Below are 1,081,605 nucleotides of genomic sequence, written 5' to 3'. Positions count from 1 at the left end.
CTAGTTAAAGGTAATTTAATGAAACCTACCTTACCATTTGTGAAGTTTGCAGAGAAAATAATGTCAGTTCTTCATTATTAAATTGACTGTTAAAATTGCTTTTGTTTATCTGAGTATATTTCTCCTTTGCTTGCTTTATATTATGTTATTATATTCCTATTTAATGTTGTTACTGGTGTCTAGCTAGCGAGTTTAAAATACAAAAACAAAAAAACCCACCAAAAACAACAACCCAGAAGGGTCCTGCAAGGGCACGCGATTCTGTGTGAGCAAAAACGATGGCTTTTAATAAAAGAAATTGAGTGTTTTAAGGACATGCAAATACTGAAATATTAAATATTATTTTACCGTTTTGAAACAAACATACTAAGAGCTCACATTTTTAGACTTTGGTAGATGCTTCTAGCATTTTCTGTTACCTTGTTAGAAGTTGTAATATTCCTTGTTTGAATTTTGCCGTCCGTATGCTAAAGCACTGTGTGTTTCTTTGCAAAAATGCAGTGTGTTTCAGTCCGTGTTCTTCTCTAAAAAGAAAACGTTACTCATGTAATGATGGTGCAACTCTCCAACATACTATGCCTGCCTTATCCATGTTTGAAACGTCACGTTTCACACACTTTGAGTCTGTTGAGATTCTTTGTAGCTGCTGCTTAAAACATGGGTATTGTACTGGCTACACATCATGGGGATTGCTTTATACTGGCAGTAGAGAAAAGGCTCCTAACCAGCAGCTGTGGAATTATGCAGTGAGTTTTAATTCAGATTACTTTTCTCTCTGTAAAGCATGAAAACAGATTTCTCATATGTGTCCTTGTATACATATAAATTGTATTTATAAAATATTCTATAATCGTATACTGTATTGTAAATACTATTTGATATTCATTGGCATTCTATCCTAGGGCAGGCCCTCTTGCTGTATCTTTTCTATCCTCAGTTTGTAATAGACTCTATAGAATATATGGCTAGGAAGTCACTGAGGCTGACTTGCCTTCTGCTGTTGCAAAGCTCAAAGCTGTGAGTGGGAATAATTTAGTCTCATTTAATATTGTTTAGCTAATAGGCAGTGCAGTGGATGGGTTCTTAGATGTTGCTGCTGTCACCGAAGATACCGTTAGGCATTGGTTTCAGATGTCTTTGCCATTTCAGATCAGACCTTATAATGTTTGCTTTAGTTCACCCGAAGCAAAAAGATGTTAAATTGGGTCAACGTGATAGTAAAACGTTTGAATGCCTTAAGATGCTCTTGATAAAGGCACTATTCAAGTTTACTGATTTATATATATCTATATAGGCACATATATAGATATATCTATGTGTATATGTGTGTATATATAATGTCTTTTTTGTATTATAAACATTCTTCTGATTGTCACAGTTCCTTTGGATCTTCAATTAAAATACATAGACCACTGCACAGTTCTGCTCAAGCAAATTATTTATTACGTGTTTTGTTAGTAAACTTAAAAGTCTTGCATTATCTCATGACCATTCTAAGTTACTCACCAGTCTTTGAGTGTTCCGTGCTTGTCTCTGTCATAGCCTGGACACCCATTTTTGACATGTTTCTGCATACTTGTACTCTGCTGGGTGATATTCAAACACCTGCTGGTACATTTGGGTTTTGTAGTGCTGTGTGATGTTGGTTGAACCATAAACACTAAGTCCCCTTGATGTTTGCATGGAAAGAACATGCATCTTCTACACCATCTTTTACAGCTGGAATCCTGGAGTTTCTTTTTTTCCTGTGTGCAGGATGCCAGGTTTCCTGTTCCTCTGTCAGTACCAGATAGCTGAAGAACTGAGTGAGCCCTGCTTGCCCTGCTGACTCAGCTGTGAGTGCAGCAGGCCCCAACCTGGGCGCTGTGAGCACGGGGTTGCACTGACACAACACCACGCTTACTGTAAAGTTACTGCAGAGCAAGAGAATTACAGAATGTGTGGACAGTATAACTGTCAGCTTCTGATAATCAGTTACACTCTTTTAGAGTTTAGAAACTGGTTCTGTTCTCAGAAGCAGTTTTTGTAGCGTAACATTTACTGGGGGTAGTGAGAACTACAAGAATACAATAACTGAAAACCAGATTTCTGTTTTGGTTAATCAGATGCGAAATGTACACAGTAATCGTCCAGATGCAGTTGTTTGTTTTATTGTTTTCCTTTGATTTTTCTCTCCCCAGAATCCCCCCCTTACTACAGCAGCTTTACTGATTAACAAAATAAATGTTTGTAACCTGTTCTCAGAAGTATGCATTTTGATGTTCAAGAGCTGAATTCATTGGTGCTCTTTCCCTACCTTCTGCTACCACTACCATCAAGATCATTAAGATGTTGTCTATTTTTTATGTATAAAATTATATCGTGGAGCTATTCCTTCTCTGAAGTGATGCACCCTATCGCAGAGCTTACATTTGTCTTAAAGGTGAAAGAGACAGATAATCTGAAGAGCTCTAGGTTGTCACAAAGCGACTGTGTGGAAGGAATGCTCTTCTCTAGGCAGTTCACAGAGTTAGTTTAAAAATCAGTGAAATCAAATAAGAAATTGGGACTCTACTTTTAGCTGAAATAACTCCTATGGGGGGCAGCTGGGCCATAGGTGGCTAATTGCGTGTACTGGGAGAGGACGGGGGGAGGACACGATAAAAATGGTTTAATTCTCGCTGTGTGTTTGAGCACTGAAGGACAGATAGGGCTTCACGTTATTTAGGATTAGCAGCACTGGGGAGAGGCCTGCAAAACGCGTGCTGTGAAATCCTCTCAGCTGCGGTCCCCAACGGCCGGCGCGAGCTTTCAAACGGGTGCGGTGAGGCGGCGCCATTTGAAAACTCGCGTTCGCGGTGTTCAACTGAGGTAGCGCGGGAACCTTGTGCATGTAGGCATTGGTGGTTCAGTGGTAGAATTCTCGCCTGCCACGCGGGAGGCCCGGGTTCGATTCCCGGCCAATGCAGTAACACTTTTAAAATTTTCTATGTTTTCAATGCCTTTATTTCTTTTAAAGCCCCGCAGCCTCCACCCAGCTAGCAGTAAAGCTGAAACAACGATGTTCTTCGGACGCCCACGTGATACCCGTGAGTAGCACCGCCTGGAAGTGACGCAGCGGATTTGCCTTCAAACCGGCGGCGGCGGCAGGAGGCGGGCGGAGCGGGGCGGGGTTACCGAGCCGGAGGAGAGAAGGAAGGCGGAGGAACGAGCGGCGGTGCTGGGAGCTGCCGCCGAGCTTTGGGCCGTACGGGTGAGACCCGCGGCACTCACCCCGCTGCGGGGCGCCCCCGTCCTCCGCTGGCGGCTGTGGCGCCGGGCCGCCTCCCCGAGGTGAGGGCTGCCCCGCCCGGCACCTGCCGCCGCGTGGCCAGGGTTGCGGGCAGGGCCGAAGGGCTCGGGCCGGGCTCGGAGCTCAGGGCAGAGCCTACGCGCTGCATCTGGACGGCCGTGGCGAGGGGTCGTCCTGTTTCGCAGGGCTCCCGGCCGGGGCTGCCTCAGGAGCCGGCTTTCGCTTTGTGCTCCTTTCTCTCCACCTCCTGCTTTTTTTTTTTTTTTTTTTTTCGCCTATATTTTAGATATCCATTTTGCAGCAGGCCCTTTCCTTCCAGCCTTGCTGAGAAGTTCGGTGTTGTGGTTCTGGTTCTCTCAGAGCGCCAGCCCCGTGAAACGGGAGCAAGTACCGTGGTTGGTTCAGAGTCTTCTGACAAGCTCAGTATTGAAAACACGACGTCGTCTGCGTACGGCTCCTGTACACGATGAGTTTTTGTGTATATGAAGTGTGCTTACAGCTGTGGTTGCTGATGGCTGTCTTTCACTACCGTTAAACGCAGCATGTGAGAAGCAGTGTGGGTAAGCGTCGCGTTTCTGTAGCAATCAGCAGGAGCACTTGTTGATACCAGAAGTTGCTCACGGTGCGCATTGTGGAGTGGGGCAGACGGGATCTCAGAGGTACGTGGCCCAACTATGGGACGCCGTGTTAGGAATGAAAATTGGTTCCCGAGAGCTCTTACTGCTGGTTTCCCCTCCCTGTGTTTGTGGAATGAACTTTCTGAGTCTCACATGGCTGCTTCGGTGTCAGAGCCTGCCTAGCAGGCTGCAGTAACAGGACACTCTGCCAGAACCCTGGCACTGGTGTAAGCCAGGTGTGGAAGTCTTGCGGGAATACTGTCCTTGCGTGGTTCGTGCTGTTCTGGGTCCGACAGAGGGGTTGGGGGACCCATGGCAGCTGACAGCTCGGCTTTGTTCTTCCCTCCTGACAGCTCAGTATCTTTTTTTTTTTTTTTTCCTCTTTGTGTGCATATGGGGGGATTTCTTTGTGAAACATTGTTGAGTTTGTGTTCAACTCCCTAAATCCTCGTGTACTGTTGTGAAGAACTTTGGGTACTTCTTGATAATTTCATGAAGTTTTTGCTGGAAACGTGATATACCCCCAGTGTTTTCTTGATGATGATCAAGCTGTTATCTTTAACATAAAGCACAAAAATCAAATTCAAAATGTCATTCTCAGAAGCTGTAATACCTTGAACCTTTGTTAGATTCCTCCCATGCTACTCTTGTCAGTTTCAAACCCTAGTAATATTTCAGGTGCTTAGAGCAAATGATAAAATATATGAATGTATTTTGTTACTGGAGATGGGTTAAGGTGTGACAAGATTTGTGTCAACCCTGAGAACTGAGGATGTTTACAGCCAGTGCAGAGAGGGAGAATGGTGTGTGTACACACATGGAATTAAGGTACAAGTCAGAGGTCTTAGGCTGATTGTGTCCTGCCCTGTTTGCTGTGAGCTTTACAAGCCTATTGCTCCTCCAGTGGCTGTTGGAACGTAGATAATTTCACGGGGGGTGATTCACGGGAAGGTTGTAGCTGATAAGTGCATTCCTGCTGCTCTGACATCCGGCTACGTGACAGCACCAGGTATTTATAAACACTTTACAAATTAAGCGGTTACAAATTAGAGTGGTTTTTTTTTTTATTCTTTCCTGAATTTCTTCTGGTCTGGCTTAGCTCTGGGTTTGTGTGCTCGCACCTCTCTCACACGAGTCTTTTATGGTACTCTGAGCTGCCACAGCCTGCTTCGTGCTGCAAACCTTAATCAGCTTTCAGATTAGTGCTCTAACTCCGTCTCCTGCCTGTCTTGAAGCTGCTTCAGCATCTGCAGTTGCAACAAGCTGTGGGCTTGCATTAGTGGACCCGCTCTGGTACTGCTGTCTGCAAGCCACAGCAGCGTGTCCAGACATGGGCTGAGCCAGCAGCTGTCCTGCACAGGAGGCACGTGTCTGGGAGCAGCTCCAAACGCTGCTCTTCTTGTGAGTCAGCATGAACCAATACAAGAGTTGTTTTATTATGTTCTGTGTCCCATCTCTGATATTTAAGCAGAATTGCCTGTTCTGCTCAGATCGCTCTGCCAGTATTCAGCATGTTTTGTATTTTATTTTTTTTTTTCCACTTATGTACTGCTCACCGTGTTTGAAAGTCTGGTTTGGCTCTGGTAACTTGCTGTTACTTGATTTTTAGAATGTTTATTAGCATCTTGCTCAACTTGTGATTTTAGAGGTGTTAGTCATGGGTTTGAATTCTCAGGACAGGCAAACAGGTGTATCTGGTAGGATGAGCACGGGTGGAAAAGCTTGCTCCTAAATATAGCAGGTAAAACTTCAGTAACATCTGCTTGATGATCCAGGCAGCAGTTGACAAATATCTTCAGGCTCTTTCTCCTGAGATTAAAAAAACCAACAATACTCCCAAGTCAAGCTGTGTCTCCAGAGCTTAATCACACAGGGACATGGCAGTCTTTGTAGTTGCTGGTCACAGGAACCATACCAGTTTGCAGATGTGGCTGTGGCCGGCTCAGCAAGTCTCTGGGCAGTGAGCTGTGTGGTGCAGGCTCTGGTAGCAAGCTTCCAGACGCAGCCCTGCAGGTGCCATCCCTCCTGCATGGCCCTGCACATGTGTGCATGAGGGCTAGTGGGGCCCCTCTCCAATTCCGCTGCTGCCAAGGTTTGCTGTTAAGGCTGAAACTTTTCTCAGCAGCTGGCTGCTTCAAGGGGAAGCAGGCAGGTGGAGAAAGGAAGGAAAAAGTTGTGTTGGCTCAAGAATGGATCAACATTTATTTATCCATACGTAAAATTACTTAGGAGGGGAAAAGAGAAGGGAGGAGAGGAAGCCTTAAAATGTTTGATTTGTTCTTAGCAGCTCCTCCTTACAGAGGGGATGTCACATTTTAGCTGTGGATTATCTGGTGTGCGGTATGACTTCTGAAACCTCTGGTAATGTGTCCAAGTTTCACCATGATCTGGTCATAAAATATGTTTGGTCTTAAGTTGTTTTATTGTGCGTGTGAATATAGTGCTTCTTACATTCTTTAAATAGTTGATCTGTATCAAGTATGCTTCATCCCAGGGCTTAGCAGTAATTGCTTGTCTGCAATTGCTCCTTACTGGTACCGGGTAAAGGTACTGAAATGAGAGCAAGATGACTCTCACGGGCTTGTTTATTTGCTTATTTTGATGTTTTCTGTGCTTGGTTCTAGAAAGTCGAGAAGAGGTGAATTTTTGATGAGTAAGCAACAGGAAGAATAGAGATAGTGCAGGTATCTTAGCAAGGAGTGGAATGGGATGTGTAAATGATGTGTAAAACAGAGGAGGACTGCGATGTGAACAAAGACTGAATTGTGAAGACTAAGTCTATGTCTACTTACTACTATATTTGCTTGATGTTCTAGTCTGGTTATTGCTGTACTTGTGTTAATAGTTGTAGTGCTATTCTCATCTAAAAGTGCAGGTTGTGCTAAGCTACAAAGAGGTCACATTCCGTAGTATTTGCTGACAGAAAAAGCACTTGTGGGAATATTAGCATGGTTTGAACAAGATGTTAAACCAAGTGGGATGCCACACACAAAACAATTCTGGCTTTTCCTTTCCTTAGCCGTCCCAAAGTTTTTCAAGAGTCTCTCTTTAAGGGCAAAAATGAAGGTGGTAGAAGGGCAGGCTGAGCATGGAGTGTGGAGACTTGATTCAAGGAGTCCTTAGATAAAACTGAAGAACTGTAAAATAAAATATACTAAAAAAAAAAAAAAAAAAAGGGGGGTGGAAGGAATGAGGAACAAATGGCGTTTTCCACTATGTCTGCATATACCCTTCTGATAAACTTGTATACATGAAACAATAAGGCAAAAATACGAACCTAATGCATCTGAAGGAAAGGCTTGGGATTTTTGGTTGTTTTTTTGTTGTTGTTCTTAACTAGAATGGTTATAGTATGGAGGATGTTGTAGCACTAACAGTAAGATAACAAAATGTCTTACAGTAGTGCAAAGAGGGAAGGAGTGTCCGCAGTTCTGGCTTGTAAGGATGCATATTAAATCTGCATGTTTTGCATATACTTTTCAACAGAGTCTGTCTTGCGTGAAATGAGAAGTTCCACTTCTTTCAATAGAGAAACAATTATCTTTCTGTATGTACAACATACATTCTAGAACCCTTTTACTAACCAAGTATTTCCTACTTCTGTATTTAGATACGCTTGTTAGGGTAACAGTAACATAAAAATAGTTGCAAAAATGTGTTTTCTTCCTGGATTGTGGGATGTTTTTTCCTTAATATAAGTGTTTGCTGTCTTTTTCAGCTTCATGTTGAACATGAGCCTTGTTATGATCAGTGAGAATGTAAAGCTGGCCCGTGAATATGCCTTACTGGGAAACTATGACTCTGCAATGGTCTACTATCAGGGAGTTCTTGACCAGATAAATAAATACCTCTGCTCTGTCAGAGATACGTACCTGCAGCAGAAATGGCAACAGGTAAATAATCCATTTCTGGGTCATTCTAAGAGTAAAGCATTAAACTAGCAAAAATTGCTTTGTTGATGGTATACAGAAGCATAGGAGTACTTATATAATTCTCTGATAAACTGTAGTATTGTAATATGTATATATTTAAGGTTTCATTATGCTCTGACACTGACAAACTAGACTGTGAAACATCTGCGAGGAGCCAGTAGTGCACTGTCTTCTTGCTGAACTGTGCCCCTGTTGTGCTGAAGTTTTTTGGTATTTTTTTCTAGCTAATACTATTCTCAGTAATCATATTTCACATAATCCCTGTTTCAGGCGTGGGGCTTACAGATTCTTAATAGAAACTGAGTTGTGGCTTCCATATAAATTTATCTTAGTCCCAAGACGTTAATTCTTCATTGACGTTCCCTCTATGAAGTTGCACTCTCTTTTCATGTATAATGTTTATTAAACAAAGTTTGTCAAATGTCTCTTTGGCATTGCATTCAAAATTTTTTCTTTAATCCTTAAACGTGCTGGGAAAAGCAGAAGAACATTTTTAATATCTTGGCTTAGCAAAGTAGAATCGGGTAGTTTATGAAACTTTGTGAAATCCATCCAGGCATTACGTAGTCTTAAGCAGAAGATTGCTACAAACTTACTAACTTTCACTGTTTAATCCTCCTATTTTTTCTTTTCTTTTCTTTTCTTTTTTTTTTTTTCTATTTATCAGGTTTGGCAGGAGATAAGTGTGGAAGCCAAGCACGTGAAAGATATAATGAAAACATTAGAGAGTTTTAAACTAGACAGTACTCCACTGAAAGCTTCACAACAAGAATTACCGGCTCATGATGCAGAAGTCTGGTCTTTGCCAGTACCTGCTGAACGAAGGTAAGAAGAAACTTGTATTAACGCTTACTAGGGCAAAGTGTGCTTTGACTCCAGCCTGTTCCTGTGAAGATTTTGTTCCAGAGCATACAAGACTTGTATGTAACACACCATCTGCATAGTTTTTGTTAAACAAAATGAAAACCCAAACCAACAAAATGTCTTTTGTTTGCTTGTTCTGTTTTGTTTTGCCTGAGGCTAGCTTTCTGCACTAGTTAGCTGGAGTTTCTAACAAATGCTAGTGATAACATGAAGGACAGGACAGGAGTGCATGCAAGACAGGCATGTAACTGTGCGTTTTGACAGAAGGTAACTGTTAGACCAGCTTAGCTGTATCATCAAGCTGTTCTTTGAGGCTCTGAGCCTACAGGCTGTTTCTGACAGATTTATTTTAAGCCTACTCTCTGAAAGAAATAGGTCCTTTGTTCACATTGTTTCTGTTTATCTTATTTAATAACTGGAACACCCCTAGCCAATTTCATTCAAGCTTTTTAGACTATAAGAGTCTGTGGGACAGAACTTCTAGTGTTTTAAAACTTTCAAGAGAGGACGCAAATTCATACTACTAAAGAAAAGATTTGATGGAAAGGACTCTTTCTGTTCCATTTACCATGCCAGTTGGTTGAGTGTTTGGTGGTTGTAATTTGAAAAAGCCACAGAGAAAACTGGTCATTGTGTTGGAATCATTTCTGCACATTTCTGTACTGAGATAGCAGATCACACTAATTTTGATAGAATTAAGGTGTCAGATTATTCCCTTATTTTGAGTTTTGTGATGGAATGCAGAGGTGGCTAAATACTCATAAACACAAGTGTAGGTTGGTTGATACTCCATTTGGAGAGTGAAAAGACTTTAATACTTATGATCTTATCATTAGCATATTCTTGATCCTTAATTTGCATTTCACCCTGAAGCGATTGTATGGTTTTGACAGACTTCCTCCTGTGAATCAGTTAAATTCAACTTTTATGAAGGTAATTTATCCTGATTAATCTTGAATGAAATGTCAGAACTCATCTTCTGACTTGGATAAATGCTTTCCAAATCAGTCTTCCATTGTCTGTTTTGTAGAGGTATCTCCAAACTTAAACTTGGCTGGTAACTTACTCATGCTGGAATTTTAGGAAGGCCCATGGAAAAAGTGTATCTGTGAGTGTACTGGATTTAGAAAAGAACCTGGATTTAAAAATGAAGTCCATTATGATACCAGTTTAATTGTATGTGCTCAGAGCAGTCTAATTTCAAACAGGAGGTCTCACACGTATCACCTGACACCTACTAGAAGCACTGCACAGCATGGCTCAAACAATGTGGGAGGTTTCTGATGGTGCGAGGTGCACTGATGATGACTTCGTAGCACAGGTAGTTAAGGAATCAACAAGGAAGAGTGCTTTGCACATAGGCAAATAATCCTTGGGAAGACGGTAGGGAGATTCCTTTTGGAAGACATTTCCAAACACATGAAGGACAAGCAGATGATCAGGAGTTGTCAGCATGGATTTACAAAGAGGAAATGATACTTGACCAGCCTCATTACCCTTTACAATGAGGTGACTAACTTGGTGGATAATGGCTGAGCAGTAGATGCCATTTACCTCAACTTTTGTAGAGCCTTTGATACTGTCTGTACAGCATCTTCGCAGGCTGACAAAATATGAGTTAAATAAGTGAACAAGATCAATGGATTTAGAAACTTGCTGAATGACTGAGCTCAGAGGGTTGTGATCGGTGGCAGAAGGCCTACTTAGAAGCAAGTCACTATGTACCTGGAGCACTCTGCCTAGTTTTGGCTTTCCCAGTACAAGAGAGATGGGGTTAATGGAGCAAGTCCAGCACAGACCAGCAAAGATGGTTACATACCTCTTATGAGGAGAGGCTAAAGGAGCTGGGAGTCTTCTACCTGGGGAAGAGAAAGCTCAGGGGAGTCTTGTTAATGTGTGTAAGTAACTGATGAGAGGGAGTGAAAATAGGGAGCCAAACTCCTCTCAGTAATACCTAGTCAGTGACAGGTCATAAAGCAGGACATAAATTGAAATGCACAAAATTCGACCAGAACATAACAAAATGCTCCTTCATTGTAGGAACAGACACAAACACAGGTTGTCAAGAGAGGCTGTAGTCTCCAGAGTTAGAATCAAAATCTGACAGTACACAGCCCTCAGCAACCTGCTGTAGATAACCCTGGTTGGACAAGGAGGTTGGACTAGGACTCAAGAAGCCCCATCCAACCTAAATGATTGTGTTTCCTTGAATTGTAACAGGCATATCCAGACTGTATTCATTTTCCTCTTTCGTAAGCTGCAGGTTCTGAGAAGTGTTCTTTGAGAGATAAAGATAAATTAGTGTGCGTTTTTCCTTTGGGAAATTTTGATAAGAGATCTTGATTGGTGTTCAGAAATGCTTTTTATTTCATTTTGTGTCTGTTTCTCTGTGTTTCTCTTTAAAGCAAAAAAGATATCTGCTTGTAACATTGCAAGTTGTCTTCTCTTTTATGTTGTCCTAAGCTATTCCAGCAATAGAATGATGGACAGTGGTGGCAGAGATCAGATTGTTTTTTTTCCATTTTCCCCCCTTGAGGATGTAAAAATAATGCTGTCATTCCCAAGAAACCTTTGTTTATGTGGGTAGGAAAGCGAGGGATAATTGTAATAGGGATAAAATATATTGGTTTTGTTCATGTTTTTCTAAGCTCCATAATGCCAGAATTACTTTCATTTGTCAAATATGAAAAGAGCTAACTTTAAGAGCTTTAGAGATTATGGCAAAAGGAAAGTGAATTTTTTAGTGACTACATAAAAATGTTTGTGTTGATTCTGGTCAACATAGTTCGGTGTGGTGACTTGTAATATTGTTGGTACCTTTAGTTGTGGTGAGTGAAATATAATTAATATGCACAGATTCTTATCTTGAGCAAAATAATGTAGTTGTTTAATGCTCACTGGTGGCTTTATACTGAGGCTTTTTACATGTGTTACAACTAATTAGACCTTCACCAGGACCCAGGAAACGTCAGTCCGCTCAATACAGTGACTGCAGAGGTCACAATAATCGTATAAGTGCAGCTGTTAGAGGCCCTCACCGTCCATCTTCTCGAAATCCCAACGATAAAGGAAAGGCAGTGCGCGGCCGGGAAAAAAAGGATCAGCAAAATAAAGGAAAAGAGGAGAAGGTAAGTTTGTAGATGGCTTCTTGGCGTTTAGAACCTTCTTGTTTCCTTGAGTATTTTATAAGGTCAGATGCCTGTAAACTGTTTACTTTGTTTATGTCAGCATGGCAGTTTTGATCTCACCTTCAAAAGTATATTTGCTTTAGGGGACAACCTTGCTTACTAAAAGGTGCAAAGTAGATTAATTCAAACAAACAAAAACCTAGTAATAAACCCATCTAGAGGAAGTGATCTGCTAACTGTGGGCTTGTTTACTGCAATTTGGAGATAATTATTTAAGATTATATCACTCAATTACTGAAAACCTTGGTAGAGCTTGTTCAAATGCAATGTCTGTGCAAGTTTCTATTGCTTGTGTATATTTAATGCTGAAATTGACAACGCTGTTGAAAAGCATTTCAGAACTTATTTAATCTTAGAGTTTTTTGCTTATTTTATGTTGAGGTCTGTTACTAGCTCCAGACTCTTCTCAGTTTAAAGCAAACAAATCTGACATATTTCATGAAAGAGAAGGATCCAGGATCCATTCTTTTTGATTCGATTGCGTGAGTTTTTGCTGGTGGTCTGATTTCCATAAATCTAGCTGATGAACAGAGTAATCTTACTGACAATAAATACATTGTTTTTCAGTCTGAATAAATGAACTAGCCATATACTAGAGTCTCTGGTAGTCCCAACAACCTTACGTAGTGACCCAAGAAAACAGTATAAATATACTAAATATACCAGGGTGGGAATATTTGCCTCTGAAGTTCCCTGATTTTAGTTAGTAGGAGTTATATTGCATTCTCTGAATGATGATTCTCATTCAGAAGAAAATATACATGCTGAGACAGTATGGTGTGGGATTTTCTTTGCTTTGTTTCTATTTTTTTTTTCCCTGTTTTGTCAGCGTTGGCTGTTGGAATGTTTAACTTACTGAAGCAAAGAAACTGCATCAGTGCGGTGTGTTGCCTTCGGGGAGAAGGAAGTTGAACTAGGGTGGTCCAGAACTGTGGGTAATCCAAACAGACAGTACAGTGTAACAGTGATATGGACACCCCACATCTTCTGTGCTGTTTTATGTCACCTCTGAAAAACTTACGGACTTGGTTATGCTACTAATGGATTTTTATAACACTTGTTATGTATTTACACTGCTATCTTCCTTCTATGTAGAACAAATCCGCATCTGAAATTTCAGAGTCTGAACCAAAGAAATTTGATAGTACTGGATACGATAAAGATTTAGTAGAAGCTTTGGAAAGAGATATAATTTCTCAAAATCCCAACATTCGATGGTAAGTTTGGGTACTGCTGCTAGATCTTAATTAATTGTTGTTTCTTTTCCCTCTTTATGATATGACAGAATAAGCTAAATGCTTAATTGTTTACATATAGAAAGTACATGCAAGCTTTCCTTGCTCGTTAAGTAGTCAGCTAAGCCTCTTGGGTAGTTGAATATTTTTAGAACTTTTTAGTCACCCATGCAAAGCTTCTCAATCTCTTCTAAGAGTCCTGAAACCAATGCAGGGATAATATTTTGCAGTGTAAAAGATTCTGTTGTCTGCCAGTGCCTCATCATTTTAAACCACCTGTTTTACTACCCAGGGTCATACCGAGAAAGATAACCAATTTACAATGAAATTATGTCAATATGGGAACCCTTTCAGGTCTCACTGAATGTGATGTGACTGCCAGTATAAAATGTAACCACGTGTCAATGCCTTTACATAAACGTGTTAAATATTAAACCTTATACAAAGGTGGTTTTGTGTTCTGAATGTTTCCAAGCTTAGGTGATTTTGTGGGGATTAAGTGAGCAAAAATCTGGCAAATAAAGTAGGCTTTAAAAAACACTCCCACAAACCCTAAGAACTGTGTATGCATAGGACAACTGACATATACTTCAGTTCAGTATGTGAATAAATCATGCTATTCGTACACTGAATCTTAAATTACAACTTCATATTTGAAACTACTTTTCTACCTGTGTGTGTTTTGTAACCAAAATGTTACTTGGACATATGCTGATGAGTGGTTTGCCCTTAGAGTTATCCTCAAGAAAAAAAGGTTAGCCTGTAAGATTTTTAAGAATTAATACTCTTGTAACTTCAAAAAAGAATTCAACATTTTTATTCGTATTTACTAGCCTTTACTTGCTGGTTTTCTTATTGATAGAAGATGATATTTAAGTTTCAGAATCAGCCAACCTGTCAACAAAAGAGGAAAGCATAATTTGGCTTACATAAGTTTACCCAAAATGCCTTATTCTGCTTATTCTTTCTGTGAATAAGAACAGTGATGTTTTACTAAAATAGTGATGTCTGTTTTTTGTTTTTGCAACCAGCTGGAGTCTGTCAACTGTTCTTTGCAGTAGTCATAGGATTTTGTCACTAGAACTTCATCAGATCGTTATATAATGATTCTTCCATAATTCAGGCAAATACTGATGAGTTCCGTTGCACATCAATTTGAGCTGTGGACTGATTCTTTTCAGCCTGTCTGAATCTGTGAAACAACTTTCTCTTTCTTGTCAGGGATGACATTGCTGATTTAGTAGAAGCTAAAAAACTGCTCAAGGAAGCTGTAGTTTTACCAATGTGGATGCCGGAGTTTTTTAAGGGAATTAGAAGACCATGGAAGGTATGAAAAAATCTGATCCTGTGATCATAAGTAGGATTCTGGGATTGGATCTTGGAGCAACAAGAAATTACAGGTGTCTTACAGTTTATATAAATTCTTTCCACTTTTTAATAATAAAATTATGGCAAATAATACTAACAAAATAATGGTGTCAGATAATTACTATCTTCAGCTATTTCGTTGCGAGTAAGCAATAATAATTACTTACCTTTGAGTAACTTCTCAACAGAAAGTTTACATCTGGCATTCCCATTGTACTGTTAATCAAATTGTGAACTTGTCTGTTTAGATTCTTGTCCTAACTGTAGTTCTTTTCTTATTTTAATAGGGTGTGTTGATGGTTGGTCCTCCTGGTACTGGAAAGACCCTTCTGGCAAAAGCTGTAGCAACTGAATGCAAGACTACTTTTTTCAATGTTTCTTCTTCCACACTTACCTCAAAATACAGGGGAGAATCTGAGAAACTTGTTCGTTTGCTCTTTGAAATGGTGATTGAAATTTCTTAGCATAAATAGTGAAATGATGAAGCAGAATTACTTCTGGAATAGTAAAACCTTGGCAAGTTTTAGAATTTATAGCATAAGTGGAAAAAAAAAAAGAGCTCTCCAAACTTCAGATGCTTTGGAACCTTCTGAATTGGCAATGTACACTGAGAATCTAGTTGTTAGTGTACAACTTCTTAACTGAAAAAAGTGGATCATTTTATTTTCAGGGTTAACTTGTTACGGTAGAAAGTAGCTATCTATCTATGAGCTGATGATCCTATAGAACAAACCTGAAGGTAAATCTGGAAATTGAATATAATTGCTTTCTGGGTGGGAACCCTACTTAGGCTGTACGTGTTTTGTTGTGTGTGGCTTTTTTTGTTGTTGTTGTACTTCAAAATAAGTAGGCTTTCAAACTGTATGAAGTATGTAGTTGGCTTCGGAGCTCATAACACTTGAAAACAGCACAGAACATGTACTATTTTCTGTGCTACCAGATTTGCATGCAGTGTTAGCCAGGGTCCCCAGTACTGAAAGGGGCAGCAGAGCTGCAATTACAGTAGTCAGGAAAGAGAAGATTTTAAAATACAGTGTGACCATATTAAATAAGTTAATATTGATATTAATATTGATATTAATATAATGACCATCAATCAGAAATGAGTGTACACAAGGGAATATAGTTTAACTGCTGTAGGACAGTGACTTTACTATCAGAAACCCTTGTTTAACTTCTTTCATTCTCAGAAGGGTGAAGTTATCTTGTAGTTGATCTGGCTTTTGGACAGGTTCCATGTCATGGTGTCTTAGGACTAATGGTACGCCTAACTTTATCCAAGTTCTTATCCAAGCATTCTGTGAGATCTTTCACAAAATTAGAAATTATATTCCTAATGTGTGAAAATTTAACGTTACTAAATGTTTGTTCTAGCCTTGGTGGTTGTGTCTACCAAAATCTACTCTGCTCAGATGTCATTAATGGATACACTTCATGAGTGTGTGCAGTGGTCAGAGGCAGATGGTTGGGTGTAGTTTGATGCTTAGGAGCTGATTCATTGGGATGTATGTTTCATTACTCTGATCTGACTGTGCTGTTGTTTCTTAAATGTGAGTAGGCTGCCATTTCACTTTCTCATTTATCTTTTGTTTCCTTTAGGCTCGATTTTATGCCCCGACAACCATATTTATTGATGAAATAGACTCTATCTGTAGTCGACGGGGAACTTCAGAAGAGCATGAGGCTAGCCGACGCGTGAAAGCAGAACTGCTAGTTCAAATGGATGGTAAATAACCTAATCCCTCGGGGCTGGAGGAAGCTTGATGGAGGAAAATAAATAAATCCAAACTTCTTTCTTCAGAAGCAGTTTATTTGAAGGGCTTACATTCAATTGGAGTAAAAATATACCAATACACCATTCCAACTGCCAGTATGGAAGAAAGAAAATAACAACCTGTTATGAAACTGTCTTTTATCATCTGAGCAAGGACCTCAGATATTAACCTACAATAAAAAAGATTCAGTAGAGAATGCAAGATTTCAAGGCTGCAGAAGGAAGAAAGTGTCTTCCTCAAATATAAATGTAGCAGCCAGGATGGCATTTGAGTGGTTACCTAGAATATTATCTGCTTTTTACTTGGTCTTGGAGGAGTGGTTCAAAATAACTGTCACCTGTTTCAATTTAAACTTCAACAAATACAATCATTACACCTCTTTGGGATCTCCTTTGTTTTTCTTCCCCTCCTAAAGAAAAAAGAAAAATGAAAAAAATTGTTTTGTAGAAAGGGTCTGGAGAATTAGCTTCTTAAAACACTATGTCATTATAGTTATTTGCTTAGTAGGCAGCAAATAAATAAAACTTACACAGCTGCAATATTAGAAGCACCCTTATGCTCTTTTGGCAAGAAGGGAAAAGAAAGGAGCAACTGGAAAGTGTGAACATATGCAGTAATTTGTGATAAATCCTGAAGGTCAGGAGACTTGTATATTCTGTCTCTCTGACGTTGATGCCCTTTTAGGTCTGAGTTGAACTAGCAGCCAAGCTTGTTCTCATAATTCAAGCATAGTTTTGTTGTTTAGAATTACTTGAAGTTCTTTTTTTTGTTCATAAATGTTTTTTTATATGCAAATTTTCAGGCATACTCGGTACCATGGCTGTTCCACAGCACAAATCAGAACAGTAATCCAGAGCCTAGCCAATTTAAATAATTTTAAGAAATTATTTAAATATATGTAATAAAATACATAATAAATATTATTTAATTGTTTATTTCTAATATTTATGTATATGATAAATACATTTATTATAAATATAAAATATAATCTACAATAATATATATTAAGAAATAAAACTTCTTAACTTAGCAGGAGTTTCATAGTGCTTTGGAGATTTAAGTGATTTCTCTGTCTCAAAGAAATTGTGATTTAGTTCAACAAATTTAACATTCGCTTCAGCAGCAGTTTGTAAGAATCCAACCAAGTATGTAAAACATTTGGCCTGACTTCAGAAGTGAGGAAACTTTTGTAGGGGATTAATGCTGGTTTAGCATGGCTGTTAGTGAATACTGTTGAGGAGAGGTGATTGTGGTGCTTAGCTGGCTTGTTTTCATGGCCGCTCCCTTTCTCCCATTGCAGCCATGCAGCCATTGCATGACATTGGTGTGAAAATTCCAAATGGTATAATGGGAAATGGGAATAATTACCGTAGAAGTGTTCTAGATGTAGTAGAGAGGAACTTCCTGACCCCATACAGCCAAAGTCCTTGCTTCTAACTAAACTGCGTCTCCATTTTTTCTTGACAGATAAGAACTGGAATTTTATTGCACTGTATCATTTCTGTTACACTTGGTTTGCTGCTTTAATATTATAGAATCATGGATATTATTTTCTCTATGTGTCAAACTTAATATAAGCATATGTACATTTTACTTCTCCTTTTTCTCCAATGCAGGTGTTGGAGGAGCCACTGAAAATGATGATCCTTCTAAAATGGTCATGGTACTTGCAGCTACTAATTTTCCATGGGATATTGATGAAGCCCTAAGAAGGAGACTAGAAAAGAGAATTTACATTCCTTTACCATCAGGTATAAAGATTTGAGGAGAGGAAGGGCTGAAAAGGCTGAACTCAAAGCTGTGTCAGTCTTTCTTTTGTTTTGATCACTTGTTTAAATAAATAATCTTGTTGATACATCTATGCAAATTTATTTACGAATTCAGAATCGGGTTAAATCTAAGCATTGAATATTGTTACTTTTATAGCAAGTGCAGAATCCTTTGGTCATCCTTCCTCCTCAGCTCTCTCCAATTTACTATTTGCATTCAGAAACCAGATTGTATAGCCTTGATTTCTGTTCTTTAATTAGCAAAAGGTAGAGAGGAACTCCTAAGAATAAATCTGCGGGAGCTGGAACTGGCTGATGATGTTGACCTTGCAAATATAGCTGAGAAAATGGAGGGTTATTCAGGTGCAGACATTACCAACGTATGCAGGTATGTTAACATTACATCATCTGTGTTACCACTGCTACAAACTGAGAAAGCTGTTTTTAAAGTAACGAAACTAATTTACTTTAAGTTGTTGGATAAGAGCAGATTGTAACTTGTCTTCTACGTACAGCTAAAAGATGAAATGCTACATTAATCTTTGTGTATGTTTGGTATTTTCATAAGATAATAATGAAGAGCAGTTGCAAGATAGTATGATTTAGGTAAAACTCTACGTTCTTTTATGTATGCAAAATTCCTTGTGTGGGGAATGTCCACAGGATGATAGACTTCAACCCTGCAGGCTTGCAGTCATTCCGCTGAGGTCATAAAAGTGGATATTCTGTTGGAGAAGTAACAGATAATAGAAACTGAGCAGCCCAGAATATATGGTATAGCACTCCAGGTTTGCCCTCACCAGTGCTGAGAAGAGGGGAAGGGTCATTTCTCTTGACCTGCTGACAATACTTTGCCTAATGCAACCAAGAATCCTGTTAGCATTCTTATTTAAATACTTGCTAAGCCTTCCCCCAATTATCCCTTTCCCCTTCATGCAGAGATGACAAACTACAGAACCAGCAGCAAGCGACAACTGAAACTTGTCCAGATGCTTTTGTCATCTCATAAGCACCTTTATAACTATGCTTTCAGGATTTGGAGGTAGCACTAAGGAGTGGCATTGAAAGCCTGGACCTCCAGTTGTGTGTCAGCACAACTGTTGTGGGGCTGTGCTTTGAGCAGGCTAAGAGAACTAACTGTTCCAGGTTAAAAATGTCTCATCACTCTCCTCAAAAACAGATCCGCTTCTTAATACAGACAGCTCTGCAAGTGTTTGTCAGTGCAAATGAGAGGACAGTATGTCGTGCTGCAGGGATCTGTGTGGCCTGTAGGCAAAGCTGACACCAAAGGCGCTCTCAGGAGGGTTACTGAAGAGTTTGGAGGCGTGGTATTATTTCCAGAAAAATCCTTGCACAACATTTGGGAAAACAATGCAGTAGGTGCTCTGAATGAGTATGGTACAGATTTGCTTCATGTGTGGATCTGAGAGTTGAATTTGTGGTGATGTTCTGCTGGGTTTTGGCATTGGTTGTACTTTGAAAGTTTGTGTTTGTGCTAATAGAGGTTTGTGTGTAATACAAGACTCTGTTTAGCCTATTACTTTGAGTGGTTTAGCTGCACTTTGTTTTTTCTGTTACCTGACTGTTTGCTTTTCTAGATACAGCATTTGTTATTTGTAATTCATACTGCACTGAATACTAGTAGAGTTGTTTAGAATCATTACCATATTTGTGACTTCTAATTATACTGTTGCTTTTTAGTTTTAATCAAAGTTCATATAGACAAATAGTATAGGAAAACAAATACAGAAATGTCCAGGTCTGTCATTTGTGGTGATCTCCTTAGAGTGACTGAGGTGACAGCAACTGGAAATCCAGATAAGCTGGAGTCTGGATGTGTGTGATTTGAAATTAATAAGGAAGTACTCAGATTAGTCTGTGTATTTACACTTTGTTGTTGGCATCAGGGAAAAAGGATTTTTAGACGTGATTGCTTCATTTACATTGAGACAGAAGACATATGGCTGATTTGACTGGGCTTTTATATTGTTCAGAAGCAGTATACAAACATAGGTAAAGTTCAAACTTCTGAAATATAAGTCCTTGCTAGTGATGTAAGCCAAACAGGAAGAAAGTGAGCCAAGGACTCTGGCTTGCTCAAATTGTTCTCCTACCTTAAACAACTTAAAGTAAAATCCAGTGTTCGCTGAGCCAGAGTGGAAAGTAGTCAGAGTTATACAGGGCAGTTCCTAACAGTCAGCACAGAGTTAAGATAGAACTTCATTAAAAAAAAAAAAAAAAAAAAAAAAAAAACCAGTAAATATATTCAGGAAATGTAAAATTGCATCTAAGTTGTGTATTGGGTATCAGCTGGAACTGAATTGAAATTGTTTTGTTGAGCAAAGTGAAGCTTGAAAGGCATTTGGGATGGAACAGACTCTCACTGTGTATTCTGGTGGGTGGTTCCTTATTTTTTTGAGAATAGCTTTGGTGCTTCTCCAACTACTAAGAGTGTGTTTGAGAAAGTGCTAAGAATTGGAGTTAGAATGACTGTCAGAAAAATGACTTTATGTGAGAAAGTCTTGGCAGCTGCACTGGAGGTAAATCAGATGCACAGTGTACTCCCCCCTTCTCCTTTCCAGATTGTGTAAGGCTGGCTTGTAGTTCATAAATGATGACGTAGCAGCAAAGCATGGTGACATTTAACTAAGATGGAATTTAACAAGGCAGCTCTTTGTTGTTGCTGCTGCTGCTGCTGCTCTAAGGTTGTAGTTATTGTATTCATGAACTTGATAAATAGTTCTTCACAGTTAGAATGCAGAAGTCTGTCGGTTATGGTTTCCTTTGGGGGGACAAAATTGAAATGGAAATGCTGTTACCATCTTTCAAAATCCTTCTAAAATGCCCTATAAGATTTTTTTTCCTGGATCCTGACCTACTACTATGACATGACTCTGTTGTGATATCACCTGAATTACCCTTCCTTCTTTTTTGACTGCTGGACAAAATTAACAGTGTTTACTTTTTAAAATAAGCTTTATTAACAAGGAATTAGCAAGAACTGTAGTCTTTCAGCATTATCCATTTGTGAAAGCATTCTGCTCATCATCTGCTACTTCTTGTATTAGTGTTGGAAATTCACATGTGGTCAATGCAGTACAAAAACAATGCACTTAATGCTTATTGAGGCCAGAAGTTAGAGGAGCCAAAGGCTGAACAGGTTTTGTAGATTAACGTTTTGTTTTGAAAGTATAGGCTGGAGTCAAATATTGTATACCTCTCTTTGTTAGAAGCGGACCTATTTGGACCAGGAAACATTCAAAACTTCCCATCTCTTCTGTACATGGTAGAAGTAAAGCATTCTTTCACCTGTGTATTTAGTATAACAGCTATTGGAAGATCCAGCAATAAATCAGTGTTTGAAAAATACAGACAGCATAGTATTGCAGGCTGTCCAGGCATTAAGAGAGCTTCCTAGAAAAGTTTAGAATTATTTATATCTTTTTTTGAACGCAACAGCTTAACTGGAATGTTTGAGCAAGTAAACTCATCATCCTTTACTGAATAACTACTTTCTTCTTTTCTTGCTTTTCCCTCCCCGCAACGTGTACGTAATAGAGATGCATCATTGATGGCTATGAGAAGGCGCATTGAAGGCTTGACACCAGAAGAGATAAGAAATCTTTCTCGAGATGAAATGCACATGCCAACAACGATGGAAGACTTTGAAATAGCTTTAAAGAAGGTTTCTAAGTCTGTATCTGCTGCGGACATTGAGAAATACGAGAAATGGATAGTTGAATTTGGATCATGCTGAGTTGTCTTATCTTGAAGCCATCTTACATCTGAAAACAGCTTCAGAAGTAATCAGTGTGTCAGTGCACTGCATGCTCTTTTTAACTTTTGTAATTTAAGAGCAACAGATATCTAAATAAATACTTTTTTAAAATGCAAATTCTCTCTAGCTTTCTTTGGACTTGCTCAAAAGTTACCTGTTTTTTCTCAAATGTGAAAGCCATTGATGGACTCTGCTTTGATCTTCAAGGTTTTCTTCTTGGTGTTATTTTTGAAATGTTTTCCTTCCTTCACTGTACAGTACCATGACCTTAAAAACTGGTGCATTCACTACACATTCATTCTGCTAACGCTGTTCTGATAAGCCAGAAAAGTCCTGATATCTTTGTACTCAGATGACTTCTGCTTATAATGTTGGTTTTACAATTTTAAAATCTGAACCTCTTCTTGAGAGTGTTCTCTTTTTGCAGTAGTTGCCAAGTGGACTGTAGAAACAGATCTCTGAGAATGGTTCTACCATGACCATTTAGGATATAATTTAATGTTAGATTTTGCTCAGTAGTGATCATTGTTCCTGTCCATCTCCTTTAAAATGTCTGTTATTTTGGAAACACTTCTTTCTTCCAGCTCATCTCAGAGCAGATGGCTGCAGTTCTGCTTGCAGCTGAACTTCATGCTGTCCCATGAGTCCAATATGTCTAGGCTCATTTCAGCTTCTGTGTGCCCACCATACAAAGCCAGCTGTGGAACTTCTGATGCTTCCTGACATGCTGCAAGGGAGATGAAAGGACATGTGATAATGAAAAGTGGTGATTTTTGTGGAAGGCAAATGAGTCCCAAGTACACCATCCTATAAATGCCGTTATCATGAACATCTTGTTAATATACTTAATTCATCCCTATGTCATGAGTGACAGACATGATTTACTTTTTTTTTCTTAAAAGGCACTTTGAGCAGTGTCAGTGGTCAGGTATTACAGTAAGACACTGAGATGCAGGTCTTACGAGCAGTTTCTGAATTCCATGGTGAATGCAGTGTGATGAACCCAAAAATGAAGGGAAGAAAATTCAGGTAAGAATGCAGACAAAGCTGTAGTGTTTTGGAGTAGGTTCTCTTAATACTTATTCCTGTTTATATGTGAGAATGAAGATGTAGCTATCAGTTGTGTTGTAGGAAGAGATTTCTTCTTGGAAATCAGTTCTCTGCAAACAAACCAAACTGCTCAGTCTTATCTGAGTTAAAAGGGGAATTTTTAAGCTTCAATCCTTGGAAGCATTCCTGTAAAGGGCCACTTAATTAATTGTTACATTTCAGTTTAAACTGTAATATATTTTGGGAACTTCTAAAGTAAACTGTTTAAAAAGCAGCTTAGTTTTTCTAGCTCAGCCAGTGCTGTTCACTCTACGTTAACAAAATGAACACCTATGTAATAAATGGCACATGGAAAAAAGTAATAGATGCTGATTTCATAATTCAGAAGTTAATTTTGTTTTGGAAAGCAGAACGTGATGCCTTCCCCTATCCAGTTTAGTTCTTGGATGGAGAAAAGGAAAAACTTATGCTCAGCTCAATGTGTTTAAAGGTACAGATGCATTCAGAGGCTGAGAACATGACAGCTGTGGTGAGAGCCACAGTTTATAAGAACAGGAGAGGGATGTGCCTTTCCTAGTCTTACAAAGTGACTTATCTTTATTGTTTTTTTTTCTTTCAGATTGCACACGTATCCTTTTCAAGTCATGTGTAGAAAATGAGACCAGATGCAACTGGCATGGAGGACAGTTTCCCTTGTTATCTGTGGCAAGGAGTCTTATAACTGTTTACAAAATGGTTTGTCTATTTGAGGTTTGTCCCAGCTCAACTTAGCCCTCCTCTGAAAAGAATCTTTCTTGACTCAGGAAAACCTTGCATGTGCTGAAACAGAAATCCTCTGCTAAAAGTTTTTAAGACTTGATAGCTCGGTAGCACTGCAATGTTTGGTAACTACTGTGTTTCTGTTCAAGACTGACACTATTCCCACTTACTGTCAATTTAAAAGAAGTATTTCTTTCCTTGTGCTTTGTAACTTTATAGACACAGTACGGAAATAAGAGGATTATTTGGCCTACGGAAATAAGCCAATTTGTGAAGCAGTACCAGTGCTTTCAGGTTCAACCACTCATTTATGCTGCAGCTGTTTAGCACAGAGTTAAACTTTCTTGTTGCGGTGCAGGTGCTTGGTTTATAGTTTCATAAGTAGGGATGCAAAGAGCACATACTAACAGCTGCTCAATTTCCATCTGCATTGCAATTCATAACATACTTGTGCAGTAAGGTAAAACTCTTGTATGTTGTCTGCCCCCTCCCCCATTTTTTTCTTGATTAAATTTCAGCCTTACACTAGTACTTGGCACTGCTGAGGCTGCACCTCCAGTATGGTGTTCAGTTTTGGGCCCCTTACTACAGGAAAGACATTGAGGCCCTGGAGCAACAAAACTGTAGGGTCTGGTGTGGAGTCTTACACAGGGTTGCTGAAGGAACTGAGATTGTTTAGTCTGGAGAAGGGAAGGCTTGGGGAGACTTTATCACTCTTTATAACTGCCTGAAAGGAGGCTGTGGCGAGGTGAAGGTCAGTAACAGTGATAGGCTGAGAGGCTTTAAGTTGCACCAAGGGAAGTTCAGGTTGGGTATTAGGGAAAATTTCTTCCCTGAAAGAGTGGTGATGTGTTGAAACAGGCTGCCTTGGGAGGTGGTAGTCACCATTCCAGGAGGTATTCAAGAAACATGTACGTGTGGCACTGAGGGACGTGGTTCGTGGTGTGGTGGTGACAGGTTGGCAGTTGGGTTGGGTGGTCTTAGCGGTCTTTTCCAAGCTTAGTAATTCTGTGAAGGGGCATTCATTTCCACATGCGTGGAAGAAGGCTTTGTCTGTCTGTGGGAGACTTGCTTCAGCAGTTCTTGTCTGTGCAGTCACCACCTTTGTGTTAGGGTCTGTGTGGTTTCCTTATTAGCTGTGGATGACAACCACCTCTGTCATGTTTTCTTTCACTAAATTTCATTCTTAATTCAAATGCCTCAAGCTCTATGTCTTAACCAGTCATGGTATCACTGTGGTAGCTCTCTTGGGATAGAGTCCTGGAAAAGCACTGCTTGTGACTCTAGTGATGTCCATCACTGCTGCTTGTTCCAGATCAGCAGAGCTTGGATGTTTCATGCTCCACACCCACCTGAAGCACTGTGTCAGCCACGACATGGCCAGCTGAGGGGGCAGGTGATCTGGGAACGGTTGGGATCCTGCTCTCTGGTGACACTAAGCTCGGGGAAGGAACTATGAAGTACAAATGCATAAGGTGCTAGAACAAAAAGTGTGGGTAATTTTGCATTAGGGTTATGATGACTGTTCAGTCTAATGCCAGGTAGTCTGGATTCTCCCTCCCCCCCCCCATCATTCTTAAAAACAATGTTAGAACAACGAAAAGCTAAAAAACCAACTAGCTCCATGTATCCAACACATACCCCAAGCTGCTAGTTTACGTAGCAAAATAAATATATGCTTCAACACAGTCTAATAAACAATTTAAATGTTTATTTGAAAAACATGAACAGTACAAATCAGCATGGGAAGACTGGGCCTACTTAGTAAGCCAGTATTGTAGATTTTTTTTTCCTTGATTTTGAGACGTCACATAGCACTGCCACAAATACAAAAAGAACTTTGTGAATAAGCCAAGTTACACGTAGTGCTAACAATTTTTATGAGAAGTAGGGGGTCATAAAAGTATAAAGTGCTTGAAATATAAATCTACCTTTTTAAATTTTGTTTTGCATATATGTCAAATTACTTGAGCAATACAGATGTTTGGTAGTGATACTTTCCTTGCAAGGCACACTCAACCCTAAGAGACCTGAACCCAGGTTGGGTAGCTCTGTTTTGGCTTGCAGGCACACGTAACGTTTGTTGTACTCCTTTGTCTTTTTCTGAAAAGTGGTATTTGGAGACTTCAGGACATCCTGAATTTCATCAGCTGGCTACTTAGGAGAGCTGGTTTATCTGTAGGTGTGAAGGCAGCCAGCATCGTGTCTGAGCTGCAGAGAAGTGACTTCACAGAAGTTAAAACCAATAGTAGCTGTTATATTTTGAAGCTTCTGAAAAAGGCTGCATGTTTATGAAGAGGTACAAGGAAGTCAGCTTTGGGCCTCATCCTGACTATCCCTTTACCAATTAATCAACTTGCTTAGTTTTCTCAGTAGGAAACAAAGTATTAAGATCAAGTGCCAAATTTCAAGTCAACTAAAAATTCATTAAAAACAAACAACAACAACAGAAAAGAGCAACTCTGAAGTAAATACAATATTAAGTACATATTTTCTCATCTAAATTATTTTTCCTGTCTGGAACATCTGAAGGCAGGCTGATGGTAATCACAGGTACAAAGCTCATTTGATCCAGGAGAAGGATGCCTCTGAAAGGTAAAATCAGCTGGCATTAGAAAATAATATTCAAAACAGTCCTGTGTTCTAAAAAATAAGACATATTCTTAAAAGCACCCTAAACTTTCATTTAATACGTCAAGTATTATCCTAATAATACCTCTTCAAAAGTAGAATGAAAATCTTATGAAAAACTGGTTTAAAAAGTACTGGCTCTTGTTTCAGAGAGAGCCTCCAATTCAGTCTGTATGTCTGAACTATCAGCAGAGTAGGCTCAATTTTGACATAGCTTAAAGTTGTTCAGCCTTTCAGTTCCTCAGAATGCTCTGACAAGCCACACACAGGCTCTGTGTTCTCCAGTTGGACAAGTTATTGCAGTATGGTTCCTCTGCTCTGTACCAACCTCTGCCATGGATAGATCATCAGGCATTTTGCTGAACAGTTTGTGGTGGTAAGATTTTTTTTCCCCCTAGTTCTTCTTATTTCAGAGCTTCACAGCATTAAGCTCCTTGTGGTTGTTGGAGAGCAGCTGTTACAAACTGTTTCTTCACTTTTCCTGCTCTAACAAGCTAGTTCCAAGAAGTACTCTACTCTGACAGCAGGCTTTGTGAAGTGTGAGGGGGAAGCATGGTATCTTCTGTCACTGCAGTTTCCAGCCTTCTCAGTTTACCAACCCTCCGTTTTCCTAGCTCTGTCAGAAGCACTAAGGCCAACTCTTATCCCTGGGTGCATGCATAGATTAGCCAGGCTCAGGGCCATTCAGAAACACAGCTGGTCAGCAGTATTTGAGAATATCAGCTGTGCTTACTCCAAGTGAGGAAGCAAGATTTGCTGTCAGTCATTCCTCCTAAAAAAACATTAGGTTCCAAGGGTTAAGGCTTCCCAAGTCGACTTGGGTTCCTTAAAAACGTTCGTGCTTTCCTACTCTATCTCTAAATCTGTATTGATTTCTTAGCTGCAGTTGCCATTTCATACTTCCACACTTGTTTGGAAAACTTGCTTATCCGAAAAATACTATACCAGTGTTCCTGGTAAGATACCAGCTGAGCAAATAAAGCCATCCATAGTCAATCAGTTTTATTTTTAACCTTTTGCCACCACTCCCTACAGCTTCCAAGCTGCCTAGATAGATAATTCCTTAAAGAAATCCCATCCTAATTTGCAAAGCCAAATTTGAGGCCTTTCATGATTACAGTAATGACTGCAGCACTACAGAAAGATGCAGAATTGCTGGAACAGCTTAGCTCTAGCTTCTACCCTCCTCTGTTGGAGGTATGTTATGGTGTCTCAAAATGTAGTCCTTGGAAGAACTAATCAAAATTTGGTATTACCACAGCCAAGCTAAAAATGCTTCTAATGAAAAATTTGCCTATGCATCAAAAGGTCACTTGAAATGATAATTTGCTGCATCCTTCTTATTAAATTGTTGTCATCATCTGCCTAAAAATGGGGCTGCTTCTGACTCGAAAGATTTTTCAGTAATGCTTTGTCTTCACGGGGGAAAAAGAAAAAGAAAAAAAGCACAAGTTACTTACTTGGGCTCACAGGAAGGAAAAATCACCTTTAAGACTTTTAGAATGAGCGCTGCTCCAATAACTCCAACCACAATGACTTCCATCAAATTAAAGAAAATGGGTAAAGATTTAAACCAGAATCTGCAGAGCCATTTTCTCAAGTCTTCCACCCACTGGCACATCACCTACAATCAAAGCAGGTTGCAAAACATAGCAGGTGCAGTTTTGTAGCTATTGGTAAAAGCAGGATGTAATTGATTGGTGACTCAGATTTGTTTCTCTTCTAAAGTTTGGAACCTTTCAACTGAAGTATTTCTATGGAAGGTTTGATTTGTGCAGAAGTGGCTCATCCTCAAAGAGTTCCCTGAAAGGAAAGGCCACTTGGGAAAACAAAGGACACTTGAACAGAGTAGGTGAAGGGTGGGCTACTTGACCTATACTCAGGGTAGCTATGATTTAATTCCTGTATACAGCAAAGAAGGCTCACTGAAACTCAGGAGAGGGGGGTAGCACGTTCTCTAACCTATCTATAACTTGCAGCGTACCATTTCTGCCATCCTCTCTAAGCAGTGCATTTCAAGCATTTCTCTCCACCACAAAGTAGGCTGTGAAAGCCTATCTGTAACTCATCTGGAACTGAAGCTTTTCAAGGTGCTGCTGTGTTTCTTACAGCTGGTGATACTCATGGCTCATCAACCAGTGGCCAGCACCTGCCTCTAAGCTGTCAGGGGAAAAAAAAAAAGCAATTTAAAGCTTAAAAAAAAAAAAAAAGTTAAAACTGCTGTAAATACTTAGTCTGTTATAATGTAAATATCACAGCTCATTTTCACAACATATATGTGACACTCATATGCGTGACTTCGACTGGAGTAAGAAAGATTTCTCACTGCTAAGGTGTAGTTTACGAAGGTTTTGTCTTAGTTTTAATTTATTTTTGTTGTTTTTACAGTTTTCTGGATTGTGGCTGTAACAGTCATAGTGGTTGGCTGTGGAGATTGTTCATAGTGGGGCTGTGGGGATTTCTGTGACTTCAGCCACTGTCACAACCTCACACAAATAAGTGGAATAGCAATTCTCCCTTGAGAAATCTATTATATGCCATATTGCTTTCTTCAAGTAAAAAATAGAGAACAAAGAAATGTTACACACCTTATTACCGTCTTTAAGTAATGTTTTGTTTGGCCTCTACACAAAGAAAGCCTATCATCTGGATCCTAACAGTGCTCTTATTTGATTCCTTCTCTAACCATCCAGGAAGGAAGTAACCCTGTATTTGTACATGTTTCTGTAGACAATACTAAAAACAGAGAGGAAGCCTATTTGTCTGTTCTCTTGAACTATAACATTCTGCTTTATCAGCAGCATGTTGCTACATTTGTCTTCCTAGGAATGTCACCAAGTCATCTTCCCATTTCTGTGGAGACAGAGGAGAAAAAAGGGGAGGGGAAAAAAAAAAAAAACACCACAAAGGACAAACAACCACAGGACCCTACCTTGTAGGAAGACGAAGGTTCTATCCTAAGAGGTGTTTCTGGTAACTTGCCAGGTAACGTCTCTTCATCCACTGTGGTTTCTACCTGCCAGATCAAGTACTGACTGGTAGTTTGCAGTGGATCTTGAATATCTAAAGAAGAAAAGTTGGATATAGTGGGAGGCTTGTTTTGGAGGGGTGCTTTTTTTGTTTTTTATTATTATTAGTTGACTCTGTGAGCTAGGAAGCAAAAACATGCATTTCATTAAGATCAAAGAAAACCAGCAATTTTTTTTCCACTTGATAAGAAGCAGCAGTATTACAATGCAGCCCTTAGCTATGAATTTCAGCTGTCATCAGATTTTAAAAGTGACAAGCTAGATAAAAATATTTATCTCCTAATAAATCCTTGAGTTTTTGATCGAACTGAAATAAGATTAAAGTATCCAATAACTTCTCTTTTTTTAAAGTTATTCAAGTTTAATAACTCTTCTCTGATTTGGGAGTGACCCATACAGGTATTTCCTTCACAGTTTTTCCTTTTGATCTCAGAATAAGGGGGAGCTTTAGGGAAATTTCCGAAACAGCACTGAAAGAGAAATTTATGTAAATGTCTGGGCTATGATTTTACAAGCACAAGTAATTCAAAGGAGAACAGATTTGGAAACAAAACAAAAGTAGTAACTAGAATGCAGAAGAGTAGAATTCAGGTGTAAATAAATTTTAAAATAAAAACTTAATGGTTAATCTGACAACTGTTTAACCATGCAAAACAACACTGGGATGACAATGTTATTTTGTCCTTGTAAATCAGTATGTAGATTATGCTCAAAAATATTATGTAACAGCTAAGAAAGAGACCTTTTCCTGAGAGGTTGGGAAGCGTAAATAGCACGTCGTTGTCCCTTGGGATGGAATACAACATACTCTCTTTCAAAGGGACAGTGTAGTTTGAATGTCTCAGTACCCTCAGGTCCTTCACTAAGATATCTATTTCTGTTACTTCTTCCTGCTGAACCTGCGAGAGATGCAAACAGATTGATATTGTTGAGTTTAAAATAAAGACAAAGTAGGCTGGCAAAGAAAACCAATACATGCTCGTAAACTCCAAGCCAGTAAGATTTAGACAGATGCCGTAACATGAATCAGTACTCTTAGCTTTACTTAACACACTTCTACAGGCACTGCTGTATTAGAATGTATGCTGAATGAACCAGGTCTCCCTCTCCCTACAAAAACATGTCATAGTCAATCACTGGGCTTTCAACCAAGTCTTACAGAGCTCCTCATGTCAAGGAGGCACTTTAAAGCATGAAAAACTCAGATATACATATTGAAAGGGCACATGGAAATGTTGCTTAGGTGAGACTGACACTGCTGCTTTTGTAGTCATTGCTTTTTTTTCCCCCACCAACTGAAAAAAATCTTGCTGAGATATTCATTGCTGTTTTTGTTTAGCTTTGGCTTATTTTTCTTTAAAGTGATATCATCCAGAGCAGACAACAATGAAGTACAGAGTAACTGTGTGTTCATATATTCAATTCTTCTACTACAGTCTGATGTAAAACAGCTTGTCAACAGGTACATGTCTTCAAAAAGGAATACAGGGGATGACGTGATTTCACTCTTGCTTCCACAGCCATCAGCCTTTTGCTTTTAACATGTGCAGAACAATACAACTAAAAAGATGACTGTTACTGTCAGCTGATACCTAATTAGAAAGATTGAAAGCTTAACAGAATAATTAGGGGAACAGAGTGAGGTTTCTGTGTGTTCTTACCTGGTGCCTATGAAAACCCAATTTGCATTTTGATGTCTAGTTTGAGATATGAACTACTGCAACACTGTTGTCTAACAAATGTTCCAAACCAAAGTATATTAGCCAACGGTGGGGTAAGGACCTCACTAAAAAAGCTTCAAATCTCAGTGGGATCATCGCTTTTATTAAGAGAAAAATTTTCACAGAGAAATGCTTCATGCCAGAGTACTTTATGACGAGCGTGCAATTAATTAAAGATAATGGTATTATCATCATTGTCCTATTAAAAAAATACAGCAGAATATAGGACAACAGCTCTATCTTCTAACTATAATCTCTCTGGTTGGAAAAGTATAACTTTTAAGTGACTGTGAGAACTCAGTTCTGCACATTTCAATCTCAGCTCAGTTGTAGCCCCTCACATTCACTGCTGTGTGTGCAAATACAGTTAGAAGTTTTGTGGATTTTTTATTTTGCTCTTCCTCTCAAAAAAAACAAAAAACAAACAAACAAAAAAAACTATGTTCAATATCAAGATTTTTATTCAGATGAATTAATTGGCTTGAATACAAAACAGTCTAAGGTTAAGCCCTCAGATGATCTTTCCTAGTAAGCCCCCTTCAGAGGATGCTCCTGCAAGCTGTGCAGTAGAAATGTTTTATTAGCTTGAAATAAAGAATGGGCAAAATCTCAGAGTCAGAATGAGCACATGCCCATTTATTAATTTTGTACATTGCTTTGAAAGTGAAATACTGCTTGTGAGTTTGACTTTCCTTGCATTTTGGAAAAGTTCATGATATAGAATCATAGAATCGTAAGGTTGGAAACGACCTGCAATATCATCCAGTCCAACCACCCTTCCATTCCCAGTACCAGAAACTAGTAAACCATCTCTCGTAGCTCCTCATCCAGGCGCCTCTTGAACACTGCCAGGGACGGCGACTCCACCACCTCCCTGGGCAGCCATTGCAGTGCCTGACCACTCTCTGAGAGAAAAAGTTTCTCCTAATGTCCAACCTAAACCTCCTCTGGTACAACTTCTGGCCATTTCCTCAGGTCCTACTATTTGCCTGGGAAAAGAGGCCAGACCCTTTTTCATCACAACCTCCCTTCAGGAAGTTGTAAATTGTATATTCTAACAAACTTAATGGAAAGTCATCCAACTATTAACTACTGAGATAAGAATGTAAACATTAAAGCTTAAATTCTCCTCATGAAACACCTCTCCCGACCCAGGTTGATTTTATCTCCCTCAGCAGTGTGCTAGCTAGCATTAGCTTACATGCTTTGTACCTTTACCACCATCCACACACATGTAAGCCTTTCAACTCTAAACTCAAAACAAGCAAAGTATTATTTTTCCTTACCTGTCTTCCATCAATTTCCGTCACTTCTTCCTGAATGACAATCAGCTGCAAATCAGAACTGGATGCCAGAGGCCACTCATGAACCATGATGCGAACGCTGACAGTTCCCAGGCGTTGCTGCTCCACCATATCATCCAGGCTGCCATTCTCCACTGTTAAGACATAATGGCACAGTTTTCAAAGAGAAACCATCCCAAGCAGAAGGCAGGGCATGATGCAGTTCTCCATGGAGCACACAGATGTGGCATCCATAAAGGTGAGGCCTGCTGGAGCTGGAAGGCAGCAGTGGAAGTCAAGGAGTCCAGTTCACCACATAAATCACACAGCACAGGAGCTAAGATTGTTGCCCCAGTTTCTAAGCCACCAGCACTGTGTGTCACCTGCAGTGCTTGCTTAAGAGGCACCCGGGGGGAATGCTTCACTTGTTCCGTCAGTCAAACGCCACCACCTGCAACCCTTTTCCTCATAAAGCTATTTAGCAGTTTTAAATATAGAAAAATCCTTTTTGGAACCATTTAAGAGAATCTTACTTTGGGAAAATAAGCGGCAGAAGGAAAGAAAGAGGGATTGTTCCCCATGGGTGTAAGCACTAACATGCTTGCGGAATACTTTCTGAATTACAGCAGCAAGCAGATATTAAAAGACCAAAGATCCCAAGATAATGACGCTCCTTGCAGTCCCAACCTTTCATGCGTCAGGCTGGAGCTAAAGATGTTCACTGATCTGAAACTGACTTTGTGGAAACTTGAAGTGGGAATATAGGTACAGGCACAATGTAACAATAATGTCAAGACACTGCTTCTCTGGAGACTTGGTCTCTAATATTGAAGATTGTGACCGTTTGGCTCAATTTTAATTTTACATACAGATATTCAGGATTATTTTTCCCCTCTCCTAATAAATAATGAGTATCTCAATACTCTTTCAGCCTTTTATAAACATTATCTGAATCTGCTCTTGAGAATTTAGTACGCATGTAACTGTTGCTTTGCAGGTAACAGAAGTACTGTGTTGAGGATCTAGACCCAAACATGGGAATGGACAATTCCAGACTCCCAGGTCAAAACAGTATTTTTCTCATTGTATCAGATTTTCATCCATAACTACAGCCACTGCAAACTATTCAACTATGGTTTTGGAAATTAATAGGATCCGCTACAGTAGAGTGCTCAGCATCTCTCAAAATTAGTCAATAAAAACATTACCTTGTTTGTAAACATTTTGTCACATTTTTCTATCCTAGGATAGAAAACACAGAAGCAATAGGAATATAACCACCCCAGAAATAGAGAAGAGAATTACTGATCTCCCACTTCAGAAAAGAAATAGTGTGAAATTAATAATTGATAATACTTGAGAAGGAAGGGTTCAAGAGACAAGGTCATGGCTCAGAGAAGCCATTTAGAAAAGCATTAGTATTTTCTAAGTAAACTGACTGAGTATAAAGGGGGGATGACCTCAGAAACCAAGCATCAGAATGACTGCACCCGATCCATCAAGAGATCGTTCTGAAAACAACAGAAGCTTAAAGCAAGTAACACAATGGTCCTCACTTAATTAATTATACAGTATGTTCTGAGCATCTCAAAAATCACAGTGCTTTCTGATCTTTCACAAAGGTGCTGCATTTAATTGGTGGGGAAAAAAAAAAATACCAAAAAACCAACAGTTTCAAGATCATTTGAAAACATTAACTACTACAAAACACAGCAGAACTGCAGTACTGGTGCCTTAATATCCTGTCGAGGACAACCTTCTTTGTCTACTAAAGACAGAAATGAGATAATGAAAAATATCTTCCCAAAAAATCTTCATATTTTTGCTACTGAGCCTCTGCTTGGACGCATGCCAGTGAGCCAAGGGACATGGCTATTAGCAGGGTGGAGCTGCATCCTTCTGTTTACATTGTCTAGCTTGTCCTGCAAAACATTCTTCTGAAAAGACAGGCAGAGTCTTGAGTTCAGATTCAACCATTTAGATGCAAGCCTATCAATGCGACTTGAATACAAGGCACTAAGATTTTTTTCCACACATATCAGTAGGAAAACTTTCCTAATTTGGGAAGTTTGCTTCTACTGTGCTGAAATTTGCAGAGTATGAGCACACGCAGAAATTGTAAGCTTTCATTACTAGATGACAAGGAAAGAAAATACTGCAGGGGAAAAAAAAAAAAAAGAATACTCACATATTACTGTTTGACACGTTATGTGAGCAACTCCGCTTCTCATAGGAAAATCATTTAGATACACCTGTCCGTTAGCATAGGTGATATTAAACACAACCTGAAAGACAGACAGACAGATTGAATGTGCAGTCCTGCCCCTATGCTGTAGTTCTGTTCTCACAGGAACACAATTAACACTGACTGAAGTCAGACCACAATATACTCTTATCCACATGCTTTTTTTGCTACGTATTAATTCACTGAATAAATAGAAAAACCAGACAAACCTGCCCTTTATGAAATTCTCCATTGCTTTTCAACATCATAACATTGACTCTGATTGTTTCCTGGAAAACAACAAAGAAAAGAGATGTATATTTCTGTGAGAAAATACACAAGGCCCTGCAGGCCATAAGCAACTTTCACATGCTCTGCTGCGGAACGGCCCTATGCAGGTCCCAAAGCACATTCTCAGGCTTTCTGCCTTGCAAACAGAAGTAACAGAGATATGCTTCCTCGTTCCAGGTACATTTTTTTCTCCACTTCTTAATAAAATTGACTGATGAGAAAAAGAAGTGACTGCTTCCTTCTAAGTGTAACTTATTTTTTAAACGCAGACAAAATAATAATCAAACAAAATTATCAGAACTTGTTACACATGGATGTAAATGGTAACAGGAGACTCACATTAGTTGAAACAGAACAGACAGTGCATGATACAATCAGATTCCCCATCTCTGTCATAAGAGCTCCATTAAGCCTTCAAGCTGTCAGCCTGTTGTGATAAAGAACACCTGGCTTTATCAGCACCAGCAGTGATCCTGTGTTGTTTTTCTCCTCTGGTCATCATTTCCCAGTTATGCCACACAGGCCTCCTCCAAGCCCCAGGGATTTATTTCCTTCTTTCAAACCTCAGTTGCTGTGATTTCTTGTTTCCGTCATTCTGTCCTCTCATTTCATCCTTCTAACCTGAGGGGTTCTTTAGCAGATGGGTCCTGAAATCTCCTAACTGCCCTGTGATGATATACAAAAACATGTAACAAGTGCCACACTGCTTTCCTGAGTCATCTCAGAAATAATGTTAGGTTCTCCATTTGCCTTTTGGGAGCCTTACGTTACTCTATCCGTGTTTCACTTTCCTCTGGAATACTCTTCTCTGTCCCTTCAGCATCTTTAGCTCTGCGTTTGAGACAGTTTCACATTTGAACAACTAAAAAATGAGGCATGTCTCCAAAGAGGAGAACTCCTCAGAATTCAGAATGAATGAAAGAGTGAATGAAAGACTTCTTAGGCAGGGAATACTTGGAGCACAAATGATTTTTTTTGCCACGTTTTTACCCAGTACAATGTCATCCCCATTCATGAGCAGAAACTTTCTGGAGTACAACTGTAAGATAAAAATTTCCTTAAAACAATGGGGACGCATAGCAGCCAGAGCTACCACAAACTGAAGAACAGCATCCCAATCTGATTCAGCAGAAATCTGGCTTCACAGGGGAAAGTGTCGTTTAAAATCCAACACAGATTCATATTAATTATCTATTTAACTAAGTACAGCGTCTTTTTTAAAGGAAGGTAATTTCCTTTTGGTTGGAAATTACTTGTCCTTGATGTTTCAGATGCATTTGTCAGGTCAGTAGCAAAATTCTCTGACCACCGAGATCAAAAGTCTTTTTCCCTGCCCTTCCTAGGAAATGGGTATTTATGCTGACTTTTCTCCAAAGCTCCGATCCCAGTTATTCAGATAACATATAAATTGACTTAGAAAACCGGAAATCTATTACTGAACATTTAAACTAGATCCATCGTATAACTGTGGGATGTAAGCTGTTCTGCCATCCCGTAGCCTTCCTCAAGCCACTTATTTTGTTCCTCATATTTTAAGAATGCTGTGTAGTTAAAAAAAATTTGCCAAACTCTTAGCACTTTATCAAGCCCTCAGAGCTGTGCTAATTTTACACTCCCAAACTGCATAACAGACGATGGAGACGCTGTCCTGACTTCCTAATATTTTCTCTTTTTTGGGAATTCAAAGGGCCTGGAGGATGGACCTTTCAGGCAATCTTAATAACGCTTCAATTTTAAGCTTCAAACCAAGTCTGAGCTCCTCTGCGCAGAAAGTATTTTGCAATCTTTTCTCAACATCTACAAAGCGACTCAGAGATTACTAGAAAAGTAAAACATCAGATAGCCAGCTACTGCTAGGAAGAGGGAAAGTCCCCCATCTCTTAATTTAATCAAATGCTGTCTTTGAAAATGAAGGACTTCAGGCAAAATAAATGTGCTCAGCAAATGAGCACTGTATGCACAAAGTGAAATGTGCATGTGATGATTTCTTCAAGTTGTCAGCTCTGTTGACCTGGTAACCAAAAGCACAATCATGAATTCTGTTGCACACACAGAACTTGCATTTGAACAGCACATTATGTGCTTAAGAAATTAAAATACTTAGGAGAACACATCCGTGCTGTCTAAATTATTTTAGATGGTCGCATGCAGACAAGTAAGACAGCTGAGCTGATCTAACAGCTTGCTCCCTCTGCCACCAACTGACGGAGGGCAGCTCTCTCCTCTGCAGCACATCTTCCTTCCCTCCCATTTCTGCCAAGTCAGTGAGCAGCTACAGCTCATTAAGCTGGCAGGAGAACGGCCACTTTGTTGCCAGCTTGTTTCCCTCTCCATAAGCAAGAGGCAGACAAACAGTGGAGACAGGGGCTAATAGCTGGGAGAGGTGTGAGACTCGCTTGTATCTGAATATTTTCTGACCTCTGGTATGTTCTTGCTTTGCCTAAGCAGTCTTACCAGTCTTGGTACCAGACTTGCTGTGAAACACTGCAAGTAGATCTCCAAGTTTTGGTGTGAACAAATAACTGGGTGTCAGCTGTTCTTGCTCCAAATTCCCAAACTGATACAGAAACATCTCAAGGCCACCTTTTCCAGAGTGAAAAACAACTCGTATTGACATTATTCCTGACAGGTGTTCATTTAACCAATTCTTAAAGCTTTCTGGTGATGTCCAAAAAATGAACGCTCTCCTCAACTATTTACACTAGTGTTCTTTTTTTTCCTCTCTATCTTTAATGTTAAAAGCTTTCCCGATGCCTAACCTGAAACCTTCCTGTTGCAGCTTATGAACAGGTCATTCATTGCTCTTGATAGCACCTTTTCAGGGAAAATAACAGCCCTTCAATTCAGTTTTCCTGATTTTATTGATCCTCCAGCTCATTTCATTCTTCCTTGGAGATCAGTTCCTCGTGGCTGTCTTCCCACTGATCCTTCCTGCACCACTGACCCAAATGGCAATGAACCTACTGAGTCCTGAACATAGGCCGTACGCAGTAATCCTCCATCTTGTTCTGTTGCTTTCTGGAGAAGCCTGAACCATGAGTGTAAGTCTAGTTTGTATGTCTTAAAATCACTCCTAATGCTGTTATAGGGTGCAGATGCATCTCCTGAGTTTTCCTAGGACTTCTCATCACTGTTACAGCACTCGGGCAGGGATACTCACAGCAGCAGTGGACAAGGTACCTGCAAAGAGGACAGCACCTCCACACAGATTTATGCTTTTCTATTAGAGGAAAGCAAGGCTGGGGCAGTAATAGTGTGGCAACATGCATGACAGGTTTTATGTGAACTAGTGAATTTTGGTAAGCCTGAATCAACAGCAATAAGCAGGCTGTGATTATGTTCTACTCCTTTCACCACGTGCTGCAACAGAACCCAGGAAAGCTCATTGGGGCAGTGCAATAGAGTTCTAGCAAAGAGAATGGTGACAGAAAGAATATAAAGCACCTGGCATTATTTGAAAGGGAATATTTGTTGCTTCTTAAAGAGTCCCCACAGCGGTTCTGCACATATCTTCACCCACCTGTAGCCTTTTATGAAAAATGCCACATAAGACAAAGCTGTAGGTCTAATCAGTGACACTCAAGTGCCTTCGAGCCTCACACAGTCCCATCCCTCTCCCCAGGCTCCCAAACAAGGCTCCTGCTGCTTCAAGGAGCAGATGGCACAGCGCCTGGCAGCACGGTCAGCTGCATGGGCAGCAAGGGGACAGACAGCCCCTGTAGCAGCTGTGCACGGATATCCTCTGTGCAGTATGGAAATGGGAAATCAACAGAAGTGGCCATACAAGTAAGAAATGGACAAAAGTAGAATCTGTTTCTAAATTTGAATGGAGATTGTGGGAAAGAGTGTTCAAACAAGCCAAAAACTACCATCCAAATTCATACTGCTTTTGAGTCCTGGCACACACATGGAAAACTGGCCCCACAGGGTCTCAGGTTCCGTTCTTATTCCTTCATCAGACTCAAAACAAAGCTATGCTGTAGGGCTTTAGCTGCCCACCAGGCACAGATGAGGTAGGAAACAGTTTTGGTACAGACCCCAGCAAGACTGGAGAATTACAGTTAGCCCCTCGTATTTCGCCAAACTTCAGTACAAAATCTTCTCAAAGAAGGCTTGGTATTGTTAAACAGCATGATAATATTTAAGATAAGACAGTGAAATTCAGAACTTGCTTAGGTAACTACAACTCAACTATCTTGTTAATATATAAAGCTAACACACTGATGCTTTTGCTTTACTATTCTGAACAAGCAAACATATTCCTTCCTTGTTTTGTGATGTTCACGGAATAACATTGCTTATCCTTTCCTCTGCCCTACGTGTGTTGCCTTTGCTCTCTCCCTATGAAATCAACTCACACTACGAATATTTTATCCAGAATTTTAAAGCTGAACACTTCATCTCACATAATCAGGACACAGCTGCATCACACTGCTTTAATTCAATCAGATATACACAGAAAGATGATGCGGTATACTTTAAGTATAAAATTCAGAACATATGCCAAGATGTTAATAGAAAAATTGGCATAAAGCTACAAAAGAAAGATGTCAGCATATCACTATAAACAAGTTTCTTTGATTAAAATACACGACACCCAGTGCACACACACTCATGGCTGATGTAGTGAAGATTACTTTTTTTCTGTTATGAAACAATCTATCTTGCAGGTTTCTTGCAGCCAACAAATAGCCTGAAAAATATTTTTCACGCAACTACATGTATATAAGGTCCGGTAGGCAAGTAAGCCTTTTTGAAAGAAAAGAGTTAAATCTAAATTTTCAACAGCTAATGAAGTAAACAAACATCAGAGCATTCAGCTCACTGTGCTTTCAGCAAGTTCCTGACAGCACATCAAAAATATTCTAAGGCAGAAAATCTAATTCTTGACCGAACACTATAAAAACACATTACTTTGATGAAGATCAGTTATACTCTTGTTGCATCATTCCTTGCCTCTGTTTGTTTGTTTTTCTTCCCAATTTGTAATCCAGATTTGCTTGTCCAAATTTCGGGAGGAGAAAGCAAAACTAAAGCACACATGCTAATGTTCTTTTTTTTTTTAAAAAAAAAAAAAAAAAAAAAAAAAAGCCCAGATTTCAAAACAGCTTATTTAAGAAACGACAAGTGTTGCACAACAATGGAGGCGTTCACATTCCAGAGCTGAACAAAAGCATTACAAACTTAGAAAACAAAATTGCACAGATGTTCTCCAACATTCTCAGGTCTTTCCTCACTATGGGTCCCGTAATGTCTTGGAGGCAAACTTACTGCCATGCACAAGACTGACAAAACGTGAAGCTATCAGTAGTGCTGTGCCATCATACTTTCAGGATGCTGGAGTGTACAGCCATGACAGCCAAAGGGAAGCTGCAACCAGCCTGCAGTCCAAAACCTCCTCAGGAAAGAGCCTTCTGATCACATGCCATGTGTTGCTAAGCTCCTGGCTGCTGATGCCAACCCAACAGCACTGAATTCCCATTCTGCCCAGGCCCTTCTCCCACCAGCTCCTGCTCACACTGTAAGGCTTAATGAGGGCTCTGAAATGCACCTGCCCTACACCCAAAGCAAAGTACTTGAGGATCAACTGCGCTATGTCTGTGCTCCCACACTTCACTGCACCTGAATGGGAGTACTGATGTCTGAAGATCTAGATCTCCATCTTGAAGACCTAAGCCCATCTCACTTCCAATGGTTGCAAAGGGAAGTGGAGACAAGGAAGCAAGCTCAGGATGTGTCAGTGCAGGGCCTGTGCCAGGCCCTCAGGAGGACTGTTTCAACCAGTACCACAGGGAAAAGAGGCCCTGACAAATCCTTCAGTGTCTGCACAATGGGTGGGTGAACCCAGCACAGGCACTGGAAGGATAAAGCAGGCAGCACGATGCCCTGCACTGAAACAGGTTGCCCATGGAGGTTGTGGATGCCCCATCCCTGGATGCATTCAAGGCCAGGCTGGATGTGGCTCTGGGCAGCCTGGTCTGTGCTTGGCAACCCTGCACGTAACAGGGGGTTTGAAACTCGATGATCACTGTGGTCCTTTTCAACCCAGGCCATTCTATGATTCTGTGCATACGCAGCTGCATTGGGAACCTGCTGTGGGTTCAATTCAGAAGCACAGACATCACTGGGAGAAGACCCGGCCATAATGCACCATGTATTTGTGCAGCACCAGCCTGTCACAACGCAGTGGGCGCACACACACACAGCACGAGGTGGATCTGCCCAGCAGTACAGATAGCCATAATGTTCTTCTCCTTCAGCCTGCCAGATATTTTTCAAACACTATATGGATGAATCACTGAAGGCAGGCAGGAAGCAGCAGGCACGCAGTCACCAAGTTTGTGGCAGACGCGTAACGCGGTCCTTTTGCGCCTCTTCCCGCACACCTCAGCCCGAAACGCCGGCGCACAGCGGGACGAAGTCTGCAGGCAGCGCACCTGCGCCCGCCCCGCGCTACGCCGGGAGCTCACAGCGCCCACAGCGCCCGCAGCCCCCGCCGCCCCGTCCGCCTCCTTCTCATCCACTGGCGGCGGCGGTTCCCAGCTCCCCCCCCCGCCGCCCCTCCGGTACCTGTCCCAGCGGCAGCGCAGCGGACGGGCCCAGCTGCAGCGCGGCGGTCAACGGCAGTAGCAGCAGCAGCAGCCGCCGCCCGCGCCGTCCCAGCGCCGCCTCCATCTTGCGACCCGGGAATTAAAACAAAGTGAAACATCAACAAGCGGCGGGGCGGAGCCGGGCGGCGGGCGGAGGAGGCGGCGCGGGGCCGGGCTGCGGAGCTTGCAGGCCGCTGCTGCGGGCCGGCGTCGAGGCGGGCGGTGCTCCGGGAAGGGCCCTCCCGCTGCTCGGAAATAGCTGCGGGTTTCCCAGGAGCGGGAGCTCGGCCTCCGCGCCCGAGATGACGGGTGCCTGCTAACGCGCTCCGGCTGCACCCCGAGGGCGCCTATAGCGATCATAGCGATCCGCCCGCACGGCTTGAGGCGGGGCTCGCTGCAGCAGCACCGGCTGCATTCTGAGGGCTGCACGGGGCTGGGGAGCTGAGCAGCCGGAGTGCCGCGGGGCGGCGGCGGAGGGAATTCCTTCGGCAATACAGAACGCGTGAGATTGAGGTTTAGGCTGTGAGAGGTCTGAGCCTCGGCTGGAGAACGCGGGCGGAAACTTTGTAACGGCGCAATAGCACGCGTCTCAGGCAAAGAGAAGGGAAACAGCCGAGATTGGCGGGTCCTTGGTGGGCATGGGGGTCATAGAATCATAGCGTGGACCTGAGTTGAAAAGGACCTCAAAGATCATCTAGTTTCAACCCCCCTGCTGTGTGCAGTGTCGCCAACCACCAGACCAGGTTGCCCAGGGCCACATCCAGTCTGGCCTTGAATGTCTTGAATATCTTGAGATAAATAGTGATCTGTGTGTAGAAAAAAGATCGGAAGAATATAGCTGCTAGCAAAAGACATTCTGATGGTAAGGGGACAAACAGGTCTGCCTAGTGCAGCTCAGAAAGGGCAATACGTGAGCTATCCTGGTGAAGCTACCTGCAGCCTGATTTTGTATTGCTCTGTGACTCGCATTTTTTATAGTGAACATAAATCATAAAAGAAATACAAACTTGTTTTTTCATGTGCAGTTGGCATTTCTGACAAACTGCCGTAAACATCTGGAACAAGTTGGGAAGAGAGAGTCATAGATTTAGAAATACATATTAAACAAACACCTTAGGTATTTTTAATTCCAAAGTACATTTATTATCAACAGTTAGTACTGTTTCAGAGATTAGAAAACACAAAGTTGAGTAACTGACTCTCATCAACACAGAAGTCAGCACTGGATGAAGGAATAGAAGCACTGATGTAGTAATTTCCACAGCCTCTCTTCAACATCACCTAGTTTCTCTCAGATCTGTCCTAAATTTGTTTGCTCATTTGAATCTGTTGTGTTTGGTCTACTAAAGCAAATAGGCAAAGGATTTGTTTTCTGTTCAGGCTCATGCGAAAAAAAAAATCTCCATGGCATGTCAACTCCGCAGCCAGACATTTTGCTGAGTGCTGTAGGAGTCTGCGGGGACAGGAGGGCAGCTCCAAGAATCCAGCTCTTGTTAGTACTTGCAGCCATTTGCATGCTCTGATGGGAGGAAGCCTATATATCAAGTACGTTCCTAACTATGTGTCACAGTCCATTAGTAAATCAGATGGGAGTTCCATCTCAACAAGCCAAGATGTGCAAAAGTAAGCTACAGCACTACCTTGTTGTGTATGGAGGTGATTATTAAAATGCTTACAACACGTGCGAGATACGTAATGATATCATAGCATATACAAATACAAGGACTCAAGGCTCGCTGACCTGCAGAACACTTCAGCAAAGCTTGGGATGTGTTATCAGCTCACCTCAAGGAACTCAGGAGCTCACTGGGATGGAACAGAACACCTGTTGTTTTTTGAATGCCATTGAAATGTCTCCTTCCTGTGGTTTTTCCCCTCCCTTCCCTCTTTAATTCTTTCCCTTCTCTCCCAGTCTTTCACACCTTCTCTTTTGTCCTCTCCTGGCCTGCATTAGAAATAGTGGGGCCAGCAGGAGCAGGGAGGTCATCATCCCCCTGTACTCAGCATTAGCGAGGCCGCATCTCTAGTACTGTGTTCAGTTTTGGGCCCCTCACTGCAAGAAAGACATTGAGGCCCTGGAGTGCGTGCAGAGAAGGGCAGTGAAACTGGTGAGGGGTTTGGAGCACAGGTCTTGTGAGGAGCAGCTGAGGGAGCTGGGATTGTTTCTTCTGGAGAAGAGGAGGCTCAGGGGAGACCTCATTGAACTCTACAACTTCCTGAAGGGAGGTTGTGATGAGGAGGGGTTTTGCTTCTTCTCCCAGGCAACAAACAGGACCAGGGAAATGGTCACAAGTTGTGCCAGAAGAGATTTAGATTAGACATAAGGAAGATCTTCTCTCAGAGAGTGGTCAGGCACTGCAATGGCTGCCCAGGGAGGTGGTGGAGTCGCCGTGCCTGGCAGTGTTCAAGAGGCATCTGGATGAGGAGCTGTGAGATGTGGTTTAGTTTGTGGTAGCAATGGTAATGAGAAGACGGTTGGACTAGATGATCTTATAGGTCGTTTCCAACCTTGTGATTCTATGATTCTCTCATTATCTCTTTACTCTTTTCATTCTCCTGGAGTGTAGTTAACTCTGCAAAAAATATGCATTAAAAATTGTTTCAACAAGTGTCACTTCTTCCCCAATTTTCCCAGGCTTTAATCAGTCTCACAGCACACGGGATGTCATAACAGTGTAAATATTTAGTGTAAATGATAAAACTCCTATCAGTGACTAAATAATTTTTGCCATTATTTATTTTTCCTCTTCATTATTGCACAAGTTCAGTTGGATGGGACCTTCAGAGGTGTCTTTTCCAGCTGTCTGAGCACCTCAGTACTGAGCAGAAGTTAAAGCGCGTCACTGAGGGCACCGTCCAAACGCCTCCTGACCGCTGACATCTGTGGGGCACCACCCATCTCTCTGGGAAGCCTGTTGTGGGCTTTGACCACACACATACTGAAGAAGTTTTTCCTAATGACCTGCCCAAGCCTCCCGTGGCACAGCTGTGGGTGCTTTCTTACTGAAAGGCAAAGCAAGAGCTCTGAAAGCAGCAGGTGAATAGTTGCACCTCAGCCAGCATGGACCTGCGCCAGGCGGATGTGCTTATGGCTTCAGAGTAATAAATGCGTTGTGCGATCCTGCTTCCTTCTGTCACTAACTGCCGTACAGAGTGGCTCAGAAACAGCCTTCCATCAACGCACGCTCGGTGCGGAGGCTGGGAATACGCCGGCGGTGGCTCTAAGGCTCGCACACGAGCGCAGTACCGCTGGCACTGGACCCTACCCGCCGCCAGGCGCCAGGCGGAGCCCGCCGAGCGGGACCTCCTCCGCACCGGCAGGGGGCGTCCCCGCGGCGGGCAGGGCCGGGTCGGACCGGCGGAGCGAGAGGCGGCCATGGCTGTGCTGCTGGAAACCACGCTGGGCGATCTGGTGATCGACCTCTACACGGAGGAGCGGCCCCGCGGTAGGGGCGCGGCGGGACCGGGGGTCGGACCGGGGGGAGCCGAGCGTTGGGTGGCGGTGAGGCGGGCCGCGGGGCCGGGACGGTGCGTGGGGCAGCGCCGTGCTGGGAGCTCCGCGGCGCCGCCATTTGGCGCCCGTGACGCCGCCCGGAGTTGTAGCCGCCCTTTGGCTGGCAGCATCCCCTGTGGGGAAGGGGCCGAGGCTGCTGGCCTCCTCTAGTGCGCTCAGCCCGGGCTTTGGAGCTCCGTGCTGGAACCGGGACCGTAGGAGGGTCAGAGGTTCCGTGGTACCTTCGGGTCTCTGAAGTATTGACAAACACCGACTGCTGCTGGAGAGCTTGTTTGTGTCTGTAACGAGGTGTTTATACATGTAACACACACTAACACACACTGAAAATATCGATCAGTGACAACGTCTGGCACTGAAAAGCAGCAGTGACCTTCTTTCCTGCTGCTCTAAAGGAACTGGGCAGGAAATGTGTTCCTGCGTATGCAGCTCTATTAAGGGAACCTCACAACGTCTCTGACAGTGCTTATAAAGCCCTACGCTGCCAAGTCTTCAAACGCCTGCCCCAAAAGCAGCTTTGTACACACAGTCATAAATCTATTCTTATTAGACCCAGAGTTCTTTTACTAAATATGAGTATCATTTCTTGCAGCTTGCCTGAATTTTCTGAAGCTCTGCAAGATCAAGTACTACAACTACTGTCTTATTTATAATGTGCAGGTGAGCATTCTCAGTTTTTGGTGTGGTATTTTGTTTGTTTGTCTGAATTCATAAACGTGACAGCATCTTATGTATTTTCTTTGTGACAGAGAGACTTTATCATACAGACGGGTGACCCCATGGGAACTGGCCGTGGAGGTGAATCTATATTTTGGTAAGTAAAATGTCTGGTGTTTAATCAGCAGAGAGGTAGCATGGGAGTAAAAGGTTGCACTTTGATTGTTTTCAGCTCTTTTAGGGCAGAACTGTTGTTTAGAAGTAAAATTGTTGATGCATAAGCTTCTTTGGTTATTATAGCTGAATACTTCTTTAGTTCCTACACTGATTTTAACCATTCAGAAATGTTTTATGGACAGCATTCTATCTTCAACCTTAGAAATTAAGTTATAACATGCTGTATATAAATTTCTCTTCATTTCTGAGTGAGCAGATAACTAGGTTTGATTTTGTAAGATGAGAACCATAACTAGATGCTCTGTGGAGGACACAATCATTAGCAGTTTCTACATATATGCTTTTTTGTAACAAAATGTATTTAGCTGGACAGGAGGAGAACACAGGCTGTGCTTCATTTCCTCTGCGAATTCTTATAACCTAAGCAACCTGCTGTCCTGAAAACTCACCTGAGTTCATTTTAATCACGCTGAATGTGTACTGGGAATTCAGTTTCCCTGTTAAAAATGTTAGTAGTCATGAATGTAAATGCTGAAGAAATTCACATAGCTATGGTGGAACCTGGCAAAGTACGTGTGTTCTGTATGTTTCACCATAGAATATCTTAGATTGATAGGGACATCACTGAGCTCCAATCCTCTGCTGTAGGCAGAGCTGCCAAGGATTTCTTTAGGATTTTAAAGGATTCATTTGAAATTGCTGTTAAAAATAGAATGAAAATTGCTGAGAAGAACTGAAAACCTGAGTTGGTGGAAAACACAGTATACTGAGATAAATGGCTCAGTCTGAACAGAGTTAGTGTTGCTAGACCAGTGTTGACTTCTCTAAGTCTGAGCTGTCAGAGCCTTTAAATAGAAAGCTTCGAGCATGTGAATCTGTCATGATCTTGGAAGCAGTTTAATTGTGCTAAGCAGAAGCAAGTCTGGGTGCATGTGCTTACTAGGCGTAAGCCGCTTCTGGGTAGATGAAGTTTGTTTTGATATTGTTCTTTTATAAGGATGGTTTTGGCCCATTAATGCAGCAGGTGAGGAAGGACTGTGTGTTGAGGGAATGGTGATACTGCCCTGCTGCTAGCATGTAGAATGGCAACGTTCGCTCCTATTGAAGTCCACAGAACTGACATTTCTGTTCTTGCTACCCTGGAAACTGTTGCAGGGAAACTTTAATTTGAACATTCTCTTCATAAAGACTTACAGTTGTTTAGCAAAATTAGTTCAAACACAATATTATTCCTTAAATTTGTACAAGTGCGTATATTGATCACCTCTCTGTCAATTATGGAGAGAGGTAAAAATCAAGAATAGACTTCAAAAATGGAAAACGCTTTAATGATTTACTGTATCCTGGGTAGGGTTAAGGTACTCTGTATAGTTCTGTGTGTATGGTGAACTGAGCGTACAGGCAGACTTAGTGGCTTTCTGTTTGTCATGGAAGAGAAATATGAGGCATAAAATGTGATGGTTTTACAGTGTAGGCTTAATTTATTTTGATGGAACCTTCTTATCAAAATATGCGTTCCCTTCTTGCCCTAGAAAAATGTTACGCTGCATTAGAACCATATAAGCAAGCCTCCAGAAAACCTCTGTGAAAGGCTTCAGAAAAAAAAAATCTGTTTTCTGTAATATGTAGTAGATTATGTAAGTGTACATGTCCTTAAAAACTATGCACAGATATAATGTACATTCTGGTTTTATTGATAGAATCATAGAATCACCAAGGTTGGAAAAGACCTCCAAGATCATCCCGTCCAACTGTCTACCTTTTACCAGTATTTCCTCACTAAACTCTGCCAGTACAACATCTAAACATTTCTTGAACAGCTCCAGGGATGGTGACTCCATCACCTCCCTGCCTGTTCCAGTGCCTGACCACTCTCTTGGAGAAGAAGTTTTTCCTAATGTCTGACCTAAATCTCCCCTAGGGCAAATGCCAATTAAAAAAAAAAGAAAAGAAAAGTTTTATTTTCTGTTTTATAACGTTTGTTTATCTCACTTTTAAAAATTCATTCTCCTCATAACGTGTTTATTATATATTTTCAGTAAACTGTATGGTGATCAAGCTAGATTTTTTGAGGCAGAAAAAGTGCCAAGAATTAAGCACAAGAAAAAAGGAACGGTGTCAATGGTGAACAACGGCAGCGATATGCATGGATCACAGGTCAGCATGCAGGGCTGGGAGTAAGTCTTGGTACACATCTAAGTAAGGAAAATGAAAATTCCTTGAATTTGGAACATTGACAACAGTGTTGTCATCTCAACAGCATCGTCTTATCATGGAATCACAGAATCATGGAGTAGTTTGGGTTGGAAGGGTCCTTTGAGATCACATTTCCAACCCCCTGCTATAGGCAGACATTTCTCTAGACCAGCTGGCCTTGAATGCCTCCAGGAGGGGGCATAATGTGGTCAAAAGGCTTATACAAAAAGGGCCATAGATGAGTATTTTTCATTGTGTTCCAGGTGCCAGTAGTTATTTGATTACTGAGAAGAGGTTGAAATGCTCGGCTTCAAATCCTGTCCTAGAAAGATTTGATAAATGTTGTTAGAATTTAATTCTCCATTTTTTTCCCTTCTGTTTATTCACTTTTGTTAATAATGTTATATGATTTAGCTGATATATAGAGTGGGCAGGAAAAAAGTAGTTTTTCAGTAGTTTTACAGAAAAAAGTTCCTGTAGTTAAATGTTCCATCTTAATTTGGAAACTGAATTCAGAATTTGTTTGTATGACTATATTGTATTAATGCAAGCTTTAATATCCTTGCCAAAATTATTATAAAACAGTTTTTCAAAGTGGTGGTGTTTCCAGTTCATCTGTGCAAAGCTTTTGCTGTAGATGTGTTTAAAGCCCTATCTCACGTAATGATACTATTTCTGAATAATTATTTTGGATGCATTGTCAGTCATTTTTGTGGGTTAAAATGCCTCACATGAAACATTAATATGTTTGAATTGAAAAAAAGCTTTTTTTTTTTTTTTTTTTTTTTTTTTACATGATCAAAGAGCAACTTAAAAAAAAGCCCTACAGTTCTGTTCCACCTACAGCTTGTTGTAATCTATGGAGTTAATTTTCCTGCTTCTATGCACTGTTAGTTTAAAACAAAAAACAAAAAAGTTATATAATCTTTTAGAAACAATGGCATTTGTATTGATAGTTAAGAATGCAGTTTGCTAGCATGTAGCCATATGGCAATAAATGCAATTACCACTAGCATTACCATAGCTTCTTTGTAAGGAAGGAAAGATTTCAAGAAAAAAAAATTGCTGTGGATGATTTTGTATCTTCTTTTGTAGTTTCTTATTACAACAGGGGAAAACCTGGATTATCTGGATGGTGTGCATACAGTATTTGGAGAAGTGACTGAAGGCATGGATGTATTGAAGACAATTAATGAAACCTTTGTGGATAAAGATTTTATCCCGTATCAAGATATCAGGTGTGATTGCATTTAACCTCACTTTTTGATTAATATGTTATAATTTAAGAAATTTATCTCTTTGGAAACTAAATTAATATAGCAATACAAAGTGACTTGTATTCTTTTATCTTTATATTATTGGTCAAATGCTTTATAATCATGTCTTAATAGGAATTTCTTCTAAAAGGAACTTAGTATTTATTATGGAAGCGTGTCATGAGTTAATGAGTCATGAGCCATTAATCTGTAAATCAGTATAGATATCTCTTCTCATATGGATTCTGTGTTTTATGTAGTTGTTGAAGAACTTGCAGAACAGGGATGGAAGTGTCCAAGCTAAGCTGTAGGACACTACACTGGTGATGGACACCAGAATAATCGGTGGTCGCTCTAAGCAGTTTTGTTCCTTTGGGTTCTTTAGTGAATTCTTTGTGTAGTTTGAGAAGTTAGGAAACAGCAAAAAGATAAAATGTTGCTTCGGGCATCAGGGGGAAATTCTTTACCCAGAGAGTGGTGAGGTGCTGAAACAGGCTGCCCAGAGAGGTTGTGGATGCCCTGTCCTTGGAGGTGTTCAAGGCCACACTGGATGGGGCCCTGGGCAGCCTGGTTTAGCATTAAACGTGGAGGTTGGTGGCCCTGCATGTGGCAGGGGGGTTGAAGATTCATGATCCTTGAGGTCCCTTCCAATCCTGGCCATTCTGTGATTCTGTGTTTTTAGACTTTACTAGACTGTAGACTGGAAATAGCTCTCTAAGAAAACAAACAGATACTAGAATAAGAAAATGTGCATCTGTTGCCTTTACAGAAGCATCAGTTTTAGTATTTACAAGCATGTTCTATGTTTGACTTTTTGGGATATAGCTGGGAATCACCAAGGCTGGTTTCCTTTTATTTGAGTAAAGATGATTTTATTTGCTTGTGACTGGTGCTGATCTTGATGTTGCTTTCTATTAGGATAAATCATACAGTAATTCTGGATGATCCGTTTGATGATCCACCTGGCTTGCCCATTCCTGATCGCTCACCAGAGCCTACTAAGGAACAGCTCGATGTGAGTCTTTGTGATGGCTTCTTGGGGAAAAGTTGGGAGAAAGAATTAAACAAGTAGATCCTTGTTAGTCACCAGCACAGGCTTTGTCAAAATTCGTATCTTTAATAGTTTGTAAATTCTTTACCATAGGAGGATAAGAGATGCTTTTCTACTGTGCCAGCTTGAGTTCTGATACGTGAAATGCTTGTCGTCTTTTTGGGGATATTGCTGTGTTTAAACAAATACCTGTTTAATCTGTCAGAAAATGATGGAAGTTATTTGAGTGATTTGCTGTCCTGTGGTGGCATAAGTTTGGAAAGCCGTAGTTCAGATTTCTAATTAAAGACTATTTAAGCACAACATTCAGAATATTCACCTCTGATGTTACTTTTTTTTTTTGTACACTCTTCTGGTGGAACACAAATATTACTACATTTTTTAATATGAAATTGCTTGTTGTTGGTTCTCTTTTATATTGAGAAATGTTCTGTTTGTATTTCATTGTAAGCATTCTTGGTCATTCTTTTATGTCTCCAAGCATACATACTGTTGTGGTGTATTTCTTTAGACAGAAGGAACGTGCTAGAAATTTAGTTGTAGTGAATAACTTAGTCACAGCATACAGTTATGAAAGTTGCCAAGTGATACTACCTCTTTATATGGATACAGTTCTTTCAAGCAATGAATACGTTAACCAGAGAGAATACTGTTCGTCTTTAAGCTTAATAGATACATAATTGCAAGATTGAAATTAGGCTTTGGAGGTACATCTGTACTCTCACATACCGTCAGATCTGCTGAACAGTATAAGAAATTTTATATCTCACTGCCCAACTTGGCAGAAACTTGAAAGCTTGCTCTTAGTTTTCCCCTGCCTGTGGCATGACAGAAGATACAGCTTTTGATGTATTTGAAGTATTTGTAGGAGCAGCAGTGTTCTAGAGATACCGATGAGGGGAGAACCTTAAACTTCAAATCTTCCTGGTGGTAGATGTGCAGAGATATGTTGTTGTTGTTGTTGCAGTACATTATATTTAGTATGGTCCTATAGGACACAACAGAAATTTGTGGTGTTCATTGTTTCATTTCTGGCAGGAACTATCTAGATTAGACATGAGCTGATGCTTGTGATGAGTTGCTGAGTATGAGGTTGTAAAAGAATTCAGAAGATCAAACTGTGTTCAGTTCAAATTGAGCCTGAAAGTTCGTATGTAGTTTATGGTGCCTGAAGTTCATGAGGGTAGCATCTCTTCTTTTTTGACCTGAGTGGAGAGAACAAAAGGAAAGACCAGCTCTGCAGAGATACGTGGCTGGAGCATTTTTCTTGTCTTGGGGGGAGAAAGTGATATCCAAGTAATATTTGGAAATAGAGAATTTTTGGCCTGGAGTTTAATTAATTTTTTTCTTCAATTTTTTCAGAGTGGAAGAATAGGAGCAGATGAAGAAATTGATGACATGAAAGGACGGTCTGCAGATGAAATAGAAGAAGTTCAGGCAGAAAAAGAGGCAAAAACTCGTGCCATTCTTCTGGAAATGGTGAGCATCGTTTTCTCTTTACCTTTCTGGTGTTATTTCTGTTTCTGTATATGCATGTGCTTCTTGTATTATGTGTAGAAAGTTGTAGAAATTTATCTTGAAATTGCTGATATGATGTCATGGCTCAGAATCCATGCTATTACATGTCTGTGGTACAATGAAAAGAAGTAAGCATGAGCACTTGATATTTGTGACTTATAGGAAGTGGTTTTTGTCAGTGCTGTATCATTTTCAGGGCCAGGAGGAGGCCTAGGAGTGAATCCAATTTTAAAACTTAACATACATAATGTGCTGCTGAATGTCTTTAATCCCCAAAAAAGGTTTAGCCTGCATGGGAGAGAGCTGGGCAAACTTGAAATAGACTCTTCACAGTAGTTTACATCTATCCTGTGTGTAATGGCTGTCTTCCTTCTGTGGGATTATCTGAAATTTAACATTTGCTACAGTGTTGCAGAAGATCTACAGCCCTGTGTTCTTGTTTTGCATCAGCATTGGGCCACTGATGTGTTTTCTTGGATAAAGCTGTCTTTAAAATTAAAAAAAAAAAAAAAAAAAAAAAAAAAAAAAAGGGGGGGGATGTGAACCAATGTGATAATGAGTGTTGCTGGATGGTTTGCAGTAGGGAGCAATGTTATCTAAGCTGAAGAGATTTAAAAAAAAACGTAGTGTACTGTTTGTTTCACTGATTTCAAAGACAAACCTAAAAACTCACAGCAGTTAGTTTCATTGTTCCTTTGTCAAAACAGTAAACTTCTCTGGCACTGTCGTGTGCTTAAGCTATTTTCTGAAATATGTTCCTTACTTGTGTTATTTTGCTTATCTAACAAATGTACATTTACCTTTTTATTAGCATATTAAGTGAAATAGACATAAGTTGTTTATTATCAGTAGTCTTTCATTCAAGTTTTTAAAGAAGTGCTGTAATACAGTGGGAGATGTTGTGATTGTTTGTATTTTCCTCTGGAACTTAGATTGCTGGTTTTGATGTGGGAATTTTGACCAGAGATTGCATACATCAAAGTTGTGTGCACTGTAAGCAAGTGTTGCCTCTAAGCAGGCCTGAGTGCTGGCTCCCTTCTGTCTTTCTGAACCAAGTTGTGTGATTGTAATTTCTCATCCTTATTAAGCTAGGATGAACTAAAATTTATGGACAGAAATGATGAAAGTCTATTTCTGAACCCCACAGGTGGGAGACTTACCAGATGCAGAAGTCAAGCCACCAGAAAATGTGCTGTTTGTTTGTAAACTGAATCCCGTGACCACAGATGAAGACCTAGAAATAATATTTTCCCGATTTGGTCCAATTAAAAGGTAATTATTGTAATGTGAAACAGAATGCTTTCTTCAAACTGAGCATGATGCCCATCAGTGTTATTTAGGTTAAGTAGTTATTCTGGTGTGTCTAGTAATTTACCCACTGTCAGACCGCAGCAGTGGTGATACAAAGTCACATCTCACCAGCTGAATATCCTGTCCCCACAGTTGGTTTGAGTGAACACCTAGGGGAAGTACAGGAGCAAATGAGACAAATATGGGACTTTCCCCAGTCCTCCACCCTTTCCCTCCTTTCAGTAGTTTACAGTTCAGCTGCTGCATAAGCTAGATACAGTCACTGGGTGGGGTTGCTTTTTTTGTTTGTTTGTTTTTGTGAGAACTTGTACAGTTTTGGATAAAGCAGTACTCATTTGTAGCACCCAGTATGTTCTGTCTTAAAGTGTTCCCTGTACCTGCTGTCTTCTTCAGTTTCGAGCCTGGCTCCTAGTAGTTGCAGTTGATTTCCTCTTAAGTTGGTGTGGGGGATAAAAAAAAAAAAAAAAAAAAAAAAAGAAAGAAAAAAAAAAAAGATGGGTAGTGAAACCAACTTTCCTATTACTCTCAAATGTATCCAACTTTCCTATAACTCTCTAATGTATATAATCCCAAATAATCTTTTTTTTTCTGGCTAGGTGTACAAGTGTGCATACTTCATAGAGGAATTTTCCTTGCCTTGTTTCCCTTTTCTCAACTTTTTTCTATTATTCTGTTTTCACCTCAAGATGAGAGGGCTAGAACTGCTTACAGCATTAAAGAAATTACAGAGTTACAGTGGCACAGTGATATTCTCCACTTTGTTTTCAGCCTTATCTAATTACTCCTGGGGCTACGAATGCTTTAAAACCTGGGCTGTTTTCACCGTGTTGATTTCACAAAAAAAAAATCATATAGATTTTAGAGTCTTTCTCTTTTAATTAATTGTAATTAATTGTCAGCTCAGGTTCTGTCACTTTTCACAAGGCACAATTAGGATTTTTCCCCCCATGCTCATCTGACTGTGTTTGTCTGCACTGATGGTCACTTTCTCCTTCGTTGTGCAGTTAGACTCCTAGGAACTTGGCAATTTTTTTCTGTCTTGAACTATTTAATACTGTCCCCAAACTCCATGAGTGACCTCCTTAGTTTCTTAAGAGAGAATGACAATTTATGTCTTGCACTTGCTTATTAGTACAGTCATCTTGTGTGCTGTTATTGCTTAGTTTCCCCCAAAACCTTTGTTGCAGGAATTTATTAGAACTTCCAGAGAGATTTCAGAAGTGTATCACTAGCACTACCCCTTTTAGAGAACTTCAGTTAGGTGTATTGAGATGGTCTCGAGTCTCCTATTTATTCAGAAGCTCAGTAAGCCAGCATTGGGTTCCTTTTCTACTGGTTTGTGCAGGATTGACAGCAGGCATGCAGACCTGCAGACCACCAGATCCTTCTCTAGACTCTGTAGGATGGATGTGAGAAATTGGCACTGCATTGCTATCCTTACAAATGGAGCATAATTTTTGGATGTCCTAGAGACTTTTTACAGTTTATCAGTTTGTTTAATAAACTGTTCTGCAGTCCTTCCACTTTCAAATAGATCCTCTGAATAATCCACAAAGAGAAGGGATGTTGCACATGTCCTGCTTTCACAAATCACAGGCTGCCTCCTAATTCTCACCAACAAGCTCTCCTCTGGGTCATCTGTCACCCTCAGGTGGAGCTTGATACATTCTAGCTGCTCTCTCACATAAAGAGCAGCTCTGCTGCATTGCCTCACTGACACGACTTTCCTAAAAAGTGAATAGCCATCCATGACAGCATTCCTGTTATGCAAGCTGTCCTTCCATGTCTTCATGATCACAATAAGATCATGTTCTGTGACCTCATACAGATCTCTAGTGCCTCCTGTTTAATTCTCATGCTGCATGCATTAGTATACAGGCACTTTAGGGAAGTAGAGGGTGAAGGTATCCCTAGAGGGATACTTTCTTCTCAATTAATGGCTGCTGAAGAGAATTCATATAGCTTGTATGAGCAGTCTTTTCTCCTTCCTCTTTTTTTCATCTTGACCACCGTGTGGATTGTGTGTTAAATCCTAGTATGTCAGTTGCTCAGTGCAGATGAAGGACATTCAGGTCTCACACTGATATCCCATTTACTGTACTGGTTGACTGTTTCAAACTTTGTGAGCAGAATTCTCACATTATGGCAAGAGTTTGGCAGTACTTATGCACACTATCATTATTCCCATTTTGCATTTCCTAATCCAATAGTTCAGGCTTCATTTTTTTTATTCAGTGAGCTTCCTGATAAGATGGCTGCTCATGAGCTACCCTCTAAAAGGAGAAATTTGTCACAGTATCTGTTTAAACTTTCCTTTTCCTTCATAAAACCAGAATGTGAGGTTTATTTTCTTCCATTAGTGAAATGTGAAAGACTTGATCACCAGCAGTAACGTTGAAAAAATAATTATATTTCATCAGAATTTCATCCCTAGCTCTACAATTCATTCTTATTTCACATTTCAAGGTAAGGACTTGTGAGTTAAGTATAGTAGTTACTCAACTGATCAATGTCACATGTGCCTTCTCTGTGCAGAAACATTACTGCCTTACCAGGGATTTCAGAATCAACTGTTACAATACTTTTTAGGCCTGTTTTTTTTTTTTTTTCCCTTTTATATTTTAACTGTTTGTTATTCTTCCTTTTAATCAGTGCTTGCCTGTCTTATGCTTTGTGCTCCAGAAGCACTAACGTTTTAATTTCCTGACAATTTTTCAGCTGCGAAGTGATTCGAGACTGGAAGACTGGTGAATCTCTTTGTTATGCTTTCATTGAGTTTGAAAAGGTATGGTTTTTAATTATGCTGTATATAGATTTTGCTTGTGCAAGTTCACTTTCAGTATACTTCCATTAAAGAACAGTACAATCCTCAAGTGTGGGGTACCTGACATTTTCTCTTACTGACTTAGTTACAGAAATTGTAGGTCCTAAAGCAGGCCAAAGTCTTGATTCAGCCTAGCAATACCAATATGTACTTAGCCTGCCTTGAAGTCAGTGGATTTGGAGCAGGTCTTTTTATTTCCCAGAGCATGCTTTCTAACAGTTTTGAAGAGTAAAAGAAGGGAATGTTGGGAGGAGTACTGCATAAAGAGAGGAAAAAGAATTGAAGATGGTAGATGGGTAGTACTACAGATGCAGTACTGTACCCTATGTTCAGTTTGTAAATTGTGTCAGCTTTAAGCTGCTCTTACAGTGTTAGGAGTTTTCTTTATGGTGTATAACTTCTTCACAGAGACTTTCTGATAGTCTCTAATCTGTGAGGAAAACTAGACAACACTGGAAAAGTCAGAAGACAGTTCTTTAGCCTGCTTGTGTTCTTAAAATAGAACTTCTGTTACCTATGTTGTTGTCCCTTATTCCCTTTTTTTCCCTAAATGTTACATATACTTTTTAAAGTGGTGAAATAAAATGAAAAAAAGATGGAACTTGGGATGTTTACACTGGGACAAAGCATAATTATTTCTTTTGAAATGGTACAATGCAAAAACTGCTGTGGTTTGGGCAATTTTAGAAAAATACTCCGTGGAATGTTGTTTGGAAAACGTGTACCAGTGAGCAGTCGAGTTGGTGTTTGAGCTCTTCAGTAAATACTGTTATGAAATAGTCACGAGTGCTCATTTTCTGGAAATGTTAATATCAGGAGGAAGACTGTGAGAAAGCCTATTTCAAAATGGACAACGTGCTGATAGATGACAGACGGATACATGTGGATTTTAGCCAGTCTGTTGCAAAGATTAAGTGGAAAGGAAAAGGTGGGTACACTTGTGATTCTTTGACTCCTAATTAACTCCTAAGCTGTGACTTCCGAACTATAAATAGTGATGTAAAGAGAAGCAATTGAGAACTTAAATCATCTCATTTTTGAGGATGTGAATTTCCTGGCAGCACAGGAACACAGAGCAACAAAGTGTCTAGCTCTTCTCTTCACTTCTTCCATAAGGAAGAATGGAAGGGTTTCCTACTGCTACTTTAACTGGGTAGGTCAGAAAGAAAAAAAATATTTTACCATAGATTGTCTTTTACTAGATAGATTTTTGCCAGTTAATCATGAGCTCCTCATCTCAAACTTTAGAAGTGTTGCCTTTGGAGATACTTACAGCAACATAGTATAGCAGTACAGCGTTACTTTCTGGGTACTTTTCATTATTCAGTGTATAGCAATTGAAGGTATAGGACAAAAAGTGAATATTTGGGCTAGGGTTATCACCTCTGTAGGCCAACCTTATTGTACAGCTTGTTGAGGTCTTTATAAACTGAATTACATGGAATTTTTTTCTTTTTCTGGAGCAACATAGATCTAAATTTTCCTAAGTATTGGAAAGCTAAACTATACTGTCATTTTGTTGGACTTATCTGGTACCCATAGAGTGACACAGGCAAAGGAGTGTCATTCCCCTTTGGTTGCTGTTTCTGACCTAGCCGGGCAATAGCAGGTTTCAGATGTGACCGGGAGGTGGCAGCACGTTGCTATGAAATAGTATCTTGGTCTGTGAGCTGCTGTTGCCAAGTGAATGAATGGACAGAGAAGTCTGTGATGTCCCTCTTAAGTCATAACACTTTTTGGATGAATTCAGATGGAGATCTGCAGCTGTCTCAGAGGTTTCCCTTATGCACGTGGGAGTAGAAAGTCATTTAATAATGAGGGTAGTCTTTAGAAAACAGAATTTTAAGTAGCGTGACATAGGCCCTGTAGAGAAAGAGGGACTGAAGTAGTTTTAAATCCTGCTTTGTGTTGATGTTCATATTTCATCTCCACTGTACATGAGTGAAGAGAAAGCCATATGCTTTTTAATGAGATCTGCAAGCAAGAGAAGCACAGAGTCATGATTTGTACTACACGCTTCTACTCTGACATTCAGATGTCAGTGTTGCTAGGAAGAGCCCTCAAACTCATAAAAGGAATGCAGTGGTAGGTGTGAGTCTTACTGATTTTTTTATTTTTTTTTTCTTTTTAGTTCTGCCAACTAATTTTTTTTCTGCCAACAGGTGGGCAGTACACCAAGGATGATTTCAAAGACTACGAAAAGGAACGTGATAAACCTTCAAAATTTGCTCTAAAAGAGAAGGTGAAACCAAAGCAGGAGTATCCTTTTTCAGTCAAAGGCATTTTTTGTGCCAAGGAGAGCTTATGAAAGCAGGCTGGGAAAGATTTCATATTATTAAAGCTTGCCAAGTGAATGTTTTTGCTACCACTTCACGTTTGAGATAGAATTAAGCGTTTTGCCTGTTTCATATGATGACTTGTGTGAATTTAATGAAATCAGAATATGCTGTTTCATTTTTGGGTTTTATTCAAGTAATTATTGTTTCCTATGTAGATCCATAGAGTGGCATAAGGCATAACAGAGAATTTTGGTTTTGCATGGGATCTGCTGTATCCACAATGAAAGAAGAGCGGTAACGAAATGTTGTTTTGTGATCCTGCTTTCCTCGTGGTGCAGAAAACTGTAACTTGTTCAGAGATCCACAGGTAGAAAAAAAATAAAAAACTGAGATCTGGCTGTACAGTTTATCAGGATAAGATTCAATTGTTTAGGATCAGTTGAATTTTTCAGTACCTGTATGTCTTGGTAAACCCTGTCTGGTAAATTGGGGTTAGTCTCCTTTATGAACTTCTCTGTTCTTATACTTATTAAGTAACAAATCTGTTCTTAACCAATACTATCAGTGCTAAGTATGACCTTGTGCTTGATGAGGAAGAAGAATCTCAAACAATTCAGTCACACTTGGCTAAAAAACAGAAGAAGAAAAAGCACTACCACTCTGAAGACGAAGAAGATGACAAGAGGACCAAAAAATACAAGGTACTTAGCTCTCGTTGAATGAATGATTTAACTTTATATCAGTTTCTTGCTCTATTAAGAGAAGCCAGGAAGAAGTAATCTGATTTACAACTGAGGACCCTGTGTGCAAAGTCCCACAAAGTACAGCAGCTGTGAATGTACAGAAGGCTAATGTTGTGAAGCTTTCCTGGGTCTTTCTGGACTTCGGGAAGCGAGGCATGGATGTTTTGGCAAAAAGCCACTCAGAATAAGAGGCAATGTAGCCTCTCAAAGGGTGGAAGATCTTCAGCATTTTGAACCTGCTATTCCCAGCCATAAACCAGAAGTTCATGAAATTTCATGAATGCAAACTATTTCCGATATTCTTGCCAAAACTTTGTGCGTTGGCTTTCTCCCATGTGGAACCAGAAACACAGTCTCTTTGCATTGTCTATTTTTTTGGTTTTTTTTTTTTTTTTTTTTTGACGTTGTTTTGGAAGCGTTTGTGTAAGATTTGTATGCCTGTTTGCTTGGATCCAGACTGTGCTAGCATGCAGTGCTGCAGGGCAGGCTGTGTGGAAAGCTGTGAGGAGGCAGCGGTTCTGCCATTCAGTCTTTTCACTGCAGCCTCCGCAGTCAGCATTTTCACATTTTTCTGAACCTAACATAGTCAATATGCTGATCTTTCGTGGGAACTGAACGAAGGGTCAAGTACTCTTGAAATTTGAGCATTATGTAGGGGTAAGCTAAGCAAAAAATATAAACATCCAGTGTTTTAACAGTGCAGGTTTTGCGTGAGAACAAAGCTGTCTTCAAGCAACTTTGCAGAAAGTGATAAGGTTCCAGCTACAGTAAATAGAATCATCGTGGCATTTATTTTGAGTACCGTTTTAAGTGCTGTGTACAGAAAGCATACCTGATTCTGTTGTTGCATCACTTCTTGCTGTGATTCTAAAAAAAACTTTTCTCACAAACACTGGCAATGTTTTGTCACTTTTCATTCTTTTGGTCTACCGCTCACTGGTGATATCAGTCTTCTAATTACTGCTTGTGTACTAACTGGACTGGGATCCTTTGGGTGAGGGAAGGATCTGGTCAGATAAGTCTGAAGCATAAAATGTTTGCAAGGGGTCTGCCTTCATATTGTTTTGGACTTCCTCCAGTCTTTTTGGCTGATTGACAATGTGTTTTCAACATTCTTGCCACAAATATTTTTGCATGTAAGAGCTGCTCTTGAAAGTTCAGAAAATACACGTACAGAACTGGCTGGTCATGTGTTATCAGCAGAGAACATTTAAAAATCATTCAGATGCCTCTTCACTGTGCTCACGTTCGCTTTTTGTCTCTACAAACATTCAGTAAGTGTTGGTGAGTGTCACTGAGCGTCAGTTTTTCTGCATGGAGGCATTCAGTAACACACCTTTGCTTCATATGTGTTGGAATATTGGTGGGAAGGCTCAGCCTCTACTACCGTATCACTGACATCCACCTCTGATGTTCTGTACCAACATCAGAAAATAAGAGGGATTACTTTGGGGGCAGCTGTTGTAAAAGAATATAGTTAAGTTTTGTTACTTTATATACATTATTTTAATTTTTTTAATGAAAACATGTACAAAAGAGAGCAGCAAAACCATAGAACTAGCGGGATATGTGACCCTGTTTTTGTGAAACTAATACATCATCCAGGTTTGATGGCAATGGTTGCAGTTCTTCCTGAGCTCTCAAAGTATCAGATATTTTTGATGAAATTTTACTCTTCCTGTACTTCATCCCTCAGAATAGTTGTTCACAAATGTGCGTACGGCCAAAAATTGCACAAATAAGGTGTGACTGTGAAGTGAGGGGTAGTTCTCACTGGTAAGAGAGGGCTTATAAAAGTCTGGTAAAGAGACATTTTTAACTGCAACGTAATACATTCCATTTGAGAATTGGCATGTTGACTTCAAGTGGAGTTGCAAATAAAGAAACTGATGATTTTTTTGCAATCTTGAAACCTGTACTCAAATTCCTTTATCAAAACAAAAAGTACATCTGCATACTTTTCACTGTTCACAGGGTCATGTTTAGCCAGTGCATCACAATGCATAAACTTATTTGCCATCCCTTGAGGCAGTGCCCTGTGGGATTCTGTCCAGGCAGGGTTAATAGCGCAGCAATGTTCAGTTGGTTCTGAGGGAAGAGCTGCTGCCATGATGGCTGCGGCTTGGACATGCCTGCTCTTGTACAAATGAGTTTTGTGTATTTAGTTCCACATAGAATATCTGTGAGTGATTTCAATGTGGCTCTTTCCAGGTAAACTTTGCTGGCAGCTTAGCTGACAAATCATACTTAGAATATACTATATATATATTGTGTGTGTGTGTATATATGTTAGTTTATAATTGAGTCTTAACCTGGGGAACTCGTACCATAACCAAGGAGGGAGATGTGTTCCTGAGGCAGTGCCTGAGGCCTGCACAAAGCAAAATAGTATGGAACTTTTTGGATCAGTAGCACATTTAGTATAAGCAAACGGTTTTCCCTTAAACCTATTTTAGAAGTAGGAGAAGCATTTGAGGTAAAAACTTTAAAACAACAGCTAACCTAACACAGTCAGTTGCCAGAGATCATAATGATTATGCATCATGTACAGACTTCTGTCCTGAACCCTTAGTATTGCAGAGGTTTTAACTGACAGAGAGCAGAGTCCAGTAATAGAAGGTTCTGGCAACTGAAATTGAAGTTGGTGCTACCAGCTCCAGCTATGACTGAAGAAAAGGGACTTTTATTTTCTGAATAGTTTCCATGATGTAGAGTTGTTTTTCTGTTCTCTTACTCTTTTTTTTTTTCTTTAGTGTATTTTGACTCATCCCTTTTCTTAGTTTGACACCAGTTTCCTGAATCTTCAGCCTCGGAGCTGAATGTTAAGAAGATATTTTTGAACCTTGTGCTGTTTGATGTGATTCCAGAGGGCTGAAGAGGTAGGGTCTTGTGGCTGCTTTTAGTAGGCAACAGGATGTGGGTCTGGAGCAAGAGGCTGCATCAGTGTGTGGGTTTGAGAATAGGATTTGGCAGAGTATTTTGATTGCTTTTGCTTGAGATCCACATTATGACTTTGTACCCTTAGCAGCTTTCTGGGTCTGTGGAGGAGTATAGCACATCTCATGGATTTCTGTTTGACGTAGGGTCTCTGAATTTCAGATTTCTGCACTTGTCATTTTAGCAAAAATATATTGATCTTTCTGTTTTTAATCCCCTCCTCTTACTGCTTATTGGACAGTGTTTGATTAGGTTTGATCAAAATCTCCTTACTGAAACTCTCTTGTTTGATCCTTTTAGCATTTAATTAGTGTGCTTTATGTACATAGAGGTGGCGTATATTTATTCTGTGCTTGTAGTCGTGGTATTTCAGAGTGGTTTACGTTCAAGAGTTGTTTGGCACACTTCTGGCAAAGTCAGTCATGACTTCCAGGGAAGTTTCTTCCCCTCTTTTAATAACTCCTTCCTCGTGTGTTCACCAACACACTGGTGACTGGATCGTGGCTTATTTGTTGGCTGATCAGAAGCAATGATCCTGCGTTGGGAAATCTGGACTTCAGCAGTGAGAAAGAAAACTGTTTTTAAGTAGTAGTCTTCTGCTTTCAAGAGGAAAACAGCATTTTTCTGACTTGGGTAGTGCACAAAGGATTCAATTTCAAATACTGTTATTACTTCTATTAATGCAGTGTTTTGAAGACTTAACGTTTTTCTACGCCAGAGAAGTGAAAGAGGTAAAATGTTAGTTAAGGAGAAATATAATTAATTTTTTGGGAACTAAGATGCAATTCATCCTCTTAATTCAAATTGCTATGTTGTTTCTTTAGTCTGCGGTGGTATTATCTGCCATGCCAACCTTTTTGTGGCACTTGCAGCTTCAGACATGCCCTGTACACCTTTGTCTCAAATGCTTTTTGAAAGATGGTTGTACTTATCTGGCTCCATGCTCATGTGACTTTTTTAATCCTTTCAGCAAGTTGCCCTTTTCTATGACATTCAAGGCAGGCTATTTGTCATTACATTCAAGTCTTCACTAGCCTTTCCCCTTGTAAATGAGGAGTTCTGTGTCTAGCTGGGCCAGCAGCCTCTCTCTGATGTTTTCTTTGTAGATTTTGTACTGAGAGTTGTTCTGTTTTTTTCCTGATTCCCCTTGTGTTCTCCCTCAGCAACAAAGCACCCTGAAGATAGCAGGGCACTGTGCCCCCACCTGCTTTACTAGCCAGTATTTTTGTCTTGTTCCACTCTGCTTCACAGCTGGGGGGTTCACCTTCTGATGTTCACTCAGTCCTTGACACAGAGAGACATGGAACCCAATTTCCTGTTCAAACATGGAAACCAAGGATTTGGGGTTTCTTTTGTAACATATTTGATAAAATACTTAAAGGGAAGTTGTGCATAATTCTGAAGATGACTGGGCAAACCTCTTATAAGTAACTGGAAGCAACAACACTCTGTTTTTGTTGATTCAGATTCCAAAAATGTACTGAAATAGAGGTCAACAATAAAGATATAGAATAAACATTTCACTACCAGTGAGATTACTGCATTCAGCAGCAGCAGCAGAAATTTTTGTTTATGTATGTAAAGATCAAATCTGTATCTGTGCATGTGTGTTGGTTCCTGGGGTTTTGTATTTCCTATTGCAACTGTAGAATTTCAGCATTATCTGCATAATCCTGAAGGCAGCATTTGCTCTTGGGAGTTTGCCCTGGGGATAATGCTGGTCGCTGCCTTTCTGGAAGAAGGTTGCTTGGAGGAGAGTTTCCACTTAAATAAAAAAAAAATTTGCTTGTTTGTGATGTGGTTTAGGTTTTAGCCATACACTATGGTAAATGTTACTGCACATATTTAGAAAAATGAAAACTAAAATTAAGAAAGAAATACAATATATTTGGTGCAAGCATTTCTCCTAGCTCATAAAATATATTACAACCCCGCTAAATATGATCTATACTTACGAGAGTATGTGTTGGTACAAAACTGTCAGGCAGTCGTACCTTCGGAAGTGGCCACTGCCTTCTTAATGCCAAGTTCTATATGTATATTCCTCCAGGATTTGGAAACTGCCTCTTGTATTTTTGCCTTCCTGAATATCTTAATTGAATACTAAGAACAAAATAGTTTCTAGCAGTACTTAAAAATGTCAGGAATTCACATGTTAAAACTCAGTGTTTTTAGTAAGAAAATGTTTTGAGTTCTGTGACTTTCCAGGTGAAATGGTAACTTTCAGAAGGATCTTGTTGTTTTAAACTGCTGTGAGGCTGGGGCCCGTATGGGTGTTGGTGTTACCACATAGTCGTTCCAGCATGTTGTGTGTCATAAATCTATCAGTGTGGCATTTCACAATCTGAGTAATGAATCCATTTCTCCTTCCTTTACTCCAATATGCTGTGTCAGTGATTTTGTACCATCCACCTATTGCTGCAAGCAAAGCAGGTGTGTGTGTGTGTTAATCCATTTCAGGTAGAATCAGCCTTAGACTGTTATGGAACCAACCATTCGTGACTCTTTCAAGCTCTTCTCATGCCTTTGTATTCTTTTCCACTTCTGTCTGTAACTGCATGTCCATCCAATTCCTTTTACAGGATTCTGATCGAAAACATGAAGGAGAACGCTGTAGAGAGAAGGTGAAGAGTGAGAAGAAAGACAGGCATCGGAGTCGCAGCCGATCTCAAGAGAGAAGTTACAGCAAACATAAAGACAAATACAGAGAAGATGTCCGAATAAGGGACTGGGATAAAAAGAGAGACAGAAGCAGAAGTCCTAAGAAATCAAAAGACAAAGAAAGGTCTAAGTACAGATGATGGAGGAGCAGGAGATACGAGGGGACTAAAATAGTGTTTTCTTCCTTCATTTACAACATGCTATCATATGACCGTGCAAATTCAAAGCAGCTACGTTCTGTCAGCTGTTTGGCCTTACAATTCTTTGAATTCCCAGTGTGTGACTTGGAGTAAGGCTTGATTCCTAAAAGGTTTTGTTGTTTGTTTTTTTTTTTTAATAAAATGTTTAACATCAGTGGAATGATTTGAGTCTCCAATGAGGAATGTTGTCTAAAGCTTTTTGGAAACGTAAACACATGCTATCAAGTGAATTGCCTACTGAAGGGATTGCAGGACATGCTTCCTTTCTGCGAGGAGAATGTACTTGTCTTTCAGCACTCTTAGATGCTGTGGTAAAGGAGTATGATAGAGAACCTGGGAGTCAAAAATGTTATGTGCATGCTCCCTCTAAAAAGGATCTGATACCATTTGCACAAGTGCTCAGTGCTCTGTTTCCTTCTTTTGAAATTAAGAGCTACAGGTTGCCTTAGTCCTGACAGCTCTCACTTGCTGAGAATGGTGCAGCAGTGCTTAAAGGCATTGAAGTGCTGCGCTGCTGCTTGCAAGGGTACTGGAAGTGCTGCACTGTACTAAATCATTTGCACTAACTTGCTCTGTTGTTACATAGATCCCTTGGCTGTGTGACATTATTGGAAGATGCCTCTCAAAACGTAAGGTTCACTTGCTACTTGGCACAGCTGCAGTCAGTGTTAAAGATCTTGAGCTCTGTCGTGTCAGGACATCCAGCTGTTGTGATGTCAGGCAAGTTGTGCTTAGGGGATAAGAAAGAAGAAAGTGATCATTGGCAGGAAGGCAGAATTTGTAACTTGCACTGCACTTGCCAAAGCCAAGATGGGATTAATTTTCAGATTTGGTGGCAGAAGTGGATCAGTTAAATCTTCATCTACAAAGGAATGCAGGTAATGTTATCAGAGTCTGGGTCTTACTGAAAGTCAGCAGGCTTTTAAATGTCCAGTTTACTCTCATGTACAAGATCTGGACATTTAAACAGTATTATTCAGTTTGCTTACATTTTAAGAACATGCATGCTCACCTCTTCCTCTCCAGAGAAAGATCTTGTGCTGATAAGAGGGAAAGAGCAGCTAAGGTTGCAGCATTCATCATTTCTTCCTCCATGAAGTTGGTGATGACTTGGAGGAGTCTGGTCTGGTGAATAAATTTAACTTTTGTGGTTGTGGTTTTGCTGTAGTGTCTGATTCTGTAGTAGGTGTGTAATAAGTTTTTTGTAGGTGGGTACCTCTCATTGGAACTTGATTTGAAGTACAAAACCAAACTCTTAACTACTTGGTGGACATGAGGAGTTGCAACATGTTGGTCTGCCCTGGAGGCCAGGAGCAGTTCTAATCTGCTTGGTGAGTGCATTTGAATGCACTGCATGCAGAAAGTGGACTTCGAACCAACAAACTTCTATGGGAAGGCTGCTGCTGAAGGAACAAAAGAAATTTACTCCATGGCAGAAGATTCTGACTAAGCTGGCCAGGCCAGATGCCTACAGCATTCAGACCAAACTGAGCAAGAATACTGAATGGTATTGTGTACAGATAGGAATGCGCTTTCCAGAAACAGCTGTATTCCCTTTGGTTTGTAAAGATTAAGTATATTTGGCTTAAGAGGCTGCCTTTGCTAATTCTCTCCTTGCTAACTTGTGTATATTCCAAAGCATGGAACTAGAAATTCAGTTTCCATAACTGTGTCTAAGTTATTGGGGGCTTTCATGGAAGCCTGTTCTTGGGAGTGTGTTGGGGCCTGGGGCTGAGTGCTGCACACTGTTCTCATCAAGATTTCTGCCTTCAAAAGAAGGTTTCCATAGAACCCCACAAGACCAAGATGTGGTGCATTTGGAGTAGTGCTGCTGAGGCAGTAGATTTTTCTCATGTTCTTCCTGCTCTGTTAAAGAAATAATGTTTGTGCTGGCATGCTGTCCTCAGTTCTTCTTTTTTGGTAGCACATTATTAACATGAAAAACATTGACCTAGGTTGACAGGGAAGTGGGGGTGCTGAACAGTTAGCTTCTTGCTGTTTTTCGGAAGTGGCAGTCATAGTAAAGAAAGGTTCCACTCTGCTGGAAAAGCTGGATTCTTACTGGACACCCAAGAATCCCTTTACAGGAAAGGTGATAAAAATGACTCAACAGCATTTGAAGACTTTTGGCCGCCCTTTGCAGGCCTCAATTGACCCCACACACACCTGTGGGGCGTAGGAGCATCTTAAAATATAAAAACAAATACCCAATTCCTGGAAAATGCGCTCACTTCTCAGCAGCACGAATGGCTTCTTCTCTAGCAACAAGCAAATGCTTAAGATCTAGAAGTTTATACAAGTAGTGTATGGACATAAATGGTTACTCTTGTGTTGGTGACCAAGCAGTCATCAGAAAGAAAACTTTAAAAAAAAAAAAAAAAAAAAAAAAAAAAAAAAGCACATTCAAAAGTCTCTGCTTTTCAGAATGCTATAGAGCTTTTAAAAATGTGCCTGATGTTCTGCTGTGTGCTCTGCCTGCTGGCTGGTGGATTTCTTGCTGATGTCTTCCTGTTCTTTTTCCAAAGCTCACTGATGTGTTCGTGAAACTCACTGAGCATAAGCTTGGCTTGAGATTTGCGGAGAGGAGGGAGCTGACAGCATGTCAGCTTTCTTACCCAAATCCCATTTGGCCACACTGACAGTCTGTCACCTTCCTCTGGGATGTGTGCTGCAGCAGTTGTTGTTCTGCACAGTCCTGTATGGTTGGTATAGCATGCCATGTGCTTGGGGCTGCTTAGAACCTCTGCAGGTAAACCTGGCCTGCTTTGCTCTCGTCCAAGCAAACCCAAAGAACTTAGTTGCTTGAACAAGCATATTTAATTGCATCATTAAAATGTTATATTCAGAATTTTCAAGAATCTCGTATTTATGAATTAGTTGTTTTTGTTCACCTCATTCTCCTGTAGCATGAGTGTGCATATAAAACTCAGGTATTACTGACTAGAGCATTATGGTTTTGGCTTGTAGGCTTACTAGGTAGATGACTTCCTAGGTGCATAATGTCGATTGCCTGTTACATACGTAGGAATGCTACACAAAATATAAAAATGGGGAAGTTTATGTATGTGTTATGTAAGTTTATGCCACATGTTAGTATTTCTGTGTCACTTTGTGTCTGGCTGCTGTGAAGATATGCTTTTTGTCAGTCACTGAGTCACTGGCCTTGTTCAAGGTGGTGTGGGTGTTAAAAGCCTTCAGTGAGCCGTATGAGGATTTAGGTCTACCAAGCGTTTGCTAAATCACTAGAACAGAAAGACTGTTCCAGGAGCTTTCTGAAATTGAAATCTTAAGCTAAAGAGTGGTAGACTTTTGAACTTGAAACTTGTTTGGGGGTTTCTGGTTTTAAAAGGTACTTTTTATATAAGCTCAGTGGAAAACACTTGACTAATAGCAGGATTTTTTTAATATAAAAGGGAGACCAAAAATAGTTATTTTAGATGGCAAAAACAAGTCGGGTTCCTGCTGTGTCAGATCTTAAGACGGGATTGTAATTTTCCAAGAAGTGAATGAAGTTGTCCATGGGCTATACTGTTCATATAAACGTCTCTCTTTGCTCTGTGGTCAGATGCAGACCTTGCTACTGCTGCCTATTCTGCTGAGGGGAAGGTTTGGAAAGCATATAAAAATATCTCTCCTAAAGACACCAGTTGTTTACCAGCCTGAACGCTGGGTTGCCTGTCAACAGCTTTATGCAGAACTGCAACAGGACCTGTTGAGTGAGTGGTGTAAATTTTGGGGGCAAACACCTGTTTCCAACAAGTCAAAATTTCCGAGATCTCCAGCAGTGAGAGAATTTCATTGGCAGAAAAACGTCTAGACTTTGCCTAGCAGTGCATAAAACCCTGATTTAAAATTGAGAGCACACCTTGTACTGTATAACAATAACAACTTCTTGGTGAGGGTTGACCAAGAAGCAGGGTTGTGGTAGCATGGAGTGAGGCTGCAGGGAGAAGTCCCTGCCCCAGGCTGATTATGGTGCTCCTGCCCATAGGATTGTATTTAACTGCACGCTTTATCCTGCCTCTGGTTAGGGACTGGAGATTTCTCACATATGTTTGTTTGATTTTCCCAGCAGGTGAACTTTCCTAAATGAGGAAGATGCTAATAATGCTTTTCTGTGTTTCTGGTGCAATGAATGAATGTTTCCTTTAACAAAGCAAATAACTCATTGGTGTGTGTAAACCAGAGCACCTGTGGTGTTCCCCACTACAGGTTCAAGAGAATGTTCTTCTGTACTCGGCATGACGTCTGATCTGTTGCCATCAGGAAGGTGGAGCTGCACAGATCCTACTGAGATGGCAGGCCTGGTCTCCAGGAGCTGCCGCAGCACGGCTGTTCTGCTTGGAGGTTGGTATAATCCTTTCCAGTGGCAGTCCAGTTGTTTCACAATGAAGCAAGCTCTCAAACTTCGGCTCAGCATAGGAACATCCATGAGTTTGGGTTCTTCCCCAGAGAAGACCTCACCCGTTGTATCCATTTCCTTAATTACCACAACACCATGGAGAAACAACAAATTACACTGGGAGTACTCGGTGTGCTTGTCAGCACAAGGAAGCAGCAGAAAGAGGAAATGTGTATGAAACCACGGCCCTGGACTGGCAAATGTTTATCTGTGCTGGTGAACAAAAGGGTTTGAGACTATTTTAAAATTCTGTACAATCATCTGCTTTTTGTGGTCTGCTGCCTCACACCAGCAATTGCCTCGGTGTGCTCTTCCCAGCTTTGGCAAGGAAGGTAAGGGTCCTCCTTGCTGGCTTCAGTTTGAATAACGTTGAAGTCTCGTACTCATAGCTTGTTCAATAACTTCAGTCACTTTGTTACAAAGGACTGTAGGATGAATGTAAGATTTTCTCATCTGACTTTTTTCTAATTGCTCTTTTTTAAGCTCTGCTTTAGAGTCATGGACTCATTAAGTTTAGAAAAGACCATTAAGATCACCCAGTCCAACCGCTAACCCATCCCCACTATGCCAACTAGCTGTGACTTTCAGTGCCCCATCCACAAGGTTCTTGAACACCTCCAGGGATGGTGACTCCACCACCTTCCTGGGCAGCCTGTTCCAGCACCTGACTGCTCTTTTGGGGAAGATATTTTTCCTAATGTCCAACCTGAACCTCCCCTGGTGCAGCTTAAAGCCATTCCCTCTCATTCTATCACTATTACCTGGGAGAAGAGGCCGACCCCTACCTTGCCACAACCTCCTTTCAGGTAGTTGCAGAGAACAACAAGGTCCGAACAATCCCAATTCCCCCAGCTGTTCCTCATAAGACTTGTGCTCCAGTCTCCTTGCCAGATTTGTTACTGTTTTGTGGATGCTTTCCACAGCCTTGTTCTCATATTAGCAGAGTGTTTTGCGGAGAAGTGGGAGTTAAAATGATACTCTGTGATGTCATATGCTCTACTCTATTGCATCCCTTGGTTGTAAGCAGCTTGGCAGTTTTCTTGTTCCTCTCTAGTAGCATTTTGTAGGGGTGCTCTTGTGAGGATACCCTTGGCGCTCTGCCTGGCTCCTTCCTCAGGATTTAGGGTCTCATGGCTGACTGTTTTGCTGTGTTGCAGGTATTCTTGGTAACAGAAAGCTGGCAAGTTGGTGTAGTGACCTTAGGAACTGTTACCCATGTGGCTGACCTGCCCAGTCAGTGCCACCCAAGTCCCAGAGAGATCTGTGCTGCATGTAGGTAGGTTGCATGCTGTCCTTCATTCTGTGCTTTTTAAATTTTAATTACCCTATTATTTTTTTTTTTTTAAATGTCCCTGAAAGTCAGGGATTTGCAGATGCAAGGGGGAAAGAATAACTTGGTGAAGTATTTGTGGTAGAAAGTTGCCCATTCATCCCCAAATTCCTGTACCCAGCTCTGACTACTGGCTGCTATAGATCCCTGCCCGCAAGCATTTGACTCATCTTTGCCATGACTCAGAAATGTATTGGGAACCCTTTTTTTTTTTTTTTTTTTTTTTTCCCCTTTTGAAAAATGAAGTGAAAGTTTATCAACCTGTACGGTTAAATGAAAGACCAGCGAGCCAAATGAGGAAGTAAACCCTTCCTTTAGAATGAGCTCTAACCTGCTCACAGCACTTGTTTGCTCTCTGCTGACTCCAGCCCTGCCTTAAGGCTCTCCATACCAGGCAGCTTCCTTCTGGCTGCCCTGAGCAGCTCCCAGCTGCCCACAGTGATGGCACCATGGGGATCGGACAGGTAACATAGGGTGAGTGGGGCTGCTGGTGGGCATGGCTCCTGGCACTGCTTGCTGCTATGGCTTGTGGGGAACGTATCACAAAGGGAAGACGCAGATTGCTCTGTAGTCATCCGGTCTTCTTGTGGGGGTTTATGTGCGTCCTCCATTTGGGAATCTAAAACACCCTGATTTATTTGGAAGTGCAGCAGCCTATATTCTTTCTGAGAAGAAAAAGCTCCTGGAAAGGCCAGGGAGTGCTGCTTGGTGAAGGTTGAATGAATTGTGGGGTGGTTCTCAGGAACAGGGGAGAAAGGGGCAGCCAAGACTGGGCAGGGGGAATGCTGCCACAGTGTGAAGTTGTTGCTGTGCCTGCATGTGTGGCCAAATGCATTTTACTTTCCTTATTTCTAGCTAAAACATGAAGATTATAAAAGAATTTAGAAATGACACTGAAGCTGTTCCTTCCAGTTGTGTGGGTGCATAGAAGGGGGGCACAATACCATGGCTTTGTGGGCTGGGCACATTTGCTTGGGGGAAAGATCAGCCCAGGATCTGAAGGCTGAGTGCTGGTGGAGTGCAAAGCCAGGGTGGCTGCCCAGTGTGTCTGTGAGGGCAAGGGAAGCGGCAGGAGGAAATACAAGTAGTTTGCATATGAAGGTTGTAAAGTTTATAAGTTGGATTTTACGACCTGCTTGCGTCTGATAGCAGAAGGTGGACTCTGTGGTGCGCTGCTTCTTTTGTTGTGTTTTTGCACTGATTGTAGCAACCAGCTGACCTGTTGGACTTGGGGCATGCTGCTGATTGCTCATCAAAGTATCAACCAGTGACTCTTATTCTCTGGGTTGGTTCAGCCCAGAGCAGAGGAGCTAAGGGGAGCTGTCCTGGCAGCTGCAGCAATTTGTGAGGAGAGTAGAGGAGCAGTGCTGAGCTCTGCTTTCTGCGACAGCAACAGGGAATGGCCTGGAGCTGTGTCAGGGGAGGGGCAGCTGGGGGTTAGGGAAAGGGTCTGCACCAGAGAGTGGAGGACATGGAACAGGCTGCCCAGGGCAGGGAGCATGGCCACCAGTGCTGGAGTCCACAGAATGTCTGGACAACGCACTCAGACATAGCGTTTGATTTTGGGTGATGCTGTGTGGAGCTGGAGGTTGGACTCAATGATTCCTGTGGATCCATTCTAACTTGCGATGTTCTATGATTCTATGATCACTCTTCAAGTTTCCCTTTATAAGAGTCACCTCAGTGCTATCTGTGAGCATGCCTTCCATCTCAGAGTTCCATTTGCGCTCTTTCTGTGGTAAAATCCTGCAGTCGCTGCATAACCCATTGCTAATGTCTGGCCAAACAGTAGCAGAGATCCAGTGGATGACTGCAGAAAAACAGACCTGGCCAGCAGCACTGCAGAAGAGCAGCCTTTGCTCAGCAGGTGCTGTTGCTGACAAATACAGCCTCTGTACCCCACAGCTAGGTACCCTCCTGGCAAAGCTGAGCCTGCATTCAATGGAGTTGGGGACAAACACAGTGCAACAGGGTGCTAGTGTGGGAAATCACCCTGAGACAAACAACATACATCAGGACATGCGGAAATGCAGGTCAACAAAATAACACTGAGGGCTATTAAAATACACTGACGCTGTTCGTAACTTTTACTAGAGTTCTAGATTTCTTCTTCAGGAAAACACACTGTCTAAGCCATCACGAAGTGACCTGCCAATGAATGGACTGCAGTGGTCCCACAGTCCTCTTCTTCCCAGGGAGCTGTCTGCAAGGTGTCTTTTTATAAGATCTCAAGTCTTATAGACAAAGGAGCATCAAGATTTAGGTCTGAATGCCTCACTCTAGCAGAGCTTCAGAGTTTGCAGCATCTTCCCAGCAGTTTATGTTGTACTCAGGAGTGACCTGCACTTGGTCTCCCATCAGTGAGGGTGATGTGAGATCTACAGGGAAGGGAAGACAGCCTGACTCGTTTCTTACATATGAGTAGGTGATGCAGCCGTAGCTCTGATACTGGTGCTATCAATAACTGCAGAGATCTAGTGAGATAAGTGTCTGTGCAAGCATGCCAAGCATGCCTGAAAAAATGTGGCTTGATATTGAGTAGTCACCACATATGTCCTTCTGCTGTCATGCTTGGTAGAGTGAAGCAGTTCTGAAGCTTACATTGCCCATCGTGGTCAGTTACTAGGTAGACCAGAAATGTAAATAGTCATGTTATGGAGAAGCTTGAGGTAGCATCCTGCTACTTCGGCACAGTCATTTCTGAGTTACAGGTGTCTTTTGACAATGAATCTAAGTGAAACTGAAACCGATTTTCAGATTTTCTTCCAACCACTACCCATGACAGCCTTCAAAAAACAAGCTGCTTCTCTGAATACAAAAACAACAGGAAAATATTAACTCAGGCATCACTGGAACAGGTGAGTGGTAGGATTTCATACGATATGTCTGTATGTACACACACAGGCACATACTAGGAAACACAGTTCTATTAAGAAGAGTTCAGAGTTCACAGCTAAATAACATTTCCCTAAATCACTTAGTGAGATTCGTCGTACATGTCAAGTTGCTATGGCATCTGAGATCATCCAACAGCATTCGACAGATAATTATCTGCACCTCATTAACCACACTGAGCAAATTGAAAATCCCCGGTTACACTGCCTTTTATATCATTTCCTGTCAGATAAGTCCAAAGAACAAACTTACGCATACAGTGATCCTGGGTAAAGACAGGCTTGCATAGCTCATGAAGTAGGATGACACCTGTCTGACATAACGCCTGGAGAGTTACAAACATCACCTGGACCAATTGACTGCTTTTATAAATAAGAGAGGATCAGGAAAACGCTTGAATTTGAGAGAAGACTGGGATAGTGCACGAGGCGACTAACTGAGCTTGCACATTCTGCCTTAACACTTGCATTTTGTTATTTCTTATCTTTCCCCCACCTAAAGCTGATGCCTGCTGGACGAGGACGGGAAGACAGAAGCGCATTTGGAAGGAAGGCAGATGCCTGCTAGGATGGCCCTGACCAGTTCATTTTCCAGCAAGCCAGTACCGCCAGGCTCCGAAGGAGTTTCAACAGGGAGAGAAGTTCACCAGAGCAAGCTGGACTTTTTCTGTAAGCTAGGCTATGGTAAACAGGACATCTGCAAAGTGCTGGAGAGCCTGGGCCAAGAGGCCCTGGAGGATGATGTGCTCAAAGAGCTGATTCGGATGGGGAGAAAACCTCAAGCTCTGGAGAGCCAGGCTCAGCCTCCCCAACTAAAACTTGTAGCCCGTGGGTCGTGCAGCACCTCACCAGTGCCAAAGTGGCTCGGAGAAGAGGAAGGTGATTCCTCCAGTCACTTGAGAGCCATTGTGATTGACGGCAGCAATGTAGCAATGAGGTAAGCTTTGCTTTTTAGGACATCTCTCTTTCTCAGTAGTTTTTGAATTTTAAAGATGATGAGTTAAAGTGGGTTTTTCTCCAGGTGAGATGTCTATTGGATGTATGGTAGATGAATCACTGCTTATTCCTATTATTTGGCTGGGAACCTTTTGTGTCCATGCCCATAAATACACACACCAAATACAGTCACTGCGTTGCTCTGCATTTGACCCTTTACAAGCTCACAGCAGCTAATGTGCTCTGTTTATGGTGGGATGATTCAGCAGCCCTTTCTCTTTGTGCTCACCACTGATGTCTCCCTGCCTTTTCATGCAGTTACCTAGGGATCCCAAATGAACAGGAAAGCCCCAGTAACATAAGGAGAGGGAAAATAAAGATGGGTGGCTGTGGTTCCTAACAAAATCACAACTGTATAGTCTTGGCTTGCAACTAAATTCCACCAAGGTTCTTGGCTTGTATGGTTTTTTTCTGTTTGTTTGTTTATATAGTATAAACGTCAGGAAAATTGGTCGTTGGCTTAAATCTTAAATGTTAAATTTAACATTTAAATCTTAAATGTTCTCATTTATTTATTAATTCTGTTTCTGGGAAATGTTATAGCAACTCATCTTGGCCAATTATACTTCTTAAGTAGTGTCCTGACACTGTAAAAGCACTCTGTGATGTAGAGCCTGGCATTCTCATGCGGATGAGAAATCCAAGAGCAGCAGCAGCGGCTTGGCCTCCATTCCTCTGAGCAGTGAGAACTGTCAGAGGCCTCTCCAAAGTCCAGGATGCCCTTTGTATCCACCATTTCTCCCTATGATTCCTGCTTTCTTCTGCAGGGCCAGGCCCATCCTTGCACTTTGGAATAGAGTAGAGAAGGGTTTCCTCCCTTGGTGTGAGGTGAGATAAGACTACATCCCCTCTGGTTAGAGGGCAAAAGAGTCCAGAGCAGGTGATCTTGGAAACTAAGCAAGTTGTGCCATCTTCTGGAAGAAGGAAGAAATTCCACCCAAAAGCAAGGGGATCCTGAAGGAAGCTCATGACTAGTGAGAAATACACAACAGAGCAGAGCTCTTTAGCTTTAGCCAAGCCATCAGCTGGGTAGCTGGCTGCTAGACTCTCCTGCACTTCCACCCCAGACCCTCCTCGGGTTGTTCTTCTACTTCTCTGTATGCAAGGCAGAGAGGTGCTTTCCTGCCTAGATTCTTGAAGGGTAGTGCTTTGCTGTGGATTCCTTGTTTTCACCTAAACAGATTTAGAGGAAAGTGAAGTAGTTTCCAGGTTCAGAAAGGCAAAGGTTTTGCAGCTCCACTCAGACATCCCTATCTGCCTTGGTAAGTTTGGGAGTGTTTGGCACAATGGAGGAGACAGTGATCCTGTCAGGGTATACAGACCCAATGCAGCCTGGAAGGAGCTGCTTTCCTGTCCAGGATGTGTAGCCTAAGTGGTACTGGCTGACATTTGCCCTCTGGCTAATGGGATGGGATGCTCATTTTAATTTTTCTGATTTGTTACTGTCAGTTGGAAAAGAGCTGTTTGCAGCATAATCAGGGAACAGAGTTGTTTGTTGGGTTTTCTTGATGGAAAAACATAAAAGTTTAGGAGAAGCAACAATTTAGGGACAGAGCTGTCAAAATCTTGAAGCTTAGAGAGACACTTGTATGGGGAAGAAAACATCTCAAGCATTTGTATTTCTGTCTTGGTACTGGTGTTTCTGGAACACTTCACAGTTAGCAGATTTGATGGCTTATTGCATGGTGCAAGGTTTTGAAAAAGATGTATATGCCCCAAGTTCATCCATCAAGACTGAATGGCAAACACCCTTGCCTTCAGCCAGTTTCACTAACCAGACACCTCAGTATGCTTTGCATTTCCATTTGGTATAGTTAGAAACTTAGCCATCTGCCAGCCCATGGTTTAGCTAGGCCAGTGGGGGAAATAATCAAGTTTTGGTATTGTAGAAGAGGAACAAGTAACCCTGTAACACTGAAGGGGCTATCTACTGTAGAGCTTGCACTTTTACATCCAGTTTTTAAGCTGTGACATATACAGAGGCCTTTTTTCTGGGCCAACTGAGCCTGGCTTTGTGCACTTAAGAATCACAGAACGACAGAATGGCTTGGGTTGGAAGGGACCTCAAGAATCACGGAGCTCCAACCCCTTGCCACAGGCAGGGCCACCCCCCTCCAAAAGTAAGTTTCCTTACTTTGGCAATATGTGATTATTGTAGGGAATTAGTGTTGGAACTTGATGTTTCCTAGCCAACAGGCCTAAAACATCTATGAAGGTGGAACAACACAACTACAGATAGAGGAAGAAATGATGTAATTGCTTATTTTAACAAAATTAGGATATAGCCCAAGTGTCCTCTTAGGCCAATGTCCTGTAAACCATTGCTGTACATGAATAAATGCTCTTGAAGAAGCTGTTTTAACTAAAGTTCATTTCAAAGAGTTTGGAATTGCACAACTGAAAGAGTAACCACTTTCTGCTAATTATGGAGTAATTGGTGGAATGGTTGCCTTGCTCTCTGTGCCCTCATCAGAGGATTCTGTTGGGTCCTGGTTACCTGTAACCAAGTGATGCACTGCACTGCTGGCAGGAAGGAGAGAGCAGGGACAGAATTGTGACAGATCAGTTAAGGTCCATGGGCATGAGGTGGATTAAATAGCTTCTGTTGGTCAAGATTAATTCAATATGCAGGAGATGAGATGTTTTAAAGACCCTGTGGTATTGCATGGCAGCTGATGGTGTTCAATGACATGGCAGTGCACCATGTGTATATCTACTACTGTGGCTATGCATTCCCCACCTTTGGCTGCAGTAGCGATATGCCAAATAGATTCAGTGATAACACTGAGTATCAATGCCAGGTGCCTCTTGCTTGTTCTGTCTGCCCTTTTGATCAAATTGTTTGTGCTTGAAGTGAGTGTTTTACTTCTCACATTGGGCATATATACAGGAGTACTTTCCTAAAGCTGTCAGGGCTATATACGTATAGATTAATAGTCATTGTCAAAGTGTTTGATATAGTGAACTTGATTTGAGAGCCAACATTAAAGGATGGCCTAGCCAATTGCACTAGTTTTCATTTGTAGTCAACATTTCAGCACTATACATCTTATTAGGTGTAAAATGCGCTTTTTGGTTTTATGATCAATAGAAATACAATCTGGACGTGAATTTCTTGGGGTCAGGGATATTTAGGACTGCAGCATTTTCCTCAGCTGGTCAGTCACTGCAAGTAGGTGTAGTAATTTAGACATTTACACCCCTGTTCTGTGTAGAGTAGAATTGTGGTGATATTATCCAGAAACCTCAAAGTACAAGGATGAGGTTTCTGCAGTCACTGTGAGGGTGTTCATCTGTTCAGAATCTGTGTGAGGAGTTTTTTTCCTTGTGCAGAGGCAATTAACAAACTGCCTTCCCTTATATATGCCCTGTGCTCTTGTCAGGTTTTAGATAAGAGGAGGGCTAGCGGTAAGAATTGTCAGTGGAGAAAAGAAACTTAGAAAGGAGGTTGGCTCTGATTGTTTCCTTTGAGAAAACAATCCCAAAGGATTGTTTTCTGTTGTGTTCTAAATACTGATAATTATCCATAATCCGCCTTGCATGCATCTGCTGCAGTGCACATCTTGGGGTTTTCCTATCTCTCTGTGAAACAAAGACAAAATCCAACAGCGTGGGCAAGACAACAATGGGCATGAAGCATCTTTCTGCAGAGGTCTTGCCCCTTTTCTGGTATCCTGGGTTAGATTCTCCATAATTTCCCTCCTTACTCTTGCAGTCTTTTTTCCCCTTTAATTTGACTGCTACTTCCAGAAGAGGTCAGCACCAAACTGACCTTCAATTGCACTAACAGTCTTTTCAGACATGAAAATCCATGTCACTGTTAGCACAGAAGAAAATCCCCACATTTTATTTCATACAGGAGAGCCTCATGGGTTTCTGCATGTGCTGGAAGAAACTCTCCATCCTCAAATCATTATCAGAAGGCAAAGGATCTGACACAGCCTAGGGTTTTACTGGCATTTTAGGATCTGTGTCCAATTAGATATAGACGGAAACAACATGCTTGGTTAGCAGGCAGGTCATGGAAATTGGAGGCAGAATAATTCTGACTTCAGGTATCCAAACTTCTTCAAACAACAAGTGCCTGGTTCTGCTGGAGGAGGTATTTGCATCTATCCAACCAGGGCACCTTGCTCAGGAATGGAGCGTTGTTTTCTTGGAAAGTGATAAATGACACACAAGCACTGTGTTCTCCCTTTCCATTACTGATTCTGTTAGAGACTTCTATACGCTTCCTGAAAACTTTGCCTCAGCTTCCTCTTCCTATTTCTTTCATAGCCATGGAAACAAAGAGGTCTTCTCCTGCTGGGGGATCCGCCTGGCTGTGGACTGGTTCCGAGAAAGGGGACACACCTACATCAAGGTTTTTGTCCCCCTCTGGAGGAAGGAGCCCCCTCGACAAGACAGTCCCATTGCAGGTACGTCACCATCCTGGGCATAATTTGGCAGCCATTGGGTGCAGACTGCAGGCAGGGGATGTGAAGAGTACAGTATGATTTTGCCCTATAAGGTGCAAACTGTATAAGGTCTCTGTTGCTTAAATTAGTCGTTAATTCATTGTCACATGCAGGTGAGTGATGAAAACTGCATACAGGGCTTTGTTACTGTGCTTAGAAGTTTCAGAGCACTAATTTCTGCCATAATTAAAGAAGAACAAGTTTGCTAGCTCACAACAGCCTGCAGAGTATTTAAGGCCAGCCAGTAAACAGCATTGTGTCTGAGTAGATGTAATGTTTCACACATTTTTCAAAGGTGTGGGTATCTTTGTGAATAAGGTTTCACTATTGCACAACTGGCATCAGTTGGCCTGCTACCTGATGCAGGGGCTACGCAGCTTCCTCTGCCAGGAGAAGGATGTGTGAAGTCTGTGGAGGATGGCGAGATTTGAGTTGTACAGAAATAGGGAAGGTATGTGCCTGCAGCCTGATGTCTGCAGCTGCAGGTAAGAAGGCAACAGAGCTGCCCCTCTGTGTGGCAGGAAAGGCAAGAAGCCTCCTTGGAGGTGGAGAAATGAATTTATTTATTTTATCAGGCCCATTTCAACTTGCAGTGACACTCATGCCAGGACTGGTCAGAAGCTTTCTAGCATCTACTGACATAAAAAGGCAAAGGGTTTTGCCTACCTCTGGTATAGACCTTTAATACCTTTAATGGATAAGACTTTAAAATCAGAAAAAGGTACCTCCAATTTTACGAGTAGATGCTTTTATAAAAGACCAATTTTTTTTTTTTAAATTGCCAAACAATTGCTGGTTTTCAATACATCCGAAAATCACGCCACTTTAAGTTTCTGAAGTTTCTAGCATGGTGGAGATCAGGTCATCATTAACTGATTCCTTCTTTGCCTATTTTTTTCCCTCTATCTCTGCTAACCACCTCACCAGATCAGCACATTCTTGAAGAGCTTGAAAAGCAATCAATCCTTGTGTATACCCCGTCTCGGAAGGTGAAAGGCAAGAGGGTAGTTTGCTACGATGATCGCTATATTGTGAAGGTTGCTTACGAAAAAGATGGGGTCATTGTTTCCAATGACCATTACCGGGATCTCCAGAATGAAAATCCTGAGTGGAAATGGTTCATAGAGCAGCGACTACTCATGTACTCTTTTGTCAGTAATAGGTAAGAGAACTTGGCTGGTGAGCAATCTGTAACTTGAAGCGTATGGGTCAAGACAGCTCAGACATGAGCGTACCTCCGGCCACCACAGTTATCTCATTTCTGTAGTTCCTTCTTATTTATCTTTTGTCTTAAAACTCCATGCTGCTCCTCAATGAAATTCTCCGTTTGAATGGCAGCAGTAGTGACCAGCTTTCCTTCTTACCAGTCCAAACTGGGATGTTTACCCAACACCTAGTACGTATTCTGTAGTGGTGTAACTGAATTAAATCAGTGAGGGGACGCTGGCTGAATTAATTTTAAATTCCCCTACAAGGCAGAACAGCGCTTTCCCCTGTGCTTTTATTATTGTGACCTTTTAGAAGAAGAGAAAGGAGAAGTTGGTCTCTCTGGCCCATTGACTATCCCCTTGAAAAGTCTGGGCCACTTCATTGCACCAGATGCGCAATCGGCTGTAGCTCTGAAATAAGTGGTGACTTCAGACCTCATTCCCCTAAAAACAAGAGGAAAGTGAGTTTGGTGTGAAAGGGAGCTGACGAGCACAGGGCCAACAGAGGTATTTCCTACTGCTTTGGGGAAAAAGGAAGTGATACTGTGATAACTGGGGTGCTGACAGACCAGGGCTGTGCGAAGCCTTAGCCTCTTTCCAGTTGGTTGAAGATTTTAGGAAAGGAGAAGGACAGCTACATGATCGTGAAACACAGTTGGCTTGGTGAGCAGGAGGGATAACGCAGCTTCCAGAGGCCAGGCTGTGAGGGCATCACCCACCTGCCCTGCTCTAAGCCTGTGCAGCAAGCTGTGGCAATGCTACTTCTGCTACTTCTGTCACTTCTCCTTTTTCAGGTTTATGCCTCCTGATGATCCACTAGGCCGGCACGGACCCACTCTTACTAATTTCCTCAGCAAAAAGCCAGCGCTTCCTGAATCAACATGGCAGCCTTGCCCCTATGGTGGGTTCTTCTCTGTCCCCCCTGGGCCTTGCTTCCTTGCTGCATAGTCCTCAGCTAGGGGACAGCCCTGGTCCTGCATGCGCTCCGCCTTCACACTTGGTGTGGTAGAGGATGGGGCCAGGGCTGCTCAACCGTGTGGTGCTCCCACCCCAAAACAGCTTTAACGTAATTTGAACATCTGCCCAGTGTTTGAAAGCCACCCTTTTCAGCAGCAGATTTCCCGGTCCACTGAGCACTGTAACTACAAGACATGTGAACTTCAGATACTGCCAAAATAGACCTAAATAGACCTTTATGCAGAAATTTCCCTCCGCTGTGGCTGCACCCTGCTATTTCAGTCAGCAACATGCAAATGTGGGGTCAAAAGTGGTAGGGTGGAAAGCAGTGCTTCCTCTCTGTGCTGTTTTTGCTTACCAGAAGCTCCTAGCTGCATGGTCCTTGGGGATGAGCTCCTGTTTGATATTTTTTTATTCTTTCAGGTAAAAAATGCACTTACGGTAACAAATGCAAGTTTTACCATCCCGAGAGGCTGCATCAAGCTCAGCTGTCAGTTGCTGATGAGCTCAGAGCCAGAACAAAAGTGCCCACGAGCCTGGGGAAGGAGGAGGAGGTGTGTAACTGCTCTCCATATCGGACTGGGAGAGAGCCTATGCCTCACAACCCTGTCACAGAAATGCCACAGGGAGCCAGCAGGAGCATGAGGGCTTCTTGCTATGCAGCATGGTCCCCAGACAGATACCAGCCAGCTGATGCCTGGGCCATAAGATCCAACTCTGGCCTGGAGCTGGACGGGAAACCACCAGAAGCCCTCAGAGGCCATCCCCTCGTGGGAGACATGGCAGCACTCTTCATCAGTGACAAGGTGTACTCTGGAAACAGACCAGCGTGCACCTCAAAGGACAAAGATGTGTCTGACAGCCCTCATAGCTGTTGTAGCCTGAGGCACAACCCCTTTCTGCTGCACCACCACCACCACTGCTTGGACTGCACCTGCTTACCAGGGAGCCCCTTCCAGCACTCAGTGATCCCACCTGCTCCAGGCAGGCACCAGGAGCACTGCTGGCCCCAGGAGTGCTGGTCTGATGGGTCCCAGTCTGGGCCAGTCCTGGAGGCACAGCAGCAGCAGCACCTTCCTCCATCCTCTGTGATGCCTCTAGCTGAGCCCCTGCAAGTTTACAGAGAGAGGCCCCAGTGCTGTTTCCCCAACCACCCCTTTCTGCTGGATGCCAGCAGCACGCCTGACTTCTTCCAGAAAGCCTCTGCTCAGCCCAGTGCTGCTTACTGTGGTTACTGGCCACCCCATGCTGCAAGACCTCCTGCCCAGCAAACAAGTGTCCACAGGGAGCTGTGCACTATTTTCCCCTGTGCCGAAGTGAATCGAGTCATGGCACTGTACCCTGAGATCAAGGATATCGCTAGCTTGACATTACTGATTCAAAGACACAGAAACTTGTGACGTCTCCAGGTTAAACCTTTCCTACCAAGTGCAGAGCTGCTACTCTCAGGTTTACCTGAGTGTTACCAAAGGGCTTTATGAGTTGAGTTACAGCTGTTCAAGTAGCATACATCTGAGTGTCAACCAGTTATGATGCATGGGGCATTGAGTCAAGACAATTGCTGTGGTTCACAGCAGTAGGATCTTGTCTACTTGGGAGTGAGTAGGAAGCCTTGAGTTTAATAACTGAGCTGCCAGCATGTGAACCTCATGTGTTTCTAATGTTCTAATGTGCTGTTTAAATACCACCAAGGAGCTATTCTCCATGGGTCCCATTAAAGGGATCCTCATAACATTTATCACGACTAGTCTGCTCAGCTAGCCGAAAAAAAAGTGATTTGGCATATTTCCCCTAACACGGGGCTGTACTTCCTGCTAGAAGGCGTCTTTGGGCCCATGTAATTACCTGATGGCTTTAATTACAAAGCAATCGTGTCCTAGACCTTTAAAAAACCCAACTAGTGTTTATGAACCAATGCTGTGAACCCACCAGATTACTAGGAGAGGTAGCAAAGAAAGACCCCAGAGTGCTTGGAAGCAACTGCAGGTATGTTTCTCAGGGCTCATGCACAATAATTCAAGTGAGAGAAGTTCTCTGTAATATAAGTAAGTCCTATTGCAGTCTGAAAGCTCAGGGCTGTTCTTTGAGTTAACATAGAAGATAGCAAAGGAAAATAATAGTAATAGTAGCTCTGGACTGCTTCTGTGCTAGTAAACAAGAAAAAACATTGTTGAATTAACCCTTAATTACCAAACGTGATCCCATAATGCCACTATACAGATGATTTATGATGACAAATATTTAAACTCTATTCTGCTGGGACACGTTTGATTTTCAGTAAGCTGTAAAGCTATTAATCTTTGTGTTATTCCACTGATTTTTTTTTTTTTAAAGTTAAAATTCAAGTGTTAAGGTTGATCCTGAATGTTTTTTGGCATTTTACCAAAGTTTAAGTATGTCAGTATGACAGATCTTAAGAATTATTTAGCATGTTATAAAATGAACATAAAATGAACACCTAGAACACTTTGCTCTGAATATGTTCTGTTTTTTTATTAATTCCTTTTAGTGCTGATGGATAATTAGGTCCAACATTTAGGTGGCCTTTACAGAATCTCATATGCATTAGAGAATCTCTAGTGGGTTCTTCTTAGAAGTACAGTCAGGCAATAATTAAACCTAGCTCGCACTGAATGCTCTTGGTTTGGAAAGGCAACCAAGCAGAAGTAATTTACCTTTAGTGTCACTGTCACATGATGCATTTTTTGTATTTGTGAGAAGATTCTTCAGGAAATAAACCAAATCAGCTGATTCTCTTTTAGTCATGTGGTGGCTGACTGAGAAGGCATTGTAAAAGAATGCAGAAGTGTGACCACAAGTATCTTTTTCCATATGACATGACTTTCCCACTAATTATAGTCATTGTAAGTTTCTGTATTTGTTTATTTTTTTTAATGTAAATCACCTCCTTCAGATTGCTATGTTTTGGCTCATCGGAATAGCTTGCACTATCCTCTGGAAAATACACAAAGATTAGAAACTCGTGAAACCAAAATCATGGAATATGTGAATTGGTTTGGAAAGTATTTGAGGTCTACAGCCAGCATTAGTTTCCATGAAATATGTCACACTCCACTTTAGCATAATGAATTCATGAATCAAATGTGAATATTGTGCCCACTGAAGGATGGGCTCACTGGATGGCCCAACGTCCTGCACCAGCGCTTCCCGTCGTGCCCAAGCACATCTTCACACTGAAAGTGCCCTGAAAGCTCCTTCCCCATACAAACAGCGAGACCCGAAGGACAACGTTCAGAAAATACACAGAAAGCAGTGGAACAGGCTATAGCCGTACATGTCGTCATTTAGTAGCTTTATGTCTGGAAGGTAGGTTACATATTTCAATATAGAGAGCATTTAGAAACAGGAAACTTGGCACTGTGCCCTCTACATAGTGCCCTGGGCTTGCTGACTACATGTGTGTAAGCTTTTTCTCCTTTTTCCTCAAGAACGCTGAGGAATTTGGTCCTCATTCAAAACTCTCTCCTGTTAAATACCTTTTTTTTTGCTTTCATTTCTGCCTTATTTACTGTGCAGTCTCTCAGTAAAACACCCAGAATATGCATTCTGTTAAGAAAGTGTCTGAGAATATAAATCAGACTTCGGTGCTAAACAGAACTTGACTTCTCTTGGCTCATCTGCTCAGAGAGATTTTTCTCATGAAGTTTTTGTTTCAAGGGCAGCACAGCAGCAGAGTTATGTCATTGAGTGCTGTAGAGAAACTCTGCCCTTGGCAAAAGGCCCACGGCAAGCACAAACCATTTTATTATTTCACCACTGAGTAAGCATCTGGGACGAGGGGCCTTCTTCTGCAGCCTTTTATACTCTCCAAGACAGTAGGATTGCTTTCTGGCTTGAGAGTGAAGGGAAGGAACTGCTAACAGGAAGGAATAGGTAGCTCTCACACAGACGTTATGGACAGCTGTTGCCATTTGGTGTCTCTGCTGAGATGCATTGGAGGGCAGCTCTGGCTTGCCAAGTTGAGAATGAATCCATAAATCCCCAGAGGCTGAGAGCCTCTACGGCCTTTGCTTTTTGGTTGTCAAGACAAAAAGAAGAGGATTGAAGCAGTGGGAGCAATCCTCCAGGAGATGAGCTGCTTTCTTAAGGAAGATTTATAAAGTTTTGTATTTATTGTTAGACTAGTAAAAAACCAAAAACAAACAAACAAAATCTAAACCGACAACATCGAAGGGAAGTCTCTTCCCTTCTTCACCCTTTCCCAAAAAGCTGGGAAGCCATAGGCACACTCCTCTGTGAGTGGCCAGGGAAACTGATGATCAGTGTCCCTCTGGAGAACTGTGGGCATGTCTGCGGTGTGAGATGGGAATGAGGCACCATCCTGCCCAGTGCTGCTGCCAGAGCTGCTGGCCCTCCCTCAGCTTTCCCCGTGCACATATTTTTTCTCTCATTGCCCATGGGACTGTGAGCATACGAACAAACTGATTCCTGCCATATGAAGGGCTCTGAAGAAGGTAACCTTCAGATATTCTCAAGAGGTTTATAACAATTTTAGCTCCTCAAAAACTGGCACAATTTGTAAGCAAACGCTGAGCAGATTCATAAGCACGTAAGTAGAAGTTTATGTGAGTCATGGCGTCTCTCCTACTTGACTACACTGGATTGCTGGGAAGGAAAGGCAAAGGCCTGTATCTGAGTGCAACAGACCACCTCTGCAAGCTAGAAAAATGAATTCTGGTGACAGCCTTTGACAAATGGACACCTACCATGGCTGACTCATAGAATTAGAAAGGTTGCAAAAAACCTCTAACATCATCTAGTCCAACTATGCACCTACCACCACTAGTGCCTGCTAAACCGTGTCCCTAAGTGCTACATTACCCTTTCCTTAAACACCTCCAGGGATGGTAACTCTCCCACCTCCCCGGGAAGCCTGTTTCAGTGCCTGAGCACTCTTTCAGAGATTTTTTTTCCCCCAAAATCCAATCTGAACCTCCTCTGGTTGGAGGTTGTTTCTTCTAGTTCTATCACTAATCATGTGGGAGAACAGGCTGTCTCCCACTTCACCACAATCCCCTTTCAGGCAGCTGCAGAACAATCCCAGCTCCTTCAGCTGCTCCCCTTAACAGTTGTGCTCCAGGTGCTTGAGAGCTTCATTGCCCTTCCCTGGACACGTTCCAGGGCCTCAATATCTTTCTTGTAGTGAGAGGCACAAAACTGAGCATAGTCTCAAAGTGAGGCCTCACCAGCGCTGAGTACAAGGCATGATCACCTCCCTGCTCCTGCTGGCAACACTATTTCTGATACAAGCCACGATGCCATTGGCCTTCTTGGCCACCTGGGCACACTGCTGGCTCGTGTTCAGCTGATCATTGTTCAAGACCCCCAGCTCCTTCTCCTCTGCATAGTCTTCCAGCCACTCTGCCGCTCAATGAGCTGCACCACTGCACTGACTTCTTGGCAAAATGGCTCAAAGCCAGGAGGGATGTTCTTAAAAACTGTTCTTTTCAGCTGTGAGATGAAGTGTGATGTGTGTTTTCTGAGAGAATACACTGCTGCCCTACCACAGGTGAAACAAAGCTGTAGACACGGCCGCGTGTGAGAACAGCACACACAGAGCAGGAAGCCGTGACGACTCATGCAGGGTGCACAGGCTGTTGGACACAACTCGAAGTCAGGCAGTGCAGCTCCACCAACGGTACAGGAGGTACTGGTGGCAGATCCCTCTTGCCACATGAAGTCCTCTTCTTCCCAATTTTCTACTCCCTGTCTTACTCGACTCCGTCAACACCTTCACTGGAAAGTTCCTGAGTCACAAAACAACTCCATGTTCACTGCTATCCCGCATGCTGCACAGATACCATGCATCCCCCACCTGCTGCCACCTCAGGCCCTGGTGCTCCGTGCTCCTTCCTCCTCCTCATCCTCCTCCTCCTCCTCCTCCTCTTCCTCCTCCCCCCAGAGCAGCCACTCACCATTCCTTACTGCACCACGTGCTCCTCCCTCTCACCTCCTCCTCTCCTTCCCCCCTCCTCCAGGTGTTCTCACCCCTTTTCTTCAGTCTTGGAAATTTCTGCTGTACCCTTCGCCAGATTCTAATCTGTCTTCTCCTAGTTTATATAGAGTTCAGCAGCGTGGCTTTTTTGTTTTCTTCTTTAAACTTGGCATGGATATCCTCACCCTGGCAGAGGCATGATGTGCTCAAGCTGTTTTCCCATCCTGCCTTAAAACAATCCTATCAGCAAAAACTTTTTGTGCATGGAGACAGAGATCCCATTCAACCCACATTTGCTTATGCTGACCTTACAGAGCTTTCTCTGAGGACAAATGGAGTGGTAGCGGAACCTCAGCCATCCTACATTTAACTGCAATAAATTCTAAAACTCACATATCCTTTGCCTGCAGATAGATAAGAATAGCTTAGGAGAACTGAGGACCAACCAACATTTGCTGTATAAGCTTTCAGGAAAAATGCAGGGGGAATGCAGAGGCTTTTACCACTTCAAATTGTAAATAGCAAAATATACTTCATAACTAATACCATGTTCTGCAACCTCATGGAAACCGAACACAATAAATGCCATGATAGCTGGGCAGAAGCAGCCCATCTGACCATTGCTCCAAAAGCAGGGCTAAAGGGATTTTAGCAGGGAAACAAGCTTGAATGTGATTCGTTATTGCCAAAAAATACACAGCCATTGGCAGACAATTATAAATGTTACTCAAAACTATCATCGGAATGAGAAATACTGAGTTCTCCCTACAGGAGGTCCTGTTAGGGAGAGGCTGAAGGGAATACAGAAGCTTGTAAAAATGTTGTTTCCAGCAGGGAAACATTCTCGGATAAGAACTTCAGCATCTGAACATCCCTTTGCTCATCATGCCTGGCTCTGTAATACATGACATGTGGTGGGTTTGGAGCCCTGTCTTCATTTAAAAAAGCAGATGGAAGATCTTTAAGCCTTTGGACCATCTTTCTCAAGTTAGAAGGGGCACATTTAAGCCTTGCAGTGGAGGAAAAAAAGTTGTGGTTGTCAGTTCAACTGAAGTAAAAATAATAGAACAGAATAAAAAAAAAGGGCAGAGAATCAACATTCTATGTGAGCCTAAATTAAAAAAGGAAGCCGTATGCTGCAGTGATTACGTCTGTTTACCTTTCATGCTGTTGCAAACGCAGCTGGGGGTGCTATCTGCGAGATGCTATTTAGGGCAGCATCCGCACTTGGATGTTCTGATGTTCGTATTTGTCCGATGGAACTCATGCACAACTGAGAGCCGCAGTACAAACAGAAGGAGGATGCGCCTAGGAACTGACGTCTGACGGGCGTACACCAACCGGCCCACAATAAAACCGTCTCTGAGAGCACGATGGCCGGCTCCACCACCAGGTGTCGATGTGGAAGCACCAGAAAAGCAGAGCCTGTGCTGGAGGGCTGACTGCCATCAGCTCGCCCCATCCATGCACCCAAATCCCACTGACAGACCCGTTTCTTATCGTCAGCCTGCAATAGGCAAGACTGAAGCCAGCGACCCATACTTGCTGCCTTTAGCTCCGGGAGAGCACTAGAAATCGCAGAAGGGTTGCTGCACAAACGTGGAGAGCCAAACTCGGGGTCATCCCAGGGACGGGGCGCACGGCACTCGATCCCCCCTGTGCTTTGCTCTGGCCCTGCTGACATCCACCGCGTGGGTTGGGTTTGTCTTGGCGGGCGCCCAGGTGCCGCTGCCAGGCTTCCCTCTTAGGGCAGCGCTGGGAGAGTCACGCCGGGTTAAGTTTAGAGTTCCAGGTTGGCACATTCTTAACGCAAGCCAAAAATAAGTGTGAATGGGGATCAATTTTACGAATTTGCTGAGCTGCCAATTATATTTTAAAGCTGAAATTTGAGACTAGGTTTGCCAATTGGGAAAGTATCACGGCCAACCCCTAGAAATTAATTAGGAAAACACTTTCTATTCGAGTCCAGAGGGCATTACCTTACAAACAGTACCTCCAAACTCTTTCCAGGTGGACATGGGACATTGCTGGTCAGGATGAGTACAGAGAATTTTAACTAATTAAGCTTATCATCTTACATATACATGAATCAAAAGCTAAGAAGGACTTGACAAGCATTCCAGGTATGCAACTGTAAGGCAGAATTTGAGGGCATTGGGGAGGGGTGGGTAGCAGAGGGGTGGCCATGGGCGCACAAAAAACCCTGCTTCTTCCAAAGCAGCTCAAAACATCACTATTTTCTATCGCATTCCTTCAATTCATTCTTTCTGTGTACTCAGGAAACAGGGTTACTCAGCTCCATGAGTGCACAAGGTAAGCTGGCTGTGCACCCAGGTCTCTGTAAAACTGAGACGTCAGCCCTGGGGCAGCCGGGCAGGGGCTGGAGCACAGTGCAGGCAGTATTACAGTTCTGCCTGAACCCTGCTGGCAGCATGGGCCTTCAGCTTCTCGCCTTGACCACAAGGACTACAGAGGTATTTATTTAATCCTAAACTTCAGATCCAGCAGGGAGCTTCCACAGCCTCCCGACTGCCCAGGGAGCAACAAGGGGAAGGAAGGGAAGGAAAAATCTATTTCCTTTAAACACAAGCGGTAGCTGATGGTTTAGAGGATCCCACAGAAGATGCTGACTGATGATGGACAGAACAATCAGAACGAGCAACCAGATTAACACTACCTACCACTGATTTTTATCTTCAGTGTCTGCCCTGGTATGTTTTACTCACTGGTTTGCTGTAAGTTTGCAGTTAAATGTCTGTTCCTTAAAAAAAGAAAATAAATTAAACAAGGAAGAAAAAGGATTAGGCTACAGTAGCAACAGCAAAATCCAACTGTGCTGTAAAGTGAACTACATCGCTGTTCTGAGATCTGGCTCAACACATACAGTCAAAATGCAGAAAATAATATATACATATTTGTCTTGAATGAATCAAATAATCAGAAAAATAATTCACGTGATTTTTATGTATTTATGCAACATTTGGCAACAACTTCCTTCTGGTCTCAGTTAAAAGCGCTGTTAGAAAGTGGCAGCTGTGACCAAGCAATAGAGCAGCGCTAACCTCAGCATTGCAGTCACCCCACATGAGGCTGTGCCATTCCAGTGCCAAAACATAGAATTAATAGCTACGAGAGCAAAAGTATGGTGGAATACAACTCTACGCTAGTAATAAGGATGCTTCCAGCTGCAGTGATCCAGTTCCTGCTTCAAAACATGAATGGAGCATTGAACCTCTAGGCAGGTATTGTGGGAGCAAAATCTCACTCACAGTATGAGCTGAGTAAATCCAAACCCACCTTACAAGACTGAATGCATACAAGTCTATGGGATCAGATGAGATGCATCCCAGTTTCCTGAAGGAAGTGGCTGACATGGTTGCTGAGCCACTCTCAGTTATATATGAAAAAATGTGGCTGTTAAGTGAAGTCCCTCGTGATTGGAGAAAGGGAAACGTCACTCCCATTTTTAAGACAAAGAGAAAGGATGACCCAAGGAACTAAGGCCGGTGAGCCTCACCTCTGTGCTTGCAAAGATCATGGAGTAGATCCTTCTGGAAGAGATGTTATAGCATATGCAAGATGAAGAGGTTATCCGAGACAGCCAGCACAGCACAGCTTCACCAAGCACAGATTGTGCCTGACCTATCTGATGGCCTTCTATGATGGAGTGACAACATCAGCAGACAAGGAAAAGGATGCCATGTGCCCGTGCTGCAAGGCCTTTGATATGGTCCCAGCACCACATCTCACCTCTAAATTTGAGAGACGTGGATGTGAAGATTGGACAAAGAACTGTTCAGACAGTTGCAGCCAGAGGGGTGGGGTCAATGGCTCTGTATCCAGGTGGAGCCCAGTCATGAGTGGTGTCCTTCAGGGGTCCATCTTGGGACTGGTGCTCTTCAACGTCTTTATCAATGATGTAGACAGTGGGATTGAATACACCCTCAGCAAGTCTGCAGATGACACCAAGCTGAGCAGTGCAGCTGATACAACAGAAGGAAGGGAAGCCATCCAGAGGGACCAGGACAGGTTTCAAAAGTGGGCCTATGTGAACATAAGGAGGTTTAACAAGGCCAAGTGCAAGGTGCTGCACTTGAGTGGGAGCAATCTCAGGTATTTCTAAACTGGGAAAAGAAATCCTCAAGGACAGCCCTGCAGAGGAGTACTTGAGGTCCTTGTAGATTAAAAATATGAGCCAGCAGTGTGTGCCTGCAGCCTGGAATGCCAACAGCAACCTGGGCTGCATCAACAGAGGGGTGGCAGCAGAGTGAGGGAAATGACTGTCCCCTTCTGCTCTGCCCTCACAAAGCCTTGTATGAAGTAGCCCTATCCAATCTTGGGACCCCCAGAACAAGAAAGCAGGTCTAGAGGAGGACCACAAAGATAAGCAGAGGGCTGGAGCACCTCTTCATGAAGAAAGGTTGATGGAATTGGGCTTGCTTAGCCTGGAGAGGAGAAGCTCCATGGAGGCCTCAGCACAGCATTCCAGTACTTTAGAGAAGCTTACAAATAGGATGACTGACCTTTTACAGGGGTAGATAGTGATAGGACAAGGGGAAATGGCTTTAAATTCTCGGCCCTGGGTAGCTTGCAGCTCTGCTTCTTGTAGCCCAAACTCCCACTGCTGAAAGCGGACTTGAAGGGACATAACTGGCCATGCCCTGCAGCACTTGGCTTCCTAGGTTCAAACAGCCTACAGAAATTTGATTTATAAATACTAAGCTCAGTAGAAAAAAAAAAAAAAAAGTTGGTAATCATTATTAAAGAGGGAAAGCATTTGTCATGTCCTTCATCTCAAAAAAATGCTCAACATGACATCTGTGCCAAAGGATTAAGAAATGTTTCTGAAGCCAACTGCTAAGCTGTGGTTTTTATTTTTGTGTTATTAAGCACAGCAGCATCTTAGTTACACTGGCACAGTACAAACCTGGAACACACAGCCGTATTTCTCGCAAACCTTAAGACTCAGGCACAGGGACGACATCCTTAAAGATCTGATTAACATGAAGGACAGTGGAAGAGGTATGCATCTCCAAATGCTTCCCCAGTCACAGGGGAATGGGCTTTGGAAACTGCAAAAATGAAGAAGGTGATCCTACAGCTGCTGAATGGTCAGACTGGGAGCTGAGGTAGGCAGCTCGGGTAGCCTCCCCCAGGCACACTGCCGAGTTTGCAGCACAGCCCTGAATTGCATCCAAGCTTCAAGTTCCCACCCCACTCTGTGATAATGGTATCCAACAGCCTCTCTCTGTTATAAACTGTCAATGTGCAGAGCCTGGCTACCAACAAAGGATTGTTGCAGACAAAGCACTTCACAGGACAGTCACTTGGTAGTTGTGTCAGGCATCTGTCAGAAGATAGCCTTTTCTATCCTCACATCTTATTTACTGACTTCTGGCCACAGAGAAGGAAAACACTCACGGAAGAAAACAGAACATGTATACCAGCTTTAGTTCCAGACTTCACTGGGTGCACTGGATAACTGCAACAAAACACAGTGCACTTACCGTGGGGTTGTTCGAATCTCTAATTAAAGAGGGAAAAAGGAGAGCTGAGAAGACAAGAGAGGCAAAGCTGGGGAACAGAGAAGAACAAAGCCATCCTGTCAGCAGAGGAGCATCTTCTGGGACCAGTGACTTAACAATATTGCTGAGATAAATGCCTGGCTGTGCATTGCCACCTGAAGGATCCCCACAGTTTTTGTTAAGTATCATCTGTGATCGTTTCACTGCTTCTCCAAGTTTTCACTTTGTCTGGCACCAAGAAAAAGCCATTGTAACATAAAGACAAATAAGGAAAAAATGAGAAAGCACATTATTTTTAGGATGTCTTCACAGGTTACAGAAGAAGCAGAGACTCTACAGTGGTATCATAAATCTTCCAGCATGAAGCTCCAGACCTGTTACTGCTTCAGCTGCTCCAACAGCACTGTTTGCTTCCCCCTCCTCTTCAAGTCCCTTTAGCCAAACTGCTTTGGCCAAATGCCTTGTACACAGGTAACAGTGACATCTGCACATCTGTTAGGTAAGAGGAAAGGAGCTCAGTGTTAAAAAGGTTTTGGGTGCTTCCCAACCAGACCAGGCTTCCCATTGCTTCTCAAGTAAAAATCACAAAAACGCACAGTATTCTGATGCTACTTTTCTTAACCCTACCACTATTCTGCTTATCTTATTTAATACTGCATTGTACGAGTCTGCAAAGAAACAGAAATATTTTATGTTTCTATCAGAAACATATCTGGTCATGCAGCTGAAGACCATAACACACTGATTAATTCAATGAACCACATGGAAACAACGAATTCCCTCTCATGACTGGCTCCAATATGTGATACAACCACTTACTAATACCAATGGATTTCTAAGGACAGCACTTTGGACCAAGAACACAGAAAGTCTTCACAGTCACACATATTAAGGTCCTGTTATTTACCTCCTTTCCAACTCCGAGTTTGTGGATTTATGCTCACCATATCTGAATGTGTGAATTAGTGGGGTGCAACCACCATTTGTTTTTGCATATTAAGAACAAAAGGGATGGCATTCATTATTACAACTCTTCCACACTGCCACCACATCTTTTCTCAACCCTGGATCTGAACAGTAAAAGGAACCTGAATTTAAGCAAAGCGTATCAGGCACAAGCTGGATGTGCATACTGAATACTCAATAAGAAAAAAACCCAACACATTGAAATGCTTCAATTTGTTACCAAGTTAACTACATCAAAATTGCATTGGCACTGCGTTCCTGTAAACTGTGTGGAAAAACAGCACGACAATTTAAAACCATAACACAATGCACATCCATTAAAAAAATGTAGAATTAGGTTTATACAATCACCCCAAATGGCTCATTTGCGTACAATAAGCAAACACAAAGTGATATGCTATTTTTCTCCTAAAATTGCACTCGCATTCAATATGACAGTGATTTATTATTTTAAATAAGCTTGCACATGACATGCACTATGAACAGAACTACAGATTGGCTGAGGTGGGGAAGGACCTCAGGATCCATCTGGGCCAACCCCTTCTCAAGCAGGGACACCCAGAGCAGGGTGCCCAGAGTCATGTCCAGGCAGGGTTTGGAGATCACCAAGGAGGAGACCCCACAGCCTCTCTGGGCAGCATGTCCAGTGCTCCGTCACCTGCATGGTGCAGAAATGCTGCCTGGTGTTTGGCTGGAACTTCCTGTATTCCAGTTTGTGCCCACTGTCTCTTGCATTAGCACTGTGCACTGCTGAAAAGAGCCTGCCATGTCTATTACAACATACACTGCAAGAGAATAAAGCTTAGTCCTTAAACTATGTTTACATTGACGTTTACATACACAGAAGTATTTCTTAGCGCCCTTCCTTCCTTCAAGGTGGTAGTATCTGAGTAACTGCTACAGAAGAAAGCACACCACTGGTGCAGAATTGCTTGTCACAGAAAGCCAAATAAAAAACACTGAGAATTACATCAAAAATAAAAAATAAAAAAATAATCACATCACTCTCCATGTTCAGCATCAAGGGTTTCTGTAGCACCTAAGCTCATCACGGAGTCTGCAGTCCTCAAGTATTTCATACTAACAACTCCAGTTCTCTCATTCTTTGTAGCCTGCACAAACATGGACCTCAAAAGATATACTGGACTACATAAGAATCAAAAAGACTGTTCTTCAAAACTAGCACTTAAAGATACTCAAGTATAGTCAGGGTTGGAAAAAGGACTGCAATAATTATATTCTAAAAATGAATCAGAACTTTAACACTTGTGCTTTCCATTCAAGTTACAAGGAAAGGAATTTCAAAAAAAACAAACAAAAGATAAAATAAGTCAAACAATTTCCTTGCTATCTGAAGCTAGAACCAAACATTAGTAAGAGTTGCCATGGCTCCACAAAAATTACTAAGAATCCAGTTCATTACAGAAAGATTTCTTCTATAATTTTAGCAATACTCTGATTTTGGAATACCAAATTATTTGTATTGAAAAGCATAGACACACACACACACACACACACATCCTCCTTCAGTATCTACAATCAACTCTTCCTTTAATTTGTGTCTAGGCTCCAACATACAAACACGGTAGAGGAATACGATTCAAGAAATGCAACACTTAAAAGGATGCTTTCCTTAACATGGAAATGAGTTCTCTCTGGGCACCTACAATTTACAGTGAACATGTACAATTCAAGATCACAGAACTGGTTTGTAAACTCATACAGACAAAACAGACCGGTGGCAATACTGTTCACAGTTTTACAATCTCTAGGTGGGACAGAAATTACCAAATATTAATCCGAAACATAACCGTACTCCTAAGCAACAGGACTCACTGGTGACTGCAGAATCTTCTGACTTACCTAGAAAGCTGTAACAGCATGATCTGAAATCCCTTTTACAGAACAGACACGAGAGCAGCCCAGCTCATCTCAGTTTCACTGCCAGCATTACTGAAGTTATTCCAATGTTGAAGTTTGTCCCCAACGATGACCATTTCAGTCATGAAAAATAAGTACGAGTATCTCTGAAAGTCAAGAAGCGTATTTCTCCCTTTCTGCTATGAAAGGGCATCCTCTATTTGTATTTAACAATTACACAGACCCCTGACAGAGAAATTACAGAAATGTAAAAGCACCAGGCAGTATCCAAGACAAACTACCGATGCTCAGGAGATGAATTTAACCTTACTGCATTCAGTGTTTTATATTTATCTTCCAAGAAGAAAAGGAGAAAATTCAGCTGTGAAATCTAGTTCTGCTTCACCTTCAAAAAATTTAGTCTTAAAATCCCACCCTTTTATAACACAACAGTGCTATGTTGATATATTGATATCAATTTGAAGCAGGGTCCAATAGTATACGTGGCATGAAATACAGAAGGAACACAACAACCATGAGGTAAAATTCTGTGTCTCAGGAAAGGACAAGTACCATACAAAGTCTCCCTCTAAATGGAGCAAGTGGAAGAGATGTGTCCATGAACATTCCATGTCTATTACAATATACACTGCAACAAAATAAAGCTTAGACTTTAAACTATATTTACGTTAATAGTGCACAGAAGTATTTCATACATTACCTTGGACAGTGTGGTTGCTCACTTTGAATTAGAAAACTATTTTTAGAAGTCATATACCCTTGAAGCATACTGAGTACATCTGCCATGCCCTCTCCTCCCATTGCAATGAATGGAGGCAAGGTACAAGCCAGAAGTTCATACGAAACCTGTGGTCATAAGAAATCATCTGATTCTTAATACTGTTAATACTTACTGCTCTGCTGAGCATGCTCTTGTTCCACAGCATGGAATAAGTAAACAAATCACAAAAACAAACATTAGAATATAATTTTTTTTTTTAATTTTTATAAATAACTTATCTGTTACAAAGACAGTTTACCCAGCTAAATCACAAAACCATCAACTCAAGATATCCAAATTAGGTTTTATTAATAAACAGGTAAAAACTGATTTGTCAATCTTCACATAGAACTGCAGATGAAGCTGAAAAACAAGGCCTCATTTTATAGACAAAATGCATTGAATGCAAGTGCTTTGGGTCTACTGCCTAATTACCTGGGATTGGCATTTTCTTCCCACATAAAAAAATGCAAAGCCTTCAAAACAAAGGCCTTTGTGTATTCACATAGATCACTTGTAAAATTCCTAATGAAAATGTCCACTGGCAAATGTTTACAGTGGGTGACAGTCTACTTTGTCTCTTGCTACATAGTTAGCACTCCCTCCAGCCTCACTTTAAGTGCTGCTACATAATCGTGTGCTGTCTGTCATACATACTGTAATTCCATTTTCTCCATCTGTTACGTACATTCCCGATCATGTGAATATTTTCCTTAAAAAAATAGATCATCAAAACAAGAGATGCTTGAGGTTGCTTCAGTGTTCAAGTCTGTTTGATTTCTTTTTTCCAGCCTTTATTTCAGTTGTCCTAAATATTGCTATCCTTGTTTTCTATAAATATGAGACTTCACCACAAGTCATGTTTAGAAACTGGCTGCCAAAACAGGAAAGCATTTAAAGTTCTTGAACAAAGCTGTATGATGCTGCTGCTGTTGATTTGGCACTGTGTGTACTTCCCCAATGAATCTCTCTTCAGGAGTCTGCAAGATACCCAGCAGATGAAGCAAGCTTAAATCGGAAGCTGATCTGTTGGTGGGTTGAAAGTTTCTTAGTTTATTTCCTCACGCCAGACAAAATGCTACCTTGTGTCACCCACCGTAAAACTCAGTGTACAGAGTGAACTATATGCATAACTCTTCCAACTTTTCCTGCACTTTTACCACGCTGCATCTGCAGGTCTTCACAGATCATCAGCATTTACAAGAGCAATGTACAGAATGAGCAGAGGAAAGCTATTTTGTGCATAGTTTCTTATTAATGCTCTTATTTTAAGGCATTGTTTCTCTCAGATAAAAGCTTAAAAAAAGGGACATGATCGTGCTTAATCACTTAAAGGGAAAAAAAAAAGAAAGTTAACAAAAAGACTATTACACTATACATACAGAAGTACAAGAAAATAATAAAGGTGAAGAAAAGAAATCACTTAAAGCAGGCTCTAGAGCTATGTACAGTAGGAAAAGCTTTGGGGTATTTCACTGTGTGTATTGTACAGACAACGCATGCAGTTTTTCCTTTTCATCTTTAGCTGTGATCGTACTGATTTCTGGCTTCACAGAGATGTTTTCAGGGAAGACAAGGCAAAGAGTACCACTGGTTTGTGAAGTTCCTCCCTTTATCAAAGGCACTATGTGGCAGCAAACAGTTTAAACAGTTAAACCTTGTTCCTTTTAAATTTCCTCTGTGCATGTAGTGTTTCACTGAAAGCTCTGAAAACAAAAATGCGAGCACTCTATTCCTTTCCCCTGTCAAAATTCAGTAGTGACATCGGGGCAGAGAAGAGGAGGGGCAACACCCAAGCACTGAACACGGTGTGTGCTACTGGGATATGGTAATACTGTACATGGTTTAGGCAGCTGGCAACTGAGTCTTTCAGCAGATTACCTTCCAGCCGATGAATTTCAACTGCCTGTGACACAACACTGAGGCATTACTAGCTCTGTGGGCTGACATTTAACATTACAAAACACCATCTCACCACGCCTTCAATTTTACAAAATCCTACACATAAATGCTTTTTCTGCCCCCAATGACTGGATAGTTCCTTGTACGTTTGCTGTGGTTTTACAGAAGATAATGGGCCTGTTGGCTCAGAAATGCCTGGGCATTTCACACTGTTCACAGCGATTTAAGGCTGGATGATTTAAAAAAGTACAGGCAGTACAACTCCACTGAGCTCCCTCATCTTCATCTGCGTCTGGAACAGTCTTTGGTGTTTTCACAATGGACCTCTGATCTGTGATATGGAAGAGATAAGACAAACAGTTACTGACTAAGAACAGCACGGAAAGAATTTTGAGATGACGATTTCAATAATTGAGAATCATCTTGTTCCTCCAAAAGCTGCAGTTATTACTAGCAACAGAAGTAGCTTTTAATCACCCTCTTGACTACATCTTGACTGTAAATCAGTCAAATGGTACAAAGCGAGCTACACAAAACTTTGAGCAGCCCCCCTTGGGCTCAAAGCTACTGCATGAGATGAAATTTAGAATCACAGGGAACAAATATCAGCATAGTGAACCATGCAAAAGATTAAGTCTGAAGTCTACGAACAATGATGTTGAACTAAGAACTCTGTAGCCTTTCCACGTATTTAATATTTTGCCTCCAGAATGAATGTCAGCAACTCTCCCCAAACCAGAAAGGCAGTCAGATACACAAAAGAAAAATCAAAGCCCAGCTTTGATTGTATTTTTGAATTCCAATACAAATGTTAACAACTACTAATGGAAAACTAATTTTCATTTCTGTCTACAGTAGGTTGGTGGGTGGGAAAAAAGCAACAGCTTTTAGATTTATTCACTGTAGAGGGAAATACACAAAACAGTTGACAAAACTGATACTTTCTGTACTTTCTGACATTCTTCATGCTCCAACTATAAAGACAGCACATCTTAAAGGACCGTGTGTGGATTTATTTTTGCTCCGTTTTTCATCAGCAGCCTAGATAATGGAGCACTAAAAACAAACTTATAAAACATGAAGAGCAGTAGCAGTCTAGAAGAGCTGCACAGAATTTAAAGGATAAAAGAAAAATGAACTTAAGTAGGCCATTCTGAAAGAGAATTCTCTTCAGAAGAGATTCTGTGGTGAAAGTTACTGCACGCTATGACCATTCAGACACACACAATATACAGAAAACTTCACCTGCACAGAACAACTGCACAGAAACAGTCATGGATTAATTATTCCATCTGGTGGTCTTTTTAGGTCACACTATGATGCTTGATTGACACTATGATTACAAAATTTCATTCTTTGCTTTATGTAACACACGAGAGCTAATTCTGTTTTATGTGATGTCCCACTAGGGCAAAAAAAAAAATCACGTGCAAAAATTCAAGGGGAAGTAGAATGTCCAAGATGAATAAGTTCCAGAATATTGACTGCACTATTAGTAACATCCCTCTTTTCTTCAGCTACTTAAAACCATTACGTAAATTGTGTAAGCGCAAGGAAATCCTCCAGTCTAAGTAACTGAGTTACTGTAATAAGTAACTTCACCAGGGACAGTGACCAAAACCACTCCTCACCAAGGACAATGACAAAGTAATCTGAGTTTCACTCTTGCATCTTACGTTCATTTCTAAAAAGATGGATGTTTCCATTCAACTATCTTGCAACTATTAGCCATCTTTAAGCACATCTCATTTAATACACTTCTTTTTCCTGAATACGAATAACAAAAACTGTATACTTTTGAAGAAATCATCTGTTTCACAGTCAATATTTAATCTAGAATCATGGGAAAGAACTTAGTACTAGATGCAAATCAGACATTAGCAGAAAAAAACAAATTTTAGTAATACAATACCTTTGGGTTTTGGTGGCACCGGACCAAGAAATCCAATATTATCATAAAAATTATGAATAGCACTGGGATTAAAATGTGGTCCTAAAAATAATAAAAAAAAAGAAGAAAATAATGTGCAACTATTTTTAAAACACACTTGGGTACAAAAGCAAATTTTTTGGTTTTTTTTCCAGTAGTTATGATTGAGCTTATCTTTCATATCAAGGTGTCAGCGTGGACCTGCATGAGATATCTGTAGCATCAAGAATGCACAAACTTACTAAAATAAGCAATATAAGAATGTCAGAAACAAAATTCAGGAGTCCACACTTGCACAGCCTGGTTCTTAGCTAACTGCCCGATCTCTTTAAACTATCACTTTCCCCCATTCTTATAAGATTTTATAACTATTAACTTATAATTATTTAACTGCATTTTATTTGTAAATTTTACCTAATTTTCATAAATTCTAACTGCACTGAAGATATGTATGACCTATGCATTATGTCCTGGACAGCTTTTTACTTTCTCCTTATGTGCAGGTACTCTGTCTAAAGGAGAACTCGCACGGCTCACGACTGAGCTGATCAAACAGCCTGCCAGTGCTGAAAGCAGAAAGCACCAGTCCCTTCTCTCTCACTGCCTCATTCCTCCTTTCCCGTCTCTCCCTCGCACCAGCTGCAGATGTTTCCAGTAATCCCAATTTCTTTCCTTTCCCCCCCTGGGTTAGAGCGCAGTATTAGCTCTGTGAAGGGTCTACAGGTAAAGCACAGTAGTGCTCTACACACTGACAAGAACGGGGAGCAAGGAGAGACGGAGACATTGTGTTGGCAGCAATTAACTGTCTCAGTTGTCTCAGTTTCTCCTTCATGACCAAAGGCTGTGTCTCTGTAGACAGAAAGTTGAAGGAGGAGAGCACAGTGTTACAAAGGTATTTTGTTTGTTAATGCTGAATACAAGACAGAAATGCAAGACAAGAAAGGACATGTAGGTATGACTACACCATTTAGAAAACTTTTCCCCTCGTCTTTGATATTCAAGTGATCAAAGAGCTTTTTTTCCCCAGTATTTTTTAAACAAATGGCATCACAATTCTCTCTTTGGAGAGAATTAAGAGATAGGAACAACCACAGGATTAGGAAAATCATATAGCTGACAGAACAAAAGGCTTAGAACACAGTTACTTTCATAGTTCCACTTAAACTAAAATGATTTTGCAAACAGCGCATACACTGATGACACAGTGCATGTATTTTTAACACAGCCACTTCTGATACATGCAGACAGCGAAAGGAGAAAGTAAAATTAACAATGACACTTGTTGACGTACTAAGAACATACTGTACCTCTTGCTTGAAAAAGATCAATCTCTTTGGTTAGGCAATCTATGTCTATCTGCAGCTGTCTGTTACAACTTCTTAACTGTTGCATTTCTTCCAGCTGAAAAAATAAATCTGCTTGTTAGACTAAGTGCCCCCATTTTATTATCAGTTATCATTCACACATAGGTAGTCATTTCAGAAGTGAAGATAAAAGAATTTTCCCTTATTGTTTCATTTGTCCAAGCATAAGCTTTGGCAAAGCTTTCAGACCCACTGAACTCTCCTCTCATCAGACTTCAGAGCTGACTGAACAAACTCCAGATTGTGGTTAGAACACAGCCAATGGTCCACCAGATCAATGGCCATCTTCTGGACTGAAAACCGGTGTGTTATCAGTTTTCTTTTGAGATTAGTATATGCATGAAAACAATGCTCTGTGGACAGCCATATGAGCATTAAGTAATCTAAGCCTTTAGGTGACCATTCCTTTAAAAACATCAGGAAGGACCACCAGGTGCAAATCTTTTGTGACTCTGAAAGCAGCAGCAACTGGTGAACTGAAAGGTTGATGGCTAAATAATACATTTAGACTCTGCACTACACTGATCACCTGTTTAATTCTAGGTATGCTACCTACTGCTAATATATTGTCAACATACGAGCAGCTATTCCTTTAATTTGCTGTAACAGCCCATGCTTGTGGTTTAGGCTCATAGCCTACAGCCGTTTCAACTTACTGATGGAATTTGGGAAACAGAATTCGATCTTTTCAGCCGCCTTCGTGTCAGATTATTCTCCATTTCATTGACCTCTGATTTTAGTTTATCCAACTTTTTCTTTTGAATCTCAAGTTCTCGTTGAAGTCGCTCCATCCTGGCCTTCTGATGTATCAGTAAAGCTGCAATACATAAAGTCCCATTTTATCTACTTTATTATCCCTTCTTGTGACAACATCAGATAACGATGAAAGCTAGTATTCCTTTGGGAAAATACAGACAAACATTTCTACAGATTCTTTTTCCATTCTCCTCACAAGAAAGCCTCTGCCAGAAGAAAAAACACATTGCATTTTGCAAAACAGCATAAATCAATCACAGACTACAAGTAAATACAGTGAGAAAGTCATATAACGTAACAGAAGATCATGCAAAATCTAGCTGTAATCTGCAAAAGTCTTTTTTTAATAATCCAGCAAAACTATGAGAAGAGCTTTCAGAAGTTAATAAACATCTCCTTGCATTGTGTTTTGCCTGCTCACGTAAAAGAGATGGCATGATGTAGACTTCAGAGATAGCTGCATGATAGAGCACTATGGTAGGTAAGAAATGAAATTTTTCATTTTGTTGCTATTTGGATTGGAACACAATCCAGTATTCTTTTCATAGCAGGAGACATCAAGTGAAACCAAAACAGAAAGTACTACAAACGATACTGCTGGTAAACATCAGCTATATTTATCACGGAGGCTGGACTGTGAGTTATTTCATCTCCCAACCATTAGCTCAGCTTCTAATTTCTCTTACTGCTTACTATTCATAAATTAAATGGCATACGAAGACTTGATTTATAGACAACCAAGTTAGCATTTAAACCAGATCTTTTTAAACGCAAAGAACATAAGTAGAACAAGCAATTGAATACATACAATTTAAAGAGTTTATTTCATTAAAGATAGATATACTGCAAAGTATCACCACGTGAGCAGACAATGCTGCTCAAAGGAATAGTGCACTTTCAGTACAGGTGAAAGAAGGATTTCATTAAATAAACCCAATCATTTCAACTGCTGCATAGTCATTCATCAATTAAATTATTAAATATAGGTACTTCTATAGCACTTTAGAAATGAATGAGAAATAGCAATAACAAAGTACTAAAAAAGACAGAAATCTTCCTCAGAAACAACCTGTTTAAACAAGACTGGCTGAAATGCAAAATTTAATGAATCTATGTTTCTCAGGTAGCAATAGGGTCAAAGCACTCCTAATTTGGTTGGCTAGGTTTCCTGAGCAGTATCATCACTGGGGAAAAAAAGAAAAAAAAAAAAAAAAAGCATATAAAAAAGATGAAACTTTTCTCATTTTCAGCAGGTAGAACTGTCCTTCACTGCAACTCCTGCCATTTCATTCACACATCATGCTTGGTCTTTCCTCAGAAGGAGGAACTGCGCCAAACTATTTTTGTACAGTTAAAGAACCACAAGGCTGCATCCAGACTCAGCCCAGGTTTTTGAGTTACATGTTTAAAAGATAATGAAATGACAGAACTGTAAAGGTTTCTACCTTTTGATTTTGTTCAATTTAGAATTGTTTATATAAAGACATCCATTTATTTGTGGTAGCCACTATCCACACTACAACAGAAGGTGCAGCTATGCTCTTCTGGAGTATAAAAGTGCAGAAACCAAAACTCCAAGACGTAGATTTTTGTTGAATCGTCAGGGAATCATCAGTTAAGTAGTCTCAAAGGACAGCCTCCCCAGTTGAACAGCATTTTATGAATAACTGAAGAAAACAACTTTTTTTCTATTTATGATCTCCAGGAGCTAGAAAAACGGCTGCAGTGATAAAGAAAGGAAATCGAAGACTACTTTGCCCCTATTCTTGCAAGGAAATCACAAAGCCTTCTTCCTTCCAGGCTTATTTTTCCACTTTTAGACAAGACTCTTCTAATTTCACTGCCTTGGTATTACTGTTGAATCAACTCCTTGAAGGCCAAGTTACTGGTATGTGACCTACAGTAACACAGCTGCGAGCTACCAAGCAGATGTGGAACTCCTCAGATGTGTCCAACTACAGATGCAGGCCGTCAGTTAGCAGCAATAATGCTGGATGTGGAAGGTGAGAAAGAGCATTATCAGAGTGCCTCCAGGACACAGACACACTCATGAGTATGACCACGAATAAGAGCAACGTTTTGAAGGGCTTTTTTTCCCTCTTGTAGAGGGAAAGCAAACAACTCATTTCAATATTCTCCAACATCTTTGGTTTAGAAATTCAGCTGTCATTATGGAATGGCAAGGGGCAGAAAGGACTGATGGATGCCCCACAGCATTTTCATTTGCTCTCCTAGTATCTCTGCCACTATTTTACTATTTTAAGTCCCAACAGATTTTAAACACACTCGTTATAAAATTTATATTACTATTAAAGAAAAATAATTATTTGACACTGCAGTGCTAAGCATTTTCTATTAAAAATAACTTGGATGAGGAACTGACAAGACATTGGTTCAAGTGGTGGATTTTATATAGAATGTAGCAATTTTGAATAAATATTAACTTGGCAGCTGTAGAAAAATAATGAGGTGACAAAATCCACCCACCTCCTCAGTACTTACTAATAAAGAGCAGCAAGTAAGTAATCAGCCCCCCCTAGCGTTGATCAGAGCAACTGAAAATGTTAACAGAAAACTATAAAGTGCGCCTCCAACAAAACTACGTAGGGTCATTCCAGCCTAAAGCTTCCTATCAGTAACACTACTTGATAGAGCAAGTTCTCAGCCACAAAACACTCTCTTTCAACACAGTCACCACCATTAGCAATGCATTTTCACCAGCCATGAGCAAGAGCCTGCATGCCATGCTTGTAACAATCTGCACACCAGTGGAGGTGACCCACTGCCACTGTCACCAGTGTTGAAACCTCACTGTGCTCACATTCAGTTTGGTCTCCAGAAATGCTGAGCAAGCATGATGAATGTCAATGGGTGCCATTTTTCCTGTTTGGAGGGATTCAATGAGACATCCTTCATTTATACATACTTCTATGTCAGATGCCAACTTGTCAGACTGCCCCTCTGCTGCCATCTGTCACACGGCAACAAAATGCAATGGAATATTGGCGGGAAGGTTCAATCTCTACTGCCATACCACCAACATCCACCTCCGGTGTTATGGGCCAACATAATAAAATAGGAGCCATTACTTCTAGAACAGTCCTCACACAATTCAGGTAATAGCTCTAGTGGAGACGTTTAATGGCCTACTCTTGATAATCTTGTGTTACTTGCAGGAACAAAATTCTACCTGTGTGGGCAGCACTGGCACATCACAGTTTACTCTCTATAGGCTAATTGCAATACAAGCCGGAAAGGCTCAAGCTTGCACTTTATATTCAGACATCCTTAAAACTAAGCTACATACTGTAATCACCCTATTATGAGAAATATAAAAACTTCCTCCTTGTCTCACTGTTAGTGTAGCACAATTTGAACAGTTCTGATGACCAGCTTTTTCATTGGGTGGAAACAGGATACTGTGCACCTTCAGCTTTTTTCAGTTTCTGCATTCTACGCTCAGCTGACTGGAAAGAGCAGTTCACTTCAGTTCTCCGGCAGATGTGCACTTCAATGTCAAAGGAAACAGTGGCACTTAACCACGAAACAGCTGCAAACCACTGTAATTACAGGAAGCAAGAAACTGTGCAGGACAGAAGGTCACTGCCGCTATACCAGAGACCCATTCTAACAGGTACCGAATGCAACTTGTGAATTTGAATTTTAAACAAACACCGTTTATGTGTTTCTAACATAAAAGCTAATCCAGGAACACAGTGATTTCACCCTACTCTACAGATCTATGAATTTTCAGACTCAGGATTTCTTGGTGAAATTTGGAGGAAAGTGGAGTTCTGGTAATGCAGTTACTCTGCATCAATAGAACAGTGACATTTTTAAGAATGCTGTTTGTGCATATTTTCAAAATCCACATTTTAAACTCTAGGAAATTCCATCATTTACTATGCAAATTCAACAGTTCTGATTTGTTTGTTTCCCCCTTCCAACACTCTTTTCACTTTTTGTTTGTGCTCCACTTAGTGTATATGCCTGATACACAGAACCAAATATAAGGCTGTCTATTTTCCTATCTCACATCATGCAACTAACTGGAGGCCTCTTGGAGCTAGGGCATAGCTGTATCACTCAAATCTTTTATTTCTCAACATCTGTGAGGCCTGGTAAAGACTTTAAGTTTCTTTCCTGCAGCTTCTCTTTCTTTTGAAACCTTTAAAAACTTTGAGAAACAAAAAGGAGAACTGTGCAAAACGTCAAGTTACTAACTAGTTTTGCAATCAGTATATTTACATTAAATCACGGTGTCAAATAAATGCTAATTAAATGTATATCCACATAATGATCTGTACCTGCTACAGGTAAGTCTGTTCACTATGCAGCATACCAGCCCCGCTCAAAGTTGGAAGATAAAAATGACAGAAATGTCAGTCAAAAGCCAAGCAGTAGTGAACTAAGGGACTTAGTTAAAATGGACTTAAAGCAAACTCACTAGCAGGAAAACACTAAGCTGAAAATTTTATTCCAAGATTAATGTATTTTCTTCATAGCACAGCTGCCTGTCCATTATACAGGCTGGATGCTCTGCAGAGAATAAGCAATTACTAATAAATGTTTAGCCTCATTATTCAACATAAGACTATGTGCAAAGTGACTGCACATAATACAAAAACACTTCTAAGTACCAAATTTTTAGTGTCTAACCAAATTTCACCTTTCCATAGGGCACTTCACATAATATATTGAAACCTCAGTTAAGTATATTAGTAAAATTATACTGTGCATTGGAATATCTTCATTAATGGGAATTGATACTCCTGTATAGAGAACAGTAAGTGATGAGCATAAAAATTTATCTTTGCTTGGCTTTTCAGCATGCTCCTAGTAAGATTTTTTCTAGCATTATTAATATTATTGACTTCACTTGTGGATGGATGCCGTCAGCATTTCCATGAGTAAGTCCACAAGATTTCAAACTGGAATTCCAAAAAACAAGGAACATACAATTAGCAACTGCTTCTAAAATGCCTGCCGACTGTGACTTTCTTGACATCAGCAAGCCAGCTGCAGAGATATATAACTTAGTATTCCAGGCTAACAGTGAATGTCTTTACTACATCAGTTTGATCTAACTATTACCCTACTCCTTTTCACATTGCACAACCTTTAGTTCTGGCAGCAAGCTAAACAAAAATCTGCAGCAAACTTCTACTACCCACAGAGACTTACTGGAGAGAACAGCAGAGAAACCACAGCAAAAAAACAGAAATGGAATCAAGAAGACTGGAATGCCTACACACACTGTAATTGAAAGAAAGCTCCGCAGATAACCTTTGCTCTGAAATTCTGGATGTTTGGATTCATGACTTTGTAACTCTGTATGAGCACATAATGATACTTCTCTTGTATGCATTTTTAAAGTCCTCCCTCAACAAAAACCTGGAAAGAAACTTAATCATGGAAAATCGACCTTCCTGTGGGTCATCAACGGGGTTTAGATTTTTCAGATTTACAGAATGAGAACCAGCCACTTTATTCCAAGGAGTTAACTGCTGCTTACAGATAAACTACCAGGCAAACAAGCCCTGTGCTTTATCAGAGAGCTCCACGGCCAACCGCTGCCACAATAGTACTCTGGACTCCCAGTATCCGCCCTCGGTTCTCAATGAGCAGAGAATTCTCTCACAGCCAGAGGTCATTCTGCTCTACACTGGTTAGACTTGAGCTCTTTATATCCTATGCTACTACTGCCCACCTGAAATCCTTGTCCCAGACTGTGCTTCCCTTCTTGAGGATAACTGTTTCATCCTCCCTGAAATTCATCCTCAACCTGAAATTCTGATATTTTACCATCCTAGTCAAGGACATATTTCCGTCTGAAAGGAAATCAAAACGATGAATAATCCTGTCATCATCAAATCCCTCTGCTTTTTATCAAAGAAAGTACAGTGGCAGGCACTACTAGCAGACAGGTCCAACATCTTATGTTCTCCTGTGCTTATGAATCCATTTCACTGGAACAAAGTGAAATAGATCTCCTTTGACACCAAACCAGCTCTACTTTCCACATTCCTCCTATCCTTAGCCAGGTGTAGTTCTCCCTGCCAAGATATGGAGCATTCTGGGCAGAAATGGAAAAGCTGATGAAAATGCATTTTTTCTCTAATCATAGCCAGAGAAACGACTCATCTGTTTTGGCTAAAATTAAAGTGAGACAAGCACCTAGGTGTCTGCACACTTGCTAAACTAGATGCAGCTTAGAACATGCCCCTCACAATGGAAAGCATGAAGTAATTCAGATCACATTTAGTATGCTTAAAAAAAACAAAACAAAACAAAACAAAACCGCAATACCACCACACCATTACGATAAGAAAAAAAAACACCTGACCACCTCTGAGTAAACGATCTAGGTCTAGCAGTACTAAGTAGGTCTTCTGGAAATCAAGGTCATAGCAATAAGTCACACACTTCTCAACTTTCAAAAGATTAAATCATTAACAGAAAATAAAAAATACTGCAGGAGAAATAGAGCAAGATAATGCCAGAAATCCCAAACATTCCTGAATACAGAGAATTTGGGAAACAGGAGCGCACTTTATATGAACTACTGAATGAACTACACAAAATGAAGGTATTTCTCCAAAGTCAGCATGGAGACAAAAGCTAAACCAGCCCACATCATGCATCTGATCTAAAAACTGTATCTGTCTTGGCCTCAAGAACAGCTGGGCCCCACAAAAGCTATGTGCCATTCAAAACTTCTGAATTCTGGGCTTTGCAAGTCTGCCTCAACTTGATAAATTGGATATTGATATCTACTAGCCTATAGAGACTGTGCAGAAGTCAGGCTCTTACCAACAATACAACTGCATCCAGAAGACGTGCATAGGCTATAATCACTTTCAAATTAACTTTATTACTAGTGTACCCCAGATGTGCACCATCCTTCCAGTGTCCTAATCAACGTACTTATACAAAAAGTATACTCTGAAGAATATTTAGAGTGTTCAAAGAACAAACCAGCTTTTTAACGCTGAGTTGTTGCTAACTCTGAAATGTACCAATAAACTGAAAAGAGAAATTATTTTGACCATCTACCCTGAACACTGCATAAAGATCCTAACATCTATTCAACAACTTCATAGAAAAGCCCACAACAGGGTTAATAAACCATCAGGATGGTAATAAAAGCGTGAAAAAATATGAAAATGGAAAAAAAAAAACCCAAAAACGTTTTAAACTGGCTTACTGTATCACATTTAAGTTTTATCCTTCTGTTACACTATCGATCCTTTAAAATAACAACCTTTGGGTATGGTACTCTTTTTCACATTTTAACAACATAAGAGAAGTATAAAGACTTTCAGCATTTTATTGTCAAGCACCCATTAGGAAACAGAGGCAAACACTTTGTCCTGCTAACTGCTTTAGAAGACTGCTTTTCTTACTTCTTAAATAACATTGACAAAAAGAAAAAAATGAAAATTGTATCAAATGGAAATGGTATCTCAACTGATCCAAATGTCTGCCAGTAGACTTTTAACTTTAAATCATTAGGATGAATAAAACAAGCTTAGATGTTTCCTTCGGAACAACATGAAAGTGAAGACACTGTGACTCCACTTCATTAAACAGATAACATATCTTCTTAAGACAAATGAGAATTATCTTCAAATATTCAGTGACATGTCTCTGCCATAAAAAGAAATCTATGACTTGCTTATAAACCTTTTTTGTTTATTTAGGAAATACTCAAGAATGCTAGAGTTGAAGATAACATTAATATCACAAAGTTTATCAACTGTTTCACGCTCTGTAGTTTACATACTGAATTGACAATCTGGTTGAAATCTTTACTACTTATATTAAGAATATTACCTTGCGTGTAGGCAGCATCATCAGATCCCATACTCAATTTTCGTGCATCACTGATCCTATCCACATGTGCTAAAACAGGGTCAGTAAGATGCTGGATACCCTCTGGTTCAACATAGTGATCAGGAAGGTTTAGAAGGTTTGTAGGTTCAAAGGTTGGGGAGACTACCCCTGGGGAAACTGCAGGGGGCTTATTTGGAGAAACTGTAATTTTAAAAGTATATTTTGTGTTAGGCTGCGTAACAACCACTCGAGGAGAGGTTGCAGTGGTGCTGTTGCCCACTGCTCGACTCTTGGGTGGATGGTGATGAATAAATGCAGGACCCATGCTTACTTGACCAGACATATTCCTAGAAGTGGCAGATACTCCAGGATTTGTCGATATGAAAAGCGTGGGCTGGTTCCGCACAAGTTGATCATCTCCTGTGGTGGCATTTGCTGAAATGTAGACCTTAGGCTGACCACGTGTGATCACTTCATCAGTATTTGGAGGACTGGCCGATATGTAAACAGTGGGCTGACTTCTACTTAATGTCTGGCTGTTGAGGGAAGAGGGAGTAGTGGAGGTGCGAGGGCCAGTTGAACGCAACTTAGAAGAACTATTTCTCTGTGGTGGTTCAAGTTTGATTTCAATTTGGTTTTTGCGAGGTCCTGTGGATATATTCTGAATGTTGTATTGGCTATGAGCAGAGGATTGTGAGCTACCAGATGAATGAATCATAGGTGCTTGTGGAGTAGTAGGAGAACTGATAGGCATATAGACATGAGAAGTCTGGTGGCCTTGCTGATTTGGCTGCGTTGAGTGTTGCGATGAGGTATGTGGCGTGGTATTGGATGTAGGAAGAGTAGTCCAAGGACTTGGCTGCGAAGGCTGGTAGACTTGCTGAGGATGCATAGGATTAAACTGAGATGCCCAGCCTGCCTGCTGCTGTGTCTGTCGAGCTGTACCACTAGGAGCTGTGATATAAGGCCTAATATAGATAGAATTTCCCTGTGGACTGTTAAGTACAGGAGGAGGTACACCATGTATGTGCAAAGACGTAGGGGTATTGCGGCCAGGCTGAATATTTGGGGCTAAGGTTACCATGATTGGGTTGAATCTGGGTGTTTGTTGAGACAAGTTAGATACTCCTTTGCTGCCTAGGTGAAATCCAAGATGTTGCCCCGGATTAGAAGCACTAACTGTATTACCCATTCCAAAGACATTAAATCCTTGTGGAACCTGAGCAGGTGCAGTCTGTGGTTCCTGCTGAAATAGTTCATTGTTGGGCTGCTTGGTTTGAAGGTGTCCATCGCTAACGCTGTGAGCTAGAGTCCTACTTCCATTCATTCTTCCATCTCTTCCATGGTGATACACGTTCTGTGACTGCAAATCCAAATTAAGAGATGTCATGTGATTTCGTAGTCCAGGAATCGTAGAATCATCCGAGAAACTTAGGTCTCCTTCACCATAGAGATATTTTGTGCTCTCCTGAGACAGAACTGCACAACAGGCATCCAAATTATTGTTATTCTATAAAAGACAGATGAAAGTTTGACGTTACTGATAAAATACTGTTATGGTTAGATAAATATAGGCACAAAACCATCAGTGAAAAGTTAACAATGTAGCATCAAATGGAAAGCTTTAGGTGGTTGGCCAGCATAGCAACTACAAACATACACACAAAGGGCTTGCATGTGAAGCTTACTATTTTGAGAACTGCAACTCAGTCACTGGAATCAAGAACAGAGGTCTGCACTGCTGCTGAAGCAATGACAGTGACATCTTGAATCTTGATAAGCTAACTTGGTACAGTATGATACACAGTGATTGCATGCTTTTGCTACTCCCTCTGAATTTCAGAACAATCTTCACCAATGACCACATCTCTGGCTTGAGAAGAAAATGACAGAAAGAACAGACTCACAGTACCTACATGTGTACAGTACTGGCAAACAACTTAAAATCAAATTACATGTTTACTTAAAAAAAAAAAAGCCTTTTGCAAACACTTCAATACCAGTTATGCAGTAACTCCTGCTGAAAATGAAAGCTAAATCGTATGCAGAGAAGAAACATGCAGACCAAAGAAGTTGCACAGGAGCATATGACTTCAGAAGCAACGTAAAAATTCAGTTTATGCACATACAGCATATGATCACTTTCTTGCAAGTTGAAAATATTAATGAAAACCCAGGGGCCATTTAAACCACTGTTTGAAAAGCTCTTAAATACTTACATTTGTATAAGATTACTTTATAAAACCTGTAATAAAGAAACTTAAAAACCACCACCTAGCTAATTTGCTTTTTTAAGAACGTATCAGAAGGAAACTAACTGCTAATCCTAGTTCTGTATTTCCACACATTTAATAATACTGTATCAGATCTCCATCACTGTTTCCCTACATAAGGGCCTTGCTAAAAGAGCCTACGTGTGCTGGTGGCATAATTTCAGAACGCTGTGCTCTGTCCGTACAATTTCCTGTACACTCCTCCCTCCAGTCCTCACCTCAATAATAAGTTAATGCTTTCAGCCAGAAAAACTGTTGTTAAAGCACAGATGTTGTAAAAACAAAGTAGGTGTCAAATTCATCCAAACACACTGAACACCAGTTACCAAAAGGAAGAAAAATGATCAAGGAAAATATTGTACATGCCAAGTAGTAACATTATCATATAGTTAAAGAACACACAAGCAAGAGAAAGTGTTCCATGCTACAAGCTTTGCAGCAAGTTATTTTTGTTAAACTAGTAGATAGTAGCTCCTTCAGCAAGGTGAGGGCTCGGACAGAGTTGTGCAGTCAAAGCAAGCCTGTCTCTATCTGAAAAAAAATTACTGAAGCAAAAAACAAAATAACAGAAGTGGGAGAGGGAGGACAAGCTAAACTCTACCCACAAAACCAAAACTATGTGTTGATACAGGCCAGGTGAAGTTCTGAACTCTTAATTAATACTTAAAAAACAAAACAAACAAACAAAAAAACTGAGAACCAATCCAAACAACAAAAAAGCTTTAAAAAAAAAAATCACAAAAAATACGGGGTTTCCTAACGGCCATCTAACTAGCCAGTCACATAACAGAAATGTTGCAGAAATGTCTTGAGATGAAAGTGGGTCAAATGACTGTACACATAATGGGTCTAGATTGGAATAAGCACAAGAGGACAAAGTAATCAAATAACGTTAGTAGTGAAGAAAGGAATCAAACTAAGAAAGAACAGTGGGTAAGAAAATACAGTAACGGTAGCCTTGTATTCATTGCAAAGAAGAAAAGGGAGCCAGAAACGGGACAGGATGCCATAGAAAAACAAGCTAAGAAATCTTAAAGATTTTGCATGAACTTCAGTGAATGAAAATTATTAACAGAAAGGCAAAAAAAATAAAAAAAAAATTAAAAAATCAAACCAAAAAGGAACAGGCCAGGCTTGCAATGCCCTTACATTCAACTTGAATGCATTTGCTTTGGACATTTTTTTTTTTTTTTAAAGACTGCATCCAATCAGTTCCAAAATTACAGTGATGTCAACGAGCAAATTGGAGAATTCAAGGGGGAAACGGGGGCACATGGAACCCCTGGCATCTTCTGGCTGGCAGAGGCAGAGTTTCAACCGCTTCTAGTTCTTTACAGACCAGAGAACCGGTTGATGGCAGAATTGAGCATATTCCAGCAAAACAATGCCCCTCATCTTAGCTCTGCCCATGTCCCAATTGAGTTTAAAATGTTGGTACCCTGAAAGAGAAAGAAAAAAAAAGAAAGAATAAGAATGCTGGAGGGAAATGAGGAAGCAAGGAGAGGACGTAGACTTGAGGTGCAGGTGGTTATAAAATGCCCCAGACACACAAAAAAAAGAACCAAAAGGGACAATGTCCACACAGAGGGGAAGCTGTGGCAATCCTTTTGAGCGAGAAGGGGAGGCTTGAATGCAGAAAGCTTGCTTTCCAGGCAGAATGGAGGGATGCAAAACTCTTCTCGAACACTCGATGCAGTCAGCCCAAGAAAGCAGTAAGATCGCCAGTTCCCTAGATGATACAGGTTTCCATTTCATGTTAGTTTTTGGTGGTCCTCTGGTTTCAAGATTCTAGGTATCACTTGGATATTTTAACACTGGGCAAAAGAACAGCATTGAGAAATCTGTATAGTTCTTCTGCACAATTCATAGTGATCTTAAGAAGCCTTGGTTGTGATAAAAATCTTTTGTCACAATCACTATGAAATGCATAAGTGTTTGAACTCTTTCAGGTTCTCCCCTGTGATATTTTATACTTCCTGTTGTAAAAATAGCTTCACTCTGACACATACTGTGGGGGCAAGGCAAATCACAGCACTTCTTATACAGTACAGTACATTACTAGTTGTATCTCGGAGCTAGGCTACAGTTATTACATTTACCAGAAATTAATTCCACTGTGCTCAGTTACTACAGGGCACAACTTGGTATGCAGATATTGTTCCAGAAGCACTACAAATACGTGTCCAAGTACTTTCAAATCCCTCTGTCCAGTCTTTACCACCAGCTCAAGTACACAATTTCTCAGTTTGGAAAGGTTATATTATTATTTTTTAAAGCAGTCCAACTTAGAGTCAGAAGCTGATTCAGAGAATTTCAAACACCAAGCTGAGGATTTTTTTTTAGAAATCTCAGCTTTGAATAACCTACTAACAACATCACATAAGTAGCTTTAGGGTGTACTGAATTAGTGTAATAATATTGTACATATGGAACATATGCATATATAATCTTTTTTTCTCCTTTAAAAACACTTACAAAAGCTGACCTAAAAAAAATTCGCTCAAAATCCAAACTCTCATCCCCTATCTCTATCAAAGTACAGCATGCACAATATCTTCTCTTCACAGTTTTAAGACTTCTTTTTATGCAAAAAACCAAATCCACTGTATTCAGTAGTATTCAAAGACTGCTGAGTTTTGAAGAGCCATATGCTATCTTTTAAAGAACCAAGAACCAAACATCCAAAAGGTGACAGATCTTGCATTCACTCCTACTTCATTGACCTTACTCAATAAGCAACTCTCTCATTTTAAGAACAAAACTGTATCTGTAGTATAAAAGTTAGACTAGTTCTACAGAGAGCTAATATAAAAAATAGCAGTGAACTATCCTGAGAACAAATACAAGCAGTCTATTGTCTGGTTCAATTTTCCCTACAGCTAAATAATCAAAGATAAAGGGTTGGGGAAAGCCTGAAACCTCACAAGTCCACTTTCAAATCAAAAACAATTCTCTCAAGAACTGCTGTTTTCACAAATTCTCACTCTATTACAAATGTAGAATTATGATCGAGTCTTGAAAATTCAAACATTTAACTGGCACAATCACACTTCCAACAGCACAACAGGCACAGCACTACTTGGATGCATGTATGCTGACTATATATATCCCATACGTAAGTATGGACACATGTATTTTACATATTAAAATACATATAAAAATAAAACAATGAGCATTCTTTACAGCATAATTCTATCATCAAAGACATGTCATAGCCATAGCCCAGATACAACCAGCTTCTGGGAACATACTGACTATCTTTTTCCCAATCAAATTTCGTATGTTGTTGATCAATGCGAGTATTCACACAATCCTCCATTATCCAACGTACTCAAAGGCTGAATACTATAGATAATGATGAAATCCAAACAGCACAGATATTTTGGGATCACAAGAAAATGCAAAGCAAGCACACTTAAGCAACACAGTTAAGTAAGCCTAACAGAATTTGATGTCATTCAGAGGGACCTCAACAGACTTGAAAGGTGGGCCCGTGTGAACCTGATGAGGTTCAACGCAGCAAAGTGCAGAGTTTTGCACCTGGGCCGGAGGAATCCCAGGCATCCATACAGACTGGAAGGAGCGGTCCTTGAGAGCAGCCCTGCAGAGAATGACCTGGGGGTCTTGATGGATGAAAAACTTAACATGAACCAGCAGTGTGCTTTTGCAGCTCGGAAGGCAAATGGTGTCCTGGGCTCCATCAGATGAGGGGTAGCCAGCAGGGACAGGGAGGTGACTGTCCACCCTCCACTCTGCTCTTGTGAGGCCCCATCTGGAGAATGTGTCCAGGTCTGGAGCCCCCAGTACAAGAAAGACAGAGAGAGGGTCCAGAGGAGGGCCACAAGGATGATCAGGGGTCTGGAGCACCTCCCCTATGAAGACAGGCTGAGGGAGCTGGGCTTGTTCAGTCTGAGAAAAGAAGGCTGCTGGGTGACCTCATTGCAGCCTTTCAATACCTAAAGGGAGCCTACAAACAGGAGGGGAGTCAACTCTTTGAACAGGTTGATAACAGCAGGACAAGGGGAAATGGTTTTAAGTTGAGGGAGGGGAGATTTAGGTTGGATGTCAGGGGGAAGTTCTTTACAGAGAGAGTGGTGAGGTGCTGGAACAGGCTGCCCAGAGAGGCTGTGGATGCCCTGTCTCTGGCGGTGTTTAATGCCAGACTGGATGGGGTCCTGGGCAGCCTGGTCTAGTATTAAATGGGGAGGTTGGTGGCCCTGCATGTGGCAGGGGGTTGGAGATTCATGATCCTTGTGGTCCCCTCCAACCCAGACCATTCTGTGATTCTGTGAAACTACAGATATAGCATTAACAATAGCATCAGAAAAATTCTTTATTATTTCTGAGACCAAAAGGAATCCACAAATCAGCAGCACGGATTCCAAGGCTACAGTAAAACAAACTAAGGCCACCAGGCAGCCAAAGAAAAACTGGGTAGAAACACATCAGCACATCACATCTGTCCAGGTGTCACACAGCCAACACCAGGCTGATTGCCTACCTGACTCTGGCTAATATCAAGACAAAGGACTCAGGTGTGTGGGGATTACTACATTCTAAGGCTCCCTGTTGTAGAACATATGTAAGGCCACCAGCACCAGCTCTGCAGGCCAGGTGAGCTGGGGCAGAAAAACAGCGGAGCAGGCAAATGCCAAGTAATGAGATCAAAGTCTGATGGAGATCAAGGTGGCAAAACTGCTTCTGTACCTGTGATGCTCGAAGCATACAAAAAAAAAAAAAAAAAAAAAAAGCGGAGCACTGTCTTAAAAAAGTGCTTGCTGGACTTTGTATCTATCTTTTGGCCACAATTTAACTTTGGCTCATGAGACGGCCAAAAGGCAATGAATATACTCATTATCAAGACTGCAACCTCCATGCACACTGCTTCACAGGATGGTTTGCTTAGGAGGGGCCAATCCAGCACAGCTTCTGATCCGGAAAAAATAAATTGGCTGCGTATATTTGTCTCATTCAAAGAAGAAGACAGAAAGAAAAACAACCTGCTTTCAGTACAGACACTTACACATGGTTAGTTAGCACTTAAAATAAGCATAATCAATTACTCATACAGTTACTAACAGAACACTGACCTGTAACATGCATCTGGATACAACACCTTCAGGTACCTCAGGAAACTTCTGTCGCAGGTCATGTAAAACCTGAATATCAATTTGCTGGCTTCCTTGGGCCATTCGTATATTGCCTGGTCAGGATTGTTTTTCAACAGGCAGTTTTAGGCCTTAGTAAAGGGAGCACTCATCTCTTCTGACCCAGCATTTTCTGAAAGAAGAAGGAAAAATTTAAGACACTGAATGCAGGCACTATTGATGTTAAAATGTCAAACAGAACAAAACCTGAAAAAAAAACCCTCCTCAAAAATCCTCTTCAGTTATTAAATCTAAATCTGCATTTTATGTCAGTGTTTTTCCACATCACGTCTGGCTAACAAATGTCTATTCAGTCTCTTACAACCTTGAAAATTGCTCACGTAAAGGCATATCTGATCAATTTCCTTTTTTTTTTTTTTTTTTTTTAAAGAAGAATATAAATTTATCAAAATATTAAAATTAATTGTTTAGGACCAGCATTTTTATTTCTTTAAAACATAAATTCATGCAAAAAAGTTTACATCAAAAAAGGGAGAAAGCATTAGTTTAGCTTTTGCATGTAATTAGTTACATTTTCCCAGTTACTGTTTATTACAGAAAATTGGGGCTAGAAGAAGTTCAGTGTTTCATAAGTTTCAGGATTTACTAGCAACAGCCTATTAGTTTTCACCTGATGCATTTCAGAGATTATGACTGGAAGAAAACAACCTACAACTTATTTCCTCAATTAATTTTGTGTCTTTTTTAAAAAAGGAAATCATGAAGAATATACCGTAATCAGCCAGTCACACTTGTACAAGATATCTGTCCTGAGCTTACAGCATCCTGCATGCTTTTACCAAGAACAGTTTCCAGCAATTCAGTTTGGAAGAATGTAGAGTTAAGCAAGAGAACGGTATCTCCTTTGTTTTCTTATAGTCATATCCATTTGTAATATTACTTTACCCATAGCAGTCAACTCCAACATTCATTTACTTCACAAGTTAACAAGCCAACGAAGATGTACATCAATATATTCACTTTTTCCTTCCCTTCTCTGCCTGCTTTTCTTTTTTCCCCCATCATGCCTCCCATTCAACATGCACCATTACCCTACTGCTGTCTTAGCCTTCAGGTGAGCACTACTGCAGTTATCTCCCTACACAATGCATACACTGCTACAGGCAACACCTTTTTATGCCTCCATGGGAAATACTCTGAAAAATTAAACTGGCTTGGAAATATTTGAATTGTTGCTTCTTCCTTTTGTTAAAAGCCACTTTGTGCTTCTATGATGCTTTTTGCTCACTAAACACTGCCCAGAGGTATGTCTATGAAGAGTAGTAACTTAAGAAAAATTAAAACATAATATTGTATCCTTAAACATAGCAAACACTCCTCTCTCACTCACATCAGCATTTCCTGCGGAGCTCCCCTTCCTTCTCCCCCTTCATCTGAGCACAGGACTTTCCTCCCTGCCCACAAGAAACACAAAGCCCTGTTTAAGCACTCAGAGCACAGCCCTGCCAGGCACCTCTAAAGGCTCCCTGGATCTTGGCAACACAAACTCCTGCCAGCGACCCACCAGCCCACTCTCTCTGCAAATGAGTCTACATGCTTGTTTTTCCTGTACCCTTATTCCCTAAAAGGATACTACTGGGGAATTAGTTAGGAAGTATTATTGCCAGTTCCCTAGTCATTTTCTAGAGCATTAACACTGCTTGTGATTCAAGTGTAATCACTGCAATGCCACAGCTTTTCTTGAGACTGAAAAGATGGAGAAACCTGCAAAGAACTGATGACAAAGCATGAAGCACATGATTTCCAGCATGAATCACAAGACAGGCATAATGCCTTTCACGACATAAGGCCTGAATCACTCCATTATAAGATTTCTTCAACTCCTGTGTTTTTGGTGGTCTGAACTGGTAAAATTACCAGTCAACCTGTAATTAGCTCAAACACTTCCTATTGTATCAACATAATCTAAAATAGCAATGCTTTTCAACAGTCTGCCAGCAATTCAAGATGTTTCTCTGACAAAGAAAAAGAATAAAAATCAAAATACATGTTACTTTGATGACTCTGCCCATATATATTACATATGTATGTGGAATAAAAGTTTGTTAGCTAATGAAATAGAGAAGACTAAAGGTCCTAAGAATATTTCATTTAACATCTGCTCATAATTTTAGTCTCATAAATCCCATTCTCTATGATGGAATTGTAATGCATATTTAATTAAAAGTATGGGAAAAAACAGGAATTTTTGTTAGAATACTCAGAGATACTTTGATAAAACAAAGACCACAGATCTACCCACAATTTTTAGTGCACATAACAATGTAATATTCTACTATTGAAAATAAAATCACAACTTCTAACAGCCTTAGCATACAAGTATCAGCCAGGACTGCTAGAGTTAGAAATTCAGATTATGCAATTCCTCCCCAGAGCACACATTCTGCTTATCTGACTATTCAAGTTCAGTTTCCCTTCTCTTCATGCACTTTAATAATGGACACAGAGCAGCCCAGCTCTTTAGGAGCTAGATTTGGTTTCATTCAGATCCATCCAACTCCAAACCTCATGTGGACAGAGGTGATCAATACAAAGATCTGGCAGAAAGTCCCACACACATAAACCAGAAGCACCACACTTCCAAAGGCGACAGGCACAGTATGACAAGAGCTCAGCTAAAACAGACATATCTGCACTGATCCTGCAGAAATGTACTCTCTGTACCCCAGGAGTACCATCTCAAAGGAACAGAAATACTGAAGCACATTGGTACACAAGGTACCCTGTGGCAGCTGCTCTAAGTACCCAGGATCCATAACTTAAAGGTAGCACGGATACACTTAAATAAGCTGTGGCCATACCTTAGACTATTAGACACATCAAAGGAACCTCAGAAACTAACAACGGGCAATGGAAGATAAAATATTTTGTTTTGAACGAGTCACTCTACACATTTGAAAAGTAACTGTTAAAAAGCAAACTGGGGCAGCAAATTTTGGTTTATACAATTGAAGGAAATCATCTTGGGCAGAGAGAGAAACACGGATATCTAACCTAAAAAAAAAAACCAAAGGGTTGTTTTTTTTTTTTCAAACCAGAAGAAGTGCCAGGCTTTTACTGTGTACTACCATGGAGACAAGCTGTAATAAAGGGACATTACAGTCAGCTTGGTTAATAAATAAGTAAAGAAAGAAAGACAATAAATGAAGTCAGAAAGTAGTCTTCCTACACTGGTCCAAGTACTGGAGAGTTCCTTTTCCTTTTCCCTCCCCCTGCTATGTGCAATGCAGGAAAAGGCACACACGGTGCTCTGTTTGTACACGTGCTGCTAAAATGACACTAAAGCCCATTTGTATTTTGGTATGTTTTTCTGCAGCTTTCATCTTATCACATGTGATTTGCACTGAATATGAATTGCTCTAAATCACATTGTGCTGTTTAGCTAACAATGCTAGAAACATATTTCATCTAACAGTTTATTTTAGGAACCTGTTTGTAAATATTTATTGAGAATGCTACGAATGCAAGAACAAGAGCACACTTTCTTGAACAAGGGCTGCTCTGCAAGTAATGCCTCCTATTCTATTACAATGCCCATAACATCACATAACATCAGAGGCAGATGGTGGTGGTATGACAGTAGAGGCTGAACCTTCCCGTTAGTATCTCGCTGCATTTTGTTGCCACGCAACAGATGGCAGCAGAGGGGCAGTCTGACAATACAATGCCTGACACAGAAGTGTGTATGAAGCAAAGGTGTGCTGTTGAATGTAGAAGAAGTGGCACCCAATGACATTCATTGACACTTGCTGAACATTTTTGGAGACCAAACAGTGGATGTGACCTCAGTGAGGTGAAGAGTGGTGTATTTCAGCATCAATAACAGCAACAGTGGGTCACCTCCACGTGGCATGCAGGCTCTTGTTCACAGCTGGTGAAAGTGCACAGCTAATGGTGGTGACTGTGTTGAAAGACTGTGTTTCGTGACTGAGAATTTTCTCTATCAAATAGTGTTATTGTGCTCTTTGTATTTGATGCAGTTTCTGTGGAAATAAATAGGAAGCACTACTTTCAGAGCAACCAAGAATGCAGATTATAGATGTTGCATATAAAATACTGCTCTCCTGACAGCAAATGAGATGCAACAAGTTGCAGTTTGAGGCCAGTAGAGGTTGCTAAAGTGCCTATGGAGACAGCAGCCAAAGGACTCCTGGCATTTCTTTTCATGGATCCAAGAGGTACAGAAAGACTGTAGAAACAAAAGCAATTACAAAACTGATAATAAAGGAAAAAGAGCCCTCTATACTTCAGTTCCTTCACCAATACCAAATAGCCCCTCTGAATCCTCCAAACTGGGTAGCTGAACAATGAATATCTCAAAAAAGGAAAACTTTTTTTGCTCCGCACCCCACCATCATGCTTTCTTGAGCTGTACCTACCCCACACGTTTAGCTACTTTTTATCTGAGTACCAAGACAAAAACAAATATAAAAACAACTCTCCCGTCTTTTCAGCCAGATCCCAATTCTGACACAATACTCCAAGTCAACAGTTTAACTGCAGACTAACCAAAGATCATCTTCCAGCAAGGACTCCCTTACACCAAACAGCTTCAATTATCAGAGAACGGTTTGGGTTGGAAAGGACTTTTAAGATCACCTGGTTTCAAATCCCCTGCTATAGGCAGGGATATCTCCCTCTACACCAGGTTGCTCAAAGCCCCATCCAGTAGAGCACATAGAGATATCAGTATTATTTCTTTCAGCTTTCTTTCAAGAAAGCAGAGATGTCTCTGGTCTACACTTAGAACCAGTAATCACAACAGAAGCTTATCAATCTCTATTCACAAAATGTCCCTCAATGGGTTCTCCAGCAGTAATAACCATCACAAGTTAATCACCCGTTTATACTTGCTATGTGTCAGTACCTCCCTCTAGAATTAAGCTAAAGGTGTATTTTTGTATTTTCACTGCCTAAACCCCTCCCCCCCCCCCAAAAAAAACCCAAAAAACAAAAAAAAACAATTCACAGATTAAGTGCCACATTTGCCTCTTGCAACTTGCCCCTTCAACCTCCTCCATAACAATTCCCACACCTATTTCTACTTTCTTATTTTTGCTCATCTGTACCTGAAAGTCCTTGTCAAATACTAGACTAGAAATTCCTGCTACATGTGTTTAGCAAATAGGGAGAAAATAATAATAAAAAAGAATGGAAATCACCGCATGTAAGGCCAAATCATATTAAAGGAACAGACTCTTTGCTGTAGCAAAGGCTACACAGCTTTAATTACAAAACTGACAACTTGCATTGGGATTGACGAGCAAGCAAAATCCAAATAGAGAAGCACCAAAACTGTGTGAATCTTTGAGAAGCTAGAGTACAAAAAAGGTTTAGAAATCTAACTGTATGAAACAGTGAAGTAATGGCTTCCCCCGACGTAACCACAATACACTTTTTCTGAATGCAACACACAGTCCAAAAGTGCAGACATTTTTTTTCTTAAACCTAAGAAAAAGTGAGCAGGGAGAAAATTTTGAAACAAAACCACTCTTCCAAAGACTCCCATATTCACTCTGCAAAAGGGATTAAGTGAAACAACAGAAAACAACAGGAAAACAACAGAACTTACAATAATATCATTCATACTTTTAAATGTGTATTTTTAAAGAAAGAGTAGAAACCAACTGGTAGAAAACTAGTTTATTCAATTAAATTTAATTTAAAAAATTATAAATTCAATTTTTACAACACATTGCTCAGCCTTCCTATGGCTATTTTAAAGTCATCTAACAGTGCCTGCAGTATCTCTACTAAAAATAAATAGATAAGTAAATCTTCCTATTAAAAAAATACAGGTTATCCTCCACTTGCTACCATCCACTTCCTACATAAAGAACAAAAATATCAGCTTATCTAAAGTACTGTTTATGGCCCTATCCTGAATCTATGAAACAGTGATACTTGTTACTCAATTTTTTAAAATCAATCTCTTCAGACAAACAGGAATTAAGAGAAAGGATATAAAAGTGATCTGGTCATATGATCACAAAAAGAAAAAAATGAGAATTGTAAATACAGCATGATGAAGAGCTCATCCCCAAATACAGCACGTGATTATATTAGACAAAAAACTTGTACCAAATAATGACAAGCATGGGGAAGATGGAAAAACCTACAACATCTCAACAAAATAATCCGTTCCTTTAAAAGATCTATTCTCAATGACCAAACTTGGGAGAGCTCTACATTAGAGCATTATTTCTAGTGCAACCGCTCTGAGATTTCAGAGACAGAAGCAGAAAACACACTTCTGTGACCAATTTTTATTTTAAAAAATAGTTCAAGAAGAGTGAAAGTCTACATGCAAGCAATATTTGTTTAACTAAGCCTGTTTTTCTCTCCAACTTGCTTGACTAGGTTGATTTGATTGATGCAGGAGAAAGAAAAAATTTAAAAGCTTCCTAAAACGAAGTGATATTTTTAAAGGAGTTTAAGATGAACTAGATGCTACAGTCTCCTACAGATTCTCTGACCAAAGCACACTGACGGAAGCGCGCACTAACACAGTTAGAAATATTCCCATGAGTCAGACAAACGGCCCTTTGAGCCCAGTGCTGTCTCCAACAGCAGCAACAAAAAACAGGAAGGGCACATGAGCCTGAGCCATTCTGTAGTACATTCCTCTCACATTCTTTAAGTATATACAGATGTTTGGTCAAGGAGATTAGAACAGATCCCTGTCTACAGCCCTTACAGACCTGCTGACTTGTATTTATCCAATAGGCTTTTTAACTTGCTGAAATTTCTCTGCCTCCACAATATCTTGTGGCAAAAAATTCCAGATTTTACTACTCAGTGCTTACAAACATTAAAAAACAAACAACAACCAAACGAAAGCAAACAAAAGTCTTCTGTCCTATAAGCTTTTAGTGCCAGACTTAGTTCTGCATGCAATGCCTTTGTAAATTTGCAAGCTTCATTCATAAATCCTTTTATGCTCCTTCCCTTCTCCAAACCAGTAAACTGGACTTTTAAGTCTCCCTCTGCCTTCTCTTTTTTAAACCTTCTGCCCACCTTCTGCAACATCAGTATATCCTCCCTGAGATAGCCAGATCATAGAACCCAATACTTGAGAGTCTGCAGGCTTTTCTGGCTGCTGCTGAACACTGGGTCTATCGTTTCAGATAACCACCATAAATACATGATCTCTATATTGAATTGTAACAGCAGTTCTGAATGTAGTACCTGTGAGCATCACCCAACCTGCTGCGTAACACAAGACCACACAATGGAATTTGAGTCACTTACTGATAATCCTTATTCCCATCTATGCTTCTCCTTCTTCATAACTCCAAGAATAAAAATTCTCAACTTTGTGATGGAAAGCCTGATGTTACTGCCATCATACCAGCATGTACATAGGGTAACAAGCACCTGAAAACGTTGGTTGGTTTACTTCTATATTCTAGCTTTCATAAATTTTAAATCACTGAGCAACACTGTAGCTGGGAGCTGGTTCCAGAAGAGTTCGTAAAATATTTTTAGTTTTTATGTCTGACTTCAGCCCAAACCAGACCTAAGTTTTCCTTGAATAACTTGTCCCCTAAAACACTGTAGATATTTGGGGAACTTGCCAGTAACCCACTGCTAACAGCTGCAATAAAATGGAAGTGAATGACAAGTTCATTCAATAGCTTCAGGAGCCTCTACAATAGTTGACTCTGGGCCAGAAGACATTAGCCTGCAGCCCAAGTACAAAGAAGCCCATCTTAAAATCTCACAATTCCAAACACTCTCAATATCACAAAACCACACTCCAGCTATACCTGGAGCAACACAGTTTACAAGTTTCTGGCTCCATCACCAAAAACTGTAGTCTAGCACGACTGGCTGCATCAAAGCTGTGAACCTGAATGCATCTCACTAGTCCCTAGTCCCATAGCAGCATCTTACCAGGTCAGATCCAGCTTGTACTCACTAAACTCACAGTATTTCCTTTAAAATTATTTTGTTAAATGAAGCAGACATCTGATGAAACAAGACTTGTGCTCTCTAGGAGGCCACAAACCTGGATCTTTCCTAATACTCTTTTTTTCCCCCATTTTAAAAATGAAGCAAGACCAAATGCAAACTTAGTTTTGAATCAGTTTTGAAGAGGCAGAGGCACATGATTACTATCAGGGGAGCCACCGAAGGACATCCCCATGTGGACGGAAGCACAGAAAACAAGCATAGCATTTGTAGCCTTCAATAGCTCTCACACCTGCAATATCTCAGGCTTCCTCAAAGTAAAGCTCTCTTCAACAGTACACATAAACAGTTTATTTTTAGAAGACACATGATTTATCGGAGAAATAAATATAGATGGAAACAGTTTGAAATCGCTTTTTAAAAAAGCAAAACAAAGAGAATCAAATCCGCAGTGACATACTCAAATGAAGAATAATTACTGAATTTCAACTGAGGAACCAACAGCTTTTGCAAAACTACTTATCTACACCTCAATACACAACCCTCGTAGAGACAGCTCTTGACTACAGCACTGCCATAAAGTTTCCCACTAATCACTTACGTAGTTTGCTCTTAAGATACATCCATTCTCATTCTAAACAAGCACAGCAAGATCTATTATCAATTATGATATACTGTTATTACAGCCTTCTCAGTAGAAACACTGTCAGACACACTTTAAACCTAACTGCTGTGTTCTTGAAATAACCATCAGATTTATCCATGAAAAAGATTAAAAAACAACAACAACAAACAAACATATTCGGTTTGCTAATTGAAAGTGTTTTTCCTTTATCCTAGAACCACAGAATCATAAAACGGGTTGGGTTGGAAAAGACTTCAACCTCTGCCAACCTCCAGATCTGATACTAGGCCAGTACCAGTGGTCTAGTTGCCCAGGGCCACATCCTACCTGGTCCTGAACACCTCCCAGGACAGAGCATCCACAGTCTCTTTGGGCAGCCTGCTTCAGCATCTCACCACTCTCTCTGTGAAGAACTTCCCCCCAACATCCAATCTAAACCTTCCCTCCTTGAGCTTAAAACCATTCCCCCTTGTCCTATCACTATCTGAGTAAAAAGTTGATTCCCTTCCTGTTTATAATCCCCTTTTCAAATAGTGGAAGGCTGCAATCAGGTCTCCTCATAGCCTTCTCTTCTCCAGGCTGAACGAGCCCAGCTCTCTCAGTCTGTCTTTGTAGGGGAGGTGATCCAGCCCTCTCATCATCTTCATGGCCTTCCTCTGGACCCTCCCCAACAGCTCCACCACCTTTCCTGCACTGGGGGCTCCAGGCAATTAAAAAAACTAAAGAACCGTCAACTCTCCATTCAAAAAACAAAAGAATTAAGAAGACTGAATGCTAACATACAAGCCTCATTTATAATGCTTTTGCTCTCATTTGTAGATACCTAGAATTGTTAAATGCAAAATTATCCCACTGATATTTCTAAAATTCACTGGGAAGCCTTTGCAAATGAACTTCAATAAGACAAGCACAGTTGTCCCATACTGTCACTGCTTGTGAGGTAATTCAATTTTTTTCTATGTATTTTGGATCATTTGGTTCACAGCCAGAACCTCTGGAATGTCTTGGTATCCAGACAAATATCTAACTGATGCAATTCAAGACCAAAACCAGCAACACCATCACAGATTGGACAGGTAAATTCTTGGCTGGGTAAGGAACTGGCTGGAAGGCTGGGCCCAGAGAGTGGTAGTGAATGGAGCTAAATTCAGCCGGTGACCCGTCACGAGTGGTGTTCCCCGGGGTCAGTGCTGGGTCCTGTCCTCTTCAATGTCTTTATTGATGACCTGGATGAGGGTATTGAGTGCACCCTCAGTAAGTTTGCAGATGACACCAAGTTGGCTGGAAGTGTCGATCTGCCTGGGGGTAGCGAGGCCCTACAGAGGGATCTGGGCAGGCTGGAGAGCTGGGCTGAAGCCAATGGGATGAGTTTCAACAAGGCCAAATGCCAGGTCCTGCACTTTGGCCACAACAACCCCAAGCAACACTATAGGCTTGGAGCAGAGTGGCTGGAAGGCTGCATAGAGGAAATGGTCCTGGGGATATTGATTGATGCTCAGCTGAACATGAGCCAGCAGTCTGCCCAGGTGGCTAAGAAGGCCAATGGCATCCTGGCTTGCATCAGGAACAGTGCTGCCAGCAGGAACAGGGAAGTGATTGTCCCACTGTACTCAGCTCTGGTGAGGGCTCATCCCAAATATTGTGTCCAGTTTTGGGCCCCTCACTGCAAGAAAGACAATGAGGACCTGGAGCGGGTTCAAAGAAGGGCAACAAAGCTGGTGAGGGGTCTGGAGCACAGAGCTTATGAGGAGCGGCTGAAGGAGCTGGGAATGTTCAGTCTGAGAAGAGGAGGCTCAGGGAAGACCTCATTGCTCTCCATAAATACCTGAAGTAGTAGTGGGGGTCAGCCTCTTCTCTCGTGTAACAGTGATAGGACTAGAGGGAATGGCTTCAAGCTGCAAGGAGAGATTTAGGCTGAATGTTAGGAAATACTACTTTTCTGAAAGAAAAGTCAGGCACTGGAATGGGCTGCCCAGAGAAGTGGTGGAGTCACTGACCCTGGAGCTGTTCAAGGAATGTTTGGATTTTGTGTTGAGGAGTATGGTTTAGTAAGAATTACTAGTGATAGCTGGATGGTTGGACTGGATATCTTGTAGGTCTTTTCCAACCTTGGTGTTTTTGTGATTCTGTGATCCCAGATCTGAGTTTACATCTTACAGTGGTTTTGCTTATGACTCAGTTGCTATTTGCAAGGTGTTTGCAAGTTTCACACTAATACTAAATAAAGCAAGCATCCCCAGAAGTGAGGCAAATCAGATAATCAAGAGACATGACTACATTTTAGACGGACCATTTCAGGACTGAAGCTGTCTCTCAGTATTTGCCCACACACAGAGACAAACAAGTCTTATGAATACAAACTGCCAAAATCTCAATGGCTATATCATGAGTTTGAAGGAGAGTCTATAGTGCCGTTTTTTTTGTTTTGTTTTTAAATCTCTTCCCAATGAGCAGGCCCAATAAATGTACTGGGTTCCATACTTCAGTGTGTATTTATTTTGAACGCTGCCCTTCTTGAAATTGAATGCATTTTTTGTTCTTTCAGTTCTTCAGGTCATTGAAGGTACAGAGATAGAAGGGGTAAAGGTAGGAGACCGAAAAAAAAAAAAAAAAAAAGAAAAATGTTTGTAAGAAATGTAACAGGTATGTTACATGTTTTATATGTACAATCTTACTGAAGGTTTATATTTTACTAAACGTGTTGGCTCTATAAAAAGGTATCAAGCAATACCAGTAACAGTAGTATCAGTAGCAAAATAGTACAGTATGACGCTTTTAAGAACATTTTCACTGTTCTTACATTTTACTTACGTGATGAGTTAAATTATAACTGTAATAAAAGGGATAACTGGACTGTAAGACTTTTTAGGTGAGCTATCAATTAGCTCAATTAACAATGCAGCCTTTCCTCCAAGACTTAGAAACAAACACACAAAAAACCACTATGAAAAAACAGCAGCTGTACCACAGTACTTAAATATTCAGTGGTCCAAGTTATTTCCCAATTGCACAGTGGTGGCTTCCAAATCAATTATTTGCCAAACCCTTTCAAACTGCATCAAAATGCAATACATTGGGTAACAACTTCAGAATTTCTTTTTTCTTCCAACAGCTAGACAATACTGCTGCTGAAGTCAGTCTGTATAGCTAGTCATTTGCCTACAGTTACATTAGAAAAACACTGATGAAGATTCTAGTAGTAACAAGATAGGTCAGCTGTTCTTATTCACATTAAATGGTGCGTCCTTCCTCACAACATTTTTGCTGTTTTTTGTTGTTGTTGTTGTTTTTTTGTTTGTTTGTTTTTTTTTTTTTAAATAATCTCTTAAGGAAGATATTTTTCTAAGGACAGAAATGACTTGCTTATACATTAATGCCTAAGATGTTGTCATAGAATACAGTACACTAGCAAGATCTTCTGAAACAAAGCTCATTCCAAACACATACATTTTAAATGAAGATGAAGGTTTATTACTGCCTCTTGGAAACCTGAACTCACAGAAAAAAAAAAATCATAAACCATTTGCCTCCCTTAGATACACATCACATACAGCCTATTTCCAGATTTTATGAGTTTTTCTGAGATTTTATTGTTTCTCTGATAAGCCTGGAGAAGATACAAAAAAGAAGTCATTAAGTCAGTTTCCCTTTTTCACTTTTTAACTCAAACTTCTTATTTCTACAGTGGTGCAGCTCCAGTCCAGACCGTGACTCACTGCAGCACACACTAGTTGCTACAACGTGGCCCAAGCAAGACAGTTGACAAGTACAAGAAACAAAGACTCTAATCCAGAAAAACTTGTTATCTCTATTAATATGACTTAGTCTGCATGAGAAGAAGCTACAAAGTCAACACAATATATAAAATGTATTTTCATTGTCCTATAAAATACAGGCTGGGATTTAAACCCTAGTTCCGCATCTTATCGCAGCATGTAATTTTATTTTTTGAATCCAAATGTTTATATGACAATAAAAAGGAATGAATATGAGAGTTTGTTGTCTAAAGAGAGAGGCTGAAGAATGCTGACAGTTCAATTCTCTTATTGAGGACAAATATAAGAGTAGCTATAAAGGTAAAGGGGGACGTAAAGGACTTAAGGCTAATTCTTGCCCTAAGCAGAAGCTGTAGAAAGCAAATATTAGCTTTGGAAAACTTATTTAGAGGGAACAACCACCTCTGCTCTATGACTTAGAGGAATCTTTTCTTTGCAATGTTCCCAGGACAGAGGAGCCAGATCTCTGCATCCTTCATTTATTTTATTGTTCTAATGGTTGTTCCTCCTGCAGCAAAGGTAACACCGACTGTTTTTTACATTCCAACAAAGGTCAGACTGATAAAATATCTAAATAAGAGGCTTCAAAAAAGCATTTATAAATCTAAGGGAAATGAGAAATTTAGCTGCAGGGTTTTTTTTGTATTATTCATAAAAGAATAATAATAGAATATCTGAAATTAAAGTAAGATTTACTTAGAACAGATGTTACTTTTAGAGTTTGGCTGTCATAATATGACTGAACCATCCTTAAATGTGTATCTTAAATTGCCGTGCCGTACTGAACAGCTGACACATCTACTGCAGAACTGTCCATATTCACTTAACTCAGTGCAACTCAACTCGGTAAAGACCTGAAACAGACACCTGCATAAAATACAAAAGATGCTCCAAAAGTAATGCTACCTATTTTGTTATGTTGGCCCATAATATCAGAAGGAATGTTGATGGTCTGACAGTAGAGGTTGAACCTTCCCACCAATATTGCATTACATATTGTTGCCATGCGACAGATGGCAGCAGAGGGGCAGTCTGACAAAATGGTGTCTGACATGGAAGCACATATGAAGCAAAGGGGTGTCACTGAGTTCCTCCACGTGGAAAAAAAAAATGCACCCAGTCACATGTATCAATGCTTGCTGTATGTTTCTGGAGACCAAACGCTGGATGTGAGCAGTGAGGTGGTGGGTGGTGTGTTGCAGAAGCATCAACAGCAATGTGAAAGACAACGAATGTTTCAGACAGCCATGAGATTGTTATGAATGCAGCACGCAGACTTTTGCTCATTGCTAATGGAAACATACAGCTAACAGTGGTGACCATCCTGAAAAACTGTGTTCTGTAGTTGACAATTTTCTCTACCAAGTAGTGTTATTGTGATCTTAGTAGCTGCTCTAGTTTCCGTGGAAATGAACAGGATGCATTACTTTTGAAGCCATCTACATGTAGCACTATATTAGAATGAAAGAAAGGGAGAAAGAAAGGGAGAAAGAAAGGGAGAAAGAAAGGGAGAAAGAAAGGGAGAAAGAAAGGGAGAAAGAAAGGGAGAAAGAAAGGGAGAAAGAAAGGGAGAAAGAAAGGGAGAAAGAAAGGGAGAAAGAAAGGGAGAAAGAAAGGGAGAAAGAAAGGGAGAAAGAAAGGGAGAAAGAAAGGGAGAAAGAAAGGGAGAAAGAAAGGGAGAAAGAAAGGGAGAAAGAAAGGGAGAAAGAAAGGGAGGAAGAAAGGGAGGAAGAAAGGGAGGAAGAAAGGGAGGAAGAAAGGGAGAAAGAAAGGGAGAAAGAAAGGGAGAAAGAAAGGGAGAAAGAAAGGGAGAAAGAAAGGGAGAAAGAAAGGGAGAAAGAAAGGGAGAAAGAAAGGGAGAAAGAAAGGGAGAAAGAAAGGGAGAAAGAAAGGGAGAAAGAAAGGGAGAAAGAAAGGGAGAAAGAAAGGGAGAAAGAAAGGGAGAAAGAAAGGGAGAAAGAGAGAAATATATATATATGATAGAAAGAAAAAAAAGTAAAATTTCAATTAAGCTATATTACCTGTAGTAAGACACACACACCCAGACCACTAAATGCTAGTCATGGAGTAACTCCTCAGAGACAGCAGGAATAGAAATACACTTGGATTCTAACACATTTGAATAAAATCACAGAGATTTTCGTTTTCAAAGATTACCATACTCCAGCACATTCATCAATTTATATCTGACCAGGCAAAACACTATACTTTGCAACCATGATGCTTTGCAAACAGTCCTATCGACGCTGACTCTCTGCTGATCTCATCTGAAAGCATGGCAGCCAATCTAACTTGTGAAACAACTCTTCCAGGTCAGAGATGCATCTCCAGCTCCCCATGTCCTACATGGACAGAGAACAACACTGACATTCTGCAAAAATTAGTAACAACAGCTCTCAAATCTGCTGTGGTCACATCAGTGATGGCACTTTCTAGTTGTGTACAATGTACATAAAAATACATCCATTCAGCTGCCTCCAGTTTCACAGCAACCCACACCTACATGTTTGGGCTGCCAGCATATTGCATTAGAAGAGCTAACAAATTAGCTGTTCTAATTCTTCACAACTGTCATCACTGTGTTCCTCCCCACTATATAAGTGCAGCTTATCCAGAACCTGAACATTCATAATCAAAAACCCAAATCCTTCCACTCACATCTCAATGCAGATGTAAACAAAGTTTGAACTGCTTGGCTTTTATTTGTAACTTAGTACCAGTAATGAACCAGTCAATTAAGAGCACTCTGTAATAGTACCATTCGCCATATTTCAAGTTAGTTTCATTAACAGAGGCTAGTGAACTACATTAATATCATTCACGTGTTATTTAAGTACATTTATACCAGACACAGTTGTCATGGTTAGGACAAATGCAGTTTAAGACAGCTTAAGGTTCATTTTCTCTCAAGCATTAGATCTTTCCTTCCTATCCTAGACAAGGTAATTCCATTTTGTTCCTTGTGAAAGCACTTGCATGAAGATGTTAAATTGCTTATTCAAAATAATTTCAGGCCACTTAGTTGGTAACCTCATTTTTTGGGGGCTAGGTTAATTTTAATGTGGATCAGTTTCCCAACCTTGTTCATCACTTCGCCGGTCAAATGCTTGTGTCAACAAGAGTAATTGGGATTGGCAGAAGTGGTGCCAGACAAAACAGTTCTCAGAACCATGATGCAAAGATGAAAAAACTATTCCACAGGATACTAATGCTTGCTTTCTTCCCTGATGTTCCTTTCTACAGGGGAAAAAAAAAAAAAAAAAAAAGTACTATTTGATGCCAACGAAAAAGCTTCTGGAATAGTTTTTCAAATGTACATCTAGAAAGATAGGTACTTCATTCTCATTCATAGGTCCATAACTGCTTCCAAATGACAGAACACAAACATTTCTGTCTCATAGACACCAGACCAAGAGTATTCAAACAGTTACTAAGCAGCAGCAGCCTATCAATATCACATCAGATCTTAATGTTTCACTGATGACCACATGGTAGACAAAATTTGCAAAAATCAAAGCATTTTTTTCCAAAGGAACTATTTCACCAGATTTCAACACAAGAATAGCTTGATAACTTACTGACCAAACAAACACTTCAGCAATTACAGCAAGCACGAATACTGTCAGTGTCACAAGTAAGACATATTTCTGATTCAGTAGCCCACAGGAAAAGAATATGTAACCTAATAGAAGAGAAAGCTTTTAGACTTTGGCAGTGTGCTTTTTCCCTATGGACAGAACAAGCTGTCCCCACAAAACTAGTATTTACCAATTGTGGCTCAGTGATCAAATTACACCTTCTCTGGCATTCACCAAGTAGCGAATGCATGTGTCGCAAAAAGCCACAAAGAATCCAAGAAGTTTATAGTAACCCCAAAGTATTTGCTTTACTTTCCACACACTCCTTTCAGACAGCACTCTGAAGTCCTACTGTGCATGCAAAAAGCATGTTGTTTATGCACTCGCATCAAATCTTTTCAATCAGACCACCTAAAATAATCTAAAAATAATCAATGTATATCATCATATAGTAATGTAAATCATCTGCCCAGTATAGTAACGATACTGATTATAACACGTCAAGGATGGAGGACTACACTTTTTACTTGGACTGCCAAACAAAGACAATGATTTATGTTGAAAACTAAACATGTGTAAGCAAAAAAAATTGTTGCTAGAATCAGAATTGTGCTTACTTAGTTTAAAGACTCCATAGGTATCATTATTTTCTAAAGATTCATAGATTTCTTGTTCTTTGTTAACCAAGTAATGACATTTATCTCAAGGTACTAATGTAAATCAGTATCTCGTGTTTTACAAAAATAAACTGTTAGTAAGGCCTCCCTCCCCAAGAAAATATAAACACAAAATATTTTAGGTAAGATCTACTGGCACAAATGAAAGATAACTAGTCAAACTTTCCCAACTCTCAGCTCTTTTTTAGAGCTGAGAATTTTAGAACGAACAAATCTAGCCTACTGTGTTTCACGGGAAGAAGCACAGAATATTCTCTGCAGAATTTTCTTCAGAATATGCCTCCGATACTCACAAGCCTTTCTAAGCCAAGCACAAAGGCCACTCAGGATTGTAGACACAAACAACAAAGCTCCAACACCGACATTACAAGGTTTGTCAGCCAACTCCTAAAGAACCCCATCTTGAGGTGATTCTGTTCTTTCCAGCTTCAGCTTGCAGACCACTTATGAGGAATACTTGAGTACACTATCATAATTCACTGTGAAGATGCGATTGTAAGTCGACTTCCCTCATGAGAAGACATGAGATCTCCTATGATATGCAATATCTGCATTTATTTATTTTTAGTTATTTAATTACCCAGCAGTAATACCCAGCTTTGCACACTCCATTACTAAAGAAGCACACAGAATCTTAGAGTGAAACTGTATAGAAAAACTGAGAAGACTGTAAGGTTCAGCAAAGAGAACAATTATTTCTCTGTCCATTCTGCTCTGACAATTGTGGTTCCACCATCTCTCTTGCTTTGGCCATGATACTTGCCGGCCTTTTCTCCGGACCAAATAATTTATCAATTTGAATCTTTTCCTGGATTATCCTTTATGCATCAGCAGCAATGAACTGTTGCATGAGCCTAACACATCTTGGGTACATTGCCTTCATTATATGTAGCAGATAGCTGGGCACAGTGGAAGATCTGAGCACACAAAATTACGGAAGTGCTATTTGGAAATCAAAAATGTCACTGCTAACCTGAGAGGAACAATGAAAAAGGCTGACATCAATCACACCAGTTATCCAAGACTCATTAAGAATTTAAATAAGAGACCTTGTAAGTCTGAACAAACCAAAAGGTAATCTGAATAGTGAGTTACGAGCTGTATAATATAATAACATCGATCCAATTTTGGCTGCTATGACTGCATGATGTGAATATTAACTCCTTTGGGAACTGCATAATAAACCAATTCTGCAACTAGAACAGATGCATAAGAGTGAAAATTGACAGAACCAATATTCAACCCCCACATTTCTAAGCATCATATGAAAACACGCAGTAGGAAGCTCCTGACTTGCAGTCTCAAACAGATTACTTGAGACAAAGCAATCTTACATAGTTGCAATCTCCAACAGTATCCCTGATAATACAGTATTGATCTGGAATATTTTCTAAAAGAAAAAGTAGCACGGAAGGAATTTTTGTCAATTGATCTGAACCCCCAGCCAAAGCAAGGTTAATCCAAAGTTTAAATTAGGTGCTCAGGACTGTGGCCAACCAAATTCTGAAAATTCCCAAAGATGGAGATTTCATTAGCTCTCTGGGAAACCTCCTCTTACTATCTAACCACTCTCACAGAGGAGTTTATTCCTTGCATGTAACTGGGATTTCCCTTGTTGCTCCTGTACTTATGCTTCCCACCTCTGAGAAGGGTATTGCTTCCAATCTTGCCTGTGATTCCCATTAAGCTATCTTAAGACTCTACATAAATCCACCTTGGGCACTTTCTTCAGAAACTGCATTCCCTCAGCCTCTCCTTATATCTCACTAAACATCTTCACAGCCCTCAACAAAATTTGCTCTGATTTTTTGGCATCTCTGGTAACTACAGGCTCAAGAGAGTCTTTCAGATGCATCTCACATTGAATAGAGGAAATAACCACACCCTACAACATGCAGGCTCTTTTTATGTACAATCTGCAAAGCACCTTTTGCCTACACTTGAGAAGACTGACATACTGGGAGGTTCTTTGAAGTCAGTTTAGAATCACAGCTGCTGTTTGAAATACGCCTTTTCATCAGGTTAACTTGAGGCTTTTTCACATCAGGAACTGTATTCTAGATAAAAGCAGTTACCTAAAAGAACAATAATGATTAGTAGAGAAATGTTGTTCTCTACTTTTACATGTGCAATACTTCAACATTTGAACACACTCTGATAATTTTGGGAACACACAAGAAACCTGCAGAACCTGGAGAAAAGCTTTCAGTTTGACAGCTACCTACTTAAGAACTTGAAATAGAAAAAACATACAAAGAGAAAAACAAAAGCTGAGGAGCTGAATATGATATGAAAAAATAGGGAAGTTATGGGCCTGGATACATTCTGTAACACTGTACCTGTTTCCAATCCAAACCTTCATACCAATTATTTATCCACTTATTTATCCAATTATTTATACCAACCAATTATCCACTGCTGGATTAAATGTAGAAACTTAGTAAGTAACTTATGTGAACCCCAACTATTTTTTTTTTTCTTACCACAGACCTTTAGATTCCTCTCCATTGGTTAGATGGCTTGTTTCACCAGAATTTAGCTTCATTTGATTAGGACCTATTTCTTTCCCAAACAAATGTCCCCTGTAGACATTGGAGAACCCATTTAAATATTTGAAATTCAAATTTAAAAATGCCAAACTTCTTAATGCCAAAAATCAAAGCCACTGCTAACGATGTTTTTCAGAGTAGGAAAGTCTCAGATGCCAGTGTAGACTGTAAGTTTAAACAAAATCAACACAACAACACAGCAACTACCAAGCCCTTTGGTGTGTGATCCACAACTACTCTGATCACAGCAGCTGACTGTTACGGCCCTGCCTTTGTGAATAGACACATAATAGCCATCTACTGGTTAAGAGAACAGAAAGCCTTGTACACAAAAAAAGCATTTAGATACCAAAAGGACTACTGGACGTTGTTACCGGCACCAGTTGTTATAAAACTAAGGAAAGACAAAAACGTTTCACATAATTTTTAACCCCTCCTCAAACTGCCCAGAAATGCAGCTTGTTTCCAATAAGGAGTGGAAACTGCTACGCTTTTTCCACTAAATAAAAGTTACTACCATGTTGCAAATGAATAGCTACTTATTTTAAATGAGGTGGCATATTAAATTCCTTATGTGGAAAAGAAACCCAACAATTAACCATTTTAAACTGCTGTGGCTCCTTTTATCCTACAAACCACCCAAAGCCTATCAGTTTGTCTTGAAAGAAGCAGATAAGCAATCATTTTTGGTCAGTACATGAGAAATCCTCACAGCAATAGCAAAGACAACAGCCAATGAAATCAGGTTGGAAGAGCAGATCTTCTCTGGGCTTTGATGGTTTGCAACTGAACATAGCTGTAGGGGTAAGGTAGAAAGTCAGTGATCTATCTATCTATACAAGGAATCAATGGAAATGTCACATCCTCCTGTGTGTGTAATATATCCTAACAGTAATGACTGGGTCCTAGAAGGAATCAAACGGCATCAAACTCCAGGCATCTCTGGAATCCTGCTCAGTTTGCTGATGATTAGAGTTCTCATTATTATGCAATAGCATTAATGACACTGGCCAAGACATCTTAACTATTTCATTGGGAGCCATGTGGGACAGATACAGCAGCACTGGGTTGTTTTTGTTTGTTTTTGTAAATCAGCTTGCAGTAAGATTCCATAAATAGCAGGAGGCAGAAACTCCTGCATATCAGCTGAGTTAACAGTAAGAAACAAAATCACATCTGGAGAAATTTCCAAGGCATTACAGCTGGAATTCTGACCACACTGCACCCATTTACATCGCTGAGAGCTACATAGCTTTAAAACACAACTAATTTTATGCCCTAGAACAGAAGTTTAGTGACAGGCATTCAACTAAGAAAATAAAACGCGAATTAAGTCTCACACAGAATCCACTGAATATATTGTAATGCAACACATTATCATAAATAAAATTAACAAGCCTACAGACATGCCATTTCACAATATTAAAACGATGAGAAGTATTTTCACTTGCTTCACTTACTGAAGCACTTCACTGTTTCAGCTAGAGCAGACTCAACCCTAATTTACCAGCAGAACAAAATCAATTGCTCCAGTCAAGTAAAGAAATAAATGCCAATAACATCAACCTGAGAGCCACATCCACAGACCCACATCTTTCAGAAACAAAACAAATCAGTGCAGCGAAGAACGAGAATTTGCCACATGAACAAGAAGATCATTTCAGTTACATAAATTCTGAATAAAAAATTCAGGATTAACACCAAAACTAATACATAAAACAGTCTGTTTAAGTGTATTGCCACCATAATGTAATGGTTCCTAGGGAAGACTGATTTAATCACCTATTAAATTAATAATTACTTGAAACCACCTCTGTAACAATAAATGAGACTTGCCTTTTGAGAAACATGCCTTGGTTCTTAATTTATACCAGAAAAGGAACAAAAGCAAGTTCTTCTTCCCATTAACTCTTGAAATTCTATCAAAGATGACTCTCTTACACTGGAAGCTAGAAGCATTCTTACAGATTCCAAGGGAAATTACTATTCCAGGGAAAGTAGCTGATCACCCATATGCCTTTTTCCATCTTTTGAAGAAATTACCGCTTGAGTTTTCTTTACAGTTTCTGAAATAATGCATAACTTTCTCAAATATCAGTGATTTTAGCAAATTCACTCTTTGCAGATCAGTAATTTTACCCACATATTAAAATTTTGCTTCAGTGCTTAGGAAAGCTACGAAGAATCAGCAAAAACACTGTCTACAAAGAATGGATTTGTATTTCCTCTCCAAGCCACAAAATGTAGAAGGTTCAGAGCTGCTTTTTCCCCCCATTTTTTTTTCTTTTTTTAAACAAAACCTTAAACTTTGCAGAATTAGAAAAAGCTCCATCTAGTTGCTGCCAATAATAAACTCTTAAAGGAATACACACAGATTTCTACTCTAATATCAGCCTTAAGTTTCTCAATTGATTTGTAATTGCTCAACTTCAATATTACATGATTATAATCAACATTTTATAGAACTACTTAAGAAAATATTTTGGTTTAAAACCAAAGATTTCTCATGGTCATTTAAGTAGTACAGTCTATACCAGGCTGACAGTAGGAATTAAAATTTGGCATAAGGCATTCGAAACGCTGCCTACCTAGGATCAATAAAACTGTGTTTATATTATAGACATATAAGTTTCAATATTCAAGAGAATAAATCGTAAAATACTCTATTTACAGAACAAAAAATCAATTTCACATTACTAGTCAAACTAGTGGTTGGAAGAAGCCCAAAAATATGTAATCTCCTTTGCAAATGCACTGACAAAAATGTAATTCTTAAGAAAATCCATGTTATCTTCTGCAACCTTACAAGTCTTCAGAAGTTTTAGCTTCTCTTAGCAGCTACTTAGGAAGTAACACTTGCACTTCTTGTAAGAATCTCATTTTGTCATCTCGAGGAGTAACACTGTAGTTAAAGATGGAAACCATGAACTCAACATTACATGTACTCCAAGTAGGCAGCACAAGCAAGCACTGCCTTGGCTTGATACTTCTTTCATCTTTTGAAAATCTATAGTGGTTCAAAACTGTTTATGTAACGCATGTTGTACAGAATTAACATACACTTTCTGAAGCGGTGTTACACACATTTTGACAATACTAAAGTGTGAGAGCAATCAGAATACGCCGCACTGATGAAAGCTGCATCTGTACGAGGTGTTTTGACAATGCAATCTAGTTGTACCAGCAAAACACCTACAATACACAGCCTGAGCCACAGGCTGTAGTTTCACAAGCGCTTTTGTTTCACTGCAGCACCAGCTTACACAGTCCTCATCTCTCAGCTGTGCTGGCACAACTGTTTGTGCAGCTGAGCAGTGAGACCGGTCAGGGAATCGATCCAGGTTAAAAATAATATTTTTCTGATGGTAAATTCCACAATCTGCTTTGCTGCACAGCCACCTGGAACAGTTACACTAGTGCAACCGAGGGGCAAGGCAGGAATAAGCAGTTAAGGTCAGCGTGGCTCATGCCAATGTTGACATGGAAAGAAATGCTCATGAAACTACACCCCTGGTCTTTAAATGTTTTGGTGTTCCCTGAGTAAGTACATTATCCAAACAGTGCAGAATAAAGGAGAAGAATACCACCTCACAAACATTAAAAAAAAAAAAAAAAAAAAAAAAAAAAAAAGCAGAAGGCTTACACCTATATTTCATAGACTCGTAGAATCACAGAACGGCCTGGGTTGAAAAGGACTTCAAAGATCACCTAGTTTCAACCTCCCTGCTGTGGGCAGGGTTGCCAACCACTGGACCGGGCTGCCCAGGCAATATTTCAGGCAATACTGTAGAAGAGCTATAGGGAATTCTCACAGAAGGTACAGTTTTTAAAAACAGAAGTTCAAAAAAAATATATAACCAACAAATAATTGTTCTCTGTTACTGCTGAAGAACAAGTGTATTCTATCATTTACTGTCTGTTCACTAGTTCACACACAGTAACCAGTACTTAATCTCTGCCCTTCACACAAGCTGGCGACATTCCACTGCATTTGTTCTCTTTAATAAATCTTGAACAGTGGAAAAAGAGTGGAAAATAAAGTGAAAGCTAAGATGATAACATCAATCTGTAGCACCTTTATACGTAAGAACACTTCTGTGTTATAATAAACTAGATAACTAAGAAAAAACAGCTTATCTAATACTAGGCACCCTGTTTATATAAGGGCTGCACATTATCTCCTTCCGCAACAGTAGGACAAGCCTTTCCTTCAGCAATCTTCCTTATTTCTCAGGTTTTACAGTCCAAAGGAGCTCCTGAATAAACAGATTTACAAGGCCACAAAAAGGTATGAATCCTGCATTCTACTGATGAAAGTGCTTTCTGCTCTGTGGGGCAAGAGCTATTGGCATACAACCTCCTAGAGCTCACCATTATATGAAGAAGGCTTCCAGTCAGAAGCAACTTAAGTTGTGACAACACCTGTGCAAACCACAGAGAGCCCAAATTAATGTCTATGCTTTGGCCATGATCAAAAGAAGCATCCCTGGCACCATTATTTTCTTTCTTTTAAAAGGACTGAGGTTAATACTTGAAATTAAGTGCATGTTCTTACTTAGAACAAAAAAAAGTAAAAAATGTTGGGAATTTTGCAAGTCAATCAGGTAAGTTCCTATCTTATTTGCACACACATGCTTCATGCTTGCCTGAGTTAAAAATTAATAACTCTAATAGACCTTTTCAACAACACTGATGCATTTTCAATTTAAGTATTTGAACGGCCAAGTCTGACTTTTATCGCTGCTTCTGATGAATAATTACCGTTATTAAAATTCTTCAGAATTAATGATTGCCAAAAATAGACTGCATTTTTTCCTGTCATTTTTGGGTAGAGGCACTTCCTAGAAATGGATCATGAGCAACAGATCTTGTTTGTAATAGATCAGGGAAGAGTCATGAATGTTGACTTCCCCACACACCCAAAGTGAGTATTACCTGTTCATGCACAAAAAACCCAGAACATCATTTAAAATTGTACTTCCTCTTGTTTAAATCCTACCATGTCACTATGGTTACCTAGATGCACCTACATTTATCTGCCTTCTCAGAAGATCCTACAACAGGTAGTTCAGTAAATAACAGCTGACACCTGCAGAGATTTCTTTCTAAATTATTTTACAGAGCTGTTTTGGTAAATATCCTCAAATTCAGTGTTGTGTATCTCACAACAGCTTTGACAGACTGAGTTCTGAGAAAAATCCTTTAACAGGACACTGTTCATTAAAAGCCATTCTGAGTGAAATTTCTTTATCTGTTTATCACATACCTGTTCCTACTTTTCCATATCTGCCAATTCAACTCTGTACAACAAGTTGCTGCTGCCACCTATTGGAAGATGTTTTGAGGCCTTACTCTTCCTTTTCCTCTACGCTTAACTCTTTGGTTCTCCCGCTCATGGGATTTTCCAACCTTGGTGATTCTATGATTCAGAGAGGCCACTGATTTTACTAGCACAAATACTGGCAGCACTGAGTTGAGAGGTAGTGGGGGAAGGTACGGATACTAATTGCCCTGGTGAAAGAGGCTGAATCACCGTACAGCAAATTTAACTGCCTACAGGAGGAATCTAAGAAGTGCCAGTATAAGCATACATGTAAGGGACGAGTACTGGCTGGAAATGCACCTTCTCTGTTAAAAGGAGAGAGTCAATAGATTGGCGTTTACTTCCAATTATGTGAACAAGAAGAACGACTGAGCAGTAGCACTCACATAATGTGTTGATAGTTATAAACGAGCAATCTTCAACCAATATCTTGCTATACCAACACTGCGGTCGTACTTGAGTAGGGAGGTTGAACCAGATGACCTCCAGGAGTCCCCTGCAGCCTAAACAATCTTGTGATTCATCATTCCGTTAGTTCTCCTAAAACCTGAACTAAATCCCCTACAGTAGAACCGAAGATAAGGAGACTAAGATCAAGTTGGCCCAAATGTCGGATATTTCATGAACATACCCACAGAACAGCCCTACGCCAACATGGAAAGAAGTATTAGCCAAATAACAAAGCATGAACAAAGCATATCAAGCAACCTGAATTGAAAAGCTTTACGGTACTTTACATAAAGAAGAGCCTCAAGCATAGTAGCAAAATTCCAATGGTGACACTTTTGCTCAGGCCATTTTTTGCCATTCAGTCATGAAAGCCCTTCAGAATACTACCTTCTCAGCTGGTCTTACTTTACAAGTGTCATTTTACAAAACTTGCAGTTAATCCAATGTCATTGGCAGCAAGAAACTGACCTGAAGTGTTCACAGTTTCAGTTATGGTGAACTATGAAACTGTTACAAAAAAACCCATCAAGAACAATTACTGTAAAAACCTAAAAATGAGCTCTGAAAAGCTTCAGCTAAGAGTGAAAAAATTCTTATCAGATTTATTCCTTTTTCTCCTGTTTCATTCAAAACAGGCAGCAATGCTCTTTAATGGAGCAGATAAAGCACTAGAGTTTAGTTTGGGAAATTCTGAAGTATGAAGCAAGATGCAAGGCTCCACACAGCCACTGTCTGACAACATAGAAAGAAGACAGTAAAACCACTCAAGAAACTTAGCACTCTGAGCAGCTGTAAACTCAGGAGACTTTCAGTTTCACATTCAAAAGTAACGCTATTCTACCTGACAATTTTATCAACAGAAAGGCTTGAAAGGGAATTAATCTCTTTAAGAAAGAAAAGCATTCAACATCTAACAGTTCATAGGTAAAATACTGATCTAGAAAACATCCTTTTCATAAATATAAACAAACCAACAAACAACAACCTCTCCAAATGCGTAACCTTGAATTATTTCAGCAGACTTTATTCTTTAATCTTCTGCTTTAAGAACATTCCAATGCTGAGGTGATGATCTGACTTAAGTGCTGAGGCTTCAAGAATAGCAAAGATCATGGAAATGATTAAAAAAAAAACACTGGAGTTGGTACTGTGTTTTCTTTGCTACCGGTTCCTCTCACTTCTTCACACACATCCTACCAGTAACAAAACAAAACAAAACAAAAAAAAACCTCAGAAATCACAGAATAAATGTATTCAGAAACCAACACTTCAATTACTCTACATTCCTTCTTCCTCTACTCAAAGTCACCTGCGAAACAGCAACCACAACCAGAAATTTCACTTTCAGAGCATAACAGAATTTCCACTTGCTACAATCAGCAAAACACCAACAGCAAGAGATGTTGTCTGAAACAAAGCTGTCACTATAGGCCAGATGGAAAAGGTCAAAGAACACATATAGAAAGATTAAAGTACATATTTTCTTGTAGGATACGCCAGAAAGGTCAGAAGAAAGGAGAAAGGTCCTCAAGCAAGCAACAGCAAGAGCACAGTAACCTAGAAGTTTTCATAGTGTGTAAGGGGTACGTTGTTGTCAGCCTGGGAAAGGTGAAAAATACTATTTACACACAAAAGGTCTCCCACGCCAACAGACCAACGTGCCTACAGGTCTCACTGATTCAGTTCTTGGAAACTCCTCCGCTTCTGAAAGATAATTTCACTGGCTCCTCTGCTAACCTTGCTATCTACACCAAAACATATGATACTGTATGGCTTTAAGACTCAAAGCTCACATTCTCCCCCTTTAACACCAGCAGTCTGTGACATTTTAAATTTCGTTCTCTCAGACCAGGGAAGTGGGCTGCAAGGAAGAAAAAAAAAATAGCAAAAAAAAAGTAATTATAACTCAGAAGCCTCCAAGCCTGAGAACTGACTATCAGAGAAGACTTACCCTCAGTTATAAAACCTATACCTCTGCTCACCATGTGCTTAAATACTGATAAAAGCAAATGTCCATTCTACTTACACAATGTTAGAAGTACAAACATGTTTGGAACAAACAAACAATTTTAGTATGTTATCAACACATCTGTCTAATCATAAAGCAAATAACTGAAAATCGTAATCATAATCCCTTAGCATAGATACTTAGAGCATCACTGTACCTAATAGCTGGAGGGAAAGTGAAGAAATAAAAAAGAAAAAAATTATTCCTTACAAACAACTCGGGCTTCTTTGAAAAATAAAATGAAATACTGATCGCAATTAAAGCGTTCCATTACAGACAATACCACTTCTTCACTCCAGAAGAAAAACACCGTCAGCATATTGAAGTTTCACGTATCTATTAAAGCATACCATGCAAAATAATTACACGTTACAGACAGAAGCTGTACCAAACAGAAGAGCATAAGTCAGAGAAAATGATTTCTTTTTGAAAGGTAAAGGTGGGTTGTTTTTTGTTTCTTTTTCTTTCAGAGAGAAAATGCTTGTAAAACTTTAAGAATGACTAGCTAAAGCGATCAGTCACAGGTTTCTCTTGTTACAGTAGAATACAAGCAAAGTACTAATGAGAACAAACATTCTTGGTTATTTTAAGGATTCGGGGGAAATTCTCATCCAAGAGGTTTATTCAAAAACACATTTTGTGAACAGCAAAGATATAATGTAATAACAAGGAGCGTGATTAAGAGGCAGGTCCAATGGTCTAAAAACAGAGTGTATCTTCAGTTTCATGCATTGCCCCTTTACCCATCCTTTCCTAGGAAAACAGCTAGAGTTACTAAAGGAAAATGCTTGGTTACCTTGCTAGGCTGGCAAGTCTGACTTAGCAGGACTACCGACCCCTTGTCCTACAGCCTCCAGAGTGGCGCAGTCTCTCTCTGTTAACTCCCTTTCCAGAATAATTCGATCAGCTGAGAGGCGGGGAGGCAGAATGAGGCTAATGAGCAAGGAAAAAAAATCCACCCACTGCTTGGAAGTACATTTTCAAAACACTACCACCTTTCGCAATCGTATCATCTATTACTACTGAACAGTACAAAGAGTAAAATGTATGCCCACTGCAAGACACTATGGTAGAGAAGAGAGTGTCCTAGGCCCTATTTCCCACAGACGTACATGCAAGCAGAATGAAAGGTCTGAAGTAACTGGGTCAGTGGGCACGGAATCAGATAACTAAGCAGCTAAGTCTCATCCTCTCCAACTTCTCTTCCCCCAGCAACACTCCCCCGACAACACAACTTCTGATTTCTGACCACTGGCTCTGAAGACACACCTTGAGAATCGTCCCAGTTTCTTTCATGAACTTTAAGGTTTAATTTCACAGCAACCCTTATGACTTTTCTCTCCTGGTCAAGAACTACAAAGGATTACATAACTGGAGTATTTTTAATTCAGGATTGCTGCAGCTGGTTGAATATTTTCTGTCCCATTTTCTTTTTCCTTCTTTCTCTTTTTACAGAACTCAATTTACATAGCTGATGAGAGACACGTCACTTGTAAAGCTAGTATGTGGGTAAAAATTCGGGTAAAAAACTACTAAAAGCCACACTCTGGCAAATCAGTTTTTGCATCTCAGTCAGGGACTTGACCTGTTTACTAATCCTTCATTTATTGGTGACGTTTCAATGGTAGCATGGCTGGGTCCTTCAGGCACTTCTTAGAACACAAATCCAATACCGCCACTGTCTTTCCTCCCACTCCCAGGCAGGCACACCCCCTCTCCCTTCTGTGATCTGAGCCAAGGCTGGCACGCATCTGGATCCTGCCGCTAGCCAGCTCAGGGAGCAAAACCAGAAAAAAAGAAAAAGGAGGGTTAATTTTCTGCTAGATTAGCTTCGAGTCAGACAAATGCCAGTGCCAACGCAAGGAAAGGGGCTGAGCCAAGTTAGGTTTATAAATCACACTCTTAGGTTTTCCTGAGAATAATTTTGGAAGAGGGAGAGAAAGCCCTCTTTTAGCAATGTACTGTTGTAGAGGAGACTTCTCTAATTTTATGTTTCTTTATCACAAGAATAAGCACTGAGGAAGCAAAACATGTAGTCCAACTGCGCAAGATAAATTTGGCTGTGCTTTAACAACAGCGTTAAAACAGTGTCACACAAAGTGAGAGTGAGCGGAGGAGTTTCAGCAAGGTTGGTATGACACCCTCAAGAGGGAAGCTGCAAGCGCTAGGGAAAAAAACTCTTCAGCTATTAACCACAATGCTGTAAAGAAGAATGTGGACTCAGAAGTCCACTTTTCTGTCTCTTCTCCAAGAGAGGAAGCTAGGCCCTTGGATGGAAAGGGTGCTCATTCCAGGAAGCAGCCTACAGCAAGGTTGCAGCAGTTTTAGGTTAACAGAGCTCAGGTTTAATCTTCACCTGGAAAACTGCAGTGGCAGAAGGTCCTAGGATAAAAGATGATTTCTTTCACAGAACAGCTGCCAGGGAAAGTGGAAAGAAAGGAAGGAGGCTGGTCATGAAACTAGTTCTTAACTGTTTTCACTTTCTCCTCTGTTAGTTCCCAAAGTAACATATACAAAGACAAAACCAGCCTCTGATGCACCACTTGGAAGGAGCCTCATTTCCACTTATTTTTTGTCAATTTCAGAGTCGTTTTTCAAAAACAATAAGAAAACCCACATTGACCTGGGGAAAAACAACAACAACAAATAATAACGAAAACAACCTTACATGAAGATAAGGTAACAGACAGTAGCAAGGAAGAGTCAAGTAGAAATATGTCTGGCGTCAACAAAATGTCTTATTTTTCCTGCTGTATTTCTTCAAAAGATACATACATCTCTAAACAGCAGTACCTCTAGCTCCCAGTTATTTTTCCATATTTACCTTCTGTAGATGAAAAAATAAACAGATTTCCTACCCAGGGGCTTTTTTTCCCCTACAGAGTTTCCCACTACGAATTTTCTTCAAAGAAAAGAAAGATGTTAATTTTTCTCTAAGCTTCCATTAAGAAAAGAAAGAAGTGATTATTGTACTTGATGTCAGGTAAAGGATTAATACTTTTCTTTTTTTCCTGTACTTCATTCCACATAGGATTTGGGAACTGGAGATTAACATGGGATGGGGAAATCTAGGAAGAACAGAAATGCCCTGCTCAAGGCTTCTCAATAGGCACTGCTTCCTGCTCTTACAACCTTTAAAAATGGACACCAATCCTTTTACAAAATAAACTATTTGCCACCTTTTTTCATATTTAACAGTATCTCCTTATAAAGGTCTCAACACCAGATACAGATTAATAAGACGACGAGATACTCAAAAGGAAAAAAAAATTAAAAATACCCTGCTCTGAAAAAGGCAGATGAGGAAAGCAATAGTTGGGAGTGAAGAAAGAATAGAAAAGATGCCTCAGTGAAGGGTGAGAAAAAAGCTTCTACCCTTTTAAGGTCCTCCGCTTTTTGTCATGCCGCCTGGGAGGAAAACAGACTCCTACTCCTGCAACAGTGACAAGATTTACATAACACTAAAAAACAGGCGCCCCCCCTCTCCCCCCCCCCCAAAAAAAACACTCCCCACAGAAAATAAATAAATAAAATCGGAGTATTTGCAGCTCAGATTCTGTCCCTGGTTCATTACTATTCCAAGCTCTTTTTTGGCAAACTGGGGGCAGGAAGAAAGAAAAAAAAAAGATATTATTCCTTTAGAAGTAACAAAAGTAACAAATCAAGTTTGCACCACAATCTAGCAGCAAAAATAGAGCTGCTTTCAGAAACTGACATACGAAAAAGCTAATAGTTTAACTAATCAGTAAAAGGGCAAACATTAACTTGTAAATAATTCTAAAAATGAATTTCCACTTCCTTTATTATATCACCCCATGGAAACTGGACATTTGTCTGTGTTCTCTAAATATTACACTACTGTACAGTCCTTAACTAAGAAATTAGCTCTGTCTCCTTGCAATTGTGATTAAACACTGAAAATGTCAAAGTACACAAATAAGAAGAACTGGTACTCTGCTAAGGCTGAGTGTTAAGCTTATTCTTCTAAGCACAAATACAAACAGGTATCGGGTGTTTTCGGGAAACTAAACTGAAACCTATTTTATAAAAATATATGAAACAAACGCATATGTGGGAAAAAAGTAAGGCTGTCAGAACTGAGACATATTAATCTATTTCTTACATTTGCAATAAAGATATGAGGCCTGGTAATGAAAACAGACTGACTTTTGAAAAATGAGATGAAAAATATGCAGATTAAGATTTCTAACTACTACACTTAAATCTGTATTTGAGAAGAATTGAATTTTTCACCCATTCCAATTTTCTGTTTGTCCTGCAAAAACATTAAGCTGTGGTTTACAGGCTGGGATAATTTAAAAACACAGATGTGGACTTTTCATAAGAGCTGGCAAGAACAAAGGTATGAAGAAAACTTCTACTCTTTAATTTTGAGATAAAAGTACTTTTTCCCCATAAATGAATAAAAAAATAAGCATTATTCCTCCTAATTACACGTGGCTTCATTCTCACAAAAGATTCAGAAATGAAACAGTGTTGATAAATTCCTAAATTCAGATGCTGCACTATTGCAAGGCTTCTCTGAAATGTATTTGAAATGCTAGCTAGTCAATGCATATACACAAGAAAACGAAACTGCACAAGATAGAGTTGTTGAACAGCAGTAATAAAATGAGCAGTGAGAAAGCACTTTCGGAGTCAGTGAATTTTGACAGCCTGAGAAGTTGTAGGCATTCTGCAACATTCATTGACAGGCCAGCAAAAGGTGATGATTTGTCCTTATTGCAGAGGCAGAAGCTTGAAGACACCAGGAGAAAGCTGAAATATTATTTCATTCTAGGACTCTCCCCTAAAAGCTCCAAACCAGAAAAAAGAAATAATTAACAAAATCCTATATTAGTACAATGTTGGATATTTTTTTAGCTGAAGTATTTTTTTCAGTATTAACTATATTATGTTGAGTCAAGTTACAGGTCTCAAGATCTCATTTGCGTTGGCAAGAAGCTCCCTGCTCATCGACAGAGTGGAAAAAACATTCCGCAGAGTTGCCATTGGCTCTATGTTGCAGAAACACAAGCTACAGTTTGGCCTGGTCTTTTGGCCACTTTTAACAGGAAGGAAGCCTGTAGCTCCATCAACTCTGCTAACACCATTAGGTGGTACTTGGACTCTAGGATACGCTCTGTCACCGGGAATTTACTTGAAACTAAACCCAAAAAAAAAAAAAAAAAAAAAAAAAGATTTTATCACAAATAAAATAATAAGGCAAAGCTACAATATTTAAAGATTAAAAGCCTTAGAAAAACCTAGCCATTCTTACTGGGAAAGAGGAGACTGCTAGGGCTCTTACAGATCCATCACTTAAAGTGCACTAATTAAAATACACCTGTTTAAAGTGTTTGAGATTCCTAAATTATCTCCAGATAATAACAAGAGAAAAATCACTGTTAACATCTCCTACTCACACAGGTCACTGGTGAAGATCTCACTGCCAGAATCTGTATGTGTATTCTGTTGGTGAAGTGAGCTCAAGGAGCTCCTGTCCTGCTTCAAGGAACAGTTTTTCACCTGCACTGTGTTTCAGTGATTCAGCTGGTAACCCTGTGAACGGCTGCATGGCCACAGGCTGGCAGAAGTGGCTTCCTGAACTGGTCTTACTACTTGGTTGTTATAACACCACTCTTCGTCTCTCATGAAACTCTAGGTCTTTGTCCATCAGCAACACAGGTTTCAAGAACTCTTTATGCCTTCTTATTCCATACCTTGGCTGTGGTATTACGTTACACACCACATCAGCGAACGAAAGGGAAAGGATGGCAACTGCACATGCTGAAACACCACCTTCAGCATGAGGTTATAGGAGGCTGCTGAACTGATCTAGCAGCTCATTCAATGAAATCATCCAGAAAAGTGAACAGCAATCAGTTTTTCTCTGGTTAGTTTTCTGACTTCCAGTTCACAGACTGACCAGGCTCACAAACAGGTGAAACATATCAAAGACAAACTGCTTGTGTTGGTGAAATAAATTTCTATCTTTCCATCACAGCAAACTCTCAGAATGGCCCACATGCTCAGATGCATTGTCATTTTTTTCTTTAAAGCTGCTATCTCATGGCTACTTTGTTCTGTGCATTCCAGGAGTACTTCATTTACGCAGATACACTGAACAAGAGGTAAAGCACTTCTCTGGTGGCAGTGAAGGCAAATTTTGCATCAATAAAACTTTCACTTGGTGAAGTAGGAGCTCTTACAGAAAAAACATCATTTTGCACACACAACTGCACTTACACTGGCAATCCCTGCAGACACACTGCTATATTACGGAAGGATTTCAAGCTGTTATGCATCAAATATAATGCAAATACATTGGTACTGTTCACAGCCTTGGTAAGACCTATCTTCACCAGAAAAGCAAAGATAATAGATTATAGTACTGATATTTTTTTTCATCTGAAGTGACTACACAAAAGCACTAATGGAAGAACCGATGTTTTCCTTTCAGTATGGAAACCACAGGGGTTTTCAGCCCTATGCAGAGGAAAAAGGAACAAATAACAGGTCTTTTCTCTGAACCTTGCTGCTCAGCACAATACCTGCTAGAAACATGAGGCTGGAGAAAACAGAAATTTCCCCGGTCTGAATAGCAGTTGCTCTCCTGCTGCTTACAATTTATTATATAAATTTATAATATTTAAATATATTATTATTTATTATTTAAATATATTATCATTTATTAATGCCAAAAGTACTGCACTTCTTGAGGGATGGGAAAGAAACACCAAAATGTGCTTCACGTAGAGGAGCTGGTAGTAATTCTTTATGAACCCCTTTTATATCTATGTTAAGTCCTAACTCAAATACAAACATAATTTTTTACTCATTTCAACTCATTTACAAAGAAGTTCTCTCATTCCGACTCAAGCTCTGAGTGTGGCAGCACAAATGTGAGCCACTGCCACGACAGAACTCGCAGCTCTGATACGCCTACCTCTACCCAAAGCAGCTACCAATGAACACAGGCCGGAGAGGTTCTACTTAACTAACTTCATAACTTTTGCATGAATCACTCAGACAGATTTTAAAAGTCATGTGTCAAAACAGCTAAATGAATTACCACTATTAAAGATAATACCGCAGCAAGCAGACTATTTCATTTTTTTCCCCCTTTAAGATATGCACTGTTTAAACTCACCGAAGAGCTAGCAACAGAGCAACAAATGAAAGCTAACACAAATACTTTGCTAAACATCTTTGTTTAATTCAATATATGTATATTGGTAAACCTATTTAATTTATGGGATTGCGAACTCTTCTGAGGCAGACTTAACAGATGTTTATATAGTGCCTTGTACAATACAGCCTAATCCAAGGCAAGCTGTCTAGCCAACACCAAAGCATAAATAAGATATACAGTAATCTGGTACTGGCATCTATTTCAGCAAAACAGTTTAAACAACACAGTCCAAGGAAAACAAAAGAAAACAAACCCAACAACAACAAAAGAAACCAAAGCCCATACTCTTTTACCAAAAATCAAACATACTTTTTCTTTTTTAAGGGAGGAAAAAGACACTAACATTTTAGCTCAAGTAGCTTCTCCATAAGCCAACCAGTTTTTATCAAACTAAAATGCCTCTTAAGCACACTTTTGCTGAGCCCACGCAGATTCTCAGTTGTTCACAACTGCTTAAACCTGTTAAAGAAGGCTCTCTAAAAATAAAATAACCTACCATTCCCCTTCAAAAAATGCTTTGTCCAACAAAGGGAAAGTAGCAATTTGAAGCAGATGAATGAATTGAAAGAAATCCAAGCACAGAACTCATGACACTTTATTTTTCTCTCCAGAAAGCCTGACCACAGCAGGGGCAAACTTAGCAACAGATACTCTGAAGAAGAAACAGAACCAAAAAGAAATGACAAGTGCTGAACTATTTTCTTAAGAAGGAAGATGAATTCCCAAAAAGAATGACTGGAACAGGTGAGAAGAAATGCCAAAGAGAAGTATAAACAAGAGGGCACTAATATTTGAATTGAGAAGTATACATCATGTACTTGCTAAGGGAAAGGAAGAGTGAAGAAAGGATACAAACGAACAGATCAACTCTTCTCTAGATCACATACAATTATGACAGGATGAGAGTAAAATGATGCTTAGAGGAAGTAAATTCTGCATTCTACAAAATCTGCATAGACAGAGACTTTAAAAAGAAAAAAATAAAGTTGTGAATGCAGTAAAAACAGAGTACTATAAAAAGGGAAGCTCAGTACAGCAAGGAAAGAGGAGGTAGAGACCTTCTTAAGGGTTCAAACACAACATGAATTGACAAAGGATGCAAATAGACGCTGTATTATATAACTTCACTTCTTTGAAGTGTGTGGGACTTTTTCCTCTGAAGGTGAAACTGTTTATAATTTTTTCCACTTGGGGAAATCACACTTAGGACAAACATGGGAAAAGTCTTTCCTGTATTTCTAACCTTCAGTATAAAGTACAAAGCCAATTTTTTTTCTTTTTTTCCTAAATAGCTTCAGCAAAATAGATGATTTCTCGGGATGCACTTGTTACTCATAGCTTCTGAAGCATCTGATCAAAACCAGGTACTAATACCTCGAGGAGTGGTTAGGTGCTGAAACCGTGCACTACTGAAAAAGTAAAACATAGCGACCAGCAAACAACAGTGAGCTTTCTTTATTTTTAAAAAAGCAAAAACTGTAATTTTTCTTTGGGGGGGGGAAAGCGTTCTAAAGCCCTAAGTTTAACAGCCACGAGGAATTTTTCTAATAATCACTCCTTAACCACATATTTATGCTCAATCTTCGCAAAAGCCACCTATGAAAAAGGCAAAGCATCTTCTTATCCAACAGAACATATGCTGCAGCAAACAGAATTGAAAAGTTTACTGTTAATTGGGTATTTTACCAGCCTGCCAGTGTGTTCTCATCTATTTCTTCTAGCATTACCTACAAAATACAAATACTTGGTTCAAGATTCAATGAGCTATGTAAAATATTCACTTGGAAATGTAATAAAAAATAGATTACTTTAGAGTTATTAAAATAATTTGATACTACTTCACAGATGCATCTATAACACTTAGGAATACATTAAATATACCACAGCATGCAAGAGCCCACACAGGTACGAACGAATTAAACTATTAACATCAAACATCTAAGTCATTTCCACTATAAACTGAGATGTAACAACGAAACAATGCTTTCAATATAAAGCACGTTGAGAATAACATGTATTCCTTGTGCAGTTCACGCAACCACTCCCTCACTGGCACGCATTCTTGCCCCATGCTGCTCCACGCAGCATGCCAGGACAGGTGTAAGCACAGTCAGGAGTTGTGCCAGGGCCATACAAACAGAAAGGCACAGAAGAGGTTTCAAGAGTGGAAGTAACATCTAACACACACCTAACAGCCACCTCACTCTCAGAGTTTTTTTAAACACTGCAGTTAAGAGTGTGCCACTGCTGCAACATGAGCTCAGCAGCCCAGCCGTCTGCCTAGCTACCTCACCTACCACTTCCCCCTTCCTTCAGCTTTCATCCTCTTAAGACACCTAACACAACACGATTTTTGTTCAGTAAACCAAAACTGGCAGATGCTGCTAGCCCTCTTGTTCGAGGAACTGTCCCACAGACAGCAGGTCACTGCCCCATTTCCCACAGATCTGCAGGCAGCCATGCTGCCATGCTCCAAATGATCGCATTCCACCTCTATCCCAGCTGCCTATTATCTTACCCCCTCTCTTCCATGCACCAGCCACAGTGCACTTAACCTCTCACGTCCTCTAACGAGGGACTGAAAGAAAGGAGTACAGCACATCGTATCTAGCTTTTAACCCAGAGAGAGCTGTTTGTTGGCCAACTGGCAGGTTAAATACGGGTTAGTGCTAAATCCATGCAAAATTTTCTTCTGAAGAGACCTTCTACTCAATAACCTGAATATTCTTGTTAAATATTATTAAAATGTAAAATCCCCAAGACCTTGCCATGTGGCTACTTTGCTGAAATTAGCTGATGAACTTAAAATTTATTGAGGCACAGGATTAAAGGAAACACAATTGCTCGAGATTTGTGTCTTTAGAAAAATAAATGAAAGATGGCTTATAATACACTACACAAATATATATTAAGAAACATGTCAACAACTTGTCTGGAGCAACACTTCTATTGTTTTTGAGCATTGTCCAAAACATTCTTCCATTCAATTTTTATGTAGCCCTCAGCATCACTATACTTCTCCAGCGGTTTTTATTGCTTCCAATGTAGTCCATGCATCAAAGGCAGTGTGAAAAGATGTGAAAAATGAAGAGGTTTGGAGTAAGCATGCAGAAGCACCTGCACAAAACTCAAGTCCAATCCCTTCAACAGCAACTCCTCTTCTTTGAAAAGTTTCGCAAAAAACAGATGCATCTCAACATCTCCTCCATGTGACATCAGTTGATGCTGAGTTCTCAAGTTGCCAGGATTTTGTTTTCTACTACATACAACTAAGCAAGTTTTCTTAAAAGAAATTGTTTTTACATGTTCCAGTTGTCCTTTTAATAACGATTTGCACCATCTGACCATTTCAAAGACAATTTAAGGGAGGTGTAAAAGTCTCAAAGATTAAAAAAGGCCTTTACAGGTTTTGTGAAAACTGGAAGCTCTGCAGAGAAAAGAAACTCAAATGAGTGTCTTTGATGAGGGGAGAAAACATGTGGAAATGTGCCTTCCCACTGGCAGCCCCAGCAGCCCAACCAGTCCGTGTACACGGAACACCACAGTGCATTAAATCTGAAAGAAGCTTTAGATAAACACTCGAAGGCAGACTTAAGAACATCATACAAGTACTGAGCATGTATAGCAGCTTTGTTCTTTTTCTTGTTTGTAAATTCTAGCAAACCCAACAATATAATGACTAACGTGTGCATACTTTAATGTTTTAAGAACTACTACATGCAACCTATAATAGAAATGTAAGTTGTTTTTCTGTTGTTGTTTTCAAAATATTGTGTGCATCTCAGTCAACATCCTTCTAAATGCTAAAAGGAAGGCAAGTTTTACATCCATTCTAAAACACTGATATTTAAATAAAGGAAAATCTAACAGCCACTCATAGTACAACCTAGATCTGAATGAGCTTTAAACCACTCATCATTAAGCACAGTCAAATTTGATTTTTCTGTTCAGAATAGTAAATTTTCCATAATGGCATAATATTTGACTATACACAGCATTTTACTAGAAATATGGTGTTTTTAAAACAATTCTCTTTGCTAAGATTCTACCAGATATTAATTTAAACAGAACTACTTAGCACGTCACTATAATGCTCAACTTCTTGTCACCAAAAGATACCTCACACATTCTAAAAATATTAACTATTTAACTCACCTTAACCGCACCTCCTTAGATCTTTTCATTCTACAACAGATGCCTTCCAAGAATAACCAGATCCCATGCAGACACAACACAGAACTCTCAACTTCAATCACGTCCAGCTACTTCACTCGGATTCACCAGACTAATTGAGAAACACCAAAATCCAAAGGCAGCACAACACGAAGCTAAAAGGAACTCTATACATCTGTATACTGTTCAGAATACTTGAGCTCGCTGATCAATTCAGCAACAATAAGTCAGTCATTCTACCACAATTCTAACAAAAAAGTCTACAAAAATTTCTGTTACAGACAGCATTAACCAATCACAGTGATTTTTCTGGTAAGCATAATTAAGAGATGGAGAAACTGAAGCAACTGTTATAATGAAACCTCCAGCTGCAATTATGAGTTTAGTAAAAAATTTTATCCAACTGTGAATCCGACAGCTTTCCCACTCACAGTTGACTTCAAGTATGGGGAATCCCATCAGGATTGGTTTGCTAATCAGCATTCAAGATGTTTTGGAGCAGTCACCATTATTTGTCCTGTTTGAACTACAAAGTATATACTTTTCCAGTTGAGATAATCTACTATGCAACTGAAGAGAAAAAAATGCAAAACCTGAATCACTGTACACATTAGTGGAAAAAAAAAGTTAACTTTCGGTTCAATCATTTAAATATTTGAGTTTTGAGTATAGCTTTAAAAAAATCCAGTTCTGAATCACTGGAATTTTTGTTCTATTTCCTGTAAAAGCACCAACAGCAACATCATTCAGCATTCCGCCTGCAACAGTTCAGAAAAGATCAGCCTGATCCCTCAGTCCTAAATTTACAGTCATTTTATAAACTCGAGGTCACATCTGACCAACTTATTTCTTCCAGTGTTTCCAACCAGAGATCACAGTAAGAGGGAGGAACGTGCCATAGGATGAAGAACAATCTAGTTTTATGTTTCAAAGTACTCACTCTCACAAAGAAAGTTTGCCAAAAGCTCTTAAAGCTCCCTAGCAAAAAAAATAAAAAATTTAAAAAAAAAATTTTAAAAAGTATATAAGTTTGCAGAAAATAATCTCTTCAACAGATGACAGGTTTGATTCTATAAGGCTTGAAAAGCACACTAGTTATTCATGAAACCTTTATGAAACAACACAGCATCTCAGTCTACGAAGCAATGCCATGATCAAAAAGAAAAAAACTACTGCTTTCTTCCATCCTGTCACTGGATGAGAAATTTCTACCAGTCACTACAATAGGAAGAATGTACATTTTCAAGAAGTCTATTCCTACCAACATATTTAGAGGAAGAGAGAAGAACCCATTAACTCCTATTGGAATGGGAAATGCTTTACATTTCACAAGAGCAAGGGTAGCATATGAAGAAGATGGCACTGCCCACGCAGGTAATGATAGGAAGGATGCTCTATCAAGCATCTCTCAGTCACAACACTGGGATTACGCAAACTCCAAGTACCTCCTCCAACTCCTTTTCTCCCCCACCCCTTCTGCAGGCTTTCCCATGAAGCAGCATGAGAAACAATGACCCAGGTCTTCTCAGCTTATGAAAGAAACTGACAGCCAGCTCAGCTATAGCACAGGTCAAAGTACTATCTACCTTGAGTCTCCAAAAGCTTAATATGTGAGTAACTTCAGCAGTTGCAATGACTAAAGTCTCATTTAAATTGCAGAGTAGAGCTTACTGAGGCTGATGACACATATGTCTCCTAATCTCTCAGTGGAACTCCCCTCTTGCCAACATCAGAATTTTGAGTTTTGATCGTGCCCAATTACAACAATACAGATAAAGAACAAATTAGTGAGATATCAATACAAAATGCAAATGCCTGCTTATTCAGTAAATCATTGTGTAAACTGAAAATGATTCCCAATTTCAGCAAATCACGGCCACGCTACTGATATAGTAGCTAGCCCTCCCCACTGTATGCACATGCAACACAACTCCAACATCTATGGTTATGATGGAAAACAAGTTCAGAAGTCCCAAAGATCGACTTTAGCATTTATCTTTCACATATCTGTACAACGAAAACAACGTGCAACACCATTTTCAGCTCTCTACAGACGACATCAGCCAGTGCTTTTTTCAACCCTTATCAAATACCCTTAAACTAAGGACCGCAAACCAAACCTGAGATCCACTCCTCGCAAGGAAGCGTTTCTGGGGATTATAGGCATGTACTTGCTGATACCGGCACGGAAACACCTCCGGGCCTCGGGCACAGGGCTGGGTCCGCCGAGCCGCCCAGCACAAAGAACACGAGGCCCTGCCCCGAAGGCCGCCCAGCAGCGAACAGGACGGGGCGCTCAGACCACCGACACAGCCTCTCAATGAATGAGACCGAGCGCTACACACCTCCCCACTGCCTTCCTAACTCTTGTGGGGGGACAAAACAAGAGAAAGAGCCAACCGGACTCATCTCTCGTCTTGCAAATCCCTCTTACCAGAATCGTTTCAAGAATTCCTTCCGAACAATTAAATCGAGTTGAATAATGGAAACCGGAGGTGGACTATATAAGGCCTCGGAGCCCGCAGACCCCGCGGCTCAGCCCCAAATGGCGGAGCCTCGCCCCGCAGCCGCGCACCTGTCACCTGCCGCCCCGCCACGCACGCGGGGCTCCCGCAGACGCGGGGGCGACACGCGGAGCCGATCCCTCCCCGCTCGCCAAGGAAAAAGAGTTTCCACCTCCCGCGGCCGCCCCGCGGCTCGCTCGCTCCCTCCCCCTCCACCGGGAGGCCGGGCTCCCCCCGCCCGCCGGGATGCGGGGCGCCGGCCGCCCCCTCCCCGCACCGAGGCCCGCCCCGGCCTCGCCGCGGGGCACGGGGCCGCCCCGGAGCCTCGGGCCTGCGGGCCGAGCCGCGCCGCTCCCCGCAGCCCCCCGGGGAGGGGAGCGGCCCCGCGGCGGAGCCGGCCCCGGTGAGCCCCCAACAGGCCCGCCTCGGCGGGGTCTGCCTTACCCTTCTGCCGCCTCTCCGCCTCCTCCTCCTCCGCCTCCTCCTCCTCCTCTGCCGCCGCCTCCCCCACCACGGCAGCCGCCGCCACTACCGCCGCCACCGGCGCCGCCGCCTCCCGGCAGGGGGGACCCCGCCGACCCGAGTGCCGACCCGAGCCGCTCCGCCGCCGCTCCGCAGCCTCCCGCCGCCGCCGTTCCGCTGCGGGGGGGAAAGAGGAGGAGGAGGTGGCCGAGGAGAAGGAGGAGGGGGAAGGGAGGGGGGGTCCGTGCCGTCGCCGCAGGCGGGAGAAGCGGGGAGGCCGGGGGTGGCTGAGTGTCTGCGGCGCCGCTCCCGTCCTCCGCTGGAACCGCTGCGGCTCCGCGTCGCTCCCGGCCCCCCCTCCCCCCGCTCGCTGCGCTCCAAATCAAAATAGTGTCACAATATGGCGGCGGCGGCGACGGGCCAGCATCGCGAGATCGAGCCCCGAGCGCTAACGGGATGCGGCGCGCGCGCGAGGGGAGGGGGCGGGCCTTGCCGCGCCGATGGGGGCCGGGTCTCCGCCGACACCGCCCCGCCGGGGGGGTTGGCCGCGCGGAGCGGACGAGGCCGGGCGGAACGAGCAGCGCGGCGGTTCCCGCTCCGCCCCCCCGGCACGCGCGGGGAGTGACGCCCGCCGGCGGCGCCGCCTCAACGCATCGCTGGGGGCCGGCCGCTGGAAAAGGGGAGCCCCGCGGAAAACGAAACGCGCTTTGAGGGAGCCGAGGGAGGGGAAAAAAGGAACTGGAAAAGGCTGGGCTTGAGAAAAGCCCCTCTGCGTGTGAAACAGTTGTTCTGAGAGAGGAGAGCCAGGCACTTTCTGTCAGAAATACTGGTGGCAGCCCTTAACCGTCTAAATGCTTCACGCACAGTACGTGTCTCCTGTCGTCGCTCTGAGATACGGCTCAGCGTAAAACTCTTCCCGAAGTACCCGTGAGCACGGCGGGACTGCACGCGGGTGGCCAGGCCCTGCGTCCCGCTCCGCGCCCGCGGGTGGGATCACACCCTGCCTGAGGAGCTGCGGGGCCCGCGGTCCCTCCGTGCCGAACTCACATCCGTCCTCCATGGAAAGGGCAGCCAGCCCTAGGCTCGCTGTGACACTCGTGTCGGTCTTTGTATTTCATCTTAAATGAAAAGACTGCCAGATGAGTTTTATAAAATCATTACAGTTGTCAGTTGTTTTTCTTGTTTGGTTGTTTGTTTTTTTAATCAGAGCGTGATAAGTTACACCACTGACTCCTGCTCTTCCTCCACTTCCTTTCTTTCCACATCTCTCATTTTCCTTTCTCCTTGCCGTCCTTGGCAGGTGCTGACCCATGGTGTTTCACAATGGACTGCCTATACATTGGTTTTAGGTAATCCTCATCTGCAAAGTTACAAGTGCTTTAAAAAAAAATAACAATAAAAAAATCAACCTTTATAATTGGTAGCAGGGTAGAACTGTCCCTCTGTACCTAAAAGGGAGCCTAGCGGGGAAAAGAACTTTCAGATTTCCCCTTACAACAGTAGTACTGTCCAGAAATCAGTGCAGTTTTGTTCTAATTCCCTGGGGAGCCAGTGATTTCCAGTGCCTTCCAGCATATGAAAGGAATGGTGAAATTGCTTGACTGCCACCCTTCAAAACCATCTCTCTCCCCTGCCATTCTAAACGCTTAAAAGTTGCAATAGCCTCTGTAGTGGTGCAATGAGAAAGGGCTCTGATTTCTTCACAGGACATCAGTTGAGAGATTGGCCAATTGACATTTGTGAAATAAAATGACAGACTAATAGTAATAAAAAAATAGGCAGGAAGCAACTTCTGACATGATTTGGGCTGTGTCTAGTTCCAACAAATGAAACTAACCTTAATGTTATAACAATGAATATTTTCCAAATGAAAGCACTAACATAAAAAACACCCACCTCAACTGCATTTAGTTAAAATTGCCAGAGAACGCCAGGATAAGCAGTAGCAGAGACTATTTTACTTTGATGTAGCAGACAGGGACAGAGAAAACACAACACCAGTTGTGAGATGTTATATTAGGAGGAAAAGAAAAAAAAAAAAGAGGACAGTAGTCTCCCCCCCTCTAAAATATAGAAATATAGGTGTATATATACATTTCAGTAAGAATTAGTCACTTTCATATGCTGCAACAGGAAGTCTGCAGTTCTGTACATCAGCAGTATGGATACATGAAGTGTATCCAGAGGTTATTACCCAGCCTCCTTGAGTCAAGGTTATACAAGGCTGAGAGTCTGATGGAATATGTTAATGGTAAATAAATAAAAAAAATCTCTCCCCCAAAACAACCAGAACTGAATGTAATCTCTTTCAGTAATGGGCAGTGGGGTATCTAGAAAAAAGACACAATGGAAACATCTGATCACAAAGAACGGTGCCTGGGTTGATCCACTGTAATTGCACATTTACATTAATCACTTCTTCTGCAACTTGTGCTGTAGACTCTCGTGATACGCTCAGTCATCTACTCAGGCACACTGCTGTTCAACTCTTCCAGCATAAGTGCTTCAAAATGCTAAGCAGTACCTGACCTTTCAGACAGATGTGATAATATCCTTAAATGAATAAGTCTTCTGCTTTAGAATTTGAGTTTATTTTGCTAAATACCAAGGTAAATATTTGATCCTTTTTGCCTGCAGTTGCTAAAACAGGGATTTGCCACGGGAAAGTGAAAGCTCATCTCTCACAGCTCCATCAGCACTATTTGCTGCAGTGCTTAAGCACTGGGATGTGTGATTGAGCTGCTCTTTTTTTCCCCTTCTTTCCAGACTCTGTTCTCATTACATCTGTACATTGGCCTGTTGCTAAAATTGCTCTTCTCTATTGCACCTAATTTGAAATCATTTTTGACACTTTCCCAAAGGCAAAAAATGATGTATTTAAGAAAATCATCCCTTATATTAATATTCAGAAATAATGTTTTCTTGTATATCTGTAATAAGAAGTAGGAAGATAAATCTAATGTTTAAATCAAGGTGTACCTCCCAGAATGATGTAAATCATGGCTTCAGTCATCACTGAGGTGTAGGCAGCTGCCTGCCCAGTAGCACGATAAGTTCAGAGCCTCACCTCTTGCTATGTGCTTTAGTTATCACCCATTTTCTTAGGCATTCCAAAACACAAGTTCACATTTTTCAAGCCTTTGTCAGACTTTATATTATTCACAGATAGAAACTGAAATTGTAAATTGGATTGAGAATTACTCTAAATATTTTGTACAGGAAAACTGCTTCTGCAAAATACAGTGAATTTTATGAGCTCAACACAGGTATTTCTGATGTTGAAATCTCCTGAATAGTACACAAGAGAAGAGAGGAAAAAGTGCAGTTAAAAATCAATCCACAACAACTGGCGTAATTACATCTGAAAGTGAGTTTAAAAATAGTTTTCTGCAATGGAAAACAGTGACACCGACAGCCTTAAAAAATATATCACTTTACACTTAAACAGTAACTTCGCAATTTTGTTTCCATTTTTCTAGACAGAAAGTCTGTCAGTCTTCAGGTTGATAAAAACCGAGGTTGGATTCAATGTCCAAAGGAGAGTCCTTGACAGCCCCCAGTTTGAGATTGCATATGCAGCTTCCTCTACAAAGACAATTAGATAATACTAACATGACAAGGAAATACAGAGATTCACCCTATTTCACAAAACTCATGTGCTGTGCTTTTTCTGTTCTATCTAGACATCATCAGCTGTGTGCCACTGTAAAAGGACTTGCCCAGGCTGATGCAAGGAAATGGATATTGCTGGATTTGAAAGGGAATTCAGCCACAGAGCATCAGCACATATCCAAAGCTGTGGTCAAACACAGCACTGGTTTGCTCAAGTGAAGGTTCTCAGAGTTTGTCTCTCCCATGTACCATCTGGGTGCTCACACTATGTAAAGCTTAAGAAAAAAAAAAAAACCAAACCAACAAACAATACCTTTTTTCTTCCGGTGTTGAATTTGTGCAGTTACCAATGTTTCCTTGGAGGGGTGTATTGGAAACTCAGTGTCAATACTCTAATTTAGTTCCTTTTCTTTGTGTTATAAATATCAGAGTAATCCTAAGCCTTAAAACAAAAACAAAAAAAAAAAAAAAGAAAAAAAAAAACAAAACCCAAATCCAAAACACTTTGTTCTTAAATCAGAAACAGCTCTAGGAGCTCAGAATTTATGAAAAGCCCTAAAATAACAAACAAGTATGATTATTCAAGTAGAAGAAAATGTTTTGATTAAAAAAAAAATGGATTTCAGCTCAAGTTATTCAAAGACTATAACGAACTCTAGATGATTGGGTTGCATGTGTGTGCCTTTAGGAAAAGCTGATGTCCCCGATGTTCTCCTTGTCGACCCACAGCACGCAAACAGCTGGGCTATCACTGTTGAGACTCCCCTGGTTTTCTAGGTTGCTCCCTCCCTTTCTTCAAGATAACACCAGCTTTTTCGCTTTCTCACAGCTCATCTATTTAGGAGTGCAGAGCAGACATGACATTTGAGATAAGGATGTGATTAAGAGGTTCATGAGTTCTAGCAGCCTCACAAGATTTGGATAAGGAAGGCCTCTGCTTAAGGGAAATCTATTGAGAGGCAGTCTACCCCGGCCTTTCAATTTTAAAAGTTTAGCGAGCTGTGCTACACTGGAGTGTGCTACAGTGGAGCATGTTTTAAACTGAGATATAACAATACCTTTTTTTGAGACTTGGTAAGAGTTTATTTTTTTTCTTCCTCTCAAGTAATAGCCTGAAAAGGAAGCATTCATTTATATTGATCATGAGTGCCTTAGAAGAATATTTACTTCAGAAGGAAAATATCTTGGCCTAGCTAAAGAAATTCTGATTTTTAATTTTTTTTTTTTAATTATTATTTTGTCAAATAGCTGTTTTTGAACTGGGAAAGAGTGCTGTATTAAATCAATTTTTTTTTTTTTTTTTTTTTTTTTACTAAGATGGAAAAAGTGCATGATTGATAGCATTAACAGTTTACAGATCTCTCAGCACTCAGAATGAGAGAATAAATAAAGTAAGAATAAAAAGCCATGTTTGTTCACATGACACACAGCTGAGTCACTACTTACAGGTGGGACATGTTTGGTATTATTTGATGTCATCACGTACCTGTCTTAGGAAAACATTTTTTGATTACTCACTGATACGAAAAGCCAAAGTCCTCTACGGCTCCAGAAGAAAGACCAGTAGTGTTACTTCCTAGGTCCATGTAGCAATTATCAGTACAATGGGAAAGGCATTACAACAAAGATGCGATGATGGAAGGCACGATAGAAAGGCACCATAAAGAAAGGGAATAAAATTGCTCACCCATATCAGAAGATTCCAGGTCCACAGTGGAAAGCTTCACCAAGGATGGAAAGCTTCACCAAGGAGGAACCTCCATAAAGAGACCCTTCCCCAGTGCCATTCAGCCCTTAAATGAAGCCTAAGAGGTGCAGCCAGGCTTCACCCCTTTGGGTCACACAGCTGAATTGCCTTCACCTGTGCTCCCAGGGCTGACCGGGTCCTTTCCTCAGGTGCTCAACCAGTGGCTCAGGCCATGACTCAGCAGTTCCCGTGCACTCTACCATTTCTTACCGTTTCTGGGAAGTTCAGTAGAAGATGCTAAAAATACGTTTCTGTTTTTCTTAAGATTTGTATAACAGCAGATACTTTTAGGGTCTTAATTCAGCAAAACACCTAGTCTCTTGCTAGGATGCAACTCCTATTCAGGATTCCTCTCAACCACTTGCTTGTAGTTTACACTGTGTTGAAACCTGAGGCAAAGAATGGTCTTGTGAACAGGTGTAACTTGAAAGAAACCTACCTTGAAGTCCAAATGATTGACTTTTCCGTTTTAGATTCAAATAAGTTCTGAATATTTCTGTAGTAAGAAACGTGCAGAATGCCTTACAGCTCTTTCATTTTCCAGCTACTGATTTTAACCTCTTCTGTCTCAGTGACTTCAGCCAAATCCTTTTTCTTTACACACTGTGTAAATGCGAGCACTAGAGTGTAAACTGCAGTGCCCTTAATCTTATTGTAAATGTTAACACACAAGGTGCAGTAATTAAATTGTGTTTAAATTTCCCCAGGAGGTCATCAGTAGGTGGCTAGTATATTTTAAAAAATAACCTGCAGTACACTCTAAACCTAAGTGGTTCCTGGTATTAGACTTGTTCATCATCTTTTGGCCTTCTGCCTCGCTGCTGTAATTACCTTAACTCCTCACCCGATAATGAAACTCTGAACAAATCCTGCGTCTGCTATTAAGTACGTAAAACTAAAGCTTAGCAGAGATTCCCCACATTCTTTCTTCCATTCAGCTGTGGTGCTTGACAACTTGCATGGTACAAATGGAACACACAAAGCCTTTAAGCCATCCTGCATTAAAAAAAAAAAAAAAAAAAAAAAACCTTGGAGTTTTCTAATGCTGGTATATATTTGAAACAGTTTATTTTGATGTAGAGAAGCACCAGCTTTGCCATTTCTGCAGAAAACTCACCAGTGTAATGAAACAGAATCACTCGTAAACTTATATACCCACCACACTAGTTTGTTTCACCCCAGATCTTATGCAGGTCCTTGTAAGAAGAAGGCAGCTCAGATTGCAGGTCCACTCTGTCCTAGGTCTGCCTGACACTGCCAGCAAGAGTGAAAATCACAGTTCACTGTGCAGCCAGCTATCCTCTGTTCTGTACATCACAATCACCAAATTCCTGTTCGATCTCTCTTTCATGTTCCATCTGAGTGATGATTCACTCCTCATCTCCGAACCCTTTGTCTTCCCTAAGAAAGGATCACTCGTATATATCCACAATTAAAAACATTTCAGTATCACCAAGTAAATTATTAAGAAATACTGAACTTCTAACTCTTCACCAGCTCAATAGAAGTAAGGAAGATCAGCCCTTCTCTTAGCTCAAATACTCAATCTGTCTAGAAGGACCCATGCAAAAAATAAGGCTTTCTCTATGTGAAAGTATGAGGAGGAATTCCTGAGGCAGCTGGCTGGTCCTTCATGGAACAATCAGCTCATGCCTCAGATGTGTCCTGCTACTACAATAACAGACAGAGGTTGAGGAGGAGAGTCATGGGAATTTTCATAGGATTGCATAACTTCCACGTTTAAAAGAATTCATGGATGTCCAAAAATTTTCAGCATTTTGTTGTTTGTGCATTTCTTTGTAAGATCTTCTGATAAATAACATAATGCCTTAAAAAACATGACAGTCTTTTTTTTTCCTTCAGGAGGGTGTATATCCTAAGAAAAGCATACAATCCTCCAGACCGTAACACAGAAATTATAGCTCCAGCTAGGCCAAACACAAATCTCTGCTTAAATTTGGGCTGTTGGCTTTACTCACATGCTTAAAATTAAGCATATGTTTTAACACTTTACTGGATTAGGGCCCATGTCAGCAAAATAAATTTCTTGGGAAGGAGTAATAAAAACGTAGCTTGCAGTGGGGGACAGCAGAGCCATTCACAACTACAGGAGCTTTAAACCACAAGCTGGTATTTATATATTTTAAAAAGAAATCAGGCGTTAAACAAAACATTTATTTTAGATAGATATCTAATTAGTCCACTACAGAAGTGCCTTCATTTTTCTTAATTTGATGAAAAAACATTTCTTGCATACTTGCATCCCTAAAAGCAAATTAAACTTCACACCAAGGAAAACAATGTTTTCCAAGCACAGGTGTCAAAAGTTTTCCCAATGCTTTGTGATAGTCTGCCTGATTCCAGAGATACGTCTGCATTCCCCAGAGAAAGGGACAGACAGACAGGAGGCCAAGCTTTCTAAGCACTGAGTTTCACTGCAGGCTTGCACCTGAATTTGCTCATTCAAGTGATTTACTCAACAAGTAAATCATATAATTGTATATATACAATAAAAGTCAGCTAACTAATTCTCTCGTATGTGCTATGCACTGATGTGTATTTATTTTTAACATTAAGAACCTCTCTAAATATTTGGGCCCATGCACCTGGCCTTTAAAGAGAACTTAGATCATTTGCAAAAACATAACGGGTACAATTCTAGATGGTGCCTTTGTTGATTTTATTTTTTTCCAGCAAAAACTTTCTTTTGCTAATAACAGTGCAAAGCATGAATCCTAGTATGGACAGGGCTCCTTTGGTGTGTGGTGCAGCGCTACCTGGCCCTGTTTGGAGCACAGCTGACTTAATGCTACACCACTGCAGCTTACTCTGCAGTAGCTTGTTGGCTCTTCCTAGCAGCTGTACCAACGGGCCATCCTCTTACTGCTGCCCTTACACAGAAAATGAAATAAAATTCCACAACAGCTTCACTCATTCCTCTAGCACTATTTCACACCTTCATCACCACACAATGCATGCACATTGTGTTTTCTGCGTGGTTCCAAAGACATGGCACATCATTTGTTTTCAAGGCAGATTTTGCTCCCGTCTTCCCTAGCCCTCTGGTTGCAGCCAGTTTTCCAAAGGGGATGGTACAGTCCGGTGCTCAGCCTCATGCACCACATCCATCCTCATCCATCCTCCTCATTCACAGCTTCTAAGCCCATTGGATGCTTCCAGGCTGACACATTTAAAGGTGAGTTTTTCAGAAAGTGCTTGGGGTGCAAAGAGGCAAACACCACTTCCAGTAAACCACAGTGCTGTCTGTTTGGCTGGAAATAATGGTACCTTACCAACCAAGCCTCTCTTCCAAATTATGCTTGTCTTCTGCTGACGGCCAAGGAATCAGAGCACAAGCCAAAGTTGCGCTGTGCTGCAAGTATTCAGTGCTGCAGAGATGCCTCAATATGCACCTGTAGACTGAGCAGGAATGGAAACTTGATTTATTAACAACAGCATCAAGGTTAGGGCTGGCTGAAGCTGGCCAGCTCAGCCAAGAGGAGACAACCTGTATGTAGAAAGCAGCCCCACATACCAGGAAAGCCAGAAGGACAGGTTGGATTCACCAACAGTTAACTCTATGATGTGCTCTAAAATAGCTGTGGTAATGGGCCCATAAACACTCCCTTCAGGCTGAGGTCTCCAGCTTGGGAGCTTTCTCCCAATGTACTGCATATTTTAAAGCTTAATCATCAGCCCTTCTGCAAGCAGGACTCCTACCCATTTCAGTTAATCTTTGTCAGAATCAATCCTTGTACTGAGTAACAGGCTGCTTTTAAAGCAGAAAAAGTAAAAACAAGTTTATAATCACAGAAATGAAGTGCTGAAATAGTCACCCAGAAGTAATGGGGGGTGAAAACTGTTTCAAAATGGAATAAAGAAGTCTTATTGCAGCTTTATAGAATGATGCTCAATGAACCAGAGAGGTCTCATCCAGTTCAGTTTCCCAGCTACTAAAATGCAGGATCTGGCAGTCATCTGAAATCTGTACACGCACTGAACTGTTACCTATTAAAATAATTGTCACCAGTCTTTCCTTACTAAGACCATCACTTTCAGGAACCCGGAAGATTTAAACCACTCTTAATAACTTTTTTTTTTTTTAATAAGCCTATGGTCAGCTTGCTTGTAAATATATTTGATGTCCTACAGCATGGACACGCTTCATTTTTTTATTATTATTTAGAGAGTTTCATTTTTATTTTTAGAATTAACACTTCCATTGAGAAATCTTATACATCTTCAAAAAACACACCTTGTTCTTTAAAATGAGGTTGACCTTGTTATGTTGTCTTTTAAGACAATACATTAATATGGGATTTGCTTGCATTACAGCCATTCAACAAATCAATGCCTACTGTACAGAATCGGAATTCCCTAGATAAGGTAGGGAATATACTCCCAAAGGAATAACGAGAAAGGGATTCCTGTTTCTTTAATGTCTTCTATTTTTGGCTGCTGAAGAAATCAGTTTTGTCTACCTGTATGGCCCTAATACATGTGTAATTGCTACAGCACTGTGCAAAATTTCTTCCAAATAATGAAGCTCTATCAAGGCAATGCATATGTTAAATTACGGAAACACCGTATTCCCAAGGCAATAAATATTTAAGTAGTAAATGTGCTTAAAGTATGATTAGTGCTCTTAGGAAATTTTAGATTTAAATCTGTACTTCTAAACCTAAATAGTTTCTACCTACCATATGTCAGTTCCCCCGCTTACATAGGAGGGAGATAAAATACAAAAAGTACACCCAAAAGAACAGGTTTCCTTTCACCTGTGACACCTCATTAATTTGATCTACCCAACTAGCCTAGGAGTGTAGAACTCATTTATCACGATTCACTTGTCACAATTCACTTGTCACAATCCTGTCTACCTTAGTGTACTGCTGTTATTTCTCATATCTGAATCGCAAGTGTAGATTTGCTGTTTGCAGGTTCAATAATGCCCCATCAGAAAAGAATGGACAGGAACCATATGGCTCTGTAACCAGGCAATGTAACTGTTTCTTTTAGAAGTATGACAACTTGCACAGGAAAATTACATCTAGGCATTCACTCTTAAGCAACGTAATGATGAAGAAATATCATCCGGTATCATTTTAATATGGAATCAAACAGAAATGTTGTAAAAGGGAGGGGGAAGATGTTGCAGTACAGTGTGTAATTTTGCACTTAAATGAAAGGATGTGCTGCCGTGAATGATGCAATAAAATAATAGCGTGCATTAAAAAACAGTGCGCTGCAACAAAAGATGTGGGTAGCAGATAACACGCCTGTGTTTCTTGTAAAGCTGTTTCACTAAAATCAAGAACCCTTTTATTGTTATTTTTGGGCAAATATTGACTTTTATTTACGTTGCTTTGCAACACTTCCTAGAAATTGCTGCAAGCATAACAGAGCAACGTTAAGAAGTAGATACTATTGAAACAGCAATAATTTGAGACAAATTTTAAGAAAAAGTCTTATGCTTTGGGAAATACTTTTAGCAGTGGCAGCATCACTTGTAGGCACTGAAATTAACCTGAAAATACCTACTGAAATACAGAAGAGTAGCAGTATCAGTATCAGCCTGCCTCTTCTTGAGATAATGCAGTGCCCTGCCTTTAATTATGCAGATAGGATAATTAGAGTGCTCAAGTATGCATTTAAGATGCTATACTGAGCACAGCTCAGACTAAGAACTGAGCAAGCTGTTCCATCTGGATTAATATCTGTAATAATATTAATAAGGACATATTTTGAGCACTGTGATTTTAACTTTTTTTTTTCCTGTAGGTAAGTGCTCACCTGAGAATTTTTCATTTCCTCCTATGTTAAGAAACAAAAAACATACAAAAGAACATGCCATCTACCTAACTCTGGAGAAACTATATAAGCGCCTTAATTTAACGGTGAGCATGCAGGGCAGCACAGCAACAAATAGATTTGTAACCAGCAAATCTGCATGTAGAAAAAGCTTTCCAAAACCCAAAGGGCAGCACAACTACCTGGGCAGAGGATCAGTCCTTCCTGTTAGTGCAGAGCAAGTCCCTAAGCACATAGTAAGGAAACTCCTGCTGAAGGCAGGCACATGGGGAGCACAGAGTACTGCTGTTGAACACACATCTGACACAAAGCAACCTGAAAACACAGAGAACTCCCACCATAGAAACCACCACCCTGCCAATAGCAAAAGCTGGGAAAGAGATCAACCAGATTATTTCAAAATCCAGAGATATTCCAGTGCATGAGCATTTTTTTTCTTTTCCACAGTATGATCAACATTTCTATCTTGTATAACATCAAATTCTAGCTATTATTAGAGTTCCTTTGGCTTCCAACATATTTCAAACAAAAGAAGCTAAACTTCCACTGATGTTTACTGGTTCATTTCTTCCGTGGTACTCTCCCTTGGTAAAGATTTACAACTCTTAGATTTAGACTTATTAACAAGCAGCGTTCCTTGCTATTTGTGCTTCTGTGTTTCCTTTTAAAACTGGAAACATATGCCTTGTAATCATGCAGGGTTTTTTTTTTTTTTTTTTTTTTTGTGGCTTATTAAAAGCATTTCTACTAAAAGCTGACTCTTGGTCATCATTCACACTACTTTGGTTTAGTTCTTTTATTTATTTATTTATTTTTGAAACCATGTGGCTGACACTTGTTTTCACCTTCACAAGATGACCTTTTTAAAAAACAGGAAGAACTTCCAAGTAAACAATGTCATTTGGAGCTTTATAACCAAAGTCAGCAAGATGCAGAAATTAATCTTGCACTGCTCAGCACTGGGTTTCACTGGTCAGGGTGGATTTAGATCAGTTTTACTGAAATCAAGACAGAGAGATAAGGAAGGATTAGAAGTCAAAGAATGCAACGAGTGAGGAAAACATTGAAAGAACTGGCACTGCTTGATCAAGAGAAAAAAAAGGCTGAAGGCATAAAAAAAAAACATTCTTCAAATATGGGACAACTGTTATAAAAAAAACTCCAGTTGCTGTGAGGATTGTGGTTAGACCATAAGTGAAGCAGTGAGTGCAGCAAAAGCAGTGCAGCCGCTGGGTAAGTTCACACACGTCTGCCTTTGGAGACATCTACCAACAGGTTAGCATACAAACATCTGTCAGGAACGCTGTAGGGTAGAGTTTGTGAGAAGGGGACTGGGCTACATTACTTAAGTTCGTCCCCAGACCCATTTTTATGTTGCACTATTTTGATGATACAGCCTCCCTTCCCCCCCTTTTTATTAAGGTGCAACCATTTTCGCTAGGCTATCACAAAATTTTACAGTCGCAACCAACTCTCTTATCAATTTAAAATACTCTCATTTTGGATACATACCAAAAAAAAGTGTTGGCCAATACAAATGGAAAAAAGTGTGTTTCTACAAATTCTTACTGTTCAAAAGGCTCTACCTCTCTCCTTCACCTCTTCTCTCAGACTAATAAGTGATGAAAGAACAACTTGCTTTATTCTTTAACGCTATTTGAAACAGTCATCTCGTGCATTATCAGTCTGGTCCTCTAGCATTCCAGCTCCGGTATCCCAAATTATATACAAAGTATTAAAGAGAGTCTCCTGGGTCATTAAGACCAGGTCCCTGCTATCAGAGTCAGCCCTGTAGTCTATAATTTATCAAGCTCAAATTTGTTTGCACAGTTCGGCTTCGAAACACTGCTTTCATTATACTCACTGGATGCCTGTTCCAGACCACACTCCTCTGATGTTTCAAAACTTCTTAAGTTTTCAGTGTAAGTTTAGTTAGGGTGGTTTATACTACTTTGCTCTTATGCCAGCACTGATTTTTATCTAATATATCTCCTTTCTGCCTCACTGTGACAGCAGTGCTATGCCCTCAGTTTTTGGGTTAATTTCTTTTGTTTGTTTCTTCATTAACTGGTCCCCTAGTCACTCTCCATTTTTGTCTACTAATTTTCAGCTTTGTGACATTAACTCTTGTTTTCCCAGATATATTTCACTGACATCCAAACCGCTTGGATTTGCTGCTTTCCTCCTCAGCAAGATCAGTCTGTAAAGACAAGTACCTTATAAGCATGGCATAATCTACTCTGAAAGTACACGTTGTATTTTATCTTATTTTTTATTTTTTCTCAATGTCGTCAGCTGTATTTCCTTCAGTATTTAAAAGCTTCGCATAGGAGTGAGATACAAACAGTAGATTCAACTGCAATCATAGGAGCAGAATTTGCTGTTTATGCCCTTTCCTCACTGTCTGACCTCGTGTCAGCTATTTATTCAAAATCTTCAGCTTCAGATTCCATTTCAAGTGCTGAAGTACCAATCTTCTCAATATCCCGGTTATTTTAATTTGTATTTCCATGCTCAGTCTTACCTCAAATAATTGTTGGCTCTTATTTAAAGTAGAAGACTCCAGGCAATATTCTCACTGGCAACATTTGCACGGCAGCTTACAGCGTTCTCCAGAAGGGAGGCCATTTGGATGTGGAGTCCCCCTTAACTGGAAAAAATCCAACTCATTCCTTTGCACCTCCTCACCCATTCCCTTGCAGGCAATTCTCCTGTAGGACCTTCCTCGTGCCACCTGTCAGGCTGTTATGGCGTAGCCAGGTACAGGGAGGTAGGAGATCCCAGCGGACTCACAACAAAACGCTAAGTGAACGAAAAATGCTGCATCTCACTCACGCTGTGGTGCTTATTGATGGTGCAGGAGAGAGAAACACACTGCTGTAGTGTGAACTACCATGAATTTGGACAGAAAAGCAGGTGGGCTGGGTGTTTTGCATACTGTAGTTACGCAGCTGAATTCCACTTTAAAAGTGAGCACTTCAGTCTTTACAAAGTTACTTCTTGGTTAACCACTTGCTGATAAAACCTCAGTCCAACAGCAATCAAAGGGAAGCTGTATGCCTCTGGATTATCTGATTTTCCTGACCACTTTCAGGCTCCCCTGACCCTTGCAGCTTTCCCCTCTCTAGAGGAGCAGTAACACCCTACTAGGGTTTATGTAACTGCTACTCAATATTGCTTTAAGCTTCCTCCATCTGACACGTATAACTTCCACCTGCTCAGTCACCCAAGTCCTGACTTGAACTAATGACTCTTTATATACTACAGTGCTATATTTGCTCCCAGCAGGCTGATAACAAAGTATACAGAGGAGTGCCCAACCTAGTTTATGCTATAGCTTGGGACAATAATTGCTTGTTATCACAAGGCAGTGGGGTCAGTTTAAGACTGTTGCTGTCAGGAGAACAAGAAAACTGCAAATATGGTGAGAAATCTGTGTGCCACGCTGCCTTAAAATGCCAGAGAACCACTACTCTATCATTAGCTATAATTTTAACCTTTGACGATGCTGTCGATGAGTGTTGGTATTTTGTCATCACTGTACTATTTGTAAAAAAACTGTTTCTCTCCATTGGCTTTTCCTTTCATCTCTGTGGTTGGCAGCCTCAATATTTGTTTTTCTGCCTAATGGAAATTCTAGAACTACTGGTAGAAAGCAAAGTGTTGCTATGAAAAATGCAAGGTTTCTCTTTCCCCCTTTAAATAGTTCTTTCTCTCTGTTTTAAAAGGAATACTTTACAATGTAAATGAATACTGCTTCCACCTCCTCCCAGTTCGTTCCAAAGCAGGGACTCTTAAAAAGCAGTTTGTCTCTAAACTTACCAGTGAGATAACTCTGAGTCACTGTGAAAAGTTTGTTTCTGTCCACCCCCTTCTCTTTTGCACAGAGGGATTTTCACAAATCTCTTATCAAGCAGTGCTGAGAGCAAAGCAACTGTGGAGTTTCTAAAATGCCAGCAGATGATCAAGTTTCCAGTGATAAAATGTAGGAATAAACAAAGCATTGTAACATGGTAGAAAGATTCAGTCCTGCTCTTTACTTTAGCATTTCCTTTGCTTCCTCATTTACACAAAATAAATTCAAAAAAAGGCCAGCAAGTACTCCACTAGCACAGAGTAAAGCAGCTCATAGGCTTTCACCTTTAAGCAACTTTGCAAAGTTCTGGTTATCAGTGAAGATTTCTCATCTTTAATTCCGGCAACTTTTGTTATTCCAATGATCTCCAGCTCCTGATCCCTTAAAGCATGTCCCATTCCTGCTGCTGCATGCAGAACAAGTGCTCTGGATGCTCCCCCACAGAGTGCAGCACAGCTCCAGTTCCCGCATGTAAATTGCTGCAAAGATAGAAAAGCCTATGCACCTTTCTGGGACACGACCATTGGTGGCATTTGGTCCCTCTCCACAGTGCTCTGGGAAGCCGATTTAAAGAATCAGCTGAGCATTCACTGTGGATAGTACTGGTTTTACAGCCACTTTATTTCCCTGTCTCTAGTTACATGAGGATGAGGGGATGAAAGTTCAGAAGATTTACACGCAGTGCAGAGATGCTCTAACACACAGGATGGACATGTTCAGAGCTGTTGTATTGATGAAGGAAACTTCTTGCATTATTTATTTCCTAGTGGAGGTCAGTTTTAGCACTGTAATGTTACGTGGGAAGTCTTACTTTGTCTTGGATCTATTGTGGATTAGTAGCACTTGATATTCTACAAACCAGAGCTGGCATAGACTGTTTTTTTTTTTTTTTTTTTTTTTTTTTTTTTTTTTTTTTTTGTGGCAAACACAGATTTATAGTGTGTCAAAAACTCTACAGCTCCCTTCAATCAGAAGTCAGGAGGGAGGCTTTCAAAGCACTCTGGCTTTTTTTTTTTTTTCCCCATTTGAGCCACCTCATGGCTTTATTTTTGCAGGCATTCCTTCCCAGCAAATTGCACAAGAGCGAGCATGCTGAACAAATAAATACACAAAGATTGCTGAATGTATAACTCTTTCCTCCTTCTACCTCGCTTGCACACAGTGCAGGCTTAAGTCACAAACATAATTTCATTCCCTCTCTCAAAAGAAAAAAAAATGAAAAGAAAAAAACGCTGTAAGGATTCAAAGAAAGATACTGAGTCATGGCAATTTGTTTTCTATTGAAGATCAAAAGCCTCAAAAAGTAATTTCTTTTTGAAACATTTGTTTATATCTCCACTAAATATTCACCAAGGTTCCTGTGCTTTCCTATCCCTCCACAGAGCAAGGCTTGAAGGCTGTTGATGAGACGCATTAAGTTCATGTTCTTGTTCATCAAGTTTCTAATAACTGAATCTAACTGTGGTGGCATCTTGTTTAGTGCTACGGCAATGCATGTGGAATGAGCATAACTCAGTACAGCAAACACTGCTATGCAATAAGGTAAATTCTTAATCCTAGCCTGCACATAGCGCATACTTTGGAAATGCTTTTTGCTAGCGTACCTCAGACTTCACTTGCAACTGCACAGAGCTGCGCTTCTCATAGCCTCAAAAAAAAAAAAAAAAAAAAATCAGGCTACCTGTTACCTAACTAACCAGCTCCGAAACCAGTAGAAATGTCAAAGAAACTCAAATCAAATGCCAGTTATTAAAAGCAGGCTGCCTCACTCTAGTTCAAAGCTGACATTTTTTGTGTCACAAGAATGATGAACTTTTGGGTTCCCATGGAGAGTTAAAAAAAAAAAAAAAAGATGTGAATAAACATCACCATCCCCTCTTTCTGCAGGGAGGGCATTAGCATTCCTTGTAACCATGAGTTTGTATGATGGATGCTGGCAGAGCAGCATGATGGGCAGCAGAAGTCTGCTACACCCAGCATCTTGTGCAAGAGCACTGACCAGCAGTAACAGTGGCTCTCTAGTGAGTATAGATGTATATATAGAAAATCCTTCACGTTTAGGGTTTGCCATTATACCTGGTTCCCATGAAACTGGAACTGAAAGAAGTCTAAATTATCAGGAACATTTGTAAGCTGGCCTTATGATCTAGTAACCTGGAGTGTTTCCTTGGGAGTTGAAAAGTGTTACTGGCGTGTCAGGCGATATGAGAATATAAATAAAACCTACACTTTTATACAACTCTGTATTCACCCTTATACTGCAAACTTGTCAGAGAGAGAACCGACAGTGACATGCCATAGCTGCACACACGACCAGTTAGGAAAAAGCAGCAGCACTAATTAAGAGCATTTAGAACATAATGTCTAGCCCACTTTCACCTCTTAGAAGAAAAGACTGCATTAGTATCCTGGGACATGTCCTTTGCCATGGTGGTGTTGTTCACTGATCTCTCCTCATACTTTCTTTAAAGAACTTTTCAATTTAATGTCTTACCTTCTTGTACACTCCCAAAGCTTAAGCTGTTTATTCTCCCTTTAACCAACTCAAGCATTCATTTTATTTTCATTTCCCATTCTCTCATCAATTCTGTTCACAGTCCAGTTTCTCTCCCCCAGCCCTCCCCCTCCAAAGAAAGGCACCATTGCCTGCCAGGGCGGCCTCTTGCTCTGGGAGCCACCGCAGCGTGCTCCCTGCAGCCGGCCCTGCTACGGCCTGCCACTGCCCAGGGCCATAGGAACAGTGGAGCTGCAGGGCCTGGCCTGGAGCTTTGCTCTCAGCCTAAATACTTGGGGCAGGGCTGGATCCGGCCCTCAGCCAGGCACGCAGCACAGTAGTGCCACTAAGTATAGCAACCACTTCATTTACAGTACGGTGACCCAATAATTATGCAAGATAATACTGTATGCAGCTTGCTCGCCTCGCCATTCAGAGCACTTGCCAATAATACACACGCACACTTCGTTATCTCCTTTCCTAGCTGGTGGTTCGTATAAGCAGGCTGTTTTCTCCTGAGATCACTGCAGCTATGTCTAGGTATATTTAACCCCACGGGTCATTCCAGCCCAGCGCTTTAAAAGAAGATCATATTGTTTTTCCTGCTTTCCATTTTTGAAAGGCTAGGCTTTGGCCAGAGGGCACTCTACATATCTGGCTGCAAATAGACCTCTCGGAGCCAAGCAATGCGGTGCCTTGACTAATTTCAGCATTCACTTAAGCTAAATTATTTATGATACTCTCCACACTGTTGTTGTTGTTTTAATGTTGTAACCTCCGCCAGAATAAAGGGATAATTTGCATGCATTTCAGCTACTGCAGTAGCTAACACATGGCTCTGCAATATATTCAAAGTTTGAACTTGAGTGGCCAGAAAACGAAAATTTTGACATGTCTGTAAATCACGTTACTAATGGTGGGAAAACTTAGCATTTTTTACATAAGCAGCTGAAACAACATCAGAAACATTTTCCAATGATACAGTTATTCATTTGTATAACACGCTCATCGCCTTTGCTGCAGGAACATAAATCAGGGCCATGTTAGGCTGAGAAGGGTCTATTTTCACCTCCAAGATGGCATTACGAGTCCCAGCTCATCGCCAGAGGAACGTCTCTCCATCTTTGTAAGAATACCAAACAGAGGAAAGAAATGCAATGGGGTTTCTAAGGCACCTTCTCATTCCCAGCAGACACAAGGTACAAGAGATAAGAAATCGAATAAAAGTTAGAAGGGAATGCAAAACTGAGAGGTAGCTTTGCTTCATCAGCTGCTGGCTTGACAAAAAACAAAAAAAAACTAACCAGAAATGGGGATTAGAGCTTGAGACATGCACATTAGTGCAGGGCTACCTATTCCCTGCCTTTTCTCATCTGAAAAGCTGCCATGTGAGGAGAAACATTCCTTTTATTATTTATGGGGACAGCCACTCTTGTTTATTATGCTCATGTTACTCTGCTACATGCCAAGTACAAGCCCTCTTTTTTGCAAAGCTTTTTTTTTTTTTTTTTTTTTTTTTTTTTTTTTTTTTTAAAATGCAGAGGGGAGAATAAAAAAATAGGAAAAAAAAACCTGTTTGCAGGACTAATGAGGAAATTAAAGCCAGGGCAGAGAAAGGAGGTCTTTCTGTAGAGTTGGGAGCAGTAGCAGCAGTGTGCTGCAGCGCCCAGCTCTGGAGTACTTGGGGGGGGTCAACTTGCTCTGGGCCTCTCCACACACCTGTGCACATGAACAGTGCCAGAAACCCCAAGTTTAGGGCAGAAAAAAATTAAAAGGCCAGTACTGTGAACAGCAGTGGCCATACAGATTGTGGGAAATGGTTGTTTTCCTTTGGGCTTGAAACAACACTGACAGGACAGAAAGGAAAAGAAGTTCTTTCTCCCTTTCTCCTGGGGTGACTGACCTATTTTCTGAGTTCTGCAGCACTGGTAGCTCCACAGTCCCTGGCAGTCTCCTTGTGTTCTCCTCCGAAGCATACTTAATGCTCAAAGACCTTGCCCTGGTCAAGGATTGCAAAGAAGGAAACCATTGGCTGCTTTTGGATCATGTCCTGAATGTGGCCGAGTATTTAAAACACCCAGCCAAATACAAAGGAAAGGGGAGGGAAACAAGGCAGCAGCTCTTTCTGTGGCGGATGGCAGTAGATTTACTGCCTGGTTCACAAACCGCCTACAGCTGGGGGAAATTGCTAGTTCAATTCTCCCATGTTTAATATGATTACTGGTACTGGTTCACAGGCTTAATTTTACTCCCTTGAATTCCTCTCCACTAAACAAAAATGAAACAATTAAGCAGAAAAATGCACAATAAAAATCCCTTCCAAAAATACAGAATGAAAAATGAGGTTTTTTTTTTTTTCCCCTTTTTAACTGAATTATACAGAAAACGGTTTACTTCGGAAGGCAAATATGCTATGTTATACAGAAGGAAGAGAATCCTTTATCCTTTCTCTCTGGAGTTTTTAAAGATCCCACCTAACGTCCCTTGAGAACAGAATTCTAGGAAATAGATATTTGGAGATGAGAGAAGGTAGAAAGACCACAGATTAGGAGGGACCCCATCAAAACTTGACCTGAAGGTGCAGCTCGCCCCCATCTGAGAGAGTGCACAAAGCTACAGAGCTCAGCATGGCAGCTCCCTCACAGAAGCTCAGTTCTGCCTGCAGCACTCTGCAAGCCTTCGTGTGCTCCTGCCCCGTGAACCACAGGCAAGCACCAGCAAAGAGCAGTAGCTGTAGAGGTAAAGGTCTGCCTCCTGTAACTTTAAATTTTATGAAAGAGGCTAAGAGACTGGGAGAGGATGAAGGAGTGAACAAACAGAACTGGACAAAAGAATTCCCATCTCACATGCCACTCTTCAGAACTTAGCCTTAAAATACATGCTGCAACTGTTCCGGTTCAGAAACCATTTATTGCTTCACCATGGCCTTACACCAATATGTGGAGCAAACATTTGCCTGTTTATCAGCAGCACAAATGCCATATGACAGCGGCACTTCAGATAAACGCTTTTTTTTCCCCCCCTTTCTTGGCATGATCTGAGTTGCAGCACAATTCCCAACTGCCAAAAGCAATGTACAATAACCACTGTATTGCAACAAGCTGCATTTTTCTCTGTATGAGGCCACTAATGTGAATTCTATAAACAAACTATAGGTTTAACATGCCAGTTCAACCTTGTTTGCTATAAATTGCTGAGCCTACCTGGATTTCATCCTCAATATAACATTAGTGGTTGTTGCAAATAACATATTTAATACATTTCCATGGCAGGTACTGAGGCAGATTATAGCCCCAAAATGAATGATAATTTTCCATGCTGTTTCAGTCTTGCCCTAGTGAATTTTGCAGACATGAGTTCTCTAATGGACTGAATACAGATGTTTTATTTTACATTTTTCTTATAGAGAGGTAGAAATAATGGTTATGTTCTAAACAGAATGTCTGATATGCACTGCTACATTACTGCCCTAGTCATCCCTGTGTTATCCTCTCAGTGCACTGCAGAATACATTTCTGTGCACTGATTTTACAACCTGTTAAATATCTTCTCTGTCTTTGAGGCTATCCATTTAACTTAATTTACATCTGCTCTTCAACTCCTACATTATTTGAGCAATTACAATCATGTTTGCCAGTAATTGTCTGTGTCTCTAATACGTTAATTAACATTCATCATGAATCTGATTATATTTTACTCCTTGTTGCCTGAATTTACATTGAATAAGCCACAACCAGTTCTTACTACTTATTATCAACTTAGATCACTAGAAGATTAATATTATGCCACTGTTGACATAAAATGGCAGTTAATAACTCACTTTCTGTCCCCCAGCCTCAGCACCAAGGCAGGCAGGGAGTTATTTCCCTGGCTGTGCGGCCCTGCCTGAGTCAGACACTGTAGAGATGAGTTACGTTCCAGAGCTCTCTCTAGCATGACCATCATCACTTTCTTTCATCCCCTCACTGTCCTCACCTAGCGAAAGCCAAACTGAATCCATTAGCTTCAAGGAAATTATTTCTATTTATAGTGCTGGCTGGGAGAGCGCTGCCCTGCTGCCACATCCCTGCATCCCCACCTCACTTCAATGCCCTATCAGCCTGATCTTCTTCAACCCTTCATTTCTTTATTCTTCAGGATTACATCAGGCTTGTTTGAGGTGCTCTCAGCCAAGACCTCCCAGTCCTTCCCTTTGAATAAGAGAGGGGCTAGAGACTTTGCTGTCAGTTATACACCTCTCCACCTGCATCTTTTCTACTGGACTCCTATATCAGGTGCTTAGCTGTTGCCTTCTAATCAAGGGTGCCTTCAGCTTCCTCATACCTTCTTCCCAACCTCTCTGTATTTATAAAGAACACGGATTCAACATTTGGTGTACTATCCGAGTCCACTTTTCTTCTGAGTGACTAGACTGAGTGACACAGAAGGAACATTATGTGATGAAGCCACTTCTCCCAGCCTCAGCAGATATCGCTCCTTATGACTTTTCACTAAAGTTTCATCAGTCTTCTCTAATTCCCTCTGCATTGTCCACATTACCCACAGAACATCCGTAGTTGGAGAGGACTCTCAAGGATCATCAAGTCCAAACCCCAGCTTCATGCAACACCACCCAAAATTCAAACCCTATATCTGAAAGCGTTGTCCAAACACTCCTTGGACTTCATCAGCTTGGGACTGTAAGCACTGACCTGCTTGCAAGGTGTAGTACTATAGTTAGGAGGGTTCTGGGCACCATTGCAGTACTAATAAATGCCTGGTAATAAAAAAAAGTAAAGTAATAAACTAAAAATAAATAGTAGAAGCAGGGGTTGACAAGAGTCAAGAGACCCAAATCTTTTAGTTTCTTTGACATTCACTTACAACTAGTCAAAAATTCGTATCGGAGAAATCTTTTTCAGCAAAAAAAATGTCTTTTTGTAGAGTGAAAGGCTACCAACAGTTTTTTGCAGAAAAGTTTCTATATTACACTCAGTTTTATTCAAACAATCCACAGATGTATTCATTAACTGAAACAAAACTATTTAAGCAAATGCTAACATTTGACAGGTGAGAACGCTTTAAAACAAAAGGGATAGAATTCCTGAAACAAACAAACAGAGATAATGAATAACTTTGAGTACTGTCATGCAAATCCATTTGCACAATCTCTAGTATAAAAAAAAAAAAAAAAAAAAAAAAAGCAACTTACTTGACTATATTGAAAACATAAATGCGTGTGCATGTGTTCTTATAAACATATGCAAGTGTCATTTATATTTGTTATTAGGATTTTTTTATATTGGTATCTTATTACATGTAAATACTCATATATATGTGATTAACTGTTTCCTAGCTGTTACAATCAGATCAATGTGGTGGAAGGGCAATACAGGAGTGTAAGAATCAGAAAGGTTAACGCAGAGGAGGAGCATAGTAGCAAAAGGGCTAGCACAAATGGAATGGTGCTGCAAGGAAAAGGAAAGGTGCTCACCCACCTACACAGATCCAGGCTCACAGCAAAAAAACTCCACATAGGAGGGATCTTCAACCAGATATCCTTTCCCATTGCCATTCAGCCCTTAAATGAGGTCTAAGAGAGGTGCAGCCAGGCTCCACTCCTTCCGGTCACACAGCTGAATTGCCTTCACCTGTGCTCCCAAGGCTGACTGGGTCCCTTCCCCAGGTGCTCAATCAGTAGTTCAGGCCCTGACTCAACAGTTCCCATACAAGGGCCTTAGCAAATACTGTGTTCCCATCAGGTGCTGATGTTCTATGGGAGCTCTGTAGCACTGTATGGAAAGATCCGTGCTTTAGCAGGCACTCACTCTATGGCTGTCAAGGGGTTTGCAGAACCCAAATGGGATATTATTTATCAGAAGTTCATCTGTCTTGAAATAGAATTAGGAAGTGCGTTTATACCCTGAGACAAAAGCTACTGGTTTTTCACTCCTTCACAGAGTACCTCGATCTCCTTTGCCTTGGAGCTTTTCTTGCAGCAAAGTACTGTGGGGGCCACCTAGCAGATACCCTCTGGTATCTGTACCTGAATTGCAAAAGGTCACTGGCTTTAAAAAGTTTCACATTCCCACCTTGAGTGGAGCAATAACTCCTCCTTGCTATAAATAATCCTTCTGTAATTTGGGTGTAAATTAAGGACCCTGATGATTGGTTTCTTATATTTGTTCTGCACTCCCAAAGGGAAAAAAGAACCTGGCAGGGAAAGCAGGCATCCAATGAATCAATCTTCTGTTGATTGAATGAGATTACTATTATTTCTAAAGACTTGAAAAAGCATGTCTTCTGCATTTAATTTTATTATTACTGACACTTCTGTTCAACTTAATGCCCTGTTAAAGGCAGCAGTTTCTTTAGAAAACTCAGCTCTTATATATAATGCTCACTTTCTGATGGCATTTTGACCTCTAACCCTGTTACCTGTTACAAGTGCATACCTGGGCAGTGTGATCATCTGTACCAACCAGTCTGACCCAGCATCCTATTTCTGACTGTGGCCCATAGCAGATGATTAGAGATGCAAAAGCATCACAAACGAAGTGATTTCTGATTTACATCAGTTTTCTCTGATGTACCTGTCCAGCCATCAGCAGGTAGAGGTTTTCTGGATCAGGAGACAGCATGTTGCATTAATAAGGTCTTGATTGAGCTATTCCCTGCACATTGTCTGGTATTTTCTTGTGACTTACTTTATTTTTGTCTGCCATGACATCCTATGGGAAAGAATTCCACAGCATAATTTTGCTCTGTGTGTATTGATCTAATCTGATTGCTTGATAATTCTAGCTTTTCTGATGCAGGTTGTAATGAGTAATTGCTTCCTATCTATCTCCTCCCCCGCCGTCTTGGTTTTATAGCTATCACATTTCCTCACAATTCTCTCTTTTCCAAGATAAAAAAACTGCAGTCTCTCTACTTTTCCCTCACATTCCATAGTTCTGATCATCCCATAGCTCTCCCCAACCTTTCTTTCACTTGACAGTCCTTTCTGAGGCTGGGGAACAGAACTGCTTGCAATAACCACAGTGTAGGTGGATGATAAATTCACACAGTGAAACAACGATTGTTTTTGTTTCACTCTTCTGTCTTAGAATCTTTCTGACTTTCTCTGAGTCATGCATGACCATTTTTGGAGTGTTAACTACAGTGACCCCAAGATCTCTTTCCTAAGCAGCAAGAAGTACATATATAGCTATCTCTGATAGTAATGTTCCTATTTAAACAACAACAAATACAAAGAGCACAACAACACTATTTGATAAGAGTAAATTCTCAGTTACAAAACACTTTTTCAACACAGTCACCACCATTTGCTATGCATTTTCACCAGCGATGAACAAGAGTCTGCATGTCACACTTGTAAACATCTGCGCCACTGGAGATAACCTACTGTCAGTGCTGCCACTGCTGAGTGCTGTTTTTTTCGCATGGAGGAATTCAACTGCACCCCTTTGCTTTATAGATGCTTCCGTGTCAGATGCCATTTTGTCAGACTGCCCCTCTGCCACCACCTGTCTTACAGCAACAAAATATTGGCGGAAAGGTTCAACATCTACTGCTGTGCTATCACCATTTGCCTCTGATATTATGGGCCAATTTAACAAAACATGAGGCTTTACTTTCGGAGCAGCCCTCATGGTTTAGTAACCAGCGTTCCGCACAAGATCAATTTATCATGTTCTATATGTCCCCTGTCTTGTGTTTCTCATTAATGAATTTCATCTGCCACCCTATCCCCTTATTCCCCCGCCACCTTATCTTCTAGCACATTCCATACATGAAAGCGTTAATCCTGAATACGGGGAATAGGAAAGATGAAATGTTGCACATATCTTGACTTTTTATTATTTCTCTCTCTGTTTGAACAATGCATGACTCCCTTGCCAACAGCACTATGCTGATCTCTCACTGACATCCCCAAATGAGAAGCTATTGCTTTATTTCGTAGCAGCTTAGACTGCGTAGCCTGCATAGAGTCATAGAATCCTCAGAGTTGGAAGGGACCTTTAAAGGCCATCTAGTCCAACTCCCCTGCAGTGAACAGGGACACCACAGCAAGATCAGGTTGCTCAGAGCCTGATCTAGCCTCTCCTTGAAAGTCTCCAGGAACGGGGCATCAACCACATCACTGGGCAACCTGTTCCAGTGCCTCACTACCCCCCAGTAAAAGACTTTTTCCTTATATCCAGTTTAAATATACCCTCTTTAAGCTTGAAACCATTTCCCCTTGATCTACCATCGCAGACCCTGCTAAAGAGCCTCTCCCCTCTCTCCTGTAGCTCCCCTTTAGATATTGAAAGGCTGCAATCAGGTCACAGTGTATTACAAGATCTGCTATGAATACCTTGCTGTTTATTCTCTCTGGGAAGCAACCCATTGTTTAAATATCTTTACTAACATTTTGTTGATAAGACAGAAAAATTTGAGTACGTTCTGATTAACGTTACTCAGTTATTTTCTATAAACATTTTCCATCCAAAGCAGATGAGAATTGGACATGTTATCATAGCCAAATAGTGTATAATTTTAGCATCATTCTGGAGCTGTAAGATCAACATCACGATTATCTGCTTTTTATTCTGTGTTTTTAAAACTTTAATGGTGGATACCTGTTCCAAGCAGTATCACTCAGGACTGGTAATTCTTTATTGGGAATTGACCAAGTGAAATAGTGAGCATGACCTTCCCCATGTGAATGCATTGCCCCACAGTCTATCATCAGCACATAAATCTTAAAGTAACTTTAGGTGACTACTTCAGCTTGGCTCTTAGCCTTCTTTGGAAGTTCTTCTCCAAACAAATCCCATCTGACACATTTTCTGTTGCCAATTATGCATTGTTAGATACGCTGTGTTTTTTCTACCAAGACTCTCATTCAGTTTGATTTGTCTTTCCTTCATATGTCCCCACGGGATAACTAAACTCACTCTTATTCTGAATTCTGTACATCAGGATGAAGGCTACAAAAGCCAAAAAGGAAACATTAACATTGCAACAAGAAGGCTTAGACAGGACAGTAAAAGCAAAAGTCCAATCAAACAAGAGTTAAGTTTCAGAAAAGAATAAAATCCAATTCAGTAAATTGCTTCCTAATTCATATCCTTCTTTTATTAGATCAGATTGTTCTTTTTTTGGTGGATGTATCAAGCTGGTGAAGATCTCTGCCATGATCTGCAGCTGAGTTCCACCACAAAGGCAAAAGATATTCAAAGTTGGGTGGGTATTTAGGAGTTCCTGAGACTGAAGGACTTTCTTGGCAGAAGTGTGTATCTCTATTCTGGGTGTGCTGCCTTCCAAGCACCTCAGCCACAGACTCCTTTAGGGCTGTACTGGAACGGATGCTCAGGGGCATGGCTCCTTCTGCTTCCCCAGTAACCATTCACAGAATCTGACAATTTTCTGCACAGATATAGTGAAATGGCATATTTCATGCCTCCTGTCTCACATCTAGTTATTGTCCTCTATATAGGACAAGATCCCCGTGAGGAAAGAAATGGAATCTCAGCAGCACTTGTGGGATAAGAGAACATGATCTGGAAAATTGATTTCAAAAGACAACTTCCCATTTGAAAAAATAATAATGAAAGTACTATGAATACATAAAAAAATATTTATTAAAATATAAATGAAATACATACTAATAAATAACAACAGAAAACAACCTTCTTACCCCAGAACTAGAGAATGTGTGTACCTTGCAAGCTAGGATGACTTTGGTGACCATTAGAGCTGGAGGTGCATGCAAAGTGGCGGTGTCTGATGGCTGGTATCCCCAGGTGCAGAGTTTTGGGGAAAGTCCCTCCTGCAGACACAGACCAACTTCTTCTCATCAGCTAGAAAGGCAGCAGAGATGATCTTTTGCTTAGAGAAATGAATTTGGCAGGCATTACAAACATATATTCAAAAATGGGCTTTTTAACGGTATAGCTTTTTTTGAATAGTTAAAGTGTGAGACTAAGGGGTGGGACCTACTTGTCATGAATATCAAGTGATGATGCACGCTCAGAGGCTGTTTCTGAAGGAGCTTCACTTCACTTGGTAGTTTATCAGGAGACTTGGTTGTTTTGTTAGAAATCAGAATGGATATATAGCTTTCCCCTGCTTCAGACAATTCCAAACCCTCCTGGCTACAGAGTGGAATCTTGCAGCCAGCAACTGGTTGGAAAGTTAGAAGAAAGTCTCTAGTCTCCTCACCCACTTTTAATCAATTACAAACACTGCTCTGTTGTAGTCTACATCAAAACAATATGAAAGAAAACTGTGTTATGTATCAGTTGTGACTCGTGGGAGCAAGAGGAAATGCAGGCCAAAGGCCCTACAGCATGAGTGCACCCAGCCTGCTACAGGGCACTCGAATCCCGAGCAGCATGGATTTGAAATGGTCTTTACCACTTGGCTGTGACTTTATAACCTGGAGTTATGTTTACTCTGTACGCACATAACAAGAAGAAATGTTTTGTGTCTTTATAGCCCTTGAGGAAAGGCTCTCAAAGCGATTTATGAACACTGAATTTCCAGAGAGCCCAGAGAAATTCCTGTTAGGAAATGCTCAGTTGTGGAGATGAATGAAGCAACGTGCTGTAGGTTTAAAGTACTCATTCATCATCACACAAGTTATTTAGCAGCAGAAGTCCCAAATCCAGAAGCCTTTTTGGTGTGTGTTGAGCCTTCCATAAATGCCATGCTGTGATAAAGGGTTTCCGAGGCAGGGGCCTGCAGCTGATAAGGCAAGAGCTGCATTCCCGCCCCGTTCAGATGTTGTACTAAGGGATATGGTTTAGTGGGGAAATACTGGTGACAGGGGACGGTTGGACTAGACGATCTCAGAGGTCTTTTCTAACTTCGGTGATTTTATGATTCTAGGCATCTCCTGCTTGCTCCAACCTTCTCAGCCAGCAGCATTCTTTTCAGTGAAAGAAATGAAATGGAAAACCTCCCTTTCTGTCAGAGGATCTTCTTCTGTCAGAAGATCCAAATGTATGCTAGAGGGGCAGCCTGAAGAAGCCTCTCTCACTGTAGCATTTGCTATATATGCCCAAAGACTTTCAGTCTCTTTTGGCTCCTTGAATAAACAGCACTTCCAATGTAAACAATTTAAAAGAAAAAGATTTGGAGTGCAGGCTCAGCTTGCTAGGGAGGGGTCAAACTGCAGGGCAGTCCTGGGCTGCACTCATGCTGGTTTGGCTGATCTCTTTCTAGCCATGATCAACAAGACCTTTGATCTCACCCAAAGCTCTGTACCAGCTCTTTTTAGGGATTATCACTGCAAGGGCCCCACCTGCATCACACCACATTGCAGTCACCAACATCTCTCTGTGCTGAATCTAAAGAAGTCTGCATTTGAGATTGTGAAGATGGGATTTGTTTTCACTAAGAGGCTCCGGGCTCCTGCAAAACCAGCAATAATTAGTCAGACAAATAGGAAAGTGCAAACAACAAACTTTCCTTTCATTTTATGGAGTGGTATTTGGCAGGCAGGCAGCATCTGTTCTGAATTTAGGGCACTCTGCCTACAGGTGGGATGCTCTGTGCAAACAGTGGCAATCACATATTCCCGATACCTTTTAGCAAAATTCTCCTTTATAGCAAATACCATCTGTTAAGAAGTGTCTGGAAAATCCACCTTAAAAAAAAAAACACGCCAATGAAAGGCCTGCCAAGCTGCCGCTTCCCGATCCTTCCATTATAAAGAAATTTGCTTATGGTGCAATTTATGTAGGCTCCATATTCCAGCAAAAATACATCAAGTGGTATCAGGTTACCAGAATCACTCCTAAAGCAACTGTTCCTACAGGGAGAGGAAAAAAAGAGGCAGCAGCTCACTTCTCATGCAGCAAGTTGTCGTGACATGGAGAGGTAACAGGAACAAGAGAAACAAGGTGTTTTTTTTTTTTTTTTTTTTTTTTTGTCCCCTATGTGAAAATCTAATATGGTAACTAAAAACAGAGGAAATGTCCACCTTTCAAATTCAAATCTTAATCAATTATCCAGCAAGGGCGGCGTCTCCAGACAGCATTCTATCTGCTACGGTGAAATGACAACAATAACGACACCCCTCCCTCTTCTCTGAGAAACGTCCTGGAAAAAATACTGCTATCATCTCTCAATCTTCAAATGTTGTAGAATATCCTGTTTGGGGTCGAAGAGGCTTTCCCAAAGAAGGGCTCACAGCAGAGCCTCCCACTTGCCATAGATAAGCTCGTATTCTATCTGCCAGCAGAAACTCGCATTTCAAAGATATAATTTGAAATAAAAATAAAGAAAGGGTTTCATCTTTTGCTGGACTGCTTAGGCTTTCTGTTAGAGAAGCAAATATTAGCAGAAGCCAATGCAGCTGCTACTGAGATTTTTTTCCTTCTTTTTTAAAGAAGCTACATAGATGCATGAAGCAAAACTAAACCACATGTTCAATCAGTGGAAGTTAGAATAATTTTGCCAGAATCCACAATCATACATTCATCAGCTGAAAACACTCATTTTCATACAGCTTATTTTTTCCTGCTTATTTGCAGCAGAAGCAGCAAGCCCAGAAGCAAACCTGAGCCCAGGCTGTTCCTTGTTACAGAAACCAATCTGAATAGTATGTGAGAGCGTTCACACGGAGTGGAAATGACCTATTTCATGACCATGACTCACTTTCCACGCTAGGCTGGCAGCTAGCAGCCATCTCTCTGCTCCCCTCACCCCAGTGCAAGGGATCCTGTTTTGCTGAGTGTGTCTGTGTAACCTTAACTACGAACTGCTGCAGAATGTGCTCGGGAGATGAGGGTGAGCCTGGAGTACCTGCAAAACATCAGCTTATTCAGTCTTTTAGCTAGCAGTGACCCTGCAGTTCCATAGCTGGGTATTATATTGTCCTACAGCGTAAACCCAGTCACGTGCTTGTTTGCAACATTTTTTACAATCCGATCTGCAGAAGGTTGTGGCTTGTCAGCTGCCTCAGCTGATGGGATCACCTCTCCCATCACTAGACTTTCGGTGATATAGGAACAAGGTGACACCCATGCGAGGCATTCACACACTGGCAGTGGCAACTGGAATTTTAGAGCTGATGTTATGAGTTTGGGTACCTCCATGCAAGAGTTTGACGCTGAGTATTTGATCTTCACATTTCTTTCTGGAAAATGTGAAGAAGGAGGCCCCTTTCTTGTGCTATCCAAGTCTGCCCGTGACTTACATAGCCATGAGATTCTACACATGCCATTTAGTTTCAGGCCACTTCACAGTAATCCTCTCATTAATAGTCACTATGTGTGCAGAGGAAGAGATTAAAACCCATGTGGTTGCCTCATGCCAATCAAAGGCTGGCATGCTACCAATTCATTAAGGAACAGCACTCAGAGTGCCCTATGTGCATACCTGCAGCATGACACTTGTCTGCCTGGGACTCCAACCCAGCAGGCAGGGCACTGTGTTCCACCTTTGTGCCCAAAGCATCCCCCTGTTACACACTGCCAGCAGCCTGGTTTCCCTGCTGTGACAAGAGCCCTGTTGGTGTGGCATCTACTCTGGCAGCTGCACAGCCTCAAGTCTGCTGTAGGGGACTAGCTGGGGCTCTGCTTTGCACAGCTTCCTGGAGCTCAAGGTGCACTGACCACAGTATATCCACTCAATTTGCTAGGCAGGCAGTCCTGTCAAAAGCAAAAGAAATGAAAGCTATTTGTGTAATTTTATCTCTTTAGCTAAGAGTAATATATATATATTTTAATTAGAATAATGTCAAAGTTAAATATGAAAATACCTTTTGAACATTCTGCTGTAGGAAGGGATATGTCCAGCAAACAAATGAGGCTTTAGATATAGGCGTTCAAAACTATTGTGTTTAGAGTAAATCTGTATTTTATTCATTAAAAAGAAAAGGTGCCTGTGAGAAGAGTTAAATAGTCATATTAGGGCATATTTAGCTGATAATTTTCTTCCTGTCTGTGACTTACATTTTTTGAAGACTCTGTGCAGAGATTGAAATATATTACTGTATTTTCAATATTACTACAAAGCAACACCTTACCATGTGCAAAGTTTCTCTCTTTTCATTCATGTTTCTCTTTCTGCCAATGCTTGATATTTCTGTACTTTTCATAGCTCTTCCTACCTCATCTCCTATAGCTCTTTCCAAAGATCTTAATTATTTTGTCTGTTTCTGACAGCCATACCAATCTTTTCTATGGGCCATTTCTTTCAGTAATGCCATGTACATTTTTTATGGGATTAAGCACTAAAGAAAAAAGAACAAAGAAGCCAGCTCCCAAAGACTTGGCCAGAGACTGTTCATGATATTCTTTCACCACAGACACTCAGTGCCAAACTAGTTTTAAAATTCACTTCATCTGACAGTTCACAGCCTTCAGCTTCCTCTCCTCTCACCCTCCAGATAGTTCCTCTCTAATCAGCCCCTCTCATTTTCCGCATGATTTTTTTTTTAGATAATGTATAGCCTATGAATTCAGTTAAAAAGCAATAAAATGAAAATAATTAATTGCTGAGTAATATGTGGGAGTACTTCTGTGAGGATATGAGGAGAACACAGCAGGCACAGAGCCTGCATCACAGGCATAGACAGGCAAACTGCTGAGAAGAACAGATGCACAGCCAGGCCTCAGTGATGAGACAAAAGATATTTCCTAGAGTCTCAGGGATCTTTCTCAGAGGAGGCTTTGGTGCAATACAGAAAGATCCTGAGCTGCTGAACTGAGAGGAAGCCCAAAAAAAGAACCCTTTCTGCCAGGACACAGTGGGCGAGAAGGAATTCCATTTCCAAATGCTTTTTCTTCTGCTTTGTCTCCTGTAAAATTTTATCTGTTAAAAAAGCTACAGGATTCAGATTCTGTAATAATAAATTGAGTTTGACTTTAAAAGCTCTTTTGCAGCCCTGGCAGTGCCCAACTTAGGAAAAATAATTTGGTAGATCTATTGTAAATTTCTACTTGACTTGGGGTCCCCCTCCAATTTACATTTTGTTAGTGAAGGGACGTTTGCTTCTTTCAGTTAAATAGATGGCAGCATCTGTCTCAAAACTTGCAGAATTACCAAGACGCAACACATCAACCTTTTTGTCTTCATTTAGTTGTGTAGCTCTCGCTGATCTTTGCTATTATGTAAGGTTTGCCCCATTTGCTTTCCTCAGAAGCTTGAATCTTATAAATTCATGGTCACAGAAGTGTCAAATTGTGATGTAAAGGTAGATTGTAAGGTAAGCAGCATCATAGTCAGAACACCAGCTAATTCCATTTGGAAATAATTTCTAGACAGTTCTTTATAATGCAAATACAAAGTTCAAATAAAAATATTTCTGCAGTGTAAGACCAAAACAAGATGGCATTGAGAATAACTGAAGTATACCTACATGCTATTCATCAATTTAACATTTCCTTGCAAGTTTTGTCCTGCAGTGAAATAGTTAACAACCCTAAACTGTGTATTGCTGCATGACTTTAGTAATAACATGCCATTAAGATGAATGGCAAACATTCAGACCTTTGAAGATCTTGCTCTGCCTGCCTGTGGACTCAAGCAGACACCTTTGCATTGCTTATCTTTGGCTTACATTTTCAAAACCACCCTTACAGACATTTGAGAGACAGCAGGATGTTTGTAAAATACTAAAGCCATGGGATACAGCACAGAGTGGCATCTGCTGCAGAACATACTCCTCTTGTGCTGCCCGTGAGCCAGCTCCAACTGTTCACAATGTGTATGTGGGCAGGATTTATATGCCTCTTTTTGGGCCATATGCTCCCTTGCACCCCGCATTGTCCTCCATTCCTGCCCTGTTGATGTCCAGAAAGAAGTTGCCACTAACAGCTGTTTGGAAACCAGCGGACTTACAAATAAAATTTCATTGCTATGCTATTTTGTCAGTACTTCCTTTACATGACATGCATAACATCCCCAAACCAGAACCTGATTGACTGAATATATTTTTAACTTTAGTTGATATTAGCTCTTCTATTTTAGAGACATAAACCATTGCTGCTTAAGTATGGTCCCAGTGAGGAGTTGGTGATTGAGAAAATCAAGGTCTTGATTTGACCATGGTCAAGAGTTATAGCCAAAACACTTTCAATCTTTTCTTCAGTCTGCCAAGCAAGGTGTTACTGCATTAGGCATGCAGGCAAAGAAACATCGAGCATTTCAAGTTTCTTCCAATGCATATAGCACACACAAGCCAGGATGCAAATGTTATGAAACAGTAAAGAAAAGCATTAGGAATCCCCAAATGCACAAGCAGTCTGAAAAATACCGAGAGCTCTGCTTCTGAGGCTTCCTTTCAACATGGATGAAACGCGGTCTGTCAAGCAGCAGCTAAGCAGTTCCCAGCTCCTTCCAGACTCCTCTCCAGACTGAGGCTGAGATTGTCAGAGTTATCCATCCATCTCATTTGAATAGCTTTCAGTGTCTTCTGTCAAGGTAGCACATGTCAGTTCCCTTTACTTGTGGATCCCTTCATTTTTTTCTGTCATTTGCTGTGAGAGTTAATTACTATTATATTTATGACAACAACTTTCACCTTAGTCAGAACAGAATACTACTGAATATGCAGATACCAGCTCACCTGCTTCTCTCATCCAGCCTCATAGAGTTGCTTCTGCATCCCTTCTGAGCCCCATGGTAATCCTGGGTGATTGAGAGGCCTGATTTCAGTGAAGCATCAGCTGTCCCACAACCCACATTCATTAGTGCAATAAGCAAGTCCTGCTCTGCTCCTAGCAGCTCACAGAATTCTTCATCTGTGTTGTCGGCTCTCATCCACAGTACTGTTTGGAGTATAAGCTTTCAAATCTATTATTGTAATATGATCCTCTTAGCAATTGGTATTGCTTTTAAAAGCTATTTGTTCTGCACTCAAAACCTCTAAGCTCCCATATATTAGGATTGGTGCCTGCACACCAAACTCTGCTTGCTAACAGAGGTCTTAGAAAGCTATCTGGTTACACACCAGGCTAGTATGGAAACACTGAAAGAGAAAATGGAAGAGGAACACTTTGACTACACTTACTAGTCTTTCTTCCAGAATTGCAAAATTCCCTCTGTTGTGAATTACTGATGAGCAGTTTCCCATGTACACATACAGTGTAATGGCTGTTTGAAAGTTCTCTGTTATCATAACACGGTGTAAAATGCTGATTTTGTGCAGTAGGACCGAGAACAGAAAAGTAGCAGGCTACTTCAGTAAGATGCTCCATTGTATTCAGATACACAATGCATTGTTGTAAAGCTGCTGCTTTACAATATTTAAGAATACATTTAATACACTATTACGAGTGTTGTATTCATTTGAACTGAACAATTAGGGAGGTATCACAATTCCAATCCTTGAACTCTTTAATCTCACTTAATGGCGCAAGAGCTCAGAGGAACAAGGGCTGATCTCCTGACAGCTAGCTTCAGTCATGTTTGAGAGAGCCCAGACTCTTCAACCTAATCTCACAAATTTGGTAGGAAGCATGGATGTGTGTCAGTGGGTGGATGTCAGTATGGTGGTAGGGGATATTTGAATCTGTTCAGCTGTTACTAAGAGCTTGTGGACAACAAAAAAGAAACAACAACAAATACATGTTTTTTTTTTTCTGGTCTAGAGATTGGGGTAAGAAAATAAATACTTTGAGGATGGCTTGATGCAGGGGTGGGAGTTGCATTCTGTACATCACCCAGTTGTTGTTGTCTTTGTGTTTACCCTGTAAAAATACACTGAGAAGAAGAGGGTTAGCATCTTGATAATCTTAGGCCTTCTTCAGGTTCAAAGTATTTTGAGATAAATATACATGCACGCTTACTTTTCATTGAACTTAGACCTAAGAAGGTAGATCTTATATTAGATAAAGCAGACAAGTGTCTCTTCTTGGCACTGCTTTTCCACTGCAATTAACTCTGACATACACTGAAAGGATAAGAATTAGTATTCTGAGAGTGACTACACCAGCCAGCTGATGATATAAAAGCAACTATGTTCAAGCTCTTGGTAGGCCACTGAGGATTCCCAGCATGAGCTCCAGAAACATGAGCAAATTCAGGCTGAGCAAATTGCTGATTCAGTTGCTAAAATTGCAGTGCCTCCTTGTCAGCCAAACTCAGTACTTTGCAGTTTTCACCATCTGCCCCCTGTGCAATACTCATAAATGTTGCAATCAATATACAGTTTGGGACGTGTGGGCAATACTGGAAGGTAAAAACACTTTTTCTTTGCCAGATATATGTTAATTGATTGTTTCATTTTGCACATATGGGACAGTAAAGTGTATTTGTTTTCTTGCCAATAGAGGAACGTTTTCTTAACACTCCGGAGTGGCATCATATCTACAAGAGGAGAAGGCTCTGATATTTCCTGTTGGGTTTATGGTTGACATTACAATTCATACACAAATGCTTTTTGGCACTCTAAATCCTGAGCTAGAAGTATTTTTAAAATTATGTCCTGAAATAGGAACTTCAGAATACTGTGTCGGCATCTGGCAGATATCTCAAGAGTGTCATGAACTGTTGCTGCCTGGGGAACTTGGCAGGCGCTGCACGGGCCTTGTGTACCTTACAAGTGTGTAGGAGTCCACACAGCTTAATTGTTGAGCATCTGCATTGCAGGTCTCTGCAGCAGACCTACATCTGCCCACCAACCCCAAAAACACGTGAAGGTTTCACAAGAGTGCATCTGGGCTCCTGAGCAATAAAAGGCTGCTCCAGCAAAAGACAGCAGCCCACCATTCTGTGAAAAGAAGCATTTAATCAGGATGAACTTTGAACTGCTAATCAGTCTCACTGCTCAAAGAGTTTGGCATGTGTGTTTCCATCCCTGTGTGCTTTACAATAGTGCTGATATGCATGCTAAGGCTTGAAGGCACTTTATAAAGTGTTTGGGATCTCATGTACAATGGAGTTTCCTGGTAGGAGAGCAAAGGGAGCACTGCTGGAGCCCAAGGTGAGAGGCAGCAGTGAAGCCAGCAGGCCCCAGAGCATGAGCACATGGCTGGCGATGACTGCTGTTCTTCCATCCACTAGAGCTCCCATTCTGGGACAGAAAAGACATCCACTCTTGGTGAAAAGCAGCATCATGTTGGGATGTGGGGGATGCTGCCTCTTTTCTTAGTCCTTGGCCCTCAACCTAACTGGCATTGTAGCCATGCTTTGTGAATGCTCAGGAGCAGTAGCAGCTGTTCTTGTAGACAGAAGTTTGCATGGAAAACCAATTTCATGTCCCTCTGATTGCAGAGGCCTTTTGGTGGGACCTACATACATAGTGATATTCTTCCCAACATCTCTGGTCTGCAAACATGAGTTTTGAACAAACTGCTGCTCCTTTGAGAAGACACACATATGCCATACACTTCTACGTGGTTAATAACAAGGCAAGACTTCTGCCGTTTTTGAGGGTCTTAATGGAAAAAGTTATATAAATTTACACAAAAATGTTAATATTTTTTCTTGGTTTACTTAAAATTCTGGCACTGAAATCACATAACTCCAATACAAAAAACAATAGCTTTGGCACTGTCTCAGCCTTGGAACTAACGGCTGGAAACCCAGGAGCCCTACTGGGGTGAGCAGCAACACCAGGGACCTTGGAAAGGAAGTGAAGACAGATTGCCATTTACAACGTGGGTATGCCTGCTACAATGAAGTGTAAGACAGCTTTTCCCAAATGTCTCAGTGACACTTAATTCCTTCACCTCATGCTAGCCGAGCAGAGAAATCCCCCAAACTGGGAAGAGCAGAGAGAAAGATGCAAAGACGAAAGAAAAGAACATGAAGAAAATCAATTCCACAGTCCACCTCCAACAAGGAGCAGTATAGAATCACAGAACGGCCAGGGTTGGAAGGGACCTCAGGGATCATGAATCTCCAATCCCCCTGCCACATGCAGGGCCATCAACCTCCCCATTTAATACTAGACCAGGCTGCCCAGGGCCACATCCAGTCTGGCATTAAACACCGCCAGGGATGGGGCATCCACAACCTCTCTGGGCAGCTGTTCCAGCACCTCACCAGTCTCATAGTAAAAGAACTTCCCCCTGACATCCAGCCTAAATCTTCCCTCCCTCAACTTAAAACCATTTCCCCTTGTCCTGCTGTTATCTACCTGTTCAAAGAGTTGACTCCTCTCCTGTCTGTAGGCTCCCTTTAGGTACTGAAGTGCTGCAATGAGGTCACCCCACAGCTTTCTTTTCTCCAGGCTGAACAAGCCCAGCTCCCTCAGCCTGTCTTCATAGGGGAGGTGCTCCAGACCCCTGATCATCTTTGTGGCCCTTCTCTGGACCCTCTCCAACAGCTCGCTGACTTTCTTGTACTGGGGGTTCCAGACTTGGACACGGTACTCCAGATGGGGCCTCACAAGAGCAGAGTAGAGGGGGACAATCACCTCCCTGTCCCTGCTGGCCTCAGTAGGGAAATAAGAAAGCAGGAGTGCCAGAAGAGCAGGAGCCTAGGTGAGAAAAAGTGCTCCTCTGGAGCCTGTGTCACATGAGCCTTGACACGATGCCAGCTTTCCTAGAGCTGAACATCTTCTAAGCCCTACTCTCGCCAAGGGATCTGCCCTTGGGCCATTAAATTTTTACAATAGTTGAAAAAAAAAAACCGGAGCGCTCCTGCTCTCTATTTCTGGGCCTAAGTTGCTGGGACCAGGCAGGAGGACTTATCCTCCCAAGCCCTTGGCTCCAGCATTTATTGCTTCGTACCATGCAGTTTGGACACTTGTAGGATGTGTTGCAAGACAGAACTTTTAACTCCAGCCTTTATTTAATTTCACACTGAGTGAAGCCTTTATTCTACATCTTTCTTTCGTGGACAGAAATGTGTTTGGTCTATATTAACTTTTTGTACTGTACCAATGGTTGGCATCGGTTGGTTTCATTTTTCTGCACTATAAATGTTAAAACAAACAAACCGAGGTCCCATGTGGTGGTCAGGGATTTTGCCAGATCATGGGAAGTAGTGGGCCCCGAGAGGCTTTGAAAACCACCCAGAGAAATACAGTACAGAAGATTTGCACCAAGCAGGGATAATAATCTGTTCCAGAAGCTAGAAAATATTTTCCAGGAGACTTGGCAATTGTGGCTGGAGATGGAGAGAAAACGAAAGAGTGAAAGAAAGAGAGGAAGACAGTGAGAGAGAAACTGCCATTTTTTTTCTGGGAAAAATAGAAATGTCTGAGGAAAAAAAAAACAAAAACATTATTGCAGGGTACTTAGCAACAGTGAGAAGTTTGGTCAGCAGCAGCATCTCCAGATCTTTACCTACTGTGGAGTCCCAGCAGATTATAGCTGTAGGAAGTCTTTGTTTATGGAAGATAGGACTGATAGTTTTAAATTCAAACTAACCTGTACCAGTTTCTTAGACCACAGAATGAAAGTTAGGGAGGCCAACAACACTTTGGTCTAAGCCTCCTGAAGCCAGTTGAATTTCAGTCCTTGGGTTGGGCTATAAAGTTTTGGACAGTTATTCTCATAAGGAGCTAAGTGGCTGTCTAACAGAAGCTCATCATTTAGGAAGGCCTGGAGCTCCAATGTGATGATAATTTGACATGAAGAACCCACCACTTTCTTTGGCGATTTGTTTTAACGTTTATTCTCACTGTTAAACATCTGATTATTTTCCTCACTTGGATTTCTCAGGCTTCCGCTTTCAGCTATTGGCTTCTGTTACATATTTCTCTGCTAGATTAAGAGCTCTTCAGTCCTTGACAACTTCCCCCAGGAGGGAGATATCCTCTGTAATCAAGCCACTTTTTTTTTTTTTTTTTAACAAGTCTTTATTACACTCAACCAGCTGAGTTCTCCAAGTCTTTGCTTTGGCATTTTCCTCTAGGCCTTGCACAATTTTTTTTTGTGGCTGTTTTTCACACCACTCCAGTATTTCGACTATCTTCTAAAACTGTGGTCCTTGAAACAATCTCCCTGGTACCGTACATAGGGATAAAACCGCATCCCTGATCAAACTGGATCAAGGCAGTAAGATTTTCTGTTCTTACAATCTCTTTTTTTTTTCTTTTTTTTTTTTCCCCTTCAGTCCCTAGCAGAAGCTGATTTGGTTTCCAGCCGCTAATGAGATCCTACACCCTTCAGTGTTTCGCTGGTGTGTCTTGCTCACATGCTCAGTCACAGTGATCATCTAACTTAGCTTCAAAAGAACAAACCATCAAGGTCCTTTATGAAGTTTTTACAGTCATGTAAAAACAGTGTGGCAAAGTCAGTGCTGTCTCGGTCTTACCTGTGACCCATAGCTGATTGACTGAGACAGTGTAATCAAACTACCATCTTGTTGGCTCAGTCTGATCATACCTAAGAAATACAGAATAACTCACTGTACATGCATGGCCATCTGAAAGGAACACTTTAATGAGCTTTTTGGAGTGGCTTCAAGCCCTGTGTTAATCCCTTTGGAAGAAACTACACAGACATTGTGTATCATTAGTCTTCTACAAGAATGCTATGCTGTAAAACAGTGCAGACTTCTAATGACTGTGTTCCCATCTAATTTCATTAACCTTTTTTTTTTTTTTTTTCCTGCTTGCTATCCCATTTTTTGGCCTAGGATCCCCTGTCAAGCGAGCTAAACTGCAGTGTTGTCAAATGTCCTACTGGTGACCTACTGGGGTGTTGGCTGAATGCTATGCATTGTTCTAAGGTCCTTCCAGTGTTTCAAGATTCATTGCAACAGTATTTTGAGGCCTTATCCATCATCTCTGTAGGTCTCTTGACTACAAGTTATCTAGGCTTTCTGATTTCCAAAACATTCATTCCGAGTCAGAGTGGTCTAATAGTCTTTTTTAGTTGTGAGATGAAAGAAGGCATATACTCACAGCAGCTTCTGCCTTCCGGACACAAATAAAAACAGTGTAAGTCTATTTGTTCTATGTCACTATAGATCATTGTCTCATCTTCATCTGCCAAGCCGCTACTTCCCTCTTCTTTATGTGTTGCGTCAAAGTAGTCTTACTGTTGCTTATAACACCAGGAAGGCTGCCCTCTTCTTTTCTATCTTCAGCTGCTTTGTACATAGGTCCCATATTATAAAGGCTCCATACTTTTCTCTTATTGATGCCTAGATAATTTCACTCGAACATTGCTCTTGACTACTGGAGATAATTTTCTGAGAGACACTAAAGTAATCATATTGTCTAAAGTCTGGCATGTGAGCCAAGCTCTAGAAGAAACTCTCTTCTTCAATACAGAAGTCAAACTCTTTTATGATGTGCTTAGAATTTCATCAAAAACTGAAAACTTGGATGAGGGTGGGCACTGCAGTGGTGTGGATCACTTCAGAACAGTTTTCTATCCCGGTTTACTTCCTTTTAACTCAAGTTTAAGTTCACTCTCTTCAGATGCACCAAACTACTAATTCAGGTTGATAAGTCTATCGAATACTTTTGTTTCTAAATTAATAACCATTCTTCTTCTACCTACATTTTTTTTTTCTGCCAACTTGTCAAAGTTCCACACAGATTTTGCTTCTTCTAAATTCATCTACAACTCATCAGCAGTGTCTTCTGTTTGTCCCTACTGAATGCCATGCTGCTACACACAGGCTGCTATCAAGTTTCATACTAATTATCATTATCCAGCATAAGGAAAACCAAAGATCTACCTCTCCGGACACAATACTCTTTTGCTGGATTTTTTTTTTTTTTTTTTTTTTTTTTAGGACTATATTGCAAGAGACTTCTACCTCTTCACAATTTAAAAAAAAAATAATAATAATTACCCATATCTGGTCCTCCAAGGCCCTCATCTGGAGGTGTACACTGGAAACAGGAGCAAACAGAAGGAGGACAGAAACAGTAAGGCTGACTGAGAGATAGATAAATCAGTAAATTTACTTTATAGACACACAACTGTTTCCTCATATATTTCCATTGTATTAAGTAGTGTACCTTCTTTTGATTTCTGAAAAGCCTCTGCCGATATTCTGCTTATTAGAACAATTAACCGAGGCTTGTACTTATCCTAAGACCTCTTAAATTAACACTCTGTATTATTAAAACTCAAAACAGTGTTTCCCAGACTATTTTCAGTGTTGACATTATTATTATTATTATTATTTTTTTTTTTTTACAGTGTACAAACCTCTGATACTACTGCATTTAGACAGCATGTGGGACACAATGTTTGGATTATTACCTGTTATTTCACTGTGCATAGGTTTGTTTGTTTGTTTTTTCCTTTTTTTCCTCCCCTATAACAAGATATAATTATCAGAGGTACACACAGAGAGAGTGTTTAAGTCCCCATTCTGGAAATAACAAAAATTGGGAAATGCCATGTGGTGTCAAGAAATGGCAAACGTGGTTCATCCAGTTTCCTGTGTGAATTGTGCAGGCTGTTTAGTGACGCCTCTGGCTAAATATTTTTTAGTTTCTGTTGAAATGGAACACAAGATTATCTCCTGTCTCCTGTAACTTGCATATCAATATTTTTTCTTCCTTGGTGATGATAGTTAGGGAGTTGTTAAATTCAAAACAGGAACATGACTGCATAAATAAACCAAAGTAATCCTAACCCATAGGGAATTGGTATCCAGGTACTCAGCCAACCAAAACTGAACATGTTTATGTAAGAAAAGGACTTGTATTCCCTGTTCTTTGCCAGGCCCCCTGGTAATTAATGTCCCAGTACAAAACTGTTCATTCACTAACACAACATACATGTCATGTGTAGCTCTTTCAAAGGTTCTGAGCTGTCCTAAACTCAGTAACAAGAATTACTGTGAGTCTCTCCAGGTCTAGCTGGAGACAGAGGAAGGAGTGTGTATGGAGTAGAAAGGGGAAGGCAGGCAGCACAGACTGTCCATTTCAGGTATGAGGTAGCTGAGAGCAAAGAGCCCATAGCAAATCCAAAGTAACAAACAACTTTAAACCCCAGTATGATTCTGTCTCCAAAGGCACAGGCAATATGTCATGCACTTGCTGACCCATACTGAAATGGCCAGGTAGGACCACTCATACTCACACTCAGACAATTGGCTGGTTGATAGGATTCCATAAAGGAGGAATCAAAGCCAGAAATCCCTCTGAAATGCCAGCTTCAGCTGTGTATCTCTGTTCTTCCCCCAACCTCCTAAGCCCTGAAGGGAACAGGCCAGATGGTGATACAAAGCCAAAAAGCACTGTCTGAGATGTTTGCTTTATTGCTGAGAAATCAAATCATGTTTTGAAGCACAGATTTTGTTTGGGGCCAGCCAAATCTGAAGGCACTGAGGTTTGTCAGAGCCAAGCAAACTCTGTCCCAATCCTTTAGCCAAGTATTTTGCACTTCCAAAGTAATCATAGGTCTATATCTGTAAACATATATAGGGTGTGTGCAGGACCTTGTAGCAGGAATAAGAAAGGAAGGGAAAGTTGCTTACTGTGTGACCAACAATGCATACTGTCAGGCAAATATGGTCTAAAGCAAGTCTGGAATTGAGAAGTTTATCTACTGAGCCTTTTTTGTTTGTTTTAAGAAGCTTTTGCCAGGGAAGATGCCATGTTACCAGGAAATGGCTTTTTGATGTGATATCTTATGTTCTGCTGAGTTCTTCTGGAAAAGTCAGTGGACTGAATGCCCAACTCCATGAAAACAATTGAGACTGGGTCTCCAGATACAAAGGAGCTGCTTCCCATCAACAGACTGCTTTTTAAAAATATTTGTGAAGGCACGGTAAGCATAAGCAACCCTGGAAAGATTATTGTTGTTCATGTTTCTGACCTGTTGACATACTTTTCTCAACATAAACCCCCTTATCACATCCTGAAGAAAAAAAAAAAATCACCACATGAACAACCACTTGCTGCCCTCATATGACATCAGGCTGCTCTCCAAGCGAGACCCCTGGCACGGCGTGGTCCTAGCAGGAGTCTGGCAGGGAGACATTTCCTATGCTACACTTTAGATAGAATTTGGCTAAAGTAGGGAGGGAGAAATAAAGACAGGCCCACCAGCACACCTCCACTTGCTGTTTTAATTTCCTCAGTCCCACAGATGAGTGTAAACAATCACTGGCCAAGATAAGCATGGAAAGAGAAAACATACCAAAAGGCACATGGCTGTACTCAAACTGCCTGTAAATGGAGGCCACAAGACTGCTCTCAGTGTCGCTTGTTTACCTCTAGCCTGTGTGGGTACATTGGTGAGCCCCACTGTGCTCGTATCAGCAGTTGCACACTAAGACACATGGACAGGAGTTGAGTTGACTGCCTGCGGAGGGACTGAACTGTGACACCACATCAGCCTCCCACTGCCACTGTAGTGCTGAATCCCAAAGCAGCTACAAACCCCATGGCTGACAGGACAAATGCAGGCCATTCATATTGGAAGAGGATCTGCCTGCAAGCTGCCATCTACAGAGAGGGAAAGACATTTGCCCTGTAGAGGAGTGAGTGAAAAATGTTTGTCTTCCCATGGAAGTACTGAGTCTTATTAGCAAATAATATGCAAAGAGATTTTGTATTGATTACAGCAAAATTTACTGCTTCACAAAGTGTGAGATTTTCTGAGCTGCACATTTTCTTGGGGCACATTTAACACATTTTCAGTAAATTATTAAAGTTCTAGAGGTTGATTTTGGCATAGGGTACTACACAATGCCCAGTCATTTTGGACAAAGCCATAAAAGCCTTTGTTCAAGATCAGTGCAGTCATGATGCCCATTGGGGAATTCGTGAGGAGAAAACTGCAAAGAGACGGGAGATTCAACTGGCACTTCCTGAGAGTAACACTGCTTGTGGTCATGTCCTCTTGCTTGTATCTTGCTCACAGTGAAAGAAGAGTTCTGAGCGCTTTCCTGTGTTTCACCATAACTGCATAGGTGTTGAAGTTGAAAGAGATGATTAGGTTTGACCTGCCTCATCAGGAGTCAGTGTTTCTGACAACTTTCTTTGGATAGCTTGCTCCAGTGGCTTCCTTGTCTCCTGACAATAAATTATCATTTTCACATGAACTTGGCAAATGTCAATTGCTTCCTTTTCAGTTTGGGAGGTTTTATATTCTCTTGAGAAGAGTGGCTGTTGTGTGAATGAGACCATTTCAATCCCACTGGTACCACAGAAGGGGCTAAATATGCCCTGGTACATGAAGTAGCAATGTTCACGATTCTTAGAAATAAATCTATTGCTCAACCTTGCTGACATGTCCAAGAAGCCCTGCTGGGACATTTACAGGTGCTGAGATAGTAGCTTTGAGGAGATTTTCCATGAGACACTGGATTGTCAGTGAGAAATGGAGCACTGCATGGCAAGGGACAGTTACCTCCATCTGCTCAGCAGAGAGAACATATGAAGGTGGCCACAGGCTGACAATAAGTTAAAGAAACAAATGACATCCATCTCCCTGTATGGTTGCCTGTCAAGTCTGTGACTTCCAACTTGCTGACTGGAGCTAACATAGTGCTGGTGGGCAGATAGTCCCTGGAGCAGTGGCTGAAATACAATGAATTTCCTAACTAGTTAGTAATTAAACAAAAGCAGCGATGCCTGTTGATCTGCTGTGTAGGGAGCAGCCTTGTCTCATTGTTGCTGCTGCAACTAGTATTTAAAGGGGCTCCAAACCAAACCCTGCTCAGTCACATTGACTGACACATCCATGATATCCCAACCAACACAGCAGCAAATCATAAAATGACCAAGGTTGGAAGAGACCTGCAAGATCATTTAATCCAACCATCCAGCTACCACCAGTATCTCCCCACTAGACCATGTTCCTTAGTGCAACATCTAAATGTTTCTTCAACATGTCCAGGGACAGTGACCCAACCACCTTCCTGGGCAGCCTGTTCCAGCATTTGACCACTCTTTTGGAGAAGAAACTTTGATCAAGAGATCACTGGCCCTAAGACAGCTTCTAACATCCAGCAGCTTTTTTGTTATTAATGGAAGTAATGGGAATAGGAGCAAGAGTAGCTACACAGAACATTGTTTCTCTGGGAACAAGAAAAATGCTCACACAACAGTGGTAGAAAACTACTTTGGATTCCAACAATGATGGAAACTAACATGAGTTTTGCAGAGGCATAAATTTTTAGTCCTCTAGGCTAATTACACCACTATAAAATACAGCAATAAAATATGATTGAATTGCTTGGGATGGAACACAGGGAAAGGGGAAGGCAGGAGAAGTAAAAAGAAGGGCAATTACCAGGACATTGTAATAAAAAACTGTCCGGCTTTCAAAGTTTAGCATTCCTATCTGATAGCTGATCTAGCAGCGTCAGGAGGACTCCGAGCAATGTGCACAGCACTTTAAACAGTTAAGCAAGGGCGCTTGATTATGCTGTCCTTCCAGGCTACAGAGCTCCAGTAATTAAAGACATGCACACATGGGCAATCCTTAGACATTTATCAATACAGAGGGAACCACGGCTCCAGGCTCAGTCTCACCAGTGAGGTCTGAGGCTCCTGCATCCCTGGAAGCAGCAGGCTTATGCTGCCAACATCAGAACATGCTTTGATTGTGTTTCTAAAGCACAGGCTGTGCTCCAGCTGGACTCCAGCTCTTCATTTCCAGAAGGTCAGTGATAGGCTGGAAACACTGGATGAGGCAAATACAGGCACCTTCTCACTACTCCAAATAAAGGAGCATCAATTCCAGTGAACCAAAACTACATAGAGATATGAAGAGCATATCTCTGTATACTCTATGTATTCTATAGTCTCTTGATATACTCTATCTATAGAGATACCTAGAGATATCTTGTGCTCCATGCAATGAGCTGAGTGTTTTCAAACACAAAATATGAAGAGGCAAACATTTTAAACAGAAAACAGTTTCTGCATCAGCATTTATCCCCTTCTGCTTCCAGTGATCATTGGTGGGAACTGACAATAAGTTAAAGAAACAGAAGACTTTCATCACTTTGTATGGTTGCTTATCATAACATTGTTGCCATCTTTCCACAACATTCCCAGTCATCTCAGATAAATTGGAGGATGCTATGCTTGGCTTATTATTTTTTTCCCCAGGGACCACTGGCTGCTATGCAATCCTGGCACCCTGTCTTGTCTCTGAAGCCCAAACACAAAATAAGGCTGACAAGACCACTCTGAAACACTCTGTCCTCATGCATGCGAGCAGAAGAGCCACAGACTGCAAGTGAGATGCTGTTAGCATAGCGTAGCAATTGAACAGATCAATACAATGGGAAAGGCATTTCAACAGATGTGTGATGATGGAAGAACCAGCACGATAGAAAGGTACAATAAAGAAAGAAGATTGCTCACCTGTATCTGAAGGTTCCAGGTTCACAGGGGAAAGCTCCACCAAACAGGGACCTCCAGAAGGAAAGCCTCCCCAGTGGCAGTCAGCCCTTAAATGAGGTCTAAGAGAGATGCAGCCAGGCTCCATCTCTTCTGGTCACACAGTTGAATTGCCTTCACCTGTGCTCCCAGGGCTGACTTTCCCCAGGTGCTCAGTCAGTGGTTCAGGCCATGACTCAACAGTTCCCATACAGATAGCAACAGCACAATTAACATCCAACATTGTGCACTGGAAAATGAGAGCAGGGTTAGATGGCCTTACTGAGGCAAACGTTTATATATATCCTGCAAAGTCCCACTGGGCGTACAGCTTGGTGTAAGACCCTACTGAATGTTGAAACATCAGTTTGGCTTGCCCGATGTTTAGCCTCACATCTTTATTTATGTTTGGAACCACCCTCTGCTCTCCTGAGCACAGTTAGATTTTAACCATTTCAAGAAAGAGGCAGTCAGCATTTAGGCTAGCTCTAGAAGTTACAGGGTAAGGATAAAAGCCAGGCAATGTTTGCAGGAAGAGATACTGTGCATATTTTCATTTGCTTTTGAATCGTGCTTTCACTTTACGTGCCACTTCTTTTATCAAACCTCTTGTGAGTCCAGAACTAATTCACAGAGCAGGGAGGGAGCTTACTGAGGCCAACATCTAACTCTATGTTGCAGGTCAAGCTCTGTTGTTTTCACTCTGCCTGGCCAGCCAGTAACATGGCCCTGCCCTCACAGATGTGCTATCCAAGGAAACTTCTGGGAGAATGCACCATCCCGGTCAAATCTGTATGTTCAGTGGGCACATCCACACACTACTACTAAGTCAGCATTTGTTTGCATGTAAAGCATTAAGCTGAAGAAGCACCTTTTTCTTATGTTCAGGCTCAGAATGCAAAAATCTCTCCAAAAGACTTAACTGTGCCTATTAGCCTGTTCAAGATCAGTTTCCTCTCACTGATGATTTCTGTATTATGACAGTATCACTGTTGCTGCTGTGAGGTGCACAGTGCAGCAGCTGAAGACCTCATCTATGCTACTATAAACTGTAGATGTTCAGTGCTTGGGAGATCACATGCTAGAGCATGCTGCTGTGACCTGGCCACTGAATTAGTTAAAACAGGGTGTGTATTGCAACGGAAGGCAGATTGTTCAAGCTGTTGAGTTATCCTATCTCTTTTGTGCTCCAGGAAAGAGTGCTGGGTTGTATCCCACTTCCTCCAGTCAAAGACCTTGCTCTGCAATCCAGTCTCTGAACACTTATGTTTTAGCATTGCTGACCTCCAAACCCCAGAGAATTCACTCAGTGGATATTTCAAATGCTTAAGTGAGCTACAAGTAGAAGGAATGCAGGTACATGAACTTTATTCCATTCCAGGCTCCAGAATACTGACTGGTGTTGCCCAGCTGACTGGCAATTTGGGTTACATCATTCAACATTGCTTCAGAAGAACAAATTCACACATTGAATTTTGGCAATATGCGCAAAAGCCCCCTTCCAAAAGATGTTGTCTTACTAGGGAGAAAGCAGAAAGAGGGGAGAGAAGTGGTCTTCTCAGTGATGATGCATCCCATGGTCTTGAGCAATCCCTGAGCCATTATGTCAGGATCTCACATTTCAAATACTGTAATAAATAGAACCACTCCTCAAGAAACTGGCAGACTGTGGGCACCTTCCAGCATCTCTACCAGGACTCTCAGAGCGGGCAACCTTTGGCAGTCTTACTTTGGATGGGGGAACCTTTTCCCACATCTGTAATAGCTCCATTTTTGACAGTGAAGATGTGTCTGGAGGGCCAGTATTTTCTTGTAAACATAAGCTGAATACTTTCCTTATAGAAGTGACAAATTCTCTGTTAAAAATGTATAGTCTTCCCTCTCTAATATCCTGTGGCTGGATCCCATAATCCACCTTTACCTTGCCTGTCACTTTTCCTCACTACAGACCTGGGCAGTGCCACAAACCAACCAGAGTTTAGCAGGCAGTCAGGCTATTTTGAGACCCTTCCTCCTTCTCTCCTCTGCTTTTCTCTCCTCTGCTATGCACATAGAAGACCTCAGAGGAAGGAAACTGGCAAAGTCAGAGAGAGAAGAAAGGAAATTAAAATCTTCAGATCCCCCGGGCTAAATCCTTTCTTGCTGACAGGAGCAGGTCTGCTGTAGGACTCAGTGGGAGCTGCTCCCCCTCTGCCTGCTGTAGGATGGGATGATGTGAGACTGTGTTACCTCTGGTGGAAGCACATGTGAAATAGCTCAGGAGCAGTGTCAGAATACACTTCTGGCAGGTGAAAGCTTATCATGCCCCAGTGCTAGCGTCACTTAATCTGGGGAAACATGGGGAGGAAGGAGAGCCTGTAGGACAAAAGGAGTGTCCTAAACCTACTGCTCTTGTTAGAGAAATGTGCTTGTGAACCTGAAAGTTGAGAGACATCTAGGTCTGACAGTCTGCAACAAGCACTTATCCGTGGACCTGCAGAGGTAGCTTCCATTTGTCTACATAGCAACATAAGGCACTGGGAAAAACTAGCTGTTCACCACAGCACTTTCTTTGGCTTTTAGTTCTGACCTGCCACAAGCATTAAGCAGTTTGGCTGTTCCACTGCTAGCCACTACCACACCATCTGGGCACACACCAAATTATTTTTGATGTGAAAATGCTTCTGCTTAACTCCTCCTTATTATCTCCCATCTAAGCCTGTGGCCACACCGTATCTTTTGTGATCAGCTTTGGGAGACAATACAGTCACAGAAAGGGTAAGAAAGAGCAGTGGGGGCAGAAATCCTGACTCCTTGATTGCTATCTGCTACCGCTTCTGAGAGGACACAGGACAGGCAATGTGAACTGCAGCAGCTACTCCATTTTCAGCTGAGGAGATCTCTTCCTCAGGTCTTGCACAGCGATCTCTTTGTATCCAGAGTAGGTGCAGAAGTCATCATATTTTCTTAGCATTGATTTCTTAAAGAATGAACTTTATAGAAACCACATGTAATTGGCCTACAGACTGATGCTACCAACACCTGCCATTCCTATGTATGTCTATTTTTAATATCTCTTCACACAGTGCTGATGCAGCAGAATCTGTTCTATAATATCCTTCCTAAGAGCTGAGCTTTGCCAAGAAATTTTGCACTACCACATGGAGAAATAAGCAGATGTATCTCCAGAGGAAATGGACGAAGCCTTCTGCTTATTTCTGTGTGATTCAAAAGATTCTTTCTGACTTCATCTCACACAGGTACGCCAAGTTCCTATAAAAAGAGAAGAATAACCCTGAGCAGGTTGGCTGCCCATGGACACGCTCTGATGTAGGAAATGTGCGCAGGCCCCTGGCAGTGCAGTTCCTCTCAACGCATGACAGCTCTAACTGCTTGCGATTGTGAACAGCTTCTCTGTACCAATCAGTTATTTTCCCCTTGTTGTGAATGACTGACCTCTTAAGCCATTAGCTTTAGGACTGCCCAGTTATTCAGGAAGGGTCCACACTACTTCTTCTCAACCCAAATCCAAAACCTGGGCTCCTATCCTACGCTAATCTACACCACCTTAAATAGCAGGATTTATATGAGTGTTGCTTCTATATTTTAAAATTTAGATACAAGTGAAATAACCTGTACCTGAGTTACAGTAATAGTAGCTTATTAATGCTATGTGGAAGAGATCCACACTATGCATACAAATAATCTGTCTCCTTCCTGACAAAGCAGCTTTACTGAGTTCATATTCTGCATATGGTGAAGATGAGACTGAACCCCCCTGAGCTATTTGGATCATCTGCCTCAGTACATCTCAGCTATGTGATTCCTCTTGCCTACTCCTGACAACAGAGTCTATCTTGCTTGCTATCCTCACTTTGCTGCTGCAGATAATTCTACATAGCTTTCGGATATCAGCTACAGAAACCACACCAGCTTCTCTGAAGTTGCTTTTGCTAGTAGCTTGTCACAATTCAGCGGTGACAGGAAACTGAATTTCATCCCTGCATTCTGGAGCAAGTTAAAAACACTATTTGATATTTAATGGACCTTTGTTCTTTAGCATAGAGCTGTTTACCATTGTATTTTGGCAATTCCTTTGGAGACAGCAGCACAAGGGGGTTGTTTCTGTGGAAGGCCAGAAATTCAGGGCTCCTCTTGCTTGTTTCTGCCACACCTGGAGGAAGATGCTTCTGGGCCTCATTATGCCTGGGTGAGTCCAAATCTCTCAAGAGCCCATGTTCTCTAGTCAGGAGCTGTTGCAAGTATCCATTCTTTTCTTTCCAGACTACTTTCCACCCCTTTTCCTTCATGCTTCTAGCTGGTATTCAGACTCCCTCATATATCACCTGTGTCCAAGAGCACTTTTTAAGCAGCATCCAGGTGACCCAGGCCTCCAGCAGCTGTAAAGCTTTGTAGAGAAGCTAGTGTAACAGCTCTATGCCTCTTGCTTTGGCTTCTTCTCTATCCAATCCTCAAAATCAAAGCAAACCTACTCAACTGTCTCTCTCCCACTGCCAATTATTCCCACCCTGGGCACACTGTGCTTCTTCCACCCTGCTCCCTGTTTTGGTAGGAAATGCTTTGCAGGGTGTGCTGCCCAGTGAATAAGGAATTTGATCCCCCAGCGCAACTCTTCCACCAACTAGATCAGATGACAAGAAAGAAGAAGAAATTCAGGGACCGGCACCCTGCAGAGACATAACCACTGTCTGCCCAGGTCCTCTCTTCTGCCATTGCTGCAGATTCAGGGGCAGTCTGCCACATGCTAGAGCTACAGTGAAGTATGAGATGGAAGATAATGGAGAATGAGGAGTAAGACCCCCACCCCAGCTCAGGGAAATAGATTATATGTATTCAGAGGCAGTGAAACATTTCCCTTTCAAAAGCAGAGGTGCTAGCACATTCATGCTTAAATTAGGCCCTGTTACCATACACCAGACCTTGCTAATCTTCATTACATTGCACGAACTTCTGTTTCAATAGTGCTCTCTGAGGCCTAGCAGGCTCTCCTGGTGTCTCCTGGCAAGCTGCTGCTTAGTGCATCATGCAGTAGTTTCATGCATGGTGGGAGAATAAGTGGCTGCTCTATTCAGATCCCATCTCACTTGCACTGCCATAGTCACACTGAGAAAGCTGCAAGCAAACCGAAAACACCTTTCAGCACAAACTCCTTTTGTTAACAGGCGATGGTAGTCTTCCCACAAAGTCTGAGCAAGAGACAATCTCTGCCACAAATGCTTGGGTGTTGCCTCTGGAATTTGGAAGGATGAAATCATTACACGTCCTCCCACCCTCTCACTTTGAGGCATTTCTAACTGGGATCATATGATGCGGTTGCCTCCAATTAGACGGGACTGGGATCAGTGATTCAGGAGGTCATTTCCAGGCCTGCAGCCCTTAAATAGTATGGAAAGAGTTAGTGTGAGGTCGCCAGGGGAAGGCAACAATAATTGTTAAAAATGGCTCAGGGTCTGGTAGTGTGTGAGGAGGGCAGGAGAGGGGAGATCCAAGGCGCAGCTGTCACTTAACTCTGTTTGTGAATTTTGGTGAATCCTGAATCGTGCTGCCCTTATACTCGCAGTGTTTTTGTCCCCTGGGAGCACTGTCTCTTCTCGGCCTTCATGTGGTCCCAGGGGCTGTGCATGCCATTGACTCACCCTGCTGTTGGCTCCGTGGCTCAGCAAACACTAGCTGTGTATTGAGTGACACAGCTTTCTGGTGCCCCTTGAAGTGGCTGCTATGCAGTGTTGTGTTATACAGCTTTGTGTCACATCCCTGCCCTAAGAAAGATGTGCTTGTCACTCCCTTCCATCTCAGGAACATCTCCTGGTGGGGTACAGCAGGTAGTGCTGCACCTTTTGCTTCAGCCCTCTGCAGGGCAGCTGCAGGTTCAGGAGTACAGGTCGTAGTGTGGCTAATTGGATGGGCAGGCTGCTTTAAGAGCCTTCACTCTTAAAAAAACAAAAGTTGAGTGCTCTAATTGACTACCGCAAAATAAAGCCCTTCTCTTCTTTCCCACATGCTTGCAAAATGTTAAGTAACATTCTCTTGTCTAAACTGGGACGGATCCCTGCACACGTCGGGCACGCAGAGCCTCAGAAGAGCTTGCTTGTACATGGTATGCAGCCCGAAATGTTTATGCACAAATATGTTTATGTGGATGTGTTTATATTCACAAGTAATTATGCAGCAGCAAAGCATTTCACAGGCTTGCCCTCCCTCTGCCTCCAACAAATAGTGCCTTTAATGTCCTAATGATGTACCAATTCAACATTTACATCCCCCCCATCCCCCTTCTTTTTTTTGTGCAAGTGGTTGTCTGATGTTTGACAGCAGTACTTCCTGCCTCTTACCAGCAAGACCAGCAACTGCCTTTCATTTCCTTAAAGAAGAAACCCACATTTGTACTGACTGAAGGCAAAGAATCTATAAAACATGTTTTCTGAGGAGTAATTTCTGGGCACGGTGCGATGCCAGTCTCCAGCCCTGATGCCAAAAGCTGTTGTTCTGTAACTTATTACTGCTAGTTCCTCCTTTGGCCCGCGGATCAGAGTGTGTGTACTAATAACTCAGCAGAATAGTACATGTGGTAAGATATTCAGTAATACTCAGCTTTACCCATGCATTCTTTCTGCTTTGTTTTTGTACAGAGTTCCCCTTCTTCTTACAGTTAAGCCTGGACATATTTTTCTATTTTAAATTTTCCAATGATTTGTACAAGAGAGTATTAAATTGCTAAAGGGCATCTTAAGTATTACAGCTCTGTTAAACTTGAATGAAGCAATGCAAGTCTGGAACACATTTAATAAATCTGCAGCTTGATAAGCAAACTTTCTTTGCAAAATGTGACATTCCATTGCACTAATCAGCCACGTGAAAGACCTGCCTCTAATTCTGGTATTCTTTAACTTCCTCACCCAAGGACTCCAAGCAGCTGTGCTTGCCCCCCTACTCCCCGCACACTTTTCTTGGCACCACTGAGTTTAAAATCGTTCCTACATCCTTCAGCAGAAGGTGTGCAGGAGCCTGGCGCTGCAGACCCTAACGAGTTGTCTGCATGGCTTTACTGCATTTTATGTTTTCTAACATTAGTTTTTTTTTTAATTGAAGAGTGAGAAGACAGCACTTTCAACTCTGAGGGCTCACAGTAAGTGTGTGGAAGCCGTATCAAGAAAATACTTTTGTCAGTGGCTGCAGGGGGAAGAGTTCAAGCTGGGCCAACCAGAGTTCCCTGGGAAAGCTTGGAGACTCAACAGATTTTATTTTAGTGTTTTCCTTTTACTTTCCTTTTCTCTTTTTTTTTTCTTTTTCACCCCCCCCTTTTTTTTTTTTTTTTTTTTTTGCTCAGAGTGCTCTTTAACTTAAAAAGATCACAGGTCATCTCCAGGGTGATGCACCTCTTTAATTTCACCCACAGAGGCACTGGCAGCTGGATTGGGCTCCACAGGGAAACACTTGTGAAATGTGAGATCGCCGCTGCAGTGGTGATGTGGGGCAGCGAGTCAGTTGTGTGGGACAACAACCCTTATGGAGGGCTTCTGGTGTGCTCCAGGCCCTCAGGTGGAACAGCTGCTGCCATGCCTGCTCCCTGTACCTCCTGGTCTCAGGGTGTGGGATGCAGTCTGTGTGCTGGGCTCCACAGTTATGTATATCGTATCACATGAATTTGGGAGGAAACAGTATGAAACCATTCAAAGCAGATTTCACCCTTTATGAAGAGTCTGTATAACCTCTCAGAACTGTTGATAACACAGCAAAGAAAGAACTCCAGGCATCTATGATGAAAGCTTCCACTTTCTCACATCATCCTTATTACAGTCAGCACTTCTTGCCTGGGATGGCCTTTGGACTCAGTCCTGATCCCGGGCTGACAGGGAAGGCAGAGCACACACAGGCCACGTGGCTGCTGTGCTCCTGTGAACTGTGGCACCGTGCTGATCTCCGCGCCTGGAGACAGTCAGTGGGTCGAGCTATTCCTCAGTGAGGCTTAATTCCTGTTCAACATCTCATAGGAGCTTCGTTGTAAATGATATGAAGAGCAACAGATAAAATATTTGCTTCATTTCTGCAGCTCTACAGCCTGCAGTGCTCCAGAAAAGAGAAATGCTTTCTTCACAGAAATCCATCTCACAGGTGCTCAATGGGATGATGCTGTGGGACTGGCACATTCTGGAAGTGTCCCTCATACCCCTGTACAGTCATCCCTAGAAGAGCCAACACAATGGCTGCTACCAGGGTATGGTATGGCATATGGTATGGCATGTACGGTGATGCCATGGCACAGGGCCTGCCCCTCCCTCACTGCATCCAGGCACTGCAGGCACCCAGCACAAAGGAGCAGAGGAACAGGAAGGAGCACGGACACAGGGGAGATTATGAGGGTGGGCACAGCCTTTTATCCTGCAGGAGAAAAGGGCAATGGCAATGGAAAGGCATTAGGTGCATGGCTGACGGGTCCTTGAGCTCAGTGGGAGATAAGCGGGCGTGCTTCTCCTTTAACGTGAGTGTACAGTAAATGGTCCCTGTGCTGTGTGCCAGATGGACAGGACAGAAAAGGAACGCCGGGCTGTGTGCAGAGGGCAAGCACTGTACTGACAGCGGGAGCGCAAGGCTCCTCATGCTTTTCTGATGACACGTTTCAAACCAGATCAAGCTCTTTAGGAGTGAGATGCCTCATGTGTCACTGCCCTCAAATCCTTGGCCTCCGCACTGAGACTACCAACGAGAATGCCAGCTATGACGGTGGGTTTATTTTCACCAGACTGAATGGACTTCCCTCTCATTCCACAGAGAGCACGAGACAGCTGTAAGTCAGCAGCAGCTTTTCCTTGGAGAGGGGCCCGAGGCATAAGATTTAAACCACCTAATCTCTCTGTGCCCCTGTCCCGGGATCCACGTGCCATCCTGACCAAAATAACTGACAGAGGGCTGAGGGCGAGCGCACCTCGCAACACCTCGGTGCTTTCGGTGCCGGTCAGCGGGACGCGGTCCGTCTCCGGCCCCGCGCCCCAGGCCCGCACGGCGCCTCATCGCCGCGCCGGCGGCTCCCCCTAGCGCCCGCTGGGGCGGGGTGGGGCGGGACGGCTGTACCTGCCAGGGGTGACATCCGCCTCCAGAGATGAGAGCCCTTCTGTCGCCTTTCCCCATTCCCCACTGCTGCGGAGAGGTATTATAAACAAATACATTCTTTGAAAGCTCGGCACGTGTGTTTTTGTGGAGCACGAGATCCGTGCTGATTTCAGAGGCTGCTCAGCAGCCCTCGGGTTGGCTCCAGCACCTGAAAGCCGATGAGGCTTTAAGCAGCATCACCTGGACCCTCTGCTAAGAATTTGCAAGAAGTGTGCCTAGTGCTTGTGGCTGTGGCTGCTTACTGTGAGCTCTGCTATGGCTGCCAGTCCCTCAGCACCTGGATGGAGAGCATCTGTTCTCTGTGCCCCGCTATTACCACTTCCCCCCGTACCCCATCATGGGCTGGCTGCCTAACCACAGTGCTACACAGGGGCCTTCCAGCCTGTTCCTGCTCCACTTGAGTTTTCCAGACTGTCATGCCCTGTGTGGTGGCACCTCTGCTTGGTCTTCTTTGCCCCTGGCCAGACAACAGCATCCATCCAAACCCTTCCAGCCAGGAGTCCCAGCAAGCTGGGACTCCCAGTGCTTCCCCACAGGTCAGATACCCGGAGAAGTTTTCAAGGCTCATCCACACCATTTCTCTGTCAGTTCTCCTCTTGTGAAATGCAAACAGGAATGGGAGCCATATGTTTTGACTCACTGGGCTAACACCTTTTGGAAAAATAATGGATGCTTTGGTCTTGGTAGGCTTGCTGTTTGTTTGTTTGTTTGTTTGTTTTTTAATATAGGAGGTTGTTTCATCTACACTGAACCGGGGGGAGGGAGGAAGGAAGTGCTGGCAACACTCCAGACATCAAGGCAGCCTGGTCCTCAGCACGAGGCTTCCATAGATTAGCCTGCACCGATCCCTCCACACAACAGGGCATGTTTTGGCTCCTTTCACGTGCTGGGAAAGGAAGGTGGTGGCAGAGAGACAAGCTCTGCTCTCTTCCAATCAAAGAGGCCCTGGCTTCGCAGGCCGCATGACAATAAGACAACCATCACAAACATCTGAGCCCAGGAAGCTTGGCTCTGCCACAGCTATTGTGATCAACGTCATTCAGGAATTCTACAAAACTGCACCAATTCCCATAACGTTTTGCAGAGTAGATAAATGCTCTGCTCCAGCTCTCACAGCAAGGGAGAGGAGGAAAGCTTTAAGCAATTAGGCCAGGCCACACAGCGATTCAGCTGGGCTGCCAGCTGTGCAGGACTCCCAAGGCAGCCGTGCTTCTGTGTGCTTGTCCGCACCAGGGACAGTGCTATGACCAACACTGCAACTTACCCATATCACAGGACACCACAGGACCACGTGCATTTCTTTTAGGGAAGAAAGGGCCCGACCTTGTTCACCTTAGCAAAGGATGCAGCTCTCCTAAAAAAATGCTGACTGGCTAGATGGATTTTCCCTGTTCACCCTCTCCTGGACTTTCTGGATTATCTGGTGGGCTTTTCTATCTACTTCACACTTTTCTGTCTGTTTTGCAAAGCAGTTAGAAGTTCTTAGCTTTGATTAGAGCTGGTCTTGGAGAAGGTTTTGCTGCTGCCTTTGTTCCCCTTCCTGTAGTGAGAACAGAGAAATGGGGCAGTTCTCACACCATCTTCCTCACAGGAGCTGGTTGCCATCGTACAAAAACACGTTAGGTTCCTTTGAGGTGATGACGGTCCGTGCATGTGTGGGGTCAGAGCAGGCTACAGAAAAGCCCCCTTCCCCCAGGCAGAGAGGACATTTGCTTCCGTTTCTGAAAAGCCCAAAACTTTTCCTTTGACTCAAAAGACACTGTTTTGGAAAATCAGAGCTGACTGCATCATAATTCCATCCCCTTCTCCCAGTTTTTGAGTGATAAGGCATGCACGATGCTGCTTGACACTGTGATATTTATAAAACAAAGCAGAGGTCAAATTTGCTGAACAGTTTCCAAATTCCAGTGAGATTTATCACAAAGAGCCCCATGCACAGACCAAAGTGGCGTGACTGACAAGGGTGGGATTGTGGAGCCGCTCAAAAGCCCAGTTTCCAGCCAGCACCGATGGTCCACATCATGCTCTTGGGGGCAAAACCTGCTGGGAAGCTTCAGCTATGTGGAGAATTCAGGCAGCTTTCACAACGGAGTTTCTGGACAAGAGACCCCATTGTGAAGAGCCGTGCTGTCCTCCATCAGCTCAGCCCTGCATGAGGGGCAGCCTGGAGCTCAGCCCCATGCAGCAGACCCCGGGCTGCCTTGCTCCTCCCCAGTGCCCCGGCCTCCCTAAAATAGAGGCTCTGCTGGGCCCCGCTTGCCAGTTTTTCATCCCAAAAAGTGCGGGAAGAAAGGTTTTTCCCACAGCGAGTGCTGACATTTCCAACAGAAAGTTGTCCAAAGGAGATTTGGCAGAAATACCCACCAGAAAGCTACAACTGAGAAAGCGGCTCTGGTCTCTCACTCTCCCCGGACACCAGCTTTCAGGGCTGCTGCTGACACCCAGTCTGTGCTCTCATCTGAGGGCTGGTGCTGCCGAGACCTGTTTGCACCCTGGTGCTCTCACCTGCCAGCACATTTCAACCTCCTGCCCCGAGCCAGAGGGGACAGATTTGACACGGCTAAGCCTCAGTTATTTCTACAGAAGCAGGCCATGGCTGGCTCCAGTGCTCAGTGCAGAAACTGGATCTGGAGCAGAGGTCAAGGTGACACCTCCAGAATGGGCTTCACCTCAGCATCTGTGCTCCAGTACCACAGGCCAGAGCACAGCTTCACAAAGCACTCTGCAGAGGAACGGGGAATTACATCTGTGCTTGAACTCATCCTGAAGGTGCTCACAGAAGACACAAGGGAAACTTCCACAGAGCGCACTGCCGAGGCACAGCAACAAGGCTGGGCGAGACAGGGGACAAGTGCCGGGGCTGTCAGCAGGGAGGCACATGACCTGCACCCTGCCTGGAGGCTGCCGGGCCTGCAGTGCCCCACACCAAGCCAGCGGTGTGGGGAGCAGAGCAGGGCCTGTCGTCTCACTCCATGCTGGTGTTGGTGGCTGAATGGAAAGGCATCGCTTCATCTTCTGGGCTTCTAAGCGCTGTTGGAAACAGAAGGAAAAAAAAACAATTTAGACTGTGTACGCAAACTTATTTGCGTACTTATGATTAGATGACTTTTTAAGAAGAAGGGACCATGCCCTGAGAAATGACTAACACCACCAGATGTAAATTCATCCACCCGCCCTTCCTTCTATCTCTTCTTATCAGGACAGGATCACCTTTCCCAAACAAAAAGCTAACATACAGACATGCCACTTCTGCAGCTATCTGTTGTGTATCCAAATATGTAAGATTAGAAATAACCATTGTCCCAAAAGGACATAAATATTAGCTTAACAGCTGAAAAGTCTTTCATATTTAGGTTGTTAACTGAGAATTTTGCAAGTTTTAGGGAAAAGATAAGTAAACTAAAAAATTCCATGGTACTTGTTTTGCTTTCTGAAATCATGGACCGATGTTAGACAGAAAGAAGGTTCAAGGGCTAAGACACTTGACTAAATTGTCATCGGTGTTTTCTTCACAACTCTCCTGTGCAGTGTTGGGAATATCACTTACCCACTGGCTGTATCCATTCCCAGTGTATGAAATGGGGATAACAGCACTTCTTTACCTCCACTGTGGATCAAAAGGATAAAGATGTTAATCATTTCCAAGATGCTCAGACCGTACGGTTCATGCAGAAATACCTTACACAGACAGTCTTTGGGAAATATGCTAACAAGATCTATTGTTTGTTCAAACACAAAACAAATGGAGAATGCAAAACAGGAAAGGCTTGCAGCTCTTCATGGGTGCATAGATATCTCACTGTTACTTCTCAGCAAATCTCTCCAGCAAATCTCTCCAGTGTGATTTTAAGGATCTTTTCTTCTTTTGGGAATAAGTGAAGAGAACAGCAACCATACAGTTTTCTCCTTTCTCACCACACAAGCTAGACAGGAGGCTCCTGATGGAGAAATCTCCATGTGCCATGGGAAGCACTTTTGTTCCTGTGTCTGGCACAGACTGTAACAGCCTCTACATCTTTCCTGCACCTGGACTGTAGACAATCATGAGTTCAAAACTGGGAGATGCCACTGGCCTTTGCTATCTGACAGCACTCCCATGAGCCCTGACGTTATCTACAGAATCCTGTATTGTCTTGGCATTTGAAAAGTGCAGTAATGCTTTCCTTTGAGGCACCACTTCACTGACGCACATTCATTTCACTCAGCTTACTAGTAGCCTGGAGAGTTTTGCTGAAGGATGAAATCTTTGTATTGGATTGGCTCCTGCACATCAGATACAGGTATAGGCTGTGTGTGCACACTGCCAAGCTTTTTAGGTAAGGTAGCAATCTGAACATAAAGAAAAACATATAGAAAAAGCCAAAAGAATGCTAATTGAATACAAAACACATCTGAAGAAGCATTTCATTTTAAGCCACAGTCTCAAGTTTTCCAGATAGCCCAAGATATATAAAGACAGTTAGCATGCTGTGTGACACTTCAGCTGGATGCTCTATATCATCCTAGCGTTCAGACTGCTATTCTTAACTCTGAACAGCACTGCCTCCATCTACTGCTGATCTCTGCTTTTCACAGCACGGATTCTCCCACGGTCTAGCAGGTTTCTTCACTATTCTCCTTTCTGCCCATTGGGTATGAGGATGGGAACTGAAGGATGGTGAAAGTCTGAATAAAACATGCTCTTACCATGCCTGGCTGATACCGATGTAATTACTTACCCATAGATGACAGCTAACTTAGACTACAATCAGTTAAATGCAAAAACAGGCTTGCATTCCTCCTTTATGCACTCAGAAAAGGAAATCCACGTGTTTATACTCAAAATCCACATCCAAATATACCATTGGTCAAACCTTACCATTGAATAGTGTCTGAAAGGCCAAATACTTATTTGCAGAAAATCTCCCCCTTCCCCAACCCATTCCAAGTTCCTGACACGCGCAGCCCCTCACACCACTGCCATGACACAAACCACTATGGTGCGCTCGTGCTTCCACAGCACACATCTGTTTCCAAAAGCTTTTAACTTATCTTTAAAGTTCACTTCACACTGCAGTGCAATTTCTGGACAAAATAACAAAAAATCATGAGAACTTTTTGGTTGCAACAGAGACATTAGCAGCTAGTTTGTGCTGTCTGAAGAACTAAGAAGTAGCTTTTAACCATCAAAATAAGATTCCCTCCACCTACTTCTAACACTTTGCATTTTTTTACCCAGTGGCTCTTTCTCACTGAGCTGTCTTCCTGCACACTTCACACCATACTTCTGTGCACCTAAGCAGAGCCTGATTCTGCAAACACTCCGCAGAGATGCTGTGGTGTAACATGGCAAGTGGTCCCAGTAATGTTACCAGTGGTAAGCAGGCACTTCTGAACCTCAGTAAGACATTTTCCATTCAAGTCTGCTGATTGAAACTTCTATGTAGCACTCTGTTCTACCTTTGGTCTTGGCTCATGCAAACAGGTAGATTGACAAGGTTTTGTATGTTTGCTCAAATCTCTGCAAGAAAAGCCGATTCCTTAGAAATAAAAGAGAAAGAATGCTGTGGTATTGTACTACAGTCTCCTCGCTCTTGAAAATGTTGCTGCTGTTGTTTTAGGCAGTGGTCTAATGTCACAGATGTTCCCTTTCTTAAAATGGAGGAAAAGACCAGAGCACCATTACCCTAAACTGTGAATTACATAGCTTTATTTTTTTAATAAGATGGAGAGTTCTATTCTTTGGCAGGCCACGCTTTTAAGATTGATAAAGAGCATCCAAGTTGGCATGCAGTGTGGTTTCCTTTGTTAGTAAAAAAATGTACCATTATATTAAATATTTTTATTTATTGCATTAAATATGGAAAGAAGGAGAGTTCAAAGGCTAATATCCACAGTTTTGGTCTCCAATGTTTAAAATCCGCAATTTTTTGTTTTGATGATGCTACGCACCATTGCATTTTACAACATTCAAACAATTCATCAGAAAGGTACAGTGGTAAAGACTCATTTACAAGGAAATACCTCCAATATATTTGCAATTTCACGTATGTTGAGTTCTGCTGAGGTACTTCTCTACATATAAATAGAGAACATTTTATATAACTCTGATTTTGCCATACACCATCAGAACAATATATGTGGAAGAGAAGTAAGCTAAACAGAAAAAAATGCACAATTTGTCACCGTAATTGAAACTTAAAACTAAAATTTATTTTTTCCAAATGCTGCTTTTTAACAATGTTTGATTCTCTCTTCAGTGTGAGTGAGCTGATACTCACTCGCATTATAGCACTGCTTAGGACTTTTGGGCTTTTTCAGCCTGGCTATCAAATACTATGTCAACTACAATGCTGTATGGAAACCAAGCTGTTTTCTTTCTACGTAAGACTTTCTTACTTAGCAACCACAAAGCAGATGATACAAGGTATTTTGGGGAACTTACTGCATATATGTCAGGTGAGCAAAATAATTTTGCTTTCAATCTCACAACTCCGGACAGTCTTGGACACAGAAAATAACCCAGGAACAGCCAGCCCCAACCTCATTGCTAAAGTCCAACCTTTAGATAATAAACTACATTGCATAAAGTCCTGTTCCATCAGGTGCCATTCCACATGTCCCCAGAGCCAGTACACCCAGGCAAGGAAGCTAGTGTAAGCAAGCAGACTATGGAGCTAAGAAGAAATGCACAAGTTTTATTTTTAACCATCGCTGGACTGAAAAATAGAGTCATATGGCTTATTCAGAATTCAGGAGATGGTAGTGAATAAGTTAAGGAATATTTCATCCCAAAATATACTTGCTTTCACTTATAGCTAAGCTGAAGTACACATATATTTTCTTATTTTCATAAATGTTAAGCAACCACCTTTTTCTCCCAACAAAGATTTACAAGTACATGCACGGCACTTCCTACAAAGCTGTTGTGGGCTAAAGGATTAAAAACAATGTTTTTCTTTGAATAAGAAACATTAATCAGATCAAAATATAATCTTTTAAATCAACTTCTTCCTGAGCAACTTAAAATTTGGAATGTGTTGGAAAGTTTCAATAAATAAGTCAAAGATAAACCAGCTTCACAGGTACCTTTTAACAATTACGTAAAATGTGTTTAATGACAGACAAGTAAGCTGTAGGATCAGGAATCTTAGATGCTGTGTGCCAGATAAACTTATGAAGTACCATTCAAGGAGGAGAGGCCAGGTTAATTGTTATGAAAAATACAACAACATTAAAACCTAGCAAGTAAATTGTTTAACAGTTTTTGTATTTAGGTTATAAGTAGTGATGGCAGAAGATGCCATTAAATAAACAGATAAAAATAGACTTAACAGTAAGTGGCAGTGAACTTGCAGGAATGTGTTAAGTGACTGATTACTCTGTTACAGCGTTGGCAAAAAGTGTCAAATAGAACTTCTGAGAGGCGAGAATATTAATATTCTTTCCAAGATATAACAATTCCACAGTGTGTAAACTCATCATTACTCTTTCAATGTAATTTCATAGAAACCACTTAAAATATACAATGCAGCAGATTCATATTTTAGCTAATAGGTTAGTTGTTATCCATGCCACTTTCAGTTTTCTTTAATGTACTCCCTTTTGGTAGTGTATTTCTACCACCAACTTGGGATGTTAACGAGAATAGAATTTTCCATGTAGCATTTTCTGCAAATAAACACCTTTTCTCAACATGATTACACTTCTTTATTTTTGTTCTCTGTATGTACGTACAGTAAAGACTGACTGGTGATGGAAACAGGTCATAATTGGTATTGGATCTCAGCAGGATTGTGGCAGAGGAAACTCTTGACAAAACACGTCTGAGCTTAGCCTGAGTTTATTTGCCTCGTCCATCACAAGATAACTTTTGCCTCTTAGTTCACACTGAAGGGTGACCTTGCAGACAGAAGTCACACTGCTCTAGAGCAGCCAAAATTGCCCAGCAGACGTTTCAGAAGAAACGAGTGAGTTGGACACAGCAGCCTTACTCCTGAAGTGTTACTGAATGGGACTCATCCTGGCAAGGAGCTGCTTTCCTGTGCTCTGGAACAGGAGCTTATTGCTATTATCTTGTATTGGTTAGCTTCCTCTGAGCAAAAGCATGCATAAAAGGCTAAGGCCTCACTGAGAAACCCTAATACTATTGGGCTCTGTCCATTGAAGTCAATTCTGAGGTGCTCATCACCAGGAGCCCCAGGACACTTATTTTGAAGACACTGCACATGGGAGCTACTCCCATTTCTGACCCCAGCCTACTGTCTGACATTACTAGTTGCAGTGACCAACAAGGGCAGACTTTCACAGTGCATCTCTCAACAATGCATCACTGAGCTGACAATTTTACAAAACTTCTTCTTCTCTTTGTTTTAGAATTCTGAAGTATTTCAACTAGAGAGTTTGAGTGTAGCCTTACTATTAATTTTATTTCTAGCCATACAAAAGGCAGATGCCTGTAGGGGCAGCTGCTTCATACAAGAACAATTAAATTCGGTGACTACAGAAACAATGCTTATACTTAATCAGAGCTCCATCTCTTTTAATTTTTTTTTAACTGAGTGACCTTTTTTTTTTAACTACATCTTTTTAGATTTCTGGTCCATAATAAATATAAAAAACTACAAATACTCTTCCTGAACATAAAAACCATGTACTGTATCTTTTCCTTCAGAATCTAATAGAATTGTACTTCGCTGCAAGAAATAAAACTCCAGTTTACATCACCTGTCCCAACTCTTCAAATTCCTCATCCATTCTTGCTGTTTACTGACTTTTTTACTGTATGAATTAGAAGGGCTTACCAAAAATATCTAGTTTCTGTAACTCGCCTCATGTCAACTCACATTAATTTGCCAGAATAGTAGACTCACTCCTCCCACACTGAGAAATTCAGAAGCCATTATCTAACCCAATTTTGAGCCTGTTATCTTCAGATGTGAACACGTGGCAAAGGCTCTGACTGCATCAGTGGAATGAATACCAGTGCTCTCGGGGCAGAGAGGCACTCTTCCCAAATGGCTCACTGCCTTCTCATTTCCGGTAGATAATGCCACTGTATTATGCAATGATGACTTGCTTCTGGAGACAGAGAGAGATGAGAATCTGTAAAATCCACTTTGCAATACTGCGTGATGTATTTCATGTTTTGCAGATGCCCAGAGGACTGCGGTGTACTCCAAAAGTTATTTTGTGATAGACAACAGATAATTCTCTCTTGAAATACCCTATAGCAAGAAATCTATAGAGCCAACACAGTATAATAACTTCAAACCCACAAAACCAGGAATCTCCCCATTGCCCCAAAACATGGGAACGTTGTGTTTCGTTCTGTTTTAAATGCTGCTGCTCATTAACTCAGTTTCTTAAAGAATTACTTTTAATAATAATTAAAAAAATCTTAAGAAAGCTTGAGGGATCACCAGAAGAGAAAGGATAGCTCTTCCATCCATCACCTTTTATAGATATCCTCTAGCCACTTTTCGTCATCTTCTTCCTCATCGTCTATCGGTTCCTCTGTTTCCAGGGGAGAAGGAATGAAGAACTCAGGTCTGGGACGTGGTTTCCTGGTATGAGACTTCAGTCCAAACTTGCGCTTTAGGAGGTGGAACTGTTCTTTGACATAGTAATAAAACTCATATTCGTATCTCATACGTTGGTAGAGGATCTGTATTGCTTCTGGAGAGGGGACGGTCTTTTTCACTGTCACAGTCAGATTGCCAAGTTTCCTATGTTCTGTAAAGAAAACAAACAACATGGCAGGTACTGATTAATGAGACCACATGTAAACTTTTTTCTTTCATTAACATTAAGGCATGGCCATACTGCATTATTAGTACAAATGACCTCAATCCGCCTCCTTCGTAATGTAAATATTTTTATTGATTTGAAGTTAGGCTTAGATGTTTAAATATGGCTAGTTCACACATAGCATTTGGAATTGCAGACAGAATCATCAGAGAATCACTGAATATCCTGCATTGGAAGGGACCTGCAAGGATCATGGGCTCCACATAGGACCACCCAAAATCAAACCATGTCTGAGATCAGTGTTCAAATGCTCCTTCAACTCCAGCATTTGGGACCACGCCCACTGCCCTCAGCAGCCCATTCCATGTCCTCCACCCTCTGGTGCAGAAGCCCTCCCTAACCCCCAGCTGCCCCTCCCCTGACACAGCTCCATGCTGTTCCCTCGGGTCCTGTTGCTGTTACAGAGAGCAGCTCAGTGCTGCCCCTTCGCTCCCCTCACAAACAGCTGCAGACTGCCATAAAGCCTCAGCTCCTCTGCTCTGGGCCAGACAAACCAAAGGACTTCAGCTGCTCCTTACACGTGCTGGTCTCCAGACCCTTCACCATCTTTGAAGGCTTTCTTTGGACACTCTCTAATAGTTTTATCCCTTCTTAAACTGTGACACCCAAACCCTCACTCAGTGCTCAAGGTAAGGCTCCTCAGCACAGAGCAGATGGGATAACTGCTTTCCTCACTCAGTGGCAGTGCTAGCCCTGCTGCACCCCAGGATACAGTTGGCCCGCTGGGTGCCAGGACACTGATAGTTCATGTTCACCTTGCTGCTAACCAGGACTCCCTGATCTCCTCCCAGGCTGTCTTGGAGTCTCTCCCTCACCTTTCTAGTCACTGAGGATCTTAACTGGTGAAGGGATATGGAAATTGAAACATACTTCTTATTGAAAAAGCAGTTTTGAACATTGGAGGAACTCAAGAGGATTTGACTACTAAGCCTTGTAAATAAAAAACAGGAAAGCAGACTACAAAGAACATTTCATTCTTTGGACTAGACTCTGCTATGTCAAGTGGTATGGAAAAGAGGAAAGAAAATACATTGGTAGCTGCCACCATTTCAGCAAAAACAGAAGTGTCAACAAAACACACCTGTAAGTCAGATTCAGCTTACCATGCCCAACCTCAGGCTCCCATGTGCACCAGGTCCAGTATGTATTGGTTTTGGCTGGGATAGAGTTTATTTTATTAAGAGGAACTGATACAGTGCTATGTTTTTGGATTTGTGATAAAAAAGTGCTGCTAACAAACCGAGGTTTTAGTTGTTGTTGAGCAATGCTTGCCTTTAAAAAGGCAGACCTATTTACCTCAACAGGCAATACAAGACATCCACCTAGTGAACACGGCACCAATGATCTCCAGACAGGAAGAACAGGTTACACAGGAAAAGTACAATGAAAAGGTAGAGAACAGTTTTGTGAACATGAAATTCTTCCTCTTCATTTTATAAGATTAATGCTCATATAGCTTAGGGTGTCTACACCTATAAACACATTCTGTTTTTCAGACAATGGGCACACATTTTCCTACTTGAGTAGAGAAAAACTAAAGAAAAGCAACAGAAAGCTGTTCATTTAATAATACTACAGAAGGCAGCAAGTGCTGCTGGGCTGGACATTCTGCTTTTCATTTGGTTTTATTATGTGCACACATCTGGTGCAGAAGAAAAATGTTGCGTCTGAGAGAGGTATTTTTTCCTCTCATTTTCACTTACCAATTACAGCAGGGAAATTTATAACACTGGAAGGATATGATACAAAAAGAGAATAGTTGACTAACTTACCAAACTTAATGCTGTTGTGAGTCACAAAAAATGATTTAAAACATTAATTTTATTTTGCATTTGTACTTTTAATTTATTCTCTAAAGGAAGAATGGTTTTCATTAGTTTGTAACAATTAATACATGCTGTTCTGTAATTAAATGGTGCTTTTACACCAAAACTCTTTAATTTTTAACACTGAGATCTCTGTCTCTACTCATATACCTAAATAATTAGATAACCTACTATCTATAATTCTTTGTTCTTTAACTACATTAGTAACGTTGAGATATGCTGTATACTTACAGACTGTTCACAGATTATCAATTTATACAATTTTAGATAGAAAAGAGTAAAATCATTAAAATTTACAAAAATTAAATTAGGAATGACTTATGAGGTGATCTTTAATATGCTGTCTAGATAAAAAAAGAAGTAAAAAAGAAAAGTCATGAAATATTTGCATTTAGACTGACATTAACATATAAAGCCTTACTTGCAGCTACTGGATGGGGTGAAATGTTTGGGGTTTTTTTGTGAAAACACTTGGGTTCCCTCAAGACCTTATTCTCTTCTACACTACCTATACCCATAGATTGGAAAGGACTAAAAAAAGTCTCATCTTCTAAAATTCTTAATTGTTCAAGTTGTTGTTGATGGGCATTAGGCCATTAGACCAAATTAGACCAAATATGCTCAAGGAAGGATTGCTGTACTCAGTTTGTCCTTGGGTTAGAAGGCCAAAGCCATCTTATGATGACTTAGCACTTCAAGAAATTCCTCATTCTGGTGCTTGGTTGGCAGCTTTCACCAGCTTTGCAGTCTGGTTTTCTTTATAAACTCAGCAGCAAATATACACTACTAAATATTTCATTTATTAAGTCTAAGCCTTCACACGCTTGCCAACTGCATTTTTATTTTACATAGGTTATTTCTGTTACAGAAAACTTCTTTTACATCACTGGAAAAAGCTCTTTATTTATACGGTCCCTCCAGGACTCTAACTGGGAAAAGCCACTTCTGAAGGCCCCAGCTCCCTTTGGTGGCTGCTCCCTCCAGCAGAGAGAGGCACTTGTGTTTGGCTCAGGAGTGCTGCCAACGATGACAAGGTGAAAGGCGCTGGGCTGTTTTCTTGGAGGGTGACTGGCAAGGGCAGGACTAACCATGCGGTGGCTTTCTGGTGCTGTGCCAGGCAGTGGCCAGGTGCTCCGTGCCACCCTTGGGGCTGGCACTGCCAGGGCAGAACAAGCAAGCAGCTTGGTGCACTCATGGGCTGAATCTGTCTGGGCTTTGCAAATGCAGTAGGCATGAAATAGAGGGTTCCCAGATATATGCAACTACATGCATGTATGCATGTGTGTATATCTATACACACAGACAGACAGAATCGCACACACTCTGAAAGGCTGCAGGAGCAACGTACGTTTTTCTGCTTCTTTCGGTTTGCCTCTCACTGTAACTATCAGCAACTGCAGTGCTGCAAAACACTGCTTGTCAGAAGGGACTGTGCCTGGCCTCAGGCTCAGCATTTTGATCAAACAAGCCAACTTTATTGTTTTTTGTTTTTTTTTTGTTTTTTTTTTTTGTTTTTTTAACACTTTTAGATTGCTTTCTAATCTTAAATACTCTTGAAAATTTCTTCAGTACAAATATGAATGAAATCACAGAACTGCCCCTTGAAATTGCCTTAACACCTCTCCTCATCGTGTAAGCAAGATGGAAACATTATGCAGATTTGGCTTAAAGCCAAAATAACAATCTGCATATGTTACATAAACTGAGCTGTCCCAGCAAAGGACCCCACTTTATGACCTTTACTAACCAGATGGAGGGCAGCAAACAACACCATTTACTTTTTAGGGTTATTTTTTTTTTTAAACTGTAATGTGGTTTTTTTGGCATTCCTTTGAATTACTAAAAAGAATTCACCACACAGTAACTGAACCTCCCAGCACAGCCTGCTCAAGCCTTGAATTAGCACAGTGGAGACTAAACTGATATGCAGATATGGATGAAGAAAATTAAATTCTTCTGGGTTACCAGGTGATGAACATTTACTGCTACTTTCTCAACTCTCACTTTTTTTTCTCTTTGAATTTACAAACCTGTGTTATTCACTGCAGTAATCCAAGCCATAGGAAAAGAAAGATTTTTTTTTTTTTAACATTTTGTGGCTTGAAAAACCTTAGATTGCCTTATTTAGACAAAACGATCCTAAAGATTGCCTCAAAAGAGAGTCTCTGAGCTATGCCTCCTCCCATACCATGATACAGAAGTGCTCTGAGCTGTGGGTGAGTGCAGTAGTGCTCGCCCACCCAAAGTCAGGGACGGAAAGCCCTGCCCCAAGCCCTGCTGCTTGAGGGCCGTGTGAACATGATGGCTGTCAAAGATAGAGTAAGCTCATTTCCTGCAGACAGGCAGGCAGGGAGGCCCCACATCTCAGTTGCACTCTGTTGAGCTGCAGTGCATACTACTCCATGGATGTCAATGGAAATGAAGGTGCGTCGCTGCAGTTAGATGTGAGGTACAGACCACTCAGGGCCTCTGCTTGACACGCCACTCAAGGGATCAATGAGGTGCTAAAATGGGACTCTGATGTCTGTGCTAGAAATGATATCCCCTCAAATCATTTAACTGCAGCTCAGCAAAAAAAATTCAGGCCCAGTTCACTGGTTTCTCAAACTTTTCAGCTGGACTCCTGAAGTACATCAGGGAAAGGACATCTGGGAGAACGCAGGAAATGCTTCTTTCTCACTTGCAGGCTGACCTTCCAACAGGACCAGGGATGGGCAGAGCAGCCAGGCTGCACACCATGCCTGGTTGCTCTGCTCAGCCACCAGGGCTTCTTGTAATCACTAGCTGAGATGACATGCATTGAAAAACAAAGCCCATGAAAAAGTAAGTGATGCTTGACCCACAGCATCCATTAGCTCTGTCTGAAATATTCTGGCTGCCATTTATTAACCTTCTTATTGCTTTTATGCACTGGGGTGCATAGAAATAGAAGCTAAACTTCTTCTCGGTTATTCACATTAACTAAATAAGGTATAAGATTTAACATTTATCTAAATATTAAATGTTTGTGTGTGTATTGAGGACAGTTATGCTAGGCTCATAAGTAGTGCTTGCTTTGTTTCAGCATTTATATCTTAAATTACTGTGTTTCCATCATGACGGAAGACAACTCTTAACTCCAGAGAATTGGAAGGAAATCTCATGCGCATCTCTTAATTGTCAGATAAGGATAGGTGCCTCTGAAAAGAGAGATATCTGGTAGCAAGAACACCCAGAACTTCAGAGACTTACAGTTCTAGGCAAAACTGATGTCCTGTTTATTAAACAGGGACCTTGGGAGCAAATACACCAGACTGTAGTTAGTGTAGACACTGCAAAATCATGGCTGTCAATGACAGAGTCTGAACTAGATGAGACAGTTACAGCAATTTGCTTTCTACTTTGTTACCACTTCACTGAATAAGGAAACCAGAGGGAAAAATAACATCACTCTTTACCTAATATAATTTCATTATTAACATTAACATAGACAAACCATAGGGAATATCACAGAATGATAACCTAGCAGAGAAAATGGAGGGAAGCAAAGGAAGAGATTACCCAGGAATAGCTCACAGAGGCATTCTGAAAGGCACATAATCAACTACAAATGCTGATGGATGTAAATGGCAAGGAGGTGTGGCAGCAAATGACAACAAGGAAAGGGGAAGGAAAGCGGAAAGGAAAATGTTAGCAATAAATATGAAAAATACTTTGGATCAGTAAGGCTGAAAATAACAACAGAAATGTCTTCCTGTAGTATGCAGGTAACATGTATTGAGAACACGCTGCAGAGATAAACAGCGCACTGTGAACTGGACAGTGTAACAGTGATACATATCCAACAGTGCTCTGAAATACTACTTAAGCTTTTAAAGGCATTATTTCACCATTATGAAACACTTGCCTTACAGCAAATTCAGAAACACAAATATATATCTATCTCCATACTTTTTAAACAGCTACCACTCTCTGAGGTCTCTTCTCCAGCCAGGAAGTATTTATCAAGCAGTTTCCAACTTTCCTCTTGGAAACTTTTCACAGCATCATGCTTTTGTCTCCACTAGTTCAAAGCTGTGGATGCAACAGTGTAGATTTCCAGCTGCATGGGACACCTCAGCTAACTTGCCAATATAGCAAGCACTGCCTCTGGTGCTGCTCAAGCCAGGAAACGTGCTGTATCTCACACACGATCAGATAACAAATCTCCATAGAATCTTCTAAGAGACTCCTTTTATTTGCTGCAATTTATGCGTTGCATTCCCAGTTAAGATAAGCTAACATAGAAAAGAAAAAAAAGCTGAAAATTAACCCCAATGGTATGAGAATGTGGTCAGGTACTTTTACTGCTGTTTAGCAACTTGTGAGCTGAACGAGACAGAGTTGGAGGTGCCAAAACCAAAGTCATCTGCAGAGGAAATGCCAGGATTCTCTAGTTCAAGTTGCTGAGAGAATTGCTAGGTTTGCAGTTTATATGAAATTTCTAATGTATCTTTTATAGCTGTACAAGTATTACTGAATGGATCCAGTCAACCTGACCATCTGACAAAACCACAATTTAAAAATAGATTCATACAGATCGCTTGTGAACAGAGATAAGTTAGGCAGATACTACCATTATTTCTGTTTTTTCTTTTTTTCTTTTTCAGAAGGAAGAGAATGTTGTAGTGACAAACTTGAGCTGTGCTCTTGAACAGGAAAAGCTACACCATAGATAAGCTGTGCAGAAAATCTGCAAACAGGAATATAGCCTGGGATTTAAGAACCTCGAGCAGGCATCTCTCATCTTTGTGCTTTGAGTCACTGCAGAGTGCTACCTGTGATTTGTGTTTGCAAAAGAGAAGCTGTAGAAGAGGCATGCAGTGCAAGTTTACAATGTCTACATGGGATCGAGTGACGTGGAGGTGTCTTTATTTCCATATATAGTATTGATGAGTGCTACCCTGGCTTATAGCATTCAGCTTTGTAACCACATCCTAAATCAGACAGGATATGAGAAGAGCCTCAGAATGAATATCAGGGTTGGAAGGAACACTTTAGAGAAAGAAGATATATTTGGTCAGCTCTGTTCAGCTCTTCACCAAATAGTATATTGAGAAGTGACTTGTTTACAGCACCCACATACTTTAATGGTAAGAAAACTACAGATACTGAAGAGTTGCAAGCTGAAGCCAGAGTTTTAATGGAAAAGGTGATTACTCACTAGAACAAAATGAAAAAAGAAATCAGTTGATTTGCTATCATTTGATATTTTATGTCAGAACCGACTGACTTAACCCACTCAAGTTACTGTGCAGTAGTAGAAGAAATTTTGTGGCTGGTAGCAAAGAAGAAGCCAAGCTAAATGATCCAATGGTTCGTTTCAGTCATTCAGAGCTGTACATTACAGTCTTGTATGTCTCAGCTTCCACATCACTTGTGAAAACCTTTTTGTTGGGCTCTCTGAGACACCTAAGTTTATGTCATTTTAGGAAGGTGTTTTAACACCTCATTTGCTATCAATTCCAGTCATTGGCTCTTCAAAGCCCAGTAGTCACCACCCTGCAATATAAAGCCCCGAAGGAATGTGAAACACCAGGTGAAAATAGAAGTTTGAGCACATGATCTTAAAAATTAATTTTAAGCGCTTCCCCTTCCCATCCGCCTTGTTCATAAATATTACTGTTTATTGATTTGCATTAGAATAATTACTGAAATGAAAATAGAACAAAAGTACACATATTAATCAGAACAAAAGTAATGTGCTTCAAGCATTACCAAGGTAAGGCCCGTACTTCTGCAGTATAATAGGGCAGGAAGAGATATGTGACCATAATGAAAATGGCTATTAAAAAGCAGAAAAAAAGAAGGTATCAGTTCTCTTGTCCCATGTGAGAAAGTTACTGGCTCTAAGATTTTCTTCTATGTCTTTACACAGAAAACTCAAAGCCCTGAAAACTGCTTTACATCTTATTATTAAAAGCTAAAGAAGGTCAAGAGAAAATTCTCTCTTTTCCCCTTAGGTTCTTTTGTGTATAATGAGCAACTGCAGGCAGCCAGGGGCTGAAGCACTAGCGAAAAAAGAAGAATGCTACAAGAGCAGAAACAACACACTGTTCCTTTCAAGTTCACCCCCCTCCTGGCCCACAGCCCGCCTGCCTTGGCCAGCTGCCAGGGTATCGGGACAAAAGCTTCCTCCTCTGGCCAAAACCAAGGAAAAGGGTCCGTTGTTTAACACAGGCAGACTGGTTTCAGCAAGAGAAAAAACTGAAAATAAAGGGAATTATATTAACTGAAGGTCCTGAGGGAGAAGAGTAATCTCCTAGTGTGGCTAATGCAATTCACTCTATGCCTTTCCCAAGGAGGGAATGTCTTGACTCCCTACCTCTCAGACTAGAAGGCAAAGTGAAATGTTTCAGCAGGGCTAAAGCTATGAGGTTGCCAAGGTCTTTGTGTCCCTTGGGGTTATTACAAACCAGAAACAATGCATCTCTCTTCTTTTCAGGAAGCCCTAAAGCAAACCACTCTCCCTCTGTGCTTGCCCACACTTGTGTGAAGGGCGAACATCCTCATAAAAAGACAGCAGAAATTTCCATGCACCTACCAAAGAGTCTCAGAGATGAACAAATCAAGCATTTAGCTATCTGAGGAATTCACACTGACCCGAGTTCCTTCTGGATTTTGCAAATCGTCTTGAGTGAGATGACGAGGCATGTGTGGGGGGAAAACCAAGGGGCATCACGCCCAGCTAGCAGGGGTTCATGAAAGGCAGGTCCTGCTTGACCAACCTGATCTCCTTCTATGATCGAGTGACCCGCCTGATATACAAGGGAGAGACTGTTGATGTAGCCTACCTAGATTTCAGCCAAGTCTTTGACACTGTCTCCCACAGTGTTCTCCTGGAGAAGCTGGCAGCCTGTGGCTTGGACAGATACACTCCTTGCTGGGGAAAGAACCAACTGGAGGGCTGGGCCCAGAGAGTGGTGGTGAATGGAATTGAAATCAGCTAGTGACTGGAAACCAACGCTTTTCCCCAGGGGCTGGTATTGGGGCCCCTCCTGTTTAACATCTTCACTGACTATTTGGATGAGGGAACTGAGTGCACTCTCAGTAAGTTTGCAGATGATACCAAGTTGGGAGGAAATGTCAATCTGCTGGGGATAGGAAATGTCCTACAGAAGGATCAGGACAGGATGGATCGCTGGGCTGAGGCCAGTGGGATGAAGTTTAGTAAGACAAAGTGCCAGGTCCCGCACTTTGGCTGCAGCAATCCTGGGCAATGCTACAGACTTGGAGTGGAGTTGCTGGAAGACTGTGTGGAAGAAACGGGCTGGGGGTGTTGGTTGAGGCTTGGTTGAATAGGAACCAGCAGCATGCCCAGGTGGCTAAGAAGGCCAATGGCATCCTGATTTGTATGAGAAACAGTGTTGCCAGCAGGAGAATGGAATCAATGGTCTCCATATACTCAGCTCTGGTGAGGCCACACCTCGAATACTGTGTTCAGTTTTGGGTTCCTCACTACAAGAAATACACGGGGGCCCTGCAAGCATGTCCAAAGAAGGGCAACAAAGCTGCTGGGGGGTCTGGAGCACAGGTCTTATGAGGAGTGGCTGAGGGAACTGGGAGAAGAGGAGGCTCAGGGGAGACATTATAGCTCTCTATAACTACCTGTGGTTATGGCAAGGTGGGGGTTGGCCTCTTCTCCCACACAGCCAGTGACAGAACTAGAGGGAATGGCTTCAAGTTGCACCACAGGGGAAGTTCAGCTTGAATATTACAAAAAATTTCTTCTCCAAAGGAGTGGTCAGGAGCTGAAACAGGCTGCCCAGGGAAGTGGTTAAGTCACCAATCTCTGAAGGTGGTACTATCTGCTGGCTAAAAAGAAAACAACCAAAATAATTCAACCTTCTGTGCCTATTTAAATTCTTCCAAAATTGATTTTTCCTGAGAAATCATGATTTCCCTGAGAAATTCAGCAATCTCTCTGCACAGTTCATTTTTTTGTTTCTACATAGCATATCCTCCCTTTGATTGTCTATTTTCCAAAATCAGAGGTCCCACTTTATGAAATTTCTGTTCCTGTGAAAGTCATTCATTGCATCTCTGACCATCTCTGGCTCCCGCTCTGTACCTTTTCTAGTTCTATTAGATTCTTTTCAAGAGGATGGGACCAGAGCTACAAATAATTAATGAAAATGCAGAAATTTGTAGTTAAAAAAAACCAAACACCCATTATATAAATATTTTTAGAAATTTGAAGGAGTTAAGAGTCAGAAGTAAGTGATAACCAATGTGCCTATACCATAGATTTGAACCACTGCTGTCCCAAAGTGTTGGCTGAGAATATTTCCTTTACTTTAAAAACAAAAGCAGCTCAACACAAGAGATTTCTTCAACTTCATGGCTAATCCTAAAAGAAAGAGTATTATCTACAAATAAATCTAATTAATCTAGTAAAGTAACACAGAAAAAAATAAAAAAGATTAAATAAAGATAGAATTAAAAAATAAAACAACACTTTAATGGCCATTTTCAACAGCTAATCCTCGAAAAAACAGATCTTTTATTTTTTTTCCTAAAAACTAATAAAAATTCTCTTCTTTACTAGATTCTGAATCGATGAAATTCTACTCAATTTGTTAAACTTAATAGAAGAATAAATGCCTAGATTTCACTCTGGTGCCAAACAGACCAAGAAAACCCTGAAACTGTAAAGGATCACCTTTTTAAAATCTGCAAACAGAGTAGAATGCACCATATTCTTTTCATTTTAATGAAGTTCTATGGAAAACAAACTTAAGATATCTGAGATTCATGGTTTCCATAGCAACCAAAACAATGGAAAAAAAATGATGAGAGTCATGTCACGGCCTGTCCAAACCCCAAAAATTTGTCTCCAGGAGACTTGGACTAAGTTTATACGGAGGGGGCACCTACCGCACTGGCTTGCATACGTGCACTTACACGTGCCAAAAGGGCCATAAGGCCCATGCTTTGACATAGGCACAGCACTCTGTTGGACATGAATGTGTGTATAACCATTGAGTATGTGGGTCCCAGAACACTTTTAAACTCCCTAGTTCAGCATCTAAATGGAGGCCAAGTTTTCCTATATGTGTTGGGGATATGAAATTGTGACTCTGAGCTCTCTTAAAAATATATTCCTCACTGGTATGGCCAGTGGCTACGGCCACCAGCCTCTGAACAAACACGGCAGCCCAGGTACATCACGTTCAGTTAACATTTCCTCCATCTGCTTGCCACGGTGGTTGACAACAATTTCTGGCGTATTCCTAGAGCATTTAATTTTGTTAAGCGCATTTATTGAAGAAATGAAAACCCCTTAAATGAGCAAATATGGAGTCCTCATAAACATAGCTACACTTTTTTTTTCATTTGCTCTGAGTAACAGCGGGAAATGAAAAACCACGAGGCTGTAGGATGTGAAAGGACTATTTATGTATCATGGGAAAAATTAAACTGAGTTTCAATGCTTTAAAGTGTCCAACATCTGTTTATCAAAACACTTTTGTTGTACTTCTTTTGTCCTCAATTATGCAGTCTGACTGCTCTGACTTACGAAAACTGCACTAGATTCTTCCTTTGATTTTAATGACAATCTGTGTAAGTTCTGCCACTACTTTGAAACCAAAACGTTTGGCTGGCATTTCCAATTGCCAATAAAATGCATGAATGTATCAAATGCCCTTTCTTCATAGAATTGCTCACATGTGCACACACATTCTGTAAAGATGTGTGGGTCTTGGAGTTCTTCTCTTTCTGTGCATGAGATACAAAGTGTCTAGGCTGTAAATTTTCATTTCTGTTACAATAAAATCTGTTGAAGAAGCAGGATGTACACCAAGACGCGGCTTGAAAGGATAACAGAAAACAGCCTGTGAATTGAACAGTTGAATTTAGCAAGAACTCAAGCCACTGATTTCTACAAGAAGCTTGCAGAAACGTGCACCAAGGAAAATAACTTTCATCAGTTCAAAGCAGAACTTTTCACCAACTTGAAGTCTGTCCTTAAAATAGGCTAAGTAACGTATTCCACAACTGCAAAAAGCACTGGAACTTACCAGGGGACCACAAGCCATGTTCCACAAGCAGCAGAAAGCAGTGCCAAGCAAATACTGAAATTCAATATACAGAAAAATATGCTTTTCAGTTTCATTGCTGTTCTGTTATTAAAAATTCTAGATGAGCAGGGCTGACATTTTGGTAAGCTGTTTGCAAGTGTTTAAGAAGACAGAGGCTTTCTGCTCTCAGCCATTTGTGCTGGCATAGCTGCAACAAACAGGCAAAGTTGTACAAGCTGCAATTTGTACCTGTTATTTTCAGCATATAAGAGCTGGAAATGATTGACTATAAAGGGGTTTGCCGTCCCACAGAAGCTGTTCTTAGTATAACAGGATGTATATACATGTACATCACGATCCTATTCAGGATAACGTCTTTCTGTCAAGTGCTTGAACACAAACAGCACTCATTTCACCCTTTTTTACCATGCTGACTGGAAAGATCAATCTGCCATTTTTAAATAAACAAAATAATCTGAACAAGAGAAATCCATTTCACTGCACTTAAAAAGACTGTACGTTCCCTAGCATTAAGCATCTCACCGGATCTGTAAAGAAAATCAATTGGTTTAACACAGAATTGTGGGCTAAACTAAGTACCTCAAAACAGGAAAGATTATGACCTCTTCAAAGTGTTCTTTGGCATCCTGGATTTCCATCTTACATTCTGTCCTTAATGGTATTTAACTGGCACTCAGAACTTACCACTACATCTGACCGGGCTAAATTCAGAATGAGAATGCTTAAGGTAAGAATTCAGAGAAAACAAACAAAATCCACCTGAAAGATCCAGAAATTCTGAAACAATTGCCCCAAGGAAGACATAAATCACTACTGCCTGATACTTTTATGGTGAAACTGGACAAACAATAGTCCCTATGAACTAGGATTCAGTGCAGGAAAGCAAACTGATGTCTTCTCAAGCAGTGAAAACTGAGTTGTGAACAGGGCAAAACCAAAGACACACTTGACATGTGGCTTTATCAAATAAAAAACACCATGACAAAAACACGGTGCAGGCAGCTGGTCAAATTACCTCGCTGCCAAACATCTGAGCAGTTTGTTTGATCACTGTCTCCTGCTCCAGTTGGCCCAGCCTGCTGCGCCCTCTTCACAATCCCTTCACAGTTTTACTGCCCAAACTTCTTCCTTAGATTTGCCATTTTCTGCATTTCATTCTCTCCAGGCACTCTTCTAGCAGCTGCTTTTGTCTGCATGCAGGGAATTCTCAATATTTTACTGGAATAGATCTTCATCAACCAGGTTGGCTTTTGGTGAAGAAATCCTGGGTTTCTACTGCATTTGTTTGTCACAGAGGGAATCAGGACATAGACTTTGTTGTTGGAAACACTCCAGTAAAAAATACTACCAAAGTGCTGTAAAAAAAATGAAACAGAAATAAAACTAAAATCCACCCAGACAATCCTCCCCCATCCTCCAAAAGCCCAAAATAGCACTCACTGGTGTATGGATCTATTGGATAGGCAAGAACACTAGTTTTTATACACATACTTCTTTCTTGCTTCTAGAACCACTACTAAATGCAAGCTCCTTGACAGCATCCATCTGCACTCAACTTACACTACTGCACAGTAAAGTGACAAATATTCTTACCTCTTGCCTACCGAGTCCCCGCTATCCTTCCACAAGACGCAACACATGCTGTGGGAATCCACACAGCTCTGTGACAGTGACATCAATGGAAAGCTAGGAAATGTCTACATGGTTATTTGCAAGCCCTGAAAGTGAGCTTTGTCTGACCAAAGTCAGATGTCTACCTACAGCTGAGATACCCTCTTAATATTCTATAGAGGTGGTGAAAGAGCAAGGCCTTTCATCCTAAAATTAAGTCAACATTTCTCTTTATTGATAAAAAAGAAGCTGAAAATAACTAATTAATTTAACACAAAAGCTACAAAAAGAGGCATTAATTTTATGATGGGTTAGAAAAGCCATTGGGAGGTGATCGTACTTCTTGGAGGAAGGACAGGAATACCTAACAGTCTGGAAAAATTCACCTGAATGCCTGAAAGTTTAGGGAAAACCAATAGGAGTTTTATAGAGAAACAGCCATCCAGTACTGCAAATGAGTCTAACTGTCTAAGCATGGCTGTATGAATACCACAGAAGTAATGACATATTGTCAGTGACCAATACTTCATTCAAGCAGTAATCTTATTTCTAAGATACCTAAGCAACTTCTGACATCAGCTGATACTTACTGTGTATCGAAAAGTGATCTGATCTGTAATTGTGAGGATAGAGAAGTTGGGAGGAAAGAGAGAAAAAAGACCAGAAATAAAAAGTAATAAGTAGGATGCTAAATTGAAGAGCACAATAAAAGTGAAGGAAATAAAAAGAAAGTAGAAGGCAAATATTAAATAAGTGATTGAAAAGCAGTTTTACCACTGCTTGTGTCAAAACTGAACTCTAGCTTCTAACATACTGAGAAAAGGCCACTGCTTTTGTGGCTTTTACTTTTTTTTTTTTTAATCAATCTCATCTCAGTGACATTTTCCTCATAATGCACTGTGTTCCCAATAGCCTATCATTTGTTCATGGATAGAAACAAATAACCTCCCTCTGTTCTTTTTTTGCTAGCAGTGCTTGTTATCCCTCTCTTTGCCTCCTTTTCCTTCTGTGAAAAATAAGACATTCAGTAACATAGCAGACTGTTTGTAAATGAGTCAAACCAGTCAAAAAGCAGGAGTGGAAAAGACAAGTTAGGTATGCATTCTTAGTTCCAACCCTGCATTTGCATGTTCTGTAGCACCAAAGATGTAATACTCACAATGATTTAAGGGTATGTATGTACTCATAGTACAATGATTCACTGCACAGTAATACAACAGATTTGTGTACCCTTCAAAACTCAATTAGGAGAAAAGCTTTGGAATAGACAGACCACTATAATTATTGACTCAACATTCTCACTACACAAAAGATGTTAGATGGAATCATACCACAGAAGGCATAGGATCAGGATATATTATTTTATCACTGACCTGGCAGGACATGAAGTTTCTTCTCATCGCAGATGCACAGGGCTAAGTTAATTCAATAGTAACAGGGAAGCTAGAATGGAGGAATCACAGAAAGCCATAGGGAAAGCAAATTGACTGTGAAAAGGGAATATTTCAGGGCCTGAGAACTGAGCAGGAGCACGCACATGGACAGACAACAGATGCTGCTCCAGATATTCATCAAGCAGCAAAGCTGGGAAAGATAGATAAATGCTTGGGTTTACTTGTTGTAATGGAGCAATTGGAGGAAGATGGCTATTTAAAGCACTGCCCCCTGGATAGATCTTTTATTTCTCCCGAGTCTTCAATTATTCTTCTTCTCTTTCTCTTCCGTACCCTCATTTCCCCTGAGCATGCACTCAGCAGCAACTTGCATTCCCCAGAAATACTCCCGCTAGCTGCCTGGAAAGACATTCATGCTAGAGGGCAAAACATTCTTCTGACATGAAGATGCCTTTAAAACCACAAGTCATCTTCAGAAATCAAATTGCATGGAGGTTCATGAAGAAATTCCTCCAAGACCAACTTTGGAGGCAAGTGAATTCAGACGACTCATAAGCATCAGCAGTAATTTCATTTGAGTAAGCATGTTTGGTATTTTCCCCCCAAATCACACACCTCTTTGCACGTGCATTTCTTTTTAAGATATTTTCTTATTGGTCTGTTTTTATGCTCACATTTTGCCCTCAGCCTATATGATAAAACTGTTTGCTGGGTGAGCCCTGGAGAACCAAGCAGACCAAACACTAATGCTCATATGGATTTTATTTAGAGGGGGGAAAAATCCCTTAAGTTGAGTAGTTATGTTATTTTGAACTGGTTTTATATTTTATGTGTACATAGTGGAGCTGGAATTTCAGGGCTGGCTTTTGTTTGCATTCATCATGAAACATTTGTTATATGAGCTGCTGCTACTGCTACCAAAACAGCTGCTGCTCACTGCTAGAAAACCAGAGCCCATCTCAACAGTTTCTTTCTTTCCCTGGTAAGTCTATCTGGAAAATGATGTTTCTACAGAAAACTGCCTTTGTTAGGCTTCACCGTCATCCTACAGTGAACCTAAAGAACATCTTTTATCAACCCTGAACACAGGCTGGAAAAAGGACTGATAAATTAGAGCAGATGCTCCTTAAATATCTACAACTAAAGGCAGATCAGGACTACAGCTGTATGAGCTCCCTGCACTGCTACACCTCAAATGTGGATGTCTTCCCATCAGTTGCTCTTAGGATTTAGCCAGAATTCAGCTTACCTGTCCTAAATCACTACTTTCTACCATTAGGAAAAATTGAGCCGTAAATTGAGTACATCAAATGGATTGATCTCCCTTCACGTAAAAAATTTCTTTGCCCTAGAAATGCTGCTGTCTAGTGGCTAGGGCAATCTGTAGGAGACTGCTTCCCTACCCAGAAAAAAAAATACAACACACAGCCATCTGACAATCTACGCGCTTTTCAGAAGATCTGAAGGCAAACCATGACCCAGCAAATGAGTGGACTGCAGCCTGAGTGCTGAGGTCAGACCCCCTGAGCGGCTGAATTTTAATACACTACTGACTTTGTTACAATTACTGAAATACTTCAGGGCTGTTCTTGTTGCTTCCTGGCAATTTCATATTGGCAGTGACCTCTCTCACCTCATTCTCATTTTTTAAGTGAAAATTTATCCCAGACTTTAGCAGAATTTCTGCAGGACTCCACTCTTTTTGAAGTAAAGGGAGGCTACCAAACAATTAATGCCTATCAGTTTAACTAATTTTATCTTTCAGGAACTTTTTTTTTTTTTTTTTTTCTTTTTTTTTTTTTTAATAATACCTGAACACTTACACTTCTGAACAGGTTTTGGACAAGATCCTGCTGAAAATCAAACTTGTATCATCTCATATCCATGTAGTTGCTGACTCCTTCAAGGAACTAGCTGATCTTCAAGTCTCTAAAAAGAGTTGTACTGACTTTTCTCAGATGTCTAAGAGTCCCATTTCTTATTACAGTTAAATGGGATTCTTTCACCTGTAGCTGTTCAGATCATCATCACAGCCCTTAATGTTAACTACCTTCTATTCTTACAATATAGCTGATGAGATTTTTAAAGTGCAGCAACCATTGTGCAAACATTGCGGATAGAAAAAAGCAGCCCAACTGGAAATAGCACACTAATTAAAGAATACAGTAAGATCACAATTCAGAAGAAAGGCGTGAGAGGGAAGATGAGACCAGAGAGCAGTAGTCTCATCTTCCCTCTCTCAAAGATGCTCTTTGCTACTACATTTATAAATTTGTGATTCAGCCCCAAGAGCAGAGAAAAAGAAGAAAAATGGAATCCTTCAAGCCATATTTAGTAAAAGCCTCTTCTCTTGTACAGCTTCTTGGAAAGCAAATTTTCAAGATGGGCAGGTCAAAAAGGCTGGGAAATTCCAGCTGAGAAAGGAAGTTGGGAGCAGAAAATCCAAGAAAGCCTTCAGCAATGGGGCTCTGAAGGTTCACAGGAATGGTGTGAAGTTATGCTCAAGTGAGCAGATTATCCCCTCAGGAGTGATGGCTGGGAGACAGACCAAAAGAAACGTGTAGCAGCTGAGAGCTACTCTGCTAACACATTTCCTTACTTTTAATTCCTATAACTGTAATTAAGGACCAATAACTATTTTTTTTTCTTTTTTTTCTTTTTTTTTTTTTTTTCCCCCTAATAGCAATTACAGAAGTCTTAAGGAGACCTAGAGGTCTTCAGATGACTGGAGGACGCCCACTATGACCTTTAGCATAATTAATCTCTTTAGAGATACACAGGACACAGGTGGGGAAGGGGTCACACCTCACAACTCAGCAGGCACTTGACACTTACTATCATTTATTGATTTGTTCTAAATCTCTTTATACTAACACTTCAATCTGCTTTACCCACAGGATAGGCAAGAACCTTTTCTATTATAGCCTTTTCACCCTTGAGTGTGCCTGACTGTCAACTCCCCCAGTACCTAATGCCTCCCTCCCCAGCTCAGATCTTTTAGCTCAGACATGGCTGAAAATAACTTTTGGTATTAGCTTCAACGCCTTTATAGCAAGCTGTATGCAAGAAAGAGCCTCATTATAATTTCACTATCAGAATTCATGCTCCTTCATGTTTTCCTCATTTTAGTTATTATAGCAAATCATTTTTTATCACTGCAAAACCTGATAATAAATTGCTATGTTTATGTGAAAACCCAACATAATTCTCTAGGAATGGCTACTCACCTTCTCTGTAAAATAAATATAGGTAAAATCTCGCTAATTAAATTTCTTTTTCATATTTACTTTACCTCTAATACTTTCCATGACATTTCAGAACCACCAAAGATACTTTCTGATGCTACTCACATCGCTCTTACAAGATGTCTTGGGGATGAGAACAATCAATTTAACATAACCTACTCTATTGCTGTTACAATGGACAGGTCTTATGATCAGTTTGAAAGGTAAATTACAACAGCCTACTTTGAATACTGAAAGGATTATGCTTCTGAAAGCAGACTGAATAGTCAGCTCGGGTCTAACCCACACTGCTGCTGTTTCTTCCATGTCAGATATGCTCAATTTTCAGTTGAACATATTTCTCTCCAAACACTGCCTGAACATGTACTGTGGCACAGAGTCTTAATCATGCCAAATTCTAAGTTGTTACAAAGATACATTACTAACACAAGTTTTTCCTATTCCACCTCAGGGAGCTTGGTTGTTCCCATATAGGTGAAATGAAGACCTGTAAAAACGTACTGGAGCTGAAGCAGGCCCATTAACTGAAATTCAGCCATCCGCCCCATCCACTATGCCTTATACTGTCTGAAGAGAGGTCAAAGTTGTTAAAGAAGCCATTTGCATAGTGTTCCCATCATCATTTTTTACTCAAATGTTACTTTAAAGCATACATAATAACGGAGGTGTAAGTGGAATTTTATTGATTAAAATAGCATTTGTGATTTTATTTGTAAGTTAGTGAAGAAGGAATGAACCATCACTGCAAGCTTTAATTGTCAGTCATAAAAAAAATTCTGTCATTCTGTCATCAGTGACCTTGGACTATTTACAAGACATTCCTAATGCTGTTAAGTGAAGGCAGCATTCCCTCTGTACCAGAGCTCTAACAATGCAGCTTGCCCATGCATTTTTCATCTCTTTATACTCGAGGCAGGAAATATTGTGAAGATGCATCAGGGAATTAACCTTGGATGAATAACAGGAGCACTGTTACAAATCTTTAACATCTTTAGTGACTGATATGCTCATTAGATAAACGTTACAGTTTCTCATAAGACACCAGCATCAACCCTTCTGACACAAGAGAATGCACATGAATTCTTGGCATATGGGATGCAAGGGTTTGGCTGACTCACCCCTTGTGATTAAGACCACAAATATGTTTTGTTTTTAGTTCAAGAAAGTATGAAATTACATCTGTGTTGGTTTAATCCAAAACCAGACAGCCCATCAATAGGTCCGATACAGGGAAATTGAAACAATGCAAGAATCATGAAGATGTGGAACAAAATGCAGAATCTGGAGGCTGAAGTCTTTTGGAAATGCACTACACAATGAAGATGAAGCTGGAAGTGGTCTTGCTTTCATAATGCTACAAGTAGAAGTGTATTATGCAGAAAATTTAACAGAGAAAACTCTGTTCATGGTGGAGAGACTTTGACAACAGTATTAAAAAAATAAAGCATCTGACTTCTAGCTTTACCAACTGGTAACCATTATGAAAAAGGTAACGGAGAGGAACAATGTTGCAGACTGCAAAGCACAAGCTGAAGTTCTGAACACAAATCAGAGATGTATAGGCTTGGTCTCTGAAAAAGTTCATAAAGAACCACATATTCAAACAGCAGCAGTAAGGATACACAGCATCCAGTGAGGACTGTGCATCAAGGGAAGACAATGCCAAAGAAACAGTTTCCAGAGAGAACTAACAATTAAAGTACGAAAAAAAAAAAAAAAAAAGGATGCAGCCTCTCAAGGAAATCCTTTTCTACTAGAACTAAGCTTAATGCCCAAGCTGCAGTATTAATGCAAGCTAACATGTATTGTAGCCCACAAAAGAAAAAAAAAAAAGAAAAAAAAAAAGGAAAATTTCTATAATTCTATGTAACACTTAGCATATTTCTACAATACCTTGTAGGTTGTCACAGCTTCTATGAGCTCACGTGATCAGAAACTTGCGCAGAAGCGCAACATTTGATTGAGGTTTTTCAGAAGATGATCCAAGGGAACAGGGACTTCACCTCCCATTACATCTTCACTTCAGGAGAAAGGAGAACCATAGCAATAATTTTGGCAGATACAGCTGTATTTTACTTCCCTGTACTCTAAACTCAGGGAGCAGATTTACCCTGGATGAGAGCCCTAGTCTTGTCAGGCTCACAGGTACTTCACTCTTTTTCTCAAAAGGCATCATTCATTTTGGGTGAGATGATGCAATTATAGGCATATCACAGAATCACAGAATGGCCTGGGTTGGAAAGGACCTCAAAGATCATCTAGTTTCAACACCCCTGCCATGGACAGGGTCACCAACCACTAGACCAGGCTGATCATAGCCAAATCCAGCCTTGCTAGATGTTCTCCTGCATAACCGTGCACATACGGACCATCTCTAATCCAATAAACACATGTTTGCAGGGAACAGTAAATAAAGCAGACTTGATCTTGATCTTGATACCTACAAGCTCCCTGTGGGCTTGTAAAGCCTTACCAAATTCAACTTCAGTGTTGCTCACATCTGAAAATTAGGATTTAAACACAGCTGTTACGAGCTGCCAATCTTTTCTGCAGTACTTGCCATAGAGATGCTGAGATTCTGAGATGAATCTCCAAAAGATCTAGAGGCTCTCCTGTAAAAGAGAGTCATGAGAAAGCTCACAAGTACTCAAATCTTTCCAAGAGTTCCTATTCTCTTAAAACAGCTCGGTTTATTCACAAAGGGATTTGAATACTCTGAAAGTCAGAAAAGAACATATCTTCCTAATATGGAACTGGAAAAAGAGTGTTTCCACTGATTGTCCTTATCACTGATTGCTGCATTCACTAACTTCAAGGCATCTCAAGATCAGGCAGCTTGTTTTTATCCCTTCACTCTAAAACTTATTTTCATGGCTTAAGAGTTAAGTAATATTTACAGCTTTTGACACTACCTTCAGCTTTATAAAACAAGCCAAGGAGCACAGTTTTTGTGTAGACTGTCCGAGGTGCTATTGACAAAATGGCAAATAAATTTCCTCTGGGGATACATGCTGTTACTCCTTCCCTTTCCTATCTTGCTTGCACACAAAGAAAAGGGAATTTGTTTCATAATACAGTAAATAATAACATAATTAAACACTCTGCATAGAGTATAAACCGCCTGTTCTCACATACTCATTGTTTTAAAGCATTCTTCTGGATAATTCTGAAAGTTCAGAGACTGAAGACAGATAGCCTGTTCACATTCCTATTTGTATTTTCAGAACAGGATGTTGGGAGATAAAGAAGAAAACACCACCCAGACAGAATGTAAACTCACATGTGCTATTACCATTGGCACAATGTTCAGCTTCCCTCAAAATCTGAAAAAAGCAGGGAGATTACACCACCTTCTGGACAAAATTTTTAAAGCCAGATACACAACTGTTTGCTTGCACATAATGGATGGGAATCTGCCACCAAAGCATTATACAGCTAGCTATTTCCTGAGGCCAATTTCATATTTTACTTCCACACACAGTTCAGAACTTTCCTTTTCTACTGAAAACTTTCACACAGCATGACTGCTCTTGAGACTTGCTCCCTAAATAATTTTAGGGAAAGCAGAAAGCTGTTTTATGGGGAAAGGCAAAAGAAGACTCTGAAGATTTCAAGTTTTTCCAAGTTCTGTTTTAAGAAAGCAAGAGATGCAAAGAAATGATCCAAGGAATTTGAGAACTTAAATTTGATCTCATCTCATCTGTTCTTCCTCTCACATCAAGAGCAAAGTGTTTGTAGGTGAGAGAAAGATTGTGCATTTATGCACAAGAGATGAGAGAATTTCTACTTTTCTTTCCACTCAGCATTGCCAGCTCTGCCCTCTCCAGCAAATACAGTTCATTAGAAGTAGGCAGAATTTAGAAGCTGCAGATCGCTTGTTCTATTTTTCTCTTAATTTAGTTTCATTTTGTACTGAACAAAGGCAGAATATAAGATGATGGCTATTCAGAGATACTGCACAAGAAGCACTGGCTCCTTCCAGATTTCTTTCAATCTTTTTCCACTTTCTGACTATCAGCTAGGCCACGGAAGTGAGGTATAACCTGCAAAAATGAACAGGTCTGACCAGTTATTTTTCCTTCAGTTGTGCTTCTGAGAGTAAGGAGAGATTGTGCACGTAAAGTTATTCTGTAGCTATTTCAGGCCAAAGAAATACTTTCAAATTCTGAAGTAAAATTAATCCAAGGTTATGCAATTGGACCCTCTCTGCTCCAATGCTGGCAGAAAAAAAAAAAAAAAAAAAAAAAAAAAAAAGAAAGGCAGAACAGTGAGCAACTTTTAGCATGATAATAAAGAAACGTAATAAACAAAGTTACCTATCTATCTATCTATTTCACTGTCCTCCCCTACTTTTGATGTCTTGTCAAAAGCTGTTGTCGCTTTCAAGCTAGAAGATGTTTACTACTTTGGGCAAGATAACCACTACAAGAACAGCTTGATTTGACATCAACATTAACAAGATACCTAATATCAAGGAGAGTGGAAAAGGAAAAAGAAGTAGGAACCTTGTAGCACTGAAGAATGCTACAAGATTAAAAGATTCCATTTTAAGCTTCAGCACAACAAAAGCTTTCACAGTGTTGCATACTGTTATAAAACACACGTCAAAATATTCAGCAACTGGATTTCCTCAGGGCAACATTTTATTAATGCAATGGAGGAAATTATTCTTCTCATGTCCTCAGACACTAAAATTCCTACCTTCACAGTCTCCTCTTGTCAGCTTATGCAAAACATAATGGAATACATCACAGGTGTCACCAACGAATGCACTTAAGTCACATTACATTTAACAGTTATCTCTGCCATTATACACGGGCAGACAGCTGCACTTACATTTTTTTGCTGCAATACTCTGCTATCTATCTGATCAATAGAGTCACAGTTTTACCGATCCTTTACTTCAGAACAATAGCTGTGAAGCATATTGGACAGTAAAAAGGCTCTGGGCTTTGTTTTCTTGCTTGGAGGACAATGAGCAAGAAATTTTTAATAAATGTTCTTAACTGCTGTCAGATGAGAAATTCTGCAGCTGGCAAAAAGGAGACAAAAGACACTTTAATAACGTTTGCATAGTTAAAACAAAAAAATAGACATGAGAAAAAGAAAGCTTTGGTATTTCCCAATTTGTAGTATCTCCAGCCTACACTGAGGGCTCCTGACAATAGGAAGTTTGCATGGATGAGAGCTGTAGTGAGCTGGTGCCCACCCAAAGCAATTGTAATAGGGAGAAGGGTCCGAACTTTGGAAAAAAGAAGGGACTTTACCCCAAACTCCCACACTGTCTCTTGAATGCTTTACAACTATCCAAAGGTCACCCTGTGCAGCACTCATGGTTTTATGGACTTGAGTACATCCAGTATTTTACTACCTACAGTAGTTTTTTAAAATTTTCTTTATTTTTTAATTTTCTTTATTTTTTTTTAGAGTATGATATTGGTGAGATAGCAACCATCAATTTTCTATTTTACTTTACTTTGCATATAATCCACGGAAGCAGTATTGGATGGAAACTGCCTTTCTTCAACTATTTTCTTCTTTGAAGCAGATCTATAAATCCAAATGTTTAAATTTGTCTCATCTATAACAAGTAGGCTCTAGTACACAGAGTCACTAGCCTGTGAGTGACTGCAAGGACCTCCTATACATCGTCCTCTACTGAATTTTTTCTCCTCTGAGCATGTTCATCTGATAAAAAAGTAAATTCTGGAAAACTCTTCCATACAAATAGAAGAAAGACTGTCAGAACAGTACCTCAGACAAAGCAGCCTGATTTATCTGCTGCTTTGTGGGGTCACCATGCAGCTGGTGGATACAGTATTCCTCCCAGCACTTCATGATGCAACAGTAGAGGGTGTTGCAGATCAGGTCTAAGGTGCACTGAAAAGAACTAAGTAGCCTTTCTTACATAGTGCTTGGATTCTTTTTTTTCTTTTTTTTTTTTTTTGACTGATTCTGTTAAGTCTTTTGTAAGCATTTGCACCAACTCTGAAATATTCTGAAAATAATAATGATTTAAAATAAAGATCTTTGCATGTATGAAAAAAGCAGAGTTAACACAAAGATGCTGCTTCTATTCTATTTCTCCGTCTTACTCAGTGAATGGTAAAAAAGAATTCAACTTTAATCCACATGAGGAATACTGAAGGAAAGGGATGAATCTTCATACAATATTGGTCTCATGCATGAAAGCCCAGAGAAGAGGAAACTGCTGCCCTGAAATGTGGGATCAAATCTCCCAGAGATACTGCAGTATGCACAGAGAGAAAAAAGATTCTCCAGCACTTATTCATTCTGGGAGACTGCTTATTTCACATTTCACAATTTCAATGGCACCCTAGTGAAAAATTAAGCCCCAGCGAGCTGTTTTTAGCTTCCCAAAATGGAAGAGAAGTGAAAATCTACATTGCATAGAACAGCTGAAAAACCATATATATTCCCATAGAAAAATCTGCTGACTCTGGAAAGCATCCTTCTGTTGATTCTCTACCTCCTCCTGGCCTAGCATCTGTACAGAAAAAATGCAAGGAAGACTTCCACATGCTAAAAATATAGGTCTTCTTATTTTAAAATTCACAAAGAAAAGAGAATGCCATTCCTTCTCTTTAATATTTCTACATTGCTTAATACAAAACTTTCAAAGATGCATCCCAGAAGGAGGGACTGGGCGACAGTCCTGAAGTCTTTCATTTTTTCAAAACAACTGATTACTATTACAGCTGCTCTCAATCAAAAGCCAGTGATAAGCTTCATGCATTACAAACAAAATTCAGTGTTTGAGGCATATGTTTTTAATATACAAATTAGTACAAAACATACCTTTCAGTGCCTGTAGACATTTCAATTGACATGAACGCAACAGTCACCGTACAAGAAGCAACTTTTACCCCTTCTTGGTTCATACCACATTAACAGCCCAATCAAATGCAAGCAGCAGACCAGTTCTGCCAAAATGATATGCACAGCTCCACAGAAGCACCTTATTTCTTGATTTAAGCATAGGATACAAAACTGTTCTCTAGAGAGGCAGAACACAAAATAAGCAGTGGAAGGAATGGACTGAACACAACAAGAGAACGCCTTCAGATTGATGCTGGGGTGGAAGTTAAGATGCTGATTAAGTGCTTCTGTTTTCATTTCTCTACTGAAGTTCACTGAACTCTCTATTTCTGACTGTGCTTTCTACTCAGTGTACTGTAGGTATACATAATTATTTGTACTTCATCTAATTTCTGATTAAGTGAAGAATTATTTCACCATAGTTGGTTAAAATCACAGCAACTCAGTCAAGGTTGAGGGCAAATAAATATTCTGCTATTTAAGCATGCCCAGTGTTCAGCTGCCCAACACGTTTCTTCCAGGTTTCCTTATGTAGATATTGCTGACGTTTTGAGAGTTGACACTTGTTTGAGAGCTGAACATGTCAGAATTAAAAGAAAAAGCCACTCCAGAGATAATTGTGAGGCTTTGGGACATGTGGCAAGATTACTGAAACGCTAAGTGATTGCCTGGGAATGAAAACCACTCGATGACATTAAAATAAATGTAGAATACATCCCCTACCCCATCAATCAAATCTGCTCTCTAAAAGGAATATAAATCTCTTCACTGACTACATAATAAAGAAAAATTTACCTTTCAGTGATCCTCCAGATGTTGCCAACATTTGTGTGAATGTTATGTTTTGAATGGAAAAAAGTTACCTGGGTTTTTGTAGATGCTAAGAACATCCTTGAAATAATGAGGTAAGAATCTTTCTAATAAAAGCAGCACATCCTCCAGCTCCTCCAGAATCCCCACAAGCAGGAAGTTTTCATTAACGTTCAGCTTTGCTCTTTCAAGGGCCCATTCACCAGGTTCCCTGTATGAAATTAAAGATGGGAGAGGAATAAAGATTAAAAAAAAAGGGGAGGAGTATGGGTGTTCAAATACACAATTACCTTAGAACCTCAAGTTAAATATGCAAATGTAAGCAAATAAAGTGAAAATACTTAAAAAAAAACCTGTTTGTAAAGATACTTAAAGACAAAAGAATGAACACATTAGAATTTGTTATAAGTGCCTAGAGAAAATATGGCTTCTGTAATAAATTTTTGGAAATATCCACAGGTCTTCCTATTATGGAGAAATGGTGGCAATCAATAAATACAATACCTTGAAGATGAACAAGGGTAATAAGGAATTTGCTGTAATCAACAAAATAAAAGCATTTCAAAACAAGAAGGTATTTAAAATTGTTCACATATTGCATAAAAGTTTACTATACTACATCAATAACATAGCAACACGTGAATGGCATCAATAGACACATCAAACATGAATAAGTTCAATTACAGTGGTAGAAGGCTACACTTTACATAATTTTGAGCATGATCCCTATTTATTACATGGAAACCTGGAGTTCCTATGATATAGATCTGGTATCTGCATCTGAGCAGAGCTATTAAGTAGGTATTAAGTTAAGGCACAGGTAAAACGAGTATGTCAGGTCATTACCAACTCAGAAGAGAAAAATCCAGATGATTACATCCAGATTTGATACATTATTCAAGAGTGAAATCAAATAAAAAGGACAATACTATGTTTGTACATTACCCTTCTTATTAAAAAATATATTCACGCATGCAGTTATCACATACGTCATCACATCGTGCTCACAATTTTCTATTGTACTTCAAATAACTATTGCCTCCGATCACCAGTTTTTTGACAAAATAATGGTCAACGGATATTGCTGAGCAGACTGGGATACCTCATATATTTATTTACCTGCATCTTGGATGCTGCCCACAGAAATAGGGTATGATATAAAATAACCTGGGATTGGAACATTCAGGGTAGTTTTCAAGGATACACACATTAATGTCCTGTGGGTGAGAAAACAGAAAACAAAGTTGATTACTGTGTCTTCTTTATCAACGACTGTTTTTTCCATCTCACACCTTACACAGCATCTCAGAATCACAGAGTTTTGCTGAGGCCATACAAAATACCTTAGAAATAATCCACTTTCATTTTAATACTTTTAAACTTTATTGGAAAGCTGCAGGAGAAAAAAGTGATTTCTTTCGATAATGCCTTGCTGCAAATAACACCTTTTCATACTGGGATTAATGCGTGATTCACAGCAGGGCAAATGGATCGGCTTTCTGAATGAGGTATATAAAATATTCAAGATATTGTTTTCAGACTTTTCTCTGGGGCATATTCAAAAGAAAGAAAACGTAGATCAAATTGAGACAATTATTTTATTTATTTCCTTCTGCTTCAGACGATGATTGGAATGAACAAATAAAAGCTGTAAAAACACAGCTTGCTCATGATATAAAAACATAAATCACCTTGGATTGCAATTCAGGACATTTCTGAGATGAGCCTATCGTATAAACCCACATTGAGAAAAAAGCTTATTAGAAAGTATTTTATCACTTTCCTGATTCATCAGTCTATTAGAACTACTTATCATTTCTCAACAGATGAGGCATAACTATTGAACCCCAAGGAACTGCATCCCACTTCCCATTTTACTCAGCTCAGTGATAAACATTCCCTACAGTGGGATTGAATTCCACTATCTTTATCTAGCCTAATAGAGCCTTATTCTGCAGGCAGATTCTAATGAGACTTAAAGGGAGAGAAAAAAAAAAAAAAAAAAAAAAAAAAAAAAAAAAAAAAAAAAAAAGGCAACGTAGCAAAGACAAATGATTCACATCTTTGTAAAAGTTGTCTTACTCATGTTTCTTCCACATGCGCTTCTACAATGCAGTGGGCTTGGTAAACCAACGAATAATCAGACGCATACTTTATTGAGTAAATGAAATGGGGCAGAGATCATTTTAATGCTCATCAGACCCTCTGAGAGCCAGAACTGCTCAGCAGCATGAGAGATGGACAGAGCAACCCCTGTGCCAGTGAGTGCCCTGGGCAGTCCCAGGGCAGTGTGTGGTATGGAGTACAGAGGCATCATTGGCTTCTGACACCCTCCACGCAAAAAAGCTCTTCCCAGAACTGAAGTCCTAACTTCATTAGTTTCACATCTGGGTCCAAAAGCCTGTTAAAAGTTGAATCTCATTTCCTCCCTGTCTTACCCGTATGTAAATCAGGTTTTGTGGACATACCATGGGCTGAAATTAGATTACATGGTGAAGAACTATCACAGAAAACAGCATAAAAACTGCCACCTGGGATACAAGCAACCCACCTCTCCTGCTCCCCACAGTGTATTCAAGCACACTTTAAAGGGTTTGCCTTGCATACGTATTATAAGATTTACATCCAAGCAATAATTTTTAAATTCAAGGCTCTGAGTTTAAATTAACCCTTGTGAGTCACTGCAACAAACAGTATTGAGAAATTTACTGGTAGCACAGTTAATGCGCTACTTCTGTGATCTCAATAGTTCTTTCATGTTGTTTTTTAAACACAAGAGTCTTTATTGTTGCTTTTCAATACATAAAGGATGTTTATAAAAAAGATGGCAAAAAACCTTTTCATCAGAGCCTGCAGAGATAGGACAAGCAGCAATAGTTTTTAACTGGAAGAAAGTACATTTACATCACATGTTAGGAAGAAATTCTTCACTCAGAAAATGGTGAATCACAGAATGGCCTGGGTTGAAAAGGACCACAAAGATCATCTAGTTTCAATCCCCCTGCTATGCGCAGGGTCGCCAACCAGCAGAGCAGGCTGCCGAGAGCCACATCCAGCCTGGCCTTGAATGCCTCCAGGGATGGGGCATCCACAACCTCCTTGGGCAACCTGTTCCAGTGCGTCACCACCCTCTGTGTGAAAATCTTCCTCCTAATATCTAACCTAAACCTCCCGTCTCAGTTTAAAACCATTCCCTCTTGTCCTATCACTATCCATCCTCATAAACAGCCATTCCCCCTTCTGTTTATATGCCCCCTCCAAATACTGGAAGACCACAATGAGGTCTCCCCAGAGCCTTCTCTTCTCTAAGCTAAACAGGCCCAGTTCCCTCAACCTTTCTTCATAGGAAAGGTGCTCCAGCCCTCAAAGTGAGACAGTTTGGGGCTGTGGGTGCCCCATCCCTGGAGAGACTCAAGGCCAGGTTGGATGGAGCCCCAGGCAGCCTGAGCTGGCGGAGGGCAGCCCTGCCCATAGCAGGGGGTGGGGTGGGCTTCGGAGTCCTTTCCAACCCAAGGCGTTCTGTGATTCTATGATAAATAAAAATGACAGTTTTTTAAGATTCATTGTATTTTTATTATAGGCATTATCAGAGACAGTTCAGGGATACATACTCTCCAGTTTCTATAATAACACCTACAGAATCTGGCAATGAACTTATAATTCACAGCAAGGACATTTATTGTTTCATTGCAAGAACAATGAATACGGTGTGTCAGGAAGTAATATTTCTGAGATTAAAAAAAAGATTGATATCCAATACAAAAATCTAACAGGTTCCACCTTCTCCTTCTGAAAGTTGTATTTGGTTAATATGGACAAATAAAACACTCATACAATAAAAAACAATGTACATTCAAAGGAAAAATGCTGCAGCTTTAACAAGTGAATAGTTTTTGCTTAATCAAAAATGAATGTTTAATATTCCCTTGCAGTGTCAAGAGCTGAAGCTGCAGGACAATTGGGACTACATTAATCTAAACTACTTAATGGCACTTCCCTTCAGGTTTCACTTGTGAAAGAAATGCAAAAGGACCTCGATGTAATAAAGGTTTAAGATAAAGGCCAAGTACATTTTCATGTGAATCTCCAGTTTTCCACCACATAATGGCACACCCTTCATGTTCCCAACATCAAAAGCACCAAGCTTGCCCTGTGGTCAAAAGGCCGCCCCATTTCAATATCCTTTTACTACTGCCATTGCAAAAAGCAGCGCTATTTACCCACATCTGATCTGTATTACAGCTGCTGGATGGTTCCAATTTATTCACAGCACCTGCTTTCCTTTCCTGTTTTAATGTATTCTTAATTTGTGAAACAAATCACCAGCATCCATCCATCCCCTCAGAGGAGATTTCACCGGGTGATACGTGGAATTACCATTGATATGTGATGATACGTGAAATTACCATTTTTACCAAGGGGGCTGGGGTGTGTGTGCAAAAGCAAGAATGGCTGAAGGTGTGTTACTCGTCACATTACACAAACCTACACAAAGCTGCTCTTTGGCTGCTAGATGACTTGCACCAATTCCTGCTTTTTCTGGGCACAAAACACTAAAATGATATTATGTTATTCTAGGCACTGTTATTCTGTTATCCTAAGCCACATTCATGCTACATTTTTTCCATTAAGAGCATGTTTTCCTAGAGGGATATAGATCTTCCAGGGCAGAAAGTACTGTGAGACAAAAACTTGCAAGCTGACAGATGAACAGCTTTTTACATTTAGATCGCCAGAGGAGTATTAGAGAAAAAAATAATTCAAATACATCTGAGAAAGATACAGAAAGAAAGAAACAGAGCTACTTTGATCACACCCTTCCACAACAAAGAAAGGGATTTTGCTTTATTCCACAGCTCTCAACCACAATCCATGCTGCTCACATCCCGCTGAGCTCTGTCTGCAGCAACACAGAAGGCTCCCCAGGAACCAGCACTGGCCCTGCTGCAGCTCTGGGTTTGTCAGTAACAACAGAAACAATTTCTTTAACAATTTTTTTTTTCCTATTATTGTTACAATTTGGGCTGAAGTGGCACTTTGGTAGTGCTTACTTGTGTCTGTAACACTGCCCTTCATAAAGAAATTGTCTTGTGCCCTAATACGCTAATCTGAGAACAAGACAGACCTATCAGAAATCTATCAAAGACATTTGACTATTTTTGATAAGCTAATAACAACAGAACTATTTTATTTGCTCTCATATATGTCATCAGGGAAGTCTGCTGTGCTAAAAAAAAAGTAATGGATATAAAATCTGTTCTGGAATTGTTGTGCTGTCATTAAAAGGGTAAACTTTCAAGCACCTTATGTAGAACATACAGCAATTTACTGATCCTTAATTCATTGCAAATACTGTATCATTCATTGCAAACACTGTACCATATACTATCATATTAAAAAGGTATGATCTTAGGTTTGAGAACTGGGAGTTCTTTTCCCAGTGCAAAATTTTAAACTATTGAAAAAAAAAAAATATATATGACTTTTTGGCCAGCAGAAGGAACATGTATGTTGGGGGAAAAAAAAAAAAAAAAAAAAAAAAAAAAAAAGTTCTTGAGCTTCAAAATATTCTCTGCATTCTAAGTGTCTCGATCAAAACTTACAGAAAAGTCAGATTCTGCCATGGATGTATGGCAACTCTAAGTGTCACTAACAGTTTAAAATAAAGACTAACAAGCCAAATAGAATCACAGAATCAATAAGGTTGACAATAGACCACCAAGGTCACTCAGTCCAAGCGTCAGCCCATCCCCACCATGCTCACACCATGGCCCTAAGTGCCACATCTACATGGTTCTTGAACACTTCTATGAACAGTGACTCCACCACCTCCCCGGGCAGCCTGTGCCACTGCCTCATCACTCTTTCTGAGAACAATTTTTTCCTAATATCCAACCTAATATACACATGCCTGGCAAGTATTTTTCCATTAATCATCCATTAACCTGGGGGAAGCCAAAAAGTGGCCTTTCCTTCTCTGAAAGACTTTTCAATGCCTGCTCTGGTGGGGATGCTGCAGCTCCCATGGCAGAGCCAGGAGACCCTGCTACAGCCCGGTCACAGTGCAGGTTCCCTGTTTGGGTCTGAAGGCAGCAGATGTGAAGCGCAGGTGTGTCATGGAGGCTACAGAGGAAGCAGGGAGCTAAATAAATACCTTCCAAGTAGAAACTCATGAGAGGAAATGAAGTAACATGATGTGGAAAACCAGTGAGTGTGCCCAGTCAATGGTGACCTCTGCTGCTCACAAGGCTGCTCTTAATACAGTGCCACAGTCAACGTCCCAGTGTAGTCCTCATCATAGGCAGCCAAGAAAAATTTTTTTTACTTTGCTGAGAGCCCCCAGAATTCTCCCAAGGCTTTTCAAATATTTTCTCACTTGCTCAGTGTTTGTAAGGAGGTCAAGCTGACCACTACATCCCTGGGATAAAGTTGCATCATACAAACTAAACACAAACACAGAAACGAAAGATAAAATAACCCGCCTCTTTCTCTGACTCCTGCCTGTGGATCTCAGGGTACCTAAGAGCAATGGGAATGAGAATGTAAACAAAACGGCTCAGAAAATGGTGCAGAAGTGTAAATATGGGAGGAAAGAAGGAAAAGCTGGGAAAAGCTTTCCTACTTTGAAAGGCTGCAGAAAGATGTACTTTGCCCTGGCTAAAGTACAGAATCAAAGTGCAGTTAGAATTAAGCTTTTCAAACATGAATGTAACATATCTTACTGTAATTAATATGTCCTGATGTTATTTAGCTATGCAAGTTATCTGTTTACATACTTCTACAGAAAAATAAATTACAATGCAATACATATTTTTTAACCCTCATTAAAAACATTTCTATGTCATCTGTTGATATTCAGTGTTTTTGTTCAATCTCAACCGAACGCTTGGATAATTACAGCCACACAGCAGCTGGTTGATCTGCTTGGTTCAAATTCAGGTGCTTCTTGGTGCACTTAGTCTAACGATGTTGGCAGGAGCTGCCCATGAGGTGCTGGGCATTGCCTCCTAGAGCAGTGCTGCCAGCAGAGCCAAGGCCAAGTGTCTCCCAGCCTGGGCTGTTGTGGTATCAAACCCTTTGGTGGAAGGTTGCCAGTCAGCGTGGGTGGAAATAAGCCATATGGGGTCTCTCTGAGACAGCTGATTGTCCTCTGGAGGCCACAGCACACTCATATGAGCTACTTGGACACTAATAGCAGACTTCAGAGAGAGCAGCGGTACTTCAGGGAGAAGATCTCCCAAGAGATGGCAGAGCAGGCCTAGCTAACCAAAATACAGTTTTCTGTCCCCAGCTGTCCCCTTTGCATCAGCTGTGATGGCCCCTTCACACCCATGCGGGCTCAAAAGACCAAAGAATCCCATCTCACAGAAAGGCCCCACCAATTCTCACCACAGTACAGCTGCACCATGACTGCATAGAGCACATTATTCCTCCTTGAGCAATACAGGTCAAATATCTTCACTCACACTGTTCATTTATCTTGGTTATTTCATTCATGTGGTCACTGCAGTGACAAGGAAACTGCCACCAGAGTGTGTGCTCGTGTCACTCGGGCACCAGCTGTCTTCTGGGCCAAAATACTGCTGACCTGGATATATCCCTCCATGTTCATACACGCTCCTGGCAGCTGCTGGGGCTGAAGCCACACCAATTATTTTCTTCTATAGCACTAAGAGGTCCACTGGTGCCACCAGGGACTTCTTTCTTCATTCACCAGGAATTATCTCTTTCATAGTGTTACTGTGCCTTTTCCATTTGAAGACCAAGAGGCAATGTTGCTTTACCTCTGATGAACACTACAAAGTTGAGTTAAGTTTTGCATTTATAAACTGGCTTTTAGTCATAGATAATATTCCCTTCAACTCCTACACTTTGCATGTTTCTGAAGAGATGCAACTCTGAATGCTTTGTAGAACTCTGAAAAGGCCACACAGACATTTTACACTTTTGCAGGTATTCAGCTTCCCTTCTTGCACGTATTTGTCAGGAGCTGAAATGAGCTTTTAAAAAGGGTCCTTAATCTCCTAAACTCCCAGGGAAGTTTAATGATCATTTCTTCCAAAAACTGCTCTTCACTTAAAGCTAAATCATGTATTTGATAAAAAGCAGCAGCAAAACCAAATAGAGAATGAAGTGAAAAAAGAGAAAAATGGAAAAAACATCCTTCTCATCACCCATACTCCCGTAAGGCACAGAGTGCTGGTGATGAAGGAGACAATACAACAGCTTACACAAGAGATCAGAGGAATACCTGTTAGAAGGTTTCAGGGACTCTGAGCAGCAGGAAGAGCAAAAGCACCCTGCAGAGCCAGCTCATCCGATTCAAGCTGCTGTCCTGCAGCCATCTTAGCGCAAAACAGAAATTGTCACATAAAACAAAGTGATGCGCACTTACAAATGACTTACTGAATATATAAATACATTTTTTCCTCCAATTAATCTTTTCACTTCCTAATTTCAGACAATCCTAACCTTTCCCTTTCTTCTAGTCCTTCAAATGCTTCCTACAACCCCACTTCTGCTTTCAAAGCATCAGCTAATCACTCCCTTTGGCAGCAGAGACCGCTCACCTACCCATCTCTCTCATCCAGATAAACACCTTTCACTCAGAAGAGCAGAGATCCAGACACCAGCAAGCAGTGGTGTAACCCTGTCAGTAGTTAAGACCCACGACTGATGCCAATCCCACATCTTGCACAAAGTCCCTGGGGAGTCTATGGGACACAATGAGGACAGCTTGGAGGGTTGGACCGTGTTATGTTTTCAGCAGTATTCATTAGGCTATTTTTGAAAGAAATCTTATGAAAAAATTACCACATACACAGTTATTCTGGAGAAACCACAGATCCCTACAGAGACAATGCTCACAGGCCTGCATGGTCATTAACTCTTCTCCCTATCTACCTTTCTACTTAGTTTGGCTACTCCATGTCAAAAGACTGCAAAGACACCTCATCTCCTCTCTGAGAGCAAGATCCCTCTCTGGTATTACTGGTCTGGATAGCAAGTTACAGAAATATGCGCACTTGAGGCAAGTCAAGTGCATGCATACTATAAAAATCATATTGAAAAGATAAAGAGGGGACCATTCTTCCTTTAAGAAAAAAGCACTTCACAGCCTTGAAAAATATTTTTCAATATTTAATCTGAATGTTAACCCTTCTGTAATGGTGGTGAAAGGACAACTTGAAGACCTACTACTAAGTATTTCTATTTCACACAGTCCAGGGTAGCATACAAATGCTGCATGTGAGAAACAGTTTGGGAAGCTCACAGAACCTTTTGCAACTATGACAAAGTCAGCACAGGTAGTGTAATAAGGAATACATACAAAGTTTGATACTTTTCATGAGTAACTGCATTGGTGGACTGAATATTAATATTCACACATTAATGAAACTACACTTTGTTTCACAGTGTATTTTTTCTTTGTTTAAAAATGCCTGCATTATTATAGTACAACTGTTCAAGAGAAAATTCTATTATGAAAAGCTAGAGAAAAAGACAAAGGTATCTTTCAACTACCAGAATACTACTTAAGCCTTAATTTTGTTTGAATGAGAAAACTTGACATTTTGAAGCTAGTCTAGTGTAGCTTGCAGTTTGCTTAGATTTAAACCATGCTGTCTTTACATCAGCATGGATTTCCTTGATTTTTATGTTTTTATATTTTTAAGGATAATTCTGTGTTTTCTTTGAATTGACTTTCCTCTTTTTTTTCTTTTTTTTTTTTTTTTTTTTTTCTGGCAATATATGTGTTTTTCATTTTTTCCCCAGACCACATAAGCAAATACATTGCCAAGTTGAATTCCTACTTTTTTCTTTTTGATAGACTTTTTTGGCTTAGCTTATTTGCCTGCCTTTCCTGCCAACAATATTCAGGTCTCCTTCCTGGCACCTTTCCAAGTGAAGCAGCACCTAACAAAACAGTGTCTTCTGCTGACTGTCTACATGTTCATTTCGCAAGGCATACACTATTTATTCATATACAAATTTTTGCTGGCACTAACTTAGCAGATGCGACTGCCCACAACACAAACATGTATGTGACAAACATGAAACCCTTTTACAGATCCCTATTTTCTATCTAACTCCTTTTATCAGAAATTTTAGTATTGACTTGTAAACATCCAGTTCTAGCAATTAGAACAGAACCACTTCATAGATGTAAGTGGCACCTTCTCACATCTTCCTTTTCCATTGCTTTTGTATTTTTCACCTCAAACCTTCTTAGTACGGGAAATATATTAGAAAAAAAAATAGAAAGAAATTATGCCAAAAAAAGGAGGAGTGCCTGCCAGCTGGAAGAAATGTATAAGCATTAAATAACCATCCTGTTATAGAGGGCACAGATCCAGGGAAGACCGAAAATGCAGATCACTATGCTGCGATCAAGAATGAATCACAGAGGCAACAGCACCAAGACAGTACATTTGTCGAGTCTGCTTACTAACACCTCTTCATAAAAGAACCTGGAAAATTAGTTTGCTCAGATGATGACCCTCAATGAAGTCAATTAAGGATGGCATATATTCAATTCTGCAAACACTGAACAGGAAATACTCTCTCACTGATTTCTCTGCCCTCATGAATGCAAATGGGATGGATGCTGGCTAACAGATGCTTGAGAGAAAAGCAGTGACTCAACAGACTAATGTAGCTATTTGTGCTCACAAAAGGTAGTCCTGGAGTACACGTGAAGTTATTTAGTGACAGGTGATGGGCTCAACCTGCAATGCTGAAGCCAGTGGGACAGAAGTGGGCACAGAAGTAGATGGCAGGTGAGGCTCACCCCAGCAGGGCTAGTGGGACATGTAGGGGATGCAGTCTGTGCCCAGACAGTGGTTATAGCAGGAGGAAAGGCAGCTCTAGAAAAAAAAAAAAAACAAACAGAACCTCAAGAAGCCTTTTAGTCCATCCATTGCTAATGGAGAGCCAAGTTTATTTGAAGCTGGTTGTCATTTATCCAATCTGTTCATTAAAATGTTCATATGCTCTCTCACTAATTTTATATCACTGCTTTAATACTCCTAAAGTAAAAAAGCCTTTACTACTATCTGATGTGAATATAACTTCATGCAACTTAAAGAAACTTCTTTTTGTCTTGAATTTTGGTGAACACATGGAATAACTGGAGGACAACTGCATTACAGCATATTTTTACTCATCATAAGATTTACATTTCCCTACAGTATTTCCTTTTTAAGACTGCCTTCTGGACTTTCTTCAATTTCTTAGAAGCCCTAAAACAGAACACTTTTAGCTTAGCTTTTCCAGATCCAAGTAAAGCAGAAAATACCCTGCTGATGTCCTACGTAAGTTCTCTTCTGAACAAGAAAGTGCGATGGAGAGAATGAAGGAATCATTTCACATCTCTGTCTTGTGGAGCCCAGCATCTTCTATTTTACTTGAAATGTTGGATCCGAAAGACCATATGTGCTACATGCTTTTTAAAAAATAAATTGGTTAAGATACAGAGGAAGCCATCGTATAGCACTGCAGATCATCACCTCTCTACTCTAGTAGTGTTAAAAGTCTCGTTGTCCAGCCAAGCACATTATAATGCAGGCTCAGTGTGGACACAGGTGACAGCAAGCCCTGCTCAGAATTGAGCAATAATATGCATTAAATATTGTTTGGAATGAAAAACTGTATCACAACAAAAATCTCTCTTATCCTGTATGAGATCTGAGACGCTTTTGTATTCAGAAAGATGCCTTTTTGAGATGGAATAAGTCAGAAAAAAATGTCTCAAAGTCAGTCAAGATTCTTTAGGAAAAATGAATAAAATGAACAGAAGACTGCCAGAACCAGCTAGTATTAGAGGGCAGTATACTGAACTAGTGTTAGGAAGAATCAGCTTAGTTTTTTCAAAGAAAGCTGTGCTTCTCCAACTCAGGAGAGTTCTGTGATTCAGTCACTAAAGATGTGATAAAGACAGTCCCATGCCTGAATTCCCAGGAAGAAGAACAGAGCAGTGACTGATAAGGGATAGGAAACTAAAGGCAGGAAGTAAAATGTCTAGTTATGGTTTTGAAATGAAACAATGATTAGGGCTGCACTGCATCTGCTCTGAGACACCACTTCCGCATAACAAAGAAAGCATAACAGTGAAATAATATGTTTTTCAGAGTTCTAATGACAGTGTTAAGAAATCTGACCACAAAGTGTTACAGAAGAACCCAATTGCACTAAATGATTAGGTGATAAAGTGCCAGAATAAAATCAGGGCTGGTAAAGGCATATTCTGGATGATAAAAGTGTAATAGGATTTTTAAAAATAAAATGGGAGCGAGAGATTCAAGAAAGAAAAGTCTATCAACAGATATTAAATAGAGATATGGATACAATGTCTGGCTGAGATCTGCAAGCTGAAGAATGTCAGGAGCATTTGGGAGGACAGCAAAAGGGGAAAGCAGCCCCACAGTTCCTTCTCAGTCCATACTGGTGCTTCTGTCTCACCCAGGATAACCAACTATCTTCTATTCTCCATGAGAGCTTTATGCAGGAAGTTCTCATATTTGCATATGATGCTATGTTAATTGTACAGATATCACAAGATTTGAAGTTTTCAAAACATAGCTTGGTTGCTATAAACAGGAAAGCCTATTTTAATAACATGTCATTTCTGTAGTTTCACATGTTTCTCATGCCTTCTTCCCTGGGACAAACATTCTCATTCCTTTAAGCCTTGACCTCAATACTGAGAAATCATGCTCATCAGATCTCAGCAAAAACCCTAAAACACCTATACCAACAGAAACATAGAAATTCTATGACTACCATAATATCTTGACAATAACACCACATTGTTTTAGTAAATATTCACAAAGCAATAGTTTCAAGATGAAAAAGTTTGAAAAAAAGGCTGACAAAAACAATCATCAGAGTTCTGAATATTGAAGATGTTATCAGAGAAGCAGTCCATGAGCCAGAAGAAAGTTAATTCCACTGGCAATAAGCATTAAACATGAATGCTATTCTGCACACCCTCTCAGAGACAGAACCGAAGATGGAACCATTCCATTTGCACATGCTGTAACAGAAGCTAATGTGTCAAGAACTGGGGAGAAAAATGCTTACTTTCTTCAATATTCAGATGATAGCTTTGGTCAACTTTCAGAAGTAAGAGGCTTCCTTTACAGCAACAAGGTGTAAATGTCCTCTTGGCTTACCACACTTGTAGTGGTACTTTACCACAAACCTCTTGAAAGGTGTGAGAAAAAAGGCACAAGTGTGAATACAACTGTTTTCTTATCAGATTTCTGCCCAATGCCTTCTAACCTTGAATCTTTTCCTTATCTCTGAGATATAACAGATGCATAGAGAAGAGAAGAAAACCACATTACTTCTGCGTGCGGCTGCCGTGCTGCTAAAGCTGAGGATGGTTTTTGCTCTGCTGACCCTACCTAATTTCCTTACTTATATAATCTCCCTGCTGAACAGCTCTAATGCTTTTCTGGATTATTACTTACTGCACTACTACTAGCAGCACCATACTGAATAGCTGAAACAGATTGGAACAAACAAACTGATCCCCTTTTTCATTTAGACAGGGCTGTCACTGTAAGGACAACTCCAACTATTTGAAACTCCCCAAACAAGATTTAGAGACATAAAAATGTTCCTGTTTAACTTCTTTTTAGTTTTGAGCCTTACAACCTTGAAAAACAGAAAAATGCCTTCCTGCCCTCACGAAAATCCAGAATTTCTTTATCACCTCACTTCAGGTGCTTCTGCTTCCAAAAATACAACAAGAAACAAGATCTATCATAAAGTCATGGAAGTTCATAATTCTGCTGGACTAAGGGGTCGTCTTACAAAAGACATCATCTCTTTGGATTACATTCTGACGAAATTTTGATTTGCTTTCATTTTTTCTTCCATTGATATTTAGTTTTGTTTTAAATATATATTTTTTCCTTCTTAAAGAGGACAGAAATTTAATTTATTTTTAAAAATCTCATTTAGCAACCTATATTTGCAATGGAAAGTTTCCTTTTTGCCACCACTTATTTGATTTTTCCCCAAGAAAAAGGAAATTACTCTTGACAAGCTTAGTTATGAATAGTGGCTGGCTATGCTTGGACCAGAACTCAGGAAAAAGTTATGTTCAAGGTAACCTGGCTAGGCTGTGTTTCAATAATTCATCAAGCAGTAGGCAGCTTTGCTGAAACAATAGTAGACCGTTTTCCAGAGTCCCTAATAACAAATAATCAGCTAAACGCTCTTTGTTGCTTTTTGGTTCTTCCTTTTCCTTTTTAGGTATAGCAACCACAATTACAAGGGATATTGGAGCTTTGAAAACTCTAGTTAACAAGAGAAAGCTTAGAACAAAAAACAGAAAAAGGGTACGCTGCTCTGACTTGAAAGGAAAACTTCCCTACCTTGAAACAACTCACAGACCACTTATTTTCTCTGCTGATACAGAAAGCTTACAGCTTCTTCTGAATGATGGCTTTACCTTTTCATTCCAGACAGTCCCCCACTGCCACCTGTGATAGTTTGTAACTGCAGCATCATCAGCCAACAGGTCTGTGAGTGATGTGTGTTTTTCGAGTTATCCTATTTGATTTTAATAATCAAAAAGCACAGCATCTAAAAAAGTTGACAAGTAGCCTTTCTTTAAAAAAGGGAAGAATTGTAAAGAAAGGTAGGAAAAGGAGTTCCAGGCAGCAATCCTCATCCTTACTTGACTGGCTACAAAGATACAACAGCAAAATGCTTCAAACCCTACTCAATTACAACAAGTACCGGTTTGCAGTTTATCACAATCTGTTCCCTCAAGTTTCCTGCTGGCAACACCAACCTTTAGTTGTACTCCAGTTATTTTGCTGTTTAATTCTAAGTAAAACTCACCAAAAAAGGCTGAAGGAATCAGAGCATACCTACATAGTTTTCTGAAGGACTCTCAGTGACCACCAGTATCCCTCAGATGCCTAAGTTTGTTTCCATTGGGTTTCCATTTCACTTAGGTGCCAAGATGCCTTACAGTATGTGGTTGGCATCAGTCCTCATGTAAGGGCACAGAAACCATTATTCTTCCCAAAGCAACTGCAGTAAGCACTTGCCAGCTGCTCTTTTGATTGTAATTACTTATCAGTCTGGCAAAAAAAAAAAAAGGCAATCAATTTACTCACTGCCTGAAGTTCCTGATCCTTTCATATCCCTTGGGAAAAAAATGAGTAGGGAGGACACAATACCAGCCCAGAGCCTCCATACTAAAAAGTTTTTAACTGAAACTATTAGTATGCTGACAACCTCGTAATACAACTTCTACTCTTACAAAAAAGCACTCTTAAAAATAAAATAAAAAGATCTGCAGTAATACCCTTTATGCCAAGATGGAAAATCTGAACATCTGGAATATCTGACACCTGAAGGACGCTCTGGGGATAAAGCACAACAGCTACTTGCCAGGCAGTGCCAAACACCAGAGAGAACATCCAAATTCAGTTGCCAACAAAAACTACAGTGTTTGGTATCTAATTAGAAGTTGCAGAAACACAAATGCATGTTTCTACCTCACAGGAGCATGAAGCAAACAAAGCAAAATGAAACAATGAACAACTGTTTGTTAGGAAAACTATTCCCACTACAGATATGTTCACTCTGTAATGAGACAGAAACAAAATCTAAATTTGTGTCTTTGTGCTTCATTTTCACTGTCAAACAAAGGGTTCTTTATTTGCTTGTGTTAAGACAGTCAATCATTACAGTCTACTTTTTTTTTTAATAAAACACACTATTCACTTAACATTCACTGCTTTGTGCTCACGATATTGTGAGTTTAAGACCTCTAAAATTTCAATATAATTCATTAAAGTTAGTTACTATGAACACTATATGGATTTAATTTAACAAAGGAGGATGTCAATATTTGACAATGCAGAGAAACCAATTAATGTCCTTCTCAGGAGTGAAACAGAGCTGATAACCAGCAGTGCACAGGGAATTGCATTCTTGCATGGGGAAGTCATAGAACTGCAGGGGTTGGAAGGGACTTCTGGAGATCATCAAGTCCAACCCCCCTGCTACAGCAGATTCCCTACTAATAGGATGCACAGGTAGGTGTCTAGATGGGTCTAGAATATCTCATCTCCATTTCTCCACAGAAGGAGGCTGCACAACCTCTCCGGGCAAACTGTTCCAGTGCTCTGTCACCCTTACTGCAAAAAAGTTCTTCTGCACGTTAATATGGAGCAGCAGTTTCCAGGGTTACGTTCACTTGGGGCAAAGATCACATGCTCTCAAAAGAGGAAGTGTTGCCCTAGAAAACAATCAACTATGGAGATTGGCCACAGATGTCCTCTAATCTCATATGATAATTACTGTTATTACATTCCTGCTACTTATATTACCTTTTTTGTTTGTTTTTTTTTGTTCTCCTTCCTATGTTTAACTAGTGATAAATAGCTAGACAAATAGCAACAACACCAGGAGATGATCTCTGCACTGAGGACTTGAATTTGAGACTGCTCCTTACATTCCCTCCCAGCAACTCCCTCTTCCTTCTTCTATCCAGTCTTTCACCTCGTTCTTCTTGTTCTTGATCCAAAGTTCACATAATATCCTAATGTGAAAAATTACATTGTCTAGCTAAGCAGGGCAGGCATCATTTCTGTGTAGCTCTGTCAGAAAAGCCGAAAGCCATGGTTACATTCTCCAAACAGGTGGAATTGGTGTAGGAGTTGCCACAACAGAAGAGGAGTGAGTTACAGGCATGAGTAGCTTTATTTAGCCGGGGCAGAAAACCACATACTGGCTTTAACATCTGAAATAAACCTCTCAAATGCCTCCCAGCTCCCCAGCATGGATACGTTGTCAGCTCTGTCCCCAGGGATTCCACACATCCTGGCTTAGCAACGTGAGCCCAGGTACTGACCAGAACAGCATGCCCCTGGCTCCATGTGGAAGGTCATAAAGCTGTGGGCAGCTGGCTGGGGGACAACCTCTGCTTGGGGGTTCCTGGGCACTGGCTGGTGGGGGTGAGACTTAGCATTGCTGGCAGGGCATTGCTTAGTGAGCAGATGTACTGTTAGCTGGGCTCAGCTGTCAGGTAGGTGCACTGCTGATAACTATACATATAAATACATACATATACAGACACACTCTCTTATCGGTGCAATTTTTGTTTCCATTTTCCTCTTCCATTTTAGAAAATAGCTTTTTATCTCAACCCATGAATTCTATTTTGTTTCCAATTCTCTCCCTCATTCCACTTGGAGGTAAGAGAGCAAACAGCTGTGTGGAGCTGTGCTGCTGTCAAGTTAAACCACAACACTTAAAAATATAGAATTTATCCACTTATTCTACAGTGGACAGAAGAGTCCACACCACCAGCAAACAATACACAATTGGAAAATATTTTGCTGACGATGCTCAATTTAAACTAATGATAACACGAGATATCTTAGAATACATTCAGGGCGTCACTAAAACTACTTTTAACACTACAGAGTACCTGAATTATCTTAGCCAGACATCTAAAGCACAGCACATAGTCTTGAATACCTTTATGAGAACACTGCTATCTCTCATCACACTATCAGCATGCCACAGGCAGGTGACTCCACCAGCTCGAGCATCCTCAACTCTCATTGTGATTCCAACTTCTGGAAGCTTTACAAGGAAGTTGTAGAGATTGGGATTTCAGTTCATTTCACTTTGCTGCCAGTGCTGACAGACAGAAAACTTATGTGCAAACTGCAAGTGGCAAAGAGGAAGGAGAACGACAGACAAGAAATAAAGCAGACTAATAAATTCTTTTTTTTCCTTACACGTTGTCAGTTCCTGCAGTTTTTGATTCCTGCAAAATGAGTATCGGACTGCTTGAAAACGCATTATCACACCATAATCTGATCAAGTTCAATATATTGACTGTAAGTGGTGGGGTGCTTCTCTCTCTATCATCCATAAAGAGAACTAAAAGGTTCTGCAGTTTCTCTCCACACCGCAATGTCAATAAGCCAGTTTTCATTTACACGGTGAGAGCACAAAGCAACCAGGAGAAACAAACAGATCTACTCCTAGGAGTGTACTTAACAAGGTATTTAATAGGTTTTTCTACAGAAGGCTACTGTGATTTCATTAGACAAGACTTCAAATCCTTTTTAATTAATGTTAATAAAATAAACATTTCAAAAAGTCAGACTTCCACTGACAAATATGTATGATATCTTAAAAAAAAAATAAAAAAAAGATTATGCGGTGGCCAGTGGCTAAATACAGTGGGTAAGGCAAGAGAGAATGCTCATGATATGTTTTCAGAATGTTTTGGAGATTAAAACCAGGGCAGGAAAGGATCATTCTTGTGCTCGATACAGTAGATTCTGTTCTGCATTTGGGATTATCCACTCCACAGACATTAAATTCCTATAGAGTAGCTGGAGAAAACTAGCTCCCCAAGCTACCACAATGCATTTACTCAAAACAAACAAAAGAACACATCAAGAGATACCTTGTATTATTTAGATTCATAAAGGTACAATTAACAAACTTAGCAAAATCTCCATAAAAATGAAGGTTCATATTTCTTAACTGGGATCAATGCAGTTAGGTCCTTAAATATAAGAACATAAAGTAGTGTACTTACAAAAGCTTTAATGCCACGTACTGTTTATTAATGGTGTTAACTCTCTGCAATAACACTACATTTAAATGTGATTGAGGGTACTTAGAGCATGAGATTCTTCTGCTCTTTGGCTTCTGCTATCTCATGCAGTTTCTAAACATTTGCAGCAGCCAGAAATTTTCAGTCACGTGTAATTAACTGACAGAATATTGCATGAAAATATATCCCAAGTTTCTAAATTCTGAAACAAAATATTGTGGTTACTTCTGGTGGTTGGAACTAGATGATCTTTGAGGTCCCTTCCAACCCAAATCATTCTATGATTCTACAATTTTATGCTGTATCCTATCAGCATGAAAAAGGATGCAATACAGAATGATATAATCAAAAGCATAGTGCTAATAGAATCTGTATCTTTGCATATTTGCTATTAACGTAAGTATGCATTTTGAATTACATGAAAGATTTTAGCGCTGCAATCTTAAACAATACTATGTTGCCTACTGACTGTATGCAATTGACTCCAATTAGTAAATGAAAACAGATTGGTAAGACATTTTCTCACAATCATAATTGCATAATGTCATACTGTTAGGAATGCAAATCCATAAGGGAACATTAAAAAATATTGCTTTGTAAGTTACAGTCACTGAAAAGAAAATGTAAGACATGAAAACACTTCCTTTAAAATCACATTTTCTAAGTTGTTTAACTGGTCCCTCCTCCAAGTGAAATCTGAATTATCTTTCACTTCACAGTCCAATAAATTATTAATATAAAATGGGAAAGTCTGGGGGAATGATAGCTTGTTTAGAGCTTTGGAGCATACACAGTAGATGAAGAGTTACAAAAACACGACAAAAATTTTGCTGTGAGGAGTTAATAAAGCAAAAGGGAACAGCTGGAGACTATTAAAAGCACTCATTAGAGAGAAGAAGCAGCAAACTGTTCTAATTGGGTCAGCTGACAGGTGGCTGTGCTCCAGCAGCACCCTCCCGGCAAACACAGAGATTGATGCTACTGTGCGATCCTCAGATGAGGGGTGCAGCTGCAAACTGCCCCGCAGCTCAGGATACCCTAAAGGACCTCAAATGACCATTTCAAGTCATCTCGACACTCAACAGTGCACAGGGAGCAAAATGAGTAGTGTATGTTTAGGAAGGGAAGGAAAACACTGAGGGTGCATAAAACATTGGTCTCTTACCTAAAGCTATGAATCCAGTAACTGATATCTGATACGCACTGCATGGATATAGGCAAATCTTTATAACCTTTGCATACCTCCATTTCTCAACTCAAACAATTCTCACTTCACCAGACCCTCCAAAAGTTTATGGTTCAGTCAATTAACACTTAACATCTGCAGAAAAATACTGTACAGAAATGCTCCCTCCCACAATCTGCAACTAGGCAACTCTCCCACTCTCTTATTTATAATGAATAAATAACTCTCCCACCCTACTTATTTATTATGAATGTCAGAAAAATCCTATGTGCAGGTGACCACTTGTTAACTTACTGAGCTCTCTCTTTATATGTACATATATATACATATATGTACATATAATTAGGAATCATGCTTCCAGTGACCCCAGAACTGACAGAGATTAAAGCACATAGAACCAGCTTTCCTGCAACCCAGTCAACCTGCAATTCCAATCAACCAATCAATTGCAATTGACCTGCAATTCCAGTCAACAATGCACAGCTCATACTGCTTCCCACCTTCAATCACCCTTAGCAGTTCTACATCAAAGTCACAGCACACGTTAAAGAAAAATGGGAAAAGCTATACATATATTCTGTATTTGATGTTTCATACTGCAGTTGTAGTAAGGGCTAGATAATCACTAATAGACTTTCTGGGAAAGGCAACTTCAATACAAAGCTCTCAAATACTTATGGCTGTCATGCTTTATCAGGAATGTTTCTTACTTTCTGCACTTTCAGGCCTCAAGATATATTATCTGATGCACATTCTTGCTTAGCACAAGCAGTGATCCCAGCTGCACCAACAAGAGATTGCTTGCTTTATTTACAGTAGTTCAATCTGAAACACAGTTACTACAGTGAATTTGAATTCGCTATAATGAATTTGTCTTCTCTTGCAGAAATGCAAGATATGGTAACTCTTGCATGAGAATGCTTGAGGCTCTACCTGAAGTACTTGCCACCACCTCAAACCAGTACCCTTTCTGCAATACTCCACATTGACACTATTATTTGGGGAAGTTTGGAAGTGAACTATTAAAGCGACTGACAGTAATTCACTGCAGCACAAAAAGTGCCAGGTCAGGGCAAGGAGCTTGCTGATCTGAGTGGGAAGTGTCACACTGCAGCAGCTGCCTCCATCGAATCTGACTTGTGAATAAAGGACTTGTTTTCCATCTTGGCTTTGAATTAAATTTTGGTACACACAGACATTTGCCGAAACATTTAAAACAATTTATTTGACTCTTGAATGAATGGTTGTTTTTTCTGGAGCAGAGTCAAAGCCTGAAACTCTATTCAGAGAAAATTTCAAATGATCGGTGAACAGTGGAAATTCCTGTCTCTGTTTCTGATTTTTGCAATGTCAGCAATTCTGATTTTCACAGTTTGAAAAAAATAAATAAAAGATCACCCAAGGAACAAAAAGACTTCAAGGTGTTTTTCCAACATCATCTTCCCTTCCCTTTTTCCCCCTAAGGATCAGAGCTGAGAGGAAGGGATGCTTCTATTAATCACAATCTAATGGCACAGCAGGAGTTCACTGAGTGCATAACTTTACAAACCTTGATTTTGAAATCTTCTTCTTCCCTGTAAGAGACCACTTTAAAGAGGTGCTGAGCTCCCACACTTTCCTGCTGAAATTTCTGAGACAAAATGCATACTCTCAGCTTTTCAAGAGATAGAGGCAGTGTTCGTGGCCACCGACCAAGATGCCAGAGTGGCCTCAGAAATATCTCCATTGTACAGAACACCTTCCAAAAGAAGCAAACCTTCCTTTTTCCAAACAAACAAATGAGCAAAAGAAAAAGCAAAATATCAGTGCTTGGAGAAAAACGCAATTAGCCACTGAATATTCCAATTCCAAAGGTTGAGTTCCTTTCCTCAGACAAACCTGACTGGTAAAAACAGAGGAGGTACCGAGCCTTAGATATAAACATTCTCCAGTGCATTTCATGTCTGTAACTGCTGACAGCACAAGGCTTCTCAGGATCTTGAGCAAAGAGCTCAATGTTCTGGAGCAGTCAGCAGCTTTGTGTTTTCCAGCTTTTCATCTGAGGCATAATGAAAGAAGAGAAGCAAAAGCTTCTTGTATCCTTCCTGTGCTTTTAAGGTATCGGCTCACCTTCAGGCTCATCTCATAACAAATGACTTAGATTTATTTCTCTGATAAATCACAGAATCACAGAATCGTAGGGGTTGGAAGGGACCTCCAGAGATCATCAAGTCCAACCCCTCTGTGAAAGCAGGTTCCCTACACCAGGTCATGCAAGTAGTTGTCCAGGCCTAAAATACAGAAATTATTTAATATGCTAGCAATATTGTTAAGCATATGAAACACAGAGATCTCTTAACTGCAAGCTTATTGTTCAAACAGTCTTTGTAAAAAAACAAAACAAAACAAAAACACGACACTTTGTGGTGTGTTTTCAGTAAAATAAAGTCAAATATTAGGGAAGAACCATAAGGACAACAAGACTATCTGTGTGCTAAAGGGCTGCCCTGGCTCATGCACAGATGTACAACCAACTGCTTAGTTTTTTTTTTACAGCCAGATCAGCCTGTTTATTCTGCAGATTTCTGAAACTACCATGCCACAGAATCCATTACCTTAGTTTTAAAATACATGCCAGCAGATTTCTTTACACCTCTGAGAAAAAAAAAATTAAAACACAGTCACATAGCATGTTATTTTGTTGAACAGCAGCAGTCTTAAAAATGCTTAATATTCAGAATGAGCAGCTTTTGTTGAAATGAATTTCACTGGCAGGTGGCCTACTCATTACTCTGACAGGAACAACCACCCTTTCTGAGTTGCGCGACTGACACTCAAACTTGGCCAAGGAGGGATGGAGGACAGATCACAGAAATGTTTCCAGGCTTCTAACAATCAACTGGAGATCTAACCAGAAAGAAAATACAGTTTTGATAAAGGTTGCCAATGGAGTCTCAGAAGACAGACAGCCTTGTCAACAAAACAACTAATGCCCTCAACAGATGGCTATGTTTTATTTGCTTTAGACTGTAGCTTCTTACTGATTTATGTGTAGGTATATATACGTACATGCATGTAAAGAATTAAATATAATTTCCTAAAGAACACCCCAACACAAGAAATGAAAGAGATGATTTCAGTTAATTTTTAAATCGACATAAACATAACAGAAATTAGATTTCATTTCTGCATTTCAGTTCTGCTTAAACTCTCATCCACTTGTACTGGAAAAGGGGCACATTGTGTCATTCCTCTGACATTTTACGTAATTTATAGAATTAGCTGTTCCCAGGGCTTTGCATGACAAATACAAAATTGCACTGAAATACAAAAACAAACAAACAAACAAACAAACACAGCCCTATTACGTGGAAATACAACCAATTTTCTTTGAATCCATCTGGCCTTAGCTTGGACTGAAACCATTGCTTGGAATGTGTTCTCTTCAGCTCATCCACAGCACATCTTGTACTTTACCGGCTCTTCAAAACATCTTAAAATAGCGGTTTATTCTCTCTTTGTTCTCCAGCAACCACAGTCCCTCACTTGTTTTGTTACATCTGGCTTGCAACATGTCATGGGAGAACATGAAGCTGTCCTATCACTGAACATCCTGTAGCTCTCTGTGGGGCTGAGTGCAACCAACTGAACCTCTGTTACAGAGAAAGTAAGGTTTACTTCCACCTTTTTGTCATCTTAGTTTGGTGGTGGAGAGCATGAAAGGAGACCAGATATCAGGCATCAAACAAGCCAACCACCACCCTTGCATCCATGTTTTTCACTCAGTATTTGTACAGCTACTGCCAAGAGATCCTGGTCTGTGACAAAGGCTTATGGGCATTATGACAGTTCAGCTGTTGAAGAAAATAACAACCGTTGTTATGAAAAGCAGATCATCCAGCATTATTACCACCTTCTTATTTCAAAAAAAGAATACAAAACCAAATCTGGATCTGAGATCAGAGCCCTGGTGTGAAAAAACTGTATATGACCAGAAAAAAAATCAGAGGCTTAGACTCACTGGATTGCTCAGTTTTCCAATTATTCTCCAGCAAGGCTGCACAGTTACACAGCCACATTTCAACCTGTAATTTTGCCTGAATATTCACAGTGATAACTTCTGGCAGAATTATTATGTCTAACTATTGTACCATCCAGATCCAACCTCATAGAAGGATTGAAATTCAACGGCATTCGTGACTTGCTGCCAGCTTACAAAGATCGAACAGGATAACTACATTCAACAGAAGCAGTCTTCACATTAAGGCCAACCAAACTAAGGACCAGGCAAGACAAAAAATGCAACGCTGCAACACTGATGCCTCAGTCTCCCACTTTTCAGCCTGGCAGTTTGAACATAAGCATTATGTATCTACACTGGGAAATCAGTAATAGGATCCTTTTGTTTAAACGTACCAGATATCTTTCCTCCTGCCTCATGCTGGGGGTACGGATCATATGATTCTGTTCTCCTCTCCAGTCTCCGAAACGTCGGAAAAAATAATTGGATAGAAATCGATTGACAGGATCTCTAATAATATTGATGTACACCGGCTGGTCTCCTCCAAACCTGGTGGGAAGAAAAAAATGGGTGAATGTCATCAGAAGATTTCAGACTGGCGCACCTGAAGGTTCTCAAACTGTGTGCTATAGAGTTCAGAGCACTTACAAAGCTAGAAGCAAAACTGAGCAAAACGCTTACAACTGCACACAAAACTCTGTAAAAGCACACAAGATCTCTCAAGGATTAAATGTAACTACAATATCCTATTAAGCTGTAGTGGACTATAAACATTTTAGTTACACTAAAGATAATCTATTTCCACTGTATCTATGGTCACGCTTCTGTTTTCTCCTTACAGTTTTCAGATGAAGAGCTTCCTGCAGATTAAACTAAGGACAAACGTTTCTTTTTCTAAACACTTCCTGCCTTGAAAATCGTGTCAGAGCAGGCAGTGTCTGATGCTGGCTGCCACGAGGCAGCCCTGAGCCACCTTCACCTGCACAGTAAGAGTAAGAACACACGAAAGATTTTGTAACACTCAAGCATATTTCAAAAGGCTCCCCCTGGATGAGCTGAAAGATATGCATGGTATTTACATCTTTTTATTTGCTGTATCTTGTGCAGATCTTCCTCCCCTGACCTCCAAGCTTGCTCCATATCTGGATTTGAGGTTATTTAGTGGTTAATGTAGTGCTTTGCCCTCATACTGCATTTACTGGAAATTTAAAAATATTAATATGAAAATTCCTGCATCAAAAAACAAATTAAGTATCAATTTCAAGTACACGAAAGTCCAAGGAAAAATAAAGGGCAAAAACATCTGGTGTCCAGGGGCTGTATAAAAGACAGCAAAGGAATCTGCAGTTGAGGGTACCTGCCTCTGCCCAGCAGTTAGGACAAGCATGTTCCATTTAACATGCAGGATATACCAGGAGAAAGAGAGGAAAAGGGAGCTTGAGCAGTTAAGGCCTGTGATTATACTGCATTTTCAGAACATTAAAATATTGACTGCTTATTTAACATCAATACCCATCACCAACAAATGATGCTAATATCCAAGTCACTGCGATTACGCTCTTCCTTGGTCAAAACAGAAGCATGGACATTTACGTTCTGGAACAGACTTACGGATTATAATGATGTAAGACCAAGCAAATTAAACTTATTTGGATTGAGATTTTCCTAGGAGAAATCCAATTTGGAATTTACCTGATCTAATTATGATTAGATTTGGCCCGTGTCCCCATTGCAGGGAACAATCCTTTGTTAAGCTTATTATGTATTTTGAAAGCTTGAGGACACAGCCATATTTAAGTATTTTAATGCTGCTCAAATGATTTTCTAAGTCACAGTTTATGTTTCTTTTAAAATGTAAACTGTTAGGATACCATTTAGGATACCATTTAGATTTTAAAAGTTCTCAGTTTTTCTTCATCTCATGTCAGATGAACACTGAATACGTACAATAAAAGACCAGGGTTTTTATAAATATTAAAGACCCAGCAAAATTGTTTAAAAATATTAATGTAAGTGACAATAGAAAAAATATTACATGAAATAAAAATATTAAGTAGGAGACAAGAGAAATCCCATCCAGTTTCAACTTCATTTTTATTCCACATGATTCCTTTGGCTAGCAAGGTCATTATTTATGCATATCTTTTCTAAGCCTATCAATAATTACGCAAATAATTTCTTCATTTATGCATATCAGTAATCTCATTGACCATAACACAGCCACAGTTTGAAAACACACAGACAGCAAAAGCCTTTCAAACAATCCAATTAAAAAGGCAGATGCTCCTTGCTTCCTGATTAGTACATAGGCCCATTAGGACATAAGCGTGCAAGGGAAGTTTTCTGAATTCTTCTCTAAGATATTTTTTGTTGCTCTTTTCACCTTCATACAGAAATAAGACTTAAACAAAAAACAGACGCTCCTGCAATTAGTACAGAAAATTAAAGGCATTAAGATTTGCCAGTACACATCTAAATAGAAAAAGGTTGGTGAGTGCCATGGTTGGTAGCCATGAAAATGATCATTCCAAGTGAAATTGCTGGCAAGATTAGGTGCACCTGAAGTACTGAACACATATTTTTTCCTGCTGTCTGATTAACAGTAATCTAAAGACAGAAGTGAGAGGAGAGTAGTAAAGAAAAATGGAAGTGATGAAGACATCAAGAAGAGATGACCATGGCAGCAAGCTGTCTCAAGACAGAGACAAAAATTACAGGAGCCAGAGGGCAGGGATATTCAGCCTGGGATTTGTAGATGCTAAGCCTAAGAAAGAAAAAGCAAGAATAGATGGTTACCAGTGTCTAGATACAAATATTCAACAAATGCTCACTGCCTTTTCTGAAGAAAAAAGAGGGACCAAATTGCATAACCAAGCAGCCCAAGTAATAGAGCCTGTTCTTTTCCTGGTAAAGTCGTGTCCCTGAACATCAGAACTTCAGATGCAGTACCAACAGCTCTGAGAAGAGACATATACAAAATCGTCTGTCCCCAGAGGATGGCTGGGATGGGAAGTCACTCACTGAGAACTCAGAGGAACTTATTTCTAAAATAGAAACTGCAGTCTCCCAGAAAAACAGGCAGCTCAAATTTCTGATCTCTTGCACACTTTAACCAGGCCGGTACAGACCCAGCTGCAATTGCTACATCAGGCAGCAAGCAGAAAAATTTTCAGAAAACTCAAGTCTGTTCCTGTTCATATTCAAATGTGCATGTTTTAAGCATAGTTTATTCGACTTCAAATTCCAATCACTTGTTTCTATAGACTGTACTGAGACTATTGGTTGGAAACACAGCAGCAGCTGAAGGACATAAAAACCCCCAATGATTAAAAATCAATAACCTCAGGCTACTTAGAGGAAAAAAAAGGAAAATCAATGCTCCATTTGGCTGAGTATGTTCTGTGCATTTTTAGTTATCTATCAGCCACATCATGTTAAATATTACTTAGCTCTCCAAAACACAACTTTTCAAATTAATAACATCCATAAAAATGCTCCAGCAAGCAATAACATAAAATGCTCTCATTACATATCATATAAGCTTATGTATACTCAAGTAATTGTTGCAAAAGATCAGAAAGGAAGCCAATTATGTTCTTCCAAGCCTGAGCAGAAGGTTTATCTTCTCTGGGAAGCATTTGGATCTTGCATGATAAACACACTTGATGGATCCCTCTCACGCCCAGCAGCACATCGCTTTAATTGAGTGGGACAGGACACCACTTCTCCAATGGAGAGCTCAAAGGGTCTGCAAGGCTCTTCCCGCACTTAACTTCTCCTGATTTATTTAACAGATGCTATTACATCATGTTTGTTTTAACTGCTCTGTTGTGACAGGTATATTTTCAGAGTCCTCATCAAAATAAATAGCCTACTGACAATAGCCTACTGACAGACTTCAATCAACAACACTAAGATTTACTAATATTCCCCCATTTCTCTCAGTTGTTGTTGTTGTTGTTTTTTTTTTTTAATAAAATGAAGGAAAAAGAAGGCTGAGAAATATGCCAGATGTTGTGAGTCTGCCCTAGAAAAATGTCTCTGATAAATTATGATTTTATTATTTATATGAGCATAACCTTTGCTCAAAACAGCTTACAAACCCCTTCTAAGCTAATAATAATAATAAAAAAAAACAGTTACGGAATTAAAAAAATTCAACCAAGGCAATTTGATTTACTGCTGAATGGAGGATTTCTGAGCTCCTGTTATTCATCATTTCAGTTCTTTTTAAGAAAGGTAAAGTACGATTTCAGACCTACCGCTTCACATCAGAAGGCTGCTGCACTTCTGCTCAGCACAAAACTCTGCACAAACAGAAGTGTGCTTTTTATTCCCTACACATAGAGGAAATCAAGATACTCAACCTTTTATCTGTAAGAACTATGATTCCCTATCATTCTTGTCATGTAAGTTATATCCTTTAAAATTAGTTAGTTGCTACAAGTTCAGTATAATGGAAGCAAACAGGAAATAGCAGTGACTTAATGTTCATATGGATTGGCACATAGCGTCCTTAGAAAGGAAGCATAATTTCCTTTTGCAGCTCTATACAACCATGGTGAAAGCCCAATTACCTAGGAAGCTTTACAGATGAATTATGTTAGAGCTCCATTACCTGATCTGCAACACAGTTTCAAGGGGAGATCATATTAAAAACAATAACGTAAAAACTTTCAGCTTTTTGGAACGTAAGATGCAGTAAGATCAAATTCTGTCTTCTGAAAATGTGTTTTATCTGTAGAATTAGAAATGAAAATTTCTAATTTGTAAAAACTCAAGAAACACATCTGGCAAAGCAACACCATTCTGTACATGACAATGGGCAGCTCAGTGTTGCTCCACCAACCCTCTCCAACAATGGGCTAACACCTTTTCTGCAACAATTCCCAGAGGAGAAGGCTGAAGTCTTGTCTGCGTGGTGCTGCACGGTTCTGCCAACCTCCAAACTCAGGGAGTTTATGGTCCTAAATCTGTGTCTTTATCCTGTGCTGTAGTTATGCTTTCAAGCTTTCTGTTAGAATTTTAGAAGGAAAAAAAAAAGTGAGCTGAGATACATTTTTTAGTTTTAAGACTGCATTTGAGGGCTTGGCTGCCCTCAAAAGGAAGGTATGATACAAGCTGCACAGTGATTCAAGGTTAACAATAAAATGGTGCAAAGCGACAATGTTGCACTCATTAATTACATCTTCTAGAACTATGGCATCAATAGTAGGAATTTTGAGCTTCTGAATTGCCTTGTATAGGTAATATCATTGTAAAAAAATACCAAAAGAATAGCTTAGTAAGCTGCCTTAGACTAGTGAACAGCTAGCAGCTTAGACCATCAGGCCTTGTGTTTCACTATCCTATAAATCTCCCAGAGTATTTGACGTTGTATTTCTGCCAGCCTTTACCTTCCTGCATAGTAAACATAGAGTGAGTTATTTTCCCCCTATGCCTTTCATCATGCTAAGGATATGAAAATAGTTTGAAATACAAATTCATAAGGAGCAGCACCAATACAGATGCAAGCCTTGTCTGTGTCTGTAAAGCATCCCCAATTCAAGCAAAGGTAACACTTAAGGAGGAAAGACTAGCTGTGTTTTCATTTATCTCATGCAAAGTAACAGCTGGAAATAAGAAAGAAAAAACTTATTACTGACACAGCCCTAATCTCAGCTTAAGTCAAACTCCACATGATTTAAAATCAATCAGTTTCAGATACCTTGCATTTAAGGCTTTTGGAAGGTCTGGCTCAGGACCTCTCTGGACCTCTAATTGACATTTCCTTACAATTTAGAGAGTTTTCCATCAAAAGCAGATGTTGCATAGTATAGAAGAACAGAAAATGAGGAGAAATTCCCAACAAACAGTAGAACAGCAGATACAACACTTTGCAAAGTATTAAATCTACCAACGTGGTGTGCAGGAAAACATTCACCTTCGAAATTCACTGAGATCACAGATCTATGATATGTATTCGCAAAACATTTTGTGATTTGACCTTTTAGGAAGGTTATCACACAAAGAATGCAGGCAAGGGTCAGAAGTTACAAAGTGCTCAGTACTGCATGTTCAGCTTCCTCTCTGAACCCATTTACCAGGATTGTTAAGGGTGACTCCAGCTGTCTAATGGAAATGGCTGTCACTCAGCAGCTGAAGACAAGGCTAAGGGTGTCCATATGGAAACTGAAATGCAGTAAACTGGGAGTAATGAAAAACTGCCTTTCATCACATGCTGTAACTTAGTAGTACAAGTTATTTTACAACGCACACAATATAAAAGTCAGTGTAATCAAAACTGCAAATGTGGTTATGTCCCAGATGAGAAATTCTAAGCAATCACCATCAAATAGAAGAATATGAGGACATCATCATGCTTGAGTATTTGAATCTTTGCTATTTAATACTTTTATCTGTGAGTCAGAAGAAAAGCAGAAAACCTCTGATAACATTTTCAGATGATGAAGTTGCAAAAGAAGAGGATAATGAAGGGACCAGGTTACTGATAAAGAGCCACTTGAATCAGAGGGCAAGCAAGACATAAGCAAACAACAAATTGTTGCACAGCATACAAAACTCCAAGCACTGAGACATTCACAGGAAAGGAATAACTCTGCTAAGCACATGATATGCTTGCACAGATTACCAGCAGTGGGAGACCTTACAGACCAGAACAATCCAAGATTGAAACAGAGAGGAGCAAAGATCTAGCACAGCACTAACATGACCACTAACCAAGCTCCAAGTCATTCCTAAGCAAAGCATGTGCAAAGTTCAGAGCAGAGTCGCAAGGATGATAGAAAAGATACCTTGCAATGAAAAAATGTCAAGATCAGAACCTTCACCATGAAAAGAAAACAAGGAAAAAAATACCAGAGGAGACTGAGAGGTGATTTCACCACAGCGTATAAGAATTTACACGTGAAAGCTTACACAGGAGAAAAATATCTGTATAATGCATTATTCAAGGATGAGAAAGAATACAGAAGTGACTTAGGACTGCTGTAATGCAAATTTTTGCCCCAAGGCAGGATCAACCATGCGTTTATCACTAGCAACTACAAAATCGTTAAGTACAATCTATTTTGTTGCTCCTATAATTCCAGCATTTTCCCAGACATCTAATCTAGAGCTCTGTAGGTACTACTTAAAACCACCACTTCTGGTATTACATTTTAAGAACAGTATCTTCCTTTTGTCTTTGTATAATATTCAAAACTTATCACTGTTTCTTCTTTCCCAGTCATCTCTCTATTTTCTTTCTATGATCTATCAGGCTTTCCACGAGTCATTTTTTTTTTCCTCTCTTTTCTTTTACTTTCTTTTGGACTCCGAGTAATCAACATCATTCTTAAATTAATTTACTCCAAAATTGGTAATTTAATCTACAGGACAAAAGTGAGCACAGAAACCAAAATGACAGTAGAAAGCGTAATTTAAGCGTTATGCTTGAACCCACCGACATTCAGTTCACATATAACTAGATTTCAAGTAGTGACTTAAATTCAGAGAATAACGTATCACCAGCTAAATGAAAGCTGAAACATCTTCTATGTGAAGAACTCAGGAAATCTGTGGAAATAAATTCTAAATCAGTTGATCTTTAAAACAGGAAAAACTCGCTATGGAGCAATGTGTCCTAAAAAAAAAAAAAAAAAAAAAAAAGAAACAACCGAAACAACCCTCAAAAACAACAGCAGAAAACTCCAACCCCCTCGACCATACAAAGGTCAAACTGCATGTTAGATTTGTGCTTAGCCTTCCAGTTAAAAAGCTTAGCCACAGTTAAAAAACATCATTACACAGTCAGATCATAAAAAAAAAATTAGTATAAAAAAAAGAAAAACGATGTAGGAGGGAGTACAGCACCATGTGGCCATTCATGAAATGTGTACTTTACAAGGCGGACCTCACATGGTGGTAGAAAGTGTTTCATGATGTGTTAGCAAAAAATATAGATTATAATGAACACACATAAAGACACAGTGTTAAGGCTGAGCACGTAGGTTTAGCTGACATTTCCCTACTTTTAAAGGCTTACCTAAAGGGTAGTAACTTTTTTTCTTAACCTACTTTTAATATTTCCTAGGTGTGTATATTTTTTCTTCAAGGAGGAAAAAAAAAAAAAAATCAACAACATGAAACAGCTTTAGTAGATAAGCTCAGGCTGCAATTGTTGTTTCAAGATGTTGTGTTAAGGAGGTATTTGAAGAGCCCAATCTGCCCCAGCAACGGAGTTCACAGAATCGGTGCAAGTTGACTGAACTACTGAAGGTCATACAAAGTGTACTTCAGTTTGTCCTTGAAGGGACGAAACCATTCTGCATCTTCTAGGACCAGCTCCATGCATCTGCCTAGCACGCTTTTTTCAAAAACTAGTTGTGCATAGTTAAAGCACGTAATAGGCATGTTCTGCAAACACCTGCATTCTGTGTGGTATTTTTTGCTCCTGAGAAATGGAGAAACAAGAATTCTCAAGTTGTTCATAAATGTGAGGGTTGTAACAAATATTTCGTGGTTTTATTGACCTCTCACCAGTCTATAAAAATTTTAAAAATGAAATTCTATTTCCAAATCAATGGGCCAGAGACACACGCACAGGTTAAGTCATGCCAAAACAAGACAAGTTTTAAAAAATAGCAGATGTATCACACAACCCGTTCAAACGATGAACAATCTAGCATGCAAGGCTTTCAAATACCAAGCTTCCAGTAAAAAGTGCTCCTACTTTAAACATGCAGCTGATTCCCATATAGGCAAGTTAATTTTTCAAGATTTATGTTCTTTTTGTTTGCTGGCTTTTTTATTTTTTATTTTTTTAATAGAACCCATGAAAGGGAATGTTGTAATGTCAAAGTGCTGTGTTAAGCTGTCATTTTTACAGCTGCTTCTGTATTGGAAGAAATGCATAACTGGTGAAAAACTGAACAAAACACTCACAAATAAACCCCGAACAATACTCAGAAATTAATTATAGTTCTGGGTTTATTCAAAGTGAATCTCTGTCTGCCTTCATCTGCCTTCATACAGCATGTGATGTACTGCTATTCATAATTCAGAACTCTGGTACGAATTGAAGAAAAGTCTAAATTTGTCAGCACCACTGCATGTGACTGTGTCTGTCCCTACAGCAGATTCATTTTTATCAGCTAGTGTTGGCCACTGCATCTGTTTAAAAAAGTAATATAAAGTCAGTAACGCTGATATGGACTGTTTACCAAAAACGATTTTACAATAAAAACAAGGACTTTGCACATTACTTCAACTAACGAATGACAGAAAACCAGAACTACTTCTTATATTGAAGACAGTGACTAAAAGGAAGTACCCTCAGAAGCAGAAGACTTAAGAGATCTTCCCTTTCACAGCCTGCCCGCCACATCCCTCATGCACCAAGCAGGAAAAACAGAGCAGAGCTGGGGCTGGCAACCAAGCACTAGTGGCCACTGGCTACAGCTGAGCAGAATGTCTGCAAGCTCTGTCTGGCTTGGCTTTCCATCAGCAGGGGCATTTGAAGAAATGCAGTTGTCTATGAGTCTTCTACTGACCTTCCAAATTTGCCTAGAAACTGGTCAACGGGTTGAGAAATTATTCAGGAAATAGACATGAGGGAGAAACTGGAAAGATAGCTACAACAGTTGGAACTGCTGTATGAGTCTTAATTCCTCAGAAAACTATGCTAAAAGGAATGCATTGCCCCCTCTTCTCAAGCACATGCACCCACCCAGATACTAAATACACACACGCTGCAAGTATTACACTGCAACTGAAAGAAAGAACAGGGAAGCAGCTCAGCAGCACAGAGAATGTGTTCTGCTGTTGAGCATTAACTCATTCAGGCTTCAAACAAATAAGATATATTGAACTGAAATCTAAGAGCTAATTAAAATGATTAAATTGAGTTCATGCTTTAACTCTTTGTATCTCTTCACCACATCACAAGAAATTTTAAAGGAGGTATTCCCCAGTGCTCTATGACTCTTGCAGAAAGTGAAGAATTCATTGCTTCAGCGCAACCTGAAAAAGCCCGTCTCTCTCTCTGGGTGGTCTTTTCAATGCTTCTCCTACCTATGGCTTTATCCTGACCTAATCAGTCAACCTTTATGTAAACAAAAGTCACTGACAGAAGCACAGTTTTAGATTTTTACCACGTTCCCACATAATGTTCATTCACCCTGAGATGGGAAGGAGCAGGCAAGTTTCAGTTCTCCCTGAACTAGGGGCTGTAAGTGCATGCACTGAAGATCCAAGCATACTTATTGCAATTAGTTATTGGAGGGAGGACATCCATGCTGGGAGTTGTGCAATTCTCCCGATCCCTGACTCATTCTGTACCACGCTTTGGCCTCACTGCCCCTATATGCATTCCTGCAAATGTTCTGTTTCTCTGAAACCTGTGACACTTGGAGCATACTTCAAGGACCTTGAATGCGTGCCCAAAGATTATAATAACTATTTAATTAATTAGGAGATTTTACTAAGAGTTTAAGTGGGGCTTTTCCACAATCTTGAAGCTTCTTTGTGCCTGATTTTTCTCACCCTAAATAAATGGACCATGGGCCATCTACGATGAAGCACTGTGAGCAACCTGCAGCTATCATGAAATAGCTTTCTGTGCTTCTCCAAGCTACTCCAGATCTTCAAAGCTTCTGCAGCCTAACACTATAATTATTTGCATCTTTTGCTAATACTTGCAATCTCAGCAAATCAGTACTGACATACAAACCTGTTCCTTTTTCTAGCATAGACGTTCTTAAGTATTTTCTGTGATTAACATTTTGGAAGCTTTCCACAGCAACATTAACATAGAAAATTGAATTCAGAGACATAGAAGACTTTATGAAAGATGCCACAAAAGGACCCACTATTTTAAAATCGTCTAATATTCTGAGTTTGAAGGGATCCACAAGGATCAAGTCCAACCCCTGGCTCCACCCAAAAATCGAATCCTGTGTCTGAAAGCATTGTCCAAACACTCCTTGAACTCCAGCACTTGGGGCCATGCCCACTGCCTTGGCAGCCTGTTCCATGCCACCAGGTGGGTAACTCTGTAACACTTGTGCCCACTTGCTTTTTCCTGGAATAAAACATATTAGTAAAGTTTATAGTAGTTTGGAATACAGACCTGACCATTTACATTCTATAAAGACTATGGAGATACTGAAGAAATTTCAGAGAAAAATACAGAAGTATTACATGGACGAGGAAAGCACCCAACTGCAAGAAAATTAAGAGCTGCTGTTATCAGCAGGTGTTTGGAAACAGCAGTGGATGGATGCATGGTGAGAAGCACCAGAGAACAGAAAACATTTAATTAAATGAGAATCTAAATCCCGCTGGCAAAACACAGAGGAATTCAAATTATTGTGACTAATTTTCACTGTAACTGGAGCAAAGTACCAAAGGAAGTGGTGGAGTCAGTGTCACTAGAAGGCTTCAAATATCTTGGATGTTTCATGGTAGACTTCTGAGAAATACACCTTTTTTCCCAACCAAGAGCAAGAAAACATGCTCAGCTAGCCTCACCAGCAACAGCCAGTATCCAGCAAAAAAGCATCAAAACATTTATTTCTATATATAAGAACATTTCAAAATGGGGTTATCAGAAGAAAGTCGGATATGAATAAGTCAGTCCAACATTTTAGATCACCTGAACAGGATGATGATTATGGAGCCATAACAAAAAATATTCAAAGAATTCAATAAACAGCTCCATCTTCCCCAAAGCAATGGTCCTGAAGCAGACTGAATGGAACATAGGGATGTCTCCTAAAGCCAGCCCTATCTGCAAGGGGTAGACTGGAAACACAAACTGTGAAACACTGCTAAGTTTTTCCTTAACTGGTCTATGACAAGTGCCACACAAAAATTCCCTCATGTCAGAGAACAGCAGAAAACATACTTTTTTTTAATCTATCCGTTTGAAGCTGCAATCTATTAGATTCACGGCAGTAAATTTTAATGTTTCTGATTTAATGCATTCTGTTGAGATTTAACTTTTTACCTGCCTCTTTGTACTATTGTGAATTGAGGAAAGATAATACCAAAGTAAAGAAAGACTAGAACACAGGAAAGTAAGTGAAGATTCAGTGACTGCAGCTGAAGGAGCGCACACTCTTTAAACCGCTCTTCAAAGAGAGGGGAAAATGTTCCTGGCAAGCACTATAGTTTTGCATTTTCAGAATTTTATTCAGCAGAACTAACTGTGCCTCTGAAACATGCCTGTGCTCAAATTCATCAGTGACCTAAGCCTTAATTCCCTTCCACTGGAGATTTTTTCTGGAAAGAAACTATAGGCAATATATAAGCCTTTTTTTTTTTTTCTTTTTTTTTTTTTTTCCTTCTTTTTTTTTCCTCCAGTTGGAAACAATCTAAATAGCACAAATAAATGACATGTTTTTCTGAATATTCAAAGAGCTTTAAGTGCTGACAAGACTATAAGCAGGTGCAAGTTGCAAAAGAGGAAAATCTACATGATTTGTGAATGCTGTTATTCACATCAGGGACATTAAACAAAAAGTGTGTTTATTTTTCTTACTACCGTTTGGGAAGCTGAGAGGCATCAAAAACTGGAGGTGAAGCAAACTTCTGTTTTGCAAGACTCTGCTTATGTTTTATCTCCTTCTCTACTACTATTTTATCTCCTTCTTTACTACCCAACTATATGCTTTAAATAGTTTACAGCAATCCCTGTGGATTCTGAAGGAAGTTTTAAAAAAAATAATAATAAAAAAAAAAAGAATGACCTTGAATCTTACTGGAAGAGTGGTGAAGATAACTTGCCTTTACCTCCTATCTGTCGGTTCAGCAAGCACAGCTAGAAGGAGAATAAAGTGTTCTCTGTCCCTTTCTGCAAATAAAACCCTAAATTCCAAAGGTATAAAATACAAAATGAGAAGTAGGTTTGGTTGCTGGACTAAGGCCCAGCATGGCTGTCCATGAAGAACTTTGTTATCTCTCAGAATGGTTCTGCTACAATGCCTTGAAGAAAGTGCGGTCTCCTTCCTTGTGAAGTGGGCCTCTTTAATCTTTAAGCTGTGTTATCTTGTACTTACTGCCCAAAGAAGATATGTATGCCTCACTCCTGAAGTGTTCAAGGTCAGGTTGAATGGGAAACTGCGCAAGCTGATCTAATCATTGGCAACCCTACCCATTGTAGGGGAGTTAGAACTGGATGGTCTTTCACCTCCCTTCCATTCCAAGTCATTCCATGGTTCTATGATTCTGTTTCACTCTCCACTGTACTGATTTCTCACTAACATTTGTTGCATAAAGTCTTGAGTTGACAGTCACAAAACATCACACTGATATTTTTATGCTGTTTCTTTTAATTTTTATGGTATCATTTGGTTTTTATGTTGACATCACAATTAGATTTAATACCACCAATAAATTTTGAAACTAGAAGAAAACTCTCACAAATATTCCGTTTATCAGAAAACACTACAAAATGCTAAACCTAAATTAAGCAAAGTTGATGAACTTTAATGATATTTCATTTAAATTACTAATCAGTCTCTTCACACCAGAGAGCTGCTAATTAAAACAAATCTCTCTCAGTAAAAGGAAAAATATGTTCTTAAGATTTGCAAGTAACAACCAAAAGGAAATTGCAAGTGTTTTTATACATTTCATGTAGTTCTACATATCGTTACAAATCTGTATTGGAAGAAAAGTGTAGACAGATTAAATCTTATGCATACACAAAAGAAACAATTACCTGCATAACAAGGATGCATCATATTTATAGGAAATGGAACCATAGGAGGAGGAAGAGGTAAACACGTTCATGTTTTTCATCATATATCTAATGCTATGTACCATCTGTGAAAAATCAGTTTCATTCAAGAACTTCCCTTTGACCCTCAGGCATGTTACTTGTTTGATCCTGCATTTCAGCTGGGAGAAGAGATTATTTACCAAAGATGTGAAGTCCTATTCTAATGAGTTTTATAATTTAAAAATAATGTAAACAGAATTGTTGCAGAATCAAACTAGAGAAGATCAAAATTCTGTTTAACTATTCAGGTTTTCATGCAATGAAATCATGCCCATATTCAGTTACAGGCAAGATCAACTTTCAATTCTTCAAAATAGTGTATTTTCTGAAAACACACCCCCCTTACTATACATTCTCCACCCATGCCTGAAGCCATACACTCAAACCAGATGCACTAACATTACTGCGTAAGTAAAACACTGGGCAGCTAGGCAAGCTTCTGCAAAGACCTCTAGAAAATTCACACTTCTGCAGAAATTCTTTTATCTTAACACCATGAGTCCAAATCAGTAGCACAGATGGCACAGATCCTGAATATAACTTTAAAATTAAATTTAATGCCTGGGCAGTAATCATCTGCAGTCAGCTTTAACCTCTGTATCCTGGCTTAATGCTAACTGGCACAACTCACTCACATCCTTCCAAAAACTCCTCAGAAGTTTCATCCAAACTCATTTTTCTTCACATTCTATGCTACAAATGTCTCTAGAGTCTTACCATGTATTTTCAATAGCTGCTACTCTTTATTATATTCTCATGATACAGAGTGTAATTCATTTGCATGGTTTACACATCTGTATTCTACAGAATCTGGACTGTTTTACCAATACAAAATTAAATTGGTTAAATAAAAGCCTAAGTACAAAACTAATCAATAACTTAGTGGAGTTTTCATTCATAGACTATCAAACAGAGACGAAACATTCAGGAAAGCCTGCCGCCACTTTTAAAGCATTAATGCATAGCTTAAAGACACAAGTTGTCAACTCATACATGTTGGCTGGAAATGATATAAACCAAGGTAATCCCAGTGGTAGAAGCATGCAACAGCTTTCTGGATTTTCAAAAACATACTGTACATAACTATTTGGTAGCAGAGAGACAGCAGGAAAAATCCCCTCTAAATGCAACTTTCATTGCCAGAAAAAATGTCAATTGCATTGTTTATACTTAAAAAAGAAGGGAATATATTCTCTGTATTACAACCAATGAAAAATATTTTTAAATGAAAAAATGCCTTACCTTGAGAAGTTGAGGAAATGAACATGTCTAGTGAATAAATAGGGCTGCTCAGCAGTGCTTATGTTTTTAATCAATTCCATCTAAAAAGAATTAACAAATCAAATTATCCATGTTATTGCAAGGCATACCTGGAGACAAATATAACTATCAAACAACATACGGTGGTTTAATTTTCAAGTCAGCATTACTGAGGTTCTTCTTCACTATCCCTCCCAAACACTATTACCAAGATAGCACTACTACTATTTCACACCTAAGCAAAAAGGTTAAAGATGCAAACACTATTATGCCATCACAAAGCTAACATACTTCCAAAAGTGGGTATCAATTTAAAGAAAGGCATAAACTAAAGAAAAAAATCTAAATTCTGCACCAGAAGTTTGCATGCAGCTGCTATCTTCTGAAGACACTGGCTCTATCAGATAGAATGCCAAAATGAAAAATCTCTGAAAATGCAACAAAAAGGGGGAGCTCAATCAATTTGGGACAGACGAGCATGGCAGAAAATCATGTGCGGACTGTACGAATATTGAGCTACCAGCCCCAATTTAGAAAGCCCATGACACCTTCTGACAATGATAACACTGAGTTTATATTGTTAATGTTCTCAGAAGAGAAGGGCTTCCTAGCGAAGCAAATAAACTGACATTTAGTTAGGACTGGTAACTGTCAAAAAAATTGTATTTGTCTGCCTAGCTTTCAAAATGAAACAGAGGAAATAGATACTCTAGAGACTGGATATCAGATGTCTCAGTTTATTTTTTTGCCTGTTTGTTTTCACCCAGCCAAGTTACAGGAGAACTGAAGCCCTCAGAACTGTATGAAGCTTTATGATATATGGGTATTTTATCTGTTACTCTGTCTGTATGAACGAATGGCAAAATGAAGATATTCATACAGGAAAAAAAATCAACTCTCTATTGTCACCACTGTAATTCCATCTTGGAATAAACAAAGAATCATCATTACAGCATAAATACAAGATGTAAAGATTATTACCTGTTCAACACAGGGGAGTTGGACTAGATGACCTTTAAAAGTCCCTTCCAACTCTAAGGATTTTATGACTCCATGGCTATAAATGTAAGAAGTAATTACCTTGACTTTAAATACATGGGTCACTTTAAAATAGTAAAAAGAGACAAATTGGAGAGGTACATGTGAGTACCACAGGAACATCCCTTGCCTCACTCTGCAGCAGGTAGCAACTGGCCAGCACTGTGCTGATTCCCACTGAAATAACACAGCACTTCTCACTGTGCTTCACCTCATGCGGCAGGCTTGAGTCAGTCTGCTGCTGGACTAGCAGGGTACTTCTGCATCAGGAACAAAGGTACTCTGCAAAGATGCTGGACAGCATCTGGCTGCCTGGTGGGTTTTTTGTTTTGTTTTATTTCTTTTTTAAAGCTCTTGCTACCAAACTCAATCTCTTGTGCTATAATAACTTACTATAAAGCAGATGCGGAATTCTGTTTTGACTTGAAGTACCTTCACATTTAGACACTTAATGTTCAACAGGACTTGTATGCAGATGTGGATAAAGCTACAATGTGCATATGAACAAACAAGCACAAAACATTCTTTTAAAAACCCTGCCAAAAGAGTAAGTAAGGCTCAGAAGATACAACACACAGATGTCAGGAGGGAAAAATAAATAACTGTAATGGCTCACAGCCACATGCAAATTGTGGCCATATTTCCCAAGGGCTCCTCTCTCTCTGATCCCAATTGCGCTGAACTGATTTCAGCTTAATGAGCCAAATGCAATGCTCAGGAATACGAAGGAATCAGCCCTCTTTTCAAAGTGATGCAAAAAGAAATAAAATCTTCCAGTGTCTCCCAGAGGAGTAGAGTCTCTAGTAGATCTCTTCTACAAGAAGACTGGTAAACCCATGGATGACACATGGAGAGAATGAGTAGTGATCGAGACCCCTAGAAAGTGAGTTGAATGGAATGGCAATGATGGAAGGGAAGAGACAGAAGTACCATCTGGAAAATGGTCTTAAACCACCCTAAATGCTGCTTTGCTCCCTAGCATAACATCTTTCTACCGCTGTGAAACCTTCTTTAAGCTTTCATTCTATTTTTTTTTCCTCCAAAATTCAATTTCTGCATTCACCCTTAAACAGGACCATTAAAAAAGACCAGACCTGCAGAGGCAACTCTATAAACTGCAAACCATTTTTGAATCCTAACATCCACCTGAGCAAGAAAACCAAGAGGCCACACTCACAGAACAAAACATTTTTCTTTAGACTACTGTTTTCATTATAATTTTAGGATCTCAGCTGGCCAACTTAAGTCATCATGCTTAACATCAGCAGTGCTATTTATATTTGGTCATTGCTGCATTGCAAATAACAATCCAGCAGATGGCACAATAAAATGACTTGGAGAGTGACTGCAAGGAGCCCTGCCCATAAGGAAAGAAACATGGAGGGTGGCTTTGTTCCAGCCACAGCATCACTCCTACACCAAAACTCAACCCAGCCTTGCAAGACAGGACATCTCTCTCTCTTCCATAAACACCTACCCTCCACCACAGGCCTGCTCAGAGCAGACCTATTTAGTTCAGGATTTGTAATAGGTAAATTCAACTGAGAACAAAAAGAAATAATCATTTCTTTGAACATAAAAAACATTCCTACTCTCTCAAACTGCTGTGTTTTATTGGGAGAGAATCTGTGGTCAAAATGTACAAAGATGATAGGATATGTGATTTTCCAAGTCAGATCAGATGGTGACACTATGGTTCCCTCTAAGTAATATAAATAGGATGAAAGATTATCTGAATCTGACTCTCTTTTTAGTTATTTACCTTTTTCTATACATGCTACCATCTCTCCTGAAGGCATGTAGGATCCAGGAGGCACAAGTATCTACAGGTACTTGGTATATCACTTTCATCTCGGTATTACTTCATTTCCATAAACAATTCAGAGCTCACAGGAATGAGACCCAATCATCATTTTAACTCTCAGAGATTTGGAATTGTTTCAAAATTTTCTTAAACTCCCCAAGCTGCTTAGGACCAATTTTCTTTTTTTAAAAGCACTCAAGAAAAAACAGCAATGGACTTTTAGTGTGTTAAACCTGAATTATGAATAAAACTGGTGCCTGTCCAAAGGACGTGTAGTAGAGGGAAATGATGTGAGGACAATCAGTTACTCCCATATGTACCACTATTTGCACATCTATAAACATAATCATTTTTCCTTCTCTGAATCCAAGAACTGGGGACAGGGGTAATTAGAAGAGGAGAGGAATTCATTTTGCATTAGTACATCTGTCACTTTAAAGCCACATCAATTAGGTTGTCATTGTATACATAAATACTATACATAAGTTCTGTAATTAGAAGTTTCCAATTGTTAATTGAAAACATTACAGTAAATGGTAAGGCAAAAATTAACTCATCTTTTTCCAGAAGCCTCTCCCTTATGCCCATGGATGTTCAATAGCTGCACTCCTAATTGCTGGCAGGCAGACATAATTTGGGAAGATTTCTTACTAAGAAAACTGTAAAAGGCACCCAACATACGGATTTCAGTTACATGTAATCTCCATAGTCATTAAGAACACCTACGTACTTAACTTTATTTAACACTAACAGACTGCACAAGCTAAATATTTACAGAAAAATCTTGGCTGGACCAAAGCTCTAACCAAACACAGGACAGACAAATGACAGGAGGAAGAAAGCAATAACATCTCAAGCAAGTAGCTCATGCTGGGAGCCTACAGCCCAGCCCATTCCTGTTTTCTCTCATTCCAATGCCTGGAACCTGAGACCATTCATTCTCTTAATTGCTTCTTATACCACATTAAAGATGGGAGAAAGAACAACAACGCATATGCCCCTTCCCTTCACTCCAGTGAGCAATACAGGCAGGCCAGGCAACAATGGACAAGGAGAAGGCTGAGGTACTCAACAACTTTTTTGCTTCAGTCTTCACTAGCAATTGCTCTTCACACCCCCCTCAAGTGAATGTGTCAGAAGCTGGGGACTGGGAAAGCAATGTCCACCCCACCATAAGTGACAATCAGGTCTGAAAACACCTGAGGAACCTTAATGGGTCCTGATGAGATGCATCCCAGATTCATGCAGTCAACAAGCCACTCTCAATATTTGAGAAGTCATAGCAGTCAGGTGAAGTCCCTGGGAAAAAAGGCAATGTCACACTGATTTTTAAGAAGGGTAGAAAGAACAACATAGGCCACTACTGACCTGTCTGCCTCACCTCTGCGCTAGGGAAGGTCACAGAACAGATCTTCCTGGAAGCTATGATAAGGCACATAAAAGAGGAGGAGGTGATACAGAACAACCAGCATGACTTCACCAAGGGCAAATCCTGCTTGACCAACCTAGTGGCCTTTTATGATGGTGTCACTGCATTAATGGACAAAGAAAGAGTCACTGATGTAATCTATCTGGACTTCAGTAATGCCTCTCACACAGGTCCCACAACATCCTTCTCTCCAAACTGGAAAGATAGACTTGATGAATGCGTTGTTCAATGGAGAAAAAACTTGTTGCTAGATTGTACCCAGAGAGTAGTGGTTAATGTATCAACATCCAGACGGAAATCAGAGACAAACGGTATCCCTCAAGGGTCAGTACTGGAACTAATGCCCTTCAACATCTTCACCAATGACCTCAACAATGGGACTGAGTGCATCCTCAGCAAGTTTGTAGATGATACTAAGCTGTGTAGTGCGGCTGACACACCAGAGGGATGGGATGCCATCCAGAGAGACCTAGGCAGGCTTGAGAAGAACCTCATGCGTTTCAACAAAGCCAAGCGTGTGGTCTTGTACTGATAGTGGGGGTTGCCACCTGTGTACAAGTAAGGATGAAAGAATGGAGCACAACCCTGCTGAAAAAGACTTCAGAGTACTGGTGGATGGTAAGCTGGACATGAGCCAGCAATGTGTCTTTGCAGCCCAGAAAGCCAACTGTATCTTGGGCTGCATCAAAAGAAGTGAGGCCAGCAGGTCAAGGGAGGCGATCCCGCCTCTCTATTCTGCACTGGTGAGGCCTCACCTGCAGTACTATGTCCAGATGTGCAGTTCTCAGTATAGAAAAGACATGGACCTGCTAGAGTGCATACAGAGGAGGGCTGCAAAAAACAGGGATCCATCCAGGGGATGGAACACCTCTCCTATGAGGACAGGCTGAGAGAGCTAGGGTTGTTCAGCCTGAAGAGGAGAAGGCCACAGAGAGACTTGATAGCATCTTTTCAATTTCTAAAAGGGGGCTACATAAAAGAAAAGGGCAGACTCTTTAGCAGTGTCTGCTGTGGTAGGACAAGAGGAAATGGTTTCAAACTAAAAGAGGGGAGATCTAGATTAATTATAAGCAGAAAGTTTTTTTATAATGAGAGTAGCGAAGCATTGAAGCAGGTTGCCCAAATATTTCATTCTCAGAGTCATTCACAGTCAGGCTGGATGGGGCTCTGAGAAACTTTATCTAGCTGTAGATGTCCCTGTTCATTGCACAGCATTTGGACTAGATGCCTTTTAAGGGTCCCTTTCACTTCAAATGATTCTATGATTCTTTTCAATTTAATACTTCAATACTTCGATTCAAAAATCAAAACACAACTGAAGATACCTTAAAAGAGAGAAAAGTCAGTATTGCCAGTCATGTAACCTTTGTTTTCCAGCAAAAGTAATCATTACATTCTGAACCTATTGTAACTACGTAAGTAAGCCATAAATCAAAATAAAGAGACTAAACTTACTGCAGAGCATAGCAGAAAGTAAATCCACATCTCTATAGCAATACGTACTCCACTATCTGTGTTCCTGGATATTTCCCATATGGTAACCAAACAGCTTGTAGAGTGCAAAAAAAAAAACAAGGCAACTGTTGCACTAAAATTCAGTCTGAGCTTCTTCGAATCCTGATATTTCAGACTGAAGCAGGGAAGACTGTTTAATATGATCTTTCACTATGTTTAACACGTTTCTGCATACCAGAGAAATGTAGCAGATTATAAGGGTGGAAGACTGTGGTTGTTGCTACCTCAGAGGATTTTAGATTTTCTTATACATCTCCTAATCAGTAATGAATCAAAAAAAACCGAAACAAATCAAAACACAAAAACTATCATGCCAATAAAAATCGCCTATCCCATACCCAACAATTAAGCAGAAACAGTTAAAAGAAGAAAGAATAACATGACAGTTTGCCCTTTGATCCAATGGGACCATTCTGCAAACTCCCCAGGCTGTACATTGCTGACAGCATGGTGCTAGCAGCAGCCCATATGCACACAAAGAGGCTGTGACAGCTGCAGCCTCAGGCTCTGTCTCTGACATCAGTCAATGAGAGGGCCTAAGCAGGGTAGCAGGAGTGACACTGGCCTCCTCCACAGCCTTTTGGCTGGCGTGGCAGCCCTGGATTGCCAGTCCCCCAACAACAAGGGCCCTAAAAGGGTAGGTGATCTGCTCACTGCCTGTGGGATCTTGATGGCAGTACTGGAAAGAGGGAACTTGGGAACTGCAGTAGCAACATCTGCTCTCAAATTTTAAATCAGAACAAACTGTTATATCCAAAATAACAAACACTGAAACTTACGCTCATAAAAAGGCTACAGATAAATAACCCCTAACCACGGGATGTTGTCACTGGTAGGCCTAAGTCTGTATTTTGATCACTGCATACATCCTCTTGCGGTTTGCTAATCTTAGGGGTGACGCAGGCATTTGCTGCAGCATTTACCTGAATCAGCAGATCAAAAGAACAGCTGTGGGTAGCATGAAACAGCCATGTGTAATGCATATGAATTAATCAGTACACTTTGGAGACTGAGGGTTTTTTTTTTTTTGAGTTACTTGCATCAATACCTATTGATGGCATTGACACTTGCGAGCACATGGTTACCCAAGATACAAATGAATATAAATAATAAAATCTTTTGGTCTCAAAGTTGCAAAAAGGATGTCCCTTATAGTTTTAAGGAAACATGAGTTTAAGGGAACATAAAAAGGGGTATCTAGGTAGAGAGGTTTCACTTGTATTTGCTTTACGTCATACAATAACATGAAAAAGGCAATCAGTAAGAGGCTGAGACAGGATCAAGGATGTGTTAGACTATGGCAACATGGTTTAGCATGGACCTGGGTAAGAATTTTTTGAAACAAGTGATTATTAACAGTGGATTAGAAACTGCTGAATTTTACTTATATGTACTCTGCTTAAGAGACCCAAGCTAGCTCTGCATATGCTGGCACGTCTATATGACAAATGGCTGTGCCCTGCAGATACATTAATACAGGTCCCAGAAGCTGTTAGCACCTAACTTCACTTGTAGTAACCCTTCTTATGTCCCTGGACTGACGCTGGGCTAATTGCTATGTTGAGTACATTCAAGAGCTGGCTAAATGGAAGCTAGTTTTTCTTGTAACCCTCCACATTGTGTTGCTCTTGGCTCTACAGCACAATTCTCCAGTGAACTGAAGCCACTTCAAGGATGATGATTTCTGGCACGTTACCCGGGTCAAAGCTGTATTACTGTATATACCTTTGTATATTGTATATGCATATGCCTTTGTTTCTCAGCTTCACAAATGCAATAGAACAGGCTCTAAGTTGAGCAGGAGTAGCTTACCTGTTCGCTTTTGGTCAGTCTTGTTTTGTTATGAATATCAGATGTTACCAGGTTGAATCCATGTTTCTCTGATAAAATTCTCAAAAGCAAAACCACAGTTCTACTCCCACACTTTCCAACTCTGTTGTAGACCACCTGGCTGGGGAAAGGAAGTACCTAAGTAAAGATTGAAAAATATTGAGTCAGTATATTGGTGCTTTTGCTTCTTTGTATCTCAGTCAGAGAATATTTTGCCCGTAAGCCAACGGATATATAGAAGAGAATTTCTAGGATTCTGCCCACATCAAAAGGATCCACTTTCAGCTAGCTATAAGCTCTTCTTATAAAAAGCACGTCATTTAGGAGATGACAAACTGAATTTCCCCTTGTGATACAGTTTATAGTAACAGTGCAGATTAGTAGCCACTCAAGAAATATTAAACCACTGCTGATGACTTCCAGTGAAGACAGTGATGAGCTTAAGAATACTGACTGCCTCCATACAATGAACCGCAGTGAACTAGCACTGCAGTTGGCAGCTCCAAGTGAAGTTGATCTAATGAAAGAGGAATGCTTGAGTTGCAAAACTTCAGTATTAAAAAAAAAAAAAAAAAAAAAAAAAAAAAAGCAGCAACCAGTTAGAGAGAGCTAAAATCAATCATTTCAATCTAAAATATAAACAAGAATCTTCTGAAGACCTAGAGAAGGAATCTGACACTGGAGAGGCATGTACTTGTGCAACAAACAATACCAATCAGCCACTGCTGGGCCTGGAGGACAAATGGCAAACTCTGGTCACACAGGTGATGTTCACTCAGTGTCGAACCAGACTGGCCACATCTTACCTGCCTACTGGCAGTAGTCTCCAGGCCCAAGTCACTGTTGCAGCATGCTCTCCCTCCCTGTTTGGGACATTGTTAATTGACTTGAACTACAACAATTCCTAAGATTTATCTGAATAATTTAACAGAACAGGCAGCTGTGATCCTAGGCTCTCCTAGGCACTCCTCATGCATGTGCTGCAGGCCTCAGTGTTCTTCACAGATATCATCTCTCTGAAGCTGTACTGCAGACAAGTTTCCTCGGAGCTCCAAAGCACAAAAGAGAGGGTAGAAAAGTTTGACGTTTCTTTTTCCAGTTATTTCTCCAAAATTCCTACCATAATTTAGCAACAGTAATTGTATGATATTTATTGCTGCCTTTGAGGCAAAGAACAGAAAGGCCAGGAGTGCAGGTGGAGTACTTGTGTGATTGTACTAGTATTTTTGTGAGGCACAACTATCAGAGCTTTTAATAATAGTGAACTAAATGTTTTTAGGCAGCTTAAGTATTCTAGGTGAGAAGTTCTTTGAAAATAAACATAGCAACATGCCACTGCACCTTATATGTGTATAATCAAAGAATATTAGGATGTTACAATCACAAAATAAGCAAAGTAGACTATGATAACAAAAGAGAATAAATAGAAGGCTTATCCCTATCCTGGGCTCACTCACAAAACACCAGTAGAGGCGATCTCCAGAAGAGATCCTTCCCCACTGATAGCCAGCTCTTAAGTAGGTCTAGGAGAGATGGAGCCTGGCTCCACCCCTTCTGGCAGCACAGGTGAATTGCCTTCACCTGTGCTCCCATGGCTGACTCATGGCTTGCCTCAGGTGATCAATCAGAGGTTCAGGCCGTGACTCAGCAGTTCCCATACAGTATGTTTGACTAACATTATCGAGTTTAGCATTTTTAATGAAAGAGTTTTATTACCAGGTGTATTGAAGTTCAGTTTAGAGCAATCATGGGAATAATAAGATCAACAACACACAGAGCAGTATGGTTTGACCCCCAAATCATCCAGGGAAAGGTGGCAGCTCTACTGTCACAACTTTCATGGAAGAAAGAATTGGATAACTGAGAGGTGAATGTGTTATTGTGATTTGTGAGCGTAGAAAGCAATCACAATGTCCTTCATTACAGTAAGTCCAGTGATGACTTACGGCCACATGTCTGTCTGCATCTAATGTAAAATTGTACATTAAATTAGAATTTAGAATTAAAACTTAGAAAAATTCAAAATTAGAATTTAGAATTACTATCTTGAATACAGCAACCTGCAGGCTTGCCAAACTGAGATCTGACACAGATGGATGAGTACCTGTCTCTATGCTCCAGAGAGAAGTTTCCTCTTAGCTATTACCTTTCTTAGCTATTACAGCCAGCAGGGAAAAGCTTGTTGATTACTTTTCCAAATGAATATTTAGAAATTCCTTTTATTGACTGCCAAATTACAAACTGAAGTTCATTAAACCTGCTTTCATACATTTACACCAGCCGTTTTCCACTTCTGGAACATGTGGAAAACGTCTGTCTTGCCTTTGAGTCAAGAAAACCAGTGTCACAACTGATGGACTCATCTTTTAAATACTGTATATCCTATCACAATTTAGACATGCTTCATGAAGAATTTTTTTTTTTCTTTTTTTTTCTTTTTTTTTTTTTTTTGCTACAAGGGCCTTAGTTATTTGTTTCTATTCAGTCATGCCAGGTATAGTACCAGCAGCATACCAATGACCAATGCTTCTCCTCTTCTGTCCTTGCTTTGCCCTCTCCACGTCCTCTACAGATCTCTGTCACTAACCTAGGCACATCACAGTTTTTACAACAGGGAAAAAAAGCGTCCTCTGCAGACACAATCTGGCAGAAGTAGTTTTCTGTTCATTCAGCAGTTCTGATTTCTTCAGTATATTGAGACAGGGTCATTGTCATTGTTTACTCTCTATTGTGTACTGCATGATAATTTTAGCTATTCCATTAAAAAAACAACCTTGTATCTCCTAAGTTCCAGCTGATCCTCACTGGTAGTAAAGACAAGACTGGTAAAGCACTGACCCTGCACATTCTAGCCTACTGTTTCTCCTCAGAATGCCAGTCCCTTAGCTCAATATCACCCATGCGGCATCTCTTGGAATTCTGATCCTCAAAACACAGTACAATGCATTTCACTGTACTTGTTACTGCCTAAATGCTACTGCTGCTTGATACTTCAGAATTTCCTCAACTTCAGCTAGATATCAAAGCAAAATGATGAGAAATATTGTAGGCATCTACTTTGCATAGCCATTCTGGCAGCATATAGAAAAGATGATCCAGTCCACTTTGTAAGATAAATAAAACTTGTTTGTTACTTATCTTCTAAGAGCAGAATGTTTTGTCACTCCAGTATGCATTTCTAATGTTCCAGAAGTCAGAGTACCACTGCTACGTGTAGTATGTCTTAATAAACCAAATAAACAAACAAAAAAACCTACATAAAACAAAAAACATAGAAAGATTCTATTGCTCAGGACCACTACAAAGAACGAACTATTCCATGTTATATTTAATATTTGCAGACTTGTTTAGGAGCTTATATAATAAAACTGGGAAACCAGAAAATCAGAAAGTGCAAGCAGTAATTCACTGTTCTAAAGGAAGCTGGATGCAGTTTTGTTTTGTCCCTGGACAATTTCCATGGATTATTTTTTCAGCAAAACGCATTCTGAAGTCACATTATCACATTAGACAAATATTTGGTACAGCAAAAACCAACAGCATCAAATGCTATACGTGAAGAAGCATCTGCTTTCAAGCCTTTTAAATTGGCTAACACTGTCAGGACCTCATGGTTTCACCAACAGCAGGGCATGTATGCCACTCACATAGGGAAAGCCTGTATTTCTATTAAGAAGGCTGCAAAAAAATGTTTCCATATCCATGGCTGGTGCCCTGGTTCTGCATTTCAGGTATGTCTCATGATATTTGAACAGCTAATAGATCTTCATCATAGAAGCAAAATGATTCCTCAAGCAGCCCCTAAGATTACTTCCAAAGAGAACTGCAAGCAAGAGAAAAAAATAAAAGGAGAAATAAGGATACCCTTATAATGAATGGGAATATATTGAGATATCCGTGGCATTTTTCTGCCAACATTATACTTTATTATCAAAGGAACATTACTATTGCAATGGTTAGTATGTCTTTCTCTGTACCATAACCATAAAAGCTGTTATTCCTCAAATTAGCTGGGGAAGGAATAGGTATTTGGCAATTGCTGGTTTGGTTGAGCTTTCTCCAGGACATCTCATCTGCTGATGCAGTAGTGAATGTGGGCCTCCCAGGGCTCATCTAAAACCCACAGAACACACAAAGCCTCCTCTTTTTGCCACATTTATACGAAAGTTTTCTGTCAGAAACCTCCCCCCCTTAATCTTCATCAATCTTTTCCACAGAAGCCTTCCTTTCCATGAAATTCGAAATCTCACCCTTAGCGACTTCAGAACACTACAGGTCATGAATTTAACATCTGCACTGTACAGAGGTAACTAACGTTTGATTTTGTAAGAATTTGTAAGGCTATGGAAACACTAAACAATGCTTCATAATTATTAACTGCTTTGATTTTCATAGCAGAGTTGCACTTTGCAATACAGTGAGCGAAGTTTTCCACCTGATATTTCACTCATTTCAAGCGGAATTTTACTGCACTCAGATTAAATTTAATTTCTAATTAAATCCCTGATTTGATTAGCCAATATCTTTTGGCTGAATCATATGAATATTATTCTTAATTAAAATTCTTAAAAGATAAAAATAAAAGTGGGGCGTTGTAAAGTTTCTGTTCTACATACAAACAACTTGCCAGCCAAAATCAACAAGTGATTCTAAGTCGGCCAGCTCTCACCTTTGTCTCCAAAACTCATTTTCTCAGGTAGGGCAGTTCTGTTCTGTACACAGACAATAACCATGACAACCCCCCAAAAAGAAACCATAAACAAATTCTCACTACAGATAGAAAAATCTGAAATAAGGGCCATTATTTCCAGCCAATTGTTCAGTTTAAAGGAGGCCAATATATCAACGCCCTGATTGAGAAAACATCTGAATGCACTTTGGTAAAATCGAGCAAGATTCAAGATAAATGCTACCGCTCTAAGACCGCTTTAGAAGAACACAATAATTAACTGTAATCAAATCTTCACTTGTAGCGCTGCTGAATGCGGCTAACTTTAAGGATTCATTGCTGGAGCTTTACTAAGGTTTTATTTACGTCACTACTCCACTTTAACACCGTAATGCACCAGAAAGTACACCTGATAAACAAAGCCGTGCAGCAGAGAGATTTTTGGTTCTTAAGCAAGTATTTGTTTAACGTGACCAATTCTCTTTGGACAGGGCTTATCTGTTTTCAGCACTTTAGAAAGCGTTTAAGTTATTTCTTAGAAATAAACCTGTTTAAATCAAGCAGATCTAGAGATGCAAGCCACTGAAATCCTTTTTAAAACAGGAACTTTTGTTTTCACACTCACAAAACACACAACAGCAAGAATCAGACAATATAAGAAATCATGGCAGAAGAAACATTTGAGAAAAAGGCTCCTATTATGCTAGCAGAAGCAGAATGAAAAATAGCCATTTGAGATTTACAAACTCCTAACTGGATCACATTTCATTTTACAATGTGAGTATGTATCACATAGACTAACTAATTGTTGAGGTGACGCTCTGGCAATGCGACAGTCATGTAACACTGCACAGCTTCAAAACAATTAGAGTGCCTTTACTGAGCTCTGTATCAAAGCCCAGAGGTAAAAGAAACAATTCAAATACATAATTCATTTTGGAGTGATGTGAATTAGTACTTAGAGCTATAAAAAAGTAAAATCCACAGTATAATTACGACAGCTCTTTCCAAGGGTTTGAAAAGTTACACAACAATTTACTTGTCATTTTCTTTTCCCTTTTGGTTCACAGTTAAGAAGATGACAAGAACCCTTCCAAATTAAATCCAAAGGAAAAAAAATCATGTTTAATGAAAATTCATTTTGCAATAAGGATGACAACTGCCATTTTCAGAAGCAGAGCCATTTCTCAGCCAATGTGACAAAAATCCACGCTCCTGTTTTCAGGGGAGGCTTTGTTTCCAGGTGAACCTTTGCACCACTAAGCAAAATAGGCCGGATAATTTCTCACTGTGCCAACAATTTAGGGATCCACCCAAAGGCCCTAATAATTCCATTTTACTGAGCCAAACACAGTATATTTGTGCTAATTCGCCAAACATTTTCCAGCCCAGGAAGTATTTCCTCAGTTAAATAACTCATGTCAGAGACACACATTCCCAGAAAGGAGTCCATTAATTCCACAAATTAGGCAGGTAATTATGTGCTTACATGTAAGATAGGCCAGAGGCTGATACCAGAACAGGTTTCTCCTTTTTGAGCAGATACTAATTTGGGATCAGACAGTACTCCACCTCTGCCATGTGAATGTGGCCAATGAACACAGACAAAAATTACAAGATCACAAAATTAAACACTTGCTGATGTTATGTATCTCTATGCAATATCCAATCTTTGCTCTGCAACCTCTCCACTTTCTTCATGCCCAGACAAGCAGGAAGAAATACAATTCCTACAATTCTTATATCATTCTTCTAATTTAAAAGACATCCAAAAAATGGTTTACTGGGTCAAAGTAATGGTTCATTTGGCTCATGAGAGGTAGATGATGCTCACTAGGGAGAGCATACAACCCCAACAGTGTCCGCAGCCCATTTTTCTCTGATATTTCTCCTCCTCCTGTTCTAGCACCCCAGAAAGAAAATCTAGAATATATTAACCACCAGGCATTAAAGTTTTACATTACCTTCTACCCAATGAACGCTTGTTCTCATATTGTGGGTTTCAAGAAGGCATAATTTAATTATATTATTTGAGATCTTAGATTCCTCGGATGCCTCTTTTTTTCAGTTAGGTTTTTAACAAGCTTGACAAAGACTACTTCAAGGAAGAAAAACATGAGGCCAACAAGAGCACACTCCAAAGAAGACTTTAAAAAAGAAGAAATCCCATACTAAACAGAAATCACTTTGCTGCCACTCACGTTTAAAGCAACTACAACAAAGAATTATTAACACATTTTATATTTTTACTTACATTTTAGTAGAAAGCATGGTTGAAATATGAAAGAGTTAGACTCCTCTCCTCCAGCTGAACAGGATAGATTTAATTAGATGAAGTACTCCCATACTTCATTTCAGAGCTTAAAGATCACATAATCATAGAATCAGAGAATGGTTTGGGTTGGGAAGGTCCTTAAAAATAGTCAAGTTCCAACCCCCTGCCATGGTCAGGAATACCTTCCACAAGACTAGGCTGCCCAGGGCCTCATCCAACCTGGCTTTGAACATCTCCAGTGATGGGGGGCGTGCGGAGCTTCTCCGGGCAGCCTGTGCCAGTGCCTCACTGCCCTCTGAGTAAAGAATTTCTTCCTATCTCATCTAAATGTATCCATTTTTAGTTTAAAACCATCAATCCTTGTTCTGCCACTACATTCCCTAAGAAAGAGACTCTCCCCATCTTTTCTGATGGCCCCTTTTAAAAACTGGAAGGCCACTATAAGATCACCTTGGAGCCTTCCGTTCTTTAGGCTAAATAATCCCAACTTTCTTAGTGCAATTACACAGCCAATTTCTTATCCCCTGAATGGTCCATTCATCAAATCCACGTCTGTTCAGTCTGAAGACATGGAGACAGTGTCAGCTGCTTCGAACACACCCAGATACCCGCAGGTACCTGTCTATCTACCCGCAGAGTATAGCGATACTAGAAAAAGACAAGCTTTTTGAAGTACCCAACTCTAAAGCTGACTAGACTGCACGATCTTCTTTACGAGTCACTGAACATAACCGGAAACCACAAGAAAGACAGGAGTGAGGTTTGTTTGCAAACTCTGAAATCCATACAGCTGCAGTGGAGCACTGAAAAAAGGCAGAAGAATAAACAGAAGAGCCTTCTGTTACATCTTACATCTTCATTAAGAAACTAATCCAATTGAAAAAGGATGACTTAAAAACAAAGCACTTCATCTTTTTGGCAGCTAACATATTTGGAAGAATGAGTTAAAATGTATTCTCTAACGATTCAGCATTCCTAAGTACCAAAATAAATTGAAAACATAAGCATGGAGCACAAACAACAAAAGGAGACTGGATGTAGACAAAGTACTCTGAGTTGCTAAGACAAAAGAAAGGCATTACAATACAGCATCCTCCAAAGTTAATTGTTTGTCCCGTAACACAGATATATATAGTCAATATCAAAACCTAAAACAATTTTTAGCTGGAAAATGCTGCATCCTTACAATTCTAACAAGAGCTCAGTCCAAAGCAGAATGAGGTCTGTATGTTAAGTCTCAGAACAAGACCTTTTACAAGGTACCCATCTATACATGCAGCAACACGAGAAAATAAAATGAATCAGTACAGTTTAAAATTATGGGTACACCCTGTCAATGCATTTATTTTTGCTCCTTTAATCCCCCACATTTTGTGGGATTTAGTGCAGTAAAATAAAGGAAAAGTTTAATGGAAAAGTGTGGTACGAGCCAACCATGACCTTGCTCTATATATAAAGCTTAAAAATGTGTAATTGTTTAAGAGTATAACCTTTTGTGCTTTGGCAATCATGATATTGTGCTGCATCCGTAATTAGGAAAATGATAAACGACATACAAGGAAGGACGCTTGATAAGGGAAACCAGGATGTACCAGATGTTCATTAAGCAAGACTAAAACTGCTTTGTTTATTATTAGCAAATGTTAGGAAAAACAATAAATCTGTCTTGTATAAAATGCAAAGTCACACAAGTAGGTGGTAATCATGTGTATAAATATGTTAAGGATTGTGGAATAAAGATGACGATAGCAAGACATTCATATTCACCCATTCTCACTACAGCATGCTTTTCAGTTTCCTCTTCATTCTTCTTGCTTTCCTCTTCAGTTTGCAACTTCTTCACCTCCTCTGTGGCCAAAATTAGAAACAGGACTGTATCTTTTCACCCTAACACTGAAGAGAACTGAACAATCACCCTTCATATTTTATGGACATTCCTTCTAATACACCAGAGGATGGCTCTTAAAAGAGTCAAAGGCTGTTTGTGGCAGACAGAAGGATGCAAAACAGAAAGTTATTACTCTTTTCTGGTAGTTTAACTTCTCTTTACCCTATGTGAGTTTGTATGCAGATTGTAACAGAAAAGAGAGAATGGAAACGCTATCATTAGTTCTCTTCTGAAATCCAGTATATTTTCATCTCTTAGTTACCACGTTCCTCATGTTGTGGAAGTCACCTTGCTGGCATGTGCCCGTGTCATAACAAGGTAAAGGAGATCAGTGATGTAAATTGTTCACTGATGTTGAGGGAACGTGCATGAACTCATGCAGGTTAAAATTTTTCTTGTCATTTAATTTCTCGGTTTTCCACTGAAAGGTTTTCCACATGGTATCAGAAGGCCCTTAAGGTGTAGAACTCTTGCATGCCACATTCTAACTCCAGAGCAGCTTCACATTTTATAAATATATATATGAAAATAAAAATGTTGAAATTGTGAAGTTTGAAATTGCTATTTTTCCTCCTGGTACCACAGTTTGGTACACTGTGATGTGTTCAGAACACACTGGCACAGTTATTCTCTGTTTAAGTAGTAAATCCTATCACATCCAACCAACGTGTTTATATTGGATAGTTACAAAATGAGAGATATTAAGTACCTAAGCCTGGCTTTAAAAGTTTTTACAGTACGTCAGAGCATTGGAGTTCCCTTAAGTAACCTAACTACCTTTCAGTAGTTCCTGTACTTACAATGCAATATTCATGAGTTCACCCTGGAAGCCAATAATATTGGATTTGACAGGGGTGAGTAGTAGGCTAAATAATTTATTCCTCTGTACGCATTTGTCTTTCTTCGCATTAAGGTTTAACTCTTTTGTATCTATTGTGGCTGACCATCAATCAGGCTGTAGCTAGCGCAACACATCACGGCTTCACCACTGCTAAGGACCTGTCACACTGTCTCAGTGTACCCTTCTACATGTTACTTTAGCCCCTCCTTTCATATTTCACTTTAACGTTTCCAGCGCAATCTTAACCACGCTCATCTTTTTCTCTCCACTTTGTGCAAGCACTTTACAAGTCAACTGCAGAATGAAATAAATGTTGTTTATAGCCACAAGTGGGTTTTAATTTGTAAAACAGGCCAGTTCTGCTGGACTGTAACCCACACGTTCATTACTCATGAGGTGGCTCTGGGGTATACTCCCTCCGCATGTTCAGAGGAACTCAGACTAAATTTCTACCACAGCTTCTGAAGATGACAGATGCAGTGACAATGTGTCACCACTTGGAAGGAACAACAAGAAGCACCTACATAAAGGACAATAATCTGCTGGCCAGCTCTTCCAGAGCCAGAATGTAGTGAAAATGCCAGCATCATCTCAAATTACTCACAGGCCCGAATAACTTACCCAGCTGACCACAGTCCACCTTTGAGCTACACGTGGACCCCATGGTGTTGGAACTACCATATTATGGAGGCAATGATGAAAGATTCCCAGTATCAAGTGCTCTCATTTCACCTTGCTGCCAACTGAAATTCATAACCTGGCTTGCTCAGACAAATCATATCTCATTCCTGCCAACCAAGGAAGGTCTCTTTCCACTTCAGTAGAAGGAGCTCATCTCCACACCTACCCAAAAATCAGAAATGGTGCCAGCAGTGAAGATGCCAGGGTACTGTTATTACTGCAACATGGGTACTGTCCTGGAAATTATCAGGTCATCCTTCACTGCCCTTTCCTTACTTTATTCACCCAAACTTCTTCTCTTGAATTACCACTACTCTCACAGGCCCACTCATAACAAACTGCCCTCTGCCTGGTATTTTGAGTCTATCATTGACCACTGATACATAAGCTCACAATCTCCTTTTAAATTAAGGCTCTTTTCCTTAGTATCACGTTTTCATTCTTTTTCCTTCAAACATAGTGGCTAGAAGAAAAAAAAAATTTTTTTCAGGTCAACTGTGATTCTTATGGAACTGTTTAACAGTAGCAGTTCAGAACTCAAGAACAGCATCAAGAAATATGAGTGCATAGTGAAATTTAAAGTGCTACTCAACTGAGTCACAAGGCTTACAGACTCCAAATCAGTCTGTCACTTTCACAAGATATCCTGTAATGCTACTCCTGACCAGAATGGCACATTTTTGGTTTTGTTCAACTGAAGGTTTAAGTCTTCTAGATCCAGCTGTAAATTGTACTTTGGTATCATGAACCAGCACATTTCCTAATCAGCAGATAACCAAGGTGGCCATGATTTGTTATGCTTCTTATTTATCTGGCATTCTACGGAGCCATGCTTTTCTACTATATTTTGTTAGGTACTGTAACATCTATCCACTGGAATTTATTTCATATAACTCTATTCTTGCTTGAGGGGATATGACTGAGTGATCATGATCTCCTTCCATGCTATGACAGTTTATGAATATATTCCTGTCATGGCAAGGAGAAGAAATGAACCGGGCACCTGCAAATTTGAAACTACGACATGTAGAATATCTTAATGCGTTGCCAAATAATCTACAAGGACACTTAGCAGGTGACCAAAAATCAGCTCAGTATGAATTACATCCTAAATTTCAGTAAAAATACAGAGCTGTTAGCTTCAGATGTGGGGACAATAATGCCTTGGACAGTATTTACCTATAGTAAATAATGTGGAATAAAACCTACCAGTGGCAAAATTGGTGATACCAGAAAGTTTTTGTTTTGTGTAACATTGGAGTGGCTGCTGTGTTAAAGACAAGCAGAATCCATCTTTTAACAATGCACACAGCTTGGAAAATATATTGCAAATCAAAAGATAAAATTTTCACAGCACTCAGCATCTTTGAAGTAAATTGGATGAAAACTAAGGACTACTATCATTCACAAAACATGCTGTTCTGTTGTCTCTCTGTCTTTCAAAAATGAGAGGCTGAAAGTATCCAACTTAGTTAAAAGCAAATTCACTGTTGTTGGAACTTTTGCAGGATGTCAGCATGCACAGTATTCCTCATGGATTTACCTTCTTGTGACAAGTAGTCTGCCTTTAATATCCCAAGTCTCTTTGTGCTGTTCATTTACTATCAGTCAGCTTCCCCATATGAACACATTTCTGATATACTACAAAATTAGGAAGTAATAAAAAAAAAAAGCCTTCTCTATTTAGGGAGAAGAATAGAGAAAAGTAGTTTGTTTTCCTGAAGATTCTTTATCAGTTTATGAATATACATATTTAAAAGAAGAAAAAAAAACAAAAAAACAAAACCCACAGAAATCAGTGCTCCACAACTACTCAAATCTTCGTACAACATAAACCTCACTTCACTGTAAATATTCAATTCTAACATTTGCTAATATCTCCCTAACACTAGAGGGTTGCACTATTCACCAGTTATAGCTTGAAGAGACGCCAACCAATTATAAATAATGTACAATGGAATAATCTTCTAGAAAATCAGATTTTTATTCCCTTGAGATATTCAGATGAGGAAAACACAATTTGAAAAGAAAATTAAATAATGATTCTCAATATTTCAACTATTATTTTACATCTCCTTTAACAGAAACAGGGAAATTGGAAATATTATATATATATTTACATATTTAAATCCAAGTATTTTACTGATTGTACTCATCTTCAAATCCCACTTATGTACAACAGCACTTCAAACTGTGAAGGAGGTGTTTGTGATTAAGGCACTTACTGAATTATCTTTCAGTATTTGATTTTATCAGCCATGTACTAACCCTTGTAACCTCAGGAACATACCGTACTTTAGTGATTCTAAATTCACACAATTTTTGCTAGACAAAAACTTTCACACTGCACACTTGTACCACAAACTGCTCTTTCATTTTATAAACAGGATAACATGAAAACAGCTGAACAATACCACTATTCATGATTTTAAAATTCCTAATAATCGTGTATCTGGAAGAACGCAATCTCACTTTTTTTTTTCCTAGTTCAAGTCAAACAATCTCTAAAAAATCAATCACTTAATATTGTACAGCAGTACAAGAGTAAAAATCCATGATCTAAAAAACATTGCTAGAATTAAGGCAAACCTTCAAGCAAGACAGGAAGTATTCACTCACAAAAAACAAACAAACAAACAAAAAAACAACCAAACAACTAAATTAAAAAAAAAATAAATGCCTTTCAGATGTTATCTTTGTGGTGTTACCAAAGAATTGGAGAAAATAAAGCTGACAAACGTGATGAACATGAGAACTCAAAGTAATGGAAGGCAATGCTGACATCAATTTTTGGAATGACCAAATTAAATAACTTAAAGAAAGAAAGGTCTTTGGATAACTGAGTGTGATGACAAATGGGTACAACGCATATCAAAGGCTGCTCAGGATTTCTGCTTTATTTTCCTATAGCCTTGATCCATAAGGAAAACATGAACACATATGTATTAGGTAAGAACTAAAAGAATGGCGTAGAAGGAATTTATTGGCTTTCCAGCTTCAAACCATAAAAGTAGATTCAAATTTATTTTCTGCATGCATTTTGCTTCTGTTTGTTTTGACCTCATACTGACTCACATCCATTTTTGTATTGACTTAAAGCTTTGAAGTACCATCACACCAGTGCTAAGCATAGGACTTCACTGACATCTAGGCAGCTGCCAAAAGGCATCAGAACCAAGATTGGCATCCTATGGAAAAGCCATCAAGAAAAAGAGATCAGATCATGACCACTTGGAAGTAATTTAAGTCATATGTGCACACAGCTCCTTTACACATGTATATCAGCTGCACCAAAAAGGGACATACCCTGATATTCTCACCAAGTTCTCAGGGGAAAAGTTTGCATCAATAAAAATGCTAGGTTTGATGAAGATCACATCATCCTCAAACAACAGCTTCATCATCATGGAAGGAGGAAAAAAAAACCTACCCTCAAAAAGCATTGCTAAGGAAGTAACCAGCCCAAATACTGGAACAGAGCACATCGTATTTATTGACTGAAACGCTCACACAATTCAAGCATCAATTAGACATTTTCTGCCACTGATTTGCATGAATTTCACAAGTAATATCTAAAATAGGCTAGCATCATTGATAGGCATTACATTACTTAGACTCCAATCCACATGGAGTGTCTGCCTACACTGAAAGAACTACTGCTGCCATCTTTGCTTGAAAAAGCAAGCCAGTACTCTGACCTCCCGGAATGTAAACATGCTATTTCTTATTCAGAGAAAAAGTGCTATTTTCAGTTCTTCCACTGGTGGAAAAAAAATAAATAAAACAACTAAAACTGGTATGTAAAATTAAAATAACAATCTAAATTGGCATCTAGCCATGATGGAAAGCCAAAACTAATACAATTTGCAATAAAATATGAGAACACATTGCAGAACAGCTACTGTTCATTGTATATCAACTACTGGTGGCTTTCCACTGCAGCTAACTACGTACCGTTGATAGTAGCTATCACTCATTTCAACACTGCACTTTTTGTTCATTAACTTAACTTCTGGTTTTTAAGAATTTTTAAGCAGACACATACAGTATCTTTAACTCTAAAACTTGCTTCCTAAACCTACCAAATCCCCCTCTTACGTTTTCATTTCACTCAGAGCACTCTGTAATTCCCTCCAATGAATACAGCTGACATCATGAATACACTGCAGAGCTTCACACACTACTGTCAAGCAGGACTGACCACAGACAGCAATGCAGCAAGGCAAAGGCATACTTCCCTGGATAAGTGACTATCAGTAACACAAGAAAGAAATCAAGGGCTTTGTAATCTATATGTACTAGTGAAGAGAGCTGCATCACATCAGCTGTGCTTTGTGTACTCAAAAACTGAAAATGCAATTTGCAATCAAATTAAGCATCGGTTTCAGGACAAATTTCTTCTGACACTTCTTCATATGCCAAATAAAATCATCCATTGACCTTAACCAGCTACCAGTCTAAATGCAGTTATCTATATCAATAGAGGCAACCTGAATTATAACAACCATTACAGTGAAATTAGTTCCACTAGCAGAATTCACAGTTCAGACCTGAATTTGTAAAAGGATAACTAAATGCTGTTAGCCAGTGATGCAATGCATGACATCGACAGAGCAAGAGCACCACAGTGCAGAACGTGACCTGAAGCAAACAGCAGGAGTTATTCACTCTTTTAACAATCCCAGTCTAAGTTTCAATTAGAAGAATGAAAAGCAAAACAAACAAAAAAACAACAACAAAAGGGCTTGCACAAATGTTGCCCAAGGGCTGCTCAAAATGCTTACCTTTTATCAATGTCACTCAACACAGAAAACTACTTCAAAAAGTAAAATACCTGCATCTGATACAAGGCTACAGCCTGTTATTTTGCTGATCTTTTCAGCAAGCTTTCAGGAGCGAGGATGATTACAGAAAAAGCCCTACAACATTACTGACCATGCAGGCCACTAATCAGAGAGTACCTACACGATCTACCACCTAACTCCACAATCAGCTAGCCTTTCTAGAGAGAGCTGACCTTCAGCTGGATGAGGCCCCAAATTACATGCTTAGAATGGGAAGAGAAATTTTCAGAACATTAAATCGGAAAGTGCCTGGGTTGGATAAACCTGACAAGAGGCTACTGTCCATTAGGGCACAGTTCCTATCCACAGTACTTTTAATCGGTAAAACAAAATTTCTGAAGTACCCAAATGTTACATCTGGGTAGAGTTTTCAAGATTCAAAACTTCAATCTAGACTACTGATTTCCCTTACTGGCACTGCTATGCATTTCTGAATGCTAAGACAAGCATGGATAATACAGGTCTAGAAAAGGCACTGCTTTATAAACATTTGTTAAGCTTTAGATCTTTTAGATCTGACCCTCCATCTCAGGTAATAATGATGAAGTTAAAAGGTTGATTTTATCACTTCTGTATACATCCATTTATGTCTGTACATGTAGAAAACGTAACTCGTGTTGTTTGCAGGAAGAAAAATCAGAAGTTCATCATTCCTCTGTAATAGAACCACCTGAACTTTAAGAGTGTAACAAATTTCCATACACTAGCTGAAAAATTATAGATCTCATGTGCAGAGTTTGCAGAAAGGAAGTGAAAAATCCCAGTTTACAGTAGTTTGCTTTCACTGAGAACTAAGCTAAATCAAATTCCTTTCCACATTACCCTACTTTCGCTGACCAAAATCCAGCTGTTTCACCACACTAACTCACACATGTGGTTGAAAGTTTAAATTCAACGCTGGTGGCTCAAAATGTGATTTCACAGTCATTTTGACCACTCGAGAATGGGAACTGCCATCAGGATGAGTGGCTGGCCCTTCACCTCCACGCTGTCTATGTGCTCTCACCTGATGCACTGCCATTCACAGAGGGTCACATTAGTAATCTGTCCAAAAGTTAAACTAGAAAAAGAGATGCATTTTCAGGTAACTGCTCCAGCTCACTCATATGAACAGCTGTGCCAGGATTGTGGGAATCTTGCTCTGCTGTGGAAAAAGCAACACTTCCAGCAGTACAGTCCATGTTTTGGCATGAAGTCATCATGGAATCTCACCTTTTCATAATGAGTTCTTAAAATAGGTAAAATTTCTACTGAAAAGCCAAGAGGGCTTACAAAAGCATTCAGGTACCTACATTCCATTAAAAATGCATTACCTGAAAAGTTTTATACTAAACAAAGTCATGAGCTTTGTTAGAAGTTTACATCATATAAACTAGCCTACAGTTAATTTTTATCAACATAGTTACAAAACCTTCCCCTGCTTCATTCTGCTTCAACAAGCAACAGTGAAAATTTGGCATAATTTGGACAGTTTCAAAAAAGTTGCATGATCAAATGTTGTAATGGCAAAACATAAAGACTGCAAAACCACAGTTCTATGCAAACACCTCAGTAAGATACCATGCTGCATGTACAAAAACACAGAGAATCTAGAAATACTAAAACTTAGCAGAAAAACTGTTTCTTTTTCTTTCTTTTTCCAAAATACTACCGTACAATGGGAGTTATTACAGACTTGTTGTCCGGAAAGACAAACACAATATAGTAACAAATCAGGTTTTACAGAATAAACCAGACTAAGCCTGTAGAGGGAAAAACAAACAACATAGGACCCTAAAAGTCTGCCTCAAACTTCTTCCTCTTGAAAAAAACATTGTATATAGGCTCTCACCTGAAATGTCATGAGTTACAATGATTATGGTGAGGGTACAGTCAATGTTGCAGTCATACTTGATGGTAAAAGTACTTTTTGTATACTTTCCCCCTGTAAACAGATCACCATATTCTAAATACACAACACTAAATGTATTCTTCTGTTCTGTTCTGTATTCTGAAAGTATCACACTTGCAGCAGAGCTCATGCTCCAGGAACCATTACCCAGAAAAAGTCCACTTCCCTCATTGGCTCCAACAGTGTTGTTGGGCTTCCCACTGCATACTTGCAATGTGATAGCCGTACTGATTTAGAAAATGAAATAGAGATGTTCAGACACTCTAGCATAGATACACATTTTTGACGTAAGCACTGAAAGAAAATGGTTCATCAGAAGCTGACCATGTGAGCAAATATTTTGCAAGAAAAACAACAATGCAGCAACTGGCGAAATGTTCAAAACAATTAAGAGATGTTTGTCCAAGAGAAGAAATGTGTTCTTTTCATGTCTGCCGACAGGCAAAACTCATCACTAGAATCCTATCGCTCTTTGACTCAATTGCAAAAATTCCATTAGTTTAATCACCCAGACATTTAATCCAAGTAACTTGCAAATGCCTGAAAACTGGGGAAAAAAAAGTAAAAAATGCCAAGTGCTGTTGATCTAAACTCAGCAGAAATGCATTGCACATATTCCAGAACAAGTAAATATACTAGTAGTTTATTAGAAAATAAAAACAAAGAAAAGAAAGAAGAAAACAAATGCAAAATAATAGCATCTCACCTTTTGAGGGGGTGGTCCATGGTCATCCAAATAAGTGGAATTTCCTACAAAAAGAAGAGGGGTAGAAATAAATAAAACTCATCCAATGAAACTTCAAAACTTGCCAATGTACAGAACCCATGCTTCCCTACCCCATTGATCCTGTGCTGTCAAATAATTAAAGGAAAATAAATATCATCTGCTTTAAATTTTGCTTCAACAGAGAAAAAAAAAAAAAGAAATCTGATTTGGCTTGATTTGTGATAGAAGATTAGATGCACATTTTTATTAAAAATAAAATTAAATGAGCCAAGGCAATTTTAGTTAAAAACATGGCATTCAATTACTTGCACAATAAAAACTGTCAGCTGCAACCTGGCACACTTTAAGCTAGTGAACACAGTTAATCTCAAAAAGATTTCTTAGATAATAAAATATGTAAAGCTTTCAACAGAGCTTGCTCTCATGCAGTTCACAAGCATTCCCTTATCTTCATTCTAACAAGGGTTTTTCCCAACCTCCAAGCTACATTTTTGTTGCTGAACAGTACAGACTGAATGGAAGATGTATTCCAATGTCATTGCATCAGTCTTTCCAAGATCCTCTTTAAATTCAGAAGAAAAGCTGCAGAAAAAAAGCCCCTAAATTTCTAAAGCGCTCCCTTTTTAGCTAGCTACCATAAAAAAAGGCAACAATTTCAGACTTTGTTGCATTACTTACAAGTCTACAGTAATAAACAAGGGTGAGCTTTCCCAGTAGAGTACAAAACTTGGGACAGGCTGAGAAGTTCTCCTCAGGCCCTGCACCCCTCTCCTCTCAGCCATCCCCATACCAAAGGCATAAAAAGATACTTCAGCACTAATGTTACATCAGTACGGATTATGGAGAATAACCTTTAAAAGAGGCTACCAGACACTCAAATACCATAGAGACAACTGTAAAAAGCCTGGCCCATCAGTGAGCATCTTGACTCTAGATGCTGCCTCTAGAGGAGCATCAACCAGCTGGCTGGGGTAAGACATAACAAGACACCAAAGAGCCCTCCTCTCTGAATTGCCTTCTATTGAAAAACAGATAGTTGCAGACATTGTTTATATATATATTATATATATGCCTTAGAATGCAGTGTCAAGAAGGCTTGAAATGTATTACAGGAGGCTCTTTGAATATTCTTTAAAATTAAGGGGCCAATATCTTAGTCAATTTCATCTTTCTGTATCAGCAGTCTCTGCTCTTGTTATGCACACTGCATTTTCCCTCCTGCATCAGTTTCTAATTATTACAATTACACCTCAGTATTCCTGGCACTAAACATGCATTCTGCAAGCTTGATTTCTGCTCCTATTTTATTCTTCTTCTTCTTCTTATTATTATTATTATTATTATGATAGCACAGTCTAGTTACCGTTGTATCCAATTCATAGTAAAAATGTGATCCATTTTATAAAGCTCTTTTTTATAGCACTTTCTTACTCAAATCCAGAAGAAACAGATAGCAGCATAAACTAATCACAAGACAGACACACATAGTCAACCAATTCAGAGCAATGATTTGAACTCCAGTCAGAATAACTTGCAAATCAAAAGAAGAGGATGAAAAATGCAGAAATTTCCTTATGCTTCCTCAAATGCCGTGTGCTGAGTTAGCTCTCTTCTCCTGCAAGTTTTCTTTCATGGTCTCCTCAGGCATTTAAACTGGTGCTGATCTCAGCATCAACAGTGTACCAACTCAAGACCAATTCAATCGTCTGAATTCTTCTGGGTTTAAAATGTTTAGACTGAGTGAAACACTTTCAGTAACAAAGTGAAACTATTTCCTTAGTAAAAAGGATACCATACCCTTACTGAAAACACTAAAATAATGCAACAAACACAACTGTGGTGCTGTGGAGTGGGCAGGCTCCATAATCTGCCTGCCAGCTCTCAACAAGCATCTTGTCATAGAATTGGGCTTGCTTCCCTTTGGATGGAAAAATTGGCCATAGTACTTGAGCCTCAAAGTGTGCAAAAATATCCTGTAAAATATCCATCAAGCTCAGAATTTTCTGCAGAAAACCTGCAGGAAATAATGATTTCTAAAACAAGGATAGGCCATGAAAAGCATAAGGCTCCTGAACTGGGTATTTACAAATTTTATGAACTTTCTGAGCCAGTCTGCGTACCAGATTATGTCAGTTTAAAAACAGCAGAAAAATCAGCATGGTAGGTATTGCAGCAGTGAATAAACATCATGGTAAAGCCAATCTATGAACAATTTCTATCAAGAAATGACAAAGAAGTACAAAAAGGAAAATTGCACAGTAAAATCACGGACTTAGGAATGAATACCATAAACATTGGAACCACTGTTCATCAGCTGAAGTGTTTACTGCAAGTACATCAACACAGCAAGCTAACATAAGATGGAGAATATAACTATGCAGCTTTTACATGCTTTGGCACAGACAACAACTAGAACATTATACAAACACGTGTTTGACTTCAATAAGTGTCACAGCAAGAGAAAATGCTCTCTGTAGTGGATCTAGCACAACATAGAAGAGACTGTCACTTTTCATTACGAATTTAGTTCCCTGTGCTGAAACAACCTATTTAATTGAAGAGAATTTTTCTAAATTCCTTTAATAAAGCTTTTGATCTTGTCTGTCACCCAACAAAATATTTCAAGTTTTTTTTTTCCAGACAGAAGTATTTATACTTCTAAAAATATATTTTTTCTGCCTTGTAATTTATTTTACCTTCCTTTATAGCACAATAGTAAATCATTAGAAACGACAAAGTAGAAAGAATAATCAACTATCAGACTGGTGACATTATGTATTCCACAAACATGCTCAACCACACAGTTGTGCTCACAGAACACAGTTGTCTTCAGTTTATCTCAGGATAGGGAAAAAAAAAAAAAAAAAAAAAAAAAAAACCCTAACAAAAAATCAGCTTTATTACATAACGTGGTGAATATATGGAAGCAGCCCAATTTTCTCCATAATTTATTGTTTTTGCGGTTAAGTGAATCAGATGTATGCAAAATCTTTGGGGAAACCTTGTGGTTATGTTCCTTTTTTCTTGGAATCACAGAAGAGTGGGGGCTTTTGCTTGAAGCAAGCCAAGTTTAAACAGAGAAAGACGGTCATTTTCCAGGATTAAGGATAAATATGATTGAGTGCAGTTCATAACTGCAAAAGATAAGAGTAATTGCAGTTCTGGGGGAAAAAAAAAAGGACTGGGAAGGTGGTGGTAAATGGATCTATGTACAAACTGAAAATCCGTTACAAGTAACCAAAACACAGTAACTTCATTGGAACAATTTAGATATCGTGTAGAAAAAACTGTGCTGAGATTAAAGGAGATGAAGCTAACATGGAAAATGCGGCATTTTTACTATTTTCCTGGAGCAGGGTTTTCCCTTGGTGTGGATCACAAGAAGCAGTCTAAGGGAACTGGGATGCAACTACTGCCAAGTCTACCATGTCTTCTAAAAATCCCAGCCTATTCTCTCCACTTGATCGCTACCTCAAATTTCTAGTAGCCAATGCATTCTTTATTGACATACCATCCCGTAGATCATCTGGGGTCTAGTGGAAAGAAACAGTTTAATAGTGGTCTGATTAGTTTTCTGCACTAGAAATGAGGGCTTTGAAGAATGGCCGTTCCATGAAGTACTCCTAATCATGAAGGACTGCTCCTTCAAAATAAATAGAAGCACCAGTGATGACTCAGAAGAGGATTAGTTCTGCTCTGCTTGCAGCCAAAAGTTATTTAAAGAAAAATCTGAAAATCCATCCCAGTCAACATTAGTTCAGACAAGCAATTTTCCAGTGTCAACTGTCAGTTTATACTACACTCACTGTTTTCTTTCCACCATTAACAATTTCTCAATATTGTAAATACTGTGAAGGCTCCATCAGTAACAGCCTTACTTAAACAGTTTGTCCATAGGAACCTAGACCAGCCAGAAGTAACAGACTTGAGGTGCCAGGGTGTTCTTGGTCTTCTACGTTTTATAGGTCTCTGTTTTTTTTTTCTAAGGGAGCAGTGGATATCCTCAGAAATTTATAGATTTTGCACATCTGAAATAGTAGGATGTTCTAAGTCATCATTTCAAGGAGCTCCTAATGGATAAAAGGCAGGAAGGGGGACATGGACTACAACTATCAGTTTAGCAGAGTGATGTTGCCCAGCTCAAACCTAATGCAAAAGGAAAACTCTTCTGCTGAGGTCAGCAGAGCTGTAACAGTTTAAAGTGAGAACATTTTTTCACAGGTGTGCAGAGAAGATTAACACAGTAAAACCCTACTGACCAGTCTGCACTGGAATACAGAATGATTTACTGCATTTTCTTCCATCATACACAAAAGCACCTGCACCTACAAGTGGTTTCCTCAGTGTAAGACTAACACGCTGGAAAAATTTTCATTTGAAGTTGAAAAAACATAGAGCAAGTATTATTTTTATAAAAAACATTGTGAAATGGATTTTTCTGCTTTCTTCCTTGCTTTTCAAAATAACTTGGTTATTTCTGATTTTTAACATCATAAATACCTCCCCAAATAACCTTAAAGCTACGTATTAGTGCAATGAAACTCAGAATCTGAAAGATGACCAAAATACCTATTAGGTGTTACTTTCCAGTCACTTAACATAGGAAACTTCATTAAGATACGGTCCAGATTTGTTTACTTACAAGTAATATTCTCTCTAATACAAAGAGGAGAGAAACTAGAACAGCCATGAACAGTTTGTGAAAACATAGTCCAAATCCCACATACGTAATGTATGTAAAAATACTGCTATTACATGGGCATGAAATAAACGTAGGTTCTAAAACAATGCAGAATATACATCAGAGAAAGATTCTGAAGGAAATACAATAATTATATGTATGTATATAAATACTGTTTTTCTTCATACCTACCAATTTTTCCAAATCTGCTACTGTTTATAAGCATCTCTTTTAATGTAATCAGACTACAGAGTTAACTTGTTTTAGAAATCCATTTCTTAGGAATCTCATTGATTCATTTTCTTAGGGAAAATGTTCACATTATTTGTGTTTGTTATATTCAAACACACTGAATATATAGCTACAACAAATAAAAGAAGAAATTCAAAACTTTCTTGTGGTTTACTCTGAATAACAAACTGAAGTTCTGATATGACCGCATTTATTATAACAGTGTGAACTACAACAAGTACAATGGTGGAAATTTCACAGGCTTTGGTTTATCTGCAATATTCCTAATGCTTCTTGCTTTGCTCCTACCCTCTACTGACAAACTTCCCAGCCTATAACTGTACAAGATGAAAGATACATTTTAATAAACACTTAGAAATGCTGGCTAGATGAAATGGAATCTGAATATTTGATAATGAAAGCTCTTGGCTAAAACTGCTCACAAATAAGGAAATAGTTCTTCCATCTTACAAACTCATACAGAACCAGGCAATCTGAAGTCAAGAAGAACAACATTTTTCCATTCTGAGCAACAATAAGATACATTCTTCCTATATAGATGACAAGCAGCCGTGTATTTTGTGTTTAGATTTTCTGGGAGACCCTCCCTAACCTGCATGTGCAGCAGAAATGCAGGCAGAACAGGGGACAGCAGACAATGGGCACAGCCTTCCTCCCGTAGAGGGGGGAGACTCCAGAAAGCAAAACCACCCTGCACTGAGTGGTTAAGATTTGTTCCAGCCTGCCTGCTACAGAAAGTTAACAAATCTTTCCTCAGTGAATGTATAGGCCTGTGTTTCATTTTACTGTTTGTTTTGTCAATAAACTGCTTTACTACTACTGAGGGTAGAAAGAAGAAAGAAAATGAAATTGAGTAAGAAAAACAACCATAACAGGTATTTTCCCGCACTTGAAGAACAGCCCTCTTTACTGAGACAGTGCAGAGAAAACCTAATGACCAAAAAAAAAAACCCAAAAAACCATGAGGCACTATTAAGCCAAACTATTTCAATTTTACTTGAATACATTTCTCTATGAGAACAAAGGCTGCTGTTTATCCCCACTGCCAGGTAGCTCTTAGCTAAATGCACTTCAAAGCTGCATTAATCTATTCTTCATCTTCCCTCTGTTTTTCACCTGGTTCTCAAATTCTGTTTGCTGATATCACACAGCAAGCGAGTGCTGATTAAAATAAGGGGTTTTTCTTTTCAAAGAAGTTTTTTATCCTACCTCTCATCACAAAGTATATTTTGCAATGACTTGTATTAACTTCTTAATTTCCTTAGTAAGATTCACCACAACAAAAAGGCAGACTCAATTCTATAAATAAATACAAGTCCATGCTCCCTGGCCTCTTTCGGGGAGTCCCTTTGACAAGCTGTCTCTTCAAGATGTGTAGTCAAGCAACATTTAAAGCTAGGTGACTGCAAAATAAGCTGTTCAAAGTTTAAAGGGCAAGCTGAGAAGAGCCAGTAGACTGACAGCTGAATTGCCACCTATTCAAACCACACAGGCAGAAATAAAGGTCCTGACTTTATCTCCTAACCTGCTAAGATGAGGTAACACTGGTAGTTGTGTCAAATTGCCTTAGCTGAGTACCAAAAGGATTCACACAGCATAGAAAATGTCAAGTTAGAGAGCAGACTGAAGCATGATGTTTTGAAGTGAGCTGAGCTTAAAGAAATTCAGGCTGTGTACTTAGGAAACTCTGGCAATCTGCACTAACTGCTATCTGAGAATTCGCAGAAAAGGAACGAGCAAAAATCTGTTGGAAAGACAACATGCTGAAAAAAAATCAACAGAACTTAACATTTAAACTGAAAGGGCAGAGCACAGAAAACTGCTGTGGTGAGTTTTGAGAATGGGACTGGCCATCACTGAGGATTGTTAGGAGCAGATAAGCAAGATGCTACCAGGAATGGCACAAGTGTCACTATGCTGCTTCAGATCAAACAAATTAAATCAGCTCTCATTCTAGTCTTATTTTCTTCTTCCTTTTTGTTTTTTTTTTTTTTTAATCAAGCAAAATTCCCCTGGGGTATTGTTCTGGGTCCTATCGTTCAGTACTTTCATTCATTACTTGAAAAATGCTTTAGAAAGCAACAGCATTAAGTTTGATAGCAATACCAAATGAAGAGATTTGACACCTGCAGAACCTTTGGGACAGACAGAGTCAAAAAAGACCAATTACTCAATGAAATGGTCTGAGAACACTCTAGAGAATTCAGTAAATAGAAATGTAAAAATTCCAACTCAGCAACATTTTCAAAAAAGCGGAATGGGAAACAAAGGCAAAACTGCAGAAAAGAGCACAGGGAGATACGATGGGAAGTGAATACCAATTTGCTTCCTTTGGATTTGAGTACCCTGTGAAAAGTTTTCAAAAAGATCTTTCCATTCCAGCTGGATGTACAGTAATAGCTTCACTAGCTTGGCAAAATGTCTTCCTATCAAGACATTTTTTAAGGCTTAGCATTAGCCTATTTCCTCTTCTTCCAGAGAGAGACGCATATGAGGATATGTGAAGACCATTTGTCCCCATCAGATAAAATCTCCTTTTGCTACTGCCCTGTAGAATGCATGACACAAAGAAACTTTGTTGGGCAGAAGACGCTGACAGAATCATGACACTTCCCCTCTTAATGTTGCCCTACACTAGAGAATAGGGCATCAAATTGAGTGAATTCCCAAACACACATCTGAAGTACTGCAATTCCACAGATAAATCTTCTTTTTAAAGACTACCTACCAAAGTGATGACAATTTAAAGATGGGTACAATGGCCAGACATTGGACATAATGATAAAGCTTCAGTGAAGACTGTCAGGTGCAAGGCCTCTCATTCTCACTGCACTCTGCCATTCAGACTGCAAGCTCAAGGGAATTTGTATCAACCAGACACTTTTCCAGATGATACCATTCTCAAGAGTTTTCTAGTACATCAGCACCAGAAAGCAGCACTGGTCTTTTGCGTATGTTTTTCCAGAGACAAGGATTTTATTTGCTTAGTTAACTCAGGCTAACTTGTGTTATTCCTGTTCATTGCATCTATGCAGATATTTTCAGATACGCTCATACGCCTCTCTCTATTCTTCCTGCGTAGGCAATCTTGAAAATGAGCGAGTCAATGAATTTTAGAAAACATCCATCTGGCAAGTCACCAGTTATCCAAGCAAGACTTTTATTACTGTTATTATTAATACGCACTATTCTGCAAATGCTGTCCAGAACAGATTGTTTGTTGGGCATTTGGTTGGAAGTTCCTCTCCCAGGAGGCACATCTCCGAGAAGCTGCTCGGTTCTGTGGTCTGACCCCAGCCACACCTTCACAGCAGAGAAAAAATGAACACACTTCACAGACAGTTGATCACAGAAAGTTCTGAAGAACTACTCACATTTTTATCATGGTAAAAGTAGATGAATTTTTTTTTGCATATGCTTTTCACAACATCGCTCATGAGATTGTTATGATCTTGTCACACTTCTTCACAGAGGCAGCTACATTTAGGATAATGGACCCCTCGACACAAGGGAGGCATGCAAGATCAAAATGTGTGTCCCTATGTTTATCGCTTTCTCTACAGCGCAGGTTCCATTTCTATCTTATCTTAAAAGTTCTACTGAAAACAGGAAAAGAGGCATTTGGATTTTTTTCTTGTACAAGCCTGTCTCCTTTTCTTCCCCTCTACCAATTTTATGTGCCAAGACAGGATCATTGCAAAACTCTTTCTTAAACTTACACACGCCTTGGAAAGCAAAAGCAAAAGCACTCTGTGTAAGAAGAGCCTATTTTTGTGTTGCTAACTCTTCCGAAGATAAAATTTAAAAAAAAAAAATAAAAATTACAAGTTGTTTAACTATTATTAGTTTGCTGTTCTTAAAAGGCTTAGTAAGCATTAAGCATTGAAGTAGCTCTTCTTACCAAGGTCTGTTAGGAGCTTACAACTCCAATACAGAATGTGTAAGTAGGCCAGATAAGAAACATAAGGAACATACTGTACATGAACTACTTCTGACACATTAACATAAAGTTTTATTAATCTCTACTACAAAAAATAATGAAATGTCAGATGGTTTTCTAGACTTCCATATGATTTAATATAAATATTTTCCATTACCATAAATTCTTTGGCCAAACTGCTCTATTTTCACACTATCCAGCTACTGGCATCAGTTCATGAAGATATTTTAACTCCTTCCTACCTGACTCATGCAGATGCATTGTAATGACAAAAAGACTTTCTTTGTTAAGTGTCCAGCACAAACATAATGATTTAAAATATATATATGTTCCTCTTCCTGCCTTATTTCTCATGATCTTAAACAAGATATGTACTCATTTTTTTATTAGTGCATCATTTGCTAGACTGTTCTGTAAACACTCTGTAAGATGCCTAAATAACTCAATGAACCGTTATAAAAAGTTTTGCTCTTCAAAATTGAACGCTGCCTTTATTACTGAAGTCTAAGATCAACACCAGGCTTATCTGTGAAGTAGGCAATGTAACCCTCATAAAGCAGATACATACTGATGTGAACAAAGAAATTTGGCCTCAGTTATTAAGCAGCTAGTATGCTTTCAAGTTCCAAAAGTTTGTGTGAAAATATTTGGAAAACAGTGAGCACATGAACTGAGTTTAGATGTGCTGATTAATACCTGTAGCCTTAAGCTCTCCAACAACAAAAATAATCTCTTGAAAATGTTAATATAGAGCTTGTCATTGCTGACGTACTTTTTTTTTTAACAAGTATTGCAAGTTCCATTGACCTCAGCAGAATTTCTCAAAATGGCATCATTTCTCTTGTACTCTTGTACCTGTCCAAGAAATATTTACACTTTTACATACAACACTAAACACCTGCTCCTACTGGTGAGGAATTCAGCTGAGTGAAGACATTAAGAAGGTCTGAAATGCATTTTGGCTCACTTGGATCACTGTTTATTTAGGACCGCTCTTGGTTGCTTTGACCACACTTATGAACTCTGAGATGCAAACATTCACTACTGGTAACAATTATCGAGGCATGCTCTTTCTTTTTATATCGATTTCCTGTGTTTTATTTAGCTTGAAGAACCACATCAGGATGTCACAACTAAGACATAGTAGTTTAGTAGATCTCTAACTGCCACTCACCAGTCCTCCTGCAGACCAATGCTACTTATAAGAGACATCCCAAAATACACAAAAAACATCTATGCTACGCAGACTATCACCATACAGTAGCCATGACCTAAATCCAGCTTTTCAGTGTACACATTCATTAAGAAAAGCTTTTTACTATATTTATGTATAGCTATGTATCACCAGCAATCTATTTGCTTTGCACGAATGACTGGGAGACTCCTAACCAATACTGAAATTATTTCAATTTTTTTAAAACATGCAAAGGTATCATTTACTTCTGGACAATATAACTTAGATGTATTACTGTATTTTACTATTAGGAGGTGCACTGTCATTAGGACAGCTAATTCCCATTGAGCCTGGTTGAGATATACAGCAAAGAAATTGCAGCAAACTGAAACTAACATTCAAATATCTGAAAAAGCCACAACTCCTTATCCTTTATTCTGTACCAAATTCCAAATTTTACACTTGTCTGAATTACTTATGTAAATATTAAACACATCATGTATCTTCTCCCCTATTACAAAGTCTAGAGAGTTATGTTTTTCCATGTATAAGATAGTTTAAATATTAACTTACATACAACTACAGTTCAGTTTACTGTTATGTTTTTCTTCCTTAAGTGAAAATATCCCTAAAGGCAAGATCATCCCTGTCTCACCTATTAATTTTCTTACGGCTTCTTATTTCATCTTGTGGGATTTATATCCCTTTACAGCAGGGGTTCTGTAAGTACAGTAATTGTAAAGTTAAACGATTGCACTCCCCAGTCAGCAACAAATTGCAGAACTTGCTTCCCCAAAGCGAGTTCCATTTAGCATGACGGGGGTCCTTACTCAGGAGATGTATAATGGAAATGTGTCCACGGAAGTACCACAGAAACTCTGTCAAAACTTTTCCCGTTTATTTATGTGCTGTCTGCTCAAAGGTTTTGCTTTCTTTTAATGCTAAACTTCTAAAGCTAACAGAACAATATGCTACAGAATTGTAGAATGGCCTGGGTTGAAAAGGACCACAATGATCATCAAGTTTCAACCCCCCTGCTATGTGCATGGTTGCCAACCACCAGACAGGCTGCCCAGAGCCACATCCAGCCTGGCCTTGGACGGGGCATCCACAACGTCCTTGGGCAACCTGCTCCAGTGTGTCACCACCTTCTGTGGTGTGAAAAACATCCTCCTAATATCTCACCTAAACCTCTTCTGTCTCCATTTAAAACCATTCCCCCTTGTCCACCCTCATAAACAGCTGTTCCCACTCCTGTTCATATGCTCCCTTCAAGAATTGGAAGGCCACAATGAGGTCTCCCCAGAGCCTTCTCTTCTCCACGCTAAACAAGTCCAGTTCCCTCAGCCTTTCTTTAAAGAGTTGAAAGAGTCAGCTTGAAAGAGCCCATTTTTAGAGGGTAGATGCTCAGAATTTTCTGAAGCCATGTACTTGATGGAAAATTAACTATCTAAAAAACTAAGAAAGTTAGCATCTCCAGACATAGAAAAACTGGTCTGCAGAGCAAAAGGCATCAGAATAAACAGATAAATATGTGGATGGTACCTGCAATACTGGTATTAGTCACTCATGGATAGTTCAACACTTTTGTGGATTGTTCAGACCTCTGATCCAAAGACTAAAGATACTGTTTGAATAATATTAAATTCTGATTTAGATGAATTCTCGTGGGAAAAGAATTCTATTTCCAGTAACATCTAAAAATCTAAAAATCTAAAAACACCAAAATTACTTTGATATGAATGTTGCCTTTACTTCACGTGAGTGCATTTGACAGCCCTACCCCACTGCAGCAGCAGGTGGGCTCAGATTGCTGTCCTGCTATGAAAGAAACACCTTTTGCCAGTGGTTGTAGCAGACTGTTGAATACTTCAGTGCCTTCGGCCTGACAAAGCTGTAGGCACTATGACACGTGTCAGGGCTTTGGGACATTATTTTCCTCTCCGATACTCAAGAATTCACTCCAGATTTCCTACCATAAGTCATCGCGTTCCAGGTCTTGATGTCCTTATGGGTCCACAACCAACAGCTCTCCTGCTATGGTCAGCCAGAATGTCAGCTCCTCAGCTCCCCTACCTCCAAACAAAATACAGCTGTGAAAATACATCCTCTCAGCAGCTGTTGCAAATTCATACAAGCCATTTTAAAGGTCTCCACTGTTTTCTTCTTGTTTCCCACAGCAGTTTCCACTGTATTACATTATTTACTAATCAAGAGCTTTCCAGAACTTATTTTTGTCAAACACTAAGAAAGAATGTAATTCCCTTAGCCACCTCCTCAAAAATAGTACATTATTTTTTTATTCATTTTTTACTTTTTTTTTTAATATAAATTCTGGCACTGAAAATAAAACTTGCCAAACTGATGAAAATTAGGTAATTGAAAATGGGACTTCTTGGAGGTAAATAAAGGGGGTAGAAGTGTCAACAAAATGCTGTGGTATTGGGATTATTGATTTTTGTATTTCAGACTTGAAAGTTGTATTTACTTAAGCTGCAATGTGTGTTCACAGCCAAGGCATCAGCAGTGAAGTGTTTCAGATGACTCAGCTGGGCCCAGAGCTCCTGCTCCCATTCCAGGCAGTTTCCCTCTCTTTGCAATCTTTCCTTATAGCAGGACAAAAATGTGTTACCTCAAACATCTCTAAGAATCTTAAAATCTGAATCATTGTTTGAGATGTTTTCTAAGAGAAGTTAGCTATGAAGGGTTATTCGGTACAGTAGTTACAGCAAAGCCATGAGAGCAACTAAGGCAATAAGTGTTACACCAGCAATGCTCAAAGGTCTGAGACTTCAGATGAGCATGCTCACCAACTTCACAGTTAATTAAAGCACATCAAGCTTTCAATGTCACTAAGAGTTCATTATTCATTTGTTTGATTCTATGATTTATGTACCTACACTTTTCACTGTTTCTTTAGGATGTAAACAAACGCTGCATTCAGCTCTGGAGAAATCCTGGAATACGCTGCCATTTTAGTTCTTGGAAACATAAAGGAAAAGGCATAAATACTGTGCTTTCAGCTGGAAAATGTGGTGAGTGAACACAAATAAGATTTTGCAGAGGCAGCCATACAAGGCTCGTATAAAACTATGGGATCTTACAGCAAAACACTTGGACTCCCACATTGCACCCTGGGTGGAAAGTGGGGAAGTTGGGTTTCTTTTGTTGGCTTTTTAAAACAAACAGCCTGGTACACGGATCACAGGAAACAGGGCATGCAGATACCGAAAATAAAACCAAAAATCCTGCATAGCCCAGAAAGCATTCTGCCTAAAGCTTGACAGCGGAACTGTGAAGGTCAGCTTTGTACTCCTCAATCTTTTTGGTCTTGATTTGTTACCTCTCTCCAGTCTCCCTCCTAATGCACTAATTTAGAAGGCTACCATTATCATAAGGAGATCACAGATTAATCTACCTATAATCTCCACAGACAGAACAGTCACTTCACACTAGATTCCTCCTCTCATGTTAAGTTACTGCAGTTCTGCTGAGGCTGGGAGTAATGCCAACCAGCCCAACATACCCTCTTCTGCCACCACCACACCAGTAAAAGATTTCACATTCTTCTGCTTGCTTGCAGCACTCAAATTAAAGATCTGATGATATCCTCCACTTTCATACCCCAGTTAAACAACAGGATACATTTTTACCATGTATTCTCATGGCACTCACTGAATGTTTAGTCAAATTTTAAGTACCACGACTGAAAGCTATTAACAAACAGAAGTCATCCCTTATGAATTCCCTGGGAGAAGGAAAAACAAACAGAAACAAGGATATTACACCTCGTCACTGACATTGCAAAATCTCAGTCCTACGCTGCAGCTTCCTGGGTTACTCGGGCAGCTTGGCCACTGCAGGCACACAGACACATGGTGAAGGCCAGAGCCCATACAGAATGTCATCCTTACTTCAAGGGGCTGAGTAAGGTCTTTGGCCTCTTCTAGTACCACTGCTGAACCTGGGACTGCTACCAGCAAGCAGCTGGACTGCTTGTTTTAAGTTAATATTCACAGTGCCTGAAGACAGCTTTCACAACTGCTGGGAATCCTGACTCTTGGTTTATATGGTTTGTGGTTGGACATGATGATCTTTAAAGTCTTTTCCAAACCTGAGAAATTCCATGATTCTATACCATAAAAACATTCAAAATTACTGCAGGAATGAAGGAAAAGTAAGGACAGTACTGATGAGTCTCAAATGTGGGGCAAAGCATTAAGAACCAGGTGAGGTGCGTTGGCAAACAACTATTAGTAAGCCAAACAGATGTTAAGGAGTTTATGGAATTTGTCAGTGTTTCCCTGGACTTACGGGATCAACACAGCCAAGCCTATACATTGATTTTCATCAATATTGTTGCTGGGACTAAGGCAGACCGAGAATGAGAAGCAAATAAATGGGTTATATCATCACTGGATTACTGTGCTCCAGACACTAACTGCATGGGGAAAAAAGAAAAAAAAAGAGGAAAGAAAAAGGATAAAACCACAATTTACCTAGGGATCCTTTATATCCCTTTATCAATCGTTCATCAGTTCTATAAAACAGATACTCAGGTCATTGGAGCTCAAATGAACTTTTAAAACAATTTTTGCTGGAAGCTACATCTTGGCTGTACAAAACCATTTGTCATCTTAAAGAAAGAGGGGTTTTCTTGCCCAAACCTGAGTTGTTGTAAGATGGGAATTTATGACACTTCACATTTTGTGTCATTTTCCAAAAATAACATAAATTACCAGACAGACAAGGCATGCTTCCCAAATCATGTATGGACCCAGAAGTGCAGAAGTGCTTCCACATAAAAAGCAACACTGAAACTTGAATAGCTTTCCTGTGTTTGAATTGCTCCATATGATATCACTAGGACTAACAACAGCTTCACACAGCTAGTACAGGACAGCAGTATCAGAAGTAATTAGAGTAGGTTGGGAAATGTGATCTCATAGAACAGCTAAAGTCTAGGAATAATTTACTCATTCAAAGATCACAAAGGGGAAAGTAGTTTTAGTCCTCCACGCCACTTACCAGTATCCAGGAGGAGCTAAGGTTTCTGCTAAAACGATTACAGAGGAAAAGGCGTTTTATAGTTTCAAAATTTGTTTTCAGTACAGAAATAAGTGAAGGCAGTTCACACTTTTCAGGAAACTCATAAAGGCAGTGCAGGAATGTCAGAAACCCCATTTCGATGTCTTCAGTGATTAGAAATTTCTGCCATTACACATGGAAGAATATCATCATCCTTAACATAACACTTTTTTCATGCAACTGAAATTATACTCTTTTTTTGTTTCACTGCAATCCAGTATACAACCTGTTTTTGACTTGAATTTTGTTTTAGTGTGGTAGTTAGTGCTAAGAACATTGTGCTATTTTGGCATTTTGATCTTTTTTTTTTTTTCTTTCCAAAAACACCATTTCCACATTTTTCCAATACTGACCTGTTACTGTCAACCTGATTTTTCTAGATTGTTCTGACACACACCTCTGCCCTTACCAGCTTTCACAATATCTCTGCTTCCGAATCATCTGCAAATATAATCAAAATGTTAACTCTGCACTTTCTAAGCATTAATGCAGACATTAAACAAAACCAGAGTACTGATCCTTAATAGACACCTTCCTTAGCATGTGCCAAAGCTGTTGCCGCACAATGATGTGTTAGAAGTATTAAGATCACTGCTATTAATCTCACCCATTAAGAACATAAATCCTAATAGAAAGTGTAGGTGAAATGAAGTAAATAACGTTTCATTCCAGATAATAAGATCAGTGTTCTGTTTATAACTATGGTGCTGCACTCCAGCATGACCTCAATAATACAAACCCATGTTCAGCCACTAGCAGCACCCTCAGCACCAAAAGAGACTCACACAACCGGTGCGTGGCCATCCGCTGCCACCTGCGCACTGCCCTGAGGCGAGCCTGGATGTCAGCTGCAGCTGTCAGGCCTGAGTGGCATCTCTGCCATCTCCACCATTCAGCATGAAACCAAGCTGCACATGGAGCCAGCTCAGGCTGCCCCACCATCCTCCCCACCCCCTCCCACGTTACTTAATGACAGAGCAGCAAGCACGTGGTCCCCCTTCTAAACTCTAAAAACTTGATAGAAAGTTAATAAAAACTACTGAGACTTACTGGAAATGTACATGTGGTAATGGTTCTGATACAAAACACTTCAAGTCTGCCAGCCCTGACACCAGGACACTGTTAAAATTAAATTAGCTTACGATTGAATCATCAACTACACCTTCAAATGCTCCAGAACTACAATGTGGCATGTGCAAAATTATTCATATATATATATATATATATATATATAAAATCTTTTTGCTTCTATTCTTTTTATTCCTTTTTTAATTTTTTTTTCTACTGCCACTTTTAGAAAAATTCACATTCACTCTTTCATTTAATCTCTCCAGTTCTGCATAACAAGTTAAAAAAAAAAAAAAAGTAATATTTCTGGTGTACTAATAGCTTCCTATACTGAATTGTGTCAGAGCTGTGCTAATGCTGATTTAGCTGCTTCTAAATCTCCTCCTGATTCCATGACTCACCTGAATGGTAACTACAGAAGAAAAAAAAAAAGAAGAAAAAAAAAAAGGATGGATAGAGAGAATACTAAAAATAATAGTTGAATAACCCACAACTCATCAGTGATGTATATATACACTATTTTTTTCTCCAGTTAAAACAAATTAACAATGCTGTGCAGCTCCTTCACTACACTCCATTATATGTTTACATTCCCTATTAATGTTTTAACCATGAGACTTCTGCACGTACTTCAGCTGTTAGGAATGCCACCTTAACTTAACACAATAATAATGAAGAAAAGCCCCAAAGCACAATGCCAAGCATGCAGTAATTTATGACTGATAACTTCAATCTAGTGCTACAGATAGATTTCACTTGCTATAGAAACCTGAGTCTCTTGCTGAAATCCAAGGCAAATATGCAACTTGATTCAGGCAGGGACTGACTCAGCTTTAGTTTTACTAGTGTCTGCACTGCCATCTTACTCAGTGCAGGAATCCATGTCCCCAGTATAGCTGAGCAACCATGCTCTCCTTCCAGGGTCTGTTGCTGCTGCCATTATTACTGGCAGCTCCTTTGTGAGCAGAGCCAGGCCCCAGCTGAGAACCCTACAGGAGCATTTTGCAAGTGTGGCCATGAGGAACTCTTTTATGAGGCCATTGTGGAAAATACCATGTTCTCCACACCCACAGGCACACAGCAGGAATTTCTGCCTCACACTGAGGACTGTGGTTCTACACTACCAACCCTCAGACCTATGGCCATGGCCAATTTGCCATGGCCATGAAGGCAGCAATAGTGATGCTTGATGTAAGAAAGGTTCTTCAGAGGAACAAGACTACTTGCTGGTTGAATATGAGCCTGTAGTGTGTCCAGGTTGTCCAGAAGGCATTTGCCATCCTGGCTTGCATCAGAAATACCGTGGCCAGCAGGATCAGGTTGGTGATCATCCCTCTGTACTCAGCTATGGTGAGACCTCACCTTGAACATGACAGTCAGTTTTTGGGCCTCTCACTAGAAGAAAGATACAGAGTTGCTGGAAAACGTTCAGAGAAGAGCAATAAAGCTGGTGAAATGATTAGAAAATAAGATGTCTGAGAAGTGACTGAAGGCACTGAGACTGTTTAGTTTGGAGAAAAGGAGGCTCAGGGGAAGCCCCATCGCTCTCTACAACTACCTGAAAGGAGGTAGTAGTAGGTGGATGTGGGTCTCTTCTCTCAGGTGACAAGTGATAGCGTATGAGGAAACAGTCTTACACTGCATCAAGGGAGGTTTAGATTAGATGTCAGGAAAAATTTCTTCACAGAAAGGGCGGTTAGGTGAGGAACAGGTTTGCCCAGGGAAGTTGTGGAGTTGCCATCCCCAGAGGTATTTAAGAGATGTGGATGTGACTTAGTGGTGGACTTGGTAGGATTAGGTGGTGGATGGACTTGATGATCTTATAGGTCTTGTCCAATCTAAATCGTTCTATGATACATGCTGCTAGGACACATCAAGGTACACATGCAATTAGAGATCATGGAAAGCATGCAATCCACTGGGACATTAGCTACTACAGTCACAGAGCATAACTTCACTTGCTGGCAGGTCTGAGAAAGAGGTAAATTGTCCACTGTCCGTCCCATAAGTGTCCCACTACCTTAATTCGAAATAGGGCTTTTTCAGTTTTATGATTTACTCCATGAACCAGCAGAGAGCTGCTGCCCACCCACAAGGCAGCGGCATTATCGTGCCCGAACCATGGCTGATCTCATTTGCACATCTAAAGCTTTCACAGAAATCTGACTGGATTTTTTTCCAGCTGGTGTCCAGAAAACAAGGAGGACTCAGTCTGTGACCACCTCCAGACATTCCGACTGATCAGAGCCGCCCAAAGCATGCCTGCTGCTCCTGCCCCCTTCCTCCTCCCTCCCCGCCATTTTCTGCCTCATGCGTAACCAGTGGCACTCGATGAAGCTGAGGGCACCCTGCCTCTCTGATATTACACAGAAGGAAATCAATTTCCTCTCCGCCCCTCTTGCACCTATTTTTCAGCTCTCTACTTGCACTCCTTGACATCCATCACTGCTGCTTTCAATCTATCAATAAGTTTCCTTAACATATGTCCCCACTGTGCTACTCAGGGACTGCTTGTATTCAGGAGACTGCCTGCTCCCACTGACCTTTCCCAGTTAGCAACAGAGAACCTAATTGAAAAGGGTGAACACTATTCATGAAAACAGTGAAAGAAACATCACTGATATTTTAACTATCAGACGCCTGCAGCTCCACATGGCAGTACTACAACTTTCTGCATGTAAATGCACTCACTTTTACTGACCTTCTTCACCCTTGCCAAGCCATTATTTTCACAATGTGGTACCATTTCATAGACTCACAAATAGCTTGGGCTCGAAGGGATCTCAAAGCCCACCCAGCTCCAACCGCCTGCCACTGGCAGGGCTACCCTGGGCCCCATCCAACCTGACCCTGAACACCTTCAGGCACGGAGCATCCGCAATCTCTCTGAGCAGCCTGTGCCAGTGCCTCAGCTCCCTCTGAGCAAACAATTTCTACCTAACATCTAACCCAAACCTCCTCTCTTTTAGTTTAAAGCCATTCCCGTCCTATCACTATCCACATGGGTAGTCGATCTCCTGCCTATTTATATGCTCCTTTCTCCTGCCTATTTTATATGCTGTCCTTCCTCCATGCTGTAAGGCTGCAATGAGGTTACCCTGGAGCCTTTTCTTCTCCAAGCTGAACAAGCCCAACTCCCTCAACCTGAATTATTACAAATAGATTATTTTCTGCAATCTGAAGACTGCAGAATGTGTGAAAAACTTTCAATATTTTCTTCTAAAATTTTATGATCTACAAAGACTTGTAAAAGCAGTTGAACATTTATTCTGAAACAGATTTTCAAGCTAGACATGGAAATTACAGTTGGAAACGCCACCTGTTTTGTTGTTTTGTTTTGTTTTTTAGCTGAGCAGAAAAAGAAAAAAAAAAAAAAAAAGGAAAGCAAGACAACACGCAGACAAAAGCAGGAAACTGTACTATCCAGAGGGTTTTCAGTACATGTGGAAAAAAAATATACCAACAACATAATTACATAGAAAGAAATAAAAGAAATTAAAATAAAAACCTAACTTTTTTGTTGAACCATAAGGTAGCCTATTTTTTGTGCTTGATTGGATGTTCTCCAAGTGAGACATCTGAATTCAATTAACAGAAGTTTTGTTTTGGGGCTTGCATTTTTGTTTTGCTTTTTCAAGTACTAAAAATTTAACCATGTGAACTCTTTTTTGTTGAATGACAAGATCACAGGACAGTTAAAGCACAATCCAAGTCTTTTACAGCTCCATAGCAAAAAATGTTTGCAAAAGAAAGGAGGAAAATGATCACACTGAAACAGCACAGTGAGATGTGCCACAGCCATACTGTTGCTAATTCATATGTTCTGTATTTCCGAAGTAGTTGTATAACCTCAGTCTTGAGCATACAGCTGACAGGCTAATTTGTTCCCAGGTGTCTCATAATTATTTTTGTTCTTCAGAAAAAAAACAGATTAAGGTTCATTTTGTTGCAGGTAATATGATGACCACTCAGGTGAATAAGTAAACTTGAAAAATGTATGTAATTAAGAGTTATGTTTTGCTTAGTATTTCCAGATATCATTTCACAGTTAATATGCAGAGATCAATACACAGAAAGTCCCGATGCAACAACACAAAAATACTCAGTGGCTTCTTTCTGCTGTTATTTATGAGAATTTGGACTAAACTGTAAGCATAGCCCTGGCGTTAACTTTTCGATTTTCATTTGGAGCATGTCTCATATGCAACCTACAGTCCGGAGCCAACCTGCAAGAGGCTTCCTCCACTTTCTTTAGCAAGGTGTGAGTGATCACTCAAACTTCCCCTCCAAAACCTGTCACAGCCTCAAGCATGGAGCATCACTGCTCATCCAAGAAGCCTGAGACAGTGTATTGCTGATACAATACACTGGGGAGCTGAGTGGTGCACCACAGCTGCAAGAACACACACGGAAAGGTGTGAAACCCAGAACACCCACAAAAAACCACAGCAATATTGCAAACAACACATGGGAAGATGACAGAATACTCTTGCTAAGACACATTAAAATGGAAACATGACGGATAGAAGCAGTTTCTGTAGGAGATTCCAGATGCTGATGCAGTCAAGCCATTCAAAATAGATACTAATACATGCTTTTCTCATTCGCCTTTTTAATGACTAACAAAAATGTACCAAGCATTCTGTTTGCAACTGATCCACCTTCCTTTAAAGAAATATTTGTCCAAAAACAAGAGCTGAGACAAAAGTTCAGAATTCAGCAAGAGTAAGAGCAATGAGCCTTCCAGCACTGTCCATGTGAATATTTTCCTTTGAACAGCTTGAGCCCATTAGCTTCTTTTGTTGTTTCTACACCGTCCAATAAAAGTAACTGAAGCCAGCCCCGTTTGTAATATGCCATATTTAAGCGTAGGCATTTATGCCTCTCTCCTCCAGATTTATAGACATAATTTTCTTTTGATAAATAAGATGGTCAGCCTGTTAGATTAGGAATAATAGACAGTGTTATTACAAGGGCGGGGATGTGCATCTTGTGACCTGTGAATCCTCTGTGAAGTTGTAAATACAGCATGAAATCCACAACAAAGTACTTAAACCACACAACAATATAACAATGGTTAGCCATGGTAAGCCCAACCCTAATTTTAAGGCATTCTTTTGTTTCTCCAAAGTAGCAAATGTTAGTTTCAGAACAAAGAGATTTTAAATTTGAGAAACTTCATGCTTTCTGTAAGTTCAGCATGCACACTGAAATCAGAGTTTCAAACCTTGTTCTATAGAACATAATTGACTTCACATAAAACTGGGGAAGACACACTCTAGCATTCGTTTTGGAAAAGTCTCTATGAGATGCAACTGACATATCTAAATTTATAAAATAACTTCCACGCCTCAGGTCGCAGAGTTTCAAATAATAAAAATACTTCTTTCCAAATTGTTACCTACCACACCTGACTAAACAGCATACACATAAGAATGTTTGTTTTTCTAAAACCACTCTGTATAAAATTAGCTTGCTTAGTGACATTCTGGTGGTAATCCCAGGCAAAAGCATTTTCCTGGTTTATTTTAGAGCTTGCAGCACACACAGATAATGTTAAGTGTGTGTATGTTACTTCTGATGTGTAACAGCCTAGGACCAACTGTAACACTGAGGAAGAGCAGATGGAATTATCCTCATATTACAGAGGGCTAATCTGCTTTTTCTGCAATTTTATACTAAGGAAAGAATTATCACTCAACAGTTTGAGTCCTTTAAGATTAGTAGTAGAATCACAGAATGGCTTGGGTTGGAATGAACCTCAATGACAAACTAGCTCTAGTACAAAAGGCTCGTCTATTGTTACAGGAGAAAACTGACTGCCATCCATGTGAATGGAATCCAGGCTTTGCAAGACCAACACAGAAACATGGCACTGACATTGATATTTGGCACCTTTTAAAAAAATTTTGGAACAATGAAATGTTACAAGGAGGTATACAAACTGGACAACTGCTCCTAAGCTACAAAAATTCACACACTTTCGTTTTTGATTTCCAATTTCAGCCACCAAGGAGGTCAGACTCCAAATTCAATCTGATGCTAACCTCTTGCTGTGCTCTATGAAAAGACCAATACAGAGCTCCAAGAAGAGCACAAGCATCAAAGCCTTCTCCTGGCACATCTGAAAATTTCCCAGGAGTAGATATGATAGTTTAACTGATCCTTGGCTCTGGTTCTCAGTTGGGTCTGCTGCCCTCCTGCCATCTGCACAAGATCTGGCTCACTGGCAGACCCAAAGACAGCCCTGGCTGCTGGCTGTGCTCCACAGCACTTCTGCCAGCCTCCCTGGCTCTCACTGCCACCTCCCAGCTTGATTCTTTTTTCTGCTGATACCTGCAAAATGCAACGGCTCTGTTGGACTGTGCCTCAGTGAAGCATCCTTCATCCAGGCACCCTCTCAAGTCATATTCTGCCTGCAACATTTCTTTCTCCTTTGCTGTTAAAAAGGATAATGAACTTGAAGGCAGATCATGTGGGGGAAAAAAAAACCAACAACGAGAAACCATTCTTGTTGAAGATATTTGCCTAGCGAAACGAAAATTCTCACGCTGTGTTTGGACAGTTTAGACTCACTTTCACTAAAACTTCATAGGTCTGCTGGCGACTGAAAGTTTGCTAGAGCCCAGGAAGCACTCCTCTGTCTTTGGCTTGCACACAGTCTACTTATTCAAGGCTGTGTCATGAGTAAGCTATTATCCACACTTGTTTAATAATACCAAGCACTGCAGCATTTGTATTTTGCAAAGGAACAAATATCCAGCTCAAGCACAAAATGTTTAACCCTTGGGCAAAGTATGTAAAATGAGTGCACACAGAAAAAAAAAAAAAAACCTGCATAAAGATCAGATTCCTTCCTGAAGGAGAAAAGAATTTCCCTTCTCTCCTCTCCCATATGTCAGAAGAAATCATTCGTGGCCCTGTACAACAGTTAGAGAATTTCACAGAATCATAGAATGGCTTGGGTTGGAAGGGACCTCAAAGACCATCAAGTTCCAACGTCCTGCCACAGGCAGGGTTGCCAGCCACTGGATCAAGTACCAGATCAGATTGCCCAGAGCCCCATTCAATCTGGCCTTAACCACCTCCAGGGATGAGGCATCCACAGCCTCTCTGGGCACTTCTCAGTTGCTGCCCAGCTCTCTCTCCCTGGCAGTCTGGCAGTGGAGTATTTACAGAGCACTTCAAGCACTTCAAGCCTGCCTGCGGGGAGACCTGCCCCATTGAAGACAGAACCAAAGCAGTTGATACTGCTCAAAGCAGCCCAAACCCACTGGTTGCAAAGACTGTCACAACCAGTTTTATTTCAAAATTTAAGTGCTGAGATGAGGTTGCTAAAAAAAAAAAAAAAAAAAAAAAAAAAAAAAAAAGCTTATTTTTGAAATGCTGAGTATTTCAACCCTAGCATTTGCCAAAGAAATCAGCAGAACATTTCCTCTTTTTTTTTTTTTTTTTTTCTTCATGAACAACACATCTGAGTCCCTGCCACAAGAAACGTTTTTGTCCTACATTTTTGATAACCTCCCAGAATATTTGCTCCTCCCTTACTTAAAAAATGCGGAGTTTCTCCATAGCTTCTACACAAGCAGCATAGGACAGAGAGAACATTTCTCACAATGTAACTTTCACAGAACTTGCTGATGACATTGACCTTGTTGCAGACAGATTCTCTGTAACAGGATTTTCTCTGTAAATCTCTAAGGGATATCCCCAAATTTCTCTATCTTACACAATTATTATTTTTATTTTCAGTACAAATTTATCCGATTTCAGCTTCCAGCTATTGCTTCCTGTTACAACTTTCTCAGGCATTCAATTTCCTTGGTATTTTCTCCCGGCAAAGGTATTTGACCATTGTAATCAAGTTATGTCCATCTTCTTTATGCTAACCCATACTTACTGAGTTCTAGGTTTCATGTTGCAAGGTATTTTTTTCCAGACCTCAAATCAATTTAGCATGTTTTTTTTTCCTAGTACTCTCTCCAATTTGTTGTGGGTTATTTTCCTTCTAAAATATGTGATTACTGAAAGTGATATTATGCCAAAGAGATAAAAGTCTCCTAACTTTTTGGTTACACACATTGGGAGCAAATTATTCCTTTTTATCATAGCTTCAGCCAGAAGTATCTGTTGATACATCGGAGAAAGAAAATTATACATACAACGAGCTTAAAGTTGAATACTGACCTACACAATTGGGTAATTTTATGTAAGTATTGGGGGTTATGAATCTGGGTAGCATAAACATACTACTAATGATATAGCTACTACTGCTTGGATAAAATAAAAATAGATTGAAATACACAAAATGTCAGTGTATCTTTGCAAGACTGAAAGAATGTCTCAGATTTTAACAAACCAAACCAAATCTTACTCCTTAAATGACCAGCAAAACTAATGGATTAGCAAAGCCAAACTGAATAGTGCTGCTCACTAAACAGAGTTTACAGCTATTGCTTGTCCAATCCATTTTCAAGATTAGTCTTTAAAAATTCTCTCTTAGGCCTATGGACCGCAACTAATTTCCAGTTTGTTAGAGACTATTTCACATCAAATATTCTACTAAAAAATACAGCAGGTTCCAGCTGATCCTAATGAGGCACCAGCATCAAATCTCTGGCAAGTTAATAGTAGTATGATTTACAGCTGCTACTTCATCAACTGCTATCTCACACTAGCCACTGCTGTTAAATATTTCTGAAGTGAAACGGCACATCTACATTGAGGAAAAAAAAAGTCTACAGCAGCAGAAGTAAAAATGAGACTGCCAACAAAATCCATTATCATCTTTGGTCATCATGCAAACATCATGTTTTGCATTCCTGTTATAGGAGGACCAGTAATGTCTTTCTCCTCCATATGTATATAAATATTTTCCTGAAGAATTTCTCTCCGAAGTCTTTGAAAAGTCTTCCATTCTTACAGAGGAAACATTTCTAAAAACAACAAAACGTTTAAATTCAAAAAACTTTGATATATATATATAAATATATTACCTTTTGATTTTTATGTAGACTTCTTTCTTCTCTTTTGGTCATGAGTAGAAGCAATTTCCTAAGCTACCACAGCGACTTAGACAGATGTACGTAGACACTTCCTTGCCTTCGCCTCATCTTAACTTTTAAAATACGGCAAAAAAAGTAGAAATAGAATATAGAACAGAAATAGAAATGCTCAGCACCTACCCTCTCAAAACAAACAACAAAGACAATGCCCAGAGAACTTTAAGAAGCTTCTCAGGTCTTTTTGTTCCCCCTTTGTATTATAACTACTACAGATTTCCTATTTTGGATTATTCTTAAAAACCAATCAAGCAAATCTGAATTAACAATTTCAAATCAAGATCTCTCCAAACATTAACATATGCCTTTGCAAGCACCACAAGTTCTTTTCTTGCTGATCTGTTGGCACAACTTTAAATCATGAAATTCTGCTAGAACCAGAAACAAGAAAAACATTTCTTTCCAAAGGTCTGCATTCCTTTTCCATTAGAAGTCCTTTCTTCAAAATAGCATTTCTTTGCTGCATTTGTTGAACCACCCTCATGTTGACAAGTTCCTCTCATAATAAATGACAAAATTCATTAGAACTGGCCATAAAGCTGACAAAAAGCAAAAAATCACTCAATTGCTTTCATTTCTAAATTTCACCAAAATGTGCACTGATGACAACAACAAAAGCATGCAATTGTGGACACCTCCACACAGAGGGTGATGTGTGACACGGCAGAACTGCACCTGGAAACAAACAGTGTACCACATGGATGGGGCTAGCACATGGACTAGCATGCTATCCGGAGGCAGAATGCAGCAGGGTGTGCCACAGCGCTGGTGCCACCGCATTGTTCAGAAACACAAACACATTGCCCTGGCTCTGTCCATGGGGAACACGTGCCCTCACCAGAATGCTTCACACTGGCATAGACAGCTCTGTGCTCATCATGGTGTCACAGCACTGCAGATGAGGCCTTGTGCATTCAACAGCGAAACAACATAGGAGGCAGTCACGGCCCTCAGCTTGTTCCTCCAGCCCCACAGCAGTAGCTGCTGCAGACATACAGTTCCCGTTTTGATTACCCAGGTTGGCATTCACCTGTTACTGCAAGGTCTAGTTTCCAGTTGCTTGGAAAATAAAAAATCTTAGGCCACTTTGACCAGCATTTTCCAAATCATACATTCATCTCATGTTGGAGGTTTTCAGAAAGCAGCACTTGATATATGCAAAAATTAAGTCTTCTCTTATAAAATATGCAAATAATAGGAATTAAAGACTACTTGAAAGTGCTTATTTACCACTGGCAGTTCTTCAAGTTGAGATAGATCAGAATAAATCTCACATATGTAGACGCTTCATGAGAGCAAGCTATGAAATATTGTTCAATGCCGTACCCTACTGATCCTGTGAATAACAATAGGGGGTTATCTACAAGCTGAAGAGCAAATAAAACAGGACCACAGAGGAATATTGAGCACATCTCCAGAGCTAATAAGAGATAATGCCCTCACAAACTCATCACTCAGCTAGTTTTTTTTTCTTCCCCACTTTTTTTTTTTTTTTCCAGTAGAAACTGTTAACTAGTAAAATAACCAAATTTAGCTCTCTTCCTCTAATACTTCGTTTCATCAGTCCTTTGGTAGAAATGCAATTTATTTTCATCTCTCCAAACAAGAATGGTCACAATACTTCCCCCTGAACATGGCAAAAGTATAATTCATGCATAAACACATGGCCTCTAGCTGACAGAAACACTCAGTAGGGAACATTGGATTTCACCCCTTTCCTGTAGGATCAGAGTCCAGAGTGACAGACATATCCAGCTCTCATGCTGCAGCATTTACCTGCCCATGCCAATGCTGGCAGCACCCACAGGTCCTTCAGCCCTGAAGGCAGCAAGAGCTCAAGTGCTGCAGAAAACTCTCAGGAGTTTCCAGACAAGAAACTTGAGACAGACATGGTGAAAAACATCAAAAGACTCAGCTTGTCTTCACTTGCAACAACATCATTCATTTTTCCTTCCAAGACATTTTAAATTGAAAAAGGAAAAATAAAAGTTCAAAAGGTCATTTCTTTCACAACTTCAAACGATCATTTTCCCCCTCTTCTTTCTGCTCATACGAGAAGGAATGTACTGATTTGGGACAACTGTGAAGGTTTCTTTTTCTTCTCTAACCCTAACATTAATATCTACCATCTCCTTTTCCATCTTTGCAAAAAGAAAGTGTCTGTTTTATAACTACTCTCAGCCATTTCCTATTGTTAAAAATACTCAAATACTCCCAAGTGCCAGCTCTGGAGAAGCTGTGCTCATGAGATATCCAGAGCCCCAGCCCTCACCATAATCTTGTCACCATGAGCAAATCTACTTCTTTAAGTAAAGTGCATAGGCAGACATACTGAGATATACATCCACTAAGAAGTCAAGAGACTAAGAAGATGCAGAGCTCTTCTAAAGCAGCTCCCTCCCACAGGACAGCATCTCACTCTCTCTGAGAAAGCCTCCCACTACAAAACATACCCTATAGCCCTAGGTGTAAGAGAGGAAGGCGCATGTTCACACCTCCTGAGAGGATCTGTGGCTGCATCACGTTCTGCACTACTCGATCTTCTTGCATCTCCTCCTGCATCTGTGTGAGCTCTCTCCTACAGCAGCCAATCCAACAGCCCTTCCCACATTCTCCGAATAAAAAGGTCGGACAGCAATGTTATTAAAATAAGTACTACCTAAATAAAGGATTCAATTTTTTTCTTCCTAGGAGGCATTTAACTGACATAGTATCTTTTATTATTACGCAACCCCTATGTTTTAGGGCAAATTATTCTAATCCACAACAAGAGCTTATGCATGAAATCCCACAGCCTGCAGATTCTAGCATGCGGCACCGTTTATTTCCTCTTTTGTTGCTATTGTAACACCATTACTTAATCGCCCAACTATGAAAAGCCCAACATATGCCTCTCATCTTTTTGTATATCTCCAACCCCCTTTGACCTACTTCATGAGCAACCGCAATGAGCACACTCATCTCAAGAAAGCTTTCTGCTGGCTTCATATGTACAAGCAGTAATCAATTCCAGAGAAAAAAAAACAGCAAAGGTAACCAACTACACACAAAGTCCCTCCACTCTCTGGACTAATTACACCACTTGAAAGAAACACACCTAATTACAGAAAAGTAACACTTCTAAAACAAAAATAAACACTGTTTCAAACAAGGAGGTCTTAACTTGTTTGACATAAGCATCAATTCTCAGGCACACACTGTTCTTTAAAGCCTTATCCCTGCACATGAGGAGGGAGGAATGGAGAAAATGAATTATGTTCAAACACTTTAAACATCATTACAACGACAACAGTATCTTCACTGTGCTCTCTTTACCTACTGGAAATTAATTCCTGCAAATAAGAGCAATGCTACATATAATAATGTTGAATGCTAATTTGTCTATGTCATGCATATAGCTAGGGAACCCTTCCAAGTTTCGGCATGAGAAGCACAATATGATATGAGGTGGAAGGATTTGGAAGCATAGGCTGTATTTATGGACAAGTTGTTGATAAACACTACAGCTCAATTGCTTTTCATCATTTCCTTTCATTAAAAGAGTCATACATTAAGACCATAAGAGCTGCTCCCATTAGCCATCATCAAATCGGGAATTGCAGACTACGGTCATGATAAAGATATCACAGAATCATAGAACGGTTTGGGTTGGAAGGAACCTTTACGGTCATCTAGTTCCAACCCCCCTGTTATAGGCAGAGACACCTGCCCCTAGATCAGGTTGCTCAAAGCCACATCCAGCATGGCCTTGAATGCTCCCAGGGATGGGGCATCCACAGCCTCTCTGGGCAACCTGTTCTGGTGTCTCACCACCCTCGGAGTACAGAATTTCTTCCTAATATCTAGCCTAAATCTACCCTCTTCCAGGTTAAACCAATTTCCCCTCATTCTGTGGGAATTCAACCTGCCCTCAAAAGAAATCTACCCCCAGATTTCCTGTAGGTCACTATAAGGTCCCCTGCAGCCTTTTCTTCTCCAGGCTGAAGAGCCCCAACTCTCTCAGCCTGTCCCCATAGGGGAGGTGCTTCAGCTCTCTGATCATCTTTGCGGCCCTCCTTTTGATCTGCTCCAACATTTCCATGTCCCTCTTGTGTTGGGAGCCCCGGAACTGAATGCAGTGCTCCAGGTGGGGTCTCACAAGAGCAGAGTAGAAGGGCAGAATCACCTCTCTTAATCTGCTGGTCATACCTCCCTTGATGAAACCCAGGTTACAGTTGGCCTTCTGGGCTGCAAGTGCATGTTGCTGGCTCGGGTTGAGTCTTTCATCAACCACACCCCCAAATCCTTCTCCTCAGGGCTACTTTCAAGTCATTCTCCACTCACATGTATGCTTCATTCCAGAAAAATAAAATATACTACTGTAGCCAGACTGCATCAAGGACAAACTAAATCCAGTACTGTGGTCTGTGTTTTGTTTTTTTTCCCCTCTGCAGTGACTACTGCACTCACCGGAGCTAAGATGTAGCCTGGTCAGGTGATCAGAAGGTGGTCAGGGCACAACCCAATGAAGATTCACAGGAGACATTCAGCTAGCCCTGAAAACAAGCCAATCGAATATAAAACTGAAGTGGAATTCTTTTTTCACTGAAACTCATGGTAAACAGGGGCTGGATTTCCAGATGCTAAATCAAGTGTCATTCATCCCACTGATAAACAGGTCCCACTGCAACCACTTCTGGGAAAAAGGAAGGAAGGAAGGAGGGAGGGAGGCAGGGAGGGAAAGAAGGAAGGAAAGGAGGAGGGAAGATAAAAAGAAATGCTTTCTGAATTCCTTATCTTCCAAAAAAAAAAAAAAAAAAAAAAAAAAAAAAAAAAAAAAAAAACTTGCCAGACATTCATATTCACCTTCCTATCCATCCATTATTAGGATGGTGTTAGGAATAGTGATTGCTCTTGTAAGCTCTCACTTTTTTCAGAATTGCTCACGCCAAGATGCTAACAACATTCACTGCAACAGTGAAGAAACTGTAAGTCAATCCAACCATCTGCTTAGAACTGTGAGCAGGAGCGCTTCACCAAACAGAATCACAGCTCAGCTTCAGCAATACCAAACAGACCCTATGAATACTTGAAACCAGCATCTGGAAAACTTTCTGTTGTTAGGACAGAAACAAACACTGTAAGAAAGCAGAAACAATGTACTTAAGGCTTTTTAGAAAGTTTTTAAACAGCAGATGTTACTTTTCAAACTGCCCATCTGCCATGTTACCAATCACCTAACTCAGGAGGAGGAACAGGAGATGACGCAGCCACTCCAGGGCTATACAATCTGATCACACCAATTTAGGTCAATCTTGCACAAAACCTATTTGCAAGTTTCTTTAGCAGGACTTTCTTGCCCCCAGACAAAACTCACACTAACTCTCCCCCTGTCTCCATGTACAAGGGCAAGCACTGCCCACGTACAGCAAAAGAAAACATCAGAAAACCTTCCTTTGCAATAAAATATTCAGGTACTTTGCCAACCTTGGAAAACTCCAAGAAGGAAAACAGACCACCCACACATTTAAAACTCTACACAAAGTCTCTCTCGTAGATGTGAACTTCTCCTTTTGCTTAATAGATCAGTTCTTACAGACTTTACAAAGTAGACACATCTATCTACATCATGACACTTCATTTATTTTGGTAGGAAGACAAAAATTTAGGATGAGATGGAGGTCAACAATTAGAAGTATATTCTATATTTAAACGTCAGAAAGATATTTTAATATCTCACATAAATGACTCCATATGTTTTTCTCAAAAGAAAGCCTTCTGAAGCCAGTCATTAATATGCAGAGCGAGTTGTATCGCATCTGACACATGTGGAAAGGGTAAAGTATGCAGCTTACACCTTACACACTAGAATTTCACTTGTGGTATTCATTCATAAAATAAATTCATAAATTCACAGGTTTCATAACAACTGTTAAAGGCTCCATACAGCCTAACACGTCTCAGAATTTTTCAGTCTTATCTGTAAACCTGGAGCACACACAGAAACTTCCATGTGAGAAAAGACATTATCTTAGTTTAGCATCTTCCCATAAACTAGAATAAATAATACTTATCAGTTAATTATCAGATTTTTCCAATCAAAAAATAACTATGCTGTGAATTTCCAACTATTCAGTGTCACTATTCAACAAACAAGTAGCTAGTGGCAACCCTTTTATGATCCAGACAGAGCCACTGCCCACACGTTGATATTGACACTATATTCAATCTTGACTTTGGTCTCTTCCCAGCTCCAGGAGTGTTGTGGATGGAATGCACAGTGCCTGACACATGAGCTGCTATGGACCATCTTCAGGCCAGAAACAAAGCAGAGATAGAAAGAAGCAGTCTTCCCATTCTGACTAACAACTTTATAGCATTCCCTGGTACCATCCACCTTACCCTTACACAATTTTTAGAAGTGTGTTTGGACTTTACAAATATATTTTAAGTTACAGTGAACTGAAACAGTGAACTGAGAGTGAAAGGCTTCTTGTATTATGATGAATCTTAAATCCAGTGCATGAAGAAAGATAGAACTGCTATAGTTCCATGTAATGACTGTAGATCAACACCAGAACAAAACGCAATAGCAGTTGGTCTCAGGCTTTCAATTTACTCATTTGTCAGAGACAGACAGAAAGGAAGTTTGGAACTGTATAATACGAAGCAAAAGTTGCACAAACCTTACTTTGGACATGTTGTGGTCTATAATCAGAAGGCACAATTTTGGTAATTACTTTGGGAAAAGGTTAAGACTGCTGTAACAAAGTTTGCTGGTAACACAAAGCTTGAAGGAACTGTGAATGGAGGAGGATTATAACACGGTCTATGGAGAACTGTAGTGATGCTGAGGATTAGAATAAAACAAATGGATCAAAATTTAGTACAAAAACACACAGTGAAAGATCTTCACCAATAAGGGAAGAATAGTCAGTTGGACTAATAAGACTGGAGCTTTTCACAGAATCATAGGATCATAGAATGGCCTGGGTTGAAAAGGACTACAATGATCATCTAGTTTCAACCCCTCTGCTTTGTGCACAGTCACCAACCACTAGACCAGGCTGCCCAGAGCCACATTCAGCCTGTTGTCCTGCAAACAGTGAGTATTAATTAATGTGTCCAAACCCATGAAAAGATGATAAGTGTAAAGAAAGGCAAACAAAACAAAGTTGTAGCCAGTAAAGAAAAGAAGTAATTAATATCACTGAACAAAGCACTGCATGGGACTGTATAAAAAATATTGTATACCATTCCTGTCAATGTTGTTCCAGAACAAGTAATACATTCCATAGCAGGTTCAAGAGATGCTACTAGCCCCACCAGAGGGAAGGAGGGTGTCCAAGCAGAACCTAAGAACACAGTCCTCTTTTACATGAAAGGGTTATGCTAGCCTGTGCAACCTGGTCAGAGGAACAAGAACTATTTGAACTGCAAAAAATCTGTGGCACAACAACGAAGATGAATAAAGATGTCATAGCAAAAAGTTTCAGCTGGAAATAGGAGGAATTTTCTGCACATGCAAGGACTGTTGTCTGCTAACAAGCTTTCAGCAGGCATGCAAAAGTATACAAACCTAACTAGTTTTAAAATTAAACCTGAACAGTTATAAAAAAGAATGATTGGAGGTAGTTCCATACAGCACCAGATTGGATTTTTTAGTCTTTCCCTCTTCCATTGCTAGTTTTGGTTTCTGAATTACATAGCTCAAAACTACCTAGTTATGCTCAGAAGAAAGAGCAAAACAGCACCTTAGATTTCTTCAGGTTTTCTGCAATTTTCTCCTTGCCATTTGGCAGACAGACAGCTGAGCTGATACTGTTGGTTATTTTATACCTGGCGTCCACAAAAACCTTTTCTAATACAGCACATACAAACACACCTGTAATCTTATTTTATAGACAGATTCATAGATTCATGCATATTGTTGGAGAAAACACAGGGCTAAGGATGTCAGCTGCTCAGCAACATACACACACACCCCTCCATGTAGTTACATGCAAGTTAGGATCAGGCAAACTCCAAAAGGAGGTAAGCTTTCACCATCACTCTTGAGGCAGACTGAACACAAAGAAAGAAGTCTGCTGAAATGGGATAAGCAGGAATGATGCTCAGCCCTTGCAGCTGGATCTCTACAGATGACTCTGTGCCTTGGTTTAATAACACTCCGCTACAGATTCAAACCTATTTGTAATTCCAGCAATATAAAAAAACTAATAGGATGTAAGATTAGCAAAAGAATTTGCTAAGGAGGATATTCTGACCTCAGCAAACTACTGGCATTGAAAGATTTGAAAGCAGAAGTGTCACTTTAGTCCAGAGCTTGCTGCTCTAGCAGTGTGTCAAGACAGACAGATGGGATTTAGCACAAGATCATCTCCCATACAGATTCAGTCCTTCACCTTCAATCAAAACACAGAGGCATCAACAGGTAAGAAATGCATTGCAGAGTCACAGCTATGAGATAAAGACACTGAACATTTCTACAAAGCCTGAAGATCTACAAATCTTCAGATCTGAAGTAGATAATTCCAAAATATTTACCACCAGTTTTTCCCTCTTTAACTTCCTCTTTCTTGATTTCAAACTGTAGTAAATGATCTATGCTGATCTGCATTATGAAAAAAAAAAAACAAGCAACCATATATCACTTTTAACCTGAAAATATTATATGCTAGATCATTTCTAATAATTGAGCTCTGTCTACAAATACTCACAACAGGGAAACTGTCGCAGACTATTGGCAACTTTAGCTTCTGCATTCCCTTCTTAATGGCCAATATCCTCAGAAGACCTATGGAAAACCTCTTCCACACAGCCTCTCACTTATGCTGCTAAAGATACAAACCAAATCTGGAATCGGATCGGTTCAGCAACACATTTTTTTTTTTTTTTAGGCTAATTTACAGATTTCTCCTTTTGACAATATGAGCTGAGGCAAATAAATGCCACATCATGCTGAAGTTTCAGCTGAATTTAAAAATTCAAGTATCAACAGCAAAGTCAATGTGTTCTATACAAACAGGTTTGTTGATATGTGCTATTACAAGCAGTTTATTTTGGTCAAACTCGGACAACGCCAAAAGAGCAGTTTCGATTATGCTCAGAGTCTTTCCAGTAATTACACATCCAGAACCACCAGTGTGGTTTACTATTTAAAAACAAACAGCTTAGCCCATATGCTTATCAAAAGGGCAAAGGAAGGTGAGCTATATAAAACAACATACCAAACGTAGTAAGAGGCACACAAAACATGGATTCTCTCCCCATTCCAAGCCTCCAATCCACATTCTTCTCTCTGCTGAACTGCTGCAAAAGTTCCTAGAACATCCATAACTCTTAACATACTTGAAAAAACAAAGCAAAACATTTTAACCACAGTATTCCAAAGATTCTTGGCATCTGAGGAGATGCAGTGCATTTTCACTCCTTCGTGCTGCCAATGCTTCCATAAAGTCACAGGGTTCTAATCAGAAACTTCACTGCCATCAGTTTTCAAAAGTACAAGAAAGAAAAAAAAAAAACCAAAAACATATATATATCTCTCTCTCTCCAAAACATAATCTACTTCATTACCTCCAGCTTTGGCAAATGCCATTGCCTCAGATCTGCAGAAAGGGCTCAGGCATGTAAAGTAACTTATGTCTTGAATTTCAGATTTCCGGTTTTACTATCACACAGAACAAGTTAGTAAGTGATCACTTTCAAATGGTAACACACTTTACAATAGCATGATAAAACCAGCTAGGACAGATGGAATCGGGTATCATAACCCAGGCCAAAGCGTCTCTTCTTGACAAAGAGGAGATTAATACTTTAGAAAAGCCAGCAAGTGCTGCCTCCCAACATTTACATCTAAATCCAGAGAGAAAGTTAAGAATAAACGCAAGTAAATAATGTTTACGTATTCTTAAATTTAGTCTATATACAGTTTATCTCCAAATCTCACCGAGTAAAGCAGAAAGTTTATTCATCCTGTTTATCAGTTCCACTGCTAATTCCCTTACTTCGGATGGAAAAAGAGGACCCACACTTAGGAGTGCTTTAGGACCGATGCAGGCACACCACCCTGTTCAACCTCTGCATCCCCGTGGCCTCGGCCATAGCTTGTAGGTTCACTGCAATACATGATGACTTTTCTTCACACATCCACAAAAAAACTAACATAAAGCCCCGTCTCTGGGGTCAAACACTCATGGCATCATGTGCAATGCCGGCTGTCCACCCACCAGCAGCCACAGCCCAGAGCAAAATTGGAAGCCTGCAGCTGATTCATGATTTATTACAGAAGGCAATGGGAACTCCGACTTTGCACACAGCTGAGGTAGGATTTGGTAGGACTGATTGAAAACCTTCTGGCTGACAAGACACAAAGCCCTCGTTTACTCACAGAGCCTTCAAGCCATTTTCAATGCTAATGTATTCAACGCTGCAAGAGCTACATGCAGTCTACAATGGCATCTCCTTTCATTCTGCAATGGTCAATCTAGGTGATTCCGTATTTACTTAGCTCACACAATTCAGCATCTCAACAGGTACTTCTGACTATGCTATTCCTAAGGCAGTCACAAGCATGAACAAAAATCACAGCCAAGCCCAAAACACATACACCACCGGTGCAGCCCAAGGGAAGCTGACTCACAGCCCTCCCACAACTTCCAGCTTTGCAGGAGATGCTCACCAAGCAATATGAACAGGACATGGCCAAAAATATTGCTACGGCATGTCCAGAACAACACTCTTCCTACATCTGCTGTTTTTCAAATACCCATATTTTTTCCAGTTGTTCAGTAATACCAGAAGCTTTTATACAAAGAATTGTATTATGTTCTTGATATCATTTCACATAACCAAAGAACTTCATAATTTGCCGAAGGCATACATATCAAAGGAATCATCAGGTTTCCAGAAAGTTAGAAGAAAACTGAGTCCAAGTATAGACAAAACACAGGAAATATGACAGTTCCAGAGCTCAGAAGCAACAGAAAAAAAATTACAAACTGAAATATGAAGTTAAAACAGCACAATTCATTTAAAAAATCCTTAAAACTTCATTTTGCTACTACCCATTTGTCTTCCTCTTTTCCTCAGCCTTGATTGTACGCCACCACCATCAAGATCACACTTGCCATTAAAACAATTTTAAGTATTTTTCACTAAAAAAATCTAAAAGTGGCCATTAAATATCAGGGTTTTTTTCCCCCCATCTGCCATTAGAATAAAAAGAAAGATGCATCTTATGTATTTATGGAATAAATGTCACATGAAATATAAAATTAAAATAAAATTTTATATAAAATATAAAATTAAAATAAAATAATTAGCTTTGTGCCCTCCATAACTGTTTCTTCCTATTTTTCTTAATTGTGAGACGCTGCAAAACAAATGCTATTGCACCCAGCAAAAACTGTGGCAATGAAAATCAGATTTAAGTGGAATACTGTGTTTGTCCCAAACTACCTTACCCAATTACACAAGAATTACTTAGGATACTATCAACTGAAAAAGACTTTCAAATAAGTGCAGTGATGCATGTTCACAGAAGACATTACTAAGCTCAGATGCCTATTTTTCTGCTTTTGAAGTATTTGTCACCACAGACCACCCTCACGCTAGTCCTTCATCAGTTGGGGAAAACACATTCTGCTGTATCATCCCATTTGTGTTCCAGATGACAGTCAGTGCTAAGGGTTATTCTTCTGAGCAGAGACTGAGGTGCTGGACACCAAAGCAGCAAGGAGGGCCGGATGCTGCCTTCCATATTCTCTGCATGGAAAGATGCTGCAGGAGCAAAGCAGGAGCAGACGATCAGAAGGCTGGAGCACCTCTCCTATGAAGAAAGGTTGAGGGAATTGGGCTTGTTCAGCTTGGAGAAGAAAAGGCTCTGGGAGATCTCATTGTGGCCTTCCAGTACTTGAAGGGAGCATATAAACAGAAGGGAGAATGGCTGTTTAGGAGGGTGGATAGTGAATAGGATAAGGGGGAATGGTTTTAAACTGAGACAGGGAAGGTTTAGGTTAGATATTAGGAGGAAATTTTTCACAAAGACGGTGGTGACGCACTGGAACAGGTTGCCTGAGGAGGCTGTGGATGCCCCATCCCTGGAGGCATTCAAGGCTGGGCTGGATGTGGCTCTGGGCAGCCTGGTCTGGTGGTTGGTGACCCTGCACATAGGAGAGGGGTTGAAACTAGATGATCATTGTGGTCCTTCTCAACCCAGGCCATTCTATGATCAGGGTCCTTCAAAACCACTGTATACCAACCTTTGCATGTTTGGCAACAGTAGCACCCAAGTTTCTAAAACAGCAAAGGAGTTGCAATTCTTACACCTTTCAGAATTGCTAGGTGCTCTGCAAAAAGCAAAACACCATTTGCTCCTGTGAGGTGTAAACCCTACACAGGCAGCTATCCAGAACTTTGAAACACAAATCAAAAACCACTTTATTTCATAATCAGAAATTAAGACAAGCCACACTCAAACGTTCTTCTGCATGACAAATTATACTGTGATAGAAAATTCCACCATTTCACTTTTTCTAAATTGCAATGTATTGTCTGAAATGGAGCTAGCAGTAAATGATTGTGCTTCTGACATGGAGCATGTAAAGTTTTAAATTATTTTTGTAGAGTTCAGAAAAAAATCATTTGTATCCTGTGCCATCTGGAACAGAACACACAATAGCAATGGAGACAAAACACTGACAGTTGTCAGTAGTAACTGATGCATGTAATACTATACAAAAACATTGGAGCTACTTAAAACCATCCTGGGAAGTCAGATTTTATGGCAACATTAAATTTATATTCACTAGAAGATGGTTAGTTAAGAGCTTCTGGCTCGTAAAAGAGATTGTGTCGAAAGTTTAACAACATCTCAATGAGATATAAAGTAATACCTTGTACACAATGCACACAAAAAGCTGTGTGAATGTACTTCATGTTTATCACTCCTTATATTTCAAACCTGTCCTATACTATAACTTAAATTCTTATAGTCACAACTTATCCTTCTGTTTTAAAGCCACTCTTATGTAGATTCAGTCACAGTCTCAACTGAAATTTAACACTCACTGTTTGCTCCTTACTTAAACACCTCCTGCAACACATAAGACCACCAAATAAAAATACATCATTAGGTCAATGCCATCACCTCAACAACTGTTTACATGGGTGGACAGTGATAGGACAAGGGGGAACGGCTTTAAACTAAGACAGAGGAGGTTTAGGTTAGATATTAGGAGGAAGTTTTTCACACAAAGGGTGGTGACGCACTGGAACAGGTTGCCCAAGGAGGACATGGATGTCCCATCCCTGGAGGCATTCAAGGCCAGGCTGGATGTGGCTCTAGGCTGCCTGGTCTGGTGGTTGGCAACCCTGCACATAGCAGGGGGGCTGATACTTGATGATCATTGTGGTCCTTTTCAACCCAGGCCATTCTATCTGGTGTTCTTATTCATTTGACTGAGCAAAGCACATGGTCTTTTTTGGTCAACGCACCCTAACTTAATAACCTCAAGGATGCTGACTGCAGAGTGCTGGACACTGACCACATACACGGAAACACGGAAGGAGTTTAAGAACCACAAAGAAGAGAGAAAAGCAGAATGCAGTTACTCTCGAAGCCAACATACTGTCCGACTCTCTTAGTGTAAAAATAAACAAATAAATAAATAAATAAATAAAGAACTTTAACCCTAAATCTGGTATAGAAAAACTTACTTACATATGCAAAATGTATATGTATAATTCTAGACTGAAAGAAACATAAAAAATCCAACAAAACAGAGTAAGTGAGGCGAGCACTGCTGCGTGGGAGCTACGCTGTTTTTCAGAGCGCAGCTGTTCCCTCTCTCGGCTCTGTTTGTGCACTAGCTGGCAGCTACCACCGACTGCATTTTTCTGCAAGAAAGAGAATGATTTTGATGCAAGTCCAATAGTAAAGCAGAGGTTATTTCTTCTCTTTAAATCACGGGGTTTTCTTGACTAAAAGTTGTGTCAGCCATGTGATGACAATCACACTATTTTTAAAATTGTGTAGGACACAGCGATCGACGTACACTTTCTGAAAGTCAGATTCAAATGGACATCCAAGTTCTTCCTTTAAGAGATTAGCAAAAGAGATATTCAGAAATTCCTGCAGTTTCAAATGTTCCTCATTGAAGCTTAAAACACTGCTACCCTTCCAAATACCAGCAATTGCCTGCGTGCTTTTAGATACTTGTTCCTGTGGTGCACAGAATGGCACATGGACAGAAACAAAAGTAAAATCTGAGTAATTTTCTCCTTTTACCCTGCAGCAATAAAAGGTTTCCTCTTTCTAAGTTCTTCTCTATCTGGATCAAAGTTGATATTTATTGACATTTACATTATGTATTTAATAATAATGAACAACTCCTACACTACTTCCTCTTTCTGATCTCAAGCCTTCTGTTTACATTCTTGGTGTTGGGGTTTTAGCTTTGGTTTCTGATAGATACTCTTTCTACAACACTGCTCTGATAATTTAGATTTCCAACTTCATTTATTCTCTCTTCAGTTTGCAAGGAAGTAACTCGAAGAAGTTCTAAGTTCTAAGTGTGCTACTTGTAAGAACAAGAAATCACACAATCATTTTCCCAAACAGTAAGTGACAATGTAAAGTATTAATGTGTTATTTTTGTTTTTTTGTTTGTTTTTTTTTTTCTTTTTTATCAAAGACACAGTGTGTACAATTATCTGCAAGTAACAGAAATGGGGCATACCCCCATACACCCAATCTCATAGCACAAGGCTTGATGGTCATTCCATGATGAAAACAGGGGCAGTTTTCTGATCCTGACCAATGAATTCACTTGTGTTTGAGTGCTAAGAATGATTAGTAATGGAAGCTGATGATTTTTCAAACATAAATTATTTTACTAAGTATGGCAACTGGAATTATATTAGGTAACTTTTTCTTGGAGCTGTGCATGTGAGAACTAAACATGACTGGTTTAATTAAACACATACACACAGGCATTTCTTAGTGCAGGCAGTTCATTAGTCTAAGTGGCTCTGCCTTACCCTACGAGGTAGGAATGTTTAACACTCTTTGGTCAAAGTACTTTTCCTACACCATAAAAATACACTGTCTTCTCCTTTGTGCCCAAATATATGTTTTTTATATCAATCATTTACTTATAATATCATATTACTGTATCATGTATATTACATGATATTATTCAAACACATCATTATGTTATCTTTGTTTGTTTTTGCTATTGCTTATACTTCTGCCTTTGGAAGATGAGGTAGACTTGAAATGCAAATACAGTGGATGAGGGAATGCTGACTGCCAGCACACTGCCATCTCATAAAAGGCTGAGAAACAGCTCTTATCCAAAGGTTATCTAAGGAAAATTTCCTGTTCCTTCCAACAGTGCATATAATTCTATAGAGCAATAAAGTGTAACATTGTGAAAGCGGCATTTGAGACAAGCATGATAAAGCAGGATTCACTTTATAGTATCAACTATAGATTCACTGTAGTATCAACACTTATCTGTATTCCCACTCCTGCTATTTCTGCTGCGTTTTTTCTTTCTCAAAGCTGACACTCATTAGCTTTAAATGACCACTGGAGAGTACTGCAGTCTTTCTTCCCTCTTACAGACGCCCTTGCTCACAGTCTCTATGCTAGCATACATCAACAATTTCTCTCAGTCAAGTTTACATCAAAGAATGAGCTGAAAGGGCAATGAAACAGCTGAAATGCTTTTCATTTATTTCTTAAGCAAGCCAACCCACCACACTAATAGAAACCAGAGAGATCTTTCACATGGCCTGCAACTCACAGTGCACATCACCACTCCCAGAGACACAAAGCATTTGACAATTTTAAGTGAAAACAGCATATGCCCATTATCTGAGAATTGCTGCCCAGTGGGCAATCTGGAGGGGAGACATACAGAGAAAACAAAGCCTCCTAAAAGAGTAAAGTACTTGATATCTGTTGAAAAGGAAAACTTAACAGGAAAGACTACAGTCTACTAAGCCACTTGATGAAAAGGAAGAGAGGAAAAGAAAATTTAAAAAAATCACTGAAAAGGAACTAATTATAGGTCTCAATTCTATCATTTGAATTATTCAAACAAATTCTTTCTCAGCATGCAGTGTCTATGTGTGCAGAGTCTCTGCAAAGATACCATGACCCAACTTGATAAAACAACAGTGGTTCTTTTAATCTTGATGCTTTAAGAGATTTCCTTTAAAACTTGCTCAATATCTTTCAACCATTGAACTAGATCTAGCTAACACACAATCACAGGAGGGCTAAAGGAAAAGAAAGGCAAAAGTACTGAAACTCAAGTCTTCCTTAACTCCAGGAAACAGAGTACTGAAAAAGAAAAAAAAAAATAATCAAAAAAACCCAACCAACAAGAAAAATTCATTCAGACAGGAATGTTTGCTAGTGCCAAATATGAATGTCATGTATGTGCTGAAGGAAATCTCAGAATATTAATGCTAATCTCAGAAAATAAATTAACACAGTAGCAATTTCTCTCTCAATTCACATGTGATTTTAAGCAAAGCTTGCTGTAATTTCTTTTAAATTAAACTATAATTGAAAAAATTCTTTGTTTTTGTCTCCTTAAACTTTGACCCCCATCCATGGGGCACCCACCTGAGTTAGATCCAATCTGCAAGAAGTATTGCTCTCATTGAAACAAACCTGCTTCAATATTTTTCACTTGCAAAGGCATGGTATAATTTCTTTTGCAACTGAATCACACTGGTGCCAGAGTAACAAAAACAAGCAGGCTTGATTCTGCCTAACCACAGTTAAGAGACATTGTATCTTCTGAAGTTAATACATCCTAGAGGCACAATGGATTTACTGTTCTACTTCCCTGTTCTTAGAAATTGCTCTCCTACTGACCCAAGAGGAAAAAGCAAACAAAGTGAGATGTAAATGGGAGAAAAGCACTGTGCTGAAAGATAACTGGAATCACACAAGAGCATTCCCATCATACCTGGATCATACCTACAATCATACCTGCATCTTCTCTTAAATTTCCTATCCACTGTTTTTCCTACACACTCAGACAGGCTCTCTAGGACTTTTGTTGTTGCTATGGAAGAACTTTGCAAAATACACACAAAAGCTAATTAAGCTATATTTCTAAAATATTCTAGTAACAGTAGGTATAAATCACTTTATTTTCTCATAGGTGTGAGGCCAACTGAACATTTAACTGTGTATTAAGATGTAAGAGCAAAATTATTACTATTTTCTATTAATCACCAGCTATATCTTTCTTTGAGAATGATGCAATGTGAGCAGAAAAACTACCTGCCCTTATAAGAAGTCCCTCCCTGGCTTTCCTGTAGGTCACTATAAGGTCCCCTGGAGCTTTCTCTTCTCCGGGCCCCAGCTCTCAAGCCAGCCTCCATACGGGAAGCACTCCAGCCCTCTGGTTGTCTTCATGGCGCTCTTCTGAACCTGCTTCAACAGCTTGATGCTCCCCTTGTGTTGGGGGCCCCTGAGCTGGACACAGTACTCCAGGCTGTGTCTCACGAGAGCAGAGCAGGGGGCAGAATTATCTCCCCTCAACCTGCTGGTCACGCTCTTCTTGCTGCAACCCAGGATACAGTTGGCCTTCTGGGCTACAAGCACACATTGCTGGCTCATCAACCAACATCCCCAAAATCCTTCTCCTCAGGGCTGCTCTCAAGCCATTCACTGCACATCCTGTATCTATGGTTGGGATTGCCCTGACCCAGGTGCAGGACTCATTTTCCCTGTTCTTCCTTTTGCTGCTGCTGTGCCTGTAGGAGCCCTTCTTGTTCCCTCCCCTTCATGTATTTTGCTAGATTCAAATTCAGGTGGGCTTTAGCTTCACTAACCCCATTCCTGCATTCTTGAGCAGTGTATCTTACAAAAATGAAATCTGAATGAAAATATGAACTTACAGAAATATCTTTTAAAAAGTATAATGAAACATTTTAAAGGAGCCAGACATGCTTACTGCTGTTGAAGATCCTGAATTCCAAGAAAGCACCCAAAAGAATCAAAGATAATTAAGAAAAAAAAATAATCCAAGTTACTTCCAACAGTAGTTCAGACCAATTTCTTCATAGGCGTGTCAGTAAAGACATTCACAGACAATCTGGCCATTTTGTGTTGAGAATTTGCATGAAGCTGATCCCAAATACTTTTGATAGTATTCTGTCTGCTACGTTATTCAACCCTTCTTACGCACAAAACTTATGAACTTCTTAATCTTTGTTTAATGGCAGCTATCTATTACCAGTGAGATGTAGCAGATAGATGACCAACCATTTTTCACCTGAGTCTCTTGAGTAAAGGAGATAAAAATCCAGTGGCAAATATTTTTATTCCTTATATGCATTCCAAATTCATTTTATAAATTAGAAATTATTTATAATAATTTCAAACAATAATTACTAATACTGACCACCATGTAGCAAGGCAAGGAGGAAAGCACATGTTTAAACAATGCATTGCACATGCATCTTTTTCACACTGATTAAGCTGGGCATAACAAAGAGTATTAATTATCTTCTCAAATAAATTCTCACACACATCTTGTTTTTTCCATAAGCTGATTATATTTTATTTTTATTATGGAAAAAGTTCTGCAACACAGCACCTAAGCCTTCCACTATCTCTGTATTCAAAAACACGCAGGAAAAAAGTTAATACTGAAGAAAAATGTAGCAGAGCTTCCTTCTGAAAATGAAAATATGGCACTGCAGACTGAACTCCAAATAAAACAAACTAAAGATAGAGTTGCATAAGTAAAATAAATTCAATAATTAAATGTAAATTCTAAGAAATTTCAATATTTGCCAGTATAATAAACTCAGTTTGGTCACACAGCCCACGTTACTTCTAGTTAAAGAAAATAAACATTAGGCCCTACTGAACTGTAATTCTCAGCAATAACTTAACATTTGTGCCACAGACAGACTGAAATTGGTATAACTCACATGAAAGCTGCTAATGCAAGCTCTGGCTTTTTAGTTGCTTAACATACACTTTCCTGAGTCTAAGCTGCTTTACTTTCCCAGACTTCTAAGCTGAAAAAGCAACTTTTTTTTTTTCTTTTTTTTTCTTTTTTTTTTCCTTGGTCAAAGAAATTGCAATGCATTCAAAAGCACACAAAAGACCATTTCACAAATTTATACTTTATATAAACTGCTCTTTGCGGTTCACAAAGAAGTACAGCTGCAAGAGTCAGAACACATTAAGCCATACATTAGTGCTAACATCACTTTGTTACAAGTATTTAAAAACACAGCAAAGGAAGAAAAGGGGGAAAAAAAAAAAGCTTACTCTTTTGCTCTTCCTTGTTCCCCCTTCAAACTTCTTTCCAATTGAGCAGGACCATTTTCCAGACAATAGGTTGGACCTGCACAGTATCATAAGCCTCTGTGTGGTAAGACCGAACACATCAAGGTATGCACTAATAAACCTATCTAGTCATGTGGACTCAAAATCTTTGGTTCTGCCATCCAGCAACCATTCCCTGCCCCTGTATGCTAATAAAGCAAATAAAAGAGATTACTAATGCTTGGCCAGTGAGCAGGATCCTGTGCAGTCAGGGATCGGGAGTACAAATAGTCTACAACAGAAGTGAAGCATGGATGTCTGAAGAAAGAGAAGAGTATAAACCATACTTGTGATGTTATTTATAGAGTATGAGTAAAGGAAATACTTTGAACCAGAGCCATGTGAGAATTGTAGAGCTAAACCTGGCAATTTTAACTCAAACATAACTACATGTTGAATCAATCTGAGCTTCTTATTTTTTTGTTGTTAACCTTATACATAAAGGAAGAGTTCAAGATTACAAAAATGAAATTTTAATCTTGAATTAGGATACAGAGTACCATGCACGTAAACAGAAATTTTTCATTTTCTGTGTGAGCCAAAAGATGATCATCCAAAAGCTAAAAGCTACCACATAAACCATTCAGTCCATCTGCCTTAAAGTTTCATAATTTTTTATTTTTCGTTTTTTTGTTTGTTTGTTTGTTTTTTGTTTTTGTTTTGCATGTGGCGTGATAATGACTCTTAGAATGAGAAAACAAACTCTCTGGTCTTTTTTCCACATACAACTCAACAATTACCTGTGAATTAAGGCAATTTGTGGATGCAAAATTTTAGCCAACTGGAGCCACAAGCATTAATAGGTAAAGCTTGCATTAAATTCTCATTGACTCTCCCACATTATGAGCTCCTTAGAATTCAAAACATTTCTGTCTTCTGCACTGATAAGGAAACATTTCTGAACATGAATATACAGCTTTTTAACTGTTGGCTCCAAAAAGCAGCTGTTTTAACATCTACCTATGCCACAAGCATTTTTCCAACAACAATAGCAGCTCTGCTGAGTAAATTACACTGAAGTGTTGAAGATAGCTTCAAAAGGCAACAAGAAATAGGCCAACTACCTCTTCAGTGGGAACAGTCTCTGTAACATGCCATTTATCACTTATCTGCTCCCCCAGTATTATTTCCATCCCTTATTCTCTCATTTTAAGCAGAATACATTAAAAGGTACGCCGTTCTAGCTTAAATAAGGAAAGAATCATCCAGCAACCTGTTCTTTTCTCATCCTATCTTTTCCTCACCCAGTTATCACTCCCTCCCACTTTCCCTTTATTTTGAGGGTCTCAAACCTGATTTACAGCTCTGCAGTATCAGGCTTCTCCTGCCAATGGGAACAGATTGAGCAAAGACTCTAAAAAGTTGTTGCTCACAGACAGGAAAATGCACGTTACCATAAGTACACAGGATGGGGGCTTTGCTAAGTAAAAGCTACTCCAGTTCAGCAGAGTTGGCTTCCAACTCCCTCGAGCCTTTCTTTTCCTTTAAAAAGTCTCATCAGAAAACTAACTCCACTGCCTTTTAAGAATACCGATGTGAGAAGTGTATACGTCCTGATACACACTTCATAGATCGCATCAACACAAATTACCACAGACAAGAGAGACAGGTTAAGTGCTGCAATAAAGGCAAGCAGAAGGGCTTCTGTATTGCTTTATAACAGTGCTTTCAGGTAAATCTCTGGCCTTCCAGGAATCCAGGAAATCATGGATCTATTCCCAGTACTGCTGTTTACCAGCCAAATGACACCAACCAAGTTACATGCCCCCATTGCATGTCTTACATATATATTTTTTAAGGGTTCATATTTAATTCCCTCTTTGAAGCACTGGATGGAAATTGCTATGTGAAGGCAAAAACAACCCCAAAAGGCTGTACTCTCATCAGTAGTCACAGAGAAGAGAAGAGAACACTTGGCAGCTTCCTTGTCAAAGCTGTGAGATTTCTTGGTCCATGACATGAAGCAATAAATTCTGAGGGCTTTTGTTTGTTTGTTTGTTTTTTCAAGAAATAAATGTGTCATTGATACAATAGCTCTATGCAAACAGTTTTAATTACAGAGCAGTGATGGAATGAACAAATCCACTGTGTTGGGACAGCTCTTACCTTGGGAACAGTTGAGCTAACACCCCCCCCCCCCCCCCCCCCCCCACAAGCTTAGTAAGATTAATCAAGATTTTACGAAGGGTTATTTCCTTCTTGCACCATGCACAGACAGTGCAAATGCCAGCATCAAGCCCAGCAGCACAGGATGCTGGAACAGGCAGAAAAGTCCACCAACCCATAGGGAGCCCCACCACGTAAAATTCATTGAACACTTCACCAATGTTGCATGCTCACACTACAGCCTGACGTGCCTTACTCTTGAGCCAGTGGAGTGAAAAGCAGAATAGCAGTGCCAGCTATGGTATCACAACTTACATAATGAACTGACTGCATGCAAGCTACTGAACACCCCACCCAGTAATAAGATCCAATTACTGTCAATCTCAGCACTATTGGAGCTGAGGTCAGAAGGTGAAAGACACTATAAGCAATACAAAAATATTTCAGCTTCTAACATTCATAACCAAAACATTCCAGGGAAAAACTGAGGCTGTCAGCTGTTTCCACACAGCACAGTGCAGAAAGCAGAGACTGCTGAGCTACAAAGAATCCCAGAGCTTTCTCAAAGTTTGCCTCATTGATGAGACAAGAAGTATAAAATTCAAATGAGAGGAGAGAAATACAATAGGATTAATAGAATAAAGCTGTTTATCGGGAGATAATACAACTTATGTTAAATTTGACTGACTCACCAGAAAAATTTTCCTGAATGGATGAAATTAAGTGATTGGTTTTGCTCATTATTAGTGCAGCAATGTGCAAAGCTTGCAGTTTGAGAAGGAAGCAGTTACTTCTTCAACTTTCATTTAATCACACTTCTGAGAATGGCTGCTTCACACACACACAAAAGTAGTAATATTATTCAGTTTAACAAGAACTTCAATCAGCTAAAAAGTGATTCAAGAAATAAATAAGCAACAGAATACGCAAGCACCTGGTATCTACTTGATACCAGGGATTGATTTCTCCCCCACACGTGCTGAAAAAAACTTCCTAGGAAGCCTGTATTTTTCAAAGGACATCCCTATTACATTCCCAAAGTCATGTTCTGTTGTCCAGAAGGAGCACTATGTTCTTCCTGGTACAAGAGAGACATGGACATAATGGAGAAAGCCCAGTGAAGGGCCAGGGAGATGATGAAGGGATTGATCACATCAATGTAGATGTGATCCCCTGGTCTCAACCTGAAGAGAAGATACAGTGAAGATGGACTTCTTTTTGGTGGTATCCAGTGCCAGGACAAGAGGCAATGGGAACAAACCGGAACACAGGAGGTTTCCTCTGAACTTCAGACAGCACTTCTGCACTGTGCAAGTGATGGAGCACTGGCTGCCCAGAGAGGCTCTGGGGTCTCTATTATTACTACTATTCATTGCTTACATATACTGCTACCTCTATCAGCCTGTTGCACAGATGCAGTGATTACCAAAATGACACAAGTGGACATAAAATCCAAAGAAACAAAAGCACAAGGAACTACAAGTGGTAAAGTTTAGGCACTGCTGATTTGTTTTCATTCATAATTTACTTATTGTGATGTCTTCCAACTGTCAACAAGAAAGAATCTGTACATTTGTATGGGGAATTCTGTTAGGAAATACAATCAGCTGCACATACTTAAGGATCTGTGAAGTCAGCAATTTCACAGCCTTTGTCTTAAAATATCTGTTACAACATTTTAGATTATATCACAATTGTTTTTGAACACCTTTTTCATGGAATTGTAAGAGTTACAGAGAAATAAACATGTCATCAAATCCACTCATCCAGCAGTGACAGATATTCCCTGCAGTGCTATTTTTTTCCAGTGCTTTATGTAGTCCTTACTTAGAGGTACCATAAGTACTGAGGTTTCCATGACCCACTGACATCAAGTGATCTATCAATCTAAAAATCTTGTAAGTTCCAGTCTCTTCAATCTCTTCTCTTTCCTCATCATCACTTCAGAAGCCTTCCACTAGTCATCAATCGATGCTTTCAAGTCTAAATACAATGATGACTTAGATTCTTCCCACCAAACTTCACTCATTTCTCTGTGCACAAGTCAGGTACTCAGATGTCAGGTAGCCCTATTTATCCTTTGGAGTTACCTCTCCCTCTCCCTGCTGACTTCAAAGGGAACCTCTGAAAGGAGAAATCCTGGCCTTATGAACAAGCCATTTTCAGTCTAAATCTCACGTAACCTTTTCTGATCAAGGCTAACTTTGTATCTTCTTTCCCCTGCCATTTCTCTTCCACTCAATGTCTGCTGGGCACGGTACTGTCCAACCTGAACGCAATTTCTACCTGTAAACTCATCAAACTTGTTCAGAAGAGGCCTACAAACATCCTAGCTCTAAGACTTTTCTGTGTATTTCAAAACACACAGTAAGCATATTTCCTTGCTTTTACGAAGACAAAAGCATAGACAACTTGTGGGACATTTCCCCTAAAATCCCTACATATTATTTTCCAGACAGATTCAGATAGCTCTTTGCAAGATGTAGGTCAGACAAGAGAGGAAAGGAAGCTCCTAAGGAAAAAAAAAAAAAAAAAAAAAATAGCTTTGGAAACCAGAAATCACTAAATGTGGTCTGGTGTTGCACGTGACAAAAAAACTGGGCCACTGAATCTCAACTCAAAGATCTGCTATGTGCTAGCAGCCTGGTGACCTTCTACCAAACTACGTTATGATAAGTTAAAGTTGAACCAACCATTCATTGGACCAGCAGTAGTTTTTAAAATGAGCACGCACAAAAGCAAGAGCAGAACCTTACTTCTCAGATCTGGCAGACACGCTTTACTTCTTTACTCAAACCACCAAGGGCTCCATGATCTTCATCCTCACCTCATGATTTCTTCTACCCCAAATCATTAAGTGTGACAGGAAGAAAGCTTTGGCAAGCACCCAAATGTCTGTTTCGAGAGCATTAGTATTAGAAACCCTAATACATACCTAATCATTGTACTTCCACACTCACAAACAAAACCAAGCATTTATTTTCTGCACAATGGGGCCTGCTTCCCCCACTGCAACTCTGAAAAGCAAGACAGTAAAATAAATTTCAGGCAAATAATTGCTCTCCACTTCCTACTGACCCCTCCGTTCTCCAAACATCCTCTAACCCAGATTATAAAACAAAGAAAAACAAATACCCCGCTATATAAACGTAAGCTATATTTGAAAATCTACTTGCCTGGTCACCAGTAATAATGGGAAAACTCCTTAGTGAAAAATCGTGTGTCATCATTTTCCAGTGCTTTCATTAGAAATTTAAAACAATAAAGAAATACAACCAACAAAAAAATAAAATAAAATAAAATAAAATAAAATTTTTGTTTATGCTCTCAAGCTATTGCTGCACCAGACAGATGAGGCAAGAAACTTAAGAGGCAAGAAACTCCACTGCCCACAGGCAATGACCAGCAGTCGGTGCTCAACCCTGGTGTTTCCTGTCACCGTAATGGCAACAGGCTACAAATCACCTCTCTAAGAAGAACTGATCATACTTGTTTTATGCATCTATCGCCAGCCATAATGAACTGGAAGCAGCTTACTGATTAGCAAGGGAGACTAGCTGAGAGTGGATACCTCAATCAGCAGACAATGTGTGGGATATGAGTACTAGAGCAAGATCCAAGGAAGTACCTAATTCCCATTAATTCCAAAGCAATTCTCATCCCTTTCTTGACCTCATGGTACAAACAGTCAAACTCTGGACCCTTGTAAGCCTTGGCTCCTAAATCCACCACCTCAAACGTAAAACAACACAGAGAGGCAGGCATGGGGATCTCCTGCCCACCTAATCCTTCATGAAATACAATGAAATTTGGAATGGCTGTGACTATGTCCTTAAAAATTATTTGTCCTAAATAACAACATGGTTTATTTTCTTAAGTGTGTTCATCCAAACTTGGATGAACACAGAGAGCAGCTATTTGTTCTGCTGGCTGTGCTTCATAGCAGCGGGAACACACAGGACTTCCTTTCATAGCTGTGATTTAGAGCTGTACTTGCAGGGGGTAAGCAGCAGGTGCATAGTCACAACTTCCAAAAAAAGTATAGACAGACTTCTTTTTCTAGTCCATGGGATATACGTAAGTAAATTCTTAAAAATCACCTGCAAACCTCATCTTCACATAGAGGAACAGCTTCTACACCAAAATAATCATCAGCACTCTTCTTGAATGGGTTATTTCCCCACAGAGAGAAGGGCTCTGTGCCGCTTACGTGTCTCAAAAAGCTGGGGTTAACATTACACAAGAAAAAGCTCAAGTGACTTCAGCAATTTCAGACTCTTTCTACCCACAAAAATACTAGAAATATTTTTATTTTCTGATATATATATTTTTTAATGACAGGAGCAAAAGAAGAGGTAGGAAAATGAATCAATTAGAAGCTGGAAACAGAGGATAGAAAAAGACAGAAAAGGATATGAGCACTTAAAAAAAAAAAAAAAAAGAGAGAGAGAGATGGAAAATAAAAAGGTGGTATTCTTTTTTATATTTTCACCCCACTGTGTTTTATTTCCTTCAGGCTTTTGTGCCAGAACTGTCCTATGATCTAATTTGACCTGGTCAACCATTTTACAGACTGTTAACCACCAAAAAATCATGCCTCTCCATTATACTTTCATCATATGTTCCATTTACTGTCACTACTGATCCTGTCATACACTACTGATTTCAGAATAGCTTGTATCAGGAATCAGTGCAGTAGAGCTAGCACAGATGTTAATCTCAAAGCATTTAAGTGATTTTTTTTTTTTTTTTTAAATCAGGCTTTACATTCCCCATAGCTATGTGTTGAAGCCTTTGTATGAATTACTTTTGCTAGAAAGTCTCCTTTCTAACATCTTCTAATGCATATCATTCTTTGTCAAATTCAAAGCAGAAGCAACTCTCTACCTTCCTAATTTCATACAAAAATACAAGAGCCACTCCATCAATCACTTTTTTTCTTCCCATAACAGCCAGTTCTTTTGGCTGTATATTCTGACAGCAAAAAATGCTTGACATTCACTTGAGGTGAACACAGCTTGAAGAAACTATGCTCTTTTCTTTTACTTTTTGAAAACAAATTCTAAGCATCACCAAGAAGTAAAAGACTCAGTTACATTCCTCTGAACATGAAGCCTTTGATGTGAGGGCATATATACAGAACTGTTATAAGCTGATGCCCTCTGATGCGACTGTGGGTAACAATTACAGCAATAACTCCTGGAGCAAAATGGCACAGTCTGCAGCAATGAACAGCAACGATACCCTTAGAAGAATAAAGCAGCTGGACCTCTAACCGCCTTAGCCTACACACAGCTGCCATACAACACTGTCCTAACGCTTTTGAAAACAACCCAAATGCCTCAATGCCAAACAATAAAGATACCTGTGATAAATCCTATTAGGTATTTCTATGGCTACCGCTGCTGTAGTATCTGAGAATGTAATATTCTACTAAGCATTTATTTTCGTATGTCCTTTGGCAAAAGGGATTAAACAAAGATGGAATTAACATCCAACTTGTTCAAAGTCACATGAAGAGAAGCCATAACTGGGAACTGAAGTCTCATCCACCCCCCTGTGTCCAAGTGTAGCATCCCATTTACTCCGCAGATGCATCCTCTCTAAGGTGTGTATATCTCTCTGTCATATAATCTCAAAATAAAACAAAACTAGATACATTTTGAAGAAAAACTGCAATAATATTCCCTCTCATCAGAAAGTGAATTAATCTTTTCAAGGTCGAAGACAAAGCTAAAAACATGAAACAAGTATACATACAGCTGCATATACAACACCTGATTTCCAGACTCAAATTTAACTTTGAAAGCAGAAAATAAATCTCTGAATAAATACTGTCCAACTTTCCAGAGATATTTAGAATATCACGATCACGTATTCACACAAGCTTAAACAATTTTTGCTATGACTTCATTGTACAGAGTTTTTAATGGCCGGGCAGAATAACATTCTGTGGTTACGTAGTCCAGTGACATCTACATCCTTTCAAAAAGAAAGGGATCAAGTCAGTCATAAAACAAAGGGCATTCTGCTTCTCCTTAGACTATTTGACAGCATTAGGTAGAATGTTGTTAATCTTACAACTGAACAAGCACTGAATGATGAGCAAGTCATGCTCATGAGCCTTTTAACAAAGTCTCAGAGATGAAGAAAATCTTTTGTTTTGCAAAAAAGCTCATTTATAAGACGAACACTTAGCAGCCTATCTTGAAATACAAACTTACTCTACTGTGAAACAAAAATATTTACCACACCACAAGAGCAAAATTAGGAAGCCCAAAGAGGACAGAAAATGAGGAAAGACATAGCTACAGACTTGTCACTTTTGTTCAAAATCTCTCTTTTCAGGGCTTTACGAAGCAATTTCTAAACTGAACTTTCAGTTACTTGTAATGTTAAGGAATTTTAGAATGTAATAATTTCTAAGTGCAACGTGTTCTTAAAAAAATCTAATGAAAAGCAGACAAAAATCGGAGTGCTTACAAGTACTGAAGAGCTCTTTTGAGAACACTACAGCTGTTCTTGAAACAATGAGGAAAAATACAGTTGCCTATAAGAATCTAAGCAGGGCCTTGTTAAAAGCATATCCACCTGAAAAACAGGTATTGTGTAACGCCGTAAAATAAACTTCACCCATACAGGATGCTGCCGTTCCTTGAGCGTTTTTCCTATTCACATGTCTGATGGGCCTTCAAAATTGACAAGTTTGTGGAAAACCATATTCATAATACATGAGTAAAAACTGGATGAGACAACTCTTTTTGACCATTAAAAAAAAATCAGAATCAGTCTACTTACAATCCAGTATGCTATGTGCTTTAACTCTAAGAAAGCTTGCCTATTCTGAACACTTCCATCATTCTGAGCTAAATTCTGAGCTTTCCATCATTGAGAAATAAATGAAATATTACTAGAAAAGGAAAAAAAAAGTAACACTTTTTTCTTCCCCCTCCAAAAGGTTAGAAACAAAACTTGTATTAAACACATACTGTCAGCCACTTCTACTGTTTCCCTTGCTTCTCTCTTTACATGTGGACAGGAAAAAGGAAGACACAATAAATAAGTAAATAACCAAACCCTACATTATAATAATAAAAATAATAATAATAATAAAGCCAATTCATACCACTTCAATGATTTTTTTTTTTTTTTTTGGGCTTAGTTTAGAATAAGATTTCTGCTTCAGTGTCCTCAAACACTCAGAAAGATATCCCCTTCCGCTGCTTCCATTTGGAAGAATTATGTTGTATCCAAAATATAAACATAACTCCTCTTGTGACAGCTTTAAGCCTACAATGCACATCTCTTGACCAAAACACTTGAGCACAACTGACTGAAGAGTGAGAGTGGGGAGCAATTCAGAGCTTGTTTAAAGAACGCAACTGGACACTCTGTCTCACATGGGAAGTGCTCAGCACAGGTCATTTCCACAGGCAATCAAACCCTGACATCAACCAGTGGACTTGTTGGCAGTCTCCTGGGGAGTTCAACAGGGGAAATGATTTAATTGACATGAACAACAACAACGTTTGCACTGCAAATACTAAAGATCAAAAGGCTTTTTCTTTTTATTGGCCATGAGAGGGCTGCTACCAGCCCTTGGAAATACTCATTTCTGTAATTTGAAGCATGTCTGTATCACAAGCCAAAGCTGGGAAGACTACAGCAGCGCAAAAAGATGGCAGTTCCAGGGGAAAGGAGTCCCTGGTGCCTTCCCCAAAGCCACGTGATTGTCCAAGATTAACAAGCTCTGTCCTATACATCTTGCAGAAGATTCTCCTCTTTCCTGGCACTGTGTTTAGAATAGCAAGCCAGAGTTACCTTGGCAGAATCATAGCAAGACCTCATAGATGTTGTGTAAGTCCCAATACTCCAGTTTATTAGTGAAAAGCCTAGCTGTTTTTAAACTTTCTTATTTTTTGGAGCCCATAGAGGGTCCAGGACTGGTACACACCCTGACACAGTAAGTTTAAACCGACTGGCAACAGACTTGCTTTTATGAAGTCTCTTCCAAAGATTCTTCAGAAATAACCCACTAACACCCAAGTCCCCACAGATTATACACTGAAAACCAGAACACTACATCTCTCCCAGTGGCACAGCTAAAGCATGAAACTTGACCCTGTTCTTGTGAACCACAGCCAGCAAGGACAACAGAAACCGGCAGCGTTCCACAGGCCCTCTTTCCTATTAGAACTGCTATGAGCTTGAGTTCAGAACAGGATAAATAAAGCACTACAGACTCCTGCCTTCTGATCTCCCCCATTTTCCCCATATGACTCTTCTAGACTCTTACTAAAGAGAAAAGACGGCAATGCAAAGTGGAAATACTGAATACAGCTACTTGCTTCCCCATGCAAGCTGCCATCACATTTTTCCAACCATCCCAGTCAGTACAACAATGCACAAAGGGAGACAGATATGGACGAAACACCAGTGAAGTTGGTCCAGGAGGACAAGAATTACTAGTAGTTAGAATATTCTAAAAATACAGTCATCTGCCTCCCAAACACATTCTGCCCCACTAAAGGAAAGTTTAGAGAATTAGCAAATCTTTACTTAATTCATTTGAAAACAAACTAATTCCTTCTCCTCTCAGCTTATACAGAACAAAATGAAAGCTGTTCAAGCTCACTGTTTTTGCTCTGCCTACATTTTCCTTAAATCACACGCTGGTCCAATGCAAGTGTGACTTCCATCCTGACTGCTATTGAAGTTTCGTGATGTTACAATGCAAGCAGGCTACTAACAACGGACAACCTGTAAGGAGAAATCTCTGTGCTGAGAAAAATCATGGAGCAGATCCTCCTGGGAGCTATGCTAAGGCACACGGAATAGAGGGAGGTGATATGCAATAATAGCATGGCTTCACCAAGGGTAGGTCCCATAGCCAACTTATGGCCTTGTGTCAATGAACAATGGAAGCGCCAGCGATGTCATCCTATGTGGAATGCAGTGAGGCCTCTGACACGATTCCTCGTAACACCATTCCCTCCATACTGGAAAGATATGGGCTTGATGGATGGATTGTTCAATGGATAAGGAACTGGTTGCAAGATCATACCTAGAAAGTGGTGATAAATGGCTCAGTGTCCAGATGGAGATCAATGACATGGAGACCTGCTGGAGCATGTCCAGAGGAGGGCCACAAAAATCAAGTTATAGATATACCTGTTCATTGCAGGAGGGGGTGTACCACACAACCTTTAAGGGTCCCTTCCAACTCACACCATTCTGTGATTCTGTAATGCTCTTTCAAGTTCTGAGGCAAGAAACAAGCATTCCCTGCAGAGTAACATAACTAACAGTGAACAGCACACTGAAACTTGCAATGCAAATTAAAAAAAGCCAGACAAGATGACCCCCTACACTATGAAGGCTGCAAAATAATTAAACAAGTAAATAAATTTTCCCCTTGGTCAATTCTTTCTTGGTTCTTGTAGCTTTAAAGGCAGTTGAAAGATTCATGTACTGCAAACACAGTTTGCAAACTGTTTCTTTCTGTTAGGGGACTTAAATCTTCACACCATAAATTGTGGCTTGGAAGTACTGGAAGGAAAGAGTTGCTTGTTCATTGGATCCGTGGCTTCAGGAGGAAAAAACATTTCATCTTCTTTAATGTCATAAGACTTGACTAGTCAAGCTCTTGTATAAAACCCACATATTTAGAGTTTGGTGGTTAGCATGACCAGGTGTCTACTGCCTATTCCTCCAATCTCTTCTGTTAGTCCCCCAGAAGGCAACAAGCCTAACCGGTTACAAATATAAGGTTGAAAAATTACAAACCTTGCCAGTTGGATAAACCAAGGAGTACAGCACTGTTCTTGCAAAACCTACACTAAGTGGAAAAAGAAAATCTTAAACAGTGTCAACGATATGATCCTCTTTGCCGATCCAAATGCAGCAGTGTAGCTGGGAAGTGTAAAATAGCTTTAGAAAATAATGCTCAAATGTCTTAACCATTAAAAGTTCATTTTCCAAAGAATACCACCTCCTTCCCCAGTAGTTCCTCACATTTAGGCACATACAATAAGAGCTTTTAAGCACCTGAGGAGCTCCTCCCAACAAATGGTCAAGTCCCAGTGTCTTCCAAACTGGCCACCCGCAGGCCTCAGGATGCTTTCCAGCAGAGACAGCTACAGTTCTTCATGCAGCAGATCCCACTTTTACAGCCTGGATCCCTCAAGACCACAAACTGAGAAGCTGTCTAACAGTGTGCTCCTCGCAAACTATTTGTGCACAGTAGTGTTCATCCTTGATGAAGATAAAATTCAAAAAATTGGGACCAACCTTGCTTTGAAAAATAAGTATCTGTACTCGATCCAAATAAAACATCAAGCAATTGTATGGAATACCTACTTACACCTTGGTGGAAAATTTGTCTATTTCCTCTTTAGTGTAGGAATTTCTTCATAACCAACACTAAATTAAGAAAAAGGCAGGCAGTAAAACCCAAGCCAAAATGGCAATACTCTGTTGTGTTTGGGAAGCAACATTCAAAGTGCTCCTTCTCCTGTTCTGACTTGAACCTCCATTCATGTTTTTATCCACTTTGAGCAGAACAGCAGAGGATGGACAGGAAGAGATTCCTGTTCACGTGTCCCTCTGACAAAACAGAGACAGCTTGACCTGAGGTGCCCAGGATTTCAGCTACTGGAACTCTGGCAGGACAGGCAGACCTCACTGGTCTCCCTCACATTGCATTTTTTTCCCTAATACCTATCTCATCAACATTTGCTGTGTTGCAACATATGTCTGTTGCCTCTTGTCCCACTGCTGCACTCCCAAGAGGTGCTTGGCTTTGCCATGCCATCAGCTGGTGACTGACTGCTGGGCTCCTTTTCCCTTAAAGAAAAGCAGAGTTCGCACACACAGCTGCGCTCCCAGGACGTTCATAAAACACATGCAGACTAATGGATTTTCAGCTTACACTTCTGAAATACAAGTGCTGCGCTTTACTTTGCAATTTGGTTGCAAAGTAACCTCGTCTCTTACGGACTGCCTTCGCAGACAATCAATACAGAGGAGCTAACGCGGTATAAACTCACACCGCAAACTACCCCTAGTAATCCTCTCATCCGGAAAACCCCTCGGTTTTTGTTCCCTGTTTGAACGAGCCCGGCCACTGATCGGTACTGACCTGACCTCGAGGAATCACACTGCTTTCCACCACTTCCCCGTCAGGCAGGGAAGTAACCCTCAGCAAGGCAGAAATCGGGCACGTAGCGAAACTCCGGTGCCATGTGTCATTCGGTTTCTGTCCGACCGCTCCCGCACACACCTGAGCGCGGCAGCCGCTCGCACCCACCCGGACTTCCCCGTTTGTAACCCGCGGGCACTGCGCGCAGCGCCCGTCCCGGCTCCGTAGCTCGGAACGGAGCTCGCGCGGCTCCCACAGCCGGAGATGCGTACGGCCGGCGGGCAAACAAAGGGGCATCCCCAGCCACAAAGCCGTTCCGGATTTAAGGGAAGAGCCTCAAAGGAGCTCTATCTTACGTTAACTCGGGAGAGAACCCGCTCCCGCCACCCTCCTCCCGAGAGCCGCCTGAGAGCTGCCCCTTCGGACGTGCGGCGATGCGAGGCAGAGTCGCCGCCGCCGACGCTCCCCGTGCAGCCGGGCCGGGAGAGGAACGCGGAGAACCGCAACAAGTGGCCGCGCTGCCGCGGGCCGCGCTTACCCAGATAGTGCCGCAGGTCCAGCAGAAAGTGCGGGGGTCCCCCGTTGAGCTGGTAGAAGAGGGAGCCCACGCAGAAGAGCAGCAGGGCGGCCATGCAGAAGCCGTAGTCGCGCAGAGAGAGGAAGGGCAGCAGCGAGAGGGGCCGCCGCCGCTTCCAGCCCCCGCCCTGGCTCGGGCCCCCTGCCGCCGCCACTGCCGCGGGGGGCCGGGGCGCAGGGCAGTCCCCGCCGCCGCCGTGCTGCTGCTGCTTCTTCATGCTACCCCCGCCGCCGGCTCACGCTGCCCGCCGGGCAGGGCGCATCCTCCATCCGCCTGCTCGGCTACGGCTGCCCGCGGCGGGGAAAGTTCGCGGTGACTCAGGGGGCCCGTCCCGTCCCCATCGCCGGCTTCCCCCGGTCCCGTGCAGGCGAGAATCCCGGCGCTGCGGCGGCGGCTGCTGCGAAGCGCCGCTAAGGGGAGGGGAAGAAGGTGGTCACCATCCCGCTCCCTGGGGCTCCTCTCCTCCTCCTCCTCCGCCGCCGCCGCCGCTCTCTCGCTCCCTCTCTCCGCTCGGCCTCTCGCTCCGGTGTCAAGTTACAGCCCCCACTTCGCCGCCGACGGCCTGCGGCTCGCGGCCGAGTCGCGCGCACGGCGCGGCCCCCGCAGCTCACCCCGGCCCGGCCCCGCCGTCCTCCCCGGCCCGCCCCGGCCCCCGCTCCCGCCGCGCGGCCGTTGCCTCCTCGCGAGCGACCCCTGCGGGCACCGCCGGGCGCCGCCAGCCTCCACGGGTCACCTGCCCCGGCCCACCCCGGGTTCGCGCGGGCAGCGAGGCGGATCCCCTCGGATGTAGCTTCGCGGGAGCAGCGGCGGGGCCCGGGCGGCCCAGGGGAGCGCTCTGCACCCGATGGGGGCTTCGTGCTCGTGTGAGGGATGAGAGAGCTTGTTCATCGGTTGCCCTTCTCGCTGTCCTGTGACAAAACTGATTTCTGCTGGACAGGGGACTTTAGACAAGTATGGAAAATCACCGAATTCAGATCACTCAGAACCTCAGTCTGACCCCCTCTGCATGTGGCTTGAGATACAGTCTCTAATTGCTTGATGATGCAATTTTCCCCACACAACTGCTTCCTACAAGGCATAGGCTGCGTGGCTTTCATTCAGCACTGAGTCTCATTCTCTCCAGGCAACATACGTCCCCAGGGTGTCCTGATGGCTGTTGGGGACCCTTCATGTTCCCTGGCACTGCAGCAGAAGTATGCTTTTTCCTGTCTGGAGGATGCTCTACCAGGGCCACAATGGAGAGAAGTGTTGGGGCTGTCAAGCACTTTTTCATTTTTCCCCTTCCCCTTCATAAGATCACATGGTCTTCTCTTTCATTTTTAGACAGCAATGTGGTTTGGGAGAAAAATAGGAAACCATGACCCATGCACAACTTGCCAGGTCAGAAACCAAAAAGCAATTGCCCTTTTCCTTTTCAGGCTTAAAAAATGGACCATGAATTAGGGGGCCTGACTCATAATATTTCAGCACTTACAGCTGGAAGTTCTATCAGGCAGGCTGCATTCAGGGGGTTTTGCCACTTACATCAAAAGGCAAGTGTTTGCAGATGACGCCAAACTGGGAGGAAGTATCAATCTTCCTGGGGTAGGAAGGCCCTTCAGAGGAATTAGGACAGGCTGGATCACTGGGCTGAGGCCAATGGGATTAGGTTCAACAAGACCAAGTACTACACTTTGACCACAACAGTCAGAGGCAATGCAACTGGCCTGGGGCAGAGTGGCTGGAAGACTGTGTGGAAGAAAGGGTTGTGGGGGTGTTGGTTGATGCTCGTCTGAACATGAGCCAGCAGTGTGCCCAGGTGGCCAAGAAGGCTAATGGCATCCTGGTTTGTATCAGAAACAGTGTTGCTAGCAGGAGCAGGGAGGTGGTTGTCCTCCTGTACTCAGTCTGGTGAAGCTGCACCTCAAGAACTGTATTAAGTTATAGGCCCTTCACTACAAAGAAAGACATTGAGGCTGTGGAGCACATCCAGAGAAGAGCAATGAAGCTGTGTAGGGGCTGAAGGACAAGTCTTGTGAGGAGCAGCTGAGGGAGCTGGAATTCTTTAGTCTGGAGAAGAGGAGGCTCAAGCAAGACCTTATTGCCCTCTACGACTCCCTTAAAGGAGGTTGTGGTGAAGTGAGGGTCAGCCCGTGTCTTCTTCCATGTAACTAGTGGTAGAACAAGAGGTGGTAGTTGGTTGGACTAGATGATCTTAGATGTCTTTTCCAACCTTTATGATTCTATGATTCTGTGCATCTGCTGGCATTTTTACCTGTGTTCCGGGCTTGGGTTTTGTGCTGGCATCCAGCAGTAAGGAGCATCTGCTGAAACAGCAAAATTCTGTGGGCAAGAGCATAGAGACAGAATGTGAAAATGAACATTTAGTGAGCAATCCTATAGACTTTGTTGATAAACAATATTCTCATGCTGTTTGATCAGACTTCCTTAGACAGCTGGGAGAGGAATTGCTGGGATGTAGTCACACAATCTATGACATCACTCTGCTGATCTTTCAAAATCCTACAGAAAACCCATAGCAAAAACAAAGCTAAAAATGACAACTCATTTTTTGAGAAAGAGAAAACAAAAATAATGCAATATAAAAAATAATTCCACATTGGGCTAGTGCTTAAGCACCAGATACAGACATAAAAGATAAATCTTCAGGACTGCAGTTTACTTTAAACAGAAATATCCAGTGATTTTCAGCAGATGAAGCCCTGACTGCAATAATGTTATTAGACTGACACCTTTCAGTCTTCATGAATGCCAGTTTGAAATGTAAAGTGTGCACTACTGCCATGGATGTTTGAACATTATTCTATGCTCTTTTAGATACCTATCAGCTGAATGGCTACAATGACCATGCTGTAGTGTCATTTAGTAATACTGCTTGCTGTTGCAAATGAGAAACTGGAGAACACTTACTCTGGAAAATCAGTGTTAAATGTATGGTTTGACAAGACGGACAACATTTGTAAGATGAATCAATAAATCTTTATTTTTCTAATTGCAAAGAATGGCTTTGATCTCTAGGAAGATATTTGGAGAAGAAAAAGAAAAAAAAAGAGATGGAAAAACAGACCTATCAATGGAATGAGATATAAAAGGAAAGATGGTTCTGCTGAGAGAGCTCTTACTATCGACAGGTAAAAAGTTCTGAGGAAGAAGATACAGAAGTCATTGCTACTGGAATATATATTAAAGGTATAAATGAGCTGCTAAATGAGTTCCTTTCACAGATATTAACTCTCCCACCTATGTTATGCTGTCAATTACAATTCCTAAAATCAAATAGAACAACAGGCAAGAAAATAATTATTATTCACTTTGTATTATAGCTTGATATAATGTAACTATTCCCCTATTTTTAATTTCCCTGTCACTCATTTACTTCAGCAAAACCCGTATGATTTTGCACACAAAGTATAAATCAATTTAAACATACAAATATTTTTAACTTGTTACATTGCTTTTTACACACACTAAAAAAAGAAGAAAAAAGAAAAACCTCGCAACCCATATTAAAGGAACGACATGGTTGAAAAGCCAAATGTCAGTTCTTCAGAAAAATCCAAGGGTAAGATTCTTCAGGCAAACCTGTTTTAACTTGTCAAGGGTACAAGTTACAATTCAGCCTTTAGTTGCATTATTATGTTGTTTTGCTTTGAAGACTGATGCCTTGCACAGTGACCGTGGCAGATACTGTTCGTATTTGCAGCTTTTCAGTTTCTTTTTAATCTCTTTGTTTAACATATGTCCTCTGGCTTTGTTTAAAGCTATCCAAATCCTGCTTGTTATATGGAATTATTAATGTCACAGTGGGCTTTTCCACAGCCTTCATAGTTATAGTACTTTGATATTTATGATGAATGTTTATGACTTACTTTCATGAGATGTAGCTAATATCAGCATTTTACCGATTGTGAAAATGAGGCACACAGAGACTAAGGTTAAATGTGTCTATTAATTTGGGTTGCCAGCTTTGAAATGGCTAGGGTTTGCCTTAGTGAAATACTCAGTGTTATGCATTACTTTGTATGTTCAGAGCATAGCTCCCATTGACTTTATATGCAGCTGTGAATGCTAACTACTTCTACAAATCAGACCCCAGGCTCTCAAACCAAACACCAAGCATAAAAAGAGCACTCAGTGGCCACTCAGTTCAATCAATCTGCTTGACATCATAGGAGTGCTGTGGTGCCAGCAGGCACACAATCAATAATTTTCAGAGCTGTATTCCCTGCAGCAGTCCTCATAATCCTTGCCCATCTTGACCTTGTTCCACTCTTCTTTTTTTCCTCTCCTAGACATGGTTTCATTTCCAACATTGTTGTCCAAACATGTTTCCTTTCATGAGCTCATCCAGACCAGGTCCAACTTTTTTGCTCAGCTTTTCTCAGGCTGAATCCCCCTCCTATCTGCAGTGGTTCCAGCAAGACATTGTGAGCAAAAGTCGTTTTCTAGGCCTGGAAGAGGATGCTCAGTACAGTCAAAGGAATGGAGAGTACTGCTGCCAAAATAATTCAATCAGGTCTACTTCAGTGCTGTGCTAGAGACTGTTGAGCTAACTCATAACCCCAGTTTAGAAATTAACTCAGTGAGCAAGATGAACACATTGAGGTTGTATGTTGGCACAACACAGGATCATTGAATATCCTGAATTTAAAGGGACTCATTAGGGTCATGGAGCCCTGGCTCTACACAGCACCACTTAAAATCAAATCCTATGTCTGAGAGCAGTGTCAAACTGCTCCTTGAACTCCTGCAGCTTGGGGCTGTGCTCACCGCCCTCTGGTGCAGAGCCTTTCCCTAACCCCTACCTCACTCTCCCCCGACACAGCTCCATGCCGTGGAGCCCTGTCGCTGTCACAGAGAGCAGAGCTCTGTTCCCTCTGAGGAGCTGCAACTGCCATGAGGGTTCCCCTCAGCTCCTCTACTCTGGGCTGAACCAACCCAGGGGCCTCAGCTGCTCCTCATAGATCTTGATCTCCAGACCCTTCACCATCTTTGTAGCCCTCCTTTAGATTCTCTCTAAACCATTTTATGTCCTTTTTATATTGTGGTGCCCAAACCTACATCCAGTGCTCAAAGTGAGGCCACACAGTGCAGAGCAGAGTGCGACAGTCTCTTCTCTCTCTTGATGGCAGCATTGGGCCTCACCCACCCCCGGGTACAGTTGGCCCTTTTGGCTACCAAGACTCACTGCTTGCTCATGTTCAACTTGCCTTCAGCCAGAACCCCCAGATCCCTTTCCATGGGGCTGCTCTCCAGCCTCTCGGTACATAGATCTAGGGCTGCCCTGTCCCAAGTACAGAATCTGGCACTTGCTCTTGTTAAACTTCATGTGTTTGGTGATTGCCCAGCCCTCCAATTTGTCAAGATCTCTCTGCAAAGCCTCTGTACCCTTAAAGTCTCTTTACTTTCTGCAAAGCTCTCCCTCAAGGGAGTCAACAGCTCCTCCCAGTTTAATACACACAGCAGAAATTGGCAAAGATTGATTTGGCTCCCAGTGGCCCAGTGGCCACAGCTGCTTTGCTTACTGCCTGGCTCGTTGATTCTGCAGCTCACCAGCCCAGTGGTGATGTCTCATACACAGAGCTGTGCACTGATAACCGTAAGCCTACTGGAGCACTGCAGCACTGTCTTACTGGACACACACACAGTCTGAGGTTGCGTTGAGATCCATAGTCTTCCATGGGAACAGCAAAAACTGTGTGCCTAAAAAACAAACACCAGTTCTGAAAGATGTGGAGGGATTGAAATGTCTCATTTCTGAACTGGTAGGGCTTTGTTTCCAACATATGGCAAAACATCTCTCACTTATTCTTTACATTTAGGTTTTTTTGTTGTTGAAATTTTCTAAATGAATTCTCATTTTACCCGATTCCCTAGCTGGGATGTTTCATAATAGCCAGTTTGCAAAGAAATAAGCAATTTGAAAGGGATAAAAAATGACCTGAGCCCTGATTTTCTTTAGACGCTAGAGATAGAGAAAATTTAGATGGAAGACCACACTGAGTAAAGGATCACTGGTTTAGCAAAATAACAATATAATGTCATCTGAGAAGCACCCATGAAAGATTGCAGCTTTAAATTCCTCCAGCACTCTCCCTGATTCAAAAAGTGTTGAAAGCGTACTGGGGTAATTGATGGCAACTGTGAAGGCTTTATTTTACTTTATTCAGCAACAGTTGATTATTTGATGGAGATGAAATAAGGATGCACCATGACTTTTCATTTCATGCACAAAAACCACTTGCAAATTTCATCTTCCTTGAATGAATTGGAATTACATCTCTGTGCTCTCCGATTGTATTAGTTTTTTGTCCTTTGTAGAAGGCTCAGGGATACATCCCAGAGGAAAAAATATGACAGTGTCTGAAGATGGGGACATCAGCTACATCCTATAGCTCCTATGCCAGACAGGTACAATGTAGTGGTGCAGTGAGAGTGCAGGGTTGTTTCCAGAAGAGGAATTTATATGTTTGTAATTAAAATGTTATTTGAAATTACATGAACATGCTATCAACATCAATTGGAGAGTGATAGAATTCATCAAAAGGAATTTCCATTAATTCCCTGATGTTGCTGACTCTCTCTGGCAAAGAGCTACATGTAGAGCTATCCTTACTCTTGTTATCACTGGTTCTGTTTAATTTTATCAGACAGGAAAAAAAAAAAAAAAAGAAAAAAAAAGGGTAATGGGGGAATTAAATCAGGACACTTTCCTTTTTAAGCAGCATGTATATCATTCAGAAGCAGCAATGAAAGCTGAAGGTACAAGAGGATTTTGTACGATACATGGTTTTGATGATCAATTTTTTCCCTTTATAAATACTCACTCAAAACACCCCCAAGAGAATCCACTTTGACTCTGTGTCCTCTTTGTGTCAACTTTTCAACAGCAATCTAAATCTGGCATTTAGCTCCAGAAACCACTAGTAGAAAGGCAGAAGTTTCAGTGTGCAAACATGAGTTTTCACACAGCAGACCTGTTAAAACAGGCACTTGTTTAGACAGTTAACAGAATAGCACCATATGATGCACTGGACTGATTTAGAGAATGTTACACAGGGAAAATAGAGTACTGTTGCTAATTAGGCAGATAGCTAGGGACAAGTTTAAATCCAGGAAATGAAAGAAATATGCTACAAACACCCAAGTACTTCCAAAGTAGCCACTGTGTGTATGCCAAACCATGCAGAGCTGTGCCATGGTAGTATCAGGGAGCAGCAGAGGCAGCTTAGCACAGTGCTCACAGCAGAATTAATGTTCCAGAGTGATTTTTGCAGCTCCATGTGGTCTGTAGCACAGGGGAAACTTTGGGTGGAAGTAAGATAGTGCACCAAGAGGTAGGTGTGTTGAAACGTGGATGGGGTTACTACAGGAGGGTGAAACGGGCAGTTAGTTAGAAAATGCCTTCTAGTCTAATCAATAAGAAACCTCCATCCCCATCTCTGAATCTACAACTAAAACTGTCTTTTCTAATATTCTACTATTAGTAACAGCACCATTCTCTCACCAAACAAGGCAAACCTACAAACCAGGTCTCCCCTTCCCATAGAGAGTGCTCCAAGCAGTGGTGGAAGGCTCTTCAACTTGTGCTGGTTTTGTCTTACTGCTTTTGTCTGTTTGTTGCAGCAAAATGGGGAAGGAAGGAGAAAGGCCACAGTGAAAAGAAGTTGAAAGCAAGTGGGAAGCAGGCTCCTTTGAGAGACTGGAAAGGAGTAGTCCACAAAAGGTAAAGATGGAGAAAATTCTACACCTAGTGCAGATTGCAAGGTGAAGACAATTTGTACTTGCAGGGGAGAAGGGAAAACAAAGATGACAGATGTGACATGAGAGTGGGACAAAAGGCCTCTAGAAGAAAAATGGATGTGTGTTTTTTCAGCTCTTCTCAGACATTATATATGAAACAATTCACAAGCTAGAAGTTCCTATGTTGAATTATTCATAGACAGATTTCATGTAATCAAAGTATTTCAGAAAAAAAAAAGTTTGATCACACATCAAAAAGCCAGCAAATGTCAAGCTCTTTATCATGGATCTTTCACTTACTAAAGTGATATTCATGGGAAAGGAAGGGGAAGGGGAAGGAGAAGGGGAAGGGGAGGGGAATAAATTTATGCATCAGCTACTTTTACATAATCTGTCACAGGGATGTCATTCCATATGTTAAGCCAAATTTTGAAAAAATTGATGTACTAAAAAAGGACTCACCCACCAGCTAAATATTGACTGTAAAGCCTGTAAATCAGGTCACTTCATTTTCTGACCACGCACACAAGCAGTGGCCCCACAGTGGATGAAAATTTTGCATGAAGTTGCATTTGCTCTTCCTGCAGTTACCGAGGCCCTGCTGCTTCCAACCCCAGAACAGGAGTAGATCACCTGTCAGATTACACAAACTTCACTACTTAGCTACAGCAGAGGGAAATTTCTTCAAAACTGACTGCCTCCACTGGATGGTTAACTTGGTCTTTCAAACACTCGGTTTTCTCAGCAAACTTACAGTTTATACAATGGCAATGTATTGCCAAGAACAGGAATGGAAGGTCAAAATTTAAAATTCTCAAGTCAGCAAAGCAATATTCAATTTGCTAGAAAAATGTATGTTAATTATCTACAAGACTCTGTGGTGTATATAAGTAGGCACACAAATATACTAAGTATCTATAGATATGATGTGCTGATTTACACCAGTTCAGGTAGTTTACTGCACTAGCCCTTTACTGAACTAGAGTGTTCTTTTTCTAAATCAGGTTTGACTCAACATCCAGACAGTTACATATATAAACTTGGCTTCCTATCATTTCCTTAGTTATAAACCTAAAAATTTTAAAGTTCTAATTTGCATTTTGATTCTATCTGGTCACATTAGGAATTTAATTCATTATAAAGTTATCATAGGATAACTGTAGGAAATACAGAACCTTCTAGTGTTTTAATTAAGTAAGAATACCTCTCTTCTGAATAATTCATTCTTGTTGCTCTGGCAATATCTTGTCTTGGTTAAAAAGTGAAGTATGCAGAGCAGCAAGTAGATCTGTCTGTCATAAACTCTTTCTCCCCACTTATAAATTGGAGTCCTTGGCAACAGTGTTTCTGGAATGTAGTAAATATTTCCTTTAGACCTGTACAAAACACATCTGGAGGACAATGCCTATGAAAATGCCTAGTGAAAAGCGAGACTGCGTAAATCAGTTGTGCAGGACCTCTAAAGCAGAGCAATAACATTTACAAAATGAATATCAAAAGATACAATGCAATTAATACAGTCATGGATGTTTATACTCAAAGAGCAATAAGTATTTGCAAGAGGAGAAAGTATGCCATTCACTTATAATGAACAAGAACAAATAAATCAAAGGATCCTTGTTCAATTTATTGCTCAATTTATTTACCAGGGCTTCCTCTGGATCAATTTGATTTTTCTGCAGTCCTTGGCCAGAATCATATGACTGGAGAAAAACTATGAATCGCATTAAGCACTCCCAGATGCTGGAGTTGTCAGTCTTAGCACATACTATTTCCAATTCTTGCGGAAAAAGAAAGCATATATTTGCATTGTGCTGAGCTTTCATCTGAGCAATCACCTGATGGAGAGACCTGAGCTTAAAAACCACGGCAACCACCCCAATCAATTGGTCTGATTTCTGCTGCTTGACGAAATAAAAATTGATTTTGCTGTTGCTGCTGACATTAGTTTGTCACCTCTGTGCTTTACTTTCGTGCCTCCTGCTGCAGCAGCCTTTGCTGTCTCAGTGAGACTGTACATGCTGCTGATGGAGCTAAACCAGACTTTCACAACGCACCTTGTAAAGGCAGCTCTTATTGCCCTTATGGGAAGTTCTTTCAAAAGATGTCACTTTTTTTCCTCTCCTTTTATCTCAAATTAACACAAGCAGGCTCAGCCATATGTCATTTGCATTTAAGAGAACAGTACACTCTATCCTTGGAAGATCTGCTTACAGTGTTGTTGCCTTTTCATATTTAAAGAGCATGAAGCAGAAAGGACATGTGTTTCTAATTTTATGACAAATACTTATTAATTTACTGTAAAAGAAAGGTTGTATTGCCTTCTCCCCAGCCTTGCCTCTTTGTTCACAGGCTACCTTCATCCATGGACAGCAGACTGTTGCAAGGACTGTGTGTGACAGTCCCTGCTTACACTCTCTATATGAACTACAGACCTTATACGTACATGGAGCCTTGCATTGGCCAAGGGATGGCAGATGACAGATGTGCATCTGGGTAGGAGATCTCAGCCTGGACTGCTTCACAGAAATCCCCCAAGTACACAGGGAAATCATGAGATATGTAAAGCCCTCTTTCCATCTGGGCAGATATCTAGTGCAGGGTGGCGAGATGAGGTTATTGCTCCAAAATTCACACATTGCACCAGCTGCATCTCCACTCCTCTGGATCCCAACCTAGATTTCTTGGGTCAGGCACATCATGATGAAGATTTATTCCTCCTGTGATCATCTGTGTCTGATCCTAGGTCAGAAAACAGCTACAGCACTACACAGCACATGCATGAAACACAAGTGCTTTGAAAGAAATTATAGTACAGGATCAAAACTGTGACTCTCCCACTAAATTCAGAGGTTTGATTGGCTTGTTGGCCTGGAAAAAGTTCAATTTCACCCTAAAAGTGTGTTTTATCTGTAATTCTTTTGAGTGTTATATCAGTATCTGTGTGGTTATAGATCATAACAGAGGATAAACCACGCTTTCTATCCCCGTTCGAGCTCTCCCTTCAAATGATAATCTTATACTTCTAGCTCTTTTCAAGGTAGGAGCCAGTAATTTCATTACTCTTCAGTACTGCAAGTGTTGGTCACGCAAGTGTTAAAATGTCCCTTTCTTCCCAAACATGGCTTGTTTTTTCAGGCCCAGGAAGATACACGCAAAACTGAACACTGGTATTTTGAAAATTCGTCTCCTTTAACCAAAAACATAAACATTAAGTGGAAATGAATCATCATTAGACTAACCCTCAGCCAAAAGCAAAGGAGAAAATTTGATGGAGCAAAAGTACCTTATTTTAGAAAAACATTGACCCCAAAAGTTTTCTTTAAAAAAATTTGATACTTTAAAATCTGATCTTCAGAAACATGGCAATGGCTTCATTTTTAGCCTTGAGACTTGACCCAGGCACAATTCCTCACAAGGACTAGTGACTGTGTATTGTATATGCATACAATGGACTAACTGTTAGACTAATGGGGGGCTTCTGGAGGTTTCTGGGACTCCTTCATTAAACTAATGACAAACAGTCATCTCTTGTTACCAAGGTAACATTCTCTCCTCTATCCCTTTTGCAACTCATTGTATTTTCTCTTTTTAGACTTGTGTTACCTGAATTCTTAAGAGAATATAAGATGGGTAGAAATACTTTTTTATCTATTAATAACCAGTCAAAAATTCTGATACTAATGAGTAGCTGAGATTCTTATAATGTAAAAAACTGGTAGTACATCTGAAACATTTCAACTTTTCTGAGCTTGTAGATGTGGAAGACTAAATAAATCCATCTTTGGACTGTTTTGTATGCAGGAGAACTTCAAGATCAGATATTTGTCATAGTGTTGAAATGGCAAGCCATAAATATTATTATTTGCATAACAATTATTATATGTCTAAATATTGAAATACCCCATCCCTCAAGACGTTTAAGGCCAGATTGGATGGGGCCCTAGACAATCTGACCTAGCACTCAATCTAGCTGCTGACAATCATGCCTATGACAAGGGGTTTGGAACTTGATGTTTCTTGAGGTCCCTTCAAACCCAAGCCATTCTATGATTCTATGGAACCCTGCCATGTACAGCAGGGATCAATTAAGTAAGAGACATGATCTGGAGGCCTGAATACTCCTTTATGGTCCTTCCTGCAATATTTCCAGCTTACAGACTCCCACCCTGATTCTGTACCTTTTGGCTCTTCAAGATTTGTTCTATTGCTCTGCATGCTGCAAGGTAGGACTCCTATTGCTCTCAAGGAGTAAGGAGGCAAGATGTCTTCCTCTGCTAACAGCCATACTTGTCTTATGATCATGTACAGAAAGCCAACATCTGGGATGGCACAATTAATCTTCTTCTGCCAATTCCTTCCCAACCTCTGCAAAATTGAGTGACTAAGTGGCCACATAATGTGAGTGTTCAGTCCTTTGCTTTATTTGCAAATATTCGAAAGGATATTCATTGCCTACTAGTCTAGAGGAAGGTGAATCCTGCACTATAAACCTTACAGGCTGCTATTCCCAAACCTTTGGAACCCATTTGCTTTTGGGGCAAAACTTCAGGGTCACAGTTCACCTGAAGATGGTTTCACATATTTCCCATATCTCAACCACATGAAAATTTTTTCCACTTGAATTTGTTTGATAAATTAAAGGGACAAAATTTAAATCCCCAAGACATTCCCCAGTGACCTTGAGGATGCCTTTGCTTCTCATTCTCAGGCTCTGCCTTATAGAGGCCTTTTCTACACAGCAGATAAAATAGGTCTGCTTAAGCAAACGTACAGCTATCAACCAGAACTAGCAAGAGGGTGGGGGTGCTCTTTTTTACTGGGCTTCTATGGCTGAGAAAACTCTGAGAAGAAAGCAAAAGTACAAAATTTTAAAATGATATACATTTTGGAAGGAGTTTGGATAATATTTCTTATTAATTTGTTAATGGTTAAGGCACGTGAGTACCCCACGTGCTGCCTTACTGCACAGCTCAAGACTTTTCTAAGTTAAAGCAGTGCTGGAAGATCCCAAAGAAGTTTGGCAGAGAGGCTGTGAAACATTTTATTACATTTACATCATTGTCCTATGTTTTTTCAAGGGAAATTACTCATAGGCATGACTTCTACTCTGAGTAGAAATCTACTCCCTCCTGTGGCACTGCATGCTAACTTTCAGAGAGGCAAGGACTAGATGGTGATGGCAAGGTGAGAATTTCCAAAGTTTGCCCAGTGCCCTGTGATTTAAACTCTAACTATCCTTTACTAAGTGAATATGAAAACATAGTATTGCTTTGAGAGTATCTGCAGTGAGAGTCTGAAATGGCACACTTCACGTGCTTGTTTTGCACTCAGTAGAAAGGAAGCTGCCAGATGTTTGCACCTCAAGTACGTTTTGTAACATCCTCCCTGGAAGAAATGATTACATACCTGCTTTGGCAGTGCCTCCTGCTAGGAGGAACTGTTGAAGAAGTTCCTTCAGGGACAACAATGCTTAAAAGATAAGTTTCTGAGGAAGTTCAGATGCAAAACAAACAAACAAACAAAAAAGATCAGAAGACTTGAAGCATACAAAACACTTTTCAACAACATCAAAACAGGACAATTCTTGCAAAGAGATACAGTTCTAGTTGAATAAAAGCTAGCTATAGGGTAGAGATTCTAAATGGGAAAAAGAATTAACAAAAAAATTAGAGCAGGGAAATTTCCAAATTGAGACACATCCTGTTATCATGGCCCAAATATCTTTGTCCATAGCTATTACTTTCCAGCTGTCTACATTTCAGTCAGATGTCAGATACACGTAATGCCACATTGCCTTTTGAATAAGACACTGCTTTGTCAATACACCTAAACTACCACTGCAGGAGCTCACTTTTTTTGAGCTGTGACTACTGCATGATGTAATGATTTTCTTTCAGACTTAAAACCAGTCATATTAAACTTGCAAGGAACAAAGGACTAAATTTTATACTGAAAGCAAGGACTACATAAAGAAGGAAGGTAAAGCCTGCTGGAATACTGTTGTATTTTTCTTATGTTATGCTCTTGAAAGTGAGAGGAAACTGCTGTCACTAAAACCACCAAGTCCTGCTGGGATTTGGCTGTCTGGGAAATGAAGAATGCAAATAACTGAGAATAGGAAAGTTTTAAGAAATTCCAAATGCATCATGTTCAGAATATGTACAATTCTTGCAAAAGCCAGACACAGACAGACTGACACTGTCCCCAAACATGGGTCTTCTGGTTAGCAGGCCAGAACATGTGCTGCAAACACTGCTGTAGAGTACGCTCTGATTGAAAAAAAAAGAAAAAAAAAGGAGCACACGCTGAGACCATGTTGCTGCACCTTAGAGCTGCTTTTTAATTCTCAGTTGAAATCATTTTTTTTCTTTTTTTTTTTCCATTTTTTAAAATTCAAACATCATTTTTTTTATGTGGACTTTTTGAGCATGTCATTACTGCATTCTGTTATTACAGTGTCAGAATTTTCAGCAGTCTTCCATGCTGACATTTTAATCACTAGTACTTACTATTACAGAACTTTTCACTAGAAGGACTGATTTGTAAAATCAAATCTTACATCATTTATGGGGTCTGACATGTTGCATAATTAACTGATTTGCCATGTACTATAGGTCATTGATTTTCTGTAGGAAAAAAAAGAAATCAGACTAACATCTATTATTTTCTTCCAAATGATTGCTCTGCCAAGCAAAAATGTTCCTATTTCCACACACTGTCATTTCCACAAGAGAAATTTTATTACTTAGATAAACGTGTTGTGGTCTTGCAGTCTTGTTATCTAGATTAACTCTCTTTTTATAAGAGTAGTTTTTGTTTCTGAATGTGGTTGAAGTGGTTTCCCCCAGAAATGTACCTGACAAAAGGATGCTTTATATCTGCTCATCTTATTTCAGCCTTTCCATAAAATCAATATTCTGTTTCTCTATGAATTATAACTAGCTTCCTGAATAGCCTTCCTTCCATAACAGATTTTTTTTTCTTACTTCTTACTATCCTTAATAACAGAAGCAAAAACAGAAGAGAAAAAGACACAGTGTTTTATATCATCTATTCCTTGTATATTGTATGGATGAATAATTGGATAGATCTTTCTAACTCAAATTGCAGGGTTAGTATTTTTGAAGCAGAGCAGTTTTATATGAGATGGACATATAAATGTTATGCATTGCAGCTAAATTCCCATTCCCTCTACACTATGAAAAAGTAGCTTGCTTATCAGTTTTTAGCTTATTATTATTTCTCCCTTTCAAATTATGTACAGTTGAATAAAATCTAGTAGAGGAAAAATATATCCGCTTACAGAACTACAATTCCTTTGGTGTTTTGTTGTTACAGAAATACCTATCACATAAAAGGTTTCTGAACATGGGAAGGGTGAATAAATTAACAGGTGATAAGAAAAGCTTGTCTTTTACATCAGTCTGTATCCCTGACTAGAGCCATAATACTGAGCTTTGACCTGGGGTATTTCACGCGGGGGCTAGAAGTGATTTAGAAACTAGCAGTTTCTCTAAAGATTTAAAAATTCCAGGTTCTTTCTTATAGAACAGGCACAATGTTCTTGTAAAGGTTTCCAAAGCTCAGTGCAGAGCTTACCCTCTTCTGCTTATCTGATGCTATGGGCAATGCTGACCCTGTAGGAAGCCAAGGGCATGAAGCCCTTAGCCTCCATGGCTGGCTGCAGTTTCTCCTTTTACCCCTCACTGCTCCTTTGGAGGAGCTCTGCTGTTCTTCTCAGCTTTCCTTGGGCATTGTTCCCTTCTCCCTCCACACAGAATCATAGAATATTTTGGGATGAAAGGGATCTTTAAGGTGATCTAGTTTCAACCCCCTGCTATAAGCAGGGACATGTCCCTCTAGACCAGGTTGCTCAGAGCCCAATCCAGCCTGTCCTTGAATGCCTCCAGGGAGGGGGAATCCACAGCCCTGTTCCAGTGTCTCACAATCCTCACAGTAAAGAATTTCTTCCTAATATCTACTCTAGTTCTATCTTCTTCCAATTTAAAGCAGTTTCCCCTCATCACTATGTGACCTTATATAAAAAGTCCCTCCATCTTACTTCTGGGCAACGTGAGCTATGAACACAAGTGCAGTTATTTTCAGTTTCTTCTGTTGCAGATTCACATCAGAACTATCTCCTGTCTAAGCTAACATTTCAGTTCTTCATGCATCTAGCCATCCAGCTAGTCTCCCAGCACTGGCATCTGGGCATTACCTTTGAGTTGTACCTCTCCACTGTTCCACAATCCGAAGCTGTTTCTAAACACCATCAGTTCACTGTAACATGTTCTACCTACCCTTCACTCAGTTTACACTGCTCCAGGAACTTAGTTTTTATCTCAGTTTTGATGCCATTTATTTTTCTGTCCTTCTCTGATCACTGCTTACACAGAACACAGGAGAGGCAATAACTACATGCCTCCTCTCCTGTAAAGATAAATAAGCACTGCCCATTTGGAAACAAGCTAATGGAAGACATGAAAGAATGAAGATTTAGAATGACAACAACAATAAAAAAACCAGAAATGAAATCTGTTAAAGTACTCATTTTGAGACTTCTACTTTCAGTCATAGGCAAGTGGGGCTCTGCCCCAGGGGAACGACTGTTGGGTGCCACAGAGCAGTGTGGGAAGACTGAGGCTCACATCAGTGCTCAGTGGTCCTCATGAAACACTGGGGTGGAGTACCCTTTGCTCATCTCACAAGTTTTTAGGGCCTGTTACTATATTCAACCTTGTCCACAGCTCTTGGATACAGTGCTGCTCATCTTTCCTGGTCTCAGTTTGGGAGACAGATGCCTCTTTCTGGCCGAGATCTGAGACACTACATTTTAAAGTGTGTTTTTTTGTAGTTTTTTGTTTGTTTGCTTGTTTTGCCTTCAGCATGGTGTTTTCTAATGCTACAGAAGCCTTAGATTTAAATCTCTAGAGAATAAAGCAATGTGAAAATCTGGCATAATCTGATGTGTAAAAACAAATCGAAGAGCAAAAGGCAGAAGTGAAAAACAGCGAAAAGAACAGAGGCAAAAAGAGTGCTTAACTGCATTTTCTCAGGGATAAGCATTTCAAGGTATCAAAGCAATCTATGGATACAATAGGAATTAAGAAAACTAGATGGGATATTTAAAAATCTGATTGTAATCTAAGATCTGAAATGAGAAGGAATCATAGAATGCTGATAGAACATACATACAATCAAGGACACTGAAATTAAGAAAGGAACACTACGACAGCAGAGATGATGGGCTGAGCACACGACATTTAGGAAGTTTTCAAGTTTTGTCAGGGAGTATTACTCTTCTGAGTTATCAGCTTTGTAACTATGAACCATCAGACTGCATAATTTGGATTCAGCAGAGGTCATGCTTGAGTCTATTTAGGTAAAAGCACAGAACTAATTAGATTTCAGAAGCATGTCTACACATTTTGCTGAATAGAAATCTACGTTATTATTTCAAAAAGTTCTGTCATACACAAAAGGCCAAAAGGCTTTAAATTACAGAGGTAGGAAAATCCCTTTCAATGAGCTTAAAGGCGGTGTGGACTGACTCCCAGAACAATCCTCACCAATTATGAAACTGGAAGGATGCAAAAGAAAAACGCCGTTCTGTAGCTGCGGTTTCTGCCATTACCTCCAATGAAAAAATAATTGTGAAATGGGTACAGCTAAATATCATTAACATTTTGCTCCTACATCCAAGATCATGAAAAACATGAAAAACACTTTACAAAAACGAAGGCATGTTCTCACTCTTGTGAAACCCCTGTATTTCCAAGTTACTGTGGTGAAAGTCAAGCATCAAAATACCCTTTTCCTCCTCAAGCATAAAACATTTTAGAATATGTAGGGGTTACAAAGAGAATAAATTTAATATCCAGACAAAATTTGGCCAAATAATTTCTCAGAATCCTTAGAACCACAGCTCTGGTGAGTTACGTTGCCCATTTGCTGGTGTGTCATTGTCCACACCCAATAATCTTCTCCACTACAGAGGCAGGTGCAGTTGTGGAAATAGTGCATACATCATGGATGGTTCCCAAAGACTGCCCAAGTTATGGCTCTTTCCACCTTGCCCAGCTTTCTATTATCCTTCTAGCAGGCTTTATACTACAAAATGTTGTAGTAAATGGCATATGACAATACCCTCAGTTCCATGCTGAAAAACATTAATACTGTGTGCTGTAATGCAACTCAGATTGCTTCAGATACTCTGAACTGAAGAAGAAATAGACGAAATACTGCCACTTCCTGGGGCCTCAGTACCTCAGCTGAGGCCCCAAGACAGTGCAGGACTGAGCCCTGTGCAGGACATCCAGGCACTTTCTGCTTGGAAAGCAGCCAGGCATTGGGAGGACTGACAGGATGTGTCCTACACCACTCAGCCTTGTATTGTTTCCTGACACTGTTAATTAAGCAGTATGTCTTAGTACAGACATACGCAAATAGATCTGAGGCAAGGGGAAGGCTCAACACTCATCGGCCACAACTTACCTGGGTGAAATGTGCTTGCCTGTAAATCAAGTGTTGCTCTGTTAAAAGCACTACATCCTTCCATAATTTTAACTACAAATTAGAAATAATTTGCCAGTAGATTTGGTAACATGCAAATAAATTCTAAATTTATTATTATTATTTATTTATTTATTTATTATTTATTATTATTTATATGATACCATCAAACCTTTTGCCGAATGATCAGATATATCCCTGCTTTTGTCATTATGGGTAAGCATGCAGAACCGTGAATCACCTCAAGAGCAGAAATGTAATAGTAAATGTATTACCACAGGGAAATAAACAACTCAGATGAGCAAACCGTCCCAAAATGGCACGTTCTATCTTGTTATGTAGCATAAGCGACTTTATTTAGTGCTAGAAACAAAGAACTTTACAAACAAAACTTAAACTTTCAGGTCCCTTAAGAACAGTATTAATTAGTACCTCAACAGACCAAACAAGAACATGCCTGCAAGGTTCTGCAGACACATTCTCCTACTTACTTCTGCTGAGATGTAAACAAAACCCATATCCCTCAGGGTATAAAAATATAAGAAACAACAATAAATATTTCATGGTGATGCTAATAACTAGGCAAAAAAACCGACCTGAGGGATGAAATTGGTGTTAGCTTCCTTGCTGTAAGTATATGCAGAAAAAGCAAAAAACAACCCAGCAACCTGAATTTAAGCATGACAGAGAGAAATCAAGGTGGTAGAAGGAAGAAGGGCACATCCAACTTGACTCTTGCATTTCTGAAATTTCTTGTGCTGAATTCAGACAAGGATTTATGTTGTTATTAAATTTGCTATCAAGTTGCTGCTCTGAAGTCTCACATTCCCATGTAAAATGAAATGTTCTTGAGAGTCATGACTGTAAAGAAGTTGTTGAAGATATTTGTCTGACAGAACTGATGCAGCCTTGTCTTCAAGAGACCAAAGATAATCAGAAGTATAATCTTCAATTTGTGTGAATTGTTCATTCCTATACAATGCTAACTCTGAAATCTGAAAATGACAGGCTAAATATCAACGTTTTACTGATGATGACTTCAATAGAAAAAGTCTGCTGATATGGAAACTATACTTAAGAACGTGCTTATGTTCTACTCAAGGCTTATGTTCTTTACACAAATGAAATTGTTTGCACTTTAAATTGGATGTGGTTAGTATTTCTGAAAGGAATCTCAAAAAAATATGCTCATTAATTATTCTTATCTGAATACTTGTGATGATCTCAACAACTTTTCAAGGCCATCTAGAAAAAAGTTGTGGAGTCAGTAGCTGAAAAAACAATTCACTCACTTCAAACTGAAATGTGCATTTAAGGATTAGTTATAAGTGAAGTTAATCACATATTTTATCATCAAATTCATTTCAAGTAAACTTTACGTTTCACCAAAACCTATAGTTTAGAAACAACTTTGCATAAATTTGCTTTGACAGTGTTTTTCTTACTTGTTTCTTCAAGATAAGCTCCTCAAAGCAAAGTGAAAAGAGGAAGTCTTTGACAAACCTTGAGCCAAAAGCCTCACTAACCTATCTGAGTTTTGACTCCCTTGCTTTTTTTGGCACTTAAAGCCATCTTTGGGGAAATTATGTAGATTTTTGAAGTCTTTCCTTCTAAGACATAGAATGGGGTTCTCCTGCTCAAAGCTTTTTAATCATTCGTTGTTCTCATTATAATTACATTCTCATTTGCTGCTCTACAAGCTTCATTGCTGCTCCTGTATATTCCTCTCTGGATTTTCTGTGTAAACCGGTGAGCACGCATCTATGTCTATATATAGGAATAATAGGAATAATGCAAAGTAATAGATGGATGATCTCTAGAGGTCTCTCCAACCATGTAAGGTCCAGCTTTCTGCTTGAAGTGAATTAACAGTGATTGCTCCTGGTCTGTTTTCGCTCTCTATGAGTTTGGAAATGTGTTCCAGATCAAAAACATTGCCTGAAGGTCCAGCAATGTAGCCACAAGAGCTGTACTTAAACCTGTGCTTTTTAAGGTAGGAAAGCTTCAGAACTTCTGTGACTTGCAGTCCTTCCTTGACACACACTCAGATCTTTGTCTTGCAGAAGACTGATAGCACCTCAGCTATATCTCAAGAGGGTGTTCACAAGGTGAAAGGGTTGGAGTCAGTATTTCTGGGCTGGCTCCATCATCCTCCCTTCCCATTCAAAGCTTCCATTTCCAGCATTTACATCTGTATTATTGTTTTCAAGACTTTAAGACAATTTGTCTTTCTGGAAATGTAAAAAAAAAACTGGGGAGGAAATCACCACTCTTAATTATGCAAAAATGCCAATAATCTAATTACTGTGAAGGTCAGCATCTCAGTTTTCCCAGTTCACCCTGAAAACTGCACTTTTCAGCACCAAGACAGGGTGCTGTGTCCCAGGTAGAAAATAGCATCTCATGAGTCACTATGGAAAATACAGTGTGTATGCATTTTTTTTTATGCCTCCTGCCCAACTATTGCTCACATCTGCAGCTGATGTCTTCAGCTGATGAGACTTGAAATGGCTGGCAACCTCCACCTGCGGAAGACAGCCTTCACTGTGCAATTTCAATCACCTGGATACAGCACCATTACTTCATTTCTTTCTTTGAAATACCTCTTTCTGTGATTCTCAGGAAATTGGCTTTCACTCTTCTGCCTGACTGGAGCTGACAAAGTATTCTATTGCTTTCTTCAGATTAGTCGAGTTTTTCCTTAAAAGTCTTTGTGTTCCGAGACAGATCATTCATCCCAGATTTTACCAGTTCCCTCTCCAGTGATCTGTAACTTGCTTTTGAAAGAAATTTCCAATGCTTCTTCTATAGAACCTCCTATATAGAAGGTTTAATAAGAAAATAACGTAAAAGGATTTTTTTGTTTGCTTAACTGAAGTTGTCACATATTTTCTGAACAGAAAGCACAGCCCTATTTCCTACAACACTAAAAGTAACTGTAAATGAGTTTGGCATTAGCACTTAAGCCTTAAAAAAACATTTTCATCACTAAGAACATCATGAGGAACATTATTTCTCTTGGCAACAGATGGTTGAGTACATACTGCGAGTTTCGGTGATGAAGAAAATGTTAAGACATACTGGGAAGTAGTTGGGCACGCACTGGAGGTGGAGCTTAGAAAGATTGCCTGGATCATTAATGCAGAATTATCCAAACATGCAAAAAGTGCCAAAGCTACACGTAGGAATTCAGTGGAGGGCTTTGCAATCTCTTTTCTAGAGGAAAAATATTGTTAGGTTTACAAAAGTGTGCTAGACTTTTATGTCAGCTTTTAATTTGCATGTCATTGATTTTTAGTTTGTTTTTAACATCTGTCGCTGAAGTTCAAAGTGGGAATGGGAGAAACACTCAGCCACAATAAAACAGAAACAATATTTTCTGAAGAAGATCTAACCCCCAAACCAAGCTGACAGATAGTACTCACAGCAACACTATTTGTCATTCTGCTCTGTAAAACTGGCAATTTTCTTCATTGTTCTTCCTAAATTTAACATGCTAGCTGTTGAACCTTTAGCTGCTCTTTCACTGGGAAAAAAAACAAACCTAACAGTTGAATTTTGCATTGATTTTACTAAAGGTTTTCTGGGCCTGGCTTTCAATTTGGCTGTGCTCCTACACAGCATGCAGAACTGCAGTCTCAGTTGAATTCATCTTGGTTTGTTCCAAAAAAGATACACTACATATTTTTGCCTTTCTACCAGGGCATATTTAATCAACAGTAATATATCTGAATAGGTTCATTTCCAAATATGGGCCACACTGATCTCAATTTAGATAGCAATATTATTCCCTAATTTCTCTTTATGTGGATATAGAGGTTCTGGGGATGGAGGACTTATTTTTCAGGGCACCTGAACACATAGTTTTCCTTGAATTGTAGAGAGCTGAAAATCTGTTTCTGCTTCTTTTCTTTTACAAAATGTCTAAAGCATTTACTTAAGTAGGGGGAACAGAGGACTGGCCTCCCACCAACTTTGGATCATGTGAGAATCACAAGGGAATTCTTGCAGCATTTACAATGTGGAACTGGTTCTCAGGAAAGATAAAGATGGACACTTGTAAACATCAATCTAAAAATACCATGGTTAATGTTTCAGCCTCTTCATTGAGATTCAGGTGCTCAGGTATGCCACATGACCAAGGTGACAGATCAGATTTCTTCCTAGCCCAGTTTGATTTTTCACATACATCATTAAGTTGTGAATATGGTTCAGAAAGCTCTGTTACATCCAGTACACATCTATAAAAGCATTACAAAACACTTTCCATAAAAAGAGATCCTTGAAATGTCATGAAGTTCATAAAACATATGATGCTAAGTGACACAGGAATGGATGAATGATCTTGATGGTTGTCAGTAAAAGATTCCACTCTCCTGAAGTGGGAAATAAACTTGCTTTCAGCTTTTTCTGAACAGATGATACACTGTACAAGTCTGTTAGAGATGAGAGCAAAGGGGGAAGAGAGTAGCATTTTTATGCAGTTCTTTACTCTATTCCCATACAGGAAAAAGGAATTAAAAAGAAAAATGAGAGAGACCCACTTTCCCTTCCCTTTCTGTTTTTAAAGGACTGTCTTCTTAAAACATTCCTAAATAGGTTCTCAGCATTAAGGTTTTTGAGCGTGCTCTGAAAAGAGGTAGCAAGTAGGATGGATTGTGGGATGGACCTGCATGAGAGGGGTATATTGTGGAGGACTGGATTCGCTTCCAGAGAGCATTCTGGCTCTACCAAAATGCTTTTATATCTTAAACCAGTTCTAGAATAAGTGTATTCTGGTATTAGTCAGATCTTGATAGATGCTTTTGTGAAAAAGTAAATGGAGAAGACACTGGAGGAGAATATTTGCTGGAGAGCTTTGGAGATCCAGTCAGTGTAGCAGAAAGGAAAGGGATCAAGTCCTTCCCTCTCTGTCCTACAGTTGCCTCATTTTCACTCCCTTCTTATGTCCCAGACTTCCATTTCAGCAAATGTGGTGTTTAAGCATATGACTAAATGAGTAATGCAAACAGCATGTTTACTGTACTGGCCTCAAAGCTGTCCCACGAAAAGCCAAGCCGTTGCAGGGCAGGAAGAGCAGGATGGAGATTAGCCTCCGTAGCCTCTGCGCATGCTGGATTCTTGCTGCTGTCTGCTACTAGGAGATACTACCCTCCAACAGCACTGCTTCCTGTATATAGCAGGAGTGATTCCCACTGTCTATTCACCAATACTGTCACTTTTGTGCAGTGACAGAGAAATAATGCTCTGATAAATCTTCCTAAAATAAGAGATGGGAGAAATTATAGCCACTAATAGCTTGGGTTAATCTAAAGCCAATGATTTGCACTCCCTGGAGCCATGACAGCCATAAAAACAAACAAACAAACAAAAAAAAAAACAATGAGTTTCATAGTCTTTATCTACTTTGTGACATCCATTTCCCCTCTTTCCTTTGAAAAGGAAACAAAAACAAAACAAGAGAAAACAACAAAATAACAAGAACAGACACCAGCATTTCCTCTAAATTAGCTACCGGCAGCTGGTGGGAAGTGAACCTCTCCTCTCATTGTGCCACTGAGTAAACTGAAGGATGCTCTCCTGCACCTTGTAAGCAACGTGCCTTATCTCTAAACAGAAAATACTGACTTCAGTGGTTTTGAGCTGTCCTTGCCTCTTGCTGTCGCCATCACTGCAGAAAAACATGTTTATTACTGTAAGAATAACTCTGTTTACTTAGATTTAATTGAACTGGAAACTATATATGTATTTGTATGTCTACACGTGTATATACATACACGCAAACACACCTATCATATACCCTTTAGAACCATGCTAAGGCTCAGCTGCCTCTTAGACACAAGGCAAAAATGAAATAAGTCCCAACAGGTTAAACTTTGTGCAAGAAGTGCACTTACGTCAGCACACAGCATCTCGCACTCTCGCATGCTGAAGGTGTATCGATTGATAAATGATACCTCCCTTCCTTAGGGAATAGTTCAGTTGGTATAGCTTAAAGATGATAAGGCATTTATTAGACACAGAAAAACAACTTATAACAAACATCTCATGCCTTACACTGCGCAGACTTCACTCCCTCCAGTAAAACACCTCATCCATTTAGAAGAACAAATGCATTAATACTGAATCAATAAATCAAACAGCTGCCAGCTTTTTTCCTCTTTAAAGTGGACTGCTTGAAAATAGATGGGCAGTTACTCAGCAAAACTGTTTCTTACCATTCTACTAAGTGAGAGCACAGATTAAACCGTTTCAAAATAAGTATATTTGTGTATGTGTATAATGCCAGGAAAATTACCTTGTGTTGCAAAGCACTGAAGCCTGTTGTTAGTATATGCACAGCACACATGCTGAGATGAGATACAAAAAAATTGCTGCTGAAGTGGAAAAACAGATCTGGAAAGTGGAAACTTATTAGAAGGGAAAAGAGGCAGCAAGGAAAGGTCATTCAGAAAACTACATAAGAGAAACGTAAACAAGTAGCAAAGCGAATGGAAAACATGCAGAGAGCTCTCCAACAACGCACAGCCAACCAGCAGTTCAGTTGTTTAGTTACAATGAAGGCTTTTGGTGAAAGCTGATGGACTTTAAAGCTGAGTGATAATCTGTTAGTTTAAGTGTGTCAGGGTGCAGAGGCTGAAGGAAAAAGAAATGGGGGAAGACCAAAGTGATTTTACTGAAGCTACAGGCGGAGGAGTAAGGCCTGGTGTCAGCTGGAGGAAGGAGCATACAGTACAGGCAGCACAGGGGGCAGAGAGACGCCACACACTCCCTCAGCTCACCCTGTGCTTCCTGACAAATACAAGTTTGTTTTCCAAGACATTTCCCCAAGAAACACAACTGAGAGCCATTACTCCTACTACCAGAGGCAATCAGTAGATGCCCAGGGAACACTAGGTTTGCAGAAGATCTAGCATGACCCAGACCCAGCTGTCCCTCATGGTCTAACACCCAGCCCCACAGACTGGTGGGAAAACTGGTGCAGCCCTTACCTCAGCCCGTCAGCTCAGTGCTCCCTTCATACCTCCAGCACAACCTCCAGCTTCCTCACAAGCAGGAGATAATTAGCAATTGGCAGAACACTCTTTTTTTTTTTCCCCCTTTCCTTCAGCTGAGCCCAGCCTTTCTACAGGTGTAGCCACTTGTGCCTCCCTGCTTTGCTCCCACAGCTGTCTCCAGCATGGGCTCAGCGTTCTCCATAGACGTTTTGCCATCACTCCAGCCCCAGCCCCTCCTGCCACAGGGCCTGGGGATTCCTGATGATAGGCCTGTTGGCTGGACCTGCTGTGGTATGGCTGCTATCTCCTGCAACAGCACATCCTCCCTGCAGCTTCAGCAGTTCCCCAGACACCTGGGATGCTGCCACTACTCAGAGAGCTGTGAGAAAGCCAGATGTGCTGTGGCACAGCTAGCTCACCTCATTAAAGGAAGAATAATGACCCTCTCAATTAACCGTTCAATGAGCGTATGCTACCTCTCTCACCTCTTCTTTCAGGAAATCCTGTACAACTTCACACGAGCTTGCCCAGAGAGGTGGTGGGTACCTTGTCCCATTCAAGGCCAGGCTGGAGGGGGCTCTGAGCAATCTAATCAAGCTGTAGGTGTCCCTGCTCATTGCAGGAGAGTTGGAACAGGTGACCTTTAAGGGTCCCTTCCAACTCAAGCAATTCTATGATTCTATGGAATGTCCCAGGTGACCATCAGATCGAATGCTTTCAGTTTATAGGCAAAAAAAGTTGTTTTATGCAGCTGTCAGCCCTGCACGCGCTCCTGGGGATGTGAAAGACGAGCTGTGTTCCTCCTGGCACCGCTGCCCCATCCATAATCCCAGCCCAGCATGATGGCTTGCAGGCCCAGTGAAGGTGCAGCTGAAGTGTGAGAAAGATGATTTGTGAGCCAGGTGCAGTTTAAGTTCTGGCAGCAGGAAAAACATCTTTTTTGGTTTTGCATGAGCAAACCTGAGGTTTGAGAGACTGAGAACTGATCAGTGTCGATGTGTGTTTTTACAGAGCATCTTTTCAGAGGAGAGCTTGAGATGGAGCTCTAAACCACAGAGGTTGGGACAGAGCCATACCATACATATTTATAGGGCAGAACAGGAAGAAAGGTTATCATGTTTATTCTGAAATGTTAACTTACTGCTAAAACCAAGACTCAAATCTCTCCCCTACTCTTAGATTGTAAAACAGTTTCACACCACAGAAGTGAAAACACAGCTGCTTGCCACGACTCCCTGATCTGAGTTAAGTCCAGCAAAAATAAATGTGGTGAAATTCAAATGTTATCTTTCTTTCTATTGAAAATTTCACCGGATAATCTACTGGAGTCCCAGCTGACCTCCAAAGCCAGTGCCTGCAAATGGCCTGTCCATCCCCCTTTGCAGTACTGGAGGCATCGCTCTCACAGGCTGCTTTGGCTCATGGAGGTCCTTGCTGATGCTGCTCTGGGGATTAAACCTCACCAACAGCAAACCTCTCTGACACAGATCTGGACGCAAATGTCTTCCTTGCCAATGATTGACAGGATCCTGGGAAGTGTTAATCAGGAAATTTTGAATAGTTTCCGAAGTATTGCTAAAAGCAGCCTTGCCCAAGGGGGATAAATGTTCCAACTTTGGGAATACCAACCTATGAGCTCAGTGCTGGGGTGAACAAAAATAACCTATCAGGACAGTTGGATCATTTCTTCATACTTCAAGTTCAGTGCTGTTGGATATTTTAAAAATAATACATAGTAGAATGTTGCCAAGATCTTGCGAGATAAAGATTATGAAAACAGAGATTTGATTCTGGTGATGGTTATGTGCTATGGTTCAACTATTTGGAACTATTGAGTTTATGGTTTATCTGCAGGTCTTCCAAATTCCATATGATACGATACGAACTCAGATAGATCATAACAGAAATTTTCTGTATTTAGTCCTCATTTCCAGATGACCTGTCTGTAAACGTGACAGTTTTATAAAACATTCGCTGCAATCTTCCTTCTAACTTTCCTCCTCTTTTTGACTCTGTCATGCAGGACTGATCCAGCTGACGGGAGTCAAACTCCATTGTGACTGGGGCTCCTCACATGCAAATTCCTGCATCGGCTCAGCTTTGAAAAGGGCAATCCTGCCTGCTGAAGTGCACAGGCACCAGTGTGTAACTCAGACAGCAGTGAGAAAGATATCACTGCTACAGAGAATTTTGCCTGGCATGTGTCCTGACACTGGCAGTTTGAGCAGTAATTTCCTCCCCAGATGCTCTGGAGTTTCAGAGAGTTTGGCTCAAGAGGTTAAAAAAATAACAATCTGGCAGTAAACAGCTTTTTAGAAACATTATTTGGAGACTTACTCAAACTTGTGCAATGCTTTGTCCACTTTAATAGGGATTGCAGCAAGTAATGCTATTAGGTACACAAAATGTATCTCCAGCTGATGTGTCTGGAAGACAGAACGCTGCTGGACTTCGAAAGCTTTCTATCGAGATATAACTTTTTCATCTTCTTTCTTTTATTTTGCTTGCATATTGCTGTGTGACATGACTACAGTGCCCCAGATTTTGGGAAAACTTGAACCTGAGTCTAAATGTAAGGTTTTGATTCTATTCTGTGGATTTATTGATTTATTTGTCTACAAAGAAATGTCCCAGTTAATAACAAACAAACAAACAAATGCACACACAACACAACAGAAAGAAAAATTAATGGTACTCAGAGCAGTAAGTGGGATCAAGTTTCCTTTCCTCCTCTCCCACTAAATTTACTCACTATTTAAAAATCACTTTCTCATAAGTCATAAGTTGATAGGAGGCAGAGCCTTTTCCTGTGAAGATGAATGCTGATATTTAGAATCATAGAATGATTTATCCTAACCTTTTGCCCTGGCTGCTCTTCCCTTCAGAGATGACACAGGAGGAATGAGGCACTGCACCGCATATTGAGGCACTAAGACCACAATAACCACAAGACTTATCCCAGCTCAGAGGTGCTGCTGCCTAGCAATTAAAGCAATGAAATCAGTTCTTGGTTCTGCAGTGCAGGAGCAGACCTTATAGCACTGCATGTTTGTGCCAGATGGATTGCTCAAGCTTGGAAAGCCTTCTCGCCTTCTCATGCACACATACTTAATCACGACAGGCCTTGTTCCTGGAAAAAACAACATGGCACTGACAATTGTTGTTACTCACTTTCTAGCAGAAAAACAATGGCTGAGAGTAGAGTTCAGCCCGCACAGTGTGGGTAATGGAGGGGACTTTAAAAGGCCACGAGGAGATGTTAATCTGCAGTAGAAGCAGAGCCCAGGAGTGTGTGCTGGGTGGTCTTTCTGGAGTAGGACTGGCAAGCTGGGGAAGGTTTGGCCAGGTGGCCCCAGGACAGCAATGAAGGCCTGGCCGATGCTGCCGCTGTTGTTCCTCTGGTTTTTGTGTTGCTTTGTCCCTGAAAAAGTATGAATTGAAATAGCAGGGAGAAAGCAGATGTCTGGAATCTGTCTGAACTAACCGGGATGTTTGCTTCCCACCTTGAGAGGTTTGAACAGAAAGGAAGCGTGGAAGGGCACAGAGAGTGCCCGTGTCATGCCTATGTCACCCTGTGCACAGTGGCTGAACTTACCCAAGGTGCTCCATGGTGACCCTAGCAACCGAAATCCTTCTTCATTCAGTCCTGCTCATCAGGTGCCCCTGGCTTGTCGTAAGCTCTGTTGTCCCATGGAAGGAGAAGGGCAGAGTCTGTTTAAGGCTATACATTAAAACTAAGCTCTATAAATTGTACATGAAAATGGAGTGTAAGCCAGGAGAGATCATTCTTCAGCTGCTTCTCTTGGCATCAGCTGAAGTTTGGGAAGTTCTGTGGAGTAACATAGTAGTTAGCTGCTCAGTTTTTTAATGGGAAAGCCCTTTCTTAATCCATTTGCATTTTCCCAGGGTTCTGGGCAATTAAACTGGGGTGTGAGGCTCCACAGCTCACTAGTAGCTGGAAGAAAAATGATCTCATATTTGCACATGGGCAAAATCCATGTGGTTACCACTAGTCCAGACTATGGAAAAAATGAGATACAAAAAGAAAAGCACAAGCTGCACCTTTCAGCCTACAAGTCAGCCTCCTGAATAAATAATTAGACCAGACTAAGGATTTATTCATCTTGGTATCGTTTTTTCAATACATTCTTAGATGGACATTTGTGGAAAGATTATGAGTATTTCCCCTCTACGTTCTCCAAGCTACCAGCTATCTGTGGTTTAAGTGTGTCCAGATAAGAAGCCTGCATTCGCACCATCAGTTTTCATTGGCCTCAAATAAAGCCATTGATCTTCCAGAATCTCCTCAATCCCTCAATTCTGCTGCCTTCTGAAGCAGCCTGCTCTAAGGAGCTCCACTGCTTAACTACCTGGTCGCAAACAACTTTTCCTCTTGCTGATTTAAAGTCAGTGATTGACTGTCTTGAAGACCACAGAGAGACTCTTTCCCATTCATATTTTTCCCAGCTATCATCATTTTACCGACCTCCATCATATCCTGCTTCAGTCTCTCCCCTCACACTTGAAGAGTTTACACCTGCTTAATGTCTCTTTATCTGAAAGCTTGCCCTAGCATAGAGCAAGGTTTGTCCAAAACATGTGTCTGTTAGCATAAACAGGTGCCCCCGCAATGCCACCAGACAAGGGGATGAGGGCTGTTTCCACGTGGGCACTATTTCTCTGCAATTGGTGGGAACACACTGCAGGCTCTGGACCCGGATGCACCTGAAAGAGCAGCTGGTTTTTTTCACTGATCCTCGCTGAGAAAGGCATTATTGGTTTATTAATCTCTGAAAACAGTAAAACACAGTTTGGATATTTGCCTCTCAGCAGTTTTTAGAAGGAAGAACATACATTACATGGGGAGAACTGTACTTATAGAGCATTGTGCAATTACCTGAACCTCTCTGCAGTTTGTCAGAAAGCTGTGTACCCTGCCATGCTTCATTAACAGAGCAGGTTTGCTGCAGCATTGGAGTCAGTGCTGCTGGGCTGCCTGGAAGCTGCCACCGCAACCCAGCTGGGCTCAGCATTGTGCCACCAAGGGATAAAAGATAAGGAGCAGCAAGAGATATGGTCCTGGCCAACACCAAAACATGAGCCAGCACCCGAAACACCATTGAGACTCCAGTGGACAGATGGATGCTTTACAGACAGTTTCAAATAGGGTAAAGCAAGCTCAGTTGCATCTATGGGTGAACTCTTAATTACGGGATGACGCCAGGGAAAAGACTGTAAAGCATAGCAATTTGTGGAAGCAGGAATTGGCATTTTGCTGCTAAATGACAAATGACAAGGAAGGTCCTGGAGGGCTTGTGAAGGAAAGCCAGGAGAGATCAGCCACGCTGCTGACCTACAGTGTTAACAAACCCCTCTTTGTATAAGCAGAGCTGTGGTATTGGCAGCACATGTGCTTTTGGCCCACCAGAAACCTGAGCTTCTCTCTTCTCCCAAGTACTGTTTGGCAGCAAATCAGGTGATTCATTTTAAAATTTGAAATGATGCTGGCCCAAACTCCAGTTCCATATAGAAGGAACTCAGGAATGAGCAATACTTGTTCAATCTCAAGTAGGAGCTTTTGAACAGGGATTTAAAACTCACAGAAACTTATTGATGGTAAAAAAAAAGAAAGAATAAAACATTTCCTAGAAAAAGTTGAGCTTTTCCAGAAGATAAAGTGTTACCTGATGGTATTGCTGAGACTGTTTCCCCCTTTCAACTCTGAGTAGCCCACAAGGTAGGTGCCGTAATTTACCTAACATTAACACTGAGTAATGTAGTTGTTTGTTTGCTGGGTTGTTTTTTTTTGTTTGTTTGTTTGTTTTCCCCCCTAAGGAACACTCATTTTCCAAGAAATACAAATTACCTACTGGCAGCCAGATGCAAAATCAAAGATATCAGAAAACTCTACAACACGACTCTTTGGCTGGCTAATGTAGCATTGATTCTTGTCAGGTCTACCTGATGTAAATAAAAGCACATGGCACAGAGCTGTACGAAATCTTACTGAACAACAGCATGTGACAGGGCTATTTTCTGTTGATGTCACTCAGAAAATTTGTCGAACAAAAGAAACACAATATTATTTATAGAGTTTCTTTCCCTTGCACATCATCTCTGAGAGCTTGGCTTGGAAACACTCCCAAATCCACCCCGTTTGGCTTCTTCTCTTTGTTTTCAAGAAATACACTTTCATCAAAATGAAAAAGATATCCAAACTGCTGCAGGGAAAATTGAATTAATAGAGTATTTTCCTGACTTGGAGCCTGGAGGATAACGGTGCCAATAGCAAAGCGTAGCACCGTGGATTGTCTCTGCCTTAAGGGCTGCCACAACGTGGAACACAAAGTCAGATGATGTGGCAATTTTTTTTTCAGAGAGGTTATAAGCACAAGTAGCATCGCCACTGGGTGGGCTGGACTCCCCTGGATATGCTGCAGACCGATTGATTTTCTTCCCTGAGAAAAATAGTTCAACCTCTTAAGAAAAAGAAAAATGAAAATAGGTTGTAATAACAACGATAGTAATTCCTCAGCTTCTTGTCATCCAGCACTCGCTGCCTAATTGCATTGGGACCATGAATGTTTGTGAAGTCTGGGTCTCAGATCCCCTCTGTGATTTTTTTTTACTTGTTAGGATGTAATAGTCAGATGATGAGTTTTTATATTTGGCACTGAGCACCACGTGGCATAAAGAGTCTCTTAATGCCAGCTGCAGATACTGTGCCCCATGCAAAGCTGCCCAGCAGATTTGATTAGCACTGCAGGGTCTGAGTGGACTCTGCCCAAAAATTCTGTTCTTGAATTGCACCAGTTGAGTCTGAGCAGCAACCTGTAACTGAACTGAGCTGTCCTCAGCAAAATGCTCATGGCTGTGGTTTTCAGCAGCTAGAGGCAGGCTGGCATGGGTGCCCTGACTGATGATCTGGTGACAGTGAAGCAAGGGGAGGTGGTGAGGAGAAAAGGGGAATGAAAATAGGAGGCTGGTGCAGGACAGACTCAAAGAAACATTGGGGAAGTGGCAGGTGGGCAAAAAAAGTCAGAAGAGCTGTGATGGCTGGAGCACTTCCTCTGTGAGCCCCAGGTGGCCTCCCAGCACTCTTCATCTGTCCTTTTAAACAAGATCTCTGATTTTTTTTCTCGTGGTTTTTTTTTTCTTCAAGTTTCCTGTGTTACAAACATGACTTAAGCTGGTTTCGACTGACACAGACACAGAACCCTTCTTTCTGTTGCTGTGCATCTCTGCCTCATTTGATATCTGCCCACAGTCTTCCTCAGCAGTGCAGTCCACAAATCTACGAACCTATAGAAACTTTTTTCTTCTGCTTCTTTACTTCTTCTTTCCAGTCTGCCACCCAGACTGCTGCTTGATGCAGAGTCAGGCTCTGCCCTGACCGAGAGGAGCATTGTATAGGAAACATGCTCAGATCATCAAAAGCAGTTGCAGAGGCCTTGGCAGGGTGAGCTGAGGCTGTGCAACCAACTTTCATCCTTCTGCTTCCTGCCTTCTCAGAACATTCAGCTCTGTAGTTCTTTCTTGATTTTTGGAAGGCAGCACGGGATTGCTGCATATTAATAGGCTTCAATACACACAGCTTTGCTACGCAGGCAAAGGGGGATTGACAGAGAGAGAAAGCTTCAGATATTTCATTTTAAGTTGTCTTTGCCACAGATCCTACTAGTAGTAATTTTATCCGTCTGTAGCTACTCTATTTAATTCTCCAGTAGCCGTTCTTACAACTCTTTGACCACAAATACAGAAGTTCAGGACCAAGAAAGCTTTAATCTCTGGCAATTACAGCTCTAAATGGATGATACATGCTCATTTTGAAAAGAAAAAAAAAAAAATTAAAAACCATTTTTGAAGTGCCTGAATAAAATATGTACGTGGTCCCACTTGTTGGACAAAACTTGAAGATAGTGAGGACCAGAAGCTGTTTGCCATAACAGAACAAAAGAATTGTATAGGCTATGGCAGACTTGGGTTAATTCTATAGAAGCAGGGAAAGCGGAAGAGAAAAAAAGCAGAGGCAGCGTTGTTCCCTTTCAGTGCAACGTCTGTTTACTGGATTTTTATTTCTTTAATCACCAGTAGATGGCAATCCAGTCCTTGGCCAGTCAAACGGCGGTAAATTGCCTGCTCTGTATACAAGTTCGTGGGGGCTTTACTTCTATATCATGGGTGCAGCTAAGGGCTCAGAACATCATCCAAGAGAATCATTTAACTGATGTTATATCGCTGGCCAGCTCAAGACAGCACCAGCGCAAAGAAGACTAATGAGAAGTGTGCGTAAATGGCAACAAATCGGAAGATTTTTCTGTCTTTAAAAGATGCTGGTTGTTTCAGCCATGACAGTCTCTTATACTGACGCTTTTAGAAGCCTTCAGAGGTAATAAATGTAAATTTTAGAGTCTACTTGTTTGAAACTTAAAGCAGGCTGCACAGAGAGAGCCATACTTCACCTAAGTCACCTGGAGGGAGGAGAATACTTCTTTCCTTCCATGAAAAAGCATAACAAGTCAGTACACAGCAAAGTGAAGGAAAGGAAGCAAGGGTGGTATAATAGAAGGGACATCTTTGAAGCATCAAGAGTTATTCTCTTTGCTCTCTCCAGGAAACCAGTTAAAGTAAATCAGGTGAAAAGAAAGTAAAGTTAGCCACCTTAACTTCTCATACATCGTTTCTTTTTAAGAGCCTGTTTTCTGTAACGAAGATTTAAGAGAACATTCACCCATAGTTTCTTCCTTACTTTGGCAAGAACACTAAGTATAATCAAGATGAATATACACTCCAAGATGGATTTAAGAAGTAAATTGTGCTTTTAAAGCTTTCCTTCTACTTGATGAGTTGATCTTAATTCCCAGTGAAATCACTGCACCATTTGATTGGATAACAGATGGTTTGCACTCCTTCCCAGCACCTGCATGTACAGCGTTAGGCAACTGATAAATACACAGAATACAGCAGATCAGCTCTGTATTGCTTTTCCATGTATGTGCACAGAAAGACATTGCAGCAAAAATCACTATAGATTTAAGTGCTTTTTGGCAATGTTAAATAATTTTGCCTGCTCAAATATATATATATGTTTTTCTTTCTCCACTTTTCTATTGTTCAGTCTGAAGTTTTGCATCCTCTGAAACCATATATTGATGAAGAACCAAAGGGCCTTTGGGCAAATATTTGGCACTTCCGTAACAGAGATGAGCAGCAGCAGCACTTGCAGAGTGGTTTCCATTTTTGAAGCCTCGTATTAACATCAGTTACTGTTTGTATTCCACTTTGAATCAAAGAGGAACTGGAAGTATGAATTGCTTTGGTTGCATGGGATTCAGATAACAGGCATCAAGTGGCACAGTTCCTATGCAAATATTTTTCAGAGGTACTTGTACCACTTACTGGCTAATTGACTCATTAGCAACAAGTGCGGGATTGCTGATTTTGTGATTTAATTTTTTTTTTTAAATACAAAAAGAGCCCTTGAGTTTCAGAGGCCATAAACACAACAGTGATGGCAAACCTCGTATCTGCTACTTTCTTTAAAAGTTAAGCCAGCGAGCACAAACCGTGCCTGGAAAAATGAATGATCTGCTTTGTATTCCCATTGCTCTGCTTGAGGAAGGATGAATCAGACACCGCTGTGATTCAGAGGTAGCGACAGCCTGCTCAGATCAGCAAAGATATAGGGAGCAGCATGCTGTGCTGTGAGTCCAGCGAGTTCCCATTGCCCTACACAGTATGCTCCAATACTTCTTGCAGTAGTCTTTCTCTCCACAAAGTGCTGACAAAGAATTTGGACTGATAGGAAGAAATAACCGAAGTAGATCAGTTAGAGCTAATTAAAGATGATTTCAGGTTTGACCAACTCTACCAGAACTGGACAAGTACCTCTTTGTTTGTTAAATAAAGCAAATAAAGATGTGGAAAATCGTCAACCACAGAGCCCAAATTTGTAACAGATAAAGATAATAGTTAAAATTACTTTTTTTTTTTGTCCTTTGTTGTAATGAAATTTCTGCCACTGGGATATGCCAGTGGGCACCTCTTCAACAGTGTGTCTTGTAGGAGTCCTGCGACTCTACAGCCTCTACTGGAGCAAGTGAAAAGTGGTTGTATGCATTCACTAACTCCAAAAGGCTGGATCAGTCATGTCTTGCTTTGTCCTGCAGCAATTGTCTTGAGCCTGTTTTTAGTAATAATGGCCAGGAGTTCCCACTAATGTATAGAAATAAGATAGAAACTTTTCCTTAACTTCTTTATATGAGTAGTTCCTCTTCAAAGAATTCTTCTCAAACTGATTCATTAAATTGGCACAGACTTGTACAACATACCATAAATGTACTTCTGAGGCCTCCATGTTCCCAGAGGGTAGCCATGCTGCTCATGCTTTTTTGACATTCATCAGCTTTCCACTGGTTTCCATTATCCATCACTTCCTTCTTTTCCTCCTCTCTCTCCCAGCACCATCTCATCTGTTCCATGAGCTGGATGACACATTTTCCCTCCTCCTATCTTCCTAATGTGGCCAGAGCAAACAAGTGCCAGGAGTATTCCTTAGCCTGTTTTACACTTGGGCTGCTCTGCAAGAGACAGAGCTGTGTGATCCAGCTGCAGCTGAACAGGGCATGTGGAAAGAACAGAGGCACAGCTGGTAGGTGTTACTCCCACACTGCACAATGGTAAGGAACATTTGGGGTGAGTGATACCAAGGACAAAGAAGAAACATCAGATGGTAGAAAGTAAATAACAGAAAACAAATGCTTCCATTATGAATCTCACACAAGGTGCAGTGTGCAGCCCAGCAGGTCATTGTGCTCTAAACAGAACTTATCCAGATTTACTTCATGTGTATCAAGATGGTGCCTGGGGAACCTTCCTGCTACTCATTGTACCTGGGGGCCCTCCTCCAGAATCTCATTTGTGCCTCAGGAATTCCTTGTAAAAGCAAACTGGAATTAAAGACTGCATCTGCCCTGAATGCATCTCTCACCTACCCAACTCAAATGAATTTCTCCTCTCCAAATAGTATCTTGACTTCATAGAGATCCAGAGAAGTGCTTAGCAGAGGAGATAAACCCAGAAAGATGAGCAGAGACAGAACACTTGGAGGGCCTGTTTCCCATTTGACTGTGGTATTTTTTGTCAGATGCCAGAAGGTATTCACCAAATCAGCATCACAGCAGCTGTGGTTTCTATCTGATGCACCTGTGGTGCTACTGGTTTGGGGGTTGCAGAGCTGCTTTTGTTCACAAACACATATAAGCAAGCACTGAATGGTGAGCTGGGGAATAGACTTTGACCTTCTTACTCAGGTGATAGCTGCATGCAGATTACAAGGGGGGGGGGTGGGAAATATGGGGGGGCAACCTGGAGTCATTCCAGCATGTGCCAAAAGTTGATTTTTTATTCACCTTGTATTTTTGAAAGCACACTGAAATCAAAACCCCTCTCCCATTTTGTCATCGTGTTGTGAAGCAGAAAACTCAGAAGGCTGCAACCGGTCTTGAGAAATGTACTGAATCCAGCTACTGGAGCTAGAAAGTGTCCCTCAAGGGGAAAAGGCTTAATGAATGGAGTGTGCCTCTCCTCTCATTTTATTAGATGACTTTATTAAGCACTTAAGCGCTTATTTGTGTAATTGAATTCATCTCAATCATTTTTCTGCTCTTCAGAAACCACACTACATGTTCAAAGTGCTCATAATATGATGCTCATATTCTGAAGTTGTAGAGCCAGAGATGAAAGAACCTCATGAAATAAGGAAAATGGTACAAATGTGTCCTGCCAGTTCATACTGCGACATGTGTGGAAATACTGCACAGGCCAAAAGGCACAAGGTTTCAGACAACCAGTGGATTGACATTAGCCACGTTCAGAAGCAGACTTGAAAAATATCCTGTTCTGCACTTTAGGAAACACCATTACTAATAAATAGGGAATAAATCTTTATTCCTCTAATCCTCCTAAAAGGTGACTTGGCAATAATGGAGGCTTTTTTTTTTTAACGAAGAAATCTTACTGCATGGGAATACCAAGATGATCAAGGTGGAGTGGGGGGAAAATGTTTCTTTGCTGTGATTTCCATTCTCTGCAGGCCTCTAGGTCTGGGAGTGGGTACAAGAAGGAATATGCTGAAATCTGAACTTCAGAACAAGAGATTTTAAAAAAAAATAGTACTAGTTAACTGAATGAAAGAGAAAATATTATGTGATGAGGGCATGAGAGCTGATGATATTAAAGAAAAAGCACTTCAAGTTGATATAAAGTAAAAAGAAGACTGGTATACTGCCCTCTGGTCACCTTTGTGGCATTCTCTGATGCTGAAGAGGGATGGCAATTAGCAAGTGCAGCCTTCGTTAACAGCAGCTTACCTTTGTGTGACGGGGGCTCACACGTGAACCTTCTGCTCAGACACAGTTTCTTTCTAGAAGTAGCAGAAATTTCAACACATTTCTTCTGCATCTCTTTTTCTGATGCAAACACTTTGTTGTGAAAAGAGAACTTTCAGAATAAAGGAATTGGTTCACATGTGCTGGGGGGTGGCTGCATTTGTTTTTGGCAGTCGTCATGGTGGTTAGCACACATTTGGATGAAACTAGCAAAATGCTGAGAGCAACAGATAGGGGCTTTGTGTTCCAGCTGCTCCCAGAGCAATCCTGGACCAAAGCAGTCTTGGAAGGGAAGCAATACTCCTTCCAGCTGCAGAAATGGCAAGCGCTCTGGCTTTTCATGTCTTTCACTGTTTGTTTTGTTTTTATTTCTATTTTGTTACTTGAGAGACTCCTGGAAACGGCCTGTGTTGGAGCCAGCTGCGGTCCCCAGAGGCTGTCTGAATGCTCACCCCCAGCCAGCAGAGCAGTGCCCTCTGCTGCACGAGCACAGCAGCAGCCTGGTCCTCAGCTGAACTGGAAGATAATCAGAGGGGGGGGAGGGAGAAAAAGTCACCCTTACTGCATGCTGCCTCGTTCTCACAAACCACTTGCAGCATTGAACAGTTCTGATGGGAGTGCTGCTTGAAGGGAATGGGAGATTCAGCTGTCTGCACCCAGCCCAAGGGATGGGTTTTCTGTTTGTTTTCTCCTTGAGCCCTTCCCAGAGCTAAGCTTCTGGTTAGCATCGACTAAAGCAGGCACAGCCCACCCTGGTCACTTTGGGCAAGGATCCATAAAGAATTAATTTCCAGATACAGCACACTGTGACCAAGGGGACTTGAGAGCACTCAGTTAGATTACTAATTAATACCCATTAATTATCCAGCAAGTTTAATCACAACAACAAATGGGACCACACTAAGCAAGAAGGAAGACACATCCTTTGCTCCAGTACCTGGACACTGGCATCTTATTACAGACTGCAGACATGACTGACCTGCAGGTGTCAGAGCTGCGCTCATCCAGGCAGAGCGAAGCGCCTGTGCCAGCCCAGTGCCGTGGAGCTGCATTTGAAAACCAGGCTGGAAATCCCCACTTGGAGGCAAGAGCTGTCACGTAATGCAACCCCTGAGAGAGTTGTGCTCCTGCATGCTTTATCTAGCTCCACCAATCTTTAATTATTTCACTGCAAATTGGAAAAGCTCCAATTTTAAAGTTGAAGCTATACAAGAGACAAAGACCCAAACCTCCTCAAGCCATGAACACAGCAAAGGCAGCTCGCAGCACCGAACTCAGACTTTTTCTTAGCTGTAGATACGTACTGAGAACGCTTACGCTGGGAGGAGCTATGGGCCTGGGATAAGCAATGAGACAGCCACACTGCTCCCACATCAGCAAGTAGAAGATCTTTTAGCTACATTAAGAACTACAAAATAAAAAGAGAGACCAAAGAAATTTATTTATTTTTTTTTATCTATGAACAGTATGACATATAATTATAGACAAGTTTTGATACACAGGAAAACCCTTTTGTCAACCATTTGTTTTGCTAAATGAAACAGCACAATAATCTTTACACATTCATATTTTGTTTTTCTTTTTTTTTTCTTTACAATACACAGCTTTCTTGGGTTGAAGCAAACTGCAGGACATATTGAGTACTGGTATATTACAGCTACTTTACATCATATAAGAACAGCAAATGGAGAAAAATAAGTTATTTAAATATTGATTTCATATACAGAAAGTGCAACTTTGTTAGTTGTTACATAACTTGTTTGACAGTTTTGATTCCCCAAAGGGTGTCAATTAAAGATAAAAGTATCTTGGACCAAAAGTATTATTTATTCTAAAAATAATACAGTACAATTGCACAGCTGTGACTTGGTGAATCGACCACTATTGCTGCTCTTAGAGATGATGACCTGTTAGAATAATGCAGTGTTTAACATTTCTGATCATGCTCCCAGTCTGCACTCAAAGCCAGGCTCTTAAAAAAGAGCACAGAGACTATCTGGGTATTAACAGAGATTTACTGATGGAAGCTTACATTTATGAAGGCATTCTGTAATATTTTGGGCTTGCTGCTTCTTACCATTAAATAGCTATCTGAGTTACAATGGTACAATGGACAAATGCGTAACGTCATTAGCCTGAGCAGAGCAGGTTAGGGTTCCAGCAGCAGGTTTCTTCTGTGCTTCCCAAGAGCCAAAGAGTGATCTTTTGCTTACTGTACTGAAGGGCTGCAAGGAAATGTAAGAGGTTATGGCTCTTTAGCACACTGCCTCACCTGCGTGGGGAATGCCACAGGTCACTGAATCCACAGCAGGGAAGCTCGAACACTGAAAAGCTTAAGGCTTTTTTCGATTAAAATAGAAACTAAAATTATAATTCAAGTGGGACCACGGAGAGCAGTCTTAAAAAGAAAAACAAAGCAGCTTTTAGAACTCACAAATCTCAGACTGCTCACTCTAGTGCTGGATGGGTGGGATTTGGTTTCCCTGGGCTGTGTCATTATTTAAAAACCATGGAGTTACAGAGTGTGTTTGGCACATGGGTCTGGCTTATTCCTCTATTTCTCCTGTTATTAACTGAGTAGGAGTAATTAATATGGGAGAGCTTTATTATGTGACTTGCCTTTCCTGTAAGAAGAAATGTTTCCCTTCTTACTGCACACAGCCAGCTTGGACTTTTCCTTTGCTCCAAGGAAGGCTGTTGTGTACTTGCTTTCACTCAGTACTGGTCCCTGCCAGTACTCCCAGGAAGTCTCAGTACTTTCATCTCCTGCTTGCTGATAGTTACCATGTAAGCCTCAGAGAGGAAATGACAAATCGTTATTATTAAAAAGACAATGTACTTTTTCCACATTTTCCTTAAATCTTTACCAGTGGTGCAAAGCATTTTTGCTGTATGTTTCCTGATGCTATCACATTAGAGCAATTGATTGATGCAGCAGGAGAACATCATTAAAATAAGACTTGGAAGAGTTTTGTTTGAGAACAATTCCAAATGACTGCAGTGAGTTAGATGCTTCACATGATGGCGTGCTTCTGGATGCAGACTGAATTCAAAGCTGATGCTACAAACACTCAACAACTCCAAAACTAGGAAATGAGCCTAACACGGGAGCCAAATTAACTGTCATCTGTAGTAAAACATGTAGTTCATCTGACTTAAAACACAGCCATGTAAGTATTGTACATAGTAAGGACTGATGTAGTAAGCAAAGCTCTCCACTCATCAATCTGATAGCATTTGATCAGGAAAATTAGTGTTATTAGCTCAATACAGGCGTGAGATAACTGAGGCACCAGGCTGTGAAGTGACTCGTCTGGTTCTATACAGTAAGCTGACGTCAGAACTGATGCTGGAAGCAGTCTCACTTCCCAGCCTGTGCCCTCGTTTCTGTACCTCACTTTGCCTGCCAGAGTAAAGCTTGCTCTGCCTTCCATGGAGCACTTGCACTACAAGGAAGCTAACGGATAAACTGTACAGAGAGCCCAAGTTAAAAAAAATCTAGTCACATGTTATTCATGATAATCTGTATTTGGTATATAAATGTGTCCCCATATATAAAAATAAGATCTGTTTTTAGCCATATACGTGAATGGAACGTTTCACAGGGGTTTAGCAGAAAAATATAGTGAAAAAATGGCTCACCACATATGCCAGCACACTGCTCTCTCCCAGTGAGAGGTAACACTAACATTCAGACGTGAAAGATACCAACTGTTCTAAAATCACAGTGTAATTCGTAAGACTATATAGGATTTTTTTCTTGTCCAGGCAATGGAGTTACAGAATCTCAAGATTTCTTTGGGACATAATTTGAATACGTTTTATCCCCCACAAGTGATCTTTAATTTGCAGAAACCTGCTGTTTGGAATCGATACGGTCAGGATACCAAGTCAAAGCTGCAGCGTAATGATTGACAATATAACACAGTACACAGAATATGATTAAAATGAAAAGCAGTTACATCTATACAAGGCAGTATATTTTGGAACTGTTTAGTAACAACAGTAAATGCAGACTGCAGTGAACAGGAAGTCAGCCTCACAATTGAAACCTAGCATAACCCTGCATTTGTAAAAGCATCTATACAACACATAAGATGTCATGATGAGGCAATTTATAGAAGCTACTTAAGCTGAATATCACCCTAAGTGCAGCTTATGAGTGAGAGGTTGAAACAAGGCTTGGGAAGCATGAGTACAGGTAAGTGAACATTAGGTAACTGCTTAAAAGCTTGTTTTAAGGCAAATAAAAAGCAGATTGCTAAAAAGCAGTTATAAAAATGACCTCAGTTCTGTACAAATTAAAAGAAGCTTTCTCCTAGGGTTAATTGCATTGGAGTGACAGAGATGGACCATACTGTAAATTAACTTCAGTCCATTGACTTTGGCCTAGCTAAAGGCTTTGAGGCATATTGGGACCTATATCAAGCAACAGCAAAGATGACCAGGAAAGAGGGGTATACATTTAGCTCTAGACCACTAAAAAAAAAAAAGGCATTTGCCAAATAGCTTCTACTGGGACTTGCACCTTGATTTGTACATGGTCTGTAGGACTGACTCCAGGTATCTAGATGTACAGAAAGCCCCCAGCCTCAGCACTTCTCCACAAATACAGTGCCTATTAGTAACACTTAAACAAACTTGTGGAAAAGCAAGTAAGATCCCTTAATTCCCTGAAGCTGTCTGATGTCAGGCCAGCCCTATGCACTTTATGAAGCAGGAATACTTTACAAGGGAGTGAGGGGGGAGGGAAGTACCACATCTGTGTTACCTGGTGGTTGCTTCTCTTCTCCTTCGGTTGCCAAAGACAGCAATTGAAACATGTCATATCCTCTGAAGAAGCATTCTGCCTGTCACTGGGAGCCACTTCCTTGATCCCTTTAGTTATGTAAAGTAATTAGGACAAAATTGGTGCAGGAAGAAGCAGTGGGTTCTTGACTAGGCAATGTCATGCTATGGAGCATGTTAAATTGCGTCTGGATCAAGAGGTTTGAAGAGTCTTGCTGCTGCCAGGAGCTTGCTTATGTGCCTTTCATCTGTGATGCCAGCTTCCTGAAGGCAAGTTTGTGACAGAGAAGGCACTTTGCTCAGTGTGTTGAACCCTGCTTCTGTGAGTGGGCTGGAATACATGGGCAGGCCAATGGAAATCAGCCAGTCAGATACAGAGGTGATAAGTCCTGGTGATACAGGTTTTCGGCAAATTTCAGTGAGCCCTCCACTTGGAATCTGGACAGAAAAGAAGAAAAAAGAAAGAAAACAAAACCTTCATGTTAAACACACTGCTTGTTTTACTGCAAGTCTTCTGTTTTTCTTTCAAGCTGGCAGAATTCGACAGCAGATGTATCAGTTTTTCTCTCTCATGCATGCCATGCTTGTAGGTGTGAGAGTGGTCTGTGGGCAGAAAGGCTGGGCAGGAGCAGTGGTAACAGTTTGGGCAGGTGCAGGGGGCAGTACTCAGTCATTTGGACAACTGCCATGTACCATTCTGAATTCATCTGAAACCACTCAAAAACAACCAGTGAGGAGTCTTCCAAGGCTGATCCATTCCAGGCTGATCCAAGGCAAAAGGATACTAACTTTGTGCATTACCTCCCCAGACAGACAAAGCTCTTCTATGTACAGACATGAAAGCTTTTGATTGCTACCCTCTTCTGATTTTTCTAAGAAGAGTGGAGAATAGTGTATTTTGAGAAATGAAAAAGGAGTACAAAACCTTTTGAAACTTTTGAAAAGTACAAAACCATTGAACTGAACTGTTCAATGTATGCCATCCTTAGCAAGCATTATGTCTGCTAGCAATCTCCTTAGAATCTCCAGGGAGTCAAAAAAAAAAAAGAAAAAGGGGGACATTCACTCTGTTTTCAATTCCTAGTTATTCTCCTTCAGGGCAGGATCTACTGTCCCTGTAGTACCCCTGTAAATGTTGCTCTTGTTGAGAGCACACAGGTAACGTTTTTGTACTATGACTCAAGAGATAGCTCCCTTTACCAGTAGGCAGAGCTTTCTAGAAGTCTGCTCATAATTAAGGAGCTTGGGTTTAAGGAAATACTCACTGCCATGCGATGCTGCTTCCTCAGCTGCTTTACCCGGATTTGGTCCATGTTTGCAGCAACATCCTTTTCAGGCTGGTCTAAGTCTTCAGAGTACCTCTGTACCAAAGCCTCAGGAATGCCACAGCGACCATGCTGAATGTTCCCAGCCAGCCAAGAAGAAAGGTGAAAGAAGTGCATCAGTATAGATCGATCAATGCAAACAAAGATGCGTGGGATGGGAGAAAAAAGGATTTTTTCTTGAGATTCATAAAACCAATTTTATTTAGCTATAAATGATATCAGTGGAATGGTGTAAAAATAGCAGTATACATCTTTCATGAGCTTTGAGATCAGTTCCAGCCTCCCTGAAATCAACAGCAAAACTCCTGTTACACTTCACTTAAACTGGGATGCCCCCAAAGGCCACGTTTTTAGATTTCAAGCTGCTGAGCAGTAACTCATTTTCATGATGATTTCTGGATAATTTTCTGAGGTTTGGTTCAACCAGTTAACTGATGTGATCCTTTGACTAAATGTTTCCTGATTCTTTAGGTGGCTAAATGACAGAGATGCCTAATCTCCAACAGCAGTGACAGGGCAAGAACTTCCAGAGACAGATTAGTGACAGAGAAGTTTACACTGAAGAACATCTCTTAAATTCTCATTTACTCTATTCACATCTCCTAATTAATTTATTCTTCACATGAAGACACTTTCCTCAGTTTAACACTATGTTGTTTGATTTATAAACAAGCTGTTGCTATATATACATTTCCTACCCAGGCTAGATACAGGCAAACTAATACTTCTTCCTATGCACTATGCCACAGCAGTTAGACCCCCTGCCCAGTTGTACTGCAGAACTCTCCCTGGCAGCTCCAAGATGACCCACTCAGGGGCGCCACCTAACCGCAAAAGACTTGTGAATCAATCAGCAACTTTATTTTGAATTGTCATGTTTCCTAGGCACCAAAAGCTACAGGCTTTTATGAGCTTAGTAATATTCTCCCCTGTGGCATGTGATATGTGGCATGTGATGTGTGACCTGTCAAAATTTGGCTGAGTTTCTGGAAGGGGTTAGAAGCATAAAATTAATGCGAGTCTGCTGCTGGCTCAATTCCGCTTTTGTAGGGTACATGAGAGGATGGTCCAGAAAAACAAGAAATAAATGAGCCTCATTTACTGACAAGGATACTTCTCCTGGGATATGGGAATACTGCTGTGTTCTGTTCTCCTTTCCAACACTGCTCATGCATTTTAGCCAGTGACTCTTCCAAGAAAACTGAAAAAGCAATCCTCGAAGGACTGGGAGTTAGAACTCCCTCCTTTCCATCATGTCCTCATGAGTATGTCCTCATCACTATGCTATCAACTTATATTTTCTCGAAAACATAACATCTACATGACTTTCTTCTTCAGCTCCACTTGCTCCACTTCCCTACAGTAGCAACAAAAGAGATGTTTTCACACTCGGTGCCACCATGGTACTGGTGGCCTGAAAAAAGGCTCAAGGTATGCCTGGGATATCTCAGTCTCTCTACAGCACATCTAAATGGTTACTTTAAACATAAGGCCTGATAGTAAAGTTAGGCATAGTTATAGAATATCCTGTGTCTTCATGATTTATAGTTTATGCAGGCTGGTTACTCACAAGAATATGACAGATACGATAAATGAAAGATTAGCCCTTGCAACACTGGTAGAAAACACTGAGGCAATGTGCTCCACTTACCTTGTCTGAGTATGGTTCTTCAGTAAGATCAATGCCTTCAGACTGCAACTTGTTTTCTATTACCATTTCCAGATCCATTCCCCTGCTACAAGAGACTTTCCTTGCTGAAGCAGGCCCTAGCTTTATCATGTGCTGCTGAACACTTTTAGTCTCTGGTTGCTCCAACAGCCAAGGTGGCAGTGAGCTAGGAGGGGTACTGGGTTCCTGTTCAGATGTCCTATGGACTCCATGAAAATCAGTGGGAGTGGATGCACTGCTCTTTTTTACTGGCAAACATGGTGCTTCTTGACTTGAATTGTTCCCACTGGGGGTCATGGGAGGATGATATAATCCATTAGTAAGGCGTTCTCGGCATTTTTTGGCAGGAACAGGTGGTGGCTGAGAGGGATTTTTTGGTTGCATTCTTGTCTCATTTGTGCCTTTTTGCTCAGCTTCTAGACCTCCCTTGAGGACCGGAGCATAGTCAGCCCGTGCAAGGTCATGAAAGCCCTTACTCTGTATTTCCAGAGGTGTCCTTGTTGCAGAATGTGTCACCAAGGCAGCCTGAGCTTCACAGTGTTTCACAGGGAGCGGAAAAGGTTTCCCAACTGCACTCTTCGTTACAGAGCACTCCAGCTCCTTACCTCTACCCTTCTGAGAACGAGCAGCTGCTTTACCCTGCTTAGGCATCAAGTTATCGACCATACAACTGCCCCCACACGACTGAGGTGGCAGGGCAGATCCAGTTGCCTTTTTTGCTGTATCCAGCGAATCCTGAGCAAAATAATCTTTCTTGCTACTGTCCTGCAGATTAGTATTGGAATCTCCCTGGAGATCATCCAGGGATTGAGATCTTGGCCATACATCCACACTCTGGGGGCCATCCAGAGTTTCATAGCTCCGACAGACAGCAACTGGTAAACTTCTACGGTTCTTCTTCAGACCCATAACAGCTGGGGGATTGACAGAGCTCTTCAGAGCACGATGCGCACAGCTCAACCGGCCTTCTTTTTCTCCTTGACGTAGAGTTTCTATTGACTTGGTCAGTGGGAGCGTAGGATAATTTGATAGCTGGTGTCTGCTGAAGTCTTTAAAGCTATGCTCACTTGATGATTTTGAGGGGAGAAGACAGGTTCTTCGGGTCTTACCTAGAAGCAAACAGATCACAATCCATCATTTAAAAAATCTACTGTGTACTAATAGTGGATCAATTCTAAACAACTCTGAAACACAATGATTCACTGGCTTTTGTTCACTCTGAACGTATGAGAACTCAGTACCATTTTAAGCATATAGATTTCTGAGTGTTAGCTTTACTAATGAAGAACTGATAATTACCATCAAGTGAGGAAAACATATTTAAAATAATTACTATCCCTTCCATTCTTCCAATGAAAAATTATCCTGTAGCTAGACCTGATATTCTATGCTTGATATATTAACAAGATTAACCCCATGCAGAAATAACTCCATTGATCTATCGTTCTTCTCCACTTTTCTAATTCATGTAGGATGGTGATAATTATATTTGTTGCCCAATTAAGTTTGCTAGATTGCTCAGGAATGCTTTAAAAAAAAAAAATAAATCACATCTATTTGTTTTAATTACATAGCTTGCAAGCAGTGTTATTTCATCTTTTAAGTAAACAACAAACTACTTTCAGTGGCAAATCAGAAAGCAGTAAGGTATTGGGAATACTGGTGTTGCACCAATCCCTCTGTGAAGTTGCTTTTAGCCACAAAAGTTTTATGGAAAAAATACTATACTATGAAACAGAGAATGGTTACAAAAGAAAGCTTCTAGAGTGACTAATCTTAGCGTTGTTCTCATTTCACATGCCTTCTCAGAATGGAAGGTCTCAGAAGCATGATGTGTTATTTTATCACTGAAGATGAGAGGACTTGAACCAATACAAACCACATGTCCTTTGTAAGCTTTACTCCATATTTTTTATGAGATATGCACCATCACTTTTAAACAGTGATTCTATCAATTCTGCTTGATAGAAAAATTTAGATCTCATTACTGTATTCATGAGTATGAAATACAAGGTCACTTCTCCAATGCTGCATAAATATATACCTTTCACAAGAAGTCAGTTTGTCTCAAAGCAGACAGCTCCTCAGGACGACAGCACATCCTGAATAATTATTTTTTCTAGTGACAAGGACACTTTTCCTCACCTACAATAAACTTTCTAAAATAATGACAGATAGCTAAAGCTTGGAACTTCTTTTTCCAGAATGTGTGTGCAGAAGCTCAGTCTAAATGCTATCACAATCCCATAATGGCAATTAATGGGTCATTTACTTCTTTAGATCTGAGAACTTTTGTTAGCTTAATTCAAATTAAATTAATCTTGTGTACTTTTGAGCAACATATACTTTCCTTTCATGCAGTTTGCCTCCAAAACTTCATCCCAAAGAAGCTTAATGCTTTGTTTTTGAATAACATACATTACTTTCTTTGAATACGAATGCTAACACACATAAGTCTTACTTAAGAATATCCTATCCCCAAAACTCCTTTTATAAAAAGGAAATACATGGTTAACCTACAAAGGGAAAGAGCTTGCTTTTTCCTCTGCTCAAGGGGTTTAAAACCAAAGCATTCAGAAAACTAGAAGTAACCTGAATTTCCTTTACTAAAGAGAAATAAGGAAATATTCCCTCTCAAAAGGGAGTTGGCCACATTTGCTGGTATGCCAGCAAGGTTATTCTGTGTAAAAGCAGTATGTGCCAACAGTGGTGAATACAAGCTTACAAGAACTCCTCTCTCAGAAGCTGTACAGCCCATAGTTCAACTGCAGCTAAATATCATCATTTCCCCCAAAATGCTAATAAAGACATATTACACATTGAGTTGGTTCCTCTACTACTACCATGTGTACAGGTAACTTAGAGAAGCAGTAGAAAGGCTTATCTACCTGCGCCTTTCTGCAGCATGAGATCGCTGCCTTCTGAGAGTAGCTTCCAAACACAAAAGACATGTTTAAGAAACATTACTTTGTAACATTAGTGCCCTGTAGTAGGAGGCAATGCAACAGTGCCCCAGACACAAATGTCAATAAGTAGTGAGTAAGGAAAGGAGTGTTTCCTCCATTACTCTCATTTTCTATTACAAGCCTAACTTCTGCAGCAATTCATAGAATCACAAAGCAGGGGTTCAGAATGTAATTCTGCGTATGCATATTTAAGCCATGAGCAACAGAAGTAGGACCACTGTGATTTCTCTTTTTCTAGCTATTCCATCCTCCCACCTGACATGCTCCTGAGAAATTAAGAAAGGTAGGTAATCAAACAGACTTTTAATTATATTTTTGTTTTCATAAGGTGGGGATGTATATTAACAAATGTCAAATGTAACATTCCCTTCATATCTTGTAAAACAAAAAAAATACCAAACTACAAGAGTTAAAGTGTACAGCTATTAAAGTTCTATACACATTTTTAATGTCAGCATTTTTGCTAGCAATTCATTCCTACGATTCCCTGATACTGTCAAACAGACTGATGCCATTCACAGTGCTGTCAGCCACAGGAGCATCTCTGACTTAAATACGTGCAGAAGGGCATAGGAGTCAGGGTTAGAACTAAAGTAACGGTGGTCCTTACCCCAAATTAATGAAAAGTTTGTACAGTTTTCAGGTTCAGATCGAGCTACAAGTGTACTTCACCCTTTTGTGTAGCATTATGCTGCAGTTTTTGTCAGATAAAGCGCCTCATTAATAGCTCACACTGTTAGAATACAGAGAACAAATCTTTCAATTCTCTGTCATCATCTGCCTCAGAAGAAAGGAAATAATCTTTGAGAGTATTTCCACAGGTACCGGAGCTGCAGAAACAATTTTCAGTGTTTTCTTCAGTCATTTTCAGTGCAGAAGATTACCTTCGGGGAATTAAGTACACAAAGCCATACACAGCATACCTGCAATGGCCTGTATATAGCCTACATTTTATTAACTTCTTTTTGCCCTATATTTCTGTGTACATTTCAAACAGCTCTACTGACACAATGAGGATGATGGTGCAAGAAACAATCCCAGACTCAGAACTTTTTTAATTAATACAAACTAGTAGGAAAACACATTGTACTAGGCCACCTTTTCTGTTGCTTCCTTTTCTGATTAATTAACACTGAACACATAAGTACTTTAGATGCCCAGTTGGCACTACAGTAATCTGGCTTCAGTTCCTGAACAAATCCTACCTAATAAAGTCATGGTTTGTTTGCCTCTTCAGCTCCCTGCATATGAAATTGCCATTGTCTTTAAACCCCTTCCCTCCTTACAAAACTATGCACTGCAACAGGAGAAGGTTCAAAAAGGATGGATGACCAGAGATCCGATATGTAATGAATAATTAACAGGATTTAGACTAGAAAACAGATGACTTGAGGAGCATGAGGTCTATACACAGACACTGTTAGGTATGGAGACTCTAAGGAAGACAAGGGATTTTCATAAAAAACAGATTAAGGAAATGGAACGCAGTGAACTGTACAAAATTCAGGGAGTCTTTAAGTTCCTAAGTGATTAATTCTCCAAAAGTGCCTTAGGAAGCCTCAGATATCACTTACACTGTCGTCCTCCTTGATACCTGCTTTTGGCTGATTCCTGAAAGAAGTAGATTTCTGATAAGATTTCCAAATGTGTCTTGGACAGACAACACTTGTATGTACGAGAAGCCCAATAACTGCACTGTAGCACAATCTAAAGGAGAGCTCTCTCTATGCCTCTTTTTGAACTGAAAACTGATCTAAATAGACTGATGATATGACCCTACATAGTTGCCTTCTGCTCTTACTTTCTTCCTGTCTAGAACTGAATAGGTCACAAAAATTATGTTCCTTGCTCTCTGCAAATTGGAATAAAATCGCAATATTGCCCTAAGTATTTCTGCATCGAGGTCCAGAGAAGTACCTAGATGAATTATACCTGTACCACTGCCAGCAAACCAGTATATGGCAAACCATTTTTAATCCATACACTAAGGTGAGATGAATGACTGAACTGATGCCAAAAGGTACAACATCAGCCCAGAACAGGACGCTACTCACTAAAACATTATGTAAAATAATTCTCCAGGAAATGTGAAGATCAATTTCTTCTCACAATGCATTTCTTTTTCCTCTTTATGAAAAGCACTTTATTATTGCCAATCTACACATTACAGTGTTTATCCTAGACAAATTATTATGTTTTAATAGATGAGCATCCAATTATTTTGAAAACAAAATACATGTAAGCATTTATGGTCTATGAGCTTTGCAAAGAAGGTGGAGCACATGCCAGATTAACCATCTGTGACAAAATATTTGAATGAATCCCATACTGAATATTCTTTTCATCATGTTTTTCAAAACAATTACTAAAAACATTTTTGAGCAAAACCATACAGAAAGCCATAGATGAAAAGCAATATAAAAGCCATTAGAAGCATTTCACACTCTGCAAAACTCAGATAGAAATTACAGGTTAAATGTAAGAGTAAGTATCTAAGCAGAAAGGCAATAACAATTGCTTTCTAAAGATTTTATTATATTGTTAAAATAAGGAAAATATACAGGCAGCAATTTAATGTCAGTGCTGTAGCTACCATTTTGATGGCATCTAGAGATAAAAAGGAAAGAAAATTGTCACATGCCATATATGTAGCTATGATTACATTTCAGTATGCCTGCTGCATGAGAATTCATGTTAACAAAAAATTCCCTCTGCTTTCAGGAATTTAGTGCACTGCTAATTTTGGGCACACAGCTTCAAAGCAAACTGCAGTGTTCTTCAATAAACAATTACCTCTGAGTGGCAGACTGACAGAAAATGCCTATGGTAAATGAAAGATCTTTAGCTCTTACTTTAAATGTGAGAAATGGCTACCAAAGGGAGCACACAGTGTCTCTGTTTATTTTGTTCTTAGTTTCTTTTTTATGTTTGTTGTTCATGCTAGTGATGAAACCAGGCTGTCTGAGGCCAAACCAGTGCTCAAAAGCTTAGATTGATAATGCCAAACACAAGTGTAACCCAAACTGATTTCATCTCTTTTAATATTTCATCCTTAGTCAAGTATTTGTATTGATTATGCCACTCCTCAAGTAAACATAATAATCACAAAAAGGAATCAGTATTATCAAGTGTCTCAGTAATTTTCAGTGCATCACCTTCCAAGGATGAAAGACAAGGTAAGTTAAATTGACAGCATAAGAAGTTCTTCCTTTATTGTCGTTCATTTTCTCACTAACTTCTCAATTACTTAACTTGCTAACCACTCATTCATACACTAAATAGTCCTAAATTTGTGCAGCTGTTCTCTTATCAGATGAGAATGCAATGTGTAACCTGAGTAGATTATAAAAATCACAATAATAAACAGCCTAAACCACAGCACGTTTCTTATGAACTGCTTTTGTATAGGTTTAGAAGAAATTCTCCTAAGTATAGTGTAGCTCAAAGACTTTTCCATTGCCAGTGGTCTCTTAGCAAGGCTAAGCAGAGCAAGCCTCATGAGGCATGGCTGCACAGGGCTCTGGTAAAGAATGAAGAAGTCAGAAATGGCAGAGACAGCATCTCTTGTTTTAAGATCACAAAAAAAATAGAAAATGATTTGTGAAACGTGATTTGTTATCTATCAGTGCAAACAAATATATTAGAAATGATAGAAATGAAAACCAATGGCCCCAACGAAGAGGGAAAGAGGCAGCCAGAGTGAGGGAGAAACTCAAGCATGAAGTCATAAGCTAGGAGCAGGAGCAAAAAGCATAAGAATTTATCTACTGAAAACAGCCTATGAGGATTGTAAGGCTTGTTGCTATCATTAATACCATTCTCCAGGTTTTCACTGCTTTCATAGCAGCCAGAATCCCGAGGAGAGCATCCAGCTAGGCCTTGACCTTCAATGAGAAGTTTCTCCTGAGATCCTGACTGGTCGCTGTTACCTAGAGGAAATGAGAATGTGGTGAAAACAGAGGCAGAGACTTCAGCTGAACTTCTCAACTTTTTGTTTCTAATATTATTTTCACTGTTAGAACAACTATAATAGATCAGATTGTAAGAAAAGAGTGAGCATTAGCAACGGCCATCACAAAGGGATAAACATTGTCTCAGGCATTCATCCCAAACAGCCTCTACTTAAGTTTCAGAGGGCAGCGCTGTACACAATGAATGAAAGCAAAAACAGCTGTGTGTGCCCCTTAGCTGCTCTGAGTACAAGTCCTACAACTTAAAACCACCAAAATCCATTTAAAATGAACATAGAATTGGAGGGATTGGAAGAGACCTCTGGTGATCACCTAGTCCAATCCCTTGCTAAAGCAGGTTTCCTACAGTATGTTGCATAGAAAAGTATCGAGATGGATTTAGAATACCTCCAGAGAAAGAGACTCCAAAATCTCTCTGGGCAGCCTGTTCCAGCGCTCTGTCACTCTCAAATAAGCTTTCCTTTATGCTTCTGTGGAACTTCCTATGTTCCAGTTTGTGCCCGTTGGTCTTTGTTCTGTCTCTGGGCACTGCTGAAAAGAGCATGGCCCTGTACGTTTGATTCCCACCCTTTAGATATTTAATAAGTATTGGTAAGATCCCCTCTCAGTCTTCTGTCCAAGCTGAACAGACCCAGAGCTCTAAGCTCTTCCTCACAAGGGAGATGCTTTAGGCCCCTTATCATCTTTGTGGCCCTCCGCTGGACTCTCTCTAGAAGTTCCCTGTCTTTATCTGAGCCCAGTACTCCAGATGTGGCCTCATCAGGGCAGAGTAAACAGGGCAGATAGCTTCTCACAACCCACTGGCCATGCTCTTTTTAATACGCCTCAACAGCTATGCACCCTACAGCGTCAAAGTTTCTTCAAAACAAAAGCAAAAAGTGTGATGGAGAATGATTTATTTAATAAATAAATAAATAAATCCCAACCCCGACCTATTTTGCTGAAGGAACCAAGAAGAAAGATCAGGAATAAGCCTGGCAAAGTTACATAATGCCCCCTAAGGAATGGGGAAGGGACAATTGAGAGACTGGTTGTAAAAAATTCCCTCCTTCCTTGGTCAGGAAGGCAGCACTCAAGTCTGATCCAGCCTAGGCTGTTTAGACTGGATTCTGGGAATTCATTCACTGCATTCAGTTGGAAACCATGTTTTGTAAAGGGACTAAATCTGGAGTTGAGGATACAAACTTAATGTTTATGTTACATTCTCTGCCCCACCCTGTCCCCCCCAAAAAATAATAAAAAATCATTATTTTGATTTCTATTCTAAGCAAATGAATGGTAATTATGGAGTAAAAAGAAGTGCTTCTGCTCCTCCCAGGTTCCAGCAGTCAGGCTTCCATTCTTTCTGCTCATCATCCTGACTTGGAGTTGGAATTCATACTTTTCAGCCACCACATCAAATAGTTCAGGTTTTCAAAACAAAATTGAAGGTCCCTAAAAAAATGATTACTTCTGAGAAGTGAACATTTTAAACAAATCTGAAAATGTTAAAAAGAAACTCACATGAGGTGGCAAAAAGCTCCTTTGATTCTAATGAAAAGAACCCAATTCTGCAGTTGCTGTTTTACTAATGTGTGGCAAAAGGCGTAGAAAGTCTGGATGCCTCTCATCAAACAAAGAAACAAACTACATGCTGGCAACAATTTGGGCCACAAAGCACTATCCAGAGACAGTGACCACTAATCTCTTTACAACAGAATTATTTCCCACTTAATAAGCAACTGTTTAAATTGTTACTATGGCAGTTTCAGCTAAAAGACAGGATTTCCCACAGAAGCAGTGGAGAAAGTACTTCCAGAATTCATTTCACTGATTCTGATTTCTGGGATACTACACTTCTGCCAGGATTTACGGATGGAGAGGAAATTCAGTATATCTTAGCTTGCTTTAACTAGGTACTGAATGCACCTGCATTTCTGTCTCAAGCAAGACTTGCTTTTTAAATAAATGATTCTATTCTACCATGACCTTTGGCTACAACATAGACAGTAACCTTCTTCCTCCTGTGCAGGGATGATCCTAACCAGTTTAACTGTCAGGGCTTACTCTGCGTTCTTTTACCTTTACAACTTGCCTGAGACCATCTGCACTACAGGCAGAATTGCACTGCTGCATATTAAACAGTTGGACCACTGCCTTTCACTCTTTGCACCTGACCAATCTTTTCTCCATTTGAAAATCGCTGTATTGTTGCATGTGCAACTTATGGCTACCTGTGTAATCTTGCAAATCAGACAGGACAAGAATTATATGCATGTGCAGATAAAACAAGACAAAGTTTAAATCACATTATCTTTCTCTGCAGAATTCTAGGCTTTGATGTTTTTCCCACCCTTGATAACCTTAATCTCTTTCTCTAGCTAGAAGTCTCTTCTTCACTATTTGCCTTGCCTCAGCTTCCTACTCACAGTAAGTTACGTCAAGATTTATTCTTGAACATCAGCGTTCTAACGTACAGGTGATGTAATTTGACATCATTTGGATAATCTGGGTATGCAAGGCTTACATAAACAAAGAATTCTGGCAGAACAAATACAAGTCTTAAGTCATTCCTCAAAAATCTAAATGTTGTTATCCAGGAAGACCCTGGAAATAACTAGATTAGGATAAAAATGTCAAAATCTGGGAACCAGTTCTCTGCTGTAAGGGTTTCTAAGCTGGTAGAGCTCCAGTGAAACTGAAAACCTCAAACATCCCACGTACTGTCATACTCCTGTAGATGTTCCACAGCTGTGAGGAGAACTGCTCTGTGCTCAGGATCTCGGATGTTCAGTTCATCCAAATCCTCTTCTTCTAAAAGCTTGAAGGTATCCAGATCTTCATAACCATTGAACAGAAAAGTGGGCATGTGCTCCTGTATAAGATGAAAAAGGTAGAACAGAAAAATTAACTGTTAGGCAACATTCAACTTACTTTGGCAATAAAAGTATTAGGGGAGATTTTCACAATCAGCAAAAATTAAAATAATAATAAAAATTCAGTAATTTCACAAATGGAAAATACTCTGTAACAGCAAATTTATAGGATTACAGCTTGTATAAAAATTGCTCAAAGTTCAGGAAAGTAGCTGTGCCAGACCAGAATGCTACGCATGTTTTTGTATTTGGAATGTACTGCATTATCTGGCCCGGGCAGCACACTACTCAGATGCACAGATAGCACAGCTCTGTACAAGCACACTACAACATATTAACCCTAGGCCACATTCATTTACTTCCAGCCCCCTGAATTAGGTCGTGGAAAATAACCTGCTCTTTAACAGGGTAACTACGGTTCTGCTTTTGAAGAATGTTAGCTTTTAGCCATACTACATCTGGACTTACAACTACAGTGTGCTCTCTGGGCACATACAACCTGCAGACATCTTACAAGCCAGCAGCTCTTCATCAAGCCTGATGGGAGTTCTGCTTGGCCTTAGCTATTTTCATTTTGTAGCTAAGACCTGACTCTGTTAAGTAGGGTCGCGTTCACATTATGAATCTGATGAACAAGTTCAAAACTAACAAATCCAGAAGTGTGGCTCATCCCACAAGCAAAACTCAAGGGTAAACAGACAGAAAATGCAGACCTTTAAGTTGATGCGATCCAAGAGATCCTCAACTGACTTGGGTTGGGGTGGTCTGCTTTTTCGGCGTCTCCTGGTGGGCCGCTTCGGCTTCTCCTCCTCTTCATTTAACACATCCACATAGATAAATTTGAAAGTGCCAACTTTGTTGTTCAATAGGCCCATCCAAGTGCCCATGGGGGGTTTGCTGATGATATCAATGATATCACCTTTCTGCAGACCAAAGATGCAAGAAAGTCAACGAGGCACGTTCTGTGACGGATGTTCAGGCAAACCCACCACTTTCCCTTAGTTTTTAATATACAAAGAATGGACAAAGCGCAGTACACAGCAAGGAAAAAATTCTTCAGTTTTCAAAAGCTTTATCAGACCTTTTGCAAGGATATCCCAATTACACTTTATCCACAAAGAGAACAGTGACAAAAGGGAATTAGGTGACATGACTAGGATCACAGAGCAAGTAAACAGTAGAACGTGGAATGGAACACAACTCTCCAGATTCAGAAACCCACTTGCAGTCCAATTTGTACAATGTCTCTATGTGGTGCAACTGTCTCAAACTGGTGCAAATAAGAACAGTCTCAGACCACTCAGTGTGTAAGGACACAAATCTTGCACAAGTGTCATTAAAGCTCATGGTTGAAATTCATTATTTGAGATGTCTCTGAAGGACACTGTATAGAGGTACAACCACATTTCTTCCACTGATTTTGAAAATAGTTCTACTGATTGACTAGTCCGTTGCAGAAGAAAAGTATGTTTCCAATGTTTCAAAGAAAAGTCTTGCAAAAGACAAATTAATGTGAATTACATATATTTTTCCCCAGAAACCAAAGCTGCCAACTTGTGTGGAAATTTTAGTACATTCTGCAACATTTTGCTGTAATTCGAGCAACTATTTAATGAATAAGATGAGTTAAGAAGCTTAAAAAACCCCAAATGTAGCCTCACTAGAAGAGAAAGAATTGTACAGTTCTCACAAAAAATTCTTAAAGAAAGAGCTTTGCCTAAATAAACATATGATCCCTTAAAAACAAACACAGCTGGTACCTTGAGCTTCAGAGAGTCTGTATCATAAGGACTTGGAGTAAAATCAGTGTGAACCCTGGCTCTTCCACAGAAAGGTCCTCTGTAAGGTGGTTCTTCATCATCCCCATCTTCTGATTTCACGCTCTCCCTGTTGCTGGTTGAGGAATCTGTTGTACTGACTGTCTGACCACCTAAGCACATGTGAGTGACAGACATTATCAGAACACACCAGAAGAATCTCTTCGTTAAGAAAATTCATTAACAGAGACAAGTTCGAAAGAGCAGTCAGAGCTTCCTAGGAAATGTGAATTTTTTTTCTAGAAAATGTCATGGAAGTTAAAACTCCTTAAATGTTATTTCTTAGACATACCTGTGATGGGAATTAATCTACTTTGTACTCCTGTTTTCCCAAATTCACCTCCTTGATATTTAACTGATTAACTACTATCTCATCTGTAGTACACCACAGGCAATGTCATCTTTCTGCAAAGTTTTGTCCATTAAAAAAACAACAACAACAACAACAACATACTGATGTGAGCTTTTAATTCTGTCTGAAGGTTCCAGAACACCCTTTATGGCCAGTTTTCTGGCAACACTTTGTACTGATGTCAAAAAGATTATTTTCAGAATACACTTTCAGTTATTTAAAAATCGAGCTTTCTCTTTAGTGTTTTTCCTCAGTATGCTCTTGGCTTCTATTACTAATTCACAGAAGCAAATTCACCCCATCTGCATCCTGCCTGAATTCCGTGTTACGCTAGAGACAATCTTAACCAGAGAGGTTTTAAGTAATACTTATCTATCTAGTTAATGAGAAAACCATAACATCTCTCCAGAGGGAAATGCAAAACAAAAACAAAAACGCCCAGCAGGAGCTCTCAGGAGAAGTCTAGCGTAAAGATATGCCTGTCCTCTAGTGACCTTTTATCTGGAATGGAAAAAGCACTCTGACTGCGCTGTTACAGGCGAATGGCTCTAGCTCTCATTTAAACCAGCTGTATTACAACAGCAAGGACCCTGCAGATGAAGCCAGAAAGGAGCATTTCACCTTTCCAGGGCTCTGTATAAATGCAGAGCAAAAACAGTCTCTGCACTGGTTAGCTTACAGCCCTTTGTAAAATCTTAGTGATTAACACTTTTTGTTTGTTCGTTTGTTTTGTTGTTGGTTTGTTTTTTACTTATAACCACTGCCCCTCCTTTGCTCTTCTCTGATTCTGTTTACTGCGGAGATCTCTGCTCCTTGCAACCACAGAAATGAAGCAACGCAATTACAACAGAACTTACTCATTGAGCTCTGACCACTTAAGGAACTCCTCAGGCTCTCGACTGAGCCACCAGCTTTCAGCTTGGGTTTGTCCAGGGAGTCAGTGTCTGGCGGCGGCGACTGTGGAGAACCTGGTATGACTCCAGGGCTTGACTCCTGAAAAGCATTGAACCATTTTGTTTGATAAAGGAACATAAGCACTGACAGGAGCTGCTCATTCACATTTGGGAACTTCTTGTATTTTCCTGCTCTTTACCAGACAGGAGGAAATCTTTTACATTTATCAACTTAATTAGTGGTATTCAGCTGTGGCAGACACCCCACTTTATTAGGCATGATGGCAAGCACAGCAGACTGAAAAGGCTAGAACTCTAAGTAGAAAGAAATAATACACAAAACTCTAAATTCAAAGGTTTAAAAACTCTTTGTTTGTTTGTTTGTTTTTAGCAGCACTACTTGCAAACAGCTGAAGTTGAATTCAGCTTTCTGAGACAGGATTATTTACAAGGGTGAATACGAACAAATCAGACAATACAAATCAGACACCCAGCAAAGTATGAAGGCTGCCTCGAAAGCGATGCCTCTTCTTTTATTGCATTGGTACAGCAGTAGACATTGAAGCTCCCCACCAATATTCCATTACATTTTGTTGCTGCGTGACAGACAGCAGCAGAGGGGCAGTCTGAAACAATGGCACCTGACATGGAAGTGCTGATGAAGCAAAGGTGTGGAACTCAATTCCTCCATGCAGAAAAACATCCAGTGGATGTGAACACAGTGGAGGTTGTGGGTGGTGCATTCCAGCAGTGGAGACAGTAATGTGAAAAACAAGCTGGGATCTGAATAGCCATGCAGATTTTGATGACTGTGGTATGCAGACTCTCCTTCATTGTTGGCGAAAATGCATAACAAATAGTGGTGACTACATTGAAGAATAGCATTTTGTACCTGTGAATTTGCTCTATCAGATAGTGTTATTGTGCCCTTTGTACCTGTTGCAATTTCCATAGAAATAAACAGGAGGTATTACATTCAGTGACCTACGTACACTTTTGCATGTAATTGATATTTTTCTTCATTTATCAAGGAAAGCACAAACTAACTAGGAAATGCGGATTATGCATAACATAAATAATACACATAAACATAAATGCATAAATAGAGAAATTATTTTGCTACATATGCAATGGGCAAGCAATTTCATTTTTGTTCAGTTAAGCATTGCAGAAAATCCAAACGGTCTTTCCTAGCCTGAAATTCTGTTAGCCACTGTGACACACAGTTAAAGCAAAGCAGCAGATTACTTGTGGCCAGAGCAATTTTTGCTTGTTTTCATTGAACGCAGGCTGGAATATTGGCATAGTTTAAGTCATGCCAGAAAGAAAATATTCTAAAATGACTGTGCCAAAAAGCTGGAAAACAAAAGCAGCTTAACTTGCAAGCAAGAAAAGTTTTTTGTGTTGATGTGCTGAAGTGTTTAGATGAAACCTATTATTTGCATGCTGCACAATCATCAGAAAAAAAGTCATCACAACATATGACTTCAGAGGTCAAGTCAACCTTGGAGAGAGCTACAGAGCACAAGTGTTGCTAACCCACTGTAAATTGATTTTTCACTGTATCCCTTCCTTAGGGAGAGTTTCAAGAGAGGCACCTTAAGGCCAGTCAGTCTGACCAAAGCATCTTAAATCACACCATTAGACAAAATGTTTTTAATATAACTGAAATGTAACCATAACTGTGGCACAGTCTCTCGTTATCAATGAGTAGGGGTAACAGTCCCACAGGGAAAGGAATTCAAATGTTGCTGTGCTTTGCACAGATCTGGTCATCTATCTGCCTACTATGCCATCTCCACATTTTGCAGTTTGGAGTTGTTATTCTGAATCTTATTAATTGTAGCTCCTTCTATACCCAACAGTATTTTGCGTGAAACACTCTCTCTGGTGCAGCATGACATTTCCGTTTCCATTTCTGCTCCTCTTACTGCAAGCAATCCTGGCTATTCAGCAACTGGTAAGAAGCCACTTGGGGGCAATGTCCGCCAGAGAAAGCTCTGCTATTACTTATACATTTCAATGGTTTCCTAAGCTATTACTTACACATTTCAGTAGTTTTAAACAAATTCTGGAGAGTGTTTGACACTTCACCAGTACAAAGAATCCAAAGTATATCAAAAGGGATGTTTACAGAAAAAGACAGCAATTATTCCTAGGCCACTAAAATTCAAAATCTTATTTACAATTAATGTACTTCAGGTTTGCCTTTAAGACAAAATTCTATAATGGAAGAATAAAATCTTCTGTGGCATACCTCTTCTGACTGCATTGTGCATCAGTTTTAATAGGCTGTTACAGCGAGCAAGCTATGATGGAGAACAGCTCTGTAACAGTACAGAGGCACTGTGAATGTGAAGTTACGCTGGGATTTTAAACTAAGGTGTAAATTGCAGATTAATAGATATTTCTTTGACCCCATGTCACTGGCCAGCTCTCCTAATAAATAATGATGATAGACAAAGAGATGGAAACACAGAGCAAGATGTGTAACGCCATCAACCACAGGCTTCTGCTGATGAGCTACTTGAATGAAAATCTGAAATGCATTTTCATGGTTGTGCTTCTGTAAAAGAAGCCATTTCACAGTGAGGGATTTTATGAGAACATAGGAACAAGCCACAGCACGTACTCTTGTTAGAAGTTTCTTTACATATGCCTTGTAATACCTTGAAGCATGGTAATCGATATTGATTATCACTTCTGTTAAGTAGAATCCACTGCAGATCTTACATACCTGCTCAGACAGAGAGCTGCTGTATTTTTTAGACATCCTCTTCTTCATGGTTTCTTTCACAGATTTCACCTTTTTACCCAGAGATATACGGGAGGCAGAGGGTGATTTGATTACTTCTTTATAAGCAAAGTCGCCTTCCTTGCCCTGTAAAATAAAAAAGGATTTATGCCCATAAAATACAAAATATAATTTTTTGACAATCCAGCAGAGGTACCCAGGCTGACACAGGATGCATCTTGCTTACTGCTTTAAATTCACTTTTGAGATGTTGTGCTAGCACTGTAACAGTTTGCCCTACCTTATTCTTAAGGCCTGACTGGTAACCTTTTCTGTAGACACTGTGTAGTTGGTGGTGGGCTGTGTTAGCATGCCTTTATTCCTTTGAGTTTCAAGTAAGCAGGTAATCTGACAGGACAAATCAACAACTTCAAGCTAAGCCCTACCGATGGGACATCCAATAGCAGTTTTTTTCTCATGTGGGTCAGTATTGTAGTATTACAGCTTAACAGGACTTGGGGTACTTCTGAGACACTGGCGATATATTTATGCGTGAAACACTAGCCATATATATATATATATACACAAACCCTTACATACAGATATACACACGTACATAGACACCTTTATTTGCGTACTCAAATTCACCTTCTATTTTCAGACAGGCAATCAGCTAACATCTCTTGATGAGCATCTTTATGGTTTTACTGTGAACTATTTAAAAAAAAAAAAAAAAAAAAAAAAAAAGCAAAAATACTACCAGATCCACAATTTCTGGTAAAAGGTGGCACTAGTACCTTCTTGAAACATGCACACAGGTTGCTACCAAACTAAATTAGCTGGTCCACATATAGCAACAAAAGCCAGCTGCTTTGAACGTATTTAACCTTTTCTAAACTAGCTTAAGATACCCAGTATTTACTTACACCACAAGTGCAGGCAAAGAATTACCATGGATCAGCTAACACTGAAGAATTTTTATGACTCAGCCCTTTTTCATATTTTCTAGGCAGCATGATAAACACAGTACTTCATTCTACGTTATTTCAGGAACTACAGCAAGGCATCTCTTTAAGAGTTACTACCAGCACTTCCGTTGGCACAGATGCAAGAAAAATCACAATGCAAAAAGGATCAAAATCTCATCAGTAGCAGTCAGGTTGACAACTGAATTTGGTCTCTGACTTAATCCTTTAGAAGAAAATTTAGATACACAAAGTAACACACACTAAAATAAGCGTACATTGCATTCTACATAAATGAGTTATCTATTTCCTCCCCTATACTTACACCCTATGCTTATACCCTATACTTATTTACTTTTACTTTTTTTTACTTATTTACTTTACTGATGTCTGTCAAAAAGTTTATCTGAAGGTCAGCTGACAACTAATTAATGAACATCCTAACATTTTTTCCTTGATAAGTTGATTGTGACTGTAACTTGTTTGATAACTTTTCATCTTTCAGCAGAAATTAAGGACAACTACTTGCTTTACCTTTTTTGGAAAAAAACAACAAACAAACCAACACACCCAAGATGTTTAGGTTAATGGACTTCAAAATGTTTTCAAAAAGTCCAACCCAACCTTGATCTGCATTCACTAGTCTGGGACTCTGTGCCTGTCCCACCACTGGTTTTAGTAGGGAAATTACAGACTTCACACTTTCCTATATCAAAAACACAGTATGAACAGATCAAATTACCTATGTATAAAGATGATCAGTGCATGTTTGAACTGTTTTGCTGAGTTGAAACTTGATGAATATAATGATGAATATCCGCTAACAGTTTTGGACAATGAAAAGGGAATTTATGATTTTAAAACCAAACAAAACTATCCATTAAAAAAAAAAAATCCTCCAAAAAGCAAAGAAACAAAAACCTCAAATCACCACCACCAAAAAGAAACCCCAACCAGCTCACTGAATGCTAGTGTATAGAATGTTCTGAAATTTACATTTTATTTAAGTGAACAAAGAAGCTACTGGAGCCAAAGTTAAAACAGAAACAAAACAATATATGGACAAAAAGAAAAAAAACATGTTGACAATTTCATTTGATAAAATGTTCTGGCTCGTTTCTGTTGTATTATTTTTGGCTATGGATTGACCAACAGCAACACTGGGATTGACACGAGTAACACAAAATGGAATCAATTCTCCAGAGAGTTATTTTATTATACGTAAATGCTCTCTTAAAGACAAAGATTTCTGAGATCAATTGAGCAGCATCCAGAACAATGGGGTCCTGGTCTACTCCTCCAGAACTATTAAATATAATGAGAAAAGAAATAATCTGTATCGTGTGACTTCTACCCAAATAATCTGCAGAACTTCACTGAATGAAGTCGGTTTCATTATTTCAAAAACGTTTTACCAATGGAGTATAGTGATCATATGTTTTGCCTGAGGTGATGCTATGAGGAAGTCAGACACAGGAATAGCTCACAGAGGCGCCTCCCAGATCTGCACTTTGATCACTTGTTCTTGCCTCCTAACACATACAGTATATAAATACTTACGCATACATGGATATGGGCGGATATGTTATTCTCAAAGCTAAGGAAGTCTGTGGTTAACAAAGATACTTTGCTTTCTTGGATTCTCAAACTGCTATTACGGACCTAAATTACACTTCAGTCTATTATAACTCTATTGCGCATTTCATTTTATGCTATTTCAAGCCTCTGCTTTTTTGTCTTATACTCACCATTTGGTCAGAATTGTTTCCAATATGAAGGGAACGATTCGTCAAGTCAAATCCTCCAAAGCTGCAGGTTCTCTGCAAAAAAAAAAAAAAAAAAAAAAAAAAAAAAAATGATGGAAACAGTTTTATCACAGTGATTGCTCACTCAAAATACTGTGATTTGGAGAACACCAGTGAAAGCACATACATCTGCAAAAATGGAAACAAGCAAAGAAACAAAAGGATGGGAGATCATAAATCTAGAATGCTGTTAAAAGCAATTTGAGTCATTTGTCTTTTCCAGAGACAACCCCTTGGCATAAGGTCTGCTGCTGTTGAGTCATCTATTGCCGGCTCTTGATTTTTAAAAGAAAATAGACTTTCTGGTCTGAGGAAATTGTTGATGTTATGCATCAAGTTTTCCACATTGTTAGCAACTCCACCTCAGTACTCTCATCTGCCTTCATCATTTATTTCACAGTAGCAGTGAAACAGAGAACCACCAACATTTCAAAGCACTGGATAACCTACCTTCTGGGAATACCTCTATACACTTAATTTCCACAGAAACAGAGGGAAGTGGTTGACACACCTGAAGGCTGTGCTATCATTCAACAAGATCTGAACAGACTGGGTGAGCTGGGCAGAGAGGAACCTAATGAGGTTTAACAAGAGCAAGTGTGGAGTCTTGCACCTAGGGAGGGGATGACCTATAGGAGAGGAGCTCTGTGGAGAAGGACCTGGGGGTTCCGGTGGATAACAGGTTGGCCATGAGATAGCAGTGTGGCCAGATGGCCAAGAAGGCCAATGGTATCATGAGGTACATTAAAAAGAGCGCAGCCAGCAGGTTGAGCGAGGTGATTCTCTTCCTCTACTCTGCCCTGGTGAGGCTACATTCTACAATACTGTGTCCAGATTGGGCTCCCAAGTTCAGAAACATGAGGGATCTCCTAGAAGAAATCCAGTAGAGGGCCACAAAGAACATTAAAAGCCTGGAACATCTCCCATATCAGGAAAGGCTGAGTCACCTGGGTCTGCTCCGCCTGGAGTAAAAAAGACTGAGAGGGAATGTGATAAATGTTTATAAATATCTAAAGGGAAGTGGAAGGCAAATGGATGAGGCCAGGCTCTTCTCAGTGGTGTGTAGCAAGGACAAGGAATAATGGCCTAGAACTTGTACATAGGAAGTTCTGTACTAACACACCGAAGAGTTTCTTTACGGTAGGGGTAACAGAGCACTGGAACAGGTGGCCCAGAGAGGTTGTGGAATCTTCATACAAGGACATATTCAAGTCCCATCTGGACGCCTACCTGCGCAACCTATTGTAGGGTACCTGCTTTATCAAGGCATTGGACTCAGTGATTTTGAGGTCCCTTCCAACCCCTGTGATTCTGTGAAGTGCCAGAGGCCTTGTAGGGTAAGTACTTGGTAAAAGGAGTGAAAAAACAATCCCCGCTTATCCATAAGCATTGTGTCCCAGTGATTCAGTAAACCCTAATTCCAGATTAGGTATTTACAATTACAGCACTATTGGAATATGGCAGCTCTGCTACTTCTCAGAGAAAGTATATCATATTTGCAGTGGCACAATCACTTGAGTGACTCAGTTTTCGCTGAATGCATAGAAGCACTTTATCATAATCATCCTGCATGAAAAAGAAAATCAGCACTATGACATCATTTTCCTTCTAAGAGCAGAAGATAACCAAACTCAATACAGTCGCATTTCCACAGCCAAAACCAGACTGTTAGATGTGAGACAATCAGGAGGCATAGAATCAGCAACTCTGTAAATTCTTAGGGCCTGAACTACTCAAGACAATAACTTTAAAGACACTCTAAATCTCAGCTTAAGACACTCTTAAGCACAAGATGAGAACTACAAAGGATTACTCAGTTAGCCTTGTGAGTGTGTACTTGGGAAGACTCACTGCCTGAAAACCACCAGTCTTCTTCAACACTTTGACAGAAAGAAGCAAACTCCATAAAGCACCACTTAATAAACAATTAGATCAGTTACTTCTACTAACATGAACATTCTTCTTGTTCCATTCACTACTTACCAACATACACATTAACTACTTTTCAAGAGTTTTTTTTTCCTGGCTTTACACTGAGTGCTGTACTCGTCACAGCTACTGAAACACAAAGCCAGCTTTGTCTAGGCCTCACACACATCAAAAAAAGTACCGTAATTTGAGATCAAGAACAAGTAATAAGATCACCTTTTAAAGAACAACACGTTTAGCTGTGAGTAATGCTGTCCTGTAAAGAGTCCATTCTAACCAATCCTATCGTGTATGGTAATCCCAACAACGAAGAAAGGACATCTGCAACTACTCTGAGCAAACTCATCTGTCAAACCAGCCAAAGCTCCTCCTACAGCAGCCTCACGAGATCAAAACATCTGTTGGTTAAAAGTTTCTGAGTACATGTACCACATTAAGGATTCTTCTTCTTTCATTACGGACCTTCCCATACATTTAACATCATCTTGTGTCTTCAGTTCCAGTAATGACCCTGGAAATTATGTACCAAACAAAAGGTCTGTGGATGAGGAAAGGAATATTCAATGGAATGGCCATGCAATCCAAATCATTATATTTCTGGGAGAAAAGAAAAACTGATGCTATTTGAAAATTCCATGCACGTCCAGGTCACTGAAACAAGTATAATAAATGACAAAAATGAATGGCAAGGCAAGACAGAGTGACCAATTCCACTGAATACATAGGCATTGCAATTTCTCTGAGGTTGCAGCAAACAAACACTACGTGTTTCTAAGAAGGACTGGCATTAGCTGAAGTTTGTTTCAGGAAGAAGTGCAGTGGAAAAGCTTGTAAGAGCAGTGTGTTTCCACCATTTATTTCGTTTAAATGAGGCTGGAGAAGCAGTTAACAGAGGAGTTCCTCAACAACAACAAAATTATCCATTTCTTCTCTGACTGTATCCATGTGAATAAGTAAAAGTCATTCCAGCTGGTTTTCACAATGAATTGACTGTAGTTAAGACTACTTTCTAGAAGAACTGAAAAGCTTGTTGCTGGTGTCTGTATTTACAAAGACAGCCTTAGAAAGCATTTCTAAACAATGCAGCATCTCCAGCCCATATGCTCTTTTGCCTGAGATACCACCTACTTACTGTTCAACCCTCAGAAGGACAAATCAGGCTTCTTTCATCATTGTACTATTATTAAGAGAAAGTCATGTTTTCTAAGTATGTCTAGGCAAATAGACACTATCATGTCAGTGGCAGGGAAGGTAGTTACAGCAGAAGAAATATTGAAGTAGCCAATTAATGGCAATGGGAAAAAAAGAAAAAAATCCTTAATTTCAGGTCCACAGAGCAAAAAATGTACCACTAGGATTTGGTCAACTCCCATACATAATTCAGAAGAACAAGGCTGTGACTCTTATATTGAGAATACCTCACGCCTGAAGAAATGAAGTAGGCCTCTCAAAATAAAATATGTAACTCAAGAGGAAAAGCTCTTTTGCTAATGTAATCTTCACTGGAATATCTTGCTTAATGTTATGAGTGAACTGCTGTTTCCACCCACTGAAGTAGGGAATATATCTACATTGTCAACAAGAAAAGAGACTTAGCTGTTTCAGCTTTGGAAATCTGGCTGAACCCAAAGGCAAGTTCCCAGGAAACTCAACATCATGGTGAAGGAAACTGCCAAAGCTAAGTATATAGCCAGGAAGAGCCTTTGGGTCTCTCTGGAGTGCTCAAATCACTTAATTTCCCATTGTACGGTACCACTTCTTTTTTTTTTTTTTTTTTTTTTTTTTTTTCTTCTCCTTTTGATCCTTTTCCACACTGTTCTGACAGAAGAGAACATCTTCACCTCATGCAAAAAAGGAGTGGTAGTGGCCAGGAAAAGAGCAGGAGGAACTCTTCTGATGTGGTGAGCAGCAACCAGGAGAGTAGTGTCTAGATAATGCAAAACTCCCTGTCCTTCTGCACCTGAGTGTTGACAGAAACTACAGAGCTGGGTGGGCATTCTGATGAGATGTAAGCTGAATGGGAAAGGGCCGATATGAGGCAGTGACAGACAGTTGGAGAGAAATTGAGCACAATTAACAAAGCATGCCTCAATCCTCTGAAAATTTTGTAACTCTCAGTATGCCTTTAAAAGAACAGTGACTTACAAAGCATTTTAAAAAAAAAAAAAGTTTTTGTAATGCCTCAAAGCTTTTCAACACTGATCTCAATTTACGTTCTATAGGAATTTTAAAAAACCAGCATTTTGTCATGTTTGCTCTCTCACACATTCCACAAAACTCTTCTCTGATGCGATTATATCAAATTCCTCGTGGCATAACATCATATTCTTTTCTTATAGCTGAATTCCAGTGCTTAAGCTTTTCTAAAGGCAAGGAAAGCAGGAGAAGCACTATTTTTTACTTCAAAGTATATAGTAGAAACAGAGTTGACTGCAACCTCACAGAAACTGGAAGACCACCTTCACGTAAACTCTTTGACTCACAGACTTTTGGTGGATTCTCAAGAGAACCCTTTTAGTACAACGATCCACTGTGGCAGCCCACTTCCTCTTGGCCTCCTCATCCTCCTCGAGCAGGCATCTCCTCAGGTCCTGCTTGTCAGCCTTGCTCAGGGTCCTGTCAGTAACGGGACGCACCAGCTGTGAGAGGTTGAGGTGACTGTATAGGCTTCTCTCCACCACATAGGTAATATTGAACTCGCTGACAGAAGTGCGCCCTCGAAGCCTTCTGTTTGGGAAGCCACAACCTCCACCCCCTTTTGCTTTGTGCCGCAGTAATTGTAGGTCACAAGTTGTGGTGGATGCTCCTTTCCTAGCAGGGCGCTGGCAAAGAAAAGCTCTGGAACAGGAATAGTTAGTATCCATTTTCTTCAATCGGATCTGCTTCCTTACACTCTGAATCTCCTCCAGGGACACCAGAAGATGGTGCTTGTGCCTGCTGCTGTCATAAAAGCAAATGCTCTCTGTACTTACCCCATGGCTCAGCGAGCCGAGGCTCTTCTTCATCTCCCCATCTGTCAAGGAGCGGCAAACTTTCTGGGTCTTCTCATCTTCCGGGTAAGAAAAAAATGTCCCAAGTTTCTTGGGAGGCTTGATAAGGCCACGGCTATCAGTTTTGCTGAAGGTCTTGACCAGTTTCCGGCTAGCTCCCCATGTATCAAGACTGCTAGATGAGGGAGAAGTAGTAAGCGAGTCCGAGTCATCCTCTGTCTGCTTCTCGCAGGAACCATCAAAGTAGAATTGCTTCTTGTGAACTCCAGAGTAAAGTGCTGATCTGTCATCCAGTATAGCAGAGTTGTCAAGCGACTGCTCTTCTACGCCTGCAGGGGACAGAAGCAAGACAATACACATCATAGTTCATAATTCCCTGAAACATTTCTCCATAAAATCTTATTTTTTTCAACTAAGATATCAACAACCATCCATTTAAAACTGCAGGAAAAATTTTCCCGATACAAGAAACTCAGAAAGTATTTGCAGCTGGGTAAATCTGAAGGAGCAACGTCCGTTTGTGAAGTGAGAGTTCTGAGGTGAGATAACAATATGTAGACCACAACATCCTGTAAGTAAAACAATTGTCATTTTAAGTTTTTCTCATTCACCTGTTGCTAATTGAGACCTCAAATGGTGTCAGAAATCCTGAAATCCTGGAACTGGGACATGTTTCTTAAGTTTTTCTTCTGATACTTGCATAAGATGCTTTCTTAAAAATCAGCTTTAATGAAATTCCAATAGGTGGGAAGTATATCTTGGTATTAAAAACAAACACACAAACACAAGCATCATTCGTTTAGGTTCAGTTTTCCAATACCCAATGCTTTTTCTGCAAAAATCAGTATCTGTCCCAGAAAGTTGTAGAGCTGAGCTTTGGGCTGAAATGAAAAGATTTGGGATTTTGATAGGGGAAAAGTAACCAACTTTAATTAAATAGAATTCACAGATCTGAAGTAAAAAAGAAAGTAGGTCAAAACTGTGGTTGTTCCAATTACAGCAGTGTTCTGCTAATGACAGAAACTCATTGTTTTCACTAAATATATATTTCATAGAAAGGGAAGAAAACCTTTTGAAACACAAGTACTGGATATGGGAAAACAGCAGGACTCCTTTCTCAAACAGAGTGAATGGACAAAAATTACCTGCAACTGTGATTCCTTATCACTCTTATCATTTAAGAAACATTTTTCCCTGGTGTTCTCTGTAGGGGCAGATATTCAGTGCAGTAATAAGAAAAGAATCAAACGAGTACACATCTTGCTCAGTCCTGCTTGATAAATGTTACTGCATTTGTGGGCATGTAACAGAAACACACACAGAAATAGTAAATTTCCAGTACAATCCAACTTCGCCTTCCTCTACGATGGCTTCTACAATTCTAAAGCAGAGCCAAGTTTGAACCATTTCTAAAATGCCTATGATTTACTAAACTCAATAATTCAATAATAGGGGGAAGAATTTAAGACAGAAGAGCATTATTTTCCTTGTATAAGCATCCTGTCTCATCTTCAGTTGTCTCACTGGGAAAAACATGTTTGTTACTCATTTGCAAAAGCTAAGACAGTGTTCTACCAAAGTAAAACTCAGTGTGACATTGAAGGAATAGTGGATACATCTGACACAACTTCTGCTCGTGAGAATTTTTCTGGGGTAGGTCTGCACATTGGAGTCTGACTTTAACACCATTTCCACCGGACTGTTCAGTCTGTTCTTTTTCCTCCACTGATTCTCAATCTGAACAGAAAACTGACATTGTCTTGGGACTGAATATGTGCTGATAAACAATTTTAGTCCACTAAGTAAATATGTTTTTAAACAGATTGTAAAATATGCATTGTGTGTCAACACTGTAACAGATGTTATTTGGATTAAGTCCGTGACACAAAGCCATAATGACACAGATGTAGATGTGATTTGTTTTTAAATGTTACATAAGAATGGTGCCCAAGAAATAGAACCTTCAGTTATTCAGCTTACTGAGAGAAGACTTAACAGAAAACACACATGGATTCAAATATTGGCACATTCTACTGACAATCAGATCAGCAAAACTTATATTTAGTGCAGTAATTATTCTATTACTCCTCAACAGTAGAAACATATGAGGAGGATCTCAGACTAGGATGCCTTTCTTTAAAAACAATGGAAGTGTATATGGAATTTTGGCAAAGTTTTTCTTCTTTGAGAAGGAATTTCTGAGAAGGATTATGAATTCTTCTGGGGTATTTCATGTCAGTTTTCAAACTGAGCTTACTGTCATGCTTGGACAAAAGTTGTTGAACATCAACAAATTTACTGTAATTACACTGATGCTACCGTATCAAATTTGATATCCAAATCTCAAAAATCTGGCCATCTAGGATTTCACATAACTTCATGCTTACATACTGCTTTGAACAATAACAACAAACAGCTCAAGAACCAATTTGGTCAACCACAGGTAACCTGAAAGGGCAGACAGAAATCCCCAAATCCGACCACAGTATTATCTGTGATATTGCAGAATCCTCTGACATGTTCAAACAAGAATGCAGGCCTACATTACAAAATGTGAGGAGGGACAGTATTTCTAAAGCACTTTTAATACACTGTATGCAAACTTTTGTGTGGCCAGACCTTACTAAAAAAAAAAATATCTACTATATAGTAGATATCTACATATCTACTCCTAATGTGTAACGGGCTACTTACAGGGCCTTCTACTTATGTAGAAGCAATGTGTAAGCAACTCATATTGTTATTTAACAATATTATTTTATTGCTGTGGAGACTGCCAGGAGACAATGTACAAAAAAAAAAAAAAAAAAAGCCACAGTGCTAGCTAGATAAGATAAAATCTCTGAGTTATAGATGAATTATTCAGAAAAGCCTAGAGTTAAAAGAGAGAAGATGGACAGGAGATGGAAACGGAAGCAGAGTAAGATTATTATTATTATTTTTTTGAGTTAATTCAGTTATTTGTCTGTGAGGAGTACAGGTGGGAAAACTCAGTGGAAAAAATTTGGAAAGAACTGGGACGCATAACTGAAAGACTGAGGGGAAAAAAAGGAAATGAGATGAAATAGAACTGCAAGTGAAGCACTGTGAGAGAGGGAATTGAGAGCAAACCAGACAGTTAACAAGCTGAAGAGAAACCTAGTCAAACTGTAGGAAGGCACCTGCACATCCAGTAACTTCTCAGCTGCCTGTTCCTGCAGCTGCTCCCACTCCTGGGGTCTCTGGCTGATTGCTCCCTGCAGCTTTTTCCCAAGGTAGGAAATGCATCTCTGGTATTCTTTCCTCAGAGCAGGGGGAAAAACAGCCCTGTCTTGCCCAACTCTTCTCATAAAACATGCTCTTGCTTACCAGACTTATGCCCTCTGCATTTCCCCTATGAGATGATAAAAACCTCCTCAGACCAAGATAGCGGCCCAGTGCAGAGCCCTGAGGTGGTTGAGCCTTTCACTCCAGCTGGTTACACCATTATGCATGGGAGAGGTCGGCTAGATTACAGAACTGCCAACAGCTTCCTGCCACATACCCGAAAAGATGCATACATTCTCCTTAAATTCACTCAGAAGTAAAAAAAAATATGGCTCAGCTCACTACAAAGCTGAGGGGAGTCATGGCGTACGAGCCTGGGGGAAGGACATAGACAGGTACCCACGGTTCCAGTAAGGACTCAATTAGGGCTTTGCAGAGAAGCTACTCTGAGGCTCAGGCTTCTTTAGTCTGAGTGCTCACACACAGATACAGGTCATTCGGAGTTAATTTTGCAGCACGGCATTCCCAGGGGCTGAACTCTGTTTCCCATTTCCCCACCCTCCTCCTTCTCCTCCACCTCCTCCTCCTCCTCCTCCACTCTCTGTTCCTCTCCCCCTGTCCCTTGGCAGCATGGCTCAATCAGGAGCCAAACTGCAAGCAAGCTCCTCCTGAATGAGGAGTTAATGTTATGTGAGGCAGCAGCTATCCCATGAGAACATCCAATGTAGTTTCTGTACTTCAGCCACAGAACAATACCATGTAGTGCAATTGCTCTACCCACCAACCACTCCCCTCCCCAAATTTGCTAAGTGCTTCATCTGTGTATTATCCGTACAGCTGTCACACAGGCCTGGGAGATGGGAGCAAAGCAGGGGCTGCTCTGCTTACCTCCCTGAAGTGCCTGCTGGGCAGCTGTCTGCAATTGCTTCTACTCTTATTCCCTCTACAGTGGCATGCAACACAAACCAAGTTCTAATCTCCTAATGAAGGGCTCTCCAGTGCTCTGGAAATGCCAGGAGATCGGCAGTAACCACATCCTAGACAGTCACTTTCTTCCTTCTACTGTCTCAAAATGTAATTATTTGGGTAATGCATGCATCACAGACAAGCAGCCTTTCCCTGTGTCCCCTCAGAACACTTCCCACCCCTGCCCCCTTCTGTTCCCTCTCAACACAAAAATGTATTCACATATACAAGTTTAGTCATATATGTGTTGATTTTACCTTCTGTACTGGGTTTTTTCATTTCTTCCACTCTTATGAGTTTCTTCCTGACTCTGCGAGTAGAATTTACCAGCTTGTGCAATCTCTTAAACTTCACCGACTCCTCTGTTTCATCATCGGATTGTTCTCTTGACTGGCAAAGAAACAAAGGGAATATTAATAAAGTAGTTGTTCCACCGCTTGCTCCTTCAAGTCAAGTTAGCCCAGTTCATCTGCTGCGCCGTGTCAATGCAGCTCTGTAACTGGTGTTATATTTTCAGCCCAGGTCAGAGAGAAACATTTAAATTACTGAGGGTTTTCTTTTTTTCTTTCTCCTTTTCTGAAAGCATGACATACCATTTTGATTTCTAAATCTGTGCAACGTAAGATTCTAGGCACTGAAATGCATTCCTGCCCTTGTCTTTCTTCCCATGCATTGTGCAATAACTACTTCCACGTCCTCTCTCAGTACGTTTCAGGCAGGGCTCTTTCCCAGGGCTCTTCTTACCATACCAGTTACGCTCCTGTGGTTTGGGTCAGTCACTGCTCTGTCTGGCATCTCAGAACTTGCAGATTAAACCTGGTTATAAACAGCTTTTCCAAACCAAAACTCTGCCATTGGTGACTTCTCTTTTTCTTCCCTCAGTCTTCCCAGAAAATCAAAGCCAGCAGCACAAGAAAGGGACGGGAAGGAAAAGGAAGGAGGAGACCTCATCTGCCTCGCTCAAGCTGCTGCAGTTACCAAAAACTCCTTTCCTCCTCCCTGCTCCCTGCAGTCCTCCTGAAGGCTCTCGAGGCTGGAATTAGGATGGACACAGCATTCCTCCAACACTGACCAAGGGAAAACTCTGACCTTTTCAGATATACAGTGCAGTCCATATTCCCCAGCATCCCATTTCGTTTTGCATCTGATCCAGTATGCTCAGTTCCAGCTGTTTTCCCTCAAGCATCAAACATTACAGAGACAAAAAAAAATTCTCCCTCTCCAGCAGCAGTGACACAACAAGCTGAAACAATCCACTCCTTGTGAACGAGAAGTCGGCTTCGATTTTTGAGCCAGATTCAGCGCTCGATGTGCTACTTCCTCTGTTTTAATCAGTTCAGAATGCGAGCGGTGGTGGGGGGAAGGGAGAGGAGGCCAGCAGGATGCTCAGGCTCAGCCAGGATAGCCCTGGCACTGTGCACTGCAGATTCCTGCGTGCCGCAGGCTCCAGCTGGAGCGCGGTGCAGATTGCGTACCTCACTTCGTGTTCACCCATGGACCCAGCCAGTCCACTGCATTCCTAATGGCTGGCTCTAAAACCTTTATGCGACTTCCTGTCAGTGGAGCTATCTGGGTTTCCATGGCATCCTCATCCTTTTTCTCCTTCTCCTTAATTAAACTTTAAAAAAAGAAAAATCCCCAGCAGATGTGAGCCAAAAAAAGGGAAGGAAAAAAATAAAAAGGCCACTCTCTCCTCTTCCATTACAAGAATGCTGTCTTTGCTTATCCGGAGACTGAATAAAAGACAACCCAAATATATAAAAACGCTCTCTGCTTTTCAACTGCCCTTAAATACCTGGATGTGGCAATAACGGTGGGTGCCACAGGACAGGACACCAATTAGCAGCTGTATATGCACAAGTACATTTTCAAAGACTCAAATAGTGCCTGAAGGATTCAGCACTGCTTCGAAAGTCTCCCTTGCAGGAGTACATTTCACAGAACCAGCAGAACCACGCCAGAGCAAACGCCAACCACTTTCTGCAAGGGCACTGCCAATTACAGATTTTCCACAAATTTCCTGATATTCCAAAACAAGAAATAATACCAAATGGGCAACATATGGTGGTAGGAATTACCATTCCGCCATCCAAGAGCCGCAGGAATGCATTTACTATGGGTACAGACTGGATAGGTAATTAATAATTTTCCTTCAGAAGAAATAAGTCCATAGAGAGGAGTAACAGACTTGTTTATATCGAGATAAATTAAGCAGCAAGATGAGCATTAATTCAGAGATTATGGCTGGGACAGCTTAGTGTCATGTCAAACAAGACATACCTCAGACATACTTAGATAAGATGGAAAAATGGACTATTGACTGTAATCAAGTTCAGTCAAGACTTCTTAGTCTATTAAGCACCATCCCAGCAAGCAACCATCATGCATACTCTGCACTCCAGGTACATTTATTTTAAATGCAATTACTCTAAACCACTCCTTTCCTTCATTACTTTGCATCTGTCTTCAGCTTGTAAGTTTATAAAAAACCTCCCTCCAAGGATTTCACTGATGAATCCATAGCGCAGGTCAACCAGCCTGAATTCTGTACCACCAGTGTCCAAAAGAGACCTGCCCCCCTCAATGTCCTCTGCAAAGATTCAGTGGCAGTAACAAAAGCTTTTACAGTATCTCATGTTTGCATTCATTACTACTGCAGAGAAATCAAGTGTTAAAATACCTCCCATACAAGGCAGCGACATCCAACCCAAGTGGGTGGTAGGGTAGATCCCTACCACACTTCAAAATAAATAAAAGTGCATCCTAATAATGGCCTAGCTGGTATTTCCTGCCATTTCAGGACTCTCAGCATCCTTTGTTCCAGCAGCCAGGGTCCTTTATATGCTCTGACAGACACTTCCTAGTCTTGATGCTCAGCTGGGAGAGCTGGGAACAGCCTGTATTTAACAGGAACCGCCGGATAATAGCCTGACTGAGAACTAAGTCAAAATCTTTCTCCAGCAGTCTACTTCCTACCTTTATGGGGTAGCAAGTGGCATGGAAAATCTTTTTAAAGGAAGAGGATGGCTAATAAGGTTACAGAGAAAGGCCTACAAACATCTGTAATTACACGACTGGTGCTGATCAGGAAACTTTTTTTTTGTGTCAAATAATGTTGATTCCTTGAAAACGAACCTGTTTTGAAAAAGTGATCCCTTTTGATTTATTTCCTGATTTCCAAATGATTTTATTAAAAAAAAAACAACAACACACAAAACAAAACACCTTAGAATTATCAAATGATTCCATTTTGGCACATGGAAGACAGAGTTTAATTTTCCAGCTCTAGCAATGTTTTCTTTTGCAGCTAATATCAAACAGAAAACAGAAATGTAAAGCATTCAGGCTTCAATGACATATTTGGAAATTATCAAACTTCAACATTTTGATTCATCCAGCCTATTTTTCTTCTCCAGCTTTCAAGATGACAGTATGGCCTTTTTTGGTTGCTTTTCCTGCCCTCAGATGGGAAAATCAGCCCGGCCGCTGCAACTTGCAGCAGGCTTGGCAAGAGGCATCAGCACAACCTCAGCAGCCGTGCCCCTGCAGGGGGCTGCAGCGCCCTATTTTGTTCTGCCCTGCTGCCCTCCAAGCACGGCTCAGCACTACAAAAGGGCAGACATAACTTGTTAAAAAGAGGATGCCATGCCTGCAGATGGTAAGGCTGTTGTAGGCAGGGAGGTCTGCTGAACTTGGGTGCACAGGACTGCTCCTCCAGCCTCAGCATGGCTGTTGGGGCTGATGGAACAGCTAGGGCCTCTCAGCCACCCTGACTCGCCGTGGGCGCAGGCCTCTGTGTGCTCCAAAGGGAAAACAAGCGGATTTGCAGTACTGTAAATAGGAACAACTTAACTTCCATCTCCTCCGCTCCCAATTTTTCCATCCGAAGGCCCATATGGCTCAACTTTTAATTATTTTGGCTAATGCTATATGTAGTAATTCTGTGGTGAATGCTTAAGTGTTTCATTTCTGGTTTCCACGGCAACATTACATCAGATTGCAGACAGCTGGCTCCACAGTCCTAAACCATAACAAATTGGCCAAGCCAACGCAGAAAACTGTGCTTGCTTTAAAGAGATAGCGCTGCTGGGGAGCCAGCGTGGCTGGTGGGGCCCCTTGGCAGTGCCGGCTGGGCGGAGCCGCCTTCCCGCTCGCCTTGGAGCAAGTGTGTCCCCAGCACATCTGCAGTGCTCTCACGGCGCGGAAGGCCGCCAGCTCCGAGCTTGGAGCTCTGCTGCACAAGCGCATGCAAGGCCACAGGGAAACGGGGGCTAAATTAACAGCATCTGTAAGCACCCAGGACTGCATGTGGAGGGCGGCAGCCTACACGTACCACATGGCTGGGAAACTGCAGACAGGCCAAAGCCCATCCCCTCTGCACAGCTCTTCATCACTAACAAAGGCAGATGTAAGCCTGCAAACAGATTCTCAAGCCTGCAAGAGACCAATTCCCCCTGCTTTCCCTATCACCTCGTCTATTTGGATCACCCTTCTTACTTGTGAATCTCTAAAGGCTATTTGCTACCTCGAACATAAGATCAAAGTAAAATGCTGTACATCCAAGAGCAAGTAAGAAATTAACATGTGCACTTTGATATTCTCCTTTCAGTGTCCTCTGCTTTCTGTAGTGCTTTTCTCATTCACTGCTGCCTGCTCTGGAGAGAAGGAGCATGCCTGGCTGTCTAGCTGTAAAACATGCAGCCCCTTTCACAAGCCAGAGAAAGAACAATGTATAATCCTAGCTCCTCCCTCTGGACAAGTGCTTTGCACATACATACATACCCCTAACATTTATTAGGGTACTTGGAATTAATTGGCCAAATGCAGATCAGAAGTAGCTAGCTAGCTCTCGGCAGCACTGGGTTTGGAAACACTACAGGTTTACAGCAGTAGCCCTTAAAAAATACAAGATATGCAAAGCCCACCAGCCAGGTCCAAATAGAAATTGAGCACTGTCCTGAAACATCAGAACAATAGACAGTTAAAGCTATCACAACTGATTAAACTGTTTCAGCTCCATGAAGAAAAAAATATATGACTTTTACATGACCTGTATGAAGCCATTTAAAGGAATGTTAAACCTTTACAATCTACTTTATGTTCTGTAATTGTCAAGCCCCAAACAGGAATCTCCAGGAAACTTCCCATCTAAGAAACTGCGAAATGTCTTAATCCAATTAAGCCCAAACTGCGATTATTTTTAGCTATCAGAAAATTATTGTCCTGCAAAGTAGAACAAAACTACACATGCAGATATGCAACATATCACGTTAATCTCCCCTCACTAGCTTACTTTAGAGTTGTATGTCCTACTTCAAATGCAAAGAGATTCTTCTGTTCCTTTTAGGAGACGTGGCTACACGTGTCCTTTCTTCTCTCCCTCAAACAGACTCTACATCCGCCAAAAAAAACAACTATTCTAACTTTTCTTTTTTTTTTGTATTAAAGATGCCTGGATGAAGTCAGAGACAGGAAAGTAGGACAGAAAAGAACTTACACTCAGGGAAAGGAAGAGAAAACCTTTAAGAAAAGCTATGCACACAGTGCCATGCCTAAGAATAGCCACAAAAGCCTTTTCTCTTTCTCCCTCTCTGAAGCAGAAGGCACATCCTCTCCACATCACACTACAAGCTCAGTAACTTACCAGTTTCGGCATTTATAGGCCTAAAGCTCTGTTTCGAATAATTCCCCAAGTGTTCAAATGCTGTCAGCTTCGTAACCCTGAAATTTAGGATTAGACTCTTCTTCTTGAGTATTGCATTCGCTCAGAATCCTATGCACAAAATGCCTCTTCTCTGGAGTTACATTATCAGACACCAAACTGGTTCTGATTTCAGTGCTGAGTATGTAAAGAAGAAAAAAAGCGTGATGCTGGACTCAATTAGCTGTTTTCTTCTCACTGATTGATTCCCCCGGTTACTCGCGAGCTGCATAACTTGCAAGAAAGGCATAAGTCATCAGCTCTAAGCAAATCTTCTATTCACCACAAGGAAAAAGGGAGTGTTGTACATGGCAAACAATCCCTGTTTTCACTGACGAAGGCTTGCTGACCTCTTGCTGGCCTCCAGTTCCTTAATTACTGTCTATGGAATTTCAGTTAAAGAAAAAAAATACAGAGAATCTCTGCAAAGCCAGGACGATGCCTGACCCTCCAACACGACCACTGGAGTGGCGGCTGTGTCTATCGGAAATATAACTTGAGCCGTTTACCAGGCTCTTTAGATTTTCCCTTTTAAATTCTTTTGACGAAAAGTCCCCCTGACAATTTCCCTTTATAAAGAGCTAATTTGACAGAAAAATAAACCTGCTTTCATGTTTTTTAAATTAGCAAAATTAAATTTTTTCCTCAGTTTGCAGTGCTATAAAAAAAGAACATCACTAAGGCAAGGAGAGGCAAATGATGTTTAATTCAGAAATTTCAGACTGGTCTAGAATTAGCCGCATTGTGGCTTTCTGAAGGACTGTAGCATGACTTCCAACTGCTCCTCCTAGGCTGGGCTCAAGCCTCACTGCCTAACAAACAGATTCTGAGATGCTCAAGTAAATTACAGTCAAGCATACCTAATCCCAGACCTCGGAACAGAATTTGGGGCATTCTTCCTAGAACACAAGAAAACACAGGCCAAAATCTCTGCTAATTAGGAGCAGTTCTGTCCAGTGACGGGAAGTGCTAGCAAAATCATACTGCAAAAGCACCCTTTTTTAAACCAAGAAAAGATTCCTCATACTCAGAACAATGCCTTCAAAGGCCAGTTAATCTGGGATTACACCAGATCAATCACACAGTAAAATTACAGCAAGTCTAAATATCTACTTCCTTCGATAACTGGCTAATTTTAAGGAGCCACCTAGCCAAATATCATTCAATTTTCTCCATCTTTGTACTAACAGCTGTGCATCTTCTCCGTTCCGTAGAAGTCATGTAAGCTAGATTCAACTGGCATGCTGTAACTGGGTTCTTCCTCTTGAATTACTTCAGTCCCAAAACTCCAATGCAAAACCCCTCAGAAAATTCTAAGCTTTGGATAAAAACAGCTGGTGTTCTCCAATTTCAATAACATAGCGGCCCACATCAAGTGAAACATGACAGCAACTTCCTTGAAACATATCCCAGATTCTCTTAAAGTTCATGGCCACGAGTGAAACTGATCTAAGTTTTGGGCTTTCAACTTGAGTTTTCAAGGTTTTATGTTTCACTAAGAAAGTTTCAAAACCACTAATCCTCAGAGAGGCTGTTTATAGAAAGGTGAGTAAAATTCTGATGTGATAGTCTGCATCCTATTCTGAGGTTACAAAAGAAAGGTCTCCAAATTTTTTATTGAAATTGCAAGAGCTAGAAAAGATTTTTGCCACTTAACAAAATTAACTGAGGAACATGAATTGCAAAGACTATGCAAGTCTAAAACACATAGTGTCAGGCCCCCCAAGTAAACTGAATGAAACGGCAAGTCCGTGTCTGAGTTTGGTCTGTGGTTACTTACAAGGAAATCAAAGGAGAGTCCAACAGCTACTTTGGTGAAAGATACATTACACATTAGCTAGTGACGACACTGCTTGCTGAAATTAGTGGGAAATATTTGTCGTAAGTAATGAGAGCACAAAAATTTAATTCTCCCTGGAGGTCTGTCTTGAGACTAGAATAGCTGCTTAGGCAAATTCTTAGACTTTAACTGTTTCCAGGTTTTAGCTAAATAATTTTGCAAAGCACATTGCTGACGTTTGCATCTGTAAGCCAGATATATATCCTCATGGTGAACTGTTTCTCTCACCGATGAGAATAATGAATTTCAACTACATTACAACTGCACTCACATAGTCCTCATCATAGGTGTATGTAGCAGAACGAAGATCTGTTACATTACTTCATATCTGTTACATTACAGCATTTCTTTCCAAATCTCTTGGAGACTCTCCTACCCACAGGAACATGAGTGTCCACTACATTTTGTGTTTTGGCAAGGGTAAGATGGCCTGGGGAGAATCCCTACTCTTTAGTGTAGACTGTATTACTAACGAATGGAGCACACCACTGGTCCTGTAACCTCCGAGCATTTCAGAAAACCAACTGTGGGAGGACAGTGTATAAAAGTACAGTGAAATTCACTTCAGATTCTTCAGGGAAAAAAACCAATGAGAATCCTTTAGCAAAGGGTGTGGTAATTCAAATTACATTATGGTAGTATTTTTGAACAATCAAAACTATTAACGCTACTGTTCTCACTGTGAGAAGTCAACACCAGCAGCGGGGAAGAAGCAGGGACAAGTGGTAAACGACAGGAGTGCAATTAAAATCTTCTACTGTACCACAAGTAAAGATATTCAGTCTGGGTCTGCCAAATAGGACAGTGAAACACATGGCTTCTGAGATTCCTAATTCTTGAACTGAGCAAGGCTTTGTTCCAATTTAATAGGCTTGGTTTCCGAAAAGATGGGGGCAGGGAAACCAAGTTATGGATTACAGCATCTCCTGCTGGCTGATGTATGCAGTGAGAATGGTCACATGAAAAAGCTGTAAACCATGGTCTTCCGCCCTCTATGTAATATGCAGAGAAGTTAGGCAGCTCCCCAGATGCCAAAAAGTATAAAAGACAAAGGTGTCAGAATATATACTCAACTGACTTGCTTTCCGCCTCCCATCCTCCCAAAATATGTGGCCAAACATTTTAGGGTGAAGTCAGGCAATGGGACTTGTCTGCATGTAGTCAAAACAGAGATGGTTATGAACACACTTAATCACAGTCACTGCCTGTGCATTAATGCAAGCTCTCTTCTCAGTCATGATAGTGGAAGGATTTTTCTTAGAAACCTTACTAGAGTGCAATTATATTCAGTCTTCACATGCACAGGAGCAACTCCTGCTGGCAGAGAACAGGAGGTGTACTTGGACAAAGTTACTGCCAGTTGTTCTGCCATAACCCTGTCCAGATGTTATTTAGCGCCACCAGCTAAATAGACATACCCAGCTAAATCCTATTTGATGACAACTTGGCAGAACCTCCGTGGTAAGCAATACTTAGAGAAGTTTTACACTTTAATTCCCAAATAAACGCATTTCTTCCTCAAAGTCTAAAATGTTCTAGAAATAAAATCAGGTCAAATAGGTTAAAAGAAAATCAAAACAACAGAACCAACACTATACAATGTTTTTTCAAAACACTGTATAAACACAGCTGTGATATCCCACTCTGTACAGCACTGATCTAGCTTCAAACTTTGTGTTGTGTCCTGGAAACTGCAGTGAGGATTTGTTTCTCTCATGAAGGCTTCTGTGTTACTACACCCATGGGAAACCCTGCTGCTGCTAGGCACAGACAGAGATGGGGGGAAGATCGTAACAAAACATGCAGCCATTCTTCTGCTAGATTCCAATGAGAGGCACTGGACAACTCCTGACTGAGATCATTGGAAAATGAGGACAGCTAGTGACTCCCAGGGCAGGTCCCCACGATAGCTGTACAGTGTGGGACTTTCACATTTTGAAGCTCTGTCTTATTATTGGCTTTCTTCAGCATGACTATTAATAGCTGCTGACGATATTACAGAAACTTGGGTATGAATAATAAGTATACCATCCAATATAATGAGGGACATCAGTGCCTTTCAGGAGATCTTTACACAAACTGGGTCACTGGACTCTTCAGAGCAAGGATGAATGCTCTGCATTCATTCACAGCCACACTCAGTGTCAGCTTTCCTTTGCTTTTTCTAAGAGCATACAGGGCCTGGAGGCGGCAACAAGATCTCCGAGAACTGGAACATAGAAACATCCTCTTCCATCCTGAAGCCTTTCAAGGAACGAATTGACTTATGAAAATTGGTAAATCCTCTGATAACAGCAAAAACAGGCCTAACAGTGCACAGCTTTCAAAATGCCAAAGTATCAATGTTGTTGCAGTTTAAACACTACAGTTCAAATTACACAAAAAATCTAAATCCTACCCTACTATCTCCATTTATATCTAACTGGTTCTCAGTATTCACTGACTTCTACCTTAGCTCTAAAAAGCTAAAATGAAGGAATTCCTCATACTGATTGTAATATAATTGTATATAATTATCAATAATAATGTTAAAAAATGGTTAAGTGATTCAAGAATCCATCAGTAGTAATAATAATAATAAATTTAAAAATTGCTCTGTTTACAAAACATTAGCAATCTGAACCACTGAAATACAGCATAACCCTGAATAATAAGGATTTGCTGTAGTTGTACCTAGATTTACTCTGTGGCAACTGGTGCTATAAAAGTTACATTGCAATTATTTCTTTTCTTCCTACTCTTGCACTTACCAAACAATACAGCAATAGCTTGTGATTCAGAGGTAACTGTGTCAGACTCGGTCTTTTATTTGAGTTAGTTTTGTGCCACAAATTAAGTAGGTGCCTAGGTAGTACAATCCCGATTCAATAGCTACAGCATGTCGCCAACCCAAATGAATAAGACCCAAACATCATTCTTGTCCATTATTCTGCTTTTCACAATGGTAGTAGATACAAAACCAACACTGAATACTCTTTCAGCCCCATTTAATGACTTAGCGAATAAAAATGTCCTCAGGAGATAACACAAACAACGGGAACACCAGAAGACCATTTTGGTTTAGCTAGACCTATCTCTGTGTGGACTTGATTTGCTGCTTTCTACTACCAGATGGATCAATAGCAGATGGGAAAGAGCAAAAATGTGATTAGAAATTTTCCTGAGCAATGGCCTCACTGTAGGAGACCTGCATGTCTGGTCTCCTGCTTAGCAGAACTGTTGCCACTGACTTCAGAGAAAACAAATAGGGCGCAAATTTCCTAATGGTAGGGGTGCCGTGCTAACAGTTCTGGGTGAAGTGGTTTTTAGAGGACAGGTGGAAGAGCACTACTCCCTTCCTCTCTTTCACCTGTAGGCTGTACTGTTAGGGGAAGACTGTTATTATTTCTTTTTTAAATTTTAATGTCTCCCTTCTGAGGTTGACATGGTAGTACGTAGCAGGGATTAGGGTTCAGAGGCTCTCACTGTGGCACTTCTTAAATGAAGCCCGTTACGTTACCTGGACGCCTGCACTAATGAGCGCTGATCATTATTTGATGATCAAAACTGCAGCACAAAAGACCAGTGAGACCAACAAAACACTTCAGTCCAAGGATAATTACAACTTTATTAACTCACATCCACAGAAGCTGTCAGCAAAGTTAATTAGTGGTTTGTTTCAGCGACAGCCTATGTATGATGCACACACTTCTGTCACAATCCTCCTCTCTGCTTCCCCCACTCTCGCAGGAAGTATGACGACTGGTACCAATTAACAGTCTTTCAGCAGAGCACACAGAAAGGATTTATATGGGTTTCTCCTAACACTGCTCCATGCTTCAAGCAGAGCTCTGGAGATACAGCAGCTCTACCAGGCTTTTGCTCTAGATGGACAAGAGTTTCAGGGTCCAAAGGTCATCAACTGTGCTTGTATCATTAAGAAGCATAAAAGGCACCTCAGTAAATGGAAAGAAAGTGATAATTTTCAAAACCTCTTTCCCTTCACTTTCTTACTCCTGTGGATAAATAGGGCCTTATCTAAAATCCAGAATGAGATTAATTTGGAATCTAAACCTGCTTTACATGACAACACCTAGCAAAAGGCAAGGTAGTCATGTCCATGGCTACTGTGAGCAGCTTTCATTTCAACAGAGATGAAAATAAAAATGTAAAAATCAATTTGTTAAAAATGATTAGGTGTTCCAGACTTCAGACATCTGACTAAGAAGAAAAACAGTTTCAACTGCATTTCTACATTAGTAAACTAATAATACACATGACTTTGTTGCAAAGCAAAGGAATTGTAGTAGAGAGGTTGAAAGCTACCAACTGCTCTAAAGTGGCAGTGAATCAAGTCAACTAATGGCTTGGCAAAGCTTCTGTTTGTTTGTTTCTTATGAAAAAACAAACAGAACTATGAATTAATAGCACAGAAATGACATAAGGCTGCTTCCCTGTGGATGCTGAGATGAGCCTTCAATCCTTTGCTCATCTTTAGGATTTAATTTTAAAAGGATATGAAATAGAAATTTCCTTTCCCCAGTAATTTAAAGAGGAGGGGGCAAGAAAAAGAATCTTTAAATCCTAAAAGTCAGCTCAGTATCAATGCCAGCCATATTAGTCATAAACACATGAAGGTTATACAAGCTAATTTTTTTTTTTTTTAAAACAGAATTAAAAACAACAATTATATTTGCCCACTAGATGCTATCTCACAGGTGGTTGCTCTTATGCTGTGGGCAGGCCTGACTTGAAAGTATACAGAGAGAGATCACCAGATGTTCTGTCCCAATTTCTAGATTCTCCAAGTGCTTAGTAACTACCTTTTCTTTCTTCTTGGAATGCTGTTAGTGGCAAAGCTAGACCATAAAAACATAATGACCCATCCTCACAAGTCCTCCTAACTACCAGCAAGTTTCACTGCCTGGGAAGAATTGGGGAAAAAAAAGAAAAGAAAAGAAAAGAAAAGAAAAGCAATTATGCTAGAGTTTTGATCTCTCTTAAATACCCAGGCTGTTGAACAAGTGCACAGCAACTAAACTAGAAATTATGTTTTTCCTCGTTCCCCCAATCTGCAAGTATCCTGCAATTCATTTTTATCATCTGTGTTCACAAAATGTTGACAAAATGACCAAGTATGATCACAATGTTCTGCTAAAAACTGCCTAGTAACAGCTTGGCCATGAAACATGAAAAACAGAGATCAGAAAAAATGCCAGCAGAATCAGAAGAGTAATTGCCCAAGGAGTTTTAATTCAAACCAGAAACTTCAATTTCAGTGACTCATATTTTAAATTACTTTCTGAGGCTAGAAGGCAGTGGGCTATCTAACAGAAGGTTTCTAACACATGGAAAAACATCTTCCCTTCATGGCCTCTATAAAATGAGTATGGTACTTCCCAGTTTCCAAGTTCACAGAATACAAATCACACAAATGGCACTGAAATTCAACCAATTTGGCAAAGGAAGGGCTCGAACACGGAAGCATCTCTGAGTCTTTCAAAAGCTGGTCATTTCACATTAATAGATACGTCTGTTGGCATAACAGCCTCGGTGATCATACGCCCTATCTCTAGATATATCTGATACTCTGCTTGGTTTCCTCCCTCTGGCATGTCAATTACAGCCCAGAGTCTTTTACCCCAGCTAACTCTAGTTGCTTTTAGGTCCAGTAAGAAAGAAGCCAAGCTGATATTTGTTCTAACATGAACTTTCATTTCTGCACACGAATTGTGAAAGCAAGCAGTTTCACAGCTTCTGTTAAATGCAATCAGGATTAAAAACAAAACAAAAAAAAAGAAAATCAGCAGATTGGGCAGACGTATTTAGAGCAATGGAATACAGATCCCTCAAAGAAGACAGCAGGAAGATGGTTCAAATCCTAGCAGAACAGTGGAGAGATGCAACAGAAATCTTGGCTCAAAGAGTAAAACCAGATTAAAATATAATTTTAGAGAAAAGGTGCCAAATCATCCCATTAGGGAGCAAATACTGAGTCATGTTTGGTCCTCAGAAGTATACACAGCTTTTGGTAAATTCAACATAAACATAAACCATTATCAGAATATTTGAGAAACTCAGTATTCCTTTGACATTTTACCAAAGTAAATGAGAGTTTCATGGCTTTTAAACTCTATGTATCCCAGCCAAAGGCCTTAAGAGGAGACAGCCCAGGCTATAAATACCAATGAAGAAAATAACAAGACAGCTTTCACCTGGCTAGACAGCCAGTGCAGGAGAATCAAGATCCTTCCTTCCTTGCTCTTTGCACATTTCTGAAATAGCAGACCAGAGCAGAAAGCAAACATCAGTTCCCTCTGTTCCCATCTAACTGGAGATGGGCTTTATTTATTTTTTTAAATACAAATAAGAAAACCTTTCTCCACCACAAAATATTCTAAACATCTCATAAAATGATATAGCATTCCTCTTTCCATTTAGGGAGAAGAATCCAACTGCTGCAGTTAGCAGGAAATTCCATTGACAATAAAATAAATAAATCAATCAATGGGCTCAAAAGTCTATGATTCAATTATATGGGTTATAAAGAGCTTGGGCTTGACAGCCAAATGTGTTCTTCAGTAAGATTTATTTGTGAACTTTCAATTAGAGAAATGAAGTGGAATAAATTACTCAGTGAAAATGAAGATATTTAGAAGGAAAAATTAATTAATTCAGTATGGCATGACACAAAGACTGTCTGGTGCCCACAAAACGAAAGAAGCTGCACAGCTAAGAAGTAAAAATAAGGCAGGAAAGCTGAGTCTCTCTACTTATGGATCTGGCAAAAGCTGCACACACTGGGCTGAGAGTTAGGAAAGGCAGAGCTAGAACCGTTTGAAAGCAGCAAGAAGCTAGGACTTAGCCAGACTCTCAGCTAAGACACACCAATAAGGGATAGGAAGGAATGAGAAACTCTGGTGATTCACAGTAACTGAGAAGTAAAATGAAACAATTTTCCCTAAACAATCTAAAAAAGGAAAAGAAAAAAGGAAAAGAATCCAAAAGACCCTTTCTGAACATTAGAAAAAGAGAAATTATATAAAAATTCAGTTTCAGTTCTATAACAACAGATCCTGAAGATTTAAAATCCCCGTTAAAGATTTTCTGTAAATAGAATGAATGTAGCATCTTGAGATCAAATGATAAATTTGCCATTAAGAAAATCACCAGGTAAATCAGGATACTTGAAATGAAAGACTTCAAATATTAAATGATATAGGGGAGCTATATCATAAGGACAGGTACTTACATTACAATTGGAAGACCCATCAAATGTTGAGTAAGAACCATCAGGCCAGTCTGTAGCATCTACAGTACTTGATTGCCTGTGCTGGGACTCATACTCCTTCAGCTGAAATTTGAAAAGACAGGGAGCCCATTTTCCAGTGCGAAGCAGCTATCAATCTTCATTAAAATAGCAAGAGTTAATGTCCTTTCATTTTTCTCCCAGTAACATTGTGGAACTGGAAAAATGAGAACCTTTGCATTGCCTGCCTCACTTGTTTAAAATAAACTCGTTTATTTCACAATCAGAAGTTTTGATGATGAGATTCGTTTTTTAAAAGGAAGTGATCTGCAAATACTCAATCTGGATGAACTGCAATTGGCAAAACATAAATTATACATCCCCATGGCAGAAGCACAGTTTAAACTGGACAGACTACATCACAACAAGCTATCAATTTCCTTCAAAAACAAAGTGATCTACAGTGAAGACCAGGAGACATCTTTCATAATTTCATAACTAGGGACTATTTTTACCATTTTCCAATTGAAGTCTCAATACATATAGCTAATCCTACTGGAGGAACTGATGACTTAAAAATTAAATTGCTGCTAGCAGCTCAGACCACTAGAGGGAAATAGTACCAGTACATACAGTGAATAGTAAAGATCAGGTGGAACACTCCTCCCACAGAATTTTTAACAGCAGAGATCCCAATGTTACTCCTTGGCAATTTTAAAATTGTGGTGTTTTTTGGTTCTTTTTTGGCGATATGATTCCCAGCAAAGCAATATTTTCCTCAGACAATGGCATAACTTTATCTTCTATGATAACCTATTTCAAAGACATACTGCGTCATTGAAGAGAATTCACTTGAGTGACAATTTGCAATCCAGCAATGTTTTATGAACCTCAGCTGCCCATACAGAATACCCTGTGTGGGTATTTTGCACAAGGGAATTAAATTAAGATGGGAGTAGAAATTTTAGCATTGGCCTTTGACTCTGGAATCTCAGCACTATTGCTGCAAAACCACAGTAATTTACAGTTGTGTTTCATTAAAATTCAGATTTTGTAAAGATACACTTGTGCCAGTCACTATATATTATCAAAAATTACATCTGTTTTTATTTTAATGTCAAATGCCAAAAAAGGCTGACTATGTTTTCCTGAAGGCTAAAACAAAACACCCTCTTTTTGCCTAAAACAAAAGCAGAATAAACTTCAACCTCAAAAAGTTTTAATTGCTGAAAATGGAAGCATTCACTCAAACTGCCCTTCAGCCATTAGCAGCAGTGAAATAACAAAAAATGTATGTATTCTGAAGAAAATAAGGCAAGCACAGCAAAATGTGAAGAATTCTTTTCAGTATTTAAACAAATCTACACATGCATCATGTGGGCTAGTACAGGTGGCATTCAACTCCCTGAGCTTTAGACAGCTGCAATAAAAATGTCTGTACTTGAGCTTTTCCTTGACTGCCACCCTTTATTGCCAGTGGAGAGAAGTAAATGCTTTAGGACTTGATTCATTTGCCATACATTAGGCACCTATTTTTTGCAATGCTGCATCTCCCTTTTCCCATTAACAAGGGAATTACTATCTAATTTATGCTACCTAGTGAGATAGGACAAACAGGCAGTTTTTACCCACTTCTGTGTTTTATAAGGAACCAGAAACTCCAGACTGGTGTATCTCACATCAATATACGTTTTTTCAGGAAAAATAAAATGTGTACTTATCATACCCTAGCAAGTGCTTCCTCAATAGTGATCATCTTCTCTTTAACCATCATCATCAGCTGGATCCGTTCCTCATCACTCATCGTGATCTCACTGGCCACATACCCCACATCTTCTCCTGCAGAAAAAGGCACAGAGATTAAAAACAAAAAACCAAATACGTGTAAGAGGTCACACAGAAAGTGGAGTACATTGGAACTGGATTTCATAGTCCTCTGAAATCTGGTCACCACATGGATCTGGCTGGCCAGAAGATATCACATAATTATTGACTCTGAAGAATGAAAAAAGAAAGTGCCTACAGCAGCAAAGTCCAGAACTCAGCCCTGAGGAATACTGCGATCGGCTAAAAGAGGGGTGGGAAGCTCTTCTAGGAATGATGTGCTGGGCTTTATCAGCTCTCTGCTGCAGATTGGCGACATGCCTCAGACTGCAGACTTGCACCCCCCGTCCAGTTATCTAACTGGCTATGAGCTGGCACAGGGGGCTGGACATGTTTCACCTCCAATCTCCAGGACCTCATCTTCTGGTTAAAGCTTCGCACGTCAGCACGGGCAGAATATGCTTTGACAGCCAACAAGTGTCTATATTTTACTGAGTATAAATGTGACCTTTTCAACCTCATAGGCAGGTTCATACCATTTTTCACAATCCATTTGAACACAGTCAGAAATGTAGGGATCAGAAATGTAGCATCTGTTTGCAGCAGAAGGATATATATAACAGATACACATGGGTAAACAGAAATTTTATTTATGAAGGAAAATACTTAAAGCAATGCACAGCTGCATCTTTTGGAGAACTAGAGAAAGAGATCTGACAGTTTAAGTGGAATCAATCCTACATTTTCACTATTCACCAGATGCACTTTTACTACTCCTTCTTGTAGTGTCTTTTCCTGAAATGAGAGTCTGGATTAAAGCCCAAAACAAACAGGTCAACGTAGCCAAGTGCCAAAAAAAAAAAAGCTTCTCTGTCAGAAAGTCAGAAGATAAAGCATCTCATTCATTTTTATGTTATTCATAACTATCCATTAATTGCATCATTCCATGTATGTACCATCACTGACAATCAGGACTGAAGTTGTTCCAACTTCCAGATCCACAGATCTGTGACTCTTACATTGCTGCAAAGGAGATTTAACTTTTAGTGAGGTTAGATAATTACATTCTATACAGATTGGTCCAAAAATCCTTTATAAAGGTTTACCTTTTGAAGTCTGTCTCATCAATCCTTTCTGGTTCTTTCGGAAATTCTGCCAAAAAAACTTATTTTTCTTTTTCCAGTCTGCTTTCCCTAAAAGGAAATTAGGGAGGGGGAAAGAATGAAGGGGAAGAAGAATTTCAGAAAGAAACATTAGTTATTAAACATTACAGAAGTTTTTCAAGTTATATTTTCTAAGTCAAAAACAAGAATAAAAAAATTCAAATCTTCCATTTTTCATTATTTATTCTATACTAGAACTATGCTGACGTAGCCATTTCAGAGAAATGTACATTCTCCTACAACTGCCAATGCTACAGATGACTGAGATAAGCCACTAACATACATATTCTGAATTATAAACAGAAAATATTTTACATTCATTTCGATATCTGTTATAGTCTCCAGTCTGTTGATAATGTCAAGTTTGGAAGTGTTTTTGAAGCATTTTGTTGGTTTATTTACTTCAGCTGAACCCCAGTTATGCAGCCTAAGCCACAAGACAGATAATGAATTCTCTAATATGTGTTTGCGTATCTATTTAGAAAATAAACACTTCACATACATAAAAACACACATGCACGTACTGCTAGTTGGCATGAGAAATTTCTTGAGATCATCAGATACAACTGAGTCTTGCTCCCTCCATGCCTTGATTGTACAAGGCTGGGAATGCATGTCCATTATTATCAGATCTGCATAGTGCTCGATGACCCAGAAGTGAATTATTTATTCTAGAAAGAAGATTCGGAACAAGGGAGGGCATATAGCTGTGTTCTGTTGAATCAATCAGGGCACATGCTATGAAGTACATGCCATCTGCAAGAGAACATACTGAGCCTGATCTGGCAGAAATGCTACTGATACAGAACTACTTCATCCCTCTGCTGTTTTTGAAAAATTCAGATGAACACTTTATTTTGTGCCACTGAATTTCAGTATATGACTGTGGTATTTTGGATCTTGTCCTTGCAGCTCCAGAGTTTTTTGAAACTCTGAGGCACAGCTTTATCTCAGACTGTGAGGATATTACCCTGAAAAAAGAAAAGAAGAAGAAGCAACTCCCCTGCTCCAATTTTCCTTATAAATAAAATATATGCATATATATATTAAAGAAAAAAAAAAAACCTATCTAAATTTCATCAGCTCAACTGATACGTCTATGTAGCAACTTGAACTAATTATGGTAAATTAGAAAAAAAGTGAAAGAACAGAAAACAAATCATTATTTAAGAATGCAAAATATTTCAGAAACAAAGAATAAGACTCCAGCATGACATGCATAAGAGTAACAAAAAAACCCCAGTTATTTACTGGTAGTGGTGGTAACTTTCGAAATATAAACAGATAAGCTAATAGTGAGCTAATATTTAACACTCTGAAGGCAATATAACGAGCCAAAAAGCTGTGTAGTTATCAGAAGGCTATACTGACTGAGCAGTGTCCAAAATCACAGAGACCTTCAGCATCCTGCTTTTAAAGCACCTTAATCTTGCCCTCCCCCCCATCCTTAATGCTGCTGACTTCTGCTGGCATTGTGTTTACTCAGCTCTTCACATCTTCACGCAAGCAAAACTGAAAACCTACTTAAGAATTCAATTGAAGTATCAGATAAAATGAAATATACTGACCTACAGAGCCTTCCTCCGAACTTGATTTATGAATGGAGAGCCTAGAACACAAAAGAAAAATGGACTTATTGATGCAGACCTCTCAAATTTCATGGGAACTGTCTGATTACAGTAAATTATAGTTTCCAAACAATACATCATGGGCTATTTTCTCTTCCCCTTTTTTCCAAATGCAGCAAGTTGGAGACAAAAACTAAACTCGCTGGTCTGACCACAGTAACCGAGTTCCCCTTTGAAAGCTCAGAAACAAACCTTTCGTGATCCGAACAGAGGAATACGATGCTGACAGAAACCTGCAGATAAGCCAAAAGCATCGAGGAATCTCTCAAAAAAATTATTTTCGTATACTTCCGTACCTTACATTTCATTGGTTTCCTTAAAACCGTGGCACTGGGATGCTCTATTTGTTTAGGTTTATAACAGTTTTTGGCTTATTCGTCTTTCAATTGAAAACATTTCATAAACACGTGTTCACTAAATTTCAGAAAGCCAACGTGAGGAGGACAAGAGTAGCAATTTAACTGGGTGAGGAAAATTCGTCCTATCAAGATAGGAAACTAACTGTGTACTTTTCCACCAAATTATGCCTCCCTACTCAAAAGCTAGTTAGAGAAACTTGTTTTAACAGAATGTAGGCTTTACAAACAACCTGGTAAAATAGCACACATCAGTCTTTTGTTCTCACTCTTCGTGCTCAATGAACCAGTTTTCCATATTGGATTCCAACTCAGAACCAATGGTTCACTGCTGGTTCTCTAATGAGACATCACTCCCTCTTCACGCTTTTGTGTTTGTTTTTTTGTTTTGTCTATGTAAATGGAGCTAATAGAAATTACCAAATCTCAAGAAATTCTTTGAAGCCTTCCTATGGGGACCTCTATCCAAGCTGAGCCAAGCTAGTGAAATGACTCTTGCCAGCTTCAATGACTTTGCTTGAGGCTCCAACTGCAAAGCATTATGGCACTGTTTTTGCCAAGAGCTCTGCTCCCCTGAGACAAGAGAATGCCCTACTGTGCCATGCCTGTGTTGTATCCAGGTAAAATAAAAACACATACATCCCAGCATACCAAGAACACCTCAAGCCAAATCACTCCGTAAGTGAGGCCATGTAACACATACATGCCATATGGACAGCTAGTTGCTGTCCATTGTTTGACAGGCTCCTTGCATTCTCCTAGACTCCCAGAAGAGGGCAACGAAGAGTTTTTGATAAATTGAATAAATCTCTTGAAGGAAAATTTCAGTTTAAACCGGTTGAGAGTTTAAAAGATGTAGGCAATTACTGGCCAACGTTTTGTAAGCATGAAAAACACACTCATCAATTTGAAAAGACATCATTAGAGGGGAAATGAGACAGAATGAAGTTTAAGTTTGATTTAGAAATTCATCTGGGCAAAGAGGGTTTGGCACAGCAAAGCTCTGAAATCTAACCTCTTTCAGCCTTGGACTAATTACAAGTTCAATCCAGCACAAACTGCAAATCAGTTGAAACAGCCGAACTTCAGATTTGGAGTGTATCAGGTAGAAGGAGACATTTAGTGTCTTCCTTGATACTAAAGTTTACCCTTGAAGGGGAACAGTTAATGATACAGGTGTATACCATCCCATACTTTCTAGGAACAAAATTAACAAAACTTCCACAGGGCCAAAATAACATGAAATTTAAAGGTAAAGTTGCTATTGATGAATTTTAAGTAAAAGAAAACTGGATTAAAAGTATATGGACTTTATATAAGGGTACGGCAAAGCAAAAAGAAAGTCAACTCTTATTAGAAATGACAGAATTAACTGAGCACACATTTTGTACCTGAGCACAGATTTCACCCTTCAAATAAACAGCTACATTATTTATCATAAATGAATTTGGTATCCACAAATTGCACCAAATCACCATCCCTAGAAAATGAAATTTCTTTGCTGTCAGAACTTAGTCTCCCTAGTGACATCAGCCTCAAAGCACAGAGGCAGTATCTTCCGCTCTTCAGCTTCTAAATCCATTTCATTTCTTCTCTTCCACAATTGCCAATAAGAGTGCTAATAAGCAGCAGGTGTAGTGGCAATGTTTGTGATGTAAACAACTGGTCCCTGGAAATTAGTCCAATGCCACCAACTTGTTCCATGCAGGCTTCAAAAGAAGGCAGACAGCAATAGGAACAAACTCGTGATGCACCTGAGCTAGAGAGAGAGAGGTGATGAGCAGGATCCATAGCAAGCAGTCTACCTTCTCTTTTACAGCTGATTTAGGTTGCATACTGCATTTCAACAGAGGATGCAAAGCCTAGTTATCATTTCATGCATTCCTTAAAGAGGAAATATTCCATGTCTGAGCTGACCTTGAAAATGCTAACAGCTAGTCTTAAGGGATGGAAACGCCAACAAAATCTACTACATAGAGCCTGACAAAGCATTTGCTTTTTACTTCTATCAGACAACTCTGACGCTTAAGAATCTCAGTGAAATCAATCAAGTGCTTTACTTCCTAGATGTCTAGTGAAAAATTCCATAGTGCCTCTGAGTTGCTTTACGTTTGATTTGTCAATTACACTCCCTCACTCTGTTAAATTTCCACAGCTCCTCTGTGAACGTGCGCCGAAAGTGATTTGTGTTCTTCCATTCATAGACTGATAACTTGTGCTGAAAGTTAATGATGCAGTGACACTTGGCAGAAGTTTCAGCACTGCATGCCTGAAAAGAAGCCAAATGCCATTACTCCACCGTGGAGGCCTTCATTTTTGTTGTGGTCTGATGTACAACTTCATTAGCAAACTTTCACATGAAATGTACTCTGTCACAGCATATAGCAGGGGAAATGTACGGGCAACATGCAGACAGAAAGGAAGACAAAAGATTTATGACCAGAGAGAAGGAGAACTTTTGTATCTGCCCAGAATCTCTGGAAATGAGCTTCAGAATGGGTCAAAAATATAATCCATTAATCTCACAAATTCAAAACTATCTTTCAGGCCTTTATTTAGGGCCTCTTGTAGCCACACTGCTAAAACAAACAGACAAAAAAAAAAAAAAAGCAGCACAATAGAGTATCTAAAAATTGAACTCCTTTGGGGAATAACAAGATACTACTTGCACTACTGTCTCAGAGAGATGATGGATTTCCATGGAGTTGAGTAAATTACCACAGAACACTCTCAAAATGTGGTAGCAAAAGCAGCAGTGGATAACCCGGGCTCAGAAGCCAGATGATTAGAAAGACTGGCTTAGTGGAAATGAATTGGAATTCAATGCCGAAATGCGTAAATACATGAAAAAGACTGTCAGAAAAGCCAGTATTTCAAATGCTGGAGGTTTGCCAACTGCAAATGACAGAGTACCTGGAGATACCAGCTGAAGAAGATGACAGGAATAAAACCCTACACTTTAATCCTAAAAGGCAGAAAGATGGGAAATTCCAATGGCAATATGAACACGTATAGGAATAGCCTGTATGACTGTAGTTACTCATGTATTTGTTTTTCTGAACACATCAGAAAAGTTAAAGGGAAAAGCTCTTAGAATAGTCAAGGAGCTGAACACTTTGTTTTAACCAGAGAAAAATTCTGCCTCTTCAGTAAAATCGAAAGCTGCAAGATTAATTTATCGCCTATTAATAAAACAGGCACAGGAACAAGCAGACATAAGCTGGAAAGAAATGAAGAGTTAGCATTTCCTAACTATTTGGACAAATTTCCAAAAGTAGGTAGAGAATGGGAGGGAAGCTGTAAAAACTAACTGCTTTTAAGAGGTTCCTGAAAGATGCAAACCAGACCAAATGTCTCTGATCAGGATGAGCTGGACATGAGGACTGCCTCTGGAGGGCACTTCTAGTTCCTTTTTTCCAGCCTGAGGGATCACTGCTTTTGTATGAACAATGGCAAAGCTGTCAGGCACACAAAATGGTCTTTGATTTCATCTTTCCATTAAAATGTTGCAGCTGAGATGACCTTGCTATACTAAAGCAATCTCTCCCTCTGAAATCCTGGAGGTGTGCTCCAAACACTGGAGTACAAGGAAGAACTATGCAAAGATCTCTGTTGCAAGCCCATTGTGACTGTATCTGGCTATAAAGGAGGCTTTTAATTGGGCTGTGTTCAGCTTCCAGGCTACACCTTTCTCCAAGAACTCTGGGCTGATTCTGACCCAGCCAGAGAAACCCTACAGCTTACCTCGCATGCAGAGTGGCTGATTACACAAGAAGCAGTCACACATGCCTCGAGATGTGATATGCTGGTACACCACAGAACGGGAAAAAGAAACCAATGACACCACGTGCTGCCTTTACAAACGCACCCGAGGAGTTCTGAAAGCTCATCATTCTCCAAACAGAATAAACACTGGGACTGAGAACGACAGAACTGTGGATGGGTTTTTGTTTCACCACTAAGTATGTTCGATGCAGATGTGCCTTAACACGTGGCCACATCCCATTTTTGGCACACAAAATCCACAGGTGCACAGCACCATCTGACAATGAAACCACTACTGTTACCAACTTCAATAAACTGATACCAGCCCCCTTCTTTCTTCCCAATGACAATTTATAGACCACTGAAGAAAATGCTTTAGTTGAGATTTTCAATCTATTAATATTCACGTTCATAGCAGTGAACAGACTGATGAAAAAGCCCGCACTGGCTCTGCCACAATGCCATTTGGTTATCTATGTGCATTGGAAATGGCCCAGTCACATCATTACTATGAAAACTGGACAGGTTTATAACTGCTCCTGACTGAATACAAGATAATTTATCTAACCAGAGCTGGCAGAGAGAAGAAAATGGGCCTTTGGTATTTTTATTGAATTTGCATGAACCTGAAGAGAAAGCAGGCCTATAAGGTACTGACCTTGCTGGCACCAGTGTGAGAAAGAGACAGAAAGCAAAGATGTGTGATTCAATTATCTTCTCATTAGGTTTCCATAGCAATGGCTCTTAAAGCAGGTCAAAACTTTCTCAGTGGAAACTGTGTGCACATTTCCCACACCAGCCATGGCGGTGCCTTTGGGCTGGCCACAGACCCTCATCATGGAGGCCGGAGCAGGGCTGCATATCGCATGGATGTGTTTATTCCAATTTATTTAAAACCCATGGAGTTGGGGCAGACCACTGCCAGCTGAAAGCTCCTCCATAGTGAAGAGCGGGTGCAAGGTAGCAAATTGCTCTCTGCTTGCCCTGCTGGCTGGCTGCAACAAGGTTGACTTTCTCTCTTTTTTTCTAGCACCAAACTGCCGGGATTGAAACCCCACAGTGGCTCAGAGGCACACTGGTTCTCCTCTTCACGTGTCCCAGGCAGTGCTTGGCTGGCCTCTGGCTCCCATTGTGAGGATTATTGTGGGAGTTTCCTGCCCTACTTCTGCAGAGGAGGCTGTTTAAAGGCGTCGTGAATAATCTGGCTTTGACTAAATCAGGCCTCAAACAAGTGAGAACAGGGCCATACACATTCACTGCTTCTTTTTGATTCCTGCAAGCACAGGGCTTAAAGGAACACAACTTAAATGCAGACCTCTCGAGTATGGAGAGACTTTACTTTTTCCTCCTTTTTTCATCCAATATAATATTTAAGTGATGAAAAACGAACAATTTGTTCTGTTAGCAATTAAGTGTGGCCACTGGCATCCTCACTTGGTGGTTTTGTTTTTGTTTCCTGCTTTGTTCTGCTCAGTTAATGCCCATTCCCTGCCTCACATCCTCTGGCAGAGCAGCACTCCTGTTTCGTAGCAGAGGAGCTCACAAATTTCTGCTGAAGTTAACTCAGGCACCCTGACAAGTTGCCAGAATCAAATATGACAGAATTTAAGCCACTCCATCAGTGGTGACTGGAGTGATGATTTAATAATCCCTTACATTCAGAGCATGACCTGTAGTTTAGAGGCTATAAGGGAAGAGGATTGGGAAATCTAGCATTAAAAGCTACTGGCAAAGGCCAGCAGATTAGGGCATTGAAGAGGGCACAATTTAGGCTTGCGTGAACTCTTCTGTTGCAAAATGAAAGTGATTTTCATTGACAACCGCCAAAAACATGGTGACACTGGACTGCAGACTCTCTCCCAGCCTAAGGTTGATGTGAAATTCAACTGTACACAGCATGATAGTGACTGATTTTACTACGGCAAATCCACTGCGGAAAATCTTTAAGAGCAGATCCAGTCCACAGTTTCTCCTACAGAGCTGAGAGAATGCAGGCAACAACTTCTGTTGTGGCTTCACTGGCTGCCTGCTAACAATCTCAGGGAAAGCCCCAACTACTGAGCAGCCTGCAACTCCTCCTTTGACATCCACAACAAGTAACCAGGGAGCTGGCTAAGATGCATGAACTCAGTGTGCAAGGAACTTGGTTTAAGATGATTGTCCTGCACACATGGAAAGCAAGATAAAGATACACTGGTGAGCAGCTGAAGCTGGGAGCTGAGGACAGTTGCCAGAGGTGCAGCAGCTCCCCATGCTGGAATGCAAAACCCCTGAGTAATGCCAACCATGCAGCCTGTGCCATATGCACAAACTGCTCCCCAGCATCTTCCATGTGGCAATTCTTGAAATCCGTGATCATTTACCCGCTCCATCAGAGTCTGGAATTTTGGTCTTGAAGATCATTGGTTACAGAACACCTAAACTGTACTGAGCTGAGTGAATCAGGGCAATTAACACAAATTATGACCATTTACTTGGTCTGTAGCATGCTTGACTGCTATAATTCAAGAAAAGAACAAGCGATTCATGCAGAAGGTGGCAATTCCTAGCACCCACTAACATCCAGGGGTGGCAGGAATGCCTGTGAAATGCCAGATACAGTCACAGGTGTTACCCCCCATGCACTGTTTTCTGTCTTTCCTTTCTCTAGCAGCTGCAAACTAAAAAAAATAAATAAATTAGTACACACGAGTGACTGTACCTCATCCTATCTGTATGCAGTGCTCTTGTGTTTCTCACTCACTTCCCTCTTTTCTGGCAGTTCTCTGATACACCACAATTGAAACTTGTCTAAGTAAGTAAGCACTGAGAGCAAACAGATCTATTTCCCAAGAGGGAAAATGCACAACTTCCCCTCTGCAACATCCCCAGTTCTTCTGAAAACAGGATGAGAGTCAGGATGCAGAAGCTTAAGTTCAGGGGACTGAGTTTAACCTGGATTTCCTGGCAAACATGCAGAGCTCATCAGTCTGTCATGGAGGTTCGAATGCTTAAAAACGGGAACAGGCTAAAAGTTGGATTACATTGTTTTAAATGCTCTGTTTACAATTATGAGAAAACCCTGCTCAGTCTCCCGCCTGAGTAAACATCCTTGGGGTGTTGCCATCACTTTGAATAATAGGGATTGTATATACAATATATCCCCAAATCAACATGCTGTGGGGACAAAGAAAGGATAGTAACTACTAAGAGCACATTTACTGCCTATTTGTTATAGCTATTATTCTTCCAGCAAATCAGAAATCAGCGTGTCTACACAGAAATGCTTGCAATTCTGGAGACTTGTTTAAAATGAAAAATGTCATGGTTAGAGGTACCACTCCACTTTGTTGGAGGCTGACTGAGAATCTGCTAAGTTACACTAGTGCAACTGAAAGTATCCCTCAAGTTTAAAAAGAGAACTTTGGAAAGGGCAGAAAGAAATGAAAGTAATTATTACAAGAAAAAAGCTACAAACACATCCTTCCACACTTTGCTGAGTATTATAGGACTAGGAAGCCTGCCCATTTCAATGTACAGAAGTAACTCTAGTATGGCCAAAAAATGTACAGCAATTGCAGGCTGAAGATTGAACTAACACAACTTTCTATTCTGTTTTTAATGATAGCTTTCCAGGCTACATCAGCACCTTTGGTGTTATTCTCCACACATCTTCACATAAATCTCACAGGCCTTTGCTACAGTGAAGCTTTTTCTCTCCTTGTCAGAATCAATCAAATGAAAAGCATCTTTGCTAGGGCATTTATAATGCATAGAGGAGGTTCACATGTGAATTTTTTTTATTTTATTTTTTTTAGCTTTCTCTAATTAAAAGGAAAGAAGGAAAGTGCTGCCAGTGACAGAGGAAGGTGGCATCGCCCCAAGTAACTTCTGGAGGGACAACCATTTGAAACGACAAGCAGCTCTGACTCCAGGCTATTTAGCTCCTTTTTGCCTCCCTCCAGGCACTATGGCTGTTCTTCTATGTTACAGCCAAATCACCCACTAGACAGATACTTGCTTGGCAACTGGATGGACTAAGGGAACCAAACTATTTTCACACTGGCTTTGAACAGATGTTAATAATAACAACTTGGGCGGCACAATTCCTAAGATTCAAGGTAAGATTGAGCACACATTACTTGTCCACATGAACGGGATTTTTTCTTACCACAGGGCATCATGGCTGATCTGTTTTCACTGTGGTGTATAGTAGAGACTGTCAGACTTTTTTTTTCCCAATCAGGTATCACAAAAAAAAGAAACCAAACCAAAGGTTAAAGCAAACATAGCTTATTCCAAGACTCCCTCAAAGCCTCTTCTGTCTGGAATGTCTTAACTCTGTAAAATTAAACAACCATCAAGGTGTGTTATTTTAAAACATTATATTCTAGAAGAGTTAAGCTGGAGGGTGTGCAAACAGAAACTTTGGATGAGGGAGCTACCAATAAGTCCTGCAATTTACTGGGCCATTTGCCTTCCCCATTGCAAGTCTTTTTTTTTTTTTTTTTTTTTTTTTAATTTTTCTTCACTTTCTGAAGCAGCCTGCTCAGGATACCACACAAACAACTCCCCTGAGCTCATTCTATGAAAAAGTTTGTATTTTTAATATGAAGATATGTAAGTTTCTGTTGGCCAAGCTTTTACTTGGGCTTTCTAACAGTATTCATAACAATGGGTTTTCCACCCCCTATAAAAAAAGGACAAATCTTTCCAATTCACACGCCTTAAGGTGTTTCAGAATTTTAGAAATCAATGTACATCTGCACTGAGTTTCATGTTTGGAAAATTGGACTCTTCCAACAACAGAAGAAGCTTTGTAAAAAGTTCACCTCAGATCTATCACACAGCAGAGGTGACCACAGAAGTACTGTCCCCAAAAGGGACAAGTTTTCCTGTCTCTTGCAGCATGCCCTCGCAGCAAAATTTACGCAAAAGCCACAAATTAAACAATAATCATGAAAAAGCCTCTACAGCTGACACGTCCTCCCCCAAAAAGCTTCCAACTCAGCATCTTACTATTATCTCACAGACTTGAAATATTCGTTTTTCTGCAAATCAATTTTATAACCTCTCCCTCCAATTTAGAGGGTTAAATTGACTCTGAGGTACAGAAATGAAACCAGCATTGATAGGGCTGGTTGTCATGAATAAGCATAGGCCTGTACTATTTCTGTTTTGATTATTTTGTATGGCATCAAGTAGATACTCATTATTTTAAACACTCTGTCCACATACTGATGGCTTGTTTCCTACTGTGAAAATTTCTGACACAATCTCTCTTGTGCCAATTTCATATATTCAACTGAGTTACCTATGTATGCCCCTCAGTTTACAGAAGAAATCCTCAAAAAGGACACTTACAATCTTGAATGCTCTACAAAAATCATAGGTCTCTTCCATCTGGTATAAGATAACATAGTTAATTTCTCTTCAATGAAATAAATGAGTACTCTCAGAATACAATTACTTAAAAGATATTTCTATAGATACTCTCTCCTCACTCAGTTATTTTTGATATAATATCTACAAAAAGACACAGTCCAGGAGGTTGGCTAGAACCTGTAAGAGGAATTCATTCCCAGTTGGATGCTGCCCTTCTGTGAGATCCGATCACTTACCTGAGGTAGGAGAATGATATTTGCTCGTGGAGAAAGTGCTTTGAGAAAAGCATTATGATTATGAACTTAAAAGCTTACTTCCCAGAGTACAGTGCTTATAATGTTCCCATCCACTTGGCACTTTTAGTTTCATTACAGTGCGAGACACAGAAGCATCCCTGAAAGGAACTTATCCATGTTTCAATATCTGAAGCACCACTTTTAAATCTTAAGCCTTTTAGACTTTCTCTGTTAACAACAAATAAAATGGAGGCAATGATGGCACCAATGCAAAATTCACCTTTATCCATCTTAAGCTGTTTTGAAAAGGAGTATCCACCTCAAGCAAATCATCACTCTGTGAGTGATGAAGAGCGACAAGGCATCTCTAAAAAATAATGAATAAGTTTACAAGATCTTTAGCATGAATCAGCTTTCAGACACTTGTGCAAGAAGCCTGTAAGCAGCACACTAGACACCTGACTTCCATGTGGCGAGCACTCAGTGAGTCAAGTCCCACGGCTCACATCTACTGCAGCTCCACCTGGGACTGAGGCTGGCTCTGCTGAACTGGCAAACAGCAAGGGCAGCAATTTTTTAAATCTTTCCTGCTATGGTCCAGTTGAACCCTGGCTCCCCTAGAAGTTACTCACATGTGAAGCTGTAGTAAATTTACTAAAGCACCTTACATTCAGACCTGTACTCTACGCAGCGCCTCTGAACTAATCCAGCTGGCACAAACCTACAACATGAAGGCAATGGGAAATACAGTATCAGTTGTCTTCCTGCCTGCTGCACATTACCCTTAGCAGTAGGGATCCAGGATCTTGGGATCAAAGGAAGGAGGCACTGAAAACAAGAGCACACATTGCAGCAGGAGGTGACAGTAAACAGAAACCCTCTCAGTCCGCACAGAAAGCTTTTTATTAAGGACTGCTAAAATTAAAGTTCCTTTTAACTTCATTTTAAAATACTTTACTCCCTTGGCACCTTCTTCAAAAGCACAGCTACAAACCCAGGAGTGCACAGGAAAAGGAAAGTGGTTTAAACTTGTAGCTCTATTTCCCTAGCCAATCTTTCCTTGACTGCGTTCAGGTCTAGCCCCATAAAGTTATTTTTAAGCAGCTTTAATTTGCAGAGAACGCATAATCAGTAATGCTCCTTAGAAATAACTACCAGTCTTAATGGTGTATCACATCCTGAGTGCACACATAAGGGAGAAAAGATATCCTTCCTTTGAATGAAAAACAAACAAACAAACAACAACATAACAAAATACCAAGAGAGAAAGAGAGAAGGAACGGGTTCCAAACTGGGTTTCATTAATAGAGGCTGCATCTTAAATCCTGAAGTACCAATGCAATTTAAAATGAATTTACTCCAAGGAAAAAGAAAACACCAAATTCCCCCTCCCTCCTTTCTGACCTCCTGTGCCTTTACTTACTTTCTTTCAGTGTCAGGTGTTGATGCGGTGCTGCTGATACCAAGTGACTCCTGCAAGAGAAGACACAGCAGTGAGAGCAGACACGAGAGCATCCTTTGCCCAATTTATGTAGAAAATTAAAGAACAAACAAACAAAAATAGACAACTAAAAAAAGTACTCACCTCAATCTGGGATCGCAGTTGTAGAGATGTGGGACTGGCATCAGGTTTCTCCTAAAACGGAACAGATGTTGGGTTAATGAAATTACAAAGAAGAGTTTGGAAGGGGTGAAGAGAAGAAACAGGGTAACAAAGTCTTGCACTACCTCAAAACCTACTGAATGGGAAACACCAGCCTCTCCAGGAGGAATTGCTCTCTAGATACATTCTGAAATACTCCAATAAAGGAGAATTACACCACTGGATTTTACAGAGCAACATAGGATTGTCACACAGAGGAGATTCAAAACAAAATATAAAGAAGAATGAATTCCTTTCACTAAATGATCAATGCTTAAGACATACTCACAGAAAGACCTACAACTCTCTTCAGTATTTCAGTATTCTTTCCCTAATATGTTTATTTGTCATATAATGTTAAGCCACTTCAAGTCTCTATGTGCTGTACAGGGTTCCAGATAGGTTAACGTCCCAGGCAAATATTGGGGACAGAGCAAAAGCTAAGGATCCATTTCTCTTAACAGACTGCATGAGCCTAAACATACCTGGCTAAAGCAGACTGATTCTACTCATCATGCACTGCTCCACAGCCTTCTTACTGCTGGTAGTTGCAACACAAGTTTTACCACGAACATAGTTTACAAATGCTTTGCTATAACAAAAACATTGTTGTTTTGAAACCATAAAGTATCATTCATAAAAAATAATTAAGACTAAAACCAGTATTTTTTGCTTGGTATTTTCTATCGGAAGTTGCGTGGAAAGTACCAACTCAGTTCACTGCTAAATACAGGTAACTATTTTCCATAGAACAGTGTTAAGGGCGTTGCTCAGGGATGGTTCATAGGAGCCAAGAACAATGCCTATGACTTTTGGGTCCCAGTTATCATACTAATGACATGCCTAGAAAAACACGCACAAGCTTTAGTTTCTCAAATGAGTAAAATAGAAAATGAGTTTTAGAAAGTAGGCAGTTGAGGTTTTGGGTTATGCACCACAGAACACACTTTGGGGAAGGGATATTAGCAACAAGAATCTTCCTCATGCAGGTATCTGTATTTCCGCCACTGCTATGGATTAAAAAATGCAATGTTTGCATTTTGTTATGCAATTGTTATGTTATGCCATCACACAGCTTAATAGTTAAATCCAAGCAGAATTTCTACAAATTTACTTTAATGAATAATATACAGGAAAAAAAAAAATCAGTACTGAAAGAGCCTTCTCTTCTAATGGGCTACAACTATTGAGAGGATTCTGGTACGTTCCAGCAAGGCCGGTTTTTCTCACAGAAATGCATCAGAGGATGGAATTCCAATTCCCTTCCTCCAAATAGCTGGGACAGAACCATCTACTCCAGGGCCCAGTCACCTAAATTCCTCATAACCAACGGAGAGGCAGCAGCTCCTACAGAGCAACTCGCCTGACAGGTTTCAGATACCTCAAGTTAAATGAGACAAGCCCCACTCCTGGTATACAACTCAAGATTAAAAGGCCCATATCATTAACCATGATCTATCTGAAATCAGTGGGAAAATTCCAATTAGAATGAAAGAACCAATTAAAAGTTATTTGTCAGTATCGAGAGCTGCAATTCACAACTTGATCTGCATGTGAAACAATGGGAGAGCCTGCTTATGACCATTTCTCCTCAGCAGCTCAAGTTACTGCAAAGATGGTACTGTAACCAAAGGGCCATCATAGCTGAGTAAGCAACAGTAGTACATATACTCAAAGAAAAAAAGATATGAATTTATTTCTCAATCCCGGAGGTCTTTTTGTTCATGCATTCCTCAGCCTACATGTAAATCTCTTATCTCTGTGAAATTGTACTTCCTATGCCCTTTGATTACAGAAAGGGTGACAAAATGTTCTTAAGATTTAATACAAAAAGGAAGGCTAGACACAACTTTCTGGAAACGCAGCCTTTTAACACAGACAGGAAATTACCGCTGACTGCCATGAAGTGGCATTGGATTAGTGCTCCCAGAAAGTTCCTAAGGCCAGAGTTTGCAAAAGCACAAAGAGTCCACCCTGCCACCACACAGCTGCCAGTCACAGCAGGCAGAAGAACACAGAGCAGCCCATTGCCACATGCTTGCTATGAAGTGTTCAAGGCTGACACAAGGTCATTGCCCAACTTGGGGATTTTGCCTATGGTCTGGTTATCTCCTTTGCTGATCTTATAGCACAGAAAGGGAACTGAAGTCCTTGAGTGGAAGATAGCATGAAAAGGAGATCACATCCACTCACTGACAGACTTGAGGGCTCCTTCTGCAGTCAAGCAGAAGCTGGACCAAGACCAGGGAAATTCCACAGATGCTCAGAGATCAAGGAAGTGAAATTAGCTATTTGGCACCAGACATTCCCCTCTTTCTCCATTAGCTCTCATTAGTCAAAATGGAATCCAAGCAAGTATTTCATCCAGGAAAGACTGCAGGCACACCACTACAAACCTCACCCAGTCTCTCACCCTGGCCTCAAGGAGGGAGGGAACAGAAGCCCCATGTTCCAAACATGTCTCATGAGCACCTCATTTGTCCACAGATCAGCATACAGCTGAGAAATTGAGCATTTTACAAGCTAGCACATCTTAAAGCTTCACATAGCCACTCAGGAGAACCAGCTGTGTGTCCAGCATGCCTTTAGACTCCAACTTCTCAGCAGTAGATGTTCCACTTTCTGATTTATCTGTTGCTTTAAAAAGCTGTCTGCAGCAAGTGCTTTTTAAAATACATTGTAGTTTTTGTAAATTATCATTTACAAGACACTATCTAGGTTCCCAAGGTTTTATAGAAGTCTTTTGCTTGAGCAGTTACTTGTGAACTCATAGCCTGAGATTGCAATTAAATGGAAAATTACCACTTTCAGCCTAAAATGAAAACTATGCAGATGAATAGCCAGCTGCATCCCGCATAACAAAATCCTAAGAAAAGCTGACTGTATTTGCTTTCTTTTTTCTCACTGTCAAGCCCGCCCTGTTTTAACAGAAGAAGTTTTATAGGATCAAGATGACTGTGGAGGACACAAACAAGGACAATTCTCTTCTTTCTCCTCTAAAACTTTGCAACACTGGAATGCAAAACACTCAGTAGTCTTGTATTGCTGTGATTATTATACCTATTTGCCTTTCAAAGACAACGATATTTTTGCTATTTAGACAAGAAAGTAAAGGAAAATACTTAAGAAAATACTACTCTTAACTGAACTTTTAGCATAGAGTTGTAACACTGACAAATTTTATCATCCTAGAGTAATGCTATTTATTTAAGTTAAAATCAGTTAAACCTCACATTAAAATCCACAGGTTGTGTTGATTTGAATCCAGCAGGATCAGAGCCTTTTTTCTACCATGGGCTGAAGTCCGGAAGGCTGAAAAAACCCTGTACTGTTGGCATGCTGTCAAGCACGCCACATCTTCTCAAAAAAATATTTTCAAAGATTAGTCTCATGAAAGTACACCTTTCACCATTCTGGAGAGAATCTTAAAAACGAAACACAGGAGAATTTGGGGGCAGAGATGCACACAACGTAGTAACCCCAGCAAGCATTACCAGCCCTCTAGTTGAGACAGAGCAGGTGATGGGCCTTCTCTGCCCTAGCCTCAGGTAACTGCCTTCTGTGCATCCATAAAGCTGGTCTGTAGCATACCACATATTCTTGCTGCCTGCACACTATTCAGTATTGGTGCAGGAACTCTACCTGACCTCAGGAAGTACCTGCAGACTCCCTGATTGAAATGTGATTAAAGCTGAGACCCAGCTGTTAGGGGAAGGGAAACAGAACAGGTTTCATAGTGCCCTGGTAACACCCTCATGGCTGCGCTGGGGACACTGCCCAGAGCGGGCACTGAAGAGAAGGAAGTGGCAGAGCTGGTCAGGTGCACAAGAAGTGTGAGCACACAAAGTGATTTTATTTCTTTCCTCAAATCCCTTGTGTTGAAAGAAACATGACTTGTAAGCTTCACAAGCCTCAAGATTTGAGGCTTATGCTTCAGGCCTTAAGTTGCTCACCTCAGGGCCCAAGGAATAAACCTCCTTCACATACAGCTTTCCCATTCACTCTGACACTATGTGCATTATTGAATCATTCGGATACATTTTCATTTCAAATAATGTTAATTTCTAAATAACATCATTTTTGCTTTGTACGTTACCCCCCTTGTAAAAATATTTAAAACAGTTTTACTGCCTTCTATAAACCAATCTGGAAAAGTGCATACGGAAGAATGTATCAAAGCACAAAGCATGCAGGCAAGAAGCTGGAAACACATTTCCCAACTGGAACAAAAGATTTCGAACTCATGAGGGCCTCTTCCTCCAGTGGTAACTCCAGCTCAGTTGCTCTGAGTGCAACACAAGAGATAAGGAAAACCTTTGCCTATCCCAAGGTGCTACTGTTCTGCTACTGAAATGCATGACTACAGCAGAGAAAAGCGGCCAAAAGGAAACCCGAGTAAGTGAAGTAAGGCTCCTGCATTGTACAAGAGGACATTCGCATATTTTAATTACCTAAACTTCATCTATGCTCGGCGCTACAACTTAGTTCAGGAAACTACATTTATTGAATGAATCCCTTGTAATTAGAAATTCATGAAACTCTTCACAGTTGCTACTACAGGAGCTGTAGGCATCTGAATTATAAATTTAAACACTCCTGTGCAGATCCCAAGGTGGGATTAATCTCACTGTGCAGACAGCAACTGTGAAAATTGAAAACCACGCAAATGCTGGGAAAATTCAGGGCATAACCAATGGGAAAGGAGATGACTAAAACGCTCATAAATTTATAAACAGTTGTATAAAGTCATTGTAGCAGCTGTAAATATGGCACCTACAGGGGAAAACTTCTGCAAGGAAATTCTGACAGCCTCTTCCCCCAAACGTCTTCCCTGTTTGCCCTGACGGTGCACTGCATGCTCCAGTCTAGCTCCTGAAACAATTAAAAATGCCGTATGTGAAAGACAGCCGGAGCACAGAGGCCTCAAAGTGTTTGTTTTGCTTGGAAAGCAGCCGTTCTGCCTGGGGTCCTCCGCCACATATCACGTCTCAGCCCCCTGCATAAGTTCTGCAGGAGGTGAAAACTGTCTTCTTGTGCCGAGACTGTGCAGGTACACAGGTGCTTCATGGAAATTGCCTGCAAGTTGCTAGCTATGGGTCACAGAGCAGAACAGAGAAATAAAACCATCTATCCCCGTACCTACCGCCTCAGCAAGTATTGGAGGGAATTACCCAGCTCAGAGAGTTTCCTGTGGTTCTGATCAGTTAAAGTCCCATTCTGAGCCTCAGACTGCTGCCTCCAGACCATACTTTCAGCAGAACTGTTTCACTGGAGACAGGAGGCTTTCTGCTCCATTACCCTTGTGTGTTAGGCCAGAGCTGACACATGCTAAATGATAAATCCTGCAGCAGCAGCAAAATGCTGGGTCAAGGAAATGAGCTACGTAGGAGGAATGGTTAAAAAATGGGAATTCAACCAAGTAAAAACCTCTTTTACACATGAAATAATAGTCCAAAAGTCTCAGTGCCTCACAAGCAACACAGATGTCGTTCAGCTCTTAGCTTAAACTAATGACTGTAGCTTCAGAACAAGCATGCTACTGCAACACTCACATGCCTCCTCTTGGCATTAGGCATGGAAGAAAAACCATGCCTCTTGGCCTGATTTAAGCATTGGATCTATTCAACATAACACATCATAGGGAGCAGTGTCTGATGTTCTCCCCTCTGCCACCCATAAAAGTAGAAACACTGTTGTTTGCTTCTCCCCCCCCCCCCCCCCCCCATCTCAAATACATTGTATTCAACACTAGGGTTGGAAAACAGGCTGAAAAACAGTCTACAATCATTTTGAAAAACATAATTCATTAGTACTTACAAAGGAACCTTTGTAAAGCTCTACAGCAATGAAAAGCTATGCAGTCCTAATGTGAAAAGACACGTGCTACAAACAGGGTCTGAACCCAGAAAAATTACAGCAGACAAAAAACAACCATAAAAGCCTTCCAACAAAGAAAAGTCAATACAAAAACACAGCTTTCTCCAGTGCAAAGATCTGATATGTCCGAATCGATATTCCAAGCAAGTTGATGCCAAAGCTACGGTAGCTGTCTCTTAGTAAAAATGTATTTTTTATTAATATTAAGCTGCTTATACACAATTGGGCTGCTGCAGGCCTTGGACTGATGCATTTTACACCCATCACCCAAATGGTAAAACAGTAAAGCATTCTTGTGCTGGTGTAACTGCGTCTATGCCAGAGTTGTAGCTTGGTATATACACCCCCTGCTATTTCTGAATAAAACTCCTAATATCTGTCAACATCAACAGTTAGCCTTTAATGTTTGAGTACAGTCAAAAGACAGTTATTTAAGGGGAAACAGCCCTGGAAAATATAGCAGAATATGGAGGGTTTCAGAGAAGACTTGATGTGGAGAGGAAGGGGAAAAAAAAAAGTCAGTAACACCAAGAATGCTTAAATGTGAAGAGAGAGAGGGATGAAGATGTGGGGCAGGTGAGGGAGGTGCAAGATAAAGTGCAACTGGATATTACAAAAGCCAGAGCAGCACACTGCAACTACCCTTTGCTTTCCAGCAACTGCAGTATCAGGAATTCAGAGTGGTTTTTTAAGTGAAATACTATCACAGGTTAGATGGCAAGAACTACAAGCAGCTCCACTTAAAGCCATGACAGAATATTACAAACTTCTCAATATTGACAGCTCTGTTCAGTCTTCATTCACCTTAAAAATTCAGAACACCAATTCCTTGGTTAAGTTATGCTTTCCACCTCCTTCTGTGAAAGATTTCTTAGAACTTACTCATTTTTCACTTTCACGTATACAATTCTGTAACATGTTTAGTATTAAACATATTCACCACTTTCCCAATTTCTCATCAAAATATGTCTTCTGTTGTTCTTGAAAATGGGCAAGGAAAGCAACATGGAGTCTGAGGCTAAGATAAACACCTCCAGGAAACTTATACAGCCATGCTACAAATCACCTCAAACTGACCTACCATGGAAACACCAGCTAACACAAATCCACTCAAAGTTGCATTGGTATTAATTACATATTTGTGTACCTACAAGCCACGTCCATGCCTCCAGCAGACAAAATTTCATATAAGCTATAGTGCAAATGAATAGAAGCTTGGAAGCTGAATCAATCCCAACACAAATATCACAGGGATTCTGGCAACACTGTTTTACTCCCGTACTTTTTTTTTTAATATGCATGCACTTTAATTATAACACTTTAATTAATTATACCAGCTAACAAAAAAAACCCACTTGCTATGTTATTTTCACTTTATGTTGTACCAGAAAGTATATCACCAATGACTTATTTAGAAGATCAGTAGCAGAAAACCTAAAGTTGGCTCTGATTTACTAACACCTTAAAAACATTGGTGAAATTCAGGAGAAGGCAAATCAGAAGAAAGTACTATTCACTAAGAAATCAAAAAAGAAGAGTTGTTTTGTTTGTTTGTTTTTTTGTAATGACACAGATGCATGGGGAACTAGCAGTCAAGTCCTTCATTTCAGGGAAAAAAAATAAATATTCTTTATTACTTTCATTCTGGGAAAGCTGTGATTTGGTTTACTTCTGAACGAAAGCATTTTTTATCATTTTATATTAAATGTTGAATAAATATTATTAACTATGCATTCTATTATACTAAATACAATTGTTTATTCAAAAATTATATTTTTTCTTATTTATGTCATGTTGATAACCTGCAATGCATTTTATGCCACAAACTTCACCATTATTGCCATTGTCATTTGCAGGTTGGCTACTGCAGTGAGGTAGTTTTCTACCTCATTTTCCTGAGATACATCACATTCACAAAGCCCAAAACACATTTGAAAGTGATCCCTATCTTTTAATTCCTTCCATTAGAATCTAGAATTGCAGTGGGTGCCAGCCTTGTTTCTGCAACTGCCCACTTTGGGGCACCAGCAAGCAAGGCAGCCTCACAGCCAGGCTGTTGGTATCCAGCCATGCTCTTTCATGCTCACAACCTACCCCTGGCTTCATGCTTCTGCAGGAGAATCTGCACCTATACACAATTCGCTGATTTCGAAAAGTTTGCCTATGTAGAGGCATATGTACATACTCCATTTCTTCTTTTTAAATGGGAAATCAAATCTTCGAGGATGTGACTAAAATCTTTTTATTTACTTAAAAAAAAGAAAACAAATCTTTCTCACATCCAGAACAGAATTTCTAATCAAAGACGCAGACATCCTGAACTCAGGTCTTCATCAGTAGAAAGCACTGACTAGACTGAAGGCTAGAGATGTATTCTCAGTAGTTTAAACTCAGAATGCCTTTTCGGCTGATCTGCAGTTTCAGTTTAATGTTTTTAACCCAGTTTATTTCCCTTTAGTGACTCCTGTGTTCATTATTTCTTAAGACTCCAGTCAGAAATCTATAACAGCTCTCTGTTTCAGCATGCATAAGCACATGGGGTTGGTGGGGTCTGACTCTGCTTTAGCTGCTCAGACTTTGGGAACAGAAGGAATATAGTAAGAAAAGGCTTTGAAAAAATTTCTATCATCAGACAAACCTGTGTCAGCAAAAAAATCCACTCTTTGCTGACATTTTTTATTACAGTCTGATCTTTTCAAAGAAGCCATTTGTTTCAAGATCCTTTTTATAAAGGCATATTTGAAGCAGAAAAACTGTTGACACTGGGAAATGCTTCAATATTTTTTCTTTCCTCTTTTAAAATCTGACATTTAGAAACAGAACCAACATTTAACTTGAAAACAAACTGGTTTTGTTTACTACATAGGTATGTGAAAGTGAGCACCTGGAAATTAAGGTGGGTAGTATGAATCCATTCCCTAGAGCTATGCGCTGAACTGTTTGCTCTCAAACTGTAAAACACACTTCAAGAATGTGAGGGGGTGCAGGAAGAGATGCAGGGGTTGGCAATTGGATGCTAGCTTCAAAGTCTCCTAGAAAATGAAGGAGAAATTAATTTTTTGAACAAGAGAACCGAAAACAAATTAACCATATTAATGCAAAAAAGGATGAGCCCACAAAATTGCTAGTCTGCATTTATACATCCACCCTGCTATAAAAACTGCTTTTGATAAAAAGACATCTAAATTAGTCACTCTTTCTTTAGCTTTGAAATTAACATCTCTATTTGATGAATGCTGCAGGCCAGACCTTTGCTGACTGAAGCCTTCATCAGTGGCTATTACGTGACTACTATCAAACTGAATTTCATATTAAATCCAATTTACTGTATCACATTTCTGGTCCCACACATGACATGCAAGGTTGTTCTCATCAGAGTGAAAAATTATGACTGAAGCCCAGTAGATTGTTTGGCCCAATGTTGTGTATTTAAACAGTGTGCACAACTCTGACTCTCTGAAGACCACGGGATTACCTGTATCTCAGTGCTCACAGAAAAGGCTGCATTCTCTATGACACAAAGACAAAAGCCAGCTGGTGCTCAGTAAGCATGTCTGATAATATTAAGTAGTGGATGTCTACACTACAATGACAGAAATCTGTATCTACACAATTACCAATAGAAGTACTCTTGACTTGCTCTTTACATTTAAGGAAAGAATGTGGCTAGAAGCTCTTATGCCACTGACTCTCATCACAGCAGTAAAGAGCTCAACTGAAGACTTCCAATAGGCTATTAACCCTTGCCTCTGTTGGAGGCCCCAGTTCAGCTACTGGCTTCAGATGGTTCTGCTGATGAACACGTGTAACCCCCAAGACATTTGACATTGCTAGTGTGAGGTTTTGCGCAGCAGAGAGCAGAAAATGCAGGCTACAGCATTCAGTGGCAGTCATCCCATCACAGACTGAATCAGGACCTCTTCCAAACAAGAAGCCAACAAACAAACCCAGTGCTACAAGTGTTTGAAAAAACAGCAATGATGACATTGTTAGGTGCTGCTCACATACAAAGTGTTTGGAGCTCATGCAGCTGTTCTTCAGTGATCACCAGCATTCAGACTTGAGGAATCTGCACACACAGTTCCACCGCTGCTTCAGGCAAACCATTCTCATCCACAACTACTTTGAGGGCTCCAGCAAAGCCTAGCTATTTCACTCCTGAAGTAGCACCTACAATGAGTGTCCCAAACTCCCCTCCAGCCCTTCTACAAGTCTGTAGTCATGCCTGACTTCAAGGATGCAGGAACTGGCAAAGCCGGAGCAAGCAAAGCTCAAGTGCAGCAAGGCTTGCACTGCAAGAGCTACCTGCAGCTGCTGCACGGTCAATGACCCACATACACTTTGTTCCAGCACAGCCTGTACAAGCTCTGTGCTCACAGTGCACCTTCTCCTTCATCCTACCCATTCAGTGCCATATTTTACTACTGAAGGAGCATTGCAGTCATGGCAAATCAAGTTATGGCATCAAAAAAACAGACATGCATTGCTTTTCACATTTTTGTATGTTTTGGAATGTCAGTCATCAAGTGAAACAGATCCCTCAGCAACCAGCAAATACTTCTGTTTGGAGGTCCTCTGCTCATTGTGCTGAACAGTGCCTGCCGCAGACAGAACAGCACGAGGGGAGACCATGATCTGCAGCTTGTCTGGATAGCCTGAGTAAAAACAGCCAGCCCAGCAAACACGCCTCACTTGCACTGGCACAGAAGAGGTTCAGCCCTCAACAGGACTGTAAAGCTAGATAATTGGAAGGAGGCCATTTACAACTGCAAATGCAAGAAATGCCTTTGTAACTCTGGAATCCATCTAGAGCACTCATTCTCCACATTAAGCCCTGCTGATTTAATGACAATATAAATGCTGTCTTTTGCTGCCTTCCTGCAGAAACTCCGGAGCTTCATGATGGCTCCCTATCTGCATAACTAAGCCTTCACAATCTCCTCTACACTGAACAGAAACAGACCAAACCTAGAAAATAAAAAACACAAAAGACAAATGGAATACTGCAGGCAATGAAATGACAAAGCACCAGACTAGAAGCAACAAAGGAAATGCGGACAGCTGGAGCATGCAGCAAAAGTAAGGCAAAAGCAGACTGTACATTACAAAGCCCAAGGTAAGAGGAAGTGCTGAGCCAGGCCTCATCAGGGAGACAGGTAAAGCAGATGGAATAAAGGACATCAGCAGAACAATTGAAAACAAATACCGATTGCATAAACCTCTCAAACAGAAAGGCAGTAGCAAACGTACAGATGAAATACAAAGCTCCTAAACATCAAGTATATCAGCCAAGTCCAGAGACACTTGCTCCCCTTAATGGCATTGCACTGTTGAGAGGAACGATACCAATTCAATTGCAACCTAAGAGAAATGGGATTCTAAAGCTTTACACTGTGGAAATGTACTGAAGTCAAATCACTACAGCTAACAATTTGCTACCAAGAATTTGCGTGCTGCTGTGTCATTGCTGGCAAGTGCACTGAGCAGGCGCACTGCGAGCTGCCTGGTTGCACCAGCCAATGCATTTGCTGAGGGAATGAGCGTGCTCTGTCTTGACTCCCCTGCCTACAGGCAAACACAAATCATGCGTGCAAAACCCTGCAACAAATGACCAAACACCTTGCCATTGCAAATGCCTTTGTGTAAGACACTGTGACTCAGTTTGCTGGTAGGCCCTCTAACTAAATCTATTTTACTGAGGTAAGGAAAATCTGAGCAAAGTCAAATTTAAGCTGTATAAACACCTGCAAGAATTTCTAAGTGCCTGGGTTTTTATGCAGCCAAGACCTGCTTGTTTGGGCAGGTGCTACCAGTGCTATGGGAGCGTCCATGGCACAAATTCCTCTGCTCAACCACCTTCACAAGGGAAAGGTGCCCGGGTTTCTGCTTGAATCACAACAGCTACAGAATGGCTTGTCTGAAAAAGCTGCAGTTTTTCTGCTCAGACTCCCCTCAGTGCCAGAGGTCTCTTTCTTCCAGGCTAGGTTCCTGGTAGGGCTTAGTAACAACAGCTGGAGGCAATACTTCAAGGCAAAAGGACTTCTTTAAGAGCTCATGTTGTTTCAGACCCAGTTCTACCACAGACTATCCCTCAGTATTGTTTTCTCTTATTTAAGGTTACTTGAATTCTGTGAATACGTGCCCATCAACAGATACAGAATGGGTCTTATATTACCCAACGTTTTGTTAAAAACAAATCCTTAAGCATGCAGAGAACACTTTACAAGTGCAGTGCAACCACCACTTGACTCTCTGACATAGTGGTTTTAGACAATGCCGTCTCTTCTCATAATTCTAATCACAACAGTGACTCTAATTGCACAGGTTGGCAGCACAGTTCTCTGCTGATCATTCTGACACTGATGCACTGTATTCATGCTGTAAATCAGACAAGTCTCCCTGTAATTTCTGAGAAGATTCCAGTTTCTATTCAGGTGTGTAAACAGTTTTTCCATAAAATATCTGAGAATTGAACAGGCTTTTGCAGTACGTACATAATAAATTCTCTGAGCTACAACAGAAAATGTACTTTAAGGCAGAAGATTTAGAGTATTCTTCATTTCCACATTCATTTAAATAAAAACAGAACAACAACAAGTGTAGCTGAAACTACAAAATAATCTCCTGTATGCTACACTACGCTTTCACAGTTAGCAGCAGGTCCTGCTATAAAAATTAGGTCAAGTATACTACAAGGTGCTTAGAGTGGTACCTCCTTCTATATAACATGGTTTTACTACTTCCACTGGCTTTCAAAGCAACATCAGCATCAAATAATCTCCCTGACCTTCTACTCTGCTATTCATTCACCTTAATCCCAGATACTTCAAATATACATACTTGGAATATAATCTTTCAAAGAAGTTGAGTGGTCAGGAAAAGGTATTCAACCATGTGCCTGTCAACAGTACTCACACGCTTAAATTCTGGCATGTTTTTGCGCACTTTGTGAATGGAGTTCTTATCCCACATATGGAGTACAAGCAGTGAGAATAAAAAGTTAGTAGATAATATTATTTCATATTTTTCAGAATAGAATTGCAGTGTTTGTAGAAACTGTAGCTGTCCATGTTTCACAGTACATCGAGATGCAGTTTCTACACAACTAGCCAAGCCTGTGTTGAACAGACAGATCTTTTTAAATCTGGGTTAAAAAAAAAAAAAAAAAAAAAAGATTAAATCACTCACTGTCCAAGCACGTCTAGAGGCTTGCTGTCAGTCATGAGATTACAGAAAGGAAGAAGTCAACAGGGTGGAACCTGTTCAGTGCTATGATCAAGTCAGGGCTGCAGCAAGGACAGAAAGCTTACCTGAAGCCAGTTTCATTAATCACCATACCTTATAAATACATGCAAATTCTCACCCAGGAACACTTCTCATATATCTGAATTCTGTGAAGGCTTCTATGATCACAAAATTGCAAAGGTGGATGTAACAGAATTTTTCAGATGTGAAGGACACACACTTCTGAAAAGAAGCTTCAAATTCTGATGAAATTGAAATGCCAAAACTAAATTAATTCCCAAGTTGAAGCTATGATTCAAAATACAAAACAAACAAAAACAAACTCAAAATCAATCTCGACTTTTTGCTTAGCTTTTTTCTAAGTATTCAAACTAAATGATGACACTGAACTGGATCCATCACTTCCACTTGTAATCATTGATTTTATCTTTGTGCTTCCCTGTCCTTCACAAGTGTCCATTTCTAGCTTCTTGTAAAAGAATTGTTTGGCAAATGTACATCCCGAAGGAGGCCTATTTTCACATCATATAGTTTGCTGTAACTACAAAATGTCAAAATTTAAGCATGAGTAAGCTGAGAGTACTTATTTGACACGAACTTTATCTTTTCCCTTTTTAAACAATAATTAATTGCCTCTCAACTATCAACTTGAATTACACACTATTAAGTACACAAACTATTAGCCTTTAACATTTACAGCTCTGCTTGCTCACTCCTTCAATACCATTCAGATTTGACTCAGAAACTACTTTTACCAGCCCAATACTGCCTGTTTCAGAAAGCAGTAAATGGATTCTCACAACTTCTGCAGCTGCCCCCACCCTCACGGAGGTCTTGATGTGCCTGCAAAGATTGGAAATGCTGTTACTGTTGTTTAGGTACTAAAATGTGAAGTTATCTCAGCAGATCACTCCCACCCCAGCTGCTTTGTTGGCTTATGCAAGATATATGCTGTAAAAACTGTGCTTCTTGGCCTTTTCCTGTTTGCTACTAAATTAATCTGTTTCCTTTGCACGTCCTTGGCTTCTCTAACACTGGCAACTGCTCATCTTTTATGCCATTCCTTACTATCATTCCAAGTCTGTGTTAGAGGACAAAAAGACATTTTGCAGTTCATTGAAAAAAAAAGAGAAACTTCAGCTGCTCAAAATGAAAAATGTGAGTGATTCATGTGCTTTTGCATCCTGAAATATAGAAACGTGCTTGTAATGATTATTTTCAGTCAACTTGAAAATGATGAAATGTCTTAATTAGCTGTTTGAGAGAGAGAGAGAGACAGAAAATAAGACCAATGACGATTTAAGATATAAGCATGCAAGGCTACTTTAAGCCCATTTCTTTCTTTCCTGCTGCATCCCCACCTCTCCCGCTCTGGATGCTTTGCAAGCTATAAATTTTGATGCATCTTCCCCACCAGGGAAAAGGGAAGTAAAACTCTTCAAAGAGGAAAAAAGTTCCCTCCAGAGCTGTCTTCTGCTTATAATGCATTTTGTACTGCTTCAAGCAATTTGCTTTTTAGAGCTGTTTTTACTGTACAACATCCTACTCTCTGTGGGACCTACTCCTGAGGGATTTTTCCACAGCTACATACTTAGAAAAGTGATTTATGTGAGGATCGTGAAACACATAAGGCACTGCTGTTCCCAAGAAGAGAGAAAACAAAATGAAACCCACTCAACCTTGAAGATCTGCCTCCCACCAAGACAGCAGGTGGGTTCAGGTCTGTTGTACTGCTTTGAACTCTCCGTTTGTACTGCTGAAGAGCAGAACAGCAGCCCCGCAGGCAGAACTGGAGAGAGCAGGGTGCGATGGTCAAGAGAATATGGAGCAAAGCTCAAACGCACAGAAGGCTACTTCAGAAGATAGTGCTCCTCGGGGTGAACAGCTTGAGACAAATGAGCAATGCAGTACTGATGTATCTGCAGATTACATTTGACAATATTCAGACAGCCGCCGCCTTCCAATGGAAGGCAAGGCTCCTCACAAATACTGCTCTTCCTGGACTAAAGTAACTCAATGTGGAACTGAGGGCGGTAGGTCTTCTCAGAGAAACTAAAAGGGAAGAAAAACCTCTTCTTTGTTATTTTCATGTGCTCTGCCTGCAAACTCCCTGAACAAGCCTCTCCAGGATTCAGGAAACTAACTAAAGTGGGATGACTCAGGCTTTCACATCTGAAAAATAAAACGTCGCTATTACCAGTGCCTGTTCTGCCTCATACTGCACAAGCACATTTATAACACAATTTGTAGCACCCCTGCAGTGCTCTCAGACAAAAATGGAGGATAATTTGTTGCAAAGATTAATAGCTTTTCCTCCAGAAGGGAAAAAACACAAAACAAAACAAACGCACACCTACAAAAAACTGACACAACAAACCCAGAATTGAAACTGAAAAAAAAGTTCCCCATTTTACTGTCTGTGAACAGAACTCCTGAATCAGTAACAGAGAAATCTAGAAATTAAAAATACTGTGTTCTTTTTCCAATTTTGCTATTGATTTTCCATATTATCCCAAGAAAGTGTCCCTCTGTATTTGCAGCTGGTGCCTATTAACACATGCAATCCCAACTCAGCTGGCTGTCTGAAGAGGGCCCTGCTACAGTAGGCACTCAGTTGTCCAAAGGAGCCTAGAAAACCATCTCAGATCCTCTAAGAAAGTTACCACAGAACATCCTGACTGTTTGCCACTCAGTTCCAGCAGACAAAACTCTCAACATTCTTACAGGGACGTGTACATGCCTGTGTGAATTTGTAACATAAACAAGGTTGGATTAGACTTGATCACCAAAGACAGAGTGCTTTCTTGTTTAGCAGAAGAAAGCAGAAACAACACAAAAGGTGCAACAACAGACCTTGCGATAGCACATTGGCAAAGGTCACAGCAAACAGATGAAGTCTTGCTGAGTAGGTTAAATGATTCATCCTACCTCACGCTCATTGTAACTGCAGGACTACTGTCAGGTCTTTCATTTATAAGGTAAATAACCATTCTGAAAAAATAAATACAGAGAACGCAAAACAAAACACTGTAACTGCCTTTTTATGACAATCCAATTCCCTGAAAACTCATTCTTCTCAATTTGCCTTCCTTTATTAAAAGCACACATGCCAAGTTGAGATAACATCTCCTACTGTTATAATTTTGATCTACGCAGCAATTCATGGTGTGCTCTATGTCAGCTCTGGTGCAATCTTTGGCTCTGATTCTGCATGGAAACATACAAGCAGTCCTGCACACTTCACAGCAGTCCTGCACACTTCACAGCCTATGAGTATACTCATTAAAAAAATAAAATAAAATAAATACGTGGAATTAACCAACTTAATTTTCCTCCTCACATTTCCCCTGCATTTTGAGAAGAACATTTAGAAACTGTTCTCTGAAAGCAGACTTTGAGGGGAATGTGTCAGCAGTTTGCATTATGCCCCTAATTAAACCAGCATATTCATGCTCTTTATAAATTCCCTCTGTAGCCACAACGTAATTGCTTCTATATGTCAATTTCCATAGTGTACGCAAATGTTTTCATATGCATTATCAGCACTGCCTTGCTGACTGCTGAAGATAAGGCTCTTGTCTAGCAGTGCCAAGGAGACTTAAGCTTCCTCTGCTATGTAACAATGAGCAATGGGAGCCATCCAGAGAGCCTTCTACCCCTCCAGAAAAAGCTCTAACTATACACAAATATAACCATTTCTAGATTACTTTTTTTTAAGGGACAACACTAAGAATATAATTTTTTCTTCTTGTTCTTCTTCCCAAGCTAGCATCCCTTAAACAAAATGTCACAGAATCACAGAATGGCCTGGGTTCAAAACAACCACAATGATCATCTAGTTTTGCCTCCCCTGCCATGGGTAGAGCCACCAACCACCGAACCAGGCTGCCCACAGCCACATCCAGCCTGGATGTCCTTAATTCTTGTTGCAGTTCCTTCAAACACTGTTTTATGTTCCTTCAGGGATTGCTGTTTTCTGCAGTTGGAGAGTCTTTCACATATATCTGAATGTACATCCTCAAATTTTCAACAAGTTCAGAGAATGATTATCACTACAGTCACAAGTCTAACTTAACTTCTTGTAGTTTTTGAGGAGAAAAAAAAAAAGAATCCATATTGGCAAATGAAAATCCAGAAATGGCTTACAGCCAACCACCAAGAAAACACAAACTCAAAGCAACAGAACATCCTGTACACCGAACACCAGGAAGAGCAGCGGGCTGAGTAACTTCTCTGTGCCACTGAAGAGACACCATTTATCATTAGGCAAATCCAGTCACTGTCCCATTTCAGGCTTTGCCACATCCAACCAAGAGAGCAGGCTTTGTCCATGGGTGAGGAATCAAATAAAAAGTCATCCAATATAAACAACTGAGTTCCTATACGTTTCTGTTTAACCTTCTGTAAAAATGGCTATTTTATCATCTGGGTCTGCAAAAATGCATGGATGGAAATCATACATAACAACAATCTGTCAGCATGCACCTTAATACCATGGCACAATGGAATAAATTCCCCACAGTGCTGTAGATACAAAGTCTGTCCTCCTCATGACAGAGCTGTAATACACTATGTGAAAAATGCATTTTCAGAGTAAGATGTTATTATAATGTTGGGAAAAGACAGAAGCAATTATACCTGATGTCCCCTTCCACTTCAAAAATTATTTTCCAAAGACAAATCAAGTGAGCACTGCTGAGGTATCCTTTCCTCAGCAGTTTTTACACCCCCCACTCCTTTTTTTTTTTTTTTCCCTTTTTTTTTTTTTTTTTTTTTGGATGAGGAGATGTATTTTCCACAGGAAACAAACAAAAAAAACCTCATGAAAATAATTTCTACTGTAGTGTATGTAGAATTTTCCCATCATGAGACAAGTTCAGGATATTGTTTTAGAAGCACTAAATCTGAATCAGAATTTTAAACTACAATTCCACTGAACAACAGAATAATGGGAAACAGCTCGTGCAAACAACAATTTTGTTTCACAAAGCAGTTATATAATTCTACATCTGTACCATGTAGTTTTGTATTTGATTTCAGAGTTATCAAGCACAGGAATTGGTTTGTGCACATCAGAGGGAAAATTAAAAATATATTCAATGTAAAAGGTGTTAATATTACATAAAAGTGAGAAAAAACAATAAACACTAATTTTTACAGCTTGGCTCTATTGAAAAGAAGGCTTTATTGCAGTCATGTTACAACCTGAGTTGATCTCTTGATGTCTTTTTTACTATAGCAAATAATAAATAATGTGGTCAGGTTCAAGACCAACTAATTTATTACTAAATTTATGGAAAGCTCCACTACGGAAATCAATAACCAGCAGGTAAAGAAGGCATTGTAAATAAAACAGTTTCCTCATAACACCAGCTGTTATAATACTACAGGTAAATAGGTGACTCTATTTGAGAAGATGGCAAATGCTTTCCCTATGTAGTAAGTATATTCCAAATCAATATACGGAATGTAATTTGAACATGTTACTTAATAGTTTACAGATTACCTCAGTGCTGAGGCAGGTTAGGTTCTGTCCCATCTTTGTGCAAGGTCACATCTAAATGCAGAGGGCTCTCTGGACCTGTTCAATGTCATTCATACTTCCAAGTCTGACTCTTTCCAACAAGTCCACAGTGGAAAGTGCTTTTTGGAAAGACTTGAAAAAATATCTACATCTACTAAGAAGTCTGAAAGAGTGCATAAATGTAGGTACTCAATTAAACATGGCTATTCCAGAAGCTTTGTTTTTGCTAAAACAAAACAAAACGTTATCTATTTATACATATGTATGCATATACGTATTAGATTGATAAATACATGCTTGATCTCTGCTAGCAGATGAAACAAGAAAGGTGCAAAGAGACACTGTTGTCTACTTCTATTACTAAAGAAAAGGGGCTGGAAGGTACTGTCATTATTCATTACACAGACAAAGGTTATTTTCATGTGAGGCTTCTTTCTAGAAAAACAAATATGTCAACACACCAACACTGCCAGGGAAATAACTGATGAAAAAGCAGATTATTCAATGACCTAATTTGGTAACAGAATGCTAGTCTGTGAAGAGAACTGAAGGTTACTGCATTTAAACAGAATTCCTCAGACAAAGAGACCCAGGGTAGGGACCATCTAGATGGCTAAGAGACTGGGAGAAAAGGGCATAGGGATTCAGGCCCTGGACAACCTGATGTAGCTGTGTTGTCCCTGTTCATTGCAGGGGAGTTGAACTAGATGGCCTTCAGAGGTCCCTTCCAATGCTAAGGATTCCATGATTCTATGACTACTATAAATCGTAAACCACACGTGAGACTAAGTGCCATGCTGCTGCATTAAGAACAACTGTTGTACTACCAGTATAAACAAGATAATGGCGTGCAACCAACCCTTTCCGTCCATTCAGCCCTGTGAAAGACTTCAGGTGTAATCATGTTCAGGTTTTGGTACTGCTGTTCAAAAGAAAAAGAAAAAAAAAACCAGCAACAGATCAGAACCTAGAAAAAAAGCAGTGATGGTTATGGATGATTAAAAAACCCACCCCTGGTGCTGGAAAGTAGCACTGTTTAACTTGTGAAGGGGGGGGAAAAAGACAAAATGTTCTTCGTAAGTATAAAAAGTTGCTGTAAAGACAACAAAAGTTAGAGTGAGATCTCTGTGAGATAGCAGTAAAAATACTCAGTGCTAAGGACTGCACACCCTAGAATAATTTGCCTAGGGACACTGCGAAATTAACACATTCGAATAGATTTAAGAACAGGCCAGACCAACATCTGTCAGGAATAATAAGCATTACTGAGTGTGTCTTGAGGCAAAGGATGCACCTGGTAATTTTTTAAAACTTTAAGATGAAGCTAAGGTGAATTTCATGTCATATGACATTATAAAATACAGAGACTGAGGCAGCAGATTATGTTTGGTAGCCCATCCTCAACCGCAACAACAAACACAGACCTTGCTTTAATTGTGTTTCACTCTTGGTTTATCCATTTCACACACACTTACAAAGAGAACTTCTACTCCTCCATTTGCAGTAAGAGACACTGTTATCTAAGAGCAGGCATTTGCAACTTTAATCTGGTGTGGCTGAGATATAGACAGCTTATGGCAATGTCTGATTCAAAACTAAAAGAAGGGAAGCTACACATAGTAGCTTAACATTCCATTTATTTTGTTTTAAGGGACATCTTACTTGTGCACCAGCAATGCATCTGTCTTCAAGGACGTGCTTTACATAAGACTTCTGAGCTTTTAGAATCCTTCTATTGCTATTTTGCAGAACTAGCATTACTGCTCTCACAAAGCTCCTGCTTTTCATGAGATACTTGAGGAGGGAACAAGGAGAAGGATAAGGAACACAGAAAGGTAGAAGAAAAGTATGGTACATGAGGCACTCCAAGAAAGGAGAAAGTGAAGCATGTGGGATGAGGTGAATGGAGAAAAGGTGCTGAAAGGACTCTTCTACTCTGAGTACTGATGAAAGAAAGGGTTGTGAAGCTTTGAAAACATGCACAGAATCACAGAACTATAGAATAGTTTTTGTTGGAAGAGACATTAAACCCCACTGTGTATTAACTCCCCTGCTGTGGGGTAGAGATTAGGTAGAGATGCCCAGGACCCACCCAACCTAGCCTTGAACACCTTCACAGAGGGGGTATCCACAGCCTCTCTGGGCAGCCTATGCCACTGCCTCACAGTGCAGAAGGTGAAGTGCAGTGAAGAAGCACGGGTGGAGTAAAATCAGAGAGGTGGAAAGGCATAGGCTGAGTTGCTAAGGGAAGGGATCAAAGAGGAATGGGCTGGGAACTTAGAATAGCCTTGAGAGAACCGATGGCAAAAAAGGAGAGTTATTCTGAGCAAAAGATGGGGTCTTCTCTCCTAGTTTTGAGTCTCCTATAGCAAGGCAATACAGAGGCACTATCTGAATTACTAAGGGGTGCATATGTAATAATTGGGGAGTAACTAAGCTTCCTAACGTATTTTATCCTACATCCCCCTGGGAAAGAGGCTGACAAATCTAGTGCTGGTAATGAAAGCCTTTCATCTGCCATTTATCAGCTGTGTAACACAGTGGAAATAGGAGTCTTAAAATAAGTAGAACAATATAAATTTGTATCATGTTACTCGTTCACAACATCCCCCATTTTGAGTATCTCGTTCATCGTAACTGCATTCAAGCCAACGTGAAACTCCTGGTAATAAAAGGTGAAAAAAGATTTACAGGCTTAGGTTTCAAGAAACTTTTTTTCACGAAATTTTTTTCTTTAGATTTCTACATTCTTACTCAGAAGGCTTTAGCATGTTCTGAAGGTAATGAACCAGATGCCAGTCCTGCCAGCCTTGCTCAGCCCTTAAATGAGCAACACCAGCTACGGTCTCCAGCATAAGCAGCTGTCAATCATGCTAAGTCATTTCAGCCATGATAAAAAAAAAATTAACTTTCTTAGTATTACACGTAAGATGATTTTTTTCACACCTTCACTGTAGCCACCAAACTTTACCAAAGCTGGTAATACAAACAGTGAGTAGGTTCCCTAAAACTTCTAGTAGGCCACTTTTAATAAAGAGAGTAACAAAAACATGTGAAAACCTTATGAGGTCAAGTTTGTCAATTGTTGTCAAGAAACCCCAATTTGATCTTCCATTCCTCTGTTCAGGTGATTTGAAGACCAATTTATGTAAGACATCCTTGTAGCTTTACAACCTTCTTCGGTGTTTCCATTAGCTCTTAACTGAAATGTACCATTTACCTCAGCTTAAAGAGGTGAGCCAAGACATCTCATCTTGCATCATTCCATCTAGAGTATGAACAATCCAAGATTCTATGAGCTCAGGGGTGAGAACTTCAATGTTACAAATGCTACATTATCTAAAGCATTGCAAAAACAGAATATATGCTCATATAGAAAAAGAATTATGTGAACATTATTACCAAACTCTCTAGGTTTTACTCATTGCACAAGCTTTTTCTCCCTGCAAGTGAATGAAGCCAGTAATTTTCAAGGTGTCCCTCAGGCAACAAAGACCAACGAGGATGAATTGCATTAGCATTAAGAAACAGAATAGCCCTGTCTTGTATAAGATTAAATTCAGAGGTTTTTTTTTTTTTTTTTTTTTTTAAGATGGAAATTGTTAGGCCCCAGGTTCTAGGAAACTGCTGTAATTTCATATAGAAAATACTACACTATTTTCAAGTCTGCTAAAAGGTGAAAAAGGACAGCGGTCATAAAACGGTAAAGGGAAAAGGGGTGTTAAAAAAAAGAATTACAAACATCCTAGAGATCACGACAAAAAAATTAAAGAACATTAACCTTTGAGTGGGAATCTATAAGCTTATATGTAGAGAGTTTGAAAAATTCTGTAATCATCTCTAATGAAAGTTTTCACACTTGAAAGAGAATTCAAGAGCTACTGCTGTGCAACTAGAAATATCCTTTTAAAGGTATTATCTACAACTACCTTGACGATAATGATAAAGCATTATTCAGTGCTAAAAGTACCCTGAGACTCATCAGAGAAGTGTTAAAGAAGCTATTTATGTCAAAGGCCAAAAGGAAACATTTAACTTGCTCTAAGCCAAATTATTTAGAAAGTGAATTGAGATGTCTTACCCTAACTGCATTCCTCTTCCTGTCAAAAAAAGGCCACTACTAAATAATTCTCATGATAGAAATCTGAGTAATTTCAGGTAGAAGAATCTCAATGTCATCACTACGAAGTAGAGAAGATCAATTGTGTTTGCACTATTTAGAGACAACAATAAGTGTTTCCTGTTCCATTTAGCATAAACATAAAGGAAAGCACAAAGGGTGTTTCCTACTATACTTCACTGTTTCCCATGAAAGCGACTTTTGGCAAAAGCCCATCTCCTTACACTTCATTATGGACCTCAGATTTTCAGTATCACCCATTCAGCTAAAATGCCTTCCTGCTTTCTTTTGCATTGGCTGCCTGACTTATGGTCAGGAAAACATTTATATTCTTGTAATTTTTAAGAGCAGAAGATACCCTACAGATGTATACGCTCTGCCACTGTTCCAAATGAGGCTATTGTGCAGTAAATACATTTTGTATTCCAGGAAATTATGTTTTTATAAAAAACTCCTGCAGTTTAATCTTAAAAGAATAAAGACAGATTCTTCTTTTTTTGTGAAGCTGGACTAAGTAGAGCTAACCTCAACTTTTGTCTTCTAAGAACTTTCAAGTGTATAAAAATCTGTGAAGAAGCAGTTCAAACTTCGCACACCTCTACTTTCAAACTCATTCATTTCTCTCTTCTCATTCACTTCAGAGCCAGCAAATTTCAGAGCAACTAAGCATAGAAGGAATTGGAGCCTTGAATGTGGCTCACAGACAGCCTCTGCTGCAGCGCTTGTAAGGGAAAGGTCAGAACTTTTATTCAAAACCTCCATGTTATACTGTTACAGCATCCTAATCAACATAGCTAGTACATCTCTCATATAAGTAAAAATAGCACAAGGCTTTGTGGCACTTTTTCTCTTGCAGCCATGTGATTTACCTCCTTTTCTTTATCTTATCCCAATTTTCTAGTGACCATTAAATCTTTTACCATTTCACTTTTCAACCTTGTAATAAAACAGTGACCAAATTCTCATCTTTCTTCTTCTTTCTCCTGACAAATTCAGAGAGAGGTCCAGTTCCTGGGTCACCTGCTCCAGACTCGCCTGGATTCCTTACTATACTCTCCCATGCCCCAAAGCTGAGGCTCCTTCTTTCAGCACACATAATCTCAGGCCATACCTGAACAGTCAGTGTATTCCAACAAACCCTGTGACAGCAGCAAATCACCAAGAGGAAGCTTCAAGGAGTATATTCAATTGCCAATATCTACCTTCATCTTTCTTTCCTTCCAACCTCCCTTTTACCCTTTGGACTAAAACTTCAGTGAGAAAAACTCATGGCTACTTCATTCTTGTAACAACTCTTTACCTTATCTAAACTCACACACATTGAACTATTTTTCTTTTCCTACACGTTTTCAACAGCATTTTCCATGTTTTCCATTTCCATTGTATAAAAATTTTTTTGAAGAATATTAACATTAGAATTTAATGGCAAATTAGGATAGCTGCTAAAAGACACATGTAGGCTACAAGAGCAAAGGTGTAAATTAACAGCTATCACCTGCTCTTCAAAAGCCAGAACAAAATTAACTCAGTATTGCTGAACATCTCAGTTCAGTGGAGTTAAAAGTATTACGTCCCCTAAATATGCTCATCCAGTCAAGCAGAAAGGTAAGTTCTAGTCTTGCTGTTAACTTGGATGGCTGTTCATAAACAAAGAGATCAAGGGAGATAATATGCCTGTAATCATCTCCCTTACAAACAGAGTTATCCAAACTAGTTATGGAGTTAAAAATAGCAGTGAAGAAAAATAAACTTGAATTTTGCTAGAGGGTCAGCAAGCTTGGCTCCTTTATACAGTATCATTCTGAAGTGATGCACTGAAAATACACACATTAAAAAAGGAGCCAAAACCCATTGGTCTGAGATGCACATTCCTACTCCACTCCTGATGAAACTGTTCAGCCTTGTTTAAAGAACTTACATTTTTTAAACTGCAAAGGAAAATATAAAATAAGATTTACTAGTCTTGTGGAAGAGATGCTGAAGATAAGACACTGGTATTCCCATTGCTGCTCTGGGAATTGCTTATATATGTGAATTGTGTTGATCAACAGATAAGATACAGAAAACTATGGAATATTAAAAGCACTCCGAGATAAGAGATCAGAATTCAGGTTTCCTCAGGCAAAGAAAAGAACTGAACTTTGGTTTTCTACACCTCTGCTTCAAACCATCGCTTCCTACTACTTTGCAAACCATGCCCCTTGTTTCTCATACTTTCCCACAGGTGTTCAAAATGAAATATCTAATTTGGTTCTGACTGAAACAGCATGTTTTCCAGCTAACTGATGTTCCAGTGAAACCAATGCATTTTTGAGAAAATGTAAATCCACTCTACAGAGAAGTAACACAGCTCTCTACTTCTGCATGTCAGCATGATCCCTTCCATGTATCGGACAACTATTTAAGTAGAGGAAGAATGGCAGATGTAATAGACGGCTGATAGTGAGCTACTGACTAACAGAGCTAGATTCTTCTATAACTCAAAGACAAAAATAATGATGTTATCTGAAAGGTGCTAGATCTGAAATACTAGAATGATCTTGCATAATCTTAAGAAATGTCTGACTTCAAAGAAATAAGAAGCATGTGATAGACTGGACTTCAGGCTTGAGCTGCAGGTCATTCAGATGGTTCATCACTCACTGACCATATACTAATTAATTACCTAGCTTTTGTGACCAATATTTTTTTTTTTTTACAGCTACTCTATTAGATGGTTAGATGCCATTTCTTGTAAAGCTGTTCTGAATTAACTATAAATTTTGTTGAAAACTTAATAATAATTACAAAGGTAAATCTTCATCAGCAACGGAATCTCGGGGAAGAGAGGCCTAAACAGAATTAGTAGTACTCAAGTTACCAATCTCAAAGGACACAACAAAAGCTAGTTAATGTTTTTAAAGTGCTATGAAGTTGGAAAATGCTATATTCAGTAGATAGAGAAGTATTTTGTGAGCTTTTGTGTAGGCTAGCAACTGAAAGTTCTAATTACAATTTGTGTTGTTCAGCACACAAATGGAATGGTGATCAAATTCCTTCTTCCATCTCATTGGCATGACTTCCAGCAACTCCCTCATACTGTTTAACTTCAAAAGCTGTTTTTTCTGTCAAAATGGATTTGAACTGTGGCTTAATATTTGCTTCGATACCAGAACAAGGAGATACCTTAACACCTCCAGAGGTGTCCCAAGACAGAAAAGCTGACTGAAGACTGAAATGTGTCACTTGAGTTGAAGGGGAGATGGACCTCTTTCAAATACTGTGTAATTTAAAAACCTAGATTTTCTTGAAGGAAAATTCCAAATTTTTTTTTTTTCTTTTTTTTCTTTTGCTAGCTTTTTTACCTGCTTAATTAATCTTGGTGGCATGAAAAGCTTGTCTTGTTTTTCCAGCTGTATCCACTGTTTTCATAAGTCATTTTTCCTGCAAACACTGCTTTCTGCACATCCTTCAGCAAACCTGGTTACACAACTATATTGCCATTTTTTTCACATGGAGGCTAAACCTAATGACTACAACCATCGTCTCATCAGGAACTCCAACAGGAACAGGCAAGACACACAAATGTAAATGAAAAGTATATCTGATCTAGTGGGTGGCAACCCTGCCCATCACTGGGGGTTTGGAACTAGATGATCTTCAAGGTTCCTTCCAATCCAAGCTACTCTGTGATTCCTCTCTATGAAAATTACCACCATGTGTCTCATAAGGATCTTATGCAATTTAAATTCTATTAGTAATTTCAAGTTTGTCTTCTTTAATTAGTTTCTAATCCATGACTGAAACAGCAATGAAAGAAATTCATCCTTCTGAAAAGGTACTGAAAATGAATCCTGTTTCAAGATATTAACCATTCATTTTCAAACGAATATCAAAACAATATTATTACTCACAATTACTAGTGAGTGGCTATTATACAATTTGCTTGAACACCCAAAAATGACCTAAGATTCAAGGAAAATCTGATACAGAAATCCCAGATTACATTGTTTCCTTATGCAAGCTACAGCTGCAATCTAAACAGTGGGGGAAAACTTATAAATAAAGAGGGATATGGCAAACAGGAGTCAGGAAGAGGGGCTTCCATCTTAAACTCATCTTTTTGTTATTTTGTGGAAAACAGACTGATCAATCACCAAATCACATATCTTCAAAATGCTTGCGTTCTCCTTCAAACACAAAATTCACAGACTGTCTGTCTTGTTTGAAATGGAACATTTCTCTCTGTGCTTCAGGCTATGCTGCTGAAACAGGAAACCCTGCACAACACTGAAAAAAGATAAAGCATAGGGAGATCAAAAGGAGAACTGTGCAGCAGCAGAATCTACATCATGAAGATCAGGGCCAGACTGGCAAAAAAAAAAAAAAGAAACCAAATCTTTTGAGTTTGCAGATGGAAGTCTGCTTTGCTCTGGGCATCTTTGCTGGCAGTGTCCTTCTGCTGCAAAGAAACAGACTTTCCAAAGTACATCCAGATGTGTGCAAATACTCATAATGTGTTTCTCATTCCCCCTGGAACACAATCTTGATTTATTCCTGATTTTGATTTGCCTGTTTTCCCTGATAACGTGTAAGTCTGTTATGGCTTTTACAAGTGTAATTTTTTTGATACCTCACTAACTTCAAGACTTCTGTTTTGAGCAATATCCTTCATTATTCCTTGATGACCAGTAGTGCTATTCCTCTACCCAAAGATGCAGGAGAAGTGGAAATTGGCACAGCAATACTGTGACATCTGAAGCTGCTGTCTTCAACAGCTATCCTCAGCATATATAGATGGACTGGTTGGAGGACAGAAGGAAGGACCATAGAAACTGCCTGGGGAGCCAGAACTGAACTACACAAAGACAAATAAGAGTAAACCATATATATTTCTATTTTCCAGGCTAATTTTTCTGTTGGTTTAGTTGCTATCACGTTACCAGAATGCCTTTTCTGACACAGTACCAACATTTTCCCCAGAAGTCTCTATTTAATCCAACAGAACTATCAAAACAGGTACCTAAGGTTTGAACAAAGGACTAAAAAAGTCTTAAGAGATGAACTATCCCACGTGTATCTTACATCAGTGTTGTCTGCCATTTTATTTCTGTCTGCCCTTATCTTCACATAAGTCACACCAGAGTTTATTTTAGCTATCAGCACTGTCCTAAGATTTGCTAAAACACAAGAAGCAGCTGCTTTCTAAACAAACTCGAGATTGCCTGGAAAATCTAGAAAAGCTGTTAAGTGTGTTCGTAACATCCTGCATCCTCACTCCCCAAAACTCAATGGCTTGCCAATACACATCACTGCCTTCTTCCAGTAATATCACTCAGGTGGTTTGGAATTCTAGCAACACATGAAGACTTGAGCATCTTCTTGTAATTTAATTTGCTCTCTTTCCTTTTTTTAATGAGTTTAACCTTTGTAGTGAAATCTACCTAATGAGCCAGATACCATGACTCTCCACACTTCCATTTTTGTGGTTCTTTCTTAAATTTAGAAGGGAGAAAAGAAAAACAAAATACTCGAAGGCAGCTGATGTTAGTCAAGCGATTCCCTTCACTTCACCTCCCCCTCCCCCCCAAGTCCTCAGGCTCCAATGAGATTAAATCACCAAGTTAATACAAATCTTGTCTGTCAGCTCCAGCTGATATGCGATGTGTTTAGCATAAAAGAGAAGCACAGTTAGATGTTCAACTGATCTTAAATTCAAAGTAAAAGTCCTGCTAAATGCAGAGGGAGAAGACAGATACTACAGATGATGCAGTGAGATTGAGAATGAGTGGAAAAGCATTTATAACACTAAAGGAGAATTTCTCCCCTCCAAAGTTACCAGTTAGAGTACTCAAAGCAAGTTACTTCTTCTACTTATAACACAGTGTTGTTTTTTTTTTTAAATAACTATTATCAGTTCAGAAAGAAAGAATAACTTTGACAAGCTGTTCAACATTGACACTTGCACTGACATCGCAAAAAATACAAACATTCGGAAGATCAGAAGTGCTGAAGATCCTGCTCCAAAAAGCGAAGGGTCCTCTGCATGCACTGAAGATAAAGGTGACTGAAAGCACCATAACTGCACAATCTGCTGGGTCTCCAGCCTCTACACTTTGGCTATGGACAGACAGATTTTGCTAAGAGATTATTCATAAAAGAGCTTCCAACAGAAGCAGTGGTGGGACTGCAGGAGATCATTAGCTTACATACCAGAGACTTTCTTTTTTTCTTTTTTTTTCTTTTTTTTTTTTTTTTTTACTAAGTTTGAGAGTACTAAGTAGACAACAGACTGCTGAGAACTGCATTCACTTTGCTGTGTATGGAACAAGCCTCGCTTTATTTTCATGCTTAATGCCAACTCTGCATTTAAATGCCTTTGCTGTCCTGATGTGTGATACATGAGACACTAAAAATAGCCTGTCTGTTCCAGAATTTCCACTGTGTCTACCTTTGAAAAGTTCCATTTACAATGAAAAAAATGATAGATTTAACTTATATAGATAAACTCTAAAATACTGAGACTGAGACCGCAAACACAGTAAATCTCTAGTATGTATTTCCTACAAATGTAAACCTTCTTTATGCACCTCATATTTAAGAAAAAAGAAGTCCTATTTCAACCTATACTGGAGGAAAAAATGCTTAGAAGCACACATCTTTTACTACTACTTTTTCTTTCATGTATCTAACTGATAAGGTCTGGAAACTCTCCAAAATTTAAGAAGTCATCTGTGTGCTCTCCAATTCTCTTTTTGTGCTGTAGTTACCTTTCTAATCCAACTCAGATGTTGTTTATATTTTGGAGGGCGTCATGCAGCCAGCAAGACAAAACAAAACAGTGGGATTCTGCTCCAGCAAGATAGAGGTGTCCTCTTAGCACAAAGGTAAAAGCACACAACATTGCATTTGCGAAGCAGAGCTGATAATTTCATGGCAGGGAATAAACAGACTATTTCAGTCTTGGAGATTTTAATGTATGTAAGGCACAAAGAATAGAGGAAGTGGTAAGAGCCAGCTCTAGTGCAGGCACAGGCAGATTTCACAAGGATATTCATTAACTCCAACTTAACTGGCCAGCTCCCACAGAGATTTCTTAAATGCACATCAATCAATGATTGCAACAGCACTGGGTACTTTAGTCTGCTTCAGTGAAGGTTGGCTGAGTTTCTCCAGTGGTCTTGCCATACCGCCAACCAGCAACATAGTATCAAGCAACAACGCCTCTAAAAAGCCTGAAGATTAATTACTCTGTCACTCTAACTACTAATTAATCTGTTTGTGCTGCTGTCCCTCTACTCTGCCATGCTAGACATTTATACGATGATATTATCTACACTGTCAACCCTATTTGTCATCAAACAACTGGCTGCTGAGCACCTTCCAAAAATCAAGTGCAGCAAAGCATGAGGGCTACACACACGTGTGGGCAGCAAGGCAGGAATTGTACATTGGTTTTATGCTCATTTCTATTTCCTGATAGTGCATCAGCATATACGCAGGTTCATAAAGCCAGGTTTTATAGCCTACCAAAGGCTATTTCTCAGTTACAGATACTGTACCTTATCACCATGTAGACAGAGAAATATTCTGAACATTTCCCTTTCTGTGCAAGGCAATGAACTAAATTTATGCAGAGGAGAAAAAAAAAAAAAAAAAAGAGGTAAACTGTGTGTCTTGTCACTTCACAATGACATTCATTTCGAATTTATGTAATTTACAAGTCAAAAGATAAGTGCAACTCCCCAGTGCCACAGCCATAGCTGTCAGAATCCATCAGGAAGCCTCGGGCTGCTCTTTGACTTCGGGATCACCAGTGACAGTGCAGGCCTTGGCAGCAGCAGTTAGCTGGCCGCTGTCAGTGATGGATGAGACAACAGAATGCAGTTTGCTCTTTCACAGCTACATCAATGCGTCCTGCCCTGCTGACGGGCAGGGCAAACCTGGTTTTGACAGCGACCGAAGCAGATATGATCCCAAAGATACAAAGGAAGCAGAGATGAGCAGTAACAAGGTGTCATCCTCATGGAGTCACTTTTCTGGCCATAACTGCATTTCAGCAGATGTCCAGCTAAATATCCATTATGGCCCTGAAAATTTGCTCTATCTACTCTGACCGCAGCCAAAAAAACACATGGTGCACAGGAATAGGCCAAATGCTAGGAAATGTGGGCAACTCCCATGCTGTTCACAAACATTTACGTCCAAACCCAAGCACATTCTCCATTACAAAAACAGAGGCAAAATTCCAAAGTGCAAAAAGCACCTATTTTGGTTAGGGGCAACTAACAATCCCTGACTGCACTGCCATTTGGAAAAATAATCTGTGTTTAGCTCCATCTGCAGCTACTGTTATACGGAATGATATGCTGCTCTCCCAAACAATTTCACCAAGTGATTTTTCTTTTTTAATTCAACACGAGAGCAGGATATCCAGACAGAAATGGCCATGCTCTGATAGGGAAGGTTGGAGAGCTGATTAGAAAATACAATACACAATGAAGATATCAACACTTACTCTCAAACAGCTAAAATTGTTTTCAAAGTATACAGAAGCAGCAATAAGCAGTTCGTATTTCATATTTCTGTCCTTTCAGAGAACAAGCTACAAAGGGCACTCTGGGTGAGCCAGTACTGAATGCCTGTCCCTGGTAAGATGCTGCCAGCTCAGGCACTTCTTTGTTACTGCTCTGCTCCTTCGGATGCAGCCTCACTGGGCACTTTTGCACCACGTTCAGCCCCTTGGTGATCCACTCCTCTTCATTCCTGGAGAATTCAGCAAACCTAACTGTGGTCTCCAGCGTTTATCACTTACCCCGCTTTAAAACCTAAAGGTGTGTACCAATACCTACATAATTTTTTTACACAGAGCATCTGTAGCATTGAGAGCTGTGAACAGAGATTCCTGTTCCCTGGTTCCTCACCTCAGTGCAAGGCTTAGGCTTACTCTATGGCACACCTTCTCACAATTCAGAAGCCTTCACTCTGGCAGAACCCTGGGAATCAGCACTAGTGCTGCATGTGCATCAGCTTTTCTTTGCAGTAGCACTTGGATAAAGAGAAGGAGAAGACCACTAGTGGGGGAAAAAGGCTCTGGCATGTCCTCACTGCAGAGAAGAGGCTACAGAGCTAGGCATGGTCCCTCCTCATCCCTGCGAGGAAGGCAGTGAATAGCAGACCAATAATATCAGTGCACCATCATTTTCTAACTGCATATATTTGCTGCTGGGATAAGCTGTGTGAACCTGGTATTTCTCCCAACTTTATTCACAATTCCAAACCCCTACAAATACACTACCTTTCCTCAAGCTGCACAGAGAGGAAAGATACCACAATAAATGAGCCATCTGTTCTGTCTTCACATTACTACTTTAGAGGACACTTCAGCAGCTCTTCTGTTTAAACCAGTCCCTCACTCTAAAGCAGATTATAAGTAGGTATATTATTCTATCACAGTGAAAATACATGCCAGCCAACACGTCCATCCTCTACTCCCACTGTACCTATTGAGTCACACCTGACTACCTATTGGCGACAGCAAGCTTCAGCTGCAGTCAGTGCTGTTTGGATGCTGTTGTTGAAGTGATATCTATATATTATCTATATAGTAGATATATAGATTCTATAGATTCTATAGTTCTATATAGAAGTGATATCATATAATATCTATGATATCATCTGTTACCAGCACAATGGCTATCTGATGTCTGGATTATGCTGGTGATGGATGTAGAAAAAACTGAGCACTAATTTAAGTCTGAGAGAAGATATTGCAACTGAAAATTAAAAGTTCAAAAGTCATCACTGGTCTACTACAGTGAGCAAGCTGAATATGGGAGCCACTAAAGAGGAGTCTGCAGAATGTCTTTTCCAAGAGCCATTTTCTCTGACTATACTTTCTCTGGAACAGAATGTGCTAGTGAATCACTCACTGGTCTGTCTTGGGTTAGCTTGCATCTATTTAAACCAGCATGAAGCTCTGCACCTTTGATGTGAGTTAATTAAGCTCAGATGGCTTTCCCCAGACTGGCTTCAGCAGCTTTGGAAGAGAAGGCGGCCAAATCAGGCCCATCTGTCCAAATGGAAGGGAATCCTTTCCTGCCACAAAGAATGCCTCATTACTCACATACCTCATTACAGGACAGGAGCTTCTTTCCAAGAGCCCAAGTGCCAAGAGAGGGAGCTTCACGGCTGGCAACAGCTACCTAACATACCAGGTATGTGAAGGCTTGCACACGAACAACAGTTCTCTGCTGCCAACTGCTACACACAGAAGGGTCCATCTACAAAGGGATTTCCTGCAATCATCTTTTGTTTAACAGTTGGATCTTCTTGGTAAGAAAAGATTTGTAAAAGACACTTGATTTCCTTCCTCCTATTTTAAAAAGAAGAATAATCTATCCAACTGGAGTGGGGCTGAGCTGACTCTCTGCACTGACCCTGCAGCCAGTTTGTATAACTGTAGTCAGTATGAGTTCTGGTAGCCCCTCAGCTGTCAAATTAGAATCCCAAGAAGACAGAAAGTATCCTCAAAGTAAACTACATCATCAGATACAGCTGCTAGAGAATGGGAGGAAAATGTTCCCTGGATCAGGGAATCTATCAGGATCTGGGGAAATAAAGGCAGAAAACACAATTATGCATCTTCAGTTCCCATATTCCTCTTGAAGGATTTGATCCCATAGAAGAACTGCAGAAGTTTGATCAGATGCAAGACTGGCTCTGCTGCAGCACTGTGCATCACTAGAGATACTAATCATACCATATTTTCCCAAACAAACAAGATGGGATATGAGATTTACAACTTGAGATGTTCAAGTAAGAAGTACTGCAATAAATGACAGCATACAAAGCTATTCCTTATAAAAATCATTTCATAACAGAAACACTGCATTGTTTCAAAGCAAAACTACTAGGAACAACTACATAATCAGGTTCACAATTTACAGGCTCTGCAATAACTAGAAAATTCAGCTCTGAGTTTCTGCATGTGATATGTAAAAATTACCAACACAGAAAAACCAGGTATGGTATAGCGAATTCCTTCAGTAACATGCTTAGAATCAGGCAAGTTTTTCTAGAAAAAATATCTACTAAACTGTAAGTGAAATGTACCATACAGTTGGGAAGCATAAACTTAACACAGAAGACCAAACAGGCCTAAAATCTCTTTTCTCTCTGTTACAGAAGATTTTCATGAACATCACAAAAACTAATGAAAAGGTTTAAGATGAAAGAAGCACAATTATCAGTAACACACATGCACAATACAGACATGCACATACATCCTAAGCAGTGATAATCATTTATAAATGTAACAGAACATTACGGAAATGGAAATTATCAAAAAGCGAGAACCACGTTTTTGTGACACGCTTCCTGAAAAGGTTCCTTCATAAAGCTAACAAAAATGAGTTATGGAGATGTCCCAATAAAAGATTAGTTTCAGAGAAAGTGGGACTCCCCAGAGAATCTTTGCCACTGCATGGGTAAAAAACAGCAGGTTAGGCTTTAAGGATAATGTAATGGAGAGCATGCTGTAACTGAAGGCCAGTTATAAGCAGAGCACGGCAGGGTCTAACCTGGGGCCTTTTGCATTGAAAACCTGAAGAGGAAACAGATGGCACCATCATCAAGGTTGTAGATGATGCCATCCTTGAGCTACAGTCAATACACTTAAGGGCAAAGTAACCTGACAGGAACCTCATGAAACTCAACACGGACAACTGCAGTGTCCTGCTCCTGAGGAGGAGTAGGTCCACACACCAACACTGACTGGGGACTGACTGTTTGGGACAGACTGTTCCACAGAAATTGGACAGAGAGTCTTGCAGAACAGCACAAACAGCAGTGCAGCCAGAAGATGGAAGACATTCTTCACTTTTACTTGGCAGCTGTCAGGTCGTGCTTGGAACACCACCTTCAGGTGTGACAGAAAGAAATCAAAGAACTGTCAAAGTAATTGAATGATCTCAGAGCAGGGTCACTGTTTTCAGGGGTTTGAACCCTTGCCCTGCAATTAGATGCTAAGAGATCTGGGAGATTGAGCTTGGAAAAAAAAAAAAAAAAAAAAAAAAAAAAGACAGCTTTGAGGAGACCAACCTATAGCCCACTGGTAGCTATGGAGAGGCTATCAGAAAGGTGGAGTCCAGTTCTTCACAGTGGCATATGGAACAACAATGTGAGACAACAGGCATAAAAAGATACGGGAGGGTATTTAACAGAATATCGGGGGGAAAAAAGGTTCATTATAAAGACAGCGAAGAAGTGGAACAGAATGCCCAGAGAGGAAAAAAAAAAAAAAAATTAAAAAGCAGTTAATTTCCAAGTGTTAAATTGAGGCTGCTGAAGCATTTGTGTGTGCAAGTGCAATCACATACAGTTCTTTCCCTGCATGGGAAAGTAACTTTCAAATCATCGAACTGAAAACTGGTGATTCTTTTAGGTCACGAATGGCAACCATTGTTAATAAAGTCCCAAGCTCTCTACATACCACATCAAGGTCTTGGGAAACCCTCCGTTTGCGCAGCTCTTCCATCCTCTCACACACATCCGTGAAGCAGGTGTTGTAGTAGTCTGCATACTGCTGTGCCAGGTCATCAATGTTTCCCAGCGACCCATCCTGCGGTGGAGACAAAGGGAAAAAATGAGAGATTAATCAACTTAAAAATCAGGTTTAAATGTGACAGCACAACCCCTGCAGTACGGGCAGCACACAGCTCACAGGTCATCCTTTCAATGAGTTGTGGTGTCACAGCAGCCCCTTGGGAGCACATGGGTCCCTGCTAATTCCTGCACAGTCAGAACAGCAGGGACAGCAGTGCACAGCACTATCCCTGGGCACAATCTGCTTCGGTGCGCTCCCACCCACAGACAGCCATATTCCATCTGGTTCTCCAACCAGCTGCCTGCTCACTTCATTGCCAGTCATTACATATGTTCCACCAACCTTATTTACTGGGAGTAGCCCTGCCTTCCTTGACAATCATTAACAGCAATTTCAAACACTAAAACTTCTTGCTTATAAGCCGTCAGCCAGACTGCAAACAGTTCCAGCCAAATGACTTGAACAGGAGAGTTTACACCACTCACAGAGACACTCTGCCAACTGGTCTTTTAAAATGCTCTGGAGGCAGAAACAGACTTCACTCAGTCCCAAACCTCTGCTCTGCAAGATAACCACCCCATTAACAAAATGGCAATAGCCAGGAACCTAATTGTAGTCACCTATTAATTCCATCTTTTTAAATGATGGATAAATAAAGGGAGGAAAAAAAAGGCTGGATTTTATAAGTGGCATTAGAAATCTTAGTAAACTTCAGGCATATATGCCAGAGGGGGCAGGGTTGACTAACAATTTTTGGTAAAATAAGCATACAGTTAACTAAGCCCAAAACAAGGAATGGAGTACTTCTGTTTCTCTTGTTGTCTAACTTACGTAAGAGCATATGTTATTGTACACATTCCTCAAAAAGGCGTATGTTACTGTTTACATTCTTCAAAAGATAACAACCTATACTTTGTGTATATATTCTGATACTCTGCAGCTTTGTTTCACTGCTATTATCAGTAAACAGACGCAACACAAACATAAAACTGTCTTTAATATTAAGAAAAAGCTAAGCAATTAAGAAAACATTTAAAAATAATTATGCTAATAGCATACCTAAGATGCACTGCAGAGTTAACATGAGCTAGGAGGAAATCTCTTCAACAGAAACCACATCTTACACAAGACATTGCCATCTGAAAAGAAACAGTCCTGTTTTCTGTGTTACGACTGTGCAGAAGAGGCAGGTCTGCTCTAACAAAGTATCAGTTCCAGGTAATTGGAACAAAACACTCCTTCTTCAATCAATGCTGATGCCTACTAAAACTGACTTGCAAAACACACTTCCTACTTTTTTTAAAGCACATTTCCACACGCCCAGTAGGTATTGAACACTTCCCAGAACGGTTCCGCAGAAGCATCTGCGGTTTCTTCAAACTAGTGTGTATGGCACAGATGGAAAACAACTTGTGTATCACTTGCTGGAGCAGCAGAAGCAAAATAACTACAATAAATACACACATACACACTTCTCTATATATACTTACTCATTTTTTACTGTATTTCCTATCTCTCAACCTGCTAATGATCTCACATGGGAATCTCAACTGTTGCAAGATTGAGTTCCTTAGCACAAGAAGATCCCACTTCTGAGACCTTTGGACTTAACACAATTTCTAACAGATAGCTTTCCATGCCACTGGGAACAAAACACTGGCATCCTCGAGAGAGACTCCGCAGCCTATCTTGCCTTGGGAGCAGTGGGCAGCAACCACACATCTTCTCCACGTAATTCCTCCCAGGCTGTCACTGCCCAGCAGACTGGGTAAGAAAAGGACTCCCAAACCCACCCAAGCCAGTGGCCTCGATAGCCTTGGCTGAGCACACAGGTACTGGTGCTATGCAGCAGGGTGTCTTCCACAAGGTCTGCATGCTCTGCATGGATAAGCAGCTCCACTGTGTCATGGGGAATAACAAGCACCAAGCAGAAAAAGTAGCCCACAAACATAATCTTCAATTGTTCACTGCTGCAGGCAATACAAAAACCTGCATGAGTTTCAAAGAGATGACATGAAACCTGATTTCATTCCATCCCAGCACACTGGGACTTTGTCAGTCTGTCTCCTTCCTGAACTCTGGACACCTTTAAATTTCATGTAGTAAATTTACTGGGGAATACATGAGTGTAGTTAAAGATTATACAACACGGCAGTTGCTACTTTAAAAAGTTACTGTAATGACTCTGAAATTGAGTAATGTACTTCAAATCCGAATGTATCAGGTGAGCTTCTGTATAGGTAAGTCAGCTCTATTGCAAGTGGAGTTAAGATTGGGTAAGGCAGCAGACTGCAATGCACAAAGGATCAAGCAAATCTTTGCAAATATTCTCTTTTCACATATTTTGGGGTGGGGCTCGTGGAGCTTTCTGTAAAGGATCTAAAGGCTTGTGACTGTCTCTAGAGGAAAATGAGCTTGGTGACAGCTCTCCAATTAAACTCTGCAGACGAAGGGCTGTGCCACTGCAACTGAGCATGTGATGGTAAAGAGCAGCCAACAGAGAAGTGACAAAGGCCATCAGTGCCACAAAGCCTGGAGAAACTGACAGCACTTCAATCAAGGCACAGGATTCAAGTGAGGGGCTGAGCTCCAAACACAACTCATGACAACACTCCAAAGAAGACAAGTCCCATGTGAAAGAAAACTTAACATACCGAACAGATGATAGGCCATGAATTGCTTGGAAAAGAGAAGACCCCAGGGAGACCTCATTGTGACCTTCCAATACGTGAAAGGAGCATATAAGCAGGAGGAGGGTTTATGAGGGCAAGGGGGAATGGTTTTAAACTAAGACAGAGGAGGTTTAGGTTAGATATTAGGAGGAAGTTTCTCACTCAGAGGGTGGTGACGCACTGGAACAGGCTGCCCAAGGAGGTTGTGGATGCCCCATCCCTGGAGGCATTCATGGCCAGGCTGGATGTGGCTCTGGCAGCCTGGTCTGGTGACTGCTGATCCTGCACATAGCAGGGGGACTGAAACTAGATGATCGCCATGGTCCTTTTCAACCCACACGATTCTATGATCCTATGAAAATATGATGCCACAAATGTAAACATTTGTATTTACATCTCAACTTTCCAGAAGGTTGTAGTGGAAGATATTGATTCATCTATTTTTTTCTCTGTAGCAAAGACCATTTCTGAGTTTACATGGAGGATTATCCCAAGAGCACTGCTCTTGTCCGAAAGAAAAACAGATCCACAAGTCAACTGAAGCCAAAGACAGCAAGTATTTCATACCCAGCAGCATCTGTTCATGTCACACACATGGAAACAATGCCACAACTGTACAATCATGTATCTGATTTACATTACCTCAAATTTTCTCAGTGTCTTAAATGCATATGATTACCTCCACAACCCACTTCTATTCTATTAAGTACTACTGAAAATATGCAAAGCTAAAAAAAAATAAAGTTTCATTTTTCTTCCTTTTCCTCCTGCACTGATGACAGCTGAGAGGACCTACATGAGAAATCTGGTGATGTCAGACTGGAGATACAAGTAATCAGAAGATGATTTCTGAACTCCTAGATTCTTGCTTGTCAATGCCTTGAATGGAACGCTTCTCCAACCTGCTCCAAACTCCCTCACAGACACTGCCAGTGTGCTTTGTGTTCCAAGTCTGTTTCCGAGTGAACCGAGTACAAAATACTGACATGCAGAACTTTAAGAACTCATTAATCTCCCTTGCAAGGCAAAGGTGGCAAAGATAGTCATAAGAATTGTCTAAAACATTCTAAAAACTCCCTAATTAATAAGACAGAACAATAAAACCATTCATAACTAACAATACTTTAAAGAGATGTTACCCTGATGCATAAAGAATGAAAGCTGATGTTGATTTTCAGTTTCCTTTGCAAACCAAAACCTATAGGATTTTTAAAATAATAGAAATAACAATCAAAACTCAGTTGTTTGCTTATTTCCTTTCTTCCTTATGCATAACCCGACAGTGTGGGCTTGGTTCCAATACAAAAACAGACTTGAATCAACACTTCAGTTTCACAGCTATGAAAATAGCATACAGCTATTTGATACCAAAACTAACAAGCCAGTGTAACTTAAAAGTAAGCCTTCAGTTATGTGCCACTAAGTCCCACTTTGACACAGGGGCAGTCCTATATTTGAATTAGCTTATGTGATCCTAATGGAGAATGGCACAGCTTTCAAATACATTCTTACTGATGTATTGGTAATACAGCACCCACTGTGTGCTCTTCAGTGCTCTAGGTCAGTAATATTTGAAAAAACAAGACTTCATGGCAGCTCTTTTTCTTTTACTACGCATTTAACAGTTATTAAAAGCCCTGCCATGAAAACTGCTGTGCACCAGTTGTGTTTATTGCCACACAAACTGCAGCATTCAAGATATGTAATCCTACTGATTTTCTCTGGAGCAAAATATTGTAAGCAACAGAAATATTCATTACAAATACCATTCCTGAAATATCTGTATTTGTAAGAAGCAACAACGTGTTTCTCCTGAAACTCTGCTACTTCTTGAGACATTTTCAGAAATAATCTGACACTCGGAAAAGTGAAACGACCCACTAGTTCTGAAGGGGCAAACCTAAAATTACTACTTAATAAAACGTTTTAATGAAAACTGAAGTTACCTCAGATTTCCAGTTTTGGTAGTCAAACAACGCTCATAAATTTCCATCTTATAATGTATGCATACAACATTTTTTGGCATCATAAAACAGAGGGTAGAAGATGAATTACCCTGGAATGCCCAGAGAATTAGTTCTGATATGCATGTGAATACCAGAGGAATCCATCGAGATTCATGTTAATGGAGTGACTACAAAGAGGAGCTGGAATGATCTGACACACTTATTATGAAGCTAAGATTTACCGGTCACTGCACATCAGTTAGCTTAATACACTGGCAGAATCCTTTGTGTTTGACATCTAAAAGTGTAAAAAGAAAAATGTTTTGTCAGCAAGCTTTGCTGGCAGTAAAATTAAATAAAAATACATTCATATTTGAATAATGACAACGGTATAACAAAAACTGCCAGGACAGGAGGAATAACTGCCTTTGCTAGTAACAAATGTTTTGTGAACCTGGGTATGCACCTAAATCCTAGGCATAGCACAGCATATGTTCTCTCTGCTCAAATCTCCATGCAGAATAAGAGTTTTAGAAGAAGACAAACAAACCAACAAAAAGCAACCAAACCAAAAACCATCGATGACAGTTTGTACTTCACTACCTCAGATTCTGACAGAATATTACAAAGCTGCACAGTCCAGCCCATCCCCCTATTCTAGTAGCTACAGATGCCAGGCCTTGGTTATTAGACAAATGCACTCATTCTCCAAGACAGGGGGTGGAATTCATGCAACTGTGAGAATCCCTAACTTGTAAAATAAATGTGAATGCTATGAGCCTGTCAGGTCAGACAGAGGGGTCTCCAGCTGCATATGGCAATACAGACGACAGCACACAAAGCAGCCACACAAGTTACAATCACTGTACCCACTCCAGCTATGGCCACAGCACAGGAATAATCTTGGAAGGTTAGGAACAGCTCAGAAACCGGCAGGAAAAATTTGACTACTGATCAGTGTATATGGAAAGGACACAGCCAAAGTGAAGATGGTCTTTTGCAATGCTCTGCAATCATGTCCTGACAAAGGCATGCTTTTGATCTTCTCAGCCCAAAATGTGAAAAATCCATTTCCATACTTGAGACACAGGACTACTGTGTGGAGAATGGCTGTAAACATGAGCAGCTTATTTCTGGCACTTCAATCTTAACAGGGACACCTACCAAAAATGTGTGGAACATGATCACAAGTTTAAATACCACCTTTGGTTTGGATAGCTGTAAGGAGTACAGAAATGTAAGCCAGAATGTGGTCCAGAGCAAACAGGCTTGTTTGGGCTGGAGAGAAGGAAAATGGACCAAAAAAAGGTTGTGAAATGGGAACATCTGTGGAAAGGGAACATGTTGAAAGCAGTGCTTTTCTTATGCACAAACAAGACTTCACACATTCAAAAAGATCTTCAGAGGTAAGCAGAACTAGCCTACCTGGACAGCAAGGGAGGCTCAGGTTTCCATCAGACAACTCTGAACAATGCACCAGCCCATTTAACACTTTTTCCCAATGTGGGCTCAGAGAACCTTGTGTATACTGCCCTAACCAACCGTGATGTGGCTATTGCAATTACAAAACTAAGTTTATTTTCCTCCTCAGATCACTGCCATTGTTTGCTTTTTTTCCTTTCGCTCCCCTGCCCTGTTTCCCCTTTTTGGGCTGGCTGTGGAACTGCCATCCCCATCGTGGACACAAAGCTAGAGATAAAACTGTGACAGCACCTTCTGCACTACAAATTGTATGAACACATGAATTTAGGCCTCTCATCTAAAAGAGACTGTATTTCACATTCTTCCACAGTTCTTTGTAAGGAGGCAGACTTGTATCAGGAACACATCTTTCCAAAATAGAGCAGTTACATTTCCACACACCTCTCTGGGTAGCACTTGTATACATTACAGTAATGCAGACTCAAATGAAGAGGGCAGTCATCCACAGGAAAACCTGCAGAGCTTCATGATAATTGTGTACAGTATTGATTTCTGACTCTCTTACCTGTCCTTTGCTAGCAATGTATTTCTGCCAGGAATATGGTCAACTTTTTGCATTCTGGCTTAGCTTCAAAACAGCTGCTGCTAAAAATATATCCAATAAGCTGCTACAAAAATGTCTCTGTCTCTTCCTAGGGCTCAAAAAGGACAATTTTCCATTCAGGAGAAGAAACAATTCCGCCATACATAAAATGGCAAGTTCAAAGTCAATCTTGACAGTCAATGGGGTCAGAAATGTGAGTGAGAGAGAAGAGGGAGGCCAGGGAGCCTCACACTCATCTTGATATTCAGGGGAAGGCATAAAATACTCAGTGTAGGAGTCATGACATTTTTATATTGAGAACAGCTATTTTAGATGAGTTGAAGGGTTGTCATGGTTCCCTTGACCTCTCTAGCTGGATGTTGAGAGAACAAAGAAAACACACAGATCACACTGATTCAATGGAAGGCTTTCTGTTAATTTTTATGGCATCCGAGCACTGAATCACTAAGTTATACGGCTTTACAGATGGTTATAAAAATAGATCTAATAACACTGTCACTCAGCAGCATATTTTAAACAATTTGAGATTCTTTACAATAAATAGAAGGCACAATGGTGCAGTCTGACAGAAAAGATTTTGTATAACTTACTTGAAATAATTGATATAGCCCACTAAATTCATAGTACAGTCTCTCTACACCCAGAAACTTTATCACACAGCCGTGTAACCTTTTTCCATTATATACGATATCTTATCATATCATTAAAGCAAGAGAAACTCTTCCTCTTTTCAAAGCTGTTGCAAATCAAACACTTCCTTCACCAACCACATCACCATCTTTTCCCCCTCACTTTTCATTGTGAAGTCCTGAAATCTCCAGGTGTAACAAAGCACCTCTTAAAAGCATTACAAACGTGATCTACTTTTCCTCCCCATGGTAAATTAAAATCAGTGTTTCTCTCTCTGGCATGCAACCAAGGAAGTTTTCTATGCAAAAAAACCAATAATTCATAAATAAATAAATAAATAAATATAAATATATGCTAAAGGAAAAAGTTTTATCTATGCAAATGTACATTCCAACATACTTATAAAGTGGATATTTATCAGAAGCAGAACCAGCTCTTTCAGATGCTTGTTATCTGACAGACAAGATTATATGCAGATTTTTTGAATAAAAAGTTTATTCAAAGCATCCTTAAAGTCCAGCTTCCCTAATAACTGTATATTACCCTCCACCCTCCTCTCCTCAAGGTGATCTGCAATAAGCTCATCAAAAACCAGATCAGAACTCTTAGTTTACAGTAATAACTGCTAGGCCATCCCTACTCACCCAACTGGCCTTCAGTCAGGCACAGGTAATTGCTGCCAGCTTGTAAAGCAGCATAAATGAACAACTCCTCAAGCCATGCAAGAGCTGCACCTGACATCATCTATCACTAATTTGTGTCCCTGTTTATCACTGCCTCCTCCTTTCACACACTGCATTTGCCAAATCTTTTTCCCACATTGAATGGAAATGCATCCCTCTGTATACATCAACTGCCATGGCACCTGGGAACAGAAACAAATGATATACAGAAGAGTGACAAGAATTAAGAATGAACTAGATGTTATTAAAGCATCATTACAGAGATGGAGATGAACTTGTTTCAGCATCAGGAACTTCAGCACGCTAGGGGGTGGTTTCAGGTTTGGGTAGGCTAAAGTCTGATGAAATGGGTATACAAAAAAACAAATATCTTATATAAGGTGATGGGATAAGTCCTCACCTCAGTGAGCTGGACCAATCAACTGTAATAGTGTATAAGGTCTCATTAAAATTCTATCTTTTCTATCCAGTTGTAGCACAATATGACAAACAAACAAACAAACAAACCAAAACAAAACAATTCTGTGGCAGGTTGGGTTCTATGCAACTGAGTTGTGAACAACTCATTAAAGCAGTAACCTGAAAAAGAACCCTAAGAACTTGCAAAACATGCAAGGAAGAAACAATAAGTTGGATATTTAAAGACAAAGCAACCAGAGTAGACGACTGCATCCCTGGACAACTGAGTTAAAAAGCCAGTAAGTTTGAGCTCACAGGCTTAGAGTATCTGGCAAGGGGCTAAATTGCATGGTAGACTCAGAGAAAATAAACCTTGGTCAAATTTATATCCAAGTGTAGTCAAAACAAAAATTTCTTCTTTATACCAGTGTTCACACAGGGTGACTCCCTCTGAGCTGGATGTACTGGTGAAATACAGTAAAACAATGAAATACACTAAAGCAACTCAATGAACCAGGAAGCTCTGCAATCTTACTGAACAGTGATTCTGCTGTATGAAATTCTGATTTTGTTTCCAATTTCAATTATGGGGGGGAGAGGGGAAGTCAGAAACTACTATAAAATAGGGGCTTAACTGTGAACAGACTCTTAGGAGCATGCCAAGACAATCTTGTTTAAGGAGTAGGCAATAATTTTTCAGCTGTTTCAGCAGCTTTATTTGTCTGTAAGTCAACCTCCATGCAGGAAAGACATCCAGAGTATTAATACCATCTACTGATAAGTACATTGATCTATTTGCTTTACAGAATTTCATTCCAACCTAATCCTTTTGATCTTGAGATGAGCATGTATCAACATCATAAATAGCAATGAAAGCACAAAACTTTGGATTCGTAAAACTTATTGCATCAACACATAGCAGCAAAAACACCCACAGCACCACACTGCTTACTTATTTACTGCTCAAGCTTGAAGAAATTTTTGCCCAAGATGGAATATATGCAGGTTCATATTAGGGATGCATACAATAGGCGTACAGGTAATTGTCACCACATTACTCAAGGGGAAAAAAAAAGTAAAATAATTCTTTCTCCAACTTGCTGGTCCCTCATTGGTTTCTCCCAAACAAAGCATAAATTTGTTTTTCTAGTGCTAAGAAGTTCTCTCAGTCTTTAAATTCTTTATGGAAGAAATGGTATATTATTACTGTGCTAGGTGCTCTATTAAAAAAAATACTAATAATAAAGCGAGAGTGAAAAATACCACCTCTGACGTGTCTCTCTACTTGTATGTCTATCCCAGCACCACAGCAGTAAGAATATCTCTACCTTAAACTTTGCTATCCTTTTCACCAGGAAATAAGTTGCTCAGAAAAAGGAAAGTTCACTGAAAGAAATCTCTTATCCTTCTTCCTCCCCACCCCTTTTCCTGGCTTCCTCAGTACAACACTGTTTCTTCTCCATTTCTCTTTTCTAAGGTCTGTTTTCCCCCCTTTTTGGGTACCAGGCTTCAGGTTCAGCACAACTCTCCAGCCTGGCTCTCCTGAAGGACCGCAGCATCCGTGGCCCAATGAGACACCATGGTGATGGCTGTGGGTACACACTGAGCAGATGTGGGAGTCTGTCACGGCCACTATGCCCCACGACACAAGGTGCTGCGTATCCAGGGACACAGACCACCAGTGCAGAGGGCAAGGAAGCTGTGGGCCCTGGAAAACAAGGCTGCCTGCTTTGTCTGAAACTCTGCTACTCTTCCACTCTTGTGATCTTTCCTGCTGGAAATTCAGCAGCTAGCAGTCTGGAAGATGTATTCAAATCTTCTGCGTGCTTGGAGATTAACCTCTCCTTCACTCCTACTGCTTCCTGACAGGCAGTGTTTTACCAGAAAAGGAAACAACCATAATTGAATATGGCATAACTCCATTTTTCCCCAAGTAATCTTAACAGCAGAAGAAACAGTTTCCTGCAACCTGCGCCAGCCCAGCTCATGCTGCCAGGGGAGACTGCCCAGCCCCGCTGCCTCTGCAGCAGCCTCCCAAGGACAACCTCACTGTGCCCACATCTGGCCCCTGTCAGCCGGTCCCATGTGTCCGGACAGGGCTGCAAAGAGGCTGTGGTGAAGTGCAGCGAGGCAAAGAGAAGCCTAACAAACCCCAAAAACCCTGGAAAGTCACATACAGACAGGGCACAGCGACCTGTGAGGAGGGGAACTAAACACAAGGATGAGGCCTCACCAACTACACGTATTCTGCACCCCACCATGGCCACAAGCACAACATCAAGGGGCTACAAGCACGGAGCCTGGCAAACAATACATTCCTGCAGACTTGGAGCTTCCTTCTACTTTTAGATCTTTCTCACGTAGGTACATTTTTTTTTTTTTTGGGGGGGGGGGGGGTAAGGAAACAATCATGACACAAGGGATATTATTCTTGGAGATATTTTGGTTCTGAAGGAGAGGGCTTATCCCAGTTTGTGTGTGAGGCAGGCATAATGACAGACGTTATTTATGAGGAGCAGTGGCAATAACAAGCATGCTTAAATAGCCAGCCTGCATTTACACAGGGAGCCAGAAGCAGAAACCAGACAGCAACACGGTTAACTTCACCACTGATCTCATTTACTTACTGCGTGGGCTGTTCTTAGCACATCTTCCTGCTTTTAGCTTAATAAAATAATACCCATAAACACAGTAAAAACAGAAAAACTGACTCTGTATTGAAGCACTTCAGTGAATTGCCAGGTTCTGACTCCAATACAGCACTACCAATGCTTATTCTTAACTGCCGCAGGTAGCACAGAGCTGAACTAAACATAAAACTGCTCATGCAACACTTCATGGTGCTGGGCTAAGGCTTTATCATTTTAACTAAGCATCATGAAGTCTCTTTGGAGAGTGCTTTATTTAGGAGCAGTAATGCACAGCTATCAGGGGTATTTGGTTCATTTAATTAAGTTGAATACAATTATACTCCAGTGGGTCTTAAAAATGCAAGAATCTATTTAAATATTATTTAGATGCGTATCTTTTAACTACCACAGACTGCACAGGGCTTCCTGTTTATATCAATTAGGGACATCAACCTAGCAGTAAGAATTTTCTCTCTTGTCAGTGTATAATCCTTTCTGCTCTGGAATCTGGTATTTTATTTGCACATTTTCCTTCAGCTGTGCACAGAGATGTGCATTTTGCATTCCTGTGCGCCTATATTGCTTCATCACTGCCAAAGTACTTCCTAATTAAGCTAAAGAGGCTCTTACTCAAATAAAAGAGAAATATTTCTACCTACCTACAGTGCAATTCCTACAGAGCCCAGGCTTGAAAAATTGTGTGGTTGCCCCATCTCTCAAGTGTTTCAAACACGTTTCTTTGAAGGAGCAACATGCAATTTACTACTTTAAGGAGCACCTTAGCAAGGACTAAGCCACGTACTTGCTTCAAGAAGATGCTTAATCCCATGGAGCTGTCTATCCAGTAATGTCTCCCTCTGATAATACTTATGCTTTCACTGGTCACTGAATGCATTACTCAACTGTTGCACATCATATTTTGTTTCACATGGGGGTGCATCTCTGTGAAAATCCCCACATGGTGAAAAAGAACCTCAAAAGCAGAAGCTCTCAGAATCCCACTGTCAATTAAGTATGTGAGAAATCACAAGTCTCTACCAAACCCAGTAGTTTGTTGTGACCAACCCAAGACTCTGAACCACAAGTCAAAAGGCTGCAAGTGTAGATAAAGACACTTGGACCTGGAGAGTAAACTAAGTTGGCACTTGAACAACAACACATCAACCTGAACATCAAAAGGAGAGTGTCCCGCAAACTGACCATTTGTCAGGAAAGGTGCCATGCAGAAGAAAAACATCTCACCTAACTGCAAAAGAGATTGTATGATGAGAAGAAAGCTTCCAGGGGATAAGTTCCCTCAGATTCTGCTTCTGAGATGAAAGTACAGCCTGTTGTCACAGGGAACACCAAGCCACAAACCCAGCAAGTGTGGCAGGACAAGCTACGTACCTGGGCCAATCTGAAAAGCCACAAGAACAGGAGGGAGCTCTCAAGGCAGAATGAAGGCATTACACATTACGCCACTTTTCAAAGTATGCACCATTATCAGCCCAAACCAGAGGACAGATAGTAATAAGCTACTTCACGCATGAAGAATTAGGACTCGAAGGGACATCTCTCACAAAGAGAAAGGAGAATCACACCTGTTGAGATCTCTCTTCCAAGCTTTAGAGGCATGACTACATATCAGGGCTGGTTGGGAATGAGTTACATATTAACAGGCAATGAGGGCATCGGCTGTATCCAGCAGCTCCCTCTCAGCCTCAGCCCCTTCTTGCTAGCCAGCCCTCTGCTCCAACTTACCCCCTCAAAACACCTGTAGGTAATTCCTACCCTGGCATTAACTTGCATGATTCACGTGCTCATTAACAGCTTAACCCACTTTACGTCTGTCCTCAAGCAAAATCAGAACAAGACGCAACCAACAAGACGCACAAGGGGCTTTGCCTTCTGATACCCCCCTTAGGAATGAAGCAAGCCCTGTCATTTCAGTGACACTCTGGCCCACCATCAGGCCCAGGCCTCCTCAGGGCAGCCTGCATGCTGACCTTTCCCTTCCTAAGTCTCAGCACATGTTCTGCTCATTTCCTCTCACAGAGGCTGCAACTCTTCCTTCCGCACGAGCTTCCCAAATCCCTCTTCCTAGTGGTTACCAAGCTACTCTTCTCAACTGGGATCCTTTCTCCACTTCTCTAGCCAAACAAAGACAGCTCTGGATACAGAACCACTGCACACTGCACATTTGCTGCATGACATCACCCATTTGCACACTGTACTAAATGCATTTTCCTACGTGAGGTGGAAGTCCGGAATAGAGAGAGTCACTGTTTTTTTGTTTTTTTTTTTTTTTTTAATATATATATATTTTTTAACTGCTCCAAATAGGAGCCCTACACAGCAACAGCTCTTCCCAAGAGAGGAAGGAGGGCCAGAGATGTAATATATTCCTCCTCACCTTCTCTGTGGCAGTTTGCACCATAAATACCCATCTGCAAGCACTATGCCATAGCTGTAATTAGATTTGGCAGATGAAAAAAAAAAAAAAAGATTTGTAGAATCTTTTGTATTCGAAGTACATTTGAGATGAGGATTAAAAACCACAATTAGCTTGGCAGAGACTATCTGAGGAACGTAGCAGTCTGCCAGAGAGGAAAAGCAACATTCAGGACTCACACCTCTTTCTTTTTTTTCAACTTTGGTAATTACAAACTCAACCTCTAATCCGAACAAACCCAATGAGACTCATCAGAGTTGAGTCTGCAACAAGGATCTGCAGAAGCATCCTTTGCCATTCTCTTCTCTGCATGAACACACCATATGTGGAATGAAGTAATTCTTCATCACCGCGCCAATATTCTGATTAGGTCCTTGACCTTATGTTCTCGGTTGACTTCCTGAGTTTAGACAGATATCATGGAAAGCCTGGGCTTCACGTTACCCGTCTGCACTTATATACATACTCACTTCCAGACACAAAACCTAAACAATACACTGTGGGATGTGTGCTGAGCAAGAAACAATGTACCTCACAGAGGTGACATACCCCAATTTCCCTTCAATTCCTTAAGCAACAGACCATGCCACCACAGGGGAGCGGGATGACAGAGGATTAGGCTGTATTTCATGCCTCACTGCAAAACATTCAGGTAGCAGTAATTAAAGAGGAGAGCAGAATTTTTAAGCTGAGCAGCCTCCACTGATGAAGCAAAAAATAAACAGATCTCTTCACAAACCTCTTAAAAGACTGAACAGAGTAAAACACCAGGGAACAAAATATAGTGAAAAATATGCATCTTTCAACTTTTATTTACACACTGCACAGAAACCAGCGTAGGAATACTACAAGCTGAAACAGCAAGAGAAATTTGGATAACTAAGAAGAGATACCAGGAACTGCCATTTTCTCCTACAACAAAAATACGACCTCAGAGAAACTTTAGAGCAATATGGTATGTAAAAACAAACAAAAACGTCCAAAGAATTTGCCACGTCTGGAGATTTCCAACGCACTCTGCCAGCAGGAAAACTTCCTTTACTCAGTCCTTTTTCTCCAATGAAATGAAAACAGACATAAGGATATGCATTCAGAGGGGGAAGAGAAAGCCACCTGCTTTTGAACTGAACTAGTGCTGCTGCCTCATTTGTAACAACACAGACCCTCCTGGCAGCACCAACACATCCCAGGTACTGTTTACAACCTTGGAAAACGGACTGCAGTCTCCAGCTCATGCATGTGGAAATTTGTTGTCCCTAATTCTTATATAAAACGTGACATAATCCGCACAAAACATTCCAAAGCACAGAGTTCTTGAAATGTAAACGTGGTCATCTTGAAGTTGGAAACCTGAAGACAGAAGTTAGAACCAACATGAAGTGTGCAGTGTCTCCACCCTTTTCCAGTGGTTATACAGTGGTTATTTATGAATTCTGAGGTGGGAATATGACAGATAATGGAGTGGAAGTCAGAGCCTGCAAGTTATGATGCATATTACATATGGATATAATTACTCTTTTGTTTAAAACATTTTTTTTTTTTTCTTATTTTCATCCTCACAAAGTACACATTTTGGCTTAAGCAGAAGAGTTACTGTGCTAAGCTAGCCAATCATTGAAAACCCACAAGAATAATCAACTACTTGGTATTAATGAAGACTTGGTTTACATTTACATGGTGATACTGCTAACAAAATGAATCTAAAAGTGGTGGTAAAAAGGAATGTAATGAGCTTCAATCCAGAATTAGAATCTAAGTACTCTCAATTTGTTTCCAACCCTAAGATGGTATAAAAAACTTTCAGTCTGAAAGGGTTTTTTTTTTTTTAACACAAGTCGGAATGCTCAGAAAGCTCCTGCTGTGAGACTGCGAGTACAAAATCCTGAAGTGATGGATGCATTTCAGAACTTGTACAGATATGGTTAAGAGAGGTAGAATGCAATGCCTGAGATCTCCACAACTCTGTAAACCCCACAAATTCTACAGCAGTGATATTCCACTATCATACATTATGTGTAGCATAAGACATACATTGTGAGTAGCAAGATATTATTCTGGCAAGCAGAACACCTTAAAAACCTAAAATGCCTTTTCCTGAAGTGCAGTGAAAGGCAATCAACCCTAATGTGTGTTTTCACTGAACCTCCAGCCGTGGATATACACTCACTTCACAAACATGCACTCCATCAACAGGGAGGTGCAATGCACCATCACGGTCAGTACTCTCCAATCCACTTTCCCCCTATCACAAGAGAAGAGAGCCAGCTCTGCACAGCAGGGTCAGCCTGGTGCCAGCGCTGGGAGAACCATAGAATCATATGACAGAACTTGTAAAGAAATGGCAAAAGGTGTTTCTCCTTTCTTCTTTAAAATCCATGAGCCATGCTTGATTGCAGTGTAAGTAAACTCTTGTGCCCTAGGCTCGTGACATTTTTATGAAAACAGTGAAGAAATTAGACTTCATCTTTCTTTGCACACCCACTGTACCTCCAGGAGCAAAAGAGATCAGGAACATCCAGCACCAAGATGCTGCTCACGTAATCTTCATTCAGCACTGCAGCAGGCGTGCTGATATTCTCATTAACACTGTTTGACTCCTGCCATGTCCATTACAAAGCTTTCAATGTATCACTTATTATTGTATTAAATAGTTACCTAATCTCCTTTATATGTGCCTCCCACACAACCAGAATAGGCCAAAGGCAGAGAACATAAAGTTTTAACACACGGTTACCAGAGTAAAATGCCGTTTATCGTCATAAATACAGTAACAACAATGACACTGAAAGAGGCATATTTATATTCCTGATAATTACACTCATAACCTTCTATGAGCGTGTGTACCCACGCACATAGGGATGACCTGTTTTTCACTTTAATTTTTTTCATCTGCAGGCCTGATCACATAAACTGATCTCAACAGCATGCTTATGTTGGTACAGGGCCACAGGGGGGTAAAATCAGCACAATGCAATGGGCCTGTAGCACAGACCTGAAACAGCACTCCAGTCTGACCGCACTCTGAGCAACACGGACCTCAGGAGCTTGTTCTCCCATTTATTGTACAACATTTAGTAAAGAAACCTGGAAATGATTTAGAAATCGTTTTATTGTATTCCTAAGCTTGTTCATCTAGTTTTCTGCTTAAACCTCGCTCAAAACTGTTCTCTTGGCAGGTTGCACAATTCTCAATCTCAATTTCAAACTTCTCACAGGCAACGTGCCTCTGGAGCCAGTATGAAACTCAAAAAGACTGACCAGGCGTCGTAAGAAATTGAACTGTTAGGTATTCCATTATACACATCTCCATCCAGATAGAAATAGCCTGTTATAACTTCCTGTCACAAAGCACAGAGGCACACAAGGAAGGTCTGCTGTTGCTTTAAGCATGGAAACGTTCCACTCAGTTCCAGGAGAGGAACACAAGGCCAGCAAGCACACTCCTGGCTCACATTCCTGCTACTGGACAGCAGCAGTGCAGCTCTTCTTGCTTTAAGAGCAGCTATTTTTCATAATGTAAGTTTGTGTTGAGAATTCCTGGATTTGAATGTGTTTTAGTAAATTATTTTGTGATTTTTTTTTCCTGTCAGGGATAGTCAAGCCTCATGAAGATAGAATAACTAAAAGCCTTCAATGCCTCTTTATCTCATCACACACGTGTACATGTACATACTTCTTAAATGGAGAATGTACTTTTATAGCAGAAATCTAATTGTTTATAGATTTGCACATGTTAAGCCTCATTCCTTTTCTATGTCTATTTCTTCACAAATAAGTGAAATCCAGATTCCTGCAAAGCAACCCTGCCATTCGCACAGTCACAGCCTCTGCCTCCTCCCACGGCCAATAAAAGACACAAAGCTGCAGGTTGTTAGTCATAGTCCAGGTCACGCAACAGCAAAGCAGAAAACTATCAGCAGCACTTTCTGTCAAAACAGGTATTGTTATCAATTATTTTTCAGGGTCATCATAAAGTACTTATTCATCTGGTATTTCTTAACCTACCAAAGCCCAACACAAAGTATACTCACCAGCCATTAATACCATGATAATGGGCAAAGTGGAAATGAACAAAGCTTGTGTCGCCACCTGAAGAAAAAGCTGTAAGAGGACCGAGCCTAAAGTAGAGTTGCTACATGATTGAGGCAGACTCCAAGAAGACACAGTGCTCCAGCATCCTCTTTTGCATCACACAGCCTCTGGAGAGAAGGCAGCCCTGAAGGAACTGGCCCAGAATCAAAGCCAGAGCTCTAACTTTTGTCCTGGAGATTTAATCCAAGGTTGGAAGGACAGCGATGTTCTTCTCCCCTGACCCAACCTACATTGCCATCCCTCTGCTCCTGCCTCACACCCCATGCAGCTGTGCTCACTGCCATCACCAATGCCTCCACCACCTGCACAGCAGGCATGCCAGCAAGAGTAATTTACATGCAGTTATGGACGGCATCACACTAAGTGAGATTAATCATTATCTAACTCTATAGAACGTTATTTGTTCTGAAATGCACTTGCTGACTGCATAAAATTGTAATTAACACGTGTACCATAACACACTGCATTCCGTGCAGTACAATTCCATTATTTGGTGATTGGTGCATGCAACACTTTTCCATTTCTCACACCAATTCTTACATTTTCTTTCTGTTTATAGACAATGCCATTTGTTCATATCCACAGTAGGGAGGCAGCATCACTAATGTCAATCTTGCCATGGCTTGTAATGGAGTGAGCTTGGTTGACTAATTTCCAAAATGTAAAAAAATATGAGGAAGAAGTATTTCAAAACACTAATAATGGAGCTAGTATTCACAGCAAACAGCAATACAGTAGAAAAGAGAACATATCTCAAGATTCCAATTTACCTTAGAATACTCTCTAGTAAACAGCAGCTCTCAGCAGGCAAAGAAGAGCTATAAAAACCTCCCATACTTCTTCCTCTATAATTCAAAAGCCAGTCAAACTGTAAGTTTTCCTTCAGAAAGAGAAAAGTGGGCACCAAAACCAAAAACTCTTATCACTCCTGACTGCACAGAATCTTGTGGAGACCTTGCTGCCTGATGTAGACATCTGTGTTATATGACCTGACGTGAGAAAAAGCCTGGACCAAAGGTTATCTCTCTCTTCATAAAGGGATTAGCGTAGCTAGGCGTAACATTTTGTGGAGACCAGAGGGGAAGGAGATGCAACAGGTTATGTTTGAAAAATAAAATTAAACATCTAAACTGAAAGCCACTCTCCATTCCGAACCCTTTATCTGAAGGCAAAATATAGTCCACTTCATGGCTTTGTAAAACAGGAAAAATGAGAGGTGCCGGTTTGGAGAGCAGAAGTTATCCTGATAGGCTTACCCTAACTCTTGCAACTGGGATGCAATTTAAAACACACTTCAAAGTAACAGAAGTCCTTTGAGCTGGAATGTCCCCAAGGGCTTTCGGAGCCAGCTCACAGTACTATGGCCATTTTGCAGACACTAGAAGAGTTGAGTACATCCTGTTTCCAAATGTATGCCCCACCACAGCCAGGACCCAGATGCCTGCCCATTCTGCTGCCCTGATGTTTTGATACCACAGCAGAGTGCTTATACCTGAAGCCAATGTGAACTCTGGGGACCAAGCGAACATCAGAGAAGTGGAGGCACTTGTATGAGACGCTGGAAGGGCATGAAGAGACAACATTCCTGCTGCAAGTCCTAGGAGAAACTAGCATAAACTTCCCCTGCACCTTTTGTTGCTGCTATCAGCTGAGCATCTTTTCCCCATCTTCAGATTTCCAGGTTCCCTGGCTTCCTATCAAATTCCTCTCCCCAAAGTATGCTAGCCAGTATGTAATTACATGTTATCACAGTATTATCAGCTGGCGTCTCTCCTTCTTTTGGTTTGTTCCCTTATTACTTTGATAAGAAATTCAAATAGTCTCTGAAACATGGAGAGCAAGCTAGATTGTGTATGTAAATATTACCGCTCCCAGAAGAATCGCAGGGGGGAGCTTTATGGTCCTCAAGGCAGATACACTCTTCTCAGCAAACTGCAGTCAGTAGGAACGCGCTGGCTTTCTCTTAACATGGTTTTTCTTTTTCGTTTTTTTGTAACAGATTCAACAGTCAGTAATTGGAAACCAACTATCACTTTCAAATGAAGAATCAAAAAGTTTTCTAATTTTACTGCATCTCTTGCAAGTTCCTTAGTATCTTCTGCACCATGACCATTCAAGACAAAAGCTCCTCCCACAAATAAAAGCGTTTTTTAGTGAAATCCTTGCTCTGTCAGAACTAATCAGCATATTGCCAGTGATTTCATTATTATCAGCATTTCATCCAAATACCTGCCCCAGATGCGGAAGGAAGAGGGAAGAACATCATATCAGCATAGAAGGCACAGCTGAGTCTTCCCTGTACTGAGGTCAACAGAACAGATTTTGAAAGCACATCATTAAAAAGAAGAAAAGTCACGGTTTTCATTTCATAGTACAACTTGTTTTAAGATTCACACAGAAACCTTCAGACTTCAGCAATGAAAAGTTTGAAGACATTAAATAAATATCTGATCTTACGTTTCATACATCTCAAAAAAACCCACACTTTTTGTGGTGTTGAATTCCAGAGATGCAGAGAATTTCTACATTATTACTTGCGACTCATCTACTGCAATCTCAAAACCTTACCGTACTTCAACCACTCATCAATGCTTTGAGATGCTGCAAATTGCAACAAACCACTACATTCCAATGCCAGCTTGCTACAGACTAAGCAAAAGGATTCAAGCACAATTATGTTATCTAGTGAGCTCCACTAACAGTACAAATAGCTTTGAGGTGCTTACACTACAGCTGCAATTACGCAATATTTCATTAGAATAAGCGCAAAAGGAAAAAGTTACACTTACTTCAGCAAAAAACCCAGTAAAGCTGCAAGCACACTCAAAATATGTCAAGTATGGAGAGAGCTATGTGACTTCGAAGTCCATAAAATATGCTGCTTACCACTTCAATAGTATCTTCTTCCCCTCTGGACCTGGGGATCTGTCATCACAGGTTCCTGCATGCGAAGTCCTACTTTAAGTTAACTAATTCAAGTGTACTCAATGAAATACCAGCCTGAGCAAGGGGCTCCAGTCTGCATTCAGAGCACACCAGCAGGGCTGGTCTTCGTGGCCTCACCTCCCATGTCTGGAGCAGACCCCAGTATGGTCATTTACCTGGGTAAGTACTCAGCTCCAGCAGACTTCAGAAAACCTGACACCTTCCCTTCCACCCCTTCCTCAGCAGGAGGAAGACAGTACCAGACATTTCATTGCTTTTACACAAAACTGCTTGTCCTTTGCCACAAGGACAGCAAAGCCACAGGCCTGGCCTGCTATCCTCAGAAGTTCTCAAGAACCAAACTGGAGAAAGTCCTGAGCCATTTCCTGACCTCAGAGCCTCCCGCCTCCAGCCCACACTGGGCTTCATTCTGCCTGAGGTGCCTTTCAGCTGCACCATCCACCCCATGACGACTATCTAAGAAGGTCACTTGTTTGACCAACAAACTTTTGACATCCGCCTTTCCTAGCCTCATTTCAGCTTTCCCCTCTCGCAAATCCCTTGAGACCTTGTCTCTTCCTGCACGCCTTGGTTAGCTTCCAAGCTGTTCCAGGGCCAACCTTGCACTGTATCACAATGCCAACTTCTTGGTTCACAGTGAATCACTCCAGTATCCATCTCCATGCTTCCTAAACACTTTGGGTTATGAAGGACAGTAAGTCCTAGGAATTCAAGACTCACTTAATCGACACACAGGAATGGCTCTGCAGGCCACCATCATGGCCTTATGGACAATGGCCAACAGTCCCCAAATGTTCACTTGAAAAATACTCACCTAGTTTACCTCTTGCCTTTTGCAGCAAAGGTTTGAAAGGAATGAATTGCTAAGCATCAAAAAGATGAGCACTGAAGAAAGCACAGAAACTTTCCTTGCCTTCAGGAAGATACACTAAATAAGCTTATGCTTAGTTCACAAGAAGATGTACTTTGCAGCAGCAAAAAACTAGAAATGCTTTAAAAGCCTGAAATACAAAGAAAGCTGATAACTCGCACTGAGGAGAGCTTCCATTTTCCCTCAGATAAGTCATTATCTGAAACCCAGCGTAAGGGTAGCTTTTGTTATTTGTGACTATGTTGTAATACAGAGCACCAAAACATGAAAAACTAACAGCAGTTTGTTTGCAGACCATATAAACAAGAAACATTACAATCACAGGATGATTCCTTCCCGTAAAGCAAACTAAGACAAATGACTCTCACTTAGTTTTATGAGAAGAAAGATAACAAGTAAGCAGCTCTGTTTTCCCAAGATGGAGAAGAAGTTGTACAGCCAGAAGAAAGCTATTCCAATTATTAGTTGTGTGAGAATCAGATCTTTTCTGCATCATGCCCCAGTGTGCTACTCTGTTGCTTGGTCTCCTCCAGCACTCCTTTCCAGGCATCCAATAACCCTTTGCTTTTACTAAATGCAGTACTGAAACCTGCCAGAAAATGAGAGAAAGAGACTGTTCATAAAGTACCAACTGTCCGCTCCCTGTGAACTGGCAGAACTGACTCTGCTTGCATGCTTAGATTAAAATCATTAACAGTGAAACAGTGTACGCAGCCGGGCACTGTTAAACTGAATGCTGCGTGACTGAAGCACTCCAGTGGGGGAAGGCAGTGGGGCAGCCTTGCTTTTGTTTGTTTGTTGGTTGGTTTTGACGAAAAATCTCATTTAGGATATTAACAACAAAGTCTACAGAGGAAAAAAGAAGAAAAAAAAGAAAAAAAAGCAGCATACAACGTTAACCCTTTGTTAAATTCAGTGCAACTTCTGATTGGATCCCACTTGTTTACCATCGACTACATTCCAGAGCAGTTTTCCATACGGGATTTCTCTTCGTACCCTTTAGTATCTACTAGTTGGTGGTTCAAAGCAGAAAGTGAGGCACACCGGAACAGTCCATTTGCTCTCAAAGCGGACAAGCAGGACTCTGTGCCGGCCACCCCGCTCCGGACCTCTGGAAGGCCGCCAGCAGCAGCACCTACACAACGTCAGCACTTGTTTCTGGCCCCACACCTAACTCGGGCACCGCACTCGCTCCCCGCACGTAGCAGCGACCGCTCGGCCGCTCGCACTCCCCGGGTGCCCCGCGGCCGCAGCCTCTCAGGGCACAATGGCCCCATTGATCGGCTTGCTCCGCTCGGCGCCCGCCGGCTCCGGGAGCGCAGCTCCGCGCTCGGCTTTCCCCGGAGTGCGACGCGAGCGGCCGGCGGAGCCGAGCAACTTTCCGACCGCGCCGCGCGGAGCGGAGCAGAGCGACCGCGACACACGGGCCAGGAGCGGCAGGTGTCGCGGGGATCCGCGGCGGAGCCGCACTCACCAGAATGCCCATCACGTCGGCCCACAGCTGCGCGAACGCCTCCGAGGGGCCGCTCTCCGCCGGGCCGCCCGGGCCCCGCTCCCCCTCCATCCCGGTCCCGCCGCCGATCAGCGCCGGCTGTCCGCCGCCGGGCCGCCCCGCCCCGCCATGCCGCCGCCCCGCCGCCTACCGGCCCTCAAACTTTCCGCCCGGCACCAGGCGGCCGGCGCTGCCGCCGCGGCGGCCAGGCCCCTCCTCCCGCCCGCCCCCGGGCTCGCCCGCTGCGCATGGCCGCTGAGGGGTCCCGCGGCCGGGCGTGCTGCGGGAGGGCCGGCCGGGCACACCTGCGGCCGCTGCCCGGGGGCAATGCCGTGCTCCCTGGGGAAGGTAGACTGGCAGCGGTTGTGCGTGAGGCACGGTGCTCCTCGGGGAAGGCGTAGAAGCGTTGCCACCATGCAAACCTCCTGTTTCGCGCTACTTCCCCTCCCCCGTATTATAATGAAATTAAATAGTCATTAATTACAGGCAGCTCCCACTTCTTAGCCAACAGTCTCTTGCCCGTGCAGGCACACAGGCGCGTTTGGGACGGCACGTTCAATCGCAGCACCGTGGGGCCCGGGGCTGAGCCCGCAGGCATGCGATGCAGCTCCGGACCTGCCACGGCCCCGTGCCCAGCGAGGGCGGCTCTCTGCCCGAGCCAGCTCTCAGCTCTGGCGTGCATCGTTACGCTTGGAAATTGTTGGCTGCTCTTGAAAAGCTGCCCGTTCGGGATGGTATTTACTGGAAGCACCTGTCTGCACAGGGGGAAAAAAAAAAGGTTGTGCTATCAGTGGGTGTGCAGCTGTCACGCATTGGCTAAGCATTCAGAGCACTCCCGTTTCAGGGTGGCCTGCAGCATCCCCAGCGTCCCTCCAGCTGTGCTCACTCGCCAGCCCAGGAGAACCGGAGCAACAAATGACACCATCTGCTAACGGGACCAAAATAGTTCTAGAGAAAGCATGAAGGAACAGCGGGGTGCCTACGTGCTCCTCGCTTTCTCTCTGCTTTTCTTCTCATGCTCCTTTTCTGCCCTCAAAGCTACCATTGCCTGCTTTGCTGTGTGGAGCAGCCTGCTAGTGGAAAAAGCTCATTGAAATCATAGAATGACTTGAGTTGGAAAGGACATTAAAGATCATTGAGTTCCAACTGCCTGTTAGAACTGCCATAGGCACGGTTGCCAACCACCAAATCAGGCTGCCCTGGGACCCATCCAGCCTGGCTTTGAACGCCTCCAGGGATGGGGCACCCACAGCTTCTCTGGGTTGCCTGTGCCAGTATCTCACCACACTGTGAATGAAGAATTTCTTCCTAACATCTAACCATCTTTTAGTTTTAACCATTCCCCCTTGTCCTATCACTACTGGACTGTGTAAAAAGTCAGTCTTCCTTCTGCTTAAAAGCTCCCTCTAAGTATTGTAAGGCCTCAATGAGGTGCCCCTGGAGTCTTCTCCAATCTGATCAAGCCCAGCTCTTTCAGCCTTTCTTCGTAGGAAAGGTGGTTCTTTGGACCCATTCCAACAGCTCCACATCCTTCTTGTTCTGGGGACCTCAGGCCTGAACTCAGTACTCCAGATGGAGCCTCACAAGCTCAGAGGAGAAGGGGACAATTACCTTCCTCTTCCTGCAGCTCACAATATAGTTGGCCTTCTGGGCTGCAAGCACACACTGCTGGTTTCATGTCCAGCTTTTCATCCATCAGGACCTCCAAGTCCTTCTTTGAAGGGCTGCTCTCAATGAGTTCTTCTCCCATGCCTCCTTTCTCAGCAGCTGCTGTGCAAAACAAGGATGTAGACTAAGCACTGTGTTAGAACAGCTATCGCTGGAGTTGGAAACAGTGCACACAGGGAAAATCTAAAAGAGAATTATGCCAAGAGAAAGTGACAAGGAAACCTTTGATAGTGTACACATTAGAATACCCATATAGGACATACACAGTGTAACTTCTCATACTACCTACTGGCAGTAAGAAATAACAAAAGCCCCAAATAGAAAATAAAACCCCTGCTAATTGACCTTTCAATTGTATGTGCCTAAAAGCCTGTGAAGTATGAGGATAAGGCGTGCCAGTGCAGTCTCTCTGCACTAGCATAACACCAAACTGGTTTAATTAGTTGGGGTAATTTACGTACGTAAACGTACGTACGTACCACTGTTTTAGATCCATGCTGAACCAAATACAGCAGCAATGCCAGCCTACCTGCAAAGTATCTGAGCAAAGCACAGTGTTCATCTCAATATTTAAGTGACCGGGGCACCTGTTGTATACACTGTTCCGCATATGCTGCTCTTTCTTGTATTTTGGAAGCATGTTTTAAAAAAGCAAGCTGCAGCACAACATCTACCAAACCTCACTGTTGTGACTCACAGCAGTGATTAGATCAAATAGGCACAGTGGGCAGTGTTCCCAATGCCCGGCACCTCCCTGCCAGTGGAGGTCATTGCTCCCATGCAGAGATGACTCAACAAGTTGGGGGAGCCAGCCCTGAGTACTGTGCTTCTGAGCCTTGTAGTACAGGTACAGGAACCGGGTATGAGCCATGGTGATCCCAGAGCTGCTTCCTGAGCCATGAGGTCACTCTTTTTTGCAGAGGCAGCAACTGTCACTAGCACAATGTGATGCATGGCAGTGGCAGTCTTCCCTCGGCCAGTTGACTTCAACATCTCTGAGAGTCAGAGCCTTTGATTTTAAAAAGGGAGATGAAGAAGACCTCTTGCTAAATCGCTTACCTTCAAGAGCAGTTTCTTTAAGCAAGAAGTTCTCTTGAGCCAATCGCAACAAATCCAAGTTACGATAGCTATCATCCTCCATGGCCTTGCAATTACAGCATCTATTGCAATTCATCTTCAGGCATTCATAAGACGCCAGTGTCCCCAAGATTCAGTAAGTACTTCTCTGCTCTCCTTCCTTCATATCGCCCACCCATTTTAGATTTCCTCCATTTCAGTGATGCCAGTGTCTTACAGTGATAAATCCAAGTGGCACTTTACAAATCAGCTCCTCCAAAAGCATGAGATTTCTCAAACAAGCAGGAATCCAGATACATTGAGAGTTTTGAAGCCCTGTTCTGACAGCAGCCCAGGCAGCAGGATTTAGTTTGTTTACAACTACTACTAATTAATTACAGATTTATTTCAGCTTAGTAAATTAGAATACAGTTTTAATTTCCATTTTTATCTGTAGCTACCCAGACGGTATCACAAGTGCCCACAGAACACCACGTTCAAGAAGCTTGTTGTACTGCATCTATTTACACTATTGGGCAGAAATAAATCCAGTCAGTTGTCTGTGATTTTGTGATTTTTTTATCCTGCTATCTATCATGCCATCAGCTGTATGTGGGTGTGTAAGTAATGAGAGTTCCCTGCATCTACACACCAGACAGGATTAGCCAATGCAGAAAGCAGCCTGCTATATCCAAGCCAGATGGACCTGCTGCCAGAGGGCTAGGCAGAGCAGGACCCCTGCTCCAAGGTAAGGCAGTCCTACAGGAACTTGTCTTCTTTTCTTTATTGCAGGCTTAGGGAAATAGCCTTCACACGGCCGTGCTATCTTTGTCAACCCTTATGAGTGTAAGCCTTGAGCGCAAACCTCTGTGCCCTTCAGAGGAAGGATCAGCATCTTCCTGTCCCAAAGCAACCACCTCACCACAGTGTCACAAAGCATGGCAATGGTTTCAGCAACACAAAATATCTATCAAAACAAACCAGAAAAGATGGCATGTCATCCAAAGCAAATGATTGTGACTGCTGGCAGTCACGTAAAAGACTTAATCCAGGAAATCTACACCACAAACAACCTTGCTGTCAATTATAAACTACAAGGAAGAAGCCAGGAGGAACCAGGCTGCCCTGGGAAGTGGGTCATGCCCTACAGCGCAGTGGTCACTGGGCTTTGTGGGTGCCTGGAAATGGCTTGGCAGCAGTGACTTCCTGCTCAGAGGCCTGGCAATTATCTCTGTGTGTACAAATAAAACACAGGCTTCTCAGTACCGTCACCCTGCCTAGCATATCAGGTCTAAATAGGAACATCAAAGCTTCAGAGAAATAAACAAACAGTTTTCTGCACAGAGCATAGGAGCAGGGAAAGGGAGAAATTAAAATTCCAGCTAGTCCCTACAGGTGACCCACAAAAGCCATGGAACTGCCTTAACACAAGCTAATTACAATGCAACACGCTATTAGCAGTGATTGTATCTCCTTCCAAACCTTTCCCTATTCACCCATGGCGGAGTTCATAAAATTGAAATACACAGTTTCACATTGCAGCCTTTAATTTGAACAACAACCCTTACCAGCTGCACACTCCATCCCATAAACGCATAGGATCCACACTATAACACGTTTGTTCGTTTGTTTGTTTGTTTGTTTAATCTTCTTGTCCCCCATCACAGCAGGCATGCTGGTAGCCCTTCCAGAACAGCTCTGCTCTAGGGCAGGACAAGTCCTGCACACCCAGCCATCAGCAAACAAGCCATTGCTCCACATCAGGTACCCTTGATATATACAGATGAAAATTATAAGGGTTAGGTCTACTGTGTGCATTTCCACATCTCACTGCTACTTATTCCTATGTTCTTGAAGTGGTTAAGTTTCAGCATTCTCTGCCAGTCAGGAAATGGTGGAAAATATACCCAATTTAAAAAGCAGTGCTTTAATACAGAAAGTGTTTAGTTTAGCTACTCTTTGCTGTGCAGTCGGAAACCACCATTTCACTTCAGAGCTGAGTGATCAGCTCCCCATGTATTGGCCCCTGATGACCTGGAGCATCGTGCCATGCAGCTGGAGCAGTAGGCTGATATAACCAACACAAACCAGATGGAGTTCAGGCTGCATACTGCTATCAGTAGAAAACAGTTACAAACAATGAATCACTTCATTCTGGTCAAAGTCAGCTCTCCATGTCACACCGGACCCACCATTCCCCTGGACATCTAAACCCTACTAGGTTAAAAAAATAAGAAGAAAGAGATGCACACCCAGGGAAGTCATTCCAGCAGTCCTAGCACTTAGGGCTGATACTGCACTCTGTAGATACATGAATACAGCTCAGCATAGCAGGCTTCAATAACAGTGGGCGTGAATCTGAAAGACAACTCATAAGGAAAAGAAATCTAAGCCTCGTGCACAGCAACCACTACAGCCCTTCTGGAAAGGTACCTCCTGAGTCACAGGGAAACGGAAGGGCTCACATCCTCTATTCCTGGCACAGAGGTGCTCCACAAAGGCCTCACATCCTGCCTGACTGCCTTCCGCTGCACAGGGCACAGTGTTACTGTGAGGCATGGTGCTCACCCCAGGGACCCTAATCGCTCCTGCCTCAAGCACAGCTTGCCACCCCAAAGCCACCCACAGATCAGTGCTCCATCCACCTCCCTTTATGCTGGGTGCTGTCTGGACAATTCCCAAAACGTACCAGGACTCTCGCATTTCATATTAGTTGCTTCTGCCTTCTCCACCCAAACCCAGCATTCTCCCTTTTTAAGCGGCATAGCAAAGACACCTTTGATACTTTGGAGATTACTTCCTGTCACCATTTATACAACATTCATTTTCTACTGGTATTTTTGCAGCACTTTATACAAAAAGTTCTATCAGCCCTAATTAACTTTTCAGACAGCAGTTCAGCATCCTTTGGGATGTCTGGGGGCTGTCTCTAAACTGTAGTTCACAGGAGCTTACCCAACTTCTTGCAGTATTTTGTAAGCATCTGCTACGAAAGATGCATACAAATCTTTCTTTTTTTTTTTTTTCCTCTGTAGGAGACTTACAAAATCCACAGACAAAACTATTTAGCTCTGCGCCCTTTGGCTGCTCTTATCTCAAATTACTTTAGAATTAGGGTCTAAAAGCAAGCAAGTCTTGGAACTGGGAATAAGGCCTAGGCTCTCCTTTTTCCCAACATGGTGTCCTCTGACTCCTTTGTTAAAGCTCTTAGCAATCTGCTAATGTAAAGGAACCTGATCATCTCATGCTAAAGCACACGATAAAACCAAGAATAAGGTACAAGCTAGTGGTGTGGGCTAGCTGTGCACTTCAGAGATGCTCAGTGCTAACCCAAGTAGCATGCTGGGGCAGCTGTAACAAGGTGAGAGGAGTGTGCAGACGCCGGCCTGCTGTGGGACTGTCTCCTTGGGACCAGCTCAGATTGCTGAGGTGAGAATGGATACACCTCAGAGAGGCTTAGTGCCTCTCCCTTTCAAAGGGAAAATATCTTTCCTCAGAGTAATAGGTTTTTCAGGAAGTGTTCTTCCTGAAAAACAAAACCCGCTAACATCTGCTAAAAAGGGACTTAATTATGAAATGCAAATACAGGTCTTAAGGAAAATATATATATATATATATATGTATCTGCTTCGTAACAGGAAAGAGATAAAAATGTACAGAGCTGCCCTTGGCAAAATTCTGCACCAAAGTCAACATGACACAAATGTGCCAATAGCAGAGACTTGCAATAAAAGAAAAAAGACTCTTTATTTTCTCTTCTAGAACAGATCACTTACACCAAAGTCCTCCAGCATGTGCCTCCTACACACTTCACTGAGCACCCATTCTCCTATTTACCAGCTAAATACTGTCCCAACCTTAACAAACCACAAACGATTTACTTAATTGCTTCTTTGAGGGCTAACCCAGCACCCGTCTGAAGAAGCAGCAGCACACCCCACCAAAAGCCAGACTCACACTCCCACAGGGACTCAGCACTGAGCTCAGACTTTGTACTTTTTAAGCCTACCTGCCAGGTCACACAGATATATCATCAGTGAAGGAGTAGGTGAACTTACTTTATACAGAAACATCAACAAAAAAGACAACACACACACAAAAAATCTTCCTGATGATCTCAGCCAGCCACAGATAAAAATAGGCTGGTAGCCAGTGCAGTTATTTGACGCTTGCTCACAGATAGCGTCAGTCTAGGGTTGATTCTCCCTACCAAACATGCTCACTTCAACCTCTTCTTTCAAGGACTGCTAGAACAGCTCTATTGTCAGAGCTTCTCTTACTGCCATCCCTAAAAACAGCTCAGTACACGTTATCAGTCTCTGACAAATGCAAAGCATTCAGTCTTTTCACACTGTCTAAACAGCTCTCCCATCTCTCCTTTTAAATGCTTTCCTGCTGGAGCTCCTGCATACAGGATCTGAGCAAAACATGGGTGTTCTCCTATCTTGGAGTTGTACCCTTAGGTTCACTGGCCTGTGCACCACCCAGGGAGCCCAGACACCTAAATTAAGAGATAATTTATGGGAAAGCAAACAGCAGCTGGCTAGTGAGCAGCAGGCAACCAGCTGTATTACCAGTTGCAGTTTCTGTAATAACAAGTATTCAAAAATTTGCAGATGTCAGGAAAATTATGCTTTAATTTAAATGTAATGGAATTTTTAAAGTAATACTTTTGGAGTGCCTTAGCTTTAATTGTCTGAGTCATCACGGTGCACTTACTCACTTTTTAATACTTCTGTTGGAAAATAAAAGCTGGATTTTACATTTACATTATTAAAATAACAGCAACAAATTGAGGGCTTCACATCACCTGGGTCCAGGTGGTAGTTTGTTAAATAAAACACCAAGCTGGTGAGGAAGTCGGGAGCATTCACAAGACTGTGACAATGCAGTCAAGATGATAAGTATTCGTTTCAGCTGTGGCTGTAAGCACAGGCAGGGGCCTGATCCCCAGAGCCCATGCTCTTCTGACACAGCCTTTCTTTTCATTGCCTTGTGGGCTGAGCTGTACAGTCATTCAGACCCCTCTCTCCCAAATCAGTTTGAAATTGCCATGGAAAAATAAACTAAAACCTGCCCTGTGCTCACTAACGAGAATTAGCAAGGAAGTGGAGAATCATATATGACCTGGACGTTTTGTCTTCCCTCTACTGTAAATGACACACCAAATATTTCACTTTGTAAATTTTCATGAAATTTCATGACTAAAGAAAGAAGAGAGACATCTCCCACACACAGACACACCTGAAGTTCTCTGCATTTTCCCTCTATATATACACAGAAGGGACACAGGACACTCATTATTTCTGTACCACACTAAGGCAGAGAAGTGGAGGGGGAGTGATTCCAGAGAGCAGCTGCTTCCAGTTAGGGCAGCCCAGCTGGGAGGCAGAGGTGCCTGTCAAACTAATTAAAGTTAAGAGAAGCTGTCCATTTGAAACTGCAGCTTTTAAGCACTGGCCAACCCACTTCCAAAATGTAATTAACAAAAAAAAAAAAAAAAGAGAGAGAGAGAGAGACAAGTGAAAACAGGCTAAGGCATTGCTGAAAACATACCTGCAAGCTATTCTCTCAATAAATATTTTGGGAAGTTTGTGAACAGAAAGATTATTGTTTCTGTGGTGGCGAGAGTGGGAGGAATTTACCCTCCACAACTCAAGCAACTGCATGGATGATGATACAACAGCCCTCAAGGGCAATGAGCTACTTACATTGGCTCCGTGCTGATGAAGTTTTACAAGGAAGTCATTTTATTTAAGTACATCTGGAGTAGGCTGGTATCGCTAGTTCTCAGAAAAAATGAATCTTCATTTGCAAGGGTTTAATAATTAGGCAATTCTGTTTGAAGATGGCCAAAGATACTCCTGCAGTTCAGTTCAGGCAAGGGCAAATCGTGCCTAGCAAAAATTAATTGTAATTTGGATTTTTAGAAGTTATTGATGCACTTAATCCCAGAATTGCATCACACGTTCCTCTGACTTCTGCTGGAAGATGTAATTTATGAAAACAGATTTAAGCAAACAGCCATCTCTTGGCTAGATGAATGCTAAAGGGTCTGAAGAGGATGCAGTGATTATCTGCAAGCATGAGGGTGTGTACACACCAGGGGGAAGATTAGTCTGCTGAAGAAATCTCAGGAGGGTGTAACTCAGGGCAGTGAGATAAAAGTATGTGTTTTTAGGCCCTGAAACGTTGGCTTCTAAAACTATGACATTATTTGTGTATACAAAAGAAGCTCTGGTCATTTTAGAAATCATCCCTACTTGTCATTGAGGACAAAAATATGTAAAAGTAGACTAAAAGGAATGAAAGAAATGCGCTGTTTTGGTGAAGGGAATATGAGAAATAGCACTTGTAACACACTGTCTTTGGGGCAATTCAGGTGACCTTCTGCAGTCACTGTGTATTATTTACCATCTCCACCACTGAGAAGGTAGCAGCAAGGGTAGTGAGCCCAAGAGGCTCTGGGCTAGATTACAATCCATGACTTAATTTCACGTGGCTTGCAGCTACATACATGAGTTTGGGTGATCTTAATGAGTAATTTCAAGGTTCCTGCTAACTGAGCAATTGCCTAAGAAGACTGAAAAGCCTATGCAGCCCTTAAGTTTCTCATATTTGCTTAAAATTTCTCAGCTAACCTTGATTACATATGTGACATTTAGTGTATACGTAAGAATGTGATAAGATACCAGCGAAGTATTGGGCCTCATGTAGATGATTTTCATTACTCACCAGCTTTTAATTTCTGTAAATAGAAATTGAAAAGTCCTGCAGATAAAAATGTTTCTTATGTGCTTCTCATATGTGATTTCTTAGTGTTATTTATTTTTAATATGTAAATGGCATGAGCAGACATTAAGAGAAGACTGCTTTTTGACTTGTCAGACAAATTCTTTACCACCTAAAAGCATTCTCCAAATGCTGCAATGTCTTTTTTTTTATTCCTTCGCATTCTCTAGGTAACATCACACTAACAGACATGGACTTCTCATGTTGGAAAATAAATGTAATTCTTCTCTTGTATAGTTCCTTAGAACAGCTTTCAGCATATCTAACATTACTTAAGCTTATGCCTTCTGATGCCTGTACTTGCCCAGTTCATGTTTGTCCACGGTCAGAAAGGAACTGAGACAAGAGATCAGGACCCAGTTGTTTGTAGCACTCCCAACCATACGCATTATTCTGATATCTGACAAGTTCAAATGCATCCAAAGACTTTAGCAGGACAGAAGCTGTTTTAAAAATAATTTAGTACTTATTATTTCCAAGACTGTCCATATGCTGGTAAAAAAAAAAAAAAAAAGTTCAACAGATGAACTGTATAAGAAATGACTGTAACAGGCTCTACATGTGACAGAAAATTCATGTTGGTGTCAAAGAACTAAGAAGTATTAGAGGCTACATAGTGTGCCTAATGGTTTCAAATGAGCTTCATATGCTCACTTTTACCCACCAGTGCCCTGACATGGCTTTGAGATACAAAGATCTTGGCAGCAATAACGACTGCTGCCTCCTTCCTGTGTTTTCTCTCTTTCACTGTAGTTATGAAAGGGAGAGAACCCATGAAGAGGAGAGCTTGGGAAGGCTGAGGGAAGGGCTAGAACATCCCAGGAAAGACAAACGTACTATAAAGTTTTTTTCTATCCTACTTTCTTGTAAGAGTTTAAAAAATCCAAATGGATTTGTCAAGAATAAATTATGTCAAATCAATCTTATTTTCTTCCTTGGAAGATAATTGGTACTGGATGAGAAATAGCAGCAGCTGAAATACATATTGAATTTAATAAGATTTCTACTTTATTCAACCCAATCAGCCAATACCGTTATAAAGTCACACACAATTGGTTGAAAACACACTTTCAGAGATTAGTTTCCACTAGTCTGAGGCCAAAGTGAAAGAATATATTGAGTGGAGTTTTGTGGGGGATCTGTTCTTCAATATTTTAATTAACAGCTTGGCTGGTACATGCTCACTAAATTTACAGACAAAAGAAAGCTCAGAGAGCTCGAAAATCACCGTGGAACATGAATCAAACATTTCATCTTATTGTGGAGCAGCGTTTCACAGTAGGCCATGCCCAGTGCAACCAATGGAACATGCAACCCTGGCTCTGCTCACCAGCTGCTGTTCTGGGTCATGCTTACACGCAGTACACACCAGGCATCAAGGCAGACACGGGCTAATTGAAGAAAATGTAAAGGGCAGGCACATGAACAAGGGGTTTATGAGCAGAGATCGAAAGGGCTGGGATGCCATTGCCTAAACAGAAGAAAATTGCCAGAGAATAGGGTAACTTTCAAGTATGTAAAAGTTTCCGGTGCTAAGAAGAATACTCTTGTCTATCTGTTGGGGATAGGGCAAGAATGAGCAGGTTTAATTGCAGCAGGAGCGATGTTAGGTTAAATGCCAGAAAAAGTTTTCCAACAGCAGGATTCTTGCACACAGTGGAAGTGATTGCCTGGGGTCAGTGTAGAATCTTCATCACTGCCTGACCTGTTCTTGAGAGCCTCCCAGCAATCATTTTGGTACAACTGAATCTGCTCTGGGGCTTGAAGCAGGCTAAACAACCTCCTAAGATTCCTTCCAGTCTTTTTATTTATTTTAATACTTTCTTGTGTTTGTTTTAATTCTTTCAGACCAGTCTGTGAAAGCTCTATGTACAGCAGCCAGCATTTATTCAAAAGAATATCTGAATGCAATTAATGCCAAAAAGCAAGCATACAATGCCACAGTTTATGCATTTTGCGGAATTAAAGCCTAGGTATCAAGGACACCATAAATGGCATTTATGCTTTGTATACCAGTGCCACAGAAATGACTACTGGTGCCTGGAGAACTGGAAATCCTCTGATTTTGATACCAACCAGAAGATCTATCCGTGAGCTTGCTACCACCTGGCCTGCATTTAATATTACCATTTGCACGAGATGTTTGAGTGGCTGTGGCAGTGTGTAACTGATATGATTGAGGATGACAGTTGCCAGAGGGACAGGCTGCTGCACAAGGAAGCCAAGAATCTCAAACTCAATATGCTTCATAGGAATAATCCTAGAAATTACAGCTGCCCAAGGGCAAGGGTTTTGTTCGTTCATTTACACTCCAACTGAAATGCATTAAATGTTTCTTTGGGTGTTCCTACCCCTCTTGGTCTTAGTGAATGACAGTTGCCATAAAATACAGCCTAAGTGCCTTTCCAAAAGTGAAATCATTGCCTGGCTTCTTCACAGAAGCAATGCTGGGGGAAAAATAGCTATCTGTTGGGACTTCAATGCTGAAAGCACATTGCAAATGTGGTTATCTTGTATAAATCAGACCTGCAAGGGAGGGTACAACCTTTAGTAGAAGCTGCACACAAAACAGTTATTCTGCATTACATCCAGGACTTAAGCATGATGCCAGTGTGTGCTGAGATTTGCAGAAATGGTTAGGACAGCTACTTTCTTCTCTGAGACTTCCACAGGCACAAGGCTTTTGAAAGTCAGATCCCACTGAGCTTGGAATCTCCAAACTAGATATTGGCTAAGCCAAACCTCTGGGAGCTGTGAAGAGTGAAGAAACAAGGAGAGATGTATCGTTCACAAAGCCTTGAGACAACATGGCAAAAACATCTTCACGCATTTTACACATATTCAACTACATACATCATTATGCAACTGCAAAAAGAGACAAGACTTCAATTTATATAAGAACATATGCTTACAATAACACCTGGGACTGCGTCTATGCATAATGTAATGTATGAAATCCAAGCCAACAGCAAGTGACCAACTAGCCAAAACAGAAAATTCAGCAACGAGTAATTATTTCCCTGGACTATTAATCCACAGAGTCTTTTCAGGCCAGTTCACAACATGGCTCCCACTTCTCATTCAGTGGTACACAAGATAAGTGCATTGCTTATGAGGAAAAAGCTCTCTCCACAATCCCATGACCCATGCTTTCTGGCATGTAAAGAGAGTAATTAAGGTTCTGTCAATCAGATACAAGGTTAAAATGACATCCCATCTGCTCCACAAATGTCAAAGAGCTTGTGGCACCTGTCTGGGGAAAAAAACAGGAGCAAGACTTCACCACAGGTTTGGATACTCCTGTGAAACAAAGGGCTTCTTGTGCTAGCGCTTTCCACAGCAAAAATCCTCTGAAAAGTTTTGGAATATTTTTTGCAGTGGTATTTTATGTCAGTGGCTGAAAAATGGAAAAAAAAAAAAAAAATCATACCCCTAAATATCTTACCACAAAAGTCAGACTGAAATTTTCTGTAGCTTTAAAGGTGCAATAACTGTACCCAAAGTTCGCACTTTTAGGAAAACATGCCCCCCTCCCAATGCAAGTGTTTAAAGAGGACTGCACTTGGCAACTTACTCTTGAAATACTTCATTTCCCTGTCAAGAGGGCCTAGATCAGTTCCTAGTAAATTCTAGGTTTGTCTGTTGCAAAGGCACCATGTAAACTATGAATCTCCCACTCACTTCCCCTGAACGAGAACACTTTCTGGAAGGGGAACAAAGTCACCAGACGTTTCCTTTCACCCTTCTAATCCAGATGGGACCAGGGAAGAGCCATTCCCTTGTTCCTGTTGCATTAAAGAAAGACAAGGTCTCCCTTGGAATCCCAGCACTACCTTCCACGACCTCTCTATGCTAGCTGCTTATGCTTGATTTCAAATGTCGGAAAATGAATCCAATTTGCAGAAGAAATGGAAAATGAATGTTGACAGGGATATAAAGCAATAACCACAGCTTCTGAAAATAGCTTTTTTTCCCCCTTGGTTTGACTATCGTCTATGTTAAAAACAAACAGCTGTGATCTAAGATCATCAGTGCTCTGACTTTATCATTGCTGACAATTACCTTGGCAACTGTGAAAGAGAGCTTTCTCTTTCCTAAGCGACTGGCTCTCACTGCCCGAACTTTCACGATGCCAACAGTCCACAATTTGAGATGTTAAAAGTCTTGTGGTAATAATGAATGACAATGCTATCAAAGTTGGCGTTGCCAAAGTCAGAGGAACATGCCAAGTAAAAAGAGAGCTTTTCTCTACACTTAAGGCTCTGGAAAGTCTAGAAACAACTAATGCAGAATAAATCCAGGAACAGGAAATGACAGGTAGTGGAATCACGGGCAAATTTTTCCTGACAAATGTTTTCCCAAAAAGACCTTTTCTGTTGTTCCATTTTCTAAGCATGCTTTGTTATTGCATATATTATTCAGCTTTTAGCACATATTTAGTGTCTACTGCAGAATGACTTGGACTACTTGCCTACAAAACAAGATCCGTATTCTAGTAAACACTCTGTATAGAGTAAGGGAAAGTTCACAGTATATCTGAGTCAGAAATAGAAGATGAGGATGCACTGAAATGAAATGATTTGCATTGGGAAATACGGGAAATCAGCTGCAGAACCAAAAAGGAAATTGTGGTCTTCCTGAGTCCCAGTCCAGGGCACTGCTGGCCGGACCAGGATGTAAACAGCCGTGGACCAGCCCAGGCTGCTCATCACACGTTCCATGAATCTAAGGAAGCACAGATATCTTAAGAATTCATCTGTTTTGCTGGACACTTTTCATACAACCAGACACAACAGAAATAAACCTGTTAAAAACATTACAGCAACAACCACAGAAAACACCCAGCTGTAAGCAGACTCTTGTGACTGGGAAGGGGAAATGCTCTGCAATAAAGCCTCAAACCATGTGAGGACGTGGGAGAGTTAGCTGGAAAGTGACACTTGAGTCCTACACAGTGCTTGCAAAATGCAGTTTCACGGGCAAATGAACTGAAATAACAAATATTTTGGAGGTGAAAGCAAAACCTTTTTGTAAGGAAACATGATATGGTAGAACTAAAAGATGCCAGTAATTCAGATAACTTTATCGGCAGCACAGTGACTTTCTGGACTGGAGCACAGTGACAAGCAGTCACATTTTAATCATATTTTCCATGTAAAATTAATTTAATGATGATTATAGGTGAAGCTGACCCTACAACATAATGATTTTGTTGGCACAAGCACTAAAGATGAAGAACCATGGAATATTTAGCCACAACCACGCAAACCTACATTTATGATAATCACAATAGAATTTTATCTGTCTTCATTTCAGGCTCTCTCACATTTCTGGATTTCATATTACCCTTCCCTGTTGAAAACTATATACCAAAATGTGGAAAGAGGAGAAAGAGGAATGCAACATTTAGAGTCACCTCACTACTGAAGTCACTTCCTTATGCTTGAGGGTGGTGAGACACTGGAACATGTTGCTCAGCAAGGCTGTGGATGCCCCCTCCCTGGAAGCATTCAAGGCCAGGCTGGATGGGGCTTTGAGCAACCTAGTGTAGAGGGAGGTGTCCTTGCCTTTAGCAGGGGCGTTAGAACTAGATGATCTTAAAGGTCCCTTCCAACCCAAACCATTCTTTGATTCTATGATACAGTATCTGTGGAGGAAATGGATTGCAGTTGAAAATTCTATTGCCAATCTTCTCTGTTCTAACAGAAAGAAGCAACCTTCTCTCATTTACAAGCAGCAATCCAGGTAACAAGCACCATAAATTCACCATGAATTTCTAATACATTGCTTATGATCATGGAGTTTTGAGGCTTCATTAAGTATGTTAACAAAGTCCTTGTAAAGCAATTAAGAACACTTCTGGTTTTTAACAGCTATACATTCACCACATGGATTTGCATCTACGCAGTTTAGAAATATGACAAAGTAAAATCACTTCTGCTGAGTTTCAACTAGTCAGAAATGACCGAGGTGACTGACGGTATCAGATCAGTGATGAATCACAGTACACACCATCACAGCCTCCCTGCTGAGCTCCAACCTGCTCCTATGCACCAGGCTCTACCCCCACCCCTTGGGCGGCTGTACCTATGGCCAAGGGGCTATGCTCACCCCTATTGTTATGTCCACCTGCTGCATAGAGAGGCTGCAGCAGAGATCCAGCTGAGTTCCTGCCTGCTAAGTGCCTGCTACAGTATGTGGGGAACAGTCTCAGCCCTGCTTCATTATAGGAAGCGTAAAGAGGTACAAGCACTGCAGGGTGTGTTGAGTAAACAAGCATGGCAGTTACTAAGTTAGATCTATTAAACCAGCAGGATTGGCTTTTCCAATGGATTACAAAAACAAACCCAACCTTTCTGCATACGTATGCACTTTTACCGACTTGGAGGGCACTCAGCAAGCCAGCACTTCAGCTGCACACTGCTTCTGCAGGCAGAGGCTGAGGACACTTCTGAAGGAGCCGGGTGGCCTTCCAGCACCTTTGGAAACCCTAAATCTCTTGGTGCTGCCTGCCAAAGCCAGCAGAAAGCTCCCTTTGTTGGTCTCCTTTTGTTCCCTTTGTTGACCTCCAGCTGGCATATGCCCAGGGACGGCGTGTGAGTTGGGCAAAGGAAGAGAGAGGTTGCAAAATAGAAAGTTCTGTACATGCTGCATTGCCCCCCTCCTCCATGGCAGCTCTGATGAGGAATGGCTGTTCTTCTCCCTTCTTCCTTCCACAAAGAGATTTATCCATGTGAGACTGCCCAAGAAATCCAAATTGCTGCTTTTGCTGCCTGGCCCCCTCTGAGTGAGTGCTCCCCAGGAACACTGAGCCCAGGGCTGGCTCCTGAGGCTTGTCTTTCTTATTTCTCCCTCCAAACAGAAGGAGTGAGATCCTGACCGCTGCAGAAAAGCCCAGGCAGGCTGAAGGGGAACCCAGAGCCTCCCAGCCCCACTGAGAAGCCAGTGCAAAGCTCTCCTGCTCCTCCTTCCATAGTTCTGGCCTCTTTCTGGAGGGGCAAGAAGCTTATTTCCAAAAAAGCGAACAGGATGTAAGCAGAAAGCATGAATTCCTAGGGAATGAAGCACAAATATAGAAAAGAAATAGGCATAAAGGTGAATGTGCAGGAGGCTCCTGAAGCATCACCTTAGAGTCAACCATGCTGGGTGTAAAAGAACAGGCAGAAAGAGAGATGCTTGCACACAGAGACTCCAGGGATGAATGTGTGGCTATGCAGAGGATACTGCCAAGAGTACTTTGACTTCTTTGACAAAAGGGATATGATACCCCGCTATTCTGCTGTTAACTGTCTAGTGAAGAAAGAAAAAAAAAACAAAACAAAAACACAAAGAGAGTGACCTAAATTCTTCCCTCTCAGCCAAAACAGTGTGGGCAACAGTCAAACCCTAGGAAAGTGGTTCAAAGGAGGAAAAAAAGTACAAGCTGTGAAGAGGGCAAGAAGGGAGAAGAGATACTGAGGTTCATTTTAAGGTCATAAGAGGGAAAAGAACAATCAGCAGCTCAGAGCAGCAAACGCAGTAAACCGCTGTGTGTTGATGAAGGCAGTATAAAGGATAAAACAGGAGGAACTGGAAGTCTTAGAGCATAATAAATTATATAACTTAACCAGCACAACATAACTGTGTGAAGAATTCAGACGCTTGAAACATTACTATAGAAGGGTACAGCTTAAATGGGAATGCTGAACATGGGAGAGGCCTGCATTTGTATTTCAGTGTTATCCACACTCGTTGCACACTTTGGAAAGACACAGCAGAAAGCCTCATTGAGAGTCTGAGAGAATTAATAAGAGAACAGTAGCAAAATCTGGTGCTTTTGAACTCTTATCACAGATGGAAAAATCAAGTATAAGCCAAGGTGAGCAAAGGTTGTTTCTGGAGTCAGTAGTATCACATCAAGCTACAAGTAATCAGAAGGACTGGACTTTGAGGGAAAGCAGCTGGAGATGGTCGTGGCAGACATGGGTGTAAAGCAGGGAGAGAAAATGAGTCTGGCTCCCTCCCCAGGGAGGTGACACACAACTGAGTCGCAATATGTGCCCTGCTGCTGGACTGACCTCAGCCATGGGACATTGAAGTCCGCCTGGCACAAATCTGGAGAGCTCAGTGGCATAAATCGAGGCACACTGATGCAGAGGGTTAATGTTGCAGAAGACAGAGAAAAGGCAAATTAATGCTCAGTTACTGGCCAAAAATAGGTTTCACGGAGAATCCAGCCAGTCTTTCAGTCTGACCTAAATTTACAGAAAAATGCTTGGGAACAAAGAATGACATGCACTGTTTGTAAGCATTTCCAGATCTCATGCTCACATGCCTTTGTGAGAAACAATTTAAATTCTTGTCACATAAAGCTAATTTTCTTCAATAAGATAATGCTATGCCTGGTGGATAAGGAGGAACAGACGAGATGTATCTCCTGCCTCACTGGGTTTCTGTTGCTGCTTCACTTGGGGCATTTGTTATGAGAATGGTCTATATGCAATTATCAGGATCAATGCATGGCAGGGAAACTGTATCAAAAAGTACTCATCAATATTTCCTTGTCAAACTGGCACTTCACAGTATTTTTACAGCAGGCTTGTGTAGGGGCCATTCACATTTATAAAGCTGTGACCCAGGTGTCTGTTTTGAGACTCATCCTCGGCCAGCAGCCATCCTCAGCAGCAACTTGCAGCAACCTGCATGGAAGTACTTGAGCCTGCACCAGGCAGCCAAAAGCACTCACAATCATAGTCAGGGCATGGCACAGGCTATCTTCTGATGAGGATGATGCTAACTGGTTTCTTTTTAGATTGTGCAAAGATTGAAGGAACTGCAGGCACGTTGGGGAGCATAATCAGATGCACAGATGGATATGGAAACTGGAGAAATGGGCTAACACAAACAGGAGGCAATCTGCAGAAAGGACATACTGTTGCAAAATCCTTCACTTCGGAGGAAATAAGTCAGGAGTACGAGCAGAAGAGGAGAGACAGCTGGCCCTGCAGCAGCTCTCACAATAGGATCCGGAGACTGCTGGCTGAACATGAGTCAACTTTTTCTTGCTGTCACAGAAAAGCAACCATTATATAAAGATTTACTAACAGATGGCATATAAAATAAATCGTTTGCTCTCCTCAGCACTGTAAGGCCTCCATCAGCTAGGCTAGTGAGACTCACTGCAGGCACTGTAATAAGATTCAGGAAAGACCTGAGTAGGTTCAGGAAAGTGCGGAGGGGAATATCCTGAACAACCCAGACACCTAGCTGTTGGGCCTACGCCACCCGTTCTTCAATATTAATAAAGAAATGAATAGAAAGTAAAAAACCTGCCTGGGAGTTGCTGAAAGGTCTGTTGGAAGATCTTCAACCTAAGAATATATGATAGCTGGCTTTTACTTGCCCATCTTCAGTAGCAAGAGTTATGCAGACACAAAAGATTTTTATTTTTTAAATTGAAACAGAATTAGGAGAAGAAGGCAGAAACGCTTAAATCTCTTGATTTTACAGTCTATGAAAATATCATTTCAGCATACCTTAAATACTGAAAAAAAAAACCAACAACCCAGCATAAAAACTCAGAAAAAATATATTCATAGGGTATTGCTTAAAGAATTCTCATTATTCAGAAAGGCTAACCTAAGCCTTGAATAACTGAGATCAAGAGTACTGCATATTTACAATAGACTATAAGAGGAAGAAAATTGAAAGCATTAAAAAAAATGACGTGCTTCATATTTTATGAAGAAAGGGAATAAAGCCCAGTTTCTTTCCTTTGTTTTATGATTTTCTCTTGAAATAGCCAATCTGCACTTAAAAATGTGTAATACTCCCTTCACACTGATGTCTTCATACCGTCTGCAAGTGATATCTTTCAAATTCATTTCAATGACTCTTCACTACATCGTATTTCCTTGTTATTTGTTCCCTGCGCTCACTCTGGGACTGGGCAAGGAGGGGTTGGCTGGGACAGGGCAGAGCCAGGCAGCCTACAGGAGTTTTGCTCAGTCCCCAGGAGTTCTGGCAAGACTTGGCTGTGAACAAACTTGTGCTGAACGCCCTGCCTGAAATGATCAATGCAGAAGGAGGAGACTCATCTAAAATGCCTTGCTCTAGGGCAGAGTGGCTCCCACAGAGAGGGCAGCAAGCACACAAGTCCTCTCCAAGCAGACTGAGTCAAGTCCTGTTGTTTTCCCAAATGAGGATTCTAGAAGTGTAGAGATGTTGAAAATATTTTTCTTCACTGCTTCTCAGTGGGGCTGTGCTCCATGTTTGTCACCACTTAAGGAATGGTCAAAGTGAACAGTTCCAATGTCTTGTTCCTAATTACCACTCCTTTTTTTTTAATTTTAAATTTTCATGCTCAGGTTTAATACTGTGATGTATCAGATGGGTACACGGGGGCAAACCTGCTTATATAGTTGGGACAAAAGTCTCTACTGGTATTTTTTTTTAATAACACAGTTCAGTTCTATTTGTAGGTCTAAACGTTGAGAATCCTAAGCTTGATTTTATATAGTCTATTAAAAAGCAGATACGCTGCAAAGCACTACATGTTATCAAGTTTGTACTTTTATATTTTTATAATTCCTTTCATTGACACATATACTGCACATTTTTTGGAAACTAGACATATAACCGAACAGCTTCTAATTTAAAACTGCAACTCATTTATACAGAAGGCAGTGACACAAAAAAAAAATGACAACCACTCCCTTCAGTGCCAACTGAGGACTGTATTTTTGCAAGCCTTCATGCACGCACAGAAGTGGCAAGTCACATAAAATTCTAGCTGAGAATGAGATGTTTTCTGATTTTATTTTCCTAAAGACCTTTGCTTTGACATCTAATTTAATTCCCAGAGAGTGAGATGGGAATATTCCACTCTGGGATTTTAAAGCTCAGCTTGTTACTAACATCCATGCATCACAGCAAACAGGCCTTGCATTGCATGCCCACAGGCACTTTTTTTTCCCACATCTTGACTGCATTTTCTCAACTAAATTACCCCCACCCATTTGGCAGACAAAAGGCTCCAAGGTATGCTCTGATTCAAAGGCTTTACTGTGTAAAAGAAACTCACTCTTAATTGAGCTTTCATTTCTTGTGCCATCCCATGAGGCACCAACAGCTTTGGTTGCCCAGTGAATCACCTCATTTTCTCCAGGATGGGTGCCCTGAACAGAAGATCCCATCTAGACCAGGTGGACACATAGGCACAATATTCGGTCTCTATTGGCTCAAAAAGTGTGAGAAGGTGTGCAATTTGAAGTTGTATGCAGTGAGAAACAATCACAACAACTCCAGGTAAACTAAAGAAGCATGTTTTCAGGAGTATTAAAGCAGAGAGGAAGAAAAAAATAGCCTGCCCTTATACACATCCTGCTGCTCTGCATTTGTATTCATTAGCCTGCTTTCTTTCAACTTAAACATTGCTCATCATTCATCCACTATTTTTTTTTAATTGAGGCAATTAAAAATATAAATCAACACTTAAGTCTTACCTGTGATTACAAACATTTGTCTAATTCGATTTCTTACCTTCTTTTGTTGAGGAAGACAGCAAGCTGCAGAACTATTCACACACACCAGTATCACAAGGAGAATTTATGCTTTTCAGAGTGAAAACAGTTTGAATGTATCTACTTATTTTCATTCAAATGTGCAGTGACAGTAACTATCAAATTCAGCTATAATTAACCATATGATAGGTTTATAAAAAGCATCAGAGCAATCTGAATATAGCTTGGAAATACAGGTAAATGGCTATTAAGAATGTGAGGATGGAGGGATCTAAATGACTTACCATCTCACATCAATACAATAGCAACTGTCTCTGTGCTTATTAAGTTAATTCTTCTTTCCAGCCCAGGCTGCTCTCCAAAGCATCTGTGCCACTCACTTCTGCACCAGCTTCCAGACCCAGCAAGGGGGAAAAGTCATTGACCTCCTCTCCTCAGCAGCGCTTTGCACTCCAGATGAAAAGCATCGGCAAACCCATCAGTCCCAACCTTGAAGAAGAGCCCTGCCTCCCAGAAATGCTGGATAACCACTGCCTAAATGATTCAAACCTGCTATGCCAGGTATACGCAGTGGCTCAGGAGAATGGAGCTGAAGGCCTGACTGGCTCTCCAGAGCTAACTTTAGACAAAGGCAGAGTCGCCCAGCTGCAGCTGTACAGCTTCTGGCCTTCCTCTGACAAACAGAGCTTTCCCTTTGTGCTGGCTGTGTGTCACTTCCACCACCTCACCGGGTGCCAGAAGGCTGTGGTGCAGCCCCTGCACCTGGGCTCTACTGCCCCAAGGGATGCATCCCCCTAGCACCACCCTCAGCCTGCTCCTCACGCCAAAAACTTGGCCCTGATTTGCCCAGTCCTGGCAGCTCCTCTGGATACAAGGATACAGCTTGCTCCTCTGAAACTCACCCAAGATGAAATCCAGCAAAAACTTTGGGACTGCACTAATTAAAGTGCTAAAAGCAAACAAATGTGTAGAAGATGCATAAGTCGTTTGTATCAGTGCACACACACTGATTTCTCTTATACACATGCAAGCACACTCACATTTTAAATGCTGAATGCTGGGTCTTTAGAAATGTTCTTGAACACAGTTCTCTAACATACCTGTTGTATTTTAATTTGGAAGCAAATAAAAAAATAAAATCCTGTATCAAAGATACATATAACGAAGTTCAAAAAGGGTAGAATGACTGAGATGGAGTGCCACAGACCAAGTCGCTCCACACCGGTTTAAGCCACTCACAATCCTTTCCCTTTTCAGATTACAAGAATTTCTTTCTCATGTGAGCAAAAACAGCATTGCTGCCTGGGGTAATGGAAGGGCAGAAAATGATTTTCTAAAGATGATGGTGATTGTGATAATCTCACATAATTTTACTGCTCTCCACTACTTTCACAGGCTCACTAGGGCAGCTTGGTTTCCATACTGTGCTCTGGGAGCAGCTCTGCAGCCACTCTAGGTAGCAATTCCATCTGCAGGTGAATGCAGTCAAACCAAGCAGCTCCTGTCAGGTGTGTATCTCCTACACCCCAGGAGAAGAAACCTGAACACACAGGGGATGAGAGGTGCAGGCAGGAGAAGCGTGCAACCCCTCTCCCCAGACTGTACAGCATGGTGGCCTTCAGGCCAAGGAGAGCAGGAACACAAAACCTGGCACCCTCGAAGGGGGACAGCCATGAGCCCTGGAGACAAGGACAGGGCTGCTCTGCAGGGGACACGGAGGATGGAGCCTGGCAGCAGGGGACAGCTGTCAGGGAGCACAGGAAGGAAGCAGGAAGCCTGCTGTCGCCTGTGCTCAGGCTTATGTCTCAAGTCTTCAGGATCTCCTGTTTTCATTAAAAGGAAAAAAAACCACTTGCTCCTCCTGGTACCAGAGGTAAAGATTAAAGTGAGAAAACTTATAATGCTTCCCTCCCCTCTACATGGTTTAAAATACAGAAAGTAAATACTCAGAGTTTAGCAGGCTATTTTTAACACTGAGATTTGGAGTGACTCAAGCACTCTGAATATTTGCATTAGGCCATGGAGAGAATGACTCCTTTTTAACAAGGCTTCCATATTCCCAATGTGTGTGTGAATTTTATGTATGCTTAATGGCAAACATTCAGTGCCTATCTGCAAGCTTTCAAAACCATGAGACAATCACCCTACAGTGTAAAATTAAAAGCAGAAAAAGGACAAAACCACAATACAAACAGCAGGATTTGTAAGAAAGTAATCATACAGAGAAGGGAGAATTTTTGGTCTTCAATTTGATCAATTTTCCCTCTAAAAGTTGAACTTCACAACCTCTGGTGAACAGTTGTAATTCCAACAAAAACGTGTAAGCTTTGAAATTTAAAATATGAGTGGGAAGTAAGCCAGCAAATTACCTTTGTCTGTTTCTGCCACCTACCACCCATTGAAAATAACAGATGCACAATATATTTCCTCTGGACGTTTTACTGCTGTCAGTCCTGTGAAGTGCACTGCTAAGGGCAGCCATGCTGCTCGTGCTATCTCAGCTATGCACTGAACAATAACACTGTGGGGAAAAGGCTCTGAGCCTCTCCCTAGGATCACACAAAGTGGTCCTGCAGCAATGTCCCTGTGACAGCAATCCCACACTCGCCCCACATCCTCACAGCGCAGCCTCTCCAACTCCTCTGTGCCATTCATGTTGCTGTGATCCACATACCTTGGTCCCTAGGGTAAGCACAAGACATTCAGCCATGTGTGACCACTTTCCTCCTGTCTTCTCCTTCCCTCATGCACTCAGTCCTCCTTGTTTGCCGTTTGCCACAAGGGACCATGACTCCTGGGTGTCTGAACCTCAGCCTCCCTCAGTATTGAGAGGGTAATAGTAACCTCTTTTGCTGGTAGCTGCTGACGAATACAGCTCTCAGCCACTTATTTATTTGTCTATCTACTACCTGTCAATAGTTGGAGATATGCTCTGAGGTTTCCTTTTAATTTCTCCACTGCCAGTTTGGTTTTTTCAGGAGAAAAAAAAAAAACAAACTAGTAATTTGTGTTTAAGGCCATGAACCGAGGAGGTTGTGCATTGTCTATATGTACTTAAACATGAACATAAATGCACTAAACAATAAATGCATTTAAACATTGCATTTAAGCAATCACGCAACGTCTAAGTGCTCCAAATATATGAACAGAATCAGCACCTTGCTGAATGAAAGGTCTTCCAGGCTGCCCAGTTAAAACAGGTTCATTCTTGACAGGGGAATAAGGACTGACGCCATGCATCCCCTGGAAAATCACAAGTGCAGAGATTAAAACAAAAATGGCATGGAACAACCCAACAAATCATCAGTACACACAGTAACTTTAAAAAGTTTTAAATGTACAGCAATTTCCTACTTGGTGCTCTTGATATGCTCTTTTCCAGGGTGGGGATGAAAAGTTTGACTGAGACCACAGTTCATCTAATTTCAGTGATCTACTGTTCATCCCTTGCTACAACTGCTCATGTCAGACAAAAGCAAGCTGGATGATACCCTGAGGTTTCCATGAGCCCTCAGCTCTCTCATGGGCACGACTCCACCATAGCTGTGCTTCCCCAGCTGCAGAGAGCCTTCCTTGGCCAGCTGGGGAGGTTACCAGAGAGACCAAACAGAGCCACGTGCTTTGTGAATGCACAAATCCCTGCTCTCCTGAGGTATCTGGGAAATGCCTCCACCCTTAACACTTCAGTAAGCTTGAGGGCTGCTTGTCAGGCATAGACAGCCTCTGCTGGAGGAATTGAAAAAAAAAAAAAAAAAAAAAGATCTGTTTCCCAGAATCCATGCTAACTTTTCTGCATCCAACAGTCCCAACTGCCCTCTAAGCATCCTCTTGCTGAAATCCCCTCTCTGGTTAAGACAGAAAGGAAAGTGGATATGCACGTGAGTCTGCGTGGTTGTGGGAGCCCTGCTGTCATGCTCAGAAGGACACTGTTGTCTGCATGCTGAATAATCAATGGGCCAGTATTGCAACTGATTGCTTATTGCCCCCTGCTTATCAGTCTGAACTCTGTGTAAAAGTCCTGGGTGAGATGATCACACTGGCACATAAGGCTTTAAGGACTGACTGCTTTCAAAATACAGCTGGGTTTAAGGATCTGGGAGCAAAACGGCTCCAATTTGTAGTGCCAACAGGACCTTAACAGGATCCTAAGGCAAGCACAAGCCTTAGGCTGTCTAATTTGTATCATTCCTTGTTCTGCTTTCCCTTTCTCTTCAAATAAGGAACAATACAAGGAATGAGAACTCAAAATCCAAGTCATGCTGTCAGGAAGAATAATGGATCTATTCTGTACAAAAATGCCTTTATTGTTGGTTTGTTTACTTCAGCTGCTCCATTGCCGTGCTGCTCTCAGGGCTTTGGAAACAAAGCCCCAGCTCTGAGCCTGCCCCATGTGCTGAGCACCCAGCCAGCCAGCCCCTCTCCCCCCGACTGCCTGTCCCGGGTGTGGGGCACTCAGCCCTTCCCTTGCTTTGGTGGTAGCAGGGCTTGATGCTGGAGCAGCGTGCTCCACCCACCCCATCACCAGTGCTGCAGAGGGGAGCTGGGAGATGAACCAGAGGCACCCGGGCTTCCTATTACACCCACCCCTCCTGCACAGATCCAGGCTCATGGGGATTTATAGGCGAAAAGCCTACTAAGTTTGCAAGTGAGTTAAGCGGGCCTGGTGCAGCTCCACACATCTGCAAGGAGGCCTGAACCTCGGTGTCTGTCACTGGAAGGGCGTCTCCAAACACTACACAGTGCTTCGTGTCACTTTAGTAGTGACTAATACATTGTCCACACGTCTCTGTTAGATTGATGACAAGGAGAGGGTTTTAAGAAGTCCCAGTTCAAATAAATAACTCAGCAAAAATATGCTGTTCCCACATAGCTATAGCAACCACAGTCTGCTGGGAACTTTTGAAACAAAACAGAGTCAGAGTCCTACAGGAAAACTAAACAAGAATCTAAATAAGAAAACAAAGGAGGCATATAAAGGATGCAAAGAAAGAACCAGCATGGTAGACTGATATATATATCAATGGCCACGTGTTTTCTTTTTTTTTTTTTTTAATGGGTTCTGATCTGTTATAAAAACTATTTTAAAGTTAATTTCTCAGTTTCGGGAATGATGATTGCAAAAAAAGGGTTCCAACCAGGGGTTACAAAACTGCAGGAAGAATAATTAAACCATCAGAATGGGAATTTAAGTCCTAGAGTGGAGAAAGCAAGTGCTGAATCTCAGGAAGAAACAACTCCACTCTGCTGTTCTGATAATTTTTAATGAAGACATCCTCATAATTCTTAGGGAATCTGAGCTTCATAAACAAATAGCGTAATAGTGGGGCTTTTTGACTCCAACAGGAATAAGTGTACTTTCATAATGAGTTTCTTTAATTGCCAAGAAAAAGCCTCGGCCCCCTCTGCCCCAGCACGATGAATTGACCGTGCCGCTGCCATGCCTGTGGAACAATGCAGTGATAGAGTCGAGGAGCTCTCGGCATAACACGGCGGCTCTGTAAACAAGACAGAGGGCCACAACAAAAACACCAAACATTCTGATGGTAAATTCGATTTAGCTGAGCCAGCTTCATGCAATGCTATTTTAATTCAGCATTACAAAAATACGCCTTCACGTGAAGTATTTTCAAAAGCCTGTGACAATGTTAGTGTGAAAATTTTTTCAACCCATCCACTTCATTCCTAGACGATGTTTCCTGCCAGCTACATTCACCACAAATGCCTTCTGGTAAATAGCAGCTGCAAAGGATGAGGATGCCAGGGTACAGCTCAGTAAACACCCTTCAGAGGCTCGCTGTGCCCCAGGCCAAGCATGCTGACATACATTTGGCTGTGCTCTAACTTCTCAAGCAGAGCAGAGCCCTGCTCCCATGGTTCATCGTGGTGAGGCCAGGATCTGATGGCTGAGGGCGTTCCCACGTTGCCCTCGTGCAAAGGGATCTGACCCAGCTGCTGGTTCACCAGCGTGGTGGCAGCGGCACAGGCGGGACATGCACTGCTCCCCAGTGCCGCTATCCTGCTGCCTTTTGCGGGAGGCACTGTGGCCTGCAGCTCACAGAACTATTCTCACACCTCTTCTTGTTTCCTCACTCTGTCTGTCTTGTTCTCACAAGCCAGCGCCTTTTTCCAAAGGGTGCTGGGTGGCACCAAGAAGTGCTAGAGCAGGCTGCCACCAGCTGCAGCCTGGCTTGGGCAGCAGCGTTTACTCAGGGTGACAGTGGCATTCAAACAGGCTGCCTGAGGAGGCTCTGCACTCCTGGTGCAGAAACAGCTCCTTCAGAAGCACTGCTAGAGCCAGTGGGCTGTCTGGATACTGGGTCCGATGTCAGACACCAGGAGCAGAGGCAGGGCCTGTAGGAGCCCCACCTGCAGGGATAAATGCTTGGCCTTATACTAAACTACTGTAGTATTAAGGTGATCAAGTACCCAACGGAGTACTCATTTCTGCACATCTCCAGCAGTGTGTTTTGCTGGCCCTGATCCACAGAGAAGCTGCCTAAGGGAGCCTGGAGCTCCCTCCTTCCATATCACCACTGCCTCTGAACAGCAGGAACCCTTCCTATCTCCCCTGGCACCTCCTCTACTGCCAGTGTGTTTGATTAACCAGGCAGTGAGGTGGGCAGGAACACTGTGGGCTGTGAGGTGGCACAGAAAAAGTAAAGAGAAATGCAGTGCTGGGAAGCCACATGACAGTTCCTGTCATAGAGAAAGAAACAAAAATAGAAGGTGGCAGAGGACTTGGTCCTTAAGAGCAGCAGCAGAATTAACAGTTTTGTTGCCTTCTCTTTTTCTCTTCTCCTTCTCACTACTCCAGGGAGAAAAAAAAAAAAAAAAAAGGAGCAGGGCAGACACATCACTTTTCCAGAACATGATGGGGAGGAGAGCACACCTAACCCCTGTAACCACATGAACAGTACGAGAAGACTAACAAACAGCTGCAACGACTGCACCAACTCAGTGAGCCCCCTGCCAGCCCTGGTGCCTCTGGCAGGGCCCAGCGAATGCCATCATCTCACCTTCCCAGCACAGCCTTGTGCAAGGTGAAGACAACTGACCTGAGGCGTGCATTTGCTTGCACCCACCTCCAGCTTGGGAACCTGAAATTTGCCAGAGGTGACCTGGTAATCAGTATTATGAGCACTGTGTTCATTAAACAATCTAAACTCCTGTACAAAAGAAATTCACACACCATGGCTTGGGAGCTTTTAAACAATGCTAGCCATAGGCATCACTGCCAGCACTCAGACAGTACCTTGTGACAGAGATTTTAAAAGCAATTTATTAGAAACAGCCAAATAACCTTGTAAATAAGAGGAAGCCTTCCCATGTATCTTGCAAGCCAAGAGTCTCGCTAATATGCACAGGGAGGAAATAGGGAAAAATATGGTGATATCATCACAAAAAATGAAATTACTTCTATGGTACCAAACTTCCATGATTTTTTTCACTCCTTTTAGCTACCTCTTGTATTGTAGATTGCACTACTTAGATGGCTGAACCCATAAAGGATTTCATTTCTAGCTGTTCACCTTCTCCAATAGTTTTAAGAGACTTTTTTATTACCCGAAATGTAAAAATCTAAACAGTTCAAAAAAAAGAAAACATGGGTCAGGAGAGCTTAAGAAAAAGGAGAGTGTAAGAGGAAAACAGTCTGTGAGAAGCTGCTACAGCATGAGACAAATGAAATCCGCTCTCTCTGGACACAAAGACATAACTCTTATTTATGTGAATGGGAAACATGCTCATGCACTGAGGGGAGAATAACCACCATAGATCAGCAGAACGACTGCACTGGAGATAGCTAAAAGGAGACTACATGTGCCGCGAATGTGAAAACCATTTCAACGATTTGGGCTATGTAATTTTTCACAGATGCTTTGAGAGCTGGATGGACATCGCTGCTTCTCTTTTCCCTGACATTTCTTCAATGTTTGCAAATTGCTTTTTGTGACCTGTAGAACAACGCATTGTAGAAATTTATTCTGTTCCTTTCTGCCATCATCCCAAGTGTTCAAACCTGACGTCCGTTTTCCTTCAAGGATTCTGCAAAACATCCCATTCAATTGACCACAGACACCTGGCAGACATGAAGTTCAGTAATACACGGACTGCAATATAACCACAGATGGTTTCAAACATCTTAACTCAGATCTCATTGTATAAAAGCTTTTTCTTTATTTCAACATATACCCTTCCCACTTAACTCATTAAGATCCAGAGATACTGCTCTCACTCAGTTGCTACAACTACTAAAATTAACCACTCTCCGTCCTTAAAAAAGAACTTCCAGAAAAAGAAAATAAGAAAGTCCTCCCATTTTGCATTCACAGAACCACAGCCTGATTGAGGTGGGAAGGAACATCTGGGTCCATCTGGTCCAATCCCTCTTCAAGTAGGGACACTCATAACTGGTTGCCCAGGTTCAGTTTTCTCAGAACAGTTTTGCAACTCAAGCATCAAAAAAAAAAAAAAAAAGAAGTGGAAAAAGCAGTAGTTTAGATGTCATGAGCTACAAGCATTTAGAGTTTGTTATTTGGGTTTTAACTGATGGCATTTAGCTGGAGAGATTCTTTGTTTTCATTCCTTTTGTAGCTGTTGTGCAAAGTATCATGTTGTTGTCACACAGTGCGGTGAATCTGGTTCTAAGGCACTTATTTCCAAATCAAGTAAAACAAAATCCAGCTATTTGACTTAAAGCATTGAACCTGTCCAAACCTACATTTCTGGTTCTAGTTTGTTTTAAAATATTTCTGAAGGGTAACTTCTGTTCTGGCAGGCATTACTTCAGATTAGGAACTATCTGTCCTCTGATTCCAGCACAAACACAAGCCTGAAATACATGCTGTTTTGCAGGCTCTGCCTAATTAAGTAACCATGTGTCCAAGTCTGATTCAGGACATATCTTTGTTGCCACTTGATCCGGATGTGGTATTGCACAGAACTGGTCCTAATGGCAATGCAAGTATGGTGTCTGTGAGATCATGGAGACATCCATTCTGATCATCACTTTTCTTTATATATGGATGGTAACTTTAGAGGCACAAAAGTTACTGGGGATGGAATCCAACAGTGTAACTAGCATGGCATACTGAGAGCAGCCCACATACACAAAAAGGATCAGGGTGAGTCTCATGCTTGGTGATGGCTTCCCAGTTTTCTAGAGAATCTTCATTCAGGCACTGAAAGTAGCTGCCAATCTAGACCTGTGCTCTTGAACTACATGCAGTTTCTGGAGCATTTCTCTGATGGCAAGGATAGTTTAAAGAGCATTCTCCCTTACTGCTTCAGATATCTGTGCCTGCTCCACTCCTGGCTGAGGAAAAAAGAAACCTGAAATCAAATTCTAGGTTATTTTTCTGGTCAGCTCACTTCTGTGACCTGGTAGATCAGTGAGTCTCAGGAACACTTTTGTTGGCATAGGCTGGGGTGGGAAAGAAGAGGGAAGGATGCTCTGTGGGAGTTTAGACAGGGATCTGTGTACACAGCCCAACACTCAATAGTGATGGCTGGGCCCTGTTTTTAACTCCCTCTCCTTCTCACGAGAGCTGTGGGGAGAAACAGGCTTATTCAGTTCTGCTGTAATGAAACTGAAGCCTTATAAAGACAAATAAAGTTGGGCACAGTTTTTATAATCTTGGTAACAGTGCCCCGTGGAAATAGGCCTTGATTACAGCTAGGCAGTTTCCGAGTACTGCTTTTAATACTGGTGGTTTTAAAGGGATCTGAAGCAAGAATGACGACTGCTGTTAGGAGTAGACAGCTTTACATCTTTTAAACTCCATCCATCAGTGGCACAAAACTAGGTAAGCATTTTATACAAGTCCACAGGAAAGTGAAGAAGTTGAGGCTTGCTCTGTGATTTGATACAACTACTGTTAACCTTACGAAACAAAACAAATACGGGTAGCAGCCAGGCATGACTCACTGCATCCCCTCCCTACACTCAAGAAAATCATCTGCCATCCAGCGCTACACAAAAACATGAGCTTGTTGATGGAAGAAAAAACTTTACTCCTGTTACAAAATCTCAAAACGCTATTTTGGAAGTCCTTAAAGCACCCAGGGCCTTATCAGGAAGGAGCCTGTCTGTAACTCCAGAGCCAGCTGAGTGGGAACATGCCGTGGGCTCCTAGCCTGTTCTCTGGCTGCAGGCTGAGCCTCACTGCTGCCTCCAGAAGGAGGCTGGCCACAGTGACAGCACCGCTGTGGTGACAGTTGTTTGGCCTGTGAGGCATTGGACGCAGCGTGACAAAGCACAGTGAACAAACAGAAAAGATGGAAGTCCGAATTTCTGCTGACTTGTGATATGGGACGGCAGCTATACTTGAAGGAAATGAGAGGTGTTGGGTGGGCTGGGCGTTACATAGCTGCTCTGACCCTTTGCAGTGTGTATCAGAGGACAAGAGCGGAGCAACAGAGATGCACACCCCATGTGACTGAGGTCATGATTCCTCTAAGAGGTGCACCGCAACGACTTTGACCCTTATTAAGCAACAAAATCAACACAAAACAAAGCGAATTCTTACTTTCTTCCTGCTATCACAACAAAAACAGAAAACAATTCGCAAACACTGCTAGCCTCTGCTAAGCCATTTCTACTGCGATATATATTAGTTTGAAAACCATCACAAAAATGTAAACAATAAACACAAAATCCATTGCCCTTCATGGGCTGGTTTTCTTCTTATTTGAAAATTGAATATTTCATTTTTTCTTAGTAAATCACTCCTACAATCATCTTAGGTCTGCTGTAGCATCTAGGTAGTTCTAAAAGAGTATAAAGGAGCTGACATTTATGTACAACAAAGTCAGAGCACTGCATTCAGCACCACAACCTGATCACCTGCAGGTCAGTCACAGTCTGCAGCATCATGCCAGCCAGATGGAGCCTCACAAGGATAAAGCAGAGGGGTACAGTCACATCTTTCCCTGCTGGCCACCCCTCTTTTGACGTAGCTCAGAAGGCAGTTTGCCTTCCATGCTGCAGGAGCACACTGCTGGCTCAAGACCATCTTTTTGCCCCAAGTTCTTCTCTGCAGCTCTGCTCTCAAGTTCTCCTCAGCCTGTACACATATCTGGGATTGCCCTTACTCAAGTGCAGCACCTTGCACTTGGCCTTGTCATTTGGTTTGCATAGGCCCACTTTTCAAGCCCATCCAGGTCCCTCTGGATGGCATCCCTTCCTTCTGTTGCATCGACTGCACCACTGAGCTTGGTGTCATCTGCAGACTTGCTGAGTGTACCCTCAATACCACTGTCTATGTCATTGATAAAGATGTTGAAAAGCACTGAACACAAGACATGACCAGCCTCTACCAGACATAGAGCCATTGACTCCAACCCTCTGACTGCAACTGTCTGAACAATTCCTTATTTATCAAATCCATATCTTTCCAATTTAGAGATAAGAATGTGATGTGGGACCATGTCAAAGGCCTTACACAAGTCCAGTAGATGACACTAGTTGCTCTTCCTTTGTCCATTGATGCCATCACTCCATCATAGAAGGCCACTTAATTGGTTGGGTACAGTCTGCCCTTGGTGAAGCCATGGCTGCTGTCTCAGATCATCTCCTCGTCCCTCACATGCCTTAACAACTCTTCAAGGAGCATCTGCTCCATGACCTCCTAGGCACAGACATGAGGCTCACCAGGCTGTACTTCCCCAGGTCTTTCTCCCTTTCTCAAATATAAGTACATAATTAAGTATATGTATATATAAATAGCGATGTTTCCCTTTTTCTAGTCATCAAGGACTTTGCCAGACATCCATAATTATTTAAATGTGATGGAGAGCAGTTTGGCAACCAGCTACTTCAGGACACTGGGATGGATGTCATCTGGCCCACAGACTTGTACACATTCTGTCTCACCAGGTGGTCTTAAAGTTGCTCTTTGTTTACAGTGTGAGGGATTTTGCTCTCCCAACCCCCACCTAGAAGTTCAGGGGCTTGAGAGACATGAGAATCCTGACTGCCAATGAAGACTGAGGCAGAGAATTTGTTAAGTACCTCAATACCTTCTCTTTGTCCGCTGATGCCATTTCTCCCTTCTTGTTTATCAGACAACTCTTGTGGGCCTGTCTCTTCCAACCAATGTACCATTCTTGTTATTTTTCACATCTCTTGCCAAGTTCAGTTCCATCTGTGCCCTAGGTTTCCTGATTCCATCTCTGCACATCTGAATGGCATCTCTGTTTTTCCCAGACTGCACATTCCCTCTTCCACTGCCTGTACATTTCCTTCTTATCCTTCAGTTTAACCAGCAGGAGTTTTGCACCTCTGGTTTCAAAATGTTTTTTGCAATAGCAAGGGCCGAATTTTACCACTGATGCAATTCTCATTTGTTTACTTTATTGAAAGCTGTCTTTCTCATGTGATCACTATATTCAGTAACTAGGCATTAGCAAAAAATACCAAATATCATGAGAAACCCAATAAATTAAAAAGGGACAACAGTATACACCACTTGTTCTACACTCCCACTTTTGCTATTGCCAGTGGATCTGGGCCAACAGAATAGGAAATGGAAAATATTTATAAAGAAGTCCTCATGCATGAGGAACACTTTATTTTTCACGTAACAACACTGAACAATATTTTCCTGATGGTGTGGGGCAGTGATTCCCAGTGAGGTTTGCTCTGAGTGCTTGCACAACCTCACGTGGCTGACAGAAGATCTGCTAGTTTAGGAAACTGCTGTATTAGCCAAAGTAAGCCGCTGCGTTTTTGCATAACAGGTGAGAACAGCTGCCTGACAGGGGAGTAAAGAAGACTATCAACCACTTTAAAAAGAAGGCTTCTAAAATTCTTTACAGAATATCTTTTTAAAAATTCTCTTGCAAGATAAACTTTGACAAGTAAAGAACAACACTAAATAATCATGTGTACTAGGCAAATGTGGAAGGCTGTTGTTTTTTTGTTTTTAAATGAGATTCTGACATGTATTCTTGAAGATCAGTCAAAATGTAAATTACTGTATGGAGCAATTATTGGCTTAGGACTTGGCAAATATCTCTGCTGTGCTTACATATCTGGTGCTTGAATTAAAGTGCAGCCCCAGCAGAACATTTCCTGTGTTTGTGTGCCTAACAAGATGGTACAGCAGATTTACTGAAGGGACCACAAAATGCTTTGATCCACAATTCAACAGGAGCGTAAAGCAAATTACAGAGACTGCTAAAGCGCGTAAAGATTTTTTGTTTCTGTTTTGCTAACAATGTTAACTTATCAGGTGTCTAACACAATCAAGATGAGTGACAAAGGGGTGAGAATTCAGGTTGGATTAGGAAAAAGAAGAGCTTACAGACTGCTTAGGTAAATGTTTTAAATCAGGCTAGTTCAAGATGAAATTCACCCTAAGGAAATCCGAGAATTAACTGAAGGAATCTTAACCCTGTCATTGCTGCTGCTGAACCTCTTGAGTGGAGGCAGGCATTCCAGGGCCTGAAGACCCACAACCATAGTGCCTCGGTTTGGTGCTTTCCATTCAAACGGTGCTTTCATATCTCCCCCTCTATCACACACTTTAAAATATTATTCGTAGTTTCAATCAAAGCTCTCAAATTAAAATTCTGCTTTGGTTGGATAGTCTGAAAATATTTTGCAGATCAGAATTTTTTTGCATTTGAAAAAGCAGTAATTTCAATGATGCTCTCAATAACGGTAGAAGAAAGAATAAAAGCAATTCATTATCCTTTGTGTGTGTTCCCAAACTAACAAACATTTGGAACTTTAAAAAGTAGGCTTATTCCAAGCAAGCAGACTTCAAAAGACAAGTTTCTGAAAGCTTTACAGAATACAATAGAGTGTTTAATTTACACTGCGTACTTGACACTCATTTATCTGTTATGTCATTTAGTCTGTAATTGAACAAATGAAAAAAAAGACAAAATCCTATAATAATAATAACCCCACTTCTAAGGTACCAATCTATTTGCAAATCATTTGTCATGGCTGGCTATTAATAAATACAAGAGTACTAATTAATACACATCACTCGTTTCCCTTGAGAAATGTTGAGACGGTAGAAATCCTTCAAAAAATAGAAATAAAATAATTGATTACTTCTGAAGTTATTGCATGAACAACATAGACAGATCACAGGTCTTTGTATAAAGTAAAGATTTACCACTGAAAAAGAGGAACTTTGTTTCAGAAAAAAAAGGGTAAAATAGGATCATTTTTCAATATATGGATATCCATTGATACGTGTTATACGGAAAAGTTCTGGTGATAAAATTAGGAACAAGTCGTGGTCTGGCTTTTATTATCCTTTTTCTTCCATGGTTCATTTCTCAGACAAGACTACGAAGCTACTGCATGTTGATTACTAGTTTTTAAAAAGTTGATGCTGAGTTTATGCTGTTGGTGCTGGCAGTGTTAATTTTGGCTGTGGAAGGAGCCCCGCTGATGAGAATTAAACATCAGAGATACTCCTTAGCCACTGTAATGGTGGTTCAATGTTCATAAAGCAAAAAATTCCATCACTCAGCCAACCAACCAAATAAGGAAATAAAGCTCAATGGTGGGCAAAACCAGTAGTCGTGTAGCTGGATGTCCTGTTATGGTCACAAGCGTAGTGTAGACAAACCTGTATGTGGTTTATGTTACTTCATTCTGCCAAGCAGTAAGACAAGGGCTCGATCTAACAGGATGCTGGAAAGTGCTGTGGTGTCAACCAACAGGCTTATTATACGTATTATTATATTTAAGAATAAAAATGCAGCTCACCTCCATTCAACTATTTAGGTGATTAAAATTAAACTCATGCTTAAATACTGTCTCTTGGAAGACCGTGCTTTAGTTGTGTTGGAACAGGCAGCAAAGCAGACACTGATGTACGCATCTCTGAGCAAGTTGGTTGGTTAAGCATGCATACATGACACATTGCAGCTTGCAGTCCTCCGCTGCATTCCAGTCATGGGCAGAGCAGGCAGCTGACTACCACTGAAAATTCTGTACACATTGGTGTATTGCCCTACACACAAAAAAAACCCCTAAGTTATCTAATCTAATAGATGACAAACAGATTCCTCAGGGAGAATCTATGGGGATTGTTTCCTGATGTTACAGATTCCCAGTAAAACTGGTTCAGGTAACAACACAGCACCTGCATAGTTGCATCACTCTTTCTTCCTCTGCTAATCTGTATGGAACTTTCATTTGATCCTTCGTATATTTCATGCTAATAAATCACACAGGACAGTTTAGTAAAATAATGGCTTATACTTCCAGCTCCCTGACTAGAGAGCAGCAGTTCTGAGAGCCTGATGACAACTTGCAAACCATACAAGGCTTTAGAGTGAAATGTGGGTATTTTGTAAATCTTTTAAGTCAAATTATTTGAATACCAGGTAATCTTAAACACATATGCATGCACAAAACCTACAGGGAGAGAAACAAACATACAGGGAGAGAAACAAACTGATCTCTGTATAGAAATCAGTCTTTCTTCCTCAGAAACTTTGTCAAGTTTCTTCGGTAATAGTATACATACAAGCCTAAATTGTTAATAATTATGCAGTAGATTTTCTTAAAAAAATCTGGCTTGTGTAGTGGTAAGACGTCCAAGTAACAATTTTCTTCCTTTTACATAGGTAATGCTGAAAGTCCTATATGAGTGCAAACAGCACATCCCTCCCTCAGATAGCACTATCTTCCTATTCTTTGTGCTCCTCTGCCATGCTGACATTGTCAGCAGCAATACCAATGAAATACAGCTTCTTATCTCTGACTGAAAATGAATTCAAGGACAATAGTAATGCAATCATCAAAAAATCTTTTCAATTCCTATTGATTTGGAAAGATCTGAATTTTCAGAGATAGAAGAGCTATCTGCTAATTTACTTCCTTATCTGAATCCTAGCAATCTATTACCCAAATGATTTCAGCTGTTGGTAATTTTGTATATTCTACCAACAAACGTTTTGGATCTTTCAGTGTTAGGTGAATACAAATAAGCCTCCCTAAATAAATAAACAGATAGGTTTCTGGCTGAAATGATAGTCCCATGGCGGTCTGCAGTCATTTTTGGCATATGTGAAAATCTGACATCATTTAAGGGTTGCTGGCAGGTTCTTAAAACACAACACATTTTTGAATCCTATGCATAAAACGTCACCTCCTGGTCAATATGCTTTATATCTTGTTACTTCAGCTTTGGGAATCTCATGTAACGTAAGTTCTCTTAACACCAAAACTATATTTATGATCTGTAGACTGAAAAAAAGAAAGCGGTAGCTAACTAGATCAGATCTTGCTCTCACTTTCCTGACAGCTCTGAAAGAAAGATAGGAGGGAAGGAATGAAGCTTCCCTCTGATTTGTACCCCATCTTTCAAAAAACTTAGCTTTCATTATTTCTGGTATAATGAATCAACACAATTCCTTTCCACTTTTCTCAGCTATTTGGCTCCCTATCCTTCATGTGGTTTTAGTCACTGGAAGTAACTCTTACCTCCTGCAGGGTAATCTTTTATTCACAGCCTCATTTCCTTGAAAACTGGACCTATTGCCTCCCTCTGTCTTGACCTGTCCCAAGCAAGCAGTTCAAAAGCAATCAAGAAAGCAGTTGTCCCATCTCTCTTGCTAACTGCTTCTTAAACTCCATCAGTAAATACATGATTTGGTCTCTATTTTTGTCAGCGTCATCTCAGATACTTAGAAGAGACTTCATTTTGCATGCCAACACCAAAGAAATGGATTAAAACAGCAATGCAGTGTTTTCATTTCATGCAATCAATTTTTTAAAAAGAGGGAGCAGGTAGAACTGTCAAGGGCAGCTTCAACTTCATTGACTAACTATGATAAAATGCTCCATGCTTTGCTCAGGCACTTCTGCCACAATCCAATCCTTAAGTACCTCTGACTGCTGAGAAGCAAAATAAACGAAGAAGCAGAAAATTCAAAGTACTTTGATAGCATTTAAAGCTTTATGTAGTTTTAAAAATTGCAGACAGGCTGCATTTCAATTTGCTAAAATCACATCTGGGGAAAAAATAAATTAGGTCAATCCTACGTATGTCTTAAAATGAATAAATACTATGAAAAACCCATCTTGCTGTAGCTTTTGTTAAGAAGTTTTGATGGCCACCAACAATCAGCACTGACTAAGGAGTTCTCTTCCTTATGGGACAGAGGTAAAAATGCCCACAGTGTAAGAATTTTTCAGTTTGTACCAAAGACAGATCAACTTGAGAAAGAACTCTACGGCATGTATTACAAATGTTGGGTCTGTGGTGTTGCAGCCCCTTGCGTGGGCAGAGCAAATATAAAAGACGTACTCTGACATGCCTAAGTAGTGTCTGTGAGGCACCTATGTGGTTAGAGATGCTAGAGCATATTTTCAGCAGAAGGAGGGACTATTTAGCTATTTGAACACCCACCACTTGGGTGAAACCAAATCAATCAGTCCCTGATGCTGTGCAGCACCTATTTCCTTGTTACCTGTGTGGTATCCTCTTCATTCATTGTTCCTGTTTTATTCTCTAACACTGTGAGGTATTTTTGAAGAACGTAACATGCATCCTGTACGTTTCTGTTATTTCAAGGAAGACTTTAATTGCTTGTAATTCCATCGTATTTTATTTGAAAAAGTACTGTGATTTAACTTCCCAACTGACTCATTTCTAGCCTATCAGCAATACTGATGTAATGTTCTTTTAGGGAGATCTGTTTTCAATCCAGGACAGATGCAGCGTATTACTTTTTATTTTTATTTTTTTGCAAATGGAGGGATAATGAAATCACTGTTACCGTGGTATATAAAACAGAGAGAACGATTCCTGACGCTTACTTAAGGTTCTGTCAACCTGTCAGTAAGCATGGGGGAAAATTAAGGCTAACATAACTAACAAATTTGAAAGAGATGAGTTTTGCAATGCATCCTCTTGAGAAATCAACAAAATATTAAGCTGCACCAGTGGGAACCAGCCACACCATACATTTTAAACAAGCTTTACGAAGATGGTGCAGTTCTGTTACTCCGCAATTCTGTTGCTCTCTGGCTTAAAAGCAGCACATCTCAGAAGCAGTTACACGGTCTTGCAACGCACATTCCATTTTCAAAATTGATTTAAATATTGATGCTCGTGTTTTTAAAATCAGGAATGAAGCTCCAAAGACAATGCAATCCCTTTTAGCAGTAAAACTGCTCTTAGGTTGCTCTCTAGCTTGAATGAAAGTAAATTACACCAAAATTCTCATTTTATGAAAAACTGAAAAGCCTTAGATGTAAAACAATGCCCTTGCAGTAATAAACACAGAAATACTGATGCCTTAAACAAAATCACATAAAAAAGAATATAGCATTGGAAAATGGGTCTATTTCTCATTCTTTAGTATATAAAAGAAACACCATTACAAAACTAGGCATGCAACTGGCTTTCTATGTTTTAAAACAGAATAGTGGATGTGTTTATTAGAGCAAGATTACAAGAATTGAAAAGAAAATGTGACCTATTTCTCCTGAAATTATGAGCATGTGCCACCCAGTTATTTTTCTCAGAAAAAAAAAACAACAACAAAAAACAACCCAAAACAAACAACAGAACAGCAACAATAGCAAAACAACAATAATTCTGATTCCTTTCCCTAAGGCATGTTTTCTAGCCCTGTGCAGCAGGCTCCAACCTGCCATCTGAGAAGCATCTCCGAGTGGAGCTCGGCTCCGCAGTGAGGACAGAAGCAGGCTGCACAGGCACCCATCATCTGCCTGCACCACACCTCCCTTTTCAGAGGGAGGCTCAGAAGGGACGTGGAGCTTCCCAGAAGGAAGCCTTCCACATTCTCAGAAGGAAGAAGTTTGGATTTGCATCTTATACCTCGCTGATACATGTGAGAAAGCTCATTTCCTTCTTAAGACAGTCACATCCACACTGGGGTTGGCCATAGTCTTAAATTTGCTATTTGTGAAGTTCTTCATTAGTGAAACACAGACTTCTCTGGAGAAAGGAAATATACATGCATACATAATTATTTGCCTATGCAAATCCATGCTAGTATTTGTTCCAAAGGGTTAGATCATGGCCTCAAGGAACCTTGTCCCCAGATGTCCCCATTGTACATGAAAGGAAAAGTAGACCTTGCAAAACGCAAATCTTATTGTGGTCCAACCACAGAAACCTCACTGATTATGCACTGAAATAAAAGAGAGCAGCACAGGGCTAACAACTGGAAAAGAATGCAACTGTGATATATGCGCTGCTGTACTGCAGATTACTATTATTCTACCATTTACCTTTTTGAAAGCACTGGCTAGTGTCCTGATGTCTCAGCATCCTTTTTCTTTTTTTTTCTATTTTGGAAAGCTTTTGCCTGCACTGGAATTTGCAGCTGGGAGAAATGGCTTATAAACTAGTCCAGAAGGCAAACTTTGGCACAGAGGAAAGGCAGCAACATCTGCTGCCATCATGAACAGCCTGTTGGCCAAGTTCAATCACAGAGGGGAGTGCTAAGCAGCTGATCCTACCTCTTGGGTTTGTCTGCAAGATCCCATCTAAATTAATCTAAAACACGCTAAAAATTAATCAATATGTTGAGCATAGCCTACTTGCTCTTAGAAGGATCAATCAGAAAGGCATTATTTAGATCAATCCTTCCGAAAAGTGAAGATTTAAGCTTCTGCCCTTGCATCCTGAGGAACACATTCTGCGAATCACAGCTGCTTTCTCAATTTTTTTTCAACTTTAACTTTACTGCTCATTTTACTGCTACTACCAAATCATTATTGTTATTATTACTATTATTATTATATATTCAAGGTTTTTATTATGTAAATTGCAGTTGTTCTGGCATAAAGAGACAAACCCTACCTTCATTTGTGGAAATGGAAAATATTTTATGGCAGTCTGTTGTCATCCTTTTTTTTTTTTTTCCAGGCAGAAATGGGAGCCATTTAGCTAACTAATAACTTGAATATGTAAAACACTCATGCATTTCTCAAGCCATCTTCAAAAAAATTTTTACTAAAATTGTAAATAAATATACAATGCACCCATAGCGTAGCTTAGGTAACTGAGAAGGCGACATGTCTGGGGAGAAGGAGCATGGAGTTTTTCATCTGGTTCATTTAATGAGTTATTGTACCTCCAGAGAAAGCCATTGTGTACTAGCTTTCCTATACTCTGCATATTGTTTGCAATGTTTATCTCCCTACCTTACTGACATACTTAGAGGAATTCTTGATTAGCATACCGCTGTGTCATGCTTCAGGTAACATGTACTGAAAGAATGCTTACCATGTTTTACTCATCTACACACAAGATCAATTATACGTATGATGAAACTTTATGCATATGTGCTGAACAGTAATACAGGCAATGAGTATGATGCACAGGAGAGGATATATTCTTCCATAGGTCGCATTAATTGTATACCCTACAGGAAATAATTTTCCTGTCTATACTCATCTCTCCATTGCTTCTTAAATGAAAGTATGTGGAAATCTCAGAACGTAGCCTTGAAAAAGACAAAACCAAAATCAAATGAAAATCAAACAGCAGAAATTAAAAAATTACCCACAAACATACCAAGGGGCCAAAGAATGCACTAACAGGGCATGACTGGCTAACTAGCAGCCTTGCAGAAAAGCTCTGGGTTTTCCTGCTGGTTATCAAGTTGAAGGTGGGCCTGCAATGCACCCTTGTAATGATAGAGGGTAACTGCATGCCAGGTTGAGTGAGCCAGAGAACACTCACGGGTCTGGGGATTTGGTTGTTCTCTATGTGGCCTGAAGCCACATCCAAAGTACTGTGGCCAGTTTGGATGACAGCACAAGAGAAATACTGATATATTGGAGAGGCAAAGAGCTCTGGTGCTGGACCCAACCCAAATGCTGCCCTGTTTGCTTACGCTGGAGAAGAAACAGCAGAAGGGCAACCTAACCACAGCCTTCAACTACAAAAAGCAAATTACAGAAGACAGATCCTGACTCTTCTCACAGATGACAACAGGATAGGAGTCAAAAGCCAAAAATTGCAACAGGAAAAATTCTGATTAGATGCAAGGGTAAAATGCTTTGCAGTGAGACTGGTTCAGCATTGGGAAGGGTGCCTGGGGAGCTGGTAGCATCAGCATCCCTGGAAATTGTTAACATTTGACAGAACCTGATCTAGCTTTGAAGCTAGCCCTCCTTCCAGCAAGCAGCTGGGACTAGATGGTCTCCATAAATCTCATTCAACTGAAATTATTTTGTGATTCTATAACTTATGACTAATAAGAAGCATCATTAATGTTCCCATTATTTGTGCGCTCTCTCTCTCCCACCCCCTCCTTTCCCTGAGGGGACACTGGCTAGCCAAGATGGACATAACTGTCTAAGAATATCACTGAAGTAGTACACTCTGTCCATGTAAGGTGTCAAGTATGAAACACTGGTGTTGGCAAATATCCAGATGCCAAAATATAAACTTCTAGGGCTCAGCTGGATTTTTTACTTGTCAGATCTGTGTCATAATTGCTGTTTATCCACATTCTTCTTTGCTGACATGTATTTGCAGTCTTGTGGTCCCACTGATTTAGCTGGTCATTTTGTGTCTGTAAGGAATTGTATAATTAATTATTGTGATTTAAACCCTTAAAACACATTAATGTTATTTGCCAGTAAAGTTAAGAATGGAAAGCTGACATCTTCAGAGTTTATACTTATGCATTAGCTTTATGTGTCTTAATGAATCTAAGCATCTTTTAGGGCCTGTCCACACTGGCAAATACATTTAAAAAGGAACATGATTCAGAAAATAATGCACTGGCAAATTTGTATTTCAAAATCAAAATGTCGAAGTTTTAGAAATTATTTAAGCCCAGTCTCAAAACTATGTAAAAATTATATTAAGGTCATATTCTTACTATAAAGTAAACATGTTTGCCTTCAGAAAATTAACCAGGAATATTTTATCTCTAACAATTATTCTGCAGCTAGTACTAGGATAATTATTACCCAGACAGAAAAAAAAGTGCTGTGCACCCATAATGCAATACAAAATTCAACTGAAAAAGCTGAAGTTCAATTACAAATAAGATAATTGTGCTACTACATTTTAGAACAATGCACAATTTTAAAGGTTAATGGCCTATTCAGTTGCCCTGAGTGCAGATGGAGGATGCGTCCCCCCGTGGACTTCCAAGACTTTTCGGGCATTTGCAGCTCTCCCATTGTGGCCTAGGAAGACACATGACTTTGCTGGCATCTCACGACTGCCAAATGAATGTCATTGCTCTGTTAACAAAGCACAAGATAGCTTCAGAAAAGTAGAACTTAGGCTTGTAATATTTACGTTGCTTTGAAGAAATTCCAGTCTGATATTTAGTATTCAGGTTGCTGCTCAGAGGTAGGCAAACTTTTATGGCTCAGTTATTAACTCCTGAAAATAGAGTTTTATAATAGAAATGCTGACAGACGTTTCAGTACAGCAGTGCTATTGGGCACTGCCATAGTCATCAGTTTTAATGAGAGCTGTTAATATCACCTCAATCAAAATGGTTGCCCTGGGCTGACGTCTCGGGCTGTGCACAGGTGCTCTCAGCCAAAAATGTAATGAAGGTTATTACATTATCAATGAGGCACAGATGTACATCCAGTCTGAACTCAAGGTAGTGTTACTGCCAAGCACGCGCCTCTTTCAGCAGGTCCCAGGTCTGTTTACACCAATGCACTGTTCCAGCTCAGTGAACCTAAGCACAGCCTTCTGCTTCGCCTAGCATCGTCTGTGACAGAAGGAGCAACCATTAAGAATGCAAGAAGGATTTACCACTGCTGTGCAGGTAAATCTCAATCAATCAATCAGTCAATAATCAATCAAACAAACAAACAAACAAACACACAGATAGATATATCCAAAACCCAAACAGTCCCAGTTGGGTTTGTGATAGTTTTTCAACGTTTCTGAGCCATTCCTCCCCTTCACCCCGCACAGCAACAGCACTGGCTTGGGGGAAAAATCTCAGCTGTTTTCTCCAAAACCTCCTGAGTAATGTGATCTATACTGCCTGACACGGACTCTAGAATGGATTACATTTCTATTGAAATAACACCTGGGCATTCAGAAGCCAGTCTGAAATGAGACATAATCTCTGCTGAAGTCATCCTTCTTCCTCTGCCCTCTTAAGATTCCAGACTGAGGAAAGCAGCACTGAAGGAAGGCTGCTGTAAATGAGAAATGGCATCTCATCAGGATAAAAGCTGTATTTGCTTTAGCAGAGGAGGACAACTGCTCACAGACCTCAGCTGGCACAATAATGTTACTTTGCTTCCTAGAAGCATATGTGATACCTGGAAGAACTGACGTAGTTAGAGCCAAAGCAAACATTACAAATTCTTTTGTATCAAAAACCAACATGTGTGTGTATGTGAATGAGTATACATGTGTGTTCATGCATGTAGGAAGGAAACAGAGCTGGCCACTGTTGTTCAGGTATCTTAAATGTAATTGTTGATGGGTTCTGCCTGAATGTTGATGATTGTGCTGTATTGCCTTTTCCCTAGCCTTCCTCTTTGTCTTTTATTAACCACTGCAAACAAAATGTCAAAAGTCAAGCTGCTTATGCTCTCACAACTGTCTCTCCGTAAGTTAAGGGATAGACAAAGATGAACTCTCTCTGCCAGACTGCATCTGGGAGTCCCAGTGTTGGTCCAACATAATGATAGGCTGAATGAGCTTGGTGCTGAAATCCCTGGCACTGTATTGTGCAGGTGATACTAGTGATTCCCAGGCATTAAAATGTGTGCTCTAAAACTGTGCTGGAAATCAAGTCCCTGCAATGAGATAGCAAAACGGAGGCAATCAGAGCAGAGCAAGTGCTGCAGTGCAAAAGTAAAGGTAGGTACTCTGGAGATACAGGTGGTGGTTAAGACCACATCATTCACCTTTTGTCCCTGTAGGTGAAAGCTATGCTCTGCTTCCAAACAAAATATTCCCCAAAACAACATTTGGAAGAAGTGATCTCAGAGAGGCAGCAAGAGAAGAAATCAATTAATTCAATGGTTTGAACTTTGACCTAGAGCTACTTCAGGTAATTTTTTCCTTAAAAAAAATAAAAAAAAAATAAAAAATCACTCTTGTTCTTGTAAGGGATTAATTCATTACGATAACCAAATCTGTATTTAAGTAAGCAATACTAAAGCTAGAAGGAAACGAGATGGGGAGCTATTGCTCCAACCAAGCACAAGTAAAACTGCCACAGAGCACTGTTTTCAATTGAGGGAGATGAGGGCTAGGGTTGTTTTATTTTTAGCAGGAGCAAAGCTGCAGTCCCTCATTCCTCTTTAGTTGAATGCCTGAGTGGGGAAATGTTAGATGAATGGAGATGCTCGTTCTGCATTTCCCAGCAGCAAGCATAGAGCAATCTAGTTTCAATTTATTCTGGCTGCCCTAGCACGCTCCTGTATTCTCGTTATCATCCAAGTGGAAAGAAGTCAATCTGTCCCAGTATGCACAGCCCTCCCCTCTGACAGCAGGCTGTATGCAGGGTTACATGCCTTAAGCCTTGCCTCTGTGAGTATGTGCACACAGATCTTGATCTAACCCTGAAAACAGTTCTGCACAAGACTTCAACATTCATGACCCATTTATACAATTCAGGAAAAGCTTCAAAACAGACAGATCGTAAAACCAACTGCAAGTGACCCAATTATGTCCTAGAGGAGAATTACTTTGAGAGCCACTGCTACAAAGGGAATGTTCAGCTATTGTAGGGAGAGTAACTTTCAGCCTGGGGCCAAAGTGATAGCAGCAGCCTCTGATGCTCCTCCAAATCAGCCCTTTCTATTTGGTCTCTGGTCTGTCAACATCCACAAACCCCACAGAGTATCCCCACAGGAGCTGGCTGGCAAGGGGTTCTGCTGCACTCCCTGGTTCAGCAGGGAAGTCACACAAACTTTCTGAAGCTCCTTTCCCCAAATCACTACATACATACAAACTTGGCAATGCAAAGCTTTGCATAGAACAAATGCAGATAAACACTTCAAAACAGCAGCAGCAGTTACAGTACAGTTACCACCCAGTACAGTAGATAGCTGAGTAGGAAATTAGACTGGAATTTCCTTAAAACAAATCAAACACTCTGATTGCTTGGTGTAGAAAAAATGCTTGGTTTAGAAATGGGTGGTTTCCTGCTAAGTTTTCCTCAGTGATGAGTGCTGTAAGATGACAGATAACACACAGTAACATCAAGGAAAGGAGCTCCTGATGTTGCACAAGGAAATGTTTGTTGAGGGGAGTGGCAGGACCTGGGACAATTTTCCTAAAACTTTTACATTCTTATTTCATTACACCTCTCATACTACATATGTCTTCCCCTAATAGTTTAAATACAAGAGATGCAATCTGTTGCATGAATAATTTTCTCTTATCAGCAAACACCTACCTACAGCTGTCCCTGGGTAGATAACAAGGAAATACAGGACAGCTCCAACTCCCAGCTGGTGGAAGCATTAGTTTTATAAACAGATTTCAGCATTTTAAACTCATCTTTCTTTTACACCAAGACATTAAAAAGAAGTATATTGGTCATATTGTAGACAGTATATTGTAGACAGTATTGGCATCTCCAGCTTTCCATGCTGCCATGCTATAGGATAATGGTGGATGACTCTCAGACCACTGCAGGGCATTCCCAGTTGAATTATGCTTCTCCTGCCTAGGACCTGACAGTCACCAAGAAATTAAACCTTACTGTCAATCCTGAAAGAAACAGGAATGACTTTCAGCAGTTTAGATTAAGACTGGTAACTTTCATGTTACTGCAAAGCTTCTTGGAATAAACAGCTATATGGCTGAAAAATAGCTTTTCCTTGCAAACTGGGGTCCAGGAAAGAAATACAAGTAATACTACCCATCCTATTTGATTAGGTGCAAGTTGATACTATCTCTGTTTTGTTGCTTGTTGCCTGACAAGAAACCCTTTTTTCTTTAAAGAATTTTGTAAGAACTACTTACAAGATTTAAGCTAATTATGCTTCTCCTCTCTACTTTTATCTTGTGCTATTAAAAAATAATAAAAAAAAGAACAAGACAGAGCAAATGAAAGACTGACATCAGTGTAGATTCAAGAAATATAGCTATTGTGAAATCAAACCACCCAAGAAGGGAGCACGTGCATATCCACACATAAACTATACAGTTAAGGTACTAACATATTGCCTAATATTTCCTTGCCAATTGCTAGCATCTTCCAATTATATTTTCCCTTTAAAATACATGTATTTCTCCTATCCATTGTTGCCTGAAAGTCTTATATATAATATAAATAAAAAACTAACAACCACTTCAACCAAGTTATGTCATGAAATGTAAGGCCTTTAGAGACTTATAGAAGAGCTGTTTAAATTAACTGGCAACAATTTCAGCTGCTGGGAGTTAATATTGTATTACTTCCATGAAAAAAAATCATTGTTCAAGTATGAATTAGCTATCCAACAAAATCTGTAATTCCTTGTCATTTTTCAGGGATTTCTGCCAAAACAAACATACAACATACCTCTCCCCTCCACAGAACATTTCTAATGCATTTGACAATACCATTCTTTTTTTCGTCACTGGCCCGCATTTAGGGTTTGATTCCTCCCCCCTTAGCCACATCCAAACCATCACCAAATCATGACACTAATCTCTCCAGCACTTCAAAATCCACCCTTTCATCTCCGTTCTTAAGAGTGCTTCATCTCTCACTTGTATCCCATCTTGATTGCTGCAGCCTCCACTCCTCCTTCCTGGCATCCCACAAACACAAAGGCGTACAAATCAAAGTGCTGCCAAATAAACATGTGTTCTTTGCCTTCATCACCTCTTTTCCTTCCTCTCCCTCCATTCCTTTCTTAGCTTCACTACTGGCTTCCCTCCAAAATCATAACAAATTCAGCATCTTTCAAGATCAATGTAAGTTTGGAGCTTTTTAATTTTTCTTCTCATTGTTAAGCCTAATCTTAACTTCTAACCTCCCCCCTCCCCCACTCCCCCCTGTCCTTCAGTTCTCTCCAGCCTGCAAGGTTTTTGTTTTCCCAGTCTTTTGCTCTATGCAATCCCCCTTGCCCAAATTTTTCCAAAAGTCTTGCTTTACCCAAACCTGGACACATGCTGTTAAATATATTTTCTCTTATCAGCTGTCCAAGCTGCCATCCTTGAGTACCTAGGCAGAGCCAACAATGCAGCTGGTGCTCCTGCAAATACTCATCAGCAGCAACCAGGCACGACACAGAAAACTGATTAAATGATATGGCAGGAGATACAACAAACAGGAGTATCCTCAAAACACTGTCAAACGTGTGAAATAACCAAGTTGAAAGAAATTAATAAAGAAAAAGTACTTGGCTTGTATCAGAAATAGTGTAGTGAGCAGGAACAGGGAGTTCCACTGTGCTAAGCTCTAGTGAGGCTGTACCTCAAGTACTGTGTTCAGTTTTGGACCCCTCACTACAAGAAAGACATCAAGGCCCTGGAGTGTGAGCAGAGAAGGGCAGTGAAACTGTGAAGGTCTGGAGCACAAGTCTTATGGGGAGAGGCTGAGAGAACTGAAGACTAGTTCAGTCTGGAGAAGACAAGGCTAAGGGGAGACTTCATTACTCTTTACAACTGCCTGAAGAGAGGTTGCAGCAAGGTGGAGGTTGGCCTCTTCTCCTGTGTAACTAGCAATAGGACAAGAAGGAAAGGCTTCAGTTTGCACCAGGAGAGGTTTAGGTTGGATGTTAGGAAAAATTTATTCTCCAGAGAAGTGGTCAGGCGCTGGAACAGGCTGTCCAGGGAGGTGCTGGAGTCACCATCCCTGAAGGCATTCAAGAAGCATTTAGATGTTGTACTGAGGGACATGGTTTAGTGGGGAAATACTGGTGGTAGGTGGATGGTTGAACTAGATGGTCTTGGAGGTCTTTTCCAATATTTATGATTCTATGATTCTACAATTCTTCTTCATATGCATTTAATTAAAATAACTTTTGCTTCTCTTTTTATGAATAATTGCCTTTTCTTTTCTAGGAAACATGAGTGTTATCTCTACACCCTTCTCTTTTATCTATCAAAATCACTACATATAGCACAACAACCAACTTTTATTCCATGACTTAACCACCCCACTTTCAAGTACCTGTACATCTTCACATCAAGGAAAATCTGTGCTAAAGCCACTGTCGCAATGAAGTTATTCTGGACTGACTGCACATGTTAACACAAATCATACTCTCATAACATTGGGAGAATATGTTTCTGATACAAAATACCTATCCAATTTTTAATGCAGCGCTTAACCTTAATCTGCTACAGGCCCAACTCAGAAGCTACCTATTTACACAAATATATGCATGAACATGTGTATGCGTTTGGACACTCAGACCTTAGATTCTTTGCCAGTCTCCTACAAGGCTGCTATTGCTCTCTGTGAGTAATTGCTAGGAGTCAGCCCCATTATACAGCCTTATTTTTGACTGTTCCTTCCAAATGCATTTTAGTAATAACTCTGGCCATTGTAGGGGAGCAAGTCACCCCACTTCTTTAAATAGTTATTTACTGTTCAAAGGGACAAACGAAAGTGATTCACTAAATCATCTATCATCTGACTAGCAAACACCTTTAAAAATCCTACTAAATAGTTACCTTTTGAAAATAAGTACCTTTAGAATGGTACCTCAGAGTTGAAAATCTGAGCCTGTGTGCCAATATCACATCACTTCCAGCTGTTAAGCTATATGATTTAATACCAAAGAGTTGCCCACTTTAATAGCACTGAGAACCCTCAAGGTATCATGCTTCATTTAACCCAACAGAAAGTTCTAGGCTAATTCTTCAGCCCCTGACTGTGGCAAGAGAAGAGTTAACTGCTGCGTGTGTTACCAAAGAAGCAAAATTGCATCAATTCCCAAGATTTAAAACCTCAGGAGTTTTCAATATTTCCTCTCTTAAGCATGAGGCAGCTGTTTCTCCTGGGAAGGCTCCTGGAAAACATCTGAGATGAATGCAGGAGGCTGGAATGCAGGGTGGACAAAGGAAGGCCAGGACAAGAATTCCATGCTCAGGCAATACTCCCAGCTCTCTGTACAACAGCTTCCTCAGCCCTTCCGTACCCTGACACAAACTGGAGCGCAGTTAATCCTCCTGCCTAGGGGACATGGCCTTCCGAGTGCAGGTCCAAGTCCTCTAGAAGCTCGTGGGCAAGCAAAGCAGTGGAAGGAGGCCAGCTTTGGCAGGAGCACAACTCTGACACATCCTCACATGGCCACTGATGCAAAGCAACCACCCAACGCTTCAATTAGAAATTAAACAGAGGTGATCTTTCAATGAATTCAAGATACCCAATCAGAAGTTTCATGACTAGAGTTTCTATGCAAGGACAGGTATTCCTATGTGTACATGCGATGCTATTAAAAATACCTTCCACATATTCTCAAAACCTTTTAGAGTTGGGATTATTTTAAAACATACCTAGGATGACTTAGAAAGATAAAAGACAACACATGAATTGGAATTAAAAAAGAATGTTGCACAGTAACAATATGCCTTGTGCTCTGATTGGATGCTATTGGCAAAGGCAGCTATAAAAGGGGAGCATGTGCTTTATGGCAGTAGCGTGTAGCTGCAGGTCACTTAGTTTCAGGGGAAAAAAATAGAAAACCGGTGAAATTATATGACTACATGACTAGAAAATACAGTTTTTCAACAATACGACTAATTCCACATAAATCTGCATCCTAAAGTGAAGCCTGAACATTCGCTGCGTGGTTCCATTGACAAAGACCTTGCTCTGCTCCACAGCAGCTTCTGCGGCAGGCATCTGCTCTCCTGTTTCCACACGCCGACCACTAGAGGGGAATGCTGCAAACAGCGAGATGGATGGTTCAAACAGACTGTGCTGTGACTTTCAATAAATAACATTGAACCTTTTTTTCTTTTTCTTTTTTTTTTTTTTCAATATGGGAAAAAATAATTTGTCCTACATTCTTGTTCCTTTATCTGTTATATATTTTTTTATATATTCTATATTATATATATATATATATATTCATTTTGTTCTGTTTATTTACCTATTCTTAGCATTACATTGTGGTAGCAACAGAGTTTTATATGTGTGCTCCAAATAAGACGACTTCTTCCTTATTGCCCTTCTGCACCAAGGAGAAAGGCCTTATCATAAAGTCATAGAATCATAAAATCACAAGACAACTTGGGTTGGAAGGGAGCTCAAAGATCACAGCATCACACAGAATCACAGAATTGTGGGGGTTGAAAGGACCTCAAGATCCTTATATATATATATATATGTATACCCCTGGTAAAGCAGGTACCTTACAAGAGGTCACACAGATGGGTGTCCAGATGGGTCTTGAATATCTCCACAGAAGGAGTCTGCACAACCTCTCTGGGTAGCCTGTTCCAGTGCTGTCACCCTTACTGTAAAGAAGTTCTTCAGTACGTTTGTTTGGAACTTCCTGTGTTTAAGTTTTAGGCCATTACTCCTTGTCCTATCGCTACACACTGAGAAGAACCTAGTCTTATCCATTTGTCTCTCATCTCCCTTTAGAAATTTATAAACATTAATCAGATCCCAGGTTACTCAGCATTTCCTCATATGGGAGGTGCTCCGGGCCCTTAACATTCTTTGTGGCTCTTTGTTGGACTTCTTCCAGGAGATTCCTGTCTTTTTGGAACCAAGGAGCCTAGAACTGGCTTATTTTAAGTGTTTTTTAAATTATTGCAAGTGTGGCCTCACTGGGCCAAAGTGGAGGGGGAGATCACCTCCCTCGACCTGCTGGCCATGCTCTTTTTAATGCACCTAACGATACCATAGGCCTTCTTGGCTGCAAGGGCACAATGCCGGTTCATTTAGTTACAGTCCAGTTGTCAACCACTAAACCAGGCTGCCCAAGGACACAATCCAACGTGGCCTTGAATGGCTCCAGAGATGGCACATCCACTCCTCCTCTGGGCAACCTGTTCCAGTGCCTCACGCCTCAGTGAAAAAATTTCCCTACATCTGATCTAAATTTTCCCTCTTTTAGCTCTTTCCCTCATCCTTTCAATACCTACCCATGCAAAAAGTTGGTTTTCCTTCTGTTTATATGCTCCCTTTAAGTATTGGAAGACCACAATGAGAGCTCCTCAGAGCCTTCTCCAGGCTGAACAAGCCCAGATCCCTCAGACTCTCTTTGTAGGAGAGGTGCTTCAGCCCTCTGATGATCTTTCTGGCCCTCCTCTAGATTCTTTCCAAAAGCTCCATATCTTCCTCAAGCTGGGGGCCCCAGGCTGGACACAGTACTCCATATGGGGCCTTATGAGGGCAGCATAAAGGGGAACAATCACCTTCCTCTCCCTGCTGGCCACCCCTCTTTTAAAGGGGTGCCCAGGACGGAGTTGGCCTTTCAGGTTGCAAGTGCACAACACTGGCTCATGTTAAGTTTTTAATCCACCCCAAGTCCTTCTCCACAGGAGAGCTCGTACTTGTGATTCCTCTGACCCAAGTGCAACAGCCTTCTCTTGAAATCTGATGCCAAATACTGCCAAACACGTATCATATAATTAAACACATATCATAGAGATTGTAGAACTTTGCAGTCAAAGCTAATTTTCACTTTTTTTTTTTCCACCTGCAAAACAATGCCTTCCTCTACATCTAAACTGATGGATTGTGCTGGCAAAGGGTTGGGGGGGAAGATCCAAAGAGTCCACTGGAGGCATGGAGGTTGGAATGAGTGCACAAAAATTACTTCACAAGAAATTGTCTCATTGTCTAATATAACACATGTAGGAAATTCCTCTTGCAGCCTTAATGATGGAGTGGGAAGCTAAAACCCATAGGAGTTTCTCCTATTTACCAGAGAGACAAGATATGGGCTTCAGTGATGAAGTGTTCCATTAATATTAGTGCTAGAGGAAATAAAGTAACTTAATTGTAAACTAACGACCTCATTCTAATAACCAAATTCTAAACAGAAAAGTCAAGAAAAAACCCCCCCAGATCTACTTTCAGCCATGCTGCCAACTCATAAGTTAAGCAAATGACATTGGGATATAATTATACCAATTAGTAATGATGCCATGAAAGCACTATTTATGGATATGCATTCACCCCATTTCTAACCCTAGAGCCTAAATCTGAAATTGCAACTCAACCAGAGTACACTTTGGAAATTCAGCACTATTGCTTATGCTATTGTGGATCTAATTTAATCAATACCATATTTTCATTAAATGCAAGGTCTGTTAAAGATGTTCACAGGCCTCACAAATGAACTCTGCTGGTTTTGCCTCATTACACTACTGCTCTGGGCTTAACTATGTATCATTAACAGAAACAATATACAAGTTGAATACCAGGCTCTATATATCACCTTAAAATGACAAAGTCACACATGATTATGACTGTAAGTGATTGGACTGATAAAAGGTGGCATCTGGAGTGGCTGTCAGGTGCTCACTGGCTCGGTCACAATAAAAAGGATACCTGAATTCCTTGTGACCTCTGTAGTGTCATTCTGGTTTCCATTTACCAGATACTGTACTGCAGTACTGCATGGTTTCAACTTGTTTCTTGCTACCACCAAAGAACTGTGAGAGTGCTGTTTCCTACCCTTAATTCACCTCATAGCTTTTTATGTTCCAGTCACAGCAACATTCTAGTGCAGTGGATTTAAATAGTCAACACCAAGTATCTCTAGCACAATATCCTGAAGAAGTCAGTGAGCTCCAAACACTGAACTACTATCAGTAAGAGCAAACTGTTTTCTTCCCTTAGTTCTAGTTAAGCCCAAGGTGCATTTATTCTCCTGAAGTGTGTACCAGCACCATTTAGCTTTGAGGGTTGCCTCCCTACTTTTTTTTCTTGCAAACACATACATGAGTTTGCCCTACCTGCAACTACTCTGTTAGCCTTTGTGCTGCTCAGTGACAAAATACCAAAAATATAACACAGATGGACCTATCTGGTTTATATAAAAAATAACTACGTGAGGAAGAGCTGCCAACAAAGTCCTTCATTCATTTTGTTGTGAAGTTAAGAGACTTTATTAAAGCTTCCACTGCTTTGCCAGTATCCTTCACTAAGTATACATTCGGTTACAAACCTCAAGCCACTTCACTGACTTCACCAGGTTTGTTTTTTGTGTTGTATTTTGCTAGAATTGGCCACCAAGGTCTGTGTCATTTAATTATTTACTGGAAACAACTGGAAAGGCAAAGAGAGAGTGCAGAAAATAGTAGAAAATGTTTCCTGGTCTAAATTGTTTTCTTGCTACTTCTGCCTACCATTTCCATGTAGAGCTCTGCACTCTTTGTAATTGCTAGAAAATTGCATGTTTTTGCTTGTCCCTTTGGACAAATGGGCTGAAATTAGTGGTTGTACATATCTGCAGCTGACTCATTACAACATGAAGCAGCCGACTGTGGGTCTTGGGGTTTTTTTGGATCTGTTATTTTAGGATGGAAATTGCTGAGCTGGCAGGCAGTCTGACCTTATAAATCAAACAGCAACTGCATACTTTTAAAATGACATGGTGCGTAATCAATTTAATATGTGATGTTTGAGGGAAAGCAGCTTTATTGGGGAAGCATTGCTAATAAAAATTCAACCTATGGTACCCCTTAGGTCACTAAGGACAAAGTCATGGGCTAGTATTTATAACAGTGGACAGCCTGCCTTCCTTTGGATTGCCTCTGGCTGAACAATAGCACCTAACAGGATTCATATAAATAGCGGGTAGAGACCACTGGTATCTAATTATTGCTTTCATCAGCACTTGAGGAACACAAGTATTATTGGAAGTGCTAAAACACCACAGGCAATTCCATTGTCATTCTGAAGATCCTCCTTCTACCTTGCAAGAAAAAATGTCAAGACTGCCTCTACACCATTATCCCATCAGTCAAAAGTGGCTTTTTGACTGATGTCATAAGGAAAAGCCAAAAGCATAGGAGAACATGCATTTTTCCTTTCATACTGTAGTGGGATGTCTTGAGCCATAATTTCTCTTTCTGGAGGCATCCCAAGGAGGATTTGAGGTAACTCCAGTTCAAGGACTAAAGATATTCAATCACAACTTGAGCAGCAACGGTCAAGTCGAGGAACAAGTTCACAGCATTTTATGACAGCAGAAAAGCTCAAACCTTACTTCCTCACTATGGTAAAACTAATGTAAATCTTCTTAGGGCAGTTCCTCCAAAAGATTGGGGCAGGGGATGGTTGGAACCAGTGTGAAACTATGCACAATTTGTCTGTTTTGGATAGGAATTTTCTCATGGAAAGGTACAAAGATTAGGGATTACAACTCTTCCATCACCATTACCTGGAATGGCTCATATTCAGTAGGTCTCATGAAGCTCATATATCTGTCTCTGTAATCAAAAGTTGAAAAATAGAGTTGTGAAGTCTAGGAATAGGAAAGCAAAAAACTTGATCATATATAAACGAAAGGGAAAATAGATGAATTCCATTTAGTTGTTTCAGAAGTCTTGAGAAATATAACTGGAAAAATACATGCAAAAGATCATTTCTGAAGTATGACTGAAATTGGCATGGTAGTCAAGTAATAGGCTAAAGAAAAAAAAATGGAGCATTAATACATGGTAAATGTATTTGTTCCACAAACATTTTTTGAAAACAACGTGCTGATGAATTTAAAAATACAGGTGACCAGGACTTTTGTTTGCTATTAATCATGCATAATGAAAAATATTAGAGGATATATGAGACAACATAAAAGAGAAGAAAGTAGTGTTCACTATGACCCACTTGGGTTTTGAATTCAGAGGCAACAAAATTGAGCAGAAGGTATATCAACTACTTTTTGAATTCAAATACTGGAGCACAGAACCAAGACAAAAATCCTGCAGTTGTCAATGTATTTGACTCAAATACTGCAAAAGTTTAGGAGAGGGAAAGAAAAATCAGAGGCCCAGGTTCCCGCTAGAAATAGGATAAATATGCTTAAAAGGGACAGAACTAAAATTGATAGACTTTGAAATGTCTTCTGGAATAATTTATTCATTTCAACTTTCATTTCATTGATTTAAGAGTAACAGAAAAACACTCAAATATGTGGAAGTAGTTACTGAGGGTCTTCTTGAAAAGCGAAAGGAAAAACAGCTATACATTCAGCTTTAATAGCTTCTTTCAAATTAACACCTACTGGAAAAAGAATAACATTCTCACTTTAATGATGTCTTTTAAGGAAGTAAAAAACACCCTTAGAATCAAATGTTTGCTTTCATTCTCCAGAGGTCCTCAAAAAGACACAAAACGTGTTAAAAAGGAAAGAAGTTTTATTTCTAGAATATAATTCCACTTCAGCATTCATTTTCAGTACAAGTAATGGACATAAAACAAATTCAATGTTTAGAATGTAAGTGCTTGTGTGCCATTTTCTACTTTTTGCATTAATAACATTATTTCTGCCAACAATAGGCAAAATAATTTTAATGTAAGGGGCTTCTCTCATACAGTAAAACTAAGGGAAGATTTAAGCAAAGATTCTTCAAATGCTGTGGGAATTGAGCTCTGATCAATTCAACAAAAAAAATGTATAGTTAATAGCCTTTAGAGTGGTTTTAAGATGCAACCTATGAATAGGATTTGCTTATTGACACACAACTGATACTCAGGAAAACAATTATCACCGCACACAAATTCTAAGATTGTACAAGAGCTACTCAGTTCCCTAATTCTCTTTCTGGTACTTAAAGGTATTGGCTTTAAAACCATATTATCCCTGTAAGGCAATTATTTTGCAATGCGTTCTGTTACTTAGAATGTGTACAGTGAAAAAAAATTCAACTGATAAACAAAGTTCAAGAAACCAAAGAGTATGCATCTGGTTCTTAGTGATCAAACCAGTTATTTTAAACCAAAACTTCAGAAATACGGAGTAAGCAGTACCTGATGATCAACATGTGCTGACTTTATGAAGTGCAGTGAAAATGAGCATGCATTTGTCACAAACCTGACAATCCAGATCTAAGACTGTAATTAAGCCTGTTATTAAAATTACCCTTGCTCAGTGCAGCGCACCAACTCAGTTTCTGCCCACTTTACAGGACTAGACATGTACGTGTGTATGCAAGAAAGTAGCTGGCTCTTGCTCACCTAGGTGGAGAACATTTTTCTCTAAGTTCAAAGAAGAAACTCAGGCAAATCATACTTGCTGTACCTGCTTTTAGACGAGATCCCCCTCGCAAAGTATTGCACTGATGACAGATGAAGAGTTTGTATTTGCTGCAGCAGTAACTCAACAGTTACTGATTTTTCAAAACCTTTCAACTGAGTTCTCAGGATTTCTAGATTCAGTAGTACCAGTTTTACAGCAACTGAGTGTATGTATATAAAGCATTCCTATTGCCATAGGCAACTACTACAGAGGGAAAAATAGCAGCTATCACATTACATATATACCTCTAGAGGGTCCTCTTGATTTTCATACCTTTATGTCTACAACTACTTTTACTTTCTAGGCTCACATCATCTGTATCTCTAGTCCTTAGAGGATTAATTTTCCAGAGTTAAAAAATTTTGGAGAGCTATGAAAACCCAAATGTTTTCCTAATTCATATCATTTCTTGAAAATACTTTTTGTTCCCAAATATCTACCAAAAGAAAAAACTGAAATATTACTTAGAGACCAATAGGGCACAGTTCCTAACGAGGGAAGACTGTCTCAACAAAGCCTCAGATTTCAAACACACACAGTGATGTAGCATGCAGGCCAACCACAACATGATTAGCAAAGCTGCAGCTGTGCACACGTGATGTACTTTCCACTGAGCACACCTGAACAATGCAGCTCAAGGTGCTCTGGGAAAGCAGTCTCTGCTGTACCCTCAGCTTGGATACACCTTTCTTAAGGCTTTTTCCTTCCACACTAATGAGTACAAGTTTTCCACTCCTCTTCCAGCCCGTTTAAAACATCTGAAAGGAATGTATCCATGCAATTTAAAAGGTGTATCTGGCTGAGATGAGGCTTTATCTGGTTGGGGCAGTGTCTGCAAGGGGATGGAGACAGGAGGATGGGGAAGGGAAAGAAAAAGCTTTCAGGGTCTCTCCTCTTTTGTCTTCAAGAGCAGTAGATCATGACTGCCTGCACAAGGAAGGCATTTCCTGACTGCAGCCTATAAACTAAGAGAAAAAAATCCACAAAAACTCAAAACCGTAACCAGCTGGACATGTACCCCAATTAGGGTACATGTCTTGAAGAAAATAGTAGGACGTTGTTCTCCTCTCTTTTATTATTTTCTGTCACTATTGAATGGACAAGGAAAAAAATCTGGGGAGGCAGAGAGGGGAGTAAGAGATGGGAGAGGAAAATTGAAGTTATTCTTGCATGCACCAAGGAACACATGCAATTTCTGTAAGTCAGAAATTACACTGTCATGGCAAGCATCCCAGCATCAGTCAAGGGACTTATGGTATATTAGAGAAAAAACATAAAAATCTGACCAAAACCAATGTGCGGAAATTCATCACGGTTAACTATTTCATATTCTCAAAGAGCCATTTTCTTATTTGTGTTTTTCTGTTCAGTGACAGAAAGCAGGCCAAACCTTTACGCTGACTATAACAGAATTAGGAGATATCTATTTTTTTTGGAGGAGTACTCACTCCCCAGAGAGGTGGTTGAGTCACCATCCCTGGATGTGTTTAAAAACCATCTGGATGTGATGCTGAGGGACACGGTTTAGAGGAGGGTTGCTAGCTTGTATGGTTAGGTTGTGGTTGGACTTGATGATCTTTAAGGTCTTTTCCAACCTGAGTGATTCTATGGTTCTATGATTTCTACTGTATGTTGCAATACAGGAATCTGAGGCACTGTTTTTGCTCTAAGAAAACAAAAAAGTGGTTATATCTAAAAGGTTACTAATTAAATAACTAGAAGAAAGTGATGAAGAAATTGAAAAGCACAGGCACAGGGAAAAAATGAAAGAAAAAACCACAATATTTTCAGCTGTGCTTTGAAATTAGCTGGTGAATAGATACTTCAGAAAGATAAAGGAGGGCTCCTCTTAAACAGAAGAAATTTTAGGCAGCCTTTGGTAGGATCCAAGTGCCTCAGATGCTAGATGAGAAAGGTGAGAACAGACAAAGACTGCTAAAGTCAGGCAACTTTGAAAAGGAGTGCCTTGCCAGAGACAGAGAAATATTTTAAACAGTTGCCACACATCTGTCTTGTTCACACAGAGCCACCTGCTTCCTACTGCTGTCATCTACCACTGCCAGCTGAGGAGTGAATGGAGGGTCTTCCTCCGGAAGAGATCTCTAAGTGTTCACATCACCTTCACTCTGACAGCTCTCCTTGCTCCTGTGCTTCAAAGGAATCGCATTAAGAAGATCCTTTTCTTGTCTGTGGCATGTGGCAAAACCCTTCCAATAACTCAAAGCAATCTGGCATCCATCTCACAGGAGCACAGGCATGGGGTGGATCCAGGTGTTTCACAGGCTTCTGCCTGCACAGCTCACTGCCAAAGTCCAGGGGAAGGGACAATTATACTGGACTTTATCTGCACTTTCCATGGGTTTGAAGGGAATATTTTAAGAGTAAAGTAAAGCAACCACAAAATCTTCCATAAAAATATCCTATCTTTAATAATTACTTTAATTTTCAATTGCAAAGCTGATGGCAAAAATGTGTATTTTCTGTTGATGACATTTTTTAATTTTGAAACTTAAGTGACTTTTGACAAAAAATCATGGCAAAACCACGTGCATAAAGGGAAAAAAGGGAAAGAGAACAAAAGATGCTGTGATTTGTTTTTTATTTAATTACTCTTAATCTGTGAATTTGATGCTTCCCAGGACTTAGGCTTTTCATACTACTATGAGAATTAAAAATGCATTGAAATACTACAAGTTCTCACTGCATGAAAAGATTACTTCTCTTCCACAAACAGTCAACAACAACTCTTTCTGGGTTTACAAACCTCTACTGGTTTGTATACGTTGCGGAAACCCATTGAAGCAAACCTTGCTTTATTTCAGAGCACTGATAGGAGGATCAGTCCTGATTTTCCTACTCAATTGAATACTTCTTTCCCAATGCTTTTTGGAAGGACTCCTCAGAGACCACGGTTTGGGCTTCTCTTTCCATTTCCAAAGGGAACTCTCACCCTTGACTTTGCTTCACTTCTTTTCTTTGGCAAATATTTCAGGTAAGCGTGCTCTTACCTCTTTAAATAAAGACGCCAGCCACACCTAACAGTGACCAGATATGGCATGTTCAACACGGTTGAGGTGCTATAAAGATCTGGGCAAGATTTAATAAATGTTGTGACTTCACTCTTTAAGCCTACAGCAAGGAACAATCAGGACATGCCATCAGTCATCCTTCATCTCGACTCTGAGTTTGTAGGAGAACAATGAATGGAGAAATATTAAATGAAGCTCAAAGACAGCATATGTCTAAGAAAGCAGAGATACTATATTGATTTGCAGATAAGGAGGACAGCATGACATCTTGTTTTTCGCATGAGTTTTGAATGTAGCACATCACTGTAGGGGCACACAGAATTTCATCTCTGCATTCCTGAATAGGGCTTATATATCTGGAAGTGGATAAGAACTCAGTTCTTCCTCTTTTGCTTTGAGTGGCATTGTCAAAAGAAACACAGAGTTTCCCCTGATGAGGTAAAAATTTACATGAGGTGGGCAGTGCCTTCCCTGGGATGGCAAAGAAATTGAGCATCTGTGAGGGATTACAGCTCTGCTTTGTTAAAGGATTGCTGCTAAACAGTGCTTAAAAGAAAAAAAAAAAAGCATACACAAATTGTATTGTGTCACCTTACAGAGAAACATCTGCTGCAGCCAGGAGAAACTAAATGACTTATCCCAGTACCTTTATGCGTGTCACTGTCTAACTTTTTAATCACAGCCTCCCTGTTATATGGAAATTAAGAACAGTGTAATTTTCCAGTAATTACCAGAAATATACACATTTTCCAACAGGGTGACATTATGTAATGAATTCCCTTGTCGAGAGGAAAAAAAGACAAAACATATCGTACTTGTCTGAGGAGGCAAAGCGATAGATTTGTCATGAGGGTAATCATCTATAAAAAAAAATCCACTATTATCAACTTCCTGAATTTCTGAGAAGGAATTCATTTGCTGCCTGAGCCAATAATGAACATTTTTCTTCTATTCATCATCTTCAGTTACTTTCTCTCTTGAGATTAATTTATCACTAACTACTAAACCCAAGAAATAAAAAATAGGCAGCATCCCCTTTTGAAATGATGGCTTAGAAGACTATTAAATCAAGGGGCAAAAATGGATTTCAGGGATGTATGTTAGACATTCTTGTAACAGCCATAGGCTTTTCACAGGGGATCTGCACCACCAGTTCAGTGAAGGTACTGGTGAAGGTAAGTCCATTTTCTGACAGTGGGAAATCACGAACGGTAATTTGTTTTTTCAAATAGCACTAGCAACAAAAGGAACAAAATAGCAGAAATAATGAGATCAAAGGTACTCTGAAGTGCTATTCATGTTGCAGGAATTAGTCCAGGCTGATAGGTCAAGCACATCTAAAACCTAAAATAGCCCGCTATAACGTGGGTCATGCAAATGCCTCAAGTCTAGCAAACCCTGCAGCCTGTGCAGAACTCCAGCCCTGCCACAGTTCTGCCTGGGGCACTGACTGACTGCTCAGTGCTCCTGAGACACCAAGTGACAGCCGTGCCAGGGGGAACATCCCCAAATGCCTTCTTGCAGTACAATGAGGCCTGAGGCTTCCCCAAGGAGATTGGACTCCTTTTGCTCAGCTTTCCCTGCTGCTGGCATCCCTGCCCTTCATATGAGCGAAAAACAGAGCACTTCCAAAGGGGAAAAAAGCAAGACAGAATTTACACTTTAACAAACCCTTCTCCTGTAAGATTCTGCCCTTGCACTCTCTTTGTCTCCCTATGCTACATTTTCCAGCAAAATGAGCTGTCATACTATCAGCCTGTGAAAACACAGGAAGGAAGATCCCTAACAGATAGGTGACAGCACCTTCCTCCTTACTTTGTAGTAGGATGGAATGAATTCCTTCTTACCTCATTTCTTGCCCAATTTCTGCTGGCATGCCAGATAAAAACCTGTATGCACAATCACTGTTGGAACCGCCTGCTAATGGACTTGCTGTCGCAAGATCATTGCATAAGCGCATTCAGGTCACTGACTTGGGTCCTGGCAAGACTCCGTGGGGAAACCACTGAGCCTAACAACCTGGAGAGACTTCTGAAAAGTTTTGCTCCTGTGACTGCAGGACACTAGGATTCACATGAAAGCACAGGTTTCTTACACTCTTTCTATATCTTCCACACAGTCCCACTGGGATGCCGCCCTGCTTGCTCTAACTTGCTAGGCTAAAGGAAGCGTATGGAATTTGAGAGAGATTACTGTCTTAGATTCAAGTTTGTTGGTTCCATGCCAAAATGCAGGCACTTACAAAGTCCCAAAGGAAAATGATTTTAGCAAGTAAGGCTGACTGTGCATCAGAGACTCGATTTCTTCAGTTCACATAGCCGATAGCAAGCATAGACACATTATGATTTATTTCCAAAGCCAGGGGGCAGCGGAAAAGAATGAGTGCAAATTTAATCTTACATTTGGCCAGTTATGCTACCTACTTTTTCTGCTTTTATGGAGTCAGTGCTACAAAACAGTTCTTACAGTTTTCCCCTCAACTAAGCCAATACAGCGGCTTTCCCTTACATGCGAAGCTCATAGCTTCCCTGCTCAGGCAGGAGGAACATCTTTCAATAACAAATTCTCATCTCATCGTGGTGTGGAGAGCAGAACTGGAGGAGGAGCAGAGGCATCAACATCTGGTATTAATGGCACCACATCATGTCGCAGGTCAGCAAAGCAATTTTATTCACATGGAGATTCCCTGACACTGATTGCTCTAACACAGTGCTGCCAACAAGCCCAGCTATCCCTAGGCAGCAGCCTTGCAGTAAATAATCCCAGCTGTTTCTAGAACTTTGCATAGTGGGTACTGAAATGGATTCTCTGTTTAACATAGCAAACAGCTAGAAAGAACAAAGCTTGAAATCAAATTCTATCAATCCCTTAAATTTGTTTATGTAATCCATTGTTACTGCTCATAGAATAGCTCTGGCAGGCAAAGGCCACGAGAAAATGTAGGCTTAGTTTATACAGGCCACTCTTCCCAGTTGCCTTTTTTGTTGTCAGTTTTTCATGTCAATTTCTCTTCATGCAGCTTCAAGTATAACCCAGGCAGAGCCGCATTGATCCAGGAAAGCCGAAGCAATTTGTCTATTCTAGTGAAGCAGAAATGGGGTAGGAGACAGTACCTATTACAGTTTTTCAGTTAAGAATATGTTAGAAGCTCTTTCCTTTAGCCCTGATGTAGATGAAGGCTGCGCTTATAGCTTCCCATACAAATATTTCTAGTAATTCCATCCATCTCTGGCAAATAAGATGAAATTCACACTGAAGAGCATGTTCCCCAGTAACTCCTTCATTCACATTGAAAGGAGTTGACTCAGCACACGAATTATGGAATCACAGCTACCTACTGCCATATCCCAGCCTGCAGATTATAAAGGAGATTTTTCATTAACTGTATCATTGCTTGGGCTCTGCAGTAAAGAGATTCGACCTTCATTTACCGGAGCCCCAGTTTATTTATATGCTGACCTTGCTGGCGCATGTGATGTGCACTACAGCCCATCACAGCAGTCACAAGTGTTCAGTTCTATGGGACAGCAGTGAGATTCCTTCCTCAAACCTCCCCCTGATCACTGCACAGGCATGGAAAAGCGACTCTAAGGTCCAGTACAATCATGGCAACAGAACATCTGTCACACGTGGGGAAATGTGCAGAAGCTGCTCACATTACTACAGTTCATGTGGTGAACTGTAGTCTGAGATGGAGAGCTGCTCGCATCAAGCAGAGGGAAGAAAACATCTCTGTGTAAGATGACCAGAAAGGCATCCAAATTAAAGGGCTGTTTGCAACTACTGAAGCAGTGAGGTTTGGGACTGACAGCACAGCTACCACCAGAAGGTTCCTTTCAGTCCTTTTGTTTCTATGGTATCTGTAGCCCTGACATGAAAAAATCCCCAGTGACGCAGGACTGCTTACAGATTTTAGAAAACACAATGTGAAGTAACAGAAGTCATTCTATGCTGTCAGGCAGTTAATCTAGCTTAATTTTAAGGCATTTAAATGAGAAAACTCCACTGTAACACGGAACGCTGCTAGATAGCATGAATGCTTGTATTCACACTCCTATTTCAAGGCACTACTGAGTAGGATGAAGTCCAGTGGGTTTTATTTACCAGCAAAGCTTCATGGGAGATAAAGCATCCACTGCAGAAAACCTGTAATTCTGTTCTGCTAATGAGCATTGTTAGATTGCTGTGCAACAGCAACAACATGACTGAGGAACATCCCCCCTGAATATTTCATCCTCCCTGGAATATGCCTTCACGAGATAAGTCATAATAAATACGGTGTATCAACAGTCCGAGCCTTTGGGAAAGGACAGGTACAGGAGCAACTCGGTGCAGACAGACAAGAACCATGGCTCCAGAGACCTGCTGACGAGCATAGAAATGGCAAAGGTTTAAATGCCATTTCCAATCAGAGCTCTGTAGCTAAAGGACCAGGTATGTAGACCAACTCTATAGTATCTTCAAATTGTTCTCTTGCTGTTGACAGGAATGACTGACAGTGGTAAGTCACCTATTACAAAGCCTGATACAACAACTCAGAAATTCATCAAACGCAAAATGCCCAGCAGAAAAACACCCAAAAAAGGGGGTTCCAAATGGCAACTGTCAGGAGCCCCAGGGAAATGCAAAAGGTACACGTACTGGGGAATTAAAGGATAAGCATGCCAGCAACATCAGGTGACCCATGTTTCAAAGGTCTAAAGACTACCTGGTTTTATTCTTCCAACTAGAAACTTCTCATTTACTGATTATAAAGGTTGACTGATTTTCTTTTAAGGGAATTAAGGGTACGATTCACATTTTCATTTTACTGAACACCAACCAGAATATCCTTCTTCTCTCCCATGTGGATAGCGGTCATCTAATACAGATTCTCTATAAGCACATGAAAGTAAAAAATAAAATACGAGAAGACTGAAATCAAGCTGTCAAAGCTCTCCTCACTACCTAAGCATGTTAAAAAAAAAAGAAAAAAAAGAAAAAAGAAGATCCAATGATTTCCAAGAAGAGTGATAAACAGGACATTGAGGAGTAAATTGGAATATCTGGAATACATCTGTGGACATGTACTTTGTCATTCACTACTCAGTGCATCTCCAGCTCAGAAAAACATACTTCTCTTACACAGCAGCAGCTGTTATTGTTTGGATTGTAAATAGTCACAAGCCATATGGCACAAGAAAAACGCTTCACACTTTCTCACTTAGACAAATATTATTATTACAAAGCATAAACACATCAATATATGCGTCTTTTCTCTGGAGAAGCAGATAGCCTTCAACCTGATTCTAGGGAAGTTACCAGATTCCAGACAAGCAGCTTACCTGTAAATATTTGATTTGGATTTTCAGAATTTGGATAACTTCACAGAAAACAATGCAAGTGTGCAGCAGTAATGGTTTCAATTCAACAGACAGAACGAAAAAGAAATGCAAAATACAAATCAAGATAGCTAAATGGGAGTGAGAATTAGGCAGAAGGGGAAAAAGATTTTTCCATAATAACTGCAGATAGAATGCATTTCAGTATGTTCTGCTGTCTACCATCTAACTACATAAAATGTAGTAGGACCACAGCATAACATGCAAATGGATCAGCAGTTCCTGCATGCTTGTGGATTTGAACTTTCCACGTAGTCAGCAATGGGTAAACCATTTTGGATGTAGATGTATTGCATGCAGACAAGAGCAGGCCTCTCACAAATGCTGGGGACTTCTGCTTGGCAAGAGAAGCTGACTATGCTCAGCGTTTTGAGAACTTGGAATGTGGAGAAGATGAGGACCAGCCACATCTGAGATGGCAGAAAGCCCGCTAAGTTCAAAAGAAGGGTTACTTTCTCTTCGAATCACGATTCCTACTGTGTATTTTAAATTCATATTTAATACCTACTAGTGTTTTTGTTATCTCAATCACTTTTTAGATTAACTTTTGCTTCAGCACTTTTCATTTTAAGGAAAGATTGATTCCATTCCCAATTATACGGTGAAGCTGGCAATTACCATAGCTAACTTAGAGTTTTGCAGAGCCAAGTTTTTGAGATACATCCGCAAGAATCTTAGCAGAGTCACTCTGGACTTGCCAACAGCACACACCTGCACACATCCTGTTCCTATGGTAAGGCAGAACCAAACCCACTGAACCCTAACCTGACAACTAACAAGCATTTAGAGCTCTCCTCTCAGTGTATTTCAAACGCTACATCAACACTAACTTCAGAGCCCAACAATTCCATTTATATTAAGAATCATCCCTTCTCTAGGAGGTTAAATTGGTAACTAGCTGCAGATGAAATGCTTCAGCAGGTGGACGTGACAGCAAGCCCACCAAATGGACATCCTGCAGAAGGGCTCTGGAGACCTTCCACATTTACCAGCACTTGCTGGGAGTCATGGCACGTGCCCAACCAGGAGCTACAGGAAGTTTACTTGAGCATGTCATTTCAAGAGACTGGAAATCCAACAGACAAAAGTTTTTATTGTATCTTCTTCATGAAGAGTTGGTAAAGCTGATCCCTGGGCACCGGGTTCTGCTCTTGGTAGAGTGCTGACAGAAGAACAGATTGCAGGCAAGAGATGATGGCAGAGCTTGTCATATGGGAGACAGACAGGAAAATGTCGCTCCAAGACTAGAAGAGACTACACTGCTCTCTCAGCTTTTAAGAAATACTGCAACCAGTTACCAAGTCATTAAGGAGAAATACTTCCAAAGCTGCCATGGACAAAAGGTCATTCAAAATTTTGTGAAGGTAATGAACTGAATCATAGAATGGCCTGGGTTCGGAGGGATCTCAAGGATCCCCTATTTCCATTCCCCCCTGCCATGGGCAGGGCTGCCACCCACAGCCCCATCCAACCCAGCCTTGAACGCCTCAAGGGATGGGACAGTCACAACTTCTCTGGAAAGGCAACTTCTCCACATGGGAATGTGCTCAGTCTATATGTTCAGGCAACCACAGTGGTTTTTTTTTACCAACAGAAAATCCCTGTTTATGACTAGTTTGCGGGACCATGGCCTAGAGGTTCAACAGGATTTCACTTTTACTTGCAAAACTGCTGTCAGAAGCTGATGACTTCTGAACAAATCATATATACAAGACAGTGAAATGAAGAACTGTATAGCTTGTAAATATGAACTGAAATATGGGCAAAGATTTGCATCACTCATACTCTTCTAAAATACCACTTGTTTATGTAGTTCTACATCTTCTGCAGTTAGACAAAAAGCTTAATTTAGTTAAAAAAAAAAAAATAAAGAAAGAAAGAAAAAAAAGAAAATACAAATAAGTCTTCTCAAATCGGAACACATTTTATATTAATTACTCTCTCCCAACAGCCATGCTGCCTATGGAAGAAAGAGCCTCTGGTGGTTGGAGCGGTATCATCAAAGACTAAATACACTGGTGGGTAAGAGTCATAGGTGCCCTGCTGAGTAGAGAGAAATTACAAAAATATTAAGAACATGGGAAAAAAAAGCTATGGATAGGGTGCCTCACTGCATGAATAAGGTACAATTCACTTTGTAAGAAAGTGTAGTCACACTGCCTGTACAGTGGCTTCCTGAAGCTCATGTACATTTGCCTATGGCAGAGCCTGAGGAGATAAGCCAGACGCACTGATTATATGCTTCACCAACTAGATCAGGCTGCCTTTCTCCCTCAGAAAAATGTGTTCCTTACATTACTTTAAAAAACCTCCAGCTGATTTTTTCTTTTCATCCAGCTAATGTGAATGTCCTGATTACCATCGGCAACAAGAGAAGGCACAATAAAGTTTTCTTGTCCTAACCTGCAGCTATGCATCTAGTTACTTCCCTATACTTAAGCACTGAGTATCTGTCTGAGCTTTTTATTCCTATGGGTACAGACTATGAACTTGATTAGTACTATTTTTGATTTAAAAAAAAAGAAAAAAAAAAAGAAAAAAAAAAGAAAAGCATTACTAACTTCAGATGAAATTAATAATTTGATAACCAAAGTACCATTTGTATTGTGATGGCAGAAGAAAAAAGAAAAAAAAAAGAAAAAAGAAAAAAGAAACAAAAGAAAATGGCTACTTATGGAACATGCAGAACACAGTTAATACAGAGAATGCAGTTTCCAGGAAGACAATCATCACAATTAGTCATTTGAAAACTTTTTGTCTCATGGGAAGTAAAATCAGTTTTTATTTTCATTTTCCCTTTTTGTCTAAAGAAAAAACCCAAACAACTTATATGTAGCAATACCACAAATGATTTGAAAAGCTAAGTCAGTCTTCTGTTAAAAGCAGCTGCTCAAACAAAATATATCCATTCAATCAGCTGACATGTTTCCCTTTCGGAAGAAGTTGTAATAACTGTCTGTGAATCAGACGTGTATCTCGATATTAACACAGAATTCACATCCTGATTTCTCATGGAACACGACAGCGAGCGTGCCTGCCGCTATCTCGCCCCTTCTTTAATCAGTACGTTCTGTTTTCCCCTTAATGAAAAACATGTAGCCCCGCAGTCAGAACACCAAAACCTCTTCCATCTTAGTTTGCAGAAACTGCTGAATAAAAGTCAGAACAAAAATAAGCCCCCGTTCCCCTCTCACATGGCTTACTCACCATCACTTTATTCCAAAACTCAGTTTCACGTGAAAATTGATCCATAACAATGAAATTATTGCTTTCTTCTCAGGAGGATCGCTCCGATCATTTAAATTACTGAACGAAGAAAAGCAAACATTGTGCTCCACAGAGGACTCTAAACACACACTGTTGTTTTTGCTGATGCAACGAAGCTGCTAAGCAGACGAGTTTGAGAGCAAGCTGGGCAGTGGCATTTTCCTTATGATTCAAAAGTGAAGTATGCCTCAGCTAACTGGATGCTTGCACAATGTATAATAAAGGAACTCAAGAATTCATACATGTCTCCAACATATTCATTTGTGAAACTTCAACTCGCATTACCATCTATAACTCTGCCACACCTCAGAAATGACGTGCCAAATGCAAACTTTTACTGGGTGCTATGTGCAGCCAAAAGAAAGATAGCTTCCAGCTAGAGTCCTGCCTTTGGAAGTCTCTGAAGTGCAAGTCCCCGAGGTGCATGAGGTTACATTATACGTGCAGAACATAAGTGCAGATTGATGCTTGCTGTGCACACAACTATCATCGAGGTCATCCTAAGCAACGTGTCAAAAATATCTACTCTGCCACAGTGCCTTACTGATTAATATACTAAAACCATTGTGATAGAAAGAGGGTACAAAAAATTATTTAAATCCACTTAAAGCAATTTAAAAAAAAAAAAAAAAAAAAAAAAAAAAAGCACAGAAGAATTCCCAGTGCTTTTTTCTTTCTTTTCTTTTGGAGAAGTGGGGATAACGCAACCCAGGGACCATCCAAATGCTGCAACTGCTTTCCTGTCTATACATATAGACCTCCTGCTTGAACCCTCCTGTGTGTGAGGGGCTTAGGTACAGCTCTCTGCAGCAAGGGGAAGGTTTGGGGACTTGGGGGGAGTGGAACTAGCAATTATGCTGTTTCTTATCTGCTAGCTGGGATAGCAAAAATCATCACTTATTTCATCTACCTAACTTGAAAGCTTTCAGCAAATTGCCTTCAAGAGCGAAGCTTGCGAAGGCTGAAAAGCAAGTCTCAGACTGAGAATATCACCCACAAACGCTCTCGCAGACCTCTACGTGTCCATCACACTCTCACGAGGGTCCGCCGCCTTTTCCCTTTGTTAAGGGAAGGCTTTTCCGAGGTCTCTCTCCGGCGGGCGGGGGGAACCCGGGCCCCCTCTGCCGGCGGGCGGGCGGCAGTGGCGGCCCGGTCCTGTCCAGTTCCCCGCCTCCCTCCGGCGGGACGGCCCCACCGGGACCCCCAGCTGGGGTGGAGCTCCCGCACGCTGTGGCCTCAGAGATGCCGTCTGATACGCCGATCGACACCTATAGAACGATGACAAAAACATCCACTGATCTGACTTCAGGTTGCCCGAGTCTGTGCCACCCCCGAGCAAAATGGGATAAATTTAAACGCGGCTTTAATCAGCACTTAACTCCCAGTTAATCGCTTCAGTGTTCTCCGCGTGCAAACAAAACAGAATAAAACAGGATGCCGATCATCCTGTATCTGTCCAGAAATAAATAAACAGAAAGGATGTTGTGCAGCTAAAAATGTATTATTAGTGCTTTTCAAGCTCTTTGATTTGCAAAAGCTAGCAAACTGTTCCTTATCAGCGCGCATCGTTTTCCTGCTCTGTTCTGTGACTCCTGCAAGTTGGCAGATAACTGTAATTCTCCTGGCATTTGGTGAGACACAGACATCTTTGTCCTGCTGAAAGGGATCCTGAACCCTCCGGGCTTTCCAGTTACAACCAGGATGTCTCCACTCTGTCTCTTATGAATGCCATACATTTTGCCCAACAGGATGGAAACGTGTCCTGTGGCTGAGCTCCACTCTGAGCTTTCAACAGTTTCGTAGACCCATTCCTCTACTACAGTAATGTTAGTTTATTTTACTTAGTCATTTACACTGAGGAGCATTTGGATCTGTAATGGAATCTGTATTCCACAGAAATTTTCAATCAAATATCCAGAGGAAAGAAGTGCCTCGCTACATCTGCCTTGCCTTATATCAACTCTTTCAAAAATTGGAGAGTTTCAGTAGTTAGAAATACAGTGCAGAAAAATCATGGCAAAAATGCTAAGTGATTGAGTTGATGGTTTGTATTTATCCTTGGAGGTCAGGATGAAAAAGAAGAGCAAAGGATGAGTGATGGCAGCTTGTGCTCTACTGATAGAGCTGGCAAGGGAAACCACAGAGGTGAAATGGCACGCACTAAGCCTCTCTTTAAAAAAGTCTTTTTCCCCCCCCTCCCTTGATTCTGATGCTGCACAGCACAAAATCTTCCATCGGGATCATAATAAACATCTATCAAAGATCTCTCTCTGCTACCTTAAGAGAAAGCCAAATAATTCAGAGACCAGTTGAAGTTCAATTACATTTTTCTGCAGTAAGCCAGAAAAAGGTGAAAAGTAAATCACCTTCACGTACCCTTCCTGAAGTTCTTTTATATTGATCTGCTCAGAAAACATGGCTTCAACATTTTCACATGTCCATCACCTAGCTCTTGGCCTTTGCCTGTAGCAGGCAGAAACCCCCCAACTTCGCATTTTAATTTCAGTACTGTGTAAATAGCTATGTGTTTAAATCATGTGCTTGTGAATAATTTCTTGTAGATATTATTCCTCAGCCCGTCAGCATAACTTCCTTGCTTTGATTTGTGAGAAAGATTCTGAGGTTTGGCTCTTGCGATGATGATAGCAGATTCTGTTTTCAATGCCCTATCTCTGAAGCAGATCTCAGCACTGCAGTGCAACACTAATTCCAATCCATTCACCACAGAAGTCCTGCAGCTCACTGTGGCTGGGGGCCTCCTGTGCTCACTGGGGTCCCACGGCAGATTTTCCTTATCCCAGGTGACCAGGACAGCCCACCGTGATGCCACTGTGCCAAATGCAACAAGCACAGGTTTTTTAGCCCAAGAACTTAAAGCAATTAATTCTCTAGCATCTTCATTCCCACCTGACAAGGCAGAAGATTATTTCACTTCTCTTTTACTTGGCTTTTCCAACATGAAATAAGGTTGCAGATGAACTTTTATTGACTTGAGCTGGCACAGATGTCCATCAACCTGGAGGCTAGGATCTAAAGTAAAGATATACAAGCGCTGACACAAGTCTGTGCTTTGGCTGATATGACAGTTAATCATTTTGGACTTTGCTAAAAGTGAATTCAGTGAATGAGATTCTGTGTTCCTGTCTCCTGTTTCCACACTACTGTGGCTGCTGACATTGCTCACCTCACGTCTGGTTTTTAAACTCTTGACAGCTGTTGCTGCTAACATTTCTAGAACCAGTCAAGCTGAATACTGATTTAAAAAAGAAAACAGAATCACAGAGTCATAAAGGTTGGAAAAGACCACTAAGATCACCTAATCCAACTATTAACCCATCACCACCATACCACTAACCATGTCCCTCACTCCACATTGATCCTTTTCTTGAAAATCTCCAGGGATGGTGACTATTGCACACGGCAAATTTTCCCCACCTACACTGACTTCCTGGGCATGGCCAGAGCCTCTCATGGACAGGGCAACACCCAACACTGTCACTGAAAGCAATGAATGAGGGTGTGAGGACTGCCAGCATTCTGGTTGCTCCTTGCCACTGCCTGTGTTATGACAGTTGATCACACCTCCTGCTCCAGGCTGGACAAAGTTACCCTGGGATGTGTCACTGGTAATTTGATCTTCTTTGTTCTCACAGCCTCCATCAGCTGAGGAGCACTGAGTACCAGGAGCCCAACTCCAATTAACAGCTTCAGAAACTTGGCATCCTCCCTCTCCCGCTTCACGCATGGATGGGTACTGTCAGGTCAAAACCTTATCTGCAGCAGTGCAGGATGCAGGCAGAAACATGAGGCACATTCTGACACTTGATGCACTCCGGTTTGTAAGAAATGCCACTTTGCAGAAGACAAGATTACAGATTTGAAAATTATATAAAATGGAATGCATGCTTTAGGGGGCCTGTAGCATAAATACAGAATACTGCATGCAAAGAAGTGAAAGCACAACCAGAAGATTCATAGCCTGCAATAGTAATTTAATAAATCAAGTCCTTATAAAAATAGCATCTAACACTGGCTGACACTGGAGCTCACAGTACCTCCCTGATCAGTGCTAAATAATGCATCCATAACAATTGCCTCTCACTTGATTATGCTAATATGGTTGGTGCTAGATGCAATTCAGAGATTATTGAAGTCAATGAATGTTCTTCATTAATGCCAATGGAATTTGTATCAGACTCATCAAGTTAAAATATGAGAGAGAGAGGAGCTAGACGTGTAGTACAGACATAAGCAGCAATAGCGGTTCTAGCCCTTGAATATTAAAAATTACTCAATGCTCAGTATATACCATGGTATAAGATCCTTGCAAGTAGTTAGTATGGACCGTCTGCGAAAAAGGTAAGTGATCAAATACAACTCTGTTACAAAACCCCACTGCTACCTCTGCAAATGATCTCCTTTTGACACTCAAAAAAACTCTTTGGGTGAGTCTTCATGATAAAATCCTACAGCTCTGAACACTAAATGATCAACACTCTAATCCTGCATTCAGTTTTATAGCTACAAATTATTATATGAAAGGGTAACATTTCTGACTCTAAAGTCTGAAGTGTGAGAAGAATTATTTCTCCTGCTTATTACAGAGCTGTACATGAGGATACAACAGAAAGGATCAGATAAATAAAGAGGAAATGAGGCAGAAAGGCCTTTAACTCATCTCAACCAGTCATACCAAATGCAAACACTATAGAGATCAGTAAATCTGGGCACTGTTGTCATAAGAGAACCTTAAATTTCATCAGCTGTCCTTGATTGTTATACTACTGAGATTTACAAGGATTAGGTCAAAGACTATCTAGGAAAAACTGTATTAAATTTTTACTGCATTTTCTTCAGCCCTCGTTTCTTTCATGGTTAACACATCAAGGGCATGGAGATTTCAGAGGAACTGGGACACTTAGTGAGGAAAGTAAAGGTCACAGCAGGTTTGGGAATCTGAAGCAAAGGTCAGCCTCCACTCTCTAGGAAAATGCACACAGGTCTTCAGCATTTCCAAGTATCAAAACTTTGTCACATTCCTGCATATTTCTGCAAAAATGGATGTATAGCAGGAGGAGCAGGGAAAGGTTTCATTTAGTTTTATAACTATTCTTTTTCTTTTTTTCCCTTATTCATCCTCTCTGCAGGAACAATGCTGCTTCTTCTTCTTGACATAGGGTGGTGAAATGAAAGCTTTCAAGTGCCTTTTTTTTTTTTTTTTTTTTTTTTTTAAATAGATTCTGTAGCAGAAAACTCTGATAAGAATGAAACTTCACAGCAGCAGATGTCCTTTCACTGCTGAGCTGAACCTGGTTCATCAAGATCAACTCCTTCGGAAGATGTGAGAAACATTAAGAACTACTGCAAGCAGAAGACACCAAAGGCTTGCAGTGGATCGATCTGTGGTCCGATGGAGTGGGAGTTAAAGGCAGCATATGGTGCTTCTCTCCATCAAAATCAGGAGATCTATCCATGTACACATACTCTGTGGACACTAACACGGGTAAAAGCAAGGGTTTGAATGGAATTAGGGCGCATTTTTTTTAAATACTTCCCAAGTAGGTCAGTATTTCTTCAGAGCTTGGGCCAAATGAGAATAGAAACTTTAAGCTTACTTGAAAACCAAATCAAGCCAAAGCAGCCTCCTTCTGCAAACACTTCATGCCTGCCACCTGCCTTATTTTCATCTGACCGAAGTTTTATGTACTCAGGTCATTGACTGTGCTTATATTGCAGACTATGTACACAGAGTGCTGTCTGCTGTGGAGGGGGAAGAAGAAACCATTGCACAGTGCAGCCACCTCTGGGGGAGTGATGCCAGCAGCCACTATCACAATGTATGTCAATTGTGCATTTGTGCCTACATTGATTCTTTACATAGCACACTATCAGAGATTGCCCATGCTGGAAGTTAGGACACAAACCCAGTGATGCTTTGCTCACTATGGCCTGTCCAGTCATGAACATTTAAGTGTTTGCTGATTCTGGAAGCAATGCAATAAAGCTTGACACCCATTTTTAAGAAATCAACAACTCATTTATCAAAAAAGACAGAAAGAAAGAGGAAAAAGTCATCTGCCACTGAACTTCACAGTGAATCTGTAAATTATGACATCTGTGTTATACTCTTTCTACAAAGCTTTCTCATCCATTAATAGGAGACTTCTACCAATTATAAGAATTACTATCCTGAACCTTGTAAGCCAAAATAATATCCAGTCAACAGGAGATCTGGACAGAAAACAAAAAGAGATTCATTTCTTCTTGTATAAAGTCACGCAGTAAACAGCAGGTTTATCTCTTTTCCTCTTTCCCATTTAGACTTGCAAACAGAGATTTTTAAAGTTCAGCTTCTCATGCACCTATGGCAGACAACTTGTGTACAACCTGACGCAGCAGCCCATATAACACAAGCTAGGTTGCAGCACAGACCAATATTATTACCTGCACAGAGTGAGCCAGAATTATATAAAATACATAAATAACCTGGAAGATATTTATCAAACTCCTTGACAGTGCTATATGATGAATATGTCAGGGTTTGATAGTTAATAGAAAAACAATGTCCAAGGCTAGAAGTTAGCATGCTTCCAGCCTGATTCGTAGCAAAAGTTACAGTGGTTGTATTCCCATTCCTTTCCGAGGGATCTGGTTTTAATAGAACAGTATTTATCAGTATGGACGAACACATCTGTCTCATTCCTGATTATCTATAGAACCTATTTATAGATCACAGAATCATAGAATTGTTCGAGTTGGAAGGGACCTTTAAAAGTCATCTAGTCCAACTCCCCTGCACTGAACAGGGACACCTACAGCTCCATCAGGTTGCTCAGAGCCCCATCCAGCCTGACTTTGAGCGCCTCTCTGAGCAACCTCTTCCAGTGCTTCACTATCCTTACTGGAAAAAACATCTTCCTTATACCCAGTCTAAATCTCCCCTCATTTAATTTGAAACCATTTCCCTTCGTTCTATCACCACAGCCCCCTTCTTCCTTATAGCCCCCTTCAGATACCGAGAGGACACTATTAGTTCTCCCGGGGCCTTCTCCAGACAGAACAGCCCCAGCTCTCTCAGCCTGTCCTTGTAGGAGGGGTGTTCCATCCCTGGAATCATTTTTGTGATCCACCTGTGGATGTGCTCCAACAGGTCTGCATCTCCCCTGTGCCAAGGACTCTGCATCTACATGCAGTACTCCAGACCTTGCAACTCATTTCTTGTCTGCTGAACAGTTCATGCATCAAATCCATCTTTCCAGTCTTGAGAGGAGAATGTTATGGAGGACTGGTGTGAAAGGCTTTACTGAAGTTCAGATAGATGATGTGACATGCTCTTCCCTTGTCCACTGATGCAGTTACACCATCATAGAAGACCACCAGGTTGGTCAGGCAGGACTTCCCTTGGTGAAGTTATACTAGTTTTCCCATATCACCTCCCTCTCTGTGCTTTAGATGTTTTGTTATCTAAAAATGACCCCAAACCCAGGATGGTGAATTAATTACTTTTCATAACTGAATATATTGATTAGCTTTCTTCTTTAAGCTTCAGCTCTTGGAATTGTGTTATTTGGGAGAAACTCAGTTTTAAATGCTGTTTTAAATGCTTAGGTTCTCAGAGATGCGACAGTACCAAAGGAATCCTTTATCATGTTGTTCATATTCACAGGTCTCTATCATAAAACATAATGGATTAATTTTCCTCATCTGTTTCTATGCAGCATATCCTACATAGCCCCAGATTTTCTCTCCCTTCCAATATCCTTTGTTCTACTGATTTCAGTGAGGTAGTGTGGCACAGCAGGAAAGCACACAACTCTTCTGCGTTGTAAGGAGACTACTGACATGGCAATGGTTAATACCACAATACAGTACAACTACTAACAACCTTATGGTCTGCAAGTGGTAAATAAACCTGTATTTTTAAACCAAAACCTCAGAAAAATACAAAGACATACTTCAATTTCAGAGAATATACGGCAGGTAACCAGAAAGAACAATCTGAATGGCTAAATTATTTAAGTCACGTTATCATCTTTATGAGGAGCATTCTATTTTGGGGGAAAAAAGGTTCAAGTAAAGCTGTGATTATCAGGGCAGGAGAGAATATCAGCTCCTTCTTTTGCAATGAAGTTTTGATCTTGTACATAAGCAAAGTATGCTCTCCTTTCTTCTCTGATCTGCTGAAGTGAGGCTGTCCTATGTTTTTCCTGGGTTACAGAGGCAGAGTTGCTTGGCACGGACTTCAGCAGACACAGAGCATGCCACCTGCAGAGCTTTCCTTCTTTTGACAAACCACAGCACATGGCAATGCCGATTCCTCCCTTTCACCCTGGGACATCCCTGCAGTTGTGGAGTCCCCCAAACCCTTCTCTTCCCGGACCATTCATCGCTAAATCCCCAGTCACAGCCTGAAGCGCTGGTGGCCGACCCCAAAGGACATTTTGTAGGGTTTCCCCCATTCCTTTCATTCTCACAGAGCCCGCTAGGTGGCAGCCCCGCCTGCCCGGTGTGCCGCGGGCTGTAGAGCGTTATTTATAGCTGACAGGGCAGTAGAAATAGCGTTCACTTCATAATTATTTTTATTTCTAATTTACTAAAACAAGTTTTGAACAGAATGTCCCAATTGCTGCACTGGAGCCCAACACTGAAACCAAACAAGCGAGCTCTGCAACCTGTGAAAATGCACAAACTAAGCCTATGAAAAACTAAAAATACTGTTCACTTTTCCCCTACGCAGCTATAGCTACAAAAGAGCCTCATGTTTTGCGCTGATTTTGCCTACTGGATCGGAGAGACAGCCTGAAATTGTCACCACCACCACCGAAGACCCAGTCATGTGAAAGGCTCTTTTGCTTTGCAAGGAAACAAGAAGGAACTATTTCTGCTTAAAAAGAAAAGAAAAAAGAAATCTCTGCAGAGTGAAAATAAAAGGAATACTCACCAGAGAGAGCTTTCAAGAAAACACCAAAGTGGGTGACTTCAGCTGAGCCACCCCAGCGGTGCTTACCTAACTGGGGTGGGAGCCACCAGCCTGGGAAGGGAGAGGGACTGGAGCTGGAGCTGCTACCCACACAGCATGGCTCTGCTCTCCCCTTCCATCTCCTGGGTAAGGACTGGAGGCCAGTCAGCATCATCCAGACCTTTCTACAAAGCTACACCTTCCCTCTCCAGTCCCCAGACACTAATGCTAAAAAAAATGTTGCGACTGGTAGGTAGTCAGCTACAGGTAAAATGCTAGCTGACCCCTTCATTTTTATGTTACGTATTTTATAAGCCTACAGTTACACAAGCAAACACCAATTCTGAAACACAGAAAGCACATTTTTAACACCAGCACACGCTTGCGTTTGTGAGGATTTCTATTCCTAGAGCACACACAACACTGCAGCATGCTTGTGAGCCTGTTTTAGAACAGTGAAACGACCGTGGGATTACTCTGTAAAAACAAACTGCCATCTAACTTTCAACGTGGCATTTGGATGCCTTTTTTGCAGTTCTTTACGACACAAATTTGCAGCCATATAAAGAGGTTTGACTACCCTCATCATATATCCTTGTGCTAAACTCAAAATCTGAACTGTCCCATTTCAAATGAGGTAAAGATTGAATGAAAGGATTCAAACAGATGCTTTTAACAATTCTGTAATAGAGTTCCCACATAGGAGATGTGCTTTCCCCCACAGAGATGGGTGTGAGACAAGTAAGAGTAAATTCTGCAAGCTGGCTAACAAACAAAATATTCAGCAGCTCAGGATGACTGCAAAAACCACTCACCAAGGCAGCAGCTCCAGTTCAGATAGGGCTAAGTGTGGGAGGCTGCATGTGGATGAAAAAATAAGAGTAACCAAGTTTTATCTCAGATTTTTCCCCCCTCTTTTCTATATATAACATTAACATTCAGAGCTGCCAGTGTTTTGGACTTCCTGTAACAAGCACTGGTAGCAATAGCAGAGCCTGTCCCATCATGAAGGGCGATACCTTGCCCTTTAAGAAGTCAGCTTTTCTAGAACATCTCTGTATGATTGAGGCTTCCCTTTCTCTGGCCCAACCTTCATAAGACAACACAAATGACCTGAGATGCGTCAGAAACCTTCCAGCTTTAAAACCAATAATCTGTTCAGGTTATAATAACCACAGATCACAAGGGTTTTCAAAGGGATTTATGCCTTTTCAGAAAGATGCTTTTTAGTGCATTAGGATGAAAGCACACCTGCTTTGAGCATTCAAAGCTCTGGAAGAGGGCCCATTGGGTTAGAAGAGGACAGGCAAGCTGGGTTTGCTGCAGGAGGGCATCCCGGTGGGAACAGCTTTCCAGTCCCCATCTACTGGGAACACAGCACAGCAAGGATGCTGACCCAGCTCTCGCTCAGCACAACCTTTGTTACTTTGCACTGGTGATGCAGTTACCACAGCTCACAGCCTTTCCCTGACTTATAGAGTGCTGCTTCTCCCAGCTGCAGGCACAAAGGAGGCCATGGAGGGAATGCTGTGCCCAAGAGCTCATCGAAATTTGCAGCAAAGCAAAGACTTGGAGGTGGGTCACCCATGTTCCCAGCCAGCCATCGGACCTCTTCTGCAGTCTTTCCTACAGACAGGAATGTGCAACCACAGATGGGATGAGCAAAGAGAGGGCTGTAAGGAACTGGGTTAAGAATCAAACAGCAGAAGCCTGTTGAATATCAACAATTAAAATAATCTTTTAGTCAGACTGAGATGAGAGAGAAAGCTGTGATAGGAGATTTTCAAAGGCAACTGAAACCTGCACACGTAGGAAAATAATTGGAAATAACTGAAAATGTTTATTTTCAAGGTTTCAATGTGAACATGTACCCTGCCCAAGACCCCAGCACAGCTGAACATCCTTTTCACTCCGAGCACCGCTGGCAGACATCTGGCACATGGCAGCTGGCAAAAGGCCTCACTGTGCTGAATGGCAGCACGTTTCCATGCTTACACTGGTAAGAGCTCCCTGCCCAGGCACTCCTCCTGCCACTAGTGACTGTACAAGGAGCTGTACCTGTCTAACTAGAGCAGTTTAATTACACTAGCAAATTTTCCCTGCAGACAAGCACTAAGACAGCTAATTCTGTCTGGTCTCCAGTAGAAAGCCACCCCTGATGTTTCTGCATCTTTGCAAAATCTGTGAGTGTGCTCTGTGAGTTCAGCCATAGCAGGAATAACCTGCAGTTTAGGACTTTCTAGTTCCTGTTATTTTGGTTCAGAATACTCAAATTTCTTAATCTCTGACTTCTGTAATAAGCCTTCTGTATCTCTTAGAATACTGATATTGTTTAAGAAATAAAAGAGTAAGTGAAAGACATAAAAAGAAATATTCCCCATATACAACATAAAAACCTAGCATCACATAGTTTGAGAAATCAACAATTTTTTTTTTCACCTTTGTCATCGTAAAAGGCTTGATTTTATTACGAAAGCTTTTCAGTTCTCCCTTGATAATTTCACGAAGACAATCAAGAAACTAAAGAAATTAACATACTTCCCCCCTTCTCCTTCCCCCCCCCCCCTAAAAAAAAAAGCAACCAACACAGTAGGAACAAGGAGTGTGCATGCAGCATTTTAACACTGTGCTCAATGCAATGCACCCCTGACTTGTTTTATTCCAGTCTGGCACTGGTCCAAAGCAGAGTCAAAGGCAACAGTGTGTGCCACAATCTTCTTACAAGGTCCCAGCCAGGTGACCTCCCAACATTCTCACTTGTTCCTACTGCTTTGGAAGCCAGGCACAAAATGCATACCCTATCCCTGGGGTTTTGGCAGCTCCCCGGTAAGCAACACTCAAGCAGTTCTGAGCCTGACCCAGAATTTGAAATCAAACTTCCGAAATCAAACACACTGGATGTCTCAAAACCAAATTTGACCTAATCCCATCGGATCACATCTCATCTAACAACATTCAAATGTGAAAAATTCACTTACTAATACAGTTGCAACCAGTCATCAACCAACTCTGAATTAATTACTGAGTGAAGGGAAGGTATCAAGTTTTCTATACAACAACTCTCTTAACTGAAATTTGAACACAGCGATACGTGCAAAACTTGACTTCTACCAAGTAACACAGGTATTTCATTTATGGAAGAAAAAAAGTTGTCATCTCTATATGTTCAAGCAAGTCAACTGTGTATGCAGAGATTAGGGTTTGCTGGCACTATTCCAGCAGGTTTGAAATGATGGGTTTTGTGGTATGAAAACATACATGAATATTTGCTTTCTCTAGAAACTAGTTAGGGTGCGTTGACAGCACAGTGAAAGGCATTATGGAACCATTTTTTTTCTGTTTCATATGTGAAGAAAAGCCTGCCACCACTCAGTTGTACAAGTGCATTTAGAAAATAGTGGAAATGAGTGTCAATAGAGCTAAACTGAAGGAAGGGCAGCACTGGCCACAAACGCTGTACACTGAGAGAATTACAAGGGCCGTACACAAAATTATCAAAAGCTGCAGAAGTACTCGGAGTTTGGGCCAAACAGTGATTTGTACTACAGTAATTCTACTCATTTCATTGCATAGCTCCAGTTCCAAAAAAACATCTATTTTAAGGCTTTTACATTTCTGCCCATCATTACAGCTTTCACGTATCTTCCATATAACAGCAATAATTTTATACAAAAGTGTTAAATATCTCAACTCCCTGATATTTCTTCTTGGAATGAAAAACAAAAACAAAAAACTGTGGTAAAATTAAATGGAGCTGAGAGCTATGGATACAAAGCAATGCCAAGCGAGTATCATCCTCCTAAGATAGAAAGTCATTTTTCACAATCTACAGTGGTCACACTAAATGTTCACTTCATATTCACTTCCCCAGGGTCAGATTTTTCAACTTGTCACAGAGGTTCACCGATTAACATAGTTTTCAAGAACATGACAGGGAGAAATGCAAACTAATTATTGCATTTAAAGACCCTTCCATTAGTTTTGGATTGAAAATGGAAGATGCTGCAGTAACGTGAACAAAGAATCCATGTGGATGTAGGGCCAGAGCAGTGCACAAAACAAGCAGAAGGGCTGCAACTAAGACCCCTCACCCCTCTGAAGTGAAGAAAGTGTTGCCAGAAAGAAGTAAATAAGCTGAAAACCTGCAAGCTGCCATGACACCCTCTGCAGAAAAACAGGCAACAGATCCTTGTTAGCATGCTTAGCAAGGGGTGACTACAGCAACTGGAAGGAACCCAGCGTGGGAGCAGCCCAACAGGCTCTGGTAAGCAGCCACACAGCCTGCCAGCTGGGAGCTGTTCATCATTTTCATATACAGCTACAGAGTCTATAAATTAGGATTGTTGAGCCTAGAGTTAATGTGCATGTCTTGCAAAGCTTTATTAGTGAGGAAGGATTGACATCTCCATGAGACCTTGAGGCTTTAACAAAGAACAAGGAAAAAAAAAAAAAAAGAACCACCTCACAAAGCAATGCTAATTAAGTTTTGTGGAGAATTGGAGTGAAGCTCCTGCTCCTCACTGATCAGCTAAGTAGGGACAGTAAGACCAAAGTGGCAGACAAAGACAACACCTTGGTTTTGTTCTTCTGAGGCTCACCTTTTCGTTCAGGGTCACTTCTGTGTCTGCTTCTCTTCACCTCAAACACGAATTCTTGTACAGATTTTAATATATTAGGTAGAAGCAAAGAAGATTGCTGTGATTGGAAACATGCCACTGAAATGTACGTGGGACTGTTTGTGTGATTTGTGATGCTTTTATATTATCTGCAGTTGAGAACGAGAGTTTTCCCCTAATTCTCCCAATATACAGACTCTATGTTGCCTTCATTCAGTTACCATTCATCCTCTGTAATCAGACCACAGTTGTTTGAGCAGGCACTTGTCAGCACACTGTATTTCAGATCGGAAGAGCTCACAAATGTATAAATGTGTTTCAGTGAAAAATTCACAAAATTCACAGAAATTTAACAAAAGTTGAAGCAGAATTTCCAACCCGTCTCAGTGATGCTAGGAGTCCCTCCATTAAATATGGAGAGCAAAACCCTGACTCCTCTCTGTCCTAAAGTCATCTGGAATTTTGCTATCAATTGGCTTCAACAGTGCTTCCATACTATCCAATTTTACTCACATAACCAACTGTAGTTGTAGTCTGACTGTTCTCTGTATTCATTAACTGTACACTGGATATAGCAATGTCTCTATTAGACATTAACTAGAGATTAAACACAGGCACTAAATTAGAAAGTGTTTGGAATGGAAGAATAACTTTGCCTTATTACTCTTCTGTCACTGCATTTTGTATTTCAGTAGACTCTTGAATTAAAAAAGAGGCTATTTTAATGGGAGTATCACATTTTAAGACAGCTGGTCCTGGTCTAGTCTGCTCTAAAGTAATGTGCTCTAAGGTAACCTTTACCGCAGTGAAGCAGAGTGGAAACAGGATAGGCTTAAAACATGAGAAATTAACATCTCCAGCTGTAGGACTGTGTTCTTCTGCAGTTGTGCCAATTCATAGTTATATCTCTGATAGCTTAATGAGTGCATCAAGATTATTTTTTTTTCCTCTGTGATTTCTTTGCATCACAAATACAAACTGGTTAGAAGATTTACTGTCTAGAGTAAAGACGAGTATACTCCAGCCTATGGTTTGTAACTGAATTCCCTGTGCTGAAACATCTTCAAATATGCTAACAGATATTCTCTAGACAGCCCATGTCTCTGCTCTCTCCAGTAGTGCTTTTAACCTTGTCTGCCCTACCAAAAACCGCCATTAACTTAATCCTAGCATATACTAGCTTTGGAAACTCTCAATTCACCATAAAAAGAATAATGACTTCTTTCTTAAAGAAAGAAATCCATTTTACTGAGATAAAACCAAAGATTCAGTAATTATGACAGTTTTAGAAACCATTTTAGTTTTCAGCATTTGCAAAATTGCTGTATTTCTTTGCCCAAGACACTGTACAGCACAGTCATTGGCAATACTGGAACTAACTTCTCTTTCAAGAGATTTCTCAGTGTACTTCAGATCTTATGAGGTATTTTGTATCCCCTACTTGTGGTACTTCAAGGCACTTAGAATAACATCTCTCACACGTGGAAACAGACCTGCAGCAAGTAAGTCAAGCTGCTGCACTAATGCAATGACCTGAGCTGCCCTTGTTTGCACTAACTTCTGCAAGCACATAAAATGCCTGCAGCTCCCAAACAGTGTAGCCATACAGCATCTCCAGCACCAGGACTCCAACTCAGCCTTGCCATTAGTTCTCAAGCACTGTGGGAAGCACAATGTGTCTTCTTCTGCAAGCTCTCTCTCCGCTCAAGGGGAAGCTTGCTCAAATACAGGATAATATAAGCAATTAAATCATCTGTATAGGCATAGGAAGATATAAGAAAGATATAAAAATGTGTATTTTTTTTTCATATCAGCTTAACTGTTTTGCAGCCTGAGAATCAAAGAGAACTGATATACTACATCTACAATCTGGGCTAGCACCGATAACAGTACAAAAAACAAGAAGGATCCAATAATAAGAACTTCTGACCCAAACCTTCCCAGCTTCATTGCTTTGAAAATTCAGATAATACGGAACAAGGAACTTGCCTTAGTCTGGGAGGTTTTTCAAAACCAGAGCCTGACTGTCAAGGCTTTAGACACACAAAAGCTCCTCTGGGCAGCTTTTAGGTGCTCTGATTTATTACAGCTTTGTAGCTGACAATTACTTTCAGAGAGAGAAAGAAAAGATAGTTCCAGTTTGTAAACTGTTTGCTTCATGATGTGGAAGGACAGCAATAGCGAACACAACTCACGGAGGTACGCTGCTTTAATAAATCACAAAGTTTGGATCCATAAAGGAATGGCCTTAGCCCTGAGCAAAGCCACTGGACAGCCACAACACCATGTCAGCAGTGGGGATCAGTGCTCATGGGCAGAGCAGCAGCAAACAGGACAGGGAACACAACCTACAGGTGCATAAGGATCTGCTTGCTCTGCTGCCCATAATTCCAATTATGGAATTATGGGAACACAGTCCACATTGTAAACATGTGAAAACAGTACCCAGCTCATTCTCTCAGATAGAGCCTTGAGAAATGTCGTTTGATAGTCAACAACTAGACGTAGCAAAAACACAGTGGGGGAAGTTCAGTGCAGTTAAATGAATTTGACCTTCCTTCCCCACTTAAAAAATAAATCTCGTTCCTGACTAACAGCTAGTGGGTTAGGAGGGTTTTGTACTTTGTCATCAAACGTGTCGTGAAAGAGAGTGGCATAACATGAGCAACTTGCAAACACTGTTTTGCTATGGGCAATCGTTTTCATTTCCCTATCGCATGTGAGTTATGGTTATGCAATCAGAACTATTAACAGCATCACATGTGTGGTAGCTTCACTGCAGCTATCCTGCCAGCAGGGAGCCATGAATAAATACAGTAGTTGTTATTTTTTATGGTACATATAACTTACTGATTTTAAAACAACCGAACGTAATGCTTTGTAAAACCCAATAAAGAGGCTGCTGAAGAGTGGTGCCTCACTAATGGATTTATGAGAAAGCAAATGCAAGAATGCAGACACCACTGGGAGAAGCAGCCTCTTGTTTGGGGCTCACACATTTAAGCAGCTTTAAATTGCATGAACATGAGCCCATTAAACATGTTTGCTTTTTCAAGTTGTAAGGATATTTATATTCTTAATTTACTGCTTTTCAAAACGTTTCTTTTTTTCCTTCTCTATAAAAGACTTCTAAGATATATATTTATGCTTTCTGTAAAGGTTCATGATGTTCACTTCTCCGCTACACCCTGTAACAGCATCACTGAGAACACACACAAATCATTGCAGATCTCTAAATTTGTGTGTGTGTATATATATATATGTGGATTTTTCTGAACTACCTAACTGGACTTACTGCAGAATTTTCCAATATTCTCAGAATCATAGAATGGCCTGGATTGAAAAGGACCACAGCAATCATCTAGTTTCAAGATCAGGCTGCCCAGAGCCACATCCAGCCTGACTTTGAATGCCTCCGGGGAAGGAGCATCCACAACCTCCTCAATAAAAGGAAGAGAAATAAAACTAATTGCTTCTAAAATAAATATTTCCTTCCACAAAATGTGAAGCAATCTCCTCTTCGCTCTTGAAGGTTGATAGCTATTCTGAAATAACTCTTTTTACTTGTTCCCCTATTCCTTGCAAAGTTGTTTGTATTGTACTAATATAGGAGATTCTAACAAAATACTCACAGATCCTCTCTCAAAATGCTTGCAATGGTTATTAATTTGCTTATAAATAAAACTTCAGACATGAAAACAAAACAACATTCCCTCCCACAGAAAAAAAGCAAGAAAGAAGCTCAACCAGATCAAAATAGATGAAAGGAAAAGATGGTGAGAAATAAATATTTATCACAGAGTGCAAAATAGCATGGTTTTCTCTTCTGTCCTTTCTTCTGACTGTGACTATGCATATTTAAAATTTTTCTCATACATATAGATAGAAAGCAACGAACTCTACAACATACCATAATACACTACAAGCAAATTTCTAACGTTTTTCTGGGGGACAACTGTTTGCAGATGGTATTCCTAAAGGAATTACATCAATCTGTGCAGATGATAGAAATGAGGTACGTTTCCATGATCAGTGACGAGTAGCTAATCAAGCCTGCATGCTGAATATCAAGTATTTTATAATCACAAATTGCACACAATCCAAAAATGTAAAGAAATAAAATAAAAAACAAAACAGTTCAGCAATTCTGAAGAATGACTAAATTTTCAGAAATTACAACGTGTTTGAGGACATTTTGTGAGCAGACACAGGCTAAATTCATCAAGTAAATTATTCACTCAGCATTAGCATTACAGCTGTGTTTTCCCTCCCAAGACTTTTGCCTTTATTTCCAATTGTGTTGTTTATGCATATGCAAAATGTTTTATCTATTCTATCTATTCTGTTTCCCTCTAAACAATGTGCTAATCTGTAATGACAAGCATGGCGCTGCACACGGAAATCTCATCTTTGGGGCAAGCAAACACGCCTGGTTCACATCTAGCAACTTTCCAAAATATGGCTGGAGACTGAAACCAATATAAATCTTCTCCAGCAATACAAATGTGCTGTGTTACACAAGAGTGATGCTCTGGTTTTAGGAACTGGTTATGGAATGACAGTTGAATTCATCACTGATTATTCTGAAAGCATGGCTGTGGCAGCAAACTGGAGCTTCAATTTTAATTTGCGAGCCTTGTGCAGGGTGACAGACATTTGCATAAGAGTGACAGTGCCTTTAATCCCCCTGTACCCTTGACTTGCTCCTTGGTTTCTTTAAATGCATTTTTAAATCAGCAAAGCTTCAGTCAATTAGGAATTATAATACTTCTTGGGAAAGAAAAAAGCGTTTTCAATCCCCATACAATTTCCCTGAAATAAATTATTTGCATACAGCACAGCTAGTGCAAGTAACTGTATTAAAATGCTACCGCTAATTATACCGTGTCCTTTAAAAATGGACAGTTTTCAGTAGAAAAGGAGGAGAAAGTGTTAATTCTCTATATAATTTCAAGCAGTATTCTAAACACACGTTGCCTGACAAATATTTACTGAATATTTCCTGACTAAAACACATGGTGATAGTTGTTTTCCTTCTCCCTCATACAAAAGGGCAAGATGACAAAAGCAGCTGTCTGATTAGGGGTCCTGAAGCTGTCCTGAATCAATTACATCCCTACAGTCGACAGCTCCACTTATGCACCTGTTTTTAAATAGAAAGCCTCTGTAGCTCTTCTTGTACAAGGCAGATTTGGGGAAGAAAGCATGAGTGAAAGAAACAATAATTCTTCTGAAGGTCAGCCAGGGCATCCTGCATCCCTCACTCTCCACACTCACTGATTGCCTCTGAATAGAAAATCCACCCAAATCTTCTGTTACGATCAAGAAGGGGGGCAGGTGAACATGTGCCACTTTCACTTGCTTTTCAAGGAATATAATTATGTTTAACTGACTGACTTCACAGCAAATCTCTTTCCTAGAGCTTTTCAAGCTGAAGGGTGGCAGAGCTGAGATCTGGCTGCTCATCCTGATTGCAGTGCACCTCCAGGTGCCCAGCATGGCGTCCGCACCTCGTTCCACACTGCTCCTACCCTCTCAGCCAGGGCTGCTGCTTCAAATACTGATCACAGCAGAGGTACATGGGTACTTGCTTTCCTTGTTGCACCACATGCTGACAGGCAATTTCTTTTTACCTTCAAGCCTCAGGTGGCATGCCCCAAAAAATGGCTACAGACTGTGTGCCCACAACATGGTTATTTTGATGGGTTTAGATTTTGAAGAGTGGACTTTGAATTTATCCTGTCCTGTAACGACTAGATCTCTTTCTACAAGACATTCATTACCTCTTTACCACTTGGAATGAAAAGGAGATTGCTTATGCATTCTTTTGCCATATGCATAAAGATTTTCCTACAATATGAAATATTTCTCCAGGGTATTTCCATTTACTACCTCTTATCTAAGTGCACTTTTTTTTCCTTTACTATTGAGCCTTAGTCTTTGTGTCTTGTACATTTGCTTCTTAACACCATGAAGAAATTAGAATAACTTTTTTTTTTTTTTTTAAATCTGAATGCATGAAAAGAAACATAACTGAAGTGATGAAATGGAGTGGAGACTCCATGCTTAATATGTATAAGCTGAGATAGGGAAAGTATCAACAATATTATGTTGATGTTGATGAAAAACAGACACTCAGAAGATTTTAACTATCCCACTGCTTGCATAAATCCTTTGGTACCTAAAGAGCTTTGGAAATATGAGACGTGGTATCTGCCACGTTGGAAAACAGAATGCAAGCTTTTGTACTCAGGTACAGACACAGTGGATGTTTTTACCTGCAAAGATTACTACATTCTGATCCCTGAATTGTGATAGATTAAGACTACAACTACTTAGAAATGTGACCTTTCCAAAATATACTACTATGGAAACAAAGCTCATAATACACTCTAGTAGGAAGCTATCTTTATAATTAAAGGAATAATTTCCACTACAGACAGATATTTCTAAAAATCTTAAAAGAGAGTATGGCAGAGCAAATTACTACTTATTGAACAAATTACACAATTTTAGTATTCTTCTCCTTAATGGCGTCTGCAACCTCTTTTATTAAGTGGCAAGTATCACACACATTGACTTTTACTCAAAAATACAGAAACGAAAGGCCATTTACTAAAGAAAGAAAAGGTCCAGTCATTAAAAAGAGTACTGTCTGAAAAATTTCCGAAGAACAGGAGTAAATATTATCAGCAAAAAGAGTTTAAATAAAGGGAACAGTATGGACACAGTCAAAAGCCAAACAAAGGAAGAGTGGGCTCATAGAACCATAGAATCACCAAGGTTGGAAAGACCTCCATGACCATTCAGTCCAACCATCCACCTACCACCAATATTTCCCACTAAACCATGTTCTAAACGTTTCTTCAACATGTCCAGGGACAGTGATCCAATCACCTCCCTGGAATCATGGAGTAAGTTGAATTGGATGGCACCCAGAAGGATCACTTGAGTCCAACCTCCGACTCCAAACAGACAACCCCAAAATTCAAACCCTATCTCTGAAAGCATTTTCTAAATACTTCTTGAATTCCAGCAGCTTAGGTCTGTGACCACTGCCCTGGCGAGCCTGTTCCAGAGCCCAACTAGCCCCTGGTGAAGAACCTTTTCCTAATCCTCAGCTAGGGTTGACCATCCCCTGACACAGCTACATATCATTCCGTAAGGCCCTGTCGCAGTCAAAGAAAGCAGAGCTCAGTGCTGCCCCTCCATTCCCTTCATGAGGAGCTGCAGCCATCATGAGGCCCGCCGTCAGGCCCCTCTGCTCTGGACTGAGCCAACCCAGGGACCTCAGTTGCTCCTCATACATCTTGTCCTTTAGACCCTTCACCATCTTTGTAGCCCTCCTTTGTATATTCTATACAATAGCAAGTCCCTCATACATAGTGGCAATCAAAACAACACACAAGGTCATTTAGTTTTAGAAGTGCTCTCAACACATTTCCCACAACATTCTTGAATCCACATTAGGATGCTACAGCCTAGATAGGTACCAAATCGGGTGGCTCAGCTGGAGATGCTCAGTGGTTACCAGCACAGCACCACAGAGGTCTGTCCTGGGACCAGACCTGTTTAACACTTTGTCAGTGATCCAGAGAAAGTACACCACTGTACAGTCAACAACTGTCACTGTACAGTTGAAAAGAGTACTGTAGTGAGACAGCAAAGAAACAAACAGAGAAGGAATACTCACCCATATCCAAAATTTAGGCTCATGATGAAAAGCTCCACAAAGGAGGAATCTCCAAAAAGAGACCCTTCCCCAGTGGCAGTCAGCCCTTAAATGAGGTCTAGGTGGGATGGAACCAGGTTCCATGCCTTCTGGTCACATAGCTGAATTGCTTTCACCTGTGCTCTCAGGGCTGATCCAGTCCTTGCCTCAGGTGATCAATCGGTGGTTCAGGCCGTAATTTAACAGTTCCCATACAACCACTCACTGTGTCACAATGGACAAGTGCAAAATCCTGCATGTTGTGGGTTGGGCAGGCATGAGCTGATCAGTAGCCAGCAGTGGTAACAGCAGCAAAGACAGCCAACTGCACCCTGGGGCTGCATGTACATGAGTACTGCCGCAGTGAGCACTTCTTACAACACTGTGAGGCTCTCAAATACACAACAGACACTGATACACTTAAGCAGTTTCCTAAGAGGGCTATGACATTCAACAGAGCCTGGAGCACTTCTCTGTGGGGAAAGGCTGAGGGAGATGGCCATGTTCAGGTCGGAGAAGAGACAGCTTTGGAGACGCAGCAGCAGCTCCTGGCACCTACGAGGAAGTTACTGAGAAGATGCCAGGCTTTTCATACTGGTGCACAGCAGGAGGATGGAAGACAATGGGCATAAGCTGAAATGAGAGGTTGAGACAAAGGGGATGGAAGGCTTTTTTCCACTGTTTGAGAGTAGTGTAATTAATTGCCCAGAGAGGTCACATGGTCTCCATCCTTGCAGATTTTCAATATCACCTGGACAAAACTTTGAGCAACTTCATCTGAAGTCATAGCTCGCTCTACTTTGAGCAGGCAGTTGAGGTCAACACTTTGTCATCTCCCTTCTGACATGAATTACTCTGTCATATGTTCAAACTGCAATAATGGAAAATGAGAGCAATCTACTCCTAGTAATAAAGCAATTTAAATTTCTAAAGAAATCATGCCGACTTCATAATTTTGTATTTCAATCTCTTGTTGCTAATAGTCGCCAAGAAATTAGACACCTTGCTAACTTCACACTAACTGCCATGCTAAATTTCACATTTTATTTAGAACATGTGTAACTCATGCCAATGGGCAAAACAAACACACTATTCAGAATGAAAAAATGTTTATTGACTTTTCCAAAGACTCATGATGATATTTTTATTACTCTTCCTTTGCCTTGTAAAACTCAGTAGGGTTGAGACTCTTGGTATGCTTTAAGTGTTACATAAAATAAATTTATGCAAGGTGTGTATCCTACTTGTCAATTTAAATTACAGCAGGTTTCTCAAAATACTCATTCTATTAAATACAAATTGAAAGAGGGGAAAATCTGCTTGACTAAAGAATGACAAAAAGGATAACAATTTATATTTTTGTACAGCCTGACACTTAGAAAAAAAAAACAACAAAAACACGTTAAGCATTTTGATCTGCAAAAGATTCAAAATATTCTTCATTTTGCTTTTCTACACAAGATTTGTGTGTGCGTATGTGTGTTTGTTTTGTCATTTAGTAAGTCAACCTCAAACACTGAAAGTTATGGGTTTGAGATTACAAGGCAGCAAATAGCCGAGAGCAATATGCATGGATCAGAGATAGTTCAAGTATTGCATTGCTCACTCTCCCACAGACACTCCTAAGAAGTAATTTGAACTGCCCCCATTTTGACAAGGATGATATCACAGCACTGCTGTATTTAGACATAATAAATGTCCTATTGCCAGCTACAACCCCAAATCCTTTCAAATCTGGAACTGAGCTTCAAAAATAATATACATTTGTAACATTCAGTCACAGAAAAATGAGCAGCTTTATAGCAATCTTCTTAAAGGGAGACTTTCAGTTTAGACAATCTGAGCATCACTCTTCCTGGCAGAGCAGGGTACTAACGTTGGCAGTCTAAATTAGGTAACGAAAATATTATATTTCTAGGATCTAAAATATTTCCCAGACTCTATTCACACTGGTCCTAAGATGAAAAGGCTCCCCATGACACAACAGTTTGGGCATCATCAGAGTTTTCTACCTGGGACACAGTGCTCATATTTACCTCTGCCAAGTGAGCACCTAACAACATTGAGAAGTACGACTTGAATGTTAAGTGGCATTTGAGACATATTCAATGACTATTCATCAAGTTATAGAAAGAAAGCGAAAATAATATTCTTCTATTTTAATTATCCATATATAGTTACTATTATAGTTGCTGCACTGCCATTTACTTTCATGGTAGCAATGATGAAATAACTCACAATGAAATGGAATTAAATTACCTAAATTAGGAGAAGTAAACAATCACTGAAATTTCAGCCTGAAAGAATACCTAGAAAGTCAATACCTCAGAAATTATTTTCCCAACATGAAGGTGTAAAGTTTGGTGCACAACAGCAATCTTTGCACTACACATGCTTGTGTCTGCATTTTCCACGTATCCTCAGTCTGATGAGGTTCCAGAAAAATCTGAATTTGATCAGCAAGAAAACTTAGCAGGTGCATCGTTCATTTTTTTGTTCCATGTACAGCTAGTGACACAGCTTTTCTTTTCTCAAGCCTCCCCTTGCGATAAATCATGCCTGAGTTACAAAATAAACTGGGCAAGCTGGTAGCAGGTCTTTGCCAAGGGGCAAATTAATGTGGGAGTTAATAAGGTTTAATGTTACCCTGTTACTAAGTCTGAACCATAAGTCTTTGGAATTTCACATGAATGAGAAGTATGTCTCTCCATGTTTCAGTCCAAGCAGTTGCAGACAAGCAAACATTAAATTAACTAAAGCTGGAAGCTAGCACAATTAACTAGTCAGCACTATTTGGCTAAAGCAGCAAATAGTTGAGCACAGTCCAGCTGGTGTGGTCCTGGTAACGGTGCAGTGGCCAGCCTGCTTGCAAAGCTTGCCACCCAGCAGCTCTGAGCCCTGCGACCACCACTGCAGAGAAGCGAGGCTGCAATACAAAGGCGCCAGAATGGCCAGGCCAGGTCCACAAGCAGAACAGAATTCGAGGCTTGCCAGAGGTTCATAACCTAAATCTGAAATCCAGCTACAAAAAAAGCATCCAGAAATTGACAGACTGCAATTAATTGCAGAAGACACGACCTGGACCAGCACACTCTGAAGGCCCATTGCCCATTCCTCTGCTGTGGTGTGTAAACACATTGGGCACATCATGCCAGGGACCATCTACACCCACAACTTTTACTTCCACCAGAAAGCACACCTTTTCTTTCAGCGATACATGAAGATGGAAAACATCAGCAATAAGGGATGAAAACCTCAACATCTTGGTCCTGTCAAGGTTACATAATTTTCAACAATTCAAACAATTCCTGTGGGAGCGCACAGCAGCTCATGCCATTCCATCTCTTTTCCCTCTAGAAACAGTGAACAATTCAGGTGGCAGCATCCCAAATCCAGTTGGGTTTCAAAGCCCCTCTTCTCCATGTATATGCATTATGCACTATAACACTCTGCGCTCTTTTCAACTTTGCTGGCCACAGCTCCATTATCTCAGGAAGTTGCTGTATCACCTGCCTACTGTGCCAGCCAAAACAACACCATCTGTTGCACAGCCTGCAAGGTCTACGAACCACAGCTTTCTTATGATTTGCCTAAAATATAATGAATCCTTTCTCCCCTAGCATGCCCAGCAGCCTCCTTGGGGCTTTGCACGGTGCTTGCTCCCTTCCCCATCCTTTCTGCTTCTGTCTGGTACGGGGCCAGCCCAGCACCAGTGCACGGGACCCTGCTGATGATGATCAGAACAAAACCTCCCCCAAAACAGCTAGCAAAGGGGTGCCAAATTCAGAGGCACTGCTGCATTAGGTTGTTAATTGAGGTCTTTGTAAGAGAGGATAATGCTTAGTGCAACTCCTTATTCTCCAGTTTAGGTTTTGAACGGGTGCCAGCAAGTAAGTTGATGCCAGGGCAGATTTTACTGTCAGAGAGGCCTGATCTAACAGAAAGCACGTGCAGGATACACTGGCCAGACACTCATTGCCACAGCATTCCCTGTCACTCTACACTCTTTTCCCCCACTTTTATTTCCTTCTATTTTCCTTCTAGTCATTCCCTTCCTGGCATATCTCAGGCTCTTTCCTCTTCTTACACAAAGACTAATTGGCACTAGAGTAACCCACACATTCACTTATTAAGGTGATGAAAAGAAATGGGAATGGGATGAGGGAGTTCACACTTTCCAGAACTCTACTGCAGACTCTGCACACTCATCAAGATCATCCTGAAAACTTGTTTCAGCATAATCCTTGCCTTGGATGTGTCCTCTGTCTTCCCTCAGGTTTGGGAAACTTACTGTCAGATTTGTGAGCATTCTGTGGAATATAAAGATTCATATGATCCACCCGGATATTACGGAGGATTGAGAAGTCTGACCCATTTTCATTAGTACGTCTCTGTGAACATTTTGACTTCTTGTCTTTCCTGCCTGTTTGCCTCAAACTAAGGAGAACAGGAGAGTTGTAGGCTAGATGGACAAATAGGCAGGCCAGCTGCATACAAATTTCCTTGCAGGGAAGGGTTACAAGCCACAGCCTAAGCAACTGCTATGGAAAGAGCTCAAACAGTTCTGAAGGGAAAGAGTAATTGTGAATGTCCTAATGCTAATGCTAACCTAAATCTCGAGCAATATATTTAATATGCTGGTGATAGGTTGCGTATTGGACTAGATGATCTTAGAAGTCTTTTCCAACTTTTATCACTCTATATGAACTAAGATTAACTTTCTGGGATTCACCTTAGCTGAATCTTTGTTGCACATAAAAACGAGGCTTATCAGAAATGAGCAGTACTTTCTACAGAGTGGAAAGGCACAGAGTGAGAGCGTTCAGCTGAAAATCAATAGCTATGAGTAAGTCTTCCAACAGACTTTCCTGCTTCACATTTAAAATACATTCCTTGTCCAAAAGTACAGGGTTATGACACTTGTCATCTCTGACACAAGAAAAGAAGCTCCCAGCTGCAGGTAAGAGAAAGTAATCTTTAAACACACCCAAGTCCTTCCCACCAATGACCAAGCAGGCAATGCTGCTGTCATGCACTATTATTTTTCCCCTACTTGTACTTTTCAGTCCTTACTTTGAACATCCAAATGTGCAGGACTCCTCACCAAGACCATGTATTTTGCTTGCATCAGCACTTGCAGACTGCACCTTACGGAGGCAGCTGCCCGCTCCAATTGGTACAGCTGGAGGGTAACAGGGAAGGTTTTACTCCAGCCTCATCAAACTGCTCTTTTATGAAGTTACGGTTTTTATTCACTTTATAGCTGGCCTTGACTCTCTGACACAACCCACACAGGCAAAATTTAAACCTTTCCCACCACAGCTTTGTGTCAATGTCATCTGCGATTACTAAACAGCAATCAATTTAACGTTCTTTGGAAAGAACACTGGCTGCATTTCAAGCATTTTTTATTCATTCTCATCATGATCTTTTCTGTAATTAAGTTTAAGATAATTAACATTTTCCTTATAATCTGTATCCGCACATCTTTCACCCATGTTCCAGAACATTAAACTGTGCTTAGTAAAAGCTGTGTTGTATTCTAGAAAACAACAGAATCACTGAAGGTCAAAGTCTAATTTTAATTCCACTAAAAAAGTGACGGTGCATAAAATAATGCAGTATTTACTCCAAATTCCCAAACAACATTTGACTGGAAATTGGTTTGTTTTGTATAGCTATTTACTTCCCCTAATGTCTAACATGTATCAAATGTACCTCAGAAATACTGAAGGTGGTGCAAGTCAGTAGTTCAACAGAGTAATCCACTGTGGATTCAGTGGTAGTGGTACAACTGTAACCCTGGTATAGTTTTAAAGTTTTTAAATGTTAACAGATCAGAAGAAGAAAATAGTAATTGAAAAAAAAATCAGTAGACACATCAGGAAAAGCAAAAAACAAAGTTACACGCTCCAACGTTTGCATACGTCAGGCTAAAGATTTATCTTTTACATACTTAATATAAGTGCCTTTGATGTAATTCCAGCTTTAACAGAATATAGTTTCCAATAGAACTATGATGAATTGATTTTACTGAAAGAAAGCTTAATGCCTATATCAGTACTAAAATCAGAATTTAGGGCTGTATTTAAAAGTCTTGTAGCTGCCTCTCAGTGGTCTGTCCACAAAACACTAAAGCCAACACAGAAAAATCTCAAGTAGTAGCTTTAAGAATAAGAGTTTATATATGTGATGCATTTTTAGAGCAAATTAAGTTCATAGCAGAGTTGCTAAGATTATGCAAGGCAGTAATTTATATAAAGGTCACACGGATATTTCAAGGTATATCTTGATAAATTTGAATTTAAATAAAAAACAATCCGAGATGATTATAATATTGCAGAAGAAGCTTTAGTAAAGGGTTTTTAGTCAAAGCAATTATGTCCAGGACCAAAATTAAATGTGCAAAACCACAACAGATCAATGATGTCCTGGTAACTCAAATATTTTTCCACACTTTTCCATAGTACTTAAACAACACACAGTCCTCAAAAATGTTTGTAACACTGAAAAATGGCCAACAGAAAGAAGCTCCTTTTTTTGTCACTAGATAGGCAGGTTGATGCTTCTTTTCATGCCACCAATTCAAGAGTTTTCAGATTTCAGCTGATGAGTCATGCTGATTTTATTTGAATAAACAAACAAATCAACACAAAATCTGCATTAAAAAAAGGATATAATTTGTGTCGGTTTCCTTCACAGAATGTGAATGTGAAGAATGTGAAGAATGGGCAGAATGTGCTCTAAACATTTTCTCAGCATCTCCAAACTGAGTAGAAGACCAGTAATACTCCCTATGTTACCAAATATGAAGTACTTATATTAATAAACTGCAAGGCACATTAAAAACATGCAAAAGGTTTGCTATTATTCCACGGATCCCTCTGTTACTCTTCAGCTGTACAGTAACTACTTACTAAAACCACATAAATGATTTTCCAGTCTATTTTCTAAATAGTGTGACAGCCATCATCTGAATTTATATGAATTCAATGAATGAATATTCAAAGCAAGCTGTCTAAAACTAGAACTTCTTCCAAGGATTTTTATATGCTGACAGCAGCACAGCAAAATCCTCTCTTTTCCAAGGTGTAGCAGTACAGGCAGAATTCCAACTGTATTTTCTCTGAAAAAGGGCTTGTCTTTTAGTCCTTCACTTTCCAAACACACCAAACATGCCTGCAAGCCCACCTCCTCCTGCTACCTGTTTGAACTAACAAATTGTGGATGACGGTTACTTATTTAAATAACTGATCTCCTGTAAATAAATGTGTAACTGAGAAAAGTTGCAGGTCATTAAGAATCCTTAGCTGTATCTCCAGTGGCTCCTCTAAAATGGAGGATTTTCTCATTAAAACCACATAAGCGTTCCTTTAAACATTAACAATTACGCACAGTTCAAATCACTATTTGAGCCTTCTACTACTACCACAACTGTTCATAATAACGAGGTATTCATCCTCTTTTCTACATCCCTTCCTTTTATTTTGCTGATGATAAATCTTTTCCCCTAAGTTACAGGCATTTGTAATGCTGGCAGGAATTCAGTGGAAGATGGAAGCGTCTTCCTTTCCCAGGCTGATATCAGACCTATCCTGCCTTTGTGAAAGACAAGAATCCAATATGCCCTGCAGCTCAGAGCTAAAAAACAGAAAAATCACACTGGGGTCCACTGACCGGCTGACTGATGGTGCCTCAGCCCTGTGTGACACAGAGGCATGGCTTCTATGAAGGCTGAATCCCCTGCCATCAGTCCCTTCACAGCATTGGTTTATACTATTCACCCAAATCCTGCAAAAACCACGTGAGACAGAAATCTAAATGCAAAGTTTGTTCAAAGTACACTGTCTCCAGCCTCCTCTCTCTAAAACTTTTGTATTTCTCTGGATTAACGAATAAAACGTAGTTGTGTTACAGAGACTAAGTTAAAGCAACACCTGTCATAACAATCTGCAACTGATTTCTGTCTCTTAGTGTTTGGTGATTTAACATTTATGTCAAAGCTCTCTGTCAGTACTCAGTTGGCTCCAACATTTAACACTGCTCTAGTTCACCATGGGTTAATACCAGGTTGTTTCAATGAAATGAAATGAAATATGTAAACATTTGATGTTTTCTGCCATATAGTCTTTTTCTGACCCCTGAATTTTTAACTCCTTCAGGATGCAAGGATGTTCTTGCAGGTTAATTTGTTCTCTCCCTTCAAAAGCCCCCCAAAGCTTCCAGAGTTATGTCCTCATCTAGTAAAAAACCTCAAAATTTTGAAGAAAAATATGAGCTAATAGAATATAGCCCTTCTATGCTAATAAAAATAAAGGCCTTACTTTCAAATGTGAAACATTCAGCAGCTTCTACTAATCATGATGTGCAATGAAAAAGAAACTTATTTAGGAAGCTATGATTAGCCTTTAAAAGCCTTTCTTAAGCATAAGATATACTCCTTTCTGAAGGGCAGACTATTTATGTAAGTAAATTAAGAACACACATTAACGTTTCCAGAATCAATGCATTTGAATAACATAAGATGCAGTGGGTCAGTGACATGCAGCAGTAGTGAGAGAGTGCAAATACTGCTCATTAAGAGTGCTGGATGCTGAATATACTTCATTAAGAGTGCTGGAGTTGCACATGTCTGTCAAATTCAGTGTGAAAATACATATCAAAATTATATCACAAATTGAGCTCCTAAACACATAAGCAAACAACACAAAAAACAGCAAAACAAAACCAAAACAAACCCTAAACAAATAAAGATGTAAAATGACCCCAGCAAAATAAAAGAGGCAAGAAGTAGCCCTGACATCTCCAGGTAGAGTTCTGAAGAAAGAGACATTTCCAGCAATTGCTCTTGGCTGGGCATCAGTACCAACCCTCAGATAGCTGGGACACAGGAATCAGACCTCAGAAAATGCCATCCCTGAGCAGATGTGTGCTCTACCACCATTCCTGCACCAAGCCAAGGACTGGGCCTGACCTACTGGTGTCTTCACCAAGAACAGCTTGATCAGATCTCTGATACCAGAAATTCTGTGATAGAAATGCAAATCAGTGATAAAGATTTTTTTTCCCCCAGAGCTTGCTGTGTGCTCAGTGAGTTGACCCAGGGTACCTTTTTCTTACACACTGTTTGTGATGGAGACAAACAAGTTACTAGCAGCAGCTTGCCATCTGTTGACACATTTTCATCTGACACTGTGCTTTGCACTGCTTTTCATCTTTGCATTTGTGTAGAAAAATCCAATCGTCCCCCTAATAAACCTTGTATGACAATTGCAGAGATTGGCCTGTACAGAATGTATGAAGCACAGCAATAAGTACATCTCTAACAATGGCTGGGTGCATGTGGAGTCAATCACATACTCTTGGGATTCAACCACATATTTTCCTGGCTCATGAAAAAGCCATTGAAGGTCATTGAAACTGGAGAGCCATCACCTGAACTGAAGTGCCCTACTGTAAGGTCAGAACAATCCTGAGCCATATTCAACATGTATTGTTTAGAAGACGACTGGAGGGGTTAGAGATGTTTGGAGAGCTGGGATATATTCAGACTACTACAAATCAATTGTTAACAGATGTAGAAAAGAGGACCCCAAAGTTGCTGAGGTGGCTCATAGACATGCCATTTGGTGAAGGAAAACCAGGAAGTGACGTTTTGTTGGCAGAAAAAAAGGAGCAAATTGGCTATGCACAGGCAAGTGCAAGAAAGGAAAGACACTCCACAGCCTGGATGAACAGGTATTTTCAGAATCTTATCTAAATGGTCTGTACCTGGCTCACGCTGAGCTGATGAGCTCTGTGCAGCTCTGCTGAAGTCCCACAGCCCTCCCTTGGCACAAAACCTGGGGAACTACTGACTCATTCCTGCTGGAGTCCTAAGAAGTTGAAATGATGGCACAGATTCAGCCTCTCAGACTGAAAAAGCCCCCTGGGAATGTACTATAGTGGGATCTTAACCCAATAACTGAGTAACCATCCAGCAGGGGGAATTTTAACAAGACTGTAATAAAGCTCTTACTACTGCTCACTGATACATTAGAGAATCTTTTTCCCATCTAGCTTCATTTCAGTTTTTTCCTTCCTGCCCCTCCACCCTCTGTCCCCAAATAAATCCAATAAACTAAGTAGCCATTTAGTTAAAATCTTTCTAGGGTCAGAGCCCTCAATTCCTTCAGGACTCTTACAGTCCTATCATCATTTCTTCAACTCTGTTTTTCTAGATCATTGATTTTCTTTTTTCAGGGCTGCTTGAAACTGCTCCTCTGGTAGCATTTGTGTAATAATGTGTTGCCTAGCCAGCATCTTCCAGGTCTGACACACACAGTTCCACACCAGCGTATGCCTCTGATAGTCCATTAGAGCCAGCTTCCACTGCAATGAGAACTGCATCAACTTTGTTTTATTTAAACTTTTTTCTATCTCTGACACCAAGATTAATGCTGTAATTCTGTGAAGTCTGTGGAATAGTCTGGAGATTGTGCATGGGTCTAGCCACTGTTTTAGAGCTGACAGTTGGCTTTCACTGCAATGCAGTGTGAAACCAGAGGATCCGCTTAGTGGAAACTCAGACAGATGTTTCTTCCACTTTAGTGCCTGATCTAAAATATGGGTTTGAGAGGAATTATATTAAAACAATAATGTATCCACTGAAAAAATGTCTAGTCAAACTCAGAACCATACGTATTAAATTACAGGCTGGTACCAAAGAAGCCTGGGTGATCAGCTTTTGCATTTTCTCAGTCAAAAACCAGAAGGAGAAGGCTGGCATTGCTGGAAAGTAACGTCAGATCCAGCAAGGACTTGCAGTAGCTAAGGCACAAGTCAATAAAATGTAAGTCCTGGAGACTACCATGAACATTTACGTCTACATTGGGAAAATGCAACTACAGCTAGGAGGACGTCACGAGAAGGAGGTGGCGTCACATCAAGTTGTCAAGCAAGATAGGCAGCTTTACACAGAAATAGGTGGTGCTATCTTTGCCACATCTCAGAAGGATGCTGTTTCACATAGGAAAGCTTCCAGTGAGAACTGCAGCAGCTGCCCCAGCTGAGTTTGAGGCACAAGCATTAGTAGCACAGTTAAGATTTCTTTGACACTGTAGTTTTTCTTCATGGTAGCCCTGTCAGTCAAAGCAAAAGACTGCAGGACCTCTCCATAACTTATTATTATACATGGCCATTTGGTTAGAATGGATGGATTGACTGTAATAGTTGTCTTGTATTTTCCAGTTGTATTATTGTTGCATTTGGCTGAAAAATAAAAATGGGAGAAAGTGCTTTTAATAGGTCCTGGCATGAGTTAATTGGAACCACATGTTCCAACACTGCTTATTACACTGTTGTGCTCAGCCTGATTTTCTGGTATGGCACAAAGCACGTCTGCCAAGCACCTTGGTTCCAAGTAATTATCCGCTAGCATGAGAACAAGAGTAGTCACAGCAGAGTTTTATAGGCTTTAGCACATTTGTAAGTCCAAATAAGTATCTCTGCTTCAGCAGTGCTAAATGATGAGCTACAGGTTGAACTTTTCTCCTTTGTCAGAAAGAAGACAAGAGATTGAAAAGTACCTGTGGTAACAGACAGTGGCTGTTTACTATCATAATTTTATTTTCCAGTATTGTTGGGGCTGTGGAATAGGCAACTGGAACATTCTAACGGCCAACCTTTAAGAAACAAATTCACTTAATGCAGCCCTTGATTTAGGATGTTAATAAAGTTTGTTAATTTTAGAAACTTGTGTGAGGGAAGGACAAGTTGAAAATGCTGTTTATGAGCAGACACAATATATTTCTTACTGTGGGACCACATACAAATTTCCTCACAAGTATTAGGTTGCTGAAATTTACTGCCCATTACTTCCTTCCTGTCTTGAGTATACTGCATTTAAATGCAACAATGAGCTAACATCCGTATATTCCACAAAGGAGAAGGCTGATAAATATTAATGGCATTTGCTCCTCATGTATGTTATGAATTTTTATGTGTACCTTCATCTAGGGGCATCATTGTACAACTTTCACATAAATGATTGCAGAGATTCCATTTCAACCTTGAATTTCCACAGTGCGCGTAGGCCCCTGTAGAGGGAAAGCCAGCAGAACACTCACTTGGCTGACTGCTCTGATTATTGAGAAGCTCCTAATCAAGCAGGAGATGACTTCCCTTGTCTGTTTAAAGAACAGTAGTGAGATGAATTATTTCCCTAAACAGATTAATTTTAACTCCACAGCAGTGGGATGAGCCCTTACTAGATTGCCTTTAGATAGGCATGCTGCCCATTACACCTAACTAAGCAGTAAGCTATTAATGCAACATATCAACAGCATTATAACATCACCATTGTTACATGGTGAAGAGGTAAGGAATTAGAAAAGTCCGTATTGGTAAAAAAAAAAAAAAAAAAAAAAACAACACCCTTGAATACACCCAGATCTCTCAAATGCAAAATTTCACCTCCTCTTCTGTTTTTCTTCACTCGAAATTCATGCTGTAGACTCAGCAGTCGTAAACCTTTTTGCAAGAAAATAGCATAAAAACCCATTTGATAAATGCAACCCAGTCCAGAATACCATGGCTATCTGGCCCTTAGAGAGCAAAGCTTAAATAAAAAAAAACAAAGCTGAGTCTTTGACCAAATGCAACTTTCAGTGTGTGGGTTTTGCTCTAGGGATCCAAGGTTCAACAGTTTCATTAGCCAGTAAAGTGTGTTTGTTTTTAAGCTTCTCAGTTTTTATAGAGCACATTTTTTCTTACTCGTTATTAACTAACAAACAGAAGCTACATTGTGTCAATTTCTGCAGGCTTCTGATGTTACACGCCTTATACATTCAAATATGTGATTTTTAAATGACTACAGAAATGTATATGCAACTGTCAAGGTTTATTTCACAGAGCACTGTTTGCTGCTTCACATCTTTCTTTGCCAAACATTAAACGTGTCAGTTGAATCCTCTTATCCTAGGGATCAGAATTTCTTTTGGAGTCACACGAAACATAAATACTCCCAGCATGCCCATCTTACCCTTTGTGTTCAGTGATTCCTCAGGATTAGGCTGTTTCATAGGTAGATGAGCCACATGAGGACTAAGAGGGAATGATACTTCTCTGTTCTTTGTTCCTTTATTTAAAACTCTGCTGTATTTGTTTAAATTATTGCTTTGCTATTAGCAGAATAACTGTTTGTTCCAAACCAGTCTGTAACATGGATTCTGAATAAACTGCAGACATGCTGACCTGCACCAAATTGACTGAAACAGTCAGCTTGGAAAACAGCGCACAGACCAGGAAACTCTGTAATGCCAACAGTAGCAGGACCATCACAAAATTCATCTCTCAGCTCTGGACATCAGGAGTAGACCTGCTGAGCATGAGGGAGCAGAGCAGACGATGGGCAGGTGCTGTAAGGGGCATCTGCATCACAGGAGTGATCTTTCTTACATGTTTCTAAAGCCTTTGGACAGAACTTGATGACCCAACAATTATGCTACAATAGCGTCTTGCTGCTGGAATGTTATTGTCTGTTTCCTGTTTATTCCAGATGTGTGCTGTTGAACTTCTGAATAGTTCTCAAGTTGCTTTTGGAGCTGATGGAAGTGAAACACCAAACCAATATGCTTAAGGCACCTGATAATTCAAATGCCCTAAAAATGGACTTCCTGTTCATCTACTTTGAATGTGAAGAAAATGTGAAACTGCACATACATCTGCCTGTGTTTCCTCATACAGTTAAAATTGTATGCAGATTTTCACTGGAAAATATGATTTTTTTCCTGGAGACCACCTCAGTGTGTCATTTCTGTTTGTTTGTTTTTCCTGTTCATCTGGAAAAGACATTTCAGAGATAAATCTGAATATGAAGAGCAAACTTATTTCATAACTGAAACGCCACAAACTTTGTATAGGCTTCAGATGGGCAGAGAAACCATCACCACTGACCCAATCCTATGAGCAATGAATCTGTCAGATAGCAACCAGCTTGCACAATAGACTGTTCAAAAGCTGAATACACAAGTACTGCATTTTAGCATATCATCAATGTGTGACAGCTGATTTAAATCTACTTACGGCATGAATAGTTCTGTTAGGAACACATTTCTGTTTTATAGTGAGGAGAAAATAGATTCCTTAATATAGAACACATACTGTCCAGTTCTTTCTTTATGTTATTACATATTCATAAGAAAGCAATATCTGCACTGCCGTATCAGAGTAAAATTTGTGTTAGAAAGAAAAATCAAATCTGCATCATCTAAACGATTCAGTGTAACCTTAGAATATTAAATCCTAGATACAAATGGATGATGATATGTTTCACCACCTGGCGGTATAACACAGGTCTCCTCCCTCGTAAGATTGCTAAAAGGTGGAGTCAATGTAATTTTATTTCAAAAAATTGCCTGTGTTTGACTTCACAAGGCAAGTCAAAGAGTCTCTCAGGCATGTGTTCGTACTGAAATTCTACATAGGATTTAGACTTGGAATCTGCCTATTTTCTTTCGGTAGGTAGTCAGACAAAAATTAATATTCCCACAGTGTGTCACTGCATTGTCTAATCCAACATGACTACTAAACTGAAAACCTAGTAAATTAATAAATGTCAGCATTATAAAACATATAATTTGTATCCATTTGAACTTATTATACCCTTCTGATTAATCATCCCTGATATACTGTACATCAATAATTAAATGTCTTCTAGAAATGTCAATGCTTATCAGAAAATGACTTAGTTAGGAACACATTAGCCTTATAATTTACCGAATATTTATCTTTAATGGCTGAATTTATGATCCTATTTCTTTCAAAGATTAGAAGTGAATTACATGCTTAAAACTTGGATCGCGAATTTGTAAGGGGAAAAAAAAGGAAGTGTAGAATGCTCTGAAGACATTCGTCGGTACATTACAAAGGATTATGGAGGAAGCACTGTATGAAGAGTTATAGGAACAACTGGAATGGGTAAATAAAAAGCAACAGCATTAGAAAGAAGCCTCAAGAAAATTCAAAAAGCAACATCGTTTAGTTATTTGTCTACAACCAGGGCCAATAATCATTCTTTCCTTTGGAGTGGAGCATACCAGGTTAGTCATGGATTGAGGTGTGTTTATAAACTATCAGATCTAGTCCTGCTTTAAAAACAGAAATAATCTCCTTTTATTTTGAGTTTCTATTTCTTTTGGGCAGCCACTGCGCAGAATTGACTTTTAAAATAACTAATCTTGCTGAAGGATTAATGAAAGGATTTGGCATTTGTAGGACTAATATGAAGATCTACAATTACATTAGACAGATCAGAAATACTTCAAGGCATCCTACGGTTAGGAAGGAACTCTCCCTGACAACAGCTTATTCCATAATTGTCCACTGTGGGAGTTTTAGCACTTTCCTCTAAGACCTAATACTCTCCACTGCTGGAGACAGAAACGCTGGGCCAAATATCTAATTGTGCTGATCAAGTTTGGAAAGACTTTTTCCTTGTTTCCAAAGGGAAGGACTTGTCTAAAACCTTTGCAAGAATTGCTCATATTATATTGATGACTCAGATAAAAAGGTGATAGTACCTCTGAGAAACTTTGAAATATCGCTGCCCTCCTGGCTACTGCCATTATCTGAAGGCACTGCATCAGCTCCCTCATCTTTAATTGCTGCCATTTGGTGTTTAAAATGAAATTCCATAGCTGTAGCTGGTCTGCATACTGCTTACACATGGAGCAGATGAAGCTCTAAAAACATAGTGGCTCTCGTTCTCAGAAGTCCCATGTTTTATAGGGGGAATGCACAAACTAGTTACAAGGAAAGTATTTTCAAAAACTGGGCTAGAGGAAAAACAAATAGCATATGCTGAAGGAAGGATACATAAAAATTCCCCGCTCTTTTATTTCTCTATTGTATTTTTGCTTATTTTAATCACTTGGAAGCACAAGCAAATTCTGTCTCAGCTGATATACTTTATCATATCATTACTCTCCTTCCTTGTCTCAGAACCTGTTAGCAAACTTCATATGGAGTCAGTATTTTTTGCTGTTGTTACCACTATTGACATTCTAGTTGGCATTCATCAGGAAATGGCAGGACAGGCAGAAACAGAGCTAATGAAAATGGAGGTATCATTATCTTGTCCATATTCACCTCATCATTACAAAAAAAAAATCTCTAGCTACAGCTTTCCTGTTTTATAAAAAGAATCCATGACATTAAAACCATGTGAGAAATGAATACAGACAAAAACACCGTGCCTCCTAACCCTGGGATTAAATACTCTGCTGCTTGCTGTAAGCACACTGCCATTTTCTCAATTCAGAGCATGACGTACTGCAGGCACTGAAACACCTTTATTAAAAAAAAAGAAAGAAAAGCATCTAGCTTAGCTGCCATCCACAGCCTCGTTGAGGGCTCAGGAGACTGCAGAACTAAGGCTCATTTTTGAAACATCCATGCAAGGACACTAAATGAAATGTAGCTGAACATACAGCTTCATCACGTTTTACGTTATTTTCTAGAGCACTGTAATAGTAACACCACAAACACCAGCACAAACTTTTTTATCAGGTAGGAACTGTGACAGGTCTGAAAAAGGGATGGGGATAGTTGGGGATCAGAAATGCTCTCACGTTCCTCCTTCTCTGCTTTGTCCTCTAACACAGCAATTTCAAAGCCTCAAGAAAATTACATAAGGGCTCTCACATCTTATATTGCTCTTTTTGCACTCAGACCAAAACCAGATAGGAATTTCACATCACTGTCCTTAGTATACAGCACAGATTCCTCTACCAGTCAGAGAAGCTGCTGGTGAGTCCAGACACACAGCAAAATGTATTTCTACACAGTATAAAGCATGCATGTATCAGAATTAAAGATGGAGGGTGTGTAACATCATTAAAAGACTTCCATGTGTGGTTGGAAGGAACCTCTGAGACTCTAGAACTAATGCTCATCTGATTTAGAACTTCTCAAAATACTATGTTTCATTTCTCTGTACAGGTCTTAATAAACTAATGAGATCCTTTACAAATCATTTTATCCAGTAGTTGAACATGTTAGGATCTTTCATCTGAGACATTCCTAACTTGGCAGTTTTCATCCTGTACTGAGGACATCAGGCCCAGACCCAGTATTCCAGCAGCAGTCCTCGCAAGCTTGAAATTTAATGTCTATACGTAGAGATCACAGATCATATTAGCCCCAGTAATAATGACTGAATTCAGCTGGTGTCCGCAGTAATTAACAGATTCAGAATTTATTTTCCCAGGATAACACCCCCAGCTCAATAGAGATGCTTACATTTGTTCTCTCACCACTAGAACCCACCTCTGCAAGTGAGCAGAGGTCACACTTTACTAGAGTCACATATTGCTCAGTTTACTCAGCCATCATAACCTTGGTTTTGGTAAAGAAAAGCCTCATCACCCTGAGACACCAGAAGTATGAGGGCAAGTGAAATTACTTGTCTAACTCTCCCTAATCCCATTGTACATGGAAGCCTCAGAGCTTTATATTAAACAGCAAGGCATGCCCTCTGTCTTAATACGGACAAAATACTCATTTGAAAGAGGGCTCTTCATGAAAAGGGCTGACAAGACAGAGGGACAGGAGGAATTAGGAGTTTTCCAGCTACGCTGCACTTTTCAACTAATGCCTGAATTGATGCCTGAAGGCTAGAGAGGAAAAAGTTTGCTAGAGATGAGGCAAATCTCAGCAAATTTCACAATTAAACGTCATGTAACTTGGAAATTGCAGATGCTTGTTCAAATATTTTGCAAATGGAGCAACAATGAAGGCATCTGGTGTGGAAAAAAGCCACAGTGATATGAGAGTAAAACACTGCTATGTAATATGCTGCACCCTTCACTTCATGATGTGGGTGGCAGATTCACAACCTAAAGATTTACTTACTACTGGGCTGCTGACAGGTTTTTTGAAGCTGGTTTGGGACAGGCAGGTGAGAGACATGCCCAAAGGTGGCTGGAATTTAGGTACCCACATTACGGGTGAGCTGAATCCATGCTCCCACCACAACACTGACCATCTGCTGCCAGGAGCTGCCCATGGAAATGCTTACAGGCTTCTGTAAAGCAGCACACATCCTGAATAGGTGACTAACCCAGGCTCTAAAAAGGGATGGAAGCTGGATGTAGGTCTGACTTGCAATCAGCCTGACAAGAGACTATATGGATCAGCCTGAACAGTGCAATGGAAGAAAGAAACCTCACTCTTGGAGTGATCAAAACTAATGAGAATCATTTTAAACCGAAGAAATGAAATAATGAAGTACATCACATGAATTATAGCATAAGCAGTTCAGAGAGACTGCAAATGTCCCTCCTCAGGAGGAGATGGAGATACTGCATCCTTTCAAACATCTACACTTCTCTCTTAAATTTATGTACACAGCAAACTACAGTCCCAAGGCAGCCCAACTCCTTTCTTCTCTTTTCTATAAAAAGGCAGTCACCAACAGTTTGGGTGCGATCTGACATTTGAGAGTTTGGCATTTCTCCTTGAAGTTTCAAAGGCAAAGAAAAAGCGAGGTTTTTGTTTTAAGTTTATGCTATTTACCTGTCTTTTCTTCTTCACTAGAAGGGATTAAAGGAACAGGAGTTACACTAACTTTTTTTAAACTTTTTTTTAATGCATGATATTTTTCTAACATAAATTATTTTTTTTTATTTATCATCAAAAGGATATTACTGAGCTCTACTCCTGCAGAGCAGAAGAACCATGTTCAATACTACTCCTTCACTCTTCTGTTTTTTTTTTAACCAACTATCATTCATTGCCCTCAGGGTGCTCATTAATTCTGAAGTTTAAAAGATATCCATCAGCAGTATCAAAAATTCATACATAGGAACCAGGAAACAGGACTGTTTCTCCCTCTGAGCGTGACTTTCTTTTCTTTCGTTTAAACTCTGTAATTAACTCACAGCTTTGGGTCTTGTAGCACATGGCAGAATTCTTACAGAAAGACCTTTTCTTAATATTTCATTAACACATCCTTCCTCGTCTCTCAGTTCCAGAGCGCAGAGAAACCGCATTATTTAACTAACTGGCAGCACAGGATCTGCATATGCAAATAGATTGCAAAGCACAGAGGAACAAACATACACAAGTGCATGTATATTGGTGAAGTTTCTATGTCATGCCTGGATTAAGTAGGGCAGGAGAAGGTTAACGTTTTTCAAAGATTAAAACAGCCAGGGAAGTTTAATTAACACATATTTTCAAGCCATCTGATTACTTCAAAGCTCTAATTGCTATTTGGACCACTCATGGATTTTTTCCTCCCCAACTTGATGAAAAGCTGGTTTATAGAAGAGGCTGTAAGGATACCAGAATGACTCAAACTGCAATCTCAGGAGGCAAAAAAAAAAAAAAAAAAAAAAAAAAAAAGACCAAGTATTCCATAGTTCTATGGACATCTGTTAAGTTCCAGAAGGTGCACCACTTTCTGCTCTCAAGCCCCAGAGGCAGGGCCCAGCCTGTATGGATGGACTGACAGATGGACTGACAGAGCGCTTGGCTGCCTGGTGCTCACTGCCACTCGTTGTGGATGAGCACACGCTGCAGCCCCAAACCATCTATCCCTGCTTCTGCACCACCACAAAAATTTGCCACATTGAGGTAGGGTGTGTCAAACTGTGGGACTCAATATAAGTGATCTACAAACTGCACAATTACCAATCCTTTTATAGACTAACCCTGTGAAACATACATGCTCTTCCTTGCCAGTTGAGTCACCATTTCAAAGTCTTATTAGCAGAGATTACAGATTGTGGAGCAATAACAGCATAGTGTTGCTAAAGATGTAGCACCATAATTTCAGAAGCTACAACTATGGCTTTAGCATCACTATCTGTATCTAAATACAATTTCAAATAGGACAACAAATAAAATCCCATTCAGCAGAAGCGAAGCATATGAAAAAATGGGAGAAACAGTTCCCACAAGGTTCATAGTATGTCACTTTCAATCTCACAATGCTGCAGTGCTTTAATACATAGCATTGATGAAAACTGCTAAAGAATATTAAGAACAAGATCTCAGGTACAGTGAGAAACTGCTGAAGCCAGTTGTGCAGCCACGTAGCCGGAGCTGCACAGATTTTCACCACCTTTGTGTTCACTTGCAGATGAATTTTGGTATGTTCAATTCTTTTGAAATATCCAAACATAATACACATAGCTTTCCCATCTTGAGACCTTAGGTTGAACAGCTTGCTTCAGTTCAATTATTCTTCAAGCACTGATAGCCAGCATTATCCTAGATGAAATGCAAACCGAGTGAGAAACAGATCCACATAAAAAAAAAAGGTTGCAAGATAAAAGAAAATGAAATCAGTCCTTTCAACTCCTTAAAGTGATGGGCAATAACAGGACTGTCAAACCAGAGTAAACCTGAAAAGAAACATTTTGCAGCCCATGATTGAAAAGGAGCATAAAAGGATGTCAGGTAGATAGATGCTTTATTGCTATTTCATATTTGAAACTAGCAAACAAGGCCAGGACATAGCCGAAGACACAAAATTGCAAGTCTTCAGTCCATTTGAAGAAGCATGGCTGATACTGCTAACCCTGCTTTTTGATTTTGATCCTCCCCCTCCCCAGTCTTTTCTATACATTGATCGGCTGCTTCCTCTGAGTGCAGCTGATCACTAACAGCAGCTCAGGAGGTGAGGCATATTTACATCCATATTGACATGCATGCCTTTTTCTCCATATTATCTTTTTACTGTAAACAACCTATGAATGCATGTATGTTAGTCAGGAGGAAGGAGACGGCACCAAAAAGTCTTGGATTTTTTCATTGCTTCCAAAGATTAATCAGACCACAGTGTGTTGGCCCCTGCTGCGGCAGCAAAGCCCCTGCCCAAACACTCATGTATTAGTGGGATGGAGAAGAGAACCAGAGGATAAACGCAATAAAAACTTGCTATGTTCTCATGAGTTTAAAGAAAGGCAGTTTAATAAACAAAAATAAATGCAAGTGGTGCAAAGGTGATCACTCACCCTCAGCAAACTCTGAGCCGGTCTCTGAGCAACAGCCACCTGATCAGAGCATTGAGATGAACATTCACCCTTGCCACTCCTTCCAGCTATGGAAGCTACATGCTATGGAGCATTTCTGCTCACTTTGGGACCTAGTGTGTCTCCTCCCGGTCTCCTCATTGGGTTCGCAGCCCTCTCTGCTGAATTGAGGTTGTAGAGAGGTGGGGATTGGAAAAGGCTTTAAGTTGAGTCAGGGAAGGTTTAGGTTGGATATTAGGAAAAAAAATTACTTTCAGAAAGGGCAATGAGGCATTGGAATGGGCTGCCCGGGGAGATGATGGAGTCACCATCCCTAGAAGCGTTCAAGAAAAGGGTAGGTGTCGCACTGAGAGAAATGGGTTAGTGGAATGGTGGTGATGGGCTGGTGTTTGAAGCAGATGACCTTAGTGATCTTTCCAACCTTAATGATCCTATGACTATTCTAACCCTGCTGCAAACATCACATCATCTGCTATTTTCCCTCTCCCTCAGCTCTGTCATGAGAATAGACATCCATCCAATTCTCTGCTACATTCTCCCAATTTTAGATCAGATTTCTCCAATCATACATTTATTTTTATTCTGAAAAACAATGTGCTTTGGTATTTAAAACATACTTCTTTTTTTAATCCTATACGAAAAAAAAAAAAAAAAAAAAAAAGGGAGAGAGAAAGGAGAAAAATAGGCATGTTTCTGACTGCATCAAAAACCAGCCTGCTGAGTGAGAGTCATCTATAAAGAACATCTAGCATATTATTGCCCTGTGATCTCTCCCTTCAAAGAGCCAAATACATCAATACTTTTCCAGTTCAGTTGCATACCAGGGAGTTAATCACCTACGTGAACCAAATCTTCAGACTCAGTGAAAGGAAAACAGTGTAATCTAGGATTTTCCCTTTTTGACCTCCCCTGGTAGAAACAGGACAGATAAACTGACACAGAAAAAAATGGGCCATGTACGATGTGGTGACAACAGCTGAGGAAATGCAGATTCTGAACTCAGCCACAAATGCTACTTTCCTTCAGTCAAAGGATGGACTCTGCCCTATTACAGATGGATTGTTGTCTGAAATGCCTCAGAGCTGAGCAAGGAAAAAATAAAAAGAAATTCTCTGCTCCTGGAGAGCACTACATAGGGAAGCCTTTCCTCCCTGAAGAGAAACAAGCTCCCTCCCTTGAACAAAAGCAAGCAAGCCTCTGGCTGCACACATCCAGTCCTCTTATTTCTCATTCACAACAGGTACAACCAGCAAATTGCCTGACCTGAGTAATAATGAAGGTGTGAACATACATCTGTATGCATGTGGGTAACTCGTGATCATGCCAACCTGGTTCTTTTTACTGGTGTTTCTGCAGCGCATCTGGGATAACACAAAGGACTTTCCAATTTGTCCAAATGGCCTTTGTTAGGATTTTACCATGAGTGAAATGGATTTGCTTCTACTAATGCCACATGACTGCATTAACAATCAGTATTATAGGTTGCATGAAGAGCTTTTTGCCCTGTCATACTGTCTTTTATTATATCTTGGCTCTATTCTAACTTTTAACCTAGAGAGTAATTTCTTTTATGCAGTCTATAATACAGAACATTTTTAAAGACAAGATTCAGATACCTGCTTTGATATGTGGGGGATACAGTTCCACGATCATTATAAACCCTGAGTCCACAATAAGGCCCTCGAGTTCTTCTGAAGCTGGGCAGTGTAGCAGTGAAAACCAATAGTTTCTTTATCCTTTCTTTTACCTTTTTCTTTAAAGTAGGGCAATTTAACAGGTGTGGAAACTTTCCATGTTGCTTGATGTTGTTGTTTCCCCCCCCCCCCCCCCCCAATAGATGAATGAGCTCAGCTGAAGAACTGCTTCATTTCTAAAGCTTAGCATTTCTGACTGCTAAGTGAAAATCTCTATGCTTGGTGGTATGTTCAGGAAAGCGTTAGCCAGTGTTTTCAATGTTATTATTATTATTATTATTATTATTATTATTATTAGCCACACTAGGAATATAAGAAACAAAAAACAATTTCACAGAAGAAAAAAAAAGATAAGGGAATAGTAAAAAATTCAAGTGGAACGAAAAGTTTGAGAAACTGGAAATTAAAAATACAGTTTGAAATTTTGCAGAACTTTTAATAAAATTATTTCTTTCTAGAAAAACATTAAACCTTTTTCAAAGAAGAGCTACTTTTTATAAGTACTTTCTATAAGACCACCAGAAAGAGCCTCTTTTAACAGTTCAGGAAGCTCTAGATCAAGCTTTCAGATAACAGACTCAGAAGCAACCAGCAAAGTATGGCTGGATATCACATCTTTTATTCTGCCCATCTAAGGCAAGTAGGAAACAGCCAGTGAGTCTCCACAATTGGATTGAGATTTGGACTGGATTTCTAACGCTAAATTGATAGGTGTTCAGATACTAGCGTGATAAGTAGGATATAAATACACAGAAGCTGACAGCTTAAATAGTTTGCTAAAATGGACGGCTCTGAGAGCTATTCTGGATAACTGTTTATCTGTCCATCCATCCAAACCCACTCTCTAAGCTGTCTGTCTGAGTTTTCAGACAGGACATTTCAAGCAGGATAGCTTGTTGAAATATAGCTGTAGTGGCTATAACAGAAAGACAGATAGCTGAAATAGATATGAAAACTGAATTAGATATTTCATAACACAAACAAAGCTCCAGGAGTTGTGAGGTTAAAAAGAAAAAAAAAAAAAATGAACTACATGAATGGTTGAAGCACAAGTTTGAACCTTATGAACAGAAACAAAATCCTACTGGTAGCAACTACATTTTCTCACAGACTTCTGCTTTGGACAAAAGGTGCCTTGAAAATCCACCTTTAAAATCATTCCAATCTAATTCTCTCACCAGTGTCTGCAGATAATTTCCCACCAGCAAAGTAGAGCATTCATGGGTTTGTATAGATACACACCTGCACTGCTGCCTTAACTGAGTGACAGACAAAATTACCTTAGTTATTCTCCTGCTTTAAATATACAACATGTCATTCTGACCAACAATTCATTCATTTCCCCTATATTTTTCAGCAGTTTGCAGACAACTGTAATATTTGCCATGCAGCTCCTTGTTCACTAATGGCAGTGCATGTACATTCAGTAATCACTTCTGGCACAGTTAGGAAGGTGAATTTGCAGAACACAGCCTCCTCTCCTTCATCTCTTCAGAGACTGAAAACCCCAGAGAAATCAGAAAACAATTAAAACTTTAACTGGATTTTGCCAGCTAATTGGAGCTGTGCGTCTTGAATTATTTTGTACATCAATAGCTACATTTTGAAGGGAATCACACTACATCACAGCTACATAACAGAAGGCATTTAAAGGTCTTTTATATAACATGTTGCTTGTTGCCTGCTGTTTTTCTGATCTGTATGGCAAATCCTGCATTGAAAAACTGCTGCCTAGAAGGCAGGCACCAGTGATGTTTTGAATCTGGTAGCCATCTCTGTAGATCAGCTGCCAATTGAATAAGTATGCTTGTCACAAGCTCTTGTCTTTCTCTCTTGAAAAATATTTTGCAAGAAATAATATGGCAGCATATACAGTGATAGACTATGGTTACTTGTACTGTGTTCATCCATTTAAATGAGTCAGCAGAGCTTTCTGCTGGAGTACACACTATAACCAGCACAATACTTTTTAACATACTTATCTTTCATCTAAATAAAACAATAAAGCTCTTTCATTAGTGGATAAATACTGACAGTCACTGGAATTTTGCTCCTCCACTTGATATTCTTTATTTTATTAAATATAGAAGATCATTATAAATATAAAATATATATAAAGTAAAGCTATCCTGGTACAATTGTGATGCTTAAGTTTTATTATTATCCTAAACAAATAAATTCTGACCCACAAAAATTATCAATTTGCTCTGCAAGGAGACAACAGTAAAAAAAGGAAGATCTTTCTTATTTAGCATAGAAAACAGACAATGTAAAATTGTTAAGCATCTGTCTTTAAGTGGAAAGAATACAAGAAGCAAAATAGAATTATTAAAGTTATAGATTAGAATAAATCCCAATAGCTAATTTTGTCATTTCTTCTGATGCAGTAAGTTGCACCAAAAAATACACCCTGACGATCCTTTAATGAACTTAAGGTTAACAGGTTTTATATTGGTGTCTTCAATATCTTGGCCATCCTTGTCAGTGACACAGGAATATGGAGGTACTGACCAGATGAACATTAGGGAGAGGGCAATACTTTGGAGTTATCTATTGTTAGTTGAAAAACAAAACAAAACCAAAACAATCTGATCACTGTCCAGGAACAAGGCAAAGACCCATAATTTAGAGAGCTTGCCACAGAAAGACACATAAGAAATTGCACATCTGTTGTTCAGAGTGAGTTAATGTGTTTGTTTTAATTCCCAGCCACAGCTTTTAACCAGAGACGCTTCAGATAGCAAAGCGTATGTGCTTAGACATAAATGGCAAACATGATATGCTTATATGTTAAAAACAACCAAAGAAAAACAGGAAGGAGATAAAAATACCAACAAAAATGTTCAGATTTGTCAAAAAGGAATTGGGCAACACTCAGATAGCCACAGAAAAGAGAAACCAGCCTCCTGAAGACAGCAAATCGTTACAGAGTGCTAAAGATTTCTTAATATCTTACCCTACCCTTAGGACTTGTTGAACATAGTCCATTTCAATAAATTTTCTGTTCTCTATTCTTTAATTTTCTAACACAAACAACATTGCCAATTACGTCAAATGAATTCTCACGCTAGTGGCAGTATTGTTTTACTAAGGGTTAGAGCTTATGGGAAGGGGAGATATGTCGAGCTATGTTGCACAATCTACTTGCAAACTCTTCAATCTATGGTTTAATCTAATGTTATGTGATGCATGGTGATGCATGCAATAGTGAATTATGTACAACACTATCCCACTGCATCATGTTCATGTGTAAGGACACTTAAGAATTCTGCTGTTCTTAACTTGACGGCTCTCCTGTCTCACCAGATCACTTCCCATCTCCACTTCTTTCTGCAATTATAGAGTGTTTTGTGCCTTTTATATAAACACTGTGTGTTTCACATTCTTACTGTCCTTTGTGTATCTGGTATTGCATTGATTTTAACTAGAGGAGCACTGACTTTTCTTCCTTAAGGCCTGCCATTATGGAGGAGATGTTTGGCTCTCTCAGATGAAGTCTTCCTTCTATGTTATGACACACAAAGTTACACAAGGCACAGAGCATTGAAGAACCTGAAACTAGCACTGATAACTCTATGCATATTTGGGCAAGGAGCAGGATGAACAACAAACACGGTGAAAAAATGGTGTTTCTGGAAAGGAAACTGTCCCGAGTTGGACTTCACTCACTACTAAAGCTTTGATCTTGTTACCTGCAAAGGAAACATCTACAGAAAGGACTGTCAAATATCATTATAAAAAAAACATCAGTTACTTTGGAACAATCTGCAGCTACCAGTCGTTCCATGAAATCTGGACATTTTTTCCCGTTTAACAGAAAAGTACAAGCTGAAAAGCCTCAACCAGTCTGCACGTACCCCAGAAATTAGAGGTGGAAGGACTTCTTATGTCAGTCTTTCAGTTTGTGGCCAGTGGTAAATTACTCCCTAATACAAACTCTGGGGCTTTTTGTCCACTGTAGTTTTAAATGACTCAAGTGCTTGGACTTCTTACCACTTCCCTTGGGAAACTTATCTATTCCACAGTCTAACAGATCTCACTGACAGGAAATGGTCTAAATTTACTTTTGCTCAATCTTACGCCATTACTCCTAGTTATGGTAGTTTCTTCCTGTTGTGCTCTGAAAAACCCTTGTAATGGCTCTTACCCTAGAATTGGAGTGGATAACAGCTGCAAATGAAAATGTCTCACCTTCCTTTAAGTACTCCCTTGCCCCCTGCTCCTGCAGCCTGGCACAACACGCTGGGAGAGATGGCTGCAGTGTGATGGACCTGGACTACTGCCACCTGAGACAGGGCACTGCACAAGGCTCAGCTATAATTATGGCACAGTGGAGCAGAAAGAACAGCATGGGATAAAAGCCATGCCAGTGGGCAGGGACACTTCCTTTTAACCCAGGCACTGTAAGTTACATGCTCAATTTTGTAAATAGTCCAATTTTGTAAATGGGCATTAATCATCCTAGTGAAACATCTCATCAGCATCAGCACTCCGACATGGCGTGCCTGCCTCTCTGACGTGCACCTCCCTTCTCATCTTTATTGCTGAACTATAGCTAACCATTATGCTATGAACTTATGGCGAAACTTTGATGATAATTTTAGCAACTCCTAAGAGAGTGAGTTCAAATACCAGCACCGCCTGCTTTTCAGCGTGGCAAAGCAGAATGTGTGCATTCACGTGATTTCTTGGTTTTATACATTGAAGGTACGTGCCATAGTAGATAAGGGTCATCCTTTGATTTAAAGACATAAGTTGTTTGATCTTTTCTTGTTCTGGAACAGCAATAATAACACAGAGCCAATAGCAGACGGATAGTAGCACACACAGAGCAAATAGAGAAGATCTCAAAGACTTGATTAGATGAAGGAAATTGTTCCCAAACAGATACCAGCTTTTGGTCTCACACGAGATGGAGACACAGTGTTGCTCAGATAACAAACTGGTATCAGCCTGCCCAGAACGTAACTACTAGTGAATATTTTATCCTAGATAGATTTTGGGCAGCAAACCATATGCAAGTCTTTACTCCACTGTAAGAAACTACTAAGAGAAAAACAGGATTCCTCAAAAAATCCAGACACAGACAACTCCACTTTCTTTGAGTTCTTCCAATGTAATAACGCCAGTCACTTCTGCCACCCATCTCTTCCATCCAATATGCTCCTGCCAAGGATTTTGCTGAGATTATCTTGCTCCGATGCTTGATTACTTTCAAGGGTATTTTTCAAGGGTATTTTTGAGAGCTTTTGTTTGTTTTGATTATGACCTATCATAGCCCATTTTGGATTTTCCACAAGTTTCTCTGTGGTGTCCTTGGAAATACTTCATCAGTATGATATAATCTGGGAACTGACAAATTAAATGACAACAACATTGATGCTGAGTTGTCTGCAACCTACTATGCCCTTTCTACAGACATGTCTATTATCAACTTCTGTTTTACTTTGCTGTTAAATGTAAGAAAAATGAAGCGTGAAGCAGTGAAGGGAAAGTGACTAGAAAATATACAAGGGTGTGATCTCTCTCATCACAAAGAAAAGCACTATTTCTAATACAAGCTAGGATGCCATTGGTCTTCTTGGCCAGCTGGGCACACTCCTGGCTCATGCATAGCTAAGCGCTGACCAATACTCCCAGGTCCACTTCCTGCACACAATCTACCAGCCACTCTTCCCCATCCTGTAGCATTTCCAGGGGTTGTGGCCAAAGTGCATGTGACCAAGTGCACCTGACACTTGGTCTTGTTGAACTTCATCCCCTTGGCCTCAGCCTAGCAATCCAGACTGACCAGATCCTTCTGTAGGGCCTTCTTACCCCAAGGCAGATCGATACTTTCTGCCAACTTGTTGTCATCTGCAAACTTACCGAGGGTGCATTCAATTCCCCTATCCAGATCATCAATAAAGATATTAAACAGGACAGGCCTCAATACTGACCCCTGGGAAACATCATTTACAACCAGCAGCCAACTGGATTTAACTCCATTCATCGCTACCTTCTGGGACTGGCCCTCTGTTGAGTTCTTTATCTAGCAAAGAGTCTACTTGTCCAGGACATGGGCTGCCAGCTTCTCAAAGAGAAAAACTGTAGGAGACAGTATGAAAGGCTTTGCTAAAGTCAAGGTAGACTACATCAACAGCCTTTCCCTCACCCACCAGACAGGTGACCAAGTCATAGAAAGGCCAAATAGGACTTGCCTTTCAGGCTGGCTGGGCCTGATTTCCCTTTCATCCTGCACACGCTGGGTGATCTCACTCACGATCTGTTTTTTCTTAGGAAAAAATCTATACAAAGGTGAATTCATTTTCTGCTCTCAGTCAATTTCATGGAAAATGAGAACAAAACAAGAGGAAGCCACAAGAATCCCAAGAGGAATTATGTACATAAAGCATTAAAAAACAAAACACACCATATTAATCTTTGCTAAAAAGCATGACAAATTTCTGAAAATGAGTAATGTCTATTGCTAAGCATTTTACACTGTGTTGGTGCACATTCACAGGCTGAAGGTCTGAGATGTTATACTTTCTATTCTACTGTGAGTGCTAGGAAAATCTTAGTATTTCTGCAGAAAAGGGTGACTTGTTTCTACCTGAATCCAGCTGCTAAGCTCCCACTACTTCCACCTGGCATAAGATTGGGCCTATAAAATTCTCCATGTAAATCCTTATGTTTTATTAGAAAAAAATGATGCAGTGAGACTGTAAGGTTTGGTTTCTTATCTTAGCATAGCAACTGCCATTGGGTGGAATGTGCAGTTCTGCTCTCCAGCTGTTTTCAGTCATTTACAGATTTAGAGATCAGAAAAGCTATGAAGTCACTGTTCAGGCACTGTGTTCTGCTTCTGCAGAGCATATTGGAACAAATAAAGGTGATCGTGGTCACCTGGTTATGTGCAACCGTAGCAAATGTTTTTTGTGTGCAGAAAAAATACTTCAGGTAGCACTGCCTGGCTGCTCCTTGCCCAGCTCCAGGCCTGGCCCCACAGAGGATGAGCAGCTCTGAACTATGTCCCTGCAGATGGAAAGACAGGATATCAGTTCCTAACTGCCCCTTTGAGGATTGGATGTGTTAATGTGTGAGTTGTCTGTCACACCATTCACCTAGAATATGCAAACTGGCTGTCTGGTTTTGACAAGGAAAACTACAAGCATTGTCCAAACTGACAGGAAAAGTACAGATTTCCTTCTTTTTTTTTTCTTTTCCTTTTTTTTCCCCTTTTTTTTTTTTTTTTAAGCCTCATCTTTTACGTATATCTATAAATAAACATAAGGAGAAGCACTGTCTTTGTTACTAATCTAGTGGAAAGTATTGCACTACAAACGTAAACTTCTTCAGGGAGGTCATTCCAATCTGGCCAGCAAAAGCCAATCAAAACAAGACATTCGCTTCAGCTTAACTGTATTATATGCTTTATCACCCAGTGCCTTGTGCAATAAATGTTACTGAAAAGACTAATTTAGGATCTGAATTTATTTTAATTAGTCTTTGTAATACTGCAGCAGATGTTAGCTTGTATAAAAGCAAACCTGCACTTGCATGGAATCTCAATGAGAATGCCCCAAACGTTTGATATTTTCAGACATGTTGCTTCAGACTATAATGGCAGAAAAAAGAAAACTGAAGAAAGAACAAGAACCTGGAGATGGGGAGAAAAGGCAGCAGAGATTCATTCTGTTATAAAGATGTCCTGCTATCAGTCACAGTACTGTAAATGTGAGGCTGCAGAGAACCATTAATAACTGACAGTTGTTGTTAACTACTAGGGAACACCAGATAACCTTCCTGAGAATATCTATACCCCCATCTCAGGCAGCAAGTAATGAGTCCCAGTGGAACACAAGCACTGGCCGTCTTTGTTGTAGTTATTGATCTCCTGATGTGATTTAGATAAGGGAGGAAGAGATAATGGCATTGATTATTCTATTTAGGAGCCAGACTGAGACTAAACTCAAGTATAATATATAAAGAGGAAAAATCCACACTCAGTCACTCCTTGTCTGGTCTTTACTAGACAGTGCTAGGTGGTCACGGCAACAGGAACACATATCTTAATAAACATGTGGGGTTTGGTTTCTGGGGCAATTTGGTGTTAATGAATGTATGCCATTACTTTTTCTTTTTTTTTTTTTTTCCTCCTAATAAGTGTGCCTTGTTTTCATACAGCGAAGCAATGGCCAAATAGGTTATTTTCCTGCAAATGAAGTTGACAGAATTCAGTGATGGAGATCTTCAGCTGACAGCAGGACATGAATAGCTAATTTTACATTATACTCCTTTGTTGTAAAGGGTACTCAGCTCTAGTCAGGTAGTTTATAGAGAAGAACCTTAAAAAAAGATTATGAATGTTCATGCCTACCCACAGAAAGATGTAATTATTCTGACAGACTTTAACTGCAGGTCACCTGGAGACATGGATTAGAGCCTTGGGCCTTGCCTTGGAGCTAAAAAGAATCCCTGTCGCTTTTAAAAGCAGACACCAGTAAGATTTAGAAGTAGCTTAAAAATGAGAAAAAAAAAAAAAAAAGAAAGCTGTTTCCCATCTTTTTAAGGCTCTTGAACTTAAACTGCTTTGGAATACTTTAACAGGTTACAGAATCCACAGCTCCAGCAGGGGCCCTGGTGAGATGGATTGACAGACACACACTTCCCATTCTGCACCTTGAAATGCTGTCCTGGGCTTGAAACCAACACAAACTTGTACATCTGTCCTCAGAGGAGGTTTCCAAAGGCCACACTGAGGTTCTTCTACAACTGTGTGCATTTAGACTGAGTACAAATCATTCATCTTTTATTGATGTGATTGATAGATCTGCTTTGTAAAGTACAAGAGAAAGAAAAAAACACAGTAAGATGTAGGAGATAGAAATAAAAGTCTGTGTTCAGTTCTTAGACATCACTATACGGTTTCCGCATATAATGAAGACGATGCTTTCACCTCTTCAAGGCCCTGCCCTTCTCAAGGTCAGAGGGCTGCAATGCATGCCAAGCAGAGCAGAACTTGAAGTTTTTTTCAGACAAGCACATCCCATCTTTTAAAATGAAATTTAAAAAGTTAAATCCTCACAGCCTAAAAATTTACTATATATTTTTCTCCCCTTCTCACCTCCTCCCATTCCTCTCCTCATTCTGGGTTTCTTGAACATAAGGCTCCTCCACAGAAAATATTCTCAGTTTTCTCATACCAGGTTTCTCTGGCAGCTCGAAGATGCTTGAGCTTCCTGTGTCTGCTAGAGTAAATGAAATTAATGTTTCATAGAGAAGCTGCAGAGTAGAGTTGAAGCATCCAAGCCCAATGCAAATCTCAGGTCCAAACTGAAGCTTCCCTCAAAACTAGAACTTTGCTTTTCTAAGATCTTTAGAGCTCTTACATCTTAGAACTGTAAGACCTTACGTCTTAAGTCTGCAAAAGATATTTTAGATTATCACAAAGGACCTGGAATTCTTGCAAGGCCTTTGACATGATCCCTCACAACATCCTTATCTCCAAGTTGGAGAGAAATGGGTTTGATAGGTGGTCAATACAGTGGGTAAAGATGTAGCAGGATGGTTCCAGTGAGAGGGCTGTGGTCAGTGACTCCAGGCGGAGTCCAGGCAAAGATAGTTGATGAGTGGTGTCCCTCAGGAGCCTGTTTTGGAACTGGTGCTCTTTAACATGTTTATCACTGACCAGACCGTAGGATTAAGTGCACCCTCAGCAAGTTTGCAGATGACACTAAGATGAGCGGTGCAGTTGATATGAAAGAAAAAACATGCTCAAAGTCAGGTTGAACGGAACTCCAGACAGCCTGAATTAGTGGTTGGCACGCCTGCCCATGGAAGGGGAGCTGGAACTGGATGATCTTTAAGGTCCCTTCTAACCTAAGCTATTCTATGAATCTGTGATAGTATGATGGCTTGAAAATCTTTCTGTATTGCACTCCAACAACTCAGATACAAAAATGACTGGCATCACTACTGAAAGCACTTAAGATTTGCTGCTTGCTCTCACATCACATTCAGTGGAAAACAGAACAGACTGAATATCACCATTTGCACAGAGAATTGCAAAACTAACGCACATAAATACAGTAGGCCCTTGAAGCACTATGACATAAGAGAGCAGGAAGCAGTCAGAACAACCACCATGTGTTGGCAGCACGAACTACAATGCTAAAACAGCACTGGAACGAGTTATCAATGCATGTATACCTCAAATATGAGCAACAGACATAAACCCAACTATGTCAGAAGATTAATCCAAAATCTTCCCCAGTGATCTCTTTATTCAATTCTTTTTTCTCTCCTTCTTTTTCTTGAATATTTCAACTGTTTCAACACTTTGTTTTCCTTTGACCCTGTGCTGGATTTTACAGTCTTAGGTGAATTACCAAACAAATAGTAATTAAAAATGTTTCCAGAATCATTAAGGCAAAAAATGTACTTTTCTACATTTTAGAAATAAATTCATACCTTGCAGCTATACGCACTACAAATTCTGATACAACATACCCATTTATACAATTCTTAGCCACTCATAAGTTACTCTATTTTCTCTATAAATTCTCAAAATAAAACAGCCAAGTCTTAAAGAAAACAACTGTTTCTAGTAATACGCTTTGTTAAATGCTTTCTAACAGTTCTTTCATTTCATACAGAATAACCTTTTTTTCTTCTTCTAAACTTGCAATACTTTTGCAAGAACGCTTAGATGCATGGTTAAATAGATAATGGCTATCAGCTAGGTGTCAGTTAACAAAATTAACTTATGCCCTATCTTCTGCTGTAATTGCTAGCTAAATACACAATCCTCCAATTTACTTTGTGCTACTGAAATTATACCAAAAGGTATCATCTGATGACATTTTGAAGCCTGGATAAATATTTAAAATAGTTATGCGGATTGTTAATATCTTAAAATCACTTCTGTTTTCAGGCAAATAACCAAGAGTTACAGAAGAACTTCCTACTCCAGAATAGTTGCAATTTTTGAGCAAACAACAGGAATTCTTCATCACCAGGTGTTAGACTGACTGCTCCTTTCTGACAACTAATGAATAGTCACCCCTTTTTTTTTTTTTTTTTTTTTTTTTTTGCTATCAGTTGGATTTAACTGGCAAATACCCTTTATATCAATTCCTTTTGTTTAATGTTCCAGTCTGTTTTAGTTTCTAGGCAAGCTAAATGAATGCTGTATCCCACTCTAGAAATTGTTTTCATGCAATTCCTTTGGTCCTGCTCCCAGGCGAGCTAAAGTCATTGGAAATAACTGCGTTCACATGAGAAAAGGTTCTGTCCAAAATGCAACTGAACTATGACATTCATTTTTAAATGCCTGTTTTGTTTTCAGGTAGATTATATCAATTCCTCTAGAATGTTTCCAATGGAACATGAGGAAAATCATCATGTTGTGTAAAACAACCCCAAACCTCCAGACTAGTGTTTATGTTAAAGAGAAGGCAACCTCTTAGGGCAACATAAGAAGTGCAACTTTCTCATATTAAGAGATTCTGAGAGAGAGGGAAATCATCCTAGAATACTGTAAATTGCTTCCACTTCTTAATTTCTCTCTGTAGTAGATAATCGCTTGCAAATAGATATGATGGGAATAATCAGCTGACAGACATTTCACTTCCAAAGGAACCATATTTTTAGCTTATCATAAAATGACCACTGAATAATTGCATTGCTAACATTTCTTGAAACTTAAAGGCCATAAAAATGACCAGCTCTATAGAGAATATTCCACATGTTATATATACATGTGAGAAGGGCAATCACAAGAGAAGATCACAAGACATCATGTCTTAAGTTTAATAACCCATTTAATATTGCCTTTCAATTCCATTTCATGCTCAGTAAAGCAAGAATAACTGAACCTTTCACTGATGCTGGCCTTAGATGAACAGCTTTTGTTTTGATGGCTTTGGTTGTAATGCCTTATCATGGGTGACAACTGCCTTGTAGCAAGGGCCAGTGCTAGCATTAGAGGAAGAGGAACTTTTTTTTTTTTTTTGCACCTGAATAAGGGTATTTCTTTAATGGACTATTTTTCTTAACTAGAGTCACGCTAGCTGCTCATGTGCCCAGGGGACAGGTATGAGACGCATTGCTTTTGTCCTTTCCCCAACACATTCTCTCATCCTTCTCACAATGAAATACAGTGCCTGCAAATGGGCAAGGGGTGAAAATCTGTGACCTGCTGAAGCAAGCAAAACACAGCGCACTGTCCCATCAGAAAGGTTAATGGTGAAAAGAAGCAAGACATCAAAACTCATGACATGCTAAAAAGCAGCTTTAAAAAGGTTAATGGTTATTGCTCCCAGTGCTTGCTAAAAGAACAAACTGTGCTGGGACTCAGCCAACCAACAGAAAAGAATATGAGATGAAAGAGCGACAGTTTGACTCAAAGATTACAAACTGAACCCTAACCAGAACAGACAGCAAAGGTTTATAACTCAGTTACAAACACAATACTACATACTATCATCTTATATTGCTCATAAACAAAATCATTTTATCAGTAGATTAGGAAAATTGTACAGATTCTTTTATTTCAGGTCTATGCATAAGCAAGATGACAAGTCACTAATTCATCAGGAAATTCACCGCAGTTGGTTTTGAGATATAAACTGGCTCCAGCCATGCTACTCTACAGCCTTTAAAGAATGGCAGTTACTGTATTTGCTTTTTCTTTTACATATTTTATTGAGAAACCTTTTCTTCATCTCAAAAAGAGCAGTCTATGTCTTGACCATCCCTTACTTTCCTTTCTGTAACCCACTTGATGGAAAAATCAAGTTAATCTTGTTTTATAGCAGTAGAAATATGAAAAATAATTTTATCTGCAGACGTGCTGCCTAGCTGCAACATTCAGCAGCATTTAGAGACTTTGTGTTAAGACTGAATACAGGGCTGATCTATCAGAGTATACATATATAAGAATTTCAAGTTAAATTATATATCGTGTGAGTACATATGACTAAGTAAGCCACAGCTCAACCTCAATTACATCAGAGATGTGCAGAAAAATTGAAGCAGTCTCAAAGAAAACTATTCACAATGACCAGCATAGGCAGGTAGACATTTGTTTCTCATTCTTATAGAAATCATGCAATCGTGCAAGTATTCTTTTTTGTTGTTGTTGTTGTTTTTAAATCTTCACTATGCTCACAAAAGATAAATTACCTTTTTTTTTTTTTTTTTTTTTTTTTACTTTGTATTTGTTTCAGTGCTTTTCCCCCCCTTTCTGCAGCCATTTTCTTCAATGGCTTTCCCATAGATGTTGCTTCTTCTCCTCGTCTTTCAAATTGCTTTGCACTCCTAGGAACAGATAACAGGTAATCCGAGCCCATGTTCAGCTCTTCCCAAAATGTGATGGTGCATTCAGTGACACAACTGTGCAATACTGCAACAAATGCTCCCCCAGATTTCTGTGCAGACTTTAGATGCCATCTCTACCAAAAGATGGTACAGGCCATAGAGAACAATCTAAAGACAGTAAATATGTACCAGCTCAAAAGGAAAGAGGAAGGCAGGAAAAGTATCTAAGCCAGAAGTGATAAAGTTAGGCCATTTTCTACATTACTTCGCTACAGGCTGCGTTATTCATCTTGTTGACAATTGCTTGTGCATGTTGTGAGAAATATAACATCTTAAAGGGGAAACTGCATTTGTGAAGCTGATTATAAAATATGAAGTACAATATTTAGAATACTTAAAGGAAGGTTATGCTGTTTGAGTGTATGGATAACATGGCAACTGCTTTCTCCCTGTGGTGCTAGTGGTGTTATATCCAGTGAAGGTACAGGATTCTTGCCAGGGTGCCATCTTGGAAACTCATAAGCAACAAAAGGAAGAGGGGCTTTAAGAAGCCGTTGCAGCTTTACAAATGTTTTTAAGAACCTTTTTTCCTCTTTTAGCTTCTTGTTATTCATTTGTGCTGCTACCTTAGTCTCTATAAATGGCTTCAAATTATGTCAGACCAAAAGTCTCATCTTTTGAGAGCCAAACACAAGCATGCATGTGGAAAGAAAATATCCACTAAATGCCTAGAATATCTATAGGTCTGGTAACATGATAAATCTCCCTCGCACCTAACCTGTGCCTTTGAGAAGTAATCAACAATTGTTACTCTGAAATAAAACAATTTTCCAACTAATTTATAGAAGGAAAAGGAAAATTATGAGAAGGGATATTGCTAGCTGACCGTATGCAGCCATTAATATTTTGCATCCCCTCTCATCATACAGTAAACGTTCAGCAACCTCAACCATATGAGATGTGACAAAACACCTGTTCTTAACATCGTCCTAGTTCTCTGATAAACAGCCTGGACTGCTCAGAAAAAAATATTATCTGGTATTTTATTGAAGCCCCCTCACCTCAAATTAGTGAAAAACACGAAATTAAAGCAATGGAGAGGACAAACTTAAAACTTATCATCTTTCTCAACAACACCAGTATCTCCTTTTTGTTTAAATGCATTTTCAGTAACTGCTTTGTCACAAAATTGAATTCAACTCCTGTGCAGAGCTATTACCTCCATGCTGTGTGACTGCAGGTTTTCACATAATTTCTTATACCCTCTTTAAAACATAGAAATATGTAATTGACTGCATAGCTATATTTTGTGAATTTTCCTATTTTTCTTCAGGAATTTACTAGCATTGTGTATTATGTGTATTTGGCATTATATATTTCTCAGAATCAAAAGTTTTAACTAAAACACACACACGATGATTGCCACTTACTTTGCAAATTGGAAAGAAAAGCTATTAATTCCGATAATGTCAACAAGAAAAGAAAATGTCATGGTGGAGAGAGGAAAACAAATAAGAGCTCAGTGAGAAGAGCATTCAAAAGAATTATCTGAAATCATTCAAAAAGTTTGAAGAAAAAATGTTTATATACTTTTAGACAAAAACTTCTTCAGATTTGTAAAATTGCTCATGAATCCAGGAAGGAGGAAACCAAAACAATGCCAAAAGCAAATGTTTTTCATGATTGTCATCTGCTTTTGCACCCCATTATTTATATATTATGCACATCAGCTGAATGGTTAATATTTGGAAAAATAAACACTACTAAGTGTGTGATCAGAGAAAACAGAAATTGCAGTACAAGTAGAAATGTAACCCCAAAGCAATGCTGTTTCGTGTTGAAATACTGACTGCAGTAGTCATACACTATGAGTGGTTCTGCCATATGCCACCTCTTGGCTCGGTTCCCTGCTGTCCCCAGGAGACACTGTCAGGGAGGCAACGAGCAAGTCCACGCTTGGAGGCAGCACTCTTCCTTCCTAGGCCTCCTCTACAGTCCTTTTGTTTTGAAGAACACAATCCAAGACAACAAATCCAGTGAAAATAAATCCTGGATATAATGCATGACTGAAGTTTCACTATGAAAGGGTTTTGTTTTTTAAAAAACAAAAATCACCTTACACAATACTATGATTTTATTTTACAGTGAAGGTATCACTACTGGCATTGAGGAAAGAAGTCCAAAATGCAACAAACGAGCTCAAAATAGCTGAGATTATTATGGAAAAATCTCTCCAGTTGTTTACCTAAATTGCATACCAAAGCATGGTTTTCCTCATGGAAAACATTATAAAATACGTTCTGTTCAACAGATAAAAATCCAGTGGAGCCCCTTAGGCCTATATAATTATATAATGAATATTATATAATGAAATTATATATATGACTTAATTTGGAAATAAAACTATTTGATTTTTTTTTAAATAACAAAAATAAAATCCTGTTGCTGAGAAGTTTAAATTTTCAAGAGCAAATAACCTACCTCAAAAAGCATATAAAATACCAGAGAAAGAGGCAAACATCTTTCACGAAGATCTAGAGACTACAAGGCACTTGACAATATGAATGTGGCTATTTATACTGGCTTTCATCTTTGTTTTTTTTCTTAATATTTGGATATTTCTTGGAAGTATAGCATAATACTGAGATCTTTAGGGAAAACATGCTCATCATCAAGCTTAATTACATTGACTTATAGTCTTGGCTGGTAACAAGATTTATTAATCTTTCAGATTTAATAATGTCATAGATTTACTGTAGTCAATATCCCTTGTGCCAATAAATCTTGATATTGGCAACAGAAGTCAATGCCTACTTAGGAATTTTAAATGCAATGACAAAGCATTCTGTTAATATCTGATCTGCGATCAGGCAATAAACAGTTCCTCTGACACTTCATTCTGGCAATGCAATCTGTTTCATTCAAAGAGGAAATTTCTTCTCAAGTACCATTACTTGTTTAGGTAACAATCAGCTTTGTTGCATATAACCAAGCAGAAAGGGACACACTCAGCATTGCTTTTATGCCTGTGTAGGGGGTGAATGGTGCATTCTTCATCTTAAGCAAGGTGGCTAGCACATGATAGTGCGCAATTCCTGACAGTTCCTTATAAGCCTTACAAGGTTTCTGAATCGGTTGGTTAGTTTCTTGGTTTATAAAAGTAAAATTTGTTTTTTCAGAACGATATTTTGAATGTAGAGTACACTTGCAAAGAACTGGAAAACAAAATTCATCTCCATACTGTGGCCAAAAACAGAAGGAACAACCTTTGTCATTTGATAATATCCAAACTCCAAATTACCAGAAGTAGTTTAGCTAAAATCGTGTATGTTAGTCGCAAATATATTTGCTTCAACAATGCTGTACTTCCCTTCCTCTATGGCAACTGTGACATCTCTGATGCAAAATAGAATAATAATAATAATAACAATAATGAAATCTGTTCATGTTAAGGATATTTCTTCTAAATATAACACAACTTTCTTGAAAACTAAAAAAAATTGAACTTGTCAATGGACTTCAAATATTCCAATGCCAGTTTCTAATTTAATTCTACACTTACTAATCTGAGCAACAATATACAGTGAAAGTCAATGTCTTGATGGATCACTCATGGAAAACTGAAGTAATTACCCTCATTCTAATATTCCTATTTAAATGCATGAAAAAAATGATTAGCTGAAAGTTCTTCATGTAGCAGAAGTGGCATCTGTTTAATATTTATGCTAATGTGAAATACCTTTTACCCTAAAGGTTGGGGGTGATGCATGAATGAAAAATGAAACCAAATAAAAACAAAACAAATAGAAATCCCTGCTACATAATGCCACCTTAATTCATTTTTTGTTTAAGTTTCTATAGCAGAAGTTAAACATTCTTTCTTGGGTCTTAGTCTATTTCCCTCATATTTCTTTTGCTGATATTAAGTAGAATCCTGCTAAGGAAAACTCCCCCTTACTTTTGCTGATAATACCTGTGAGGCCTCAGTTGAGTTTAACCAGAAGCAATAAAGATGCCCGACAGTCATTTTAGGATATATTCAAATCCATCCAACATACGAGTATGAGATAAGAAAGGGCTAAAATTGTCAGTGTTGTGGAACTCGCCAGTTGGGCCATGCCATACAAGCTCAGCAAGGACAGCAAGAGCTATATCAGCATTTTGCCTAGATTCACCCCAGCCCAAGATCTACACTTCAGTTAACAGTCTTGGATCACTATCATTTTAGAGACTGCAATGACAAAGCCTGAAAGTACTTAAAAATGTTCACGACCTTTCTGCGGGCTTGTAAAACTTTGTTCTCTCCCTCTCTCCTTCCCCCTCACATTTTTTTTTTTCACCTCTTCATTTGAGTTAAAGAAAGTATTAAAACTTGACAGCTTGATTCCAGTCTTCTAATGAATTTTTGACAGTTTAAAATGAGCAACTTTCAGTAGAATTTTAAACCAAAAATATTTACGAGTTGCCATGACAGAGGATGCATTTAAAAGTTAGAAATTCCCTCTCTTTCTCCCTCTACTCCTCAACAAAACTGGAGATAGGCCCACTCCAGCTGCACTCCTCCCTTGATCTCTGTGGTTCACTCTCTTTGCTCATAAATGATTCAGGGCTTCATTTTTTTTTTTTTTTATTTTTTTTTTTTTTTCTTCTTTCTCCTTTTAATAGAAGCCCAATACTTGTACTTTTTATTGATACTGAAGTTGTAAATGAATAAAAGCAAATAATCGGAGTATAAGTACCTAAATACCTTCTAAGGGCAGTTACCACAAATAATAACAAAGAAAGTTACAAACAACAAAACTGAATGAAAGTCTGCAAATACAAGGGCTGCTCTGAAAGTACTGCGTTGACCTGTGATGTCAGAGGAAAGGAGAACTAGAGGAGTAGAGAAAAGCTAATAATTTTTGAAAGACAAGTCAGTCTACTTTAAACTAGAGAAGCAATTCAGTTATCTGAAGACTATATCTTTCCATTCTTATCTACTCTATTGCATTCTCAATTTAAACAAGGTATTTCATGAAAAACAAGGTGTGAGTTTTATCTAACACTACCTGACCTGAATAGGCATCTTCTTTCTACAAAGAACCACAGACTATTCCTTCTACTTACAGTTTACGACTGTGGAAAACTTTTCCATTATAATGTTGTTTCAATGTAGGTGCATTTATTCACTAAGAAAAAATAAATATTTTACTGAAAGTAGTGAGAAAAGCAAAGAAAAATAAAAGAAATTCCAGATGTCATTTGATTAAGCTACTTGCTTAAGTCATAACAAATTAGTACTCAGAAAAGACTGCTGTACTGTCCATTCAAATTGCCATAGTGTTACTTCCACATACCATCAGCCCCAAGTGCCAGCAGAGCTGGCGCCTCTTTATATTGGCTACTGCTTGGCTTACAGTTGTTTATTCCTTAATACAATATTGTCATGGCTTCAGCTGGGACAGAATTGATTTTCCTCACCGTGTCTGGTACGCTTGGACTTTAGGAAAAGACGATGTTGATAACACAGTGGTGTTTTAGTTGCTGAGCAGAGCAACACAGAGACAAAAACATTGCAATTTCTCACATTCTCCTACTGCCCTTCAGCAAAGGGAGCCAAGTAGGCACAAGGAGCTAGGAGGGGACAGGACCAGGACAGCTGACCTCTCATCTCATGTAACTAGAGATAAGACTAGAGGCAGTGGCTTCAATTTGCACCCAGGGAGATTGAGGTTGGACATCAGGAAATACTACTTCTTCCAGAGTGGTTAGCAGCTGGAACTGGCTGCCCAGGGAGGTAGTGGAGTTACTTCCTCCAGGAGGTGTTCAGGAAATGTTTAGATGTTGTACTGCGGGACATGGTTTAGTGGGGAAAATATTGATGATAGGTGGATGGTTGGACTGGATGATCTTAAAAGTCTTTTCTAACCTTAGTGATTCTGGGATTCCATGACCTAAATTGGCCAAAGGAGTATTTCATCATGTGAAAAATATAAAAGTAGGAAATTAGAAATGGAGGTAATTGCTGTTTGGAGGTTGGCTGGGCATCAGCTGGTGGGTGGTGAGCAATTGCCTGTGCATCACTTGCTTTGGAAATGCATTATTTACCTTTTCCTTTTCTGTCTTTGTAAATAGGTTTTTTTTTTTTTTTTTTTTTCCATCTCAACCCACAAGTTTTACTTCGTTTTTCCCCAATTATCTCTCCTATCCCACTAGAAGAAAGGAGGGAGCAAAAGACTTTGTGGTGCTGTTCTGCTTGCTGAGTTAAACACAGCAAACGTATTGCTAAGTAAGAAGCTACGATACAAATTCTTGCCCCACTTGATCCCTCCTTGACCCAAAAGTACCCCATATTCCTGCTTCTAGGAACTTGTAAAAATAAATTAGCAATTCAAAGACAGGAACCATTCTGGCTATTTCATCTGTTTTAATACTAGTCTCAGGACTTTTCTCATTTGCCTTACCAGACATTGAATAGTTTCTCTCTCAAAATGGAAAATAAAGTGAAAGACAATTATTACTTATCCAATTAGGGAAGAATAGCTCAGGAATTATCCTATTTTAACACGTATTGGTTAGTAAACTTAAGCGCTCTGTATATCCAGTATTAATTTTGAGCTTCTAACCATATAATTTCAAATTAAAAGCTACACAAAATACTTAATACTGAATCACAAAATTATCAAATAATATAGGCTGGGAGCAACTTCTCAAGGTGACCTAATCTAGCTCTCTGACCAAAGAAAGGACAGCTTCCCAGTAGACACAACTTCCAAGCTAGATCAATTTGCAGGGGACCTTGTTTAGTGAAGTTTTTAAGATCTCTAATGATGGAGAGAATGAGTCTCCATGGGGCTCTTATCCAATGCTGAATCCTCACAGAGATTTTTTCTATATGTCCAGTGATGTTGCCTCTTGTCCTGTCCCCTGCGCACATCTGAGATGAATCCAATTTCTCTCTCTAAAATCCATCTCCCTGCTTGTTAACTGAAAACTGCAATTATATTCCTGCTTCCTATATGGTACTCCCTAGTCTCCTAACCATTTTTAATCACCCTCTACTTTTCTGAGCATCTCAGTATTGTTTTTGTTCCATATTTGAAATAGAGTGTGATTAAGAAAGTCACGGCTGACTTCTGCTAAGCAAATAGCTCAGAAGTTTTCCTTTGAATTTCAGTGTCCTAGAAGCAGGACCTTGAAGGGCAGAGCTGTTTGATCTCTGTAATTAGCAGAACTCCCTGTAGAAATCTTAAGAAACAGTTGGGTTAGTATTACATACATTCCACATCTAAATTTTATTCTTTTGGGAGGATGATGTTATTGTAGTCTATGTACCACCTAGCATGTAATTAGGTGTTTCAAGAACTGCAAGGGATGATTTAATTACTAACAATGCTGTGTAGTCATCTTTGGCACATGCTAGACAGACCCTCTTTTAAAAAGCTGGCTACATTTTTCATAATGTATCTTTATCTTATATTTACTGCTATTAGCACTTTTGTCTATTTTTTTTTTTTTTTTTTTTTTTTTTTTTTTTTTTTTTTTTTTTTTTTTTTAAAACCTGCTTGTGGTTCTGGTGACATGGGCTTATGAGGCTATGGAAATTATCTGTCACTTGCAGTCTGGCAGCTATAGGCTCTCCAACACTTAACATGGCCCTGGAGAATAGGCATGGTCTCCGTCAAACTTCCTACAAACTACTTGGAGCTCATATTCAAATGCTACCTTACAAGAAATGAGTTCCTCAAAAGAAAGGTTCTCTCTTCTAGTTATTCCTCATTCTTTGTGTAGTCTCCAGTACTAAGCCCACATTGGTACTGCTGGGAGTGAAACATCTAGATCAAGAAAACCAGAGCACTCAAAGGTAGAAAAGAGCTAGGTGTAGACTCCTCAGAAAAAAAGAGACCCATGGAAAGCTTCAAGATGCAGAGACAACTTGTCTCAGAAAGAAAGAAAAGAGTAATTTTCTAAATACAACAGGACTAAGAGCTATGAAAGTGCATGTGCTAAGCAAGTACATTGTAGTGAATACAAAACCGCTCTGGAGAGGCTCTGTTTATCTGATAATGTGATATTATGTATTTACAGTATTTCCAGATCTGACAGTCACGTGATCAGCAAATAGAGATTTTGAGAAGAAATCAACCCCTCCTGACTATGAAAGGAAAAGTTCAGTAAAACTGATGATGCTGAGTGGAGAACTCATTCCTGCTAAGTTAGTAACTCTTAAGTTATTAAGTGCAACTGGTAGAATACTTACTAGGTTCAGTGTTACACTGGGCTTTAAAAAATACTAAGAAGCATACCTAAAAGGATTCATAAGAGTTTTATAGGAACTGAGAAGAGAGAAGAAACAATGCTGCTACCTAGAAAATGTAGGAGATATCATCCAAACTACGCATTAATATTTACAAAGGTTGCATTTTACTATTAGATTATTACATGTATTTCTAGTGACTATATTGACAGAAAAATCACAAAAATGCTCAGTTTTCAAGAAGTACCCAAAGTAACAACCATAGCAACCAAAAGCAAAGAGAAAACACAAGATCCCCTTGTCTAAAGGTGATTCCCTTACTTCCCAGTCTGTCCTTTTGCTACATCCTTTTTTCCTCTAATCTGAACATTTACTAGGAAAAGAGTTTTGTTTCAGCACATTCTCTAAGGTACCAAGTCCTTCAGAGTGTTTTTTTTTAAAGCAACATAAAAAAAAAATATCAGAAAATCATTCTGTATTTTTATGGAATTTTTCACATCTCCATTAGAACTTCTCTGATGCTCTTGATAAACTGTTCAATTTGGTGAAACTGGTCTCTTAAAATACTTAGAAACAAGTTCAAACCACTAATTTAGTAGCACAGAAGGTTATCCACACACCTAATTACTACTACTTTTTGTAAAGTGAGCAATTTTTTTTTCCCCATCCAGAAAATCTCATTTTCACGAACAAAAACCTGGACTTTGTTACACACATCCCAGCATTCTTCAGAAATCAGCACCATAATTTCTTGAAATAATGTTTAATTCAATAGATTATTTTTTATAGCAACTTCTGAAGTGACAAAGTCACAGCTGCTAGCTGGAAACTGTAATAGAACTGAAATACATAGAGCAACAGAATAGAAGCAAAACAGATTAATAGTTTATTTAGTTACAGAAAAGCATTCATGCTGTTCTGAGCATCTCTAGCAGCGATTCTAGTCTACCTTCACAGCTCTCAACAGAAGTTCAGTGTTCTTCAATGATGAGAACCTGTCTCACCTGTTTGAATGCCCTTTAGGTGACCTCTGCCTAATCCTTTCAGTTCGACATTAGCAGGCGATAATCCCGTAGATTCAATACTGACACTACATGGTAGGTCATGTCAATCGTTATGATTGAACTGAAAAAAATCTAAAAATCTGCATTTTTAAATTGAAGTCTGCTATCTGCTACAATGAATATACTTATCACAGTTTTCATGTCAGCCACTGAATCATGAGGATTCCTTAAGTACAGTCTACCACATGCAGGTTTTCAAAGGGTTAAACGCTTTCCACATAGGTGAGGGCGGTGTTCCATGAACTGTAAAATCACTATAGAAGGCTATTTGGCAACAGATCTTAGGCCCTGGCTTAATTAAAGTTGAGCTTGTTGTGCAAGTAAATGGCACACAGTTGGGATTTCTCTCTCTGCATAATTTACACATCCCTCATTGGCTTGCTCTCAAAGCAACAGAGACCAATTCTAAGGCAATCCTTGGCTGGTTTGATTCAAGGGTCAACTCACTGGAATTACAGGAAAGAAAAAACAATGCACTGATGTGTTTAGGAAAGCTTAGCTCAAAGTTTAAGTCTGTATTATGTATATTTTAGTAGAAGAAATGACATTACACAAAACAAGTAAATGGTTTATTAGTCTTATTCTACCTGATAAGAAATGCCTGTAGTGAAGAAAAGTATTGTAACTATTAATTTTTTTTTTTAATTATTGTGGCTAGAGATCTTTGAGTGATTACCTACATGAAAATAAAGAAGTTCCTTCAAACGCATTTGTACATTAAAAACCTCTATGTATCCAACTGTACTTTTCATATTTTGTGTTCATTATGACCTTGGACTCCAAGTTCTCCAGCAAAAAAAAACTTTTGGACCCATATGATAGTTTGATTCTTTTTGTCTTTCTACAGAGGTAGTGAAGTCATTATGCTCTGTCTGCTGCTCCTTCCAGTATTTGTTTGTTAAGTGGCACCCCACTTAAATTGATGGGAATTCTTAAGTTGCAGAAGGTCTTAATAATATCTCCACTTGCTAGTAGAGAAAAGTATTTTCAAATACTTCAAGAATAGAGAAACACAAAAAACTTTGAGTGTAAATTCAGCTTCGTCAGGTAAATAAAAGCCTGTAATGTCATTATGTTTTAAACTGGAACCTTTCTTTTAAATCATTTGAGAGTTGGTGAAAAGTTTTTTTTTTTTTTTTTTTTTTTTTTTTTTTTTTTTAAACAGGCTGCAAGCATCTCTACCCTTTGCTTATAAAGAATGAAATTCTACCTTTGATACAAAAGACCTTTGGGAGAAACATATAGTCACAGCTGCATCAGGCGGTATTTCAGAGACAAGGAACATAAGTGACAGCTTTATGGTTGTCCAGATAATTCCCATCTCTTTCTGTCAGCTCTGACACACTAGCTAGCAGAAAAGAAGTGGTGAGAAAGGGTGTCTACCTCATTTCTTATCCTTGCTTAGCAGCGCTGCTTTGTTCCCCATGGGCTATAAATTACAGCCCAGGCCAGCGCTGCAGAAGACTTGGGGATGCCTTATATGGTCTTCAACTTTCAACAGGTATAAGCACTGCCCACAGACTGGGCCAAAACCAAGTAAAGTGATGTTTCATGATCACATGCCGAGACTCATGTTACAAACATTATTGATGTAAATATAAACAGAAGACTTTATAAAGAAAGAAAAAGCATTGTATTTTAAATGTCCCAGTCCTGTGTAGTACACTACGAAAATATGCAAACAAGGTTGTAAGAACTATTTGAATTCAGATAAAGAGCAAAGCAGTAAAGCAATTTAACTTTATAAAAACATGGCTGTAAAAAGAATACATCGCCAAAACGATTATTTTTCCCAGTATACGCTGAACAAAATCACACAATGATTCATGATTTATAACACAATAATTGCAAATAGTTTTTGTGCATTAGATTGTTTTAACAGGTCATGACTTTTTTTTTTATGCGACTTCAGAATCTTCCTTTGATACTGACAAAACTTAATGTACAGACCTTTAAGATTACTACTTGGTTGTAAAACAAGGCAATTCCTCTTGCTTAAAGTGAATTAATCTTACAAAGTCATTCTCCTCAAGATATAAAACATACTGTTGGCATAGATCCTACTACATGTTCTTTTGCCCTCTTCAATCCAGGTCATTGCTCAGATGGAATTTTTGTTTTCATACACAGTGACTGATGCGAACACATTCACAGATGACTTTTACAACATATTTTTCACACGCAGCAAGAGACTTGCTAGGAAATGCATGTAGTTCAAGCATCATTTTAAAGAAAAGCACCTCAGGAAGTGCTGCATAGAGGTAGCTTTCACCTTGAAAAATCCGCCTCAGTATATACCAATACGATATGAATTGGCACCAAACTACAGGTCCTTTTTCATAACCAACATGCGAGATCTTCACGATCAGAGTATTTCAATATTTGAGTTTTAGAAATAAATACATATTCATAAAACAAAAACTCCACCAGCCAAAAAAAATTGCACAAAATGTTCAGGTATGTTGACATACTTGAGCCACCCAAACAATATATTGATTACTTCCTAAAGAAAACTGCAGAATACAGTGGAGATTAAGAAAAAATAAATACATAGAAAATTTTCCAATTCTGTGAGAAAAAGTTTTACTTTGCTAGAAGTTGACAACATACTTACACTGCCTCTTCAAAATACTTGCCCTTGTTTAGATGTCTATTTTGGATTCTATTAATAGACATGAGATATCACTAGTACTAGTTCTGTCAATCATAGGACTTCTAATGCAAGTCTTATTAATACCCAGTGTTAGACATCAACATTTCATGCCATTAAAAATTAAATTTTCCTTGTTACAGATGATACATATAATTGATTCCAAATCTAATAATTTTCATGTTAAAAGTCATTAACTGCATTGACGTGGGAACAACAATAATGTGTGATGGAATTTTAATGGCTATTTTTACTTATACATTGATGTTTGACTTTCTAAAGGCACACAGCATACACTGATAGTCTCAGTGATGTAGAAGACATTGAATATATTAAAAAAGATCAATGAATCACGACATCACAACTTTTTGGAACTGATCAAGTACAAGCTACTATGATTTTCTGTCCTCATTATGTACATTCAGTCATTCTTTGTAGGCTTATGTATTGAGACAGTGCACAAGCAGACTCAAAGTCAGCACAGACGATTGGGACTATACCAGTATGCTGCTAAATAACACAGACCTCTAGCTTGATCATATGTCATGCCTCCTTGCGCCTCTTGGAAGAAAGGCAAAATGTCTATTAAGGCACAACTGAGGTGAGGCCGTCAGGACTTGCATTGGGTTCTCTTCTGAAGGGCTAGTACAAATGAGGCAGCACCATTTCATGTCTCCTGCCAGGGCCACCTCTCCTGTTGGAGAAGTTGATTACTGCTGACTGTCATGCCCTCGACCTTCGACCATAAAATACTACTCTGCTGGGCTGTGACTTAGACCTCTCTCTATTTAAGGTTATGAACTGCACTGCTTCACCTCTTCTCCTCCACCCCATATATATAGTCATGTCTGCATGTCTGGGAGTGATGAGGTGCCATGTGTAACAGCTTGGTGGGAATACCACCAAGTTACTCTAAAGAGAATTAATAAGACCACTGTGGACTTAAGGCACTTTAGACTTCTGTTTTTTCTACAAGCCAGAGTTCAATCTCTAACTACTGTTTACTACTGTAGGTTCAACTAGTGATTTCCTGCTTCAATTCACAGCTAGCAGATAATTATCCAGTTTTGATACTACTGCACCAGAGTTTGATACTGATAAATTCATCTTCACTAAAAGAAGAGGCATCCCTACGACAATTAAGATTTCTTTTTAAACTGAACTGCCTTTTTTTTTTAACCTATGCCAAATGTTATAAACTTATCAGACCTGTTCTACCACAGTATTTGAATTTCCTAAACCACTTGATGTTAAAAAAAAAACAAACACCTTCATGCCAATTGTTGGGCAGGTTTTTAAGTGGTTTCCTTTGGTTTTGAATTGCATGTTAATCCGTAAGAAACCCCTCAAAACGAATATAATATGCTACAGAGTACATCATTACTCTGTCCTCTGCAAATAGCTTGCCATTCTTCTTCAATTTGTATTATTACTGTATCATTTCCTTACAATTAAGTCTGATGCACTCCCGAAACTAAATATATTTCCCACCTGTGTCAATATTTGCTTTGTGTTCTATTTATTATTGTCTATCCCAGTTTAGAAAAATCTGTATGTTTTCATAAACATGGTGGTCTCCCCCAGATAATCAAACACTACTGGAACTCTTCATGCAGTATAAGCAGGGCTACCAATTACCACTGATGCTCTCATATAGATTCTCCTTCCAAAAGTCAGTGCACTGTCATCAATCATTCAGTAGTTTTGGGTTACTGCCTGTCAGTTTTTCACCCATCAAAGGATATTTAAATTCAAGTCAATTGGAACTATATTTCCAAGTCACACTCCACATGACTTCACAGGAAATGACAGCTTATTAAATCTAGGTAACTGTCTCATACCTATAATGACAAAAAAATGTGATCAAAAGAAAGTCAGAAGAAGCACAGAGGCTATTGCTCTTCTCTGAGTGATTCCCTTAAGTTTCCTGGTGATTAACAGACTAATTCCATTCAAGCTCAATCATACTAAGAACTGACTTTAAATTTCTGGGAAGAACATTATATGTAACATGATAATTGCTAACTTTTAACTTTGCAATTCTCATTTCTTCCCTACATTATCCAAACACAAGAGTGTCAATTTTATTGAAACGCTTCATCTTGTTAAAAGCATGCAAGAGGTTACAAAAAGTCAGCAGTTCAAACAATTTCTAATGATCCATGATTACAATTACAGGTATATTAAATATTTGTAAGCTTTGTTCGGCACATTTTTACACCCACAGTTCAATTTTCAGTATGAACAAAAAGTATCCTAAGAGCTCCAGAATGAAAATCTACAAACCAGAAATTTAAGTCTGGTAAAACTATTAGTTACAGGAAGCAGTGTTTAGTAATGGAAAGCATCAGGCAAACCTTATTTCATTGCTAGTTTACCTAAAATTATTCTGTCAGAAGCAATTTGACTGTTTTCCTTTAAATTCATACGCTTTAGGGATGGAGGAATAATTATTTTCTAAAAAGGCAATATCACCAGACCATGCTCCAGGAGAGGATGCGATTGCACTGCTTTCCAAGAACTGGCGTGTAGTCAGAGGACATTCACCTAAAACCAAATTTGGTCTGGACATCACTAGTTGCCACTTCTAAAAACAACTCAGGAAAGATGAAAGAAATGTCAAAACTCTAGATGATCAAGCCTCAGATTTACAACTTTTCCAGCATACTGCGCTTTATGTAATGTTCTCTTAACAGTCATTTATCCCCCTTTGTCGACACCAACCTCTCCTATGAATCGTCTCAAGTACCTGATAGATTTTATAACCAAGCACAGACCAGCCTTTACTGTGCCTTGTCCTTTATCACAGCAGGAGAAGATGACAAAACCCTATGGATATAATACACTATATTTTTCCTGTACCACAACACTGCTCTAATACTCAAAGGCCATTTCTCAGATCAGTAATTGAAGACAAGAACAATACATCTTCCTCTGCTACTAGTCAGACACTCAACTGCCTTACAAAAGGAAGAGACTCAGAATACTGTGCTCCTCCTATCCATTTTTAGGTAAGGAAAAACATCATAGCAAGTTTCACTGCAACACACATTTAACCTCCTGAACTGCCCAGAACTTATCTCCTGGATTCCCATAAACTATAGCTCTGGATATGGATCTATCCATTCTTGTTTTGCAGCTACTCACACCTTGCCCTGCCCTGGTACAGGTCATTTAGGGCTGTTTCTTGGAAACTGTACTGATTGTCTTGTTTGTTTTTTTCCTTCATGTTGTCCTTCAGCAAAATGTCTTGGCTTGGGTACACATATGTATCTGTTGTTCTTCTGCAGCTACCCCTACTTATAACCCAGGTGTTAGCAGCTGCATTCTTGGAAACGTCAGCCAGTTACCTTAAATAATCTTCAAGTCCAAAAAAAATGGTGCTTCAGTGGATTTGCTGGCAAAGGCAGACTGTGAGTAGGGTGAATAGCCAGCAGAAATGCTTTACTTCAGATGCACTATTTTACCTACTAATTTTTCATTGTTATAACCTGCCTCCAGAGAGGAATAAAACAAGTCTTTTTTTTTCCTATAGGCTGCAGGTGACATTGCAACAGGAAAGAAAAATACCTATAATGACTGAGTACAGTCTCTGGAATGATGTCTGAAAGTTTATTCACTTATATAAGAGACAGCAAATAATTTCCTTTAACTTACAAAGGCCCTCTTAGCTGGGATAAGAAATAAATCCAATAGGGGGCTTCAAGTCAGCTAAATTTACAACTTAGAGTTACAAAATCAAGGTTTATATTTTGAATAATTTTAATTAAACCCAAATATATTTAGTAATATCATTTAATAATATAGGAACACCTACAACACTTAGGAAACTATTTTATTTATAGCTAACTGTTCAGTGGTCACTTGGTGATCTATCCCCAGTTCAATCAGTTCTCTTAAAATTCTGGTTGATAGATATAAGGCCTATAAAAGAAATACTTAAATACTGTTATAAAAATATCTGTGATAAAACCAGGGGCTCTGAATTTCATGCTACCTTAATGCTGCCTCTGAAATAATGGAAAAGCCATTTTCCAGCTCTTGCTTCAAGATAGCATTGGACATATAGCATTTTTCACAAAGGACCTATCTTTCCTTAAATAAGTTATTGTGAAGTTATTCTAAAGTATTTAAAATCATGCAAGTAAATTTGATCAGAACTACTCAGCCTTTACATTCTGTTTAATGAAAGGTTTCTTAAATTATTTTAATAGATTTTATTGCAACTCGTGATGCAGCCCAGTAACAAGAATGGTATTACTAATTTCTGCTTTGATATCACCCATGACTCTTCAACTCGCTCTGCTAGCCTATCATCATGAACTAGTTTAAAAATCCATTTCTGGCCAAAGTTGAAGAATGATTTGGTGACTTCAGACAGATCACAGTCACCTAACCTTCGCAAGGGAAAACACTGTGCCTCTTGATGTTCAGCAGTTATTTCTAAGAAATAAAAGGGATTTGCATAGTGCCAGAAAACGTTGACAGAGCTGTGCATGAAAATGCATACAGATATTCACTGCTTACCTAGAAGATGGACAGATGGAAAACAAGTATTATAATGGGGAAGTGCAGCAACTCTTGTCAGCAGCAATGCGTGTGTCCTGACAGCTCTGCATAGAGGATACCCTAATCTTATCGCTGAAAGACTCATGCTGGAAATATGTAAGCCTGCTCACTTTCATCACCCAATTAAGTTAGCCAAGTTGCTTGGGTATGTTTTGGAGATGACAGTGAAGATGATGCCTGTATGAATTAAAAATAAAATTGTAGACTAGGAATATAATTATAGCGACCCTTCAACAAATGCTCTTATTTTTCAAGAGACACACTTCCTGTTGATTTCTAGCATTCAATACATGAATTTATTTTTAAGCCCATCTCATGAACCTCATCAAGATTTAGTCTCTGGGCCTGAGGACTACGCTTTCTCAAAAATCATTTGATGCAAAATTATTAACGAGCTAGTGAAATTGCTTTCACAATTGATACCACATCAAACTTTGTCCCATCTTTCAGTGATTTTAAGCCAAGCTCAAGGGACTTTGGATGTCATCTTAGATCCACCCAAAGAACATAAATCTGTGCTACTCTTTTGTCTAACTTGCAACCCACAACTTAGGTAAAGGCACCTTCACTTGTATTCCGCCCACATCAAAGATTAATACCAACAAACATAGGGAAGAAGTACAAAAGCCTACATTTTCCTGCTCATGCTTTTTCCTGTACTGCACGAATTAGTTAGGGAGCTTTTCTCAACATTCTCAGCTAAAGAATCAATATGCAGGTGCTCTCTCTCCATTTGAGCTTCTTTCCCTCCAGACTGTATTGGAATGCAAAAAAGAAAGAGGTGTAACTTTGCTCCTTTCCTGGGGTGCTAACCCCTCTGTGTGTATTTTTAGGTCCTTCAGCCTGAGATGGTTGAAGACAAATCGTTGTGATCTCTCCTGAGACACCAAAAGGCAACCTTCCTTTAAACAACTCCGCTTTTATCTGACTGAACTCTAAATAGCTGCTCCAAAACTGGCCGAAAAGACCTAGGAAGATTAAAAGCCCATCCTCTAGAAGAAAGTGAAAGAAAGTGAAAGAAAGTCTAAAACCTAAACCCTGCATTGAGAAGACCACTTCCTTTAGTAACTCACAGATGCAATTCATTTTCATGAGTTTATTATGTTTTCAACAACTGAATTAATTTCTAAATTACTAGGTAACAGGTTTACTAATTACAAGTGTGATGAGTATTGACCGTAACACAGGAGAAAGACAAATATCACCATTTTTAAAAGGATGAAAAATTCTTTGAGATCATGATTAATATGCTTCAAGTGCTCATAAGTCCACCACCACACTTCAATAATTCCACACCTTACCATTCTGTCTGAAGGAGACAAGGTAACTATAAAGCACAGTAGAATAAAACCACCAGATTTCACAGAAAAAAAGCAATTCTCCAGCAATTGAAAAAGCAATGCAAGATGTAATTTATTAATCCAACCAAATATTGGGGACTAAAATGTGTTAACCAATTCTTCTGTTCATCTGTGAACAGTATGACACACAAAAACTATCTTGGCTATCTTGCTGGAGTGGTTTCCAACTGATGATTTCTTAAACCATTAATAAGCCCACATGACAATAGAATGTTCAAAGCAACATCCTGTGATTACTTCCTAACTCTGTATACTTGCTTCATAGTTGGCTCTTAATTTTTTCAGATAATTCTATCTGAATTTTCAGATAATTCTATAGTAAAAGTAACATATATTTATGTTCTTAGTTTAAGAACTTGAAACATTTCCTTGAGCAGCTAAAGTTTGGAAATACTGAAACATGATATATTTCCACAGATAACTGGTCACATTCATGGTATTATTAAATCTAAATCCACATTGAACTGCTTGAAAAAAAATCATCCCTTGCCAGATTTGTTAATTATAGCTTTTTTTTTTTTTTTTTTTTTTTAAATTCATTACAAAGCATACCAACACAACACAGGCTAAATTATTTCCTGACCTGCACAGCTTCAGGGCTTCAAGTGCACAGAAGTTTTCAGCTTATGAAGTAATACATGTATTCCATGCCCAGGATAGCAGTCCAAATTATCTAGGCACAGCACAGGTACATTTGAACTTAGAAGCCTTTGAGGACTTTGGAACACAGATTTATCCTCCTCATACAATTAACCAAACTCACGTGGTGCTACTGCAAAAATAGCTTATGTTTCTTATTAATAAGAGATTAAAAGCCTTCAAATGCCACCAGCGTTATCAGAAGAGAAAAATCAACAAGCTTTTATGCTCACAGGAACTAAGGAATGGACATTCATTTACACAAAGTAATCAGACAGAAATAGGAAGTCAATACTTGTAGATCATTGTCATGAATGCATATTGTAAGAGAAATCTCTAAAAACACCTGGTCATTTCTGCGCTGCAGCCCAAGCACCTTTAGAATATGGCTAGTATCTGGCTACAATTGTTAAATCATTGAACTCTGTCAAACTCATTTTCTTACTAATTCAGAAATGTGCAGCACTAGATGGCAACACGACAGACTCAAGGATTGGTTTGAGATGGATGGTTAACTATATTCTTGGTGTTATTAAGATAAACCAGTCTTGCACTAACTGAGTAATTTGCTTATCAAAACACTATCAAGGATTCCCTGACCTTTAAGGTGCAAGTCTTTTGCTACATTAAAAAAAAAAAAATAGAGTAGAAGGTATACTTCTACTATACTTTATAAAAGTAAACCTTCTATTTTAAGGTTGGCATTACTAACATTTTCTATTTAACATATTCCCCTTTGACAAGAGAAAATTTCATTGCCATCTGAATGGTCACATGAACTATGATGTGGTCAGCTTGACAAAAATGCCCTTTCCGAGTTCTGCAGAACAACAGCTGAACAATTACAGTAGTTCCTGCAGCCAGGGGGTGTTAATGCAGCTCTGCAGATTGATGTGGCTGGTGTTAATTGCAATTACAGTGATCTTTTATGTTTACTATAGAGAAACTGTAAAAGCGATCACTATATTAAAAAAAAACTGTGAACATCGACTGTACAAATGTTATGACATATTATATTTAACAATTAGTTCTGTCAGGCCTGAACAGATGGCCTTTAACTGCAGCTACAGAGAGGACCAGCATTTTCAAAGCTTGCCCTTGACCTACATTGAACTCATAGACTGAAAGACACGAAATACATGAGAGGAAAAAATAGCCAACAACAGAGGAGTGCACCCCCCCAAAGAGCTTTCCCACTGCCTGTAAAGGTATGCCTAAAGATTGGAACAAACATTTCTTATATGAAAGCAAGACTTATGACCTTTCCAGGCTATTCGTATGCTGAAATAGTGATGTAAAACCTAGACAAAATGAAATGTTCAGTTTTGATCCCTAAATAGTACACTTTCTAAAGCATAGGAAATGGCTCATTTGCTAGTAACATTCCATTGCAGGAGAGCTAACCAGAAGAGCTACTCTTAAAAGTAGTCCTACATTAAGATTATTAAAAATAGCCTGGACACTTAAACATTTTTCCAGCACATGAGACAAAACAGAGAGAGATCAGAACTGTATATAATCAAACAAAGGATAGAAAAAATCTGGGACCAGTAATATATAACTTATTTATAATGAATGTTATTGATTTTCAGACAAGTCCATGTTTCTACAAAACACTCAGTGCTTTCCAGCACTGTCATTCCATATTTAAGGCTGCATTACAATATGAGGGAAAACTGAAAATTTCTGGTTAATAAATTAGAGTATTGATAATGGAAAACAATATTTAATATCATAAGGAAACCAACAATTATCAAGTTTCTTAATAAAATACTGCTTACACAAAGTTCGCTTTGTAATAATTGCTATTATTGAGATTTCTGAGCAGAACAACAATAATCAGATGTCACACGACACCAATTAACCCAGTGAAAATACCAACAGATTTGATTGCTGCTTTCAAATAATTGCTGGAAGCTGTTTATTGACTGAAGATGTATAATTAATGTAAGCAAATATTGCAACTGTAATTCATCATTAATAATATAGACAGAATAAATCAATTCATCTAGAAATTTAAAGTTTTATGCAACTGATTATTATTTAAAAAGCAACACATGAAACAACCCTCAATACAAGCAGAGCATCTGAAGTAGTTCTCAAATGTACAACAAATTCCAGCTAATACTGTAGTATTTATAGAGAAAAATAATTTATTTTAGCAGCAATTTCTGTTTTTCAGATCTGATACTCAGGCTTATGACTGTTCTTACATTATGATTGTCTTGTCCCTAGACAAAAGTCATCAGGATGACTTGAAAAAGATCTCAATATTAAAAAAAATACACTAGCAGTGTTTTTGTTTGTTTGTTTTTGTTATATTTATTTTCAGAACAGAAGCTTCACATCCTTTATTATTTACTATCAAAATTTAATTTCTTCTCAAAATGGTAGGCAGATGGTCTGCTCAGAGACAAATTCAACCAGGAAAAAGATTTCTGGTTCTAAGACTGAGTAACTACTTTCTATATGACACTTCAAGAAAAAAAAACAAAAACAAAAACAAACAACCATAAATCCTTCAGCATTTCCCTTCAACCAGAAGAATAGAATCAGCTTGCAATTACTGTTGGTTTGTGTGTTAAGTTGATCCTCATCTGCAGAGTCCTTCCTGCCAATGACATAATGTGGATACTAAACAAGATGTAGTTGCGCAGCCAACGTGAAACATTTCGTGTCTGTGAATTTGATCCGTTATTGTTTTTGTTCAGTCTCTCTGTGTAATGGCATTGGTTATCATGCTGGAACCCAGAAAATTCTTGCACCATTTGATCTGCACTTTTTTTTCCCAAAAAATGAATACTGCAGAGGAAAAAAAAAATAAAAAAAAAAATCAAGTCTAAAGGATGTTGCCATGGTGAGTTTAATTCTGTATTTACATGCTCACTGTGTGGGAAGTCAGCATACTGGACAAATTACAAACTTTAATAGATGGTGAAATGCTCACATTTCATACTGTCCAACTTGTCAGCTGAAGAGACTGGTTTTTATTTATAGAAGTGAACCAAGCAGCACCCTAAGAATTGTTACCCCAGACATCTCAGGTCAGGCAACTCGGTTCAGTACTTTCAGAGATTATCATTATCTGTTTGCTTCAGTTCCAGACTATCTGCTACGTATAAATCAGCATTGTTGATACTGCCTATGATAAAACACCGGAAAAATTTATCTTTAAATGAGGAAAATGATTATTGTCCAATTTCACAGTGGTGTTGTTGATATATCTATTAACATTTATATGTGCAGACCCCATAGCTATAAAATACCATCAAAAATTCACAGGGACTTAAATCGTTCTATTTAAACTGGATTTGAAGAAGGTGCAATAAAACAGGCATGGGGACTGTACATAGAGAATGATAATGAAGAAGGGGCAAGCAGAGATGCAATCTTTCCTGAATGAAGTAAGAATTTTGAGGAGAAAAAAAGTATATAATAATCACAATGTAAGTGCACAAGAAGATCAAAAGGAGAGCATGAAGACCACCTTCACAATGACACTTCCTAGCACTGAGAGCTTTATTTTGTAACTTTAAAAAGGCTAGTGCTTAAGTGTATGGTATTATACAATCTTGATTTACTTATGAATTAAATGGTGTGTACATGCACAAACATACTCTCACATTTTTTCATAGCACTGTTATTTCTGTTTCACTTGCACCTGGAATATTATGTTTTATTCATCTGCCAGATGCACGATGAACAGCAGATTATAAAGCACTGTACTTAGCATTTAAAGCCAACTCACGTGCTTTTATACTACTCTGCATTAAGAATATAGACTGCAGAAGTAGTGCAATTTGGTATATTATTAGTGCTTTTGCAGAAAGCCTTCACTTCACCATTTTCTCATCCTTCAGCTCACCTCAAGCTGCCACTGCCATTACCTCATTCTTTTCCATGAAGCTCTCCAGGCATGGTAGAGCCCAGTCACAGAAACATAAATCATAGGACAGCTTGGGTTGAAAGGGACTTTAAAAGATTCCTTTGCTGCAGGCAGAGCTGTTGCCCACCAGCACAGGCTGCCCAGGGCCCCATCCAACCTGGCCTGGAACACCTCCAGAGATGGAGCATTCACAGCTCCTCCTGGCAATCTGTGCCAAGGCCTCACTGCCCCCTACATAAAGAATTTCTTCCTAACGATAAACTATAAGAGTGAAAATTTGAGTTAAGACAACTCCCCCTTATTCTGGTACTATCAGTGTGAAAAGTCAGTCCTCCTCATGCTCATAAGCTCCTTTCCAGCTAAGAAGTCCAGCAGGGTCTAGGAGGCTTGGTAACCCAACCACGCAAAATTCCGTGCTGAGCCTAGCACACCTGTGGATGTGGTAAGTCCTATGCTTTTGCATTTTTTTTCCCCTTAGCTCTGCATTGAATCTCCTAACGCCCTTGCATACCTCCTTTCAACCTTACTACAACACTAATTTTGTTTACACTCTTAGTCTTCTAGTGACTTTCTGGAGGACAGATGCTCATTAGCATATATAATGTCAAATATGATAAAGCTGATATTGAAAGGAGCCTCTAGGTGCTACTGTAGTACAAAACAACCCCACCATTTTCTCTCTTTTATGATAAAGATAGGTCAGAGTTGTTGATGTCTTACAGGTAAAGCCCCAGAGAAGTTATTATGAATATCAGATCAATTCCCCTCCTTTAGTACTATTGCTAGAGAAGCTTTTTCAAGTATTTCCCTTTAATAACATCAAAGAAAGAAGGAAAACAAATTTTGCATTAGGAAGTCTGTGTCAGAAAACTTTTCACTTCAAACAAGACACCAAGCATAAAGCTGTCAAGATGAGATGTTTACATACTAATTAGCATCCATTTCTTTACTGAATTATTAGTTCAAGAAAATATTGCGTGAATGTTTGGTTTAAATAATTTTCCCTTGAAAAGTATTTTTCATTGCCAAAATGGGTTCTTAGATTCATATGTATGGATTGCACATATTAGAATTGATTTTTTTTTTTTTAAAACAGATTGTCTCATGTTTCCACATTTATAACCAAAGGCTGTAAGTACTACACAAATCACAGTTTGCATATTCAATATTAAAATGGTTACACACAAAGATGACTAAATCACATTTCTATGCAAGAAACAACAAACACTAAGCAAGCAATAAACAGCTGTAGCTTTTTGTTTTCTTTTACTGGAATGCCTACCTGACTAGCAGATAAATATGCTCTGGATTCCACACTTCCCCAAGAAGGCTCCATGACAATGGCAGAACTGCGCATAAATGTCTATTTTTTTTTTCCTGAATCACATAACAAATACTCAAATATCACATCGCTCACATAGATGTAAAAGTTCACAAAAGCGTTACAGGTTAATGGACAGCTACCTCATTCTTTTGTTTCTTTTCTTTAATACTCATGTATGAAGAACAGACTTCATGGATGAATGAATGTATGGAGAAGTAGGAACAATTAATCCTTTTCTTTCCCCTCCCCCCCCACAGCTTTCACACACGTAAGGAGAAAGGATGTTTACACAGGGTAGGTGAAAGCTAACCTTAAGCAATTTCATGGTAAGGGGTCATACCCAGAAGAAATGTTGGAAGTCTCACTTAATAGCAATTATAAGTAGGTGTGTTGAGGCTGAGATGCCAGAACACAAGAAAGGCACTCAGGGGAGTAGCTTATCTCTATCCTAACAAGGTTTTCTCGACAAAGGAGAAATACGATGATACAAGCAGCCTATATATAATTTATGAATTCTTGGCACTAATTTAATGTTGACACGTAATTGCTTCAAGGATGGCTACATATTTGTGGGAAAGAGGACCACAAGATGCCTCTGTGGGAAGTGGATAAGGAGAAGTGGTTAACCCTAACCTAGAAGCAGGCAGGGTAACAAAGCTGCCTGGAATGGAAGCCAGTTCAGTAAAGTTGCTGAGGTGGTCCACGAAAAAGTCACTGGCATACAATACCAGAATAGAGCTCCAACACAGCACTGGCACAACGCAATGAAAAAAATTGCAAGCTTCATATATTAGCAGGTTGTATCTTGTTTAAGTAGAGGGCCAGACAGAGGATGAGTTTAAAAAAGAGCTGCTTCCTGTAGGAAAAAAAACACACTGGAGATTCCTACTTTTGCATTTCTTGTATTAGTTTAAAGCTAATCCTAAATAATGTGAGTATATCTGTAGGCTATTACCTGCCATGCACCCCTGAAAGTTAAACTGTAAATATGTAACATCAGGGGGCAGAACATTAGAGCATGTAAGTGATTTCCAGATAAACCTGAAAGTACAAACTTTTGCTAAAAAAAGCATGTGAAAAAAGCAACAAAGAATTCTGCCTGCTTATTACAAGGGAAGATGGAGCACAACAGTCCAATATGCGAAACCTCAAACCAGCAAACACCAACAGTGTGAAGTCACTACAGGACTGTGGTCACTCCTAAACTTTGATGATGCAACATTGTGCCTGTGCCAGGAAAGAACAGCAACTGAACTCAGAACTCAAAGCCACAGTCCTAAATAGCTTTAAAAACACTTTTCTGCAAGAATGTGCAGCCAAGTCTTAGATCTCAATGACTGAGGAAAAGTTGCAATTAGAGCATACATAATAAAACAAACAAACCAAAATGAAACACCAAAACCAGAAGAGCCAGGATGCCATGCTCTAATCCATCTTCCCCTCTGTACTCATGCGAATTTTAAAAGTGTATACAAAAATAAGGATTTGCTGTACACATTTATATTGCCAAAAGTTACCTTTTGAAATAGAATATATTTCATATATACTCAGCAGCAAATTTGGATCTGAACCATGCCAGTACACCTTAGTATGCCGATTTGGAGGCACTAGATTCTCTCTGCATATTAATATTCCAAATGAGATACTTGCCTTTCCAGCTCGTATGGCTATGTGCTTGGTGCTCAGTGTCTTTTAATCACTGAGTAGTAATTTTATACTCTGCATAGAGAGGTATGCCTGGCTTTTTAAAATAGCTTTCTGAAAAGCAATTAGAACACTGATCACTGGATCACACAAAATGCTCAAACAATACGGCACATCTATGCAAAGCACAGACCTCAGAGATAAAAGGATTATTTCAAATTAAACAATCATGATTTTTGTCTGCAATTTATGCTAGCACATTATGTGCTAGGATATTGAAAGCCTATCTTAATGCTTTGGTTATAATGAGCTTTAGGACTTCTCTAGGGACACATCTGTGTCTTGATTCAAAATCTTTACATTCTATTTTGCCAAATGATATCATGGTTTTGTCCTCTAGTTCATTAGGAAGCAATAAAAAACACCAAAGAAAGTGTTGAATAGTTTCAAGATCAAAGGAGCAGATCAAAACAGTCAGGTGCCATAATACCACAATTGTTTCAAGAGGACTTGAACTTCCAAAATGATCACAGTTATCTTGACTTGAAAACGTATAGAAAGGGTATATCACAGTTATTACGATAAAATATGTTGTCAGTAGGAACAGCCTTCCTGCATTCAAAGCTGTTTTCAACCTATGGTTTAAGTGTAGGCTGAAAGCAGTCAACCTGAAAGTCAACATGATTTTCAAGTCTCAGTGAAAGCCTCAACTGGCTCTTGTTTTCCAAATCTGTCTCTCCGTGTGCCTTTGGAGAGTGATTTTATTGCTGTGAACTGACTAGACAAGCAAGCAGCTAAATGCAGGCATTTAGCCTGGATGAAATTAAAATTCACGCTATTTGTGCTCAGCTTTCACTGACTGTCTTAGAGACCCAAACACTGAAGTCACCTGATTTACCCAAAAATCCTAAGCAAGGGCAGTATCATTTATTGAGTAAGAATGCAGCACCCCACAGAAATGCTCCCACTGTGCCCTCATGGAGCAGTACTGCATTTTGAAGAGACGCATCTTTAATATTTAGGACTGCATTCATTATTACTTCTCAGAGCTAGTTCATACCCCTTAGCCCCATATCCTAGCCCTAAACAAAAGCCAAAAGATCCAAGGAAGGTGTTTTTTTTTCCCCACTACTACAAAGAGACATAGCATATTACTCTTTGCATAATGGAAGTGAACGGTGAGAGACCACACGACATCATAGATGGAGAAGACCAGTTAGACTGTCTACGTGCAAATCGCAGCTACGTGCTGCCAAATCACACACCCAGCATTACAGACAAATTTAGTAAGGCTCAGTAATGCACACATTCCTAATTCCTCTTCTTCCCCACAGTGGCATAGAAATTGGGTGGAAATTTCTTGGAATTACCATAGCTTTGCTGTTTCTGAAAACTACCTTTGTAGTCCTATAAAGACTATGCAGCTTGCTCAGTAGAAAACACAGAACACATACTTTTTTTTTTTTTTTAAGCCATACAAAACTCACTTGATTTCACCCAAGTGTTTGTAAGTACAAGGAATATATCAAGACATTCTGCTTTCAGAACTGCAAGTAAATGAACACTTCATGTGGTATTTTACTTTCAGATCTTAATTTCTGATTCACAGTTGATATATTTGAAACTTAAAGTATAAAAAGGTTAGAAATACAAACTACTGAATAAAAAACCAACAACATCTATTTAGGCTACATGAGATAATTTTAAAAAATGACATCAAAGAAGCTACCTTGTTCAAGCTTTTCAAAATACTTGTCGTTACAGAAGGTTTGTTTAAACTTCCGACAGATTAAATGTATACCACATTTTGAGTGAAAGAATTACCTTTCCAGGGTTGCAATTACAACTGTACTTAGTTGTCACGGTAACTTGGCAACATATAGATGTTGTCAAATGAAGACATCAAGGGGCAGAGAGCAATTTTCCAATCACTGTGTGCCAACTGTCATTTTGCACTGGTATATCTGTGCTCAATTAGATTTTACAAGATGTTAAAACCGAAAAATTAACATTTTAAAACAATGTTTGAACTACAATGAGATTGCAATACTAATATCTCATTTTTCTAAATCATTTTACTTTGGACACTAGCTTAAGCATCTGCTTTATCTTACCATGCTCCCAAAATACAGTAAACACAAGGAGCTGAAAGGCAAAAAGGCTGAACTACAAAAGTTTTGTAACTACTAGAGTTCTATTTTCCCCCCATCATTGCTTTCCTATTCAATTGCCCTGCTATCTTGACTTGGATATTTTCAATCAGATGCTCTTTTTGACCTGTACTCCAACTCCTTTTGAGATAACAAAAGGAAAAAAAATGATCTATAGCAAAAGCCAGCACTGAGCCCCAGTGATGTGAAGCTCTGCAAATACTCCAGCTGTGATCTATTTGAAAAGGCTGAAACAGAATCCAGAAAACAGACAGTACAAACACAGCTTTCACTTCTTTTCAATGGCAGCTCATAGTGTGGTGCTGTTAGCTATATTGCTATTTTTACCTCTCAACAAGGTGGCTTTGCTCTGTTTTATATTAAGAGTTCCAACAAAAGTTTTCCAAGTTGGTGTTCTATTTACACAGGTTCCTCAGACCATGAAAACATCTTCGCTCATTAATGCCACATCATACAACAGTGCGAGTTCAACACAGATCATGTATGAATATAGGATTGTGCATCCTTCCATTCAACCTGACCTCATGCCAATGTTTACGCAATGTTTAACAGGCACCATTTCAGCATAAAGTCTACCTGAACATTAAACACTGCAAGTAAAAAATGCCCCCAGTGTAATTGGAAATTTTTTTGGACAATGTTATTCTTCCAGACTTAAACAAACTCCAACAAAAATAGGTTGTTCACTGTATGTGTGACTGAGATCTTTACCATCTAGGACTAAATCACCTCAAACCCCAGATTTACCACCTTATCAATCCCCACCTTGCTAAGGATCTGCCCAGCTCCATGAAATACGCAATACAGAAGTGAACTCTCAAATCTGAGAGTGGAAAAGTTGTATCACTCATTAGATTAAGTAGTTAATGCATTTAGAACGTACAGGTTTATTAAAAAGACAACAATAGCATGAGGGTTTTTCAATCATTATTTTTTAAAGATGCTCATGTTGTTCTGTTACTCCTAAACACCTTCAGTCACATTCAGACTACTGAAGGTTACAGCTATGAGTAAAATACCAGAAATATCACAAACTTTAAGCAAAACAGATGCAGGTACACACCAGATTTTTTTTTTTTTTTTTCCGGTGGGAAATAATTTTAGTTAATATTTGTAACAAGGGCTTAAATTGTTCAAAATAGCAATAAATTTCTCTGTTAAATTACACAATGATTTAAACATTTTCCACTGTTAGATTGCTTAAAAAGCATCAAGAAAGATAAGTGGCACTCCACTCTATGCCATTTCAGAATTAAAACTCTTGTCTACATTCCCTCAGCAACTACTTCAAAAAAAACCCACAAAAGACCCAACACCCTAAAGCACAACCTACTGCGTACTGCTTAATTGTCACTTAAGATTGCAGAAATTAAAACCTTGCTAAATTGAAATAACAAACATTTTTCCTTCTGTAGTTCAAAGAAACAGTGTATGAAAATATTTTCCACAGAGAAGGAAACAGAAGTTACTAAAGCCAAACACCTTTTCCACAAACATTTTTCCTCAGCCCAAACAAAGATGACCAGTCAGGTTTCCAACAAGCAGTTACAACACAGAAAAAGTATCACTATTCCTATTTATTAAGAAAAAAGTACTATAGAATTCACAGAATGTCTTTTGTTAGAAGGAATTTTAGATATCATCCAGTTCCAACGCCCTGTCATCAGCATGACTGCCACCCACCAGATCAGGCTGCCCTGTTAGCCTTAAAATATGAAGTAGGAACAAGCAAAAAAACCCAATCCAAACAAAAACACCTCAAGTTACATATTTAAATAACTCAATGGATTGTCTATAGCTAAAATATTTTAGAAGAATATACAGCCTTACTAGAAGAACTTTTATTGATACAGTATTTGTACTAAAATCTTCAATAATTCCTTAATCACAAGTTGGTTGCAGTTGGCAAGGACTGCTAGAGGCCACATGGTCCAATCCTTGCTCAAGCAGGGGCGCACAGAACAGGTTACTCAGTACCAGACCATGCCCAGCCTGCTTTTTAAGATCTTCAAGGAAGAGATCCTACAACCTTTTTGGGCAACAGTGCTCTATCACCCTCCCTGACGTTCAAAGGGAACCTTCTGTGTTCCAGTTTGTGTCCACTGTCTCTTCTTCTGGCACTGAGCATCACTGAAAAGGGTCTGATTCCTTCCTTTGGGCATTTATACATATTGATGTAATTCTCCCTGAACCTTCTCCATGCTGAGCAGTCCCAGCTCTGAGCCCTCCCTCACAAGAAAGGTGCTCCAGTCCCTTCATCACCTTTGTGGCCCATTATTGGACTTTCCAGTGTGTCTTGTCTCTTTTGTAATGGAGGGCCAAGAACTGGACACAGTACACAAAGTGAGGTCTCACCAGTGATGAGGAGAGGGGAAGGATCACCTCCCTTGATTTGCTGGCAGCACTCTTCCTAATGCATCCCAGGATACCGTCAACCTTCTATGCAGCACATTGTTGCCTCATGCTCACCTTGGTGTAGTAATACATAATGGACACCATACGAATCACAGCATCTTTGTACAAAATGTAAACAATCTGTTGCTGCTGTTCCAGTCAAGCCTGGAAGAGGTGACCTTCAAATATCTTCAGTTTTCTAGTTCATGTGCATTTCCACAAACAAAAGGAATTTCAATTACTAAATGAGAACGTGTTTTCCAATAGGTACCGTATTCACTTCCCTTTCTCTCCCCATACACCATACTTACAGTATTATACTGGGGTAGTCTATGTCACTGTATACTTAAAATTACAGGGAAAAATACAACACCTACAAGTAAATGCCTTTCAAGCCACCCCTTGCTTTACTCCTTTAAAGTATTCAATTATGTGAAGTAGAAAAATACTTCATTGGAAGTAAGGTTGTTTTCTTTTCTCTTTCCAAATGCATCCTCACCCAGTAAAGTGATCACACCTACCACTTAGGCTTCACAGAACAAAAGTCATATTTTATGTAAATCCTAATGCTATTATTCCAATTTCTCTGCGTCACAGTTCAAGACAAGTAGAAATACTGAAAGAGTAAGCCACACAATAATAATAGCTAATAACCAAATAATCAGAATTGAAGCAGATTGAAACAGGAGACTCTGGAATTTCCAGCTCTTGGGAATGAATCTTGAAAGTTATCCCTAGCTTTATACCATCCTCCTCTCATCTACACTGGACAAATGAGGTACTTACAAGAAGCAAAGGAACACACTAAGCAAACTCTCAGTTCATTTAAGAAGGAACCTGCAGGACTCATCTGAAGGCAGATGAACTAATAAAGCCCAGTAAACAGTCACCAACAGTGCGTGTTCTACTTTACTAAAAGTATTTGTAGCCTCTTCTGCCATCCCTCAGTAGCACATGCAGTTTAATTTACCGCTCTTATCTCACTTTCTACCACAATAAATCAGAGCTAGGAAAAGCTAGTGCAGAACAGAAAAATAGCATTTGAAAACATGACCTTTGCACATGGTAACTGAAAACTACAAAGAATTAAGAGCATAGAATAGACTCCTGGACACATCTATGCTGGGATCTTTGAAGCCTGAAATTATCCATTATTACATCTCCAGACTTACATAGCTGTGCTGTCAAACTGTAAACCTGGATTCAGTTTAATAAATATATTTCAGAGCGTTAGTATGTAATTACAGAATCAAAGATACTATACAGACATGCTATTACACAGTGTACAAGAGGGCATTTTCTAGATAGTCAACCACTTGTTAGGACATATCAGTTGCAGCAGTTTTTATAAAGAGCATCTACTGAGACTGAAATCTTTGTGGCCGACATCAGAGAACAGCTATGTCTTTCCATACCAATGATCCCACCATTACTGCAAAAGCCATGTGAGGAAACAATCCAGATGTAGTTAATGCATAGGGGAACAATATTTAAAACGTGATTCTCCTCTTACACCCTCTCACCATCTTTCCCTTCCCCCCGCCCCCCCCAACTAGTAACTACTGCTTTACAGCCCAGGCTACAGCTGAAAAAACAACTACTGACAGTGCAGCTTCCATGTTTGCCATGGTAACAGAAATGACGGCATCAGTGAATTCTGCACCTGTTGTAACTTACAAAAAACATTCCATAAGATCCTTGTTATTCACCTTCAGATCACCAAAGTTAAGAAAAAATCATGTCTCAGCAACACAAATTTAAAGCCTCATAATGCACAATCTTTCCCTGCCACTTTTCAGCATAAATATTTTATCAATGCCTATGTCTTTGGAACAGGCGGTGCCTGGAGGTGAAATAAAATTTATCACCAAAAGGTTGAACGGCTTCTGATTTTCCAGTGACAATAATTGCCCTTTCATTAAAGAGATGCTGCCTTTGGAGGCAAAGGACTCCAGGAGAAGCCCGACCTTGCCATGGTGTTCACCAGGCGGTGCTGAATCAGGGAACTGGCTGTTGGAGCAATGCAAGGCTACCAGTTCTGAAAATGTTGGAAGAGAACTGAAAAACCATTAAACTGCAAGCACACTTTGAGGGAATGGAAAGTTCAGTATCTAAGTATAAAAAAAAAAAAAAAAAAAATAGCAAGAGAAAACATTCCTAGATTACGTTAATAAATCAAAAGAACAGTAAAAGCACAGATCTGAAGCCATATATATGTAGGGCTTAAATTTACTTTTTTTGATAAACAACTTTTCAGGAGCAAGTTGGGTATGCAGCCACATTACAAGGTTGTGCAGTCTATCACCATCTAATTAAGAACTTAACACATCAATACAGAAGCATGCCACCCTGCATCAGAAGCCAGTTTAGGCTGCATTTGTCTTAAATTGTTACAAATCTTTGCCAAAGTTGTAACTAATCTCCAAAGGCACAGACTGCAAAAGATATTCATCTTCATTGTTCATCACCATGAAACACAGGCATACTAATCCTCATTAACTTTCTTTTCCTTGGCATCTTTGATAGGAATTACTTTTCTCCTACATGGGAAACAATTTTTCCCCATTTTAACTCTTCCAAGTAAAACCTAAACCCAACAAGCCCATCACTCTCAAGTACTTCATATTCTACACTTATGCCCAAAGTCTGTAAAACTATTCAGACACTCCGGCCTTATGTACCATGTGCTCTTAGCAATTGATTTGAAAATTATGGACAAAGCTTTTTTTGGACAGTGGCTACGAAACCAAGTAGAAGCCAGGAGGGAAGTTTATTTAACTTCATAGTTCCATTTCAACTTTCCTCCCTGAGGATGAAGGCTCTTTTCCTCTTATTCTCCTTGTCAGTCTTTCCATTCACCTTTCCAGAACGCTTTGAAAATCATTTGCCAGAATAAGATATCTAAGACAGGATATCTAGGAAAACTTTGCACAGAAAATGTATAATTCTTTATTTTAAACTACATTAAAATAAAAATAATTAAAAAGATTATATACAGGTTCCTTAATCTGAGGTTTAAAATATTTTTTCCATTAAAATTTTAACTACAGTTTAAAGTGATACCCAGTAAGAAACAAATTGCACCTGCTTTCCTTGAACAGCATTACCACTCATAGCAGCACTTTGTTATGCTTTTAAAGAGTTATCCAACCCACTTTATTTCTGTTGGAAAAAAAAGCAGAAAAAAAATTAGACAATTCAAGTCCTCCCGACTCCATTTTAATTTGAAGGAAAACAATCCTTTTAATTTTAAAACCCTGAGCAGAATTTACTGTTTCAGAGTAATGAAACTATCAAGAAGTGAACCATACAAAGATGTTGCCCATTCTTGCAGCTGCAAATTAGATCTTGACATACCAGTGTCTATTTCTCTAGGTACCCTCCTTATGTACTGTGGTCTTTGTTACATGTAAAGGCTACAGTAGAGTGAAAACAATTTAGGCTCCTATCATGTCAGGTTTGCATAATGTACAGTTGTCTCCACACTACCATCTTAGCACCATTAGTTTTATGTTTTAAGCTCTAAGCACAGGCTTTAAATCAGTCTTTCCTTCCATATTCCCTCTGCTTAGCTGTTGCTCTGAATGTTGCTCGCTAAATCATCTGAAGCGATTTTGATTGCAAGTGATTGCACAGCGTAACACCAGTCTAGAGCATAATGTCTGTAAAGTGCAAAGTGTAGGTGCAGAACTTTTGAACAAGGCAGGTGGAAAACCACAAATACAAAGAAAAACCTAGGTACTGAAACTGTGGGCTTTTTCCTAATAGAAGAGAAAAAACAGCATGAAAACAAAATTTTGAGGGGAAAAAAAAATGGGAGAAAAAAAGATTCATAGTTTTAAAGATAGAACAAGTCATGTAAGTTAAATCCCCAATTGCAGTAGGTAGGCACACAAGTAAAGGGCAATTGTCAAAATTGCTAACATCAAAGTAGAGAAAGGAAACTAAAAACTGTATATTTGGAAATGCCACCAATATAATCTCCATATCATATCTGATATACAGTTTAAGACATGCCACATAAGGTTAAAGAGAAAAAAAGCACATGCAATGGTTCAACCTGATCCAGGAAATGCAAAGAATCAAATTCACTGTAGCGTGCAACATAAGAGGACATAATCATTGCCTAATATGTATTGGTCTGTATTAGTGTATTACTCCCTTAGATCTCTGAATCCACTTCTGTCAGGAAGCGTGGTGGAGTGTAGCTGGGCAAAACCACCACAATTTCCTATTGATAAAGTGATAATAGCTGAGTATATACAGCCACTTCATTGAGTATTTTATACAGACTAAAATTATGCTACACTGAAAAACCTCACCAGCTCCTACAGGCAAAACTACAGGTGTCAGAAGAATTTTAGAAGAAAAGGCTCAGACTTTATATGAGCCTTAAAATCTATGTTGTACCAACCTTGTTTGATCTTCCACAAGTGTTGCTTTCCTTCCTCATGATCAAACAATACTTTTGAGAACACTGAAAACAGACTGCAACACAAATTCTTTGTAGCAAATCCTTATAACAATTTTCTGCTGTTCCACATCATTTTACAATTTGACATCTCACAACAGAACAAACTGTTTTGGAGATAGAGTATTACATCATTACTTCCAGATTGAATTTACCTAAAATTACACAATGTGATAATTTAAAAATTGTTGGATGCAAGTAAGATTCTCAGCGAGACCTCCGTAAGAGGAGACCTGCACTTTATCAATGTTCAGTGGATGATTGATTTTAACAAGCGAAGCAATGCAGTAAGAGTAACACATACCAGTATCATATTTTTAAAAATTAATACTAAAGGAAATACAGTATTCTAAGAGCCCAGCCCAAAGTAACAGAAAACAAACCACAGATCACAGAATAATTCACCTGCATTTTTTGTTCCCCTTTTTGAGATAGAGCAATTATCTTTGCTTTATCTTTGAGCAAGATAATTGAGAGTTCTTTAAACCATATTCTAAGTAGACTTCAAACAGGAAAACAATTTGATATTTCCAGTTCAGTCTCACAGACATTGCTGTTTCAAGCTCTGTTTCTCCTAATCTTCCTTACCCTTCAGGGAGCAAGAGTGAGAACAACTGGGCCTGCTGCCATCTGACCTGCTACTTCCCTTTAGGAGAGATGATGAATAGCTGATGGAAAAGCTTATGTTGCACAAATAAACAAATGTCTCCATGAGGCATAAGTAAAAGCAGATAATTAATACCTGAGCAGCCACCACAGCCACAGAGAAGGGAAGGAATATGCATTGCACTGCACTGAGTCCAACATAGGGCTGCTTGCACAATGTGGCAGCATGAAAACTGGGATCTGGCCCACCCCAAGAAATCATCCCTGTAGTTCTCAGTATCTACTACTCTCACCAGGGTAATTCTACACTATGTAACCTCCACTTGACTGGAGGGAAGGCAGAGCAAGGATCCACAGTGCTCTAAGCAAACTCCAGAGAAAAAAATATATCTGCCAAAAAAAAAAAAAAAAAAAAAAAAGCAACAGCTTTGCAATTACTGCTGTGCTCTTTTCTAAGATGTGTATGCAACTGCATTAGGATGCCCTCGTTTCTTCTACAAATATGCATTCATCACACTTAAACCAGATGTCATCCATGTCAGTGACAGATAGATCTTTCTCTAAAAATAGCTTTTTGCACTGTATTCCAGTGGCTTTCTAACCAAGTAGAGCATTTCCCTGTGAGAAGCGTAAATAAACGTCTGACAGAGAAGATAAAGTCAGCTATCACTTCAATTTACAGAAGTGAAGCATACCAAAGATCACTTCGCTAGATTTCTGTGTAGAGCATGAATATAAATTCATTTTCAGTGATTCATATCTGCTGAGCACAAATACTGTTAATGAAGCTGAATTTTGTTATCACTTTCCTGATAATGACTATTAGATCTGATGACATAGCTCACTAAAGTCCAATATCTTTGGCTCAGAAAACATTTTCAGCATGTTACTTAATGCATAGTACTGGTAAAATTCTGTGCTGTTTCTATGTTTGGCCTTCTCCTGATGGAGGCAGATTAGAAAGGAGTAATACAAGTTTGAAGGTTTTGTAACACTTCAAATAGAATGGGAAGATTCATGAGAATTCCTTTCTTGAATAGTTATGTAGCTATTCAATAGAACAGGACAGGCTGAAAGGCTTTATAGCTTCTACACAACTCAAATGTAAAACCAAACCAACAAACAAAAAAGCCACACAAACAAATAAAAATAACCCTCACAATGAACATATTGATTCAAGCTGTTCTGTCATTTCTGTTGGTCAGAGCATTTCCCCTGGGGATAAAGCTTACAAACCTACCGAGCGCTCTCCAGAATCTCTGTCAAGTGAAATGAAGCAATATTTAAAGCATTAGCACTACACACTCACTAGCCAGTTCATTTTATTGTATTATTTTCTACCATCATCATTCATTTGTATTCCATGTGCTAACAGCTCTGCTACCTTCCTTGGTCAGTAATTTTATATGGGCTGCTAGGCTGGAATTAGGAATCAGATGCTATTTCAAACCCAATTCTCAATATAATTAGAGAGGACATACATTTTACTCATGCAAAGTATTCTTAACAGTCTTCAGATTGCTTACAAATGCATCACTCATTAACCTATAATGTCATTTAATCTTAAAACACTCCAAGTCTAAACGGATTCAGTCTATTAAAAATTAAGTACAGATCTAATAATTAATACCTACACTTTGGAAGCAAGTAGATATAACAGGTCTACCTGATAACTATGTACATCTGAGACTTGGAGACACGCAAGTCCTCTCAGCTCTTTTAGTAAACCTATAGGCAGGTAAAAACTAGTTCAAAAGCAAGAGTTCAGCCTCATTCAGCAAACCCATTCACAAAGTTTTTAGGGACTGAATCAGTATTTTACTGAATTCAGGAAGCACAGCAGCAGCAGAGTTTCAGAAAAGACTTATTCAAGTTGATGATTAAGACAGTCAGGTGCCTATCAGACAGAATTTCTGCCTGCAAGAGAGCGATGGCACTGATACGGAATGTACTAAGTCATTCAGATGAAGGTTAGTCAAATATGGTATTCTTCTCACATTCTTTTGATAGATCACACAAGATTTCAGTCTACTGTTCAAACTTTTCAATCTTACTTCTATCAGGAGAAGAAAGTATGAAGCCTGCTTAATTTACACAGATTTGAATAACAAATTTAATTCTGAACTTGATGAAATGCTGAAGCATTGAGCCACTTCTGAAATTTCAGGAGTGTAGATACAAAGAGTATTAATAGGATACTAATTGCTTAATTGAAGTTGGCACTCTCAAACTAGTGTCAGTAAAGGGCACTAAATGCCACTACAATTGATCCATTTCAGTTTGAACAACAATCTTTACAGATAAGAAGTGACATTTAAATCAGTTAATTCTTCTCTACACAAATTAATCATATCTTGGCGGAACCAAGCTCAAGAGAAGTAGATAACCATCTTCAACCGATGCTGAAGGATACAAAACAATGAATCTCTCCAGTGCACACAGAAGAAGCAAACACTAATTTTCATTTACATGGTTACAATACTTAATAGCACATCCTTGGGGGGGACAAAAAAAAAAAACCAGAAGTCTTAGCTGCTATTTTCTTGTTTGAAATAACTTACGAACAACCAACCCACAAATACACTCTAAGCTCCCTCACCCACTTCTTTACTTGTAAGAGTGTGCAGCAGAACCACTGATTATCAAGGAAGCTTTCCTTAATAATCAAGCCTACAGTCACTCATAACTCACATACAGCTTTTCTCAACTCGTGAGTTGCTGAAATTATTTCTAGATGACACCCAAGGAACCTAATGAGAAAGCTAGAAAACACCTAGCATTGATGAGCTGGCAACTTACTAACTGTGTTGCTCATGCAGAAGCTTCAATAACAGAAGTGCGAGGCAGCCAGTTGCCACATGGAACCAAAGCAGCCCCATGGGACAGCCTACCTCCAGCTCCACAGCCCACATGCAGAGGAGGGGGACTGTGAGCAAAATCCCAATATACTGCGGGAAGGGAGAGGCTGTGGCTTTGTCACAGAATCACAGACCAGCTGGGGTTGGTACAGATCTCTGGTTCCTTCTGACTCACCCCTTTCTCAAGCAGCAACACTCACAGCAGGGTGCCCAGTACCAGACCATATCCAGGTGTCTTTTGCAGATGTTTCAGGAGGAGATTCCACAACCCCCCCTGAGCAACCCATGCCAGTGCCTCCATTTCATCTGATCAAACACTGCAGCAAGGTAAACTGCATTTCAAGGTAGTAAAAATCTCGACAAAATTCCAAGCCTAGAGTCTTAAGTTCCTTAAAAGAGAAAAAAAAAAAATACATCTAATCTTCCAAAATATTATTTCACAACAGAAACTACAGATCAAAAGGCAGACAGAACTTAGTTTTCATTCTTGCTTTTCAGTAAAATGCAGGTTGAATCAAAGACACAAATGTTTGCAGGTAAACAAGTTGACAGAGAAAAGGTCAGATCACTAAGAAATAAACCTACTGAGACTTCTCCTTGCCACTGAGGTTCAGCAGAGAGCACAGTATCTTGGGAACACAGGGACATATGTCATGCAGAGGAAATCTGCCAAGAACTAAGTGAAGGACAGGGGAAAAAAAAAAAAGGGCAGAGATTCCAATTATGTTTGCTTCTTAATCACATTATTTTAGTTAAACGGAATGTTTATTCTGATGCAAAAGAACATTCTTCTTTCAGGAAGGTTAGTCAAATGTAGTCTACATTACTTTGCCTACTTTCTCTTTCTTTCTTTCTCTAAAAATATGTGGAAATTTCTAAAAGACCAAAGTTACTCTGTTTATGTTTTCAAAATTCTGACATTTATTATATAGACAGACTAAATGACCTGAGGTAGGCATCATGAGTTGGTGAAAAAAGTCACATGCACCCATTCATGTTATTTATTCTGTACGTGGCTTGCAAGAGAAATATTAAATATATGCGTAAGTAAACTTATAAATACATACACATTGCCTTAAAGATTAAAGTCAGGAATGTTCTCCCTCACTGACAGACCTTCCTGGAACCTATACCAGACAGACAGATGAGAAATGGGCAGTCTTTTTTCCTCCTTCACTTCATACGAATAATGTTCCCCTTCTCTGTTCCTAATTCCTCCGCTTCTACCTTCAGAAATGCTTCTAGAAACTAGAAGTCAATCAGGGAAGGAAGAGCAGACACAAAAGGAACGAATCTGTTTATGGCTGGATTAAATTGTATAGAGGGAAGATGGAAAAAAATATGAGGTGATGACCACCTTCCTACTTTTCCACATCGCTTTATGCACTTACAAACCTGTAACTTTTAATTTGGAGGGAGGCACTTACAGGCAGCACACTGTCAGAGTTACTGCTCATCTAATTCCAGAAGGTAAATAATGCAGCAAGGTAGTGATCTACCAGTTACTCACAAAGCTAAGAAATAAAAATTATGTAGCAAGAATCACGCAGTCTTCTGGTGAACATGCTGTTGATAGTGATTTGTTTCAAGAAAAATAGCCAAGGAATGGTGTTTTTTTTTTTTATTAGAGGTGTTTGTATAATTGGTCATTTCCAGCAATTAACCCAGAAACATCTTATTTTTCAATTAGACAATAATCTCATTTGCGCCTTCTCAAAGACAACGGGATATTCTGCTCCCTGTGGCTAACAAATGGTGCAAGGTTAACCTTACTCATCCCTGCAAAAAGATGCCACTCACTTCCAAACAAGTTGCCAGATCTTCTCTGCGATAGAACAAGGTAAAAACATGTCAGATACAGGAGAAGAGAAGATTGCAATCTCCACTCTTGCACTGAAATTAATTTCCTGCTACAGCTCCACAAAAGTATCAAGACAGTAGAAGGGGCAAAGGTTTACCGGAAAAAGAAAAATAAATCCATCCAGATTTTGCTTATAAATACATGCATATAAAGCTTTTTTTTTCCCCCCAGAATTCTATAATTCAAATGCGATAGCTTCAACTGAGAAAAAGAAGTTCTGTGTGTACTACTTGAGAAGTATTTCCAGATCACAGAATCCGTAAATTACGTTTAGTACTCAAAATGTCTAGGACAGATCTAACTCTAATCTCTAGATCTAAGTCTACTTGTGCTTGCAAATAACTATGCTGTGACTTGAAGATGTAAACAGCACCTTTGAAATGCACACTGCAGAAAGATGAATTCACTGGAAAACGCCATGTTTCCCTTGCATTGAAGCTTTCCTGGGGAGATCCATAAACCTCTTAAAACTTACATTACTGAAGTATTCAAGATGTCCTTGTATTCTGAAAAATCACGTGATCAGAGACCTGGAGCTATTAAAAAAATTGCTTTTTTTCTTTCCAATCTCTCAGAAGTGTTATCTTAGTTCTATCAGGTCTACATCCATTCCTTCTTTCTTGTAATGCTTTGCTTTAACCAGAAGCATTAGCCATAGTAGTTATTCATCGAATTATAAAATATATGGTTCTGTCACATTTAAATACATAGTTTGATTCTCTCGTGTGAAATTACAGGGTAAATGTGAGGGAAATGGAGAGGGAGGCATCACTTCTCACTTACCAGCAGCATGTTTGGGTGAAAAAGATACAAAACAGAACACCACACCCCCTCCATCACTGTGAGACCCAACAGGTTTTAGTTATGTTGAACTGGGACCTATTTAAAACAAAACTATACATTTAAAATGATTTCCTAGTGGAATTGATTAGAGAAATAAATTAATGACTGCTATTAAATAAAACATTTCTGCACTGAATAATATGCTAAATTGATTTGCATAATTTAACAGATGCAGGGACGTCGGAAATAACAATGCAAATGAGTGCTGAAAGTGTGCAGTCATAAAAGAGCAGACTCTACTGTGTATAAGACTCTCCACTACAATTTAAGTGTATCTTTTCAGTTCTTAATTACATTTGTAAATGATGGTTAAAGCAATTTATTGTTAACTCCTATGCTGTCACTCTACTTCGATGTTATAATATTTATTTACAAGCTTCTCTTCCCATCTCCCAAAAGAAAAGTTCTGAACACAGAAGAATCAAAGAGATTCCCACAGCTGGCAGAATATAAAAAAATAAATGAAGCTGTTACTAACGATCTATAAGACAGCAATGTATTATATATGCTGTCAGGGAAGCCCTGAGGAAAACAGATATTTCATATAATTAGGAAGCCACTCATTCAAATAATAATCACAAAATAACAAATATTTTACTTAAATGTCTCATAGAGCACTTCTTAAAAAAAAGATATCACTTGCTGTTTGTATACTTGGCTTTGTTTCAAAAAGACTGGATGGTAGTAAAACACAGATCAAAACCTATGTGACATGGTATGATTGTTTAACTACTGCAAACAAAAATTAATGATCTGGAATTATTCTGCTACATTTATTTATTTTAAATATCCAGCTTTGATATACAACACCAGATAGTCTGCTGTTCACTTAGGTCCACACCAGCTGACAGAAAAAGGACAAAAACATTCGCAAGGTTTCTTAAAGCATTTCACGCAAGCTGCAGTACAAGATAAACCTGAAAGTGCAGTGTTTCATTTTCCCCTGTTCATGGGCATAAACAAGCACAGGTGCTTATTTAAGCCAAGCACTCTCAACAGTATCTCAAACAGATCTTAAGAGCTACAATTTAGGAAGACATTTCTGCCACCTCCAAGTTACCTGCATACTGAGTTTGTACAATGGACATGAAATAAGCCAAGTAAAATAAGTTAATCTGAAACCACGTCACAATGAAGCTCAATAGTGCTGCTGTCCATATTAGCTCTACCCAGTGCAGAATAAAGTCACAAATCCTGCTACTAAGGACTATGAGCATCTTCTGGGATTAGACTGATTATTTTCATACAAATTCATCACCCACTTTTAAAATTAAAAAAAAAAATAACCACAAAGGCAAAAAGCTACAGCTATGAGCTTACTACTAAGTGCTCAAATTAAATTTAAAACACCGAAGTACAGTGATAATTTTCTGACCACAGTGCCAACAAATCAACAATTTGAATCAGAACTAACATAACTAACATGTTTTTTGCTTTTGTGAAATGCAATTCAGACTAATCCCCCTGAAAATACAAGGTAAAAGAAGAGGTCACGGACTAAATGCAGTACCAATAGAATACAAAGCATATTAAAAGAGAAGAGCAATGTAGTTCTGAACATTAAAACAACAGAGCAAAGAGTAACCTAGCTAGGTTGGTATTAGAAATTGCCACAGCTTTGTATGTGTTTTTGCATGCATGTGTATACCTTGATTTACATGTATGCATTCTCAAAACTTTCACAAAAGTATTTTAGTGTGTTAACTCCATGAAAAGCACTGAGCATTTGTCAGTGAAGGCTGCAGTTTCTTCAACAGAAAGTCTTAGCCTGATGCAGAAAAAAAAAAAAAAAAGGCTATTTTGGGAAAATCGAGACAATATAATAATGAAAAACAAAGTTACTTATTAGACATTAGTTACTAGCTGCTACTTATCATATTCATGAAGTTGAAGTAAATTTATTAGTAGCAATCTGCCATTACAAATTACACATCTGTTCCACAAGACTTTTTTTTCTTGAGTCGCATACTGTCAGAAGACTGACATCTTGTTTGCTTCATTCTTGTTGGTGAAGCATCTCAAAATGCAATGATTTTTCCCTTAAGATAAAAATCTTAAACAGGCACTGCCTGTAATCAACCATTTAAGGAAGTCAAATTTGCTCATAAATATACAGTTTAGAAAAAGTATTTTAAAAAATAGAGCTGGAGTATAGCAAGTTAAAAAAAGCCTAACAAATATATTCTTCCTCCCTCCCTCAGGAAAATCTTCCACTACACACACACAGAAAGTAAATATATATAAATATATATATGAAATGATATATATCAGCCTACAATTCCTCCTGCAATAGAAGCTAACCAATTATCCAGAAAGAGAATCTCAGTGATAGCCTCCAACCACCTTGGAATGCAGGCAATCCATATATGCCTCAAGATGATGTTCAGCTGAAGTAACCCCGCTGAGCTGTTAAGAAATGTTTTCCCCTCCCACACTAAAGTACGGAACTGCATGGGTCCAAATGAAGAGGTATGAAAGCCAGATTCAACACTACTTGACGATAGCTTCAGGATAGCTATTTATGTATTTTGAAATAAGATTTTTAGTGTTTATGAGCTTTTGTTAGTATAATTTTCATTTGGAATCTCCTTTTAACAGCAGCAGGAACAGCTATTTCTTTTGATGTTTTATATGTCTATACTGGAACCTTTTACTCATCTATTAAGGTAAGAGAACAAGTAACATGGTAATAAGACCTGGAAGTGAAACATTTCTAAAATGAATCATTTTATTTCTGAAAATAAAATGAAACTTGTTCGGTAAGAACGTAACCAGTGATGGAAAATGGAAAAGACACTTGAGATACTTACAACCTAAAACAACGGCCATTAAGAAAGCTTGCAAAGCCAGACTGCAGTTAAAAAGTCTGCTGAACACCATGGATTCAGATTAACTTTTCCCAGTTTCTGTACTACTTTGATTCTGGAAACTACCTGAATTGCAAAATGAATTGGAAGATTTTTAAATATATGCATTAATCAAAAATTCTATTCCTAATAATTTGAAGACTGCCTGAAGTATAGTATAAGCTAAAAATATCTATGGCTTTTTTTTTTTTTTTTTTTGTTAAAAAAGCTAATCTTCATTGAAACCATTTCATCATTTATTATGAATTTCTATTAATCCCCACCCTTTCTGTGGGAAGGGAATCCTTCATTATATGATGATGTTGAGTACACTGAGGTTAAGTACTATAAAAAAACAAACCAAAAAAAAAAAAAACCCATGAAAAACCACAGCTTTTACAAATAACAGCTTTAGGTATTGAGAACCAACATCTTAAAATCAAACACATAAGACACAACAGGCACGTTGGTATAAGACGAACACTTAAAATGGGTGCAGCTGTCAAGCTGTTGGGCTGCAAATGGTCACAAAAAGCCCCAGCATGGGTTTGCCCTGACACTGGTGTGCTTTGCTCAGACCAGGCCTGTTTGAGGCAGCTCTTCAAACAACATCTGGATTCACGTGCCTCTGCCATTCTTAAAAGAGTTCAAAGCACAACTATGAAAAAACCTATGCAAGCACAAAACCTGACCTTCTGCACCTTTCCATTTTGCTGTTTTCTGATCTTGCTCCTTTAATAGAAAAGAAAACTGTAACAGGCTTGAGAACAGCATGGGGCACAAACCACAACGTTATATCTGAAGTAACATATGCTGTCTCTTGTATGTTTCAAGAAAAAAAAATATCTTTCTCCAGGAATACATTTTTAAGCATTCCTATTCAACGAGGAGAAAATCTAAAAGCTGAAAAATCTTTCGTATCTAGGTTTGACAACAATAAACAGTTCTCAAGAGCTGTTTCGTTCACACACAGATCCCTGACAATTCATCAGTGGGTATAACATATAACTTGTGTGCACGCACCAAGTTTCCTCCCCTCACCGTGATGGAGTGACAGGATGGTTTCTGGTCTTTATATCCACTCAGCCATCACTTAACAACAACAAAGCAACAACAAACAACAATTTCCAGTTCATTTACTCAACTCTGGCATGACCTGTTCTTCCATTTGGATATTTCTTATTTATAGTTGTCAGTTTCCTACTTCACATAAATGGGCAATAAAATCTTGTTTCTCTTGATAAGGGGGTGATTGAAGTTATTACTTCATATTTTCCTGACTCTCTCTTTGGAGAAGAAGTTTAAAGTTTCCTTCATAAGACCTCAAAAGAAAAAGTTTTAGCAACCATCGGGTGAAAAGAAGGGATATTTTAAGCACAAGTGCTTTCCCTATTCTAGCTTTAAAGGGTTTGAAACAAGACAAACACTTTATATTGCTACATTTCATATTGCATTTGAATACAAGCTACCTCAGTCTCATATGCTGTCAATATTTTTGCTTTTACTTTAAACATAGGAGGACTTTAGTATAAAAACTTTGTTCGGGATAATGCCTTCAATTAAAAGGTTCATGTGTTTATAGATGCACATACACATACAGGTGCTCTGATTTTGCCAGCTCTACTAGCTTCTCCTTTACCCCAGTGTTAGCCCTACAGTTGCAGTAATCTATAACCTTGAAAATATTTATACACCTGATTTTGACCTAAGTACATCATTAAGCAGATGTCTCCCATAGGCCAGAAAAAGGAAGTTTCTAGGTATCTTCCAGCTAAGTGACAAACCCCATGGGTAACGTTTTGCAAGTACAGGCCTAACTATACAGTCTTCCACAGTAAATAGGTACGCCAGCATAGAATGAATGTACTAAGCCTCTATAGGAGCATTCTGAACAAGGACATATTACAGCTCCATAGTTTTAATGCTTCTCAACCGAGGATTTAAAAAAATTAAGATAACTGTCACTTTTTTCTTTTGCTCTAGAAACAAAAGATGATCAAAATAAAAACAAAACAACCTCACTGGGTTAAAAAAGTTGAACTGTACATCACTGCTAATATACAAACTGCTTATTCCTTTAAAAAAAAAATAAAAATGAAAAAGAGCAATTGTAATGAAGTGAATGGCTTTTCCATGTGAGAATAACCTTCTTTACCTCTGTTCAAAATTACCATCAATATGAAAAAAGTATGTTGGCAAAGGCTGGGTATGCCAGATACACTTAAAGCACCATTACCATAAGTAATGCATGATTTAATCCAATATATGAATGAAAAAGACATAGGATAAAGACTTATGCTCAAAAAAACCCCACATATGCACCCAAAAAAATCAAGCAGAGTCATAAAATTTCATTTCAAAAGATAGAGTTGAAAAGATAACGATAGAATAATCACCGTTTCAACTGAAGGATTATACATGTATTGGCATTTCCATGACAGTGCCAGAAACAAAAAGGGAGGTTTTTCTCTCCTGCAGTCCACTGCCTCATCCATCATACCTCTGTTTAAGCAAAGAGCCTGTAGAATTTGCACAGCCCAAATAAAACATTCTCCCTTAAAAACTAAAAACCAAGTCACTAAAAAAAAAAAATAAAAATCATAATAATAATAAAAAAAATCCTTCCTCTGCCTCTACCCAGGTATGGCATATCATAAATAATGCAAAAATGCATATACTAATATGTCAGAGCCAAGGTTGGTCAGAACTGCGCTATGGCAAAGCAGAGTGAAACAATACTACAGCACACAACGAAAATAGCACTTCATGCTATGACACAACATCTGGAGAACAAGTAGTCACATTAGAAACACAGGCAAACCACTTCAGCCAACCATTTTCTGTAATCAAAGACCAAACAATCCATCGCTAAATCAAGAACCACTATTTAAAAAAACAAAACAAAACAAAACAAAAAAACAACAACAACAAAAAAAACCAATGAAGATATTCACAACCAAGCTGGTTCTAGAGAGGATGGATCAACCTTTCCATTCAAGAATATCAACAACTTGGAGAAGCAGCATATATATATATATGCATATACACACACACACACACACACACACAGTGTTTTAGGAACCATCCGTTGCCAAAGCCAACAAGCCGATGTATTTGTGTAATGGAGAACACTTACCACAGGAAATAAATGCTCCCCCAAGTCATGAAGAGAAAGCTTCCACTTACCTGAAAGAAAAAAGGAAATTAAGATTATTCAGGAATTCTTTCTTGCAGACCTAACATTTCAGGGAGGGGTAGTTTTACTTCATTTAGTTTCGACTTTCCTTTCTTCCCCTCCCTCCCACAAAAGGTAAGAGATGTTTTGAAGGGGTATAGCCTGCACGTTCAGTACTACCAGTAAATATACATATACTTAAACACATCCTTGAAATGTCTCTTATACAAAATGGCAGAGGAATTGAAGCTACTGGAAGAGGGTTATATAGTTTAGAGCAGAGAGCAGGGAAGAGGAGATGAGCCTCATGTTACAGACATGGGGGGAACAATAGCTCTGGGTAGCTTCTCAACAGGGAAACACCAAGGGCTGTGTTGGGACTCATTCCTCTGCAGAGAACAACAGGCAAAAGCTCAGCCAAGCTTACCCCCTTCTGAATGAGGTAGTGCATTCCACTGTCCTCACTTGAGAATATATGGAAAGTAAACCTTGTGCATTAGTATAGATTCAGAAGTTCTACAAGTGGAATCATTATGTAATCAAATGTGCATAAGAATAGCTTTTAAATAAAGTGATGTCAACAGGTCAGAAGGAAGTCAAAGACTCATCGAATGGCTTGGTTTGGAAGGGAACTTAAAGATCACATAGTTCAAGCTCCCTGCTGCGGGTACAGTTACTAACTAAACTAGGCATTAGATCAGGCTGCCCAGGGTCCCACAAGGTCTTGGACACCTCCAGGGAAAGGGCATCCACAGCCTCTCTGAGCACCTTGTTCCGGCACCTCACCACTCTCTCAGTGAAAAATTTCTCCCTAACATCCAACCTAAATCTCCCTCCTCTTAATTTAAAGCCATTCTCCCTGACTATCAGACTGTGCAAAAGGAGAAGGACAGTCCAGCTGCTATAAGCTCTCCTCAAGTACCAGAAGGCCACAGTCTGGTCTCTCAGAAGCTTTCTCTTCTCCAGGCTAAACAAGCCCAACTCTCAGCCTGTGTTCACAGAACAAGTGCTCCAGCACTACAGTATGCTTTAGCTTTCTAAGCAACAATTGTGATAATAAACATGAGTTTACTGAAATCTGAAATGAGATTGCATCTGGAAATTACTAGAACACAGATTTTTTTTTTAATATTATTTTTTAATTAGACCATATTGTCTCTGTTGAACAATGAGTATAGATCCATTCAAGTTCTTTTTAGTTACTAGCATGTATCATCAAAGAATGGGATAGTTTGAACACACATCACTGTTCAAGCACATGAAATACATAATGTGTAAGGACAGTTTGGACAGAGGCTAGAATGAGAGAAAAGAACAAAGTTGCTCATTTACAATTGATACTGTCTTTGAACTGCAGTGCTCCTTATCTAACTCTGCTATCATGGGAAACGTTTGGATCATTCAAAACAGTGCTGCGCATTTAAATAAGGAACTCTGTAAGCTCGTTAAAGAGAGACAAACGATTTCCTATACAATATTTATGGCTGACCATATAACAAATCCTTTAACTCTCATAAGATTTTAGTTCATACGGAGTTGTGCCCCTCAGAAATATATTTTAAGTCTTCCAAATTAAATTTTTATTTCTAAAGCCTAACAAGAATACTCCTATTAACAGGAAATAGGGAAGCCCTGTAGTCAGTATCAGGTTGTGTCACACAGCATATCTGCAGAGTGCCTTTCATTGTAAAGCCGCAGCAAATGATAGGTGATGTGCCAGCCCGTGATCCAGAAGAATGGAGCTTCCCTGGCAGACCAGAACCTCAGGGCACAAGCATACCCATCAGTGCTGGCACATTATAGATGTTTTGTGTTCAGCACTCACACATTTCACCTTTTACCACACCTTTTTACCCTTATCTAGTGGGAAAGAGCACAGGAAAAAATAAAAACTCCACAAAATCCTCTGTCAATCTTTATAAAGCATTGTTAATTCTCTGTGTTTTTTTTTTTCCCCCCCTAAGACCAGTATCACCTCTAATTAAACCAAGGTCTTTTAAGAAATGTATTTCTCTTCAGCCTTTTGTTTACTGTTTGCATATTGCAAGATACTGTTTTTCTATGTATTTCCTCCCAGATGCCCTACAGGGAAGTACTCAAAATATGCTCAAAACAGACACGAAAATTCATATTCACAACATATTTGGTAAACTAGGACTAAGGACATCAGGCACAGGTCAGATACTGTCTAAGACAGCCCTTATTTCTACCATTACCTTACAGAACAGTAACAGACATGGAAAACAAAAGATAACTTTTAATAAATATATACAGGAATTCAGAGTTAATAAAATGTAAGCAGCAATCACTGAAAGTTATCAATGTGTATATATATATATATTTTAAACTTGTGCAACTGCCAAAAAAGACCAAGCTGCCCCTTGGAGAGTTAGGAAGCATCTCACAGTTCTGCTGCTCCTCCTGGATGTGCCCCTGCACATCACCCCACTGCTAGGTCACCAAACATGCTGTAATAAATAACGAATTTTTCTAACACTATTTTTTAACATAAGAAAACAAAATGAAACAAAAACAGAAGCAGCAAAACCCATCTACTTTGTATGCATTTTAGTCTTGTTCTTTATTACACAGCTTACTAAGATTCTCTTCCTTAAGTAGGATGCAGCAGCACTGAGCCTTGTAAACCATGGTACACTTAAGCTGTTGTTAAACTACCCAGACAGTTCTTTTTTTCAGCTATTAACAAGAATTTGAAATTATTTCTTAAGCTGATGGATACAGCACATTGTGAACATACAGTCAGGGTTTTCATGGTGTATCATCAGTATTCCACATCATTAACATGCCATCATCTGGAAGTTTCTAGCTACAATGAATAGTGAAATTTACTGTAAAAATAAGCCAGAGAAAAAAAATAAAAGGTAGCGTACTTTTCCTCCTGGAATACTGTACGCTAGAATTTAATGTTTTAACTGAAGCAGCTTTTAGGCGATTTTCTTAAGCCCAGTGCCTAGGGGATTGCACTTCCAAAGCACAAAGTATAAGCCATTCCCTGCTTACAGTTTCATCTAAAGCCAAGTCAAATTTTATGGTTTTGAGTAGGTTTTAATTCAACAGCTACTAACTTTGTTGAAAACATCTGAAGAATTGGGCTGTACTGGCAACTTCATGGTCAAAGCAAGTTATAAAAATCAATGGGATCTCTACCCTTTTTATAGGTAGATCGTTAGAAGTTCTCATATGCAGTTTCAGAATCATCACTTCAATTCTAGTCTGACATACATTGAACTGACTTGGTAACCCCATTAATACATTACCAGTCATTTGGGAACAGATGTAGCTAATACAACTATCATAGTAACAAAGTGCAATTATGGGTAAAAGTAATTTGCAGACCTGTAAAGTGTAGTGAATCAGGTGCATTGAAGTTACCTTATTTCTATATGCGCATTACAACAAAGGTATGGCATCTAAAGCTGTTGTCTACACTTCAAACAGTATTTAAAACGAAACTCAAAAGAAATGTGCCTGAAGATCCTATTTAGGGAGCAGAAATTCCCTAACAGTGCAGATGTAGTTATTGCAAAAATCTGAGGATGTAACTAAAATAAAGCCAGAATGCATTTTAAGTCTTAGGTACAACATAGGTGGTTGGAAAACAGAGTCATAACAGACCTTTCCTCATCTTCAAATACCTTTTCATATATTTCCATCTGTTTTACAAAAGTAAACAATAGCAAGACAATGCACCAACACGATTTCACTTAAAATACTCACAATTTTGATACCCACATTCACTGTTTGTGTTGCCACATTAAGATTCAGCCTCTCCTCTGCATCTACACTGACTGCTGAAGACAAGACTTACTCTGAAATTCAGTTGATGCCAGTACAACTTCAAGGAAAATTAGTGCCCAGTAGATCTATGAGTTAACCTTCCCATGGGAAAATAATCCCTTTCTACTAACTTCCTCTATAACTTCCCTGAGCTGATTCAACCTCACCTTTTGCTACTGCCAGTTTTGACATATGAAGATCACACGATATTACAATTCTCGTCATGATCAGATGTGTCCAAAGCATCAATGCAGTAGACTTCAGCATACATCCAGTTGACCTCGAATTTACTTATTTCATACAAATTTGTGCTCTATTTTTCATATGAAGGCACATTCCTGGCACTCAGACTATGCAAAGTCTCATGGTTTTGAGTCAAGTCTCTTTGCGGGACCTAATATCACCACTTTGCTATTCAACAACAACCCAGCACTGAAAGAGGAACCATCAAATTTGTTCATACTAACAGGTGTTGTTATTTCCAGAACAGATGAAGTGTGCTGTAAGATAAGTCTTTGGCATGAATGGTTCTGTGGCAAGTTTCCAGACTCCAATCCCAGAGGCAAGTAAGGACACCTTGAAATCCCAGATCAGAAAAACTTTCCAGTAAAGCTGAATTGACTCTGCAGCAAGGTTAAGTACTTTACCAAACTAAGGTTTCCAGTAAAAGAAAAGCTGAGGATGCTGTGCAGTGACATAACTGGTTTGTTTTTAATTGAAAAAGGAAGGTCAATTACAGAAATGTTTATTATGTTTGAAAACACTGCCTGCACCAAAATAATGCAAGCAACAAAAAGGAAATCTCATCTTGCCTTAAAATTATTTCTATTGCTTGCAGCATAACTATCAGCATTTACATGTAATTGATTATAAATAAAATGTGAACTAACCTGATGTTCAAACTACTTCACTCCTACAACAACCACTTCAAGCAGCCTAGGCACCAACACACAGGACACTGCCATGCGCAGTGCCTAGTAGCAAAAAACAAACAGCGGAAGCAGAGATTTTCTATCTAGCAAACGCATGCAAAAATAGCTGTGAGCCCAGTATTGCAAGAAAACATTTATTCTCCATTAGAATCAGTTTAAAGGGATTTGTTTCTGCACCAGCTGTGGTGAACTCACAAATGCCTGTAAGATGGAGATAAGCTATGACCACAGTTGCTGCTCTATTACTTTGCTTGCATGTTGGATGTTTTTCTGATTATAGTTGCTCCACGATTTAACGGTAGGAGGCTAATGGAAATGTTACTTGCTACAGTAGCAAGCTAAATCAGTTGGGGAAAGGAAAAGAAATGTGTTTACACTTGAAGATGTCACATAAAACAGTGGGAAGCTCCTACCTCTAACACCAGAATTGGCACATTCAGTCAAGGACTCATCTACACTATTACGTGCTCCTTCTCACTTAGAAATCTATTAATTTACAATTAGTTGTATTGATTTTATAGCAGGCTTGTAATTTCTGTAATAATATATGGACTACTGAAGAAATTAATTACGCCCCTTCCGAAAATAAATAGTTTGATAAACAGGTCTTGGCACAAATTATTGAGCACATTACTGACAATCTGGATTTTTCTGTTTTAAATTCTACATTAACTACAGCAAAACTGATAAGTAGATTCTCTCTGTCCCACCAAGAGTTTCTTCACTTACTCTTGACAGCAATCCACTAGCAGAAAGTGTAATCAGCTGGGGAAGATAATGTCAGTTCAGCCACTTGGCCTTGTTAAGCTGGAGAGATTTAAAATAATGTAGCTACTGTATACACCACCTTAATGGCAAAGGCACTGCATTCTCTGTGAAAAGTTAAAGTATCTGGAAAGTAACCCTGAGTAAAATGAAATCTTGTTATTTTGAGAACTTCATCTACATGAAAATGGAAGAATTAACAGGCCAAGAAATAAAGATTCTAGAACATAAACTGTTTAAAACATGAGAATGTTTTCCAGGACAGTGTCTGTTGTTTATTATTTTATAAAATATTTAGTAGCACCATTTTTATTTTTTGCTTATTATTTTAATAATATACTGAGGCATCTTAAAGAACAGGCTTGTGCCTGTTAGTTCTGGCTCAATTTTGTACTTTCCTCATGCAAATAGAAAAAAATAACATTGCAGTAAAACCTGCATTTTTTTTTTCCTGCCCTGTAGATGTTTCACTTGCTACCATGAACAGAATTTCTTTCAATTTCAGGTAAAGCCTGTTCAACATAAACATGATAGAACACTTGAAAGTATGTCCAATCCCTACAATTATGCTACAGAAATAACATAGCAATTGTAATTAAAGTCTATATCAAACTTTGACAATCTTTGTGAAATCTTCCAGTTTTATGTATACTTGCTTCAAAATAAAAACTCTTCTTCACTAAGATGTGTTCAGAAAGCCAGTGTACATGCCCTTGTATACTCTAGGCATCTGATATCTTGGTACTTAAATGTTCTTTTCACCGAAAACGCATATGGATTGCATATAAAATGCATAAGAGTATAATGCATATAAAAATGAAGATAAACATAACTTGCATACATAAGTATATTTTACCACTGTTAAAACATCACATGTTTTACAGTGTTGGTGCAGAAGTTTATCTACATATAGCACCTGCGCAGTGGACATGAAAATTTATGTTAGCCCAAGTTGTATTTACTGAACACCATCAAAAGCTTGACAGAATTGTTAAATTGTTCATGGTTATTTATAGTATTTAAACACGGTAGAATATGAGAGGTGTACAAACTCAGAAACATTCAAAGATAGTCCATCAAAGATGATGCATCTACATCTATACATAGTTGCCCAACTTCAGTCATTAAAATCACATATATCAGGCGTCGAGCTTCCAAATATTAGAACAAACACAGCAGACACGCAATAGACAATGGCATTAACTCTCTATATAGCATGAATCGATATCTTGAACACTAGATGAAGCAGAGGCTTTGGAGAAGTAGGAAAAAATAGGGTATGGCACATCATAATTATTTGCTTTGTAAACCTATATTGGCTTAACTTTTTGCTAAGATGTAATAATATATTATTTAGCTCCCTGGAGCCTTAAATAAGCCATTAATAAATAAATACAATTACAATGCAAATTATATCATTTCCCAATGACATTAGCATGCCGTAAAGCTAAGAACCACTAGAAGTCTTTGCTGTAAAACTGAGAGCTGCTTGAAGATGGGAAAATGAAGGTCCCAGAATTACAACGTATTTTCTTCCTGTAATATTTAAGAGTTAAACAACTGGGTACGTAACTCCAGATTTTGAATACTATTTATGTTTCCAACACAGTTCCATGTGCCTTAGAGTACCTTTACTATGAACAGGTTAGCACAGTAGAAGGGTAGAGAGAAGTAACCATCTGCTTTTGGCCAATCATGCTGAAGTGCTGGTACAACATCAGTTTGTCTATCACAACTCAAAATCACCGAGAGTAGGAAGAGAAATTAAAGGAAGTGTTACAGACAAGCAAAATTAATAATGTTTAATAGGACATGGGATACCATTTCCATTGTTTGAAGCAGCCAACTTTAACACAGATTTAACACATGCATACACTAAAAGATGAAGACTGAGTGCACATGTAAGTAGTCTGCAAATGCCTTTTTAAGCATTTTCTATTTATTATAATTTTTATTAGATAAATCGCCTTAAAGATTTATTTGAATAGTGTAAGCAGACACCAGATAACTGGCACTAACGCATTTCAAACAGTATCAGCTGCTTCCTATATAACAGCCTTGTAAAACCTCTACTATATTTTGTGTCTGAAAATTAGTCAAGTGTAACATTATTTGACTGTCTCATTTCTCAACAGCATGCAGTCCTGCTTTTCTCCATCACTGCCTGTTGCCATACCCTCACCAATCAATAACAAATGAGCTCTCAGTGTTTACTCTGTTCAAAATTCATTGCTACAGCTAACTGCTGCCATTCTGCACTCATCTGCAGGAATAAAATGGGCTGTGGGTTTGATCAGTGATCAACTGTGCTTGCTGTACATTGCTACTAAAAAATTCTATATTGCTACTGAACGTCATGGTTCACTTATGCCTCATTGTGATAGATGCACAGACGATCATAAAGACAAGGTCAGACACCACTTATACATGTTCAAATCATTAAAACAGTCAGTGTCAACCTCTACAGGTACATCAAAGAAGCACAGTGGGATATTATCACAAAATCCCAGGTTTAGTATGTGCTAAAGCATTTCCATATGTCAAGGCCACCACATTCAAGACAGTCTCCTAAATATTCAGTGCATCAAAACAGAGACAGGCAAGCATACAGTCAAGGTGTTTGCTCTGCACTGGGGTGCTAGGGGACACCAAACAGCTGTAAGCTACCCAAGTGTCAAGGTAGAAGACATGTCTTGGCGGCGAAGCTTAGAGAGATGCTTTCTGCTGTTGCAGTTCCTCCTAACTTCTCTATTGAGAGCTTCTTAAAATGGTGGCCAAACTGTTAATCAGTATTAAAGGACACAACCCATTACTGCGCCCTCTCTCTCTCCAGGCTGCAGACTATTTGTCTTTCCTAATTTAAAGCTCAGTTACTGGAGACTTCCAATGGAAAACAGTGCTACCCTGTAGTCAGAAGCATACTGAAGGGGTACAAGGTACTGCAAAAAGAGATATGGACTTCAACGAGAAGCTTGACTCTTGCAGCACTGTTACACATTCTGGGATATATAAGGCTTGCAGGAACAAATCACAAAGCTTTAAGATGGAAGGAATGCAAGTGCTCCTTGCACATAAATAAGGATGGAAAAGTCACAAGCACAAGGTATAGTTAGGATCAGGAACAAGCTGGAAGGCTCAAGTTGGCTCCATAAAATATTGTTTGCAGAGCAGTGAGCTATTCACACACATCACATCAGACCATGATGTTATCTGCGAAACAGCAGACAGTCACAACAGAAGTGACCACACAACTCTCCATTAATACAAGGAGCTGCTCAGCTCTGTGTGAGCCCAGATGAAACTACTTTGCCCAGGGGGAACAAGCCATTTTACAGAACTAATGCTTAATGTCTAGCTAAGGACTGGCAGGAGTTCCTTCAGGTTTTCAGAGCAATACTGAGCTTTGCTGTGGATATCACAAAGATAATTTGATCTGTTACTTGTAATGTGACCAGAATTAAGGTAGTGAAAAAGAAGGCAAAGCTGACTACTGCTTACAAGAGTACTCAAGACCACTGAGTTACTACACATCATGGGGAAAAAGAAAAACAAAGCATACCTCTAAGAAGCTGTAACAAATTTCCTTTTTCCACAGCTCAGGCCTCTTACCCTCTCAATTTAAAATTATGGACCAGCTTAATAATTGCCTCAGGTTTACTCTCAAAGAAATCCATATGTAAATGGAAAGCACCTGTAAGAAGTTATAAGCTGCAGAAATCTTTTCAGCTCTTGTCTTATATTAAGAACACACAGAAGTCAGACACATTCTAAACTGTTAGCACGAATCCAAAACGCAGGTTGAGAAATAGCAAAAGGTAAGCTACCTGAACAACTAAACCTGCACAATATATGGTTTTATTGCCAGGAGCCTCCATTGCAATTAACCTCCATACAGACAAGAACTTGATTTTATACATATCCACACATGAACACAGTATTTTCATTCCTTAAGTAGTAGAAATATTGAAAGACCCAGACAGTATATAATAAAGAAATTGTCATGCTTTACACAGTTTGTGAATATTCTCTAGCAATTGGAGTTTCTTTCAGAAGCATTCCAGATTAAGAAAGGGAAGCCACATGAGTCCAGTATGCCAACATACACACAGCTGAGATAAACAGCTTCTCACAAAAGATCGTTAAAGCCATAAATTTAGAATAAGGGAAAGCAATTTATAAGGATTTGTTATATATATATTCTCCCCATAAACTCCAGTTTAGAGAAAACAAAACACATAAAACAAGAAAATGATTTTACAACCATAATATATACTATGAATTAAATTCTTGGAGCAGAACAGAAAATTCTGTTCTCTCTTTCTCTGTCAACATACGCATACGCTCTGTAATAGCTGATAACTGAAGTGTATGAATTCTCCACCAGTACAATAGCAACATGTTTTGAAAATAATCTTGTCAAAGAAAACAAGATGTTTTGAGCCCACTTTCAGAGGTTAACACTTCAGAACAAACAGCTTCCCTAAACTGCTCTTTTACAACGGAAGAAGCCCCAACTCACCAGATATCATCTATTTCTAGAACACCACTTTGGTAGAAGTACCTTGCTGGAAACACAAGAGGAACTGTACCGTATGACCACCATATTTCACACTGAAAGAGACTCCAAACTTCAGAGCAAGAGTGCCAGTGCCAACTAGGAAGTAGCATTCAGGTCCCTACAGTGCACAGACAACGCTATTCCTATTCTTTGCACAGCTCAGATGCACCTGGGGACTCTGTGTGAACAGAACCTGTGGCAGGTCAATAAACCAAAAACACTCCTTCACAGATAGTGCCTGCAGGTACATGTTGTACTTAGGACACTGCACTTAGAATCTAACAACGGGGACTTTTTTCCTGTATTTTTAAACCGTTACATATTATACAATTATAAAGGTAAAATTGGAAGGCAATACTAAATGGAAAAAGGGAGATTCCAACTATGAACGATCATTGAAGAGCTTCGAATTCTCTTGCAGTTTGCTTTAGATAAAGTATTCCCAGCTTTGTATCATAATGCAAAACAAATATTTATGAAAGCCCTTTGTTAAGATTTGACGTGTGTGAAGACTTTTCATCTTTTGGATGACATCTCACAGATGTGTAATTAGATTTTTTTTTTTTTTTAGAAAGTATATACAACTTCTGGATGAACGATGCAAAATCAGAGATAGTTATTTTAAAATCAAACACTTTTTATATCAATAGTGAAATACTGCCTTTGCAGTTTTGTTTTTTTTTTTTTTAAAAAGTAGCAGCACTATCTATCTCTGCTTTTGAATTCATGGCAGCGAAACTGTCTTTCCTGCACAGGAAGATTGTGTTAGCATGTAGCATCCCTCTGCTTTTGAAATTATTTACATCAGAAATTCAGTCTGGGTTTCTAACACACCAGGCACCCAAAGGCTAATTTAAGCAATCTAAACTCATTGGAGTGAGGAGGGAGAAAGTTTACTGCCTTTACCAAAGAGCTTCATAGCAAAGAGGAGGCAAGGAAGTTGCTAATAGCCATACGAAGCTGATGACAGTACTGCAAGTCCCCCACATTCTTGCTACACATAGCCTACAGAACTCCACGCTAGGTTCTGTATCATGTAGTCGTGACTTTGGGGCCGCACACATATCCTACATGGTCTTTGATTTGCAGTATTAGAAGATGCCAGCACAATGAATTAAGGTAGTTTCTAACAGAACATGATTATTTCCTACATGAATAGGCTTAGAAAAGGTATGATTATTAAACATGATTATGTGAAGAATTTTTGTAAGGCGTTCCAGCAGCAACAATTAAAACTTCACAGAAAGGCCTTTGTGGGAGTATTTTCCAACTGAAATGCCCCCTGTAACTCAAATAAGAACTTCAAAATCTACATTTAGAATTTTCTTAGCATTCTAGCTTTAAATTCAGTAAAGAAACTTGGTAAATAAAACAGTTTAGTGCAACAACAAAAAGCCACGTTTTCCCAAACTGTTTATCTAAGAACCAGCAGGCATATTCTCATTAATTATCCTAGGATCCCTATAAACTGCAATATTATAGGAGTTTAAAATTGAAGAAAAAAAAAAAAAAAAAAAAAAAGAAATCTCACACAGAAATACAACAAGATTTGAATTGACAAGCCAAGTCATATTAAAGTGTAAGTAGCAACATTCCCAAGGCATGATATTGAAACTGATAAACACTGCTGACTCATTAAAAGCCAGTATCTTCAGCAAAGCCCACTAGAGCAGCAAGGATAAGAATTTGTACTAGATGGATGAACTCTATCTGGTCCACGGCACATTGGCTGCTAAGACAAATCTAAGCAACTATAAAGCCAGCTTCATGCTTTTCATTTAAATTTTGACAGTCTACCTTGCTGAGGTAACTTAGGTTTGCTGCCTTCAAAGTTTTAATCCTCTTCCAGAAGACGCCTCAGAAATATTAATACATGGGGAAATACCAGGAAAAAAATAAATAAATAGAAAGCTTTGTTGAAACAGTGTTTAGACTGCTGGAGAAGTGTCCCTTAAGCAGAGCACTCTAGAGAATGAGGCAGCACTTCAGAACAGAGGGCAGCAGTAACAAACAATTACTCTTCTGTAGTAATTGAAGAAATCACTGAAGTAATTTATAAGAGGTCACTGGCACTTCAAACAATTGCATACGAGTTCATGCCAGTTTTCCAACTAAGAGCACTAGTAATTACTTAGCATCACACATTTTCCTTTCTAGAATCTCATCCCCAGCAATCCCTACATCTTCCAGTAACTTGCTCTCTCCTGTCTTGCTGTTAGTAAGGAACAAAGTGGAATTTCAGATTTTGATAAGTAACTATTTGCTTTCTTATTCAGCATGTTTCAAATATCAGGCTGAGTAGTCTCACATTTTATTCAAACAAATATACTGAGATAGAAGATATGCAAAGGTAATGAATATACATAAAAATATGAGAACCAAGTCATAAACCCTTCATACTCCATCAGAGAAATAATGTGGACAAGCTCTTCCTAATTTGCTACTTATTTTTAAATATTTCATGACAATTATTAATTCAATACAGTATACAAAAACATGCTATATTGTTTCACTCATCCATGCAACTACTTGCTCTGAGACAATATCTGACCAATATCAGTACAACTATGCAATCCTTCAATAAAGGAGAGTTTGGTTCTCTACAGGTAGCTTTGCTTGATTCTGCACTTCTTCCCATATCACATTTACTTTGATGAGTGTGATGTGCTTAACAAGAAATCATGCTCTAAGCTTAACATAAATGTAATGATTTGAGCCAGAGAAAAAATACAAAACAAAGAGAAAAAAGAATTTCAGAGATCCCTTCCACCTGCCCTCTCTTCTACTCCTGTTATTAACAATGGAAGCAGGTAACAGAAGACAGGCTTCTGATATTGAATTAATAGGAAAAGAATTTGGATGCATTTCGGAAACCATACCTAAGATCCTCCATTAGCAGGAACAAATTAAAAATATCTTTGTGAAAAATAACCAAGCTGAAAGAGCTTCCAAGCAGCAGGGCAAGGCAACAACCTGTCAGCCTCATCAGCTTCAAAGATCAGTACTTTCAGCCCAACTTCGAATGCCACCAGGGATGGGGCTTCTACCACTTGTATTTTCCTATTCACATTTCTCCCCCCACTTCTGAAATATCAGCACTTAAACTGTATTCTACAAAATTTGACTAGGTTAAGAAATTATTGAAATTAATTTCTCTATCAGTTGTAAAAAAAAAAAAAAAAAAAAAAGTATGAAGTCCCTAGCATACATAGTGTAAATGGGGCATTCTAATAATACGTTCTTTCCCTCATAGGTTTGCAGTTACTTATGGAGCAATTCATTGATTTAATTTAATAATTTGTGGAATGTCCCAGTAGCACTCCCTCCTGAGATCCAGTAGCTAGCACACAGTTATTTCCAACTAACGTCCTATGTTTCCACATGTTCTAAACCTGGAGTTACAGCTGATAAAGAACAAGAAAGTCATGCCTCACATTTTGCCACATCAGGAATAATTGTATTCTGTCAGGAATGGTTGGACTTTGTTCCAAAAAAAATTTATATGGAAACTTAAAGAGGGAAGGGACAAAGGTTAAGATCAGTTTTTATTAACTTTCAAGAGAAGGAATTTTGTTGGCTAATTTACATTTGTATTGTCTTTCAAGTAGAAGTACAAAAGCTAAACTAGTCCTAAACTAGTTAAACATTGCCAGTGCTTTGAGCCATTAAGAGCAAAACATGAGCTTTTTAAAAATATTACTTTAACAACTTAGCTTTTCTATAAGGATCACCAGAATATAGTATCATGCTCTAATGGTTATGCATTTAGCTTGATTTCCTAACGCACGCAGGGTAGAATCAATCAAACTTTGCACCAGGTCTCAGTACACAGCATTTGATTTTTCCCTTCCTGTTATTTACTTTTTTGGGAGATCTGGACAAGCTTGAAAAAACAGTGAATAAGAACTTAGTGATATTCAACAAGGCCAAGAGAAAGGCATTGTGCTTGAGGCAACCCCAGGAGCGTGATCAGCTTGGGAGAAAAACAGCCCTGCAGAAAAGGACTTGGGAGTCCTGATAGACAAGAAGCAGCGTATGAGCCAGCAGTGTGCTCTTTACAGTCCAGAAGGCTAGCAGTGCCCTCGCCAACATCAAGAGGGGGTGGCCAGCGAGGGGATAAAGGCGACTGTCCTCTTCTACTTGGCTCTTGTGATGCCCCACCTGGAGTACTGCATCCAGGCCTGGGGCCCCCAGCACAAGAAGAACAAAGTGCTCTTGGAACAAGATCAGAGGAGGGCCACTAAGATGACCAGAGGGCTGGAGCACCTCTCCTATGAGGAAAGGTTGAGGGAACAGGGCTTGTTTAGCTTGGAAAAGAGAAGGCTCTGGGGAGACCTCATTGTGGCCTTCCAGTACTTAATGGCAGCATATAAACAGGAGGGGGAACAGGTGGATAGTGATAGCACAAGGGGGAACAGTTTTAAACTGAGACAGGGAGGGGTTTAGGTTAGATATTAGCAGGAAGTTTTTCCTCACAGAGGGTGGTGATGCACTGGAACAGGCTGCTCAAGGAGACTGTGGATGCCCCATCCTTGGAGGCATTCAAGGCCAGGCTGGATGGGGCTCTGGGCAGCCTGGACTGCTGGTTGGTGACCCTGTACACAGCAGGGGGGTTGAAACTCAATCTTTGTGGTCCTTTTCAATCCAGGCCATTCTATGATCCTATGAAACCAGAGAACAATAAATACTAGCCTCAGTGGTACAAGTAGTGAACTCTGTGTTGAATACATTAAAATATTTTACAGCAAGAAATTCCCATGTCGGGTAAATCCTGACAACTGCTTTTTTTTTTTTTTTTAACTACTTAATTTGCAGCAGAATTTTTCACTTACCTTTCACACTTAAAAGCTAATTAGCCACAATTTCATCTATTGCAACAACTCTTATTTTCTTTGACAGAGAGGGATTTCAGTTCATTGGGCATTTGTTCCTTCATTTTAAACATACACGTCCTCTGTGCCATCATCTATCACTAGATTTTATAGAAAAGAATGCAAGAAGTTTTCTAAGCTAAGGAAACAGTGCAAGAGCCACAGCTGCTTATCACTTTCATAGTGCCTAATGTCACACTGTGTCCAAACTGTTACACAGCTCTTATCTTTACTGATACTTTCATCCACAGCCAGCACCTTTCAGGAGTTACTTCAGAGTGACAGTCAGATGAGTGCAACTCCAAAAGCCTGCCAGATGTTCACTGCATCTTTAGATATGGTCCTTATTGCGTAAGCCAGTTTTCAAATAATGGATATGGAAATACTTCCTGGAAAGACAGTCCTTAAAACACAACATTCTTCCTTTTTGAAATTTCCATCAAGTTGACTTACATTTCTTTCAATGTAGTCAATATCCCATTCTTAAAAGCTGCCTGCAATTGAGCTGCAAAACAGCTCCTTCTACGATGCATTTAAAACCACTGTCAGATCTCCTAACAGCAAGCTAACTACTGGTATAGTACAGAAGCATTTCTAAAGCTAAAGAATGCATAACCCAGTGAAAGTTAGAGGTTTTGAAGACTAAGCACATACTTCTAGCTCTCTAAATCAGAAAGCCTTAGTTCTAATGGTTTTATTTCCACTTCTCTGAATTCCACCCACTGGGGACTGTCCGCTCTCATTAACAGGTAGGAATATGCAGTTACAATACAGAATGTGTAACTTAAGAATCCTACTGCTTCTCTGACTAAAAGTCTTTTCTATACAATATGCTACTTCACATTAGTCTGATTACGCCAGCTCCTTCAGAAGTACACACTGATTGTCTACTCAGAGGACAAAAATATTTTCATTTCAAAATATATATACACTTTCCTTAAGCAAAGCTTTTTATGCTTTGTAGGTGGTGTTCCAGACATCAGCATGAAAGATTGGCTATGGCAACCAGAATAAAGTGTTTTGGATCTGCTGGAACACCACCTAAAGACAGTCACTGAGGGGGAAAGCCTGCAAACTTTATTCCATCTAGGAATACAAAGTCCTTATACAACCTTTTCTCTCCATTTTATCTCTTCCAAATAAATTATTATTCACGTTTTCTTCCCAAGCTCAAATGGAATTTAGTAAGTCAGTATTAATCAGAAAACAAATATACATGACTCCTGTTGAAAGTAGAGAAGCACAAAAATTAGAAGATGAAGCAACATATCCTTCCCTTACATTGCAAACCTCAAACAAAATACCATCTATCTATAAAGGATAGGAAGATTGATTATGAAGACCTCTCCTATTTTTGTGACCTCTGTGGATTTCAACTTTTATCCACACCCTAATGTTTGTTTTCCTCTAGATTTAATGCAGCTTTCCTAAAATAAATCAGAAACATTGGGAAAGACACCATAGAAAAAAGCCTGTGTATGAGAATACTCTAACACGAATACACCAGTTAACATTCAAGCAGGTTTTGTAATACTGAAAAATATATTTGCACCACATAATGAGAAAGGAGGTACTGTATCCTGTACATTTTAAGGCAAGAATATACAGATAATAAGATTAGATCACTGAAGACTTTTCAATTTCCCAACTGTTGACATGAAATCTTCATAAAGCCTCCTTACAACCTCAAATCAAGCATTAGAAAATGCAATTCCTGAAACTATTAGCCACAAAAATTTAGGTCAGAAAAGGTTTCTACATTTCAACATCCTGGAAACTCACAGGGATTTGATCCTGTTCCCTTGTAAAGTTCTGCTGCATACAACACATCAGAAAGAAAACCATCCGATTTTGACAAGTGCTGAGCTCCTACGTTTCAGTGAAAAAGCTCAGAAAGAAAACTCTCAAAGAATGAGACGTCAGGTGATGGACACAGTGAGGAAAAGCATCATACTGATTTTCATCAACCAGACCTCCATAGTATTTTCTTCCATTGCAAAGCATCTGAGCTCCATTTATTCAAAAAAGTTTAGCAGATTTGGCAGTTGGCTGACACAAGGTTTCTAAGAGAATGTTAGAAACACATAAGAATAGCCCTTCAAATTCACTGAGTCCTGGAAATCATTATTTTATGTATTACACACATTCTAAGCAAGCAGTCCTTGCCTGTTAAGCCTCCCTGCTAAATTCTGCATCAGTTACACATAAGCATAAAGATGGGAAAAAGCTATTTTTAATTATATATTTTTAAAAAGTACAAAGTTCATAGACTTGAACATCAAGTGGTATCACTGCTAAACACTTGCCAGAAATTTACAAGTGGTATACCAAATCATTGAAGAAAATAATCAGGAGATTGATGCTTATCTAATACCCTTGCACTCTGGCTTCACACAACTCTGGTTTTACATTCTATACCAAGAAGACAACACTACCTCCATGCACTCTGGTCTAACAGCATAAGCAAAAGGCCTAGTTAACTATTTTGCTCCCAGCCAGCTGTACTCCTCTTCCCAGTGCAGGATTGGAGTAAAGCAGGAAATATCAGACTGTCATGGGTCCCAAGAGGAAAGCAGCTGAAGGGAGGTACTTCCATAAAACATAGTTTTGAAACTGTCAGCACTACTACTTTATATCACAGTTCCTATCACGAGCTCCCTAAATGCAGCTGGCTCCAAAAGCAGAAGCAGACTCTCAATTTAAAACATAACAAACAAGCAGTGCAATTAGAATTTTGAATTCACAAGCAAATAAAAGGCTGATTCATAAAAAGCTTAGAGCGGTTGACACAGGGATCTCTTTCGTCTGAAAAGAAAGCAGCAAGCATTTAATTAACAGTGCAGATTTAATGCATTGCTAAAGAGCAAATCCAATTTAACATGAACAAAACATGATTTAAACACTGATGCCATCTTCAAGCTCTTGCTGCAAAGATTCGTAAGGATAACTATAGAAGATGGCACGTGGGAACTCCTAACTAGGGGACATTTCACTTCACCAATTGCAACTTTACACCTGTAGTTGTAATCAAATAGTCTCCCTATAATTTTCTCAGTTGAATCCTATGACACTGTCATAATCTTATCTGGCTTCTTGTCCAATCTGGGTATTATTTCAGCATTAGTTACAAGCCAGAAACTTGGAAGAAACAAACCACATCAAATCCTAGAGCCTTCAACTTTATTTTGACATGTACAAAGTGCTAATACAAGGAGACAACAGGAAGCAAAGAAGAGTCATAACTGTCACCTTCGAGTAAATAATCCCTAGGGAACATTCTTCCTGTCCCACTATTAAGAAATAAGGTCACGAAAAAAATTTAGAAAGTCTAGGCTTTGGTGCAGAATTCAGAACCCTTTATTAGGACTGAGACTTCTGCTGCAAGATATGTTTCACTACCCATTTAGCTCTGTTGTTAGTCTGAGAAAGGTCAGCAGAGACTAAATGAAGATTGGTTTGCCCAGTTTTATATAATTGCTTAAGGGAAATAACAGTAGAAAGACAACAGCAGGGTGAGGTGGGCAAGGCTGTGTGCAGTAAAAACCCATAATTGTTCTGGAGATGCACTTACATAATTATAATAGATGAAAATTAAAGAAATAGTGTCAGCAGATCACAACTGAGTTTTAAAAAGCATTTTCACACTAGAGATACTGGAAGTATTTAACTGTAACTCCAGTGCTTCTTCTGAAAGAAGAGTGTAAGAATGACACACTTCCTCCTATAATTATTAATGATCACAGAATGCAATTGTGAAGATTACAGCTTCTCCTCATAAACCTCAAAGGCTCCAGGAATTTAATATTATAACCGTTTATTGAGAATTACCGAGGGATCAAAAGAAAGACTAATATGTCATCTGAAAATTGATTTTTTAATGTTACGTAAAAATATAAATGAAATGGAAAAAATGGTTGCAAGTCTGAGAAATTCCTGAAGAAGTTCAACAACTGAAAACTGTGAGGTTGAAGAAATAATGTGCATGGGTGCAATCAATTTCTATACCACCTCTGTCTTACTGAATTGAAGTATCTTAATAGTGGGTCACTAAGTTTCAGACTTGCTTTTAATTTCCCATTTGTTCCAATCAGTTAACTGTGAGTATGAAGAACAGCTTCTATTTAGCATGGAGTTTCCATTTTCTGCCTCACTGAATTTTCATCTGCATAAAGTCAAAAATTTACCTAAATAGCCATATTATCCCATTTATAGAACCATAAATCAGATAATGTTAAAAGCCAAATGAAGAATTTTTGTATTCTTACTCCTCCAGTCTTTGCATTTGAAGGAAGAAGCCAACTATTTTCTCAGTGCTGTATTTCTTTCATTGGAGTAGTTATATTACTATGAGACTGTACTTCCTTCACACAGTTCACTGGTACAATAAATAATTCTTGTTAATCAGGTCTATGTACGTTCTGTAACTGCATAGCAATGTTCAGCTTGAGAGCCACCCCAGAACCTTCAAACTATGCCCTAAGCGGTTAGAAAAACCACTAATAGGAACTGGTCCCAGCAGATCTCATGTGCTTTATGACATGACAGCATATAAGCATTAGTAACTCACTTCCATGCACTGGAATTGCTTTGAAAAAAATAAAGACTTTAAAGATATAATACTGTTTTGACTGTAACATTTGCACTACTTTAAGTGTTTCTGGAAGGAAAGCATACTTGGAAGTTCAAAGCTCTTCTATACTTTATCTTGTCTGTGTCAAAACTTTTCTAAACAAAGCCTTTAAAGCTTCAGCATTACTTGCAATAATTACATCAGATAAAGTCAGTGTTTGTGCGTGAAAGATAACGAGATAGATTCTTCCTGTAAAAAAGCCATACCACAGACATGACAAACAACCAAAGCTAAATCTTAATTTTAACAGATATAAGGTGTAAGCATTGCTCAGCCCAGTAGCTCCTAACTCATAGCTTTTTTCTCTCTCAGATGAGAGCATAGATCCTTGTTTGTACTTTCCATATTTAGCAGGACAGAAGAGGCTCAGAAAGCAGCCAGAAATTCATTTAATATAAAAATGCAATTATATGAAAACAGTAATTAGTAATAACACAAGAAAGGAGATTGGAATCAAACTTCACAAGAGAAGTGACTCTTAAAAAGTTTGAAGAATTCAAACTAAATCATCACATTCAACAGCAAAGATAGTATTAACACAGTATCCTATGTAATGAGGTTGCTGCGTAAGAGTTTTCTACCTAAAAACATCTTATCTGTCCTTGTTTAAGCAAAGAGAAGGCCTTGCAAAGCTGGCTTTACATAAAGCACTAAATGAGTAGTAGTTAACCCTGTGGAAGCATTTTCATTTTACATTGCTCACTCAGTTTGCAAAGTATTTGCAATACCTGAATATGATATACTGCAGAATGCATCCCATTAGCTCCCTTCCTCCTCCCCAAAATTTATCACCTTCTACTCATGTAGAAAATAGCTCCATGTAAGAGAACACAGTTATTCACATTCACCTAGAAAAGTCCACAATACATAAAAACTACAGAATAAAAAAAGCCAGCACGCCAAATCCAGTTGCTGGCTTTAAATTTTAGCTGCCGAACCCAGCAGGTACCTCAACCAATTTTCAAACCACCTGCTGAAGGCCATCTTCTGGAAACCCAGCTCTTTGCCCACAATGCTTTTTTTCTTCTTTCACAGAAATTGTGGCTCTCTCTCTTCTGGAGACTTCTACACAAAGGTCTGTGCCTTACTCATACGCAGGACATCAAGTCATGCCAGACCTTTACCTTTTGGTACTGACCATACATACCTCCATCTTATCAACATAAATTAATTGATATCATAGAGAAATACAAACGAATACACAGGATTCACGTAAATACTGTAGGCAGAAACCTCAGTGGCTGCAGATATAGTGTCGTACTACCTGATAAGATCACACCAATCAAAAAAGAAGAGCTTTCCTGAGGTAGCAGAAGTCATGAGCAACACAGAACACCTCACATTAGATCTTCGGTGTAGATTTTATTTTTTCCCTCTCATACTCCTGCTCCTTAGCATGCCCAGAAAGACTCACATCAGTGACACCATCCTCAAGAGCTGCAGTTCGAGCAGACAGAAAGGCACTGAAGAAAAACTCTCAGCACCCAGAAAGTAATTGGTTGCATACTACAACCAGGATAAAGAAGAGATACCACAAATAACAGATAGATCTGTCTGTCTTATAATTGAGTATGCACCAGCCCTTTCCAACTTATAAATCCAGAAGTCTTCCTGGGAAGACACGGTTCCTTTTAGAAGGCTAACACATTCATATATCGCTGAATGGAACATGCTCATTATTTTGTTTCTCTACATGTATTTCTTAGAACAGGTCCCATAAGGTTTCTGACAGGATGACATGGCTTTCAACCAAAAGAGGGGAGATCTACTTTAGATGTTAGGAAAAATTTTTTTCTACTCAGAGGATAGTGAGGCAATGGCACAGGTTGCCCAGAGAAGCTGCAGATGCCTCATTCCTGGAGGCACTCAGGGCCAGGTTGGACGTGGCCCTGGGCAGCCTGATCAGCTGAGTGTCAGCCCTGCCCATAGCAGAGGGTTGGAACACTAGGTGATCTTTAAAGTTTCTTTCAAACCAAGCCATTCTATAAACAACACAGAACTCACAGGAGCTGCATTACCACAGAGACCAGCAGGCTGCACACGTGCCTGCTCTCTCACAACAAGCCCAGCCTCCCTCCCACTTGTTTGGAAAACAAGCCTTAATACATCACTAAGATCTCAACTGAGGAGGTATATGCACATACATCTACAACTTAAGTCAGCCTACCTACACCTACCACTGAAAACCAAGCCAGAAAGCACCTTTACATTTATATCAGAAGCCATACACATTCAATGAAGCTATGCTATCAGAGAAACCAGCAGCTCCTGAAAACAGCAGGCACTTTCTTCATCACCGTGAAGATCTCTGGCCAGTAAGATTTATCTGGCAGTGTCCCTTCTCCCAGCCACAGTCCTTACCTTCTACCACAGCCCACAAATACTTACCCCAAAGCATGTTTTCACTCTTTTCCTCTGTACCATGCTTAACCCATCATAGGGAGTCACAAAAGCCTAGAAACATTCCCAAGAACAAAAAAGGACCACCTCCTTCTTATACCCTCCAAACAGGAACAGTCCCCCTCACCCTCATCAGGTCTAATGGGCCACAGGTGCTAGCTGCCAGTCCCACAGGTCAGCTTGGCCTCAAACTTAAAGCAGCTGAAGGCAGGGAGGGCCCAGCCCAGTCTGGTCCCTGTGCAGATGAGGGAGTGCTACTGGACTAATGTCAGTTGGTGAAGATGGTGAAGGGGCTAGAAAACCTCTCAGGCTCACACCTGAGGAAACATACAGCTTGTACGCTTCAACACAGCTTGACTGCTCTTGTATATTACAGGCTTTTTTTTTTTTTTCTTCTTTTTTTTTTTTTCTCTCAGTACCAGATTTTACACTTCTTCCAGCTCTCAGCATTTAATAACTGTTTTTGCAAACAGACAAGTATGGAAACACTACTTGGGTTATAAAGCATCCTCTTGTTTTAAGATCCCTCTCATGCCTGCAGCGTGTGCTTAGGATGGCTGTATTTATTTGAGTAATGATTTGAAAAATCAGAGAAATGCAAAGTATTATTTAAATAGCTTGAGAAATGGTCGTTATTCTTTGTTTGAGTAACAGTGAAGAATGGCTCAGAAATACAGCTGACAAGACAAAGCAATGTTTTAAAGATATCTCGTGTGGTGGATTTTTTTTTTCCCCAAACACAGTAAAATAATCAAATGGTATCTATTTTACCCAGCTGTAAGAACTGCTCTGAAAAACCACAAATCATAGAAGACAGCTTAACTTACTTTCAAGCAATGTCACATCTGAATTCACATAGGATGGGAGCAGAGGTTTACCTTTTTGTGTGGCATCAAGGCTGGATTTTACCATTAGCTGACTTGGTAGCTTCTTCCACCAAGCAAACTGAAAACCCCTTCTGCTCCCTAAAAATCTGCAAAGCTCACTGAGTTGCATTAACAGCAGAGTCATACACACACAGCAAGCTTTGTAATGAAAAGCTCTTCAAAAATGACAACGGCAATCTAGTTTTGGAAAGATGCTTATCTCAGGTTTTGTGGGCTCTATCGTAGCGAACACAAATTTGACTGCATCTGTCACTGCCTGACACTGGCTCTCAGCAGCCAAGCTCTGTAGAGGCAAGGTAGATCACATTGACTTCTACTGGCACCACTGCCTCTGCCCTGCATCAACTCGTGTAATTGATCACCTTGGCAGAGGATGCCGTTTTGCTAGACTCTATCTTCAAGCTCTGCCACTGACCTTTCAATTTGTCTTGAAAGACTCAATTTCATTTTTTTTCCCTTATTTATTTTAACTTCTAGACTTTCAGACAAAGACTTGCTCCTGCACTGCCTTGGCGTGTGTGCTTTAATGTCACACCCACCAGTGTTAACCCTACTGCCAGAGGCAGAAGACCAGTCATTACTCCTGTTAACAGGTTCCTTCAGAGCAAACTCAGTACAGCAGAGCAGGCTGCAGCAGGGATACAGAATCTCACACTGATAGTAGAGCAGCCCTTGCAAGGCTAACAGATCATGTTTTGTTTGGATGGACTGAGAGGAAGCATGTTGATAACATCAGCTAATTGGACAGCCCGGCTGAGCTCCAGGCAGGCACTGGGGCAGCAGGAGCTGGGGAGCGCGCTGCTGGGGCTCCTTCCTGCGGTGCCACGGGAGCTGCTGGGGGCACTGACCTCTCATGCTGAGAAGGGTAGCAGCCAACTAAAGCCTGTCTGCAGGGCTTTGCCTCAGCAGCAGATGACAGCTACCAACAGCTAAAATATTTTCTGACATCTTCCTTACCCAGCTTCACTTTTCTTTGTGTAGGCTGTTGTGGGTTTTTTTTTGTTTTTTTTTTTTTTTTTTTTTTTTGTTCTACTATCTTAAATATCTGAGCTGGGCTCCTTACATAAACTTTCATCACATGGGGGCAAAGAAGGAAAACTGAATGAAACTTAAAAGAAACACGGGATTTTGCGAGTAGCTTTGATGTTCTCTAGCTTTTTATTTATAGAATACAGATTAACTTCCTTTTGTTAACATCTATTGTTGTTTTATAATGGGCGCTGCAAATGCTTTGATAAATGAATTGAAAGAAATTGCTGCAGTTCCTGCTAAGTGCCATGACTTGCTAAAAAGTGGGATCTATAAAAATGTGTTTTAGGCTGAAAAAAGGAAAAAGAAAATGTCACCTGATTTTGGATGGTTATGGAATAAAGCAGTTACTTTGGAGCTGAGCTGTGATTTTTTTCACTCACGTGTAACCCCCTCAACCTAAGCCACATTTCCACATCAGCCAAACACAATCACTAAGTCTATTCTCTAGCTGTTTACCCTTATTTATGTCACTGTGTTGTTCTGATGAGCCTTTACACAACCCCTGGTCTTCTGCCTGTTGCATCTCAATTATGTCTTTATAGTACATATGGTGGTTTTGCTTCCAAGGTGGATGTCAGACTATTCATTAAAAACGTACCTGTTTGAAACATGTCTACTATCATCCCAAAGGTGGTAAATATCCACTCTTCCTAGGATGGCTGGGAAAAATTAGTCATGAGATGTTTTATGAAGGAAGCTGGGCATGTGCACTCAGGCTGTGCCAGCTGCTGCTGATTCCCTCCTTATTTCCTCCCAGACACATCATGTTTTTACACTGGTTTTCAGTTCAGTACTTTCATACTTGGATAGATAACCTGAAATTCAAGTGGAAAAGATCTAACACAAGTGGTGAGCACCTGATTTGCAGTTTAAATGGAATTTAGTTGTCCAAATCCACAGAGGATGTTTCCAGACTTTTAGCTGTCCCCACCAGCCATATCCAAACCAATAAATGACACAGACATGACCTCGAGGTCTGCCTGTGGATATGCATTAGTTATTTATAGCAAAAAGTCTGAAGATAGTCATAGATAAAACACCCTTCTCTTGCTGCATATATTCAGACAGTCATTGGGGAAATGACAAAAATGATTTTGCGGTAGCCTGCAAATGACACAGTAGTTCCATCACTCTCCCTTTTGATCGCTCATTTTCTGGTCTCCTCCATCTGCATTCAGCACAGTAGTGCAGATCCTTTCGCCCAGCTGAGGAGTCCTCTTGTGAGGCAGGTGATGTGCATCTGAGCTCTCTCAGGCCATGGAGAAAACTGAAGTCACAGCTTGAGAGCACTGGATGATTGCTCCAGCTGCCAGGCTGCAACCAAAGGTCAGTAACATTCGCGTGCAAAAACATTACACTGACATTTGTGCATACTCAAAAAGGACTATTTTCAGGGATTAAACCCAGATTTGAGATTATGGATATTAATCTTTTAGAGTTCCTAGTCTGAGTTCAATAGGTTGTCCTCCAATTTGTTAAAAGCATCCTTCTCCACAGCACAAATTAATAAATATCCTTCTCAAAATGAAGTTTTCCTCAAATTTATATGATATTATGTCTGTAAAGCTTTGCTATTTGTTCTTCCTACTACCCGTAAATGCGACAGCAGTACGATAGGCACTCCACCATATGAAGATAACAATTAATAACATACACTAAATATTTGATTACTTCCATTTTACATCTCTTGTGTATTTGAAAGAAAAAATCATTGTTTCCAGTCTAGTAAAACACTCTCATTTAGTTGATCTCCTCTGCAAGGTGACTTCAGAACAGAAAAACATCATCCTTTCTTTTCCCCCACCCCCATTTGTTTTTAGGCTCCTTAGAATATTCAGGGATCTTTTCTGGAGAACCTCTCCCATCTAATTGGCCAGCTCAGTAAAAGGCACTGAAGAAATTAGCTTATTTCTTTCATTCAAATTTAAAGCCATGTCGTATTCATGTTTTAACAATTTCCAGTGTGGTTTTGCACAAAAAATATTTAGGGAATTTCACATGCTAGTTAGCTGCCATTCCTCTCCTCTTTTCAACTGCTTCCTGCTCTTTCCTACAATCAGAATGTTCTCTTTTCATCTCAGGGCCCCAAGGACTTGAACTCTATTTTTAGCCTTTGTATCAATTTTCAATTTAATGCATTTAAAGGACCTATCACAGACATCTAAGACCTTGGAAGTAATTAAGTCCTACTATTTTCAAAGTACACCAAAACAATTTGTCATTGCATGTAAAATGGTATAATCGAGTAGCATAAATGTTTTCAGGCCAAGTCTCGCTATGAATTATTTAGCTCATCTCTCCTAATTAAAGACCTATTGGATTAATGTCTCATAACCTGACAAACTACTTTACTAAGTAACAAATTATCCATATAATGACCTCAAACTAAATTTATATAACTCGGCAAGTAATTTGCATAAGTATACAAAATCCACTGAAATTGAGAACATACTTCCTTGCTATTCAACACATAGATATTAAGTCTTCTATCAAGGAAGGAATTCAGAACAAATAGAAATTTAAACTGTGAAAATAATTCACTGTCTGCTTTTTTTCATCATTTATATAAACATCAGTTTATAAAGTTTGTTTCTGTGAATACAGCAAAATGACATAATTCTGCTGTGAAATGAAAGCACAGATGCCTTCATGGAAATATGACTTGTTTTGCTCTGTAATGCATGTAACATATACGTTTCCTGGTTATAAAACTTACATTATGAACCTGCAGCATATGCTACACATCTGAAACCGGTTATGAAAAGAAAATGTCAATGGCTCATTAAGGTAGTGATAGATGAAATACAATCAGTTTGGATCAACAGAAAACAATTGTCCATCTGCACATATGGAGGAAGGCTGGATGAAATCAAGAGGGTGTCAGTGCTTTCACAAACAAAATGTTCTGAACTGTTGCATTGCTAAGTATTGATAATTCTAAATATTAACAGCAATAAAAATGGACTAAACCCAGACACCAGCTCTGCAAACTCCCCCTCCGGTTCCTAGGGCCTTTGGCTGCCTCTGTTTCTAGGACTGAAGGCCCAGCTTCGGTCCAGACAATGGTGGAATTGTGACTTTGGTTCCTGAGAAAATCACTCAAATGGGAGAAAGAGCTATGTGAACAGCAGAAAGAGAAGAACACAGAAATTACAGATAGGACAGAACTGTTGAAATGGGGCTTGTTAGTAACTTGGGAACTTAAGAAGGACAGGTGCACCAAGACGGCAAGGCATAAATTCTTAAAGAAGCTAGGGAGGCTACTCAAGCATGCTCTCAATCACTGGGCCATGGCTCTGATCCACTTGTGATGTCCATGGAGCTGGTGGCAGCTGGCAGGTTGGCAGCCCATAGACTTAGTGATGGGGGGCCACAGAAGCCAACCCTTCCTCATTCGGCGTGCCTGGTGAAGCATGCTTAGCCAGACAGCTAATGCTAGTGCTTGTGGACCGATGCTTAGCCCAACAGCTCATTAAATCCCACCTATTTTCTGTGTGCTGCATAGACAATAATTGCTTTATACTTCATGTTATAAATAACCTTTACACTAAGTCCTTCTGTATTGACTAAAACACCTGGAAAAATGGATCCAAACTGGCCAAAATGCCTGCCTCTTTTATATTTCTTTTCCAGAATGCATTACCTATTTCTCTGAGGCACAGGAGATCAGTCTATGGCTGGAAAACTTCTAAGTTCCAGATTTAAGCCCAATTACACCATATTTCTGGTTTCTTTTGGCCTTGCTTTTGTCACAGTTTTCTCTGTGTTAATAATAACAGAATCTTTCCATTTGCACAATTTTCAGTGCAATGAAAACCAAATGTCAATTATTCTTGTTTCCCATCACACATATCCCAGAGCGACTGGAGACAAATTCTGCAGATTTTAGGAGGGCACACAAAGAAATATTTTACTGAAGATAAAATGTAAAGATAGAAGGATATGAAATCCCCCAAATCCATAAAGAACAAGACTTTAGTACTCATCCCAATAAAAAAAACCACGCAATCCAAAGCAGTGAAATTGAAGTAGACAAACAGTTCTCCCTGACCATGGGTTTACCAAGTCTCTGATTTCTCTAAATTTGCAGAATTGCTTCTTAGGAGTGGAAAGCCCCTCAGGCAATAGAACTGATGCTTCAGAAAATCAAGTAATAGTTATAATCCATAAACATTAGTAAGCCTAATGGAACGGTCTTTAAGGTCTGGCATGCTATGCTGCTCAATGCACAAATTCCTACATATAATATAGGGTTTTCAAAATTTCTGTATAAAAAATGGAAAAGAAGAAAAATACCTGTGTCATATTCAAGACATATGAAGAAAGCATTACAAGCCGTTAAAGCTATCAGAAATTTCAAAGTCAGAATAATCACAACACATAATATGCTGCAATTTCTCTTTGAGTTAATACTCAATTAAGTGTAGAGTTTAACATGGAAAATTACAGCTGGCTTTGTATCATTCATTCTATATTTAGGACTGTCTATGCTATAAATCTATTCTATATTTAGGAATCTCTGTTCTTCAATGCTATAAATAAAAAATCCCTCCATCTTTAGAATGCAGGAAGCATCAGCTTTACTTCAGGTGTACACTCGGTTTCGCGTAAGTTATGTACAGGCTCAAGCCCTCCTATGGTGTTAATGAAAAAAAATAAATTTCAGTGTTCACTTCTTTTAGGTTCCCACCCTTCAGGTGCATCACCTATGCAACATTTTCTCTACTCAAACTAAGTGAGTTAAGATGTAGTTGGGTTGCTGTGGTTTGGTTTGGCTAAGCCTAGTGATGAAAAGCACACCTGCTTTGTCAGTTGGCAGTTAAAACCTACTTCTGGCATATCCTGCTCTATCTATGCTACTTCTACCTTATTCCAATAGTTCCCATGATGTCAGTACAGCTTGGCACATGGCTCTTGGTCTTTCTGATTCCTGGCCCTAGATGGCAAATTATAAAGCCTAAATCTAGGTAAATGTAATGTGCAAATCCTCCTCAAGCTCCCAGCAGCTGGTGGCCTGAACCCAGTGATACTCCAATGGCACATAACCTTCCAAGCCCAAAAAGCAGGGAGACTTTCTACCAAGTAGTGCAAAGGAGGACTGAAAAAAAATTGATAGTGCTCTCTATTATTTAAAATATTTCATAGTATCACCAAATGGCATGGGTTGGAAGGGAACTCAAAGATCAACAGGTTCCAACCTCCATGCCACAGATATGGCTGCCAACTGCTAGATAAAGTTGCCCAGGGCCACATCCAACCCGGCCTTGAACACCTTCAGGGATGGGGCATCCACAACCTCTCTGGGCAGCCTGTGCCACCACCTCACTGCCCTCTCAGTGAAAAAATTCCAGAGTAAACACACAGAGTTATACAATTGGTTTTCTTTAATATGAAAATTGCATATGAAATATTTTAACGGAGTGTTTGGGAGACAGTGTTGAATGTTTGCTTCTGCAATTCTGGAGGGCACAACTTTTTAAAAATAATGGAAAAAAGTGACAGGACAAACTTGTGTGTTTTCTACTGAAAGTTGCAAGGTCAATGCTGATTTAATTGAGGTCTCGGGAGCAGAGCTTTACACAGCGGCATAAAAATAGCGGCTACAAGGAGAATATTCTTATGAAAATTTCAATTTAATCAATACGAAAGCTACATATTTGAATCAAAAATGGCAGAGAATCCTCAAGGACTCTTCTTACAATGAGCACAGATAATCTTAAAACAGCCTTTGACAGTCATTTTGTGGCTTTGAAAATGTTGAAGCATCTGGAAAAAAAAAAATCAATGTACATGGGAATCTCTGTTTCAAATTAATGTCAGGCAGTGACATTTCTGAAGTAGTTTGGGTGCTAATTTGTTTCTTCACCAATAATGCTTTACTTAAGGATGCTATAAGTTCTCTAACTCTTAATGAAGATATTTGAAGAAACACAAGGCGCAAGTCAAAATATTACCTTGAATATCAGTTTGTGCTAGAGAAACGTGCTTAGTGACTGTTTCTCTGTGAGTCTCTCTCTTTTTTTTTTTTTGTCTTGTGACATGTATTTTAATGAAGGTCCTGACTGATTTTTGTATTTTAAAGCCAAAAAAAAGCCAACAACCAACAAACAAACATAGGTACTCTACTGCTTCTGATGCGTTCAAATATTTCCACCACTTCTATCATTTTGATTGAAAGCGTTACACAAATTTGCACTAATATCAGAGCTGCTTTCCTCTAAAACCATTTTATACCAAACTGTATGAGTCTAGATAAAAGCAGACCTTATATTAATACTTAAGATGGTCACCTGAATACTATGAATTATGTCTGAATTTGACATCAAGGTTTTTGAATAATAAGAATACACATACATAAATATTTTATTACATGTCCTGTATATTTACATTTATACTTTCTATTCTACTCAATTATTACATTTTCAAATATGAATAAATGAAGAGAAGACCTTGAAAATGATAGGATGGTGTTTAAAGTTATCCGAGCCTTGTGAATGACAACATCAAACACGCTAATTTATTTACAAAAAAAAACATTTTTACTTTGCTTTATTTACATCACAGTTTATTTTAGAATGCAGCAGCACTGATAATCTCTTTGAAGGGATATGTGCTCAAAATCCATGACTCAAAACACAAGCTGTTTAAAATTAAATAACTGTCAGGGGGAACGTGTAATAAAATGAACATTAAAAACAATTCTAATCTGATGCTGAGCTTATTTATGCATTTTCTTCCCTTGCGTGGAATAATTGGATATGCAATTTACTTTGGATTTACACTTAGATTTAACCTACACCTAAACAAATAATAATAATAATAATAACAATAATAAAAAGATTGCTCAATGGGTTTCTGAGGTAACTAGAAAATCAGCCCAAGTTAAATCACACTTTGGTTTGGACATGTTTTTTCCATACACATGCACACGCAAATAGAGCTATTTATGTGACTTCTAGCTGGTCAGCCACTTTGTTTCCTTCTCTGGTGATGACACAACCATTTCTGGTTCTCTCAAAATGAGGCTGTTGCATCTTCCTATAACTAACTGCATCCTGGTACGGAAGTTATAGGAAAAAGCTGCATCACCATCAGTCTCTATTCACTATGCACGAGTTCACTATTTCTCATTACAAAGTCTCAATTTATTTTTAAACAGAATATATCTACCTGAAAAGATATCTCAGAAGTGGTAAATAATTTATAAAGAGCAGGAATGTTTCCAGATGCTAATAACTAGATAATAAAGGAAAAGGAAACAAAAAAAAAAACAAAAAACACAACACCAATAGCCCTTTAGAATTAAACTATGTTCAAGGCTTAAGGGTCACTGACCACTAGAAGTCTAATGATGGTAGGACAAGACAGATGGTGAGAGATTTTAATTTGACTGTTTGAATAAAATCTGTTAATACTGTCACTGTGACAGGATACATAAAAACTCTGACTTGATTATAAGAGACAATGTGACTACAACCTGAAATGTCAATTAGAAGGTTGAAAGCATCTTTACTTGGAAAGTATCACCAGATTTAAAATATGACCAGCAGTAAGTAACCTATCTTTTTAAAAAACTACCAACTGAACCTTTTCACAGCCCCAGAGGCTAGTCATGAACTTTCATGAAACCAGATCTGAATGCAGCTCACACACTTTCTAAAAGGTGGTTGTATAATAAGATAAATAATGACCAGACTGAAGACCACCAGGCAAGGTCTCTCCCTCCCCCAGCACAAAAACAAATTTCCTACTGCACCGTAATCTTCACGAGACCAATTTTTGCTACCAATCAGATCAGGCTCCCCCCTCACATTTTCTCTTGTCCTTTCAGATTTATCAATTTAGTAACCTGAAAGATTTATGAATCAAGTAGTTTATTTACACAATCACACTCGCTTCTTGTAGAGGCTGAGAACAATAAGTATCGCGAGAAGAAACTGCATCTGCTCTGGAGAAGCAACAGAAATAAATGAGATTCAGAAATGTTAATCTTCCACTTATGCTTCTCTGTAAACACGAAGTCATGCACAGTCCACGTCAGTGGGAACAACAAGGAGGAAAGACCCAGACCCCCATTTTAATGACTTCTAAGAGTCAACCAGGAGTCATAACTATATATGTGCAATATATATAATTAATAGCCATATTAAGAATCAAGTATTCACTGTCCACTACAGAACTGGTTAAGATTTAAACTTAAACTTGTAACTGAAATCTAATGCTAGAGTTGTTCCAGGTGGCACAGTTTTGACTCTGGATGAGATGGATAGCAAAGGTCTAGAGGAATATTCTCCTACCTATTATTTTAAGATTTTTGTATTAAGCAAAGGTCCTCTGGATATCTCTGATGTTGAATTGCCTCTGGTGGCTCTACCGTCATATCGTGCACCTCCTCATCTGCTCTCATAGTAGTAGGGAGAAGAGTGAATGCAACCAGCCATCCACGTGTGCCTACCCTTCCAGTTCTGCAGCAATAGAATAAGCTAAGGCATTTTTATTTATAGAATTCTAGGCACAAAAGAACTGAGAATTAGTTATTGTGGTGATTGGTGCTCTCTCTCAAAAACATTCATCTCTTTAGTGCTCAAATTCTGTTAAATGGAGAAATGCCCTTCCTGGCATGTCACATATCTTTACAGTCCTCAGAGATTCCACACTTTTTTTTTTTTTTTGCATTTAACAATATGTGAACTTACACAGGAGCTGCTGCAGAAGGACATTAAGCAGAAAAAATTGGAAGCGAAACACGTAGAAATAGGAAGCAAGTCATCCTCTTGATCCTTAATCTCTAATTGAACCTTACTCCTACCCCTAAAAATAATGTTAAGTCATGTAGAATATTATAGAAATGTCACATAATAAAAAAATCTCTTTAAGAATTTAAATGGCAAGAGCCTTGAGCAGCTGACAATAGGTTTCTCCCTGAGAAACAACTCATCTAGACAGAGGAGTCAGGATTACTGGAGCTAGCTGTCATGCAGCTCTGTGAACTCTACATTTCTGTTAGCTGAGGGTATTGGCCCGTGCTGACCTTCTGTACTCTGCTTGAGGCAATCACATCAAACTCCCTTTCTGATGAGCCAATGTGAATGGCACTCTGCTAATGACTCTCTCTGCCACGTTTCAAGATTCATGACAGTTCCATCCAAAGGAATTATGGACTCCATATCTTTGCCTGCAATTAATGAAATCCTTTCAGTTCAAAGACCTTTAACTTCAATGCTAATTCAAAGGATATCAAAGTAATTGATAGTCTGTATGAATCTGTGTGCTTTAAAATACTTAACCTTCAAAAAAACCCCATCAATTTATAATCCTGGTGCCTTAAAATGCTGAGATCACTAATCAGAAGAAACTCCTGAATATTACACATATGGATGTTTAAGCTACACAAGGAAAAAGAGTTAATTTCCAGATCAGCTGATTTCCCAGAGGAAACTCAAACAAGTAACTACATCCTGCCTTTTTTACACAGGACCTCTTACTTGACCACTGCTCAGAAAAATTTCAGCTCAGTGTGAGTTCCATAGTTTGCATTTCCTGTGCTACTCTTGATTAAGAAAATCCAAACTAATTAGCATGTAACAGCCAGCATTAACAACATATGCTGGGACTTAAATGAACTCCTAATTTGTAAAATGTTCTCAAGGATGCTGTATTATTGATTAAAAATTAACATTTTCTCTCGACAGAGCAATTACTGAAAATGTAAGTTAATGAATATTTATAAGACTAAGGTAAAAACTTGATCATACCCTGAGACACCGACAGTTTGGACTTCATAGCAGGCAGCAAAATGCCCGCAAGGAGATCTTTATATTATGTTTTCAGGCCAGAAGTTTGTTCATTGCAATCTGTTTTACAGGTGGATCTGAGAACATAGAGAAGGGTGCTCTCTCTCACAAAAGGCAGCAGCAGTAGCACCCAAAAGCACTAGAAGTCAATGCAAGCAAACTCCTAGTACATATTCCCAAGTGTTTGTCATCAGAAGCAAAAGGTCAAACTGTCAAGCTAGTCAACACCCCCAATAAAATCAACAGCAGGGCTGGATACAGCTTTGCTGTTTCTGTTTAGAAAAACAGTATCTGCATTGCTTTCACGGAATAGAACTCCTCTGACAGAGGACAAAGCTAGATATTTTTACTGTAAGATTGTCCTATCCTTCAAACTTAATAGCAGCAGTTTATTTTTATGAGCTCTTCAGCTAGCTATGTACTTCACCCCATGCTCATCACAACTACAGTTACAACTTTTTCTTAATATTAATCATCTCTACTCCACTTAATCCTTACACAGAGCAACCTGGACTGGAAAAAAAAAAAAACCAAAAAAAAACACCCTTCTTCAAGAGCCAAAGCACCATAGAAGGTTTATTTTTAGTGGCCTACATTTTGCTGGAACTATTAGTGCTTTTATAAATTTTGTTTTATTCTATTTATTTTCTCTTCCATGAATAGCTTGTATGTGTAAAAATAGAATGAAAAAGAATCTTGAATATAGGCTGCAATCTTATCTCCACTCTTCTAACTTCACAACCCTCCTTCTCTGAGTTGAAGCCTCTATTTCACAGTAATTAAAGATTGGATGTTTCTCAGAAAAAAAAAATAAATAACCAGAAAGCCTTTATCATCCTTCTTTTTTCTTCCTACTTTTAGATGTATTAAAGACCTTGACTGCAGAATGGCTGACTGTAGTATTACCATTGACACATGAAATGCTGAATGACAAAAGCTCAGTATGTCGTATGCATATCCTGTTTTCAACTTCAGCAGACCTTATCAAAGAATATTACTTCATATTTCCTCATTCTCATGGAAACAACTGAATTTGTTCTTGACGGACAGTTTTAACAAGTATGATTTTTCTTCCCCTGGCAAATATACTGCACTCAAAATTAGGAAGGAATATCTCATATTTTATTTCATTTGGATAGAGAAAAACTGAAGACTTGTAGAACAAGGCTGAGTATCACCATGCTCCAGTTTGAGAGATAAATAAACCTCCTGTTAACTCAGCTAGAGAATTAATCAGTCAGTGTGTGTCTGTTTCAAATTCACATGTGTCAGAGTTGCTACACAGACACAAACTGCTAGTGAACATACGAAGTTAAATTGTCCAAGGTGAAAAACAAGATCTGTTTGAAGAGACCCCAAACCCATATCCCAACACAGGCTCCTATGTTCTCTGGAGAAGGGACTGCATTGGTTAAATAAATGAACTCCCTGCAATTGCCCTGCTTCTCTATTGGGGAGAAGCGGTGAAGTGGTATTTTGCTCACCCATTTCAGATGTTTTATTCTTAAATGAAACAGCGAAAGAGAGGACAAAACGGAAACCAAGCAGGCATATGTGCTAGTCCTGTGCTGTTCTAGTTCACCAGAGCTTTAAACTTGATCTTTTAGTGGAGTCAGCACGTATCACAGTATTATTGTTACTTAACTATGTGACGATCATTAAGATAAAATGGAATATTAAACATAGGTAATAGACACTCAAACATTTTTTAGCATGTTAACTCAGAATAACAGAGGAAACATAAGGACAAGCAACTTTCATCCACAAGACTTCTGGATTTCTATAAAGATCCTTCTGTCTACGTCTTTGGTAACATTTGTGGTAAAAACACTTTTCTGTATCCATATCTGGTTTCAACTGTGCAAACTACACTGCTAAATAGAATACTTAATCTTAAAGCAGTATGGATCAGTAAAAATCTTTCGCTGATACTAAATCATGGTAGAAAAATAAAGTTTAACAACTTCCATTAAGCATTTTAAGCTCTAGTAGTGATAGCATTAACACATGGCCTTTGCCATCATGTCTAAATCAATCAGGGCCCGTGTTCTTAGCCTTCTCAGTTAAAAAAAAAAAAAAAAAAGATAAAATGCAGTTTTATGGTTTCTTTTCTTTGAAAATCTTGGTGATGTTGACAGAAAAATGAGGAGCCAGGAAAGGAAGGTGTTTATCACAAACAAAACAAGAAAACACTCGGGCAACAGATGATCACTCCAACAGTTCAAGTAGTTCAAGGCATGATTTACTGCTGTGATAATTAACAACATTACAACCAAATCAGGTATAAAGCCAAGGACATTCTGTAAACATGCTAAAAATGAACTGAGCAGAAAAGAACATGATGAAGCCAACTACTGTTCAATATGTCCCACGATTACTAGGATACACAACCATAATGTCTGTCAGTTTGGTTTTGAAACGAGTTTACCACGTATAAACTACTGGAAACCCACAGCATCAGTTCTCTGCAGTTCCCTATGAATTCTAATGAAATTACAAACATGTTACAGCTTGAAAAAGCATGATGCACTTGGCAAGTTAAAGCACCTGTTTTCAGAAGTGCTCAAAAGCACCTGCTTTTTTAAGTACTTCAAACGAGCTATCACAGATAGCATTGCAATTAACTGGTAAATTTGCAGGCCTCCTGTTTTCAAAGTTAAGGGTAAACTACTAAGCTGGATAATTGAAAAATTCAGTGCTACATTTCAATTTGCATATGCTGTCATTCATAAGGTAATAAAGAGCTTCCTGGCTTTACAAATTAGACTGACACTTCTTAGTTTAAAAAAAAAAAAAAAGAAAGGAAAAAAAATATAAAAATACAAATGCCAAACAGTGCAGTTTGTAAGTTTCTGAAAAGCTGAATTTTTAGATTTCAACAGTATTCAGGAGCAGCATTGCCCAAGCTGATTCAGCTCATGTGTTTTACTGTCTGACTCTCACTGGAATCTCTATTTTCTTTGCAAATTCATGCCTAGAAAGCTTCTGAATGAATTGCTCTCTGGCCAGTATCAAAGGTGACATATAATATAAACACTTGCTTTGCATTATGACTACTACATTTGATTTATTGAGATAAATAAGGAATCCCTTGGCACAACTAGTATTTTACACCATACAGCGCAGACTGTTTTGACAACAGTCAGCATTATGGGTTCACAAGTAATTACTGACATAAATCAGTAGATGCTGGAAATATTGATTGCGCATTCCCTGTTAATTTTCTGGCATTATATCTTTAGGATGTGTCCATCACATCTTTCACTGAAGCCTAAAAAAGCCTAGAAACAAATACAGAATTTCAGGGTCTGGCCAAAAGACTGGATGATCAAATAATGACTCTTCCGAGAAGACCGTTATGTGTCGCTGCATCATCAGACTTTGAATGATCCATGAACTAATTTATTGCCTCCTCCTCAATTAATGCAAGATGTTAATATGGGTTAAGGAGAAATTTCTGACCAAAGGAGAGAAATACTATAACTGTGATAACGTTTTCTGGTTGTACTTTCCACAGCTATCTTGAATGGAAGTTAAATGTCATCTGAACCTTTAATGTGTTCTTGTTTGATTGAATTGGGCAAGATGAATGTGTTCATAGATCAACATTTTATATTTCTCCATGAACGGAGGTTCTTAACCTGAGTTCACAGCATTATTCTGTATAATTTCAGAAAGCTTAATGGGGTTAAATGGGAAATATTGAGGCTTTAATTGTAAAGGTTTAAGAGTGAAATAATTAAATACAGTATTCTTCTTTTAAGAATTAGTGCACATGCTGATAACTTTTTGACAAGGGAAATTCTGCCCAATGAGGAAGGTGAAAGCTAGCCTGGACATATGTAGGAACCAGGGCAACATCTGAGGACACAGACACAGGGAAGAGCAACAGACATCAAAGCAAAAGGTCATGCTGGCAAGAGAAAAAACGAGTACTGACTACAATTTAGTCTGTGAATTAAACTGAAATTACAAGTCCATGTAAGTAAAGGAGGCAAATGTTCTAATTAGTCTCAAAATGAAAACTGATAAATTTATTGCTGATACCATATGAAGCTGTAGCTATACTCAGTCAAAATTTGAAATCAGCTCTTCCCTAGTAAAACACCTCCCTGAGCTTTTTTTTTTTTTTCCCCTAGGCACACTGATCTCCTGGTTTTGTACCCTACAAATTAGTTACAACCCCTAATTTCTAACCAGATTCCTTCTTAGAGAAAGCCATAGTCTTTTCTAAGAAACACCAGCTGTACTCATGCCAAAACTGTTTCAGCCACTGGCTGCAGCCTTTCACACACGTTTTTGCAGAGCAGCCATCAGTATTTCCTCCTTGACTTCAGGAGGCAATAAAACAGGACTGATACCACAAAGAGAAGCCACTCTGTTTTATGAACAATGTGATCATCACTACCCTGGTAGAACAGTTGAGAGTAAAACTTTTGCAATCCCACTCAACCTAGAAATCACTCGAATCTGTTTGCAGCATGAGACAAATTAAACTTTTTCCTTAAAACAGGGAATAACCAGACAGCACAGCTGGACTGAGAAAACAACCACAAAGACTCATCTGAATCTGACACAGAAACATGACTGGAACCACACAATGCGAGCCCTGGTTACAAAAACAATGACAGACTACATATTAAAAGTTATTTACTCTGTCACAGGATTTCATTCATTCTAAAGAACTTTAAGCCTGTTTTTGCTACACGGTGTGCATATCTTCTCTGGTTGTATGGTACATGCTCTGAAGGTAATAAAATTAAACTGCAAATTATCTCTTTTTTATTCTATTCACTCATTATTAGATCTGGGAAAATATGTTGTATAATGTTTTATGTCAGCTCTTCCAAGTGATTACATTCAACACCTCCAACTCAGTACAGTAAAATAAAACAAAATGTAACAATAGTCTAAAACTGACTGATACCATCCATTTCATTTTAAAAACTGAGTTAGTAAAGTTAATTCCTGATGGCAGGCTGATGCCACTGTCTCTCCACTGTATCATGGTTTTGTTCTACTTCATGGTGAATACAGTGAGCTATTTTTTCACTAAGGAAGTAGATGTACTTCCTAGAATTTACCTCTAACCAATTACCATTACAGCTGCTTTTTGGCAATGTCATCTGCTCCACTGACAGTCAAAGCTCTGTCCTGAGAGGGGTTGCAGAAACCCCATAAGCCTTGCCATGATGTTCCAAAGACAATGGGGCCTGGATAGAAAGAGGATGACTCGAGGCTTTAATTCATTTGAACATTCGCATCAATCCTCCAAACACCAGCTTTCCTACTTGACATCGGACTAGGACTGAAGAGCAGGTAGCTGGTTATTTGTAATAGGCTTTTGTATGATGCAACCTATTTTTACATGTGCCAGGCACATGAATGTGTTGGTCAGACTGTCAGGCAAGCAAATGCTAAATATGGCAGCACGCGCAATCTTGGCAGCTATTTTTGTTACCAAAGATGAAGCATTTCCCTAAATCCAGGTAGAAGATGCCCTGTGTGTGTATCCATGTTTTACTTCAGGGCAGAACAGCTATAAAAGAGGCAGCATCTGCATAATCAGCAGCTGTCCACAATCAAGTTCTTGCAGACAAGACTGCTAATTACAGTGCGCATGACCCATGCTGAAGAATTCAGTCTCTGAAAATTCTTGCTTATTTTAAAAATGAGCCTTTCAGACTTTTCAAGTCACTAAGTAAAACACAGAAGTTTTGTATTTCTTCCTTTGTAGTTAAATTTTGGTCTTCATACAGGCTGCCCAACAAAACTTTTTTAAAAAAAGAATACATGATGTGTTTGGTATTCCTATTCCCTTGTTAAATCATATCCTTGGAAAAATAAAGTCAACGTGAGCTGTTTCAGCATCAAAAGGAGCCATTTCTTCTTCTTTCTTTTTTCTCTTTCTTCCTCCTTACAATCTTGGTTGTAAAAGAAGGATGTCCATCAAACTAAGTTAATTACAAAGTGTCTACATAACCTCTGAGTCTTTCAACCAGTTCCACACTGCTTCTGCTGGATCCAGTGTGTAATACTCTTCTCATTCCTGAAATACTTCAGCCAAACAGCTTCTCAAGAAGGATGGGATCTTAGGCAGCAGACTTAATCCAGCCCCAGAATGTTTTGAATTCCTCTTTTGGTATCATAAATAAAGTTGATGCTGTGAATTGAAAAAATCGTTGACATATAATTTATCTCAGAGATGCATTCTGAAATGACTCAGCTGTTGCAGCCAGAAAAATATCGCAAAGCGATAAAACATCCTGATGTAACCTACCCTACCTTGGGCATCATGTTTCATGTCTCCCCACAGAAAACCTCACTTAAATCTGTTAGTGGATTTTCTTTTCTCATGACATGGGAGAGACATCCTTTTCCCCTAGTCCCAACCTCAGATCAGTTTAAAATCTGCAACAGAAACCACAGACCTCACTTTAATGAGGAAATATAGTCCAATTCCTACTTAAACACAGTGTGCTGGCTGTATTCCCATCTTGTTAACCATCCTATTCATCTACATCCATCAGTCTCAATAGATGAAACAAGTTCTGACACTAATAACTTTGCTTCTAGTGTCTGAATGTTGCTGAATGGAAGGAGAGTAAATGCAGTTTAACTTCCTTACAGAGAGTGGGTTTTTCTCCCATCTTCCTTCCCTAAACATATTTCAATGTTTTAAATAAAAAGGATTCTGCTGCTGCTGCACTGATGCCATTCAACATTAGGCATTATCATCATCTGCTTTCTCAGAGATTTTCTGATACCCACTGCAATGCAACTTGACACAGGCTTCTTGAAATCAACAAAAGAGGCTGCTCTGCCCTGCAAGCTACCATGTTCTGAAACATCATCTAAAAGTCTTGCCTCTGTGACTTCTCAAGCTCTTTGTAAAATGACTAAGAGCTGTATTAATATATTATGAAGAGTTGAAAGACTGAGTTCCTGCTTTACCATACCCTCAGTAATGTCACTAACAGTCAGCTCTTCCTTTAATGCTGGCAGTCTCCAAGCTAACTCCTTCCAGCTCCAGAATACATATACAATATAATAAGCTATATACAACATAATAAGCCTATTTTTCTTATAGTAGTGTAACCTACATACATTTGCATGCATCCCATAAACACTGGCAAATCCCTACCCTTGGTTGCCTTCCATGTATCATGAATACTGTTACAAACTTACAAACTAATGCTGCCAACATTACAAAAACAATTACTATTTTTCACTTACAGATCAACCACTAATAAAGTCTATCTGCATTCCTAAACCAGCTAAATGAGGCCTTATTAAGCAAGGAGCATAACGGTGAGCAAACCATTTGTTTGATCATAAAAAATGGTTATTAGACTACTTTATTTAGCAGCATCTGGGCATAATCTGCCTCCCTCTGCAAATTACAAGGTTTTCCTTTTGCCAAAACCGCACAACATACTATTACAACATGGGGCTTATTGTGGGGTAACACAGTCAAAATCAAAATAAAAAATTGCAACCAGGTCATAAATGTTAAAATGCAAAAGGAAGGAAATGCCTGTTATTCGTCTTCCAGGCAGTACTCAGACATTCATGAAATTGAAAGTTAATGTACCAGGGACTTTCATTATCTGACCCATTCTATCCTACCCATTAGAATCCTATACTACAAGAGACAGAGGGCCAATATGTCACTAATACAAGATAGAAAAGGTCACAAAAACTAAGCAACAATAAGACACTGCTTCTCTATTAAATTTCACAACATTCAGCAGAAAACACGCTGAAACTAGAATATTTTATTATGTAAGGCAGCTAGGCAGAGAAATATATGTTTATCAAGGAAAGGGCATAACGATTACTTGTCGAGTGAAAATAATGATTTTTCTCTCCATTTTCTCATTATAGGACATTCTGTTTGTTTGAAAAAGAACAAACAAGCAAACAAATTCCATCGCTTATTTTTCTTCTTAAGGATATTTCCTGCAGTAGAAATATGTCATTACCTTTGACTCCAGCAAGCTTCCTTTCACATAAATGAAAATATAATATATTTACTGTTGTGTTGCATAGTCAAAACAAATTTGCTTTCCATTCCCTCTAGTGGGGTATTTGATTTATTTAGAATTGCTTTCAGTAAGAACAATATCACTACTTCTGCAGCATCATTACAATGTACAGAGATGACGTACCAACCCCGCTGAGTGCTTACTGTACCATTTCCCCCCACCATTGCTGCCTAAGTCACTCCATACCAATTACTTAAAACTCACAGCTGGGAATAATGCATAGCAGAAACTGTGATGTAAGATTAAATTATTACAAACCAACTTATAAAAATATTCTAACTTTAGTTTTTTTGTTACAGAAAATACATGAATATTCAGAATATTTAAGTTTTAAGATGTAGCTTTTCATGAGGCAAATCTTGCTGTCCCAGATTCTTGGGATTCACCCAGACAGCAGCATCTTTCCTCACACAGCCTTACCCAGTGATGGACAAAGAGAAGACTACTCACAGTAGACCACTTCAGGCAGTGAGCTTGTTATGTGCTGGCAGATGTTCAGCCACAGGGTTTGTTGCCCCACTTCATGACTTTTGGGGAGAGCTACAGGAATAAATGATTACAGGTAGACAAGTTCTCCTCCGGTACCTCTCTTTGGCAGTGCTATGATTTTACAGTATCACCAACATACATCTTGAAACTGGGATTAAATTTACCATTTAAATGTAAATAAATACACCCCATCCTTTCAGCAAAACAGCCTGTACTAAAATTATTTGCAAAGATAGCTTGTGGACGGACTAGCGAACTTAGGATGATATAAGAAGATACAAGAATAGAAATACGATGAGATTAGGGTAAGGAGATAATAGAAGGAAAATTTAATTTGAAAACTGAACAGAGTTACATAAAATTATTCTAGCATGCGTGTCTTAAAGAGCAACCTTACATGGCCATCAGAGAGACAAAAAATTACTACAGTTTGACCCTCTACCCTTTTCTGTCATAATGGTTTGAATTTCAGGTTAATGGTATAAACCCAAAAGTGACTGAAGAAAAGCATGATTATATGTTACTGGGAGCCCTGGAATACAGCTGCCACTCTCTGTCTTTCGAGCATCCCTAAAGAAAACAAATTTTGCAATTTTTTTTTTTTTTTTTTTGGGGGGGGGGGGGGGGGAGGGGGAATTTACAGTCTCTAAGTCTTTTTCTTGAACAACAGTAAGAATTACTTGAGTATGATAAGTGCAACTAAAGAAACTCAGACCTGTGGACATGCTAAGAGTAAAAAAAAGGGACCTGAAGACAAATTATTGTCTTGACTCAGTGGCTCTCAGTGTTTGGGTTTAAGCACATTGCTCATCACTGTAGCAGAGTGCATGGGAAAACCCTTCTTTCTATCAATTCAGGAATTGGGCTTCCAGCTTTCCTAGGCTGTGCCACAGCTGAAGGCTGCTTCTGGCTGAGCTGCTCTGCCATGAGTGGAAGAAGTGGATTTTGGAAAAGATGGATCATCTCCAGTGCCCTCTACAGAAGGCTAAACCTGAGAAATGTTGACTAGGTCAAAATGAGATCCACCAGTTCTCTGTCCCCTCTGTCTTTCCTCAATGATTATAAAATTCAGTGTTTACTCAGTAAGTATGAGCAAGTATATGTCTATCACGGAATATTATTATATCCAAATACAATATTAAGGATTAGGCACATTTAAAACATCTATAGCTACTTACAGCGAACCCTACAGTTTAAGGAGATGGAAGGGAATATTTGGGTAACTTGTTTTGAGAAACATTACTCTTGCTTTGAGAAACATTTCACAATGAACTGTGAAACAATTTTTATTTTTAAAGTTGTCTTTGCTTTTTAGCTGTATGTGAAAGACTGAATCAATAGTATAGTAGACAAGGTTAGTAGTTACTGGCTAATCTCTGTCCAAGCTAGCAGGTCCCCAAGGCACAACAAACTTATGCAAAAATAAAGTTAATAGTACAGAAAAAGAATATATAAATCCCTGAATCTCTGCCACTTGACATTGCCCCTTATTCTGTCTGCTGAATGTGTCTGAGATAAGAGAGCACAAGAGTTCTTTCCCACCCATTCAAAGGAAAGTTTTCATCTCCACTTTGAAATAAGATGATTTTTTACACAGCCTATTCTGCCTGCAGGTATGCTATCATGGAGTGACCTCAACACATAAAGACAACTGCATAAAAACATTGAATTGCAACCTATGGGTTTAAGTTTGAACAAATTAGTAATGAATCAGATTACCAGCCTCTGACCACAACCAAACTTAGAAAACCAAGAAACCATTTACAGACACTGCAATGCTGAAAGAATTGCTTCTCCCTTTGTAGTTTTCAGCTAAACCAGGACATGCACTTTTACATAAAGAGATCAGTATTATCACACAGGGCACTAGAACTCAAAATATCTAATTCCCAATTGAAAATTAAAGCGAAGTTAACCAAGACAGCTACATTTCAATAATAGGACACGGCATATTCTTGTTTTACTGGGAAGAAAATAAATGACAAGTAATGTTTTGTTCTAGACTTAATGTGTCTTTACCCCCCAAAATAGTTAAACATTTCTTAAAAAAAAAAAGTAGGCATTTAATAAAATAACCTTACTACTCACCATGAAAAATACAGCTTTGTACAATAATACAGATTGAATATGCAATGAAAAACATTCAGTTATGTCTCAGTATACTTATCTGTGTGACATAGTTCCATATATTACTGCCAGCATTTACCACTATTTTGTTTAATTAGATCTTCCTGCCAAAACTTGTAACAGAAAAATTTAGTACAATGAAGAATAATAAAGTCTGCTCATTCATGCTTTTAAACTATGTTGCTCTTGTAGAACAAAAATAGCATTTCCCACTTTGGTGGTGCTTCAGATAGTATGAAAATAGTCACAACAATTCTTCACACATTCTGTGTCAGTCATAACTGAATTTACGTGATCTATTCCTAGACTTTCATTTCACACAGCTACGCAGGATATTCAAGCCAGAACAGAGTACTGCATTACTGAAGCCTCTACTGAGAATGATGCTGAAATTGCTAGATAGGTAGGATAAGACAGAACTGTCCCAACAATCCACCCGCCACAAAGAACAATACTTCAAGAAATGTTGCAGCACAATTACTAAGATGACAGATTCTCCTCTTAGAAACCTAGTCTGGCCAAGGTAATTAGTGACAGAGTTGCTACTACACTTACTCAGAAACCTGTAAAAGGTCAAGTTAAGAGTTCTGGATGACTACATAAACAATCACTCAAATGACATGCTGTATCATTTTGGCTCTCTAAATAAAGATTAATCAAAATAAACTAGCCATAGCACGATTAAGAGGTGCGTTTTTCAGAAAGGTAAGCAAGAGCTGAAGTGTTCGATCTGAAAGCTCTTCTGAATCTGGTCCATAGAAAACTTTTTCATCCTGCACTGAAGATTTACCAGGGGAATAGTACGGATGAACTGTGCTCCTGTCTTGTCTGCTACAAGAGAAATAGTGAAGGCCTTAGGATTATTTTGCCAAGATATTAGGTATTTACAAGTATACCCATATTGACCCCAATGAGCAATTCCTTGTCAAATATGCACAAACAATGTTAAGTGTCATCACTCTCTTATTTCACATAAATGAGAGCTAGGAATGAAAGAAAGCATAGCCTCAATAAAAGTATGCTGACAGAAAAATCTATCATCAAATTACAACGCTATTACCAATTACTATGTGCCAAATTCTAATTACAATACATTTCATTTTTACACATTGGTCCTATAAATGTTGAATGCTTAACAAGAAAAATGTTCATTCTCCCATATCTGCTTATCTGAAATCCCAGTTTCAATTTTATTCTTTCTTATTTAGATACAAATGTATGAGTATTCATTCCCCCATCAGGAATGTCCATCTAAGTCCTGTCCTTTTGCAGGAAGGAAGACAGAAATTCTCAGTGTTGTAGGAAATCTAACTGATTTTGAAGGTGATAGAAGTTCTTAGAGTTTGCTGCAAGACACAAAAACTTACAGTAAACATTTCTACTTTAATTACTCAGTAAATATGGATGTCACTACAGAAGGTTCATTACTGGAATATTGAATGTGTTATGCCTGTATCCAGGGAGACACTGCGTGAGCTTTCCTACAAAAACCCCACAAGAATTAAGTGGTAATTTTATAGTAAAAAGTTAATTTTCTCCCTTCAACTAGACCCTTACTCCACATTAAATCCTGTAGGAAAGGTCAGGATTCCATGCTGCAGCACACTTGTGGCACCCTCCCTTTGTTGTCACATCTCTTCAGTACAGGATTGCTTTCTCAGTGACAGAGAAAAAAATGACAACTGTTTTCTGGCCCTTCACAGAACAAGAAAAGCTGCTAACAGCTACAGAAGAAGGGGAGAAACATTGCTCATCACCACACTCTTTATCCCTCATTTCATGAAGGCTGCTCCTAGGATATATTAGGAGCACAGAGCTCATCCAATCTCAAGTGAGGGTTCCCAAACTGCAGATTTCACAACGTGCTCTTTATTTAATTCTAGCATTATCTCCCTAACACAACGGAAAATACATATTTATATATGAACACAATGAAAAACATATATTCACATGTATCATTGAGACATCTATTTCCTGTAAATTATGAAGAGAAACTGCCTTGCTATCCTTTCTCATGATATGCATCTTCAGTCAGAGGACTGCACTCCAGGAACAAGCATTGGTAGGAGCAGTGAATCAAGGTACAAAAACCCCCAAGATTCTTCTAGAGGCAGAAGGTAAAGGAAAAGAAGGAAGAAGTGAAGAAGCAGACATATTCTGCCTGCCTAAAAGAGGAGAACAAGGTTTATACTAAACTTTGTGCCTCATCTTAATTCTTGGACACGGAATGGCAGCATCAAATATTTTCTGAACTGCTAACAAGTGAGTGAGCAGGCTTAAGCAAAGTGAAAGAAATGGTGCCCTGAAAGCCTGTTACATATTCAGTGTACAGTCTCACATCACAGAAGACCCACAGAAGGAGTGGAGACGAACATTAACGAATGTGACTTTCCCAACATGCTAGAGTCTACTGATTTCATTTGACAAAGTTATGAAAGGGTTAAATTGATTATTTAGAACTCAGATATTATTTATTTTAGAGAACTAAAGATACTGATGAATTAAGCAAAGAAATAAAGGAAGGAGAGCAGGAAGCAACAGAGCCTTTCTTATCCCCTTTCAGGTAAACAGGCTTAGTGTGTTAACTCTTGTAATCTGTGAGATTTGACCCTTGGAAGGATACACAGAGAAAAATATTTATGGCTTGCTTAAAGTCTTGGCAAATCTCATTTCTTGATAATCTAGCTAAATAAACAAACGTTCTAATTTTGAGACATTTTGAAACTGAGCACAAAATAGCACACATAAAGATCAAAAGATTTTGTGCAGTCACATAACCTATGCATTGCAGTGAATGCCTGTTAAGAAGTACTGGGATCATTTCAGATGCTTCACAGTGAAAATTGCCTGGAAATATAGCTTCCATATTTCATTGAATTCCTTATTTTTCCAAATAGAAAATTTAATACCGGAGAGTAGTGTGTGCATGATTTTTTCACATTCAAAGCTTTAAATTGAACAGGACCTATGTTATTAAGCAGAAGAAAGTAATGCTCTTTTGAATGATCTACTCCAAGTTTCAACAGGTCTTGGATGGAAACATTTTCCTCTCCTCCTGCAGTGCTTCTAGTAGCAAAAATTAAAAATTTTGCATTAATCACATACTGGCAAACACCTCTACGTATTCTAATGGAGCAGACTGATAGAGAACATCACAAGTAGACCTAGTGAATAAGATTCTGCAGAGAACAGAAGAGTTGTTGGTACTAAATTCAACAGTGGCAGTGGGCATAAGGTGAAAGAAGTAGTAATTTTACCAGCTGTGACTCAGTTTGCTTCTCACTCTCAGAACGTGCATGTTATCCAACTTCCAAGAGAGAACAGATGATCTTTACTCAAGAAGACTGAATATGTAATAAGCTTCCACAGTACTGATTTCAGACTCTATGTTCAACTTAGGGTTAATGCTAGGGTTGCTAATGTTAGGATTAATAAGCTAACATCAGTTCTAAACATATCTTCTCTCCCCTTAAACTTGAGGAGACTGATATTTACGTTTCCAAGCACCAATTCATTTCACCCAAACAAATCAATCTCTATTTGTAGCCCGAGATAATTTGTCACAAACGCATTCACAAAATGCCTTTATTTGTCCTAATTCTCGTAGCTCATCTCATTTTCTCTTCTATGCCTTTTCCTGGCCAAGGAAGATTATCTCATTAAGATGTTGGTTAAAAGTAAGGCAATCTTGGCCGAAGCTAACTTTGGTACCCTCGCCAACAGAAAATGATTGACATTAATAATAACGCATATTGTAGCTAGTCCCAATGTACTGTTAGCAAAATAATGGCTGATGAAAGTCTGCACTAGTGTTTTGAAACAGGCAGGGAAACAAAATGGGCCCACATACCTGGCAGCAACAAGAATCCTTTCACTGATGGATGGGAATAAATATAAAGGCTGATAGCACAGTAATAAAACAATGATGATAGCCCAAAATTATTTATTACAAAGCAAGAACACTGCTGCCTGCTCAGGCTCAGCTGTAAATGGAAGCTGACATCAATGGATGACTCTCAGAAAGAAAACATGGCCCATTTTAATTTGGGAAGTGTCATCTCATTTTTTAAGGTGAAAGCTATTATCAGAGGTGACAATGATCTATAGCGAATCAAAAGAAACAATAAGAACCCATACTTTACTCCTCAATCCATTATATTAGCTAGTAACTTCCTCACATATACCAAAGCGATGTCTTAGAAAGCTGAAAAACACCACTAACGCCTCAGAAATCGAAAGTCCTATTTGGTATATTAAAGGACCAGAAATGAGGCTGATACAACATTTTATCTGAAGTTAGTACAATTGGCCAATACTATTGAGAGAACAAGTGCTGCTGAAAAGCAGTGCACCCCATCAGAAACAATGTAAGAGCACAGAATGAAAACCTTGAATTAAGTAAAATTCTGATGAATTGTGTTCAACAACTACTGGAGAGTCTAGACACAGGAAGATAGTCTAGGGAAACATTGCTCCTCATCATTACCTAGCTTAATATAACTAAACCCATATTGACATATTTAAGACAGATAATGTGCAAAAGAAGCCTTATGGCACAGCCTGTGTAAGTTCTACGGCCTCCAGTAAATGTTGCTATAGAAACACCTTCGCCACAAGGAAGGTATACTTTCACAAGGAACTTGGGGGTTAAACATTCAGATTCCCATGGCAACTGTGATGTCCAGAGGCTGAAGTACCATGTGTCAGTGCATTTTGGAGCGTTACCCAATATTTCTCTACTGCAATGGGTAATCACAGCTGATAACCATCCAAAGCAGCTACCTGAAGGTGAAATCCCTCCAGACAGTATTTTGGGTTGAAATGCGTGAGAGCAGGATAATAAAACAATGGAAAAATAAAGGAGAAAAGTCATATTGATTCAAACAGTGCTAAATAATCTGACACAATCTTGGGAAGGAATACCTATTGGTGCTTTAAGTTTTTTTTCCAAGTCAGAAAAGCATCTCCCCATGTAGGCCCAACACTGAACGGCCTGTTAGCAAAAAAAAAAAAAAAAAAAACAAAAACAAAACAAACAAACAAAAAACTACACACAAAAAAACTCCCAACAAAACACAGAATTCTGTTTGTCCACTAGATTTTATGCTTCCAAAAAGTAGAAAGTCTTTAGTTTCCTGTCATGCATTCAATCACTATTTTTGCTGAAAACAGATTCCACTTGCAGAAGACATTCCTTGATAGAGTTCCATCTATGCAAACTACGTTGAAAAGAGGCTAAACATTTCGTACAGTTCAGCAACTTTTCTGCAGGCTAATCTAGAGCAGCCTAGGGAAGATCTAACAAAGAGTAAATGTTTATTAAAACCAAACTGCCAGACAGTACTTCTGTTTTTCAACAAAGTCCTTCCCACTCCTACTGACAAAGCAGAATATGTTTTTGAGAATAAAATCTCTAGCCATCCTGCCATTGCTACCGTTCTCTCTAAACTACTTCAGAGATTTCTTCTGCAGCCTTTCATATCTCAAGCTTCATGTTGAAGAATCCTGTATTTAGGTCAACAAAAACTATCAACTCTCCTCTTAAATCACAGAAGTCAAAGTGATTTACATCTCATGTCCTGCTAAGCAGATCTTGCCATGAGACTCATTTAATGTTCATCTTTTTTCCCAGTTAGCAAAATGACTAACACATCTGGAGAATTTTTTTCATAATAATTTAACAAACCAGTCTAGATAATCTCTTGTTAAGAAAAAAAGCATGCTGAGCAACTAAAAGGTGTTTCCTTCACCTTTCCTAGCATGAATATAGTATTTAAAAAGCCTCTATAGTGTATGTAGACATACATGTAGAGATTAAGTGTACAAATACACAGTCAAGCCATGCTTCTTGGTGTAAGAAATACAAACGAGGGAAAAATATGGGTTTTTTTTTCCCCTTTTGTTTGTTAGAGCCTTATGAGATGTTCTGTGTTCCCCCCCCCCCCCCCCCCGCCTCCCCGCTTTGAATTTTTAAAATATGTTTAAACTATGCCTTTGAAGAATCATAGAATGGCTTGGATTGGAAGGGACCTCAAGCATCACAAAGCTCCAACCCCCTGCTGCATGCAGGGCCACCAACCTCCACATTTGATACTAGACCAGGCTACCCAGGGCTCCATCCAGTCTGGCCTTGAACACCTCCAGGGACAGCACATCCACAACCTCTCTGGGCAGCCTGTTCCACCTCACCACTCTCTCTGTAAAGAACCTCCCCCTGACATCCAACCTAAATCTTTCCTCCTTCAACTTAAAACCATTTCCCCTTGTCCTGCTGTTACCTGCCCTACCGAGGAGTTGAAGGAAGTAGAATTCCTGTACACCACCAGGACAGAAGAATGAGGCTCATATATGTTTATTCTGAAAGTAGAAGTAGAAACAACGTTGTCTGTTTTGAGCAACAGAAACCAGAAAATGGGCAACATGCCCAGAACTCAAAACCAGAGCCAGCAGTGGGTGACATCTGCCCAGTGGATGAGATAGCAAATGCTGGAGGGAAGGAAGAACTTTGCAGAAAGTTTGGGAGGGCAGAGGCCAGCTGATTGGGATTGCGAGGATGCATTTTCAATCACTGAACAACTTTTTTTTCTTCTTTTCTTCCATTTTTAAGATGCCAAGTAAATAAGCATGCTGAAAATGCAAAAGCTGAGTAACCAATCAAAATAATTAAAAATTGCTCTTTTCTGAAGAAGCAGCCACATTCATTAAGTGAGCAACCTAAACATTTTTTAAAAATTACATGCACTCAAATGTTTTATGCATATAGGTTGAAAGAAGCAGAAAATAGTGTAACCTACCAAGCATAAATTTATTTTTCACTGATAACTGAATTAATTTGGCTGTGTCAACCAAAGTTGCAGGCAGCTAGTTCAGTTATTTATAAAAATCTTAAATCAGAGACCAATGGAAGGTTTTTTATTTATTAACTCTTACTCTCTGAAAAGTTTTGTTGAAAATCCTGGTCCTGAGAACCACAACATTCAAAGAAATGTGCACAGAAGGATTCCGGATTAATAAGCTATCAATACATAGTAACTCTGGGCTCAAAGTTTCAAGAATTCAGTAAAAAATGAAAAAATATTAAGCACAATAGTTTTCTGCTGGAATTCTATACTTATACTTGCAGTCATAATTTAAGAGTATGGAAAATTCAAACACTCTGGGAAACAGATCCAGAAGGAAAACTTAAGAACGCTCTTTTCACTGAAACCCAAACCTTCAGGAAGAGAAGATACAGGAATAATTCACATACAACAACTAATGCATTCATCAGCAGAATTTCAAAGCTTGTCCATTCTGGAGCACAATAAAAGTCAAGTTCCTTAACGAGTGCATAGGTGATTTTTTTTTCCCCCCCTTAAAGCCTCACAATGATGCTTACTGTCTGAAAGGCAAAGTCCTCCACTTGCTAACCTGTCCTGAAGCTAAGATACAAATGACTACAAGTTTGAAGGAAAACTGCTTGAGGATGATGTAATCTGGTAAAACTCTGATAGTTACTTCATGATTATCTGAACTGTCTAAGGACTCTCTTCTTACTCCCAGGAATCCTACTGGAACTGGTAAAACTGCTAATCTTTTTTTGCCCAGTTGTAAGCACTTGTAATAATGTTTACTGACATTTTTTAGAAGGACTTTTAATGAGAACTTAGAAAGGAACCAGAATTTTGTCTTGTCACAATGAAATAATTCGAGCAAATACTTAGAAATTTTTCAGAAAAAAACAAAAAACAAACAGGAACATCTGACACCTAAGCAAAAAGAAAGGAATATTTTTTCAGAATAATCAAATTTGGGCTGGAAATAAGTGAACATCTCTGGACAAAATAAGAAAATTTAGAAGTGTCTTCATAATCCATCACTACAGACAGATATTATCAACAAATTTCTTATGCATTTCCTGTCACAATCCAGATATACATGCAGATAAAAAAAAAAAACCCAAGGGCATGACTCAGTGTAAAATGAAATATTGTGAAACTTAAAGACAGAAACGAGTCCTAAATTCTAAACAGAGACCCTTAGAATCCCTTATGAAAAATGTAAATATTTCTGTAAATAGAGATTCAAAGCTCTATCCTTTATTACCTCTTTCTTAGAGATTAACTACTTGTGAGAATGCATTGCTCTGACGTGAACTTTGAAGTTCTATTTTATTTTTTGGAAACTTAAGAGCTCTCTTTAAAGGGAAAAAGCATTACTCAAAGCAATTGCATGCCACCTAAGCCAGTCTGTGGCAATATCAGCAATTTTAACACAATCTTGTTTATAACCTTACCAAGAGTAATCTCTAATATGGCTAGATTTGCTATTCCAAATGGAAAGCTGTGGCAGTTGTCTCAATACCTGCAGAAATTTGCTAGGCAACAGGTAAACAAAACTGGCTGACATGCATTTCCTCTTGAACAAACGTGTCCCTTACCTGACAACCTGCAATAATCCTGGGAGTCCTTATTTCCAGTGATTTCAATATCATTCTCATCCTTCTTGATGACAGACATGTCCGTGGCATTGTGGAGGGAACTTCATTAACATTTTAAGTAGTTGATACTGCTCATTACAAGGACTAGAAATACCTTATCACGTCTCTTACTATCATTTTTTGCATTGCCACATCTCATCATTACTTCATAAACACACTGTGAAGGTCTAATACACTTAAGTCTTTTTATTCTAACTGATGAAACTCAATATAGTAGAAATTATTATTTGCTTCTGATGCACACCTTTGTCTTTTGTACTATTAAAATTCATCCCTTTTTATTCTTTACTGCTCTCAATATTACCCAGTTCATCCTACTTGCTATTCAACTCCTCCTCTGCATAGAGATTGACCCCATCTCTGCTTTATCAGCAAATTTCTTTTGTGAGTCAAGGTCATTAAGGAGAATATTAAATAAGATTGTTCACTTGATGAACTCCTCTAATATCCTTTTTCCCTGAAATACTTCCACATCCAAGAATACCTGTCATCTCGGGTAGATAAGAAGCAGATATGTAATAGACAAGGGGTTAGGAAGGAACTTGATTGCTTGGAGCCTCTCAGAAACAGACTGAAACTTACTAGTATTATCAAAGGTATTGCATATTAATATTCCTGTTGTAGTGCTGGTACCAGACTTGTGCCTCACCCTATAGTTCCACACATGGCATGACCCTTGACAAGCCATTACCTTTTGTTATACCAAACTTATCTTCATCTGGCCCAAACATGAGTACAATGCTGCAAGAATGGCTTGCCAGTGAACTAATAAAAGGGACTTTTATCAGCAAAATATCAAGTACAGGGTCAGGAGCTGGTGGAGGAATCCGAAAGCAAGCTGGGGAAGCCTTATTAGGGGCAGAGAGGCCTCAGACACCAAAACAAAGGAGCTGGTATGTCAGGCAGAATCTCCAAAGAAATCTCCTCATTTCCAAAGTAAAACCCAGCCTGTTTGGATAACAGAGTTAGTGAGGAAAGAGACAGATGCTCAGACTCTTAAATTATAACTTAAATAGCTTTAGAATATATTATGCAGTATCACGATTCTTACTTTTTAGTATCAATACTTCGAAAGACTCAAATGGCATTATGCATCCTACTACAATAATGCTCTGCAATGCTTACAGCTTTGCCAAAGTGGTTTCACAGCTGTGCAAAAGAATGCTGCCCTCTTGTACTTTAGTGCTGACAGACAACTACTGAGACAGTCCAGGGTAGCTGGCAGTCCAGTGGCAATGGCAAGAAATTGGGCACCCTCAGCAACACTGCTGAGATAAAAAGCCATTGCTAGCCTCAGCAAAATTGCAAGCTAAGCCAATCTGGCACAAGTAAAGAGAAACTGGAAAGGAAAACAACAACAACAAAAACTTAATTGAACATTTTTGCCCATATTCCTGTTGTTTTTTGTGCCTGTTGGCCTATGTACATTGGAAATACGGATAAGTAAAGGCAGGTGTAGCAAAGAGACATTCCAAATTGGAAATGAGGCCAAACAGCGGGCATGCAGGGACACCAGCTGTCTTACAGATCATGCTAGAGCTTTCTGGACTCAGGGTGAACCGTGGTAGCACAGGAGGGAGGTGTGAAAGCAAATGTAAAATGAAGAACAGAAACACAGTGATTGCCTCAGAGTAACCTTAGTTCAAGCACACTGTCTTGTGATATATGGAAGTAAAAACTGATTTTTGAGGCATACTAGTTTACTTCCCAAGGATTTACTGTAATTTTTTTTCCCCTCTGCAAGTAGGTTGTGACTAGGTTACAGGATTTCACACAGAATCCAGAGTTCACTTGAATCAGGCAAGTAAATTCCCGCATCTCTATTCTGCTAAAGCACAGAAACCAAACTAGCATATAGTTGACATACAGATATATCCCAAACCTAGCAGGTTGACAGCTACAGAAAGCTGATTTACGAAACAGTCTGATATTAAGTTTTTCCTCTGTAGTTACAAGTCCGGTTTTTTGGTCAATCTAAGGTATTTATAGTCCTGAGTTAGCGTTAAGATATATAGTTACAAATTGAGTTTTAAAAGCCCTTACAAGTACCTTTGAGCAAGATACCCATAAAATTCAGTTAAATGCAATTTAATTTACTTAAATATAAAGGCTAATAGCATAGTGGAAAAAGAGCTGTACAGTCAATAGCCAAATGAATCAAGAATTCTTTTTCAGAGATCCTTGAAGAATTAAGCGAGTCACTGAAAATCCATTCTTAGAAAAGTCAGGAAGATCTTCCATGCTTTCAAATGACAGTTAATTGCCAATCAGTCTCCAAGAGTAGGTGTTGCAAACAAGGACAAGATATCAGAATTCAGAGTCAGAGATCTGACTAGCTGGAATATTTTCTTTGGATATTTTCCCATGGGAAAAGCAGTAATAGTAGAATAGATGTGATGAAAGTGTCATCTACAAGAAGCTTCTGATGAGAACATCAAGAACTGTAACAGCACTGATGTAGTACATGACTTTGAAAACCTCATATAAGGGAACTTAAGATTTAAGAACACTTTGTGACCAAAGAAGCCTACAAAAAAAACAAACAAACAAACAGAAAAAAAACACTGTAAAATCACATTACGAAGATACGCAACATTTCTCAGAAATCTCATTTTTAAAATAACTGTTATACTTTATCTGGGCCTTCACTGGGCACATAGTAATACTATAAAACAGACAAAACTGGAAAAGCTTCTCTATTTCATTTCTACTGTAACCTTTCACAAGTTTCTTAGAACAGCAAGGCTGAAAAATATTGCGTATATAAAAAGAATAGCTGTCACTCATCAAAGACACAGTAGAAATAATTCAAAGGAGAAGAAACAGATTTCACATGCTATTTAAAAAAAAATAGTTATGTATTACTAGCTGTTTTAAATCAATTCATGACAAAGTACAAATAGGGGCATTGCTGCAAGAGTCCTTTTCCTTCATTTGTCTCATCAGGCATTTGCAGTACAATAGTGATGATGTACATCCACATCTGTTCAAGTAAGTTGTAACAGGGAAATCATATTTGGATCCCATAAAGCAAAAGTGGAGAAAAACAGAAGACTCTGCTCCCTTAACAGAGGAGAAACTGAAGTCTTCTGCTGTAAAGACAATTACTGATACTGTAATACAGCATCCAAGACACGATAACCTCCCTGTGCATTATTCTTTTCTAAGTTCTTTCTACAACTGAATTAGAGAAATCGAAGTATGATTTTTATTTATCAACACTTTAATATCGTACACTGACACCTACTTTAGAGCAAACTACTCTTTGATAGTAGGCATCATACTTCAGCTTTACAAATTTCTTTTTCTACGACTGTTATGTTTACTATCTACACGTAACAATCAAAAAGGTCAGTGAAATGGAAGGGCGATAAAGGAGCATGGTAGGAAAGGGGCTAGCACAAATAGAATGGTGTTACAAGGAAAAAAAAGTGTTCACTCACCCATACAGATGTAAGCTCCCAGGGAAAACTCCACACAGGAGGAATCTCCAACCAGAGACCCTTCCCCAACAGCAGCCAGCCCTTCACTGGGGTCTAAGAGAGGTGCAGCCAGGCTCCACCTCTTCTGCTCACACAGCTGAATTGCCTTCACCTGTGCTCCCAGGGCTGACTGGGTCCTTTCCCCAGGTGCTCAATCAGTGGTTCAGGCCATGACTCAACAGTTCCCATACACTACATAAATACACTTTCAAGTCTATTAATCTCTTTATGAGAAAAATCTCATGTGTAAATTATCAAGACATCCTGAGGTTTAGTAAGTGAAAGTGACACAAAATTCCCTTTTGCTTTTTAAGCTAATTACATACTTGATGCATTTGCTTCATTAAGCTTTAGATTTTTTTTCTTCTTCTTTTCAAGTACCAAAATGCCATGAATTTTAAGAAGTTATCACTTTCCACTGACTGGCTTGAGGATCACTTTAAAGTGATGTTTCTTGAAACCTTTCAGTAGATAAGGACTCCATTATAATTTGTATCAACAGCATATAGATTAAGAATTTGCACAAATAATATTCACAAGAACATAAACTCTGTTAAACACCTTGAATATCCCAAGATGAGTTATTTATAGTAGAGGCTCTTTGCCTGTGCCAAGATGTAATGGTCTTTTAAAAGTGCAGCTTTGCAGAGTTAAGAAATTACATAATTCAAATTAGAAAAGTTGCTATACATGTTTTTGCAAAGAAGAAAAATTAGTAGCAGAGAAACATGATTATTAAAGCCAGTAATAGAAATTCAACCACATGTGAAAAGCCAACTCTCTCATAACAGGTAAGAAGGCTTTTGAAAATGAATTAAAGCTAATCATATCAGTATACAGCACTTATTCAATAGAATAATACTTACTTCATGTTTGAGCTGTCAAAAAAGGGATATTATTGCTCTTCCACAACACTCCTTTTGTCGAACTTTATTAATAATAATATTGAATGTAATTAGTAACTATCACAAATTTCAGCACATGGATTCTCTTCAATTCGCTCGCTAAAAGATACTTTTAAAATTAACAAAGAAAAAAGCAGTTGCACTCATAGAAGTTTGGAGAAGTATACTGTCTGTTCTACATGCAATTCTCTCTGCCTATATCACTGAAGAGGACTAAGGCTACTTTTCACTGAAGCTGCCATTTCAGATGCAAATTAGAAGGCAGAACAGACTGTAGAATATTTTAGTTTAGTGGGTAGAAAAATATGCACGTGCAGGTAATGGAATTTTCACTCAGTCTTGATATCTATCTATATCGAGGTAGACAGGCTTCCAGTTACCATTGTTGTTTCCAGTTTCCATAAGCAACGTAATAATCACAGAAGATGGAACCAGCTGTCACTATTAAAGTGCCAGAAGTGATAAGGGATGTTCTAAAAGATGTCAGAATATAAGGGAATGGTATTTTGGAGTGGTAACAAAGAGGAAAAACTGACTACTAGAATCCTACATCAAGTGCTGAGCAAAACCTATGTGAGAGGGGAACAAAAATCTGTTTCAAATTTAACTCTTGTCAAACATTACCTTTTCATTGGCGTATGTTTGAAAGTGGAAAGCTGAGCCTGTATGTCTCTGATGGGCAGCTCAGAGTCCATTCAGGAAGCTGGATGTTTAGCTCACAATTTCCTTTCCGCTTGCAATGTGGAAGGATCCCCTGTCTGGCTAGAGAGCTACATGCAGCCACTGAGGGATCAATCTCATTAGTAGCAATTAATGGAGCTTCCTTAACTGGTGCTGTGATCTGGCAACAATTCTGAAATCCACATAGGTATACTTTTGCTGATTTATTTGTAATTCATTTATGGATTTTTCTTAGGGGCTCCAGAGGAATTCATTAAATCCATCTGTAACATCAGATTCAATACTATCAATATGAGCAGATACTGTACAGAGGGAAGAGTACACAGCTTTTGCTTCTCAAGCTTTTGCTTCTGCAGTGTTCTAAATTCAACATCAAAATATAAACTCAAAGGACATTTTTATGTTAAGAAACACACATAGTAGGATTCCTCAGTGTATGGCTTTTGAAAAAGTTACTATTAAATAGTTAAATAATAGTTAAATAATGTTAAATAGTGTTAAAACAGGCAGTACCAAAAGAATGTGAACTTCACCAGATAATTATGTTGATTGTTCTTGTTCTGTAGAGACAGCAGATAGACATAATCACCCATCTTTGCAGGGGTACTTCCCACGTACATATTATAGACTGGGAATGCTATTCACAGAATCACATAGAATCACAGAGTGGGCTGGGTTGAAAAGGACCACAATGATCATCTAGTTTCAATCCCCCTGCTATGTTACCAACCACCAGACCAGGCTGCCCAGAGCCACATCCAGCCTGGCCTTGAATGCCTCCAGGGATGGGGCATCCACAACCTCCTTGGGCAACCTGTTCCAGTGCATCACCACCTTCTGAGTGAAAGACTGCATCCTAATATCTAACCTAAACCTCCCCTGTCTCAGTTTAAAACCATTCCTCCTTGTCCTGCTATTAGTGCATACAAGAAGGGGGAACTGTATTATTGGGAGTTCAGCAAACTCATTGTGTGAGGTTTCTGCTATTTCTGAATAAATTATCGAAACTGCAGGAGTATTTCAGTCTCTATTGCAGACTGCTTTTATGTCTCATCTAAAACTCATAGCATCACATAAAGTAGAACTAGTTTCTACCACTATAATAGTGAGTAACCAGTGAAGTAAAAGATGTCCTAAAAGATGTCAGAATGCAATAAGGACTTATTTTGGTTGAAAGATTAGATACCTTTCATTAGAAGCTTGAACTTCAACTAAGCATGTGGCTGAATCTTTGCTGCCCTTAGAAACACAGAGCATTGCACTGAGAAAAGCCTAAAAATGATACGCTGAAAAGACATGTTTAAAAAAAAAATCTAGATTTTCTGCTTTGTGGCCATTATTGGGTTAACTCTGTATCTGAGGATACAGAGATCCATTTCTGATTAGAAATTATCCATCAGGAAGAACCAACCCAGTTTCCTAATCCCATCCCTTTGTGCTTGGATAGTGTCTTTATGCTCCTTCTGAATCATTTCTGCTTCCACCTCTTGTTTACTTCCTTTTTATGTCAAGTTTTGTCAGAACTGCCTCGTTTACCCTACAAGCCTCCTACTGGCTTTACTTGGTTAAATTCTCTCATTTCAAGATGGACAGTTCTGGAGCTTGGAGATTGCTGAACATTAACCAACTCATCTGGTTATTCTCTCTGTGGCCATGCTCCATGGGATCCTTCCATGCAAGTCCATCAACAGGCCAAAGGCTGTTCAGAAACTCATCACTGTAATCTTGCTTTTGATCATTACTTCCTTGTAGGATGCTGCACTTCTTCATTTCACAGTAAAAACAGTGACTTCTCCAAGCCTCAAAATCCCCAACAAAATATTCCTTCTTTGTAAGTATAATGTTGATCTAACTGTTTTCCTTTGCGGTTCCTTGATTACCTGTCATAAATAAATCTCATTTTTCCTTCAGTTCACCTCTTTTTTCTTCACCATGTTGCCTCTACAAGGGAACACTTGCAAGGCAAAGCAGGCAGAATCATAAGGAATGTTAACCAGAGGATGAGATGAATTAGAAATCAACAGTTGATGGTATGGTCTCCTATCTGAGCATTCCTACAGCTGTTACAGAGACAGGATCCATCACAACACAATCAATAGTTTTTTTTGAGAAACTAAGACAACTTTGCCTCTAGCTGTCCAACAGGCTTAAGAACATTTCTTTTTTTTTTTCCTGGCATTTCCTGTGGAAGGTATTCTGGTGATAAGCCTAAGTTAAAAAATAGTGAAATGGAATATCCAATGATATGATAAGATATAGTTAGATATCTAACATGACACTACATGGTGAAGGTGCTTGTTTCTTTGTTCTGTGTGACATTACTGTCCTTTTTTTCTGCTCTTGCACAGTTTGAAGAAGTTGGCTGTGAAACCTATCAGCACACAGTCAAATTCTGCAGTGGATCAGATTGCAAAAGAATAGTTAGAAATTCAGTAAAGCTTGCAGTTTGTAGGCTTAACTACATAGTGGTACCTGTCACACTGTGTCACTGTGCTCAGTAACCAGTTACAATGGTCTATTCAGACTGCCACCATATTTCTCATTTTGATTCTGTACTTACAACGCCTTCACTTTTGGTTCAAATTATGCAATGAATTAAAACATCTTTAAAGTGGGAAGCAAACAGGCACTAAAAATTAGTTTCAGTAACCCTTGCTGTGTGGAAATTGAATGATAACACCCCCTGCAGGGGTGCAGAGATTTACAAGTAATCATATCTGTTCCTACCAACCATTCAGATCCTGGACAATATGTAAATATCAGGCTCCCCATAGTGCGTCTAATAATTTGCCCATGCTCACTTTCAGCTAATAATTTGTTCATCCCCAAAATAATTTTGTTAGCTGTAAAAGTTTGGTTTAAAACAGATTTGAAGCTCTGTGATAAAAAAGAAGAAGAATTTTGGAGTTTAGGCCTAGACACAACATAGCTTTCAAAGGCCTCTTAATTGAAATCAAAACAAAAGTAGAAAATCTATATTACACAGCATAGAAGCCTTTAAAAATTCATTTGTCTATCATCTAATATTCTTGTTCGTGATGGCTTCATACAAAAATTTGACAAACATTAATAATGGAAAAATGTGAGAAGAATTTGGTGTTTCTAAGAATTTTGTTTACATTCTGCAATTCATTCTATACGTGGCATAACGGTAAGTGGTGAATGCTAAGATCAGATAGAGGTCTGCAGTTTAACAGTTGTGAGTATGCAAGAAATGCACATATTTTACTGGTACAGCACGGAGAAAATAGATGGTTAACATTAACTGTTCACCTATTACTTTGATCGCTTTGTCTGTAATTTCTCTTATGCAACTGCATAATGAAAGAAACTCTAACAGATTTTTCTTTTTCTTTTCTTTTTCCCTTCTTCCTGGCATATAACTGGCATATAACTTCCATGGTTTTTGGTCTGTTCAGATAAAACACAGTCACAGCAATTCTGCTGATCTCGCTACCAAAAATAACTTATTCAGAACAAAGACACACATACACATCAATGCACACTCACACAAAACTCTTTAACAAGATGTAGCCGCTGCATCTCATTCAGACAGCAACGACACCATGACCACTTACTTCCAACCCCCAGTTCCTAGTGACTCTGCTTCCAGAGGAGATACGTGCCGTGCTATGCTTTCATAAGACAGGCAAGAGAGCTTCTATATAGCTTTCAGGTATTTTTTGAAAGTATTCCCATCTTGCATTCGCAGAGTAAACACAAAGCTTTTTCTGGAAATGTTACAGCCTTTATCCGTGATGGCTGGATTTCCCTTCTGCCTACTCTCTGCTAAGCACTGCCACTTCCAGAGAAGTTTGAGAAAGCGAAAATAAAGTAAACCTGCATGCTGGTGTGCTGTATATCACTTCTGCTATGCAAATGATTGTTTAGAGAAGAATAAAAGGCTGTAAATATTTTGAGAAGTGGGTCCCCAGTGTCTCTTCAGTATTCCAAATTGCGCTGTGTGCTTCGTAATTATGTAATATATGGAATACCAGCTGGTTTGAATTGTTCTCAGGGGCTTTGGATGATATCAAAATGCTCTGCTCCCCCAGTGAGAGCCATAATCAAGCAAGTCATACCGTAACGTCAGACCAAATTGACATTGAGTTGTTGGCTTTTAACGCACTTTAAACCAGATGTCAGTGCTGTACACTGTGATTGTTAAGTTTTTTATTCTTTTTTCTTAGATAAAGTATTATTTCTCTGACAAAGTAACGCTCTGGTATGTAGAGATTCTCTCAGAAGTTGCATTTTATATTTTCTGAAGAGACAGATATCCAGATGCTCATTTTCCACCGCTATGACAAAGAATGCAATGAATGCTTGTTTTGCTGTCATGAAATAGCACACGGAAACAGCCAACACATGCATTGTTATGTTTGCATCATGACAGTTTCTTATAGCAAAGTCTTTAGGGCAAACTTGTTGATTCTTACAGTGGCACAAACTGAAAGGCAGTGGTAGCAGCTTTTTGTTAAGGCAAGCCCTTCTTTTACAATATTTTTGAAGATGGCTTTGTGGTACTTTACAAAGCAGTCACTTCCTAGAATTTCTCCAGAGCTCCTACCAAAATGCAATGAGAAACTAATCACAAAACTAGAGACTACAATCGTATACCCATTTTATGCAATCTAAAAGAGAAGCCGAGAAAGTTCTCAAGCTGTTGTTTTAATGACATCCTTACTTAAGAATCGCGGTTAAATCACTCTCTCTTCACAGAGATTACAGCTTCCTTCATCATATTCTTAATCATTTTTACCGCTACAATGAGAAAACTTCCAGTTTTTCTGATAGGACAAAATGCTTCCTTCCTTTGCATAACACACCATTCCAGGTGAAAAACCCTGTAAGCCAAAGAATGAATCATGAACCCTTCATCATGTTTTCTATGTCTGTAGATACGACCATGATGGAGCTGGCTGTAACTGGAGAGGCTGACCTTCTTGTCACCAAAAGCAATAGCAGGATTATCCTAACAGAGAATTCCACATTGCAGCCCAGACTCAAGGCCCGGGAATCACGGTGCAGCTCGCTACCCTGGTGCCCAGCAGCCAATCTTTTGGCACCACCAACCAGCCCTTCACACAATGACCACACAAACGCTATTCACAATGTATAACTTTCTCACACTAATAGCCAAAAATCTGCCATGTTTCAAAGATGCAAGAACTTAAGCATGGCTGCCATGTGTCACACATAATCAGGAGATCAGTTCATGTTACTCTTCATCCTTCCACCTCTCCTCACGCACTCACCAGCTCAGCACCCTGATCCCCTGTCAGCCATTCTGCTGATTCCAAGCTGCTTTGTGCACTGCTGCTCAAACTGAGATGTGAGAAACAAAGACTGCTAAGAGATTACGGGTACTGTTAAACAAAGCTACTGCATAAGGGATGGAATTCAGCAAATGCTTGGCTGAAAGAGACTGAGAGGAACATAAAAATGTCCCAACTGCTAATGTATATAGTCAAATTCCTAGCTGAACCACAGTGATGTTACCTCCCTGAGAGATTAATATAGTGCACCTTTCAGGCTGCACTTTTAAAATTACTTTACACAGCCATCTTCTATGCAGAATAAGCCTTTCTAAAACTGAAGTGGCTGTTTTATACATAAATAGTTAATACTATTTTGTTCTATTTTTTCTTGAATCCATTCTTTGAAGGTGGATTTTTTTTCTTATCTATTACATTATACTCCATGTGTCAAAAACTGACTTTCAATCCTTCTTCACCCAATAGGAGTCTGTAAGGAATCCATATCAAAATGGAAATTTGCAATCTTCCAGCCGAATGAGTCCTGAAATAAACCTTTTGCTTGAAGTCTGCTGGAATTTAAAGAAAGAAAAAACTAGCAAAAAGAATACAATATGCTCCGGTACTCTTACAAAAAGGATTTTCTTCTGAACTGCTTAACAAAAGTGTTAATATAAAGGTGTTGCATTTTTACCTAGGATGCTAACTCTTATGTTCTTATCTTTTAAATTAGTTTTCTGCTAGTTCACATTATCCAAGAAAGAGGAGTGGTATTTTCAAGAGGCATTCAGAATTTTTTTAACAGGAGTGCCTAAAGAGGGGCTCCTAAATCTATATTTCAGTTTTTAGGAGATGCTTCTTTTGGGCATGAGTAACAAACAGTTCTATTTGAAGGTATTCACCATCCTTAAAATAACTGAAAGCAGGTTTTTATTCAAGATCTATTGAAGAATGAAAGAATCTCTCAGTTAGTCAGATGAGTCATATAACATTATGATTAAAATAGATACAACAGACTTATGCCTTTTTGAGACCAAGGTCCTGCGGTTGGTTCAATACACCAAATTTCAAGAATTAACCAGGAGCCAACTGTGGGATCAGAGCTACAGTTTTCTTGCTAACATTTGTTCCTCTAATAGCAGTTATCCCCCGGGTTTCTTTCCCAGAATCATCTCTTGCAACTGTGCTTCACTGATTGCTTGTGATTCAAGGACATGACTGTGCAGAAAATTCATCTCAGCAGGCTGGAGGGGTGTTCCATTCATATTTGAAAACTGCAGGCTTCACAGTAATATGTTTTCAGCCTTGCTCCAGCACAGTAACTACAGAGCAAACAGCTTCTTAGAAAATATCAACACCTGACTTCCAGAGGCAGCAAAAAGCAGCATGATTTTTGAATCACAATGTGATGTCTGTCTGTTTAGATCTTTAGAAAAGGGTTTGTATGTGGAAGCAATTTAACTACTCTGAAGTTTAACGTAATAAAACCTTGTTTCAAAAAATACTTGCAATATTGTATCAGACTGTAACCATCTGCAGAAGCAACATACCATTTCTTTACTTAAACTGATAAATAGAGTTGCTCGGGTAAATTTTAGTTCACATTTTTTTAACTGAGATTATTTATGGGAGCTGTTTCTCCTAAGCCTTTTAGAAACTTATTTAAAATTAATTAGAAAATTATACATTAACAACAAATTCTGAAATATGCCACATAAAAATAAGCAAAGATTACCTTTACTCAAGCACAACTACACAGCTAATTGGTATTTCTTCTTTCTATTCCTACCTCAATGCTAAATCTGATCCAGAGATTTTGGATTGGAGAATGGCAAATACAAAGGAAATCTGTTATTTATCATTACCAGTGGGTTGGATGTTGCTAGAAATGTGGTGATAAGATCTTAGACCAATCAGAATCAAACCACTGAAGGCAGACGTAAACAATCATTATGAAAAAGGCTTTAAGTTAGCAAGAAGAGAAGCTCTAGCCATGTTAGAAACTTCAATTACAGTTTGGCATACTGTGTAGTTTCAGCATTTCTTTGATGCTCAAGTGTTCAAATTATATTTAAATTTGCAAAAAAATAGAATGCGGATCTCATCACATGTGATTTCTTCATTTTATGAGTAACATTAGCAGATAAATGGACTAGGGATAAGGATCACTACATCAACACTAGTTTTGGTGTTTGTTTTTGTTTTGTTTTGTTTTTATTTTGTTTTTCAATAATTGCCTCCCTAAAAAGCTCTTAGATGATGTCTGGAAATGTATTTCAACCACTAAGAAATTTGGAAACATGCTCACATTCTCGTATAAACTATAAGCAGTATAAATACCATGCAAGATATAGCAAAAAATTACAAAAAAATTATTTTATTGTGGGAATATAATTAAAGACTACATTTGTGTTTACATAATGAATTTCTTGGCAGCTGTACCTACTTCGAGTGTTTTAGAGATTATAAATTTGCTAACTACTAAATTGGTAATTATTTTAATTTATACAAAGACTGCTTGTAAACAGTGATATGGAGAAAGAGGAAATACAGAGAAATCTGATAGTGGAACAGTAAAAACACAGAGGAGCACAGAATACAGCCCACAGTAACGCCAGGAAAGTTTGAGCTCTGGTAAATGGTGATGCTGAAAAAAATTCAGAGAAAATGGGAACTCCCAATATGATGTTATGACAAGGAGTATTAATGAAATCCTTGGGTGTGAGCAAGCACTCAGAAAGATATACATAACACAAGCAGAAATAATGACCTTGCTATAGTGTTAAATTGACATGAGAGTATTTCACATGCATTTGGCATTCATTAACCAAAAATGAACAACTCTTAAATATAGTTAGGATTCAGAACAGATCCACATATGTTATGTATTAAGAAAGTGACTGCAAGATGACCAGATGAGCAACTCCCTCAATGGAATATTCCTGGATGAGGTTGCAATGGCCAGCATTAAGCCCCAAAAAAGAAAGGGATAGCTGGAGCCAGCCACTTCTCTATACACTGACATGAAGTTTTAACTGTAGGTATGTGCCATAAGCCCAAGCACCTGGCACTTCAGTCTTCCTGTTTGTGCCTGATGAAGGACATCCCAGTTTGGAAGTTGCAGTGAGGAGAACTTGGGAGAATGCCACAATGTGTTTGCAGGACCCATCAAGCACTTCTCATTTACATTTTGTGATTTGACAGTTCTGTACTGGCCGCTGTGAAGAAACATATGCTGCCTGACCCAGTTCACTTAGCTGACCAAGTTCAAATATTACATAGGAAAAGTTACATAAAAATTAGCAATATTTTTCAAACTATCTTTTTTAGTTTTATTTCTGTGTTGGGAGAACATACAAAAATTTGAAGTCAGTTTCAGTTGGAGGGTCCACTGAAGAAGGACAAATTGCAAGTGCTCCTCAACTGCAAAGAACAGAAGGATTAGAATGGAAGAAAAACAAACAGACCAGGCTACAGATATGATACAGGGAAATAAAGCAGGCAGATCATTTTAAGAACAGGAAAGAAGACATTTTGAACAGGTAAAATACAGCAATATACACAAAAGGGGTGTACATACATAAAGAGAGAGTGTATATACGTATATATAGACACACATACTTAGGATATATATACAGGTATAATGTGTGTGCATATATCTATATATATCTCAAGGAGGAATTGAAAGAAGATGTAGAACCCTACATGAAGAAGAAAGTTACTTAGGGATGATGTGAGAGATGATTTGGTAGAAAAATACCAGAAGGCCTCAGACAACAGAAGAACAGAATTTTAGCTTGAGGAGGAATTCACTAGATGCTTGGTAGAAGTTTAAAAAAGGAGCTTCAGAGCTAAAAGGCTAAGAAAGAGAAAGAACCACTGATAGAAAGAAGTGTGAAAAATATGACTATTTTGAGGAAGAAAAGTCAGGGAATTCACACGGGATGGTATTTCAAAGGGCCAACTATTTACTTAGATGCCCAAAGTACTGATGAAGAATTTGAGTGACTACCAAGAAAGATCAGATGCTAAACCAAAGATGCAGTAGGTGGAGAGAAGTAAGTGTTGGCACACAGAGATACGAAGACTGCCTGCATCCACGACAAATGGTAAACCAACATTAACTATTCTAAACATCCTTAAACATGCAAATAATTAATCAAGACAGCATATTAAAAAATGCTATTTAACAGAAACATGTACTCAAAACAACGTTTCCTCAGCATGAACAGCCGTGAGTTTCATCAGCTTGCAGACGTATTTGGGATTCCCACCCCCTGTACTCTGTTTTTTTCATATGCTATACATCTGCAGCCTAAAGAATATACAAACAGCATTTAAGCATGTACATCTCTCTCCAAATACTTATCTCAAACTGATTACTGGAGTATGTATTTACTGCCTGTCTAAGCTGTAACATAAATTACTGAAGGACTCAAAGCAATCTTAGAAAAAAAATTATAAGCAGTGTTATGCAACAAACACAATTATTTCATGCACTAACAGAGAGTAGACACACTGTGTCATATGAAAAGATTAATTACCTATTTCCATTGAATTAACTGGAAATGACTTGACAAAGTAAAAAGAAGAGGTGCTGCGTTTTGCTCCTCTCCTGGTTGTACACTTTCAAAGCTGTCACATATTTTCATATCAGAGGAAAAAGAAACCCATGAACTTCTTTGAAATTTTTACAATCTAGTTAATCAGATACACCTAAAACATGTTTGGAAGTACTTATTATGATAGAATTCTGAGAGGTTGCTCAAATCTCACTCAAGTCTACAAAACTTAAACTGAGCTAGTGCTACTCCTGATAAGTCAGGCAGCTTCTGAGATTATCAGAGAGCTTTTATTATGCTTTGCTCACAGGCATCCAATAAATTCAACCATCTTTTCTGGTACGTTTTTCATATTTTTACTTTACCTTTTATATCATCACCTTTGAAACAGGAGTCCAGAAATGCATTCTGTCTTTTACCACTAAAAGAATCCTGTTCTTTCAGCTGTTCCCTACCAGCACTTCAACTTCAGTCTCTCAGATTCTTTTCTCATGTAGGACAGCATAATACCTGTGAGATTCCTCTTTGATATCTAAACAGTATCAGTGAAGGAACACAGCACACATTTTTCGTACTTCTATGTAACTGCTACAAAAGGCACTGGCAGCAGCACAGTTTCTGTGAAACACAGAACGTCCATCTTCAAACCAGAGATTACTATTTGTTATCCCTTACTACTACTAATACAAGCCATATTTTGTGATATATCAAAGCAATTACTGTCTTTGAAACAATTCATAGGGCCCATTTGCACAATTTGGTCAAAAAACACAAGACCTGAAGCTAGGACAAAGTCTTGCTCTGTGTCAAGAAGTTCCACGACTGGTAAAAGACCATCCTGTTTCATTGTTCCAAACCTTATTCTGCCAGCTTCTGTTCAAGCCCCTCTTTCTTACAAAGGAAGAATTTTAATCTCATCAACAGGCTTAGTAAATGTATGCTTATGACCTTCCCTAGGTCATTATGCTGAACGCTGTCCGAGTTGAGATTCCAGCAGTGAGCCCACTGCTACATGAACTAACTATTCCTAATGCTTCATTTCTGTCTTTTGCTCCACTAGCTATCCATACAGTGAATTGTATAGGCAGCAATCCTATAGTTATTTAGTTTCCTTAAAACATTTGGAAAAAGAATTTGTTGCAGGCCATCTGGAAATTCTGACACACTGTTTTGCCCACATACTTACTGAAAACTTCCAAGAATTCCAGTGGCTTCGTGACTCAAAGACTGCATTTAAAAAGCCACTACGTATGTTCCCCAGTAAATCATTTTAATCCATGTGTCCATTAACTCTATTTTACCACACTTTCTATTCATGTCCCTGAAAATTATATTTGCCTGTTGCAGACTAACACCTGTAACGATTACAGGCCAATATTAATCCCAACTTTCCAGAAAAACTTTAAAAACTGGTGCCACTGTTGTCACTTTCCAATTCAAGTACTGCAGTGGGATATGTGATGAATTACAGACTGTAGTCTGCTACAAAGCAATGAGGAATAAACACCTTTTAAAAAGAAAAAGTCGTTTTCAGCTGATGATACGTGTGTCTGATAGATGTGGAGCTGCTGGATACGCTATTACTTCCACTTTCTCTAAACTGTGCCTGAGTGCATATATACATTATCCTCTTAATATTGAAACTATTCCTCCTCTAAATAATAAAGATAGACATATTCTGGAGTAATGATTTTCTGAGTTCGTCCAGTCAGTGGTTTGTATGCAGTACTTGCCAGTGTATCTCTTTCATCACTCACAAAAGCAACTGTAAGAACACAGACCTTAAACAGCACCCTTCCCAAGATTTCTGCTTAAATTTAATTGGATTTGATGACTTCCCATTGCCTCCAGACTTTGGCACAATTAAGATCACATTTAATTATAATTGAAAATAGTTAAATTTCCATTACAGAGCTGCTTTGTTATGAACTTCTGTCATCCCAAATGCCTCAGACAAAAGACTGCAGTAGATTTAACAGAACTGAGTATCTCTGACCTACATACCTGTCACCTACACCAATGCTTCTCCATAAATCCAGTTAAAAAAATTTCTTCTCCTGTCTCACCAGCAACCCTGGGTTACTGTTAAGAAATACAGATTTAAATTACGTACAGAAAACATGTATTAGCCATAACAAAATGCAATCTACAAATGTTCACACTAGGTTAGGTTACTCTTCATGCGAAGAATGTTCTGTGCTTTGTCAGACTCAGGTGGTTTTACCCTGCAAAAAGGACAAAACTAAGGATAAGCTTTTGTATATTTGTCTCATGACAACACTGACAACATTTCATCTTAATACAATCTAGTCACAGCAACTACTGCAGAAAATTGCTTACTGTTTGCTGGCACCATGGGAGACCATCATTACTGACAAGATTGAGAAACCCATCAATGACAGTACAGGATTCAATCTAATTGTAGCATCCAAATGCTGTGGTTTTTTATGAGGACTATTTTCTTGCATCTCTTTAATTCTTATTCACGCCCATTGGTCCTTGATTCACATTGAGATTCAATGCAATAAAGGCTTCACCTTAACCGAATTCAATCTCAGAAATCATCAAAAAGCAAGATTTATGTAGTAATTTTTAGAAAACCTTATGACAGCTACCGATTCAGGTGAGGGTATGTACTTGTAAGTCCTTCTTCAATAGTACTACAATGACATTCACCTGTTTCTTTCTCTAAGGAATCACACAGGACCATCTATTCTGTATCACGCTATGATGATACGTTAACTTCTTTGTGGATGTTTCATAGAAACCAGCTACCACTTGTGCCGTCATCTTTGTTTGTTTGATTGGGATTCATTTACCATATGGTAGATCTTTTCAGAAAAAAAATGAATTCACCTTTCAGATCACTCACTTTGTGTCAGACTAAAGCTATCAATTCTCACAAAGATTGTTTAAATAGGTTGCAGAAAAATCTTTTGACCACATACAACTTGTTGAGCTTGCAAATGTGACAGAACAACAATATCACCAAAACGAGAACAAAAAAATACAGGCCTACTGATTGCTTCTTTGCTATTGTAAATGGTATGTCTATATGTCCAAAGCACTCACTGTGATTTAGAAAAAGACAAAAAGTACACCCTTTTCGTGACCACGACATAAGACCTAAAGATTTATATTACCTTCTATTGAACTTGAAGCACGTGTCATTCCTATGCTTCACCAGTTCTTCAGTATTCATCTGCAGTACTAACTTCTTGTTTTACTGAAATCTACTATTTCATACCATGGCAAAGATCTACAGAGCTGTTTTCACAGAGTTGAACACATCTGTAGTTAGAATCTCTCATGCAGAAAAAAAGTGTGATTCATCTTATTTCTTGTTTGCTTACACTAGCCTTCAGCCTCTATTTGGAAGATTCTTCCTAAACATATATTCAGAATCTCATTGGTAAGAGGTGTGGTTTTCTTTTGATTATTGTAAATTGGTGAAAAAAAATCTGTCGAAATACATGCAAAACATCTGTTTTTCAAATTTGGTTCTATTTTGTCTTTTTGAATAACCAGTGTGAAGAACTAAATCTGGGGTTTGGTTTGGTTGGTATGTTGTTGGTTTTTGTTTTGCTTTGTTTTTCACTTTATTTTTTTTAAGATTTTTAAAGACACTTAAAAAAAATGCATCTGGCTGGCCATCTTTTGTAGCCTAAGGCTGGTTCCATCCCAAGCAAAGTCATCAAAGACTACTTCACTATGGACATCGCATTAAGCTATCATGTCATTGTACAAGAAGGATGAGTTATGTTGATGCTAGGAAGCAATTTCTCTCTGTTTCATCATTCCATTATACAGATCAGGGTGCAAAGCCAGTATTGGCAAAAATACAAGAAACATGGCAAGAGAGAGACAAACTTTCAGAAAAAAACAAATGTGGAAATGGAAAAATACAGCTGTGTGCTACAATATGTTGACCTATTCCAAACCATGTGTTCAAATAACTCTCAAACAAGATGTGGTAAGATGTACTTTTTTTTTTTTTTTTTTTTTTTTTTTTAATGCAAGTACAATAAATGTAAAAAATATAACAAAGAAAAATATATCTGGAACTTAAAGTCAGGAAATAGAATAAACATACATACAGAAGAAAACAGGTCTTTTTTTTTTGCCCCCATTCATTTCCTCATAAGTTCTTTTTTCTTTTTCTAGCTCCAATCTGTTTTTAATCTTTAAACTGTGAACTGCTCTGTGTGATCTCTTTTTTCTGTTAACACAGACTGTTATGAGCTATTCTTCATTGAAATTATTGAGTGATACAGTAGGGTAATTGCTAATAATGTATCTAGAATTTCCTTATGATACTTCCAAATATTTCACTGCTTAAAATTATTTTACAGTGTCTTTTCAATATTTACATTTTGGGATTTTTTGTGGGAAAAAAAATTACACTAGGCAAAGACAATTACACTTCAGACTACAGGCTCGTCCCTAGGTACATCAGTTGCTTCTTGGAGTTTTTCAATGTACTGCAATATATATATCTTCAAAATATGAATAACACTGGACACTGACTAAACACTACTTACACTGAAATACTGGAAAACACAGCATAAAAATTCATTGACTTTTGAAACCCCAGACATGAAATAAACTAATGTAGAATTGTCAGCTTCACATCCATATGATTATGTGCACATACACATTTTCCACTGTTTTATTTGAAACATCTTAAAGATATAAAAATGCATTCAGAAGACGTTATGTTATTGTTGAATGAAACCACATCTTAATTCACCTCTGCAACCTCTGCTTCCTCTGAATTTACCTCATTATGATTCCTACTTTCTTCCTTACCTGCAATCTGGCCTTGAATAAGGCTTAATTTCAATAAGGTTTAAATTGTGGAAGACCAGAACTCTGTGGAGAGGATAATGAAACTTAATGCTAATCTTGGAGAAAACAGGGTGGTTTTTTTGATTCGGCCTCTTTACCTCCTCCTTTAGTCAAGGCCTTCAGAAAGACAGCAGTTCCATTTTTTTCTGTCATCTAACTTTATCACTTATACCAGTCAGCACACCCTAGTACTACAGCATTTACACTCTAGGGAACATATTTATTTTTATATGAGGGTGAATATTTATTCAGCACAGAGAAGTAAAGTGTTGAGTCTTTTATACATTGTACAATAGGAACAGCACACTAAAACAAGATATCATTGTATGGTTCCAGCAAAAGGGTCTGATAATTACAGAGTATACACACTGTTAAAATACAGTTATTCACTAATTCACTCGGAACATTACACTTCTAAAAGGGATATTTTTCCCCAAGGATAAAGAATATGCTCTGTGACTAAAATCAGGGATATACCCTACTTAAGAGTTCTTTTGGATATTCTACAGGTCTTCATTAGAGGTAAACCTGAAATACAAATTGAAAAGAACATTTTTCATTTAAAAAAAAAAAAAAGAAAGAAAAGAAAGAAAAAATATTATAATGGATGCATCTTATGTTTTTACCAAGATTTTCAAAGTAGATTGAGTTTACTTTTGTCCTGATCAATTTTCCTGATCCTTGAGCACCTTGCGCACACATAAAAAATATGAATAGAAAATAATTTACTGCCCTTACTTGTCTTAAACTATTCGCTTAGCTTCATGGCAACAAAAACCAGCTCATGTGTAGGACATTTTTTTTCCCCATTAAGCTATTCACTTCTATTACTTCTATTATTCTATTCTATATTTACTACTAATATTCTTCTAACTTCTAATATTCTATTCTTTTATTATATTTACTACTATTCACTTCTAGCCAAAGCAAAAGTTCTGGAAAAAAATTATCTAAAGTAAATGGCTAGTAGAAAGTACTCCATCTAAATATGGAGGAATTTGGTGAAAGGAAAATTATTTGATTGCTGAAGCTATCCTCTGCCACTGAATTTTAGGTAAATGAGCACCTTAAGATCATTCGCTCTTCAGATAAACATCTAGGGGTCAGTAATTTGTTCCCATCTATTATCTGAGAGCGGAACAATATAAGAGTCATGCCTCAGTTGTGCTAGGCTAAATCTGTTTGGTTTTTTTTATAACTTGGAAAAAGATCATAAATAATCACATATACAATTATAGCAGTCAGAGATTGCTCTTAAAATATTCAACATATGTCTAGTTGCTCACATAGGAGAAAGACTGTCTCCCCTTAACCCAAATCTAATTAAAACCAGATTACACACAGTGTCTCCAGAGAATGCTGAGACAATATGGAAAATATGCACATTTAAAATCCCAGGATTTATATGTAGCAAAGCAAAGAATGCAAAAGAATACATAAGTACTTAGAGTCCTAGGTATGTTCTATTTATTTTTTTAAACTCATTTGCAGGTAGGACTCCTGGTTATCTGGGTCTGTTTGAAAATTTTAGTTTTGGTCCATAAGCCGGGTTTCCAGCCAGATCTCAGATTCTGTAGACAAGAACACCACTGACTAACTTGGCCGATATCATCAGTAATATGTGACAGAAGAAAGAGTTTTAAATGATTTTGTTCATTCTTTGGAACACTTAGAAAGTGCTCATGAAGAAGTACATTGTATGTTAAGCAGAAGTGACTAAAAATACATCCATAAATTAGGGTCTTTCTCCCAAACACTGTGGTCCAAAGTGATTTTTGAGCAGCATCTAGCACCAGGAAGGAAATTAAATTACAAAAGATAATCTGAGCAGGAAAGATTAAAGTACCCCAACATATGGAAGACAACTGTTAGGAATCTAAACCACACTGTATTTTAGGGAACGGCTGCTGGAAAAGCATGCAGAGAATCATCTGATAGCAGCAAATTTTGGTATTCTCAATGTCTTTTTATCCGTAATCATGCAGAGGAAGCTAACTGTGAGAGTGTATTGCATGTAACAGTAGAGAGTCATGCCTCAGTAAAACCAACATGTTTGTTATTTAAAATGAGTATGCTTTAAGCTTGAGGAAAGAAGACAAATTAAACTTTTTGAGAGTCTGTGGCTGATCTAAGGCTGGAAAGCTGTCTCCAACTCCAAGAGGATTAGTTGAGATAAAAGACCGACTGTTGATCTACAGGACAGAAATCAGAGAGAGATTCAAGGAGACGTGGAATTAATCCCTTACAAGGTGATTCTCATTTTCCCTGCAACTGCTACTACATTGATCAGGCTGAAGTTTCCAACCACATAACCAACAAAAAAGTGAAAAGTTATCAAAAGGAACAACTGTAAGCAAATGAAAAGTTATCAAAAGGAACAACTGTAAGCAAATGGAGCTGTTTCAATCTGCATGCAGTAATACCTGAAACTTGCACTGCATGCCAAGATCAGGATAATGCAATTATGTAAAAAATGCAAGGAATGCCATTTGTTTGGAGAAAAGATTTCTTAATTGCCTGCAGCCTATTAGGATTATAATATACATGTGCACAGACTGCTTACTCTTACTACTAAGACATACAGTACTAAAAAAAAAGAAATGAAAAGTAAATACATCCATTTCAACTTCTTGAGCACAAAATAGATATTTTTGCATGCAGAAAAGCACTTTGGTCTGTGGAGACAGGTGTCTGTCATCTAAGCTCTGTTGCACCTCCCTCCACCTAAATTTGCAAAAGAAATTTGCAAAAGAAGATTCTGAATTCTTGAATTGCATAGGTAGAAGGGAAGGGTCAAGGTCACATTTCATGCATAGCTTTCAGAAGCGAGCTATGCAGGGCAGCCCTCCAAAGTTTTATGTGTCATTCAGTTCTTTTGCTGACCTGCTTAAAAACTTGAACTTTACTCTCATGGAATGACTGAGAAAACAGTGTGAAGCTGCATTTTACTTGATAGTTCAGATCTCATCAGGAAATGTCCAGCTGCTGAGTCAGTAAGTTTTGTACAAAGCTTCCCCATAAAGCAGTTGTAATACTGGATTACTTCCAGTCTACATTTTTGTCCCCTTGTTGAGTTATGGGGCATGGATTTTTCAAACAAAGCCCTTGCTGCCTGCCATTAATCCTTTTGGGTAAGCAAATCAGCAAGCCTTTTAATCACAGGGATTGGTACACCCACTCCCAGCAAAGCATCACAAACCATCTGCCAATTTCACAACTATCAGATACATGAGTGAATGAAAGTACAAGATAAACAGCATGGTGCGGAATGCCACAGCTGAATAAAAAATTAGACCCATCACAGGGGAGATGGATTATTGCTTCATTGTAGTACAATCCACAGATCAGTTAAATCTCAACATATCATTCCTATTGTGGTATCCTTTGGTCTAAACTGCAAGACTAAGCATAAACATGTTTCCATGTGTTATGGAAACAGAAGAGAGCAGTCATAAACCTAGCAAATATGAATATAGGATATATTTCCATGGGATATCTTGTTCTCACTGCCTACAAAAATGCTGTATCTGCTCAGTAATCACGAAACAGCTCTTCAAAACAAAATACAAATCTCTGTACCCTTCTCACTCACAAATGTTATAATTTGTGTCCTGTATCATTATGTGAGAGCAAAACTGATGGGATATGAAACATTCCTTCAAATAGTTGTAGGCCAACTTCACAGCAGATTAGTTGCTAAAACCAAATGCCAAATGAAGCCAAGGGCATGACTGTTTTGAAACAGCCAAATGAGTACAGAGGGGAGGGAGTAAGGGTCAGCCCTCCTTCTGTTCATTTGGATTAGAGTAATTCATCCATTACTTATTTTAACATCCTGAGAAAATAAAACAGAAGAAGAATCCCTACTGTAAAGCCTAAATTTGTTGAGAAACAAAAAGACCCTCTTATCAGCACTGCAATTCAAAAGAATCAATGCTGGTTCTTAGCTTTAGCTATTTATGTATTTATTTTTAATTTAAGGAGTGATTATTGGCACAGGGCACTTCTGGAAAATTAATGGCCAATGAGGAAATGAGGTTACAACTAGGAATTAATGTTTTTAGTTTAGAAGTGCCCCTACGGAGACAACATTTTTATTGCCTATAAGCTCAGAAATAATCACTTGCTGCTATTTAGCACAAAGATTTTTGAGAATAACTACAGTTTTGTCTGTTGCAACTGTTTGCTAAAGCCTTTGCAAGACCATTCCTGATGTGCTGGGTCTTTCCAAGGGATTTAGACTCTGAAATTTGGCACATTCATTCTCAATCACAATTTCTAATCTTCTGCCAACAGAAAAATACCTGCAGCTTAATGCATCAGGGGATGGATGTTCTGCTAAATTGGGTCAGGTGGCCTAGTCCTACTGGGGCAAAGGCTTTATTATATTCCTGGAAGGACCATCCTATGAGCTGGATTCAGGTTTGCTATTATCTCTTCAATCTTGGAAGTCACAATTAATGCAGTGTTCTGTAAAACACTTACCTAAATAAACTCAAAAAGTTACAGTCTCCTGCAGGCAGAGCCTGGCAAATTTTCAGAGTGCTTTTCTGCCTTTCTGTATATTACATTTATAACATTTTATCAGTGCCTTTTTTTCTTCTACAACCACTCTCAACCTTTCTGCAAAATATTACTGGGGCCTTGTTCACACTTCCTTATTTGAATTTTTATAGATTTGTCATATTTCTTTTTTATGACTGCTCTGAAGTGTGAAAAAGTTAACATGCTGTGGAGTTCAAGATGTGAAGTGCAGAAAGGTTGAAAGCCAAATCACCTAATACCCAAATCAAAAGAGAACTGATTACCTTTGTAGACATGGACCAAAAGTGTATAGCTTTCACATTAGGTAATGCAACACTGAATGCTTGAGCATTGCTCCAGGAGTAGAATCTAGGCTTCAGAGTAAGGTGTTTTTCTCTACAGTGCAAGGAATAATTATACAAATTCCAGAGGCACTAACCTTGCCTTACTCCCAACCTTATCCTCAACTCTGACAACAGTAAGAGGAGGCAAGGATCAAGAGTGATTTCATGCCCAGAGGCAGGCTGTCTGCTCTGCCACCCAAAGAATGCCTTATGCCCTTCTCACGTCTGTATTCCTGTTTCACTTCTTCCCCTGAATCTGAACATAATTTCTTCAAAGGTACTAAAACATCCAGGATGTTTTGGGAGTTCTTATCCAACTTGAGAGACTGTAAAAAACTGGAGGAAGAACATAAACTAATGCAAGAATGTATGTGACTGGTTTGTGCAAAATTCTTATGTAGATTAGGAAGCAAGAAGCAGAACCAGAGTAAGGATGTACAGGCAGCTGTCCAGGACAGTCCATGCCTGCAGCCAGCATCCTGTCACTCATGGTCTCAACATTTTCTTAAACTGACTGTGCTGACCTTGCAAAAGGCAGTTTCTCACTTCTATGAACTCTCTACTTAATACTTCTCGCCTCCGTGCCCTTGGTCAGCCTCAGAGCTTGAACAGTCACCTACAGATTTTTTGGGGAAAGAGATTTTCACTAGACTGGTCTTGAAGCATTCACCTGAACAAGAAGTACTGCTGCTAAGTCATGTTATTTGTGATTTACTCTAACAATGCTGGACACTTCCAGGCAATTAAACAAAAATAATACATACAGTTTGACATTCCTAGCTCCTGCAGTGAGCCACTAGAAAACGATGACTTACAATCAAATCTTCACATCTCAAGAGAGTGCTACTCCTCTTACTGATGATTACTACCGAATCAAGTTTCACAGATGCTGAAAGGATGCATGTGAAAAAACGCAGTTGCTTTGGGAAGTCTAATGCCTCACTGTAAAACCATGAAGTGCATTCCCCTACAATTACTATCAATATACTTAAACAAAGTCTGTTTTTTTGATAGAGTATTCCATGCTGGAATTAGATAAGTGAAGACGAAAACTGCTGTCAGGTTAAAATCCCCACAATCAAGCACTCATCAGAAATCTACAGATAAGCCTATATGCAGACATTCACATTCGCTTCTTATTTTTACATCTTTAAAAACTACTCAAAAGGTAATTTTGAACATCAACTGTGAATACTTTGAAGACTTTCAAATATACCCTTATAATAATTGTGTGACCTTGAAGGTTTGTTCTATTTTAAATTATAATCATTTGTAGTTGGAAGATCAGGCTAAGTGAAAGAATTGTCAGACAGTGCAATTCCAGTGCATTTTAGAACATTACATAAGTAAGAGTCAACCTGCTCCTTTCATTATATGAACATGAACAAATATGACACTGTGACAGCTGCAGTAGCACTATGCCTAAACTTTTTGCTTTATCTTCTTCAGAAGCTTTCTTCTCAGCTTTTGCCCCCACCACTTCCATAGGCTTTTCACAGAATTATAGAATTGCTCAGCTTGGAAAAGACTTTAAAGATCAAGTCCAACCACAACCTAACCATACTACCCTAACAACCCTCCTCTAAATCATGCCCTGAGCACCACATCCAAACAGGTTTTAAACACATCCAGGGATGGTGACTCAACCACCTCCCTGGGGAGCCTATTCCAGTGCTTAACAACCTCTCTGTAAAGAAGTGTTTCCTGATATCTAACCCAAACTTGCCTTGGCACAACTTGAGGCCATTTCCCCTCCTCCTATCACCTGTCACCAGCGAGAAGAGACCAACCTCGCTCTGACTGCAATCACCTTTTAACTACTGGAAGAGAGCAATAAGGTTTCCCCTCAGCTTTACATATTTCCCTTTATTTTCCATAATGATTGAAGAATTAGAAATTATCATTGTGATAAGGAAATGTCTTTCAATCAAATGTCCTTAACTGCACAGTGACAGTTTTGAGCCTGTTGCTCTATATCAGCTGTTCAGTGGCAGTTACAGAGATGTTGCTTTCACCTACCCCTACAGCCACTGAAGACGACACAGCAAAGGGATGGCTATAATACAGAGCTGAGCCTTTGAAATAAAAAGAAAGTTCTAATTAACACAGGGTGGTACATTTCACATTACTGAAGGCTTTCGTTAAGAAAATTGTTTTCTTGACCTAAAATTCCGTATTTTCTAAGTTATTGGGTCTTCTGCCTTCTTACACTTATGTAAGACATCTCAAACAAATGACTGGGGGTGGGTTATTGCAAACTTTGCAGGTGGGCAGCATTCAATACTCCCTTCCATTCAGCTATGCTTTCAAAAAAAAAACACCAAACAGAAAATCTCAAGACACTTTCTAGAAGGAGCAGTGACAAAGAAGAATCACTATAGCAATCTTCTGAGTCTATCAGAAGTCAGTAACTCAGCGTTCTGATTTGGTCAGAAAAAGAGCTTACTTAAAATTGAGTTTCTATTTTTAAAAAATAGTCCTTTCAATTTCTTCTGTATATTCTACATGTTCTATTAGGTTTCTAAATAAGCATAATATTCAGCACATCACTTTTGCCTTTGAAAAATTACACATCAGCTGTCAAAGAAAACTTCACAAAATGCGTAAGATGTTCACTCTAGAGTGACTAAATATCTGAAAGCATGTGTATGCACTAACCTAATAACACAGGTAAAGAAACAAGTGCAACTTCAAAAATTAACCCTTCTTTTAAAATGGAAGTGAAAAATCAAGCTCGTCTTCAAAATCCAATTTTTGGAATATTCTAAGCTAAAATATATTAAACTGTGCACTGTCACTCAGACACAAGCTACCATGAGTCCCTGTCCTCACTAAATGAATATAGATTTTAGAGATCAGATACATTTTGCCTAGTAAGCAACTACAGCAATTTAAGATGCTGCAGTTCCTCAGCTCTGTGTCGCTGCCATGCTGCTTGAGGTTACTGTGCTGACCTGCATTCTTCAGCCACTGAGTGCGAAGCGTAGCAGCTTAGCTGGAGATACATTTCCATGGCAGTAAAAGATAAAAACACTTACCTAGGTCACAGCTGAGGAACACTCACAGTCTATTGGTGCAACTGTGAAGCAGGAGCAGGTATTTGTTATCAAACTTTTTGCATCTGATTGCAGTCTCACAAACATTTAGGACTTTAATTTTAAAAGCTAAGAACTATATAATACAAAGCTTACAATCTATACCTGGTTTGCATCTACAGAAGCCAGGCTGCTCTCTGAGGCACTATTTGGCCTAATTTGCAAGTAGAGCTGCTCAGAATACTGATGCTTCAGACCCTTATACAACTGCTTCAAAAATAATACACAGGTTCAGATCTTCCAATGAGAAAACAGGTTTTTTTTCATATAGTCAGGATATGGATTTCATTACTCAGTCTGCCCACTCAACACTATAAACAAGTTAATTTAAACAAGGAGCCTTGGCAGTTATGGTTTCGCCCTGAGGCAAAAGTCCTGAGGAGAAGTGGGTCACAGAACTAAAGGTGTGACAATCCTAGGTAAATGTAGAAAAAAAAACAACACAAACATAAATGAGTGAAATCATCATTCACCTGAAAAGCAGAAAATAAAATTCCATTCTCTGAAGTACACTACAGTACTACCAGTGCACAAAGCCTAAATGATTGAATTAAGTATGCATCACATTCTGGCTGACGGAAACGAAGATGCCTGTAAACACGTTCTGTATTTTCTCAGCAGTAGCTAAAGGCAGAGTTTTCTAATTGTCAGAATATAGAAATGTGCCAAGAGCAAAGGTTGTGAGGAAAAAATGCCATGTTCAATTATTTATTTGGTCAGCTCCTACACTACGCAACATAATCGCTTCTGTAAATAATGAAAACTTTACGCTTGTATAAATATGGCAGTAAAGTTCAAATGCACTGGAGCATGGTGCATGTAGGTTGCTCCAAAAGTAACACCCTGGATTTATTCCATGGAAACTACAACAGCACAAAAGAGCACAATAACACTACTTCACAGAGGAAATTCCCAGCTACAAAACAGTAATTTTCAACGTAGTCACAACCACTAACTATGCATTTTTACCAGCGATGAGCTGGCATGCTGTGCTCGTAAAGATTTGCACCAGCGGAGGAGACTCGCTGCTGATGTTGCCACTGCTAAAACATACCACCCACTGCCTCACTGCATTCATTCACCTCATTACATTCACATCCACTCTTTGGTCTCTATCAGCAAGCATCAGTGAATGTCAATGGGTGCCATATTTTCCCCATGAAGGAATTCAATTGCACACCTTTGCTTCATCCACACTTCCAGTCAGAGGCCCTTAAGTCAGACTGTCCCTCTGCTGCCATCTGTCACATACTGGTGAGAAGGTTCCACACCTACTGTCATAGCACTACCATCCAGCTCTGACGCCATGGGCCAACATAATAAAATGGAAGGCATTACTTTTGGTGCAGCCCTCATAATGTACAAAACATTACACATTTTACATTACACATCTAGCCCATTACCTGGGCCAGAAATTATTATTATTGGAAATAACACCTTGTGCAAACGAGCAATAATCTGCTCTGCCTTTGCAAAATGACAAGTCACTTCCGGGCAGCCTATACACGGCTTCTATAACATTCATACATTGTGTTTCAAAGATGTCTTTATAGTTACAGCCAAGAGCCTTGAAAATTTGGAACGCATGTGCTGAGAAAGAGAACGTGTGGACATCTTCTCTGGATATCCATCTGGTTTGGATGTTGTCTGTTTGCAGCACGTGTTGATCTTCAGGATGTGATAACCTCAGACTGTCTCAACTGAATAGACATTTGGTAATTTTCTTCTTAGCAGAAAATAGTCTAGAAGTAGCTTAACTAACTTTCATTATCATCTGCTATCCATATGTTTCTTATCTTTAATCAAAGCATAATAAATTTGTTTCATCAAAACATGCATGGCGAGAAAACTTTTTAGAGCAATCCACAACACTAAAATCCTTCTCTGCTCTCTTCCCTTGGGACAAGGGACAATTTCAGTTTTAAATACCAGACAGTTGTAAAGCTTCTTACAAGTTTTCTGAGGACACAAAATCTGTTTCAGCCTTGATATTTCCTATTCTTGGGACCTAACTCATCAAAGTCGCTGGGTTTAGTGAAAAAGTCATACGATTGCAATGACTGTATGGTTCCTCTATTTCTGAAAGAGAATGCCCACTTTTTTCCAATCAACATGTTGGAAGACAAAATGATCCTCCAGATTTTCTGCAAACGTATTCAAATTGTTTGAGATTCTTCCACAAGCAATCTAGTAAAGCCAACACTTGTATTCTATCATATGCCACATTTATTAGCTAACAACTACTTATAGAACCCATACAAAAATACCACAAGAGCAGATTACTCAAAATCCACAGCTCCCACCAATACATACTTCACTTGCAACAACGCAGCTATTCCAGGGCCGTTACTAAGATCAAGGGGGATCAAAGCCCCCTTAATTTCCTTAAGGTATTTCTGACCTGCAGGTCTGCAGGTTGTTACACCTACTGAGTATATAGTGCAGTACAGCTGAGCAGCTCCTGGAGGTGCAAACTTGGAGGCTGCTCAGTTATTATCACAGTATAAAAATCCCTCCAACGGGGTCACAAAAAATGCAGGTGGGATACGAGACATATTCAGTATGCACGAGTCAATGAGGTTTTATTAGAAAGCATGTGGTTGACCTACATTTCCACCCTGCAAAAAAACTTTTGCTAAAATGAAACATTAAAAGCAGTGATGTATATAGCTGATACATAAAATTAAGTCAGCAACTTTTCAAATTTCTCTGTTCTTCTCAGCTGAAACACTGTGCATGCAATTTTCAGTGTGATTAAATAGAAAAATATTCGAAGATCACAGCATGATCCTGTGGACAGATACGCTGGATAATGCACATACATAATCATTATTCTTCTACTCTATGAATGTGCAATTCTAGGTGTTGTCTGAACCACATACCACACACTAATTTAAATGACACAATTAAGCCCATTATTGAAAGAGCAAAGCCGAATTCTCTCCAACTTACCTCATTTCCTTAATTAGTGCAAAATCTCTTTCTTGCTGCTATAATGCAAATTAATAAGCTATATTTCATTCATCCACTAATTTATTATAAGATTTTTATTTCAAAAACTGGATTCTGAAAGGAAGATTCATGGTTAGCATTGTTTTCAGTTTGTTTTTTGATCATCTGATATTTGAGAAGCACAGTAGGAGATGCCTTGTATCAGGGAGGTAACTGGGGACTTATCAAAACCAGAGAATTTATCTGTAGTTAGTTGTGCTATCAATAAAACAGCAGAGCTCCTGCTAGGGAAGCAGTTTGTTGGGGGCACGTAGCACAGTAGGAACACCATGTCTGTCTTTAAAGGTGACCGGAAAAAAATTATGTGATACTGCTGAGCTATTTATTATGGGCCTTTTTCATTTTGTAGTAGAAAATCTGTTACACAGAAATTACTACAAAACTTAGTTTGAGAAAATCTGTAGGAAGTGCACGCCATTACACAAAGAGAGGGTCAGCAGACATGCGTAGTAATGATGTAACCCACAGACAAGGCACAAGTTCATATACTGATGAAGAGAAGTATCTACCAGGGAATACCATCACTAATCTTTTGCTACGCTCTGAATTGCTTCCATTGTGAGAATTTTTTATTTTCTTCTCTGAAGATATTGATTAAACCTTACTTTTCAAGACTCAGTGGTGAATATGAAAAATACAACCAGCTCAAGCTGTTGAATGACTCTAGACGTGGTTCAAGTATGGGAATGACCTAAGCAGACAAAGGCTCAGCTCCACAGCCTCTGAGTTTATCCTTCATCCCTCTTGTCTCTCTGCCATACACCCTGTACACTCTTAACCCTGTTCTTTGGCAGGGACATCACCTTTTTCTAGACTCACATATACTAAACAGGCAACAAGCACCAGTTTCAAGACATCTCTGGGATATGGCTGAGGAAAGAATATAGGCCTCATAAACTAATGACAATTACCTCAACTAGACAAACTAGTCCAACTATGTATCAACTATATAAATTCATACAACACCTGCCTCATCTTATTCAACTGCTCTACTTCCCTCCTATTGATGTAAAACTCAAGATAACAGAAGCTTATGTAAATATAGGATACAGTAAACTTCATAAATAACTACAGTTCTTCTATTTTAATTTTCCATACGTTTCCATTAGTTTCAATTCATAGCAATTTATCCTTAGGCTAAGGACAGATATCTTAATCATTTCAGCCCTTAATTTGCTCAGTGTTCTATTATATTCCATCCCCTTCAGTGGGAATTAAAAGTGATTACTGTCTTTTACATATAAATGTATATAAAAATAAATCTTCTCTAGATGTTATGGGCCGATTGCCTAACTAGGCAGCTAACTGACACTGCTAACTCACAGGTACACATGCTCGGTAGGCCCTATTACCACAGAAATGGGACCGTTTTACTTCTTGATTACAGCTGCTACTTCCATATCACAATATTGCACTATGAGCTTTCAGTTGGGTCAGCTGGACAACAGCAGACCATGCTAGTTTCTATGGTTTCCCCAGATGATGTTTCTGCAGAATAAGTTCCATGTTTTTCCTTTTGCAGTTTGCTTTACCTCATTCTGCTCAGCCCACGTACTCATAAACCTAACCATCCAAGAGATACCAGCACACAGGTCTTTACACCAGTTTTAAACATATATTGACCTATTTGTGCTATCTTCAGTGACACTGCAAACGAGTTAATGCGTCTGTTAATAGAGATGATCTTAACAAACACACTAGTGAAATAAATATTTCACTGTTGCAAAATGTAAGGAGAAATACAGTATGATTTTACTGAAAGCTAAAATGCACATCTTAATGTAGTACTGTAGTACTTTGGCAAAAATACCATCCACCTTTGAAACAGAAAAAAAAATTGTTTGATGGGCACACATCACTGCCAGAATGTGGCCCTCTGCATCAAGGTCATACAGTCATGAAGATGTTTTTCCTCCATTACATAATGGCACAGTGCCATTATGATTTATGACTGCAAAAACCTTTTCAAATTAAGATTTGTTTGACTGTCTGTTTCAATTAAGGGTATAATAATAACACTTTTCCCTTTTCCAAACAAATGTTCTACACAACCTAGCATCTATGAGGCATGCACAAGGATATGACAGTGATTAATTTGTGTTGTTGAACACTTTATTTCCAATAACTAATTTAAGATAGCCCTCACTTTTTAATAACTAAAACGTATAAATTCTGCACGGTGGTTTTGCTTAGGTAATTGATAAAACATCTTCATATTAACAATTGCAAATTATGACTGCGTAATAAAACCTTTCAACTAGCAGTTCTCTTCCAGAACACAGCAGCATAGGCAGTTGCTGTGCACTGAGGAATAAAACTTTTACCATGAAAAAGAAACGTACCACCACAATGCCAGAAGTTATCTGAGCAAATATAAATAAAAATATTTGTTCTGCTTGAATTTTAATCAGGAAGATAAAGTTCTGATGACACTGTATATAATTGAAAACAAAAACAAAAACATATGGCTCTCCTAAGACTCATTCAATACCACTCTCCTGTAAGAAATATCAAAAGCACAATTTGTCACAGGCTTCTTTTTGAAGTGAATTAAATAATCTACTGGATAATTGCCTGTGGAGAACAACGGTGCATTGGCAGACAGAAAGACTAGGTGACTTTTCAGAACCTCCATAACATTTATGAATTTCTCAACCTTTTCCTTTGGTAAAACTATATTCAAGTATAGTTAAATTCATATGGAATTTCAAAAATAAGTAGTTTCTTTTCATTCTTACAGCAAACACATCAAAAACATATCCTGGCTTTTGCAGGAAAGCCAGAATCTGCAGGATAATTTCTTAAAACCAAGGCCCGCATTAGAAGATTAGGAATTTTTCTGGTGCAGTACCATGTCATAAATGCTTAAAAATATGTGAATGCTTAGAAAAGAATTTGGTCGGATGGTATCAGCAGGTACACCCAATTATTTTTGAAAAAGCTATATAAAGCTTTATTAGGCAGTGATGAATCCTAGTCCTGGTACAAATGGATAACCAGACATCTTACATGAGATCGATATCAAGGAGCTAACAGTTTGATTCCACCATTTTATTCATCTGCAAACCACTAAATACTCCAGAGATGATTTGGCAGCAACATATGCTGATATTTCATCCAATATTAGTATCCATGGAATCATATTTAATTTTATGGCACCTTACAGAAAATAATAGTCCAAATTTTCGGATTAATAAAGGCCAAGATGATTTCCCATAATGAACATAAACTTGGGAGAAAGACATGTTGAACTGGAAGCCACCCTTCTGAAATATTCCATTGAATATCCACTCTGAGAACAAATTCTCTTTGGGCACTTTCCAGATATCTTTAGATATTCAACCGCTGTTACTCTGTATATTTCACTGGGATTCGAAGAAGACTACGTTTCAGTAATGGATATAATCACTAGTACAGAGAGAAAGCAGGGCCATCATTTATTACCACTGTGCTATCTTCGATTACATTGCAGCTATCCTTCATAGTTGGGCAGAAACAACATAAGCTTTGGAAGATGCAGTGATACCAATACAGCCACTTCATCACACCTATAATGAAGGCATCCCAATATGGTGTGATTAAAATCTCTCTAAACTTTCTTTTTATCTGAGAAATCTGATATCACCTGTATTCATGCTATTATCTACTTTTTTGTGTGCCCATATATATTCATGCTGTTTAGTGGATTATTTTATTAAAAACAAACAAAAAAACACTAAGAATGTCCTGCCAAACAGCTCCTCTTGGACAACTCACAAGACCTTGGTCACGATCATGCAACTGAATACTAACAGCCTTGGAAGAGATGTCAGAGAAGGGGTTGCAAAAATATGAGGATTATTAACCCTGTAGACCATTATATAAAAATATTAGCCTCCAAATACATAAGTTCTTTTCAGGCATGCTCTTAACAGCACTATAGCATTAGCCAAATTTTACAAGAAACAGAATTCAGCTGATGCTGTGAGGAAAGACAAGTTACAAATTTTCAGCCCTCAGTTCTTTTAACAATAGCGTGGGATTTATTCAGTAGCAGTAAACTATGTCTTTCAGGGATGAAAAGTCTTCCTGGAAGGGACAAAGGCATTATATTATATTACTTTTGTGCTGTAAAGCAATTTACAAGCTATGGAACAGCATAGTAAAAGAAAATTACAGTAATTCTCAAATTGACCAGGATGAACATGTGCCTACCTTAAGTACACACCAAGTATCACTGAAAGGAGCTCTGAATTCCAAACAGACCTTGATGCACCACTGCCTGCACCTGAGCACACCCACCTTCCTCTCCACTGTTACTCAAAGGTGCCACGCTGAGGACTGCTCCATGTTAAACACTTTGTGTTAACTCTGCCTTACTTTAACCTATTAGATACGAAAAGTTTAATTTTCAAAGTGTTGCAAATATAAATTCCAGCTTGTTTTATGCAGACAATAATTTAATTAGAGACTACTATACAATAATCATTGCCAAATCAAAACTTTTTGCATGTTTTCACAAAAAATACACAGTGTCATTTTTAATTCCAAAATTATATATTCCTTTCATCATTCAAGTAACATGTCACATAAAGGCTTCACTAGAAGGATGCAGCACTTTGAACAAAGTCATTGAGAAATTAAGCATTCCTGTGTGTACCTTAAGAATTGACAAAACAACTGTGCTAAAAGATTTAAAAAATGTTCTTCATACCAGTATGCCTCCAAAGTAATAAAAAAAAGAGACAAGACTGTGGATTAATTTTAGAGTAGTAGCAAGGCTACTTCTATGCATTTTAGCTGTTCCTCTCAGACTGAAATTGTTTAGGTAGCAGACAAAACTTTGACTATGTCAAACCAGAGAGAATCCAAATCTGTGAAAAATTTCTGACAGACCAATTGCGTACATATGCTAATGTACGTTAATATATGCCATATTTTTTCTTGTAAGAATCTGAGTAAATTTCCATCCCAACAGCTTCTTTTCTTATTCAATCCAATACAAAAAAAAACAAACAAACAAACAAAAAAAAACACAAAAACCAGAAGATACATAATATCACAACTTTTTCCAACTCCAGGACTTAACCGCTATGAAGCTTTAGGATTGACAGGTGTGTAGGAATATTAGAGTTGAGAAATGAAGCAGGTAAGCACAATATCTGATGGGAGGAAATGCAGTGAATACAAAGTTTCACAAAATCAACAGAAAACAACAAATACTGATTCCTTCACATTCTAGAAAAGCCTAACATAGGATCCTGCAATTGTATTTTAATTTTAATGTGAAAGAAGAAAAGGTGTCCAGAAATGTACTGCTTTATAGTTAAACCAAATGCCTTCTGGTTTTAAGTGAGAACTGAATAAATGAGAACGTCAGAATCCTACAGCCCAAGGCAGATCTCCCCAGGAAATAATTGCTACAGGTTTTCTTCATGCTGACAAGCAGGCAAGAGAATAGAGAAAAGAGTCACTGTGAATAGCTGGAAATGGATTTGAGATTTAAAAGACAGTCATGAAACATTTGTACATTTTGAACTTACAGAGAGATATCTCATGTTTCGAAAAACAATATAAAAACATAAGAACTACAGAAGACAGACAAGAATTATGACAGAAAAAAACATGAAGTTTTGAAGTGATTTTCACCACTGACTTCATTGGCAATGAAAATTTTACAGATTTTATAAGTGCTTCCTTTAAGTATTAATATCAAAGTAAATCACAGAGTAACAGCTTTGCACCTTATTTAGTAGCAATATCTAGCACCATCACGAATAGGATGCTTTGCCAACAACACTAAGCTTAAAGTATCAATCAATCAAGAAATTTGTCCATGTGTTGTTGTGACCAAAAAAAGCCGAACCCCTTACCAGCTTCTGACAATGGATGCCCTTCAAAATCCAGAAAAACAAAAGACAAGTGAAGTTTCCCATTCTCTGACAACGGAGTTATTTCAGAGAGCTCACTGTTAACAACCATAACCATACCTCCATATAGCACAGGGCAACCTTCAGGCCGATGCAGTTGAGTCTGCCTTGTCCTGGTACAGGAAAATAAATTCTTACAAATACTTAGATTTGTATTTCTGATATCAGCAAATAGAGGGAAACTATCAGAGCCACAAAAGAAAATGCTTTTAGGCTACTACAGCACTGACCACCCACATTCACAGGCTATAAATACTAACTGCTCATATTACGTGTATCCATGCATTCCTATTCAACTTGCTATAATCTTTTTAAGAATCATTATAGTTGAGCTGTTTATTACACTGTTTTGACAGAGAATGCTATAGCACAATTTTTGTAAAATACACTAAAAATAATCTCCTCCACATTGAATTTATTTTCCTCTTTTTTTTCCATGTTTATCTTATATGAAATCATTCTCCATTCTAACAGCATCTTTTCATTTTTCTCTTTTTTGCCTTTGTTATGCAATCCTTCACTGCCCCCAGCTACCACTATTTTCTAGGGCTGCAATTGCTGTACATAACGATGAAGCTGTTTTAATCTCCCTCTGTCTTTCTCAGACATCCCTTTTCTCCTATCCAGAATCTGCATGATCGAGTCCTTCCTTTTTCCCATTAGTATTTCTTTCCCATACCCTGAAAATCTGCACCTTTATATCATTATGTAGTTTTCATACTTTTTGATTCTACTAAATCTAAAACAAACCTCTCTACCAATCTTCAAAATAATTCCTGATTTTTTTGCTTCTAGTCGTACCCATCCTTACCATAAGCTTGAATTTAAGCTTCATTATATGCCTCAAATAATGGCTACATTACCAAACAAGAAAAAAACCACAGGAATCCTGCAGGAAAAAATACAGAGCTCCTAGCAGAGCTGAAGAGGAGAAGAGCTTAGTTCACCCTGCTATGAGCACATCCTGTTGTCACAAGATTTGCGCCCTCCCATGAGGGCACAAATAATTAGAGTGATAGATAATTCAGTAGGATGCAATGGAGAGCAAGTAAAGTAGTGTGCATATAACTCAGCAGTCATTACTGAGTGACCCACAGAGGAAGCATTCTGGGATACAGAAAAAAATACCAACAAAATAGGGAACAGAGAAATAATTTATTTGAATATGAAGATGTCAGGTATCTCCTTGCAGTTGTGAAGCCATGACATGACAGTAATAGGGAAGAGCACAACTGCCCTTGTCAGATTTCCAGAATAAAGGAAGTAAAAGAGCCATTAGTTTTGTTACTGCCTTCACTGCACTGACCAGCATGGATACCATTTGGAAAAGGACAATTTGGCAGGGCAGCCTGCTGCTATATTTTAATAGCTGCTCTCATGTGGCCAACAAGAGTTATTTTTTAGAGACACAATTGAAGCTATTTTCAGAGTGATTTAAGTGAGGTACTGCTTCCCACACAATTCCCACTCCCAGTTTAGAGCATGAGCAAAGTTCCTTGAGATGAACTGAGAGAAATGCAGCATTCCCAGAGTTCACCTAGTGATCTGGCAGAAGGAAAAAAATTGTCTAGTCTTACTGTAAGGACACAACAACTATCACTTCATAGTTTTCATATTTTAAAAAACCTTCTGTTTCTACTACAGAAAGGGAAATGATCAAAACAAAGGTTTTTTTGTTTTGATGGTTTATTGCAGGCTTTTCAGTTCTACTGATGAGGAGAGCCTCATAAGTTTTGAGGCAGCATTTTTAAAAGCAGTTTTCCTGAAGTACTCCTTGCATTCTAGTAATTGATACTGAAAAAAACCAACACTGTTACCTTTTGTTGTGTTCTGAAAAAAATCTCAGTGTATTGTCTCCTTTAAATGAGCTCTATGATGGTGAAATGAGTGGAGAGATGCTCTTGACTTTTCAAAGAAACAGATGAAACAGAGACAAAGTCATCCCTTGAGGGCCCGAATCCATGGAGTGCCAATTCTGCCTCATGCTGTTTTAAGTAGAATTGGAGCTGGAAACTACCTGAATATCATATATTTCATGAAGTTCAGCAGATTTCAACCCTGACCTAACTTCTAAGCTTGGCCAATGTTCTGAGCAGCTTCGGTCTTGGGCTATGTGACCTAAATGAGGTGACCAGCTCTAACACCACCAAGCCGGTGGAATCACAGGTGTCTGCTTTTGAGGCGCTGCAGAGAAGAAATCACCAAAGGCATCATAATCACTTAAGATGCAGAAAACATGTATGCTTATAGGCACAGGGCTTGGAAAAATGAGCCAAGGATCAAGAATAACAGCCCTTGACAAAAGCAACCTTGAAATTTTTCCCTGTCTTCTCAGAAACAGTTGGTCTGGAGCCTCAGGCAGTAATTGCTTAATTGCTAGACTGTCTCCAGAGCTGCTGATGCCACAAGAGTGTTTGCATGCTAAAGAATATGGCAGGCAGGCCTAAATGCCAGGAGACTACAGCTTTCTGCCACAATTATTAGAGCATCCTCGTGAAAATAGTGATTAGTAGAGAGAAGCTAAATGTACAGATTAACACAAAGTAACTTTTTGCTTTCACAGACTAAGTTTATAGAAGTTCAGAGAATAGGAAAATTAAAATCCAATCACAAAATGAGAATGCAACAGTGCCTCACATAGGTAAGATCTAGCAAAGTAGAGACTAAGCATGCAGCCAGCAGTCAGCCTCAAACTAAGTCTTGTTAGTCTTTTGTTGTGGTTAACCATTTTTTCATTGTGATGAACTCTTCACAGTCTAAGTGAACATTCACATAAGAGAAGACAAATATTTGAGGAACAAAGACAGTTACATGTTAACCAAGCAATTTAATGCAATTGAAAGGTGGTGACTAATTCTCTTTGAAGTTCTCTCTCCTAAATGTATACTTCACCACATATGCTACCATAGTGTCATAATAGATTTCTTTCCAGTTTGGAGTGTTTGGCTGCCATACACAGACTAATTTAAGAAGGTTATTTCAAGGGAAAATTTTAGGATCTTCTAAGAACATTTTGCAGTCTTTCCAGCAAGACTAGTTTTTATGTCCTGGCATAATTTCCTCTTTTGAACTTATCAAATAAATTAATCTCTTCGTTCCTGCTAACTGGCAGAAAAATTCTCATGTGAGAATCCTAAACTCTTCCTACTCTTTTGTGTATCCAGCCCAATGTAAATGAAGCCCTACAATGCATCCAATACCAAAGAATCTTTCAGTGTGCACTCAGCAATTGAGATGATCATGACAGTTCATCTTCAGAATACAACAGAGGTTGTGCCACCCCCAGCAAACACAAGTGCTGAATATGACGACTGTACAGAATCCAAAGAATCAGGGAAATGAAGAAACTACAGTATCACTGTACTTCAAATGAAATAAAGCAGAGAGATTTAAGAAGAGGGGACATTTAGACTGGATATGAGGAAGAAGGTTGTTTTTTAGGTTGTTTTTTGTTTGGTTGGTTGGTTTGTTTCGCTTTTAACAATAAGAGTGGTGAGGCACTGGAATAGGTTTCCCAGAGAGTGGTGGATGGAGACATTCAAGGTCAGGCTGGATGGAGCTCTGAGCAACCTTAACTGTTAGACAATGCTGGTAAGAGGTTTAAGATATCCTGCGTACTTTTCTGTGGGCTGAGCAGTAATCCCAAAATGTCCAGCAATCAAGAGCATCTCTGGATTTAGATTTGTTATGTCATGTTGGATGTTCATTTCCACAGTGACCAATGTACCACTCTTTTTCAAAGGTAGAGAAGGTAAGAGCAGAATCACCAAGAAGGGATGAAGGAAAGAAAGGGAGCCCAGTGATAAGAAATACCTCTGGATTTGATTAGGTAATCTTACCAGCACTTACATCCACTGAGGCAGCAGGTAATGCTCCAGGATAGGGCAAGTGAAAACAGACCCTATTTCTGAAGATCTGAAACACTGTACTTTCCAAATTGTCAGCTACAACTGTCTTAGCAACCATTCTGTAGCCAGCATGTAATGGTATTATCCAAGAATGCATTTTTGTCAACAAAACCAAGTTTTCAGATAAGCAAGGGTGACAAGGATTTTCAAAAACAGAAGCAAGCAGGGCCATACTATTTACAGTAGCACTCAAAATAAATCTAATATTGTGTACATGAGTCACGCATGAACCAAATACAGTCTGCATCAACATTCATTGAAAGAAATAATATAAGCACCAGATTGCCTACATAAACAGTGGACCAGAAATACCAATCAGTGCCTCTTCAAGTTAAGAAAATAATTGATTCACACCTTTCTGAGGAAAAAAAAAAAAGTAGAACAACAAAGTTTGAAAATTTTCAAATTAAAAGCTATAAATATTTTGAACTGAAAATGAGGGAGTAATTTTCCATTCAAAAATGCCACAGTGCTGTGCAGCCATTAGCATAAGTACATGGCTATACTGCATATTCTGACCTTTACATTTAAAGTTGTCACTGTTGAAAATGTTTGCAAGATCATCTTTTCCTATTTCTTTCACCATATTTAAAGAAGTGAAGAAAAAGTAAAAAGAGTGGGAATTAGACTTGTTAATTCTGTGTGCCGTTGATTTTTAGAACACTTCTCTCCACGATTATTTATGAGTATTTTGATTTTGGATATTTTAGATATGCAAGTTCAGCAAACTTGAATGCTGAGAAAATAAGTATGGAAAGGAAACCACACAAAAGAAAATAACAAACACTGTAATCGTACCACATATTTTTATGAAATTGCATAGAAAAATCACCAAGCGTTTTTCCACAATACTACAGCAAGTATTTACTTTCTAAATGACAAATCATTTTTTCATTCAGATTTCTCTCTCCTTAGAAAAACTTTCTGGCAAACCATAGAAAAATTCTACAGGAAAAAACTTGTGTATTTGACCTGTTACAGAGCTATGTAATCAGTGCTGTTCTGGAACCAGAGTAGAGACTACCAAATCTCCAAAATTTTGACAGGGCACTGCTGGCATTCACATCATGCCTCCTATCAGAAATACCAGTGGAGGAGTGCAGCAGGTAATGCTGTCAGTACGTGATGGCTTTCCTGTTGTAAAACACTACAGTGCCAAAGATTTGTTTTCTAGATGGCAATGTATAACGATGAAGGAAGCGAAGGTAATGGAATAATATGACTAACCAAGGTAGATGGGTTTTTCATTTTGAAAGCCCTCAACCTTCAGCAGAGGAACAACACGCTTATGGAGACAAAATTGTATTCATAAGAAATGCCAATACATCTCATTACAGCGACAGCACAATAGCATGGCTTTGATATTATTAAATTCGCAGCTTTGATAAACAGCCCACAAATTACCTCTTGAAGGGAGCTGCATAATAACACCTGAAGTGCAAAGAGAGGAAATGGAGTTTAATTAAGTGTTGCCCAGCTAAATCACACCAGGAAAAGAGGAGGGAGGTGGGAAGAATGCTGAGGACTTCAGCTCCACTCTGAGGTGGTACGACAGTGGTCGCGTAAAAGGTTGCATCTGAAAACATGCAGAAGCTTGAGAGGGTTACACATCAGCAGCTGCTGGAGAATGAAAGTACTCATTCTCACTCCTCCACACAGACCCTTTCAACAAGCAACATTAATTTAAATAAAGCTCTTTTTCTCCCCCTTGTACACAAAGGGAGAAAAACATATCACAGAATGAGGAATAATGATTAAGGCTGAACTGTGTGTGTTCCAATTCATATTTAATACTGAAAACAAACAAACAAAAAACCCCACAAAGATGCAGCACAATGTGCATTTAATAGCCCAGACAGAAAGTGTCTGGGAAAGAAAAAAAAACCATAAAGGCAGATGGAACAATAGTAGAGAAAAGCTACTGGTTTTATCCTGGGGTTGGAAAGCAAACTTTTTATGCAGAAATCTTGCTTGTTTTAAAGGAAAAGGTCAGGACTGGCATGATGCTGAACACTGGCATGTATGCTGTTCTGCTTAAGTATCAAAGCTTCAAGAGGAGTACCAATCATCTGTCAGTATCCAGTTGCACACTGAAATCGAAAGTAATGTATCTTATGGCATTTAGAAAGCATACACTTTCATTTTCTGTTTTTTTAGGAGTCTGTTCTGTAGGAACCAGTAGTTTCACAAAGGGTGTGCTGCCATAGTGCTCCAACAGTTACTGACACGGCAAAGATTAAAATGAGCCTGTATTAAACTTGGTACTCTGCTAATAAACCCGGACTGACCCTTTCATCCTGTGTTGATGTTGTACTGCCCTAAATAAATGAAGTCTCAAGCATACAGCAGATGAATGGTATCTTCAATTTAGACATTTTTAAGGTTACTTTTGTAAGCAAGAATTCAGCCACCTGATAAGATATAGATTTCTAGGCTTTTATGATTGTGAGAAATAATTCTGGCTCACTTATCTCCACTCTGACCCCTGAATTGAAATTCATGCAAGTGTTCATATGATGCCTAATACTTCAAATGAGGAGTCCCAACATGAATTTAATACTGAGTTACCCTCCATAGAAAGACTATCACAATAGCCATGCGCACCAATAATCCAAGCTAGCTTGCATAAAATTCAAGGAATGTTTTGCAGCTGACTCCAAAATAGCGATGAAGCCCTTATCAAAGAAACAGAGGCAAATACTGCAACATCTGTGGCTTTGTCCTTGATTCATTATTGAAGAAAAGCACTGCGAGATGTTTTATGTAACAGAAGCCCACAGAAGTATTTCTTCACAGAAATTCCGCATCTCTATAGACTGGCCAAGTACTAACCAAAAACTGCAAGAAGGCAAAAGTTACACTGCCTGTGCTTCCATAATGGTTCTCACTTAGAGCTGGAGACCGAGTAGGCAAAAAAGAAACAATTCCAGAAGCAAATTGCCTGTGCTAATAATAGAGAAAAGGCATCGTCTACTAATTAACAAACCAATAATTGAATATTGATTAGAGTTTGTTGCTTTTAAAATAATTGAATCTGTCTGGCTTCTAACAACCAAGAGACTGTTAAAGATTTGTAATAAACAAAGGATTTTCAATTCAGGAATGCTTTGTCAGCTTTCTTATTGTGTTTTGCACATTGAAAGATGCAGCCAAAACATGTGGGTCACTCCGAAAGTAATGCCTCCTATTTATTTCTATGGAAACTACAACAGTTACAAAGAACACAGAAACACTATTTGATAGAGAACATTCTCAGTGACAAAACACTATTTTTCAACATAGTTACCACCATTAGCTGTGGCTTTTCACAGCAATGGAAAAGAACGCTATATTTTGTGATGAGCAGCTGTGCATGGCCATCCGGAATGTGGCTTGCCTTTCACATTGCTGCCACTACTGCAGAAACACACCACCCACCACCCCATTGTGCTCACATTCACAGCATGGTCTCCATCAGTGCTGATCAAGCATTAATGAACATTAATAGGAGCAACTTGTTCCACAAAGAGGAATTAAATTCCATACCTATTTCTCATACACACTTCCATGTCAGATGCCGTTTTGTCAGAAATGTAAACATCTGGAATATCTTAAGTACGAGAAAATTATAAATAATGTTTCATTTCCATGTACAGAAGTACATGAAAGCATGATGGATTTTTAAAAAGTAAGTCTGGATTATACCGCTAAATGTTGCATCATTCCAGAAGAGGACTAGAAACATTATAAGGGACCTGGAGAATCTCTGTTACAAGGAAAGGCTGACAGACCTGGGACTGTTCAGACTGAAGAAGAGAAGACTGAGAAGGGATCTTATCAATGCTTATAAATATCTAATGAATGAGAGCCTAGTGGATGAGGCCAGGCTCTTTTCAGTAGTGCCCAGCAACTGAACGAATCTTCCACCTAGTTTTTCCATTTTATTTCATATTTTCAAGGGAAGTTACTTTCTCTGTATGTCAATTTTTCATTAAAAGTCACTGAAGCTCATCTTTAAAGTGGTGCCAAACGTGTCTCGTGCCTTGTGACTCTTTATATCGGGATTCTGCATGTGGGAAATTTTCCCAGCAAATTCCACTCCTTCTGCACAGCCTGGTTTAAAACAGACTTGCCAACAAGAGGCTAGCAATGGCCATGCTATGGTAAGAGTGAAGATAATATAAAAACTGTGATAGCTTTCCAAGGCCCACCTGGAGGACCCGGTGGCTAAATGGATTATTTGCTGACTTCCCACCTCTGAGACACCAGCCCCGACTGAAGTGACTGAAAATCATTCTGATCAGCCAAGTGAAAAAAGACCAAAGTGAAATTAGACTGGTGGTCTCAGCTCAGTTCCCTCAGTGCTGCACTTCCAAATCAGAAAACCACAGCACGTTGTGCACTGCTAGCAGGGGAGAAAACAAGAGGCTTTGAGTCTTAATGAGCATGAATCCAGCTGCCTCTCCAGCTCACAAACACCTTAATGTGGACTATAACCACCCTGTATAAACAGGCACAAAATTGAATAAATGACTGGATTACCATATAAATTAATCAGAAGCAATCCATTGAAAATGTGCATTGAAATGTCTGCACTGCATATCACAATAACATAATTGTGAATCTTATCAGATTAACTGACAGCCAGATGAAATTTCTTGAACATTTAAAGAAATTCTCTAACCGTGTTTAAATACTTCTATTAAAGAACACAACATTGAGTGTTTATTGTACTCTCAAACACAAAACAGTCTTATAGCATATCCCATTTCCGATGTGTGCAAATATTATTTCCATTACTAAATGAAGAGATTGGAGAGACTGTAGAATGCAGAGACTGAAGGGTGTTATCCATAAATTTAAGGCCAGAAAAGGTCACTGTGATCATCTAATCAGGCAATACACTTGCCACCGTCTCTGCAAAAGGCTGGACAGAAAGAATCAGTGAACAGAACTGCTGTTAGGATGCAGGAACTCAAGAATGCAAACCCAGAGCTCAATTCTCTATTAACTGATAAAACTAGACGTAAGAAAATTTGACTTAAAGCAAGTGTCTCACTGCAAATAAAAATATTGCCCTGTGCTGCTGTCTTCAGCTGTAGCTCAGCCAACAAAGACAGATCAAATCTGCCTTCCTTCATGAGGCAATTTAAATGGGAGAAGAGAGGTAGCATACATTAAACGTGTATGGAAAATATCTCATTAAATTACCTTTTGGAACCAATCGGGAGAAAGATCTCTGTCACTGTGTGAATAATTCAGATTTTTTACTGTTTTTTTTTCCCTTGCCTTAATTCATTTTATATGATCCTTACAAAACGACATGCAGAAAGTACTGCTTTGTACCATATACATGAATGACTGTAAGTATGGAAGAAACTTTGTAGGCTGAAGCTAAGATGTCTCAAAAAGAAGTGTAACAAAGAGTGCTGCTGAGAAAAATGATAATTTTTATTTATGGTATTTTTATTTGCGGGCCAAATAAATAAAACCAAATAAAACCAGCGCATTGTCATGTTTTCCATTAAATGAAAAATCTACTGAGGAAAACAGCCCATGCATTTCTCCAGAGGATCAGGCATTGTTCCTCATTCAAAAGCAATGTTGGCTTTGCACCACAGAGCTTTCCCAATTCTCACATAAGAGCAACAAACACAACAGGAGTTCCTACAAAGCAGCCTCAGCAACCAAACTGCTTGCAGACGTCTCTGACATTATCGTCCTCCCCTACCAAATATTCATTCTCCATGCTCTCTTTAATGAGATTTGGGAATATTAGCAAATATCACAACACCAGACTGTTGTGAAAACGTGTGAGAAGAAATGCAGAAGTAGCTTGCAACATCCCATATACAAGGAGAATTCTCAAATACGGCTCACTGCAGAAAGCTTGATTAGCTAGATATGACTGCAATCACTAATTTGCTCCAGGGTCATATGACTGCTCAGATACCCAGGAAATTTCAGTTACAAAGAAGTTACAACAGGCAGTGTGTGCTCCATGACTGTTTCACTAACCAAATACTTTAAAACCTTCTTAAAAACTCTGTGCATACAAGGAATGTCATACTGTTGAACTATTTGCCTTTATCTGCCTTTATATAATAATTTGTTTACAAGACTTATTTTGGTTTATTTTAGAAGTATACATTATAAAACTGGTTATGGAACTTATGTGCAACTTACATTTAATGAAACAGTATGCCAAAAAATGTTCTAGAAAACTGAGAACTGTAACACCTGATAGCTACTCAGTTAATTGCAAAATACACATTTCTCCAAATTAATTTATTTCATGCATTGCACATATCTTATACTGAAAGCCTTCTACTATGTCTATTTTCCCCACTCACTGTTGTATCCATAAATTGGATTGCTTTTTTGTGTCAGCCTTTGGTAAGTGGGACTTCAACAACTTCCCACTGAAGAGCACATAACATTATTTTTCCCTGACCAGATACATGCATTAGGAGAAAAAGAAAAAAGGTTCAGTGAAAACCCCTGTCGAAACTAGTCTGAAATTAATTGGTCTCTATACAGACACAGATATGAGACAAAGGACCTGATATAATCTATCATAGAGGAAAGATCAGATCTGCTAATGGCATTTACTGCTATGCAAAATTAAGGAGTTAGATGCAAGTTAATTGCATCTGATGATTCATCTTTTTCATTGTAGAAAATACTCACGTGCTCTGCCTTAGAAGAGCACCACTATAGAAAATGATGCTATCTTTCTTTTGATGCATCACCAGAAATTGAAAACAGCTTTTTAAAGAGTCTGTGGGGGAACCAACATCTTTTCCACATTTTTTTTTATCCTTTGTTTCCCCAAAATGGATTTTCTTATTGATCTTGGAGCTATCATACATTGTAGCTCACAGTAGCCTGGCATACTAAAACCTTGCTGGACACATCTATTACTTTCACTCTCTCGCTGTTGGGATTTTCCATTAGACTCATTTCTTTCTTAGAGTGCAAGTCTGTATCATTTCCATCAGTGAAATCATATTAATCACTTCTAGCTTTACTTTCACATCAACTCTTTTCTTACCAAGGATGGTAAATTTTAATGAAAAACAAAAAATCCAAATATCTGCTGAAGACTTTTAAGTACTAGAATATTGCATTTTATGTCAGTATGAACTTCTCCGTTTATTTTCTGTTTTCTTAGTTTACACATGAAGCAGGTTCCAACAAAACGCTGCTGCTCCAACAAAATACAGCTAACAGAAAATAAATTTCTTCCAAAATATTTCTTCCAAACACTTTCTCTTTCAAATAGTTATTTCATTAAGCCTTGCTTCCTTCAAGAGGCAGTAACAAGTCAGATGCATTATTCTCATTTTAATCCATGCTTGCATAAAGAATCATTATCTGTCTATGTTTCTCCCTAAAAGCACAAGCAACCCGAGCTGTGAGAGTCTGCCTGTTAATCAGATGGAAGGGTTTACCTCAGAATGGGTGAGAGCTGCTGTATGCATTGCTAAAATGCTGACATCTGGCACCACAGCCTCCCCTTTGCCTGCATCTGAGATAACAACCTACCACCACATTCTGGTTAACATTTCGACCAATCTAATGTTACATCACTAGAATTAAGCTCTCCACTCTGGGATTAGAAATGGAGGTAAAATAACACAGTAGCATCCTAAAGTAGCTTTGGGCACACTTCATATCCAACACCTTCCAGTCAGGGATCTATCTTAGAAAAAGGGTCTGACAGAATCAGCATGGGAACTGAATCCCAGCTGAGATCGCAGGCAAGTGTCCTCACAGCTTGTTACAAGATGCAACATAGAGAAAAATATCTTGAAGTTAACCAAAAGAATAAGAAGAATTGAGCTTGATTTTCCAGTATTTTCCTATCAAAAATGACAATACCATGGTAAAGTCTGAACATGTAAATCGTATGAATTAATTTTTCAGCACTAATCCTTCACTAGGGATATTTTCTTTACTCACCCTTCCACACAACTGCAGCTATGGCTAGCGTGGGGACTTGACAGCTCTCAGCATCCAACACCAAAGCTCAATACCCAAAAGGAGGCAACAGGGCAGGAAGCCTTTCCTTCAGAACTGCAGCAACAGGGCAGAAAATAACTCAAAGTTTCAGGACAAAGTGCCTTCCAACAACCAGAAAAGACATTATATGGACAGCCAAGACACTGTACTCATAGTAATACTGCATCACTTTTCCTAAGAGAGCCTTTTAGTTTATTTGTTTTCACTCCACTAGGTTTTTTCCAGCATATTTGCACAGACAGGTCCTGCATACAAGAAAAGGCCAGAAGTTCCCATTTCCTGCAATCTCTCACTGCTGTGTTCAGATGCTTCATATGGAGACAGAGAAGTTAGCCCCAGTACATTGCAGGGCAACACCCATGGTGTTTCTGAGAGGTAGAACTCTCCGCTCTCAAAAATAAAAATCCCACAATAAAACGTATTTAATATGCCAAAAGAAAAGCCCTCTCTACCTGTCTTAGCTAGAAGGGCCCTTTGGCGTCCTTCAGTTCCTTTACACAGCTGTTATAAGCAAGGCTTTGTTTTCCTCTTGCTAGTGATTGTTCTGTTTAAGGGGAAATGCCATTTGAAACAAAAGCACCTATAATAACCAACACTTCGTAAAGTGCCCTCAGGCACAAAAGCAGGAAAGCAATGGATATATTTGCATATATTGGGTCTCTTTGTTCAGAGGATACATTATTAGATATACATAACTGCTGAGAATGACAATATACGAAGATAATCATATGATATATTTAAATTATCCTTCCCCCCAGTAATGTTGCTTGCAATGGGTATTTTTAATACAGTAGAAACACAGGAGGCTGTCACATTAAAAACACGGGTATATTAACAACTGACATTATGGTGGCATCTCCTACATATCAGGTTAAAAGGTGCCCAGCCACAGCCCCAGTGAACCAGATCTTCTACTATTGGTAACACTGAAAGGATAGCCACAAGCCCCAAGGAGTTACCTGAAAACTTACTCAATAAAGAAGCTACGTAATTTTAAAATAATGATAGCAACTCTTCCTGACAAATAATAATACCTTAGTCTATTACTGAACTCCTCCCTTTAGAATTTGCCCAGTAATCCTCCAATTGTCGAATGGGAAAAGTAAAGCGTATCTGATTAGAAGCCCTCTAAAAGCAAACATTCCCAATTTCTCACATTCTCCAGACTATATCTCCAAGAACCCCAAAAGGCTGCAACACCTAAAGCAAGACTGCAGAACTAATTGAGGTGTCAAGCATCATCTTACTACTAAAAGTTGAGACACACTTTTATTTGGTAAACTTTGGCCAACCTAATCCTATTCTCTTAACATCTGGATGAACTTCAGTAATCACAATCCCCAGAACCGCTCTATAATAAAACGAAAGGTGATGGGAAAAACACATGAAATATTTTTGTGTGCCAAACAGGCTGTCTTTAAAAGAACACTCTAATTAAAAATACATTAAATATTTACAAACTTTTACGAAAATAAACTGGAAAATTGTAGTCAATTTGTATCAAAGATCTCATACAGCCTATAAAAGCACTAACATTCTTAAGTTGTAATTAATAACATGCAAGATTCATACAATTAATTTAGTTGTGAACACAAATAACTACATAATATTTTTTTAATTTGTAAGAAATAGAAGTTCATGCTACATCCAAATTAAAATGAAGAATGAAAGAAACATGACTCCTTGGAGGATATTACTCGTTTCCCATGGTATGAAAATGAAATAAGCTTATATTTATTTCAAAACTTCATTTAATCTTTGAAAAAGGATAGTAATAAAAATGGGACAACACAGGCATTATATTAAGTATTCTTTGTGTTACTTAAACTTTGTGTTTTTAAATTTCAATGATTAATTAAAAAGATTTGCCAGGCATTGTTTTTCATATAATTTCTTCAATATGACCTACACATTTTTAAAAATTCTTTTGCACAAGATGATCACTGAGTACTTTTGCAGCTTCTTTCCAGTACAGCTTAACCAAAGACTATTACTGTTGGTCTTGTCCTGAATGCTTTTGCTTATTTTTGAATGGCCAAATAGTTCTGCTAGGCAGAATAAGAAGGTAAAACTGGAAAGGACAGTGTGGGGACAGCAGGCAATTCCATCATATAAACTTCTACGCTGATCAACATTCATTTCATAAGTTACTATCATCTCATCATAAAAATTAACCTAACCAGTTGTTTTTGTGTTTGTGTTTGTTTCCCTCTTTCTGCTACTCTTGGCACATTGCTTCAGAAGCTGAATAAATTCAGAGAGAGTTATATAGCATTTGTTTTTGTCTCCTACTACTTTTAGCTTGAAACAGCCACTTCTCCATCTTCTCTGGTGCCCCTGAAGAAGTAATCACACTTCTCAGCCTTAGTCATTCTCCTCTGAACAAGGCCTTTTTTTTTGGTCCACTCTGCATGGCAAGCTTCCCACTTAATTATCCTAGCTCCAGTTATTCCAGTTCAAATCCATTTCTCATGAACACAGCTAAACAAAGCTGTCAGGTGAGGTGTCTCTGCTGCCTTGTACAGTGTCATGGATGCTCTCCCACCTCCACCAAAGCCCACTGCTGCATGCTGCCCAATGCCACAGCCAGATTTATGGTTGTGCCTTGTGGTTCTACGAGGTCTTATCTGATAACTTCTATTTATGAAGAGGGCACTTCAGTGATGGGACTGGTAGACAGCAAGGCTAAATAAAACAAGTCCAAGGATTCTCCCTATCATCATGTACACAGCACACAGCAGCAAGATACCTGCTGTCTCTTCAGCCCAAGGATATAATAATGATCTCCATCACTGCTACTATTATTACTTTGAAATGAAAAAGAATCATACATCAATAATATCTGAAATAATCATAAGCCCATGTTTTAGCCTTCCACATTGGCTATTTCATGCTATGAAATGGAGGGTATGCGCAGCATACAGTATAAGAGTGTGCTCTGAAAGTTCATGGAATCCACAGGAATTACCCCGCATTTGTGAGAACTAAATTTCATCGCATTTCTGTTACAATCAAGTTCATCCAGTTCTTCCCATTTCCATCCTATCTCAATTCTCTACTGCCAGTCCTTGTTAAATTTGTGTCAACTGCAAAAGCAGAGTGAGAGAATGTGATACAAAATTATTGATGAAAATATGGCACACTCCATTAACTTCCTTATCTTCGGATAATTCCGCTGCTGTTTCCCCCTCGAGCCAGTATTTCCTCTCTCTCTCTCTTTTTCTTTTTCTTTTTTTTTTTTACTACAACCCACTGTCCAGTTAGTCAGATATCTAGCTTTTAAATTTTTCCTATACTAACTCCCATCTTCTTCAGTTTTGTAAATAGTTTTTTTTTGCCATTCCTCTCTAATTTGCTACGCTTCTGTCTTATTCCTGTAATAGTAGCTTCATTGTAAATTACTAACTCCAAACTGACAATCTTATTAGCAATTTTTCTCAGATTTATGGGGTATAAACTATTCTCTTCTCCAGAAATGTACACATTAAAGTCTGGAAATTCTCCTCAGATGCAGTAATTCCCACTTTCATGCACTGAGTTCACAGCTTCTTGTGTTTAATCTCAATGCAGTCTCACAGTGCAGAAAATCCAATTCTTCACAACTCCTTTATGTACAGAGTTGAAAAACTCACTTCTAAACTTCTGTAAGGATTTAAAAGCAGTCTATGTGTGCCAAAATCTGAAGCTTTTATGGTAATATGGCTTCACTTTTATTATACCCTTACGGCAGACTATCTTCAGTGTTCTCTTAATACTCTTCAATTAAATACTTACTTACACATATGCTTTGGTCCAGAAACCTACAGTAGTGATGATGTGAGTTTCTCAACAATAAATGAATGATTTTTTTGAGCTTTTGAAGTCCTGACTGTACCAATGAGCTGCTAGTGAGTCCAAATTGCACTGTTAAAATAACATAATTGAACTTGATTTAAACTTGGCTTTTCCATTCATATAGATGAAGCTCCATGCTATCAATTCTTTATAGCATAGTGCTGAAAGGCATAATATTTTCCTTCCATCACTTACATTTTGAATAACTAGATTAATAGAAGTTTGTTTTTTTTTTTAAATAAATATTCTACTTCAGAACAAACTTCGAAGATATTCTCAGCTACTTCCAAAAGTTACTAAATTTGACATATCTCCAACATAAATAATCAAAGAAATAGAAAGTAAAATATGGTCTTTATCAGAAGCAGGAGGAGATACAGTCATATACTAATACAGATATTTCACTATTTCATATCTGTGAGCTTTCCAGAGATCACTGGCAACAGTGAAGTGGCCAGCTCCTGCTTCATTCTTGGATGTATTCCAAGGACGGATGGAAGGAAGGGAGGAAGGGAGTTGCATTCTTTTCCTTCTTCCTAAGAGAAGAATGGGTTCAGCAGTGACATTTCCAAGAAATGCCCCTCTCTTCCAGCATCCCTCAGTGTGGGACATTAGACCTTCTTACTATTCCAAATGAATTTGTACCTGGCAGATTCTGAAGGAGACCACACAAAGGTGAATTTAGAGAGTTTGGTACTCTTAGGGTTTGGGTTTCTTGTTTGTTTTAGCTTTCTAACAGAAGCGGAGGATTTGGTTTTGTTTCTCATTGAAATGTTTATAAAAGAATACCTTTAGGAATATTCTTTCTTCATTTCCTGTTTTCTCAATTAAGACACAGTAAAACAAAAACATATTACGACTGGTATTCTACAACATAGCCAACGTTCAAGCTTATTCTGCTCTAAAAAGATGAAAGAAAAAGGAGGTAGACTATTTTACCATAAAAAGCTGTCCTTCTCTTCAATGTATTTATTATTTGTACATTTTTCCATTCATTCCATAAGCCTCTTTGACCGTAAGAATTACTTACACCTGAAAAGCTAACACTAAATCTGATTTATAGAAGCTGCTCTTAAGCCATCCTTCGCCAGTACCTCCTAACTCTCTGTCAGCTTCCTGTCCCTCTGGAATTAAATGAAAGCCATGTGCTGAAAACACGTAACTTGAACATTCTTCTCGAGTTGGCAACCTTACGACTTGTACAGGGAGCTTAGAGGAGAGAACAGCTACTGTATTATTATCTTTGCAGAAGCACTCTGCACGCAGGCTGATCTATTTGCAGCACATAGAAACTGTTCTTGGAGACCAATGCACCAGGTAATCTGATTGACATTCTTCCCTCTCTCCCAAAGACACCTAATGGTAGGATTCTTTGAAGTAGAAAAAAAAAAGTATTCTCACATTTATATATAAAAAGTTGAGAACATCCTCTTTACGGTCTGAGAATACACATGCAGGCAGAAACACACGCCGCACCTTGCCAGATTTATTTTCAGACATCAGATTCAAAGCAATTACGTGTGAGAGAGCAGTTTGTACTGGAGGAACACCTTAAAAGAAAAGAAAAAACAAATGTTTCAAGATGCTCCATCTCAGCAATACAGTTCCACAGAATGATGATTTCTGAGAACTGTGCATGCATTATCACACAAAAGGACCCAAGAAACCAACCCCTTATTACCAGAAAGCTCTGGTCAAACTGAAATCATTTATTTGCAGGGTGGTTACCCCCAAAACAAGATTCTAAAGTGAAGTCATACAAGACTGAGTTGTGTTTTATAGGTCTCTTTCTTACTTCAGCAGACAGCCATATCAGGTCTGATCCATGTATCACAAAATTCAGCTCAATAATTATTAAAAAAAATAAAAGAAGCATTATTCTACAGTAAATGTAAAGTACACTTTCATCAGAAGCACATAAACACTTATTCTTTTAAAGAGCATTCCTAAATAGACAAGATTTGCAAATCACCATCTCTATTAGAAGTGGAGAGTAAAATGTCGGTGATGCTCCCAGAAGTTTCCTCACCCGCAACCTGTTTTCAAGAATAACCAACAACTTCCATGTTATGGTAACTCTAACAAGTAAAAAAATAAAACAAACTTCCTCCCTCCCCCCTCTGGTGATATGACTGGAGAAAATAAGAGCTTCCTCACGTAGGCTGGTGCCAATGAATTTGCATAAGCATCTATCATCACCTACTCTTTCGCTGACTGTGTTCTAGCTACAGTTCCCAGCCTGTTGAGGATGGATGCAGGTTCACTTCTCCAGAAGGTGATCTAAACACCTAATTTTCTTTCAGTTGGGAGCTTTCCTCACAAATGACTTTTTGCCTGAATGCCCTTCTCTAAAGTCTCACAGCTTTTTACAGGCAAAATTATCTTTTATCATTTATAGTTTCTTTTAATTAATAACCCTGGATATAATTGCAATAGAACATTTCAGAGAGCGCAATTATAGTTTAATAAACCATGCAGAGTGTTTAAAGGCAAAGTGCCCTAGGTTTTCAAGTACTCTGTGCTATTTGCATACTCTCTGACGTGCTCTGTGGTTTAGTCTGATGTGGCTTTTCTAATTAGAAATCAACACAACTTAATCATTCAGGAGGCACTGGGAAAGGGAGGGTCAGAAAAATATACCTATTTTGCAATTATATCTTAATTCCATGCAGCAATTTAGATATAATTTAACCTTTTCATCTGTTTTTATTTTACTCCAAATAAACTGAAGAATTAGAGTGAGACTGACAGAGGAAAGAAAAAAAATAAATCAAACCAATAGATCATTTACAAATGCTAAGGAAGAAAAAGAATTTAAGTATTTCTTGAAGAGTCTATATATCACTCCCATCCACACTGGGTTTTCTGAGCAATCTACTGTAGTGTTCTTCAGTAGTGAACAATACACGATTAGTTAACCAGATGATTCAGAAAAGAAGAATTTGATATCAGCCAAGTTGTACACGGAATCTGCATGACTCATTGGTCACTTAAAGTCTCCGATATCATTGCATTACTCATTTCCTAATATTTTAGGGCCTTCACATTTCACTGGGGGTAATTACTAGGAAAAAATTACAATGAAATTATCTACAAACAAGGTCAGATGTCCATATGATTGTCTGTTGCTGTATTGTGGAAGCTCAGAAAAGACAAGGAAGCTGCATGCACAAAAAGATTTTGACACGCTTCAGAGTAATGACAGGGAAAATCTCAAAATAATCATCTTAATGAATAAATTTTGTTCTAGGGTGGGTTTTTTGAAAAATTCCCTGTGTAAATTAGCCTCTACCTTCACACATTTACCAAAACAAGTCAGGACCAGAACGTTCATGGTCTGTGGGTACTCCCTGCTACAGATTGGTATCTCAGGCCCTTCTCAAAATACACTGCTCTGATACCATTTCCTCCGTAAAACATTCTCTTCCTACTTCAGACCAGTGCTAAGATGAACTAGCCCTACAACAAATATTTTGTGTGCTGAATCATGCTGTGGATGAGGAGAAAATAAAGAAATAGGATGAGCTCACTTAGGAAAATCACTAGCAATTTGATCGAAAAGAAATCTTCCTTCCATTATTATAGAAACGGGATAGAAAGTGACACAGTATCTATTTTCTGCAAGTCTCTACTTACCCTTCTTGTAAAAGGTTACCCTCAAATATTGATTTGCAAGCGTTCTTGCTAAATGTGTGAAAATTAGCAAGCTAAGGGTTCTGCGAGGCATGCAGCATGTACTCCTTCCTAATGTACATATATCCCAGGTGCATTAACTTTCATGCATATTGGTCACCCTAAAGTAGGCTGTAACAATATCAAGAGCCTTGGAAGTGGCTGCTTGCTTTGCTTTTTGTTCCTTCTTCTCCTTCCCCATCTGTAGATTCCTTTGTAATTCTCATTTAACGAAGAACATTTCAAATGCAATGATTTAAACTGTACAGCTGCTTAGAGGAATACAGTAAAGTCTCTGATCACCATGCACCTACATTATACTGACGCACAAGACCGCTCTTTTGCTAAATTCTTATGGAAATTTTTGTGAAGTATTTGGTTCAGAAGGTGGTCATAGGGGTTGGTATTTGCCTGAGAGAATAAGCCCTAGCTCCAGTAAATGGAAACCATTCGCTACACATGCTCATCTTCCCAAGCACCTGTGGGAGCTGCTGCCAGAGCAGATGGCCAAGAGGAGGATGAAAAGAAGATGGATGAAGGAAAGAAAAAACAAGATTGACAAGCCCGAGATGGTATTCATTTAATTCTCCCTGTTGCTTTTTTCCTGGGTTCCTCCCTTCTCTCTCTTTGTTCCAGTCTGAAAAATAAGCTGCCCTTCTTCAAGATGTTTTAAAATTTCACAAGCAAAGTAAATGAACATATTAATTCTGCTTTCTCAGGAGTTCAAACAATGAGTAAAATAGATGTTAGTTTATAATGGAAAAATGCTAAGCAAAATGTATTTATGCCTGCAATAAAATGGCTGATTGTGATCCTCCCATCACTTAAGCACAAAATCGTTTCACAACAACTCAAAGACAATTCTGAGTTGATCTACCTCAATTCATGATTGCCCCTGTACGTTATTTGTTTCTAAACTGTCTTACTCCATTCCTGAAACCACTTCTAGAACACATGTAAACCATTATTAAAAAGCATATAATTAGACTAAAATCAATAGCTGGATATCTGGATTGTGCAGTGGCAAAAGTCAGGCAATTCCACAGAAGTAGCCCCTGAGGAATATCCTCTGCTGCTGTATAAGGTTTTAGATTTTACTTTCTGCATTTTGACTGATTAATATAAAATCTGTCTTGGCATTTTAGCTGCTTATAATGCAAAAGGTTTGTAACATTCAGCAGGATACACTCATATTTGTCCACTATTTCTAATACAAACAGTCCCTTAAATTTTCTCAATTACAGCAGCAGGTTTTTATTAGGCTTCTTCTCTCCTCTGTTGGTAAAAGCATCATCCATTCAGTGTTTTTTAATGAGAATTAAAAATCTGTTTATTTGATTTAATCAGCTCATTGAGCATTCTCTTTGTATCGCTAATCCCTTGAACGGGGATGTCAAGGCATGTGATAGCACACAGCCATGACAATAATCTCAGGAGGTTTTCCATTGCTGCCATTTGTAATAAATAATGCATTTTAGTGTTATAGTTAGTTATACTCATTACAGGGGAAATTTACCTCTCCCAATGCATAAGAGCAGCCAGTTCTGAACAAGGAATTAGAACAGACTTCAAGATACATAACCCATTCCCAAAGTGGGAGATGGCTCTGTAACAAATGTAACAAATATCACGCTAGTCCCTCATCTCTTATTTTTCAACCTCTAGATTAGAAAGCAAATAAGTTAATTCTCACTCAGTTTACTTCTCAAGCCACCTTCTGTTCTGATAATATTCAAGACTGACATGGATCCACCATTCTACTTTGACACTGTGAGATGATGGTACACTTCAGGGAAAAAAAAAAAAAAAAAAAAGAAAAAAAAAAGCCTTTAATATCCAGTTATGGATAGCTTTTAGTATACAAATTCATGTGGTGTGTATAGTAATCTGAGTTAAAGGCTGTACGCACAAAAACACGCCGAGTTTTATCTCAAAAATATCTCCAGTTCAATACCCATGCAAAAGAAACTCTTTTCAAAGATGCTGCTTGATGGCTCAAAGAAAGACTGCCGGAACTTCAGACCTATTTTATCTGCTTCAATATCATTTCAGTTACCTAGTTACCTATAGGTAACTATATATATAGTTACCTATATATACTACCTATAGTGCTCAAAACAATATTGTTGGGCACAATCTGTAGATATCTATGTATCTACAAGCGAGCTTAGAGAACACTATGCTGCACTAGCAAAGAAAATTTCTCATCTGGAGATGAAGATGTGGACTGCCCTACTTATCTTACTAAGTATATAATGGTTGCAATTTTTTTAATAGCTTCCTCCCACTCCTGTCTCCCATTCAGTACAAACCATTTCTCCTGGTACACACCCCGCTCCTCTTTACAAACTCATCAATACCTGCAGTTGCACTTCAGGATGAAAAAAAATAAGCAACACGCTGTGAAGGACCGTACAATGCTGACTAGCATTCATTTGAATGACATGTCCACTCAACAAGGCAGGTAAAATAAGTCAATAAGGTTATCATGATTACTCAGTCATTGTGCCTCTGGAGAAATACACAATCATTTCAAGTAAGGCAATTTCTGCCTCTTTTTGTAACTTACTGAGATAGGAAAAGTTGAGCCATTAGCCCTTCCACCTCACCCAGAGAAGATGACTTGTTTTTCCCACTAAATGGCAGACCTGAACTTACAAAGAACTGTGAAAAAGCAGACAGCTCACGCTAGTGTAAAAGGGCTGTAATGCCTGCCAAGGTTCATCACTGTCAGGTTTGGACTGCGTTTTGTTATTTTTGTCAAATGTAACAGTTACTTGCATTTGCAACACATTTACATGCTCTTACACTTTGCCTTATGTGGGACAGGAGGTTGCCTTTAACAGCTACACAGCTGAAAGAGCTGGGTTTCTAATGATGCTTAAGTTTGCTTCTGTTACTTGAGCATGCATATTTATGTTCAAGCTTCAGTTTGCACAAACCCTGTGAATATCAATCACAGAAACTCAAAGAAGATGCACAGTATAACCTCTGTGAAGTGACTAGATCTTTACTAATTGTCAGCTTGAGGCAGCAGGACAAGTTGCGTTCAGCTACGTGTATAAGAATAGTAAGTACCTTCAATGCAGCAGTCACTCCGGAGCCTGACTCAACGGCAGTGAGAGCAGAAAAGCTTTCATCTGCATAGAGTAGCAGATAAGACAGCATAGTTTATGTCACAATGCTTACCTGTTTGCACTAAACTTGTCACTGATCTAAGAGATATGTTAATACAGAAATGAAGAACTAGGCCTGAAGAAGATAACCAAATTACTATTGATTTCTGCCAGAGATAAATTTCAAAAGTCTGAAGAATCAGATACTTTTTTTAATGCAATAAATGGATATTTATATAATATCTTAATATTATATTAATATCTTTTGGTAACTACATCAACCTATGCGGTTACCCAAAGGTAGCCCAAATCAGTAACTAAGCATACTACAAAATATCCTATGGAGGAAGGATTTCCATACTGCATTTTTAGCATAATAATTACTGGCTGCTCACCTGCTGGACTGAAACTGGACTTTAATCTGATGTCCACTCCAGGGAAGCAACTCTTAACAGTGCCTCCTTTCTCCTCCACACATGCATTTGCACTGACTAGAAACAACTGCAGCTCCTCATCAGAGCAGGTTCAGGAGTTCATTCATTATTTTGACTGAGAGGTCTCAATTCTGCCTGAGGCCCTTGATTCCCTCTATTAAACTAAAGACAAGACACGATACCTCTCGAACTCTTTCAAAAGAGCCCTCAAGCTGGAGAAACCATAAGGCATCAAACTCAGGTGGGTAACCATGACAGACACCAGGGTTGCCTTCTGCAGTGAAGGGTACACAGAGAAGGAGCTTTTTCCACTGGCTGTAAAGAATCCTGTGCAAGCACATTAAGAAGCTTCTTGCTACTACTCTGATTTATCTTTGTCATCAATTAGATAACTTTTATTTACGCCTTAGGGCTGTGCTGTGTTGGCATTTGCAGTGCATTGTTGCCCCAGTAAATTTATTAGCCAGTGATGTAATTTAATCAGCGATTTCAATTTACCACCAGCAAATCACATTTACTATCATTGCTTCAAATAATATTGTTTTTCAAGAATACGGTGTTCTACTCTATCTCACTTTTAAATAGTGTCTGCTATTGCAATCTGGTCGCATTAAGCCTCCACCTGCATAAATGAATGCGCTAGTTCCTCTGAGAAGTAACTCTATTACTTCAGAGCATGCCACATGACAAAAATGTCATCAAAATCTAAACTAACAGCCTCCAGCCAGTTCCTTGCCTATCTGTTCCTGCCCTGTTCCCATATTTCCTAAAAAAGTGCTCAGATAACTAGATTGAATCAAAGCATCATATGTGCACTGATTATTAAATTACTTTTATACTCGGTTACAGTTCCATTGCTTTCTGAATACTGACCCAGGGGCCCAAACAAAATAAGGAATGAGAAAGCAAGCGAGAAGATGAGCTAGATTTACATGAGCACGATAAGACTGACAAAGGATAAAGGAGCTGCTGCCCTCTTCAAGCTCTTCCTCAGGCACCTCTGACTGAACCTGTGTTACCTCACATTCTTTGCAAGTGATGAGCATGCGCAGGACAAACTAGAGCAGTCAAGGAGCAGCTACCATAAAAAATATGCTGTCCAATTTCCATGGATATCCCCTCTGAAGAAGTCTAAACTGCAACAGAAAAGAAGAATCTATGAACCTATTGATGCTGCCGCAGCTCACTATGGAGAAAGGGCTGCAAAACAGAGGTGAAAAGAGCCTTGAAGTTTACAACAGAAGTCCATGCTTGGGATCCTACAAAACTCTGCAAAAATGGAGACAGATTTCTTCAGACATATTTATTTGACCTGTAATGACAGAGACCTGTGTTTATAGCTTGAGTGATTCACTGCCATCCAAATAAACATGACATTTATCACTCTTCAAATACAGGTCAACCTGAATATCTACTAGTTTTGCATATAAAGTCAAAGCATGAAGCAAAAAGGTGCTGCAACAAAGGTCTTCAAAAGGAAAAAAATAAAGAAAAAAAGAAGATAAATGATGAAAGACGAACAAGTAGTGAATTAATGAGCATTTAAAAGACATTCACGTAGGTTCTCTCATTTCAACCATTCACGATTCTGTATAGTTGATACTAAAATGAAATTATTAATTACAGATTATAATTTCTAGATAATTTGGTATGTGTATAAACTCTATAATTCAGATGTCAAATATCAGGCTGTTACTGAGCAGTGAATTGTGACCAAATGGTTGTGTTGTAGAAATACGCTTTTTAAAGTAGTTTTATATTTTCTTGCTAGAGTTAAAAGTTAACATTTTTTTTCACTTAAAACAAGGTAATTAACAACACAACAAATTTAATTTGTGCTAGCTGTCCAGAAAAATAGGTAATTTTTTCTTTAAGGGAACATAAGATTGAGTCTCACTGTATTAAAAAAAAAAACAACAAAAAACTACACCCATCATTTTTTTTAAAAAAAAAAAAAAAAAAAAAGAAAAATAGAAGAAAATAAAAAAGCCTTCTTCAGACTTCAGAGCTCTCAGAGCTTTCTAGATATCCAGATTGGACTTCAGTTGGACAGTGACATTTTCCTACATGACAAACTTTCAAAAAACAGGAGGCAGAGGCATAGTACTACATGAGACAGCCTGAATCGCTTAGGCGCTAACAACTAATAAAGACTAAGTATTAGAGATTTCAGAAGTATTCATCAGAAATACAAGCCTTTGTACTTCACACTGCACTTGAAAATAACATCCAAAGAGTCATTCGTCTGCAGCTACAAGAGTAAAAAAAATTACTTTCCATTCTCAGGAATATTAGACAAAGAGAAGCTTGTGGGTTAAACATCCTAGGTATTTAGGGTGTGCATATATTTTTTTAGATATCTGAGGGAGCTACACATATACTAGGCTAATAAAGTATGGACAGGGTATCCATTTTGATATTTTACAAACAAAATGGTTTAGCCAGGAGTCATCAAATTGTAAAGCTAACACAGCAACTCAGTGGCTAAAGAAGTCATGGCTTCTACCAGTACGTAGTGTTTTTTACTTACAGTTAGGATTTGATACTTCAAGTCAATGAGAACCATTCAAGAGCACCGAGAGCCATTATTTCCCACCAAGGATGTTGTGAAGTGGCAGTGCTCTGCACCCTACAGGACTACACCTGTACATTACACTTAAAATCAATGGGAACTGCATTGTCCTAAGGCCCTCTCCTAGGATGGCTAAACACAAAGACATCTTTGGATAAGTTGCAGTGAAAAGGCTCGGATCTTTTTCTCTCTCTGATTTCTATCACCAAAAAAGAGGGAAGCAGCTATTCAAGAAAAAGGCTAAAAACGTTCAAAATATATCTCCGAGACACAGAGGATATATGAAGAGAGAAACCAAGCTTCTAGATAACTTTTTGAATGTATTACTGCAAAATGAAAAACTTAAATTAAGCACCTAGAGAATATCCGACAACTTAGGCTCCCAGAACTACAAAACAATAAATGCTTTTGTTCTTTCTAGAAATGTATAAAAAGAAAGCTCAGCCTAATTCACCATTTAAGTGGTTGAGGTGTACTTCTTTCAGAAATTCCACTGCCAACCTCATTATTCTTAATAAGATAAGGATGCCTTGAGACACATTTCATTTGCCATAAGTCTAAATTGGCGATACTAGAAAAGCTTTTCAGGCGCATGACCTTACTCTGCATAACTGCAAGTTGGCACTTGTTTACAAGTAATGGTATGGCATTCTGATGGTATAATTATCTATATTATCCACGCCATAGATTACACTATATATTTAATTTCTGAATGACTTACTTTTTGAATGAAAATTCCATTTCTATGATAAAACAAAAAACTTTCCAGGAAAAATATTCTACAGGCACTTTTTAGTTTTCCCAAACTACCGCTATTATCAGTACTTCGTATTTCTGCCACAAGTCATTCATTGGTACCCAAGTGATATATAAACTGCAATTAATCAGATTTCTCAACACGCTGCTGAGGTACCATGCTATTATTTCTGTCACACTGAGAGATTAAATGACACAGAAACAAGCTGGAGATTCATATGGAAGTTTAGATCCTAGTTTCCTGCTTTTGATGGTGACCAGCACATTCTCTCCCTTCTAAGGAAACTACCATAAAAATCTGAACGACTAATCCATCAAACATACAATTTTGCAAGCTATCAGTATCAGTGAGCATAAATACATGGTGTCCAAGCATTTCATCTTCGCTATCAGTCTATGACAAATTACTTCAATAATGCTGAAAAAGGAGACTTATCAGAAAGAAAGATTGAAGGTTAATTGTAATCACATTAAGCTCTAAAAATATGGTCCCCTTTAACATCTCATGACAGTTGCCAGAAAAGCAGACAGAATCTGTCACACGGGAACAAAAGATCCTAATTTGCAGATAAGCCAACTATAGTCTACAGTAATAAAGTCAGTTCTTGTTGTTTCTTAATAATGAGCTGTCAGATGGCAAGATTATAGCATGGTTTGACACCAAACCCCTTCCCACAGAGTGCCACACCATCATCACAGCATTCCCCTCCTGCCCTCTGCTGGGACACCTGGATTCCATTGCTGATAAAATGGTGCCCAATTTCATGTGCAGTACAAACCAACTTGCAACCCTTAATGCAATTAAGTGGGTGAGGTGGACAGGAGAGAAACCACTTCATAGGCAAACAAAATCATGTTGCTAGATTACCATTTCTCACAAACAGACTCCCCACTCTGCCTGGTACCCTCTCTCTTTTTTCCCCTTGCCCCAGGGCACAACACAGCACCGTGCAGCATATTGCCTTATGAATCTTCTTCAAGTACCCAATTATCCTGGTGTACCAGACCTGTCATTACTATGACAGCTGTATGCAGTACATGCTGTCAGAGGTGAAAGATTGCAACACAAGCATCCAACATTTCCATTACAATGTGAAAAGTGAAGGGGAAGAAAGGGACAGACAAACGCACACACCCCTCAACAAACAACTTTATTAAAGATGCTGATAAAAAGCAGAGGTTAAGATTTTTTATTTTAAGTGGTAATGTAATTACTAGATTGTAATTCCAGTGCTGGCCCTGCCTCTAGCAAAATTCCCTTGTGCATTTTCAGTTACAGTAATCAATGAGGTTGTGTAAGTACATTTTGAGCAATTTTAACAGAGTTGAATAAGAAAGTTCATCAGCCTGCAGTTCTTCCAGGAGAATGAGGATTTTGCATTTTGTCTTTCTGACCAGTCTTCTTTTTTAAAGAGTAAGTAACCCACAACACCACACAGTAACCAACCTCACTACAAACCCCTGTGGTCTATCACTGCTGTAACTGAGCTGTGGTGGGCTCAATAAGCTGTCTGATTTAGGAAGGGGTACAGGTAGGTCATCATAGGTGAACAATGTGGCCTAAACACACAGATCTGGACATAAACATGTCTTGGCAACTGCACTGCAATGGATCAAAGCTGACACTGATGTTGCAGGACGTAATGGATGTTATCTGTCCAAGAGGAACCACAGAATCATAGAATCGTAGGGGGTGGAAGGGACCTCTGGAAATCATCGGGTCCAGCCCCCCTGCCAAAGCAGGTTCCCTACACCAGGTCGCACAAGTAGGTGTCCAGGTGGGTCTTGAATATCTCCACAGAAGAAGACTCTAGGTGACACATACCCCTCAACTCCTATCTTATACCAACAGCATCCATACCCTGCAAACATCATGGTCAGTATCTCACAGGATCAGGCCTTGAATGATGAAAGCAGAGTACAGATGAGGAATCACAGTTCACAAGAATGTGCTGTAGACTTTCTAACTACATACAATGTTCGGCACTTAGGTTCTGTGTCTCACTGCCTCCTTCCTGAATTATCCCCAGCAGGACCCCACCAATTCTTCATATGATCATGTAGTTCATTATAGCTGTAAATATAAACATCCTTTTTTCACAAGCTATCGTTATTAGAAAACCAGATGGAAAAAAACATCCAGATTAACAGTAGACATAGTGAGATTTCTTGTACCCATGGAAAGGAAAAATTTTCTATTTTAAACCACTGAATAACATGCTTGTGGAAAGCAACAATTTCAGTACGCATAGCTAGGAAAGTTAAGAATTCTTTCTGAAGACAACTAGAAAGAAAAGGCCATATAATTGAAATAACTCATCAGTCAAAATTAATTTTATCTACATCAACAAAGACAAATGGAAGCAACCTGAAACCACTGGTATTCTAATACCAGCACTCAAGGAAATGTATCTTCGCAGGCTGAAATGGAGAAGTGGAGCAGCTGCAGAAAGAGAAGGAAAGAAAACAGAGAACTCCCACTTCTCTTTTGCAAAGTGGAAATGGGGTGTTCATTACTCAGCTTCAGCTGCTTGCTTTTCACCAGATGATATAACAAATGAAGCTCCTGCGCGAGATCTAGAGTTAACGCTCAGACACCCAGTATCTTTCCCTAGACACAGGAACTACGGGGTGAAGTTATGGGGAGTATTCACGAAGGCTGCTATAGCCCACTGAGTCTCCTCTCAGCTCTGTGTTGTAGCTAAAGGACAAACTCCAGCTCCTTGAAAAAGCTATGCAAACAATGTCTCTTGGAAATCAGTGTCCTGTCATCAGTCATGACAGTGTTATTCTCAAGTCTGGGAACACTACAGCTTTCAGAACAATAAACAATCAGATTGGCAATCTTGCTCATTTCAGAGTTAATAACACAGAAGACGAAAAAATGGGTAGACAGCACACGAGCACTGAAAAGTAAGGATGCAGATAAAATGTGAAATAAAAAAATAGCCTTCAGTATGGAACTTCTGCTCTTCAGTAATACTGTTGCATTGCATAGAAAGGCACAGGAACACTGCTATCATCTTCTTAATGGTGCACTTGCATTAATTTTTACAATAGACTATGGTCTGAAGAAAAGATCTTCAGAGATGAAGTGGGACTGATTAGAGTGCGATTACGGAAGATAAAGGAGAAAAAGGAAAATAGCAATAGCAGCAGCAACAACAGGGCAAGCTCTAAAAATGATGAACTAGATACCTGTCTTGTAAAAACAGCTCTGGTGACAAAAAGCATCAGTTAGTCAATCTGACAAATAAAGAAAATTCATTTTACTGGTTTAGAAGAGTGCAGGTTTCTTCTTTTAAAAAAAAAATATGCAGTGGTAGTTAATGAGTTTTCATACATTTTAGATTGTTACGGTTTATTTAAAATCTACATTCACCTATTTGACAATGACATTTTGCTATGTAAAGCAAATTGCTTCCATTTTTAATTATACTTTTTAGTTGTTTTGTTTGGGTTTTTTGTTTGCAAAAACTAGTGCTTCTAAAATTTGCAAATACACACTTTACTGCCCACTCCTAAAGTAAGCATCCTCTCATGAAGCCGCAAGGTCAGAGGCATAAAACAAGCACACGGTCATGCTAGTGCTAAGCAGCAGCTAAAAATATCTTAATTCATTGACTGTTCATCTTTCTCCCATGCTCCCTTCAATTTGATTCTGCTATTGAATCTTATTCACATTGTTGAGCCTCAGCATGTGGAGCATTAGGTGGCTAGAGAACACAACTTTTCTGTCAGAGATATGCTTTGTAACACCTGGTCAGCAGGTATGTGAAATTTGAAGGGAGTCAAAAAGCTTCAGTCTTCAGCTTCTTAAGGGTATTTATTTCTTGCAAAATAACTCTCAACCTTTTTTTTTTTTTGGTCACTTACCTATTTTTCCTCTTGGCATCCTATTAATTCTGAATGCAATTCTGGCTGCCAAAAGTAACATCGCTAGCTTGGGATTAATAGCCTGAACAAGTCTTCCCAATGGAATGATACCATACACAGGAAACCAGAAGCGTTACTTTCATTCTAAAAAAAAACACTGAAGTTTAGGTACACGTATCCGAGTCTTTACAAAAGACAAAAATAACGGTACTACCTTGATTAACAGAATGAGAAATGCAGAAAATTTGATGATAGAGATATTTTTTCCCTGGGAAGAAAAAAAAAAAAAAAAAAAAAAAAAAAGAAATTGCTCACTGAATACTTACTTCTTCACCTGTTTACAGACACATATACTCCTAACAAAATAAAGATACCAGTCTTTGAAAGGAAGACCTCAAGTTACTAGAACTTCTGTGAGTATGCAGTCAGTAAAGCACTGGTAACAGCTGGTTCTCCTTCTCCTTCTATCTCTTGGATATATAAATTCTTCACAGTCAGGATGGTGAGGCATTGGATCAGGCTGTCCAGAGAAACCGTGGATGTCCCATCCCTGGAGGTGTTCATTGGATGGGACTTCGGGCAGAACGATCTGGTGGAAGGAGCATCTGCTATGACAGGGGGGTTGCAGTCACATCATTTTTAAGGTCCTTTTCAACTCAAGCCATTCTTGGAATCTACATATGCTGATGAAGATGTACCACAGCTTCTTTTCAGAAAGTTTTCTTATTTTGATTCTGATTAGAATTGAGCTTTTGATTTTGAAGGTAAGCTTGTTATTTCAAACCTTCACTTCAATTACTATTACCACCATTGAAATTAGTGACAAAGTTTTCAAGATCTAAAGTTACCTTTAATGAGCAGTTGAAAATTATTTCTTACAACAGAAGAAATTCAGCAATGGAAATCGTTACAGTTTTTGTTTTGAAGAAGGGAGAAACTGACATGTCTACCTTCTGCTGAGTTCCAATTTCTTTTCCTTTGGCCTTCTGTTAGCTTTATTTCTATATTAAGGCTCCCCTATTCTCAGCCTATCCAACTACTCTAAGCAACTCTATATTTACAATTGGTTCTTTTTGGCTGATTTATAAAACTGTTAGTAAATGCCTTGCTGCATCCAGAATCCAGTATCTCTTATCTACACAGAAGAATTCACCTACCAAAGCATGCACAACAGAGTCATTAACATTTGATGATGCTTTCATAGCTAGAATATCTTCAGGAAGCTAATAACAGCTGGAGGGGGCAAATCAGCATAGAGAATTAAGAGGCAGAGAGCCTTCACCGTTACCACATGTCACTGGGACCAAACAAAGCAATAGCAAAGTAAACTACTTTTATCTGTGGATGAGGAGGGGAGGTTCAGAACATGGGGATCAGCAGGTTAGGACCCATTGAGATCTGCTATCTGAGCATTCAATAGAAGGAATTCTACCTACTCCTAGCTGTGATGGTATGTGCCTTCACATTGATTTAGCCAACTGTACTACAGAAATATGAATTTTTTTGGACCAAGAGGGTCAAACCTACCCGAGGGTCAAAGCCTTCAATGAAATCACTTCTCTACCTGCAGAGGAAACACCAGTGCTATCTACCGCTTGTGATAACAGCAGGCACTGAAAGTTCTTCATTTTTTCATCATATCATAATAATTTGAATTGGCAGAATATAAAAAAAATACCCAACGCAGCATCGTATTAGAAAGATTTGAGTGCATTAGCAATGCAAGTCTTCTGGAAAATTGCCTTCACGCACAGACAGTCTTGTAATTTCCAGCTTCTCCATTCTTCTCCTATTTGCCTCTTAATAACATGGCATATTTAAACTGCCATGGGACAAAAATATTTATTAGAAGTAGTACTCAGTAATAAAGCTAGAATGAAAGTTATATTCCTTCTTTAACTGTGTCACAGAGCACCAGCCCACTTTCTCTCAACCACCCAAAACCCTCTGCAGAATGACTGATAAGTGGGGCTAGTAGCAGAAATACCATCTTTCCTGAACTTCTCCTGCTCATTGCAAACTCCAGCTCAAACCCTGCTCTATGGCATTGCACAGACATCTGAAGAGCTGGTACTCAGCATGCTTCCCCAACCTTTTCCATCCTTTAATACAGTAGCATAGATTTGATCATGTTGATGAGGGGGCTAAGAGTGTAAAAGAAAAATACATTCCTCTATCTGTAGCAGCATTTCATTCTCTAGATTATGTCTGTGAGTTTTTAACATTTCTCTGCAAAGTTTTTTAGCTCCTCTCCCTGAGCAAACAGATTCTCCATTTGTTTCTAACCATCTGTCCAACAGTGAAGAACAGTTACAGAAGTGAAAAACGCAATGCAAACCTGTTTGGTAGAACTGATAGGCAATAGAAGTAAAGATCATGTATGAATTCTCAATCAAGCAGTTGCAGATTACTACGATGACTGACGCACTCTGATGTAGCTTGGCTTTTTTTTAGTTTTCTTCTACTCATTTATAGTAAGAGGCATAAATGTTTTCAGTATTAAAGGAAAACAAAGGTTACCTGGGAAATTTAAGTTCTATTGCTATTAAAAAAAGAGAGAGATGGAGATAAAAAGTACTTTGAAATCCATTAATACTTCATGAGGTCCTGTGCCTTCTAAAAATTATTCAAAATCAGAGTTAGCTATAGTCCAGATGCAGACTTACTACAAGTACCTTTTGGTTACATTTGCACTTGTAAATGTTACCATGCCAAGGAACCTTCCAGGATACCAAAACTCTGCTGCCTGTACTTTGAAAGAACTGTAACATGGCTCTGGGCTGCGATGACCAGTGCACTGCCTAACAACTACCTGCCACGGTCCATGAATTTATACATGTTGAAGACCGAATCTGATTGGCAGTCTGCCTATAACCATGGTGTATCTGCTTCAGAAGATGAGAACATAAATATGTATCATGAGTGAATGGACATGATATGACATAACAGTTCTTGACATGTTTCATTTACTAATGACTGTGTGTCAGTTACAGCACTGCTACCAGAGGCTGATTCAAATAAGCTCAGAAAAAGCAATAAATATGTAAATATTATGTTCAGGGAAAAAAAAGTCTATGTTTTTTTTTTTTAAAGTGGATGTTTACCTTGGCACAGCTGGTGTACTGAAATGGCTTCCATAAAAAAGAAGTGAAGACAGAAACCATTACTAAAGAAGTAAAAAATTCCAAAAAATAAGCATAAAATTCAGAGAAGCAGTAACTGCATTGAATTGTATTTGTGGGTTTCGCCAGTTAATTTTTATTTGCAAGTGCAGCTAATTTACTACAGTGGAAAGACATTATTTCAGGGTGAAGATCTTTCTTAACAGGAAGAACGTTCCTATAGCAGCAATCTTTGTTTTGCAGATACGCAACCAGCGAGAACTGCACTGTGTGGAATGACCCTGCTTGTGTAAAGAAGCAATTGCCATTAACTTTTTAATACCACTGCTTTCTGAGTACTAAGTGAAAATAACCAGCGTGAGGGCACAGACTGAAGTAGTATACAATTCTCTGCTGCTACAAGATGTATACTGCCAGTGTTATTTGTTTTTACTTGATTAAGAGATGAAGAAACTTGTGTTCTCCAGAAAAAAAGGGAACTGGCAACATCCCACCAAGCTTCGATGCACTGCACCTCAGGGGTCCCGCTAGCAACTTTATTTTGCTTTTGTTTTGTCTTTACATAAGGGTCTCCATATGCTTTACCAGAGTAACCATATGCTGTTTCTTTGAATCTCTGAATAAAGGATTTAGGATTTATTTTTTTCCAAACTAACAAAGACTTTATTAAAATTTATCTCACATGAAATGAAAGCATGAAGTAGAAACCTAGAAAATAATCTCTTCAGCTTTCATTTTGCCTCCTGAAGCTTACAAATAGCTAATTTTTTGCTACCTTTCTCAATATTTAACAGTCAGTTCTAGATGGAGTGCAGCATGTGATTATATATCTTCGGGAACTGGGGACAGACTTCTAATCACTATTGCCTCAAAGCATATGGAAAAAATTATTTCCCAAGAACATATAAATTCAAAAAAATCATATATTTCAGAAGATGCAGCACATTACAAAATTTGTCTTGAATGTCTCTCTTTACCAGTACTATTTTTGAAAAAGTTTTAGAAATCATAGCCTCTAGAAGTTACCAATATTGTTTTTCAGATGCCAAAAAAATATAATATTTAAGTATATAAAACTTAGTATGACAAATATTTATTATGAATCATAAAATCATATGATTCCTATGCTGTCCTCTCCAGGATACTTCCAGAGAAGGGGACTCCAAAACACACTAAGACATCATTACTGAGTACCATGACTTTGTAAACTGAGACTGGATTATGCAAATGTGTAGCTGGAGGAAAAAAAAAAGAAAAAAAGTGAGTTAAAATTACCTGGAAATCTTCACTGTGCCAGTATGAAAGCAAAGAAGTGGCTATCACGTGGAACCACCTGCAATACTACATAGTTCATGCAATGAAAACACAGCATATATGAATAAATAAATAATATAAATCAATAAATAAATAAAGCTCCATTTCTCTCATTTCTCTTACACAGTAGTTGGTTGAGGTTGGCAAAGACTCTGCAACCTTATCACAATAAAAATCCAGTTGAACATGTTGATGTTCAGACTGGCCACATGTCCATACAGCTCCAGCCCACTAATTCTATTTGTAGCAATGCCAATGTCTGCTAGGAAGCCTGTGGTTTTTATCACAGCAACGATATGTTTCCTCCTTCTGCCTTTTATACATCATATCCATCATGCAGTAGGTACTCCATCTTAAAGGAAATTTTCTATTACTCCTGTTCTATCAGCAATTATCCCCTCCCCCCCTCAAAAAAAAAAAAAAAAAAAAAAAAAAGAAAAAGAAAAAAGAAAAAACTGGCACCTTCTGATTACCACAGGCAAGAAAAACATGTTTATAACATAATGTGAATTTTTCTACTGCTAGAGAGCAGCACCTCATAAACACCTAAGAAACAAAGTGAACTACAGCACATTTTACTATGAGAGCTCAGGCAAGAGATGTTCTGCAGTAACAGGGGGAATTAAAAGCCCATGCAAAAGGCCACAGTAGAAGAAAGTGTATTTCATTCTAGTCTGACATTCAGCCACCACGTTATTTGGATGGTGATATAAAATTAAAATAAATGTGTTTCTAAAGCTCAAGGCTAAGAAAAGAATCACAAAAAAGACAAGCTGACAGATCGTAATTTTTGTTACACAGTAAGACTGCTTAAAATAATCTGTCTTTCCATATATTCTTGGCTACAACATATTTTGCAATATCTTTACATACTATCTGACTGTTAATTGGATTTTTCTAAAAGTCCCTCCTCCCCCCTTTTCTTTAAATAACATATGATTATAACCTGCAACAGAATCATTTCTTTCACAGACTTCATATCCTGTAAATTATGCAATCAGAACAAAAGTATATGGATAAATTAATTGAAAACACCCACTTCATTAGTTTCAGCTGTTCCTCTGACCTCAGCCAAGAAGAAATTGCTTCAAACTTCAGATCAGCTAAGGGCTGAGACAGATGAAATGTGCATCTTCTCCACAGGTACTGCCTCAAAATTAAATGTCCATCAAGTAGAACAACCCAAAGAGTGAACTCCTTTTAAAATAGGGTAGCTGGGAAGAAGGCAATGAAAATCATAGTAGTGGCTATTATGCCTACAGCAAACAGACTGCTCCTGAGGCAAGAAACCCACAGATGCAACACTGGACACAATGCATTTTACTGCACCGTTTCATTGGGAAAAAAAAAAAAAAAAACAACCAACCAACCAAAAAAAGGCAGAAAAATCCAAGGTAAACTAAAACCAATCAACCGAAAGTACCTATCCACAAGCCTCAGGTTAGAGAAGCAAACAGACAAACTCCAAAGGATGAGAGGGCAGTCAGGCAGCAGCAGTATCCCTCTGCTTACTCCTTTCCCATCCTATTAGTCCCTGCAAGTCTACCCTCTCGAGGAAATGGGGGTAAGGTGGTTTCACAGGTTCTTGTAAAGTCATCTGAAAACTCTTCTGATAAGCTCTAATGCTGAACCCTCCTCAAACTGAGGACAGCCTTAGCTTTCAAGCAGACCATTAGGATGCTTCCAAAATGATTCCTTAATCAGTTCCTCAACTAGTGTGCAATCAAAACATCCACACTAAAGCAAATTAGCTACTAATAAGAGGAAAAAAAAAAACACAAAACAGACAAAAAAAAAAAAAAAAAAAAAACCAACTTCTGAAAATGACTGAACTGCCATCATTTGTACAAGCTCTTTTCTTTCAGTAAGGAGGCCCTTGGCTCATCAGTCTAGGGTACTTCTAGCTGTACAGGGAAGATAGCTGAAACTTTTTGAATGTGACATCTTTACTACAGCTCTTTCTTCAGCCTAGAAGCCTAAATTTCACCTGGATAGACAGTTCCTCTCTATCTCACTAACTTCTGACTGGGACTTGAAATTATTTTTTTTCTCATCAGTAAAATTCATGTTACTTTATCTGAGAGGTTTTGAACCCAGTTGACACCAAATGCAATCTTCCATCTCTAAATTCCTCCTGTGTCTTACGTAGATTACGTTGTTAAGCTCAGCACTGTTGATGACTTTCTCACAGTGGAAGATGAGTTTTGTCTCTCTGTTCTATAGCCTAGAAGACTGAAGTGAAAGGCATTTCACTTTTTCAATGTCCAGTAACAAAGTATATGAATAATATATAACACTACCACAACATTAGCATCTTTTCTTACAACCGCTGTTTCTGCTTACCTATTTCTTCATCAAAGATGACAACTCAACTGATTTCACCATCACTTACACTTAACAATCTCTGAGTTAATCACAGAATGGCCAGGGTTGGAAGGGACCTCAAGGATCATGAATCTCCAACACCCCTGCCACATGCAGGGGGGTTAATTTTCACTTCTTTCTTCTCTCTCTGCGTGCACATGAGTCACACAAATTCTAGGCAACTTAATTCCTAACATCTCCAAGATCCTGCTGATATTTCCTACAGCCAAGTCTCTCAACTCAGACCCTCGTTACACCTCACCTTGATCAGTTGTAAACCCTATTTCTTGAGTTGCCAAAAAGACTTCCCTTATTCTATGCATTACAGAGCTGCAACAGCCATCTTCTTCACCTGTCAATTTGATCATGTCAAGTCACTCCCTCTTTGAAACCTTCCACTTCTGTCACGTCAAATTTAAGCTCCTTGTCATCACCTTCAAAGCTCTAAATTGTCTGTCACTGTTTCCCCATTCCCTTGACCTTATACTGTGAGTTCCCTACAGCTAAAAACGTCCTTCTTGAACACTTATAAAGTGATTAGCTGTATGACAGAGGTTATTACCACAAATAAATAACAAACAAAGATTGCAGTAAATTTCACTGGTCATTTCCCTCCTAACCCTGAAAACTAATTGTTATAGCCCAAACAATAGTGAGGTAAATTTCACTTCCTGGTAGACAACAACAAAATTTCTATTGAGAGCAAAAGGACCAGTAACATTTCTCTTCAAAGGATGCATTCACAACAACAAATAAATGTTCTTCTACATTTAACTGAAAGACCTACAGAAGGCTGGTATGCCTCTTCATGCACATTACATCACACACACAGGATCTAATTGCTTTTCTACATACTACTCTGCAGTGAAGCCCTCTGTTTCTCAGGTGCACCAAACATGGAAGAAAATGTCACGCTACTGCTTTAAAAGATTATCTCATACAATAGCGCATCTACTTCATGCGCTCTCTCATCCAAATGGTATAGAAATACACTGTTATGGTGCCTGGCTTAGTGCATCTACTTCACGTGCTCTCTCATCCAAACGAGATAGAGATACACTGTTATGGTGCCTGGCTGATTGAAAGGAAAGCCTTTCAAAACTGTAAGAGTGCAAAACGCTGTGCTGTTTTCTTCACCAATATTAACAGTTTCCCATCTTTATACAGATACTCAGCACAAAAGCTTATTTAAAATAACATATTAGCAGATAACCTGATTCATTAATCATAAATGCGGCCAAAATATGAGATGATTGTGTTTCACCATCCAACTCTACTGCACAAAGGTATGACATTCTAGATTTGGGAGAAGAGCAAGCTGGCTAACCAGTGGAAATGGTCCATATCTGCTCTGAAGTTTTTCTCTTCGTATGTTTTCCAGTTTTGTGTGTTAATTGAGACAAGCTAGTTCTCCACTAGTGTCATATGATATATATGTCACTATATATGACATATATAGTGACATACAATATGTCAGCATCTGTAGCAGATTTAGTCCTCTTTTCCATAGCCACCATTATGTCAAGTACATGATATATTTTGATCATTTCCCCACCTGCACATAGTGGACTCAAACACCCATGACAGCTCAACACAAAGGGACCATTCAATCTTTTGTGGATTCCAGTAAATATCACTGGGAGATCTCCTTAGGCCATCAACCTGTCCTACAGCCTGTGCATTGCCACCCTGATAGTGAAAGTATCTGTTGTTCTTACTAATGCGTTCTCTTCTCCTTTTATTCTTACATAATTCATTCTCACAGAAAAGTCAGGAAAGGCAGATGAATTGAAAAGGGGAAGCATTCCATAAGATCTATTATCCTTTCCTCTGTAGCAGCTGTAATTTTCAAAACCCCACCACAAGCTCACAAAGATGATAAAGAGCAATGACAGCACAGCATGCTGGGTGCAGACTTCCTGAGCTAATTCCCAGCACCCCACACCTCTGTTTCCTGACCTGTGCTTCAGCTGCACCTCTATTGCAGTTGCTGGGGAGAGTTGACACGTTAAAATCTGAGCTTATATGGAATAAGCTGCTAATGAAGGAGGAGCTGCAGTTGTGGCCAACTCCCACCATGATCTCAGTCACTTCATCTGCCCCAAATCTTCCTCTGCATCACAAGCAATCACCTGATTTTGTACCAGGTAGTCATCAGAAAAGAGGCCTGAGAAAAGCAACCAAAGAATTTTCAGATGAACTAGCAAATTCAATGGACTAAATGAAAAGTCCTGAGAGCCATAGCTAAAGCAAAGGTGATTGGTAAAGTGTGTGTTTAGCAAGAGACAGGAGGAGCAAGGAGAAGAGAGGAGGACTTCTTTCTACATTTCATGATGAGCTGGAACATGTAACTGCACCTGTTGGCTGAGGCTCTGCAACAGGCCAAACAAAACCAGCTACTTATCCCAGTGATGTAGGCTTGGAGAATACCTGAACTGGTACAAGCCAGTGGGACAAGACATTGCAGTCAGTTATTCCATCAAGTGAAATTTCCATTAGGTGCTAACAGGACCTTCAGCAGATGGCTCTCTGAACCAGGAGCTTCTCTCACCTGCACTGTCAGAAAACCCCATTCAGCACAACTTCAGACCATTTAGTGCAATCACAATAGAAAAATACAGTAACAGGTAACATAAGATGTGTAAAAGCAAACATGCCTCTTGTAACATTTGCTGAACAGTTGTATTTACTCCTTCATTGGCCATATCCTTAGCAAGTGATAGCATCAGATGCTATGGAAAACACCTTGCATGCACAGAAAACACCTCAATGTATTCGACAGACCTCCCACAGATTCAAAATGACAGAGTCCAATAAGAAATACTTACATTTTGGAAGATCTGCAGGCATCGGGAAGAGAGCCATCAAAATTGTTAGACAAATAGGAAAAATGGATCAACCTAAATTGCACTATGCAGCAACATGTGGGACCTTGCTTAGCAAACTGATGCTCTGTGACAATTTCCAACTCTTTTTGCAGCCTCATCAAAACCTAAATAAAATCCGACAGTTTTCTTCCTACCATATGTAGAGATAATGAATCTATCTAGTCTCTTGAGGCAGCCACCAATTATCTCCAACATAAGATATAACAGACATTTACTCACACAGGCATAATTTTAACTATGAGCAAGAATAATTAAAACTTTGGAAGTTACAACAAAAGGACAGACCAGCTCATGAAATGAAAGATCACTACAAACAGATTTTAGAACTGCAATGCAGTTTTCCTCCTGGCTTTATTAGTGGTAATTAAGGACGTTCATTTGGAGATGTTCAGTGCAATAGTGTGGCCCAATCCACCCCTGAACAGCCTGTTTACAGACCCACTAGCACTTAACTAGGATCTCACACGCTCTTCATTCATCATCAGTCCTTACCTGATTGCAGGCTCCCCTTGTTCCTTGTTTCACCCATCCTAGTTGAAGAAGGGGTTTATTTAATCACAAACATATTCCAAAGAGTGTGGAAATTTTAATTCAAAAATAGTACTGATAGTGCTGTGGTTGCCAATTTCTGTCATTTTCATTGTTTTCCCGGTTTAAAAATATGTAATGCTCTTGGGCAGACAGAGTGCCTACTGTATTCTTATTCTCCACTCCACTCATCTTTGAACAGATATAGCCAACCACGCTTTGAATGCAGACTGCCACTCTGCCACGTATTAAGGCTGAAAAGTGTCAGACGTCAGCTATCAGTGATGCTTCCACAGAAAGTTCACTCTCCCAGGTAGCTGAGCCAAGTTGTGAAAGGCAAGCCAAGCTGGTGTTCAGATTCTCAGGTACAAGATGTCAAGAGCTCCTCTCAGCAGGTAAACTGTCTGCAGCACGCTGCCTTGGGCATGGCTCCTGCTGTAATACAAGTCAGAGAGCACAGTGCAAGATGGAGTGACAGTTTGACACAGGCATATCATACTGCCCTTCCTGGAAACCGGTCGTTTCAGGCCTATGTGACTTACAGCTAGACAGTGATTTCTACTGTGCAAGTCAGGAGAACTTCCCATCCCTTCCTTTTCATCTTTTTCAGGGCTATCATTTCCCAGGCCTGCATCACAGGAGAAGTTTGGACTGCTTCTCCTTGTTCCTCATGGGGCAGATGGTTACTGCAGATAGGCAGAACTTTGCTTCCAAACTGCTGTGTGTGCTAGCCAGGCCTGCATAGTGAGCAACACACACAGTTTGTATAGGTCAGCAGTTACCTGGGAGCAAAGAGACAGCAGAGAATAAGACACAGCTGACTGATGTGTGTGTCCCTGCTGCTCATACCACCTCTGGCACTCAGGCCACAGCAGTGCACCATGCTGCAGTGAAGGGCTGAGCATGCACAGAGGAAAGCTGGGGTCTGTTTTCATAGTAGTGCTATCGTCTCTGCAGGGCAAACAAACATCGCGCCTTTGGATACACAAGGTCTCTCCAGGACAGATAGAGATCAGGAGCCTGCAACTGCAACCAGAGTTACAAAGCAACAATTTTCATAAGACAGCAAGCCCACACTACAGCTGAGAAGCACAGCTCCATTTTAAATTATTTTTAATTTCCCTCACCCACTCCCTGGAACTCATGAGTGCTGGAGACCCCTGAAGTCAGAGTTTCCTGGCACAGAACACCGAGCCTGCCTGGGTTATGCTCACTTTGGGAAGTTCCTGATGTCAGCACGATGGGAGCTTTTTAGGCTTGCTTGAAAAATGTTACTTATAGTCTTCAGCTCTACTGGACAAACTCCCCTCGAACCATTCCACAGTTATAACCCCATCGTATGTTTGAACTAAATGTGTAAGTTAACATTTGCTTTATAAGCTTACTACGTCTTCAGAAAGGCAATTGCTAACATTTTTTAACCACCCTTAGGGCTTCCTATTGTTAGAATATGATGAAAGTGAGCAGGTTTGATGCGCAGAATGGAGGTGTGTGCTAACTTCTGTTCTTACACACAGTGACTACAGCGAGAAACAGAATGGTAATTAACAAACTATCTGAACGTTGTGGCAGTGCTAATCAGATACTGCAAAAACTGATCTAGCTCCACAACAATTTCCAGGAAGTGATGTAATCACTTCAAGCATTTCTTAAGAGGTCTTTCTATTATGTAGAAAGATTCCTGGTTTGCCCCTTGAAATGTTTTTTGTTTTGTTTTTTTAATTTATGGTTGTTGTTGGTTTTATGATTTTTTTAAACCGTCATAATGCAGCTAAGAACTTGCCAGACAAAAGAATAAAGATGGAGCTGCTCCTTGTCTCATTATCTCTGAAATCAAAACAAACTCAATATTTGACAAGTCAAGCTTATTTAACTTGTGCAAAATACATCCCAGCCATATTTAATTGCAGAGTGATTCAATACACTCATCCAGAGAACAAAGAGAAAAAAAGTTCAGTCACTGCTTCCACTCTATTCTCAGTAATGAGCTGTGTGAAAAACAAAAGTTTATGAAACCTGTGTATTTCCCACAGGAAGAGAGGAGGAGGCAGATCCAAGAAAGCAAGACAGATTTCTGTGAGAGAATAAAATTGTCAGACTTGTAGTCCTAATGTACCAAGCACGCAAGATATGTCATGTCCACAAATTGTTGCACTTGTAGCTGGCATTTTAAAATGAATTAGGTGGGCGGACGGTTAAATGACAACAAATACTGTATATCTTTAGCCCTCAAGGAAGACACTTCTTTAGATCCCTTTATATGTCTTTTTTTCCCCTTCTTTTAGGTAATAAATTTTTCCAGGAAAAGGTCAGGCCACTGTGACAGAAAATCATTCCGATTTGAAAGCTGTTAGGAGTCATGGAAGTAACACATCCCTGCTGTATTCAGCCAGGCTGGATATGTGCAGAATCTTTTACAATGCAAAAAAACGGGGGGATGTTGGGGGAACAAGAAGAGACAGAAAAATCCCCATAAATAAAGTTTTGTCAAAAATCCAGCCAAGCACAAGAGGACAGGCAGACAACAGCTCTCACTATTGATTACAAACCCTCTCACACCTCTGCCAGTCCCATTTCCTACCAGAATTTTCCACACACAAATATCTATTTCTGTACTCTGGAACACGTTGGCTAAATACACCTCTGAGCAGCAGTAAAGGGTTCGCAAAGCGCAGATGGCCCAATTGTGAGGTGCCCCGAATCTCTTCCTTCAAAAGGTGCTGACCACAGAGGTGAGCTGACACAGAGGGGAGATAAGCAGCAGGGGTTCAAAGCGTGCGATAACGTGTGGCTCTCGCTCCAGGACACGTACAACAAAGCTTCTTCAAAGACTTATTTCGCCACATTCTTTACCAAACAAGGAAATCTCCTCTATTCTGCGTGTAAAGGAAATGACAAATGCGAACAAAAAAAAAAGAGAGCTGGTTGCAGACTATTCAACCTTAGATTATATTACTCTGAACTGTTAATTAAACTCCTTTTATAACACTCTCCTGAGTCTGCCTGGGGCTATACCTTTAAATTACCTTTTAATGGGAAATTGATGCGAACAGCATGCAGCCATGAGACCAGGGAAACGTGTCCCCATTCTGAGGATGTCTGCAGTACACATCAATGGACAGGCACGGTGCACATAGGACTGCTGCCTCTATTCTGGACTGTGTGAGGAGCAGCCAATTAACTGGCTGTCAGGAAGCACACGCGGCCCTGAAACACTCAGACGGAAAAGGGAAAAGCATACAAATCAGAGAAAAGAATGCGAGATAAGCAGGTCAACTACCACAACAGCGTGAAAAAGAAAAAAATGCAACTAGAAGCACACGAACACAGCAGTTCATTCTTCCAGTTCACTGTAGTTATACAGAGGTGAGCTTGGCCAATATGTTTATAAAATGACATCCCTCGCTCTGAAGCCATTTGGAAACACTTCCTGATTCAGCAACCACTGGAAAAGGCAACCACTGGTAGCAGACAGCCACTTGAAATCACCACATTGTGTTAATGAGACTGCTGAAGTGATAAACTGTTACAAAAGAAGACCAAGACAAATAGCAATGACTTCATTTTACATCTTTGAGTTAGGAATGTGGGGGTAATGCTGGAAGCGCTCTGTTTCATTATCATTACCACCTCTTCTTGCAATAAATACAGGTCTGTTATAGCTTCAGCATCTTCCTGCTTTTCTGTCAGTGTTTTCCACCAGGTCTGTCTTCTGAGAAAACCCAGGTGAAATGCAAAGGTGTAAGAAACAAGGTCTTACTTTACAGATATTACGAAAAGCTGTCTCAAACAGGACACTACTGGAACAAAACAAAGTTGAGCTAAGTTCTGCCCTTACATTATATCATAGGAAAATCAGCTTTCATGCAGTGCATTGTGAAGAAGGATGACTCAGAACAAGAGAACTCACAGGAAATATTAAGAATTATACAATTTAATTAAAGTATCAGACTTCTTTTCAACAAAAAGAATAAAAAAAAAACTATATGAAAAGAAACACCATGTGTCACTAATGCTTGAGGTCTTGACTGCACTTCAGAAGCAATCTAAATCAGATGATGGAAACTGAAGTATTGACAGAATTACAGATCAGGCCGGTGTTCCACTGCCTAGGCATTCCCAGTGCTGAGGGAGCAAAAATAAAACAGCTGCAAGCAATAATTCTGAAGCCATTTTTTAAAGTACATTTCTAGCTATACGAAACTCTCCTGTCTTTACCTTTACCTTTAAAAACTACTACATAGAGTAAAAAAAAGAAAATTGATGAATTTTTTTTTCCAGGCAGATCTTACCCTTTACTAATAAGATTATAAACCTAAAAATCTTGCTCCCATTTGAAGCCTATAGCAGTTGATACTTAGATGGAAATCATAATAACTGCATCAGTGCAGCATCATGCTGTGCACTTCTGTTCTTAGTCATTTCAAAATCATCACCATGATTTTAACTAAGAAGCACAAAGCTAATCACAGACACTACAGCAGAAGCAGGCCAAAGATCACAAACCTGAGTGCCTTGGTTCTGCAACAGCAATGGTTATAAAGTAAAGATGGATCACAATGAAAAATCTGCTTCATTACACATGCCTGACATGGCACCCGTATCTTCAGTTTGAAGATACAAGTGCTGATCATCAAATAAAAACTAGATGAATCAGCATTTTACATCCAACATATTTTTCTCTTCTTTAAGCAGAGCCAGCAGGAGGGGGAGTAATGACCTGCTCTTCTAACAGGTTATCAGCTAATTACTACAGTCTTAAAGGGAAGCAGCAACAAGGAGGGAACTGTAGGGATGGATGGGTTGCATCCTGCTGATTCAATGCAGCTTGAAGAAAAACACTATTTTGAAGTTAGGAATGGAAATGTTCATGATGGATAAATTCTTTCCTATTTCCTCAAAGAGATGAGATATTTGTATGCAAACTGCATCCTCAGGAAGGATCACTTCCATATCGTATTTCAGGACGTTGACATCTTACCTAGTCTTCAGCATTCCTGAATACGACCTGATTGAACCATATTTGTCCCTATCGACGTTGCACACTAACTGCCAACAAACAGTACCTTACTTGAGAGACCTCAGCAAATTGCATACCATATAATAAAAAAGCATGGGCCAATTTCCCCTCCTCAGAACTAGCTCTTCTTCAGACTTCCCTCCATTGACCACCCTAAAACAACAAGAAAAAGTAGATGCAGTTGCTTAGGGTTTAGTTTCACCCACTAATTTTGAAGCAGACAAGCAGAACATTTTACTGCACAAAATCTACAATGCACAGCTGGAAACGAAAAGAATAAGCACACAACATTTAAACTTGCAAATGATTAAAGGCATATGGAAACATCAATGAGTATGTAAACATATCCTGTCAGACTTGAAGAGAGGTAATCTAAGAAGCATCCTTTCACAGATGGGTTATCTGTATTGGAGTCTAGCTGTAAAATGACAAGATTTTGCTGCTCACAATCATGCCCACTAATGCTGAGAAAATGCCAGGAGAAGAAAAAAAGGGATCGTTACAGCAGGCAAATAGTTTTGCCAAAGGCAATGCTAAGGAAGTAACTTTCAATAGATGATCAGTTATAACTGTAACAAGTTTTTTGGACTCAGCTCCAGTTTCAGATTACTTTAAAATGTAATCAAGCATAGTTAATTACCTTCAGATACTTTTTCTTACACTGTGCATGGGTACACATTCAAAAGACTGCTGAAACACGTAAATTCTCTATTACTCTCTTCCCTTGGAAAAGAGGAAGACACACAGGGACAGAGGCTGCTGCTGGTTCCAATTGTACTGCATCACTGCATCATTTGGCTGTACAAATACAAGCTACAAAATGAAAAAATATTACTGATATTCCCAGTGCAGCTAAGTGGAACATACATTTCACTTACATACATTTTTCTTGGTTTTGAATGCTGATGTCCACAGAACCTTTACAACAGGATTTCAATTTGTTTCCCTCATGGGAAGAAAGAGTGGGGAAAGGAAAAGGAGAGAGAAGGGACACACAGACTATGAAACCAGCAGCTTACCATTTCATATTGTTTTTAGTCAGAATAAATACAGAGCACAAGATTATAATATCAACATGATATTTGGGAGAAATTTCTGCAGCCTCCCTTGCCCCCTTTTATCTATTTTCTTCTCTAAATCCCCTTAAAATCCTCTGCTGTCAGAACTATCAGAGCTTGACAATGGTGTAGACAGAGCATTACTGCAGCCTTCATAGCCTTGGATTTCATGATTCATTACAGAATGTTGCTAGGCATATACACTGATTTATACTTTTGGGTTTTTTTCGCCTGTATATATTAATTCTAATAAAATTTATTTTTGAGTATGATTTACAGATAGACACAAAACTGCAAAATGTGTATTTTAAAAACAATATTTAAGATCTTTAGAACACACACAGCATCATAAAGCTGCCTTCAAAAAGGACCATGTGCAGAGATGCCACAGCCTGACAATGAAGGAGGATATGCACTGCAGAGAATCTCATGTGGCACCTAGGTGTATATTCTGTTCTCCCCTCTCCTCCTTCCTGATGCTGTAAATAGATGCTCAAAGTTATTATTATTATTATTATTATGTGCATATATACAGTTATGTAGACAGTTTGTGGATTTCTTATATCCATGTAATGATGTTACAGTGTTTTGGTATGCCACATACACATTCAGCCTTCTACCTTTAATAACTTCACTGAAAAGACTAACAAAAGTATCAAAGGGGGAACGGTATCCTGAATTTGAAGTGCCCACATACGTTTTTGAATCCTTGCTGTTCAATGTATGCAAAGAATTTCTGAACATCTCCAGGTTCAAAAGTGCTCAGAAGTACTACAGTTTTCCACCTGGGGTTTAATTTGAAGGAATAGTTTTCTGATTCATAAGCTATGAAACCCTTGACATTAATTAAAGGAATATATTTAGCTTAAGTTTCTTCTGTTTTATCTTGATGCATGTTCCGACTCCTCCTGCTACACACACAAAGGGAAAGATGAGGGAGGCACGCAATACTTGATGTTTTATCCCCATTTCATATTACTCATTTTAAGATTGAGATCTGAGGGATTCAAGCAACTAGATAGTAAAACATGGCAGAAAGCCCAGCAAAGCTTTGCCGTTACAAAAAAAATAGTCGTAGTCACTAGAGGGAGCGTCTGCCTTTAGAGTCAATGAACAAAAGTTTCTATATGCCTACAATATATATATTTATATATATATTAAAATATTTTATATAAAAATACTAAATATTACATACTGTATTATATATTTATATAATTTTATATATTAAAATTATACATAATTAAAATAAAGTTCACTATTACATGGCATAAGGTCTAAGTCATACCTTTCTCACTTTTTGAGCAATTATCAAACGACCTAATGCCATAGCTTGCTTTGCTCAGGAAATGACAGCAATGACATTTTATTTTAAGGACACAACTTCAGATACTACAGTGCAGACAGATCCCCATCTTGGCTAGTTGCCTGGACTCGCCATAAGAGAAGGGCATTGCTGGGCTGTGATTCACCCCACCAGCTCCAGGCATCTGTCAGAGATGAACGCGTGAATCATTTTCTAGAAGTGCCACTTCTCCAAACTGCAAGGGTGGCTGAATTCAGATGCGGACGTGCACACCACAGATGATTAAATCACAAGATCCCCACCCAAAAACATACGCAGAACTTACTAAGCAAAAATGTGTGACAACACTACAGTGAATATAAACTGAGGGGAGAGAGGGAAGATGAGAGGACATATAACATTAGGTCCATTAAAATGAAGTAAGAATGCTGAATTACCAATACCAAAGTAAATTGTTCAAAATGGAAAAGACTTTCTTGTGGGACAGCTTTAAGAAAACTTCAGAGCCTTATGAAAACTCAGTGGCCAACTCATGAGCATCATCCCCAGCACAGGACTGTGTCAGCTCCTTACCCAGAGCGCAATGACATCACAAACCAAAGACAGCGTTTCCAGTATTACAAAGCTCTCCATTATTGCTACATGTAAGAGACTCAATAAAGAAAGTCAAAGCAAAAAAGAAAGCAACAATTCCTTATCCCACAAAGTAAGAAACAAGCTTGTGTTCTGATCTATTTGAGGCACTAAAAGTACTTCTTCCCCAACAGGAAACAAAAATTATCTGCTACCTGTGCTTTTCAGCTGTGCTATGAGCCACTTTGCTGACTGGCAGGCATGCAGGCTTAGCTCAGGGAAGGCAGCCTTCAGCTCTCCGGCTGGATGCTGATACTTAAAACACCGCTGAGAATCATAGCTTAGTTACTCTCCACATATTTTAGTAACTATGCTATTAATATCAGACATTACATTCTCAGACTGTGTGCCAAGCCAAGGGACAGGAAATTCTATTGTCAGTTTCATCATGATGGTGTTGCTGCAGTCAAGGACATTAAATTACATAACATTTTTTTTATTTTGTTTGTTGTGTATTTTTTTCCCCCCTCTCTCTGCAATCATCAGTCACACAGGACAGGATGTAAGTTTTGGGAATAAGTGTTATCTCCACTTATGCCTTTGAAGTACAGCAACTGAGGTTCTCTCTCCCCTCAATGTGACATTATTTGTTCACTTTTAGACAACAACCAACAGTGCAAAGGCAGAACTGCAGCAATATCTACAGTTTTCTTTCCAAATGAGGAACTCCGGTCTATCCAGCTCTGAGGGGAGAGTGGATCAGCTGTTGGTCTCATCATGTCAAAGGTGTCTTCTTGTCAATGTGAATGGTCATTGTTCAACCTGACACAAGAGTACAGCACAAATTCTTTTGACTGACAACTACTAGCAAAGTCAACATATGAGTTTTACTGAAATGGAGTAGGACAAGAGAAGCCTCCAAAACTCTTATTAATGGGAAAGCTAGCTCTGTTCAAAGCTGGAAATGCAATCCTGCTACTTCAGGATCTCACAAAGCTAAAAGAATTTACCTTATAAAAAGGATTCTGAACACTTCTTTATTTCTGACCTCTTTTCAACTGTTTCTCTCTGCCATTTGAGCATTTTTGCAGTAGTGAAGTCACCAGAAAACTACTAAAAGCACTTGTTATTAAAATAATAATAAAAAGAATAAAGAAAACCACAAAATAGAGCTTAAAAAGTTAAAACTGTTGAGATGTAGCAGATACAGAGGGTTTTGTAGTATAAAAATACTTCTCTTTACCACTGAACTTTCTTTGTAGCCCTATGGTTAGTCCCTTTGGTGCTTCTGTAACAAGGCAGCCAGAGATTCCCACCTGCACTGAAACTTCGTTAGTCACACAAACTGCCTAAGTGCAGGGCACCTTACCAGAGCCCATGTGAATTCTGGGAGAAGATGAAAAAAGCAATAGGAGTAGGAGGAATTAGTGTGGTCTAGGCTTGTTCCAACATGAAGCTGGGACACTCAGAGACTCCAATTCAGCAATGAGCAGGGGTGAAGAAATTGCCTTTCATCTTTCACACTTTCTCCACTTACTCAGTCTGAGTTTCAAAGACAAAAGTGCCAGGTCCCTCACGTTACTGTTTGCATGAAAATGAAATGCATGCACGAGAAAAATACCTTTTTGAAGTGTTGTGTGAACTTCATTAAAGTCATATAGCTAATAATGACCTGAAATATCAGCCACTGGCCACTAAAGCTCTCCTTTTTTACTTTGTTTTCTATAGAGGTTGGTTTTGTACTTGAAAAGTTAATACATTACCTATGCGTGTGATCAATAATTCATTCAGAAACTGCCCTTTCATATTCTATTTCAAAGAAGCCATCTCCAGCCAACTAAAGTAATTTTCTAAAAGGTTTCACAATCTGAGATAAATTTTATTGCTATCTAGGGCCTAGATTCACTAGACAGAACGTGTACAATCTCATCAACCAAGACCCACAGCAGCCTGAATCTCTTATTAACTCCTGTTTACGTGAGAGCCATCCTGTTGGCAGTGGTACCAAGGCCTGAGCTCGAGATGGTCATAGTATAAGCATGAATCACTAAAGAACCAGACAACTCCATTTTTTTTATTCCCTTAAGGAAGAGCAACATAAAATCTGCTGCAATCAGTAGTACTGCACTATGAAAGCAGAACACTAAGTCTAGGAAATGATCATTTCCCATTGCTAGCTGCTTTTAAAAAGCAGGCACAACTTCTTTCTGTAACAGCTCCCCAGGGATCTGCTCTTTATTTTTCCTCTGGTCATTTTTTGTTGAACTCTTTCTAAAATATGCTAATATAAAAAGAACAGACACAAGGACGTATTTGAAAAAGAGTTTGGTTCAGATTAAAAAGCTGAGTTCTGTTGAATTGGAACTGCAGAAAATCAACAGCTAGATACATGGGCTGTGCTGGGTGAATTAAGAAATATACTTGAGTGGACACAGTCCAGGAGAAGGAAGGTGCGTAAGTCACCCTTCTGTTTCCTAGAGATCTAATAGCTTACAGGCTGCTCTGTAATTCGTGACTATAGGACAGATTCCCAAAAATAGCCAGAGCAACACCAAGATATGGTCCACAGCCTTCCCCCAAATACAAGGAACTGTCCAACATGAGTGGTAAGCCAGTTACCCATATTATGTGTGCCTTTTCAGTCCTTTTCTATCCCTTGTGCTTCAGGGAGGCAGGAAGAAAAAAAAAATAATAATATACACATCTATTTCAGTACAATTGAATTCCTACCACATATATAGCATAAGGTCTTAGTAGCCATACAAGAATGGTTTAAGTATTATTATTATTTTTTAATTTAATCGTGAAATCTGGTAAGGCTGTCTCTCTTCAGAAGAACAATACAGATATTTCACCAAACTTTGAAAACTAGAGTAGAGCCCTCTCGGAATCATTTTCTACACAATGTGTGAAATGCTTGCTGTCTCAGAAGCAACCTATAAGTATATATTTATAAACTGGTAATACATATTATATTACAAATGAAGGAAAAAACTGAATAGAAGAATAGAATTGGTGGAATCATTTATTCAAAAATAAATACAAAAAGGGGAATTAGATAATTCCACAGAGAATTTCTTTTTCATTTAAGACAGCAAAGATAACACAGCAGAATAGTTTCTACTTTCACATACTTGAATGTAGCATTTGTGTTTGGACAACGTCTATCTAAGTTCTGTAATTTACAAACCAAAGTACAAGTGTAAATAAATGAAAGAAGCAGAATGAGTTGTCTGGGTTGCTGGGAGAGAAAAGGGAACTACAACTGTTCTGTATCTATTCACATACCTACTACAATACTCATACTATGAGCCCAGAGTATGTCACACCTTGACATACTTGTCTCTGTTTAAGTCTGGAGCAACAGCATTCAGTTGTGACCACTGCCTCGGGCTATTACTTCAAGCATGCCAACTACTTCTTGCATGTCTCTTTTCAGACTGTATTGAAAGAGGAAACGTTAGAAACATAGGTACCTAATTTACGCAAGTTCTTCCCATCACGCAGCTGATCACCTATTTGAAGCCTACTCTTATACTTTGAAATTCATAAACATAAGAGAAACAAATGTGATAACTTGCCTTAGAAAACTACGCATTTTGTTAAACCTATTCTGTCAATTCAAAATGTTTCCAGTTAAAAAGGAGTTCACAGATCACCCAGGGACTGCACACCCCTCAAAAAAGACTGGACATTGTCACTTGGCCATGGTCACATCAGCTCAGCATCACAGCTGACTGCATACTGATGTATACCTGTCCAAAAAAAAAAAAACGCACACTGGCCCTTTATTTTACGCAATTGAATCCTAGTTGTTCAGCGAAAACATCAGGAACCTGAATTGAACAAAGAGGTGTAAAAAACTGAAGTTAAAGTCTACCTTGCTAGAAATCTAAACATTAACAAAAGCCACTAAGAAGTGAAATTACATTTACTTCCATTTGTGGAAGTAACACTTCCAAAATGTTACTTCTATTCTCTAACTAAGGTAGCAGAACTCCAGACTTCCAAGTTAGTTGACAAGAATGCACTTCTCCACCTTTCAGTCCCTGTTATGAACTGAATAGCATCAGACAAAACAGCTGATAAGCTTTAGTGCAGAATGTAATGTACAAGTCGTAAGAGTAATATCAGTAAATATACCAATTATTTCTGATAAACAAAGATTGTAGTGAATGAAGTAAATACAGCTAAATTATTCACTGTGAATATCACACGTATTTCAGTTTATCTACTGGATTTTGCCCTTGCTGACTGCAAGGAGCTATATCAAAAGCATGTTTTATAGACACTGAAAATCCCGAATCAAATGTAACCAGATGTGTAGCAGGCAAGTTTTCTGAACTTCGGAGTGTAGGTCTAAGATCCATAAGATAAGTGTGATAGATAAACAAAGATTTAATTGGAAACACCTCTGTGCCCAAGAACACGATCTTCATATTTTGGCTCGTGCCTCTGACACTATTCCTCAGGTTAAACCTGAAGAATGTCAAACACACAAGACAAGTTTGCAGACACAACATGATGATCCAGCTCAAAGTACAGTAAAAGAGAACTGGAAGAAGCCAAATTACTCGAATCACAGGAGAAACATATGAGTTGTCCATGCATCCCTATGCTGAAATCACCTTTACGTATAAAGCATGAAATTTCAGACAGAAAGAGTTACTAGAAACTCCATAACAACCATTGTCCCTTCATTATCTTTCTACATATGAAATTAATTCAGACTAGTGAGAACATTCAAAGAGCATGCCTCAAACTAGATAGGTTATGGAAAAAGGCACGCAGTGAGGTTGTTGCAGAAAGCGACAGAGACATCTTTCAAGTAACATGACAGAGGAAAGTAAAGGGAGCAGAGGCCAGAGCTGAACTTGGACCATCTATTCTTTCAAGGCAGAGGAAGAACAGGGCCTTTGGGCATATTTCTTTTATTTTAAGGAGAAAAACGGTCCTGCCATCTGCACATAACGTATTGCTGTTACTTAATGTTCTGCAATTTAAATGAAAACAAAAGCAGACTTTGCAATTTGGTAATGTGAGGTTCTGAATTAATGACAGTGAGAAGATGAAAAGGGAATATAAATGAAGGAGTTCAGTACTAGAATTCCTATGAATAAAGATGCAAATATTTGAGAGAAAATTTCCAAAAGTGTCTGACTATTTCACTGTTACCCTTCAGTAAGGATTAGAAATATATTGCCATTTTCTGACAACCCACTAATGTATATCCTTATTGAAACTAAGAGTTTTATTACAAAATGAAAATATAATTTATCAGGAGTTTATGAGTAAGAAATTATTTTACACTTTCTAATCTCCCTCCCACCCAAATATCATAAATGTATCATCGTTCTCCTGAGAGCACATCTCTAGTGGAATATAAAGACGGTGCTTACAGCAGCATTTTGAGTCAGTTAGCAGTTAATCATATGTAGAACTGTTAAAAACTAGGGGACCAAATCATTTTTAAACCTCCCTCGTGTACTCCATAATTGTACCATGGGAGTCTGACAGCCTGATGAATATTGGGTCAAAACTGTGCAGCATGCACAGTGCTTAGGTGACCAAGAAGGTAATCGTAAAAACAGCTTGAAAATTACAAGGGGAAAAAAAGGTCTTTAAGAAAATAATTTCAACTACAGGAAATACAGACAAATTAAAGAGTGTTTGTCCTGAAATTCAGCTCTCAAGTCAACAAGCAGAATCAAGGGGTCTAGAAATCAGACAGCTGTTCAGACTGACAGAACACAAAGGGGCCAATGGAGAAGGTCGTACTTAACACAGCTCCTTACTGTCATACTGAAATGGAACAAAGTGTTGTCTCCAACATCTCATGAAGTGTAAGTCTTTCCTCCAATTCTGTTTTGCTGTTGTTTTTTTTTTCTGTTCACCTATTGTGATTCTCTTAACTTTTGGATTCCCATTTGATAACTGTATATAGGAGCATACGTACTCATATGCTACTGTTAAAGGAGGACCTCCATGCTCTGAACATTTCTCCTCACTGTGTAGATTTTCCCTCTTTTCCTCTTTAAAGCCATGGCTTTAGGTACTCAAGAGGAAGGCAGGAGAAAGGTACCATGCAATTAGCCCCATTATCATATCATGAAAGTTATTCCTCATCATATAATCTTGCAAAAGAGAGGGAGGTCTCTCAACTGATGATTCTGCATTTCATTTTCAGAAGTCTTACCCTTTTAAAACAGGTTAACGAATCCTCAAAAGACGAGAGAAAAACAACTGGGCACAAAATCCATGTATAAAAGGTGCGTAAGTTGTGAAGAAAAAACAAACCTGCAGTGCCACAGAACAAGAGTTACAGTGCCCCTCCTTCAGAAAAAATTACCCAAAGCCCCACAGTTTAGACTCCTTGCCTACATCCACTGTGAGAAACCAGCAGAAGCTGGGTTTTCTTTCATTTCAGCATACTGCAGTTTGCAGGGCAGCTTCACCAGCCTGTTCTGAGCAACCTTCCATTTCTTGGCTGCTGATAGATCTCTATGACTTCAGCTGTCACAAAAGCCTCTGAAAGCAACACTGGTTCCTCTGCTACATCAGATAATAAAACACATCAGTCTCCTCCTGAATTCACTTAGATTTGAGCACAATTTGTTTATAATCTGTTTTCTGCCATTAGCTTTCTACCATTTTAGCACCAATTGTGTATGGATACCGTAAATCATATTCACAGCCTTGGCAAAGGAGAAGCAAGGGTGCAGAAGAAGCTTGAAATCAAAACTAATTCACTCTGGAGTCCTGTCAATGTCACAATGGGAGGTTTTGCAATTCAACAGTGTGGCTTTAAGTTTAAAGCAGTACAAATCTGTTTTGTTTTGTTTTCTTCTATATTACGTAACATAATATAAATGTGAAACAAAACCATCAGTTTGTTCTCCCTGGATATCCATTATGTCTGATCTTTTTTGTACAGTACCTGGCTATTAAGCGTGGAAACTCCCTTTTTAACTTTTGCAACATAAACAAAAATGAAACAAACAAACAAACAACTCATTAAGGTTACTGACTCTTTACTTACCACATTTTGGAAATAGAAGGAAGAAAAAAATATTAACAATACCATTCAAAGTGCTGTATTCCATACTTTTGAAACGGAAAAGAGAACAACTCTAAAAACTGACCACGTCACACAAATGAAAAAAGTGTGTGTGTACTTACTACTCAACTGGCAAAGAAACTGCTTGCGTGAATGCCAAAGAAAATTAAATAATATTCATTTGGAAGCCATTCAGGACTTAGTTTCACATGATTATAATGAATTAAATGCAGCCAGAATTCACAGCATCAAAGTAATCAAAATAAAACAAGGAGAAAATAGGCGAGAGAGCTTGATTATTTCAATATAAACAATTATATCACAGAGTAAATAATTTTCAGTGACACAGCTAGGGAAAATAGGTGAAACCCCACATTATGCATTTTGCCTTTTGGTGTTTTTGCACTTACTATAGTGCAAATACCACTGTTTGAAAATATTTAATACCACATTAAAAACTGGAGTGGAGTTGATTGACAGAGAAGGACAGGGATTAAAATCCCCAAGGTTTACTAGCCTAAAGGCAGTCATGACAAACTGCTGCCAGTTGCCCAGAGCCTGCACAGCTACTCGAGCGCACAACCCTCAAAATAGTCGTATGTGGCTGAGGACAATCCCTGCTGTGCAGAGCTGAATTTCAAACTGGGCTCAAGAGAAGGGAAAACATCAACACAATCACACACCAGTCAGTCACATCTTACATTCATTATCAGGTTTTTCAAAGGAATCCCCAAGGTAGCTACATTTCACAGAACTGAAGATTTAAAAGAAAGGAAAGAAAAGAAAAACAAAGCAACCCCCTCCATTCAAAAATGTAGTTATGCTGTTTTATAAAAGCACAACAAGTCATGAAATAAAACTGCTTAAAGTAGATTATAAGGGAAAAAAAGGTATTTAGAAAGAGAAAAATAAATGCTAATAGACTAGATAACTGAAAAATTAAAATTGACAAAAATAACACTGGTACCAGACAAACGAATGTCATTAATACGTAAGTTAAATAGCATTCAGCTGAGAATCTTGAATGAATCTTGCCCCACAGGGAAACCTGCAAAGAGATTTTGACTTGCTACACAGAGAGCACAGCTACCTGTCTTGTCCTCTCTGCTGTGAAAAGTCTACGTATCACTGCAGCTAAATGCACTGCATCAGCAGTAGGATGTAATATGTTAACATGCTCCAATTCCCAGTAGTTCAGCAGAATTGATGTGTGAATAAGTTTCAATTCCATACACCGTGATGATTAATCGAGTCTAGAAACATAAAATACACAGTTGGAAAAATCTTTTTGAATTGAGAGTGTAGACAGGAAGATATCTTAAATTATCTATTTGCACGTCAATGGTAATTAGTCTTTTTTTTTTTTTTTTCAGCTTTCTGGTGTCAGATTGAAATTTCATTTACTGTGGTACCCCAGAAAGAAAAGGGGTGAGGAAAGATTACTAATGACTTCAAAAGAATTTTAGCGATCCAGATACAACCTATTTCTCTGAGAAAGTCCACAGTAGTCAAATAAGACTACCACGAGCCCTTGCAAATAGAAGACAAGCAAAATAAATACACATCTGTGACTGATACTTCAGTGCTATGCAGGAGAACAGAAGTACAGCCTTGGAGCTGCTGTTTGCTTTCCCCTTTATTTTACTGCGAGGCAGGAAAGGCCCAGCTACAGCTCTGCACTGTCCTTGTGAGAACCTTCCCACCGCATTGCCCTTTCTCACCAGTGGGAAGTATTTCAGAAACGAAATTCAGATTTAAATGATTAAACAGATCAGACTAGTTAGCAAGACTGACTGCTGCCAGCAGTGTAACTGTCACTACTCAAATCTATGAATCACCCGTCACTCTCACAAAGGACACAACCAGGGTCTGTCGGTTGCCACATTTCAGGCACAGATGGGAAAGCTCCCTCCTTCTGCTAATTGACTGGGAAGAAAACTCATTAAACAGCATTTTTCACCTGTCACAGTCCACGAGCAAACTCAGCAGCCCTCTCAGCTGCCCACCTGTTGGGGAGGGTATGGCTGACGCTACAATGGCTTCTCTCCTGCTACCAAACAAATGCCCTGTTGCTTGACACGAAGAACAATACATCTTCACTCTGACAATTAAGACCCTGTAAATCACAATGTCACGTGCATTGTTAAGTTCTATCTCCACCAGAGAAAGTATTCTAAACCCTGATTTTCACAGGCAGTAAATAAGTTCAAATACGAGTTCTGCATTTTGTTGAGGCTTTTTTCCCTTCCCTCCTTTAAAGCACTGTCAGCACACTGAAGCTTTATGAAGACTCTTCTTTTTCAAAGAAATAAAGAAAATGCATGAATTGTCTTAGTGTGACTTTTCACTTTTTCATAAAACAGGCCCATCACTATTACTAGGACTTAATGGAAAAGAATGCAGAAGTTAATACTGAAGGATTTTATTTCTGTTTTGTGCTCTATTTTTTGAGCATGCTTAAATCAACAGCAACATAATTTTGCTAAGTCAAACAATCCAAAGGCATGTATGATGACAGCAAAAAATCCATGCTCAGCTATCAAATCCTTAATTTCCATGCTACACTAATAATAATAAGAATTTGGTTTGTGGCATTTGCTGGAATGGTTGAAGTAGATCCTAGACACCCATGCTTCTTCACTGGGTTGTAAAAATGAACAGCAGACTTAAAGGGCACCACACCTAAAAATACTGAATGATGTATTAGGTCCAAATAGAGTAGATATGCTCTACAAAAAACAAACAAACAAACAAACACAAAAACTTACCATCATAATTGTATGTTCTCTCATGTAAACAACACCAGGAAAAATAAAACAGAACAAATCTAGAGCTAGAAATGTCACAAGAAATATTAGAAGAATCAGCAAGAACATATGGTTCCCCATAAAGGAACACCGTGAGAAAGAACAGTCTCCTTCTCTAGAGGCATTCAAGACCCGCCTAGATGCTTACTTGTGCAATCTGGTCTAGGGAGACTGCTTTGGCAATTGGGTTGGACTAAATGATCTCTAGAGGTCCTTTCCAGCCCTTACAATTTTGTGATTCTGGGAAAGGCTTTGGGCAACCTCCTTTGGGCAATCTCACAAGAACTTGGGATACGCTCTACCACAAACCCTGAAAATACAGTGCTGAATAAAATTCCACCAGTCCCCCATCAATAGTATCAGCAAAGTGGGAGACTGGGCCTAAGGTGAATCTGCACTCAAAACTTCTCTGCAGTCAAGACTCCCACTGCTGCCTTTCTCCCACCACCCCAGAGAAAAAGATCCCCCTCGACCCCACACACACCCAGTACTTGCCCAAACCATTGTACATCATAGCTGGTCTCTCCCGCACACAGACCTGTCCTTGTGTGTTAAATTAACAGAGCTGTAGGAAGAAAAGAACTTTCCTTCAAACATGTGCTGCTTTCAAGAGCTGCTTAATGTCCCATATGTTTTAAGATCTGCATGCCAGCTCCAAACCACAATAGAATTTTCTCTCATAAGCACTGAAAAAGATTTTTCAGGATACTGACACTGAAACTGAAAGAACAAACAAGAAAAACTGCCCCAAAATAAATTCTTTTTTCTCTCATAGCAGGTTCATGTGACATGAATTTTAAAAGAACTAGTCCCAAAACTTCAATGCATTCAATGTTTCAATGCTTTTTTCTGCCTTGCTTTCCTTATCCTTCTTGCTAAGAAGGGCTAGTTTACTTTTTATCTAGTCATGGGTCAAGATCTTGCTGTAGAAAGCAGAATGCACAACACAAAAAGAACCCTTCCTTTCAAATATTATATACAGAAAAGGAGTAGCAGATAGATTTGAGAGATGGAAATCCAATAAGCAAAAGAAGTTTAGGGAAAGCAGTACTGATCAGCCCAACAGACACCTAGCAGGTTCATTTTCCATTAAGGAGGGATGTGCAGGAGAGCAGAGAAACAGTTCTGCAGAGCTTCACAATGAACTCCAGCCACGTGAGAACCTGCTACAGGTCTCACGTGAGGATCTTATAAGTGGCACTGGAGACAGATTTGAGGGAGCAGATGACTTCCCCAGGAGCAGTTTCATGTTAGACATGTTTCATGTTACAGCAGAGACAAAAGGGAGCAAAGACAAGCAAGACAAATGGAGAAGGCTAAGTGCCTAAAAAAAAAAAAAAAAAAAAAGATGCAGAATGTGCATTAATTTTGTCCTACTTCTTTCTGCCATCTTCAGAAGCTGCTGAAGAAACACTGATGGAAAACAAAACAAATAAGCAAAACATAAAGAGAGATCCCTTATTTCAAAAAAATGTTAATTCACATTTCACTGTTTGTTCACAGAACAGACTCCAGGCCTAAGCTGCTTTCCCTCTTCTGAATTTCCTCCATGAGACATGATGGTAACAGTCATCAGGTTAGATGAAGTTTGCTGCATAGACAAAATTTGCCTGTTTTTCTACTTTTGCGTCCTACATAAACTGAAAATACTCCAAAGAAAATCACTGTATAAGCCCCTTGGTTTGGTTAAGCTTTGTAAAGATTACCACAATGTTACAAAACATCTAAAAAGAATGCAAACAAAACCCCATATTGTTAAAAGTTATTTGGTCACTACCATCCTATTTGAAACGCCTTTTTTGCCCCTTTCTTGCTTCAGATGGAGCAATCCCATTATATGTTCAGATGTCAAACATGGTTAGTGAATACAATACTGTCAAGACTATTGCAGACAAAGAATTTTTTTTTCTATAATGTGTTTTGTTTGTACAAAGAACTGTGCCAGGGATCTGCCATGTTATATCATATCCTTCAATGAAAGTAATTTACAAGGAAAACGAATCACAGGCAAGGCAAAGAAGATATCAACTATTTCTATATCCACCCTGTTCCTTCCTGTATCTGTGCCTGGAAAAAACAAGCAACAGAAGTACAATAGACTAACCTCAAATCTGGTGTGATATCATTGAAGTCAATGATGTTGCAGCATGAATGAATTTGGCACAGCATCAATTTAATTTTTAGGAATGCTGAAGCCAACCCTGGCACATGAACGTTTGCCAATTACTCGGCAAGACGAAAATTTAGCTTTGGTGTTGAAGCACATTATACCACTTCCACACAATTTGCAAGTAAGCATCAGGCAGCACATCACATACTTAATGTCAATGGTGCAGAAGAACAAGGCAGTAATTGCTATAAAAAAAACCTGCATGAAGGGTTAACAGAAACAGCAATGTACTGTCAGAGCCCAACAAAACTCAGTCATTTACTACACCCAGCACGCAGATTACAGCATCAGAAGGGCAATGTCAAAGTTATGACTGAGGAGTTACTTCTAACACTAGTCTTCATGTCAAGCATTTTCATACATTTTCTTAGGAAGACCATTCTTTGGCGTAAAATTTCTTATGCTTTAATTATTCTACGAGTTTGGAGGGTATTTGTCAGTCTTGTAAAATTGCGTGTTAAAAAAAAAGGAAATCATACACCCTAGCACAAAAATCCTCAATCATCAGTTTCGAGATTATACAAACTATTTTTTAATTCCTACTTCAGTATCTCAAATGTAACATTTTATATTGCCCACCAGCATTACTTACCACCTATTTGATTTTCATTAGAAAGGTGTACCACATACCAAAACATGCATAACTCCTCTTTGATTCATCTTTTCTGCAGCATCTCTCTAGTAAAATGCATACTGCCACTGAAGCCAAGGATTCTTCATACCTCACAAGAAGACACAGCTAGAGAGGGCACAAACACTGCTGCAAAAAGGTGATGAGGTACATGTAGGACCAGATACAAAGACAGACAAATGATGAGAGATGAAAATTTCTCCTTTCAGGAATACTTAAAGATTTGTGCTCCTGTAATGAGCAGTAACAACAGCATATAGAGAGAGATAGATATTAAATATATTTAAAATATGTTAAATATATTAAATATATTTAAATAAAATATTATATTTATCTATTCATTTATTACTTCTTTGAAGACCATGTGGATGCCCTGTCCCGTATCCACTGCTCACGTATTCCCATTTGCAGCATACTGAAATGAACTCTATCTTGATGTAGGCAATACCTAGTGCTTTTATTTTGTTTCAGTACAATTGTATGTCAAATGCATTCAAAGATTTATAAATCTAAACGTACATTTGAAGCATCTCTGAAAATACTGTGCCTGGTAGTGCCATTATTTAACTTTGTACATAGCACTGTAGTGGAGTGTAATACTGCATCCCTGAATTACAATCCATGAGTGTAGTCTGTATTTAAAATAATAGAAAATATATTCTTTCTAGATCTCTGCTGAAATATGAGCTACCAAAAGCCATAATTCCGAAGTATAGCACTGTTTTCATAAACTCACCATACACTCAGACATGAAGAAATGAAGGCAGACAGCCAATGTTTACCAAAGAGAAATAAAGAACAGTATGTAAATCAACTCCAAGTTTGTGGACAGAACAACACACTCAAACATCTTCAACTAGAAATGCTGGTGATTACTTTTACCTGAGTAACTCTGGCATAAGTGCACGTGCAAAAGAGTGAGAGGTACTGAGAATACAGTTTTCTGTTTTTAAGTTTTCTTCAATTGGTACAATGATGTTCAGTATCATCCTTTTTATTCCCTCGATATGCTGGCAGCACACTTGTGAGTCGCATTTAGATTGTCTTTCATAAAGATCAAACTAGCTTTTAAAGGTTTAGTAAGCAGCTTCATGACTTTTCCTTTCTGTGTACGAAACCATTTGTTCTTCAGCACAAAACAAGTTCCTCTCTTTTTAGAGGCCATTGAGAAACTCAGCCTACTAAAACTTAAAAAATAAAAAATAAAAATAAAAATTGAATTTAATTAAAATACTGTCCTATGTGTTACTTAACCATGACTTCTGCTGCATTATGAGCAGTAACTTCACTTTAATGAAACATAGCATATACATTTGCTGAAGTGACAGCAAAGGCATATATATTTTATCCCTCAGAAGTAGTTATGTATTCCTCACCAGATTTTTTTCCCAGAACACACACAGAGCTAATCTTTACCCCTCTGAACTTCTTACAGTATTCTCTTCTACATTCTTTTACCATCACCCTGGGTTACCAGAATGATGTATTTTTCATATTCACAGTATTTATCTCTTTTATGCTCAGGATATTAGCATTATTTAACATTAAATGGAACATTATTACATAGTATGTTCGGCATAAAGCCAGTGTCTGTCTACTTGCAGGTGAGTGAAAGCCACTAGCAAAATTACATTGCCTTTAGTCTAAGATAATCATCCAGAAAAATAGTTTTGACCTACTTAGTTCATTAATCCTAATCAGCCTCACTGCTAAATTCTTACATAGAGGACTAAAACCCCACGTTTAAGTAGCATTCTCTATGGGATAACATCCTCCCGTGTAGATTTGTGCAACTATAGGAATACCAAAGGTCTCATGGACCTCAGCTCAGAGTTAAGCAGCTGCACTGCTCTGTACCATTAATAACTCTATACCAGCAGATGCAGACCTGTACTGTAGGTTCTCATTTATACATAAGAATCCCATCACTGCATTTGACAATTAGTATTATGCAAAAATCAAGCATAAAACCAAAACCCAATAAAGACTTCCAGCAAGATTCTCTTTCTTCTTTATGCTTGCAAATTGAAAAATTACAGATTTGGGAAAATAATCTTTCCAGTCTAGCCTGGCTTTTGGTTGTGGATCAAACTATTTAACTTCCTTTTTCTCGCTGTACTCCTCCACCCCTAGTGCCCTCTCCCCTAACTAAAAAGCAAAGAGGTGGTCTGGTTAAAATATAGCTACTTAAAAACAGGCTATTGTTTCCTTCCAGCTCTGAGACCACCCACATTTACCATATTGAATCTTCTTTGCACTAGACAGATTAGACTAATGCTGCAGCTCTCTCTGGCCTGCAAAGACCTGCTACTCTGCAATATATTTATCACTGTTTGCCACCATCACTGCATAAACAGAGCATTGTGTGCTGGCTAAATGCAGAGACACAGACACTGAGCTAGAAACACTGCAAAATCATAGGCATTTCGTGAGGGGCTCAGGACAGCATGTTTAAAAATAGGCAGTCTTTGCCTTTTAGGGACTGCATCTAAAGTCTTTTGTTTTCTTTATACACCTAGAGTCGTGACTTCTATATTTTCCAGGTGGGTGTTTAATTAAAATGGAGGGAAAAAAAAAAAAAAAGGGAAAGAAAGTTATCACAATAACCTAATTCCAAGCCCTAGGACTTAAGAAAAAAGAGCGTAAAGGACTCAAGTTACAATTTGTCCTACGTTAGGGAGGTTCATTGGGATTTAGAAAACAAGGAAGACATAAGTAGAACTGTGTTGACTCTTTCAGCTCACAATGATTCAGGTTCCCACCTAGAAACCAGCATAAAATATTGTTACTGATTTCCACTGTGTTTTGAAAGCCACAAATTATAGACAGAAAATAATAAATACATATGCCATTGTGGAAGTGAAGTGAAGCATCACATAAGAGTAGAAATTACTCAGGGAAAGGATTTATCTACCTTGTTTTGGTCACACACACACACAAAAAAAAAAAAAAAAAAAAAAAAAAAAAAACCACCACAAACTCTTTGAAAGGGTTGGGAGCATCTTTGGAAGTAGGTGTGAAAAAAAATGCCATTTGGAGATGCTCAAGACAGGGGCCTGTCCAGACAGTTAGATTTAGGCAACTCAAAACTCATACAAGACAACGAAATAAAGCAAAAATTATATGCATACAAGTATATTATGCAGTTATCCTTCGGTCAAAGCATCACACCAGCACCAATTTTGTACTTCATCACATCAAGCATAATCAATTTCTGCTGTGCTCAGCTGTACATATTCTTTGCTGATTATGAACTCGCAACTCACACTTCATGAAACTGGCACAGAATATACACTATCAATCTCATCAGTGCTCAACAGTGAAGGCAAAGAACTGTCCAAAAGAATCATTGAGAAGGCACTTCAGTTATGACAGATATCAAGGAACACGTGAAGATAAAGTTACAGGTGAACTGAAGATGTCATTTGCTATATCTACCTAGCATCAACACAAAGTTAGACTTGAAAGTACAAAAGAGAAGTGTGCGCTAGGCCCTGTTATTAATAACCCACAGCATAAACGGATGTGGATTATGCTTTTAAATATATCAGACCATGCATTCTTTTAAATCATGAAAACATCAGACTGAAAATTCTTGCTCTATTGCTAACGATACTTAAAGTCACTTATAAGCAAAATGCTGCCCCTTAGATGTCAGCTTGTATTCTTAATTCCCCGTTCTTAATTCCCCGTTCTGAGTCCTTGTAAAATCACACACGTCTGTATATGATCTCTTGGAAACAGGCCGCTTGTTCTTTCTTTCCATTATGGCCAGCATGAATGTGATAAACTGCAACACAGATCACATAATCGGAGCCGGGCAGTGTTTTCTGAGACGTACACTGAGACAGGATGAGCAACAGGAAATTCCAATGAGGTATAAGGAAACAAGTTTTCATAAGGAAAACAGTCCAGTACTGAAACAGAAGGCCTCATCAAGCTCAGTGTTCATTACTGAAGATGCTCAGAACAGGAACGGACAAGGCCTTTTGCAACCCTGTCTAATTTGGTCCAGTATGGAGTACAGCATTGGATCATCTCCAGAGGTTACTCCAAACATACAAACCTCTGACTCTAAACCAACCTTTCAACATTTTTGCTTTTTAAGTGGCTACTCTTTCTAAGCCACTTAATAACTAGATAGTATCCCAGTGTTTCCATCATGCATATTTCTCCAGGAGCTGCATTTCTGCTTTACAAGTGGAGAAATAACCTATTCTCCAGCGACCTGGGAAGCTGTCTTGAAGTTCTTAAGCATGCTACACAAAAAAGTGATTTCTTTCTCATAGCCTTGGCTTGCTCCCTCTGCCCTCCATCACTACACCCAGCTGTGGCTTATAACTGGCTCTCTGGTATTAGCTCTCTTTGAAAACTACATCCTACTTTTGCAGAGCTGCAGTTTTTAAATAAGGTTTGCTGCTGCACAGTTCCACAGAGTTTTGAATCCCTCTACACACACACACAAAGTTGTTTGTGCTTCTGTAACTCAAGTTTAACTGCTCAATGCTGTTCATTTGGATGATCTATTCCTTAAAATATATTAACATATAATAAACATATAAATAGAGGAGGTGGTTGGTTGGCAGGTTATTTACCACAGTGGTGGCTACACTGGCCTATATTAACACTCCAATAAAATCATACATGCATCTAGAATCTATGGAAAACTCTGGAACACTCAATTTGTCTGTAATTCAGTACTGTAGATGGAAGAAGAAGCTAAGAAGCTTATAGGCAGACATTGATAACCACATGAGATTACAGTAAGAGCCAAATAGTAAAACAATCCTCACTTATAGTCTTTACTATGCTCTATATTCATCAGCGACCGAGCTTTTGCATGCTTCAGGGAAGCAACAATAGGTGTAACAATACATACACCAAACTTAGCTGTATCTATTTGGATGAGCAGGGAAATACAAAAGAAGCTAAAGGGAACATTGAGTGATAATAAGCAAATTTAAACCATGAAGAAATGCTCAAGTGGACAGGTGGCTGTTGCTTTCAAAACATTTTTAAGGCTAGAGCATATACAAATATATTCAAATATTTACAACTTTGTCAACCGAGACTTAGCAGTCCTTTCATATCATTTATAATGATTTCTTCATTCATCTAAGAACTATAGCCTTACCATATTTCTCCTGCTTTCACAATTTTTAATATAAAAAGTTAGCTTAATACAATATTAATGTTGTTCCGAGATGAAAGCAGTTTTGTTGCCACACAGTTTCAGGTTTTTCTTCTTCCTAGCTATGGATAAAATATCTAAAATCCAAATACAGCCTCAAGCCAAAAGTTTATGAAAAAATAAGTCCTAAAATCAGATGAAATATTTCATCCTGGTAACTGTAATTTGTATTACTGGAAATTATAAATAAATAAATAAAATATTTTGCCAGTGAAGAACAAAAGCCTGCGTGCCCCATTTGCAAAAATCTGCACCTGAGAAGGTAACCCACTGCTTCAAGGCTGCCATGAACAGCATCATTGCCCATTACCAATAATGATGCAATCCAGGAAACTGCTACCTTCAGCTTTGCGTTGGTTCAATAGGCCCTGATTAACTTGCATACTGCGTCCTTTCTGCTTCTGTGTGAGACCCACCTGACATTAACTTTGTGATATTCTAATGCTACCCCTGTGCAGTGCATTGAAACCAACATTCAGCTCTGTACACGGTTCTCTGGTCGTAATCCTCTGATTTGCATGGATGAGTTGACAGAGACACTCTTCATTTCACGATGTGACAGCTGTGCATGGCCATCTGGAACATTGCATGTCTTTCACATCACTGTCACCACTGCTGAAATGCAATACCGACTACCTCACTCTGCTCACATCCCACTGTTTGGTCTCTATAAATGTTCAGGAAGCATTAATGAACGTCAATGGATGCCATTCTTTCCACACAGAGGAATTCAGTTCTACACTTTCGCTTCATACACACTACCATGACAGACGCCATTTTGTCAGACTTCCCCTCTGCTGCCATCTGTCACATGGCAAATAAAAGATAATGGAATAATGGGGGAAGCTTCAACCTCTACTGCCATACCACCAACATCCACCTCTGACCATCATGAGCTAACAGAATAAATAGGAGGCATTGCTTTTGGAACTGCCCTTGTACTGTGCCTCTCAGATAAAGAGGTCTAATCACCCTCTAAAAGGAAAGAGGGTGACTAGAACACACAGCCTAAAACAAAGAGTATAAATAAGGTATTTAGTTCAGAGAAATGCTCTTTGTTTCAGGAGCCAGAGAAATAGTTCCAGTTCTTCTGTTTGAGTCAATATCACAACAATTTCAGAACATTTCAAAGCAGGAAATTCCTGACCTCTTTCTAGTAAGGCTTAAGGCAGGAAAATTCTGGTGTCACTTGCTGCTCTGCCTGGCCTTCACTTGCACGACTTCGACTATTCCCACTACAGAACCACAAGATAGAGACAGCATTCTGAACTCAACAGTATTAGAAACTGCAATGAGCTGTGCAGTACACTTTAGGATCTCACACAGAATGTACTGAATAAACAGACGTCAGCAAATCAGAAGAATTTAAAAGAAAAGACAAGCTACCTGCACATAGGTGTAAAAAAGCAATATTACCTTATTATTTGATTTTTAATTTATTGATTTTTCTCTATACAGAGATTATTTGAAACATGAGTGAAAAGCTAGTAAGCTTCTTTCATACACTCTGGAGTTTATCTGACACTGAACCATGCACAGTAATCACGAAATACAACAGAAACGGATGTTGTAGATCTGTGGCTCAGCACTGAATGAATTATTCCGTCCCTGAATCCCCACATTTAATCTTCAGACGAGTTACAGCTGCTCTCAACATTTACTATTAACTCTTCAGATGTATAGGATTTAAGAGTTACTGTTTTTTAGAGAGGACCACCTGAAAAAGTAAAATCTTTGGCTTCTTTGACCACTGCATTATACATCGAGAAGTTCAGCATATGCAGTTGCTTTTGTTCTGGTGCAAATTTTTTTGCAGCTTGTAGATGCTGAAATGGCCTAAACTAATATTAATCACGAAACCGGTGCATTTAGGTAGGCTTAAAATCCTTATTTATGGTGGATTTATAGAGCTTATTTTCTTCTTAGACAGATGATAACACATTCTCTGCAGAGAGACACCCATACCACAGTGAAGTATCTTCTGGCTGGATTGCATCACCAAATGCCATCACAGCAGCCTTGCGGTCCTGGGATGTGAGCTGCTCTCCACATTCACAAGGAAAGGAAGTTCCCCACAGGGCATCCCATAAGCCAAAAGCTTGAATAAGTGGGTGCATAAGTATTAAAAAACTGAACTCCAGTTTATTATTTTTTGAATTAATGAGCCTTTGTATGTGTGTGCAAAAAACAGTTTCCAATTAACTGCTGCCTCTCAGCTTAGATTAGTGCTATCTGCAAGGTAGAACGTTTTCTTGGGTAGCCTGCACTAGCACATTCTCCAAAGGTAGGAAAACGATCTGTACCTCTTGTGTCCTTGCTCACTCTTCCCAGGTGGGTTTGGGAAGAGAATCAGAAATGTTAAAGTACAAGAACTCATGGCTTGAGATTAAGACAGTTTATGAAGAAAAGCAAAGTAGCGCGTGCAAACAAAGTAAAACAAGGAGTTCATTCACAACTTCACTTCAGCATACCAGCTTTCAGCCACTTCCAGGAAAGCAGGGCATGTAACAGCTTCTTGGGAGGACAAATGTCATCACTTCGAACATCCCCTTTCATCCTTTTTTACACCAGCTTTTGTTGTCTGCATGATGCCTCCTTTTGGTCAGCCTGACTCAACTGTCCTGCCTGTGTCCCTCCCAGCTCCTTGCTGGCAAGGCAGCAAAAGAAGCAGAGATGTCCATGGCTCTGTGCAAGCACTACTCTATAATAAATAAAGCATAGATGTGTTATCACCACTAGTGATGGTGATAAAATCGATCGAAAATTTGATCGATTTTCGATCAAAAATCGAAAACGTGGCATTCATACAAGCCTCTACAAAGAGCATTAACTCTATCCTACTCAGAGCCTCATGACAGATGGTTGAATACATCTTAAGAAAATATCTAGTTTTAGATCCACTGGGGCTTGCTTGTGCCTCAGCCTTCACTGCAATGCATGAAAGTGGAAAGAGGAGTGAGAATGCAAGAGTTCATCAGTAAACATTTTGCATTCGCACACAAACAAGTACAAGATGCTCCAAAATGTCCAAGACCAATAGAGGATATTTTCTAACTCATCATGACCCAGAGGAGAATCTTTTGCATACTTCAAGTTCACTACACACTCCTCAGTGATTCCCAACATTCTTTCACCTGCAGTCATGGAACAATAGGAACCTGAGGCCCAAACTTTTACAACTTGTTTACAGGTCCTCTAAGTCACAGCAAGAATCTTCCTTACCAATCTCCTTAGGTTATATCTGAGTTGTTTGGTAGCTTTATAGATTTACCTTTGTCTTGGTTATCACATTCTTAACAGATGTAAACAGGACAAAACAAAAGATCAGCCTTTAAAGAAACTTCATGTTCTAGAGGAAAAAGCTTTCTTGACCATCCTCTGTCATTTGCTTTCACGGCCTCATTTTGTCAATAAAGCTGTTGTTCTGGCATTGCAGCACTATTTCATAGCACTATTTAGAATAATAGAGAAACCAACTTCAAGTATGTCAAGCTACTAATAATGAAATTCTGTCCCATCTAGGTTTATAGCAGAACAAGAACAGCACCAATGGCTAAATAGGTTTATTGAAATAGAGGCACATTACAGGGGTGTTTCAAAGAGAATAACATGCCATACTCCCATTATTTCCCTACCAGGTTATACCCTTAGAAAAATAAGCAAACAAGCAAACCACCTATTCTGCATTTCTGGAACTTCTGAGGGAGGGGAGGGCTTTTGGGGAGGTGTCATTTTGGGGAGATCTTTCTCCTAAGCTTAACTATAGTGAAGATAAAATAAATAGTTTAAACTGCTGAACAGCAATTCCAAAAGAATTGCCAGTTCATGTGAATTATCTACCCCCTGTAGCATGCTTACTAACCAATCAAAGTATTTTTTTTCAGACAAAGCGATGTAATAAATTTAAATGAAAATAAGGACAACAGCAGCACAAGACGCACAATAAGAGATTTGTGCACAGCATGGAAAGTATCTAATAAGTAAGAAAATTATGCTCATGGTTTACAGTGCTGAATTTTCAAAGCAATATAGCATGTTTATCACTTGCTACAATACAGTTATTTCCAACAACTTAATGAAAAAACTCCAGTTATAACTGCTAGTTGCTGTTGGACTCACTGGGAATAAAAAATTAATCTAGGCAAAGTATTTGAAAAAAATATGCTATTCTATCAGATCTTTTAGCACAGTCTTAACCATAAAGAACACTTACTGAAACACATATTACAATCCTGCAAGAAAACTTCTTTCAGTAAATTCTGGGTTCTACCAGAAGGACAGATGAAGTATAATATAGTTGCCAGCAAAATTTACTGGTCAAGGCACAAATACCAGTAGAACTAAAGGATTTATAAATACCCTGCAAAATAACTTATGTGCCCTCACCAAACTAATGTTAAAGATCTGAATAAACTGAATAAAATGCTTCTGCATCTTCTAACAAAGAGTACAGTCCTTCAGCCTGTTTTGTTTTGTTTGTTTGTTTGTTTTCTTTTTTTTTCCTCCCACTAAAACTACCTTATAAATTGTTAGAAATCACCTTCCAAAACCCTCTGCTGATAATTTCTGCTAAGGTATCTGGGATAGTTCTGGAACCTTTCTATACAGTTCTTTCCTCTAGCTAAATTATTTCATATATTTACATAAGAACCTGGACTGCCCTACTGAGAAAAGATAAAATAAGATTCAACTCCTCTTCAAATCTCATTTACCACCTGCTGACTAAGGATGCATGGTACCTGACAGAACCTACCTGCTGCCACAGCAAGGAAGCTGGGTCTCCCTGCACCTTTTTGTGATCCTCTGTGTTACAGCCAATGTGAGCAACTGCCTGCAGCAGCAGATTGCTGGGGACTGCAAAACTGCCCTGGTCCTGCTGCCTCCTTTCCGTGCCAGATCTGCATGTGTCCTTCAGCAGATGCAGGTAGGCCTACCATGTGGCTTCCCTCCTACTGGCTACTTGTGCTCACCCGACAGGCCTCACACAGATAACTCTGCCAAGTCAGGCTTCTTGTAGCTGTGAGAAGTGACCAACTGCAGTCTTCTAAAGCACAAGTGGCATTCACACTGTGGGTTAAAGAGATTCCAAAGATTTCCTACATTAAATCATCAATAATGCAAAGACTGCTATCTGAAAGTAATGTAGGAAAGCTCATCAGACAAACCCATCCAGAACCCTGGTTCTCTACTTTCCCTCAAACAAAATAATTTCTCTTTCTCAAATTGCCCTTTGCTCTTCAGTGCATAGACATCTTTGGCTGCCCCTTCATTCTCCACTGACTGTTATCAGGCATTTGTACAGAAGAAGTTCACTTTCACAAACTCATTTTCATGACTACTTCTCCTCCCACAGCTCCCTGATAAATTCAAGTTGCATATTTAGACAGTAAACCAAACAGCTAATATATCCATATAACCAACTATGCAATCCAGACTCACCATTTTAAATTCAGTTTAAATTCTCTACCCCTGGACCAAAATAATGCTATTAAGATGAGGATATCATAAAAAAAATTAACTGTCGCAAGAACTTGATTAGGCAACAGACAGAACCTTGAGGAGGTAACATGAGGAAGGAAGGGGAGAGGCATGGCACACACAGAAGCATCCAGTGATCTATAATGGCCCATCCATTCACCTGATATGTACTGTTCTGGTTTTGAGAAACAGGCAAACCATTCCTACAAAAACGACTACAATTTTAAGTTCACTTTGCTCAAACAAAAGAGTAAGAGCAGGTCACATCAAGTTAAAATAGTGATGGAGTAGGTAAGTTAGGATCAGCCACCTGTCTAGCAATACAAGAACAAAGTTGTGCAAAGAATTGCAGGCAAGCGAATTCAGAAACAGAAAAGTTTTTGTTGTTTTACAATTCGACATTAGACTGCAGTTCTTGCAACAGAAAGTGACAACAAAAAAATTCAAAATTGAAGGATAAATATACATTTTTGCCAGCTGTGACTTGTAGAGATGTCAAGGATACTCAGACATCGTGAAACAGAAATAATGTTAAGAAATGCTATTAGACTCTCAAATGTTTTGTTTTCTATCATTCTGATCACAAATATTTAAAGGCAGAACAGTTGTGAAGAAGTAATTAGCCGTCCACAGTGCCATTTATAACATCTTCAGTTATTATCTGAAGCTGTTGACTGTCCTGCCAGAGCCAGGACACCAGCAAAGGTACCACTGGGATGTAGTATTCCTGCAAATAAAGGGCTCATTCCTCATCGATGAATAAACTTTCCCATACCCATAGTCTGCAAACTCAGAGATTCTCAAATAAATCACAATTCACAGACCATGAACAAAAAAGGCCACCATGGATTCACAAACACTAGAAAATTGGAAACCAGAGATTTGCATGCTGTACTCAATGAAGTACACTAGATTTTGGTTTAAACATGAATTTTGGTTAAACAGGGATTTTGGTTTTAAACACGGCACAGAAGGCAGAAAGGATATATTTTGGGAGAAATAATCCCACGTTTTTAACTTACAAGCTTATTAAGTATTTCTCAGCCTTAAAAAAAAAAATAAAAGAAAGAAAAAAGAAAAAGAATATCTTTGGCTTAAAAATCATGACAGCTTTAGCAATCCAGTTAAAGCAAGAATTGTGTCATCCAAACTGAAAATCAAGCCCAGAGCTGAAGTCATGAATTCTCCTTGGAATGGTAAGAATAAAAACAGATTACTGTTGGGGCCTGATTTTGGAGTTTTCTTTGTCTTTGTTTTGCTTTTATTTTTAGTTTTATTTTTTGTTGTTGTTTGGTTGATTGGTTTGCTTCATTTTTAATTATTATTTTGTATGGAAACTTCCAATTATGTTCAGCTTCTTTTATAGATTGCAATTTGTTTGTAAACTACCCCTACTATAGATATAAGAACTACACCCAACAAACCATTTCATTTCAGAAATTGAATGAAAAATGAATTAAGTCTTGTTATATTATCAATAACATTTTCCTTGAATTTTAGCTGAAAACTCCTCAAATTCACAGAGAAAAGAGGTTAACTTCAATCTGGATAGCCTGCATCCTGGCTAACTATCACAGATGGTAGTGTGGCTTAGAGCCCAGGATCTAGTTTGATTTGAGTTAGCACCTGCTTATTTTGTAGAGAGAATGCAAGTAAAATAACACTGAGAATACTCCAGTGCCCTTTATGCAGACCCTGTTTGTCTCATAAGAATGGCTAGTTTTACACATCTGGTTAGGACAACCTCAGAGCATCTTAGGTCTGCGGCAGATGAATGTGCTCCATCCACATTATCAACAACAATAACTACATTTAAAGACAAACAGGTAAACTGAAGTTAAGGTTACAAACGTGAACTTACATTACCTGACGTCTGTGTTTCCTGGTGCTATCATCTTGGATGAACCAGCAGTCTGCATCAGTATACAGAAGGGCTTCTGATCAACTCCAGGCATTAGCATTCCTATTGCTAGGGTATGGACATGGAGCTGATTGCAAACATCCCTATGTTTTAAATTGACTCTACTATGTAAAAAACATTTGGAAAGGTAGCTAAGGCTGAATTTTCAGAAACCTTACGGTATCACTTTGCTGACAACTGGGATGTGACTGATGTCAGCCAGCCGGTCTTCCCTATCTCTAAAAATGGCAGTAGGTGTATAGCTACATCTTTAGATGTGGACTGGGCTGGTCAGTAACTGGGAATATTACACAGCCCTCCCCATTTTACATGGCCAAGACATCTCACAGCAGAAAGTTTCAGTCAATTCATGCTTTTCAAAAGAGGGCACACAGCTTTTCAAAATGGGCGCAGAGCTTTCCATATAGGTCCTTTTCTGACCTGTAAAATTCTGTGTATTGCATGCAGTCTTCAGCCTTATCAAAGAAACATAAATTCAGTATATTTTCTCTCTACACTCTCTTTGTCACGTTGTGACTGCATGTGAACATATTTCAGGTCCTTCAGTAGCTTTCAGAGGATAAACACACTAAAACCTTACCACATACCGCATTACTCTGACTTCAGCAATAGGATGAAGTCATACCAACTAAAAATTTATTAGGAAATGTAAAACCTAGGAAAACAAAACTACTTAAACATTTAATATGCTTATTAAAATAAACCGTATACAGTAGCATCTAGTTTTCATACTAGTATTTACAGATGACTTCTCACCTTCCACTCCCTCACCCTGCTTTAATCTCCAATTAAGTACAGTACTACATGACCTCCAATAAACTTGTCATTCTAAATATCTGGCAGGCATGGAAGTTCTATTCTCTCATGCTTCATAAATATGGTGCCTGGAAACTCATTATTAAAACCATTTTTGTGAATGCCCAAGTTCTAATTCAAGACTTCTCTAAGACTATTTAATGAAACCAAGATGTCTGATAGTTAAGTTCTTCCAATGGGCACGAGCAACAGATCTTTCACAACCTGTTAGAAGACGTGCCAAGATTAGTTTCTTTCCTGTGTAATAGAAGCCACAGGAATCAAAGTTTCTGATCAAAGTCCAGCACCTCACTACTGCCAAAAGCTGACAAGATCCTTTTCCCACTTTCCTGAAAACAGCTCAGTAATCACACTGAATTTTAACAGGATAACAATCTCTTGGACTCAGGCTGAACTTGGTTGTATTAAACCTTGATTAAACCATGTGACAGTTGCTACATACAGCATTACTTCATGTATTTATTTTTAAAGTGCACCGAGATTCTTATGAAACCTACTACCACAGTCCAGGCTTGGTTTTTACAAAGACATTTTTTCCCCTCGGCCAAGAGACTTTATAGTAAACATAAAACAAAATATTCAAGCAGTAAAGTGACAATTCTGTTATATTTGGTCAATGTCAGTTCAGAACATATATAGCTAGATGTAGTGAATTTATCATTTCAAACAGCATAATAGGGATTTCAACAACTGCAAACATGTTCTCCTTTATGCTCCTTTGTCCCTCATTCTGCAGAGTTGTGTACTGTAACCACTCCTAACTCTTTCTTTTTCATGGCTACAGTTCTTTACAAATGATTGAACTAGAAGATTTCTGCACCAAGGTTTATTGATAAGAAGAAAGTCAGCACAGCTCTGGCCAAATTTGCTTACTCTTGTTTTGCACTGTAGCTCACTGGAAGCACATTTCCAGCTCACCACTGAGGTACCTCACACTGGCAGGAGATTTAACCTGAGGCCAGACAAAGTCTTCAAAATATGAAAGTGGTATAGAACTCTTTACAGAAACCAATCTTAGTGGATTTTATGTAATCAAAGCAAAACAGACTTCAATATTCCACACAGACACTTTACTGGAGCTAAATAGGGAAGGAGGAGCAACATGAACATCCCAATTAATGGCTTCCCACTCTCAAGCTGATGCTGTGCTTTCCGCAGAGCAGAGGAAGAACCACACAGAAACTGAGTAACTCAAGCCTCCTCTGAGTAACTTATATGGACAAATGCTATTTCAGTCAGGCAGCTTTCTTCATCAGCAAGGCACCAGATTTTCTTAACTAATTTCATGCCACTAAAAATCTTACAGAAAAGCTATGGCTTCTGTCGGCTCTCATACAAATACATAACGCTGCTTACCAGCTTTGAATGTACAGCTAACCTTTAGATGTTATTTAATTAGGTGCTTATTTAATCAGGTACACAGGAAGAAACAATAGTTCAATACTAATATATGGGTGTTGGTACTCTAGATTTCTTTCTGATGCTGATCTAGTGCATAGTCATAGCAAATCCCCACAATCTGCTGGTGCTTCTGTTACCAGAAGTAAAGCACCAACCAAAATTTTTAATTAAGATTTGCAGAATACCTTGATGGACTTGTTTAAAAATTCTCTGGAATTACAAATTCCAGGGTAGTTAAGTTTTTAAGTTTCTGGTTACTGCAAAGGCACCATGTTGAGTTTCATTCTGGAATTTGTGTGTACAAGAGTTCCACACAGTCACCAATTTCAGCTTAAGAGTTCATGCTCTGTTCCTTGAGGGTGATTAGCTGTAACAATTACCCTGACCAAATACGGGCACATTGGAAGGGGAGAAGCATATAAAAGGAACTACGTCAGGAGCAGCCCACTTATTTCTATGGAAACTATAACAGATACACAAGAGCACAGCAACACTATCTGATAGCGTTTTGTAGCTGGGAATTTGCAGCTAAGATAATTTGGGAACCAGAAGGGAGAGGGAGGTGATCGTCCCTCTCTACTCTGCTCTTGTGAGGCCCCATCTGTGTCCAAGAAAAACAAGAAAAACAAAGAGCTCCTGGAATGGGTCCAGAGGAGGGACACTAAGATGATGAGAGAGCTGGAGCACCTCTCCTATGAGGAAAGATTGAGGGAACTGGTCTTGTTTAGCCTGGAGAAGAGAAGGCTTCAGGGAGACCTCATTGTGGCCCTCCAGTACTTGAAGGGAGCGTATAAACAGGAGGGTGAATGGCTGCTTACGAGGGTGAATAGCGATAGGACAAGGGGGGATAGTTTTAAACTGAGACAGGGGAGGTTCAGATTAGATATTAGGAGGAAGTTTTTCACACAGAGGGTGGCGATGCACTGAAACAGGTTGCCCAAGGAGGTTGTGGGCAGCCTGGTCTGGTGGTTGGTGACCCTGCACATAGCGGGGGAGTTGAAACTCGATGATCTTTGAGGTCCTTTTCAACCCAGGCCATTCTATGACTTGCTCAATTTTTATTTATGTTTTAAACAGTCACCATCATTAGCTGTACATTTTTCACAAGCAAAGGACAAGAGCCTGCATGCCACGATCATAAAAATCAGCACAGTCAGAGGTGCTCCACCACTTGACAGTGAGAAAGACAACACTGTTGTTGAAATGTAGCACCCACCACCTCACTGCATTCACATCCACTGGCTGTCCTCCACAAACGTTCAGCAAATATCAGTGGGCCCAATTTTTTCCACGTGGAGGAATTCAATGACACCCCTTTGCTTCATCTGCACTTCCATGTCAGACGCCATTTTGTCAGTCTGCCCCTCTGCTGCCATCTGTCGCATGGTAACAAATGTAAAAATATTGGTGGGAAAATTCAACTTCTACTGCCATATTACCAACATTCTGCTTCTGATGCTGTGGGCCAACATAATAAGCTTAGGAGGCACTACTTCCAGAGAAAAACTGACACAGCATTTCTCATATAAAGAGGTCTAATTACCCTACAAAGAGAAGACAGCAACCAGAACATGGTCTAAAAAAAAGGAGCCTGAAGGTCCTTAGTTCACAGTGAAACCCTCTGCACATCAGGAGGCAGAGAAATAGCTCCAGTTCTTGTTTGAGTCAAATTGCCGTTAAATGCATGTGCCAATGACCTAATTCTATTTTCTAAAGATGTATTATTTACGCAAGAAAGACCATAACAACCTCTTCACAACTATTCCCATTCAACTGCAGAGTTGCATATTTGCCATACATACAGCACATAGCAAAACTTAACTGTAAGAAAACATGCAGAACCCAATTTAGCAGAGGGATTTTAACATGTTAATAGAGCCTCAGTTACTTTCCAATTCAATAAAAATAAGTCTATCAGATTTCAAATCATTGGTTTACAGAAATTTTAGCACGTAGAGAGAAATCAGTTAGCCTCTTGAGGCAGCAAGACATTCAAATTTAAGATGTTATGGAAACATAAAAAGACCATCAATAAATGATTACATAAACCTCTGTTCCATATTTCTTTTAAACCTATTTTCTTCACAGCTCTCTCCATTCACTATTGCCTTATATGTTCATATACGCTTCAACTGCATAGGACCTAACAACTTCTAATAATCAACTCACCCCCATTAAAATTTTGACTTTCTATAACAAGCTTAATTTTCACTGTGTATTGGGGCATGTTTTAAGAAGAGTTCTTACAAGTCTAGTATTTTTTGTTGGTTCAGCTGCTGACAAAAAGTATTCCACAACTCACTACCCATGCTGAACTCTCAGCAATGATTAAATTACATTAGTGTGCAACAGGTTTGATTATGAAATACCATTCTCTCTGAACAATCATTTTGGAGCAGACCTGGTAAAACTGGCATTGCATCCTAATCTAAAGATATCAACTTTTCAGTTTTGTACTCCTATCCACATCTACTCACACATTGCTTCAGATGAGCAGGCAAGCAGCAGACTCCTCCATATCTAGTCATATTTAATTCTGTTGGGAATAGTCCCAGTCCAGGCAGGGCTTCCAGTGCGAGGCTGACATACATCTCCCATCAGTCATCATGTGAGAGAACATTATGGGCTTAGACACAAGAGAAGCCAAGAGTAGCTTGTTTTTTTCCCCCCACTCATTATTGGTTTGATATGAATTCCAGTCAAGTTCATGAGTTTTTCCTACTAATTTCAGTGACAGGAGAGTTTTAAGTCCACAGTAATCTCACAATAAATTAAAAACAAACAAACAAACAAAAACAAAAACCAACCCTGCATATAAAGGTAAAACACCAAAGCATCACTGAAGTGGTGAGATCAGATATTTCTCTCTCTCTCTGCATGCAGAAACTCCATGTTTCCTGAAGCAATTTGGGGGAAAAAAAAAGCCCCTCTGAAAGTTAAAATTTACAATAAAAATCTGATGTTCACTAGAAGGGGTTTTATTCCACATGTTGTATCTGAAGCGTGGCCTTTCACATCCTGGCACAGCCAAAACAGCCAGGAAGACATCTGGGCTTTGCTCTTCTGCCAAGAGGCACTGTATTGCTGAAGTGGGCAGTTAAGTCACTTTCCATTAGCTAGAGTGTCATCTTGCACACTGAACTCTTCACTTGGTAAAACGGTCTTCACTTCTCCACGCCACACCACCCTTTTTCCCTTCAATGGGAGAGCTGGCTTTGCTTGGAAATTCTTTTCAGTTTCACCTAAAGTGATTCCAGAGCAGATTCCTCTGTCAGCATGGCTGGCATAGGGAAATGTTTGTTTCTCTCGCACTGCTCAAAGGGAGGAAGATTATCTCTTTATTGACAAAGTGGGGGAAGTTAAAGTCACAACATGTGCTCATGTACCTGATACTGTTTGTATACATGATGATCATGCTTCCTAGTAAACTAATTAGAGTATTTTGACATGTTTACATCCATCAGTGCCTTACAAGGCATCTGTGCTTAGATATTTATAAGAGAAATCACATGCTGTAATGAAGAAATGCATTGAGTAAGGGAGGGGCTTTCCAAGATACTGTCATCAAGAAACACGAAAATTTAAAAAGCTAAAATGCAGGTACACCTTGCTCCATATTTGCCTCACAACCAGGTAGGAAGCAATGCCTCACTTAGTGGGCAAAGCAATCCCTGTGCTGCAGCCCAAAACCAAGGTGCCAACAAGAGTTTGCCTAACTTTAGGTACACGATTACTTGGTTTTCAGCAAGACATACACGTCAGTATTGGATATTCCCATCTAGTAGTAAACTGCAGCAAAGCAGTAATGTCAAAATGAGATATGAAAATAGAGCCTCTTAGCTCTACCTCCAAGGAGGTTGTGGATGCCCCATCCCTGAAGGCATTCAAGGCCAGGCTGGATGTGGCTCTGGGCAGCCTGGTCTGTGGTTGGCAACCCTGCACATAGCAGGGGGGCTGAAACTAGATGATCATTGTGGTCTTTTTCAACCCAGCCCATTCTATGATTCTATGATACCATGGAATTGAACATAACATTTCAAATAAAAAGTACACAGTCACAGTAAAGGGCAAAAAAAGTGGATAAAGACTCCCTATTTGATATACAGAAGAGAAACAGTAAAATTTGTATTACAGAATTAAGAATTATTACTCCTTTCTTGCACTTTCTTTGAACATGAGATAGAAAAAAAAAAAAAATTAATTATTCTTTTGCCAATTCTAGAAAACAACCTATCCTAGAAGTATGTCCATGTGTTAATGCAAAATTCCACATATGCTAAACCATAAAATATTTTTCTCATCTCATTCTAGGAGATGTACAAATTTATGGTGAACAGAAAATGTTTACTATCTCTCACATTACACACACTTTCCAGATCAGATTTGGGCAGGGATGAAGCAATCCTCATGATTACAATTTTCTTGAAACCTTACTCCCCATAAAGTAGCAGCAGCACTGCAGGATGTCTTTCCACACACATACATATTAAAAGCTTCCAGACATATAGAGATGAGCTTGTTGAAAGACATGAAAGATGAAGCATTCTAAAATGCTTGTTTTCCCATTTTTTAGATGTTACAAGATAAAAATCTGTGGAGAGACTTTCACAGCACAACATTGTAATGCATTTCTTAAAGACAATAAATCTTTCCGTATCAGATTTTGATCTGCTTCCCCAAGATGCCACCTGTTTCAATTTGTCAAATCAGAATAACTAAACATCTAAGTTAAAGCAGCACTAGCATAATGCTTAAATTTTTAACCTCAAAGTTATTATCGATATAATGTCAACCATATGCTTAGTAGTTTGCTGAATTATTATCGGTTTAACTAATTAAAAATTTCCATGTGCATGTTGAAAACCAACTAGCTACATATTGCATAAGCCATACTGCATTATAGCTTAATAAAAAACCCACGTTCATTTTTTCTTGTCTAAAAGAAATTAGACTTCTTTAAAGAGAAATGATTTCACATCAGCAGCTTTTCATCTTACATTGACTACTTCATGATATGCCTGATTAAAATATCAAAGAGTGTTTATATTTCGTTGTCCAGTTATTTTAACTTATTTCCTCTACCAAGTACAATCAATAATTCATTGCAAAAATGTGTGCTTCTCATTTGTTTCCAGCAGTCAACCCACTGCCACTTAACTAAACACTGAAATGGCTATAATCCAGTCTTGACAAGTACCCATCTCATTAATGCCTTTTTAATCATCAAGGATGACATCCCTGTCAAGTTCTAGATATATTATGTCAAAGCACATTCTACACACAAAAGCATCACTCAAATGTTTAAGTATAAGTGAGTTCATCTATAGAAATCCAAAATAAAAATAGCAATGAACAAGAAATATATAAAAATAAGGGTGTTAGTGACATTTTGAAGAGCAAAAGTGTTTTTGTTTCTACTTATAGGTTTGCTGGCTTTTGTTTTCCCGCTCAATTCTTGTCTTCTCCTGTGCCACAAAAAGATACGAGCCATTTATTTGCAAAGCTGTGAAATTGCACTTATTGCTCCCAGTTTCAACCTTGAAACCACCTCATGCTCCCAGGCCTTGGTCTCCTTTAGCTAGGCATCTCACTTTTTCCTCCCACCACTCTTGCTCCACTGCCACTGATCTGCTCCAGCACTCCCTCCTTCTTGCTTACAACAGTCTCAGCCCCAGCATTGCCTCAGGGCCAGCACAGGGCTCACCAGCAGCACAGCAAGACAAGGGCAACAATTTCATACCAATCCCAGTTCTCCAGCCAGGAGCAGCAATTGCAGTAAAATGAATCTTACTGTAACACTGTAGCTCCAGGCTAAAACACGTTAAGTATCTCGGGGGTTGGGGGGGATTGATAACAGACTGTATACAGACTGGCCAGCACCAACAGAATTTAAATATACAGCCAAATGCTCACACACAGCCAAATGCTCACATACAGCTTCGGAGAATTTAAGAAAACTGAAAAGAGTCCTTCACCAGGGCTGGCTTCAGCAAGCCGGGTTTAGTCTTGCATAGCTTTCTCTCCGAAGCAACCAAGGAAGAGAACATCTCAGCAGGAGCCTAACTTTGATCCTTTGAATCATCCCAGGAAGAACTTGTCTGCCATTATCCACAGAGAAGATCAGTGCTTTTCAGTACCTTGTTTTTGTCTCTATTGATCATGCGCAAGTAGACTTCAGAGTTTTAATTTGGCAAATGAAAAAACAAGGCCTACCAAAAAGGCCACCTGCTCCTAAATTTCAATTACAGAACTCCATAGATAAAACTAATGAAAACTGCTGGAATCGCTTAACGTGTAGAACTTTTTTCCTCTCATTTCATTTTCATAAACTGTGGAACCACTTTGTCTGAACCCTTAAAAAAAAAAAAGATAATGAAAAACAAATTCAGCCAGAACAGTAAATTTAAAACCAATGTATATTGATTCGCAGTGCCCAGTCCTATTGAGATTATTACATGCCTTAGGTCATTCCATTAATGTAGAAAATTGTCTCAAATCAAATAATGAGAAATTAATGTGCTTCCATACACGTGTCTTAAGAAAAGACTCACAAAGATTTATTCAGGTTTATTTTTGTACACATACAACATCATGCAACAGGGTGGAGACATGCAGAAAGATCTATTTGCAGAGACCAGCTTGTAATACACACCAAGTGCATACAGTATTTCTTATCACAGAAGAAACAAAAAGTGTTGGTGGGTTTTTTTGTTTGTTGGCTTGTTTTTAAGAATAAGGCTAAAAGCTCTCAAAAATGCATTTGCGAGATTTGTTCTAACAAAAATCCTCCTTCTCTCGCCACAGAAGAGCATCCCTCACAGGACCCCAAAACCAAGCTCTCCCTCCTGTGCCCATGCCCTGAGAAGGAACAGCATTAGAGGAGGTAAATGAGAAGTAAAACACAGCTAAACATTTAGCTTTTTATGCAAAATGTACAGATGAATCCTGTCATCACAAAATGAGGCCTTAAAAATATTGAGACCACCCAAGATTTAAATTTTCCAGTTTCTAACTTATGAGTTTTAATCAAGCAAATGCATTTCATTAACACATTATTTTTAATGGTTTTATAAATTGATTAACTGACCATATTTCAAAATTTTAGAATAAAACTTCTCACACTTGAAAATATACTTTCTAAAAGATATCTAGACTAGTCAAAGTAAAGCAAGTCAATACGTACACAACTGAACTAAATTTTAAACAGTGTTTTTTTTATGCTACTTGCTTCAATCAAATACAGCTAAGAAATAATTCCACTCTTCTGATGATCTGCTGAAGAAGCTTCCTGCTATTGTCTGTAACTCATTTGGGAAAGTTCATTCTGAAGCTGATGGTCAAGCAGGAGATTTTAATGTTAAAAAAAAAAAAAACAAAAAACAAACAAAAAAACAAAAAAACAATAAACAACAACAGACCAACCATAAAAACATCCCCAAACACTAGAAATACCATTGTTAATACATGTGCATTCACAGAAAGCTTTTAGGCATGCCACTGAAATTATTTGATGAACATTTGTCAAATGACTGATATTGCACATTTCTGTATCATCCCTTCTGACTCATACTGCCCAAGTACCTATTCATCCCCTAGCCAACACTGTAACTGGAACATTATCACTCAGCCATGTTATTGTCCATAACTCCTGATTCTTGTCTGTAAGACATCACCCTTTCTTACACAAAAGCTTTTCAAAATACAATGAAAATGTTGGACTACCTACTATCTTATACCTCACAAAGATTAGGAGAAAATCCAGTGAAATACATCTTCACTAAAATAACAATGAACTCCACAGAATGCCTACTTTTCCAGCTATTGCTCCTTTTGATGTTTATTAAGTTCTGCCCACTGAACTTAACAGCATTACGTAAATGTATCTGAGATGAGAATTTGGCTAAGTGTGGTTAGAAAGTATGGCAGTAGGTCAATATTTAGACTTCCCTGCCAAGGGCAACAGAGTATTGAATATTATAAACATTCTGCTGGGTTTCAGTGCTGCTGCATGCCAAGTTGTTCTCTTCCAACATACGGGCCATAAACCTCTGGAAGCAGAGGCTGCAATTTGGGGCATTAAAGCAGCTTAGGACAGCTAGCCACTGAATGCCCCATTGACTGGACATTTAATTCCTTTCACTCCCTCTATAAAGCTCAGCTTTCTTGCACAGTCTCCTAACATAATGGATGCCATACATATAAAAAAATGTTCCCATACATCAGATTTCTAAAGTTATTCAGCTGCCTCTGTACCTAATGGGATTCGCAAAAGCACTGAGTAATTTAACATTTATTGATTTCAATGAAGGTAAGTATTCACATGATCACCTGCGTCTGTAAGTATGCTAACATCTATAATTTAACTGGACTTATAAATGAGACGACCTAATTGGATACTTCAGTTTTGTCATTGCTGGTGGTGCGACTCCCAAAGACGCTGAGTCTTTGTAAACTCAAGTGACTCAGAGCTTTGTAGATACTCAGCATTTCTGAAAAGGCAGGCTATAAGCACACCTGCCCTAATCAAGGAAGGCTGCCTTTGATCAAGTATGCCTGACACAGCGCATTTATTGAAAGTGCTGAAGTATCATGCACTGCAGGCCAAGAGAATCTGCCTGAAGAGAAGACCAATGGGCCCTTCCACTTGCATTCAGAATTGACGTGACACATCAGCAGTGCTCTCATAGCACTGTGTTTAGGCAGGCTTGAAGACCAAGAGGCTATTCATATTTCCAGTATCCTTTATACATACATTAAATAAAATGGTTCAAGCTAAGCTGTTTTTAAAAACTGATCTTTGCCAAGAACAATGTAGCCTCCACATTGTCCTACTCTCTGCCAAAGAACCAAAAGATAGAAATCTATTTCTGTAACTGGAGTTGGAGTTACGTGGAGTTTCACCTGATCAGAATGCTGACCGGCATATCACTGTCTCTATACTTTACAAAGCACCTTGTTATTGCAAGACCACTCAGACAAAGTTTCTCTAAGCACTGCAAGTAGCTAGTGCTACAAGAAGAAAAACAGTAAAATAGAGCAGCGTAGTGAGAAACACATGTATCTCAAAGAGCCTGGCAGGAAGGAAGGGACTATCATTTCTTGAAATAACCTTACCTCTGAGGTATGCTTTTAACCTATGCTTTTCAAGGAATTCTCAGCCCTAGTTGAAAGTAGAGCTCACTGCAACAAATTACCTACATTGTGCATCCTAAAATGAAGTTTCTCACCATTTTTGGAGATTATAAAATCATATTTCTTCAGCACTTTATGTGGAGATCTACAGTAGAGATCAGGAAAACAAGGTGAAGAAAAAGCTTTCAGACAGCACTGGTTACCCTTAACTCTCAGTCTATGAAAACATTAAGGATGAGAGCAGACGGCAGGATCTCTCAAATACTTTCCTATTGTGGACTGTCTTAAGTGTCTTAGATATAAGTCCTTCCTTTCATAGGGTCAGACAACTTCTCTTTCCCATTCACAAAACATACAACATCTTTTCAGCGACTACCTAAATTGCCTACATAAGAGAGCAATGCTAGCAATGTGGTTTTGTCTTTTTTTTTTTTCAATGCTATTTTAAAATTGAAAATGAAGAGTACAGTTGAAACCATAAGATTAGTTAGCACTCTGAGGATACCATATTTGCCATATACATCCCAGACCACAAATAACTAGTTAACCACAGAGCAAAAATCTCTATGACACAGTGGAAAGTTGTGACAAAAGCAGGCAAACAGTAAATTTTGCTCATTTTACATTGCTACTTAAATGATTCTAGAGCACTGATACCTTAAATCCATTGAACATAAACTAATACAACATCAAGTGGCTAGAAAATTTTAAAACTAGGTAATTAATTGAGGGAGTTGGCGAGAGGAATCAGGGGGAGGAAAAGAAACTTCTTTCCAGTTTCTGATTAGCCAGATTCCAAAGATTCTTTAGTGAAGGCAAATATGCAAGATGCAACTGTACCAAGCTCTCCAGCAAAACTACCATTTGTTTTAGGGGTGGTTACTCTTTTCTAGAGAATGAATGCATAGTTTCTTCCTTTCATTCAATTTTTCTTTTTCTTAATCCTCTGTCACTGGTGTACAGTTTGCAGTTAAACAGAAAAAAACTTGTCCATCATTGGTTGAGGGTATTTTGATTTTCTTCTTTTTTAATAAGTGTTAGAGCTAAAAGAATCCAGTTTATAGCAATACTGAAATATATATATGAAGATCAGGTAAATAAAGCTTTTGCCCTTGAAACAGACTGAGGCTCTTTCCAATTCAGAGGAATTTTTTCAGAATTTGGTTTTCTGTTTTCTTTCTTTAATAGATTCAGGATTTATTTCCATGGCTGTTCAGCATTCTTTCTATTTTGCAGTGGACCCTCTCTGTCTAGTTAGCCACAAGCAGACAACTATTGATAGAATGCAACTAAAGCTTTCTGCACAGGACAGTCCAGACAACACACATGTAACAGTTCTCTCTAGCTCAGTCTATGGGTAGAGACAGAATTATACCAATGCTCAGCCTTCAGTTCCCAGAACTCAGATGTAAACTGAGCCAACGTAATCTCAAATATCCCTAAAATATTAACATTAGCACTAGGTTAGATGGATGGCAGTTGAACGAACCTGAGCAAAAGGCTTCCTCGGCAACTCAGGCCTGAGCTGCTGCAAAGTTTTATTCCAAGTGGTTGCTTCTTGTTGCCAAGAGTTCACAAAATTTGAAGCCAGCTGGCAAAACCCCAGCCCCTCAACTCAGTAAAACCACCATCCTAAACAGCATAAGTCCACAGCAAAATGTCACCATGGACAATCTTCAATTAAAAACATATGTCCTCAGCTCCTCTGACACTGTCCTCTCCCAGTGTAACACCTTTGTCAGCAAAGACACTTGGCACTTGACACGTGGAGAAGCAGCCAGCTCTGCATCTGTTCCAGTAACACAGCAACATGGATATCTGTGGGGTAGCTGCTTTTGGAGTCTCGTGGTACACCATCGCAGGAATATGAGTGGATTGCATTCTAGGATTTCAAGTCAAATAAATATAGATTTCTTCAGGCTCAAATTCTTTCTTCTGAGGGAGTTTTAAGAAAAAGAAGTGAGAAGGGAAATGAAATAGGCTCCTTTTTTTGTTGGTGGGAGACAGTATGCTAGCAAAAATACAGCTAAGGCAGCTTCAAATTTACCTTCTGGGCTGTTGTATGATGACTAGAGCTGACTGAGTAATGTATACCTTGGCTTCTACCAGACAGGGAGGGAAGCAGGATAATCAGTTTCATTACTTTTAGATGACTAATATTTTGGTACTGAATGAACTGATAACTGCTTTAGTTGTGAAACAAAATATTCTAAATATCAGGAAAAAATATTTGATTTTGAAACCATGCTTTTTCAAAAAGAAAATACGGACCAATTACTCCACACAAACACACACAGCATATTCCATCTTTTTCAGTACGCTGAATAAACTTATCTATTTAAAATCAAACCCATGCACAAATAACTTCACAGAATGCAAATTAAGATGTCTGCCACAGCACTTTTTGTTCCTGGACATAACCAGTATCAATCAAGCTAAAGCACACAGGGTGGGTTTTTACCAGACTAGTCCATTTTCAAGCAAGGCAGCACACCACCAAGAGCAGCCTTTCAGGCTGTGCCACTGCCACACTAGTGGGTCTCCTATACCCAGACTATGAACACTTAATCTCTGGATGAAACTATTAACTTTTACAGTCCTTGCACAGTATAGCTTGAAAGGGAGTGTGAGAGGACAGCATGCAGACCAGATCTTTGGTAGTGGTTTATTCGTACAAAAATGGTTCATTCTGTACAAAAGCAGCAGCCTTTGCCTCAGCACCCAAATGCATTCCCACTCACAAGTCAGGAAAATACCAGAGTTCAGTAGCAGTATTGTGGCAAGATCATGATAGACTGGCACAAGGTAAATATGTTTCTGAAATTAAAATCAATTAACTATTCATCAACTATTTATATGTTTATGTGGTAACATTCATTTTCATGAGAGCTTTTTCTGGGTCACTGGAAAGTAATGTATTTGAATAACAGCTCCTTAGATTTTAATCACGCATTATCTATTCACAAGTATGTCAGGTGGCTGAATGAAACAGTAACCAATGGCCATTACAGATAGATTTTTTTTACACAGGAAAAAATACAGCTCATGTACTATAATAATCTTTGCTCCTGTTTACTATACAATCAAACAAATGAAAGATTGTAGTTCACAGTAGTTCACAAAAATTCACGAACTAACAGTGCTGCCCAAGGGACAGTATCTCAGCAGACATCTGGAGAATCTACTGATTAATTAATAGATTCATTAGACAGCTGAACTATTAGGAGAGAATTTGTTTGGATTAATAACAGTACTAATTAGTCTTAAAGAAATAATCACAAACCCACATACTTAAGAAAATGCTGACTTCATCTTCTCCCTAGGCTATAGCTAAACTACTGACTGATGTATGAGACCCTATGTACAATGGGAACACCAGAGCAGCCTAAAGCCAGTGATACTTCCAGCCTCGAGCACACATAATAATGCAGACAGATGCTATTAAAACCATTTACCTGTTTCTTCATTCTGAAGTGTGGCACCAGCGTGGGAATATGCAAAAAACAGTTACAAACAGCAAGCCTGTGAGAGGATACATCAATTCACAAGGCAGCTAACGAATACTAAACATAAAATTAAAAAGATGCACAAGCACTACACAAGAGCGATGAGAAACCTTCCCAAGCCATGGCAAGGCTGCGGTGCTCATGAATAATCTCACTTAATTTTCTTACTTCACCAAGAAGTTGGTCGTATTCCTTTTGACAAAGGGAAGGCTGTAATTCTGAGGTAATTCATATGATCATCTACAACATGTGGCAGCCTTAGAGTGCTGTTTAACAATGAACTAAAAATCTCACTGCAGAATATTCCTGTCATCATAGTTGAATCAGACAGTATGTCTATACTATGTTAAATGTGCTAAAAAATTGTTTTAGCTTTTTCTTTTTTCTTTCTTTTTTTTTTTTTTTTTTTTTTTTTTTTAAGTTACTCATATGTATAATGGAGATGGTAAGATAGTAAGATAGAAAAGAGCATAGAGAATTTAATGATTTTGCATTAAATATAGTTTAATTAGCATACAAGAAGTGTTCTAGAGGCATAACAAGAAAAAGTAACATTCTGCTGAGCTCACATCTCATGCAATGAAAAAATTCGCAGTTTAAAAAAAAAAAAAAAAAAAAAAAAAAGAAACAGCAGATAAATGGAAGGAGAGACAAAAGGGTAAGGAAGTCCTAATAGCACAGGCAGACACAACTTCATGTTTTCTCAGTTCCAGGTACTTGATTCTGCATGAGAAATATTTATTCTTACAGTATTCTGTAGCTTAAGTCTTTGAATGCTATTTTAACACCAGGTATACTTTCTAAAGTACAAGGCTGAAAGCAACTACACATTATAAACATCAGATGATGAAAGCAACTCGCTTAAACAAAATTCAGAGTTGCCCGAAAGAATCTCAATGGGAAAAAGGTAGGAAAGAGTATTTTGAAAGTTCCACTAAATCATTTTATACCCAACTTCCTTTGGCCAAAGTGTCATGATGAAATATCCTCATGAATGTGTCACATTATTACACTTAGCGACAGACTACACAACAGCAAGGAAGACACCTAATTTTACATTATAAACACATACAGAAGATACTAGTTATTGTTAGCTTTGTTTGGTGTGCTTACTTTATGTTAACGTAACATTGAATATTACTATCAAAATTCCTGCTCAAATGCCCAACTCTTCAGCTCTGTGATAAATCGGAAGTTTGCAACAGAATATTCATCAAGTAGGTTCAGCTTGTAGTATCCACTAATAATTAGTCCTACTGAGTCATCCTACTGACTACACGATGTCACATATACTATAAGCCTAATGCTTCCAGAACACATTACATCTCTCCAAAAACACAATCTGCATAGGAAGAAATGAGTGAACGGATGGTGACAGGAATGCTTGGAGAAGCCTTCAATCCAAACAAACTGCTTGGGTGACAACGTAGTAGAAAGAAGCACTTAAGGTTTTTGCATGGCTTGAAAACAAATAATGAGAATAATAATGTAGTAGAAAGTGTGTTTTCAATAGAAAAATGGTCATATGCAGCTACGAGATCAGACAGCAGTATGGGCAGTGGATTCATTTGGGCATCCTGTCACACACACACTGATTTGCACACCTGAACTGAACCTCTCCCTACCACTCACACACAAAATGTTGTTCATCTTCTCCTAGTCTCTTCCCAGCCTGGACACAAGAAAAATGTACTAGAAAAGCCTTAGCACCATGTTCTTCATCAGTAGTTATCTGTGTATCCTCTGCTCTCCCATGTGTCTCAGCTCCTTAAAGCATATGCTAGCAATTAAATTATAGGGTAGAACACTTAAGAACACTTTGTCCCCTTTCTGAACCCTGCAACACTCAATTTAAGGTTACAAAGAAAGCACAGAAAAAAAAATACAACCAAGTTCACAATCTGATATGAGTGCCCATCCACTGCTCTCTCCTCTAGTACCTTTTCCTAGCAGAATTATCTGTTTGATGCAGCTCACTGTTTCATAGAAAATATGGATGCAGGCAACATAGATCTCAACACTCAAGAATTCTCCATAAAAGTTAACTTGCTAACCATGAAAAATGCTCTGTTTAATATTAAACTCGATGTTAAAGCAATTTGCTTTAACTTTACTGCATAATTCTCATGACAATGGGACCTAGCTGAAAAAGTTCCCTAGATGACCTGGAAAGGAAGGAAATGAATTAAAACAATGAGATGGATCAAAGGAGATCGACAGTTAAAAGTAACTCATTGGTACAGCATGTCTAAAAATTATCTTTTGCCACAGCTTCAATTCTTACATCTCATATTATTTTTTCTTCCGCACTTGACACCTTTTCCACTGGATGGCTTTGAGAAAGTATCACACATACTCAAGGATTCTGTTTACCTGGTGTGCACACATACACACAAAAAGCACATCCTAACATAACAGCTGCCAAATCAGACATTTCAATTGTAACTATCAGATAAAGGGAGATTATTTTCTGGGCACAGAAGAGACCAGCTGAACAGAAAAGTAATTTGAAGGAAGATACTGAATCAGATTATCTAACCTAAACAAACAGTACAGGAACACTATTGGCAACCCCCAAAAGACCTGTACTGTCCCTTAATTCTCCCTTTTTTCCTTCTACTTCCTTGATAATTAAAAAAATACTAATTCAAACCACGTAATTATTTAGGATGGTATAGACTAAATCAATTAAGATACATGCACACACTCCCTCCTTCCCCTTAACTGAAGGGTGAGGAGAGAAAATACTTTTACTAATGTTGCAACATAGCAGCACCCAATCATTAGCAACTGGTCAGCATCAGCAGCTGGTAGGCAATCTGTCATCTAGGTAAAGCTGTATGCCCTTGCTACTATCTCAAATACTTTCCATAATGACCTCTTAAAGTAAATACAGAGAATGCTGTTACTGTTGTAATTGGTTATTGGAATAACACCTCCTGTAAGACCTAAATTCATCAGTACAATAAACTTCTATTGGTTTTATGAGACAAATTTTTATGACAACAATACACACACACACACACACACACACAAAGACGACATAATTTACACAGGAGAGAAGCAATGATCACAAAATAAAAATTTTAGAAGACCAAAAAGCTTTGAAAAACAAAACTAAGGGCTGAGTATTATTTTGTGTGGGAAGAGGGAAAACTGAGACAGTAAGTTTTTATAGCTATGCTGTAGCAAAAATCTTGTGACTGATATTTTTAAACACAATTCTCAATTCCAATTATTTGTTTAGATAACAGAAGTGCAAGAACTAGAGGTTTTTTTCTTTATGGTTCTTTTTTCCCCCACAACAGTCATATCTGCCAAATCTTTTACTGTGTCAAAATATCAGTGTCAAAGTCAGCCTGCCTTTTCTGTCAAGAATATGGAGAGGATATGAGCATGAGCCAATTTCTATAGCACTGTCAGAAGTGCTATCAGCACTTAAGTTTTTCCAAGGCATATGGTTAAGCGATGATCCAATGAGCATCTATTCTAAAACACAATGTGCTTCGTAGCTAGGTGAACAGCTTAACAAGCACATAAGGAAAAGCAACGGGCACATTTCAGAAGAATCTGAAAGAACCAGAATTGATCACAGAATGAATCACAGAATGGCCAGGGTTGAAATGGACTTCAAGGATCATGAATCTCCAAACTCTCCTGCCACATGCAGGGCCACCAACCTCCCCATTTAATACTAGACCAGCCTGCCCAGGGCTTCATCCAATCTGGCTTTGAACACCTCCAGTGATGGGGCATCCACAGCCTCTCTGGTCAGCTGTTCCAGCACCTCACCACTCTCTGTAAAGAATTTCCCCCTGATATCCAACCTAAATCTCCCCTCCCTCAACTTAAAACCATTTCCCCTTGTCCTGCTGTTATCTATCCTTTCAAAGAGTTGACTCCCCTTCTGTTTGTAGGCTCCTTTTAGGTATTGAAAGGCAGCAATGAGGTCACACTGCAGCCTTCTTTTCTCCAGGCTGAACAAGCCCAGTCCCTCAGCCTATCTTTGTAGGGGAGGTGCTTCAGTCACTTCTGGACCCTTTCCAACAGCTCTCTGTCTTTCTTGTACTGGGATATTAGATCTCATTAATTAATATCAATTTTCTCATTTCTCCAACTGCTTACACAGAAGAGAAAAATAATGTATATTTCAATGCTTTCACTTCTCTATCCATAGTGTGTATCATACACTTAAGTACCTCATGTTTTTCAATAACAAAGAAACATCCCACTGCACTACGCTAAATGGATTCTTATCTCAGAAGACCCACTTTTCCAAGGGACACTCTGTCAGAGATGTCAAAAGACAAATCTAAGCTGCATCACGAACGAGCACGTTCCCAATGCACAGACATGTAGGTGCTTTCCTTAATGTGAACATCACCTATAACTGCACTTTCACTGCCTGTTTCACCTTCAAATTACAAATACACACACACACACACACACAAACCACTTCAAAACCACCCTAAAAAGTAAAAACTGCGATTCCTTAATGTCTGTATTTTTCATTTTCACTGGGAAAATTAAGCCCACACCGGCACCTGCCTAAAGAGAAACAGCATTCTTCAAGGCTCTGCTGTATTACAGCTACACAGATCAACAACTTCAACAAAGCAGTGTAATCTCATTAAACCAAAAGCATTTGTATCATCTCCAGTATGTAAGAGTCTGACTTTCTATCCTACATTTTCACTACACAATACATCAAGATCAGCAGTCTGGCTTTTAGGAAGAGAGGCATCAAAATAACAGTCACAAATACCTGGTATTTATTTTCCAATTCCCTTTTTAGTGGTCTCAGTTAAGTGATTCAGTTAAGTGATTCTTGATAAACAGATAGTAACGAAGGGAAAAAAAAAACAACACAGTGGAGATAAAAAGGTATGGTAATAACTTTGTTATAAGGCTACTACTACTTTTAGGGGAAGTTGCTCTGAATTTATTTTAGTTCAACTGAGGACAGTATCAAACCAATCATTCTTCTACTTCTTTCCACAAAATTTCACATCTCTACATCTGCAAATCTGCCTGCTGCCTAAAAATACAAATGGTGAGATTTACAGTATATGGGAAAATAGAAACAAGCATCTCCAAGGCCACTGAATCAGCAAGAAAAAAATAAACTTCTTTCAAGACAAGACACATAACATCAGAGAATGGCAGACAGTGTTTCAATATAATTCCAGTAATTATATTCTTGCAGCTAAAAATTTGACAGAATTTGTATTATCTACCACCAGAATGGAAAGAAATGCAAATCTTTCACAATGCTTGCAGCAAAACATCATATTCCTACAGATGTTGTGACACTTAACCATGAATCTTCACTGTATCATAACAGACTGGTCATCACTGCCACATCAGAACATTTTCATCCCTCTCAGTAAAACTATTGCTCTCCCAGTTCATCTCATCTTCCTGTTAAGACAACACAGCATTCTAGGAAATGGTAATCCAGGCTGATCCCAGGTTCTTCTCAGCCACTTTTCAGAGCTCTGTAGAGTTTTGCAGACACAAATGCAGTGGTAATAGTGCACCTGTACTACCCAACACTATTCCACATTAAGTCAAGAATCACCTTAAAACTACATGTTCAAAAGAAGAAAAAAAAAAAACAAACCAGCAGGACATCATTATTATATCTTCACTTCTGTAAGTTCAGTTTTGGTCTTTCAGTTGCGTTTTCACTTTTTTTTGCTTCCCTTTTTAAGAAAGTTTTTATCAAGCTATTTTGTCAAGGATGCCTTTATCTGCTTTTTAAATTTCATCTTTTCTTTTCCTTGTGTTCTGGTAATCCTTTTTCCCCTTGAAGTCTGATGATGGCCATTCTTTATATTTCTATATGCAGCAAGGAAAACAGAATGGTCATACAGAAAACCTGATCTATTTCTGTACCATAGGCAATCCCACAGTATTATCTATAGAAAAAAATATTTCAGAAGCAGTAACTCACAGATTCAGCAAACTTTGAGTTGACTAGATTTATCTATTAAATATAACACAAATATTTTGTTCCTGGAAATACTTCAACCTGGAGCGCTCTGTACCCCTCTGAGATGATTGCTGGCAGCACAGGAGAGCAAGTCCAAAGTATTAAAGCAGCATGTCGCTGTGTTAAGTGCTGCCAACAGTGGCCGCAAAAGCATGCTTGCAGCATGTGCCCTCTCTCAACTGATCTGCCTCATAAGCATCTGACTGACAGCTCGCTGCCTCTAATGAACTGGAAAAAACTTTTGGGCAAGCTCAGCTCTATGAAAAATCACAAGCTTCTTCCCTTAACTTTTGCCCTCTTCACCACCCCACTCCTTTTAATTACCCTGACTGCTAAAAAGAGAAAGGCTTGTTTTGCATTTTGAAAGAATGTCTTGACTCCTAAGATGCATCACTCCATTTTCTCCAGCAGCTTTGTGTCGTTCACATAGAAGACTCGGATATGCTTAGAAGTTAAAAGGCCTCCCTGACCTTTTGTTCCCAAATGAAACTGGCTCTTCCTTTTTCTTAATGTATTTGTACTCATTAGCAAGATTAGATTTTTCACAACTGTCTGCAGAGCCTCATCCATAACATGAATACCCTACAAATAACCATGCTGAATCAGAACTGCTGGAGTCAGTGGATGTTTACATAGTGAGTAAATAACATCTTTGCACATTGTGGAATAAAGATAAGTGAGTTGCCGAGCTTCTAATTTTAACTCCATTTTTTTTTTTTTCCTTCATGGTTATTAGAACTGCTTTGATTAAAAAAAAAGGGAGGGGAGGGGATGGAGAAAGGTGCCAGGAAAGCTGTTTCCTGAGTAAGGCGCTGCAAGGCAGGATGAGGAGGTCGCTGCAATTCTCCCTTGCTGTGAAATTAAATTAGTCTCAATTTAGAGTTGTCAAAATGCTGCAAGTGGCACCACTTAACTGTATGGAAAAAACTCTAGATTTTGTATCCCACTCTACTTTTAAACGGCTGCTTTCTATTTCTATTCTTCTTTATCCCTCCCTTAATTCTGCAGCTGCCATCATTCCCAAAAAAACATGCTTGCACACAGTTGTGCTCAATTTCCTTCTGGCAGCTCCTCTGCTAAACAAATATCTGCGGCAGCCCGAGTACAGTTCTTGTCACAAGGCAGGGGAACACACATCTGATGCCCCTGAGACAGGGCACTTCACACAAGGGCCTGCAGAGGGCCACTGGGATGCCTGCCAACAGTTACACAGAAATACTGTCAGTGATGAAAGTTTCTAACTTTGTACCCTGACACTAAAATAAAAGTGGAAATTGTCATTCTGACTTGCTGCCATTTCAAAGCCTATTTGAGTTCTAGCTTACTGGACCTCAGACTACTTGCCTTCAGATCTGCCCCTCTCAATAGTATTCTAATACTGCATGTGAATGGAGCAATCATTCCCTCCAGAGGCCCTAGTGACATCTGTTGAAACATCTGCTGCTTCAGTTTCTGCTCTGTACAATACCCATAAAGCACATCAACTAGCTTTAAAAAAAACCCAAATACTATTTGATTTTTTTTTCTTAAAACAGAAGCACGCAGCATTTGTAGACATTTTAACAACTTGTTCTCATTTTGAGAAACTTAGCAGCGCACTTGAACACTAGTCTGCCCAGTGTATCCCATGACATTTACTTTTCTCTATCAACTCCAAAGAAAACACGTTACACGCTGTGCAACAGAAAGTGGAAAAACGTATATCTCATCATAAGCAGCACTGCCAAACTAAACAATGTGGGGTAACCGAACACTACTTCTTTCATCACAACCCAACTTTTATCCCTCACTTGTCCTTATGCCTTAGTATACACACAGAGAGCTCAAGGACTTCGCAAAGGCTTGTAGCTTTCTGTACTCTCCTTCATCCCTAGACATAAGATCAAACCAGTCAGTATGTTTATTACACACTTACAAATCACTGTAAATGCATGTCTTCCTACCCTCCCCCACACATCAGAAATTTTAGAAGTAATGCACCGATGGGAAGTCATATTTACTGATGTAATTTAAAGTAAAAGCCATGAGCAAACCTCACAGCTCAGGAAGTAAGTGGTTTGCCCTTATTTTTATAAAAACCTTTTATAATAATGAATTTAGTACTAGGAAGACACAGATTTTACAGCTTTAAAAGCTGTTTTTTTATCCAGGGAGAAAACAGTCAGGTGATGCATGCTTTTAAAGTCAGTGCAGAGGGAAATCAAGCTTCCTCTTGTCCTATAGATGAATGCTGCTAACAATTTATGAGGTCCCACAGCCATTTCATAGAGTCCCCTCAGATACAACTATTTTCCACTACTGACTTTGGACAAGGTTTAAGTTTTGAATCTCCACATCTCCAGTTCATCTACTGCTGACAATCCCCTGCTTCACCTGCAAGCGTAGAAGGACAGAGGGAATAGCACAGCCTGAGATTAAGTTCTGCTTTAAGAAGCAGCTGCTTCTTAAAACAAAGATTTTTAAGAAAACAAATATTAAACATTGTTTATTTGGAGGTTAACACAGGGGACCATAGGAAAACAATGCCTTCTACAGCTAGACATGTTTTTACACGGACCATACTGGTTTCAGAGAGCTTTTCAGGTAACTGTGCTAAGTGCAGACCATTAGAACCCCACACGTGCTGCACTTGCAGCCCCCAAACACAGCCTCTTTTGGGCAAGAAGCACAGGGTACTTGCTCCAAACACTCTAGGTCCTGAGCAACTTTGACCCAAACAGGTCTGAGGACTTCTGGGCACTGAGCAGAACAGCTCTGGTTGACAGCACATGCCAGGTTCCCAGAGCAGAGCTCACAGCACAAGATGAGGACACCAGCCAGATACAGCACCAGGCCTACAGAGTGATCTAGTATTACTGTGGTCTACACAGATCAAGGAAAACAAGAACTGTGCCTCCACCTCATTTAACTCTTCTGCTACTTTACTAGTTAGCATTTTCAACTCTTCATCATCTGATTCTGAAAAGAGATTATAAACAGTCCCAGAGGAGTGCATTACAGCCACCATAAGGACATCAGTCTGAAGCATATCAAATGCATTATTCCATCCTCTTAAGTGTACACACATGCTTTTTTTCCACCAAATTCCCAATGAAACTCAGTTTCACGTGTGAGCTCTCACATCCAAAACACTATTTCCTACTACAGAACACACTGATTTTTAGCTATGAAGTTCAAGAAAAAGGGAGAAATTGAGTTATTTTTCAAGTTCTGTTAGTAGAACATTTTTTGAAAGTAGAACTTGGTAAGTTCCCTTAAAAATCTGATGCTCTGCTGATCTCAAGTAAATCACTGAATTATCAAGTACATCACTTAGCACAGCTTCCCATTTCTAGAGTCAAGACTTAGTTAAATTCATTAAGACACTTTTTTCCCCCCACTCTGCTTAAAGATAACTCAGAATTATTCAGCAACATAACTTGTAAAGCATAGTATAACGAGAAATAAAATACTGCTATATCACAAGCTTCCCTATTAACTATCTTCAAAACCTCCACATAATTTAACAGGATTATGAAGTTTTTGACAAAGGCAAATACCAGCTAATACATTTTGGCAAGTGGGAGACCAGAAGAAGAAAATTCTGTATGTTTTGAAATACTGAAGTAAGAGACCACGCTGACAGTTATGTAAATAGCCATATTTCAGAGTGCTTTAAGTAGCAAATGGTTGTCACATGCACAAATTAGCTCCTGAACTGTCATTCATTTAATAATTAGTTTGATGCATTTCATTTTTGCAATAATTTACTTAAAGTTGCTGTAAAGACCTCAAGGATCTCTCTGTTCTGGGCAATTCGTACACAACACAAGAGAATTTTAAATTAACTTTCATTTTAAATATACATGTATGCATGTTATATTCATTTTGTGCTGCAGCTTCACATGATACTCCATTTGCTTTCCATCTTACTGTATAAGAAAACCCTTCTTAATCAAAGTTGTGGCCTCAAATTTTTCTTAAAGCACACAGTTCAAGAAGCAATAAGATGAAGAGTTTGCAAAGCATCCAAGTTACTGTTCAGCTAGATTTGCTTCACTTGCGATATTCTGTCCGTACACGAGGAGGAAGATTAAAGTAGGAAAGACTGTTTGTTGTTTTTATTGGTTTAAGTAGGAAATATTCGAGCCACATCTTTTCCTATCATTCAGAAAAATGCTATAGGCAACTACAGCTGTCTTTTCAGTGTGCTTTGCTTTTTTGGAAGGACTGAAATTCAACTACTTTTTCTTCCCCCTATTATTCTCATGAAATTCCTACTTCTCTTCCTCCTCTCACATGGAAGAAAAAAAAAAAAAAAAAAAAAACAAGAAAAAAAACCTATGATTAGCATATTCAGGGCAATACGGTGTTGAAGACTCACACTAAAGTATTTCTGAATATATTTGCATTATTACAGTTCAGTGGAAGCATTTAGCAAAAAGGTTGCATGTTAAATCCATTGAAGCAGACATGGTTTGGTATTAGATCTTATGATCCTGAATAATATCTTCAGAGACAGCAAACACAAAAATGACATCTGTATGAATTGGGGGGAAAAAGATAAATTAGCAGAACAATGAGGAGCTAAAAGGTAAGGCAAAAGGATGGAAGAGAATACTGCACAGTATCCATGTCTCAGGAATTGATCAACGAGACAAGGTTGATCTACACTAACACAAGATAACCCAATTCGACTGCTCTTGACAGACACCAGGAGCCTGAGAAAATATCTAATTACCCTGATTGTATTATAAAACTTGCTTGGAAGAACCAGTCTTTTACGGCAATCTCTAAAAGCTAGTGTAGCCAAACCCCCAAGACAGAAAAGTTTTCTCTAAGCAAGAAGGCAAAGATGTTCAGGAAGGTCAGATCACAACATAATACATTTGTTGTTATTCCAAAAAACAAAGCCAGATCAAGTTGCTTGATGTAATAGACAATAGCACAGGGAATTGTAATGGGAAGGTGGGGAGGCACCCAGGACACCAGCAGCCCTTCCAGTGGGTCCAAGCCTGAGTGCCCAGGGGCTGAGTTAGCCTCTAGAATGGATCATCTGCCACCGGTTAATCAAAAACAGACAGATACCATTTTCTGTCATTTAAAGTGTGTTTAAAGTGATGGAAAGACTCGGGGGTAGGAACAAAGTCTCAAGAACAGGCACAATATAACACCTGAGCTTTTAATTTTTTTAATCATCTGAACAGAAATGTTTTCTTCACCACAAAGCTAAGAATCAATTCCTCAGCATCACCTGAAACTGTTCTTTAATAACTTTCACTTGATTTTTGAAGAGAGCATTACAATGAAATTTTTCTGTAAAATTACATCTTTATTCCATTACCTCTGATTTTATTTTCTTTTCCCTTCCACAAAAACCAATGCTAGTGAAAATAACCTAAGTAATGCTTACTACTTGATTTGTGCAATGTCTCCAAATATCTAGTCCAGTTCAGAAAAGAAACAACTTTGCGAAGTACAAACGCAGTATTAAGACATAACTTCCTCCCCCATCCCCCTGCTCCGTGTTTGTGGTGGCTGAATACACACCCTTAATTACAGGGATGCACACTGCCTCCAGGCAGCCTGAAAAATGATTGATAATCACCTCTACAATCTTTTCAGGGATGCTTCTTTGTAATTAACCTTCTAACAGTGAGGAGAATACATATTAAACATAGTAGTGAAATACTGGACCACTTTTAAGGTATGAGGCCAGACCATAAATTATGTTACTGACAAAATTATACAAATCAGTAGATTTTGCAGAACATTTTTCTCTGAAAACTTGGTTTAAGAAAATTTAAAAAAAAATAAATCAAGCCATATGATTTGCAAGCATCTTAATCAAGAGAATAATTTATTCCACAAGTACTAAAAACATACAAGTTGTTTTGTTTTATGCCTATTTATAAAACAGAATTAGATTAACACATGTTCAAGTGATCAGAACTTAGTATTTATAGATACTTGCTTTAGAAACAAAAATTTGAAAGTTTAATAGAAATCTTGAATTTAATCCAGCTAGTAAAGGATGTACCCAGTATGGCTAATATAAAACAAGCAAGCTTACTCTACACATTCTGTTTTCTGGGTTAGCTTTTGTTTGTTGCCTTTTTTGTGTGTGTGGAATTTGTTTTTGGTGGTTTCTTTTTACTCTTGCTTATTCATTTTTGTTTTTAAAAAGCAGCATCTATTACAGTAGGAGGATTTTCAAGACGAAAGCAAAATGTAAAGCCTCACTTGGAGCGCATCACCTAAAGTCAATCGCATCTTAATGCAAGAACATTAAGAATGTTTTTTAAATTCTGCAAATCCCACACATGCTAAGCTTCAGATACATTTCATAATTCTCATCACAGTGTAACATACACTCCTCACAATTTGTCATGGAACATTTCAGCTTCTTTCTATAGGCAGATTTTCTCATCATCTGTTTAGCACACTGGAAAGGGATAGGAAAGGATGTAGCATGTGCTTGTAGCATTTGAATGAAACAATTTATCTCCAACATGTTTTAATTTTCTATTCCAATTAACAATAATTAGTCCAGAGAGCAAAATAAATACTTACATTCTTCAGTACACTTAAATTTATTGAACGCATAGCTGTTTTCTTCCACTGCTTAGTGCACTCCTTATGGAGAACCATGAATTATTTTCCTCATTGCTCTACATACTTCTCATTTCTTGAATTTTTAGATTTAATTCTTCAAAGGGCTCTCTTCTCAATCCCCTTCCATTCTGAAGGTTCTGAAGGCTGACAGAATACAGCGCTGCCTGTCACACTTCACTTGTTGACCATTTCTTCAGATGCAAAGACTTCGAGTCCTTGAAAAGATTTATGCTTACGTTTCAAGATTTTGAATTTGTTTTGCTTTTCACACTGGAAAAGAAGGATCTACAGATGCATACAGACAAGGACGCAGCCACAGGAATGAACACATGGTAATGCAACACCTCACAGTGTAAGTATATAGGGCACGCCAAAGCAGGTACAAATGCACGATGTTGGATCGAGCAAATCATAAAGACCAGTACTTGCAAAGCAATATGTTCTGTCACTAGTTCTCCTTCTTCCTAATTATACAAATTAAGGATTGCTGTAACAGCTGTTACTGGTGTTAGGAGACTCACTGTAGTTACAACCCAAGTGGCAGTATTAACTTTTTTTTCTTAATTACCATTCCAGTTGGGAAAGAAAAAAAGTCACTTAGTTTCACCCTTAGTTAAAAGCAAATAATAAATTATAGACTTAACAGAATTACTGGGACACTGAAAGACTGGGAATTGTGGTTTGCCCCCTATATATTTTCCAGATGATTCCCTTCCTACATATGTAACCAAGCACTTAAAATATGACAGTTTTAATATTTTAGTTTCACAGTGGACCAAGGCCTCAATCATCTGCATTTGACTGCAGAAGGACTCTGAGTTATGCCAAGTTAAATATACAGTAATGAGTGTTAGGGAAAGACGTCTTCGATGTGGGTGAGAAAATAGATAGGGAGGATCTAAAAAGTACGTGCAGCATCTTATTCAGAATTTCTATTTACTTTAACACCTATGAAACAAGGCCAAAGAGACCCATTCCGATAGGATATGGCTATTGTTGCAAAGTTGTAGCTTACACTTATTATTTCAAATATCACTAAGGAAAACAGGAAAAATGAAGAGTTCTATGCTGAAATGATTTTAAAGCTATGCTAAAGATGAAGTACACACCAAGTTTAGTTACAGTTCCCCAAATATCTGTAATTCAATAAAGATTTAAGCCTTCTGATGTACACAACAAAGTTAAAACAAAAAAAAAGTTGATTGATGATCTATAGCTCAGAGTCATTATACAGGAAGATGGTCTGCAAACCAAAACAACAGCAACTTCAGTCTCAAAAGGGCAGGTTCAGCAGAAGGGGAGAAAGACAAGAAAAAAAATGTAAGAAGCAAACACATCCAAAACAAATTTAATACTGCATTAGGAGGCTCACTACAGCCAGAAGACCTGCGGAAGAATTAGTCTCATTTAGACTATGCTTAGTCTAGCTGATGTGTTTTGAAATGGGAGGGGATCATTTAACATAAATTTAATTTGTCATCTTAGAGGAAAAGCCTGCGGTTGACCTTGTCCAATCAACATTTTAAATGTTAATTTTAACATTTGGCACATGTACTTTTTTGTTAATAAACATGAGGCCTCCCACACCACTCTTGGTTAGAGCAGAAACACAGCTATGGACATTTCCCATTAACCCACACCTACTTTGCTCACAAACTTATTCACAAGCATGATCTCCTTTCAATGAAAAGCCACTGGATATTCAAGAGAAACTAGTAAAATCACCAAGACTCTTTTAGAATGTCCTCACTGACAATATTGGAAAGTCTATTCTTTAAATTTCTATATACAGACATCTTCCTGTTCACTGAATATACAGAAGTTCTGACAGCCACCTGAAACATGCATGTTCCCTCCAAGGAACAGCAAGGAAGAATTTCTGCCACCACAGGACTCACTCATTGGTCTTGCAAGGCTAACAAGTGTAAGGCTTTGAAATGGTGCAAGGCACGATGAAACTAATAGTCACTCAAACTATGTTGAAGATCCTTATTTTTATAAATAGATACTTATATATGGAATTTGAAGATACCTTAAAGATTAGGTGTTATTTAAGAAAAATAATGGCATCAGATGCAGTTCCACTGCAATCACAGCCTGAATTTAAAGACAAAACAAGTGAATTTATGCTTGCTGAAAATAATAAAATATGCCACTTCAGATTTACCAGTCCTCCCGCCTTAAAGAAAATTTTCAAGAGGAAAATATTTTTAAAAACACTGAAATAAAAGTGAAGACCTCACACATTTTTCATAAGCACATGCACTGTTGAGCTAGCCTCAATGATTTTTCAGGGACTGGGCACAATTCTGTATTCCTTGACAATTTTACTGACTCAAGCCATTAGTGTAAGAAATTGTTGCTAGGATTGTCAAATACATATAACCATTAAAATAAAAACAAAATCTGACATTTGATCCCAGAGATACACTTTTATCTTGTTCATATTTTAAAGACTGTTTTATTTCTGAAATAATAAATATTGTCTTTTTTTTTTTCCAGATAAAAAGGCACGATACAAAATACATCCATAGAAGACTTTTCCGGTCCTAAATTATGTTTAAAAGTTTATTTCCTTCCTAATGTTCCACTGGAATGACTTTTTGGCAGAACTAGCTGGAAAGCAGAAACCAGATCTAAATGTTGAGTTTAACCCATCTGTCTCCAATTGGAAATACTAATATTTATAACTTTCTAAAAAAAATTCTTCCAAAAGTTACAAGTTAGAGAAAAACCTTTTTTTTGAAAAAAAGAAAAACTTTTCTCAGTTTGAATTTTGATACCTGCTCCTCTGAGAAAAATCAAGCAAGATTAGTTTAGAAACTAACTGAAGACTCTAACTTGTTTTCCTCCTCTTAGCTAGATAGCGTGTTTCTTTATACGACTATCAACAGCATTTTCCAGTGGGAAAGACTGCTGCTGGCCTGGTTCTTTAGTACACATTTATATCCTGCAGGTTTTTTTTAATCTCAAGAACTGAAGAAATGGTGCTCAGAATTAAATATTTATCAAACTCTCATGTAAATATGCTCTATTCCATAACTTGATGTGACCACAAATCATAGCATGCCATTACAGGATAAAGCCCAAGGTTTGGAAAAAAGAAAAAAAAAAAAAAAAAAAAAAAAAAAAAAAAAAAAGATTAATTATTGTTGTCCGGTTTAGTGTCATGCTTTTACGACAAAAGTGAAGATGCCTAAGGCTGAAATGAAAATAATTTTGAGTACAACACGTGCAACACATTCAGCCAAGAAACACTCTCAGGAGTAATTTTATTCTGAGGGGGCACAGAACTCTTACTTGCCCTTTGGGGAGGAAAAAAAAAAAAAAAAAAAAAAAAAACATTGCCTTTCCCTTTCTTACGGGACATGCAAAATGTCAAAATCTCCATTTTACACCAGCTACCAATCCAGAAAACAACGTCTACAGGATTAACTCTTCAAATATTTAAACATTTTCTTCAGGCATGCAAATAAGATGCATTTTTTTTCTTCAAGTGAAACAGCTCATTTATAGCTAAGATCTTACACCATGGGTGTTTATAGACCCTTATTCTACAAAGACAATTAATTGCTCAGTGTACCAGTCCTATTAGAGAACATGTACATATCTGTACCTTTCCTTACCTATATACCCATTTCTGGTGTATTTCACAGTAGGAGTTGCTTACAGATCTCCAAATGTTAGTGCATCCTTCTTTCTATCAAGCTCTTTCTATCAAGTCTACATTACAAAGGTGTAAATAATATAAAATATAAAAGAATATATTTAAAAAGTAAACAAGAGCTGAAATGCACCTCACTATTTAAGTTTCACTGCAATTGAAGGCAGTGACATGGAGGTTTGGAGGAATTTCTTCAAACTGCTCAGTAGAAATTTCTCAACTCTTTGCACAACTTCAGCATTAGTTAAAAATTAAACTGTCATCCTAATGTACAGCTTCCATCCAAAGTATTTATACTGAATAAAACCTTTGCAGTGTGTACAAAAACAGGTGTATCTTCTGCCACAGAAATAGTATTAAAAATTACAAAGAAGCAGCAACAGTGAGTTTCCACAGACTAAAGGAACGTGCCAGTTAGGTTGTCATATTGTGTACAACTACTTAGCAGGCAGACAAGTAATACATTGTACCCTATCTGGAAGTGTTTTGAGTACTCTTGTGCAGGCAGGTTTAATTTGAACAATCTTGCCACATCAAGTAATCTGAAAGCAATGTTCTTTCTTGAACTGCACCTTCATGGAAGTACATGAAATGCGTTGTCTTCGTAGCTGGTGTAAATTCTCTCCAGCTTCATTTTTTTTTTGTTTTGTTTTGTTTTTTTTTGTTTGTTTGTTTGTTTTGTTTTTGTTTTTTTTTAATTTCAGGAGGGTGGGAGGATGGCATTCCATACTGCAGTGAGTTATCAAAAGCAGCACAAGCTCAGCAAATGGGTTCAGTTGTGCTGCTGAGGAATTTCAGTTTGCACCCCACCACCAAACTCTGCAGTAGCATTTCAACTAATATCACACAATCTACAGCCTGAGAATGGACAGAGCACACCTCTATGCAAGTGGCAGCAAGTTGAGGATGAGAAACCTCCTATTACAGCAAAATTAATTATTGGCAGAAACTGTACATGACATTTACATAGCTCTAAGATACATCTGTGGATCCATATGGTCGGTTGTTTAATGATCACTGAACAATTCCAGAGTAACCATGTAACTTCTAGAACGTCAGTCATAGATTATGACTGGAAATTTCTATCACAGATAGGGGTCATTTAATTGAAAAATGAGCTTCTACAATATTCAAATAAAAAGGTAAATCACACAAACACTGTGGACAGTGGCAGCTGCATCTTCAAACAATACTCAGTTCTAGTTAAGAGCCACATACACTGACAGAAAAATTATTTCTGCATGCATGATTCTCTAACTTAATGCATTTCATGATCATTTCTGTTTAATTACTTTCCTTGGGTGTCACTATTCTACAAAGATACATTATTCTGTTTCATTTCAATGAAGGATTTTGAAAACCAGGCCTCTTTCATCACTGGGTTTCCTGCACTTCTATTCTTACTAGGCTCATTCTTTCCATCTTCATCACAAATTAGGGTATATCCTTAAACATATTGATGTTTTTCATGCAATTCTTCCTTGTTTTTCTAAAATGTTACCAATTGATAATGAAATCACCTCTACACTGCACTCAACTAGAAGCCGCCAAGCTAGTGAGAACCAAAAATCTACAAATCTTATTTTATTACTGAAATCCCCAAAGGCAACACCAAGCATTTGCTGGAGAATGTGTATGTAAGCTATGTAAAGTTAGGTGCTGCATTACCAAGGTATATTAAGTCATGGTTGTGTAACCAATAACCAGTTGTAAACACTCTGAAATGGTCTTGAAACACATTAAACTTCAGTGTTTCTAAATTTTTGTTAATATCCTTCTTATTACACATATTTTACCATGTAAGCATTAAATATTACTACAAGTGCCTGAGGAGATCAGGAGAGTTTCTTGAAATATAGAGACTCAGAGGATTTGATCTACTATGTAGAAAGCCAGAGCTGCTTGTGGGCTTCTCAGGTTTACATTACATTTGTTATCTTCAAGTACCAAGACATATTGACATTTTTATCTACCTTCATTAGATTCACAGCCCGTGCAACACCAACTGCAAGGGAGAGTTTGCAATTCACTGTCCATCTGCCAAAAGGCTGGGAGTCAGTCCTTCAGAAATACATGTCACAATCTGCTCTCCTACCCCAACACTTCTGGGGAATGTGGGTGGAAAGGCAGGGTGAGGGGAAGAAGGGACAGGCTGGGGAAATGACTGCCATTTCCTCTCCCCATGAGCTTCAACACAAACTCCCAGGCACCCACAACAAGATTTGATGCTTACGCATAGGCAAAGGTGAGCATAAGACTGTGACTTAACCTGCTACTCCAGAAGAATCTATGAGTGTACGCCAAGTTTTCCAATAGCAAAGGTGAAATTTAAAGAGATTCCTTGTTATTTGACAGGAAGAAGTTTAGATAACTCTTTGTTAGTCCTAAAATCCAGGAACACCTTTCCCTCATTTCACTGTTGAAAACAATCCAACATTCTCAAGTATTTTTGGATTTTTTTTTTTTTTTATTTTTACACTCAAAGAACATAACTTTGTGTTTGTCTGATCTGGAGACAGAAACTTTTTTCAGATCTATAGAAAGCATATTTTCCTTCATATTTCTTTAATTATACTGTTATTGTAAATTTATTTAACAGAACCAGAAATTTTGAGGGATTAAATAAAGTCACACTTGAAGTCATTGCCTGCTGGTGCCAGTATGTTAACTATTAGGCTGTTTTGCATTGATTTGGTACAGTACCAAATCATGAAGTTCAACCACAGAATAGAAGAAGCAATCCACAGGATTTCACTTACACAGCTTCTCAAACTGTCTGCTATTTTTTTTTCCTCCCCTAAATTTTTTCCTCCCCTTAATTGTATTTACAAATAGTGAAGGAATTAATACAGTGGAAGAATATATGCATTGTTTTAATACAATATAAAGATTGTACTGTGTTGTTCCATAACTTGTACAAAAAAAAAAAAAAAAAAAAAAAATGGTGAGAGATAAAACTCAAATACTTTAATACCTTTAAAGAAGATACAGTGCATCACTCCACTATGCATTTCTGTAGTCAAAAGCATAAATGAAATCCAAAGAAATAGAACCCTGCTGTTTACTCCAGAAAATAACTTCCAGCCCCTTGGAACTTTCACCTTGCCCTATTCCATCTTAATAGGGAACCTACCTCAGAAGCAAACTCCTGCATTAGTTTACACAAGGTAAGCAGCCTTCAAGTGAAAAGAACAAGTCATAGCTTAAGCTAAGCATTCAAGGAACTGATTAAGTGGTGCCCAGAAATATGATCCTGCAACAGCTCATACATATGCCTAACTTCCCACAATTAACAAACTCCTACCACTGCGCTGTTCGCAGCACATGTCACGTTGAACATTCACAGAGATCACCAAGCTCTTACTGTATCAAATTAATCTTAAACGTATAACTGAAGAGCTTCTTAATGAATACTTTTCAGATCACAAAACTTGGTGAATGTCTCCACTCTGGGATGGATTTTTCATACTACTTTCTCCTGCTTTTCTGAGTGCCAGTGCCACAGTCCTGTGAGCCTCTCCTCACAGAGCAACTGCCTGAGCATTTCTGTTCATCTTGGTACCTGGCATAACTACATTATATCCTATTTCTGACGCAGCTCATACTCAAGATGCAAGCACAACATTTCATATAGCAGCTAAACAATAATTTCCTCTTTATTTTCAGTTCCTTCTCCAGAAGTTCCCAACATCTTTGTTTTCTTTGCACTTTGAACTGATGATTTTAACATCAACGATATGGATTTTTTCTGAGTTGTAATTAGCATTTCCAAGCTCTGAAATGTTTATTCCTCATCTGAATTAGTCTTCAATTCATTACTTGTCTATGCTAGAACCATCTGATGCCTCTGTGCTCACTTGTTCCATTTGTGAAGATCCTCCTCAAGTTCTCTGCCATCACCACAGCTTTGTACTACTGAACTAAAGCTCAGCATCATCCAACAGATTGTAAATTTTACCATTTTGTCTGTCCTTCACTCACTAAAGACACTGAAGTTTGTCCCAGCAGTAATGTGGGGACAAAACAGGAAACCTGTGCTGACTTCTCTAATCAGAAAATTGACTGTTGACCATCAACTCTTTGCTTCCTGCCTCTTAATTGACAAGTGAACCTTGTCTATAATTCTAAGGCACTCCAGCCACTTTAACCAGTGTTTGATATGGAACCACAAAGTCTCTCTCAAAATCTTAACATTACATCCCCAGGATCTCTTCCCTACCCTCAAGCACCATGCATACACTTAGACCTCGAGCCAGATCTTCCTTCATGGAAACCATGCCAAGCCTCTCCCACAGCTGATACAATCCTTCACTATAGACTCTACCACTGCATCAGAGATACCAGTCAGCTTATCAGGTCTCTAGATTCCAGGATGCCTCCCACGGATGGGAGCCATACAGTCAATCCTCCTGACCTCAGTCCAGAGCCATGTGAAACAGGATCATGCTCTGTTTGGCCACCAGTTCAGCAATATGGTGTTTTGCAGTCAAGTTCCTTTGGTACCGTTTGGTGACTGGCATCTGGTTCTGGTGAACTGTCAACACCAAATCTGCTCACTCTCACATTTTTAGCATTTTTACATTAAATTTGTCTGACTTCCTGAGGGGATGGTAGAGTGGCTAGGTACATGAATTTGGAAGTTGTCAAAAACGTAGCTACATTGGGACCAATTTTACATAGCACTCTTCCTGACAAGGGAAAAAGTGGAATTTGTGAATGCCATAGAAGAGGAAATGTTCATCAACACACTGGGTGGCCAGTCTCTGAAAGCAGCAAACGTTCTTGATGAAGAATGTAAGGAAGAGGAATAGGCAACACCTCACAGGGCAAGGCCAGTTTAGACTATAACAAAAGGGGAACAGTTCAAACTGTAATTAACTGTGAATATCAGCAGAACAACACCACACAGAGGAAAAACAAATATAATCTTGTGATCTATCAACAAGCCATATACAATGGAAAGATTCCATTCTAGCTGAAATAATCCCAATACATATTGGACATTTTGCTTAAGGATAGAAATAGTTAGATTCCACTTTAGAATGCCTTCCTTTAACATGTAGAGGAGTCCAAGAATATCCCATCGTGCAGTCTTTTCAAAAAGGTAGTACTGAGCACTACTCTTAAAAAAAAAAAAAAAAAAAAGAGAGAGATGAACATAACTTAATGAAGGGCAAAATGGAAGGGGTTTATTTTCTTTTAAACCATAAAGACTGATGTTGTCACTGTTGAAATAAGAGCTTTATCTGCCCGGATTTAAAAATTGTATTAACACTGCAGGTAATTAGGAATATTAATGACACTTAAGGTATAAAAAGAATTAACCTTGCAGATAATTATATTAACCTTGCAGATAATTGCAAGACTTAGTGTCTGCAAAGAGTCATGATCAGACAAGCACTATATATAGCTGTCTAAGCACACATATATGCTACCTGCTGTGGTTTTTTAGTAACCACCAGCTATTTGATACAACTTCAGGAAAAAGATGGGATGCATAAGGAACATTTTTTATTTTTTGGAAGTAAGCAAGAGTGGTAAAGGAAAACTGAGTTCTATTCCTGAGCTTCAACCAATCTAAAGAGCAACTTCAAGTGATTTATTTTGCCTTGTTATTCATAAGCTTTACTATCTGTCAAATGATACTTATTTCTACTCTATAGAGCACAAGATTTACTTAAGGCCACCTCTACATAAACAAGTACTTATTTTTCAGTTCACTTTGCAGGTTATATAATTTGTCATCCTAGACACCTACTGATTAAGAGGAACAAAAAGAAGTCATGTGCAATATTGTATTTCCACACTCCTGAAGGGACCACTACTGAAATAACACAGGTTACAAAAAACCTAAAATAGTACTGAATTTATTGCTCTCATTTTATAAGAGAAGCACTTATATTTTTATTATTATTATTTTAGAAATTAAGAATAGATTACCAATAGATTTCTCAGGAGAAGAAAAAACAAAATCCCTTAAATTAACCGAAGTAAGTATTTCTTTAGACTTGCATATATTTTTCACAACTGTACTGACTGGAAGATCAAGAAACTATGATCTGGCTCTTTCTCAACTCCCAGAAAACACAAGAAGTTGGGACATGAAACACTAAAGTTAAAACCATTTATGCCAAGCAACATTTAAGAAAAAACAAACAAATCAGCACCAAGAAAAACAACACAACACTGTTTATCAGAAACAAAAGCCAAAAGCAGAACACAGCAAAGTAGTTTTTAATTATGTTTTACAGAATAGTTATCTCCCCATCTCTGGGGAAATAATGCTGAATCTTTGCTTACTTAAAACAAACATAACAAAGGCAGTTCTGTTGCTAATACTGTTTTATTTATACTTAAGTTACTTTATTGCTGAAAGTATTGTGCATAATAGCAAAAAACTTCACATTTGTTAAGCAAACAAAATGTTTTTGTCAGTAAGAAGGTTGGAAGCAGGAAGCAAAATAGCAGCGTTCTCTGGGTTAAAAGAAAAAGCAGACAGGAGCTTGTGGGCCCCAGCTAGCTCATCACACCATCCTTGTTTCCTAAGTGAAGAAAAAAAAAAAAAAACAGGAAAATTCCCATGTTGATTCTGTGTGCAAAGCAAGATAAAAATTGCATCACTTGGCAAGACAGCAGCACCGTGTCACCAAAAGATCATGTCCCACGACAAACTATCACAGGATAGCTGGATCATGTACAAAGAAACATCCAAAAAGAAGATTTCCAGAGAGAAAATATATATATATGTGCAAGGCTAGTAAAACAGAGAGAAAAGAATAGCTAGGGTGAATGTCCCCCAATTCCATTTATCAATAAAAAGTTTGGCTTGGAAAAAAGTTTCAATCTGAAAAAGCTTAGTTCCAGTTCTGGTATTCGGTATCAGTTCTACCTCTCAGCTTCTCAAATTTCCTTTCATTTTCCTTAATCGGATCATTAAAAAAAACAAACAACAATTGTCTTAACACCTTTGTGAAACTGCATGGCACCAAGCACTGAACTGATAAAGAGACTTCTGATTAACAAAAGCACAACATCTGGCCCTAAACCAGAGACTTTCAGCCTGTCACTTCAGGCCACAGATCCTGTAGGCTCAATTGAAGCTTGGATGATGCTCCAGAACGACATAAATCCATCAAATTTCCATTAAGTCAGTTCTAACTCCTCCTTCAACTATCCTCAGAAATATCCTATCTTCTGAAAGTTGCTGCTTCTAAGAAACCAGCAATTGGAAAACCAGCAACACCATGGTCTGCACAGATTGTTTAAATTCTCTGCACAGATTAACTATGAAACCCTGTGACTTAATTAGTGCAAGAAAATAAAAAGATTTATACAAATTCACAATACACAAACAAATGCATAGAAAACATTACATTCAATTGCACTTGTTTTTTCCTGACTTCAGCTTCAGGACTTCAACTGTTGCAGTTTAAACACAGAAGAAAATGGTACCTTTTAATTCTCTAATATGATGGAAACACTTCAGAATTTGAAAAAGAAAAAAAAAAAAGAAAAAACGCAATGTCCACTTCAGCAAATGCTCCAAATACATTCCTAAGGCTCAAGAAATAATCTCCATTTCTAAGTGTCTTGGTTGTTTTGCTTTTCCCCCATGCACAAGATTAAAGCAATGCAGAGTTCAACCAAGTCTGCTGTTGAGAATATTTTATTTATTTTTTAAGTATAGAATTTAACCGCACACATTTTATCTGTTACAGCCCTCCTGCCATCTGTGTCATAGCATATTTCTTGAATTCATCATCAAGAAATGACTTCTTTCATGTGTTACCTCTTTACAGAGCCATACATGCATTCCAATCACTGACATTTTACCAGTGGGAAAAGAATCTTCTGATTTCAAGACACAGAGGGAGACTAATGACAGAGTCCTCAGCAGGATGCTGCATCTTCTTGACACCAGTAAGAGATTATATTTCCTGCCTTCCACTACAGCAGGAAAGCGCGGCTGAGCAGTGCTGGTAAGACCCAAGCAGCTTAGAAAAAAAAGATCCAGAGCCAATGATAACCACCAGCAGGACACAGCAATCACTAAAAGCTGGATTAGTATGCTGAGCAGGAAGAAGATGCAAATTATTTATTAACTCAGTCATCCACATGCTTTACTACACAACTGGAGAGGTGGAGAAAGAGGCAGGATTTGATGAAGTGCTAGAAAGCAAGAAAAAAAGCCACAAAACCAAAAGTACTTGCCTTTAGCAGACTATATTAATTGGCACAACTGTGAAACTATCAGAGCTCTTTAACAAATGATACAAGTGTTCTAATCGCACATCCATCTAGATTTCATAGATGTTAAGGAGCATCCAACAGTCAGCTCCTTTTAAGCTACCTTATATAGGAAGGGCAAGAGTTGATAAGGGCCCAAGATCCTCAGCCTGAATGAGAAAACACCACATTGTCTTGACAAATGGAAACCTTAATAGAGGCATTACTTGGGTTGGGCTACACTCCTTCATTAGGTACCAACAGCAATAATCATCTGCATTATATTACAATTGACACACACTAAGTGGGACAATTACTGAAGCAGTCTAAATGAAAAGGACCATCATTTAGAGATCCTCTGCACATCAACTAGAGAAGAAATCAGGTTGAAGGTATAAAGAAAACCAAAGTTAGCATTACATCTTGAAGATTTGCTATAACTAGACTAACTGCAGACTTTCAAGTTCATCATGGCTTGAGATTCTAGAGAACACTTATGATCTGAATTAGTTTCAAGGTTGTATAAACATGATGAGAACAGTTCTGTGCAAGCTCCATGTGCCAGCTGCAGTAAAGTCCTGGTTTGGAGTGTGCCAATGAAGAAAGACAAACTGTCTATCTTTCATCATAGAAGAGGGTATAAAATCATTTGCAACAGATCATGATCATAAGGGTTTTGGGTTGTCAGCAGAGAGACAAATTATCACTTATTGCAAAAACTAAAGTTTATTTTTGAATGAAGGTATGCAAACATTCAAGGTAGAAATATGCATGGAGGATGTAGATATGCTTTAGAAGATCCCAGTTGTCCAAAGTCATTCCTACCAGACATTTAGATATCACAGTTCAAACAAGTCAAAGATAACTATCAGTTAGTGTGGCAGGCCACAGCTTCTTTAATTCCCATAAATATGAAACAAATTCCCGCTAGACACAATCATAATCCAGCTTGTCCTACATTTGGTACTTTGGTATATAATGGCTGTAACAACCTACACTTTTGTCTTAACAGTCTTTGTATTCTTTTTTCTTGACAACACTTCCTTCTTTGTTCCCAGAAAAGCAGAGAATAAACTCATACTGACTCTCTTGGATTGCCTTCATGTTCCCTTCTTCCTGCTCACAAATTCAATAGCTTATGAGTCCCACATCAACACCAGCTGTTTTTCTATTTCATACTAGGAAACTACAACTTAGGAGACTCTTTTCTGGAAAATGAGAATCTCACCACCACAAAGAATAAGAACAAAAAACAACAACAAAAATCCTTTTGGATTATTTAAATATAGTACTTTAGATGGACCACTTAATTTTTATTTTTTAACTCCAACAAATGGTGCTATTTGTTGTGAAACATTCCATTCTCATAATGCTGCAGTATCAGACCTCTTAATCAAAAACAGTTTCACTAAAATATTTTCAGGAAAAAAACCTACTAGCTCTAGTGTCCAATTAAGTTTAACAGCAGCTGTTCTAAAAATTTGCACAAAGGAAGCCACAGGCTTCTGAAGTGTTAGGATTAGAAATAGTTTTTGGAATCAGATAAAAAGAATAAACGGAATCACAATCCTAAAATGTCCTCTGAAAAGCCCATTTGTGTATCAGAACAAATAAAACTTAGTAGCTCAAAGCAATGTAAGTTCACAAAACAAGAAAAAAGACACCCACAAAGTCTTCTCTCAGCATCCTAGTACCACTCTCCTGTAACTCACACACTTATGTTTGAGATGAGAGAAGATTAAAGTTGTGGCCTACTTTTCCCCCCCACTCAGTTAATGAATTGCATCTCTGCTCACTCATGAGATGTCCTTGGCAACTAATGATTTACCTCACCTGTTCCAGGAACAAGCTGATTGTAATAAATTACTCTGGCTTTCAACACCACTTCTCCACCCATATGGCCCCTAGTATACACTCATCATTTATCTACAAGGTTCTTTGAAAAAAAAAGTAGTGCTGCTGAAGCAAAAGCTCCCACAGATAAAATAACACTTATGAGAGACAAGGTTTTTGAGTGAAAAATAAACGTTCATGGCAAGCTTCAGTACCGAATGTGTGCTAGGACTGATCAGACACAAGTGTATATGGTTACAAATGAGCCTCTAAAATTGCACATTTTCATTATTTTAGGACAGTCACTGAAATAAAGCATTTACTACCTACTACAGAGATAAGTTACAGCATGATTTCTGTAAGAGCCAATATACTAACCATTACTACTCTAGCATTTACTATAATCACAAGACAGTTTTAATTTCACACTTGACATTGTGCAAGTACAAGCCAGTTGATGCAATGCATTTAATACATGCAGCCTTTATTGCTCATTATCCTTGTTTCAATTAAAAATTATGAGAAAAAAGTAACTGTCAAAAAAACCTGCCTTTCAAACCTTTCTCATACAAAGCTCAGCATGTTGGTTGCTGGTTTGATGCAGCTGCTTTGGTACTCTATTCTTACTGAAAATGTTACACATTGCATAGACTGATCATTTACAACACAGTAAGAGGAAAATCTGCAAGATCTCCTTACTCAGACTTCTGCAGATCATTACATAAATCATATAAAAGGACTGTTACACAAAGCCTATTTTAGGGCAATGGAAAGAAAACTCCAGTTCAACAAGAATCAGAGATGTATGACTGTAGCTATACAGAGAATAGTTAAAGAATTAACCCAAAAGCAAAGAATGCAGTGCATCAATTTTCCTAAAGCCCTCATAAACCTGTTCTGGGACACTATTATCTGCAAAATACCCTAGCGTAATTTAAGGCATCTGAAGCATGAATCTACATTTCTTCTACTGAATATTGCTCACCTCGCTGCTACTGCTTTTACAAGTACAGAACAGAGCACACCAGACTCAACTTACAGCTGCTCCATAGAAGTTCTGCATATTACAGCAGGGACAAATTTGCCCCTCATTTTTTGAGCATCCAGATAAATTCCCAACCCTATTTGTTACCGTCAGACAAAAATCACACAGGCAGAATCCCTTGGACAGTTTGAGGCCAGCATCTACCCACGTGGTGATGGCAGCCCCTCCAACCTGTCTGGTACAGGTACTTGCAGTGACAGCATACAGTCTGAAATATTCAGAAGTGCTGCCCATATGCAAGAGACAAGGTACACCACCGCCAGCAAAATGAGTGGGCCAGAACTGAAACAGCAGTGAACATGGCAGCTTCCACTGTGCGTGTTCCTCGCTGTTCATCACTCACATTAAGAAAAAAAACAGAACACAAGCTACATGGAATTTATCATTTAAAAAGTTACAAAAGGTTTTTTTTGTTGTTGTTGTTGATAAGCTATGTTAAGCTACCCTACACGCTTACATTCTAATTTTACATGTAGCCACTGCAATTTAATTCAAATTCATGCTTTGTTTTTGTCACAGGAACATCTGTGCAAATAAAAGTTCATGCAATCTTAATGCAAGTCTCCAACAGAAAAAGATAATCTTTGGTGAGAAATCTAACCCAACAGAACATTCAATGAATTCCATGTTTTGCTTTCTTCTGCTATTAATTAATAAACAAACAGCACATCCCTGCCTACAGTAGTTAAAGACAGGTACCCATTCTGAGCCCAAAGGCTCACCTAACAGTCTAACTTTGCAAAACAATGAAGTTTTAGCTAATTACGTCAATTAAACTAATTAGGTAGCTTCAGCCAATGCATGTAAATGCAGCTGGTTTTAGAATATTTCATCTGAAAAGGCTAACATTATTCAGCATAACTGAAGGAAAACAGCCACTTCTACAGCAAGTGTTAACAAACAGCTGCAGTGAGTTATTTTGCACAGGAAACTGCTGCTGTCTCATATTCCCACAGAGCCAAAAATGCTCAGGGGACGCAGTAGCAGTGCTTAACAGAAAGATTTAACTCAGCCCCAGGACAGCACAAGTCTAACCTGCCTTGCTGCCCAGGAAACTCTCAACAGGATTTTTTAGTCAACACTCAAGTCTAACCTGTCATAACACGCTATCAACTAACTAGATTTAATCTGACAGGTCCAATTCTAGCCTTCACAAATATCAGATATTGTGACTGTTACATAGTCATGGGTCTATTTTGCATTACAGACCACAGATTCTTTATTTGAGCTTCACAAGCTGAAGGATCAATACATAGCTTGTGTAACACAACACACTTCTGGCTTATATATTCAATCCCTTTTGGAGTAGAATACATTTTTAACACTGAAGTACGTATAGAAATGTCTTTGGTTTTGCCAACATGAAGATTAGCTATGGATTACTACTGTCCCTTGAAGGGCCATAAGTCTCAAACATAAGCTCCAATTTAGAGATTCATTTGAAGTCGCATTTTACGCACTATGGTGAGCTGTTCACAAGAGTCAAGTATACCATGCTCTCTTCTTGTTGCATAAAAGTACTCATTAAGATGTCATTCAAAAGAGAAAAAAAAAGATAAAAACATCAATATTTGGGTGCATGAGCATAAGGCTAGAGAAAACGGGAGCAGCAGAAAGAACATCCAAACAAACTCTGACCTATATTCATTTCCAATAATTACTGGAAAGGTGAAAGGCCAGTCGATTTTAAAACAAAAATCCCAGACCACATGTTTCAGTAGAAAAAAGGCACCAAGTTCTTAGCAAGAAAGAAAAAAAGAATTCAACATGATGAATGACAGTTATGATTAAATACACCTAAGAGCAACAGCAAACTGGAAGTCTATTTCAATTTTGCTTGCTGTTTATCTTATTTCCTTGTCACTAAGGAAATATCTCCTTTCCCTGCATGGAACCGCAGTGACATTTGACAAAGCAATTAGGAAAAGGACGCTTGTGATCAGCTGCTTTCGCCCTGTTACCAAACAGAGTCAATGCTCAGTTCATGATTCCAGCAGATGTTCATGCTTTACAGACATAGTGGGAACTTAAGGTCTTACTTTTTCTGTCCTTCCTGTATGACACAAAACTGAGTCTAAACAGAGAAACCACTCAATTGTCAGCAGTAAGTTTTAACCCATCCAGCACTATGCACTCTATACAGAGTGGACACTGCTGGATAAACTCTGAGCAACAAAGTTATTTCTGCAAGTCCACAGCTAATGTGAAACATGGTTTGAATGCTCAGTAAACCTGAAGAAGAGCCAATTTGAGCAAAGAACTCTACTGTGGCCATTTACTTCTCATCATCACGCACTGCCTTTTCCAGTTAACACTTTGCTGAAGAACTCCTGCTTATGAAACACTGAAATGCAGACATACAGCATACAAAGACAGAAAGCAGCATTTTGAAGAGGCAGAGACAAACGCTGACAAGAAAAGAAGTCTTGAATCCTCCCAGGCCTCATTTCTGCTTCTGTTCCATCTCCAGACTCGGGCCTCCAGTCTTTGCATGACTGTGGACTTTCCCATAAAACTGGACTAAAAATCAAAACTAATCCTTCTCACAGAAAGATGACTTTTTGCATGTGCACTTCTGCAAGAAAGGGAGGTAGCACTTTCAAATTTAAAAAAAAAAAAAAAAAGAAAAAAAGACAGCCTCCCCACAATCAGCTTAAACTGCTTGTAAAATGAAGGACTAATTCTGCTTCAGACTCAGTACTTTCATTGCATTCACTGAATTACAGTAGTTAAAATAGTTAACAACTGATTTGGCTAAAGGCATCTTCAATTATTCAGGAATGCAACCTGATGGAGCAGCTGTGAGGGCATCAGGGCACATAGCTCCTGGGCAAACTCCTCCTGACCCTGACATCAGTCGCTGGACTTGAGGAGTAGGTGTGCTGCCTTCACTGAAGAAACCCACCTGGATTTACAGATACACCAGAGATCAACTGCAGAAACAGGGGGACAAAGATCAGCCAGAGGTTCAAGTCTCCCAGAGAGAAAGAAGAGGACAAGGAGACCTGGAAAGATGAGGCTACCATTACAGACCGAAGAGATTCTGCTGGTAAACCTGGCTTCAATTTCATCAAGCACTAAAAGCTCACTTGGAAAAATCCAAAAGAAACATTTTACAGACTCATCAGAAAATAGCCAGTAGTCTCCCTCAAGATAAAAAGGCTCTTCTTAGTCAAAGACTTGAGTTTTATCTCCCCTGCCTTGCATTTATGAATGCTCAAATCGTTTATCGGGATAAAACTGCATTGCTACTTTAACTTGCCTATTCAACCTGCCTTATCCTATCATAGCCACCTAAATAAGGTATGCCACTGAAAGAACCTCAGCATTCCTATCCTGCAGCAGCCAGTACAGAGGTGCTCTCTGCTGCAGGGCAAGAGTTTTAACAAGGAAAATTTCCAGAAGTCAGCAGTTTAGGCTTTTTCTTTTTCTTTTTTTTTTTTTTTTTCTTTTTTTTTTGCCAATGTAAGGTGAATACAACTGTTAATCACAGAATGGTAGGGGCTGGAGGGGATCTCTGGAGATCACCGTGTCCTACTCCCTGCTAAAGCAGTTCCTTACAGCAGGTGGCATAGGTTGGTGTCCAGACAAGTCTTGAGTATCTCCAGAGGAGACTGCCCAACCTCTCTGAGCAGCCTCTTACCGTGCTCTGTCACTCCAATACTGACTGTTTTTCCTTTGCATGGAACTTCCTGTGTTCCAGTTTCTGCCTGTAGCTTGCTCTATTGCTGCAAACCACCAAAAAAAGGTTCATCCCCACTGACTTGAATAAAAGCAAGAAAATAGTTAAAACTTCAGCCACCTATCCAACAATAAAGCACAAGCTAAAATAAACTACTGTAAACTTAGCGATGGGATTGGTCAAAAATAAAAAAGTCATTTTTTCCATGAGAACTTGAAAAGAACACTCTCATTCAACAGCTGGGGAACTTCCTTAGTCAATTTTTTCAATTAGCATTTTCAACCAACAGCTATATAATCATTAACTATGCCAGTATGTTTTACATCGTGACTTGACTGTTAATGTACTTGAGCACCTGTCTTATCTCAGTTAAAATCCAGGTTTAATAAGAAGGGAAAGTGCTGTTCATGTTAATATTTTTGAACATTTTAAAGAAATGTGTTTTTCTTAAGCTAGTTTTGACTCTTAAGTCCAAAACATAAAACCTAATTCATAAGCAGTGCTTCCCAAATCTGTTGTCCTTCACTCTTCATGCACCAAAATATCAGAAAAGAAGAACTATTTGTGAAAGGAAGAACACAAAGAATGAACATGAACAAAAACCTACTACATTCTTACCTTACTATGAAGGTATGTAAAAAATAATTTGCAGGTAAGATATGCCTTCTCTCTCTATACAGAATTTTAAAATGCTTGTGACTTCACTGCATTACCTACCTTTTCAATAATGCATATCCATCTTAAATATGATTTCTGTAGCATGAGTAGAAGTGAAGAAGAAAAGGGCTTGCTTACATCATTTGCTTGGTAGAAGCAAGTCTGGCAGCTTCTCTTAAAGTTAATGGGCTGTAACAGAAACTATAAAGGGAAAATTTTGTATATATTTATTTATTTATACATATATACACACACGACTTTAGCTGTTGCAAACCAACTACTTCACCTTAGTTATAATTAATTTCCAGCAGCAAAAGATACAAAGGGTTACATATGTATTCTTTAATGTGCAAGATTTGTATTAATATCATGTCGTTTTTAATTTATTGTTATCTTCTATGAAAGAATAAATAATTGTACTGCCTTCTAACGTGTAGCTCTTGAGCTTTAAATCACTGACCATAACTAATAAGCAGTGTAATAGCACGAGTATCTTAACTAAAACCACAGACTGCAATTTTGTTGATTGTAAATCATCATCATTTTTAATGCAAAAGCAACAGCAAATCTCTGTAATTACTGGCTGCATTTGAATCACTTTTATGATTACTGCTCTATACCCATTAGAAATCCAAAACACTGAACTGCACAGGGCATAAAACTGGAATTATGATACAGTGCAAGCTATAATTGAAATCCATAAATTTCTACACTGGTGTTCAAAATTATTTTGTTGCCAAGAATTGAAGCCCTGCAGAATTGACTTTAAAAACATTTACTTTAACAGAGTGTTGGCTGCAGTGACAACAGTAGTTAATTTCAGAGTACTTTAGAGTAAAAATAATAATAATAATAAAAACACGTTAAAAATGTTAAGAATCACAAAAAATTTCACAAAAAATGCCACTCTATGTGATATTAAAAAAAAAATAAAATAAAATAAAGCCATCAGTAGTATAAGTGCATGCATTGCCTTTATTTGCTAATAAACAGAATATTATCTTCTAAAAGTATTCGTTTCCTAGGAAGGGAAATTAGAAATTAAACAACACACAACAGGAAATTCTTTTTAGGTAACAGCTTTAATGTTTCAAACTCCACAAAAGCAGACCTCAAAAATAAGAATAAGAGAAACTTAAATGCTTGCAGAAAAGAGGTATCAGAATATTCATAGACTTGGGCAGCCCAATTTACCAGAAGAGACTGGAAGAGCTGTTCTTGATTCAGCTGACAGAGCAAAGACATAAAAGAGATGACTGCTCTCATAATGCTGGTTCATCTGGAATATTTCTTGAAAGGGAACTACTACTTGCATCAAATTAATCTCTGTGTAGATGCATCCATGATGGAGACTCAACATAAGTAGAAAGGCACTGTTTTGTTTTTGGGTTTTTTGGGTTTTTTTTTGGTTTTTCACTGCAACTTATTTAAGCTAAAAGTCATCACTATTAAAAATTAAGTAATAAATCATTAATAAGTGTGGATTGGGAAGCAGAAGATAGCACCTATTTCAAAAAAGGAGAAGCTGAGGACCTTAATGAGGTTTTCTATCAAGAAGAAATAGACAAATTTCTTAGATGGATTCTTCCAGAGCTACAGACTGATGTCACTGCCTGCTCCCACTGGTCACCAATGTCTATCTTAATGTAGGCAATCTTTCTTTGTTTCTCTGGTTTGCTTTCCCTAAATTACGAAGACTTCTACCAGACACTGCAAAATCACTAAGAGACAATTTACAGATCCATCCTGTGGAACCTCCAGAGAGAAAACTTGAACAGAAGAAAGTAGAAAGCATACTTTTTTCCAACTACTTTGCATAAATTGCTTCAGGATGAGGCTACAACATCATACTTATGATTACCACAGTCACAGCTGAAGAACCACTCTTTAAACTAAAAAATAAATAAATAAATAAATAAAAATCATTTTCCTGGTATACAGTTTCCCCTTAATTACTTCCCAGATTTCCAAAATTTCCAGGCCAGGAGCAACCATGCAAAATTTTCTACCTTAAAAGGAATACACTGAACTGTTTGCTTCCAGGAACAGTATGTTGAAAGTGGGTTACAGCAGCGTTATTTAACAATGTTTCCACCTTTTTAGAAATAAAATGTTCAAGGCACCGTCACAGAGTTATGTGTAGACAAATGTATGCTTGAGTAATTGGGTCTCCAAGATGATACAGCTTGCCCTCTTAGCATAAAGATCAGCACTTGTGAATCAAAACATATTCAGTCCATTATAACGATAACGCAAACAACGCTTAAGAACTCTAAATGAATTCCCACTGCATTAACAGGAAAATCTGCCAATTATGCAAGTACGTAGTAAGAAGCACAGCACAACAGAGGGACAGTCATAGGATAACAGATTCTTTTCCTGATCTCTTCCTTCCATTGCTGAGGCTTCAAGAAACGCAAGCATCACTTAGCTCTGGTCTTCTCTTGCCTGTGCATTTAAACTCTCCAAGGCATTTCAAGAACCTACATCCTTTCAACAGGACATCCCCTCCCCAGTTTATTACAAAAGCTACATTTCAGATTGCAGCACACAACTGAGAACTTTTTTAATGGCCATGCAATGATTAATTTTTGTCAGGACAAATGCTTCAGGTGTCATAGTCAAGTGCTCACTTCTGCCTTTTGCAGCATTACAGTACACAAATGTTCAAAACATATGGCCATTATGCAATTAATAAATAAAGAGTAATTCTTCAGAAATAATTTTATCTGAGGTTTCACTTCTGAACTGCTGTTGATAGCAGAAGAGATTTACGAAAACTTCACTAGCACATAAGGGAAAAGTTAGGTAGATTTTAAAAAGGATGGAAGTCCTAGGGATTAGAAGCATGAATCTGAATTTCTAGCAAAATAGCATAGCAGCAAGATGCACAACTAAGAAGAAAACAGCATTTTCCTATACAGAATGAAAGCTGCGGTATGCCCTGTAATTCTATTCTTGCATCACTCATTCACTTGCTCATACTTGTACAGTAGGCCACGCTGAAGCCTTTGTCACTGACATACCACATAAAATACAGCAAAATAATCAACTGTGAGGTCTTGATGCAAGAAAAACTGCAGAAGAGAAGTAGTTTCTTGGAATAAGCCAATCCACTGTCACTCACAGAGGATGAAATACTTGCAAAGGACTGACTGAATAAAAACATTAGTCCTACCCCTTGTGACCCTAAGTTGGGTCAGTGTGCCTGCAGGGAATACACAGAACAGACATTAATTTTTACATGACATGTCCAGTAGGGAAAGAGTTTCATATAGTTTACACTTGAGTCAGACTACCACAGAATAAAAATGTGTCTGATGGTTTAGAAATTTAATCCTGATTCATCCGTGATCCAGGCTCACTGCTGTTTTCTTCAGCTGAGTTCTGAACTATAGGATTGATACCATACAGTATTAATATGCATCAGGTCAAATCCTTGGCCACATTCAAAGTACACAAAGCACTCCCCATGAAGGGATTTATACAGGTGTCTCAAGGCTTATCCTTTGCAGACCTCACTTTTGCACATGCACATTCATGTAGTACCAATGGATCTACACTCCCTAGGCACCACAGAATCATTGAATGGCTTGGATTGGAAGGGATCCCAAGGACCATCAAGTTCCAGCTCCCCCCACCACAGGCTGCTAGATGAAGAACTAGATCAGGCCAGCACAGAAATATTCTTGACTCCTACTTCCACTAGTAAACCAGCAGCAGTGACTGAAACAGAACAGACGTAAGTGTCTGTGCTCAATGGATCTTACTGGCACAAACAGAGGAGTTCACCTACAGGCTAGATAGAGTGATGGCCACAACTATACCAGTGGCATGGAGTGGGGAAGGAAGTGGACAGCAGGAAACACTGGAGAGCATTCAAGGAGATGGGCTGCTGTGTGTCAAGAAAGCACACTGTTCTGCTTTAACAGCCATGAAGAGCAGTGACTTGATGCAGAAAGACAACAGAAGATAAAACAAACCTGTGTTTGTTGGAATGAAACTATTATGCCATGTGGAGAAAATCTTGTTGGTCCCTCCTCACACATAAAAACGCTTTTGTTTCCACAAATCAAGAGGTGACGAAACAATGGACAACGCAGACTTATGAAAAAGTAATTGTGCTTAATCAACACAATCACCTTCTATATCAGACAAGGAAACTCGCAGCGTAAAAGATCTAACTAGGTGCCACTAATCTTGATTTCAGAAAGCCTTCTGATAACGTGTCACTAGACATTCATACTAACAAACTAGCAAAGAATGGTCAAATGCAAATAACTGGTACAAAATAGTTGCAGAACCCTACCTACAGAACGCATAAGAGTGAAATTTGAAGAGTTATAAGAAATCTTCTAGGGGACTGCTCTCAGCACAGTGATCATGTTCAGTACCAACACGGATGGTAAAAATGAAAATATTTTTATATCAGTGGGACACACTCAACCTGTTGGAGCATTAATGCACAAGAGGCTGGCCTTTGAATTCATACTCATTCATTAATAATTCATTAATTCTTGAAATGGAGGGAGTCTGATCATACAAGGATGTTATTCAGCAGTCACATAACAGCAAAAGTACAACAGGATGTGGTTCATTACATACACAAACAATGGCTAGCTCTCCCTCCTAAAAGGCTCAAGGACTGCTGTAGACTCAAGGCAGGAGCCAGCAATGTAAGCGTTACAAAAAAGATTACAAGCACAAAGGGATAACCAATGCTCTGCCCTACACCAGCAAGGCCACAGACCTCTTCAGACCAATGAGTGAAAGAATACTAAAAGGGTCATTTGCACACCCTCCTTCAAAAACAAGCAAACAAAAAAAGGATGGACCATTAACTGTCAGACACTTGGGTAGGATTCAGCAGGAGACCCTCAAAAATCTAAACCTTGCTAACAGAAGACATAACAAGAAGTAACAAAATGAATTGTAACACAGAAAATTAGATAAGATGCTAAAAAACAATTTTAGTAAAGACATCTTACCACATCAAGGATTAATAAGATTACAGGAGTCGCATTACTTAAAATTAGGAAACAGCTTGTCAAGCTAAAGTCTGAGGAAAACACTCCTATTTTATTATTCAGATGCTTAAACCGATCTGACAAGTATCTCAACCACAAAAACTACTGAGAGTTGGTACAACCAATTAGCCAAACATCAGAAGGACAACTAACTCCCTGTGTAGATATGGCATCATATGAGCAAAACCTCTATTAAACAAAACAGAACAACAAACTTTAGCAACCTTAGATTAGCCAAACTTCAGGGGTATGAAAGGGGAATATATTGGAAACAACTGCACTGATTTCACTACTTTTTCTGTTTTTCTGAGATAGACACTTCTGGTTCAGTTCCACGTAGCACTACTACTTCATGCAGAGGAAAAAAAGTTTGCATAAAGCTGCAGGAGTCTTTCAAACATGTTCTTCAGATGGAAGCTCTCTAAGCAACAACCAAAGCTGGGATTTAAACATGAATACTTTAAAAAATAAAAAAGCTTTTATCTTCCAGCTTCTTGAATTTAAAAGACTCTGACAGTATTTCGAAACGTACGGTCTAAAAATTCTTTATGCACAGTTCTGGGGAAGGAAAAAAAAACCACCACAAGAACACCAACATCCTCACAGTTATTTGCATACACTCTGCGGCCTTTTCGTCCATTCCCAGTCTGACAAAGAAGGCTACATAGGCACAAGCAATGAGCTTATAGGTCTAAGAATTCATGTGCTTATCATGAGAGAGCAGAAACCAGTTATTCTGAAAGATATGTAAAGGAGCACATTGACAGCCAGCCAGTAGCTCCTTCAATCACATCACTTTAAATGATAACAAGTAAAAAATATTAGTTACAATGCCTGTTAAATTTCTACCTTTAGGCACAACAGAACACGTAAATAAGACAAATCCCCCCATATCACCTAAGTCCGAGAGTTATCTCCACCTCTGTGTAAACATCTCCAAAATAACACTATATAAACCTCTCAGTATAAAGACATGTCTGCTCCTATGATTTCTTTACTACAGGTTGTATCTTCTTTCCAAGTTCAGCTTCTACCTGGCAGTTTCAGCCCAGTAAGCTATCAATAATTAATACATGGGATTATTCTATTCTAAGGCTGAACAGTCCTTTTGAAAGAAATAACCTGAATCAAGAAATAAATAATCACACCATAATTATCAACTTCTTTCATTTCCTTCATTCTAACTACTTTCATATACCAAAAAGCATCTTAACCATCATCTTTTTATTCTTTTGTTTCTGGGTGAAAAAAGGAAAATCATTCTGAATCTCATTGTACTGTTTGACAGGCTATGGCTTATTTCACACATCTGGAAGAAGGGGGAAGGAAGAGCAAGAAAAAAAAAAAAAAGGTGCAGATCAATTTAACCTCACATGGATCCAGCTAATATAAGTACATTTAAAGAGCTACTTCCATCAAGATTAGACAAAGATCAGGAAACAGTGATTGTATTTTTGTATTTATTGCTTTGAAAGTAGAATTACAGATTCTGTGCAAAAACAAAAAAACTTCATTTGTTCTCAACAAAATCAATAGCTGAAGATCCACGATCTCTCATGGTATGGGGTCAAAGTCTACATACCCAGCAGAACTTAGTGTAGAGAAGCTTTTGCTTTTGAAAACTCCACTGCACAGAAGGCAAAGGTTTTTATAGGTTAGACAAGAAGTATCAGTACTGATGTCTGTTTAGAAAGCACTATAAAAACTTCTAAACTCAAACATCCCCTGACAAGCCCTGCTTCACTGAAGCATGCCTACTTGCATTTAGTGGCTGCCATATTTGCTTATACCATTGATCAAACATCCTGAAGCAACAATGATTAAGCACATGGCCAAACAACAGTCAAAATACAGAATGCTAGAAGTTCATCAGATGAAGAAATCTCTGACAGCTATAACTTAGTTTTAAGTATTCACTAGAGTTCCTTTTTTTTCTTTAATGCTGGTTAATGTGAGCAGCATTGCAGTGAAACACACCAAAACTAAGGCTTATTTATCACCTAAAGGTTAAAAATGGACACAGACAACAAGTAACACATTTAAGAGTGTTTAACATAGATTGTAAGCCTTTAAATCCATACAACCCATAAATATTGCTGTTTGCTTATTATTCATCATCTCTGTGATATAGACAGTTAATTGAATAGTAGTTGTTTATCACTATCTGAAATAGCCTACAAAAAAGTACTTGAAAGTTAATCACTTTTCAAGCCAAATGTGCACTAAAATAAATAAGGAGTAGTCAAGAGCAATACCCTTTGCAGTGAAAACTTTTTTTCTCAGCAGGAACCAGAGAAGAAAGAACACCACTTAAGCAAATGTGGGTTTTTTTTTTGTTTTTGTTTGTTTGTTTGTTTTTAAAAGAAAGCTTTTACTACTAAACAGCCAAGTTAAGTACTGGGAGGAATTGCATAAAGGAATAAACTTCAGTGAAAACACCTGAATCACTCCAAGTCTCTTAAAAATACCAGCATTAGAACTTTAGAATTGAACTTGAACACCTTACATAATTTGAAGGAAAGGACTCTACTGCTTCAGTTAAAGATAATGTATCCTGAAAGTCTAACATTAGAAACTTATGAATTAAAACCTACAGTGTATATGAAGGCTACATACAAGTACTGCCTCATAGAATATCAGGGAAAAGGATAATCATGAAGTTAGAAAGCACTAATGAAAGGGATGAAGTTGTTGCTGTCCAGCTGTACAGCAAGTCCAAATTAGAGAGAGATCCTTCTGTAGCAAGTGTGACAACAAAGACAAGGAAGAAGAAAAAGCTATTTTTAAAAAGATGGTGCTCAATTCCTTATGCACATAAAAAGAAGTACATTCAATACAAGGGAATATCTGCATCACTTTCCAAATTCAGGTCAACGCTATTAACTACCACATCAGTTTCACCCACTTAAAAGTCTATAAAGCAATTAACTCCCCCCAACAAATTCAGGCTTCTATCAAAAACACGACATCCAGAAAGGACATACTGCAATAGCTTATTTCCTGTTAGACATCCTAGAAATTGATTTAATGAATCCCACACTTGCATAAGCAGCTCTTTTTAATATTTTTACACATAGAAGTTCTTTTCCAAGCAAACTTCCAAAATTATGATGAAGCTGTCCCTGGGGACAACAACCAAACACTTTACAACTTCCCTTGTAGGTGAAGTAAAACCACTACTTAAAGCTTACAAGAAAACCACCCAATTTTGTAAGAAACATTAAAAGAAAAAAATAAAAATAAAAAAAAAAGCACAGTACCAACACTATCACATACTTACTAGAGCATCAGTACTAGCTCCCTTTAACAAGAGACTCAAGCTTCCTCTAAGGATAAATTTTTTCTACTTCTTTTCTTCTTCTTCTGCCAAAATCTTTTCCAAACACATAACATTTACTTACAGCAACTGGTATTGTAGATGATGTAAACTCCACTGGAAAAATATCCTAAACTGATCAAATCTTTCCCAAACTGCTGCTCACCCTTAAAAGCACCATAAATGAGCAGAGGCCACCAGCATGGGTGTGCCTAGCAGCAGGCCAGGCTCAGCTGATGGCCCTTAGCAGTTAAAGCAGTTCCCATCATTCCACTACTCTGCACTCACAAGCCTTTCTACCAAAAAGAATAAAATCTTTTTCCCAGGGAACGGCTGCATCAGAACTCAAAGAAATTTTTTACTCAGAGAGAGTTAAGGCACAGGCTGCCCAGAGCTGTTCCCACTGAGGTCATATGCAGCATGAAAACACCACATCCCTACCTTGAGGGTGCAGGTGCTTATGACAAAAGTAGCTCATCTGGAGAAAAAAAAAAACTTGTAGAAGACTTACATTTGTATGCAGTTATAAGTTTTATTTGATATACACCATTTATTCCTAATTTATAGCTACTGACAGGACAATTTTAAACAATTGTTTACTTCATTGCAGCCAAGATCCATGAATGTAGATTTCAGATGTTACCAAACATTCACTGCTGAGCAAAACTGTCAGATCTAAATTCGTAAGTCAGCCTTGCTGCTGTTGAAGCTGCTAATGGTGATATTTAAAGCTCTGAAACTTTTTGGTTTCTTTTTGCACTCTACTGCTATATTTTCTGTCGTCATCTCCTGTTGTACGGTTCTTACCCATTACAATTAAAGCTGGTAAGGGCAGACTTGTTAGCTGATTTAGACTTGAATACTTCAAGCCAAGCTCAGCATCAAATGAAATCCCTGGCAAAATCCCCACTGACTTCACTGGGAATGAAACCAAGTGGAGCAGCAAGGCTCCGTCCAGAGGCATGTATCACCACAATTCACATACTGCTGAGCTCCTGAGAACGACAACAAGGCATTATTTGAAGGCAGCTACAATTGCGTTTCATTTGACAAACCACTTCTCTTTTGCTTTGCAAAGCATTCAGAGACGTTTGTTACACTCTGCAAGTAGCAAAGCTAGCAGACTCGAAGACTCGGTGCAGACAGTTGTGTGTCAGCCTGGCAGCGTCGGGGAACGTTCAGCAATTCTGCACTTCCTGCTGCAGAGCTGCTCCCAAAATAACACAGCACTGCTAAACATAGCGCTGCGTGTACTTTTAAGAAATGACAATTCCTGCAGCGTGTACAAGCAACCGCGTTTGTCGAGATAAGCACATCAACACCAGGTGTCATGTTAGGCTAGACAAAGAGATTGAACGAGATAGCTTTGTCAAACACAAAGCAAAGTGTCTCATTCAAACTGACAAAGCAAGAAATGTAAAAGTTCCACCTACCAACGCAGCCTGCTCTGCCCTGCTCTGGGAGAATCTCAAGACAGGAAGCGACCTCCTGTAACTGATGCAATAATTTCTCTGCTAACCTGCACTAACATTACTCCTGTCGCTTCAGATCACGCTGCAGCATTCTATACAGGTTCTATAGTACCTACCTGTGGGTATGTTTCTGATCATGCGTACGGATTTATATACCTTAGTGAGTAAGGACTGTTCGTAACAATATACCTTGTGTGCATATGTTAACAGGCAAAATTAACAGCGTAACTAATTGTCATTATATCCAAGCTACTGTTTACTCTGATATCGTTTTTCTTACTTACAGATAGGGGAGTTCACATTTAATGTTAACATACGGGCAAAGACCCTGCAGTAGTTGGTCCCAGCACTTCACCTGTCTACAACTTTTCATGTGACTTGGAAAGCCCTTCAACTTTCCTTCAATGAGGAAAATTCATCAATCTAAAATGAGGGACATAGCTGCCCTACATATAAGGCAGATGCAGTATGGTGGTATTGGCTATAAACAGAACGAACAGAACTAAAAACATGGCTCACGAGATTACTTTGTGAGATTTCGTTTTCCTTTGGCATTTCACAAACACGGCTGTATAACAGCATGGGCTCAGTCACCCTACATATGGAGGAAACAGAAGCTCTGGGGGCGGCATCAACAAAAATCTTTTTGTTAAAAAGGGTTTTCTCCTCAGAAAGGCTCACAACCATCAAACTTAGATAAAACAAGACAATTATATGGATATTCAGGAGTGAAACTTGGGGTTTGACTTTTGCCCCAGTGGTGGTGCCCGTTAGTGTGCAGCGCACACACACATGCATGCACACCAGCAGGCATTCCTCTTTTGCCAGGGACTATTAGTTTAGCTTCTCCTTCAAATATAAAGCCATATGGAGGCAGGCTGAAGGTGTTTCTGGTTGCAGGGGAAGGCAGCTCTTCCACCGAGCTCAGGACCACTAACCTCCCTTCTCCCCTATCCAGCCCACACCCCAACCTGACCTGTGAAAATACACTGGAGGGCTGAAAGCACTACAAAAGGAGGGAAAATTACGCAAAGCTAATAGGGGCTTCTCTCGGGACTCCACCTTTAATACACCCTAATGGGATCTTCCTCCCCTCAAAAGTGAAACATAATGAAGCCCAGGAAAATTCCCATTCAATGTTTTGAGAGGAGACTGAATACACGTTAAAATATTCAGGAACAATTCAAATGCAAATGCAGCAGAGTGCTGCGTTATTCATATTCTGCAACAATTTGCCTTAATGCTCCGTTAGGGCGAAATCCCTTTCCGGTTTGTTGTTTGCAAGTTTAATAAATCAGGACTTTGAAACAACTGTCCAATATATGAGGTGCCATATTTTCCTTAAAAAAAAAAAACAAAAACCAAAAAACACAACAGTGATACGAAATCAAAGGCAAAGGCACATTGCTTTCTAGTACAAAATACTTTTTCACTCCCCGAATATCGCCTGTAGCTTTGCTAATTTTTTGCCATGAAAATATTGTTACTACTTAATGCACTAGTACTTTTGTCAATAGGCAGCTTTCCCCAAGGCATATTTGAGAACGCTCTGCTAATCAGGGTTGATGCAGTTATTTCAAAGCAGCCAGGTCTTTAGAAAAAGGTTCATGTTTAATTCCAGAATGGGTGAGCATTGCCATTTCTTCAAAGCACAATATTTTTAATTCACTGAATTCATTTCTGTAGCTATCTAAATCACTAACTAAATTATCCAGCGACAGACTCAGTTTGAATCTGTGTTACAAAGCAGTACTGCTGGCATCTTCACTTCTTAGCATATAACTTATGCGAGATATTCCTCATTTTATAAAGGTGAGGATTAAACAAAGATTTAATCAGAAACACAGATCTGTGCCATACCATCAGCATGGAACTTAAAAATACATAGTTGGGCTTTTAATGAGATAACTCACTTGGATCTGATTTCTTACTTTTCTACATCTGCTTTAGCTCTTGAGATTATGACCTCAAGTGCAGCTGAATTTCCAGTGCTTGTTTTCCAAGCGTGCTGATAATCACAAACAGCACAGTGAGTGGCAATGAAGTCACACACCCATGCGAACATCGCACCACAGTTTTATTCTCTCTAATAAATATGGAAACCTACATCAGTATAACTATATTGAAGCTAAGCAAATCATTTTAATTGGTGTGGGACCTTTTAATGAATGTATATTTTCCGTCATTTTTAATGCATTTGCAATTCTCTGCAGATTAAAATTGAATAAAATTCTTCAAGAATGGGTCAGGCCATTTATTTCAATTAGAAATAGTAATGAAATTCCAGTAAACTATTAAATGTCACTTAATCTGTATTCAAGACAAATAGAATACTTAATTTCTCTTGACGTGTTCCACAACGAGGTATCCTCCTTGTCTTTATATTGACTAAAGTGGCGCTCCTCTGCTTTCCAAACACCACAGTGACATTTGGTGACATTATTCCTGCTCGAAACCAGCACAGACAATCTGTTTTGCAACCAGCCCACCAAGGTAAGAGTGTCTGCATGGGGGTGAAGGCTCTACTGTCTTTGTTCCAGCTGGCTCAGGTCAGTGCTGAGCTCTCCTTTGTTCAGCTTAATGGGAAGCTTGAGGGTTTTTTTTTTTTTTTCTTTTTTTTTTTCCTTCTCCCATCAGACCCATCCAGAAAATGTCTACACGTCAAAAGAACACTAACAGTATTCCTACACAAGGCATAATTAGTTTCCTAATTAAACACAGAATTACAACACCCAAGGAGAAAATGTTCTGGGATGACATAAATGTTTCATTTGACTTGGGGTGGTACTGCGGGTTGTTGTGTGAAAGGCATGAGAGCCCTTCACTTCTATACACGTTTCTTACATTCACAAAGCTTCTAAACTGATCAGAGACAGCAGGCTTGAAAGTGAAACAGAAGGCTTGGAGTATTAAGGAACATTACCAACCTCAAATAAAAATCCAGCCTCAGTGGAGTTCATCTCTGTAGCAACTCTATTCCTCAGTTTATATTCGCAAAATATAGAAGACTCAATTTGAGGAAGTGAGGTCTTGTTATAGCTCTCATGGAAATAATCAAGATGGCTTGCGATAATTCTCCGTGTCTGAAGTCACCCACACACATGGCTTGGATTCAAAGTCTGCACATCTTTAAGAGATTTATATTAGGCTGTGCTAAGTAGGTGTTACTCATTTCTTCTGGGTGTGATCAAGCTAAGTCAAACTAAACTTTACCTTGCCAATGCTTTCCAATCCCTCACACTCTGTGGTTTTCATCTGAAAATACAGCAACAACACCAAGAGGACAGCAAAGGGCTGCTTTCAACATCTCAGCATCCACACCTAAAATTCATTTTTGATCTTGTGAGGCGTGCACAAAAGGTTTCAAACAAGACAGAGGATCAGCAGCATTTCCAGTTCTAAGGGTCATTTTCAGATAAAACTCCAAAATTGTCTGAGAACTACATAACTGAAGGCAGTAAGCATTCTTCAGGAAACAAGTAAAATGCATCTACATATGTACGCAACCATTAACATACGCAGACACAGAAGCATGCATCTCTTTATTAGGTTCCAGTCATAAATACAGAAGGCTGTATGTCCATATAAGCAAGAAAGGAGAAGGCTGGTTAGCCATGCAGTGGCACAAATGTAAATCCATCTTCCAAAGTTCGATGCCTGGTGCACAATATCCACATGACCATCTGTAGACAGACATGCCCTTTAACAAATACATACAAAGAACTTAAGATAAACCCCAAGATGGTTCTTAATCCTACACAGAGGAGAATCTATTTTCTTTTGACAGGTAGAACTCTGTACAGTGCGTATTCCATATAAAAACATATAATATAGATTGATGAAATCATAGCCACAGTCTTCTAAAGGATTTTCTTTAGAAAAAGAGATGGTTACAATACAGTGCTTTCCCAAATGAAAGAATAAAATATTTCATTTTTCTTGTTCTGCACATGAATAATGCACAGTGATGTGATCTTTTGGTATTCCCTTTAAGCCGTTTTCAAGATGGATTGCTACAGTGGGTGGCATTCACAGTAACACATGTTGAGCAACACACATTCAGATCTTGCCAGCTTTATGGTTTCTTAGAACATGCTACAATCTGAAGTGATTCACACCAAGAAGATGGAGAAAGTTTTTCTATTACTGCAAGTAAAAATGATGTTAATATGCATTTACCATCCAAAATAAATACACTGACATTGCAAGATGAACTAAAACAAGGAAATTAAGCTTGGTTCCTCCCTCTACTACAAAATGTTCCATTCAGGTTTAAAAAGCATATTAGCATTAAAGCTGAGTGACAATTTCTGTGTAAGATGAGTTTGCCCTGACAGCTAACCTGCACTACTATCAAAGCCATCAGATTAAAACAAGGTGAGCTAAAGAAGAAAGCAATGCCTACAATTTTCATTTCCTTGATGTCATACAATGTCATCTCAGGAATTTTATAATTCCTATAGAGAAGATAGAAGGTAGTGAAGACAGGTAGAGGGTTCCCCTGGTAAGAAGGAATTGGTGACTGTGAGCACACAAAGTTGAAAGGAAGAAGTGAAGCATAGTTCCAAAGGTGGATGATGAGCTGTGGCTTCATTAATAAGCAAAAACTTTTACAGAAGTTTGTTTATATTAGACAGGTAATGACAATTACAGACAGGCGTCAGTCCAAACAAGTATCACTTCAAAGGGAAAAAAAAATCTCTTTGAAATGACACAGGAAGTTTCAGAAGATGCTGTACTCAGACTTCAAAATGTGCACTCAAGAATGTTTTTATTAGACTTGACCACTATCCTATCAGATTTGATTCACTGTTTCTGACAATGTCATCAGCCAGATGTTTCAGGAAAGGGTGAACACAAATATCTCAGACCACTTGGCTGCGCTGCACTTGAGAAGTGACCATTGGCCTTCTATCACCATGCCCTTAGAAGTACAAATCCTGAGAGCCTTATTATGCTGTAAGTCTTATTATGCGCACCTCTACATTGTTAACCAAGTTGGATTTCGCTCTTTATTCTCACATCCAGGTCCTCTGCTGGTATTAATTCTCAATTTTAATTTCTCACAATCATAATCATCTCCAGAAACCTGGTCCTGCAGACCTCTCCATCGCTTTGCTTCCATACTTTCAATTCCAAGGTTGAAAGTACCTACAGTTTCAAGGTCAACCAAAGAGTCAGACTTCAAATCATCAAAGAGAATGCAAGCAGCTTGGGTCACGAAACAGCTTGCTGAAACACTTCATTCTAAACTCTGAAATATCATCACATCACATCACATCACATCACATAATACCTTGTTTTCTTTCACAAATCACTTTCTCATTCGCAGCATTGTCTTTTTAATGCTATAGTTATATAACTTCCACACCATGTTATTATTACGTTTTAAACTTTCCAAATATAAGAACTAGATGAATATTGGGGTTTCATCAAACTGGGAAGTAGTTTTCGGAGACCTTCACTTTTCTGCCTTTCAGCAAAACATCTCGTAGACCTAGACCAACTTGCACCTGGAGCAGCTGACAAATGCTTCTGACATTCACCAGTCACTACCACCCTTCAGTCAATAAACAGAGAACGAGGAGTTGTAGGAGTTGTTCCACTGGCCACACTACTGCTTTCTTCAAGAGCCACTTCACCAACAGAAACCGACACTACAGCACTACCTTTATCAAAATACGGGAGACGCTATCACTCACCAACACAATGGGAAACTTTCAGAGGAAAAACCAGAAACATCCAGAAGCTTATCCTGTCAATCCCTGCCTTCACACTGCAGACCAGACGGGACATAAAGAACCGATTTATAACAACAATCAGAGGCACAGCACATGGGCCCAGCTGAAGTGGTGAATGGGGTCATGGCCCTGCTCCTCTGCACGTGAGGCTGGCACTAAGTTCGGACCGTGCTTCGCCTCAAACACACCCCGACCCCAATGCGTGCAGCTCCGCGCCCTGGTGCTACGCTGGTGGAGACGCGCAGAGTAGCAGACCTCCAGCCACTGCCACCGCCCCTCAAGAGCCCCTTAGCCCCTTACCTTGTTGGAGTAGGGGGGCTTGCTCAGGTTGATGCCGTCGCGGACCAGCTTGTCCCGGATCATGATCTTCAGCTTCAGCCTCGGGTAGACTACCGGGCCCCCGCGGCCAGGCCGGTGTCGGGGGGCCGCCCCGTCCTGTCCAGGCGGGCGGCGGGGCCCCTTGGCGGGAGGCGCGGGCGGCGGCTCCAGGGTGAAGTAGAGCCCCGCCGCCCGCTCGTCCGCCTCCCGCAGCCTCCGCACGGCCTCGTGGATCCGGCGGCGGTGCTGGGGCACGGACACGCCGATGGCATCCAGGTCCGGGTCGCCGATCTGCTTGCAGACCTCCAGGTCATCGTAGCCATTGTCGACAAAGGACTCGGCGTACTGGGGGAGCTGCAGGGTTTTCAGCCACTCGTACACTATGTTGGTGCACATGCTGCCTCCAAAAGAAGGACGAGTGCAACTTTCAGCACCGAAGCCAGCCTCCCTCTTGCCTCTCCTCACCGAAGGTAATAAAAACACGAACCAGAAACTGCGATGCGCGTCAAAGGACTCAGAATTAAGGTCAAGAAATGAACATCCACCAGGGGAAAATAAAAAATAAAAATCTTAAAGCAGATCGGCAGGGCACTGCAAGCACAGCTCAGCGAAGCCTTCGCGCTTATTCCTCCTCCTCTCCTGCCACCAAGTACCGCCGCTGCCTTCCTGCCACCAGAGACGGGCGGCTCGGGCGAAGGAGAAGCCAAGCGCAAGAGTGCATCCCCTAAATCCCAAGTCGTTGCCGCACCACATCCACCCGCTTTCACTGGAAATAATTCGCAGCCGCCGTCTTTTCCCCCCCTCTTCTTTTCGGCGTTAGTTTCTGTTCCCGCTCCCGTCTCACCTTCCTGCTCTCCGCCGCATGCCGGTCCCGGTTACCCGCAGCCGCTGCCTCGCCACACGCTCGCTCTGAGGGAACCCCGCGTCGGATCGCGCACCCCCCCGGCAGCACAGGGGTGCCGGCTGTGCTGCCCTCCGCTCCCGGCTCTCTCCTGTCAGCACACGGCGGCTGTCGCTTCCTTTTCAAACGGGTCCTTTCGGATTAGGAAGAAAAAGAAGGAGGAGAAAAAAAAAAAAAAACATAAGGAAGAATCGCTCTCACTTTCCCGAGTTACTTTCCCGCTGCCCTCCACCCCGGGATGCCGGGGAGCAGCGTTCCGCCCGCAGCCTGCCCCCCAGCCCCGCTCCCGACGCTGCCCCGCTCCGGCCCCCCCCGGCGGGGCGCGCACAACTTTCCCCGCTACCCTCATCGGTGGCCTCGGAGCCGTGCGGGCATCCTCTCGCAGCGGCGGCAGCTCGGGGCTGCTCGCAGCAGGTCGCCGCCTGCCCCTCCTTCCGCACAGCAGCGGAGCTCCCTCCGCTCTCCGTCCTCCCGTACCCCTCAGTCGCCCGCCCCGCCGCCAGCCGCTTTCCTCCGGCTCTTCCCGGCGCTCCGGTGCGGTGCCGCCCCGCTGCCGGCCCCTGCCCCACGCTCTCCCCGCCGCCCTTCCAACTTTCCCGCTACCGCCGGCGGGTGTCTGTCACACTGCTCCCTCGGCACAGGCACAGCCCTCGGGGGCGGCCGTGCCGGGACTGGGGCAGGACAGGGGGCCGTCCGCGTTCCGCGCGCTCGCCCGCCGCCCGGCTCGCCGCGTACCCCCCGGAGCCAGAGACTGGGTTGGCGCTGGCGCTGGGGCGGGCCGCGGGACCGCACGGCCGGCAGCGGCACCGAGTACCGTCGCGGCCGAAGGCGGAAAGCGGAGCGTTTGGCGCGGGCTGTGCGAGGAGCCGCGGGAGGCGCTGCCCCCGCTCTACCGACCCGGGGCTGCCCGCGGCCGGCGGAGGCGCCGCACGGCCCCACCGCGCTCCGCCCGCAATGCCGGGCTCGCAGCGCCCCCGCCAGGCCGCCGCTAGAAGTACGACCTGCCGTCCGCTCCAGGTCAGCGCCCCTGGCCGGCCCCGGGCGAGGAGCGGTCCCGCCGCCAGGCGAAGTTAGGGCAGGCCGGGACCTTACTAAAAGCACCTGGAGATCCTGCAGCCCGAACGCAAAGGCTAGAGAGGGATATAGAGGACGTGCGGCCGGTCCTCCCCGTCGTGGCCCTGTCAGGCCGTGCCCACTGATGCTGACATGTGCAGGGACCATGGCTGGAGGCCAGCCGTCGTGGCACCCATCCTGCCTCTCCACACCACAGGTGCCAGAGGGACATACTCACTGTTGTCATCTGGGAAGCTTTATTTGTTTCGTATTTCCTGCAGGACCTGTACAGCAGGTGGGCCCACACCTGTGCTCTAGCGTTCATAGCAGTTCACCACGGATTTATTCAGCTCAGCAGCATTCTCAGGCTAAGCATTACAATGCATGGTGTTTTGAGAAAGTTAGATACTTAAAAGTGGTTAAAATGCAGCCTCTGGGTATAAAGTGTATGAATTCATTCTTTCATATGCTAAAAGGCAAGAAAGAGAGGAACAGCATTTTATTCCTTATAAAACCTCCTTCCATAAGTCTTCTCATTCAGTATCTTATTTTCTTTCCAGGCCACACAGTATTTCAAACCCTCTTCTCAGCCCAGAGCTGAAGATTGAAGCAGCAATTATCTTCTTTTCACAGACCCTGCCAAACTGACAGGGGCAGAGAAGTTAGCGGGGAGGTTGTGAAGACAGGAGCTGGAGCCGGTGGTGTGGGAGGAAGATAGGAAAGCTGACTGCTACTGCCCCTATTTATTAAGCTTATTGACAGTGCATAGCGAATTGTAATGCTTTTGCATGGATTTTAGAAGGGTTTTGGAAGACATTTAAGGTATTGCAAATGTTGTGTTTTGTCTGTGGCTTGGTAAACTGTGCGTCTCTGTCTGTAACAAAATCTTGAGCTTCTCTCAGAGCCTGTGTACACCTGCAGGGCTGGAGAGATCAGCCCCAGGTTACAGCATTATCAGGCTGTCTCTGGTTGTGTTGGCATTGACTTTGATTTCACAAAATGAATTTCTCTCATATTAAATGCAGCAGAGCTTCAGGTGACCTTGAAAAAAAAAAAGTTGTGTCCAATCAAACATCTAGGGAACAAAAAATCTGTCCTCCTTATATCAGTCCCTGGGAACGCTTTTAGCCAAGTCCTCATGGAGACTGACATAATGCTTTGTTGGGTCGTTACAAGGGATATTCGTCCCCCAAGAACTGGCAGTGGGGTCAACATTGCGCAGTATTTTGGTTGATGTCCTCAATGGCAAGGGGGAGGGTGTCCTCAACAAGTTCCCAGGCAACACCAAGCATTGAACTACACTGTTGATCCAGCTGGGAAAGCTGGGAGTGTGCCGACTAATTTTAAGGCGCCACCTGCCATTTGTATCAGATATATAGAAGTATTAAAATCAATAGGGTAGTAAGACATTTAACAACATTTCTTCTCATATTTGCAGATTAATTTCAATAATGAATATGTAGATGTTGTATTCCAGCTTACATGTAGCTTTTAGTTTCTCTCTGCAGTATACTATTTGTGTGTGTATGTGTGCTATATACACACACTAATCAGTATGTTCATATATTACAGGATGAGAGAATCTTTTCCTCAATACATAGGGTTTCCTGACATACATTGGAGCTAGTGAGAAAGAAAAAGCTAAAGCACAAGCACTTTGTAAATAAAAGGAGCAAAGACTACTAGGAGGAATGAGATAAAGCAAGCACAGGTAAATCTGCCTTAAAGTTCCAGCGGGATGGAACTAGCACTGCACATCCTGGCTGCTTTCATTAGGTGTCATACCCAACTCTCACCATGCAAACACCCTTCTCTGGGCTATGAAATGGTCTGTGGTGTCAACCTTTCATGGATGAAGTGAGAAAGGATGAACCTCCCAGAGAAAATCTTAGCCACATTATCCTAGGAGAGATGCTCAGCAAGTCAGATCTTCTTATCTGCTATGAGCAGGTGAGAACAGCGCACTCCTCCCACTTCTCATGCTTTACCATTCAAATAAAGGCCTCTGCTTTCTGAGCAAAGTTAATCAAGCTACAATCTGACTGGAATTTATTAGAATTGTGTGGGCCATGGAATATGTGACACAATCAGTTTAACTTCTGTGGTGCCCCATATGACTGGATCATCTCCAGCATTTCCAAACTGAGTCTTAACTTTGTTTTTCAAATTCAGGAGATAATAAAGGTGGGAACATATATTACTAGTCACATTGATCATACAGGATTGCAGTGTTGCAGCCAATATCTACATAAACAGATGTGGGGGGCAAGTTCAGAAACCCTTACTATTATGTTGCTAGCAGAATTTTTCTCATATAGCTAGTTTGGTACTGAAGGGTAGGGACCAGATTTTTGCTTTTCAGGGTAAGTTTGTAATAGCTTCCAGCAAAATGGATAGAAGATACACAGCAGAAAAATCCTGATTGTATGGTTTTTTTTTCCTGCATTTTTGCAGGCCCACTATGAGGAAAAAAATGAGATTCCTCACAGGTTTCAGCATTTCAGATATATTGGTCATGTAACACAACATAAACTCAATACTGTAAAAAATGATACATCATAGCTTTTATAGTTTTGTTTAGCAAATGTAAACGGTAATTTAACCAAATCATTGTTTTAGGTACCCTTTAAACAGAGGACACCCCGTATTCATTGTGTGTATGTATTCATGTAATAAATGAAAATGGTTTCACCCTTGAGCATCTGTTCTGAAGCGTATGCTCTTAAAACATATACTTAACTAATGGATTACATTAGCAGATAGATTATATTTGGTAGATTTTGCAAAGCCATCATCAGCCATTTTCTATACCATGAGTTGTATATAGTCATTTTACTTGAAGGCCACAAAGATGATGAGGGATCTGGAGCATCTCCTATATGAAGAGGGGCTGAGAGACCTGGTGCTGTTCAGCCTGGAGAAGACTGAGGAGGGATCTTATCAGTGCTCATAAATATCTAATGTGTGAGAGTCAAGCGGACTGAGCCATGCTCTTTTCAGTGGTGCCCAGAAACAGAACAAGGGACAATAGGCATAAACTGGAACATAAGAAGTTCCATAGGAACCACGAAGAAAAACATTTTACTGCAAGTGTGACAGAGCACTGGAACAAGTTGCCCAAATCGGTTTTGGAGTCTCCTTCTCTGGAGATGCTCAAAACCCATCGGGGCGCTTTCCTGTGTAACCTGCTGTAGGGAACCTGCTTTAGCAGGGGGTTGGACTAGGTCATCTCCAGGGGTCCCTTCCAACCCATACAATTCTGTGATTCTGTGAAATAAGAATGCATCTGAACGCTAACACACAGCTAGCTACAAATGTACTCAGAAATCCTTAGACGTATTTATTTTTTCAGTATCTTTATCAACACTTGCTTGATTTTTGACACATCAGAGAAGCAGTATGGGCCTAGCTGTGAAAACTAAGTACTTCTTAGTGTTTTGAACCACAGATTGATGCATTTGATGATTGAAACAAAGCTAGACACAAACACAAGCATTTTGAAGAATAATATCCATATTGATGAATTGGAAGAACTTGTCTGAGAAGAATAAAATTTAGTTAAGATATTTCTGAAGTTGTTCATCTACAAAAGTAAGCTCAGATTCACATAGAGCACAAGGGAATAGCACATGATTGGGTTGCAATGAATAATGCATTGAGTGTGAGCTAATACTTCTGTAATTTTCTGAAACAACAAAAGCAAATTCTCAAATACTTTTCTAAGGTTTCCACTAGGACAGAAGGTGAATAATTCACTACAATGAATGGAACTAACTGCTCATATACAAAGGTAAATATTTGCAGAATTGGGCTATTAGTTAAGGTAAATAGAGCTCTTTATACTTCTGTATGAAATGTTGCAATTAATTGACAGTATTTGGAGTACATTGGCATTTTTGTCCTGAGGAGTGTAATGGTGAAAGTTTGGAAATACTCTGTGACTTTCTCTGAAGTATTAATCTTAAAGAACATATAGCAAAATACTCTGTGTTCAAAGGAAGAATTGCTCATGCAAATTTGGCAAAGAAATACGCTTAAGTATAAATGTTAGAAATTCAAAACTTTGTGTATCTGCCATCAGTTCTCAGGAGCTGTGCTAACTAATGAATACTGACTGTTAAGTATTCTGAAGATTGAATTGTCCTCATAAAAAAAATTAAGTATTTTAAGTACCATTTTGAGGAAGGATGGAACTTTAGGATTAGAAGAGACGACGCCTGGAAGTCACACCCTGCTGAGAGCAGGACTAGCTTCAAAGCCAGATCAGGTTGCAGATGGGTTTGCCCGGCTGACTTCTGAAATCTGCAGGGACAGAGCTTCCCCAGTCTCTCTCTGGGCGGTCTCTTCCAGCACTGACCCACTCTTACCAGGAAGAATTTTGTCGTTCTGTCTGGTCAAAGCAACTGTGACCTTTGTCTCATGTCCTTTTGCTGAGCCTAAGAAGGGCTTGGCTCTACATTCTTTATAACTTTCCCTTTAGGTACTGAAAGTCTGCAGTTTGGTTCCCTATGCCCTCTCATGTCTAGCCTAAGCTTCCTCTCTTGTGTTCTGTCAGTAGACAAATGTTTAAAAAGATACTGTTTGTGAGATATGAAGATGTATTTAGGCAAAAGCTATATCGCAGAGGAAATGAATAGAAAAGGAGACTGATGAAAACACCGCAATAAGGAATTTCATGTGAAATCTAAATGTAAAAAATGTATTGTTCAAGGAAACAGATGTATCAGTACTTCACCTAAACAAAGCAATATTTTAATTTTAAAGGACTCTTTAAATATATAAAGCCATAACCTCCTGTTATAAGCCTCTAATATGCTTGTGATATCCACCTTTGTAATAATTTAATGCTCACTGAGTCTGTCTAACTGGAAAAAAAAGAGAGTCTATCTGAATGAATCATGCCTGTTTTTTTTCAGTCATGGAAAGAAAGTTATTTTGTGTTTGAAATCTCATTTGAAACCAAGCAGCTACTTTGTTTACTGTTGTGCTCTCATCTCCTTTCCCATAAAGATATGTGAAGGCATTAATTTAAGATCAGGACTATGATAACTAGATCACTTTCTGAATGCAATAGAGAAACAAATTTAATAGGGATGGGAATAAATATCTAAATCAAGGCTGTTGTTTTCCTCAGACCAAGATCTGTAACCAGAATTAAATCTGAACATTTAGCTTCTTTTTCCTCTTTCTCCCACAGAGCAGCCCACCCTCCAGCAACCAGTAAGCCTCTAACATGTTTTTTGCATGCCACTTTCAGCAAAAAGTTAAAACCAGTCTGCACAAATAAGAGCTTCCTGACCTTTCATGGCAAAGTCTCTAAAACAACAAAAAAGGCTTTATCTCTACAAATGTATTGTGACTGCAATTTTTGCTGTTTTCACAATGAAACAGTTCACTACGATAATTCAGAGTGAGTTTGTCTTTACAAACTTTCAACAGTGGCCAGTGTTCATTGCTGTTGGCCTTGAGGTAGGAAACAAGGCTGATGTGAATTTTATGTTTACCTGAAATGTTTTACTTCACGCTGAACGGTGTTTAAATTAAATACTTACTGCAAGTAAATGGAAAAAGAAATGCTACATATTACAAATAATAGTGTTCCTACTACTTCCTACTACTGCTTATGTTGTGGCAGTCCCTGGAAATATCATCTGAACACCAGCGCAGTAGATAAAAACTTAATGAATATAAACATCCTCACAACTTGCAATGTAGCACTTCCATGTGACACAGTCTTGGAATCATAATGAGCAAAAAGCTGAATGCTTTGGTTTCTTGGATATTTATGATGAGTTTCTGTCTCCTTTTCTCTACAGATACCTCTCTTCATCAAGAAGAGCTCCTTCATCAGAGGGCTGTGCAAACCATGAAACAGCAGATTTTGTGCAGCTTTCAAATTGTTTGCTTGTTTTTTTCTCTGTTTCTCCAATGAGAAATTGAATTTAGAGCATACTGTTACTGTCTAATAAAATTGAACTCACAGTCAACAGAGTTATATGTCTTACACAAAGTCATTCTGAAAACCCGCAAACATCTGGCACCAGCTTTCCAGGATACAAAAGCATTTTGTGGAGAAAAAAAGGGTTGAATATAATGAACAGAAACAGATCCATCATTTCCAACTAGCCTGTACAGTTGACTCAAAAAAATTGTTGCATGGCTGTAATTACTGTGGGGCAAGAAGTGTATATCAGGGAGGGAGGAAACCTTCAACCCTTTGGAAATCATCCTCTCATTCACCAATGTTCCTCCAGTGCCCTAGGGCCACAATACAGTATTCTGACCCCAGGGGAAATTATGAAAAACACCACACTGTTTAGTTCAGAACAGCTGATTTTAACATGTGACTGGGGAGCAATCATCCATTCATTTTACAGAGCTCTCAGAAAAGCTCCTGTCTGACAGCCGGCTCCTAGTTTCTCCCATGTTTGCTTTTACTCTGCCTCACTTCAGAGGCATGTAGGCAAATTTTCAGATTTACAAGAGTAAGAATAAGATGGATAAAAAATCAAAGTGTTTCAGAATTACTCAAAGCTACAACTTTCTAAGTACGTAAGTGTTAACAGTATGTTCTTCAATTCCCTTCACTCATGTGAATTACTGATGGTAGACGCTGGCTATTTTCATTACCTGCTGACATATGTTCAGTTGCTGTTGCTTTGACCATATGCTTTCTCTGGCTGCTCCATTCATCCATCCTTCTTCCAAGTCCATATCCCTACCGATTTCCTGAAGCTCTGTCTGCCTCATGGGCTATGTCTTCCATCATCTCCTATTTCTACAGTTCCTCCACTTTTCCTTTGTGACTTCTCTGCTGAATGGCTTTTTGTTAACATTCTTCAGTTACAGTAATTTTCTCCTTTTCTCACTGTGCCCAATTCTTATTCCTGCCCCCCTCCAACAGAAATAGTCAAGCTGGAAAATTTCCTTGTACTGTTTACCCAGTTCTTATGCTGACTTTTTTGCTTAAGCACCTGGTACCTGGACTGCTTACTGAACTAGAAGGACTTCTCATCTGATTCAGCATAGCCATTACTATATGTGATCCTGTGTGTGAAGGGTAGAAGCACTGTTCCATCTTTCCCTTTTTACCTCAGGCTCAGCTGCTGTAGACGAATGGCATCAACACACAGAGCTTCCTGAATAGCGCTTGAGATGCGAGACATGAAAGCTGGAGCCACATTAGGTAGATGTCAGAAGTAAAGCCTCATTTTCTTGAGGCTTATTCAAAGTACCTCATGTAAGAAGAAGTCAAATTGTTATTTGGTGGTAAAGGTCCCTGGAGCCAAGCTGTGCTGCAATTACAGTCACGGCTTCTCCACTTACAGGCCTGAGCCCAACATGTCAGCAGGACCTCTAGGCACCAGAACATATGAGGAGGACAAGGAGCATGAGAAGGAGCCTTTGGATGTCAAAGGGTACAATGTGAGCTGAGTAAGTCAGACCCTCTGAGGTGCCTGAGGTATTGGCTCCTGGCTTTGAATGAAGGAACCCTGATATTCTGAAGAGGCTCCACCTGGGAATCAGAAAGCTCCTGCTGTGCCAGTTCAAAACAAAGATGGTAAAAAAAAAGTGTTTGGATTTATGCAAAAAGCTCGTCTTCAAATAATCAATGTTTGAAAGAATCAAACATTTCCCTGAATTCCCCTCAGACAGCCACATTCTGGATGAGTAATGAGAAATTAATCATCCTGTCAGAGTAAACGCCGTGAGACCTTTTAGTCGTGCTCGCCCCTTCCTCCGTAATAGATTTTTGTCATTCAATCAGCTAAGTCTCCCTGAAGGCAGCCCCACATCCCAGTTCCCGCCTTTGATGGAGCCTCTTTTCCAGCTGAGCCCCCTCCCCAGCCCCCTGTCTTGTCAGACATCCATCAGGCGTTGCAGGGACCTAGCCCACCGTCCCACCTCACCTCTGCTGCCTGCACCCCACAGCACTGTGCTTTGGCTCTGCAAAGTCAGGCTGATCCTGGTTTCCTGCAGCTGATACCCTGCATCTTCCTGACACAGGCAGCTGAAATTGGTGCATCCAGGGGGGAGCTTAGTTGTTTAGCTATATAAATACAAGACTAGCAGAATATTACAAGAACAGGGAATTAACAAAAGAATATTCTCAAATCATGAATTCATTCGCATCAGGCATATTTCTGCTACAGTTGATCTAACAGTCTAATTAAAAATATAAAGAAGAAAAAGGAAGAAGCAATATGTGTTTACTGTCCTTCTGAACGATTTTTCCATGTTTATAAAGAATCATGCCAGATAAAAGAACACTGAGTTTTTTCAGTTTTTCTGATACAAAATCAGGATGGAGTTTTATCTCCAAGGAACACATACAATGTTATATCTTTGATGTACTATAGTTTAGTTTGTTTTTGCACAAACAGTAGCTCAGCAGAATGTCAATCTATGCATTATTGTTTCTTCATTTCTCTATATCATGCATGTAATATTCATACACTCACAAACATTTTAATTTGAGTGAATTCTCATCCATCTTTCATTATCAGCTTACTGGGAAGTGAATTTTGAAAGACTGCTGAGGGGCACAGACCTTAGTTGCAAAGATGCAGGTAAATCTGAAAGGTTAACAGGTTAACCCCTGCACCTGTGATGAAGTAACACAGGAGAAAGAAGAGTTAAAAAAGAAAGAACTTTTGAATTCAAAAAGTACAATATGGGCAGAGTGCTGCTAGTTGTTAATCTTGGAAGTGTTGATAGGGGGATAGAAGAAATATTTTTTCCCTTCCAATCTTCTGTAAGCTTTCGTATCACACCCACTTCAGTGGAACATGCACATTGGGAGTGGACTGTTATATTTGTATATAAATTTGTACTTGAAAAGGGCTGCATATGTGAGGTGATCTGTGCTGTGACACAAACTCTGGCATCCATACGTATTTCAGAAATGGCCTCGCTGGCATCACATTGGCATTTGTCATCATCCTCTTTTTTATCACCATGTCAAGTCAGAAAGATGCAGTTTTAAGAGTTTGGCTCTGCCTTCAAAGCATCAGACAAAGGCTGTTTCTCAGCTGGGTGGACCAAAGATATTTCTGAGCTCCCAGGTGACCAGGTGCATTCTTCAGCTGTGTCACAACCTCTTACCAGATCAGATTTTTTGAGTCTAGATAGTTATCTGTGCATGGGTTCATAAGTTAAGAACAAGAGCCACACAGAGCAGCAGTGAGGACATTGATTTGAATGGCTGAGAGACCAGGACATAGAAGCCTGCCATGAAGCATACCTGTCTTTTCATCTTACTGCAGCCTTTGGGTTTCAGCCTTGCTAACGATTCAAGACAGGTTAAATCATGTTTTCAACAAGCTCAAGTCTAATCTGAAATGAAGATCAAAGGTTTGATCTAAATCTAATATTAAGAAAATAATGGTGTATTGGCTTAATTTGGATTAGTCAAATAGTAGGGCAGTTCCTGTTTCATTCAGAATCAATTAGAGAGTTGCATAGAGGTTTAATGTATCTTCATCTCTGACCATTCATAAAGTCAGCATTGGTTCAGACTGCTCAGATGAAGTATAAGAATTATTCCATAGAAATGTGTGTCTACTGTAATAGTAGATCTTTGGAAATGGCATTTTTTGAAGTCAAGCAAGAGCAAGATAGATGCTAAAGATCAATTTTTTTGAAGCAGAAGAAACACAAAGGCGAGGGAGTGGGAGTATCAGTAATATGAAAGAAACCTATACATCTCTGTGGTCTGCCTGGAAATTCAATCTTAACACATTTTTTACAAATAATGAATTTAATAAATACTTTTAAATGAAATTTTGAAGGTGATTTTTGCAATGCTAGTGCATAAACTTTGGCTACGTTGGAAGCTGTCACTGAAATTCTAGAAACCAGATTACAATACTATCTTGCTCCTAATTGCAGAGCAAAACACTGATGGCTATTTATAGGTGCCAGGCTGAAGAAGTTAGGAGCTTTAGATCTCTAAAGAGTAATGACGGAATGCCACATGGTCTTCATTTTGCCTCTGTCCAAAGTATAAATAGAAAACAGCGTCTGTTCCACTGGAAACCAAAGGCTGCTCTTTTAATATTGGCTGATGTGACATATGCTCCAATATGCTTTGCAGTTTCCCTGCTAAAACATTGCAGCAGTTATCGGTGAAATACTTGTTTTTACAAAGTACTCATTCCGATCATAACTTAAAAAGAGTTTACTCTGTTAAAATATTACAGCTGCTTGTGAGACATGGATTTTTTGTTTGTTTGTTTTATATTCTAAAGTGACAATAAAGAATAACTTACCACTTTATTTACTTACCTTCTCTTCAAGGTGTGATGTCTGAAAACTTGAGGAATTGTGCCTGTATTGGAAATATTCCCTCAGAGATTGCAGCAGTATAAGCAGTACCTGTCTACTTGCATTTAGTTTAATTGTACTAAAGGATGGCTATAGCCAGGTCTTATTACAAAAAAAGAAAATCAGCAACAACAACAGCAAAAAGCAAACAAAGAAATAAAAAACAACTGTACATTGAAAGGGAATATTTACTATTATTTTGGAGCTGTTTATTTCATGAGAGGGAGAGGCAAAGCTTCTAGATTTCCTCAAATTTTAGTCCTAGAAAGAACTGAAAGCGAGAGGACTTGGAGCAATCTTTCTTGATAGCAGGGCAACATAAAAAAGATAATAATGAGTACAAATTTCAGTGGCAATTTTGTTTTCAGTCTTTCTTATTCCCATAAGAAACAACCTCCTTCGTGTACATACCTCTAAATAACAATAAATAATAATAAATAAATAAATACCTCTACTGATTAATATTCAGCTATGCTAATGGATCAAAGGAGGTGATTGAGATGTGTAGCATTCTGAAAATCATGGAAATGAATTGATATAAGCATTACAAATTTGATTGTATTTTGCTTCCAGTAATTTTTCTTCCTCCATCAAAAGTCCTATTCTTCCAGGTCTTAAGTGGAAATCTGGCAGTTCAGTCAATTTATTTTCCTCGCTAATTTGCAAAACTTGCTCTTGCAAACAAAGCTGCTTGGCCCAGTGTCGTCAGCAAATTATCTCAAGTACATCTTGAGCAGTTCTGCACATTTCAGCACAAGTTTGCTTTGAGAAGATGACTTACGCAGATCAATCTGCAAGAAGAGACTCCTTCTGAGAGCTGCTCTTTAACAGGCACTTATATTTCTTGGAATAGAGACAGACTTTTAGCCAGAGAGAAGTTTCCTTCAAAATGGTGCTAGGAGGATTGTTACTGAGAGCAGGAACTGGGGAGGTAATGTACACCTGGGAAATGTTACTGCACATCACTGCTCTGGAGTATTTTGAGAAGGATTTGCTTGCTCATTTGAGCAGCTCTTTTTTTCCAAGTATTCCAGAGATAATACTGTTTTCAAACACTTTCACAAGTATTTCTCTCTGTTTAGCCATTTTTTCAACATAGTCACACAGCTACATATAACATTACCAGAGAACACAGCTGATTGTTATTTGTGGTTTTAACATGTTGAAGAGTAATTACACAAGAGATTTGAATCATTCTTAAGTGAACTCCAGAATTTTCTTCACTTCTGTAGCAACCAATATGTTTTCAATCCAGAATATTCTGAAATCATGAACAGTATCTGATGCTCAAGGACACATAACTTCATTTTCATGACAGATGGCCATTTTAGCGGAGGGGTAGCTGAGAGTGGAGAGAGTGGGCTGTTGTTTTTGTTCTGGTAGTAATGGCCTTGTTTGAGGGGGGAATTTAGAAAGAAAGTTGGGATTTTCATGTAATCGCTTAGCAAAACTGGAATTGTAGGTAAAGGATATTTATCCAGCATCCACTGGGCATTCAGTTCATCATAGGATCTACTGTGGGCTTTAGAGAAATATAACACATCTGGAAGCACCTGACAGCTGAACTCCCCCTACCTCACCTGAACATGGATGATTTTATCAGTCATTGCCATCCTGCCCAAACTGGAAGAACAGACACAATACCTAAGATATATGATTAGTTTAATTTGGTCCACTGCATCTGTTTGGACTTCATATGTTCTTTTTTGCTTTCAGATGGCAAGAAGATTGGATAATACATTGATGGTGTGCTGCCACTATAGTCAGTATACCTCAAAGTCAGCATGGAGTTTGGGGAGTCCTCCTCTCCAAAAAACTGAGTTAAATACCAAGTAATCAGAAGAGTTTGTCAGCACAGTGGTAGCATATCCAGAGATATTGAAACACTTAATAAACAGATAAATCAAAATTTTGTGTCCTATTGTTATATTCATTAGTAAAACTTAGATGTTATTAGATTAGTAATTGTTTCTGTGCTTCATTGACTCCTTTTGGAATGCCAGAATAAGCACCCGGAGATCCAAAAAAATCTGCAAGAGTGGAGCTCATTGGACACTTAATCCTGCCTATTGCCATGGAAGGCTACACAAAGCCAAGGCTTCCCCTACAGCTCTAGTCCTGTGGGTGCTTAGCACGAGCATGGTTGTTTCTGAGAAAGTATAGAAACAGACATTACTGCTCCCCTGCCTTCCTGCTACCACAGACAGCCCAAAAGCCCTCTGTTAAGTAAGGACTTGTCATGCCTTCATTCATCAGTAATGACAAGGAAATCCTGATTGCCATTAAAGAACCTTTTCTATATTCTCACTGAGCTGTAACAAGCATTTCAACTGTTCATTTGTGTTAACGTTGCAAGATAGGGTGTAACCTGGAGACTAACTAATTAAATGCTCTTTGATTTTGAGTGAAGTGTTTGGTGCAGTTTAGACAACAGAGTCTAATTAGCGCTGGATGTTTAATGGAACTCAAGACCCATGAAAAGCAAAAGGTGCTAAGATGAAGTCAGTGAGAGAGATGCGAAGATAAATGAGAGTAAAATAAAGTAAAACAGTCCTTTGCTGTGTTAGAAAAATCATTCCCTCAGAACAATCCTATATTAATTATGGAAAATCGATAAAATCTCAACAACTCAAATGTCCGGCTGCTCAAGGGAATATAATGGAAAGCTATCCAAAACACATGATGTCAGCATGCTGCAGATTGAGGAGTCTCACACTATCTCAGTGCATTTAATTTCTTCCAGGCAGAAAATTTCCCTCAGTATTTTTACAAAGGAATAAATACTCAGTTTGAGTTGCTTTGTGTATTACAATTCACAACATCTCAGCAGGAAATCAAATGCTTGCTTTAGCAGCACCTTTTTCTGACAGTAAATGCAGCCAACGTACGGTTTTTCTTGCTGAGAAAAATGCGTATCCAACTTTTTACCTGTATGCAGTTAAGTCTCTAAAGTAAAAAAAAATAAAAATCTCAGATGGGTCTACAGTGTAGTTTGAAAACAATAAACTCTTATTCAATGCATGTGTCCTCTCTAAGAGGGGATTAAGCTGAATTGTTTGGGAATAACAAAGTCTGGGCTGCCTCCCCAGCTCTGTCAATACTATCTTCTGCTGAAGACCAGGGAGCAAGATACGCCAAAATCAGCACAAAATGCCACAGCCAATCCAATTTTTCAGCACCTCAGGTTCCCAGGCACCACAGAGATAGCAGTCATGACCTCTTTATGCAGTGAGAAGTTCATTTTTGTTTTAGTTTTTGTTTTGCTTTGCTTTGGTGGGGGCAGTGTGTTTTCTTTTTCTCTTATTTTAGGGCTTTTCCGTGTTTTTTTTTCAATTTATTTCTTCTGATTGGAACTAAAATCAGCAATGAAGTTGGGAGGCTGGCAATACATTGTGTGTTTACACTACCCACACTGGTCCTTGAATAAAAACAATTAAAAAAAAAAAAGGACGCAGGATAATTGTAGTACAAACACAGATGCCTTGATCCCACACCAGCAACATGTCTATAAGTGTGGAATTCAACAATTGCTTTCTAAGAAATAACATTTGTACGGTGATTTACAGCATCCCTATCTGGTGGCATATTGTTCCCCATGGCTTTCCTCTGATTCAAAGCATAAACAGCAGAACGAGGCATACGCCGGGCCTGACACCTGTGTGCAGGGAGGCATGCTTGTTGGAAAAGGCCTCAGAAAGGTATGCTCAAGGTTGCTAGGCAGAACTGGCCCTCTGTTTCCAGCAGTGAGCTGCTCCAGTTGCTGAGAAACTTGCAGCAGGATTTCAGAGCTTAACCTCACACAAGCTTGTATGAAGACCATGACCCAACCCCAATGGTCATGACCCAGGCCTCAGCTCCAATGTGTCACATCCAGAACCTCTGACATACCAAAGGTCACCATGCCAAAATAAGGGCAACTTTTTTTCTGCTGCACTGTAGCTGTGTTTTCCTTCATGAGCTTCAGGTAAGCTGCTTCTTTGTGTTTGGATTGGCACCTTACGCTGTCACTGTGAAAGCCAACATCAAGCATTTGCTGAGCTGCCTTCTTATATCGCTGTTTGAAGCAAAGCCTGAGTCACAAAAGCTGCAAACCAGCGTTTTGAAATCACCAAGCACCATGTCCTTTGGCCACTGGTACAGAAATGACTGGCTGCTTCACAGCCCACCACAGGCAACTTTTACAGTCCGATTTCCATGCATGTCATGTCAGGATGTGTATTTACAGATTTATATCTGTGAAAGAGGCAAAAAAAAGGTTGCTGGGATATTTTTGGAAGATTTTGTCAGTTTTAGAAAGTCAGATTTGTTTACATCTGCACTTTGTCTACAGGCGTGGAGCCTGGAATTCAGTTCAGCCCACTTCAAAGCCAGGGCATTAACTACCAGTTTACAGCCTGGACATCTGTAAGGAAATGAAAAGGGTATTAGATCACATATATGACAAATGCTACAAATGAGAAGTTCGGCATGCATAGAGTGTGCTTACATTCGTGTTTCAGTTTGTATCAGGAGTGTTCAGACTGAAGCAACTTGTCTAGCTTATGATTTTAATTAACATGACAGAGTTTAGAAATTGCTTGGCGGGCAGCACAGCACACCCTTGAAATGAAGGGCTTGTTTCATTCTGGTTCATGCTGAACCAAAATGTAAGCTCCAGAAAGCTTCTTCTGCTTACTGGAGTTCAGCCCAGGGGGCTAGAATAGATTGAGTACTGATTTGGATATGGTCTGCTAGTTGGGTCTGTACCACTGTACCATTGAATGTTTCTCTCTCCAGACATCTTTCTGGTGGGCAATGCTGTTCTCTAATTCAGCTGTAGACACAATGGTTTTTCTCACAAACAATATTTTCACTTTCTCCACTCGTCAGTCTTGGAGTTATTACCATTGCGGCGGAGAGTACTGAATCAGCAGTTACAGCAGCAGGGTTTCATACGGAATGGTACAGCACAAAATGTGGCACCATATGTTCCTGCCCTTCAGCATCTTACAAATATCAATTAATTCTAACAGGCATCAACACAGAAGCAAATGCTAATTAGAGACTTGGAGGAAGGCATGATATTAGCAGTCTAAATATTGGGGATAATTCATGCTATGTTTAGATGTAAACAGAGGAGGACAAACTGAAGGTCATTTCATATTTACATAAAAAAGTGATGATAAAAGTTAGCCCTCTGCCTCCTCTCAGCTTGCTGAGCTAGAGATTGCATGGTCAGAGCTAAATCACAGGAGATTTGGAAAAGAAGCTCGTATTCAGTGCAGTGAACCATAAATCAGTGAAGATTCTCATGTTAGAGGCTCATGAGCAAAACACTGAGCTGGAAGGAAGACACCTTGCCTCTCGAGTTTCGTGAATGAAAAAGAGCTTCATAATGTTACTAAAATATAACTAACGTTAACAAAAATAATTTTCTGAAAGTGTGTATTTATATAATTCCAATTATTTGGGAGAATTTACCGTTCTTTGTAAGTACACTGAATTTTGACTCAAATTTGCTAGAATCTTACAAGTTATTCATTTGCAACTGTGAAGCTTCTCTGATCACAAGAAGGATCTGATTTTAGGTTTAAGTGCCCTTATGTTATGTGGATAAATGGCCAAAAGCAGAGCAGAATTTGCTGATTTTCTTAAAGACTGAAGTACTGCGACTTGATGACAGGATCTTACTGCCAGCAGGAGAGTGAAGGTTTCAGTTAGGTTTCTGCCTAGGTAAGTCTGCAGTGAAGGTAAACAACATAAGGCGCAAAAACGAAGTGCAGCTTTAGGAGGTTGGGTATGCAAAATCTTTCAAAGATCCCAGACACCCAGCCAGAGAATTAGAATATCAACAGTGACATCCTCTCTAATTTCTGCAAACACAGATGTAACTGCAAGATTGTACTTTGAAAGGCAGTAAGAGGAAGAATGCCTAGAGTGCTCATGGAAGTCGTAGGTGACCGTATCTTTTCAAAATCTCTTGAGAATTTCCATCCTATCAATTGCAACCTGTCAGGCCACTCTTATTAAATATTGAAATATACAATGGCAAACATAATTCATCACCTGTTAACAACAACAACAACAAAAAAAGATAAAAAAAATACCTACTGAATTGCCATCTCTATTTGCAGAATTCAGCTGTTTTCTTTTTCTCCAGTGCCAGTGAGGTCTGTAGAGACAACACAAGAGTTTCTCTTGGAGCAGAAAGTCACACCACTGGTAGCACATCCTTGTCCATCAGCTCTCCTTTGTTTCCTGAAGTGGCTTAATACAGGCCTTTAATTTTCTTATTTTTTTTTCCTGTAGAATCTTTGTTGATGCTAGAGGGGAAATGTTGAAGAGCTAGCTCAAGCTGAGAAGATGAGAAATGCTGAAAACTTCAAGACTGGTTTTCATGAAAGATTAAATAAAAACAACTGGAACAACAAGACTACTGCTAGATCTGCATTTCATCTGCTATTGACATGGATTAGTGCTGAGAATGAAGAAATTAAATGGATGAAGCTCAGAAATGTAGACAGGACCCTGGAACACTGCTCATGTAATTAGTTCAAATGAAACTTGAGTTAATATCTGGTACTGTGTGTTGTTTTTGAAGTCACAGCTGCTGCTTTATGAGGAGGGAGGTGAAGAAAGAGAGAATTAAGTGTTGTTGTTTGTGCTTAACTTACTGCAATAACACCAGAACTCTGAAATTGAATCCCAGCCCTAAAGCATGGCCCTTTCACTGTCCATCTATTCATACTATTTCAAAGACTGGGAATGGCACAAGGTCAGCAAATCTCAAAAGGTATCCAAAAAGCACTTTAAGACCTTATGAGAGAGAAAACACTGAGGTTTAGGTGCACTGAGTATTCCCAAAGAATGAACCACCTCCCAGTTCTAAAATATTGAAAGCCACATTAGGCATAGCTTCAGGTCTGTTTAGTTGCTAGATAAAAACTGAGGAATATCACCTGAACAGCCGCAATAACCAAAACAGATTGCAATTTATGTTAATTTTTGTTGCTGTTGTTGCTGCTGTTGTTGGTCGCTTGGTTATTTTGGGCTTTCTTTGAGCGTGCATTTTTTCTTGCTTTTCTCAATCCAGCGGCTTTTTGAAGACATCGGAACTCAAATCATCTAACTGAGACACACACAGCCTTATTATAGCTAATTGTTGCCAACAACAGTTTTACTATTCAATGTAGACATCCAGAACTGATTTTCTTCCTTCTAAGTCATTTCCTTTGACCCAAGGTCTCTAAAATCCCTTACACTAAGATTTATTGGTCTTCTGAAAGGGCAGATAATTTTCAGCAGTTTATTGACCACAGCCCTACTATCCAGAAGAGAAGTGAATCGTCACAAAGTGTCCAGAATGCATTTCACCTTATTCATGACCTAGCCCAAAAGAAATTCTGAAAACTTCAGGGAAGGTTAAGCAAATGAGGCTCAGAGGTAGTTCTGTACATCATATGAAAACAAATCTAGGAGAGAGTAATGCATGCTGACCACACAGTACGAAACAATGCATACTCTTACAGTAACATATTTTTGTATTCTGTGTTTTGTCTTTGGAGGAAGACACTTGAATGAAGGGCGGCTCTTGAATGTTAGACAGCTCTTAAGCAATGAACTCAAAAAAATTATTTGTGAGGATATCCTGCTCTCAGGAAGGTGAAATTCAAGAGAAAGTAAGTGTTTTATATTCTTTTCTTTATGGAAAGACTTATTTATGGTAGAAACTCTAAAATGCTTAATTCCAACTAAGATGAGACTATTGTATTTGTCAAATGTCTGAAATGGAAAGAAATAGCACTAGTGGATTACTTGTCCATCAAAATTCTTAAGGTATTCTTTAGCCTTCAGTCTCATGGGAGAGTTTGTTAGAAAGGAGAGCAATGCCCCTCTGACCTGGCTGACAGCTGGAAATGCAGCAGCAATTTTCCTGTTGAATTCAGAGTGCTGCATGATAAACACTGTTTTAAAGTGAAATCTTGAAATACACATGTGAATTCTTTGCATTAAATTTGGGATTGCTGACCAAAGGAAACATGGTTAGGCCCTGTCAATTTTTTTTTTACAGTTCTGTATCTCGCAACAATTCAAAGCAAAAGTTTGATTCATTTCATTTCACAAATGTACTGTAGTTTGTATTTGCCCAACATTTGTATGGTACAACTGATAACAGAACTGGAATTTGTAATTGTATCCAAACAACAGTCCTAGCAAGCCTATCAAAGATATATATGCCAGAGAGGGGGGGATAACCCCACAAAGCACGATTAATAGGGTCCTGTCTGGAACTTGAAGAGTCTTCCTGGCACGAGGACAAGAGAGATGAGGGTGTGACTGGAAGGTGTAAAGTACTGCAGAGGAAGCTACTGAGACGAGCTGCAGGCAGAAGGAGGAGGAGGATGGGTATGGCAGCAACAAACCACTGGTCCTGTGGAGTCAATGGTCCTTAGCAGCACCTGGGGCACTGGGGCAAGCTGGGACAGCAGTAGTGGGGACAGGCACTGGCAGAAGACAATGTGTGTGGGGACAGGCAAGGAGAAAATACAGTGCATACAAATCAAACCTATTTTGTCTTAAGTGGCCTAGATTTTCGCAATCCAAAACAGAAACTCCATCTGCTCTGATTTATTTGCGATGTTGCAGGCTAGCATAAAAATGCATAAATCTTTTATGCATAAAACATAAAGGATTAGCATACATTAACATCTGAACTTCAACATTCCTTCATAGCTGTCTGTATTTCTGTTCTAGATTTGAAAGAAAGAAAGAAAAAAAGAAAAAAAAAACCCACATCAACACTCTTTGTTTTAAGCCAAATTGTATTCCCTGAAAGGATTTCTTTCAGAATAAGTCTTGCTGACTCATCTGCCCCAAATCTCTGTGGCCTGAAGTAGATTAACTTTCCATTATGACATTAACTGCCATTATGTCCGCATTTACTAAATTTCCTAGAAACTTTTAAGTGCAGAGAAAAAAAGAAATGGTAACTAGGAAACCTTCTACCTCTGATCCCGGATTAACAGATTTTGGGGGGAATTTGATGGAAAATGGACAGCAGGCTGAGCTTGTCTATCAACACGGGGTTTTATTTCCTTGGCCTTTCATTTGTTACCAACTTTGTTACACATTAGTTGCCATTAATTTAGACATTCACAAATGGTTGCACACTTCTAATAGTTGAATGAACAATTGTCAGTGATACTGAGAGCACACAAGCTAGGGTACAGTAGCCAGGATATGACAACATACACTGGTAACAACTGTTCGTCAGTGGGCTGCCAACAAACCCTTCATCCTGATGCAGCAGACACTCCACTGGTGTGTGTGATGAGAGTGGCAGTGCGTGAGGTGGACTGGAACCAGAACGGCTGCCTCTGTTTTGCAGAAATCACAAGTAGAATGGCAGACTGAAAACATCATGAGACATAATGATCGTAACACAGCTTTGATGAACAGCTCCGAGAAAGAGAATTCTCCTCAGACAACTAACACATTCAATTCTCGGATTGTTGCTCACAAACACAAAGTGCAAAGCAGCTGTAACAAGAGCTCACCCACTGCCATTGTCCTGGACAGACAAACTGAAGAAAACTTTTTTTCAGTGCTGGCCCTATCAGGGCTGTATGGTCTAGCACAGAGTACAGCATCTGTACCACTATGCCACAGAGGTCTGGCTCCAAACCACAAGGAGAATTCCAATAAAAACATAAAATGCCTGCACAGTCATTTTCTTGAGGTCACAAACAATCACTTTGCTTGACGTGAAGACTTAATGCAGAGCCTCAAATCCTGGGAAAGGGAAAAATGGAGGTTACATAAAGTTATTGCTGTAATTGGCCTCTGAAAACAGATCCTGATTCTGCTTTTGCTTTTCAGTAATGATCTTTGATTGAGTTATTGCTATGGTTTTAGTTTCTTTGCAGTAACCATGCCATGGTAGAGGAAAACAAGCACTGGGCAGCATGGGCTGTGCTGTCCTTGGCTGGTGGAGAAGGAATGGGGCCAAGCTGGTGGTTGCCCTGCCATTTCTTCCCTGCCCCCTGCCCATCCCCTCCTCTCCCAGAGTGGGAGATAGAACAGCCGTGATAACATTTCACTTCTAGGATTTAATGAGCTCATAGCTCCACAGACAGGAGTCTTCACTGTAGGTAGATACTCGAGCATGGTGACAGGCAGCCAAAAGTTGTGCTCAAAACCCTGGCTCCCCCTAATTTCAAAGAGCATCAAGCAGCCATATATTTGAGGACCTTGTCCAAATTGTATTGTGACATAGACCACAGCTTAAGGTGGAGCCAAACCCTAGGACTGTAATGTTTTAAGCAGTGACTCTTTTAGTATACCACAAAAGAATTGCTAATAACTGATTACTTTATAGTTATAATGCATCTACACCCCTTTTGTCTTATACTAGATAAAAAAAAGCCCTCTGCCATAAAGCACAAAGTAATGAAAATGCAGCTGGGGTTGCAAAGGGACATCCTGAAATGAAGCTGCAAGCTTCTAGAGGCAGAAGGGAGAGCAAGGAGCTGCAGCTCAATTATAATGCCTGGGTAGGCTGAAGTGGAGATGAGACACGATATGAATTCTGCTGGGCTCCAGCTGTCACAGGGGACAAAATGTGATTTGTTAACGTCTGCAGGAGCTGCTGTGGGAGAAACGTGTCCATGAGCTCGTACAGAAAGTCAGCAGAACTCCTGTCTCAGCAAAATCACTTGAGAATAGGGCTTATCATAAGCTGCTGATGTTATATGCTATCGTACCAAGGCACTAAAAGCCGTTAATTTCTTCATGAGAGCAACTGCAGCAGATGTACCTGATGGCTGGACAGCCTCGCTACGTGGGGGGAAAGAAATCGTGTGCCTCTTTGTCAGGAACGTAGAAGTAATTATTTGCACTTGTCCATTCTGGAGGAGAGAAATTGGTTGTGAAATAATGAAACTACGCATTTTAAATACTTGATCCTCTGCTGTCAGAAAAGTGCTATTGCAGAAGCAGTTTCCAGTAGCTGAGATTTGTGAAAGACATTCAAGTCCTTTGTGGAAAAGTCCTTGGATTTAAGCATCTCATCTTTTTCTTTAGTGAAAGAATAAGTAAGAACGTTGCCTATTTAGGTGAATCTATATGCTTAGTAAAAACTTTATAGGTTTTTCAACTGGCTATTAGATTCAGAATGAACCCATTTAGGCATTGTTATTCTTCCCTTATCCTTGGCTGAAACGCTGGATTTTGTTAATGCACGTGGCTGTTTAATGGGGTCACCACAACACTGAAAGAATAATTGTCAGAAACAGGGTAAATTGTTTTCTCTGTGGTTTATTGTCACCATTACTGTTCTAAGAAGTATATCAAACAAAGTTACCTAAATTGCCTTTGAGAATCTCATTGCAATGTGATGGATTCCTACAATTTAGCTGGCAGAACAGACTGCCTCGTGCTTCTAACACACTGCTGTGCTTCCTCCCCCCATCACTCAACTGTATATACTTTGGTTTTAATAAAAAGTTACAGCTGGGCTGCTTTGCCTTCATTATGGACTAGAAATGAGCATGTCAAATAGACTTGAAGTAATTTCTATTTTTTTTTCCAATAATTTTCCAGATCAAGAATAATGATTATGCAGGTCATAATTGCAATTTCTAAAAATGCTTTATAGAAACCCTCCAGAAGGGTTAAAATCGAAGGAAAATACAGGTACATAAACAAAGTATACAAGTTAATTAAGTCCTGCAGTAAAAACTCAAAGAATATTCCGTCTGGAATGCGGTCATATAAAAATGACGTCTGATTTCCCATTGAATAACTTCTTACAATATCCAGTCACATCCGCTCTCATTTGACTTAAACAACTTTTATTGCCTTTTCCCCTTGAGATACACCACATACCAATGCCATTTAAAAGTCTCCTTTCAGAGAGAGCAGAACCACATCCCATGACTGGAAAGGGACGTCTTCAGCAATCCTACCAGACCTGCACAGCCCTGCTCTCCCCACAGCCAGACACACGCGCTGCACAGATGGGCTTCCTCTGCATTCATTCCGCTGTTGTACAACATGTAATTTACTGTAGGTATCCAGAGAGTTAAGCTGACAGGCAGCTGTGTGGAAGGGTGATTTTTCTCCCCTGACAACACTGGGTGAAGCCCGGCACAGAAAAAAAGCATGGTATCATGAGATATTTTTGCTGAATATGATGCCTTAAGTTAAGTATCTTCCAGACTCTTTTGGCTTTAAATCTGAATTTACCAAACATAGCAGGGACATGACATTGACCCTTCACCTGACAGTAATACATTTTTTTTTTTATCTTTTAATAACATACAGTGTTGCAGTTTTGTGATTTCAGGAAGCTCTTTGAGTAAACAAATCATATTCATTGCCTAGAGGCTAGCGTGGCTTCTTAGAGTCTATACAGATTACAGATAAGCTAAAAATTAGGGTGGGAAAAGTTCTCAACCAGCTAACAGCAGCATTTAAGGGTACAAACGCACGCTGGATAGTACTAAGATTTAGAATTGTTGTTTGTTTTTTTTTTAAGGTTCAGTTGTTTACAGAATTTCTAGAACTGATTTCTTGACACCATTTGATCTAAACAGGGAAGGGTCACGTCACATGCAAAGCAATCCCCTACAAATTCTGGTTGCTTCTCTGTCCAACAAGAGGAGATGCACAGACCCAGCAGTGCTACCTCTCCCCATCCTGCAGCACACATGCTGTAACTGGGACGGCTTTTGGTCTGGGCTGATTCTATGCTGCTGTGGGCAATCAGAACGAAAATTAGCCTTTTTCAGTTGAATTAATTGTCTCTATTTATTCTGCCTCCAATTCAGTTTTTAGTTATTATTTATAGGCTATTTTAGAAAGATTGCATCTCTTCTGCAAAACCACTGTCTTCAGCAAAACCACTGTCAGAAATAAGAGCAGTTGTACAAAAACCTGAAATAATGCAGCATTTCTCATTTCAGTTGGATGTGCCTTCCATACATAGTTTTTGGCTTGAAAAGAAAGCCATTATATTCAGATAATAGCTTTCCCAGCCAAAAGCATGCACTCATATGGAAAAGATTGACTGTTAAACTCTAGCAAAATCTGTAATCTACACACAATGACATTTTATAATAGAAGCCTACTATAAGGCACTTGGTTTTTATTTTTAAAAACTCCTGAGAAAACACCGTGTTGAGGTGACTGAAAACAGCCCAGGAGCCCAAAGGCTGTGCTTCTGACAAGAGCAGATTTGTTCAGTGCTTGAAGAGGTTGGGAAGAATGTGTCAGAGTTGTGGCGATGTAGAAAACATTGTCAGCTATCAAATCCTAATGTAGAGGAGCCAGTAATCACATTTTATGCGATCCTTACTATTGATCATCCATAATAACTGCTAAATAATCCGGGGCTCCATTCTTTAAAGTCAGGCTTAGGTAAAAAGCCACACTGCTGCCTCAATGATACACCTTGATGAATGTTTTCCCCTTTGCTACAACTCTCAGCCCCTCCCTTGAGCAGCCCATGTAAAGCATCCTCTAATAAACATGAATTTCCCCACAAACACAAGTTAGCAATGAGCAGGATTATACGGTGCACAGCATTCCCAAGGGTTGGGTTCACCCAGGTTTTGAAGGACCCACACGATGGTGTGGCTCCTCCTGATCCTGGGGATTTTCTCAAAGCTCAAGAGGTGAGAGGCTGTGAGCAGCTCTACCAAGATTGCCCTTGTATTGTGCACTGTTGCTAAGTTTAAAAGGAAAACTAACAGTGTGAGCTGGAATGGTCAGAGAAAACAAGTTGCTTCTCAGGGCTCTCCAGTGATGCTTCATGTTTGCAAAACTTCAGGCCCCGGCAAGCAAAGTCAAGTTCTGCTGTACCGTCAGAGCACCAGCTCTCCCCACAGAGACCTCTTCCCATTGCCCTTGGCCAGTGCAGCCATCTCCTTCCCCATGTCCTCTTGCTGCCTGTCACAATGCAGGTGCCTCCCCAGCCTTCTCCCCTTGCCTGCTCCCCTTCCTCCCCTGCACCCCAGGATCTTAAAAAGCCAGCTGTGATTTGTCAGCCCTCCCCATGGCCCATTCTCAGGCCTCCCAACCTCCTCTCCCCTCTTCTTTCCTCTTGGCACCAGCCCTGTACAAAGGCCCACCTGTATCCCTTGGAGGAAGGCAGAAGTGTTGGTCTGGATGTGATCACAGAATCACAGAATCACAGAATCACAGAACTGTAGGGGTTGGAAGGGACCTCCTGAGATCATCGAGTCCAACCCCCCTGCCAAAGCAGGTTCCCTACAGCAGGTCGCACAGGTAGGCATCCAGGCAGGTCTTGAACATCTCCACAGAAGGAGACTCCACCACCTCCCTGGGCAGCCTGTTCCAGTGCTCCGTCACCCTCACTGTAAAGAAGTTCTTGCGCATGTTTGTGCGGAACTTCCTATGCTCCAGTTTCTGGCCATTTCCCCTTGTCCTGTCTCCACTCACCACTGAAAAGAGTCCGGCCTCGCCATTCTGCCCCCCACACCTTAGATATTTATAGACCTGGATCAGGTCCCCTCTCAGTCTCCTTTTCTCAAGGCTGAACAGACCCAGTTCACTCAGCCTTTCCTCATAGGAGAGATGCTCCAGGCCCTTCACCATCTTCGTGGCCCTCCGCTGGACTCTTTCCAAGAGATCCTTGTCTTTTTTGTACTGGGGAGCCCAGAACTGGACGCAGTACTCCAGATGAGGCCTCACCAGGGCAGAGTAGAGGGGGAGGATCACCTCCTTTGACCTGCTGGCCACGCTCTTTTTAATGCACCCCAGTAAGCCATTGGCCTTTTTGGCCACAAGGGCACACTGCTGGCTCATGGCCAACCTGTCGTCCACCAGGACACCCAGGTCCCTTTCCGCAGAGCTCCCCTCCAGCAGGTCATCCCCCAACCTGTACTGGTGCATGGAATTATTCCTCCCCAGATGCAAGACTCTACACTTGCTTTTGTTAAACCTCATCTGGTTTTTTTCTGCCCAGCTCTCCAGCCTATCCAGGTCTTGCTGAATGGCAACACAGCCTTCAGGCGTGTCAGCCAATCCTCCCAACTTCGTATCATCGGCAAACTTGCTGAGGGTGGCCATTATCCACTCATCAAGGTCATTGATGAAGATGTTGAACAAGACCGGACCCAGCACAGACCCCTGAGGAACACCGCTGGTTACAGGCCTCCAACCGGACTCTGCACCACCAACAACGACCCTCTGCGCTCTGCCAGTCAGCCAGTTCTCAACCCACCTCAGTGATGGAGGAGGCAGCAATGCCAGACTCTTTGCTCTGTCTCCTTGTGCATCACAGTTCTTGAGGACCTTTTTGGAAATCTGCTGCATTGTGCCTCCTCCTGTGCTGTCCTCCATTCCTTTGTTTTCCTCTTCTCAGCAGCAAGCATGAGCTGCTTGTCTCCATATTTATTGCCTGTGCAGCACCCTGTGCCCCGGCAGAGCTATAGCAGCATGCCAGATCTCATGTTGTTGGATTGCTATGCCAAACACTGTCAATTCTGCTTGGATTTTTCTTTTTTTTTTCTTCCAATCAGTGCTGCTTTTCTTTTTCCATGCTGTTGTTTAGGTTAAGAAGCAGCTCCCTGTAAATATCGGAACCACCATGCTTTGTCTCCTTTTAAGTGCATTTTTACAAGACTTCTTTTGCCCCAAAACTACAAGGAATCAACAGGTTTTCTGCCAAGTGGCTCAGCCAAACCTCATCCCCTTGTTCTACCTAATCTGAGCCACAGCAGTTGTTCTTTTGCCATGCCATTGCCAATGTGGTCAGGCTCAGAACATTTTTTCCCCACTTTTTTAAACCACCTGTAGCAACTAGAAGGGAGCGGACTGTGACTAAGAATCGTAGAAATATACCAATACATACAGCTTATGATGTGACCCAACCTTATAGTTTCTAACATGAAGTTAAAGAAATTCCTTCCTACAGGTATCATAGAAATTTGGGGTCATTTCTTGCCATCAGCTGCACATAGAATTATGGCAGACAACCATTATTTGTGACAGCTTTGCTGTTCCCCCATGTCAAGTCACAAGGAGAGGGGTTATCAGGCTTGAAATTGGCTTTCCACAATATGGTACATGGCTGAGAGCTTATTTTTCGGAAGTCTACACATATTTTGCTTGATCTGTACCACAGACGGTATGCATGTGCATGTCTAAAGATGGTAAATACAAATGAAGAGAAGCTTCACGTGCAGTTTAGCTCAATGGACTATGCACTCCTTGGTCTCAGAAAACCAAAAAGCGCTGTAGCTGGTAGATGACATGCTGACACTCAGACAGCATCACCTCAGAAAGTGCCTTTTATGATAGACTTGAAGGTACCCCAGAGAATCAGGAAGTAGCAGCTTGAGATTGCTTTCTGTTCACACCCATAGATAAGACTGCATTCCACATTATTCTTCCCAAGCGCCTCTTGCACCACAAATAACAGCTGTATAAAATTCCTCATTATAACTACTTAATTAGGCAGAAGCATTGGTATCCTTATCAAAACAATATGCAGCCTGACCCTTTGGTTGCAAACCACCCTTCACCAAACCAGGAACTCTGCTCACACTGATGAGAGCAGGAAGATGCAGGAATGCTCTCACCTGCTCAAAAGCAGAATGCATTTCTTCCCTCTTACCTGCTGATAGTGGATTTGCTATAGCCCTCCATCGCCCCCCTTTGAGCAGTTTACAGCTGCAAGTGAGTGTTGAATGCTGAAGGTCTCAGCCAGCCAGAGCATGCAGCTCCCTACCTCCCAGCAAAGAGGTATGGAGACTCAGTCCAGTCTTCTATGGAGAAACACAAAGAACTCTGCTGCTACAATGAGTTACATATGCAAGCCTTCAGCAAGCCAATGCTAAGGGAACATTAACTGCCTACTGTGAAAAGCAGCCAGCAAACTGGAATTCTGCTCTGGTGCATTGCTAGCTACATCTGAACTTGCCCCTCAGCAGTGGACCCTCAGATGCCCATTGCTACGTTGATATAGGAATTCCCAGCCTCCTCCCATTCATGTCCCATGCAGAGTCATCCAGGGACGATTCCTAATAAAGAATCTGCATCTGCAATGCATCCGGAGTGGCACAGCTCAATGCTAATGGGCATATCCTCACGTGTCAGCAGGGCCTAGACACATTTCGTTTGAAGTAAGTTAGCAGAACTGTGATAACACAAGTGAGACGGACAAAGTTTTATGTGGCATTCATCAAATCCTGGCTTTCTTTACATCAAAGTGAATTTTACTTTGCAGCCTTAGCTGGCCAATGCCCTCCCTGCTGTTGTCACTCCATTGATATCAGGAGGAAGTTACTTTTGCCGTGGTGCTGATGAAGGCAGAAGATTACTACAGTTACATCTGTGTAATTGGACTGCTGCTAAAACAGATATACATATATTTAAATCCTATTTACAACTCCATGTCCTACACAGTTTAGGGTTCAGGCACTAGAAGGGAAGAAAACAAAGGAGGTAAAGGTCTGGGACCCGTAAACTTTTCATACAGATGAAATTTTGTGTCTTGACTACATTAATTCACACAAAACCCACCAGCACTGAAATATTTTACTACCTGAAGAGACGCCATGAGATTATAAGAATTTCACCGAGGTGCAGCAATCACCTCCGAACACATCTCAGAATTACTGTCTCAGTCTCCCTTCAGATTCAGCATAATTCAGGGCACGATTACAAAGTTCCTCCCCAAAACAGCAGACAAAATTTAATGGATTGCAAGCTGTCCTTGCAAGATGTTCCCACTTATAAGGGATATCAAAACCGCAAGCAAAATTAAGACTTTTGGCAAGTCCAGAGTTACTGCATGCTCCAGACAGCTAAAGGGAAAAAGAAAAAGATTAAGTTAGACTCATTTCAGGAGAGATTTGAATAGTTTATTTTTGCCCAATCAGAGCCCTTCAGCATAATGACACATTCATATACACATATATGAACATCTTTTTCTGAAACATTAATGTATAATACATTTTAAATTTAAAATACCAGCTGCACAGGTATTTTTATTTACAAAAATATTCCATACTTAATTTTTTTTTTTTAACTTTGTTATGATGACATAGTTCAGTTCAAGTACATGTAAGTAAAATAACTCTATGCAATCTAACATAGTTGTGTTTGTAACAGTACAGTTTGCAGTTCATATGAAACTATATTTGTAGACAGATGGATTTGCAACCCTACCTAAAAATGCATATTCCAGTAATCACCCTCAGAAGAGCTAGTGGGGCTCAGCAAGATTCAAATGAAAATAAGTTGCAATGAACAAAGAAAAAACATACATGTACACATTAAGATATACATAAACGAGAACTGCTACACTTCAAGCATGCTTACCCACAGGTGGGCAATGTTAGAAAAATTTACTGATTCTTCCCCCCCCCCCTCCCCCGTGATGCTGGTACAATGAAGCGGTAGCATAACTAGAAAGCAGCATGTTTTCCTAGTTCTAACCACTACAGATAGCAGAGCTCAGGTCTAAAATAATGTAGTACTGCTTATTTACAGTTCTTTTTTTTTTTTTTTTTAAAAGGGAATATTTAAAACATGTTCCCACCCCACGCCCTTTGCATCACCTATTAACTGAATGGTAGTGGTAATCCACATACAACTCCTTACGTATTTTCAACTGAAACAGTTTAACTTCTGGTTATTTTTTTGCCTGGTAATATGTAACTTAGGTACTAATGAAAACAAAAGCAAGTGTCAAAAAAACCTATGTCTGTATGACTTAAACATTCCTAGGCGTGTTACATAAAAAACCAAAAGGATTGCTGATTGACACCTTTCTTTTGACTGCTGTATGTTTCCGTCTCCTTTCTTCTTTACTAACACCAACATCTTTCAGCCTAAATCTTAGAGAGTGTAGAAGAACACAGAAGCACATTACACCCATTGGCTTGGAACAGCAATAAAACAGATTATAGATAGCACATCTTTATAACACGCATAAGAAAGAGAAACTGGCCCAGCTTAAATTAGCTTCTCAATGAAAACTCAAATAAGACCAGTGCACTTGATTCACCTACCCCATACATTTTGTTTTACTCCCTCTCCTCCAAATATCATTCCTTTGGTCTACAAAGTACGCAAAAACTTCATGGTAGCAGCGCAGCCATCAACATCTGCCCGGAAAGACTTCAATAAGTTATGCAAGAAATCAGCTAGTATGAAGAAGAATCCCACTGACAAATTACCCTGTAAACTTGCAGAGGTTGGCAAGTCCTTGCGCATCTTTCCCACCACACACCCCTCTTTGGAGTATGTGGAACTGTGATGAGAAAGGGGAAAGGGGCACATCAGTCACAGGCTATAGGTTTTTCGACACACATTTGGAATACAGAAAAAATGATTTACATGTAAAGAGCTGATGTATAAAAGAAGAACTTGTAGATTAGTCAGATGAAATCTGCACTGGACAAACCTCACGTAGATTTCTGGAAACTTTAAGAGTCCAAAGGATATAGCTGAAAATTCTTGTATATAATCATTTAAAATTAAAAAGAAAAGTCACGGAAAGTTGGACAGCCACAGACTGCAGCTGGTGAGAGAAAAATGATGCTCCATTGGTTTTCTGAATGCACTATCTTCCCCCTTTGTACTTAGGGAAATTTTAAAGAATGTTCGAAATGGGAAATAAAAATAAGTATGATTATTTTCTGCAAAGCAAAATGGGCTGTTTGTTTTCATTGCTTAGTAATTGTATCATCTCGATATGAGATATGAATGTATTCATAAGCTTAAAACAACTTCTTCTATGGATAATATACACACTTTAAGTACTTTGACTTAAAAATTGAACATAAGTCTTTTTAAAATTAAAGGTAGAAGTGTACATATAAAAATTATTTAAAACTAAAAGTATATTCTTAAGCAGTATGTATAAATATAACAGATTTTTATTGTATTATCTAGTAACAAATCTGAAAGTGTTGCAGTAATTTATAAACTCAATGCTGAAACAGGATAAGTGCTTTTCATTAGATTCTATGTTGTATATACTTGTATATACATATTTTGCTAAGAAAACACACATTCTAAATTATAGTCACATAATTAGCAAATGTGCCCAAAAGTAATCTGCTCTAAACTCTTCACTGAATGTGTGCACTTATATACAAATAATGAACCTGAATTGCACAAATGTAGAAACAAAATTAAGGAATAAAATACCATGACTGAATTAAAGTGCAGGAAAAATTCAAGTTTAAACATTCAGGTAAGATCAGTGCTATTAATTAAGCAAAAAGGAAATTAAAAGAAAAAAAAAAAAAAAAGGAAAAGAGTAAAGGAAAATGAAAAGGAAAAAGGAGATGAAACTTGCTTCCAAAATCCTCCTTTGGATGTAGCTTTCTAACATCACCTGTCATGTAAATACCACCTCAGGCAAAAATCTTTGTATATAGACAGACAAAGAGCACAACTATATATTACTACATTTGAAGAACAAATCACTGGAGATGCCTGTGGTGTAACACTTTCAGACTTATTTGGAATACACGCATATTTACACATATCAACATTCAGAAGTTACAATTTGGCAGGACTAAGGTGAAGAAAAGCTTCTTCAGTTTACAGTTCCTAATGAGACACACTACATATAAACAGATAGGTAGCAGCAGTTTCTTACACTTCCATCAAAAAAAATAAAAAAGTAATAGCTCAATTGCATCTTGTAATTTTCCAGACACTCTAAAAAAGTTTCACACAACTAAAATGCTAGCAAAAAAAATCAGGGGTGCTTCCCCCCAAAAGGATTTTAATGTACTTTGCTGTACAGAAGGTGCACCACCAAGAGCAGAATAAGATACGTCTATGATCAACTTCCTTCCGCAGAGAAGGAAAAAGAAACATTTTACACTGAGATTGTACGTAGCCCCTGTTATTGACCAAGAACCATTTTCGTATTCATCTCACGATCTGTCCTTTCTTTAGCTTTCGTTCCTAGAAACATGTGCAACAAAAGATTCAAGCACGATAGATTCTGTAATACCAAACAAACCTCTACTCTCCCCTGGCACATGGTCTCTCAATGCCTCATTTTTTGCTTGCTGGTGGTCAACAAATGTATCTCAATGGGAAAGTTCAGTATGCTTTTCTTCCAAGCCAAGGCCATCTTCCTTTGAAATTATAAGACAGTTTTCTGTGTATTTATGCCATCTCCCATTCCCCCCAGAGACTAACCAGACTAATTTTTCAGGATGTTCTGAAATACGGTTTGTATTTCACCAAGTATTATTTCACCAATTTCAATAATAATCGGTCATTCCAATTTATGAATGTGAGAAAAGGAAGGATGCAAAATATCAGGTAGGGTAGGGTTTTTTTTTGTAAATTGTATGACCATAATTTACCTGGACTTTAAACAAAATCGTACTGTTTTAAATATGCATTAGTTGGACATAAAATAGGCAGAGGCAAAAAGTACACGTAGAAAGCAGAGTTAAGTAACCAGAGCTAACATTGCCTCATTAGATATGGTAGAGAGACGTCAAGAAATCATAATGCTGCACATTCAGATGGTGATGTTCAAATACGTTAAGGTCCTTGAACAGCTCACATGGTATTGTATGCCCTCATACTGACAACAAAAATTCACTTATTTTTACCAAATGCCACAACAGATCCTCATCTATTGTGTGGCAACCCTCCCCACAGCAGGAGTGGTGATCTTTAAGGTCCCTTCCAACTCAAGCTATTCAATGACTGAGAAAATCATAATATTTATCAATTTGTGCTACAAAACCCAAAGTGCATTTGCTGGGATGAGTGACAAATTTTAAAAATGAATTAAGAACCATTATTAACTTTACTATTTGGCATCTTTTTAATGTGCATTGTAAGGATCACATATCTACATACCTGAAAAATAACTTTAAAATACAAATTATAGCCTGTGTTCGGCTTGAGTAACATTTGGAATGTGTATGAAAAAAAAACACACATAGAATGTGGTACTCGGACAAGCAGGCTCAAATGATTTCAGACCATATTGCAAGAAATGGCCTACAGAATGACCTACCAGCTTCTAAGCATTCCCTTTCGTAAAATAAAAACAGTAACTACTCCTGCCTTTCTGAGGAAAACGGAGGCCAAATTCATTTTTGAAATGCAAACATTTATTTTAAAAGACCTCTGGTCAACCCCGCTGTTGCAGCTTCAGTGCAGCACCCATTAACATGTTCACTCAGCTAAATTATTTACCTCACCCAACTCAATGATTATTTCACCACTTTCTGAAGTTTTAGTGGACACATTATTTCCCACATAACTGAAAACACCGCTTTAGAGACTAAACCCAAACTTCAGGCAAGCTGCCTTTAGCACGTGGTGGGGCTGAGATAGGTACTTGTAAAATAGCTCTACAAGCAGGATTTAGAAATCAGCTGAACAATATCCTGACAATTATTGAATAGTAGATGCTTGCCTTTATTCATGCATCAGCACCTCCACGGTGTGTAAAAATGATTGAAAACCTGAGTACAAGATTATCTGATTTAATAGTAAAGGATTAAAGGGGCATCCAGAACTTAAGTTTTAAGCAAAACTATCCCAGCTATTTTAATTAATGGCTGTAAAGATACATTCTGTTAAAGTTCTATAAAAATTCACAGCATGAATAGAACCCACAGCCAATTCTAAACATTACACAAACTGAACCAATAACTATTTTTGGCAAAAAGTAATATGAAACCAAACTAAAGTTGAAGTATTCTTACCACAATGAATATGTTACCACATTTCACACTGCACATCCATAACACAAATGAAAATTCCCAGCATGACACATTCCAGTCATATTCACTTGACTTCTTTTAATGCAAAAACTGTGTATTCTCTTGGTTTGCACTTCACAGAATATGATGTGAATACAAGAATACCAGATTGGGGTCCAAGAAAAGACTGCACAGGTCAACTATGTATACAATTTTCAACATGAAATCTTCCAAGCTTCCAGCTTTTCTGATGAAAGAAATGACAGCAAGCTTCCACTCTTCTTCAACAATAATGGTAAATATAGTGAGTCCTAGAGAGGGTAAGCCTAAGTCAGCTACTGTCCAGCAAGACAAACAACTTTATTCCAGCTTTTGGACCCCTGATTTATTGCCTCTCCTCACAGGGAGGGTATAACACTGGCAGCAAGTACAACAGCACAAAAACTTTTGGCATGAGATATTAACACAGGATTGACCCTGAACTGCCCCTGCCCATCACACCACATTCTTCCTTTATGTCTTTTCCACATATTCCAATTACCTGCCTGTATTCCAACTCTCAGCTATCCAACAACGAAGAAACACTCAGCTTTTCTATCTTTGTGTGTGTTTCTCTTATATATAAAGCTCCTCAGTTAAAGCCATGGCTGAGGTAAAACAGTGTGTGATTTGTGCTAGAAACAACATCATCCAATGTTGAATACTCCTTTAAATTTCAATGTTCCTGTCAAAATTAATGAAAACCAAGATTTTTTCATCAGGACAAAATTAAACGATGTAATCAATGAGCATCATCAGAACTGGTACCACTTCTTGTCTTTGTACTTCAACATCATCTGAAAAAAAAAAAACAACGACAGTTTGTAATTAATGTCTCTGTTATGCACCAAAAAGTACGATACAAATAAACTGTACATTTATGAAGCCTCAGTATTGAGCAGTGAGTGTTTGGCACAATAAATTTTCTAAGGTTGACATTTCTGCTGATCTTCTGGTCTCTGATAGAAAAACAATTTTGAGAGAACAGGAGGGTTGCGCAGGAGTTTGGGGCATGGAAAGAGATCTGCATGAACACTTAACAAAATAGCTATCCTTTTTATTAACAGAGGGAAAAACAAGCTTGGATTCATAGAATCTGCATATAACTGGATCTTTCTTAGGTACCACAGGAATCCCACAGAGAGCATTACTAATTACGTAAGGCCTGGAGCACAGGCCTTATGAGGAGTGGTTGAAGGAACTGGGATTGTTCAGTCTGGAGAAGAGGAGGCTCAGGGGAGACCTTATTGCTCTCTATAATAACTTGTAGTGAGCTGAGGGTTGGCCTCTTCTCTCGTGTAACTGGTGATAGGATTAGAGGGAATGGCTTCAAGCTGCATCAGGGGAGATTCAGGCTGGATGTTAGGAAATACTACTTCTCTGAAAGACTGGTCAGGCACTGGAATGGGCTGCCCAGAGAGGTGGTGGAGTCAATGACCCTGGAGAGGTGTTCAAGGAATGTTTGGATGTTGAAGGCTTAGAGAGAACTATTGGTGATAGGTGGATGGTTGGATTGGATGATCTTATAAGTCTCTTCCAACCTTGTTGTTTCTGTGATTCTGTGATTATCTAATTCAGTGACAAATTCATTCAGTAATGGGAAACAAGCAGCCCTTTTGGAAGTCTACACACTACTCAAATAGATGGCCTACCCCAGACCACTGTGCCAAAAGACAAAGCTGCTTACCTTAATACTTATTGGGAGAAACAACTGCTAAATAAAAAATGACAATTTTAGACTTCTTTAGAAGTCTAAAACCTTTTAGACTTCTTTAAAACGCCTTTAAAGCAGAAGTCAGTTACTTGTAAAGCTTATAATAGTCAATCAATGTAATACTCTCAGTTTAACATGCAGTGAAATTACCTCATGAGCATGTTTAGAGAAAGAATCAGCACTGTACAGCATAGCTGCAGTTTTTTCTTCCAGTTCTCCTAGCTTCTGTCCTCTTTCATCCAGTGCCAACCGGGCTCGTGCTAATTCCCCAACTACACCAGATGCTGCTCCTTTGACACCTTCAATACCTCCAGGACCTGGAATATGCTGGGCAAGACTTCTTGATGCCTTCCCAGATGCTGATTCTCCAACTGGAGGCATTTTCAAGGCAGAAAAAGAGAGAAGTAAGGTTTCTTATCATTATTACATAAACATTAATGTAACTGATTTATAAAAAAGCTGTTTTTTTTTTTCACGTACCTCATCATAAGCATGTATATGAGCAATATTCACTACTCTGTTTAATCAAATTGAGATTTTAAAGCATATTTCAGAGCTTCCAGGCACGTTATACAATTTTAACCTTGTCAAAACTCAAGTGTGAAAGTAAAATGCTCACAACAGCCGTGGCATCACTGTAATTAACAGAATTATATCAGCAAAACAGTTTTTAAACAACATAGCTTGCTTCACAGGGAGGTGTTATGAATTCAGCAAAACAGGAGAACTTTGCTTATACAAGCTGTGGTCTATTCTCTAAAGCCTTTGCTGATATAGTCAGAGAGTATGATTCTATCTGCGTAAGTTTCCTTTGGTGGAAGCTCAGTTTTAGATTCAGACATGGAACAATCACATATTATGGCTCCCATTACATAACAGACCATGTTATTAAAAAGAAAGTAACGTACATAAGGAAAAGATCAGTTCATCTAAAAATAAACACAATTTGTAAACTGAACAGCTATCACTCTAGTGACTGTACTGACTATATCTCCTTTGCTCTTAATGGGACATCAGCCACCTTGTTCAGTCTAGACCTTTAATGGAGGTATCAATCTCTCTCAAGCTGAAATGTATACTCTACAGAAATTTGAGGAGGCCCCAAATGGTCTTTTTGGGTGCTAAAGTAAAATAAGCAGATGATTTATTTTGTAGCTCTGATTTTTAAACAGTGCAATTATAGTTAATTTCTTTTTTTCCACCTCTAACAATGAATGTTTAACAAATCTTATTGCAGAATTTCAGGTTTCCGATTTCATGCTTCTAAAAAGAAAAAAATTCTTTTCAACTAACACTATAAACATTTTTTTTTCTTGAGAAGCATATCTGAAGTCATTTCACTTATTACAGGCAGATTCTGCCATGATCCTCATGTTAAATACTAACACTTCAAAGACATTTTCAGATGTCCCAGTTGTGACTGAACTCATTTTCAGGTCACAATTCATCCAGCTTTCCTCCCTGTTCAGTATTTTCCTTCTGACAATTCAAACCAAAACAGTTTTCTATTGTAAACCACAAAGCCTAAGATGATTATAAAACCCATTTGTGATATCCTTAAAAATAGGTCAGAAGAGTCAATGCAGTATGGTGAAAACTCACAGTGATGGAAAAAGAGAATCTTTCAAGTGTGGTTTTCTTTTGCCGTGAATGGGCAGTTTTTTCCTGGCCCAGTTACACTATTTAGATGTGCAACTTCTACATGCAGGTTTCTCTAATCGAATAACTTGATCAACCTTTCAAAGCATTACATGTTTACAATTGCAAATGTAATATTTAAATTGGAAAATGTCTCTAACTATTTGATATATGCAGGCATATTCAAAATATAAAGGCATTAGAAATAAACATTAATTATTGGTTATTTTCATATGACAAAAAAAAAAAAAAAAAGAAGAGATTGTGAGGAATCTTTTTTTGTTTTATAACAGTATTTCATGCTGAGAAGGGAACAGTTCTCTAAACCAATAGAAGTTACATTACATAATGTTTAATCTGATAAATACATGACTAAGTAAAAGTTCATTTACTTCCCCTTGAATGTATTCAAATAGTGCACACAACCAACAAAAGATTTATTAAATCTGTATTCAAAAAGCAATGAGAAAATTATAAAGCAATACAATTTTGGCCACATGTGAAATGTATCATCCAGAACTGAATGAGATATCATACAGTTCTGCCCTCTCTTTTATTCCTTAGATACAAGTCAAACAATAAAAAAGAATCTAGGAAATTAACGGAAGTATAATAGAGTTAATTTTCTTAATTTTCACTGTCCAAAACAGTGCTCTCTAGAACCAGCCTCTTTCAGTTTAGCAACATTAAGAGAATTACAGACAGTGCTATACACTTCAGATAAATAAGACTGGTTGTCCCATTTATTGCTTTATCATCCAATCCTGAATAAATGACGTAAGGCAGTCTGTGAGAAAACAGTAACTAATTTTTTGCTATTGTTGCTAAGTTGTACAACATATAAAGCTGTAAAAAAGTATTAAAAAAAAAAGCATTGTTTCTCCTCATTCCATTTTTCAGTTTCCTCTTTGAAAACTGAATGTCCTATAAGCACAGGCAATATCTGGGTGGAAATAACAGATTAATAAGGAATTCAAAAGACTTACAGAGTTCTTCTCTGTCAAGTGACTGTGCACCACCTCCAAAGAGGCCTTTGAAGAACCCTCTGTTTGGTGCTTCTGGTGTTTCAACAGGAGTGAAGAGCTCACCTAACATTTCCTTGGCAATGAAGAGATACAAGAAGGCATACATCATTTCATATACAAATTAATGGAGTACTCTGTCACTTTGGACATTTATTTTGTGGATTTGAATTTGAATATGCTTTAATGTGCATCTGCCTTTGCAGTAGATAGCTGACACTATTTAGGAAGTAACAATAAAAAACTATTAGGAAATCTGTCCAAACCATCTGTCCTGACAATTGCAAGCTTACAGCTCAGGAATATTTTCAAAGAAATGTGCTCAAGCAAAGCTTTATTCTCCCCTCAACTTGGGAAACACTCTTGATCTTGTTCAGTTGAAACTGCAGCTACAAATAATCACATGCACGGGTCATCAAAGCAGAGCCTGCAGACTGATTCTGCTATATCCACCTTCTATACAACTTGCAGGCTGAAGCATTGTTGAGAATCTGTTCAAATTGTTAATATCCTGGCAACAGAATAGCTTCCTTGTATCTTAGTATTCCCAAATTATGCCTGCATGCATCTCCACTAGAATTATTTGAATAAGAGTTCTATTGACTGTAAATACTAAACAAAGATACATACAGACTAAAAAGGAAATTAAGACACATTCCAAATACAAGAGGATGGATAACAGTACAACGTGAAGAGTGGGGGAAATGATTCACTCTGAGTAAGACTTGGCAGTAAGCAAAATCAAACCATAAAAGACAAATTTAATTATTATAAGTACTGTAAACTTAAAACTGAACTACTTGGAGGACAGCAAATTGTTTAAAGACAGCAAATTTGTTTTTTTTATTCATTACCTGAAGATTTTCACATGTTTCTTGACTGTAGGTGAGCCTCTGTATTTCAGTTGGTGAGACAAGATAGAGTGCTTGTCCATTATTGGTGAAGCAGAATGTTCTGGCTATTCGCATATTAGTGAGTGGCAGGTAATACACATCCAGCAATGGCCTTAAGCTTGGCAAACTTAAGAGAAAGAATTACAAAAAGTAACAGGACGTCGCATTATTTTTCTCCTCATGGTCACACAAATACTGTGTAAACAGGGTATCATTTAATACAACTAGAAAACCTGCAAACATAAATATGCAGTACTCTAAGGAAGAACCTCAAGAGAGAAACTTAGACATCTGCATCACAAATGCATTCAAAAGCATCATTTCAATGATATTCTGAGTACATAAATCTCAGGTATAGTTAAAGCATTATCCAGTAATTACTAATGAAATATTTTAATAAATTTCTACTTTTTTCCCCTTCATATACAATTGCCTCTTCTCTCAGGTGAAGATTTTCTTCTTGATTGAAACTGAAACCCCAAAAGAGTTGCCTCAAGAACCCAGGGAAATACATGAAGACAGTGCTTCCAAAGGAAAATTCAATAACCTCAAACAGCATTCTTGTGAATTTATGCCTGCTCTTTCTCATCCAACTGTGTATTTAAGGTGAAATCATCTTAAAGCATTGTTTTGCTTACCTTGTTTGTTCTGTTTTCTACATACATAAATGAAGAACTTACTGCATTAGGCTACTGAAGAACAGATGCTACGCATTCATGCTGTAATAACGCTCAAGCTGCTAAACATTTCTCTCCTCAAAGAAACACTAAATGAAACTAAGAAGTGACTGAATGCCTTATGTCTTGACAAACAAAACCTTAAATGAACCCATATCTCAGAAATACTCTCTGGGAAATTTTTGTAAAAATAGAATTCACATGTCAGCTGCACATTTATCAGGAATATATTAAGCAGCTTCTGCTGCAGATACAATCTGCCTAAGATTATTATTTCTAAAGAGTAAAAAAGCAGTAAAGGGGAAAACTGAAGCTGAAATTTATGATATAGGAAAAATACCATGCAGGCTAAAATAAGTTTTTTGTCTTCTGCTCTACTTCATGGTGATATCAAAACTTCTAAATGTTAGGCTGGCATTTTACTGGGTGTTGTCCAATAGCAGGAGACTCACAAAGAAAAGGAAGAATAATAAATAACATGAGTTCAGTGGCAAATTCTACATTCTATTTTCTAAGAAATGGAAAGCAACGCTCTTCTGTAAGCACGCTGCCAGTGACAGCACATTTGTCCAGCATGCATCTAAAATAGAAATATTCCTAGGATTATACTAGTAAGAGGGAACCTGCTTTGCCAGTTTTTTTCCCCTCAATTACTACTCCGAATGAAAAGAGCATTTGTAAACATTTAAGAAAAGGAACAGGTAGAAATTAAATAGATGACATTAGTACCTTCAAAATTACTTCTACGCACATTTCAGTAAATGAAACCTCTCAATGTTTATGACTTTTTTGTACTAGAATTGCTATCAATTAATCTGACCTTTGAAACATGAGCAAGCTACAGAACAAAACAGAAAGCTCAAGACATGACTGAGAAGCAGACAGGACTGTAGCAGCTGCACAAAAATATGCACAGCTTGGTCAGCTGAAGGTCTGATTCAGGACAGGTTTTTCCAACAAGGAGTAAATTCATTGTTGAGACAATTCTCAACAGTTCAAAAACCTATATAATGCTTGGAATTAATTGTTGAATTATGTTAACGAGTTAAAATGATAAACTTGTTAATGATAATGATAAACTTGCGTTAAAGGCAGAATTAATAGGAATACGTAATCAAAATATTCAGCTCCCGATGTTAGAGGTTCATCATCATCTGAGCTGACTGCCCATTTTATTCATATTCTTCTGGAAAAAGAAATTTTCATCTAGCAGGAGACTCATATCTTATATATGTATATATTCATAAATATTACTGTCAATTATACCTTACCTAAAAGCCATAATATGTCCATTGGCACAGAAACATGCAAGGCAAATACTGTTACTCAATGATACTATATCTCCACGAAGAACGAAAGAAGTCTCTGTTATGTTATGCTTATAAATACAGTTCTGGGATGGCAGTGAAATAACTTTTGCTTGCTTTTCAGAACATATCACTGCATATTGGTTTTCACTGATTTCCTGAGATGATGAGGGGGACACTGAGACCGGTCGTCGCTTTTTCGATTTATCTTTTTCATCTTTATCTTCAGAAACATTGTGTTCTCTCCAGGGTTCATGTGCAGGTGGGACTAAAGATCCGGTGGTATCCAGAAAAGCCATTCTCAAGATTGCCCCTTTTAGCCTCAGGATGGTTCCTAGGAAATATAAATAGAGCACATTTCTATAACAGTCTTAAATTGTCATTCAAACTAAAAAAAATACTCCTTAAAGAAGCTAGAAGAATGAAAACTAAACTAGAGCGAAGACTTGCCTCTATCAAAACAGACTTAAAATCTCTGGACTTGAAGCATGTACAAGTGCACACAAGTGCATTCAATAAATTATTAAAACAGTTCTCAAAGTTTAAATACATAGGCATATACTCCATTAACATCAATGTAAATGTATTTATTAGGAGAACAAAGGTGGAATGCACATTTATACTAAATTTCATTGTCAAGCACAACTCATTTCATTCTCTCTGGAGGAACGCCCCGTGCACTCAGTATGTACCATAAATACAATTAGTGAGAACTTTTCCTTCAAAATGGGTTCAGAAACTGGCAACTTGTTTTATTTTCTTTTTTCTTTTTTCCTGTATTTATGTTTGAATCTACTTCTCTCTAGCATAAAATGAAAGAAAATGTTTTCCTTCTCAACTGTTTTGTGTGTCCAATTGTAGGCTGATACATTTCTTCTTTCACTCATTTAATCACACAGAAGCAGAAACAGGAAAACTTATTAAATGCACAATAAATCATACATACTGCAGCATTTTGTAAGGTTCATGCTGCAGCTCTGATGATTCAACATACTGTCAAGTTTGTTCCCTTGTCTTTAACATAAAACATTACCAAATCTGAATACTGTTAATGCAAACATGGTCTAGTGATCATATTACTCATATCACTACTTCAGTCAAATAGGGGTGCAATTTTTCATGTTCAGATGCCATCTGGGGGTTCATTGTAAAGGAGAGCATTATGCTCTGCAATGAAACTGTGGTAGTAGGAAAGCCAAATTTATTCCTAACAGTGTATTATTCCGTTTTTATCTTAGTTTAGGTATCACTCAAAAAAAAAGTTAATATATCATTACAACAAAATCATTTGCTGTGTACCAGTAAAACAAAACAAGATATCTCAGTAATTCAAAGGAATATTTCATTACTAATAGTTGAAGTATTAAAGTACATAGCCCTTAATTTTTATTTTTTTCATTATTCACTAAAATCTTCTTATGTTGCAATTAGGAAATACTTATAATGCACATTTCCACTGCTCAATAATAGTCACTGACTACATGAACGCTAGAAAGTCTGCTTTTCTTAACATGTATAGCTACATATTTTTATACCTTATGAGATCGTATTATCAACTTTGCAACTTTAAAATTCTGGTCATAAAGAAAGCAACCTAGATTGTTAAACTTATTAGCTAGTACATATTAATTTCCAATTAATCCATAATTGAGAAAAAGTTTATTAAAAAAAGCACGAAGAACAACAATATTTCGCAGCCTTGAGTACCCATCTACTTTGTACTCACCACTAGGAGAAACAATAACAGGCTGAAGAAGTCTTTGCTCTCCTCCTGGGGGTAGGTTCAGTACAATGACAAGCACTGTACCGAGGGTGGTACCGACCCACAGGCATGGAGAAGGTGATGTATCAGCCTTTCTTGTGAAAGTTTCACAGAAATGAAGAGCTGAAATTGCCTCACGAGACTCTTTGTCAATGCTAGTTACACTAGAACTCCTGGATCGGCTGAAAGAGTTGTCTTTAACATCTGAAAATAAATTAGTATTAATTAATAGAACTAAATATAGGAATTAAGAAAATTAAGATTTGTTGTTTAGCATAAAATATTATGCATCATTCTATTGATTTTTACAACTATTTTATTTTTCCTTAATTGCATCTCCTTCTGATTTGGTTTCCAGTATTTTATTCTGAACAAAGCATCTCAGATTTGCAGAGATAGCAATCAGGTAATTTCATGAATGACTTATCACAGAATGGACTATGTTAGAAGAGACCTTAAAGATCACCTAGTTCCAATCTTCTGCTGTGGGCAGGGCTGCAACTAACTAGACCAGGCTGCCGAGGGCCCCATGCAACTTGGCATTGAATACCTCCAGGGGTGGGGCATCCACACTATGGGCAACTTGTTCCAGTGCCTCACCACCCTCATTGTGAAGTTTCTATCTAATCTAAATCTTTTTTTTTTTTTTTTTTTTTTTTTTTTTTTGAGATACATCATACATAAATCTTTTTTCTTTTTCTTTTTCTTTTTTTTCTTTTTTTTTTTTTTTTTTTTTTTTTTAAGACTCTCATTATTTGTCCTGTCACTATACTTCCCAGAAAAGAGACATCCAGACAGCCTGATAATCTGTAATGACTCTCAGTACTGTCCCACTTCAGTAAACTGTCCAGAGCAGATCTTGGGCTATTAACACACACCTGAAGTTTTAATCAGAGAAGCATTCAAGGCTACCAAACACCACTTGGAACTGGTATGCAAAGCTAAAGATTTCTGTTTTGAATACAATGTGGCACCAAAACTTTTCAGGATGTCTTATTTTCTGCTTAGCAAGTAACTTTCACTTTACATTGTGAATTCATATACTAACAAAAACCATCAAATTAGAAATTATGCTGCTCTATTCTAGCCATATGCTGTCTGCACGTGGCAATACTTAATATATCAGCATGTCTGAATCTAACTGTACACTCTCTAATTAATGCTTTGCTTTCTCAATACATAATTCCAAAATTTTAGCACTAGACAATCCTTACCAGCACAAGTCTGATGCATGTCATATCATGACTTCCTAAAACTAAGTTAACGTTTGTGGATGTCTGGATGGAGTATGGATGCAAGTGACATTTCATAAGCAGGACTTAAAGTATCAACATACCAATTTCATTAAACGATTGCAGAAATTTCTACAAGGAATTATATTTGAAAAAACATACAAACTAAATTTCAACTGACTGAATGCAGACATCTAAAAATATAAACAATATGACAGGAGAGACTTATCTCACTCCAACAAGGACAGAAAAATTCTTGTCCTGCTTATTCTTACTTAGTTCAAGTGTAAAATACCAATCATTAAGAAGGTCAACACCCAAATGCTGACATCAAGTTTTCATATTTAAAACCAATGTCTAGAAAAAGAAGTCAAATCAAATGGAAGAAAGTCTAATCATTGAAAATGATGAAAAAGATTGTGTTTTGTAATTCTTCTGATGACCACAACCTCTTAAGATGCTTCTTTAAGGTTTGAATATCTACTTGCTTTTTTTTTTTTTTTTTTGTAACTTTAACAGATTAATCACTCTGAATATAGTCAAACATTCAAATTTTGCTGACATTAAAACACATGTTTTGATAAAAACGCTTACGTAGTTTAAAAGGTTAAAAAAAAAAAGCTGGAATATATTGATACATCCAGAATATAAAAATGCAACTCAACTGTAAACTTTTTTCATAAAGAAAAGCTAACCCAAATCCTAGCAGCTTAGCAGAACTTCAGGGTACATGTGGTTTCTTTAATTCTACTCCTTTGACTTACGATTTGTGAACATACTTTCTGTATGCCTTAGTTCAGGTAAGAGCCTTCCCCTTTTCCCAAGAAAAATACAATTAATGCAATAGGCATAACAGGTATATTTCTTCGGCTGCAGCCGCTTGAACATCTGAACATCTGAAAAGTATACGTACAAATTCCAGATGTATTGAAAAAAATGTCAACAAAAATTAACTGGTCAGACAATACAGGCACTGTGGAGAGCAGACAACTGATTCACGAAGACAACGGAGTAAAAGGCTTAACTGTATTAATGTGTATTTGTTTACCCTGAAGACACAGAAGAATCTATGGTTTGTTAATGGAATATTTTCAAATGAAGAGGAAGGAACAATGATGTGATGTCTCACTACACACCACTTCATCAGAAGGAAGGAAAGATGAGGATCTTCTGAGCAAATAAACTAAAGGATAGGATTTAGTGGTAATGGTAGTAACCAGCTGAGTTACAACAGTGCAAAGTAATGGTATAATGCAGACTAGAGCATGATGAAGACAACTTCCGTTTTAGGAAGGAGGAGGAATGCAGAAGCACGCTTTGTTTTAGCTACCTAGGAAGGAAGGGTGTAGGTTAAAGATCTAGTCAGAAAAGTGAGTTGAAAGAAAGCGCTCATGAAAGAGTGAAAGTGATCAAGGTTCAAGAAGTCATGGAAAGAAATGAGAGAAAATGATGAAGATATTGAACGTGGGAGAAAGGCACTTCAGTTGTTCCCTTGAGCCAGTAGATATGGTCACATAATTAATCAAAAAAGCAAAAATATAATTAAGTTGACAGTTACTGAAGAACACTATGCAAAAGCTATTCTACTGGGAGAAAAGATACTAAATAAAATAAAAACAGACTATCATCATCTCAGGAAGTTATTTACAGACTTGAAGAGTAAAATAAAAAACAACTTTTACTAGAACAAAAAGAGTTTTTTAAGTGTATATAGCCACACACAGGTATAGTCAAGCAAAACCAGTGAAAGATCATTAAAATTAGATATTAAAAGATACTTTATGAATTCTCAAGAAGTGAGTTGATCAAGTAAAAGTTCCATTATATTACTAGAAAAAAAAACAACAGCAACATCACAAAGAAAATACTGAGTTCTTTCTTAAAAAATCTGTTTCTAATTATTTATTATTGAAGAATTTCAAACAAAAATAAAAGAATAAATAAAATGAATTCAATAATATTTAAGTGCAAATGTAAACCAGTTTGCAAAGTCTGACAAAATGAACTCTAAACTGAAATCAGAGCTAAACTGTCACTGACGGTAGTGAGGAAGAACAGACAGACACTAAAAAGACAAATAGAATTTCTGTGCTCATTGGTGTCAACAAGGCCATGTTAAATCCTTCTAGTTCTAGGCACAAGAGCTTTAGAAAGATGAAGAAAATTTCAGTGTCCAGAAGAATTATCAAAAGGCATCCTAGTCAATGTAAATTTGCAAAGGATAGAGAGCTTAATTTCATAAAAACAAAAGAGTGCAACAAAAATGAACAAAAACAAAAATTTAAACCTATCTGCAAAAAGAAAGATTAGTGATATGACAGCTCTCAACAGCTATAAGATGTCTACCAAAGAAATGGAGTAACAGTTATCTGTGATCCTCGTGGAAAGGACAAGAAAAAAATCTGAATTAGTCTGGAAATAAGGAAGATGGTTTGACTAATAGATAATTTGTTTAACTGGCTATAAACCATACACGTTGCCTGGTATTCTTCTAGAAACTTATTTATTGGAGACCCATGAATAGATGAGAGGTTAAACTGTCAGACACTTGGATCTTCACCACAGCATTGGAGTAAATGATCTCTGAGGGCTCCTTACAGCTTTACATTTCTGAGTGGAGCAGGCTCTAACGTAAATCAGGGAGGTCCAAATCTGAAGTTTCAGGATATTCTAAATATCAACTCTTCTCTGGCTGATAGTGGTAATTTTCAAATGCATGCTTCTGCACCTACCAGTCTGCGCCTGATCTGTATTCTACAGGGGCCACGGAAGGGATTCTGCTGCAGGAACAGAAGAGAGCTGTGACAGGCAAAAGGAAGCTTTCCTACTCAGGCTGTATCTACTGCTGCAGGTCTACAGCTGTTCCTGATCATCTTCAGAGAAAAAAGCTGAGGAGCTGGATCTGATCTACAAGCTGGCAGTCAACTTTTGATGACAAAGTAATAAAAATATGTCTATTCATTTGTATGTTGTCTTAGTTATGCAATGTCAGGACCTTTATCAGTACAAGCTTCATAACTGAAATGCTTATTATGTAAAAAGAATACTTTTTCAAAAAAATGAAAGTCTGAGACCGGCCGTCCATCCAGCAAACAATTGTATATCATTTTCTTTTATAGAAAGTGGTCTTAATATCATTAACAATTGTAAAAACATGTTCAACTTTTTCTCGGTCCTCAGCATATCCTCATTCCTAAATACTGAATTGTGCAATTTGAAAAGTATTGAAAGGCTTCGAATTGGCAAGCAATTTTCCTTACAATAAATTACCTGCTTATTCACACTTTTCCTATCACAGCACTACTGTAAGAGTGACAGACGCCTAAAAAAAAAAATCACAAAAATGTGATAAGCCATGGACAAAATTTGCAGGCTTACCTTACAATGACAGCAATGATGTTTTGTGCCAGGGAGCCCCCCGAAAGAGTAGAATTTAAATTTAAGTTCTACAGTTCAAATAAAGCAACTCAGTCACAATAATTTACGTAACCAAGGATTCTTACTTGTATGTATTCACATTCTGTAAAACAATTTCAGTAAATATAAAATTCAACTCTGTAAACTTACCTAAATCAGGCTTTAACTCAGTTGGCAAACTTAGCTTCCTGGACATCTTTGCTGAAAAGTGAAGTATATCCTTTTTTTAAAAAGAATAAACACAATTCTGCTGGCCTGCATTTGCCTCTTTCCAATTATTTAATGTATCGTTGTTTATAACATTAACTGCAGTACTTAACAGGATTTCTGCTAAAGCAGAACGTCACTCTCACAAGTGAGGCATGCAAAGTAGAACACGGAAGCCACTGTGATCCCCAAATATAGCATTTTATTACTTTTGCCAAACTTCATTTCCCCTTAGATGTCTGAAATAACTTGATATATTGGATGAATTTGGTTTGGCTCAAATTCAAGATTTATCTCTTCAGGTAAAAAGAGATAATACAGACTCTCAGCTACTACAAGAATGCACACTGAAACTTTCATAAAGTTCACATCCCATCCACTCTTCTGCCCTACTTCTTGATCAAATCTGAGATACTTAAAATGGAGAAAAGATTAAATTTTAATTACTCTAAAATGTTAACGTAAATGTGTAAAATAAGCTAATAATCTGAGATGCGATCTGTGATCTTAGAAGAACGAAGAAGTTACAAAGAATTTTAAAATGAGCAGCATACAAACTCCTGTAACACTCAAAGAGTCACATTCTAGCAATACTGTGAGGAAATAAAGCATGCATCCAACATGCTGCTAAAATAGACTCACTAGTAGTCTTGCTGCCATACATCCCCCTTTCATCTTTATTCCAATAACTACTGGAGAATGAAAAAAATAATGCAGTAGTTCAACTACTAGAGCAGCAATAGAATTTGAATTTACTTCTTAGCCACGTGCCTGTATTTTGATTCATTGTTTAATTCTTTGCTATCTCATAAGAGAAACACTTCTCTACCTAAAACAGACGTTGAGAACAGTCTCAGTTTAAGGAGTACCTTGTAATGTATATCAGTCATAAAGCAGGATTGAATCTTTTTGCTCCTCTCACTTAAAAGTGGAACTCACTCATTCTAGTTGTCTGTTTAAACAAAAATCATTGTTTTTTACAAATCCTAACAAAGAGCATATGATTCGAAGTTACTTCCACTCCTTCAGTAATGAAAGTACTTCACTGTATCATCAACTATGCTCATCAATATTGCAAAGTCTAGTTAACTGAATGGTTGAACAGTTTTATTCTTGTCATGCATGATAAAAATTTGAGAGTAAGTCTCCAGAAATAATCTCATTTCCTTCACATGTCACTGTTACAAAGTATGTCCTGGTCAAATTAAATTGAACTCAGACCACAGCGTTAGGCACTTCAACATATTCTATCTGATGCAGGCTGCTTCTGAAAAGAGCACTGCAGCTACAGACATGCTTCCTACCTTCATGTTTGCATCGCTGCTGCCTGGCTTAATGATGAGGCCAAAACTTATCTTAATTAAGTTTCTGACAAGGACTGTTTTCAACAAGATTGAGTTCTGCTTCAGATCAGTGTTCAGCTGTGCATACAGAAAACTATGGTACGACACAGCAATAGCGACGAGGAATCTTTCTGCTGTCAGATTTAACTTGCATCAGCTTGAAGAAAGATAAAGAAACCTAGTCTGGAATCGTGAATTACAAGATGAGCATTCCTCATCTTAAATCTTATGTTCTGTTTTGGACAAATAAATTATAAAAGGCTGAGATACTTAACAATAGCTTGCACACATACAAATTGAGCTATTTTTGTGAGGTTTTTGTTTGTTTGTTTGTTTTTCCCCACGTGTAAATATCAGCAATCATTTAATCACTTCGAAGACCACAGTGGTTGCTTCTGGCTTCTCAAAAGAAAGTGTTTAATGATTTTAAGAACTTGGGGGAAAAAAAAAAGCGGCAAAAACTAAGTTACTTAGGCAACAGATAACATGGAATATAGGCTGGTAGTGTTGCATTCTAAGACACAATCTTAGCTTTCTACTCATTAGTGGAAGGTGAGTTGAATGAACTAGGTTGATGAGGTAAAACAAATCTGCCCTTTGTATTTTTTAGCAAACACTAAAAAATGCTTCTCATTAATAGAATAAGAAAATAAATGAGTTGTTAAAAGAACATTACTGCTAGAAATTGTGAATACGTTATGCAGAGAAGTTACATTTAAAAACACGTGAAAAACCTCAATAATTCAAACATAAATAGTAAACCAGACCCTATTTAAAAAGCAGTACTGCCATCTTGTGTTTAGACAGAAAAGTGCCTCAAAAAGCAATAAGAAAATACAAGTATTTCACAGCTAAATCATTTACTAACTAACATTACTTGGTGCAACAAGTAACTTGTATGCATATATGTCTTACAGTTCACAAGTTTCAGAAAATTCAGTTTTGCCATGCCACAAATGGAAAAACAGTACTGCCAGACATCACAGGCATCATCTACATGAAAGATACTTTTTGGGGAAATGGAGAAAAAAAAAAAGCTAACAAGATTGAGATATACAGAGAACATTCTCAGCTTTGGTCATTTCATTCCAGTTGTACAACAAGGCAATGGTGATGGTGACTGCTCCTGCTGGGTGCAGCTGACCTCAAGTATTTGCTGTGATGCCACAGTTGAATACCTTGGTGGTGATGGTGATTGCTGCCCCATTTACAGCCAAGGCTGCCTTTCTGCAAACAATGCAAGACAAGGAGATGGAATCTAAGGAATCATTTTGCTGCTCTTATCAGATTGCTGCTCCAGGCAATGACTACTTTGCCTTGTGCTTATATCTACTTTATACTCTTCTAACGTAGAAAACCTAAGGTCATACATAGGCATGTATATACATTTCCTTTTGCTGATTTATATAACCAAATATGTATCACAAGAAAAGGAGATTAGGCAACTGTCCAAAAACAGCCTACAGGATTCTTAGAGATTTCTCATGTTTGTCTTTAGGGAGCACATGTTGAAGGTTACACTGGCATAAGCATGTTGCATTTCTGTATGGCAGGCTCAATCAATTCAATGAAAAAAACCTGCTGATTATCTGAAACATGCCTCAATAGGAAACTGTGGCTTAGAAGTAATAGTTGTATCCTATTTGCAGCAAGTTATCCCAAGCTACTTTACAAACCATTATGTCCTAAAGTGTATAAATTTCAAAGCTGTATACCATTTTTCTCATACATCCCCTATTTAAGGAAACCCTTTGCTAAAAAGCCCTCTATAAACTGTAAGGGAGACAAGCGTAGTGATGTCTTGACAGACGAGAATGGTTTACATATAACATAAAACATTCAAAATTTCATAAGAAATATTTAAGCATCATAGAATTATCTTCTGCTTCTTCATTGCATTTTTAGATATATCAAAGTCCCAAAATGATTCAGTGTTTGACAGCTACACAGAATGAAAAATATTCCTCAACTTACTAACTTTGTGATGACTGAACAACCAAATATTGTACTGCTGATGGTTGAATGAAATAGATTATCAATGCTGAAATCTCAAAATTTGGTATGACTTACAAAATAATTTTACAAGAAAACGTATGAAAATAGATCTGCTTCGTATGCCCCACATTAAATCAGACAAAATGTTAAAAATGCTGGAAGAAGCTGTCATTAGAGTAACTAAGAACTTTGAGGCTCTTAAGCTTTGATGTTGTGAAAACAGGTTAAAAGGCAATGATTTTAGCATTGTTAGGCAAATTTAGCTGTGCATTTAGAATGTAAAAAATGTGAAAAATTGTGTTAACAGCTGTAGAGTATAGAAATCAGGAATTACAACTACTCTGCACGTTCGCCTAATAGTTTCGTTTGCAATTGTTCTTAAATTCCAGAAATAAAAACAATTTTTGCTGAAAAATAACATCTCCTGGGACAGTTTTAAAGAGAGATAATGGAGTATATGATATTTTGCATACACCTTTACTAAAGCTACTTACAGAAATGAATGTAAAAACACCTCATGTTCTGACTGATTCAACGAGTGTGTTTAACCACGTAAAGCTCATTGTACCAAATACTTAACTGACTAAAACAGAGTTGATGATAAATGGTGTTGTTTCAGTGTAAAATTAATGACAAAGTGGCACTCATATTTCACAAAACTCACCGCCCATTTACACATCTAGCAGACATTTCCATTTAAAATAACAAAAAAGCAAAAAGCATGCAATCATTAAAAAGAGGTGGCAAAGCATTTTGCCTTATTTACACATACAGAAAAACTTATAAGTTCAGAAAATCATGCAGAAGAAAGATACGAGGTACAGAAAACATGGCAGTGGAGGAAAAACTAGAAAGACATTCCTTGCATGGCATTCAGCTACTTAAAACTCTAAATGTGGATGAAATAATTGCATTCTTTACACTTCCAATAAATTACACAAAACACAGTATGAACTGACTGGTAAACAGTTATGAGTTACATATGAAATGCATTATTGTCTCAACTCTGCCTTGAACTTTCACCCTGAAAAAGGCTTTGCTTGTAGAGGTTATAGTATTTCAGTTGTGAAAAACATTCACAGCATTTTCAGTTGTAAGGCTTCAAGCTGAAACAGATGTCAATAGTTCTACAGAATTACCATTAGCATGCTTCATTATTCTTGGATATTACTCTTTTAAAAAAAGGGAAAATTAAAATCATAGTCACATTAAAAGACTCCTATTCTGCGCAAAAAGAAATAAGTTCAGGAGACTGCTTCAGGACAAAAGGAAAATATCTCATCAACAGGCACTGACATACTATGCACAAGACAAAATGTTGTTTTTCTCATTAAATAAACTGAACATAAGTTTCCAGTTAGCCTGAATCCTTTAGGAGAACACATTAATGAATATTAACATAAACCATACTCAAGTTTTTTCGATCATATAATTGAATTGACATAATGATATATTATTCAGAGAGATTTGCTTTCTTTAATTATGCCTGAGTTTCCACACTCAGAGCTCCTCTTCGTTAACCTGTTATCAGTGCAAGCAGTGCTCAACTTAGTACTGAGCAAAGGGCATATTCCTCATGTTGTGCCTCAGATACCAAAGTTTCATCAGCCACATTTAGCTTGTTGAATTCTGAACAATTTTTGGTGGCTGAACTGTGATAAAAATGGATTAGTGGATTAAGATTAAAAGTTAAGTTTTCAATCAGCAAATCAGAGGGAGAACACTGAAAAAAATCTCTTCCTCCATTGCTGTGAATTACAGTCCAACACAAACTATGAAGTAGTACTTCAGCAAACATATTCACTATCTAAAGTAATCATAGGTTTTTGACCTCGCAAAAGGAATAAATTTAAACCTTCCAGTGATTTACTAATGCAACCAATGAAAACATAATGAAACTTCAACAGTGATTCTGAAATGAAAGTAACCATATCCCAGGTAAGAAAGAAGAACCCTTTTCCCAAAATCACACAACCTCTAGCTTTCATTTATTTAATGACCAAATAGCTGTAAGAAGAGCTAGTTTTCATTCCAATCACAAAAGGGTTCAATCTATGGCCTGCATACAACATATTCCAAGGCAGTCTGTTACCAAATTTTTAAGACAAGTCTGGAGCTGGTAGGCAATTGTGTCCCAGCTGGACGCAGAAAAATAAAAACAATTCTGGAACAATAACGGAGCATACTGGTAGATGTTACCAAATCATTTTTCAAATGATTAAATGAAAACATTACACTATCTCTATCTTGATCACTGTAATATACAAATCTGACCATACGGCTATGAATGTAACACAAAAGAAAAAAAAATTAGCCACCTGTACCCTTGCATAAGTAGTGGAATAATGTTGTAACTTGCATAGACTGAACTCCTAATACAGATTAGAATCTTACCCATCCAGAAAATAGAAAAGTGCATTTGCAAAACAGAAAAAAAAAAAAACCACAAAAAACCCAAACCAAACAAACCAGAATTTAAGCCACCAGCATCCCTGATTTTTTTAAAAATCATTCTGCCCAGTATATTTAGCATAGAAGCAGCCCACAGAATTACCAAGTAGAATAAAGAATGAAAAATTATTAATTGAATATGCATTGAAATTTGATTTTTAAAATTTTAATTTATTTTTTTGCTGCAGGGTTAGTGGTGCATAGAGTGAGACACAGGAACAGAAAAGAATCTTTCTAGTTCCTACCTATGTCATTGGCTACCATCTTGGAAAACTGTCTGCTTTTGGTCTTCACTGCAAATAGTATTTTAATTAAAAAAACAAAAAAAACAAAAAAAAAGGTCAATCTATGTATCAAAGGATGAACTGCAGAAAAAAAACAAAACCAAAAACTAAGGAAAAAAAATACTGTACCCTTTTCTATAAAATTATTCATTTTTTGCTCATCATCATCATCAGAATTTGGTGAACCAGAACCTACGAGCAAAGACAGAATGAAATATATATACATTTATTTTTGATGCATACCCAATGTATTAATAAAAGCTTTCAGTTTAAGGTAGAAAAGAAGATGTACTGAATTATCAAAAACTGATACTGGTATTCTCTGGTAGCTGTGCTAGATGCTGTGGATTCCAAATTATTCTTGAGAGTCAGGAATTCTGCTATATTGAGGTTAACCACAAAAATTGTAATGCAAGGTACTATTCTGTGAAGGGCAGAAGTTATATTGCTAGAAACGTTTCCCTCACTGAATAAAATGCTTATGTTGAATAACTAGATTACTCTCATAATCATGACTCCAGACAAAAATTCATCTAAATGTGATTCACAGAACAGAATTTATTGCTGGCAGCAATAAATGAGAAACCTTTTCAAATCTGTTTCTTTTCAATGCAATAAATAATTGTTCAGCCACATTTCTTTTCTGCCAACAAAGATTTCTCAAAATTCTTAATACTGCAGTCAGCAATGGTGGCTGTAAGTCCCACTGTTTGAAGCTTCCTATTGCCATGAAATAAAAACAAACTTCAACAAAAAAATAGAAAATTTTACTGGATATTAATTTTGTGAAAGTATAGAAATAAGATACAGTGACATCTGCAAACATAAAAACATGCTGGTTTACAATGAGATGTTTTACGGTCAGATTAGTGTCCTCAGAGTGCTCACTTTGTTACTACCGAATTTCAGTTAAACAAACAAAACAAAAAAAAAGGGGGGCATAAAGCTACTACCCAACCCATGCACCCACTGCACCTCCCTCACTAGCATTTCTGTATTATTAAAAAAGTAGAATACAATTGACAGTCCATTTTACAGTCCTCTAAAATTCATCAACACCCACTGGAGGAAATTAAATGCAACTTAGTTTTTTCTTCACCTGTACGCTGGAAGGTGGAAGAGAATCACAGAATCACAGAATGGCCTGGGTTGAAAAGGACCACAAAGATCATCGAGTTTCAACCCCCCTGCTATGTGCAGGGTCACCAACCACCAGACCAGGCTGCCCAGAGCCACATCCAGCCTGGCCTTGAATGCCTCCAGGGATGGGGCATCCACAACCTCATTGGGCAACCTGTACCAGTGTGTCACCAACCTCTGTGTGAAAAACTTCCTCCTAATATCAAACCTAAACCTCCTGTCTCAGTTTAAAACTATTCCCCCTTGTCCTATCACTACCCACCCTCATAGACAGCCATTCCCCCTCCTGTTTATATGCTCCCTTCAAGTCCTGGAAGGCCACAATGAGGTCTCCCTAGAGCATTCTCTTCTCCAAGCTAAACAAGTGCAGCTCCCTCAACCTTTCCTTACAGAAGAGACGCTTCAGCCCTGAGCAAATGCAGACTTCAACCCCAATAGTGACTGATTTGCTTTATAGGTCATACTGTGTAACAGTCAAAGCTAACAGTACAGTCAACCCACTCCTACAGACTTAAAGTAGCTAACAAGTAAGCCATTGGTGTCAGTGTATTTCTTTGTTCAGTGGCCAACTCTGTTCTGGAAAAAGTTCACTAAAATCCAGCCTCTGTCCTGCATCTTAAACTCAACAATATTGTGCAACTGATTTATCCAAACTCTCTCTTATCCCTGTAGCAGAATGTTCCAGTCTTGTGACCACACCCCAAAAAACCACTAAACTTAGAAACTAAACCTAAGGAATTGCAGCTCTTGTCATACCCATAATGGCTGGCCTTCCCCAGAACACACAGACCAGAGTGTTCTGTCACCAGTGAGGTGACAGCTTGCCAGTCTCCATCCCTACTTTCAAGTACCTTTTTCAAAGGAAATATTGGAGAAGTCTGCTGTGAATATTTCTCATTCATGAATAACTGAGAGAACTAAGGGAAGCAAGATGAAGTTCAACTTCACTACTAAAAAAATCTACAGGGCTTGCAACTGTGGCTTCTCACCTCAGTCTTTTGTCCATTCTCTATTTTTTTAATTCAGAATTTTTTTTTTAGTATTGCATGTGCACCGAGAAAGAAATATCCAAACTGCATTACATTTTAACCTAGTCTACTACAACTCAAACAGGAGGGATGGAGAGTAGGCAAACTGGTAAATTTAAGATTTTTCCAAACCTTGACTCTTGTCCTACTACACACCTTACAACAGGTAAATCTGCAACTTTGACCTTTGAATTCGGAGTAGAGATTTAAATGAAGCAGATGAAGAGACACAGTACTACTTTAAAAATCCAGCATTATTCTAACAAAAAATTTGCTGATTCCAACAAACATTCATCTCTAATACTATATATTGACATGTAATATTTACATAGTTATAGTTTCAATTAGCCAACATTGAAAAAAATAATCTAATATATTGTTACTGCAGCTTTCCTTTAGAATAGTCAAATGCAGGAGTAGTAACAGAACTTTTTTTTTTGAAGCAGAGAAATCCTACATTGTAAGGATGTAAGCCTCTGAAGACTTCTGATTCCAAAGGAAAGAAAAAAACTAGCTCCTTTGCTCCTTTTGCAGACTTTTCTTAAACCACTTTTGAGGACTCTGAGACACCAGACACATGTATTCCTAAAGGAATTAGAGCATCTTTTATCAGAGTTTTAAAATTCGATTGTGCCGTGGAGTATGTTCCTTACAACAAATATTACAGATTTTATCTCTTCACTTATCTTTATGACATTTCTATTGCATCTATTAAATTAATCTTCCTTTAAAAACACAGTGGTGCAACACAGCAACATTTTTCAGGAAAGCTACAACAACTTGTGAGAAGACTACAGGCTTTATGCAACTAGTCTGTATTCAAGTATGCCATCTTCCATGCAAATAAGAAGCTGAAAATCAGACTAAGTTATGATTACCTGAAGTGGGTGATTTGCAGCGATCTTCTGGCACCACTGTACCCTCATTTATATCACAAAGACCTGCTGGAACACAAAAATAGCGTCTGATAAGCATGGCTGCTATTTTTTCCTTTCTTCCATTGCAGTTAGAAACTGGATATTTAATTAGATACAAACCAGATGGTTGTTGTAGAATTTGTTAGTATTACACTGTTGTGTTTTTTTTTTTTTTGTTTGTTTTAAATTTAGACATCAGCCGCAGTCACTGTAAAGCCGCTTCATCATACTAAAGATTTCTTACTGGATTTTACAAAACATACTTCCTCATTAAATTTCAGTAAAAAAGAACCCTCTTTCAAGTATTAAAATAATCTGAACAGTTAATTCCATGCCATGAATGTATGTTAAGTACACATTTCTGCTTTGAAAAAAATTATATATATATATATATAAATATATATATATATATAATTATATATAATATATATATATATAATTGCAAAAGAAAGTCAGGTAGAAGAGGATCTTGAAAATGACAACCACATTCAGATCAGATGTATAACCAGTATTTTTCACAATTTGCTTACCAATTTGCTTACCAATTTGCTTACAATTTGTTTTCAGCTTTATCTGCTGCAGTGGTGAGCTTTATATTTAATGTTGTATTACAGAGGTCAGCTTGGAGTTCTGCTGGAAAATGTCACTTTAAGATTTTACAGTATTTGGGTGCTTCCTGAAGTTCATTCTTTACACTTCAGTAATGCAATTACATTTCAGTAAGGAAATAAAGCACAGAAGTTCAGCATCTGATGCTAAAGATGGAATAATTTTTAGGATCATAAGATAGCTTTCATGACATGAACTAGGAGCTTAAAGACATGTTACCATTTTCATTTTTGAACTGGAAATTGCCAGCAAAACAGCCCAGGATAAAGGATTTTATTAATATATTAAGGTGAATTATGCACATATAATTTAAATATATATTTTATATATATGTATATAATCTTGTTTTCCTTCAGGGATATTTTATGTGATACTAATGTAAACAAGAAAGCAATACTTTACAGAAATTAAATAGGTAAGTAAATAAATACTTGTTAAATAGGAGGTTTTTGCATGCACGCTGGCATTTCAAATAAAGTTAAAAACCTCCAGGGGAGTAACAGCTGAAGCAACAAGAGATTGAACAGGCAAAGCCTATCTATATAGATGCATTCAACAGTGCATCTGTAATAATTATTCCCATATTTTTTTTCCTCTTCTCTTTCCCCATATTTATTTCCTCTTCTATACAAGTGTTAGATTTCCCAATTATCAAAACCAAAGGTAATAATTTAAAGGAAAAAAAAGACATCATATCACTGTGGAATCCATTGAAGTTATGCTACATTCACACACTGTTATATTTATGCAGTATAGCTTTTTGGTTTATTTAAGACTAAAAGCATGGGCAAATTGCACCTCAAAAAACTCAGTGATGACAATGATGTGCAAATGACCTTATGAACAGGTAAAGCCTTCACCTAACAAAAGTCAAAGAACTGATTTCAATTTGAAAACATATGGGGATATCCCAGGTAGAAGCTATATGTTTTCTTTCTCCTGCATAGTGGTAAACAATTTTAAGTATTTTTTCTAAAATCATAGAGTATTATGGGATAATCATGGTATATGTTCTCCCACAAAGCACATTTTCACCTCCGAAACCACCAGTTTAAAACACACTTGAGAGTCTATGCGTTCTGTGCTACCCAGGGCTGTGTAATATTTTTTTTTTCAAAAAGCCATAAGCTGCTCTCCCAGCAAGCAGTACAAGTTTCAGAGAGTACCAAGGGTAGGCTGTATACATTCCACTCACACATATTTAAATAATAATGCCCAAGATACTTTTAAAGGCAATTTTAGTGTTTGTTATTCTCTCAGATATGGTCTGAGCAGACTACATGCTATAAGTTCATGCTTAGTAGCTCTACTAATCCCAAACACAGGGGATCAGTATCAGCTTAGGGTTAATGACCTTTATGGTTAACATTTCTGGAAATTTACAGAGCTCTATTATGACTTGGGAGTATGGGGCTAGCATTCCAGAAATATAGCCTTGATGATACCCAATAGCCTTCAAAGGTAAAGGAAGATCCTGATAAGATTTTTATTATGCATGTAAAATGGAAATGAATTTTTGGTACTGGGAACAGTCGAGTAAATAAATACTGAACATTCAGATATGACTGCAGTTCACCTAAAACAGGTATTTAGCATCTCCCTACTCTTTCAGCTTATGGAAAGCAGAGACAGCACAGAACATTTTTGCTGGGCTGGCTATGGCATCACTAGAAGGAATTAAAAAAATTCCAGCCAACCACAGTCTATCAGATTAAAAGTTGCTTCTTATGCAAAGTTGTTTTAGGTGTCCTGAACCTTTGAGGTGGACTCTTCTCATAGTAGCCATTGAAGAAATTGCTTCACCCATAGAGAACAAATGTCATTTTGGTATTTTAATATTCTTTCATAAGTGACGGCTTATTCTTGTCACCTCCTACTTTCATTTCACTAACCCAACAGAAATCTTTGCCGGAGTTGATGGGAGGCATTTGAAAATGAACAGTTCTTAAGTGTGAGGGGAAGCAGTTCTTGCCAACATAACAAAGGAATATCTACAAGGTTTGCAGGCCTTCAGTCTGAAGTCAGGACTCTGAGGAATGCCCATTCATCAATATTCTTGTAGCAACAACAGCCTAAAATGCATGTTTGTAGTGGCAGCAATAATTAGATCTGGTTGTCAACAATCAGGCCAAGAAAGAGCAGAGTATAGACTAGTTTTTGTGCCAAGACTGCTGCTCAGGGAAAACTATTTATGCATTTGTCATGATTTAGAAGATGATGTCTTCTGACTTAACTAAAAGCTACTTACTACTGTATCCCTTATGAGAGTGGTATATCTGTACACAGTGAGCCTGGATAACTGTGAGAGCAGCATAGTTTGTATATGTACAATAATTCAAACGTTTTTCTAACAGGTCTGAAACAGGTGGAAAGAAAATATATCCAAAGCAATTCATCCAGCCTACTAAAATTTTGAGTTTGTTCTAGATCTAGGACAGAAGCAGGCTAGAAGAACTGCTCCGAAAGTTCAGCTTAAAACATGCTCCCCAAGGCCTTTTGGAGTTTGTTATAGAAGTCTGACAGTTTAGATCTGATGCCATGCTCATACATGCCACACACATACCTAATGTGCATGAAGTTCTATTATAAAACACAGAAACATGAGCACTTATTACTCCAGATCCAAGTACAGCTTCAATTCTGACTTGCCAGGACAACAACAAACAATGCAGGATCATGTTATGTGGATTTGCTCATTACTGAAGATAGCAGGTTTAAACAACGCTCTTTGAACAAATACTAAGGAAATCCTCACAGTAGCAATATTAGGAGGACAAAACTGTGCTGTGCTTTTAAAAACCGTCTCGGTCTCAGATCATGCTCCTTAGGGAGCCAAACTATACAAATCCGAAGTCTAAGTTTAGGAATTTAACTTCCAATCTCCTTCTATTTTAATTCTTCAGAGGAAGAGCTGAACTTCTCACACTTGTAGGAAACTTTGTAAGAAGTGTAATCCCACTTTGACAGGAATAGTATTTGGCCAAGAACAAAGTCATATACCTACACACTTGCTTTCACTGTAAGAGGTATTGAGGTTACAATTTGATACTCATCTTAATGAATAACTCGCATCAATTTATCCAAGGGAAAACCTCAAAACATTCGTATCATAAAACTACTTGCTAATTGTATGCATAAGATTTATACCACTAAATTATGGCATGATGCTAATTATTCTTGCACATAAATCCTGGAAATCTAATTACAGTCATCACTGCTATTATTTGACAAAGAGGAGGAAGGGACAGAAAAAAAATAATTTTATGTAGTAGTTCTTATAAATAGCACTAATTACTGTTACTCAATGTGACCTGAGTTGCCTCTGAAATACTAAGGTCTGTATACTTTATAATCTCAAGTACCGATATAACCAATTTGTGCGCTGAATTCTGAATTAAGTTTTATGATTTCAGGCTTACAAATGCACAACTCACAAGGGATTTTAAAGCCAATTGGTCCTAAGTTTTCCATTTCAGAACTAAAGCTTGATTAGAAGACCAGGAAAAACTAATCTTCTAATAAGCTCTTAGCTTCTTTCTGAACTCTAGTAGCAAGAAACTTGAAATAAATGCAAAAATGAATTAAAAATAAAATAATGCTATTAAAGATGGAAAAGATATCATGCTGCATTATAAATTCCCTAGAATTACGGTCAAAATTAACTAATATGTTGAGTTTTGTGAGTTCATATATATACGTCATTCAGGCACTTATACACCAACTTCACTGGAAACAAGTCCAATTAAAAATTTGAACTAGCTTGATGTGAAAATACGAACATAATAAATAACTGACTTGAAAGAGTCAGAAAAGCCCCCTAATCCAGAAACCAAACTTTATGATTCAGTACTATATTTGGCTTAGTCACAGCTGACGTTGGTCTAGTTTAGTTCAAATATAAGTTTAAAAAAGGAGTGTTGAGGTCTAGATTCAGTTCAAGGAGAAAGAGGATGTGTGAAACAACCAGAACAAGCACTCTCAGTATTTACTTCTACTAGTTTTGATTTCAACAACTGAAATCCTCGTAGGTTACAATAAAAAGAAAAAAAAAGTCTTTAATGTATAAGCAAAAGTCACATGTAAGCAAAAACTGCTTCTATTTTGTCAGAATAATCTTGAACTGCCTCTAATAAAGCATATGAAGTGTTACAGAATGATATAGATTTTTATTTTAAAAAATGTAGTACATTGTACTAACTGAGAAATAACATAAAACCTTGCAACTCCCACCAGCACTCAGTTTTAAAAGAGTGAAGGTAGTTATCTTTGGTTGATGTAATTATGGAGCTAACGCCTATTGATGCATTCTTTCGTGTAGTCCTACAGTTACGAACTGTTTGATATTTGGTTCCAGTATTGTCTGTCTTCTTAATGGCTCTGTGATCCTGTCACATTTCAGAAACAGTATATCAAGCAAAGATCTCAAACAGGGAGGATAGCATCAAGGTTAAGAAATCAACACTTACAAAAACGTGTTCTAACATATTAAATATTCCAGGTAGAATCAGCTTTTCAATTGCTAGCTTTGGAAAGTAATTCTGGGAGTACTGTCCACCTTTTCCTTCCCTTCAAAATGACAAAGGAGCAGCCGATCTTGCCTTTTAGTTCTGTATCATCTCAAAGCAGAAGCATTTCTTTTACATATAACTCTCTCCCTTGGCAGCAGATGATGGAAGACAAAGAAAGTCTACCATCTCTGAAATGTATTTTTCTCTTTCTTTGGTAAAACAAAACAAAACAACAATAACAACCAAAAACAACCAAAAACAAAAAGCAGAATTAATAGAACTGGACCACAGTCTTAAGTGTTTCTTTCACCACCACCACCGAGGTTCCTTTGATTTTGTTTTATTCTACTCCCTATTTAGCAAGGGAGTCAGATTTCAAACTTCTGCCCAAAGGCTGGAGAAAAATGACATGCTAGGGAAAGGAATCATATTATACTTTTGAAGTCAAGTCCATACGCTCTGAATTCTTTGATGCTGTGAGTGTTGGAATAAGTCAGAAAAACCCTGAGGTAACTCACATTTCTGATGGGCTATGACTCTACTGCGGTGCTCTTGAACATCAAAAGTGCTTGGAAATCTTACAGGGCTGCAGAATACACTAATACCTCCACTCTCAATCCCTATAAAGCAACATCTCAGTAGAAGGAAACTTCCACTTGAACAGACAAATCATTGTGTTTTACAATGTTAAAAAGTAAATTAATAATAATAAACATAATCAAGCATGAATTCTCAAGCTTTTTCTTACAGTACAGAGAACAAGTAAAGGCAGATTCTAGCTTTGGTGCTCAGAGGACTAATAGATTTGATGGTAAGATCTTGAGACCATAGACATCAGTAACTTCTAAGATTAAGCGAGATCTAAGATCTCGCTTTCCTTCTCCCTCCTACCCTTTCCCCCTAATACAGAAACTATTATGGTCATTCTTTTTTTTCTTCCCATTTCTATTAGGGATGTCATGAACAAGAAATATGATTGACGTATGGTTCAAAACAGTTTCTAAAAGTAAAACAATTATTTAAAATGGTATAACAAAAGTATTTATGGTAAGTGAACAGCAACAAAAAAAAAAAAATCAAATTCAGATGTTCAAAAATATTTTTCTTTTGGTCATGAGATGACTTACTTATATAAGAGGTGCGAAGCTTTTTCACAGACTCTGAATATAAGTTAGAAAGGCCGCACATGCAAGAAGCCACAGTCAGCATACCTTTACGCAGCAATGAGAAAAGGAAAGATGGAGAGACTAACAGTACATTTGAGACAGAAAAGCCAGTTGAATAACTTGTATAATGAGGTTTATAAAATGCTCTTGCCATGCAGATCGTTAGTATTAAAATGTAAGATTAAAAAAATATACAATTTCATTTAATAGTTACATTAATGAACAAAAAGGACTCCACTGAGGAGTATCTTAGAGATACAGTTGTAATACAGTTATGCTGAGCATTAAACAACAAAAAGCAAGAAAACAAAGTGATTAATGTTTAGCACTACAAAAAGCAGTTTTAAACATAAATGCATGAAGCACAAGGCAAGTCCTTTACTACCATGAGACATTAACAGAGTGAACCAGCGAGTTACTTCTTTCTCTCTGAATGCTTTTTTGTTTTAATACTTATCTTTCTCTACAACAGAAAAAGACATCTGTCCCCAAGAACCGTGTGTGTTCCTCTCTAAGCTAATTATTTTTTTAAAGCACCTTCCTCAGTTGAAGAAATCTGACAGATGGCAACAAAATCTTTCTCAAACCAAAGATTTACTAAAATATGTCCAGGAACATCCATTTTCACTTCAGTATAACACTACCTGAACTTTATTCTGAATCACTTAAAGTAAACCAACCATGAAGTTTTCTAAACAATGTGTTTCCCAATAATAATCATTTGGAGGCAACAGTGATGTTGTTGACAGTTCCATTTTAGGTGTTTTAAAAATTAGCTTAAAAATATCAACTAAAACTATTTTCTCCTTATTATTTAAAGTTCTAACTTTTCATTTTGCCAATAAAAATGTTTGGGATTTTGACTGAAAGATTACTTTCCTCCTAGTATAAACTACCACCTTTCTTCAGTATCTTTTCAAAACAGTCATTTTTACAAAAAAAAACTTTAATTGGTTCATTTATATCAAAAGCTTCCTTTAAAACAAATATAAGAGTATACACAGCATAACACTCTTTCTAGACGAAGGCTGAAATAAGACAGAAAATGATCCCAGCAGATATGCTGGGTATCTGCCAAAATTAATGGGCTCATATAAGCTTATGATTTGGGTACTAGGATTATGAGAAATACCAAGATATTAAATCTCCTCCCAGCTGTGCTAGTAAGTTAACAGCATAAATCTACTGAGTTTTTATAGCTTATATCTATACATACAAAATTTCTCCCCTACTGTTTTTTTTTTTTTTTTAACATACATTACATTAATAAAAATGTAAGTGATTATATCAAGCATCAATAGATTTCATTAAGCAATATTTTTGAAATAACAAACCTGCAATGCTGACATTCAAGAATGACAAAATCGCAAAGGCAAAAGCATACATGCATTCAGAGAACAGACACTATCAGCTCAGAAAAGGTCAGAAGACAGGCAAAGCTGTTTTCAACAGGCTGTGGGTTACTCACCTCCAGATGGCTGACGAGTTTTTCGGGGAGATCGTGGCTCCCTACGATAAGGATCATTGGAACCATACAGTTCAATAGTGCCAAGATTCAAGAGGACTGTCTTCTGGAGGTAATCAACCATGGCAATACCATTACAGTTTCCAAAAACTACTCTGGAAAAAGATAACGTGGAAGGAAAGATAACGCTAATGCGAGTATAATTTTATTTGGATATTTTTTTCTATGCAGAATTTTAAGACTTACCATTTTTTTTCATATTTTATTATTACTACTATACTAAATTGCTATAAATTAAGAGCATGTACAAATTACTATTTTAGAATGTAGCACTGTTTAAGCATTTACTTTTTAAAACATGTAATGTTGAATCATTAAAAAAAAATCAAAGCAGATCATTGTTCATGCCAATTTATCCAATAGAGCCTTAACTGACATATATTCTTAGCTTAACAGTGACAACACACATAAGGAAGAGTGATGTTGATTTGTGTGACATTCACATCATCAGGAACTACCACAAACCACCGAAATGAACTATCAGGAAACACAGAAATCTAATTGCATCTTTTCTGTTGCTGCAGACTTTGCACGAACACACACTGACTTAGTTTTTAACAGCAAATGCTTTTGACAGAATATTGAAAAAGCTGCATAGAATATACTTACAGGCCATACGCTGAATTGACTGCTAAACTGGTTATCTGCTGAGGAGGTTCTCCACTCACCCACACTAGTTGGATAACTAGCTCAATTTGGTAGCCTGGAGACTGCTTAAGAGGAGAATTTTTAACTCTGCAAAGTAAACAAAACATCGCATTTTTATGACTCTCTGAAGTGTTCTTCCTTAAATGTGCATAATTCACTGAATTTGGTATCACATTGAACTTTGGAAAACTGTAAGGAAAATAATGGTGTATCAGTTTCACGGAACAAGTATGAGATGGTGGGGTAGGACTGAAGGTCTTGGAAATACCTTGCGCATTGATGAACAAACTTAGGAATGTCCTACAGAAAGTATTAAGACTCTCTTATCTTTTGAATTTTAAAAAAAAACCTCTATACAGATCATAATGTCCTCCAAGTCCTGAGTTTCTTTTTTATCTATTTAAAATTTTGATTTGCCAATATTTTACAAAATCTCTTTTTGTCTTTCTAACTTCATTTAAAACTTACTGTCTTCAAAACATTTATATAACTCAGTATAATCAAGAAGACACAAAACTAATCCTCAGAAAAAATAAACCTGTCAGAATTAACTATTTTCTAGATGGATGAACTCAAGAAATTGAAATCTAAGATTGAAGTTTAAAGTTTCAGAAAAAATTAAATACATGTCTTAATTTTATATCTGAAAATAGAGTGCAACATAGATTTTATAACAAAAGTTGATAGTCAAGAGGTCTCAAGATGCACTCTTGTAAAAGAGTAAAAAAAAAAAAAAAAGCAAGTTTTCTGTTAACTTTAATTTCTCAGTGGAATAAACACACAGAAATACACAAAAAACTCTCAAAATTGGGAGAAATATCTCCCAATTTAAAAACTGAAAACAATTAAAAAATTGAATAGTTCTAAAATCTTACACTTAGAAAAATAAGAGCCATCATGAGAACAGACTGTTGTTGCTTACAAATAACTAACAAGTGATGTCTATTCAAACATACTTGGCCTAAAGTTAAGCAGAGCTGAAGTGTTAAGTGATCTGTTCATTTCAATGCACACAAAAATTTCAAAGTAATTATACTGTTCCCATTTAAAAGTTTGCTCTAAAGCATGAACATCTATAACTATATTAACATCAATGTTAGTAAAATTTCTTAAAGCAGGCTGAGTTATATGGTAATTATCTTCTGATTTATTTTTTTAAATCACCGAGAATTATGACATTTATATAAATTAAGATTAAAATTGTAATTTCTTGAAACAGAATTCGGATTTCAGATATTTGGGGTATGTTGTTTTAGAAAACAAGACTTTCACTTACAGTAGCATTTCTACATTAATTTCCGAGTACATACAGCCTCACAATGTAAATATTCTTGAAAAGTTTCACAAATAACAAAAGCATAACAGAATATACTTACTTTAAACATGGGACATTATCACGAAGGCCATCAGATGAACTGCTACTAGTAGATGGATGAGACTGGGGAACAATGGACTGAGGATTGGAACTTGTGCCAGGAGTTGGTAATGGCGGTATCTGTTCACCATCTGGAGATTCAATGTCATTTATTTCGTATAACAGGCGCACTTCCAGCATCTGCAAAGTAAAAATAAAGCAAATAAATAATAATTTTTTAAAAAGCTGGTCTTTCAGAAAAAGTGTATGATTAAGCACAATTAAGATACTAGTCCTAAGGGAGACATTCAGGACTTCTCTATCTTCAGGATTGTAATATTTATGTTACTATTATCTTTTTAAACACACACACAGTCTTCAGAAATGTAATCATTCTAGCCACTGAAGATTGAATATGTGATGGTTAAACCTTGAAAATTAACTTATTTTCCGCTATTTAAAAGTTTCCTGTTTATTACTGAAAAGAAACAAAATACTGGAAACAAAGCCCGTTTAATCATCATTCCAAGCATGTAATACAGTCATGAAGGAGGCTTATTTTATGTTGTTTTAGAATGTTAAAACTAGGAAGAGCCATAGAACCTAGCTGATCTGCTCATATAGTGGCACTATTTAATTCATTGCTCAATGTTGCATTGAGTTAGGTCATAACATTTAAAACAATAAATTCATCATATTTCAGATTAGTATTAATTGTGTAATAGTTAAGATCTTCTACTGTTTGAATCTCAACATTTGCAAAACAGAACTTAACTCAGACCGAAAGATCTAAACAGTAGTTTTAAAAACACTTCAAGTACTGAATCGGCTTGCTAACTGCTGATTTCTAAAAACCTTTCAGAAAAAACAACATTCCCTTAGAAGGCAATGTGCATGAATACGAGTAAATACTAGAAGGAAAAAACAAGCATGTCTTATCTCCTTTACTGATATTTGTCTGAAGTGGAAAAATAAGAAGAAAAAGAACAGCATTATCATTAAGGCAGTACTCAGAACACAGTGTATTTGATGACTAACAACCTTCAAGTTAACTTTCAGCTCATTCGTTCTAGATAAGTGAAGTTGCATATGTGTGTTTGATTTAACAAAGGATTTGAACTCTTGTAATAGAATTTATCCTGGAATCTTACAATCAAACATGACAGCAAAGTCCTAGGCAGAACTTAGGGCATGTATGGTGTACCTTTCTTCTATATCTGTACACCAAGATAGATTATAATGATTAGGAATCAAGAAAAAGAGTCATCAACTCCCTCACTGAAGTCTTTGAAAATTCTTTGACTATATCTCACTCACTTGTTTAAACTGTCTGATGCAACTAAGCTTTGACACACACTTTGCATTGAAAGTTAGAACAAAGAGTTACTATTGGCAGCAAATCTGAAAGAGGCAATGAAGGCCAAAACAGTGATGTGTAACTTTCATTTTTGCTGAATTTGCTAGTTTACTACTTTTCTTCCATAGAAAAAAATTTACTAGCTTTGAGGCGATTTTTTCGGGACATTTGAGTAACACAATGAAAAACAATGAAAAGCTAAATCGCTATGACAGTCTTATTATAGAGAAATCTTATAAAATTAAAAAAAAATCTTTATATAAATTACCGGAATGACTTCTGTTGTCACTTCCTGCTTGCTGAACCTGTAGATAATGACATGTGCAGAAACTCCAGCTACACACAGCATTCTACTTTCTGGACACCACGAGATGATCTGAATAGCATATGGATCTTCATCTACTATATCTGTGTTTGGCCTGTCATCCTTATTCCGTGATTTTTCAAATACTTTGGCTGTTTTTAGCTTATAGAGTACTTGCAGCGTTACTAGGAACAATTCAAAAGAAATTAAAATTAATTTCTATTTAAACATATATTTATCTCAGTAACTTTTCTAATTTAGAAATTTAGCTTCACAGAAAACATCTCTTTGTTTAGCAAAGGAGGGCAGAGAATATCTGTGTTGATACCATTCATCACAACTTGCCTAATGCAGGATCAGCTAGTTAAAAAAAAAAAATTCCTATTTAAAAGAGATGTATGTTACGTTTAAGTTAAAAACTAAATCCTCAGTTTCACCAGTTTAACTATAATTAGGTTCTCTAATAATAACAACAATATTTAGTGACATTTACCATATCTCAGCTTAGCCTATAGCACAAGAAGTAAAGCTCCTTCCCTTTCTGCTTACAGTATTTCAAATCCATGGCCTCTTTCCCATGTTCTACCAATTTTTTTGAATGACCATTGAGCAGAAAACAAAATGCAACCTTCTGATGAATCCACATTTTTCTTTAGAGTGCAGTTTCCAGATCTGTCCTAATGAGTCCTTACCACAGTTTAAAACTGTAAGAATTATTTGATCTTCATTTTACTGATATTCCAATTTATTCATTCTAATAATTATTACTTGTGCAAACACTGACACTGCACTCCTATAGGCCTCCAATTTTTTAACAGATTAAGTTCTGAGTAATATTATTCTCAGTTGGAATTCTTTCTTTCAACATTCTTGAAACTGCCTTAGTGTTGCTTTCAAACTTGACTGGCACAGTCTTGAGTCAATCATCCAAACACTTGACAACAATACTAATCACAGCCTTATGTAAATCTAATTTATCCTTATTTCAAAGATTCAGTTTCATCTGAATCAAATTTTCCAATTCATGTATAAGGCTGTACTGCTGTTAAAAATTAAGACAGAAGATACCTTCAGCTTCTCCCTTAATGGGATTAGTAACTTCTTATTAAAAGGATAATAAAGGGCTTTAACAGAATTTGCTTTAGACAGATCCATGCTGAATATTATTTTTAACTACAGATAACCAATTATTTTTTCCAAGTTCCACCCCCAGTCCAAACAAATTAAGGATCTACAACACTCCAAATACACCTCTGCCCAGTTTTTAGACATATATTGCATCTGTTCTCTCCCACACCCACATAATCCTAGAGCACTTTGGAATCTCACGAGTATTCCACAAGCTTTCAAGGAAAACTGGTAATGATTCCAAGATTGTTTCAGACAGCTTTTAAGTCCTAGGAGTAAGTTTAGTCAGAACCAGATGATTTAAAAACATTTAACTCAGAGTCCATTCCAATTTGAATTCTTACTGAATTTCTCACTCTTAGCTCTGTAGATCATTAGATGTAATTGACCGTTTAACCAACGAGACAGGCAAAATGGTTTGTTCTGTGGTCAAAAGAAGTCAATTAGAGCACCAATTACAGCAAATTGGTGTATATAAACACAACTCTCTTCCTTTAGACCGCAACGAACAACTTGAATTTAATTGTACTAACAAGGAATACATTTGCCTATTTGCATGTCTGCATGTTCGATAAACTACTTTTGAATTAAAGCAAACATTTTCTTGCTAGCTCTTGGACTACTAGTGCATTTTCACTGCGATGGAGTAACTGAGAAATTATGTTAGCATTATTTTAATTTAATTTGAATCAAAGTTTTATAAGGAGTTGACTGTACATGGGGCAGGAATTACGACAATGACTGATTCACAATTACATTTAATTAGACAAACCTCCTCAAATTTAGAAATCTCCTGTTTGATAGAAAAAATTTCTTCTGAAAAAACTTACTTGCTGAGGCATCCCAAAACTTGATCGACCCATCAGCATGCCTACAAAATATTAAAAAATTCATTAGATCAGAAAATTGTTAGTTGGAGCATTAGACCTCTTTGCTATTAACCAATTAAAAATATGACTAACATTCCATTTTTATTACTTATTATAATGACACAGCATTTTAATAGCTTACTGAAAACTAGTATTTTACAAACACTTGCCCCAGTTAGTCAGAAGTGATAAACTTATTTCACTGGTTCTTCACTGAATTCCACTGCACTAATATTAATTTACCACTTTAAACTGATTTGAGTTACTCACATTTCTTGCAAGTAGTTCAGAATAATTTATGACTTTTATTTTTGTTTTTAAACATATGTAACTTATTTGAAGGGATACTCGTAACGCAGTGCCCAAATTAACTATTTCAGAGCAAACGTCATCTAACTTATTTATTTATCCTTGAAACTGGATTTCTCAGGATTTACTCTCAAAGTCTCTAATGTGTAGTACAAAGTGACAATAATCTGCAGGAGGGCTCATGAGTTGTTTGAAAAAGAAAAAAAAAAACACAAAATGTAGTGGTGCTCCTTTACACTCCTTGCAGTAAAGTTAGAAGGATCCATCTCAAAGATAAAAATCAACAAATCAATAACAGGTCAGTGGACTTCCTATGCTTTAAAACAACTCAAATATTATGCAGAAGTTAACAACAAAGGAGGAATTTATTCCACGATATGTTGACTGCAAGCAGACACACTCATAACACCACATCAGAATAATAATTTATATAAAACACTGTCACAGAGTTCCTGCTTTCTTTTCCATGCTTTGATTGACTTTCTTGTCAAAGTATAGATTGTCTAGTGAACATCATTTCTTAAATCACTGCACCACTCTTGGAATATTGTTTTCTATACAAGGACCAAAGGACCAAAATACACATTACTGCACTATGGTGTCACTTACCCTGTAATTATTATCTCTGGATAGCTCTGAGTAATCAAACCCCAGTTGCCTCCACTGATAGGCCATTCCTAGAAGATTAACAAATATAATACAGGGAATAAATATGGAAATATAGGAGAGTAATGTGAACATTGAAACAAATACACTGAGGAAGAAAATATTATGCAGTGCAGAGTTAAATCACTGAAATTTCTACAGATACTGCAGGTTTCAGAATTTCAAAATTTCTGAATTTATTAGACACGTCTACTGCAAAGACAAGCCAACAAGGACTATAAGAAAACACCCCTGCACCAAGAAGTCCCTTAGCTTCCAGTGATCTGGCTATCGACAGGAGCACACCAAGGAAAGAATGACTACAGCATGACATATGCTATAAACCCCTCCAGACATCTACTAGCTAAAGACAGGATAACTTAATCAGATGAAGCTTTGGTCATAGAAGGACCATGCTTATCCTATTCAGAGCAGTTGATTTTTTTGTATTTTCAAATACATGTGCATGTACTGGATGTTGTACCTTCTTACTGTAACCTTGACGTTTCTGTCGAGCGCCAACTGAATAGAGAGCAGGTATGAGGTCAACAGGACAATCAGCAAAATATTCACAACAGGTAACTGGAGACTCGTGTATTGTCAAAGGATAGGGATTCTCAAATATAGGGTACCTTTAACAGATGAAAGGGGAAGAAAAGGAAAAAAAAAAAATTTAAATGCAGAATAAGTGAAACACTGAAGAATGCACTCTTTTTGTATAGAGGACAGTAAAAGCATATAAAATTAAATTATGAATGAATGTATTAAGCAACTTCATTAAACACACTATCAAGATAGTATAGATCTTGAAACAGAACCAGCATCTTTAACTCTTTCTAGAACATGTTTAGAACATTGTTATTCCCTTATGTTTCCTATTTTAAAAACTTTCCTATATTAATGGCTTGCGGAAGAATTTAAGTTAACAAGTCTTAATTGTAATAACATGAATCACAGAATCACAGAATGGCCAGGGTTGAAAGAGACCTCAAGGATCATGAATCTCCAATCCCCCTGCCACATGCAGGGCCACCAACCTCCCCATGTAATACTAGACCAGGTTGCCCAGGGCCCCATCCAATCTGGCCTTGAACACCTCCAGGGATGGGGCATCCACAGCCTCTCTGGGCAGCCTGTTCCGGCACCTCACCACTCTCTTTGTAAAGAATTTCCCCCTGACATCCAACCTCAATCTCCCCTCCCTCAACTTAAAACCATTTCCCTTGTCCTGCTGTTATCTACCTGCTCAAACAGTTGACTCCCCTCCTGTTTGTAGGCTCCCTTTAAGTACTGAAATGCTGCAATGAGATGTCACCCAGCAGCCTTCTTTTCTCCAGGTTGAACAAGCCCAGCTCTCTCAGCCTGTCCTCATAGTGGAGGTGCTCCAATCCCCTGATCATCTCTGTGGCTCACCTATGGACCCTCTCCAACAGCTCCCTGTCTTTTTTGTACTGGGAGCTCCAAACCTGGACATATTCTCCAGATGGGGCCTCACAAGAGCAGAGTAGAGGGGGACAGTCACCTCCCTGTCCCTGCTGGCCACCCCTCTTCTGATGGAGACCAGGACACCATTTGCCTTCCGAGCTGCAAGAGCACACTGCTGGCTCATGTTAAGCTTTTCATTTATCAAGACCCCAAGGTCCTTCTCTGCAGGGTTGCTCTCAAGGACCACTCCTTCCAGTCTGTACAGATGCCTGGGATTCCTTCTGCAAAACTCTGCACTTTGCCATGTTGAACTTATTTCTACTCTGCAGTCTATCCTTTGAATAGGAGAAATCTACTTTTCACTTTGTATTATGCTGTTCCTAGACAGGAACTCGTCCAACATATTTCATAACCTGCCTGCAACTCCAAGATCACTTTCTGAAAGTCATAGATAGCAACTTTCGGTTACCAATTAGAAATAAAAAAGCACACACACTCCTCAACTCCAACTGGGGAGTGATAGAACCTTCATGAGGAAAAAAAGGTAAAGTAGAAAAAAAGATAGTAAAAACAAACAGTTATATGTATCTGTGCTCAAAGGACACTTCTCTCCAGTGAAATGCATACTATACTTTCTTTTTTTTTGTTTGAGAAAGGTCAATCCTTTCAATTCCTTTAATAGAAAAATTAGCAACAACAAATGATTTCACATTAAGCTATGTTGGAAACTAAAGATTCTTCTAAAATAGAATGAAAAACATGTTCATTTTTAACAAGAAATAGTAAAATCATACAACAGCATAGGACATTACTACATTAAAAGATCTCTTACTGCACTAAAAAAAGAGGGAATTGATGTTACTATTTTAATTTTGTAAATATCTCTATACAAATCTTGTATCTGATAGCTATTGCATCGGTGGTGAGTTGCTTTTAAGCAATAAGTAAATCTTCACTTAGCAATATTTACAATTATTTATGCGAGATAACAAAATTCAGTGTCAACCAAATTAACCCAACCAATCCCAACACTGTTGACCACGACCCATTCCCAAAATTCTGTGCAGTATTTTGCCAGCCAACCTCCTCTCATCACACTATGAACACAATTTAAAATAAACTGTAATAATTAAAAAGCACCAGTGACCTGTTAGTAATTTCTGACAATGAAGTTTGGAAAACATTAACATTCAACGGAGTATTCAACTCACATACTACATATTAGAAAATATGGAGAAAAATTTGGAGAATTTGGAGAAAAACTGATCTAAACTGATCTAAAAATATACTCTGTTCTGCTGAAAGAAATTTATACTTTGTATTCAAAGTTACAAGTCCTGGACATGAGAGGCATTATGACGGATTGAAAATTTGAAGAGCAGAATAATGGACTGATCAGACAAAAATACCTAGAGAATACAGGACTCTTACCCATTTTGTGCAAGGTCAATCAGCACTAAATCCTTTTCTAGGAGAACGACTACAGCATATGGCTCCTGAAAGTCTAAAAAGAGGAAAAACTGTTAGATATAAGTGAACACAGCTCTTTGCATACACAGTCTCAAGCACGTGATTGGTTCTTGCAGTTGATCACAAGTAGAAAAGTGAACTAAATGACTACATAGTTTGTAAAGACATTAAAACACTCTCTCCTAACACTCCAAGTTAACATTAGAAAAGTCAAACTCCACCTTTATCTAGCTGCCCTCAATTCTCTTCCAGTTTGTTAGAACCATTTGAATGGCTCAAATAACAGGAAAAGGACCATGTAGATGAACTCGTATGAGCAAGAGAGACACAATTATCTAACAATAACATTTCTCCAACCTTGAATTGTTTTTCCTAATTCAATAATAGTGAAATTAATCACATGCAGTAATGAGTGAAAGACAGATCATATAACATTAAAATAAGAAAATCTACAGTTTTCAAAGTTTGGCTTGCTGTCTTTCAGAATGACCTCAAATTACAAGCTATGGAGTTCTAAATACTTTGATGGAAATTGACAGCTAACAAGATAGGAATCAGAAATCATAGCACTAAAGTGAGACGGTTACCTAATCTATGACAAAAAAAAAAAAATCCTCTTCTGCAGGAGAGAGATGGTAAGTTAGTAAAGAACATAATGCAAGTATTGGAAAGAATAATACAGAAACTAAATTTAAAAGTATTCCACAAATGATGAGCAAGATTTAGCATTGACTGGAAAGGCCTTACGTACACTAATATTGACGAACACATCTGCTGCAATAACTGCAGCTTAAAATTGCAATGATGCTATGTCTGCATATGCTTTAGTTTAAAGGAAAAGAAAAAAACACGTAATCAGCAATCAGTATTTATCTAGAAATAAAAGAAATTTTAGAGTATTCTAAACTACTCCAACGCTGTGGAAAGAAAAACAGATCTCATATAATAGGGATATCAGATGTTGCTGCTGCACTCTGATTCCCAGAGGTAAAACAGAAAGGCAGTAATAAGGAATGTTATGATGGGATAAAACTCCAGACAGAAGAGGTTGAAGTACTCAGAAAAATCTTCACAAAGCCTACCATTAGGATATGGTGTTTCACAGAGAGTTAGAAAATCAACAATAGAATAATCCATTTCTAGCACAGCAGTACTTTTCCCATGCATAACTGTTAAACAGGGTCTTCTTCCTACGGTATCGTATGACAAGCCTCCTGAGAGAATGATGAAAGGCTCCCTGGAATAAAACAGAGGTATATACCGTCAAACCAAGGTAACATGTAAATAAAAGAGATTGGTCAGTTTCTGAATTTTACTATAAGGTTATAAAGAGGTATCGTTATGCAGAGATGCATTAAGAATAATGCAAAACTGCTCTCCCTGCAATAACAGCTCTCCACGCAGGGTATATTTCAAAATTTAAAAAGTTAGAGGCCTACTACAACCCCTGTCATATTTAAGACATCTCTTCCAGGCTCTTTCTAGCTGCTCATTTAACTCATCTTAATAACTGTTTGCCAAGATGAGTTCATTATTATTTTTGTTAAGCCTTAGAACTGTATCTCTTCTATTGAACTGCAGTTTCAGATTTGCAAACAGCCACATTCATTCATAACATCAAATATTCCAGCAGGATCAGAATCCCAAGGATTTTACTTTTTGTATGGAATGACCATAAAGGTTGAAATGACAATAATTTCTCAAAAAGTGCAAAATGATTTCGCGGTCACAATAACGTGGCTACTTAGCAGAAGCAAGCAGCTGTTTGGCAAACTTCAAAGACCTTTTAAGAAGAACATAAATAAATGCCTTTACCTCTCATCACACATTCACTCTAGACATTTTATCTATTTTTCCCCTATCACTGCGCACTAAATTGACTGAACTATTTCTGTGTCAAGCTATACTTCAACTGTACTTGACTGACCAGAGAGAAGCAAAAAGATTTCCAATGTTGATGGAAGAGGTTACAAGCTTCCCTTTGTGTATATATATATATATGTATATATATAAATAAAAGTTTTACATAAACTTAATATAAAATGTGTTCACATTTTTTCTAACATGCAATAATACACAATTTATTAAAATAAAATGAAGTACATATATTTATTTTATTAGTTTTTTCCTTCATTTCCTGTTTATGAAAAAACCACCAATGATTTTAATGTTGTTTGATTAAAATAGGGTATAATACCTTTTAAAGAGAAGAAGGACTACTTACAGGTACATAGATGCTTAAGAAATTACACTTAATTGACAACTTCAATTCTAGGATATATTTCTGAAAGGAAACCAGGCACTCGAAGGGTGCAATTCCTCACATGTACTTTTAAACACACTTAAGGGGAGCAGGAATCTTATCCTTTGTGTTTGTCTTAAGTGGAAAAAGTCAATATGCCAAGCTGAGGATTATTTGTGGGGAAAAAAGATATCCTGTCCTGCTGAGAAAGTGAGGCCATAGAGGTGTATTATGTTTCTGTGTTTTCCCATAGCACCATCTTTTCCATATCTAACTGGCTTTCGCTGGTGTTTCAAACAAGCGTGATAGATTTGGTATATTTTCTTTATAACTGTACATGAAGAGTTCTGTTTATGCACATGCTGGTCCTTATGATTTAAGGGCCTGGCTAAAATAGGCACTCTGGTTGCACTACTGAAGGCAAAGCAGGCTGGGACAGCTTTCATTTTTTCATTATTTTGCCACTTGTCTGATCTTTCAGAAAGCATTTTAACAGAAGAGTTAACAGGATCAAAGAGTTCTATGAACAGATCTCAAAGGAATGACCATAATTTTGACTATGGGTCCACTGATTTCAGGATCACATCTCCATCATGAGAAGAAGTGAAAGCAGTAGGCAAAAGAATAAGGACAGTGCAAGCATTTTTCTTGAAACTTCAAGTGTTCGTTTCACCTCAGTTTTTCATATTGGAACCTCATACAATCTTTTACAATCACGTCCGTAAAGTAATTTCAAGAGGAAAAACTTTAAATTAACCAGATATTTTTCAGGGTGACAACAAAGAGACGTCACTAGTGTGATGTGCTTGCAGTATCTCCTTTTACCGCAATGATTCACGGAAGTGTTTTCTCTTCACAAAATGCTTTAGTTTTATTTTTAAATAATGCCATCAGGACCATTTGCAGTAAGAACTGGATCTGTGGATTCACCTTGATCAACTAACAAAACCAAAGTGAAACATTCCAGTTTCTAAGTTTCAAATATAAGAGTGAATATGACATGCCAGTTTCTGCTAGTTTTATTTCTCAAGTTAATCAAGTTGCTTTTGGCAGGCTTACTAAAGATTGTGTCACCATGAAGCAAGGAATGGAAGAGTTAAGAATAGATTACATGGGTTTTTCACAGATGAATCAAAAAAATCAAGTTGACTTTAGTCTGCCAGAAAAACTAACAGGTTTGTTTATGAACTTTACATATTTTCATGCAGCCACAGATTTATAATCAACACAAGCAGTACATCTTTGTATTAAATGCTTAAAGTGTTGTCCTTCAGTTGTGATACATATTAAAAGCACTATAAATAATATTTAATAAAAACATGATCTAAAAGAAAATAATTGTAATTTACGTAATAGATAACTACATTTTACTTACCCAAAAGTATAGAAAATATTTAACAAGATGGAAAACATTTAACACAACAGACAGCTCTACAATGAATGGCTCTATAGCATTTCTAGAGGCTGATAATACAGATACCTCTTTCAAAAAAATTTCTGCTTCAGCAGGAATGAAAGCAATAACATTAATTAATTCACATTAATTTGCACATCAGTTAAATATGTAGAATTTCTTGGGGAAAATCCTGCAAGACATCACTATGCAAGGGGGAAACATTTCATAAAAAATAAAATTCAAAACCAACAGGATTAGATCTTGCTGTATCAAGACAACTCAGTAGCTCGCAATCCTGGAACAATGTTTTTGCTCAGTTTTAGAGGTAAACTATAAAACTGTTAAACTGCAGTCACTTTAGGCAATCTGTATCAGTGTCAAATCATAAATCCATGACAATCAGTAATTTGGATGTGACATAACATTATATATAAATGGCATGCCACTGGTAACAGCTAGTTTACTTTTCAAACCATGGGTGAATGATCTTTGTTCTGCTCTTCTACTATTTCTACACTCTGTCAAGAGGTTACTCTCTAATTGTAAAAGTGGAAAAGTCTGCAAGAATTCATTTAACTTGGAAGTCTTAAAAGTAGCAGTGAAAATAAATAAAAATAAATAAAAAAAATAAAATAAAAAAAATAAATAAGTTCGTGTTGGGAAGTGCATTGTTTTCAAGCAACAAGTTCAGAACACAGAATCATACTATGCAAGCTAAATTCAACAACTTCTACTTATCTGATCACCTTTCATTATTCTTGTAACCTTTGAATCCCAATTATATACATTTATCTTCCTTAAAAATGCTGTCAATCGCGACAACTACATGAACTATCAATAGAATGCCCTCTGTGATTATTTTTATGGGGATACTTACAAGCTGTAATTCCTATTAACAGAGCTTTAGTAGTGAAGAATAAGCTGTAGGAATTCTACCATAATTCTAATATCAAACAGAGTGAATATAATGAAGAACTGACTTTGGGGCATGGGAATTTAGTGTCAGGAAGCTCAGGTGCTTTGCTGGATATGCTTTAGACAGAAAAGCGCACAAAGTCATCTCAGAAAACTCAGAAGTTAGCCTATCTTAAGAACCATCACTTCAAAAATCAGAATATTTTGGTAAATTTAATCAGCTGGATAATGATGATATTATATTCCACAATTGGAACATTTTGCCAGTTCACTCTAAGCGTACATCAAGAATTTGTCTTTTCAACTCCTGTCCCAGGTACAGAAGGATTCTTAATAGTAACCTTTCAACAGATAAATATTCTCTAAAAATAAAGCTGCAGACATACTACTGTTGGAGGTTAAACAAAAGCTAGATTTTGGAGACCACAGACAGTATCTCCAGTGAAGTGGGAGAAGAAAAGAGACCCCCTCAGCTTGCCCTCCTGTTTCCTCCACTTCAGCTTCATGATATTGAGTGTGTAGGGGGGAAAAATGTTAGAGAAGGCATTAATAACAGCTGCAACAGTAGAAAGGACAGTGTCTATAACTTCTAGTGTAGCCTGTAAAATCAGTTGCTTCTTCCTTCTGTGTAGTTCTAGACACCTTTTCTAGAAAAAAAATGTTTATTAGAATTGAAAGCAATAAATAAAACAATTACAGGGAACATAACATGAATTGTTATCTACATGTAGTGATACTGAAACACAAAACCAGATCCTAGATCACTCTGGATAAGGGAAAAGCAGGTAAGAATGGATGGCATTTCACGTTGAGCACAGATGAAGCCAAATGTGGAATATCTGCTGTTTTTCACAATACAGAAGTCACATGGAATAATTTAAGTACTCATTAAATTGTACCTCTTATTAGCTTATGTTTTTTTGTTTTGTTTTGTTTTCTGATGAAGAGTTAGAGCAGACTGCTATAGAAGCAAAAGTATTTTCTTTCCGTACCTAAGTACCTGTGTGACCTGGATAGGAACAAAGAGATTCTCTGCAGAACAGAACTAAAGCCATGAGCAATGAATGAGAGTGCTTAAGCAAAAAATTACAATTGCATCATGTTTTCACCTAATCTATTTCCACTGATAAGGAGAAAAACTATAGAAACAGGAAGGACTGAAAGGCAGTTAGCCAAGCTTGAAAATTCTTGTGAGATTACAACTAGAACTGAGAACTCGAAGTGTGAACTCCAAATGTAAAAGCAATCGAAAAGATATTTCCAGTACATTACTTCCCCATCATAGGAAAAATGCTGTTATTCATTATGTATTTTGACTAAAGTTCTGGAAGAATATCAAAACACATATGGTGCCATACATTTAGAAATCCACCAAAGATATTAAAGAGAAATGAAATTGCAATTCATCCAAACAGAATATTTTAATGCACACCAGAAGATGAGAGGTGTAGCAGAAAAAAGTCTACACTAGGAGAAAGTGGTCTCAGTGGACAACTACATATTCTAAAAAACTGTACTAGAGGAAATATCTGTTTAAAACTGTTTGGAAAGTCAACCAGGCTTTTGACTGCAAAAATTTTAATTCTCTGCAGTTGAGACTTTTTTAGGTTGCTCATATTATTACTTAAATCAACTTCTGATTGCTCACTTGAGAAAAATACATATACTTCAGAATACTTCTGCTGGCAAAATATGACTTTTCAACTGCTCATGGATATTCAAACATCTAAGCAGAAACCTTAAATTTCTCTCTTTTAGCAAATAAATTAAATTACCTCTCTATTAGCAAATAAAATTACACACAAGTGTAATAAATAGCAAATAAAATTACACTGATAGTGTCTGTGTAGGTATACTGAAATATATCTGAAATCAGGTTTACATCAATTAATGATGTTCTACAGATCCGAATACCTGGAAATCAAACAAAACAGTACATAAAAAAATACATAAATTCAACATTTGTAAATAGCTAGGCAGTCTCCAAATATATTTTATCCTTATATTGCACCTTTTACTCAATCATTTTAAAGTATTTTTGAACCATAAAGAAAAGAAATCCCGTGAAAAGAAATCCATGAAATTCTTCAATCCTAATTGCAGTCTTGGTAACAAACCATGCTACTCAAGATACTGTAAATTCCATCTGAGCCTTGTGTTGCATTTACTGCTTTGTTACATTTTCAATGTGCATAATTAAGCACAATTCACTGCATAAATTACTGTACTCTCCCAGAACAGCTCCATCAGTAACATTTTAGGAGAATGCAGGGAGAGGAATGTGCATTCAGAATTTAGAGCATCTGCAACAGGCCACTATTTTTCCAAAGTTCAGCTTTTCAGGTCTCTGCATTTCAGTGTGTTCTGTGCTTTATCAGTCTTTTTTTTCTTTAACAATAAATGTTCTCAGAAGACTGAGCAAAAATACCTAGGAGTTAGTTCTAATAACATAGAAGAAACATGTAAACAGTAAACCAGCAGTATTGTCACCTAACTTTTATGTACTGTGTTCACATTCATTCTGACAGTTTATTCAGCACTATCTGATCTACCAGAACAATTTCAGCTATTTTTAACCATAGCTCAGTGCCACCAGGATACACATCCCAGCAACTGGGAAACAAAGGACATTGTTAGAGAGAATGTATTTTATGTATGTAAGCTTCATACAGAAAACAAGTCTTACCCAGCTCTAGTTGTTTTATATTCCACCTTAAGAATAGGCTTGCAGGGCTCTGGCTTCTTTCCATCCTTCAGCTGCTTTCCTAAAGAGATTTTTTTTCTTATATTAATCTTACCACTCCATATCATGATGACAAATTATGAAATTCACTTTGCAACTTACAAAGTAGAACATTCATACAAACATATATTGAACACGTGGCAGTGATAGAATATGCCTTGAAATACCATAAAAAGATTGTTAAAACTGTCACATCACATGAAATATTTATATATATATACTTCATAGCTTTTGAGTGTTGTGAAACACTGGCTATCAAAAATATAATCCTCAAAGTAATTTTACAGTAATTTGAAATAGCAGAGTGATGTATCTCATGTCTACTGTTTTGCAATTAAAATTGCTCAGCTTAGAAGTTGAAGTTTATTATGAGCAATATCCTTAAGAGCTAACACTTGAGTTTGAAAATGAAGGGTCATTCTTTCTGTACTTGTCATTATTAGCAACTAAAGCTCCATATTTAATTTTTACAAACTCCATGGAAAACTTTAAGTATGGTGTAAATACACGAGTTCTAACTGCACATTGATAAAAGTTGATGCAACTGTAAAATTCTGCAGAAAACTTAATTTGCAGTCCAATACCAAAATAATACAGGATAACAAGGAAACTAAAAGCAAAAGCTTCTTTTCTTTACTCTGATCCTCAACCGCTATAGTAAGCAGGGACTTGCTGGAGTCTCAGACAAGTAAATCAGGATGCACAACTAACCTCAGAGATATCTCCACCACTGCATTCACACTTATGAGTCTGAGGTAAACGAGCTGATAAAACATGACTTAAACACGTAAACAAGCAGACCTCACATTTGCATACAATTCCTTTGAAGAGCAGAAGCATATTTCACAGCACAACACATAATGTTAACCTCTTAAACTAAAATTAACACAGAATTACCTGAGAAGTGTGAACAAATTACCAGATGCTAGTCTTACTCTGTTACAAATCTTTCAAAGAATTTCTATGGTGATACGTTTAATCGTGTAACAGATGCTTATTTATTTTTAGTAATGCACATTTTAAACAACATCTGGGATTGCAATGTTAAGCAAAAAAGAAACTTTTTCATATTTTGGAGAGCTAACTTCATGATCAATGTCACTGTGTAAAAATCAACCTAAAGTTCAGAGATTCAGATATCCTTGCATTGATTTGAACTCCCATTTCACAAAAACTAGGTTTTGTGTGTTTGGTTTTTTTCATATGAAATCTATCAAAACTTGATATGACAAAAAATTTACTTTCACTGCAAAATTTAATACATGGCTTTTAAAATGCTTCCATTAAAGTTAAGATCTCGTTGGGTCCTAAGAGCTGTCAAGCATTTCCAATCTTACCATGTGGAGTGATTGTCTGGAATGGTTTGGTGGGAGATTTTACGTTCCATATGGTCAAAGTACCATCTGAGTGACTACAAATAAACTGTTTTCCTTCATGATGCCAAGCCACAGAGTGGATAGCCTATGCAAGAAAAAAGATAAAAAACAAAACCACATAAGACTAGTATTTTAGTATTATTTTACCCTTGCTCCTTCCTTGATGACATTATGCAGCAAAACAAAATTAGAGAAAGTATTAATTAAATCATATTGCACTTAGTATATACTAAGATTTCAGTGCTACAGTAATTCAGACTTTCTCCATCGTGTAACCAGCCTTCATTGTAATAACATGTTTAAGTATTGAGCAAAATGCTCATACTAAGATCATCTTGATGAAATTATTAACTTAAAGCTTTACATATAATTTTGAGATTCCTATATGGATGTGCACAAGAGCAAACAACAGCTGAAAACACAAGTAAGACAAAAATAACAAGAATTGAAGTAATGACCTATAAGATTTTTCAGAAGAAATTAAACATTTCAGCTTTAGATGATGAAAACAAAATATTAGCATGAGTAAGCATTTTGATTCAGCAATTTTGAGGAAGCTACTAGTAAATCTTATCACAAATACAGAAATGTCTTTATGTAAATAAAATTAATAAAATTAAGAAGGGAACAATTAGCCACTGCGCATGAAACCTTACTGCAGAAAAACCTGATACAGTGAAACCTACTTGCTGCCTTTACGTAAGCTCAGATAAAGCAAAGAGATTAACTGGTAATATTAAATGATGGTTCCCATCTCTGCTTCCAGTATCTCTGCCAGTAGATGAAGATATCATGAAATTATGAAAATATATTTAGTTATATTTAATTTTACTTAAAGCATGAAAATATCAATGAACAATGAAAATTTCACGCATTTCTCTATTACTCAAATGGCACAGAAAGAAGCATTACCTGCTAGAAGCATGGAACTTTGATTCTGTTGAGAAAATAGATTTGCTTAATACTTATGGCAGAGGCAACACTGTAGGTAAACAGAAAGCCGGAGCTGAATAGGTGAACGCTAATATGCTGTACAATACCATCTTTTGGATGCATACCCTCAGTAGAGATTCTGTCTGTAACTGTTAGCAGGCCTTAGACTTACTCAATTTCCTACGTACATATGGATTTCCTCTGCAAGGAATCCTACCAACCAACAGAAGCGTAGGCAGTAAATTACTTAGTAAAGAGCAAATCACAGAAGACAGATGTAAGATAGTTTCGCCTAAAGTGATTTTACAGCGATTAGATCATCACATTTCGTAATGTTATACAGAAGAACAAGATAGCTTCCAGCAACATGACTGGGAGAATCCAAAGAGTCAGTGAAAGATGAAAATGACTGCACTATATGAGCATGGAGTCTTCAATAAAAACTGATTCAATTGAAAATGGTAATAGGTCTGGATAGCTGCAGACTAAGTCTGGCATTTCTTACTCAAATTTAATCTTATTCCCTGTTTTGAGTGGAATCACTGTGGAAGACAGACACAGCATACGAATATCATATCTGCACATATTTTGCTTTGGAACTTATACATCTTATATGAATTTACTTAGAGACAAAATCTTGCTCATTCAGTCTGAGGCAAGAATTTAATTAGCAAATAAAAACAAAAATTATAAAAGAAATATAATGTAATCTTGAAAATAAAATTATTTACCAATAGAGTACCGAAGTCAGGGATTAGCATGTTTGAAATTATAGAGTATCTAAAGACAGCATCTGAAAAATCTCTCTTTACTAGGAAGTTGTACAATATAATAAATAAAAATGATTCCTATATGGAGTCAATTACCACAGTGTAAGCCATTCTTGATGCATTTGTGCATTAATAGGTCCTTAGAATCAACAGAGAGGCAATCTGTATAAAAGGAAGAATAACTGAGAAATGGAAACACTTTTCCTGAAAAAAGGTCGAGCTAAAGGGATCTATAACAATCTATTACTATGGAAATGGCATTAATGTTTATGAATGTTGGAGATTGAATAAACTGAGCACAGAGAAGAAAGAATTGCTAGCACAATTTCTGCAAGGAACTGATGAGATGGAAAGTATTCTAAAAATAAATAATGGTGCCTTGGTTCTAGCATTTCACTGACAAATTTTAAAGAACATCTGGTTAAATCTAATGATGCAGTTAAATATTACTTAACACATAATAGATACTTTACATATTTTAGAAATAATTCAAATTATCTGGGCAGAGTGTGAAAAACTTTTGTACAGAGCACTCTTCTACTATTACACAACTCACAGCTTTTGCAAGCCTGAAGAGCAATAGCAAGATATGAAACCTGAGAGAATTAGGACTGTTTAACCTGGAGAAGACAGAGAGGGATCTCATTAATGCTTATAAATATTTAAAGGATGGGAGACAAGAGGATGTGGCCAGGCTCTTTTTGGTGTTGTACAGCAACAGGACAAGGGGCAACAGGCACAAACTGGAACATAAGAAATTACATCTGAACATGAGAAAAATCTTCTTTACAGTGAGGGTAACAAGGCACTGGAACAAGATGTCCAGAGAGAGTCTCCTTCTATTGAGATATTGAAAACCTTCTTGGATGCTTTCTCATCTAACATACTGTAAGGAACCTGCTTTAGCAGAGAGTTGGACTAGATGCTCTCCAGAGGTTCCTTCCAACCACTAAGACTCTGTGATCCTGTGTAACCAGCTGTAGCATAATCTCCAGCATCTCATGGAGCTCATTTTGATGCAACAGAATGTGCAAGACATGAAGACTGCACAGACATGCTTTGGTTTCTGACAAGTCATGTGTCAAGGTTGTGCTCCCCTCATCAGTTTTTGTTTCATTTATTTTTAAATCCCACAGGCTAATTCAACATCTTTCTATTGCTCCAAAATAATCTCTTACAGTCAGTCATGTACAAGAAGATTGAACCTAAAAATAGTAGTCAGTAATACACCCGTTGAGTTAATGCTATCAAAGCTTAAATTTAAATCAGGACAAACAAAATACTTGAAGAACGGACTTACTGATAACTAAAACAAGTTATTTTAAAGGTTCCATTTCATTTTGTTGTTGTTGTTACAAACCAACTTACATTTGAGACATTTGTTTTACTTCTTTCATGACTGTAAATGTAGAAAGGGAAACATCTGCAGGATGAACTGTGCTCCATAAAGAAAAAAACTGCTTAAAAATATGTCTCCAGTGTTTGGACATAAAAGACTTTAAAATGATTCAAAAATAATTCAGTCTTTTTTTCCAAAAAGTTTGTCTAAAAGAAAAAAGAAGTGTGTTTGCAGGAAAGGCTAGCAGAAAACTTTCTTAGACAAGTTCCTTTAAAGCTGCAGTTTTATTGCATCACGTCTTCCAATTTCTGAATGTTACATTCATGCACTCTGACAAATTCTCTAAAGAGTTGTCTTTGTATTAGATTGTTACCATAATGAAAAGCATATACATCTTATAGTTTAGGATCATGATAATAATTGTGATTAAAAAAAAAAGATCAAGAATAAATTTTATCTAAATTCCCTGTTATAAATTGGAATATTATGCAGGGGACAATACTTTGACTAGCAGCACTAGCACTAATCATGATTTAAAGCTGCCTACTCCAACCATTGTTAAGCAGAAATATGGTTAAAACTGCATTCTGCAATGGTGGTGTTGTTACCCACCCCTTAAGCATTCCTTTCCTTGGAGTGAGTGCTCCTACTTTTGTGTGCAATTATCAGGGTAGAGATATGGGTAGGCATGCATTTTCAGACAAGAAAACATGGATAGCGTTCCACTGACCTAGCTTTTAGGCAATAAATTAACCTGCCATATGACAACATTGGAATTTGCATCAAGAGAGCCTCTTTAATTGTCAGAGAATTCTGAACAGAGCCAAGCAGAAAGTTTAAAAGGCTGTAATAAGATTCAGGTTTTTTTTCCCCATGGAAGTAGCACAGCTATTTTGCCACAAACCTCTGATCATGCAGGAAGGTTGATATCATCGTTTGTGATTAGAATAAGATAGTCAAAGGATAGCATTTGGACCCCTGGACACTTGTGAAATTTTGAGTCTAAAAGTTTCATTAAAGCTAGTGGTAGATTGCACTGCCCCCAACTTGTTTTTGAAGACTAATCTCAACTAAAAAGCAATAAGAGCAGAGAAAAGCAATCCAACAGCAGAGTTTTTAAATACCCTTCACAATATAAATGTGCTCGACAGTCCCGTTTTTGACATCTGATGAAGTCTAGGCACCAATTAACACCCAGCTGCACTCAAAATATAGCAATGCTATGAAGTCCACACATTTCTCTTAGAAAAACACTGCACAGGTAGAGAGAAATCTGCTGCATTCCGTGACAGAGGCACGTGTAACTGTGCTGCAGCACCAAGCTCTGCTGTAACTCCCAGCAACAACAAAGATCACAGCCTAGATAGAGCACTGGGAATTTTGAACAGGTGTAGACTTAGGCTTTACTTTCTCAGTGATGGGTGACTGAATTAAATTATAACTACACAATTAACTAATATTATCAGAAGCATACCTATTCTCAATAGGGTTAAAGACAGAAAAATATTTTCACAGTGCTAATATGCAAGCCTGACTGACCAAACATGTTCCCTCTGTGACACACTTTAGCAGCTTATTTTGCAGTTCAATCAGGAAGAAGGAAGACTTCTCACAAGACAGCATTTCCTATGTATGAAGAAGCCACACACTAGGAGATCTCAAATATGCCAAGACTGAACAAATTTGCTCTTGCTTTCCTGATTGTCAGTTCCATATTCAAAAGAATTTTTATCAAGAAACAATGATGCAGAGATACAAAAGTTGAAACTGTGCAAACTGCATCAAATCCAACTTCAAAAAGGGGCCATTATTCTATCTTTCTTTTAGAAGATCAGATTTATATAATTTGCCCACTGAAGAAATCATTTGTTATTCAACAGTGAACAGATGAGAACCAACTGCACACATTAATTCTTTGTTCAAAGAGATATTTTTCTTAAAGAGCAATCTAAACTCATAGGCCGCACTTCAACTTTTAAGAAAAATTTAAAGGGCCAATGAATTATTATTATTTTTTATTACTGTTATTTTAATTAAGGCAATCATATCATACATTGATTCTCACTAATGAGAACTCATTAACCAAAGGATTTGACCTCAGGTACTTTATTACCTCTTTGTCAGAGAAAAAAAATAACAACAAATATGGTAAGCAGATGTATTCACTTCGACATCCTCAAGTCAGAATCACAGAACGGCTTGGGTTGGAAGGAGACTTAAAAACCAGCCAGTTCCAACCCTCTGCAGTGGACAGAGTTGCCACCCACGAGGTCAGGCTGCCCAGAGCCCCATTCACCTTGGCCTTGATGGCCTCCAGGAATGGGGCATCCACAGCTTCTCATCCAGAGCTCGTGCCAATGCCTCATCACCCTCTTAGTGAAAGAAATTTAGTGGTTTCTTTTCCCTCCACTTTTCAGAATATGAGAGAAGTTCCAAATTACAACAATTGCTAAGTCATTTTATTTCAACTGAAGACTCAGGCAGTTAATGTAGGTGAAAGTCACACTTTTTCAACCAAGAAGAAAAGAGCTGGAAGGTTCATCCCCTTAGAAATTGGCAGAGAAATTCCACCATTCGTTACAACAAACTTCAGACAGCAAACACTTCTTCAGAGAGAACATTCCCATGTCTCTTACAGAGAACGCTTCAAATTTTCACCATTTCAAAGAGACCTATATGTATTAAATCACTGGCAAGAGAAGAATTGTTATCCTTAGAACTGTGGATAATGTTCTATTAACATGTAATACAGACAAAAATATTACCTCATCATGTGTGTATCTGTAATCAGCCTTCTTTGACTTCAGATCCCATAATACCACTGTTCCGGACTCAAAGCCAATCAGAAGCTGCAACAGTAAGCAAAAATAAGCAAAAAAGTCGTTACAGGGATGAGCAAAGTGCCATTTAAAAAGCCTGTAGATCTTGTCCCAAAGAGATGAAGAATAACACTAGCTGAAGTAACTACAAAGTGATTATTATGACAGAAATTAGTGACAAGCTGTGAAGACTTCAATGTTTGAGATTTACCTTGTGCTGGATTTCACTCTCCCAAATTTTCAGTTAATGCAATGTTAATATAACTAAAATTCATTCAACATTAGGAAAGAAAAAGGTATTTATCTTCCAAATAGTCCTTGGAAATCCATTGAGTTCCAGAACGCACAACATTAAGCTCCTTCCTAACTGTATGCCTTTCAGAATGAAAACCAGGGTTTATTATTCTTATATTCTTAGATTTGCTGGAAGAACACATTGTCCTTCCTGAAGCTCTAGGTAATGGTTCATTGTCTCTAAGACAAAACATTACTATAAACTTTCTCCAGCTGTTAATCAAAATAGAGATATTTGTCTAAAGAAAGAGATAATTGGCTAAAGAAACAAAAGGAATTTTAGTTTTTGAGAGGAAAGTTAGAGAGAAATTAAAGGGAATCATCTTTTTCAAGAAGCAAAACTAAGCCATTTTTCAAGGAACAAAGATTCAAATTGCTCGTAATAACTGCTCTAACACGCTGAGCATCTAAGTGTTTTGCTTTCCTATCTTAAGTGGCACTTCTCATAATGAAAACAAACCAAGGCCAAAACAAGGCAGTAGCAACAGACTAGGCACTCATCATATAGTAGAAGAATGTAATGCAGCTTGCTATTACGTAGTAGCTGGATCTACTCTGAGAGCCTATCTTTCCAACAATATTGTTAAAGTAGTTCCAAGCATCAAGCAGAAGGCCTTCAATTCAACCTTTTTTTCCCTCAGCATGGACATATAGGAATTAAATAAAGTCTGCAGAGATGTATTCGGTATTCAAGGAACTTATGCGTGCAGAGGTGCCCATTGGAGCGCCCTTCATAGTATAAGAAAACACTGTCTTCCCAATACACGCTGTTGTTGTTACAGAGATCTACATCAATACGGTTTATTGCTGTACCTAGACATTTTACATGGATAATTTTTTCAGTATTAAGATTTTCAAAGTTGGCAATCCTTTGCAAAAAGAAAGTAACAGAGAACCTGTGTGTATCTGTATCTGGTGAGCAGGACCAGGGAAGTAATCCTGCCCCTGTACTCAGCTTTAGTGAGGCCCCACCTCAAGTACTGTGTTCACTTTTGGGCACCTCAGTACAGAAAGGACATTGAGGTGCTGCAGCAGGTCCAAAGAAGGGCAACAAGGCTTGTGAAGGGCTTGGAGAATATGCCCTACAAGGAGAGACTGAAGGAACTGGGGCTGTATAGTATGAGGAAAAGGAGGCTGAAGGGAGACCTTATTGCTCTCTTCCAGTATCTGAAAGGTGCTTACAGCGAGAGCGGGGTTGGTCTCTTATTACTGGTGACAGGACGAGGGGAAATGGCCTCAAGTTGCACCAGGGCAAGTTTAGGTTTTAAAAGTTTTAAGAAATGAGTACACAGGATGTTCTTGCAACTACACAGGCACTATATTTTTAGGGATACTTTTCATATTAGAAAGAGGACAGTAAGGTCATTCTAAAAGACTGCCCTACATTTTGATTGATAAAACAATATGCCTTTAACGTTAATTGACAATATTTAAGCATTAAAATGCGGATACAATACACCAAACTAAATAGATCACTAGTCTTCCCTAAAGTTACCATAGTTTCATTACTTTTATGTTCTATGGTCCATGATTCTAGAATGTGATTCAGACCTAACCCTGCAGAGAAACCCAGTAGCTACACATTCTTTCTTTAATGAGTTTCAGCTGAATGGAAAAGCTGTACTCATGAAATTCTTTTTGCAGCTAATCTGTGTGCATCTAGGTTAGAAGCTTACAACTACTATTCAAACCACTGTTGAGACAATACCATCATTGCCTTATGTCTTCAGTTTTATCCACTGTGAACTTGTCAAACCAACAGAAAATAAGCAGAAAAATAGTATTTCTACTGCACACATGGAACAGGAGAAAGAAAATATTTTCAGTTTCTCATTCAAGGTCCTTCACAATTGCGAGTTCAACATGCTTTGATATATCTGAGCCATTACACTGACAGAAATAGACATTCAGAAATTAATTCCTCCATACATTCAATCACTTATGCCTGAATATTCCAGAGGGCAGTCATTAATCAATTTGTTTCAAGTGGCATCAAGGTCTCTGTGAAATATCTGGCTAAATTATAACAATACTCCTGTCATGGGCCAAGCACTTTTGGAAGAGATGTGTACTGACTACTTTTCAAATTCCTTTGGCAAATTCTACTTAACTCCCACTGTGAAAGTCAAGGAAAACCCTTCCTGTTTACTCTTCAGTGTGGACCAAAGGACCCAAGCAGAATTTGCAGTTTGATTTGCTAAATAATTATATGAGCCAGAAAAACTAAAAAAGCCCCAGATCCTTCAAAGAGTAGAAGAGTCATATGATCCCTTCCCTCCTATGACTTAGAGAAGATGTCTGACACCTGAAGCACAGACTCAGTCTTGCAATCATGACTGAAGTACAAATTGAATTACAGAATAGTATATATTTGTCTGCACTTGATCATGTATAAGTGATTCTATAACATGCAACAACACTACAGAAATAAGGCACCTGGGAAACAGGTAAGACGAAAATAGAGAACATATTCTAGCACAAATGGAAGCATAACTTTATACAGACTCCTGAGAATTTCCAAGAATTTCATTGTTTTCTAGCACAACGGTCTCCTCCCAGTGTAAACAAAGAAAAAGTAGAACAGGCTTTGGCTACACAGCCAATAAAGCACCGAATTAACATGTCTTGCAAAACCTTTCTCTATAAAGAAAGTGTGGTACCACAGTAATTGCCGCTGCACAGAAAATAAGAGTTTAAATCTAATCTCCTTGCCTTCTCTTCTATTTAATTCATGAAGCCTTCATTGTGAACTTAAGTTATCCATTCTATGTCATTTTTGTGTGATCCCTGTAAGAAGTCTCCCAGAGAAAAGAGTAATACCTGAACTTTTATTCTAGTAACTCAGAAGGAACCTCTGCATTTAGGTTACAGGTTTGTTTAGTAACATTTAGGTTTTAGTTTGTTTAGTAACATTTTAATTTTTACCAAAATAAGTAACATAACTTGCTTTTGATTTCAAGCATTTTTTCAATTAAACATTTTCAGCTTTTTTTCCCAACATTTCTGATTACAGGATGCATTCAACTATTCTAGTAATACTTCCTACAGTTGTATCTGCATCTTGTTTCATGCTATTTTCAAAGCTTTTCTTCATGTTTCCGATATGGTCCTCAGCTAAGGAATCCTTTCTTTTTAAAGAAGTGGTATTCACATTTGAAAAAAAAAAAATCTTACTTAAAAAACAGTTTATTGAATAGTCTACAATTATACCCTACCTTTCCTTCATCCATTGGATTGTCACTAATGTGGACAATAGGACCTGGGTGAGATTTGGATGACCTAAACAATAAACAAATCCAATTAAAAGAAAAGAAATACCTGTCCAAAATAGCATTTCATAAGATAATTACAAGCAATATAAAAAAGTATATATTTATGCACTCTCACAGCAAAACAAGATTACCCCTACTACGCTAATTAATCCTAAAAAAGCCTCTTGAAGTTGAGCATGGAAAACATTGTATTACTTAAAAAACGAAAACATCAGTAGTGTTTCATACAATATGCACTCTATCTGCCTCTTTTCTTCAAAAACTGGAATACAGCTGACTTCCATCCTGTTGTATTTCTGCATTCTCACAGGAGATTATCTAACCACAACCTACCTCCAAAAACAATAGTTATTACAGGCAAAACTAAACCCACCCTATTATTTCTATAAAGCTTTGCTTCCTTTAATCTTAATTATCTGAAAAGCTACATTTTTGTTTTCCTCTTTCTTCCACTTCGAACATTTGAAGACAAGAGAATATAATACGGTTTCATTTAACATTTTCATTTTTCCATTTTCATTAATTCTTCACTGAAAAAAATTAAAAAATAAAAGCTATTTCTTGAACTTAGTATATTTATATCCTTATAATTGCTGTAAAAATTATACTTTTTTCCTGGAATAGGCTTATTTAAATTTATATTTTAAATGAGTAACGTCAGAATACACATTTTTTACACTGTAGAAGATATTATAAGGATTACTAAAGCTAATTATTCCTGAAGACATGATGATGTTTTACAGAGTTCTGGGCATCACAGCATGAAGTCAAATCAGAAATAGTTTTCACAAATATAAAAACAATTCTGCATATGGACTTATCTTTCCCTCTAACTGCAGAAAGAGACTTGCACAGCCTAATATAAGCCACAACATATTTTTCCTGATTCTTTAATAATCGTAGATTTTTATGTCTATTCCAGGCATTGTGGTAAGAGCATTACAGGCTTAATGTTAATGTTTATGTTAACATTATCACTTCACTTTCATGAGAATAGAAGTTATTTACATGTTTATGTACTTTGTCCACATACTTGATGTGCTGAGAATAATATTAAGTATGAATATAATTTCTGCATCTGATATTAACAACGTTTAGGACATTTCTGTTCTCTCCCCTCAATAGATAATTCTTGATTACACTCACAGTTCAATGGCTTTATTCCACATGATGACATAGCCTGAGAGAGTGAATGATTCCACATTGACGATGTGAATGTTTCCTCTTTCAGTGCCCACATATAGCCATTTACTTTGGAAAGGCAGATGACAAAATGTTATCCTGAAAAAGAACACCACCAGAAAAAGGATTAGAAGTCTTAATAAATCCTGCATTTCAAGTTCTACATTTCCAAAGGGTAGAAGAAATGCAGCAAACAATATGCAGGTAGAGAAAATTAGTAAAACCAGTACACGGTGAAAGAGATTCTCAGACAATGTAAAACTTAGAAAAAACACCAAATATAAACCAAAATATTATAAGACTGCTAAGTCATTCAGATATAAATCACACAGCCACCTTTGAAAATTATCACATTGAATGTTATTCCTCAAGATTGCTGTCATTTTAAACTTAGAATACAATACTCCTATGTTATAATCCACAAATTTCCCTTCAGAATCCATCGAATTCCAAGTTTTGAAAAACAGAGGATTTTTAGAATTAATCCACTACTGTTTAAGCTGGTTTTGAGTGAGGAAACAGAGAGAAAAGAGAAGCTAATAAATGTATGCTTAAAGGCGAGCCAAAGCATTCCACAAAGAGCAAACCTGAAAAAAAGAACAACATGAAACCTAAGCAATTGTAAAAGTTATTTAAAAATTAGTTTAAAGTTGGTGATATCATTTGACTTAAATCACATTTCCATTTCCTGCCTTGTATTTCTTATTTCTTTCCTCTGTTGATAGATGGAAATAACTGAACAAAATCCATATCCTAACTGCTATCAACACCAGCAAGTAACATTTTTTTTATTTTTTTTTTTGAAACAGTATCTCTAGTGAAAATGTTATTATTTTAAAGTTTGGTTATTTCTGGCTACTGGAATCCTGTTTATTTTTTACATTGTTGTCAAAATTGATACAGCAATGAAGTCTGCTTAGAATTGCAGATTCTAAAGCATTTGAGTTTTCTACATAACAGAAATATAGAAATTACAGTCTAAAAATTTTCTAGAAGATGTTTTAGAATTTACCGTTATCTGATATGGTCCAATACATAAAACAACTCAAACTACTTGTGCTATAAAACTAGGGTGTTTAAAAATGTTTCGATGATAAGGTACAATACTTATGAAATGGAAATTTGTTCTGTCAACTCTAATCCTTAGCTTTACAGATTTATTCTTATTTTCTCCCAGTTGGACTCCCTTCTTGTCAAATGCATGCATCATTTCACAAGCCTGTTAATAATTATTTATGCAAAGTACAGCCTTAGATACTTTGCATTAGATGTTCTATATACTTATTTAACTTCGGCACAAAAGCAAATGCTGAAAGCAGCAATGGAAAAGTCTACTAACAGTTGAAAAGACATTATTTTGTATTACAGACTTCAGACATTATAGCTTTTCTTGTAATGCTACCTGGATCTTTTTTATATCACTAATAGACTTCTAACTTGGAAATATTGTTTGCTCAGGCAAAACTTCAGTTTACCCATTTTCAAAGTTTTTGATTTTTTATGTTTTAATATTTAAGCACAAAGGTTGCACTAGCATTTTGCACTGATGTTTTACAGAAAAAAGGACTACATACAAGATTTTAAGTGCTTCAACTCAGTAAACCTGGAAACATAACATTTTTACTATAGATAATAATTTGCAAGCACTGCTGCTTAAACACTTGAATATAATCAACTTGCTTGAAGGACAAAAATGATTTTATTTGAAGTTAAATCATACACATGCACATCTATTAGACAGGACTCCCAAATACTGCTGTCCAGTAACATATTCTCCCACTATGAACAGGTAATGGGGTAGAAGAAGAAAGGCAGCATGAGAAAAGGGGGAGAAAGAAACCCTCAGCAATTTGTAATGCTATAGCTTTTTTTTTTTTTTTTTGCCAGGATTCCATCTGCCAGAAGAAGCTGGCAGCCACATCAGCTGGATCTAAAACTGTGGTCTAGCAGCCAGAAAGAATATTCAGGAGTAGGGCCATGAGTATATCTGTATTGATTTGTAAGTTAATATTACCACCTATAGGAGTCCAACACTCATTATAAAAAATGAATCTATTTTGTGTCATTTAAAGGTGGACCAAAATATAAGTTGAGGCAGCAACTTTGATTACTATAGCAAAACGGCAACAACTGAAGGAAAAAGTGCTCATCTCAATGCTTTTAATGCCTTTATGGAATAGTTCTAGGTTATACAGCTGCATTCAATTTACTGTCTGCTCTGTGCAACAGAGATTAGTTTTGTCAACAGTTATCAAGCAGTGAAATGCTTCCACACCAAGAGTAAATTACATTTGACCAAGTAGCTTTACAAAACATTTACAAAATCTCTAAGTTGGGAGCTTGACAAGATTTCAGAATTGTAAGTACAGGTATATACAAAGCAGTGTTCCTAGTCTTATCCTTCCAAATGTGCTTTTACCACCCTTCTATAATCAGTCTTGTATGATGTCTATATAACTATAAAATATTCCTTTAGAATTTTCATGGTTTACAGAAATGATGACTAGCTAAATCCAAAAGGATTTAGGATCATGCCAATCGTGCCATGATCACTGTTTCACAGAATCACAGAATGGTTTGGGTTAGAAGGGGCCATTTAAGAGCATCTAGCTCCAACCCCCCAGTATAGACAAGGATTTCATCCCTAATGTAATACATGCTTGCTCCACTTGCAAGTAAGTTCACTTGCTATTTATTTTCAATTTTCAGAAAATCTATTACATTTTCATCTACTTAAATAGATTAATTTCAGAAAACAGCATTTATTTCCACATTCCACTTACAGAATTACATTACAATCCACATACTGAGGTTCTTTTTCAGTGACTAAGACTTCAAATAAGACACTACTTTAAAATCAGCCTATGTCAGAAATTTTATCGCCCTTTTACAAAAATGAATTTCAGAGAAGCTATAGCTCTCTTCACCAGTGAAATCACACTAGCACGTCAGTATACAATGTAACATTCAGTGACCCAGCTTGTTTTATTTAAAATTGGAATTGGGGTTAAAAGAAGTACAAACTTGTTGGAGGGTACAAAAATAAGTCCAAAAGCTTTCTTGGTAGTTAGGTAGCTCTCTCCTGGCCTAGGGCATCATGTATTTGTTTCTTAAGACTATGGACTTTCCTTCAGATACCTATTTCTGTGCCACAAGAAAATTATACTCTGTAGCTAATACATGAAGATCTATGAAAGTATGAATTGCCATACTATGTGTACCATACATTTCCTTCATTCAAGCCTTCTTACCCTTCTCTCCCTACCCCACCTCCAATCCCCAAAAACCCAACAAACAATGGCTGGACTGAAAGCATCACAGATACACTGAACTCAAGGAACATTTCTTGCCAAGCCTTTTCTAGCATACAAATCCCAACTGCCTGACAGCAATCAGTCAAGAGCAGAGTATCAGACATTTTCTTTCCTGCATCAAACCGCTTTGACAAAAAACACCAGGAGAGAGGCATCCATTAAAAAAACAGACCAGTTTTGTGCTTCTGAAGAAACACCTTAAGTGGGACTACGTGAGCAAGTGATGACAGAAAGCGAGCTTTTGCAGGCAGTTCTTCCATGGCACAACAAATTCATCGTATTATCTCCCCAGAAATTTCAGTTACCTTATTAAGAACAATACATTTTGTGACACTGATGGCATAATGCAAGTATTGTGCACAGTACTTTATTCCACATATTTTGCTTCTCGATCTCTGTGCAAATAAAGAAGTCCCTTTATAGAAGAAAGCAATGTTTCCAAGAGATTTTTTTTATTTTAAATTCTACAATATGATTTTAATGTATGCTGATGTTATTGCTAAAATGAGGTACTGTTATGCAACGCCAAAACAGTGGGCATATTTCTAAAGTAGCTGTACTCCTCCAAAAGCACAAATTCTTCCTCCTCACTGCGTACACACTCACAGTGCCACTTCTCCATCTTACCCCTAAAAAAACCCAAACACAACAACTACAAAAGCCAAGAAAAAGTTTAACTGTGAAACACATTTGTCAGAGTTTGACCAGTAGTTCCTAGGAAAATGATTATATACAGAAAATCCAGTGTTACATTAGCAGTAGAAAATACTGATAGAAGTCCTAAACTTCGCAAAAAAAAACACCTATTTTTTTAACTGTACTTTTAATATAATTTGTGCTACTGCTTATGGGAAAGTATTAGAAATGATACAGAAATGATAGACATCTTTAACTAGCCATTTGGAAATCTACTGAAAAGATTTTCTTTGTTTACTGCAGACCATGTCTTTTCCAATATCTGTTCAAATTAGTAAAGAAAAATCTCGACTGTGGTTGTGTCACAACATACATCAAATCATAATTATAGCAAATTATAGTATTCCCAAGTTTAATTATGGAAAACTCAAAGAATAAAGTTTATTACACTAATATGTAAGAAGGCTAATTGTTCCAATTAAGGGAAATATTAAGTAAAAAAAGATGGACCATTATCTTGAGTGTATTATTATGACAACAAACAGCCTTCTAAATTAATCTTTACCTTCCTTTAGTCTACTGCAGTATGAAGTATTATGTTCTTCAGAATTTTGCACAGCTTTAACAAAGCACAGCATCAAATGCTTAGATGAATGACAAACACTGGTAACAGGTTTCCTTTTTAAGTAATTAAAACTACTTCTAGAACCTCACACTATCATTGTATGTCTGTAGTTACTGTAATTACATTAGCTGATCAAATCATTACCAGAGATGCAAAGAGCAATGTTAACCTACCAAAGTTGCCTTCTGCATACTTATGACTTTCTTCAAGCTTTCACATGTAGAATAGCCACCATATAAAACAGCAAAACTTAAAAGTTTGAAGTCCTATGTTAGACTAGATTCCATATCCATGGACCCCATTTCAAGTCTTCAAACGGCACAAAGTCAAAAGCCATTCTGATGGAACAAAGCAGCAGCTGTGTTTTTCCCATACTGCTGTAAACGAGCTACTTCCAAATTACTGGTAACAGCATCAACTTAAAATATCTACTTGTATGAAGAAAAGGCCTGAAGAGACAGGAGGCACATGCAGAGAAAGTCTTCTTCAATGCTTCCCAAAATTGTCTCTAGAAAGGCCATATGGATAAAGGCAGTATATCATACAAACTGGACCAGCTACTTTAACTCCATCTGCATTCCATAACAACACTCTAAATGATGCTTCTCCAAATATGATCACTTGAAGAACTGCCTCTAAGGCATTGAAAAGAATTTATGTTCAACATCTGAGTTCTAGCATACATTAGTGGTAACAAAACATGGTATTGGGAAGGCAAGAGCTGAGAACAGAAACAAAATGGAGCACTGCCATCACTGATGCAACAAATACCAGGGCCATCTGAACATTATTCCAGTTCCCAGATTTTGTGGTGGTTTTTTTTTTGGTTGTTGTTTTGTTTTGATGTTCTAGTTTGTTTTTTTAATTGTTTGTTTTTACAAAATATAATATCCCTAATACATTCTACTTTCTATATGTTTATATACAAAGAGAAAAAGGCTGACTCACTGTTTGCAATGTTGTAATGACAAAAGACCGACTCAAGTTTGCCTTTTCATAATTTTCCAATACTGAAGAAATTCACACCAAACACTAAGGATTTGAGGATCCCAGCCACTGATAAAATCCCCTGAAGTAGATTCATGAGTTCCTGTCAGACATCTTTTAGGACTCAAGGAATAACCACCACCCTTTGACATCAGAAGACACTCAAGTAGCTTGCTCTAATATAAGTAGAATCACAGAAGCCTTAGAGTTGGAAGGGACTTTTAAAGACGATCTAGTCCAACTCCCCAGCAATGAACAGGGATCATTGCAGAGCTAAACCAGACTGCCCAGGGCTTGATCTGGCCTTGCCTTAAGTAGTTCAGGCTGAATGTTTGGTCTTGCAAGTTATGTAGCAGGACTTAACAAATGTCGACAGATGTAAATTTCCCATAGGAGACAGACAAATCATGATCATTACTAATGTGGAAAGCCTGCCATATGAGAAGGCTTAAAGACCCAGAGATTGATTTATGCCCATGAATGTGACAGTTGGTCATTATGTGGCTCATAGCTCTGTAAAAATCATTAATGTACAGAGAAAACAGCTAATCAGACAATAGAGACAGGTTTCACAGTAATCTGAAATCCCAGGGCAGTAGAACTCTGCACTTCAGTTCTCTCTCAATACCAAATGCAGCAGCAGGAAACATGCAATTGTATCTCAATTGCAAGTTGGGACTCAGAGTGCATTGTACAGCTTCAACAAAAAAAAATTTAAAGGAATCAAATCTTGCATGAGTGAAGTACTCACTTCAGCAGCAGATCAAGAGTACTGAAAACCTTTTTCTCTTGCTAACTAACCAAAATAAAACAGAACTCCTAAATATGCTGCCGAGTCAATCACCATTGAATAACATTTTCAAGACAACAGGGGAAAAGTATTATATGAAATTATAAAGGCAAATAGATCAGATTACTTCTTTTTGATCTTCAAAAATAAGCTATTTTTCAACATAAGAAGATAGCTACGTGCCATATGTTAAAGGTGTACCCAGTGCATTACTGATTTTACAAAAACAGAAGTATCATTTGGATACATGCCTGTTCTTTGTTATACCATAATCCCACCCCAAAACACAGAGTAAAGTGGGGAAAAAAGAGCTCACTAAATAAAAGTTGAAAATGAAACAGTAGAATTGGTACACAAAAAATGAGAAACGAGAAGTCAGTGATCATCTGCTCTCAAAGCAAAAAAAAAGATATCCTGTATGTCCTTCTATTATCCACAAAGTGGCAGAATTGGTCAGCTTATAAATTCAGTTATGTGAAAGGAGGAAGAAGTCTCCTTGCAACAAATGCCTGCTAATATGTAGTGTGGGTAGATTTACAGAATCTAACAAAGTGAGGTATATGTCATAAAAGTCAAAAATCCTATGTGCTAGCAAAAAGTAAATACAAGGGGATTTATTTCTCCCCACACCCTGCAGGGTTTGTGTTTGAAATACAATGCTCACGTTGCCGTTGATAGCAGGGTATAAAACCAACAGTACTTAAAACAACTTTGTAACTCCAAATTGTGCACTTTCATGCTGAGGAAGACTATTTAAATCCCACAGCGTAAGAGTCGACATATTAAAAATTAAACTGCTATCAATGCATTCAGTGATCAATATGCAAAGCGTCAGTACACAAAACACTTGATTCTATTTTTACACTATGGTTCTTGTTTTTGTCTTCAGGCTATGTTACAAAGCAAGTAAAACATTCATTTTGGCAATAAGACAGAATCACAACCATCTCAGAAAAGATGCAAGTCTTTAATCACAAGTTTTCCATTTTCTACATAAAGCTGAGGTATTTTCAAGTCTATTCAAGTGACAGAAACTGCACTGTCATTCACTGAAAAAATACGCTAGCAAACAAAACCTAGTTCACACAGTAAACCGCATATTTAGCAAAGAGGTACAAAGATGCTAATTTGTATAGTAAGTCACGCAAACACAAACCCCACGTATATATCATTTTGCATTCTTTATCAGGCCCCTACACACTGCTCCTCTCTCCTTCCCACAGTTAAGGAGCAGTTAAGACCAAGCTTGTCATTACATTGGTTTAATATCTTCTAAGTTCTGTTTAGTAACTAGAACATGAAGCAGCTGCGAAACCCACACAAATGTGACAAGAACAAAAGGCTAGAAAACTTGCAAAACTATCTTGTTTTGTACTGCGCTTCTGACATCTGCCATTAATTTCAACAGATTTGTTATACATTAACATGTTCACCAGTCACCAGGTCATAAAAGACTTGTTTAAAATTATTCACTATCAGTGGTACTAGAGGCAGTAAATGGCTATGTGTCTATCAAATTACCAAATCTTTTTGATAGTTGATGAAAGACTCAACATGAGCAGGCAACGTGAGCTTGCAGCCCAGGCGGCCAATCGTATCCTGGATTGCATCAAGAGAAGCGTTACCAGCAGGTAAAAGGAGGTGATTCTGCCCCTCTACTCTGCTCTCATGAAACTCCATGTGGAGTACTGTATCCAATTCTGTAGCCTCCAACACAAGAAGGACGTGGGGCTGCTGGAGCAGGTCCAGAGGAGGCCATGAAGATGATCAGAGGGCTGGAGCATCTCCCCAGTGGGGACAGGTTGAGAGAATAGGGGCTCTTCAGCCTGGAGAAGAGAAGGCTCCTGGGGCACCTTATAGTGGCCTTCCAGTACCTGAAGAGAGCCTAGAGGAAATCTGGGGAGGGACTTTTTATAAGGGCACGTAGTGACAGGACGAGGTGAAATGGTGTTAGACTGGAAGAGAGTAGGTTTAGACTAAACATTAGGAAGAAATTATTTACTGTGAGAATGATGAGACTTTGGAACAGGTTGCCCAGAGAGGTTGTGAATGCCCCCGCCTGGCAGTATTCAAGGCCAGGATGGATGGGGCTTTGAGCAACCTGGTCTAGTGGGAGGTGTCCCTGACTATAGCATGGGGGTGGAAACTAGATGATCTTAAAGGTCCCTTCCAATCCAAACTATTTTATGATTGGATTTAAAAACAAAAGAGAAAAACTGCCCCAACCTTTTGACTTCAACTCTCAAGTAGAATACAAATACTGCTTTTCTTTTCTATCAAGACATTTCCAGGCATTTCCAAATGGGTATGCAATTTTAAACCCTTGCACATAGTTTTCTAGAGAAAATACTGATAAAACTTAAGCAATTGCTTCGGTCCTTTCATAAATTTGGACTTCATTTCTCCACCAAGAACATTTTTTCAGTTTGTTCAATTATTTATTTTCTTTTACCCAAACTAATTTGAAAGATAATGAAAGTCCCTACAAAGTACAAGCCAGCAAATTGAAGCATCATTACTACATCATATTACCACAAGGCTCAGTTTTAGTATTTAATATTTTAATAATTCATGTTTGATTAGTTAGTTATTGTTATGAGAACGTCTTAACCACAACTCATAAGTTATTTAAAGGATATTATTAATAACGTACCTAAAATCCTATTTAAGAATATTTATATTTAAATATATATTTAAATACATATTTAAAGATTTAAATATTCAAGAATACTTATCTCCTTAAATTTAGTCTCCTTAAATTTAGTAGCAGTTTAATGTACAACATAAAACTGACCCAAAGTTAACTACTCCAAATTCAAGTATCATCAAACCCATTAGAAGTAGTTAACACTAAGAGCTCCAAGCTATTAAAAGCAGTAAACAGAATTATTCAGCAATGAACTTGTTCAATTCTCTTAACTTCAAAATAAAAGTGATTGCCTTTTAATGAGATCACGCTTTATTTTATAAAGCTTTGTGTTACGGATTAGTCAAAGGAATACTGACTTGACTATTTGAAAACTTAGGTGACAGTCATAAAGCATGATGTAAACAGCTATGGCAATGTATGGCTCTGGGATCTTAACTGTCCTGGCTACTTCTATAAGTTATGATGATAGATCCTTGAAAATTACTACAAGAATAAATCTTTGTCTCTTCACTTCATTACTCTTGATAATATGGTGTTTCCACCATATATTTTTTGCAAGCCACAAGTATTCATTTAAGTCAAACTCAAATAAACAAGTAGCACTTCCACTGAAGTGATGTGAGCTAACTAAACCATTTCCTGACCATTTTTCTGCTAAGAACACACACAGTTCAACTCCCTGTGACAGATTTTGGTAGTGAGACCACATTTCACAAAATCACAGAATTGCTAAGGTTGGAAGAGAACTCTAGAGGTCATCTGGTCCCATCCCACTGTTCAAGCAGTGCCACCTACAACAGGTTGCTCGGAGCCATGTTCGTGTGGCCTTTGCAGATCTCCAAGGAGAGAAACTCCATAAACTCTCTAGGCAATCAGTGTCAGAACTCAGTCACCCTCAACAGTAAAGAAATTTTTCCTCATGTTCGATCAGAAATTCCTGCATATCAATTTGTCAGTTCCTTCTCATCTTGGGCACCAGTGAGAAGTCTGGCTGCATCCTCTTTAAACCATCTCTTCAGTTACTTGAACACACTGATCAGATGCTCTCTGGACCTTCTCTTCTCCAGACAGAAGAGGCCCAGTTCACTCAGCATTTCCTCATAAGAGAGATCATCCAATCATTTTCGGTGCTCCTGAAGAGTGTCCAGTGGAGGTTTACACGTCTGTCTTGTTCTGCAGAGCACAGATGTTGCTTCGCTGGGATTGAACAGATGAGGAAGAGAATCTCCCTCAGTCTTCTAGCAACATTCTTCTTAATAAAGCCAAGTATACCTACTGGCCTTCTTGACTGCGAAGCTAAATTGTTAGCTTATGGTCAATTTGTTGTCAATGAGAACCCTCGCATCCTTCTTTACGGTGCTACATTCCAACACCTTAGCACCCAAGCTTGTTCTGGTGCATGGAGTTATTACTCCCCATGTGCAGGACCCTGCACTTTATTCACTGAATTTCAAGAGGTTCCTTCTCTGCCCATCTTCCCAACCTGTCAAGATGTGGAAGTCAGGTATGCCCAAATGATCTCTGAACTGATTTTTCTTAAGAAAGGAAAAATATTGCTTAAACTAGAAAGCAGATTGATGCATTCAGAGCAAAATGATGGTTTCAAAATTCCTCTTGGTTTAAACAAAGATATCTTTATATCTCAGACTCTAAACCAACTTCCAACAGATTTACGTATAATCAGAATCACCTCCTCAGATACCCACTTTAAAGCAGTAGTTAGAAGCTGTCATCCAATGTTTTACTTCAGGCTGTAAAGACAAATTTTACATTTACATTTTACAAGGAGCTACGGAGGTAAGAGAAAAGCCATTTAAGAAACAAGAAGAAAGATGAGGGGGAGAATTACATTTGGATACACCACTGTATCTCCTATGGATGGACAACTAGAGGTGAATTTCATTCCTCTCTACTTGACTTTTATCCTACATACACCCTGACATATCTTTGGTATGCAGAATGTGTTTTGTGATCAATAGTTTATACATAGTCATTACAAAAACAACTTCAAGAGAAACTTGGAATCACTTAGTCTTCTACCCCATGAAAACAATCTCCACCTATGTCAGTCCTGACAAATTTCTTTGTGACCTGCTCTTTTTTTTAAAGTCTAAGGTTACTCTACAATCCGCCCAGCAGTCTATCCAAGCACTTTGTATGATATCACATTAAAAGGTTTTATATAAATATTTAAGCTTTCCTCCTTCTTGCTATCTATTACTTAAAGCCTATTCCCACCATACTCAACAGAGGTGCAAGTCATAGACTATTCTGCGTTCGTGCTAGGCATCTCTGAGCTCTGAGAAGTCCAGCTCAGAAGTAGACTGCTTAAAAGCTGCACAGCATGCCAGCTGAAATTGTACTCATTCTGGAGGGAAAAAAAAAAAAAAAAAAAAAAAAAAAAGGACTACTTCCAAAAACTTGTTAACAAAAAGCAAAGAAGCAAAAAACGGCAAAAAAAACAACTCACCTCAGTTTAGCAGAGATATGCTGCATCTACCCATAAGCACTTTTGATCATAACAGCCTATAACTCAAGTCCAATGTATTTCCCACTTCAATCATTTAACAATTTATTAATTCTACTGCATCAATAAATCCAACCTTTCATTTTCACACTGTGATAATAACATGCAAAGCAACAATCCAAGCCCTACCGTTCTCGGTTAAATTTGAGTGAATGAAGTATAGCAGGTCTCTTCTGACGTAAGTTCCACAGGTGTAAGGTATCATCAGCCAAGGCACTCACAAGAGCTCCCTGTTTAAAATAAAGTTTTACTGAATTTATTTCTAGAACTCTAGAAATACTATTAATAACATCATAGAAGAAATATTGCAATTTGCTACCAATATTAAAATATTTACAAGCATGCATGTTAAAATCATAGACAGATAAGTTTCATATAGTAGTAGTGGGATAACTGATTTGATTGCAGCGTTCAGCCTGGTAACATTTCGTTCTGTGCTATACTGAAGAGTAATTGCAAAGAAGCTTTTTCTGGAGTGCACAAGTTTCCTCAAGCACATATCTGTAGAGAAATAAGTAATAAATTCTGCAGCTAACATCTACATGCTGACAAATTTAGTGATACTTGACCTCAGCATCACTCTGAGGTAGCGATCCCTCTAAAAATCTGGTACCTAAGTAGCTCAAGAACAGTACTGCTGTCAGGTCTCAGCTGTTATGTCTTTCGAAATAAATGTGAAATTGCTGAGGATTCAAATCAGAGATCTTTTCTCAGCTCACATCTAAAACAATAGCTATCAAAGTAAAGTTAACAATCCACTGAGACTGTTGGTACTATTAAAAGTGTACTTTACTTCAAGGGATGACTTGCAATATTTACTGACAGAAATGGATATATTACTGCAAAAAAGTTCCTGCTTGTAGCAGGAGTACTGTAGAAATGAAGTCATTTTCAAAAGTTAGTCAGGCAATGTATACTATTAAAAAAGTTACCTTGTTATTAGTGTTTAAAACAAGTAATTCTTGGCATGACTGGTATCTATAATTTGATGTTTGCTTAGTGAGAAACTGAGGAACACACAGTGCATCTTCTCTAAATTACAGAATACAGACATTGATTTACTAACCTCATTAATCAGGAACTGAAGCTGGATTACTGCAGCTCCACTGTCATGCTGGCAGTAACATTCAACTCCTGGCCGACCAAAGCTGAATTGTTAACATTAAGGAAAAATTGATGTATGCAATGTAGGAGAAAGAAAAACATTGTCAACATCAGTAATACCATATTCAAACAGGCTAACATCCTGCTTCTAGCTCAAATACTTAAAATATTTAACCACATAGATCTTAACATCAAGAAAAAAAACCACATTTATAAACATAGTAACATAAGGATTAGAAAGGTCCATTTTATTTATCCCCATGGAATAAGAAAATTAGATATAAAGGCTCAACTTATATTTATCTAAAGGATCCTTTGTCAATGACAACACAATAGAGAATGATGAGACAGTTATTTTAGTAGTGTTAAATATCAGGACTAGCATAAAAGAAAGTTATTTAAATAAGCCTCATAACCAAATGATCAAATTCTTCAAGTTCCAAAGGAGATTTCTCTGCTTTTGAAATGCTACTTACAGATAAAAGAAGAGTTGAATAATGTAAGGAATATTAAAAGAAAATGTACCATGGAAGAGATAAAATAAAAATAAAAATCAGTAGCCAAAACATGGAGGAGTCAATGGTAAATTATGTACAATGTAAATTTCCAGGATCTCAGTATCAAGATTTCCTGGATTCACACCAACTATGAGATAACAAAAATGTGTTCATTCTCCCTCTCATGCATAAATCAGTCCTCTACTTTTATAATGAATACTAAACAGAAGTAACAACAGACTCTTTCTAATCTCCATAGTTGATTTGCAAATACTTTGTATTTTCGATTTTATTATCCTCTTTCTCCAGACATGAAATTAAGGCAGCTTTCCAACCACTAGGTGAGAGAACAGAAATAACACACATCCAAATGAATTATGTAAAACAGTCAGTATATAATCATTACAGCACAAACAGGATTCCTGGAGAATATTTTGCCAAAGAGCTGAACACCTACAGTTTTAAGCAGGCATCTTGGGAAGAATGGAAACCATTTCAAAGACATATGCAAGTCACTGAAAATATACAATTTGTTTGTTAGTATACACAAGAAATTAACAAATCATTACAATTCTCATTCAACCTTCAAGTCTTCCATTTACTGAGAAAATGTTGATCAAATTGAAGTGGGTACAAATACCCTTTAAAAAGGTATTTGTTACATATTTAATTTATATGTGTGTGTGTATGCATATATACACAGACATTCATATCTACCTATATCTAGTGTGAATACATCTATCAATAGATCTATATATGCTAAAGAGAAAGATAGATGCCTTCATACTAGAGAGAGTGGAAAAGCAAAAGTAACTATTAGGTTAAATGGAAGTTAAAAATCACAAGCATCTCCTGCTCAGTGTCTGAAAAGTGAGACAAAATGCAGGCAGAACTGCAGTAGAAAGAAGTCTGCCTCAACACACCTCAGTATTTTACTTTTTAAACTTCCATCACTTTCTTCTCCTAACCTAATGAATCTGTGTAACATCCAGCCAAGTGTTGAGAGAGATATTAAACAGATGTTGAATAATCCAGTAAACTTAATTCCAGCTTTCTTCCCTGAATAGAAATAGTAATTTAATTTTGTTCTCGAGTGGAAAGGCTTAAAGAGTCAGCTCGCATCACCTGTTTTTTTCCCTTTCTGTATTTTTAATTCTTACCAATTTGGTTTCTGTAGAAAGAAGTCATCTGTGTTTCACTGTGTTCCACTGCCAGTTAATAGCACTTAATAAATAAATAAATAAATAAGCTTAGAATTCACGCTTCTCCCTCCCCAAGAGGATATCTTTCTTTACAAACTCAGAATACTTTTAACGTACAGTGCTTTTGCAAAAAGACTGGAAAGGAAAAATCCCCACAAGGAAGAACAAAATTTTCAGACTATTTACATCAGCCTTGCTCACACTTCTGCGTTCACTTGAATTGACAACTACTTGCAGTAAAAGACAAGCAATTTCTAAAGGTAAAATTCAGATGTATACAGGAACTGAATTTTAAGACTTGTCAATTATTTATCTGCCCTGAAATAGTTTTCTAACAAAAGCTTTCCCAAATATCTCCACAGAAATTAGTTTCCAACTTAAATATGTAACAGTTATTCTTTCACCACCCACAATTTATTTGGAGTTGAACCTTCATGGCTACCTTGCCTCATAACAAGAGAAGTATGACCCAGAAAAACACAGAAATCCAGAGATTTTTTTTGAGTCACTCCAATCTTCACAAATTTTATCCTTCACATGTTGGCTTCAAGAATTGTCTACTGCAAGTATTTCTAGAAGCACTGTTACCAGTTAATACAATTTTCAATATTAAAAATGCTTGAACTTTGGACCAAAAATCCTTTAGCATTTTCCAGGGCATATAAACCAGTTTCCACAGATCAATACATTTGCAACATTACAAGTAAGTTTACAAAAGTTTACACATACAGAGGAAGTTTTTGCTTTTTGACAAGTGAGTGAAAGCCACATATACAGATCTGAAAAACAGTTTAATCTCTTATCTCACAGTTATGAAAAAAATAAAATCAATCACTGCAGCTAGTCCATTTAGTGCTTTCAACCAAGGATTATGTTGCCTTCACTTCTTCATCTGGTAGCTAGAATTACTATTCTCATCTTGAATTATATCATCATCCTAACCATCATTAATCTTCTTTTCTAAAGCAATGCAAAGTCTCCTAGTTTTCTGAATTCAATACTTCAATACTGGCTGTAGAAGGATAAGAGAACAGAGAGTTTCACTTGGAAGGGACCTTCAGAAATTGAGCCTGTCCAATCCCTCCATATCTTTTTGTGTGCCCGCTCAAGGCACAGGAACTTACTATACTAAGCAGTGACTTTACCACACAGCAGTCCCTGAAACAGGCAGAGACTGTAATGGATAATGACAAGATAGGCAAAGCATTTTCATTCTACAGGCAGGAAAAATTGCCTGCCAAAGGCCTAGGGTTGCAGTAGAGAAAAACAGTGTGCTCTGAGCAGATCTGTTGGTTTTTTGTTTGGTTTTTTAAACTCAAATACCAATCCTTTCTCCTTCCAAGCACTTCTTCCCACTACTGCTATTCTGTCTATTAATCTAAATATGAACAAAAAAGTTTAAGAGCTTCTCAGCAGTAGCTATGACTATTGCTTCTGTGCTCCCCGATGTGATAAGGAAATTGACAACAGCAAACACTACCATTTGTCTCTAGTGCACGTTCTATGAGAAAGCAAGCAAAAGACAAAAGACAAAAGGCTTGGACAAGTGAAGGAAGTAATAAGGTGCACATGAACTAACATCAGTGTTCACTTTCCAAACAGCTAGCACAGGTCATATATTAAAAAAGCATAGGATCACACAAATATAACCTTACCAAATCTGTAGCAAGAGTTCCAAAATGTATTTTTGCCATAGATGTTTCACAGAGCTACCCTTGCTTTTTTCAATTTTTCACACAGACAGAACTAAAGCATTTCAGTTTGTTACTGTGTTTTAATGCTGCTAAATTCTGTTTAAAAAAAAAAAAAAAAACAAAAATCAAAAATCTTAGTATTTGTAGCTTATCTGCATGGGAACAACTCAATGCACATCTGCCTAAATAGCATTTTTTTGAAAATGAAAACAAATTCCAGATTACGTATGAAAGCCTCAGGAGGCTTTTCACTTTTTACTTCTGTCATGCATATGGGTCTTTTTCATATTTTTTTAAATATTAGGCTGTTTCTTCACATGTGGTTGACCTGTCTGACACTGGAAACAGCTGCAAAAGCTGTAGCTATCAATTCAATCCCTAGCATAAACCACTCATGAATACAGAATCACATTTATAACAATTTCCTTTCAAACTGTTCTCAACTTCATATTATACTGCAATGAAGTTTTATAGTACAGCACAAGATATGAACTGTATACCTGTATCAGATTTGTCACCATTACAATAGCTTGGGATTTACAAGACACATACAAATCTAGCAACCTTTAGAATGTGTTACCAGATACTCCTCAAAACTCTAGCAGTAATACTTCACAGTAAATAAACATTTGGCAATTGTGATACAAAATACAGATCTACTAGAGAAAGATACATACCACTGATCTGAATTATGTGCAAATCAGTAAGGTTGCTTAGAGTTCTCTTTCATATACCAGTCTGTAGCACAGAGCTTTAAAGCACTGCAGATTACATTTGCATATTTTAAAACAGCCATTTCTAAACAGTGTTTTACCACTTTGTTTGGTCTGTCCCCCAATTATTTTTCTAGACAGCAAAATCACCACTTACTTCACGCAGTGTTGTCTGTACCTCAACTGTGGCCCCCAAGAATTACCATAACAGAAAAATATGAAGATGGCGAGGTTTCCAAACTGTTCTGAGCATATAATAACTACAAGCCAGGCTGGGATTACTCACCACTGCCAATGTCTTGATGCCATCCAACTACACACAAAAACCAAACAGTTCATTTATGGTACTCTGAAATTCAATGTACACTCCTGTTGATGTATAGTCCTCTAAGCAGTAGATCAGCTTTGATTCATTCAACTTAACTGTCAGATGATCCTATCTGTGCTTAGGTCTGATTGGTACTATCGCTCTCTCATCCAAAAGTACAATTTCTCACAGAAACAATCGCAAAGAACAGTGCCTCAATACACACAGACAGTAAAAGAGTTATTCACAAAGTGGCAAAGTACCACAGTTGACAATGTCTACAAAACTAGTTTTTACCTTTCATGTTCATTCAATACCAACAAACGTGACAAAGTAAAAAGTCTCAAAACATTCTGGAGTTTTAGACTTCACATCAAGCTGCAAGTAAGAGCATACAACCATTTTTCAAGAACAGAAAGATTACAGCATTTCTTTCCAAAAACTTAGGTCTTCATAACTGCTCAGGCCTGCTATGCTCACACCTCTCACATAAGCAGGTCTTTTTTATTCGCTCTGTTTCACTATGTATGCCTGAAAAAGCATAAAATATTCACTAATATTTCACATCCACTTTCCTAATGTAAATGACAACATCAGGCAGACAAACAAATACAGAACAAGAAAAAACAAGGACCTCTTTGTTGTTTATGTGAACGGAACTACAGCTTAAAATGCACCCGAATCAGGAAAATAAACAGCAACATCTCTATAAACAACAGACTCACTTTCACATATCCAGGGCTGCTAAAGCTTTTAGCTAGAATTACAGCACTTATTGCATACAGATACCACTTCCAGCACATATTTCATTTTTCTTTTTATAAAACAAGTCCCCAAAGTGGTCCAGGTCTAATGCTTTTGTCCTCCAACTTTAGTGGCAGAGCAACAGCTACATTCCATTTGCTTGGTTAGTGTACTGGGGGAAAGGTGCAAACACTACAACTTCATTAAGAAACTGAAGTATAATAAAAGCACATTTTTGAAAGTCTGAAGTCTCCTTTCACAAATTTGAGGTTACAGCTCCAAAAAGAACATCAGGACTTCCTAGATTTCTTCATCTCACAGAACATTTATCTTAGTCCAATTTGCAGCCTTACTGTGAAAACTGATGAGCTGTCCCCTTTCCTGTAAGCATTTACATTGCCCAGGTAACAAGAAGCTCTAAGAACGCGGTTTCAGCAGCAGACTGGTGAAGCGAGGCAGGATGTCCCTTCTGGTCCCGTCAGTATCCTTCTATTCCCTCCCCATATCAGACTTCCTTGCAAATGACAAAAATGGCATTTATCCCAGAGGATGGGGTGGAAGACAGCTCTGATCATTGATTTGTGTGACTAAAAACCCTCTCAAATTTTGTTTAAACCCTACATTTAAATCTTACCAGAGGTACTAACAAAGCAAACCCAAGGCAGTCCTTTGGTTTGTTTTCCCTTTTTTTTTCTTTGCTTTTCTTTCTTTTTTTCTCCTTTTTTTAATAGTAGAAGCTTTTTTCTTGGCAGATAAAAAAAAAATGGAATTAAGAAAAGTGCCATAAAATAAACTTTGTAACATATAAAGGTGCAAAGCAGGGTAACAGTTCAGTAATTTGAAAAAGTAATCCTGTATTAATGGGCAGGTCTCATTTTCTTCAGTCTTAAGGTATATGGTTGCCTTCCAAACATCAAGGAAGAACATAACTTTACAAACACTTTCTACATTCAAGGGAAGCTGAACTTGTGTCTGCAGACATTTTTCCCTCTCTCCTCCAAGTAAGGCCACACACCAGTTCTCTCCCAGTACTCCTCCAGTGACACTAAGAGCACCTCACCTTTGCTCCCACAAATCACCCCAGCACAAACCAAAGCTTTAAGGGGCAGGAGCAGGCACCAGCAATGGCAATGGGACACATGGTAAAAGCCCATACAATTCAGGCTATGTTAGATCAAGCTTTCTTCGTCAGAAAAGCAGCCACACCTCACAGCCGCAATCCTCTTCAGAAGTTGCACAATTTACTGCTTTGCTATGAGAAGTCTGGTGTTGTCATCTACCTCACAACACAATTAGCTTTTAAAACTGATACTGAAGTTAGTCAGATGGAAATACTATCAAATTACCATCAACAGCTTACTATTAGGATTCTAGGTGGATGATTACAATGTATTCTCCTTTTGCCAGGAGAAAAAGAGAGGGCAAGAAAACTGACTTCAGGAAAATGGGATAAGGAAAAGGAAGATTGACAGATACAGCCAGCCAGAAGACACTGCAATGCTTGTACATCAAAAATAGCACTTGCTGAATTAGCTGATATCTGCAGTTTGACCTCATTACTTGCACAGAAAAAGAGCCAACATTACAGATAGTATTTGGAAGCCATCACATGCGTCTCTAGGGAGTAAAGAAATATAACTTCCAGGCAATGAAAAAATCTACATTCTGCTTCTGTTAGTTGTAAGGGTGAAAAAAATGTGAGGCACCTAATGGAAGACGAGACTAGAATCTCAGTCCTGGTTTTTCCAAATGTGGAAAAATAAGAGTGGAAAAAAATAATAATAATAAAAACAACACAAAGAAAAGTAGGTTCCATACATTTATGGACTCCAAAGAGACCTTTTACACACTGATAAATGCAATACATTTTACTTAATTTTTAGGAATCTTAACCATTATACAAAGTTCAAGTATTTTCAAGAGCAACTGCACTGAGTGTTCAGCAGTTGTTTTAATACAAATGATATAGGCTAACAAGCTCCAGTTGGATGACTTAAGTTTGACCATAAAACTATATGAGGTACATTGTCACAAAATTATTCGATACCATCTGATCTCAGGAGTTTTCATTATTGGGTGAAGAGAGTGATAACAACCTGGGTGGCCCTGCTTGCGCAGGTTGTTGGCTTCCAGAAGCCCTATCAACTTCAATCATTCTTATTCTGTGAGGATGCATAATATTTAAACAGGATTTTTTAGATATTAATTTTACAATTACCAATGTCATATTAACTGGATAGGCTACAGCAATCAATTAGTGCCGTTTGCTATTGCTGCTTCCACTGAACTCATGACTACACAAGCCCCTGGAATCAACATCTCAACTTCTGCATCAGTCAGTGATAAGATCTACTCCCGCATAAATGCAATCATCATATTCACCTGGTTCATAACACAGCGCTCACCTTCTTTAAACATCAGAAGCCAACCGTTTCAATGTCAACTGTTTAGAATAATCCTAGAGTACATAGCTCAGTAAGGACATTACTTATATCCTTTCTCCATACAGGCAGCTTCCGCCATTTTAAAGCATAAAACTTCTTAACTTATGGTAAGAAAAAAAATTCATTACTGAACTAGTCTACATAGAAACTGATCAGCAATGGGTATTCAGCAGTTACTTCTTTTTTTATTTTTTTTTCTAGGAAAAAAAAAAGGCCAAGAGTCAAAACAGATCTTAAGCTTCAAAGCTACTTATATAAACAAGCACAAACACAGTATTTTCCAAATAGCTTTGAAAAGTACCAGCAGGTTTTTCTATAAAGGTTGTACTCAGTTGATTTTTCTCAGAGCTGACAGGTTACAGGCTTTCAATAATAAGCCACAAAAACGGAGATTAATCTGGCTTATTTTTTTTTTTTTTTTTTTTTTTTTCAAGTAAGATGAGAGGGAGGGAGAACAGCAGAACACAAGGGGAGAGAGAACAACACTGATACAGATACATTTGCATAATGGTTCCTTTGACTATACAAGATGTACTGAAATGGCTTGTAACTGCTAACTCAAAGTTTTTTTTAGAAAGACTACACACAGGAGAATAAAACTAGCAAATAACTATATACTCTGAAGAAACTTCACCAAAATTCAGAGGCAAATATCTTTGCATGCTTTCAAGTCCTATTCATCTGCCATCCATTTAAACCAGTTTATTTTTAACACCAAATTTTAATGTATTATGAACATCCTACCTCCTCCATCCTTCTGATTGTATAGACTATATCACAATATTAATAATTAACCAGGCTCTTTCTTCTTATATCCCTAGCTTCTAGGCCACAACTAAAGGTAGAGCCATTTTTTTGCTCTTAAAGCTAAGCAGTACTTGGGGGGAAGAACAAATTCTCTCCCAGTGTTAAAATATTTCATACAGAATTGCCAACAGCAGTAGTAACAAATGTAATGTGTTGAACTAGATGTTAAGTGATTTTTCATATGCCTACTTAGTTCAACTTACATAAGCATAACGAACCTTGCATTATCTAATAAGACGGACAATTTAATGATTTTAAAGGATACAGCCAATCCTTCCCAATCAATTACTGTCAATTAATGCCAATTTCTAACTATAAAGCCACTGCTAAGTCTAGAAATGTCTCTTATGCCCCATGTTTGGGAAAACCTAAAATAAGGTCTAGAATACTTCTCTTTTTATTTTATTACGAATTCCACATTAACATAATTTCTAGTTCTGCAAATTACCAAAAGATGAGAAAATTTTAATCTGCTGCTGCTATCAAAGTAGTAGTGACAATTTTACAGGTTAGCTCAATATTACCACCACAAACAAAAAGTAAAGGTACAATTCAAACAATTCAGTAGATGGCACTCTTCCACCAAAATCAAAAAAAGGAAACTCATAATATAAACAAATAATTGCCTTTGGGCTGCAGTGCTTACTTTTGATATGTAAGAAATACCCCAACTTGTAAGCTTTTTATTTTTTTATTTTTTGTATTTTTCATAGAGTTTAGAAATATAATTTCTTTACATGTAAATTTACTGAAGCGTTACAATACTTTGTCATAATGCAATTCTACCTGTCCTTTTTTCCAGATTTGTGCTATTACAGTCTACTTCATACCATAAAAAGTAGTTGTATAGAACTCTTTTTTTAAATAAGCTTATGCAGCACTTTAACTTCATTAGTGAACACTTTGCTTTATTTAGTTTAAGTTGTATTAATAAATAGTGTCAAAGAATAGGTGATCATTAGAACAATCTAAATTAAGCTTCAAGATAAAAGTTGGCATTAAGTATGCAATTCTTTAATATTTTTTAAATGTAGGTATGCCATTAAAGATAAAGCTTTTTTTTCATCTCAGCTCTTTATTTAAAAGTTTGTGGGTGGCACCTTAAATCCTGCTCTCATCATACTTGAAGACTTCAGGTGGATCCTTCAGCCACCAGAAATGCATCACTCTTCACTGAAGAGAATTTCAGCGAGAGCATGAACATAGCAGTACAGCTCTGTACAGGCCATGGATATCAAACAAAGAGCTTCTTTAAGACTAGGGAGCACAGTGTGCATGAAAGCACCCACTGCCAGTTTAAAATCACAAAAAGATGGAAATCAGAACATCAACAGAAAAGCAGAATCAACAGAAAAGCAGAAGGTAGCCTTCCAAAGTATATTTCCAGCTGTTCTTTCTAGGTTGCATTTTACTGGAAGGAGGCATGCTACTACCTTGCAAATCTAGCTTCTTTGAGTGAGGGGGTTTTTGATACTTTAGAGAATCTGGTCATCTTTTAGCTTTGTGTACATCCTTTCCCAGATTCCAAGCAATGCCCGACACTTATGCCCTGCTATTACAGGGGTTTAACTTGCTTGTAATCTGCTCATAGTTTCTGCAACAGAAGAGCAGTTTTGTTCAAGTTTAACAGAGAGAAAGAAGTCCTGCAGATAACATTTTGCTGTAAGCTTTACAAAAATAGGAAGCTGAGAAGAGGAGAAACCCAGATTAGACATATCCCACCAAAAGGGACAGCATTACCTCAGCACCCTAAAATAGAGTCTCCGCATAAAATGGTGCAGTCACAGAAAACACTTCTATAGTTACCGCACAGGGAAATTCTACTACAGGAGGGAGTCATACGACTCCAAGGTTCACAGATGAAGTGTCTCAGGTTCCTTTCTCCAGATAAAAGTAAATGAATATTCACATTCTTTAACTCACTTCCTATAACTGAAACTGTTTCAGTAAAAAGAAAGGAGAAACTCCTCTCTTCATAGGATGGGATAGGAAGAAAAAACATTACATATGGATATCTATGGTTTTGACCATTTCCAAGATGGACAGCTATACCTATTTGTGCTCCCTGGCACTTTCAAGATCCTGCAGCTTAACTGAAGTGTGAATTCTGCAAGAATGAGGCTGTCTTCAAACAAGTCTGAACTGAAATTTGATAGTTTGAAATCTGATTTATTTTAAGACTAGAGCTTTCCCTTTCCACACAGTACTGTTATGTCCTTCACTGCCGCTCAGCTCCCCAAATGCCAAGACAAGACACCTTCATTTCTTCTCCTTCTTTCCCTTTCTCCCCACCACTTTTTTTTTTTCTTAAAGGTAAAGAGAAGGACAAAAAAATAAACAGCGAGACTGTACAAAGATTTGCTTTCCTCAGAAACTCATTTGCCTCCAAGAACTATCCCAAAAGATCAAAACAATCCTTGCTCAGTTACGAGTTATTACAAAAATTAGCAATCCTAAAAAAAAAAAAGCAATTGCTATTGTTGTCACTCACCCCAGTACTAACATGCACAAAATTAAATGCTTGCTGTTTGTGGTAGACAATCAAAATAGTCTTTAGCTTGACTGAGATTTTAATGTCAAAGTCTGAAATTACAAATGCCAAATTAAGAGGTTTTTCCACCTTCACTAAGGAAACTTCCAGCTGTGGAAAGCAGGGGTGCACAAATGCCATAATAGGAAAATATCCACGGGTCCAGATAAGAAAATATATTTTCTGGAACAGGACTCCACGTACAAATTCAAAATTGTTTCTGAGCAGTAAATTCAAATCTTTAAACTGAACATGGTAATCTAGTCTAGCCAGCTCTTCTGCTTCAAGTCAGGACAATGTGCACTGATAGTATAATTTACTGCTTAAAATGTTTTGAATGCTTTTAGTGTGACATTATTTTTGCTACTCATTAATAAATAATGAAAAACTGAAATCAATTAGTTTTGAATTTAGCTTCTGTAACACTTTCCATCAAAAAATACAATACAAAACTGCTGATGCAACTCTTAGCTAACTATTGAAATCTCTATAAGTTGCAACATGTAGATGTTTTACATAGGCTTTGCAAGATGAGTAAAAACCACAGGAGTCTCCAATATAAGCTCAGGAAGAAGGTATTTATTTGATATCTGTCATACTAAATAACACGTGATTATGTTCTTTCACATGTCATAATGAAAACAAACAAGAGGCAAAACTGTTTTTCCACAACTTGGGTAGAAAATCTCAGAGAATAGGTTCTATCTATAAAAGATATTTACATAATTTAGCTGTTACCTTAATGTAACTCTTTTTAATCAGGCTAATTTCTAAAGCAAGATTAAAAAAAAAGGAGTATCTGTTACCTACCTACAGGCTTTCATAACTTGGTTAGAGTTGGATTATTATATTTACAAATGTAGTCAACCTCTATTTTCAACACTGACCTTTTTATTACTTTCTTAGATATTAGCATAGTTGAGTGGCAACAATTTAAACAGAAACAGACAACCTCCTTGTACATGCATGATTTTTAGCAGCTCTATGTGAATTGAAGAAAACTGTTTCAAGAAAAAGATTAGCCTTCCTGACAGTAAAGAATTCCACCAGAACTACACTTGAGTCAAATACGTACTAAGAAAAAAACTAATTGTTTTTCCTCTACAAAAAGAAACTTCCTTAGGCCAACTGCATGCAGATTGACGGACAAGCTCCGCAAGTCAGGAAGCGCTTTGCTTGCAGTCAAAATATTCCAACAACTTTTGCATCCAAGGACAAACAAAACCTGTTTGATATGTTAACACAACATGTCTGATTACTTTAGTTTTCCCATGAGTGCCCAAGGTCCCAGCTCTAGCTCCTGAGAATGGTTGTTTAATCAAGAATCACCAACAAGCTCCCACCCCTCCCACACACATTTTCAGGTTTGCATGACTAAACCTGGGAGAGCTTACAGAGAGTAAGTCACTTACAAAATGACTGCTGGAAACAAGGCTGCCTAGACAGGAAAAAGGTTTTTTAATAGAGTCATACAATTGCTCAGGTTGGAAAAGACCTCATAGATCATCAAGTCCAACCGTGACCTAACTATACTACCCTAACCACATTTTTTTAAACCTTTTTTTTTAATTCAAACAGAGTATTTCCATTAACCAAAATATTCCTCTGCCATTCAAAATAGCACCTATTAAAGGAAGATTCTAATCTCAACAAGTACAAGTGAAAAAAGACACTATTTAAAAACCCTTGGGTTGAGCTGACACATGCCTTGCAGTCGAACAGGAACAAAAACAACGTATCAAGTGGCAATTTTATAAAATGGCTACACAAAAAGGCAACCAGGTAAGTAACACAAATAAGATATGCCCAATACTGAGTTGCTAAGATATTTTAGCTTCATATTTAACAAAGTTCTTATTAGGAACTGAAACTATTTATAAATACTCTCATTCAGAGTACATTTACACTGATAATCTTTACAGGTTCTCTAACAATACTGTAAAAAAAACAAAAACAAAACAAACAACAACAACAACAAAAAAAAAAAAAAAAGAAAGAAAGAAAAAACCAACCACAAAACACTAACAAGAAATATCCCTGAGATTAATTTAATTAGGAGTAAACTCCAAAACTAAGTACATTTGTATCACCTATAATTGTAACCAAAATGTGCTAATTAAGTTTGACACCAAACATTATTTCACGAATCTTTTGCAAGAATCATCTCTGATTGAGATTCCTACATCAGGGAAGACTGGATACCTAAAAACATCAATCATTTTTCTGTAGAGTAGAACAGCAAGTATTACTAAAGTCTTCATGCTATAATCAGATACAACTGCTATAATAAGATAAGATAGTGTTTTAAGAATGATAGTTTAAAAAATTACTTTTTCCCCCTTCTAGACTTACTCAACACCATTGGTTTCTGACCTTGCTTAACACTCATTCTAATTGCAATAACTTCAGCTACAGATAGAAAACTGAAGGCAGGAACATTATCAGATCACAATGTGATTATCACACTCCAGTTTTCATGCCAGCTTCTTTGATATAAAAAAAATTGCCAGTACACCGCAACACCCTTGGTATTTTGTCACACTATACACCAGAAATTGTTTCATCAGCTTTTCAGGCATTAGACAAATTTTGCTTAAGCAGCAAGGGCTATTTCCTTGCTAAAGAATAAGAGAGGTTTACAGAATTTTAAACTGCGCTTATAAAAATTATTATTGTATGAAGTACTGAGTAGAAATAAAGTTAGCATAACCATACTGTTGAAAAACATCCCAGCTAATGACTTCCTCTCTCTGACAGAAGTCAGAGTTAAGATCTCAGAACCACTGTATGAACTGAGACCAGAGGTGCACCCAGCACAGCTCCATCCACTACGACATCAATCGTACTATTTAGGAGCACACAAGCCTGGTCACTTCTTGTAGTCTATTTGCTTTACATTCTCAACCAACCACTACTGCTGGATTAGGTATGTTACAGATAAATCCTTTTCTCGTCTCTATAGCATCTTTTTACAGACACATCAACTCTTGAGTTTGTCCACACCCCTCCTGCCTGCACTGGTACAACTTGTCTCCACCAACTCCCATACCAGTAAATCCCATCGCGTATCACATTCAGATTAAGAAGTGCTTTCTTCTGATCAGAGAGCTGGAGCACCTCCCCTATGAAGAAAGGTTGAGGGAATTGGGATTGTTTAGGCTGGAGAAGAAAAGGCTCCGGGGTAGACCTCATTGTAGCCTTCCAGTACTTTAAGGGAGTGTATAAGCAGGAGGTGGAATGGCTGTTTACAAGGATAGATAGTGATAGGACATGGGGAAATGGTTCTAAACTGAGACAGAGCATAGTTAGATATTAGGAGGAAGTTTTTCACTCAGAGGGTGGTGATGCACTGGAACAGGTTGCCCGAGGAGGTTGTGGATGCCCCATCCCTGGAGACATTCAAGGCCAGGCTGGATGTGGCTCTGAGCAGCTTGGTCTGGTGGTTGGCAACCCTGCACATAGGGGGTTGAAACTACATAATCATTGTGGTCCTTTACAACCCAGCCTATTTTATGATTCTGTGATTCCTGCACCTCTTTTGAATGTCTAACACTATGTCAAAGAATGCATCCTAGTTTTTGTATTTCATATGGAATATGCTGAATTACAGGTGACACACATTTTCTTTACTTTCCTTATTTTACAGACCTTGATAATATTTATTCCCTTCTCTCCTCTAAACTGAAGAGACCAAGCATTTTTTTATATATCTTCTTGTAAGATGGTCACTCTACTCAGTCATTTCAGTTTTTCCTTCTCTAAATCCATGTCAGCTTTCTTAAAATGCAGAAATCAGAGAAACGCAGGATTCAAAATGTGGGTGCACCACTGTTTTACACAACAACCAAATAACGCTTTGTCCTGTTCACCATATTCTTCTGTGTGTACTGGGCGGATTTGGTAACAACAAACCCAAAAAAACCCACCAAGTTTCAGCACTTTGTACAGGTAAAATACATTAACTTATCCATTGATTTGGAGCTTTGTACTACAACTTCTGTGAGCAGAACACAGTCAGCAAAGCCCTGTTAATGCAATCCTATTCTGCTTTAGCAGTTTAGTGTATTATGTGTTTCTAAACATACGGAATGTAATATGTTATATTTAAGTAAACAGTAGGTTGAATTCAGACAGGTGAATTACTACTGAATTATATTCCATACTTAAGATAAAACACTTAAGTAGTGTTCTTGGAATTGAAGTAGAGTCTCTCAAGTTTCTGCAGTCTCATTGGGAATTGATTGCTGTTGTGTTTTTTTTTTCCCTCTGGCCAATCTTGGAAACAGAGGAAGACTACACTTATAAAGGACAATGCAGCATTAACCAAGTTTTGAAAGCCTGTAGATAGGCAACAAACATGCCTTTACTTTTTTCTTGCTTTAGAAAATGGTCTGATTAAACAGGTAACACCTGAATTCTCTATTCTTTCTAGGTCAGGAAGATAAGGCCATCCTTGAGCATTTCAGGGGGAGAAAGCTGTCTATAACTTTAACAGAGTTGCAAGGACTTCCACAATTTCTGTAGACTGAAATGAAATGCAGCAAGCACTTCTCTTTCAACCAGTGCCTGTTTACCTAGAGGAAACTGTGCTGGACTTGGTAATTATCCTTGTTCTCTACCAACTTATGATGTTCTATAATTTTGTGAACTGTTTATAGTGATCACTCACAAGCTTACTATGCCAAGTTAGATGACCTGACCCTCAGGTGCAGTAGCAAAAATGGCGTCGTTTTTAGCTGTCTTGGAATGGAGCAAACTTATTAAAATTACAATTTTAGTTAGTCAGTGACTATCGAATACTCATGCTTAAATTATACAACACCAGATTTCTGGCAACTTTGGAACTGTAATTGCAGATATTAAAATGAGCTAGCTTTAAATCAAAAGTTCACTCTAAACACAGGTCTGTTCCACAAAGCATGAGATCAAATAGATAACACGTTCTAACTTTTATTGGTGGTTTCTTTTGTTTGTTTGTCTTACTAACAACTAACCCTCAAATACACCAGCTATGCTGATGCTGAGCCTATGTATTTACAGATGAGTATAGGTTAGGCTTTTTTTTATTATTATTAGTGCTGTAGAGCTGTATTTTCGCCCTGAAGTAACAAAACAGTTTATGGCTGTTAGCACTAATACTACATTGTATGCATTACAAGTAACTTCACTGCATTCCATACGCATCTTTGCCAAGTTTCATTCCATTTTCTTTATAGAAAACTACAGGAGGTAAAGAGGCTGCACAAACGTCACCAAAAATGGTCTGTAAATGACAGAATTCACTGTTATGCACAAGTCCATCACAAACTAGTAGAACAACTAGTAGAACAAGGTTATACACTGAAATTCACTGGAACAGGCTGTCCAGGGAGGTTGTGGAGTCTCCTTCTCTGGAGATGTTCAAGACCCGCCCGGACACCTACTTGTGTGACCTGGTGTAGGGAACCTGCTTTGGCAGGGGGGTTGGACTAGATGATCTCTGGAGAGAGTTTGCTCAACAAATGCCAGCATTCTCCACAATTTACCTCTACTGCCTAAGAGCAGCATTTATTTGATCTGGAATTTGTTGACGGAATGCTCATATGGAAAACAAAATAAATGGTTCCTTTAAGCTGCCATCATTCTAAAGTTAAAGTTTCTGTCCTTTGCTACTTAAGTAAAGGAAGAAAGGTAAATAAGTTAACTCTTTCTGCCTCTTCCTCAAGCATCCTCTACAGCATGTATAAATTCCACTCTACATTACTTTCACCACCCACTCCTTTTATTTTTTCCTTACAATCCCTTTGACTACTCAAGTAATTGACAGTACTTTTATATTTCCACAGGCAATGCTTGAAAGAAAACAGGTAGAGAGTAGGTTCAAATTCAATTTCAAGCCAGCCAGAAACATTGCAGAAAATTTAATAGTTTGAAACTTAAGTTGTTTGTTTTCTTTTTCCCAGTTTGTGTGGCTGCGGGTGTTCATGCTTTTTAACAGAAAGTAGAAAACAAGGTGTTTTGTTTTAAAAAACAGTATTCTGAATGAATGTCATAGTATTTCAATATTTTACTTTAAAGAGGTAGGCTATTTAATCTCTTTTCTCGAGCCTAACAACTCATTCGGATTTCTTCCAAAAAACGTTGCATTTCTCACCTAATTATTTTAACAACTGAGGGATTCATCCTACCAGTAAGAAATCTCTATATATTAGTCACTTAAATGGAAATGTATTAATGTTGAGGTGTGAAGGGGGGGGGGGGGGGGAGGGGAAGAAGGGTGAGAGGGAAAAGCGGAGGGAAGAGTTGTGTTTTGCTGATTTTTGTGGTTTTCTTTTTTATCTGACATTTAAAGGTGATTGTGAAGTGAATTTCACTGTACCAGACTACTACATTAGTTTTGTACACTTACAAAGGGAATGCTGCACAGATTATTGTTATGTAGCTCACTGTATATTAATAAGCATCACTAAAGCTTTAATACCAACACTACAAAGTTCAGTCAAGAATGTTTTTCAACTGTGAAGATGAACATCTGTTCTTTTTAACGAGGTAGTAAGACTGGATAGAGCATATGCTAAACAAATAAAAGCAAGTTAATCCTGTCAATTTAACATTAAGTTATCACCAAAACTTAGCGTTCTATTCTTCTTCCCTAAAGAGCAAGTAGAAAAAAATCAAATTGCTTTTGTCTGCTGAATCTGCTGCTGCTGACTGAGTTGGTGTTACTAGGCCAGAAAGAGACAGGATCAGCTGAATCGTCCTTTTAGGTGGCTGTTCTATTAAATATTTCATTTTAACATGAACCAAAGATTTAGTGTTAATCACACACATACAGAGTACATGCCTGGAAGTAACCTCAAGAGGTTATGCAATGCACTTCTCTTCTGGAAACACATGAAACACATGAACTAAGACAGCAGCTCACCAGGCAGAGGCCTTGCTTGCACTGTATACTTTAATCAGCTACCTGCTTTTCCAAAGATAAGGCAGCTCCTGCGAATACTTCAAGAGAATACGGGAGCAGAATAAGACATTTCATTCTTAGAAAAATCCATGAGAAAAGCCTCATGAAAGGGTGAGCTACAGCCTTCTTGGTGGAGAACCTAAGAGCACCTCTCTCACCCCTCTCCACGTGTGTTGCTCTCATGAATGGTGCCTAATTTGAATGATACTTATTAAGAATTGTTCTGAAAGTGGAACAGCCACTGCAATTATTTTATCTCAATTATAAAAAGAAAATAAGCTTCAAGTTGCTCAGAAAAAAAGGACAGATTTTCTACTACCTTCTCAAGGCATTTGTGAAATAAAGATCCAATGACATCCAATGAGATTAACAGATGAAGAAAAGATACCAAGTAGTTATTCCTATCAAAAGAAACTTCTCTATAAAACAGAGATCAAGTAGAAGATTTTGCAAACAGCAACACTTCAGACAACACAGTGCTTTGTCAAGTATTTCAAGCCCAGCCTCACTTAAAACAAAAAATGCATTTCACACGTTTCAATTAGCTCAGTCAGCATAACCTAACAATCTTCAGACCATTTAATATTCTACTTTGTTCTCTGTGCTAACAGAGGACACATTTGAAGTTTCACCTACCTTCACTGCTCTTGACATGTAAGACAAAGCTTGAAGTGAACAAAAAAATCCTGAATTATGGGAGCACCAATGCAGGCCATAATTACTATGGACAAATAACTAGTGAAAACTGTATATAAGCAAAAAACTGCAACTAATAATGTTTAAGAATTGTTCTAAACCATCAGCTGATATAGCTATGCTAATAAAAGCACTAAACCTAGTATAATTTTTAAAAAAGGAGAAGCTTATGGATTCACAAAAGATTAGGTATTTGCAGGAAATGATGAAGTCAGAATTACTATTATGCAAATCAAGGCTGTCACGAAGCTGTACAGAACTCAGACAGAAAAGCAAGCATACCTTACCAGGAGAGATTTGAACTGCAAGACTAAACGATTCTCATTTGTGGCAGAGAATCTTAAACAAGACATCAATGTCAGATCGGGCTAAACAATAGCCACAGAAAAAGTACTTTCATGAAAGCACTGTAAAAATCAAGATGAATTAGGATGCAGCACAAATCTCTAGAAGAGAGAACTGCTACATACTCTCATACATACAATCATCTAAGGAACTATATCATCCTACCACAGTTCCCATTAGTGAAATATTTCAGTTCTATCTACTTACAAGAATCATTTTTCAATGCATCTAAATTCAGTGATGCAAATATCACTGCCAGAAGTTTAAATTACGTCAGTAGAATTTTACTGTATTTGCACTGGAAGTCAAAACAAGTAGTAACTTAGTATTCTCTTGGATAAACTCACGAGCTGCATTATTATCGAGTGCACACGACAGAAGTGTCAACACTTCTAAGGTCATTAAAGTACTACCAGTTGAATACTAAAAGCGTTCTGAATAGCATTCAGGTATCAACTATGATACAGCAATTCAAAGACAGGTTCAGTAAAATAACTTCTGAAGTTGACTGAATGTGTGCTGCCTGCAGGTAACACAAACGATGACTGTGGACGAGCGCTGGTACCATAAACTTATTTTTCAGGCCAGCAAACAGAAATGCACTTTGTCAAAGAATTAGATCTCTGGAGAATTAGACTTGTTTGCTTAACCAGATGCACTTTACAGCCCTAAGAAGCAGCATTTTTCAAAGAAATTAGAATGATCGATGCACTCCAAGATAGGCAACATCAAGAACAGCAAGTAGAAAAGAGGAGACTCAAGAGATTAAAGATACCAACTTAGCGCAACATGTATTTTCTCAGAACTCATTAGGATTCTTTTTTTTTTTTATTCTTTTTTTTTTTTAAACTCCAAATGCAAAACCATTACCAGATAGCTAAAGTTAAGGACAAAGTTCCTACAACATAAGTTTTCCAGTTTTCTTAAAGTTCATATAGAATGTAATAGTTCATAAGTTTGATTCCATTTTGTTTTTCCTCCACTGAGATGCTACAGAGATAACCCTACAAAAATAAACATGCTGTGGGAACTCTGACAAGTAATGAGTTTCACTGCTCCAGAAAACCAAAAAACAAAAAAACATTGTGTGATTCTGAGACTCCAGAGGAGCAAAAAGATACTAGAAAGTAATAACTGTGTGTACCTCTGATCATTCTAAAGACACTCTGTAAGAACGCTCAGCTTTGCTTCATGAAGCTTTTATAAAAATACAGAGCACGGGGCTTTTAAAAGAAATCTAACGCAGTTACATACTTCTGCTGAACAGGAAGTTTTGTTAGGAAAGGCTTACAAGCTTAATTTGTACTTTCAAGCTTTATCACATCTCAAATCATGAGCCACTTCTATTTTTCCAGCCACAACTCTACTGTAATTGCTCATTTCTTCTCCTGCAGCAATAATGCTACTTCAGTTCTAAAAGCCCTTCCACAGTGACTGAGAAACAACAAATCCAGTGAAATTACAAATTAAGAGTTCAATTCACTGGGTGCTGTATCAGAAGCCTGAAAGCCTAAGCTGGGTCCCAGCTGTCCAATTTCCTGTTACATTTTACCCTAAAATTCTGCTTCAGTTCTATAAGGATAGCAAATATCATAACACAAAGTTGTATCACCTCAGTGATACGCCTATCAATAGCTTGGAGATCTAAGGAAACAAACTTCACAAATGCCATAGTAAAACCTGCAGCCTTGAAAACTTCACACACTTTCCAAGCACACTCCTCCCCAAGCACACTATGGCCCAGAAAGTTTCTAGCTGCGTTAGAAATCCACTTCGCCAGTAAAATAGCTACAACACAGAAAGAGAGATTTCATTCCAAGATTCATTTTCATAATTTACAGTACGAGATTCAATGAATTATGCTTCAGCTACTCAGGAACAATAATTGTTATTCCGATCTCTTGCTTTGTAGAAATGCAATACAAGTGATAATGCTTCAAACAGGAGACACATGCAATTTACTTGCTTTTATGAATTATCACCATGCAACTATTAATTTAAGAAGCACGCTATCCTGCATATTATGAAGAATTCAGTCAGCTTTATCTGTGTAGGATTAACTTGCCATAAATCCTTGCTTTTTTAAGAGTTGTGCATCACACTGTACCATCACTTTAGCCTCATTTCACTCCAAAACATTCAGAGGTCAGTTGATTTTCTTCCTTAAGAAGAGGGAGATTTTTCCCCACTGAAAGCAAGCTGTATGAGCACTAATGATAGTCATGTGAAATAGGAGTTGAAAGAGGTGATAAGAAATATGGTGTATTTATAGAAACGGAAATGTGATAAGATTAATGTATGCTACAACCAAAGTACATTTCGTTTTTAAACTACTCCTCTATATGAACTGGATGATGATGCAGTCAGTGAACGTTCTCTTATTAATAGTTAATCACAGAGTTGCACTGACATGACACTACTATAGGATTTTTAGAGGCTTTATTGACGCACCCTACTTTAAACAAGAAAATTTGTTCAAATTCCAGAAGACTACACACGTGGATTGAAACTTCATTCAGCATACAAATGTCAACAAACCAAATACTTGTTACACACATACAAAAAAAATAGCACAGTTTGAGTTCAGTAGATTCACAAAATAGATAAAAATCAGAATAATTTAGGCTAGACAGAATTTCTCAAGTTCAGCTGCTCTAGTCTCCCACCTAAAGCATTGTCAACTGTACAACTTGACACTTGGTCTGGAAAACTCAAAGCTTTGTTCTGAATAACGCAAACAGAACTCCAGGCATTGTTCAGGTGTCCTGCATCGAGAAAGGGAAAAAGAGCAGGTAAGAAGTACTTGGGAAAAAAAAAAAAAAAAAGCCAACAACCAAATAAAAACAATTTGATGTTTCAGTACGAAGATAAAGAAAACAGAAACCAATCAACTAGATTTCCTTCTGTATTTGAACAATTCAAAGGAAAAAGTATTTTTAATGGGTATAAAGTCACAAGTTTAAAATAGGATTTTCTTACAGCTTCAGAGATTTCACTGAATTGCTTGAATTTTATGGTATACATCTACAGCAAAACTATCCAGATGCTCTAACAAACATTTCATCAGAAACTGCATGGACTCACATATTCAGGCTTTGAGCTATTTTCATCAAAGAATAACAGTTGCAAGCTCTTCTCATAAAGGCCAGAGAATAGAAGTTACAGAAAGCAAGTTTTACATGCCTCATATGAAAATTTCAGCCATTTGTTTATATAACCATCTTCTTCTACTGCTGAAAAGAATGGGGGGAAATGAACAGATGCTGACATTCAGAATGACTGAAATTTTCAGATATTTACTGACAAAATGACAAACAACTCAATTTTTCTCCTTCCTGTGAACTGAGTTTGCAACGTGAAAAGAACACAAAAAAAAACAAACAAGATTATAGCCCTTTCTGTTTGAAAGTAAAATGTCCTAGCCATAGTTTAATCAGTGTGAAAGGCACCTAACACTTACTCTACTAGTATTTTATTTTCAAGGCCTTCTAGTGGAAGTAGTCTTACTTTTAGAATTCTTTCCATCATGAGAGAAACTGAGAGGCAAGCTGCAAACGACTTTTTTTTTTTTTTTTTTAGATATTAAGTACCAATAAAAATACCACTTTCATGTTGGCAGGCAATCAAAACATGACTTACTTGATACACTGTCCTAGTTTTGCTGTCGAGAAATTGAAGCATAGAAAACTAAATACCTAGTTTAAGATGGAGTAGTTAAACAGCAGGTTTCCTTCAAATTATCTGCTTTAGCTATCATACTTCCTATCATAGTCATCTGAGCTTATCCGTTTGTTTTCAAGGCCAGAGCCCTGTAAAATTAGTGATGTAAAATTTGAGGAGATAACATCCTGAAGACAGACAAATCCTGAAGAGCTTTTTTTCACCTTTCTCAAATTTGTTTACAGTTTAAATGCTAATGTGTTCAGTTCATGCTTGACTTCTAGAGGGACTCTTAAATGAAAGAGCAACAGTAACTGACTGCGTAGAAGCAGACATCATTGTCCATTGACACTGAAAGCCATCAGGGTGCAACACAGTGGAGTCAGCCCAATTGCACTGTGCTGTGCATTAGACCTAGAGCCTCATTAGGAGGCTTTGAGTATGTGCTGGGAAAAAAAGCACAATTATTATGGATGAAACTTCTTAGATACCCTGGACTATGCGTCCTGCTTTCATGATTCAAATACATCCAGGAAAGAAACATAGATGAACATTTCATAGCTCTCTATCTAACATATTTGGAACAAGAGACCAAAAGGTGACAGCAAAACCACACTAAAACCAGCTAGATGGTTTACATATGGAGAAGTCAATATCCACAGCGACAAGTGTTGCTATCAAAAACTTATGCTGACTATTGAAATTTGACATTGATAAACAGTGAGAAAGTTGTTCCTTGCAGGGAATGCAACCGAAAAAAGAAAAAGAAAAAAGCCTGAAACTGAAATGCCACAAAGATCAAGCCACCAGCCAAGACTCAAAACACTTCAACCATATGGAATGAGTGTCCTTCAGTCAACACAATGAGCTCAGAAGAACAAGTAGATCACAGTGAACAGATAATTGCGTTTGCAAGATAAGTAAATTTAAGTTTTTAATGCCACTCAAGTGTGCTTCTACTCTTGTTCTTATCTCATCGTTCAATCTTCTCTGCAAAACAGAAAACAGAATTAAGCTCCTCAATTACTTTTGAGGGATCCTGATACCAGAGAGAATGCTCATACCGACTGGGTATTCTATGCCAAGTGCAGTGGGTCCAATATCTGACAGCTCTTCAGGTTTGTATTCTACTAAGCTACACATTGACTTTTCTCAACATAAAAACCAACAAAACAAGATCTTCCTTTATAGCCAAAAATGGAATAAAAGGAAGAACAATCATACTAATCGCTCAAAATGTTCATTTCTATTAAAGATAATATTCAACTAACAGCAGCCTGCTTCAGAAACATTTGCTTTTAAGCCTCCTACCTAAGTTTGAATTAGAAATATTTCTGAGTAACCCTGGAAGTGAAATCAAGAGGGGCAGTGAGTACTCAGACTATCACCTTGATGACACACAAGCTTACAGTACCTAAAAGTAGTGTCATCTTGGTGCTTTTAGGGACTTCTTAAGACTGCTGCTTGTGGGCATGCAGTGGCAGAGTTCTGTCTTCAGTACATTAACTCCACGATGCTCTCCTCTGAATTTAACTGATAAAGATCAGGGACAAAACGTTAATGAAGTGGTAATTGTCCTTCCAGTCTGATTGGTTAAACACACATTCTGCACTTCAGTATTTCCACTTGCACAATTGGATTCAGAGAGCTTAATACTACGTTGATGTCATTTTGTCCTCGTTTGCCTCTGTTTGATAAATATACAAAAACAGCATATGTCTATCAACAGATTGTCATTCTTTAGAAAAAGTTTTAGTTCTGATGTTACGGTCACTGTACCAATAGTAGAGATAACAGTATTAGTGAAAGAAAAATGCATTTTTATGGACAAATACTTGCAGAGTCCTCATAATTAAGAATGAGATGGGAGAACAATTAAGAAAATTCGTGCTCACATGAATCTTTTTCAAACAACACTGGTTTTTGAAGTTAAAATAACTGAATTGAAAATTGCTCAAATGCAGAGAACAAGTTCTATGAAGAGGTTAGGTCATTAATTGCTCAGGACTGTAGTACTGGTTTCTTTATATATTAATGAAATCTGAAACAGGTTAGTGCATTACTTTATTTAAGAACATTTTATACTTAATATCCTCTCAAAAAAAAAAAAAAAAAAAAAGGAACTTGTAACTGTTCCTCCAAAATTGATCATACCACCTATTTGCAATAGAAAGGACCTGAAAGCCTGATAAGATGTGTCTACACTTGATGATGCAAGGAAAACATTAATACCCAACTCCCATCTGCTGGTAGGCAACAAATGAAGCACTATCCTTCCTTTACTCCTATATACTCATAACAGAAGAAAATGAAAACTGACTTTCCTTCCACTTTTAGGATTTAGTTCCCAACGAATAACTCCTTAGTGACTCACACTCTTTCTACTGCACATCTCATTTCATAAGATACTCTTCTACAGCTCTAAAAAGTGGCTTCCACTGTAATTAATCCTTGCATAAAAGATATTGTCAGTAAAAACCTTGGTAAGTTACCCTATAGGTCAACAAGAACTTTGTCGTTCTTTTTATCCATCAGCACTAGGGTGAAAAACAGCTTCTGCAAGTTTCACTCCTTCCCAAAGGCTGTTCTTTCTAGGTTTCGCTAGGCAGAAACTGAGAGGCTGGTTTAACATTTCAAGTTTACCCGAATCCATCCCTCTGCCCACACCTCTCCCTCCTCCCAAAGAGTAAGCAACCACAGAAGATACAACACAGCACTGATGGCTTACTAAGCTAACCCATCAGGCTAAACAATAGGCTTTAAAACATTTCTTCCAAATCTAAAAGTCAGTACTGAGGACACTCATCTTCAACAAGGAACTCAAATATTGCAACCTGTGTGAAACTTCTTCCCTTCAGAAATAAATTTTCTGTTACTAATTATGCTGATTCCTCTCACAGTAACTCTGTTGCTTCCCTCACGATCCTGCTGGACTTATCTTGATTATTTGAGAAACAATTCACACTCAGAGAAATCACAGGTGTAGTCACAGCAAAGTGCCAGTAAACAGGTTGTTAATCAAGCCATCATCAGCCAACCTGCAATGTTGTATCACCCTAGACTACCTGCAAGCAAGCTCTAAATCCTTGCATTTTGTTCTCTCTCACCAACCCCAGTCCTTCCTTTAAGTTTCTTTTTGTTCTCTCATCCATTCTACCAATACGAGAATATCTAACAACTGTAACACCACATACCCTCCCTTTTCCATTTAAATGCAATACCTCACCTTTTATAGAACTAAAATTTATTAACTGTAGTTTCAAATATGGCACTGAGAACATTGCAGGATCACTATAGTTCTGTGTTGAGACCTTGAGAGTTCATAACATTACAGCATCATACAAGATACTTCAGTTCAGCCTCTGATTTAATGCTGAAGTTTTACCTTTTCAACTTGTAAAAGATAACCCTTTTAATACAATTAATCTTGGACAGGATGGCGATGTTACAGAAGGAAACAAACAAAACAATATCTACTTGCAGAGAAATATAAGTACAAGGCATAAGAGAATTATGAGATGTACCTGCAGTTTAAAGAGGATTAACTCAATTTTTCTAGCAAAATGGCCTAAGCCTTTTCCAAAAATGTCAGAGTTCATGCAGCTTCAGGACAGCAGATTTCAACTCATTCTACTCTGCTAAGAAGTAAAGTTTAGGCAGTAGCAGTGTAGATTAATGACTCTACAAGGCACCTTCTTTTAAAATGAAGTTGAAACACATGTTATTAGGTTGCTTGGATAGTACCATATGGATATGGTACCATATGGCTACAAACACATGGCACTTTTTAGCGTACAGAAAGTAGTGGGGTTACTGTTGGTTTATTCCATAAATTCAGTCTGCTCACCTCAGTTGCTTGCAAACCACCAGTGAGATACCATCTCTTCACCCCCTAGCATCCCACTTGAAGCCAATGTTTGCAACACAGAAGTGGTAATAAGTAACCACAGTATTGTGACACTTCTCTCAAGAGTAAAGCCAACAACAAAAAACCACAACAAAAAAAAAGGAACACGAAATTTTAGAATTCCACTGGATAAAGCAATAGAGTGAAAAAGATCTCAGACCAAGCCTCTCTTTAGATGCATAGTCAGCTGCCATGAATTGTCAATGCATTGGTAGCCCTCTACAAAATGCATGTATTAGCTTGAGATGATGGGAACTAAGCAGCCATACCTCTCATAACATGAACACAACTTGAACTGATATGGAATAAGCAGAAGAGTCAAGCCACCTGTCAACAGCACACGGGCCTTCTTGCCCTCCTGCATACCTGGTTCCCACAACATGTTGGAGCAACTCCAGCAGCTGAATGAAGGCATCTCTTGTGTGAGGTACACTGATTTCCTTTTCAGAACAGGAAAGGATACAGTCTTAATGCTCCAGTCTGGGTCCCGATGGCCAGTATTTTCTGAACAGGATCAAATGCCAGGGCTGAAGGTTGATAGGGGAAACCATGGCGTACAGTCTAACAAGTCAGTGCACCGTAGCGATGATGGAACGAGCAGCAGACCAAAAATAAACAGAATCAATATCATATGTTAGGGAATGAAATTCAGTGTCAATGACAATTAAGGAACCATAGCGTTTTAATAACAGACTAACTGCTGTCTTGTAAGAAAGAACTATAAAAAATATACATATATATTTTTACATCAACACAGTCACTCACTTGCTAAAACTTAATGTTAATTTTGCATTATCACTGTACAAAGACTGTATCAGCAAAGCATTTTATTTTTTCATTTACTTTCTTTTCTGATTATTCCTATTTTCAACCCTAACAAAGGCAGTAAACAATTAAAGCCTAAGTAGTTCCTAGGAAGTTTGGAAACAAAGCCAGATCTGCCATCAGAACTGCTACAAATTACCACCCTTGCTTTTCAGAGAATTGCCTCAATCTCACTCCAACAGGCCCCATATGACAGTGCAACCTCTCAACACCTTCCCAAAAAAACCCAGCAACCCAGCCTCCACACGTTTCTCAACCTCTGCTTCCATCTAAAATTAATGAATCCAAATATCTCCTGAAATCAGACAAAAACAAAATCCCCACCCTTCAAAACAAAGCAAGAACCTTTAACCAAGGAATTAAAATCAATACATAAATAAAAATGAAGCTCTTCACACATTTAGGTTTCTGATTGGCCAAGACTAATTTGGTAATTGACCAAGCAATAACTCCACTGCAGTTCTCTTGCTGCAATCAATCAGAATCAAGAACAATAGGAACACCACCTATTCTTCCTTCTTTCTCAGGTGTACAGTGAGAGCTACACAAACAGCAGCTTTTCCATTTCAAAACCTTCACTGAAAGCAGGGTTATTAAGGACCTCATCAATGCATAGCAAACTTCTGCTATGTTTCTCTTCTTCAGCCAAGTTGCAGATATAGCTCACAACTCTTAGTATTTCACACAGTGAATAAAGCCTGCGTGGTAATAGCTCTGCTCTTTTCCACATCCTTCAAGACCAACTTGTAAAAGTGGCAGCAGCGCCTGCAATACCACAGAAAGCAAGGAGGAGAAACCGCAAACAAGCTCAGCCATATCACACTTGGCCACGGGTGCACTGTGAAGATAAAAAACGGGTATTGATATTCAAATCAGTTCTTATTCCTCTAGGTACAGCTGCTGGATTAATTCGCTGCATCATTTTCCAAAGCGTGCAGCCACTAACTGCAGTTCTTGTATCGCACACAAGCAAATAAGGGGAGGAAAAAAAAAAAAAAAAGAGGAACTTTTCTTCCGTCTCAGGAGAACACTTGCAACAGCAGCATCGGCCGCTCGGCAACACGCTGCAGCGAAACGGCCACGAACGTCCACAGTCTTTTCCAGGCGCGAAGGAACGGCACGAAAGCGTTTCCAAACAGCACAGAGCTGCACAGCCCACGGGCCCCTTGGCAGCGCCTTACCACGGGGCGCACTCAGCCGGGCAGCGCTCCTACCCGCAGCCATCCCGCGGTAACACCGAGACCACACGCATCACGCAGCCCAAAAGGCGACGGCCCCTGGAGCTCTCCGGGAGCGATGGCTGCGGGAAGTCGCCCCGCGCACACGCACCCGCCTTCTCTTTCCTCCCTCCCTCCCTCCCTCCCGACACAAGCCCGCAGACCGGGGCCCGCAGAGCCGCGCCGTTCACCTTGCAGAGCTGGAAGTGCTCGGACTGGAGCGTCTCCTGGATGTCGCTCTCCCTGTTCCCCGCCTGCTGCTGCTGCGAGGCGGACGACGCCGAGGCGGCGGAGGAGACCGCCGTCAACCCGTCCAGCACCTTCCTGATGTTAAATTTCCTCATGGTTCTCGGCGGCGGCGCTGCCCGCTCCGCTGGCCTCGCCGCTCCCGGCGCCGCCGCCCGCCCCGCAGGCGGCAGACGAGCCCCCGGCGGGAGGGAGGCGGTGCGGGGGCGGCCGCGCTGCTGCTCTCCCGCCCGCGGGGAGGGCGACGGGCCCAGACGCTAGTCCGGCAGCGCGGGGCCGCTCCGCATCGGGGAACGGAGGCTGGAGCCAAGCAGATACGAGCCCGTCAGCCCACCGCGCCGCCCGCCCGTGACCCCCCCCGCCTCGCCTCACATGGTGGCGGCCGCGGCCGCCGCTGTCACCCGTCCCTGCGTGTGTGTGCGCGCGCTGTCCGTGCGTTGCGTGTGCCGCTTCCCTCCCGCCGCAGTCTCGTTCCCCTCCCCTCGGCTCGGGTACCCTCCGCCTCCTCGGAGCTGCGTGTGCCGCCAGCCAGTCACCGGCGGGATGCCGCCGGCGGCCGCCCCCACGGCCGCCGCCACCGCCGTTCTCCTCCTCCTCCTCCCCCCTCACCCATCCCGCGCTCGCCCCCCTTGCCTGACAACGCGGAAGCGCAGCGCCCCGGGGAGGAGCGGCGGCGGCGGCAGCTCCCAACCTGACAGCGGCGGGGCGGCCGCGCATGCGCGCAGAGAGGGCCGGCACCCGGATGTGGCGATGCGCGGTCTCCCCCGCAGCGCCGCGGAGTGCGGAGGGGACGGGGCTGCGGAGCGGTGTCGGCAGGACGACCCCGTCGCCTCCGGTTCGGCGGACACCCGCAGAGAAGCGCACGCGGTGCTGAGGAGCCGCCTCCACGCGTTACGAGGCCGCGTTAGGGCACGGCAGCAGCTGCCGAGCGTCGCTCTCCGCTGGCGGACAGGGGTTCGCGTTGTGCTGCCCATATTCTGCTTTGCATTTAGTATTCGAGTGCATTTTTTGTGTAATCTATTCAGTTGTTCCTGTAACAGTTATTATTCGCACCTCAGTCATAATGTTTCTGAAGGTACTGTTTGTTTCCTGAACTTTCTTTTCAAACAAACTAAAAAACTAGACTAGTAAAACAAACTAGACTACTGCCCAGTGTTGGAGGAAGCTTGTGTAGGTGTGATTCAAGACGTCCCAGCTCAGCGCCCAGCAAAGCCAAAGCCGTGTTGACAAGGAGTGTTTCAGCCTGGCAGCTGGGCGTGCTTTGTTAGCACTGTCAGCATAACAGAGCACACAGACGGATAAGTGCAATCAAAGTGCTGCGACATAGCCATAATAATAACCTCAAAAGTAAAACTTCCAGAGGATTACACCTGTCAATCCCACACCAGTTTAAAGCTGTGTTACACACAGACCTGTGATGTATGGATGCTGGAAGGCAGTCAGGACAACTTACGTGTTCTTGTGAAGCAACTGCCTGATGAACTCACTGAGCTATCCACCTGTGTTACCAGGTCCCTTGGACACTTCCTCCACTCATTGTGGTGAGCATGTGAAGGCATGCCTCCAAAGATGGCAAAAATCCTGTAAATAAAGTAGACTTAAGAATGACTCAGTAAATACCTCATGTAAGAACTGATTTCATTTTAAGAGAAATTTCAGTATCTTAGATTATCCAGTACATATTTAATCTAACAGTTTGTAAATTCTAAAGTGTAATTTTTCAGTCTATTCATAGATGATCATTGCAGTGTATTAAGCTGGGAAGAGAATTAATGAAACTCAACTACGTTGGACTAAATGGTAAACATTGATTGTAGCAGGTAAAGATAATCCATAAGTGTAAGTTTTAAGATTGCAACTAATAGGCCATCTAAATCCTGTTATCAGTATATGTCAGGTCAGGTCCTTCAAACACTCCCAGCTATAACATTCGTATCACAACTAGTCTTGTTAATTATGGCAATATTAATCACAGACACAAACTTCAGAACTTGCTGATGGATTAAAAACCATAAGCACTCTTTGCGTACTTCAGTCACTTTTTTTTTTTTTTTTTTTATAATCTGCTGTGTACTCAGCCCTTGAATCCATTCTTTACCTCAATAATACATTTTTAGAGAAGAGATTGAACTTCACTTTCTGTTTAGGTCAGCAGTGAACACAAAGAGGACCTCATTCATTGTTGTTACATGGTACCAATTCTTGCAAAAATTTATGCTAAATATATATTACAATATATACAGTGTCAATACAGCAGCATTTCTTCATGCTTTTCAGTTGATACCATGCAAAAAAATAACTCCTGTAGAAAATGAATGACAACCTTCTCTCACACTGGGACATCAGTGAGAGGAGTAATATGACCTTCATTTTATAGTTCAGCAAGCATCACCATTATCCCTGGATTTAGCTGCTGTATTTCAGAGCTTCTGAGAGGCCTCCTGCTCTTACCCAATAACCACATCCTGTTTACCAATGAGGCTGATTCTGTGTAACCTCTACTTCATGTTGCCTGCTTGGACCTTCTGGACTCTGATATCTGAAATGTCTTGCCTGTGTTTTTTACCACAGAACAAAGCTTAAGTGCCTTACACAACTGAGGAAGAAGCAAGCAAGCTCTAGTTTGCAACATCTTTGTGCTCAATCATGACAGGGTTTAATCGTCAGAGTTAAATGTTTATGAGTCAGCCTCCAGCGGCATGTTTTCATGGGCTACACAAACTCCTGCTACTAAATTTGTCTTTGGTCTTCTTTGCTTGCTTTTCTTACTGATCCTGTCATTTACTGCTCCTTAAAAAGGGAGAAAAACCCACTTGCTCATTTCTTGATCTGTTTTCCACAGGTGCTGCATATGCAACCACTATTCCTTGCAAGTGTTTGATGCATAGTGCACACAGGGTTAGGGCACATGCCAGTGCAATCTCATGGATTACAGATGATGTAGGTCTGACTTTATTTGGCAGGTCATTAGCCTCAAGATAATCACAAAACCTCATTTGGTTATAACATCTAAGATTTGGCAGAATAATCCCAAAGGATTGGGTAGGTAGTAAACGGACAAGTCCACTCACATTGTTTGTCATTAATATGCCCAGAAGCGTTAATGGTTGTATTCAAAGAAAGTCATGTACAGGTAATCGGCACACCATAATACTTTGCTCAGTATGAAAGATGAAAGGACCATCAGAAGTCCCCAGAGGTGTTCAAGGCTAGATTGGATAGGGCCCTAGGCCACCTGGTCTAGTATTAGATACGGAGGATGGTGGCCCTGCTCATGACAGGGGGGTTGGAGCTTGATGGTCCTTGAGGTCCCTTCCAACCCCATTCTGTAATTCTATGAAGTGATCTCAAGACCCCTGCTTGGCCCGTAACTTCACTAAAACTTTCGACAGTTGATCAACCCAGGCTTTGAAGACTTAGATATTTGCATTCCTTAAAATTTCTTAATGGTGCTTAGTCACTCACTGCAGTGTCAGAATTGACTGAGAACTAGCCAAACATTTCCTTGCCATAAATAGAAAGAAGCTAGGAAACGTATTTGAACTAATCTTATTCACATTGTTTTTCTTAAAGTCATTGTATAGGACAGTATAGCCACAGTTTCAAGTGAGTTTTGGAGTCTTTCCTGCCTGCTGGGACCATGAACTGTTGCCAGACAAACATCTGCAATTCCCCCCCCCCCCCCCCCCCCCATTAACCTGAATTGGTGAAATCAAAGCAGGACTTCTACCTGCAGATGAACTTTTTATATTTCTGCAGCTTACTTGAAACATGCTAAAAACAAGAAGGAAATGAGCTACATGTAGAAAGTCAGCCACCGGAAAAGAGCTATAATAACAATACATGCTTTAACCCCATCTGGAAATAAACTGTCTACTCTTTGCAAATCCATCCCTTTCAGAAACATCCTAATTGACCAAGCCTGCATTCAAGTGATAATTTTCTCCTGCATCTGGAAGCCACTGTGGTTTTTGTCAGGCTCACAGACTATGGGTCCATTTTATTAAAGACCTATGAAACAGCATGACAGCATACACTTAACGTATGGATGCCACTATGCTGTATGGGTATCTTTTCTCAGATACTTCTACTGGACTGAGAGCTTTTATAAGAAGTACATGTAATATATGCATTCAATATTTAAGTTAACTCAGGATGCTTCAGTTTCACCCTTAGTTGTCAAAGTGGGGCTACAAATTATGATACTAAGGAATTTTAACTTGACTCAGGCCATCACTTCAACATATAATTAACCATATGCTCCCTTCAGTTCTATCCATGCACCTTCCTTATCTGGATAGATATGATTACACAACCATCTACTTGGATTAAAACTTGGATTATTGCTTGCATTAGGTCATATTTCTTCCATAACTGGATCTATTTTGATAAGTACTTGAAACATATTAATGCAGAACCATTTAAACAGAATAAGAGGTTGGAAGAAACCTCTAATGGTAACCTTGTCCAGCTGTCCTTTGGTTGTAAGCTAGATACAACTCCAAAGTTAGATCTTGTTTCTCATGATCGTGTCCATTTTTTTTTTTTTTTAGCTTCTCCAGAGATGGAAATTCTTGTAACCTCTGCTTTTAACTTATTTCAAAAAGAGAACACAGTTTCTTGTTCCACGTGCTTCGTTTCTCTTTTTATGTTAATACACCCCAAACGGGTTTTAAATGAGACACAGCATCCGGATAGAAAAGCTATGGACAGTAATACTTTACTGAGTAATGAAAATTGCTTTGTATGTATTTATCATACACTTTTTTATGGTATCCAGTCAATTATAATACAAGTACTTCTTATTATAGTGCCTCTTTGAGACCTGCATAAAAGAGTGAAGCAAAATATGAAATACAGTCTGCCTCCATTAAAAGGCAGCAAAATATTACAAGTGAAGTCAACACAAGCTTTATAAAATAGTTAAATTAAGACAAAGTATGAGCGTCTGCCAAGAGACAAAGACTTTCTGGGACTAAATGAATTAAAGCTAAAATATAATGGACAAAACTAATTTATCCACGCTTAAACAGAATTATTGTGCTGCAATTTCAAAAAAAAAAAAAAAAAAACTCCTTCAAATTTAATGATCTGTTTATATACAATATTTCATACAAAGTGTAGCATTTCAGACAGGATCTTTCATCAATGAGTCATTTTTCTCCACAAGAAAAAAACCACACATATTTTATTACTGTCATTGTAATTACAACACATTAGTCAGGAGGAGATTCCTATTGTAAAGTAGTTTAGCAATCTAGACAAGTACTTGTTAAGACTTCAGTAGCATTAGTCTTTGGTTAAACAGACTAGTGTTTCACCGGTAATTTTCTTCTTATTTAAAAGTAAAGTAAAATTATATAAACTGCAAGTCTTAAAAGCAAGCAAACAGGCTATTCTAATGAAGTCGAAGCTAGAGGATCCTAGAAGTGCATATGCTTCACTGAATTTCAGGCTTTTTGTTTCTTTTGCATTTATTTTCATTCATGTTGCCATTTTTCTGTGAATATACATACATTGTTAGCACCAGGTTAGAAATAATAATGCAAGATATGTCATTAAATGATCTGATTAGGTCACTTGTGAAGTAAAGCTTCAGATGTGAAGACAAGTGGAAAATTTTCCATAAGAATTAGGTATCTCTATGATTTTTACTTAATTCTAACATGGTAGAATAACTTCCTTCTGTGCCTTCCCTCATCCCATTCAGGCAGCGGGATAAGAGATGAAACACAGTGACAGCTGACACTTTACAGAGAAAATACTAGTATTTAAATTTAATTTAAGATGAGCATTATAATTTAAAAAAAAACAAGGCAAATAATTTTTAAACAAAAAGTAAAATGGGTACAAGGCATTTGGGTAGGAAGAGCATGGAATATACAGGACAGGTTAAAATGTATTAGTGACTGTATATGATGATTCTCATTTCAGACGTGTCTGTACATTTTTAAAATTCTGTCCCTAACGTAGGCTGAATTTTGGGTGTCACAGCTGTCCATTGCTGCATTCATCGGTAGTCCGCCACCAGGTGCCTTCTTTGGGGAGGGGAATAAGCTGTGGCCAGGCCATGGGCTTGCAGTGGGGCAGGGCTGTGGGGAGCTGGAGCTTGGTACAGCTACAGCTTCACTGGGGGAAAAGGCTGGCAGCCCTGAGCTGGCAGTGGGAGGAATGGGCCTGGGGGTGGGTAGTCAAGGCTGGCACTGCACCTGAGGCCCTGACATTTTCTTGCTAGCATCAAAAATAGCTATTCACATCTGAAGGGCAGTCTTAATTGATGTCACGTGGAATTTTTTTTTTTTTAATATGTCATGACTATTTTTGTCAGAAAGTTTAACGAAGGCAAATTTTTAAAGAAAAAAAATGCATGTATCTTATAAACAACCCTTATATCAAATTTAATTGAGTTATTCCCTTATTGCATACAGTCATATATATTCTCAAACTTAAAACTGGAAATTCTGGTAATGTTTATTGCCAGATAGTAATGCATATGATATTTTTAAAACTATTTATTTTGTTTCACTTAATATGAGCATGAGCTTATGGCTTATATCATGCCATGTCAGTTACAGAAATAAATTTAAAGCTCCTCAGCATTCAGTATTTTAGAAATACCTTAAAATCACTGTACACGAAGCCACCAAATACTTAGAAGAGTATTTTTTTGAACAAACATTCACACAGAGTACTTGCTACCAAAACCTTCAGGATGGTTCAACCAGGGAAAATCACGCATAGGAAAAGTCCACGTTCTGAAATATACCAAGATCAATAAGTAGTCCTTCATTTTTATTCTGAAAATACTAAAGCTAACCAAAGAAAAAAAAGAAATGAGGAAGAAAAAAAAAAGAACAACAAACAAGTTTCTCCTTGTTACAGTTGGTGTTAGAGCTAGAAAGATCATAGTGGTGAAAATAGGAAAAGAAACAAAGAGGGAAGGAACGCTCACCTGTATACAAAGATCCAGGTGTGCAGGAAAGACTCCACAGAGGAGAGATCTCAAGAAAGAGATTCTTCCCCAGTGCCAGTCAGCCCTTAAATGAGGTCTGGGATTGCTTTCACCTGTGCTTCCATGGCTGACTCAGTCCTTTCCTCAGGTGATCAATTCGTGGTTCAGGCTTTCAACAGTTCCCATACATTCGTTTTATTCATTTATTTAGAAAAAGATCATAATCTATGTAACATTATTTAATTTCTGGAGTAATTGTGTACATTGTGTAGTGCTTGTGAAATAAACAGTTCTAAGGTATGACATTCTCCCCAGTCAGAACAAGCTAGACATCTCTTTGGCATATTACAGAATATGCAGTTGAAAAAAATACCGTAACTTGGAAGGTCAATGGCTTCCATCTCCAGTAAATTAACAGGAAAACACATCCCAAGAGTGAAGATCCTTTGGCAGAAGTCTGTGCTTTCAGCTCCTGTCAGAATGAATAGGAATTGTGAATTTGAGTGCTTCAGCTGACTTCAACTTTTTAAAATGTTACATGAGCGAGAACTATGCAAAGGATCATGTAACCTTCCACTTCAACATTTTTATGCATTTTCCTCTTAATTTTTTTTACTCAACAGTCATGCTCCCCAACTGTTCCTTTTTTTTGCTGTAGTGTAAAGGAAATACATGCTAGTTGGAAATCCAAGGGTAAAGTTTTATGAAAAATCTGGACTACATGAAAGATTTTATTGAAAGAATTTACTGTGCAGATTTGCATAAAATCTGAGCACTTTCCAGTAACAAGTAACAAAAGATTCAAAAATGTTTGCTACTCTGCCATCACATATCAGGTAATCATCAAGAGCAGTATCAGATGTTATCCACTCTTGGCTAGTCTCCATTTTCTCACTTATCCAGCTGTCCATTCCTTTTGCCCCTCCTCGAGGTTTGTTATCCTTTTGCCTTATTGTGGTGCATTCTGGAGGAATTTTGAAATTAACATTTCCTATGAACTACCTCATCACACCACTCTAGGTACTGTGTCTTGATACTAACAGGTAAGCCTGTCATCACCCTTCATAAAAGACTTGGACCATCTCTTAACTCTATTTTGAGTATACCATTGTTTGCCTTCAGTAAACACACAGAATCAGACTCCTTGGTCTTCCTCCCTGGACATGATGTTATTCATACATCTGACACAGCTCACGCGAGTAGTGTATTTGTGTTTTGCCTATTCCCTTCCTACAAGAAAACCAGCTACATTTTTACTTTGTCTTTCTCAGTGTCACTGCGGTAGTTTAACCAGTCTGTGACTAAGTTTCTTTCTGCTTAAAATATTTATAATCATTTCATTTTATTTATTGTTAACAGGGACTGAACCCTTGTGAAGAAACTTTTCTGTTACTGAAATTCTTGTCTGAATTCTGAAATTTCCCTTCATCTATGAAAGCAAGTACTTACCAAGCTCTGAAAAATGATAGTGAAAAGAGTCATCACCTCACAAGTAATGTAAACAAGGAAAGTTCCCTGTATAGTTTGTATGTGTTTGAGAAGCCATGTTAAGCTTTGCACATATTTGGCAAACATAGTAATTGACATTGAAAAACATTTTAATATTTGGATGAGAATCTGGAAAGACACTTCAGATTCAAGTGGCTTATATTCCTGGATATTTGTTGGACATTTTCACTGGGTCCAAAGAAACTGAATTGTATGAAACATTTCCAGTGTTTCAAGACTGGATTACAAAGAACTTCTAAGTCTGTGAGATATTTTTTTTTTTAACTCTGATCATAGACAGATTTCTTTAAATATTCTTTACTGTATGACAGATCTAACAGGACTATTCACGTTCATAACTTTAATAATGTGTCTGCTTTGCTGATGTATTGAGCCTTCAGAGTAAATACTGGAGTGTTCTCTCAGAATTTTTTTGTTTGTTTGTTTGTTTTTTTATAATAATGCTCTCTTTGCCTGAAACATTGCATTACTGATAATTTTTCAAAACATGCAAATACTATCGTGTTTTATGTATGTATATTTTTATTTTTAAAATGTGCTTTATGAGTATCAGGTTTGGTGAATGTTTTTATTGTGGAGATTGTAAATCGAAACAAGAAAGAAAAGAGTGAATCAAGTGCTACTCTGAAAAATCAGGGCATCATGTCCTGGAGGATATGAGATTCAGATCTTCAAGGGCTGCACATGCCAATGCTATGATTGCTCAAGTGAGAAAATCCTGCCACTGGGTATGACTAAATTCAAAATATAAATTAAGGAGGAGTAACTGTGTAGTTTCTCAAATTTGAGAATATTACAGAGTGAGAAAGCTTGGTTGATACACATGTTGACTTAAGCTTGCAGCTGGCTCAACAATTCCATGGGAGTTGTTCTGAGGGGCCCTCTGGCTGCCCTGCAGCTCCTCTCTTACCTTGCAACCAAAACTCAGTGCAGAGGTAAAAGCCAATATGCTGTCAAGCAACAGGGCAGAAAAAACTACCTGCTCCTCCAAATGCCTTCCCACCACTAAGCTTCACAGAGCTGTCCTTTGCTGTCAGTTCTGGCAAAGGAATAAGAAACTAGGAATTTGTGCTTAATGAAAAAGCATTGGAAACATAAATTGACTATAACTTAAGGGAATTCCCCTGAGTTCTTTGCATAATTCACTAGACAAGAAAAGGGTCAAAAGAGAGTACAGTCAGTAATTCTGGAAATAAAGTAATTAATTCTCTAGCAGTCTGGAATCCCCTGTCAAAGTGAAATCCCTGAAATACATCTGTGTAGGTGAAAAATACTTTATGGTTAATGGTGAGAAGACTTAAAAAATCTGGACAATTAATTCTGAAGAACTTCCATCAAAGTAATATTCTGTTAGACTGTACAGTCTGATAAAGAGAAAATAAAATGAAGTCTCTGTATGTTGCTATACTTAGCCACCTAATACTATTTCAGATAACTCTCCAGAAAGAACAGGGTTTAGGCAGGACAATAATTTGTGCATCTGCTGGTATCCACAGAGAGCTGGAAAGAAATACAGCTACTGCATGCTTGGAAATAGTCAGCATGTTTTCCTCATTGAAAGAGGTATTAGCAATCCTCAACGGTAATAACTCCCTGATTATCAGCATGTCTCTGCTAACTTTAGTCACCCATGAAGAACACACATAACGAGGGTGAGAGGATTTTTAATAGAAAACTTATGTATGACAACTGATGAATTCACTTTAAATTGTATTGTGCCATAATATTCTGCACAGTGAAAGAATTTCAGCAGTCCTATGGGTAAGATCAACATAACAGCCAGATTTCTCATAACATGAAGAAGAGAATACCTTATCTTTAGAGTTTCCTGAGTTTGGTCTTGCATTTGGTAAGGCAATTAGTTAATTTTGAAGCTGAACAACCTCCCAAGTCTGTGTGCCTAGGTTTTATATTTTTAAATAAACCAAGAGACCAGTGTTGTTTCTACATTCACTGTTCTGTAAATTCTACTTCACAGTGTGTGTTCTGTTGAAAATTTAAAAAATAAATAAATAAAAAATAAAAAGAAGAAGCTTAGGGAAACTTCCTTTCCTTGTATTAAATATTAGCAGGATATACTTGTTAAACGGACAACTCGTACTTTACAAAAGCCACAAAGATGATCCAAGGATCATTCCGTGAAGTTAGGCTGAAGGAACTGGACTTTTTCCCCTTGGAAATGAGAAAGCTGTGGGGAAAACCTCATTGTAGCCTCCTGATATTTAAGTGGAGTTTATAAACATGCGGGAAATCAACTTTTTACATGATAATGGTAGAACAAGGGAAAATGGTTTTAAAGGAGGGGAGATTTAGATGAGATGTCAGGGGGAAGTTTTTTTACTGCAAGAGTGGTACTAGATCAGGTTGCCCAAAGAGGCTGTGCATGTCCTAATTCCTGGAAGTGTAAGCCCAGGTTGGATGGGGCCCTGGGCAATCTGGTCTAATACTTGATCTAACATTTGGCAACCCTACCTGTGGCATGGTGTTGGAACATGATGATCCTTGAGGTTCCTTCCAACCCAAGCCATTCTGTGATTCTGTGATAACAAATAAGTTCTTTGCCTTTTGCAGATTTCAAGATGTCTTTTTTTTTTTTTTCTATCATATGTATGTCTGTAAGGAAAACAGACCAAATGCCTATGGATATAGTGTTGTTAATCAATGCTTTGGCCTAAAACAATGCTCTATGATGCGTGGGCTCAGTTTATCCAAACTATGTCGTATTCGAAAATATAATTTCAGAGTACAAACACTAGTGATTTTATTAGTAGACTCCAAATCTTAACCTAGTAAGGTTTGTTACTTTAGCAAATAGATAACAGAAGCCAATAGATGAAGAGTTGGAAAACATCAAATTGTCTGCCTGAATACCTGTAATTTTAGTTAGCATATGCTTTACCTTTCTTGTGGGAGATGTTAAGGCAAGAGATCTGGGGACCATAGGCACAAAGGACATCTTTGCAACAGACAGACTGAACCAGTTCTTGACTTTTGCCTGCTGTGAAATTGCATTTCAAGATCTCAAATATTACACTTCAGAAGAAATGGTGACTTTTATTTGCAGTTGCCAAAAAAAGTGCCCTTTGTTTGCAGCCTGCCAATAGAACGACCTTTTCTTCTTGCCAACTTATGCTTGAGAAATACATGTGATTGTTTTCCTTTGCTGAAAGTTTCAAGAATCTTTCAAATTTGTTTGATCAATGGTTTGGATGCTTTCAAACTGACATGAAAAAATACACGTTTTTGCAGATTCATTTTCAGTTGGCCCTGAAGCAGCTCAAGCTAAGATCAGCTAGAATTAATCTCTGCTTAATGAAGGAAACTTGCTGAATTTCTATAAATGCTTGCCTAAGACATATATCCAGAGTTACATAAGCAGGCTGCCATTTATGCAGTCAGATTTGGCAATATTTATATTTGCATTCAAATCTTCTTTGTAATAAAGAATAAATCAAGATGTTGTAATTCCCTATCAGACAATATCTGTGTTTTGGAATGTATGTGGCTACTTCAAAGGTAAGAACAGACTTCAAATGCTGCTTTTAGGTTCTCGGTTGGTCTAGCCAGCAATGTTTTCTTTCTGCTATCTTCGAAGCAGATGTGGTCTTTGTCTTTACTGAAACAATGCAGATATGCCATACATTTACATAACAGCAGCGGAAATTTAAAAAGTAAACGTAGATGCATTCTTGACTGTGTGACTACATAGCAGGTATAAATATATTCAAATATCATTTGCCTGTACCCCAAGTTCTCTGTAAATCATATAGTCATGTTAGCGTGGCATCGAACTGAAGCTAAAAATCTCTGCTAAAAGAAGAAACATATGTTATACTGAGCACTTGTTTCATATTAATATTGCATTACTGCTTCTCATCTGCATCTGGTGCACAGTTATCTTTCTGGGAGCACAGTGTAGGCATCCTACTGATCCCATTTCATTTTGTGAAGGTAAATGAGATGCAAAATGGCATCAGGTCCTTTTTTAACTTCTCTATATTCACAGTACATTTCACGTCAACAGAACCAGTTAGTTATTGTTGCTTTGCGTAATATCCAGGACTATTTGCATGGGAAGCTCATGTGTTCTTTTGCATACAGGCAACCATTCATGCCCCAGTATATTACATTTTCCATGATCATTAGTTATGTTTTATATGCCTTTAAAAAACAAGTCTTATAGGTGGCTGTCTGCACTACCATCCAAATGTATTTTGAAGAGCCAGAAGATACAGCAACATATTTTTTAGGAGATTTTGAGAGGACTATTTGTAAGTGTAGGGCAACACCTCTCTGCTAAGCTGCCTGATTCCTGATGGATTTTGGCAAGTACTATGCTGGTTGGACTCCCATGCAGTTGCACAGGACAGATTACTGCCTTGTGTACCAAGTAGGAATCTATGATTGCATTACAGGCATGACACGAGTTAATTTCTTCTTCCCTACTATTGATCTCAAATATAGTAAAAAAAAAAACAAACAAAAAAAACAAAA

The 1,081,605-nt window shown here is 39.3% G+C and overlaps 8 protein-coding genes across 10 annotated transcripts; 3 read left to right on the top strand and 5 right to left on the bottom strand.

The window, feature by feature from the left end:
• Positions 1-7,610: 7,610 nt before the first annotated feature.
• On the top strand, positions 7,611-21,776 carry KATNA1 (katanin catalytic subunit A1; the record flags this gene model as incomplete). The annotated part of the gene is made up of 10 exons (XM_079550106.1): positions 7,611-7,781; positions 8,488-8,645; positions 11,629-11,812; positions 12,968-13,089; positions 14,329-14,434; positions 14,763-14,921; positions 16,075-16,201; positions 17,867-18,001; positions 18,281-18,407; positions 21,578-21,776. 10 exons carry the CDS (start codon positions 7,611-7,613, stop codon positions 21,774-21,776), a joined length of 1,488 nt encoding a protein of 495 aa, XP_079406232.1.
• Positions 21,777-26,085: 4,309 nt separating this feature from the next.
• Positions 26,086-41,460, bottom strand: GINM1 (glycosylated integral membrane protein 1; the record flags this gene model as incomplete). Its single annotated transcript, XM_079549959.1, has 8 exons — positions 26,086-26,194; positions 27,698-27,861; positions 29,170-29,300; positions 30,009-30,165; positions 32,274-32,425; positions 34,459-34,555; positions 34,725-34,784; positions 41,356-41,460. 8 exons carry the CDS (start codon positions 41,458-41,460, stop codon positions 26,086-26,088), a joined length of 975 nt encoding a protein of 324 aa, XP_079406085.1.
• Positions 41,461-44,751: 3,291 nt separating this feature from the next.
• On the top strand, positions 44,752-64,636 carry PPIL4 (peptidylprolyl isomerase like 4; the record flags this gene model as incomplete). Its single annotated transcript, XM_079550026.1, has 13 exons — positions 44,752-44,821; positions 45,479-45,546; positions 45,636-45,700; positions 47,760-47,877; positions 49,012-49,154; positions 50,091-50,187; positions 51,586-51,702; positions 52,889-53,013; positions 55,771-55,837; positions 56,693-56,804; positions 58,039-58,135; positions 58,721-58,856; positions 64,418-64,636. The coding sequence occupies 13 exons, from the start codon at positions 44,752-44,754 to the stop codon at positions 64,634-64,636; spliced, it is 1,434 nt and encodes a 477-aa protein (XP_079406152.1).
• A 9,243-nt stretch (positions 64,637-73,879) lies between these two features.
• ZC3H12D (zinc finger CCCH-type containing 12D) lies at positions 73,880-82,340 on the top strand (the record flags this gene model as incomplete). Its single annotated transcript, XM_079550767.1, has 5 exons — positions 73,880-74,259; positions 78,597-78,736; positions 79,703-79,937; positions 80,778-80,884; positions 81,364-82,340. The coding sequence occupies 5 exons, from the start codon at positions 73,880-73,882 to the stop codon at positions 82,338-82,340; spliced, it is 1,839 nt and encodes a 612-aa protein (XP_079406893.1).
• A 15,775-nt stretch (positions 82,341-98,115) lies between these two features.
• Positions 98,116-117,281, bottom strand: TAB2 (TGF-beta activated kinase 1 (MAP3K7) binding protein 2; the record flags this gene model as incomplete). The annotated part of the gene is made up of 6 exons (XM_079550129.1): positions 98,116-98,261; positions 99,843-99,923; positions 101,168-101,261; positions 101,881-102,041; positions 109,817-111,326; positions 117,180-117,281. 6 exons carry the CDS (start codon positions 117,279-117,281, stop codon positions 98,116-98,118), a joined length of 2,094 nt encoding a protein of 697 aa, XP_079406255.1.
• Positions 117,282-223,737: 106,456 nt separating this feature from the next.
• Positions 223,738-372,801, bottom strand: UST (uronyl 2-sulfotransferase; the record flags this gene model as incomplete). Its single annotated transcript, XM_079532422.1, has 8 exons — positions 223,738-224,021; positions 249,937-250,094; positions 251,003-251,100; positions 274,078-274,231; positions 288,690-288,769; positions 296,306-296,461; positions 314,119-314,162; positions 372,546-372,801. The coding sequence occupies 8 exons, from the start codon at positions 372,799-372,801 to the stop codon at positions 223,738-223,740; spliced, it is 1,230 nt and encodes a 409-aa protein (XP_079388548.1).
• A 42,393-nt stretch (positions 372,802-415,194) lies between these two features.
• Positions 415,195-932,983, bottom strand: LOC306958547 (SAM and SH3 domain-containing protein 1-like; the record flags this gene model as incomplete). Its single annotated transcript, XM_079550091.1, has 20 exons — positions 415,195-415,455; positions 416,283-416,414; positions 417,994-419,120; positions 424,793-424,906; positions 427,652-427,802; positions 428,517-428,726; positions 429,564-429,733; positions 430,830-430,965; positions 433,603-433,746; positions 436,313-436,384; positions 440,782-441,617; positions 445,758-445,890; positions 460,273-460,374; positions 461,996-462,108; positions 463,200-463,286; positions 464,825-464,865; positions 476,029-476,078; positions 476,191-476,241; positions 511,486-511,614; positions 932,570-932,983. 20 exons carry the CDS (start codon positions 932,981-932,983, stop codon positions 415,195-415,197), a joined length of 4,473 nt encoding a protein of 1,490 aa, XP_079406217.1.
• Positions 932,984-968,370: 35,387 nt separating this feature from the next.
• On the bottom strand, positions 968,371-1,068,748 carry STXBP5 (syntaxin binding protein 5; the record flags this gene model as incomplete). Of its 3 annotated transcripts, XM_079549897.1 has the most annotated exons (28): positions 968,371-968,412; positions 969,480-969,700; positions 971,954-972,065; positions 972,844-973,009; positions 974,831-975,200; positions 976,593-976,832; positions 981,428-981,478; positions 987,519-987,566; positions 987,687-987,749; positions 990,604-990,669; positions 998,394-998,545; positions 999,060-999,185; positions 1,000,475-1,000,653; positions 1,002,078-1,002,298; positions 1,004,072-1,004,112; positions 1,005,029-1,005,096; positions 1,005,549-1,005,696; positions 1,007,921-1,007,993; positions 1,009,042-1,009,196; positions 1,015,199-1,015,277; positions 1,016,593-1,016,716; positions 1,022,439-1,022,522; positions 1,026,002-1,026,065; positions 1,027,205-1,027,339; positions 1,038,899-1,038,999; positions 1,039,836-1,039,917; positions 1,066,826-1,066,923; positions 1,068,596-1,068,748. In XM_079549897.1, the coding sequence occupies 28 exons, from the start codon at positions 1,068,746-1,068,748 to the stop codon at positions 968,371-968,373; spliced, it is 3,462 nt and encodes a 1,153-aa protein (XP_079406023.1). The 3 variants fall into 3 exon arrangements, with proteins under 3 accessions (XP_079406023.1, XP_079406024.1, XP_079406025.1); XM_079549898.1 differs by lacking the exon at positions 987,519-987,566; XM_079549899.1 differs by lacking the exons at positions 987,519-987,566; positions 987,687-987,749.
• Positions 1,068,749-1,081,605: the final 12,857 nt, after the last annotated feature.

Source organism: Tetrao urogallus (genome assembly GCF_951394365.1).
Source record: "Tetrao urogallus genome assembly, chromosome: 2".
Lineage (NCBI taxonomy): Eukaryota > Metazoa > Chordata > Aves > Galliformes > Phasianidae > Tetrao > Tetrao urogallus.
Note: the sequence above shows the minus strand (reverse complement) of the source record. Positions and strands in the feature narration are given on the sequence as shown.